This window comes from Ursus arctos, unplaced genomic scaffold, assembly GCF_023065955.2.
Source record: "Ursus arctos isolate Adak ecotype North America unplaced genomic scaffold, UrsArc2.0 scaffold_22, whole genome shotgun sequence".
In the NCBI taxonomy this organism is placed as follows: Eukaryota; Metazoa; Chordata; class Mammalia; order Carnivora; family Ursidae; genus Ursus; species Ursus arctos.
The window spans coordinates 3,669,141-4,606,872 of NW_026622897.1; the positions used below are offsets into that span (position 1 = coordinate 3,669,141).

At 40.3% G+C, this 937,732-nt stretch overlaps 2 protein-coding genes, 1 long non-coding RNA gene, 1 other non-coding gene and 1 pseudogene across 8 annotated transcripts; 3 read left to right on the plus strand and 2 right to left on the minus strand.

Moving 5' to 3' along the window:
• The first annotated feature begins 57,302 nt into the window (after nucleotides 1-57,302).
• On the plus strand, nucleotides 57,303-463,537 carry LOC125282454 (uncharacterized). Of its 2 annotated transcripts, XR_008960914.1 has the most exons (5): nucleotides 57,303-57,764; nucleotides 159,851-159,933; nucleotides 349,861-349,900; nucleotides 457,113-457,295; nucleotides 463,213-463,537. It is a non-coding gene; the product is annotated as an uncharacterized LOC125282454 (long non-coding RNA). The 2 variants fall into 2 exon arrangements; XR_007189607.2 differs by lacking the exon at nucleotides 457,113-457,295.
• On the minus strand, nucleotides 427,047-852,402 carry GUCY1A2 (guanylate cyclase 1 soluble subunit alpha 2). 4 transcript variants are annotated; one of them, XM_044386700.3, is made up of 12 exons: nucleotides 852,292-852,402; nucleotides 850,225-850,519; nucleotides 837,063-837,176; nucleotides 833,050-833,130; nucleotides 826,285-826,409; nucleotides 709,771-709,832; nucleotides 701,520-701,641; nucleotides 661,150-661,868; nucleotides 552,050-552,535; nucleotides 526,255-526,398; nucleotides 475,669-475,823; nucleotides 427,047-440,665 (listed from the first exon to the last, which is right to left on the minus strand). In XM_044386700.3, the coding sequence occupies exons 5-12, from the start codon at nucleotides 826,315-826,317 to the stop codon at nucleotides 440,458-440,460; spliced, it is 1,929 nt and encodes a 642-aa protein (XP_044242635.1). In that variant the 5' UTR covers nucleotides 826,318-826,409; nucleotides 833,050-833,130; nucleotides 837,063-837,176; nucleotides 850,225-850,519; nucleotides 852,292-852,402; the 3' UTR covers nucleotides 427,047-440,457. The 4 variants fall into 4 exon arrangements, with proteins under 4 accessions (XP_044242635.1, XP_057172717.1, XP_048073233.1 ...); XM_057316734.1 differs by lacking the exons at nucleotides 833,050-833,130; nucleotides 837,063-837,176; nucleotides 850,225-850,519; nucleotides 852,292-852,402 and adding an exon at nucleotides 666,457-666,582 and having other exon boundaries at nucleotides 826,285-826,405; XM_048217276.2 differs by lacking the exons at nucleotides 826,285-826,409; nucleotides 833,050-833,130; nucleotides 837,063-837,176; nucleotides 850,225-850,519; nucleotides 852,292-852,402 and adding an exon at nucleotides 739,350-740,034.
• On the plus strand, nucleotides 562,921-577,710 carry LOC130544588 (protein dpy-30 homolog). The gene is made up of 2 exons (XM_057316888.1): nucleotides 562,921-563,043; nucleotides 577,259-577,710. The coding sequence occupies exons 1-2, from the start codon at nucleotides 562,921-562,923 to the stop codon at nucleotides 577,706-577,708; spliced, it is 573 nt and encodes a 190-aa protein (XP_057172871.1). The 3' UTR covers nucleotides 577,709-577,710.
• LOC113260252 (small Cajal body-specific RNA 7) lies at nucleotides 668,624-668,749 on the plus strand. The gene has a single exon (XR_003317888.1). It is a non-coding gene; the product is annotated as a small Cajal body-specific RNA 7 (non-coding RNA).
• On the minus strand, nucleotides 802,216-802,790 carry LOC113260214 (UPF0538 protein C2orf76 homolog; annotated as a pseudogene).
• Nucleotides 852,403-937,732: the final 85,330 nt, after the last annotated feature.

Consider the following 937,732-nt stretch of genomic DNA (forward strand, 5'->3'; position numbering starts at 1 on the left):
GACGGTGACGGTGATGACGGTGATGATGACGGTAATGACGGTGACGGTGATGACGGTGATGACGGTGATGATGACAGTGATGACGGTGACGGTGACGGTGATGATGGTGATGATGGTGATGACGGTGACGGTGATGACGGTGACGGTGATGACGGTGATGACGGTGATGACGGTGATGATGACAGTGATGACGGTGACGGTGATGACGGTGACGGTGACGGTGATGACGGTGATGACGGTGATGATGGTGATCATTAACATTTATTGGGTGCTTACTTTGTGTCAGGCACTTTTGTAAGAGTATACATTACCTCATTTAATCTTTCCAAAACGCTCAAGACAGATACAATTAGTGACCCCATTTTGCAAGTGAAAAATAAGGCATAGAGCTGTCTGGCAGCTTGGACATGTAGTACAGGTTGTAAACTTGGTTGTGACTCCAGAGCCGGTGCTTCTAACCACTACACATAGAGACTGAAGTGTCATCGTCGCTGAATCAGAGTGTCTCCTTTTTGTTTCATTTTGGTTTATTTTATTTCTACCAGCTACAGAAATAAAAGAATGTGACCTACTTATCAATAAACATACTTATCGACTTTCTAGCATATCTCTAATAGTACATTTTTTTCTCTGGGAAGTTTGGGGCCACCATGGTTTGTGTTTTACTCGTCCACTCCTCTCCCACCTTTGTAACCCCTTGTGATGCTCGTCTTGTCCCCATTGGGTCCCCATTTTCCCTTGACCCCTCTTAGATCTTGGGCTGAGTGAGTGAATGAGACCCTTGGGCCCTTCCTAGTGATTATAGTGTATGATCAGACTAGTTACTGAAAGAAGCATTTTGATTAAAGACAGTGTCTATTTGAAGGAAGATTAGAATCCAGGACTGAAATGTTGACCCAAAGGGGAGAAAGGGGTTGTCTCATGACAGAAGCATGGCTTTGCTTGTTTGGGACAACATGTAAAGGAATCGCCTGACAAAGACAGTTTCAATGTTTCTTCTTCACTGAAGCAGATGACAATGATTTTGGAGGTCTAGCCCTTCCACTAATCCAGTGTAATCTTCCTGAAATGGAGATTTTGCTGTGTCATCCTAGCCCAAAGTACTTCAATAGGTCACTGTTGCTTACGGAATTAATTTCGGGCATTTGCAGCTCAGCAAAATAGTCCTCAAACTCCTTCGTCATGGGAGTTTTACTGGCTCCTTTTATTGCTTTTGCACATCAATCAGATGAAACTTGTTTCTTCTTACTCATGATCCTGTTATTTCCTCACCTTGAAATACCTCTTTTAGTCCCACTCTTAGCTTTATAAATCCAAATCTTACTCACTTTCAATGTCCAGCTCATATTTTCATAAAATGTTCCTAATTCCCCACATGGAAATAACTTCTCCCACCTCTGAGTTCCTAGGACATGTGGTTATTTCTCTTACTACAGATGACATTCTCAGGACACCTGGGTGGCTCACTCGGTTAAACTCTGAGTCTTGATTTTGGTTCAGGGCATGATCTCAGGGTCTTGAGATCTAACAGAGAATGGCATGACCCCTCCCTATTAAGGAGATTTCCCAGAAGTTTTATAAAATAGTTTGGTGCATATCATTAGCTAAAACATATCTCATGGCCATTCCTAAAACTGAAAATGTATCTGAAAAATACAACCATATGCATGGTAAAAGTTTTGTTCTCTATAGAATGCTTTGCTATAAGGGTTAGAAATAACCATATATTGTCTGGACAGATAACGGTCAATAAATAGTCCAAAATCCCTTATTTTACTTCATAGCTATTTTTTATTACAAAACATTTAATGTTTTAATAAGGTAGCATTATAGTTAAGTCAGGAGTAGTAGAAGCTAAATATCAGCGAGTACTATTTGTTAAAACCTAATAGAATTGAGTGACAGATCTCTGAGCCTTCCCTTCCTATGACATTGTCATAATGGGATTGTGATGTAGTTAACAGAATGACACTGATACATATTGGTAAAGAAAACAAGTTCCTTTAATGCAGGCAAAGAATATAACTAAATGTGCAGGTGCTACTTAGAGCAGGGGAGACAGAAGTAATTAGAACTGGAGGAGCGACTGTCCCCTGGTCTTCAGGTCCTCACCGAATGCTGCCAATGATACCATCATTCGGGACAGGACTCCTGTTTGGTCCCTCGCGTGGTGCCCTCTGCTTTAAGCTTTTGGTTTGTTCGTAGAGTCCTGCTGTCTCTTGACTATTCTGTAGATTTCCAGCTCCTTTCCTGCTCGCCAGCTAGATACAGCCTCAGCACCCTCTCAGAGTGCTTACTCAGAGTGCTATCGAAGGTCAGTTTTCCAGGCGTACCTGTCCCCAGCTCTTCCTTTCTCTAGCTCCCTGGACCACCTCTGTGAGTTTGGGCAAGCAGCGTGGGAAGACTACATACAGCAAGAGTTCTGGCTCTCGTCTGCAGACTAGTTCCTCTGGAGTTCTGACCTTAGCTGCCGTCTGCCCACATTAAACATCAGACAGGAAAACCGTAACTCCTACTCTTCTGCTCTGGACGAGGTTTAACTGTTAAGTGGGATCAGCGTACAGTTGCTTTTCGGTCAGTCGCAGTGATTTTTATGACTATGAGCTGTAAGTCCGTCCTCCTCTCGCTCTTTCTGCATCAGTGTACCATATGTCAGCATGCTCTTGCTCAAAGCAAATCTGTGGACCCTTCTATCTGCAGAATCTGGATCTGCTCACCACACTCAGGCCCACCTGGATCAGATTCAGTGTTTTCTCTCTTGCCTCTTACATTATTTTTTGGATGAGGCTTATTTACATCTTGGGGCTGTTTGGAATTCTTCCAAGACAAAATACAAACGCAATGATTGAAGATAATTTTGAGCACTGACCTCTCCTTGGGACAAAAAATTTCATTACGGGGTAGCTTTAGGTCTTTATGGTAAACAATAAAATTGGCTTTGTTCTTGTACAAGAATCAGCGTGGAGTATGGAAACATCATTTGGCTTTGTCATTGGGCAGCCCTGGCTCTGAGTCTATCCTTCACCAGCTTTTAGCTTTACGGTCTTAGGGAAATAAATTAATCTCTCTGCATGTACTTCTTAGTATTCATAGTATTTCTGTAAGGATTTAATGAGATTTATAAAGCCTATCACATAGTGTCTGATAGAGTAACCAAGACTGAAGAGGAACATTAGTAATAGTATTATTCATTATTTATAAAAGAGGATTTTCTTCTAATTATAGCTTGATCTTCTTAAAAATAAGGTTTTAAACACGTGTTAAATCTGATCGAGTCTTTTTTGAGCATCAGCTGAGATAATCATGATTTTTCTCCTTTATTGACATGAGAAATTATTCTAATATTTTTGAGGTGAATCATTCTTATATTCCTTGGATCAGCCCTCTGCAGCTTACTATTATTACTTTTTTGAAGACACTTTAAGGTTTAATTAATGAACATAGTACTGGCTAACATACTATTTATGGATCTTTTCCTCTACATGTATGAACGGAATGGGCCTATAACGTTCGTTCCCTGACGTTTCCTTTTCTGACACTGGAATCAAGATTACACTAACCTCATGAAGAGAGTTGGCATCTTTTTTCCATTTTTCTAAAATAATTTATATGAAATAGTGAAGAATTACTCTTGAAAATTTGGTAGGATTCTCCTGTAAGGCCAAGATAGCCTGGGTTTTAGGGGAGAAACAGTCTGTGATTACCTTTTCATTCCTTTACTACTTAACTGCTCTATTGAAATTCTCTTTCTTGCACCAATTTTTATATTTTATACATTTCTAGAACTGTTTCCATTTCATCTGTGTTTTCAAATTTATTAGTTTAAGCTGTTTATAATAGTTTTTGTCATTTTAAAATAACTGAGATCTTATTTTCCCTTTTTAATATTAACTTTGATTTAATTGCATCTTACCCATTGTCTCTTGCTTAATCTTACTGTAGGCATGTTTGGCTTATTATATTCATCTTTTCAAAGAACCAGCATTTAGTTTTGCTAATCTTCTCTTCTGCCCTTTATTATTTCCTCCCTCCTTGTTTCTTTTTTTTTTGGTGGAGGGTATAATAATTGGTGGTTCTAAGTCCAAATTCTTGAGATGAATACTAATCATTAAAAAACAGCTTTTAGGGGCGCCTGCGTGGCTCAGTCGTTAAGCGTCTGTCTTCTGCTCAGGGCGTGATCCCGGCGTTTTGGGATCGAGCCCCACATCAGGCTCCACTGCTGGGAGCCTGCTTCTTCCTCTCCCGCTCCCCCTGCTTGTGTTCCCTCTCTCGCTGGCTGTCTCTATCTCTGTCAAATAAATAAAATCTTAAAAATAAATAAATAAATAAATAAATAAATAAATAAATAAAAAAGAGCTTTTATTATGGAGCTTTCATACATATTTTTCTATGTATATTATTATTTTATATTTATATGTTTATATTTATATTTTATATTTGTTTATATAACAAAATATAAAACATGCAAAATATACAATAGAAACATAGAATAGTATATGAAATATTATATGTAGTATGTATTATATATTATTTTTATATCATACATATTACGTATACATATATAAAGTAGAGAAATCGATCAGCAATGCTCCATATGCCTGCACACGGCGTTAGCAGTTCCAGTTTGGACAATCTTGTCTGCTCTCTACCCTGACCACTTCTCTCCGCCTCCAGGTCCATTTGCAGCAAACCCCCTCCATCATAGCATTTAACCTACAAATATCCACATGGTAATCTCCAAATATACAGATTCTTTTTTGAAATACAACCACAATGCCATTATCCTGTCTAAAATGTTAGAAACTGAGTGATATCTTCTTTGAACCTTGTATTTTATTTTATTATTTCATTTCACTTCAGAGAGGACACTTAATGCATAATCCATTAACAAATTTATAAGTAATATCTAAGTCTGGTTTTGATTTGCATATCCTGGATGGTCAGTGATGCTGGTCATCTTATCCTGTATCCTATATATTGTTGGTATAGTGGAAGATTAATCCTAAACCATCTGTATGTCTTTCTTTAAGAAATGTCTGATTAAAACTCCTTTGTCCATTTTAATTGGGTTATTTGATTTTTTCTGTAGAGTTGTAGGAGTTCCATATCTATTTTAGAAATTAACCCTTTATCAGACAGACGGTTTGCAAATATTTTCTCCTACCCCATGGGTTGTCCTTTCCTTCTGTTGATTGTTGCCTTTGCTGTGCAGAAGCTTTTTAGTTTGATGTAACCCTGCTTGTTTTTCTTTTATTGTCTATGCTATTGGTGCTATATCCATGAAATCATTGCCAAGACCAATCTCGTGAGATGTTTTTCCTATGTTTTCTTTTAGGAGTTTTACAGTTTCAGGTGTTACATCAAAGTCTTAAAAGTTAATTTTGAGTTGATTTTGTGTATGATGTAAGATAAGGATCCAATCTCACTTTTTCACACGTGGCTATCCAGTTTTCCCATTTGTTGAAGACACTACCCTTTCCTCATTGTGTATTCTTGGCACCCTTGTTTGAAGATCAGTTGGCTAAATATGCATGGGTTTATTTCTGGGTATTCTAGTGTCTTCAGTTGGTGTATATGTCTGTCTTTATGACAGTACCATATTGTTTTAAATACAGTAGCTTTGTGATATATTGCAAAATCAGTAAATGTGATGTCTCCAGTTTTATTCTTCTTTCTCAAGATTGTTTTGGCTATTTGAGGTCCTTTGTGGGTCCATATGAATTTTAGGATTGTTTTTTCTATTTCTGTGAAAAATGTTATTGGAACTTTAATAGGTATTGTGCAGATCTAGATCTCTTTGGGTAGTATGAACATTTTTTTTTTTTTTAAGATTTTACTTATTTATTTGACAGAGATAGAGACAGCCAGCGAGAAAGGGAACACAAGCAGGGGGAGTGGGAGAGGAAGAAGCAGGCTCCCAGCAGTGGAGCCTGATGTGGGGCTCGATCCCATAACGTCAGGATCACGCCCTGAGCCGAAGGCAGACGCTTAACCGCTGTGCCACCCAGGCGCCCCGAGTAGTATGAACATTTTAAGAATATTAAGTCTTCCAGTCTCTAAACATTGGATACCTTTCCATTTATTCATATTTTTAATTCATCAATGTTTTGTGATATTCAGTGTGTAAGTCTTTTACCTCTTAAGTTTATTCCTAAGTATTTTGTTCTTTTGATGAATCATACATGAGATTGCTTTCCTACTTTCTTTTTTACGTAGTTCATTGTTAGAATATAGAAACATAACTGGTTGTTTTCATGTAGATTTGTAACCTGCAATTTTACTGAATTTGCTTATTAGATCTAAGTGTTTTGGTGAAATCTTTAGGGTTTTCTACATATAAGATCATGTCATCTGTAAACAGAGTTAGTTTTACTTCTTCCTCTCCTATTTGGATGCTTTTATTTCTTTTTATCACCCAATTTCTGTGGCTAGGACTTCCAGTACCATGAAGAATAGGAATGATGAGAGTGGATATCCTTTTTTTTTTTTTTTTTGAAGATTTTATTTATTTATTTGACAGAGATAGAGACAGCCAGCGAAAGAGGGAACACAAGCAGGGGGAGTGGGAGAGGAAGAAGCAGGCTCCTAGCAGAGGAGCCTGATGTGGGGCTCGATCCCATAATGCCGGGATCACGCCCTGAGCCGAAGGCAGACGCTTAACCGCTGTGCCACCCACGCGCCCCAGAGAGTGGATATCCTTGTCTTGTTCCTGATCCAGGAGGAAAAGCTTTCTATTTCTTACCATTGAGTATGATATTTGCTGTGGGCTTTTATATATGCACTTCCTTATGTTGATGTAATTTCCTTTTATTCCCAGTTTATTGAGAGTTTTTCTCTTGAAAAGGTGTTTAATTTTGTCAAATGATTTTTCTGTCTCTATTGAGATGATCATGTGATTTTCATCCTGCTTTCTGTAAAATGGCATGTCACATGGGATGATTTCCGTATTGCTTGCATCCCAAGGACAAAGCCCTACTTGATCAAGGTACATTATTTTATAAATGTGCTGTTAAATTTGGTTTGCTACTATTTTGTTGAGGATTTTTGCGTCTATGCTCATCAAGGGTAATGACCTGTAGATTTCTTTTCTTGTAGTCTTTTTATGACTTTGCTAGTAGGGTAATGCTGTTATCATAAAATGAGTTTGGGAGTATTCTAGTCTCTTTAATTTTTTTGGCAAGAGTTTGAGAAAGGCTGCTGTTAATTCTTCTTTAAATGTTTGGTGGAATTCACCGGTACAGCCATCTGGTCCTGGGCTTTCCCCTTTGGGAGATATTTGGTGACTAATTCAATCTTCTTGCTAATTATAGGTTTGTTCAGATTTTCTATTTCTTCATGATTCAGTTTTGGTAGCTTATATGTTTCTAGGAATTTGTCCATTTCTTCTAGGTAATCCAATTTGTTGACATGTAATTGTTCACAGTAATCTCTTATGATCTGTTTTATTTCTGTGGCATTAAAACTGAGTGATATCTTAATATTAAATTTCCCCAGTTGTCCGAGGAACTTTTTTTGGTACAGTTTATTTGTTTGAATCAATATGGAAAAATGTTCCCTATGTTGCAATTTGTGAACTGTCTTTTAAGTTACTTTTGAACTATACGTTCCCCTTCAGTTTTTTTCTTGCTATGCATTTGTTGAAGAAATTGAGTAGTTCCTGTGGTTTAAGTTGCCCTGTAAGTTAATTTGTTTCATTTTTCTTTCAAATTTAACTGTGCTTTTAATTATGAAAAATCAATAGTTGCAAAGTAAATTCTACAGAACAAGATATATTAAGATAATTTAAACTTCTATCTCTCTCCTTTCTACCTTATTAGTTTTTCCCTTCTTATAGTTAAGTATTTAAAAAATGTGCTTGTTTTATCCTTTCATTTACATATATATTTATAAGCACTCTCTAGCTTTTGCTGATGGCATCCCTGTTGTGTTATTTCATATGTCCCTCTGTGCCCTTCAATTCCTGTAAATTGGAAGATTATTTAGGGTGTGCATTCTCAGCAGGGGTGATGTCACCTTCAAAAGGGTGAAAATTGGCTCTTTGGGAGTTAAGAAAAAATCTTACTCTTTTTAGCTGCCTCTGCCCAATTTTAATACATTGTTTTTGTAATCACTAACATCAAAATATTAAATTTCATATATGATTTTCTTTTAACTTTTTTAGAAATATTCTATTTAGTTTTTTTCAAATATGTAAATTTTTAAGTTCTTTGTTTCTATTTTTTAATCTTATTGTATTATGGTCAGTATATATAGTCTACATAATATTAATACTGGGCTTTTATTGGTGATTTCTTTTTTCTTAACATATGGTCTATTTTTGTAAATGTTCCATACGTGTTCTACTTTGTTAGTTATAGATTTCTTTTTCCTATCAAGTTTTTATTTTAATTCCTATATACCTAACATACAGTGTTATATTAGTTTCAGGTGTACAATATAGTGGTCCCGAATTCTGCACATTACTCAGTGCTCATCATGGTAAGTGTACTCTTTCTTTTATGTGTAGATTTCTTGGTGTCTGTGTCTGTCGGTGTGTATGTTAGCACCAGTATATTTATAATATTATTCAAATCTGGTGTCTGTTTATGTTTTGTCTCCTTCATCTCTCATTTTCTGAGATGGGTGTGTTAAATCTCCAGTTATTATTACTCATTTATGTATTTCTTTCTTTAATTACGTCCGTTGCTACTTGACATATTTTCAAGCACCATTCTTAGGTACAGTGATGTTGATAGAGGTATGTCATCTTGTTCTAGCGCTCCTTTTACCAGCATGTAATATTCCTTTGTGCAACTTTTTTCCTTCCTCATATCTTGTCAGATAATAATATTGCTCTTTTCTGTTTCATATTTGCTTAGTAATTAAAAAACCTTTTCCTATTCAACCTTTAAAATTTTTCCAAGTTGTTTGCCTTGAGAGTTTCTTATACAGAACATATTAATAATGAGACAGAGAGAAAGAACATGAGTGGAGTTAGAGGGGCAGTGGGAGAGGGAGAAGCAGGCTCCCTGATGAACAGAAAGCCTGAAGTGGGGCTTGATCCCAGGACCCTGGGATCATGGCCTGAGCTGAAGGCAGATGCTTAACTGACTGAGCCACCCAGGAACCCCTATTTATATGTATATTTTTTCCTAACCTCAGTCTTTCTGTTTGTTAATTGATAAATTATACCCATTTATATTTATTTTTATTGATACAGTAGGACTTATTCTTGCCCCAAATTTCATGTTTTACATTTACTGTACTTTTTTATTTCCTTTTTATTCTCTTCTGTTTTCTGTTAAACACATTAAATTTCTTCTACTGATATAAAAATACTCATTTCTGTCTTTGTGTTTGCCATTAATCCCATACAATCTATTCTCTATATAGCAACAAAAAGAATTCTTTAAAACGTAAGTAAAATCTTGCTGGTTCTCTGCTCTAAAATCTGCAGCGTCTTCACATTCACTCAGGTAAGTGGAGAGCGTTTAGTAGTGCTCTACCCGGCACCGCACCACCTGGTCCCTTAATTACGTTTTTGACTTCATCTCCTGCGCACGTCCCTTTTGTCATCAAATTCCTGCCTCTGTGCTTCACTTGCTTTAGTCAGATGTGTTAGACATCTTCTAGCAAAGGGCCTTCACACTTGCTCTTAACCCTGCTTGGGATGTCTCTCTTCATGTGACATGCTCCCTCACCTCTCCAGGTGTTTGCTCAAACATTATCTTTTCAGTGAGTTTTCACTGATCAATTTCATATTACAACTTTATCCACATGGCATACACTACCTTTTTTTCTTTTGTTGTCGTTATTTTTCATTGCACTTTTTACCCTTGGATAGCCTATCCATTTAAGGCATCTCTTCTCCCACTAGGAAGCGTATCTCCATGCAGGCAGGGACTTTGCTCTGTTTATGGTAGCCTCTCCAGAGGCTAACAGTGCCTGGAACTCTAAAGGCATTCAGTAAATATACGTTGAGCAAATAAATGAGTGGATTCAGAGTCTTCGTGTCTTTTGGGTTTGCAGCTGGGAAGACTGAGGGATGGAAGACCTGACAAGTAGTATACGACCTGGGCCAAGAGCCGGCTACAGGAGTAGATATAAGTTTGGATGCCAGTCATATCCTCTGAACCCAGGGTGGTCTGTCATATCCATCATCTTATATGGGAGGATGAGTTGTACTTCTGTTTTCTTGATACAGCAGATTTTGAAAACTCAGTTTTCTAAAAATATTTGTACGGCCAATTATAATTATTCTAAAAAGGTGTTCTAAAAGAGAGGAACATGATCAGTATGGAGAGAAGATCAAGTTAATTTGCCGTCCACTTATATGATAGTTAATTAGGACATGAGTTAATTAGATCCAACTTAAATGGAAGGGAAATCTTGTTAAGCCAAGTTTTAAAAGCATCAATTTCTTTTTTTAAGTATGGAATCATTGATTGGATTCCTCTAGCCCTTTCAAAAAGTATTAAAACTGACATCTTGTAAAATGCCTTAAAATAAATCAGATAGGCATACATAGTGGTAAGAATACAAGCTTTGCAATTAGATCTGAGTCCAGTCTTAGCAACACCACTTAATGTTTGTCATTGGACAATGAATTTGAATTGTCAGCATGTCAGTTTTCTCACTGTATAATTGGGTAGCTATCACAATGGATGATGTGAAGCCAAAAGTGAAAGTATCCAAAAGCACTTAGTATGGTACTAGACATGAAGTATCCAGTGACAACAGTTAATATTTAGTGAGGCCTTATGTCATGTGTTTCCTTGTTTATTTCTCTTATTGGGCCTAGGGGAGCCGATTATCATCCCTTTACACAGGTAAGGAAACTGAGGCACGGTTAAGTAATTTACTCAAGATCACAGAGCCAGTAAGTGGTAGTGTTGGGATTTGAACCCAGAGTGGTCTGGATTGGGGGCCCATATCCTTAACTACTATACATTCTTCTTGCTAGGGATAAATGCCAGTTTTCTCTCCCTCTCTCTTTTCCTTCACCTATAAACTATTAAATTCATCAAAGTAGATTAGGGACATGTCTTGTCTTCTTTTTTATTGTTGTAGTGCCTGACATAGTGTTTGTCTGTTAACTAAAACATACCAGTGAACTAAGGAGAGAAGATAAGAAGGCAGGGCAAGGGTTCGGTCAGGTGAGAGGCAGAATCTATTGGTCTTCCTTGTTTTTCTTTTTGTGGATACAGGGATCTAGAATCTAAATTTCCTTTCTATCAGTCGCTGTCCTTAAACAGGTATGGTTTGGCAAATTTTTATGTAGTGAAGGGCTAGCTTACTTTTACTTATATGGAGCTGGATGCATGTTTCCTTCCGTAATACCATGTATTCATTTAGTAGAAATATGGAATGGCTAGTTTTTAATTAGTCCTCACTCTCTGGGGAGCTGTTAAGCAAGGCAGTTAATATTGATATTGTCCCTTGAGCCTTTCTTTTTTGGATGGATTCTTAGACTTGTTGAAAATATTAGATCCATTGTTTTTATTTTACCATTTTCATTTCCAGAGCACATTTTCTAATTTCTTTCTGAATGATTGGTTTCATTTTAAAGTGTTGTGAGTCTGCTTAATAAGAACCGAAACTAAATTGCACTTGTACATGAGCTGTGGAATTTCAACTCGATGGGGCAATGTTGTCAATTTAAAATAAAATGTTAGGCTTTTCATAGAACCCACAATGTTTTGTGACCTTGGTCCTCTGGAGAGATTAGATTTCCCCAACTGATACATTTGTGTTTGGCACTGGGGAAATGAATGCATTTGGAAGTGAATTTTTCTGATGTTTTCTGTCCAGTTACTTCTACATAGTCTTGTAGGCTCAGATCTGATTTTGTTGACATTACATAAGTTCCCCCAAAGGACAGAATAAAGAGTGAAAATTTTATTTCATTGGTTATTACTCGGATGACCATGGTTTGGAAGACTTAAATTAGGATGGAGACAGATTCTAAAATATTAGTTCTGATAGGTCATTACCAGCAACGATTAAGTGTTCTGGGATTGCTGGTAGTTTGGTTTTATAATTCAAGCCTTCCAGATGAGAAAGCAGAAAGAAGTGAGGGCCCTCAGATTCATTCAATTCATTTAACCAATATTGCTATGATCAAAATAGACAAGAGATAGTGAAAAACAAAACAAAACCAAAAAAGACATTGGCTATCCTGAACTAAGATTTGCTGCTAATTTCTGCTCTTGGGTCCCCCAAATAAAATGGTATTAATATTTTTCATTATGTATATCTGTATGTTTGCATAAAGCTAATGAACTGACTTCACAGTGAACAGAAGAAAAAACAAGTGACTGTAAGAGATTTTGGGGGATCACAAGACACTGGTGGATATTATTATGAGACTCAGGAAAGCCATCTTTCCCCCATGTGTTCAGACAATAAGCAGAAGTGATGGATGCAGTGAAGGCAGAAGCAGGTGTAACAGAAGTATAATGGATAGCTATTTACACATGTCTTCCATTTATAAATTAGCTTGACATCAGACATGCATGATATGACTTGCTAAATAAAGACATAGTATATTCCATGGGAATGAGATAAAATCACCTCAAATAAAAATTTAAAAATATGAGATGCATATTAATATATCAATTTTTTAATCAAAATGCGTAAACAGGAATAAAAGTTCAATTGCTAGTGTTGGACATTGAATTAATAATAGTATGTAACTACAGTGGAATACAAAAGAGACAGTGTAATACAGTGGGAAAGACATTAGGTTTAAAGTCTGTTAATCTGGGACCAACTCAAATTCTTTCTCATGTTATCTTTCTAATCTTCAGAGAAGTTCCTAAATATATCTGAGTCTATGTTTCCTCATATTAGAAATATGGATATAATAAGACACATAATAAATAATAATAATATTTATCATATACTACTATTTAGATACATATTAGATGAGTTAATATATAAGAAAATCTTGATATTAATTATCTTTAATAAATCCCAGTTCTCTTCTTTTTCCTACCCACTAGTTAGAATGCATAGTGTTAGGCAATGGGAAGATTCATTTTGTAATGAAAATGGTCTATTGATAAGGGTAGAACCTCAATCATGATCTTGCCTTTGCTATAATTAGAAATCACATCAGAGAAAAAAACAGTAAATTAGGATGAATCTTCTTAGTGCTATCATTGGTTTTAGTGTAATTGCTCATTAAGCCTTTAAAATTATTAGACCTTGTTAATTAAAAAGTCTTTCCTGAAGTGCAATGAGGATGCTTATTCATGTCAAATGATTTACAGTGAGATCCTTGCTAATTACAGATGTTGCAGCTTCATTTGCATAGTTGAGATAGTTAGCTGCAATATGCAGCCAGACTCACCATATCCTGAAGTGGCTCCAGCACATCACAAAATGTGCTTTGGGAACCAGTATAAGAATCCGTAGAGAGAACAGTGGTGGGCTAGTTTTGTACTAAATCTCAACTACAAGCAATATTAGTGTTGAAAGAGAACACAGGTCTCAGAATCAAGCATTTTTGATTTTGCTATCAAGGCATTATATCTCCCTGCCCAGAGAGAGAGGAAAGGGTGAATAAGAGAACCAGTGTTTAGTTAAGGCAAATGCTGTGCTAAGAACTGTGTTAAATATTTCTGTTTTTCAGTTTAAAAACCATAGCAGCTGATCTCTTAGTAATTTATCTGATTCTATTATTCGGTGATGCTTTTAAGAGACTTTATATCCTCATTTATAATTTTTAATGAAAACTGCCATGATAAATGAGGCACTACATACACTGACTACTGAGAACCTCTTATCTAACCTCTTATCTATAAATCAGAGTGGGGAAAGAAATCAAACTTGGGTCAAATAAAAATATAAACCATATTTTTTGTTTTATATAGGGGAAACATAAAAAGCAAAAATAACTTTCTAATATAATAAATGTTAATAGCATACTATTTATCATACTACATAAAATGATATTTTCAGAATAATGTATATCAAAATATAGAAATATCCATTTCTTCTACTCAATGTGTAACTGTCTTAAAAAAATATACATATATATGTATATATATATCCTCTACTGTATAGAGATGAGTAAATACCAGAAAAAGCCTAACAATTTTGGGAAAATGAGAAATTTTATCAGGAAAAAAAGATCTGGTCTGAACTGGAGGGCATGAATAATTTCAAGGTATGAATGGAATGTAAATATATGTTAAAAACAATGATTCAGTTTATTATATGCCTTCTGAAGGATCACAGAATCATTTTGTAGTTTTCCTGACAAGGGTGCATGGTCTTAATGTAGTGATGAAGAAATGATTAGACAAACCAATTGAACATCAATTTTAAAACAACTGCCATTCTTCTTCAACATCATACTGGAAGACCTAACCAGCAAAGTAAGGAAAATAAAGAAACAGGCAAATAAACAAACAAAAAAACCCAATCCAGATTGGGAAGTAAATAAATAAAACACTCTATTCACAGATAAGATGGTTATTTATGTAGAATATTCAAATAATCTACAAAAATATTCCTAGAACATGTGAGTTTAGTAATATTGTAGGACATAAGATGAAGACATAAAAAGGTTGTACATTTCTTTAAACAAAGCAATGAAAACCTTGAAACCAAAATTTGTGAATATGCCATTTATAATAGGCATTAAAAAAAAGAGGAAGGACCTATATGCTGAAAACTACAAAACACTGGTGAAAGAAATAAAAGATCTAAATGACTGAAAAGACATACCATGTAAATGGATTGGAAGTTTCAACATTGGAAGTAAGATGTTGTATCTCTCCAAATTGATCTTTCATTATTAGTATCATCCCATAGATAGAGATGAGATGATTCCAACGTTTTATGAAAAAGGGAACTTGAATGGCCTAATCTATTTTTAAGAAGAAGGATCAAGTTGGAGAAATCATAGTACTCAATATTAAGTCTTTTTTTTTTTTTTAAGATTATTTATTTTACAGAGAGAGAAAGACAGCACGAGCACATGGAGGGGAGACTGAAAGGGAGAGAGAATCTGTTATTGAGTTGGTTTCCTAAATATTTGCAAGATAAACAGGTTATCAGGCTGAATTCTTCTAGAGAGAGATATCTGAGACAGAAGGAATCAAACCTTTGCCTTCTGTTGATGTTTTAGAATTTTGATTTCATGACCCATGTGTGAATTATCATTTTGTGAATCCTCTGAAGCAAAACTGTAAATCTAGGCTAACTTTACTTCAGCATCTAGACGTGTTTGGGTCCCTTTTGTCCTACTGTCATTGCAGATGTAGATATCATAGAGATGAACAGGCCTGGGAAAGACCACAGAGTATAATAAATCTCATTTTTCAGATGAGGAAACTGTTAACACAGCTAGTTAGTGGATAAAATGAGACAAATGCTTTATACCATACTATGGTGCCTTTAAAATATCACATTTTTTTTATTTAGGAAAGAGTTTTATTGATTATATGTATATTTACTTATTCACTTTCAAAATTTAATTTACTGGTACCTTTTATTTTTTTAATTTAAAAATTTTTTTTGAGTCTGCTCGTTTATTTTTTATTTTTTTATGATGTTCAGTTAGCCACTGTATAGTACATCATTCGTTTTTGTTGTAGTGTTCAATGATTCAGTAGTTGTGTATAACACCCAGTGCTCATCACAACACATGCCCTCCCTAAAACCCATCCCCCCACCCCCCTCACCTTTGAAACCCTCAGTTTGTTTTCCAGAGTCCATAGTCTCTCATGGTTTGTCTCCCTCTCTGATTCCCACCCCCATTCAGTTTTCCCTCCCTTCCCCTATGGTCTTTCGTGCTATTCCTTATGTTCCACATATGAGTGAAACCATATGATAATTAAAATATCACATTGTTAAATGCAAAATTAGTTTGTATCAGGTGAATTCCAAAATCATGTCTTAACCAAATTTGTATTACATGAACCATATTTCCTTTTATACTTGAAAATAACAATAACTAGGACTCCTTATATTTGTATAGTATTTACAATTTACGGGAAACTTTTTTTTCTTTTTTTAGAGCGTGTGGTGTAAGCAGTGGGGGAGGGGCAGAGAGAAAGGGAGAGAAAGAATCTTAAGGAGGCTCCATGCTCAGCGAAGAGCTCTTATGGGGCTTGATTCCAAGACCCTGAGATCATGACCTGAGCCAAAATCAAGAGTTGGATGCTCAACCGACTGAGCCACCTGGTGCCCCATACAATTTATGGGAAACTTTAATGTATGCAACCTTGCACAGTGGCCGTTTGTATTAGGCAAGGATTGCTGCAGATAAGAACATTTAGGCTCAAAGAGAAAGGGTGACTTATGCAAATTAGAATGTTAGTAAGTGCTGATGCAGGAAAACTGTCTTGGGTTGTTTCATACTTTATTCCAGGCTCCGTTTGCTGTATTCCTAAGCCCCTTGATAAAAGTTGTATAAAAAGGTGTATCAGAGTCCACTGCGGAAATGGTTCATAATGTAAGCTTTGAGATCTCTGTTAATAGTGTAGCTTATTAAGACATTGAACTCGAAGTTCTAATGTGTTCAGCAGTTCTCAGACCAATTATGTTGTACCAGTTTAGGGATCTATGTTTGCCTTACGTATGTAGGGTGAAATGCAAGACTTTTTAATAAAAGGTTACTGGATCAGGTAAATTATATTCTACATTGCTGTTTAGTTTTTCATACTTTTAAGGTATTCTGGAAATACGCATTCTCTAAACTCTCTATTCTCCGTCTACCTTCTAAATAATTCCTTATCTGGAATAAAAGGATTTGAATGTTCGTAGCACACTCGCCCCTGCTGACCCTGTGTGTGGTATGGTGCTGGACACAGCACTTCACTCTACATCTGAGTGCCCTTGAAGCTCTTGGGAGACTACTCGGGAGACATTGCACCAACACAAACACACTCCTGCACACACATGCACGCACGCGGCATGCACGCACACGTGCACACACGGGTTTAGTGAGTCTGCTGGCCTCCTTCTGCTGAGGGGCTAAGAGAGGAAAACTATGTAATAAACTCCGTAAGGGAGGAAATAGTGTCTGTTCTGTTCCCTGTTGTATTCCCAGCACAAATATGCCTTAATAAATAGCTATATTAATCAGTGCAAATAAGTAAAATTAGAGTTATTCCCATCAGTACAGATCCTTTATGACTTTTTTAGAGGAGGGAGAAACAAAACACCACAGACCTCCTAAATGAATTGAATGTCGTAAGGAGTAAATGAGTTATGTATGTAAAATGCTTCATGGAGTGCCTGTGTGTGTGAACATACAGGACCCCCAGTTAATTTTGAATTTCAGATTTTTCAGAAATTGGGCATGCCTATTTTTAAAAAGTATTCATATGACATGGAAGATACACTAAAGATACTCCTTATGTACGTAAAATTCAAAGTTAAATGAGCATCCGGTATTCCATCTGGCCACCCTGGGCACAGGTGAAGTGCTCGGTGAATGTTCTCAGTGATGCTGATGCTACTACCATCCTGAGATCCGAATTTTATTCCCAACACACGGAAGCACTAAAGTGGTAAGAGATCCAGCCCTTCCGCAGACCTTGCGAAGCAATTATCTTTGACCTACCCACGACCTCCGAGCTTACTCACCGTCCACTCTCTACCCGGCGTACGGGTCTTCGGTGTCATTGTTTTTTCTTTCTCTGAGCAGCTGCTAACTCTAGGCATTGCCCACGGCTCAAGCTTTGTTCTTTCCTTCTTTCCTTTTGTTGCTTTCTCTTTGAGGAACCCAGCTTCTCCTGCAGTCATCTCCTTTATGCTGAGCTGTGTGTCACCCAAGCCCCCGTCCCGACCTCTTCCTTCTGCCCTGCATTTGCACGGCCAGCTCAGTACCGAAGACGTCTGTGCGGTCCACGCGAGGGATCTCAGACCCACAGCTTACAAAACTACACAGTTCCTCATGCATCTCAACGGCTTCTCCTTCCAATTCCCCGAGTTTCGTGATAATTATTTTTGACTTCTCTTTCGTCTTTAACATTCATAGGTAATCAGGCTCACTATGTATTGTTGCTTTGAGTATCGGGATGAAAAAATACAGGTTAAAAAATACAATGTAACTATTGCTGCTTCTGCTTTTTACGTTTATGTGTGAGGTTAGGGAGAGATGGTGGGGAGAGGTGGTACTATTTATTTTGGGGGGGATGTGAATACCTATACGGTGCCCTTTTATTTACAGAGGCATTTGGGTATAGACGGGAAGAAACGACCGAACCTGTGCTCTCTGGTGGTGTAGCCATGTGTCCGAATGGATGGGCCTTGATTTCACCGGGCCTTAGTAAGGAACGTGTGGTTGAGCAGATATGGGTCCAGGGCCGAGACGCGGGCGGAAGTGTGACATTTTCTGAAAAATGAAGTGAAGGAATTGGAGGTAATAGAGACTCAAGGGAGAACGGGGTCCAAGCTCTATGGTGGGAAGCTGGGGTCTCCACAGAGAGGCTCCTCGTGAGGAGCTGCTCGTGTCAGTTTGCTGGAGAACTTGCTAGAGCCTAATGTCCACTCATCCATGTAAATGGCTTGTGGTAACATCATCCCTACAGACCTTTGGCAGAGTTTGTAAACATAGAAGTGTCTCTCTCTGTGGGGATGGGGCAGGTGAAGGAGACAAGGGTTCTGAGGTAGGAAAGAGATTTCACTTGAAACAGAAATGGAGCCAGAAGTGGGCGCCTGTCTTACGTCCTTGTAGATCCAGCCCCAAACGTCTTCTGTTTGGGTCGTGGACTCCAAGTCTGAAGGTCTGTCACCAGCGAGCTGCAGACTCGGAGTCGGGTCCCCCTGTTTCCTTTACTGCAACACACAGACATTGATGCAGTGAGTTCCTGCTTTTCAGTGTTACGCATTTCTGTACGTGACGTCCAAGAACAGCCGGACTGAATAGCCATGGCTTTACTCTTTGTCTCCAGCAGATGGGGCCAGGGGAAGGATTTTGCCAAATTCCAAATGTTTTGTGAAGTTTCTTAGAGCCAGCTGCTTTGTCCCAGGGTCTCATAGAATCCTTCCAACAGCCCTGTTAAGGAGGAATTATGATCCCTGTTTTATGGATGGGAAAACTGAGGCTGGGAGGGTTAAGGAATTTGACCAAGGCTGCATGAGCTGTTCAGCAGCAGAACCAAGGTGAGACCAGAAGTCTGACTCCAACTGCCATGCTCCTCCTACACTGTGTTTCTTCCCAGGAGAAGGAAAATGCTTATTTCAGCTATGTTCCCTAGATAGAAAAGCCTTGAGCTTTTTTTGGAGATTGCAGGTGAGCTGATGATTAAGCAGATTAATCAGCAAAAAAAATGAAGTGTAAGGATTTCAGCGGAGTTGAGTGAGTGCATGGGTGAAATGCGAAGTGGCACCAAGCGGAGACTCTCTGTACTTGCCTCTCGTAGCTCCCGGAATTAGTGTGAGAATCCGAACAGAGAAGGGGCAAAAAAGCAGAGCGAGAAATATAAAGTGCTCTCCAAGTACAAGGTTTTATGACTGTAGTTATTATTGTTTTTGAAATTATCCTTTGGGCTCCCATTTACACAGTGATTTCTTTTATAATTGAGTTTTTGAAGCAGCCGATTAGGTTCCCCGGGGAAGCGCTGAGGAAGTCCCCAAGCCCGACAGTCGCGGCAGGTGCGGTGCGCGGCGGGCAGCGGCTCTGCTCTTGGAGCGGGTGGAAGCTCAGAGGGGCTCTGCAGGGGTGGGTGCGCTGCGGCTACAGACGGCTGCGGCCCTCAGGTCCCAGGGGGAAGGGGCACGCGTTTAGGGCTGCGTTGTGGGTTGCACGTCTCTTTCTGAGGTAACGACATTTTGTGGGAAGAGACGGGAAGCAGGTGCCCCTGAACTCCGTCCTTGTCAAAACCCCGCCGAGCATCAGTCACAGGCAGAACGAGATGGGGCAGCTCTGGGAAAACTGGATATTATGCAAACAGATGCCATTTGAAAACGTTGGCTTTTTTCCTTGTAAAAGTAACAGACATTTATTTTTAAAAAGCAAAGAAATTCCCATCTATCGACCGAAGGTCCCATTTTCCAATTGTCATCTTTCCCCATGTTGCTGTGTAGAAAATTTGGTAGGTATTTTTCTTGTATTTTAATCTATTTTCTCTACCATCATAAATTGATTAATATGTTAATAGATTAAAATAAATAGATTTAAATGCCAGGAAAAGTAAATGTGTATTTACTGTGATTTATTATGTATATATAAACACAAAAATGGGACTCCTATTGTAACTTTTCTGATTTCTGTTCCCCTCACTCGAGGGGAACATTTTTGTATGTTAGTGTATATTCAGCTCTACCTCATGGTAAAAGCAATTTAAAAAGCTAAGTTAGAAATAGTGGCAGAAAAAATATGGAGTAATACTTTTCAAGGGCTGGGAAATAAAGAAGGGGAAGAAAATGAGCAGGAGAAATGTCAATGAACAAACAGAATGAGTTGAACAATTGTTTCTCTTTGTCTCTCTCTGCTTCTGTATGGTCGGAGAGTGCTTTATTTACGGTGTGAAGAGCCTCAAGGACACCTGTTTGAGTTCAGTGATTTTTTTTTTTTAAATGTAGTTGTGTTACGGTTAAAGAAATCCTCATATAAAGGTCTTAGAGAACAAGAAGTAAAAAAGAACATGGGGTGCGTGGGTGCATCAGTTGTTAAGCATCTGCCTTCGGCTCAGGGCGTGATCCCAGTGTTCTGGGATCGAGCCCCGCATCAGGCTCCTCCGCTGGGAGCCTGCTTCTTCCTCTCCCACTCCCCCTGCTTGTGTTCCCTCTCTCGCTGGCTGTCTCTCTCTCTGTCTAATAAGTAAAATCTTAAAAAAAAAAGAAAGTAAAAAAGAACATGTAGGAAAACTTAAAGCCAGCAGTTTCTTTTTCTGGATAAGGCCTCTTGCTAGGACTGACCAATCTGTGCGGGTACTGCTTTAGAAATGGGATTTATTCATGTTACTGCTATTGTTTTGCTCACAGTTGAATGAAAAAGCATACTGTGAGTTTTGCTATCTAAAAACAAACAACACTGCTGGAAACCTTGGGCATGTAGTGTTTCTACAAAAGAAAACTCGGAATAATTTTCTTGGAGGGAGGAGTCCCGTTCTCAGACATTTTCTTGAAGGAGTTGGATTTAGAACCTCTAAAAGGTCTGAAGAACAAATGTAACATTAAAAATAGTTCTTCAAGGAGGTTTCTGCATTGGTCGACTGAAACACACAATTCGGATGCTTCTTCAGTTTCTACCCCTGGGAATAGCTCTAGAAATAAGATTAATGAGATTTTGGAATTAGCAGTGTGGTAGAAGTGCCATTGGCCCCTCTAAATGTAGCCTTCTCGATTTAAAGTACAGGACCCACTGTTTCCTACTGTATCTGCCTTCCAGCAACTTCTTCCCAAGGCACTTGGTTAACATCTGACACAGCTCTCCAGTGGAGACACTGATCACGAAGAAATGCAACCAGCTAAGAGTTTTCAGACTCTTAACTAGTAGGGGGTAGAATAGACATGAGGTGTGGATTACCAACAAAAAACTCAGCCCACCAGCCAATAGGCCGTCAAATCATCCGTGGCCCAGAGAGTACTTACAATTTAGCTGCAAACAGCAAGCTAGCGGGAGATCAATATTAAAATAGGGAAGTCGAACAACTACTTGAAGATCAATGGTAAGATTTGGGGTTAGAGAATATTAATTTGTTTTTCTCTTGTGCTGAATGTGGTGGGTAGATTCTAAAGAGGCCTCCAGGACCTCTCTGCCTCCTGCTATTTTCCCGTTTGTATAGTGCCATCCTCTTGAGTGGGGGAAGGAACCTGTAACTTGCTTCCAACTAAGAGAATACAGCAAAGGGGTCAGGATGTATGGGATTACGTATATGGGGTTATTGGATATTGGCTTTTGGATAATACCATAACTTCCAATCTGGAAGGAGACACTTTCCTCCTTGTTGGCCTTGAAGAGCAAGCTGTCATCTTGTGTACTTCCCAGTGGAGAGAGGCACCTGGCAAGGAACTGGGGGTGATCTCTGGCCAGCAAGGCACAGAGACCTTCAGTCTGGCAGCCTGCAAGGAACTGAATACTGCTAATTACCATCTAAGCTTGGAAGTGGAGCCTTCCCCAGTAGAGCCGCAGATGAGGACCTATGCTGGCCAACATTTTTATTGCAGGGAATTGAACAAAGCAGTCCAATCTTTGATCTGTGTGTCCCTGCTCTCCACCCATCTTGAAGATTTTCATTGTTATCAGTCTAGTGAATCCTTCCAGATATTTATGCATATTGAAGCAAAAATATTTTTCTTTCTTTTTCTTAAAGTTCTATAATCCACACTGTTTTGCAGTTTATTATTATTATTTTGCTTAACAACCTATGTTGTCAAGTTACGGACTTTCTGTATCAGTGCACAAAGTGCTTCCTTATTTTTATAGCCGTGGTGTTCTTTTACCGTAATCGACTCTGAGTAATGTATCGGCTCCCTTATTGACAGGTATTCGGGTTGTTTCTTTTCATTTGCTTTTACAAATGGTGTTTCATTGGCTAAATTTGTACTTTCTTGATTGTTTCTATAGGCTAAGTTTTGTAGAAATGGAATTGCTGGATCAGAGACACATTTATTTGTAACTTATATGAATGCTGACTAATCTGCCATCTACAGGAAGTGTCGGCTTCTATTTCCATAAGCAACGATGAGACGGGCTGTTCCCAAAGCCTTGCCAAAAAGAGCATGGATTTTTTAGATGAACAGACAGTGAAAAATGACCTTTCTGCATAACTTTAAATAATTTTAACAATTTTAATTTTTTTTAATTTGCATTCTTCTTACTATCTGTGAAGTAGAGCACCTTGTCACGTGTTTCTCTGTGCATGGTCTTGAATGGCCTTTCATGGCCTCTGCCTCTTTCTCTACTGGATTTTTAGTCTTACTGATTTGTAGCATATCTTCTTTTTTTACCCATGATTACCCCTTTGTCTGTGATATGATTTGCGAAAACAATATCCCTAATTTCTTGGATGTCTTTTGGTTTTATGTCTTTGCCAAGTATAAATATTTGAATTTTGTGAGTCAAGTGAATCAAACCTCAAACCTTTATTCTCCTGGCATTAAAGTCTTATTACGAAGTTCTTCCCCATAGTCAGATGGACAACCGTTTTCCCTCTAGATTATTCCAGTTCCCTATGGATTCATTATAACACTTCATCCAATTGGAATTTATATTATAAGGTATAAAAAACAAAGCCATTTTTTCCGATGCAAGGCTTGGTTCCAGGACTGCGATCATGGCATGAGCCAAAATCAAGAGTCGGATGCTTAACCAACTAAGCCACCCAGGCGCCCCTTATTTCAGCATTAAAGCTAACTTTCCTTCTGTCACGGCTTCCATTATTTTGATGAGAAGTCAGCTAAAATTCTTTTTTGTTTTTTTAACCCTGACTTTAACATGTCTTCCCCTCCCCCCGCCCCGGTTGCCTGTAAGATTTTCCTTTTTACCTTTTTCTCACGCTGATGTACCTAGGAATGGAACCCTTCATTCATCCTGCTTGAGATTTGCTAAGCTTGACTGCATGGTTAATATCTTGATCCCGTTGGGGAAATTCCCCACCGTTATTCCTTCATATTTCTTTTGGATCTGAGCAGTGCAAGTCTGTACAATCATTCTGTCTTCCAGACAAGTCCCCATACCGCTGTTTACCCAGCGAGGTCTTGTAGAAGAAAATTGACATACAGGAAACAGCAGCCCCGGATTTCTGCTCTCACCCCACCAGACAGCGTGTGGCTCCTGGGAGTTAGGTTGGTTTCTGCTGGTCTCCTCGAAGGTCCACTGCCTTCCGCGGGGCTCCTTTTCCACTTCTCCACGCTTCCAGCCCCACAGAGGTAACAGTGACACGCATCTTTGCCACCTACAGAAGCCTGGTTCCTTCTTATAATTTAATTTTTTAAAAGGTTTTATTTATTTGAGAGAGAGAGAGCATGAGCACGGGGTTGGGGGTCAGAGGCAGAGGGAGAAGCAGACTTCCTGCTGAGCAGGGAGCCTGATGTGGGGCTCGATCCCAGGACCCTGGGATCATGACCTGAGCCGAAGACAGATGCTCAACTGACTGAGCCACCCAGGCACCCCTTATAATTTAATTTATCTAGACTTGTTTGTTCCCACAGATCTTCAGTGACTTTAAAGAAAAATATATTTCCCCCCATTTATCTGCTCTTTTCTCATCTTTTCTCCCACAAGAATGATGGTCTTCTTCAACCTTTACCTTCCAGGTGGAAATGAACCTCGCTAATTTTTTTCAAAACTTTGTTGCACTTATGGTTTATTTTGCATGCTTTTATTTTTTCTCCATCCTTTGTCTTCTGCTTTGCTTTAATTACTGATATACCTCATTGTGTCTCTTCCACTTTTGTCTTCATTTCTGTGATGGTTTAATTTTTTCTTCTATTTTTTTTTCCTGAGCTTTGTCAGTTTGTGCTTTATCTCCCATTGTTTCCCTTCTCTTTGTTTCCCTCTTTGCTTTTCCTCCTCTTCATCTTAGTTCTTGAATCTTGACTCTACTTCTTTCTAAATAGCAATATTTGGCTAATTTAAAAATGTATTGTGTAAGATATGGTCAAATTTTCAACTGCTCTATGACTTTGTTTTTCTGCCTTTTGTCCTTTCTTTATGTGGCTTTCCCCCCCCTCTTAATTCTATCTTCTTTTCTTGTGGTAGGTTTGAATAGATCCTGTGCTGCCCTCCCCCCATTTTTTAAGTAGGCTCCACACCCAGCCTGGACCCAACGCAGGGCTTGAACTCATGGCCCTGAGATAAACAGCTGAGATCAAGAGTCAGACGCTTACCCGACTGAGCCACCGAGGTGCCCCTGATTCCTTTTGACTATCGGTTTTTGAAATATGTGAACTTTTTCATATGTTGGTCTAAAACTCATCCCGAGAAGGGCCAGATCTCTGTTCTAGGTTAGTTGAAGTAACGGCTGATGCTTTTGTGCATGTGTTTGTTTGGAATTTACTTCTTCCCCATCAATGGATTTAGGATCCATGACTGATCAATCGATCGATCTATCCATACAGGTATATGTTTTCCACAAGGAAAAGCCTTTCTCCCGCCCTGTCCCTGACACAGGTGGGTTCCTACAGCTGTGACTTGTGTGGACAGGATTCCCGTCACTTGCTCATCTTATTTCTCTCGTCACAGGAGGGTTTTACACCTCAGGGCAGGCTTCTCTCCTTTCACTTCCTTTCCTTTCCTTTAAAAAGCTTGTTTTTCTTGTGCTTTCTGTCCCATCTTCGCTTTCTCTCTCAACTTCTTCCCACTCACATTTCTGCTCTGTCTTCACTGTTTTTGACAGCCTCTGTACCTATTTTCACTTGTAGGGTTTTAGCGTTTTCCTGTTTTCACAAAACAGTGGATTCGTGATTTTGTTTTCCTCATTGGTTTTGAATGATTTCCAAGTAAGACAAAGAGGAAAGGCGGTCCTCAAACTTGTAGTCCTTTTATTGCTTGGGAATGTCCTCCGTATGTCAGGCTCTAGAAGGGTGGCTGTGGTGACACGAGTAACAAGGTGTTTGTGTTTTGGAGGAATCTGATCTGGGAAGGGTTCTGGAACAGGGTAGCATTCTGAATAGTAAGCTCGGAATTTCTCTAAACAGTGACATAGTCTAGCTCATGCATTGATTTTCGTAAGTTTTGGAAAATCTCTAGATTTAGTTCAGTAACTTACATCGGTCACTCCTTTTTGACACCTCATAGACCTTAGGGTAATAAGCACTTTGGATTAATTTAAATATTCTGCAGAAAGCCTCTCACCTGAGCCCTGGTGAGCAGTTTGTGTTCAATAAATGTTAGCTTTCGATGCTGCGTTCTGTACGCTTGCCATCCGCTGACAGCTTACAGTAGCCTGCTATTAACCAGATTAGCAGACCAGGACACGGAGGGGCAGAGAAGTTAAATAACTCCCCCAAGGTGAGTGGCAAACCCAGCTGTCAAGCCTCCGACCTCTGCTCTTACTCTTTTTAGAAAATCTTTATGTCATTTGGGGTGCCTGGGTGGCTCAGTGGGTTGAGCATCCATTTCTTGATTCCAGTTCAGGTCATGCTCTCAGGGTTCTGGGATCAAGTCCCCACCAGGCTCTGCGCTCAGTGGGGACTCTGCTTGAGATTCTGTCCTTCTCCCTCTGCTCCTCCCCCCCACTTCCTCTCTCTCTCTAAAATAAATAAATGTTTAAAAAAATCTTTACATTATGCTGCTTATTTTGAGAATCATTGAGAAATTACCTATTGTTTCTCTTTAAAAAGTGAAAACATCTTTGCTCTTTTCTGCCTTTATTGGGTTCTTTGCACCCCCCTTTTAAAACGATGTTATGGTAGAACGTATCACTTCGTAAGTGCCTGATTCCTGTTTATGTCAATGGAAACGTCGTTTCTTGTTTCCTACCACTGTGTTCCTACTTACATGTCCTGCACTTGGGACCCACCTATTTTTATAGAAACATGGCTTTGTGAACTTCTGTCTCATCTCCTTTCCATGGACCACCCTTTCCTGGGTCCTCCTTTCTCCTCTTTCATAGACCCCTGCCCCCCCTTCTCCGACTCCTTTCAGCTTTCCGGTTCCTTGAGGAGGCTCTGTTACATCCATAAGCACTGTGTGCAGCTCTGGTCCTCTCCTTCTTCCAGGCAAGCACATCCCTCTCATGCTGGCTCTGAGCCCTCATTAGAGCACAAGACTGATGAGCTGTGATGCTCTCCAAGTCCCTTACTCACGTTCTTCAGAGAAGCAGATGGCTGGAGGGGCTTAGGTGTGCAGGAGATTTACTGGGGAAAGTCCTGTGAAGAATAAAGGAGGAAGAATGAGCAGACAGGGAAGCTTCGGGCCATGAGCTGAATCTGAAACTATGAATGGAGAAAGGGAAGAAAAGAGTGGGCAGGAAAAGTCTCCGTTTGTGGTGCCGTTCCGAGGAAGCTTTGGTCAGACGGTAGGGAGCCCCCAGTCACATTTGCTGTTGTGATGATCTTACACTGGGCAGGAACAGAACGGAACTGGTTTCCCGGCAGTGCCCCGTCTTCGGCTTCAAGAAGCCTGGCAGATGCATGGCCCCGGGGATCACTGGGACCGGCTCTGGGCAGCCGGTCCACCATGCTTCTTCCAACAGGCTCTTTGGAAGGTCACCTGACTGGATGTCTCCCTGGCTGTCCTACCGCTTCTCTCCTTCTTTCCAAAGTTGCTCTTACACAAGTAGACTGAGAGAAGAGTGAAAGAAGGGAATACAAGAAAACTCCATCTTGTCCCGTTTGTTTAACTGAAATCAACTCATTTTCAAGTGGACAATTGCACTTAAATCCAGACTTGGGCATGTCTGGCAGTATTTGTGTATTCATGTGTGTGTGTGTGTGTGTGTGTGTCCAGGACGCAGGCAATGAGGCGCTCAGTTTGGTTTTCAGGAGGCATTGGCGCAGCACTCGGTCTAGAGAAGAAACGCAGAGCAGAAGGCACGTTCCCTGTGTGTTTGAGAGCGAGGCAGCGTCTGTAACGGGTAGGGTCTTTGTTTCTTGCTTCTCGTTGTGTACTGTAAGTTTTTATTTAAATCCCAGGTAGTTAACATTCAGTGTAATATTAGTTTCAGGTGTACAATATGTCGAATCAACACTTCCATACATCACCCCGTGCTCATCACGACAGGTGCACACCTTCCTCCCCGTCACCTGTTTCCCCATCCCCCACCCCCCTCCCCTGTGGTCACCGTCAGTGTGTTCTCTGTAGTTCAGTCTCTTTCTTGGTTTGTCTCTCTCTTTCTTTTTTTCCTCTTTGCTTGTTTTCTACACTCAGGTAGTTGCCCTGAGTACACTGGGCAGTCGGGACAATAGGAATCTTGAGAGTCCTATAATGTTCCTTACTGGAACAGTGGAATCCGTCTGTAGTCTGGGAAAGATGAGCTTCTATTTATTTTGTTTTTTTAAAAGATTTTGTTTGTTTATTTGAGAAAGAGAGCGAGAGCACAAGCTGAGGGGGGAGGGACAGAGGCAGAGGGAGAAGCAGACTCCCCACTGAGCAGGAGCCCAATGCCGGATTCGATCCCAGGACCCTGGGGATCATGACCTGAGCCGAAGGCAGACGCTTCACCGACTGAGCCACCCAGATGCCCCTGCATATATCTTTTGGATAAATACCCAGAATTGAAATTGCTGGATCATATATATTTTTAATATTTGAGGATCCTCCACACTGTTTTCCATAGTGGCTGCACCAGTTTGCATTCCCACCCACAGTACAAGAGGGTTTCCTTTTCTCCACGTCCTCGCCACCACTTTTTATTTCTTGTCTTTTTGATAAAAGTCATTCTGACAGTCGTAAGACAATATCTCAGTGTGGTTCTGCTTTGCATTTCCCTGAGAACCGGTGATGGTAAGTGTGTGCATGTACCTGTAAGCCATTTGTAGGTCTTCTTCGGGAAAACGGCTACTCAGACTCCACCCATTTTTAAATTAGACTGCTTGTTTTTTTGTTATTGAGTTGCATGAGCTCTTTATATATTTTGTATATTAACCCCTTATCAGATGTATCACCTGCAAATATCTTCTCCTATTTAGTAGGTTGCCTTTTCATTTTGTTGATTTTTTTTTTCCTACTGTCAGAAGCTCCTTGGTTTGATGTTTTCCCCTTTGTTTATTTTTGCTTTTGTTGCCATTGCCCTTAGAGTAGAATAAAAAAAAAAAAAATTGCCAAGAGTGATGTCATACAGCTTACCCCCTATGTTTGTTTCTGGGAGTTTTACAGTTCCGGTCTTACGTTCAAGTCTTTAATCCATTTTAAGTTAATTTTTATATTTGGTGTAAGACAGTGATCCTGTCTCATTCTTTTGCGTATGACTGTTCAGTTTTCTGAACACTAGTTATTGGAGAGACTGTCCTTTCCTCGCTGTGTGTTCTTACCTCTGTTGTCATAAGTTAAATGACCACGTATGCATAAGTTTACTTCTGGGCTCTCTCCGTTGCTCCATCCATCTATGTGTCTGTTTTGACAACTACAGCTTTGTAACATAGTTTGGAGTCAGGGAATGTGATGCCTCCAGCTTTGTCTTTTTTCCTCAAGATTGCTTTGGCTATTTGGGATCCTTTGTGGTTCCATACAAATTTTAGGATTGCTTGTTCTATTTCCGTGAAAATATTTGGTATTTTGATAGAGATTGCGTTGAATCCATAGATTGCTTTGGGTGATTTTGACAATATTCATTCTTCTAATTCATGAGTACAGAATATCTTTCCATTTATTTGTGTTATCTTGAATTTCTTTCATCAAAGTCTTCTAGTTTTCAGTGTTCAGGTTTTTCACCTCCTTGGTTATTTCTAGGCATTTTATTCTTTTTGATGCTATTTATTTATTTATCCTTAATATATTTTTAAAATATTTTATTTATTTATTTGACAGAGAGAGCTCAGGTAGGCAGAGTGGTAGACAGAGGGAGGGGGAGAAGCAGACTCCCCGCTGAGCAAGGAGCCTCATGCGGGCTCGATCCCAGGATTCTGAGATCATGATCTGAGTCGAAGGCAGACGCTTAATGACTGAGCCACCCACGCACCCCTTTTTGATGCAATTTAAATGGGATTGTTTTTCTTAATTTCTCTTCTTGATAGTTTATTGTTAGTGTATAAAAGTGCAACAGGTATTTGTATGTTGATTTTGTATGCTACAAATTTTATTTATTGGTCCTAACAGTTTTGGTGGAGGCTTTGTGGTTTCCTGTATATAATATCAGATTACCTACACGTAATGAGTTTTACTTCTTCCTCTCCTATCTGGATGGCTTAACTGAGTCGTCTGTATCTTGTTTTAGTTTTGCTGTTCAGTTGTGTGAGTTCCTTATATGTTTTTGAAATTAACCCCTCATCCGATCTATGGTTTGCTCGTATTTTCTCCAGTTTGCAGGTTGTCTGTCCCCTGTGTTGATTATTATCTCTGCTGTGCAAAAGCTCTTTAGTCTGATGTGGTCCCTCCCACTTGTCTATTTTCATTGGTCGCCTGTGCTTCTGGAGTCATATCTATGAAATCATTGCCAAACCCAGTGTTTTTCTTCTCCTATGTTCTCTTCTCAGAGTTTTACAGTTTTATGTTTATGTCTTTAATCCATTAAGAGTTGATTGTTGAGTCTGGTGTATGATAAGATCCTATTTCAATCTCTAGTACCACACATGCAGTTTTCCCAACACCACTTGTTGAAAACAAAGAATCCCCATTGTCCTTCCCTCACTGTATGTTCTCGGCACTCTTGTTGAGGATCAGATGACTGCCTATGTGTGGGTTTATTTCTGGGCATTTTATTCTGTTCCATTGGTCCGTATGTTTGTCTTTATGCCAATACACTGATGGTAGAAATTAAGTAAAACAAAAGCAAATGGAAAGACATTCATGTTCATGGATTGGAAGACTTAATATTGTTAAAAGTTTCCTTCTACCCAAAGTGATCTATGGATTCACTGCTGTTCACATCAAAGTCCTACTGGAAGCTTTTACAGAAATAGAAAAAACAACCCTAAAATTCATGTGGAAGCATGAAAGACCCAGAATGGCCAAAGAAATCTTGAGAAAAAAGAACAAAGCTGGAGGCATCATACTTCTTGATTTCAAAATATATTTCGATGATACAGTATTTGAAACTGAATAGTACTGGCTACCCACTGATTCTGAAATGTACTAGAGCCAACATAATTAGTACCTGGGTATTTTGTGAATATTATACTGGAGGGATACAGGTTAAAATAATTTGCTGGAGTGTTTGTCCTAGAAACAGTTTTCGCTCAGGTCGATTCATTGTGTTGCTTTGCTGAGATGTGATTGGACACCAGAACATAAAGGTGAAGCCACTGTCACTTCTCCTTATTTAAAAGTGAGGAGGGAATGTAATAGAATCCTCCAGAAAGGAATATTCTCCCATGCCCTCCTAGAGAACTCTTGTTATTCTGTGGTCCTTAGAGAATCTGACTGCACCTATAACTAGGCATGGAATTTGGGCCAGTCATGTACGTGCTTGGGCCTGGCTGTGGGCATCTCTGCATTCGCGAACAGGAGTGGTGGGTTTTCGCTTTAACAGTTTGTACTCTTGAAGCAGCACAGAAACTGACCCCCGCAAGGAGGTGGCAACGAAAAGGCTGTCTGGGAACGCGAGGCAGGGAATCCATGCAGGGCATCGACCATGGCCCCTCCTCTGCGTGCAGGGCCGAGCACGGAGCCGGTCACTGGCATGACAGAAGGCATGTCATGCCGAAGGTGTTCCTTAAAATGCCCACACAAGATTTTCTTCCAGAGGCTTGCCAAAGTGGTCAGAAGCTGTTTGTCCCCTTTAATGCCCTGGTAGGCAGAAATAAGATAAATAAGAATAAAAGAAACCTGGAGGCACATACAGCAGATTTATATCTACGGTTTGTGTATTTAATATTTGATCTCTTGTCTGGTTTCCTGGCTCATGCTTCGGTCAGCGTGATACTAATTCTAATACCAATGGTACTGATACTAATGATGATAAATGCCAAAATGGATGGAATATGAACCAAGTGCCGGACGTTCTTCTGAATACAGACATACATCACTGTACTGCACTTCCCCTTATGCATCACAGATACTGTGTTTATGACAAAGTTTTACAAGGTTCGGGACCTCAGTGGGGGAAGTCGCCGCAGACGAGGTGGAAACAGCAGGAGAGCCGGGTCAGAGGTGGAGCCTGAAGACGGGGCTGATCTGCTGCGATCTCGTGATCGAACCTGAACCGATGAGGACGTGCCTCTCACGGATGAGCACAGACAGTGGTTTCTTGGGATGGAATCTACTGGTGAAGGTGCTGCGAAGGTTGAGATGACAACAAAGGACTTGGAATATTACGTCAGCTTGTTGATAAAGCAGCAGAGGGTTTGAGAGGATGGACTCCAGTGTTGAAAGAAACTTGGCTGTGGATGAAATGCTACCAAACGGCGTTGGGTGCTACAGAGAAATCGTTGGTGAAAGCCAATCAATGTGACACGTTTCACTGTTGTCTTATCTTAGGAACTTGCCACGGCACCCCAGCCTCCAGCACCCCGATCAGTTGGCAGCCCTCGGCACCCAGGCAGGACCCTCCACCAGCAAAAAGATCATGACTCATTGAAAGCTCAGATGATGCTTAACAGCTTTTAGCAATAAAGTATTCTCCTTAAGAGACTATTACACACTTCACAGACTGCAGGATAGTGTAAGCATAACTTTTATATGAACTGGGAAACCAAGAATGTTGTTTGACTTGCTTAAATTGTGATAGTTGCTTTATTGCAGTGGTCTGGGACCGAACCGAAAATATCCCCGAGCTATGCCTTTCCTTTCCATGAATTATCTCAGTTCACAATAGCCCCGTGAAATAGTCGTTCCACTTACTGTAGAGGTGAGGAAGCTGAAAGGCAGAGGGTTTGAGCAGGTTTACGAGGTCAGCTTCTAGTAAACATGAGCTAGACCTAAGTCGTGTGCGGCTAGCGCCCAGGAGCTCCATCGCTCTGCCCTGCTTTCTCCCTGAGCGACTCCAGGCTGTGGGGTTGGCATCACTTCATTTCTTGGTTTCTGTGCTTACATGTGACCCGGTTACCAATTTGTGTCGTTGCCTGCAGCCTGCCATTCCTCCCTTCGCAAACTCTGTCCTTTCTGTGAGCACCCCTGTGCATGCCGTACTTGGCCCTGTCCCTGCTCTTTTTCTGTCTTTACCATGACAGCGCTTGAGTTACAGAGACGGTAGGTGCCCGGTCGGTCACTTACCTGTGGCTTCTGTAACAAATGACCACACACTGCACGGCTTGGAACCGGAGGTGCTGTTTCTCAGGCTGAGGAAGGCCAGGAGTCTGACATCGAGGTGTCGGTAGAGCTGTGCTCCTCCAGCTTCATTCATGCAGCAACTCAGTGCGTTCTGGGCTTCTCCCAACTTCGGTGGCTGTCAGCGTTCCTTGACCTGTGACTCCAATCTCTGCGTCCGTGGTCACGTTGTGTCTTTCTCCTCTGTCGAATTTCCTTCTACCTCATGCTTCAAATGACAGGGTCCCACCCCGATAATCCAGGATAGAGGACATTTCTCGAAATCCTGAAAAATCACATCTTCTGCCACATAAGGTAATTTCATTCTTTTATCATAGATGGTAATATTTACAGGTGCTTTGGAGTACGATGTGGACAGATCTTTTAGGGAGACACCATTCCACCCACTCTACATGGAAGGACAGCGGTCACTCTTGTGCATAATTGCTAATTGTGTCCTGAACTCTGATAAAGCCGGTACCTCTCCCGAGTACGGCAGTCTTGGCAGCTACTCTCAATGGGCTGGTACTTGCTTTAGAGGTAAAATCAGTGTGTTATTCATGAGATGATGTGTAGTGTCCCCTCCCAACCCTTATAATTGCTTCTCTGGTGCTGTATGCAAGCTGGCAGCCAACACCAGGTTTTTGTATCGTACTCAGAAGGGGTTGAAGCGCTTCATTTCTCTTGGATATTGGTGGGAGCTAAAAATGATGTCAAGATTTTAATCAACACTGAGGACAAAAATATTTTTTGCATGTTTCTAGAAAGCGTCATTCCTGAATCTGATGAAAGAATACTACTGTCTTCTCCAGTGCATTCCATGCCGTTACTCTAGGCTATCAGGCTATAAGGGTCCCCAAACCTGCCCAAGGTCCTAGTCACTCTAATTATAACCCAGATACTTCCATAGAAACAGAATAATAGCTGTTAGAAAACAGAGATCATAAGTGTAAAATGTTATTTTTTACAATTTATTTTGGGTCTTCATTTCCATAATCTTTCTTTTTTTGGTGTTTTCACTTATGTGGTATTGATTTTAGTTTCTTGTTTTTATTTTTATTTTTTTAAGATTTTATTTATTTATTTGACACAGAGAGAAACAGCCAGCGAGAGAGGGAACACAAGCAGGGGGAGTAGGAGAGGGAGAAGCAGGCTCCCCACGGACGTGGGCTCCATCCCAGGACCCTGGGATCATGACCTGAGCAGAACGCAGACGCTTCACCGACTGAGCCACCCAGGTGTCCCAGTTTCTTGTTTTTTGTTGAAAAAAATTTCATACGCAATCTTTTGATAACGGGTAGATAGTTGTAGGGCAGGGTACGTGGTGTGATAGTCGGGTATTCAGACAGGTGTGAGTGGAGTCTCGACCCTGCCACAGAGCGCCTGAATGACTTTGGGCAAATGGAATTTATCGTATTGACTTTGGCAGGTTGTGGTGAGGGCCAGAAATGACATCAGTAACCCCCTTGGGGACAATCTGTTACATGAATGAGTGAGCATTCTCTAGGTTCTCTAGAGGTAAAAGAAAGATAAAAGTTTCTTTTGACTTCATAGAGCTGAGTGTTTTGCAAATAGAGACACCTACAGTTCCATATTCAGTGACGGAAGGTTAACTAGGGGAAAGCCTATCAACCAAATGCTGTGTGAACACCAGCAAAGCCCATTTCAGCTGGAGTAGCAGCGCCCCGTGATTACGCAGGACCGTCACTGGGGAGGAAGAATTCCGAGGGTAATTGCGTGATGGTGAGAGATTTTTAGAAACAGAAATGGTAGAAAACTCATTTGGTTAAAATGACTTTCTTTCTATAGGAATTTCATCAGTAGTGAAACGGTTTGCTCTGTCTGGCTGGCGTGGTGATTTTTGCTAAAACATTACTGTTCCCATGTTGCCTGGCTTGGAACTGGAACACTTAACTATGTGAAGTGATCAGAAAAACCCCTAATACGTGTCTATAAATCTGTGGCCCTTTGAAGGACAGACAGTGATGTTTGAACACCGGTTTTCCTTCTGAACTATCGTTCTACTGTATTTTCTCATCTCTAACTTATGCATGTATGATATGATTTCTAGTCCTATTTTCATGTTCTCCCCTATGTGGTAGCAGAAGGGACACTTGCAGGAAGAGCAAAGCTGCACACCTACTTGATTCGGCCTCTGCAAACGATCCGAAGTCTAGGACGGCACTTACGAGACACGAACCGCTGACGCAGAGCGTGTGGGTGTGCTCCCTTCGCCAGAAATAAAGCGGCTGTGCCTGAGAGGAGGCGCCAGCTGCGTCGAGAAAGACCGCGGGCTCTGGAGCCCACAGACCTGGAGTCACACTTTGGCTTTGCCACTTACATTGCTTTTTGACCTCGAGAAAACCACTTAACCTCTGGGTTTCTATTTCCTTATTTTACAAACAATTATCCTGGTATTTATGGACAGAGTTGTTTGGAAGGAACAGCTGCTGTTGTGCTTGGTTTGTGGCAGGTGCGTGGTCTCTGAATTCCCTCCCCAAACACAGATTCCTCAGACAAAGTAAAATGAAACCAAGCTAAACAAACCAAGTGACCCCATATAGATATTCAGATCTTGCTATTCACCTCTCCGTGATTTTTAGAACAAAATGTTAAACCAAAGTTGCATTTCCTTTCATAATAGAAAAAGAAAGAGCAGTACAAGGACCAATAATTTGATAAGGTGTTGGGACTTTTGGGCACTATTCTTCGGTGGGATGTCCTGCTTTCTGCAATGCACACTCTGTTTGTTCCTACTTCTGTTTGCTTTGTAGGAGTCGTTTGAATGATTTTATATCTAGGGGATATATTAACCACAGTGAGTCATTTCAGCCACATGATGCAATTACTCATTCACCGTATACTGTTCAAAATATTTATTACTGGAATGGAATTGCTGAAACAGATAGACCTCAGGTGAATAAGTCTGAAAGCAGGTTGACTTTCTTCTTCTATCCCCACACTTATTCACACTTGCATTCATTCAGGTCTGTTCGTAGAAGCTGATTCCTTAATTTAATACATATTTTTGGTACACCTCCAATGCATTAATCACGGGCTCTGCTGGCAAAGAATAGAAAAGTATACATATACACACACACACACACACACATGCATATAGACACATATGAACACACATACACTCAAGTGTGTCTTCATAATATATGTTGGATAAGCAAATAAGTAAATTTTATATGTGTGTGTATATATATATGTATATATATACACTATATATATATATTTTTTTTGAATTGTCCTACCCATTTGGCGGACAGATTTGAGGTAGTTTGCAGAAGCTGAGATAGACCAGTGGAGGGTCTTGCAATCAGGGTAGGAGTCGAGTTACCGTAGCAATCTCCGGAGTCAGACAGCTCCACCTTTGATTTCTGGCTGTGCCAAGTCTGACAAAGGTAGGAAATCTCTTTGCAGCCTCAGTGAAATGATGTGCAAGATTTATATGCTTGAGCAAGTGTGTGCACGTGTATGTGTGTGCCTGTGGCTGGGTTTAAAGTTGGAAGTCGAGAGGGAAGATTGGGACTCCCAGAGCTAGGATCCGGAGGGACCACTACCGGCCTCCTGGTTGTCTTCACTGGGGACAGCCTCTGGACCGAGTTAATTTTCTATAATTGAAGCTAGAGCCTTTGTAAACATGGTCCTTGCTTGGTTTTTGTCCTCGCTGGCTCCTTCCTGCTTCGTCCCAGTGTGACATACAGACAGGCTGGCTCCAGTCTCTACAATGTGCAGTGGGCGAAGACAGCAGAATGAAAATCTGAATGTTGGGTTGTATCCTAAACCAGATAAAGGCTGGTCAACTGCTGTAGATGGCTTATAGGGCTGTTTTGGAGGGATTTCTTGAAATCTATTGTCCACGCTGTGATTGAGACGTCGGAGCGCCTCGCCCTGTACCCTCATGGAGTGACATCTTTGCTCTAAAGGGTGGAAAAGTAGATCTTATCCAGAGAGTAAGCATAATAATACCTTATTTCTAGAGAGAAAATGTTCTCAAGAAAATTGGGATTTAAACGAGTTTAGTATTGTCCCCAAGGCAATATGAAAGCAGCTCAATTCAACTCAGCATTTGCTAAGCCCCTGCTGTATGTCAGACATCTTAAAAGCACTGGAACGCAAAGATGAATAATACACAAACTGGTTTTTGAAGACCAGTAAGACACGGAAAGAATCCTCATCTTTCCTATTATAAAGTATTCCTCAGGGTATCCAAATAGTTGATGAGAAGGGGTTTCTCTTTATGGGGGTATTTAGACTAATAAATGCAGAATAAGTGATCATAGGGTCAGAAGGTCACATTTTACAATGCTGCTATGAACTCAATTGTGTCTCCCCCAAATCTTATTCTTATGTTGAAGCCCTAACCCCCAGTGTGACATATATATATATATATATATGGCCAAATATAATGTATGTATATATCTATCTATATCTATAGATATATTTATATATAGTCAGTCCTAGGGGTAGGGCCCTAATCTGGTGCCCTTACAAGAAGAGAAAGAGACCCTAGAGCTCTCTCTTTCTGCCACGTGAGGACACAGTGAGAAGGTGGCCTTCTGTAAGCCACAAAGAGAGTTCTGACCAGGAACCAAACTGGCTGCAACCTTGCCTCCTGGACTTCCCAGCTTCCAGAACTGTGAGAAGAGATATTTCTGTGGTTGAAGCCACTAGGTCTGCGGTATTTCGCTCTGGCAACCCCAGCAGAGAAACCCAGTTGCCTAGCAGTGAAGTAATGATTCTAAGCAGTGATCATCGGTGACTGCTGATGTCACAGAGAGAGGACCAGACAATAAATGTCTCCAAGAGAGGTGGATGTTGTGCCTTTGAAGTCATGTTGCCAGAAGTCCTAGCGTGCTTCTGTGAAGCTTCTAGACCTAATGTATAGTAAATACAAGGGGTCAGGGAATGTTTTATATGACAACATGGTGGTAGAGTTAGCAGAAGCCTGGCTGTGGGAAACTCTTCAAGACGGATAAGCCAGTTTCCTCAACACGTAAATTACAGGGAAGAAAAAAGAATAGGGAAAAGAAACTGGTTTAAAAAAGAGACATATCTACCAACTGCAGTTCCTGGGCTTTGTGAGCGTCCCCATTAATGAGCACTCAGTACAAAATGTTTCTGAAACAGAGTAATGTGAGTACCAACTGGACATTTCATGAAATTACTGAATTGCCTAATTACTAGCAGGGATAATGGAATTGTGATTATATTTTACAAAGATACCTATCTTTTAAAGATACACGTTGACATATTGTGGATAGAAATGATACTGATGTCCAGGAATTGTTTCCAAATAATCTGGAGGAAGGGAGAGTAAGGAGGGAAATGACCGAAGCAAAATTGGCCTTGATAATTGTTTGATAACGGTTTGAGGAGGGCGATGGGTGAGCCCGTGTTCATGATATGCTCGTCTCCTCTTGTTTGCAGGTGTTTGAAACTTTCCATAACAAACACCTTAGTAGAAAGTGAGAAAATGCATAAAACCCCCATTTGCCCTGAAGGATCTCAAAATGTAATAAGATGGGCAGGCACGCGTGCGGATCATGGCGATAACACGTGAAGGACAACCAAGGGAGAGATGACGGAGCAGCCGGGCTGTTCGTTATTAGAATTTCAGTGTTTTTCCAGTGAGAGGCAATGTGTTCTGCTTGTTGATTTGTGCGTTTACCATCTAGAGGCAAATTCATAAAGACATGAATTTTCTTTGAAAAATTTACTCGACCATTTTCTCTGGGCTTCAGACCTGCTGAAAGATCGTTTTTTCCCTCCTTCCTCTCAATTCTCTGCTAGTAAAAATGAGGCTCAGAGTCCACGCCGCAATGGCGGTTCCTCCGTGCAACTGTTGGTTAAGTACGACGTCTGGCATTTTATGGTGACATGACCATATTTCATTCTACCGAATGAATGGTGGTTTGCTAAATCTCCTGTCATCTAACCTTACCAAGCCCCAGTTTCTTCATCTGTAAAATTAAAATGCTAATGATGTAAGAATCTCTTGAACACGGTGTGATAGATGTTAGCTCTCTGTCTCCACAAGGATCGTTTGTTGCAAACAAACGGTACACTCTGGCTCTCTTAGGAGGGGAGAAGCAAATTTTTAAAAGATATTAAGCAGTCACGGACTATGTTGAGGGTCAGAGAAACAGAGTGGAAGCTAAGCTGAGCTTTGGAAATCAAGCCTCAGAACCACACTGCAGAACTGGCATGGTAACAAACGGGCCTGCCGTTGTGGCTCCTCCCCGGGTCCTGGAGGCCGGGGTCCCGACTCCGCAGGTGGGTCATAGACAAGGATATCACCTTCCCTGTCGCTGGTGTCAGAGAGATGACGCCCCCTCCAAGCCTCTGTCTTTAGGCTACTCGCTTACAACTTGCAGTCCTGTATAGGCGTTAACGACAGGTGAAAGCTAGGCGTCATGCCTTCCTCCTGCAAGGGGGCCAAGGAGCAAAGTGTTCTGGATTCTGCCTTAGGGGCAGAATGGAGTATGGGGCTCTCAGAGAGGGTAAGGGTCATCAGAAGATGCTGGATTCCTTCTTACTGCTCTTCCTGAGCTCTAATAACAGTATCACCTTCTTTTCTTTTGTTTTTGTCTACTAAGCACTTAGCGACGGGCTGAATGAGACTACAACTGCCCCACTTTGCAGATGAGCAAATGGAGGTGCAAAGGGATTCGTTCGCCTTTGTTTGGTTAGTGGCAGAGCCAGGACCTGGACCTCTCTCTGACTGACTCCCAGCTCTGAGTGGGAATGCCTACATGATGCTGTCTTACTGTGCATAAATCCTATTTCCTTTCCTTCAGTCTTGCCCTAAGAGCTGCTAAGCGTCTTGTCCTATTAAGTCTCCACTAGTGCTATTTGTTCTGAGCTCAGCCCACCCGGCAGCCCCCCACCCTGCAGAAGAGGTTTGGGAAAGCGGGTCAGAGAAGCACATAGACTCCTCAGGCCCAGTGACCAGCGTGTGAGGAAGACTACTTTGGCGTCAGAAACTTCCCTCAGGAGCTCGCTGCCGGGGGCTCGGCCCCGCCGGACGTTTCCAGAGACACCTCCCAGCGTTACTGACCCTCAGAGCAGTTTCTCCGGGAAGAGAACAGCACGCACTTTACCAGCCGGGTTCTTGCCCCTCCTATTGCTTATGGGTCAACATCTGCCCCCGAGACAGTCACTGCCTTGTGCCCCTGGGGTGTGTGACGGGTCACTCTGGGCAGCCCCTGGAGAAGCAGGGTGTCAGAGCTACGGAGCCTTCCTCCTTGCTGGGCGTCCTCGAGACGATGCCAAAGCCCTGCCCCGACCGCGGCTGGAGGAACGAGCAGAGACAACGGTGGCCGCAGGTCTGGGGACAGTCGCTGTTTGCTCTGTGTCCACAGGAAGAATGTGAGCCCGCATCCCCCTGCTCTGTCGGAGAAGTGAGGCGCACGGCCAGGATCCGGGGGACAGGTGGGGCTGAGCCCCTGAGGGTGCGGTGAACTGGGTCACAGACGCCGTGCCAGGGATTAGCTGTCTTGCGGTCCTGGTGGAGAGCCGCTCTGAGCCCGCGGCTGGTGCTGGAAGGCTGGGCTCTGGGCTGTGCTCAGGACAGGCTCCCATTCTGGATTCTGACCAGGGCTGTGCGGAGTCGGGGCTGCTCGGAAGCCATTCTGGGCAGCAGCCTCAACCTCCAGGAGCCCCGATGGCAGGTGTGCACGGGCGGAGGCGCTTGTGGCCCACGGGGGCCGTGTCTTCACGGGACGGGCTAATGTTATTGTGAACTTTGGATGCCATCCCTAACGTTTCCACATTCCAGGTATGGTTGTCCCAGCCTCCCTGGAGATCCCGGGAGCTCCTCCTGTCAGGTGACGCAGTGCCCTTACGTGTAACTGAGCCTGGGTTCTGGTGTCTACAAACCCCAGGACGCAGTGATGACAGGAGCACGTGGATGAGTGCCAGCATCATATTTTGGAAACGTTAACCGTTCTTCCCATCTGCTGTGCCCCTTTCCAAGCACGTGCGTCATTGTATGCCTAACTTCTCTGGGCAGGAGTTTGATAGGATGAAATCACAAGGGGAAAAACCTAACAATTTCTGGCCTCCAGAGCCTGGTGACCTTGGGGAGGGTCCACCAGACGAAATATTTGAGAGATCGCAAGAACGAGAGTTGAGTTTCTCTTCCTCTTCAGGCTCCTGGACAAGACAACTCTTTCTCCAGGATAAGGAGAGGAAGGAAATAGGGAAACCCTTCAAGCCGCCAGAGATGACCTCTCTGCCGTTTCCGGAGAAGGGGCTCCCAAGGCAGATAGGAACGTGAGTTATATGCGGAAACTGAAGACTTCTTGTACCTGAGTTTGTGGCCTGAGATTGATTCATGTTAGGTGTGTGACAATGAAACTAATGCCACAGAAACTTCTACCTACTCGCAGAGCAAAACGCGAGGGCTTTATGAGAAGCGCTGTTCTTAGCTCACGGATAGCTCCCAGAAACGGGGGATGTGTGCTGTGCTCTGGCTAGTTAGCAAATGGAAGGCCGGGGGCCGTGGCTGTGGTATGTTCTAGAAGGAGAGAAGCCTTGATGCTTCTTGGGGTCTCAGACACTGAATCCCGCTAAGTGCACGAAATCAATAATGTGCTCGGTTGAGGGCAAACACCCAAACCAGTCTGATGAGCAGCCCGTCCTTCTGCCCCGTGGGTTCGTACAAGATGATCGCAACAGGCAACCGCCGCTGTACCCATTTCACAATTACACGAGTGGAGGTGAGCGTGCGTGGAGCCTTTAGGGCAAAGGCTTCTCTGAGAATACCAGGCTGACCCTGAAGTGCGTGGGACCCAGGAAGACGATGTGCTTCTGAGACGGAGGAGGAAAGACCCCGTTTTGTTCCACACTGCCAACTTGACTTCTATTCCAGTCTTCACTCGGAGAAGTTTGTCACAATATTGCTTTAATTATGGAGGCAGAATGCTTCATTTTGCCATAAAGCAAGCTGTGAGCATTGGCTTTTGTGCCCTGATGTGGGCTGTTGCCTAGAATTTAAGGAGCGTTTATAATTTATAGTCACACGAAGTCAGTTATTCTTACTTGTTTGAAGGATAAATGAACTTTATGCACCTTACGGAGATCTGTTTGGATACTGAAGAAAAGAAATGTTCCCCGTTTACCTCATCTCGTGTGACAGAGAGGCTCCGTAGCAAAAGTGGCAAACATGTTCTTTCCTGTGTCATTTTAACTTAAATTATTTTAATCCAACTTAATTTTTTGGCCATTTTTTTACTCAAATTTAATTTTACCACCGTCATTGGACCTTTTTTTGGTGTTATTAAAAAAGGGATATTTACTTTGAAGACAGAATGGATTTCATTAGAAAGGTCGTACGGAGCCATGGTTAATTTTCTTCGGTGTGGCAACATTCTTGTAGTTGTGAACGAAGATGTCCTGAGGAAGCCCAGGCTGAAGTTTTCATGAGGGCTCACGCTGTCCGCAAGTGGTTTCCAAATGTTCCAACAAAGAAAATGCAGAGCAGGAGCGGAAAAGATTAAGTGAATGTGGTAAATGATAATTCTTAAATATAGGCAGAAGATATATGCACATTTATTGTAGTATTCTTCTAAATTTAAAAATATTACTACATTGAAGACTTTTAAAAACTAATTGAAGTAAGGGAGGTTGTGGGACGTTGCACACGATTTTCTTGGAATTCGGTATTATAAAGTTTCTGGAACTTCTGGCTTTCTGAGAGGAGAGCCCACGGATCCTGCGCCGAGCTCTTCTGCAGCTATCCCATTTAATCTCCACAAGTACCTTACAAATATCACCCCAGATGCCCACCAACTCCAAAGGTGGGGGTATCAGCTCCATTTTAGAGGTGAGCAAAAATCCCATGGAGGCTAGGCGAATTGGCAGAGAACCCAAGTTGGCCCCTCTGTTATATAGTTTCACATTCAACCACCAGAGAAGAAATAGTGGGTACCCCAAAATATGTTAAGTGAATAAGGATATTTCAGGGCGTGTGTTAAGATAGGAAACTAGAAAGACCAATCTAGCTGCACAACAGAGGCCACAGGCAGCGTGTGAGAGAGCCGGCAAGCACCAGGGAGGGATGGTGAGACAGAGGAGGAGGGCTGGGAATGCAGAGCTCCATATGCATACGTGTCTCCTAAATGTATACATGTGGCTATGTACTTACCGGCATCCTCAGCTTCCTGTTTCTGTAATTTAGACTCGGCTCGCTAAAACATACTATTGTCCCTATCAGTTCTTGAACAAACGTGAGAAAGATCAGAATAAATGTCATCGGCTCATAAACATGGCTTCAAGATGAATGAACTCAGTGTGTTGGGGTGGCTCATAGGGTGCTTCCTTGGGAATGGGAGTCTCAGAAAAACTTAGCTGAGAAATAATTCATTTGCCTGTCTTTATCTTTGGAAAATCACCAGTGACTCTGACGAATATAAATTAGCTGGCTCTGTCTTGGTATTGAAGGAAGTTTATGTAATAGAGTGTAACAGAGAGGCTCAGCGGTCAGCAAAAATGGCAAAAATGTTATTTTCTTTGTAATTTTAAATTAAATGAATTCTGGGCCATTTTTGTTACTCTAATTTAATTTTGCCACTGTGATTGGAGTTTTACTTTTTTTTTTTTTTTTTAAGACATAGCCAGTCCCAAAAATTTGAATTTTCTGTTGAGCCATTGGAAGCAACGAGATGTGGGGCAGCTGCTGCTTCCATCCCTTCATTTCTGAGCACGTGCATTGTTTCTGTCGAAGGCACAGCATGATAGAAAGGTCTTTGGTTCGATGCATATACTGCTTGTGGGAGATGGTTCTCGTTCTTGCAGAATATTGCCTCCAAAATGGCACAGCCGCTGTGCTTTGCACAGGAGGTCCCAACGGTGGCTGACAGTTTCTGGGTGGCACTGTGTGAGATTCAAACGGTGAATCCTGGAATTATGGGCTCACCCCCACACCTCCCTTTGCTGTGGAGTGGCTCCTGGTCTGACGTGATGTTATTTGGGATGCTGTGTCAGTGGATAGACATTCTGTAAGCGTCAGGACTGTGGTACTGGCTGAGGCCCAGAGGGCAGAAAAGGCCAAGCCTGTAACTGAAAGAAAATTCCGTTTTCTCTTTTGGAATTCAGTGCTGACTTTTGCAAGGATGGAACAGGCCACTAGGTGGCCACAAACTGGCTCATTGTTCTTGGGGAACGGGAGGACTAACACCAAGGACTCCGTGTTAGTAAGTGTGGTTTGTGGGTGGAACGTTAGGCAGCAGGAGAAACTAGATAAGATTGCAAAGCAGGAGTCCGTGTGTCATACCCATCTCCATTGCCGTGGCGACTTCCTTCATGTGCTCACTGTGCCATCACTGGTGCTGCCAGTGATAGATGCTGGATGACATCAACTGGCTGAAACATTTGTCGACTTGGTCATTTAGCGCTTTTCCCATGGTCATTGCTTTCTGGCAGCATTACACGTCATACGGAGACCTTCACACTTCCTGCTCAATCCTCCGTGTCCATCCACGTGCGTCTACCCCAGACCTTGTCCCTCATTGTCTTGTCTCTTTCCTCTCAGGTCCTGACCAGCAGGCCAGGCTGTTTGCCACTGCCCCTGAGTTAGTATAGTCCAACCCGGAGCTAGTTCTCCTTCCACATGAAGCGGATGACTAGCTGTACCACTGAAGGTCTACCCAGCGGGAGGATTCTCCCCCCCATCGTCTCTCAGATCCGTGCCTGAATCTAGCACTTGGCTACGAAGACTACACACTTGCAAACTGATCTCGGACTTTTTGTTCCTCCTTCACCTGGTTGTATGGGGTGCCCCCTAGAGCCATAGAAGGAAGCTGGAGAAACGGACGGGTGCCAGGGGGTGTGGACTAGTGGTGCTGTTCCTGCTTGCTCTGAGATGGACCCCTTCCAAAGTAAGATGGATTTTTGGCGGGTCTGCTCCACTTTTTGACCTTGTTGGTCTGATAGGATCCAGTTCATGATAGCCCATTGCAGCTACATGGTCCCTTGGTTTCCCATAGTCAGGCGTTCCCTCTCAGCCAGGTTCCAGGAAGCATGCTGCCTGGTGGATGTTGTGGGTTCTCGAGGCAGCATGGCATCGAGATTATCAGTGGTCGAAGCCCCCATGGGAGGTGGGTCATGCCGCGTGCAGCAACTTGAGAAACGACTCCTAGGGCACTCCTGGGCCGGCGCTCCAGCCCTGTGCTGACTAGGAGAGGCCGTGATAAGCCCTCTTGACCTGTTTGTGCTCCAAAATGGAAAATGCGCAATATTTCACCAGGAAGTATGTTTGCCTGAAGGTTTTTTGATAGATACCCTTAATCCATTAAAGGTAGTTCCTTCCATTTTTCATTTCCTAAGAGTTTTTAAAAAAATATTTATTAATTTTGGTTTTTATCAAATGCTTTTTGGGCATCTATTGAAATGATATGCTTTTTCCTTTAATCCGTTAAGATGGAGAATTTCAACAATTTATTTTTGATATTAAATCACAGTCATGTATTGCTAGGATAATTCTTATGTGAGCATAAAATATTATCTATTTTACACCTTATTCATTTTGATTTTACACTTCGTTTAGGGTTTTTGCAACATTGTTCTTAGGTGGTATAAGCCTATATACTGTCCTTGTCAGGCTTCTGTCTTTCCGTTCCCAAACCCACTCTTCTTTGCTCCTGAGACACGGGAGCTCAGATTCTGCAAACTGCATACGTGACAGTCCTGTTCCGTAGCCTCTCTTGTGGGTACCATCTTTCTTCTCTGTTGACTGTCCCACAGGTCTCTTCTCAAACCACTAGCCTCAAAATGATAGGCTCAAAAATTAATTGGAAGACAGCCTGCTTTTCTATTCTCTGGAATTATTTTGGTAAGATGACAGTATTTCCTCCTTGAGTGTGTTTAAGTATTCAGTGTGAAGCCACTTGAATTTGAAATTTTCTTATACAAAGATGTTCTGAGTCAATATCTTTAAGAGTTTTAAGACAATTTAAGTACTTTTGTTTCTTGAGTTGATTTTCATTAATTATATATTTTTTCTGGTAATTTGTTTATTTAAACTAACTTTTCAAATTTATTGGTATAATTTCATCAGTAATATCTTCTGATTATCTTTTCAATGTTTGTAGAACTTAATGTAATGTTCTCCTTTTCATGGGCTCAAGCTGGTTATTTTTATGTTATTATTTAGGAGGTTACTTACCTATAAAAGATTGTTTAGGGGTGCCTGGGTGGCTCAGTCAGTTAAGCATCTTACTCTTGATTTCGGGTGAGGTCATGATCTCAGGGTCCTGGGATCAAGCCCTGCCTCTGGGCTCAGCGGGAAGTCTGCTTGAGGATTCTCTCTCTCCCTCTCTCCTTCTGCCCCTCCCCCCACTTGTGCAAGCTCTCTCTCTAAAATAAATAATCTTAAAGAAAAAAAGATTGTTTAATGACACATAAAATTTGCACAGAAATACTAATTTGCGTGACACTTACTGCCTTGGTGCAATGCAGCTGAACTCTGTCTGAAGTTAGAATTTGGAGACATACTAACTTGTGAGTCTTAAAAGGGAGCTGGATTGAAGAGAGAGATAAAGAGGACACAAAGTGAGGAAGACATATGTCAGAGTTTGGGTAGGCTGGCTGGGCTCCGAGTGTGAGGTGGACGTGAATTAGGCTCACGAAAACTATACCGGTAACTTGAACAGGGAAGGCTCACCATCAAGAATTATTAACTCTGCAAACAATGGTTAACTTTAAAAAGGTGGAAAACAATTGTCAGGTATAATAAAGGTGGCAAGTGCTGAAAGCAGCTACTGTCCGTAGGACTGAGAGAAGAGTGGACAGAGACGGTCTCCCAGAGAGGAAAGCCCTGCAAAGCTGAGATCTCCCAGCAGAGGGTGTGACTGCTGTTGCAGAAACATGCCACCTGCCCCTCTAGGGACGAAGTTTGCTGAGGTCCTCTCAGTGCAGAAGTGTGAAAGCTACCCCTGCTCTCTTGACTTCTGCTGGAACCAACACATTATGACCCATTCAGTTGGCACACACGAAATAAGAGGGAAAGCCCTTTGTCCCCTCCTCCTTGCAGGCGCGGGGACCATGGGCCACACAGCCATGGCAGTCAGCCCAGCAGGTGTTCCCGGGGCGGGGCGGAGAAACAGCAGAGCTGCATGCAGCAGCTCCAATCGCTGGGAGACCACATTGCCTGGCACGCATCCACGCGGGGGGCACGCACACACACCTGCCTTTTCATCCCGCAGCCCGGCTCTCTTCCTGTGCATTCCGTCCAACCTGCTCTGAGCCCTCCTGCCATATTGGGCTGTAGCAAATTCAATGCCAAATACTTGTGTAGTGTTTCTTTTCCCAAGGTCTGCAAATAAACTCAGGCTTCCATTGTATCACAAAAATGATGTCTGTCCATTGAGGTGTTGAGGTGTCTTTGGGTTTCTTGTTCTGCTACCTGATGTTGCTCTCCGATTCTGGCACTTAAGCTCTGCTGGAAGATTCTGCTCTGGGAATACTCAGATATCTTGGTCTGAGAAAATGGCATTGGCTGCAGACTCGCCTCTAGGTTATATATCCTTACTGCTCGTCTATCTGCATGGGGTCCTACTGTCTTGTAGTCACCCCTCACTTAGGATGTAGGAGCTAAATACAAGTTGGGTTCTATGTCCAGTAAATGGGTCACCAGAATCTGGGAATAAGGGAAGAGACCCCAGTGAATTTCATGAACCTTCTCAGGTTAACTCATATTCCAACTTAGACTTTTCTCCACCTTCAAAACATTGGCTGAAGGCGGTCCATTGCACAGCCAGCAGCTTGGGCTTTGGGCTCTGTGTGTCGGCCATGGCAGTAGGCCACTCAGAGCTCCCTTCAAGAAAGAAGATGATGCAAGTTTAGAGGATAGCCTGCAGCTGCCACGCCATCAGAACCCAGCCACTCGCATGTTCAGGGCCCCACGCTCCTCAGGCTGTTCCTAGCCAGTGACTGAGCACGGCAGGTGTCCTAGAGCTGGGCCCTTCCTGCCCGGTGCTGACTTCTCTAATGGGAAATATTTGTTCTGGGTTGCCCCACTGGCCTAGGTAAGACTTCTATGAGCTGCTGCGTGGTCCAAGGCTCTTCTTCTCCAGTCCTCCATCATCCCTTCCTTTCCCTCACGTACGTCAGATTTGCGTCACATTCTGAAGCTTTCCAATTTACCTCTCTCCTTTATCCTTTACAAGATCGACTTGGACTTGAAAATCTGTCTTGGTGTCTGCATTCTGGAGGAACTGAATCGCCATACTCTCTAGAAGACCATTTATAATCCTCTTACCTCACCTGTCTCTGCAACCATTCCCCAAAGATGCAAGCCGTTCACACTCCACATCATAAAGCTTGGCTACAGTCTTTTACTGGGGGAAGAATTTACACCACAACGGTGAAAACAGAAACCAGATTGATATCTCATTAAGTCATACTGCCAAATAGGCAACTTTAGTATGTACTAAAAAAACCCACCAATACATGTTAAGATATATAAACCAGGTAATTAACATTTTTATGTGGAAATGGAGGAAGAAATCAGAGAGACAATGGGAGTAAGAAAATATTAGTCAGTCAGTCAGTCAATGAATGTGTGGTCTTGGAGAAACTCTTTCTCTAAAAAAATTAATTTTAACCTGAGGAGATGCAACGAGTAAAGATCAAAATGAATGTTGATAGTCTGAGTCCTGTTATAACTTCCAGATGATGTCATTCTGGCAATAACAAAAGAAGTGCCAACATTTGAAATTTATGAAAATTATTCTTGGAACAGGAAACAATGAAACAAAGTACAAAGTCATATAAAGTAGACACAGAAGGAAAAATGAATGGTACTATAGAAAAAAGTGGAGAATGATCCAGGAAGAGTGACTGGTGTTAATTTCAAAAGGTGCAAAGCAATTGAGAAATGGGGGACAAGATTAAAAGGGTATGTGTAGGAGTATATGTAACATAGGCAAATAGACGAGGTTTATCAATCAGATTCTTTTGCCAATTTACCCGCGTGACGGTGATGTGGGGCTCCCCCCAAGAGATACACCTTTCATTGGTGGTGGCACTTGTCATGGCACTACAGGAAAACAGAGAACACATGGAGGAAGTTCACATTTCAATCCCAAGAAGGGAGCTGAATTTACTTCTCTGTTTAGCTCTTCTTTATGTTTAACCTTTAACGTAGCAGATAAAAACCAAACAAAAACCATGCTGGGGGTAAACTTTAAATTCTGACAGCTCCAGTTGAACTACTCTGGGAACAAGAAGGAGAGATTTTTGAAATGAAAACTTACAAGAGGATGCAGAGAAGATGGCCTAGTAGAGGGGTCAGGCCGAGGGCTGGTAAGAGGAGAAAGAGGGGTATTCGCAAGGGAAATGGGGGATGTGGACAATGGGAACATTAGAGGCTGCAGGAAACTGATCCAGGATCGAGCAGCGTGCCGTGCACCGTGTCTTACCTACATGCTCTTAATCAAGGTCAAGATTAAAACCGGTGCAGGAGACAGAAATGGTCTTTTGCAAGAGAAGGCCACCGGCAGGAGGAACGTCAACAACAGAGACTCTCCGAATTACTCAAATCAAACAGAGTTGGAATTAATTGGGTAGGATTATGCAGGACAGAGACAACACAGGTAGAGTGAAGTGAAGAGCCTTACAGCCCTTAGAATAAGACAATGAGGATGTGATTCCCATCTTGGGAATTACACTTTTCTGGAAGAAGGGAAATGAAAGTCTGCAAGTGTATATAGAACAATAGAATACACAGCTCGAAAAAGAGGCATAGATATACGATGGGCAACTGAGTCAAGTGAGAACAATGACAATTTGAACGTGTGTAAGAAATTGATGTTCAATATTTTTGGAAGTTTAATTGACATCAAATCCTTAAGAAATTCTGAAAATGTTAGGGGAAAAAAAAAACAAACCTCCCGAACAAATTCATGTTCTCCAATAAGCTTTTGCTAAGGTTCTCTGTATAGCTGGCTCAGTTTTGAGTGTACAACAACGAATGAGTCTGCCTCCCTGTCCAAGATGAAAGTCACATACATAACACCTGAGGATGATATGTTTCACGCTCCGTAATGAGGTGTCTACTTTTCTATTGCTGCTCTAACAGATTACCACAAATTTGGTAGCTTAGGACCACACAAATTCATTATCTTAGAGTTTAGAAGTCCAAAATGCCCATTGGGCTGAAATCAAGATATTGGCAGGGCCGTGTTTCCTTCTCTTTTCCAGTGTTTGCGGCCCACATTTCCTGGCCTCTCTCCATCTTCAAAGCAGCAATGGCAAGTAGTGTTTCTCAGGCCGCATCGCTCTGACACTGACCCTCTTGCCTTTCTCTTTCTCTTATAAAGATCCAGTGGGCTCACCCAGGCAATCCAGGGTAACCGACCCTGTTTTAAGGTCAGCTCAATATTTATTCATTATTTATTCAATCTGCAGTCTTGATTTTCCCTTGCCGTCCAATGACATATTCACAGGTACTGGGAATCAGGACATGGACATCTTTGGAGGCCATTCCTCTATTTAGCACATGAGACAATTTGCAGGATACAGTGAGTTGAGGGGTATTGATTTATTCAACAAATATTTATTGACCACAGAGTAGGTGTGCCTGGCATGCTTTTGGCACAGAAACATTGCACGATTCTTCATTCTTTGTGCAAACAGTGAGAGCTTCTTGGAAGGTTTTATATGAGGAAGGGATGTGATCAGCTTTGTGTTTCAGAAATAGAATTTGATTTCAATGTATAAGACATTAGCAATAGAGGATAGACTGGAGATACAGAAGTCAGACTGGAGATATGCAATGGCATCAATGAGGAAGGTGAAGTAGGAGCAATCTAAAGAATAAACAGAAAGTATTATTGAGAAGTTCAGTTTTGTAAACAGGAGGATGATGTGGAGTTTGAGGTACGCTTGAGATGTCTAATCAACAGCGTCCCATAGTTGCCTTGATCTCCAAATTTGGACCAGAAGTATCGTTTTCCTTTAGACTGGTTTCTAGCAGACAGGAAAAAGGGAGAACACCACTAGTAGCTCCTTTGTGTGGTCCTTCTACCTTTCCCTCTTTGGTCTCCCTCCCAGAGAAGGGAGACTTCCCCACTGTATGTGTAAATGCAAACCACCATATTGTATTGAAATTGTATGTTTCCTGGTCTGTGCCCCCCCTGGACTTTGAGCTTTTATAGGTCAGTGATTGTGTCTTATTTATCTCGGCATTTGCAGCAGATAGCGTAGTATATGAGTCAGAGTAGTCCTCTGGACAACATTTTAAGGAGAAAGAATAAACCAATACAAGATGGGGCTCTGCCCCATTTGCCTACCATTTAAAGGAGAGGTTGAGTAGAGCAAAAGCCAATTAGGCACAGAGATACAAGAAAATGAATTATAAAATGTCCTGAGTGAGGACATACTACAGAGCAGTTGGGATTGAGTGGTTTCATTATCAGCTTCCTTTGGAGCTTCTAAAAAGAAGTAAGAACACTTCTAATTCATTTCATGAACATGTCCTGAATACCTGGATGTGGGAGGCATTATGTCACAACTCAAATTCTGCATCCTAATGTTTATCAGGAACTTAGAAAACCTCAGGGGATTTTTAGTCAATATAGAATTTGGACTCTTATGAGAAATCCACATTTGGAATACAGGATGATCCCGTAAGCAGGTTAAGTGGATTAAACAGCTGTTTGTAGAATAAAATGAATATAATCTTTGAACTGTTTTCATCTGGCATGTAGTTACTTCCTCAAATATATTAAAACCATGTCGTGACTAACTGCTGGCACATTAGATTTTTTTTGAATCGATAGTCTAGAGAAACAGGACTAAAGAAATTGTTGTTTAAAGATAAAATTACAGAATCTCTGTGTACACTGTGGGACTTACCCACTAGTTTTGTGGTGGCAGAATTTCTCTGAGAAAAAGGAAAGTACTTCTGGGGGCATGTTTTCCTTGACCTGTGTGCATAGCATAAGGGAGACTGCAGTCCTTTTGAATATCAGTAAGCCACGGATGAGGCATGTCCCAGAAGGTTCCCCAAAGTGGCCACCGTGTGTGGTAGTTACGATGCAGATTGACTTTGAAGAAGACAAGTCCTAGAGTCAAAGGCTTTCCTCCTACTCACTTTACCAGGAGAACAGTGGTCAGGATTCACCCATCACCAGCTGCTGCTTCTGCAGGTGGGTGAACCTCTCCAGTCATTCTAGTCAACTGAGTGGTGCCAGAAAGTCAGGTTGCCGATTGGCTGAGCCCCCTGGCTGGGCCCAGCCGTGTTGCTGAAGGAGTCTGCTTTGCTTTGCTTTATGTGTTCACCCACATGAACACAGCCCGTGTTCTACTCTTGTAAGAGGAAGGGAGACATTTTAACTCTTAAAACATATTAATTCCTGTCTCTCTACGATAAGATGAAGAATGTTTTGCAATATGCTCTGGCTCATCCTTTTCTCTCCTCTACCAATTAGGAGAGAGGTCTAGATAATTCTTTGTGCAGTGGAAGTTGTGATGAATCTTCGTTCTTTGATATTCTCGTGTTACATACACCTTTGGTCGTCTTCTGAGTCTTCTTGAGAGCAATCTCTTTGGTGTTTCAATTTCTCTGGAAGATTCTCAAACCCATAGCCTAATGGGGGGATTGTGTGGAAGAGGGGTTAAACTTCCTGTTTTTGGCTCTTTAAGAACACAAATAGTTAGATGTGTGTCAATTCGATTTGAATTAATTTAAGAAACATGTATTGAGTGGCCATTCTATGTCAGCTAGTCTGCTGTGCCTGGAGATACAAAGATGAATAAGATTCTAACTTCCCTCAGTGATTTTAAAGTTTGGTAGGAAAGTCAGGCGAATAGAACAATAGCAGCACAATGAGATAAAAGCTCCTTAGAAATGTCCATATGACCCTGTGGAAACACACAGACTGACCAAAAAGTAGTATCTAGTTTAGAAGTTTAAAGATGATTTTGCCTCTCTAATTTAATGATATCTACCCCAAAATAGGATATTCTTCCCTGTAAGAAACTTGGTCTCCTGTCAGTGGAGGTTTGCAAATTGAGATTAAACTGGAAGGATGAAAAAAAAAAATAGGAAAGGGTATGGCATATGGGTCAGCGGGGATGTTGATAGTGTTTCTAAGTCTGAAATTCAAGGATTCATTCAACAGCAGGGCAGGGCCGAAGTTCAGGTAGTAAATCCCTGTATAAACTCTCCTCAGTGAGGTTGAACACCTCACTGCCTGGTAATCCCACTCTCGCCCCCATTTACCTGCCATAATACAGCTAGTGATCATTTTCACCAAAGAGGGCTTTGAAGTCTAGCGCCTTCTACTCCTGTCACATCGCCTCTTCTACTTCTAAGGAGTCTGGGACTCACATTCCATCACAACCGGTCTTGTCCAGAAACACCTTTCATTGCCACCTTCTCAATGATGTTATAATCCTCTTCTCGGTATTTATGCAAAGGAAATGAAAACCCTAATTTGAAAAGATAGATGCACCCTTATGTTCACTGTAGCATTATTTACAATGGACATTACCTAAATGTCCATTGGTGGGTGAACGCATGAAGAAAATGTGGTATATCACACACGGTGGCATAATATTCAGCCATACAAAAGGAAATCCTGCCATTTGCGACAAGGTGGAAGGACCTTGAAGGCATTATGCTAAGTGAAATAAGTCAGACAGGGAAAGACACATACCATATGACCTCACTTATATGTGGAATCCAAACAAAACAAAACAAAACTCAAAAACCAAAATTCAAACTGAGCTCATGGACACAAAGAACAGATCAGATTGGTGGTTGCTAGAGGCAGGGGGATGGGGGGGAGGGTGAGTGAAATGGGTGAAAGAGGTCAAAGAGTACAAATATTTCCAGTTATGAAATAAATAAGTCGTGGGGATATATACAGCATGGTAACAATAGTTAATTATACTGTATTTTATATTTGAAAGTTACTAAGAGAATAAATCTCAAAAGTTCTCATCACAAGAAAAAAATGTTATAAGTGTGTGTGGGGATGGATGTTAACTAGACTTATTGTGGTGATCACTTTGCAATCTATACAGATAGTGAATCACCATGCTGTACACCTGAAACTAAGACATTACACGTCCATTATGCCTGAATTCAAGAAAAAGATGGCAGTGCATGTCAATATGAGGAAATATTCCTGGACCCTATATTCAGGCTTTTCACTTTATCTCATTTGCATCCCAAAACAGTAGGGATTTTTTAATTTTTCATGACACCCTCAAAATTCAGCCCAGAGCACTGGATGTCTTATTTTTTTCAAGCGCGGATATTGCTTTGAGATAAAAGTCTCTTAAACAGCGGTAGTATCGATGGCTGAAGGGGGCTTGTAAATAACTCTTTGAAATTTGGCTTTTGTGGCTTTTAATAAAGTACAATTTCTGCCTCCTCTCTGTTTGCTCCCGACTCTAGATGAGTTTAACTCAGGTCGACAAGGGAGAGACACAAATCTAGATTTTGTTGCAGAGACTTTGCTTCCGAAGTGCCTGAGAGAGAAGGGAGAGAGGAAGGGCGGCGGGCAGCGGCTCTCACGGAGGAGGCGCTGGCAGCTGTGGGACGTCGGCACCCGTTCCTTCAGCGGTATGTGGACGGAGCAACCTGTCCGTGCGAGCCCCCATGGGGAAATCACGCTTCCCAGTGCCTCAGGGTTCACAAGCTAGGCAACGCAGACCCTCCTCCTTACATACTTCCTCAGAGCTGGAGGAAAAGGACTTGGGCTGGTACATTTCGATCCCAAGTTAAGATACAAAGCCTAATGATGTAACTCAGAATGGAGACGGAAAAAATTGCACAGTAAAATCAAAGTATTCGTTCACAAGAAATGCAAAGTTACGTCGCTGGAAGGAGTATTATTCCCATGGACAGTCTCTTTATGTGGGTGAGCATCAGAGAGAAACCCTCAAGCAGATCATCTAGTTGCTTCTAGAAACGCTGTGGGGGAAATGCAGCAATATTCCCCCGCTACCTGTCTATCCACAGGCCCAGAGCTCATCCCCACCTGTGTTCCCTCCGACCCTTGCCCCTAGACTCCATAGACGAGAGCAGCCTCTCTGCAGAGCCCCAGGAACTGGGCGGAGGCGTACATCACTGACATTCTCAGCTAAGAGTGAATATTTTGTAACATGTAACAACGAGTTGATGGAAACTCGATTAGTTTTGCAAGAATGCTTAATGGTGATTGTGGGACGAGGATGAAGAGAGAGATGTAAAACAGGGGGTAACAAGTAGGTTTACAGGGAGTAGCCTCCCCCAGTAGGCAGAAACTCCCAGCTGTTTGGGGTAGTAGAGATCTAAGCAGCTAAAGGCATGACGTGATGTTTGATGAACTCTTCCCCCACTTAAATCCATTCCATGAAGAGCTGCTTAAACCACCATTGGTATCCAGAAACTATTTAATTCCGAGAAATAAGAAGAGACGGTATAAGGAATATCCCACTGGAAAGAGAAAATCATCTATTCACAGACATAGACCCAACTGAAAGAATTATGAAATAATGCCCCAAACTACCCCCTTTCCTGATAACGTGTAGAGAAATATCCTTGAGATTCACATATATCTGTGAAGACTCAGCTCAGATATCACTTCTACTGGGAAGCCATCTCTGAACCCCCCAAAGTGTTAATCCTCCTTTGAACCCTCATGACACATCACGTCTAGTGTAGATTTCTGTGGTTGTACCTGTAGGTTTGCTTACCTATGTCCTATCCGTCTGTGTAGTCCCAGAACCCGGCACAGTGCTTGCTACACAGTTTCTGCTCAATAATTATTTGTTGAGTGAATGAATTGCAGGAGTCGAAGAACAGATAGGAAGCAGATACAGGATACTGGACGTATGTAGAAAAACCAGGGAAGTTACAAGTTCTGAGAGTTGTGGAGGTCTGAACTAGAAATGGAATGGAGATGATGAATGCGAGAGAAATAGGCAAGGCAACAAATGAATAAAATTGAGCAGCCCGTTGTTACGGGAGAGGAGAAAAAAACGACCTCGCAGATGGTAGTGAGTCAGATCGAAAGGCAACCGGCCTCCAACACCCACACATGCAGACTTGTTTGGTGGGAAAATTGTGTTCAGATTTGATTTTGGTGGGTTTAGAGTATTGTTGCAATGTCCGATTGTATGTGTCTCAGTTGTGTATGTGGAACTTCAGTTTTAAGTGTGTTCATGGCAAGTGACGATTTGGCAAACGTGTGTTAGGATACGGTATTTGAAGCCGTGAGAATTTATGAATTTGCTGAAAAACAAAATATATATTAAGAAGAAAATAAGATCCATGATAGTATTTGGGCAATTCAGGCATTTCATGGATCCGAGGAGACAGAAGACCTAGAGGAAGTGTCAAAGAGGCCCAGAAAGAACTTGAATTTATGTATTTATTTATTTATTTATTTATAAAATTTTATTTATTTATATAACAGAGAGAGAGATAGCGAGAGAGGGAACAGAAGCAGGGGGAGTGAAAGAGGGAGAAGCAGGCTTCCCACTGAGCAAGGAGCCTGATCCTGGGCTCATGACCTGAGCCAAAGGCAGACGCTTAACGACTGAGCCACTCAGGCGCCCCAGAATTCGAATTTATCTTGATTAAGAAAAAAACAGAGTAACTTCCTCAAGTAGATTAAGTTGCCAAACTGGCACCAGCCGGGCGGGTTAAATCTCAACAAGACTCCGTCTTGCTTCTGTTTTGCACTTATTGGGAGAAATGTTTAACTCTTTAAGCAAAAGAAAAATAGTAAAATCCCAAAGAGTCATAGGTATTTTTTCTAATGGTGATAAGAATTGGAGTTAATTGCTAATTAAATAATCCATTTTTGTTACATTTCTATCAGGCTCACTCTAAGTCCCAGGGCATATCGGAAAGATTACTGACTTTGAAACCAAATTTGCCAGGGTTTGAAAGTTCTCCATACTAATTAGTTACATGACATCAGGAAATTTATTTAATATTTTTGAATCTCACTTTACTCATGGGTAAAATGGAGATCGTTATGCTTATCATGCCGTACCGTTGTGAAAATGAGACTATATAAAAATCACTTAGCATACCATTTATAGTCAGTGATAAATAATCATTAGTTGTCAGTCCTTTTGCTTCCCTGTGTCCCAAAGTCACTTAACTCTTGTGGGAAATCTCTGAAAATATATTTGCATGTCCTTTTGCCTGAATATAGAAAACCACAAGAGCATTATTCGGGACTTTATGGAAAGATACTGGAGAAGTGTGCAAAATTGAGAGAGAGATACAGGAACTCGGTAAATCTGTGGAAACGTGCTTCGATTGGAGTTCATACAGGTGGTCCTACCGTTTCCCGATTTCCAAGGACAGAATGTGGTGCAGAGAAGGAATGAAAAGTCTGTAGAATGGGAAGAGTAAGTATTTTCCAGGAGCCACTTGAACCCTTGCTCAGAAAGACCAGACCCAGGACAACAGTGCTTTTAAGAGGCTCCTTCTCTTGTTCTTTTATCTTTGCTCATCTGTGCTTGGCTTCATTTGCTTCTACTGTTAATGAATTTACATTGAAGGGATGTGGTTGTTTGCAGCCGAATTAATTACCTTCTAGCTCTGTGAGTAAAGAAAAGAGCCATCGTTACAAAAAATAAAAAAAGCTGATCTGGCTTACTACTCATGCTAATGTTGCATAATGACTCCGGTTAAGGTTATAGGGTCCTAGGGCTGTCGCAGTTGGAGCTGGGAACACAGTCCTGTGGACAATTAGAGTGGGGTTTGATACTGTTGTGTTGGAGGAGGTCATCCAGAGGACATGACCTCCGATTGCCACGCAAGCCGGCCCGGGGCAATTGAAGGCTCTGCCCCCTTGCCCTCCTCTGGCCAATGTTTGTTTCGCCCACGATCCCCACGGCTGGAGCCATTTTCAAGGACGCGGCTTGGAGAGAGGGCTGCGTTATTGAGACCACTTGGACTGGCTGCTCGTCTGAAGCTAGTTAAGGCCTCTATATAAACTCTAAAGGTTTGCTGGGTGGGTGCAGAGTTCTTCTCGTTTTGCTGCGAGTCAGGACGCGCCTGGTAAGTTCCCGCGCTTACTCTGCCACCCACCTATCTGATGCGGCTTGCCCCTTTCCTGGGTCTCTCCTTGCCCCCTTGTATGGGACTCGTGTGCAAACCAACACGTAGGCTGGAGAGAAAATGTCCGGATGAAAAAAGAGTCACTGTAGTTATTATTTTGTTCTAAGACTTATGTTTGTTTTTCTTGTCTTAGCAGTCAGCTAAGCCCTCCAAAGCTGTATTGAATGGTAGCTGTGATAAGGGCTACCTTTACCTTCTTTTTGACTTTTGTGGGAATGTTTCTAACATTTGCTATATTTTGTTGCCAGTTTAAGTTTATTTTGTTCTTAATAGGCCACAAGCTTTATTTTTTAATCACGATGGGGTGCCATTGGTGGTTGAGGTGATTTGAATACTTTTTCCTAAAATTTTAGGTGATTTTTTTTCATTTAATCTGTTAATATGATCAATGACTTGATTTCTTAAAATGTTGGATCAGTTTGGGTTGTTGGGATAGGTCCTCTTGTTTACAACATTTTGTCCTTCGGTAAATGCTGAATTTCATTTAAGAAAACATAATTTTTGATTCTATGAGTGAGCGTGACCCATGTTTTTTTTGGGTTACCTAGTTTGGAGTTCAGTGTTTTTTCCAGAACTATAATGTGAGTTGGGCCACTTTCCTATTACTAAACATCGGGCCAGTTTGCAAAAAAATAGGGATTATTTGCTTGTAGGTTTGATAGAAATTTCTGTAAAGCAGCTGAGCCTGGTACCTGTTCTTGAGGGAGAGAATCTCATTTACTTCTTTTAACTTTCTGGCAGTGATTATATTAACCACAGGTGTGTTCCCGGGGGCAGGTAGCTCAGGTATTAGGACATTAACAGGCCCAACTAATTGCTACAGTGACTTTGCTATCCTATCATATGGTAATTCAGAAAATCCTCCTCCTCCTCCAGAAGTCTGCTTTCCCCCCTTCCTTATGTCTTATAACTGCTGCTCATGAAATCTGAGGGCGCTCCTGTTTTGAGACGTTCTCTGTGTGGACAGACCAGAACTTGGGTTGTTCAAGACTTGACCTCAGGATATTTTCTGGAATATACAGGATTCCTCCACCTTCGTCACAGCCCAAACAGATGGATTTCTGTCAGTGTAACACATGATTTTCTCTCTCCCCCCTCCCCGTAGTCCAGATTCTGATAGGCCCCCAACAGGGGTGGAGAGGCGAGCACGCACTCGCTTTTGATCTGTGAGTGAAGGGGTTTGAGGCGGGCGAGCGCGACCTGGGAACCTCTGTGCTAAATAATGCTGTGTTTAAATAACATGTTGATGTTTTTGGGGGTTTTTTCCAGTGTGATTAACATACAATTCTAATTGAGGTGAACAACGTCGATTAAGAAATTTTTTACGTAATGCTCTCCGTGATATGCCGTCACTGTCTATTACTGTACGATGTTATTATAGTATTATTGGCTATATTTCCGATGCTGTACTGTTCATCTCTGGGACTTACTTTCTAAGTGGAGGTTGGCATCTCTTAATCCCCTTCTCCCCACTCATTGGCCCTCTGACAACCATCAGTTCTCTGTATCTGAGAGTCTATTTGTTTTTTTGTTTCTTTTAAGTTCTGTACATAAGTGAAATCCTATGGTATTTGTCTTTGATCTGACTTGTTTCACTTAGCATAATAGATTTTGGGTCCATCGATCTGGTTGCTCATGGCAAGATCCCATTGTTTTTGTTTGTTTTTTAATGATGGAGTAATAGTCCATTTTGTGTGTGTATGTAGGTAGGTGTGGGTGGGTGGGTGGGTAGGTGTGGGTGGGTGTGGGTGGGTGGGTGGGTGGGTGGGTGTGGGTGGGTGGGTAGGTAGGTGTGGGTGGGTGGGTAGGTAGGTGGGGGAGAGGGACAGAATCCGAAGAAGCTTCCCACTGCGTGCAGAGCCCGATGTGGGGTTTGATCTCACCCCCCAGATCCTGACCTGAGCTGAAATGAAGAGTTGGTTGTTTAACCATCTGAACCACCCACGTGGCCCAGAATACTTTATTTTAAAGGATGCATTTAATACTTTAAAATATGTTGTCTAGGGTTAAATTTGGCCTCCTACTATCCTATTTCATGTCTTGTGATATTTCTTTTACTCTCTTCCTGTTTTCTATCAGGCTGCTTGAACTTAAAAAAAAAAAAAAAAAAAAAAAAAAGTAACTGCTTCAGGGCACCTGGGTGGCTCAGTTAAGTGTCTGCCTTCAGCTCCGGTCATAATCTCAGGGTCCTGAGATCAAGCCCCACATCCGGCTCCCTGCTGAGTGGGAAGGCTGCTTCTCCCTCTCCCTTTGCCCCTCCCCCTTCCCCCCCTGTACAATACATAAAATCTTTGGAAAAAAAAATTATGTGCTTTATTTTTCCTTTAGTAGTTTGGTAGTTAGGGCTTAGTTAAAAAATATGTTTTAAAAATGTTTCCTAAAAATGTCTTGTTTATTCTTATTCTGAACAAGACAAAATCTTCAGTTGGCTTTTGCCTTTGAGCTAGCTCTCCAAAGATTCCATGTTAATGAATTTTAAAAAGTATATACCAACCTATTATCCCTGTGAAAATTGTCATTTATTTCATGCCTTATTCCTAACTAGCCAAAGATTATACACCTTTTGTTATTTATTTTTATTTTGTGTTCTGCTTCTAAGCTTATTTTTCCTGTTGAATATATTCTTTAGTTCTATCATTGGGGTTTGTGGAAGATAAACTGTCTGAATTTTTCAGTCTTCATGTATCTTTATTCCTCATTCTTGGGCTATTTTGATGGATATAGAGCTCAATGTTCTGAGTTACTTGGCTCACCATGTTGAAGATAAACTTATCCATTGTCTTTTGACATCTAAAGTTGCTAGTGAAAAAGCTAATATTAATGTGATTGTTCTTTGTAGGTAATCTGTTCTCATTCTCTCGTTGTCTTTATGATAATCTATTTGAAATGTTTCGCCATAATGGGTCTATATATATAAGATTCGAAAATTAGTCCTTGGTATTCGAAACGTTTAATATTTAGGACTTGTGTTTCTTCAATAGTGGAAATCCTCAGTATTTTTCCTTAAACATAGCTTAACTACCACCTTCCTACTGTCTCCTGAAAGTCTTACTGATTATTTTGGAACATTTGGTCCTACTCACTTGTATTCCTTAATTCTCTTTCTACCCTTAAAAAATCTCTTAATTCAATTTCATGAAAGGCTGCATCAATTTGATTCAACAACTTGGATTTGCCATTAACTTTTTATTGAATGGATCTGTATCCTTTCACTGATAGTTAAACTTCTGTTGAAAATGACTCCTTTCTAAAATTTTTAATGGGTTCTCTTAAAATAACCAACCGCTCATTTTTATTACCTAGTTTTTCATTAGCCTTCTGTCCTTTTTGTTTGCTTCCCATTGACTACTTTAATTCAGAAAATGTTAAAGTGCTTATCCTAAAGTTTTCAGGGTTGTCTATTCTGATTTCCTGGAGTTTTAAGTGCTTATATGTGAGGAGAATATTCCTTGATTTTTTTTTTTTTTTTTTTTTTTTTTTTTTTAATAGTGGTACTTTACTTTGCTGCGTGGTGATTGTTTTCAGTTGATCTTCATTGAAAGGTATCCTAAGCATATGCCAAGAAGCTGCAGTGGTGTCTGGGGGCCTTAGCATCTAACACGTGAGGCATGACCTCAACTAGCCTTGGGTGTTTCTTAGCTTGAGGTTTCCGGTCCTTGAAGTTGACCTTTTATTTCTCCATCCGTTGATTCCTGTGCTGATGTTCTTTCATGGCTGGGTGACAGATCCCCTCTTCCTGGCACCCAGTTGCTGCTCTCTGTGTCAGCCAGGGACTGGCTGGGAAATGTAGGCTCTGCTCCAAGCATTTGGCCTGAGTCTCTTCGTGGTCCACTGTGAAATAATCAGCATTCATCCCTTTTAACCACAGTGGCTTGTAGAAGGACCACCCCTTTTTGGGAACAATGACTTTTCCCTTGTTTTTTGGAGAGCTTCGATGTTACAAATTAACCCTGTGATCTTAAATTGGGAATATTACATTTAATATTTGCATTTAAATCTATTACTTATTATATGCTAATATAGGGATCCAGTTTTGTTTTCCATAGTAGCGTACTATTTGAACAGAAACCATTCATTGATGAATCCAACCCTCCCTAAATGCCAGTTTTTTTTTTTTTTTAAGATTTTATTTATTTGACAGAGATAGAGACAGCCAGCGAGAGAAGGAACACAAGCAGGGGGAGTGGGAGAGGAAGAAGCAGGCTCATAGCAGAAGAGCCTGATGTGGGGCTCGATCCCAGATCGCCGGGATCACACCCTGAGCCGAAGGCAGACAGACGCCCAACCGCTGTGCCACCCAGGCGCCCCTCTAAATGCCAGTTTCACTAGATACTCCTGTCTCCTAATTCTCTTGGTCTCATTGTGGACCTTTTCCTACATCTCTTGTCAATCTCTATGCTTCTGCCACACTCTTCGGATTACTGTAGAATTATCACCTGTTTGAATATAGAATAACTTTTCCTTCATGACACTTCTAGAATTTTTTTCAGACCTTCTTGTATGCTGATTCTTCCAGCTAAACTTCAGAATAATCTTGTCATTTAAAAATATTCTTTTGGTGTTTTGATGAGGAATATATACTATTTAGATGGACTCGAACACTTAAAGAGCAAGTATAAATCCTTCTAATCAAATCTATTGTGACCTTTATTACAATTTGATATTTTTTTTTTTTAAGATTTTATTTATTAGAGACAAAGAAAGCGAAAGCATGAGAGCAGAGTGGGAGGCAGAGGAAGAAGCAGACCCATCAATGAGCAGGGAGCCTGACATGGGATACGATCCTGGGACTCCAGGATCGTGACCTGAGGCAAGAAGGCAGATGCTTAACCAACTGAGCCACCCAGGCACCTCTACAATTTGATAGTTTTCTATCAGATACTGAGTTGATTTCTAGGAATTTTGGTGGTGGTGGTTCTTGTGTTGCTGTTATAAATAGGATTTTGTTTTAAATTATCCAAATTATTTGCCATCTGTGTGCATTTGTATTTAGCTAAATATAATATACTTTTTCTAGGTGTTCCATAGCTCAGAATTTTAAATTTTCTAGTTGTCCACCTACCTCATCTGTACATAATTTTCTATTTTGGCTAATTCTTAATGTGAAATAGTATCAAACAGCTGGTATCCTTTTGTTGCTTCCAAATTTAATGGGAATGCTTTTAATGTTTTTGCCTTTCATTTGATTTTTATCCCGAACTAAAGAGAATGTATTAGTTATAACAGCATAAATAACAAAAGTCCAGCTAAAATTTGCTTGAAAAATGAGGAAAAGTTATCCTTACGTAATACATGGAAAGGCAGAGTTCTAGAGTGAATGTGGTGACTCAACTCTGACATCAAGTACAACCTGTTCTGCCATTTTGAGTTTCTTGGGATGTCCTGCCTGATGAGCGCAGGATGCCGATTACGATATCTGTTATCACAGGAAGGCCCAAGCACATCTAGTAATAAGAAAAAAAAAATGGGTTTCTTTCCCCATATTTTGTTAAGGAGGAAAATCTTTCTAAATCTCCAGCAGATGATAACCCGTTGGCCAGGATATTGTTGTGTGTTCCCCTACAAACTCACCCACGGCAGAGGGAAAGCAACCACTCTGAGAGATACTAAACTAAGCCATGACTTACTCTGACGCTGGGGAGGGTGTGGTCACATTCTCTGAGCAAACAGAAGGGTGAAGAACTGAACCAAATGAGGGTTGTGCATATTAAAAACAAGGGTGTGGGGTGGAACGACTGTTAGGCAGCGGTGTTTGCCGCGTGGTGTTCCCACCTGTGTTCCTGCAGAGTTTGTCAGTGGTCCTTGCTGCTTTTCTCCAAATGCCTTGAGACAACAACCAAGTTGATACCATTTTTCTTCATTGCCTTTTGATAGGAAAAAGATTTTCTAAAATGGAACTTTCATTTCTTTAATGAATTTGTTGATCAAAGGTAACTTAAATTATTTCTGGATTATATTTGCAAATTAGTATATAAAACATTCATAGAAGTGTCAGCATCATGGCAGCATAAGACAGCCATCATTTTTGAAACCTCAACAAAAATTCGGCATTCATCCACAGACAGCTGTGACTCTGAGCTGTGGGATTTAGCGCCACACACCAAAGGACCAGGAGGCATCTTGCCTACCGGAGCATTCAGGTAATAGCAGGCAGACCTTGGTCCTCGATGCGGACTCTGCGTGGCCCATAAGCCGGCTCCAGGCACTGCTGGCTGCTGGGCAGGTGCCCCTGGAAAACCTCGTCTTAAATAATCAGCCATGGACAAGGGAGCCTGTAGAGCTGGTTTCCAGGTTAAGTTCCAGCACACCATGGGAGCAAGACACAGGATCCGGGGCGCACTGGAGTACAAGAGAGGCACAGTTTTACTTTGACCACCCCCTTTTCCCGGCACAGCCCAGCTTAGGGCCAAGAGAGCTCTTCCTCTGCCCATGATTTCTCCTATGGGAAAGAGCGCAGGTGAGGGAGCACCCAGCTTCCCCATCGTGCATGATGTTGCTGAACCGGCTCGTTTCTCTTGCGTTCCATCCGGAGTACTGCATCATGAGCTCTGTGACTATGGGAGAGGGGGGAGAAGGGGCTGGGAGAGTGGCAGATGGGATCCTCAGAAGGCGTTAAAAGGCTGAAGATCCTACCAGCTGCACGCCGGACTCCGAGAACCTGCCTCACCATGTGCGTCCTCCCCATTCTTTATTTTTTATTGTTATGTCAGTCACCATACAGTACATCATTAGTTTTTGATTGTTTGCGTATAACACCCAGTGCTCCATGCAATACATGCCCTCCTTACTACCCATCACCGGGCTAACCCACCCCCCACCCCCTCCCCTCTGAAGCCCACAGTTTGTTTCCCTGAGTCCATAGTCTCTCATGGTTCATCTCCCCGTTTGATTTTCCCCTCCTTCATTTTTCCCTTCCTTCTCCTCATGTCCTCCCTGCTATTCCTCATGTTCCACAAATAAGTGAAACCATATGATAATTGTCTTTCTCTGCTTGACTTATTTCACTTGGCATTATCTCCTCCAGTCCTGTCCATGTTGATGTAAATGTTGGGTAATCATCCTTTCTGATGGCTGAGTAGTCATTGCGTATATGGACCACATATTTATCCATTCGTCTGTTGATGGGCATCTCGGTTCCTTCCACAATTTGGCTATTGTGGACAATGCTGCTATGAACATTGGGGTGCATATGGCCCTTCTCTTCACTACGTCTGTATCTTTGGGGTAAATACCCAGTAGTGCAATGGCTGGGTCATAGGGTAGCTCAGTTTTTAACTTTTTAAGGGACCTCCACACTGTTTTCCAGAGTGGCTGTACCAACTTGCATTCCCACCAACAATGTAGGAGGGATCCCCTTTCTCCACATCCTCTCCAACTTTGTTTCTTGCCTTGTCCATTTTTGCCATTCTAACTGGTGTAAGGTGGTATCTCAAGGTGGTTTTGATTTGAATTTCCCTGATGGCTAATGATTTTGAGCATTTTTCATGTGTCTGTTAGCCATTTGTATGTCTTCATTGGAAAAGCGTCTGTTCATATCTTCCCATTTTTTTACTTTGTTATTTGTTTTTTGGGTGTTGAGTTTGAGAAGTTCTTTATAGATCTTGGATACCAGCCCTTAACTGTAGTGTCATTTGCAAGTATCTTCTCCCATTCTGTGGGTTGCTTCTTTGTTTTGTTTTCTGATTTCATTTGCTGTGCAGAAGCAGCTTTTTATTTTGATGAAGTCTCAGAAATTCATCTTTGCTTTTGTTTCCCTTGCCTTTGGAGACCTGTCATGCTGTGACTCTCCCTGTGCACAGTCCCAAAGGTAGTGGTGGGAGTGGGCTTTGGCAAGCAGCCGTGGAGTGACAGAGTGGGCCTGAGTCTGGGCCAGGGCAAGAATGCAAACAACTTGGGCTTCAGACTATCTTTTTGGAAAACAAAAGAGAGGATCTATCAGCATATGGATCGGTGCATTTTAGCCTCCAGCAAAGGCAGAGGAGCTTAAGACTTCTGCCCCAGAAGGAGCAGGAAGTGTGGTGTACTTGTTACTCTTTGGAGATTGCAGAGAGCCTCAGAATCCTGGTAAGACTGACACAAAGTGTCTCTCTCCCAAGAGCAGTTAGTAAAACCTGAAGGGAGGGGCTGCTTCAACTGCAAAGATAGCAACACAACCTGGAGGAACGTAACAGAGAAAGAAATAGCACCTTGCCAAAAATGACCATCGTCCTCAGCAACTGAGTGGAAGGACATGGGGATTAGTGACTTATCCCATGAAGAACTGAAAATAGCTGTTTGTTTTTTTGAGGACTGATTTATTTGCGAGAGGGCGTGCGTGCTGGAGGAGGGGGAGAGAATCTGAAGCAGACCCCTCCTGAGCACAGAGCCTGACTCGGGCTGGATCCCAGCACCCTGAGATCAGGACACTGGCCCGAAACCAAGAGAAAATAGCTATTGTAAGGAAACTCCATACGCTGGAGGAAAGTAGACAAAGGTAATTCAACAAAATTAGGAAAACAACTTACAAACAAAATGAAATTTTACGGAGGCCCGGAAATGATGAAAAAGTGCCAAACAAGATCTGGAGATAGAGCTGCTCATTCGTCTCAACACTTGAGCAACCCTCACTCTGGGCTCCCCCCCCCCCCAAACTGTGCGTGGGGGGTGGGTGGCCCCCCCACTGTGCTTGCACCCCCCCCCCGGCCAGCTGTGCGTGCAGGGGGGGGTACGTGGGGGGGTCCACCGCCCACCACCCCATGGTGCTGCCTGGTTGGGTTTTCAAGCACCGTTCCAGCTGGGCTTCCCAGATCCGTGGAAGCAGAGAACCGCTCAGAAACTGAAGATGACTCCCCATAGGACCATAAACACTTAGGGGAGAGTTACTCTGAAATCTGTCCTTTTCAGCAGTTTGCCAAAAAAAAAAAAAAAAAAAGGCTGGGGGGTGGGGAATGATCAATTGCAGTGATTCAAGTGTTTAATTTTGTTCTTTGTGTAACTTGCACGAAACAGGGGTAGAACTGTGTACAGTTAGCACCCAGCATTCACGCATCAGGGAGGCGGAGAACGGAGCCCTGGAAGATGAGGGCAGCTGGCACAAATGCTGTAGGAAGGGGGTGTGAGTTTCCTAGGGCTGCCATGTCAGATGACCCCGGGCTTGAGGATCTAAAACATCAGGATTGATTCTTCCTGTTCTGGAGGTCAGAGGTCTGAAAATCGGGGGTGGCAGGACCATGCTCCCTGCGAAGGCTCTAGGGCAGAGCATCTTCTTGCCTCTGGGAGCAGGTGAGGGCTCCTGGCAGCTAAACTCCAGTCTCTGCTTGTGTCGTCACATGGCCGCCTTCCCTGTGTCTCTGGGTGTCCTTGACTGTATTTTAGGACACGGTCCTTGGATTTAGGGACTTCCCTAATTGAGTATAATTTTGCCTGGATCCTTACCATTACATCTACAAAGGTCCTATTTCCAAATAATACCCTGTTCTGAGGTCACAGGTGGACATGGTTTTTGGGGGGACACTATTAAACCCACTACAAAGAAATTGCTAAGATAAACTGAGTCCACTATTCCTTAGCTTGATTTATTTAATTATTTTTTTCCTCCAAAACATGACTAGGTTGTCTGCTCTAAGTCTCCTAAAACAGAAATTAAAACATCTCCTGATGTTGCGGAGACAATCCATTTCCATGCTGCTTTGGTTGTTGGCAGATGTCCGTGACTGTTGTTGGTGGAATGAAGTTCCATTTTTCTCACTGGTGGTTGTTTGGGAGTCCTTTTAGGTTTCTAGAGGCTACTGTGTTCCTTTGCTCCTGGTCCTCTCCCTGCATCTTCAAAGCTACCAATGGCGGACTGAGTCCTTCTCACAATTCGAATTTCTCTTCTGGCTTCCTCTTCTGTCTGATCGGTCCAAGTTCCCTTTCTACCACATGTTTCTGCCTCCTCCTGCTGCATCTCTGACACCAGCCAGAGCATGTTCTCTGCTTGTAAATCTCAGTAATTGCACTGGGCTCACCTAGACAGTTGAGAATATCCAAGCGTCACGACCATAGAATATCCTTTTTGCTTTATGATGCATCTGTTCAAAGTGTCCAGATTAGGGTATAAACATCCAGGGAGTAGAGGGCGTTCATCAATGGCCCACCATAACCAATTACACTATTTTTGTGGTTCTTAAGACTATACATATTTTTATTTTATTTTTTTAAGATTTTATTTATTTATTTGATAGACAGCCAGCGAGAGAGGGAACACAAGCAGGGGGAGTGGGAGAGGCAGAAGCAGGCTCCCAGCAGAGCAGGGAGCCCGATGTGGGGCTCGATCCCAGGTCCCTGGGATCACGCCCTGAGCTGAGGGCAGACGCTTAATGACTGAGCCACCCAGGCGCCCCAACACTATACATATTTTTAAACTTCATATTTATAACTAGAATTTTACCCATGGAGTCCCTGATTTTTCTCTCACTAAAAGCACTTTCAGAATATTGATAATACTTTTGCTTTTCATTTTATGACCTTCTTCCTTCCCTTTGCACCAGTAGGCCCTTCTTGGACATGGGTGACTGCGAGCCTGAAAGAGTATTAGTAACTCTCACTTCTCAGGGGTGCTTGAAAGATTCATTGCTATAAAAACTCAAAAATTTTAAACTAAAGCACATTCATGAACTAATGAGATTGGGGATAAGATACCCTATTTATCTAATCCACTGGATTTTTTTCCCCCCAAGACTACAGGACCAGTCATTTTCTTGGCTGAGAAAATCCCACAGTATAAAAATTTGAAATAGTCTATTTTTCTGTGCATTGAGCAAATTGAATGAAAATGTTGAGTATTATTTTGAACTATTAAAAAGAATTTTATTTATGTCAAAACAGAAGGAATTCAAACCTGTACAGTGTAGATTTGGGGCTTCTCTTTGCTCTTTTTCAGTGGCTGATCCACTATGTCCATGGGGCCTCACTTACATGGGATCATCAAATTTGACCTGGTCCACCTGCACTCAGGAAGATGTCCAAGTACACTTGCTCAGTAGTTCAAGGCTTTAATTTTGGATTTTATTAGGTCTACCTGAAAACTTAAGGAAGTTTGTTCAGTTAAACTCATCATAACACCCAACTCCTGAAAATAAAAGTTGGACATGGATATAGCAGGAATCATTGCTGTATTTTTAAAACCACACCTGGCATCTAAATTTTTATTTATAGGACAGGTGCTTAACAACTGGTATAAAATCAGGCTGCAATATTGCTGTATGTGACCCTATTTTTATTTACCACCCCCCCCAAAGTTTTAATAAAACGTAAGTGCATGGAAACTGAAGAATGGGTTGGGTTTCATGTTTGGGTTTTAGGGAGAACCTTCACTTTGCTTGTGTCCTGTCTCCAGGAAGAAGGACTTCCATTGGAATAACACTCCATGGGCAGGAGAGTAACTTACCTGATGGGTGAGATAGAAGAAATGAATTTAGAGTCTTCTGGGTGCTCTTATTTTTCTTGAGAACCTTTCTTCCAGCTCCTTCGTGTAGTAAACTCACAGAGAAAGTCAGGACAGATGGTGGCTTTTGATTTCTGAAAGTGCCTGGGTGGACGGACCCGTGGTATATTAGAGGAGATAATGAATAAATGTATTGGGCTGTGGATATAAAGATCCTTTCTCCAATCAGCTGTACGGAGAATGTAATTGCCATTTTGACACCCATCTTCTCTAGCTATCAAGTTTCGTTTCTTGTTCTAATCAAGGAGAGATGAGGTTTGTGACTGGTTTTGTAAGGTCTCAAGAGTAGGCACCGTCAGATGTATCAAAGAAGAAAGCAAGAGCTCAGGGACTGACAGAGCTTCGCAACTGTGAAACATCCAGGAATTCTGAGAAACTGTCAGGGAGGACTTTGGACTTTGAAAGCTATGGAAGTGCGGGTTTAAAGCAATTTAGTCAGACCTTGATCCAATTGCTTAAATCTTAGGTAGTCCAATTTACTTATCTAAAGAAACAGGAAAACAGCACCAGCCACAAAAACTATATACACACATAGCTTGGGAAAGCAAGTGTTAAGAGGTCTGTGCTGGTTATTTGTGTTATTACGATAACTACTGGAAGATAAGAGAGGCCATCATGGACAGCTAAATTGCACAAAAATCCAAAAAGGCCAGAAATACTACTGGATGTTTAGAGGTTATATAGGCAAGCCCTAGGTGCAGCTGTGAGCTTTTCTTTTTCTTTCTTTTTTTCTTTTTCTTTTTCTTTCTCTTTTTCTTTTTTTTTTTTTTAAAGATTTTATTTATTTATTTGACAGCGATAGAGACAGCCAGCAAGAGAGGGGACACAGCAGGGTGAGTGGGAGAGGAAGAAGCAGGCTTCCCGCGGAGGAGCCTGACGTGGGGCTCGATCCCAGGACTCTGGGATCACGCCCTGAGCCGAAGGCAGACGCTTAGCGACTGAGCCACCCAGGTGCCCCATGTGAGCTTTTCTGACAAAATGGCAAACTGGCCAGTACTGGGTTAGGTAGCTATCGCCAAAGACAGAACTAGTGTGTGTTTTAGACAGCGTTTGATTTCTTTGGCATAGAAGACATGTTTTCTATTCTGGCCACAGAGCTTGGTCAGGATCTCCTGGAGATGGGGGTGATCCCAAGGAACTGGCAGAAGTAGTCCGTGTGTTACTGAAGGGTACCTTGGAATGCTCCAGCTAAGGAGGTGAATGAAAGGCATAGTTACTGGAAAAAGCGTGTTGTGTGTCAAGCTGGGAGAGGAGGTTACAGATGGTAAAAAGGCAGTGAGGTAGGTAGCTAGAGGATTTGGGGGAAAAGAGTAAGATGTAGATCAGATGAGTTGAGACTATTGAGGAATAAAATTTAAAAACTAGGGATGAGGTGGGCTGTTTCCCATACACGAACTTCAAGGACTTGCCAGAATGGTGACAAATCCTTGAAGACCCAGCATGGGCTTTCTGAAGACGAAAATCTTTCTCTAGGTTCTGTGTCTCTTAATAAAGCATTCCTTTATCTCGCACTGAGTATTCACGGCTGGATACTGTGGGGATGTTGGTGAAGCAGAATTACAAGTGGATTGGGCAGTGCAAGGCTGGCTTAGTCAGTGGAACATGTGACTTTTATCTCAGGGTCGTGGATTCAAGCCCCACACTGGATGTAGAGCCTACTTTAAAAGAAAAATACTGTCAGAATACAGGCATATTAACCCTCGAGTAGTTTAGTTCAGTTCTACATTTTGTGAATGTCCTAACACGATGATTTGTGGGAAGCACAAATACAAAAACCTATTTCTAGTCTCCTTGGGGAGAAAAGCACCTGGAAAATCAAGGCAGGCATTGTTTTAGTCACATCAAAGGTGAAATTCCTTTGTTTTTGAAATATTTGAGAGGAAGAGCACTTAATTCTCAAAAGTAGTTATATAATTCTATATAATAGCTAGTATATGAATATAATGAAATTTTAATACAGAACTATAATAAAACATATATTACATAATTTATATACATGTAAAAATAATGAGTGCACCTGCCACAGTGAAAAACGTTCCTGGAGGTTGCTCTCCCCAGGCTATGGTGCATCTATGCTGCTTTTGTCCTCTGTGGATAGTGATCTTGACCTACAGTAGTCTCGCGGCGCACACTCGAGATCGGCTGCGGGACTTGCACAGACTTAGGATACGCCGCAGCAGCTGCGTGTGAGCTGAATGCCGTGACAAGTGTTCCGGGTGATCTCGACTCCTGTCTTCGTGAAGCACTTGCACTCCTCTGAGGTGTGAGCAGAGACTCTGGCCCCCACTTGTTCCTCCCCTTGGGAGGAATGACTGTCACCCAACATACTGGTCATGCAAGCCGGGAGGTAGGGCCATTCTGTGACGTGGGCAAGACGAGCCATTGCTCTCGCTTTGTCAGTCCTGCCTTTACTCAATATGGTGTGTGTGGGTCTTGTTCCGTGAGCTGGCAGGTGAACTAGGTCTCCTTCCTGGCTGGTCAGCTCTGTTCTTCACCGCCCCGGCATTTGGTGGGGACTTCTACGTCCTGTGCATTGCAAGGCGAGGTCTATGGAGGGGACAGGGAAGCCCCACTGTGCTGCTCACTTGAGCCTTGTCAGCAGCGAATACCTGTAAGCGTGTTTGGATCCGCCTGTTGGGTTCCTCGCGTTTATCTGCTCCTGGCTGGCATCGGAGTGGAAGGAGAGAGTGAGGGGTGAGTAAGTGTCCCCCGAACTTTTAGCACAAAGTAAGTTCTAGCCTTGACTCTGCCCATGCTCGCTGTGAGGTGCTGGACAATGACTTCCGTAGGCCGTGTTTATTCACTGAAAGTGGGGCGTGGTGCAGGCAGCATAGCCATCCGGTTAGCAGCTCTGTCTGATGGTCCTGAAGGTCGGCCTCTCCCTGGCTCTGTTCCTTCAGCTCTTCCGTGGCGGATCTACCCATCCGTGAGGGGTAGAGGGAGCTCTGTTTTTCAGCTTCTCTTTGCATTTAGGAATGAGCAGCTGGAAGAAGTGAACTATTTCAGGCCTGCGTGCAGTACCATGTACATGAGAAGAAAAATAATCCAAGAAACCAGTAACAGCCCCAGACTACTACTTTAAAAATAAAGATGAACTCAATTCCAAGTTTCTGACATCTTAAAACATTTTATTATTTTTATCCCCAAGCTTCCTAGGGTAATGCAGTGCTTTAAATTCTCACAATAGATGAATATGATGATATCTTGGTAAAAATCTTCCTTCAGCTGGAACTGGAAGGTCACCGAAAGCTGATGTAATAACTGATTTGTTGTGAGCATTGAATCTTTTTGCTCTTTCCCTAGAAATGAATAGTTTAGAAGTTATTGCTCTGCAATAAAAAATACTATCATTTTCTCTGCAACCACGATTACATTGTTTTTCTAACTTCAGGATTGAAAACATTAGATTTAAAACCAGAGATTAATTTCATGGAGGGAGGGCGAGGATTAAGTTCAGTTTCTCAATAAAAAAAGTAAGAAAGTAGAGTGTTGTCACATCTGCATGGATTTGTTCGGGGATGGTTTTCTTGAGGTGAGCCTTCATCTGAAAGATTCCCTCTTCACCTACTGATGTATTGAAACGTGTCCCATTTTCCTCAAAAACACCCTTTTAACATAAAACTTCAGGCCAACTGATCCTTGACTGAACTCCTTTTGAACCTATAGTCACACAAAGAATGGTCCAGCAGATAAGGTCCTTCTAGAAACAGATCTGTGTTCAAATCCTGGCTTTCCGTTTACTAGCTATGGATATTGGGGAAAATCAACTCCTAAAATGATTTCTTCAACTACAAAGTAGGGGTAATAAAAACTATTTTGGGGGGGAACCTTTGCTGTAGGAGTTAGTGACATAATATATGGAAGTACCCAGAAGAGTTACTGATCAAAAATGACCCATTTCAGTCCATTATTAACTTATTCATCCTATAAATATTTGCCATGTGCTATGTATTATACTAAGTTAGTGGCACGAAGTTAAAATAGAAAAGTCCTTTTGTTCAGTAGCTCATCATTCAGCAGAAGATAAATGAGTAAACAAGACGATTAGAGTTTGCTAGGATCTCTGTTAGATCTGTGATGTATTCTAGTTTAGCAATTGAGGGTCTGTGACCGGTGAATCATAGACGGATATATAGGCTACTAGGAAGCATTTTGGAGAAGTACCTAAGCCAGTATGGGGAGGAGTCAGGAAGAAAGGAGGAAGGAGAAGGTTATTATGTATAAAGGACACCACTTATACGCTAATAAAAGAGCCTGTCCTGAGAGAATTGTAAAAAAAAAAATTTAGCATGGCTGGAGCAGGGGGAAATTTGCAGTAAATGAGATTGGAAAGGTAGGCAGGAGGCAGTTCATGAAAGAGCTTAAAAGTCACGTACGGTCTTTGAATTTTATACTAATGAAGAATACTGATGGATTTTAAACTGGTGGGACTGTGTTTGACACGTATTTTAACAGTGGTGAGTATTAGATTGCTAGAGCATTGATTAAAATGGAGTAAAAGGGTACGTAGGGAGATGAAATTATTAGGCTTGAGGTTTGAATGGGGAGGGCGTGGTTTAGGATATCAACATTGGGAATGGACAGAAGATGAGAGACCCAACAAAGCATTGGTGAGATACAGGGGAGAAGAATGAGGGAAGGAAAATTCATGTTAGTGTTACTAGCCGATGTAAATCAGACTCCCAGAGTCAGCATTAACAACCCTCCCAAATCCCAAAATCAATTCCTGTTGCTTTTTTAACTCAAGATGCATTGTCGTTGAATGCTGGATTACCTGCAGTGTTCCTAAAGCGAGAGAAAGTGCTGGTGAGGGTGACTCACACAGCCGTTGTACTTGACAGTTCTTACTGCACGTTAATAAATCTTGATTCTGGCATCGTAAATTTGCCTTGCAATCTGGTCTAATGGGACATCGCTCACAAACTCAGCCGTTCTTGGTACGCTCACAGTGGCGGTGCTTGAGCTGCTAAGGGGGGCCTGGGCCTGAGGTGAGAGCACCAACGTTGTGCTCTCCCGGGAGGTGAGTGTGGGAGGCTCCAGAAGCTCCTCCCACTATCATTTGTCAGGTGAGGTGTTGTGAACATTGCAACAAGTATGAATCCAACTTGAGGCCGGCCCAGTGTGAATTGCAGGAGGAACAGCTTAATAGCAACGTGTACCAGGCAACTAGATAAAGTGTATGTTAGTTGGGACTCTAGGTGCTTTAATAAACAGTCTTCCCAAACCTTGACCTCTAAACCCCCTCTAAACATTTGTGCTATATTTCATGGACAGAACTCACCTTGCTGTATGAAACTACAAGGGAGGATGGGAGAGGAAGCCTGGTATTGTACCAACGAGTCTGTGGGTGGTCTCACAGCTGCACCTGCCATTAGGGGCTTACGATTCTGAAATGAGATCTGGACTGGGGTGTAGAATCAAGCACCAAATCAGATAGAATGGGTGATGAGGCTACAAAGTACATGGGAATTTATAAAGAGTAGATAGTTAAGAACAAGACATGGAACTCTGAGGAATATTTAGTTTTCTCAGTAAATATTTAAGTGACAGGTGAACAAAGAGCAGAAGTAAAAAGCAAATAGTATTAAAAATGTAATTATGTATTGATTGTGTATTAAGTATGATACTGCACAGTATTAAGTGATTTTTTTTTTTAAAGACTTGTTTATTTTAGAGAGGGAGTAGAAGTGGGAGAGAAGGGAAGGGAAACAATCTCAAGCACACTCCATGCTGAGCGTGGAGCCAAACACGGGGCTCGATCTCATGACCCCCGAGACCATGATCGGAGCTGAAATCAGGAGTTGGATGCTTACCCAACGGAGTCACCGAGGTGCTCCTAACAGCAATTATTTTACACGGTTCTCCTAATCTGATGAAGAAATCTCTTCAGATCCACGTATTTTTCACGAAGAACTAAGACTGGGGAGTTCAGTGAGTATCTGGATCCCACAATTATGGAGTAAAAGATCTCGAATTGGAATATTGTCTGACTCCACAGTCTAATCTCCTAATCAGAGTGCTACTGTCCCTTCACCCCCACCTCACCAGAAAGGCATGGGAACATCAGTATCAAGGGAGAAAGGGTTCCAAGAATGGGGAAGGGGTGAACACAGATGCGGAGACGTTAACTGGGTAAGAACTAACGGCTATTGGAAGTTCATTGGTACACCAAAACGTTTTGTGTGGTTTTGTTTTTTCTCTCAGCAAATGCTCATTGAGCATGGACTCTGAGTCCCAGTTGTAGGTGCTTGGGACACAGTGGTGAGCAAGATTCCTTCTCTTAGGGAGCTTACAGTTGAGTGACAGCACTGAGAGGGTGACAGCAGGTGCAAGATTGCAGAGAACTGAGTGAAATGGAGAATACTAGTTGACAAAGCTGATAAAAAGTAGAACTGGCATTTGGATTTCAAGGTTGAGAATTTCCGCATTGTTGTCTAGTCCTAAGTAGGCAATACAAGCTCCATTTGAACTCCTTCTCTTGGTACTAACATTCAGATAGCCTAGCGAACTGAGGTGGGGGGTGGGGGAAACCACGGAGGGCATGACTGTAAACCATGCATTTGACCTTCCCTTCCCCCAGAGCTGGGCTCCAGAAAGGCAGAGACCATGTCCCCAGTCCCTCCGTGTCTTAGAGCCTCATGCTTTCAGTCTTCCCTCTCTGGTCTGACTTTTAAAAAACTTACTGTAAGTGGAGGATGTGGTAAACTCGGGTTCACGAGGGTGTAGATGACCGACAACGCTTAATAGACTGGCTTCCTAGGGGTATGTGAGATGTGGGAAATGCAGGAAGCCACCGCTCAAAGGAATAAATCTGTGAATGTTTAGACCTCACTAAGCAGATGGAGACATAATTTTATGAGGGTCAGAGATGCCTTCTTGTTGACTCTGAAATTATTTCACCAAAACAGCTGCTAAGACTCCCCGTTGTTGTTGGAGCCTGCACTTCAGGGACTAGGAGGGTAAGACTGAGCTGTGGAATTATACAACCTTTGGAAAATCTTTCATGTGGGGACAACCTGGGAAAAGCATCTTACCAAAATAGCTCAGAAATCTGCGTCACGCCGTTCCAGTGAACACCCTAGAGCCTTCTGCAGAAACCCCAGCAGCCTCCTGAGTTCAGAGGGAGGAGAATGAGAAATGGGGTTATGGCCTTCCAAACGAAGGGATATAGAAAGAGGCTGTCCAGGCTGGGTCCCCAGGGATGGGGGTGAGGGGACAGTAGTGGTACACTGAGGGGGAGTTGAGACTCTGGGGTCAGCGTGTTCTGAGCTGTTCTTGAGTTGGTCAGTTCCTTAAGTTTACCTGATTGATGTATTAGATTTGAGGGAGTAGATGGGGTCTGAAAAATCAGGTTATCTCTACTCACAAGGGACTGTTTTACAACCGGATAGAATTGTTTATTTTACAGAGACTGTGGCTGGCTGGAAGACCTGAATACTCACGGCAGTTGGCCAACGCTTTCTCTCCCTGGAAGGAACTTCTTTTAGGAGGTGGCATCATGGAGCTTGTCATTCAGGAACTTGTACTCAGCATCCCAGAGCGAGAGAATCCTGGGTTTGCAAACCACAGGCTACAAGACACAGGGTCTCTCACTTACCTGCGTGAGCTGCGGCTTTTGTCCATAGAATGGATTCAGAAAGAGTAGGGTGAGAGAAGAGCGTGAATATATGCGTGCAAAGTAATCACCGTGTGACTGGCAACGAGCTAGGTAGTGTAAACTCTGTAATGAATCTGTGCGCAGACCAAAGGAATTAGGTAGAGCTGAGTGTCCTTGTTCTGTAATCCAGTCTCCCTTTCTGAGGGGAGCTGGTCTTGTCTGCTGGTCAGGCCCCATCTTCTCTCCTGTGTCGAAGACACATTGACCTGCTCTTGCTCGTTGACTTCTTCTTTTGAGACCCTTGTGCTGACCCCAACACATTCTGAAATGTGTCATATCTGATTGTTGGCTTTGTCGAATGCCAGTCCTAAGCATGCAACAGAGCCACGCTGATGGGCCGTGAGTGGCTCCAGATTGACCAACACCACCTTCCCAGACCGTCGGAAGCAGCCTTATTTAAGCGGTCCAGTCTGGCCACGCTATGCCCATTCGTACTATTGTTACAGCGTGCGGCTTTCTCTTGCGTTCTAGTGCTTGATGCACTGACTGTGGAGCCTAGTCCATATTTCTGACAAAGTCTGGTTCAAAAGATGGCAGTAAGGTTCGGTTACAGATGACAGAAATGATCCCGGGTGGTTGGAGCGGGAAGGGACTTCCTACGGGGCGTTAGTTGGCGATAACATTGTTCAGGATACTGGAGAAGCGGCCCTTCAGCTGGGCCTCTAGGAAGAGCTTCAGAATGGGAGTGAGGTTGCAGAGCTGTCCCCCCAGAGCCGTCTTTAGCCCCGTCACAGCTTCCACACTGGGAGATCAGGAAGCGGCTTGCAAACTGCTGGCCTCAGGCTCCTCCTTGTCCAGAGTCCAGCAAGTCGCTGCTGGAGTTGTCGCTCCAGCCCACGTGCCTGCGGAAAGCACACCACCGACTGGTTCAGGGAGGCTGGTTCAGGGAGGCTGCTGTCTCCATTTAACTCCTTTCTAAAACAGCTCTTAGCTTATGCCAATAGCAAGCAAATACAACATCACGTTCGTATCCAGATAGAATCTGGGGAATGTTGTTTTTAGCTTTCCAGCCTTGAAGGATAGTGCAAGGAGGTCGGACTAGATGTTGAGAGTTCCGTCACCTGGAGACATGCCAGGCAAGTGCCTGTGTGAAGTAATAGTGCGGGTGTGGAGGATGGAGATGAGTAAACCAGCGTCTGTCCTGGAGAATTAGAGTTGAATAGGGGAGAAGAGACCAGTTCAGTGTCCTGATAGCATGGAAATGCTTCCTGTGAATCTGGGAGGATTTCTTTTCTCGGTACTTGCAAGGCCTGTCTCTCCTATCACAGCTTTCTCACAGGACTGTAATTGGTGGCCGTCTCGTCTGTGCACTCAGTGGGCTGTGAGCCACGAAAGATAGGGACCGTCGGAACCTTGTTTACTACTAAATGTTTAATCCCAGGTCAGTAAGTATTTGTTAAATGATTGGACGAAGGAAAGGATATTTTAAGTAGAGGTTGTCGTCTTGACTCCTAGGGATGTCAGTGCTCGTTTATGACAGCCTGTCTTCTTCCTTCCAGATCTCAGCCTTGTCTGTAGGCTAAACTTGAGGACTTGAAACAATAAATTGAACACTGATGTGAAGAGAATGTATTTCCTCATTGTGGTCCACCAGTCCTCAATTATCCCTAAAGGACAACCGTGTATTTGTGGCTGGAGAAGCTGGCTACATTTAATTTCTTCTTGCTATTAGCATGAGAAGTTAACACGAGAAAACTGTTGAGCTTCCTGAGAGAAGCCACGTGCTAGTTGGTATTAAAATTAATTTCGTAGTCAAGGCTTCCCATTATCAGTTACTTGTTGGCAACAGGCAATCCCAGATATTTCTGGATCTGGGATGATGCTATGTTTATAAATACTACTGGAAATACCTCTTACTGCAGTGTCCACTACTGTTAACACTGGGCATTTATAAGATGTGTGAATCCTGGGACTTGATACTTCATACTCCTGATCTCGTGTAATGTAATTGAAAATCACACCAGCTCATGGGGTAAAAGAACACCTCTCATTTTACAGCTACTAGAACTGAGGCTTGGGAGTAACTTGTCCAATATTAAACGGTTAGTGATTTAGAAAGTGGCCCCTCAAAGTTAGGTCTCTGATTCTAAAGTCAGCGTTCTTAACTAGTAATTGAATTTCGCTACTAGTTTTCCTTATTCTGTAACAAAACTCTTCTTATCACAAATATTAAGAACATAAAGGGATGTCCAACTTACATGATGCTTTTCTGCATGGTAACGGTTAGGAATACTTCTCACAGGTATTCTGAGGATTAATAGCTCCACTTCACAGATGCTAACGTGGAAACTTAGAATGGGTGGAGTTGAGTCTTCAGGGGAAGTATTCTGATTCTAAATGTTGATCTTGAGGTTTTCCATGACTGTCCCTCCCACAATGTGCAATGAAGAGCTGCAGGCTTCCGGTGTTTTCCAAATGGCTCCCACGGACTCTGGGTCCGCCAGAGCGGATGAGCTGATTCCTGGATGCTGTTGGTGCAACTGTCGTGGCACAGGGAGCCTTAGAAAGGGATGTAGACATTGAACTTCATTTTTAAAAAAAGAAAAAAAAAGTGCTTCTCCAAAAAGACTTGCTGTCTTTTTCATCCAGAGAAGACTTCTTATATAGTCTTTTCAGTGTCAACAAAAAACAAAACAACCATTATTTTAGAGGAAATTTGGTCTACATTCCTTTTTAACATTCTGTATTTCCCATTGAAAATACAGAATACCCAGTCACTGCCATCAAATCTCCTCTTCTGTACGCTTTTGAAGATAACTACCAGTTAAACAGAGCTCGTGCTTTGGGAATGATTTTTAAAATAAAAACATGATTGTCTCAGTACTTTTGACAATGTTTGATGTATGATCCGTCTTAAAAGATTGATGGTAGATGGTACTGATTAGGCTCACTGAGTTTTAAGGAATTGAGACTAACTCAAATTTTCTGAAACAGGGAACTTTCTATATGAATATACAGCATGGCACTTGAGAAAGAGCAAAAAAAAAAAAAAAAGGGAGGCGCAGGAGGCTGAGGGTGGTTCTGGGTCCCAGGTGGCTTAAGTGACCTTAGCACTTGGGATATATGGCTTTTCATCCTAGGACTCCAACTCAGCGTTACGTCCCGTGTGTCTAGGCTTCCTCATCAGCTTACGTATTACTTGACTATTCACCTTATTCTCTTTGTATTTCTTAACTTTTAGTCCCATGAGCAGCACCATGAACTTCTTAAAGACAGACTTGATCCCAGCCCTGGGCCACGTACTCTGTGCTCATCTCCTAAGATGCCTCTTATCCAGTCACCGGGACCGGCTGGGTGGTGGGATCGCGGAGAGTAGAGTAGGGGGGTGTCTTCCGCAGTGGCCGCGGGTGAAGTGATTTCCAGTAGAAGGGGCTGAGGATGGCAGGAACTGTGCCAAGAGAGGGCAGTTGATATGAACCCCACTCTATTGATTCTCCCTTGCAGCCACAGCATGCGTCCGTTGGCTTCTCTCGAGCCACATCGTCACCGCTATAGTTGTCATCACCATCACCTCTTGCTTTGAGAGCAGTAACTTGCTCAGGTACACCCCTACCTTCTGTGCTGTCCCGTTCTGTCCATTTTCCATTCTGCAGCCAGAGAGAACTTTGTAAGAGAACAAGGCAGTCTACTTGTCACAATCACAAGTTGATCGAGGATAAATCATGCATTCTCAGACCTGCTTTGTGAGACCCTTGCTCACCCCACCAAAATCTCCAACGTCCTCTCTGAATTCCTCCTCCACTCTATGGTTCATTCATCCTTCCTCCCTACCTTGGATCTTCTCCTAATCTGTTACCTTGACTTGTAACACGTGCCCTTCACTCGGCTAGCACTCATCCACCTTTAGGTCCTGCTGGTGCTCTCCTGATCTCCCAGCTTGGGCTAGGTGTCCTTTCTAGGTCTGGCTCTAGCATCCTGCATTTCTCTATCACAGGACTGAATCTTAATTACCTGTCTGTTGTGTTCTGGTGAAGACTGGAAGTTCCCTCATGCAGGGACGGTTCGCTGCTCACCAGCTCCCTAGCACTTACTGTATTGTGCCTGGTAGGTGACGAGCGCTCCGTCAATGCGTGTTACAGCAGCAGGAGAAGGAGGTAAATGTATCTTCCTAGGATGGTGACAAAAATCCATATCGGGAGCTGTCTCCTCTCGTCTCACACTGTACTATCCCCATCTTGGTTCTTCTGTTCTGGCTTCCTTGGTTTTTGTTTTTGTTCTTGTTTTTCCCTGAAATTCCTTGTGACACACTCTTTCTGTGCTGCACTCACTGTCTTGTGCTCTGTCCTCTGCTGGGAATACCTCTCTTTTGCCACTTCCCTTTCAGATTTCAGCTTAGTGGTTGCTCCTCCTGGAAGCATTTCTGGCCTCGCTATCTGGCCTCGATGATATACCCTCAGTATGGGTTTGCACAGATCACAGAGCTCTTCAAAGCCCTCATGCCAGTTTGGATCCTAGATGCGTTACTGCAGTGATGTCTGTTGGTGGCTATTAGTCAGTCCTAGCATCACACCTAATAAGAGGAAAAATACTTCATGAAATCACTTTTAAAGTAATGCTGCTAGATAAAACTTACCATGGAGATGGTGAATGAGGTGATGAGAGCATCAAGTCTTCAGAAGTCATTGACCAGGTGTAGTAAGAAGACTGGCGAGAGTTCAACATCAAGGGTTTGAATCTCTCCTCAGCAATAAGCTGGTTTTGTGGCTCTGAGCAGGTTGCATTAATTTCTTGAATTTCAATTTACATAGTGTAAAGCAGAGATAATATTTTCCCCTTTCTGAAAATTAAAGGAGATGAAACAGGTAAATATCCCGAAAGCTGCCATATAAAGCCCTGATACTGTCCTGACAAAATTCACCCTCCCTCGAAATAAATATTCTGAATCTAGGTGTCCTTATACTTTATTTCTTAAAATTTAAACTTTGCCCTATGGTAAGACAGTCAAAGCTGAGAAAGTGTTTGTTTAAAACAGTATATCTTTTGTATTATGTTCTAGGAGGACTTTTTTGTATGCCAAATCTGAATTAGACCATCTCAGTTACTTCAAACGGACAATGTAAAATATTGAGCTCTCTCTTAAACCTCATTTAAGAAAGGAAAAAATGTAAATGAATGCTTAATGCACATTTCTTTGTTATTGGGGCTGATGAATGGGATCTGGGAATCCCCAAGAGGTTAGGTGTGAATGAGAAATCTGCCTCCCTTGGCCCTATTAGAACATGGCAGACTCTATGAAACTGCAAGGGGAGAATTTAAGGGTAATATATATTCAACATACCTTTAACTTGAAGAGCTCAAAGTGCTTTATGTTAATAAAGCAATTTATTGAAGATCCTAGACCTTAAACTGGGTGATTTACATTATTCATGTGGTTTCATCCTCACCAATCCTTAAAAGTGGGTACTATTATCATTCCAACAGCACATGGAAATGGTAGATGAGAGAGGAAATAATGACCCAGTCACTCTTCCGTGTCCAGGGCTCAACCATCTACGGCAAGGAGTAATAAGGAGGAACTTTTGTGTGCTTACCTATGTTCACTAATGTGAGACTTAGAAAAGGAGTCTTAAACAGCCTAGCCTGGAATTCTTTCACACTCAGTCCAAACCTATGATCTTCATGTTGCAGAGGGAGAAACTGAAATCTGATAGGTTCTGTCTATTGACTAAACTTACACAAAGGACAGAACATGGGTGTGTCCCATCTAGAATGGTACATGGCTTATAGTAGGGAATCAGATAGGTCTTAAATGACGGACGCAGCTGTCTCCCAGGAGAGCTGGGATCTAGTGAGAGATCTAGTGCTACTATCAGAAAGAATCAGGGCCCCTGGTTCCTCTGTTTGCAGAGTATGCGACTTTCCTGCTGGATTCTCACATACTCAGGCTGATGTCAAACTTGACACCAGCTCCAAATCTGGGCTTTATGAGTCTTCCTTTAAAAATGGTGTACAGCTCCAAGGTGCAGTGATGGTTTTCACATTAAGTAAAACTGGACTCTGAAGTTCCCGTGATGCCACTAAGGCACGCAAATAGCTTTTTGAATGTGCCGTGAAATTCACATTTATCAGTGTTCGCTAATTACACAGTATAATTGGGTTCCAGTGTTAAACACATGAGTCCATTTTAACGATCACTCCTTTCATTCAAGGAACTCTGTGTGCATATCATTTACCTTTAGGGATGGAGTGGGGGGTGAGCGAGTCTGATCCAGTTCCTCTTCTAGACCTGCTGTCTGGCCTTCAGTGAGACTGGCGTGGGATGGGATGGGATGGGTGGTAAAGCAGGTGGTTTGTATAGGAAATGCGCAGGCTCAGTGGTCCACTAGATCTCCAAATCTCCTAAGTGATTAACTTACCCACCAAGAACCTCAGTTCCCTCCTCCCTAAAATAGAATTATAATAGTCCTCTCATTAGAACTCTGTGGGTTGAATTAGTTAATCCTATAAAGTCCCTGGCACTTGGCAGGGACTGTTAACTGAATTTCTTTTTTTTTTTTTTTAATGATCTTTTATTATATTATGTTAGTCACCATACAGTACATCCCCGGTTTCCGATGTAAAGCTCGATGATTCATTAGTTGCGTATAACACCCAGTGCACCATGCAATACGTGCCCTCCTTACTACCCATCACCGGCCTATCCCGTTAACTGAATTTCTGCTAAGGAAGGCCAGTATCCTACAGAAGGGAGGTAGGGGCTGGGACAATTTGCGGTGAGACAACCAGGGGCCCAAGGCCTCCATTCCTCGCTGGATTTTTTGTTCTAAACCAGAGAGTAATGCACTAGACGAATATTTTATGATATTTTTCCTATTACCTAGGAGGCAGAAGTAATGAGTTCTTGCAGTGGCGGGAGAATCCTCACTCAAATTTCCACTTCCAGGGGGCATGGGAACTCCCAGCCTGGAGGATCCCAAATCACACTGTAGTTTGTCCCGGATCAGCTTTCCCTTCTCCCCACTTGCAGGGGAGGGATGGGAATAATTCATCTTCCTCCCTCCTCATCCATCGTTAGTTTTTCCCTTTCTACTGCGTCATTCCTGTGAGCACACAGACATGCTGTTATTTCCCACACATTAACATAATGTTTGTTGGTTTCACTTTGTTGCTGTTGCCGACATATTTCTTTATTGCCTTTCACAGCAACACTTTTGGGAAGGCTTGGTTTTATTCATTGTCTCCAGTTTTTCTCTTCCTTTTTCTCCCCCTGGACCCCTCTCAAGCCCTCGCCCCTACCACTCTACCAAAAAGCTCTGGATTGATGACCTCCACATGGCCAAATCCAGCAATAACTTCTCGGTCTTTTTCTTACTTAATGGACCAGAAGTATTTGATTGAGTTGATTGCGCCCTCATCCTTGAAACAATTGATTTGGCCTCTAGGGCATTCTCGGGGCTCCTTCCCCTTTGTGTTGGGGCTCTGTCTCCAGAACTCCTCCCTTTCTTGGTGCTCTCATCCAGTATTAGGCTTTAAGCACCCCCTCTACATGGATAACATTGGAACTGGAGCTCTTGATTCATACATACGTGAATGTATATATAACTCTGACTCCTCAACAGCTCTACTTGGATCAGCGATAAATGTCTTGCCTCAAACTTACGTCCCAAATCTAAATCTTGAACTTCTTTCCCCAAATATGGTCCCCACGGCTTTTCTCAACATAATGACAATAGCAGTAGCAAACATTTACCTTGGGCTTACTATGTGTTGGGCACTGTTTGAAGAACTGTGTATTAGAAAAAACTTCATATGAGGTAAATAAGACTATTTCACCAGCTTATAGTAAATACTGGCGAGAACTACTAACTTGCCCTGTGTCACACACTGGCAGAGCTGGGGAGCCTAATTCCGGTCTGGCGCTAGCATCCTTCCAGTTCCTGAAGCCAAACATTTTGAAATCGTCTGTAAAAAGGATTCCTCTTTTACGTCCACTTCCGGTCCAACAATGAATCCTCTTGGCAGTACTTTGATAATATATCCAGAATCTCACCACTTAGCTCTGACGTCGCTACAGTCTTGGTCCCATTAGTATACCCCCCTGCTTGGACTATTCTAAATAGTCCTCAAATTGATCTTCCCTCTATGAACCCAGCAGACAGGGAGACGCAGATCATATTACATCCTCTGCCCCACGTACCCCCATGGTTTTCCATCTCACTCAGAGCAAGAGACTGCGTCTACACGATGGCCTGCAAGACTTCAATCCCTCAACTCCCCTTTTTTCTCTCTAACCTCATGTTCTACTGACCCCGTTACTCATTCCACTCTACTTGTGCTGGTCTTCTGGCTTTTCCTGGAACATGAACGCACTCGCTCTTGGCTGAGGTCGTTTTCCCTGCCAGCTGGCTGTCCCTAGAGTGTTCTGCCTTCGGGTTTCTCCAGGTCTGTCTTCCTTACCCTGTCATATCTTCCGTTAAATGTCACCTTTTTGGTGAGGGTTTCTATTTAAATTGTCACACCTTACTCCGTTCAATTCCTCATTTTTTCTTCCTTGTTTTGAATTACCCTGCTTAACACCCTCTGACTCTCTTTCCCCCAGTAAGAATGTCCATTTCAGGGCAGCAGAGCTTTTTGCTATTTGGGTCATGCATTGCTAGATATCTGGTAACTACGTGCAAAGTGCATATTAGGTGTTCAATAAATGTTTGTAAAATATGTAATAACTGTAAACAAGTCCGTAGAAGAACGGATAAGCAAATATCCTTCAGAGATGGAGAGATGAAATAATTAGGCTTCTTAATACCTTAAATAGTGTAATTTTGAACCAGATTGAATTTTATAATTTTCTAGGGACACCTCATTTAGAAATAAAGAATGTAAGCAAGCAAGGGGACCTGCTCAAAGCCAATTTGCTGGTTAAACCTCATATTTCATGGAACAAAGTTGAATCATCCAAGGATTGTCTTTCCTGTTCCTTCCCATAATTCTGCTTCTAAAGTTAACATCAGATACTCTCATTTACAGAAACAAAAACAACCTTTTAAAACATTTTAAGTTTGTTTAAAGGTTACCTGTCATATTTGTCAGTGGATTTTCTTTGTGTTTGTAGTCAGAAACAGCCAGCTCCCTACTGATAGCTAGACCATCAGTTGCACAGCAAAATTTAATTGACAGCCCAATTAGTCCAGATCCACAAAAGGTTACTGTTCTAGGTTACATAATATCTTATGCTAAGTGACTTGTCGAGATGGATTCCGGAAGGAGACCAGGAGATAGCACATGAGATTTAGTCTTCAAATTTTTACTTCAAATAAGCTAAATATAGAATTCTCCCAGATCTGAGGTTGGACTTTTATCCTAGACTATGAATTCCACTGGCTTCATTACTTTTAGATACTGGGATTTTAAAATCTAGAGCAGGAGCAAAGCTCTGAGCCCTTACCACTGCTAGTGCGAACCTTTAGGTGCTCATTAAGGCTATATTTTAGGAAACCGGTTTTTTTTGGGTCAAAATTGCCCCAAGTTTGGTGGGCTGTATAGCTAGCTGGATGCGTCAGCCTAAAACTGTAAGGTGTCCCTGTGAGGACCACCTTCCCCAGATTCTTACTTTCATGGGAGCCTCGAGAGATTTAAAAACACGGGCACTTGGGTCATTTAGTTGGTTAAGCAACGGACTCTTGTTTTCAGCTCAGGTCACGATCTCAGGGTCTTGAGATCGAGCCCTGCGACAGCCTCCACGCTCAGACGGGACTCTGCTGCTCTCCCTTTTCTCCCCCTTCCCCCATTTTCTCTTTCTCTCAAAATAATTTTTAAAGAGATTTTTAAAACATTTTCAGTGTTTTTATATGGCATCGTATCATAAGCAGAATTGGTTCTATCTCCTCTTTTTCCACACAAAATACCGCAGAATAACCTTTTCGTTACATTCTCCATAGTTTGACCCTTCTTTACAGTTGTTCGTTCCCTAGGCTTGATGATCAAATCAACACTTGTTACATATTTTTTCCGAGTTATTGTTTTTCTCTTTAGATCTACCTATGAGACAAATTAACCGTGAGACAATGCTGAATTCCTCTCAATGTGGCAGTTACAGTTTTAGAAGAGTGTGTGCTGCAGGACTCGTTTGATTTACTCCTTGTTTCTGGTAGGATCTGTCTTTGTGGAGGGAAGCCTCGACCAGGAGATTGAGTACAGAAAACTAAGGGAGGGTTTATATGGAAATCATTAACCGTAGGAGAAAAAAAAAGTGGAATTTTTATTCTAATTCTCATTAATTTGTCCCCAAAGTTATTTTTAGACTTGGTCTACTTAACAGTCCTATTTGACCCTAGAGCAATCAAGTCAAATAGATATTTCTCCTTGTGTTAGGTGGGCAGGCAACCAAGCTTGAAAGTAGTTACGCTAAGCCCCATCCAGTTTGTGACAGAACAAGTATTTGAATCCAACTCCGGTTTTGCCCCAAAACATAAGGCCTCACCCATTACACGGCACTGTCTTTCTACCAACTTCTCAACTGTCCTTGCAGGTCACACAGGTGTTTGAAGCTTTATTAACATAGTGGAACTAATCTTACCCATTTTCTCCCCGCCCCAGGTGTCCATGCTTGACACTTGGGATGGCCCCTTGAGATAGAGACTTCCTTCTTACTCTGTGCCACTTGAGCTCTTTTTATAAAATTGACTGGTTTTATGAAGACACCTAGAATTTTGTTACTTGCATGTCCAAACGCCTCACTTGAATTTGAGCTTTCCTGGAGGCAAGGATGATTACTGAGTCCTACTGGTGACACAAAGAGAAATCACCAGGAGCCGTCATTTGGAAACTGAATTGATAGCTGAGGTCCTAGTGTTGAACTGGTATGATGAGTACTTTCCTCATAGACACTCTGAGAAGCAATGGTGAGGTCATACCCAAGCTGCAGTGTAACTTTCCCCACAGAACTGAAATGATCTCATATTTAACATTTCCTGAATTTCTCATTGAAAAGAGATCAGGGTTATCAACGTGGTAGAGTCTCAAAATAGACCCAAGCTGTTCTCCATGTCTCCAAAACAGAGAAGTCCAAGAAATTCTCTGCTGTGAGTGTTTAAAAATAGCTACTCGCACAGAAATTATTTGGAATTGTAGAGTGTTCAATCTGGGAAAGACCTAATCATGACCCTATTAACCCAAAGTCAAAACGCAATTCCCAAAAGGTGAACTTCCTTGTGATCCTACAAATTCTTCACACACTATGCTCATTCCTGTTGTTTCTGGAAAATTTATTGGCTTATTATGCTTCTGAAAGTCCTGTGGTTTTTCTGGAATCCTGTTGTGGATGCTAATATTTCCTATTGGGAGCCTCTCTTCTAATAACAGCTATGGCTGAGCCATCAGAAAACCCTTCTATCTTAGTTGATCAAATTCAAGTCAATTAAAAAATCGCTACATTTGTGTCTACTAAGCACTGTGCAGGCACAGGGAAGATTACAGAGTTGAATACATTTCAGTACCTCCTGGAGATTATCTTCCCCTTCCCTACTTCATTCCACTTTCCTTGATTCTATTCACGTTGTTAGGTTTAACCTTTTAGAATCTCTGTTCTATTTGAGGTAAAATTCCAGTACCTGCCACTCTCATTATGACCTTGAGCATGTTGCTGCAAATCTCTCACTGCGGTCCGTCCCCATGGCAGCAGGATGAGAAGAACCAAACATCCGATGCTGCCATGTAGACGGGTCCTGTAGGACTGTTGGAGGAGTACATTGAAATCTTTTCTGCAAAAATGTTTGTTTGTAACAATGAAAACATGATAGGAGCTAATAGCTCACTAGTACCCTAGGTATTCCACAGTTTTCTAAAGAGAATTGAGAATATGTTCTCCCCATTCAGTCTTAAAAATATATATATATATAGGAGGCCCTGCATCTAATAGGTAGTCAGAACCTTGCCTCCCTGAGGGCCTGCTTCCCTCTGCTTCTGCCTCCTATAAAGTCATGCAATCTGGTAGGCTGTTAAGTTTTGATGACGTGGCAGGAGATTTGGAAAATTCCTACCACCCATCATCAAATGACTGCTTTACTACCCTGGGATTCATTTGTCTCAATCATGACAAGGGGAATAATGAATTTAACCAAAGTAAGACTTAGGATCAAGTGATATGGAGTCCTATTCTACCCAAATAATCGTAAAATTGAGAGAGAGAGTATCTTCGATGCAAGATCCCTTAGCCCGATTTTTTTTTTTAACCTATTTCAGTCTCTAACGTATAAAACATTCTTCTTAAAAAATCAGTATAAACAACGCAGTGTTAGAATAGTTTCAGGGCTGCAATATAGCAGTTCTACACATGCTCGGTGCTCATCACAGGTGTACTTAATCCCCTTCATCTAGTTCACCCATTCCCCCTCCCCTCTGATAACCATCAGTTCTCTATATTTAAGAGTCTTTCTTATTGTTTATTAAATGAGTGAAATCATCTGGTAACGGTCTTTCTCGGACTTATCTCACTTAGCATTACACTTGCTACATCCGTTTGTGTTGCTGGAAATGGCAGGATTTCGTTTTCTCTGGCTGAGCAGTATCCCTCGTGCGTGCACACCACATCTTCATCCTTTCATCTGTTGATGGACAGTTGGGCTGCTTCCATAATTGGCTATTGTAAATAATGCCACAATAACACAGGGGTGCGTGTATAATTTTGAATTAATGTTTTTGTGTTCTTTGGGTGAATATCCAGTTGTGGAATTACTGGATTATATGGTAACTCTACTTTTTATTTTTTGAGGAACTTCCATACTGTTTACCAAGGTGGCTGCACCAGTTTGCATTCCCACCAACAGTGCATGAAGGCTCCCCTTTCTCCACCTCCTCACCAACACCTGTTGTTTCTTGTATTGTTGATTTCAGCCATTCTGACAGGTGTGAGGTGATATTTCATTGTGGTTCTGATTTGCATTTCCTTGATGATGAGTGATGTCGAACATCTTTTCATGTGTCTGGCCATCTGTGCATCTTCCTTGGAGAAATATCTATTCACATCTTCTGCCCATTTTCTAATTGGATTATTCATTTTTTGAATGTTGAGTTGTATCCATTCTTACATATTTTGGATACTGACTCCTTATTGGCAATGTCATTTGCAGATATCTTTTTCCAATCATAAAACATTCTTGAGGATCATTTACTTAAGTCTCTGCCATGTTTCGGCTGTGCTCTATGGGTTTATATACAATGAGAATTAAGAGTGTTTTGGGTTTACCTCCTTTTATCTGTGTCTCAGACTTTCCTTCCCACCTTTGCAGGATGTCTTTTGTTTCCACTTACAGTTTCGCAGAGCACTGCTCCCACACCAGATATCTATAGGACACAGTAAGTGAGTTAGTGACCATTCTGGTTAATGGAATCTTTCCTGACTTCTGTACAGCTCTAGGGATTACTTTCTGGAATTGATGGGAACATGATTTCCCAGGTTCTATTGATGTGTTTTGGACTGAGCCAGATGTCCCAGGCACATGGAGGGAAGCACCGAGGAGGTGCTTTCCCGCCAACATCTTGCTGAGTAGCAAAAGGGAAAGGACTTTTAAGACCAGCACATAATTCACTCGGTTTTTATTGTCTTAAAATTCCAAACATTGCTCATTGACGTTGTGCCGCTGAAATTCTCAAGTTGTAGCAGGGAGCCTGGAGTTTGGGTGTTTCCGTCAACTGCAGGAGCACCTCAAGGTGAAGAGGACTAGGAAGCAGGTACAGCAGAATGAATGAAAAACACTAGATTCGAGCACATTAAAGTCTCGACATTTCTTTCGTGAGGAATATCAGAGGCACTTGTTGAAAAGTAATGATCTATTGAGGAAGGCAGGAGAAAGTCACCTTGATAAAATGCGGGTTTGGTGTTCTCCTATCTGCCTTGTCGCAGCCCATTGCTTTCCTGGGCACCGGAGTATCTGCCCTGTGGCTCATTTTAAAATCATAATTGGTTGTCAAATCCCCAGTAGTGTTAGCTGATGAAGGGCATATCAGTACAAAAAATGTGATGCTAGTGTATTTTTTTCAAAGCTCTTTCACCTTATCTTACTTACCTTTTGCAAGAACCCCATAAAGTATTTTCATCTGCAGTTTAAAGAGATGATTTACCCAAGATCACACTGTCAAATGTAACACAAGGGTTTGAATTCTTACGCACACTGTGTAGTCTCCCTTTCCGGACTACTCGCACCGTGTTCTCATTTCAGAGGAGACATTGAGCTTTGGAAGGAGGCAGTGGCTGTGGGGAAATGAGGAGCAAGGGCAGAACATCTCTGCCAGCATTCCTTCAAATCTCTGGGGCGTCAGCTGACAGTGTCTGCCCTTCTCTGCTTCTGTGACTGGCCCCGCCCACATAATTTCCGTGCCATCTCCTCAGTTACTGAGGCAGGACGTAACCAGCATTTTGGAGCCATTGTTACCAGGCGCATAAGTCTTGGAAACCATTTGAATTGAAATATATTTATCCATGATGGTGAATACATTTCAACTCAGGGACATCCCTGATAGGTGATTAGTGGTTACCTCCTTGAAAAGGATCCCAGGGCTGTGTCTGGGCTCAGCAGAAGCTTACCGGAACGGGTCATTGACATCTGAGCTCTGTGCGAAGGAAGACTTAAGGTACGTGCAGTGCACGTGTTATTGCTGACAAATAGAGACCTAGTACAGGAGCCTTAGGATGGTCCCCGAGATCATTAATCTCCTGGCTTTGTAACTGAGAGTGCCAAGACAGGGAAGAGCCGCGGGTCAGTCTCGCTGCCCTGCTGCTGTGTCACGGAGGAAGCATAGCAGCATTTCCATCTGGTATTCGCGTTTGATTCCTTGACTTCAGGGCTGAAATGCTGGCAGCTATAGAGGAAACCGTGGTCTTCATCCTCTTAGGCTACCTTTGGAGTCATTTTGCGCTGCTGATCTGATTTCCATTCTTCTTAGACTCCAGCTTTCTACAACTCTTCTGCCTTTCCCCCTGTCACCTGCTTAGGTCACCTGAGCTCAGCTTCATGTACAATGTCTCCTACTCCTGACTTACCTTCCCCTAATATATCCATCAGGACCCATCTCTCTTAGGTCCCTTATTATTAAGTCCTTACATCATACACACATATATTAAAAGACAAATGTTGCTTAATACCTTACTCCTTCTGTAGGCTAATTCAGTTATAAAATCGGGATTGTTAGGGACACACCTCTATAATCCCAAGAGAGGAGTCCCAGGTGGTTGGAATACGGAGGACCCGAGGAGGCCTGTCCTTGGGGAGCACGAGCTACCTGGGCAGAAACCCCTGAAGCACGAGTCATCAAGTCAGTGCTGGTCCCGATTGCGTAAATATGTCAATGGATTTTGTTTTCTCACCTCACATTCCCTGAACCTTCTAAATCTTTGATGCCCCCACTTTTGTGGCTCAGGGTATTGCTGAAGCGTTGTCCACTTTTGACAGCTAGAGAAATCAAAGACCGCAGGAGGGATGACGTGCCCTCGGGCCCTTGGAAAGTTAGAGGCAGGGCCTGGGGGAAGGACGGCTGCTCCCGGCTGCACAGCTGCCCCTGCCGGCTCCTCCGCCCGCAGAGCTCTCCCGCTGGCCTTCGTCCTCCTGTCAAAAGCCGGTTTTCCCCTCGGCCTGCTCCACAGAGGCTGAGCACATTCACTGCACTATGAGCTGAAGGTATTGTGTCCCCACAAATGGTTCTTGATTTTCAAACCTACAGTTAGAAAATCTACAAACTCTTCAGTGAATATAATGTTTAATTTAAGCATCTACTTCTTATTTAGTCTTTCGACAAAGCCTCCTTGCATCGTGGAGACGTGGTACTGAAACATAACCCCCTGCGTCTCCGTCCCGGAGCAGAGCGCAGGCGAGCAGGCACGGCGTTGGGCTGTCGTCCGTCGGAGCCCTGCGTAGAACAAGAGCCTGCATGTGCGGCCGTGTGGGGGGGTGTTTTCTGCAGGGATCACAGACCTTTAGTTAATGCCAAAGATGACACGCCACAAAACCTTGTCTTCACAGCAGAGGTGGTGGGACTGGGGTAGGATGTGCTAAGTATTTACAGGTTACTGGAGGAGCAGGTCTGGAACCAAAAGACCTCACTTTAAACTTGCAGGGTAGGTAAATAGAAAACAAATGTGTGGTGTCCCGAGTTAGCATTAGACTCCAAAATAACCATATTTAATATCTTCCACCGTCTAGGCTTTCTAATAGAAACTGTTCACATGGATATTTCTAACTCAGAAGCACATCGCAAACTACATGTATCTGTTTAAAATACGAAGAACCAAGCCTCAGGGCTGTTACACTGACCAAGGATTTCTAGTACCCATTAAAAATAGTTTCAGGATTTGAACTCCGTAATCTTGGATTCAAAGTCCTTTTTTTTTTTGTCTTTCTTTTGGTAAGATTTTTATTGATAGAAGTGAGTGAGAGCACGAGAAGGGGGAGGGGCAGAGGAAGGAGGAGAAGCAGACTCTGCTGAACAGGGAGCCCGATGCGGTGCTGATGTGGGGCTCCGTCCGAGGACCCTGGGATCATGACCTCGAGCCGAAGGCAGAGGCTAACCTTAGCAGACTGAGCCACCCAGGCCCCCCATGAAGTTCCTGGTTTTTCCTACTGAACTACTGTGACTCTATAATCCGCATGCTATGTGCATAATCCCAATGTTAACAAAGGAAATGCTACAGTTTCCTTGTATTTTAAAGAATTAATTACTCTTCCTTGGCATCCTGTGGGCCAGAACGAGCTGTGAAACAAACGACACTGAGCAGGGTTGAACCAAGAAGAAACGACGAATGTGGGATTCCGTGTGATGCTACTGAGGACCGATGGGGAGGTGGCGTTCTTCAGAACAGCTCCTCCTGTTCCGCAGTTGACCGTCGGAGCTGGAAGACGCCTCACATATCATCCATTTTGCAAGTGAGGAAGCTAGGCTCAGATCTGCCACGTGACATCTCAAGATGACATAACTACTTAGTGTACAGACAGGAAGTCATGGCTTAATGCATAATAAAGCTTTTAGGTATGTCAGGGTCCTGATGAAAAATGCAAGTACCTAAGATAGACGCTGAAAATAGATTTCCTCCTATGCCAACTCAGATTCACAGGTAGTAGCTATTTGAATTATGTTGACGAGGATTTGGAGGTTGCATCTGGAATCAGTGGGGAACAGTGCAGTGATTCATGACTGACGTTCGCTGTACCTACAGGAAGTGGAATGTAATAGCACATGTACGGGGTGTTCTATATTTCTGATTGATGGCGTGGAAAACTCCCTAGCTCCGTATCAGGAGAGTGGAAGAAGTCCAGCCGTAGCATCAGAAGAGCTGCTCTCTTGTCTGTGTCCTGATGGGTCTGTGTCCTTGAATGAATCACTCGGTGTCCCTAAACCTTGGTTTCCCATGATTTTTAATCCGACTACTTATCGCTGCTCTTCCAACTTCAGATACTATCTGTGATGATTAAAAATAGGTAGCACCCCAGGAGGTACGTTGTAAACGTAGGAACTCTTCTGTATAATGGAAAGCTGAGAAATGACCAGGCCCAGAAGGAGGGAAAGGAGGTCACATTGAAGGCAGGAAGATGAAACTTGCAAATTCTATTGCAGGTAGTCATGTTTGCCAGAATTGTTCCAAGGCTTCTCCAAGAAGGGGCAGAATTATGATGGAGTGTCAGTGTGAAGAATTTAGCCCTACTGAGAATGCTCTAAGTTTTATCTGATCAAAGAGTAGGAGAAAACAATAACTTTTTGAGAGGCTTGATAAGTTCCTAGGCTTCTTTTCAATATAGACCCTAATTTCTTTAGGAGACTGACCTTTCCAATCCTTTCCCACATGGAAGGTGGGGTGGTTGGGATTCTTCCTAATGTTCTAATTTGAATGAATGCGTGCTCTGCTCTGACCTGGCCGTCCAAGCCCACTAGCGTCTGCTTCTGTACTTTGTTGCATATCAATCTCGAGTCCTTTACTTGATAGCCATACTCTCTTCAAGGCCTCCATCTTTCCCACGTCTTCATCCTTTACTGCTGCCCCTCTTCTGTTTTTCAGAAAACTCACTCAACCCGTTCAAAACAAAACCCACCAAGGTTTTCTCCCCCCACTGTAGATGTCTCCCTGTCTTCTCTATCTTTGTCAAGAACTTGAGAAAACAGAGCTACTCTCAACACTTCCCCATCCCCCACAGCCCTCAGTTCAGTCAATTACCATGTTCTGTTGATTTTTACTACCACTAATATTTCCTGAATCTGTCCACTCGTCTCCACTACGACTGCTACCACTGTGGTCCTAGACCCTAGGACATGTCATCTAGACACCTGGATGACTTCATAAACCTCACTGGTCTCCTGGCTTCCTAGAGCTGGAGTGCTCCTTCGCAAATACACGTCTGATGGTGTTAGACTGGCTCCATTGCTCTCTGGAAATCGAGCTCACAAGTCCATCCAAGATGAGTCTCCGGTCATATCTCTTGATATCTCTTCACGCTTTGGAGCTAGCATTCTGAGTTTAATTCCATTGCTGGAAGTCACAAGTTCTCCTTCATTTCTGGATGTTTGCCTATACTATTTCTTCTGTCTGGAATACTTGACCTACTTCTCTTCATTTGGGCAACTTCTTACTCTTCAGGTTTCAGCTTAATCATTAGGTACTTGAGTTGGCCTTGCCTAATGCTCTAGAATCAATGTGGTCCTCCTATGTTTTCTCAAAACACCATTCATTTCACTATTGGCATATTTTATTGTAATTACCCATTCATTATTGGTCTTTGTCATTGAGTCCATTAGCTCTATTAGAGCGGGGAGGTGTGTGTGCTGCGTTGATCACTGTATCCACAATTTCTAGTTAGTTACTGGTGCTCAGTAAGTACTTAGTGAGTGAGTGAATGAATGAATGAATGAATGGATTCTTTCCAATTTCAGTGAGTCATAATCCTCTTGAAAGTTCATCTGAAGACTCTAAGTATAAACATTTACTAGAATTCCCCATCCTTATGTGATAATTATGTAGAATTCTTAAGTATGATTGGTATTGTTTGTATGATAGTCCCCCCACCTTTTTTTTTTTTTTACTGTTTTAAGTGACTGTAAATTTTGTCTAATTTACCTTGATAATCTCTCCCATTGCCTAGTACATAAGACACTTAAGGAGTGTACGATTGCTTAAATCACCCTCAAGAGCTGCTCAGGTTGGACAAATGAGTGAAGTGCATACATCTTACAGAAGCTGAACATTTTCAGGCAAATGGTTTTTAGTACATGAACATGACGAGTTCAGATACAGCTAAAACATTCCTCCTGATTTTGGAATTCTCGTAACTATCTCAGACAATATAAAAAAGGAATTATTAGACTTTAAAAATAGACCTTCTAATATGGAACAGCTCCCCAAGTCAAAAAAATGATTCTAAGAATTAGCAAGTACTATTTTTTTTTTTTTCCTGCTATATCCAGGTTTATCCCAAAGATACCATTTCTGGTAATTTTCCTTCACCTGAAAATGGCTATGAACCTTTGTGCATACACAAGATAGTCCTGCACAGAATATTTTATTGCCCATACTTAGGTGTATCTAGAGACTAAATGAGCTCTAAGATCCCTACTAAGAGTCGGGGATTCTACACACTAATGTATTCAAACAGGAAGCTACCCCGTGCGTTTGGAAGGCATACCAGAATCAGAAGACAAGAGTTGAACCCCCAAGTCTGCCTACTATCATCTTAATCTTGGCTAAATTCATGCACTTGATAATTTTTATTTTGACACACATACTCTGATCTGGGAGCTGGGGGTATGGTGGTGAGCAGATAGCTTACTGACACAGTAACATAGCCTCTCTGAAAATTAGTTTTCTGATCTGTAAAACCCAGGTGAAACGACATGTGGGCTCCCCTGACAGTTGACTAACAAGGCTTTCAGGATAGGCTTACAGATGTTTGGGAATAAAAACATGTGGCTGTTTAGGAATTAGGGCCTTGCTAAGTTAAAAAGCACCGTAGCTGGGTCTACTAGTGTTTCGGGGTCGGCAACTAAGTTATTGATTCCCCCCCCCCTCCTTCAAGAAGCATGGTTTCTCAGTAACCCATGCAAACTCCTGAGGTAGGGACTTGATTGGTTTTGCTGACTCCTGTTTGAGTATTCAGTCGATGAGCCCACGTATACTAGGCATGTCGTACTTGCTGGGGAAGGAAAGGGTGGAGTTCCAGCTTTCCTGCAGAGCTGGTACAGGAGATCTGTCTTCTCTTGCTCTGCTGTGAGCCTGACCTCGAGCACATCAGGAAGCTCGAGTCTTCTCAGACTCAGCTGCTCTATATCCTTGTACCTCTTTTTGCCCAAAGAACAGCAATCGGAGTAACTCGGGACTAGGAGGCAGCACAAAATAAAATAGCTTTAACCTAGACAGCCCTGCCCGGGGGACCCTCTACTGTGAATGGAACACTGGGGTTGGCCACCTGTGCCTTGAAAACTCGCACTGTGGGGACTGATGTCAGCCTCGCACCTGTGATCACTACTCAAAGGGGGACTTTGCCCACGTTCCTGCTTTGGGCAAGATACACTGAGATAGGCTGCTAGAAATCTGTGCCCTTCAGCGGTGGCTGGTTAGTTGAAATGCTGAGATGGCACTTGACTGTCCTTGGGGACACCTAGGAATAACAGAGGAGTGGGAGCAGATATATTGGACTTCTGGTTTCCAGCCAGAGTTCTAGAGGCTCAGAACTGGCAATGCCGGGGATCAGCTGGGGCACGTTGTTTGGACACCACTATATAACATGAGTCCTATGAACAGAAATAATAACAGTCCTGTAATAGCTGCAGGGTGGCTCACGAGTCTACGAGATTAGGTAGCGGTCCGTTTAGTGGTGACACTGAGTTATTACTAGTTCCTTCTTGATAAGATATCCTCGTCCTGCACCTATCCATCTCCTGCCCTCTTCCGGGCATCACTACAGTAGTGGAGAGACAGAAAGCTGTGAAGCCTGTGTGATAAAGAAATAAAACCATTTTTCTGGCACAAGTTATTAGTTAAGGTCATTTCTCTTTCAGTTTCTAGAATTCACAAAACTTCAGTGCCTCTGGATTTTTAGGCTACCCTGAGTGGTTTACCTTCTGAATGGTTTTAGGTCATTCCATTTGATTTTAGCTGTGAGGAAACATGTTGACCTATTTCTGTTTCGGTGGTAAAGTAAAAGAAAATGGGAAAATCCTCGCTTTTAGGAGTCAAGTTTGTATTTTCCTGCTCCCATTTCTCCTCCTCCTCCTCCTCCTCCTTTTTTGCATTTATTAGTTTGCATTGCAGCAATCCTGCTGCCTTGGTATTGTCATGTTTATTTCCCAAGACATTAAACTGAAGCCCCAGGGGGCCTGTTGACTTGGCCATGGGTTCCGCAAATGCTAAGGAGCAGGAGGGAGATATGCACACAGCTCTAGTCACTGTTTGAGTCCCAGGCTCTCCTTGAATCATAGCCTTATGTTAAAATTGTTCATCATAAATCCGCATCAGCCAACGACAGGCTCTCCATCTGCTCCTTGCTTTGGCTGTCCATCTTAGAGGTTATGACCTTGGCCGTGAGGAAGGAGAAAGGAGAAATCTTGCTAACTACTGAACCCTAGTTGACCTGAATGTCTGGAGACCAAAGTTACAGGGGAAACGCTTGAAGCTAGCTGTCAGCAGCCTGGAAAAGGAAATTTAGGTGCCAGGGTCTGGCACAAACCAGAGAATCGGCAGCGTCCCGTGTCCAGGGATGTTGGGGCTGTGGGCATGTGACTTTGTGACCGAGAATGTCAATAAATTTCTCTAAAGAGCTTACAAGAAATTAGCGGCATATCAGAAAATGGTGATATTTTAAGTCAAATAAAAGGACATAGAAAATAGACATGTGTAATTAAAAACAAAAACAAAAAGCTGCTTTGAAATCAATTTAAAGAGAATGGGGCCCATTTTGGAGGATGGCTGTGTCTTGAGTTCAATAGTATTAGTAAAATGTATCTTTTGCTTCAAAGGCATTTGAAATGTCATTCTTTTGAGCATGACATTAAATTAATTTGGTACAGAAACTGGCAAAATACCTTCCTTTTAGTCTCCTTTCACTCCTAACAATATCATGTGTCGTGAAAAGGGAAAAGATGGCCAAGCTTCAAGGCTCATCCTCCATTTCAAACATCTATTGTGAGTAGCTTCTCTGCATCTTTAATGACCCAGTTTTGAAAATGAGGATTTAAAATTTTTTTTAAAAAACTTGGCCTCACTAAGTAGCAAGAAGTACAGCCAAAGTGAGAAAGCTCTAGAAGATCTCCCTCAAAGTCAATTAAATAGAGGAGAGTACTCATCTAGAACTTCGGAGAAACCTCAGGAGTCTGGCAGCGCTGAGCCCCCATGCAGGATGTAAAGGAACGGGGGATACAATTCCTGCCGTTACACGGTTTATGCTCTGTGGACACGCACTTGGAAATAATTAAAAAGTGATGCCATGCAGAACTGGTTTAGATTTTAGAGAAACTACGTGCAATAGTCAGTGGAGACCGGAGAAGTGGCCGTCCTTGGAAGCGGGGGAGGAATGCTTCATGGATCAGGGTGGTTTCAAAGGAATCTTGAAGGAAAAGACAACATGAAGTCAAAGAAATAAAAGGACTTTTCAGGCGGGAGGATACAGGATCAGAAATAAGAATGTTCCAAAGCAGGGGGTAGACTGGTCTGAGTGAAAGCGAGCATTGGTCCAGCCCATGGGGAGCAGCAGGACATATGTGCTTCAATAGGAGACGCTTGGTGAGGCCTCGTTATGTGTTCGTTCAGTGAACATGTGCCTCATACACATGTTCTTCCCTAAGTCTGTGTGATCTTGGAAAATGTAAGCGCTCGGTTTCTGATTGCTCTTTAGTGAATGGGGATGACAAGAAATTGACTTCACGGTGCTGTTGTGGTTAGCAAGCAAGCAGAGTTTTTAGTGCGGTGCTCTGGTCCAAAACACTCAACAACTGTCTTGTTCTCTGCTGTGTTTGTGGTCCCACAGAGCTTCCTGACACTGGCTCAAATAGTTGTGTTAAATAAAAGCATTCGAGAAGCAAGCAGGGAAATGCGTATTCTCGGCAGGCTGAGTGAGTTAGCCTGGTGGGTGGAAAGGGCTCACCGGGGAGGTGTGGGAGATCAGACTTCAGGGACTGGATTTGGAAGCGCTAGGACATGGACATCACTGAAGATGTTCTTCAAGGACACCACATTAACAGAAGGAAGTGCAAGAAAAAAATAACCTGACACGGCCCGGAAGCAGCCTCCAGTGGCCAGGAACACTTAAAGAGCAGAAGGACGATACTTCTAGCTCAGAGCAGTTTTGGTTTTATTGGGTCCCAGAAGTTCCAGAGGTCAGCTCCCCTCTGTCCAGCTCCGGAAGAACGATATAATACGGGCGTGTGGACCTTCCTTCCAGAAGACAGCTATGTTAGTACCTACCCCTCTTCCCCACAATCAGGGATTTTAAAATTCCTTCTTGGGACCTACCATGCTTTTGTAGGTTGTTCCTAGTTATGCCGGTTTCAGTGGTTTTTGATTCTCTGCTCCGCTTCTGCGTGCAGAAATCCTTCGAGTGGGTGTGACCCCTTTCCTGGGCCTGCCTCCACCTCCTACCCCACACAGTGGTTTGTCTAGGAGGCAGCCCTGGGCTGAGCCTTTCATCACGCTTTCCCCCAGGGCTCCCCCCATGGCTCGGAGCGCTGCTCTGCACTTGGTTACTTCTGTCAGCTGGCCCAACACCAGCCTTTCAGGCCAGCCTGGTGCAAAGTGAGATACAAGGTTGTCACTCTCTCACTTATTCTGCAGATTCTACAAAAGTACTGGTAGAACCTATACGAACTTATCATGCTGGGAAGAGAAGAGGGAATAAAGAGAGACCCTTCTCTATCCTCGCGAAGCATATAGTCTTGCTGGAGTCATAAACAGTTGAGTAGATTGTAACAAATGAAAATTTGCAACATATTTATGTAAAATTATAATCTCAAAAATTGGCTATCCCCAAATGAATATAAGATTAAAACTTTATTGAATCCTAAATTGATTTTCGTGCCATTCTTTAAATAAGCATGTGTTTTGGATTTGAAAGGAGAAATCAATAGAACTTGATTGATTGGATTTATTAGTCCAAGACGGTTCACTGTGTCCCAAAACTGTTTTGATGTTCACCATCATTTGTCCATATTTGCAGGTACCATTCCTCTTTTCCAGTCCAGACTTCTTTTATGATAGTGTTTCATGAGCGTTAAGGAAAACCACCCTATAAGTGACCAGATTGTAATTACCGAATTGCAACTTGGGGAAAGTTCTTGCCTTAAATATAACTTGCTTTCTTCCTGACACATTTTAAACCAATTTCCACTGGAGCCATGTAGCCTCCTGGTTCATTCTCTTTCTTGATTTCCACAGATGCCCTCTCCCATAAATATGCTATGTGAATCTAACGAGCTGTTGACTCCAGTTTCTTAGATGGAATGACAGGTCTTCCACCTCCTGCACAACGGCTGTTTCCATCAATGTATTTGCTCGGAGGGGATGTCCAGGCACACACTGTCTCTTCTTTGTTTCCTGTTCTGGGAGTACCCTTCTCGGAGGGTGCCAAAAAGGAGTAGTTGGTACACCCTTTGCCTGTTAGCATCTCGAGCAGCAAGAAGCGCACAGACTCCTTAGCTGGATGGTCTTGACAACATTTCCCAGTTAAAGCAATCTCGAAATGCCCTCTTGCCTTGGATGCAGAGGAGCAGTTAATTTTTCTTACTGGGTTTGACTCACGTGCAAGCATTCAGATTAAGAAATGACCTTCACTGCCTCCCAAAATAATTGTTTTCCCAGTGTTTGCACTCATCTATTCATATTCTCCTTCACTATTACTCCTTTCTGCTGCATGGTTGGTGACACCATGAATGCAGTTGGCTTAAGTTTGGAGGAAACCGTGTGCAAGAGGTGACTAATTGGAGGTTTCACCTCTGAATAGATGAGGAGAAGGGGGTGAGAATTGAGCATCAGTTCATCAGTGAAGGGTGGTTGTTTGATGGTGCAAACTCCTATTCTCTCTCCATGACCATTATTCTTTCTCTGAACGTGATTAGGGTCTCCGTGCTTTTTATAATCCCATCGCTCTTTGGCTTTCCACTATTACTGGTCGCTATAAATGCAAGACATCCAGCCCCAGCTCATTCCTATTTCCAAGAAAGAAGCCCCAAGGTGGAGGCTTCCTTTAGTGTCTGCCAGCAAATGTGCCAGGTTATTTGGATTTGTACCCGTCCTCTTCTTTTCTTCCCCATACAGTGAAAGAGCTGTCTTTCTCTGTTTTGTGTCCCATCTGCTTACAGTTGCATAAGGAAAAATTCAGTGTTTGCCTGACAGTGTTCTGGGTACCAGAGACAACACCACTGAATGGGACAGGTGAGGTTGAGGAAGGAAGCAAACATACCCATGAGAAATACAATTGCATAGAGTGCTAAGTGCTATAAAGAAAACGAATTTGCTGCTTTGTAACAGAGTAATAGTTGCAGAATGAGGGAAACCCTTTCTTAGGAAGTGATGGTTGAGGTGAGACCTTAAGATGCAAATGTGCCAACCATGACACTTGGGGGCAGAGCTCTGCTAATAGAGGGATAAGTGTCCTTGGTAAGGCAGAAATGAGCTTTGCCTGTTTGAGTGCAGAACCAAGACCAGTGCGGCTGGAGTGTACAATGCAAAGGGGAGAGTAGTAAGCAATGAGGTTGGAGTTTCTGGCCAGGAGGACTGGATTATTCTTAAGGGTTCTTTTACATTGTTACTTTTACTTTCATTTTTAAATGCAATGGAAAGCCTTTAACAGACTTTAAATGCTGGGCTTCAAGCAGGTAAGTGGCACGATCTAATTTTTCTTAAAAAAAAAAAAATCGGCCTTGGCTTAGCGAGAAGAATGGATTGTAGGGATGAAGAAGAGAATCAGGACCATCAGGAGGAGGCCATTGAACTAGTCCAGGTAAGAGAGAATGATGGCTTGTATGGGGTCATTGTAGTGGAGATGGACAAAAGGTATAGAGCTGTATCCTGTGTGGCAAACTTAAAAAATAATTGCAGATGGGTAGGATATTGGAAGGGAAAGGAAAGGGGATGATAAATCAAGGGTGCTATAAAGTTGGCTTTAGGAGATGCTCGCTGGTGAGGGTGTTCACTCAGATGAAGACTGAGGGAGGGCGAGGTTGGCGAGTCATGGGATAATCCCAAACCCTGTTTTAGATAAGTTACATTTGAGTTATCAGTTAGACAAGTCAGTGGTAATGTCAAGTAGGAGAACAACTCTGTGGGGAAAGAAAACCCAACAGTTATTGGTACTTGTGGTATTGCAAGCCATGGTGGATTGGAATGTGGATGGAAAATGGAAAAAGGTCCTAGACCTTCGGGTACTCTGTCAGAGGGCTGGACAAGGATCAGCTAGTGAGGTAGAAGGACCAATACTTGTGGTCCAGAAGTCAAGAAAACAGAGTATTTGAACAGGTTCAGATGTTGCTAAGTGTTTGAGATGAGGATGGCGAGGTGATTTTTTTTTTTATTGACTTGGATGAAGTGGAATCCCTGGAGGGGGAGATAAATTGATGAAGATACTTTCTGCTTCTAAGGTTTCCCCCTCTTTCCTATATTCAACTTCTTTTTCTCTTGGGGCAACTTTGCATCAGAACTTACCCATGCAACTCTCTTCTCTGTTCAAAAAAGAGGACCAGCTTCTCCCAAGCATAGATGATACTGCCATTTTCGTTTCCTCACCACCTTCTTTACTTGCTCAATTCCCCGGTCTTCTAGCTGCAGCCCCTGACAAAGTACTGGAATTGATAGTTGTTAAATCTAGCGCTCAAGTTTCATGCTAAACTTTTTGGTGTTTATCTTGTTAATACCTCAGTATTTTAATCTTTCTCCCTTAAAAACACCTTCCTCTCTTTGCTTCCTTCTCTCTTTTAGGGAAAAGTAACTCTTCTCTAAACCCTACCTCTCGTTCTCTGACCCAACCTTCTTTGTAGGGTGTTTCTTCCTCTTATGTGCTGCTCCTCTGACTGTTTTCTCATTTCACACATTCTCCTCGGACAGAAAATGACTTCAAGACTTCCCTAAACCTGTATTTGAAGCAGAGTTTTTTCTAAGCACACACATTCACACACACATGCACATTTTCCTACTTGACCTATTTCAATTTCACAAAAGTACCTCAAACTTCCTACACACAATTCATCTTCACCCTCATTGTGTCCCTTCTTTTCCAGTCAGTGCCTCAGAGAAGGACACCATAATCTAAACAGCTGTTCTAGTCTGCAGTGGAGGCATCTCTTGGCCTCCTCTTGGTTCACCTCATCCACGCAACCAGCCACAAAGCCTTGTTAAAGAGCGTTCCTAGAGAGCTCTCGAATCTGTCTGTTGCTCTGTCAGAAGTAAAAGGCAGAAGACTAAGGTTAAGACCTATTTTTCCTTTGGCTTTTGTTATGGGCTATGAGAGTTAAATAACTGATCGGGCTACCTTCCATATATGCCTTTGAACTTGCGGGGGGATAGTAGTACAGAAATAGGAAAGAAGTAGACTTTTGAATAAAGGCTGTAGTATATTTTGAAGGAATAATAAATACAGCTTAATTTTAAAAATCTTCATATTTATGGGGAACCAAAGAAAATTTAAAACGTAGAATGAGTTACTTGGATTTTGAACAATAAGGGTATCATTGTGTGAAGAATAGATTGGAAAAAGTTTAGGGAAAAAAGTTACTTGGCAAAGAGACCATGACAGTAAGAGGGCCTGAGTTAGGGCATGAGCAAGATCTTTGGATGTATATAATAGAAAATTTCCTCTTACTTACGTTTACTGCTTTTTACTTTTCTATTAATATACTTAGAATACAATCCATAAAATCTTTTCATTTCTGAAAAACACTTCTGAGAAAGCATTTCTTTTGCTAGGTTTCTTTGAGATGAGTAGATTTTATCTTACTCGTTTAGGTAGATTCCCTCTCTTACCCACTCACACACACTTTGAATAATTGTTGAGTGAATGAATACATTTTAATTTTCTGAAGAAAATCAGAGAACATAATTGGAAACCCATAGCTACTGTGCAGACTTGACACTGCCTCAAAGAGACCTCAAATAAATTATCAGAAAACATATATCTTTTTTTTTATCTGAAGTCAAAGTATACTCTAGAATTCCCCCAAGTGTTGTGCTCATACTAGAAGTTTAAATAAGAAGCCCTTCTCAGCATCAGTAATAACTTTGTATTTTAGATACTGCACAATTTTTTTATTTTGAGCTCTTGGGAACTCTGAGTATACTAGTGCCCAGTTGTTTAAAATTCAAAATAAAACTGGAGAAAGGAGGCACGATAGGGTGTAAATTCCTCCTACATAGTTAGAAGACCCAGGGGCTCCAAGCACTGAAGGAAACAGTGGGAGGCCAGGTGGACAAATAAGGAAAAAAAAACATGGGAACATTGAGCTGTGAATGAGAATTCTCTGAGTTGAGAGTGTGGGTATTCAGAAAGTACTTACCTCGCATCAAGCAATGCTAAACTTGCACTCTGAGGAAGTTCCATGACTTCCTGTGAGCTCAGAATGAGAGCTCTGTGTCCCACTCAGCACTCCGTGGAATAGCAGAAAGTAGTCCAGTCAGTTTACACCAGGGTCCTATTAAAATTTCTGAAGTGCAAACATTAAAAGTTCACACAGGAGTGCTCCGAGAACACTGAGGGTGTTTGGCCTACGTTGTGTCTTAGTCCCCGGGAACTGAGGGCCGTTACCACCTGTCTGCTCCCCTCCATCCCATGGATACAAGGAGGCCGTGGGCTTGGCCGGGAGATGGGTAGGAAACGGGGCTCAGGGCAGTGGGACCTTGAGAGGCTGCCATTACAAACCCGGGACTAGCCTTTGGATGATGACTCAGAAACACAGTTAATAGTTGAAATATCAGCAGTTACCTTCCATAGGTCTGATGAAGTAAAAAATGAAGTATGACAATTCACCTTTATATTTTATGCTTTCTAATCAATTTTGCTGTTGACTTTTACTTGTATGTTTGAGTTAAGTCCTCACTTTTAAATCTGGGACCCCCCTCTGTGGACAGATGCCTAGTGAATGCTTGGTGCTTGAGCAAATCCGGCATAACAGAAACAGGATTAATGTTTTCCTGCTTGCCTTTTGACTCTACTGGCCAAACCACCTGTTGCCCTCTGTACGGGGCAGGGTCCAGTCAGGGAGACAAAAAAATAGATAAAGCATTTCAGACAGAAGGGATCTGATACAAGGGGTTAGTTACACAGGCTTTGGAAGGCTGAGAGAAGGGGAGCCTTGAGGGAGGGCAGAGAGTAAGTGCTAGAAACAGCTAGGACCCGTAGGAGTCCCCTGAGGAGTGGGGTGGTGTTACTGGAGCCTAGATGCTCGAACCTCTGAGGAAGAGACATCCCTGGCTATCGCTGACAGCTCTGAGGGTGAACTGAGGCTGAGAGGAAGCTGACAGGAACAGGAAAAACTGAAAAGGAAGTTCCTTCTCTCCACTTCCCCTTTGAGCCCATTCCAGGGTTTCCTGTTGGCAAAAACCAGTAGGAAACCAGCTAACTTTGAAGTCGGTGAGCAGTGTTTGCAGAGTCACAGCAGAGTAGAGGTAGAAAGATGGGTTTGGAGCTGAGGAACAGTGTATAAAATCCTGCATCCCTGTTTGGAGAAGGGAACATGACCACCCTGAAAATCATACCAGCAGTAAGTTACATGTGCGGTAGCTCCTGCCTCAGGGGCTATTTTGTGGTTGAATTATCCCAGCTTCTCGGGCGTTGAATTACCTGTGCTATTAGATCTCCCAACATGAATTAGTTAGTGACCTTGACTTTCTCTCCAGGCCTAAGGGCTCTTTCTGCAGAGGGCAGTGACCGCCTTCTTCTTAAATCCTGACATCTTTACATGGTCACAGCACTGAAGTTTCAACCACTTTTCTGGCAAAGAAAGATCACTTCAGATGACAATATCCTTAGAGATTGCCCCTCTTCTGGTTGTCGGTGGACAGCTAAGGGTCCTTTCCAAATTGTTGAACTTCCAATTCTGCCTTCTCCTCTCGATTTTTCAGCGGTAGGAGGCTAACCACGTCTACGGCTGCCTCTTTGGTTCCGGGCTTTGCCTGATCCAGCCCACTCATGAGTCTACTAGGACATGGCTACTTTCTAGACCTTAATTCCCCCCTCATTGGATGAGTTTAATAAAACCAGACATTATTTCACTTTCCAAAATCTCTAAATCCCTTTGTATTCTTTCTGGGCCTTCCAATATCATGCCTTGCATAATTAAACCAAGATATCCCTTCTAAGGGAAAGATTGCCTTGTCAAACTGAACGCACATTCTGTCAGTTGTCTTGCTTTGCATTGGTAGAAATGAACAGGCAGGATGGATAAAACCTACAGTCGGTCTCCAGTCCCCATTTTGCTTAATACATAATTTCATCCCATTCAGAGAAACTCTGGGACTTGTATCAAGGTGGTTTAATACTTGGCAATATAGTCCGTTGGTCTTAACTGATGCAAAAACTGATCTAACTCCCTGAAAACAAACATCAGGTACTTCTAGATTTTAGGATTTCTTCTTTGTGTTAATCTTTCTGAAAAGGAGTATTTTCTAAAGCCTATCTGGTCCCCAGAATTAAAACCGATGGTTTCAAATGTTGCTTCAGCATCAGAATACTACATGGAGCTTTTGTTGGAATAGATGTCTAGTCTTCATCCTCGACCCACTAAAAAAGAGTATCTGAGTGTTGGTACCCAAGTGTGCATGGAAAGCTCTACAGATTGATTTGATGTATGTCAGAATTGAGAATTGCAGCTGTCTTTCCCCAGGGAAAGTGTAAGCTTTAACTAGTATTGCCAGTTTTGTATTGGGGTCAAACAACTGATTGAACAGATGTTAGTCTAAGGATCTTAACAACTTTCAGCCAGGATTAAGTACCAAAGACTTTTTTTTTTTATTGGTTTGTTTGCTTATTCCTTGTGGTCCTACTGTTAGTTCTTGCTCTTTGAGATGGCTGAGAATTGAGTCATGTTCTGATACATATTCCACACGGTTCTTCTGTGTTCTCGAAAGCTCTCAGGTGGGAAGGATGGAGGGTAAAAGGATTTTATAGCAACGCAGGACTCCCTGATAGAAACTGGAATCCAGGCTGCATCACTCAGTGAGTGGTTGATCTGCACTTAATGCGTTCTGCAAAAGCTGACAGTTTAAGTACAGAGCCCTGCATCCCCAAAGGGAAAGCCATTTCTGCTCTAGGAAGTAATTGGACATAAATGTGGCAAGGGACCTGCTCAGTGTTCAATAAATGGAGAACAGCAACCATTTTCAACGAGTTGAAAAAAAGCCTCTTAGGAAAACGGAGAAATAAAAGCAGCTGCTTTAAAGACTAAGGGAAGGTATGTAGCATGAAGAAGAAAACAAACATCCACATGAAGGACTGAGTTCTGGGAGGGGAGGTGGTCGGGAATCAGGTGCTTGGGTCTGGGATTCACCAATAGCAACTACAAACCCCCGGGGCGGCTTCCGCAGCAGATACTCTTCGTCTGTTCTGTTCGGGGTGTAAAGATGGTTTAATGAAAGGAAATCAGTGCATATAATATAGAGGAAACCAATGTTTGTAAGACTTTAATAGCTATTGAGAGACATTTGCTTAATTTACTGATATAAAAAATTCCATCAGGCAGCGCTCACAAGAGTAGAGTGAAATGGACTTTGATTCACTGGTTCGACAACTTTGGAAAGTGTTTGAATATATAAATCTCATGAGATACAATTTTTTTGGACCAATAAACCCAAATTTTTTCATTCTTGTTTTCTAAGGGAAAAGAACACCATGAAATGGAGATAAAAGCTCTAAGCAGACATGGAAGTTTGAGAATTACTTTCTGTGATAATGAAAATGGGAAGCAAAGTAGATATATCATATCCAAGCTATTTCAGCCTTGATGCCTTAGGGTAAAGCAAAATTTGAGCGCTCATCTCCTTTACATATCTGGTTGATTAGGTATAAATTATGCGGAGTACTAACATGGTAACAGGTATAGTATGCAGGCAAACACAAGCAGAAATCGAAGGATGATTAAAAATGTCATTGTCAATACTATTTTATAGTAAGATCATTGTGATTGAATATGCCTTAAATTTTTTTTAGGATACTGGTTTACATTTTATATTTTGGCAATTCCATGGTCTGCTCTTGAGATAACTATCAAGGTAAACGTATTGAAGCAAAATTTGCATACGGTAAAAATTGCTGTTTTAGGAGCATGGTTTGTTTCGACAGATGTATGCAGTTCTGTAACCATTACCACAATTAAGAAAAAGAATCTTTCCCTAATCTCATTAATACCTTGCCCCCTCCCCATATCAGAGCTCTTTATAGTCTGTCCCCTGTTCCCAACCGAAGCCCGTGGTAATCGTCGTCTGAATTTTTGTCCCTGTAGTTTTGCCTTTTCCAGAGCCACATACGTTGTACTGTCTTCTGTACGTCTTCTTTCTCTTACCCTTTTGTGTTTGTCTACTTTCAAAAACGCGTACTGTTTTTGATACTATCCAAGTTGTTGAACGTGTATCGGTACTTCCTTTCCACTGAGGGGTGTTGTTGCTTGTGTGGGTAAACAGTGATTCCTTCTCCAGTTGATGCATATCTTGGTTCTTTGAAATTTTGGGCTCTTCTGAATGAAATTACTGTAAACATTTGTGTCCAGTATTGATGGGAACGTATGTGCTAAGTGCTCTTGCATGGATAGTAGGAGTGGTACTGCTGGCTCCTAGGGCACGCGTGTGTTTTCCAGAGTGAGCAGCCTATTTGGAATTCCCACCAGAGTAAATAAAAAACCCATTTCTTGAGCCTGGGTGGCTCAGCTGTTAAGTGTCTGCCTTCGGCTCATGTCATGATCCCAGAGTCCTGGGATCGAGCCCCACATCAGGCTCCCTGCTTGGCGGGAAGCCTGCTTCTCCCTCTCCCACTCACCCTTGTATTCCTTCTCTCGCTGTCTGCCTCTGTCAAATAAATACAAAATCTTTAAGAAAGAGAGGAAACCCATTTCTTCTTAAACTCACTAGCACTTTGTAGGTCTGTTTTTTTTCCCTTAAGTTGTCATTTTGGTGGGTGGGTGTTACTGGCTGAATTTTGTGTCTGACCACCTTCCCTTTCCAATTCACATGTTCATGTCTTAGCCCCTGGACTGGGTGAATGTGGTTATATCTGGAGATGGGGCCTCTATAGAGGTAATTAGGTAAAAATGATGTCATATGGGTGGGCCCTAATCCAAGGGGACACTTATCCTTAATGGAAGATTAAGACCCAGGTACACGTAGAGGGAAGACCAAGTCAAGACACAGGGAGAAGGTGGCCTCAGAAGAAACTGAGCCTGTGGACAGCCCTTGATGTGGTATGCTTCCAGCCTCCAGAACTGGGAGGAAACAAATTTCTATTGTTGAAACCCCCCAGTCTATGGTACTTCGTTATGGCAGGCCTAGAAAACTAATACAATGGAGAGAGAGAGGAGGGACAGAGGGAGAGGGTAAGAATTTCAGGCAGACTCCCCACTGAGCACAGAGCCTGATGCAGAGCTCTCTCATGACCCAGGAGGTCATGACCTGAGCTAAGAACAAGAGTCAGATGCTTAACCAACTGAGCCACTCAGGCACCCTTACTCTTACTGATTTTTAATTGCTCTTTACATGTTCTGAATGCAAGTACTTTATTAGATGTATATTTTACAATTCAGGGTTTGTGGCACATCCTTTGAATTTCTGTAGTGTCATTTGAAAAGTAGGTTTTAGTTTTTATTTAATCCAATTTATTTTTTTTGCATTTATAATTCACTATTATTTCAGTGTTGATTACAACTTCATTGATAATTTTTACAACTTTGAGATAAGCTAAAGTGTGGGTTAATTTGTAATAAATACACCATGAAAACCATCACCACAGCAAAGATGATAAATACTTGCATTACTCCCTCCAAAGAAAGTTTATTCTTGCCCCTTTGCAAACCATCCCTCCTCCCATCCCATCTTCAGGCAACTAGTGACCTGCTTTCTATCACTATAAATTAGTTTGACTAGATTTTATATAAATTAAATCACTCGATATGTATTTTTCTTTCCTTTTCTTTCTTTTCTTTCTTTAGCATGGTTCCTTTCACTCAGATAAGTGATTTTGAGACTTATTCATGTTGATGCATGTACTAATAATTCATTTGTTTATATTCCATTTATTGCCATAAATTGTTAATCTAATAATTTCTGGATTCATATTTAGTTTTAAAACTAAAAATGCTTGTCATCCTTGAAAGAGTTAGTTCTCAAAAAGTTAAATGGACTGAAATGGAACATAATACTGATTTCATTTGTTGAACTGTTCTACTCGTTTTCCAAACTATTCACCAAACAGATAATTGGTTTTGTTGAAATTTCAATCTGCCTTCATGTCAGTCTGTTGACATTACAAATTATAAGTCAAGCAGAGAAAGACAATTATCATATGGTTTCACTCATATGTGGAACATAAGCAATAGCACAGAGGACCACAGGGGAAGGGGGAGCAATCAGAGAGGGAGACGAACCGTGAGAGACTATAGACCCCTGGGAAACAGACTGGGGGTTTCAGAGGGGAGGCGGGTGGGGGGTTAGCCAGGTGATGGGTACTAAGGAGGGCATGTGTTGCGATAGCTCCGGGTGTTATACGCAGCTAATGAATCATGGAACACTACATCAAAAACTAATGATGTACTATACAGTGGCTAACTGAACATAATAAAAAATATATACCTAGGTAACAAAAGAACAACAAATTGATTATAAGTCATTAAATAATTACATTTGTGATAAGTATATAAAATTCACTGAAGCTCTTTATAGAAAGATATTTCCCACTGAAAGATTTGTAAACAGATTAGAAAATTCTGCTTCTAAGTGTTTAAAGCATATAGGTAAGAAACATTTTATAGGTGATACACATTGTTTTGGGCATTAAAATCAGTTAAAGATTAAGACATTTCCAAACATCATTTCAAAAACTTACAAATGCCTTTTGAGAAACAGCTGTTCTCTTTTATTGGTAAAATGTCATCTTGAAGTTTAATATTTCGTGTTTTTTTTTTCTGAAAATATTTGGTAGCATATTATACACTGTAATTTTCATTATGGAAATTTAAAAAGAAATTATGTCTTTTTATAGAATGAAAATTAGTTATGCATCTTTGCTTGACAAATCTGATGTACTGTACAGTAAACCTCTTTGTTGCAGAAAAAAATTTTTAAGGTTGTTTCCTATTATTATAAGGACTCTACTGCAATTTGAAGATATTTTAAAAAACCTAAAAATTACGTTGGTAACATCCTGTAGCACTTCCTACTTGTCGGGTTGCAACTTGCGTGCTGAAAGGACGGACTAATGATAAAATAAATTAATTTTAAACATACTATTACAGCTGCAATTTTATCTAGAATTATCATGAAAGAAAACTTGACTGAAATCTGTTGTATGAATGGTGATTACACTTCCACAGTTTTTAATAATTTTTTGCTTTGATAATTTATCCTAATATATCTTTCCTTTAATAGTTCAGAAAAACCTATTGCATTTTTAAAACCGTATCTAGCAAATATCATAAGCCGAGACATTATTTTTAACTTTGAGCTAACTTTACAGCAAACCTCCCACACTGTAAATGTTCAAATCTTTAGCAATGTTTTCTATGAACCTTCAAACACTAATTAACAACCAAAGAAATGTTTGAGTATATTATTTTCTGCTTAACTCAGCCATTTCTATAAATCATGACATGACAGGAAAATATATACATCCCCAGTGGTATGTAAATTTTGTCTGTAATTGAAGAAGACATCCAAAAGAAGGTTCTAAGCTTTATTTTCAAATTTCATGTAATTTTGTAAATACTGAATTGGATTTTGCATGACTACAAACACTGGTGGGGATTTTTTTTTTTTTTTCAAAAATTTTAGTCAACGGTTAGATTATTGTTAGTTTTTACATATGGAATGTGGCTGAAGAGTTTATATTAGGAGTAAAACTGTCAGCTTTGCTGTTGGGAGGTGACCACAGATCAAGAAATTCAACAGGGAGGAAGTGTGTGTATTCATTCATTCGCATGTTGTTTAGCTAATGTAATTATAGGTATGTTGCTACACAGGAAAATGTGTGATATAAAGTGCTAGGTCAAAACATTGGTAAATTTTATGTGCATAATTAAAAAAGGACTAGAGTAGAATATATATTTTAAAAAACTCTACAAGGGTGTTAGGATTAAAGATATTTTGCTTTTTTTCCTTAGTTGTCAGGTATTTTTTCATTTTATTTAGAATTTCAAGGAAATATAGTGTCATATTTGCCTCTTACAGAAATTTTTTTTAAATCATTAACATTAATTATATATTTTATTTTATTTTTAATGTTTTTTTATTACATTATGTTAGTCACCATACAGTACATCCCTGGTTTCTGATATAAAGATCGATGATTCATTAGTTGTGTATAACACCCAGTGCACCATGCAATACGTGTCCTCCTTACTACCCATCACCAGTCTACCCCATTCCCCCACCCCCCTCCCCTCTGAAGCCCTCTGTTTCTCAGAGTCCATAGTCTCTCATGTTTCATTCCCCCTTCTGATTACCCCCCTTCTTTATCCCTTTCTTCCCCTATCGATCTTCCTAGTTCTTATGTTCCATAGATGAGAGAAATCATACGATAATTGTCTTTCTCTGCTTGACTTCTTTCACTTAGCATTATCTCCTCCAGTGCCATCCATGTTGCAGCAAATGTTGAGAACTCGTTCTTTCTGATAGCTGAGTAATATTCCATTGTATATATAGACCACATCTTCTTAATCCAGTCATCTGTTGAAGGGCATCTTGGTTCCTTCCACGATTTGGCTATTGTGGACAATGCTGCTATGAACATTGGGGTGCCTATGGCCCTTCTCTTCACTACGTCTGTGTCTTTGGGGTAAATACCCAGTAGTGCAATGGCTGGGTCATAGGGTAGCTCAATTTTTAACTTGTTAAGGGACCTCCACACGGTTTTCCAGAGTGGCTGTACCAACTTGCATTCCCACCAACAATGTAGGAGGGATCCCCTTTCTCCACATCCTCTCCAGCAATTGTTGTTTCTACATTGCAATGTTTTCTTAAGCATTTCTGTGAATACTAGTCTTTTTTCCCCCTCGTATTCTTCTTTTTTTTTTAATTGAAGTGCAGTTGACGTGTAAAATACTATTAGTTTTAGGTGTACAACATAGTGATTTGATGGTTATATGCATTATGAAATGATCACCGTGTTAAGTCTGGTTACCACCTGTCACCATACATAGTGCTTACAGTATTACCAACTACGTTCTCTATGCTCTACTTAAAAATCTTGTGACTTATGTTATAACTAAGCTTGTATCTCCTAATCCCCATCACCTATTTTGCCCATCTCTCTACCCACCTCCCCTCGGGTAACCATCAGTTTGTTCTCTGTATTTATGAGTCTCTTTCTATTTTGTTTTTTATTTGTTTTTCAGATTTAGATTCCACATAGAAGTGAATCCTATGGTATTTGTTTTTCTCCGTCTGACTTATTTCACTCAGCATAATACGCTCTAGGTCCATCCATGTTGGCACAGTTGATAAGATTTCACTCCTTTTTTTTATGACTGGACAATAATGTTTTATGTTTCACATTCCACATAAAAGTACAATATGGTGTTTGTCTTTCTTGAACTTCATGTAGCATAAAATCCTCTAGGTTTATCTGTGTTGTTGCAAATGGCAAGATCTCATCCTTTTTATGAGTATATGTGTATATGTGTTTGTAAATACATGCCACATTTCTTTACCCATTCATCTGTTGGTGGACTCTTACTTTGCTTCCATATCTTGGCTATTGTCGATAATGCTGCAATGAACATGGGTGCCTGTATCTTTTTGAATTAGTGTTCTCATTTCCTTTGGATAAATACCCAGAAGTGTAGAGTTGCTGGATCACATGGTATTTCTATTTTTTAACTTTTTAAGGAACCTCCATACTGTGTCCCAATTTACCTTTCTACCATTAGGGCGTGAGGGTTCCCTTTCTTCCACTTCTTCTCAAAATTTGTTACTTCTTTCTTTTCCTTACTAGCCATTCTGACGGGTGAGGTGATGCCTTACTGTGGTTTTGATTCGTATTTCTCTGATTGGTGGCGATGAACATCTTCTCGTGTGTGTTGCCTGTCTGCATATCTTTTTGAAAAAATGCCCATTCAGATCTTCTGTCCATTTTTAATCAGATTATTTCTTTTTTTAGTGTTGACTTGTGTAAGTTTTCCGCATATATTTTGGACGTTAATCCTTTAGTAGGTCTATCATTTGCAAATACATTCTCCCATTCGGTAGTCTGCCTTTGTTTCATTCTTGATTTCCTTTGCTGTGAAAAGCTTGTTAGTTTGATATAATCCCAATTGATTATTTTAGGTTTTGTTGCCTTTGAGGAGACAGGTCCAAAGAAACATTGTTGAGGCCAATATCTAAGAGGTTACTGCCTATATTTTCTTTCAGGAGTCTTATGGTTTTAGCTCTTAGATCTTTAATCCATTTTGAGTTTATTATTGTAGATGGTGCAAGATAGTGGTCCCATTTCATACTTTCGCATACAGCTGTCTAGTTTTCCCAGCACCATTTATTGAAGAGACTTTTTTTTTTCCCAGTTGTCAATCTTTGTCTTTAGATTAATTGACCAGATGAGAGTGAGTTTAGTCTGTTCCACTGATGTCTGTTTTTCTGCCAGCACCATACTGCTTTCATGACCATAGCTCTGCACTACGGCTTGAAATGAGAGGGCGTGATCCCTCCAGCTTAGTGGTTCGTGACTGCTTTGGCTTCTCAGGGTCTTCTGTGGCTCCATACACCTCTTAGGATCATTTGTTGTAGTTTTGTGAAAAATGTCATTGGTACTTTGACAGGGATTGCCCAGCAAAGTGTTTATGAATGGGCCATTTGATTTCATTTTTTGTTAATTACTGGAGGAGAGGCCTTCTCTCATTACTTCAGACAAAATAGTTAACTTCATGCCAGTCCCAGGCTTATATTTTTATTTACCATAATACTTACTTGACTTCCATTATATATGTATTTAATGTGTGCTTCTATTTTCTGTGGTGTCAAATTTGGATAACAGGTGACATACGGTAGATGCTTAACAAATGTTGAATGAATGAAGGAATAAATACATCTCTACATTTTTCTGATGGAGTATTCAGATTGTATTTATGAATCAGTAAGATCTCTTTCAATATTAGAGATTAATTCTTTATGCATATGTTGCAAAATTTTTTTAAATCGTCACTTATTTTTATTGTTTGAAAATAAGTTTAATATAGTTATGTGCACTATCTGCATGGTTTTGGTACTTTCTGTTGTACTCAGGAATACTTTTCTCTCTCTCCCCTTCCTGCATGCCTGTGGGGGGGGGGGTGGGGCAAGAGAGAGAGAATGGGGGCCGGAGAGAGGGACGGAGAATCTAGAACTTATTGTGACACAAATGTAAGGTGTAAAGACCTAACTGTGCTCCCACGTGGAGACTTCACTGTGCCAGCCCCACTTGGCGGGTGAACACCCCTCACTTCGGGCGGGAGGCCGCCTCTGTGACGGACTATTTGCAGCCCTGGGACCTGCCACTGGGCTGTGTCTGCTCTGACTGTGGCATCAGTTTCTGTCTTAATTATTTTGAATACTTGATGAGTAAATCCCCCTTTGAGTTCTTCCTGTATCCTTTCTGATGGATTTGAGGGGCATTTTCCCATGAAAGTAAGCACATGAACGGGAATAAATCGTGCACGCTGCATGTACAAGTTTGAGCCTTTGGCAGACTGTCCCCCTGCCCTTGAGCAGGCCGGCTCCGCGCTGCCTCCTAGCACCATGCCCCTAAAAAACACGTTCTGGAAATGCTGCAGGCTCATTCCCTAGTACCTAACCTAGTGTTCGGATTTTCAGTTTTTGTTTTGAAGACTGATGAACTTTCTGGGTTGTTGGAGGGATTTTTAAGTTGAAATTTTTATGGCTTTTCAATAACTGCCTGTTTTTGTTGTTTATGGAGAATGTTGCAGACTTGTTTCCTTTCTCTTTCGTTCCAAATACACTAGAGAAGATCACTGAACAAACAGCAGAGTCCTGGGAAAGCTCGAGAATGCCTGGTTTGCTCTGATAGCTCTGACCGCATGCTTCTTAGACCCAAGGCAGATGCCCAGACTGGTCCTAGATGGAGCCTTTGATGCTAAGTGTAGCCAGCCAAGACCGGGTGAAGAGGGCAAACCGTTCCCTAGCTTGTCTAGGTAGTGTGCAGGAACTCTGCTCCCACTGCCCAGGGAGATTTCTTCCAGTGTGTTGTGTTGCTTCCACTTTCAGGTGAAATCCTAGAAGTTCAGGAGCGTTCCCTGGAGAACTGTTCTTCCGCCCCTGGAACCATCTGAGCAGGTCGTAGAGGCGGGACCAGTACTCCAAGTGCCTTTAGGGCACCTTTATGCAAAGTGTTCAAATAGTTGGACCTTTCCAAAGAGGCAGACCTGCCCTTGGTCAGTATGGTCTGGCGATAGGTCCTGTTAAATATGACACAGAGGTGTCTTTACTTAGGTTCTCTCCCTGACATGAAGATTGATAAATAAGACTGAAACCTCACAAATGCGCCCACGGTTTTGTTTTATGTGCTGCTACGTTCCCCGTGGGGCTTGAAGTGACCTCCTGCGGATTCCAAATCAAAGGGGCCCGTTGTTTGTTGCTTTGACTTTTCACACTGAGACTGAAAGCACTTTGTCAAAACTTTTTTTTTTAATGTCTTACAAAGTCATCCTTTCCCAGCTCCCTTCTACACAAGGTCCTGAGAGACAGTGACGCAGTGCAGATGCGAGAATCCAAATGCAGAGCTTCCGCAGTGAAAACAACAATGGCCTTGAAAACGAATCCTGTTCGGCTGAGTGGACTACCTTTGCGCAGGCTTCCATTTCATTCCTTGCCGCCGTTGGGCCTCCTTGTCCTTCTGTCCTGTTGGCCATTCCGTGCCTGCAGACACAGCTGGGCACCTCACAGCCATCAGGGGCCCGGGGGCAACTGCCTGGTGGGGGGACTAGGGCCTCAAAGGTGACCAAGGCCTGGCCTTGTAGGTGAGGTTTTAGAAATGAATTTGGAGCAATGTTTGTTTTTCTTGGTTTTTCTTTGCCAGTACCCCTGCTTTGTTTCCTGTGTACCTTGGTTTGAACTGCGTTTTATCCCAACCTAATCTGTGGCTGAGTACACAGTCTTGGTTCTGCGAGGAAATGAAAGGCCATGGTCTCTGTTCAGGAGCAAACACTTGAGGGATTTTCAAGTATAACAACAACAACAAAAAACAGTCACTAAATTAAAAAGTCCACCTATCAACAGTTTAGTAAGTACATGAATATTTATTGACGGCCCATTATTTTCCAGGCACACTTGTTAAAAATTGAAGGGGAAGAAGAGTTCATGAACCAAGCGCATCCCCTTTCTCCGGGTTTACTCTTCACTCCCTAGAGGATGGGAGAAATCGTTGCTACTTATTATAAATTATCTCAGATACTTGGTATGAGTAGGTGGAGTATAAAATATCCTATACAACGAGACTGGGCATTTCCTGAATTCCTTTAAAAATCCATGTCAGGTCGAGTCACCCTTAGGCTCATCTTCCAGGGACTTTGGAATCTCATTCACGTTGGAAGCTCACCTGTGTCTGGACCCACTTACTCCATTTCTTCTCTCCTCTCTGCTCTCCTCCTTCTCCCACACCTGGCTTCGTCACATTGACCACCTCCCTTTTCCTGGAACCCACCCAGGTACACTCTGCCTTAAGGTCTTTGCACTTGGTTTCCTCTTTCTCGAGAAAATTCTTCTTGCAGGTGTCCCTCCCTTTCTGCGAATCTTGGCTCAATTATGCCTTTTTGGAGAGGCCTCCGTGACCACTATATTTAAAACTGTGACCCTGGTATCCCTCCCCTTGCTCTGGACACACTGCCCAGTGCTCTCTTCTGCTTCATTTTCCACGATGACCTTTATCACCATCAGGCATGATTTAGCATTTACTTATTTATGGGCTTACTAATAGACTCTGTCCCCAGAAAGTAAGCTCACTGAGGGAACGGCGATTTTGTTTTCCTCATTGTGGTATCTCCAATGCCTTTAACAGTGTCTGACCACTAAATTTGTTTAAAGCGAAAACAACAACAACAACAACTTTGTGCAACAGTTCTGATGCACTCTTTAAGAAAAGATTTATTTTGCTATATGTGTTTGAAATGGATTATGATTCTAACAATAATAAAAAAGTAACCAAATCTCTCTGAGCTCTCGGCCTTGTTACAAGGAACACCAAGATGAATTCATGATACTTTTTTTTTTTTTTTTAAGATTTTATTTATCTGACAGAAAGAGACAGCCAGCGAGAGAGGGAACAGAAGCAGGGGGAGTGGGAGAGGAAGAAGCAGGCTCCCAGTGGAGCAGGGAGCCCGATGTGGGGCTTGATCCCAGGACCCTGGGATCACACCCTGAGCTGAAGGCATAGGCTTAACATCTGAGCCACCCAGGCGCCCCGAATTCATGCTACTTCTGCTCACAGCTTAATGGCCTGGGAAAAGTTGAAGATGATTGGTGGCAGCAGTGCCCGATAACAGCTAGTTATGGTTTCATGGGGGTAGAGACAGGGGTAATGGAAAACAGTCCTGGGTGTTTCTCACATCAACCCGATCTTTGTAAGTAGAAACAGGAAGTGGATAGAACAAGAATAGAGATGATGCTTAAAATCTTTTATCAATGAACTATTATGACATGCCCTGCCTAAATCCTAAAACTGATAAGGAGAAACTTGAAATGACTAAAATGAAAATGATACTAGAAATGGGAGGGCAAAAAATACCTTGAATATTCTATTCTTAAACTTCTGTGGGACATTGTCCCCTTTGAGGACGATGGGCCCTCTCTCCAGAATATTCCAATAAACATAAATTACACTAAAATTAAAACATTGCATGGGTTTCATGGATCCCTACAAGTCTGTTGTGTGTCCCAGTATAAACAGCTCCGATGTGGAGGAATAGAGAAGTATAACCCAAGGCAAAGTCAGTGTAATTACTGTGATTTAGCATTGAATTCTCCTTGAAGCCTACTAACAAATTAAAAAAAAAAAAAAGAGATGGAGTTATATAAGAAAGAAAGAAATGGAAAAGGAACAGTTGTTATGCAGCTAGTCTGTACCTTATTTTATGCTAGGCTTTTAAAATACATTCTGTCTCTCTGAATTTCCAGAACACTCAGTTGAAGAAGTTCTTATCTGTATTTTATACGTAAAGGAGAAAAGAGCAGAAATGGAATTTAAATCCAGGTTTCTCTAATTTCAAAAGGCTATGATGTTTTTACAATGAGTATAACTGTACCAGTTCGTCAGTGAGAAAGGCAGTGTGTGTGTGTGTGTGTGTGTGTGTGTGTGTGTGTGTGTGTGTGTGTGTTGGGATGATGGGGGGAGGGATACCAGGGCCGACGGATTGATGATATTCTGATCATTTCAAATGGCTCTGAACTCAGTCTGTTTTAAATAACTGAGTAGTCTTTTATGTTCGGAATGGGTCTTGAGAAATTCAGATATATAGCCCCAGTCCATAGCAGCTAGCATGTACATTAATAGTTAATGTTAATTGAGCACTTACTAAGCTCTAGGCTGTGCTTTAAGTACTCTCTATGAATTTTTCTTGCAATTTCCAAGTTCTTTGTCAGTTGGGCCAAAACAGACTGCTCAGTTCTTCCAAATTCTATTCAAATCCTCTCAATCAAAATCATCCAGTAAAAATGGAAAATAGGCACAATCTTAAATCTATTTCCGAGAGGCCAGAGTAGAACTCCTTTCTGTAGTGAAGTTTCAGCTCTTTTGCTAAGACCCCGGTTCCAGGTGATTCAGATAATGGCAAGGCTACGTAGACGTCATCCTGCCTCCCCAAGCTGGCCTGTCAGACTTCTTTGTTCCTAGGAGTCTGGCATCTCTAAGCAGATTGTGAAACATCAATCAAAGTAGGGCAACGGGGGTGGAGGCTCCAGGGGCCTCTGAAATACCAGCTTTCCGTGAGCGCAGCCTGGCAGGCGATGGGCTTGCTCTGGAGACTGGGCAACCCTACACCGAAAAGGGCAATTGTCATGTTGTAGGGTGGATTTCAAAGGATCTTGGCATTTTGTTATTATATTAAGAGGAAATCATTAGAGTAACCTTTTGATATTAACATATGCTATAAAACTAATTAATGCTGGAATTCAGCACTCTCATTGTAAAGACATTTGTCTTCATTTTTGCTTAAAAAAAAAAAAGATGGCGTTCCATCATCACTGTATTTGGCTTCAAGTGAGACACTAGCTGGAGCTGTCTAACCACCCACTATGCTCATTTACATGCACAAACAGCAGTGGGGGGGGGGGGAGATGTCTTTCCAGTTTCATGGATTCCTGAGAGAGTTTGTGAGCAGACGCAGCACTGAGGCTGTGTTTAATTGAGGGATTTCTAGAATCACCTGGGGTCATTTCCGGCTCTTCCTGATGTATCTTGCGTGTCTATGCCCTTAGGGTGGTTGGCCTCAGCAGATAGACCCGCAGACCCTCTCCTGCCTCGGTAGAACAGTCACAGATGGAACCGGAGGGGGCGCCTGGGTGCCGGGTAGGGGGTGGTGGAGCGGGTGAGGGGAGGGGGAACTGGCTTAGAGAAGGGTCTGCTGTGACAGGAGGAGCAAGGACTGAGTGACAGCTCGCTGTGTGGAGAGTCGCTGGCTGCAGCCCAGATTCCTGATAAAATCCTCCAGCTGCTGGGGGAGACGCTGCTCAAAGGGGTATTGTCAAGTTCAAAGTTGTCTGCTTGAAGCACTGCTGGGGAGTTGTATCATAGTCTGTGATCCCTTCTCTAGAGCCAATCCAGTATTAGGAAAAAAGGATTTCACTTCTTTAGACATTTAGAATCAAATTATAGTTGTATGTTTGAGCAGAAAGCTTGCTTTTTAAGCATAAGAAGAGTAGGTGATTGACTTGGGGGAAGAAAAACAAAACTGGAATACCTGGGATTTTGTTACTCGTATGATGAGGTGAACAAAGGAGATACGAATGCCACTGAAAAGGTAGTTGATTACTTGTGCCATTTGCTTCAGTGCCTCTGAAATGTCCCAAGGGGGAGGCGGCAGGCACGCCCTACAGGGCCATGCTAGAGAGCGTCAGGTTGACCACAGGCAGAGGGAGAGCAAGGGCGCTGTGGAAAAGCCTTTCCTGTGGTTTTTCTGGGAGGGAATGGGAGAGGCCTGGTGAGCATGCTGGGTAAGATGGGCTAGTGTGAATGGTGTCAGGCAGGGCTGGGGCTGACACAGGGATTGCCCCTAACGGTCAAGGTCTGGCCTGGAGTGCTCAGGGCAGAGAAATACTGTCTTACAGTCAAGAGCAGGCGGGAGGAGAGCCTGAGTGCTGGGTAGTTACTTGGTGTATAGAAGGTATGTACCAGGAACAATCACTTGGCAATCTCTAGAACCTGATAACCCTGGGAGGGGCAGCCTATCCCTGGTCAGCAAGCCCCCCAGTGCCAGACAGCCCGTGCAGGAACTAGATAACTAGTTATCAAGCTATGTGCAGGCTTCCCCGTTCTCTCTTTACGCAAGGAGAGTAAGTGTGTAACTAGTAAAGTAAATGTCACCGTGCCCATCTCCTAAGGGTCTCTTGGGTGTCTGTGGAAGGAGAGAGCCTGTGTTGAGTGGTTTCGTGCCTGAAGAGTAACAGGTTGCCTCTGACTTACCCAGAGGGCACGCTCATATCTCGGGGGCTGTTCTGGGTAATTCGTAGAGAAGAGGTCTTTGTCAGAGGCTGGAGCTGATGGCTGAGGCGCTATGGGAACAGTGTGCCTTACAGATGAGGCTTCGGCAGGGACACTGTCCTTCCATCTGAGACCTACCAAGCAAACCCTCCTATTTCCATCATTACAGAATTATCAGGAAGTATTAGAAAGATGCTTTTAACCCTAGGCTTTCCTTCTCCTTGGTATCTTCCTCCCATGCTCACGCCCCTTCCCCCATCCCATCCTTAAGTCATTTGTGCGGTGTTTTTTTCTCCAGTAGCTTATATATATATATTTACACGGAGGACTAATACATTCCATTACTTCCTAAATTCTATCCGTCTTTCCAGGCACAGCTGGAAGTTTGACTTCTTTGAAGTTGTTCATTTATTCAGTTGAAGCTAATTGAGCACCTCGTCGGAGGCAGCACTGTTTCAGGGTAAAGCCAGGGACAGAACAGACCAAGTAGATTCCTATTCAGTGCTGACATTCTAAGAGAGCAGTCAGACAATTAAACAAATAAATAGGGTGCCAGATGGCTGATGCTATAGAGAAAAATAAAACAGGGTAGCGGAAATAGAGAATGTAGGTTGGAAGGGAAATGCTAGTTGATCTAGGGGGGCAAGGGAGGGTCTTGCTCATATGTGAGCATGCCTGTGTTGTAGTAAGCTCTTCGTTCACAGGGAACACCATACGTAAATGCCCTGAGATGGGAATGCATTTGGGGTATTCCAGGAAAACCAAGGAGACCCCAGTGACTGAAACAAGGTAACAGAAAGGGAGAGAGGCAAAAGATAAAACCAGAGAATGATGGGCAGCAGGTTAGAAAGTCAAGTGTTGGGCTTTGCAGTCCTTTTTGAGGACCTGAGTGAGAAGGGACGTTAACACGCAGGTTTTGAGCAGTAGAGGAGGAGGGAGGAATTCACATTTGAACAGGGTCATGCTGGCCTCAGAAAATAGCCCACAGGGGTTAAGGACATAAATTAGGGGGATTTTGTAAATTTCTAGGAGAAAGATGGTGGAGCCTTGGACCGATGGTAGAAATGGCAAGTGTTTTCAGAAGGAGGGAACAATGTAGAATGTTGCCTTAAGATAAGGTAGATATAGGAAACGGATTGACCATAGGATTTAGCAACGTCTAGATTATTGGGAACCTTGATGAGAACTGTTTTCAGAGCAGAGACAGTAGCTTGAAGCCTATGTGGAGAGAGTTCAAGAGACAATTGGAGAAGAAATGTGGAGTATAGGCACAGGTTTTTTGTTTTTTTTGGATTGGGGGGTGGTTAGATTTTGCTGGAAAAGGGAGCAGAGAAAGGGGATGGTTGTTGAACTAAGCATGGGGGGGTCAAGAAAGGAAAATCTTCCTTGAAGATTCTGGACCATGTTTCTCTTTAGAAGCAGCCTAGCACGGATGCTCGGTAAATGTCTACCGCGAGAGTAAGTGGTTATGTTGGGACCTGTACTTAGCAGCATGCTATCTTGTACTCCTTGGAGGTTCTGTGGATATTTTTCTTGTATAATCAATGCTGGGTTGAGAGCCACTAGTCTGACAATGTGTGGAAAGTAGGAATGAAGTGGGTGCTAAAATGTCACGCGGTATACTGACTGTGCGACATGACCCTCTTGGCTAGTCCAGAGAGCGAAAGCCAGGTGCTTGCCTCGCCTGCCCGTCCTCCTTGTCGGCCGCGATGGCACATTGCCAAGGGTCACGCCTTCGTGCTCTCCGTATCTCCAGTATACAAACAGTCCCTGCGGATTCGAGGCCTTTGAAAATGAGTTATTGGCAAACATGAATTAACAAATGTTTGACTAGCGAGTAGTACAGTGGTCTGTGCAGAACCCGTCATCAGCTGAAAGAACACAGAATTCGTAAAGAACAGCTCCTTGAACTCTCAGAAACTGCGAGCTAGTGATACTACAGCAGGGCTGAATCTTTGAGGAAAGGCCATTCCTAACACGTGTGGAGGTCTTGTAGACTTGAGCTGGTTTATGAACACCAGAGACGAGGGAAAAGTGATTTTAAAATTGAGTCTAAGAGATTGGTTTCTTTAAATGTGTCAGGCTTTGAAAATTCTAATATATTAAGCACCTGATCGTAATTGTTCTTTACAATTCACGGATCGTAATTATTTAATTTATTATTAACAGGACCATCGCTCAGTGTAGTCAATTCCATTATAGTCCAACGCTAATAAATCATTTGTCATGAAAGTATCACCAAAACTTCTAATTAAACAAAGTCAACCCTCGTATCCAGTCTTGGTCCCCTCATGATGGAGCGCTTTGCTACAAGCCCAACTTTATGACTTTGTGATCAGTTGATACCCAGTTCGAGAGGAAAATCTCCTGTTTCATGTTCACTTTTCAGCCTCTGGCTAGGCACTGACTCCCCCAAAACCCGATGCTGGTCAGGAGTTGTCTTCCTTAAATGGGGAAGTGTTACCACCAGTGAGGGTAGAAACAAATTCTCAGAAGACTGGACTTCAGTTCTCTAGTGGTGCTCGCTCCGTCTGGCGTTGGGATCTGCTGCAGATACTTCAAGCCCCATTGCGTCTTCAGGCTCCCGGGTCCCCAGCGGTGGGGTTGCTCCCTGGGTTCTGAAACAGCAAGGGAGCTCCTCTTGCTCGTGGCACACTGAGCCAGTCTCCTGGGCTTCACTGAACTTTGGACTGATGTCTGAATGATGCTATGTCCTTGACCTCCCTTTTCTTGTAGCGCTTACTCGAGAAAACTTGTAATTATAAATTTCCTCTGCCCCTTTGAGGTATCTTTTTTCCCCAGTCCCCCAGAATTCTGCCATCTATGAATGTCTTTCTGAAGGACATGGGGGCCATCACTAAGAGACATGATCTCCTTTGATGATTCTGTCTCTATCTCAATCTCTGTGGTGGGTAGTTGCCTGACTTTGATTATCAATCAGCATTTGATAATTTAATAAACAATCAGCAAATGCAGAATGTCTCATCACAGGGACCAGCCTCCCCACTAAGGTCTTTTAGTACTTTTCCACTGACTTAGCCCAACTCCTTTTGTTTCAAGGGTAGAGTTGAGTCTCCCCTCCCTGCATTCTAATAGCCTTGATTGGATCTTCTTGCCTATATAACTCCACCCTGTGTAATTTGTCTTTGACAGTGTTGAGAGCTCAAATCTTATTTGGTAAATGGGTCAAAGCAGTACCAGTGAATGTTGTGTATGTTGCCAAGAGATAAAAACAAAATTTAAAATGCCCGTCAAGTACCGTAACATGATTCTGCTTGCGCAAGCATGTTGAACTCCGAATCTGTGCCAAGTTCCATACTGCTAAATGCTGCTCAGTGTAAATTACCTTCCTTCCTCCTTTGTGTAACGTCCTCAGAATCCATCCGCACACATTTTCGTGGTTTCTACTGATACAGATGAGCAAAATTTTACAGTCCTTTTGTTGTGTATGCCCTCTCCTTAGAGGAGGGACTCCATACTTGCTCCTTTGAGGTGTGTCTTGATCTGACTGGACGTAGGACTGGGGACATAAAGGTAGTCTTTACGTCTAAGAGCAGTTGACATCCTTGTGCAAGAAAATTATTTAGGCAAGATCATTGCAGAGTTGGGAGTAAGACAAGACCATATTATTCACATAGGAGAGAAGGTGTGGTTTCCGCTGATAAGGGGATTCATTGCCTCAGAATATTCAGATTCCTCTGGATTATCTCAGACCATCACAGGTTCGCACTCTTCCACAAACACCATCCACCTTTTCACGTTAGAGACCTGCGAGGTAGGGAATTCTGCTTATATTCTAGTGATGCTCTTTGGGACCCCATTCTTCAACTGATTTTCAAATGCCCTTAGCCTGTAACTGCAAGAGATAAGTGGCTTTTTAGGGAAAGTGTTATAACCTCCCTGTACTCTTGACCATGCCTTGAAGCAAGAATTCTCAGCCTTACGTTTGCTGTTCGCTTGGCTCCCGGTGTAGTGAAGCAGGCAGTCTCCCCACAGAGTTGATGTGTCGCATGGTAATTGTCTCTCCGATGTCTTTTCAAAGCACATGTTTAATTGTCGGGGCCATGGATCATAATTAAAAAACTGCTTTGCCACTTTAGGGCTTAGACTGCTTGTGTCCTGTTATCTACCAATAGCTGGATTGTCTCAGCCTTCGAACCCCATCAAGTAAGGTAACTGAGTACAAATTGAGACCGTCTATTACCAGCAAGGGTAACTAAGAAAATTTAAAAAAGAAATACACTTTAGGAATGAGGAAATGATCTCAGAAGGAGGTCTGAAAAACAAAAAGGAATAGTGAGGAATAGAAGGAGTAAATTCTATGTAAATGTAAACATTGGTTGGAAAAGAAGTATAATTTGAGGGATTAAAAATCAGGAACAACATACTATGCAATGGTACCATGTAAGTCATAAGGAGGGTGATTAGAAGTTTATGTTCCCGTGTCCTTGTATAGTTTGAGAGGCTGAGATACTAGCTACCTTCAGACTTGGTTAAGTATGCATGGCAACACGGGAGCGAGAACCACTAAAATAATAGAAATACCATATAACCTCCAAATCAGTAAAGGAAAAACAGATGAAATATGAAATCAAAATCCTGTTTTAATTCAATAAAGCCAATAAAGGAGGAAAGAGAAACGTTAATAAGTGAAACAGGAAGTGCTGTCTAAGATGGTAGAAATGACCAAAGCTATCACTAATTACAGTAAACGTAAAGATAGTCAGCTCACTACTTTATTTTTGCGAGAGAGCACAAAAGAGTGGGGAGGGTGGCGTGGGGCAGAGGAAGAGAGAGTTTTTTTTTTTTAAATGACTTTATTTGAGAGAGAGAGAGCGTGCGTGTGCGTGTGCACAAGCAGGAGGACGGTAGAGGGAGAGGGGAAGCAGACTCCCTGCTGAGCAGGGAGTCCCATGTGGGGCTCCATCCCAGGACCCTGGGATTATGACCTGAGCCCAAGGCAGACACTTATCCAACTGATCCACCCAGGCGCCTGGGAGAGAGAGATTCTTAAGCTGAGAATCCATGCTGGGTGTGGAGCCCTGTGCAGGGCTCAGTCTCTCAACCCCAAGATCAAGACCTGAGCTGAAATCCTGAGTCAGCTGCTCAACTGACTGAGCCACCCAGGCACCCCATACACTCCCTACTTTAGGGAGATTCACCTATTGCTTTGGGGGGGAAAAAGTGGCCATGTTCTAAGAACTACATGACAGGGAACGGAAGAAGGTGGTCAAAAGGTACCAACTTCGACTTAAAAGATAAATAAGGTAAAAACATGAATAGAAGGGATGTAATGTACAACATGACAGTAGTGAACACTGATGCCTAGTATATTTTGAAAGTTTTTAAGAGTGGATCTGAAGAGTTACCAGAGGGGACAAAACTTTTTTTTGTCTTTCCTAGGGGAATCGTACTTGGGCTTCAAGGTTCTAGTAAAGTATTCCATGGCCTTCTTTTCTTATTCCTCCTCCCAGTGCTGTGCTGGGTCTCTGCGCACACGTCCGCCTTTTCCGGTCCCACCATGTGTTGTGAAGGTTTCTCCTACATACACGCGCATCACAGCATGCACTGTTCACAGCACAGTGTTTGGCAATTCATCAAACTTCAGTAGAGCCCAAGATTTTGCACCGTGCATGTATTATGGGCTCCGCTTTTGGTAATTCTACAGCAGAGACTAAAAGCATGACCTAACTTGGTGTTGCTTCGAGCATGAATTTAGCAGCTGCAGGTGGTACCAAGCCTCCATTTTCCTGGAACAGAGGCTATCAGTGCCTCCTCCTGGATGAGCGATCCTCTGTGCAAATTTGAGCAGGAAAAGCACACCCACAGAGATAGTATATACAAAAATAATTTTGAATTATTTCTGATTCTTTACTGAAATTCTGGACTGTCAAAAGTAAGGATGAAAAAAGGTAGACTGTGTGCAAAAATATTGTACTAGAAAATTTTTTACTTTGGGAAGGTTTTTAATTTTGAAGATAATTCTCCTTAGATCTCATTCCTTACTCTAATCGAAAGGCTGTACCACATTTTCATGTTGCTTTTCTTTCTGGTTATTGCCATGGTAACACAGACTTATTCCAACATACATGCATTTTGAGCTTATTTTTTCTGGAGAAAAATACTAAGAATAAAAGGTAAGGAAAAGAAGCAAATGACTTCTGTTGAATAGGTTTTATGATGTTCAATCATTAGCTTGGTATCAAATAAAAGCAAGTAATTTCTCCTTTGGGTAATTAAGAGAAGGGCCAAAATGTATTCATTTTAAAAGGAGTCGTAAAATTCACAGGAGTGAGAAACAATGTTACGATTATGAATGGGCAGATGAAGCACAGAGGAATACGTTCAGAATCAGGGATGTAACGCGACTTGCTTTATAGTCACTCCAGTGAGTGGTAGCGCTCAGCATTTTTTTCTTCAAAATATGACCTTGTGAATGGCAAACAGCACTTAAAGAGGCATGGCTGAATTTTTGTGAGGAAGGGTCAGGCTGGTTTATTTACATATTGATGCATTCATATTAAATGCTTACTACGCCCCAGTCCCCACACTAAATTCTGGGGTTTAATAAGAAACTAAACAACCATGGCCTCCACCTTCACAGAGCTCAGAGTCAAGTAAGGGAGACAAACATTGACTTAAAATTACTCAAATCCGTAACTAGATGCTATGAGAAGGACGTGAAGGTAAAGAATCTGGAGCTAAATAAACAGGTAACATGTAGACCTAATACAGCCCAAGGAGTTAGAGAAAGTCTCCTTGGTAAAGGGAAATCTGATAATCTCCTCCAAATTATCAAAGTGCAGAGTCGGCAGAAGAGCACCCAGACAGAGGAAACGAAGGTAAGGTCCTCAGAAGAGACAAGTGTGCTGTAACTGGGGCGCAGAGCTCGGGAGCGTGTGCATGGTAAGTACTGGAGAGAGTGCGGGAGATGATGCTGGTTGATAAGCTGCGGCATCACAGGGAACAGATGGTATAGCATCCTTTGGTCATCTTAAGGATTTTGATTTTGATCTCGAGATCATTTGGAAGCTATTGAAGTGTTTCAAGTAAGAGAAAACTAGGATCAGATTCATGTTCAGAGCGCTCATGCGGCTGCTGGTCTGGGCAGGATAGAGGTAAGAGCCCATGGGGACAATTTTTCAGTAGTCCATGCATAGCTGAGAGTAATTTTCTTGAGGTGCCGGTGGTATTTTGTTAGAGGCAAGTGATGCTCAAAGACTGAGATTGTCTTTGCCAATGATTTATTTAACACAAGTTCACTGCAGGAATTAGAATATTTCACAAGGCAGTAGCATACAAGATAATGTCTCTTAAGACAATAAAGAAACCGTGTACCCTAAACCAATGATAGACTAATTGTACTGTTGTTCTAGGCAAAGAGGAGATAAATGAAGTCTTAATTAGTCAAGGGGCACTTTTTTAAAAAATTGATTTATTTGAGAGTGTGTGTGTGTGTGCGTGTGAGTTAGGGGGAGGGGTGGAGGGAGAGAACTTCAACCAGATTCCTTGCTGAGCCAGAGCCCGATGGCACGGGGCTCGATCTCATGACCCTGAGATCAGGATCTGAGCCAGAAACAAGAGTCAGACACTTATCCAACTGAGCCATCCAGGGGTCCCTGAGGTGCACTTTTTTATGAGGTGGTCCTCAGTAGGGTCCATCCTTTCAACTAAAAGCTGGTTATGAGTTACAGGCTTAGGTCCCTGACTGCGGAGACACACAGGTAGTGGGTGATGATGGCATTGGTGTCGGCAGGCAAGGTGGGCTGCTCTCAAGATGATTACTCCAGGAACCATTACACAGCCTGCACTACTGCTCATGAGAAGTAGCCCTGCCAAAGCGTAAACATGTCCCTTCTCTTGCTGAGACTGCTGATGGCCAAGAACAGCCTGGTCACGGCAGGTATCTCGAGATCTTTGGAGAGCTCTTTCTGTCAGCAAAGGGTAGCCTTAGTCAGACTGAACACTCTGAAGTTGTTGCAGACATCTTGGTTTTTAGAGCGTACAGCTCCAGCACATGATGGACAGCACCGCCATTACTCTGGAGTCCGTGACACGGTGGTCATCTTCCAGGTGCAAGAGTTAGATGAGAATGTCCTAATACCCAACTTCAGAACAATTTGATAAAAACAAGTTATTCAGAACCAGCTCAAACTATAACCAACTTTGTCTAAAACAAGCTTCTCAAACATGGATTTGAAATAATAAGTCAGTACACAATCTACCTTGGGATTTCACAGGACTTCCGTTATATATATGTTCTCAAGACCTAATGTCCTTAACAAATCTAAGTTCACATTATGTATCCATTCACCCTGGGAGTCTGAATCATGTATAATTTTAATCCCAAACTTTCAGTCATATATTGTGGGTGTTTTCCTTTGACACACATTCTTCTACACTCTAATGACCTGTTTAAGCACCTGTATTCCTGGTGTTACCAATCCAGGCGTAGTAGAGAGCTCTGGAACATGATGCCATATCCCACCACCAAATGGCCGAAGGGTAAACTGCTTAAACCAGTCCGTTAACTTCCTTGGCAATTAGGTTTCTGAGCAAGTATTTTTATAAAATTCCACAGTTATAAGCTTGCATAGCATCTCTAAGCACAGACTTAATTGCTATTATATCAGAATTAACAGCTGTCATAACTTTGGGAGAAGCATGCTTTTGCTCTTTTTTCAATTCCTGCAAACTTTTATTAGTCTCATCTTCTAGATGTTTTTACTTGTCTAAAGTTTTCTGATGTATGACTTTATTACATCAATTTTTAAGAGGTTCAATGTGGAATATGTCTTGAGTTATTTTGTGTGCCTCTATTATCTATTGACTTCAAATAATATCTTTCCCCTTTTGTCACATTCCCTACCTGTTCTATTTTTCCACATCCCGCAACATTTGCCCCTTCTAATAGGTTAGGGTAAGGTTTGACTTAGAGCATGCTATTACGGTCCAATTTCCCTTGTTACATACAACTGGTTGAGGAGGTATCAAGGCCATAGTCATGAGTACTTGAACCATGGGTCTATCCAAATGTCTTGCAATGAAAAAGATATTTTGGTTCTATTTCACCAGCATAACCTTAGGAACATGTTGTCCTTCTACCATAAGGGAACTCTATGTGGCCTGTAGTTTCTACACTCCCTTTTGACGTTGGGGAAGTGCAAAAAAGGGGTAACACAGTGTCCTCTTTCCTTCTTTAAGTGCCAATATTTTAATTCATGGTGGCCCAGGGTATCACAGCCGTTAGGATATGTGCTATCTACTGTAGTTGTGACTGGGTTGTCTGTTACCTCAGATGGCCAGTATTTCCCAAGATTATAGCTACTTTAAGAGGGTTCCACATATCAACCACTCTTAACTGCACCAATCGGCAATCTGCCTTTAGACAAACATCGTTCATGTCATGGCTTTGTATTTTATTATCGTTAGTGTTTGCTCCAGGTGCTGTATGTAGAGTTTACATTGCTCTACTTCCATCTGCAATTTTTTATGATATACTGCTAATTTTATCCATCTGTGTACCCAAAGAGGAATGAGCTGCCATTGCACACATGTTAAATTGAGAAGGCTTGTTTTCAAAGTTTTTAAAATTGAATACGATTTGATCAATTTGGAATTGAGAAAACATAGCTGCCATTGTGTTTCCAGTGAAACCTACCAGTTCAACAAGAAACTGTAAGGCTTTCCTTTTTTTTTTTTTCCTCAGCAAAACTATTTTTGGGATAGGTTGTAAACTGAGCATAAATGAAGATGGATAAAATGGAACACAATTTGAGGATCTGTGTTTGGTTTGAAGATCAAATTAAATTCCAAGTTACCGGCTACTGTTGTAGTTTCCAATATGACCATGAGACGCTCTGTTAGCACAGGTTTCCATATTGTTGGGGTGGAAATCTGTGGGGTGAGATAGAAGCCTGATGTATGCCAGCAAAGATAATGATCTGTGCTATGTGTTCAGTTTCATATGTGATCTCTATACACCTTCAACATATCCCTGTTTTTTTAACATCTGGACATAGTGTCTATTGCTACTTTTCTAAAAGAGGACTGTAGATTAAGCAGTGTAATTTGGGGGTGTAGTGAATAGTCATTGTTAGGCAAATTTATATTTAAAGATATAATTGCCTGATGTGATTTGACAGTGTCTGTTCCTGAAGTATTACTACCCATGGCCGGGAGTACGTATTTAGTATTCCATGTGATAAATGCATCTTTATACATTTTTTAGTTTTTCTAGGTTGTCTCAAATTTTTGTATTTAATATTTTACTTCTCACTCTGGGTTTCTGCTACTCACCTATTGATTCTTGACCTGTTCTATTCCATAAATACATCATGATTCTGCTCTAATGGTAATTTTTAGTGTAATATTAGTATAATACATGTTTTATACACTTATATGACCATGCTTCTACCCCTCATCTAGTGATATTTATATCTACGCTGTTCTTTGTACATCTCAATTCATGTACATGCGTGTTCTGAGATTTCTCCTTAATCACTAGAGGAGCCCTCTGCCTCTGATGGATACTTGGAAAGTCTGTACATCATGTCACATGTCTATTCAAAAATATATCGTTTGTAAAATGTGAAAGTTCACAGTAACCTTACTCATGGGCCACCATCATGTTTGGTTCATAGTTGCGTCGTTTGGGGCAACGCTGCATGGCGACTTAGTATCATTTTGTAAGGTAAGGATCAAGTCTTGGTCTATGAACGGCACTGAAGTATTTATATGTGTTTTGTTACAGCACCAAGTTAATAATTTCTGTCCCTTCAGTATGAGAAAGGTGTGATACGCTCTGGTCTTAAACGTGTAGTACCGCAGCAGGGCGCGTAGAGGCATTGCGTATATAGCAAGTCACTCTTCTTTCCTTGGCTCAGCTTCACTCTTCGTGACTATGCTAATACTTGTCTGTGTCTATACTTCTGGTCTTCTCCCCGGGTTCCCAGACGGCTTTGCCTTGGTCCTATCTCCTGGTCTACAGTCATCTTGGTACAATTTGGTAAATAAGGTAAAATTTGGAGTGGTGGAACAACTGCGTTCGCCGGAACTGTCAGAGGAGTCTCCGTCGCTGCGATGAGTATGGTATCAGTAGTGAGCAATGAGCAAAATGTGGGATCAGTGGATAACAGGGTGTACTGACCCGCTTAACCCTAGTCGTAGGGCTTAAGATGCATAGTGTGTTCATTTGCACAAATGCTAAAGATGGTGTTTTTATAAATCTCTGCCCCTTTCTTGTTCTTCTTGCTGTTCAAGGAGGCCCGTGACAAGAGTGGCCACCACTGCTGTTGCTCGTCCCAGCAAGAGAGCCACACACAAGGCTATGCAAAACACAGCCCTTACTGCAGTACCTTGTGTGAATGTCTCAAGTACACTGCACTCATAAAGGGAGTCCAGGTTCTGCTAAAGTACACATGCAGATATCAGGCACTTACATCCAGTGTTACCAGTAAGCAACAGAAGTTTATAGTCTTCATGCCTGTAAGGCATTTACTCCCTTTGTCTGGTGTAGTACACCTTTATTTACTCTGTTACCCAGTAAGTGTTATTGGTAACTGGTTCTAAAATTACACTTATATGTGCCATTTTTTTAAAAAATTATCACTTCCCTCTTTCACTTAGTGTTTAGGGTGCTATTAGTGGTTGTTTTATTATCTGTGAGGGGTTGCAGTACTGATCCTATAGGTGTTTCACCATTATTTCTATAGCTGTGGTTAGTGAACTTGCTTCTTCTATTGCTTTGGTCCAAGCTCTCATGTCTAGGTTGTTGGTAAGAAAGCAATGCTTTGGTTCAACAAACCAGTATATTTTCCATTTGATCCAGAGGTGGTAGGATTCTATGGGAGGTGTAAGTTCCACTTTGTGTCTTGGTCTTGCCTCCTTCTTGTGTTGGCTTCCCTGGGAAGGGAGAGCCCTGGTCTGATTCTATGAGGACTGACGTGCCACAATATGCAATCCATAATTTTGGCACTTCGATTGTTGACCTTTGATCATACTTCTTGCAAGGATAGGGTAATCCTTTTCCCGACCATGTATCTACTATGGGGCCTGGGTATATTTTGTGATACTGGCAATGGTCCTATGTGGTCAGTCTGAGTTCTTTGTAAGGGTTTATCAACCTCAACTTTGTCTGGAGTGTTGATTAAAGATTTCTAAGCTCTTAATTTTCCAAAATTCTGTGTTTTAGTGGGATACCATAGATATTGAGCTGGTATTATGTTTCTGTTTTCTAACCAGGTTTTAGCATTATGTATGCCATGTTTTAGTGTCCTGTTAGGTTATGTGCCCATATAATAATTCTGTCAATTGGCGTATCTATGCTTTCCTGTTTTATTTCCCATTATTCCTTTGGTTTATGCATAAGTATATTTTGAATAGGCTCTTTCTAAAACTGTGAATCATGTGGTTTTTGAGACTGATTTTATGGATTCTAGCATCATGGGTTTGCTGGTGAGTTTGTCTACCTGATTATAATTCTTAGCTAGGGCACAGTCATCTCTCTGGTGAGCTGAGACATGTGTGCTAAATTTGAAATATCCGCCTGTGCTGTTTTCTGCTATATGTCCTTACCCACATATCCTTATTTCTTACTTTCTTGTCATTTTCTTTCCATGTTCTTGACCAAATAGCTATTACATTAGGTTACTGTCCATGAGTCTGAGAGTAGATACACCTCGTTCTGATTTTCCTTAACTGGTTGTTCAATGGCCAATTTTATGTCTGTCAGTTGAGCATATGGTATGGATTCTCCCAAGCTTCACTGTCAAGGTTAGGCTATCATTCACCCTCAAGGCCACAGCTTGCCAGCATACTTCGGGTGGTGTCATGGAGAATGATCCATCTGAAAACCAGTGCATTTTTGAGCACCGTGGCCTGACTGATCCTCACTGCCTGACTGCTCCAGCTTAGATAGGCTCACCTCTCAAAACTCTAGCAAGTAGACTGTTGGCCTTGCTGAGATTTCCTCAGCTGAAGCAGAGGGTCGACCATCCATCCATATGTACCACTAGGAAATAGACCATTTCCATGTTAGGACTTTATGGTCGGGGGTAGTTCCCTTCTACTTGTTAGATGTCTGCGGTACCCAATCTAGAATAGGATGTTGGAGTCTAAGAAGAATTGGCTTATTTTCTATTAGTGGCTCTGCATTTTTTAGGGCTTCAGAGAGTGACCAGGTTAGCTTTTCAATTGGTTGGTATCTATTCTTGGACCATGAGAGGTTTTGGTCCAAAATGCAATCAGGTGAAGTTTGGGGTCCTGGGGTGTCTTAGTTCACTGTGACCATGTTGCAAACTCTAGTGAGTATGGGCATTCTAATGTGTAGTCATAATCTTTATTAGCTGATGACAGTAAGCTTAAAGTTCTGAAAGCATTTTTCAAATAAGTGAAGTCTGCTTCTTGAGTTTGTCTAAGTTCCCTATTCCTGATTACTTCATGGGTGGGTTTTTATTTATTTATTTAAATTTTTATTTTGTTATATTAGTCACCATACAGTACATCCCCAGTTTTTGATGCAATGTTCCATGATTCATTACTTGCGTATAACACCCAGTGCACCATGCAATACGTGCCCTCCTTAATACCCATCACTGGCCTATCCCATTCCCCCACCCCCCTCCCCTCTGAAGCCCTCAGTTTGTTTCCCAGAGTCCACAGTCTCTCATGGTTCATTCCCCTTTCTGTTTACCCCCCCTTCATTCTTCCCTTCCTTCTCCTACCGATCTCCCTGCTATTTCTTATGTTCTATAAATGAGTGAAGCTATATGATAATTGTCTCTCTGCTTGACTTATTTCACTTAGCATAATCTCCTCCAGTTCCGTCCATGTTGCTGCAAATGTTGTGTAATCGTTCTTTCTGATGGAAGATGTGGTCCATATATACCATGAATGGGTTTTTAAATTATCCCTATATGTGGTACATGCTGTTACTAATATTCGTATAGTCCCATCAATTTCTAAAATTCTTCTCTTATGATAGGAGTTGGGAGGCAATCTATCTTGTTTGTGACTGGGTCTGTTATTTTCCTACCTTCAGAGGACCAAATTATGCCTCGAAATTTGAGTGTACATTGCGGTCCTTGGAACTTACCTGAGTAAATAAATCATCCTTTCAGTGTAAGGAATTCAATTAACTCTATCTTGACCCTAACCTGGTCTTCCAAGTTATCACTATAAATAAGGATGTCATCAATATAGCAAATCATGGTTTGTGTTGGTTTGGTGTTTTCCTGAAGGGCTTGGATGTTTGTTCATAAATGTTGTGGACTATCACTGGTTTGTTAAGTATCCTTGTGGTGAGCTGAAACTGATATTTTCTACCTTCCCATGTGAATGTAGTCATGGGTTGGCTCTCTCATCAATGTGTATAACAAAGAAGACTTCAGAGAAGTCTATTATCATATAATAAGTTCTGATCCAGTAGTTATACTGTTTGTGTTACTACGTGTATCTGGGAGTGCTCTTTCAATTTGGGGAGAGTGTTTCAGAGTCCTATAATCTACGGTAAATCTGTAGTAGGCACAAAAATTTGTTCCTTCAGGACTTCCTGTATTTCTTCCTTGAGAGTGTCCTCCCCTAAGATTATAATTGGGGAATATTTGTTAATTTAGAGGGGCACACAGCTCAATTGCAGTCATTTTCCTGTAGCAAAGCTATTCTTTGGGATGGATTTATCTTAGTTGTTCCCATGTTGTCCTATTGTATCCACCCATGCGATGTTTTCTAAATTGGGTCCTATAAGGCATTTTGACTTTCCTGAGGGTGGTCATCAGTTCATCAATTATTCGTATCTACCTATGCATGTTCCTGGGGTTAATTTTCCTCCTAATCCTTCATTTGGCCCGATCATGTTTTTAAATTTTTCCATCTTACTGGGTTTTCCCCGTATCATTGTTACTTGGGACCCTGTGTACAATAGCACAGTGTAGTAGGTAAATAGTATTTTTATTTACAAAAGGGTTTCTATTGAAGTGACCATTGTAACATAAGGACAGTTTTCTCTGGCTTGGACCAAGAGACAGACTGCTGAGCCCCTCTTGGGGGGTTCTTCGAACTTTCTGTACTTAATTTGTCAGTGGTTCATCTATAGGTTTTGTGAAAGGGCCGTCATAAATGGGTTAGTGGGTCTATTTCCTCTAAAAGGTGGTTTGTTTCTGTTTCTTTGCCGCTGTAAGTAGTTTCTAGGGTTTCTATTTGTGTTTCTGTTTTTATAATTAGGATTACAGGGTGGTGGTCTATACGGTTTAGGTGGCCAAAAGGGCGCGAGAGGTTTTGTTCAATTAGGTTTATTCCCATTAGAGGTAGGCCTTCTATGCCTGTATGTATTAGTGCTAAAGCTGTAGCTTTTATCTTGACTCAGTTTCTCAGCTGTTCTGATCAAGCCAATGAGTTCTGTGTTTCTGGCTCCTCCAAATACCATTAATAGTGCTGCTCTGTCCTGTGGGGCACAGCTTTTAGGGTGACCTTTTAAATTTGTTCTGTTGCCTTAGCACATAACCTGTCTGTCCTCTGTCATGAATCATAGCCAATAGTCTTGGTTTCATTGGTAGCTTCCCCTGCTGCTTTCCATTGAGATGTTTTAAAGGGTAATACATTAGTATAATTACTAGTATAATATATTAGGTAATATATTAGGTATAGGCTATTTTAATTTCCAGGGTGCTATGACCAAAGATCTTTGTATATATTCTCCAAGTACTCAAAGGTGTCGAGTAAATTCAGCGTCAGTGGTAATGGGTCTGAGTTGCAGTCTGTGCTCCTGTGAAGATCAAGTTTTATTCCCCTTTGTTCGGTAATTCTAATAGCCACCGGTTTTCAGTGTCCAAATCAGTTTGTTGGAATCCCATCCTAATTTTTGTCACTTCTCGTCTAGTAGAGGCTTTCTGTTCAGTAACTCTGATTAGTTCCTTATTATTATTTGTTCTATTTTGTCTATTCTCATGGGCTTAATTTCTAGTAGGTTAAAGTTACCAGAGTCAAAAGAGTTATAATAACCATCGTCTTTGGGGTGTCAGTTGGTGCCCTTGGGAGCAAAAGGGTCTGGGTTTCCTCCTACTCTGGAGAAGACATTTCAGGTTATAGCCTTTACTTTCTATCTGCATATGTTGGCTGCATCCTAATGAGAGCACTGGGATTTCTTCCTTATTTGCTCTTTTTAATATAGGATACAAGTCACTGGGTTAGTTGATTAGGTCGGCATCTGGAGTTTCCTTAATTTTAAGTTTTGTCCGGGCTAAATCTTCGCTACATCTCCAGGGATCATCTGAAGTTAATAAATAATCTAGTCTACCCCTCAGCTACTTCTGGAGTAATTTTAGTGAGATCAGTGAATGAAACATATTTGCTGTTGTCCTCCTGCCTTTCCCAACACTGCTCAAAGTCTAGCTGATTATAGAGATGTTTACTAGAATGTTCCAAATTGTTTATAATATGGTGTGAAGCAGTATGAAGATAAATATTGTGGACAGTGTTAGCATCCAAACTATAACAACTCTATCAATTTTGTCCGTTTGTAGGCTCTTTGTAATTTCAATAGGATGCCATAGATGGTAAATAGTATATTAAGTTTAACATTTGTCAATTTAGCAATGAGCTTTACCAGATTTTGGTTAATTACAAATTCAACATAAGTTATCAACCTGTTTTCAAATATGACCTGCAGGATGGTATATCCCCTAGCACTGACAAATTTTAATTATTAGTCTGGGTCAGGTTGAATTGTTTCCTTCTGGGCAAAATTATGCTCAGGTACTAAGATTGTGTTTGCTAGTAATTTATTTAAGACAGGTTCACTGTGGGCATTACAATACTATTTCATAAGTCAATAGCATGCAGGATAATGCCTCTTAATGAGCCATCAAAGAAATAACATACCCTGAAACAATGACAGACTAATTGCACTATTGTTTCAGGCAAAGGGGAGATGAGAGATAGAAAGCCCAAATTTAGTTGAGGTATATTTGTTTACAAGTTGATTCTTGGTAGAGTCCATCCTTCTGTCTAAAAAGTAGGTATTAACTGCTGGCTTAGGTCCCTCACTGCTGGGACACATAGTTAGCGGGTCGTGGGCACGAGGGTTGGCGGACAAGGTGGGCTGCGCTGACGGTTGTAATTCCAGGGACTGTTACATGACTTGCCGAACTGCCTATGAGGAGTAGCCCTGCCCAGGCAGGAACAGATGTTCCTTCCCTGTGGTTGACCAACACTGCTGACCACGAGTGGCCTGGCCATGGCCGGAGCCAAGGGTCTTAAGATATTGGAGAGCTACTGAGGTGAGCCAAACGTCTCAAGTTGCTGGTTGAAATTTTTGGTTTTTAAAGTTTAAAAGTCTTCATGTGAAGGACACACTGCCCATACTATGATGTCAATGATGTAATGATCCTCTTCACTTTAGGTGGGAGAGTTTGATGAGAAGGTCTTAATATCCAACTTAAAAATAATTTCATAAAAACAACTTATTGAAAACAAGTTCCAAGTATGAAGACTTTTATCTAAAGCTTTCAAAACATGAACTTTTGAAAAATTTATCAGTTTAATCAAAATATACTGTATTATTAGTTTCAGGGGTAGAATTTAGTGATTCATCAGTTGCATACAACACCCAGTGCTCATTCCATCACGTGCCCTTCTTAAAGCCCATCACCCACTTACCCCATCCTCCCACCCACCTCCGCTCCAGCAACCCTCAGTTTCCTAGAGTTAAGAGTCTCTTATGGTTTATCTTCCTCTCTGTTTTTGTCTTATTTTTCCTTCCCTTCCCCTATGTTCATCTGTTTTGTCAAAACATGAACTTGAAATCATAATAAGTCAGTACACAACACGTGGAGAACGTGTTAATTGGATGAATTAAAAAGGCATTTTGGAAGTAAACAAGACTGTTTGGGACTGGGGGAAAAGAAATCACACCAATAGGGTCTTTTTCATAATCAAACAACCTGGACAATAGGGCCAAAGCTTTTCTAAATCCCTTAGCATTTTCTTGACTCTAAAATGTGGGCACAACTTACCACGAGAATTTCTCATAAGACCTTCCCGGAAATTGCTATTTAGCTTCTGAGTTGGTGTTGTCAGGAGAAGGGTTGGGTAATAAACCTTATGCGAATGTGTATACTGTTTAGGAAGCAGAGTTAGCAAAAGCTCGTTACTGATGCATAGACAAACCTGTTAGGTATCCACTTAGTTTTTTTTTTTTTTTTTTTCAGGAACCCTCTTTAGTAAATAGTACACCAAACTATCCATTTTTTATCTTTCATCTTTCAGAAAATTTTTTGAGTTGTAATTGACATGCAGCATTATATTACTTTCAGGTGTACAACATAATGATTAGAAATTTGTATTTATTTTGAAATGATCACAATATATCTAGTTAACATCTATTACCATACGTCGTTACAAAAGGTTTTTCTTGTGATGAGAAGTTTAAAATTCTACTTTCTCAGTAACTTTGAAATATGCAATACAGTATTAAGTATAGTCACCACGATGCATATTACATCCCAGGACTTACTTATTTTATAATTGGGAGTTTGTACCTTTTGATTTTCTCTATGCATTCCACACTTCTCCCCCATCCTTGCCTCTGGCAACCCCTAATCTATTCTCTATGAGCTTGGTTTTCTACATAAAGTAGTGGTTGCTCAGTGAATACAGTTGAATGAATGAACTTAAGACTCAGTTAGGACACCATTTCTTCCTGGAAAACCTCCCTGGACTTCCCTCTCCCCTCTCATAAGTTGAATGCCTCTCCTTGGTGCTCTCACAGTATGTCCCCTACACCTCTCCTACTATAGAGCACGTATCATAATTCATTGGAACTGTGATTTATGATGGCAAGCCTATGTATGTTTTGTCCACAACTGTATCACTTTAATAAATATTTGTTCAATGAATGAATCATGCTTGGAATTTAATAAAATCAAAGCAGTGCATAGTTCTGAAATCTTTCTGAAGGGATAGCTTCAAAGTTCTGTGGATGCTGGTTTTACGTTTCAGCATGCCAGCCCTTAAATCCTGGGAAGGAATTTCTTATATGGCCTCTCGACTTCAGCCCTTCAATTTTGATCTGAACCGATGTTTACTTTAGGATCTGTTGAGAAGTTATTTGAGCATCAATCTTGAATGTCCAGTAAGTGATGTAATGAAAGAGCTGACCTGTAGGGAGGTGGGGGGCACTCGCTTCATGCAATCTCCCTGTTAGGGACTTGCTATAAAACACAGTAGTTCACAGAGTGTGGTAGCTTCAAGATAACTTATGGTAAATCTACTACAAGAGAATCTTTGTGAAAAGCAGATACTGTTCCATATCTTAACTGGTATGCAAATCCGGATTTTTATAATAACAAAATGCAATAGCTCACTCCAATTCATTCTGTCCAGTCAAACCATTGACAGTACATCCAACATTTTCTATTGTATTTTTCTTTTGTGCAAGTCTCCCGATTCACATGTATATCTAGACTGTTAGTTCCTCCAAGTGCTAATTCATTATTTCCTCAGTTCAAAGCATCTTACTAAGTTCTTACTCTATATTTGTGATTTGAAATGATCCATCTGTTCCTCAAACATTTGTTCACTGCCTGTTAGGTATCAGGCACTCCATGAGGCCCTGGAGACTCAAAAACAAAACACAAAGCTTCTTTCTGAGGGATCTTAGTTTTAAAATGGAAGCTGATACCTAGATGTATAATTTTCAAAATCAGTGAGATTGGTGGTCTGATAGGCATGGAGTTAGGATGGGGCACCAGTGTGGGAATGGTCTGTAATGGTGAACAGACGGGAGGAGGTCAGGGAGCATGTCTTAAGAAGAGAAAAGAGAGAGTAGGGCTTCTCTTCATCGAGCAGGAGAGAGGGGATAGATGATGGTCAAAGAGAACAGGGGCAAGGACATGAAGCCGTGCAGTAAAATGGTATATCCACAGATGTTACATGCTCCTGGGGGTCTGCGAAGAAAAGGCAAGTAATGGGACTGGACAGGTAACCAGAAGCTAGATCATAGAGGTCCAGAGAACTCTGCTACAGTTTTTAACCTTAAAGAAATCGTAAAGTTTTAAGTATGGAGGTAAGATGAGGGAATAAGCTGTGGCTTTGGTGTGGAGGATGAGTGGGAGGAGAGGAACAATGAAACCAGGAGTATCTAAGAAGTGGTCGCACAGTCTGGGCAGTCATGAGGGTCTGATGTAGCACTTTATGGGGTGAGTAGAATTGGAAGAACTTAATGATCAACATGGTATAAAGGAGAGCGAGGAATCCAGGATGACTTCTGGCTACCTTGCTTAGGTGAGTGGAGGTAAATGGTGGTACCAGTTCCCAGTGTAGGGATCATAAAAAGAAAAGCAGATTTAAAGTTAGCTCTTCTACCGAGGTGAAGTGTCTCAAGATAATAGGTACTGGACAGTGGGAAACTAGTTCTGAATAAACGGAAAGAGATCTGTGGTGGGGAATTGTATAGACTGGAAGGTTCTCAGGGTGGAGATAATAGCTAAGTCTCTGCACTTGGGTGAGACTGTGTGTGGGGGATTATTAAAGTGAAAAGTTAGCCTAGGACAGAACCTTGGGTACCATCACCATTTAATGGGGAAAGGTAAAGGAATAGAAGCCAACAGCAAAGATTGAAAAAGGATTAAACAAATGTGGGAGGAGAACCCTGATGTCATGACACCATACACTCAAAGAGAAGATAGAGCTTCAAAGAAGAAATTTTAATTTGTGTGAAGATGTTAACTAGAATAGGAACCAAATTGAGTCCAAATTAGCAACAAAGTATAAATGAGGAAAATGAATTAAGGTCCTTGTCAAGAGTAGCTTCAGTGGTGTGTTGGGTTAACAAGTAGGACATGAGAAGGTGGAAGTGGTAAGTGAACTGTTTTGCCAAGTGTCCTGGCTGTATGGGAGGAAGTGATCTAGACAGATATGGAAGTGTCTGTCTCAGAGCATACAAAATGTAGTTATGTGTGTCTATTTATAATTTAGGAGAAGGTTTTAATTGGTTTATGTGGAGAAGTTTATGGAGAAGCTCGCGCACACAACAGCGGGGGTATAATAGGAAAGAGAAAAATATAGAATGAGTCTATTGGTGAGATAAAAAAGAGGGGGGGGGATCAAGGATACAGGTGAGGGAATTATCTTTGGAAAGGGGAAGGGACATTTCTTCATGTGGAAAATAAAGAGGATGGAGAACCACAGGGGAAAGGAGGGAAAATTGAATGGGAAGAAATCAGAAAGGGAGACAAACCACGAGAGACTCTGGACTCCAGGAACCAAACTGAAAGTTATAGAAGGGAAGGGGTGGGGGGCTGGTGTAGCCGGGTGATGGACATTAAGGAGGGCATGTGTTGGGATGAGTCCTGGGTGTTATACGCATACACTACAACAAAAACTTAAGATGTACTATATTTTGGGTAGCTGAGCATAAAAAAAATAATAATAAAATCCCACTCAGGGTACTTCCAACCACAAAAACAAACTAAACAAAACAAACAAACAAAAAAACCACAGAGAGAATATTGGTATAGAACTAATACAGATAAATAATGGCTTAACATCATTTGATTTCCAGTAACTTGAAATGCCCTGAATTTCACTGCTATCTTTTGGGGAAAGTTTAAAGGAGGTTAGATACAGGCTTACCTTTTTACTTTTCTTTTCCAAGATACAGTCAAGTTGATTAATTTCTTGGGAAGCAGCTAGTCATGTGCTCTTCCTTTGACAACTTCCACTTGTTTTCTCATTTTTATACAATCTGAAGAGGTGGATTGTGTCTTTGTTGATGTCATTCAGCAAAGATGAAAGTTCGGTGCAAACCTCTTTGAGCTCTGCTAGGTAATGCCCTTAAAACTCAGGCTTGTGACTTGAATTTACTTTACAAATTTCCAGAAGAATGACTCATAGCCTGCAAATTCATACCCTTTTTTCCTCCAGTTTTCCAAGGACAGAGTGTGGAGATGTGTCCAGGGGATGCTTAATAGCCCCTATTTTTTTCCTTCAGCTTTAATTATCCATCTGGTTTTTCAGACAATTTAGTATCCTGTGAAAAATCTGAACAGATGGCCTATAGCAATTGGAAACGGGGGTAAGCATTGGGGAATTCAGGCAAAGCAAAGGCTGAACCCAGAGAGCAAGAAACACGTAGGATATCACCTGATTCCCACCATATCTCAGAAGTAGGCATGATGATTAGTGCTGAAGCCAGGCACCAACTGCTGGGGTCAAGTTGACGTAGGTATAAGTTGAAAATTAGGACAGGCATGGTTCCCATGCAGGAATGATGCTTATTGGGAAGGTATATTGATACGGGACGGGGACATAATAATGTGTATTACAGGAGTGTAGGAGAAATAAGATATGGTACAGTCTTATTTAGTAATTTGGCATACAAAATATGGTGCCTTGGACTTAGTAGCTGAAGAATGAGGCTCAATTTTTCACTTCCTCATCTAGACCATGCAACAGCCAGGTCCCATGTTCTGGGTTTCTGAATGCTCTTGTCCTGGAGGAACATTGAGTCCTTTTGTTTCAGAGCTGAAAATTGCCAGATAAGGCCAGAGTACAAAATATAACTTTGCCATGAAATCTTTATGGGCAAGGTCTAAGCCAGGGAATCTTGAGACTACAGCGGCCAGCCAGGTAACATAAATGAATGAAGAGAGAGGAATGTATCACAGTAGGGAGTAGTGAGGAGTGTGGAAAAGTGGAGGGTATGCCCCAGACTGGAGAGCTGCTCAGTTACTTCTCACTCTTAACATGCAGGAATGTGAGCCCAACTGGGCAGCTCTTTTGATTGACTGACGGAAATCACAAATCATGAATTCTAAAGCTAAAATCTTCCGATTGTTAATGTCTGTTCAAATAGCATGTACTACTTTGTGGATGAAACAGGTGCATCTGTGTTTAAGTGATTCTGTGACTTCTGGTCTGTGCCCTTCTACTTGGATCATCTGAGGCAGGAAGGAGGTGGTTATGATACTGTTGGCAAAGGGGAGAGAAAGGGAGCATGAGCAGGTGCAGTGGTCATGAAGCTCCTTAAAACTCAGAGGACCGAAGAGGGGCGGCCTCTGCAAGTGGCTGACCCAAGTCCTACTCACTTCAAAGGGCGCCTTTGGAGGCGTGGGTACAAAACTCTTGGAAATCTCAGCAGACGGCCGAAGCAGAGATTGACGTAGCCAGAACAGAGCTGCTACAGGAAAGCAGCCAGCCTCCTGATGACGCTGTGGACCTGAGCAAGACACAGTGAAGTGTGATGCCCTGGACTGAAAACCAGGACTTGCCCTGGTTTCCCCTGAAGTACGGAAGCTCCCAGATTCAGAAACAACTTAGGGGAAGGAAAAGGACCAACCCAAATTTCTTGATGGTTTCGGGCGGTGGTGGGGCTTGCTTACGCCCCAGAGGTAGAGATCAACACTCCCAGGTTTGTGGCAGCTCCTGGGTGGGCCAGCCCTAGGGACTCACTGGGAGCTCTGTGGAGAAAGGGATTGTGGCAGAAGCTGGAGGAGTGAGAGCCTGTTGGACTCTGAGATAGAAACCGCTCTGCGCTGTCCAGAGTGATCGCAACTGGGTGGAAAGGCAGTCTTCTCAATTTCCCGTTGAGATGCCTTGAGGCCCTGATGCCTTGATGACTCCAATGAGGAATGTTTTACTTGCCCTTGATACTCTGGATTCTCGCAGCTGGAGAGGCTGCAGTTTTTCAGATGTTAGGAGGGGAACCTTCGGAATGGCCGTGAGGCTTTCCCCAGCAGCGCTGTGTGCAGGGAGGCTTCAGAGAGCACAGAGGGGAGGCCGGGACACTATTTCGTGCACCATGGCTGGCAGACGTGGCCTCGGTCCCGTTTGAGACCCAGCCGGGGACTTCCATAAGTAACTGGAGGAGAGTTCAGGGAGGTCTTCTAAGAAAATGGGGGCAGAATTAGTGAAATATTTGTGATCAGTCAATGCAGAGCCATTGTACCTCCACACAAGTGACGTCAGAGGACCCCTGAGTAATATTTTCATTCTGTAGCTGAAGAAACACAGTCATGGTTAAGGTGCTTGTCCAAGGTGTCCTCAGTGTTTTGTGATGAAACTCAAATTTAAATTCTAGGCTCTTGACTTCAAGTTCACAATCTATTTCATTATACTTTTGCTGCCTCTCATCCATGTTTATCAATCTGTTATTTTTTATTTAAAAAATTTTTTAGGAAATGTCATAAATAGAGGTCTGATCGTAAATACTTAGCGACCACTTAAAAACCCACGGGCTCTACCTATTGTAGTGTGAGTTGGTACAATCCGAGTATTGTAAACAAAATGGTTTATTTATAATTTAACAAAGAAACAGTAAGTAAATGGGGTGTCAGAAGCTATCGGCCCTGCTTCCAGAAAAATAATTGTAATAAACACAATTTAACAAAGAAACAGTAAGTAAATGGGGTGTCAGAAGCTATCGGCCCTGCTTCCAGAAAAATAATTGTAATAAGCCACATTAGCATAAATAAAATAGAAAGCAGGCAATCGAGATTCTCAAACACTTCAGAAGGTGAGCAGTGGTGATCAGTGTGCAAATCCAGACCCTTCCCTCAAAGGAAGGGAAACATGGCAACTCCTCTCTCCTAGGCCACCCAGCTGTGGCTTCGGAGTTGACACTCGTCTCAGGTAGCAAATTCCTTCTCTTCAAATAAAAAAGTCTCCCTTCTCTCTTAGGTTCAGTCAGTCTTTACCTACTCCCTGTCTCTCCTCTCCAGCCTCAGTGGCCAGCCTTCTGGCCGTTCCCAAGGAACATTGGTGTCGTTGGTGATGTTCGGATGTCCAGCCACGTTCCTTCTTCCCCTCATACTCCTGAGACGCAGCTAAGGGGCCCAGGGAGGAGCGGCCCCCCCAGTCACTGCCCTGGGTCATCTGTAATTCACGTTCCGAAGGCATGCAAACTCGCTGCCCAGAACCGCCGTCACTCTTACCCCTTACCAGAGGCGCTTTGCCCACGGCTGGACAGTCAGCGGCGCTTCAATTCAGAGTTACACTCCTTAGATTTTTTTTTTTGACATTAAACATTGTCCTGAAAGAGGACAATATTTAGAGGAAAGCCAGTAACAACCCATCTGTTGGAAAGTTACGTAAGAAGAAGTAGCTTTTCATGTTTCAGGTGTGTGTCACCAAGGTACATTCCATCTCCTGAAGCTGACAAACCATATTCAGTCTCCTGTTACGTATTACGGGATTGGAAGCAGCCGCGCTCCGCCGGCTTCTGCTTCCTAAGGCTTGCTATTAACGTGCCTGGCCAGGTGCCAGACATGTGTCTCGCACGAAGACCTGCTCTAACAGTACAGATGTCTAAATAGTTAAGCTGCCTTCCTCTGGATTGACTATAGATAATCAATATAGGATGTTTTGAAAAAATGTAAACAAAGAATGGAAAGAGAATCTTAGAAGACTTCTCCAGATGTCAGTCTTTGACATGATGGTGATGACTGGTGCATAGTAGGCTCTCAACATGTTTTGACTGAAAGGGTGAATGTATTATGGATGAATGAATAATTCATTCAATTATGATTGCTTGGCTTAATTCCGGGGCTGGGGTAAGGATAAACTGAAATAAAATTTGAGTGTATATTGAAAAAATTATACTTCTTGTCAGACAGACTTGGATTGAGAACCTGCCGCTGACATTTGCAAGCTACACCACGATAAGTGAGTCACTTAAGCTTCACACAGGACCTAGCCCATGGTGAGCGAGGGCTCGATAGGTGGGTGCTCTCATTGGCGGAAGGGCTGGCTTGGAATGCAGGGTGGTATTTTTTTCCCTCGTATTTGTCATCTGGCACTTTTGTAATATGTAGGTTTCTCTACAGGTCTAGCAATCCATATTCCGCACGTTTTTTTTTTAAGTGACACAGAAAGAATATATTTTATGCTATAAATATTGTCCCCCCCAGCACAAAAGTGAAACATTCTAAAAACTAAGATAATAACTAGGAGATGTAAGCCACGGATGGTCCGGTGTCATATGCTGGCTACCTGGATTTAGTAAATAATTCTTCATGCAGCCCATTATAGGTGGGGAGCTGTCGGTCATCTCTGCAGCTCGGGCGTTGATGGAGCCGAGTCTGGTGATTTAGCACCACACATTCAGGGGAGGGCTGGCTCTATGGTTTGCACCGTCCCCTCATAAATGTGCAGTATCCATTATAGGAATCGCCGAGCACAGTGTTGTTCGCATGAACTCATTTGTCATTTTAAGCCATTATTAAGAAAAGAATAAGGATTCCACCTATTGCACAGATTTATTTATTTCTAAGCCCAGAAGTCATTTGAAGCAAAATGGAGCCGCTGGTGTATGGACACACACGTGACCCGTTTCTGTCCTTCTCTGTTGTCCCATGAATTTTTCAATTCTTACTGAAGCCTTTTGAGTCTTAAGACCTTCTTTCTACCTTATTATTACAGTGCTGCCCCAGTTATCTGGAGATAGATGCCAGTAAATGGGCTGTGTTATACATAGTGTCTCCCGTGTATCTGAAATGAAGCCCTTCGGGGGCCAATTTATAGAAGGAGAGAACCAGTTAACTCAGGTAAACGTGGATTTTCCATATCCCACGCCATCAGCAATTCTTTCACATTTTGAGCGTAATATCTGGTAGGGACAGGTGTGGCATGTTCAGTGGTTTTTTTCCTATTAATAAAGTAGTCAAGTAAGAATCCCAAACAGTCCAAATGCTGTGACTTCAAATTACTGTTCGCGCATTCTCTATTTGTTTTTGTTTTTCCTGACTGCTCTCTCCGTGCGAGGCTGTGAATCATCCCCTTTGGCTCCTGCCAGGCCAGTCACCTCTCCTCTGTACTTCCTTCCCTTTCCTGATTCACTGTTCCCTGTGCCTCCTTGCTTCCCTCCCCTCTCCTCCCCCACTTTGCTTTCCTCCACAAGCTGTAGCTGAGGCCCGCTGTGGGCGTGGGCTGTGCGTGGTCCCCACTCCTGCCTCCTGCCCAGCGCCGTCCTGAAGGGAGCGCACTCGCAATGGACAGACAACATCCCACGTGCTGATTGATTCTAGAGAGCAGACCTCTAATTTATTTACAATTTAACAAAGAAAATACCATAAATTAATTACAGAAGTGCATATGAAGTGATACGGCAGCATATGGAAGACAATGTGTCTGGATAATATGTCAAATAGGAACAGAAATGCTTAAAGAGCTAAGAACTTTTTCTCAGATTAAAATACCACCTTTAGCAAACAGGTGTTGGGATCACTCTTCTGTCGGCTTCATCTCTTTGGATTTGCTCATCTCCCGAGTGGCCCGATTTCCTGGGTTCTGTGGGGTTGGGCAGTTGTGATGTAACACCATCGGTTTGCAATAGAGCTGCCATCTGATCCGTGTTCTTCTTTGCCGTTGTCCACCAGACATCCTGAGCCCCATTAGCCAGTGTGCTTGCCTCTGGGGATGATGTGTTTTAAGGTTAGAAAGTCATGCATCTGGTGTCTTTGGTCACTCTGCTGGGACAGAAAATGTAAAGGAATTGAGAATTATAATTTTTCACAAATCCTAGAAATGACAAAAAGTCTAATATACATTTAATTTTCTCCCCTGTATTTTACATTTTAGATGTGGTCTGAAAAGTTACTTTAATTTTACATTTCTCTAAATAGTTTTATATTTTGAAAATGCAGTTATAATTGGCTTTTTAAGGAAAACCAGTATGGGACACCATTCTGATAAGAAAGCATTTAATTGTGCTGTCCAGTTTCAACGCCTGCCGTTTCTTCTTCCAAATCATGCTGAAAGCATTTAAAATAGATGTCTTAGAAATCCTGCGGCCCCACAAAGCAATTCTGGGTTTCTTGTTTTTGGACTCAGTTCTGATTCCTGATATTCCACTATCCCTAGATGGGAAAACAGAAAAACTGTCTCCCTTTATTAGTTTCTTCTTCTTTTTTTTTTTGTTTTGATCTGTTATTCGTATTTAGACTTAAGCTAATAACTTTCCAGTCATTCTTTTATCCTAATATTTAAGGTAGTATTTTCCTTTACTACCTTCACCATGTTCTCCGAGTTTGGATGTTCCGAGCTGTCAGTAGGACTTAATTCTAAACATTAATTTCCTTCTGATTTTTTTTTGATACAAAAACTTTTCAAAGAAGTGCTCATTTTGATTTCGATTTCCAATTTTAGGACACTTTGTTCAGACACATGATTTCATTATACATATTCTTCAGTTCTTGAGAATTTGTTTTGTGATCGAGTGTACTCTTTTCCATTAATGTCCCAGGTGCGTGTGACATTGTTCCAGAACTGTGAAAGGATATTTTAAATCACCCTGTGTGTGGAACTTGTCCAAGTTTTTGTGTCAGTGAATGTGTATCTTCTATTTGGGGTACAAGATTTCAGATGCATCTAGTGTATTCAAACATTCCATAAATTTGATATTATCAAGGTCTTTAAATTGATCAAGCTCAGTCTTCATTAGGTTATATAAGTGAACAAATCACTCCCCCATGAAAAGCAGGTGCTGATGAATGTGAAATCAAAACTTTGAAGGCCATTAAAGACGAGTCAATTCGTAATGTCACAGCAGTGCCCCAGACCTGGGCCTCCGGTCCTTCTGGGCTTCTCCATGTGAAGTGGGATGAGGCGTCTCTGAAGCTTACCTGTCAAATGCAAATAGTGACATCTGCCCTACCTTCTTGACAGAATTGTGAAGCAGAAGACAGGCACCGTAAGGCCAGTTCTGTGAGGATAACTTAAACAGCAAGGATATTTGGCAGACATTTTCTTTACTATTGGATATGCTTTACTTAGGAAAAATGAGATACCATTAAATTATACAGAGACATTTTCCTTAGGGCGTTTTTTAAAAACATGTGTTCTACTTTGTTTAGTGAGGAGTAATGCAGTTGGCAAAGATCAAAATGAGCGAGGTTCGCCTCAGTCATCTCAAGATGGGCAGGGGTAGGACGCCTCGTGTGTTAGTGCAGGTGGAGGGGTCACAGCTGGTCAGCAAATACGAACAGGACTTTATTTGCAAGTAGAGTCATTGCAGATGGAATCAAGTTAAAGTGAGATTGTCATGGATTAGGGTGGGTCCAACAATGATGTTGTCCCGGGGCCACGGGGCACTACGGATTGCCAGCAACCACCAGAAACTAGAAGAGGCAAAGTGATTTCTTCCCTACAGCTTTCAGACAGAGCATGACCCGCTGACACCTTGATTTCAGACTTGCAGCCTCCAGAACTGTGAGAGGATATTTTAAATCACCCTGTTTGTGGTATTTTGTCAGGGCATACCCACAGAACGGATGCCCCAGGGGCCTGCCTTGGACATACTCTTTTAATTCCCCCCACTGAAAATCTAAACCATTCTTAGGAGTTCTGTGTCTACCATGGTCTATCTATTGAGCTCCAGTTCCATATTTTTCTCTCTCTCTTCAGTCTCCTCACCTACATTTCCTACTGGGGAACCACCTTAAATATATGGAGTCCATTCCCATTCTGTTACACCTGAACCCGAGTCACCCATTTCCATTCATGGCCCCCCCTTCTGGTTGCCCGGACTTCAAGTGAAGGGTTCCTCCTTGACTCCCTGTCTCCCTTCGCCGGTCCCACAGGTGGAGCTGGTGTTCAGGGCCTTGTGAACGGTAACACACCTGAGCTTATTCTTTGCTCTTATTACCACCTTCATCGGGCTAGCCCGGTGGCGCTCTAGTGGCTTCACTTCTGTTTGTCTCTCACGCATTATCTTTATGTCCTTGGAAAATTCTGGTTGTAGTACTCCCTTGCTTAGATAACTTCAGCGCCTCATCCCAGACTTCCAGTAAGATCCACCCAGACAGGTTCCCACTTCCTTCAACGCATTTTCCTCTAAGCCCTTCATGTACACTCTTTAGCTCTATTAACATTATTTTTCTTCTCCAAGTTTTTATATCTTAGTGTGTTATTTCTTCTTCTTCTATCTATCTGGATCACTCTTTACTTTATCCACATGTTAAAATGTGACCTGTCATTCAAGTTCAAAGATGACCTCCTCTGGTCCTTACCAACACTGCTCCTGTTTTATGTTCTATGTACATGTCTTGTACACTGTGCTAGACTATAAGCTCAGGGAATAGAAGGACATTTTTTTTTAATTTTTTTATTATGTTATGTTAGTCACCATACAGTACATCCTCAGTTTTTGATGTAGTGTTCCATGATTCATTACTTGCGTGTAACACGCAGGGCTCCATGCAATACGTGCCCTCCTTAATCCCATCACCGGCCTATCCCAATCCCCCACCCCCCTCCCCCCTGAAGCCCTCAGTTTGTTTCCCAGAGTCCATAGTCTCTCGTGGTTCATTCCCCCTTCTGTTCACCCCCCCTTCATTCTTCCCTTCCTTCTCCTACCGATCTCCCTGCTATTTCTTATGTTCCATAAATGAGTGTAACCATATGATAATTGTTCTTTCTCTGCTTGACTTATTTCACTTAGCATTATCTCCTCCAGTGCCGTCCATGTTGTAGCAAATGTTGAGAACTCGTTCTTTCTGATGGCTGAGTAATATTCCATTGTATATATGGACCACACCTTCTTTATCCATTCGTCTGTTGAAGGGCATCTTGGCTCCTTCCACAATTTAGCTATTGTGGACAATGCTGCTATGAACATTGGGTTGCAGGTGCCCCTTCTCTTCATTACGTCTGTAATGTCTTTGGAAAGACATTCTTTAATATACACTTAACTCAGTGCCTTGGACATAGCAGACTCTGAATACATATCTTTTGAATGAATTAGTACCTGTTTCAAGTGAAAAATCAATTATTTGATTATTTCTCCCTCTGTCTACTGATTGTGAACTTCCTTTTTACAATCTATATATTTCTGGCAGACAGCCCCCCCCCAAAAAAAAAACACCCTGCAAATCATTGTCTTCTTGTTCCCAATTATCAGAATAAAGCAAATTAAGGAAGGCTCTCTCAATTAAAACATGTTACTGTCCTGAGTCGCTGCACGCATGATGTTTTTACATCTTCTTGGGAAATTGTGTGTCTATGTCAACTGGTTGGACCACGCACCGGCCATGTGAGGGATTAGCCTCCAGCACATTTGCTGAGTTGTGTGTGCTTAGTGGTAGGCAGAATATTCTTGGAGATAACTTGTTAACCATTTTAGCGTGGGGTGCTGGTGCTCCTTCACAGATGAGGTTGACAGGGCAAGTGTCTGTGACCCAGGTTTGGAAGAACCCCTTGGGGCTGGGCCAGGGTTCTGCGTCTCTGTGCTCAAGGCCACCCTAGCTTGGGAAAAGCTGAGCACAGGTGGTGCCGGGCGCCAGCGAGGAGCCACCCGAGGAAGATGTTCTCGCATGTGGACCTTTACTGAGAGCCCCCAGACTGCTCAGCGTTCTCCAGGGGGACATCAAGCCCATTGTTGTAGCTTCAGAGGTGTCGAATACTGTGTGTTCACGACACAAAGACTCAAAGGCTGGCTCTTCTGAACTTAACACATTGTATATCGCTTAATGCCCAGAGTGGGTGGATTTTGAAGCAATGCCTATTGCTGGTGCAAATCATTTTATGTCCTATTTTTTTATCCATCTGAACTTTCTTGCTGTTAAAATAAATACTTCTTGGGAAGCTAATGCATATTCATTACAGGAAACCCCAAACTGAATAGAATGACGTTCTTCATGTTGCTTCTTCAAAGATAATGCTTCAAGCATGGAATGACATTAGAAAGGCCAACGGTAAAGAGTAAAATTATTTTAAAATGGGTAATGTTTACAGAGAAAAGGCTCAGGGTCCCAGAGGCAAAGGAGAGGTGACTTAAGATGATTTCATATTGTATTAACTTCCACAACAAAAGTTTTACATTCTATTCATCTTAGTGCTTCAAAGAGACTTGGGGTTTGGTGGAAACACACCCTGCTGTGGGTGTCCTAACAGGCCGTCCTCAGGCACGGTGACTAACTCGCAGGGTAATGCTGGGAAAGCACACTGCCTCTGAGGGGACCTCAGCTCCCTGCCTTGGCTGTGTGAGGCCGGGTGCAAGTCCGGGGTGTGTAGGATGCGGGCTGAAGAAGAGCACGGGCCTGTCGTACTGAGGGCTCCTGATGTGCGGGGCCCTGAGCTGAGCACTTCCCGCACATCAGCACGTTGGGTCTTCCGTGCTGCCTCGGGTGGCGGGAGCCCCCGCAGCCTGCTCTAGTCCGTTCAGATGGCAAGTGCCAGAGCCGAGATGGGAATAAATGTGTCCTACTCACCACTCCACTGCGCTGTAAGCACAGTGAGGGCGAGAGCTGAGTGGAAGGATCAGAAGGGTTTTTTTTTTATTATTGTTTTTATTAAAAAGGGCTCCCCTTCTCTTTTTTTTTTTTTTTTAAAGATTTTATTTATTTATTTGACAGAGAGAGAGACAGCCAGCGAGAGAGGGAACACAAGCAGGGGGAGTGGGAGAGGAAGAAGCAGGCTCATAGCGGAGGAGCCTGATATGGGGCTCGATCCCATAACGCCGGGATCACGCCCTGAGCCGAAGGCAGATGCTTAACCGCTGTGCCACCCAGGCGCCCCTCCCCTTCTCTTTTCTTATTAAAAAAAACATGTTATCCAGGAAAAATTGTATTTCTTGAGAAGTTAAAGAGAATTAATACATGCATGAGACTCAATAGTAGAAAATATACCAGACTAGGATTCAGGACACCTGATATGTCCTCCCCAATCTGGCATTAACAAATGTTGGTATTTTGGGAAAGCCAAGTATCTCCTCTACGCCTCAGCTTCCTCATTTGTAAAATTGAAACAGTTTTGCCCTGTTGAATGAAATGAGGCGGTGTGAGCAAAATATAAAATGTTTGAGGTGTAAAGCAGTGACGAGGTAAATATTTATACACACATTCCCTCTTCAACCACCCTCCAATTCCTATCCTCCCCTTTGACTCCTGTCCAGAGAGAATGGAGAATTGGGGGACCAAGGTGGTTGGTATGAATATCTTGAAGAATTAGGTTAAATTTAACTGTGCATCTGGTGAGTTAATCTCGGTGGGACAGGAGTCTCTGGAGAGCTGTAAGTCTGGATCATAGTAATGTGATGCAATTAGATGTCTTTTGATACGGAATAATTTAACTTTGCTAAAATAAGGCCTGGAATTAATGAAAAATCAGGAGGAAGGGAAGAGGGAGTGATGACGTCACTGCATTGCAACTGTTCATGCAATTTCTCTGTTTTTCTTTGTTCTTTGTGGATAAGAGTCAAAGTGTGTATAATACAGGCAGACCTCAGATGATGTGTCAAGTCTCCTCAGCAAGTTCCTCCTAGAGATTGGGCACTTCTGTCGCCTCCTCCCAAATTCATGTGGTGAAACCTAATCCCCAGTGTGATGGTATCTGGAGGTGAGGCATGTGGGAGGTGACTAGGCCATGAGGATGGAGCCCTCCTGAATGGGATTAGTGTCCTTATAGAAGAGACCCCAGAGAGCTCCCTTTCCCCTCCTGCTGTGTAATGGCAGAGCAGGAACTGGGAATCAGGCCCTTACTGGATGCCAGATTTGCTGGTGCCTTGATCTTGGACGTCCCAGCCTGTGGAACTGTGAGAAATAAGTTCCTGCTGTTTCCAAACCACCCAGTCTATGGTAATCTGTCAGAGCAGGCCAAATTGAGTAAGACAGTTCATCAATAACACTGAATTTTTCATGTGGACTGGGTTATATATAATAACAATAATATAAATCATATTTCTCTGCTATGATAGCTAGAGATAAAGTTAGTCTCAACCAAATATTGCTCTGAATTGACCAGTGACATGTGAAGTTCAGTCCTAATAGAGGAGAAGGGGATGTCATGGCCCATACAATTTCCATCCTTTTCTTCCTTAGGGTTTGTATTCATTTCTAAGGGCTGCCATATCAAATTACCCCAATGGTTCAAAACAACAGAAATACATTCTTTCTTTAGTTTTGGAGGCCAGATGTCTGATCCCAAGCTTCTTCCAGAGCCTTGGGGGGACGGAGCCTTCCTTGTGTCCACCAGACTCTGGTAGGCTCACACACCCTTGGCCTCGGGCAATATTCCTTCATCCTCTGCCTCTTTGTGTTGCCATCTTCTCTGTGTCTTTACTTGACCTTCTCCTTTGCATGTGTTTTTGTCCACATCTCCCGCTTCTTATCAGGGCACCAGTCATAAGTGAATTAAGGCCCATCCTAATGACCTTATTTCAATTTGATTGCATCTACGAAACCCCATTTCCCAACAAGGTCACCTTCACAGACAAAGGTGTTAGGACTCCAACATAGCTATTGTGGGGACACAGTTCAGCCCATAACAGAACTTTCTGGAGGTTTTTTTGTTTACTTCCAAATATGGGGGGCATGGGAGAGTTTAAGAAAGTTAATGAGGAAAAAAGATAAGGGACTGCAAGGTAAAACTACCTTTTGGACCAACAGAAATAAAAATTTGTTACCTACCACTTAGTTTGACTCATTTTCTCCTTCCTGGTCTGTATGTGGTCCAGAGACAAGATTTGCAGAGGACTTACGGAGGCAGAGTGTGTGCTATGAACGTACCTCTAATAGAGTTGAGGGAAGGGGCTAAGAGAAGGGGACTGCAAGTCTAGTAGATCTGGGGACCAACACTGCCATTGCTAGCTGTGTGACTTTGGCCAAACTAACCAGCTTGTCCAAGTATCCTTTTCCTCATCTAGTGAGGAGGTAGTTAACAATATGGGTTTTTTGTTTTTTTGTTTTTTTGTTTTAATTTATAGGGATTACTTGAGACAAAGAATGTAAAATGCATGTAATAGTACAATTCAAGCCCTAAAGATGTTGCATATAATTATTTCTCTGGACCCTTTACTAGGATATGGATTTCACCTTCTGTGTAATTTGTTAAAACACTACTTTAACTGTTTAATAATTTTTAAAGTATTTTAGAATATAAACATGACTGTTAGAATACATGGGATCATAATTTTTATAAGAAAATTTGTTCAAAAGTCTATTTTATTAGGTGTGAATTCAGAAAGTAAATGGGATAAACAACATTTAAAGCTGTTTTTTTTTCTTTAGTAATACTTAAATCAACAGTAGCAAACAGAAGTAATTTATCAAGGGACAAGTATTTCTCTAGAGGTATTGTGTCAGTTTCTTGTTCCCTGTAATTTCGAGAAACAGTGTTATGATTTTTTTCAATTTTCACTTTCTTGGGCTACGTTATATGAATGACAAATACAATTTCCTTGTGATCTTTATTCTGTCAAGAAAGACAAGCTTTGCAAAGTTCCTTTGAAATAAATTATTTCCAGAAGAAAAACATAAGTGAATTTTAGAATTGCAAATTATTACCCCTTATTGAAAAGGCTAATCTAGTCTAAAACATAAAATTATATTCGTTCATTATGTTTCAAAATGTACTTATTAGAAAAGATACATTCTGACTGTATTTTGTCCTGAGGAAAAATTAAATTTGTCAGAAGAGGAATATGCTTTTGTAGATAAATAATTAATAAAGAGGAAAGCTTTGCGCATCTATCAGGGGCTACAGAGAGGAATTTTAGGACACAGAAAAATCTGGCAACTCCTGTTATCTAATTCTGTTTGAACACATTAAGATGTCATTGGTATTCTCTGCATTCTCTGAAGCCAAAATTGCTTTGAGCTGAAAGATACAGTCGTCTTTCCCATAGCAATGTGTTCTACCAATTTTCTTCCTGTTTTTTTGCATCTTTTCACTTGGAATACAGAGCTATTCATGCTACAAAGAAAAGAGAAAATGCATAGGTTTTTAGGAAAAATCCTTTAGATACATAGTAGTTCCACTTTTCGTACCAAATAGGTTACATTCCTGATTAAAAAAAAGACATACTTGTTTATTCTCATTTGGAAAAAAACAGGAACAACAATTTGTCATTTGCTTTGATTTCTTGACTTGAAGATTTTTTTCTTCCTGAAAATCATTGATTTTCCTTTGCTAAAAAATGATCTTAGGTGACCGCCGTTCCCTTTTTGATAGGTTTGAGCTTCGTGTGTTCCTAACAATATCCTAACACACGAAGCTGACCCTCTGGGTTCGGAGGTGAGCCGGTTCTTCCCGTTCTTGTTCTCAAAAGCTCATTTCCCTCATCACTAGTCTGTGCGCTGCGCGAAGGCCGGGGCGTGCCTGTCTTGCTTACTAGCGCAGTGCCCACACAAATGTGAACCTTAAGGAATATGTATGATTTACATCCGTTCTCTATTCAGGGCAAGAATGCCCGAGCAAAGCTAAATGGTCTTTAAAGAACGTTTTTGTAAGTGACTTTATTTAGAGCCACGCAGGAATAACAGATTATGGATTACTTAGCTACAGTGTCCCTGAATTTTGAATTCACGTAGATAATAATATCCCATTACTTGACACTAACTGAGCAATAGTTGAGTATAGGGCCAGTAAGTAAAGGAACGCCCCCATTCCCCATGTGCAAGAAGTGGGAAAAAGACCACTTTAGACTCCTGAAGGGCTCAGGTTGTTACAGAATTACGGAATAGTGGTCAAATTCCCTAACTGCCCCTCACTTGATAAAATTGGACAGAGAACATACATTCCATTGGAGGACTAATGACCTACGATGCATAGTAAATTTTTTTTTTTAAGATTTTATTTATTTATTTGACAGAGACAGCCAGCGAGAGAGGGAACACAAGCAGGGGGAGTGGGAGAGGAAGAAGCAGGCTCCCAGCGGAGGAGCCTGATGTGGGGCTCGATCCCAGATCGCCGGGATCACGCCCTGAGCCGAACGCTTAACTGCTGTGCCACCCAGGCGCCCCTGCATAGTAAATTCTTGAATAACTCTGTACGAGGCCCTGCAGATAGAACGAAGAAATACATTATGGAACATTGACATAAGTCTTTTGCGTTGTATAGTTTGCTAATTTCCTATTTCATTAAGCTCTTCCTGACCTGAGAAATGCCAGCAAACACTGTGCCACAGAATAGTGTTTGTCAAGAAAAGATGTGACTGTCCAGGTATTCTGATTGAAAAGACTTAGGTCACAGTTCCTGTGTCTCATTAGGCTGTTACCATTAATATTCACGGAGAACAGGAGTCAACATTTTTTTTTTCTTTCCCGGTAAAGCTTGTTTCAGAGTTGAGAGTTGGAGAACACAGAGAGAACTGGGCTGAATGAAGAGCAAATATCATCAATGTAATAGACACATAAATCATTAATTTCTCTTCCAGGTGGCTTTCCCCTTCAATTTTAGACACTTCCAGAAATCCAGCGTAATCTACATCATGTGACTGCTCCAGATAGCTACCAGAAGGTAAGGGTAAAAACCACCACTACTTTCAGTAGACAGGATTATATTAATTGACTAACAATAAATATGCTTAACTTTTAATGAATTTCTTTTTAAAAAGTAAACCCACTGGAGAATATCTTTTATTTATGGCTCCCTCTTGCTTTTCTATTTAAGCTCCTAAACTGAAAGCTTGTTTTGGATGGAAAAATATTCATCTGGGTGACATGATATGACACAAGTCTTGCCCAGAGTCTAGATGTTTTTATGTGTCTGTATTCTCCAAGTCTGCCATTTTAATGGCAGTAACCATATCTAATAGGAATTCTAAAACCGGCTGTATCTTCCTGATTATCTTCTTTTCTAAACAGTTGTGAAAGAAAGGCATTTGGGCAGTATCCAGATGTCTAATATTTTAAAGAATCATCTTCCAAGTAGCAGTCACACAAGGGAACTGGAGCAATGGAATTTTCCGGTTTCCATAGTAGATTGGTTTCTTGAATCTTTGAAGGCTATTTTCTACCTTGGAAAATGAACACACATTAAAAGGCTCCTGTATCTCTGGACTATTAGAACCTTTGGGAAGGTCGCTTGAGGGCATTAACATTGAGGTTGTTAACACTGATGGACAACTCCTTTCCCAGCTCTATTGAAAAGCACTGGCTTCATCCAAAGGGCATTCTCCTGCCTACAAGAATTGCTTGTTAGGTTGGAAATGACTTTAGAAATCATGTCATTTAATGGAAGAGGCAACACAGCTAAGGGAAGTGAAATGACTTCTCTAAGGTTACAAAAACTAGAAAGTAGAGTCAAGACTGAATCCCAGACATGCTGATCAGTTAAATGGGTTCTTCACATATTTGTCATAGATGGTAGGATCTAGACCCATCTTTGCTTCATTTTAATGAGATTGTTTTCCTGTGCTTCATTTGCAATCATTCCATGAGCATAGTTCATCAAGTTTATGGTGACTCCTTGTAAATATTGATTAGTCAGTGGCTAGTTCAAAATGTCCATAAGAGTGGGAATGGGGACTAGAAAGTCAAAAACACAAAAAAATCATAGGGCCTCTTGTCAAAGTCAATTAAGGATGGTAAGGTGACAAGGTTTATAAGGGCTTACACTTAAGTGTCGAATGGTGTGTTTTGAGTTTGTGCATTTTAATTTGACTAAATGTCGACAAATGGTACTCTGATGGGTTGTACCAATTTACACTCCAACAAGGTAGCCTTTATTGTGTGCTTATTATGTGTTTGAATTGTACTAATTATTTTTGCACACATCAACTCCAATTGTAACAGTCTTACAGGTTTGGGTACCATTATTATTATTCTCATTTTAAGTATAAGAAGATGAGGCACAGAATCAAGGAACTTGTTCAAGGTCATTCAACTAGTAAATGGCAGGGCTGAGATTTGAACCCAGGCTGTTCAATTCTGAATTGCATACACTTACTTCTCAATACCAGCTACTCTGCCCTCCCCAACAGTTGCTATTACCTAAATTTGTAATTTTTGAGAGTATGGTATTTGTTAAATTGTATTTAATTTTGCATTTTGCTAGTTAATAGTGAGGTTGATTTTTTTTTTTCAAAAGTGTATTGCTTTATTCCCCCCATTAGCTGTTCATATTTCTGTTGGATTGTTTGCCTGCTTGTTACTTGAAAGAGTTCCTTATAAATATTAAATATTCATCCCTTCTTGGTCATGAACATTGCAAGTAAATTCTAAAATGTAATGTATCTAATGAACTTTTAAGATAGTATTTGCTCTCTATCATGAAGTTGAACTTGTCCATATTTTTCTTAGTTTGTGCTTTTGGGGTCTTAAGTAATTCTTCCATGCTGCAAGGGTCTGAATATATTTGCTTGCATTTTTTATTGAAAAGTTTAGATTTCACATTTAGAATTTATTAGATCTGGAATTCAGTCTTATTTTGTGAGGTAGGGATCTAGTTTTTAAAAATAAATATATATAAAAATTACTACAGGAGCATTTATAGAAGAGACCGTTTCCATGCTGATTCATAGTGCTACTTCTATTGTATATATGCATCAGCTCTCTTGTCCAACTCTAGAACAATGACATCTTCTTTATCATAACTTTACATTAACTCTTGATTGGAGGCCCAACCGTCTAGTTTTTTAAATTGTCTTGGTTATTTTTGCCTATTTGCTCTTACGTGTGAATTTCAGATACTGTTGATATTTTGATTGGAATTACATAGGGCTTGTCGAAGAACATGCAGAAGACTGACATCTTTACACAGCTAATGAATTGTTGAAGACTGCACCAAAAACTAATGATGTCCTGTATGTTGGCTAATTGAGCGTAATAATAAAAAAGTCTTAAAATTCATGTCTAGATTATATCTCTCCATTTACCTAGGTCTTTAGAAAAGTCTTCCTATAAAATGTCATATATTTCTGCATAGAGGTCTTGAGCTTGCTTCAATAGGTTTATTTTTGTCTGTTTCATATTTCTACTGATAGTGTTATTATATCTTCATAAAATCGCATTCTGTAATCGTTCCTCTTTGACACCTAAGAATTAAGTTGAGGGGCGCTTGAGTGGCTCAGTTGGTTGGGCCACGATTCTTGGTTTCAGTTCAGGTCATGATTTCAGGGCTCATGAGATTAAGTCCTGGAATGGCTCTGTGTGCTCAGTGGGGAGTTTGTTTGAAGATTATCTTCCTCTGTCCCTCCCCCCACTCTGCCCCTCCCCCCACTGCACGTGTGTTCTCTCTTTCTCTCTATTTAAAATACGTAAATCTTTAAAAAAAAAAAGAATTGAGTGTGTAAATTCATATTATTGCCCAGCATCTTTGTTGAATTCTTAAAATCCTAATAATTTTTTAAAGTTTAGATTCAGGACCATGGAGACCTCCTTTTAGTGGTAAAGCTAAAGGCCTTGGCCCTCTCTCAGCTCTTTTATTTATTTATTTGAGAGAGACGGAGAGCAGAGAGAGCCCACACAAGTGGTGGGGAGGGGCAGGGGGAGAGGGAGAAGCAGATGCCCTGCTGAGAAAGGAGCCCGAGCTTGGGGGGGGGGGGGGTGCTGGAGGCATGGCTTGATCCCAGGACCCTAGGATCATGACCTGAGCTGAAGGCAGATGCTTAACCACTGAGTCACCCAGGCTCCCCTCTCCCTTCCTTCTAGAGGGGAAAGGAGATGATTTTCTCTTTCCTATAAAAATGTCTGGGTTCATAGTCTTGTGGTTTCTTGCCTGCAGTAGACCCCAATATGTGCAGGATTTAATCATCAGGCTCTCATTGTGTCACCTCAGGGATAAGAATTGAGGTTAATAGGACCAGTATAATGATTTGTACTGGTGAGGGAGAGACCAGGAAAAATGGGAAGAGAAAAATTATGTTTCTTCTTGTTAATTTAGTGGTTTAGGGGTTCCTGGACCCCTGTTGTAGTATATATCCATACTTTAAAATCATGTGCGAACAGGTCTGTGATTTTCTCAGGGAGGCCTTATATTTTATTTTATATATAATATATACACATTTATGTATACATACACAAATATACATTTAAATACATATATACATATAAATACATAATGTACATGTATGTACATTAATATAAATACACATATATGTGTAAGACCATATAATATGCATATGTGGTCATATAAATACACAAATATATGTATATGGCCAACTGCCTTTCCTGAATAGACAAACTTCTCTGATAACAAATGTTGTTATGGATCGTCTCACTCCTTCAGTGGAGTTATAGCATTTCAGGGGCTGAGAAACTTTCTAGACATTACAGTTCTAACTGCTGATCTTGCTCAAAACCAAGGCTTATTTTCCTATCCTCATGTAGCCACCACAAGCTATTCTCCTTGGTACCCAAGGCTGGAAAAGTCCCCAGCGTAGCTGCACTCTAACCACTTTAACTTTGTTTTTTGTTACTGACCTCTGAGGATTTCTCTTGCTTTCTCGATATCCAAAATGTACATTTAAAATAATGTTTGTCATGTTTTATCTAGTATTTTGAAAGGTGCTTTTCAGGGAGTTCAGTTTATTTCATTCTAGAAACAAAGTCCAAGAGTGTGTATCAAGCATTTTCTATTTTCTCTGTATCAGGTACTGAGGAAACAGATAAGTGATAGATTTTTCTTGCCTGATGTAACACAAATTCTAAGGTAGATGCAGAAACACGTAATTATGTTCAAGAGTAAGCACTGCTCTGTTAAAGGCTAGCAAAAACTGCCATGTGAACAGAATATAGGTAAGTATTCATCCTACTGGGCCCAAACGGGGGAAGGTATTACTAAAAATGCAATGGCTGAGCCAAGCCTAGAAGAATTGGTAGCATGCTGCCATAGGGCGGAAGAGGGCTTTTGTGTTCAAAGGCTTGGAGGCATGAAACGCACGTGTGGGAAGAGTGTGTAGACTTACATGTTCCAGTGGTCATGCCTTGGACTGTTAGCATGGTCATTTGGCGTGGCACGAAGGAGGAGGGCACGGGAATATCATGTGGAAAAGATGTGGGAGTGGAAGGACCAAAAAAGACAACTTTTGTTACTTAAATTGCATCGATCCCACCCTGCTTGCCAGGTAAGAAATGAGAGTTTAAAGGAAGCCTGCCTTTTTTTTTTTTTTTTTAAGAGAACAAGGTCCACCCGCCATGGAATCCAGTATGTATGCCAATATCTACAAGATTCTTCCACAACAACCAACTCGAGCTATCGCTGAAAAAGATGTTGAGGTTTTTTTTTTTTTTTTCCCCAGGGTTTTAAGCTTGTCTAACTGTGATTCTCTCTAGAATAACCAACCAACTTGATTTACCCAAGACTGAGGGGATTCCTAGGACACAGAACTTTTAGTTTTGAAAACAGAAAGGTTGAAGGCAAACCAGGAAGATTTGATTATTTTAGATATTCCATTAGAATATTGGTCTCTCCAAGAGCAGCAAAAAGTTTAGAACATTGCGTGGCAGATAGTGATGTCCATAAATATTTGATACGTGAAAGAGTATTTTTTTACCACACAGGAGAAAGCAAGAAAAACCATTAGACTTCATGCAAGGGAAAAACAGCCAAGCTGTTGACTGTCGACTTTGCAACGACTTAGGACAGCCGCTCTTGTAGGGGAACAGGGCCACCGTGAGGGAGGACAAAGACAAACAGGCCCTCAGCACTTAAAGACACAATGAAAAAATTCAGAGAGGCATTCCCTATGGATTATTCAGATTATTTTGAGGAAGAGGTGGACATTTTAAAGGATTTTTCATGAAGGCTTCTCCTAGTCTTCCAGTGAACAGGTGAAGTTAAACCTCCATACTTTCTTTTCCAGCTTTTCTACTCTTTGGGGAGTATTACGGCTAATGGAAGTAAAAGCCATTGTAGAATTTAGTATTGTCTTATGTAATTTAGAGATTGGAGAATTGTGATGAGTTTTCCTCATCCGTTGTATTAAGTGCTGCTAGGATATGAGCAAGTCACAACAGGGTAGGGGGAGCAGAGAGGTGTGCGGGGTCTTGCCTTGGCCATAGCATATGCATACTGAGCTGTTCGGGGGGGAGGTGCTGTTAGGATTAGGTTTCAAAATGGGGTTGGACCCTGGTAATAGGGTATAGTCAACATGAGAGATACACTGTTGATCCCAAATTGTACTCCAAAATCATCTTATAAATGTGTAAAAGAGTCCAGAGAAATATAAAAAGGGAAATAGGATTCGCTTCAGTCCTGTTTGTCTATCTAATGTTGAGGATTCCTTATTTACCTGCTTATTTTCTTTTTTGGAAATAACGTTATCCACGCCAATAGCATTGCCAACTGGGACATAGTCCTGTTTCTTAAAAAGAGGGCCCATTAATTTGAATGGTTATCTACACTTTGATTTATATTAATGTAATTCTGGAATAGCAGAAATAAACACAAATATATATATATATATATTTTATAAATGTTTTATAAACATATTTTATAAATTTTATATATATATGACACACATGCATGTGTATGTGTGCGTGTGTGCGTGTGTTTATACTAAACTCGCCCACCCTGCACTCGGGGATCAATCTGAAAATTTCTGCTTGTGGGTTATACTGTTTTCTAGGCTGATAGATACTGAACAGCAGGAAAGGATTTATTGGCACAACTTAAAAACTTCTCAACTCATTTAAAGAGACCAAATAAATCCTTTTCTCATTTGTTTTATTTCTGAAAATCATTCTCTTTTTTCATCATAAAGAAGAAGAAAGCTGTCCAGTTTAAAAAATGTTAGAAATCTGTAACAAATGGAAATGTGATGAGTTCTACAGCACACTATGTCCTAGGAATGAGGCTGTGTTTCCCATACAGGGAAAAAGGGATGTGTTGCAAAATCCCTTGTGAGATAACAAGGAAAACAGATATAGTCAGAGCTGAAGTGGAAATAGTGTTTAATCAAATACAGATAGTGAAAGAAAAAATTCCATCTATAAACCATAACAGGGCGGCATGACAGGCTGGGTTTTAATCTTATTACACGGAGAGAAGGTACGTGCTAAGCTGGAAGTTATTGTAATTACCTCCACTGGTGATTTACAGGATGGGTGAGAAAAAAAGTAATGAAACCAATTTCTCTCTCGCTTGCACTGGAGGCTTTTCTTAGGTCTTTGAATGTAGAGAATGGTAGACAATTACAGCAGAGGAATCTCATAGTAAAAAAAAAAATCGCAAAGTTGTGAAGAAATCAAACAAAATGATCAGAGCAGAATAGGGAAAGGAGAGTCAAGTTAAAAATGAAGGAAGTCCTGTTTATGAAACCCTTTTCTGCAAGACTTTGTTACAGGCCGTCCGTCTGTGCTGTAGAGCTCCTTCTGTTCCTCCAGCCCTTCATCCACCGGAGCGTGTAGCTTTCCATCCAGAAAGACGGCGCGGTGGACGCTCTTGGGCGTGACATCATTCGTGTCTCTGTGCACCTGACGTAGGAGGGTCATCTTTCTCTTGGCTACTGTTATGGTTCCTAAAATAGACGCTATCATTTTGAAATAAATTCTTGTGTTTTCTAAGCTTGGCTTTTCTGATGAGATCTTTTTATGTATTTTAAAATCCTTCCTTGCTAGGTGGAAATTAAGCAGGACTCTGTGAAATGAGTCTGAGTTGAAGGGAAAACAAGTGGCTACTATCAGATGTTGATCCTATGCTGTCTTACTCATCCTCAGGATACCTATCTCTGGATCCGAATTCCTTCTGTGGCAAATTGCCTGTTTTATGACTGCAAAACCTGACTTGTGACCTGCTAAATTTATCCCTCTGCTCTGGTCCCTATACATGTACATTCCTGATTTTGATTCTCCATCCCATGACTGGTGTGTATTCTTCTTGAAGCCCTGGCCTCTAGGAATCTGCCTCCCTACTCTGCCTTTCTCTTTCTTCCCCTGTCCTCCTGTTTCTCTCCCCATGTCCGGCCACCACGCTTATTCAGTCACTCACAGGGAACCCTTCACAGACAGCTAGTGTTCTTCAGTAACGGTCAATGTCTTCTCTCAACATGATCCTTCTCAGGCTTTGCCTTTGCTTAGATGTGTTTGGAGAAATACAGAAGTTATTATTTGATCATATGCTTTTATAATTTTTTTGTTCATAGAGGGTCTCACCTGCTGATGTCGGAAAAAAATCAGTAGGGAGAATATGGTGTAAACCAAGAGCTCCTGAGTCACTACAGTGGTTGAAAATTCCATGTCTTTCTACCAATTCTAAATTCATCGATCTCATGTCACACATGTCATAGCTCACTTACAAGAAATTAATACCAAGTGAGTGTGGTTGGGTAGTTAGAGAAGGATTGATAAGCTGCCTCTGGAGTTCTTCATCTTATAAACCTGACTAAAGTCTCGTTACCATTGACTATAGGACTCCAACTGACTCCTAGCTTGCTGCAGTAACCAAACCTGTAGCTTACCTGTGCCCCATGCCGTCAGTTAAATGACAAAGGCTCTCTTGAAAGATGGCTGCCCCTGGGGGATTGGTGGCTCCCCTGTTCACCTAACTGGGGCCTTTGTGCTGCCATTTTGTTGAGAAATCTATTCAAGATCTCCCCATGTCACGCAGCAGCCACCACCAGTGGCTCCCCTTTTGCCCTCCAGGCTCCTTAGGAACAGTGACCAGGATCACAAGAGCTGGTGAGGTGAGGTTATTTTGTACCTATTTATATTGTTTTGCTATTGTCTGGGTGGATGCAAGACTAAAGATGCTTCCCTTCTTTTATTTTGGTGGAATATTTCTTTGCATCACACCTGTCTAACCCATCCCAAGAGACTTTATTAAGATTGGATTTAGCAATAACAGGAATTGAGGAAATGTGAAACTTAAATATAATAACTACCTGTCATGACCGGTTAAAAATATGACAGAGATGCCACAGTGCCATGATACTTTGCACTAATCAGAACATCTTCCCTAACTTCTGCAGTCTCATTAAAATCAGCCTCCACAGTGATTGTTCTACAATTTCTTCCTCCTATCAGGTCATTGTATCTGAACCTCTGAGATTCTAAAGCAGCTTCAGACGCCGAGGTCAAAGTGTGCTGCCCTAGTCCAATTACTCTAGCTCAGCCAGTCCTCACTGGCTTGCTCACATGCAATTATAAGACAGTGGACTTTCACCTTATTAGAAAGAGGCTGTTCAATCCATCAAAAACTGCCTTATGTATAGAAAGAGGAAACAGACAAACTTTACAAAGTATAATGCTACACGAACACCTTTTCTGAAGGAGAGAAGTATTTTGTGGAAGTTGTAATGAAAGTTTAAAAACAAGACTGAATTTCCCGTTTTGTTTTGTTTTGCTTTGTTTTTTCCCAGCATGCAGTGGTTTTCTGAAATTCTGAGATTCCGAATCCCCACATGAATTTAACTCTAGTTAAATTCCCCAGGCAAGGGCAGGCGCGGGATGGGAAGAAATAGAGCTCTTACTTGAGCTGGGCTTCCGGACGCTGGACTTCCCCTGCTTCTAGGGAGTGGCATTAAGTGGGGTGCCCAAAGTAGAAGTTTAGTAAAATCTAGCGTCAAATCACTAGGTTGAACAAAACATTGGTCTGAAGGCGGAAAGGAAAAAGAGGAAGACTGATCAAAGGCCCATGGACTGTGGTTGGGGACAACGTGACTGAGCAAGTGGATTGTGGAGAGTGGATTGTAGGCAGAAGACTCCTTTTTGAAGGGTGTCTGTGGCTACTTCTGGGAGATGAGTAAGCTTTAAGGGTACTGGGCAGATGAGTTTCTCCTTTATTTTCACTTGGCTTGAGCTCTGTTTGAGTGGAATGTAGACCAGGAAGCTAATTTCAGTTTCAAGTCACACCTTGAAAGCTCAGGAGCATAACTGCCCTTGAGGACACGTTGAATCAGCAACAGTAGACAGACTCACAGGAAGATTGGGCTTGGGAGAAATGTACAGTGGTTAGCTTTTTGTCAGAGTTGCTCTCCCACCTTCCTCTTGATTCCTCAACAGCGTGTCACTTGGGTGGAGGTATGGGGGGCATCCGTAGGCAATTTCTCATCCTTTAGGTGAGTGATCCTTTAAGCAGAATCTTGAGGATTCCTGAAACCTTTTCAAGATGTTAATAATAACACAAACCTGTACATTTTTCTCCTTCTCAATTTCTTATGAGTATACAGTGGAGTTTTCCAGTGTGATATGCTAACAGATGGAATACAGGAACAGATGAGAATTTTACTCTTCCTAATAAGCGTTTTATCATTTGTAAGATGTAAAATAATGTCTTTCTTGTGACCGTATTTTTTTTGCTTTGATAAACATTCATAAAAATATATTGTATGAACACATTATTTGTTAGTTTTTTTTTTTAAAGATTTTATTTATTTATTTGACACAGAGACAGCCAGTGAGAGACAAGCAGGGGGAGTGGGAGGGGAAGAAGCAGGATCCCAGCAGAGGAGCCCGATGTGGGGCTCGATCCCAGAACGCCAGGATCACGCCCTGAGCCGAAGACAGATGCTTAACAACTGAGGCACCCAGGTGCCCCTGTTTATTGTTTGTTTTAACTCAATTTGTAAAACTGTTTTTCGGGCTTAACTTCAAATATGGTTTACCTGTAAGCAAAAGCTTTTGGGGTCCTCAATGATTGTTGTGAGTACAAAGAAGTTCTGAGACCAGAAAGTAGGAACATTACTTTAGGTCTGTGGCTCCCTGTGCTGCCTATTCTCATGCTGGTAGAGTTGACTTCTGGTTCTGTGATCTAGTGTTTAGCTGCACGCAAGCTCCTCTTGGAATATCACCCTGTCAGCCCGTGACTGACGTCCGATTTCCCACTCTGTGATTTCCTCAGCCGGGGTGAGGGAGCAGCATGCAGAGGACTCCGAAAGGTAACCCTGCTAACGCTCCGCAGCGGTTAGCACCCTCGGTCTGGTCAGCACCAGCGTAGCAAGGCCTCAGGTCAGCCGTTCGCGAACTTCAGAGGCCGTTACGTGGAGGCTACTCCTCCCTTTTCTTTGGAAGAAGGTTTGGAGCTGTAGCTCAGAAATCTGAATGTTCTCATGGTCCTCAGGTTATTCTTAAGTAGGCAGCTGGATGTGATGTGATGGCCTATTTGTCTCGCTCACTCCGTTGTATCGATCTGTAGCAAAGTACATGCCATAGGGTGAGATTTAAGTATCTGCCACTTGGAAGAACGAGGTAGTTACCACGTCACGTGCATAGGGTAGAGAATTGCGGCAGCTGTCTGATGGGACTGACTTCGGGAGGAAGGTGAGGATGTGGACGTCCAGAATCCAGGGAGACTTGAGGACATGGCGAGCCTCGGGAGGAAGGAGAAGGAGAACAGGGAACGGAGGAGACAGAATGGACGTTGGTGATGCAGTCCTTAGCGTAGGTGTGGTGTTACGCTGAGACCTTACATGCTTCACCTTGTCTTAACTCTCAAAGCTACTTTGGGAGAGGAGTAGTCCTATCTCCGTCTTTCTGGCACAGATCTTCTACCCCCACCTCCTCCCTCTGGGTTTTGCTGGAAGCACAAAGGTGAGATGCTTGACTCTAACAAAGACAACATTCCACTCATACCCCTGTACCACCCTCTTCATCTGTCCAACAGGGAGAGGGTTCCGACGTAGATGGAGGAATTTTGGAAACGTTCGGATGTCCCCAAACATGCATTTTCGCCGTTCTCCCTAAGCTCGCGTGCTAGTTGTCTGACTGTGAATCTGCAGCACTGTTGTCAAGCCCACGGGTTCCCGCCACTGTTTTGAGTCCATCCCTGTCTGTCTGGTTAGACTGACCACTTGCTCCGCTGAGTGCCAGGCGGGTGAGCCTCCCTGTCCTGGGCTGGGCGTGATGCGTTTCTTACTGCTTCTGTCTCCTCAGTTATGGTTCAAACCAGTCCAAAGAAATCTACTTTCTTCTCTCTGTCAGATACGATTGCTATAGTTAGCAAAACAAATAACAAAATTATGCGTTTCAGATAAACAATATGTACTTTTTAAGTTTAACTTTGTCCTACACAACACTTGGGACATACTCTACTAAAAAATACTATTTATGTGAAACCTCAAATTTAACTGGATTTTCTATATTTTGTCTGGCAACTTAACAGGGAAAAAAAAAAAATCAGTGTTCTGTAACTCCTAACTTTCTTCCCAGGAGCAGCACCAATTTCCCTTCTTTTTGTCCGCATTCTAAGAACCTGCATTTGTTAGGGAGAGACATTTACCATGTTATTCCTGGAAATTGAGGATCAGAGAGGTTGACATGGCCAAAGCCAGACACTTAGCATGTGGTAGACCTTGCATTCAAAGCTGTGTGTGCCTCTAAAGTGTATTTTCTTGCCACCACTCTTTCCCCGTCCCCCCATATGCAATGGGGAAGAGAAAGTGTGTCAGTCAGATTTTACCTATTTTTCATAAAGTTTCCCTTGTCTCTCTGTGTTAACTGGGGCATATTTGAAGTTGCTCCAAGAGACTGAAATGAAACATTACAGTGACGGGTGAACAGTTCAGGCTTCAGGAGATCATTCAAACATCCAGATTTCTTCCATTGTGTGTCTTCACCTTCCTTTGAGTCCTCACCATGCCCACATTCCAGCTCAGGGAAGGAGAAAAGCGAGAGCAAGTCCAGAGTGAGCAATTTTAGTTTAGAAGGTTGTGCAGAAATTGCACTTTGCACTTAGGAGACATACCATCTAGTTACATGTAATTGTCCTCTTTAATCTGTTAATGTAATTGAATTGATTAACATATTTTCTGACATTGAACTAATCTTGCATTCCTGGAATGAATTCAAATTGTGATGCACTATACTTTAAAAAATATAGTTCCACGTTTAATTTGCTAATAGTTGGTTAGCATTGCTGCCTTTGTGCATGTAAGTAAAGTGGTCTTTCCTTTCTCTTCTTGTCTGTAGCTAATTTTGGTAGGTGAGCAGCCTTACAGTTGTGTGGTGGAATATTTTTTCTTGTCTCAGAAAGGGTTTGTGTCCATTGAATTTATTTTGAGAGTTTGTATAAGTTCTTTTGGACAGTTTTTGAATGACTACTTTTCTTTAATGTCCAATAAGAGTTTTATTTTTCCTAAGAAATATTGAGGCTGTTTTGGAAATTTATTTTCTAAGAATAATGTCTATTTACAGCATGAAGACTTTTATAGTATTATTTTTTAAATTTCTTTTAAATCTTTATAATACTGTTGAAAATCTCTCTGAATCTTGATTATTGCTTCTATGTGTCATTTCTGTGTCCCTCTCTCCTATTCTTAGTCTTACCTGAGATTTGTCAGACAGGTTTTATAAATGTCTTCAATATATTGACTTGGGTTGCTTGGTCCTCTCTGTTTTTGGCTTTTCCCGCCCTTTAATTATTGCCCTTCTTTATTTAATTCTCTCTGTCCTTTTTAGTTGATATTTTTCTAACTTCTCAAATTGTATGCTTAGCTTATCGACTTCCATCCTTTCTGCTTTTCTCATACAAACCTATAAGGCTGTAAATTTCCTTCAGTATTGATTTAGTTATGGTTCAGAAGTTTTGTTATAAAGTTTTTCGTTATCTTTCCGTTGTAAGTATTTCGTAATTGCCTTATGATTTCTTCTTGGCCTTTGAGTCCGTTGGTTGTATGCTTAGAGGTTTCCAAACTAGGAAGGTTTTAAATATTTTTCTTGTTGCTAACAAATACCCCAATCATATTAAGAGCAGAAATTAGAGGGTGCATAATACTGGATCTTTAAAACCTTTGCAGGTTTTGTCCCAAACTTTGGGGGTTTTTTAATTATCATTTTTTTAAATGACTCTTTCATTTAGAAACATTTATCTCAAAAAGGAAGAGGCATCGGTTCAAATTCCCATGAAACGATTGTAAGCAGTGTTTGGGCTTGCAAATGACCTCCCCCAATATTACATACTGCGTCGCCCTGCTTTTTTCTAACTTCTCCACAGTAGCTCTTTACATCTTGACACGTGTGAGATCTGAGCAATGCTCTGTTAGCACCTCGGTGTCAGTGTCCTACAGCACAGGCCTCTAATACGACTCCCTCCCCAATTTCCACACAGGGTCAGTTATTCCTGTCCGTGCCTCTCCATCTGCGGTAACCACTGCAAACATTCTCCAGGTGCCTATTCTTCCTCTCCCATCCGCATTACCCTCGCTCTTCCCATCCTCTGGTTTTCCTACCAGCTCTCACCATGATACCTTCCTGAAGCCTAGGATTCTTTTTAACCCGAAATGATGAGCCTCTCCAGAGTCCTCTTGCTAATCCCTGTCACTCTCCCAGAAACTGCCAACGAAGAGGACTTGGGGACTAACAACTAGAAGACTGTTGGTTTTCTCTTTGCAGTCTGCAACTCAATCTTGTCAATTGTTCCCTCATTTTTTTTCTAGCTTTATTGAGACATAACTGACAAATAATATTGTACAAGTTTAAGGTATATATAGAACTGATTTGATAAACTTACATGTTGCAATATAGTTACTACCATACCTTTAATGACTCCATCACATCATATAATTACTGTAGTTTCTGTGTTGAGAATATTGAAGATTTACTCTCTTAACAGTTTTCAAGTATATAATACAGAACCGTTTTTATTCTGTATAGCAGCATTCAAAATTTTTGTGTTTTTATTGAAATAATTCACGGACCATGCTATATTAGTTTCAAGTATACAACGTTGATTCGATAATTCTCTATATTAGTGCGCATGATGCTAAGCGTGGTCCCCATCTTTCACCGTACAGTGTTAGTAAATATACTGACCGTGTTCCCTTTGCTATGCTATTCGTCTCTGTGACTTGTTTTATAACTGGAAGTCTGTGCCTTCTGATGCTCTTTATTTTGTTCCCCCACTCCCATCTACCTCCCCTCTGCCAACCATGAGTTTGTTCTCTGTATTTGAGTCTGCTTTTTTATTTGTTTTGTTTTTTTAGATTCTGCATTTAAATGAAAACATTTGGTGTTTGTCTTTCTCTGACTTATCTCACTTAGGTCCGTCCAGGTCATTGCAGACAGCTCGATCTCATTCTTTCTGACGGCCGAGTACTACTCCATTATGCGTGTGCGTAGCCATTCTTCTACTGATGAGCACTTGGGCTGCTTCCACATCTTGGCTATTGCCCATAATGCTGCAATAAATACAGGGGTGAAGATATATATTTTTTGAATTAGTGTTTTTTTTTTCTTTGAGTAAATACTCTGAAGTGGGATGTTTGGATTATATTTCTACTTTTAATATTTTGAGGAACCTCCATACTGTTTCCATGGTAGCTGTTATCAACTTACATTTTCATTAAAGGTGCACAATGTTCTCTTCTCTCCACATCCTCACCAACACTTGTTACTTCTTGCGTTGATGTGAGTTGAGATCCCTTTGTGTTTTTGACTGGCATTTCCTTGATGATTGGTGATGTTGAGCACCTTTTCATATACCTGTTGGTCATCTGTATGTCTTCTTTGGAAAAAGGTCTATTCAATTCCTAGGTCCAGTTTTTTAATTGAATTGTTTAGTTTCTGTTGAGTTTTATTAATTCTATATGTATGTATGTGAATATATATATATGTATACATATATGGGCTTATTTATATACATATGTGTATGTATATAAGCCCCAAATCAGATATGTTTAGCTAATACATCCTCCCATTCTGTAAGTTGTGTTTCTATTTTGTTAGGTGATTCTTTTGGTGTACAGAAGCTTTTTAATTTGATGTAGTCCCATTTATTTATTTTTGTCTTTGTTGCTTGTGCTTTTGCTGTCCTATCCAAAAAAATCATTCATCATCAAGATCAATATCCAAGAGCTTTACTTGTATGTTTTCTTTGAGGAGTTCTACAGTTTCAAGTCTTACATTTATGTCTTGAATCCACTTAAAGTTAATTGTTGTGACTGTTGTAAGATAGAGGTCTGATTTCATTTTTCTGTGTGCGGTTGTCCAGTTTTCCCAACACCATGTATTGAAGAGACTCGGGGTGCCCCACTGTCAACATTCTTATTAAACATAGTATTAAAAGTCCTAGCCAGACCATTCAAGCAATATAAATAAAGGTAGCCAAATCAGAAAGGAAGAAGTAAAATTGTCTTTATTTGCAAATGGTAAGATCTTACACATAGAAAGTCTTAAAGACTCAACCAAAAAGCTGTTGGAACTAATCAACAAATTAAAGTTGCAGGATAGAAAACCAGCATACAGAGAGCAATTACATATCTATACATGGACAAAATACCTGAAAAATACTATGAACACCCATTCACAATAGCATCCAAAACAGTAAAACACTTAGGAATAAATTTAATCAAGGAGGTGAAAGATCTGTATACCTAAAACTACAAGACTTTGATAAGAGAAATTAAAAGATGACACAAAGAAATGTTAAGAAAACCTCTGTTGATGGATCAGAAGACTTGATATTGTTACGAGGCCATACTACTGAAAGCCATTTATAGACTCAATGTGTGTTTAAATTTCAATGGGATTTTTCACAAAAATAAAAAAGAATCCTAAAATTAGTGTAAAATCACAAAAGACCCTGTAAAGCTAAAGGAATTGTGGGAAAGAACAAAGGTGGAGGCATCACACTTATTTCAAACAATGCTACAAAGCTGTAATAATCAAAATGGCATGGCATTACAAAAAAGAGACACATAGACCAAGAGGACAGAATGGAGAGCCCAGAAATAAACTCCTGCATACATAGTAAATGGATATTTAACAGGGAGCTATGAATATTCAGTGGAGAAAGGATGGTCTCTTGCCGATCCTTTTTCAAACCAATGTAGCAGAACTTCAGGTCTCCCTTGTCCCTGCAGAGAGATAAGGAATATTCCTGGTTATGGACAGTCTGTCCACAGATGACCAAATTATGGCCAGCGCAGGAATGATGTCTTCCTGTATCTGTGTCAGGTCCTGGACCAATCTTTAGACCTGTCCCACAAAACCGAGCTAAAATCGCCCTCTGCCAATTCTGACAACTTATCTAGAGGTCAGGTGCAGTTTATTCCAACATGTTTTGTTTCCAGATTTCTGTTAAGTCCATTCACCACAAGGCATACGGGACAATCTTTCTTTAATGTAAAACTGATTATTTTCTCCCCTCTACTCAAAACTTTTCAAAGTCTCCTTAAGGCCCCCAAGGTAGATTGCAGATCCCTTAAGAAAGCTCTATAAGCCTCTCCACCATCTAGCAAGTCTGCTCTCTCAGATCGAGTTCTAATCCATTCTTTTGCGCTTTTGCTCCATCCTTGTTGAGTTCTCCGTAGTGCAAGTTCGGCACCTGACTTTTCCTCCTGGGCGTGCACATGCTGGTCCCTCTGCCTGGAACGTCTCCCCTTACGTGTCTACCTGATGACTCCCCCTAATCCTTCAGATCTAGACCTAGTCATCATTTCCTGTAGGAAGCTTTCCCTGATACCACCTCTTCCCCACTGGGTCTGGAACAGGTGACTCTCCTATGTGATCTGAAAATACCCTGGACCTTCCATATCTGTGTACTTAATACACAGTACGATAATAGGATGCTCACATGCCTGTATGTTGAACTCTAAGCTCTGTGGAAGTCATTCACTATTATTCCCCTTGTGTTTGGCACAAAATAGATGACAAATACTTGACAAATAGGTGTTGTGTTCAAAATTCAAATAGTTTAATATGCTATGGGGAAGATATGGTTAATCAACTTCAGGTATAAAAGAGTGAGGGTACTTTAGTTCTGGTTCAGCTGGACTGAGTTCTTAATCACCTAACCACTGTGAACCTCCCTTTCCTACTCTGAGAAAGGAAATACGTGATTTCCTCCAAGGGATATTGAGAGAATTGAACGAGATAGCGAGTATCTTTATAAAGTACAAAATACTCTACAACTGGAAGGTGTTATTATAATCAAACATTCTAGTTAATTGATTGATTGCATTTAACCAAAAGATTATTTGCACCTAAGTGCTTCAAAAGCTGAGCATTTCTATTTTTTTTTTCTTTTTCAAAATTACAAATTAAAAAATGAAAGGTTTAGCGTTTAAGAGAATCTTGGGCATTCGAGATGTGTGTGTGTATGTGTGTGTGTGTGTGTGTGTGTGTGTTTAAAGTATGCAGAACAGATTGTGGAGATCAGGAAGTTGATGCAGCTCGGCAGTCCGACACTAGAAGATTCTGGGGAGAGAAGAAGCTCTCTTCTTCCAGGGCGTCGCTTCCATTCTGCCCCAGCACTGATGGGTCAGCAGACCTCTTGTGTTCTTGAGCACTTTCTCAGTCTTTGTCTTTGTGAATGGAGCATAGTTTCCCTTCATGTCACCTGACTGTGACCGCCTACTGTCGTCCTCTTTACCGTAGTCCATCTCCATCTTCATTCACTATATATTCTTTTTTGATTTTTTTTAATTAAACAAAGTATAATTGGCATGTAATGTTACATTAGTTTCAGACGTCCCACATATCGATTGGACAATTCTATACATGGCTCAGGGCTCACCAGTGAGTATGGCCACCATACAATGTTATTACAATATTATTGACCATATTGCTGTGCTTTTCATCTCCATGACCTATTCGTTTTGTAACTGGGAGTTGGTACCTCTTAATCCCCTTTATCTGTTGCAGCATCACCTCCCACCTCCTCTCACCTCCCCTCTGCCAACCCCAAGTTTGTTCTCTGTATTTAAAAATCTGGGTTTTTGGTTTGTTCCTTTGGTTTGTTTATTTGGATTCCACACATGAGGGAAATCATTTGGTACTTATCCTTCTCTAACTGGCTTATTTGACTTAGCATCACGCGCAGTAGGTCCGTCTGTGTTGCAGATGGCAAGATCTCGTTCTTATGGCTCAGTAGCAGGTATGTATGTACTACTTCTCCACTCATCCATCTGCCGATGGACACTTAGGTTGCTTCCACACATTGGCTATTAGAAATAATGTAGCTACTAACATGGCTACATATATATCTTTTTGAATTAGTGTTTTCATTTTCTTTGAGTAAATACCCCGTAGTGCATTCCCTGGGTATTCTGAGATACCTATATTCATTTGATATTATTCAAGATAGAATTTCAAGATGTTTTCTATTGTTAGCTCCCATATTTGATAGCTTAGGACATACCTCTGTGCTCTTAAAACAAGTTCTTCTAGTACCTATCCAAGGATTATTTTCCTTCAAAGATAAATTACAGTGCTGTAAACATTTATCACTTGGAGCCAAATAGAAACTCTTAGTGTCACAGTAGGAGCAAAAGCTACTTTTGGACTTTGGCTTAATCACAGAAACTCCAGAAATAGGAGTGTGACAACTGGCTTTACCCTACTGCTTTCTCCCTCCTCTTCCCTCTCTGATTCAAATAAGGGGAGTCTGGGCCTGAGAAGTATGTCTTTCCTCCCTTGGTCCATGCCTGTCACTTTAAGACTAAAAGTTCCTGTGGGACCCTCATCTTATCCCTCTATGCTTCAATTGAATGGCTTCCCTCTGTATGGCAGACTTTAACACCTGGTAGTTCATGGTGTAGTTATCAACCATGAAATGAATGGCTTACGGGTAGGCAGACATGTGGTTTATCTCCAGCCCTGTGGTGGCTAGGCATGGCCTGGGGTTTTGAGAGCCCGTTTCCTGGGGTGCTGTGTATACATAGTACCATTTTCTGTGCGTTTCTTGAGAATGATTGCAGAGCAATGCTTGACTGTCAGTACTTGATGTGGCAAGTGGTTCAGGAGAGCCTGTTTGTATTCCTGCTTTAGCAGCTCTGCTGGCTTCCGGTGGGGCACCAGGTGTTCTATTTTTATGATAATCCTCCATGTTGGCCGGAAGAAATGCTGAAACAGGCTTTGGAACCACAGGCTGCCCCTGCAACACTGTGGTTTCAAATCCTACGGAGAGACAGGCATGAGCCAGTGGTGAAATAAAGACTTGAAATTTTGAGTCTGTTGGGTAGACAGGGAATTGACTCCAACATCCAGTAAAGTAGAGGTGTTTGACCTCTTTCTTGGCAAATGTGGGCGCCAGGAGGAGGGGTTCTATTTAGTGAGGCACTTGCTGATAGAACGTTAATGTTCCACAACTCAGCCGTGGGAGATTTTGCTCTAAATTGTCTGGGGGGAAAAAAAACAAACAAATGAACAAAAAGAAAAAGGTTGTGAGGAAACTTACAGCAGACTGTCTTTGGAAAACCAAGTCAAGGTGCTGCCATGCTCGTAGGGATGACTCTTCCTCATTTGGGAGCAAGGTTTCCCAGCCTCCGCACTGTTGGGACTGGCTGAGGGCCTTGGGGCGGACCTCCGCGTTGCAGCGTGTTCAGCCTGCTCACCGGCTGCCGGCAGCGTCTGTGTGTGTTCTCCCCTACTCCACACATTGGCGTGTGTGTCCCGGGGAGCCAGATCGCCCCTCTGTTGAGAAGCACTGCTTCAATGGTCGGTAGCAAAGCTGACCTCCTTGGGGAAGCGCGGTCCGTGGGGGCAGCTATCCTAGCAGTGCCGACCGAGAAGAGCACAGCGTGAAGGTGAGAGGAACACATCCACAGCATCAGGGGCAGCTTACACAGCACGGAGGAAAATAGACGGGCCACAGAAAACTTTGTGGGACGAGAGGGGACACACACAGGTTGGGTTCCTGGTAACCATGCCGGGTGAGGGTCTGGAATCAAACACCTGTGACCTGGACTGACCGTCCACTATCCCCTCCCTGGCAGCATGGCCTGGGGGCATGAGGGTCATATACTCCATCACTCAGTCATTGAGTATTGAACACCACTATGTTCTAGTCACTGTGTCAGGGACGGAGGCCAAAATGAATGAGTAGGACTTTTGTACCTAATATGGACCTGCAAACAATCATAACCTATATTAATAATTGACCCCATGGGGGTTTGAATAAGGTACAATGGTAGAAAAAGTACAATGCCCCATTTTGCCTGAAGTCATCAGGGAAGTGTTTGAGGACCACGTAATTCTTGACCTGAGACCTGAGAAAGATGGATGGTAAACATTTGTCAGGTGGATTGAGACGACCTGGAAAGGGTACGCAAGGTAACGGGGAATAATGTATGAATAATACTGAGAGGTGGCGGAACACCTACGTTCTTGGTTCAGTACATAGTTATACACTGCAAGACAGTCATCTTCAGGAGGGACACTTAAAATGTGTGGGGTTAGATGGGTTATCTGCAATTACTATTCAAGCTTTTATTGTTTCTCCCTCCGTGGGAGTATGTGGTCTGCTGGAAAAAGCATAGACCTCGACTCGGTGCTCCTGGCTGGAATACCAGATGCTTATGTGATATGCATGTGAAATGGGCGTATAAAAGGTAGCAGAGCCCAGATTCTGGTGTGACCTTAGTCACTAGGGCATGTCATTCTTTTCTGAGGTCACCAAATGATTCCTATACAGGGACAATGGGAGAGCAAGGGGTCAAACATCAAGACAGAACCGTCTTCACAGAGAAAAGATGACATGAACGTCCAAGTCCTCAGTGACAGCCTGTTAGAGTTCATTCTCAGCATAGCCATTGGCTTTCTAGCTAGTGTTTCTAAAGATATTAGCACTATTATGGCTTTTTAAGGCGGGTCTAGCACTCATGTTTTAAAAAAAACTACAATGTCATTTGCCAACTTTCCTTTATTTCTAGATGGCCCTCTTTTGTTCACTTTGCATTGGTATGTTAATTTCTTTCGCAAATGAGCCAGGAAAGACGAAAATGTTAATTTCATTCAAAAGTCTTAGTTACATAGCTCTGAAGAAAGGTACCTGTATCTTGAATCAGCACAGGACCTTGAAAAAAAAAGGACCCTGCTTTTATCCACCCGATGAGGGGGAAATTATAGGATATTCTAACAATGGAACAGGAAGATACCCTGAATACAGTAGAGTGGCATAGCAATCCACGGCCATGTCCATTCAGTCATCCCACAGGGTCCTCATAATTCATGTTTCCTCAGGGATGGAGAAACGGGGGACCTAGAGGCGGGTGTTGTTTTCTCACCTACTTTTCTGGTTGGGAGGAGATGGGTACTTATTTGTCTCTATTCTGACTCCATTCTCACCTTGTAACAGTTAAAAATAGGGAAGTATTTCAACACCTTAATTCTGATGCTGAATAGAATTCAGGTTGGATTTGGTCATAAAATTACATTTTAAATATAAACCTCAGCTTAATTTCCAAATCAGTTTCTCCACATATAAACTATTTTCTTAAAAAATGCACAAAGGATGAGAAGCCTTAAATGAATAAAAATCAGAAAGAGAAAAACCATGCAGGGTTAAAAATTAATTAGGTTTTACTAATGGTTGTCATGTCTCTGTCAGCCTCCTATTTTCAGGCAATTCTCACAATAAAATTGTCTATCACAATATCTATTTTAGAAGACTTTTTTTAACAATAGAATTCATTAAGTCTAATATTCTGCCTTCAAATATATTTCCATATTTATTCAGAAGAGTTTTGAAGGCTCTGTCACATAGCTGATTTTTCCCCTTTACAGTTGTACTTGCTAATACTGAACAAATAAGATTTTCTCACCGTCAAATTGATTTTTTTTTCCTTTAAAGGTTATTGCATGCAATATGGTAAAATACGTTAAAAGAGACTTCAGGTTTGGACAAAAATTATAAAATAGAAAATCTAGTGCTACTGTTGAGCTACCCCCATTGTCCTGTCATGTGTCCCCCCCGTACTCTCCTTCTGAGATAGCCTTCTGCCATGTGGGTCCTCAGCTTCCAGGATTTTCCTACCGTTACAATCATTTCAAATGAGTACCTCTCCTAGAAAATAGTCTGCTTCTTGCCTTTGAAAAGCTCGAGGCCTGTGTACTGCTCTGAATTCCCTCCTGGGGGCTCTGAGGGAGAGCACTCACGTAGCTCGCTGTACTTACTGTGACTAGAGCAGCTGCTTTCGAGTCACTCTGTGCCAGAAGCAGAGTGAGTATGACACCATTGTTTTGTGGAAGGGGACACGTGCACATTGCCCACACACCATCCCTGCTGGGGCACCGATCTCCCTTCCTTACCTGTCAGCCACTGATAGGATTCCTTCCTAGTCCCGTTGGTGAATCCCCAGCATCTGGTATAGAATAAAGAGAATCACTCCCTGAGTGTGTGTGACTGGTTCTGCCATTTGAGAACTAGGCACACTCATTCCTTATTCTGTAACAGAACAATAAATTGGGAGTTTCAAGTGAAGCATTCAGATACAAAGATGTGGAATTCCAAGATTAGATGCCCAGACAGCACACAGATTTTCAAAGAAATATTGGCCAATTGGTTTTATAATTCTAGAAATGGTCCTCCAGAAGAGGGAGATAAACAGATGTAGAGAGTGAAGATGAAAAGAGCATCTTGGAAGGTGATTTCCTTGGTAAGGGAACTGTGGGGAGTGGAAGGGGTGCAGCCACTTTGTTCAAGCCTGGTGGCTTGGCAGGCATGTCATCGGGGACCTTTGAAAAGCTTGACAAGTGTTCCCTGCAACTGGCAGGTGCAGGGATTGGTGTGTGTCTCAAAGCTAGTGACCGCAACCGAGTAAAGGATGGTTCCAGAGAAGGTCCTGCCTCTGTAACGTCACCAAATTATCCCGTGATTTTGGGTCAAAGGCACTTAGGTCCCAGAGAGCAGATGTGGAACCACCAGTGGGAAGTTAACCCTGAGGTCTGTTTGAAAGGTCAGGGTAAGGGGGACCCTGGAAACTATGGACTTTCAATGAAGGGTGTTGCTGAGTGGATGGAGGAGGGGCCAGCTGAAGGAGAGACCCCAGCCACAACAAAGAACTGCAGCGTGGGGTTCCCAGGACCAGAGAACCTTTGGATGTACCCATGAGACCGTCAGAGCCAGAGGTGAGACCCAGAGCGCAAGCCCATCCTGTTCCTCCCAGAAGGCTCCCCTCTGAAGGCAGGGCAGCTATCTGCACGTGGGGTGCCTGGACAGGTCTTGAAGTGTGGGTTGTGTTGAAGTTTTAATTTCTCAATTAAAAGTCCATTCTGTGATGAAGTGTTGACAGTGTCTCAGTGACACAGTCAGGTTAAGAGTGATCAGAAAAGCCAATGGACAACCTGAGTTTCCATCTGAAGTACTGGGGGAGGACAGCTGTCACTAAGCAGGTTTAGGGGGCGAGTGGGAGCAAGGGGGAGGGCCAAAATAAAAGTGCTCTATTGGTTTTACACCAGGAATCCACTTGGCCACTTTTTTTTCTTGGGATACTAATTTGATTCTCTGCCTTGCTTCTCCATGTCTCAAGAATGCGGGAACATAAGTTCCGAGGCTTTTTGAGACTCTGCCTTGAGCAAGACAGGGTCGGACGTACACGAGCCAAGGCCTGTGACACCTGCCCGGTGTCAGCCGCACCTGACAAGCAGCGCCTGCTTTCAGGAACAGAGGCCCGGAGGGTCTGAAAGGCACACCCAGAATCACTGGCAATTAGCAGGCACCTAGGAAAGAGTGCTAGGGACTTTATTATTTTTTTAAAATAAACTCTAAGAATACATGCCTACAGATGAAATCTCAGCTCACATCATAGATCGTTGAAAAATACCTTCCTCTCTAAGATGACAGTTTCCTTGGACAAGTTCTCTCCTCTCCTCCTTTCCCCTCCCCTTTTCTTCCCTTCCACTCCTCCACCTGCACCCCAAATTTGCTGTTCAAATGGGCGTAGCCAGGGCTAGAAGTTAAAGATGTAGAAAAAAGATGGTGAACTAACCACCTCAGAATATATTTTCAACAAATTTAAAGACCTTGTGCATTTTTGCCATGCCTAGGACGGGAACTTTATTTTTAACTGTAATAATTAAAAATCCTTATATATACTTAGTGACAGAATGCTGTTGAAGACATCTTGGGGACTCTGTGTCCTCCTCCTGGAGCTCTACCATTTTGAAGGGCTTTAACGGGCAGCATACGGGTCCAGCCACTGCGAGTGTGGGTAGCACCAGTGCCCTCGCTCCGCGCCCCAGCCCAGGATACTGGAAGGAGCTGGAGTCAGTGTGGGAGGCTGTGTGTGGCTGAACGTCGGAGGACCAGAGCTCTACAGCAGGTGTCAAATCCTGGCTCCGCAACCTATGTCTGCAACTGATATGAGCTCTGTGTCCTTGCTTCCTCATCTGCAAAATGTGTGTGTTAACAGCAGTTCATGACTTCGGAGAGGTTTAAAGGAAAACTGTTACAAATGCTCCGGCCCTCCTAAAATGTTCTTTTATCACGGTCTGTGGCATCTTTCTCTCAACCACATGAGGGAATGAGAGGAGGAATGGCCTGCTGGATTTTGACAAGATGGAACCCTGGGGGAAGAACAAGAAAAGGACGACTTCTAAGATTCTTTGTGGTCAAGGGGACTTCAGGGCTTGGGTTATCCTCCTGAAGGGAGATGTGGGGCCACATCCATCTGAACGGAGCTGCGAATGCCTGCAGTAGGGCTTGGGGACTTCTGGGAAAGAGAATGCTGTGTCAACCCAGTGAAGAGGGGATGACTGGCCTTCTTGGGGTCCTTCTAAGAGACCAACACAGGAATTTGAGAGCCTGTCTAATACTTCATCTTTGTATCTTAAACTCAGCTTCCAAGTAATTTGTGTGTTTTCATTTTGCAAGAAGTCTCATCTGCTGCTATCATGAATGCTTCCATGGAATGGTAAGGAGGCTTTCTCCAACGTACTGTTGAAAATTCTGGTGCCTTTTGTTCATTTCTAACTACTGTCACGCAAGCGCTGACTGATACCCACAGGCTAGTCGGAGGGAAGAACAGCTGGATCCGCTGCAAGGTTCCAGCAAGAAAAAGAGATGGAGGTTTGCATCTGGCAGCATCTGTTTGAATTCATTCGGAAAAGCCAGCTTGGACCTGCTCAAGGGGAAAGATGTATAGTTGCATTTTCCCCTTGCAGTGCCTGGCATGTCCCTGCTCAATGAGTATTTGTGGCATTTGAGTAATTGAGAAAAGGATGACATAGGGTGGAGGTGGGATGCAGATGAAGATTTCGGGGGGTGGGGAGACAAGGAAAGGGAAGCCATATTTTGAGAGAAAGATGTTCGTGTCTGAAAAGTAGGACTTCGAGCCTTCCTGCCGAGCGCAGCATGAAGGACAGAGCCGCTTCTCCGGAGGCTGTCGAGGAGGGATGCCAAGGGAAGCAAGAAGAAGGCAACGAAGAAAAGCACGACTCCATTTTGCAAAGACCTCTGAAACTTCTGCCCGAATTTGGAATCTGGGAAAAGAATAGTATAGAATCTGTAACAAGAGGCAGAAATGAAGTGGTCAGTGGAGGCGAGACTGAGCATTTCCTCAGAGCAAGAGGGGACAGTGACCTTCACACGAAGATGGCGTGGAGCTGCTCTGAAAGCGTGAGCACCTCCCAGGCGCGGTGCTCCCTGCAGGAGTCCACCCGCGGGCGCCTCCAAGAGAACAGTGAGAAGAAAAGAACTAGAGAAACAAGAACCGAAGGAAGCGGAATAGTACTTTATTATGTTTGTTTTGTACTGTCGGCCAGGGCCAGCGGATCACGTATCTCTCTCTCCCCTCCCCCCTCCCCCGTCCCTTTCTTTCTGTTTTGGAACATTGGTACGCTTTATTCTAAATATATAGTATGGGAACTTAGCTTCTTAGAGTCGCCTACGCACTCCTGAGGCCACATGTGTGACATGACTCAGATTCTGAGCGTAAATGCAAGTGTGCAGGGTGGTTATTAAGGCACCTCTGAAGACTGAAGACCTTTTCATCTTTACCTAGCTCCCAGAGAAGGGGTGTCTTGGGTTAAGTCCACAGTGACCTAAGGAGAGTCCCATGTAAAGTGCTGTTGTTGTAGTTTTCACTGCAAAAATTACTTCCGAGTGAAATTGTTAAACAAAAAGCTGAGCTCCAAGAAGACCTCTGGTGTAATATTAGCGGTGTGGTGGTTTATGACAATACTTGGGGGCAGCTGTGTTCTGGCCAGCTGCCTGAATCCACACGTCTCCCCCTTGGGTCTCTGACTCGGACCTGACTAAACTAATTTACTCTGAGCACGAGGCACACCATTCACTTCAAAAGAATAGACTGAAGTCGATAGAACACAGCCTTCCCCTGGGGCTAGTTCTGCCTTGCTCTAGACAGGAGCTTGGCTGCCATCTGGAAAGATGTCCTAACTTTACTGGTGAGCCACTAAAGCCCGAATAACGTGAAATGGCATAAGCTTTTAAGTAAGTCCACTGGAGAGGAAAGCTTGCGGTGGGGGCTTTGTCAGACGGCAAGTGGCAGGAGAACATTAGAAGTGCAGTCCCAGCCGGGCTGGAAACTTAATTGAATTCCACAAATGGAGTCACTTCTGAATACAGAATGATGCAGTGATTACGGCAACAGACTTTTGAGTCTTTAGGAGGCAGGTTCAAATCCCCAGCATAGCCCCTTTCTCACTTGGCCAAGTTATTTTCCTCTCTGGATGAGTTTTCTCATTAAGTGAGGAAAATAATACCAACCTCACTGGGTTTTTTGTTTAAAGAAAACACATATGTAAAGCATGGAGAGTGCATAGTGGTTTTCAACTTTGGCTGTACTCTGGGATCCACTGGGGAAGGTTTAAAGCAATTGACGTGTCCCACCTCAGTCCACACAGACTCAGAATTTCTGGAGCTGGGACCTGGAATTTGTAGGTGCCGAAAGCTCCCAGCTGACTCTTATGCACTGAGGGATGAGAACCACTGTGACCATATAGTAAATGGTGAAGAAAGGAGAGCCACAGGACAGTCTTTGGTGACAAAATGTTGGAAAAGAACTTCACACAGTGCTTAGCCTATAGTAAGGGCTCAGAAAATGAGAGCTATATTCCACTCGCCCTAATTTTATTAAGCCACATGAATAATGATTTGTAGTTGCTTCTTAGTATGGGGTAATAAAGCTGATCTATGAGCGGTTACCGAACACAGAGTGTACATTTCACTCTGGGGAGTGTGAAGCGTGGTAGAAGAAAGTATACCAAACTTAAAGATTTGGCTACGGGGTATGTTATTTCTTTTTTTTTTTTTTTTAATGATTTTTTTATTATATTATGTTAGTCACCATACAGTACATCCCCGGTTTCCGATGTAAAGCTCGATGATTCATTAGTTGCGTATAACACCCAGTGCACCATGCAATACGTGCCCTCCTTACTACCCATCACCGGTCTATCCCATTCGCCCACCCCCCTCCCCTCTGAGGCCCTCAGTTTATTTCTCATAGTCCATAGTCTCTCATGTTTCATTCCCCCTTCTGATTACCCCCCCTTTCTTTATCCCTTTCTTCCCCTACCGATCATCCTAGTTCTTATGTTCCATAGATGAGAGAAATCATATGATAGTTGTCTTTCTCTGCTTGACTTATTTCACTTAGCATCATTATCTCCTCCAGTGCCGTCCATGTTGCAGCAAATGTTAAGAATTCGTTCTTTCTGATAGCTGAGTAATATTCCATTGTATATATGGACCACAACTTCTTTTTTTTTTTTTTAATTTATTTATTTGACAGAGATAGAGACAGCCAGCGAGAGAGGGAACACAAGCAGGGGGAGTGGGAGAGGAAGAAGCAGGCTCATAGCGGAGGAGCCTGATGTGGGGCTCAATCCCATAACGCCGGGATCACGCCCTGAGCCGAAGGCAGACGCTTAACCGCTGTGCCACCCAGGCGCCCCTGGACCACAACTTCTTAATCCAGTCATCAGTTGAAGAGCATCTCGGCTCCTTCCACGATTTAGCTATTGTGGACAATGCTGCTATGAACATTGGGGTGCATATGGCCCTTCTCTTCACTACGTCTATATCTTTGGGGTAAACACCCAATAGTGCAATGGCTGGGTCATAGGGTAGCTCAATTTTTAACTTTTTAAGGGACCTCCACACTGTTTTCCAGAGTGGCTGTACCAACTTGCATTCCCACCAACAATGTAGGAGGGATCCCCTTTCTCCACATCCTCTCCAACAATTGTTGTTTCTTGCCTTGTCTATTTTTGCCATTCTAACTGGCGTAAGGTGGTATCTCAGTGTGGTTTTGATTTGAATTTCCCTGATGGCTAGTGATGTTGAACATTTTTTCATGTGTCTGTTAGCCATTTGTATGTCTTCATTGGAAAAGTGTCTGTTCATATCTTCTGCCCATTTTTTGATTTATTTGTTTCTTGTGTATTGAGTTTGAGAAGTTCTTTGTAGATCTTGGATACCAGTCTTTTATCTGTAGTGTCATTTGCAAATATATTCTCCCATTCCATGGGCTGCCTCTTAGTTTTTTTGACTGTTTCCTTGGCTGTGCAGAAGCTTTTTATCTTGATGAAGTCCCATAAGTTCATTTTATCTTTTGTTTCTCTTGCCTTTGGAGATGTGTCATGAAAAAGGTTGCTTTGGCCGATGTCGTAGAGGTTGCTGCCTATGTTCTCCTCTAGAATTTTGATGGATTCCTGTCTCACATCGAGGTCTATCATCCATTTGGAGTTTATTTTTGTGTATGGTGTGAGAGAGTGGTCAAGTTTCATTCTTTTGCACGTAGCTGTCCAATTTTCCCAGCACCATTTATTGAAGAGACTGTCTTTTTTCCACCAGATGTCTTTTCCTGCTTTATCAAAGATTAGTTGCCCAAAGAGCCGAGGGTCCATTTCTGGGTTCTCTATTCTGTTCCATTGGTCTGTGTGTCTGTTTTTGTGCCAGTACCATGCTGTCTTTGTGATCACAGCTTTGTAGTACAGCTCGAAATCCGGCATTGTGATGCCCCCAGCTTTGTTCTCCCTTTTCAACAGTTCCTTGGTGATTCGGGGCCTTTTCTGGTTCCATACAAATTTAAGGACTATTTGTTCCAGTTCTTTGAATAATGTCCTCGGTATTTTGATCGGGATAGCATTGAAAGTGTAGATTGCTCTGGGTAGTATGGACATTTTAACTATGTTAATTCTTCCGATCCATGAGCATGGAATATTTTTCCATCTTTTTATGTCTTCCTCAATGTCTTTCAGGAGTGATTTATAGTTTCTAGAATATAGGTCCTTTGCATCTCTGGTTAAGTTAATTCCAAGGTAATATATGGTTTTTGGTGCTATTGTAAATGGGATGGATTCCCTAATTTCTCTTTCTTTAGTCTCATTGTTCGTGTATAGAAATGCAACTGATTTCTGAGCACTGATTTTGTATCCTGCCACATTACTGAATTGCTCTATAACTTCTAATAGTTTGGGAGTGGATTCTTTTGGGTTTTCCATATAGAGTATCATGTCGTCTGCGAAGAGAGACATTTTGACTTCTTCCTTGCCGATTTGAATACCTTTGATCCCTTTTTGTTGTCTGATTGCTGCTGCAAGGACTTCTAGTACAATGTTGAATAATAATGGCAAGAGTGGGCATCCTTGTGGTGTTCCTGATCTTAAGGGAAAGGCTTCTAGCTTTTCCCCATTGAGAATAATATTTGCTGTAGGCTTTTCATAGATGGCTTTTATGAGACTGAGAAATGTACCCTCTGTTCCTACACTCTGAAGGGTTTTAATCAGAAAAGGATGCTGTATTTTGTCAAATGTTTTTTCTGCATCAATTGAGAGGATCATATGGTTCCTGAGTCTTTTCTTGTTGATATGATGTATCATGCTGATCGATTTGCGAATGTTGAACCATGCTTGCATCCCGGGTATGAATCCCACTTGGTCATGATGGATTGTACTGTTGGATTCTATTAGCTAGGATCTTGTTGAGGATTTTGGCCTCCATATTCATTATGGAAATCGGTCTGTAATTCTCCTTTTTGGTGGGGTCTTTGCCTGGTTTGGGGATCAAGGTAATATTGGCCTCATAGAATGAGTTTGGTAGCTTTCCTTCTGTTTTTATTTTTTGAAATAGCTTTAGGAGAATAGGTATTATTTCTTCTTTGAATGTTTGGTAGAATTCCCCAGGAAAACCATCCAGGCCTGGAGTTTTGTTATTTGGAATGTTGTTTATCACTGACTCAATCTCTTCATAATTAATTGGCCTGTTTAAGAAATCAATTTCTTCCTTTTTCAGTCTTGGTAGTTTATAGGTTTCCAGGAAGGCCTCCATGTCTTCCAGATTGCTTAATTTATTGGCATATAGCTGTTGATAAAATTTTCTAATAATCCTTCCAATTTCCTTGGTGTTAGTCGTGACCTCTCCTTTTTCATTCATAATTTTATTGATTTGGGTCCTTTCTCTTTTCTTTTGGATATGTCTTGCCAGTGGTCTGTCAATTTTATCGATTCTCTCAAAGAACCAGCTTCTAGTCCTGTTGATCTGCTCTACTGTACTCCTGGTTTCTAATTCATTGATTTCTGCTCTAATCTTGGTCAACTGTTTCCTCGTGCATGGATTAGGCCTGATTCTCTGTTGCTGTTCCAGCTTCTTGAGGTGAGAATATAAAAACTTCATTTTAGATTTTTCTATTCTTTTGAGTGAGGCTTGGATGGCTATGTATTTCCCCCTTAGGACTGCCTTTGCAGTATCCCATAGGTTTTGGACCATTGTGTTTTCATTCTCGTTGGTCTCCATAAATTGTTTAAATTGATTTTTGATTTCCTGGTTTATCGAGTCATTCCTGAGCAGGCTGGTTCTTAGTCTCCAAGTGTTTGAGTTTCTTCCAAATTTTTCCTTGTGGTTGAGTTCCAATTTCAGAGCGTTGTGGTCTGAGAATATGCAGGGGATAATTTCAATCTTTTGGTATCGGTTGAGACCTGTTTTGTGTCCCAGAACAAGGTCTATTCTTGAGAATGTTCCGTGGGCATTAGAATAGAATGAGTATTCTTTGGTTCTGGGGTGTAGTGTTCTATATATATCTAAGAGGTCCAACTCGTCCAGTATGGCATTCAAAGCCTTTGATTCTTTGCTTAGTCTTTGCCAGGGTGTTCTGTCTGTTTCTGATAGTGGGGTGTTGAGGTCCCCTACTATTAATGTATTTTTATCTATATGTCTCATTATTCTGGTTAAGAGTTGGCTTGTGTATCTTGCTGCTCCCCTGTTGGGGGCATATATATTTATAATTGTCATATCCACTTGTTGGATACATCCTTTAAGAATAATATAGTGCCCTTCTGTGTCTCTAAGTATAGTCTTCAGTTTTAAATCCAATCTATCCAATATGAGAATTGCTACCCCAGCTTTCTTTTGGGGTCCATTTGCGTGAAAGATGGTACTCCATCCCTTTACTGTCAGTCTGAATGTATCTTTGGGTTCAAAATGAGTCTCTTGTAGACAACAAATGGATGGGTCATGTCTTTTTATCCAATCTGCAACCCTGTGGTGTTTTATGGGAGCATTCAAGCCATTTGCATTGAGACTGAGTACTGAGAGATATGATTTTAATGATGCCATGTTGCCAGTAAAGTCTTTGTTTGTATCGGTTGTGACTTTCTGTTCTGTATCACTCTTGGGGCCTTTTTACCTTTATAGAACCTCCCTTAATATCTCCTGTAGGGCTGGTTTCGTGGTTACGAGCTTGGTTAATGGCTGGTGATTCCGGAAGGTTTTTATTTCTCCATCAATTCTGAACGACAGCCTTGCTGGATAAAGAATCCTTGGCTGCATGTTTTTCTCTGAAAGAGCAGATTACCTCTTACCTGAATTTTTGCAGGTGGTAGTGTCAAAAATGAAATGGAAAATTTCATATCAAAGCCCTTTACTTAAAGGGGCATGGACTGAAGCAGGCTGGAGTAGCAAGTATTGTCTAATATTAGGTGGAGTAGGCCCCACCAGGCCCCTCTAGAATGAGCTATGCATGGATAGTGGACAGGCTGCCCACTCAAGTAGTTGGGAGCCCGTGGCTATGGCTGCAGAATCCCTTCCACACAGTACATGAAAAGGCGCTTATCACGAATCTAAATAAATATTCAGGAAAGCATACCGTGAGTACGACTAAGCTTGTATTGTGCAAATGGCTCTGTATTAAATAGTAAGTTTAAAAACATATAAGTAAATGAATAAAACTATACTATATTATTTGGGGTTATCTGCTGACTGTTTTTGGTTTTCTTTTGATATAATAAAACACCTGGGAGAAGCTATTATCAGCTTTCAGTTAATACGAAAAAATCTGTTGTGTACAAGTCTCTATGTGGACATATTTTTAAAAATAAAGATATATTTTGGAAGAGTTTTATATTTTCAGCACAGTTAGGACAGTACAAGGTGTTCCTGTGCAGCCTTATCTCACCTTTTCCTAAAGGTAACATCTTACACAAACATGGTGCCTTTGTTAAAACTGAGAAATTAACATCGACGTAGTACTATTTACTAGTCTACAGACTTTTTTCACATTTCACCAGTTTTTCCAGTGATGTCCTTTTTCTGTTCATGTCTTCTGAGACTCCTGCAATCTCTGATGGTTTCTCCGTCTTGCTTTTCTTTGCTAGTCTTGACAGTTTTGAAGAATACTGGTCAGGTCCTTTATAAAATGTCTCAAGTAAGGGACATGGTCTGATGTTTACTCGTGGTTAGGCTGGGGATATAGGTTTTTGTGGAAAATGCCAGAGAGGCATAGTGTGCTCTTCTTTAGAGTATTATATCAGGGGTTATGCAGGATGAACATGTATTCTTAGTGGTGATGTAATCTTGATCACGTGGTGTCTACCAGATTACTCCAAAGAAAAGTTAACTTCCCCTTTCCATACTCTATTCTTTGAAAGTAAGTCATTAAGTCCAACCCATACTTGAGAGTGGAGAAATTAAGTTCCACCTCCCTGAAGGGCAAAACAGGTGCACATGTTACTTACAATTCTTCTGTAAAGAAGATTTGTCCTTTTTCTGCCCATTCATTGATTTCGTAACTTCTATCAGTATGGACTCATGATATTTATTTATTCTACAGGTTTGCATTAGTTTCCCTTTTGCTGGTATGACAAATTACCACAAACTTAGTAGCTGAAAAAAAAAAAAACCCAAATATATTATCTTCTGGAGGTCGCAAGTCTGAAATGGGACTCAGTGGTCAAGTCTATGGGTTGGCAGGGCTGCAGACCCTTTTGGAAGCTCTAGTAGAGAATCCAATTTCTTACCTTCTTAGCTTCCAGAGGCCACCTGCATTTCTAGGTTCCTGGCCCCTTTCATCTTCACGGCAACAATGTCTAGTTGAGTCTTTATCACAATGTAATGCTCAGACACCAACTCTCCTGCTTTCCTTTTCCACTCATAAGACCTTCTGTGGGGCGCCTGGGTGGCACAGCGGTTAAGCGTCTGCCTTCGGCTCAGGGCGTGATCCCGGCGTTATGGGATCGAGCCCCACATCAGGCTCCTCCGCTATGAGCCTGCTTCTTCCTCTCCCACTCCCCCTGCTTGTGTTCCCTCTCTCGCTGGCTGTCTCTATCTCTGTCGAATAAATAAATAAAACCTTAAAAAAAAAAAAAAGACCTTCTGTGATGACATTGGGCCTATCCACAAAATCCACGATGAGTTCTCCATCTTGAGATCAGCTGATTAGCAATCTTAATTCCTTTGCTATGTAATGTAACCTAGTTACAGACTCTGAGGATTAGGATATGGTCATGTTTGGGAGGTCATTATTTTGTCTATTATGGGATTTTCTAATACATCATTTATTTTGCTGCTTAAATCATTCCAGCTTTGGCTCCTTTGGGTTAGTTCCTTTGTCCTTAGGACATATCTCCATCACTTCTTTAAAAAGTCCTTTCTTACTCTCTGGCATGACAAGATGCTGCTGGCGTACCCTGTATTTTCCCTATCCCTTCTCAGGATCAGCCATTTCTCTAAGGTGTCCTGGTACCCTTTGTTGGAGAATGGCATTTAGAAACCAAGATCTGGAAACCGGGTATGCTTGTTGCTACTGGGGTGTCGCTGTCCTCAGTGGACAGCTCTGGAATATATATGTATGTGTAGTAACCCACGTGCACACTCACATCTGCAATTATTTCTGCATCTGAACATCTGCACATTTTTTATATTTTAAAAAAACAGGCATTCATAGTTATTTTTCCAACTCTGATTCACCACTACAAGATTTGTTCTAGACTTCTCCCCTTGTACCTTCTTTCTCTGACAGTGACAAATCTGGTTCCCATTATCTATAATTTACTTACTTCTTCAGTCCTAGTATTCGTGTAATTTCAGAATTGCAAACCCAGACCTCTGTGAGGAAAAAATTGGTCAAATATAGTACAGTGTTTAGATATAGTTCTTTTGTCTTTAGCCATACCATTTCTGACCAAAATAGCATTGCTAAAGCTTCTTAGGTAAGGTCCTTTTTTCTCTCATATTTTCAGTGCCACTGTTTTACGTTTCTGAGCTGCAGTTAGATTTAGCGCCCACTGTTTGCATTGTACCTTGGTTTCCCGTCGTTTCCAGGCCGGTTTTTAAAACTATGCCCACAACAGTGCCCATCCTTTTTAATGTACAGTTCTATGGGCTTGACAAATTCATAAAGTCCTATATGTGTCCCCAGTACCATACAGAGCTGTTCCATCACTGTAAAGATTGCCCTGCAGTAGTCAATCCCTCCTTCCCACTCCCAACCCCGAACAGCCACAAGAATGATTTTCCATCCCTATAGTTTGCCTTTTCAGTAATGCCATCTAAATGGAATCATACAAGAAAAAGCCTTTGAATCTGGCTGCTTGCACTCACCAAAGTGCATTTAAGATCTTTCTATCATGTTGCGTGAACCTACAACTTGTTCCTTTTTACTACTGTGTAATACTTCCATTGTATAGTTTATCATAGCTTGTCTACCATTTCACTATGGGTGCATTTCAAGTTTGTTTCCAGCTTGGGGTTATTGTAAAAAGCTGCTATAAACGTATGCATCAAAGGTTTGTTGTTGTTGTTGTTGTTGTTGTGTGAACGTGTGTTTTCAGTTCATGTGGATGAATACTTGGGTGCTTGATTGCTAGGTCCTATGGTAAGTATATGTTTAACTTTACAAAAACTGCTGAACTCTTCTCCTAAGTGGCTGTACCAGTTTGTTTTCCCACCAACAGTGAAGGAGCATTTTTGTTGCTTCACAACCTTGGCAGTGTTTGGTGGTGGTTTAAAATCTATTTAGGTAGGTAGCAGTACCCCATTTTGATTTTAATCTGCCTTGTCCTAATGATGACTGATCATGACCAGCCCTTTATATGCTTATTTTCCCATTTTCATACGATTTTTTAGTGAAGTCTCTTTATATCTTTTACCACTTTTTAAATTGGGTTTTTTGCTTGCTTATTGTTGAGTTCTGAGTGTTCTTCATATATGCTGGATAAGAATCCTTACTCAGATATGTGGTTTGCAAATACTTTATCCCACTCTGTGGCTTATCTCTTATTTTCTTAACTGTGTTCTTTGCAGAACAAAACTTTTTAATTCTAACAAGGCTCAGTTGATGAGTTTTTTTTTTTTTCTTTTGTGGATCATGGTTTTGGTGTCATATCTAAAAAACTCACTGCCAAACTCAAGGTCACAGAGATTTTCTTTGTTTTCTAATACAATTTTTTAAATTTAAGTTTTACATTTAGGTATCTGATGCTTTTGAGTTAATTTTTTGTATGAAATGTGAGATACACCTCAAGCATGTTTATTTTTGTATGAAGATTTTCAATTATTCGAACACCATCTGTTGAAATGACTGTTCTGTCTCCATTATATTGCCTTTGCACCTTTGTCAAAAATCAGTTGACTTTGTTTATGTAGGTCTATTTCTGAGTTGTCTGTCGGAGTCTATTGATCTGTGTTTGTCAGCATCGCACTGTCTTGGTTAAAGTAGCTTTATATTAAGTCTTGGATTTAGACAGTGTAACTTCTCCAATTTTGTCCTTTTTCAAAATTTTTTGTCTTTTAAATTTCTTTGCCCTGCTGTGTTACTTTTAGAATCAGCTTTTCATTATCTACAAATCCTTATTGGAATCTTACTGTGATTGTATTGAGTCTATGAGTCAAATTAGGGAGAACTGGGATCTTAATAGTATTGAATCTTCCAATCCATAAACAAAGTATGTCTCTCTATTTAGATCGTTTTTGATTTATTTAATATATTGTAGTTTTCAGCCTACAGATCGTCATTATATTTTGCTGATATCTTTGAAGTCTTGAAGGGCAGAGTTACCCAGGTGAAATGAGGGTACATGACTAGACAAAAATTGAGTATCAGGATCTTGGCCTCAATGCAATCACTTGCCCTCAAATTTTCAGTAGTTTTCCATTATACTGTAGGAAGACTTCAAATTCTTCAGTATGAAATTTACATTATGACCTCGAATTAACTTTTCATTCTTAAATTCTATTGTATTTTCACATCTTTGGCTGTAGTTAATATGATTAATTTGATAACTAATTTTGAGCGCCAGTGTAAGTTTTGAGACACCTGTCTTTGTCTTCTGTCCTTTCAATTTGGTAAGGCGACAGATAAAATACATACTTAGTATTATTAATGATAAGAGTATAATTTACTGAGAAGGTACAATGTAAATTTGCAATCTAATGGTTAAAAGAATCCTACAAAATAATTTTTGAATTATTTTGGCAAGAAAAAAAGGGTCAGAAAAGTTAGGAAGCTTGCCTCAGGGCGCATGCCGAGTGAGGGATTTAGTATCCCAGTCTAGATCTGACTGAAGCCTGTAATCTCTCTGTAGGGCACACTACCGTTCAGTGTAAGAACAAAAAATATGCTTAGGTTGACTTGGGGGACTCTGAGATTCCATAGAAAGTTAACCGGAACCTCTGGTTGAAAAGGATGGAATTTTTGGCAGACGGGCACGAGTGATGAGGATAAGAGCATCTCAGGAAATGAGGATTGCGTGTGTTTACGTTCCGAGGTCTTGAACAGCATGAAACGAGGAGAGAGAAGCTTACCGTATAGCATGACTGTCGTACTGGGTGGGGAGGGGAGTCAGTTAACCTGAGTCTCGGAAGCAGTTATGGGTCACGTGGAGAGAGGCACTGTGTGTCAAATAGAGCTAGTGGCACTTGAATTCTGTACGACACAACCATGGGAGAGTTCCACATAGAGGAACTACTTGAATAGATACAAGCTATGGAAGGATCTCTCTGGCAGCAGTATGGAGGGCAGGAACAAGAAGTTGACAGATGATTTAGAAAGCCATGGAAATATGGCAGTTTGAACATAATGTTCAGATCTTGTAGGGATGGAGAGGAGAGGACAGATTCGGGAGGTGAGTAAAAATTAACATGACGAGGACTTAAAGTAACTTGGTGATGAAGGCAAGGTTGAGGGAGAAAACTTGAGTGATCAGGGTTTTGGCTGGAGTAACTGAAATAAGGGACAAGGAGAGGGTTTGAGGCGCACAGAGGAAATGGGATGGTTTATTCATGTTAAGCTAGTGGCCCTTGTGGCATATGTAGAGAGAAAGACGTCCAGCAGAAAGTTAAATATGTGATAATGGTCTAATCCAATCTTTCTTTTTTAACTTAAAATAATGCCTACTCTGTCAATGAAACGTATCTGTTCTGAAGGCATATTTTGGATTTAAAAATGCAGTCATATAAGGTACAGTAACATAGGGGCTTAAGCGTGCCTTGCACTGGATAATTTCTCTCCTCCTAGCAATACTTTCTGTATTGCCAACTGAGGCGACCTTTTTCCCCTCAACTTGTGCCCAGACACTTAGTCCTCTCTGGAAGTGGTCTTTCTTAGTCTTAAAGCTCCCTGGGCAGCCTTCCGTGTGCCCAGACAGTGGGAGACCCACAAGTAAGGCCTTCACCTTGTCTGAGCCCAGATCCAAGACCATCTTGGGCAGCCTGCCCCTCCGTCCTTACCTCACTCACCCTAATTGAGATATATTTTACCTTACCTCCCTGCTTTTTCTAGGATAATTATATTCAAAGGCATTTTTATCTCCAAAGACTGAGTGTATCTACATTCTCCTTAATGGAGCCAGGATGTCTTAGTAAAGATGCAAAACTGTTCATGTCACTTTCCTGATTAAAAACCTTTTAGTGGCTCCCCATTTTCACTGGAGAAAGTCCAGATTCCTCAACAGTATGTGTAATCTCTGTGAGAGCCCCGGCTTTCTCCTCCAGGTTCATCCCTTACTAATGATATACTATGATCCAGTCAGATGAATTTTCTCCTAACTCTACACGATTGTACTAAGTGCTTATCCTAAGGGTCCCTACAGTCTCTGTGCTCACTTCTAGTTTAGCTCATTTCTGAATTGTGATTTTAAAAATTTGTCAGTATCCCCTTTTACACTCTATGTTCCCTATGGGCAGAGACAGCGTCTTGTTCCTGATATACCCTCAGGAGTCGTCACAGTGCCTGGGAAATAAATACTTGTTCAATTTTTAAAAATGCACAGATAAATGAATGAAGACATCATTGTTGTTTTTTCACAAGGTTCTATAACCCAGTCTTTGTAGGGATTTTTATTACAATTCAGGTCTTCACATTTTTAAGTCTGCTGCCAATTCATTGCAGGAAGTCACACACATAGAGAAATGAAAAGTCCAGAAGCATTTTTATAAAACAAGACAACATTTTCAGCGCTCCCATTATATTACACGACACCCAAAGAGCAATAATAGCGTAACTGGCCACCCACGTAATTAACCTGCATCCTTCTTGTGGAAATGACCTTGTCGGACTATGTGGAGCGATGCTGCAACCATAATAGCAGTTGAAGAAAGATCGAAGGCCCAGGACTCATAAAGAGTAGATGAGACATGAATTGGAAGCAGGCATGGGTGGCACCCATATTTAAAAGGAGCACGGAAATGAATTAAATAAGTAAAACTGAGATCTGCTAAGTTGTCTGTCCTGTGGTCGACATGACTGCAGCAAGAGTCATCTTAGAGTCATCATGAAAATGTGGCGTAGAAACCAGTTGAAAAACAGTGTGAAGAATGGCTCCTCATTATTAATTAGGATTAGTCTTAGTTGAACTGAAATTTTCTAGTTGTTTTAGGTTTCAAGGTCCAAAGGTTCACAGACACAAGGTTCCTGAAGGCATAGCAGTCTCTACCCTTAGGTGTGTAATCAGATAGACAAGCCTGTATAGGAAACCTTTGAAAATTCTGGACCACATAATTGTAAAATTCTATCTAGCTTAGTGGAATGAAGAGTATAGCTTTGAAGCTTTTTAAAGATAGTTTTAATTTTTTTCTCTACTTCCTATCTATGTGACCTTTGAGCAAATTACACAACCACTCTTGGTTTTCTTATCTGTGAAATGGGACACAGTGGATCTTCCTTAATGGTCTCTTGTGATAATTCTGGGAAGAAAGTACCAAACACATCTTTTCTTTTCTTTTCTTTTTTTTTTTTTTTTAAAGATTTTATTTATTTTAGAGAGAGAGAAAGTGGGAGAGATTGGGCAAACAAGCAGGGGAGGCGCAGAGGGGGATGGAGAAGCAGGCTCCCCACTGAGCAGGGAGCCAGATGTGGGATTCCATCCCAGGACCCTGGGATCATGACCTGACCCGAAGGCAGCTGCTTAACCAACTGAGCCACCCAGGCACCCCCAAACACATGTTCTTATTCACAGCAGACACACCACAAAAGTATCATGGCAGCTGCAACCATTTCTTGTTAACTTAGCTGTTTCTGAGTCTTTTCTTTCTCCGTCCCTTAGAAGACAGACATGTTCTCCAGCAGCAAAAGTTTTTGCCTGAACTTATTTGCATGGATGATAACAAAATAACATCATATGGAGAAATTGAGTGTTACCCAAGTTTAATGCCTAATATCTGTTAGATCCTTATTCATTTTTGTTTTCATTTCTATCATAACACTCAGCATGTGGACTGTTACTGTCTGTAATTCCCTGGGGCATTTTTATTATACAATGAGGGCTAACGTAAACTCCTATTAGGTTAACCTTACTTGAAAAAAATGCAGTAGGTTCCTGACTCCTGATCCTGATAACCTTTAAGCTTCATGTTCTGAGTACTAGAAAATGTAAAACCAGTTGAAGATATTGTTAGTTATTTGCTTTTTAGTACAAATCAGTTTCTGGTAATTTCTTGAGGGCTGCTTTTAATAGATAAAATAGCAAAGGACACTGGTGGAGAAGGGAGTCATCCCCTTGAATGCGGGAGCCCTTTCACCGTTGATCAGGATCCAACCTGGTGCCACCTAGAGGTACCGTACGGTACTGCTCTAGGTTCCTCCCTTCACAGCAGCATTTCGATCGTACCCAAAATAACAAGTGCAGAAAATGGTAAACAATTGATGGAATTATGAAGAAATCACATTAATATTTTGCAGAAAAAGCTTAAAGCTGCAAACTTTAAGTAGATTCTCTAATGTTCATAGAGTTTGGTCTGTTTTTAAATTTTGGGGTTTTTTTGTTAGTTTGTTTTAGAATGGCAACAGTTGTATATTTCCCTATTTTGCCTTTGCCTGGCCCATTATTCAGGAAAATACACGTATAGGAAATTCCTATCTGTGTGTGATCACGTAACCCGAGAGCATGGCATGCATGGGGAATTCAGACTCGAGCCTTAGTATCCAGAATTTGGGCTTTACCCTTGGGTGATACACTCCATTTTCTAACTTTATTTGTCCATTTATATTATTAATCTGTCAGAGATATCCTCTACATTTTCAAATCTCCAGATCTTCTCTAACTCATGATGTAATTGAGTGCGATCATGTGGCACGTCAGTTTTGCTACTGGTGTCTTACTGTGCAGCATAGAAAGGATCATATTTTCTATCTACTGTGACTCTCAACACTCAACCATATATACATTCAGTAAAGCATAGATGACTTACACACAACATATGAATATTTTTTATTGTTTATATGTGTTAAAGACAAGATAGTGAATCCAAGAGAAAATGAAGTTCAGAATGTCAGCATTACTGTTTTTGAATTGACTCCATATCTGAGGACAGGATAAATGCAATAAATACCATGAGAAGTTTTTTAAAATGCAGATGAGTATTTCAAATCAAGCTACACAAATTATTGACCGTAGAATAATTTGTAGCTTCCTAGTGCCTGATTTGCTCTCATATTTGCAGTTAGTCATTTTTCACATAAAACTTAGATACTAATCTCAGTTCAGTTCTGCAGAGGAATTAGTGATCTGTATCGAGTGATCAGTGAGTCTGTGAATAGTTTTCTGTTCTCCCCACTACCCTCCTTCCCCTACAGTGCATACTCACATCTCACCCCCCATGTCTCCATATACCCACCTCGCCTCCCCTGCCACCCACCCTTAGCCTGGAGCCTCACGTGCCTTCTCAGCATGTCTCTGGGTTTTGATGAACACAGATGTCTCTTGAGTTCCATATGGACTTCACAAATCAGTAGGGGGTAAAATCTCACTAACTCTAGGGACACAGTTTTCTGATCACTTTGGGAGAGACTAAATGACATTTCCAGGACACATTTTGTGAGAGGGTGACCAACAGCATCCCAGGAAATCCCTCAGTCCCGAGCAAACTTGCAGAGTTGCTCACCCTATCTACTAGGTGTTGTGAGAAGTTTTACAGAAAAGAAACACAGATCAGAAAAATGAACCGATCCAAAGTTACCACTTATCTTGTCCTAACCAACATATTCATTAGGCACCCACAACCTCAATCTAGACAGATAGTGACAGAGACGAGATTCAAACACAGCTAAAAAAACTCTTTCCAGTATATTTTCTATTGGCTGATCAAATGTGGTCATACCTCTTATGAAGCTTGTTATTATTTGCTTTATTATGGAACGTATAACAAGCTATCATTATTGACACACTTATATTTTCTCCTTCTCTGGGTAACATGTTACTTGAAAGAATAATTCTCTCTCTCTCTCTCTCTCTTGCTCCTTGGGGCCTTACAGATGTCTTTTTTAATTGAAACGATCATGACTAACCATACACCCAGTGGTTTTAACATTTAAATATATCTTTCTCTCCATACCTGTTGTCTTAGTAACAAACTTAGCCCTACAGGTTCCAAGGATGATTGTCTTCATCACCAAATCTCTCTTGAATTCTTTTCTTTCCATCTCTTCCCATGGCCACTCCTTTCCTTCATCATTTCTTAACTGGACTAGAATGATGGTCTCTTCCCGCATCCCCACATCTTAAGCCTCTCTCTCCTGCTTAATATTTACTGGCAGAACCATTACACCTCATGATAATGCCTTTCACAGTCATCATCATCACCACCATCGTCATCATGACCCCCACCATTTTGGCCTTATCATTCCTTCTACCCCCATTCATCTCCCCTTCCATCCACACTAAATTGTTCCCTTTCCTTGCATGTTTCTTTGTGTCTCTGTATGTTGTCTCTTTTTCTTTCATTTTCCACGACAACTCCTTTTCACTTTTCCCCTTTGGACCTAGACAGTCCTGTCTTTCTTCACCACTCTGATTAAATGTCACCGTTCTATGGAAGCTCTCCCTAATGCTCTAGTCAGTGCCTGACGTGTTTTCCTCTCTTTTCATATTTCCATGACAATTTGGATATATTTTATATAGGCATTAATCTTTTTGAATGTTTTTTTTTCTTGCCATCTTGGTATCACTAAGATATGAACTCTTAAAGCACAGAGCAGTGTTTGGTCATCTTTGCCCTTTCCTTGAGGAATCTGGCACACACAGGGTGAACAGGAGTGTCAGAAAGTACCTACTGAGGTCAAGAACTGGAATGACACAGGATTTCTGTGATGTGTTTATTTCTTCCCAAGCTACCTTTCCTCAGGTACACTGTTTTTTCCCCTTCAGTCTGAAGACTTGAAGGAAAAAAAAAAAAAAAAAAAGAATACACATAATCATTAATGGAAAGTAGCATTAGAATGATACCAAATTTCAACTTCCCACAGAGGATGTGATGTTGCAGATATCAAGGTCATCTGAAATTTGACTGTCAGTTTTGAATTACTATCTTTAAAAAAAATAAACCGGTTGATTTTCTTACAAATAATGAGCACTTAGAAACATTGCAAAATCCATATTGTTTCCCCCATTTTTTTTTCTGTAGGAAGTAAATTATTTTGCCTGAGACATAATTTACAGAATAGACTTAACAATTTTTGGTGAAGTAAGACATGCTCCTAATTGGAAGGTTTACTCAAGATATATATTTGAACAGAATCAGTGAGTTGAAACCTTGAAGAACTTCCATTATTCTAGGGTTGATTGCTTTTTAATTTTGTAGATGTTTGCCAGTTGTCAAACTCTCTCCTTCATTTCCTGTAGGGTTTAATATTCATTCTGAGTTCTTAAAACTAGAAGAAGAATAAAATACCATAAGCAACTCCATCCTTGTTTAAAGTTGCTGTTGCTGCAGGGATATTCCCGTATTTGGTAGCGTAATCCCATAACACACCAGGGAGCCCTGGCCACCAGCATTTGTTTAGACCACTTCACAGAATAACCCATTTCAATCAAGATCACTGAGATTTTAGGTGCCATGCAAGGGGCTAGGATGGGGACACAAAGAAGCCCAGGAATTTCCATAAGGAGCCTGGCACCTACTGTGGGAGACCAATATGTAAACAAATCATAGGGAAACTGTCTGAAGCTTCTCTTTGCCTCATTAAAAGTGGCTCAAGAGAAGACACAGGTAACCTTTAACTAGAGAGGAGAGGGGAAAGGATCTTATTTGGTAAAGGGCAAAGCCACATGATTTAGGACTAGAAAAAGAAAGAATAAACTGAGAATCTCTTGAGAGTGGCTTCTCAAAGAAAAACATGTCCTCGCCGGATAAATATGGGAAGGGAAATCATGAAGGAGTCTGCAAAGATAAGGAACAACAGAAAAGCATAATTATATAGAAGGACCTCAGGGAGATAGGACTGAAATGATGACTAAGGTTTTGGGGGAGAAATAACATATTCTGGAAAGGAGAAGCTGTGGCACTGAAGCCTCCTTCCATCCTGAATGAAGAGAAACGGACAGTGCTGTTTGAGCAGACTGAAGGCAAAGCAGTTGAGTGAGCACGAGAGCCCAAGGCTCATCTTCAGTAGAAAAGGTCTAACAGGAGAAGTTCTCATGAACTAGAAACCTAATCATAAACTTAGATATCACAAAAACCGAAAATTATGGATTTCCTTTACACCTTGCGTAAGTGGGCAAGGGTTTTTCCTCCTAATCAGGGACATGTTTGCCCATTGTGTTACCCAGAAGGTCCTCAATCCTTGAATTTGCTCTTTAAAAAAAAAAAATCTGGTTCAGACAAGGGGAGCTGAGATTGTAGTTCTTGCCTAAATTGTAGAACTTTGTAGTTCAGTCCCTTCTCCGTTAAGCTCATTGCTGCACATGGCGCTTGGAAGTCATTTCACGATTATATTTGAACTTGATGGGATTAGGAGAGTCGCAGTTGTTTCCAGAATTTAAAATTAACTTTTCGTTGAACTTTGAACTGGGAACCCTTTAGATATAGAACAACAGATTTTTAGCAAAGCTATTCTCATCTTCTGCAGTAGCAATATGTGATCTCGTAGACCAGAAATAACAAAGTCAGCTCTTCCTACACTGGGAGCTAGAATTGAACCTAACAGGGCCCCTAGCGTCCTGCTCAAAGCTGGTAGAAACTCACATGGCTGCAGCCAGTGCTGAGCGAGGCACAGGTGGCGCTCAGGATGGGGGAGCATGGCTGGGGGCTGACAGGTCCCGAGACCAACCAATCGCCATTCACAAGAGCACCATGCGTGGCCTCTTGTCACTCAAACTGCTTGACTTTGTGTACTTACACGGGACCCAGAGGGATTTCAGAGGCAGAATTCAGGAGTGTGAGACCAAAAAAAAATCTATTTCTGTGCAGTAGAGTTAGCCCCATAATCACATAAAATAATGTATAGCTTCTTCGTGCCGGGCACTATCGAGCACTGGGAGGAAAATGCTACATAGGGTAGAATTTCTGCCAAAAAGGTCTTAAGCATAGCGGACTTGTATAGGTGAGGGACCAAGACATTTACATTGCAGCCTTCGAGGCACAATACAAGGTGCCAGTATGTCAGCCGCATGAGTCTTTGGGTAAGGAGGAAAGCCCTCCTAAACATAGTGGCGTCTCACACGAAAATGAAGAATAAGGTGTAGTTAATTGGGGACAGGTGGAAAGAGGGTGCTAAGCAAGTTGAAGGTGAAGAAAGGAGAGCGATCATGGTGCATTGGGTCAAGGGACCTAGTACCAGTAGACTGCTGTGGCTACGCTCAGAGTGGGTCTGAAGGTGTAGCAGGTGTCACTTTTCTTCCTAAGAGAAACTGAGAGGTCCTGGCTGAGTGCTTGGGGCTAACCATGAGCTGAGAGTTGGATCCAGCATATATGAATCAAGGATGTTGGAGGGGTTAGTCTGACACAGAGAAGAGCAGCGTACTAAGCCAAAGTTTTTAAAGGAAGACGGGCCTCAAAATTCAGGGAGGGGGAAAAAAAAAACAACAACTCTGAAGATCGTGATAGTGACCAGGAAATAGGAAGTAGAGGTAAATTGGGAACCTTAAGGTAGGTTAAGAATACTCGTGGAGGGTTCAGTATGATTCCTAAAATCATTGTCATCATAGTCTTGGCTTGTACATGTGCTAAACTGGCTAATGATTGAGGTGAAAACTCTTTGTATTTAATATTGTGTTGGTTTCATTATCTTGTTTTTATTAGTTTGCCTTTTTATTAAAGTATATCCTCTTGCTTACTAGTTAAGCATCATCAATGGTTGGAGCTGTCTCATAGAGGCTAACGGGAGGTATTTGTTGAATACTCAGAAATTTTTAGAAGCCAATTGTTAAACCATTGATAGTTTAAGATCAGCCATGGTACTTATGTCATGGAAATTGGTAAACAATACTAATTCAGGAGTTTTTGGGCGGAAGCCAGGAGTTGACTTGTTTTCTACAAAGCTGGTTTATCAGTGTGCTACTAATAGTGAGTCATGCAAAAATTTATTTCTTAGAGAAATCCTCTGAGGTCCATACTCTTGGGATCCACGTTTTTTTCAGGTGAGGAAATTGAGCCAGAGAGAAATGACATAGTGCTTCCAAGGTCACAGCTTGTGAGTGAACGGTCAGGCAGCCATTATACCCAGTGGGTCTGATGCCAAAACCTGCAGTTTTAACTACACAGCTAGGGAGCTTCTATGTTACAAATTCATGATTTCTGCTTTTTTTTTTTTTTCATGGAGAAAGTATTTTATGGTTAGGATTTTCTTCCATGTACTCTGTTTTCTTATTAGGAGGAATGTTTGTAAAGGACTCACTTCATGTGTCTTTGGTTTATTTGTGTGTTTAACCTTTAGTGATGTGTTAGATGGAAGAAGAAGTGGGTGTATGGATGAGTTTCAACTCTCTGCATGCTTAGATCAATTATATCCTTCGTAAGACGATTCTACTTAGCATTTTCTTTGTGCTAGATACTGTTCTAAGTGTTGGAGTACGAGTTGGAGCTTATATTTTAGTAAGGCAAAAAAAATTAATGCTCTTTATGCATCAAATTGTGTTATAAAAAATAACATAGTAATGGAGTTGAAACTGAAGGGGACATAGAAGTAAAGAGATGCAGACAGCCATGTGAAGACTGCAGGGAAAATGTTCCAGGCACTGAAAACAGTGAGTAGAAATAGCCGAGAGAGAGAGAAGAAAGTTAAGATATGTGAGTGCTTTCAAAGAGGCCGTGAGGAGGATTCCTATAGAAAAGGCAGAGCTGGGAGGTGATGGAGGGTCCCCACAGGCCCTGGGGAATGGCTTTGGATTGTATACTTTGGTTAGTGAGAAGCCACAGAAGGGTGTTAACAGGGTATGATACTATACCACTTGTGCCTTGAGCAGATCACTGGCTACGATGAGGAGAATGAACTTTGGGGGATAACATGAAAGCAGGCTTGATCACAGTGGTTCAGTTGAGACATGATGGTCTTAATGAGGTGGGGTTTTGCAGTGGGGATGGCGAAACTGACTCTATTTTTAATGAGATGTGAGACCCTGGGAAAATGACCCTCTTTCTTGGAGTTTCCAATTCTTTACCTATAACGTAGAATAGAATACTGTGCCTCCCTCACAGAGATGTGGTGATGGTGAAATGACGTATGTGAAAGGTCTGGAACACTGTCTGACAGGTGACAGTCTTTAATCCACAATCCTTCCTGCAAGTGTGTATCTCATTTACCTTCTTAGTAGAACTCTGAGGTTTATCATGGGGAGGATGTCTCCTGAAATGAAGGGCTAATCACTAAGATACAATGAATAATTACATGTGATGATTATGGATACTGTTCTCAAGATTTCCAAAAATCAGGCCTACCCACCAGCCTTCTCAGAACATTTTTTGTGAATGAATAAAATAGGAATCTGTGATCCAACAGTAAATCAGAGATTCTGAGAGTAGGAAGGAAGTTCATTCTTTCTCAAATGCCCAGTATAAGAGATTAAAAATCTGTGGCCTGGAGGGGTTTTGAAAGCATATCAGAGAAAAAGCAAATTTATAAATACGCACAGAAACCACACCTGGTTAGTCCCCATGCAGTACGTCATGCAAGGGCACAATGTCACACTACTGTAAGTCACTGCACTTTGAGTAAACCTCTACAAATGCTTAGCATTGAGTTAACGGTTTTCAAATAATAATTTAAAAACTGAGAGAATGGAGTTTAGAGTTGCCCCACTTCCCTCTAGCCATATACTAAGTTGTTCATATGTTCTTATTTAAATCATTCTTTCATAGATCACTAAACCCATCACGGTGTTTCTAGACCACAGATACTTCTCCACTGATTGCCACTCATCAATCCTGGACCACCTGGCCAGCACTGTGGGTGCTGTTACATGATTTACTCCGTTCCATCTGGTCTCAGCTAGAATAAGCACTGCAAAAATATCAAGTGATGGGCACTATCTAACTTCATTTCTAAAGAGTCTTCATAAAATAAAAAAATATTTGGACTAACACTGAAGTGTCCCGTCATCTTAATCCAAGCATTTTGCACAAAATTGGCTTGGGAGGAATATGATCTTCAGGGGATTTTCTTGCCTTGAACCAGAATCAATTTGGAATTTGAACTAAAATGAATCCAGTGTCCCACCATTGTTATCACTCGTAGGGATAGATTTCATCGAACAACTTCTTTGTTCACGTGAAAAGTTCTGTGATTTGGGAGCTCATGTCCTGGTCCTCTAGGAGGAACCCAGTTTGCTGGGAAAGGAATAAGTTGCCCGTCCATTCTTGCTCCTGCGGTCCAGGTTAGGGGCGCATTGCTGCTGGGAGTGCTCACATGGACAGGCAACTGTTCTCATCCCAGAAAAGCACAAACAAATAAAAATGCCCAACTGGAAGAAGTTATTAGGCACACCTGAACATCAGGCTAGACATTAGACCCCATCCAGAAACCAACTAAGAAGTTCGAAGTAAGGCATCTACATCATACAGCTTTTGCTGATAACAAACTATCTCAAAACTTGGTGGCTTAAAACGAGTACTTAATATGCACCGTGCCTCTGAAGCCTCCCAGCAGAGATGGATGGAATACCTGGAATGGCTGGGGCCTCTTTTCACGCAGTCTTTTATCAATCAGTAGGCTAGCCTGGACTTGTTCACAGAGTGGTAGAACATTTCTTAGAGTAAGAGAAAAAAGAGTAAAGTCTCTGAGGCCCAGACTTGAAAGCCATGCAGTGGTTTCTTCTGATGCATTCTGTTGGTCAAAGAAAGTCACAAGGCCCCCCAGATTTAAGAAGCAGGGAAGGAGACTCCCCTGATTGATAAAAGGGCCTATAGGGAATCTAGGGCCATTTTGTGATCTACAAAAGCATTCATGACTTTTGTCTTAATACAGATGCTCCAGTCCAGGGAAAATCATCTTTTCATAAATAATTTACACACAAGCTGCTTTCATAAGGTATTTTGCACAGGTTAGTATATATTTCTGTAAATATGGGAACATAAATCCAGCATAGCTGGTATAAGTCTGGCCACTGCCATAGTTTTGCATCTCATCAGATTGTGAAGTTGAAGCAAACATGCTTTTGAAGCCCAGCATAGGATCCATTCCTCCGGTGACAGTCCCTGGATGATGGCCATCCTAGTAATGACAACGCAGATCCAGAAATGAAATTCTGCCAAAAAACAAAAACAAGCCCTCCCCCCAAAAAGCCTTTTGGAAGAATTATATCTTTTCCCTTAGTTAAAAACAGAGAAAGAGAAAAAGCTCTTGGCTTTATTCTTTGTAAAGTGGTCATACCAACAGCAAGATTAAAAAGTAAAATGTCAACACTTTCAGCTTCAGGTGTTCTATCCTGGTTTCCCTGGTGCTCACTGGATAAAAGTTTGGTTTTTTTTTGTTTTTTATTTAAAGATCTTATTTATTTATTTGACAGAGAGACAGCCAGCGAGAGAGGGAACACAAGCAGGGGGAGTGGGAGAGGAAGAAGCAGGCTCACAGCGGAGGAGCCTGATGTGGGGCTCGATCCCAGAACGCTAGGATCACGCCCTGAGCCAAAGGCAGATGCTTAACCGTTGTGCCACCCAGGCGCCCCTGGATAAAATTTTCTCACTTGTTGAAATTCTCCTTTATCATTCCTAGACTTGGCCATCATTTCTGGCATCTTACTGGCTTCAAATTGTTGAGGCTAAACACTAACGTCTTCAGAAGTTATTTTTAGGTCTCTTTTGATTAAAAGATCTCCTTTGGCACTTCAGGATATTTTCACAAGTCACTGTCTCCTTCTCAAAATCTGCTGTTCCCAATCTTTAACCTCACCAGTGAAGCTCAAATGTCTTTGCCATCCACTTCCCCGAGAGCCCAGTAAACAGAGTGATAGTATACAGTAGAGTTTGCCTGCTTTCTGTGATGTGAGGGCATCATCGTCTACCTACAGACTGTCATGGTTCCTGGTTTCCACTGTTAGAGAGGCATCATCGCTTCAGGATTGGTCCAGCTCATCTCAAGAATTAGAACATTATATTTTAGTTCAGCCAATCTTGAGAAACAGGACACAGGAAAGATGATACGGAGAGTATGAAGAGTTTGGAATTAAACGTGGTCGAAGTGGGCTCTATATTGAGTAGGGTCACTAACTGGCAGGGTAGCTTGTGAGACTCCTGTCTCCGGGTCATCTGGAAAATCAGGGCCGTGAACCAGGAGAGCGTTGCGTTTCTTACCGTGAGTGTGATGAGAACATGCGTGAGAAGAGGAGCCAGGACAGGAGTCAGTGCCAGGGCTCCATGTGCTGGAGCTCTTGAGGGGTGTCCTGGCCGTCAGGGGACACACTCGATGACTGGATCCTAAAGACAGGGATTCTAATGATAAGAAAAGTATTGGGGAAGAAGAGACATCAAAGATAAATGGGCAATTTTGCGTTGTCCAGTTGAGCGGTCACTGAGCGCCTCCTATGTGCCCGGCACTGCACTGGGTAATGAATCGGGAAGAGTCCTTGACTCAACAAGATCATCGGGAAACTTACAAGAAGAATTCATAGCAAAACATGACTGCCACACAGGGAGCCAGTTATTTATTCTGAGCAGTATAAGAGCCTGGAGGAGGGACCAGGGAAAGATCGCTGTAGGAGCTCACAGTGAACAAAGCGTTGGGCTGAGTGGGAGTTACTCAGGGAATAGAGAAGGAAAGAACATTCCAGGAGAGCGTTTCCACGGAGAAGAAAGGAGGGAAGCCAGGGTGCTGGGGCATGAACAGCACAGTGCATGTGTGCGTAAGCTTTCGACAGCGTTGCAGGGTAGCAGATCGGGTTCTGGGCAAAGGACACCACCGTTAGGAGTGCGGGAAGAGCAAGAAAAACCACTCTTTCTCAAAGTTTGCTCCATCCTGAAGGGTGTCACCATGTGTTTCTGCCATCTTACTCCCTGGGTCTCAAACTCCAGCTGTTTATTTCTATTATATGCGGGAAGGGTTAGCCACATAATAATCTCCAAATTCTTATACTAACTGTATAGGATGGGAAAATTTGCCTGGAGTATGGGGACATTCTTTAAGATCCTGGGTTATTCTCTGAGCTCCCATGCAGGGAAGCCAGAGACAAAATTGAGCTGAGATAGAAACCAGAGCTCATTTCCCCAGTTTCAATAGCCTGCTTATCACTACACAAATATCAGTTTAATTCAAACTTAAATATTTAAGAGCTTCTATGATATTAAAGACATTTAATTCTACATCTGAACTTTCATTTCACCTCCACTGCACAGAGAAATTAAAAACTGTGTTTCCAGATGGCCACATCATTCAGGGTATGCTCTTGGAGGTAGGCTGACAGTCTGGAATTCAGAGCCTGTTAAATGTGCAGCGAAAAATCAGAATCCAGCGTGCCAGGTATTCCTGGTCCCCAGAGCTCTGCAGCTACTCTATTTTGGAATTTACCCTGTGCCCAGCACCGTGCTAGTTACAAGTGGGACCAAACAGAAGAATCACATCTGGTCCCTGGTACATAATATGTCCCTGATTATGGGAGAGGCAAGCCTTGCCCACCTGAAGCAATTAGACAAGAATTGAAAAAAAATTTTTTTAGTATATTATTACGTAAGTCTTTAATTTAAGGTAATCCCTCACTGGTTGGTGAGAAGCCCAGAAGAGAAACAGAAAACAAATAAAAATAGATCAGCTATACACTATTTCACACAGTGAATCTGAGCCAGGTGGGGTGTTTAGGTAACAGGGAGTATTGTGAGTTTTCTTGGTTGAGGGATAAGGTCAACCTTCAGACGTTGGTGGAAGCAATGGGCCACAAAAGACACCTTTTGTGTCACCTGGCATCACTCCCTCCCAAGTTCTGTCAGATGTCCACCTTAATTATTTGGACTACTCATTCATTCGTGTAGCACGCTCAACACTGCGTGCTGGGAAGACTGATAAAACACAATTCTGAGCAGCAAGGTCTTACAGTCTACTAGAGCTGAAAGGCAAGCAGATGGTAGGCACAATGCAGTATGAGAAAGACTACAATAAACGTAGAGTACTAGGTGTGCTGATGCCCGGGGGACTGGGCTAAGCCCACGTGGTCACTGGCAGCGAGCAGTGCTCGAGCTGAGCGTAATTTACTAAGCGGAGAAAGGTGTTCCAGGCTGAGAAGTGAGTGACACCAGACAGTACTCAGGAGATTCCATGCGGCTCAGGGTGGGTGGGGTGGAGGTAGGTGAGGGTGTGGCAGAGGTGGGGTTGGAAACCAAGCTGGCAGGGCTCAAGTTAACCATTATGTGCATGGAAACGGCTTCTAAGATGCCAAAGTTGTGGGGGAGAAGTAAACACGAATGAATTACCATCCACTTAACGCTTTATATCAAATCAGTAGATATGTTAACTTGTGTTAAACAAATGTGGAATAGGAATGGTTCTGTGCAGCCTTGGAAGGGACAAGAGGACAAGAGCTGGTGGGTCCTTCTATATCCAGGGGGCCACTGAGACACACTGAGCCCCTGGAGTCTGACATGGAACGGGCTCCAAGGAAAGGAAGCAACGCGACCGTTCTCACTTTACTGTCGGAACCAACCTACTGACGGTCGAAGCATTTCAGAAAATAGACACACCAGTTACTCCGAAAATAAAGTTTCTATCGACAAACCACTCCTTTGCACAGTCGTCAGTTTAGTGTAATTTCTGTTCATATCCAAGACGGGTTTCAAGGTTCAGGTGTAAATCTCAGGGAAACTCTTCCCCTGTGAGTGCAAACCCATGATGGATCACCTGACTGGCTCTCGCCCCTTGCTCTGTCCTCCGATGCCCCCACCCCCAGCTGTCTGTCTAGGCCTTAGCTCCCCAGCTACGGCCCGAAGCTGGAAGGAACGCTGCCTCTTCATGCCTTGGACAATATGGTATACAGATGCAAAAGTGCATGATGTATGATTTCTTCCCTCCAGGAGTCATTTCCCGGGGAAAAATACAACAGTGTGAACAGGAGCTTGTGTGCAAAGCAATGAGGGCTATAAAAATGTGCAGGATGAATGGGAAGTTAGGGTGGAGAGAACAGAGGCAGGGACCCAGCCAGCAGGCTGCTAAGCCAGTCACGATGTAAGGGTGTGAAAAGGGTGAAGGTGAAGAGAAACAGGGTGGATCTCAGACTCTTAGAATTATTGTGTTTTAGATTATGACCCTAGCTCAGTGCTTACTAATACATGAATCACACCTCCCTTCTTTTTTAAAATTTATTTTATTTTGAAATTTTTTTATTTTTTACCATTTTTTTAAAAACTTAAATTCAATTAACATATAATGTATTGTTTGTTTCAGGGGTACAGGTCTGTGATCTGTGATTCATCAGTCTTACACAACAACAGCACTCACCACAACACATACCCGCTCTAGTGTCCATCACCCAGTTACCCCATCCCCCCACCTTCTCCCCTCCAGCAACCTTCGGTTTGTTTCCTAAGATTAGGAGTCTCTTATGGTTTGTCTCCCTCTCTGATTTTGTCTTGTTTCATATTTTCCTCTCCTCCCCTATTAGCCTCTGTTTTTTGTTTTCTTTTTAAGATTTTATTTATTTATTTGACAGAGAGTGACAGCCAGCGAGAGAGGGAACACAAGCAGGGGGAGTGGGAGAGCAAATGTGGGGCTCCATCCCAGGACCCTGGGATCATGCCCTGAGCCACAGGCAGACGCTTAACGACTGAGCCACCCAGGTGCCCCGTCTCTGTTTTGTTTCCTAAATTCCGCATATGAATGAGATCCTATAATTGTCCTTCTCTGACTGACTTATTTTGCTTAGCATAATACCCTCTAGTTCTATCCACATTGTTGCAAATGGCAAGATTGCATTTTTTGATGGCTGAGTAATATTCCATTGTGTATGTATATACACCACATCTTCTTTATTCGTCTGTCGATGGATATCTGGGCTCTTTCCATAGTTCGGCTGTTGTGGACATTGCTGCTATAAACATTGGCGTGCAGGTGCCCCTTCGGATCACTACATTTGTATCTTTGGGGTAAATACCTGGTAGCACAATTGCTGGTTCATAGGGTAGCTCTATTTTTAACTTTTTGAGAAATCTCCATACTGTTTTCTGGAGTGGCTGCCACCTCACACCAGTCAGAATGGCTAAAATTATAAGTTGGGAAATGACAGATGTTGGCGAGGATGTACAGAAAGGGGAACCCTCATACTTCCATTCTAGTAACTTCTTTTACCAATTGCCAAAAGGTTAAATCAGAAGGAGTAGAAACCAGAAAAAATTCATCAACATTTCCCTCTAAAAATCATCAGGCCAGGAGGTCAAAGTTCATAGAAGAACTATAAACTAGAACTGACTGACGGAGAACACAAAGACCGAATCTGAGGGTCCTGGAGTCCCACTTGTGCATGAGTGTACACCTCACGACTGTGCACATGTGATTTTTACAGTACAGTTTTGATCAATTCCATCTCTACTGTTGGGGGCTGATAATCTCCTGGGGATTTAAATTTAGATTTTTGATAGAGTATTATTGAGAGGGAATTAAAGCAGCACAATGCAACATACCATATACCACTGAAGTGTCAATTTTTTTACCAAATGTTCTCTCCCGGTATCACCTAATTCACAGCCTGCCAGTGCTAGATGGTGTGACCTTTACTTTCTGCTTTGGTTGCAGGACACTGTGTGTGTGTGTGTGTGTTTGTAACTGTGCTTTGAGGTGCTGTGTGCGATGCAAGGCTAGATCTCTGAATTGCAGCAGCCTCTGGGTCATACATCTAACATACATCAGGTTGATCAGAAACAGCTGGTTTGTCATCAGCACAAGCTGTAATAGGAAGATCATCTATGTGTTCACAAAACCGCACTCTTGCTTTCATCAGTGGGTTGTCATTTTTAAAGTTAAATCCAAACAACATAGTATTATGTCCTTTCTTCTCTGCCAGTCTTCTCGTTTGTTCTCACAGATTTAATGTAATAGAACAGGCAACGAGCTGAGACACATGGCTGTGTTTTCAACGCTGCAGCCTAGCACTATCTTTGAGCTGGTCATAAAGTGTCGTAAGTGACGTAGGAACGATCCAGCAGCATTTAAATGTCTTTGCATAGGGTGAAAATTGTTTTCCTACAAATCGTGCCTCCTCATGTAAGCTTCCTTCTGATCCTTTCGAGCTGCGGACCTTCTGCCTCATGACATCCCCACTTACCTGCTACAACAAGGACCACAACAGCAGTATTGCACTGGGATCATAAACTTGTCTTTCTACCAGTTTGTCCTAGTGCTTTGCTCAATAAATTAGAGTTACTAAAATATATTTGTAATTATTTTTTATACCTCTCTAAATGCTTTAGAGTTACTGAACTTTTTTTGGCACAATGGTCACGCCAAGTATTCTTAGAAGAGTTTTCATGCAATTGCACAAAACCTCATTGTGTATTGCTTTCTAATAAATATAAATTTTAAATAGTCATGAATATTGCTCCCATTTTTTAAAAAAAATGAAATAAAATGGAGGATGATAGCCCAGAAATGGTAAATAGCATATAGCAGTGGGAAGAGCTCAAGTGACGACAGTTAGTGAGAAGACAGCCCAGAGAAGTAAAGGAGAGAATGTGGACCTTAAGGAAATACATTATGTCTTAAGTCCCCTCACGTCTCCGTGATAGCTTTGCTTTTAGCAAAATATTCTTCCTGTTTGCATTTCCTTGGTGGTACGTGTGTGTGTGTGTGTGTGTGTGTGTGTGTGTGTGTGTGTGTATTTGACCAATGGACATTTCCGAAGCTTGTGCTTAGGTAGTGTGAGTCATGAGTTGGAAATTAAAATATCATTCAAAACAAAACAGAAGGGAGCTCAGAGACACAGGAAGCAAACTGTGGGTTACCATAGTGGGGAGTATTTGGGGAGCAGATGAAACAGGTGAAGGGAATTGAGAGGCACACACTTCCAGTTATGAAGTAAACGAGTCGTGGGGATGTAACATACATCATAGGGAATAGAGCCGATAATACTGTAATAACTGTGGTGACAGATCATTTCATAATGTATAAAAATACCAAATCACTGTCATGTCCACCTGGAACTAACAGGAACATTTGTGTCCATTATAATTCAATTAAAAGTACATGAAAATCCCCTTACTAAACATTTACAGGACGATCTGTTCCTGGTAGTTATCTTAAAATTATTGACCTTGTACAGTATATGGGAAATTGACTTAAAGACTTTATTGTCTAAAGTACATTTATGTATTATTTACTTAACCCCGTTTTCCCCACTGTCTTAGGCTGGGTTCCCTGGAAAGGGACTTGATACTTTGATGTGCGTGCCGGTGGTGTAGTGGGACATGCTATGGAGGATTGAGGGAAGCCAAAAGGCTGTAAGGAGAAGTTGAGTTCTGGTACAATGACAATAGAACGTAGTCTCACGAGGAGTTTTGGAGCCGGATGGACCTTCAGAGTTTTAGCAGTTGGGCGGTGGTACTTCCATGTCCAGCAGTAGTTGGGTGTAGACTGTCCCTGGGTATGAGCTGTGACCATGGGCTCAGCAGCTCGCTTTGGTTGATGGCAATTTCTGGGGGGAGACCTGGCGGCACTGCTTGAAGCCAATACTCATGGCAGCTGGAGGAATACGCACCTTTGTCCTATAGGGAGGACCCAGGTAGCCTGGCCCAACATTCAGAACACTCACTGAAGGCCCCAGACACGGTATTGTTCCTTTTGTAGGATTTCTATTAAATCTTGTGGACATTTGAAGCTGTAAACATTTCACTGAGAAATCCTGTCACTTTGTGTATTCCAAAATCAATTCTTTTAAAAATGTGGTCTAAGACTCCCCTAGAATTAGTGGTGGCTGTAAGTTGTGATTTTTTATTTTCCTCTTGACTGGCCTCAGCGTATTGGTCATGGCTCCTTGAGAAATGCTTGAGGCGCTGAAAATGTTTCTGCAGTTATTTTGGATGAAATGGAGTCTAATGTTGTTTTCCAGAAAGTGCCATGGTATAGGCATTCATTAGAATAAAATAATTGAGTAGTAATCCTGGTAAATCTAGGAGTATATTTAAGAAATCAGTTTTGAGGGGCGCCTGGGTGGCACAGCGGTTAAGCGTCTGCCTTCAGCTCAGGGCGTGATCCCGGCATTCCGGGATCGAGCCCCACGTCAGGCTCCTCCGCTATGAGCCTGCTTCTTCCTCTCCCACTCCCCCTGCTTGTGTTCCCTCTCTCGCTGGTTGTCTCTATCTCTGTCAAATAAATAAATAAAATCTAAAAAAAAAAAAAAAGAAATCAGTTTTGAACTAATTTTATTTGGTCTGAACAGCAGGCAAATTTCTGGTCATTTACCAAACATTTTTTGGATATCTACTGCATGCCAGGAGCTATGGGAGAGTATCTGAGCTATGTGTGATCATGACAGATTTATGTCCCCAATCTTGGTGGCCCAGACAAAGGTGGGATTGTGCCATGTTTAGGTATAAGCTAAATTCAGAAGAGGGTTAGATAAGCCAGTTCGCTTCAAATCAGCAAGAAGATCTTTTGGGAAATATGGCCTTTGATTAATAGAGATGAACTGAATGCTTGGCGTTGGGGGGCAGTCAGTCTTTCTAGTTTTGGGAAAGAATTGGAATTAAAAGGTGACAATAGAGGTATAGGATTTTCAGATCTGCTGGGCCTTAGAATATTTAAGGAAATAGGTAATAGACAAGGAAGGAGTGCCAGATCACTGAGGACCTCCAATGCTGGGCTATGAATTCAGAATTTTTAACGGACAACTGAGAGCTATTGACAACTTATAACCTGAGGAGTGAATAGAATTCTCTTGGATTAATTCGACATGGCTTTGTTTGTTTTCCCCAATAATACTTAGTCATTTGAGACCCAGAACTCTTAATTTCAAATCATTCAACTGGCATTTGTTATTCACTCACTGTGAGTTTAGTGTCTTGATATCAATTTCTAATGTAGTTTATGGGGCTATATAAAAACAAAAAGAACACTTACATTTCTTATTTAAATACCTTCCAAGTAATTTTATAAAGTGATGCTACTGGCATTTGAAACTCAACATGTCCCAAACTATACCCATATTTCTCATATTTATGGCAAACACACACACACACACACACACACACACACACACACTCACACATACACACACCTTCCCATTGTGCTGGTTCTCAACATAATTAATAGTGTAATGAAGAACAATGTGACATTGAGAAAGCATTTCCAGTGTAGAAGTTGTGAGAGACGTGTGTGTGCGTGTGTGTGAGAGAGACAGGGGGGTGTGGGGAGAGAAGAGGGAGGAGAGGGGAAGGAGGTTGTGGAGGCATCTGCTTTTTTGTTCCTTTCCTGAAATGGCCTTTCTTTTTTTGCCAGTACAAGTCTCAAATTGAGACAAAGAAGAACAAAATTTCTCTACACAATAAAGGAAGAGGTCATGATTTGGGGAATATTGTTAGGATTTTAATCATTCTTCTCCCAGGGGACAGGGTATTTGGGACTTGGACACAACGAGCCCTTATGGGTGATAGATGAACACCTGTGGGCTACAGGGAGGAACAGTCCAGGAGAGTAGGTACGGTGAGGTACCACCATTCACAACTGAAATGTGTGGCATGATGAAGTACCTTAGAGCATTCAACCAGGAAGTGGCAGGTCCAGTACCTAAATTAATTGGTCTGCCCCCCCCAGGCCACGCTCATGACCACACTGCCATCCTGCTTCGGACAGTGAAGCAGCAGGGGTCAGTAGAGCTGCTGTACGCAGTGGTCCTCTTGCAGATGTGACAAATGAGGGACGACTGGACTTTGTGGAGTTAGGCACCATGGGAGCTTCAGACACTGTATTGGACAATTAAATGAAGGAACGATCCTGGAAGAATGGGACACTTGGCACCCCAGGATCACCCAGGCCAGAGGACCAGTGTCATATGTACCATTTGGTTCACCTCTCATGGGCAATCATGCATCAAGCAAATCCATTTGTACGCCCTGTGTCCCCCAGCCTCCTCCTTGTTCCACAGCCATAACTGTGAGCATGGTGCACCGGGATGGTTCTGATGACACCCCACGTGTCTACCCCAGACTTACCTGAAGCGTAGACACTTGTGAGAGCATCCTCCCTTTCCGACCTTGCTCAGGGTCGTGCCACACACACACCCAGGCTTGATTCTTCTTCTCCTTCACTAAGTTTCCTCAAAGTACTTTCAGGTTTTTAATCGTGCTTTCCTTCCTGGCTTGCTAGAGGAACAGTTCTTTCTTTCTTTCTTTCTTTCTTTCTTTCTTTCTTTCTTTCTTTCTTTCTTTCTTTCTTTCTTTCTTTCTTTCTTCTTTCTTTCTTTCTTTCTTTCTTTCTTTCTTTCTTTCTTTCTTTCTTTCTTTCTTTTTCTTTCTTTCTTTCTTTCTTTCTTTCTTTCTTTCTTTCTTTCTTTCTTTGCATTTCTTCTACCTGTCTCTTTATCATTATCATCATCTCTCTTAAACCAAACTAAAATTCGGACATTATAGGAAGGTTGCTGCGAAACCACATGCTTGTCATATCTCATTTTTATAAATCTTTTTTTGACCAAAGTTCTTTTATCGTATTAGATTGAGTCTGTTACTTCGGCCTGCTAAAATGTTTGATAATCTTGATTTTGTTATGCAATAAACTCACTGCCCCAGTCAGCTCTGAGTTATTGGATAAGAATTCTATTTGAACATCCATTTACATTATCTAACAAAAATGCCAGTGTTGTGGGGGAGATAGACTAGGAGCTAGAGGTGGAACCAATGTGTGCAGGATGGTGGTGAGGCTGAAACATGCTCTTCGGGGCTACTTCTACTCTGTCACCGTTAACATTCTCTGTCCCTCCTTTCTCATACGTAAATGAGAGGGTTTGATAGCACCTGCTTTATAGGTATTGTGGACATTACATGATGCAGGTGAATATTGCATGTTTATTGTTTTATCTCTGATCTTGATATTCAGTACAAACAGCACAGAGAGTCTGGCACACATGAAAATCATGAGTATGGCAGGAAAGATTTATCCAGACAGTTTATGTGAGTTTAGTTTGGTTTTATTACAATGTGATTTTTCTACCGCTTGTACAGCCAGCAGAAATCACTCCCCTCCACCACCAACTAGCTTGCTAGGCACGCAAAGAACACAAAAAAGAAAGTGGAGACTAGAGTTTTGCAAAGCTTCTATGTTACCTGAATTTGTAGTTTCCCTTTGACAAACCTAGCTAATTTGTCAAATAACCTGAATCGCATTTCTCGGAGGTCAGTGTTAGATTTCCATTTGCAACATTTGCTTATTCCGTGGACTATTTCTGTCAATATTGTCATTTTGAATTTTGATTAAGCATGCAACAGAGAACATGACCGTAATGGGAATATCTTCAGTTCACAACCACATTAGGGTCCTTGCTTTCTTTAGCAGAGCGAGGAAGATTACTTTGTTCCTCGAATATGAGTGCTTAGTTAGCTGTTCAAGTTACTGTAGAAGAAGAAAACCTATGCGGAAGGCTAACATCACAGGCATCTTGGAGATTGCTTTAGAGATTTTCATATTTCCATATTAATATGTCATCTTGATATCATTTTAAAGTAATACACAAGTTCCAGGTTTATGATGTATATAGATATGCAGAATTAGAGTAGAAAGTTAATCTCATTCAATATAGCAGTTAAAGAAAACACTGTCTTCTGCATACTGTATTCTAGTTTACTCTAATAGCCTTCCAACAAATTAATAGGTTAGATAACCCAATAACATGCAAGGGAAAATATGTACCATGAATAAAAGTATCTACCATTTATTGTCTGTATATCAGATGTACATGATCTTTCTTCCTATATATGTATTCTCAATAACACAAGAAAACTTTTATTATTGCTATTTAAAATTGAGAAAACTATGACTTGTGGGCTATTAGTAACTTGCCCAAAGTCACAACTCAAGGATTTAAGATATTTATCTGAGTTTAAGACTTGTATATTATACATTAAAACATGATGCCTTTTTTTTTTTTTTCAGAGAGGGAGCGTGGGGCGGGAAGGGGCAGAGAGAGAATCTTAAGCAAGCTTCACACCCAGCATGGAGCCCTACATGGTGCTCGATCTCAGAACCCTGAGATCAGGACCTGAGCTGAAATCAAGAGTTGGACACTTAACTGACTGATGCACCATGGTGCCCTAAAACATGATACTTCTGATTTCTTTTTCAAGCTTCTCAGAGTTTGTTAGGATCTAGCTAAAACTTTCCTAAATTTATACTTTTCTGACTTTGGCCAGTGAAAATAGGAATTGGAAGAAGTATAAAAATAAGAGGTGGTGGGGTGGGGGGTGCTTGGGCGGCTCAGTCGGTTAAACATCTGACTCTTTGTTTCTGCTCAGGTTATGATCTCAGGGTCCTGTGATCAAGCCCCACCTCAGGCTCCTTGGTGAATGGGGAGTCTGTTTGTCCCTCTCCCTCTGCCCCCGCCCCAAATAAATAAATAAATAAATAAATAAATAAATAAATAAATAACTATCTTTTTAAAAAATAGGTGGGGCTGAAAAACAAACTGGATTTGCCAAGAACCCCCTTGCTACAAAACACCTATATGTAGCATAAACTATATTTTACTGTTTTGCTGGGCCGCAGATACAAGGGAGATGGCAAAGGGGCTAACAATCAAAACAGGAGGTTGATGCTTGATGAGCAGTAAGCTTTAAATCAGGTTTTCTCTGGAGGCAAATAACTGATAGCTTTGTAGCTAAGAGATGAAGCACTGGATTAGCTGCAGAATTGGGGAACTGAAACTGAGTCACCAGAAATGGACTGGGAAGGGTGACAAAATAGTCCCAGTGTATAGCAAAACCGGGCTTCAAAGGAAGCAGAAGTAAATCCCCACTGGAAGAAAGCATCATAACTTTCCTCTTGTAGGTTTTCCATAGATTAAGATGCATGGCTTCCAAATAATTATCACACACACAAGGAAATAAACTACCATGAATGCAAGCCAGCAGGAAAAAAAATAACAAACATAGATCTCCAAGGAATTTAGACTTTTGAATTTGCAGATAGAAATGAAAGATTTACAACAAAAAGAGCATGTGAAAATGATCAAAACTGATGGTTGGCAGATAGGAAAAACACAAAATAGAACTTCATCATAAAAACATTACAAAGCAAAAACTGAGATAAGATGTAGCTGAGAGAAAATTAGCAAACTGAGAAACAGATGTGCAGAAGTAGCACAAAGTACAACACAGAAGTAGCAGATGAAAACCATGACAGATTAAGGTAGACGGAGGCTAGAATCAGGGTGGTAACGCGTGCTTAACTGAATTCCCAGAAGTAGAGTATGGAGAGAATAGAAAACAGCAGCATACTCAGAGATACCGTATGTTAATCGTTCTAGCCCATGCTGTAGTGAAGCAACCCCACGTCTTAGTGGTGTAATACAACAGAAGTTGGCCATTCATGAAGGTGATGCTTGCCATCTGTTCTTCATTCAGAGTCAGTAATCTGAACTGTTTTGGTCTTGACATCGTCTCTACCGTCTTGACACAAGTCTCCATCTTTGCTGTGGAAGACGAAGAAAGAAGTGGAGAACTACACAGGCCTGGTCACTGTCTTAACCTGGAATAATACCAGTCTCTCCCACTTACCTGTCTTGAGTAAAACAGTCCCAAGGCCCCTACAAAACAATAAAATTAGACTGAAAACAGATTTCTCAATAGTAACAATAAAAGGAAGCAGGAAATAATACATTTGAAGGGCTAGGAGAAAACTTTCAACTTCTGTGTTCCTGAAAAAAAATCAAGAGGGAAGACAGACTAAATATATTTTTAGTTGAAATACATATTTCGTGTGTGTGTGTGTGTGTGTGTGTGTGTGTGTGTATATAGAGAGAGAGAGAGAGAGAGGTGTTACCATAAATAAGTCTACCTCAAGGGACTTGCTGAAGAATTTATATGAGATAATAAATGATCTCAGAAAAAAGGTCTGTGATTCTGGAAGGAGTAGTGAAAAAAGAAATCAATGAATGTGTAGTTAAATCCAAACAAATATTTTTAAATGAAATAATATCTAAGTTGGGGAATTTGGAAAAAGAACAGTGCTAAATGATTGAACCAAAGAGTGCATGTAAAACGGAGAAGATTGATTTGAATGTGGTGGTAACTATTTTCTTATGTTGTCTGGAGGTGAGAATAATGTTAGCTTCAGACATTAAATTGAAATGTATAATGGGCTTCTATGATAACTAACAAAAAAGAGAGTGGATGTAGTTTTCACATGAGTAGAGAAAAAGAATGGTTTAAGAATAATAAAGCAACCTAAAAACTCTAAAGGGCTAAAAAGGAAGACAAATAGAAACCTCAAAACAAAATATAAGGTATTGATTTGATAAATCCTCCAACCCCTCATAATCCCAACTGGGGGTTCATAAATACTCATGAAAACAAATAGTAAAGGGATGGAAATAGCACATCAGTTTTAAATACTAAGTAGAAGAAGCTTGGGGAGCAATAGGAAGTTCAGACAGAACTGACTTTAAGATAAGAATTAATTTTTGATATTGTAAATGTTATTGCTTAATGTGAAAAATTTGAATGGAATCAAGAAGGTTAAATAGTATAAATGTGTGTGCATCTAAAATCACATAAAAATATAGATATAAATCCAAAATGCTTTGAAAACAGTAATAAAAGAGTTCAACCCTCATCAAGTTTAAGAATAAAAAAGATACAGATATTACAACTGAAAAAAGAACATGACCACAGGCAGTAGAGAGTAAAAAAAATATAAGGCAAACAACGTTATGCCAACAAAGTCTATTTTGAGAAATTACTAGGAAAAATATCACTTACTGGTGGTTATTCAAAAAGAAATAGACTAATAAGATCACCAATGCTGGTGAAGATGTGGAGAAAAAGCCCCTGAGATGCACTGTTGGTGGGCATGCAAACTGGTGCAGCCGCTGTGGAAAACAGGGCGGAGGTTCCCCAGTAAACCAAAAATAGAACCACCATGCGGTCCAGCAATTCTCCTTCCTCATATATATCTGAAAGAAAGGAAATCACCATCTCGAAAAGGTGTCTGCACCCCCGTATTCATCACAGCATCATTACAGCAGCCACGATGTGGAGACAACCTAAGTGTCCACTGATGGATGAATAAAGACACACACACACACACACACGAATGTTATTCAGCTCTAAGAGAAGGAAATCCTGTAGATTGGTGGTTGCCAGGGGTGAGGTGGGGGATTTGGGTGGAGGTGGTAAAAAGGTGAAAGCTTTGAGCTATAAGATGAGTAAGTTCTGGGGTTCTGACCTCCAGCGTGATGACTGGAGCTAACAGTACTGTGTTGTATACTTTGGAAGTTGCTACGAGTAAAACCTAAAAGTCCTTGATCCCTCTTCCACCCCGCCCCCCAGCAATGATAATTATATGAAGTAATAGATGTGTTAACCTTATTGTGGTAATCGTTTGCCAGTCTATGCATATATCAAATCATCATGTTGTGCATTTAAAATAAATGTTCTTTGTTGATTGCATCTCAATAAAGCTAATTTTTTTAAAAAAAAGAAATAGGCTCTATCACCAAAAAAAAAAAAAAAAAAAGTGAAAAATAGTATAAAGTCCTTTTACAAAGAACCAACTAGCCCACCTGGTTTTATAGACAAGTTCTAGCAAACTTTCATGAAGCAGATAAATCTAATCCTCTGCAAAACATTTCAGAGAAAAAAGAAAAGTGTATAGTCCCCTATTCATTTTAATAGACGGCTATAACATTTACAACAAAATTCACAAAGTGCGACAAATGGAAATCACGAGCTAATCTTGCTCATTAATATAGATTAACATTCTAAACAGTATTAGCAATTCTGGCCATAGAAACATAATTCATTACATGTAAGTTGGGCTTATTCTGGGAACAACTAGATTCAACACTAAAACTGTTTAAAGAAAAGAAATATGATTATCTCAAGGCATGCAGCAAAGTGTCTTTATAAAGTTCAATTTCTGTTTATGACCAAAAACCTTGTAGCAAGTATCCGTTCGTAACAAGTGCAATGTCAGAAGCATCCGTGCTCTCACTGCTGCCAGTTAACATTGTACTGGACGTACTAGAGCTGCTGTACCAGCTGGTGAGGTGAAACAGTAAAAACAAAGGTGTAAGCAAGAATTGGAGACAACTGGACAAGTAGCTCATAAATCAAAATTCAATCATCCTGGGGCACCTGGCTGGCTTAGTAGAGCATGTGATACTTGATCTCAAGGTCTTGAGTTCAAGCCCCACATTGGCCATAGAGCTTACTTTAAAAATAAATATGGACGCCTGGGTGGTTCAGTGGGTGAAGCGTCTGCCTTCGGCTCAGGTCATGATCTCAGGGTCCTGGGGTCAAGTCCCACATCAGGCTCCCTGCTCAGAGGGGAGCCTGCTTCTTCCTCTCCCTCTGCCTCCTTCTCCCCCTGCCTGTGCTCTCTCTCTCTGTCAAACATAAATAAGTAAATAAATAAAATCATCTGCATAGAGGACCCCCAAACCTTTACAGACAAATCATTAGAAATCTTAAGAGGTTGACAGATTAGTTGCCTGTGAGATCAATATACATAAGTCAATTTTAATTCTATATATCACCGATAATGAGATAGAAAAAGTAATTTTAGGGGCGCCTGGGTGGCTCAGTCGTTAAGCGTCTGCCTTTGGCTCAGGGCGTGATCCCACGGTCCTGGGATCGAGCCCCGCATTGGGCTCCCTGCTCTGTTGGGAGCCTGCTTCTTCCTCTCCCGCTCCCCATGCTGGTGTTCCCTCTCTCGCTGGCAGTCTCTCTATTGAATAAATAAATAAAATCTTTAAAAAAAAAAAAGTAATTTTAAAAACATTTAAAATTACAATAAAAGCCATCAGATCCTAGGAATAATTTTAGGAAAAGAGAAGCAAGACGTCTGTTTCATTTTTTCCCCATAGTTTCTTTCTTTCTTTCTTTTTTTTTTTTTGCTTTTTCTATTTAAATTCGATTAATTAACATATAGTGTATTATTGGTTTCAGAAGTAGAGGTCAGTGATTCATCAGTCTTATACAATACCCAGTGCTCCTTACATCACGTGCCCTCCTTAATGTCCATCACCCAGTTACCCCATCCCACCAACCCCTTCCCTTCCAGCAACCCTCAGTTTGTTTCCTATGATTAAGAGTCTCTTATGGTTTGTCTCCTTCTCTGATTCCATCTTGTTTTATATTTTTCTCTCTTCCCCTATGATCCTCTGTTTTGTTTCTTGAATTCCACATATGAGTGAGATCATATGATAATTGTCTTTCTCTGACTGACTTCTTTTGCTGGGCATAATACTCTCTAGTTCCGTGCATGTCATTGCAAATGGCAAGATTTTTAGTCCTGAAATTTAAAAGCTTTGTTGAGTGAATCTAAAGAAGAGCTTGAAAAAAATGCAGTTATTCTACCGTAATGAATGGGGAAGTTGTCTTGTTGCACTTTTGATTGTTTCGGTCAATTGTGTTATCCCAGATAATTCTCTGTTTTGTACAGGTTTTCAAATATATTTGCCCTGAGCTATGGAAAGTAGCATCTTCATTTCCTAAAATTTCCTCACTGAAAAATAATCAGTATTCACGTTTTAGTGCATTCTGATCTTTTTGGAGGCATACCTTGCCGCCATCATTTAGTGAATTTTACACTGGTAGGAAGTTGTCTCGAGGAGTCCGTTTGGGAGTTCCAGCTATGTCCTCCTCCCTTGCAACTTCAATCTTTGATGTGCATCCCGCTTTCGGGCCGTATCCAGATGACTGCAAAATAGTTGCCACAAGATTAGTGATATCCTTGGTAAAATCTTTAAAAGTACACTTATTCCAGCCAGTGAAATAACTGAAAAATCATCTTTCACTAAACCAACACTTAGCAGAGTTTGCTCACTAGTCCTTAGATTATGCTTTCACTAAATTTTTCCCACATTGGCAATTGAAAAGAGAAAGGAAATGAAATCACGAACCAATTTAAATAAACGCAGAGCAGCAATTCTTTGCTGAAAAAAAGGTATTTTTCTTTAAATGCAGGTGAATCTCAAGTTTAAGACTCACTTTTTTTTTTTAAAGGTTTTATTTATTTATTTGAGAGAGAGAGAGACAGCCAGCAAGAGAGGGAACACAAGCAGGGGGAGCGGGAGAGGAAGAAGCAGGCTCCCAGCGGAGCAGGGAGCCTGATGTGGGGCTCGATCCCACAACGCCGGAATCATGCCCTGAGCCGAAGGCAGACGCTTAACCGCTGTGCCACCCAGGCGCCCCAAGACTCACTTTTTATAAGGAAATCTAGAAGAAGCCCTTTTATATTATGGTTACAATGAACAGATTTGATGTTTTTTCTACCAAAAGGGAAATGTCACAAAATTAGGCTGGGCAGATCCATCAGAATGTAGACTGCTAAATTTACCAAAAGATAAACTTCTCTTCTCCAAATTATACATGTTCCAGTGCTTATGGAAGAAATACTTTCCCAATGCAAGCATAGCTTTCACGCTGAAAACAGTTTCATACTTTTTATCTTACTTTTATGAACTTGAACAAATTAAATCAGAAAAGAAAATAATTATCCACAACAGGCATCCCTTATTGTTAAAACTGCATATGCCCTACTTGAAAGCACGGCTGCTAGCTAGAAGTGAGGGTTCTTACCCATTTCATGTGCATAAATGAAAATACCCAGCAGGACTGCATGGATGCTTCTGTTTGGCTGCTAGGTGTTGGAGAGCATCTGCCTGGTACCCATGGCTCTGCTGCACAATGATAGCATTACTCACGCACACACCAGCAGTGCTTTTGCTTTACTGTCCAAACAGCAGTGAATGGGCTTAGTGATGCCTGGCACAGACTGAGAGGGTAACCAAGAATGTGTATATAGAAATCAGGTATTAACAACGGTAGTAATCGTACTGATGAATGACAGATTTCTATCTGCCAGGTGCCCTGCTGAACATTTTGTTTGGACTATCCCATTTCATCCTTGTAAATCTCTTAGGAAGTAAATATGGTGATCCCTGTTCTACATAGGACAAACATTGCAGCCTCCAGGGGCAGAATCCCCTGGCCTCGGTCCTACAGCCAGTCCCTGGCAGAGGGTTCAAAGGCACCGCTGACTCTGAAGCCCGTGCTCCAACCATTAGGCAGCTCCGATATTTAAAATACACACTCAGACAGAAAAATACGGAGGAAACCAGAACGAGAAAACATCAAAGACATTTTTCATAGGCTTAATACCGGACTGTATCGTGTAAATCTAGACCCATGATTTTACTGGGGTGGCTTCTCTTTCCTGTCAGTCTATAATCCATCCACCTATTTATATCTATCAGTCCTTTATGACCTACCTGTCGTCTATCAATCACCTCCCTCCCTCCCTATCAGCACGGTGATTGGATCAGTGATGGGCACACGGGCCAAGCAGGGCCAGGCAGAGTCCTTTTGACAGGACCAATGCAGACACAGAGGGGGGAAAAAGCATTCTGATCCTTTTGAGACTCTAAGTGCTAATGGCTGCGTAATCTCGACCTGCCCTGAGTCATCTTCGCTGCTCAGAGAGAAGGTGTGCATACTCCTGACGCTAACAGAGACCAGATGATGGGCTAAAGGAACGGGTCACGTGATATTTGAGTCCTGAGAGCCAGCTGTGTGAGGAGCGTAAGATGCCGCTTAGATATCTCAGTAAGATGAGTTGAAAATACCTTTTTTCCCTCCTTAAAGTTTAGTTTGAGTTGGGTTTCTGTTTTCTCAAACACACAAGTGCTGACTCATTTCCATTTAAACTGCGTACTTTTACATTTTGCAGAAGATTTCATACTCTCTTCTGTCTCTCTTTTCCTGTGCTGTGACCACTTTCTGCATTGCCAGTTCCTGATCTTTCTTCTGGCAAAGATGAGTATCGTGGAGTATCCATGGATAAAGAATCTTGGTGCCTCAATGTGAGTTAATGTGTATGCTGAGCTACAGTGAGCTATACAGGTGATATTCTGTATGTGTGCTGGAGAACGCAGAAGAAATACCATAAAATTAACTACTTATTGTCCCAAAGGTCATGCCACTAGGATTTCAAGCATTAAACTCAAATATAAATCATGCCAGAGAGTTCAGTCAAAACGTGTTTGAGCCTGCTCTAGCTACCTCTCGCCATAGAAGCCTGCTTTAATTCCTCCAGGCTGCTACAATGGTACTTTGTAAATACCTACACTAGCGTTCCCTAGAGTTACGCTATTCTTTGTGTGACACTCACCCAAGGAATCGGACTCTGATATACAATATAATGTCCCATAAATTAACTAATAGCCGAGTGAATGTCTCTATCAGTAGGATTTCAATGAATTTTAGCATTTTCGTGGCCAATTCAGTATGATTTTGGCTGCTTTATTAATATTTTTCTAATGATTATATATGTCTATACTAGTGGAGTGAAAAGTATGTCCCTCCTACAGGCTTCCTGTAGTATTACAGGAGGTGTATAATGTTAAACAAACATGAAAAAGATAAGAACTGAAAATATCATGTATAGTACTTAACACTGGAAGTTTTTCTTGGATGCAAGTAGAGTGAATTAAGAAAAGAGTGAAGATGTTTTGGAGGAGGGAAATTTTTTCGTAAGTCAGATTAGGAAATACAAGTTTATGGTTTTGAAGAAATGTTGGCTTTGTTTACTTTAAAATCTGGTAAGGGTTTCTATATAAGGAAGGAAAACTTTGTTCATGGAAAAAGTCAAAGAGGATTAATCATTGGTGAAATTTAGGAATCAAACTTGCAAACTCTCAATCTTGGTTACTTATGAAAATTATTTATCTAAAGATCGTGTCCGATGTGCTTCCAAATCGTCTGAGCAAGTTGAAAGCAATTTCCGTAAAAGTCATTTCTGAAGAATCCATTGGAGAACAATAAAGATAAGATGAAAATGTGAGTCAAGCAGAAGGGCATGTGGAATTCAGGGAAGATAAAGAAATTGTTCTGGGAAAATCCTTCAGCCTTTAATCTCATCAGGTTTCAATTCAGAGACGTGGGTAGAAGCTCCCCTCCTTAGAGGAGCTGAATGAATTCCCTTTTCTCAAGTGGAGGAAAAGACACCAGAGACTTCAAATCCAAAGCAATAGAAAGAATATTGCTTGAGACGTAAGATGACATAATTTCTTATATGGTTTTTATGTTACATAACTCCTAGTTTCTAGAATATAAGAATTAAGACCCCTTTTCTAAAAGCCATACATATTTGTCCTTTTATTGTTTGTTTTTATTTCTAGGCCTTTGCTGTTTGGGGTTAGAGACAACTAAATAAATCAAGAAGTAAAGCTTGTATTAAATAACCTAGGCAGGTATGCCCTACCACCAACTTCCCTCTGACATTCCCATTACCTGAAATGTAGGAAGTAAAGAGTTTCTGAGCTTTTCGAAGATGAGGCGGTATATAACTAGCAGTGCTCCTGAAGGGAGATTGGAGACCTGAAGGGAGTGAAAGTAAAATCTGTACTGTTGACTTGATCTATGAGCACGTTTTAAAACAATAAATATCCCCGTGATGGTTAGCAGCTTTATGCAGATTGTACCAGAAAGGAAAGCAATCATTCAGAGCAGCCAAGGAGAAAGCAGATCGTAAGTCAGGAAATGGAACTTTAAAATTAGAAATGTAAATATCTCACCAAAAAGTAAAGGTAGGAACGGTCGTATCTGTGACCCTTTAGCCACATAGACACCCATTCAAAACATCCCATTAAACGTAAACGCTGGGCTGACTGAGCATGAACACCACTGGCTGATGTCAGCGCTAAGGAATATTGCCTTCACAAGCTTCTGTAGAGCTGGGAAAAATGTTTTCCCCCACCTCCCCGTTTCCACCAAGCCCTCCATTCTGATGTGGAGTAGGCATAAAGAAAAATGTTCACCTTGATGAAACTGGCTAAGAATAGATGCATTTTGCACAAGTAATCTGGGTCAAAACAAAAATATTAAAGAAGTAATTCGATGAGATCTTTAATAAGAGAATCGGTTTCGCTGAGAATATTAGACAATAGTTCCCCCAAAGCATCCTTTTGAGTACATACAGATTTGGTGGGTATATACCTTGTTTTATCCATTGCCCTGTTAAATGACTTTTCAAAGGCCCTAAAAGAACTCATTATCTAAAGGAACAGTTCAACATATGTTTTTGTAAAGTGAGAAATTACTTTCTTATTCCTGTCTCATTTCTCTTTTGTAAGAGTTCTCACAGGAGAGTACTATAGCATACTTCTGAGCGATTAGATGTAAAGATACACTAATATGGTAAATTGAGCAGTGCGTATTAAACAGAGCTTTGAAATTTAGTTGTAGATGTCTGTCACATTTGGTCACCCTAAAGCCAAATCTAGGAAGTTAACGGGGTAAGAAAATGTTGATTAGTAGTCACCAAGATGGCGTTTCTCCTGTGGAGTTCACTGAGCAATATTTTATTTGTGCTTCTAATATTTTTCATTCTAGGATCTTTGTATTTTTTTATTTAAAAATTTTTGAATCTAAGGAAAACATTAAAAAAATACAATGTCTGTTCATATACCCTTCATCTAGGTTCATTATAACATTTTGCCATATTTGCTTGTGCTTTCTTTCTGAATTATATTGTTTTTTGTGCTGAATATAAAATTAGGCTGGGGGAGCCATTTGTACTAGCATCTGTGTACACACACACATACACACACACATGCATACACACACATTCTCTCTCTCTCTCTCTCTCTCTCTCTCTCTCTCTTTTTAACTGTTGGAAAGTAAGAGTCTGACATGGCCTCTTATCAAACATATTCCCAGAATAAGATGGGCTTTGGAGAACAGGCACTTCATTATCACCATTGTCACACTTAAGAACACCACTCAACATCATCTAATACACAATCCATATTTGAATTTTCTCAGTTGTTCACAAAAATGTAGTTTTTTTTTTTTTCATGATACCAAAAGGTTTTTGAGTCCACACCAGGTGGCTTGGAGAACGTTGCATATTCCACATACGAATTTGTCTGATTGTTTCCCCCCGAATTCGCTTGCAGCTAAAGGATGTTGGGGAACATTCTTCTTACATGATGTTGTATCCTCTTGCGGCTGCTGCAGTAAGGGCCTAACCAGATATAATGCTAGCTTGTCTCATACTGGTGATGCTAAGCCTTGTCATTTGGTTGGAGTGGTGAGTGCTACATCTCTTCGTTTTGAAGATGTGTTTTTCTTGTGTAAGTAACAAGCCATCTATTTGGGAATATTTTGAGGTTGGTTAGTAACCGACTACTTCCCAGTGGCTCTTCACCCAATGTTGTGTGTACGTGTGTGTTGATTTGGATTTATGGATTCTTCATTCAAGAATAATTTTTATTATTCTTTTTGATTCTCAAAATATTCTATAGCCAGTGGAAGCCCCGTAAGATAGGCTCCCAAGTTGTTCCAACAAGACTTCATTAGTTGTTGAGTAATTCCTTGCTTTTTGGCAGGACCATATGTCCTAGGCTCATCTTGTGCTTTTCCTGACCAAGAACAACCATTTCTCCAAGAGGCCTGGATTCCTTTTAGTAGGGAATGATACACAAAAAACAAGATCTGGGCTCTAAATAGATTTATTGTTACCAGCTATGCTTATTATTACTAGAGGTCTCTAAGAATTAGATTAGTTGACTTTCTAATATAACTTACAAGTATTCTCCCACTTACGTGTATTTTGACTTTGTCATGTTTTATGCCATAATATTTTACTTCTACAGGGCAGAATTTGGCAATTTTTTTTCTAGAGTTTTGAATCAAGTTAGAAATCAAATTAGGAAGGCTTTCCTCAAACTCCCACTTGAACCCACTTTTAAGGGGAAGTCTTTTGCTGCTACTGGTATGGCTTCCTTTATTCCTTAAGATCTTTCATTCATTTGGAGTTTATTGAAATATGATCTGAGTTATGGCAATAGTGTTACTGTTTTTTTTTAATGGCTATTTGTTCCAGCCTCCTTATTGAGAAGTGATTGAGAAATCCCTTCATTATATACTAAATTTCCAAATATATTTGGGTAAATTTGGGGGACTTCAGTTCCAGTGGTTTGTCTGTCTGTTCATATGCCAGTTCAATGCTGTTTTAAATAAAGAGGCTTTGTAGTGAGTTTTAAATCTGGTAGAGTTAGCCATTCCTCATTGCTTTATTTTTTAATTTTTTAAATGTATTTTTTTATTATGTTCGGTTAGCCAGCATGTAGTACATCCTAAGTTTCTGATGTAGCATTCAGTGACTCATTAGTTGTTTGTAACACCCAGTGCTCATCACCACACATGCCCTCTTTAATGCCCATCACCCGGTTACCCCCTCCCTCTACCCCCTCCCTTCTGTAACCCTCAGTTTGTTTCCCAGAGTCCAGAGTTTCTCATGGGTTGTCTCCCTCTCTGATTTCTACACACACACACACACACACACACACACACACACACACTTTCTAAGAGACTTACTGAGCTCCAGAAAATAAGCACTAACTTGCTCATTTTTTTTTTATAGAAGCAATATTAAATGTACATAACAACTTGGGGAAGATTGACATCTTGACAACATCAAGTGATTCTGTTTAAGGACAAGGGTGTCTTTCTTGTTCAAGTCTCATTTTGTGTCTTTCAGGGGTGTTTGAGTTTTCCTCTTGTGTTTCCACATTTAAAAAAAATTATTTGTTAGTATATTTCTTTTTTCTTTTTTTGTCACTGCTGCTGCTGTTATGTGGTTTTCCACTTTTGCTGAGTTTTTAAACTGGTTATTAAATGTGTAAGTGAGGGCTGTTGATTTTTGTAGTTTATTTTAGAGCCTGCTTCTTTATTTACTTCCTTATTTTTATTAGCATCGTCATTGGTCCTCTTGGGTCTTTTAAAGTATACTGTCCTATACAACATACGTGGCTGTGCTTCCTCGTTACCTGTTCTGTCTCCAGTAGTTTTTTCTCATTTCTTTTCATTGGCTTCGCCTCCAGCCCGTGCTTAAACCTGGTGAGGAGTGCCCGCATGGAGTGTTCATTGTGATGCTGTCTGAGCACTGTGAAAATGAAAATGCCTCTAGTGTTTCTATATGATAACCTAGTTGACAGGTGTTTTTTCAATCAAGAATAAGTGTTTAATTCTGTCAAAGCTTTTAACGTCTTTATCATATGGTTTTTCTCCTCGGGTATATTAAGATGTTGAATTATAATTATTTAAATATTGAACCATCCTAACATTTTGGGAGTATATCCAACTTGGTCATGGTGAATAATTGTTTATGTGGTATTAGATCTTATTTGCTAATATTGAGGAATTTTACATTGATAGTCATAAGTGACAAGTAGAGTAAAAGTATAAGGAGAAAACTTCATTGAGTTTGTCTTCTTTGCTCTTAGAAGATTAATGACTCCTAGGATTAACTCATTTTTGAGCATTTGATAGACGCCCTCTGTGAAACCTTGAGTCTTTATTTTTTGTTATGGGGTATTCTTTGATAAATTCTACTTATTAAATGAAAATTATTCTGCTTCAAACTTTGATTCATGTTAACCTGATTTTTAATGATGAGCCTCAACTTTTTCCCTATTAACTCAATAAAGCATTAAGGTTGAGAGCGTGTGCTCTGATAGTAGACTTGGCCTAGGTTAAAATTCCAATATCAACCATTACCATGTGACCTTGAGAAATAAATTTACTCTAGAAGCCTCACTTTCTTGGTCTGTGTATTATCTACCTCATGAAGTTGTGAGGAACAGACTTGCCTATATGTATACGTCTAGCCCATACTAAGTGCTCAGCGAGTATTAGCTATTGTTCTTCTCATTCTTTCATGTGTCCATACATTTATCAAACACATGAAAGCAACACTGAAAAACTAAAAATGTCAGGTTTTGTGACTGATGCTTAGGGTACAAATACAGATGACATAAGTCTTATCCTAAAGATAAGATCACATCATAGAAAGGAAGCCAGATAGATATGGTGGTCAGGAAAGGTACTGTAGAGTACTCTGAAAGAAAGATAAGACTCATTGAGCAAGTAATATATTCAAAGGCACAGAAGTATAAAATCACACTTCGGGAAATCACAACTCAGCACAACCTGAGCTTAAGAACCCAATGAAGTAAAGATATAAGTGCTGAAGAGTGGGAAAGTGCTAGAGTTCGAAGGGCTTTTATGTCATGTTAGTGAGTTTGAACTCTGTTCTGTGATGGACAGTGATTGAGGGTTTTAAATAGTATAGGATTAGGTCTGGCTTGTATCTATTAGAGACCGTAACGGTAACCGTATGGAGAACAGATGGGAGGAGGAAGATTGAAAATATGACCAGTAGAAAGAGCAGTTGTCTGTAAGAACTGTCTGGGAAACTTGTAAAAATATAAATTGTTTAGACCTATTCTCAAAGATTTCTGAGTTAGTGGGACAAGGGCAAGCCCTCGAATAATTACTTTTAGGAAATTTTGGTATTAATGAGTGTCAGTCCCACATGGAAATAAAAGGCCATTGTGAGTGTCCGGGTAGAAGGTGCTGAAGCTGTTACATAGCAGAGGTGGCGGGATGAAAAGCAGAAACCGTAATGCATACACATGTGTGTTTGCATCGGAAAAGTCTTGGTGCGTTAGTCTACTTTAGTGGATGAAACAAAACATTCTTTGACAGTTCATTTGTATGTCATCTATACTAATTTAGTTTGGAAAATTTTTAATAATACATCCTTAGTTTGAATTTTTGTTTTAGTCCCAGACAAAACATCAACAGCTCAGATGAACTGGTACAGGTAATATTGAAAGAGAAGGGTCAAATGAATATAATTCAAATGTGTGAGTGCCAGTGTCACCAGAAAAGGGAAATGTACAAGAAGAGTAAAATTTGCGGAGGAGTTATGTTCCAGTCATAGTGAGTTCCACGTGTAGAGTTCTTTAAGGGGCATCAGGGAGCTTTCAGAACGGATCCAACTCTGAACCATCAGCTTATTGCTGGTGCTGGCTGAAGCTGGGAGGGTGGACAGCACAACCCAGGGAAAGGAACAGGAGGAGAAGAATGCAAAACTCAGGAGAGAATTTTGGGAAACATCTAAGGCAGGAAGGGGAAAGGAGTGTGCAGAAAAGAGAAATAAAGCCAGGTAAGGCATAGAACAAATGGAAGCATTGACTTCAAAGTCAAGGGAGCAATGGACGTCAAGAGGGGAAGCATTGCCAGAGGGGATCGGATGCCTTGGGGAGGTCAGTGAGAGCCCCCAGCGGCTCCAGCGTGAGGACCAGGTAGCTGCGACTGACTTTCAGAGAGCAGTGTCAGTGGGATGCTGACAGCAGCAAGCCGCTTCTCCTAGCGGATGAGGGCAAGAGGGAGGGTAAACAAGACAAGGCAACACATAGGGGTAACCGACTGTTTCCCACTGCTGCAGCACCAGGCCGGGAGACATGGTCAGACCTTGGGAGGGATGTAGCATGTGTCCCAAAACAGGAGATGTGTAAGCCTATTTGATAAGCTGAGGGGCAGCTGGAAGAATAAGAGGGAAGTGGCGTTGGATGAAACCCAGGCACAGAGTGATACCTCTTTTATTCTGCAACTGGTGTGGAGAAGGGAAGCAGGTGTGAGCACAGGTGCATTTGGAGTTAATAAAAATTTGGGTTGTTCATACATTTTGCTATTACGAATATTTCATGAACACTCATGTACGAGTTTTTGTGGAGATAGATGTTTTCTTTTCTCTAAGTTACATACCAAGGGATGGAATTACTGGATCATGTGGTAACTCTGTTTTTCACCTGGTGAGGAATGGCCAAACTCTTTTTCAAAGTGGCTGCGCCATTTTACATTATCACCAGCAATATGTGAGGATGCCACTTTTCTACCTCCTGCCAATAGTTATCATGTATCTTTTTTACTTTAGCCATTCTGGGGCATGTGCGGTAGTAGCTCATTGACTTCCATTTTCCCTAATGACTAATGATGCTGAGCATCTTTTTATTTGTTTATTGGACATATGTATATTGTCTTTGGAAATATGTCTATTCAAATCTTTTGCCACTTTACCCATTGGGATATTTGTCTTTTTTTTGTTGAATTGAAAAAGTTCTTTATATGCTGGCCATGGTTCCTTTGGCAGATAAAAGATTTTCGAATATTCTCTCCCTTTATGAAGGTTGGTTTTTCACTTTGTTGATGATGTCTTTTGATGCACACGTTTTTAATTTTAGTGAAATTTATGTATTTTTTCTTTCATTGCTTTTGTTTTTGGTGTCATTTCTAAGAACCCATTGCCTAATTGAAGGTGAAGGCCGTGAAAGTTTATCCTTTATTTTCTTCCAGGAGTTTTAGTTTCAGATCTTACATTTAGGTCCATGATCCATTTTAGTTAATTTTTTTCATGTGGAGTGACAAGGGGCCCAAATACATTATTTTCCATGTGGATATCCAGTTGTCCCACAAATGTTTGTTGAAAGATTATTCTTTCCCATTTAATTTCCCTGAGCCCATTGTCAAAAACCGATCGCCCGTGAATGAAAGTTTATATCTGGATTGTCAATCTGTTCCGTTGATCTATGTGTCTATCACTATGTCTGTACCATATTCTCTTAATTACTGTAGATTTATAATTTTGAAATTGGGACATGAAATTTTGTTCCAATTTTGTTCTTCCTTTTTAAGATTATTTTGGCTTTTCTGGGTCACTTGCATTTATACATGAATTTTAGGGTCAGCTTGTCAGTGTCTGCACACACAAAAAAAGACACATCTGGGATTTTGATAGAGTACATTGAATATGTAGATCAATTTGGAGAATATTGTGACCTTAACAGTGTTAAGTCTTCTGATCTATGAGCATAGGATGTTTTTCCACTTACGTATATCTTTAATTTTTTCCAACATTTATAGTTGTCAGTGTATAAGTCTTAAACTTTTTTTGTTAAATTTAATTCTAGTTACTTTTTTTCTTTTGCTCTTACAAATGAGATAGTTTTCTGAATTTCATTTTCAGATTGTTCATTGCTAGTATATAGAACTATCAGTGATTTTTGTATCTTGATCTTGTATTAGTTCCAGTAGTTTCTTAGTGAATTCCTTGGAATTTTGATCATGTCCTCTGCAAGTAGTTTTACTTTTTCCAATTGAGATGCCTTTAGCTCCTTTTAGTGTCCAGTGATGGTGGCTAGCACATCTGGTACAGTATTGAATAGAAGTGGCGAGCTTGGACACTCCTGGCACGGTATCGATCTTAGTGGCAACATTGCTCAGTCTCTTCTATATTATGTATGATGTTACCCATGTGTTTTCATACATGTCTTGTATCAGGTTGAAGCAACTCCTCCGGTTCCTAGTTTGTTGGATATTTTGATCATGAAAGTGTATGGGATTTTATCAGATGCTTTCTCTGTATCTGTTGATTGATTTTCCTGTGCTAAACCAAGTTTGCAACCTTCTGATAAATCTCACTTGGTCATGGGGTATAATCCTTCTGTATGCTGTGGGATTTGATGCACTAGGATTTTTGCATATATGTTTGTAAGGATATTGGTCTGTCATTTTCTTGTGATATCTTTCTCTGATTCTGGCCTCAGTGTAATACTAGCCTCAGAATGAGCTGCGAAGTGTTCTCTCTTCTCTTTTTAGAAGAGTTGGTGAAGAAACATTATTCTTTATTAAATGTTTAGTCGAGACTACTAGTGAAGTCATCCGTCTTGTGCATTCCTTTGTCGGAAGTTCTAAATGACTTAATCAGTCTCCTTGGTTTGGATACATCTATTCAGATTTTTTAAAATCTCTTTTTGAGTCAGTTTCTGTAGCTCGTGACCTTCTACAAATGTGTCCACTTTTTCTCATTTACCTCATTTGTTATCATACAATTATTCATCATATTCTTTTAGCATCTTTGTCATTTCTGTAAGGTAATAGTCCCCTCTTGTTTCCTCATTTTAATAATTTGAATCTTTTTGTGAGGTTTTTTGTTGTTGTTGTTTTGTGTTTGTTTGTTTTGCTGTTATTTTTGGTTTAGGTTTTGTTTTTTGGTTTTTTTTTTTTTTTTGGTTAATCTAGTTAAAAGTGTGTCTACTCTGGTATTTTTTATAATCTCTATTTTTTAAAATTCTTTTATTTTCACTCTAATCATTATCATTTCCTTCTTCCTTGTCATTTCAGCTTAATTTTATTTTTCTAATCATCTAGGGTAAAAGGTTAGGTTATTGACTTGAATTTTTTTTTAATGTAGGCATTTACAATTATAAAAATTTCTCCAACCGCTTAGCTGCTTTCCATAGTTTAGGCATGTTTAGTTTTTGTTTTAATTTGTCTAAAAGTATTTTCTGACTTCCCTTGTGATTTCCTCTTTGACCCTTTGGTTCTTTAGGAGTTTATTGTTTATTTTCCACATATTTGTGAATTTCCCAAGTTTTCTTCTGTTGGTGATTTCTAATTTAATGTTACTGTGGTCAGAGAGAACAGACTTAGTATTATTTCAGTCCTTTAAGTTTTACTATGTCTTGTTTTATTTTCTAGTATATGGTCTATCTTGGAGAATGTCTCATGTACAATTGAGAAAAATACATACTGTGCTGCTGTTGAGAGGAGTGTTCGATGTATGTCTATGAGATCTGGCTGGTTGATAGTGTAATTTAAATATTGTTTTCTTGTCCCTAACCAGCTTCGTTGCCCAGTTCATTATTGGAAGTAGAATTCTGAAGTCTCTGATTATTGTGATTAAATGATCTGTTTTTGCCCTCAATTCTGTCAGGTTTTGTCTCATGTGTTTCGGTGCACTGCTATGAGGTCCATGTGTGTTTGTAATCATTATATCCCATGGATTCACGTTACTTTCTAGTGTCATTTTACTTTATCCTGAAGGTCTCCTTTGAGATTTCCTGCGAGGCAGGTCTGTTAGCAATACGTTCTGTTTTTATTTATCTGGTAATGTACTAATTCCTCTAAGCTTTTGAAAGATAGTTTACACAACACTGTTGGGTGACAGTATTTCTTTCAACATTTTGAAATGTCATTGCACTAATTTCAGGCTTCCACGGTTTCTGACGAGAAAACAACTGTTAATTTTATTGAGGACCCCTTGTATTTCATCTATGTTTTTTTCTTTATTGTTGGATTCACGATTTTCTCTGAGAATTTTTAATTTTGTCAATTGGACTATGATACATCATATTCTTTGGTCTCTTAAGATTTATTGTATTTGGATATTATTGAGATTTTTTAATGTGTTGATAAATATTTCACAAAAATTGGAAAGTTTGGGGCCATTATTTCCTTCAAATACATGTGGGTTTTCAGTTTTTGTGTTTCTTAGTTTTGTTTTGGTTTTTTGCCATTTCCTCTCCTCTTTCTGGAGTCTCATAATTTCTTCTTGGTTCTTTTTAATAATTTGTCTCTTTATTCATACGGTCTATTTAGTGAGGTGTCATGACCTTTACTTTTTGAGACATATTTTCCTTGAGTTCTCTGAGCATATGTATAGGAGGTGATTTTAAGTCCTCATGTATTGAATCACTGCTCGGGGCTTCCCCAGCAGCAGTGTTTGCCGGCTGCTCTTTCCTCTGTGTATGCGGCATACTTCACATTCGTTTGTACACTCCGTAATGTTTTGTGGAAATCTGGGCACTAATATATCGTAATGATAATATTCCTCCCCCATCAAGATTTGTTGTTGTTGTTGTTTTATGTCGTTTTAGTTTTTTCTGTTGCTGCTGATTTGTTTGGTTACTTTCCTGGGCTAATTCTATAGATTCTGTCTTCCATCCTATACGTGGCGACTCATTTCTCTGCCAGATTTTTAGGAAATGTTTTTGTCTTTATTTTTAAGCCTGGCTTCCTGAGGGTGACTTGTTGATCAATATAATTTAGTGGTCAGCCAACGATTGGTCACAAGATTTCCCTAAATGCCCTCCCTGCATGTCCTTCACTTCTTGCCAATGGTAGTTTGCACAGCACCTTCAGCTTCCACTTCCTGCTTGGTCATGGCCTCAAGGTCAAGAAAAGATGAGTGACTAAGGATTTTTCCTTTCTTAGATCTTTCCTGGGTATGCACAGAGCCTTGTAGGTGCTCAGCCTTTTAGATCCCTAGGGATATGTGGGAGCTTTTAAAGGTTACCTACTTCTTCCCTGCTCGCCTGCTGAGCTGAGCTCTGTGTCACATCAAATAGCCATGACAAGCTGAGAATACCCATTTTCCAGGGATCTACAGGTTTGGACGAAAGTTCAATTTTGCTTGAGGGTGCTTTTCACAGCTCAAAAAGCAATCGGATCTCACTGTTGTCTGCAATTCTGCTGGCTTTTGGCTACTGAGTTCCCGAGCTGGGAAGGAAAGGGAGATGGGGTTAGCTCCTAGGTAAAATGTTACAGAATGTATTGTCTTATTACGGTTCATCATACTTTTGGATGAATGATTCTAAGTTTGATTTGTACTTTTAGTTAATTGCTCACATTCTGAAATGTTTTGTTTCCATTTTTTTGCCCATATTTTTATTGTTACAGAAGGAGAGGAGTTGCCTGAGGTCACTGCCACTTTGGAAGTTAATTGCCACTCCTTGGGTCTTAATCATTTATTTTTCCCAAGCATTATTGCTAATCGCTTCTTTTATCTATTTAGTATTTTTCAAGGTAATTCTCATATCAGGGAATTATAATCGTTTGTATTTTCTTTATGTTGTAGTGCTTCTAGTAGACGTCCAACAAATACTTGAATGTACTGTACTATACATTGCCGGATATCCCATGGAGAGCAAAGTCACTCCTTATGGGGAACCGTTGATAAATATTATTGCATTAAATCCTTCTCACAGTACGTTAGGGTAAGGATTGCTATTTCCATTTTATGGTGGCCTAGAGAGCTACGTAATGTCTCACAATGTCACATGGCTAGTTTAGTGGCAAAAGTTGCATTTAAATACAGATTTCTCTGATTCTAAGGCCAATCTTAGGGATAGTTTATACATTAAGAGGAAGCACTTTGTCATTTTTATTTTTCTAAATTATGGCTACCTAAGATTTTATCAGTTTCTAGGCCATTGCATTTTATTCTATAATTTTGACAATAGGTTTTAGACATGATTACACATTTGACCGAGCGTTTACGGCCCTATTAATTGAGCACTCAGCAGTGATACTGGGTTAGCTTGGCCTTTTCTTCCCCAAAGCAGTGACCTTGAACTTAGCATGACTGGGTTTGTGGAATATAAAGTGCTCACACAGGCAACAGGTGACACTGTTCTTCCAAACCTTCTCTTGTTTTAACAGTAAGTCCTCTCAGAGGAGGCTGGCTTTGAGTTGTGCACACGCACCCACATCCTGTTGTCTTGTCACAAGAACACAGGGACAGGTGCGGAGGTGCCCCAGGCAGGCTTTCGCACATCTTGTTACCAAGGCAACAGTGCCATGATTCCCTGTGTTTTACGGCTAATGTAACAGCAGGTTGGTACCCAAGGAAACTTCCCATGCTCTCCTGTGTCTTACTATCTTGGGAGAACATAAGGAGAACTTCTTGAGTTTGCGGTCATGGTCAGGATTATTTATGATTAAGATTAGACTCAGACAACTTATGCATCTTTGATGCTTTTTTTCATATAAAATTCTATTCGCAAAAGAGTGTGCCTAACCACACAGCTGCTACCAAGCCTAAGGACATGTACTGAAACTCTGATTTTTGTCCCTGAGTAGACAGTCTTAAACTACTTTCCCTAAGCCCCAGTTTTCTCTTCTCAGGGAAACAGAATTATTAATATTGTCAAGGAGCCAGACTATTCTGTCCCTTTCAAGGTCCTAGCTGGACTAAGAATCAAATAGACAGGAAACAACAGGAGAAAATAAAATTTAATTATGTAGGATGGGGAATGCACACAGACACAGAAATTCCAAAAACAGGCAAAATGAGGTAAATACGTCGTCTGGAACTAAGGAGAAGGCGCTGGAGGTTTGGAACTTGAGAGGAAAGGGATGCATTTCATGGGGCAGGTGTTTGGTAATGAGACATTTGCTGTACAAATGGGTCACTCAGATAAAATTTATCTCTGGTAATAACTTTATTCTGGGAAAGAGTTCCAGTTTAGATTCTTCCATGTAGTGAAGGGAGGGGCAGAAATTTCTCTCGAGCCCACAGGGTGTTCATTGCCTTCAGCTCAATAAATCTTTATGCTCAACTGGCCCATCTTGGGGCAGTCTGCCCTTGGCCCCTACAATATCCGTGATCTCACTGAGTCACACCAAGGATGGAGAAAGCACGCATGAAATTAGTTCTTAAAGTTATTCAAATGCCAATTTTCATTGTTTTAAAGCCCATGCTTTAATTTTGACCTTGCTTTATCCCATGTGAAGAAGGTAATCAGTGGCAAAGGAGAAAGGGTGGTGTACTGTTTGAAGTCAGGAATCCTATTTCTAAGAAGCATAAAGTAGTTCCTCAATTAATGATTATTCATGCGTGGGTGCGGGTCCCTAGTCATTGCGTGTGGAGGGGCCAGGCTCAGCAGGACTCACTATGGGATACCCCAGTCAGGAACACTGTCTGTTCGTGTCTTCGGCAGACCTCAAGAGCCCCTTGCTTTCAGTGTAACTTTTGTAGCCACAAATATAAGCATTTATGATGGATTTGCTTGTCCGTTTTTTTAGGAATGGTTGTGTGTCTGTTTAAAGCCCCATCGTTACAATGTACATTAATATTTTATTCAGTTAGCTTAGGAACGAGCCATATTTTATGAATAATCTTTGATGAACACACACACAGCTGTGTTTACTCTAAGCTGTACACATTGTGATTGAAGGAAAAATGAATAAAGGTTTTCATGCTATGAGGCAAAGAGTAACTCCAGCCTTTTTTTTTTTTTTAATCTCCTAAACCATTTCAGTCCATCAAAAGCAGGTCAGGAACAACTTTATTTGGAATCCCTATGAGTCAATTATAAGAATGGATGAAATTATAAGGATGGGAAGGAAACGAGAGAATGCATCTGAGTAATGAGAGATTTCTACCACATCCTTGGAAATTACGCACCTACCATTCTCAAGCAAGGTCTCAGCGCCTTTCTGATCCTACGCCAGTATATTTAATGGCATTGGAAAACAACATAAAATTCAAAAATCTAAAAGTCAACAGCTGCAAAAAATCTATAAAAATAACTAGCCATATTCTTTATGACCCCCTTTGAATTAATCGAGAATGAATTATTCTTTGCCTATAGACAAGGTAAACACCTGCTGTGTAGTGATCGTTGAAAATGACCCAACTTGATGTCTAGGAGAGCATCGGGTACAGACAAAAAGCAGTCGATAATTTGTTTTTATTATGAATGGTGTCAGCACTTTTTCTATTTCTTAAAAAGGCAGAGTTTTCATTGCCTAGATGAAAAGTAGGCACTCGATAAATGTTTGCTGAATAAAAAGGTAATGCACAAATTAAAAAGCATCAGCTGAATGAACATATTGAATCCCCACATGAATAAGCAGTAACAGATATCTTCATCGTGACTTGCTTTTGCCCTGCGTAACAACAGCAAAAGGTCATCTCAAATCCCTAAAGAAATAGATTCTCACAAAGACTATTTTCCCAGTATATGTAGGTCTGAGAAAGTGTTTTCACCTGAAGTACTGCTTACAATACTTGGAATATTAATATTGTGATAGAAGATTAAGAGATTTAGGGGCGCCTGGGTGGCACAGCGGTTAAGCGTCTGCCTTCGGCTCAGGGCGTGATCCCGGCGTTGTGGGATCGAGCCCCACATCAGGCTCCTCTGCTATGAGCCTGCTTCTTCCTCTCCCACTCCCCCTGCCTGTGTTCCCTCTCTCGCTGGCTGTCTCTATCTCTGTCAAATAAATAAATAAAATCTTTAAAAAAAAAAAAAGATTAAGAGATTTAATAAGCAAGTATAAATGTACACGTGTGCAGATTAAAACATTGCCTTTCAACACGTTAACAACAGAGGCTATATTTGGCTTAACATTTTTCTCGTCTGTTATCCAACAGAGAATCATATTATTTCTTGTCAGGGAATTGGCAGCTAGTCATCAATTTCAGTCAATCAGAATGCTTCAAATAATCTGGAATGCTCTTGCTTTATTAAATATCCCAGCAGCCCTTGAGACTTTCCCTTTTGTGTCTTCAGAATGGTTTAGCATTCTTATTTTTGAACAGATCCCCACACATGTTCATCCCTTGGAACTGAATATCTGTTGGTAGGGAAGAGAACTAGCAAGACCCATTTCTTTCTGACCCCGTCAGCTGGCTAAACCCGCGTCACAGCAGCCTCTGAACTAAGTCCACGTGCACCCAGCCACGGGGTGCAGGGGAGGCAGTGGTCCTAAGGACTTTCTGTGAATAAATACTAAAAACACCGTATGAATTCCACTTTCCCATGACATCATGTTTCCATCTACTCTGGTTAATCAATGTCTGTCTGAGTAAGCGGTGTTTTCCGTATTTGGACAGAGACTACAAACCGTTGCCCGTTTTGTCAGAAGCTCACGGTTGAAGCGTCGGTGCCTGTCCGTCGTATCTCTGTGGTGCGCGCGATGGACTCTGCAAAGCTCTTCTTCTGGTCATTACGAATGTGGCTTGACATAAACTCCTATTTCGTGAAACGTAGATCGTACGGAAAGAACAATTTCTTCTTTATCTGGGAGTGATAATTCTGTTCTGTTAGCCTAGTTAAATTCTCTTTTGAAAGTCGCATGTCGAAGCAGGTATTAAATGAGAACAAAGGGATTTGTGTGAATGGAAGATGCAGGATTATCCAAGCTGAATGAGCGTGAAATGGAGACTAGTTTGGAGTCTAAAGTGAAAACAGTTATACGTGAGAAGTTTAAAAGAATTCAAGAAAACCATAAAATCATAGATCGTGGTACTCAGTAGTTTGCTAAAATGCGTGGCTCCGTGATGGCAAATACTTTGTTGGAAGCGCTACTGTGCCCTCAGCGCCGGGGACAGTGCTGCATATGGAGTAAGTGCTCACTGAATTGGTGCTGAATAGATGGCTTAACTGAGACCATTAGGTGGCCTTGCCCTGAGGCTTCCTCTAAGTCTGGTGGCTCATGTGGGGACGCAGGCAGTAAGAGAGGTAGGGTCCAGAGTTGGGAGTACTGGTCTGGAATGGAAATGCTGCTGACACTGTGAATTCGTCTCCTGTGTTTTATTCTTTCTGGTTGCTATAATCGCATTTCTTCACTGCAAGTAACGGGTAAATACTCCTTCCCAAACAGTGCATGAGCCAGAGATGCAGCGTTGGAATTAAGGAGGATAGGATGCTTTGGAAGAGGAAGCACTTGAACTTGGGGGAAAAGAGCAAAATATAGGCAAAAAAAGACCTGAAGCTGACTAAATAAGTAAATTACAAATTCTGTTTCTCAGTTTACCCTCAGCCCTTCTCTGACGATTACCAAAAATGAATCTCTAGATAAAAGGCGTCTGATAGAATTTTCTTTGTTGATGAAAATGTTCTGTAATCGATATTGTTCAACACAGTAGCCACTAGTCACACTGACCTATTGATCACTCGAACTGTGGGTTGTGCCGGTGAAGAACTGATCTTCAGATTTATTTAATAATTAACTTGAGCTCAAATAGCCCCATGTGGCTACTGGCTACTGGAATGGACACCGCCATGTTTCCTGCCGTGGTGGTGGACAGGAGGCCATGACTTTAGAAGTACTCCTGCTAATTGGTGCCAAGGTCAAAGAGGGCTGGTACTGGGAGGTACCACAGTTCCCAGCTCCTTGCATGGATGCTTTTTCAAATAGGGAAGTTGTGTTTTCTTTTACAAGAGGAAAGGAAAATCAATCTTTGCTTATCACATAGTAGCAGGTCATTACACAGGACCCAGAGAAGAATACAATAAATCAAGGGTTCCCAGAAGTGCATTTAGTAAAAGAGAACAAGGAAGGTTTGTGATGTTTCTGATGAACAGGGAATGTTTGGCTTTCCGTGTCAAAATAGCACTTGGATTTGCAGGCTTACCTCTGACCTTCAGATCTGATAAGCAAGATAAAAAGAGTTTATTGCCAAACCTCAGAGCTGTCAAGTCAGGGTCAGATGAAGCATGGCATTCCTCTCTGATAAAGAATAAAGTGTCTGCACAGAAAAGGGCCAGAAGCTCCATTAGACCACACACAGAGATTAGGTGGGAAGAATTTCAAGCTGCAGTCTGGGAGAGGGTGGGATAGGAGAACTATCAGGGGGAAAATGAGCAAGAGATAGTTTGTGTTTGTGCATAAGAAATAAGAAATAAAATGGAAATCACTGTTTTTATTTAGAACATGTCCCCAGGAAATGTGGAGTCTCATAGACTGTGCTGCTGAGAGGGGAAATAAGTACCCCTCTGCAGGGAAATTTGCCAGTAATTATCTGAGAACTTTTCAAATGTATACAGTTTTGACCCAGCAATTCCATTTTTAGAAAAGTATCATAAGAATCATCAGAACTGGGGCGCCTGGGTGGCTCACTCAGTTAAGTGGCTGCTGCTTGGTTTCAACTGAGGTCATGTTCCCGGGGCCAGGGATGGATCCCTGTGTCAGTGCTCAGCGGGGAGTCTGCTTGAGATTCTCTCTCCCTCTTCCTCAGCCCCTCCCCCTACTCACGCATGCTCTCACTCCCTCTCAAATAAATAAATAAATCTTTTTTAAAAATGGCATTAGAAATAATCAGAGCTGTGCAGTGTATGACTAATGGCTGTTCCCCGAAGCAGCAGTTATTGCAGCCTTAATTATAATGGAGAGAAATTATTGTTGAATATCTATCAATGCAAGTTGGTTAATTAAATTATGTTACTTCCATACAAAGGACCTGTATTCAATCATAAGAAAATGGGAGATGCCTATAAATGCCGGAGCATGTATACATTCGTGTATATTGTTTATCTTCTTACGTCACTCTATTTTAAAAATATTCTTCAGCGTATTTTCAAATTTTCTTAACTATATTTAGAAAGTATGTTCACATACATTAATTTTATAATAAAAAGGAAAGGTGCTTTTTTTTCTTTTTTTTCAAAATGATCATTGTGGTTTTACCAAATAGGTTTTTAGCTATTCTGTGAATGCCTTCCTAGTTGTCAAGGAGATCCACTGTATCTGTTATCAGATGGAGAGCATAGTGTGCAAAAAATAACCCTCTTTGGTGCCTCTTGGAAGACCTGCTGCCTTACATGTTCAAGAGGATCTTAAGCCATATCAGCAGTCATAGTGTGTAAGCTGCTTTATCCGTTTATGCTTTCATTTGGCTTATGAGATTTATAATCCTGCTTGTTTATCCCCTTTATGAAGCAAAGAGCTATTACGTAGCTACTATGCTACACTTACTTGGGGCTGATTGCTTCCTACTTCTCCTTGGAGAGATCTGGCTCCCTAACTGGATGACTGGAGGAAACGGTCCATTGCTCCACTCTGGTGGGTGAAAATTTGCAATGTATTTTCCAGAGAGCATGAATTCAGGGCATGGTGGACACACTGCCTTTGTCTCTGCAGCCCCATTTTGACTTGACAGTTCTTTCTAACAGTGCTAAAGCAACAACAAAAAGGAGGAGGAAGAGAGACAAAAGCAAAGCCAAAAAAAAAAAAAAAAAAAACAAAAAACTCCGCCCAAACAAATCCAACCTATAATTTAGATGTGTAAGGGTCATGGGAAGGACTGGAAGCAGAAGTCTGGGCTCATCCTCATTTGTTTTGATTGGAAAACGGGCTGTGGTTTTCAGTATGAGTCGTCTACCTCCACTCTGGCTGGGGTAACGTGGTGTGCATTAGGAAGCCTTTGCAGAAATGAAGTGATAATGCCAGGAATGGACCCGGAAAGAATGTTCTCATAACAAAAGGCCATGTCAGGTCTTTATCATTTCTTTTGTGGAAGCCAAGTCTCATGAAACAACAACACATATATTCCCAGGAGTGCTAGGACATGCCTTTCCTATCACTGTCACTTTGGAAGAATGTACACAAGTCGTGGGAATATCCAGAAAGCAGAATTTACTGTGGGGATGCTTATATAACTTAGCTTGCCTTTAACTCCTACCCGTGTTAGTATGTGGTTTGGAGACTGTAGGTGTTTTCTTACCCTAATTTTATGTGACAGCTGAAGGTGTCACCCGGTGGTGGCTTCTATGTCACTCACAGGGTCCTATTGGTAAAGGTCCTCACAGCACTCCACAGCCCTGCATAGCATGTACCAAGTCTGAAATCACTTGCTGAAAGTCTGTGTTTCCCACACCCCTGTAATACTCTTGCTTGTAGGAACTATGCTATTCTGTTCACTGTTGTATCCCCTGGGGTTTGGCTTTGTACCTGGCGCATAGTTGACATTCAAAATGTGTATGTTGAATGGACAAATGAGAAATGTTGAAGGAAATGTAGAAAAAAGAAGACCTCACTGACAGGGGGACAGGGACCAGCACTGATAAGAGGGCATGTCCAGTACAAAGTACTATGGGTCTATTTGCTGATGTTCACCATTAATCTGCACGAAATAATAACACCAACATCAATAATATTAGTTACTATTTAGTGAGAATCTCCAGTGAGATTCTCCGCTAAATCTCCATTTAGTGAGAATCTCCAGAAAAGCCAAGGCCTTCCCATTCCCGATGACATTAAATTTTTGTAAGAACTATGCAAAGCAATAATTACATACTCATTTTGTGGATAAAAACTGAAATGCAGAGTATTAATGATACTCAAGGTCACAGCTTCAGGGCACATAGTAGGCTCTTGCCAAGGACTTATTCCAAAAAGGAATAGAGTGGATGAACCAAAATTGAATCAGTTCTTTGAATCCCAAAGCCCATGTACCTTTCATTTACTATATTCCACTCCTTCCCAGAAAGAGGATTTAGATGAATTCTATCTGTAGAATGCACATACCTGCATAATACTGAGCTAGCTATTGCTAAACAGGTTTCTGCAGAAATGGCTGAGCTGCTTTAGGAGTGATCCTCAGACCTCCACCAACAGAAGAAAAAAGGAGGTGCTCCAAAAGACGGAATAAAGCTACCCTGGGGTGAGCTTCCTGGGGATAAAGCTTAGGTCTAAGTTTTCTCTTTCCAAGAGATAAATACAACAACAAACTCTGCCAAGGGTTTCAGCACCTTCCTGATGGGAGTGGAGAACATCACCCAGGCAGCTCAGCCCTGAAGGAGCAGCAGGGATGAGGTGGCAGTAGCAAGACAGGGTGGAGACCAAGACCACATCTGAGAAGGAACAGATGTGGGAGAATAACCTGAGCTGGGATCTCCTGAATCTCCAAAGGCAAATGCCCAGAGCAAAGGGCCAAGTCCTTGACATCTACGTGTGATTAGCTGGTTTGTCATTCTGGCCACTGGTGGAAAATATGAAATCCCAGCAGATTTCTGACATTGGCATGCTACAGCCTGGCTCTTTGGCCTTGGAAACTTGTCTGAAGGAAGTTGACCTTGAAGTGGGTTGTTTGAGGCAGAAACACAGCTTCTACCGGGTTGGAGCAAAGTTAACTTAATTTCTGTTTTCTTTCCTCCGTGCTTAGTTCAGTCATTGAAAGGTACTACAGGAAATCATCGATCCTTGCAGGATAAGTCCTCTATGTTCACCTTTCGGGTTGAGCTTATCCTTCCATCCCAGTCTCCTTCCGAGGGACAAATAACAGGGAAGGCACTCCATGCTTACCAGGGCTGACTTGAAACAGACCCATGACTAACGCTGAACTGAAGTTAGTGGGTTTTGTGGGCTGAATGATGTCCCCTAAATTCATATATTCACAGTACCTCAGAAGGTAATCATATCGGGAGATAAGGTCTTTAAAGAGGTGACTGAGATCTTCGGGATTGGATCCTAATCTACGACTAGAGTCCTTATCACAGGGGAGGTTAGGACACACACCGGCTGGGAAGAAAGGCCATGTGAGGACAGGCCATGTGAGAAGACAGACATTTGCATGCCAGGGAGAGAGGCCTTAGAAGAAACCGACCCTGATCACCCGTCAATCTGGGACTTCTAGCCTCCAGAGCTGTAAGACAATGCACTTCTGTTGTTTAAGCCCCCCAGTCCGTGGTTACTTTGTTATGGGGAAGATTAATACAGTACTCTAAGGTTTTGAAAGTACTGCATGATGGTTAAGGGCTGATAGAGCAGGGTCAAGGGGGACTTGCAGACCACCTGTGGCCCCAAATATTGCCTACATAAGTGAATTAAATCATCAGATTTTAGTGTGCTTCAAACTCATGCAAAAACAGACTGTACGTTGTTCTGTTCAAAGAGAATATACAATAGGAATGATAGTAGCGGCTTTTTATAGAGTGTTAACTGTGTTCCGGCCTGTGTTCCAAGTGCTGGACAAATACCCAGTCAGTCCTCACTGCAGCACTCTGAGATGGGTCGGGTGAGTATTCCCATTTTATGGATAAGGAAACAGTCTTGCAGGGTTAATTGGTTTGCAGTTACCCAACTAGGGGCAGGGCTCAGGCTTTGACAGAGGAAGGGGCTAAATTAGGCTCAAAGGTTTTTAGTAGCTGTTGAGAGCATAAAACAAGCAAAGAATTAGCAGAGCTGGGCCTTCAACTCCTCTGCATTCAAATGTTGTCTTTTCACGGTGCCTCCTGGACTGCACTGAGTCAGACGAATGGTGTTCTTATTCAGTCGATGTGTTTTCACCACTCTTTAGAAAAGAAACAGCCTGTTAAAATCAGGAAAGTTAAAACATCAGTGGTGATGGCTAAAGATGTCCTTTTTCAACTTAATTTTTGCTCAAAACTTTTTGTCCTCGTTTCTGAAACTCTTCAGAGAAAACCTTCAGCTTATGCTGAGTATTTATTATACATGATTGATCTTACGACTGGAATTAGGCCATGATATAAGGCTGCAGTAATCCTTAAACACTGACTCATAGGCCCAGCTGGTGCTTAATTTGTATTTGCAATCAGCAGTGTAGAAACACTTTCTTTCTTTTTTTTTTTCAGACCGAGTAAACATATGAATCCAGGATCAATAGAGACTGGAGACTGTTTACAATGAACAAAGTATGAGTTCTATGGTATTGTGGGGGGAAGAAAAGCAAGGGCTCTTATCTAAAACTCCTCCAGGTGCTCTCATGTTGAAATGTCTGAATAAATTGTTACAGAATTGGAAAATTGTGTATAAAAAGGTCTTTTAGATGCACCTGTGTTAAAAATACACACCTACAGGGAAAGAAGCTTTTGAGAACAAATATTTGTTTTGATTAAGGATAAGACATTTGATGAAGGTTCAAATACTTGCCAAACACCTTACAAATGAGCTTGAAGATGACACATTTTTGTGTGTGTATGTATCTTTATCCCTTTTTGTGTGCAGAACAATTGCAGTGTATTCCATGTGTTCTATGGAAATCTTTCAGACTTGGGATGACCTTTCAACCATGTATTTATTCATTTGTTCGGTGTCCTATTCATCCATTCAGAAATATTTATGGCTTGCCTACTCGTGCTCAGAGCTGGAGTTATGGCAGTGAATATGACAAAACATGGTTCCTTTGCCCAAAGATCTTAAGTCTAGGGAGGCAGTGAGTCATTAAACAATCATGGGGATGCAATGTTGATAAATGCTATGAAGAAGTTAATGATAGGCTAAGTACAACAGCTGGGTCTAACTCCTAAACCAGAATTATTTCAGATGTATTTGTAGAGGTGATATGAAATGCCAGTAACAAAGAATAAAAGTTTTAAAAGAAGAGTCACACAGTGTGCTAGAAATTTTTCCTTTCACTACAATTGGCTTTGGGTTCTTTATTTTATAGAACTGATTCCAGAGCTGTTGGGAAAAATAGAATATTCTAGCTCTCACAAAGTGCTTATTCACTACCAAACACAATGTTGTTAAGTTCCCATTAGACCAAGAAAGGGAGTAATTTAAAATGTTCTCCTGTTTTGTCTTCTGAACACCCAGTGCCATCCTTGGGATCTGTCAGAACACCTTCAGGAGAAGGGAAACCAAAGAAAGGATGGAAAGGCTGGCTGTTCTCAGCCTTTTCCAGACTCTACTCATTGTTCTAAGATCTTTTCCTACTCATTGATAGAGCTGTTGTTAAGATGATGTTCTTTGGACATATTTGTTCCTGACTCAGACGTATGGTTAAGGAAGCGTGAGCTCCTTCCTGAGAGTTGAGAGTTAATTTAGACTCCTTGAAAACTAGACTGATATTTTTTCATATGGAAACAGTGAGTTCTTTCCTTCTCAACTTATGAGTAGAAAGTCATTTAATGACCATATAGTCATTTAGCAGGTAACTTTATGAAGCTATATAAAAGCATAAGGGAATAAGGGAGAAAGGAAGAGAAGATTTTGAAAGCCAGTAAGAACGATAAGCAAAAGCATTTCTTGTTTTCAGCTAGCTGACTTTGCTCTGGCAAACTGGACTCTAGCCAGATAATCATGGCCACTGTATAGTAATGGAGATTTTTTTTTTTTTTACTGTGCTGTGATATGACTGAAATAAATTTAATTAGAACTCATTATCAGCATTCAGCTTAAATATCAGGAGAAGCTTAAGTGGTAAAAAGCCAGTATTTTGATATTTTTCTCAGTACTTTATAGCATAGCATCCTTTATCAATATCAATATCTGAAACCTGTCCTGAAAAAATAAGCAAAAGGGAATAGCAGTTAAAGATATTTCCATCTGATAGTCAGTTTGTAATTTAAAGAACCACTAAGTATAGAAGATAAGACTTCTCAGGTTTTCTAAGTCTCTGCTGCCTGGTTCTGAATCCTATCTGAATGGTTACTGTGCGGCCTATGGAGGGACTGATAAATGATTCACACTTAAGACAGAAAAATAAGGAAATATTCAGACTTTAGGTTCCAGAAGGTTGGAGAAGCTGTATGTTTATGTTGGCTAAACTTTAATCAACATTAAATTAGAAAATCAGACATTTTCTTAGAGAACAAAGGAAAATCAGTGAAAAGATGCGTGTAAGTGCATGGAATTCAAGCAAAACCATATCTAATTGTTAGGCTGAGATATTTGCTCCATGTGAATTATTTTATATGAAATTGAAGAGACTTGTAGTTTATTCAATATTCAGCGTTGTTCAAAATGCCGAGTATTAGAAATCACTGTTGTACTCACTGTTTTGCTCCAAGGGAAGGCAATTAAACAAGAGTGATGAAGTTTAGAAATAGGAAATTTTGAGGACCAATGATCTTATAATAAAATTAATAAATGAAGTAGAATAAAATATATCCTGGACTAGAACTCAAGAATAGAAACTAGCTGGCATTTTTTTTTTTTTTTTGGCTCTCTCAGTTCACTTCAACAAACATGAAAAATGGAGATAATTATGCTTTTCTACCCCCTGTTGCACCAAGGACAAACAAACCAATATATAAGAAGCCCTTCACGGCCCTCAGAGGAAAGGTAATGTAAATTCACAGGATAACTTCAGCTCGAGCCTTCAGCTCGCAGTAAATGGAAACACTCACCTCTTGTTCAGTTAACGCTTGACTTGGGAGCCTGGCAAGGTGTCCTCTGGGGGCACCATTCAGGATTAAGGAAAGTCATGGACTATAGGATAAGAAAAGTGAAAACATCTATCGTGTAACTCTTAGATAAGCTCTTGCAAGACTTGGAAATGTTCTCCAAGTTTTGTAGCTATGTGGGATGGCTCAGGGCAGGAGGTTATTTTTGTAACCACCTCCAATCATCTTCCCTTCTGGTAGCCATTTTGTGCCCATAGAAATGTGGTCCCACATGATTTCCCTACTATGTCTTGTAAGCTCTAAATCTTCTTGTAGCCAATGTGCAGGCCTGAATGTAGACTAATGAGGTCCTATCGCAGGTAGGACTTTCTCAGCTGCAGATGTGGCTCTCTGGTTGCCTACACCACAGGGACGAAAGCAATAGATGGTTGTCTGCACTTACTGCTGGAGACGTTTGAGAGGACATGAGCCCTGAAGAAAGAAAAGCACTACTGAGTTAGGAATTCCTTGTGGGAAAGTGCTTTGCGTCATGTCTTGAGTCTGTTAAATGGCTACAACTCTTTGGGAAAGGCATTGGTTGCTATGGATCGTAAAAATGTTTAAATCCATCTATTTGGTCATCTCATTTATTCTAAAGAAATAGTTCAAGAGTATATAAAAATCATATGCAGAAGATACTAAATTATATGTTTATTTTAAATTTTGGTGCAATAATATAAAAAGTGGAAGTAAATTAGATACCCAGAAATAGCAGTATGCTCATGCCACTCAGAATACTAACTAGTCATTCAAGTTATCATTATAAAGGTTGTGTGGCTATGTGTATAAATGCCTACAATACTTAGTAGAAAAGGATGTAAAAATTATATATTCAAAGTAATTGCAAATATATATCAGTATTTATGCAAGGAAAAATGATAGGGAAACAAATGCAAAAATGTTTGCTAAATGTTCACTTTGTTCCAGGCTCTGTTTGAGGAACTGAGAGAAATCAGTGAAAAAAGACAGAGAACGGCACCGTTCTCTTGACATTTACACTTAGTGGAGGGAAATAACAAATACGTATATATCAGATAGTGACAAATGCATTGAAGAAAGTCAATTTGATAGCATGTTATTATAGATTATAGGGAAAGGGTTATTCTAAATTGTAGATTCAGGGAGACCTCTCTGAGGAGAAGGACTATCGTCAGAGATCCCGAAACTCTTGCTCCCTCTCCCTCTTCCGTGCTCTTCTCAGCTGCCAAAAGGGAATCATGAGCTTACCTCCTTCTGAGAGGGGATTCCTCAGAATGGGGTCATTGTATTCAGGGGCTCAGGTTTTCTCCCACGGGAATAGAGTGCCTAAAAGCTGAGCTTGTTTGCTATAGTCCTACCCCCCTATGTGTCATTCCTATGAGCACTTCCCTCATCAGTCAGCTTTTGGGGGCCCACCCGAAGGGGATCTGCCGATGTGAGTGTGAGTTCTTGAGTTTCCAGTTCACCTAGTCACTCATCTTGAGTTAAAATAGTCATCCTGTGTGGTGAGCACTCAACCTTGTACTGATTTGGGATCACTTCCTTTTCCCTCTGTGCCCCTGCTGTCCTCCCTGAATGCTGCTTTTCTCTGGCTGGTGACCTCCGTCGGGGAGCTGGGGTAGGGAGGTTCCGTCCTGAGGACTCCCTCGCGAGGACGCAGGTGCTGACGTATGCTGCCGTCTCCTGTATTGGCAGACTATGCGTGTGCCTGGGGAGGAAGGAGGACCTTTGGGACACTGCCCTGTTGAGTCAGGAACAGTAGAAGGGAAGCTATTTTTCATATAAAGTTGTTTTTTTCCTGGTTTTCTCATATTAAGACTGGATACTTCCCCCTCTCTTCTTCATAAATAGCAGACTCAAAGGCCATGTGGTCATAAAGCCATTCTAACTGCTCAAGTCCAGCAGTGAGGTGACCTTGCTTTTGGGCTTCTGTCCAGTGTGGAGGTGGCAGGAGCCCAGGTGACTAAACTCTTATCTTGTCAAATGCACAAACCTTTCTGCTTTATGCCTGTAACAGGCCTGCAGTTCTGCAAAGAGAGAGTTGATAAAACCATGGCTTTACAACCACCCACTAGACTGGGAATTTGCACGGAGCTCTGAGCTGTGTGGGTAACCAGTTGCTGGTATTGCTGTAGGAAGGGTTCATCCCTCATCTGCCTTGATACTCGTCCTATATTTAAGAGCATCTAACCTGTGTTGGAGAAGAGACACAGCACTCCTGGTGAATCTCAAGTATTAAAATAAGGCTACCCCCTTCAACCTTCCCAGCCACACACAGGCTCTCCACTGGTAGCTAAACCAGTATGTGACTTGGCCACAGACAGACTGCCGTCACCTTGCACAGCGTCTTGCGGGGAGGAGGGAGTTCTTGGATGAGCATTGGGGTGGAGAAAGAACAATGGGAGTGTCATTATCTGGTGGCCTTATGTTCTGGATGAGGCAGATGGACCTCACCAGGGAAGGACTGGAGGGGTCTGTCTTGTGTAGGAGTTCTCAGCAGAGAAATTACTGACCCTCCCCACCTTGTCTCCCTGGTATGTAATGTGTGAATGAATGTGTACGTGTAATCATCTGCACGGCATCGAAAGCCATGAAACTAATCAGGTGCTCCTACCACTCAGTATCATTTGTCACTCTCTAGTCCTACCTTATCTTTAACAGGACAATAATAATGCTAACAATAATCTCTTTTGGTTGGATTTTTAAAATAGCTGTTTTAAAAAATTGTACTAGTAATAACTAAATCATTAGAAATTTCTTATACATTCTCTGCAGGAAACATCCTATTCTTAAAGTTTTAGCTTTGAGATTGAATCTACTTGAGAGTATCCACCGTGGGCAATTTTAATCATTTCCTTGTTTATACTCCCCCCCCCCTTTTCTTTGCCCTCATATCTGACTGTTTCTGAGACCATGCTTGCCTCACACCTGCTTGGTATTCCAGCTCTGTCTCATCTTATCAGAATGCTAACACTGTGCTCACTGCAGCCTCTGTCCATGACTTTTAAATAACTGTATGGAATTGCTACAAGGATATATGCTACATTGCATTGTCCAGAATTTTTCCCCACAGAAGATGCTCTTTTGGCCTCTATAGATCTTTCTTAGTTTTATTTTATTATGAATATAATGTATTCTATAAATCCATGACTCATTTTCAATCGCTCGACAGGCTGTGTATTTAAAAGTTGTTTGGCAAGGAACCAATGTAATGCATATGCAGTCATCTGGTCCACCATCTGTCACAAATATGTTACTTGGTTACCATTAAAGTTTGATCCAGATTGATTCATAGGGCTTTATAAGAATCTACCTTAGAACAGAACCTTAAAATATAATCTGTCTGACTTGCTCCAGCTTGTCTTTACAATAAAACACACACACACACACACACACACACACACACACACACAGGCTGCCTTTTTCTATGCTCAAATGGGCAAATATCACTATTATGGATTACAGTCTGGTTTGCTTTTATTATATAAACATAAGCTGACTATTACCTCATAAAGTTGTTCAATCTGTATACCATCTCAGTCAGATGAGGCTTAAAATACTACCTCCTCCAAAAAGTCTTTCATAATCCTGGCCTGGTTCTAATAATTTTTGACTATACATTAATAGTATAACTTGACATTCAATACATATGACATCGACCTAATGGGAAGATTTTTGGGAGGCATACTTAAAGGGTTATATCGATAGCTTCTCTATACTGAAGGTGTGATCTTTTATGGGAGTTTGACTGCCAAGATGGCTTCCAACAATTTTGATTCGCTGTATGTTCATGCTGATGGTCACATCAAGAGATAGAACTCATTTTCTTCTCCCTAAATAGAAACTAGCCAACAGAAAGCAGGGAATTGACATAGTGGGAATTCTAAGCTCAGGTACGAGAGGGCTTGCAGCTTCCTTTTGAATTACTTGTTATCAGAATGATCCCTCTTAGAACCAGTCTCCATACAGCGAGAAGCCCAAGTGACATGGGCCGTTACTCCAGTTGATATCTCACATGAACTCCCAGCTGAGAGCCAGCATCAACCGCCAGTCCACTTGACATTCCAACCGAATAAGCCCCCAGATGATTATGGCCCATTGCTGAAATCACACGGAGTGGAGGAACCAGCTAGCTGAGACTCGTCAACCCAAAGAACCATGAAATAGAGAAATAATGACATAGGTGTTCTTTTACACTATGAAGCTGGACACTGGATAGCATTAGATAAATACAATGCTTTGTAAGGACCCCTTGCCTACCATGAGGCAGGTCTCCAGTGAGCAGGTACCTTCTATGGGGAAAAAGTTAGCACCAGGCCTGAGAATAAGATTTACCAAAGGACTTCCCCATGGGCCTATTAATAGCTGGGTTTTCCTAGAGAACTAAAACTCTAGTCAAAGTTCCTCACTCTGGGACAGGGAGAAGCAGATGGAATTCTATGAATATCTATGAAGATTCTGTGAATTCTTGCTCTTATCCAATATTATTCCTACACTAGGTCATACATCATTTTTATATTTGTTTTGTAACTTCCCTGCATATTCTTCCCCATTTACATTAAAAGCTATTCAGAATAATGGGGAAAAATATGGGCTTCTTCTCATAGTGTGATCTTGACACGAATTTTGGGTCTCCTATGGCCTGTTTTTCTTCCTGTAAAATGGGAAGAACAATACCTATTTGGCAAGATTGTTGTAAGGAGCAAGTGAACAGAACTGAATGTTCTCTATAGTATCTTAAATACACTTAAAATTTATGTTTTATATCTAGGGTTTTGCTCTGTTTTTCCCCCTTTTTTCTTATTTTGCTTTGTCTTATATATTACAGAGATGTGACATGTTTAAATGATAAAAATGTTGATTTAGGCTTGGAAACAATGTGATATTTATCATTTTTTTTCCTGGAGGATTTGCTGGCAGTGTATAAATGGGTACTTTCCCTCAAATAATAAATTATAGCACCACAACAGACTGAACAATCCCAAGGCAAATAGTTTCCTGAAGTGAATATGATTAAACTCAGCAGGAGGGTGACGGATCACTGACTTTGCTAAGTTTGGACATACAACTATTAGAATGGCCTTCCTGGTCAGGCAAGGCTGAAGTATTACAAATGGCTCCAGTGGATAAGTAATGAAACTAAACAGAATAAGTCTCTTCAGGAAGCAGAAGTTTAAAATGGCACCCTTTTGTAATCAAGTTCAACACTGAGATTTGTAGTTTCTAATTGTTTCCTATTTTCACATTATTTAGGATTGAAATCCAGTTGAGTAAACGACGCAGATAATAGTGTCTCGTGAACCATGCGTATAGCACCTTTAAAAATGAACTTTGCAATACTTAGTATGCTTCTTTTGGCTAAACACAGGAAATCTTGTCAGAACTTAACTGTGAGGAGATTATATTTGTGAACTTCTCAGTTGTTTCAATGTTCCACGTCCCAGGAAACTGACTCTGGAGGAAAACTATGTCCTGGGTGTCTTGAGTTGCATGCCATTAAAGATAAGAGGGTCAGCGCCCTTAAAGATTTTTACTGCTCTTAAAGGAGCCTAATAAAGACAATTTAACCGAACAGATGTAGCATGAATTGTTTTAATATAAAAATTTTTTTTCTCTTTTTTTCAATGGCGAGTTTCCTCAAGGTTTTTGAAAATGAATTTCATTTATGAAAAATGTGGGGAACACCCCATTTTTTCAAGCGTGCCTGTGTATTTTATCCCTCCAAGTTATGTAACTGCAAATCGCTGCGTACTGTTTAAGCATTGGGAAGAGTGGGTGAGTACGGACTACCTTCCCAAAGAATGAAATCTGGAGCCACCCAGGGAAATAGGAAGTAAATCACAGGAATTGCCGGACTTGCTATTCCTGTCCGCAGCCTCGAAAGCACTTGCCTCTGGGTTGGAAGTGGGAAAGGTCTTTCTCCCCTGCCCTTCCCCGGGTCCTGAACCAACACTGCCTGTACAAGGAAAAGCTAAGGTGCTGTTTTCTCTGTCAGGGCTCTTCACCTGCTCCTCCACCGATCTGGAATGTTCCTTATCATTCCCATCCAGGGTCCTTGTCATCTGTCAGGTTTCAGCCTTGACTGTCTCCAGGCAGAGAAGCCTTCCATCTGAACAACATCTTCACCCTCTTCTGTCCATCCTCCCTCTTGACTGTGTAGCATGTATTGCATTCTGTAATTATTTATTTTACCTAGAGTCCACTAGAATATAATCTCTCCAAATGGAAGTAGATCGTTCTGGGGGGAAATAGATGAATGAGATAATTTTGAGTCAATGGATGTATGGACGGACGGACGGACAGACGGATGAGGCTGAGGTAGACCTACAAGCGCATACCTTCAGGACGTGCTCGTGAAACCGCACCGTACACAGGGTCACAGGGGAAATGCAGTTTGTGGATATACAGAATCTTTATGGAGATGAGATGCCTTTCCTGATTTTCTGTTTGTGGCTCACTTGTGGATTTTCTCTGGCTAGCTTTCGATTCCAGAACATCTCCTGCCACCACGTAGAACGGGTCTTGATTGCCTTGCTTAGCTCTGATTTGATATGTGCTCTCTGAACACTCATTTTAATATCAGTTAAGCGAGACATAATTGAGAAGGGAGATGAACTGTTGTGGGTAGAGATGCACATATCCCCAAAACAAACAAAAATAATGAGCAGGGAAAATTCCATGCATTGCTGTGAGGGAAAAAAATTATTTTCTTAGAAATGAAAGATCAGAGTTTGAGACCTTGCTCCTTCCTTTAATTAAGTCACATGGTCTTTTTGAGCCTCCATTTCCTTGACTATTTTGCACAGATAAGAACAGCAGCCTGATCTAGCTCTCAGAATTTCTCTGAGACATGCATGGCATGAAAAGCCCTTGGAAAACTGTAAAGCTCTCTATCCATAAAAGGAATTGCTTTTAGAACATAATTTAGATATTAAGCTCCATAATCTATAAACCAAAGCCTGTAAAATGCGGACATAACATACAATGTTCTCACATGGTCCTGTTCACAGAGAAAGTCAGCATTATTTGTTTAGTCAGTAAACACGCATCAAATATTTCTATGTTCCAGGCTCTAGAGTTGACACTGGGGGAATGAGATGGAGTATGTGTCTACAGAGTTGACCGTCCGGCGGGGAGTATGAGCCAGGAATAGCAAATGCACGAAGTGAGTGCCATCAGAGTCAATGCTAGGGGAAGTACCGGCTACTCCAGGAAGGTTGCTGGGAAACATTTTTGAAGACAAGGTATCACCCGAGACCGTAAATAGGAATGATGAGGTTAAAGGGTAGGAGAAAGAATGCTTCAAGAGGAGGACGGATTTTGAAAGTCCAGGCATGAACACAGGACAGATGATAGAGATTTCGCAGAAGACAGAAGTTGCACACCTGGGTGATGGTCACCGAGTGAGGTGCGGCATGGCGGGAGGTGAGGAGGGGAAGCTAGACTGGAGCCAGGAGCTGAAGGAGTTTCAACTTCATTGTGAGATCGAAACAGGGATCTTGAAGGACTTCGCAGTGTGGTGGGGAGAGGGGAAGTGTTACTCCGCCTGCGGTTCGGCAAATAATTGGGAAGAGGGGGCCCAGGGACGTAAGGGAAGAGGTTGACTACGGCAAGTAGGGAAAGGTGGAGCGGGGTGGTGTCGGTGGGGTGGAGAGGCCTCGAGGTGCTTGGTTGATGGAAGGGGGCGAGTGAGACCACACCGTCTCCCCTGCCCCACTCTGGGTGGGGCTCTTCCTTTCGTGCTAAGGGTCAGAGCCTCCAGTACTGATTGCTCCTGTGTCTTCAGACTTTGTTCCAAACTCTCAACCAGGAAGTAGAAGAAAATTTCAGAGTGGTTTCACCGTTTTTCTTGAATCTGTTCTTAAATATCCTATTGAGCTTAGGAAGGAAAGAAGCCTGACGTAGAAGACATTTTGTGCTGTGGCTGCTTCTTCAGAGAAACTTACATATAGAAACGAAGTGTCTACGTTTCTAGTTATCCATGAATCTTGGGGGCTATCTGATTATATTTAGCAATAGGGAAATTTTAATTGTTGCTCAAACTATTGGAACACAATAGATACATTTAATGCTAAAAGACTTTAATATTATTTACTGTTTTGAACTGATGTGTTAAAATATGTTAGGATGCAACAGTCATTTTATGTAAATGTTACTTCTTTTTTTATATAATTTTTATTTTGTTATATTAGCCACCATACAGTACATCCGTAAATGTTACTTCTTGAGACTGTCCGAGGACATCAGAGGAATGAGAGGTTGGACCTAGAGAGGCTTGTTTGAATAAATCCTCATTATCCGTCTCTTTTCATAAAAATAAAATATGAGGAATACTTAAAACGTACAGACAAATCTGGTTCTTTGCACTTTTCAATTGCTTAGATTCTATGTAAGTTCTAAGAAAATCCTAAAGTGAAAAAATTAAGATAGGGACTTAGATTGTGAGAGAAGAAAAATCACAAAATATTAATAATAGTCACTTTTCCCGAGCATTTCCTGTAAGTCAGGCATTGACCAGTAGGTGATAGAACGAACATTTGGACTCAGGTCTGACTTGACAGTCTACGGTAGGCAGTTTCCCTGAGGTCCATCTGGCAGCCCACGGGCCACAAGAAAGCCTAAAAACTCATATTTCCTGACGTTATGTGACCCTGCATACTATTTTCATCTTATTTGTCAACACTTTAAAATCAAGTTACTTCACACATATTCTTGAATTTGTAGCTTTTTTCAGAAAATTGTGAGATCTGACCTGGGTTTGGTTTGGTTTGGTTTTGTTTAAAAAAACAAGTCAGTTGGATTTCAGCTTCAGAATAGGATAGCACAGCAGAGCGTAATAACAGTGCCAAGTAGTTTATACCCTCTACTCGCCACTTGACCGTGATTCTCACTATTTTTACTGCATTGCTCTCACTCAGGCCAAGGGTCCGTTGCCATTAACGACGAATGCTTGCCTTACAGTTTTGCTTCAGATAGAATTAGAAAGTGATCATTGTAATATATTCAGGTTTCTCTACTGTTAAAAAAAAAAAAACAAAAACAAAAAACCCCTAAAATGTAGGGAATGCAAGCTGGTGCAGCCACTCTGGAAAACAGTGGAGGTTCCTTAAAAAATTAAAAACGGAGCTACCCTACAATCCAGCAATCACACTACTAGGTATTTACCCAAAGGATAAAAAAATACAAAATCCAAGGTGTGCGTGCACCCTGATAATTATTGCAGCATTATCTACAATAGCCAAATTATGGAAGCAACCAAGTGTCCATTGACCAATGAATGGATAAAGAGGTGGTATATTTATGCAATAGAATATTACTCAGCTGTAAAAGAAAAAAGAATGAAATCTTGCCGTTTGCAGTGATGTGGATGGGACTAGATGGTGTTATGCTAAGTGAACTAAGGCAGTTTGAGAAAGACAAATACCATAAGATCTCATTCTTATGTGGAATTTAAAAAACAAGACACATGAACATGGGGGGCGGGGAGAGAGAGGCAAACCAGAAAACAGCCTCTTAATTATAAAGAACAAACTGAGGGTTGCTGGAGGGGACGTAGGCGGGGGGATGGACTGAATGGGTGAGGGATGTAAGGAGAGCACTTGTGATGAGCACGGAGTGTTGTGTGTGAGTGATGAATCACGAAATTCTACACCTGAAAGAAAAACAAAAACAAAAACTGAAAGGTAGCTGAAGCTGCACGTTTACAGAAAAACAAGAGAAAATATACATTTCTGAGGCTTTGAGAAATTCTGCTTATTTACATAAACTTCCTGGCCTGTTGAATTTTTGATACTAAGCCTCTTACAGGCCCATTACAACTTCACTTGTAGCCCAGAGAGGCTTAGGATGGATGGTGGAGAATCCCGGTAATCCTAAAGCAGGTTGAGAGTTACTGGGCTAGCAGTAGTGTTGCGTAGTGCCAGAGCCTGGTCTTCTGCCCTCACTGTGGGATAAATGTGCGGGTGACTCCCACGGGGGCAGGGAGGCATGGCTAGCTGTATAGCCCAACCCAGCAGCGGGACAAAGCCGTCCATTTCAGTGAAAAGAAAGCCCTTTTGTGTTTTCCTTTCATTTTACAGTTTCTAAGCTTTCCTTGTTTCTGTTTACTCTTTTTTAGCAAATATTTTTTAAAATCTTTCCAATTTAACATAGCCACTAGCCTATTTATAACAAGACCGCGTTTGAGAAGAGCTGTGTCTAATACTGGCGAGTCATGATCCCCAGCAGCAGGAAAAGCGTGACTCATAGAGTGGGGAATGATGGAAAGGTTAGCCATTTCCTACTCAACTAGAAGTTCAGAAAGTTACGGGGTCATTTTTTTCCCTGAAAATCAAATGGAAGTATACTAGAATAAATGTTCTGGGGCCCCAACTCTTGACATCCAGAGGAAGCAAGAGTAAGAATAGGTAAAAACTGAAATGGAGCAAAGAGCCAGTTCATTTATAGGTAGCAAGTGCATAGGGCATAACAGAGCCAGAGCCTTCCATCCAGAATTTCACACATCAGTCTGGGAGATACACTGACAGCAAAGGGAATAAGTGAGGAATCTGTTTCAGGAGCAGCTCAGCTCAACAGACTTCTGATCCAGCATTTCTCTGTAAAACAGATACAAGTTGGTCTGACTGACCGAGCACATAGTGAAGATCTGAGAATTTGTGGTCTTAAAAAAAAAAAAAAATGAGGCATATTGAATTAAATGGCTATTTGTATAAATATCCTGGAGGTAAAGCCCTTGAACTTAGTATCCAATTATCAGTCCCTTTTTGGAAAAAATTATCATGTTGAAGCCTTCGACATCTCGCAGTACTGATTGATCACTCGATTTGGAGAAAACTCAAAAGTAGGCACTGTGGGTTAGCTTCAGCTAGTAAATGCTGGACTTGATTTCTGAAGATCTTCAGACTCAGAACAGATTTCATTTTCGTGGAGAGTCTTAACTTGATAGAGGGAGACAGTAGAATTTGTGAACACACATAGAACTACTTTAAAAATATTATCCTACAGTATGAAATTTTGTTGTCTGCAATACCTCAAAATCTCCTGTAATTCAGCTGTTTGGGTACAGGGAGACAAGATTCAGCAAGGAAGTGACCATATGTGGGTCTTCATGGGCTGTTATATGGGGTTCTACTTTACTTATGGTTAACGAGTGGATCAAATTGATACATCAGTAGTGTTTCTGTGAGTATTCTGTATGTTTGCACCCACGCCAATTGTATAATGGTTAAGCTATCAACTGAGGGCTTCAGAGGGGAGGGGGGTGGGGGCTTGGGTTAGCCCGGTGATGGGTAGTAAGGAGGGCACGTATTGCATGGAGCACTGGGTGTTATACGCAAATAATGAATCATGGAGCATTGCATCAACAACTGGGGTTGTATTGTATGGTGACTAACATAACATAATATAAATTATGAAAAAAAATATCAACTCTAGAATGTTAGATTTTATCTGAATCCTTGCCCAACTATGTACAAGCTATACGACCTAGTACAACTTGCTTAGTGTTTCTAAATTTTAGTTTCCTCCTATGTAAAACCTAAATAATAATAGTCTCTACTCCATCAAGTCATTGTGAAAATTAAATGAGATAATGTATGTTTAAAACAAATAGTGTCTGTGTCATGAACAGCACTTAATGTTAGATACCACCCCCACTGCTCACCATAATCATCAATGACCACCTACCGAATACTGATTATGTATAGAAGTATAGTTTCCTCAGTTTCTCCTTTTTGAAATCTCCAATCTTTGCATTTAGAATTTGTCTCGCTCTTCAACTTTGCTTAGCACTTTGTTTAAACCTTTATTACTCCAAAACTAAATTATCGTCTGGCTTGTAACAGAGTATTTGTTTCCCTAATATACAGTGAACTCCTCAAGAGCACTTTCCATATCTCAAATATTTTTATTTCCCAGGACATATTAAAATGACTGATATCCATAATATGTTAGTTATAATAAATGCTTTTAGGTGACTAGTTACTGTTTCTAAATTGGTCTTATCCTTCTACTGGTTAGCACAACTGTGATAAGATACTTATGATTTGATGAATATACTAAAGAAAACAAAGTTAGGAATTAAAAACAGAAAATGGTGACTAGAATATTCATGCATTTTAAAACGTTTTTTCTAGTTGTAAAAAAATAATTATACCAGAAAATGTCAAGAAGAGGAAAATATTTACCAGTGTTCCCTCCACTATAAGGCAAATATGACATGTTTATTTTGGCATATACAATTTTTAGTGTGTTAATATATTTTTAACAGACGTAAGTTAACACTGCGTATATGCATACATACATAAGAAAATGTTCTCATTTCACTTAATGTTAAATTAGTAAACCCTTCCAGTAAAATTTGAAATCCTTTTGCAAGCGTTATTTTTGGCATCTACGTGGACAACCGTGTCCTGTGTTCTTCCATTCCAGTCTGTAAGCTGTTGATTTGCTTTTGCTATCTCATTGTGCTGGCTGGAATTTTCAGTACCAAGCTGAAAGTCTTTGGAGGGGAAATCTTAAGGGGAAAGCTTCCAATTTTTCACCTTTAAGTATGATGTTAGCTGTAAGTTGGTGTTGTTTATAACCAAATTGAAATTCTTCTATATGCCTGGTTTTCTGAGAGATTTTACACACATATGTTGAACTTCTTTCTAATGCTTTGGGCAGGTGTGTGTTTGCCTCAGTCAATAAGACCATGTGATTTTTCTTCTGTAGCCTTTTATTATGGTGGAATGATGTGATTTATTTTCAAATATTGAAAAGCCTTGCATTACTGGAATAAACCCAACTTGGATATTGCCTGTAGTTCTTTTTTGTATATTGCAGAATTTTATTTGTTGAGAATACTCGCATCTGTATTTGTGAGCATGTCCGTCTATAGTTCTCCCTTTGGAGCCGTGCTGGTCTGATTTGGCATCAGAGTAATTCCAGTTTCGTAAAATGAACTGGGACGTGTCTCTTGCATTTTCTTAATGAGGTGGTAGAGAATTACTGTACGTTCTTTTTAAACATGTGGTAGAATTCTCCAGTGAAACCATCGCAGCCTAGAGATTTTGTTAGGAGTTTTTAAATTATGATCTCAATTTCCTGATTAATAGGGTTATTAAAATATATTTTCCATGTTCTGTGTTTTGCCATTTTCAAGAAATGCATCTGTTGTATTTGAGTTGTCACATTTATGTGTGTAGAGTTGTTTGTAGTATTTCCTTAGTATCACCCATGTATCTCTGAGGTCTGTGTTGATGTCCTCTAATTCCTGACTTGAGGAATTTGTGTCATCTTTTCCCTTTGTCACACTATTTTTGTGCGCATGGCTGGAGTGAGCCCCCAGCTTCCCCCCGCCCCCATGGTGTTCGGCTGGCGTGCAGTAGTTGCTGTCTTGCCATGCTGCCTCTCTCCTGGTCCTTGAGAGAGAGCTGGCTTTATCTGGGCATTTCGTTTTTCCTCTGGTCTATGCCCATTAGTATTTCTGGTTTGCTGGATTCTTCAGTATCTGGGATATTTAAGTCAAAAAGAAAACCTAAGGACCTCACCACCGTCTTCGTCCTTGGTCCCAAGCTCCCTAGCTTGTCTTCATCCTTTTCTCTTTCAGAGCCTTGGTATGTTTGTCTTATACATAATGTCTAAGGTGCTGAGTTGTGCTTAAGTGAAATGAACAGGGACAATTACATCTATCTGCCTTCACAGAAACAGAAATCTAAATATAAGTATTTATGTGTACGTTAACAACTACAAAACACAGAAGAAAGAAGTCCGAGAAATAATTGGAGCAATATACAGTGTTCATGGACTGGAAGACTGAATATTATTATTAGACCGATCTATAGATTTAAAGCAATCCCAATCAAATCTCATAGGATTTTTAATGGAAATGAAGAAGCTCATTCTAAAATTCATGTTTCAAAAGAAAGAATCTAGAAGACCTAAATAAAGTTCTTGAAAGAGCAAAGTTGAGGAATTCATACTATTGATTTCAAGCCTTGAGATCAAGCTGTGGTAATCGAGACAGTGTTGGCAAAAGGAAAGACACATACATGGATGAAAAATAACAGAAACTAGAAATAAATCCACTGACATATAGCTAATTGATTTTCATAAAGGTGTAAATGCAAATCAGTGCAGAAAAATATTCTTTGCATTAACCTATGCTGGAATATGTTTATAAAAAAATCAGCCCTAACGATATACTCACATGATACACACATCACATCACATACAACAATTATTTCAGAATGGATCACACATCTAAATGGAAAACCTATAGCTTTAAAACTTAAGGAAAACACAAGGAAGACTTGGTCACTTTGAATTAGACAAAGATGTCTTAGGTAAAACACAAAATGCACAATCCATAAAAAGTAATAAATTCTGGGTGTTTTCAGAATTAAAAACTTCTGCTCAGAACACAGTTGAGAGAATAAAAAGACAAATAACAGACTGGAAGAAAATATTTGCAAAGCACACATCTAGTAATGGTCTTATATCAAAACTACATAAAGAACTTTGACAGCTCAATACCTAGAAATCAAATAAATGCATACGAAATAGGGAAAATGGATTTGAACGGACACTTCAGCAAAGAAGATACAGAGATGACAAACCACCATATGAAAAGAATCTCACTGTCATTAGATATTAAGAAATGCAAATTCAGATCATTATCCATATTTCTTAGAACTTAGATAACCTTGAAGTGGCTTAAAAAACAAACTAGGGTACCTGGGTGTCTCAGTCAGTTAAGCAACCGATTCTTGATTTCAGGTCCGGTCATGATCTCGGGGTCCTGGGATTGAGCCCTGCGTTGGGCTCCCCGCTCAGCAGGGCATTAGATGGTGTCCCTCTGCCCCTCCCCCTGCTTGTGCGCTCTCACTTCAATAAATAAATAAATCTTTAATCAAAGAGAAACTGGTGAGTTTACGGAGTAACTTGAAGTCTCATATATTGGTTTGGGAATGCAAAGTGGTAGAAAAACTTTGAAAATCAGTGCAGTTTTTTAAAAAATTTTATTTTTTAAAGATTTTATTTTATTTTTTTAAATTTATTTGGGAGAGACACAGCATGAGCAGGGGGAGGGGCAAAGGGAGTGGGAGAATCTCGAGCAAACTCCCTGCCGAGTGTGGAGCCTGAAGTGGGGCTTGAGCTCAAGACCCTGAGATCACGACCTGAGCTGCAATCAGGAGTCAGATGCTTAACTGACTGAGCCCCCCAGGTGCCCCAGTGCAGTTCCTTACAAAGTTGAATACACACTTGCATAAGACCCAGCCATCCCACTTCTGCGTATTTGCTCAAGTGAAATGAAACCATACGTTGATATAAACACTTGTACACAGATGTTCATAGAAGCTTTGTTCATGATTCTCCACAACTGAAAACAGTCCAAATGTTTATTAACTAGGATAGAGTAGAACACTCCGCAATAGCAGGGATGAGTTCCTGATATGTGCAACAACGTGCATGAGTCTCGAGAACTTTATGCTAAGGCAAATTAACCGACTCAGAAGGTTACATACTGCGTGATTCCATTTATGTCACATCATGGAATAGAAATATTTACAGAAAGAAAACGCTTCTAAGTAATTTCCAAGGGTTAGGGTAGGGCCATGAAGGAATTTTTGACTGATGGAAATGCTTAGTACCTTGGTCATTATAGTAGTTCTTATGGGATTGTATGTGATTGTCAAAACTTACGTAATTAAACAGTAAGAAGGGCAAATACTAACACTCAATATATTTGAATAATCGTCTGGATCTCAGTATTACAGAAGAAATAGATTTTACTGAATCAAAAGAGAAAAAAAATATGAAATCAAAGAATTAGAGCATAGTGTTTGCAACCTTCAGTGTTCAGTACCTAGTAGGTCACTCAGTAACACTTTGTTGAATGAAACTGTCGAATAGAAATAATTCTGTAATATTTTCATCTTGTAGCAGCAGCATCTTAAGAGCAAAAGAATTGTGGTTAAACTGAATATGGACATGCCTATCGGGAGAGAAATTTTCTACACATTGTGGATCATTTTCAAGGTGAAACATGTTAGGACCCCATTATCATTATAAATTATGAACTCATTGTTCACATTTTTATTAATTGAGGGGTGTATTGATCGATGTTTTAATTACATGTTTCGGAAGTAATTTATGAGTGCAGAAGTGAATTTATCAGTTGCTTAACATACAATGTCACCAGCTATCGATAGATAGCTTTTATACCTTATGAATATTTTGAGTTCCCCTGTAGTTTTCATGAGCTATTTATCACCACTGGGCTTTATTTGATTTCATCATGGTGCCTCAGCATGAGAAATATTAACATTGATGAAGTGAAATAATGCATTAGAGTCTCCTTACCTCAAAGAGTCTTGAATAAATTTCAAGAAGGCCAGTGTCTCTTTGGTATCCTTGGGACTGCGGGTGAGATGACACACACATGACTATGGAACAGACAGGGCTAGCTGTCGGTAGGTTCTTCGATAGTCACTCCGTGGATATTTACTGAGGTCTTTCTCTGTAAATTCTGCAGCCTCGTCCCCACAGGCATGAACGTCTGCTCAAGCTGTCTGCTGGAATTGTGCACGAGCACATGTGGCTGTCTGGGTGACCTGACTGCAGCTGCTTATGCAAATTACGTTTCATTTTATACCCTAGGAACAAAAAAAAGAAAAATGTCTCTTTTATCTCCACCAACATGAGAGCATCTGAATGTCCAGGAACTCCTGGAACAGGCTAAGGGGAAGTATAATACAGTAAAAAGAGAAGGGACCTTGGCATGAGACCCACCTAGATCCAAAGTCTAAGCTAGGTGACTATATTTTGCTTCTATAATTTTCAGTTTCCTGAAATGATCCTGTCTTCTTGATAGCATTGTAAATGTCAACTATGTGCTCTTCTTGAAACATGTATGGAAGTCGAGCATCAGCAATAAATTGCAGTTCTGTCTCCCTTTCTCCTCTCCTGAAGTGCAAGCTTAGCCATGTCTGTGTTTGCGGACCTCAGGATGTCGAATGCGTCTGCCCCGAGCTGCTTGCTTCCTCCCTCTGCAGTGACCCTGTTGCCCACATAGCTCTTGCTGAGCCTGCTGTTTCAGAGGACATCCTCCAACTGCATGGCCACCTGCTGGCTTAGAGGAGGTCCCTCACCCAAGATCTTTCTGGAACAGTTAGTTCCTCTCTCTGGTGGAACCTGTATGAGATGAAACCTGGAAGCTGTTTTGGTTGTTAAACCCTTCAAAAATTCCATGAGCTAATTTGGTTGGATTTCTTTCACTCTCCAACCAAAGTCATAACTGCACAAATTATGGAGAGGAATTATTTGACAGAGAGGTGACATTTTCGAAGTTTGCTTTTTGGAAGTCCTGGTGAAGAGGTTGAATTTGAGTGAAGAAAGTGGCCCAGAGAATATATGTGAATTTCCCAGGTCACAGTGAAAGTTCTTGAAGTTAAGACTAATTTCATGTCTAATGATCTTTATGACACTTCTATGCACACACAAAAATAGAATGGAGAGTTGGGTGGCTAAACCAAAAATTAGTTTTTAAGAAAAAAAAATCAATCGCTTCTCTCACAGTTGACTTGGATATCCTAGCTTTGCTGCTTCAGTGGTTATGTTGGGAAGAACTCTTGGCCTATAGACGTGCTTAAGCAAAAGTTTTCTTACACTATAAAAAGTTGAAACATGTTAAAGATACAGCATTGATAGGATTTAGTGATTGATTATATAGAGAAGATAAGGATAAAAGAGTGGTGGAAATCATGCTTCTGTGTCTGGCTTGGATCAGAGCTAATTAAAATTCATTGAGAGTGGGGGGTGGGTTTTGTGACACAGCCGTCTCTCTCCAGCTGTAGCTGTAGCTTTCTCTGGACACTACTTTTTCCCACTCCTAGAAGGCATATACTTGCGGTGGTTACCTTACCTCCCGGGACCATAGTTTAATGAACAGGGATGAACTCTTGACTCAAAGCCAATGATATTCTTTCTTTTTTTTTAAAGATTTTATTTATTTATTCAACAGAGACAGAGACAGCCAGCGAGAGAGGGAACACAAGCAGGGGGAGTGGGAGAGGAAGAAGCAGGCTCCTAGCAGAGGAGCCTGATGTGGGGCTCGATCCCACAACGCCGGGATCACGCCCTGAGCCGAAGGCAGACGATTAACCGCTGTGCCACCCAGACGCCCCCAATGATATTCTTTCTGTGTGAAATGTGGACTGGGACTGTACTTACTGCTGAAACTGAGAACATAAAAATTCAGATGCAGGTGGTGTCATCAGCCGGCTCTGTACAGGGAGAAACAAAGAAAGCTAGTCTTCGAAGTGAGAAGAGATGAATGTACATAGGGAAGCAGAGAAGAGATAAGAGGATGGAGAGGGAGGGAGGGAGGAGAGAGCTGACTTGGTTTCTGGCAGCTTCTCTGTTCTTGACTTTAAACCATAGCTGTGCCTGGCTATTCTCTCTAATCATAGTCTTTAAAATATGTATTATATCTTTGAGAGGTGAGGGTCAATTTGATTGGTTCTTTGCAGGCTGGATTCAGAAAAGGAGTTGGCCTTCTACAGAAATCCATGGAAACCTATTGCAGTCTAGTGCTTAGAGCCAACTGTAGTCAAGTACAAGGCTTGGACTCAGCCCTTGGTCACACGAGAAGAGGGGCTGGTGCTTTCCGATATTTACCACGGTGAAAAACCCAGTGGCTAGCCTGCCCTTATTACATGGCTGCAGCCAAAAGGCTTGGACCCTCTCAGTCTGTGGCCACATTAGAGACAAGGCCTGTGTTCACCCTAACATGAGTACTGAGCTGGCAGGATGAGGAAACCCAGCCAAAGGACTGAAGTCCCTTCCTTGAAGTCTGTCAGTTCAGTTTGCTCTGTATCTCTGCCCTGACCTAGAGTGTCCTGGGCACCAGGAAAGTGGCTCGAAGGCAGTTGCTCTGTGCCCGAGCGCCTTCCCCATTCAGTACTGCTGCATCAAGCTTGGTGTGTTCTCTGTGAATTTGCCCTGTTTTTACAACAATCCTTACAATACATCCCTTTGTTTTTGCTTAAGATGCCCTATGGTTTTCTATTATTTTCTGCCAAAAGTTGAACAGAACAGGGCGTAAACGTCCATTCTGCTCTTCCACACTTAGCAAAGACCACTCCTGGGGATGGCTAGGACCCTGAAGCCACGGAAGAAAGTTCTCAAGGCTTGATAGTCATGGAAGTTAGAATAGGTGCCCTGAAGGTGCTTCTTTACACTGCTTCCTTGCATTGTTTTTTGATAATAGGAAAACGTGTTGGAAGGGGGTGTAAACTTGGCTACCTGGATTTGTACCCCCACCAAAACTGTGGATGGAAGGACTTAGGGCTCTTGTTCTGGTGTGAAAAGGCGGAGTTGACTTCATGATGGTTGTGATCCAGGGGCTCCTTAGTTACGCCCATAATCCCATCAAATACTACTTTCTGTCATGACCCCTTAGCATGGCAACATCCTGGGACATAAGCAGGACATTTTCTTACGTATTTTTTCAATCTCCTATGAAGTCTCCGAGTGGTATACTTGATCTAGTATTTTCTCTCTTACTGTAGAGCTATCCCTATCCTTTGACATGGAATAATTTCTCTGATCATGAGTGCTCTTTTACTTTCATGATAGATTATTTTGAAATTCATCCACATCTCAATTTTGATTCTACCACCCAAGCAGCTCCAGTGGTACTAAGTCAACACTTTGCAGAAGACCATAGAATTTCCAAGGTGGTAGTCCCGTAGCAGAGGCTGAGGATTACTAGTGATAAACTCTTCTAAGAAAATTTGTACTGTTTTCTTATTACAAAGTAATGTATGTTGAGAGTAAAAATTATAAAATACAGAGAATAAACATATAAAAGAATACTTTAAATCTCACCAAAAATAGATGAATTTATGGTATTTTAAGGGGAAAAATATAAAAATATAAATATATAAATAAAAAACATATATGTATATGTGTGTGTGTGTGTATACACACACACACACACATATACACACATTTGTGGACTTTCATTAACTCCTGAAATCTTTTTCTTTGGCTCTCTTTCTTTCTTGCTGTGGTCCCATACTGAGGACTTGCTCTGTACTGGTCTGTCAGCAATAAAAGCTTTCATTTTTGTGTTCTTGAAAAAGTCTTTGCATTCCCATCATATCCACTTATCAATAATAATATAGTTGGGTATATAATTATAATTTATTAAACATTACTACATCATTTTATGTCATTTAGTAATTTGCATGAGAAATATACCATCCTTTGGACAGTCATTCTTTCGTTTTAAAAAAGATTTTCTAGTTCATTTTTGTTGTTGTTTTTAAGTTAGAGAATCATCTCATGTGGCTTCGAGTTTATTTATATTATTTATTTACTTAAGTCATGGCATCTTCCTCCAAGGATTTCACCTTTCTTCACATTTGTCCATAGTTAATTCTTTGAATATTGCCTTTTCTTCTGAAACAGCATTAGATGTAACTTTGCAATTCTCAGTCTGTTCTCCATGCCTCATAACTACTCTTTCAGATTTTCAAAAAAAGAAAAAAGAAAAAAATCTTTCTCTGCTGCTTTCTGGGTGATGTACTCAGATCTGTTTTTCAATTCAATAATTCTCTCTTCGGTTTTATCAACTATATTGTTTAAAGAACCAATGAGTATTTTCTTTTAATTTCACCTTTCACATTTTGCATTTCTAGGCTTCCATTTTATTTACTTCAAATATGCTGTTTTTTGCCACATTACTTTTATTATTTTCTTATTTTGAAATCCTTATCTAGAGTCTCTTTCCATTGTCTCTACTATCCTGTGGTTTCATGAATTTGACTTTTGCATCAGCTGTGTATATTTCATGGCGATGCATTTCACTGCATACTTTGTTGTTTTGTCCGGGGGCTCATCTTCATTGACACATATCTTCTTCAGGGCTCTTTATGAGCCATGGATTTGACAGCACTCCTGCGACATGGATTCGTGTGGGATTGTGCTGATAATACAATTGAATTTGTTGTTTCTCATTTATTTTTAAATATTAATTTCTTTGCTTTAGGTTCCAGAATTTCCCACATTTTAAGTAAGACATATGGTTCAAAATGCATTCTCAGTAAACTGCCATTTCTGTTATTACCAGAGCCCCAGACAAGCAGCTCACATTTGTGCCATATGCTTGGACTTGAGAGCTAAGGTTTCCAAGCCACTATTCATGGATGGGACAACTGTTCCTAGACTTCTTTGTTGAAGTTCCAGACCCTCTTCTGAGCACAAGACCTGTAGCCCAGTGTTCATCTATTCCATGTGGTCATCAAACTCACTAACCCAATCCTTCTATCCCTGGTTTGGTTAATCCCTTGCCAGAAAACTTAAACTTCTTCTCACCCTTATTTATAAGCTACTTTTTAAATTCTGGCACTTAATTTTAATCCTGCTAATGCATTTTATAAAATGAAATATATTTAATCTACCATTCTGTATGTGTGAAGGAAAACAGTAGACTTTACGTTTCAACTCAGGCTACAGTGATGGAAGTCTCCATGATAGGTACTGTAGATATCCCTGTGACATCTCCCGTTCCCTAGAGAGAGGTCCAAATTAACTAAAGTGTCTGCTTTAATTTTTATTGAATAATGCCAACATTGTTTAGTGTTATCTGGTCATTATAAGCTAAGGCAACTAAGAGAGGAGTACATTCCTGGAATAGTTGCTGTTTGGGTATGACGGTCTGTTTAGACAGGAAGACAGGACTTTGAATATGGCCAGGTATACAAGATAATCAGTTGATTGCTGGTAATAAATCAGTTTTCCAATAGTTAATCTAAATAGGAATTAATTTGTTGCACTTGTTGTATTTGTTAAAATAGTTTAATGCGATTGATATTTTGATGGTGGTGTTTTTGTTTTTGTTTTTGACCTCATGTTTACTATTAACTAGACATGAACATTTATCTCGATAGCTGGTAGATAAATCACTGGTGACATGAAATGAACATGATGTATGAATAACAGACTAAAAATAATGTTGAAGATAATCACCAAGGTGATACTATTTCTATTTTTTTCAGTGGGCTTTCTATATTAACTTCGGTATTGGTTGATCCATATCTATGGAAATAATTTTTGTAGAATAACAAAACAGTTGCCATTAAATATTTCTTAGCCTTTATAAATAATAAATATGTGTACTCCCAATGCTTTTCTAACAAGGTTGCCAAAGTACTTCACCATCAAATACTCTGTTATTATTAGCCTTGTGCCTGGGAGGAGTTTAGGCTTAGGAGAGTCGATATAATATCGAAGTTTACATAGCAAATCAGTAGCAAGAGAGAAAATGAGCCCTTCTTGGGCCTCATCCTGTGTTCTGGCCTGAGCACAGCATATCATCAGCATAATCTGCTCAGAGCATTCAGGGCATTCATTAACTGGGTCATGTGGATGTGCCTGGAATGTACAGTGATGTTACTGAGCACTGTGGAATCACAAACAGCAACACTGACTTAAATAGACCATGAAATTTCAAGTCTGCAAACCGATAAATACATGTTGCAAAGGGGAAAGGACATAAAGTAGTGTTTCCTTGTTCTATTAATTCCTACTTTATAAAGTTTTATCATAATGAAGGAAGCAGAAGTATTGAAATAATCATATGGAATAAAAGTATCAATAAGCAGCTATTTTTACTATGTTCATACAGTGAGGAAATTGTTTTAGTAAAGGAGTACTTGTTTGCAAATAGGCTTGGTCATCTGGATCACAAGTTATTATCAGTTGTCTTTTTATTAAGCTACCAAAGAACATGGAGGAATATAAAGTTGATATTTGAAATCTTAAGTTTGATTCTTGACTCTGATTTTCACCAGCTTTATAAAATATTTTTGAGCAAGCCATTGAACTAGGAATATTACATATCTTCATTTGGTCAGGACATGCATTTGTTTAAAGAAAAAGCCAAATATAGGTTTAAGATTTGTATACTTATCTGAATATATGGCATACATCAATAACATATTGAAAAGTCCCTTTAGTTTATTTCAAATAAAATTTTCTTGTAGAAATTTATATAACATGATCCAGTTTTAATTAAAAACTTTAAAAGCCTGTGTTCATATATCCTACATCATTATACACACATGGAGGAAGTTGTAGACTAGATACGACACTGAGAATTTAAGAATTCTCTCTGGGAATGGGAAGAAAAACAGAATTGAGAAATTTAAAGAAAATGTTCTATTACGTCTTGAACTATGTGTGTGTGCAGATACATGCATATATATGCACATATATGTGCCCATGTAAATATACATTTATACAAACATGCATGAACTATTTTAATGAATTGTCAAGTATTACAGCAACTTTCCTCCATATTGGGAGTTTTCAGGTTAGCACATACAGTTTTACCTCCTTACCAGCTTTTAAAGAACTGCTACATGATAGTATCTATGGAAAGGATGGATCATATTTTATTTTAAAAAGTCTCTCATGGATTTTGAAATCATTTTCATTTTTTTGGCTACTACAAGTAATTTTAAATGTACCTCATTGTAAACATGTTTCTCTAGGGTAGGTTTCAAAAGAAGAGGTTGATTATTCGCAGGGTCTGAATATAATTCTCCAATGTGGCTGTACCAATTTACATACCTACGAGAAATGTGTAACACTCTTTTTCCTCACTTCCTATCAATAATGATTTTACTATCTTCAATTTTTTTATCTGAAAGTTGAAAAATAACTCATTTCTATGTCAACTTGTATTTGCTGCCTTCTAGAAAATTACAGTGTATTTGTATACCGTACATATTGAGTTAGGTCCACCTTTATAAATTATCCCTTCCTAGTTTTCTGATTTTTATTGGGTTTTTCATATTTTTCTTACTGATTTGTCAAATATTATTTACAAATAATTTTCTGTTTGGTGCCTGTGTTTTAACTCTGTTAATGGTGTTCTATCTTCACATGTTTTAAAATACAGTATGATCAAATAATTTGTTCTTTGTAAATTTGTATTGTGTGTGTTATTTAACAAGGTCTTTCCACCCAAAAGTTCATAAAATGATTATTTTATTTCCTTTTAATGGATTAATAATTTTAAAAAATTTCTTGTAATTTATTTTTATTTTCATTAATGATATTAGGTAGGTATCTAACATTTTATCTGTTTATTTTTACTGGACTTTAATTGAACAGAATAGTATTGCTATAATCCTTTGTTCATCACACTTTTTAACATTGTTCCAAACATTTTGTTTGTATGTTTATTGGTTTTTTTGTAATGTAGAAGTTTTATGATTAGGTCAATAATCCATTTAAAATTAATTTTGCCTATTTTGTGAGATGGAGGTTGAGATTATTTGCTTACAACATGGATATCCAGTTGCTCCAGCTCCACTTGGAATAAACTTTCCATTACTCATTGAATTACATTGACTGCCATGTTGAAGAATTAGTTCGCAATATATATGTGGACTCTATTCGGTTCCATAGGGTTTTATGACTAACATTATTCCAGTATGTGTCTTGATAACTATGGCTTTTTAAATATATCTTGAAGGAAAGTTGGCCTAAGTCCTCCAATATTGTTATTTTTGTTGAAATGGTTTCAACCATCAAGTCCTTTGGATTTTTATACAAATCTTAGAATTAGCATGCAGATTTTTATAAAAAATATTACTGGGGTATTAGATAGCATTTTATTTATAGTTCAATATGGGTAGAATGGATATCTTTATAAGAGTAGACATTCAAATCCATTAATGTGTTATGTATCTCCATTCATTTAGGTTTTAATTTCTTTCAAGATTGTTTTGTACTTTTCAGTGTATAGGCCTTCCATGTGTTTTGTCAGGTTTATCCCTAAGTATTGCATGTTCATAATTCTACGTAAATATATTTATTTCAATTTCTGATTGTTCATTGCAACTGTATAGAAATACAATTGATATTTTAATACTGATCTCATACCCTACAGCCTTGCTAAACTGACTGCTAGTTCTTGTAAGGTTTTTATAAGTCCATTGGATTTTCCACGTAGATGGTCATATCATCTATAAATGAAGACAGTTTAATTCTTCCTTTTCAATCTGGATGCATTTGATTTGTTTATCTTGCCTCATTTTTGCCAGTCAATGTTGTAGTTGGGACACATTCTTCTTTTGTTGTTAATCTTTGGAGGAAAGCATTCAGTATTTCACAATTAAATGTAGTAACTGGACATTCGTGTATGAATGCCTTTTACCTGTTCTAGGAAATTCCTTCCTATTCTTAGGTTGCTGGGCTTTTTGTTTGGTTTGGTTTTGGGTTTTTTTTGTTTTGTTTGCTTGTTTGTTATTTAGGAGAGGACTTGATTTTATTGAAAGCACTGTGGCTTTTATGGAGAATTATCACTAGCTTTTTCTTATTTTGTGTTCTTATGGTGAATTGCCTTGATTGATTTTTGATTTTCAATCAACCTTGTATTTGCAAGAAAAAAACCTATTTGGTCATGATGAATTAGCCCTTCTATATATTGACTCTATTGTTTAAATTTTTTTTAGAATTTTTGCATGTGTTCACGAGGATATTAGTCTGTAGTTTTCTATTGTTGTAATAGTTTTGGTCAGGTTTTGGTATCAGGTTAGCGATGGTTTCCTCAATTTCTGGTCAAGTTTGTTGAGAATTGATATTTATTTCTTAAATGTGCTACAATTGAGAAGTGAATCCATCACAGCCTGAAGTTTTCTTTGTGGAAATATTAACTACAAACTCAATTCTTTCAGTAGATACAGAATTAGTTGGGTTATTTATTTCTTCTTGAAGGAGCTCTGGTATTTTCTTTCAGGAATTCATCCATTTCACCTAATTTTGTTTAAATTATTGGCATATTTCTTATGTTCCATAAATGAGTAAAGCCATATGAGAATTGTCTTTCTCTGCTTGACAATTCTCATATGGTTTCACTCATTTATGGAACATAAGAAATAGGAAGATCGGTAAGAGAAGGAAGGGAAGAACGAAGGGGGGGTAAACAGAAGGGGCAATGAACCATGAGAGACTGTGGACTCTGGGAAACAAACTGAGGGCTTCAGAGGGGAGGGGGGTGGGGGATTGGGATAGGCCCGTGATGGGTAGTAAGGAGGGCACGTATTGAATGGTACACTGGGTGTTATATGCAAATAATGAATCACGGAACATTACATCAAAAACTAAGGATATACTGTATGGTGATTAACATAAATAAAAAATTATTATAAAAAATAAAATTATTGGCATAAACTTGTTCATAATATTTCCTTTCTATCTTTTTAATGTATGTAATAATGTCACTTTCTCTCCCTGGTATTGGTAACATGCTTTGCTTTTTTTTTTTCCTCTCACCTGTATGACCAGAAATTATCAATTATTGGTCTTAAAGAAACAGCTTTTGTTTTCTTTGATTTTCTCTCTTGTTTTTGTTTCATGATTTCCATTCAGATCTTTATTATTTTCTTTTTTTTTTTTTTTCTTTTTAGAGAGTGTGAGTAAGTGGAGAGGCAGAGGGAGAGGGAGAGAGAGAATCTTAAGCAGGCTCCATGCCCAGTGCAAAGCCCAACGCAGGGCTCAGACTCACAACCCTGAGATCATGCCATGAGCCAAAATCTAGAGTCAGACACTTAACCGACTGAGCCACCCAGGCAGCCCTGTTTTCTTTCTTCTATTTACTTTGAGTTTCATTTGACCTTTCTTTCCTGGTTTCTTAAAGAGGAAACTGAGGTCCTTGACTGATGCCTTCTTTTCCAATATAAGGCACCTCGTGCTCAAAATCGCCTCTCAGCTCCTGCTTTAGGGGCACCCCATAAATCTTAGTACGCTGTATTTTCATTTTCATTGAGTTCAAACTAGTTTTTAATTTTCCTTAAGGCTAATTTGTTGACCTGTAGGATTTTTTTGTTTGTTTGGTTTGGTTTTTTTGATGTGTATGATTTAGCTCCTTTCTGGAGATTTTCCAAAAACCTTTCTGATAAAGATTTCTAATTTAATTCCATGATAGTCAGAGAACATACTTTGATTTGAATTCTTTTTAACACAGAATATGGTTTACCTTGGTAGATGTTCTGAGGTTGTTGAAGTAGTCTGTAAATGTCATTTTTGGGTGAATTATTTTATAAATGTCATTCAGGTCAAGTTGGTTGATTTCTTTTAAGTTCTGTACATGCTTATGATTTCCGTCTGCTTGCTTTGTCAATTTCTGAGAGAGAGATAATGAAATCTCTGACTTTCATTATGGACTTACCTATTTCTCCTTGAATTTGCATCAATTTTTCTTTCTTGGATTTAGAAGCTGTGTTATTAGATGCATAAATGTGTAGGATTATTAGGCTCTCCTGATGAGTTAACCCCTTTATTTTTATGAAATCAACTTCTTTATCCCTGCTTATATTCTTTGCTCTGAAATCCACTTGGTCTTATAATATATGGGCACAGCAACTTTTTCTTGATTTGTATTAATGTGGTATATTGTTTTCAAGAAATTCTGTAACAAATTACCACAAGGAGAGGATGGCCTAAAACAATAGACATGTACTCTTTTGACAGTTCTAGAGGTCAGAAGTCCAAAATCAAGGTGTTAGCAAGGTTAATTTTTTCTCTGGGCTCCGAGGGAGAATCCATTACTTGCATTTCTCCTAGCTTCTAGCTGCTACCAACAACTAGCCATTATTAGCATTCCTTGGCTTGTAGACACATCACTCCAATCTCTAAGTCTGTTCACATGGCCTTCCCTTCTTTGTGTCTTAGTCTGCTTCCTTTTCTCTCTTATAAGGGCTTGTCATTGCATTTAAGATTCAGTCTAATCCAGGATGATCTCATTTCAATTTCTTTACCTTAATTACCTTTGCAACGACCCTTATTCCAGATAATGTCACATTCTGAAGTTCCAGAGGGACGTGTCTTTGGGTGTTACAATTCAATCTACTACATTTGGTGTATCATTCACCTTCCTTCTACTTGCAGCCTATGTGTGTTTTTATTTATAATGCATCTGAAGCATGACACAATTGGATCTTTTTTAAAATTCTAGTTAAACAATATCTTTTATTTAGTTTTTAGACCATTTAGGTTTTATGTGCTTGTTGACACTGTTAAGTTTAAATCTATCCTCTTGCTGTTTGTTTTCTGTTTCCCCCTTCTGTTTTCCTTTTCTCTATTTTTTTCCTTTTTTGTATTTATAATACATAATAACGTATTTTATTTTCTGATTTTCTTTTACAATTTCATTCTTTTTCTATGAGGATTTTTAATGGATTAATTTTAAGTTAAGTTTCTGCTTGTTATATAAATAAAAACACTGTAAATAAATATCTATAAATAAATAGCACACCAGAGCAGAGTTCCTCAAAGCCAAATTATAACAATACACTGTTTTATAATAGCCTCTAGTGTGAGCAAGGCACGGTTTTAAATGTTTTACTCCTATCAACCCATTTAACACCGCAACTCTATCAAGTAGATGCTGTTTTATGTCTATTTCATAGATGAGAAAACGCAGATACAAGGGGGTTAACTACGATGTTCTTAAAGACTTAGGTGAGTAGTATGTCTGCGATGCAAAACTAACGTACCCAGATATCATGTTCTTAACCAGAATTCCAAAAAAGCTTCCCAGTTGTTGACTTTGTTGGCTGTTGTGCTTGTTGATTTTCTTTATGAGCCTTGAGTGAAAGGATTTTTTTCTTCTTCTTTGTAGTTTCCTATCATATCTGTTGCTCTGATGGTTGCCTTCATGTAGATACTGTCCCTAGCTCAAAATCAGGTATTAAATTGATGTTTGCGGGCTTTCTTCTTTTAGTGTATCACAAATCCTGGTTCTTAACCAGCAGCACCTGGTTCTTTCTCATCACTTATACAGAAGCCTAGTGAAGGCCACAGCTCCAGAAAAGTGTTTAGTCCCCACACTTGGGCCAGAAATCATGGTCCTGTGAGGCTGGTTCTGTTTGTTACCTGTGGGTCTTTTTGGGTCCTGGTTCCCTGTGTCCCTGAGGGATTAAAACTCTTGGCAACTTTTGCCAGATTTCAGTTCAGAAGTCATGCGTATATTCTATTTCAGCATCTCTTTATTATTTCCCTCCCTTCTAAGATAGTTATTATTACATCCATTTTGGCAAATGGGGACACTGGGTCTCAAATGGCTAAGCAACTTTCTTAAGGTCACCTAGCTAGTAACAGGGAGCCAGGTATTAAATCTGTTGCAGAAAAACTCAAAAGTCTGTGCCATTCCACTTTCTTAATACACCCTTCCAAGATACGAAGTGTTTATCCTGTGGGCTAGGATTCTATGAAGACACACGTTAGTGCAGCCCTTCACATCCCACGGAAAGCATATTTCATCTCTGGAAAGCTTCCTCTCCTCATTGCTTTTCTCTGCTTCACCGCCCACGAGGAGGGCAGTGGCAGCTCTTTCTAACGAGAAAGGCGGTAACATGAGATTAAAATCAGGTCCAGAGCTGAGCGGCGTCTCACGCACATACATGTAGTACGGGCAGCGTGAATGTATTAGGCAGCTGCCTCTAGAACAGGTTGAAAAGATGGATTCTATCGGTGTATCCCAAATGGTATGTGGAAATGCTACCCAAGACAGTTAGATTCCTCGTCACCCCAGAGGGGACATGTCAGAAAGAGAAAGGAGCTACATGGAGCATCTGTATGGCTAGGCTTCTGTCAGAAATTTTACATTCATTAATTTGCTTAATCGTTTAAAAAAAAAGGAGTTGAGTATTTAATGAATAATTGTTATCTTTAAGAAAACAGATTTAGGGGAATTAAACAATTTGCTCACATCTCAAAGGCAGTAAGCACAAAGCTCAGGCTTCTTTGATTCCATATCAGGGGCTTTCTCTTGGTCTCTCTTCTTACCAGGCACTTGATGGAAGGCATCTGCTTTATGAGCAACTTTTAGTCTTACAAGTGCTTCCTTTATCTTTTAAAAAAAAAGAGGGGCTACGTTCTCTATTACCAGTGGTACACGTATGAGGCTTTGTTCCTGGGCGAGACACAGATGGAGGCTGACCTGTCTGAGGAGGCGTCTCGGAGTGACCTTGCAGCAGACGCTGTAGCTGCCGCCTCAGAGTGCATCACGCCGCAGGCCGGCCACCGCGGGTGTCCTGTGCATGGACACAGTGACTGGCTCAGGGGTAGGCAGATATATGACCCGCAGGGGGCACCTGTGTGCTTTTCCCTTGATAGGATATGATGGACACAAGACACGTATCTCTAGCAATCAGAGTAACTAAGGTCATGTTATCAAGTTACGGAGAAAGTACACTTAAGGTTGAAGACCAGTAAACGGAGAGAAATATAAGTGGGTGCTGGGCAGTTTCCTAGTGTCTGGATCCAGACATCTCTAAGAACAACCGCCCCCTGCCTGTTCATGGTTGGATTAGCCAAGCCATAAAGTTTGCTAAAGCTATATACACAAAGGAACAAGTGGTTTGGAGTGTGTGGGCGTTTTCTATTTGACATTGCCAAGAACTGGGCAGAAATGAGAAGAATTGGTTTTCCCAGAACCGGCCACTGTGCCCTCAGCCATGTCTGTGGCTCAGAGAGTTGGCATGGTAGGCGGAGGACCTTCAGCTGAACATTGAGCGGTTCCGTACTTTGAGTTACCAGAGGCTGCCGATAGCTTTTTCCCTCCTCTCTTGTAAAGAGAAGTGCCTTTACTTTCCCCCAAGACACCCTGAGGAACAGTCCTCCAACTGGTACACCTTTTTCTTTTGCTGCTTTAAAAAACTGAGTGCCTCTGTGAGGAAGATACCAACGGTGAGTTTGATGATGGGACAGTATCTTCAGGGGTCATGTATTGGCTAATGTAAAGTGAAAATTTTCAGAAAATAGAAAGCTCAGCAGTGGCCTACATTAATCGGAGTGCCTCACCTCTTAAAGAGATTGGCCCCTTAAGACACCTTTGTTCCCCCCTTGAAATGTACCTGCTTTCCATCTTACTCTTTTTAATAAGAGATAGAAAGATTTTTCTTTTTGTCACCCATTCAGTTCTGAATACTTGATACATTTCCTCTCAGCTTCCTCTCTGCTGTGTACCAGCTGTGTTGGTGAACTTTCCATTCTTCCCTAGATCAGCTCTCAGGGAAGTTCACTCCTCAGCTCACCCTGTTCTCTGACTCTTTCACTCACAGCACTGCTCCAACCGCTCTCACTATAGTGGCCACCGACCAGTCAACTGTCAAATACAGTGGACACTGCTGTCCATGTCTTACCTCTTAGAGGAGATTAGGAACTCTTTCCTTTGGTATTTGTGGCTCTTCCTCAGTGATCTATTTTTGTAGTCACTCCTCAGATTTATTTCCTGGACTCTGTTCTTTTCTAAACATTGGTATTTTTCTGAAATTATTTTAGGCTTTTTTCACACTACTCTCTTCCTGAACTATCCTATTAATATTAGCTATATATTGATGACCCCAAGACCCTCATATAAATGTCAGATGCATACATCCAACTGCCTATTGGACATTCTTAATTTAGGGTTCCAAGCAGAATCTGAAGCTCAGTTTATTCAAACATAAATTCATCATTTCTTGCACTACAAAAATGTTTTATTATTCTGTATTTCCCATTTAAGTGAATTACAGCATACAATAATCCAAGATTTTTCATTCTATATCATTTTCAACTTGTGAAGGCCTCTCAAGTTATTTTCTAAATAATCCTTCAATTGGTTCCCTCCTGCAAGAACCCTCTGCTTCTTCCATAGAACACATTCTTATTATTTTTGTTCTTGGCTTTAACTGTTTTCCTGTGTCCACCATCTTCTACATTACTGCTGAGGTGAGGTTTCAACAGTGGAAACTGGATCACATTCCATTCCTCTGGAAATCCTGCAATGGTTGCTTTTGTCTTTGGTATGAGGTTTGAGCCGTGCATCGTAGCGTTCGTTGCTCTTTATCTCTCCAACGTCATCTCCTGTTTCAGTCACTACTCTTGATTCTTGTGAAGCTCTCAGACATTTTCAGGACTCTATCCCTCAGTTGGAGCTGTTCCTTCTCACTAGATGCAATTTCATTTTAAAGCAAGGAGACTGGTTTAGGTGTGTGTTTCTGTAATTCAAAGTATCTTCCAAAATGTAATGTCTAGTCACTCTTAGAAATCCTCTGCAAGTATCTAAATAGTTCTGGAAGGATGATAATACAATCCAGTACGATGTCATTCTAATTCTATTGAAATCTGGTAACAAACGGGTAACATATGTAGCAGGAATGGCATTTTGCATATTCAGTTGTGTCAGTTTACATGTATTCTTCCTCAACAACATCATGTCACACCTAAAAATAAAAAAACAAAGGAGATGGCATGAAATACTTGGTACTAGGTCATGCCTGTGGACAAAGTCTTGTTTCAGTGTGTCGGGCTCATGGAGGAACTGCCTGAAATGGGGAAGGGAATCATCGGAAAATAAGGTAGAGATACATGTTTTACTTACAATTTTGTAATTTTGAACTTACTAGTGTACTATTTATATTTGAAGGTATGCTAAATTGGTCACTAACAAACAAAAATATAAAGTACACTCATTATGTCCAAGAAGCGAGTATAGTCTTCAAAGATTAATATGTTCAAAGAGAAAGAGTTCTTGAATTTTAGATAAACAAAAACAACAGAATAAACTATTAATTATAACAATACTAGAAATCATGGGGCATTTATTATATCCTAGTTATTTTATCCATTTAAATGTCAAAACTTTCATAGATTAGGAAACTGATCTTCATATAAGTAAATATAATCCCAAAACCCACATATGTAGAAGTGCAAATCTAGTTTTTCCCCTACTTTTTAAAGCACCAATTATAAGATATTTTAATTATTATTCATCTCTTGGTGAATGTTAGAAAACCTTTGTTATCCACAGAACAGATACATTTGAAAAGCAGAAGCCAAGAAAAAAGTTGCCAGTAATGAGTGTTGAAGTGTGTCCTCTAAGTCAGTAGGTGACCATTTCTGATCCAGCCACATTGAAACAAGCACTATGTTATCCATAGGCTGGATCTTGTGTCCATTTGCTGTGTTTTTACTTCTGTAGTTTCAAAGCTGTTTTGGCTGTGATGAAATTTGTGTATTAGAAAGATAGAACACCTTGTTAACTGGACAAACAAAAGCTTTTGTGCTAAAGAGGGCTCTTATTACACAAATAACCTGTAGAGATGCAGGACGTCCAGTGAACATTGGATCCCTGCTTACAATCCTGTTAGGAAGAGAACTTTGGTTTTCATCTTCACAACACTGGGTTCAACTCTTTCTTTGAGATTTTCCCTGCCCAAGCTCTGAATTCACCTGAGTAATTTCTATTTCCTTTTATCGTAGACATTTCTTGTGTGACTTCAAAAAACGTGTTCTCAAATGGAGGTGAAATGGAAAAATTATCCCTCACTTCCTATTTTGAATTGAACAAAAGAATTATTCTTGGAAGTGCCACCATAGAATCGAATTCATTGTACTGTGTGAATTGTACCTTTTATGCTTTTAAATGATGTGACATTTTTATTTAGCACCAATCCAGAAGTGACCACAAAATAACTGAGCTTTCTGGTTTTGTAACATTTTATCATTCCAATATAAAAGTTTTTAGAATTATTGCTAACTAAAGCATCAGAAGGTAAATTCACAGAACTTCTCCCCCGGATTGTCAAGTCTTTGTATCCATGCACTACTTTCTTCAAAATCTTTCTCCAGTTCTTCATGAGAAAACCAACAGATAAAATTTTGTAATTTTACAATTTCTGTACAACAATGAAAAACTCTGTTTCCCTGACTGAAGTAGGAGTGAGAGGTGAGGATGGGAAGGTCCCCTTTAACACATCCTTTAGCCCTTATTGTAGTCTCTGAAAGAACCCAGAACTCCTAGGCTGACACAAATCAGAAAACGCCAGACCTCAGAAACTAAGAAGAAAATCGCTAGGGCATTCTAGCTAGCTTCTTCACATTTTTACATTGCTTCCTTGATGTATGACCATATAAACATCTGTTTGAATATTTCCAGAGTTTTTCACTTAACCATGTACCTTTGTGACGGAATCTGCTAGTATATTTTTGTTTATGCTGAGCAAAAGCAGTTACATCAATTTTATGGTACACACTAAGTCCATAACCCTTCTTGATATGATATTATGCTTTCTTAAAGTCATCCCTTATTAAAACCAAATGTCATTAATTGTTTCAGTCATTCCACAAAGATAGTAAACCACTCTGTAGACCACTCTCCATTTCAGCAATTCTTCTCCAGAACTGTTCCTGCTATCAGTGCTCCTGCTGTCAATGCTCTTTTTTTTTTTTTTTTTTTTTTTTTAAAGATTTTATTTATTTTATTCGACAGAGATAGAGACAGCCAGCGAGAGAGGGAACACAAGCAGGGGGAGTGGGAGAGGAAGAAGCAGGCTCATAGCGGAGGAGCCTGACGTGGGGCTCGATCCCGTAACGCCGGGATCACGCCCTGAGCCGAAGGCAGACGCTTTAACCGCTGTGCCACCCAGGCGCCCCTGTCAATGCTCTTTTTAAAACCAGACTTTCTAGAATATAAAGCTCCAGATATGATCTGACTAGGGTAAAATACACTAGGACATTACTTTTTCTTGGATTGCATGTTAGGTCTCTATAAATTATGTCCAGAGTTGGAGTACTCTGTTAGAAAGAGATACACAATATGATTCGGGAACAAGAAATACTTGAATTATTCAAGAGGAATATTGTTAAAATTATTATTCTCAGTCTCTGCTTGCTAGTTTGATACTTCAAAGCCTTAAAATAGCAAAAGTAGAAGGGAACATATTTACCCTCTAGCATGAACTACTAAAACCAAAGACAAAATATATAAAACAGTGACACTCAAGACATTGACCATTAGACAACTGAAGATACCAAAGCTGGGAGATGAAAACAGAAGGAGTGAGCCCTACACCTGCAGGAGCTTACCACTTGGTGAAAGCTTCCAGGCCACAGAGCAGGGAGGGGAATAGAGGCAGAGTATAGACGGTCTCCCTGATATAAGGATTTACATGTCCAGGAAAGCCAAGGAAGCTCGAGTTCACAAAGTCCCAGAGAGGAGAGCCACACGGAAAGAAAATTCTGGACATCTGAAGGTAATTTCCCTTGAGTATCCAGTTGAGTACTAGTCACTGCATCTGCATGAGAAAATCACTCAAGTCAGGGAGAGAACCACTCAAAAGAATCACAAAGAACAATGCCTGGTGTCCTTGCACCAAAGTGATAATTATGTGGGTAAATACAAAGACTATTTTTTATTTAAATTTCTTTAAAAGAAAATTAGCTTTTCAAAATAAAAATAATGTGCAAACTTATATACAAGTATGACAAAATTACAAGAGCTGGAAGGGAATATTGGAAATACGTGGTTTTAAGGATTTTCAATTACGTGTAAGGTGGAATGCTATCATTTAAGCTAAATTAAAGGTTTATACTTTAACCTTAAAAAAACCCACTAAAATGACACAACGAATAGTTACAGCAAATATACCAATGAAGGAAAAATTGAAATTATAATAACCAAAAAAGTGCAGAAAAAAGGAATGAATAACAAATAGAAAACATATAGCAGAGTATTAATCAGTATCTCTGTGTGCTGTGTGTAATGGGCTCACGCAGTTGTGGAAACTGGGAAATCCAAACCAGGAGAAATGACGGTATAACCCAAAGGCCTGAGGAGCAGGAGCACTTACAGTCTGAAGGCCTGAGAACTGAGAGTGGCAGTAATCTAAGTTCTAGTCCAAGTCCAAAGTCAGGACAAGACTGATGTCCCAGCTTGAAGACAGTGAGGGTGAATTTTTCCCTGCTTAACCTTTTAGTCTGTTAAGGCCTTCAGTGGATTCAATGAGGTAGGGCCACAGTGGGAGGGCAATCTGTTTCACCCAGTCTACTGATTCAAACGTTAATCTCTTCTAGAAACACCTTCACAGATGTATGCAGAAATAGTATTTACCCAAAGCCTGTCCAATTGACCAAATTACCCATTTCAAGTAGGATAGTATTATTAAAACATCAGTCATCACACTAAGTGTAAATAGCACAAACTTCATTTAAAAGATAGATTGTCAGGGGCCAGCTGGCTGGCTCAGTCAGTAGAACATGTGACTCTTGATCTCAGAGTGTTGACTTTAAACACCATGATGGGCATAGATCTTACTTAAAAAAAATAAAATTAAAAAAAAAGGCTAGATTGTGAGATTGAATATGAAAGGCAAGACCCAAGTACATGGTGCCTACAAGAAACTACCTATAAATATAAAAACACAAAAAGGTAAAATGTAAAAGGAAAAAAAAGATAAAGCATACAAACATAAACCAAAAGGAAGCTAGATTGATTATACTATATTAGACAATGTAGATGTGATAGGCAGAATAATGGCTCTCCAAAGATAGCCACATTGTATGTTACACTACATGACAAAAGAGAATTAAGTTTATAGATACAAGTTAGATTGTTAGTCACTTGACCTGATACTACATCTGGGCAGCGCCAGTGGAATCGTGATTTCCTTAAAAGTAGAAGGGGGAAGAGAAGAAAGGAGAGATGGGAGTGTGAAAGAATGATCAGACAGTGCTGGCTTTGATTTATACGGTAAAGGCCATGAGTCAAAGAATGTGGGTGGCCTCTAGATGCTGGAAGAAAAGGATTAAATGGATTCTCTCCTGGCTCCAGAAATTAACACAACCCTTCTGACACCTTGACTTTTTAAAAATTGAAGTATAGTTAGCATAGAATGCTATACTAGTTTCAGGTGTACAACATACTGATTCAACAATTCTGTATATTACTCAATGCTCAACACACTAAGTATACTCACCATCTGTTAGCATGCAACAAGATTACAATATCAAATCATTATGTTCTTTGTGCTGTACTTTTTCATTTCCATGACTTATTTATTTTATAATTGGAAGTACGTACCTATCAATACCCTTTTTCTTTTCTTTTTTTTTTTTTTTCTGTCTCTCCACCCATCTACCTTATGGCAATGACCAGGTCTCTGTATTTAAGAATCTTTTTTCTTTTTGTTGTTTTGCATTTGTTTTGTTTCTTAGATTTCACTTATAAGTGAAATCATCTGGTATTTGTCTTTGATGACTTATTTCACTAAGCATAATACCCTCTAGGTCCATCCGTGTTGTGAAAAATGGCAAGATCTCATCCTTTTTTATGGCTGAGTAATACTCCATTATATATGAATACCACATCTTCCTTATCCATCCATCCACCAATGGACACTAGAGTTGCTTCTTGACCACTATCTTGACTATTACAAATAATGCTCCCATAAGCAGAAGGATACATCTATCTTTTTAAATTAGTGTTTTCTTTTCCTTGGGTAAAGAATAGATTTACTAGATCATATGGTATCTCTGTTTTAATTTTTTAAAGAACTTATATACTTATTTCCACAGTGGTTTTATCAATGTATATCCCTACCAACAGTGCATAAGGGTTCCTTTTCTCCACCTCTTCACCAACACTTGTTATTTCTTGTCTTTTTGAAACTAGCCATTCTGACTACTATGAAGGGCTATCTCATTATGGTTTTGATTTGCATCTACCTAATGATTAGTGATGTTGAGCATCTTTTCATGTGACTGTTGGCCATTTGGAAAAAAGTCTATTTAGGTTATCTGCCCATTTTTTTTTTTCCAAAATTTTTTTTATGATGTTGAGTTGTGTAAGTTCTTTATATATTTTGGGTATTAATCCTTTATTGGATATGTCATTTGCAAATATCTTCACCCATTGACTAGGTTGCCTTTTTATTTTGTTCATGGTTTCCTTTGCTGTGCACAGATTTTTATTTTGAGGTAATCTAAATAATTTATTTTTTGCTTTTGTTTCCTTTGCCTAAGGAAACATATTCATAAATATGTTGCTAAGGACATGTTCTCTCTAAGCCCACTTTGTTGAGTTTTTATGCTGAATGGATATTGTATTTTGTCAAATGCTTTTTCTGTATCTTTGAGATGATTACATGATTTTTATTCTTTCTCTTGTAAAGGTGATGTGTCACAGTGATTGACTTGTGAATGTTTACCACTCTTGGATCCCTAGAATAAATCCCACTCGATTGTGGTGAATATATTTCTTAATGTGCTATTGAATTCAGTTTGTTAATATTTTGTTCAGGATTTTTGTATCTATGTTCCTCAGAGATACTGGCCTGTAGTTTGTCTATGTGCGTGTGTGTATATCTTTGGTTTTGGTATTGGGGTAATGTTGGCTTCATGAATGACCTTCAAGTTTTTCTTCCTCAAATTTTTTGAAAGAGTTTGAGAAGAATAGGTATTATCTTTTCTTAAATGTTTGGTAGAATTCAGCTGTGAAACCATGTGTCCTGAACTTTTATTAGGAGTTTTTTTATTGCTGATTACAATTTCATTACTAGTAATAAGCATGTTCAAATTTTCTGGGTTTTTTTTTTTTTTCCTGATTCATTTTTGGAAGATTGTGTGTTTTTAGGATTTATCCATTTCTAAGTTTTCTAATTATTTGGCATGTGATTTTTCACCGTATTCTTTTTTTCCCCCCACGATATTCACTTATAATCCCTTTTAGTACCGTGATGTCAGTTTTTTTTTTCTCCTACATTTTTAAATTTTATTTATTTGAGTCATTTCTCTTTTTCCCTTAATGAGTCTGGCTAAAGATTTATCAATTTTATCAAAGAACAAGCTCTTGGTTTCATTGATCTTTCCTAGTATATTTTATTGTCACTCTTCCATTTATTTCTCCTATAATTTAATCTTAATTTCTTCCTTTTACTTATTTTGGGTTTTGTTTGTTCTTCTTTTTCAAGATCTTTTAGGTGTAAGGTTAGGTTATTTGAGATGTTACTTGAAGTAGGCCTCTATCATTATGAACTTCCCTCTTAGAAATTTTGCTGCATCCCAAGGATTTTCAACCACTGTGTTTTCATTTTTGTTTTTCTCTATGTATGTTTTAGTTTCTTTGATGTCTTGGTTGATTCGTACATTGTTTAGTAGCATGTTGTTTAGCCTCCGTGTGTTTGTGTTTTTCCCAGATTTTGTGTGTGTATGTTTGTGATTTTTGATTCTATTGTAGTTGATAAAGATACTTGATATGATTTCAGTCTTCTTAAATTTATTGAGACTTGTTTTGTGCTCTAACATGTGATCTGTCCTAAAAATGTGTTCTATGTGCACTCGAGAAGGATGTGTATTCTGCTGTTTTTGGATGGAGTGTTCTGTATGTATTGGTCCAACTGGTCTAATGAGTTGTTTAAAGACCCTGGGGTTTTTTGTTGATTTTCTGTCTAGATTGTCTATTGGTGTAAGCGAGGTGTTAAAATCCTGTACTATTACTGTTTTATTAATTTCTCCCTATGTGCCCGTTAATATTTGCTTTATGTATTTATGTGCTGCAATGTTTTATGCATAGGTATTTACAATTGTTAAATTCTCTTGTTGCGTTGCTGCCTTTTTCATTGTATAGTGCCCTTCTTTGTCTCCTGCTAAACACTTTGTTTTAAAGTATATTTTTGTCTGATATAAGTGCTGGTAGCCCAGCTTCATTGCTAGCCCAGCTTTTTTTTTTTTTTTTTAACTTCTATTTACATACTATATGCTTGTCCATCCCTTCATTTTCAGTCTGTATAAATCTTTAGGTGTGAAGTGAGTCTCTTGTATTCAGCATAGAGAAGGTCCTTGTTTTTCTTATACATTCAATCACTGTATGTCTTTTTTTTTTTCTAAGATTTTATTTATTTATTTGACAGACAGCGAGAGAGGGAACACAAGCAGGGGAGTGGGAGAGGGAGAAGCAGGCTTCCTGCTGAGCGGGGAGCCTGATGCGGGGCTCGATCCCGGGACCCCGGGATCATGACCTGAGCTGAAGGCAGACGCTTAACGACTGAGTCCCCAGGCACCCCCCACTGTATGTCTTTTGATTGGAGCATTTAGATCATTTACAATTAAAGTAATTATTGAAATGTATGTACTTATTGCCATTTGTTCATTGTTTTCTGGTTAGTGGTTTTTTTTGTTTTGGTTTGGTTTTTTTGGTTCTCTGCTCTTTTCATGGTTTGATGGCTTTCTTTAGTGTTACGCTTGGATTCCTCTCTCTTTGGTTTTGTGTGGGTATCTATTACAGGCTTTTGATCTGTGGATACCTTTGGGTTTATATATGACATCTTAAATGTGTAGCAGTCTATATTAAATTGATGGTCACTTAAGTTCAAACACTAGCTTCTAAAAGCACTAAATTTTTACTCCCTCTTCCATATTTTAAGTATATAGTGTCATATTTTAAATCTTTTTACATTGTATACCCCTTCACTAATTTTTTGTAGATATAACAGATCTTACAACTTTGGTGTTTTAACCTTTTTAGTGGCTTTATAATTGTTTAAGATGCTACCTTTGCATATGTTTGATTTTACCTGGAAATGATTTTCTTTCAAAATTCTATTTATGGCCTTTCTTTTCCACTTGTGGGTCTGTATGTGCCCTATTCTGGCTGAGCTGTGATTGCCTCCAACCCAGCCTGCCTCAATGGCCTATTCTGCCAATGGCACAGTAAGCAGGTTTTGGTCCCCATGCTCTTGAGAGGCTTATCTGAGGCCACCATTGGGCTTGTCAGTAAGGGAGGCCAGCAGTCAGTCTAGGTGTCTGCAGTTATGCTCAATGCCACTGTTTCAGGCACACCAAAGTGCAGGGCTTGCTCCCTGCATGGCCAAATGAGAGGCCAAGCTGCTGGAACTCAGGTATGCTCTTGTGCGAGTTATCTACCCCCCACCCCCCACCATCCAGGGAAGGAGACATTTTGGAACGGCACCAGTCTCTGCCAGGGCTGCCTGCGTGAGGTGGTGGGGAAGGAGCCACTTTGGAAGGATTCCTACTGAGGTGGGTGGGTGGGATAGTGCAGTTTTGCAGCAGACATGGCGGCAGAGCATGCAGTGCTAGCAAAGTTGATGAGGAAGAGTGTTAGTCCTGGCTCCTGTGAGTTTCTGGCTTTCTAGCTAGGCTGTGGGAGGAGAAGAGAAATGGTGCCAGCCAGCACTTTTGTTGTGAGAGAAATAGGAAAATCCCTGCCCCTACAGCACACATATCCTAAGATTAGTTAATAATGTATGCCCCAGGCCCTTTTCCAATTGCCGTTTCTTTGCTGCGTCTTAGGTCAAGTTTTTATGCTGGCCCTTTAAGGGCAGGGACTCCGCTTCCTATCATCTTCCAACTCTTCCAGAGTTGAGCTCCACTGATTCTAAATGCTCCTGAAGTTAAGCCTTGGTGGTTTTTAAAGCCAGATGGTATGGGCGCTTGTCTTCCCAGTGCCAGCAGTGCCTAGTGAAGGGGTCCTGTCATCTCCCTTCTCCATGCTTGTGATATTGCTGCCATTTGTGCTTGGTCTCACCTGGACTTTGGTTCCCAGCTGCATCTCTATGACTACTACCCTTTTCAATGTGGCATCTTCTCTATGATTAACTGTGGAAGGTCTGTTCTGCCAGTCTTCAGGTCATTTTTAGAGTAGTTGAATAGATGTCGCTGCTTTCTTACAAGGTGTGCTCCAGATCCTTCTCCTCTGCTATCTTCCCGTGGTCTACCCTGGCACCCAGCGGGGAGTCTGCTTCTCCCCCTGCTCGTGTCTCTATCTCTAAAATTAAAAAAATAAACAAAATCCTCTTAGAAAAAGAAATATATTAGCAGAGCTAAAAGGAGAAATAGACCACAATATAAGAATAGTAGGAGACTTTAATATTCTATCAGTGCATAAAATATTCAGACAGAAAATCAATAAGGAAACATTGGTCTTAAACAGGATATTAAACCAGATGAATTTAACAGATATTTACAGAATATTCCATCTAAAAACAACACAGTACACATTCTTCTCAAGTGCACAAGGAAGATTTTTCAAAATAGATCATGTTAGGCCACAAAACGAGTCTTAATAAATTTAAGAGATTTGAAACCATACCAAGAATCTTTCTGACCACAGTGGTATGAAACTAGAAATTAATTACAGAATGAACACTGGGAAATTCACAAATATGTGGAGATAAACAATATGTTACTGAATAATCAGTGGGTCAAAAAGAAATCAGAAGAGAAATAAAAAAATACCTTGAAACAAATGAAAGTTGCAATATGACATACCAAAATGTATGAAGCACATCAAAAGCAGTTCTAAGAGAGAAAATCATAGCAGTAAATGCCTACCTCAAGAAACAATAAAAGTCTAAAATGAAAAAGCTTTCACCTCAGATATCTAGAAAAAGAATAAACCCCATATATAGTGGAATAAAGGAAATAACAAAGATGGAAGAAGAATAAAGACTAAAAAGACAATAGAAAAAATAAATTGAAGTAAGAATTGGCTCTTTGAAAAGATAAACTAAATTGCCGAGCTTTGACTAGACTCACCAAGACAAAACAGGATGGAAATAAACAAAATCGGAAATGAAAGAGATGTTACACATGATACCAGAAGAAAAAAAAATCATAAAAGACCAGGAGGAACAATTATATCCTAACAAATTGGACAACCTAGAAGAAATGGATAAATTTCTAGAAACACCACAAGCTATCAAGACTGAACCATGATGAAATAGATAATCCGAACAGACCAATTATTAGTAAGGATATTGAATCAATAATCAAAAACCTCCCAACAAACAGAAGTCCAAGACCAGATGGCTTCACTGGAGCATTCTAGCAAACATTCAAAAAAGAATACCAGTCTTAATCAAACTGTTCCAAAAAATAGAAGGGAATGCTCCAAACTCATTTTACAGAGTTGACATTACTCTGATACCGAAACCAGGTAAGTACACCACACAAAAAAGAAAATTACAGGCTATTATCCCTGATGAGCATAAATGCAAAAACCCTCAACAACATATTAGTAAACTGAATTTATCAACACATTAAAAGGATTATATATCTGATCAAATTAGATTTATTCCAGGGACCAAGGCTGGTTTGACATCCACAAATCAGTCAGTGTGATACACATTAACAAAATATAGGATAAGAATTACATGATCATCTCCGAAGATGCATAAAAAGCATTTAACAAAATTCAATATCCTTTTATGATTAAAAATTCTCAACAAAGTGGGTACAGAGGAAATGTACTTCAGCATAATAAAGGCTCTATATGATAAGCCTACAGCTAACATCATACACAAATATGAAAAGCTGAAAACTTTTCCTTTAACTTCAGAAACAAGACAAGGATGCTCACTTTCACCAGTTGTATTCAACATTATATTGGAAGTCTTCGAGCAATTAAGCAAGAAAAAGAAATAACACATATCCATATTGGAAATGAAGAAGGAGAACTGTCACTATTTGCAGATGACATGATGTTATACATAGAAAACCCTAGAGAATCCCTCAGAAACCTGAGAACTAATAAATGAATTTAGTCAAGTTGCAGGATACAAAATCAATACACAAAAATCTATTGCATTTCTAAAAAAAAACCCTACAGTTTCTGTATGCTAATAATGAACTATCAGAAATGGAGAAAGCAGTCCCATTCATAATTGCATCAAAAAGAATGAAATACTTAGGAATCAATATAATCAAGGAGATAGAAGACCTGCATTTTGAAACATCAAGGCATTGGTGAAAGAAATTGAAGATTACACAAATAAATAGATATTCTGTGCTCATGGATTGAAAGAATTAATATTATTAAAGTGTCTGTACTACCCAAAGCAATCTACAGATTCAGTACAATCACTATCAAAATTCTAATGATATTTTTCATAGAACGAGAATAAACAGTACAAACATTTGTATGAAACTGTACGAGACCATGAATAGCCAAAGCAATCTTAGAAAGAATAACAAAGCTGGAGACATCATGTTTCCTGATTTCAAACTATGTTACAAAACTATACAGGAAACTTGGGCAGCACTAGCAAACAACTTGACCTAACTGACACTTACAGAACCCTTCATCCAACTAGAGCATATTTTTTTCAAAACTGCAAGGAATATTTAACATGACCTTATTCTTGCCCAAAAAGTAAGTATCAATAAATTTAAAGATATTCAAGCCACCCAAAATATGTTATTTTCCAAAATAAAATTGAATTATTTAAAAATTACAGAATATTTCTGAAAAATGAACAAATAACTTGTAAAGGTACACACTTTGAAGTAACATTTGTATTAAAGGAATCAATAGGAACATTTGAAAGTGTTTTTAACTGAAATTGAAGTCACTATCAATATTTATGACTTGCTGAAGCAAAACATGGAAAATTATGGCATTAAATATCTATTCTAGGAAGAAAAGTGTCAACTTAATGACCTCAGATTCTGACTCGAGAAACTAGAAAAAGAAGAGTAAATATCCCCCCAAAAAGCAGAAAAAATGAATATGAAAAATCAGAGGGAAAACCAGTGAAATAGAAAATAAAACAGAGAATATTGATAAAACCAAAAGTTGGTTCTTTGAAAAGTTCACTATAAATTATTAAATGTTTAGCCTTACTGATGAGAAAAAATATTCTAATATCAGAAATGATAGAGATAATATCATTACAGCATTTATAAATATTTAAAAGGTTAATAAGGGAGTATTATGAACACATTTTGTCAATAAACTAAAAAAAAATTTTAGAAATAGATATCTTTGAAAAACACAAGCTCTCAAAATTCATTCAAGATAATAATATAACCTGAGTAGTCCTGTATCTACTAACAAAACTGAGTTTATATTTAAATACTTGACTGCAAAGAAAATCTCAGTACCTAACTGATAAGTCTACCAAACATTTAAAAAAGAAATGATACCAATTGTACTCATTTTTTTGCAGAAATTGGAGAGAAGTGAATTTTTCCTAATTAATTCAATAGGGTCAGCATTATATTCTGACTCCCAAAACAAGACAAAAACATTAAATGAAAAAAATACCAATAAGCATACATCTATGATGAATATAGATATAAAAATTTTTAGTAAAATTATAACTCTTTAAACCCAAAAGTATAGAAAGAATAATACATCACAACCAAGCATGATTTATTTCCAGAATTCAAGGCTGATTGAAAATTAAAAATCAATTTAATTCATTAACAGATTAACAATCTTTCTGGAAAAGAAAAAAAACTATGGCCATCACAATAGAATGAGAGGGAGTATTTGACAAGGTTTAATATTTGCCATCTATTTATGATAAAATCATTTAATAAATGGAATTGAACAGAATTTTTATAACCTAAACTAACATCATATTTAATGATATAAGACTCACTGCTTTCCTCCTAAAATCAGGAATGAATACCCGTTCTCATCGATGTTTTTCAGTATTGTACTGGAAGCTCTAACCAGTGCAATAAGGTAAGATAAGAAGACAGTAAAATGCATCCAGATTGAAAGGGAAGATATAAAATTGTTCATTCACAGATGTCTTAATCGTTTAAATAGAAGACCCTATGGAATATACAGAAAAAGCTATTGGAACTAATGAGTGAGTTTAGCAACGTTTGCAAGATAAAGTCCATATGAGAAAAAAAATCAAGTGTATATCTATATACTAGCAATTGAAGAAACTCATTTACAATAACATCAAAATATAAAATTCTTACAGATGTGCAAGGCCTGAAAACTGTAAAATATTGCTGATAGAAATTAAGGAAGACTAAATGTGTTCCTGAATCAGAAACCTCAATATTGTTAAAATTCCAACTCTACTAAATTTATGTATAGATTCAGTGCAAATAAATAAAAATTCAAGCAGAATTTTTGTAGACATTCAAAGTTGATTCATATGGAAATGTAAAACAACTTTGTAAAAGGACAGATTTGGTGGATTTATATGCCCAGGTTCAAAATTTATTATAAAGCTACTTAATAAGACAGCTGGTGTTGGCATCAAGGTAGACAACGGATCAAAAGAATAAATAGTCCAGAAATAGATTAACACATATGTTATGGATTGAATGTATCCCTGAAATTCATATGTTGAAGCCCTAATTCCTAGTGTGTCTGTATTTTGAGATAGGGCCTATAAAGAGATAAGCAAGGTTAAATAAGGTTATACAGATGGGACCCTAATCCAGTAGAATTAGTGTCCCTGTAAGAAGAGAGCTCTAAGGAGGAGAGCTCTCACCAGAAACCAAATCACCTGAAACCTTGAGCTTGGGCAGTTCACCTCCAGAACTTAGAGAAAATAAACTTTTGTTGCTTAAGCCGCCCAGTCGAAGACATTATGTTAAGGCAGTCTGAGCACACTAATATGGCACATACGGTCAATTAATTTTTGATCAAGACGCAAAAGTGATTTTATGAAGAAAGGATAGCATTTTCAGAACATGGTACAGGAGCAATTGCATGTCCATTTTTGTTAAAACACACACACACACACACACACACACACACACACACACAACTGTGTCTACATCTCATATCCTATCCAAAAATTAACTCACAGTGTATTTTAGACCTCAACGTGAAATCTAAAACTGTGAAACTTCTAGAAGAAAATATGAAATATTTCTAACCCTAGGTAAGGGAAAGTTTCCTTAAATAAAACACAAAAGAACAATCCATGTAGAAAAAAAGTTGACAAATTGGATTTCATCGAAACAAAGAACTGCTCTTCCTGAAGATCCCGTCAAGATAATGAGATACCAGCCACAGACTGAAAGAAAGTATTTGCAAATTACATACCTGAGAAGGGACTTGCATTCTTTGTTTTGATAGGCTCTTTGTTAACATAATAAGAATTGGGAGGAAGAAAGGGTTGGTTTGAATTGAATTACAGTTAGTGAATTCATCTTTGATCCTATTATCTTGGGTCATTACTTCTAGAACGGAGGAGAATTGGATCAACATCAGATTAACTGGTGAAAAACAACCAGTTTTCAATCTCTGGCTGCTCTGTCATTTTTGGTGGTATCTCAGAGATTACTGAAGTTTTCGCAGTCACAGTTGCAGGAGTTTTCAGTGCCCTGGTGAGGAGGGTGGTGGTACGAAGAAATGAGAACCCAGAAGGGTGGGCTTCGCAAGTTTCTTCATCACCCAAAGGATTGTTCTAATTTATAGGATTTGGGACCAGATAATTTCTAGATTCCTTCCTAGTAGTAGGTTTTTGGTTTAAGGAAAAAGAGGACTGATCTATCCTGGTGATTACATTACTTACCTTTGCTCCCAGACCTCATCAAATGTGTTTAAAACCCCTGAAAATAAGGAGCTGTGGGCAGAGAAGGTAAAAACAGCCGCAAGGATGTGTTGCTTTTAATCGCTTCTGCTAGGTTCTCTTCATTGACCCAAAGATCACGCAGCAACTGTTGGCTGCCTGCAATTTTCAGTCTGTTTACCATCTCCTTTTTATTAATCCTTAAATCTTCCTTGTCTGATCTTTGCTTTGGCAGGATTACCATCTCACTCCATTTACATTGCTGGTACTAGAGGAATTCTTCTCAATACATCCATCCTTGTGCATGTACATTAAGCCTGATGGTATTATTTGCATTCAGAGCCTGTGTTCAAACGCATATGTGTAAGCACATCTGTTAAACCTTTGCCTTTTCATTGCCTGGTGCATAAAACCCAGGCTCCCCTATTCTTTATCACAATCTCCTTATGGACAGAGCAGTCTGGAAATCCAGTTTTTCTTAATTCACCACCTTGAACACAACGTTCACTCAAAGAGCATTTGCTGCTCCTTAACCCATAATGAAAACATGAAAATAGAAGCGAGGCTTCACACACACGTTAGCCATGGTTTTAATTTGCCAACACGCGCGGCGGCTGGAAGAGCAGTTGACAAGTGACAGGGTTGAATTGGGTGTCCTCTCCTTGATGGAAATTTTAATGAGGTGGGTAATGAACCAAAGGGAGAGAGAATCAGGCAGAAAGAGAAACTAGATGCATGAATAGTTTGGAAAACATATAACCCACCAGACTCATAATGCCTGGGCTAAATCAATGAGTGCTTGGCATATTTCTAAGCGATGAGTATTTTTAATGGGGTCACTGCTGCTCTTTCAAAAAGAACAAACCAAGAGAAACAGGCCCTCACAATTTTAGAAAACTGGTCATTCTTTAGGTCATTTTCCCTGTCAATAACTAATTTTCTTGATGTTTGTGATATTTTCTAAATGTTAGAACTTGAGAACCTACTAGAGAAAGCAGGAACTTGAAATTTTCAAGGATATCCTTTCTGCTACATTGAGGTCTACCCACCATTCATCTGGAATGTTAACACAAACAGCCCCCATGTCAAACTGGCAAATAGACTCCTGAGGCTGTGTGGCAATAATTAAATCGTGGCAACTAAAAGGTAGAAGGAATATATAAAGTATCTGCTTATTTGGGGGATTTTGATATTAACAGCCTTTATTTGCATGCTGCTCTTTTCAAACTGTTGCTTTTTATATTTCAGCTGGAAGGTTTTAAATATTATTTTTAGCAATCGGAATTTTTATAGTATATGTAAATGTATATGTAAAATAAAATTTTCATAATATATATAGGAAGAGAAACTTTATTTCATATATATTTAAAATCAAACAAGTTGTCTTGGAAACAAGGAAGGGATTGCAAGTGTAATTTCTATTTAACTTGACTTAGCATATAGACAGTGTGGCATGGTAGAAAGATGGTCTTTTGGAATAAAACAGGCCCTGATTTAAACCTAACTTTGCTGATTGTCAATTGCACCTTATGGAACAAGCAACTACCAACCTGTTTGAGTCTCAGTGTCCTCATCTGCAAATTGGGGTTAATTTTCCTGTATGTCCTTATATATATATTTTCAAAGATGAATGCATACAGGTAAAAGACCTGATATCTATATCTATATCTATATCTATCTATCTATCTATCTATCTATATATATTTTTTTTTTTTGGAGGGAGAGGAAACCCCTAACTAGAGAGTAGAAACAACAGAGATAAAAATAATCCAAAAAGGATATCAGAATGCCTGACTGGAGAGACACGATGGGCATGGCTTTTCTAATAAAAAGTAAAAATAAAGACATCTCACAGTGAAATTAGAGCAATGATTAAAGACCTTAACCATTAATACGTATCTACTAGAAATACAATTTGGTCAAAAGTAGAGGGAGAAACATGCTTTACTAGTCTTTTCTCTGATAAACAAGAAAGAACCAGTTAGTAAAGAGGGAATGAAGGCAATATTGGGGGTGGGGGGGAGGGATCATTATGTCATTCTTTAGTTTTGTTAGACAAGAAAAAGAAAACTGGGCCAGATTGTCAGGGGAAAAAAATTTGCTGTATAAGAATCCTTTGGGGAGAAATGTTCAAAAAGAGATTTTCTGATCCCGTTCCCTGAGAGTCGGTAGGTATGGATGGCTCAAGAGTCTGAACGTGAAAACTCTTCCAGGTCAACCGTGTATTAGCTAGCATATGAAGCAGGTGTCCAAGACAGCCGAGTAACAAATATAACAGAGGTCATGGAAAAGCATAAACCTATAAAGGGAAGATAGGGAGGAATGGGAGATTCTCAAACTGGGTTCTGGATGAGAAAGAGAAGTGGGAGATTTATAAAGAATGGTCAAAGGCACTCACATTTTCAAAGAGCTTGTCCATCTGGTGGAAGAAAGGGTATTTTAACCAGGGACATAGTGACAAAACTTGGAGGAGTGCTGAAGTTTTCATGAATAAAGGTCTAGTACTTGGGACAGAGAGAATACTATTAAAGATTAGAGTAACTAACAACGTTCTGAGCTCGGTTTCTTTCCCCTCTCATTCTCTATATAATGGAGAATGGCCCTTTTTTTTTTTTTTTAAATTGTCGTTGACACACAATGCTACATTAATTTCAGGTGCACAACATAGTAATTTGACAAATCTATACATCGTGCCGTGCTCATGAGCACAGCTGCCATCGCCACCACACAACACTGTCACAGCACCATCGGCTGTGTTCCCTGTGCGAGCCTCCCATCCCCATGAGTTACTCATGCCATTACTAGAAGCCTGTACCTCCCACAACCCTTCACCCATTTTAACCAACTGCCCGGCCCCCTCCCCTCTGGCAGCCATCAGTTTGTTCTCTTTATTTATGGGTCTATTTCTACTTTTTTTTCTGTTTATTCATTTGTTTTGTAAGATTCCACATGTAAGTAAAATCTTAACGTATTTGTTTTTGTCTTGATTCACTTAGTGTAATAGCTCTCGATTCATCCGTGTTGTCACAAATGGCAAGATCTCATTCTTTTTGATGACTGAGTAATATTTCATTACACACACACACACACACACACACACACACACACACACGCCACATCTTTATCCAGTCAGCTGTTGGTGGATATTTGGGCTGCTTCCCTATCTTGGCTACTATCATTAATGCGGCAATAAACGTGGGAGTGCATATATCTTTTCACATTAGTGTTTTCATTTTCTTTGGGTAAAGACCTAGTAGGGGAATTACTGTATCATTTGGTATTTTTCATTTTTTTGAGGAACCTTCCTACCCTTCTTCACCGTGGCTGTACCAGCTTACATTCCCGCGACAGGGCACCAGGGTTCCTTTTTCTCCCCATCCTTGCCCACACTTGTAATTTCTTGTCTTTTTAATACGAAGTGTTCTGACAGGTTTAGGGTGATAACTCATTTTGGTTTTGATTTGCATTCCCCTGGTGATTGGTGGCAGTTAGGATCTTTTCATGTGTCTGTCAGCCATCTGTATAACTTTCTGGAAAAATGCCTATTTGGGTCCTTTGCCCATTTTTTAATCAGATTGTTTTAGTGTGGCTTGTGTGAGTTTTCTTTATATATTTTGGATGTTAACCCTTTATCAGATGTATCATTTGCAAACATCTTCTCTCATTCAGTAGATTGCCTTTTCATTTTGCTGATGGTTTGCTGTGCAAAAGGTTTTTATTTTGGTGTAGTCCCAATAGTTTATTTTTGGTTTAGTTTCCCTTGGCTGACGAGATATATCTAGAAAAATGTTGCAACAGCCAAGAATGATCTTTTGAGTTGGGCAGGATAGAACAGGTTACTAGTAAAATATTGCAGCACGTCAGCTCATCTTCCTCCTGGGACCAGCAGTCTATCCAGGAGATGTTCTTATGAGAATGGCACATGCCCAGGCGGATATGCTGTCTTGTGCAAGCCAACGTCAATGCCCTGTTGTACCATGTTTGCTTACGTTCTGTTGGCCAAAGCAAGTCACGTAGCTGAGCCCTATATCAGAGAACATTTTGGGGGAGGAATTTCCAAGTTAAATAACAAAGGGAACATTTATAGGGAAGGGTGGTTTAGGGCCACTAATCCAATCTACCACAAACATTGATGAAATCATAACACCTATTTTATTATATTGTAGAATTTAATGCCAAAGATATTAAAGATTTTTTTTTAGATGAGAAGCTGATAAAACATACGGAACCTGGAGCTCAGTGGAGCTCTGAACCAAAGCTCAATGTTCTTTCCAATAGAAATACACCGCCTCCGAATATTCAAGGCATAATTACTGTTATTGAATATTCAAGGATTTCTTAAAAATACTTTGAAAATGTATTTATTTATCTGTTCAATATTTACTGAGCTCCCATGTGAAGGTCACAGCTCAACTGTGGAGGTTTTATAATAAGCAAACTAGGGTTCTTTATATTAAGGAGTATGTAGACTAATGATAATGACTTTAAAATGAGACTCATATAAACATTTCTAAATCTTTTATTAAAATCTGTTTTATTTTCTATAAAAAGAGCCCATTAAGACACAGTAAATCAGCACTTAATAAGGTAGAAATTTTTCATGACTAATGAGGGAGTCTATACTGTAATGGGGAAAAAGGCCTGAATTAAAATCAGAGGATATTTTTGAAGAGTTGGAACTTGCAGCCTCAGCTCCCTAATCCCAGGGAAGGGGCTAGAGGTTGGATCAGTCACCAATGGCCAATGATTTAATCAACAATGCCTATGTAATGAAGTCTCCATAAAACCCAGAAAGGATGGGGTTCAGCGAGTTTCCAGGTTGGTGAATAGGTGGAGAGGTGGGGAGAGTGGTGCACTGAGAAATGGTATGAAAGTTCATCACCCTTTCCCCATCCTTTGCTCTAGGCATCTCTTCCATTTGGCTGTCCCTGGACTTACATCCTTTTACAGTTAATTGGTAATCTGGAAAAAAAAAAAAAATCAGAGGCTGTGCATTCCATGTCTGAATCTGTGCCTTCCTAGCTGCGCTGACATTGATAGAGTGATGTAACTCCTCTCAGCTTTTGTTTTCACATTAGTAAAATTGGGATAATAATATCTATTCTTTCTACCTCAGATAAGTATTACGCATCAAACCCATGAAAAGTGTAAGGTGCTTTAAAATTGAGGCACCATTGAAAAGTTGTTTAAAAAGTATCAGAAAATAGACAAAATAATAGTTGAACTTCTGGCATAAATTTAATCTGGCACTTTTTTTTTTTTTTAATAACTCTTGGTTGTCCAAGATCCAAAGCAGAAAGTTAGAAGGAAAACTATTTCAAAGGACTTTTTAACTGCTGTGACTCTCCTTGTGTAAACAATTACCGAAAAAAAATCTTATTTTCTCTGGACCACTAGAGCTTAAATTTGGTGCCATATTGCAGAAGGCTGAGTGAATATCAAGCACCAACATATGCTCCCGCTTCAGCAGCCCGTATGGAGGAGACCCGCTGACTTCACTGCTATTCTTGATAATCTGCTACTCTGGTAAATCAGATATTGCCCACTTCCTTGAAGGCCACCTGAAGTTATTTAAAAGGGGATCCATTATTACTTATGGATGAGTTTTAATTAGGAATTAGCATTTCATTCAACGAACAAGAGCTCACCCTCCTACAATTCGGTGTGCTGCACTCAGATTCTCTAAGAGCATTTTTCAGTGAAACAGGGATGCCCCACAGTCTTTGCTACCATCTCTTCTGATATCATTCTAGACAGCTTCAATATTCAGGAGAATGATTTTTTTTAGCCTCTTAGTTTTTTGTATTTCTGGTCCTCAGTAGCCTCCCCATAAGGCACTCCTCCCTGGATCATATTCTTGATACTGTCTTCCTCAAATAACATACCACTTCTACAATATTGACTTCTCTAACTACCACCACCTGTCCTTCCAGCTTACCTAATTTACTGGTCTCATTCTAGCAATTATTCATTCTCTGGAGACTTTTTTCTTTTTTCTTTCCTGCATTTGTTTTTAAATGAACTTTAAATTTTAGAATAGATTTATAGAAAAATGGTGAAGAGAAAAGAGTACTCATCTACCCCACCCCTAGCTTCCATTATTATTATTTTACTTGTTGTAATTGAACCAATATTGACATATTATTAAACATTGTGTATACTCTCAGATTTCCTTAGTTTTTACTTGGTGTTAATTTTCTCTTTAAAGATTCCATACAGGATAACTTGATACATTTGGTCTTAAGACTTTCCTTGGCAGTTTTGTTGAGTCTTGGTCTAGTATTTTGCAGGATATAGATTTGTCCGCTTAGAATAAGGCTGTGACTTTTGGGGAGGAAGACCACAGAGGTGAAGTATTGTTCTCATTCTCATCACTTCATATCAAGCATACTTATTAGCGACATGACGTTTTGCTGTTGATATTAGCCTTGGTCACCTGACTGAAGTAGTGTTTGTTAGTTTCCTCTAATGTAAATCTACCTTTTTCTCCCTTTTCCATTCTGTACTCCTTGGAAGAAAGTTAATATGCACAACCCACACTTAAGGAGTGAGGAGTTATTCTCCATCTCCTTGAGGTTGGAGTATCCATATAAATTATTTGGAATTCTGTACTGAACATTGTCTCTTTTCCATATTGACTTAATCATTTGTTTACACCAGTGTAAACCATAGATACTTATTTTTTACTTTGGGTTATAAATCAAAGCTAGATATTTAATTTTTTAAGGTGTTTTAATTCCAGTATAGTTAATATACAGTGTAGTATTACTTTCAAGTGTATAATATAGTGATTCACTTCCATACATCACCCACCCATACATCACCCCTTAATCCCCGTCACCGATTTCACCCATCCCCCCCTCACTTTCCATCTGAACCATCACTTTGTTCTCTATAGTTAAGAGTCTGTTTCTTGATTTGTCTATTTTTAATTCCTTTGTTCATTTGTTTTGTTTCTTAAATTCCACATACGGTATTTGTCTTTTTCTGATTGATTTATTGCACTTAGCATTATACCCTGTAGCTCCATCCGTATTGTTGCAAATGGCAAGATTTCATTTTTTATGGCTGAATAATATTCCATCGTGTGTGTATGTATGTATATGTATATATGTGTGTGTGTGTGTGTATGTGTGTGTTTATACACATACCACATCTTTATTCATCTGTTGAGGGACACTTAACCTGCTTCCATAATTTGGCTATTGTAAATAATGCTGCAATAACCATAGGGGTGTACGTATCTCTTTAAATTAGTGTTCTTGTATTCCTTGCTAAATACCCAGTAGTACAAGTCCGGCATTGTAGGGTAATTCTATTTTTAACTTTTGGAGGAACCTCCATATTGTTTTCCAGAGTGGCTGCCACAGTTTGCATTCCCACCAACATTGTACGAAGGTTACTTTTTCTCCACATCCTCGCCAACACTTGCTGTTTCTTGTGGTGTTGATTGTAACCATCTTGACAGATGTGAGGTGATAGCTCATAGTGTTGATTTGCATTTCCCTGAGGATGAGTGAGATTGGGCATCTTTTCATGTGTCTTTTGGCCATCTTACTGTCTTCTTTGGGGAAATGTCTGTTCATGTCTTCCTCCCATTTTTAATTGGATTATTCACTTTGGGTGTTGAATTGTATAAAATCTTTATATATATTGGATACTAACCCTTTACCAGATATGTCATTTGTAAATATCTACTTCCATTCCATAGGTTGCCTTTCAGTTTTGTTGATTGTCTCCTTCACTGTGCAGAAGCTTTTTATTTTGGTATAGTCCTAAGAGTTTATTTTTGGTTTTATTTCCCTTGCCTCAGGAGCCATATCTAGAAAAATGTTGCTTTGGCTGATGCCAGAGAAATTACTGCCTGTGCCCTCTTCTAGGAGTTTTATGGTTTCAGGTCTCACATTTAGGTCTTTAATCCTTTTTGAATCTATTTTTGCATGTGATATAAGAAAGTGCTTCAGTTTTTCTCTTGCAGGTAGCTGTTCAGTTTTCCCAAACATTTGCTGAAGAGAATTTTTCCTACTGCGTATTCTTGCCTCTCAAAGCCATGTATTTATTTCATTCAAATCGTTCTAGCTGTGGCCATTATAAGCTCTTCCAGTTGGCCTCTTTGTCCCTTTGACATACCTCTCGTCATTCTATTTGCTCTTGTAGCACTTTATTACTTCCTAGCACGACAGGATGTTTCAGGCTCATCCTGTGTATTTCTTGCTCTAGCTTTAGAATTAGCTTTTTCTCCAAGTAGCCCTGGTTTCTTGTATTAGAGAATGATTTTAGATAAACCAAGATCTGGGTACTATCCTGGAGACTTGACCCATTTATCTACCACTTCCTCATTATGAATCAGCTTCCAGCTTTCCCTCCTATATTCTAATTTCTACTCTTCAAATGACTATTTTCATGCCTTCCCTTTTCTCTTCAAACTTTATCACCCTGATCCTTCCTTTTCACATTTACTTGATGATTTTGCCTCATATTATATATAATCTCATTGAGAAAATTGATGCAAAAAGGAAATCTCCTATATATTTACTACCCAAGCTACCATTATATCCATCTTTACCCAAATCGTGCCACTTCATCCAATACTGAGCTTGAAATATCTGCATTCTGGGAACCGAGGAAACGAGAGAAAGGTTAATTTCTTGTTCTTGCATGTAAAATTCCACCTAATTTTTTTGTTGTCCGTATTCTCCTCGCCCTGTCCACAGCTATTTCTGTATCTTGTCTCCCTGAGTCATTTGCTTCTTTGGTTCAACTTCTCTAGACAGTAAACTTCCATCTTCTGCTGGGGTGGAGACAAAGTAAGGTACTCTTTGGTAAGAATAGAAGAAACTGAGTTCCAAACATTTCAGTCCACTTCAACTCCAATTTTGAGAGATACCCAGGAAACCACTTCCAGAGATTTTCTAGGCTCTTTGGTTTGAAGAAATCACTTTCGGTGCTCCATTCTCTCACAGTATCCCACTTCCCCACCCAAGTCTGCAACCCATCCCCAGTCATATAGGTTTTACTTTCTTTGTCAAAATAGTTGCCATTCACAAATATATTTTCTATACTCCATAACTTCATACCTGCTGTTTTCTCCCCAAATTAGTCTATAAGACTTACGATTTTTATATTTATTTACTACCACTTTAGTGAGATTTTGGGAAAGAGATGAAATTAACATGCTCAATTTGCCATGGTTTATCAAAAGTCTCAGATTTCAACAGCCCTACTCTCTCAGATTAAATCTTCTATGTAATCACCTATTTCTTCCCAAACTTCCAGATTCCATCATCATTGCTGGAGTTAAAGGACGAAAATCTAGAGGGAAAAGAACTTTTGTCTTGAAGCCCAGAGGCTCTGATTTGGATCCTAGTTCTCTCTCTATATTTACATAACATCAAAATTAGGAGTGTAGTCTTGAAACAGAAGAAATTCTGTGTCACAATTCTGTAGGTCAGAAGTCCACTCTCAGTGTCGGAGCTGAGCCATACCTTCTCCAGAGGCTCGAGAGGAGACTGCATTCCTGACCTCTTGCAGCTTCACTGTTCTTGGCCTCTGGCTGCATTTTTTTTTTCCAATTGCTGCCTCTGTCTTCACAGAGTGTTCCCTGTATGTGTCTTTCTCTGGCTCTCTTTTGTGAGAACACTTTTTGTTCCCTCACGTCAAAATCCCTAATCTTTAATTTCATCTGCAAAGACTCTTTTCCCAAGTAAGTCAATATTTACAAGTCCCAGGGACTGAATCTTCATATCCTTGGGTAGTCATTATTCAACCGACTATGTGGGTGCGTCAGTGAGGGCATTGGCTTACAAGCAACAGGAGTTGACCCTGGTTGCCTTAGAAGAGCAGGAATCTGTTGCAGGAAGGTACTGGAAGCTGACAACTGGAGACCTGAAATTCAGTTATCTGAGTTATGCTATAATTACTTAGGAGCCTGTCTCACACATGTCCGTGAGTACCTCAAAGATAGGAATTGTGTATTACAAAGTTTTTTTTTTTTTTTTTTTATTCTGAATGCCAAGTATAGCATCTGCTGCAACGGACTAAAGTTATCATAAATATTTTTTTAAGTGGATACAGGGTATCTGAGTGAATGAATGCGAGGAAAAAAACTCGAGCAAAATTCTGTCTCATGTGGGGTGAATAATGGAATACACTGATTCATGCAGTCAGTCCTATTTTTCCATTATGAGCTCTACCCTTTATTTCCTGTAAGACTTGCATTGGTTATTTTGTCCGTGTTGCTGAGAAAATGGTAAGAAGGACAGCAAAGAATGAATATAAAACAGCTGGGAACCTAAGACTGATAAGAGAGGCTAGCTCTGTACTAATCCCTGCCAATTATTCAAGAGCTACACCCCCTTCCTCAGAGCCTGCTAAATGCCTGTAAGTTTCAAGAGGACTCCACTTCTGAGCTGACGTGTCCAGGGCAGAGTCAGAGAGTTTAGTGGCAAACACTAGAGCATATTTTAACTCTTAACAAGCCGAAGCCATTCCTTGTTATTAAGCGGATTTTCCCCACCCTCACACAAAAGCCTTGACTACTGCAAAGCTCTTGGTCATTAGAACTGAAGACTTACTAGAGAAGGAAGTATTTTATTTTCTTGTTTTTCTAAATATTAAAAACCAGTCATTTCTGAGATTTTTCATCTGAGGTTTTGGACTCACTCTCAGGGAGAAGTGTGGTGGGTGAAAATTCCTGTCCTAATAATGTTTTCGAGATAATGAAAGGCATCTGTTTATTTCCCTAACATCTCCTAGACCTCTGACCTCTTCTGTGTGAGCTGGTAGCTCCTTTGTAAATATCTATAGGAGTTGGAAAAGTCATAAGGAAGGGAAGTGAGTATATACATTTTCTCATCTGTTTGAAGAGAAGGCTGTAAATCCCCTACCGAATAATTGAGCCAGGGAAACATCAAAACCATATGTTTAGGGGAAAATGATTGTTAAGTCAATTAGTAGAGAATCAAAACCGTGTATGCTATTTATATACAAATGAATTAAGTAAAATTTTTCTAATTCTGCAATGCTGGAGAGCTTATAACACACTAAATCCATCTATAATTACTGGAAGAAGTCTGATTTTCCTTTTAACCTACAAGTTTTTGAAGACACAGACCATATCTGTTCTGTTTGTAGTCTGTTGACACTCTCTAGCTTTATGTATTCTCACAGCGGAGTGCTGCTATTAACCCAAGAGTCAATTTTTTTCTTTTTCTTTTTCCTTAAAGGCTTTTTTCTTCTAATATTTGGGAGAAGCAGGAGAGAGGCTGCCTGGAGCTCTCTTGTACCTTATCCGCTTAATCACTGTTCCTGTGAAATACTAGATTTTAGGTTGAAGTGAAGAAATATAGAAAGATAAGCCTGGAAAATCATTTTCCAGAAAATAAGAGGACTGTGAAGGGAAATGAGATATTGTCAGTATGACACATGAACCCTCAAACAGACTCTCACTGTCCGAAGAAGGAACAATTTGAGTTTCAAAAATAATAATAACTGTGATTGATTAAAACACATTTAATGTACAAAAAGTGATGCATTCATAATTGTATCTTAAAAAGTGAGAAAAACAAACCAAAACTCATTGAATTTTGGACATCCATTAGAGATTGTCTGGGCACCAACTCAATACTCTGAAAATTGGCAACTGAAGGGAATGAACTCAGCATTTACCTTGCCATCTGGAAGTAAATGGTATTTCAGGATATCCCATAGGTCCTATGGATGTAGGAAAGAATTTCATGTAGAAGTGTTCCCAGTTAATGCAGAAGGAATGATGGAATTAGAAAATCGGTATGCAACCCTTAATGAAGTAGCTAGCAGGTAATCATCATCAGTAGATGATAAAATTATTAAATATGAGACTGAGGAGTAATTTGTTGTCCAAACAGAGACACTTTGCAAGTGAAAGCTGTACTGTGCATAATTATGCAAGACAACAGGCATGAACTGAGACAATCCAGGCAAAGGTATGTCAAGTCATCCAATGCTCAGGAACCTGACCATGAAGAGAACAGCCTGTCACTGTCTGAATTCACTGGTCAGTTTTAGCAGACTGGAGACATTCAAACATAATGTGCCTTCTGATGTGAGGTAGGATGAAGAACTCAGCACAATGATGCATTCTTGCAAAACAACGCACAGATGTGTGTGTATATATTATCCAATTATATTACATATTATATATGATTCATTATATATCATAATGTATATATCCCATATAATATATCATTATATTATAACGTATACTATATATGCATATATTGAGACTTTAAATCTTATCTCCAGTCAATAAGAAACACCGGAGATAGAAAACAAGTCAAATGATACCAGGAAAGTACTTACCCAAATCCAGACTATGGGGTCTGCGGCAGTTCCTTCAACATTGCAATAGTGTTTTAGAAAATGATTAAAACAGGTTTAAAGGAGACTAAAACAGATTAAAGAGGTTTGTAAGGTGACTTTTAAAAAGCATGATGCAAATAAATTAACTGAAGAGAAGGCAGTCTGGGGACTACTTGGGTAAATTTTAATATGAATTGGGCATTAGGTGATATTAAAGAATTGTTGATAAGTATAGAGGTGACACCATGACATTATGATGCTGTAAGAAGTCCCTTGCCACCTCCAGGTGTTGAGGTGCCTGGGAGTAAAAAATATGATGATTGGACATTGTTTTAAACCGCAGCCAAAAAGGAGGGTGGTAGATGGAACAGCTCTGGCAAAATATTGATGATTGTTGAAGGAAGGCAGGTGGGTTAGGGTTGGTGGAAACTCTACATTGTTTCTCCGCGTCTCCCACCACTCTGCACTGTGCCACGGGCCACCACTGCCTCCTTGCTGCTGGCTGTGGACTGGGAGCTCCCACGGGCAGTCCTTAAATCTCATTTTTACCCACTACCACACGAAGGTGTACTGTTATATCGAACTTCGTGAACAGGTGAAAGAAGAGGAAACTAAATGGAATGGCAAGACAGGAAATAATGCCTTCCTAGCTTTTATTCTGATGTCCGTTTTATAAAATTCCACATGTACAGGTGGAAAACTTTCTCCTCCTCCCTTCTAGATTCTTTGGCTGGTCTAACGATTCAACTGACATAAGGTAGATTAACAGGAGAAAAAAATTTTTTTGAATATATGGTAGCACCATAGAGATAGAAGACTCCCTCCCAGTCACGTGATTGATCCTGAGCTAAGGAGTAGAGAGTAGGTGTCTAGAGCTTGAAAGGAGAGGAAAGCAATTCACAGGAAAATGAGAAGAGCAAATGTTGGGTAAACAAATATTTGCCATGCAATGCAGATGTCTTTCTGATAAAAAAAAAAATTGCTGATAATAGCTTTCTCCCTGGTATAGGCCCCCCATCTAAATTCTTTTAGTCAGTAAAGGGGGAGGTTAAAAGCTCTCCCCAAATCTGTGGGCCTTTATTGTCTTCAGCTTAAAATAATCTACATACCACATGGCACATTCTGGGATGGCATGTTCCGGAAAGTTGATGGTAAATTATAACTACCATAGTGCATTTCTCTAAAACTGAGTAAAACTAAGGATCTCACACGCAGGCACAGGTGCACATACACACACATGCGTACATACCCACACACGCCCTCCTCCCAAGGATTATCGTTAACACTCTGCCGTTTCGTAGTCTACTGAGGGGAAAACCCCTCTCTAACTGCTTCTTAACTGCAAGTCAGCTTCTACACGGTCCGCGGGTCCTTTATATTATTATGCGGGGTGGTGGGAGTTCCCTCTCTTCAGTGGCATCTTGGTCCAAAATAAGTATTGTTGAACATACTCGAAAAAATAAAAAGAGTCTGTGAGCCACATACCCTTTAATGACATATGCCTTAGCTATAAATAGTTAATGTCATGGCTTTAAAATTGTAATTTGTAAAGACCCAATTATGTCTCCAGACCTGGTACTGACCTTTTCCCCAGTCTGGCATGGAAGTGGGGAGGTGGTTTCCAGTCTCCCAGTTACGTTAATTTTAATTGAATGAAATTAAGTTAAATTGAACTGAAAGCTCTGAAAGTCATGCTGTCATGTAAAGTTTGAGATTTGAGTGGTAAAATTTATTCCAGGGAAAGTAGCATCAAAATTACCAAAATGAGGGCAAGTACTACTCCAGTTACTTTAGGGAATTAGACAGACTCTAGACACTACTGATTCTTTTTCAACAGAAAAAATTAGAAGCCATGGAAACAAAAGCTGTAGTCTAAGGAGTGCCTGCTTGAATAACAAAAGCTGACATTGAAACATATCCCACAGGATCACAGATTTAGGCACATTTTCTCTAACCTGAGAATTTAATGGGGCTGGAATCACACTGAAAGAAAAAATGGAGTTAGAAAGGAATGTAATAGGGGGTGTGCTACCTTCTTCCATAGCCTGGGTTCTGAATCAACACTAGTAACCTGATAGTAGGCGTTGGGCTAGGTCCTATGTTTAGGACCCCCTAACATAAAGGGTATTTAAAATCATACTAGATAGATAAAACAAGCCTGATTGTATGAAAAGGTCAAATAGGAAAAGTCAACAACCTACCCACTTTTAAGACTAACAAACTAAGAAATGCTTTGAAAAGTAATACAGTTTTCAAAAGAGAAGTAAGAACAGTGAGTTCTGAAAAACTTAGAAGTGGGCAGATTCCATTTTATCCCAGGAGACCAGAGAGGCATTCTAAAAGAGTTGGGACTTGATGTTGGCTTTGGGCAGGAAAAGATAGAAAGCAGGGAGAATGCCAAACAGTAAGAAGGATAAGTGGAAAACACTGAACAGCCAATGAAATTCTATAGTTCACAGACTGAGAAACCCTGAAATAGGGAATCGGTGGAAGTTAAGAGTGGAAAGGTAGGTTGGTAATATCGTCTTGGGGTCCCTTACACAGCGTCTCCTAAGCATTCAGATCCTGTCCTCTCGGGGGTGCACGCTGAACAAGGTAGCTCGGTGGCTTATCAGCAGAACAGCGAATCAGTCCTGTGGCTGAACACCGCAGGACTTTCTTCGCAAGCAGTTCCTTGTTCTCCGCTTCTAAAACATAGCCAGACCTTGCCTGAGTCTTTGCCTCTTGGGGTTCCAGAAGCAAGTCATTCATGAAACGTCCAAAACAAGTCCATTCCTGATATAACTCAGATGTTAAGTGGTCAAGACTGCAGATTTGAATACATTTATTTACACAAATCTAGACTTCAGACTTCTAATTTTAGTGTGACTTTCCCATTCCCAAACTAAGATATAGGTCAATTTCGTTTATTCACTGCTCCTTTTTTTTTTTAAATCCATTTGTAATGTTCCTCATTACTGTTTATTTTTTTCTCTGTCCAGTGGAATCCCATTTTCTCATTTGTTTTAATTGGTTAAGGAGTTCACCTCTATGACCATATTTCCTGAAATGGGCTGATTTAAGAAAAGTGGCCCTGATTGTTTTTAGCTAATTGCTTTTTAACAATCTACTATTATGCAAAACTTTGTTAACATTTCCATTAAATTCATCCTTAACTCCAAACAGGCAAAGCACTCTTCGTCATCCCTGCCCCGCTCTGCTACCAGTCTTGCCCACTGCCGGAATATGAGCGAATAACTGTAGGTTACAGTAAACCTAAGAGGGTCTTTGGTTGCTTAAAGCTGATGGCTCATTTGTTTGCAATGAACAAACACATTCTCACACTAAGTCAAGGAAAGGATACTTTTCCTACAAATACCAATGAACTAGAAAATAAACGTTAACAGGGACTAAGGCTGCCCTAGGGATTGGCTATTCCCTTTCTCTCTCACCCTCTTTTAGCTTCTTTGCTTTACTCTGTGAATCTACTTGAGGCACCTCTCTGTGTCAGTCAGCATATTTTACACTTGTAAAAATTCTGATTCTTCAGAATTTCAACTTTGCCTTACCATGACCATTCTAGCCTGGACCTCCTCATGGGCTCCCTCTAGACAAATTTTGTCTTCTCTCTAGTATGTTCAATGTAATAATTCCTAGAGAGGAAATTGATTGCCTCAGTATACTTTTACATGCCAAGCCGTGGATTTAAAATTATAGATTATACAGTAATTTTTGGCTTGCCAATTGACTCACTGTACTTTAGTCAAGTGTCCAACTTTGTCTGGCATTCGATGACTAAGGGACCAGCATATTCTGGTACAAAATTTAGTCACTATCCCCTCGGCAGTGCCCTAGGTGGAGCTCTTTCTCTTTGGAGGGAAAGTAGACGTGGGAGGCCCCAAACCTTTGAAATAAAGATGTACCACAATCCCTGTGAAGTGGACCCATGAAAAGTTTGAAAGGACTAGACTTAGTACCCACCATGAGAAGAAGAGATGCTTAGCTCAGGGTTAGTCTTAGGAAAAATTGCAGCAGGTCATTGATTTTTTTAGGGGTGTGAGTGGGGCTCTGGATCTATTCAGACACTGAAGGATGCCTGGGGATCTTTTGAAGGTATTTCCTTCTGAATAACCCCTCTCCAGGATTTCTGACAAGTGGTCATCCTGTTTCAACTTGGATACCTCTGGTGAACAGGAGCTCATTTAAAGGGGCTCTGAGCCTTCTAAGGAACTGCTATTGTTGAAAGGAAGGGTATGTTCAGTTATGTTCAATATTTATGTTGTATTATGAAAAACAACAGTGTTTTCAGTTGCCTATGCATTAGTTAAATAACAGAAACAGACTCTGAGAGCTGAAATAGAAAATCGATATATTGATGGAGTATGTCTGTATCAAAAACTCCAGAGCAGGCTCAGGGAAAACAGGAATCAGAGCGTCCATGGGAGTTTAATGAGTTTGTAGAGTTTCCCTCTAAATATCGCAAGTAATGTTGCTCGGTTACTGATAACTCTTACCCCTGTGTTTCCAAATTTAAAATTCTGAATTCTTAAAAAAAATCATTTGACGGAAAAAGGGTCAATGATCCATCCTTCACTTAGTCAGCTATGGTTACAGGTTTAACTGGCAGAAATACGCTTCTTGGAGTCTTCTCCTGGGGAGGGTGGTGGGCAGTTCTGGGAGAAGCGTGATACAGAACACAGAGCGGCCATCACGGGCGTAAGTAAAAGTCCAAACTCTTTTGGACAGTATTCAAATGTCTCTGTGATCTGGTCTCAACCGCTATTTTCAGCATCATGTTTTGCTACTTATTTTCCCTGTCTAGGCCTTTATTTGGGTCACACTGTATGGCGTGATCGTGACTAATGATACCATTTGCCGTCACACTTTTTGCTCTGTTCATACTGTTCCCTCTGCAGGGAAACCACATCGATCACTGTCCCATCGACACCTCATTTTAAAATTTTAATTTCTCTCCTTTAATTTAGTAGTATCATTTTAAAAACAGATTGTCCTGAGGTCACCTCAGTCTTTTTTCTGCTTCCCAGAGGCAACTGCTTTCAACTCCTGTGGCTGCTGGGTAGGACATTTATATCCCTATTGCCGCATATAAAATTTGTATCCTTCCATTTTACTTTCTATTTTTATTTTCATTCATACTTCCTGGCCTCCCACTATGGGAGCTTCCTTCTGTGTCCACTTACACTTTCCCTCTCTTCTCCATACTTGCAAGATGGTTACATGCTTGTGAGTTTTCGTGCGACAACCCGTCAGCATATACGTCATCACCAACTTATCCACAGTTTCTCTACCATTGATATAAATCTCACTGATATGTTTAAAGGCATTGAATAGCGTATCCATCTCATCTCTTTCTTTGAAACATTCCTTCTGGAATCTTCTTTCTGTGAGCACAATCTAGATAGGCTGTTTTCTAGAATTGTGGCAACTCTATTCCCTTTGGACATCTCTTTACCACTTTCTTGGGGCTTCTCTTTCCTTCACTCAAGTGTGAATTCCAGTATCTTTCTTTCTCTTCATGTACTCCCATATAGCTCCCCCCAAATGCATGATGATTAGTTGTAAAGAGCTTTTATGACAGAAATTATCCTTATGCTACCCCTGACCCTTGATTACTTTGGCTATATATAGAATCCTGTGTTGAAATAATTTTTCCTCAAAAGTTTGAAAACACTGAACCATATTAATGTAGCTTCCACATTTACCATTATAAATTTGATGGCATTTCAATTCTAGACACTTTGGACATAATCCTTCCCTCCCTCCCCTCCTCAGGTATATTTCTATTCAGATTTGAGGATCTTCTCTTTGTCCACAGTGTTCTAAAATTCCATGATGATGTAGGTTGCTGTGTGCCTTTTCTCATCCATTTTGCCGGACAATTGAAGGGCACTTTCAACCTGGAAACGTTGATCTTTCAGTTTTGGAAATCTCTCCTAATGTATTATTTTGATAATTTGCTCCCTGTAGATAGATGTTCTATCTTTCTGGAAGTCTTATTTTCCCTTTTAGAAACTGTAAAATCAATCTCATATTTTTTCAATTTTTTTCTCACATTTTTTTTCAATCTTGCTCTTTGTTATTCTATTTTCTTGGGGATTTCTCCACGATAGTCTCTTAAAGGAAGGTATTCATGATGAATGTGGGTGTGTTTGTGTGTATAAGATTCATAGTGCATAGATTGTAACCATTTTTACCAACGAGATGCCTCTATAAATTCTCTAACTCTTCCTCATTCCTAATTCAGTTCCATCTACAGTAAAGATTCTTTCACCGGTGCTCCTTCGTAGTGTACTGTTCAGAATGGCCAAATACTTACGGTTTTGTGTTAGGATCGAAACTAAGTTACAAGCTTCCTCAAGGAAGGACAAAGCTCTTCAACTTCCCGGTTGTGTTGCGCATTATTAAACATTAGTCTAGTGGGTAATTTAGTAAGGACGTTAAAATGGTCCTTGTACCATGTTCTCCAAACACCTATTCTATGAAGAGCCACCTTGTCACACAAATTAGTCTTTCGTTCGCACCTCTTTTAGATTCTTTTTCCCAACTCTAACTACGCATCCCATCACACAACAAAATCATGCTTGTGCCGTTTCTCATATCAAATCCCCCCCCACTTCCATCTCTGCAGTTTGCCAGAGGCCTCCTTTTCCCAATGCCTTAACCTGAAGGGTAGTGATTAATAGTGGCACCTGCCATCACCCATCCCTGTGGGGAAAGACTAAAGTTGGAGCGTTCGGAGCCTCTGAGACCACATCATGTAGGTAGGACTGTCTCACTCATGCACTGTGAGTGCAGCTGGAAAACAGCAATATTAAGGACATTGTCTTTTCCCAAAGTCCGCCTCTTCGTGAGTATTTTGTTTTGGTGAATGGCATGGTCTAGAATAATTTCTAACTCTTCTCTCATTTACACTGCTGGTCACCAAGGCTTTTAATTATACCTCCTAAATATTTCTGGAAAATTTTTTATTTCTTTTTATTTCTATTGCCATTGCATGATTTCATATGGTAATAATTCCTTTCTGAATCACTGTGGTGGCTTCCTCATTACCTCACTACCTTCAGCCTTGCCCACATTCAATTCATCCTCTATACTTTAGTGAATGCTTTTGTTACAAAATGTGCAACTGATTGCGTCCACCCACAGCTTAAATTCTTTTTATTGGGACCTACTAGTGTTGAAGGAAAACTCAAATTCTGAACCATGCCACTGAAGCCGTGTTAGGGGCTGAGCTCTTGTAGTCCTCACTCCTGCTCGCGCTAACTTACGTTCCAGCTATAAGTGGTACATCATTTGTGGGGCCCACCACAAAACGAAAATGCAGGTGACTTGTTAAAGTATTACGAAATTCCAGATGATGATAGAAAAGCATTAAACCAAACATAGGGTCTTTCTAAATGTGGGCTTAATGTGACTGTGTAGTTTGCATGCTCATAAAGCTAGTTCTTGCCCCAGCCTTCAAACACTAAAATTAATCCTACTACTAATAAAGACCTTTTTCCTATAACTATTTTCAAAGCTTGAAATGTGCCATGATTCCCCCCACTCCCCGCTTCCTTGGCTAGGGCGGTTTCTTCTTCCTGTGTCTCCTGTCCTTCCTTTCATCTGGACCTCACTGAATCTTACTATTCCTTATAAACTCGGCTCAGTTATCTTCAACTCTGGAAATGCTTTTCCTGACCTCTCCTCTCCTCTTAACTACCAGCTTTGATTACATGTCTCCCTATCATCCCATGTATGTATGTTTGTGGTGGATTCTATAGTTAAATGGTTTATATCTTCGTCTTTCTCCCAGGCTTGGGCTCTTTGTCATTCCCCTTGACATCCGTGGACCCTCAGACACACTTCGCACAGAATATGTGCATAATAAAAGATTGTTGAATGTAAAATTAAAGATAAGCTTATTTTAGGAATAAAGTTCAGAATTTTCTTTGTTTCAGAGCATACAATTCTTACCTTTGCATGGAGTAAAAAGTACCTATTTTGTTACCATATACCAGCATATACTATGTTAAAACAGTCTTCACTATATGTCATGAAGATTAGAGGGAATAATTTGACCTTTAAAGTCGATACAAGTCTATACTACAGCTATTAAATACCCAGTTTTAATTCAACCCTTTGATGCATCATATTGTAGCCTAATGAATAATTAACTTTTCAGAAACTTTGTGTATTTTAGAAATACTCTGGAGCTTCTTTATTGATTTTTATATGTTTCTTAGCTCCTTGCTAATATTATCAGTGACATTTAAAATCTAAAATTTACCCAAGACCCAGGGAAATGAATCTGTCAGTATTTCCTCTTTTCCCATGCTCTGTTTTTTGCTGTTGTTAGAAATGATCTATCAGTTAATATTTATAGTAGAATTTTAGAGCAAAATATAGTCTCTTACAGATTCATTTGGACAAATACAGAATCTCCTTTAACTCAGATAAGCTATCTATTTTAAAGGGGAAAAACTAAGTTTCTAACATAATAGTTTCCCCAAATGTGTTTACCAATAATAGTTTAAAAATAACCTAATAACCCAATTAATTAAAGCATGCACAGCTGAAGTGTTTCTTCCCATGTAATTTTTAGGTATTTGAAAACATCACTATAAAAATTTTCCCCCCACATAGTTTACATTAGTTACAGGTGTACTTAAAATTTTAATTTAACCTCATATCAAAATTTTGTCTCCATTTTATTAAAAACCATATTAACATAAATGCAAAAAAATTACATGCTTTCATATTAAGATAGGAAATAAGTATAAATAAAGATAGCTTTATTTAGTGATTTCGTTTTTCTATAGGACTTCTCAGTTTGTTTTTATTGAAATTAATAGTACTCATATATATATGTGCATACATATTAAGTTTTGAAGCTTTTTATTTTCCTAAGATACATATAAATGGGTCAATAGCATTAAAAAATTACTTCCCACAAGGATTTTACCAATCTACATTGCAAATATCTATATATTGACAATGTGTAACATTTTGTATTTTCTTCTTCATCTCTTTTTAAAAAATATTTTAAAAAGCATTGTTTAAATATGCATTTGTTTCATTACTAATGAGATTTATGAAGTTTATACAAACGATATCCTTTATCCATTGTAAAAACATATATCGAGCACCTGTGTTTCCCTCATTGTGCTATGGACTAGAGCTAGTCTTGCCCCCAGGGGACACTGGCAATAACCAGATAGGTGTTTGGGTGGCTCAGCTGGGGTCGGGAGGAATGCTAGTGCGTGTAGTATGTAAAAACCAAGGATGAGGCTAAACATCGTACAATGCAGAGGACTGCTCTCTATAACAAAGAATTATTCAGCTCCAAATATTAGTAATGCTGAGGCTGAGAAATCTTGAGATAAAGCAACAAATTAGATTGAGATAATCCCACATTCCAGATGACCTCTACTTACGGTGAACTTGTGGTTAGTTTAAAGTAACCCTTAAGAGGAAAAATTACAAGAGTGGCAACAAGACTGTAAATTGTGTCTGATTTATATTATATTAAATATATATAGCATAGCTTTTAGCCCGAGGTAGGTGAACAGTGCACATACACTGAGTAATAGAAGAGTTGATACAAGCCTCCTTATTTTTACTCGTATATTGTTATTCAGGTATGGATATTTGGATGCCTCTGTGTGTGTGTTTGCATGTGCTGTTGGAGTGTTATGTTAATTTCTTCTAATACGTTTATTGAGATATAACAAACATACAGTGTACTATGCCATTTGATCAATTTTGACATGTGTATACACCCATGAAAACCTTACAAAAGTCATGATAATGAAGATACCCATCACCGCCAAAAGGTTACTCTTGGTGTTTTGTAATCCCTCATTACCGTTAACCATCCATTTTCTGATTCCAAGGCAGCTACTGATCTGCTTTCTGTAAATTAGCTTGTACTTTCAATAATTCTATATAGTAGAATCACAAAGTATGTACTCTATCTTGTCTATCTACTTTCAAGTGGTAAAAATATATTGAGAAACAACATAGTTGTTGCCTGTATTAATACTTTATTCCTTGCTGTTGCCAAGTAGTATTCCATTTTATAGATATACCGAAACTACATCTTTCTGTAGATATACCAAAATTCATTCGCTCATGATGGACAGTGGGGTCATTACAAATAAGTTGCTGTGAATACTTATGTGCTTTTGTTTGAGCATATGAGCGTTCATTTCTTTTGGATAAATACCTAGGATAAATACTAGGATACATATCCTATGGCAGGTTTATGTTTCACATTAATATTAAGAAACTCCCAAATCGTTTTCCACAGTGGTGGTATTACTTTATATTTCCATGAGCATCATGAGAGTTCCAGTTTCTCCATATCCTCACTAAGTCTTGCCATAGTTACACTTTATAATTTCAGCCATTCTAATCAGTTTGCTGTGATTCATGGATCTGTTGGGTTTTAAATTTGGAAAATTTTTAGTCCTATTTAAATACATCATATAATTTTGTCTTCAATTACACTTGTATTAGGCTGCTTGAACTTTCCCCATGAGTCATTGATTCTCTTTCCATTTTTCTTCAGTTTTTTTTTTTTCTCTATGTGTTTCATTTTGGGTATTTTTCTATTGCTATGTCCTCAACTCCTCTAACTGTTTCTTCTACAATGTTCAATCTGCCATCAATTTCATCCAGTGTGTTTTTAAATTTAGACATGATAGTTTTTATCTCTAAAAGTTTGGCTTGTTTCCTTTTGAAACATATTTGCTATTTCTTCTCCATGTTTCCTCTGATTTCTTGAACATATGGGATGTTCAAATGTCCTTTTCTAATATTTCCATCAGGTCTTTCCCTGGCCTTAGAAGATTTCTCCACAAGGTTGTACTTATAAGTTCTCACCTGAGATCATTGGGAGGACCCTGTGTCTGCCTCTGGAGTGATCTCTCTCCGTGCCTTCCTCATTTCCAGTACTCTTCCCTGTGAGCAGGCTGTGTTGGCTTCTTCAGACTTGGCTGTGTGTCGAGCTCTACCTTGGTTTTCTCCCTGTCCTCCTGCATTAAAACAAACTTAGGACATTAAGCTGGGGCAATTAAAGGATTCATCTCCTTTATTTTTCCTCTCTCAAAATCATTGCCCTTTTTGTCTCATGTCCAAGCCATTGATTCTCCTAGTTTGTGCAGTTCATTTAGTTGTGCAGTTGGAAGGGTAAACCCAGTCCTGGTCACTCTGTCTTGACCAGAAGTGAAGTCACTGTTTTTGGAGCTTCATTATTTTGTCCCCTTAGATTTAGGTCTTTTGTTGGCCAGCTAGCTGAGCAATCCATTTTGTCTCATGTACCGTCTTCCTTAAATAATAGTCTTTTAGAGACCAATGTCTGATGTTCCCCCAAAGACAGCATCCCCATTTATTATATGTTAGGGATTTCAAAAGATACATTATTTATATTCTGCAGTGGAATTACACATGCAATGTAATGCAGAAGATCACATTCTGTGTTTTAAGTTCTGTGACTCAAGTAACTAAAGAGAAAGAGAAAATGGTCAATTAAAGATGTTCCCATGCTGAAAGTATTTTCATATTAATATAGAAAATATAAAAGCACATATAAAGGCACATAAATATGACAGAATGCATCATCATAGAGTTATAAGAGTCAACTAATGGGTTTCTTAATCTCTGACAAACTATATCTTCTTGGAGGAGAATCAAGAAAACCATTAGGAAAATGTCCACAAATTGCCACCATTCCATCTACTAAATTTCCTGTTTCTGTACCCATAGTCTCTGACTTCTCTTCTGTTACACATTCCAAACTCTGTGCATCACTTACTTTCCTTTCTATTCATAAACATTGCCCCAGAAATTCTTTTAATTTCCTGCATCAACAGTTTTTCATTCCTCTTGTATCTTTTTCACCAGCTTACAAACCTACTTTTAATACTCCCATTAAAAAATACCTCTTGACAGTTACTTCTTATTCATCTACAAGGACATTTCTTTCCTTCCCCATGCAGTCAAATTCCTTATTTTCTCCAGTTTCTCTCCTTGATGTTGTCTTGAGTCCCACTCTAATCTGGCTTTCTCAGATTTGCTATTATGAGAGTGACAAAAATAAGTGTAAGTTCTCAGTTCTCATCTTCCATGAACTAAGAACAATATTTCACATGGTTGGCTTCTAATCTCAAGAAACAAAACAAGACAAACCTTCTTTGCCTGCCAAAACACAGTTCTCCAGGCTTCTTATCACTCAGGATAGTCTTTTTTCAGTTTGCATTGCCAGTGTCTCCTCTCTCCCAGCCTCTTGGGCTCAACCTCAAGGATCGGAAGTTTTGGTCTTTGGATCATTACTCTTTTTAAAAAAATCTTTAAAGATCTTATTTATTTATTTATTTTATTTATTTTATTTTTTTTAAAGATTTTATTTATTTATTTGACAGAGAGAGAGACAGCCAGCGAGAGAGGGAACACAAGCAGGGGGAGTGGGAGAGGAAGAAGCAGGCTCATAGCAGAGGAGCCTGATGTGGGGCTCGATCCCATAACGCCGGGATCACGCCCTGAGCCGAAGGCAGATGCTTAACCGCTGTGCCACCCAGGCGCCCCCCCCCGCTTTTTTTTTTTTTAAAGATTTTATTTATTTATTTGACAGAGAAAGAGACAGCCAGCGAGAGAGGGAACACAAGCAGGGGGAGTGGGAGAGGAAGAAGCAGGCTCATAGCGGAGGAGCCTGATGTGGGGCTCAATCCCATAACGCCGGAATCACGCCCTGAGCCGAAGGCAGACGCTTAACCGCTGTGCCACCCAGGCGCCCCCCTCTTTTTTTTTTTTTTTAAAGATTTTATTTATTTATTTGACAGAGATAGAGACAGCAAGCGAGAGAGGGAACACAAGCAGGGGGAGTGGGAGAGGAAGAAACAGGCTCATAGCGGAGGAGCCTGATGTGGGGCTCGATCCCATAACACCGGGATCACGCCCTGAGCCGAAGGCAGACACTTAACCGCTGTGCCACCCAGGCGCCCCTATTTATTTTAGAAAAGGAGCATTCACGCAAGTTAGGGGAGAGGAAGAGAGAGAGAGAGAATCTTAAGCAGGTTCCACACGGAGCATGGAGTCCAATGTGGGGATCGATCTCACGACCTTGAGGTCATGATCTGGGCTGAAATCACGGGTTGGACCCGACTGAGCCACACAGGCACCTCTGGATCATTGCTCTTCACTAATATCCTTGATGATCTCATTCATTATCATGATATTAAAAATGTTTTGCTATGAGTCTCAATGTGTATTTTAAGCCTAACACATTCATCTGATCTCTTCTACCTGTTTTATAGCAGAGTATATTTTTTAATATAAACTATAGGAAGAAATAACAAAAACACTAAAATAACAATTTTTTAGCTTTCCCTTAGATAGGATTATATGTATATATTTTATATGTTTATATACGTGAAGAAAGTCTACTGCTGAACTGAGTCTTCCTATTAGATGTTTGTGTCCAGCTACCGTTTTTTTTTTCTATTTGTCTTTAAGTGATTAAAGCAGTGATTTGAACTAGACCAAACTTCTTCCAGGCTCTCCTGCCTCTATAGCTTCTCAGATCTACAACTTGTTTTATTTTTACAAAGTTCACACACAGCATATTTCTTTCCCTCTCTTTTTGTTTCTTGATATTTTCTACTTTGCTTTATTTAAAACTTTAGCAAAAAAATTCATCTTTTTTATTAGCCTACATCTTCAAATGTTTTTCTTCCTTATGATTTCTTTCCGCATTTAACTTTACCATACTATTAGAAAACTGACGGCATAAATCACTTATCTCATAAGCCTTCTATAAATGATGACATGCAAAATGGTATTTTTAAGTAGAACTTGCAACTCTGATCACTGATGGCAAATTTAAAACCTTGGCAACATGAGTGGGTGTTTTTTTCTTAGTTTTGCCAGCAATGATAGCTTTCCCTTTTAGGCTGCTTTCTGTTACTGATGAAAATATTAACCCAAACGAAACCTAAATAAAACGTACATTAGAGGCCGATATTATTCGCTTTAATTTCTGGAAAGGAAAGCAAATAAAACCAGTCAAATAAATGAATTTATAAAATGCTACATCAGCACAAGTGATAAAGAGAAAATTCAAGCAGAGGAAAACAAACAAGGATTGTTTTATAAAGGGGAAGTTTGAGTTAGTGTGGTCAGAGGCGCTTGAGGTGATATAATTTGCCTGAAGAAGGTGAGGGACTTACAGCTACCTGGGAAGGGATGACCAATCAGAGGAATAGTAAGTCTAAAGATGCTTGCCTGGAATATTTGAAAGAGCAGGGAACGTTTGTGCTTAGAGATGAGTATAGTAGAGAATAATAGGACATGAGAGCAGAGAAGTAAAAGGGAGCTGGTTGTGTAAGATTCTCAGGCCTTACTTAGAACTTAGTCTTTTTCTCACAGTCCGTTTGAAATCTGTTGGGGAATGGGAGGGTTCAGCAGAGGAATGCTATGAACTGAGGTAGATTTTGTTATGGACTGAATGTTTGTGTTCCCCCAAATCCACATGTTGAAACCCTAATCTCCAATATCGTAGCATTTGGAGATGATGCCTTCGGTAGGTAATTATGTCACAGGAGCAGAGCTCTTATGATGGGGTTAAGAGCTCTTAAACAGAACAGACAGGGGTGCTTGCTTCCTCTCTCTATGCCACATGAGGACACAACCAGATTTGAGAATCTAGATTTGAGTACATTTGAGAATTATCAGCATATAGATTGTACCTAAAGCTATGATATCATGAGGTCACCAAGGAAATGGGTATATATTGGGAAAAGTAGAGGTCCAAGCACTAAGGCCAATCACATGCTGACATTAACAAGTTGATGAATTAGAAGGAACCAGTAAAAAGATATTAAGGCCGTGTAGCTAAAGGGGCAGAAAGAAAACCAGAAGAGGGATCTGGCAGACCTGTGGAACAAGTGTTTCAGAAACAGGGAACAGGAAACAATCAGCCATGTCAAATGCTACAGCTAGATCAGGTAGAGAGAATTTCCTCTTGGATTTAGCACTGTAGAGGTCACCGGTGACCTTGATCAAAGAGGATTTAGTGGAATGTTATAAGAGAAAGCAAGATTAGAATGGCTTTAAGATAGAATGAGAGTTGGAAAATTGGAAACAGAAAGTACAGAAAGGTTTTCCAAGGATTTTTGCTGTAGAAAGAAGAGAAGAAATGGAGCAATAGCTGAGAGGTAAAGTGAAATCAAAGAGAAATTTTTTAAAGATGCAGGTAATAAAAGTATGTTTGTTGGCTGATCATGAATATCCAATGAATCCCTGGGGCCGTATCCTTGAGTGAAGGAAAGGGGCTGTGATCTGCTTCTCAAGGGTAAAGTGCGGCATTTACTGGGATCACTGATACCATACAGAGAGAAGGGGGAGCTGATTCCTTGGACACGGATATAGGCAGGAGGGAAATGTACTGTGGGAATGGGGTGGACACGTCTCTTGATTATTTCTACTATGTTCACAATGAAATTGAAGGGAAGGTCATCAGCTGAGTATGACAATGGGAAGAGATGTTGGAGGTTGAGAGAAAAGGTGGTGACATAGCCATCTGAGTAAGAGAATGCATGGAGTACACAGATATGGTAGACCTCAACTAGGTTATCACGTGAATTCAGTTTCTGTTTTGGTTCACAAAAGTGGATGCAACAAAGTGAAGGCGGGCAAAGGAGTGGAAGGTGTAAACAAGGAGTGATAATACTGTTAATGGTAGCGCTTTAGCAAGTTGTGGAAGGAAAAGGGGAGTGAGGCATAAAGGACAGTGAAAAGTTGAGGGGGATAAATGGATTTTAGCATCTTTGTTGAAGAATTGCTGGAACTGGAGAACTGGAGGGACGGAGCTAAGCAAGCAGTGGTGGTTAAAGGGTATGGTACTTGAAGTTGAGCCTACAGAGGAGTTTCAATAATTGATAATTATATGGTAATAGGATGTGTCCATGGGTTGCACTGCCTGAAGTGGGGTGGAGGACAATATTATTGGAAGAGAAGTGGTCAAGGGACTGAAATTAGTGTCAAAGTCAGTAGGGCTCAGTAAGGACCCCTTGAGTTGCCTCTTCCTCAGCTTCTCTGCTTCCCTTAGCTGAGGTTCAGAGCCATGGGACTTGAGCGTGCTCCTGGCCAGACCCTATGTCCATCTGCTTGGTGACCACCAGACTTACCATGTTTTTTCTTCCTATTTACGTACGTCACCACAGGAGGCCCAGGATTCCCTAGTCAGGCACCGTCCTCCAGACTGTAACTCCCATTTAGCTCTGTACATTCCTTTCTCTGACCCCATCTTCCACATTTACCTGTCTCCCGAATCCCTTCACTCTACTCCCTGGATCTCAGGGTCAGTCATCAGCAACATTTCCCATATTCTCTTCCCAACATCTTCATTTTCCTTCTCTAACATAAACCTGTCTCTTCTCTGAACATAGCTTCTCTACTGGTCCTCTCCAGTAGTAGATGTGTTCTGTCTCACACCCCTCTTACCTCTGGACCTAGAAGCGGGGGCTCCTCACTGCCTCATCCACATTATTCTCCTGTCCTTTTTCTCACGAACATACCAACTGTCAATCTTAGGTCATTAAACAGCGCCACCCACAAACCTTGCTTTTTTCAGTGATCTCCTGGCCCTGTGTACCTCCTCCTTACTCCTTGAAGGTTTTAGCTACATGCTCCTTCCTCATCACATTCTCAAACACTACTTTTATCAAAATCCTTGATGATTAAAATATCCTTCAGTAACATGGCCAGTGTTACATTAAATTACCAGCGGTCTGATGTGATGTTGGTACAATCACCCTGGGAAATCAGAATGAGGGACTCGATGCCATCTCAAGACTATTTTGGCACAAAAAAATATGACTTGGTGGACTGAGAAAAAGAAAGATCGTGTTCTAAATAATTGTCTATCAAATATTTGATAAAGTGGTTCTCAACCGAGGGTGATTTTGCCTCCCAGGAAGTACTTGGCAATGTCTGGAGTCATTTTTCTGTTCTCACAAGTCAGGGTTGAGTGTGTGCTACCAGCATCCAGCGAGCAGAGGGTGTGGGGGCCGCTCAGCATCCTGCACGGCTCGGGACAAACCCCCACAACAAGGGTGATCCAGCCCGAATTGGCCACAGCGCTGGTTGAGAAATCCAGGCACAGGATGGTCAGTGTTCATCGCTTTAAGATTTTCAGCCATGAAAATGCAGTGGTTTGTCTCTCTTGAGTCTGAAGTAGGACACTAGCAGATTTAGATAAAGTAGGAATACAGCAAATACTTTAAAAAAAAAAACCACGCTGAAATCTCTAGAGGATTAAAAGATTTTTTTTAATAAAAAAATCACATTTTTAGAGCCTCCAGGTTTTTATAATCTGCTCCCTCATGAGCACAGAAAGTCTTACTAGTGTTTCATCTGAAGTTGAAATGGGGCTTAGTTCATGACTCCGAGTTTCTGTTTCTTCTTTATAGCCTAAGGAGCTGCTTCTTTCTCCTCTTTTCTCCTGGGCTTCCATCTGGAAGAAAAATATTTTCAAACAGAATGTGAAGCCATTGATAGAAATTATTCTGTTTGTGAACTGGGACTCGGGCTTGGTCCTTGGAGTTGCTTTCTTTCAGGGTGGGCAGAAGAGGCATGTTAACCTCACTGGTGACCAGTGGCATTCCCCTGTAGGTGGTTGGCTTTATTCCACTGTCACTCATTTCCATCCACTCACATATTTATTTCAAAAGCACTTGTTGACTTTCTATTATATGCTAAGCAATGTGTTGGCTGTGAGGATATAAGGATGAATAAGAAAAGGGTTTTGACTGCACATTGCTTTCACAACGGTGGAGGAGAAAACCACAGAAAGTATAGTGATTTAATAAAATATTAATAAATTAATACATTAAGATAAATTTAAATAAGTGTTATAGCACACAGAAAGAAGCTATTTGTAATTCTGTGTGATGTTGGAAAGAAGTTCCAGCAGATTTACAAGATCAGATGATACTAGAGCTGAAATGTGTAGATTAAAAGAAAGAGTAATTTCATATTTTAGCGGTATTCATCATGAGCCAGACGATGATCTTTTTCGCGTTGAATCCTCACTATAACCTTGGATAGTACATCACCTCTGTTTTCTATATGCGGAAACAGGATCAGATAGATTGGTCAAGATTACCGTGTAAATGAGGAGCAGAGTGGAGATCTGGCTCCGTATCAGACTCCTCATAACCACGCTCCTTCCAACGAGCCAAAAAGAGGGGACCTTGAGGGTGCAGCATACTCACATTTTGCCAGATGCCAGACTTTTTCTCATGTACCTGCTTTGCTGATAGCTCTTGAAACGTGATTCCCTCCCTACTGCCAAGTAGCCAACCTGACCCACAAGGAACATGTCACCCTGCAGAGCTGAGTCAGAAAGATTGTCTCCCAAGAATGTCAGCAACAAGAGTACATTCATGATGGTGTCCTTGTGGGGACAGCTTGCTGTTCCAGTAGGACATGTCATGATGAGGCTGGCGTAGACTGGAGAGAAGGAAGGGAGCCAGAGTCATTTGTAAGCCAACCTGCTGTAGGATCAGAAACCATGCTTGAGCAGAGGAAACTGTCAGAAGTAGAAGAGACGAGCAAAAAGAAGCTTCTGGAGAACAAAAGGCACTGAGACAGCAGCTGCTGCAGTTCTTGAAGGAAGCTTCCTGTTTCCCAATAAGCCTGGCTCTCCTTTTCCTCCACATCTTACCTCGTGACCCTTCCTGCCACCACCACCATATATGCAAACCTTTAACTGGAGCCAATTTTTTTTAGAATTCTTGCAACAAAAAGAAATTTGAACTGGACCAACATTAGTAAAGGTAAACAACAACAACAACAATGATAACAACTATGAGGCAGTAAAAGATAACAGCTTAGAATCGATGGAACAGAGTGGACACCTTGTTTACACTGATGAACCTGGCGAGGGATGAGGCCAGGGTCAAGACGTGAACCGCTTTTTCGGTTTCTCCAAGCACTTGGACCTGATTCTAAAGGCTTTTTGGAGACTCGAACGCTCTAAAGCAGCTTCTTGAACTACAGATGTTGGCTTTGTTATCCCTGTATCAGTAGCACCTGGCTGGGAGACTTGCACACAATTTATGTTTAATAAATACTTGTTGTAACAAGGAAACAAACAAGAGAAATAAAAGTAATCATGCAGGAGCACCTGGGTGGCTCAGTCGGTTCAGCGTCTGACTTCAGCTCAGGTCATGATCTCAGGGTCCTGGGATCGAGTCCTGCATCAGGCTCCCTGCTAAGCGGGGATTCTGCTTGAAGATTCTCTCTCACCCCTTCCCTGCGCGCCTCCCCCTGCTCGTGCTCTCTTTCTCTCTAACAAATAATTAAAATCTAAAAAAAAGTAATCATGCACTTCATTCATTCTGTTTAGTAACACTGACCTCTTTTGTAGTCCTTGAAGACACTAGGCATTGTCCTGTTTCAGAGTCTTTGTACTTTGTTCTCTACCAGAACACTCTTCCCCAACACAATCCCTAAGCTCACTCCCGCATCCCCTTTGCTTTCTGTAGCATATCACCTCAAGAAATCCTTCTTTGTTAGTTCTTAAAATCACACATGCGTAACCCCAACATTCCCTCTCCTTCTTCCATTTTTTTGAAGACTTTTTTTTTTTTTTAGAGCAGTTTTAGATTGACAACAAAATTGAGAGGCAGGTGCAGAGATTTCCCATATACGCCATATCTGCACACATACATAACCTGTCCTGTTACCCGCGTCCCCCATGAGAGGTATACTTGTCAACCTTCTTCTATGCTTTTTGAATATAGCACTTACTATCATCTACATACTCTATATTTTTCTTATTTCAGCATCTCTCTCTTTTATTAAAATGTAAGCTCCAAGGTGACTCAAATGGATTCTGCAGGACATATTCCTTGGGTTCTCCCAGGACAGGTGCTCTCCACAGCCTCCCATTCAGACCACAGTGCAAGTTCGAATGGATTACATCCTTACCAATATTTGGCATTGTCAGTCTCTTTCTCTTTGGCCATTCAGGTAGAGGGAGAGGATTAGCTCCCTGAAACATGGGAGATGTTGTTTCTGGAAGAAGGAGTGTATACTATGGGACAAAAGCGTCAGGATATACACCCCAGCACAGGGAAGACACCACTCTATACTATACACTGGACTTGTAAAAAATAAAAATGTGGGATGAGATCAATCCAATCCAGACTTCTCTAGGTTAAGCATTCAACTGAGTGACAAAGGGATAAAAAGGTGGAAAATTGTAATGAGTAGATGACATGTGCCAAATTATTTCTCTTGTTCTTCACTAGGCACTGACTGAAAATCCCTGTCAGGCTTTTGGAATATGAGGCACAGAGTTGTTAATTTCCTGCTTTTGAAAAGTTTGAGAGATTTTACAGTTCAGTTATTGAAAACAGCATTAAGTTTACTAGAGCTAATTTTAACTGTGTAGAAATTCCTTATGTTTTTTTTTATATCGTTGAAGCAAATTTTAAATACAGGAGATTGCGTTAATTATAAAGGTAAGGATTTCACAGTCAATTTCACAAATTGAACACAGCGGCGTAAATGTTACCCAGACCCCAAAGTCAAGCATTTCAAGCATCAATGGGTCTTTTTTGCATTCCCTTCTACTTACTATCTGTTGTCAAGAATGACCATTATTTGGGCTTCTTCCTGATTACTTTGCCTTTTTTTTTTAACTTTATATAAGTGGAATGAAATCATATTCAGTATTTTGGTAGCAGACTTCTTTTTTTCAATGCTCTTTTTGTAAGCTGAATCCACATTGTTGACTATAGTCGTAGCCTATATTTTCATTGCTGTACAGTATATAACAACTCACTTATCCATCCCACTATTAGTGGGTATTTGGGTATTTCCGGTTTGGGCTATTGTACTGCTATTAACATCCTAGTGCATGTATTTGGTGAACACAACACACACAACCTATTGTATATACACCGAAGAGTGGAATCGTTAGCTTATCAGTTGTTTAACTTGGTTTGTTTTTTTTTTTTTTTTTTTACTTTTCTAGGAATACAAGGGTTTTACTTAATTCTTCAAAGTTTTATTTAAATTCCAGTTAGTTAACATACAGTGTAGTATTACTTTCAGGTGTACAATATGGGGATTCAACACGTCCATACATCACCCGGTGCTCATCACAACAGGTGCGCTCCTTCATCCCCATCACGTATTTCACTCCTCCCCCACCCTCCTCCCCTCTGCTCACCATCTATAGTTGAGTCTGTTTCTTGGTCTCTCTCTGTCTTTTTTCCCCATTTGCTCCTTTGTTTTGTGTCTTAAATCCACATCTGAGTGACATCATATGGCATTTGTCTTTCTCTCAGCATTATCTCTCTAGCTCTATCCATGACCTTGCAAATGGCATGATTTCCTTCTTTTTTGTGGCTGAATAATAGTGTGTGTGTGTGTGTGTGTGTGTGTGCGCGCTCTACATCTTTATCCATCCATCAGTCGATGGACCCTGAGGTTGCTTCCATATCTTGGCTTTGTAAACAATGCCGCTATCAACGTCAGGTGTGTGTATCTCTCTGACTTGGTGTTCAGATATTCTTTCGGTAAATACGCAGCAGTGCAGTTGCGGGATCATAGGGTCGTTCCGTTTTTAACTTTTTGAGGAATGTCCCTAAGGTCTTCCACAGCGGCTGCGCCAGTTTGCATTTCCACCGACAGTGCACAAGGGTTCCTTTTCTTCCACATCATGTGTTCAGCTTTAGACAATACTAAATTCCACTGGCGTTCCCATTACTTCTTAAAATACGTAGTGCATTTGATTGTAGGAAACAACATATTTTACTCTGGGCTTAGTCCGAGGATATAGGCGAGCCGCTAATGTGTGCGTAATTTGGTTTGCAGTTATACACTGCAACAAACCCTCTTTTTAGTTCATTTTCTCTCAGGGATCAGAATCCTGTTGCCTATTGCCCAATTCTTGTTGTATATGTTGTTTCCAGTTTTCGTTCTTTTTCCGGCTTTGAGGGATAATTGACAAACACAGTTGTACATATGGAAAGTCTACAACATGAGTTGATGCACATCTCCCTGGCGGAGTGATTACCGAGATCAAGATAAGTAAGCAGCCGTCACCTGACATAGCTAATTTTTGTTGTTGCTGTGAGAATGCTTGAGACCTAATCTCAGAATTCCCAAGTATGCGATACTGTATTGTGAACGGTAGTCACCATGCTTCCCATTCAGTCCTCAGAACGGATTCTTCTTATAATAACTCAAAGTTTGTACCCTTTGACTTGAATCTCCCCACCTCTCCCTCCCTCTAGCTGTTGGAAACCAGCATACTGTTCTGTTTCTATGAAATCAGCTTTTTTTAAGAATTGTTTTCATTTTTCTATTTACATATAAAAAGAAATCCATTAATCTACCACAGCCGAAGGGCGCCTGGGAGGCTCAGTCAGTTACGCATCTGTCTGCCTTTGGCTCAGGTCATGATCCCAGGATCCTGGGGTCGAGTCCCGCATTGGGTTCCCTGCTCAGTGGTGGTGGGGTGGGGGTCTGCTTCTCCCTCTCCTTCTCCCTCTGCCCCTCCCCCCTGCTTGTGTTCTCTCTTTCTCTCTCTCTCAAATAAATAAATCTTTTAAAAAAATCTACCACAGCTGGAAAGGAATTCTCCTTTATCTTCTCGCAACTTGTCTTGAATGCAGAGGTCTCAAATGAAATCTATTTATTCATAGATATTTGATGCTTTTTAATACTATTATAAAATACATTTTTAATTTTTTTTATTCTATTTACTTTTTGCTGGTATATAGAGAGGCACCATTGATTTTAAATATTACCCTGGTATCCAGTAACCTTGCTAAATTCAGTGATGAATTCTAATAATGTATCTGTGGATTATTTTTACTGTTTTAGGATACAGCTAGTCATGTAACAGAGTGCCCAGCTCTGACTGGAAGTCACAGAGAGGATTAAAGAAAGGCTTCACTGTGGTGACGATTCTCACACATAACCCTGAGTAAAAAGCAAGAGTGTGAAATTTAGAAATAAGGGAAAAGGCATTTGAGGCAGAGAGAAGAGCTGGTTTAATGACAGAAAAAATTGGGAATAAGGGATCCTGAGATTATTAAAGGACGCAGAAAGAGTGGTAGGAGATGAAACCAGAGAAATAACTGGGACCCAAGTGGTAAAAGTCCCTGTAAGTCAAACCAAAGAGTTTGGAGTTTTCCTACTGAGACTTTAGAGTCACTAACATAGTTTTAGGCAGGGGAATAAAGTGGTCAGTTTGAGACTGAAAGACGTCACTGCTGAGGCCCAAACTATCACGGATGACCACAGACGCTATGCTTGTGCAGGGTCCAGGGGATGCCATTCACATTGCTGCCGTGGAAACGGTGCCCCCTGAAATTGTGTGCCTTATGGAAGCATGGCGGATAGATTGGAGAGGTGTTCCTGGAGATAGGAAGACACTTCTGAAATAAAAACAAATCCAAAGAAATGAGAGACTGTATCTGAAAACAAGATGGTAACAGGGAGAAACTCTGACTATAAGATAAGTAAGTGTCTCAAGGTCAGACAGAAAAAGGCCTTTCTTACATAAGGAGAAGTAAGCAAAGCTAGAAAGAACTGAGACCAAGACACATGGGAGAGGTCCTCAGGAAGAACGTTCTGCATTATGATGCTGGGTCAGGCTCCGGTCAAAGTTCAGGGTCACGTGGGGAGAGGAGAATCACAAAGTCAAATTCACAAGCATTTTGTTCGTATTGACCAGTGGGGACAAACAATTCAACTAATCACTGATTAAGTAAAAGTTGGGAATTGGGAGGGTCTGTCCCTGGCCCTGTCCTAAGGTGAGTGACTAGCCTGGTTATTCCCAAGTCTTTCTAAGACATTCAGGAATCTTGGCTTCTTGTGGTCAATCATTTATTTCCTAGGACTCAAGGGGTAGGGGAATTCCTTTAACGATTGCTACTTTCAAGGATTAAACGGTTTGAGTGAAGTTCAAAATTATCATTACTGAGGAAACTTCTGTAAATGTCCAGGTAAAAAGTGGTTAGAAATTAATATATTTTAAATAAACATATTACAGGTATCCAGAATCCTCTTGGTTTTTGAACCACAACAAGTGTTAACAGAACAACATCCTTATCTTGCAGAAGAAAAAGGAGTTAATTTTTTTTTTTCATGGAGAAGATAAGGTCCCTGCTTCCAACTGTCCCAACAGGACCCCGTTTCTTTGGTTTAACCCTTTTATCCAGAGAACCCCCGATACTCTCTGCATCCCACTACCTTATTAGGGATGTTATAAGTACTCAAAGTTATAATTAATGTAAAGTATTACTGTGCGGCTTGGTACACAGTGAGCTCTCCATAATTGTTAGCTTTTTCTGCTTCCTTTGTTCTTGTTTTTCTGCTGCTGAACGAGGAATATGTTGTCACTGAGTACACAGATCCAGCCCACGGTCTATTTAATTCATGGGTATGGTAGACAAATGAATGCTAGACATATTTGATTATTAATTACTGGTCAGGTTCTCTAGAAGCATAATGCAGAGCCACTGTATACAAATCACTGTTCCAAAGGCAAGGATAAAAGATAAATTCCTGCTCGCCACCCTGCCCCGGCTGGCACACAGGCACACACACTTTTCTGCAGTGGGAACTCATGAGCGTGAATTATTTCCATCCCTTATTTCAAGTTACATGCTACAGCACTGTCTCCTGTTATAATTCATTGTCTGCAAGTTGCTGGGCGGTCACAGGCAAACTTTTTCTACACTTTCTATTGTACTATTACTTCTAGTAATCACCTCTAATTATGCCTCCAACTGAGACAATTAGTAAGTAATTACAAATTCCTTTTCGCATGATTTTCATTGGTGCTATTTAAATCTGAGAAGCTGTGTTAATTTTGGTGGCTTTTAATAATTTCTCTCTTTTCCTTCCTCCACCCCCCCCCCAAAAAAAAGGTTTGGTGTTCTCAAAAGCTTCCTTAAGAGTCATTGCATGTTAATGAAATGCATGCAATAAGCAAGACTGATTTTCTAGAGGAAAAACCAGACTACCTCTGTGAAACCACTGAGACCATAGAGTAGTTACAAGTTGTATCTGAACAGAGAAAGGACCCTGAGGCATTCCATAAATATTTTTTTAGATTCGTAATAATTGAATGCATTAGCTGGACAGGGTCATATTGAACCACCCATCCATACATCTGTTGGTATTTTTCTTGAGAGAAAATTTTTAAAAAGAAAAAAAAAAAAACAGAAAAATGCTCCTATGCTCAAATATCCTGCCATTAGCTATGACTGCATGTGCCCTGAGTCCTAGGTGCTCTTATATGTAGAATTGAAACAGCAGTTGATTCTGCTGTCACAACACATGCAATCACACCCCAGTTCAAACCAATGAGATGACATATTTAATTTAGACTCTCGCTCTCGAAGAGATCATCCAAGAGCTTACCAGAATTTTTAAATAATCTCCGAAATTAGAATGTGCACTTTACCGAGATCCCAGGTGAGGCAAATGCCTATTGAGTTTGAGAAGCCCTGCACAAGTCCGACTACATACATCCCAGTCACCCGAAAACAATGCCACTACTAGGCTCCCAGGCCGGATTTGCTGGAAGCAGCTCTTCGGAGGTGAAATCTAGGAATTGCCAAAAAATGTAAAAGATGATTTTGATAAAGTGCTAAGACTTGGAATTACTGATCTAATTTGCTAATTTACTCAACCACTTACCTACACTTTAGAAAAGCAGACTGAAAAAATAAAGATACTAAATTCTATCTACTTCCACAGGCAAAGATCCAAATATAGAAAATAGCTCAGTAGGGTGAAGTCAATACTTGTATAAACAGTGTTATCTTAATAATTTTTGGAAGGGAGAAATAAATGAAAGAGTCCTTGGTGACTAAGTAGTGATCAGTCCATATTGCTAAAATTTCAGTGGATCATGTACAGAACATGGGTTATAGTTGGTTAAGAAAAACTACAGCTAAGTGACACAGACTTACTTGAATATAGTGTGAATACTAGAACCCAGAACATAATCATTTATTTATTTTTATTTCCTCTCATGTATTTATTCTGACAAATATTTTCTTTCATTGAATGCATCCTAAGTGCGGACCTCTCCACCAGGCACTGAATAGACATGTAAAACTCGGAATGCAACATAAATATTCTCACAACTACTTTCAGATCAATGAGATCGGATAGATCCCTTGCTTGGATAATACTATAATTTTAGCAAATGACAGAGTAAGCAGAGTGACTCAACCCTTACTTTACTTCTCTCTCCTCTGCCATTAAGAACAATATACTAACAGGAAAGGATAGCTCAAACATTGTATAAAAGGAATTAAAACCCAAAAAGGAAATAAATTATTAAGAAAACACATAGTTATTACAAATTGTCATGCCTGCAAAATTACCTGCCAATGCATGCCAGAAACTTGCAGGTGTGTTCCCAGAAATAGAGTAAGTGTTGAGAATGTTAAAATCATAAGCGATGTTTGCTTTAGGGTTTTGACTCCATGTATTTCGCCTTTTCCACTACACTATGCTACCACTACATCCCCTCAATATTCTTTACCTGAATTTCCTCAACAAATTCTTTCATTACAAACAGCATGAAATGGCTTGTAACCTGGTTGCACTGAAACAATTATTAATTTAAAATTATGGGATACTGCTTGTGAGGTCTTAAATGTGTTATTAATCGTTTACATTCAGTGGCATAGTGGAGCTCGTTCCAACGGTCCCAGACAAGCTGATTACGTGTATCTCCTCCCAACCTTGGGTTCATTGACATCCCACTGGATAACTTGACATTGGCCATGTTGGCAATATTTACAGTATGGAAATCAGTAAGTGCTACAAGTGAGGGTCCTTTTTTATTTTGAGAGCTGGTTTATCAACACATCATTAGACATATTGAGTATGAGTGTGTTGGTTAAGACCAAAAAAAAAAAAAAAAGCACTACAGAAACAAAAATTCAGGGAAACCTAAAATTTGTTTAATTTCTTTTCTTCCCCATTACTAGCACTTTTTTGTTTTCCAGCTGCTATGATTCGAGAGGAGACCTTTATAGTTTCCTGGATAAGATATTGCAATAACCCTCTTAATTCTTGCAACTCTATGGATTAAGTTATTGTTGTAACTCCATAAGTTAATTATGGACTAAAATGTTGATGAAAAATTTATAAAGGGATTCGTTCACTTTAAATTCTTTTATATGTGGCATCTTTTTAAAAATCGAAGCATAATTAACATACAATGTTACAGTAATTTCATTTATATAACGTTGGTTCAATAATTCTATACATTAGTCAGTGCTCACCACTCTAAGGATAGCCACCATATACCATTATCACAATATTATTGACTGTGTTCCCTATGTTGTACTTTTTACCACTATTATTAATTTTATAACTAGAAGTTTATAACCTTTTAATCTCTTTATCTGTTTCACCTAGTCCCCCACCCCCACCCCTTTGACAACCACCAGATTGTTCTCTATATTTAGAAGTCTGTTTTTGTTTCTTTTTTTGTTTCATTTTTTGGGTTCCACATATAAATGGAGTTATATGGTATTTGTCATTCTCTGACCTATTTCACTTAGCGTAATACACTCTAGGCCCATCCATGCTGATGTAAATAGGAAGATCTCATTCTTTTATGACTTGAGTAATATTCCTGTGTGTGTGTGTGTGTGTGTGTGTGTGTGTGTGTGTGTATTTCATTGATAGTGGAATTATTGGATCATACTGTATTCTATTTTTGATTTTTTGAGAAACCTCCGTACTGTTTTCCATAGTGGCCGCACCAGTTTGCATTCCCATCAGCAGTGCACGAGGGTTCCCTTTTCTCCACATCCTCACCAACACATGTTATTTCTTATCTTTTTGATGCTAGTCATTCTGACAGGTGTAAGGTGATATATCATTGTGGTTTTGATTTACATTTTCCTGATGTCTGGTGATGTTAAGTATCTTTTCGTGTGTCTGTGAGCTCTCTGTAATGTCTCTTTTGGAAATATGTCTGTTCAGGTCCTCTACCCATTTTTAATAGAATTGGTTTTTTGGTTTTGTGTTATATAAGTTCTTTATGAATTTCTGATATTAACCCTTTATTGGATATCTCACTTACAAATATCTTCTCCCATTTGGTAGGTTGCCTTTTCATTTTGTTGATGGTTTCCTTTGCTGTGCAGAAGCTTTTTATTTTGGTTTAGCCCCAGTAGTTTATTTTTGCTTGATTTCCCCTTGCCTCGTATTTAGAGACAAGAGACATATCAGAGACATATCTAGAAAAATGTTGCTAAGGTCAGTATCCAAGAGATTACTGCCTATGTTTTCTTTTAGTTTTATGGCTTCAGGTCTCAAATTTAGGTCTTTAATCTGTTTTGAGTTTATTTTTGGGTATAGTGTAAGGAAGTGACCCAGGTTCATTCTTGTGCATGTGTCTGTCCAGTTTTCCCAGCTCCATTTATTGAAGATTCTGTCTTTCCCTCATTTTATGCTCTTGCCTCCTTCATCATAGATTAATTGACCATATAGGTATGGGTTTATTTCTAGACTCTCTATCCTGTTCCACTGATCTCTGTGTATATTTTTGTGCCAGTACCATACTATTTGAATTACTATAGCTTTGTAGTATATCTTGAAATCTGAGATTTTGATATCGCCAGGCTTGTTCTTTTTTCTCAAGTTTGCTGTGGCTATTCGAGGTCTTTTATGGTTCCATAGAAATTTAAGGATCAGTTGTTCTAGTTTTATCAAAAACAGTACTGGTATTTTGATAGGGATTGCAATGAAACTGTAGATTGCTTTGGGGAGTATGGACATTTTAATCACCTTCTTCATTCTTTGAGCATGGTATATCTTTCCATTTGTGTAGTCATCAATTTCTTTCATCAGTGTCTTACAGTTTTCGAAGTGTAGGTCTTTCACCTCCTTGGTTAAGTTTATTCCTAGCTTTTCTGTTCTTTTTCATACAATTGTAAATGGGATTGTTTTCTTAATTTCTTTTTCTGCTACGTTGTTAGTAGTGTACAGAAATGCACTCGATTTCATTATTATAATTTTGTGCCTGCAATATTCCTGAATTCAGTAGTCAGATCCAATATTTTTTGGTGTTTGGAGTTTTGTATATGTAGTATCATGCTATCTGCAAATAGTGACAACCTTACTTCTTCCTTACCAATTGGATGCCTTTTATCTCTTTTTCTTATCTGATCACTCTACGTAGGACTTTTTTTTTTTTAATGATTTTTTATTACATTATGTTAGTCACCATACAGTACATCCCCGGTTTCTGATGTAAAGTTCGATGATTCATTAGTTGCATATAACACCCAGTGCACCATGCAATACGTGCCCTCCTTACTACCCATCACCGGTCTATCCCATTCCCCCACCCCCCTCCCCTCTGTAGCCCTCAGTTTGTTTCTCATAGTCCATAGTCTCTCATGCTTCATTCCCCCTTCTGATTACCCCCCCCCTTTCTTTATCCCTTTCTTCCCCTACCAATCATCCTAGTTCTTATGTTCCATAGATGAGAGAAATCATATGATAGTTGTCTTTCTCTGCTTGACTTATTTCACTTAGCATTATCTCCTCCAGTGCCGTCCATGTTGCAGCAAATGTTGAGAACTCGTTCTTTCTGATAGCTGAGTAATATTCCATTGTATATATGGACCACAACTTCTTAATCCAGTCATCTGTTGAAGGGCATCTCGGTTCCTTCCACGATTTAGCTATTGTGGACAATGCTGCTATGAACATTGGGGTGCCTATGGCCCTTCTCTTCACTACGTCTGTATCTTTGGGGTAAACACCCAGTAGTGCAATGGCTGGATCATAGGGTAGCTCAGTTTAACTTCTAGTACTATGTTGAATAGAACTGGTGAAAGTGGACATCCTTTGTCCTGTTCCTGATCTTTAGAGGAAAAGCTCTCAATTTTTCACCAATGAATATGATGTTTGCTTTGTGTTTTTCATAGATGGCCTTTATTATGTTGGAGTATGTTTCCTGAAAACCCAATTTGTTGAGCGTTTTTATCATGAATGGATGTTGTATTTTGTCAGATGCTTTTCGTGTGCGCTGTGAGAGGATCATGTGTTTTTGTCCTTTCTCTTATTAATGTGATGTATCACATTGATTGATTGGCAAATATTGAACCATCCTTGATTCCTAGAATAAATCTGATTTAATTGTGGTAAATGATTTTTGTAATGTATTGTTGAATTTGGCTTGCTAATATTTTGTCAAGGATTTTTGCATCTATGTTTATCAAAGATAGTGGCCTGTAGTTTTCTTTTTTTTGTAGTGTCTTTGTCTGGTTTTAATAATAGGGTAATGTTGCCTTTGTAGAAGGAATTTAGAAGTTTTTTTCCACTTCTACTTTTTGAAATAGTTTGAAAAGAATAGGCATTAACTCTTCTTTAAATGTTGGTAGAATCTGGTCCTAGACTTTTTTTTGTTAAGAGTTCTTTGATTACTGATTCAATTTTGTTACTGCTAATTGACCAGTTCAAGTTTTTTATTACTTGGTGATTCATTTTTGGAGAATTCTACGTTTCTAGGAATTTATCCACTTCTAGGTTGTCTAATTTGTTGGCATATAGTTTTTCATAATATTCTCTTAAAATCCTTTGTAGTACTGTGGTGTCAAATGTTATTTCTCCTTCATTTCTGATTTTAATTTAGGTTCTCTTATTTTCTTTATGAGTCTTGCTAAAGGTTGATCAATATTGTTTATCTTTTCAAAGACTGAGCTCTCGGTTTCATTATATTTTCTACTATTTTTATAGTCTTTATTTCATTTATTTCTACTCTAATCTTTATTATTTCCTTCCTTCTACTGGCTTTAGGCTCTCTTCCTTTCTTGCTTCTTTAGCTGTAGGCTTAGGTGGCTTATTTGAAAATGTTCTTGTTTCTTGAGAAAGGCCTATACTGTTATAAAATTCACAATTTGAATGTATTTTGCTATAACCCAAAGAATTTGTACCATCATGTTTTCATTTCATTTGTATGCATGTATTTTTTGATTCTCTCTTTGATTTCTTGGTTAACCCATTCATTGTTTAGTAGCAGTTGATTGTCCTCTGTATGTTTGTTTTTCTTCCAGATTTTTTCTTATGATTGACTTCTAATTTCATCCCGTATGGTTGGAAAGCTCCTTGATGTGATTTCAATCTTCTTAAATTTATTGAGACTTGTTTTGTGGCCCACCATGTGATCTATCCTGGAGAATGTTCTTCGTGCACCTAAAAAGAATGTGTATTCTATGGTCTGGAATAGAATGTCCTGTATATATCTGTTAAGTCCATCCAGTCTAATGTGTTGTTCAAACCACGGTTTCCTTGTTAATTTTCTATCTGGATGATATACCTGTTGATATTAAGTGAGGTGTTAAAGTCCTCTACTATTATTGTGTAACTGTCAACGTTTCTTTCCCTATGTCTGTTAGTATTTGTTTAACGTATTTAGGTGCTTCAATGTTGAAGTTATTTATAATTGTTATTTATAGTTATAGCTATATATATATATATAACTATATATAGTTATATATATTATTTATATATATTTAATTTATAATTTAATTTATAATTGTTATATACACTTGTATGATTGATCCCTTTATCATTTTGCAGTGCCCTTCATTGTCTCTTGCTAAAAGTCTTAGTTTTAAAGTCTATTTTGTCTGATGCAAGTATTGCCACTCCAACTCTCTTATCCCCCCACCCCACCACCAGTTGCAGGGTATATGTTTCTCCAACCTTTCATTGCCTCGGTATGTCTTTACGTCTGAAGTGAGTCTCTTGTAGGCAGCATGTAGATGGGTCTTGTTTTGTTTTGTTCATGCAGTTTTCCTATTTCTTTTGTTGAAGCATTTGGTCCATTGCATTGAACGTAATTTTTCATAGGTAGGTACTTACTGCCTTCTTATTAATTGCTTTCTTTTTTTGTTTGTTTGTTTTTTGGGATTTTGTAGGGTTTTTGGTTTTGTTTTTGTTTTTTTGTTTTGTTGTTGTTGTTGCTGTTTGCTCTTCTCTATTCCTTTTATCTTCTTTCGTTCTGTTCCCTTGTGGTTTGATGGCTTTCTTCAGTGTTATGCTGAGATTCCTTTCCCTTTATTTTTCGTGTACCTAGTACAATTTTTGATTTGTGCTCATCAGTGAGTTCGTGTAGAACACCTTACATGTACAGCAGTCTGTATTAGGCTCATGGTTGCTTAAGTTTGAACACGTTCTAAAAGCACTAAATTTTTACTCCCCCCCCCACACACACATTTTGTGTATATAATTGCATATAGTACATCTTTTTATTTTGCATATCTCTTGACTAACTTTTCCTCTTCATAATTTTCATAATTTCTTACCTTTTCGTTCCACTTCAAGAATTCCCTTCAACATTTCTTGTATGGCTGGTTTAATGGTGATGACCTTTAAATTTTATGCCTGGGGAAACTCTTCATTTTTCTTTCTAATCTAAATGATAAATTTGCCAGGTAGACTATTCTTTTTTTTTTTTTTTTTAAAGATTTTATTTATTTATTCGACAGAGATAGAGACAGCCAGCGAGAGAGGGAACACAAGCAGGGGGAGTGGGAGAGGAAGAAGCAGGCTCATAGCGGAAGAGCCTGATGTGGGGCTCGATCCCATAACGCCAGGATCACGCCCTGAGCCAAAGGCAAGCGCTTAACCGCTGTGCCACCCAGGCACCCCCAGGTAAACTATTCTTGATTGTAGATTTTTCCTTTCAGCACTTTGAAAATATCATGCTATTCTCTCTGGCATGCAAATTTCTACTGAAAAATCAGCTGATAGCCTTATGGGGTTTCCCTTATATGTAAATGTTTTCTCTTGTTACTTTTAAAATTCTCTCTTCATCAGTATTTTCTGCCATTTTAATTAATACGTGTCTTGGTATGTACGTCCTTGGGTTCATCTTGTTAAGTGCTCTCTGTACCTTCTGGACATGGATGTGTTATGGGTTTTTCTTCCCAGATTAGAGGATTTTTCAGCTATTATCTCTTCAAATAAATTTTCTGCCCTCTTTCTCTTCTGGGTTCCCTGTAATGCAAATGTTACTATTCTTGGCAATGTCACTGAGATCCCTTAACTTATTCTCATTTTTTATTCTTTCTTCTTTTTGCTGTTCACCTTGGTGGTTTTCCATTACCTTGCCATCCAGATCACTGATTTGTTCTTCTGCATATTTTAATCTGCTGTTGCTTGCCTCTCGTATATTTTTTATTACATTTATTAGAATTCTTCCCTTCTGACTGGATCTTTTTTATATTTTCTCTTTCTTTGTTGAAGTTCTCATTGAGTTTATCCACTCTTTTCTCAAGTCCAGTGAGTATCTTAACGACCATTACTTCAAATTCTTTATCAGGACATATTGCTTTTCTCCAGTGCCTTTAGTTCTTTTATTGTGATTTTGCCCTGTTCTTGAATTTGTGACGTATTCCTCTGTCTTACAATTTTGTCTGTCTGTATGTGTTTCTATGTCTTAGGTAGGTGAGATATGTTGCCTGGTCTTGAGAATAGTGGTCTTGTGTGGGAGAGGTCCTGTAGTGCTCTCTAGTGCAACCTCCCCGGTCACCAGAACCAGGCGCTTAAGGATGCCCATGGTGTGGGCTGCCTGCACCCTACTACTGTAGTCAGCCTTCATTGCCTTCACCCCAGCTGGCTGAAATGACCTACTTTGCCTTCTCTGGGTGTACGACAACATTTGTTGCCCGTGCTGTTGAGAGATCTGTCTGAGGCCATCCACTGAGACACTCTAGTTAGGGGTGGAATCAGCAGTCAGCCTAGATTATGCAGGTATCCTGTCTGCTACAGTTGCTGGAACACCAAAGGGTAGGGCTTGTTCCGTACGTGGCCAGCCGAGAGGCCCTCCTCGGTGAGTGGGGCTGGCACTCAGACTAGCTGTCCACATTAGCCTCTGCCACAGCTGCTGAGCACTGAAGGGCGGGGCTTGCTCTCTGGGCCACCAGCTAAGAGGCCACACTGCTGGAATGGGGGGATACTAGTGTATGGTGTTAACTCTCTCCCTCTCCAGGGCCGGAGTTACTTTAGAGTGGTGCTGGTCCCTCCTGGGACTGCGTGCAGGGCCCATTTTGGAGGGATGCCTGCCAAGGCAAGGATGTTGGGCAGGTCTGCAGGGAAGCACCGTGGCAGGGCAGAACAGCCCCCTGCAAGTATCTGGTTATCTAGGCTGGAGAGGCAGAGAGAAATGGCACCCATGGCACTATTGTCCCTGGAGAAATTTCCTGAAGATCCTTGCCCTCCAGCACACATTCTTAGATTAGTCAGTAAATCTTCTTCACGTCACCTCGGGCACTTTGTAAACTGTTGCTTCTGGCTATGTCTTGGGCTGAGGGACTTATTATGTTGACTATTTAAGGGCAGGCGCACCATCTCGTTTCACCCTCTAGCTCTCCCACAATTAAGCTCCACTGGTTTTTAAAGCTCCCACAGTTAAGCCCTGCTGGTTTTCAAAGCCAGATAAGATGGGGACTCATCTTCCCAGTGTGGGTCCCCTGTGCCGGAGGTGCCTGGTGTGGGGTCTGAGTCTCTTGCTTCTCCATGCTTATAGTGCCCCTCCCAGCTGTGTTTAGTCCCATCAGGGGTTTGGTTCCCAGCCCCAGCTCTGCCCCTCCTAGCCTTTTTGATGTGGTCTCCTTTCTAGGATTAATTGTAGAAGGTCTATTCTATGAATCTTAACATTGTTTTCAGAGTTATTTGCGTAGATGTAGATGTTACCTCAGTGTGTCCATGGAACAATTTGATCTCAGGACCATCCTACTCCACAGTCTCCCTGGCGCCCTTCCCCCACGTCCGGCATCTTTTGTTCAATGTTAGGTTATTAACATTTATCCATATTATTGCATTAAACTAGAATTTATTCATTTTCATTGCTGTATAATATACTTTATAATATACAACATTTTTTCCCAATTACTCTTGATAGACTTTTGAATTGTATCCTGTTTGGTGCTATTACAACTGCACATTTATATGTATTTTTATTGGCTAGAGCCAGGACTAAAACACCTGGGTCAAAGGGTATGTGTTTGTTTCAATGTTAGTAAATCCTGCTAAAGAGTTTTTGAAGGTGCTGTAGCAGTTTACATTCCTGCTCAGCAATCTATGAGAGTTAAGTTACTCTATACTCTCATATATACTTGGTATTGCCAGTCGTTTGAATGTCAGTCATTTTGGTGAATTCATGCTAGATTGTCGTGCTGGTGAGCGAGGAAGAAGACCATCTTTTCAGTGCTCATTGGCCATTTGGATGTGCTCATTTTTGAAGTTCCTCTTCAAGGTTGTTGTGGGGTTTTTCTGCCAATTTTTCAAATGATTTTACTTTTTCTATTGATTTGTGGAAGTTCTTTATATCTTTTTAGAAATGAGCCTTTTATCAGATGTAATTATTGAGAGTGTGTTCTAATTTGTGGATTTACCTTGTCACTCCCTTAGTGGAATCGTTCTAGTAATGGAGATATTTCAATATTAACATAGTCAAAATAATGTTTTTTGTTAAGATTAAAAAATAAAAATATAAATATTATGTTTTAAGCTTTACCCTTCATGTTTAGATTTAATTTCACATGGAGTTTTATGTTTCATTATGAGCTAAAATTGATTTCTACCTCCCCCATAGATAACTAATTGTTCCAGCATTATTTTCTGAACAACTTTTATCTATAACACTAACTTTTATAATCAAATGTCCATATATGTATGGACTTATTTCTAGACTCTCCAGTCTAAATCACTGGCTTATTGTTTATCTCTACAGAAATAGCATATGACTTAATGTAATTCATGATACATCTTGATATGTGACATCGTGTGTCTTCCATACGTGCTCATCTTCATCAAGATTGTCTTAGTTATAGGTGAACTTTGAGTTTACATATACATTTTAGAAATGGCTTGCCAATTTACACACACACACACACACACGCACAAGCACACACACCCTGGAATTGTGAGAGAAATCGTATTGAGGCTGTGTTTTTCTTTTTCCCTAGGTTTTAGAATCAAGATTACACAGGTCACATACAACATTTGGTAAGTGTTCTGTTCTTACTTCTCTCTAGAAAATATTAATAATGGTGATGTCATAATTTCATTAACTGTTCATTAGAAATCATCAAACATTTGCAACAAAACACCTGAGCATGGAGTTTTCTTTTGGGGAAGGTTTTGAATAATGAATACAATGTATTTCATAGATATAAGAGTAATCTGATTTTCTCTTTCTTTGGGGGACAGCATATTTGGTAAGTTGTGTTTTTCTAGGATTTTTGTCCGTTCCATCCATGTAGCCAGAAAGTTTTTCACTTTATCCTTACAGTATTACTTGTTTATTACTTATTGTTTCTTACCTTCATTATTTTTTTCCTTCTATTTTTTGGGGTTAATTTTCTGTTCTTTTCCCAATTTCTTGATATGGATGCTTAGATAATTGATTGTAATTTATAATGTACCCACGTGCATCTATAAATCTCTGAGCATAGATTTAGGTATTTATCATTTGTTTTCAGATGTGTTGTTTTCATTATGATTCAGTTCAAAATACTTTTTAATTCTCATTGTGATTTCTTCATTGAATCATGAGTTATTTAAAAGTACCTTTTAGAATTTCCAAATATGATAACATTTTCTAGTTTTGATTTTTAATATCATTCCATTCTACAGTAGTCAGAGAACATACCTGGTATGAATTGAATCTTCCTAAATCTGTTCAGACTTACTATCTTTTATATTGTCAATTTAGTAAATGTCCCATGTGCACTTAAAAAGAACGAGTATTCTAGAAATTTATATACAGTTTTGTACATAGTGCATTAGGTCAATTTTGTAAATATGGTGTTCCATGTTTAGTCTTGGTGACTTTTTGTTGTCTTCTTGGTCTATAAGTTACTGAGAAAAGTGTGCTAAAATATTCCACTACAAATGTTGCACATTTCTCCTTCTATCATTTAATTTTTCCTTTTTTCATTAGTTTGCTTTAGTATTATAAGCATCATCATAAATTAGCACCTTGAAGTTTTAGATGTGAAGTCAAATAGGTTATGAAGCAGATCTCTTCATTTCAATCTTTTATCAAATAATCATAGCTATGCTGTACTTTATCTTGATGACACAGTATGGTGGGCAGAAATGACCACTTTCCTGATCCTGCTCAATGGAAGCTCGTAGTTGTACTTAACAGACACTAATCCAGATATCTGCAAGCTAGAAAAGACTAGATTCAGGGTCACTGCTGGGGGATGGCACTGGTGATGGCGAGAGTTCAGGTTTTGCTGCTCATTCCGTGTACCAAAATGTCTATGGTACTACCATAGAACCATTGGCCATGGGTCAACTACAAATGAAGGGTCCAGGGGAAAATAATGTTTCCTTAGGCTGCCATGGCAACACTAAAATATAAATTAGCAACAAAACTTACGTAGTTCTTAGGCATGAAGAAAACCTTAAATATTGGGTATAATTCACAGAGCTCCTTAAAGACAGAAACTATGCCCTATGGATTATTTCGGTCTTAGCGCTGAATCTTCTCCTGGCATTTGGTGACAGTCCATAAATATTTTTTGAAGGAAATTCTTAGTCCTGCCTGAACAGAAAGGAAAGAAAAGTAAGTCACATTTCAGTGAGCCTGGAAACCCATGACAGCACAAGTGGGTCTCTAAGGCTTCAACAATCTCAAGAAATAACACATTTTCTCTAGCAGAATACAAAAACCGCAAGACTAAAGCTACCTACACTAGGGTAACCTCTCCTTTGACTATCTTCCTATGTCTTAGATGAGTGGAGAAAAAGGTTACATTCATCAGTCCTGGAAATTGGATCACCTTGCCCAAGGTAATTCTAGGCAGCTTAATGATTCATCTTTCTTTCTCTTCCTCTTCTCCTGGTGTGCAAACTTAAAATGGCTGCATCCATTCTCAAGAATGACTAATGGAATTTCAAAGGAGCAAAGATATATTTAACCTAGATCCCCACAGGTTAGTCTCCATTGTAATATATTTTCAGAGATAATTGTTTTAAAAGTAATACGCCCTTTGTAAAAAGCACCCTGATCGTGTAATCTCGGTCCTTAGGAAGAGAGCGGAGTCTAAGCACTTCAAGAGTGCAAGACTCGTGTGGTTCTGTCACACAGTGAGCGATTGACACGGAACTTGTGAGCCAGGTGCATCTTCCACTCGGTGCTCTTGCTCTGTTTCCTTGCCTCCTGCCCTCTTCTCTTTCTTGTTCCCCCCTCCTCCCTCCTTTTCCTGTCACTGTCTCTCTCTCTCTCCCTCCTCCACTCCTGCCTTGCCTTTATACTAAATTCTGAATAATGTGCTCCTCCACCCACCCCAGCCCCCATTCCCCAACACACACTATTCCCTGCTTCTTGTTCTTGTTCTTTCCTTTGTTAAAACTAATTGAACCAAGATGTTTAAAACTACCTATTGCATCTTTTCTTTTCTTACTTTTTTAAGGTAACATTTATATATTAACAATGGCTTTTATTTGAATAAACCCGGAGTGGAGAATACCTTTAATCTAGCAAGACACAGTAATGCTACAGGGACAAGCGTGAACATTTACATACTAGAGAGAGAGAAGTACACTTATCAAATTGCTACACATTAAGCAAATGGGTGGAGAGAATAAAATAATCCAGGCTGTTTTGTTCATATTATCTCAGCTATCTGCGTGATAAAGACCTCAGTGGCACAGTTTGTTGGGAAAGGCATGAATTCCCATAAAGGTAGCTTTCTCTCAATGTTTTAGGATTACCTGGGGCTCCAAAAGAACAATCGGTGTCCTAACCCCAATGTTTACCTCAAATTGCCTTTTTCATGCATATGTTTCTCATTCATTTGACTCAACTAGAATATTTTTCTTCAGTCCTTGTATCCACAGAGTGATAGAGCCTTAGATTCCTCTTTTATAAACTAGGAACAACAGTTATTTTAAAGGGTTACTTTGAAATTTTAGTAGAAAAACGGATATAAAGCTTCTAGCCTACCCTAGTGCAGAGCAGACACTCCGGTAATGGAGGTAGTGTTCCCACCCTCTGGTCCTTCAAAGTGCTCTTTCCCACCTCTGATCACCATAATCACTGCCTTTCTACCTGATCGGCTTTCTAGAATACTGTAAAAAGAATTTTTTTAAAAAGGTGACCACTTGTATAGTGGGGCCCTGGAACTGAAGGAGAGTATGTTTTCTCATATCTCCTCTGTATTCTTTGGAACTTCTGAAGGGACAAGTAAAGAAATCGTGTTCAGCTTTGACAGTATAGGCCAAGTGAGCTGAAGAGAATTTCCCGTAGCTGTTCAATATTTGCGTCTTCATGACAAAATTCGGTATCCCCAGTGTACACGAGAGAATTTTTCTGTAGCCTTTTTATGGAGATCCACTGTGGAGGCCCGTGTACTGACATCTGTAAATTTGGTCATGATCTCTCAGCAGAAATGACGGCCTGGAGATGACTGTCTTTTAAGTAGAAAGTCAGCCGGGTTGCCAAAATATTTTCATAGACCGAGACAGGCGCCATTCACCCTGCTGTTTCAAAGAGCTTCCTATAATTGTTGACTTTTTTTTTTTTTAAAAGTCACTAGAGGAAACAATTCAAAGAGTAGAATTGCTATGACCTTTCTTCAGAAATCACCTCTCTCAGGGAAACGCCAGCTGCTTCCGTTGGTTTGTAGTTGTCTCATCTGTGTCTGGCAGCTGGCCCTGCTAAATCTCGATGGTCTGCCTCTGAGTGAGTTGTGTCCCACCCACCAGATGGTCTTGAATCTGGGCACTGTATGTTCACAGTTTTGGACAAAGTTCTAGTCTAAGTACCGCCAAACTACAGAGAGATGAAATTTGGCTTACTTACATGCGGGCAATGACTTACGCTGAAAAATTTGCTGGGTGGAAACTGACTGGTTGTAATATTAATACTTAGGTCTCTCTTGCCTTGCTGCTGTGAGTCAAACACTAAGCCAGTAATGCCCTGAGACTCCTCTGATTTCCCAAGAATCATTGTCCTTGCCTCCTGTCACCCAAATCCATTGCAATGACAAATACCTTCCAAATCCCTATTGAATACACTCATGTCTCTCCATCTCCACTCTCTGTCCCAACTACCATGGTTTCTACTTCGGTCTACTTTAATGTCACCTGCCATCCACCATCCACTCCTGGCCCCTCGACTCATCTCCTGAGCGTAGTAGTGAGAGTGATCCCTTAGAACGTAACTGGGATTGTGTCATTGCTGAACCTGACACCCCTTAATGATGTCTTTCACTTAACTCCAAACTTATCATGGTGTCCCTCATCTTCTCCTTCACTGGAATGTAAATTGAATGAGGAAGAATTTATATCTGTCTTGCTCACAACTGAATTGTAGAACCCAGAATTAATTAATACGGTAAGTACTTGATAAATATTTCAAATCTATTTGCTGCTTAGCAGGGTCACTATCCCCAGGTTAGAACTCCAGTTGAGTTCTTCCTCTTATTCTCTAGTTAATTTGGATATATGAGAAGACCTTTGTCAGCAGTTTCAGACTTTTATCGCATCTGTCTGCCAGCTAGAACCCATTCTCCTGTTCTCCCAGCTCGCTCCCGTAACAGCTCTTTGGCACGCGAAGCCACAGGAGATTTCTGCTTGTACCATTTGGTTACTGGACACCTTGAGTCCCTTAATGTGACTGATCCAGGAATTCACAAACTTTAAAAGTAAATACGTTCTAAACATACACGCGTGTATTCATTTATAGAATGTTGTTAAAATAGCATTTTTTTTTTCAAGTTTGTTACACTTTTTCTTTTTCATTTTAAAAGTAACATGTGGAAATTAGAAATTTTTGCCGGAGAAAAGAAAATCTTTATAATTCCAGCTTTAGTAGGATTGTATTTGTGTCCACTTCTCCCTCCCCTTTTTATCTGTTCATTTTGGAGCCTGCCTTTTTCTTTTCCACTTCATATGAAAATCTTTCCTGAGCACTTATCAGTTCCCTCATACTCTTCGTTATCCTCTTTGCTTGGAGTCTGTCAGCATCCCCTGAGAGGTTTCAGTGAAATAAAAGGAAGGTGCAATGCACTGAATACTCTGTCAGGAACAGTGTTCTGTGTTGTACATCCTTCAAACGCTTACTTTTCATATTTCTGTGAACCACTTGTATACTCTGTGCATAGTACTGTGGTCAGTAATGCATGTGCAGAGGCAGTGTTGCCAACATGGGCTCACTTTATTTTGGCTTGTAGACCTGTTTTCCTGCTCCTAGAGGCCCATGGCCAGGTCACTCACACTAAGCAACACCTGCGGGATGGGGCTCTGGGGTGGCCAGGAGAGGCACACAGATCTCAGGAGAGGAGGGGAGGGCGGGCAGACGAGGCACCGGGAAAGCAGCTCCGAAGCAGAGTCCTCCTGGGTTCGACTGCTTTCGCAGCTTTCCTCTTGCTCTTTGTACGGAGTTGGAAGTGTGACATTTTAAAGTTAGTTTTTATAGAAACAAATGTCAGGGGAGGTGAGTCATCCTAATATCTCTAAAAATAAACCCAGGTTGTCAAAGAAATCAAAACTTTGTTCTCAAGTTTAGCCGGCAAGAGAGCAAGTCTTCGCACCCTGCAGGCTGTGCAGCTGCCGGAGGAAATCCCGGAATCCGAGGGCAGCGTGCGGCTGCAAAGGTGGAAAATAGGAAGCAGAGAGAACTTGGGTTTGGTCTTTATTTAACGGGAACGTGGCCCTCAGGAAATGTACTATGTTGAGAAAGAGAGAAAGGATTTGATTCTTTCAAATGGGGGCCAAGACGGGCTTCCTAGGGGATACTATTCCTCCAGTGTTCAGATTTGAAGTGTAGCTTCAGCCGCCTGGAATAGTAACACGGGATAATCAGCATCCACAGTGGAATGAGTCAGAGGGAGAGAAAAACCCCAAACCCCTCCGTGGAATATTTGGGATCCTATGCTATACCCAGTATGTGCCCTAATGTAGACACATCAATGTCAAAAGGAAATAAAAATTGAGTTTCAACTTCAGAGACAGCAAAGCCATCTGTGTTTGGTTTTCTCCCATGTTCCTTCCCAGTACCCCTCTCTCCTGTTTCAACAGCCATCCGGAGGACCAGTACCCTTTGGCTTTCTTGCCCAGGGCTGGCCACGGAATAAATGAATATTTTCCCCTCTCTGCTCTCTTGAGAATAGCAAATAGGTTTCCTTGTTGTTGTTGTTGTTTGTTTGTTTTCATCGAGGACATCCCCGCATAGTGCCAGGAACTGCTGATAGGGTGCTGAGCAAGAAAAGGTCTCTGCCGTCCCAGAGCCTCCATTTTATTGGGAAAACCAGACAGTAAACATACTAACCATAAATATATAACTGATGTGGGGTCGTTGAGTTCAATGGTTAAGAAAGAATTCTTGAGACATTTTATAGTCAAAAATGTGCTTTTTATTATAGCCCAGGGACAAGACCCCGTGGGGATTATGAGGGATACCTGATTATATATTTTTAAGTTGGGGTGGGTGCATGGGGCAGAGATAACTGAAGTCTCTAAAGGGATTTCCGTATGTTAAAGACTCCCTATGGGATCCTGGAGGTCTGGCTATTTTCAAGCTAAGATTGATTTTAGTCTCTAGCAAAGCATTAAACATGAAGGCAGCTGTGAGTGTCTTGAGGAATGTCACACTTTGCATGTCTCAGGTATTTATCAGTGGGCTGCAAGTTGTAAGGAAATTTAATTTTATCTGCATTTCTCTTGGCTTTGTTCTCCTCCTTGTTGTCCCCCCTGGGAAATTTTGACCCTTAAATCTTTGAGGTTGCTGGGTGTAGAAGGTCTTATCTCCTACAACTTCTTCCTCCTGAATGATGGCATAGAGATGTCCCTACCTTTGGGTCAACATTGGTCAGGCGGGGAATTTATTGGAGTTACCAAAGGTAGAGGCAGCCAAATCCAGAGATGAACCTCCTTGAGTAGAAAGATCGTCTGTCAGCTGGAAGTTATGGCAGCGAAGGAGTCTCGGCACCAGGCAGAGACATCAGAAAACACAACAAAATGGGGAGCCTGGGTGGCTCAGTCATTAAGCATCTGCTTCGGCTCAGGTCATGATCCCAGCATTCTGGGATCGAGCCCCGCACCAGGCTCCCTGCTCAGCGGGAAGCCTGCTTCTCCCTCTCCCACTCCCCCTGCTTGTGTTTCCTCTCTCGCTGCCTCTCTCTCTGTCAAATAAATAGATAAAATCTTAAAAAAACACACACACACACACAACAAAATAAGATTAATATATTATGAGAAAAAGAAGCCCCATAAAAAGACCTGATAGTTGTCCAAAACCCACCTCCAGTCCAGGAGTTTAACCAATCGCTAAAGTGAGCAATCATTTAAGACGCCCATCCATATCTTCTAGCCGTCCTGTTACATTTTTGTGACAATCTGGAATATACACAGCATTCTCTTTCAACAACGGCTCATGTTCCTCCTTGCGCTGCCTTCAATACGTCTATGGCCATTCGATTTTGTAGAACTGCTTAACGCATTTGAGTTATTTTGGTGTTTAATAATGTTATTTCGAGAGTCGTTTAAGGCCTTAATTGTGTAGCATGTGGTGTTAGCCATCATACAGACTCTGTTTTGTTTAGCAAGCGATCACGTAATTAAGAGGAACTTCTATGGAAACAAAAGAAAAATTTAAGTTAATGGTTGGAGCAAATTACAGACCCAGTGTCTGAGTTTCCAGTGCTGCCAGTGAGATTTTAAAGGTCAGGCTTGAAGCATCTTCCGACGGAGTGGGAACAGGCAGTGGGGATCAGATGGGTTTTTCTGGTTTGTAATTCAAATGTCTTTGGCGATCCTTTGGAATGGCCCAGAGAGCAACAGGCACAAAGATTGTGAATACTTGAGTTTAGTGGTAATTTCTCTGAAGCTGACCTCAAGTTGTCCAGCATCAGTTTTCAAGGCTTGAGGAAAAAATGGCAGTTTTAGTTTTTAATGACATTAAGAGACTGGAAGAAGACAGGAAACCTTAGTTTGGAGACCCATAGCCAGGTATTTGAAGAAACCAGAAGAATTCAGAATCTAGTCCAGTTTACAATAAACAGTAATTCAAATCTAGTATCTACGAAGACGTGTTATTGAAACATATTTTCTCTCTATAATCATCCTCATTTTTATCCAAGATAGCCAAATCAAGACTGATTTTATAAAACGAGTCCAGTTTTCATAAACTTGGCCTAATTATTTACATAAGCTCAACAAGATTATTGATTGATCATATTGATCTTTGAAAAATCTGGTTTGCTGAAACTTTTTACAAGGAATCTCTAGATTGAACTCTTAATGGCCTCTTGAGGCCAGAAGCCAAGCCACGTATTTGTCATCAGGCTTGCCTGGAGTTCCTGTAGATTTGGGCAAATTCCTCTTCTCAAGGCCCCCAAAATATCCTGAGGTTCCTGCAACAGCCAGGAAGTGACATTCTGTACTCACCTGGTGAGGCTGCTGGGATCCCTGTAAGCAAGGTGTCAGGCCAACACTTCCACGGGGCTTTATGGCTCCGGGTTTTATAAAGTCAACCTTAGTTCCTTAAAGCTGTCTGGTCATATCTGAGTCTATGTATGTCTCTGAAATATGACAGTCTAGTCAAAGCCTTCATAATATAGCCAATGTTTCCAATGGTGTCCTGTTACCAAGAGAACAGATTCTCATTAAACTTCTGCCAATAATCATAATTGCCATGGAAGAAAGAACACTCACGGGGGGTTTCTGAGTTTCAGAGGGTTCAGGTAGGGAGAAAAGTTAACTGCTTCGATTTGTTCAGAAAGGAGTATTATGTCTTGTTTTTGTATATCATGGATATCTTAAGAGAAAGTTTCCTTAATCTGGAAGAGCAAACATTAGAGAATCAGCAGTGTTCCAAACAGAGTCATAAAAACTGTAATCATCCCCCTCGTTTCATTTAGTCCCACGTTACTATTTCTTGTTCAACTTGAATGCAGCTTTTTCCATTAGTTCTGGAAATTCTTAGCCAATTTAGTTTGATGATTTTAAAGATATCAAAAACCTGTATTTGTCAAGAGTCATTTTCATGAATCTCCTTGAAGATGAAACACATTTTGCAAGAGAATAAGAACAATAACTATAAATGACAACAGATTCAAAGATGTTCATGGTTAAGGATCTGATATGAGAGTTCATTATAATATAGCTGACAAGGAAATCTGGTTATTTCTGTGATGTATAACACTTCACTAACCAGAATATCAAGTGATGACCTTATACCAGAACATATTAAAACTTTAGGAATTTTACCATTTATTCCAACAATACAACCTAAGCTTTATCATTATTTATTTGACAGTGCTTCCCCTAAGTAACTTAACATACCAAATAAACAAGCCTAATTAGTCAATTCAAATCTTGTGAAGTTTGTGAAAGTCCTCAGAAAATTTCCAAGATCACGCTTAAGTAGGATTACAGATAATTATAAGATTTGTATTTACATTTAACCAAGGTGGCGATAAGAGTCTATAGGAAGTTATACAGTGCTAGTAAACCTGGCTTCTCTAGTATTGAGGAAATTTGGACTTTACTAAGTAATCAAAGACTTGAGAAAGACAAAACATAGAAACCTTGGTTTTCTGGGCTGATGAATTACAAACAAAGTATTGTTTTGGCCTTTTTTCTTTATCAAGAACAGACCAACAGTCCCAGAAAACTTCCTTTTCAACAGAGAAAAGCAGAATTTCAGTCTTAAACTAGTGCACTTTTAAAGTCCATTCATTTCGACCTTAGTCCTGATCATACATAAAATTCTTTTGCAAACATTTCCCTTCACAAACCTTCTACAACTTTCTTTTTCGTTCACATTTTGTCCTAAGCCTTTTCTCTCTAAATAACCAGTCTCATTTTAGGGCAAAGTTACTTCCTTTTTTCCTCAACAAAATAAATTCCTATCCTCATATCTTTCTCATATATCTTCTATTTTCCTACATACAGAGTTGCTTCCCCCATTATCTCCAGCAGTCTCAACCATATTTATCAGAACTTTTCCTCTCAGAAACCTGTCTCCAGTGAAAATGAAGTGGTGAACAATTGTGAACTGTCTATTACACCAGAATTCTGAGATTTATAAACATATTTTATGATACCTAAAAGCATGCTTCTCCCCAGTACAGTCTTAAAGCACAAAGCATGTTTACCAACAGACCCAAGAATCTTCAGCTTCTCTGCAATAAGACAAAAGCACAAACCTACGTTCAGTAATCAGTTTAGTATTTCATCTTATTTGGAAAAGACTTAGATATCCAATAAATTCAATCCAATTTATCATGTAACTTAGCAGAAGTTTAAAATTTTAGGTTGCCAAATATTTTGAAAACGAGAACCTTGTTATTTATTCAACCTACTTGTTTTTTTTAACAATTACCCATGAAAACTTTGAGACAGATAAAATTAATCATCGTTTTAAGTCATCTTTTTGCTGACAAATTGCAGCAGAAATAACACAAGCTTATTTGACCTTTACTAAACCTTGGTAGAATAAAAGTTTTATATTTGATGCTGGTAACTCCAAAAACATATCTATCTTAATTAAACTAACAAAATTTAGCCGAAAAACAAAATATGTTGCACTTATGTCCACTTAAAAGTCACTCAATTTGGGGCGCCTGGGTGGCTCAGTCGGTTCAACAGCCAGCTCTCTTGCTTTTGGCTCAGGTCATGATCTCGGGGTGCTAGAATCCAGCCCCACATTGGGCTCTGTGCTCAATGTGGAGTCTGCTTGAGGTTCTCTCTCCCTCTGCCCTTCCCCCACCTCTCACCCCCCCTCACTCTTGCTCTTTCTTTCTGGAATAACTAAATAAATATTTATATAAAAAATGTCACTCAATTTGTCCCCCACTATCCATTTTTATCTGGGCGCCTGTGGGAGAATCTGAAGTGGGTGTTTTAAGTCCTGGGAAGGGTCCCTGGACCCTTTCTTATTGATCAGGGAGGTGTTCCAGTTTGAACCTCATTAGGAGGTGGCCCAACAGCTTGGGGTGCTTTCTGCTCATTGATAGGGTAGGAGGAGCACAGCCAGTAACACAAGAGGCACAGAGGATGGTCTAGGGGCAGGTTGCGCAAGCCACGCCCATGGAGGTACGGAAACAGGATGTGGGAGGGGAGGCCGAAGAGGTGAGCTGGTGCCGGCATGGCTAGAGGCAGAGAAGAGCCTAACGGGCAGAAAAAGAGGATTCTTAGTCCTAGAGTTTGTCAGTTCCGACAGATGAACAGATACCTGTTTTCTTCCCACCAGCAAAAAGTGAAAATAGGCAGTCCGTGTTGGGCAGGAGAAGACAGGGAACATCCCCAAAACAAGGAGTTTTGGCAGCTGCTTGGGAAGATTCCTTAAAGTCCCCATCCCAAGGTAGACTAACGAGACAACTGGCTCCAATGATCATAGCCATCAACCTGGGAAATGAGCGAGGGAGAAAAATCCCCCATACAAGAGTCAGGCCACATTCATCTAGTTCTCTCAAGATATATTTGTGATCTTAAGAAGAAACAAACAAAGATGAGACAAGTAATTCAGGAAAAAGAGGGAGGCGTGAAGAGAATCTTGGCAGAATTAGTACTGAGAGTACTGAATACTGAGTCTAAGAACCCATTAATGGGCCATCTTTCCTCATCTCTTAAAGGGTACTAAGGCCATGTGTTATTGCAGAAAATGAGTTTTTTCTTCTTCATATCTTGCAATCCAAATTGGCTCCAGTGGGTTAAGAGGCACCCCAAGGTGAACTCCTTGGGGACTAGAGAAGAAAAAAGTCCATTACCATAATCTACCCCCTGCCTGACTCCTGGATCATATCCCACTCAGGATAATGTCAAGGGTCCCTAGTGTTGAAAGCAACCAGAGGTGTCCCCCATAAAGTTGTTATGAACACTGACCTGTCCTACTGAAGGGATGTCAATGTCCTTTTGTTTCCTTACTGTTTTTCCTGGGACACAATAGGTACTGGTACGTAGACCAAGAGAGCCTGCCATTGTAACCCGTGGAAATGCTAAGAATTTGCAGGAGGAAATACCTGATGTTACAATCTAAGTAGTCAGTAGGGGACATGGACAAATAATAGTGAAAATGGAAATCCACCATGGCCTAAACAACATTCCAAAACATGTAGTCTTACAGCCTATATCCCTAGGAAATGCTCCCTGACTAGGTTTTAATTCAGTTGAGTACTCATTTTGGCCATCTCCAAGTGGAGGTCTCTTGGCCAGAAGTGGCTAGACTAGGTATGTGGAGGGCTCACATTAGACCAATGAGGAGGAAACCTTACCGAGTCTTGAGACTGGCAACTGTCCTAGTGACTTGAGTGTCCACTGCCAAGAAAAACAGCTTTTTATAAGAACAGGAATAAGGAGGAGGCATCAAGTTTCCAGGTCTTATTAACATTTTGGCCAAGGTACCAGCTTCCAGACAGAAGGCCGGCTTTTTTTCCCCTCCCCGTAGAGTAGCCATGGACTAGAGCATTGCCGCCTGAACAGTTGACATGAAAGTGTTCCAGTAAGTGTGTACTCCTTGAAAAACCCCTGAATGAAAGTAAGAGAAGAGGGAGTAACTCACTGAGTTTGCACCGAGGCTCAAAGTCCAGATGAAGGAAGATGCAGAGCTCTTTATGGACGGTCCACCAAACATACGATGCAGGGTTATTGAGCACAGTGGTCAAGAGAGAATTCTGGAGCTGTTTTACAGGGCAAACAGTGGTTTTTTTTATTATAGCCCAGGGACAGGACGTGTGGACAGAAAGAGCAGCACAGGAGGTCTGGCTGTTGTCAGCTAAGATTGATTTTAGTCTCTAGCAAAGCAGTAACTGTAAGGCAGCTGTGAGTTCCTTGAAGAATGTCACACTCTGCGCGTCTCAGGTATTTATCAATGGACTGCAATTGTCAGGAAATTTAATTTTATCTACATTTCTCTTTTTTTCTCTTCATCATAGCGTCATGCATCATAAAGGTAATGTTGGGTAAGATAATGGTGATTTATTGATTATGTGTTGGTGTGGAGAGGTCTTAGAGATATCCTTTCTTCCATTTGATATATCTCATACATAACGACGGTATTTATTCAGAAGTATAGGAAGGCATGCAGTGAAAAGAAAGCCTCTCTGTTCCACCCCGGTGTTTAGCATACACCCCCAGGACACAACCACAGTTACTGGCTTCTCAGATATGCTTCCAAAGGTATTCGATGCATATGCAAGCACCAGTTCATTGATATATTTATGCTAGTATAAGATTTTATTATGAAATCTTTAAAACATATTGCAGTGTTGAATGAGTTTTGCAGTAAACACCTGTAGACCCGCAAATAGAGTCTACCATCACCATTTATCAGCACTCATTATATCTTTGTTTATCCATCTATCATTTTATCTATCTTATTGTCCATGCATTTCAAAGTAAACTGCAAATATTATAATATAACTTCTAAATATTTCAGTATATATATCATTAGAGCTCAATATTTTTTTAGATTTTAGAAAAGCAATTGTCTGAGAAGCACAATAAAATGATGTAGGCCTGTAAATGGGAAGGCATCCCATGTTCAGGGACTAGAACACTTAAAGTGTAAAAATGTCAGTACTATTCGAAATGATCTACAGATTCAAAGCAATCCTATTAAAATCCCAATGACTTTTTTTTTTTTTTTGCAGACATAGAAAATTTTATTATAAAATTCATAGGGAGTTGCAAAGGACCCTGAATAACTAAAACAATCTTAAAAAAAAAAAGCTGGAGATCTCACACTTCCTGATTTCAAACTTAATACAAAGCTACACTTGTGGAAACACTGTGCAGAGCAATGGAATAGTATTAACAATTCATAAATAAACCCTCATCTATACAGTCAAATGATTTTTGACAAAGGTGCCAAAAGCACTCACTGGGAATGAAAAGTCTTTTCAAAAAATGGTTGTGGGGCACCTGGGTGGCTCATTCGGTTAAGCGTCTGACTTCAGCTCAGGTCATGATCTCAAAGTCCTGTGATCAAGCCCCAACTTGGGCTCCACACTCAGCCGGGAGTCTGCTTGTGCCTCTCCTCACTTGTGCTCTCTCTGTCTCTCTCTCTTTCAAATAAGTAAAACCTTTAAAAAAAAATAGTTGTGGGAAAACTGGACATTGAAAACCATGCAAAACATTACATTAGACCCTTATGTTACACCATATATAAAAATTGACTCACATTCCTAAATTAATGTATAAACCCAATTAAAAAAAAACTCGATAAAAAAAAAAAAATTGACTCAGAGTGAATCAAAGACCTAACCAGAAAGCTGAAACTGTAAAACTAATAGAATTAAGCATAGGAGTAAATCATCATACGTGGCATTGGCCCTGCCAATGATTTCTTGGATATGACACCAAAAGCACAGACAATAATAAAAAAAGAATAGTTAGGACCTCCTCAAAATTTTAAATTTCTATACTTTAAAGAACTCAAAACTGAACAAAAAAAAACAACTCAATGTAAAAAATGGGCAAAGAATGTGAATAGGCATTTCTCCAAAAAAGATACACTAATGGGAAAATAAGTACACGAGAAGATGTTCAACATCACTAATCATTAGGGAAATACAAATCAAACCCACAATATGTTACCATTTCACACCCGCTAGGATACCTATTTTTAAAAAGAAAAAAAATTAAAAACCAAGTGTTGGTGAGGTTGTGGAGAAATTGGAATCCATGTGCATTAGTGGTCAGAACGTAAAATGGGGCAGCTTCTAAGAAAAACAGTATGGTAGTCTCTCAAAAAAATATTAAAAATAGAACTACCTTATTATCTAGCAATTCTGCTTCTCGGTTTATACTCAAAAGAACGTAAAGCAAGAACCCGGATATTTGTACACCCGTGTTCGTACCAGCATTATTCACGGTAGCCAGATGTGTAAACGACCCAAGTGTCCATCACTTGATAAATGGATAAACAAAATGTGTATGTGCATATGCTGGAATGTTTTCAGCCTTTCAAAGGAATGGAATCCTGATGTATGTTCGAACGTGCATGAACCTTAAAAGAAAATTATGGTAAGCAAAATAAGCCAGACCCTAAAGGACAATTACTGTATTATTCCACTCACATGAGGTATATAGAATAGTCAAATCCATAGAGACAGAAACTAGAACGATGGGTACTAGGGACTGGTAGGAAGGAGGTATGGGGAGTTGCCTTTTAATGCATACAGAGTTACAGTTTGGGATGGGGAAAATGCCCAGAAATGGGTAGTGTTGACAGTTGTATAATGATGTATATATACTTAATGCCATTGAACTGGACACTTCAGTTTAGTAGATTTTACGTTAGGTGTATTTTGCCACAATAAAAAAGAAATAAAACGTCATAGTATGGGAGTAAGGAGGCATGTAGGAAATTTCAATGCTTTTCTCTTAATTTTGATATGAACCTGAATGTGCTCTTTAAAAAATGTTATTCCATTTGGTTTTCTTCTGGTCATTCCCTTATAAAGTTCAGGGTTTGAGATGAATTTTACAACATTTTGGCCAGGACCAGCAATAAAGAGAAGGCAGTATCCCATCATATTCCCATGATTCCACTTGGAGATACATGCCGGGGCCATTTTGCATTGGCTGTACCATTGCGAAGTGGTTATACAATTTGCATTCCCGCCAGCAATGAACTAAGTTTCTGTTGCTCCACATTCTCATCAGCGTTTGGTGTTATCAGGGCCCTGGATTTTGACCATTCTGTTAGGTATGTAGTGGCATGACATTATTGTTTTAATTTGAATTTTCCTAATGGCGTATGGTATAGTATCTTTTTTAGTGAGGTATCTGATAAGATCTTCAGCCTAATTTTTAATCTGGGTGTTTTTTTTATTGTTGAGTCTAAGAGTTCTTCGTACATGTTCAATAACTATCCTCTTTAAGATGTGTCTTTGCAAATATTTTCTTTCCATCCTGTGGCTTGTCTTCCCATTTTCTTGACGTTGTCTTTAACATGAGAGAAGTTTTCCATTTAAACAAAGTCTGGCTAATCAATTCTTTCTTTCATGGTTTCTGCCTTTGGTGTTTTATCTAAAAAGACATCTAGATTTTCTTCTGTGTTATCTTCTAAGAGTTTTATAGTTTCAGAATTTTGCATTTAGGTATGTGGTTCATTTTGAGGGTGTGTGTGTGTGTGTGTGTGCGTGAAGAGTGTAAGGTGTTTATCTACATTCTTAAAAAAAAATTTTTTTTTTGTTTGCATGTGGATGCCCAGTGGTTCCAGCACCATTTCTTGAAAAAACTGTCTTTACTCCATTGTATTTCCTTTGCTCCTTTGTCAAAGATAAATTAACTGTATTTATGTGGGCATATTTCTGAGCTGTCTATTCTGTTCCCCTGATGTATATTCCACGCTGTGTTGATTACTGTAGCTTTATAGTAAATCTTGAAGTTAGGTCAGATCAGTCCTCTAAGTTTTTTCTTTTCCTTCAATATTGTGCTGGCGACTTTGGGTCTTTATTGGCTTTCCATGTAAACGGTAGAAACAGTTTGTCAGTATCCACAAAATAACTTGGTGAGATTTTGATTGGGATTGCATTGAATTGACAGATGGGAAGAACTGACATCTTGGCAATACTGAGTCTTCTTATCCAATTAGATTGATACTTTAGGATTTTATTTTATTTTTTGGAGTGCTGATGTAAATGATATTCTGTTTTTAATTTCAAATTCCACTTGTCATTGCTTGTATACAGGGAAATAATTAACTTTTATACATTAACCTTATATCCTGCAACTTTGCTTTAATAACCTTGTTTATTATTTATTATTATTTATAAATCTTGTTTATTATTTCCAGGAATTTTTTTGGTAGATTCTTTCTGATTTTCCATATAGACAGCTATGTCATCCGTGAACAGAGTCAGTTTTTTTCTTTATTTCCTTTTCTTTCTTATTGTATTAGTTAGAACTTCCACTATGATGTTAAAAAGGAGTGGTGAGAGGGGACATCCCTGCCATGTACCTGATCTTATTAGGAAAGCTTTGAGTTTCTCACCATGAAGCATAACTAGGTTGTTTTATAGATACTTTTTATCAAGGTGTGGAAGTTCCATTCTATTCCTAGTTTACTAAGAGTTTTTATCATGAATGGATGTTGGATTTTGTCAGTTGTTTTTTCTGAATCTATGATCGGATCATGTGATTTTTCTTTTTTTGTCTGTTGACGTGATGGATTACATTTATTGATTCTCAGTTGTTGAACCCGCCCTCTATACCCGGGGTAAATCACACTTGGTTGTGGTATATAATTCTTTTTATACTTTGTTATATTCAATATGCTAATCTTTTGTTGCATTCCTGCATTTTTGCATCAACAGTGGCGAGGGATCTGGGCCCATGCTAGAGCTTGCAAGCAGGAATCAGAGGAGAACGTGATCCCGCTTCTACAGACCAGTCCTCACTAGCAGATCTTCCCATAGCTATGAAATACATGGTTTTGGTTCACAATCTTGAGTGTTCTATCCTGTAGAAAGATGCTGACTAAACCAGCAGTGCTGTGAAAAAGCCTTTTAAAAAGTTATTGGATACATTTTTCACTTCCTGCTACACTGTAAACTGCTGTGAGATAACAAGGAACTCACAAAGTTGGGACAAACATGCTGAAATAGAGCTCTATCTTTAGTTTTGAACATTATGTGGATCATGGATTGCAGAAATAAGATAATTTTGAATTTAAGAGCCACCTTAAACAATAGGTCAAATACTAAACAATTTTTTGACTTTACTGAAAATTTGGCCTGGCTGATTTTGCATCTAGTTTTTTAAATCATTACCTTGGATTTAAATGGTGGAAAGTTGTACCCACGTATCTTTTTGAAATAGACTGAATTTACATGATTCTTTTTTCTACTAAGGTGCCTAAAGTACTTTATGTTATTGAAATGTTCCATCAAATGCCCTATTGAAGGAAATAGGGACATCCTTCAATGGGAAATAGATGACTGAGTGATAAAATAATCTCTACCAGGTTACAAAAGAAATTAGAGGACACTGTAAAGAAAAAATAAATGATCACATTCTCAAACGGAATATGTTTTATGTGATTTAAGAGCTGCTGAATAGCTGTTTCTGCTCCAAATTACCCTTTATTTCATTTTTTAATTCTACCTGAAATTCTGCCAATTAGAGATTCATTTTAGATAATTCAGTATTAAATAAGAAATAACTCTAGGACTCTGAATCTCTTTGTGGTTCACACATTTGTATGGTTTAGTTTTTGGGTTTTTTTGGAGTGTTTTTCCCAATTGAGCTGAACTATACTGAAGAAAGCCATAGTGGTTCATGGGAAGGGAGTGGAGAGCTAAGATATAATTGAGAAGACTGGGGCATTTAATAGGCTCTCATTAACCACTCTAAGGCACTGGTCTGAGTCCTGGTTGCATGTTAAAAGTACCAAGGGATCCATTTCTAAATGAAACAAAACCACAAAACAAACAAAGATCAATGCCTAAGCTCCTCACCCCCCAAGGACAATTACAGCAGAATCCTTGTAGGGGAAGGTTTCCTGGTTTTTGTTTTCTTTTTAAAGTATCCAGGATGATTTTAATTTAACAGAGGAGATTGAGAACTACTCTCTCAGTCCTGAGATCCAGGTTATATACACTGTATCAAATAAATTAGAATATCTGGAACAAGAGAACTAGGCATTGGTGTTTTTTTCCCCAAAGATCTCCAACTAATGGCACCATGCGGTAGAGTTGAGGGACTTGAGCTTCGGTCAGTATTGCTGAGCTCCATCCCTCACATTCCTGTTTCAGCTGTCCTGGAGAAGGGTCTTTGAATCTGTAGTTCTCACAAGTGCCCAGGTGGTGCTGATAACACAAGTGTGGGAATGCACTGGGTAGGATCACTTTGGAAACCCATTCAGTACTAACAGTTAAAGGTAGTTACACATGATTACCCAACAATTTTTCCCCCAGTATGTTTCCTACAAAAATTCATTTTTTATGCACCAGGAAACCTGTATGAGAATGTTTCTTTGCAGTATTATTTTTAATGACCAAAATCTAGAAACAACCCAAATACCTACCAGTAGTAGAATGATAAAACAATTTCTGGTGTGTTCAAACAATGAAATGACATACAGCAATAATAATATAAAAATATATGTTATATGTCTACACACCACAATATAGATGATTCTATAAAAAGAATACAAAAGAAGCCAGACCCAGACACAAAACATATACAATATTATTTCATTTATATAGACTTCAAATAAACTGGACAAGTCTAAAAAAACTAATACTTAGGAATTTATACTTCAGAGTTAAAAGTACAAAAAAAAGTCAAATATTTAATTTCCCTAGTGTAAGACGTGGTTTCCTCTGTGGGTGACAGGATTTTATTGGGAAGGGCCTTCTAGGGGCTTCAAAGAAATGGCAATGTTCCATCTCTTTACTTGGGAGATGGCCATATAGGTGTTTTCTCTATAATTGCAAAGCACTTGCATTTTATGTACTTTTGTATATGTCTATAATTCACAATAAACCATAATCAAACATCAAACAATAAAATTAGGAAAGCTGAGTCACCAGTAGAAAAAAGTAGAATTAACACTTAATTAAAAACTGAAGCAAGATGAATTTCAAGTTGACTATAGTAAGGAAAATTTTATTGAAATCAATTCTATGAACTAAGTAGAGAATATTTCAGTCATTTTGTTTGGAAATCTAGAACTGTTGTCATTGATTTTGATCTTTTAGGGGAAAATGATGACAGCCAGGGCCTTATTTGTGAGATAAACCAGTTTATACCTCTTGTCCCAGTGCATTCTTAATAGCACCATTTCATCCCCAAAGTGTCCTATCTGGGCAGTAAATTACAAGTTTAGGTGTATTTTTAGCACTATTTTGTTAGACACCTGAAACATTAGTGAAATAGGTCTTTCCAATGATGAAATTTAGTCTATGCAATAAAAATTTCCAATTGGTGGAGGGGCACCTGAGTAGCTCAGTCCATTAAGCAACCGACTCTTGATTTCAGCTCAGTTCATGATCTGAGAGCCATGAAGTGGAGCCTCCTTAAGATTCTCTCTCCCTCGCTCTTAAAAAAAAAAAATTCTAACCGGGTGAATGGAGTTTGGCTTATTCATATGCATATTTTTTTGAAAAAAAAAAACACTATGCATTTTCAAAGCTATAGTTTTTCTTTTATGTTACAAGGTTTTCTCCTTTCTTTATATGTATAAGGTTTGGTTTAATTTAATAGTTCCACTGAAATTACTCAATTTGAGTGCTCATGCCCAATCTGCCAAAAAACAAGTTGACTTCTTAAAAAATAAAAAAATTTTAAAAAATTTAGAAAAAGGCCAAGTACACCAAGACTCCCAAACCTAATGATTAAAGATTCAACATCTGCACAGCCATCTGCTTTTAAATGTAGATGTCACTTTCAGAAGTTTTTCTGATAATCCTTGAGAATTGAAATCATGCAAGACCAGAAGGAGGTTAGGGAGGGAGGGAGGGAGGTTCAAAGCTTAGAGGCATGAGCACCTGTGCTAAGTTTCTTCCAACTTGAACTCCCCAAGTAAAATCTCTCAGTAAAACACAGGGAACATCAAAGTGTTCCCACGTAGTCACCTCCTCCTCTGCTCCCACCCACTCTCGGGAAGGAAAAAGCTAAAGCTTTCAGATTAGATTGAAGTAACTCAGCAAAATTTATTAATACTCGCCTAATTCTTAGGCTCTCGGGATAAACTCCTGTTGACGTCAGCAGGAGATTTCTTGTGTAGACAGTTGTGAATCCATCTCAATACGTCTCCACTGTGTTATTTAGAGCCCTGCCATTTTAGGAGGGAGCTTCAAAGACCTTACTGGTGCTGGGAAATTGGCATTGAGAGCCCCAAACACCCAGATGCAAGAATTCGCTCCTGCTATTTCTGAAGGATGCTGCTTGAATTTTGTCTGAGGGAGAAATAGGATGACAGTTTGCCTGATTCTGGAAAATTCTCTTTCATGGCCATGGCCAATTTGAAAGTGTAAGGACTGGCCAGGAGAAATGATGTGGTTGATTAGAGGACCCAAGAGTCCATTTATACACATTCAAGCCACGTCTGCACTCACAGAGTGGTTTGAGGATGGGGAGCTAGTTACCTTCAGTCACAGACCTTTCTGGAAATTAATGTATCACTCTAGGATCACTGGTTGCAAGGAATAAAGCCCATTTAAGCCAGCCTGAGGTAAGGAGAATTTAGTTTTAGCCTAAAATAGGTAACCCCATAGGAGTTTAAGGATAAGAAATGAAATAGAGCCTTGCTACCTGGAGACAAACACTGGAATAGAAGAATCTTTTGCACGCTCATTCTTTGTTTTATTTAAAGCATGAGCTTCTCCCTTTTATCTGCTTCTTTTTTTTTCTCTTGTTGAGTTTCATGTGGTTCCACATTCCTCTACTTGCCCTGACATTTCAGTTACCCATTATCATCTAAATCACAGCCCCGGTGTCTCCTATGTCCCTTCCCTGAGTCTTCCTGTGCTTGCATTCAACCCTAGCCAAGTCCTCCTGGTGAGGAGGCACTTCCTACAGAAGGGGCTGTGAGTGGGATACATTCCAGAAAACGTAGTGTGGCCTGGGTGAGTGCTCCCAGAATGTTTGCATAACAAGTTGACACAAATTATTTAAAATTGTTGTATCCGGTATGGACCTGTGTAGAGATGCCCAAAGTGCTAGCTCTTTCTTCCCTTCTCTTCCAGATTGATACGAAATTCAGGAAATAGATAACCAGCTTTCAGATGACAGTGTCGAGGCCACAACTGGAGTTTTCAGTCTCCTGCAATGGGAATATATTTTTAAAAACTGGATGATGTCTCCAGTATCCATGCCTTTCTTTATCAACAGGCCTCTGAGCTTGGATTGCTTCCATTTCCCTAACGAAGGTTTATAGTTTTCTAACATGTTTCTGGAAAATTCTGACTTAATGGTGACTACAATTATTTTATCCAATAGTGACCTAAAGAAATTCTTTAGCTTCATTTGCCTTTTCAGATTTGTGATTTTGTTTGTGTTACTAAGTCAGCTGGAGTCTAGTAGTAGAAAACATCTTAAATCTGTCTCACTTCTTCCTTTTAGAAGTTAATGAATTTGAACACTCTGTAACACTGTTTCAAATGCTAGTCATCCTTCTGTTTTGTGACTTAACTCTTTTTTACAAATGGGAGAAAAAAGTCTTCATAAATGGCTCATTGGTCATTCAATTACTTAATCCATTTACCATTTCTGGATTCTAGTAGAATCACATTCTCTGAAGTATAGGGAAGAACACGGATGAAGGAGGAGTAAGTGATGTGATTAAGAAAGTGAGAAACAAGGGGCGTCTGGGGGGCTCAGCCGGTTAAGCATCTGCCTTCAGCTCAGGTCATGATCTCAGGGTCCTGGGATGGAGTCCCACATTGGGCTCCCTGCTCGGTGGGGAGTCTGCTCTTTCCTCTCCCTCTGACCTTCCTCCCCACTTGTGCTCTCTTTCTCTCTCTCAAATAAACAAATCTTTAAAAAAAAGAAAAAAGAAAAGAAAGACAGTGAGAAACGAATATCAGATTTACCACTACATTTTTCTTGCTACTCCCAGAGTTTGCTTCACTCTAGTACCAGTTAAATGTTAGGTGAGCTATGCCTGGTAGGAACATAAAAAGCCATACATGTAATGAAAAAAATTTTTTCCACATATGAAATTTAATATTTTCTACTAGTGACATGTGCTTTAATAATTCATTTTTTAAAAGATTTATTTATTTATTTGAGAGAGAGAGAGCAAGCGAGAGCCTGAGTGTGGGGAGGGGTTGAGGTACACAGAGAGAAAGAGAGAGAGAGAGAGAAGCAAACTCCCTGCTGAGCACGGAGCCACACTCAGGGTCAATCTCATGACCCTGAGACCATGACCTGAGCCAAAATCGAGAGTCCGATGCTTAACCGACTGAGCCACCCAGGTGTCCTTTAATAATTCATTTTTATTCACTTGTTTATTAATTTGTTTTTTATCAGCTTTATTGATACATAATTGACCTATCCTACAATTCACCCATTTAAAGCCTACAATTCAGTGGTTTTTACTGTATTCACAGAATTGTGCAATAATCACCAGAATCAGTTTTAGAATATTTTCATCATCCTCAGAAGAAACCCTCAAGCAATTAGCTGCCACTCGCCATTCTGCCCCTGCACAGTCATGCATCTCCTTTCTACCTCGACAGATAAGTCTTCTCTGCACATTCCCCGTAGCTATCATTCACAGTGCGAGGCTATTTGAATACGGCTAATTGCATTTAGTGCAGTATGTTTGAGATTCATGCGTGTTATAATGTGTATCAGCAGTTCATTGCTTTTTGTTCACCATATGGCTACATCGCAGTTATTCCTTTATCTGTTGGTGGAAAATTGGGTCATTTCCAGTTGGGGTGATTATGAATGAAGTTGCTACAGACATTCTCATACACATTTTGCTGTGAACGTAAGTTTTGATTTCTCGTAGATAATACTTAGGGGTAGGATCGGCGGATCATAGAGCAAGTGTTATATTTAACTTCATAAGAAATTGTCAAATTGTTTCCCCAAATGGCTGCCCCGTATTACATTCTCACGGCACCGTGTGAGAGCTTCAGTGGTTTTCTATTGTTGCCAGCGCTTGGTATGTAGCGTGTTTGCTTTTATCTTTGCCAGTCCCGTAGGGGTAATGGTGTAGCCCCATTTTAAAAAGCTTAAATAGATGAAATTGATTTCAATAATATATTGTATTTAATCTAATGTCTAAAAATTTTATTTCAGCAAGTAATAGAGCAATTACTAATATATTATTTTCTAATGTAATTATTAATATTATTTCTCATACCAAATTTGGTAATCTGGTATTTTCCACTTACAGCACATCTCAGTGTAAATGCTAGATATCCACAATTAAAGTGAAGTAGAGTCCTATCAAAACAAATTTCTGTTTAGCTGAAAATATTTAACACTGCTTCAGTTTTTCAAATTAGGTGGAAATATATTGAAATAAAATAAAAAGGCAATCCGTCAAGCGTACTAACCACATTTCAGGTGCAGCCAGCTCATAGAATGCACTGGTCGTCCAGGTAAAGAAACGTTCTGAGCAAAAGCCTGGGTCGACCTCAGAGGTGGTCCCTCCTGTCATTGGAGAGCGGGAGCTACGTCTCCAGCACAGGCTCAGGCTCGAGCTCAGTGCTGGACGCAGAGGAAAGCGTCGGTCTAGTCCCTGTAAGCAAAGATCTAAGAAGAGCACAGTGCGGAAGGCCTAGGCACCAGGCCAGTATTCAGAGGGTGGGCTGTGGTTGGGGAAGGGATAGCATGGCTCAGAATCGCAAAATAAATACAACCCTGAAGAAGGAAGAGGAGAAAGAGGAGGAGGAGAAGGAAGAAGAACAGGAGAGGAAAGAAAGGAAGGAAGAAAATAAGAAGCCCTCAGCAGACCGTTTGAGGAACGCGTAGTCCAAGTTAGATGCATGAGTGTTAAAGGGATATTGGGGATCACGTGCTGAAAGAATCTGGAATGTAGGCAGACGTCTTATTCCTGTTGTGCTCACAGAGAGCCCCTGGTCTACACTGTTACACCTGAGACCTCTTCCTGAGACCTCTTCCTGGGAACGGCTTGCCAGAGCGAGTGCAAAGCCACATGAGGCCTCAAGACGAAAGGAGCAGTAACTTATTGGCAGTGCGAGTGCAATCAACAGAAATAACAGGCCGTGCATGGACAACAGCCTTACAGCTGTGCTTTACAAGCCCCTTTACAGACCGGAACAACACCGTTCGTACCACACAAGCAGGTGCGTAGGGCTCAGAATGATGCTTCCCCGTGGTTCAATTTATGTCTTGTCCCACCAGGGGGAGAGAAAGCACAGCCTGATGGAGAGAGGGGGTGCATAGGCTGACCGTAGCTACTGAGAGTGCAAGGGGCTGCTCAGTGAATGAAACACCAGGTACTAGGCAGAATTGGGAACAGTCTAGGGCAACCGGGACATTGATTACTGTAGACATGTTCTCACTTCCAGGTGGAATTGTGTTTCCCCAAATTTCCTAAATGGAAGCCTTCACCTCCACAGTGACTGCATTTGAACACAGGGCCTTTAAAGAGGCAGGGGAGGTGAAATGTCATAAAGGCAGGGCCTGAGGCCTCAGCAGAAAGCAGCCCTGCAAGCACCTTGGTGTTGGGCCCTCCAGAACTGTGAGAAAAATCCATTCCTGTTGTTTCAAGCCACCTCGTCTGTGGCTTTCAGTCACGGCAACCTAAGCTAAGACAACCACTACGTCGAATCTGCAATTCCTTGACCAGAGCCACGATCGAGTAGAGCAGGTGACCAGCCAGTGCCACTGGCGACTCCCTGGCACGCCCTCATTTCAGGGGGGTCGCGCTGACGTGGCCCTGAGGCTGGGGATCAGCTTCTGAATCAGGTATTCTGTGCTTGTCCAGGTGGTATTTCTCTTTAAAAAAAAAAGAGAAAGAAAGAAATGAAAAAGCCAGGCTTAATCAGATATTCAAAGGATAAAGTCATGGTTATTCAGTCCCAAACCGTGTTCCAAAAATAGTCAGGAATTGGAAGGCAGAATATAGAAAGAACCAGGGGTACACTGCTGTGACTTTGTTTGAGCACAAGGCCACCTCATGGGAGTGGAAAAGGCCTGTGTTTCTGGTTGGATAATGGCTCTAGTGATCTCCCCCTCACATTTGTGTTGTGTGCTCTGGGTACTAAGCACCGTTCGAAGTGGAAGGAGCACAGAATGAGTTCAATCTAGTCCTTCTGTTTAAATAAGGTATCTGCACATGATAGAATATCATAGAGTTATTTAGGACACTATAGTACGTGGGAAATAGTCACGATGGTGTTAAATATATTAAAAAAGTAAGCTTCACACCTGTATGTTTACTATTTTAAGATTGTAAGCATCTATAGAAATGTAATATTGTCCATATAAACGCATATGCGTGGAAGATTTCTGGTAGCACTCATCGCATCTGGAGGGGAGACTGGAGGGTGGAGTTGAGGAGGAAGGAGAGGGTTAATTCACTAAATACGGATTCTAGTTGGTCTCCAGGGGAAGTTAATGAATTCGTCGTCTAGTTACAGAAGAGATGAGTAAAAATAAGTGCAATAAAGCGTTCTGAGTACTAAAAAAGAAATATGCATAAGGTTAAGCAAGGATATAAAGAAGGGAGTGTTCATTTTTATATGGAATGGTCAGAAATGACTTTTTAAGGGGAAATGATGCAGGAACTAAGTTTCAAAAACTGGAAAATTAAAAAAAGGGAGCAGGGAAGCTCCATATCAGGGAGAGAGAACCTGAGCTAGGAGACATCATGGAACATTCAAGAATCTGCATGTGGTCCTCTCAACCCACTCCAGCCAGTTGGATATATGGGGGGCAGTGCAGGGAGGTGTGGCCATGGATAAGATCAATGAGGGAGATAATAATAAGCATAGCTAAAAGTTAATGAACAATGTTGAGAAGTAAATATTGTCCTGAGAGCTTTGTCAATACAGAGGGAGGGGAGGAGGTTGAGACAGACTTTGAGGGAAGGCCGAGTAGGCAACGATATCGACTAGAACATCAAGGATCAGCCCTAACAGCCTGGAAAGAGTTCTCTGCTTCTCTCTCTCAGTGTTTCTTGAGCTGAAGGATAACACACACTGTGGCCAGTGGTAGGGCTGCCAGGTGGTTGATGACCTTGAGAGCTCAGGTCCCATGGAACTTGAGACACAAGGTGAGATGACTAGATTGTCTTTGTCTCGCAGTAGACTGGAAGTTGCTTAGTGACCATTTTCAGCCAGTGAAGAAAACTGTCCACAGGAAGTGACAGGAAAGGACATTGACCTGGAGTAGAACCTCCCCAGCCCATGGTGTCTGGGTCGGCTACAGCTTCATGACGTTTAACCAGAGAGGCCAGAGCATCTGGGGGAAACACCAGATGGCTGGGAGCCTAGAAGCAGCCTGGGTAAAATTAGCACTTACATGAAATAGTTCTCTTTTGAGAGTTGTATAGGTAATTTATTTTTTATTTTTTAAAAGATTTTATTTTTAAATAGTCACTACACCCAACGTGGGGCTTGAACTCCCAACCCCAAGATCAAGAATTGCATGCTCGATCAGCTGAGGCAGCCAGGCACCCCTTATAGGTAATTTAGAACTTCTGTCCTTTGAGATTTCTGGGGATGAACATCTAAACATATCCCCATCTGGTTCTGTCCAGAGCCGTAAATAACTCCTGTGCCTTAGTTAAAATGTCCCATTGAATTCACTTTTGCTTTAAGATTAGAAACTAGGCTTTCATTGTTCCCTACCCTGACTTAATAACACACGAAAAAATTCTTTGTTAAAGTGACCTTGCGATGAATACCAAAATATATTAGCAGAGCAGAAGTTGTCTGGAAATACCCAACAATGAGCAAGAAACCCAAAAACCTAGTGTTAGGCATCAGGCCCACTTGGACTCAAATCTTGGCTTTGCCCCTTGGCTGGGTTATTGGACTTAAAGCTCTGCCATGAACTGGAAAGACCCTGTGAGCTGCCTCATGAATTTTATTTGGAAGCTCAATTGAGAGAGGGTATTTAAAGGCCTTAGCATAACATCATGCAGAAAGTAAGAACCTTTAAAAGAACTGTATTTCATTATTATTTTAAGAATTTATCCCTTCGTAATTTTATCTGACAAGTTTTGCTTGCAAATGAACTCAGTATAATTTATTTTCAGGTGTGTAGTTAAAGGCGATCTCAGGTTTTAATAAATATGACTCAGGGTAAGCCATTTGAAAGCCTTTGGGCTCTAAGACATATTATTTTTTCTAAAAAATCTGATAACAAAGCCCTGACTGTGTATAGGAATTTATTTTCTGTGACTCCGTACTTGACAGGTGGTGAATTTATGTCTTCCTCATTGCACACCTTAAATGTACGTGAAATAGCCCTTTGTACTGCTTTGAGCGGGGCGGTGTAGTAGAAAGTGGGATTCTCATTTTGAGGGTCAATACGTCCACATTGGATTCCTGGAGGGGCTACTTACTAATTCTGGGGCCTTCCTCGGGGTACTTAAACTCCCAGCTGAGCTACGTTGCACAGTCCCTCTCTGCCAGCCCATTGCCAGTTTGATTCTGACAGTGCAGCCCTGAACTAAGTACTGACCGTTCCATTTCGTGAATGAAGACTACGAGGGAGGCATCACAACCTTTGTTCAGCATCCCAGGGAGGAGGCGAGCTAGGATTTGAACCCAGGTCTGTGAGACGATCGACCTCACGCTCTTCACTGTACCGTATGTGCGACGTACTGTCAATAAGGCTAAAGAAACTCACTTGGCACAGTTACTATGAAGACTGATGTTAGTTAACAAATATTTAACCAAATACACTTGGAGATCTAATCAGCTTTATTACATGATGCCTAAATTGGGCAGCATCCCATCTAGCAAATAAAAAGGAGCTCGGTCGAGCTGCCAGGAAAGGAAAGGTCTTTAAAGGCAGAGAAGAGAAAAGGAAATTATCAGCCCAGAATGCCTTGTGTTAGGGGAACAGAAAGGGCTCTTTCCTTGGATCTCCTCCTAGCGAGGAGCAGGAAACCCGGGCTGCCTCGTGAGAGGTCACATTCCCAGGGATTTGAAACCTTGGTGAAGTGGGCTGTTATATCTTGGTTTGCTGCTGAGGGACCCAAACATAAGTGACTCCATTTTGGGGCCTGTGGTTTTCTTTTTAACACCAGTGATAACGTATGTCATTTCACACGGTAAACTGTGGATGTTAGCGATTCTTAAATTATCATTTCTGAGAATCATAGTAATCTGAAATGAAAAAAAAAAATAATATCTTGGAATTCATAAAATACTCAAGGTTCCACATATACCTGGCAATAAAATGCATAATGTGGCAGACTCAGGACTGAGAATGTCATATATACTGAAGCATCAGACTTTTAATAAAGTAAAAAGGTTTTTACAAACGGTGAGCAGAGTCCAATGTTTAAATTTCTATCTGATGGTCCATTTTACCCACTGCTCATTTTGTGTGAAATAAGGAAGAACTGACTGTTCTGTTAGAATTTTTAATCCGCTTAACAAGGAATTCCTGTGTGTCCTTTTAAAGATGTCTTTCTTATTCAAGAAAATAGACGTACGTTCACCATATTCTGTTACTCCTTTCATATCTTAATGTTTTCCTCTCTGTCTTTACCAGTTTTGGCTTGGGTGAACTCAGTACTTTATATGAAAGTGAAAACCAACACCATTTTCAAATACTTCAAATTATGCCAGACGACATGCAATTTGCCAGCTATATTTCAAATGGCAAGTAACTCTTAGCATTGCTGTGTGTGTTCAACTTCAGAAATAGAAAACTAGCCACACCGATGGGTATTACTTTACACCGAAACAGTTCAGAGAACTGCTAATTAGTGAGCCCTCCCCCAACCCTGTCAAGCCCTCAGGTTCCACCAACGCTGAAGGACCCAGAATAACAGAGAGGAGAGGAGGTGTAGGGCAGTGAGGGGTGCTGCTCTGGGAGTGGGCTCCCCATGCCCGTACCAGGTAGGTGTCTTTGCCTCGCTGGTAGACCCCCTGCAGATTTCCCAAAGCAAAAACAAGTTTTAGTCTTGCTCAAGGAGCAGAAATAAACCCAGCCTCAACTCGTGTATAATTTTGGATTTAGTCTCCCCAGCAGGTGATACAAAGTTAGCACATCTCATTAGGGTTACACCAGAGGACATGTTCACCCACCAAAAGTAGAGGTATTTCAATTTTCACAGTGTGCTTGATCTCCGAGTCCCCGGCCCCTGCCAGACAGCAGCCCGCGGCTTATTTCCAATCTATGATCAGTTATTGAAATAGGCAAAGCAAGCTCTATTTTTTTAAAATTGAGTTTTGATTCTGTTGTTACATAAGTCTCTGTATTGTGGAAAATCAGCTAAAATGTTAAGTATTTGTCTAACACATTCTAAATTAGCATTTTCTCCTCTTCTTCCCTCCCTCCTTATCTTCCTCTCTTCTCTTTTAGCTCTTCCCCCTCCTGTTTCTTCCATTTTACCCTTTCTGTCTTCCTAACAGCATTTTTTTATGTGTGCTATGGTGATAACATATGTGTACACCAGTTATCTTATACTAAATGAGGAGGCAGGATCTTATCACGGCACCCCTGCTCCAGGCGACCCACGGGCCACTTAGTTTATTCATTAAAAGCTAATCAAGGAAACCTGAAAGGATTTACCTAAAAATTTGTAAAGTACAGGACAAATCTTTGGTGTATTGCTACCATCCATGAATAAATAGAGACTGTTTCAAGCCTTTTTCTCCATTCTAATGTAGATCTGTGCCCACACCTCAGAGAGCAGGGTATCTTCAGAGTCACAGTTTTCTTCAAATTACAGGTTTTTTGTTGAGGAAACTAAGCAGAGAAAATGACCTCCCTCCCAAAGCTTTTGTGAGACAGTCAAGAGGTACCTGAATCAGGAAGAGACTTATTTTTCTGTTATTTTCATCATGGAAAAGCTAGCACTGAAATGGTGTACATATTTTTCCCGGCTGGAGCTGGGCTTCACGCGGTGTTCCCCTCCTCTCTGCATCGCTAATTCCGCAGGTGGCAATTCCATCAGGACAACTTCTGCAAAGCACACTCTTAAATGAAATTCAGGGCAGAGGAGCTAATGGTAGGATGCTGTTGGTTTACCAATGCCAATCTTCTGCTCACAAAATTCAAGTGCTACTTGTCTTGTAATTGCAAGTGTAGGGACGCATCTTCCCTCACTTAGAAGCACTCGCGTGGTACTAGATCATTACCAGGCAGGGCCGTGCATGAATCTTAAATTACCACCCATCCGCTTTCCTGCTGCAATTTGCTCGATAGTGATTTGGAGGGTCAAGGAGGAAATAAATTTTGGATTTCTCTGGATTCAAGGAGGGGCCATTGAGCGGGTTCAAGCTGGTGTTCCTTTTGCAAAGAACAATATATTCTAATTTAAAAATGCATGCTCCATTTAAATATGAATAAATCGGTCGATTTCGACCTTTGATTTGGGTTTTTTCCCTCCTAGTGCTAAGGAGTGTTCAGAGGTCGTCATGTTATGTTTGGCAAGGGGACAAATGTCAAATAGAAGGATGAAGCCATCCTGACAGTGAGGATGGAGAGCCACCTCCTTTATATTCAACGTGAGATAGATCATCGTGAGCCAGAGCCAGAGCCAGCGTGCCCGTGACCAGGAACGATCTTTATTTTTCTTTGTTTCTGCTCCCTGGGATGATGGTGGAATTGAAAATGGCGACTGTGGAAAAGTAATCTAAGCCTTTCTTCAGGACTGTAGGCAGGTGGTTAAGCGATGTGATGAGTGCTGGGTGTTATACGCAACTCATGAATCACTGCACATTATATCAAAACTAATGATGTTGGCTAATTGAATTTAAATTAAAAAAGAGATAATTTAAAATGATCATACTCCAAAAAAAAAAAAAAAAAGTCTTGCTTGAAAAGAGGATGTAAAACAAAAACAAGATGCAACCTGCAAGAGTGCGACACAGCTCGTCAAGAGCATACCGGCCTTTTTCACTTCGGGAAAAATACAGAGCATAATAGATTCAGGGTAAGAAAAAACTTCTGGTGAAGCTAGGACGAGATCAGTTAATGGAGCAAGCCCTGCTGATACCTGCACTTGTGGGCGACCTTGAGTCTAACTGTCAGAATGTAGGCTAAGCAGCATCCAAGTATTGGCATTTTAAAAACAGACACTATGAAATTCAGATTACTTTAATTAGCAAATAATTGCACAATTAGCAACCCTCATTCATACAATTTTTAAGACTGCTTCATAAGATTTAACACAACATCAGTTGCAAGGCCCACTATTATTTTATGATCCACTAGGAAAAACAAAAATTCTGCCAAATAAAATACCGCGCAGTGCATTAAAGAGAATTTTCCGTGATGCATGAATTGTTGACGTAGCCTCCGATTGCTTGGAAATGACTTTCCTCTGTTCTAAGGATTATGGTGGTTTTCCCCAACTTTCATTGTGGTGCCTAACACGTTTGGGACAATTCTTCACGTTTCTCACAAACAATGTACCACAACTTCATCTATTCATAAGTGTCTTCCTTTCTCTGAGCCTGTAACAGCACTGGTCATTATTTTGAAAGACTATACAAAATTGTGGTTATTCTCCAAACAACAGATATTTGCTTCACTCATTTCTTTATCATTTTGAATAAAGAGAAGGTTTTTTTTTCTATAAAAACCCACCATGTAATCTTTTAATACATTTTAGATAAAACTCAACACGGGTAACATTGCCAATGTTCATCACTCAAGAAATGTGAGTAGCTGTGACCTCGTCCATCCTTGTAGGGAAAGAAGACAATGGCATGACTTCCACCTGGTCCCAAAGAGCTGCTGTAAGCACCATGGATTTTAACATGTATCCTTATTCCAGAGATTTTTAAATGTATCAAAAATTCATGTTTTAGAATCAATGAAAAGAGTACTTATTTCATAAAAGCGTATCTTCACATAAGAAAAATAGAGCCATTCCATAACTATATTAATAACTACTTTGGGAGTTTAGAGGGACGAGGAGAAGACCATAAAAAAGTTGTCCAATCCACCAGGAAAGTTGAGTGCTTGAAAGCAAAGTGCCCAGAGGAAGTAAACGAATTCTGGAACACTTTCTGGAGACTCATAGCTATAAAGATATGTCAGTATAAAGGGGCAGTGATCTCTAAAACAGTGCTGGTACTTTGTTAAAAATATTAGGGTGAAAACTAGTAGAATCGAGAGAAACTGAGGGAGGCGGTGTCGGGAATTACTTGTTACCAGTTACTGGAAACTAAATAATAGGAAGAAGTCAAGTCCAGCCCCCTGAAAAGCATAATCTAAGTCAGGGGTTAGCAGACTTTTTCTCTGAAGGCCAGATGGTAAATATCTGAGGCCTTGTTGGCCACATACACTCTCTGTCACATATTCTTGTTGATTTTTGACCATCTTTAAAATCATTAAAACCATTCTTGTCTCAGGGCCGTACAGTGAGATTGCGGGCTCGATTTCTCTCCGGCCTCGGTCTGCAGACCCTGGCTTAGATCAGAAGTGGTCAGATTTTGTATCAGCATCATCTGGAGGGTTTTCTACAACTGGCCGCCACTCCCAGAGTTTGGATTCAGAAGGTCTGAGACAGAACTCGAGAATTTGCGTTTCTAACAGGTTCCTAGTGGACGCTGATGCCGAAGATCCAGGAACCACATTTGGAAAATCCCTGGTCTGGTGGTAACAAGTGGCTTGGGAGCAGTAGCCTTAAAATTCTCACCATTGCCCTCTATGCCTGTGAGAACTGAGGCGACTTGTAGAACTTCATGAAAATTGCAGCTTCCTCAGCTATGCAATAGACAGAAACTCCTTTTCTGGGCTCCTATGAAGTTTATTTTATTTATTTTATTTTGTATTTCATTAGTTAACAGTGTTGTGTTAGTCTCAGGTGTGCACTACAGTGATTCAACGATTCTGTGCATTACTCTGTGCTCATGATGTTAAGTACCCCCCTTACCGTGCCCTCCTTCATCCCCATCTATTTCACCCATTCTCCACCTCCCCTCTGGTAACCATCAGCGTGGGCTCTATAGCTAAGAGTCTGTTTTTTGGTTTGCTTCTCTCTCTTTTTTTCCCCATGATAATTTGTTTTGTTTCTTAAATTCTATATTTGAGTGAAACCATATGGTATTTGTCTTTCTCTGACTGGTTCATTGCACTTAGCATAACACTCTAGCTCCATCCATGTCGTTGCAAATGGCATGATTTCATTCTTTTCGATGGCTGAGTAATATTCCATTATATATATATGATATATATATATCATATATATATATATATGATATATATATATCATATATATATATATATATATCATATATATATACCACATCTTCTTTGTCCATTCAGCTCTCCATGGACACTTGGGCTGCTTTCATAATTTGGCTATGTAGATAATGCTGCAATAAATATCAGGGTGCATGCATCCCTTTGAATTAGTTTCTGTATTTTTTGGGTATGGGCTCCTGTGTAGTTTAAATAAGATAACGTTTACAGAGCATTTAACACAGTGCTTCACACAGAGTAGTCACTACATAAATGTTAATTATTAATCCTCTCAGGTGGGAGGAAATGTGCATTCATGTGATGGACATATCATGTTGAAGGGGCCCAAAATGGACTGAAAGAAAGAAGTTATAATCCTAGACCTTACATCGATTTATTTGAGGTGAGGAAGAACATAAGTGAGAAAATGTAGAAGGAGGACATAAAGGAAGTAGCGATGCAGGCGTTTCTGGGTCTGTGTGGACTTCGTTCCTGCGTGTGGTCCTGCCACCAAAGAAGGAAACAGCTCAGCTACAAAGACACCTTTGGGGGTTGTTGGAAAATGATCTGCCTCCACCAAGACAGGTAAAGGGACTGGGTTCCCCATGCGAAGAAGCGGGCCTCTTCTCTCACTTCTCTCGCTGCCACGTGCATGGGATGGTCTCAGCACGAACAATGAGAATGACCAGGATGCTCCTAGCACCGGTGAGTGACACCTGTTTGGCAGATCACTATTAAAAACACTCATCGTAACGCCGACGAACCCATCTGGCTTTGCCTTAGGCTGCTTCCATCACGTGAGCGTGCATCTTCTAAGACAAGCGTTCTCCTGTCCAGTCAATGACACAGGGATAAAGGACCCCAGTCTTTGGGTCACGTAATCCTGGACATACATTATGACTCTACAGGAAGATCTTGGCATTGTTGAACATCTCTAAGCGTTGGTTTCTTCCGCATTATTACCTGTCTCATGCTTTACCTTTGCTTTCATAGAAGCCATCCTCCAGAGTACGTTTTTGAAAAGTAAATCCTGTCAGCTCATTGTCTACTTAAAACCCTTCTGTGTCTTCAGTGACACTTGTAATTTTATGTGAACTTCTTATCAAGACCTGCAACGTCAGATCACCTGGCAGCAGAATTGCAAGCCCTACCACAGAGCTCCCGAAGCAGTTAGTGTTTCTTAACAAGATGTCCGGATAATTCTCATGCACATTAAACCTTGAGAAGCACTGGCCTATAAGGCCCTCCTGACCTCCCCATGAGTCTCTGACGTGACTCAATTAACCTCCCCTTCATTATACTCCAGGCACTCGGTCAATCCTAGAATGCAGGACCCGTCATAGGGTCTTTGCTCTCAACCTGGCATATCTGGCACTTAGCTCAGCTCATGACCAGGACCTTCTCATCATTTGAGTTTGAGCCTAAAATTTGCTTTCTCAGAGACACTCTTCCTTTGTTTCCTTTCTTATCATATGATTCCACCCAGTATAAGAACTGTGAGAGCTGGAATCTTGCCTACCTTGTCCATTGCTGTATCCCTAGTACATAGAACAGTGCCTAATATGTGGTATATGGTCAATAAATAACTTTGACTATGTCAAGAAATGATATTCACCTCCCAGGATGGTACCGGGAATTAAAGTACATTGTCATACATAGTGGCTGCTTACTTTATCCTCACTTTTTCCTCTGGCCTTTGTCTGTCTGTTGCTGATAGGCCTGGATTGTGCCTACCATGTCTGTGGAAACCCAAAGCATTCTATATCAAGATCTTAAGAGAAGGCCTGATAATTATGTCACCTTCTGACTTCTCTGAGCTTCAGTTTCTTCTGAATCTGACCCTGACAATTTTCTCCAATAGATGATGGGTCCAAAGCACATTTAGGAAAAGGAATGATGAAAGAGGATGAATAGAGGCACTGAGTCTCACAGACCCTGAGACACAGCTGCACTCTTTACTGTGGCATGATGGTCCTAGAGCTCGGGTAAGGATGATCCGAGCTGGAATGCGCAGGGTAACTGCTCACGTACATATAGCAAATTTGGAGCGCTGTGAGTTCGAACCTGTGTAGTTTATGCATTTATTTTTCTGAAGTTGGGGTGTCAGAGTATGGAACACAGCGTGTGGCAAATATAACCAGTTATCTAGCCATGATATCTGAAATGGTTCACTTTCAGTACACTTGAAAATACCAGGAAAATGGTGGAGGTTGAGAATTGCGGGGGCGAGCAAAGCAAGATTATCTGTGAAACTTGAGGAAGTGAGTGATGTGTCGATGAGAATCAGTTTGGAGGTGGCTTTGCAGAGGCAAGGTCACGGGCTTTGGAGGGCTATGGGTAGACGTTGGGCTTGTCTGGTAATTAGTTATAACAATAGGAACTACTGCTGTTTACTAACTGTGGAGTATTACTTAATCCTTCTGGCCCTTGGTACTCTAATCTGCAAGATGTATAAAGTGTTAGGACCCTGCTCATGGAGTTGTGAGGAAGAGATGGGATCTGTGGATGAGGCTTCACCGTGCACATGGCAGGCACACCTTCCTGCAGGTTGTAGTCAATCGATACACATTAGCAATTACCAGAATTATTGGGAGTCAGCAGACTGATGGGGTGACATTCCTGCTGCCTCCCTACCACAAATATATGTGGACATCTTTCAGATGCCCCATTGGTCTCTCCCTGTGCTCTCACACCTTCCTCTGTCTCTACATTTATCTTCTTCCTGTGGGCAGAAATTCTGCGACGACCAGATGGATGGGTCAGAAACACAGTTCAAAATGGGCAGAGTGTAAGAGTGAAGGGACCAGGTGGATGGAAAACTCCAACAAGCTGCCTTTCATGCCTTGTCTAGGTGATAAAATGTAAGAGCTCAGTCCTGTACCCAGATATGATTGGCTGCTTCTGGAAGTAGTCGCCACCAGGAACAGTTGGGGAACGTCTGTGAAGCAGCGAAAGGAAGCGTGAGACAGAAGGGAGGAATAGTTTTATCTGCACTGGGGTCATTAACTGCAAGAGCGATTCCTCCTCGGCCTGGCGAACGAAAATGAGATGAATATTCCACTTGAAAGGACTTGAAAAATGAAACGACAGTGTAACACAGATGGAATAATTTAAACAGTATCAGAATAAGTATATAATTTCTCTAATGTAGGAAGGTCGGCACTGATATTTTATTGCAATGAAATACCCGATTTTTTTCTTCCCTGGGCTAAGAGAGTTTTTATTAATTATGCTGGTGGTAATGTTGAAATAAATTTCACTTTTCTCTGGGAGGGTTTGTAAGCTTGTTTCTCTACTGTAATGATAATGAGGAATATCCTAAATATCTTTTCTTACCACTCTTCACGAATTTCTAATTCTGGGGTATTTATTTCCCATGAGTTATAGAGCTGTGAGCTAATTAGAAGACTGTATTTATTATTCTCCCGATTAGCCGGCATAAATGTGGGCAAATAATCTGTCTCATTTCTGATAAACAAATGTGCTAGATGTGCCATTAAAAATAATTTACTTGTACTCTAACCCCCACATTTTCTGAGGAGGTCTAGGAATAGGAATGATTTGCCCCAATACTTAGGTGTTTGGACGATGGGATGGCAGAGATTGTTCCACTTTTAGCTCATTCCAAGCTCTTGTTATGACCACGGGGATTCTTTTTGCATAGAAATGGATTATACTTTACATGACAAATACTGGGAACTCCAGGGGTTTAAGCTTGAATTTTTGGTAGTTGGCTTCAGGCCTGGGGTTAATTCTAAAACCTGCTAAAATATAAGCCAGTGAATGTCATTAAATGTCCTGACAAGAAGACCACTGTGCCATCAGCAGCTTTATCAGACAGGGCGTATTAGCTACTTACTGCTGCTGTGACAAGTTAACCACAAATTGAGTGGCTTAAAATGAAACGAATTTATTATCTTGAAGATCTGGAGATCAGAAGGCTGAAATCAGTCTCAGCAGGCTCGTATCGGCAGAGCTGCAGTATTTCTGAATGATCAAGCAGTGAAAGCATTTCCGTGTCTTCTCTGGCTTCGGCAGGATGCCCGCCATCCTTGGCTCATGGCCTGACATATGCCAACCTCTTCTCTTCTCACATCTTCATCTCTGACTCTAATCCTCCTACCTCCTTCTGTAAGGCCCCTCATGATATTATTGGACCCACTTGTATAATCCAGGATCATCTCATCTCCAGATGGTGACTTAATCACCAATTCCCTTTTGTCAGGTGAGGTATTGTATTCACAAATTCTAGGGATTGGGATGTGGACTTCTCTGGGGGAAGGGCATTATGTAGCCTCATATGATGGTGCTATAAATCTTCCAGTGTTTTGCCTTGGCCTGACTGGCCCACCCCCATGACAAATCTGTGCTGTGGAGGGGAAGGTGGTAGCCGTTCGCAGGTACTTCCTCACCTCCGTCCATCCATTCTGGGCAGGCTGTCTAGTTTGTGGCGATCTTCACAAAACAGCCATCTCTAAGAACACTCACCTAACAGCTTGACCTGTGAAGATGAAGCAGCAATTCCCATATGTGAGTTTTATTCAGCCTGGCCACGTTTGGGGGGAAGGGGTGATATTGCTTCTATTCTAGTCTGCGTAACTTGGAAAGTGTTGGTCTGACTACTCAAAAAGTGAATGTCTTCTGTAGTCAACTAAAGTCATCGCCACAAAGAAATTGTCAAGAAGGATTGCAGATTTCTTGGCTTGGCATAGCCTGGGTGCCTGTTTCATGTGCAGTGCTCACAGCCCTCTGGAATGAATTTATATGTCCCAAAAGCTCACCCTACATTCCATATATTCCATATATTCATTATTATTATTTTTTAAAGTTCTTCACCATATAAATTGCTATTTGAGAAATCATCATGGATTTATTCCGTGTTGGCAGTCTTCCAAGCATTGCCCCACATTCTAGGGATACAAAAATGAATACGCCATAGCATCTACCTTCAAGGAAGTGATTGTTCGACAGAGGGGTTTTACAAGTGTGGCCTCTGGATCCATCGGCATCATGAGGGATCTTGAAAGAAATGTACATTCCTGGACCTTGTCTAAGACCTACCGAATCAGAAACTCTTAAGGATTATTTGTAGCAATTTGTGTGTTATCAAGCACTCTGGGTGATTCTGGTGCCTGCTGTAGCTTGAGGACTAGTAACTGGGCTAATTTGGGAGACAGGAACATACAGATGACGGCACAACATACGTAATCTGAACTCTAAGAACAGTGTTGAGTATATGATGTAAAAACCCAAATGAGACGGTTACCAGAAAAGCTGAGCAGGTTTCACATCAAAGGTAACATTTGCTCTGGGCAGGGAAGGTTAAGTAGGGGGCTGTCTTACATTATCCTCCCAACCGTGATGGACCCTGAAGTCATGGAGGTTCCATATGGCTGAGGCACAGGGCATGTGGGGTACAGTCAGGTAAATGCAGGAGTTAGAAAGGACTTAGTTTTTTGAAGGAGTTTTTATCTCAAGCTGAAATGAATGGGACAGTTTTCTTTTTAGTTAGAAGACTCTGGTAACAATTTGAATATGGATCAGAGAAAGCAGGTGTCCATGGCAAGGACATCAGATAAAAGACTGAGGCAGCAGTCAACATGAATGATAAAGAGGGCCTGAACTCTTGGTGGCTAAGAACTTTTAAAACATTTAGAAATTTTTCAAATAAACAGAAAAGTTGAAAGAATTTTCCAGTGAGCACCCATATGTCCACCAGTTACACATCATCACTAACATTTTTTTTTTAAAGATTTTATTTATTTATCTGACAGAGATAGAGACAGCCAGCAAGAGGGGGAACACAAGCAGGGAGAGTGGGAGAGGAAGAAGCAGGCTCATAGCGGAGGAGCCTGATGTGGGGCTCGATCCCATAACGCCGGGATCACGCCCTGAGCCGAAGGCAGACGCTTAACGACTGCGCCACCCAGGCACCCCCATCACTAACATTTGACTAAACTTGTTACACATCCATACATCAGTTCCTTTATTCAACCATTTGTTTTATTTCTTTAGTCGTTCTAAACTAAATTCCAGACATGTGCCCTCTCCCTGCATATCTGGTATGCCTGTTGTTCCCCAGAGTTTGGTGTTCAATACACTTTTACCTTTTGAAGTAACGTTTATGTATAATAAATTACACCACCCTTAAATGTACGTTTGCCAAATTTTGAAAAATGCCTGTAGTTATTTAACCTCTATCAAGACATGAGACATTACCCTTACTTCAGAAAAACACATCTCCTACCACTGCCCAGTCAGCTCCTGTGTCCACTGCTAGAGGCACAGGCTGCTCTGATTTTGTTTTGACCATATATTTGTTTGGGCTGTTCTAGAATTTCATATCAGTAGAATTATACAATATGTACTTTTTTGTGTAAGATTTGTTCCAATCAGCATAACTTTTGAGATTTATCTGTACTGTTGTATGTATTACGAGCCCCTTCCTTTTCACTGGAGTAATAGTCCTCTGTATGAGTAAACAGACCACATTTTGTTTGTATGTTTTCCTATTGAGGGGCACCTGAGCTGTGCCAGTAGCTGGTTAGTACTAAGAAAACTGATGTGAGCATTCTTGTGCAAGTCATCATTTTTAAATGAACATATGTCTATTTCTTTTCAGTAGGAGTGGAATTTTAGGGTCATAGGGTTCATGTTCAGTTCTATAAAAAACAGTGAAATCGTTGCTCAAAGTGTTTGTATTCCATGTACGTCCCCACCAAACATTGTATGAAGATCCCAGTTATTCCATATTTTCACTAGTTTTGCAGCTGTTAGTCTTTTAAATGTTGGCCATTCTGATGGGTCTTCAGTATCCTCTATGGGTGGCTTTAACTGGCATTTTCCTGATGAGTAATGAATGAGGTTAAGCAGAATTTTACATGCTTACTGGTCATTTCTATATCTTTGTGAAGTATCTTTTTTTTTATTATATTTTTTATTATGCTAGTCACCATACAGTACATCCCTGGTTTTTTATGTAAAATTCGATGATTCATTAGTTGCGTATAACACCCAGTGCACCATGCAATATGTGCCCTCTTTACTACCCATCACCAGCCTATCACATTCCCCCACCCCCCTCCCCTCTGTAGTCCTCAGTTTCTCAGAGTCCATAGTTTCTCATGCTTCATTCCCCTTTCTGATTACCCCCCCTTTCTTTATCCCTTTCTTCTCCTACCGATCTTCCTAGTTCTTATATTCCATAGATGAGAGAAATCATATGATAATTGTCTTTCTCTGCTTGACTTATTTCACTTAGCATTATCTCCTCCAGTGCCGTCCATGTTGCAGCAAATGTTGAGAAATCATTCTTTTTGATAGCTGAGTAATATTCCATTGTATATATGGACCACATCTTCTTAATCCAGTCATCTGTTGAAGGGCATCTCGGTTCCTTCCACGATTTAGCTATTGTGGACATTGCTGCTATGAACATTGGGGTGCATATGGCCTTCTCTTCACTACGTCTGTATCTTTGGGGTAAACACCCAGTAGTGCAATGGCTGGATCATAGGGTAGCTCAATTTTTAACTCTTTAAGGTACCTCCACACTGTTTTCCAGAGTGGCTGTACCAACTTGCATTCCCACCGACAGTGTAGGAGGGATCCCCTTTCTCCACATCCTCTCCAGCAATTGTTGTTTCTTGCCTTGTCAATTTTTCCCATTCTAACTGGCGTAAGGAGGTATCTTAGTGTGGTTTTGATTTGAATTTCCCTGATGGCTAGTGATGTTGAACATTTTTTCATGTGTCTGTTAGCCATTTTTATGTCATCATTGGAAAAGTGTCTGTTCATTTGTTTCTTGTGTATTGAGTTTGAGAAGTTCTTTGTAGATCTTGGATACCAGTCTTTTATCTGTATTGTCATTTGCAAATATATTCTGCCATTCCGTGGGCTGCCTCTGAGAAACAAACTGAGGGCTCCAGAGGGGAGGGGTGTGAGGGGATGGGATAGACTGGTGATGGGTAGTAAGGAGGGCACGTATTGCATGGTGTACTGGGTGTTACACACAACTAATGAATCACCGAACTTTACATCAAAAACCAGGGATGTACTGTATGGTGACTAACATAATAAAAAAATATTACAATAAAAAATAAAAATAAACTCAATTAGCTGACATATAGCACGTCATTCGTTTTTGATGTGTTCAATGATTCATTAGTTGTATATAACATCCAGTGCTCATCACATCACGTGCCCTCCTTAATGTCCATCACCCAGTTACCTCATCCCCCCACCCACCTCCCTTTCCGCAACCCTCTGTTTCCCGGAGTCAAGAGTCTCCTGGTTTGTCTCCCTCTCTGGTTTCTTCCCATTCAGTTTTCCCTCCCTTCGCCTATCATCCTCTGCTCTATTTCTTGTATTCCACATATGAGTGGAACCATGTGATAATTGTCCTTCTCTGCTTGACTTACATTTGATAGACATTTTGTACTGCCCAATTTAAGAGTAAGCATGTAAAGCAAGCATGGCATTGGCTGCCTGAGCATATTCAGTAGAATTCTGAGGCTGCAGAGATGAAGCAGGAAAGAATAGATGACCTTTTATCAAGGTCTGCCATGAATGTGGGAGAGAAAATAAATACATATATTTTTATATTTTTTTCTTTGTCTGATATAGTACTAGTGTAAATGGAATGTGTCTTAGCATGGGTTCTTTTTTTTTAGATTTTATTTATTTATTTGACAGAGAGAGACAGCCAGTGAGAGAGGGAACACAAGCAGGAGGAGTGGGAGAGGAAGAATCAGGCTTCCCATGGAGCAGGGAGCCCAATGCGGGGCTCGATCCCAAGACCCTGAGATCACACCCTGAGCCAAAGGCAGACGCTTAATGACTAAGCCACCCAGGCACCCCTTAGCATGGGTTCTTAAAACGGAATTCCAGAGACTGGTTGGCTTAAACAACAGACAGTTACTGCTTTCCAATTTAGAAGCTGGGAAGTCCTAGAGGAAGGTACTGGCAGATTTGGTATCTGGTGAGGGTCCCCTTTCTGGCTCATAGATGGCACATTCTAGCCCTAACCTCACTTGGAAGAAGCAAGCTGGCTCTGTGGGGTCTCTTTTATAAGGGCACTAATCCCATTCATGAGGGCTCCACCCTCTTGACCTAAGCCCCTCCTAGAGGCCCCACTTCCTAATACCATCACATTGGGCATTAGGTTTCGAGGTATGAATTTTGAAGGGAAGCAAACATCCAGACCGTAGCAGGAGGATAACAGAATGGAGACACATTTCTGAGGTCAAACGCAGACAGTGGCGACCACAGGACAGATGGTAGGACAGGTGAGATGACGCAGGTGAGTGTGATTCCAGATGGCTAGCTCACAGGTCTAACTGCAGTAAAGAAAGGGGAAGGGAATGAGATTGATTGGGGACTTGCTATATTTTGAGATTTCGACATGAAAGCCTAGATGTGTAATGAGGAGTTGGACATAAATGTATAGAACTCTTTATAGATGGGCAATTCCATGGCTCATTGGACGGGTTAGGTAACAAAAGTCCTAGAAAGAAAAAGTAACTTGATCAAAATCCTAGTGGCAGATCCTGGTCTAGAACCCAGGGCTCTTGGTACTTTATCTTGTATTTTCCCTACCCCTCAGGGCACTCAGAGATGGCATTCCCACAGCAGAAGTCAGATTATTAGTGCATAAATAGAACTTTATTTGGTGAACATTTGAATCTTCTCCCCAAACAGCAGTGCACCAAGGGGAACTCCCAGATTCATTTCTGCGGCTCATTAGCTGCTTCCACGGCAGCTGCTGAGGTCGTTCACCAGTGGCGACTAGAGGTACGGGTTGTTTCAGATGCTGCCAGGCGTAGTTCAAGTCCTTTGGCTCTTCTGTCTTTTGCTCTTTAAAGGAGATCAAGATTGGGATGCCAACATGGTATAGCTTAATTGACTACCTGACATCAAATAAGCTTGCCAAAAACAGATGTTTGCTAAAGCAGATGCAAAAGTGAGAGAAACAAAATAATGGCTGTGATCTTATGTTGAAACAGACTGGCTCCACATTCCGTCTTTTTTTCAGCAGCTTATTTTTTAGAAACAAAACAGTTTCCAGTTGTTCCTGGTTAATATATAGAAATACAATTTATTTTAGCATATCGATCTTGTATTTTTCAACCTTGCTAAACTCATTTAGTTGTGGTATTTTTTATTTAAATTCCAGTTAATTAACACAGTGTAATTTAGTTTCAGGTGTAGAATTTAGTGGTTCATCACTTACTTACATCACCGGGTGCTCATCACGAGTGCCCTCCTTCATCACCCTCCATCCCCCCTACTGCACCCTCTCCCTTCCCTCTGGTGACCATCCTTTTGTTCTCACATTCCATCTTGATTCTGGTTCAAATGCCAAAAATTTCACGTGTACTGTTTTATAAAAGTCTTGAACTTGGCGTTTCAATTACTAAAACCAAGGCCAATGACCACTGAGTAGGTTGGCCAGCACTGTAGACTCTGTCCATGAATTGTCCAAACCTGCACATTCCAAACATAGTTAAAATCAATTCATTTCCAAGAGTCACTTTAAGCGTTCTGAAATTTAAAAAGAAAGCTCATGAGTGTAATTTTATTACAGGGAATACTATAAATTCGAGCTGGAGATTTTCTCATACAAGTAAAACAAAAATATAAGCATGTAAACTTGAGAGAAGTTGGTGTTCTGCCTGTGGCAGCAAGAATTAAAATACTATGTCTATGTGCTTATTAATTGAGTATCCTATCAGTCAGTAGAGAATGAGAGACTTTCTTTAAATTGAGATTCCAAATGAGAATTGAATAAGAATTCTAAGCAAATACTCTATGGTCCCAGACCCTCTTCCAAACTGACTGGTTTCCTTGCTTAGCCTCTGCTTTGCCAGTTCAGAACTACGCCTCTTTCCCCCATCTTTCCCTCACCTCTAACTCAGAAACGAATGCTCATGTGGAAGCAATTGTACTTTGAAAATCACGGTAATACATCTAAGAAATTATTTTCCCTCATCACCTTATATCACCAGTTACCTGGATTTCATCATTATAATCAGGTCTAAAAATTCGTTTCATAAATATCTAAATGTCAACTATGGATTATAAACTGTCCTAAGTGCTAAATCCTATTATAAGCACTAAGTCCTAAGTGCTAAGTCCTATGTCCTAAAGAACATAGCAATAAACAAAATACAAAGAAAAATCCCTGCTGCCAATGGATTTATGTTCTACTAGATAATAAGTAATAACGTATAACGCCTGTTCTGCTGATTATGTCCTAAGTATTTACATATTCCGTGTCACTGATTCATTTACTCTCTAGTACGCCCTAGGTAGCCCCATTATACAGACAAACTGAGGCACAGAGATGGTAACACACTCGAGGTCAGAAATCTAATAAATATCAGAGCTGCTGTACAAATCCACATCCTTGGTTTTCCTTTCTACTCATTCCCATGAGGACTTCATCCACTCTCCTGCCTTTAAATAATACTGATGGGGCGCCTGGGGGGCTCAGTCAGTGAAGCATCTGCCTTCGGCTCAGGACATGATCCCAGAGTCATGGGATCGAGCCCCACCTCCTGCAGGCTCCACACTTAGCAGGGAGTCTGATTCTACCTCTGCCCCTCCCCCTGCTCATGCTCTTCCTTTCTCTCTCTCTCTCTCTCTCTCTCTCAAATAAATAAAATCTTTAAAATAAATAGATAAATAAATAAATAACACTGATAGGGCGATGACCCCCAAATTTATACCTCAGACGGCTTTTTTCTTCTGAATACTAGGTTATTATATCCCACCGCCTATCAAGTGCCTCTGCTTTGGTCTCTATCAGATTTTAGTTTCAGATGTACCAAATTGATCTCCTGATCTCCCCTAGACCTGCTTACCGTCTTTTCCATCCCAGTGGATGACAGCTGCATCTTTGCAGTTGCTCCTCCTGAAACCTGTTTCTACTGTATCCCACATACTTTTAGGCTCTACATTCAACAGTCTAACGCTTCACACCAGCCCATTGCTACACCCGTAACATAAGCCACATCGTCTGTCCCGCGAATTGTTGCAGTCTGCTCTATGGACGCTGGACTTCTCGGTCTTCGTTGAACAGACAGGCTTCTACCTAATGGCCATTGCACACAGTCTCTGCCCTCTACTAGGACGTTTGCCCCCCAGACGCCCACATCTGAAGTCTTGCCATTCTGGCCAACCTGTGCTCACCTTTTACTTTCCTAAAGAGGCCCGTCATGAACTTGGTATTTAAAACTATAACATCCTCTTCCCTCTGTATTTCTATTCCTGCTCTAATTTTTCTCCCTTGACACTAAATCTCCTCTATTACATTTCCATAAAGTATTTCATCTCCCAAGGAATCACGTAATCTACCTGTGTTATTCACGTTGTCTATTCTGCTAGAATGTAAGCTCTGAGAAGACAGCGGTTTTTGTCTCTTTTGTTCATTAATGCATCCTGATAACCCACAATAGTGCTTGATACGTAATGGCTGTTCAGTAAATAGTTCTTGCATGAATTGAAAAAGAGAACTTTATAAGAAGTCAGGGAAAGTAGCATTCCAGAGTTAGAGAACAATTAAAGAAAAGAACTTAGGTGGGTGTGACCTTGGCATTTTCATGAAATTGAAAGAAGATTAGTGTCTTTGCACCCCGTAACTGGGGGGGGGGGATGGTATGAAGTTATCTTGCAGAGGTCAGAAGGAGCAAGGCTGTGGAGGGTTTTATGAGCAGGGGTAAGAAGTGTGGCCTTTATTCTAAATGATGTCTGAATCATTTGAGGGTTTTTCAGCAGAGGAGAAGCATAACTAAGCTTACGTTTAAAAATACAAACTGGCTGCTATGTGCAGGGTAAATTGTAGGGAGACAGATTGGAAGCAGGCAGGTAATTTTGGAAAAATGCTTGGCATTATCTCCTAAGGTCGAACGTAAGTGCATCCTAGACTCTGCAATCCCGTGCTTAGTTCTGTATAGAAATAATTGCGTGAACTTGTGCCTAAAAGGATAGGCAGATGCAGACTCATGACAGTATTCTGCATAATAGACAAAAATTAGAATCAATCCGAAGGACCTCAACAGCTCATTGTGGCGTATTCATGCAACGAAATAAAACACGGCCATAAAAAGACCCTGAACCCCAACTGCGTGGAACCACATGAAGGAATGTCACAGACATTCTTCAGTAAAAGAACCTGGACACAAGAAATAACATCCTTGTGGAAGCTGGTCTCCAAAAATGGCCCCCAGTGGACCAGGCCTCTAGGAATTTTACACAGGTGCCTACAGCAGTGAATATGGCCTCACTTATGACTAACTTTTACCCATCCCTGGAGAATACTTCCCGGCATTCACTGTGCGGTCCTTTTCAGGACCTCTTTGTCTGATTACTCCTTTACCTAGCATGCTGTTCTTGATTTATAGGTGAGATATCTGTTACTCTAACTAAAAATACTTATTTGAGTTACTTGCCTTTAAAGCGACTTTCCCCTCCCCTGCCTTGAATTAACTCTCGTTTTACCTCGGGTCATTTTTTTTTTTTTTCTGTGTATGTGTCTTATTTTTCTTTCATGTTGAAGTTTTCCCCCAAATAACAGGTGATGTTGGGTTGTCCATTTATATTTAAGACATAGACAATAAAAATGCTAACTGGAAACATAGATGGAGTTTGTCAAACAGCAAGACTTCATTTTAAGACCAACAGTTGTTCCCACCCCAAGAACTCTGTACGTGGGGTTCCTGGGTAGTTCAGTCTGTTAAACGTCTGACTCTTGATTTCGGCTCAGGTCATGATCTCAGGGTTGTACGATCAAGCCCATGCAGGGCCTAGAGCCTACTTAAGATTCTCTCCTTCTCTCTCTGCCCCCCGCCCAAAACAAAAAAACTCTGTTCTAGCTGGAACTCATTGAAATACATTTTCATGCCTAGTTTCTTTTGATTATTCAGGTGTCCCTTCAAATGTCCCATATTCGTCCATGCCTTCCCTGGGAAAAGTATTTATTACATATCACCCCATCACCGCACACATACACACCATATCTCTCTACATTTTCTTCTTAGTAGGATTGATTACTATTTTAAATTATCCTGCTGGCTTGCTTATTTCATGTGTTTGGTTGGCTCTCTCCTGCACTGGAATGTAAAACTATGAAATCAGGGATTTCTGTGTCTCTCTTCACCAGCGTATTCTCAACACTTACAGCAAGGCAATGCACCCTGCATGTTCTTAATAAATATTGATTGAGAGAAGTAATGATTAAAGCCTCATTCAGCTATCTCTCTCTCTCTTTCTTTCTTTCTTTCTTTCTTTCTTTCTTTCTCTCTCTCTCTCTCTTTCTCTCTCTCCTTCCTTCCTTCCTTCCTTCCTTCCTTCCTTCCTTCCTTCCTTCCTTCCTTCCTTCCAAGAGAGAGTGAGGGCAGGGAGGGACAGAAGGGCAGAGGAAGAGGGAGAAAGTCCCAAGCAGACTTTGTCCTGAGCAGGGAGCCCAAGGCAGGTCTTGTCATCACGACCCAGAGATCAAGACCCAAGCTCAAATCAAGAGTCTGATGCCCAACTGACCGTGCCACTCAGGCACTGCCCCCATTCAGCCACCTTGATTCTGAAAGTCTCACAAAGGTATCTTAACTCCTATGCTACAAAAAAGCCTCTGAGTGCCCTAATGCAATGTTAAGAAAATGACTATAACATAGTATAATAGATGCTATTGATGTCTGTTATAAACCTCTCTTGATGACAGTACTACTAGATCGTAAAATCCAGGCTGAGGAGACTATTTTCAGCAGCGTTCTTAAAAGAAGATGATTTCACGCTGCATTGTCTTTCAGCGCAGAAATGAGGCATGCAAGAAAAGGGCGCAAGAATTAGGTCAGAACGTCTGTGTTTGAATCAGGGCTCTGTCACTGATTAGTTGTGTGACCTTATTCAAATAGCTTAAGCTCTCTGAGCCGCTATCTTTGTATGTAATTTCAGGATAATAACCCCCCCACACAATTGAAGATCTGTGTGAAAATACTCACGTAGTGCATGTCATGAGGTAGGCAATGAATAATAATCCTTTGCTTCCCATACTATGTTTCACATTTGGAAGTACTCTGTGATGCTAAGTTAAATCTCTTCTGCTCTTTGTTCTCTATTGCAAATGTGTTAACAGAGACTACCCTACAAATATGATGCTCCAAAAGTTTTACACTTTATGGTTTCATACAGATTTTAAAATTGTTCCATTTCTGTGAAAAACATGCCATTGGAATTTTGATACCGATTGCATTGATCTGTAGGTTACTTTGGAAAGTATGACATTTTAATTATATTATTCCAGTCCATGAGCACAGGGTCTCGCCCCATGTATTTGTGTCCTCTTCAGTTTCTTTCATCAATGTGTTATAGTTTTCAGGGGACATATCTTTCACCTTCTTGGTTAAATTTATAGGTATTTTATTCTTCATAGTGCAATTATAAATGGGATTGTTTTCTTAATTTCTCTTTCCGATAATTTGTTAGTAGTGTATAGAAACACAGATTTCTATATATTGATTTTATACCCTGGAACTTTACAGAATTCATTTATTCTGACAGTTTTTGGTGGAGTCTTTAGAGTTTTCCATATATAGTATTTCATCTGCAAATAGTGACAATTTTACCTCTTCCTTTCTGATTTGAATGTATTTTATTTCTTTCTCTTGCCTAAGTGCCCGGGCTAGGATTTCCAATATGATGTCGAATAAAAGCAGCAAGAGGGGACATCCTTGTCTTCTTCTTGATTTTAGAGGAAATGGTTTCAACTTTTCCCCATTGAGTAAGATGTTAGCCATGGGTTTGTCATATAAGGCTTTTGTTATGTTGAGGCATGTTCTCTCTATACCCATTTTGTTGAGTTTTTAGCATTTTTAGCAAATGGATGTTGAATTTGGTCAAATGTCTTTTCAGGGGTGCCTGGGTGGCTCAGTCATTAAGCGTCTGCCTTCGGCTCAGGGCGTGATCCTGGCGTTCTGGGATCGAGCCCCACATCAGGCTCCTCTTCTGGGAGCCTGCTTCTTCCTCTCCCGCTCCCCCGCTTGCATTCCCTCTCTCGCTGGCTGTCTCTATCTCTGTCGAATAAATAAATAAAATCTTTTTTTAAAAAAAAAGTCTTTTTAGCATCTGTTGGGATGATCATATGATTTTTATCCTTCATTTTTAAAAAATGTGTGCATCACATTGATTTTCAGGTGTCAAGCCATCCTTGCATCCCATGAATAAATCACACTTGATCAAGTATATGATTCTTTTAGTGTACTGTTGAATTCAGTTTGTTAATATTCTGTTGAGGATTTTTGCTTCTATGTTCATCAGGGATATTGACCTGTAATGTTCCTTTTTTGTCGTGTCCTTGTCTGGTTTTTGTAAAATGAGTGAAATGTTCCCTCCCTTTCTATTTGTTCGAAGAGTTTGAGAAAGATTGGCATTAATTCTTTGAATATGTTTGGTGGAGTTCACCAGTGAAGCCATCTGGTTCTGGATTTTTGTTTTGGGGAGGTTTTTGATTACTTATTCAATCTCCTTACTAGTAATTGGTCTGTTCAGATTTTCTGTTTCTTCACGATTCTATCTTACAAGTTTATAAATTTCTAAGAATTTATCCATTTCTTCTAGATTGTCTGATTTGTTGACATATAATTGTGCATAGTTGTCCCATATGATCCTCTCCGTTTCCATGATACCAGTTTTAACTTCTCATTTATTTCTGATTATATTGGTGGGGAGTCCTCTTATTGTCTTGGTAATTCCAGATAAAGATTTGTTAATTTTGTCTATCTTTTCAAAAAAACATCTCTTGGATTCATTGATCTTTTCTATTGTCTTTTTAGTTTCTATTTCATTTATTATCTTCTCTTATCTTTGTTATTTCCTTCCTCCTACTAACTTTGAGATTTGCTTGCTTTTTCTAGTTCCTTGAGGTATAAAGTTAGGTTGTTTATTTGAGGTTTTTCTTGTTTTTTTGAAGTAGGTATTTATTGCTGTGAACTTCTCCTTAAGACTGCTTTTCTTGCATCCTATATATTTTGGTATGTTTGGAGGCATCATGCTCCCTAATTTCCAGCTATAGTGCAAAGCTATAGTAATTAAGAGAGTAAGGTATTGTCATAAAAACAGACACAGATCAGTGGAACAGAGTAGAAAGCACAGAAATAAACCCATGCATATATGGTCAATTAGCCTATGAAAAAGGAGCCAAGAATATACAATGTGGAAAGGACAGTCTCTTTAACGAATTACATTGGGAAAATTGGACAGCCACATGCAAAAGAATGAAACCAGACTCGTATCTTACACCACTCATAAAAATTAACTCAAAAAAGATCAATGACTTGAATGTAAGACCTGAAAATATAAAACTCCTAGAAGGAAACATAAGCAGTAAGCTCCTTGACAGCAGTCTTGATGATGATTTTTTGGGTTTGTCACCAAAAGCTAAGGCAACAAAAGAAGAAGTAAGTTGGAAATAGCAAAGTAAAACACCTCTGAACAGCAAAGGAAACCTGCAACAATTAAAAAGGCAACCTACAGAATAGAAGAAAATACTTGAAAATCACATATCCAATAAGGGGTTAATATCCACAATATATATGAAGAACTTATAAAATTCAGTAGCAAAAAAAAAAAAAAAAAAGAAATCCAATTAAAAAATGGGCAGGGGATGCCTGGGTGGCTCAGGGGGTTAAGTGTCTGCCTTTGGCTCAGGTCATGATCCCAGAGTCCTGGGATTGAGTCCCACATCAGACTCCTTGCTCAACGGGGAGCCTTCTTCTCCCTCTGCTTGTGTGCTCTTTCTCTTTCTCTCTCTTTCTCTCTCTCTGACAAATAAATAAAATCTTAGAAAAAAATGGGCAGAAGACTTGGATAGACATTTTTCCAAAGAAGACATAGGGATGGCCAACAGACACAGGAAAAGATGCTCAACATCACTGATCATCAGGGAAATACAAATCAGAACCACAATGAGAGACCACCTCACACTAGTTAGAACGGCTGGTATCAAAAAGACATGAAATAGCAAGTTTTGGCAAGGATGTGGACAAAAGGGAACCCTTGTGTGGTGTTGGTGGGAATGTAAGTTGGGGCAGCCACTGTAGAAAACAGTGTGGAGGTTCCTCAAGATGCTAAAAATAGAACTATCACATGATCCAGCAATTTGGCTTCTGGATATTTGTCTGAGAAATTTAAAACATTAATTCGAAAAGATATATTCTCTCCCTTGTTTATTGTAGTATTATTTATAATAGCCAAGATATGGAAACTAAGTATCTAAGTATACATCAATAGATAAATGAATAAAGAAATTGAGAATGGATAAAGAAATTATATATATATTATATATATAAATTATATATATATAAAGAAATTATATATATATATGTGTATATATATATATGTATATAATGGGATATTATTCCGCCATAAAAAAAAATGAAATCTTGCCATTTGTGACACCATGTATGGACCTAGAGGGCATTATGCTGAGTGAAATTAAGTCAGAGAAAGACAAATAGTGTATGATCTCACATGTGAAATCTGGGGATGGGGGGAAAACTCAAACTCATATATACAGGAAACATTGGTGGTTGCCAGAGATGGGGGTGGGGTGGGAGGGTGAAATGGGTGAAGGGTCAAAGGATACTAACTTCCACTTCTAAAATAAATAAACCGTGGGGATGTAATGGACAGCATGGCAACTCTGGTTAATAACACTGTATTACATAGTTGGAAGTTGGTAACAAAGTAAATCTTAAAAGTTCTTGCCACAAGAAAAAAAATCTGTAACCATGTATGGTGGTAGATGTTAACCAATTGTGATGCTCATTCTGCAATGCATGTGGATATGGAGTCACTATGTCGTACACCTGAAACAAAGCTAATGTCGTATGCCAATTATACCTCAATAATTAAGTTATACACTAATTTTCTAATTTAGAGGGACAGCCTATTTTATAAATAAAGTTTTATTGGAATATAGCCATGCCCATTCTTTTACATATTATCTGTGACAAGGCTGCTTTCATGCTACAATAGCAGGGTTAAGCTGTTGCAAGAGAGACTGCATGAATGCTCAAAATATTTAATTGTGGCCTTTTAGAGAAAAAAAAGGCTGACCCTTGTTTTAATCCATAGTCACACTAACTTTTAAGAAAATATAAAATTTAAACAATTTTTTTACAGTAACCTTCTTGAAAAAATAAGGCAAAAATGTGTAGAAGTCTTAGGCCATTGGCATGCAAAAAAAAAATCTTATTAAAAAGCCAATTCAGAAACATCTTAAACATTTTAGTTATTCAAGGGAAGACATCTTGTCCATGTTGAACAGTGGTTCAGAGTGGGAGGAGTTCCGTCCCCTGGTGGATATTTGGCAATGCCCGCAGACACTTCTTGTTGTCACAAAGTGGGTAACGAGTGAGTGGAGGCCAGAGGTGCTAGTAACCGTCCCATAGTGCAGGAGACAGCTCCTACAAGGAAGAACTCAGTCCCAAATGTTACTAGTGCCTCGGCTGAGGTTGAGAAATCCTGGTATTAAATTTGCTATATATATGATGACATAGCTCTCCTGGAATCTGTTGTTTTTTCTAGTATGGATTCCAAAACATTCTTACATGCTCACTGGCTCTCAGAGGAGAATCCAGGACATTCACCCAAATAAGTCTGCCTTCTATTTATGACTTACTGGCAAGTAAAAACCTTATGATAATCTGTTACAAGGTCACACATGTTTTTGTTGTTCCCCTATTCCCTGTTCCCAGCGTGCAGAGAGTCACACCTGCCCTGTTTCCCAGACCTCGGTCTGCCCCTGAGGTCCTGGAACAGACTTCCTCAGCTCATTAGCCCCTAAATTCTGTCCACTGTCAGGAAACGTCCAGGTAGCGTCCAGGTGTTGCTAGCCATTCCTAGCCAGCATTTCCTTTATTCTCCCCATTACAAACTGATTTTAAATGTGGGCTAAAATATGTGTTCCTTCGTCTAATCAGGCAGTGGAGACAATAAGAAGCGATGAGCACTTTCTGTGGAAACAGGCAACAGTGATTTTGTGCCCAAAATAGCATTCACACACCTGAAAACTGCTGGGGGGAGAGTGCAGTAGTTATAATGAGCATGTATTATATATCATTTTCTCCCCCACAGAATAGCAAATTGACAAATGGACAATTTGGTGCACCCTTAATGATTTTGTCATTAAAAATGTTTTTATGGAAAGACCATGCTAACAAAGGATCTCATGAACACATCAGGTGCATAGCGTGCCCCACACCCTTCCTTACGCTCCCATGGCTGCCTTTACATCCAGGGGCTTCCACACCAGGCTTGAGTCATTTCTAAATACAACATCCTATGGCTGTAATATGAAATAATATCTTACTCTGAGTCTATTGTCATCTTTAATGTCATCGATATTAATGAAATAGAACGTATCATAGCCCAAAGTTATCCAAGTTCCTGGGGTTGACTCTACGCCCCAGTCCCCAAATCCAATTACATTCACAAACAGGGAGTGCAACCAAGCACTTCAAGGCTCTCTAAAGATCTGGGGCTAGTCCACTGGTTTTGCCAGGGTTCTGCAGAGAAATAGAACAATTACAAGGTAGGTAGGTCGGTCGGTTGACTGAGCAATCTCAATAGGTAGATTTATTCATCTATCATTTATATAGAAAGAGAAGAAAGATTTGTTATAAGTAATAGGTCTACAGTATAAAGGCCTGAGAAGCAGGAAGGATAATAGTGTGAGTTCCAGTCTGGGTCCAAAGGCAGGACGAGACCTCTGCCCCAGCTCAAGGCTATCAGGCAGAGAGCCAGTTCTTGTTGAGCTTTTCGTTCTAGTGAAGCCTTCAACACATTGAGGCAATCTGTTACTTAATCTTCAGATTCAAATGTTAATCTCACCCAGAAATACTCTGACATACCTAGAATAATGTCAAATACCTGGGCACTCTGCGTCCCAGGTAAGTTTACAGAAAAAAATGAACCATCGCATCTGTTCATAATACATGCCCTTCAGGGTGAAAAATGGTTTTAAAAAACTATGGAACAGGTTTGATACAATAGAAGTACAAATATGTGTGTATATATGAAATTTAAACTGGCATTCGTGTCAACAGCAAGTTAGGTCGGACGATACTTCCTTTATAACCAACACTTGAGAAAGTATTTTACAATCTGCTAAAACAGAGGTGAAAATTCTTGAGAATTGCTTCTGTTCACTCACTGACATTTTAGTTCTTTGTGGCCAAAAACTAGTTTAAAGCAATAAACGGTCAGTATTAGAATTTTGGGTAGTAAAATATTGGAGGTGAGGGTAGCTCTTGGCTTTCTGCCCTGTGTGCTGATCGGGTCAGCATTAAGCTTTGGCCTCTACTCTGCTTCTGTGTCTCACGTGTCTGTTAAGGACAGATGGAGCTGATAGAAATGAGATTCCTTTGATAGATCCCAGTTCTGGAATGCCACGTTCTATTAATTACTCAAGACGCTGTCTGCAGTCCCAGGCCTGGGATTTTGGAGCCGCGTCAGAAGGCAGAAGGGAGAGGGTATCAAGTGAGCCAGGAATTTTCTTGCGAGCTGAAAGGGAGAGAGGTGCAGACATTCAAGGTCGTTTTTGTGATGCAGCAATAGCAGCAATAACATATCGCCACAGTGCAGTCTGGAAGATCTAGATAAACATGAACATTTCCCAGAACATAAGAAAACTACTTCAGGAATATTTCTGTAAAGATGAAAAAGGACATCCCTCTAACAAGCCACTTAGCGCTGTGTCAGATGACAAGTACTGCAGGTAACAGGTGCATTGAGCGGCTGGTTTGAGATGAAAGAAGAGCTCCCTGCAATTCCTTTTGGTAGAGACCTATCCTGTTAAATCTAATATGACTAACATTTATTTTGGAAACATGTAAATTCAGCTCATTGCAGCCAGCCACCAAGATCCATTTGTTGCCACTTACAGAATGAGTTTTGTTTACGTACACCAGCCCGTGACAAAGGAGGGGCTAGAGTATTCGAAGAGATACAGAGCACATGACCGAAACTGATTCACCAAGCAGTTGATTGAGACCAAACAATGTCAGGGATCTCAGATGATTTGTTGGACAATTACAGGGACTTACGTAGGTAATACTTTATAAGAGAAGCAGTCTTGGTGTTCTTTAAAAAAAAAAAAAAGGTAGTGGGAAGGGCTGGTGAATGCAGTCATCTCCACTTAGTCATTTAAATAGATTAAGTGGTTCACATAATACCCTTCATGCAAGTCAGTGACCCATGAACACTGTCGTTGAAAGAAGTATGTTAGAATCTCTAAGTACACTAACAACCGTGTGCATGTTAATAATGTTTCAAGAGTAAATCTTTAAGAATTATTTCTGGAACTGGGGAGTCTGTTAATTTTTAAAAAATAGTACCAAGGGCAACAAATATTTAAACTCTAAGAATTTATTTAAAATTTGAGCTAGATTCATTAAAATATGGAAGAAGTACTAATATGAAATATGCTCCCCCAGAGAAAAAAAAACCCACAGCAGTTAACTTCTAGAATGCTGAGATGCAAAAGAGGAAAGAAAAAAAGGGACAAATCTCGAATAGGTGACTTTGACACACTTTTCTTAATATTAGAAAGCTTGAGTGTGTAGTAGAATAGTAATTATATTAAAAAACTAAAAAAATGGCTCTGCTAGTTAAATATAAAACCTGAAATACATGTAATGGGAAGTATACTTTCCTTTTGAGTACACACGGAAGATTTTTCAAACACTGACCATATGTTCTCTCTCTCTCTCTCTCACACACACACACACACACACCCACCCCTCACTAGCATTCAAGAACAAAGAAGAAGGAATACATAAAACATCCCCTGTCCAATGCTAAAACGGGAAATTTCCAACAAAATAAATCATGACAGCAAAGTAGTTCCTCTAACTGGAAATTTTACAGTTCTCTATATTCAAGGAAAGAACTTTTTAACTGTTAGAATCTGTAGAAATCTGGGGTGCCTGGGTGGTTCAGTCAGTTAACCGTCTGACTCTTGATTTCAGCTCAGGTCATGATCTCAGGGTCCAGGGATTGAGCCTCTCCATGGGGCTCCCCCTCTGCGGGGAGTCCGCTTGTCTTCCTCATCCTTTGCCCTTCCCCCTACTCACGCTCACTCTCTAAAATAAATAAACGTTGAAGAAAAAAGAATTTATAGAAAACTTTTTTTTAAAGATTTTATTTATTTATTTGACAGAGATAGAGACAGCCAGCGAGAGAGGGAACACAAGCAGGGGGAGTGGGAGAGGAAGAAGCAGGCTCATAGCGGAGGAGCCTGATGTGGGGCTCGATCCCATAACGCTGGGATCACGCCCTGAGCCGAAGGCAGACGCTTAACCGCTGTGCCACCCAGGCGCCCCGAAATCTTTCAAAAATAATAGTAGTTAAAACACAACATACCAGAATCTGTAAGTTGTAACTGTGTTCAGAGGAAAATGCATAGTATTAAATATCTATGCATAAAAACGAAACAAATACCCACTCAAAAGGTTAGAAAAAATTAACATGAATTCTTGAAAGTAAAATCAGAAATCAGATTATCAGTTTCAGCTCTGACCTGTAAAGAACTTAGAAGCCATTATGCTCATCATTACAAGAAAAAACCTGAACAAACTGAAAATCAATAGACAATTTAGAAAGACAGGTGAATACAGAGAATTACAGCCATGAGAGCTGACCTGGAACAGAAGTCACTGTAGGCATAAAGTATTTGAGACAATTAAACAATAAAGTTGACAAATTGCCGGAAGGCTAGTTTAGACCAGCATGAAAGTAAGAAATGGCTGCAGTCTATGGGAGCCCCCGCACTAGAGTGTTCCCTCCAGGAACCAGTTTTCAGTAAAGACACACACACAAAAATACCCTCATGTTTCTGGCAGGAGGAGGGGGAAAGTCACAATTTTGAATATACCGAGAATATTCTCCATAACCAAGGTTTATTTTGTAGAAAAAGACTGTCAGAGACTAACCTGACTTGAGGGATGGGCAAGTATCCAACTTCGGTTTGCTCAAGCCTTCCTGTTTGACCTGAGTGGGGTAGGTCACATTCCAGGGACACAGGTCTCTTATAAGATTGAGCTGTAGTCATAAGTTTATAGAATGTTCCTCTGCCCCTGTCCCTCACCTACACCTTTCTCCATATCACTATATCCATTGGGCTCCAGTATAAGCAAAACAGATTAAAGCTGAATGAGCTGCAAGAAACAGACTCTATTTAAGGAGTTCTTAGAGGAACCCCAAGATAACAGGGGTGAAAAACAAGATATGAGAGAGAATTGAAGACTGATACCTAGAGCTCCGGCAAACATAAAAACCACCCAACTCCTAGAGAGATTGACATAAAACCTCACACTAAAGGTCGTTAAAACTCAGTTCCTTCAATCTGATACGTCATGTCCAGATTTCAACAAATTCATAAGACATGTGTAATGGGATTAGTGGTGACCCCCCAAAAGATATATTCATATCCTTACTCCCAGACTCCATAAATGTTGCATTTGGTGGGGAGCAGTGATCATTGAAGAATGTAATTAATTTAAGATGAAATAAGCATCCCGGATTTTCTGGCTGCAGTCTAAATCCAATAGAAAGTGTCATTAAAAAGGGAGGCAGAGAAGGATTACACAGAAAGGGTAGGAAAAGGTCTGTATGAGGACAGAGGCAGAGAATAAAGAAATTCAGCCACAAGTCCCAAGAACCTCAAGAGCAGACAAAAGCTGGAAGCAGTGAAGAGCAGATTCTCTCCTGGAGCTGCCAGACAGAATGTGTCCCTGGGGACAGCAGGATTTCAGAATTGGGACCGCCAGAACTGTGAGAGAATGCATGTCTACTGGTATAAGCCGCTAAATTTGTTGTGGTTTTTACCGCAGCCACAGAAAAGTAACACAGCATGCTGAGAAGCAGGAAGAGTATCTGAGCGTAACAAAGTGATCTCCAGAATCAGAATCAGATATGATTCAGGTCTTGGACTTATCTGATAAGAATGAAAAATAACTTTGGTTAAAATGTTCAGAGATCTGATAGAAGAAGTAGGCAACATGCTGAGTAATGTAAGAATAGTTGGGTCATGTAAGCACAGAGATGGAAACTCTGTGAAAGAGTCAAATAAAAATGCCAGACATCAGAAGCCTTGAAACAGATGTGAAGAATGCTTTTGATGAGCACGTGGGTAGATTTGACATAGACAAGGATAGATTCAGTGGCCTTGAAGTCAATAGAAAATTTCCTAACTGAAATTCAAAGCAGAAAAAGAGAAAAAAAATAACATTATTCAAGAATTGTGGGAAATTTTCTAAAAGTATAATATAAACATAATTAGAATACAAGAATGGGAAGAGAGAACAGAAGACATAATTGAATTAATAATGAATGAGAATTTTCCAGGATTAAGGGTAGACATCAAACCACAGATGTAGAAAGTCCAGAGAACACCACGGAGTATAGACATCAAAAGTCTATACACGGGCATAGCATCCTTAGTGTGCGGAGAACCAAACACAAAGAGAAAATCTTGAATGAAGCATAGAAAGGAAACACCGTATCTTTAGACCAAGAACAAGAAGTAGTTTGGACTTCTCATTTAAAAATCGTGCAAGTAAGAAAAGAGTGGAGATATTTGAAGTGTTAAAAGAAATCTAGAATTGTATACCCAGTAAATTCTTCAAAAGTGAAGACAATGAAAAAGATTTTCTTGTCCCCCTCCCTCCCCATTAAGGGTATTACCAGCAGACCTGCCCTGCAAGAAAAGTTAAATTCTTCAGGTAGAAGGAAAGCTATATAGACCAGACACTTAGATCTGCATAAAGAAAACACTAATATTCAAAAAGGAATAAATAAAAGTATAATAAAATCCTGGATAATAAAATAAAATTCTCCTTTTTGCAGAAGGCATGATTGTGTGCTTAGAAAATCTTAAGGAATCTACAAAACTACTAGAACTTATGTGTGCTAATTTTGCAAGATTTCAAGATATAAAGTCGATATACAAAAATTAAATGCATTTCTGCATACTATCAACATTTAGAAAATTGAATGAGAAACATACCATTTACAATAGCATCAAAATTATTAAGTAATGATTAATAAAAGATGAGTAAGATTTTTATACTTAAATATATCAGTGATAGAAAATAAAAGAAAATTATAAAAATGGAGAGCTGTATCATAGTTATAGATTAGATGAGTTAATATTATTCAGATTTTAATTCTTCCCAAGTTGTTCCATTAATTAAAAGCAATACCAGTCACATTGAAAATATCAGCAGGCCTTTTGTAGAAATTCTCGAGATGATTCTAAAACTTATATGGAAATGCAAAATGATCTCAAATATCTTGATTAAATCAATTTTAAATACAAAATCAAAAGATTTACACTACTTTATGCTGCATAATTTAAAAGACTTACTGTAAGCGACATTAATCAAGGCAGTGGGATATTGATGTAAGGAAAACATTATAAATCAGTGAAATAGAATAGAGGTCCAGAAAATGACCCATTCTTACACAGTCTATTGATTTTTGACAAAGGCACCAAAAGCAACTATGGAAAAGGACAGTCTTTCCAAAACAGATTCTAGAATGGTTGTGTATCTATATGGAAAACTAAATTTTAACCCCTATTTTCAAAAATAATTTGAAATGGATTGTAACATTCTTCTCCAACAAAACAAAGGAGAATACCTTCAAAATTTGGATACAGGCGAAAGATTTCTTAGGACACAGAGAAGTATTTTGAACTCTGTTAAAATCTGTTCCGGAATAAACATATCAAGAAAATGAGTAGACGATCCATTAATCAGAAGAAAATAGTCACGATATATGTATCTGACAAAGACTTTATATCTACAATATGTAAAGAACTCTTAAACTCAATAATAAAATTCCTACAGAAACTAAAAATAAAGAAAATTTCCAAAGGGAATGGCTAATAAGCATATACGGAATCATTTCTGACATCGTTAATCGTCAGGAAAATGCGCATGAAAACCACACTGAGACACCACTACACACACCCGGAAATGGCGGGTATTAAGAAGACTAGCATCACCAGGTGTTGATGAATGTGCAGGACAGTCAGGCACCCACACGGTGGTGGTGAGATGAAATATTGGAAAGCCAGCTTGGAAAACTATTTCCAGTTTCAACATACATCTACCCTATCAACTGGCAATTCCAGTTCTTGGTGTTTACTCTAGAGAACTAAAACTGTATATCCACAAGGACTTGCACAATGTGTTTCTATACCTCTTTTATCATACTAGCCAAAATCTAAACAAAATTTCATTAGGAGAATGAATTAACTATTCACGTAATGAATTTTTACTCAGCAATATAAAAGAATGAGTCACTGACATGTGCAACTGTATTGATAAATCACAAATATTATTCTAAGCTCAGAAGTGAGATAAAGAAGGCTAATCTTAGAACACATAAAACTAATCTCTTGCACTGGAAATCAAAGAAGAGGTTGCCTATGGGAAGTGAGAATTGATTAGAAGTAGGCATAAGAGAACTTCTGGGGTGATAGAAATTCATTGATGAGACAGTGAATCCCATGAGTTTATGCATTCATCAAGCCTCTTGGAATTTTATACATAAGATTTGTACATTTCACTGTGTATAATTTATATGTAAAAAATCAAATACCAACACAAAATTCTAGATGAAGCCATTCTGAACAAAGCTTGTTGATTTTAGTTGGCTGTAATATGGGGTGTCATTTTACTGTGTTCTGGTTTTTCGTATGTTCAAAATGCTTAAAATAAACACGTAAAGGAGACCCAATGTCATTATTACTTCTTGTACCTAATATATGCAGAAAACACTAATGACACAACATTTTCAAAATATAATGTTACACTATTCCTCATCCCCTTTGAGAGAAGATGAGACTCATGCATTCAAATTACCCAACATCCAGATTTTAACTTTCCTTCGCCTGTCGCCTTAGAATGCTAAGGCACTCTTAGACTCTGATGCAGCTTTTTGGGTTCTGAGACCCTCCTGGCAATGCCAGGAGTTGGTTTGCGCCTCCCAGAATCTCCATCAGTGCCCCAGTTCCCTCTATTTATGATACTGACAGTGATAATGAGGATAATAATGTTAAAAGATGTAGGTCTCTACTGACCATGAAAGCAATGGATAAGCCCAGGGTGATTGTATACAAATGATGCTTCAAAACAAATGCGTGAGCCCTGCCGTCCTAGAGCGTGCCAGCCCACCCTCTCCCGTGTAGGCTCCAGACCTGCAGCGGGAGACAAAACATTCCATTTCATCTTCAGCCCTCTCCACCACTCAAATGCTTCGGTTCTCTCTTGCAGACAGTTCTAGAGCTTGATGAGGGAAGTAATGAGAGGCAATCATCCTTCCAGGCCAATCCCCGGTATTTCATCTATTCCAATTGGTCCTTTTGCTATCAGCACTTCTGAAGTCAGTCAAGCCAAGAAAATTCTGTGTTTGAGTGATGTTTCCGGACTCTACGGAGGCTTCCTCAAAATGTGTTTCTCTGTGCACGCTCTGTCCCTGTGAGGGCACGTTGGGGTTTGGATTATAGGACCCACTGACCTAGTGTAGAGCATTTGCTTTGAACGGAAAAATCGGAGACCCCTTTGCCACAAAGTATTTTCCGAACGCTTTTCATAGTATTAGTGTTCCCAGTCTTGTCTCTTAATATGTTTTTGATATTTCCAGCCTCTTCCATTAACTCCTCTCCGGGAAGCTTTGATCCTTTTGGTTCTCTTCAGAGACCTACGGTTCATCGAGTTGTAGAATGTCAGATTCTCATCTTAAACTAGCTCCTCGGGGAAAGCATTGTTTTTCTGTATTTTAGAAGGAAAACTTCTGTTTCTGATTTCTCAACTTTCCATTGTTGAATTAGTGCCAGCTGACCTTTCGCCTTTCCTTCACATACCGATATGTATACTTACCAAGAAGTTGTAAAAATGTAACATAAAGAACTTAGGGGTTCAATCAAAGCTAGTAGGTTAAATCTTACTCATTTCTATTTCTACTTCCATTTGTTCACGTGCGTATAGGGTAAGATGATATTAATAATTTAATGCATCCAAGAGTGGACTCCTAATTAAAAGGCTCTGTCATCCTAACTTTCTGTTCAACCATTATGTTGTGCTACATGAGATAGCCCTGAAACACTTCAAGAAATGAAAAAATACTGGAACCATCAAAAATTTAAAAAAGCGAAATCTGCATTTATTTGGATAAAGCTTTAGGACTAAATATATCTCATTGGACCTATTTATAACTTGACAGTTTTTGAGTGGTGTATACAGGGATTTATGGTAGCTAAAATGTTTGATTAAACCGTACCATTTCAAGGAGGAGAGATAGCCACAGTATTTAACAAACAGCGCAGCCCCGGCGGCAACGCCATCAGAACGGGCATCAGCCATGAGCCACCAGGTTGAGCCATACCACTGAGTTTCTAGTATGCCTCTTCTTGTGCTTTTGACCTCAAACATTTTTTCAGCTTTAGTAGGCTGTTTCCCTAACCCCCATGCTACTCCTGTTAAGCTCTAAATATATTACTGAATGGCACGATGTTGCAACATCTCAATAAAAACATTTCACATAGTTCAAGACATTTTCGATTACAGGATTAATTTTTTCCTATAGGTAGCTGTGCCATCCAGTTATGAAATGTGTGGTGTGTTAAATGACCTGTTAACGTTTTGATCTGCCTCTAATCTCCTAGGGTAGAAGTAGGCAACAACCTGTTATCTTAATTGATAAAATGGAATCCAGAGAGATTAATTAATTTGCCTAATATACTTAAAGAGCAGGCTTAGGATCTTAAGATGAATGCAGGTATTAAAATTGTACTGTTTTTCATGAAATCTAGCCCCATAATCCCCAGCTGCATTACCAGTTGTTTATGGACTGTCTTCCCTGTTCCAAGCACTCTGCGTTGGACGCTAGGAGAATAAACAGGACACAGCCCCTCCTTGAAGCTACCGTGCATCTTGCAAAGAGATGATGGTTAGGATAGCTAGGATTTGTTTATACGGGCCTCAGAAACAGGTCACAGACGAGATGATAGATACCTGAGGTGAATTCTGAGGATGAGTCAGATTTCACAAGTCAGAGGAGTAAGACCAGGGTACAGAATAGTCTGTGATGTTGCCCATCCCTGTCGATGGTATCCTGCTGTGTCTATCCTATTTTTATCCTTACCCATAGCACAAAATTATTATTCAGGTGTATTTCAAACACATAGCATTATATAGAGAATAATCTCATGGAGACCATGTACCGTCCCATCATTTAACTTTATCACATCCTGTCATTTTTCCTAACCTGCTTCACATCATTTTCTCTTAGGAAAATACTACACCCGACAGATAAAGTGAGCATCTGTACGGACATCTGTTTCTGACCATCTGTCACCCGAGGTAGCCCCTGTTGCGAAGTTGAGATTTAACCACGTTGATTCTTACAATTCTAGCTCTAGCTAAGTAGAGTGCTATGTATAACTAATCATCCTTTATTTCTGTACCTGTCGTCTTGTGCCCATATGTATGCATTTCCCCCTAGATATAAACCTAGGTTTGGAATTGCTGGATTTGGATATATGACACGTTAACTTCGCTTTATATTCTTGCCAAATTGTGGTTTTGTGATGCTTTGTAATTTTTGCCAACATCTGGATTTGAAATGGGCGATCTTCATTATCTAATTGGCGTTTCCTCGGTAGTTTTAGAACCCAACCACGTACTTGTGTATCCTTAAACAATACATTTTTAGATTTATCTCCTTTGAAGTTTTTGTAACTAAAATCACATTATATGAATTTTTTGAAATGTGTCTTTTGGTCAACATTATGTTTTAGGCCTGCATCAAGGCTGCACCATTGTATTTCATTAATGTTACATATTTTGTTGTAAATAATTTTAAGAATATACCATAAGTGATTTAAGTTTTCCATTGTTGATGGACATTTGGATAGCTACAGTTTTCTTTTTCTTTATAACGAGGCTTCTGTAAATATTCTTCAACCTGACTTATATTGCATATGGGAAAAAATTCTCTAGGTTATATACACCATAGTGGAATGAATGGGTCTGAGGTTATAGGTTTATTGTGTATTTTCAACTGAATTAGTGATGTCAAACTGGTTTTCAAAATAGCTTTACTGTTTTACATTCTCATCAGAACTGGATGAACATTTCTATTTCTCCACACGTTCCAGCCATCACTTGATAACGTTTGACTTTTAAATCTTGCCACTCTGGAGGGTGGCGGATCACATACGGTTTGGATTTGTATGTCTCTGTCCACGAGATTTAACACTTCCTGTGCTTCGGTCAGTTGTAGTCTCTTCTGTGAAATTCCTTTCCCTTTTGTTTATTTGCCATTTTCTCATGTGGTGGAGTTAATATATGCTAGTTATAAATGTGTGTTGATTCTGTGCAATGAAGATATATTCTTCCAGTGTGACCTTGCTTTTCCACTGTGTGATTCTTAACATGAACAGAATTTCATGCAGACGAATGCACCGGTATTTTTCCTTATGACACTTTCTGTGCCTCATTAGGAAATCCTTTGCTGACCTAAGATCATACAGATTTTCTGCTCTATTTTCCTCTGAAAGTTTTATAGTCTTTCCTTGTACATTTAAAATCTTTAAACCACCTGGGATGTACGTTGTGTATGATATGAAGTCTGATTTAAATTTGCAACACGAGTGTTACAAGGATCAGTAGAAAAGTTTTACAGTTTTGAAATTACAAAATTCAGTGATTTATGGGTCAGAGAACAAACATAAGGGAATTTGACTAACATTTAAAACTGAAAACTAATTGTTTGGGATTTGTCGAGACATGCTATGGCCCGGTGTGGCACACTTTCAAACCTGTTTTATGCCCTGGAAAAGGAAGAATATTTTGCAGCAGTTAGGTAAAGTGTTCGTATATGGTGTTAAGTGTGTTATTTAAATGTTCCACATCCTTGTGGAACATCTATCTTTCACCATAATTGTCGATTTTCTTATTTTACCTCTTCTGCCAATTTTATTGGAATGTATATATATTCTCTTATATGTACTTATAATCATATTTAGCATATATAACACCATTTTTTACAAAGTGTAAGTTAATGATTTTACTATCTTGAGGTAACTAAACATTTTATAATTATGAAAATCACTTCTCAACCTCCAGTAAATTTTTTTTTTGCCTAAATCGCGAATTTCCATAATACAGATATAGCTAAACTTTTTCTGTTGAAATCTGATTTGGCAATTTATTCAACAGATTTTCTTATGTTTAAATTTTTTAATTAAAAAGCTTCTACTGAAGTACAGTTGACACGTAATGTTACATTAGGTTCAAGTGTAGAGCGTACTGATTCAACGAGTCTGTGCACTGTTGGGCTCCCGAGCGTAGCTACCCGGTATCACGGTCACGCGGGCTCATACTCCCGTTTACCTCCAGGACTTGTTCGTTCCATAGCCGGACACCTCTGTCTCCCACTGCCCTGCTCCCATTTTGCCCCTCCCTCCACCACGCTCCCCTGTGACACCATCTGTTTGTTTTCTGCTTTATAGGTCAGTTTCTGCTTGTTTGTTTATTCATTTGTTTTACTTTTTAGATTTCATGTATAAGTGAAATCATATGGAATTTATCTTTCCCTGTCATATTTCATTTAGCGTGGACCTCTAAGTCCATCCATGTTGTCACAAATGCCAGGACCTCATCGTTCTCTATGGCTGAATAATACTTGTGTGTGTGCGCGCACGCGTGCGTGCAAGAACGTGCCATATTTTTATTCTTATATTGATGGACACTTGGGTTGCTTTCATATCTGTAACTATCATAAATAATGCTGCAGTGAACACCGGGGGGTAACAGTATAGCTATATTTTTTAAGTGTATCATTTACTTAATATATCTTTTTTCTGCCCTTTTACCTCTACCTTGCTGTATTTTTATATTACAAACATATTTTACGTGAATAATGTAGAGATGCACCTTTTCCCGGTCTGAGAATTTCTTCTTTTAACTTGACCTCTAAATTCATTTTATGTTATTGCAATTACTGACACGTTTAGATTAATTTCTAAATTATTTTGTGCTTGCTTTGGTCCAGCATTTTCTATTTTTTTCTTTATATTCTTGCCTTGATTGACTATTTCATTTTTCATTAGATTTTTGATCTGCTGATTTGGTTATTTCATAATCTGTTCTTATTATTTTAATGTTACTCTATAAATTTTAAGATAATGTGTAACTTCCCAAAATCTCAGGTTAATCAATGCCTTTATTTAGACTCTAGCAAATAACACAAGGATCTAATGTTAGAACATTTAAAGATATATAAATATCCTCCACATTATCTCTCTGATCAACCTGTCCCAGCCTATATGCCATTGTTGTCAGATATTCTGGTTTTATCTGTTTTACAACCTCAAAATACTGTTGTAATTGCTTTACGTGGGAAGTGTTTTTATTTATCCACAGTTTCTCACTTCATCACTTCATTTTTTAAAAAATTTATTGTGAAGTCTCAAATTTTTTTTCTGGGTTTATTTTCCTCTCACCTGAAGAACTTCCTTTAGTATTTTTCTTAATACATTTCTGCCAGAGACAAACTTGGCCCATTTTTCTCTTGCCTTATAAAAAGGTTTTATTTTGCATTTGTTCTTGAGAACACTTTGTGTTGAATAGAACTCAGTAAGTTGACATTTGTCCTCCGTCTGCCTGCAGCGGAAACCATCCATTGTCTTGTGGCTTTCATTGTTGCTGTTAGTCTGCTTTTCACTCCTTGGTACACAACCTCTCTCTCTCTCTCTTTTTTTTTTTTTCTCAGTAATTTAAAATCCATTGTATCCAAAGTTCCGTCTAGTTCTAGATTTCTCCTTATTCGTTCTTTTTTTTATATTGTTTGGCTTCTCCTTGTTCTGAAAACTCTAAGCCATTTTCTGTTTTTATATCACTTCTGCCCCATTCTCCCCCTGGGTGTCATTCCAGTTAAGACATGTTAATTCTTGTAACTCTGTCCTCCATGCATCTGGTCTTTATTTTATATTCCCATTTATTTGTTTCTCTAGTCTGCCTTCCCTTAATCTCTTTATTTTCCCCTTAGCTATTCTTTGTTAATTGTATCCATTCTGCTGTTAGACCAAAGATGGAGTTTTAAGTTACATTATTATATTGTGCATTTCTATAAATTTTTCTTAGCTTTGTTTGAATTTTGTTTGTTGTTTATTCTTCCTGTAAAGCCTCTTTCAATTTCTTGAAATATATTAAATATACTAATGTTATATTGTTTTGCATTAATTCCATCATCCAAAGGTTTCACAGTATCAGCTTTACCACTTTTTCTGCTGCTCCTTTCTCATCATGATGTCTTATTTCCTTGTGCATTTTGTTATTTTTATCTGAAAATACTTTCCTTGAAACTTATCTGAGCAAAAGTTTTCATGGCCAGGGCAAAGATAAGTGCCCGTAGAAAATGTTTCCGTGCGCTTCTCAGGTGCTTGGGATAGAGCCAGTCTGAGATGACTCAAAATAATTCTTGGTTTGAGAAAAATAAAAATAACTCTTGGTTTGAGGCTATTTAGCCGACTCAAGTAGAGTCATTTTGGCTCGCACACCTGTGTATGAATCACAATATGGCTTGAATTGCGCAAGGGGATTTTTATTTCCTCCTCCAGTCAATATCAGCAAATGAGACAGACGGATGCGTTTGCTATTTTCTGATTGCTAGAATAGGGTGAGGGGAAGAGATCCTATATTAGGTCGTCCTTACATTAATGGTGCGGCTCTATGTGTTGGAGTTGATACAGCGAAGGATGGATTCATCTTCTGTTTTCTGATATTGCAAGTTTTCAATTTACAAATGTTCATTTTCATGGGGCATAGTGATGTGTTCAAGAGGAAAGTTGGTTATATTTAAGATATGAGTTTGTTTCATATATACGTGTGATCTACAGATACATGATTTTGACATGTATCACGGTATTTTTTTTGTTTTCCACAGGAGGGCTCAGGTACCTAAACTGCCACATTTCCAGAAATTGAGCAAATTGAGCATTTTTCTTTACTATCTAAGGTGCACGGTCTCATTAGTCAAACTGATACTGAATTACATTACTGTCATTACTCTCATATTTGATTTAGATACATTCTACTTTGGATCTTCTCTTGACCATGCTTTTTCATTGTTTCTTTGTATTAACTGAGTTTCCTTTTTTTCTCCCCTCCTTTTTTTTTTCTCTTTCTATATTTGGCAGTTTTACAGGTTATTTCTGTTTCTTGCAAGTTTACTCTTCAATTCTGACAAACATGACTACTGTAGAAAATCTAACGCTAACACCCGTACCCTCTTCTCAGACAATCCAAGACCCTAATGCACTCCACTCTGACCGTTTACTCCACCTCCCGTATCACTGCTTTTTGTGTGAACTCCACCCCGACTTTTAAAAGTCTCTTTAGTTGGCATTATGGTTGTTATTTATTTATCTGGTCAGCACCTGTTTGGATTTGCTGACATATGCATTGCTGTGCTTTCTCATTTTTCTCCTTACATCTCAAAGTTTTTCTGAGATCCTTTGCTTTCTTCCAGAAGTATTTTCTTAAGCTCTTCTAATGAGTTCATCTTTCTGTAAAAATGTCTTTATTCTGCCTGAATTCTAAATTCACAGTCTTTCTCTCTCAGCACCCTGAAATATGCCGCCTCCTTCTGGCCTGTGTAACGGCTACTGAGAAACATGCTATTTGTCTTTTATTTCCTTGGAGGACATCTGCCAGTTTTCCAAGTTGCTTTTAAGTTCTGTGGTTGTGTACGATTCTGTGCTGTTTACTGACATCGAGAACCCCTCCCCCTCCACGTTCTGCCCCTATTGTTTGGTTCTGTTTTGTTTCTTCCCAGTGGCAGTTTCCCCCGGCTTCTATGTTTTAACATTTTAGATTGTGAGCTAGGATTTGAGAAAGCTTTGTTTCAAAGCATTAACTTACTCTCGGTTGAAATGGTGTCACTCCAGAGATGTTTTGCGTTTTCTCTTGATAGAAGCACGAGGGATGTCACCAGGACAGGAAGCTTTTTATAGCAGTTTAACATTTAAAACATACAATTCTTTAATTTAAAAAAGAATTTAAAAATCCTAACTGTGGTTTCTGGTTATCAATTCATAGAGGAAACTATAATTTTTGTCCCACCTGACCAATACTAAGAAAAACTTCCTCCATGCAGTTTTCCAGCTGAGGGTCGTTTTCTTTTCTTTTTTCTTTTTTCTTTTTTTTTTCCTGGTCGTGCAGTCCCATGTGAGCTCTGGCTTTATGCTGAGGGTATCCATTTCCCTGCGGCCTATCCTCATGCCTACTGCGTGTTAACGTACCTTCTTTAATGAGCCTCTCCAAGCTCCCCTTCCCCTTGCCCCTCTCTCCACACCACCCAGACTTCTCAGCACGCTCACATGTTCCTCTTACTTCAGGCTTCTACTTCATCTTCTTACTTTACTCCCCACGCTATCCACTTTATCCTTCATTTCTAGCTTTTTTTTTTTTTTTTTTTTTAGAAGAGTGGTTTCTAGTTTTCTCCTCTATCCCAGGGCTAGAGATCGTCCCCTAATATTTTCTATAGAATTCCTACTCACCCGTCAGTTCTCAGCTCAAAATTTACATCCTCGGTGATGTATTTCTCCATCTCTGGTATATGCCGTGACAGCAGTTTGTAAGTTTTCCACTCCATGTTATTTGCAGTTTTAAATTATGAATCACTGTGCAATTCTGATGAATCTTTCTCTCCCCCACAATTTACTCAGCTTCATCACGAGACAAACCACGTGTATTTTGCTGACTCACGATGCTGCCAGAACCCAGGAGAGTTTCAGGCACTAGGTCTATGTTCAGGAACTGTTTGATGAATAAATGAAACGCTCGGAGGATGTTGAAAAGTTAGCATATAATATTCAAGTGCTGGAATGGAGGTTCTGTAATGTAAGGTGAAGAAAATTGAAGCTGATTTTAAAATGAAGAAAAATGTATAAAGGAAAAACAATGTCCATCTGTAAGTGTTGGAGAAACACAGGGACGGGCACTAAATCATGTGGTTAGCTCTATAGTTTATCAAGTGATTTTGGAAACGTTGCCCATCGTCTTTCTCTATTCGTTGACAATAATGCTCGCCTGGTAAGGTTGCTCTGAGGATAAGCAAATTAAAGACTATAGATGGGAACCAGCACATAGTCCAGATTTACTAATAACTGTAGCCCTTCTTCATCTGGGAAACTTTAGAAGAGAATTTTCCTCAGGTGAAAAAATGTGGACTGGTTCTGAAGAAATCCTTGCTGTGTATAAAGAGGAGCGGGAGCGGACCGGCGAGGCTGGGGGCGTTTGTTGGCTTCTGCTGGGGGCCTGCGTCTGCGGCCACTGTGGCGATGCCCGTGGGTCTGAGTCCCCCTGCCCAGATGCAGGGGCTGGATACACTGGCCACTTCAATATTCCCTACCTCGGAGTCTTGACAAGTTGTGCTTAAGCAGGGAGAAGAGCAGAGGCTCCTCGAAGATGTCATGCATCTCACTGCTGGAAAAGCTGCTTCTGTATTTGAAAGTGTTAATATTAAGCATTTCAATCACTTCTCACTCTCTCACATTAGCACTAATAAGCTCAGAGTTACGTTCTCTTCATGAGGCATCTTGATAATGAGGTGCTTCACCTGTGGTCCTGAGAAAACACAGCCTCCTGGCCGTAGAGGGACAGCTGTTCCCACGAGCTCGGTGTCCCCTCGAGCATGAACCCCTCCCAGGGAGCAGGCAGGACTTCTTCCAGCTGAAGGACAGTGAGCGGAAGGGACAGGACGTTTTACAAACATCTGTTGAGATTACGTTTAGTATCTCTTCGCATGGTGGGTCCTACCCCAAAGTCTCTGTCCTCAGTGCAGTTAACAATTTAAAAGGGGTATGAGTTAGCCGTGACGGTAAACCTCACGTTGTATAATGTCTGCCCACAGAGGTGACCTTGTGCAAGCACAGAGCAGAAGGCTACCTCCGTGACGTGACTGAAAGGACATTGGAAGCTAACCTTCATCCTGCAATGTTAGCCTCCGTCCAACATCTCACCAGTGCACTTGATTCCTACTTTCAAAACACAAATGCGAAGGTCTCTAGTACATGGAATTGGCTACACTGGGGTACCGGAGGTGGACAAGAGGCTGCGTACTGTTCGTGGTCCTGAGACATTTTGCACCATAATGGCCGCCTCCCCAAAGCCGCTGCACCCCCCCCATTGGGTAGTAGCCAATCTAAAAGAGGTTCCTTATTGCCTTAAGCTAACCATACGGTCTTCTCCCTCTTTAAACCATGGTGGGTTTAAAGGACAGTGACAAAGTCATTACTCGAGATTTGTTTCAGGCTTTACATCTACATAGAAGATTATCTAGAGGAAGAGAGACGGTTTTTTCTTCCTTCAGTGGTTGAACAAAAGTACTACCAAAGCCACTTTGTTTCCCCGAGGGAAGCCAGTCTGAGGACGAAGCCAGTACACAAGGGAGGGTGGAATCACACAGAAATGTAGCCTGTTTACCATATTTAAGCCTGAATTCTTATTTTCATAAGCCAGTAGGGTTTCTTTACCTTAAAAAAACCAAACAAAACCCTAGCTCATTGAGTTGAATTTTCTGTTACTTGCCAGCATACCCATCTAAGAAGAGAGAATTTGCTTTTTAATTATTGGTTGTTAATGCATAACGGTTGTCTTCTGTTTTAGAGTTCTAAGGTGGGCATAACCTCATTCCGGTAGTACCCCACTGTGGCGGTAAAAGGCGTCAGGGGAGCAGGGTGAGAAAATTTCATTGAGGATGGCGGGAGAGTGGCCACTCTGAAGAACGAATACACGTTCTGTGGGCAGGTCAGGGCGAAAGGCAAGTGTTCTTGAAAAGTGAAACAAACCAGGGAAAGCCACAAACCACCTCTTGTCAACAGTACCCCTCAATACAGCTAAATTACTTTTTCTGTGGATCTCCAAATTAAAAAGTTTTGCAAATTAAATTGATTTAGCTTCATGAAATGTTTCCCTTTTCTTTCTTTTTTTTTTTTTTTTTCATGAACAAAGAAAAATTCTTAGAGACTAGTACTTGTGAAGGACTGGTCTAGATCAGAGATGATTGCACGTTCGGAATCTGTAGGGGCGAGAACAGAGGTGCTTCCGGTTGGGGGAGGAGAGGAGTCTAAGGCGGATACTTCAGGATTTGGTGACGCAAGCTCATGCTCTGGGTTCTGTGGAATTATGCCACAGACGGAGCTTCTGTAAACTCACCCTCACAGACTCGGTGATGTTTTTTAACTTAAATCCTTTCCAATACTGTCAAAGAGGCTTTCCAGGTAAAATGGGGAGGGTGTCCCCTCCCCCAACTTTGTCAGCTTCTTCACCTGGACTTCGAAGGCGCACTGCTTGTGGTCCAGGTACCTCATGGGTCTGGAGCAGAACAGCTCCTTCGCCTCTGGTTTTTGGGAGCTTCTTCCTGGAAGAGCTCACTCTTACTCCCTGGGGCCAGACTGGGGAGCAGATAACCCCTTGTTTCTCTTTTTCCAACGTTCCAGTCTTTCCCCTCAGAGCACATCTTCACCTCCTCTCTCCCCTCAGGCTGTGAATCAGTTTCGTCACAGGGACCATCTCATGCAAACAGCCAGGCTGGTTCATCCCCTTTCTTCTTAAGGTTATCTGGGATATGTTGTGGCATAGTTCATGTAATTGAAGAAGTGGGTATTTAGCATTTGTCTAGCACAAATGCATTAATATATTACAGCCAAGAACATAATGAGATGATGTATAGACGAATACAGAATATTTAAATGTTGACTAAGGGGTAAATCCAAATAAGATAGGGTGTGTGGAAGCATTGAGGAGCAACCATATTCTGATGAATTTACTCTCAGTTAATTCCTGCTAACCAACGCTTCCTTGGTTGCACAGAGGGCACCACATAAATAAATCTTGGGTATTATAATGTAAAGACAGCCAATATTGTAACTTTAGCCTTTGGAAGGAGATGTAATTGGTCTAGTCTTGCATAGTTAGCTCTTCATTACAACAACAAACCAGAAGAGGAATCCTGAAACCGTGGTCCCCCGAATCCCTCACTCCTGTTGTCAAGAGACGTGCCCCCAATTCACTTGAAACCCACAGATTCTTCCCATTCCTTTCTATGTGATTCTGAGTTGGCCCCTTAATCATTCTGCACGGAGAAACAAAAGTCCTATCAGTCAGGGATCCATCATCAAAGAATATTTAAAAAATGGAATCCAATGCCTTCTTTGAAGTGAGAGCATCAGATAAATTACATGCGAAAATAAGGCAGTTAATAAAGCTCTTCTAAAAAAGAGCTTTACCTTGTCTTAAAACAGGGACTCATGCTAGTCTCCTCGCATTGGGGGTTAGGCAGAGACGCAGGAAAAGACTTTTCCTTCCACGGAGATATAGGCTGACAGAGGCACAATCGTCCAATTAGATAGGGGTGTTTTCCTGTCATTTCCTAGCGAATAAGTTGCATGACTGGGATTGGCCCGAGGTCTGTATAATCCCAAATACCACACACTCAACTGAGAGCTTGCACGTAACTCGCACGTGCTTCTGTAGTTATAACTGTCCAGTAGGGGGCGTTCAGTGAAACCAGAACTCGGTGAAGTGCTTCTCTATAACTTCTGTATTTTGAAAGTTGAAATCTTATGGGCATTGCCTGTTCATGATGGAAAATGTCCTGGGCTCCAAGTCCAAACCTGAAAAAGCAGAAGTGTGCATGATCTTTACAGCACTGGAGTGAGTAGGGGTTTCTCACTTCCCTGGACCTGGTCCTTGAGCTCCATCTGCACTAATGTTGGAACTCCTCCTTTGAGCACTTTGCATATAGCACGTGTGCAATGGGCTTTGTGTCCTGAGGAATTTGTCACCTTCCATCCTCTTCTTTGATCCTGGTGATGATGACACTTTGCACTGGAGTCCCTTCCTGATTAGGAGAGGCCACTCAACAGGAATCTGGGAACCTTGTGGGAATCTGTGGTCAGTCTGTTTTATTTGGGGGATTTGTTTACAGATACTAATCATCTGCTTGTTTAGAACATCTCTGTCCGTGAGAATTGGAGAACCAAGACATCCTCATGGCTAATATCACAGGCACGGTTTCTAAAAGGTTCCGGTTCTGTTTTAAATAGGGAGACATAGCCTTAAGCCTGAGTTGGTTTAGGTTTTTTGAGAATAAGATAAAAAATCTCACACTAAAAATAGAATCGTGGCAGAAGTGGTTCGGTGTTGACCAAAATCCTTACCCTTTCCCTAGATACACAATTGGAGTGCCTTTTCTGTCCTCTCTTGCAGCGGCCGTGCAGCTGAGTACAGAGGCAGGGATGTGAATAAGGATGGTCTTGGGCCATTGCTTGCGCTGGTCCAGAGAACAGCACCAGGCAGGGCCACCCTCAGACAGGTCTCTGAACGCCAGCACGAAATGGCTTCCCTCTATCTTAGCATCTTTCTGTCCTGATATGTGAGTGCGAAACGCATAATCACTGCATGAGGTCTTTACCTGTTCGGCTTCCCTGGTAAGCGCAGCATCTCCTGTCCTACCGCATATGCAGAGGGGGAGCGGGAACACAGGTGCCGCTACACGGAAGCCTCAACTCCGTGGCCTGGTTCAGAGGCGAGGGGGTCCGTGTGCTTGAAAGAAGAGGGCGTGTGCGCGGTAGGACTGGAACGCTTGGTACAGCTGTCGCCCCTGGTTCCCGTGGAAGGTAGCTAGACGCCTTCAGTGGGCAGCACAAGTGCCGAAGAGTGGGTGTTGGCTGCTGCTCGCTGTATTCGGCCAGGTGGGAAGAGAAGGACCTGAGCTTAGTACGGGCTGCGTGGTTTGCACACCACACGTGGAGAATGCTAAGGACTTCCACACGGAAAACAGGAAAGAAGCAACAAAACTGAAACAGTAAGAGAAAGATTAAGCCCGAAGCGAGTGAGACCCAGTGAGACTTCTTGGTGGACAAAGGGACAGCCTGTGGCAGAGATCAGAGTAAGAGTGCCGCCTGCCCTCCGGTACGATGCGACACTGAGAGAGAGCTACCATTGTATGATGGGACAGTCACGGGGACAAGGGCATCAGGCAAGAATAAGAACTTCGGGAGAACACCTTAGCTGGGATGCTGGCAAACGGAACTGACTGGAGGCAAATAGATGAGAGCCTTCTAAGTTTAAAGGGGATTATTTTGTCCAGCAACAAAGACAAATCTGATCCCGTGCTGACAAAGCCGGAGTTCACCTCTGTGCTTCAGTCTACACCCATGTATAGCGGGCAGTGGGCGAGGCAAGCTGCCAACGCCAGACAGGTGCCCCACGGCCACCAGGTGTAGCCACAGCAAGGACTGCCCGTCCTGCTACGCATCCAGGAACTTTCTTTCTTTCTTTCTTTCATTTTTTTAAAGATTTTATTTATTTTACAGAGACAGACACACAAGAGAGGGAACACAAGCAGGGGGAGTGGGAGAGGGAGAAACCAAGTCCTCGCTGGGCAAGGAGCCTGATGCAGAACTTGATCCCAGAACCCCGGGATCATGACCTGAGCCAAAGGCGCTCACTTTACAACCGACCACCTGGCACCCCAAGGAACTTTCTTCTATTTCCTGAGGGATTGTTCATTGGAATGATCCCACGTGTGTGTGTGTGTGTGTGTGTGTGTACAGACTTCCTCTACTTTTTTCTGCCTCCCTAGTGTCACAGGGTTAGAAAAGTAATTCTCAGTGGCATGACTTCAAAAGAGCACATGTCTATCAGGAGACAAGGGCAGAAGATGACAACAGCTCTGCTTGTGAACAAGGGATGGATACCCCCTTGGGAACTGCTAGAATAGCTAGAAATAGATGTGTATAGTCGATATCTCATGGTTATGGGGGAGAGGGCCAATACCGTAAGAAAATATAACTCGATTGTTTTATATACTCACTGCAGAAGGTTAGGACCATGGGATGAAAATGGTCTTCTTCTGGGGTCTGCGCGGCATCTGCTCTAACTCTGGGATGAGGTGCCCTGTGGGCGTTCAGTTGACATTTAATAATGACGATAAAATGATCCCATTTCTCTGTCCTTTCTGGAAAGTAAACTGACCATAAGACAAGTGAATCATGCCTTTTCTGTGTGATATATATTCAGAGTGCATAAAACTACAGAAATGGTGACCTGCACTGTTTGGTTTTGTAAGAGAATTACAATTTCATGTTGTAAAAATAAATAATAGTTGTGTCATTAACATCATCTGCAGCCATAATGATAATGCATTAAAAACAGTCATTCATTTACTCTTCATTCGTATTTTTAGTTGTTGTCACTCAGGGTGTGAAAGAATATGTTGAAAAGAATCTACAGACTCCTGTTTTTAGTATCATTTATTGATTTAAACATTTTATAAGTGACGGTTTGGACTTAGAAAGTAAATAATGCATGACTGAATTTTGTAATGAGTTATGTAAATATAACACACAACTGTCATTTCCACTTTGTTTTATAAGAATCCCAGGCTTTCATCAACCATTTTTCGTATACAAATTTACCTTACTCTGCAGTCTGCAAATACAAAGACATTTTTCATAATGAAACATGCTATTTACACGTGATTTACACGTGTGTGATTTAGAATAATTACAAGTAAAAAGAATCACGTGAGTAAAAAGTGGTGTTACATGAAAACCCAAGAAGATACAGTGGAGGTTTATAATCCTGTAAGTGCTTATATACTTGTACATGAACTAGTATTCTTAAAATTCGAGTGAAATGAGGCATATTTTATCATTTCATTCAGAAAAGGTCCTCTAAACCTGTACTACTAGATAAAGGAAAATAGTTTAAAATATAATATGAAACAACAAATGAAACTTTTTAATGAACGGTACAGGTTTAAGAAATGCATTCATCTTTAAAAAAAAATAGCTTGACATTTCAAAATATATGCAATTTAACCATGCCTTACGGATATATTAGTATATTTACCTGATATTATTAATGACATTGTAATTCAAGTTTGTGATCACTAGATTTTTAAAAGAAATGACTCACAAAGTATAATCTGATAGCAAAATAGCAGATGTACAACAGTATTCACATTGCAAGCCAAACCAAAAATTTAGACCCATGAAATTACAGCAAATGGATTAGCCAAAGGATTAAAATAATTCAGGTATCTCGTTACATAAAACCTACCCGAGGCAGAGGAAGCGAATGAACCTAGCACGTTGTAACTATGTGTTTTTATTGAGTTGGGAGACCTGTTGATGATTATATAGGGCCAGAATGGTTGATGAAAACGCACTGGCTATTTATCTTATACACTGAAATGAACAGGCAAGGTGGGGTTTTTTTGTTTGTTTTTTGGTGGCTTTTTTTTTTTTTTTTAATCTAAAGTACGGTTTTGGGAAATGAGACCCTTTGGTTTTGTAAAATGGCTACTCACAGTTAAAGAGTCAGAATTCAGGTAGGTTGATTTTGAAATGAAGAATGATATGTGTTATTTCTGGAATGCACTTAATCGGTACATTTTAAAAGCATAATGAGACAGTTCTGTCACTTGATTACCAAAGTTATAATGGAGTTGCAGGCAGATGTTATAAAACGTCGGAGTTTTTCCAAGGCCAAACTCCCAGGAAGATTTTTTTTTTTTTTAATAAGGTAAAAGTTGTTTATCCATCTCTAAGAAAAATCAGAAAGTCTTTCTCTCCATGGACCATTTTTCTTTTTTAATTTGAACCTAACTTGATTTTCATGGTAGTCAAAACCTGCCAGGATGGCATGAATTAATGTCCACATAGTTGGAATAATATTTGCTTATCTCCAGATTTTTAAAGGAGACAGTGATTAGTAGCTTGTAAACTTTGCCAATCTGGGCCTTAGACACCAACTCAGCAGGAACAACAAAACTGAGAAAATAGGACTGTGGGTCACAGTTGTTCACATCTGATCTTAATTTCTTCTGTTTTCCTTAGCCACATTTCTTCTATTTTTACAGTGTTTATTAAGCATATTTCCATTAAGAAACAAAAATGGTAAAGGCATTGAAGGCGAACAAGGATTAATATTGTGTATTATTTCAAGACACAGGCTTTCTTAACACTGAAAATCACAGGAAGAAAGTACTTGTATTTTCATAAGTGTCAATTTATATGGTAGCTGCCTGTTTCTTCACAATTTCACAGTAAGTCAGTGTGAAATAAATAAATGCCAACTGACATTGAAATTTACCCTTTTCAACTTTTTAATTTTTCTGGAGTTGTCATATCCCTTCCCTGCACTGACTACCTGATCTGTTAGAGTAAAAGACCCTTGAGATGTATTAAAACAAAACAAAACAAAAACTAAATGAGAAGTGAGAACCAAAATTCAAAGATATTTGACCTATAGAAGCACATCTTTCCAGAAAAGAAAAAAGCTGTATTATTTCTATATAATTTTCTGTTAGTGAACACAAACTTACATCATGGAGACTACTTGATAAGGAGTTTGACTATATTATTAATATACTAACAAAAAATGAAAACATTTTCAGTTCAGGGATTAAAGAGTCTTTAAATCTTAGTACTTGCTCAAATCATTCTAGTTTTGGGGATACCTAAGATAAAAAGGCATAATGCCTTCCTCATTTTTACTCTTTTAAATAAGATAATTCACTTCTTTTCCCTTAAGAATAAAATACTTTGCTAGAAATGATTGAATTTTCCCGGGGGGGAGGGGTGGCTTTGAACTGGGACTTGTAAATGATCCAACCTGTGTCTTTCTGTGTTTAAGAGCATGGTAATTAGTTAATTCCGGTGAATAAGTGAAACTGTACGTTCAGATATGTACACCAGGATCTCAAAGGCAGAGAGCTAAGAGGGAGTACATTGTATATTGCTTTTTCAATACGGTAGACTTACAAAATTGATGGCAAATGTTTTCAGACCGTCAAAAAGAACCCCAAACACCATGCTATGCCAAACTGAGTTACAGAGGGGTACTCAGGAAGCAAGACAGTATAACGGTCATCTCTAGATAAAGAGCCAGTAAAATCAAGTAACACTGGGTGTATCGGCCTTATTGGAAAGTCGTTTTTAAAAAGCAACCTCCTTACAAATGGAGGAAGCTTCTTTTCTATTTCAGTGATGAGCAGTGTAGTACCGAAGTAAAAATTTACTATTTGAAAATAAGAGGATTTTGCTAAATGAAGATCTTTGTAAGGGCAAAAATAGGAGGTTGTCCAAAAAGGTGGACCCTGAAACTTCTTGAGAAAGTGTTCAAATTCAGTATAAAGGAACATAGATGTATTTTAATCTCCTGTTTTTTGAACTGAGAAGCCCAGGTCTCAATGATCTCAGTCATTTCCACCCCAAGCGATCTCTAAGTGTGTACCTTCTTCTCCTTACCTCCTGAAGCCACACTGTGCTCAGTGATTTGCAAGAGAACAAGAGGAGCCCCAAGCCAAAATAGTGACACACGATTTTCGCATCTTTCATTAGAGCTGCAAAGAAAGAAAAGAAGGAAAGAAGGTAGGAAGGAGAGAAGAAGGGGGAGGGGAGGGAGAGGAAGAAAGAATGAAAAGAAAAAAAGAGAGAAGCTAAGGGTGCTGGCCTCCTTTGAGGGCCTGATTCGTTGCCGGCACACAACAGCTGGACATAGAGGCCATGCCCGTCACACTCGCCAAGAGTCTCGCTCAGAAACAGTATCAAATCCTGGCGCTCCAGTTACAGCCACACTTCGGATTCGGACCCTTTGGCTCTTTCTCATTATCACGAAGACTATACTAGCGCTTAGTGAGGACACGCGGCAAATGCTGATTGAAGACATAGTGCCACGTTTTCCCAAGAGAGGACAAACTCTGTACAGGGGCAGGGCGGGGGGGCATCTATAAGGCAAGAAGTTCTTCTTCTGCTTCTAAATAGATTCATTCTGATGAGCATATTTTTAAAGTTTCTTGTTTATCAAAGTTCTGGCATGACGAACTTTCTGACATTCTGTTAAATACGAACGCTGTATTTAAAAATCTATAATCAGTTCATCTTTTTTCCCGCTTTCTTCTGGGTTAATGGGGTTGGGCTATAGACATAATTTTAATGTAGGCAAAATTAGATTTTTCTGTCTCTTTTCATCTTCCCTGTTGCTGTCCTTTTTCCTGTAGTCCAGCTGAATCCAGTCAAAAGTATTTCATGTATGCTCATAAAATGGGATGCCTCCCGTAGTCAGGTATCCATTTGCATGTCAGTAGGAGAATTCTTTTAGATAGGGAACAAAGTGATTTTAAGGATCAAAAGAAAAAGCAGTGAGTACCCATTATTCCAGGTCATTGAGTGATATAACAAGAAAGGGATGGGCTTTACAAGTGCCTAGTGACACATTTGAAACAGATCAAAAAAAAAAAAAAAAGAATAATAATTTTGGCTGTCATCCACTAATAATTATCTTTGCACAAGAAGAGCAAAAATCAAAGAATTTTTAAAAACAGCTCTCTGAATTAATGTAGAAAGTTATACAGTCACCTAGGTTATTGAGAGCTTCCCAGCTAGAATGAGATCTACCGTAAGAGTTAATTTTTTCCTGATAGGTTCTTTCTAGTCACATAATACAAAAACAATTCATCTGAGACTCCCAGCCAAGCTTTGGCTTTAATTTCAACATGGTAATTTTTACCAGTAAAATTTGGAAGGGGGTTTCATGCTGTTAATAAACTATCCGGCCACTGGAATAGTTCTGCTTCACTTCATGGAGATTCGAATGAACAAAGCGAAAAAAAAGTGTTTTAAGTGGTTATATGTAAATCTATTGATCCAGGTCACCACAGCCTCGGAAGAAAGCTATCTTCTCTTGCTGGCCTTGAAAGTTAGTGATACTGAGCATAAAGGAGAGACCATAAAAGTAGAGCAGTTCTAGAATTTGATGTCTTATTGGGCTCAGAAATGTATGGATTCTTGTTAGAGGTGATGTAGACTATATTTATTGTTCAAATGATCTGAATATAAATTAGCTTTGACTTAGATTTTATTCTGAGAATAATAGGAATATGGATATGAATAATCCTAATGTGATTATTATTGACGATTCTTATCCCTTATGTCATTAAATACAGCTTAGTATTTTAAGTAAAAGAATGTTGCCAAATTTGCAAACCATGGCTTAATGCCACAATTTGTAACTCTGTTTCTGTGACGTCCTCTATATGTTTTCTGCCACAAATGGAAAACAGAAAAAAATAATTTAAATGCATTTTATGATTATATGTTATTTCCAGGGGATAAAGCCTTAAGGAATCCATCAATAAAATTATTTTTCTTTCTCAGTGCTGAAGAACTTGATACATTTAGAAAGCTTTCAAAAGCGTCTAGCATTCTGAACTTTGGGATGTAAGTTGACTCAAGACAGCAAATCTTTGTCCTAAGTTCCGTTTCTGGCTGATAATTCTGATTAAAAATTATTCAGATTTGTTTCCTCCCTTAAAATTTTTTCTGTTATAAACAATCTCTGCCTGAATTAACCTGTTACATGTAAGTGAAACATCTTTAAGTGAGGGTAAGACGCCACTAAGCACTTGTAATTTCGGAAGATGAGAATACCTCTTCTCTGCCGCAGAATGCCGTCAGCCTCTGGGGTGACCCCCCCGCTTCCCCTCTGCAGCGTCCCGGGAGGGGCTCGGGGTCAGAAGGGCTTCTATCTAAAGTCCAAGACTTGTTCTGCTAGCAGCCCAAGCCCCACTCGAGGACGATGTGACGAATACAGAAAAGACTATAGCTCCAAAACCGAGGTTACTGATTTTAGAACACAGGGTGGTTTTCATTTTTGGTGATTACATTTCCCAACTAGGGAAAGAGATCATTTCTATAATGTCAGAACACACAGAAAAAGGACGTATGAGATCAAATTGTATTCTTCTCACTGAACGTTAGCTCAGCCAGGCAGGTTATAAATGGGAAAAAAAAATGAGTATCACTCGCACACTGGTAGTTGGTTCTTGGGCGCTAATTTTAGCACGCTATTCCGTGACCTACGGCAGAGCTGGCGTTTGGCCTCCTTTGTACCGTCGGTCCAGATGTTCTGACACCTTCATTTGCCTTCATCATGGTAACCAAGGCCGGTTCTCTCTGCCCCCTTCCGAGAGTTGCTCTGTACGTAGCTCTGGGGGCTCTAATCCCAGTTGCCCTGATCCGTGCAGCTGCTGAGAGGCTCACACTGCCTCCCAAGAAAACCGAAAATGGCTCATGAAGGATTTTATTTTCCTCTTTTCTTTTTAAAATAAGAATGGCCAGCAGTCGAATAAGTCATCTGGCTTTCATTCAACCACATGTGTCTATTATGGAAACTGCCTCTCCTTTAAGAATATCTATACCTTCATGCAGGAAAAAATTAAACCTTTTTGCTCCTTCTCTTCTAAAGCTCTTGCCCAACCCCACCCTCCCCATCGGTCCCTGGGTCCTGAGACTCAAATACAGTGCCAGGCAGGAAAGTAGGGGCTTGTCTTTAAAAAGTGGGGTGATGCAAAGCAGGAATTTTGCACATTTCTGATTTTACCCCAACTAATGCATTATGGTCCTACTTGTATTTAATTACATTTAATAGATCACAGTAAAAATGTATTTAGTAGAATCCCTTCTTTATCTCCAAGTAGTGAAAAGGCTACAGAAGGTTGAGTATGAACTGATTCCTGTATTTTTAAACTATGCATCGAAAGAATCAGAAACAAGCGATTACTTAGGCTTGCTATTTCGTTTTCTGCTTTCAAATAATAAGGAATGGTATGTGAGTCTAATATTTAGAACGATCTGATCACCAGCTAGATGAACTGAAAGGATAAATTCACTATAATGGGTTCAAATTAAGTATTTTCCATTATTTATTAACAATGAAAATCATGTTTAAGAATTAAGCATCCAATGATATGCAAAAGGATAATGAGCAAAAACTTTCTCAGGGAATCAACAGTCCTGTTGGACTTTTACAGGGGGATTTTCTAAACTGTGAGAAAAGGGATGCTACCTTACGTTTTGCTATGGTTAACAGGAGGGTAAACCAGCAGCGAATCCATCCACCATTCCAATGATATTCAGATTCATGGTTAGAAGAGGGTTTCCCCAGGGAGGGGGGCAGTAATAGGAGCTGTAATCTTATTTAGAGCTTTAGGAACGGATCCTACGTTTACATGACTTTGCTAAATAATAATCTGATGTTTAGAAGTTCCTCATTGTAGAAGTTCCTTACATTTTAAGACTAAAAATATGAATTACTCATTTTGAAATGTATAAGCTTTAGTGCTATCATCAAAATAGCTGGGAAGGGCAGGTTATTTTCAATATGGCTACATAATCATTTTCAGATGTTTATTAATTATGCTACAGATGATGTCCAACCAATCACATTCTGGAGGCAACATACTGTTATACATACTAAGCATTTGCCATCATAGAAAACAGTAGTAACGAGCTCTTTTTAACTTTAATCTTTCATCTTCTAAGACCTTACCATACCAAGAGGTGAATTAACTTGTCCCAAGATCCATCTACGTTTCTGCAAAGCCTACATTCTCAGTCACCTCACCAGCCTCTGCTGTACCTTTACTCATTTCCCGTCCTTAACTGCTCCTCACTATTCTACAAAGATCGGAGAGTCTGGGCAACATTACATACACAGATCTCTTGGAAGGAACTGAAATCATGATAGGTATTTTAAAAATTATACAACAGAAATAATGTGATGGGAGTCTGTGACTACAGCTTGTGTGCAGACAAACGGCTCCTGAGACAGATGAACCATGTCGTTTGCTCAGATCATTTTTACCCAGGTTGTCACTTGCTGCTGCTCATTTTGCTGTCGTAGAATCGTGAATATCTTCTGAAAGTCCACACCAGCTATATTATTGCTTGGATAAAACACGTCTCTATTTCCCTAAAGGTTCTATGACGAGCACAGAAGTGCAGGTTTCATACGGCATCATACCATGGCTTAAATTATTGCTCGAAAGGTGGTTATAAAGTATTGCTAGGAAATCGTTTTGAGATGAATGCACAATTCAATGTGAAAAGTACGGAGTGAGACTAAGTATTAAGTTGGTGATTTCTTTATAACATAAAAATCTAAGCATTCAGAAATCAGGCTGTCACTCTGACATCCGCTTCTCTGTCCAGAAGCTTGTCGTTTCTAGCGTGGTGGTGCGGATCCGCAAATAGCGTGAGATGCGCCGCGGCTCCGGCGGAAGCTGTGCCTGACAGCCCTAGAGTGAGCGATCTTCATTCCTCACGCTGATTAGTGTTGACTTCTGTTTCTAATAAGTTGGAAGTCTCCTGCTCCAAAAGCAGACTGTAAATTTGAGACCAAAGCTCAACTTAAAACTTGTGAAAGAAATAATGCTACAGAGCCCAGGATACTTAGCTTTTCAAAATAACTACAAATGAAATAATGCACTACTCTCTTAGTCAACTTGTATCTATTCCTGGTAATTGGGATTATTTGAATACTTTTCAGTGATGCCCAGATCTGGCTTTATATTCTCATTACCCTGAGTGATTTTCTAAATACAGACTCCTAGGCCACACCTGCCACCTACTGAGTGCAAATCTCTACAGGCGTAAAGCTCAGTAATTTGTATTTCCGAAAGCTTCCCAGGTAATTCTGTCAAGGGCAGCCAGATACTGCCCCGCTAATGAGTTGAACCGTTGAACAGGATCATTTCTTAGTAAGGATGGGATGGCAATGAAGCACTTGACTGAAGTTGTGTTCTGGTCACAACATATTGGAAATAAAAATGCAAACTTTACTTCTCGACATTCCAGGTCCTTCCAAAATGTCACTCCTTTCAGTCAGGTAATATCTACATGCAGCACACACATGCACACAGCCCTCCTCCGTCCACAAAGAGGATTCATTCCTTTAGAAAACCGGAACTGCTTTACAACGTGAGACTGACTCTATCACTGGCTTTCTTTTTTATGAAAGGGAAAAGGAACAAAGGAAGGAAACAGAAAGGTGTTAGGACGATTATACTTAGGTTTCAGGTGTGAGGAAGGAATTTTGCACACACTCTCGTATATTCCGCCAAGGTTTATGTTCTTCTGTGTATAACATCAGTGTCTGTTCTTCATTTACAACCTCAGACTGAGTCCACTGCTGGGGACAAGTTATCCACGTAACAATAAAGTTTGTTCAGTCATGTTAACACCGTTTATGTGGCTATGAAATCAGCTGCTTGTGAAGGAAGTATGTTCATATCGAGAGCTGCCCATAAGGAATCGTCATTCAGACTGGCTTATGTTAGATTCTCAGTACTCAGTCTCTCATGCACCATGTTTTTCCAGCTGTGTCTCGTAAGATATGCTTATAGAAGTCCCTGAAATAACATAATTTTTGTAGTTGAAGATCTGTAACCTAATAATAACAATACCTGGTTTGCAATTGATTGGTTCTTGGTTCTTGGACTTGAGTTTCTAGGTATTTTGTTGGCTACAAGGCTCTGGTGTCACCCAAAGCCTAGTCAGGTTCATATATAATGGTCATATATGTAATTCATTTTGAATGAATTTTCAGTAAAGTTACACTAAGTGCTTGGAGTCAGACTATATTTGGAACAAAAAGCACAGGGAAAAGCTGCAGATGTTAGCAATGGCCCAGCACAACTGGAAATGGTTAGTTGACTTCAGAAGTGCATTGTTACTTGGCCCGGGGCTCTGTGGGTCTTCCAGTCTGCCTGAGACAGGCATCAGCAACTCTTGCTGGGGCTGCGTTAGGTTCAGAGGTGGAGAGAGGCCAGTGTTTGCTGGGGCCGGGTTTAAGGGAGTGAGATGGTTTCCAGTGACAGCATGGCGTAGACAGGGTCTGGGCATGGGCTCAGGAGTGCTCAAAATGTATAAGAAACCTATGTGTACAAGTTTTATCCTCTGCCCTGTTGATCCATAACACCTGCCCTCAGCAAGCCAGGACCCCAAGGAGCCTTCAGTGAATATATTTAATGACAGTCTTGATCTGGAGTTCCTTGTTGATATCTCCTAACCTCAAATACATGATTTCAACTGGTAGCAGTATTTCTATTCAAAACACAGAGCTTGGTGGTTTTCCAAACTCTGAGGCTTTGCCTTTTGTATGTATCAATTTAATTTTGCTTTATTGCTGGAAATCTTGGAAGCATTTTGCAAAACTAAAAGCCTTGCTGCACTTGTGAATGAGATTTTGTATAAGTTGTCGCCTTGCTTTGCTCTGTGTTTCCTGGAGAGGCGCACGTTGCCTGTAACAACAGAACGCTATGTCTCTGATACTGTTATCCCTGGACGAGAGCGTGAGACCGTGAGAGTTTGCATTTGCAGTGCCGGGTCCACGGCCCACTCAAAGTCTCAGGCAGAGGGGCCTGCCTCAGAGTCGTAGCAGGTCATGGCTCACGGGCCTCCCGAGAGTCATATATTAAAAGGGAAATCCAAAATGATTTAAAGTAGAAGAGATGACCATCAAGGCAGGTTTCAGACAGTCTGGTCACCTGTTATACAGAAGCTTTATCTTCTTCCTCTCACTGTACCGCACTGCAGAGCCGAGAGACCCAACGATATGTTGTGCAGGCGTTGACGAGTATTCTTTTTTTATTATGGCTAATGTTACCTATTTATTAAGATTCCCAAAGCACATACCGTGCACTGTTTGGGGTACACATGGGGGCATGTGACTTTGTTGGATAACTGATTTATTTGCAAGTGACTTTGTTTCTATCAAAATAATACTGATGCCAATATGAGTCTCTAGTACTGATGCCTAGTCAAAGTGACTTCTTCAAATTAGTTGCCTAAAAAACCACTAAACCAGAGGAGCTGTAAGTGCCAAATTATATTTTCACGTATCCCTTTTAGAGTGGGTTATAGCCATTTGCCTAATTTAATACCACTTGACTTCTAAGAGGACATCCATGCACATTCCTTTTAATCTGCCACAATAAAATGCATGATGTTTGCAATAATTTTTAGGTAAGAATACTGTACAGATATTAGACGAAATACTAACTGTGACCCAATGTTGCACCCACAATTCCTACGTGGAGGTTATAGAGACTCTATTACGTAGGACAAATAAAAATATCATAGTTTTTCACAGCTTCTAACTTCCAGGAGTGCAGCTAGTGGGAACAGCCACTTTGCGCCGTAACTTGCAAACACATAGCAACAGTGTAACTGGTAATCAGTGGTAGTAGGTTGGCAAAATGGTAACAGATTAGACTATTGCTTCAGACTATAGCTTCAAAGATACACTTGGATTACATTGTTTGAAAAGTGTAGTTTACATCCTGTGATATATAATAGATGTCTGGTATATTTTCCATTGTGACATTTGTGACAATGCAAATGGCTACTTCTTCTCTAAGTAGAACCATATAAACTAAAAGAGTTTGTTATTCTTTCGACAAATTAAATGTATATACAATTCATGTCTTGGGCCCTATCACCAATTACTGGATAATGAAGTGGATTTTCAATGATGCTTTTAAAATATGCTTCCCACAGATATTCTTAAGTATAGAGAGAATGATCATATATCTAGAATACTTGCTTAGACAAATCTTTACAAAAAGCAGAGAAATAGGTCGGATGATTGCTGGAAGTCCCTTGCAGCCTTATGGTTATGAAACACATTGCTTACCACCAAAATGTTTATTGACTTAGTTTATCATAATAAGCTCTAAGTTCCTCTGCAGAATAGGCGTAAATTACGTCAGTGAAGCTCGGTCCCCCCCCCCCCCACTGCTGTGCTGTGCGGAACCCACGGCTGAAGTGTGATCTGTTCTGGGTGTGAGGACGGAGGTGCTCCCAGCCTGTTCCGTCCACACTGCCTGCAACCTCCCCCTTGCTCCACATGAAGGAATTGGATTAATCTCCCAGCCCCCTGAAGAAATTCCTGTGTAATTACCCCCCCCCGAGAGCACCCTATCCTGAGTCTATTCAGCTCCCCTAAAATAAACACACTGGCCTGCCCCCCCCCCCCCACACATTGTTAAAAACAGAGACCTAGACCCAGGGAGGAGAGGGACAGGCCAGCTTCCGAAAGCTGGGGGTCTGGATCCTGTCTCCACACTGAGTGTGGCACTGGTGTCCTCACGAGCCTTGGTGTGAGAGCCGAGTTCAACGATTACCAAAGTGATCATCATTTTAACAAATACTTGGCATATCTGTAAATGTTTTCTAGCTACACGCTTAGAGAACTTAACACTACCAAACCTCAGAGACTACAGTAGACACTAGTTGATACGCCCCGCAGCTGAGTTATGGCATAAACAAATCATAACGCCGAGAAATCACTCTTTCATTCAGGAGACATAAGCTCTCAATGAGTATACCGTCTGGAGGAAACGGCCACTCCAAGGTTTCATGGAAACAAGTATTTCCAGTTCATTAACCTCAGTAGAAACTTGGGTTTTATATTAGATTCAAAATAGAAAAACTCTGGATGTGCTGTGCTGCTAATTCCAGGGTGAGTCTGTGATGATATTGTCATGCATGCTGATTAGGGGGAACGGGTCTTCATTTTAGCACCGCATGCGACAGAAGCCCATCTGTCACTGTGGCAATGGCTGGGCCTGGGGGCTAGACCTACTTCAGTGTTCATGAAGGGAGTCACTGAATTTAAGAGCCACATCGATCAAACTGCAGAAGAAAAAAAAATTTTTTTTTCCCAATCTCAAAGCCATAAACACAGGGTTCCCCCACCCTTATTTTGCAAGAAGAAACAACATTCTTGGCAAAATATCCTACAGCGTCTTTCTCACTAATGCCAGCATCTGGGCATTTGCTCCCAGAGTGACAGGAGCCCTTAGGAGGCATCCAGCAGGCGGAGTGGGGGGACATAGGGGGAGGAGTAGGGATGCTGTTCATTAGAATACAGTTGAGTACATTGTACAAGCTACCTATTTTATAAGTGCTAAGTTGAAACGGGTCCAATGCAGCAAAGCATTTCGTTTTAACTGATGTTTGTTAGAAGATGACAACAAGACCTTTCTGTAATCCTAGTTACAGATAAATCTGTTATTGGGAAATTCTATTTCCTCTGGATTCCATGCTACATTAATTAAATCTAGAAGATATATTTACTAAGCAGACATACAATGCTTTCTCAGCATCTGAAGTCCTTGATTATATGTATTCTCAGTCCAAGCACTAATCTGTGTAAATAAGTGAAATTGTATTTGGTTAATAGGTTACAGTTACATAATATACCAACTACACAGTAGCAGATTGTGAAAATCGAGTAATGTTGTGTGAAATGTAATTATCTAGAAGAAGAGAGATGTATAAAAATAGGTAATATCCCTAAAATATTTTGCTGAGTTATAGTTCTTCCTGCTGGGAAGCTGACCACACTGCCATGATGTATGTATGAAATGTTTGTTCAGAAAAACAAAATTAGAAAATATTCTTCACATACCAACTCACTAAATGTAGGAATATATCATCAAAACTGGCTCTCAAAAGTGATATAGATAAATGGGGAAAGATACCTGTATGTGTGACAAACACGAAAACACGGAATCTATTTATTAGTTTTGAAAGGGGGCCCATACTTAAAATATATATATATGACCAAAAAACACTCACATGAATGGACACATCTTGCTACCCCCCCTCCATTTTTTTTTCTTAATTGACAGTCATCATCCACCTTTTTCTAGGATTATTGCCTAACATAACACAGAAATTCTGCTGCTTGTTCTCAGCAAAGTAGTGAAAGAGAAACCATCTCTTTCCACTCTCCTGTCATGACCCATGTTCTGGGCTTGTGCTTTTTGGAGGAGTCTTTGATCTGCTGTAGGTCTCAGAGGCTTGTCTCCCGGAGGAACATGGTGCCGATGTTGTAGGAAACTTTTTTTATCCTCGAGGAGGAAAGAGAAGGCTTTGGCTGCTTAGGACCAGTCCTTACCTCCAGGAAATAGCAGATCCCAGGGATTTCCTTTGGAAAGTTATCTGGAAGCTCTTCACGGGACCGAGGAACGAATGTGAAACTTTCTTCCCGTTTTAATAATCTAAGGAGGAAATACAGACCATGTGAATCAAATAGGCAGGGCAAATGAGAATAAATGGACAGAAAATTTAAAGGCTCAGGAAGCCTATCAACGACAAGGCTCAAGTTAACACCCCTATTTCTTTGTTCAGATGTGGCCTTCACAGGGCTACAAATGCTAGGAAATGTTGTTTCTAGGGGAAATACCTTCATGTTATAATTTTTTTAAAGAAGCTGTGCCTGGTCCCACTTGGAAGTATTTTTTCCAATTTGATTTTTTTTCCTAAGCAAAAGATGAAGAAAACTGTATAATGAAATTTTTGTTCGAACATGTAGTATTTACCCTTTCTGTTTTTAAAACCTAAAACCTACATTCCGAAGCACCCCTCTTATGTTCTGTAGACTCCATAAGCTTTAAATGTGTATCCTGTGTGTCAACGACATCAGTCATCACTGAGCATTTTGAACAACACTCCCAACTCGGAGCCTCTGTCCTAGCTGGCGACTGATTTCTAGCAATTCGTGTTTTGTGAGCTCCAGCATTTATTGGTCAGACAGCGTGACTCTTCCCTCCCAGTCACACTTAAAGACTCTTTTCTAGCATACTAACACTACAGACTTACTCGTGTCCAGGCCCGTGACACGTCAAGTGTGACACCCAGACCTAGAAATGTGGCCCAGCAATGCACTTTAACTCAGCAGCTCTTACGGATTGCTTCTCAAGATCAATCTCCTGGGCACCCTTGTGAATATAATGTTGATGAGAACACCAGGTTTTGTCAAGGGAGATAGAAACAGGGAAATAAAGAAGCAGAAAATTAAGCCTGAAAAGCAAACAAAAGCCCACAGGAATACAGAAATTTAGGATCAGTATCAGCACGTGTCCAACCATTTGGTAGCATTCCAGGAAGAGGGAAGAGGGTGAGGGTGGAGGCTGACGGAGTAGGGGAAGATGAAGTTTTGAAATCCTAAACTAAATGTTTAGACTTTTATTTGGAAGGCACAGCGGAGCCAAACCCATCATCCCCTTTTTCCTAAAAACAACTCCTTTTCCTAAGACAGGTGGATGTTAACAGCAGATGCAAGTTGTGCGTGTAAGAGACGGTCAGGGAGGAGCCGTAGAGACAGAGGCAGAGTCAGAATGGGGTGGGGGGTGCGAGGAGAACAGAGGATGTGTGGAAACCCAAGATCTCTGCTCCAGCAGTGATAACCACCTTTACACTAAGAAGGGGGAAAAAATCATTCTTTGATTCTTGATAAAAATATCTGAAAACAACAGTTGGTAGCACTAAGAATTCTTACAGTAGGAGCAATCTATATTTACTTTTACAAATGGAGTTGAACCATTTTCTTTATAAAGGATTTTTTGTTTAAAGTTTTAATTGACCGTTTCTTCAGAAGTATTATACAATGATTACACTAACTTGGAATATAAAGAAAGGGGCTCGTTCTGATATTTCAGAATTCTTTCAGACACCTTATTTCTCCGTATCACCCTATGCAAAAATCTAAACATGCTCTTCTCTGACAAATTTATGAATACATTAGAGTGAATTTGCTCCTAGGAGCAGCAGGACAGCGATGGCATTGGAACTAGAATCTGGGTTTGTTAACTCCTCGTCAAGCTCAGCCCTACAGTAATAGTAAGGCTACACTAAGATCACTTTCTTTCAATCAAACCCAGATGGAGGTAGGGCATTAACGACAATCAGAATGAAAGTCGTTCGTACTGTTTGCTTTCTGTTTTACAGATGTCAGTCTTCTTTCAGTGTAATATATAATCAGTCACTGCAGAAGTAAACAATACTTAAATTTAGCACTGAATTCCACAATAATCTTGCTTAGCTCGAATAGAATGATCATCAATGTGAAATCTGGGTATCAATGTCAATCAACAAACATGTTGAGTGCTGGTGACATGCTCTGACAGTCCTCTGAGTGGAGGAGAGGGAGTGGGGATGCGCAGAACAGGGTAACACAGAACTAAAAGGGCAAGAGATACTGACAGGAACACATTAGCAGCAATGCAAGGCAGCATATAGGAAGACATATGATAAAATCCAAAGGAGTGAATTCTGTAGGGTCAATGTGGAAATGAGGACTGTGGATCTTAGTACAAAGGTCAAGAACCACAGAAATAAAGCTCATGCTTATCAATTATAAAATAAAGCAAAACCCCAACCTTTCAAGTAAGTTCCTTAAAGACCCAAGAAACAGGTAGGATTCCATAGGAGCTGTGTTCCTCTCTCCCTATATGTTAAGCCCTCTATTTTTCTCATGCTTTGTTTGACTCACCAAGTTCTCTGTATGCTGCTGTACTTGAGATGTTCTCACAGTGAGAACGAGCACTGAGTTGACATCTGTGGAAGTATTGGTACATGACTGGGAAGACGGGCGCACTAGCTGCTTTGGAGGCCAGGACTTTCAAATAATTCACTGTACTTTGGTAGGAAACTCTTCACAATGACTTGATCTCTTGACATTTTAAACACGTCTCCTATTTACCGTGCTAAAAATGACAAGGACAGCAGCTTCCATGGGGCTTTATTCTTTTCCAGCTAAGCATTTTCGTATTAATAAACTAAATGCAGTTTTAAATTTCAATAATATAAATGAGAGCACATAAGTAAAGTGATCCAAGCTCCTGTGACATCCAGGATTTAGCAGCCTTTGTATAAATGAACAGTCAAGTGCAATATTCAGACGGTTTCCAATAGGCCAATCTGAATGCCTACTGGTGGGGCTGTGCAGGGGGTCAGGGGAAACATTTCACACAGCATGCCTGCTGCTGATGAGTCGTGGGGCTGAATAAATGATCAACTGTGTATACGGGGATTAGGAATGCATACCCTGATCACCCAGAACCTCTGATCCCCTCTGAAATGCTTTATTAAGTCCAAGTCCCTGGGCTGGCTCTAAAGCTCTGCCTAACAATCCCTTTCTTCAGCAACTCAGGACCGATAGGGAAGCTTGGATTCTACACAAATCTAAATTAATCCCCAGCTGTAATCCCCAGCTGGTTGATATACAACCTGGGGGGTTAGGCAACATGTGTAATAAATATTTGGAAGCCACACTAATCCTAGCTCACCTGCCTGTCACTATTCCTCCTCTCAACAAAGATTTTCCTACCAATTGATTTTCACAATGAGAATTCATTGCCGCTTTGGGTCACCGGACGGCCCCCCAGCATGTGGCAGGGAGCTTGATACTTTGAAGGTCCATGGACCTGCACCATCACTGCTACAAAAATGAAGCCCATCTCTGACTCACTCAGCTCTTGTTTGCATGCCCGTTTCTGCCCGTTTGCAACAAGTCTGTGCTCTATCCTGTATCTATCCTATAAATGGAATTGAAACTTACTCACGCTGAGGTACCAATGACCTAAATGTAATTTACATTTTTAACACAAGACTCGCAGTTTTAAAAAGGTAGTGGAATTATAACAGTGACATTTCAGGCAACTTATTCTGGGATTTATTATCTTCTGCAGATGATACTTAAATTGGCTTATATAAAGTACAGCTTGGTCCTCTAGAGCCTAAGGTCAGAATTCAGCCTTTTATTCTTCTGTACACTTCTCTATACTTTTCTCCAATTATATACGCTGATGTCATTGGGAATTAGGGTGGTCTTCATGGCTATTTGCTATGTGCATTGCCCATACTGATCTAGACTACAGAATTAGGGAAGATACTCAATCATTCCAGTCTCTCCACCTTCATGCCGTCTTTGGTCAGTGAGCTCAGCAGTCGGCCAGGCCGCACTTAGTTACTAAACACCTTCTATGAGCTGGGTGCTGAGCCAGAGCACTCCTGCTTCTGATCATATTCGTTATGGGGCAGGAGAAGACTGAGAGAGAAAGAAGAATTTTTATTTTTGCTGAAGATGTCTTTCCATAAAGTGGTCTGTTTTTGTTTTGTTTTAGCTGAGTTGACACTGTGGACAAACCCATAGACATCGCTAACCTTGCTGAAATGAATACAGCTAGCTGTAGCGTCGGAAAGGGACCAAGCAGTACATGTGGTTCTCTAAGAGCTGCCTGTATGAAGTCATCACGTGAGATTGGAAAATCTTTGTTTCAACAACCAAAAGGGCCAGTGCGACGTGCAGAGCTCTGAGACAGTCTAGCAGAGGGCTCACTAGCTTGTCCACTAAGTGCTGGGCTACCAAAAGATGCTGTAAGACCAAGGCGAGAAGAAGTAGGATATGCTGCATCTTTCAGAGCACAGGGCCAGAAGGACTGTCTGGAAAGTGACCTTTTAAAGATTTTGGATGTCTGAAATGTCTTTAGTTCACTCTCAGCTTGATTGGTTTCATTAGGCATTAAATTCCTGTTTGTTTGGAAATTATTTTCCCCTCAGAATTTGCTGCTAGAAATTCAGATATCATTCTGTTTTCTACTCCAGTGGATACAGTTTTTTCTCCTTGTATGTCCATCAGTCTGTCTCTGGTGTTAGGAAAATTGATGACAATATATCTCAATGAATCTTTTTCTCTTTTTTATATTGAAGTACAGTTAACACACGATGTAACGGTTTCCGATGTACAGCACAGTGACTGGACAACTGTACGGTTAGGCAATATTCACCGCAAGTGCGGCTACCATCTGTCAGCACACAATCCTATTACAGTACCATCGACTACATTCCCTGTACTGTACTTTTACTCCCATGACTTATTCCATAAGCGGAGGTCTGTACCACCCACTCCCCTTTATCCCCATTTTTAGAAAAGACTATTTATTTATTTGAGAGAGAGAGAGAGAGCATGAGCAGGGGGCGGGTAGAGGCAGAGGGAGAAGCAGGTTCCCCGCTGAGCGAGGAGCCCCATGCGGGACTGGATCCCAGGACCCTGAGACCATGACCTGAGCCAAAGGCAGCCGCTTAACCAACTGAGCCACCCAGGCGCCCCCCTTCCCCTTTTTTGCCCACCCTCTCCTCTATGGCAACCACCAGATGGTTCTCTGTATTTATGGGTCTGTTTCTGCTTTTCATCTTTATTCATGTGTTAGATTCCACATACAAGTGAAATCATATGGTATATTGTCTTTCTGACTGACTTCACTTGGGATAATACCCTCTAGGTCCACTCATGTTGTTGCAAATGGCAAGATCTCATTCCTTTTTACTGCTGAGTCATAGTGGGGTGTTTATATATGCCGTATATTTTTTACTGTTCATATGGATACTTAGGGTGCTTCCATAACTTGGCTATTGTAAATAATGCTGCAAAAATCTACGGGGTTTCTTTGGGTAAATACCCAATAGTGGAATTACTGGATCGTATAGTATTTCTAATTTTAACTCTTTGAGGACCCTCCATACTGTTTTCCGCAGTGGCTGCGCCAGTTTGCATTCCCAGCAGCAGTGTAAGGGGTTCTTTCATAGCCGTCCTCATCAACTCTTAGCTCAAGTGTTAGGTAATAACTCATTGTCGTTCTGATTTGTGTTTTCTGGATGATGATGAGTGATGTTCATCTTCTCGTGTCTGTTGGCCATCTGTATTTTTCTTAAAGTATCAGATCAGGTCCTCTGCCCAATTTTAATCAGACTATTTTTCTGGTGTTAGGTTGATGAAGTTCTGTATATATGTTGGATATTAACCCCTTACCGGATATATCATTTGCAAATAGCTTCTCTCATTCAGCAGGTGGCCTTTTTGTTTTGTTGATGGTTTCCTTTGCTGTGCAAAAGGTTTTTATTTTGGTGTCATCCCTATAGTTTATTTTTGCTTTTGTTTGCCTTGCTTGAACAGACAGATCTAGAAAAATGTTGCTAAGGGTGATGTCAAAGACGTTACTGCCTATGTTTTCATCTAAGAGTTTTATGGTTTCAGGTCTCACATTGAGGTCTCTATTCCATTTTGATTTTATTTTTGTTCATGGTGTCAGAAAATGGTCCAGTTTCCCCAATACAGTTTGTTGAAGAGACGATCTTTTCCCCATTATATATTCAACTGACCATGTAAGTGTGGGTTTATTTCTAGGCTCTCTATTCTGTTGATCTCTGTGTCTCTTTTTGTGCCGGTACCATACAGATCTTATTAGTGTAGCTTTGTACTGTATCTCGAAATCTGGGATTGTGATAACTCCAGCTTTGTTCTTCTTTCTCAAAATTGCTTTGGCTATTCAGAGCCTTTTGTGATTCCATACAAATTTTCAGAGTTATTTGCCTAGTTATTTGGAAAATGCTGTCGGTATTTCTATAGACATCAACCGAGTCTAGAGATTGCTTTATATAGTATGGACGTTTCAACAATATTTATTCTTCCAATCCAAAGCATTGTATGTCTTGCCATTCCCTTGTGTCCTCTGCAGTTACTTTCATCAATCTTTGATCATTGTTGGGTACAGGTCTTTAAACCCTTTGGTTCAATTTATTCCTAGGTATCTTATTCTTTTTGGTGCCACTGTAAATGAATTGTTTTCTTAATTTCTCTCTCTACTACTTCATTATTAGTGTATAAAAATGCAACAAGATTTCTCAACTTTGTATCTGACATTATTAAATTTATTACCTCTAACACTTTTTTGGTGGTGTCTTTAGTGTTTTCCATATTTTCTATATATCATGCCATCTGCAAATACTGACAGTTTTATTCCTTCCTTGTCTAATTGCTGTGACTAGAACTTCCAGTACAATGTTGAATAAATGCAGTGAGAATGGACGTCTTTGTCTTATTCCTGGTCCTAGAGGAAAGGCTCTGAGGTTTTCACCATTGAGTAAATGCTATTTATGCATTTGTTATACATGGCCTTCACTAGGTATGCTCCCTCTAAAAATCCACTTTTTTGAGAGTTTTTGTCATGAAAGCATGCTGCATTTGTCAAATGATTTTTCTACAGTTACTAACATGAGCATATGATTTTTATTCATTTTATTACCATAGTTTATTGATTTGCAGATTCTAAATCATCCTTGCACCCCAGAATAAATCTTATTTGATTGTGGTGAATGATCCACTTAATGTATTGTTGAATGCAGTTTGCTGGTATTTTGTTGAGGATTTTTGCATCTGTCTTCATCAGGGATATCGGCCTATAATTCTTTTTTTTTTTTTTTGTGGTGTCCTTTTTTGGTTTTGCCGGCCTAATAAAATGTGTTTGGAAGATTTTGTCTTACATTTTGTGGAATAGCTGAAGAGAATTGGTATTATTTCTTCTTAAGTAATAGGTAGAATTCACCTGAGGATACATCTGGTCCTGGACTTCAGCTTTTTGGTAGTTTTTTGATAGTTTTTTGATTACCAAATCAATTTTGTTAATTGTTCTATTCAGATTTTCTCTTTCTTCCTGATTCCATTTAGAAGATTGAATGTTCCTAGAAATTTATCCATTTTTTGAAATTGTCCAATTTGTTAGCATATAATTTTTCATAGTACTCTCTTATAATCCTTTGTATTTCTGTGATATAGGTTCTTTTCCACATTTTAGATTTATTTGGTTCCTCTCCCTTTTCTTCTTGAGGAGATTAGCTGAAGCTTTATTAATTTTGATAATTTTGCCTTCCCAAAGAACCAACTCCTGTTTTCATTGATCTTTGCTATTGTTCTTTAGTCTTATTTCTCTGATTTCCACTCTGGTCTTTCATTTACTTTCTTCTACTGACTTTGGGCTTTGTTTATTCTTTCTATAGTTTCTTTAGGTGTGAGCTTAGATTATTTGAGATTTTTCTTCTTTCTTGAGGTAGGCCCGTATCACTATTAATTTCCCTGTTAGAACTGCTTGGACTTCATCCCAGAGATTTTGCACCCTTGTATTTTCATTTTGCCTCCTTGTATTTTTTTTCTTTTTTTTTTAAATTTCCTCTTGGGTTTTTTGCTGACAAATTGGTTACTGAATAATGTGTTGTTTACCCTCCACATATAGGCCTTTTTTCCAGTTTTTTCTTATGATTATGGTCAGAAAAGGTTGCCTGGTATGATTCCAGTCTTCTTAAATTTATTGAGAGGTGTTTTCTTGCCTAACATGTGATCTATCCTGGAGAATGGTCCATGTGCACTTGAAAACAATATATATTCTGTTGGTTTTGGATGGGATGTTCTGGATATATGTTAAGACCATCTGGTCGAATGCATCATTCAAAGACACTGTTTCCTCAGTGATTCTTTGCCTGGATGATCTAACCACTGATGTAAGTGAGGTATTAAAATCTCCTACTATTACTGCATTATGGTCAATTTCTCTGTTTATATATGTTAATATTTGCTTTATGTATTTAGGTGCTCCAACGCTGGGTTCATAGATATTTATAATTGTTTTATCTCCTTATGGGGTTGATCCCTTTATCGTTATGTGGTACTTTGTCTCTTGTCACAGTCTTTGTTTAAAGTCTGTTTTGTTGGACAGAAGTTTTGCTTCCCAGACTTTTTTTCCGCTTCCATCTGCATGAAATTCTTTTACCATCCCTTCACTTTCAGTCTGTAGGTCTTTAGGTCTGAAGTGAGTCTGTTGTAGGCAGCATATAGATGTAGATGGGTCTTGTATTTACATCCATTCTATCACCTTGTGTGTTTTGATTAGAGCATTTAGACCATTTACGTTTAAAGTAATGATTGATAATTGTGTACTTATTGGCTTGTTGTTGTTGTTACTGTTCCTTCTCTTTCCTTGTGAGTGATGGCTTCTTCAGTGTTATGCGTGGCTATTTTTTGTGTCCACTATAGGTTTTTGCTTTGTGGTTACCATGAGGTCGTATATGACATCCCAAACAGTCTATTAGCTTGATGCTCAGTTAAGTTTGAACACATTCCAAAAGAATTTCATTTTTACTACCAGACTTCACATTTTGTGTATATGTTGTGCTATTTTACATCTCATTTTGTGAGTCCTCTTAATTTTTTGATGTAACTGATTTTACTACTTTCATGTTTAACCTTCATACTAGCTTCATAAGGGATTACAGTTCTTTCCATTCAGAATTTTCTTATTTCTAATTATGGCCTTTTCTTTTCCACTTTAGTAAGTCCCTTTAATATTTCTGCTAAGGCATGTTTAGTGATTGAGTCCTTTAATTTTTGTTTGTCTGGGAAACTCTTTCTCTTTTCACTCTGAATGGTAATCTTGCTGTGTAGAACATTCTTGGTTGCAGGTGTTTTTCTCTGCAATGCTGTAAATACATCCTGCCACTCCCTGCCTGCCTGCAAAGATTCTGCTGAAAAATCAGATGATGGGCCTAAAGAGTTTTCACAGTACACAACTAGTTGCTTTTCCATCTTTAATCTTTGACATTTTAGTGTTTCATGGTGTGGTCCCCCTTGGTTCACTTTGTTCAGAACTCTCTGTGCTTCCTAAACCTAGGTGTAAATTAAAGAAGCTTTCTGCTCCTTTCTCTTTCTGTGACCCTCTATAATGCAAACATTTTTTCACTGCAAAAGATCCTTACCTTTCCTCATTTTTTAAAAATTCTTTTTCTCTTTTTGCTGTTCAGCTCGGGTGCTTTCCATTACCTTGTCTTCCAGATTGCTGATCCCTTCTTCTGCACCCTCTGACACACCACCGATTTGTTCTGGTATACTTTTTATTTCAGTTATTGTATTTGTCAACGCTGTCTCTTTTTTATATTTTCTCTTGGTTGGAGTTCTCATTGAGTTTATCCACTCTTCCCTCCAGTAAGCATCTTTATGAACACCACTTTGGACTCTCTTCTCTGGTAGGTGGCTTAGCTCTGTTTCATTTAGTTATTTTTCTGAGATTTTGCCTTATTGTTTCATTGGGAGCATATTCCTCTGTCTCTTCATTTTTCTTGGCTGTGTTTGGTTCTATGAATTAGGTTGAACACCTAAATTTGAAGAATGATCTTTATATAGTCATCTCCTGTGTACACTGTGTGTGCCTGGTGACTTTGGCTAGCTGGTTGGAACTGTGGCTGTCATGCCCTGGGAGCTCCAGGGCATTCTGAGTTGGGGCCACACTAGCGGAGTGGCTGAAGTTGGATGCAGGCTGGGGAGGTCCTAGGGCTCTCTGCACAAAGGGCATGCCGGCCAGACAGGTAAAGCTGAAGTGGGTGCAAGCCAGGGAGTCCCAGTGCTCTCTGTACGAAGGGAATCTGGCAGGACAGCTGATGTGGGCATTGCCCGGGGAGGACAGGTGAAGCTGAAGTGAGTACAAGCCAAGAGTCCTGGAGTGCCCTGCCCCAGGGGCACCCTGGTGGGCTAGCTAGAGCCCAGACAGGTGTGGGCTGGTGGTTGGAGTGCTTTGCACAGGGGGCGCCCTGTTGGAACAGCTGGATCAGAGGCAGGTGTGTGGGTGGGAAGCTCCTGGGGCACTCCATGCAGGGGCCCTCTGGCTGGAGCCCAAACAGGCATGCATGAGGGGTTCTGGGGTACTCTGGAGCCAAAGTGGTGTGTACCTGGAGCGTTATAGGCTGCTTTGCATCTCTGTCATCTTGGGGAGATGGCTGGACCGGGGGGGGGGGGGGTCCTGTTGTGCGCCAGGTGGGGGCTGCCTACGTAAAACAGGTGAGGCTAGTGTGGACTTGATGCCCAGGAGTGTCTGAGGTGGTAGGCTGGCGAGGAGGCCTGGACAGTGCTCCAGTCTTTGCTGTCAAGCTGTGTAGGGAATAGGAATGTAAATTATGGTACTTGCCAGCTCCTTCCACCTGAAGAGAGTTCCAGCAGCTCCCCTGGCATTTGGCAGTGCTCTAGGGCTGGATCCTTTATATTCTAGTTGTTCTCTGAAACATGCCTCAGAACATCTGCGGCTGGTGAGGGGTAGGGATCCAGCTCTCAGTGGGGCAGCAGGTTGGCTATTAACGCCCAGACTGTCCTGTCCACATGGTCAAGCTGGAGAGGGAATGAAAACAGTGGCCCTCACCAGACCTGTAACCCGGAGAGAGTTCCAGCAGCGGCTCCAGCATATGGCAGGTTTCCGGGGTGGGTTCTGGCTCCTTTATATTCTAGGTTACCTTCTTCTCTACTGTTCCTCCCCACTGCAGGTTGTGGTGTTGGGGGCAGAGAATCCCTTCCTTGCCGAGTCTCTGTCTCTCATGCCATTCTCTCAGGTGGTCCATCTTCTGTGGCGCAGGTGCTGGTCAGCCGGCCCTCAGGTCTTCAGGCGGAACCGCTCTATCACTTGACGCAGGTTTGGTGCGTCCGTGCGGGAGGCGAGGCACGGTCTTCCTGCATCGCCATCTTGGTCCACAATGCCCATCAGTGCACCTGTTTTAATCATTAAAATGACCTCTAGTGGAATCTTTTAACATAGCAAGTTATATCTTTTAGTTCTGGGAAATTTTTTGTAAAGTCTTTGAAAATTCCGTATGCGTTCTTTTTCTGGGTTTCTGCTTAGTCAGATGCTGGACTTGGTATTGATTCTTCCATTTGTTTTCCTTTCTCTGTGATCTACTTTCTACTCTGAGATAGATTGCCTTCAGTATTATCTTCTCATCCTTCTATACAATTTTAAAAGTTCAGATATCACGTTTTTAATTTCCCAAGTTCATTCATGTTACATGATTCTTTTTTACTCTGCTGTGCTCTTAATTACATCTGAAACATATGACGATACTAATCATCTTTTTATTGATTTTTGGCTTTGGTGGTTTTCTCTGTATTGTTTCTGCTTCTCCAGATGTTTTCTTGTTTACTTTGGTCTTTCTCTTTAATATGGTTGGAAGTCTCTATTTGAGGCATTAAAATCTGATTGGAAGCTTTAGGATAAACCTAGTTAGATTGTCTGGAATTATAGGTCTCCCCTGACCATGTCTAAATAGAAATACATTTATTTACTGGCTCTCCTTTGGGCTAATTTGTCCAAGTGCTAATGTTGCAATCATGCCCACTGCATTATACCTAACTTCTAGCATTCTGGAAGCGGAATGGAGGAAATGAGCTAGAAATGTCACTGTTCAGTATGTGGACTTTTATTTAATCCCCCTATATTCACCCGCCTAAATTTAGAACCATTTTGCTTCAATATCTCAAGGAACAGAGACGTCGTATGTCCTGCTAGAGTTACTAGTCCCCTCAAATCTGTTGTTTATTAGTAATGGAGCTTCAGGTAAGCACATAACTACCCAGCTAGACAAAAAGAAAACTCTACTTCCCCAAATTCCTTGCAACTGTTTCTGTGTAATTATTAGGTTCTAGTTGCATTTGTCCAATATTTGAACGGCAGAAGTAGCCTCCATATTCCTTTAGCAACTATGAACACTATCAAGGTTAGAATTTTGCAGAAGGAGTGTCATAAAATGGCCCAGTATTAGGTGAGAAAGTCAACTAATTTCCTAATCACTGGAATGTATAGATAAGGCATCCATTTTCTCAGTTTCCTAATGATGTTCAGAGGCAGGTATGGTGGTGGCCGTGGCTCCAGTGACGGGAGCTTGCCTAACCACCCAGTTCTATATTTTAGGGGCATCATTTAGAGATACTCAGTTTAGAATCTGCTCTTTTTTCCTCTTTTATTGATTCTGTAAGCATTATCATTCATTGTATGAAAACTCTTCCTGCTTAAAATACCTGGGCGGTTTCTACTCCTTGTTCTTAATCCTCTCAGCTTTATGTTGCACTTGGCGGATTAATCCTGTAATTAGTTCCTTTCATTCATTCTGTGTGAGTGAATCAACCGATATTTAGATTTAGAGTGAATATGGTTGCTCCGTATCTGTACCTTTTCCACGGGAACCTGAGACTGCAGCTTTCTCCTCTGTACGAAGACAAATACCACTCATGTTGGCACCTTCCATCTTCCAGTCCTTGTACGTGTGTATTGGGAGACAGCTATACCTCTTTCATATGCTTGCCATCATTTTACTATTGTTTCAGAAAAAAAAAAGATAAATTCGATCTGGGTTAAATTACAACTCTCTTTTGCTAAGTAGTCATCTGAAAATCTTTTTGATAAGGAATGTATTTGGACTCTATTATGATGGCCTTTGATGCTATGCCTTTGAGTGCGAGAGAAGAATGACAGTTCTGAAAAATGAAAATAAAAAAAAAGATGAAGATTCTTTTTTTCTAAGTGTTCTGTAGGTCTTGAATTTTTCCTATTTATCTTCTTTCCAACTGAGTGGAAGAAATGGAACTCTGCTCTGTATTTTTGCTTCGTGCTTCACTGCTCCATGATCTGATGCAGTTTGAAGAGAGGTCCAATGAAACTATAGTTATTGAGTCAGCTCGACAGCCTAAAATCCCTTGAAATTCAATAATTCATGCTCTGAAAATAACATTCCTGTTCAAATAAGGAAAGTAAGAATCTAGCTCAATATGAAAACAGAAGGATCTCACCAAATTTGTATGCATTTTAAGGTTACAAACGTTTGAAATTGCAGATTTTGTGGCAATTCTATAGGATTATCAATTTATGGGTATTAAAATTAAAGTTATCAAAAAGGGATAGCCTTCCGTTATGTTCCTGTACGTTCTCTCTGAAAAGTATAGGCTTGCTTTTCTGCAAGCACCCATAGTTAAATAGTGACAGCAAAGCACTTACTATGGACTCCATAGTCTGCATGCCTGCTGCTTTTGCGAGAGTGCACATTCGGGCGTGCATTTCCTATTTGAATGTCAAAACAAAGGCCTAGTAAGTTCATGAATTTCAGGATGCTAAATAGCTAAAGATGATTCAGCCCCAGTGGCTTCTGTGGACATTGTCAATTCTGACCTTTACCAGCCTAAAAACTCCATCTAACAGACCAAATACCGAAGAGATTTAAAACACTCAAAAGTTTCCCATGTCTGAAAGCAGAACTTTAGAAGGAGATGACAAATGAGAGATTAGAAAAGATAACTGTAGTCAGCTCTTGTCAATTAAATAATTGCCTCACATTTTTTCACTTCTCTCTGACCAAAATTATTTCTTAAAAACAAGTCCATGATCACACTGGCCATTTTGTATAGAAGGGACAGAGCAGAAAGAACATATGTACATATGTTTTGGAAAATGGACAATTTTCCATTGATTGATTATTTAAAAAATACAACAATCAATTTCTCTATTTTAAATATTCCTGAACCAATCAGATAGATATAGAATTAGCCTAGATAAAGTGTAAGGAGACATATAAAGAGTTTTAAGGACTTCAGATCCAAAGAAGGCAAGGCAGCAGGAAGAAGATATTTAAAAAATGAAAGCAAACTTACTTTCTTCTTTTCTTCAAGAGTTTAACCTCTGAACAATATTTTATAGCAAACATTCCTTGCAACTTCCCCTAAAGTCGTGCTTCTCAAAAACACTAATTTTGGTGGGGAGAAAGTAATGGTAAGGGAGTAGCAGGAGAAGAGGCTGGTAGAGAAGCTAAGTAAATCTGATGCTTAAAGTTTAGCCCTCCTCCCCCGTACAGGTGACATCGGAGCGAATTAGCAAATAACCTTGGTTCACTCAAATTCTCTTGTTCTCGATCTCCTTGTGGAAAAAGAAATATTTTGATCTTATTTCAAAGCTTATTTATGGCTCTAACATTTAGTGCAGGTTGAGAATCCATAGATCATTCAATTTTGCTAGATGAGACTTTTATTGGCATATTTAATAGGACAATATTAATGTTGCTGTCTGTAATTGGAAAAGTAGAAATATAATTCTTGAGGCACAACTCAAGTTTTCCTTCTGGGAAAACTATTAAGCCATTTGTCTTCAATGATTATTTTTCTTTTGTAAAACACAGTGGTTACTGTTTTGGTGCTTCTAAGTTACGAGGCTGACCGGACAGCATAAAATAACAGACCAAGTCCTTATTTCTCCTTAAACATCAAGTGACTGGTACAGACGAGCATTTTGATTTTTTAAAAACGGAGGCTACGGGCAAACTAGTAGATGGGAATTTTCTGAAGCCCTTTGGATATCTTCCCCCACATTAACTATCTTTATGAAAAGTAAGTACACTGCAGGCCCCGAGTTAAGGCTCTAGAGTATAAATTTGAATTCTGACTCGCACGTTCATCTGTGAGTCCTTGTCAGATTTAGTCAAAGTCTCACTTTCCTCTTACCTGAAAAAAGACACTCAGAAGCTTGCTGTGAAGATTGATGTGAGTGAATTGCTTCTAGAGAATAAGTAATTCAATAAACATTTGCTATTCACTTTTGAAGCTGGAAGATATTTTAGAGGGCATCCTGGTCACTACCCTCATGATAGACATGAAAAGACCTCACCCTGTTTGCCAAAAATTACACAGCAAATTAATCCCTGAACCAGGATGAGATTCCTAGCCCAGGACTCCAGAGAACCGGGTCGACGACGCGCTGTGACATCCTCAAGCCTCCACAACACGGGTGGTGGAGCTTTAAGCAAGTTAAAGGATTACAAATTCGGAAGTCCCTAGCTTTTTAAGAGCTTATATGGGGGTTAGCTATGTCTGCAAGCAGATTGAGGAGACAGCAGTCATCATCTTTATAAAAATTCCATGTTTCTCAGAACCACTCCTTAATCTCCTCCTCAAGCAAAGGTCTCCGCTACTTCTTAAATGGAGAAGTGTTAGTCAGTCCTTACTATGGACTGACTTCATTTGTTCAAACCCTACCCTGCAGCATAATGGTACAGGGGGTGGCACCTTGGGGAAGGATGGGATTAGGTGAGGTCATGGGGGTGGAGCCCTCCTAAATGAGATGAGTGCTCCTCCAGGAGTCCTACGAGAGCTGGCTTCCCCTCTTTTTCCACTGCATGAGGGTCTAAGGAGAGGCCAGCCATCTGAAAGCTCTCACCAGAACCAACCACGCTGGCGCCATGATCTTGGACTTCCAGCATCCACGGCTGGAGAAACACAGTTCAGTTGTCTATAAACTGCCTTATAGCAGCATGAAATGACAGATTTAGCCCTCGGATTTTCCCCTTTTTATTGGCAGAATAAACCACTCCCTCACTAAAAAAAATGCCCATGTCCTAGTGTCTGGAAACTGAGTATGTTAGAATACCGGCAAAGATGATTTAAGGTTGCTGGATTATCCGGTGGACCCAGTGTCATCACAAGGATCCTCAAAAGTGGAAGAGGGAGGAAGAAGAATCAGGTTAAAGAGATGTGGCAATAGAAGCAGAATTAGAAAGATGTGCTGGTCCTGGCTTCATGACGCTGGAGGGAAGCTGAGAACCAAGGAATACAGGTGGCCTTGATTAGCTTCTAGAACTTCCAGAAAGGAACGCAGCCATAATCACAACTTGGTTTTAGCCCAGTGAGACCCATGTTAGATTTCTGTTCTACAAAACTGCAAGATAATATACTTCTAAGCCAAAACGTCTGTGGTAATCTGCATACCTCTGCTTAAATCGGGATTTGCAAAGAAAATAGGTATTTTTTAAAAAATCACATTACTATAACTTAGTCATCAGGAAGAGGCCTTTGCTAATAAAAACCTGTAGGAATAAACGGATTGCTAGCTCAGTTCTGAGTCATGGCTTAAAATGGCTTTGGCCAAATTACCAAACACAGTGTTTCTCTGGGATTGCCAGATGAGGCCTGTAATCCAACTACCATTCAACATGGCTAAATTTATAAAATGAGAGTCAAAATGATCTATTTCTTCATGGAAATAACAGGATGGAATTCCGGTCCCAGGCAGCGATGTAGGAAGACCCTGAACTCACCTCCACCACGAACACACCAAGTCTACACCTACTTACAGAGTAATCCATCCTGCAGAAGAACTGAAGCCTCACTGAACAGCTTCTGCACATCAAAGCACAGACCGCAGAGAGAATGGCAAGAGAAACAGAGACATGGTAAGGAAGGGAATCCCAACACTGTGAACTGCAGTGGGGAGGGACATGGAGCAGATGTGTCTGCCTTGGGCCACAAACAAAAAGTCCTGATATAAAAGGCTAACTAGAATATAAAGAAATCAGTCCTAGAAGCTGCAAAATCATGGGGGCAGGGGTGGGGAGGGTGCTGCTAGAACTCTCTTTGGTTTGAAAGGGCTGAAGAGCATCACTGTTTCCATTCCTCCTCCACCTTGAGAGCAGCTCTGGTCAGTGCTCACTACAGCTTGAGGCATCTCGCCCAAGGTGACACAGGCACAAAGCATCATGGAATACTGCAAGCCTGTACCACTCTGGCTCCAGAGGGGATGCCAGGGCACCCCCAGCACAGAGTAAATGCCCACTTAGGCTCCCAACAACTCACAGGGTGTCTGCTATGTGGCGCCACCCAGAAACCCCCAGCCCTTGCATGCCATGGTTCCAGCCACAGTGCCAGACAGCACCCTGCCTTGCACCCACCTCAGCTTCTGCACTCCTACCCGGGTGGAGAGTTTTAGGATTCCCCCCACTTGCAACCACTTGAGCTCCAGTTGACCTGCCAGGGCACCCTCTGCACACAGAGCCTGGAACTACCTCGGCCTGCAACCGCAGCTCCGTACATCACACTGAGGATGCCCCAGCATGAGTGCCCCAGGATCCCCAGTCCATCACAGCCAAAGCTCCAGTTCACCAAAGTTACCAGGCATGTGCGGTTTACACAGGACACACCAATGAAGCAGCTTTTCCGACTAGTTCACAGAACCAAGCATAGCTCTCAGCTATTGGGAAGACAGCCTAATGGAAAGTGGAAAGCAACTAAGCTGAACAACAATAAAGAGAAATGAGGGTGGGTTGAAGCACCTCTAGGACAAGTGAACAAACATCCACATTATAAAGGACCCAAAATGAGAAAAGAGAGAAAAAGGCTGAAAACTTCCCTAACCTGGGAAAGGAAACAGACATCCAGGTCCAGGAAGCCCACAGAATTCCAAATAAGATGGAGGTCCACACCAGGAAACATAAAGAGAGAATTTAAAATCAGCAAGTGACAAGCAACTAGTTATATACTACGAGCTCTATAAGGCTAGTACCCCATTTTTCTGGAGAAACTTTGTAGCCAGAAGGGAGTGACATGATATAGCCAAAGTGCTAAAAGGAAAAAGGAAAAACAAAAAACCTGCAACTAAGGATGCTCTACATGGCGAACTCGTCATTCAGAATAGAACGGAAATTGTTTCCCAGGCGAACAGAAATTAAGGACCTCATCAACACACATGCCTTAGCAGAAATAGCAAAGGACTTACTTACAGCCTTTTCTTTTCCATTTGAATAATTAGAAGAAAATTATGAAAGGAAAAACTTTCATGAATACAAGCTAACATACAGTAAAGGTGGTAGAGCAATAATTTATAAAGCTACTATGATGGAATTAGATGTAAAACAGGACAACATATACATGAAATGTGGAGGCTACCAGTAAAAATCAAGTTCTTCTACAATGTGTTAAACTTAACCATCAATTTAATATAGGCTGCCATATACGAGCCTCATGGTAATGAGAAAACAAAAACCTATAATAGATACAAACGAAATAAAGCCAAGCATAACACTAAAGAAGTCACCGCTCGCAAGAGAAGAACTACAAAACAACCACAAAGCAATTAACAAAATGCCAGGAAGTACATACTTATCAGTTATTACTTTAAATGAAAATGGTTGAAATGCTCCAAACACCCAGTGTGATAAAATGAAAAAACAAGCCCCATCTGTATGCTGTGTATAACCGTATCAAGAGACAAAGAAGATATAAATGTAAACATCTATGCACTCACCATGAGAGCACCTACATACACAAAGCAAATATTAAACAGAGAAATTGATCATGATCCAGAAATAGTAGGGGACTTTAACACCCCACTTACATCGGTGGATAGATCATCTAGCAGCAAATAAATTAAATAAGGAGAGAGTGTCTCTAAATGACACATTAGACCAGATGGACTTGACAGAACAGCCTATCCAAAAACAGCACAACATAAATTATTTTCAAGTGCACAGGGACCATTCGCCAGGACAGATCATATGTTAAGGCACAGAAAAAGCCTCAATAAATTTAAGAAGACTGAAATCATATCAAGTCTCTTGTCTGACTGCAAGTATATGAAACTGGAAAACATTTACAAGAAAAAAAACTGGAAAAAACACAGACACATGGAGATTAAACAACCAGTGGATCAGTAAGAAATCCAAGATGAAATTAAGAAATACACTGAGGCAAATATCTTTGGGACGCAGTGAAAGCACTTTTAAGAGGGAAATTAATAGTGATATAGGCCTACCATCTCAAAGAATCTAATCTTACACCTAAAGGAACTATAGATCATAGTGGAAACAGAGTAAAAAGAATACAAGATCAGTAAAAGAGCTAATTCTTTGAAAAGATAAAGAAAACTGATAAGCCTTTAGTCAGACTCATTAAGTAGAACAGAGAGAGTGCCCAAATAATTAAACTTAGAAGTGAAAGAGGAGAAATAACCTACACCACAGAGAGTTTTAAGAGACTAGGTCAAAAAAACTACATGCCAATAAACTGGACAACCTAGACAAATGGATACATTCCTAGATATACACAACCTTCCAAAAGTGAACCAGAGAGAAATAGAAAATCTGAACAGACTGATTACCAATTCAATTTTCTTACTAATTAAAAACAAAGAAAACAAAAAACAAAGTCGAGGGCCAGATAAATTCTACCTAACATTTGAAGAAGGGTAATACCTATTCTTTGCAAACTATTCCAAAAAGTAGAGGAGTAAGGGAACCTTCCAAATACATTCTACAAGGACAGCATTACCCTAATACCAAAAACAGACAAAAACATCACAAAAAAGAAAGTTGCAGGCCGATATCTGTGATGAATGTAGATGTAAAAATCCTCAACATAACATTAGCAAGCCTCATTCAACAATACATTAAAAGGATCATTTGCCAGGATCAAGTGGGGTTTATTTCAGGGATGCAAGGATGGTCCGATATCTGCAATCCCATCAATCGATACACCACAATAACAGAGTGAATTCTCGTCTTAGTATATGTAGAAAAAACATTTGATGAAATTCTACATCCTTTCATGATAAAACTCTACAAAGCAGTTTTAGAGGGAACATACTTCAACAAAATAAAAGCCATATATGAAAAGCCCACAGCTAATATCATACTAAATGGTGAAAAATGAGAGCCTTTCATCTAAGATCAGGAACAGGACAAGGATGTCCACTCTTGCCACTTTTATTCAGTGTAAAGTCCTAATGACACAATCAAACAAGAAAAAGAAATAAAAGTTATCCAGATTGGTAAGGAAGAAATAAAATTGGCACTACTGCAGATGACATGATACTACATATAGAAAACCCTAAAGACAGCACCAAAAGCTATTAGAACCATTAAATGAATTCAGTAAAGTGGCAAGATAAATCAGCTGCATTTCTATACACTAATAGCAGAAAGAGAAATTAAGAAAATAATTCAATTTACATTTGCATCAAAAAGAATCAAATACTGACTAAGCTGAACCAAGGAGGTGAAAGACCTATACTCTGAAAACTATAAAAAACTGATGAAAGAAATTCAAAACAATCCATAAATAAATAAACAGACATACCATGCTTGTGGAGTGGAAGAATTAGTATTGTTAAAACGTTCATGTTACCCAAAGCAATCTAAAGATTCAATGCAATCCCTATCAAAATACCAGAAGCATTTTTTTTAAACAAAACTACAGCAGATTATCCTTAAATTTATATGGAACCACAAATGACCTTGAATAACCCAAATAATGTTGAAAATGAACAAAAGTGGAGGTATCACAATCATAGATTTCAAGATAGGCTATAAAGCTATAATCAAAACAACACAGATCAATAGAACAGGATAGAGACTTCAGAAGTATAACCGCACATACACGGTTAATCTGAGAAGGCAAGTATATACAATGGGGAAAGACAGTTTCTTCAATAAATAATACTGGGAAAACTGTACCAGTTTCTTATACCATCCCCTGAAGATCTAAATGTGGGACCCAAATCCATAAACCTTTTAGAAGAAATACAGGTGGTAATCTCTTCGACATCAACCTTATTAACATTTTTCTAGATCTGTTTCCTCAAAGAAGACAAAATCAAAAATAAAGTAGCAGGACTACACAAAAATAACCTTTTGCACAGTAAAAAAAAAAAGGCAACCTACTTGATGGGAGAAGGTATTTGCAAATGATATATCTAATAAGGGGTTAATAACCAAAATAAAGAACTTATACAAGTCAACACCAAACAAAAATCTGATTTTAAAAACTGGGCAGAGGACCTGATTGGACGTTTTTCCAAAGAAGAGATACAGATGGACAACAGACACTCAACATCACTCATTACCAAGCAAATGTAAATCAAAACCTCAATGAAATATCACCTTATACCTGTCAGAGTGGCTAGTATCACAAAGACAGAAAATAACAAGTGTTGGCAAAGAGTGGAGAAAAAGAGAACTTGTGTGCTATTGGTGGGAATGTAAATTGGTGTAGACACTGTGGTAAACAGTACCAAGATTCCTCAAAAATTAAAGTATCAAATGATCCAGTAATTCCACTACTGGGTATTTACCTAAAGAAAATGAAAACACCAATTCCAAAAGATATATGCACCCCCATGTTTGCAGCAGCAAAGCAAGTGTCCATTAATAGATGACTGGATAAAGAGGATGTGGTATATATCCAATTGAGTATTATTTAGCCAAGAAAAAAAAAAATAATGAGCTCTTGCCATTTGCAACAACATGGATAGACTTAGAGGGCATTACGCTAAGGGACGTAAGACAGAAAAAGACAAATACCACATGATTTCACTTATATGTGGAATCTAAGAAATAAAACAAGCAAACAAAAAAGCAGAAATGGGCCCATAAATACAGGGAACAAACTGGTAGTTGCCAGAGGGTAAGGAGTTGGGGATGGAGGAAATGGCTGAAGAAAAGTGGTAGACACAGGCTTCCAGCTTTGGGATGAAAAGTACATCACAGACAATATCGTCAGTGGTATTTTAACAGTGTTGTATGGTGACGGGTGGTAGCTACACTTGCAGTGAGCATAACACAGACTTGTTGAGTCACTATGTTGTACACCTGAAACTAATGTAGCTTCGTGTGTCGACTCCAATTAAAAAAAGGGGATGAAGCAATAAATGAATTTTGACTATGTTTAAAGTATTAGGAGATTTACAAACAACACATTTCAACCAAACAATAATCATTAGAAATTGGAGCCAGTTTTCTCATCTTTAAAATTGGTACCTAAGAAATTGAGTTGCTAAATATCACACAGACATTAAGCTTTAGAGCCTGGACTCCAACCTCGGCCCTCTGATCATGGGACTTGTGCACTCGTCCGCTACCTTATGCTATCCATGATAGGTCCCCTAATATGATGCGCTATTCGTATGGCAGTAGTGAGACAGGGACTTTCACCATGAGTGAAAATAGGTATTTTCAAAGGCCAAGAAGTAGATCAACTGCAAAGCGGGAAAAGCAAATTGTTTGCAGGTTAAGGAAAACTTCTTAGCACAGTAGTCTCTGCAAATTTTTAGTTTGCAATTAGCAAGGAAATCAATTTTGCTTAGGCAAATCATTTGATAATTCATGCCATTTCAAAATTTGCTAACACTACCCTTAATATAATCAATTATTTAAGTTTCACAGATCAGTAACATAATGACAAGAGACAAGTGTTCATTATGTGTTCACTATTTCAAAACTGGGATGAGTGAGAATAAAGATGGGTATGACCTTCACATTCATAGGAGAAGACATCAAACATGGAAAATTAAAAACTCATGAACTATTTCTTTTCTTCCAGAAATAAAACAAGTAATAAACTGCTCTACGTGAAGAAGGAATGGTTCTTGGCCATTGCTGCATGCAACACACATGAAAAGTCTAAAAAAACGAAGACTAGAAGTTATGACTCCTTATGTCTACAAAATATTGAGATAATACCCAATCATTCCAACTCTTGTATAAGAAACTCAATTTTATGATGTGAAATGTAAAGTGACTTAAGTACTTTCATGTAAGTAATGTTCATAGGAACACGGTTTGTAATGGTTAAAAATTAGGAAAAAACAACTGTTGATCAACAGAGGAACAGATGAATAATTATTAGAATATGGTGTAGTCATACAATGGAGGATTGTATAATAATTAAAATGAACAAGTCTCATCATAGTATTGATCTTAAACATACAAAGTTTTGTTTAAATGAAAATCAATGTTAGAGAAATTTTCATATAGTGAGATATCACTTATGCAAATTATAAACTTCTATTGTGTATGGATATTTTTGAGAAAGTTAATGCATAGAACAGTAAACTTTAAACATACAAAATTCATTAGGGTGTTTGTCACAATGAAAGGGAGTAAAAATTCCAAAGAAAAAGTTGTATTTTATTAAGTAATATCTGAGGCAAATATAATAAAAATATTAAACCAGTGCTGAGATCATGGGTATTAGTCTTGTTGTGTTTCAAAATATTTATAAAAGTTCACGGATTTAAAAAAATACTATTTCAGGCAAAATGTGTTTGAATGAAAAATTCAGAAAATTATTTCAGTTTATCACAATATGCAAATATTCTACTCAGTGTTTATCAATCATTACCACATAGTCTTACGAAAAATAAAGTCAACACAAGCCTCTCTGAAGATTTCAAGATAACCAGACAATATTGGACGTTCTAGAGGATTTAATTCAGGAAAGAAAACTGGAAAGTTCAAGCTCTCATGAGCTCAACTTTCAATTTTATTTGACAAATTCCCATTTGCTCTAAAAATGTGCAAATTGCCTCCTTATAGAGAATGTCCCTGAGAATTCAATCCTGGTGTTTAACTTTCAGCGTCCTTGGAAAAGGGAGGTACATTCTACACTTGCAGGGTCACAAATCACCCTGTGCAGGGTTGAACAGAACAATTTTACGTGACTGACCTGTGCGGATTAGCACAGACTCAACCAACAGAAGATGGTCACGCCAAGATCATTGCCAGGACCCAAGCGGCACTGTTCTTAATGGTATCTCAGAGGTAAGCGGATGTCAAAGGTGAGTCCAGCTGCTCTTCTGCAGCATGGGAGGACAAGCAGAAATAGCAAAAGGACTCTGCAGTATCATTAAGCTGCGCTCCCGTCAATGAAATGGGGTAAGATTCCCTGCTCTCAATCAACGCATTGCTGCCCCTCCGCACCCCCTCGCCTGGTCTCCTTTCTACAACCTTGGTGATTTTGAAGGCACAAACCTGGTCAAGTCACTCCTCTGCTTAAAAGTCTTCCGGATCTTCTCTTGCTCTTCGTATTAGGCTGAAAACTATTAACGTGACCTACCAGCCTCATCTGAGCCCACTCCTCCTCTGGCTCTAGCACTCTAATTGGGGTCACTTCACCTCAGCTCCGGTCTATTGTAATTAATTGGTTTACTCAGGTCCGTTTATCATCTAGTCTCTGGTCTCGTCCCTGAGGGCAGAGATCCTGTTTATGCTGTTCATCATGGTTCCATTAGTGCCTGTCGTTCTGCTTGGAATACGCGAGGGCTCAACAAGTGTTTCTTGAAAGGAGGGAAGGGGGGAACACAGGGAAAGGGGAAGAAATGGGCTTTATTGTAAAATGAAGTAAATGTAAATATATTTTTATAAAGTATTACTAGTAATGACATGATTTGGGGCCGATCAGAAAAAGTATCTTTTAGAATCTATCCTCATGGCAGCTCAGTGTGTCTGTCCATGGCTCCATTTGATTTTTTTGTGGGTGGGGGTGGGGGGCAGACGATAACACAACAAAGTGTTTTGGTGCCTACGGGGGTTGAAACGATTCAAGCCTGAGGCCCTTACTGACCCCTCCCTGAGGGTCATCAGGAGCTCACCGTGAACAAGACCATGAAGGAGGTCCGACCCAAGTGCGCAGGTCCTGTGCGGCCTGAGGCCGTCCCTTCTGTCCACGTGTAAACAAAGCTACAGCCGTCCTGTCTCAGCTCAGGGCACGAACCCCTCAAACACGTACTCCATTCTCTACATGTCGTTTTTTTAAATAGAAAAATTTTAACATGGAAACTGTCAGATCATCTGTATTTTGCCCAGAATTGTGTTAGAAAAAGTGGAATAAATTTAAGAGGCAAAACCCTTATATAAATACCCTTTAAATGACAGGTAGTTCTTAAGCAAATTTTCTTCTGAATTTATATGTGAAATTTCAGTTCCCTTTCTCCTCACCTCAGAAATCTGCATATATCTTTCTTCTAAAAGAGTAACTTCCTCTATAGATATATCAAAATTTTCAAAATATCACCATTTTGTTATTATTATCAACTTCTGTTATCTATATATACAAATTTTTTGCTTCAGGTTTTTTTTAAAAATCAAGGGAAATTCAGGGAAGATTGAAGAGGAGGATCCTGAGCTCGCCTGACCTAAGGACACACTGACATGACAGCTACCTCTGCACAACTAACTCTAACAGCGACCTGAAGCCTGGCAGAGCAGACCCTGCCCAATTAATCCTTGAGAACAGGCCACAGCAATAGGGTAGTAGGGGTGCAGACGCAGTTGGGAACCCAACTCCCAGCAAGACTAACTACAAATGGAAAGGGCATCACAAGCATGGAGAGCGATATGAATAATAATAATAATAATAATAATAATAATAATATTTAATAATAATATTGAATAACAATGATTAATAACTCACTCTGAGAAACAACACAGAAACAGCAGCTTGAAAAGAGCTTGGGTAGATGTGAAAGAGACTTATTTACTAATCTCAGACTATGTTCTGGATGGGCAGGGATCTTCAAGAGATTTCACCAAGAGGAAAAGTGCTCATGGGCCTCACTTTTCTTCCCCTCCCCCGGCCTAGGTAGCGGGACGCTTACAGGAGCCAGCACTAACGCTTTCTATCTACATTGCTAGAATTGTGCTCCCAGCCCTCACTTTCCTTTGTGGCCACCACAATCCAACCCATCAAACCTAGACACGCTTCCAAAGCCGCGCCTGCCCTGCCGCACCTTGTAAACAGCTCCAGCAGGGGTAAGCACCACTCCCACTGCCCTGGGGAAGGGGTACGATAACCCCACACACCACAGTGCCCTCAATTCCAGCATCCTGGCCACTTAGCTGTCTGTGGAGGCAGTAAGCCCTGCCATTCAGTGTGCCAACAGCCGTGGCAGAGACACTCACACACCGTCGAGAACCTCTCAGACTAACAGGGAGCAAACCCTGCCCTTTGGTACTGCCTGCAGTTCTGGCAGAAAGCATAAGTGCAGTCAGTCAGCTGGACTTCCAGAAATGAGCCCACAGCAGCCTCAAGTCTCTCAACAGTGAGGAAACTAAACACTGCTCAGGGCACTGACACTAGGTAAAGCAGGTCATTGCAGCAGGCTGGGCTGGAGGCAATCACAGCTGAGCCACGATGAAAAGGTACATACAGCCCACAAAGGGGACACCCCAGGAGCACCTAGTTTTGGTGACCAAGGGGATATCCCTGTAGGACACCACAGGACCTCTTCTATACAAGACCACTACTTTAAAGACCAGGAGACAAAACTGACTTCCCTAATATTTAGAAACAAACACAGAGAGTCAGACAAAATGAGATAAAGAAATATGTCCCAAATGAAAGAACAAGACACAATCACAGTAAAATAACTAGACGAAACAGAGATAAGGAATATGCCTAATAAGGAATTCAAAGCAATGATCATAAAGATATTCACTGGATTTGAGAAAACAGTGGATGAAATAAGTGACAATTTCAACATTAAGACAGAAAATAGAAAAAATAATCTCTCAGAGATAAGGAATTCGATTAATGAAATAAAAAAATACACTATACAGAATCAACAGAAGATGAGAGGATGCAGAAGAATGGATCAGCAATCTGGAAGAAAGGGTAATGAAAACCAACCAGGCTGAACAGCAAACAGAAAATAAAAATTAATAAATGAGAAAAGGTTAAAGGAGCTCAGCACCATCAAGTATAATGACATGAACATTTTAGGGATCCCAGAAGGAGAAGAGAGAAAGAAGGGAAAAGAGGGATGCCTAGTGGCTCAGTCAGTTAAGCATCTACCTTCAGCTCAGGTCATGGGATCAAGGACCATATCAGGCTCCCTGCTCAGCAGGGAGCCTGCTTCTCCCTCTGCCTGCTGCTCCCCCTGCTTGTGCTCTCTCTCTCTTTCTGACAAATAAGTAAATACAATCTTTAAAAAAAAAAGAGAGAGAGAAAAGAAAGTATTAGAAGAAATAATAGCTAAAAACTTCCCAAATCTGGGGAAGGAAACAGACATCCAGGTCCAGGAAACAGAGAGCCCCTAACAAGACAAACCCAATAGGTCCACACCATGACAAACAACAATTAAAACATCAAAGAGCAATGATAATCTTACAGCCACAATACAAAAACAGAACAAAATACAAGGGAAACCCTATACGACTATCAGCTGATTTTTCAGTAAAAACTTTGCAGGCCAGAAGAAAGTGGCAGGATATATTCAAAGTGCTGAATGGACCCTCAGCTCTTTGGGCAACTAATCTTTGATAAAGCAGGACAAAACATCCGGTGGAAAAAAGTCTCTTCAATAAATGGCACTGGGAAAATTGGAAAGCTACATGCAAAAGAATGAAACTTGACCACTCTCTCACACCATACACAAAGATAAACTCCAAATGGATGAAAGACCTCCATGTGAGACAGGAATCCATCAAAATCCTAGAGGAGAACATAGGCAGCATCCTCTATGACATCGGCCAAAGCAACCTTTTTCATGACACATCTCCAAAGGCAAGAGAAACAAAAGATAAAATGAACTTGTGGGACTTCATCAAGATAAAAAGCTTCTGCACAGCCAAGGAAACAGTCAAAAAAACTAAGAGGCAGCCCACGGAATGGGAGAATATATTTGCAAATGATACTACAGATGAAAGACTGGTATCCAAGATCTACAAAGAACTTCTCAAACTTGATACACAAGAAACAAATAAATCATAAAATGGGCAGAAGATATGAACAGACACTTTTCCAATGATGACATACAAATGGCTAACAGACACATGAAAAAATGTTCAACATCACTAGCCATCAGGGAAATTCAAATCAAAACCACACTGAGATAGCACCTTACGCCAGTTAGAATGGCAAAAATTGACAAGGCAAGAAACAACAATTGCTGGAGAGGATGTGGAGAAAGGGGATCCCTCCTACATTGTCGGTGGGAATGCAAGTTGGTACAGCCACTCTGGAAAACAGTGTGGAGGTCCCTTAAAAAGTTAAACATTGAGCTACCCAATGACCCAGCCATTGCAATACTGGGTATTTACCCCAAAGATTCAGACGTAGTGAAGAGAAGGGCCATATGCACCCCAACGTTCATAGCAGCATTGTCCACAATAGCTAAATCGTAGAAGGAGCCGAGATGCCCTTCAACAGATGACTGGATTAAGAAGATGTGGTCCATATATACAATGGAATATTACTCAGCTATCAGAAAGAATTATTTCTCAACATTTGCTGCAACATGGACGGCACTGGAGGAGATAATGCTAAGTGAAATAAGTCAAGCAGAGAAAGACAATTATCATATGGTTTCTCTCATCTATGCAACATAAGAACTAGGAAGATCGGTAGGGAAGAAAGGGATAAGAAAGGGGGGGTAATCAGAAGGGGGAATGAAACATGAGAGACTATGGACTCTGAGAAACAAACTGAGGGCTTCAGAGGGGAGAGGGTTCGGGGGAATGGGATAGACTGGTGATGGGTAGTAAGGAGGGCACGTATTGCATGGTGCATTGGGTGTTATATGCAACTAATGAATCATCGAACTTTACATCAAAAACCAGGGATGTACTGTATGGTGACTAACATAATATAATAAAAAAACATTTAAAAAAAAAGTCCTGAAAGTTAAAACAACAACAACAAAAATCCAACACCAAAAGTACTCTATCCAGCAAGACTATCATCCAGAACAGAAGAGAAAAAGAGTTTCCCAAACAAAAATTAAAGGAATTCATCACCACTAAACCAGCCTTATACATGTTAAAGAGAATTCTTTAAGTAAAAACGTAAGGTCATACCTGGAAGAAAATTATGAAGGGAAAAAATTTCACAGGTAAAAGCCAATATATAGTAACAATAAATCAATTACTTATAAAGTCACTATTGAGGCTAAAACACAAAAGTGATAAAATCAATTATATCTACAAAAATTAGTCAAAGAATACACAAAATGAAAAGGCATAAGATATGATATGATATCATAAACATAAAACATGGAGGAGGAGTAAAAATTTAGTGCTTGGAATGTGTTTGAACTTAAGCAACTATCAACTTAATACAGACTGCTATACGCATAAGATGTTACATATGGACACATGGTAACCACAAATCAAAAACCGGTAATACATACACAAAGAATAGAAAGAAAGCCAAGCAGGACACTAATCAAAGCCATCAAACCACAAGGGAAAACAGCAATAGAAGAAGAAACGTAGAAGAACTATAAAAACAACCAGAAAACAATAAGTATATTTGCTTATCAATCATTTTAAATGTAAATGGTCTAAATGTCCCAATTAAAACACATAGGATGACTGAATGAATAAAAAACACAAGACCCATATGTATCCTGCCTACAAGTCTCACTTCAAACCTAAAAACACATGCAGACTGAAAGTGAAGGGATAGAGAAACATATGCCATGCAAATTAAAGTGCAAAAATGGTAGCAATTCTTGTATCAAAGGGCATTACATAATGATAAAGGGAACGACTCATCAAGAGGTTATAACAATTGCAAATATCTGTGTACACAACACAGGAACACCAAAATATATAAAGCAAATATTACCAGAAACAGAAATTGACAATAATATGATAATAGTAGGGGCTTTAATACTCCACTTACATCAATGGATAGATCATCCAGATAGATAAATCAATAAGGAAAGAGTGGCTTTGAAACATACGTTAGACCAGATGAATCTGACATATATACAGAACATTCCATCCCCAAACAGCAGAATAAAAATTCTTTTTAAGTGCACATGGAACACTCTTCAGGATAGATTACAGGACAGGTCACAAAATAACTTTCAGTAAATTTAAGATGGAGATCATATCAAGTAGGTTTTCCAACCATAACAGTATGATACTAGAAATCAATTATAAGAAAAATCTGGAAAAAACACACAAACATGCAGAGGCAAAACAGCATGCTACTCAACAATCAGTGGGTCAACTACAAAAAGCAAAGAAAAAAATCAAGGAATACATGGGGACAAATGAAAATGAAAACACAACAATCCAAAATCATGAGATGCAACAAAAGCAGTAATAGGGAATTTTATAGCAATACAGGCCTACCTCAAAAAAACAAGAAAATTCTCAAATAAAGAACCTAACCTTACACCTGAGGAGCTACAAAGAAAACAAACAAACCCAAGGTTAGTAGAGGGAAAGAAATAAAGATTTGTGCAGAAATGAACAAAAGAAAGACTAAAAGAAGAATGTAAAAGATCAATGAAACCAAGAGTTGGTTTTCTAAAAAGATAAACAAAATTGAAAAAATTAAGCCAGATTCATCAAGGAAAAAAGAGAGAGGATTCAAAAATCAGAAATGCAGGAGAAGAAATAGCAGCTGATGCCACATAAATACAAAGAATTATAAGAACATATTATGAAAAATAATATGCTAACACACTGGATGACTTAGGCAAATGGATAAATTCCAGAAACATACAATCTTCCAAAACCAAATCAGGAAGAAATAGAAGATTTGAACTGAGCAATTACTAGTAATGAAATTGAATCAATAATCAAACTCCCACCAAACGAAAGTTCAGGACCACATGGCTTCACAGGTAAATTCTACTAAACATTTAAAGAAGAGTTAATACCTACTCTTCTCAAACTGTTCCAAAAAATATAAGAAAACTTCATAACTCATTCTACAAGGCCAGCATTACTGTGATACCAAAACCAGACTGGACACCACAAAAAAACCAAAATCAGGTCAGCTGGGTGGCTCAGTCAGTTAAGGGTCTGACTCTTGGTTTTGGCTCAGGTCATGGTCTCAGGGTCCTGATACCAAGCTCCACATCAGGCTTCCTCTCAGCGTGGACTCTGCTTGTCCTTCTCCCTCTGCTCCTCCTCCACCCTGGAGAAATAAAATCTTAAAAAAGAGAAAAACAAACCCAAAACCAAGTCCAAAACAAACAACTAACTATAGGCCAGTGTATCTGATGAACATAGATGCAAAAATCCTCAAATATTAGCACACCCTATTCTACAATATATTTGAAAAATTATTCACGATCAAGTGGGATTTTTTCCAGGGATGTAATGGTGGTTCAATATGTGCAAGTCAATCAGTATGATACATCACATTACCAAGAGGATAAAAACCATACGATCATCTGAAGAGATGCAGATATAGCATTTGATATTTTCAACATCCTTTCATGATAAAAACTCTCAGCAGAGTGGGTGTAGAGGGAACATAACTCAACGTAATAAAGGCCACATATGACAAACCCACAACTAACATCATACTCAATGGTGAAAAACTGAGAACCTTCTCTCTAAGATCAGGAACAAAACAAGGGTTCCACTCCTGCCACTTTTATTCAACATAGTACTGGAAGTCCAAGCCATAGTAATCAGACTAGAAAAAGAAATGAAAGACATCCAAATTGCTAAGGAAGAAGTAAGGCTGTCACTTTTTATAAATGACATGTTACGACATACAGAAAACCCTAAAGACCCCACCAAAAAACTATTAGAAATGATAAATGAATTCAGTGAAGTGACAGGATACAAAATCAATATAAAGTATGTGTCACGTCTCTATGTACTAGTAACAAAGTAGCAGAAAGAAAAATTAAGGAAACAATTCAATTTACAGTTGCACCAAAGGATAAAATACCTAGGAATAAATTTAACCACAGAGGTGAAAGACCTAGTCTCTAAAAACTATAAAACACTAATGAAAGAAATGGAAGATAAAACAACAAATGTAAAAGCACACCATGCTCATGGATTCGAAGAACTAATATTGTTAAAATGTCCATATTACCCAAAGCAATATATTGATTAAATGCAATGTCCTTCAAAATACCCATGACATTTCTCATAGAACTAGAACAAATAAAATTTGTAAAGAACCAGAAAAGGCCTCGAATAGCCAAACCAGTCTTGAGAAAGAAGAATAAATCTGGAGGTTTCACGATCTCAGATTTGAAAACCTGTAATATGGTACTGGCACCAAAAAAGGACATACAGATCAACGGAACAGGATAGAACCCAGAAATAAACCTACACATATATGGATAATTAATCAATGACAGAAGAGGCAAGAATATACAATGGGGAAAAGACAGAATTTTCAAAAAATATTTTTGAGGAAACTGGGCAGCTACATGCAAAAGAATGAAACTGGACCACTTTCTTACACCACACACAAAAATAATCTCAAAATGGATTAAAGGCTTAAATGAGAGACCTGAAACCATAAAACTCCTAGAGGAAAACATAGGCAGCAATCTCTTTGATATTGGCCTTAGCAACATTTTTCTACATATGTCTCCTAAGGCAAGGGAAATAAAAACAAAAATAAACTTGGGACTACACCAAAATTAAAAGCTTTTGTACAGCAAAGGAAACCATCAGCAAAATGAAAAGGCAACCTACTGATGAGAGAAGATATTTGCAAATGATCTGATAAAGGGTTAATATCTAAAATATATAAAGAAGTTATACAACTCAACATCACAAAAATAAACTGATTAAAAAATGGCCAGAGGACCTGAACATTTTTCAAAGGAGACATAAAGATGACCAACAGACAAATGGAAAGATGCTCAATATCATTAATCATCAGGGAAATGCCAAACAGACAAACACCCCCCCCAAACAAAACAAAACAAACACCCAAACACAATGAGAGATCACCTCACACCAGTCAGAATGACTAGTATCAAAAGGCTGAGAAATAACAAGTGTTGGCCAGGATGTGGAGGAAAGGGAACCCTTGTCACTTAGGAATGTAAACTGGTGCAGCCACTGTGGAAGATAATGTGGAGTTTCCTCAAAATATTAAAAACAGAAATACCCTATGATCCAGTAATTCCACGACTGGATGTTTACCCAAAGAAAAAGAAAAGACTAATTTGAAAAGATATATGCACCCCTATATTTATGGGAGCATTATTTACAATTGCCAAGATATGGAAGCAACCCAAGTGTCTGTCAACAGATGAATGGATAAATATGGGGTGTATATATGTGTCTGTGGATAGATAGATAGATAGATTGCTGCCCCAGGAAGCGTAGCAACTAATGGGCAAGAGGGCGTCTATCAGGCACAAATACAGTGGGAGGGTGGGTAAAATATATACATATATATATTTATATTATATTATATATATAATATTTATATTATATATATCATATATCATGATTATATATATATAAAAATGGGGTGTATATATATGTGTGTGTGTGTGTGTGTGTGTGTGTGTGTATATATATATATATATACACACACAATGGAATATTATTCAACCATAAAAAAGAATGTGCTTTTGCCATTTGCAACATTAATGGACCTAAGTATAGAGGCTGCTTTTAGGCAAACAGGCTTTAGCAACAGAATGCAAAAAGGATCACAGTGACCCCCTGGCTGACTACAGACAGGCCCATCAGGCGACCCACCCCACCCCACCTCAAAACCTCCAGGGCCCTAGCTGACCAACGGGCTGCTTACAACCAGGCACAGTGACCAAAAAAGGGAGAAACTCCGTATGCCGCCCGCCCGTACGTCCTCACCTTCCCTCTGAAAGCAGCCCTCAGCCAGTGCCTCGGGGCAGACAGCCTCTCCTCGCTGCCCTGCCCACTGCTCCCTTGTGGCAGCAAACTTCTATCTCCTTTGTTCTGCCTGGGGTGAATTCTTTCACCTCCCCTGCCACGGGCTTCCACCGGTCATCGCCCCACATTTGGAGGCCCCCATGTGATTGGGAGGCACTCCAGCCAGGCACCACACTAGAGCGTATGAAACTAAATAAGTCAGAGAACAAATACCATAGCATTTCATTTATATGTGGAATCTAAAAACCAAACCAAGGAAGAAAGGAGACAAACCCCCTGATGCTTAAGTACAAGGAACGAGCGCTGGTTGCCATCAGGGACGTGAGTGGGAGGGCGGGCAAAATAGGTAGAGACGGTAAGCAGTACGCAATTCCAATATAAAATAAGCACGGAGATGAAAACTACAGCATAAGGAAGGTAGTCAATAACATTGTAAAAACATCTTATGGTGACTTATGATTGACGACACTTACCGTGTGAACACGGAGTAATGCATAGAGTCATCGAAGTAATATGCTATACCCTTGAAATATAACATTGTATGTTAACTATACTTCAATAAAAAAATAAATAATAGAAAAAATACCAGTGTCACTATTTCCACTCTCCAGTTTTACAATACGATTTCTTAGTTATCCACATCATGGCACCAAATAGCTTGCACACCAATGCCCAGCATAAAACCAAAGTCTCACATATCAGAGATAGTCATACGGTCTTATTCTAGAGAAGTCCATCCCACCAATGCATTTACTCATTAATTCAACACATATCTAAAGAGTGCTTATTATGTGTTAAGCATGTTTAGCAAGTTCTGGGACTATAATGATGAGCTTAAACAGGCATGGTCCCCGCCCCGGGACGCGTAGCAACTAATGGGCCAGAGGGCGTCTACCAGGCACAAAATACAGACACGTGCAGCTGTCAGCTCTGTGCATAGAGTTGTTAAATATGACCTTTAAGATAAATAGAGTTTGAAGTTTTACTCTGTGTCCAGTATATATTTAACTTTAGAGATTCATTATTTACTTTAATTATTCCAAAGAATAAAAGCGGACAGAATGCCTTGTCTACCTCATTCCTTTGACTTTTAGAAAGATCGAGGAACATCTTGAAAATGTGAGGACTTTTGGTGTGATGCAGATCTTCCACATTTGTTCTCCTGTGTTTAAACGAGTGTACCAGAAGGATAGCAATTGTGGGGAGTGACAAGCGGTGTTTACCTCTCAGTCGAGTCAAGTTCTTCATGCGCCCTCTCGGGGGCCCATAAACGTGTAGGGCACAATTGCTACCTTGCAGACTGGGTGGATTTACTCCTGCTACCTTAGAGAATGACAGGGTCTCACCAATGACAGGGTATTAGCTCAAGGTAAGACCGAAGACAGGAGGAGGGGGGAGGCCGGAGAACACTTACTGGTAAGTGGTGGGGCTGACATTGATGCGCCGAGGGTGACTTCCTGATTCGAATTTGCTTGCCAGAGTGACATTATTTCCAAACAGGCAATATCGTGGCATTCTCACCCCAACAACTCCAGCGAGCACGGAACCCGAGTGAATGCCTATCCTCATCTAAAAAAAGAAAAAATGAAAAGGATGTATTTATGCCTTCTTCCAGTATGCAATTTTTTTAGTGAAAGGTAATTTTGTAAGCCAGTGAACTTGGATCTCCCCAAAGACAGGAACTGGGTTTTGGTAATTTTTGTAAGCATGATATCTGGATCTTTATAGTGGCAATGAACATGAGTGCTGTGGAATAAATGAATAAATTAATTAACTAGAGGAAAAATTATGTTTAATTTGCTACATAAATCCGGTTATATTACAAGCCAACTCGTGTTCCTTTTGAACAGAATATATTCTAATATATGAAAAATGTATTATTCTCCCTCTAGTTATTCTTATATACAACCATATTTTTCCCTTCGTAGAATTAAGCACAATTAAATATTTATATTTGTTTATTTTGTTTATTTGTCCTATGAGAGAAGGATCCATATCTGTTTCCTTTCTGCTGAATATTCAGTACTTAGTATTGTACCTAGAGCAAAGTAGGCCCTCAACGGTAAGTGATAAAGGTTGATAAATTGTCAAAATTCTTCAACATTATATTAAAATGGAGTTTTAGAGAATTTAAACCCTTGAGGCAGTCAAGAATTGTCTATTGAAAACCCTGGAAAATAAATGAAGTGCTGTGTGTTGTGCGCTCTGTGAATCTGGTAACATTAGTCCGGCCCGCGCCTTGAGGGCCTCCGTGTGCAGGTGATACACACCTGGATGTGAGGAGAGCGGCGAAGTTGCGTCTACACCAAAATAACCGACGCTAATGTTGACCAAGCGGGAAATGATATCCTTAGTGCTAGGGGAACGTAGGGGAGAAGGAGGAGGTCTGACCCCTAGATGCCTACGACATAAGTAATGTGGCACCCCTTCACCACCATGTCTGCTTTTGCCCCTGCAGTTGTGAAGACAAGAAGTCATTTTGTGACTAACCCTTGTCATGGACTGGAGAGTTCAGTCTTTATCAACTATGAATAAGACAGGTTGAAACCAAGGTGATCGAGCTGCAACTCTTAATAAACCTCTTCATCTACTTCTTAAAAAATGATCCTAACATTTATTTGGAAATTCAACATGCCAGGAAGAATCAAGGTACATTTCAGAAAAAAGAAAGAATATTTTCCCTATGAGTATAAATGTATCTAATTAGTGCATGGATATCATAATATTGGTGGACAGACAGAGAAACGGACTAACAGAAGAGAGAGCACAGGAAGACTTCCATGCATAAATAGGCGATTGATATGTGACAGAGTTGGTGTTTCAGATTAGTGAGAAAAAGACGGTATTTCCATGAGGATGCACTGGATCAACTGTCACTTCATGTTGAAAAAAAAAATTCTAAGTTGATTAAAGATCTCAATATAGAAGGCACAACTTCACAGCTTTAAAAATCATTGTTTTAAATAACATAAAGGTCAATGTGCAGTCTCAGTAATACTCTAAAATACAGAAACCCTAAAAAGTATACTTTTCTTAGTCTCCCAGTAACAGTTTCCTGGTGAGTGGTCCAGACTGTCAGGAAGCTCTTTTCGCTCAGGGACCAGTTCCTTCTCATCATGTTCCTCCTCCTGCTTGTCACGTATTCCTTGTTGGGAAACTTGAAGCTGAATCAGGAGCACCCCCATGTTCTAGAGCTCATGATGGGGCAAGACAGACCCTTCCTGTCCAGGGGAAAGGTCATGACATTGCCTTTTCAGGAGATCTTCACATTCCTTTGAGAAGATCCAGGTTTACATCTGCTATCATTTTTCTTCTGTGTAAAAGATTTTCTTTTTTTTTTTTAAAGATTTATTTATTTGACAGAGAGAGACAGCCAGCAAGAGAGGGAACACAAGCAGGGGGAGTGGGAGAGGAAGAAGCATGGTTATAGCGGAGGAGCCTTATGTGGGGCTCAATCCCAGAATGCTGGGATCACACCCTGAGCCAAAGGCAGATGCTTAACAACTGTGCCACCCAGGCGCCCTGTAAAAGATTTTCTTAAGGAATTTTTGTACTATTGGTCCACTGATGATGAATTCTTTCAGCTTTTGTATGTTTGAAAAAGTCTTTATTTTGCCTTCCTATCTGACAGATATTTTCACTGGGTATAGAATTCTAGGTTGATAGTTTAGTTCTATCCTTTCCGTACTTTAGCGATGTTGCTCCACTGTCTCCTCCATTGCATTGTTTCCTAGGAAAACACAGCCACCCTGCTTATCTTCATTCCTTCATGAGTAATAGATCTTTTATCTTCTGGTTGCTTAAAGTTTTTCTGTTTTTTCTAGTTTTGCAAAATTTAGTTATGATTTCTCCTGATGTTGTTTTCTTCATGTTTCTTATGTGTGGGGTTTGTTGGGTGTCTTGGATCTGTGGGTTTATAGTTTTCATCAAATTTGGAAGAATTTCAGCTATTACTTCTTCAAATATTTTTTTCTGTCCACCCTTCTCTCTCAGAGACTCCAATTACATGTCTTTTGGGATACTTGAACTATTTCCATGGTTGACTAATTTATGCATTTAAAATATTTTTTCTGTTTATTTTGGATAACTTCTGTTGTAATGTCTTCAAATTTACTAAACTTTTCTTTTGTAATGCCTAATCTTTTGTTAACCTCATCCAGTGCATGTTTCATCTCAGACATTGGGATTTTCATCTCTAGTTCAATTTGGAAATTTTTTCTTTTTCAGGTATCAAAATACCTTTTGAACATATGGAATATGGTATGAAAATAACTTTGAATACTTTGCTAATTCTAACATCTGTTAGTCTATTTCCATTTTGATTGGTTTTTCTTATCATTATGGGTCATATTTGTCAGCTTTACAGTATGCTACTAATTTTTGGTTGGATGTTAGGTATCATAAATTTGACTTTGTTGAGTGCTGGATATTTTTTTATACTCCTTTAAGATTTTATTTTATTTGAGAGAGAGTGAGCAAGCACAAGAGGGAGAGAGTGACAGAGGAAGAGGGAGAAGCAGGCTCCCCATTGAGCAGGGCTAGATCCCAGGACCCTGAGATCATGACCTGAGCCAAAGACAGACGCTTAACCCACTGAGCCACCCAGGTGCCCTTGTTTTTGAGATTTTTGTAAATATTCTTGAGTTTCTATCTATGGATGCAGTCAAATTACTTGAAAATAATTTGTTCTTTTAAAGTCTTGCTTTTTAAGATTTGTTGGGCAAGGCCTGACCAGTATTTCATGTAAGGCTAGTTATTCCCCACTACTGAAGCAAGAATACCCTGTACCCAGTGCCCATGATTTAGGAGTTTCTCCAGTCTTTCTGATGGGAATAGACATTTTTTTCCTAGGTCCTGTGTGAGTGCCAGGAACTTTTTCCTCTAATCCTTCCAGGTGTTTTTCCCTGTTGGGCTCAGGTAGTCTTCTCACATACAAGCAATAATCAGTGCTGTGCAGAACACATAGGAGGCACCTGGCAAGATCTCTGGTGGCCTTTCTGCAAGTTTCTCCTTGCTAGGACTCTGTCTGTGACCTCTAACTTCTTCGATCTCCCTAGACTCTCAGCTCCATCTCTTCCACTCCAGGAGTTTGTTGGATACCTCCTGGTTTGCTTCTCCTGGCACCATAGCCTGGATGTTCCCAAAGCAATATACCAAGGAAATCATATGTCTTATCATATTTGTTTCCTATCTCTTAGGGATCACTGTTTTCTGTTGCCTAGTGGCCAGTGTCATAAAGACTGTTCTACTGTATTTTTTCTCCAGATTTTTTATCGTTTAAGGTAGGAGTATAAATCTAGTCTCTGTTATTCTATATTAAGTGGAAGCAGAAATGAGATGATACTTTTTTTTAAGAAACCTAACTTTCAAATGTAGGCCTGTTTCTGATGAATGATTATCTATTTGGGTTTAAAAAGGTAAAAAAAAAAAAAAAAAAACCTCTGACAAAGAATAGTCCTTTTAATCAAGATAATTATAAACCACCTTTCTCTAAAGTTAGCAAAGCATTTTGCAATATTATTATATTATATTTCTTTAGGTTTCTTTTTGCTTTTATAAGGCCTATTTATATTAAACTCCCTTGTATAACACAAGCTTTCCTGAAAAACACCCAGACCTCAGATACTAAGATTGTCAGTTTGGGCCTGCGATCACTGTACTGATCCCTTTAAGCAGAAGCCAAAAAGAAGTGAATATCACATTGACACATCTCGCAGCCTCTTTATTCTGTGCTTTTTGTTTGAGAAAAAGACTCTAACACCCCACACCGACTATGTAGAAGGCTCATATGGTTTCACCAATGCCTCCTTTCAAAAGACCTGAGGGTTTTTTAAACCAAATTGTAAAATGAGAATTATTATAACCTGAAAAATGTTGATGATAAAAACCCTGATATCCTTGCGGGGGGAGGAGGGGCGTGTGGATGGAGAAATGGTCATTTAAAAAAAAAATTATCTTTTAAAAGGCCACTTGAAACATGCGCAAAAATAACAACCACCACACAAATAGTACAAATTTGCTGTCGTCTCTACCATATAATAAGACAAAACTCAGAGAATTATTTAATCCTGGAAGTAAGGAGATACCATTGGGAACTTACAAACTGAATCATCAGACTGTTTTCCTTTGCATTTCCTCTGACAACTTATTGAGATTTCCAAGGAATTATTGCCTATATACAGAAGTAATGCTTGCCTCACTCAGAAGATGTCAAGAACATCCAGCAGTTACACAAAATAGATACATTTAACTCTCAATGAGGAATTTAGATTCACCTTGAAAAGATTTAACATTATTTAAATAATTAAACCAGTCAGTAACATTGGCATCTATCTGCCCAGTACGTCCTAACTAAAGAGGGGTGCTTTGCACCAAACCAGTGGTTGTTAACTGGGGACATTTGCACCCTTCAGTCAACATCTGGCAATGTCCTGAGGCATTTTTTATTTTCACAACTGGGATGGGGAGTTGCTACGGGCATCTGTTCAGTGGAGCTAGAGATGCCCAGGACAGCTTCCCCACAACAAAGGATTTTCCAGTCCAAAGTACCAGTATTGCGGAGTCTGAGAAGCCCTGCGCTAAACAGACTTCTGGCAACTGATAGATACTTAGTAGACCAACACACATGCAAAATAATAAATGCGTTAATCAGATCAAAGCTTCGATGTGTAACACCAGACTTCACTATTTAGAGAACATTCATGAAAAAAAAAATAGTGTTTGTCCTAGGGATTTACTGAAAAACACAGTAACTTTTGGATCTATCCTGAGGTTAGGATATCTGTTACCCCATTGCCTATACCTATGAGTGTGAAATACTACACAACTCTGGGAAACATCAGAGTCCCCAGTTATCAAAAGATGTAGTTATTCTCGAAATACTGATCTTTCATCAGTTGAGGCACATAAACTGCATTTTTAGAGAACATTTCTCCCACGACTCCTAAAAATAGAAGGCTTATACAGTTCAACCTCAGTTAGCCAAAACTCTCCGTGGTTTAGTCAAGCAGGAATCTTCGGGTTGGGAGGGCACCACGGGTTCATTAGTCCGGCTCCTCGTTTTACAAACTAAAGTCCAGAGGAGCACAGTGAAAAAGAGCCCTTAGTCCATAGTAGGCACTTACAAAAATGTCACTTCCTTTCCCATGCCTCACGGTACCCATCACACTGCTTATGGTGTCAAGAACGATACTACGCATCCATTTATAATTCAGTAAATAGATTTACTAATTCCCCAACGTCCAAATCAAACTGAAACCATGATTAACATGAGTTATGAGCCAGCAAGTTGTTAAACAAATACCGGTTTGTGTTAAAATAGTCCTATTTGAGCAAGACAGAATTTCCAAATTAAAACAGAAGGTCTATAGTAGAAAAAACAAGAAGGACTTCTAGTAGAAAAAGCCAGTTAGACATTCACTCATGTTTGCATGTAAGTGTTATTCTTAGATTCACATAGTTAAGGTTTTAAGCTGCTAAAAATAGTTAATTAGCTATTTTAATAGAACACTAAAATCATGATTTGCATGGTTAGGAAACAGGGAGGGAAACAATACTTCATCCTTCTACCAGTATTAACATGCATTATAAGCTTTATCATAAAATATTCCTTTCACTAATAAAATGAAATAAATGAAATTTATCTTCAAATTTTTGTCTTATTTTATTAATAACCACCATCTCCCTGACAAGAAAATATTAATTAATGTTTTATTTTTTTAATTTTTTTTAAAGATTTTATTTATTTAAGAGAGAGACAGCCAGCGAGAGAGGGAACACAAGCAGGGGGAGTGGGAGAGGAAGAAGCAGGCTCCCAGCGGAGGAGCCTGATGTGGGACTCGATCCCAGAACACCGAGATCACGCCCTGAGCTGAAGGCAGACACTTAACAACTGAGCCACCCAGGTGCCCCTCAATTAATGTTTTAAATTCTAATTTGAAGTCAAGATTCTTAGGCAGAATATAATCAACTCATAAAAACTATGTAGTTTTTTACAATTTCTCCTTGTTTCCCCCATGTGCAAGAAAACAGGGAGAAATAATCTCTGTAGATAAGTGACATTTTTCCTTCTATCAGGGGACTCAGTCTCCAACTGGTGGTGTCAAAATGTCACATTCTCAAGTAATATGCTTGGACAAATAGCACTTTGGGCAAAACATCTTACTGTGTTTACTTTAAACATCACAGAAGTACCATTCATAGATAAGTTTCAATTTACAGAAAATATTTGGCCAAAAAAAAAAAAAAATGGTTCCCATCACTGGTATGGTGACCTGTAGTTTCAGACACAAGAAATATAGTTACTTCTATAAAATAAAATGGTGAAATTTCAAATAATTGATACTTCAGAGTTAGGGGAGAAAGTGAGTTTGTAATCTCGTTTATGTGTTTTTGATGGGAAAAGAGAGGCCCTTACAAAAGATGATTAGGAAGGCACACCTGGAATCCTCCAGCAGAGACCACTGAAAATGTTACTGGAGAGTGGGGTGGGGATTCAGCAATACGGCTCATCACCACCACCTTCTCATGGGGCACTAACCATTGCGTATGTGATTATTTAAATACACTCCATGTCTAATAAGAAATTTAAATTTGAACTCGTAGGAGAGTTATTATTAAGGCCTCTAAGTTGAGTCTGAAAGTTACCTTTGTGCAGGAAAAAAAAATGCTTTAAGAATTGTTTTTCCAAGGGATAAACTGATTTAAAGCAATTGACATATTTAAGTTAAATGTGCATATATTTAGGAATAACCAACATATAATTTAGCAGTTGAGAAACATACCATTTTGTGCCAGAAATATAGACAGCTGATGTATCACTTAACGTAGTGCTATAATTTAAAACATAAGGAGCTGCTCATCATAATAACGATTAATAGCAGAATTAAAAAGAGTATTTTAGAAATTTGAGAAAGTGATTGATATTATTTTCTACCAGCATTTGATTTTCATTCTGATATGCAGAAAAGAATTCAAAACCTCTTCTTCAAGAAACATCCAATCTTTGGTTATCTAAGCAGGGATGCTAAGGAAACACTCTACTAATCATATTCATAATATTAATCAAATCATCGTATTACATACATTTTTGCTATTTAATCGCACAGATGCAAACTTATTTCTAATATCATAAAGGCATTCCTTGTTAATGGCTTCAATTTTAACCCAGAAAGTCTGTTAATTGCTAAAACTTCAAAGCTCTTAGAAGCTTCTATTTCAAGACTACCACTAAAAAATATTGCTACTAATTCTGTTAACTGATGTAAATCATTTTCTGTCAAAATGCAGATCTTAACAGGTAATCTGGAGCAAATTTCTAGTCTAAAAGAAACTTTACATTATTGTAGATTCAAAAAAATGATTTTAAAAAAGCTTAAATATGTAGAAATGGGATAAGGGGGATTTAGCAACGAATTCTAGGGAGTGTATATTTACCTATTTATAAATTAATCCATCTAAATGGTAAACAATTTATATTTATGCTTTTATTTCTCTTTTAAATATTTTTATCTATTTATTTATATCTTTTTCTCAAGATCAAGGACCAAAGTCAGCCAATAGAATTACTTTCCTTTCAACAAAAATATCCTGAAGCTTGAGCCCTTTTAATAGGAACCTGGGAAACGCACAATTTCAGAGAACAGAAAACAACCCTGCGTTTCCAGACCCCAAAGGGGTCATAACGCGCAACACGTGAGAATCTGTTTGCCCTTCCCCCATTCCCCGTTCCTTCCTTAGCTCCCATCTCCTCCTTTCCCTTCATACCCCTCTCTCTCTTGCAAAGGTTCTTATGTAACAATTCGATCTCAAACACTGGCTGGGCATTGCGGAAGACAAGAAGGACAGAAAGACTTTATCTGTTCCAAGGAACCTCAAATCTTACAAAGTTAAGGAAAGATAGAAATCTTATTTAAGAAAAAAATATACATGTGGTCAACAAGTATCACCTTCAAAATTTTAGGTATTAAAATTACTATGTTACAAAAATTAAAAATAAAATTTGCAAATACATGATTTTCCACTTAGATACTACTTAAAACAAAGTTCCTCTATGAGGAAATGGCATATATTATATTGTAATTTCCATTCTTAATGCTGATAATCAAATTTCTTCAGGGAAAATTTAGTTCATTTCATGTCTCAAAAGTTCTATATCTCAGAAAAAATGCACTTGATAGATGTATTAAGTAAAAAAAACTTTAATGAGTTTGATTATTAAACTTTAATAACTATCCTCTTTTTGTAAGCCATACCTTTCTCATTTATAAGAATTGATGGCATGGACAAGTTTACCCCCCAAATAAAAGGAAAGTAACGATTAAAGTCCTGTGTTACAATGTATTGGCTACACAGTAGAATCAATTAGGGAGCTTTCCAATTACTGTTTTGGTTCTCACTTCCAGAGGTTCTGATTTAACGAGTTTGGAATGAGATGTGGGCATTGGGACTTTCATCTCTCGAGTTGCTAGTGTGCATCCAAAGTTGAGAACCAGAAGTACAGAACATCATTTAAGTTTCACAGATATATTAACAAATTATCCATCCTGCAGGAGCCAAGTAGTTCCAAAGGCCCTACTCTCTCCAAGCAAATGGTTTTAGCCAGCACTGTGTAAATACTTTCATTTCATACATACATACATAATACCTTTCAGTTTTGAAAAGGAAACACAATATTCCATCTTGCTTCCAGAAGACAACATTCTTGTGTATCTTTTGAAGACTTTTGAAAACAACAAAAATATATGTTTAATTAAAACATTAGCAAATAGTGGGGCATCTGGGTGGAAATAAATAAAATCTTTTTTTTAAAGATTTTATTTGAGAGAGAGAGAGAGAGAAAGCACAAGCAGGGGGAGCAGTAGGCAGAGTGAGAGGGAGAAGCAGACTCCCCACCGACCCCCCACTGAGCAAGGAGCCCAATGTGGGACTCAATCTCAGGACCCTGGGATTGTGACCTGAGCTGAAGGCAGGTGCTTAACTGACTGAGCCACTCAGGTGCCCAATGAAACCTTTTTAAAAATTAGCAAATAGGGGGGCGCCTGGGTGGCTCAGTCTTTAAGCGTCTGCCTTCGACTCAGGGTGTGATCCCGGGGTTCTGGGATCGAGCCCTGCATCGGGCTCCCTGCTCTGCTGGGAGCCTGCTTCTCCCTCTCCCACTCCCCCTGCTTGTGTTCTCTGTCAAATAAATAAATAAATAAATAAATAAATAAATAAATAAATAAAATCTTTTAAAAAATTAGCAAATAGGGTAGAACTGTGAATACTCCTCAGACTTAATGCATTTCAGCTGGTTGGAGACAAAGATTTCTTTGAGAGGTCATCACATCTGTTTGTGGGTGGGCGGCGACCCAGGCCCATATATAGCGTTTTACAGAGTTTTGCATGGCTAGGGGCAATAGGACCATAGAGAGAAACCATCTCCTCTTGGAGTGCTGGTCATTAGAAGAGTCCCAGCGTAAGCACGGCAGCTGGGATGGAGAGCACTGTGGGCTTATGGGTACTGAAAGGGGTGCTGTCTCTCTGGAAGTTGTCATACTTGGAATCTGACCCATCACTTATTGGCTAAATGGTCCTGGGCAAATTACTTCTCTAAATTTTGTCATCTATAATATAGAGATAATGCATCGGCTTGGGTAGGTACATAATAAATCTTCACTCACAGCCAATATGAAACATTAGGATTATTAACTTGCACTGGAAAAATATTTTTTAAATCTTCTCATAGTGCAAGGGCTGGGGAATTTCCTGGTTCACAGACCTTATTCCACAAATATGGAAACTAAAGCAAAAGGGTAAATGGCCTGCTAAAGAACACAACTAGTGAGGATTAGACTCCAAATAGAAACATAATTCTTACAATTTCTACTGCATTAGTCTTTGTATAATAACATCCCGGTACTTCTCTTTCTCAATCTTTTTTTCATCATTACAAGAGATGAAAATGCACAATGATAATTTATACTTATACAAACCTCCATAAAATCTGCTTAGTTACACAGTCTTATCAAAGGAAAAAAACAATGGAAAGTGTTCTCTGAAAATTGTCAAGAAATATTTTGCAAACTAACAGAAAGCTACAATAAAATTCAAATATAACAACTATCGTCATAACTAAGCCTAAGGAGATGTGAGCATTAAATGCAATATGCTATTGTAGATGGACTCTTGGGACAGAGAAAGGACAGTAGGGGAAATGTGAGGAAACCTGAATAAATTATAGATTTTAGTTAATAATAACGTACCCATGTCAGGTTATTAATTTGATAGTGCCATACTATTTTGGGGGGAAAACTGGTGTAGAGTTTTGGGAACTTTGTACTATCTTTGTAATGATGCCAAAAATCCAAAAGTGTTAGAAAATAAAAAGTTTATTTTTAAACGTAAATCATATGATCTTCCACTCATAAAAGGACAAATGTACAAACGTTTTATCTTTACAAATGTTACATACCCTAATCCTGTTGTGTTACTACGGTTGTTACCAACATTTATTCCATTTGGGCATTAGATGGCGCTCACGCTCGTTTTACTGAGCAGGTTGGCTTTCGAATGTCAGCAAGATATCTCTCTGGATGTTTCTGGAAGATTTGGCCCAATATTCATTTTAAAGGTAAACTTTTTATAAACACAGTTAACCCCATAATAAAGTTTAAATAAACCTTGGGTTGGGTGGCTAAATTCAAACAATGAACAAAACTAGAAATGAAGAACTCATTAAGCAGGATTCCTAAATCCCACGGGGTCCAATGGTAGACTTCGAGGCATCTACAGATCTCCCTAAGATGTGCATATATGCTGTACCCATCGTCTTTCTCAGCTTCCCAAAGCAGGTATGGACACCCCAATATTTGAGAGCCATGACCTTAGTATTCCTTTCAGTTTCAAACCATGTCTGTGTCTACAACATCTACCACTGAATTTTGTATTTAGTACACAATCTTTAAAAGTTTGTTGACTGAATAAGTCAACTGAGCAGAAGAATGAACGAAAGGAAATTCTGTGCTGAGCGCAAATGTCACCCTTTCCTTCCTGGAATAACTTACCGCAGTATTTTTTTACCACTCAAGTTACTGGATACTTACCTACCTTTGTATCCATCATCCATACTTGCAAACCACAAATGAAAAGTGTCTTTTAAACAAGGGACGTTGAATCCATGTTTTATATCTGATCCTGCCTCTACTTGTCTTTTTAGTCTAGTAATTGATAAAGTAACATCAGCCCAGAACTTTATAAGTATCTTTAGGTCATCGCAAATCTGGCTATAAATGAGTAGAAACTAGGTAATGGCTGCAAAAAGAAAATAAAAAGCTCAGCAACTGGGGCTAAAATTACTACTGAAATGTCAAGATTGTTCTTTTAGGGCTGCTTCAGTCCAGCTGTGATGTTTTTATTTTTGATGCTGTTCTCTCATCCAAAATACAAGGATAATAGATTCTCACGAGTCAATGAGCCCACGGACTAAAGTCATCTGATTTAACTAGGGCTCTGCTTTTAACCTGGGCTTTGAGAAAAAGCCCTGAGGTTTGAAATGAAAGGCTTTGCAATATTTACTTCTAATTACATGGCACTGATGCCATCCAAGCCAGCGAAAGAAAAACAAGTAGGAAACTTTTTTCTTCAAAAAGGTAACTTGATAAATGAAGAATCTATACAAAGCAGTCATCGAAGACCAATTCTGTGTGTCTGCGTGTGTGTGCGTGTGTGCGTGCGCATGCGCGATGCCCACAACGTTAACTGTAAGGAATCTCTTCACACATAGAACAGTTAGTCTTTATGGATTTGTTCTGAACCCATTTTCTGAACACACGAAATGCAGGATAAGAACTTGTAGCTTTAACTAAACCATTATTTTAGTTAAAAGAAAAAAAAGGATTTCTGATTCTTACTTTGTGTTTATCAATGTATGGCTTCATAAAACTATTAAAATACAGAGAGAGATCTTTTGGTATATTACGGTACCAAGTCACCTATAGGTTCCTAAAGATACCAAGCTGCTTTACTCCCCTGGGCCTTTACTGCTGGGTCTTACCTGATTGGACTCCCTTCCCCCACTCCTCTGGGGTAACTCCCACCATCTTTATACACCCCTTATCACCTGTGCCCCATGCCTGTGCATAAGCTGCTCCCTCTGCTTTCCGGAATTCTTGCCCTATCTGGATGGCTTCTCATCTTTCGGCCCATAGCTTGTACATCACTTCTCCCAGGTAGCCTTTCCTCAGGAAGACATGTATCCCCAGCATGAACTGTAGTCACTGTATTTCCCCTAACAGTTATTACTTTTTATTAATTTTTTTCATTATCTATCTCCTCTGCTTGGTGGTAAATCGGGGAAGGCAAGGATAGCATCTGTCTAGCTCATCTGTATAGCCCAGCAACTAACAGAACGTTCCTGCACATAGTAGTGGCTCAATAAATATTGAAGTGAAATATGAATAAATCTTTTCTTTAAACACCTCAGAATCTTACTACGCCTTCTGAATTAGATATTTGAAATATATTTTGTTTTCTTCAACTGTTCCTCTTCATAAAAGAAATACCCTAAAAAATGGATTTAAGTAAAGAATAATTTGCCAGAAACTTGCCTAAGGTAGTCTTCCGTTCCTTTTCACTTTACTTCTTCTACCAAGTTAAAAACAATCACGTGAGCAAACAGAAGTAACTAAGTCAGGTTAAGTGAGCATATCTGAGCAAAGACACTTGCTCTGTGGAATAATCTAAGGGTTGCCTGTGAGAGTTGTAACCAGGAGCCAAGAACACAGCCAAATGCAGCCAACACCTACCTTCTTATTGACACTAGCCACTAAAATACGGGGCTGTGATATCTATTTGATGTATGCCAGAGGACACAGATATCCTACAATTACCAAAATTATACCAAATACTGCAATTTTAAACATATATGTATTTTAAAGTTATTTCAATCAGAGAAGGGTATTAGCAAAACAAAAAAATCAAGCCATGGTAGAATACCATTTTTTAGTATAAAATAACACATTTCAATAGGTAATAACTTTCCGTCACAATAAGAATGAAGAGTATATTCTCGCTGAAAGGAGTTAGAAATGTTTCAGAGTACTCGGAACCAAATATCAGAAATGTTAAGATACCAATTTATATTATGAACTTAAGAGGTAGTTGGTAACAGACATTTGCATGTTTAATTAAGTGCCCAAATCTCCAGTGACTATCACAGTGACAGCAGTGGGCCCTAGCTTCTTACATCGGATTGTTTCTGTCCCTTCTATATAGCCATGCATGGACGATGCTGCAATTTTAGCAGGGGAAGCCAAATAAAAGCATATCTTATTCAGTATGATTCCCATTTTTTCAATAGGTAGGCAAGAACAGACTGGATTTTAAGCATTTTAAGGACCTTTGATGTGATTCAGAAAGCCATCAAGAGACTGAGACTCAATCATGTCTGTCTTATAAATAGGTGACTGATAAATATGTATTAGGTAAACAAGCAAAACTGAAGTTGTACATTAGCAGATATATTCCTGATTTCAAGTATTAATATGGGCTACAGGATGGAAAATGATTTCAGGCTTTTGGCTAAGCAACACAGGCTAGAGGAGTTCTTAGTGAAATGTGAGAGTGATGATGCTGATGGAAAGAAGAAGCCTCTTAGAGAGACATGTAGGTGGCCAATTCACAGGACTTGGTGAATGAATGCAGGTAAGGATAAAAGGAGAATTATAGGGAAGGATGCCCCCAAACTCTAGATTAGTGTGCTGAGTGTAATGGATTGAAATAAGGGCTAAAGAAGAAAGAAGACTTTCCTTTGGGTGGGATGAAGGTTTGAATGGGAGCATTAAGGGTGAGTTAGATTTGAATGGGATATATCAGCTCTGAAGCAGTTCTAGAAGGCTTGGCTTTGGTAGATTGACCAGTGAAGCATGGGGGAAGAAAAAAAAAAGAGCTGGTTAAATAATTTTGAAGAACAAAAATATTTAAAAGATTCGTAATCAAAGTAAAATCAAGGATCTGAATCCAAGTCAAGACTCTGAAATAGTAGAGCAGACATACGTAGGAGTCGCAGATCAGAGCAAAATGGCAGGACAAAACCAAGAGCTGGTGACACATGAGGAGTCAAGTAATGAAGTTTGAAGCAATGAAAGAAAGGGGACTTTGATAATAAAGAAAACCTGTCAAAACAAGAGTCAGTCCCTTAGCTCAGCCTGCCTAAGTTCTGGAGAAAGAAGAAGGCAGGTAGGAAAGAAATCCATGTTGTGGTGAGCAAAGACTCAGGGACCCACTCTGACAACGGAAGATCAAATTCAAGAGATGTCCTGAGAAAGCCCATCTGGAGAATTCCCCTGCTCAGAGTCCCCTGAACCAGACTCACTGAATCTGGCGAACAAAACCCAGCCACTGGCATTTTCCCACATCTGCAAGATGAGAACATGCAATGGAAGACATGAGCTTCTCAATTAGATGACCTTCATCTCTTGATCTTGGAAGGAAACCACAGACATTCTTAATTTCTTAAGCCTCAGAAGAATTTTCAATCTACTAAACACAGCACTAAGGTCACATTTTTGAATTGTTCCTTTGCCCCAGTCATTTTAAAAGAATTCAACAAGAAGAAAAAAAATACTGTAACACTTACGGAAAAAAATATCACAGACCTCTTAAAAAGAAAAACAACTCCTATTCAGAAACTAGACGTGGTACACTGAAATTATGTAGAAATCTATCTCTTTGTGGCTTCTCTTCTCCATTCCTGCTGTTCCTACCTTAGCTGGGGCTGTCGTTCTCTTACCTGGACTGTCACGTGTTGATTGCCTAGCTTGTCTACCTGTGTGTAGCCTGGTTCCTCTTCAATCTTCCAATACATAGCTGTCAATGGTACTTTCTAAAACATTCTAAGACATTCATCTGAAAATGTTTCTCCCCAATTAAAATCTCTTCATGGCTCCTAACTTCCCCCTGAGTAATATCCAAACTCCTCTGCAAAGAATTTGTATTTTTTAATGGCCTGGCTCCTCAACTATGGTCCCATTTCATCTGATACTAATAATTTTTGCTCTTAAAACACTCTGTGCTTTGTTGTTTTCTAAATTCACTGAATAATTTCGCTTTTCTGGGATTTTGTATACGCTATTTCTTCTACGTGTACTGTCCTTCTTACCTCAATTACCTGAGAAATTCCTATTCATTCTATTTAATCCTCAATACTCATTTCAAATTCCCTCTTAATGATGATTTCCCTGCTCTCTTGACTTCCCTTCTTCCCACCCTTCACTAGCCATGGTTTATCATCCCATCCTCTCTGCTATCTTGGTTTCTGGTACACTCCTCTACTTCACCCATATATAAATAATAGTAGACTCTTAAAATTTTACTGAAGAGATAAAGAGGGCATTTCTTTGAAAATCCAAACAAATCTTTGGAAATCCCTAAATTCACAGTATTAGAGCATCAGATAATTTCTCCTGAAAATGTTTATTTAAGGAGAAACTCTCTCTCCCTCTCCCTCTGCCCCCCACCCCCAAAAAAGAGGGGGGTAGCACCTGTGTGGCTCAGTCAGTTGAGCATCTGACTCTTGATTTTGGCTCATGATCTCAGGGTTGTGAGACTGAGCCCTGTGTCAGGCTCTACACTCAGCATGGAGCCTGCTTAAGATTCTCTCTCTTCCTCTGACACTCCCCCCTAAAAGATTTAAATTTAAATTAAAAAAAAAAAAACCTTTAAAAAAGGAGACAGAACAAATGCCATGTGAATGTATGGATGGCGAACAATTAAAGCTCACTGAAAACTCCTGTGGCATGGGTGATTTAAATATATGTCTAGGTGAAAACATTATTTACGACGTATCCCTGCTCTGTACTCACTAGTGAATAATTGAAACTGAGAATGTAAATGTTATAAATACCAAGATTCAAAACTATAGCACTTACTTGTTTAAACATTTGCCACCCCATCTAAATCTACATTCCATGAGAAGAGAGACTGTGTCTATTTATTTTTGTGTGAGCAACAGTAAATGTTCAATGAATTTTAAATGAATAAATGAACCAAATACCTGAAATTCAATTGCAGTGTTTAAAATAATCACAAAATGCTCACTTCCTTCCCCCCTGGTTTTGAGAAAAATATAGCTGTGTCTTCCTATTTATAAATAATATTATTGCTAGAAGAAAAGATATAATTCATTCAGTATTGATTTATTTCATTTATATATTCATTCACGAACCAAATACTTGTGGAGTTCTTAATATATGCTACACAAGGTTCTATGTATTGAAGAGACAGGAATAAATACAATGAGATAAAGTCTCTGATGACATCTGCATTCTAATAGACATTTAAGAAGCAAATAAAATCTCATACTACCACAAATTCATATTTTTAAAAATGCGTCTGTTCTTTTTAAGACCCAATAAAAACCTAGACGTCAGGGTTGAAACTATGAGGGAAGAACCGGTCTGTTCTCTACTGCCACACTACATGATACCAACTCCAAGCTTTGCAACTTCAGATCTTGCATATTTTTCAAATCCTCGTAGTGTTCCGAACCTATTTGTATAAATAGCATTGCCAACTGAATGACTAAAACGATTTTTCATTTCCCTGGGCTGGGTGTATGACTTTGCAAACAAGCAGCTGTGCCAGGAAACTGAGAGGTGAAAAGGTCTTATTTTTGTCATAGGGAGAGACTTAGCTGAGGAAACCAAAGGGAAAAAATACACAGTCATTTAGTGGAAACTGACCTTTAGAAATTCAGTAAAATTTCATTAGAGACCATTTTCTACGATGACACAAACCAGCCAATCATTGTAAAATCAGCAGGGGAAAAATGACTCCTTCGATGAGTCTTTCAATTAGCTCTTTTTATAAATTTAGGGGGTGTCATACCTGCCAGAATCATCACAGTTAATTGAGGCACGGCTAGGAAGATTGAAAACAGCCTGATAGTTTCTCACACCCATTTTCTCCTTTGGAATCATTTTCCCTCTACATTCCTCCAAGATCCAGCTTAAGGAACCCATCTTCGGAGCACTTCTCTCATGACATTTAGTACCACTGTACTCTGTGCGTATTTCAGTGGGTTCATTGATCACATTGTACTTTCATTATTTTTATAAGCCTGCTTCCTATTCTAGATTGTAATCTTCTTGTGCCTACGTATACCTTTAATCCCAGAAGCTATCTTTCTGTATTTTCTACATTGGCTTAACCAAGCATATTATTCTAAAGTGATAAGGAAGAGAAGTCACTCCTTAAATGGCTAAACAACCTCCTTTAATCAAAATGGTATACTTTTGTATTTACATACTTCAATTTTAGGTACATACAGTTAGCTTCATAAGACATTTATCCACCTCTGCTGAACTTGTTCATAATGGCAAAATAGAATAATGAGTCTTTAGCCTATGATATTAAATATCAAATACTATGACTGCCTCTCCATACCACCACCAACATATTTAGGCAAAAATGATGATGATGAAGCACTTCCTTGAAGGAAAAAAAATATGTTATCCCTAACCACGGAATGTTTAATGGGATTACACTTCGTGAAAAACCAATGGGGAGCAGGAAATCCTTCAAGCTCTGACTTGAGGATGGATGATTTTTCTCACTACAGAATGTAAGAGAGAGAGGACTCATTTGTGAACAAGGCAAATGGATCCAGAAATCACTTCTTAAGTAAAGGTAAGTAAGAAGGAAGCCCAAGATAGGATCAAAGAGAGTAGAAAGTATAGACTAGATTTTATAAAAACAATATCCTTACTCTCTCTCATTTATCTGCTACAAAATCACGTGTAGAAGTTTAGTCCCCGAGGCAAAAGTAATGCAGGAATGGAAAATTCGGAACTGGGATAGTCACAGACGACTGTGATCTAAGATTGTTACACTTTAGCACTGTAATGCTTTCTGAAACACTTATTTTCCCACAAAGTTTGTAGGCTATCAAATGTATTTCTGATCAAGTTTGTCAAAAGAACTTATTTTCTAAATCAGTGCTTTTTAAACTGCTGGTCCCAATCTTTTAGCAAGTTGTAGGGTTAAGTTTTATCTTTTAATTATGCACACCTTACATACATGCATGAACATTTATATGTGCTGTGGGTCAGGGTAGAAAATCTATTTATTATGCCTTAGAGTTCGCCCATGTTTAAAGAACATGAATATATTAACTGTGTTTAATGGAAATGTTTAAATTCCCTGAGGCAAGATTAACTCAAGGTATAAATGAACTAAATGAAGGCTTATAATAAGTTGGTGGAAGACTCTAGGCATTATTTCCTCAGCAAGTTAATTCCTCAACACTGACCAAGGCACCATGCTCTTTCCACCTCACCTAAAAGTCTCGCCCTTAGCGCCCCCTGCAGTTTTGAGCTATAACTGACAGAACACTGCAACTTAAAGATGCGGAACACCTTGCTTTGATTCACCACCGTAGTCTTAGCTGCCATCTCGCTTCAGAGACAGAGTTATCATTTCTTTTTTGTGATAAGAACATTTGAGATCTACTCTCTTACCAACAAGTCAAGTACACGATGCAGTACTGTTAGCTATAATCACCGTGCTCTGTATTAGATCCCTAAATTTATTAATCTTATAACTGAAAGTTGATACCCTTTGAGCAATATCTCCCCACTTCCATTAATACTTCTTTAAGACTAAAAAAAAAGTCTGCTTCAAGATTTTTAAGGTAATTATTTTTATTAAAATGAAATGATTTCTAAAGTCTACTTTACGATATTAGCTGTTTAACCGACTGAAGCCACAGAAAGCCTGGCTCCAAGGGAATAAGAGATACTGAGCACAAACACCACGTCTTCCTCATGAGAGAGCCAATGGAGTGGTAGGGGCCCAGCAAGGGGCACTAACTGGTAAAGGAAGGGGCGGGGACCCTGGGCAGGGACCCTGGACTCCTCAACAGCCAGAAGGAAACAGTGAGAATGCCGGGTCCGGAGGAGGAAACTTAGCAAAGCGAAGCCCTAATTTGAGTCGCAGAGGAAATCAGGGAGCATCTCTTAGAAATATTATCAGTCTTCTCCTGAAAATGCATTCATCAGCTCCTAGAGGAGTATTCCTCCAACTCCTGGAGACTAAGACATTGGGCCACATACGGCCTGTAGATAAGTGGTCAGTCCCAGCATATGACTGTGGGTGTGAACAGATAACAATATACTAATCTCCCTCCACCCCATCTCCTCCAGACAAATCGATCCGAGTTCGTATTTTATCTGTTAAACAAGAAGAAGAACCGTTTAATGGTGACTAATACTGTAGAGAGCTTTACAAACGTGTTTCTATGTAACCAGCCTCTACAGAACACAGAGCACGTATATTATTTTCCCCAGAGAAAACTCAGAGGTGATATGACCCACACAATTTTAAAAAATCCAGCAATTATTGAAGCAAGAACTAAAAACCTGAGTCTTTGCGCTCTGAATCCTTTGCCCTTTGATTGTACTGACCTGCTTTTCCATTCGAGAAAGAACAAAAGGAGCCAAAATCAAAGATAGACTTTCCTTACTCTGCAGCTTTGCCCTTGGCCTCCCATGGCATTTGGTCACACTAAGAATATCCTGTAAACCTGGCAATATTATTTAGGGCTTCATCTGTTTACTTATATTCTCTTTTACAAAAGATGGGGAAAAAAGTACTGTATTTCATAAATTCTAAGACTCCATAAATTATAAGATGCATGATTATTTTATGTACCAAGAAAGGAAAAAAACAACCACAAGCAAGTAAACCATAGCATAATGCTTTCCTATCTCTTAGAATTTCCTATAACAAATACCAAAATATTTCTTTACACTTATTTAGATATACATTTTTTATCACACTCACTTTGCACGCCCATAAAAAAAGTAGAAGCAAAATAACTGGGTGAAGCTATTCCTAAGAGTTCCTCATGTTCAGAGTAAGACTCTTGTGACTCATTTTCCAAACTACTGTTATCCATGGTTCCTCATCTGTGTCGTCCTCTGTGACCACAAATTCCATTCCTCAGCAAGATTGAATGTTGAAACGTCTGGGTTTTACCAAAACATGGACAAAGGAACGTTTGCAAACAATCACTATGACTCATAATCTTTCTTCAGATCATCTTGAAATGGTTTATCGAAGTATCTCGGGTTGTATTTGAGCAGACACGTCACCAGGAACCGTAACAACGCTCCGTATATGCAGACAGCACCAATGACGTCAGCCTGGCGAACTTGTACGACATCACCACTGTAAGATGGCTCCTAGCTTCACGGATGTAAATGGAAGAGGGGGGGATACTATGTGCTTTAGAATCCTTAAATAAAATATATTTTCCTTGTATTGTCTTTTTACTTTCCCTTTAAAAATAACAGGTGACAGGTTTGGATGAAGACACTTAACCAGCCCCATTCCTTCTAGGGAGTCAGCCAAAGTCAGAAAAATACTCAAAATCCGTTAACCAAGAGTGAGTGGTCAAACATAACAGCTGACAGTTACTGAATACCACAAGGTACCAGACACTGCGTTTCATGTTATTTCTAATTCTTACTGGTCTGCATGGGAGGCTTTGTTCTACATTTCACAGATCAGGAAACAGCCCCACAGACATGAAGCAACGTGGCCACGATCAAGCCAGAGCCCTCACCCAAGCCCTTGGAAGACGCCCCACGGCCTCGGCTGTAACCCTCACTTCTCTCTTACCCTCAGCCTTGCTCACGGGCTTATCTCTGTCTATAAAACATTCCTTTTGGAAACTCCTCACCGTCCCCCCTCCAACGTCCTTCATTCCCTTCTGTTTCTTGTGCTCACCTTCCTCACTCATGAAAGACTTGGTGGTGAACCCTCAGCTATCCACATCCTCAGGAGACACCCTAGCAGGAGCCCTGCTCTCCTCTTCCCGTGCCCTGCTGGGGTCACCCACAGGTGTCCGGTAAGTACATCCTGCCGCCCCCCTTCAGGACCCACAACCGAAGGTGAGCTCTGAGTAGTTCCCTGACCAGCGGGACTGACCCCCGCAGTGGGCCACAGATGGTAGTCCCCCATCCTCGTCCTCACCCGCAGGGCTGGGCTAGCAGGAGGCAGGAGCAGGAGACACCTGCTGCTCGAGGCCACTGCTGAGGCCTGGAAATACTTCCAGACACAGGCTCAGTTTCTAAGGAGAGGTGAGTAACACTTGAGGAGCCTACTGTAGCAGCCTTTCTGGTCACCGGGCCTTTACCAGTGTGGCTTTCTTAACTGAGATGCTAGTGTCCTGCTCTTAGGATGGTCCAAGATCCCTCCTCAGATGGATGACTCACTCGCCTCTTCCCACCCTTGGGTGGATCTTACCACATGATGAGAATGGTGTTCCCCTCACCTCTAGGGGGTCACCTCGGAGCAGAAAGCATGACCTCTTTAACTCCAGCAACATCTATTGCAATGCTGGGCAAGAGAAATGCAACGCAGGCCACATATGAAATTTCAAATTTTCTAGTAGCCATATTAAAAATCAGAAATAGGTCATCGTATATTTTATATCCAAAATACAACCATTTCAAAGTGAAATCAAATTGAAAACTGAGATTTTATATTCCTTTTTTTATAGGAAATATTTGTTTTTGTTTTTGTTTTTTTCTAGAAAGACAGTGAGCAGGGCGGAAGGGCAGAGGGAGAGAGAATCTCAGGTTGACTCCCCGCTGGGCAAGGAGCCTGATGTGGGGCTCGATCGCACAACCTTGAGATCACGACCTAAGCACAAACCAAGAGTCAGAGGCTCAACTGAATGACCACCCAGGTGCCCCTTATGGGAAGTATTTGAAATCTGGTGTTTTTCCTTCACATCTCAGTTCAGAGTGGCTTTGTCTAAAGTGCCCACTCGCCACCGTGGCTCAGGGCTGGAGCACGGGCAGAGCAGCTCAAGAGCCACACATCGAAGCTCGAACAGGAGGAGGCAGACCGTGCATGTTCACCGAAGGAAACGGCAATGCACTGAGACGGTCAGCAGGTGGGCTGGCCTCGTATCTCGTGGGAGAAGAAGGAGGAGAAACAAAATAATCATACAAAATGAGCTCTCAAGAATCAGAGATGGTGTTTCCTTAGTAGAAACGGAGAAATTACTGGAACCAGAGGACTTGAGGGACTAAAATAAAAGGGGGTAAGTTCTATAGTATTGTCAAAGTATTCTGAAGGAAAGAAATACCACGCGCTCAGTGAAAGTCTGGTACCTCTTCTATCACCACAAACATATAGGCATTTAGAAAAAAAATTTATGATGGTCACGACACCACATGTGACCTCTCCTTGGGCAAACACAAGCAATTACAGCAAACATGATGGATTTTGCCATTAAATAAAATGTCACTATCAGGTGCACTGAATCCTTTTAGTTCTTAATCTAGATAACGGCTTTCTGAATTGGACTAATACTCATTTCTACATAGTGCATATGGCTAAAGAGACAAGTCTGAATAAAGTTATGACATTTAAATATGTGAGAAACCTGCTCATTATTTCTTCCTCAGACTAACAGATTTATTATCTGATAAGAAATGACCCCACCACATCTGCTTAGTATGACTTACTTAGAGCTTATGGTCTTTCCAGTGACTGTCGTTTGAGCTATTTTACCACAGGTCATGTTGTTATCAAAACACATTCAGCAAAATCAAATAATAAGTGGAGGAAAAAGAAAACAAAACAAAACAGCACCCGGAACTTCAACTGGGTGAGGTCTCAATAGGTAAAGAGATACTGAAAACACTCTGAGCTTCTGAAGGTGCTCTTTCCATGAAGATCCAATTTTTCTTTGGTATTTTTTTTCTGTATTTGTTAACTGAAAAGTTTTCTTTAGGTTTTAATAATAAGGAAAAGTAAATAAAAATGGTCTTTTGGCCTTTGCTAGGTTCCCGTTGAGGTCATAGTCTCGCACCACTCAGTGGCGGCCAGCCACGCCGGCACCCTGGGAGCAGTCCTCTGTTCCCGCACGCACCGGTCTCATCAAGCCGTGACTGCTGTCGGGTCAGAGGCATATGTGGTTCTGAACCCTTTTTCCTTTCCTCCAACACCGCCGCTTCAGTTCAGACGCACATCGTCTCTCACAGGACTCCTGCAGTAATCTCCTAATTCTTCTGTTCTCGGGCTTCTCCCTTCAAACTCACGAGCCATAAAGCTGTCAGAGTGGTCCTTTCCCTGCCTGGGAAAAGTCGTGCTCGTCAGCCTGACTGCCGACCCCCATGACGGGCCGTCTGCCCCGCACGTCTCACGTCCTCGGTTACCCTCCATGCGCTCGGTGCTAACATCGAGCCTGTGCTTTCCCTGACGATGGCTTGGATTTGGGTCCTCCTTGATCTCTCCTATGTTATCCACACACTACTTTTTTACGTACATCATCATCGTGTGTTTATACGTCTGTCTCTCTCCCTTGTTCGTGAGCTCACTGAGGTCAGGGAAAGTCGTTACTGTTTTTTAATCTTTAGTTCCTCACATAATTTAATATATGCCAAGATTCTCTCCATTCAAGAACCTAATTTCTCAGAAGAGTGTTTCACCCCTAAGAGGCACTAGGTACATGTTTGTCAAAATGAATTAAATCTATGAACATGCCCAGAGTTGGGGACAAAATTCCAGAGTTTAATATAATATTCTGGAAACTAAAAGGTTACCTTTTTTTTTTGTTTTCCTAGGTCCCTAGTTTAAGAATCGCCCCCAACCTTAGATGAATCACGTTCCAATTTAGAAACTAGGGCAGAACTGAACTACCAGGAAAACCCTGGATGTACAATGTACGTCACTGTTAAACGAGGAGGATACGTATCCGTCATCCATTACTGCACTGAGTGGAAGAAATACGGTTCGCAATCACTAAGGATTGAAAAGAGCACCGAAAACAAGGCATCTGGGGAATGTGTAGGAACCTTTGGAACCTTTCATTTTGCAAATATCGTCAAAATGAAAGTCTTTTTTTTTAATGATCAGATCTGTTGTCTCCCTGAAGGATTAACTTTATTTTGTACACATTTTCCCCAGCATTTTCTTTGTGACCCTTACATTTTCTTAGGCATATTTGAAAGGCATGCTTATGACAGGCAGCGAGTAGAAGACTTCTTGTCATGTCATGTAATGAGCCTGTTCTACGAGCCGTCGGAAGAGCAACTGAGAACCTGTATTTCTGAGTGAAAACAGGCAGCTAGGACTTCTCTAACATTTGAAGATCGTGATTCGTTATCACAGAATGATGACCTGGGGGCTAGGGGCAGAACTCGTTTTATGGTCCACGGAAAAGCAGCTAATTACATACTTCGTCAAAAACTGTATTTCAGTATGTACTTATGTTGTCAAAAGTGGATAAGGACGGACTTTTCTTTGTCCTTAAACTGCCACATTTTAAATAATGTTTCCACTTTGACATTTCCAAAAACTTGCCTAACCAAATATTCTCTTATTTTTGTTAAGCTCCTGGGGGTAAGCCACCTGGTATAAAATTATTTAAAATGCTAAAACACTGTTAATCATAAAGAAAAAGAATAAAAATGATTAGATTGTGGAAAGAGAAAAGTGACTTAAATTCTCCACTAGTTAACAGACTATGTACGAAGTAAAGGAAGGATTGCTCTGTTCCGCACAGATTCACTCATCCTACATAGTTCACAGTAAGGAGGACCAGAATACAATATCCAAATTTATTTAGCTCTTGTATTTTTATTTAATGGTATCTGTACTTAAAAGAGTCTTACTAAACTCCACAATTCTTAGGTAACATGTAGTGAGAGTTGTACACACACACACACACACACACACACTTTTAAAAAAATAAATGATTAATGTTTTGTCTAATTGGTTTTTGCCTTCTTCCAAAAAATATAGTAATTAGCCATTTTATTATACCACTGTGTATTACATCCCTCATTAAATCGCATCCCATTTTTAAACAATAAAATCCTATCAAATATTTATTTTAATTATCCCTTGTTACTACTGGTAAGTATTTCAGTGGATCGAGATTTTAATATTAAAGTGCCTTTTATGACATGGCATAGACATTAATCAGTGTTTATGCCATAACGATAAAGGCTAATGGATACTTCCTTTTAACTAGTCACCCATTTGTACACAACAGATACTCAATAAATAATAAGTAGCCATACATGGAGACTGCCCTAATATGCAACACAGCTCCTGTCAGAATAAACTGTATTTGCAACTTTGGCCCCTCATGGTCTATGTGATGTCTTGCATCTGGATAACAATTTCTATCTTTTGCCATAAGCTCCTCAAGCATTCCTTAAGTGCTATCATGGTTCTGCACCAACAACAATCAAAGGGATATATTTTGAGCTCAGAAAATACGTTTATCATCTGATGTGACTTTAAATTATACCCCTTTTTAGGCCTTTGTTTTCAAAATTGCATATTTTCAATTATTTTGATAGTCATCATCAGTACCTTTTAGAGAAACACATGGTGAGTTTTCATCTTTAGCCCCACGGCTAAGATTAAAGAATAAAAGTGTTTTCTTTTTGGCTCAAAGTTCAGGCGCAGTCCTGGTAAAGCAGAACCGTGAGGTAAGCTACTGGAATCAGGGAGCATGTCAGCACCTGGCACCTAAGGGGTGATCAATACCGGGGAGCAGCAGCAGGTCACGGTGGGGGAAAAGGTTCCGTGCTCTAATGGCTTAGGTTTGATTTCTGGCTCTGCCGTTTATTATTACCATGTGAGTGGGCAAGTCACGTCATTGATCTGAGCCTATTCTATTTGTAAAGTGAGAAAAGCAAGGCATACATTATGGGGGTGCTGAGAGAACTAAAGAAAATTAACACTGACATATGTTCTCACATATGCTTGGCATGAAGTGAACACTCAACCAACGACTAGTCCTCCCACTAACAAAATGATGGTGATGATGATGATGATGTCTGAACAGATAAATAAAGGTCATCATCAACGGAGTAAGGTAATAACCAAATGCACGTCTATATTCCCTGTTTTCCTTCTCATCAGTGTAGCCCCTTACCCTCCAGCACCCAGACTCCGCATGGCTTTCACACTGATCCAAAACTGCCGGGTGGACGGGGGAAGCAGAGAAGGAGTTCACTCGTCTGGAGCGTGAAAAGCTACACCAATGTGCCAAGTGAATCAAAGGACAAGAATCAAGAATCAATATTGGAACTTTCTAAATCTGCATATACAAATAGCCATGATTGTGTAGTTTATGGTCAAGAACACTGACATAGACTATGGTGGTACAATAAAGCAATTATCCAGGAGAGGAAGGCTTGTTGTTTGAAGGGATGAGAAAGTTTCCAAGTGAACTGAAGATAAGAAAGCGTTGCAGAAAAGCGATGGCAAGGTCATCCAGGAAAAAACAAAATGACACTCCGGTTCCAACTCTGTTTTCCAAACTGAGTTATGCAAATAACCACTGTCTTTCAAGATATCAAAAGATGGTTTACGAAATGATATATTTGGGAAATACTGGGTTTAAAAAGTCAAATTTCTTAACCTTGAGACTTGTCAGAATCTTGAAAATGCTCATCTGCTTTGCAAATGCTCATGCAGTAGGCAGCCCCTCCCAAGTCGCTGCAGGACCAAACTCGTTTCAAATGACACCCATATAACGTCCCATGAACTCCGTTTCAGGGCTGCTGTCGTCGAAGCTCCACTGTGATGTGAAGAAGGCAACAGCTGCCCAAGGGTTTCTACTAAAGGTGTTCCTTACAAACAGGTGTGACCCCAGTTGCAGAGGACATCCAGCAATACGTGGTCAAAGGGGCTGCCCCTTCCCCCACCGAGCCTTTGTCTTTTCTCCAATATTGGACGATTACAACTGGAATTTTGTGAGCTCTTAATACTGATAAGTAATCTGCAGATTTAGTGGTGTGTGTGTGTGTGTGTGTGTGTGTGTCCGGGTCCGTATGTGCTATCTTTCCATGAGGCGGATTTACAGGAGTGCTGCTGGGGAGAGCTCCCAGAAGGGGCTGTCTACACCAGCAAAGTAGTGTTGCCATATGTGAAAGACCTTATGGAAAGGTTACGGCTCATGTGAGGTACTATCCCCTTTAACAGTGCCCTTTTATTAGAATGTGTTATAACTGCTGTTGCTTGTGGATTCCCAAGGCAATGATTTTTTTATTTTTATTTTTTTAGAGAGAGAGAGAACACACAGGCAGCAGGGCGTAGGGACGGGGGCAGGGGAGATCTCTGCCTCTACCACCACCACACCCACAACCCCGAGATCATGACTTGAGCCGAAGCAGACACTTAACCGACCGAGCCACCCAGGCGCCCCCATATTCTTAATCGCAACAGCTGACAGCGAGAAGAGGCAGCCAGAGCTTGTGGAAGCTTGGTGGGATTTCCCAGATTCCCCATCTCTCATTTGCTCCAAAGAACATGAAGAAACAGGAAAGAAGGAAGTAGTTTCTGTTTCAAAAAAAGCACCATTTGATTTTGAGGGTAAGGTGGGTGGTTGAATTATTATGATACACCTTCAGAGCATAAAAATTACAGGTAATTTTCTCCTTTCTGAAAGGTGATTATGATAATAGAGCTCTGCTCTTATGAGACTAAAAGCTCTTCCTCTATGAGAGGAGAAAAGAAGCTTAAAAAATGACAACTGTCAAAACAATAAACCTGAAACAAACATAAAATGCTAAAGGATCCTGAGATAATATCCCAGCCAGCTCTAACGGTAAGCAACATACAGCTGGCTGTGAATAGATGCACAGACCTACGCAGAATGTGCACGGTGTCCCCTCCTGTATACACACACACTGGGATGGCAGGAAACAAAGCAGCCAAGGGAAAAACAGGAGACATGGCACCTCATTATTCAGCCCTTCTGTGTTCCCACCCTGTTCGTTCTCTCAGGGAGCTAGATGTTCTTTACCCATTTATAGATTCTGAAACACTGACAGATGAAATTTAGAACCATGGAACATGAACCCAAGCAACCCTACTTCCTAATTTCTTAAGAATTCAGTCTACTCTTCTAACTGACCTTGACAGTATGACCTTGATTTCTAAAAATTTCCTTGTATGTGGCTCCAGTTCAAATGACTGTAATTATACTAGCATGCTATTTTTTTTAACTTCTTAGTAAATTAGTTTAATTATCTTTCAGCCAGTGTTTTCCAAACTATGGGTTAATTTCAAAAATTAATTTAGAGAGTTATGAACAGCATGTTTTAAATTAAGAAGAACAAAACAGAACAAAATAACAGCATAGTACAGAACATATTAGATTGCTTTGTACACAGTTAAAGGTATACATTGTTTAATAAATTTTTTCTTTGTATGCCCAGTAGATTCCTGATATATATTTCTTACTATTGCCCATAAGGAAAAAACATATTTGGAATCTGTTGTTTTAGGTGATATTTGGATGTCAAGTTTTCATTTGTGCTGTGGAATCAGCAACAATCCCTATCAGATCCTTCCAATGCCCCCCGCTTTGTAGCCTCTGGGCCACTACTGAGGTCAGCCATAGTTTTAGTGGACACTTCTAGTAGCTCTTAGACTCACTCTGCATTGCTAACCTCACACCTATCCACGTTTGTTTTGTTTTGTTTTTTTCTGGAAGTTTTTCTAATGCTGTGGCATTCACAGGGGTGATTTAGCGCGGCCTGGAAGTGAAAGGGTTAATGCCCTTGGGGTAACCTTCAACCCATATGGGATGCAGCCAGTGGATACATGCTTTTGCCTGCCCTTCTCTAGACAGAGAGTTTCAGAGGCATTCCCTATGCCTCCTGGGAGGAACCTGCAGCAGAATCCAGTCCACATTGCACACAGGAGTGTGACCTTGAAAATGTAACCTTATGCTGTTCTTTCCTCCTTCTTGGTCTCCTTTCTCTACTCTCAATTCTGACTCCTGGTATCACCTTCCAAACAAACCACCGACACCTAAGATCTTATCTCAGACTCTTCTTTCAAAGAACTCATGCCATTATATAGACATTTCAACCTAGAATTATCAAGTATTAAGTTTGGGAGCTTCCTGAGAAGTCATCTATTTCCAGGATCCAACTTGTGTTAACTTCACTGACAAAGGGTTTTCTATCTATCTTCGAAGTAGCTGTAGTTCCAATTAATACACATACATCTGTCAGTTGCACTGATATTTAGTAGTAAATACTTCCGAAATGTCTGAAAGGACCACACGCGGTTTTCATCAAGTACTTATCATGCAGCTTAATCTTTATGGAAATATTCTTGTCAACTCTACCTTTCTACTTATTATTGCCACTAATAAGTAGAAATAAGAAAAACATAAAGCAGGCCTGAAGGTTTCTGTTGTTTGTTTGTTCATGTGAAATAATATGTTTCCTTCAATCTATTCTTATAAGTGCAGGAGAGTGAAGCCTGGGACACTGGAATTATATCACCATTTGCTCTTATTTGAAAAGCAGGTGGGAAAAGTTCAGTATCTGTGAGGTAAAGAAATGTACTCATCAGTTTGACCTGTAGCTCTTCATAGATCCACCAAAGTATTGATCTTAAACAATGCACAATTAGCCTTTCTTCAAAAATTTTTATGGAAGAGACAGCGTCACCATTTTTAGAGTGATATTATATTTCAAAAGGATTGAAAAGATAACTGCCAATCAAATAAAATCTCTAAAAGAAATGTATACTATAGGAAGCTAGGAATTCCTCAAAGTCCACATGCAAAAAAAGACCATGCAAGCTCTAAATAAAGTTTTTACTTAAAAATATGGCATTTAGGGGCCTGGTTGGCTCAGTTGTTAAGCGTCTGCCTTCAGCTCAGGGTGTGATCCCGGGGTCCTGGGATTGAGCCCCGCATCGGGCTCCCTGCTCCACTGGGAGCCTGCTTCTTCCTCTCCCACTCCCCCTGCTTGTGTTCCCTCTCTCGCTGGCTGTCTCTCTCTGTGTCAAATAAATAAATAAAATCTTTAAAAATAAATAAATAAAAATAAAAATATAAAAAACATAAAAATATGGCATTTAAGATGGACAAGAACCCCAGAGGTTGGTGAAGATGAGCCAACATTAACGTTGCTGGTCAGAATGCAAAGTGGTGCGGCTGCTTTGGGCAACAGTGTGGCCACTGCTCAAGTTACAGTTACATATGAGCCAGCAACTGTTTTCCAGGCATGTGCTCAAGAGAGTTGAAAATGCGCGTTCACACCAAAGCTTGTGCAGCAATGTTCAGAGCAGCAGTATTTATAGTGGCAAAAAAATAAACAAACAAAAAAGAAAACCAAAGGCGCAATCAATGGATGAATTACTAAACAACACACGGTAGGCATAGCCATACCATGGAGCGCCATTCAGCCTTGAAAACGAATGGAGTATTGATATACACCACAGCATGGATCCACCTTGAAAACTTCACGCAAGAAGCCGGTCACAAAAGGCCACTAGCTGTATGATTCCATTTATACGAAATGTCAAAAAGAGGCAGATTCATAGAGAGAATGATTAATAGTCATCAGAGGCAGGGAGAGGGCGGGGAAAATAGGAAGTGACTGCTGATGAGTAGAGAGTTCCTTTCTGAGGTGCCAAAAATGTTCTGGAATTGGATAGTGATGGTCAAACAACGTTGAATACTAAGTATGCTAAAAACCACCGAACTGTATACTTTTAAAAGATGAATGTTATGATATGTTAATTAAATCTCGTTAAAAAAAATATAGTATCAAAGTTCCAGTCTTTCTTACACCATGACAGAAAGACGTGGAGCAGTAAAATCCACAGAGGACATAGGTTCCAAAGCTTCAGTTCTGTCTGTCTATCTCACTGAGGAAGTGGGTGATGAAAACCACATCTGTTCGCATGGCTTAGATGACCTCCAACATAGCACAGCCACATGCAAACACTGGGGGCTAAAGGCACCAGTAATAACAACCTAATAAAATATTGACTATTTCAATAAGCTATTACAAAACTAAAATTCTGAATTCTTGTACAGGGAAGATAAGCCCTTCCTGCAAATACAAAATAAAGTACCAATTCCAACTGCATGAACATACAGAATGACACCACTAAAAATTAAATGAATTATGCAGTACTATAAATGGTTGCCAAGTAAGAATGAAGTATTTGATTCGTACCAGTCACCCCACAACTGAGGCATTTTCCAGTCTAGTGGTTTTAGCACCATAGTGGATATAGAAAAATGTCTATATTTTTTCTTGAATATGTTCTTAATCAGAAAGGCTGTTTCCTTTTTTTTTTTTTTTCCCCTCCATATATTTCTTTCTTTTCTCTCAGGAAATATTTTCAAGGTGTCCCTGAATTACAAGAATAGAAACATACTTGATGGGGCGCCTGGGTGGCACAGTGGTTAAGCGTCTGCCTTCGGCTCAGGGCGTGATCCCGGCGTTATGGGATCGAGCCCCACATCAGGCTCCTCTGCTAGGAGCCTGCTTCTTCCTCTCCCACTCCCCCTGCTTGTGTTCCCTCTCTCGCTGGCTGTCTCTATCTCTGTTGAATAAATAAATAAAATCTTAAAAAAAAAAAAAAAGAAACATACTTGATGGGTCCTGCTTGTCAATCAAGTTGACAGCTATAAAATAAAATCAGTTATTCTGCTAAAGTTTAACTTTTAAGGATGAATTTTTAACTCTGAGATTTAATCATGTGAGTGCTCCTTAAATAAAAAGATGATGCCTGGTTAATTCCCCCTCTGTGCCCTTGCATATTAATTCATATGTCTCCTCTTTAAGGATACTGTCCTAATAGGATAATGTTGCCCTGTAAAATGTTTGAATAGCCCAACCATTGGTACATTTTGTACTTTTCACCGCAAAGGGTTGATAATGACTCTAATAATAGTTAATGAGAGAAAAGACTAATTATTCAGTCTTTGGTAACGTCAATGAATTTCACAAGTAGCCTCTAGATTCAAGACATTACAATATATACAAATCAAAAGGAAGAATGTGTTCTATTTCTAGAGTCTTGTCAGCTTGGGCAGTAAAGGATATACGTAGAAATGGACATGATCAGTTTCTATGAGACTCTCTTATGAAGTTTTGTTCTTCAGTTAGTGGCATTCATCTGGTCATTAGATTGCATAATTTTTCTTTTTTTTCAGCTTTTAATTCTAGTTAGTTAACATACAGTGTAATATAAGTTTCAGGTGTACAATACAGTGATTCGGTACTTCCAAACATCACCACCCATACATCACTTTTCTATCCCCTTTGGGATTCCCTTCCTTGGACTTGACATAAGGACCTGGCTTCTAATGTGTCTGACTACTGAAATGAGTAGTATGATGTTACAACCCAGGGTCCTGAGCTATGGTTATTAATAGACCACATGCAAAAATCACAAAAAATGTCTGTTTTATTTTAAAAATTAAAATTTGAAAAGATATCTGCATCCCTATATTTATGGAAGCATTATTTATAAAATCCAAGATATGGAAGCAACCCACGTGTCTGTCCACAGTTGAATCATAAAAAAAGATATACACAATGGAATATTACTCAGCCATGAAAAAAGAATGAGTGCCATTTCCAACAGCACAATGGATGTGGAGGGTAAAATGCTACGTGAAATGAGAGAAAGACAAATACCATAATGATTTCACTCATATGTGGAATTTAAGAACAAAACAAATGAACAAAGGAAAAAAAGAGAGAGAGAGACAAACCAGAAAGGCTCTGAACTACAGAGAATAAATTGATGGAGCACCAGAAGGGAGGTGGGTGGGAAGAGGAGGTAAATAGGTGATGGGCATAAAGAGCACACTTGTCATGATGTCATGATGAGCACTGAGTGATGGAGAATTGTTGAATTATCATATTACAGACCTGAAACTAATATGACACTGTATACTAATTGTACTTGAACACAAATTTAAAAGAAAAATATGGGGGAGGAGGAAGAGAGGCTGTGCAAAAGAATTACTAAAATATTCAAGATAAAATTATAAAAGTTCACAAATATATTCAATTAGATGCATGTCTACAAAAAATTATAAACTTTTTTTGTTTTAATTTAAAGTATATAGTCATATATGTTCCCCAAATACTATCATTATGGAATTACTTATAGAATAAAAGTACATAATAAATTGCAGTTTTCTATACTTATTGAGTATCTGGTATCAAGCACAGAATAGTATCTTGATAAATATTTTAGACAGAATAACAACATATGAAAAAATGAATAAAGAATGAATAAGTATAAACTGGATATTATTTTTCCCTGTCTGTCAGAATGAACATTCTGCATTAGCATATTAGTTTTAACTTAATTCAACAAATATTATAAATTGCTTGCAGTATCATGCACAAAGACAAAGACACCCCTCCAGATATGAACATTCTCACAGTCTAATTCATTATACATAGGAATCTATGTAAACAATTTTTAACGGTAAATCCCAAAATTTATTATTTTAAATTTGCTATGTAACAGGACATTTTACTACAGAGCCCAGAATCGGTGACTATAATATACATAAATAATTTATCTGCAAGACAGTGTATGATAAATATCACTAGTTAAATGTGACAAAAGTTATGGATTTCCTAGAGCAGCAGCAAATAATTGCCATTAAAGAGAATGTGAGCGTAAGCGATGACTTTACAGGAGTTAAGCTGGGCCAAGAAGGATGGAGAGCATAGGAAAACAAACAAAACAATGCAAAGATAGTTGGTGGACATATTGAAGGTACTGATGAGGATACAGTCCTTACTTCACAGGTAATCACGAGCCAACCGAATGGCTTTGTTGTTGTTTGGTCACAAACAGAGAAGTGGGGTATGGCATAGTTAGAGAGGAAAGCTTTCAAAGAAAACGAAAATTTTACATTAATAATAGAAGAGATTTTGTTGACACATGGAGACCAGTTAAGGACAACAGATGAAAGAGGCAAGGGAGAAAACACTTGAAGAAAGGACTGGAGAGGAATGTGGAAGAAAAGGGGACATCTTTCATATTGAGATCTTCTGCCATTTCATTCAATCGGGAAAGCAACAGTCTGTGGGGACTCAAAGCCACAAAGGTCAGAGACAAACCCTTTGGAAAAGTGAAAAATATGAGCAAGAGTCACTGAGAATGGATAGTAAAGTGACATCCCGGAGAATTTAGGGACCAGATACATTCAAAGGGATGCATTTATAATGGATATTTAATTACCATGATTGTGTCATTTTCTCCAATATTGCTCATTAATTCCAGACCCAGAATGGTCTATGCCGGTAGTCCAGCTTGACAGGGGATAAAAAAGAGTAAAACCAGAAGGCTGTTAGGAACAATGTTGAGTGGGATATGAGACAATGGGATCCTGGCTAGTTAAGGTGTTTATGGGTTGGATGGTGTCCCACCAAACTCATATGTTGAAATTCTAACATCTGATACCTCAGAATGCAATGTAATGTAGGAAATAGAGTCACCACACATGGAACTGGTTAAGATGAGGTCATACTGGAGTAGGGTCCTCTAATCCAGTAAGACTGATGCTCTAATAAAAAGGAGAAATTTGGACACAGACAGGCAGGCAAGCAGGGAGAACACCATGTGAAGGCTTGAAGTTATGCTGTCACAAGCTGAAGAACTACAGACGGACCCTTTCCCAGTGTCTTCAGAGGGACTTCCTGGTCCTACTGATGCCTTGATTTCAGATTGCTAGCGTCAGAAGGGTGAGACAATAAAATCCTGGTATTTAGGACACCCGATTTGTGGTGTTTTGTTATGGCAGCCCTGGCAAACCAACACAGAAGGCAAACAGCCAGAGGACAACCACAGACTGAAAAGCTAGGAATGGATAGGGCTTGGAGGTCACGGTGACCATGGGAATGGGAGAATACAAAATGGCGGAAGAACGAGAGGTTGTGACAGAGCAGAACAGCAGCAGGTGGAGCAGCTCCAGGCTCTGATGAGTCCTGACCGCGTGGCTGTGTGCGGATTTCTGCAGTGGGTTCTAACAACAGGCTAACGTAGAATTATCATTCACGCGAGCATACATTTTTTAAATGGCCATAATTTTTCCTTAGACTAGCTTCTTATAATAAGGTCATAGTATTTATAACTTGATACGTAGGCGAAGTGTCTAAAAATAATTGTTCTGTAATTAATTTCTTTGATAAATTGGAAGACAACAAATATAAGAAATACGAAAAACGTCCATACCCAAAGACACCTCACAACACTACTATTTTCAAAAATAAATTGAGAGGAGATGGAAGAGGCACGGGAGATTCGGAAGGGCACTCGCGTACTGGTGTTCTGCAGACTAACAACCGACCCAGCCTAACAGGAGGGAACGCTGAAGGTTAAAAGAAGAAGTCTACTTGTCAACTTTGACCGAGTTCTATGGGAATAATTGTCCCCAAAATCATAATGAGGGTCTCTCACAGAAGGAAGACTCAGGAACCGGGAGAAAATAGTTTTTACAAGAATTAAATGAAATGGTAAAAATGGCAATATTCTGTTAATAGACAGAAATGACACTCAAGAGGTTGAAATAATTGGACTTCCTGACACAGCTTTGTACAATGTTTTCTACTTCTTTAATATAATAACCTCAAAAACACTCCAAGTGATATTTCTTCTATCACAATGAGCAGTTGCTGACACAAAAACCAGAAACTGCAAAATTATTTCTCCTGCTTCTGTCTGGCCTTATTTTCTTCATTAATTTTCTTGGTAAATCTCAAATGTTGAGATTCTACTGCCAACTAGTTACCTAATTTTTTATACCTGTTTCATTGCATGTGGAATGAGAGAATTGTCCTCCAAATTTTCTAATTTTAAAAATCTTAACAATTACCAATTGTTAATTATTCACAACTGAATTTCCCAAGCTCCTATATAATTATCCTTTTGTAAATTATCTCTAGTTAGTTCTGGCTAAACTAGACTAGAAGAAAGGGGAAAAAAAAAAAGGAAGGTCATTTTATCCCCAGCTTACTAAAGCCAAAAAGCTGAAATTAAATTAATAGTTGTATGGCTTTACCAGACAGCAACAGCAAATCAGAAAACATCTGGAATCTTCAGACAAATGTATTTGGCTCTAGAATCCGGCATTAATTAGCCATCCAAACAATGCCATAGAGCTGGAGAGAAACACGTTTGCTTTCAATAATTTTACAAATCAGAATACTAATCTACTTAACGCACTACTAACTTTTCCAACTCAAAATAAAGATCAGTCATTTTGGAGCAAATATTCGAAGTCATAAACAACCCTTGAAGCACCCACCTTTGAAGGAAGCTTTGCCATTGTTGTTTATGGCCTATATATTATGCTTAGACTCCTTTTTTTTTTTTTTTTTTAAAGATTTTACTTATTTATTTGACAGAGAGAGAGAGAGACAGCCAGCAAGAGAGGGAACACAAGCAGGGGGAGTGGGAGAGGAAGAAGGAGCAAGGAGCCCGATGCGGGGCTTGATCCAGGACTCTGGGATCACACCCTGAACCAAACGCAGATGCTTAACAAGTGAGCCACCCGGGCGCCCCTATGCTTAGACTCCTGATAGAATGTATGGTATGGTATGACTCCTGCTTCCCTGGGCATGCCTTTTTAATGATAAGATAATACGCATTTTCATAAATTAGAGTTAAAAAAAAGAAAAGGAAAGGAACATCTCTAGGCAATAAAGTTTGGATATAGCTCACTGTAACAGCATAGCTAGAGTAAAGTGACTTCAGTACAGCACGGGACACTCCGCGGCATGGCGCAGACCCATTATCACACTGGGTCATAACCCATAACGTATGCTCTGTATCGGCACGATGAAGAAGCTCTGCTTTGTTTCCTGGTATTTTTGATAGCTCAATTACTCATTTCTGCCTGAAGTGGTAAGGGCGAAAGAAATATGAGCCCGGGATTCAGTTAGCACTTTTCAAAAGATGTGATTCTGAATACAAAAACTTAGAAAACAAAAGAGGAATATGAGAATATCAAAGAAATGGAGACCGCTCTAAATGCAGGCAAACACCAACAGTCAGTGCATCTGCTTGTCCCCCAGGGAGATGACATGGCAAACACTTAGCAAATCTAAAAGTCTGTTGACTTGTACCACGAAGGATCAGTGAGAAGAAACTATATACATAAAAGCAAAGGTAAGATAGCTATTGATGTCGTAACAACTACACTCTCTACGTTCTCCTTTCCTCACGTGGTAAAATTTAATTGCACGTATTGAACACAGTTGTCGAGAAATCAAATAATTCCTATGACTAATAAAACAGTTATAGTTTGAGGCATTTGGATCCCAGCAAAGGAAGACAACGAATGAAGGCTGCAGTTTACCAATGAAGTTTATCGTGAAGACTTATTTTCTGAACTAATTGCCATTAAGTAAATTTAATTCCTTGACCTGTTCTCTATATAACACAGTTACACTGATCTTAACACTTTACATTTCTAGTTGTGTTCCTCTGAAAATATTTTAATTGGCATCGATTCTTTCCCATTTAAAATTTACACTGATGATTTGTGACTCAGTCATCAGATCTTTGCTTATGTTAATTTCTGTCAGCATAGTTTTCTTTTATGACCGTTATTTCTACCAACCCTCATTTTCCTGGCCAAATGCTTTAGTGCACAATTTTGCCAAAGATTTGATGTTCCTACTAATTTTTAGCCAATAAAAATTTTCTACCCTGTTCAGTTTTAGGCATGATCTGCTGCTTACTCCTTATGAATTGAATATATAGGTGAACGTTTGTGCTTGCTTCATTTTTAAACTGTATTTATGTTTTTAAAATTCTAGATACCTGTAAAGAAGGAAAGAAAAGCAGTCCACGGTGGCACTGCCTGGGTCACTGCTACGGACACTAAAAATGAATAAAGTAGTCCATGCCCGCATGTGGAAACTCTAGTAAAACTTCAAGGGTAAAGGTGGAAAAGGCCCCTTCTCCTAAATGGGCCAGTATCCCCAGCTTTACGGGCATACGTCATAAGGACACTATTTTGTGTAATCCTACCGTAGCCCATGGGAGACTGATGAACACTTTTATGAAACAGGCAGAGAATGGGAACATGGGGGGCCCGGGGGGCGGGTGGGCAGGGATGGGGAAACAAACAAGCAGGCGAACAGAACAGGCGGTGGAGAATATCACACAGGTCTGTGCAAACACAGGCCTGAGGGCCCCTGAGAAGCAGGACCTGCACTCTCTCCTCCACGTCCGTCCCTTTCCTTAGGTGAGGTGCCTGCCACGCACGCCGCAATAAGAGCACACAGGCTACTAACTACTTGACATCGCTTTCAGATAAACTAATAATTAAAGCAAACAAGCTGAATGGAAACCTTGAGTCTGAAAATCTGGGCGGCTGATTGCGTTTTTGACTGAATGGATTTAAGTGACCAGATGTTGTGGTATTGTGTAGACAGAATTTTTACTTAATGAGAGCCAAGAAAAAAGCAGATTAGTATTTGGCACTCCCGCAGTTCAGTCTGCAACTCAATTATGTAGTTTTGTACATGAGAGAGATTCAGTAAATGCTTGCTGGCTAGGTGGTCAAACCATCTTACTACATTTCTCCACTCCCCATCAGTGCTTTGGTTATTGTAAATATAAAAGCGATCGTGGATAACTTAATATACAAAAGAACCAACTGATACCATCTGGAAAACAATATGTCTTGAAGAATAATATTTCTTTTGGATTCTCTGCTATGGTTTTAAACCTCTGTTTTCCTGGTTTGGGATTATTTCCACAAAGAAGAGATCACATCTTTTTTTCAGAGGAAGCTAATATTACAGAAGTTCATATTTCAATATTGTTCCCAACTTAATTTTTCCTTCAGAGATTTTAAAATTTTATAAAACTACCAATTTCGGCTCCCTATATATTAAATGCAGACATAATTACCCTCATTATTTCAACATCTTCATGGACAGTTATAGTCAATAGAGTTTGCCCCGAATTAGAATGCCCTCAAGTCATTGCACGGCTACTGCATCTGAACAGATCTAAGGAAGACAGAAAGACAGTATTTTTTTTCAAGGGAGATTAAAGTTATTAGCTTAGTTGTAACATAAGAAATCATACATTCTCATTATATTGTGGAGGCAGTGTAGGGAAATGGTTAAAGATTACGGACTTTGAAGTCAAACAGATTTAAATTCTAATTTGGAATCTACTCTTATTTACCTATTTACTCTTATTTGACAGTCAGTCCCTTCACCTCTCTGAGTCTTGGTTTCCTCATTTGTAAATAAGGATGGCATGTTATTCATGGTCCATGATTGTTGTAGGGCTTACCTGATAAAATTCAGTATCTGCATATTTCACAAATATGAAGACATGCTTATAACATACCTGCATACATGGAAGTCACATATATGTATATGTGCACATGTATGTGTATAGACAGACAGACAGATGAGAGAAAGAGTGAGCACGCACACACTCCAGGTTAGCACAACGCAGGCACGTAGTAAGTACTCAGTGAGAAGCAGCTCTTGCTAGATGTGGAGGTCACAGAATTGTAGTCTGGGCATTCTGGCGAGGTTCTGGCCAGCTCGGTATCATGAAGTTCAAGGATTTTTGTTTTCCCAAGCAGACAGATCCATGTTCAAATTTAGTTCTGCAATTGACCAGCCGCATAATCTTCGTCAAATCATGTAAACTTTTTTTTAAAGATTTTATTTACTTATTTGACCCAGAGAGAGAGAGCACAGCCAGGCAGAGCGGCAGAGGGAGAAGCAGGCTCCCCGCTGAGCAAAGAGCCTATTGCGGGGCTCGATCCCAGGACCCTGGGATCATGACCTGAGCCGAAGGCAGATACTTAACCAACTGAGACACCCAGGTGCCCCAAATCATTTAAACTTTTGAATCTCGAACTCTTTAAATGTAAAATAAGATTAAAGAATTAAATAATAAGATTAGGGGCGCCTGGGTGGCTCAGTTGGTTAAGTGGCTGCCTTCGGCTCAGGTCATGATCCTGGGGTCCTGGGATCAAGTCCCACATCCAAGTCCCAAATTGGGCTTCTTGCTAGGCAGGAAGCTTGCTTCTCCCTCTCCCTCTGCCCCTCCCCTTGCTCGTTCTCTCTCGTTCTCTCTCTCTCAAGTAAATAAATAAAATCTTCAAAAAAAGAAATTATAAGATTAAATTTGCTTTGTGGGGTTTTTGGGGTGGGCAGGATTAAAAGAGATAAAGTATATAAAGCACCTGGCACAAAGTGTAACATACAGAAGATGTACAATTTATATATTATTTTTTCCATGATCTTACACAGATTCTTTAACTGCTGACATTTTACTTCATCTTTAAAATATACAAAAACTGCACCTGTGCGCTTCATAGGATTGTTGTGTAGACCGAAGGAGATGATAGAGAGGCTGTGAACTCAGCTACCATACATACCTGGTTTTGTCTTTCCACTCCACTTCCCTAGATATTTCCCTAGACACATACAAAATCTACAAAGACACCAAAATAATGTAGGTCCGAATGTACAGCAACAATATCTTTAACATTCTAAAAATAATTTAAGGTCTTTGCCAAATATTTTCAAGAACCTAACAAAAATGTCTCACTCAAGATGGAAACAGTACTGAGAAAAATCCACGCGTCTATTTCCACTCGATAACTAAGTCGTTCATTTATAGGTTTTGGTTTCATAGACTGTAATTTCTGAGAGGGTCAGGGCCATATCTGGTTTAATTGCCCTTGCATCCCTCATGCCTAGCCAGTTGTCTAGAAAATAGTAACTATTCAAAAAACACTTGTTGAACACGTACTCGAGTAAAAGTCACTCCTGGCAACGCTCCAGCCAGAACCACTCAGAATCATCAAACTGCCTCCAAAGAAAAAGTCTTTAGGCCGCTGAGATACTCAGAGCAGAGTCCAGGCCTATGTTCCTACCAACCTGCTGATTACCCGGTCATCTGACCATCAGAATTAGTCTGTTTCTTCAACATCGTCAGGCCTCCCGCCAGGAACTATTTGCAAGTATTTCGGACATTGTAGTCAAAATCACCATATTTCCCCAAAGAGTCCAATCTGAATTAATCAGGTTTTACTAAATCTATTTTTTATGGTTGGATTAAAATGAGCACATTAAAGGCAAGTGATAAAGCGGAGTAATTCCTTAGAATTGAATCTACATGTAAATTTGATGTTGTAACATTTACACACAAGGTGACAATTTCTGATGCAGTAGGAAGCATGACAAATGTGCAGAAATCAATTCAGCCATTAGGAAAAAGCAAGAGTTGCTAGGAAACCACATTCCAAATAAGGCATATGATAGTGGTGACCCAGACCATTACCATATGCCTGACATGACATCAACACAAAGCATAACAGATTTTTAAAAGCACTCGTGACATTGAATTGTTCTCACCACATTTGCAACTCAGGTGATTAAAGAGTTGTCTTTCTGTGACTTGAAAATTCAACTGTCAGAACAGGAAAATGCAAAATCAAAGTGAGTTAAGAACAATACGAGATGTTTCTTGGACTTCCCAAGCCTGCCGTGTAGTTAGGGTGCAGGTGTGTCTATGGTACGCAGTCACCTAACTTCACTTCGCTGAATGAAGTCCACTCGACTTTTAAAAGAATCTACTTTTCAAGTCTGTAAACTCTATATCTATGTGTTGTATATTCACAGGGAAAAAAAAGCCTTTAAGAATATGCAACAAAATTTAATATGTGGCTATGGTTTGTTGGTAAATTATAGGTGATCTTGACTCTCTTCTGTGCGTCAGTTTGCAGAGGTCATTTTCCCTTTTGTAGTTTGGAAAATGAAAAAATTACTTTGAAATAATTTTTAAATTTTTATTTGGAGCTAGATATTAGATTTCAAGACAGCATAATAAACCAAAAACATAAGTCCTAACAATATGGTTAGCATGCAGACAGCACATTACTCTCTTGCATAGTATTCCATCTTGCTATTTTCACATCATTTTGGTATTAAAAGATTCGAGTTGCTCGTGTTGGCATATGTACGTGTCCCAATTAACTCTAAAAGAGATTAAGTTAAACTGGCAGTAAAAGATAAAAGCTCTCTTGTTCAATAATGCCAGAGAAAGAGACCATATTCTAAAACACAATGGGCTAACCTACCCCCAAAATGGGTTGGCAAAATCACAAATTAATGTCTTTTTAGGGGCAAGACTTGGCAGACAAAGATTCTTACTCTTTACATAAAACTCAGATCAATAGAAACATGAGCTAACTACTTGGAGGCTTCACACTTCTGAAACATACCACACGAGAATCAAATAAAAATGAATACCTTTACGAATCTAATTTTTAGCCTCCTCTTAAGACATTGTACAAATACTCCTGGGAGGGACCCTCTCTGCCGACAGGCTAAAGCAAATGAAACATTATAACTTCTTGAGGAATGCGTACCCCGCAGTGATATTATCTAACAGAGTAACTTTATAAAACATTTAAACTGCGCCTCCACTGAAGAATGCATTTCTCTTCTGAAAACGTGCAGGTGTGAAGACTCGTACACAAACACAAGCTAAGCAGTTTTGTATTTTTCATGCACAGTTTCATGCAAATCGATTTAGATCTCCCTTCATTGCTTGGTTTTGTTTTCCCTTTCTCAGACTTATTACCGCTATTTTTCTTCACGTAGCAAAATCAGGCAAATACTTTCACAAAAAGACTGCTTGGAAAATCTGTTTGACAAAAATCATAACAGAACTCTCCAGCAAGACCAGCACTTTCAAAAGTGTGTGCCTCGTAAACTATTTTTTCCACAGACTGAAAAGGTGATCAACAGTCTAATTACATTACGTTAGAATCAATCATGATTAAAGATAAAAGCTAAAATCAACTCACAAGGGAATTCTAGCTCATTGCCGTACACATCGCATAAATAATGTCTATTAAATCATTAGGACAACATTTTATGGAAGGATCGGGAGGCAGTATATGTGCCCTATGACAGCTCAATACCTCAGCATCAGCCAGAAGAGCAATTCTATGATGGAAACAAATTTCTGGTGCAATACATAAAAATAACTAATTAGAGTATAAAACACAACCTTTAAATTCAAAGGCTATGAAAAAAATGTAAATATAACAATTTGAAATATGGATCTTCTGCATTAAAATCCACAATAAACAAAGGGAAGGTAGACAGGAGAGAAGGCTGCAGTGCATTGGCCCAATCAGTCTGGCTGGTGATGCCAGTTTTTGAGATAATGGTGGATGCACGCCATCCCCGCCCACACACACATCACTGAATTTACCTCTCTCACTTTATAATTCTAAAAATTAATCATTTGGGATGGAATATCTGTAAAACACATTACTCGTTTCCATTCCCTTGAAGAGGACATGTAATATAAGTTTACATTTTCTTGACTTAGAGCCATGAAAAGTCTAATTTATTAGGCAATGGAACACTCAAGCAGTGAGAAAAATTTGACAATTTGAAATTTATTTACCCCACTTCTATTTAATAAGTCTATAGAGTGCAGTAATTAGGAGCGCGGGCTAATTTTTTTATTCTTTTCTTCAACCATAAAATGGAAAGAATAGCAACACAGTCCTCCTAGATTTGTGAGACTCCGAAGAGCTCTCACATGGCAAGGGCTTGGCTCAGGGCTGCCTGGCTCCCGGTTAAGTGTTTCAATAGATGTTTGTTTATTGTTGCTCTGTGGTAGCTAGTTGAAATACAGTTAGATGTTTTTGTCTTTTCTATTTAAAGATAATGTCATCTGTGACTTGGGTCGGAAATAGGCACAAACGTAGATTAGTGAGGATGAATCATTATTAGTAAAATAAAACTCTTATAAAAATGTACATGACTTTGAACTTCTATTTCTAGTAAGAGCAGATTATATAATTTGAGCACCCTTCCGTAGGTCCGCTCACAAGGCAATGAAAAAATATTACACCAGGATCGGGAGGGAAATGAACGTCAAGGAGAAGTGAGTGCTGAATCTGAAGGTGTCTGTGCACCGCAGGCATCTTCTGACTTCAGAAGGGTGAAGGAGCTGAGCAGGACCTTTGGTACCGGAACAGTACTTACAGAACCATGGAGACAAAACCCGGAGTCTGAGCACTGCCAAAGGGGGAAGCCTTAGTAAACCCTCCAGACTCTGAGATGAGACCTTGACAGCCGCACCAAAGGTATAAGGGTGATGCGAGAAAGACAAGGTGAATCTGAAACTGGCCCCCCCAGAGAATGAATCCCAGCATTAAATCATCTGATCCCTGATCGCTAGAGCTCCTACAATTCCTCCCACTGGAAGAACACATAAAATTTCCCTACAGGAGGGGAATTATTTCTATAATATTTTTATACACAATCTCTAGCACACAAACAAAAAAATAACGATAATTAGGCACACAGACGCAACATGACCAAAAATGAAGTGAAAGGACAGATCATATACTAGACGACAAGAATCTAGAGAACGGATTTATCAAGCAAAGGATTTAAAATTAATTACGGTTGACACAGTCAAGGAAAAGTAAAAACAGTATGAAAATTTTTGTCGGATGAATGGAAACTTAAAAAACTATCAACTGCTATCACATTAAGTACCAAGTGGATGGGTTTAATGGATGATTTTCATAACCAACTGAGGGGAGTACTAGTGAGAAGATCTGGACAGAATATATAGACTCCATACTCTAGTAATTAAACAGAAGTAAACTACAGAGGAGAACCTATTATCATCTCGTGTACTGGTAAACTCTCAGTGAACACTTAAAACATATTCTTTATAAAAAAAAGAAACACCTTTCTAGTAACAAATAAATTCACTATACAGATTAGAAAATATATTAAGCCATAAATTTCACCAGTAATATTATAGTAATTTTGTATATTATTGCTACAATAAAATAGTAATTTACTAAAATTACAACTATTTGCATTACCTAAAAGATTAAAAGTAATTTCAAATGTGTCTTCTGGATAAACATGGGATGTGAGAATAGCTGGGCTCAGTGTCTTAACAGTGAGTTCATATAATGCCCAAATAGTTCTTTCTGACCCCTTAGGTTTAAATTCTAGAGATAGAACATTTCAGGTAAGTATACATACTTCAGGGTAAAAGTACGAATTTGAATTTTATCCATAAACAATTATCAATTAGTTTTTCTTTTTTTCTAAATACAATCTTGGGTCATATTCTCATGGGGTTCATTTAATACCTCAATATTTGCAAAGAACAAATCCCTCCAAATATTAAAGTAACAACATCAGGTTTCCTTTATAAATAACAAGTATTTAAAAATTAATTGGAGAATAATTATTTCATAATCTCAAAAAATCCTGTAAGCTCATTAGAAGACTAAATTGAAGCTTAAAGGAGCTACAATTTAATGTATTACATGCAAATTGTAAGGATATGTAAATTGTGTGTTAATATTCCTGCCTTTGGACTATGCGGTTAGAAAAGATTCACAGTGTTTCCCTGATTTGCAATTAAGATTGCTAAGCACATTAGTATTACAACATGATTATACATTGTTTTTTTTTAATTCTCCTTCACCATCGCTGTATAATTGCCTCATTATATAAAATGTACTGTTCTCTAAACTGATGAAGCAAATTTGAATTTGTGTGCCTGTGTGATAAAATTCAATGAAAATATTTTTTAAAGAGTGAAGTCCTGAAGTAAAACTTAGATATTTGGGCACACTTACTCAATCTTCTTCAAAAGCCTTAAATCATGAAAATGCTACTTATCTTTCCAATATATATTTAATCACATTCCCTAGTCAGTTCTCAGCTCAGCTTCTGTTTCCCTATCAATATTTTTATTTTCACAGAATAAAGCAGAGGAAATAATACACATTTTGTTATTTTCATTAAAGAGTGGTTAAATTATTAGCAAAAGTTAGCCTTTCAGCATTAAAAACTATTCAAAATACTTTGGTAAGATTAGGAGCCCAAGGTTAAAGAACTGCATGAAATCATACCATTTTCTAGTGAAATCACAATATGGCTAGCACAAAGGAGCAAGAATACAAATTTGATATTACTTTTCTTCAAGTGTCTACTGTTGAAGATGTAAGAAAATCAGATTTCCTCTAGGGAGGGGAAAATGGAATATGCATAATGCTGATATTTCTATAAATTCAGCCAGTAGAATAAACATTGTATTGAGAAAGTGTTAAACATTCTAATCATTATTTTTAAAAGCAGTCTTAATTAAAGTCATTTTGGCTGATTTTTCAGGTCTGTTACATAAATAGACCATGTTTGTGTATGCTTTGTAGATACAATCTATAACTAGCCTCTGAATTTCATCATTTATAAAAACGAATTTGCTTATTATAAAGTGAGTAAATGAAATTATGTTCTTTTGTTACTTTAAAAAATTTTTAAGTTAACTCAATTTTACAATTAGTGATTCAAGGACATTAACAATCATTTGCAGGCAATTATAACTGATAATTCAGGTACCTATTTCCTATCACGAGGGGTGCCTGGAAGGTTTATAAAGTCATATAAACATTATCAATTTATTTTTCAAAATATGAGAGCTTGGGGGGAGTTTTCTTTTGAAAATTATCACAGCTCAAATAGCTTAAATTTTAAACAGCCTAAAACTTACACAGTTTGAAGTAAACAGTCAGCTGATCACATAATAACCCTATTGCACACCCAAGTGTTTTTAATAAAAGATTCTCTCAATAAGTCTAGAAATGTTCCCATGGTACCAAGTTAGAAGCCAATTCAAAGTCAAATTAATATGCCAAAAACAATCCCAAACCACGCAAATAATAGGAATTAGTAATGAAGCTGAAATTATTAAGGTGGTTTTATGATTTTGAATTCTCTCTGCATTCTTATTAAATCTTTATAGACATTTCCTCTTCTGATTTAATAAGACTATCTGATTCATAAGACAGAGTCATGTTATATCCCGCAAATGAAAACACGGACGGGCCCATGCGAAAACACAATTCCCTGGGTTTTTTTCTATGGTAATTTAAGTTTGGTTTGACAGGGCTGAATCAGTACAAACCTTCTATCTCCTATAAAAGAAAATCCAACATAGAAAAACAACCCCAAACGAGAAGACTGCCCAGCGAGTAGACTTGAAAATTTAAGAACTGATAGGAATTCGATCTGGACCATGTATATTTGCAGTTTGCAGCAGAACTCAGGCAGCGGGAGAAGTGTCAGGCACATACCTGAATAACTTGATAATTACGTCCTGAGGGGACTTAAAGTTTTTCTTAACTCTCCATGCTATCTTATTTTCACTATTGATAGGAGTGGTTAGAAAACTCCTTCTTCTTCCACATCTTAAAATTGCCAAATGTAACTGTATTATGTACACATAATAGCAGTAAAAGGAGTCATTCTGTCCTCTACGGTCCCCCCCTGCCCCCCCCCCCCGCACTTTCCTGATTTCATCCTCCCTCTTCCCACCATCTTCTTCCTCTCCTTGGAGTGAAGCACCACTTTGAATTTATATTAACCATTCCCTTTTTTCCTTTACACTTTTCCCATCAATGCAGATATTTCTAAATGACCTATTGTTTCAATTTCCCCAGTTTATTAATTGGATAATTAAATTAATGGAATAATTAATTAAATGGAATAATACTACAGCAGCCTTTTATGACTTGCTTCTTTTGCTCACTATTACGTTTTTGACATCCACCTGTGCAGATGTCAGTAGCTAAAGTCATTCATTTTCCCAACCGTGTGTTATACCACGGTATAAATCTATCATAGTTAATCTATTCTATCAGATGGTTATTTGATTTATTTCCAGTTCGAGGCACTTATCAAAGTATTGTTGTGAATACTCTTGTGACTTTTGCTACACCTGCACAAATACTTCCCTGGGCAAACATCTAGGGGAGGGATTCCTGGGTTGTAGGCCAGGTACAAATTCAACTTTACCGGTGAACGCCAAGGACACTGGACCATTTACATTGCCACCAGCTGTATGTGATTTCCTGCTGCCCTAGGTCGTCACTAACAGTGGTGCGGTCCGAGTTTCAAAGCTGGACCAAACCAGTAGGTGGGAGATCTGGAGCACAGTGCTATCAGTATGTATTCAGCTGGTTACTCATGAGGTTAACCAAAGATACTTTTAATGGTTAAATGTGTTGCAAAACCATCCTCCTCGTCTGTGATTTTTACTCTTTATAGGTGTTATTTGATAAACGGAAGGTTTTAACTTGGTAAAATTGACATCTATTTTCCTTTATGGTTTGATAATTTTTGATTTGACTGGTTTACAAAAAAAATTGTTCCTTCCACTAAGTTTAAAGCTCCAAATTATAGATTTATCGTTTTATAGTATGGCCCTTCACACTTAACCCAGCTGGGATTACTTTATGTGCAGACGCATGAAGTAGAGATCCAGTTTTAATAATTTGTCCATGTGCATAACCAGTCGTCCCCAACTTTCCCCACTTATCACCTTTGTCACTTAGCCACTCCCCCTTTGCTCTGACGCACTATAGCATTATCAAGACATGTTTAGTTTTGAATTCCTATGATTTACCTTCATAGAATCCCTTAGGATTACTGTGTCTGAGAACTGATTAATGTCTTTTCATTGTTACAGAAAAAAAAAATCCCTTTTATGCATTCCCTCTGTACCTACATTTGGAAGCCCAACTGAACATACATTTCCACACTCTGTCCTCTATACCTCCCACATACTTTATATCTTACATTACCATATTCTTATTTCCACATTTTTAACTCTCTGGACCTAATTATGGGTAATTTCTTTAGTTCTAACTTTCAGTGTACTAACTTTTCCTTCAGCTGTATCTGATCTGCTTTTAAACTCATCCACTGACCATTTTCTGTCTGAAGTATTATGTTGCTGGCTTAGGAGTTCTCTGGTTCTTTTTCATATCTGCCGTCCCTGCCTCACATTATTAAACTTCTTATTTAATTATAACAAACATTGTCATTTTGATTCCATCTGAAAATTTTGATATCTGACAACACTTCACTGTTTTTCTTATTATTCCCATCAGTTCTCACCAATAATACTTTGATTTCTTGTGTAAATGCGTGGGTTTAGGGTTTTTTTTGGGGGGGGGAGTTTGTGTGTGGGTTTTTTTTTTTTTCGTATTAGCCATTCATTCCTCATTTCCCTGTGGAAATTCTTTGAAGATGTGATTGAAGTTGACATCTTCCAGAAAGAAGTAGTATTTCCTAGTTTCCTGTTATCAATGCTCCTCATGGAGCAATTAATTTAAATCCACCACTTAGATTTTGTCAGTTTACACACATAATGTAACTGACACATTTTTTCTTTCTCATTAGTTCAGTGATGTGCTCAATAGGTTTAAAAATGTTAAATAGTGTTAAATATTTTTAAAATTTTTTAACACAGCATTTTAATAATTTTAGTAAGAAGGGACACTCAGAATATCTAATTTTCCATTAACTCCAGATTTAGGAACATACCACATTTTGAGGCTTTCTTTTCTCTATGTTTTTAGCTCAAGTTTGATGAGCTGTTATAAAAGGGCCGCCTTACATTCATGGTTACTTCTCCAAATACACAGTTTCTGGTTTATAAGAGTTCACAGTACTAACACTCCTGGGATCCACTGGGTCCTGGCAAGACTATAGGTAGGTGACCTCGTCCATTCTTAGAGGTAGATCTTAGATTGCAGAGAGCCATCAGTATCAAAAAGAGTACAGCATACCAGGAGCTAATTTTCTACCATTTTTAAATCTCCTCAGTTACTGGGCTCCAACCTTCAAGCTCTGCCACGTTAAAAAAAAAAAAAAATGCATAAGTAACCCTCAGTGCTGAGGCTTCCTAAGGAACATTACCCGAAGGAAGTTGTTCAGATCTGCCATTTTCTTGTCTCTTCGTTTCATGCTTTTTGGATTATCTCTGCAACTCTGATTCTCACTACCATCCTTGCTTGGTAGTGTTGAGTTGGTCACTGCCAAGTTTTTCCTTGGTCTAATCCTTTAGCTCTTTCTTTTCTCCATGGCAATGAGCCTTTCACATACATTTTCCCAATTTGGACCTTATTCCATTTGTTCTTTTCCTGGATTTATGAGTTATCCCTAGTCAACCCTCATCCTTCTTGAGTAACCTACTTATCTAAATGTGTAAGTTCCATAAGTAGAACTCAGAATGGAATTTCCTGCCCCCCTCAGTTAAAAGTATGCTACTACTCAAACCAAACTACAGAGAAGATTACCTGAATTGGTCTTCCATCAGGTGTCAGCACCTCTTCTGAAAGTTCCATCATCTTGAGGGCCATCAGAGCAATGGGCTTAGCATGGCAGAGGCTTTTCCTATGGAGTCCTGCAGCAACACAGTACGCATCACCTATTGTTTCCACCTGCAGCCATCAGACAAATCAAATGCAAACATATGATAATGAGCCAGAAGAGAAATGATTAGTTATGTGCAATCACAAATGTTGCTGAAAACATGTCAGCAAAACATCAATAAATTAAGCAATTAGACAACTGAGTGTAATCACAGCAGAGTTTGCAAACAGCCACAAATACCGACATCACACTCTAGGGCTGTTCATCAACGTTATCGCCAAAGATGATCATTGAAATTGGGAACAACCGGAATATAGAACAATTATCCTCCACAAAAAAGGAATTGCCAGTATTTTGCCTAAACAATTTCCAAATAATGACCTTTTACAAAGCCACCCTCTTGCTTCCTTCAAACTTTCAATATTGGTTATATTTGAGAGATGAGAGACTGATGTGCAGAAACTCACCCATAATCTTACAATTAAAGAGCTAACAGACACCGTCAGAGTCTTTTCAGACCCTGTTCTAATTGTATTGTCAGCATCCATTCCATTCTAAATAGCCACCGCTTTTGTTAACTACTTTAAGTATTTACCCCAGGCTAAAATCTTCAAATTTCCAAAGCATATAGCATGGTATAAAAACTAGGCACAACTTACATTCAGAGGAAAGTTCTCTAAGTATACGGGGGTATACTTTGGATAATTTGCAAGTGATATAACTAATTAGGGGTTAATATCCAAAAAAATATAAGGAACTCATAGAACTGAACACTAAAGAACCCAAATAATCCAGTTAAAAATCGGCAGAGGGGGGCGCCTGGGTGGCACAGCTGTTAAGTGTCTGCCTTCGGTTCAGGGTGTGATCCCGGCGATCTGGGATCGAGCCCCACATCAGGCTCTTCTGCTATGAGCCTGCTTCTTCCTCTCCCACTCCCCCTGCTTGTGTTCCCTCTCTCGCTGGCTGTCTCTATCTCTGTTGAATAAATAAATAAAATCTTTAAAAAAAAAAAAAATCGGCAGAGGACCAGAATAAACACTTTCCAAAACAAAACATACAGATGGTCAACAGACCCATGAAAACATGCTCATCATCACTCATCGTCAGGGAAATCCAAATCAAAACCACAACAAGACATCACCTACACCTGTCAGAATGGCCAAAATCAAAAAGACAAGTAGTAACAAGTATTGGTGAGGGTGTGGAGAAAGAGGAACCCTCATACGCTGTTGGTGGGGATGTAAATTGGCACAGCCACTGTGGAAAACAATATGGAGGATCCTCAAAAAATTAAAAATAGAAATACCATATGATCCAATAATTCCACTACTGTGTATTTACTGAAGGAAAAGGAAAACACTGACTCGAGAAGATATATGCACCTGAATGTTTATTGCAGCATTATTTAGAACAGTCAAGACTGAGAAGCAAACTAAGTGTCCGTCGGTAGATGAACAGATAAAGAAAACACGGGATATACACACCCCAGAATATTACACAGCCATAAAAAAGATGAGACTGTGCCATTTGAGACAACATGGATGGACCTAGAGGGTCTTACGCTAAGTGAAATAAGTCTGTCAGAGAAAGACAAACACCACATGATTCCAGTCTTAAGTGGAATCTTAAAAAATGAATAAACAAACAAAAAGCAGAAGCAGAACTATAAATACAGGGGACTGTTAGTTGTCAGAGGGGAGGCAGAGGGGAGGTGGGTAAAATGGGTGCAGGGGAGTGGGAGATAGAAGCCTCCAGTCGTGGAATGAGTAAGTCAAAGGAATTAAAACAGCATAAGGAAGACAGTCAATGACACTGTAATAGCAACGTAACGGGACAGACAGCAATGTAGGCGCATTGTGCTGAGCACAGCGTGATGTACAAACTTGTCAAATCACTAAGCTGTACACCTGAAACTGATGTAACATTGTGTGTCAACTACGCTCACATTTTTTTAAAAAAAGTATATGGTGATAAAACCCTCAATAATTCTAATATTTTTTTTTATTTTAAAGATTTTATTTATTTATCTGAGAGACACAGAGAGAGAGATTGAATGAGTGAGGGGAGGGGCAGAGGGAGAAGCAGATTCTCCTGAGAGCGGGGAGCTCGACACGGAACTCGATCCCAGGATCCTGGGATCATGATCTGAGCCGAAGGCAGACACTTAACCAACTGAGCCACCCAGGCGCCCAATAATTCTAATATTTCAACTAGAGTAAAGTAACGAAATATCATATTAAATGTCCAAATCCAATGTCACCTCTTCTAGAAATGTTCCATGGCCCTTCCATTGGTTTTTAGCAGAACTAACCATTTTTCTGTTCTGTTTCAACAGCACTTTTCATACCTCTTTGCTACAGGCTTTCATCATAGGTTATAATCAAGATGTATCCCCAACTGTGATGTCAGCTCTTTAAGAATGGGACCATGATTTTTTCATCTCTATGTTCATAATGCTTATCATGGTGTCTAAAATATAGCTATTTAATAAACATCTACCATATGAACAAATAAAATCAACCATGTTTATCATGATTTTAATAAGTCATTCTAATTGTGTGTTCATTTTCACCATTCATTTCATGAGCACCATGTACATGTGTGCAGAAAAAATTGCCTATGAATGACTAGAGATGCTTCTATCATAAATACAGCCAAACTTACAAAATATGCTATTAAATCTTCAATAGCCATAATTACATTTCATGCTGAATGCATTCTAACAATATATTATTTAAAAGATGTACTGAATTAAATTCCGAGAGTGCTAATTTAGGGAATATGAAGAGAACACTAAGCTCACGAGACTAGGAATGCCAAAAAGTTCATGTGATCACCAAAATCTTATCAGGAAATATGCATCAAAAATTGTTCTGATACCCTCACATCTATCATGAATTTCAACATTTTTACTTCAAGACCTGTTTTCTTGCACCAGAAAAATGGAAATAAAATCATAGGGTAAGAAAAGAAAGACAATGCAGTGTGAGTCAGCAAAGTTTTACTCCAAAGCCTGAAACATACTTCCCCCAGAGAATTCCCACTGAGAAAGACATCCAGTAAATCATAAATGTCTAAAATGTGTCATTTACCATTTTCCCCCTCGAAACACAATGACCTCTACTAATCCTTATGTATTTCTATACACTTCTATTTTTTTTTAAGTTTTTACATAAATGCCAGTTAGCAGACAGTGTAATATTGTTTCAGGTGTACAATATAGCGATTCAACACTTCCATACATCACCCAGTGCTCATCACGACAGGTGCACTCCTTCATCCCCATCACCTGTTTTCCCATCCCCCACCGACCTCCCCTTCGGTCACCATCAGTGTGTTCTCTGTAGCTAAGAGTCTGTTTCTTGGTTTGTCTCTCTCTCTCTTTTTCCCCTCGGCTCACTTGTTTTGTTTCTTCAATTCCACATCTGAGTGAAGTCATATGGTGTCTGCCCTTCTCTGACTGACTTATTTTGTTAGGCATTATACTCTTTAGCGCCATTCATGTCATTGCAGATGCCAGATTTTGTTCTTTTTCATAGCTGAGTAATATTCCATTATGTACATACACCACATGCTATGAGCTATGTGCTCTGAAACTAACTTCTGATTTTCAGATACCAGAAGGCACAGGCAATAAATTATTTGTATAAACAAACTCCTTTACAGTCCCTGTGAACACGCATGTTTCTGGAGCATGACCACTTCTTGAAATCCCTCTCCTCCTCTTCCTCAGTCAGTATCATCCTCATTATCATTTCAGCAAAAGTTTTTTGAGTTCCACAAAATGTGTATTTCTAGAATTTGTGCCATAAGAATACAGGTGAGTTATATGTTGCACTTTCTCTTTTAGCAAAGTGTAATGTAGTAGCACGGAGAAGATGCACCAATAGGTTACCAACGGATATGACACAGGAATCCAATAAAGCGCAAGATGAATGTGTACGCAAAAGGATAAATTCACATTAAAATCTATATGTGATCATGCAAGCTTTTATACTACTTAGTTCCCAAATATTTGAAGTCAGTTTAACTCTCAGAAACAATAGGATCAAGAACTAAGCAAAACACAAACATCAAAAAATAATGGCCCATATCAAGATGTGCAATTCTCTTAATAAATACCCAACATATAGAAAAAACCTAAAAGATGGCTCCATCATGCCAGGCTAGATTATGTTGCAATAACAATATAACTTCCAAATCTGCATGCCCTAAAATAACAAAGGCTTATTTTTTATTCATGCTATGAATTCATGTGGGTTAAAGGATTGGAGGACGAGGGAGAAACACGGTGCCAAGTCTCTTCACTCTAGGAACGAGGCTAACAGAACCTCCCCACCTGGGGCTGGTTCCCATGAAGGGAAAGACAGGTTCTGACCAACTGTGCACTTGCTCGTGCAGCTTTCTCCCAGGGGTAACACAGAGCTTCTCAAGATTCATTCACCGAAGCAAGTCCCACGGCCATGCTTAATGTGAAGGGGATGGGAAAACTCAACCACCCTTGTGCCCAGACACGAGCCAGAAATATTTGGTGAGTAGTACAAGTACATGAATGAATAGGTAATGGCTTAAAATTTTTCAAACATCTAGATGTCTGTAAAGTGCAGGTAATAGATCTCTATGATGTTTTTCTTTCCTTACAGATATATTCAGTATCTTAACCTGAAAATCTCTACAAAAAATGCTACCACCTTAGTAATACACCTTTCCACAACAGTCCTATTCTTCTCCTCTCCCTTCATCTAATTCAAGTCTGTGGAAGTTTAGCAGAATTAAGTATATGTGCAAATTTGAGTGGATTCCCTTCAAAAACATTAGTTGGTTTTGCTTCACAGGGAGCAGAAAAAGTGAAAACGTTATACATCCATTATATTTGCTCCTGAGGTGTTTCCTTGAGTTAAACCAAACAGGTGGACATGGTTAACATACTAAATAGACAAAAACAAAAACCTGTCTGAAAAGTTGACTACGTTCTGAATTCCTTTACAATTGACTCAGTGTTTTTTAAATAAGATCTTAAATACAACAGATACCGTCTAAAATAATGCATCTCTGTTATTTTTGATGTCTCCAACCTGTTCTTGAATGACATTAGAGAAGACTAAAGATGGCTAACCTAGTCATGGAGATGGAAAAGATAGTCCTTGCTTCCTTTTCTGAACATAGAAGAGGAGGCTTAGGCACTAAAAATATTATGTACGACTGTTGCCCCATGCATTATTATAGATGCTTTTATATCCTAAGAAATTTACCCATTCTGGATTATCATCTTTTCAATCCTTTATAGTAAAAGTCCTCACATTATTCCAGAATAAAGGTGATATAGATAAACTTCTTAGAACTGCACACTTGTCCTTTTTATTGACTTTATTTTTATTTTAAAGTAATCATTTAAAAGAATTTACTTTAGTTCCTAATAGAATCTCACTCCGGTAACATTCTTTACCCTCCCCTCCAGGCTAATGCTCATGAAATATCTACGAGGTTTCCTGGGAATCTGGGCACAGTGAGGAGGCAGCAGTGTGCAATGAACAATCCTTGTCCCACAGGACTCACACTCACCTCAGTCCTTCAATCCCCCAGTCCTAGGTCTGTCTTCTCCTGACCTTTCTAAGACAGAGTCATGGAGCTCTGAGAGCCTATCTTACTGGACAACCTCCCTCTCTCCCTGTAGACAGCATCAAGAGGACAAGCAAATGGGAAAGTCTGCCGTCTAGTTATTTGCTGTTTTTGGTCTCTAAAGTCATTAAAAACAAACAGATGAAGACAAAAGGTGAGACAGAGAAGAGAAGAGAGGTGTTGGGATGAGGTGTAGGCAGACAGAAGAAGTCTACAAATGAAACACATCTCTTCTCTCCTGATCTCACAGAGCACTTGCTCACCCTGTCATGTCACATGGGTGAAAGGGGGCTAAGAAACATGCCACATTCTTCATGGGCTCATTGGCTGTGGCTAAGAACATGATTCCCAGAGAGGAGAGCCTATTCACCCTTGCTGAGGGCATGGATCCAGCCGTCAGCCCCATCACCTGTCATCAGGTATCGTTCCTGAACGACAGTGAAAGGGGACTAGACGGAGGAGTTCTCCAGTGATTGGTAGGAAGCCTGAGTCCACAGCACATTCTGAAGGTCCCTGTCACATAGAAACCAGACAATGGGTTTGCTGGTCGTCTGGACACAGAGTATCCAAAAGGCTGGCCAGAAAAGGCAAAGCATGGAACAGGCCTTCATGAAGACTTATCAGTAGCAAAAAATCAGGAAAAACTTTGGATTTGGGTAGATTTAGAGGTCCCGTACATTTTGCCCTTAGCCTCATACAGCCCAGCAGCTCTCCACTGTTTATGCCCCTGGTTTCCCAGATACTCAGCAGTGTGGTGAAAGGGGCTCCTGGCCAAAGATGGAAAATTCTGGTGGTAGTCCCCAACCAGAGGTTTTAGGACCATGGAATTATCCCTGGAATATGAGCAACTTGCCACAGACATTAAACATGAACCCAGCTTTCACTGTTCTTGAGGCTGGGCATTCTTGAAGACGCAATGATCCCCCTTAAATATGACTCTTAAGTACCTACATTAGAAGTAGGCAGGTGGCTCAGTGGGTTAAGTGTCTGCCTTTGGCTCAGGTCACGATCTCAGGGTCCTGGGATTGAGCCCCGCATCACTCTCCCTGCTCAGTGGGGAGTTTCCTTCTCCCTCTCCCTCTGCCTCCCCACCCCCCCACCGGGCTCGTGCACATGCTCTCTCTCAAGTAAATAAATCTCTTTAAAAAAAAAAAAAAAAAAAGGAGCAGGTGGGAAGGCCCTGACGCGAAGAAAGGTTCAAGCAATGTAGACGAAGGTACTGCTGTCTCCGGCACCACTTCCTCGACTTAGACAAAACGATGGCCATGTCCAGAAAAGCTTCATCCTGTGGATGAGAGCGCTGAAGGAGCGGTGATGCGATGACGGCGGTGCCGCGGTGCAGAGAGGCCAGCACGCAGACATCACTGCTGGCCACGCAGAGGTCCAATAACTGATGGCAGGTCATCGGGGGCAAGAACAACTTCCAAAGGTGATTCACACTAGTACCCAGATAACTTGAGTATCTCTGTGGGCTGCCCTGAAGAAAGTAGTCTGATTTCCCTACACATAGTAGGTAGTTCTGTGGGAACTGGGCCACAGCTCCCCTTTAGTAATAACAGCAATTCTGGCAGATTCCGGGAGGCTGTAGCCTGAGGGGAAGAAGCTGAAGAAGCTGCAGGTGACGTCCCACTCCTACAGCTGAAGGATGTGGAGCGTGGGGTCCCGATCCTATGTTTAGAATGGAGATAAATGACACTTGTCCAGAAGATATGACCTCATTGTATTCTTTAACGATCACCTTGTTTCTGCAGTAAGAGTCTGTTCAAAAGAAGACCTTGAACTTGTAGCCTGTCCTAAGATGTCTGAACTCCTTTGTCAGTAATTGGTCTAAACCTTAGCAAATCTGCTTTGCAGCCCTTAAGCATGGCTGTTAGCGGGGGTTGGTTCAAAAGGCGGGGTTCCACAACACGGGTATATGTTGGTTGATGAATCTTGTGGCCTCACCCAAGTGCCACTGCATTCACCCCAACCTGGGCTCCAGCTGGAGGAAGGTCCTGTCAGCCTGAGCACCCACTGTCCCTACTCCACACTCAAGAAAGCCCTTGAAGAGACCACATTCAGGGGCCGGGGCCTTGCCACTCCCTTTATTTCTTATTACTTCATTTTCCTTCACCATCCCAGTCCCTTGTCATGAACATCACTCCCTTATCTTCTCCTCTATGTCCTCCTTCACTCTTTCCTTCTCCAGCATTCCCGTCTCTCCTCCAGCTTTTCATCCACTACTTGCTTCTGCTGCCATGGAGAAGGCGGGCATACCTCAGTCGTCACCTGAGAGCTCTAGGACACTGTGAACGAGGTCTCTGCAGCACTCCCCCTCACATTAACAGGGTGTGGTGGGGAGGCTCCCTCCTGTAAGTAGGTCCTCACCGGGACCAGAGGTGCCGGACAAAACCGAGGCTTCACGGGTGATGGCTGGCACGATGGGGTGGCCTGGATATTGTCACACCCCTGCCAACCCAGCTCTAAAGGAGGGGGCACCACTGGTCCCACTTCCTGGGATTAGACAGAACAGTAACTTCAAGTCAGCAACAAGAGGCTCCATCTCCCACGGGGCGGGGGCGGGGGGCCAAGAAGCAGCCTACACCTCCTTCAGATATGCATTTAATTAGACACTATATTGAGAATCCACCACCGCATATTAATCCCCTTCCTGTACAATATGATTACCAGAAAGCAAAATTATCAAGCTGTCCTTTTTAGTTTTTGTAAATAATCTTGCAGTCATCCAATATGAGCACCTTCATTTTAGGGTCCTATTTTATGATGGTAAAGGTTGATATTCTGGAAACTATTCTGATGTATTAATGAGTTAATGCTGCAAAGGCTAGCACCCTGTACTGGTCCTTGTGCCGTCATTGGCAAGAACTAAGGTGTGATGAGGCATTAAAGTGACCTCATAATATTTCTAACTTTCTATCGATGTTACCCCTTGTCACCCGGGAACTGAAAGTCCTCGTTTGGCAGAGTCATTAAGCAGACTGGCACTTCAGAGAGAGGAGTCTCCGTACACAGACACCGACTCTTTGCACACTCTCATGAAAATAAAAGGTCATCCGCTCCTAAAGTCCGCTGTCACTGCTACCAGTGGACTGCTGTTTTCCCCAGGATAGCTTTAAAGTCACAGTCTGATTATCCTCGGAGATCCGGACTCAGAGGGTGGGTTGAAACCAGGTTTATTTACTCTTTTGAAGCCTTGAAAACCTCATGGATACGCTCATTATTTTGAAAGATGTCTCACAAAAAGAAGAAGAAAAACTATTTCTGCCTCACTGGGTACACAGCTTTTAGGGCACGTTCCCAACACAGCAAACCAGACAAACAACGTCTATCTCAAGAAGGAGCCCTCACTTTCAAGTTTTCTTTCCCTACTTCTGGGACTGTAACTGGCACACGCATATCCAATGGATAAATTTCTCTCTCTAGCACGGTATCATGTTGGTGCATGTGAGAGAGAGAGAGAGAGAGAGAGAGAGAGTGTGTGTTTATATTCTCCCCCTACTAGATATTTAACTTTTTATATGCCTGAATCCTAGCAAGTAGCAGGATGGTCTTTAGGAGTTTTATTGAATGCTTTAAATTGTGTCTAATTTCTACATTTATAGGTTGGAATTGCCAAGTTTTTAAATGCAAAACTCAAGACCACCTACATAAAAATCACCCAGAGGGTACTTGTTAAAAATGAGGTCCCCGAAATGAGACCCTCACACCCAGACCTACTAAATCAAAATACGCGTATAAGGCCCAGCTACTACCTGCGTTTTCACATGCTCTCAGGTATATTTGATGGTTTCCGAAGTTTGAAGACTTCCGGTATATTATGTGAGCTAGAAACACTACAATACTCACCCAGATACTCACTTTTTTTTCAAGACCCAATGAGCTCTTGAAAGGAAGAAAGAAAGGAAGCACTCCTGCTTTTGAACCCCCGCCATCCCACACACTCCTGCTCTGTCTTCTGCCCTGTCCACAGGGCAGTAAACTTCTCTAGACGTTTCCTCATCTGCCAGAACTTTAAACTACAACCCCTAGCCCAGACATACCCTCCACCCAGCCAACGCACCCAAAATGCTGAGAGTCATCTGGCACAGTTGGTATTCAACGACCCAAAGAAAGTTTGTTGCGCTCCGTTAAATACATCCAAGTCAATTGTGTATAATGGTTTAGCAATTCAAATGGAAACAACTTTAAGGATTTACTGAAAAAGCCACTTCAAAAAATCCCTCATTCTTTAAAAAATCCAATTATATTCATTTTGGCTGATTTTCTGACCCAAATACTACTTCTTTTAAGGATGTCTCTACAGTGCTCAGCTGATACAGCATTGGAAAGGAGGTCATGGATATAAATAGAACAGTGATTTGGCCTGGGAACTACTCCCAAATGAGGGAAAATAGATTCCAAATGACTGCCTATCAAAGAAAGCTCTTTTCCTGATAAAATGCTCAGTAGATCCCAATGTAAACTCCACTTTCTTCCCAGGAATCTCAACCATGTAGAAAATGTCGTCAGGCCCCAGGTTGTTTACCACATAAGTTATCAAATACTGGGTCATGTGAACAAAGAAAAATACATTGAAATACCCAGTCAAAATTTCTTTCTAATTCTTCAAGTTAGATGCGGGCAACCGAAAATTTCTTTCTGCTGTCCAGTAGTCTGTCTTGTAGGATCATCAATGACACGGCTCCCAACTTTCCACTTTAATCCCCCACTACCATTTTACTTTACTCTATGCTCCAATCAAAATGAATAACTCAAAGGTCTTTGCAAACTTTCTGTACATCCCACCACCATGTTTACACTGAGCTACTGTTACACTTGGAATCATCCATTCAATCTTTATAAAATAATTACTGAGTCTATTATTTTCAAGAAAAGTTTTCCTGGGATTCCTAGTTTGCCAGAACTTTAAACACTGTCCCAAGAGAACAGTGAATGCCTGCTATATTTTTATAAACACATAATAAGTGTTAAATATTGTTGAGTTGATGTCACAAAAACAGTTTCAAGACTTACAATAAAGCTATAGTAATCAAGGCACAATAATATTGGTGAAGGAATAGACAAATACATCAGCGGAACGCAACAGTGAATCCAGATGTAGATTCCCATAAATATAGACAACTGATCTTTGGCAAAGCAGCAGGGGCAACACAATGGAGCAAAGACAGTCTTCCAACAAACAGACATCCACATGCAAAAAAATGAATCGAGACACAGAACTTACACACTCCACAAAAACTTTACTCAAAATGGATCACAGACCTAAATGTAAACTGGAAAACTATAAAACTCCTAGAAGATAGGAGAAAATCTAGATGACCTTGGGGATGGTGACTGAGGCCTTTTTAGATAGAACACCAAAGACATGATCTATGAAAGAAATAACTCATAAGCTGAAATTGCACTTCATTAAAATTAAAGCCTTCTGCTCTGTACAAGATAATACCAAGAGAAATGAGAAGACAAGCCAGAGACTGGGATAAAATATTTGCAAAAGACATACGTGAGAAAGGACTCGTAAAACTCAACAAGAAAACAAATGACCCAATTTAAAAAAATGAGCCAAACACCTTAATAGACAACTCACCAAAGAAGATCTATAGATGGCAAATAAACATATGAAAAGATACATCATAGGTCACCAAAGAAATGCAAATTAGAACAATGAGACACTACTACACGCCTTTGAGAAGAGCCAAAATCCAGAACACTGACAACACCAAATGCTGATGAGGATGTGAAGCAACAGGAAATCATTCATTGCTGTTGGGAACGCAAAATGTTAAAGCCTCTTTGAAAGACATTTTGATGGTTTCTTACACAACTAAAGACACTATATGACTGATACCATACGACTGATCCAGCAATCGCAGTCCTTGGGGTTTACCGAAGGAAATGAAAACTCATGCCCACACAAAAACCTACCCACAGATGTTTATAGCAGCTTTATTCATAACTACCAAACCTTGGAAGCAACCAAAATGTCCTTCAGTAGGTAAATAAAAAAATAAAGAGTGAAACATCCAGAAATGGAATATTATTCGTCAATAAAAAGAAATGATTAAACCACGATAAGACACAGAGACTTAAATGCATATTACTAAGTAGAAGAAGCCAATCTGAAAAGAATCTGCATGATTCCAACTATGTGACACTCTGGAAAGGTAACACTATGGAGACAGTAAAAAGATCAGTGGCTGATGGTGACTGACAGGTAAGGAGAAGGTTGACGAGGCGGAGCACAGAGGATTTTTAAGGCAGTGTTCACTCTGCATGATACTATACTGATGAAGACATGTCATTATACATTTGCCCAAACCCATAGAATGTGCAATACAAGAGTGAACTGTAAGGCAAACTGTGGAACGGTGGTGATCATGATATGCCAATGTAAGTTCATCCTTGGTCAAAATGTACTGTTCTGGTGAGTGATGTTGATAATGGGTAAGGCTACAGGGACAGGGAGTACATGGGAAATTTCTGTACCTTCCTCTCAATTTTATAGTAAACCTAAAGCTGCTCCATAAAGTCTTTTTTTTTTTAAAAAAGTGAATAGTGCAGCCCAATGAGCAAATCAAATGGAAATATGTCATTATAAATTTGTTTCTTGAAGGAAGATGATCTGATCTCCCTAAATCCTAATAGCCTCAAGTATCAATGGAATTATTATCTTTTATCCTCCAAGATTTAGTTTAGAAAACAAGCTTTCCACAACCCCTCTTACAGGAGTCAAATGTGTCACATGCTTCCCAGTCCATTTTCATGCTACATGTTTTCTGACCCTTCAAATCCTTCAGAAGGTCATCTTTGTTTTTTGTAGAAACTCAATAAAACTTGGCTTCAGCATATCTTACACTGCAGTCATCTCTGTATGTTATCTCTTTGTTATCACCCTGTCTAGATTACTAAGTCATTTACTTTTGAAGCAAGGATAACATCTTGGTTATCTTTTTAAGTCCTGCAGGGGCTAACAGAGTGCTAGCATAGTACATGCTTAGAGAATTACGACTGCATCAAATTGCATTATAAACTTCTCTATCAAGAGCTAGGTCAATATAGATAATGTATAAATTACCTTTCAAAATCAAAGTCATTGTTAACAATCAACTCAGGTTGAGCCTACATAATGCCAAATCAAGAACATATTCAGGTGATCAGGTGATTTGCATGACTAATGGAAGTACTTCCATTAAGTAGACAAAATTAACCACTTCCTTCAGGTTTCCAGCACTGACTCAAGCGTCTCATACACACCCACCACCCCAGGAATGCTACCACCACGTCTCACTTGAATGATGGTCATAATATCTTTATGTTCTGCTTTTGCTCACTAACTCTCCACCTGCGATCTATACCCCACACCACTTTTAAACTGATTTTTGTGAAGCAAATCTACTTGTGTAGCTCCTCTATTCAAAATACTTCAGTAACTTCACTTTGTTCTGATGAATAAGACCAAAATCCTTAAAATGGCAAAAACACCTATAGGTTCTAGCGCCTACCTACCTCTCTGTCTTTATCTTGTGCTATTCTTGCATTATTTAAGTTTGACCATGGTGATCTTCATTTAGCTGTTCCAATTTCATCATGTTCCTTTCTGACTCAGAGCCTTTACATAGCCTGACCCCACTGCACGGAACCCTCTACTCCCATCATCTTTTCTACCCAGTTAGCTCCTTCTCAGCCTTCAGATCTCTACTTAAAGGTCATCTTCTCAGGGATGCCTTCCTGAACTCTTAGACTAAATCAGGTGTCTCTACCACAGGCTCTCGTAACACCATATAATTTTGCTCGGTCATTCTTATGGTAGTTTATAATTACATATTTTTTGAGCAGTGATTAAACACTGTCTTCCTCATCAGACTGTGAACTTCATGGAGGAAGGTGTCACGTCCGCTTTGCTCACTACCACGAGTGGTGCCTGACACATGGTATGTGCTCAAGAAACATTTCTTTAAGGTATAGATGGGTGAAAGTTTAAGATCATGAAGTCTTGAGACCCCCCTCCAAATACCCTTCTGGAATGGAAAAAGCGTGAGCAATGCTCAATCCACCATCTATTAGCTTTGTGACCTCAAACGAGTTCTTTAATCTTTTTGTCTCATTTTCATCTTCTGTGAAAGGCAGATAATATCTATTTTACAAGGCTGCTGAAAAGATTAAATAATTTTGTACCTCTCTAGTGATAACCATAATTTTAATTAATCATTAACTGTCTATGTAATTATTTGTTTAATGTTTAACCCCAATGCTCCATTATAAGCACCTAAGAATTTGGACCATGCCCGTCTTAGGTACCACTACACTCCCAAGGCTTATTAGCTTAGTACGTAGAATACAGTAGGTGATCGATAATTACTTATTGAAGATAAAATACATCAATAAGCATATATAAAGAATTTAGCATGGTAACTGGCACATAGTAGGCATTCAACAAATATCAATGTAGATTGAATGTTTGTGTCCCCCTCAAATTCCTATGTTGAAACCTAATCCCCGATGTAATGATATTGGGATATAGGACTTTGGGGAAGTGATCAGAGACCTTTGGGAGGGCTCTACCCTCATGCATGAGATTAGGGTCCTTATAAGAGAGACCACAGAAGGTGAGCATCCTTGTCCCTCCCGCCATGTGCGGACACGGCAAGAAGACAGTAATCCATGAACCAGGAAGTGGGCCCTTGCTAGACCCTGAATTTGCTGACACCTTGATCTTGGAATTCCCAGCCTCCAGCACTGGGAGGAATAAACTTGTGTTGTTTACAAGCTACCGGTCTATGGTATTTTTGTTACAGTGATCCAAGTGGACTCAGACACTCTTCTTCCCTCCTTTCATTGCAAATTCCCCTAACACTCTCTAGCCCTGATCTTCTTTCATTTGAATGGAGATGGAGTCAGCTGCTAGCACTGTTCATTAATTCACAAGGTATTTACTACAGATAGTGTTATTATTTTGAATTATGGATAGAAAAAAAATCCCAACAACGATAATCTGCTGGGCACAATTTATGTGTTGACTGTGACAAAAATGTTAGACCAGTACTATGGTTCCCACTTGTAGAAGCAGAAGGTAGGCACAGGTATGTGATGTGACTTAATTAAGTCACAAAGAATTAAAATGAGCTTTTCATGCTTGATATCCAGTACCCTTCCCCCTACACTTAAATGTCCCTGCACAGTCATAAGCAAATTCAACAGTCTCATCTGGCCTCCCTGGGAGAGTCAAAGAAGCTTCTTTCATCAGAGGGCTGAAGTATGCCCTACTATGAGGCAGTGACATGAGTAATGAAATTGGGTTAAATGGAAAGAGGGAGAAGCACAAAGTTTTCTTTCCATGACAGAAGAAAAGTCTATACAATATCAAACTTTGAATATCCAAGGAAAGTAGGAAATTAAAAAATACCGCTTTGGACTATTTTAAGAATAGCATTATCCTAAGAGGCAGCTTTCATACATTTCAACATTTGGACACACAGCTGGATCAGCAGTCCAATAAGACTTTTGCTTCAGCTGATTTCTTACAGTTTTCTAGATCATTAAAAGTCCTGGTAACAATTTCAAAGCTTGAAAAATGCATCAAAATGTGCAAATGTTTATAATCAAATACTTGAATTTAAGATAACAAATTAAAACTCTCATTTTTCCACCTTAAAAAACTTTTACAAAAATAAACCCAAATCATTTCAAATTTGCCATATACGAAAAACCTATTAACAGACAATCAGCAGGGTTGATTTTCACTTTGGGAACATCCTCCTAGCCAACTACATACAGCTCTAATATGGATTACTTAGAATCTTAGACTCTCATGGGATGAAGTGACCTTTTGAGATTTCCTTCTACCTATCCCATCAAAAGATTGTAATTTGTGTTTGAATCACTCCAGTGACCAGAGCATACAGCTCTAGCCAATCTATTTCATTTTTGGAAACACTGACTTTCATAAGGATATTGTACTGTGCTTACAGGTTTTTTTTTTTTTTTAACTTCTGCATAAAGATTCTCTTTAGCCTCCCAGAACCAATGAGATCAAGTCTTCATGAAGTCCAACACATAACAAAAAATGGTACAGATTTGTTGAATGCCTTAAAAAAGGAGACCTAGTTATATTCTTAACTCTAGGCTAAAATTCAAATACGGTATGGTGACTAACATATCAAAATAAAAAAAATTAAATTAAAAAAGATAAATAAAATTCAAATGGCAATTTAAAATTTCAAACTCATCTTTCAACTATTATTTCAAGAGCCTCGTGTTCATGATAAAGGGTTTGGCTCTTAGTTCTTTTTGCTCTCCCAACAGTCCTGTGACATACCCCATAGTCTCGCTGTAAACATATGAAATTTGTCTTGTGATTGTCAGTTACTGGATGCAGGAGACCAATTTATGAAACACACACATATAAAAGCTGGAACAATCTTTGATCCTACTTCTACATCTAATTAGGAATGGTAGCTATCTGATACATGAATGATTTCAACCACTGTTTTCTACAATATAAACTTTTAGCTGAATCAGAACTAAATTCAGATGACATGTCTGCCACTTACTAAAACTCATCTTCAAAAGGGACATAAGAACAGCAACGCCATGGCATTCTTCTGGAAAATAAACCAGATATCACAGTTAAGGCATCTAGCACTGTGCTTAGGACACCGTTTATATTTAGTCTGTGTGAATTCCATTTTTTTAGTTCCATTTTGCTTTCAGGATTTTTCATTTTCTAAATCACTGTGTTTCAAGTGGCAAAAAGTGGGAGAATTATGTACTACATTTCTGCTACATAACAAACATTAATGAAAGGTTGGCGAGGAAGGTAACAGAAACAATCCAATTCAAAAGATCTGCAGATCGCACTAAGGTTATCTTATCAGATACGTGACAGACAGTTGTCCTATCTAGAAGATCAATTTCCATTTTAGTGAACTCATCCGATACCCAGGTATTACAGTCCTTGACGGGAATATAACTGACATATTCACATTCTAAAGCTTGCCAGAAATTGCTTAATGGCCTCAGGGTAACGGAAATGATTATGTAGTTGCATAATTCTTTTTACAAAGAAAAAATGATATTTTTTAAATGAAATTTTTAAATAAACATATTGGAGTAACTCAGTGACTAGGTGGTAAGCTTAAAAGTGCAAATGCATACGAAGTAAAAGCTAGCTTCTCACGATGTTCTGATCAAGGTGTTAGTGACAAGGGCAAACATGCTGGTGAGCTCAGAGCTTAACTTCTTTACAGTTTACGGATACACAACAAACACTCTGTAGTGACATAAGCTCCATAAAGGCTAGTGAAAAATCTTCCACTTGTTCCATGGGGTAACATTTACCCTTATAGATACAGGCAACGTGGGCTTCATACGCTAAGAAAACTTGCTAGAGACTTGCATCATACATTTCCAGACTGTTCAGACATTTCCTTGGTGTCTTATTCCACTCGGCCTGCTGTACCAAAATACCATAGATTAGGTGACTCAAAAAACAGGACTTTCTTTCTCATAGTGATGGTGGCTGGAAAATCCAAGACCAAGGTGCCGGTTGATTCGGTTCCCTAGTGAGGGCGCGTCTCCTGGCTTGCAGATGGCTACCTCCTCCTTGTGTCCTCACTTGGCAGAAAGAGAGGGAACTCTGGTCTCTTCCTCTTCTTATAAGGACCCTGATCCCATCATGGGGTCCTTTCCTCAGAATCCCATCTAAACCTAATTACCCTTTCAAAGGCTCCACCTCCAAATACCATCACATTGGGGGTTAGGGTTTCAATAAATGAACTTTGGGAGGACGCAAACATTCAGTCCATCACACTTGGTAATATAAAAATCAAAAACGTCAATCCCTTAGAAGCTTCTACCACTCTTTAGAAGATAAAAAAATCAATAGGGATAAAAAGAACCACCCCCGAACACTTTGTTTGATAAAGTCCACAAGACACTTCACTGATTTTGATTTCTGCTTGGTTATCCAAGTTATTGTAGCCTTCTCTCTGTTTCAGAATTTGTCACAACACCAAAAGAAAATGTTTGAATACAGAAGGAACGTCATTCAGGATGACAGATCAAAACATTAAAAAAATAAACATTTTAGGTTCAGTTTCATAGTGTTGGTCGTAGACATTGCATGAGTCAATATCACTGAAAGAAACACTGTCATCTTCATAAATTCCATTTTGCAATGTGGGTTATTCAGATAAAAATGGAGACAGACTATGGACTCATCTTCGGGCATGAGGGTCCGCAAGGCGCCAGTGATAATGCTGCAAACAATTAACTTCAGGGAGCTTTTCTCTCAGCCCCTCCTTTGGCCTCTCTCCATACCCTCCTTCATATACTTTCCCTGGTATACAGTATACTTTTAATAACCTGGAAGAATGAACCCGAGCAAATGAGCATTTCATCTGTTTCTAATAAGCACTAGCCACACAGTATTTATATACAAACACACGCACATACAAGCATGTGCAGAGAAAACACACACCCACTCACCATCTATGCCCAGAAACACGTATTTGAGAAAAGACAGCATGTATATTTACTACCATGGACCAGACAACTGCAATAAGCACTTTACAGGTATTTCATTTACTAGCTCATAAAATATAACTATGAGGTAGATAAAATTGGTCTCTTCACAGATGGTGAAACTCAAGCAGAGATGGTAAGTAAGGGGTTAAATTTGGAAGGACGGGAACTCAGAGGAGTGCAGGGTAAGGTGCACGGGGTTCAGCAGCTCAGGCTGAATGCAGGGGCGGGAACATGGAAAAGCATCCACCCTTCCCCTTGTTTCTCCCTTCTCTCCAGCCTAAGTACTTGCCCAAGGCAAAACTTTAAATGAGGCAAAACCTTGGTCAGGTAATTTTTAGGGCATTAATGTATTTTGAAAGTGACAATACAATCCCCCTAGTAGAAAAGATGTCAGAACAGAACGCTTATCTGTGACTTTCACCTTACCTTATAAAGCATATAAATTAGTTCTTCTCTTCTCATTAAAATTGGGCTAAAAATATATACTAATTTCCATAACATTTTATAGGCTTCCACGGGAGTCATACCCTGTTACCAAGTGAGTGAGTCAAAAATGTTTATTAAGTGAATGAATGATGTGAATATATATATATACTCACTTCAGAAATTCCTGTTTTCTAAACTTATGAGAAGACACTATGACTTCATTTCTACCAAAAGTCAATGGCATTGATGTCGATGGAAACCACTGAGAAGAACTAGTACAAATTTTTGGTAACTAACTTCAAAAGTATGTGCACTGATCATTAAAGCAGAAAATATGTAAATCTGGAGAAAAAAATACGAACCAGTCACTCACTCTTTACCAAACGGAACTGGCATTCTCTGCTGGGAAATGGAGGAAGATGATATACACATATTTCTAAAATTCCCAGGATAACCTAAGTACTGAAGTATTTTAAAAGGCTATTTTATCATAAAACAAACCTAGGGGGAAGGGAGGCATTTCAGTATTTTTTTTTTTTTTCCTGCAGAGTCCAATTCACGCTAGAGCGATATCCTTGAGATTCGGCTTCATTTCCTGAAACCCGGCTGGAGGTCCAGCGAACAAAGCCGGTAGTACTTCCACATTGTGAAAAGACAAATCAAAATTCTCGAGGCATCGAGTTCTGTAGCCTGGTAAGTTCATGTGCGAAACGCCTGCTTTCAGCTCTTACAAAGTAGGTTACCGATGGCAGTTCGAGTCCGGGCCGCTCCTTATCCAATTCGCAAACCACTGCTTTTCAGTGCAGAGCATACGCAGTCTTCCCCAGGACGTCTGAATCCTAAGGGGAGCCTGACTCTGTTTCTCTGGGGTATTCGCGTGCGACTCGAAACTGAACTCTGTCCACCTGATACATAAACCTTTCTACTGTGGACATTCACCACCGTTTACCTCTGCATTCTGTACTCATTTTTAGGACGTACAGGCTTTTCTCACAAAACCGTTCAGAAGCTATAGTTGAAAGGGGTCTATAGTTCATAGACCAATGCAGAACAATCTACTGTTATACATTATGTGAAACGTATATGATCTTAATGGTTTTCTAGCTCTTTTTATTGGTATTGTATTTATCGCAGTTTGGAGGTTATGAAGTCAACAGTGTTTCCACTGGTTTTCAGAGATTTTCAGAACTCAAGCTATCTGGCAATTTTCAAATTATATTAATATCAAGAGTGCCCCCAGATATGTTCTATTCATTTTGAAGAATGGATAGAATTAACCTGCTAACTCCAGCTTTTCTGTGGGTCTAATTCCTGTTTCAGCATTTAAAAGCTCAGTGGACATCTCTATACCCTTTTTTTTTTTTTAAGATTTTATTTATTTATTCCACAGAGATAGAGACAGCCAGCGAGAGAGGGAATACAAGCAGAAGGAGTGGGAGAGGAAGAAGCAGGCTCATAGCGGAGGAGCCTGATGTGGGGCTCGATCCCATAACGCCAGGATCACGCCCTGAGCCAAAGGCAGACGCCCAACCGCTGTGCCACCCAGGTGCCCCATCTCTATACCCTTTTATGAGCCTCCATTATTTGGTTACCCGTTGACTCTACCGTGGCGAGGGGGGGGGGGATCCTATGCATCCGCTGGCTTTCAGGCTGGTCCCAGAGGGGGAGAAGACTCTGGTTCTGTATCAGTTTGTCCTGACGCCTGTCTTCATCCTTGCTGCCTGGACACAATGCCTGGTTTCCAGTTCCTGGAATCCAGTCTCCTTGTGCTCAGTGCCAAGGTCCTGTTCCCCTAAGAATGAGTCTGGACTTCTGCTCCTTCCTACTTCACTGTACCCGGCTTTCCCACATGAACTTAGAATACTTGCGTTCCCTTGTCAATACAAACTCTGTGTTGTTTTTCAGGTGCTCACCGTCAGGTTCCTTGATCTAACAGATCTCCTTGGCATTTTCTGGCTGCTCTGTCTCATTTTTCTACCCACTCTCCCCAACCCAAGTCTGACAGTGGTACTCAATGTTTAACTTCACTGTCATCTGCAAACCAAGCTTGGGGTTTGCAACGGAAATGCTCTTTCTACGCCCACCACAAAAGAGGAAAGGATTTTATTACTAACATTTTTAAGGGTTCCCTGGGCAAAATGGTTTTTAAAAATGAACTTTTATTCGTTTTATTTTTTTTAAATTATATTGCCTATTGCCTGCACTTGTGATCATTGATCCCACTCTTCCATTCTTGGTATGTTATTTCTCCATAAAAGGAATTAAGAGAAAAGATTCTAAAATCCAAAAAAGGAGGATGTCAGATGGGAAAGTCCCCAACGTTTTTTTTTTTTTTTTTTTTTTTTGAGAGAGAGAGTGTGTGAGCAGGGAGAGAGGGAGAGGGAGAGGGAGAGGGAGAGAATCTTAAGCAGACTCCACACCCAGCGCAGAGCCCAATGTGGGGCTCGATCTCATGACCCTGAGATCACAACCTGAGCTGAAATCAAGAGTCAGATGCTTAACCAACTGAGCCATCCAGGCACCCCAAGAGTCCCCAAATTTAAACCCACCTTCTCAAAACTCTGAGCTATTTGCTACTAGAAGGGAAACAGGCAGATTTGGACAAGGTGATCATAGGATTTTTCTTCGACAGTTGACAGCCTAACTATAGTTATTGATCATGTAACAGAGTTTTAAAACCGGTTCCACTTTCTCTTTTTATGATTTTATCTTTGTCTAGATCACAGCCCAGACTTGTGAAAATATTATAGGCTTTAGAATCAAACAAGCCATGGTTCCAATTCTGATTTATGAATCACATTGCCTGGCTTATTTAACCTTTCTCAATGGACATAATGAAACAACCCCACATGTTAATCATGGGAGATTAAGTGAGAGGATATTTTATTCTTTTGTCATCAGCACTGGGTGCACTGTTATACGCGTACAAAAACACACAGAGTAGTCACATACGCACACACCCGTAGGTCCAGACGCACCTGCCTGAGAGCTAACAAGGCCAGCTCCCGTGTCCATTCACCCCTACACACCAGCAGGTGTTCTAAGGCCTCTCTCAGCTCATTGAAATATAAGAGAACTCTGAGGTGGAGACATTTAGTATCTTAACTTTACAGGTGACAGAAAAGGAGATAAGTGCAGTGTAAAAAGTCTTTAAAGGTGTAAAGAAGAAATAAATAAATGCACGCCTTAGACATTTATTTATTTACTTTTTTTATTTTAAAGAGTTTTTTTTTTCTTTTTTAAGATTTTATTTATTTATTCGACAGAGATAGAGACAGCCAGCGAGAGAGGGAACACAAGCAGGGGGAGTGGGAGAGGAAGAAGCAGGCTCATAGCAGAGGAGCCCGATGTGGGGCTCGATCCCAGAACGCCGGGATCACGCCCTGAGCCGAAGGCAGACGCTTAACCGCTGTGCCACTCAGGCGCCCCCCATAAGGCGTGCATTTAAGATAGCACTGGGGTGCTGTACCCTTGGATCACTGGAATGAGAGGACCAAGAAGGACTCACGAACCCTTCCAGCTTCTCCCTTATTTCTAACTAACGGGCTTGACAGAGGCAAAAATATAAAATAAGGCAAAACCCTCATTAGGTCGCTTCAATACCCAATGCCTTCATCATCAGTATTATTATCTATATGCCAAAAATAAGGAAAGTTAGAATTACTGGGTCTTTGTTCATCCCCTATACCCTATAAAATCTAAAGAGCAAAATATTATACAGCACACTCTTTATGTCGACTTCTTACTAAATATTTGCTTTTCTAATTCTAAGAGGACAAAATTAGAACCCACGCTGCCTTCAATTTACGTCGCTTTTACTTAGTATTCAAACACCTGTGACACCTTGGCAGCCAAGCATTGTGAAGGCTTTAATTTTCTCAATGCCTGAAACAGGCACAGTAAAATCTATAGCTTCCTCCTACACAGCCTTCTGTATAGATGGCGTACTTCTCATTATGGCCTAATTTAGCTGAATTCTACCCCTAGAATTATAACCTATCTCTGCACCATCTTCCCTAATGATAGGTAAACATGGAATAATAAGATGATCAAGAAAAGGACAACCATCAATTTGGAAAGTGGAGTCTCACTGGGCAGGAGCAGACTTTAAATGCCCCCCTGCGGGGCACTCTCTCTAGGTTTTTCCTGGCATTCAACTCCACCTGGTTTCCTTTCACATTTCTAACATAAAAGTGGGCTCCACCATATTTTTCTCTGCATTATGATTATTCCACAAATATTCTAAATGCACTTAAAGTCTGGCAAAAGTCTATTTTATGAAATCAGCAGGTGTATGGTCCTTTAAAAATTCTACTCTGGAATTTTTTTTTCAATAGCCATTAAAAATCATAGCTCATGGTATAAAACAGCACTGTGTACATTTTCCAAAAAATAATCTACTCTATGATGATTAGAAATCTCAAATTAGGCATGTCAGAGGATATCTAACTTATATTCCTCCTAATGCATTTCCTATAACATACGTTGTTTTATCCTATGCAAGGGTAATATTCTCCATTTTGTCTTTCCCTCTCTCTGGCCATGCCATCATCACTCCTGTTTCAGCACGTAATGTGTTTCCTTGTCTGGACCCTAAACTCAACCCCCAGAAACCTGAGTAAACATGAAAGGTGCCGCAGACACCTATTCGAGATGCAGACACATACCAGCATCAAAGGGTGTTAAAAACACCTGGCCTTGAAATCGTATTGCTTTACACACTTATTGCTGAAATTTCATAAGCAAATTCTGTTTAACAGAATTTATGAACCAGGAATGTTTTGTTTCTACATGAAGGATGGAAAGCTGGTCTTGAGAATCGGGGAACTTGTAAATCCATTTCCTAAGTCAACCAAGTGTCCATCAACGATGAACGGTTAAACACAACGTGGTAGGTACATACCAGGGACTATTATGCAGCCTTAACAAGGAAGGAAATTCTGACACATGCTATGGATGAATCTTGAAGATATTGAACAAAATAAGACAGTCTCCAAAGAACAAAAATCGTAGGATTCCACTTAGATGACCTAAAGCAGTCAAATTCAGAGACAGAAAGTAGAATGGAAGTTGTCAAGGACTGGTGAGAGGGAGGAAAGAGGAGTCAGTGTTTAATTAGAAGAGAGTTTCTATTGTACAAGACAAAAAACGATGGGAAGAGAGATTGTGGTGATAATTGTGCAACAACGTGAATACCACTGAACTGCATACCTCTTTATAAAATAGTTAAAACTGTAACCTACGTTACGTCAATTTTACCACAATTTTAAAAATAGTTCTTGGGGCTCCTGGGTGGCTCAGATGGTTAAGCATCTGCCTTGGGCTCATGATCTCCAGATCCTGGGATTGAGCTCAGCGGGGAGTCTGCTTCTCCCTCTCCCTCTGCCTCTCCCCCTGCTCATGCTCTCTGTGTATGTCTCTGTCACAAATGAATAAATAAAACCTTTAAAAAATTTTTATTTAAAAAAAAAACTTGCTGATAATTATGTATCACTACATGGAACTGTCTGTGGTGGAAAAAACATACAGAAAAATCTGAGGATTCTGCTGGATGTTGCCATGCATTTTCTTTTTCTGTGAGGTGTCCTAGCTTATCTCAAGGGAAAGGAAACTTGATGTCCGTGAAATCCGTATTTTTAAACCTTGAAGCTGTTGTGGTATTCTCAGAAGACATCACATTTCTTCTTTTCTCAAAACCTGATGCTTATATTTAAATTAGGGATTCCTTTGATTTCCAAAGAAGACTCTATTTATCTGTTTATCACTCTCATTTAGTTGTAAGCGTTTAGGGCCAAAGTAACATGACTATTCTAGTCCAAGAAAGTTAACACAGCAAATCAGGGGTTCACAGAGGAAGGGGACTGGTTGTTGCTGAGATTAGTGAGGTAGACCCCGGCCTGGAGAAAGGAATGTGCTCGCAAATTCAGGCCAAGCTGCTCTCCTTCCTGGAAATGACTGAGTGTAACAGTGACAAACTCACTGTAGTGTCTCTCTGGTTTAGGATCAGACATTCGGCTACTTCTGTCATAAATTATACAACAACAAATTATAAGGAAGTTGAAGATACTTTCCAAGAACTCATCTTGCACAAGGCAAACCCCTGCTATATACCACACAGTGAGTGTTCACCCCTCCGAAGGGACTCGCTACAATATTTATCACTGGCTACACATTCTACATAACAGAACTAGGGAACATGGTTCTCTGAAGGAGAGACACCTTAATGAAAGTACCCTCTGGGACAATAAGATGAAACTACCATGTTTCTTTCCAAGTCTTCCTATGTGTAGATCACACTATAAAAAGAAGGGGCAGTCTAAAGGGATTGGTTAAGAGAAAATAAAAGCCTACAGTTCACTACTGTTTATACTAAAAGTACTTTCTGTCCATTATATTTTAGAAAACCCCCATACCCCAACATTGTGTAATCCATGTGAAATTATTTAAAATTACAGAGTTATTCATTAGGAGGCTAAATCACTCAAGAGATTGCTCGGATTTTAGTAAGAAATTCATTGGGAGTTCACTAAATCAGACCCAAAACATGGTGACGGGTACCCATTTTCAAAGCTCCTCCACTACTTAGCTCGGAAAATTAAAGTGCTTCCACTAGAGACCACCAGTCATTTGGTAATAGCCAGAATATTTACAAGTATTCCTTTAGAATTAGAGGGACCTGCCTTATTTGACAATGCAGTGCAAAACACTGATTAATCATCATTTAACTGATACTGCAATGCATATTTTAATATAACTCACTTCTTATTATTAACTGTCAAAAGAAAATTCTTAGTTTATATTGGAATCCTGTTCTCTAAAAAAGACTAATTATGTTGTGAAAAGTTGCCTAGAACTCAGCAATTTAATTCTGTAATAATAATGAACTTGAAGAACTCACCCTACAGCCTTTTGCCTTACTGAGCAATAGTATGATTCAGTTACCTATAGCATGTCGATACTATAAACTGACTCATAATGGAAATTTACTCATTCAAGAGAAATACCTGTATTCTAAAACTTTTAAATTAAAGAGATTTCCATCATTTACTACCAAGTTTAATTCTTAAAAAAAAAAGAAAATTGTATCCTTTAATTTAAAATAATTTCTGATTAAAAAATATTTGTGGATGAGTAACTAAACCCCTTTACCTTATAAATATCCAGAAATCCGCACTGGTGGTCAAACCTGGTGTACAGTTCATTCAGCATGCTGATCACCTGCATGGGGGTACACTGGGCACAGATGGCCGTGAAGCCGACAATGTCTGAGAAGAGCATGGTGACGTCGTCAAACTTCCTGGCCTGCACCTGCTGTCCTTGCCACAACTGCTGGGCAACGTCACCGGGGAAAATAGAATATAGAAGATCTACTGTTTTCTTTTTTTCTTCTTCCAGGGCCTGGTGAGTTCTTTCCAAAGTTGCCTTTAGTTTATCCATCCTCTTCTTCAAGCCATCCTGTGCCTTTGCCTGCTCACCAACCAGAATGACGTCTCGGGTGGCGTCATGGATCGGGATGTCTGAGAGATGCAGCCCTCGGCCCATGAGCTCATCCAGCTTGTCCACGCACGGAGAGCCCAAGAATAAGATGGAATTTGATTCCGGGACATGGATCATCTGTCCTTTGACTTCCATCACCTGCAGAATGAACACGAAATTTTAATCTGTGCTCTTCACCTAGTAGGTTCACAAAGAAGTTAACTTACTGATGAGGACGAGAAACAAAGAAATGTACATGAGCTGTGCTGAATTTCTGCATTCGTAGGAGCAAATTTCAATATGGTTTACAGCCCATGTAAAATTCACCATTCTCAACAGAAATCTCTGTTATCATGCCCCACTTTGCCACTTTCTAAAGACAATGATGAAACAAAGAGTGAGATCAATGAGAAATGAACCTGGGAAACATTTTTTATTCGAAATGAAATTACACTCAGGCTCATCATGAAATGGGCTCATGAGTCAGTTTAACACCTTTCAACCTGCTTAATAATAAAATTAGGACAAATCCATCTATCAAAACAACTATATTCAACTGTCATTAAAATAACACTCAGGAAAAAAGTCCAGAAGACTAAAATAAATCAAAATAATTGTTTGGCATTACATAAGTCATTTTTCAAACAGTTTTCAGACCTTTGAATATATAGTTCTTGCATTGACCAGGGAATGATTCACTTGATCTTAAAAATAAAAATTTAAATTAGATGTGATTAAGTCAGTATTATCAGGAAGTAACTATCAGTCAGCCGGCATGTTCACTATAAGCTGAAAATTAGTCCCCCAAATCAGAATAGCACTAAAGGAACTCAGGGAAGAAGACTAAGAACCTGAAGAGGCAGTACTTTAAATCGGTCCCTCCTTTCCGTGCTCTTTGACTGGAGAACTTGAGGGACTGATGTTTCGTGTTTTCCCTTAGCGAACAGACTGATGCTATCTCAGCTCAGCCCTACGAGGCCCCCCAAGGCAAGGAGCAGCCGCAGGAGAGGAAATGCCCTTAGGATGTGGCCGTGCAGACACAGTTACCTGGGTCAGAGTAAGGTGTCTCAGCACACCTGGAGAGGAGAGCGGGTGGAATGACCTAGAAAGGACAGCTTCAGAGTAGACCAGCCAAGACCGCACATCAGTTTAACCTACTTCATCTGTCTTCCACTGCCACGTGGAATGTGCTCATAAATTTATTTTCCTGTGTTCTTTTTTCTCAAATTATTTTTAAAGATTTTATTTATTTATTTGTCAGAGAGTATAAACCAGGGGACTAGCAGGCAGAGGGAGAAGCAGACTCTCCACTGAGCAGGGAGCCCGATGCGGGATTTGATCTCAGGACCCTGGGATCACGACCTGAGCTGAGCCACCCAGGTGTCCCATGTTCCTTTATTCTTCATAAGCATGAAGCAGGTAGGCTGGTTGATGAAACTAGAAGCATAGAGCACATATGCGGTCAAACTGCACATATCTGGATTTTGAAGCCTACACCCATGTTGTACTTTGTTGCCCCTGCCCCATTCATCATGATCCAGTACAGGCAAGGAAATAAAACTGAGTCCTTGCTTGATGCTGTAATTTTTACGGAATGAAATGTTTGCTTTATCTTCTGTGAAGTTTCTGCTAGTATTTCCTCCCCTGGTACGTAATACTCTCATTTGTTCATTGAAATATTTATTGTTTTCTATTCACTCACACGGCTCTGGGTGATAAGCATAAAAAGATAAGAGATTCCCCTTCTCAGAGATACCACAGGATGGTGGCTGGGGCCGGAGAACAGGGTAACAGCTTGCAGAAGACACTTCCAGTGTCCATCCCCCCACGCCAAAGTGGGCTCCTGGGTCTGCAGGCTATGGTCTGACTACAGACAGAAACAATTGTTCTGAGAAGATTTTCCAGGTGGTTTCCTACATGCCTGGGATGCTTTTGGGAGAGGGGTGTTGTTAATGATAAATGCTTTCCCAACGCTGGGACGGCAAAGGTGTCACAGGGAAGACACACATCATAGCTAGAAACTGAGTATATTCCATTTATTCTTAAGATTTACGGTAAAAGCAAACCTCTGATGCTCAGAGATTTAGACTTGTGTGTGGCCTTTCTCTCTCTTTCTCCCCTCCCATTCCTAGTTACTCTCTTCTTCTCCATCTAGCTGTCTTCTCCCTCCTCCATTGTGTTCTCTGGACTTACACTCCCTTCCAGCATCCTCTCTCCACTTGGTCTTCTCTCCTGCTGCCTGTCTCCCTCTCCCTCGTGCACTCTCTTCTCTTCCCTCCTTTCCTCGATGCCTTTCTCTCTGCTTCCCCTTCTGAAGCATCAACGTCCATGTGTCCCATCACAAATGGACCCTCTTCTTTTTCTCCTTCGTCTCCATCTCTCTCTTTCCGTCAAATGTGGAATCAGCCCATGTGCATGTGTGCATACGTTCTAATAACATTATGTATTATTGGCTACATGTAATAAATTATAGTGTTTTCATTTAACTTACAAAGCAGCAGAGTAGAATATCTCATATTCGTATCTCAAAAATATAAAACATAAATAGTTTCTTGATCTATATGTGGCCATTAGTTGGTTTTTTTTTGAATCTCTGAATCAGCAGAGCCTGGGAGAGGAAAAAGAAACTGCTTACCTCCTACACCACAGAATGACAACTCATAAAAGAAGCCCCAACGTACACAGTAAATGACCTCCTTTTTTTATATTTTTTTATATTTTTCATCAGTGAATTTTTCCCTTACTTAATAAATGGGCAAATGCAACTAAAGCATTTGTGTCTTTATCATAAGTGGATTTTTACTTTAATTGGTAATAGCATAAATGATTCCTCCTGAATTGCTTTTGTTCTGTTCTAATTATAAATTCAGGAATTCACCATAATCCTCATTTGTTCATTTAGCAATGTGCAGAACTATTATAGAAACTATATATTCTTATGTAGAAGAAGCAGATTTGTGGAAAACTGCATAAAATGGAAACGTCTAAGTTTTTACTGCATCTCAAATTATACTAAAATTTAAATGAAAGAGCATAATGCCTAAGAAAAACAAACTGTTCTTAAAATCCATCAGATTTCAGAAACTGGTAAGCATTATAAAAAGGAGTATTTGACTGGGCAAAAGGGTTAAAAGTCAGCCTTTTACAAAGCGTGGTGGTGGTCAGGTTCTAGTAAACGAGCTGGGTTATTTTCATTTTTCTGCATAGATTTACCACTATAATCAATAATTGATTGAAAATGGAGTATGTCCAGCTCATATTACTGTGCATTTTTATATTTTCATATCCTGAACAGGCACGGACGAACCCGTGCTCCCATGGAGACTCAAGTCTCGCCAGATAACCGTTGGTAGCACCGTTATACACAATGGTTAGGGAGGAAGGATTTGTAAAAAAGTCAGACCTGGATTTGAATTCAGCTCTCTTGACACATAAGTGGTCAGACGGACCCAGGTTCAGTTATTTATACTTTCAAAGCTTTGGTTTATCTCTAAAATGGAGACAAAATGATGATGTTGATGGGGATGAGCCCCTGGCTAACTCATCACATCTGCTGCGTGCTTGCCACCAGCTAGGTACGGTGCTGAGTACTTAATCCACATGTTGTTAGGAAATTTTACTTTACCCTCTGTCCTCATTTTTAGATGAGATTTGGGGAAGTAAGAGACTTGCTCAGAATGCACAGGCTAATGAACAGCAGGGTCAGCATTTAAACCCAAGTTGGACGGACTCCAGAGGACGTGCTCTTAACCACTGAAGCAGAAGGATGGGCAAGGGTGTTGGGCGGGGGCTGTGGGGGCAGTAATAATTCTACACACAAACCAATGTGAGAGCAAAACAACCTTAATGAGATACTCACAACAGGCAGGAGAAAAGACAGAAGCTGCTGCAGATTTAAATAGCTGCCTGGGTGCCTCTCCACCTACATCAGTGTAGTGAAAGTCACTTCTGGTTGTGATTTCGGATATTTCAGATCTTTAGGATATAACTTACGAAAGCAGAGGCAGAATGATAGTCCCTGGTATCCAGGTGGGCCTCTGTTCTCACAGAGTAACATTCACTTTGAAGAATTAAATCCAGAAGGGGGGAAGAGAGAGAGAGAGAGAGAGAGAGAGAGAGAGAGAGAGAAAGAAAGAAAGAAAGAAAGAAAGAAAGAAAGAAAGAAAGAAAGAAAGAAAGAAAGAAAGAAAGAAAGAAAGAAAAGGAATACAACTAGCAGACACATGGGCAGGCAGAGAAACTTGTGTGTTCTCACAGCGCTGAGATTCTCCTGCTCTCAAGCGCCCCCCCCCCCCCCCAGGCCCCACAGGGCTGGAGCGAGCAGGAATAAGGCAGCGCCCAGTCAAGAAGTACTTGTTTCCCACATGCATGGGAAAAAACTCTTTTGCATAAAGGTACCAGGGCGCCTCACCTCTGGGAGCTTTTTCTTCCGCCTCAAGCAGCATTAACAAGAGCCAGTGGGAGTCCCAGACGCATTAAATAAACCCAACAGATGCAAAGAGCACCACGTGAGCCCTGAAAAGTACACTGTCACTGCAGCCACTGCCCACAGAAGGCAGCCGGGACCCACATGCCAAACCTCCACAGAGCGACTGCCTGTGAAAATAAAAACTGTAACAGGCGCTGCTGTCTTCTCATGTAAGAGCCAAACTGTCCGGGGCACCATAGGAAGCCACGCATCATAATACACACCAGGAAGTTCACGTCTTGAATGAGCAAAGTCCATCTGTGATGCCAAGGCTGAGATGGATCAGATATTGGAATTAGAGGTCAAGAATGTTATAGAACCCACCATAAAATGTTTCGACAATCAATTACAAATTCTTCTGAAGAGAATTAAAAATTAGAAAAATCTTAATGTTGATCATAGAGCTGAAAAATGCCCCAAATATCGAAAATTTGCTGGGTGGGCTCAAAACAAGAGTAGACGTGATGGGACAGAATCAGTGAATTTGAGGATAGTTTGAGAGAATTTACTCAGCCTGAACAGAGAGAGAAAACAAACTAAAATAAATAAATAAACAAACAAACATAAACAAACAAACAGCCTCAGAGACCTGCAGGGGGAGGGGCGGGGGGGGTGGAATCCAACCTCATATCATGGGAGTCCCAAGTGGAAAGGAGAAAGAATAGTACTGAAAAAGCATTTGGAAACATAATGGCTGACAAAGTCTCTAATTTGATGAACAATATAAATCTGCAGGTTCAACAAGCTATGTGAACCTCAAATAGGATAAGTGCAAAGAAACCCACTTTAATTCACACCCTAATTAAACTTCTGAAAACTAAATTCAAAGAAAATATCTTCAAAGCGGCCAGAGGGAGAGGATGCATTACTTGCAGGGAACACTAATTTGAATGGAAGTGGGTTTCTCATGTGGAACTATGCAGGCCGGAAGAAAGGACCACGCTTTTTTGGATATCAAAAGAACAGAAGTGTCCATGTGAATTCTACATCTGGGAAAACTATTCTTGAAGAATGTAGGGAAAATAAACACATATGCAGCTGAAGAAAAACTAAAAGTCTGTGTCCTAACAGACCTACCCTTAAAGAATGGCCAAAGACAAATTTTCAAACAGAAAGATAATAAGAGAAGATATCTTAGAGCATCAGGAAGGGGAAAAAGAAAAAGAAAAAAAGAAAGAGTAGAAATATGGGTAATTACCACAGAGTATCCTTCGCCTGAGTTGTCTAAATTATACATAATGATTGAAACAAAAATTATAACACCATCTGCACTCATTCCAAGTGTCCTTATAAGAGAAAAGCACAGGGAGATTGTACACACACACACACACACCCCACAGGGATGTGGAGGCAGAAACACACGGAGCCATGTCCCTACAAGCCAAGAAACACCAAGGTGCACCAGTAGGCACCAGCAGCCAGGACAGTCAAGGAATAGATTCGCTCCCAAGCCCTCTGAAGAGACCGTAGTCCTACCCACACTGTGGTCTCAGACTCCAACCTTCAGGACTGTGCAAGGATACATTTCTGTGGTTCCACATTCCCAGGTTTGTGGTAATTGGTTACAGTAACCACAAGAAACTACTACCTATTGAAACAACAGAATGAGCCAATAGGCTGACCCACGTAACAGCAATACGGTACACATGTCTTTCAAGAACCCATGGAACATACTCTAAGCCAGACCATATTGTGGGCCACAAAAAGCAACCCACCACAGCACTCAGGTCATGATCTCAGGGTTGCGGGATCAAGCCCCACGACGGGCTCCGTGCTCGGCGGGTTGTCTACTTGATTCTTTCCCTCTCCCTCTGCCCCATTCCTGCTCACACACGCTCTCTAAATAAATAAATAAGGGAAATCTCTAAAAGAAGACACAACTATTTTTTAATTGAAATTACACATAATATGTTCTACACCGAATAAAAGTAAAAATCGATCACCATAAGACATATTCGCGATGGCCAAAACTGGAAACAATCCAGATGTACTGTAGTGGGTAAATGGTTAAGCTAACGTGGAATGCCATTTAGCAATATAAAGAATATTCTACTGACATAAGCAAAATTGGGGATTAATCTGTAGGTAATTATGCAAAATGAAAAATTGCTCAATTAATAAAATAGCTGAGTTTTTGTTTTCCTGGCTTTGCTTATTTTTATCATTCATTTGTGTTCTGATTCTTATACTGTAATTATCCAGAGAAATAAAGTGTTTTGAAATAAAAGCAATTTTCTCCCAGGGGGTTATTGGTTTTTCAAAATTCCAACCTACTATCTGCATTTATAATAGCTACAATTTTTAAAAACTGCAAAATTTGTTTTGATTTTCTCTGACAAGAATCCTTCATTAAATATTCTTCTTTAAAAAGGCAATATTGAAAATTCTTAAGTATACTAAATATAAAAGAAATTAAAAGCATTCACTTATTTATCTATTCATCTGTTTCACAAATATTTACTTAATATCAACGACCTATCGGTACTATGCTACTCACTTTAAATATGCAGGAATTTAAGCAGAACATCTTTGCAATTTTAATGAATTAAACAGTAAATTCAATAGTAAAGTATACGTATCTGGGGGAATATTAACATCTGAGGCTAATTATGATACTTATTCTATAGACTGCAATGAGACAATAAAATTCATACTGTTTATTGATGAAATCAGCCAAACCTCCAAACCATAACCCTCCAGACATTTTATCTTAGAATAGAAATGCTTAGCATGGGAACGCTTGCTTCCCCCTCCCATGTGTTTGTGTTTACTTTCATTGCTATTCTTGCAATCTCAAAACTTCATTCTACAAATGGATTTGAATTCTGTTTTGATAGATAAGCCAGTAAACCACATAACAAAGTCGATTTAATGTTCCATGATTAGATGCCACTTTTCTTTTTAAATCACAGCAGGATTCATATAATATTTAAAGGAAATAGGTTTATGCTTCATAGTCGGAAGAAGTACATCAGCAAATGTTTTGGTATTCTGTTGTGCAAATTTTCCAAGTGTAAAAGGCTTATGTTCTGCTTTTAGATTCATTTTTTTTATTTAACAATTTCACACGATGTGGGGAATATGAAATTGATACAGGGTTTTGAAAACCTCGCGTGCAGACATTGCCTTTTCTCCCAAAGCGCGCAACTGATTTTATGTTTCATCACATTCACACAATCAGTAAGTGACACACATTCAGGGAACAGCACTGTCTTCCTTGCTTTAACACCCACAGTTAGCCTCACCCCCGCGGCGCCTCTGTCACCACCCTGCCACTTACATGTCCCATGAGATTTTGGTTACATTTCTATATAATGAGTTGATAAAACTACACTTCAGAAAGCTGTAGTAAATTTTTGGAACCACCACTAAAATATTCTGCAAAGACAGGAAATTCTATACTCTCTTCAAGGAAATATTAGAAAAATAATCCTGCACAAAGCACTAACTCATTGTTACATAAGGATGGATAAAAGAAGCCTCCTCATAGTAACACAGTACAAATTAATAAGAATCTGGATTATAAAAAATATTAGCCATTCTGACCTAGCCCATTTAACATAAGAATATTCTGGTAAGGCCTCAAAAAAAAAAAAATTACCCTAACTTCCAATTATCCAATCTATGTTATTTATGTGTGTGTGTGTGTGTTCTGTGTGTGTGTGTGCATTTATGTTAAAATATTTTTTCTCCTATATCTCATTTTATTCTGTGAATCAGAGGTCTAATGGAAGATCAAGGGTGGCTATTTTTAGTAACAGAAAAAGCGTTTTGCATTTTGACTCAATTGCATTAAACGTTTAAAAGAAATAACTAGGGTTTGCGTTAGACTCAGGTTGGCAAAACCCACTGTTACAAACAGAATCCGGGCTGTTGGAAAAGCAGAATTCAGGATATTGGCGTAAGGAGGAATTTCCTAATGCAATAACCGGGCCGCTGCTCAGTGTCGGGCATACACCATGGCGAAACACACATGGACAGCTGCAGAATCTAGTTTTTGTACAGAGGATGGAAACCTTTATATAGAGGATTGCTATCCAAGAGATCTTTCTGAAATGATGAAAATAGGGTGACCAAAGGACTAAATTTTAAGTTTTACTTGATTTTCATTAATTTAAACTAAAATGCATATAGCCACATAAGGCTACTTGCTAATGTGTTGGACACCATGGCGCTTAAGTAAAATTCTTGGCTCCAATATTCAGTCCATCACTTGGTCCACACTTCATTTTTCATTTCTCTGTGGGTAAAAAATGAATTGGTATTTGGGTCTAGAGATGTTTTTGCTTTTAACAATGTCACATACAAGGTTTGAGAAAGTATACACGTAGGAACTTTACTCAGTACTAAAGATAGAACTGAGCTTAAAAGAATCATGATCTCTACCTTCAAAAAGCTTATATTCTAACAGACAAGATACATATTTTAAAGAAGAAAGAAAGAGGAAAGAATGGACAGGTTACGAAGAGCTGAGGGACACCCCCCCCCCCAGCTGCAGAACAAGTAGATCGTGAGGAAACCCTCTTGCTGAGGCCGTGGTGATCTCTTAAGAGGTAGGAGAGGTTTCCAAGGATGCTCCCATGGACACACACCAGAAAATGGAACAACCAAATCGAAACAAAGGAAACAAGCAAGCAAGCAAACAAAAAAGCGAGATGTTAAGCTGGATCCCTGAGAAGGGCAGAGTGAAGCCAGGCTGCCCTGAGAGCCAAGGGGAGAGGGCACTGCTCTGGGGACTCTGAGACCTGGGACATGTGCGTGGTTAGGGACCCTGGCTACACACTCCGAGCTGAAGTTCCACGCTCAGAAAAGGCTGGAGAGGTCCTGGTCACAGGCATCTAACCCCTCCCCAGCTTAGGCTCTCCAGACCCTCAATGTGAATAAGCTCGAGCAATGGGAAAAAGCATGGAAACAATGAACACATGATTTAGGTCTCCAAAAACTGTAGATAGCAGGACTGTCAGGTTCAGAACCCAGAGCCACAACATATGTAGAAGTTAGGATACAATCACAAAGACAAGCAACCCCTAGAGACTGTGAGGAATGAACAAGCAGTTACAAACCCGGCATAGGTCATAACGGGAACGAGAATAGCATTTACCCCAAACTGTTGTAATGATACAAAAAGTCCTATACACCATGTTGAGCAAAATATCTGGCACAAAATAGCCTTCAGTATTTGCTAGGCAACCTCACTGTGGATTCTGACCCTGCCTCAAATGTCCTGAGTCAGAAACCCTCCTGTTGTTGGGCTCAGAAATGGATTTTTTTTTTTCCAAGACATACATGTGATTCTGTAAGTTGGCTAGACTTGGGAACTACTGTCTCAAATGTCATCTTGACCAATCCATCCATCTTACACAAGTAAATGAGGAAAAGGACGCGTGGGGAGGACGGCTTGCGTGAGAGTGCCGGGCAGGCTGGTAAAAGGGCAAGGACTCGAACCAGACCTCTCAACACACACAGACTCACTACGGGTAGGTAGTTCAGTGCGGAAGATATGTTCCGAATGAAGCAGAAAGGAATGTGAAGCTCAGGGGTGGCTCAGAGCTAGGACCTCACAGCCCGTAAATACATTAACCAGAGGTGAATCGCAAAACTGTTTCAACAAACGCTCTAGACAGTACGTGATTTGACAACTTTATGAATGACTTTCTCCATTTTTGTGGAATGATTGAAGATGTGAAGAGGGTCCCTCAAATTTTTTTTTCCCCCACTGGCACATGACTGCACTTTACAGGAAGAATGTTGGTTTTGTTATCCAGCTTAGAGATTTGAGTTTTCCGGGTGTATCCTTAATGTTTGCCAAGGGTCTGCTTGACAAAGCCTATTTGTGACCCGGTCCCATCTCTTCATTATCCCCTGGAATCGTACAAGTTTCAAAATGTTTCTACAGACACTGCTGCATTTTGCTCTCTGCCATTGGAAGGAGCGCACAACCCAGGTTACTATAATTAGGGAAGCTGAGACCAGGGAGGCCGGAGTCCAGATATCACACAGCGGGTTGGTTAGGGAGCCCTGGCAGGCTCCCTATGGACAGCCTGACCAATGTTCTTTCCATACACAGTGTGGAGCGATGGATGAAAGGAGTGAGAGCTTTGAAACTAAAAATGATAGTTTAGAGCCTCGCTCCACCGTTTGCTGGCTGAGTAACCACAGACAGATCACACGGCCCCTCAGGGCCATAGCAACCTCATCTGTAAGACTGGAATAATAAGAATTCTAACGGAATAGCAGTAGGATGAAGTTTAAATGAGGTAATACGCATAAAAAGCCTAGCCTAGTACCCACATATGCACGCACTCAGTGATTATTAAATTATTGTTACTCTTGTTATTAAGCATTATGACAATGATGATGATGTGGCCGCGCTAGAGACACACTACAAATAAGAAATGATAACGCAGTTATGTGGAAGAAATTATGATGAGAATACATTTCGCGAAGCTGTATTGAATAGGCATGGGATAGGGGTTACAAATACATCCCTTTATTCACTGGAGCATTTTCAGTAACAGTAAAAAAATAGAAAACAACTTCAATGTAATAGATTTCTACTTAAATGAGTTATCTCCCATCAATTAAAAAAAAAAAAAGTTTCACAAATCACACAAAATGTTACCATAATTAAAATATCACAATGAAGGCTGACTTGGCATTAGCGAAATTTCTCAGACACACATACTCAGTATTTGTCTTTGTAAACATCGCCAGGAACGTGAACCATGTGTAAGAATTCCTTGTCAAGATAATAGCATTCAACTGCAGAAGCGTGCCGTGGAGGCTGTTTATGACAGTGGAAAGCACAGGAGGTGTTGGCATACTGCAAGGGAAATGTTCCAAGGTGAATGAAGGCAAGTTCCAAGGCCCAGAGAGAGGAGAGAGCATAGCACGTTGAGGGTACTCAAGAAGGTCCAGACTGATCACAGCGAGAGCAAAAGGGTCTAGTCAGGTCAAGGCAATGCAAGTGAGTCATGACCAATGGAATGTGAGCCTAGCCATGTGATTCTCCTGTCTTCCCTCTCCTGTCCCCTCTGTAACCATGGAGGACACATGTCCAAGATGGTGGAATAAGAAGAAGGAGCCTGGGTTTCAAAGGCTCTTTTGCAACCCAGCATTAGATACCTAACCCGCCCCCAGACCTATGATGAGAGCAAGAAATCAATCTTCACTGTGTCAAGGGAGTGGAATTTGAAGATTGTCACAGTGTTATTTACATTGACTAATGCACCAGGTCTTGGTAAAAGATCACTTTCCCCCATCTCCACTCTGTCTAGAGTTATACCACCTCCATTCCATGACCTTAGAGAAAAACCAGGTTTTATTCACTATAAGTCTAGTTAATATCACTCTCTCTTTAAGGTTCTATGCCATCAGTGAATTATAAGAGTCCCAAAATTAATACATAGTTCAATCTATAATTCTGAATCTAAAGCTTTCCGTAAAGAACATATGGTTAGTTTTATGCTCACCCAACATGAATCATAACTTGCTATCAATTTTTTATCTCTTTGAAACTAGATCACAAGTGTATCTTTCATTCCAGTGAGATGATAGCAAAGCCTTTCAAGTATACTATGAATGACTGAAATGAGTTCTTAGGTCTAAATGTTAACAGTATATAAATTAATACATTGTCTGGGAGACACTGAGGGGTAGTTCCCTGAAAAATAAAAATCTCCAGGACAAATCACAGATTGGAGACATTATTTCTTTTTACTGTTTATTTTTAAATCTAAATTTATTCTCTGATTTCATTTTACAGTTATCCAGTTAATATGAGCAAGTGTAAGAATGGGAAAAGAAGAAAGCTAAATGCTGTGGCCAAGGTCTGTGGCTAGGGAAACACAGAGGTGGGACTAGAATATGGGTGTCCTTGTATTGGCCATGCCTTTTCCCTGCATCTTTCAAAAGTAGGACTTCAAAAAATTGCGTGTTTCCAAGTGTTGTGGGAAACCCTCAGGAAAATCGCCTTTTCAAGGCCCAAGCGTCTCTGCATGGTCAGGTAATGTTTGTGCAAATGTCTTTCTTCTCTCGGGAAATAGATGGCACAGCCAAAATGTGGCTCCGCATCTTTAAAATGGCAATAATGGATGAACCTCTGTAATAGGATTGCTATTCCGATACACATTGGCCAATAATTACAAAATACCCAGAATAGTCACTGGCATATAACGGACATTTTATATATCTGTTAAAGAAAAACCTCCCGGCTCATACTAGGCTATCAGCAGTTCAGGATCCCTTTTGCTTGTCATCTCCTATTGTTGTACACACGGTGAAGCTTTAATTACAATGAATTACTGATCGCATTGGTTTCTGGGGGCTACCATAACACAGTAGTGCAAATGTGAGTGGCTTGAACAACAGAAGTTGGGTGTCTCAGAGTTCTGGGAGCCAGAAGTCCAAGATCAAGGCCCTGCTACTCTAAATGCCTCTCTCCTAGCTTCTGGTAGAGTCTTGGCCTATGGCAGCATGACCCTCATCCTTGAGTGGTATTTCCCTTCCCTGTGTGTATGTCCATCTCTGTGTCCAGACTGTTCCGTGTTTCTGAGCACATCATACTGGATTAAGGCTACCCTAATGACTTCATTTTAACTCAATTACTTCTGTAAGGACTCTATCTCCAAATACGGTCACATTCTGAGGTACTGGGGGTGAGGCCTCTAACACCTCTATTCTGGAGGACACAATTTAACTAGAACACCAACTTTCTAAGCAATCTGTTCACCTGACCAGGGGAGCGTTCCAGCCGTGACACATGAGACCAGGTTCTATGGTTCATTAGCAAAGTGCTCAGAACCAGTACCATCTACCCGTCTGTTATTTTAGCCCCACCCTGCAATGTTTATTGTTCTCCCTGGCCCTTACCATCCTACCATACGATCTTCTTACTCTTCCTTGTTTGTGTCTGTCCTGATAATAGAATGCAAGATCTGTAAGTATAGAGACCTCTAATTGTACCTTCCTGTGCTTTCTACTGTATGGAATAGTACGTGCCATAAAGTGGACAATCTACAAATACTAATAAAATTATTAAATAAATTGATATGAAAGGAATCATGCATAAATGGATACAGATTTTATTACCTAATGGAAAAATGGACATATGACATCTCTGGCCAGACTTCACAGGTCTCTGATTTCTTAATGGACCAATTCCCTCTTTTCCCTTCCTTTGAACATTCTAAAGCATACTAAAATAAGGCCAATAGAAATTTTAAGGAGAGTAATCCACTGGCAGTCTCCTAGTTTCCTAGGGGCCTAGTTATTTCTTCTGCAGAACGGGAACACTTCAAGTATTTTAGTAATACAATATTTTGAGTAATATCCAAAAGGCACAAACTATCAAGAACTGGTATAGGTAACTAACCTGGGCAAATTAAAATGCCAAATTAGTGTTTGCTGGTTCTAAAATATGCCTGTTTGTCCTATTTATATTGACCGAACTATTTCGGTAATTCCCATATTGCTACCGGGCTACAATGATCTATCATTTTGCTTCCAGCAGCAGGCCAATTTTGAGGCTCTGAAAGACTATCTTGAGAAGAAAAAAAAAGCATATCCTGGACAAAACATAATTTTTATAGTATTGCTGAGCTTTAAATAGGTGAAGTAAAGCTCCAAGGGCCTCAGCAAAAACAAAATCTATCATTTTGAGCTAAAATCTTAACCGTGAGCTACACGTGCAAACTAAGGAAAGAATAGCTTGAGGGTAAACGCCAACATCAGCACCAGGGTCTGGAGACCTAGCTTTCCATTAGCAGCGGGAATGGGGAGCTGAATCTCAGATGCTTGGATTATACCAGAGACCCTCGAAGGGGCACAAGGGGTCCCGGGTCTGCAACGCCCCCACAGTCCCTGTGGAAACACACAAACCTTCTCTCATATGGAACACACATTGCATTCAGGCTCCAAATTCTTCTTCACAATAAAATAATGTCAAACAGAAGATAACAGTCAACAATCACAAAATGTTCAAGGAAACTAACCACTAGAAATGAGGCTCAGAAGAAATGAAAAAAAAAAACAGATTTAGACCACCCAGGACATCAGATACTGAGGTCTCAGACTTAATATTACAAAACAGGTATGAAATGTTTACAGAAATAGAGGGTAGCATGACAAACATGCGGTGAGAGAAGACCAAAACTGATGAGGAAGGTTTAAAAAAAGAAGAAAATAGAAGGTTTATAATTGAAAAATGTAATGGTTGAAACTGAAACAAAACCAAAGGGCAGATGGGTTAAAGACAGTATAAGACGCCACCCCCAAAATACTGGTGAACTAGACTGGGAACACAGGTCTGAAAATCCTGTGATACGTCACACAGAGAGACAAAAAGGTAAGAAATAGGGAAAACAGATCAAGTGATAGGTAATAAAAATTGTGAAAAATCTAACCTAATTCTAACCAGAGTACCTGGGGCGAGAGAATAGATAAAAAGAAATAAATTGTCCACAATAGCTAAATTGTGGAAGGAGCCAAGATGCCCTTCAAGAGATGACTGGATTAAGAAGATGTGGTCCATATATACAATGGAATATTACACAGCTATGAAAAAGAACGATTTCTCAACATTTGCTGCAACATGGACGGCACTGGAGGAGATAATGCTAAGTGAAATAAGTCAAGCAGAGAAAGACAATGATCATATGGTTTCTCTCATCTGTGGAACATAGAACTAGGAAGATCGTAGGAGGAGAAAGGGATAAAGAAAGGGGGGGTAATCAGAAGGGGGAATGAAGCATGAGAGACTATGGACTCTGAGAAACAAACTGTGGGCTTCAGAGGGGAGGGGGGTGGGGGAATGGGATAGGCTGGTGATGGGTAGTAAGGAGGGCACGTATTGCATGGTGCACTGGGTGTTATACGCAACTGATGAATCATCGAACTTTACATCAGAAACCAGGGATGTACTGTATGGTGACTAACATAATATAATAAAAAATATTATTATAAAAAGACTAAAAAAAATATTGAGTTTTAACCAAAAAAAAAAAAAGGAAATAAAGGTAATATTTGTAGCACTAATGATCATGAATGTTTCTGAAAACACAATATCTACCAGGAAATAGAAATAGGTGAAAATCCAGAACTAGACACTTGTAATGAACCTGCAGGATACCCAGCTTTGACAAAGATCCTGGAAGTAAATGGAAAAGATAATCTGCACATGACAGACGCACAACAGACAGGAGCCAGAGACAATATAATAATGTTTCGGATGGACTGAGACACTAACTGCCGTCCCAGAATGGTGCACTCAGAAAAAGCTACATTTTAAAAATGCTAATGAGATAAACATAAGCCAACCACATTTATGAACAATAAACTGACACACACAAAAAATAGATTATTGGGAAAAAAAGGAAAACAAACCCAGAAGGATGGTCTACGATGGAAAAACAGATGGTGAACAAAAAGGAGGTAAATCTAAAGAAATACTGTCTATGAAATAGGACATGAAATGTTTATAGAAATTGTAGTATGCTTTTTTTTTTTTTACAAGCACCCAAGATGTTGTGTGTGTGTTTTTTTTCTTACTAGTTAAGCTTAAGAAACAATGATGTAATGGAAAATGTTTTAAAAACCATAGAGAGGTAATAAAAAAAAAAGATAAAATAGTATGAATGAGAAACATAGAGTGAAAAATCAGGGCATGTAAATTCACAGTCACTGCTACCTTGCAATTCTTTCTTGTAAAATAAATAGTATATAAATAAATAATCCCCAGAGCATTCTCAGTTTCTTCCTAAGAAAACTACTTCTGTTATTTCTGTTGAATAGTTAAGTTTTTGGTCATTTGCCTGTTGCGGAACATGCAATCTAGACACCATGCCAAGCCTTCTCGGGTTCCAATCTCACTGCACACTTCGCATCCTTACTTCCACTAGGCTCCTGACAAAACCAAACCACTCTGTTCTAAGCACATATGCTACGCTAATACTTCATGTGCAGACAGAAATATGCTTTTCTCCGGTCCTACCATGGCTCAGTCCTATCCTTTCTGAGAGATGCTTTCCAAATGTCACTTCCTTTAAGAAATCATTCCTGACCTCCAACCCTACCTTCTCAGGTAGAAACCACCTCTCTTACCTCAGAAGCGGCATAGTTTCGCCCAAGCTTCTCTTTTGGGACTTAGCTCATTCTCTCTTAATGATGGTTCTTCACGTCTCATCTCCCTAGTAGACTCCATGCTTGTTGAAAACAAGATATGTTTAAGAGTAAACTTTAAAAATAGAGCCTAGCATGTGACTTTACATAGAGTAGGGTTTCAACATTTGTGGAATGAATAGATGCGTGAATGTAGGAAATGGAAAACATCTCTAAAACAAGTAAAATTTCACAAATAATATGAGAGGGATCAATCACTTGCAAACTATATAGATTGTGTATAACCGTGTATAATCATATATCCATATTTATATTTAGCTAATAACGAATGGGTCAATAAGAGTCCATCTTTATAAGCAAACAGAAAGCCTGAGCAAATGGTCCAACCTATTATAAACTATAGTATTAGAGAAATCCCACATTTGGCAAGATCAGAGCCTATTATACACAACTTTTCCTGTGCTCTTCATGATGTGAAAAACATCTGCCTTAAAATAATTTAAAACGAGCTACTGAATCCACAAGGCTTGAAAAATACAACACCATAAGCTGGTTAAGAAATCATTTCTTCTGTGGAGAAATGGAGACCATCGTACATTGCTAGTGGGAATGTGAAATGGCGCAGCCACCATGGAAAACAACCGGGCAGTTTTCCAAACGCTTTAGTAGAGTTACTTATGACCCAGCGATTCTACTCCTAGGCATAGACCCAAGAGAACAGAAAACATGTCCACACAAAAGCCTGTACACAAATGTTCACAGCAGCATTATTGATCACCGTCAAAAAGTGGAAACCACACAAATGTCCATCAACTGGAGAATGGATAAACAGAATGAGGTCTAACCATACGATGGAATATTATTCAGCCAAAAAAGGAACAAAGGGGTGCTTGGGTGGCTCAGTCAGTTGAGTGTATGCCTTCAGCTCGGTCACAATCCCAGGGTCCTGGGATCGAGTCCCGCATCGGGCTCCTTGCTCAGTGGAGAGTCTGCTTCTCCCTCTCCCTCTGCTGCTCCCCCTGCTTGTGTGCTCTCTGATGAATAAATGAATAAGGAACAAAGCACGGATACCTACTACAACATGAATGAACCTCAAAAACATTAAGCTGACCAGAGAAACCAGGCACAAAAGGCCACATATTGTATAAATCCCTTTATGTGAAATATCCAGAAGAAGAAAATCTATAGCGCTGGAAAGTAGATTCATGGTTCCCAGGTGCTGGGTAGCATTGGGAATTGATTTTAGAAGGCAAGAAGGACCTTTCTGGGGTAAAAGGAATGTTGTGAAACTAGATTTTGCTGGTGTTTCATAACCTTGCAAATAAATTTAAAATCACTGAATGTGAAGAAGAAGGAAGAAGAAGAGGAAGAAGAAGAGGAGGAGGAGGGGAAGGTCACTCCTTCAATCATATCCATCCATGTATAGATTCATAGGTCTGAGAATAATATATTACCTCTCGTTGGCACCAACGGCAGTCTTGGTATTGAAAGAAATAAAGTGTTACTGATTGCCTTATGTATTTTCCTGTGTCGGGATCCATCAGGACTACTCTCGTGGTAAAAGAAAACACTTGGAAAAGTGAGAGAGAAAGATGACAGGCAGGATCTGCAACACTTTTGATAATGTTCTTAGGAGGGATTTTTACAATAAGTATTTCTATGAAATAATAGTGTCTGAACAGATGATTCTAGCACAAGAGAGACTCTATGTCCTTTTCAGCTGGCTAGCATTCAGAGAAATACACACTTGCCATAAGGTATCTTCTCCAGAAGGCAAAGTGACTGCATTGCTACAGACACATTAAGTGCCGGGGGTGGATGAAGGGCCCTGAAGGTGAGCTCTATCACCGGTCAAGAGAAGAAGAATTTTCAACAATAAGCATAAAATACACACACACACAGGCATGAAATTTACTTGCTGTCAACCTGATTCTTTGATACTTTCCTCATCCTACTTTGGCAATAAACAATGAAACATGGTTCTCTCTTCGTAAGGCTGTTAATAAAAAACACTGCCATGCATTTCCTTTAAAAAGGTTTTATTAGGTTGATGTACAGCAAAATATGACAGAAAATTCAGAACAATTCAGCTATTTTCCTACATTAAAGGAAAAAATTAAACTTGGGGAAGGTTTTGAGGAAAATGCCTTTCTGTCCTTATTTTTCAGAAAAACTTCCAGTAGACAATGAATTCAAGTTTTAGCTGAAGTGGTAATAGTAAGTCCAATATTCTACATCATAATTTTCCATTTGATCAAGTGATTCACTAATTATAATATTTCAGTAGCTTCACATGGCTTTATGGTACCATGCTCCCTTTGCTTTCTGCTCCACATAGGAGACATTCTCTTCGGGTTGTTAAATATGGCATAATCTCTGTTCTCTCTAAGCCTTCTGAACTTATGATCTGCTCTGGATGGAGCACCCCGCGCTGCCTTCCCTCCAGCACCCACACACGTCCTCATCTCCACTGCTTCCCTCCACTGCCCTTCACCATTACTACCCTCCACTACCCGGCTGACTTCCTATTTCTATTTCAGATCTCAAATGCCTCAAGATGTCTTCTTTTGGATCACCAATCTAAATTAGGTGTATCTGTTATAAAGTCCCAAGGAACCCTATATTTCTCTTTTCATCGTACTTGAGCTATAACTATTATTAATCTTCCCAATGGGATTAGAAGTTCTATGTGGATAGGGACCATATCATTTTTGACTCATTATTTTTGTAAAATTTAGTCACAAAGATATTGTTTGGTATTCAGCAGATGCTTAATAAATAGTGGCTGAATAAATGCAACTGAATAAATGCAACTAAATATATACCATATGTATATTCTAGATGTATTTTAGCTTTTTGTTTTTAACCTATATTGTAGCCTGAAGATGGGGTCCATATTTTCTACCTGAGTGTCTTTGACAGTACCTATCAAAGAGCATGCATTAAATACAGATTAACATCATTCTGTTTTTTAAAAACTTTTCACAGAAGTATAAAAATATTTTTCAAAGTGGACATTCTGCTACATCTCACTTTTTCCTAGAAAATTCTTGCTGTTTAATAGACATTTGTTTTACAATGTATAACATACAATCACTCAAATAGATATCTGTGTACAAATATATATGCAAACAAAACAAACCTTTCCATTACAATTTTACTCTATTTCCTGTTATCCTATTTATAAATCCAACCATCTTAGCTACTGTGTTGGCCATTCTAAATGTGTTCTCCAGAATCACTCACTAACTTTCTGCACCCTGCTCTGTGCCACAGGAGGATGAGTTATACGGACTTATCAATTGGCTCTCCAGTTGCACTCCGGTTTCCAGTTGGGTTTGGCCAATGGTAGCCACCAGGTGAGTAAGAGAGGAGAAAAAGTATAGTTTATTTATTGTTCTGGTTTGCTCCACGCTGATGTGTGGTTTGGCGGTGGTTGTATCCTGCTGCCTAAGGCAAGAGCTCCCGTACTGGGCTCCTCCTACAGCTGAAGCTCTCCTAAGGTCCTTTTTCTTTCCTCGCTCCATCAAGATTAGGAGCCTCAGTGGTTCCCACCACTGCTAGTCCCTGGGTGCTTCACCATCTCTTACTGGTTCTCTTAACCCTGCCCACAACTCTTCTATTAGAAAGGCTTGTCAATTATCTTAGTTGAGCATGTCATTAAGTTTCTTCTGGGCCCTTGACTGATAGACTACCATAGCATAACGTAAAGACCATTACATAGTCCCTCCTTGAAATAATGTGGAATGGACAGAGCACTGGGCTGTTTGTGAAATCAAATACAGCTCTGCGTTCTTGACTCCAAGACTCTAAAAAATGGCATTGCTCCCACCACTACTTGTTCTTCTTGCCCAGGGGGCTTCCAGCTAAAGACCTGTCAGTGTGGTGTTATCAAAGGGCAAAAGAGTACCATGAATCCCTGTGGATTAACTAGTCTACTAGTTAGTTTTCAAATGGAGTTCCAGGAATCTCTAGAGTTGGGCTTCCCAAACTTTACTGAGAAACATATCACTGGTGTACCTATTAGAATGCAGACTCTTGATTCAGTGAGTCCAGCAGGGGCTTGAGATCTCCATTCCTAACTAGCTCCTGAGGTTCTGCGTCTCCAACCAGTGACTGCTGATGCTGCCTCCAGACCACACTCTGAATGTTAACACCCTCCAGCGTCTGTGGTCGTGCCTCTGAGTGGGTCTCAGAAGTATGGCGGAGTCTGGGAGAAAGGATTTCTTTCCCCACATCTTTACTTTCAGCTGTTTTACATATTATGATTCCATATCAGATTTCATTCCAGGGGGGAAATGACTCTATTTCCTTAAACATTTATGAACTATTACCATACTAGCTTGATGCTCACTTTGCAAGTGACGTCAAGAGGTAAGATGCTTTACTCAAAGTCATAGCTAGTTGGCGAGAGAGAGACAACTGGAATTTAGGTCCTGACACCACAGCCACTTAGTCTTACCACTCTACTGACTCTGATTTTCTTCCTTCTCTTTTTCTTATTTCTATTTTTGAATGTCACAGTACCTTAGAAATTGTGAGAAAAATCTATTCATTTTTACATGGGTTGTTGAGTCCCACCGTGATTGGACTCATCTGGGGGCAATGAGAACTTTCCAGGGAATGGGGTGTGGCACTGAGTCACCACCTTATAATCCTGCCAGAGGGCACTCAAAGTAACTACATTCTTATAAAGGTGCATGTTATTCTAGGTAATGCTGGCAAATACAAAGAAAAAACAGTGCTTATGTTTCAAATTTGGCTGACATTACTTTTCCTCTGTATTCTGGAATATGCGGACATAAATATTTTCAGCTTCAGGTTATTCTGCTTATCTGATTCTCTAAAACTTGTGCTTTTCTGAAAATATAAGAGAGGAACAGGGAACATTTCCAAAGGGTTTCTTTCCAACTTTTACATTATATATATATACATATACATATATAAATATATATATATATTTACATTAGGAATATGTGCAAAACCCAAGAAACACTTATCACTAGAGAAATTCAATAGTTTATATTATCAATATTTATTCATAGTCATCTTCAATTTGGCCATTTTCAGTAGATACCAAAATTGAAACCTTACTCTGATCCGAAGCCCTGACATGGCTGGTTTTATGCTTTTCACCCGCTATCTGTGACTCACTGCTTTTGATTAATATTCCTTCAAAACATTTACATTCTGCTTCTTGTGTCTCATAACCAGTATTTACAAACTTAAAATCCACTTTTCAAACCTGCGGCTAAAGCAGAAACATGAAAACCAAGCTTGGACTTTTTTGATCTTTTATAATATCATGGCTATGTCAGAACACATTTTCAATAAACCACGTTTTGCTTACTATCTTGCCACCCAGCAAAGGCTGTAATGTCCTTCTGTGAATGGACCTACCAGGACTGAGGTGACAGGGCTTGGTATGCTACAAAGGATAAGCGGGAGGATGTTATCCAGAATAGTAACTTAATCTTCTCTAAATAACGAAATCACAGCAATCCCTCTGCCTGAGCCTTTCAAATGAGTGAACCCTATTACATCATCTTTTCTGTTCATGGTCCTCTCTGCATTTGGAGGGACCTCCCTCAATCTCTCTGTGTCCAACTTCCACCCATCTTTCAAGCTGGAGTTTCTTCTTCTTCCCCCAATGGTTCTCAGTGCACATTAACATCACCTGGAGAGACAATCAAGCATCAGTGTCCAGGGTCCACGGTCCTCACCAGACCAAGGAAATGAGAAAGCAGCTCGCTCATGTTTCATGGACGCAACGTTCTCTTATTTAAAAGAGCCAAACAAAACAAATACAACAAACAAATAAAACAAAACAACAACAGCAAAAACTTGAGGCAGATGTTTTCTCAAATACTCTCTCCATTTTCCCCGCAATAAATCAATTTCTGAGTCCTCAGGGTATCGGTCTCCCTTATCTATTGGAATGGCTTTAATATTTGACACTGGGTATTTCTTTACTTTTTACTTGAAGGAAGATAAACATATCTAGGCCTTAGCACCAAAGAAAAATATGTTATGTGGATTGTCTTTGTTTTCCTTTAAGACTATTTATATGCTGGTTGAATTTCCCTCCCATATTGGAAGTTAGAGCACAGATTAATGTAGGTACACTTTATCTGTGTTCCCGGTGTCCAGCAGACAACTATCGGCACTTACATCTTTTCTATTAAGGAGATCTCATGCTAATCCACTAGACAGAAAAAAAGGAGAAACAGCATATTTGGGGCAGCCAGAGATACTTCTTAATGAGGTCACGGTTATGCTTAAAAGACTAGAAGGCAGAATTAGAAAATTGCCATTGTACCATGGCCAACGTAATAATGGATTCAGGCGAGCATCATTAATGAATATTAAATCCACTGAGTGAAAGTTTGTTGGAGAACAGGATGTGTTCACATGGTGCAGTGTCACCCCACAAATAACGTGTTAATTACCAAGTATAAGTTACCTTTACAATGGAGAGATCCAGCAGCCAAAACCTTAACCAAGTGATCTAAGTTAACATTACAAAGAATGGGATAAACTGATATATGTGCTTCTTGGTGTGATACAACAGGAGGTATACAATATTGCCAAACCAATATCCTTGCCAAAAAACTTTAACTTGAATATAGAGTTCAAGAGAGACGAACCAAGAAACAGACTGAACTACAGAGAAGACACTGATGGTCACCAGACGGGAGGTGGGCAGCGGGTGGGGGGGGGGGGGACAGGTGATGGGATTATGGAGTGATGTATGGGTGGGTGACGTATGGAAGCACTGAGTCACTGTGCTGTACTCCTGAACCTAATATAACATTGTATGTTAACTACACTGGAATTAAAATAAAGTAAAAATAAATTTTAAATAAAGAAACATAAAAAAGTCTTCTGTAGTTTTAATATACTCAGGTAATGCTGTGAAAGCACTTTAATTGGCCTTAAAAAAACTTTGTGATAATTAAAAAACAAACAAAAAACACCTTTAACTTAATCCTATTCATGAGGAAACAAGAAAAATTTGGATCACAGAACTTCTGAAAATATGTTAAAGTTATAAAAACAATAATGGGAGTCTGTTTATTCTTTATTTTTTTAAGATTCTATTTATTTAAGAGCAAGAGAGAGAGAGAGAGAATGAGCAGGGGGAGGGGCAGAGGGAGAAGCAGACTCCCTGCTGAGCAGGGAGCCCAATGCAGAGCTCCATCCCAGGACACAGGGATCATGACCTGAGCCAAAGGCAGCCGCATAGCTGACTGAGCCACCCAGGCACCCCAGGGAGTCTGTTTAGAATAAAGGTGGCTAAAACTAAATGAAAACCAAATATATAATGTTCAATTGGATCCTAGGGGAAATAGAATTTGGGGGATAATTGGGGAAATTTCAATATAAATTATATTTTAGATAATATACTTTCCAAGTTAAACTTTGAGGGTTTGATAATTGTTATGACCGTGTAGTTGAATCTTGTCTTTGGGACAGAGATGCTAAAATCCTAGGGATTAGGTGGTGGGACTAATCCTTAGGGATTAGTACTCTCAAATACTAAAGAAGTAAAGCTGTCACTATTTGCAGAGAGCATATCATCACCCTAATAGAAAACACTAAAGATTCCACCCAAAAACTGTCAGAACTAATAAATTCAGTCAAGTTGCAAGATACGAAATCAATGCACAAAATCTCTGTGTTTCTTTACACTAATAATGAATTATCGAAAAGAGAAATTTAGAAAACAGTCCCATTTACAATTGCAATCAAAAAGAATAAAATACCTAGGAATAAATTTAACCAAGAAGGTGAAAGGCCTGTATATTAAAACAAAACAAAACAAAAAACTACCAGACATTAAAGAAAGAAATTAAAGAGGACACAAATGGAAAGATATTCCGTGCTAATGGACCGGAAAAATTAATATTGTTAAAATGTTCATACTACCCATAGCAATCTACAAATTCAGTGCAACCCCTGTCAAAATTCCAATGATATTTTTCACAGAAATAAGACAAATAATCCTAAAAATTCTATGGAACCAAAAAAGACCCAAACAGCAAAAGCAACTTGAGAAAGAAGAACAAAGCTGGAGGCATCATGCTCCCCCGTTTCAAACTATATTACGAAACTATAGTAATTAAGAGCTGGCGGTGCAGGGCAGGGCTTTTGAAAACAAGAAACTTGGGCACAGGTAATCAGCTCCCTTCCCTCCTTTCCCACTTCTTCTAGGTTCTTGGGACTACCTTGGAGCTTCTGACCCTGATGTGGATGACTGGTCTTAGACTGCCCCACCTTGCTCCTCTCTGTACCAGGTGCTCCTGAGCACAGGTAGTGGTGAAGGGCAAGGTCAGGAGCTGGGCTGTACTCTATCCTGGCATCTTCATGTTGAAATCTCCCAGGTTTCTCATGGTTCTTGTTTCCCAAGACTGGTTCCGGGGATTGTGTCTAGCAGTGTCTACCAAACACAATGGAGCCAGCATCTGAAGGGACAGATGCAGGTTGCAGAAAACCCTCACTCTGAGAATGGTCTCACAGACAATATTGAGAGGATAGTAGACAATGAGAAGATTAATGCAGAAAGGTCATCAAAACAGAAGGTGGATCTCCAGTCTTTGCTAACTTGTGCCTACCTGGATCAGACAGTTATGTCTGTTTTATTACAGGGACCTGCTGTGCTTGCAAAAGAAAGACCACCAAATCCCATTGAATTTATAGCATCGTACCTTTTAAAAAACAAGGCACAGTTTGAAGATCGAAACTGACTTATTGGTAAGAATCGAAAAATGTGGTTCCTACTGTAGATTTACATGATTAAAAGGCAGCTTTCATTACCATGAGTTTTCCCCTTTGGGGAAGTTTAAGAACCTTCGGGACAACAGAACTTATTTCCAGAATTGCAGAAGAAACATATTTCCCTTATTTTCATTTAATCACCATACTTACTTAGTGTATTCTGTACAACTTTTTCTCAGATTGCCTTTAACTTTTTTTTTAAATGACCTTCAAAATCAACCTGTAAAATGTCTTTTTAAAAAAAGCTATAATAATTAAAACAGTAGGCACTGGCATAAAAACAGACATATAAATCAATGGAACAGAAAATAAAGAGCCCAGAAACACACCCACACATACATGGTCAATTAATTTACGACAAAGGAGCCAAGAATGTACAATGTGGAAAGGACAGTCTTTTTAAAAGTGGTGCTGGGAAAACTGGACAGCCATATGCAAAAGAATAAAACTGGACCATCACTTTATGCGAGACACACAAATTAACTCAAAATAAAGACTTGAACTTAAGACCTGAAACCATCAACCTCCAAGAAGAAAAAAGGGAGGTAGGTCCTTGACATAGGTCTTGGCAATGCTGTTCTGGCAATACCCCCAAAAGCAAAAATAATCAAGTGGAACTATATCAAACTAAAAAGATTGTGCACAGCAAAAGAAATCATCAAGAAAATGATAAGGCAATCTACTGAATGGTAGAAAACAACTGCAAATCATGTATCTGATAAGGAGCTAATATTCAAAATTTATGAAGAACTCATACAACTCAACAGCAAAACAAAACAAAAAAACAACCTGATTAAGAAAATGGGCAGAAGATCTGAATAGACATTTTTCCAAAAATACACAGATAACCGATAGGTACGTGAAAAGGCGCTCAACATCACTAGTGATCAGGGAAATGGAAATCGAAACAATGAGATATCACATCTGTTAGAAAGGTTAGGATCAAAAATAGAAGAAACAACAAGTGTTGGTGAGGATGTGGAGAAAAAGGAACCCTTGTGCACTGCTGGTGGAAATGACAACTGGTACAATCACTACAGAAAACAGTATAGAGTGCCTCAAAAAATTAAAATAGAACTACCATATTACCTAGTAATTCTGCTTCTGGATATTTATCTGAAGAAAATGAAATCACTAACTGAAAAAGATGTATGCATCCCCATGTTCACTGCAGCAGGTTTCACGTTTCTAATGCTTAGATAGGGAAACAATCTAGTGTCCATCAATGGATGAATGCAAGCTACATATGATGAGTAAATATAGGAATACACGTGTAACTCAACCATTAACAATGGAAATCCTGCCATACATGTATGACAACATGTATGGACCTCAAAGGCATTAGACTAAGTAAAAAGTCAGAAAAAGACAAATACCATATGATCTTTCTTATACGTGGAATCTTAAAACAAGAACACCAAGCTCATAAATACAGAGAACAGTCAGGTATTCCCAAGAGGTAGGGTGTACAAAGTAGTGGAAGAAATGGGTGAATGTTGTTTTTTGTTTGTTTTAGTTTAAATAAACCAAATAACAAATGAAAAAATAAATAAAAAGACCCTGTATAATCTCACCATATGGAGTGACTTGTGTTGAGCACAGCCTGTAACGGATACATCGGGAAAATATAAAAAATGGTCTCATACACATGTAAAAAGAACAAAAAACATCTAGCAAATTATGCCATAAATCACTCCAATTAATTTGAAAATATTGTTCTCAAGGATACAATAAGCTACAATATTATTTTTTTTATTTTATTATTATCTATTTAAGAGTATTTTTTAACTTCTTAAATTCTGGTAAGTTAACATACAGTATAATATTAGTTTCAGGTGTACAATACAGTGATTCAGCACTTCCATACAACACCCAGCACTCGTCACGCCAAGTGTACTCCTCAATCCCCATCATCTATTGAACCCATCCCCCCACACTCCTCCCCTCTGGTCACCATCAGGTTGTTCTGGATAGTTAGGAGTCTGTTTCTTGGTTTGCCTCTCTCTCTCTCTTTCCCTTTGCTCATTGTTTTGTCTCTTAAGCTCCACATGTGTGAAATCATACGGTGTCTGTCTTCATCTGAGTGACTTATCTTGCTTAGCATCATACTCCTTGGCTCCAGCCATGTTGTAAATGGCAAAGATTTCATTCTTTTTTATGGCTAAATAATACAATGGAATATTACTCAGCCATATAATATTAATTTTAAAACATGTATTTTACTCCTAGTGTCACAGTATTAATATACCCATTAGCTATGGATTCAAAAGGAATTAGAAGCAAAATAAAAAGTACATTTAATAAGGTTAGAAAATTAATATTTTTAAGAAGAAAAAAAGAATTATTTTGATATATAACAAATTTTTTAAATGCTAGCATGTAAACCAGAGATTGGAAAAAATGACCCTAATTACATGCGAAATCACTAACTACATGTAAATTATGAATATAGTTAAAATGATATTACTTCTCTGACACCAAGTATTTATTGTTTTGTGAAATCAATACTCACGATGACTCATAAAAAAGTAGTACAGTGTTAACAATCCATAAATCTAGATATCAAAACTGCATTTTGCTAGTTTCTAAGTTTTCAAGAAGCTTAAAGCTTTCTAATAAAAGGTTGGTGGAAAAAAGTTTCAGATTTTGAGTTAGAGTATTAGTATATTCTCAGAATTTGGCACACAGAAAATTCACACTAAATGACTGTTATATACTAATTTTAAAAACCAGTTAAAGGAATTAGTCCTCGATTAGTACTTTGCAAGGATTCTATGATGGTTAACCCACATTAAGAGGTATTCAGGGGAAGTGTTTTGGGTGGGCTTCCCAGACAGTCTGACATTTTCAGTAGTAATTATCTTAAACTCTATCCGTCATACTTGTTTGTGCTCTTTGCTTCTTCTACTGCCTAATAGCTACTGAGCATCTAATCATTTTGTATTTCCCTGAAATAGAGAATGAAACAAATGAAATATAAAACTATTCAAAGATATAACACAGGACATTTTTGGTGAAATAAGGAGATAATTCAATCTTCAGACAGAAATGGCACACAATGTATCCGGGAAAAAGCTCATTAAACTTCAAGATTAAACACAAAATTCTTCAGGCACTCAAGCAGTGAAAAAAAGCAAGTCCCTTCAAGAGATCAAAACCAGGCTGTTTCAAACATCCCTGCAAAGAATTAGATTTCAGGAAAAAAATTCCTTAGGAGAAAAAAAATGTGACCCAAGGTTATCTTGCCCAGAATAATTTGTTTGACTTTTCATTCTGGGCAGAAATAATCTTTCTAAAAACCACAATACCATGCTATATACATATACATGTGTATAATTCATGTTTATAAATATATATTTAAATGTACAAATATATATATATTTATATATACATAATGTTCTATATATAATATCTATAACCATATATATGTATAAGATAAAATGATCATAACACTTTCACCACAAGGTAGTTGTAAGAATTAAACAGGATCTTATGATACCAATGTCTGGCTCTAAGGAAATGCTTAATCAATAGTCATTCTTAATTTTTTATTATTTAGGATGACTAAGAACTGCACACACATAACTCCAATAAAGCAAAATGTTTAAAAAAAAACAAGAGAGCTCTGGGGATCCCAAGGATGGGCAGATCATTTCAGCGGAGCCCCATCAATGGAGGTGTGGTCAAGAGGAGAAGTTTCCTCCCAGACACCCTTCGTAAATTTCACTGGTGCAAAGATGGCCTGTTAATTAAACGTTTGAGCCTGTGGAAGAAGAGTCCTAGAAGATTTTAAAAGACGTGTAAATCCATTTTATTTTCTTCCTTTTTTAGCAAACTTGTCTGTTTTTCATAGACTAAGAGGCTAAAGGAAAGGCTAGACAAAACAATAAATAACACGTTTTGAAAGACACTAAAAGAAATAAACACTTTTTGAGAATGAGAAAGGCCACCGATTTATTAAATGGGGAGGAGGAACATGATAAATGACTGTAGAAAATTACAGACTTTCAGCAATACCTTTTAACTCTGTCTCTGTGAAGGTCAGCTCTAACTACCAGAACCGCAGCTACTGCTGTTAAGATTGCAGGAAACCACAACAAAATAGGGAAGGATACAGATGCTGACTACTTGAACTACTTAAGTGCATTCAAATCTGTAGCCCCGATGATGTTCGCCATGCAGACATTTAGAAATGAGCTGAAGGCATCAGCTCTACAAGTCAGACAGGGAAGGCGCAGAAGGCTGGTGAGAACTATGCAACAAGCATTCTTTCAGTCATTACTTTGGTTTTGTTCTCATGATGACGCAGAAGGAGGTAAATGAATAGAACATATGCCAATATAAAAAGGTAGAGAGCCATTTCATGAGTAGGAAAAAAAAACAAGAGTTCAAACAGCTAGCAAAGAATCAGTATATGCACACTATGAATGTGAAATAATTTACTTTGGAGAAGCATATAAAGATATTGTTAAAGGAGTATTATTCTCCTCAAAGTAATACAAAGTAACATAAACATGATATTCAGTCAGTCATTCAAGCAACACTGAACTGAGTACAACATGTGGTTGGCAGTGAGCCAAGAGACCCATTTGCTATAGGGCAGAGCTCAAAACCCATTTTAAAAAACGGTTATTGGTAGCATGTCGTCCTTCTTTGAGAGTGGATATCATTTTGGAAGCACTCTAAAGTGATTCTGAACAAAGCCTAGAATAAAGTAGTTGACTGACTTGAGTAATGTAATTTTGGGTACAAACCAGATATGATTAAACAGTATTAAGAGGGCTTACTCATGTAATCTGTACACTGGCTTTGATAGAAATTTCAAGAGGAAAACTCAAAAATTCTTTTCTAGCATCACCATTAGTGAAAAAAGTGTGTTGCCTGCCAAGGACCTGCTCTGAAAGATGGCTACGTGAATGTCTGGTCCTTTATTGAAATGCACACCACCTTACTTATGTGTCGGAACTTAACCAACAGGAAGTACTATCTGCATTTGTTTTTCACTTTGAAAAATATCTGGGAGGAAAACTTATATTTTGAACCTTATTTAGAATTTGAGGAGTCAAAGTCTTCTAGGCCAAGTGTATTTTACAAAGAGTTACCATTTTCCAGATAAAAAAGCTGCCACTAAATGATGAGCCTTGTAAGAGGGTAGAGAGCATCCTTATTCTTCGTCCAGCCTATAATTTCCTGAATTACCAAAAAGACCACTCACAGGGATTAATACTCAACTCCTCTTCCCTGGTGTGGAGACTGGCATATCAACTATCCAACTGAAACCTTACTGGTTAGCTCAGAGAGAGAACTGTTAGGTCTTCAAGAAACTGAGAAAGTCCTGTTTTCTACAGACTTACAATTTTAAAATGTAGTTGGATATATAGGATATGGATATATTCTAGGGACACACACACACACACAAAATACATACTATATATAAGATCTGTAAATATATGTACGCATATTTAAGTCTATACAAGCCCACATACGCTAACTGACAAATTCTGGAGACAAAAGGGCACAGAGGTTCTGAAGACATAGCAAAAGTGTGGCTCATGAATTTAGCTGTTGTATTTGCAAGTTAGTAAACAGCTATTACGGTCAATTTATTTGGCCGTATTTTAAGAAATAAAGTAGAAAAACATGTGCCACAAAATGTAAATCATCCCTCCTCCCAGCTCCAAAATTAAATCTTTGATCAAATGTCTGCAGCAATTTTTAGAATAACTGTATACTGTTCCCAAGACAAGGCGCCTCCCATTTAGGACTCTCTTTTGAGAAATGCCTGATGTAGCCAAATCTACCTGATAATTTCAGTAAAAGCAGAACTAGTAATCATCTCAACCAGGCATAATATTGGAGAAAAGTTAGGGAAAAACTCACAGCCGAAAGTACGTGATACAGAGGTGAGGAGATTTCGTTATCTTCATTTTTAACTGTTTCATTGAGATATTATCCACACATCAAAAAATTCACCCCTTTAAAGTGTATAATTCAGTGGATTTTATAGTGGAATTCACAGAGTTGGACAATTATCACCACAAACCAATTTTAGAACATTTCATCACCCCCTTAAAAAACTTTGAACTCAGCAGCAGTCAAACCCTATCCCTCTCTCCCTCCTCCTGCACCCTAAACAACTACTAGTTTACTTCTTGTACTTTTACCTCTTCTGGATATTTCACACAAATGATTACATTTGTGTGAAATACATCATTGAAGCATTTTATTGCTTTAGCTCTTTCATTTAGTTCTAAGACCCATTTTGAATTCATTTGTTTATATGGTGTGAGATGGGGGTTCAAATTCATTCTTTTGCAATGCACATGTCCAGCTGTTTCTAATATTGAAAAAGACTATTCTTTCCCTGTTATCTTAGCACCTTTGTCAAAAATCAATTCACCATCAATGTAAGGGTTCTTTCTAGACTCTCAGTTTTATTCCACTGATCTCCATTCTTATGACAGAACCATACTGTCTTGATTATTGTGGCTTTGTAATAAGTTTTAAATCACAAGATGTGAGCCCTTCACATTTCAAGAGGTCCCTTGCATTTCATGAATTTCAGCATCAGCTTGTCATGGTCTTCCCCAAAAGCAGCTGGAGTTATAATGACACGGATTTTGTAGACCACTTTCGTACTATTCCCATCTGAACAATATTAACTTTTGTAATCTATTAACATAGACACCTTTTCATTATCTAGGTCTTTAATTTCTTTCAATAATGCTTTGTAGTTTTCTGTGTGCAAGTCTTCCACCTCTTTGGTTATACTTTTTCCTAAGTATTTTATTTATTTCGAGGCTCTTATAAGGGGAATTCTCTTCCTTATTTCATTTTTGGATTGTTCACATGTCATCTATAGGAATGCAATTGATTTTTGTATAGTGATTTTCTACCTTGCAACCTTGATAAAGTTGTTTGTTAGTTGTAATTTTTGTATGTGTGTGGATTCCTTAGGGTTTTTCTATAAAAAAGATCATACCGTCTAAGAATAGAGATTATACTTTTTTTTCTTTTCCAATTTGAATGTCTACTATAACTTTTTCTTAGATAATTGCCCTAGTAAGAATTTGCCATGCAATGTTGAATTAAAGTAAAAGCAGATACATTTGTGTTATTTCTGAAATTAGGGGGAAGGCAGGCACTCTTTCACCATTAGTTATGATGCTAGCTGAGCACTTTGCCAGATTCCCTCAGCAGGTTGAGAAATCGGCCTTGTTATTGCCAGCTTACTCAAGATCACTATCACGGAAGGACGATGGTTTGCCAAATGCCTTCTCTGCATTTATAAAGATGTTTGTGAGGCTTTTGTCTTTTATTCCACTACTTAGGTATATTATACTAATAGATTTTCAGATGTTAAACAAACCCCACATTCCTGAGATGAATTTTACTTGGTCATCGTGTATTATGATTTTTAAATGTTGCCACATTCAGTTTACTAGTATTTTGCTAAGGACTTTGTATCTACATTCGTAAGGGATATTAATCTGTGCCAAAACTTTTAGTTTCTTGAGATGTTGGTCTGATTTTGGTATCAAGGTAATAATACTGACCTCATAAAATATTTCAGTTTTCCCTCCTATTTTTCAAAAGGGGGTATAAGTGTTGGTATTAGCTCTTCTTTGAATGTTTAGTAGAATTCACCAGTGAAGTCTAGGCATTGCTTTGTTTCATTGGCTTTATATAAAAATAATATGGTAATAGAAAGCTCCACAGAGAATAGAGAGGACCTGTGTTTTTTTCCTTGATTCTGCTGTTGAGAAACTGACTTTTGGCAATCTTATGTTCTATGTTTGTAATTTAGAGGTAAAACTATCCATTCTATCTATTCAAGGATTATTTTTGAAGATTAAGCAAAACAATAGGTGTATGAAGTTTCTGTAACCAGAAAGTGCTATTCCACCAGACCCCATTCCGTTCAGGACTTCTTGGCTCTACTACAGAAAATTCTATCTGCAGACAGTTGGAATTTTCATGAAGCATCTGAAAACCAAGCCTGGTACCTTCACCTTCGTCCCTGGGGCAAATATGGCAACCACAGTGTGCTCTGTCCTGAAATGAGTGCCTGTGGCAACGTATTACCTGACTTCTTTTGTTCCCAGTACTCATTCTCCCAGACCTGTTACTGACAAAAGTGGAAGTCAGAGCTGTGCCAAGTTCCACTCATCAATAAAATTGTCTTTATGAAAAAATCAGCCATTACCTGGACATTTGTTTTTCACTTAAACTCTCAAGTGAAGACTAATCCCCATCATGTTTTTCACTGTTTAGAAAACAAAGCCGATCTCCAAATAACTGGTGTTTTTTCCTAAAATGGACTATTTCCTACCTAGAGGATTACCCAAGGAGCTGCTACATATCTACTTGCATGTCCAAACCCAGCATGAAGTGAATTAATGTGTTTATTTCTCTAACCTTGAGAATAAAGTCCGTCCCCTACTTACCCGTGACTACATAAAACCAGACGCCAACGCTGCTCACATCCCGCCCTCCCAACCCTTCCCTTCGTTGTAGACCTCACTGCCTCTGCCACAGAAGTCCTAGTTTTTGAAGAATGTATGTTTTAAGAAGAGGAAGAAAGAAAAAAACTATGACAAAAAGATGAAACTTCTGATTGGTGACCATGAGCTAAGGCTCTGAGCCGTGCCAATAGGTTTGGATGGCAAGGTGCCACAGAACTACCTTTTCCCTCTGTTGTCTTCAGCCTTTCTTTTGATTTATTTCAACAATTAATTATATTGAAGGAAATCAGAAATCTCTTCTTAAAACCAAATAATTCTTGAAGGGCTATGGCTCCGAGTGACTCACAGCTTAGAAAAAATTAATATAATTAAATTGCTTTCCTTCTAAGTTCTACCTGAACTCTATCCATTACATTGAAAGAATGAATAATTTTATTTGGCAGGAAACAAAAGGTAGATTAAGATCATTTAGAATGAGAAGCAATTTGTAAAGTTGAAAAGATTTGGCAGGATAGCACAGTAAGGGACTTAGGGCACCATAATGGTAACAATTATCACATACTTAGTATGTGCTAGGCACAGTTCCAAGTAAGTATTCCATTTAATCCTCTTGACAACCTTACGAAATAGGTACGATAACTATCTTTGTGTTATAGAAGAGAAAACTGACACAGAGAGATTAAGAAACTCGTCTAAAGGGGCACCTGGGTGGCTCAGTTGGTTAAGCATCTGACTCTTGATTTTGGCTCAGGCATGATGTCCGGGTCGTGAGATCCAGCCCTGTGTTGGGCTCTGCACTCAGTGCAGAGTCTACTTGAGATCCTTTCTCTCTCCTCTCCCTCCACCATTTCCCCCACTCACTCTCTCGCTCTCTCAATAAATAAATAAATAAATGTCTTGAAGGAAGGAAGGAAAGGAAGGGAGGGAGGAAGAAACTTGTCTAAGGACACATCACCAAGAGGTAGAGTTAGAATTTAAACCTAGGTCACTGTGAACTCAGAATCAGAGTTCTAAACTTCTATGATGACTGGCCACCTAAAAGCTGAAGACGAGAAGCGCTAGGATTTAGAACACGGATAAAGATGAAGTACAGAAAGGTGAAACCACTCCTGACAAGCTTCACTGGTATCAAAGTTGGTCTAATCGTAGATCTAAAGATAGCTAGCAAAGTATCACACCACTCCTTGCCCCCACTTCTTGAGATCACAATTTTAGATGTGCACATTCCCTTATTTAGATAATAGGTTTTGTAAAGTAGCCTGGAACCTAGTAAGTTAGCACGTCATCTGAGTGGACAATTGCTATGTAAACTGCAAATAGCAGACTTAAAATCTACTGGAACGACAGCCAGTCAACAGTTGAGGAGTACTTGACCACATATAAGCATAAGTAGGTTGTGAATCTAAAAAGTCTATATTATTTTTTTTTAAGATTTTTTATTTATTTATGTGACAGAGAGATAGCTGGCGAGAGGGAACACAAGCAGGGGGAGTGGGAGAGGAAGAAGCAGGCTCCCAGTGGAGGAGCCTGATGTGGGGCTCGATCCCAGAACGCCGGGATCACGCCCTGAGCCGAAGGCAGACGCCTAATGACTGCGCTACCCAGGCGCCCCTAAAAAGTCTATATTAACATTAGCTCTGGACTCCTTTGTCATAGAATTTAGGGACTGTAGATTATTGTTACAATAATTTAACCTGTTACTGACATTATGTAAAATTAACAATTTCAGATTAAATGAAAGGTAAGATGGCAGTAATTGTAAATGTGCGAACATCTAAAACTAGATTATCAGACACCTAATTGTGACCGAAGTTGTTCTGAATTGACAGCTTTAAATCTGAATTAAGTCTTGTTTTAGGGCCTATTTTTCTTTTGTATGAATATTTAAACTACCCTAAAAAATAGTAATTTATGACCAACAGAAGCTAATAAATATTGTCTCATACTTAACTTGAGCTAGCCATCCGTGTCTAATTTATGTATTTGTTCTGCTAAATCTCATACATATATTATCCCTAGGCTGTTAAGAAATAAATTACGAGAAAGGACAGAGTGCCAGTGAAATTTTACAGTGGATTTAATTAATTATTAAGCCCATAAAATTTACTAAGCCTCCATCATGTAAAAGGTGTGATCAAAAAATTCAGCAATTAGTCGTTAATAATAATATAAGGTAGAGAATGATATAATCTAGCTCTGATGGGAAAAGAAGACTTTCATCTGATTCAGAATAAATAGGATAAATAAATGTGTTAATCCATGTAAAGCGCCCAATATAGCTTTTAATAAAAGCAGCTGTTATTACTAGTCAACATGTCTGAATTTTATGAATTACTGAAGGTCCTATTTTTAAATACCAAAATATGTTTCCATGTTAACATTTCAGGTTAAAATGACCTTATTATATACCCATATACTGCTCTGCTATTTTGTATAGGGTACCCTTATCATAAAACTTCTCTCAAAACTCAGGGCAATATTACGAGCCCTGATTTGGGGGCTGAAATGTCATACAATAATGTTTTCAGAGGAAAGAGATAAAGAACATAAATTAAGTATCAAGTATTTACCCAGCACTTTATATATTATGTCTACAGGAAATAACATATTTTAATGTCCCTACCATTAGGGTTCCTGTCTTCCAGATTATAGGTTTTTCCTTTTAGCTGCACTGACATCAGCCTTTCCACAGTCACTCTTGTTATTAGAAACAGTCCCGCCCCCACTATAGGGCATTTTCAACATATTTTATCTAATCTGCTGAGGATTAAGTAACCAGATGACCAAACATGTTAAACTATGTACAAAGAGACTGAGTGAAAGCTTAATGGGCTCTAATCAAGTATGTGGGAGCCATGCACCTCATGGCCTATATTTTGGCTTCTCAGAGCAATTCGCCTTTTCTCATACTTAGCTGAATTCAGAAAACTTGAGGCTGTCAGACACCACAGCTCCATTGAAAGTGTCAATGTCTATGCTTTTGCCTATCATTATAATGGTTGAATTAACCCACAAATATTAAGTGCATTGTCTAGCTGCCACTGGATGTATAATGCCATCATGAAGAGCTCAAATAAAAAGTATCCATGCCAACCCTCATTTCAGTGTGACTCTAGTCCAAGGGATGGGTCACAGACCAGAAAAGAAAAGCTCCATCACTCCTCCTGTCAAGACAAACTTAAGAAGGAGAGTAAAGAGGAAGAAAAGAGAGAGAAGAGGAGAAAGACAAAGGAGAAGAGGAGGGATAGGCTGGAGAGGAGGGGGAGAGGTTGGAGAGGAGGAGGAAGAGCTGAGAGAAGGGGAAGGGAGAGGGTAGAGAGGAGGAGGGACAGACTGGAGAGGAGGAGGGAAAGGCTGGAGAGGAGGGGGAGAGGTTGGAGAGGAGGAGGGACAGGCTGGAGAGGAGGGGGAGAGGTTGGAGAGGAGGAAGAAGAAGGGAGAGGAGTAGGGGAAGATCGAGGCTCGAGAGAAGGGGACAAGCAGAAGGAAAACAAAGAATTGTCTTTGGTAACTAAGGGAAAGGAGGGAGCTGCCTTCTCTCCCTCTCCAGAAAAGGTCTCCTTGAAAACAAAGGGTACTTGAGTCCTTGCTCTAATCTACTAGAATGAAAATGGATCCCTCCAGGGGTTAGATAAACCCAGCCCCTAATTCTACAATGCAAACGTGTTGCCAAGGTTGCTGGCCTCAATCCCCGCTGGAAGGTAAAATTACCTCCAGAGTTTATCTAGGAGCCTATCTTGAGACATAACAGAAAAAATAAGAGAAATTTTATTGTATTTTCTTCTACTTTGCTGTCTGATTTGTAGAAAATGTCATCCTGACTTCCTGGTTTTTGTGGGCTACCCAAATGCCCATACTCTGTTGTATTCACTCAAAAATGAATGTTTTCTTTTTTCCCCCTTACTGTTGTGGATGGGTTTCTTTTTGTTGGTGGGACGTTTTGCTTACCCATTAACTTCCATTTGTCAGCTCTATCTCGCTCAATTTTCAGTCCTGAAATAATTCCCCTCCCCCAAAGCACCAAACTTCAGATACAAATTTGGGCTATATAGTCCGTGCATCATCGTTAATAGCGATCATTAGCAAGTTGTAAGCATGTTTCTAGAATAATACCTCACTAATTCTGAAGGCAGAGATGTGTGGGAAAGAAGAGCATTTAAAATTGGGATTTCCTTTTATATACTGTGTACTGAAGCTTAAAATATGATAATTGCGATTTTTTCCCTTGAACCAAGAAGCTATTAAAAAATGAAATGCTCAAAAACAAATATAGGGAAATCTCCCAAGTTGTTTTTTTTTTAAGTTTTCTTTCCTCCATCTCATTTCCCCATTTTATTCTCTTAACAATGCTTGTCATTATCTAAAATTAGCTTGTACTCTACTTTTAAAAATCGAAGTATAATTTGCATATAGTAAAAGTCACCCCTTGTATGTACAGAAAAGCATTTTCTTATACCGAATTTTCTATAAAATCCATCTCTGATAAATATTGAAAAGAGGAAAATTTCTAAAACCAATTGTTAAGTATCTTATTTGTGTTTCCTCCTCACTGAGCACTGAAGAAAAATTTGTGCTTAAAGACACAATAAGCTAAAATTGAGAAATTATGTAGTTAGCCTCTTTCTTCCTCCTCAAAGGAAGCAAGCGGTTTCAACAGTGCACACAGATGTCCTCAAGGGCACCACGCGAGCGACACACAAGGAGAGGACTTGCCCCACCCATGCCATCAGCAGACAGAGAAGGCGAGAGTGGAAGGAGGAGGTGCAGATGGGCTTGGAAGTCGGGGAAGATACTTGTTTGAACCAAAGACCTATTACTTACTAACCTCAGAAAATGTCACTTACCCCTCATTTGTAAAACAGATATAATAGAAGCACTTTTATGTAATTGTGGTGAGGATTAAGGAAGATACAGAAAATACAGACAATGGATTAGTTTCCAGTGCCAGCAAGGAGATTACAGGGTATGGCAGCTGGTGGTGGTGTTAGCACCCTCACTACCCCAGCCAGAGGCTGCTCACACTTCCCGGAACAGCTCTTGAACTTCAAGCAGCTCTTTGTGAAGAGTTGGCCTCTGGTGAAAACCAGAGGAACCGGTACTTCCCTGAGGGAGGGAAGAAATAGCTAAGACTTCCTCTGCATCTAGGGGATGCCCAGACGAAGACGGTAATCGCTTTCTCCCTTAGAAAGTTAATGCTCTGTTACACAGTTTTGCCACAGCGACTAGAAATTCTGGTCCAGTCCTTTCCTTGAGCACAATGTGGGATGAGGACGGGACTGGAGTAGGAAGCACTCTGGTTCCTTTCAGAGGGTTTGGACTTACGGGAGGTTCAGAGCGGCTCCGTAAACCATCAGACACCTCTGGCTGCACATTCAGATGCATGAGGATGAGGAACCTGGTCAGTGCAAAAGCTTCTTTTTTCTATGCTTGCACAGGAGCTCCCTTTTATTTTGACTCCTAGGGAAGACTTCTTTTGAAACTCAGGTGGGGGAGGGGTTCTTCGGCTTTGGGGCATTTATGAGTCATGTCTGACCAGGGGCTGAGGTGCACGTGGGGGCTGCCCACTCTGCCCACCCGCTCTCTGTGCCTGAGCCCCCAGGGTAGGCTTGCCATAAAGAGATATGTAATAAGACAAAAGCCGAGGGAAGTAAAGATGACCCTAGACTTAAATCCTGCTTACCTGGGATTAAAAACAAAACAAAACAAAGGCAATGATCAATATATATGTGACTTATCACCCCTGGTAGACCGTGAACTACTTGAGCAAACAGCCTTTGTTTCATTCGTTTCCGCGGATTCTAGCATCTTACCTGCGGGAGGCGCTCAGGCTGACAGCATTTGCTGATGTTGTAAGGAGGTAACATGTATGCTGCTAAAAGATGTGGATCAGAAAAATTTAAGGTCTAGTTCTAGCCCTGGCCCTGTTCAACCTATCTGGGCCTTCATTGCCTCAAATTTAAAAAGTGGAATTGGATGATCTCTAATACAACTTTGAGCTCTAGAATCCTAGAGGGAGTAAGGGGAGAAAGGGTGCTTCTATCAGACAAAGTTTCATCACAAAAAATCCCTAAGGAAGCATACTTGTCAGTTAATGGTTTCAGAGAACATCACTGTCACTGTTTTAAGACAGATTTTGGTGAATTAAAAAGGCCACAGCAACCTTTTTCATGACACATCTCCAAAGGCAAGAGAAACAAAAGATAAAATGAACTTGTGGGACTTCATCAAGATAAAAAGCTTCTGCACAGCCAAAGAAACAGTCAAAAAAACTAAGAGGCAGCCCACGGAATGGGAGAATATATTTGCAAATGACACTACAGATAAAAGACTGTATCCAAGACCTACAAAGAACTTCTCAAACTCAATACAAGAAAAACAAATAAACAAATCATATAATGGGCAGAAGATATGAACAGACACTCTTCCAATGAAGACATACAAATGGCTAACAGACACATGAAAAAATGTTCAAAATCATTAGCCATCAGGGAAATTCAAAACAAAACCACACTAAGATACCACCTTACGCCAGTTAGAATGGCAAAAACTGACAAGGCAAGACACAACAATTGCTGGAGAGGATGTGGAGAAAGGGGATCCCTCCTACATTGTTGGTGGGACTGCAAGTTGGTACAGCCACTCTGGAAAACAGTGTGGAGGTCCCTTAAAAAGTTAAACATTGAGCTACCCTATGACCCAGCCATTGCAATACTGGGTATTTACCCCAAAGATTCAGACGTAGTGAAGAGAAGGGCCATATGCACCCCAAGGTTCATAGCAGCATTGTCCACAATAGCTAAATCATGGAAGGAGCTGAGATGCCCTTCAACAGATGACTGGATTAAGAAGATGTGGTCCATATATACAATGGAATATTACTCAGCTATCAGAAAGAACGAGTTCTCAACATTTGCTGCAACATGGACGGCACTGGAGGAGATAATGCTAAGTGAAATAAGTCAAGCAGAGAAAGACAATTATCACATGATTTCTCTCATCTATGGAATATAAGAACTAGGAAGATCGGTAGGGGAAGAAAGGGATAAAGAAAGGGGCGTAATCAGAAGGGGGAATGAAACATGAGAGACTATGGACTCTGAGAAACAAACTGAGGGCTTCAGAGGGGAGGGGAGTGGGAGAATGGGATAGGCCGGAGATGGGTATTAAGGAGGGCACGTATTGCATAGTGCATTGGGTGTTACACGCATCTAATGAATCATCGAACTTTACATCAAAAACCAGGGATGTACTGTATGGTGACTAATATAATAAAAAAAAAAATTATTAAAAAAAAAAAAAAGGATTCGGACCAGGAATGAAATTTTCCATCCCCGCCAGATGCGAGACAGAGAATGTGGACGAGCCAGTGAAAATGACCGATTTCCATTCACTCTGCGAGTTGGTCCTGCTACCTGGAGCTAGCCCGTCTGTACCTTTTAATGGGCCTGTGCAAAAAGTGAAACCTCTCTATTTGCTAAGGCCTGAGCATCCATCCAGCTCCTGGTCTTTGTAATTCGTACGGTGAAGAGAGAACCAGGGCATTAAAATGCACAGCACCAGGACTGTGTACTTCCAGGGTTTCAAGCAGCTATCCACTGCTCCTCAGAATTACACAGGAGTCTTTTCTGAAATGCAGATAACAAGAATCTTATCTTGCCATAACAACCTCCAGCAATCAATTATGTTGCTACTAGCTGATAGTAGTAAAACCTTTTTCAATACGTGAAATTTATTGTAAAAGACAGCCGAGATCGTATCTGTCCACTAAATTTCTCACAAACCCTAAATACCCTCTTCTCTTACATTCAAATGTTCACCAGTAGTTCTTTCAACGATGCCCTATGCCCTTCCACACCTAACTTGAATTCCCCCAAATGAATGAACTGGTTAATTAATTAATTAAAAAGAAAGTGCTACTGGGCTCACTCCTTTAGGAAGCTAAAACATCTGACAGTTCGCAGAAGGAGGCAGTTTTCGATGTTTACTAAAGTTGGCTTCCTATAAAAATGAAACATCATCCAAAGGATGGTATGGGGTAAACACTACACAGGGAGGGGACCTGGGTGGCTCAGTCGGTTCAGCGGCCAACTCCTGATCTCAGGGTTGTGAGATCAAACCCCACCTTGGGTTCCATGCTAGGCGTGGAGCCTTCTTAAAAAAAAAAAAATGATAGAGGGAAATAAAAGAGACACAAAGATATTCAGCAGCCTGCAGTCACAACCTCAGTCTTATTTTCTACTACCCTCCAGTGTGAAGACACTGCACAATCGGGGAGACAGATACACGCATCTGGCAGGAACATGAACCATGAGCCATAGAAGCTCCCCGGGTAGGAGGAGAAAGCCGAGTACGCACTGAAACATCATCACTTTCTAGAAGAGATCAGTGGAGGAGTCATTTCAATTTCTCAGAGTGTACAGAATACTCTAGAGGCAAAATTTACTCAGACTGGCTAATTTTTAGTATTGTGTCATTGAAGATTCAAAATTCCTAACCAGCATCTTATACCACATTTAACATAAAATGGAACAAATTAAATCCCAGTTCAAAGTCCCAGTATGAATGCTAAGGGCCACTGTAACACTTTACAAGCGAAATTTGAGTTAGATTACTCAGAATAAGCTAAAAGTTCCAAAACAGAGTTAGACCAAATGTAATTTTAATGCAGAGCACTATAAATACAGCTGATTTTATACCAAAGACCAAGAAATCCATGCATTGGTTTAACCACCATATCTGAAGAATACCTTTTCTAATTTTTGAAGCATTTAGAACACAAGAGAAAGGAGAAGAATGAGAGGGGATTAACGTGTTTTTACTGCCCATCTTGTGGTAGCCCAATGCTGATAAATACAGGATTATTTATTAGCTAGTCTGAATACAGAGTAACATGAATTCCCAATTTATTCCTGAATCTATGTAAGAATTGCCTTCCCTCACCATCACTCCCTCACCCCATAAAAAACTTTTCCCTGGTCTGGTTACAGATACCCAGAGCAAATTAATTTTCTCCTTCTCCCTCTGCCCCTCACCACCCCTCTCTCTCTCTCTCTCTCATAGATAAATAAATAAATAAATCTTTAAAAAAAAAAAATAAAAATAAAAACTGGGAGCTACAAAGACATGCCTGTATTTGGAGAAGGCAAAACTGAGTAGGTAAAGTGATTCGTACTGATCAAAGTGAATGATTTATAATTAAGGAGAACTATACCTCACATATGTAACCTTACAAGCAATGCAGTTTGGATCATAAACACTGCTTAAGAACAAGCAGAGGTCCCCAGAAATACAGCGATGTTGAAAGACAATGTGATGATCATAGAAACAATCCTTGAAATTCTTGGTGAGCACTGCGCAGTGTTGGCAGGTGGCTTTTAGAACATCTTTATACTTATAAGTATTTAATTAAGGGATGTAAAGCTCATTGAGAAGTATCAGATTCCATGAAGATCTAGGGAATTAAAGGAAAATTTTCTTTTACATTTTAAAAATAATTTTTTTTTAATCCTACAATTCCAATATTGCCTCAGGAACATCCCCTGTTATTTACAAAGTCTGGGTCTGTGAGGTTTGCTAAGGAAGAATTTCTCAACAAGAGTTTTCTAACACAGCTCCTATGTTGCAATCATTTTATTTTATTAATATTGTTATTCAAGAAAGATTACATTAAAATAAATGCTTTTATATGTGCATCCCTTCTGATTCAGTATCTGGATAACTACTGCTATTTACAAAGATTATATATTTGAAATAGTTCTTTTTAAAAAAAATCTGAAATCCAATTTCTGTTATCAAAACTGTAAGACTGTTCAGTGTCAAAAAAGCGAACAAAGCGGAGCCCTGAGTACAAACAGCGCAACTGAGAGTAACTTGAGTACATAAGAGAGTTTAATTTCAAGTAAAATTCATCTGTGGTGTCCACTAAAACAAATTTAGGTATTGCATCCGGTTACAAGTTCACTATGTTTTATCAAGTCTATGGTAATCAGTGCTGTCCAGGATAATAGCCTCTAGCCACATGCGGCTACTGAGCATTTGAAATGTGGTTTGAGTACCTGAGGAGCTGAATTAATTTTACTTTCTTTAAAATTCATTTGACGTTAAAATCGCCCCATGTGGCTAGTAGTTACCATATAGACAGCACAGTTCTGCACATTGAAAACTTATATAACTTATTATGTAAGTATGTTAATTCTGCTCTCCAAAGATAATAGTCAAGCTCAGCACTGAAAGTGATTGACTCATTACCTATAAAGACTTAAACTTTGGGAATTTTTAACCCACCCCTGGTATTTTTAACCCACCACTATATCGTCAGTAACTGTCAGAATGCCTGAGTAAGTACTGTATACGTGAACAAATATATAATGCTAAACGATGAAAGAAAAAAAGGAAAATATTCCTATTTCGCTCCTATTTTATTTATTAAGTCTTTGCTAACCATATGGATTGTCTTCAAACTGGGAAGAAGAGAACGAACCTGGTAGCAAACAGGCAAGACCAGTTTAAAATGCTGCTTCAGCATCTCCCGCTTTGAAATGCTGTCACGCATGGGCACCTGCATGGCTCAGGGGTGCGAGCGATCAACTCCTCCCTCTTGGCTACACTCATGTCATGGGCTCAGGCCCTGAGATCAAGCCCCAGGTCAGCTCTGCACTCAGGGTGGAGTCTCCTTGAGATTTTCTCCCCCTCCCTCTTTCTCCCCCTGCTCACCCTCAATCTCTCAAATAAATAAAATCTTTAAAATCCTGTAATACAATATTTTTCTAAATAGGATCAACTGAGAAACTATTTGTAACAAACTGTGAGTCATGTTATAGAATACATTTAGTATAAGCATATTTTGAGTTACAATTAAGAATTGTTCAACAATTGAAAGGCTTTTGTATATGAATTTCTGTTTTCTTGCCATAGGTTAATGAGAAGAACACAGATCACATCTGTGCTGAGTGAAAGAGAAAGGACGTGATGGTGAAGGTTTCACAGCGGCTCAAAGAGAAAAAGCTGGCGCGGGAAGTGAGTTATTCTCTGGTACGCGGCAGTAACACTTACAGCACAGCTAATAATGCTACTAGTTTGGCCACAGGTTTTAAAACGTGTAATTGGGAAAAAGATGTGACTTTTGTTGAATTATTAGGTTTTTCTACATCCTCTTGTTAATGAGTCAAGACTCTGCCTGGGACAGCATTAGTTTTTACTCCTTCTTGTCCCATTACAAAAGTTTTAGTACAAAAGAAGTCTATTTCTGTCATAGATTTTCATGAAATTTTATTAAAATACCAAATATGCTCTTGGCTATTGGAAGATTGGAAAATCTCAGAGGGGAAACTGCACATTTTCATCCCAAGGTTCATGAGAATGCTGATTTTATATATGTTGTGTGTACAGGTTAGGAGATATTACTCACATAAAAGCACTAATTTTTTAAAAAACAAATTTATAGTATAGCAGGTATGATTTAGCCTCAAAAAATCATTTATTTTCACATAACTCAATATTTATAAGTTAAAATAGATTAGTTTTTATGGGAATATGGTATTTTTATTATAAATATATTTTCATTATATATCAATTACATGCACAAAAATTTCAGACACTTTTTTTTTTTTTAAAGATTTATATATTCACCTTAGAGAAAGAGCTGGGGAGCAGGGGGAGGGGCACAGGGAGAGAATCTCAAGCAGACTCCCTGCTGAGTGCGGAGCCCCACCCAGGGCTCCATGCCAGGACCCCAACATCATGACCTGAGCCAAAACCAAGAGCCAGAAGCTCAACTGCCAGACCCACTCAGGTGACCCCCAAATTCCAGACACTTCTATGTTTATGCATAACTAATTAAGGCTAAGACAAAAATAACAAGTCAAAACTGGGGATTAACAAAAAGTTGTTTTGTTTTTTTCGCTGTTACTTTTTGCCTTTGGAAGAGTTTGGCTTAGTACTCAAGTTATTTGGAGTGGCTGACAGTCACTTTAATGGCTGCCTCTGAACTTCAGGAAGAAATCCAAACTCTATCATGAACGAGCTCTGGCCACCTTCTCCAGCCCTCTCTCTCTCCTGACACTGTCCCTGCATTCCAAACATATCTACTTATCTAAATTCCCAGAAAGCTTCTTATTCTTCATATTTCCACACTAATGTTCTTTCATTCCTCGGATTTACTTTTAATTAATAAATATATTGACCTACCTACCTATTTATTTATTCATGGCTTAGACTATTGCCCCCATCGTCCTGTATTCAAACTTAAATTCGATGCTATGGTCCGCTTTCCCAGGACGGCATATTCTTCATGCTTTCTCCTGGGACTACTGCTATTCCTCTTTCAAATGTTCCATACCGTACTGATATTTTAACTGTCCTATCATCCTTATTTATCTATAAACACTTCATGCCCAGGAAGGTATCTGTATTTCCAGTGCCTAGCTGATTCCCAGATACACAGTCAGCAACCACAAATAGTTTTAAATGAGTGAAGAGTAAAGTGCTAGATATCACAACTCAAAAACTGTGTACATCTAGAGAAATTATATCCTAGAGGATTAAAATACTTTGAAAATGTCATTATCAATCCATCTTCACTAATCTTTGGAGAATTACAGAGAATTAAAACCTTGCCAAAAGAATTAAGAATTAAGATAAGGATATATTGGCCTAATTTCAAAAAGGGGGTACAAGTGATTTCTGGACACTTACGTCCATGCCTAGATGTATTAGTTTTCTAGGGCTGTTATAACAGAGTACCCCAAACTCAGTGTCTTAAAACAACAGAAATTTTTTCTCTTGCAGTTCTGGAAGCAAAAAGCTCTAAATCAAGGTTTTGACAGGGCCATGCTCTCTCACAAGGCTTAGGAGGAAACTCTGTTCCATGTCTTTCTCCTTGCTTCTGATGTTACTGGCAATCCTTGGCATTCCTGTGCTTGTAGACGCATCACAAAGTCTCTGCACCATCACGTGGCATTCCTCCTGTCTGTCTGTCTGTCTCTGTGTCTCTTCCCCTTCTATAAGGACACCAGTTACACTGGATTAGGGCTCACCCTAATGACCTCATCCTAAATTGATTACAGCTGCAAAGACCCTATTTCCAAATAAGGTCATGTTCACATGGAAAATGAAATGGAAATTTCTGGAACTTAACAAATGTTCACTAAGAACAAAGGGATGCCAAACTGACAATATTTCCTTTTGCTTTAAGGTTATTACACTGCTTGGTCTGGGTAATGTCAAAGACATAGTGTACTTTGGTTTAAAAAAGGCATTTAACATTATCATTATTTCTACTTCATATTTCTGTCCTCCTAGTGAGCTGGTTTAGGTGAATTCAGAACTGATTAGACAAATTCCCAAAATACTGCACATTGCATATTTTGCATATTATCAATCTTGATGGTGGTCTATAGCGCCCTGCAGGATGCTATAATACATGCTTTGAAATTGTCTATTTTTATCAAAAATTTATTATCAGAGTATGTTTAACTCACATTTGATTCAAAAACATAAAGGGTTGATAACATAGAAAAAGAAAATGAATATTTAAGCACGTCTACACACAATCGTGCTAAACCGGTATTAAATTTAAATCAATTGAACAAGGATATATGTGCCTATTCTTCTAATTCTGTAAACAGGAAAAATATGAGAAGAGGAATCATCAACCAGGTTCCAGCTCTCAGTAAGACAATGAAATTATATTTTCCAAAATGCTTTCATTGGTGCTACTAATAATAGTATCATATTTGCAGAGACTTTTATGACTGCAAATTATCACAAAGTGAGCAAACAGGGCAAACACTCTGAAGACCTTGGTCAACATTCCAGAGGAAAACCTTGAAGAGAGCACGGAGCCCAGGTGAGATTCTAGGTGCTGTATGTGTATGGTATTAGAGTGGAATCCTGATTGAAACTGAGAGATGTAGGCCTAAAATCAGCTTAAATAATGAAGAAAATATACTGGTTTATAAACCAAAAATGCAAGGAAAAATTTCAGCTTCAGTCATAGTTGGATCCCAGGGCTCAAATAATATCACCAGGATTAAGACTCCTTGTTTACTTTCTTTTTTTTCTGTTTTTTTTCCCCCCCACTAGCTTTGCTTTCCTCTGCACTGGCTTTATTATAAGGGAAGCTCTCTCTCACAGCAGCTTCCAGCAGCCCAGACCTGGACCGCACCAGCTTGACCACCCCAGTAGAGATTGGGCACCTCACCCTCAATAGTTCTAGCAAAAGTCTCAGGTCTGACACTCACCGACTCAAATTAGGAGAAAAGCCAGCAGAATTCATGCTTCTGACACTAACTGGCAATCAAGAGTGGGGTTAGGGAAAGGGCAAAGCTCATGGACTGCAATAGGAAAAGGATGGGAAAGCTCATAGATGCTACGTAAGCAAAAACAATAAATATCTATTATACGTGAAGTCCTGTCCCTTCTGGTGCCAGAGCCCACGTGGCCCTTCATGTTCATGTTAAATAGAAATCAGGCTTTGTGACCATGGCTTTGTAGCAATGCCAACAAACAAACAAAAAACACCACACATCACAGAAGATATTCTATTACAATTAGAAGGATTAATCCTTCTTATCAATTCACTCTTGAACTTTTCCAGTTAAAAGCAACAAAAGCTTCAGTGAAGTTGCATTTAAATATCCAGTCTGATACGAGTACCTTGCCACCTATGAAGAATTAATCAATTAATTAATTTAAAATTAAACAGCCCCATGTGGGTTGTAGTTACTCTACAGGAAGATAATTAATGAAGATAAGAATTGATGAAGAGGCGCGCCTGGCTGGCGCAGTCGTTAAGCATCTGCCTTCGGCTCAGGGCGTGATCCCGGAGTCCTGGGATCAAGCCCCACGTCAGCCTCCTCCACTGGGAGGCTGCTTCTTCCTCTCCCACTCCCCCTGCCTGTGTTCCCTCTCTCGCTGGCTGTCTCTCTCTGTCAAACAAATAAATAAAAATCTTTAAAGAAAAAAAAAGAATTGATGAAGAAAATGTATAGCAATGTCAAAAGACATAGCTGATCGTTCTTTACATCAAGTTACTCCCACAGGAACACGGGTGATTTCTCCAATTGAGAAAAAGAGCCCCTTTGGACTAGCCATTGAAATACAGATGGATGTTGGGGGAACCCCAGACCATTGGGAAACAAGGAAAAAACACAGACTGACCCCTGAGTTAGAGCCTCGCTCCAGAGAACACCATGGTCCTGAAAGAACCATGACTAGTGTCCAAATTTAGATAAGACCTAAAATTACGGATTTGTGGGAAGTTCAACAACTACCATTCTAATTCAAGTCTTTGACCAAATGATCTATAAATGTGTTATACGTGTCCATACATGTAAAGGATCCAGCAAGAAACATCCAAGTGTGTACCTGCCGGCCTCACTGCTTCCAACTCCCTCTCTGCCAGGCTCTTCCACAAATCCCACCTACCTCATCTCTTATAAATACTATTTTCACAATGTTAGCTGCTTTACAAAACTTTGAAATGGCTCCCTGGTATTAAGTGCATTAAACCTAAGTCTCTCATCCTCAATTTTAAAGCCCTTTGTAAGTCAGACCTGCCCAGTAGCCAGTCTGTTCACCACCACCCCTAACACATACTCTTCATCTTATTTTGATCATTCGACTGTTCAAGTAAACACTGTGCTTTTTTCTACTTCCCGAATTTGGCTCACGTTGATTCCCTACCAGGGTAGGAAGAACAAGGTCTCCACAAAGATTTTCCTGTCCTAATCCCCAGCACCCGTGAACATGTTTCCTTGATGACCAAAGGGATTTTGCAGGTATCATTAAGGATCTTAAAATGAAGACATCATTCTGGATTATCCGGGTGAGCCCCATATAATCACAGGGTCCTTATAACAAGGATCAGGAGAGTCCCGAGGCAGAAGCAGAGGTTGCAGGGATGTGCACTAAAAATACAGTAAAGGGCCACAAGTCGAAAAAATGTCAGCGGTCCCTGGAAGCTAGAGAAGGCAGGGACTGGATTCTCTCCTAGCAGAGTCCCCAAAGAATGCAGCCCTACCAATACTTTCATTTTAGCCTCGTAAGACTGACCTCCAGGACCGCAAGCTAGTAACTGCGTTATTTTAAGACACTGCGTTGGTGAAGTTTGTTACGACGACAGTCGGAAAGGAATATATCCACCAACGCCGCCTTCATGACATAGCAGTTTTTTTTTTTTTAAAGATTTTATTTATTTATTCGACAGAGATAGAGACAGCCAGCGAGAGAGGGAACACAAGCAGGGGGAGTGGGAGAGGGAGAAGCAGGCTCATAGCGGAGGAGCCTTATGTGGGACTCGATCCCGTAACGCCGGGATCACGCCCTGAGCCGAAGGCAGACGCTTAACCGCTGTGCCACCCAGGCGCCCCGACATAGCAGTTTTCAACACCGTACTCTTTACCAAGACGTCTCTGACCTCCCTCTTTTATGCACACGTCCTCTGTCAAGGGTTTAGATACAGAATGTTCTTTCTTTCTTAGTGTGCTGTCTTGAGTAAACTCGAAACCTCTTGTCAGAAGGGATCACCAGAGCTGATGCTGCACGTTCTCCGCTGGAGTTGTGCGCTCGTGTACAAAGCACGCTTGCCGCTTGTCAGGTGTCGGTCGGCCGAAGTTCATCGAGAATACGATGAATATGAGTCATACAAAGTACTGTGCCCGAACCTGTGGGACTTAGTACAAAGAACTGATGTCCTTGTCCCCTACAACACTATCTTGGGAGTGATAAAACACACTCTCGACCAACTGAACGAGAATCCAGGACAGGCTAAGGAAAATGACAGAGTTAAGAAGGAAAAGTTATAGGAGTTTAGATGTGGGAGAGTTTTCTCGTCGGATTCCAAGATAATCTCACAGAAGAAGTGGCATATTGTCCTGCTTCGCGTTCTCGCACCTATGTTTGATCACGCCTTCCTATCTACTTCCCTCAAACTAATCATCTTCCTCATGACACTTTCCACTATTTTTATTTGGTTTGGGGGTCACCCCAGTGAGCAAAGCACAGGGCTCAGCAACCCATCCCTCTGAAATGGTTCTGACTCCTCCCCTCTCTCCTTCTCTTCGGTCTGTTTCCACGACCCAAGCCTACCATCTATATTTCCATCCTCATTTCTACCATCTTCATCAGCATGCTCAGTTCTCATTAACGAGAACCTCGAGCTCTCACCTCAGTCCCCTCGCTATGCCATGAACGCAGTTTTACAAGCCCTTACGGACCACTGGCCTCTGTACTGACAGACTACCTGTGTATGTCAGGATGGATCCATAAGTCCCTATCAGTTAACCGAATTTTAAAAACTAATCTGTCATTTGATTAGAGTGCGTAATACAAGGTGATTTGACAAATTTTATGTCATTCAAACTTCTTCAAAATGTGCTGTTTCATACAATAGGGGTTCGGTTCTTGAAAAATTTGGGGAACAGTGGATTAAACAATTGTAGAATCCTTTACTATAAGCTTTCAGAGCCTCTGTCACACAAAAGTGCACTGTGAATCCCCAAGGGGGTATAGGATGCAATGTATCAAAAAGGGACGTCACCACAAAATCCTAGTTTTATTGTTGCTGTTTGCTAGTTTTGTTTTGGTCACATTCATATCAACAGTTTTGGAGAGGACAGTTCGGGAACTATCAATACAGTGAAGAAAGCTCTGAAATCTCAGAGTACTAGCTCTTCCACTAACTATCTGTGTGGCTAAAGCTTCTGGAGACTCTCATCATTTCCCCATTTATAATTGAAGGGGAAAATTAGATCATCTCTGAGGTTCCTTCCAGCTCTAACCTTCTATGATTCTGTTTTCCCAGAATTAATCTAATTGTCCAGTGGTTTGGATTGTGTTCAGACAACGAACAACTTTCATTTCCAATTACACTTGATTCTAGAAAAGGCACGTCCACGGTAAATGTGGGAAGTCTTATAACTTTATGTACATCTACAGCAGAGTTACGGCATCAGCTGCATGTGAACTTTGGCTCCTCCATAAAGGCTCCAAGGATGAATAAATCACAAGGGATCTAGTAATTGGTCACACAACTGGCATAGTCCTCAAAAGATGGCCATACCTCAGTCCATCTGACTTCCTGAATTTTTCATGTTTCTGTTTTGGGTTTTTTTGTTTTTTTGTTTTTTGTTTTTGTTTTTACATGAAGTCCAATATGACCCAGAATGATTATACAATTTGCTAACTCGAATTCACAAAACTAGGGACTAGTAAGTCTGCCTTAAAATGTAGTATTCTTATTAAAATTTTATTGCTCATGAAAAGGGTAAAACGACAAATACCCATTACCCGTCATCCACCTAAAGAAATAAAATATTGACAATAAGGATGAAGCCCTTAGGACTCCTCTTCCAGACTGCATTCTTCCTCTTCTCCTCAGAGGTAACCAACCGTACGTTCAACAGTAAGACAAAGCAATAAGCGTGGAAAGCTCTCAAGTAAATACTATTGCAACCAGTTCTCCGGATTTGTCCAGAATAATTTTTGACATATCAATTTTGTTCATTTCAAAATTCTCTGCATGAACACATTTTGTTTCGTAGGGTTTTAGAAATGTTAATCACTAATAAGGATGCACTTGCTATATATTGTTACATAACTTTCCTGGCAATGAGTGAGGGGCAATACAAACGTCATCACCATGTATGAGAACAGCATCTGCTGGAAGCTCCTTCAGAACATCCCAGACTCTGCCCTGATTTATCAACAGCGAAGCACAATGAGTCACTTCCCCCCACTGGAGACTTTTGCCAAGCACCTTCCTCTCTTTCTCTTTCTTCTTCTCTCCCTCCCCATCCTCTCGCTCCCTCTCTCCAACACTTCTCCTTCTCTCCCTCCCTTCCTCTATTTCTTCCTTTCCTTCTTCCTTCCTCCCGCTCTCTCTTTATTTATTTGTCACAAGAGAATAAAAATTGGCTCAGCTCTCCACCGTCCACGTCAGTACATCATACCTGGAGGTGGGGTGTTTAGAAACGCATCACCATCATCCAAGTGGCCAAAGAATTGACTCAAGGTTATTACGTAATTTGTGGAGATGGGAAAGAGAAGACACAGTGAGTGGGACAGGACTTGCCTTGTTCAAAATGGAATTTTACATGAAACAAATTATTCAGATGATTGGTCAACTGTGCATTTCGCTTTTCTTTAATGGCTCCCATTCCCAAAATACTCACGTAAGAATTTAACACAGTCAAGATGTATAACAAGCAGCTTAAAACAAGGTGGGGTTTGGGGGAGGAAGATAAAGGATTGTTTAAACAATCACTAAATTACCATTTCCTAATGGCTAGGTTCAGATGGACTGTGTATTTTAAGATTGAAAGTATCTAGTGAAAACAGGCACAAAATATTCTCTTTGGACTTTATAAATCTAATCTACAGAAGAAACTATCTTGGACCTAAGGCAGAGCATGGAAGTTCATTTTCATTTGACAGTATCTTCAATCTTCCCACTATCATTTCACAGAAAATTACACTTGTCAACAATGTGCATTTTTTTTTTTTTTGCCATTGATACTTACCCCCAAAAGAATAAAATTTGTCTCTAGGGGGAAAAACATCATATGCTTGGTAAAGAAAGAGTATAAGACAGTAACCAACTCACATGTTTACTAGAGAAGTGATGTTAAGACTGCATCAGTTCTGACCCCGAACTATAAAACAGGCTCCAGCTTGCACAATTCATCACTCAATCCCTCAGGCTCTCATCAGAGAAACACATGAAAACTGCATATGTGAGGTCACCATTTTAGCTAACTGGCAGACTGCTCTGTGTCATCTCTGTGTATATATGCCTGCATTTGGATAAGGAAAAATGATATTTGCCTTTGATATTATATATGGAAGGTATCCAGAGAAAGTGATCACGTCACTTTCACTTTCCAGAGAAGTCCTTCCTGAAGAGGACTAAGGTGACACTGTCTAACCTTTTGTACTCATTCTGTTCTGCACCTGTAAAAGCATCTTTCCAGTCCCACAACACTTAGAATAAGCCTTCATCTCACCCTGGAACCTGAAGATTTGCCATCCATCTCAACTCAGCCAACAAGAGAGGAGACTTCTGGATATACTTATCTCCACATGTATAATTTACACAAAGGATATTTTCATAATGGGTAGTATATGTCCACGAAAATGTACTTACTCACTGACAAACAATTACTGTGAACCTAGAGTGTGACAAAGATTACAGACACTGGGATTCTGTGGTGAGCAAGACAATATGGATTCTGTCTCCATGGACATGTCCCTCTGTTATGTCTGGAAGAGCTACGACAGCTAGAACAGGCAATTTTATTAACCAGAGTACAAGGAGGGCTTCCCGGACATCCTGGTTGAATCTACATCGAAAAGACTAACTGGAGCTAACCAGGTGAGTATTTGAGAGAAGAGTATATCAGGCAAAGAGACGGGCATTACAAATGGACTGAGGTGAGGAAGACAAGAGAAAAAAAGGCAGTTGGGGAGGAGCAGGAAGGGGAGGAAGGGCTCAGAAACAAGCCCCATCCCATGGCTTCAAAGACAAGGATGAACCTGTAAAGGAAACCAGGAAGGGGCAGGCAAGTCTTTGGAAAGGGGGGGGAATGAAGGCAAAGTTATAGAAACCAAAGGGAAAAAAAGCATCTCAAGATGTACAGAGAATTTAGTAAGAGTTGATGTTAGGAAACGGAGAGGTGTGATGAGGACTGACAAATGTTCTTGAAGATGCTTATTGTTAGTAAGAAGCTGTACTTCTCATTTCTACCATATATAACCTTACTGAAAGCAGACAGAGGCACTCCATGCCAGATCATCTTGTTTGAGCCCTGGATTAGCTGTCAGTTTGCTCCTTAACAAAGGAGAGTCTAAAATTCAAACTATGTTGCTTACATTTTTAACTAAAATTTAAACTATGTCACTTAGGTTTTTACTATAAATTCAGTCTTTTCAAAAACCATGCAACTCTTGGCCTAGCCAGTGACTCAATGGTTTCCCTTGTCCTTTGCTACTTTTAAAGGTATCCTCAGAAAGTTTACTCCTACAGATAAGAGGCTAAAAACACTCTGCATTAATTGGAAGGACCCACAGACGAGAAATTATAAGCTATACCCTCCTAAGCAATACATGGCATTAGCTTGAAACACACAGCTCTGAGTCAGTTACCCCAAGTGTGCCCTGCACGTGACGTCAATGGCGACAATATTTACCAGGTACTGTTTTAATATTGTAGTAAAACAAACATAGTTGAATTTTCTGGTTATCTTGTACAGTGAAAACACCAAAAAGACAATTAATATGTAGATACATTTTGTGTGTTGCCCTGACAGGGAAATGATCGATATTCACGTTAGACAGCAACCCCAAACACTTGATGTGTCCTGGTGGGAAAACAGTCACATCTATGAGAAAACACAATGCTCTGTGGTCGAGGCGTCACTGCTCAGGTAAATGAGAGGGAAAAAATCGATTCTTGAATGCTAAGTTTTCGAATGACAAAAACATCATGTCCATTACTAGCACACATTCAAACTAAAAAAAAATTATTTTCTAATTAGCCTCTGTTTACAAAAATCCATGCCATTATTCCCTTATAGTAAGCCCTAGAGTAGGGGGCCAAAGAACACTAATTCCAATTTCAACATCAACCCATGTAATTCCATTTCTCTGGTAATAAAATGGGGATAGTGCTGTCATCCTATGTACTTTAGAAATGATAGATTATATGAGGTGGCCATGTGAGGTGTGGATGTACGTTGTAAACATTTTTAAATATCTATAACGCATGCAATTTACTACGATCACCTCATGTGGTACATACTAAGCCAACTACAAAAAAAAAAAAAATCATTCTAAGGCCCCTGGGTGGCTCAGTTGGTTAAGCATCTGTCTGCCTTCAGCTCAGGTCGTGATCCCAGGGTCCTGGGATCAAGTCCCCCATCAGGCTCCCTGCTCCACGGGGAGCCTGCTTCTCCCTCTGCCTCTCTCTCTCTTTCTCTGTCTCTCATGAATAAATAAATAAATAATCTTTAAAAAAAACACATTCCAAAAAATGCTTGTACTTGCAAAATGTTATTACTGTCCATAAAATATGTGATTTTGTGTCTCCAAATGGAAGAACGTTCAAGAACATGTCAACTTCGTACACGCAGTCACATATTATCTAGAGAGAATGACTGGACGGGAAGAAACAAAGCGCTTCTCTGGGGCAGGAGTGCTCGCTCTCATGCCGTATTCCTTCTTCCCTTCCTCCTCATTGGGGAGCCATCACTGTTAACCGGGCATACTGCCATCCAGAACAGATAACGTTTTATAGCTTCTCTTGCAGCCAAGTGAGGCTGTTAGGCTAAATTCTGGTCAATAGGATGTAAGTTGAAACATCAGGTTTAATATGTCCTTAGAGTACAAGGGTTCTTAAACTAAAGGTTATCTGTTTCTTCCACCCATTCGTCCCTCCCGATAGTTGGAATGTGTATATGACGCTGGAACTCAAGCTGACATCCAGGCCATAAAGAAGAGCCTAGAAGCTGAGGGAAATGGAGCAAAAAGATAAAAGGTGTCTGGGTTCCTGGTATACAAAAACCAACTCTAGACAGCCTACACATTTTTCATGTGAGAGAGAAATAAATCATTATTTGGGGTCTTCAGTTATTCTCGGGCAAACCAGCCTATCTGCACGCTGTATGTATTAGTGCGTGTGCTTACGTTATCTCTATTTACAGGCACAACCATTTATAAACACAAACACAAATATTAATACATATATGTACACATATCTGTACACACTTAGTGTAAAACAAAAACAAAAGACTATTTCTATTCAACTGTTTAGTGGAACAGACATTTCGAACGTGGAAGGCTCCAAAATGCCGACAGCATTAAATTCTCCAACATAATCTCTACACAGCCAATAAAAGAGTCACCAGAAATTCTATTTCCAAATCTGGTTGTGCCACAACCCATCTTAAAATCCTCCAAAGGTGCTCTATTTCCTTGAAGATAAAGTCCAATATGATAGCAGGCACACAGGTCCTTCCAAAGGAAGCTTCCCAAGTCCGCTCCTGCACGCGTCCCGTGCTCCAGCCCCGCCTCGCCTCACCTCTTCACCTGTGCATAGAGAGGCATTCTTCCTAGCCTCTAAATGTTGCCGGCGGATGGCTAACCACCCTTCAAAATTCAGCTCAAATCTTAGCTCCACTACATGTCTTTTCCTGATACTCTTCCGTAGTCATTTCCCTGCTGTCCTTGCTGGTTCGTTCCTTTCGGCCCCTTAGGACTTCAGGCCTGTGCTTATTCCTTCCACAAAAAGACAAGTATCTACTGAGTAGCAGGTATTATCTATCTCTATCGTCACCATCAAGCATATGGTGACTGATTCTCTAGTCTGCTACCAACCGTCTTAGAGATAACAAGTACTGTTTCCCGATTCCTTTCATGCTTATGCCCCATACGGATGTTCAGTGATTGATTAAATAATTAATTACCGGAGTCAGCTCTACTCGCTCTTCAACTGGGTGGCCATCCAGTACCTTGTGGTCACAGTTCCTTGACTCCACTTATTTCATTGCCCTTCCCTTCTCCACTTACGTGACCTCAACTTAGAATCCTCCACAGACAAAGGTATCTTAAATCTCAAAATCTGAAAGCTGTCTCACTCATCCTTCGAGCCACCAAGCATATACTTAAGCAACCCATCCCTAGACTTCATGCTTTTCTCCAGTCACTATATCCACACTCTCTTCACTTTTCTCCTGCCCAGTGTGGACCTCACACCAAACATCTCCATCACCTTCCCCTGCACTTTTAATGCCCTCATTCCTTTCATCTTCATGTTGTGTCACACCTACCTCATGGCTACCCCTGGTTCAGAGTCATCGTTTCTTTACAATGCTAGGTGCTACCGGAATAAGAATAGGTAGCTGGTGAGAGAGAGAAGGACTTTTAGGTCAAGTGGCAGGCATCAAAACTAAAGCAGATCATTTCTCCTTTCAAAAATATTCTCAGATCCTGACATTCAGTAAAAGGCAGAGAATTAAGTCTCTCAAGTCAGAAGTAATACTAGCTTTATGTTCTCATTTCTCCACTAGAGATTGTCAACTGCCACAATTTATCGGATCATCCTCATCTTCGGCCCGGAGGCCTGGAGTCCGCCTGGTTCTTCATCAGCCTCTGATGGTTATTACTCCACTGACTCTGGATAAATCACTTAAAAAGTTGCCTGAGAAAGCCTGTCTCTGAAGGGGGAAAAAAATGAACAGTCACCTTCCCTAACCACTATGTTCTAAGGGTAAGTTGTCCGAAGAGAGTCTTGGAAAGATGCTCAGACCTCAAGCGGATTCTGAATGAACACACTATTTTTAGTCCAAATGCTCCGCACGGGAAATTCATCACCGTTTGCTGTTGGGAAAGTAACACAATTGTTTTTATTTTCCATGCCTTTTGCCTTCGTTTAAGGGCTATACTTTTTCTTTTACAGCCAACAGGTGTTTTGCCACAATAAGGATAATGATTTAGTAAATATCTAATTCATCATTTCTGGTTGCTGGATAGTGTGGTTACGGCAGTCTTTTGCTTGTCTTGAGGAATAGTTGGAAAAGTGCATTTCTTTGGTGCTGTATTCTCTTCGATCATTGGAAAAACAATTGATTTCCTTTCCAGTTTGGCATCTTGATGTATCCTCCTACTTTGGCCCATTCCCTACTTTAGAACAACCAATTCTCTTAAGATTTACTGAGGACAGGAAGAGCAGCATGAGTTATATAGATAGTACAAAATGGCTATTCAAGACAGCAAGAAAAGCTCTCTTCAAAGGTAGAACATATAAGGTTGTATTTTAATCTAGTATTCTTTGTTTTTAAAAAAGACTCAAATTGTCCATCAGCTAAAAAGAAATTATTAGCAATGCACTGTATCTTTTCTTCACATCATACATATAAATTAAATGAAAACTGGGTCCTCTCAATGTCTTTCAATGCCATATCTTTGGAGTTTACATTTTCTATTCCTTATTCTTCTTGATAATTTAAAGTCATTTAACAATATTTCCCAGATAAAATGTACTTTAACTCTTGTCTCTCACGTTATACATTTCACAAAGGGTTAGGCCTCATGTTTTTGGTATTTTTTTTTCTCCCAGGATGAGCTCTCATACATTTTAAAAGGTCCAGAAAGAAGTTTCAAGAAGGACAAATCAAAGTCAAATGACAGCAAATAAATGACTTGGTCATGACACAGATTCCCAAAAACTTCTGAAGAGGTGTAGAACCTTGGCTTTATAATCTTGGATCTGCCTCAATCCAACCCATATGGCAAGCTCCAACCTCTCAGGTCTCAAGCATTTCAAAATCTATTTCTACCATCTCGTGGTTTACTCCTGCAGCACTGACGTATTCACACAGGACCTTTGAAACCTGAAGACATTTTAGAGCAAAGATGAAACATAGGATTTTTATTTTACTCAAGTGCTAATTTTTTTTAATTTCAAAATCTCTTGACATGTCTACAAAATGATCCTCTGTCTTGGTTGCTTTCCCTCCTGCTGTCCAATAAAATTTCAGTTGTTTCATAGTATCGGTCAGTAACATCTTGTACGTGTGGTTCTGTATTAAGGCTGAAAAGTGTTGAAAGAAACAGAAACACAGAAACCCAGAAACCCGTGTCACAAGAAAAGCTTCTTCCGCATGACAAAGCATACGAATTTTTAGCATTATGCAATTTCTTATCTTCACAGGATTCTTACTGAGATCTTTTTCCTTTTAATAGAAAAGCAGTTACCAAAACATGTAAGCTCACAGAAACTTTCAAATGGAGCACATCTTATGTAAATAAAAGTATCGACCTCTCAGACCCTCACTTTGCTAAAATGATGCATCTCCAATTAGATGCCAATACTGTTTCTATTGTATAGTACACTTTAATACTGTCACCTAGTTCATCAACTGAACCTGCCCCAGTCTGTCTTTTCTAATTCTAACCATCCCAATTAAGTAATAATAAATTACCAGCAGATATCCATTGCCATTAAATCTGCCATTGTGTTTGTCTTTAAGGCCAAAATACATTAATTTATTATCTATACCCAATAAACTTACTCCATTAAAACTCAACCGTCCACTAAACGTTTTGCTGGTCTTTTAAATGCATTTGCATTTGCACAGCCAGCAACCTATCCTCCCTAAATCCTGTCTTGTTTATTATGCTTCTTGATCTTACTACCTAATAGTAATAGCAAGAGGGCACCACTAACACAATCCTTTCCTGGTTCTTGCTCTCGGGCTCACGCCTCTTCACTCCTTCCAACGAAAGCCTGAGTTATCTAAAAGAGTGAGCATGTGGCCATCATTACATTGGTTCCCTACTCTAGAAAGTTCAAGATTCTACTTTCCTGTATAGGTGATGGTTCACGATCTTAACCTCCCACCATTCAGCACGGTCGGTATTTTGGCTGGCCACAGAACAGCACCACTTGCATAGTTTGCTATCCAATCATTTCTTACACAAAATTTCATCTAGTGAAGTCACCTGCAACACCACCTAGCATGTAACTGTAGTCTTCTCAGCTCTACCTGCAAAAACAGTGTAAAAAAACACCACTTGAAGAACATGAGGCCTCTGATCAAGAAAGCTCTTTAAGTCCAGAGAAACCACTGACGTTGCCTCATAGAGCAATGTTGGACAAAGCAGAAAAGAGGACATTATAATGTTACAACTCACTAAAGAACATCTGGGTCATTTCCAGGTTTGTGCAGTTGTTAATAAAGCTACTAGCAATATTCCTGTGCAAATACTTTTATGAACATCACACTTATTTCCCTTGGGCATATTCCCAGTAATCAAATCATTAGGTCATATGGTATGAATACGTTTAACATTATCAGCCATTGCCACAAAAGCTTTGCAAAGCTGCTGAACCAACTCCATTTTCTACTGTATGTATAGAGTTCTATATGCTCCCCACCCTTGCCGACATTCGGCACTGCTGGTCTTTCTACTAGGACTCGTTCTGTTATGGTACATCATTGTGGTTTTAGTTTACATTTCCCTGAAGATAACCACTTTAAGTGTCTTCTATACTTTTTGTCAACTTACAAAAATGTGTGAGATTTCTGCCCATGTTTTCACTGTGTTGTCTTTTTATTGCAACACAGGAATTCCTTATATGCTGTAGATACAAGTCCTTTGTCAGATCTATGCATTCCCAGCTTATGGATGGACTTTTCACTTTCTGACTTATGATGATAAATGTTTTTAATTTTGATGAAATCCTATTTAAATTCTATTCCATTATTGTTAGTACTTACTATGCCCTTAAGAAATCTTCGCCTTCCCTAAGATCATGAAACTATTTTTGTGGTTTGTTCTAGAACTTTTATTAAGTTAGAATTTACATTCACCCTTACGTTCCATCTTGGATTAATTTATGTTTATATAGGAGATCAGTGTGAAGTTTCATTTTTTTCCCCATATGAAATATCCAGTTACTGCAACACCACTTTATTGAAAGTTCTTCTGCTCCTCATGGAATTGTCTGGGTGCCCTTTGTCAAAAATCATACATATTTGGGGCCTATATCTGAAGCTTCAATTCTGTTCTATAAATCTATTTGTCTATTATAGTACCAGTACCCCACTGTGACAATTACTGCTACATCATAGCAAGTCTTGAGTCTGGCAGGTTCTTCAACGCTGTTCTTTTCCTTCAAGACTATCTTAACTATCCTAGCCATTTTGCATTTTTGTATAAATTTTAGAATCACCTGCTTCTAGCTGTATTTTGACTGAGATGCCCTAAATTGATAGATCACTGTGTAGACATGGACATCTTAATAAGAGTTTCCAAATCCATGAAACAGCATATCTCAACATTTGTTTAAGTCTTCCTTTATTTCTCTTAGCAAAATTTTATAGTCTTTTTTTTTTTTAAGATTTTATTTATTTATTTGACAGAGAGACAGCCAGCAAGAGAGGGAACACAAGCAGGGGGAGTGGGAGAGGAAGAAGCAGGCTCATAGCGGAGGAGCCTGATATGGGGCTCGATCCCATAACGCCGGGATCACACCCTGAGCCGAAGGCAGATGCTTAACCGCTGTGCCACCCAGGTGCCCCAAAATTTTATAGTCTTGAGTGCAGAGAACTTGTACATCTTTTATTAATTTTTTCCTAGGCATTTCTGTCCTATGATATCCCAGATACCTAGATATTACCTAGACATTATTTACTGCTATTGAAAATGGTGGGTTAAAAAAATTATTTATAGTTATTTATTGCATTTTCCAGTGGTTTGCTGGCAGCACATAGACTTGTCCACAGTGATGCAGTTGATAACTACAAATTAAGGGATAGTTCCCCATGACTCATGGCTCTCTCATCTGGGCTGGCAAAGTATTGCATTCATCCTCCTAGCCAGATGATAATGGAAATTTTCTAACCATTTGTTGCTTTCAGGATTGTCACCTCGACTCTAAAATGATAGCAGAATCATTATTTGTCTTTGTTAATTGATATGAGTTTGCATTCCCAAAGATACTTACTTATCAAATGCTTTTCCCCAGAAAATAGCAGGGAAAATAGTTAAAGGGCACTTGAAAGTGATTTGTTCTTTTCAACATTTCTAGTACACAAACGAAAACCTGAAAGATAATCTTTAACGACGCCCCTGAAGTTCTCTGTAGCTCTCAGGCACTAGGATCACAAGAATGACACAACTTAGACAAAGCCGGGAAGGGACTTGACAGCGGAAAGAACCACATGTGCATTCATAATTGCTGGATCCAAAGTGTGTTGGCTAAAGGCATTTGGCTAAACTCTAAATATGCAAACTCAGAGTAAAAGATGAACTATTTGGTGTTTGAAAAATATATATACTTCTTCAATATCTGGGAGAAGCGATATTCCAATTAATTCTTTTCGTTCTATTATTTGCATCATATAATAGCCCTAAGCTCTAAGCCAAATGTAAGGGGTATCTATATTGAAATATAAAACTGTAAATTACAACAAGAGATACATAACTTTAAAAATATACGTTGACTCCTGGTTTCTGGGCCAGCCTATGGGATGTTTGGAAGTTGCTACTCTGCCCCAGCATCAAGTAAAATACCTAACAAACTGAAAAATCAACTCTTCTTAGATCCATAAGAGAAGTGAAATCACAGGGCAAATTTCTGCTCCCCAGATTTGAGAGGTTTACAGGTGAAAACAGAGAAGCACAACAAACCATAGCAAAAAACCCACAAGCAGAAAGCTCCAAGAACCAGCTTTGGGGTAGGAAAATCTGAACTGTAAAGGATGAATCCCCAGAGGCTCAGGGCGTTCAAGTCTGAGAGATTAACAACCACAGGGAGTCTGGTCATGGGGAGGGTTGGGGGGAGCATCTTGTAAGTTTTACCTCCTGAAGCTCTACCAGGTTCTCATAGTGAATATCAGAGAAAAATTTCCCAGTGCTTCCAGTGGGGAAAAGGAAAAATGAGCCATTTTGAAATATACTAGAGCATTCTTCTCTTACCAAGGGCCTGCCCACAGGAGAAACTACTTTACCTGAGTCTAGCCAGCTACGGTTTTATCAGAACCTAACTGACATGCAGGGGGAGAAAGACCCAACTTCAGACAACTCTAACCTTCCACATGGAGAAAGGAAAATACCCAACTCCAGGCTCCTTGAACCACCCTGCTCCACCGAAGGTAGGAGGGGGGCACATAGAAACTGAGGTTTGTGAAGTGCATAGTCCCAAGGCACAGACTCACAGAAAGACTGAGCGCTCGTCATAGGAAGATAGAATGTCTCTCCCCCCCACCCTTTACCACCACATTACTCAAGGCCAGTTTACCCAGGACATCATGTCTGGCAATCAGGAAAAAATGACAAGGCATATTAAAAAGCAAGAAACACAGTTTACAGGTACAAAACAAGTATCAGAACCAGATTCAGATATGGCAGGGATTCTGGTATCATCAAACCCGGAATTTAAAACAATTCCGATTAACATGCCATGTGATATCTAATGGATACAGTAAGTATCACACAGGACCAGATGCACAATGTAGACAGAGAAATATCAAGGGGAAAAAAAAAAACCCAAAAATGCTAGATAAACAACACCGTAACATAAATGAAGGATGCCTAGGATGGGTTTGTAAGTAGATCAGACAAAGCTGAGGAAAGAATCTCTGAGCTGGAAAATATCTCAATAGAAGCTTCCAATAACAGAAAGAGAAGAGGGGGGAAAATTGCTAAAAAAAAAAAAAGAAAGAAAAGAAAAGAAAAAGAAAGAAAAAAAGAAATCCAAGAACCGAGGGATAGCTACAAAAGATGTGACATACATGTAATGGTAATACCAGAAGGAAAACAAAGAGAAAGGAACAAAAAAGAAATTAAAATAATAATGACTAAGAATTTACACAAATCACAGATCCAGGAAGCTCAGAGAATACTAAGCAGGATGAATGCCAAAAAAATACCTGTGCCTATACACATCATATTCAAACTACAGAAAAACAAAGAAAAAATCCTAAAAGCAGCTGGAGTGGGAGAGGGGGGGTACTTAACCTAGAGAGGAGCAAAGGTAAGAATTACATCTGACTTACCTCTGAAACCAAGCAGGAAAGAAGTGGAGTAAAATATTTGAAGTGTTGAGAGAAAAAATACCCACCAACCGAGGATTCTGTGCCCTGTGAAATTGTCCTTCAACAGCGAAGGACAAATATTTCCTCAGACAAAACTTGGAATAATTTATTGTCAGTAGCCCTGCCTTCCAAGAAATGTTGGAAGAAATTCTTGAGAGAGACAGCAAATGGTACAGGTCAGAAACTCAGATCTACATAAAGAAAGAAAGAGGATTAGAGAATCAACTAATGGAGGTAAAAAAAACACTTAAATTTTTAATTCTTAATTGATCTGATAACAGTTTGTTTAGAATAATAGAAATAATGTGTCTGATTATGTTTGCTTATATATAAGTGAAAAGAATAACAGCAATGATACAAGGGATGAGATGGAGGAATTAGAAATATTTTGAAATTATAAGGTATTCGTATTACCCTTAAAGCAATATAGTGTTACTTGAAAGTGGATTTGGACTTATAAAAATATACTGCAAACTCTAGAACAACCACTAAGAAATAAAATAACATCATAACTGCTAACTAAGAGAGAAAATGGAATCTTATGAAATGCTCTATTAAAACCAGAAAAGGGAGAAAAAGCCACAAGAAAAACAGATAAATAATAAGGGCAACAATAGAAAACAGTAACAGATATTATAAATATTAATCCAGCTATACTAATAATCATTTTGAACATCAGGGATCTAAATGCACCAAGTAAAAAACAGAGATTGGCAGAGTGGATAAAAAACAAACTATGTTGTCTACAAGAAACCCATTTTAAATATAAAGAAACAGATTAAAAAGTAAAGGGATAGAAAAACATACTTCGTATTAACACTGATCAAAAAAAGCAGGAGTAGCTGTATTAATTTCCAAGAGAAAAGACGTCATATCCAGGAAAGTTATCAGAGATAAAGAGGGCCATTATTATAGTAATAAATGGATCAATTATGTAAAAAGACCTAACAATCTTTAACCTGTATGCACCTAACAAAAGAGTGTCAAAATACATGAGGCAAAAATTGACAGAATTATGAAGAAAAATACATGAGTCCACTATCATAGATGGAGATTTCAACATCCCTCTATTAGAAATGGATTGACGCAGCAGACAGGATTAGTAGGACATAGTTGAACTCAACAACATTATCAATCAACCGGATATAACTGACATCTATAAACTACTTCCTCCAATAGCAGGATATAGATTCTTCTCAATCTCACATGGAACATTCACCAACATAGACCACATTCTGAACCATAAAACATATTTTAACAAATTTAAAAGAACAGAAATCATTGATGTCAGCTCTCAGACCACAAGGGAACTAAACTAGAAATCAGCAATAGAAAGTAACTAGGAAATCTCAAAACACTTGGAGATTCAACAAAAACACTTCTAAAAAACAGACAAATTTCAAGGGAAACTTAAAAATATTTTGCACTATATGAATATGAAAACACAACAAAATTTGTGGGATACAGTGAAAGCATTGCATAGAAAACATATATAACACTGAATGCATATATTAAAAAGAAAAAGACCTAAAATCAATCATCTAAGCTTCCACATTAGAAAAGTAAAAAAATTTTAAAAAACCAAATTAAATCCAGAGTAAGCAGGGGTGCCTGGGTGGCTCAGTCAGTTAAGCATCTGACTCTTGATTTTGGCTCAGGTCAGGATCTCAGGGTTGTGTGGGATCGAGCCTCACAGCAGACTCCGTGCTCAGTAGGGAGTCTGCTTGAGATTCTTTCCCTCTGCACCTCCCCCCTCCATGGTCTCTCTCTCCTTCTCTAAAATAAATAAATAGGTCATTTTTAAAAATCCAGAGTCAGCAGAAGAAACAAAATAATAAAAACTAGAGAAATAATTTTTTATAATAATGAAATTGAAAACAGGAAATTAGTAGAGAAGATTAACAAAACCAAAAGTTGGTTCTTTGAGAAAAATCAACAAAATCGATAAGCCTCTAGCCAGGCTTACTAAGGAAAAAACAGTATACAAATTACTAATATGAAAAATGAGAAAGGTGACAGCACTACAGAGTGCATGGACGTTAAAAGGATAATACAGGAATACTATGAAAAGCTCTGTGCCCACAAATTTGATAATCTAAATGAAACAGACCAATTCCTTAAAAGACACAACTCAAACAAGAAGAAATACATGATCTGAATAGGTCCATATCTATTAAAAAAACTGAATAATTAATAACCTTCCAAAACAGAAAGCACCAGGCCCAGAAGGGTTCACTGATAAATTCAGCGAACATTTAAATTAGAAATTATACTAGTTCTTTACAACCTCGTTCAGAAGACAGAAGCAGAAGAAATTCCTAAGTCATAATATGAAGCTGTAGTACACTAATACCTAATACTAAAACCACAGAACGACATTACAAGAAAACCACAAACAAGTATTTCTCATGAACAAAGATGCAAAAATCCTGGACAAAATATTGACAAATCAAATAAAACAATGTATAGTAAGAATTATACACCACAACCAAGTGGGATTTATCCCTGGTATGTAAGGTGGTTTAGCTCAAAAAATCAGTTAATGTAATCCATCACATCATCAGGTTAAAAAGAAAAAAATAACATGATCGTATCGATAGATGAAGAAAAACCATGTGACAAAATTCAATACCTATTCATGCTAAAAAACTCTCAGTAAACGACGAAAAGAGAGAAACTTCCTTAACTAATGACAAAGAATACCTTAAAAAATCCTACAGTTAACATCATACTCAATGGTAAACAATTAGAAGCTCAGGAACTAAGACAAGGACATCCTCCTTACCACTCCTTTTCAACATCATACTGAAAGTCATAGCTAGTGAAGAGAGGGAAAGTAAATAAAAATTATACTGATTGGAAAGGAAGAAATAAAACTGTCTTTGCTCACAGATGACAGGATTGTCCAGGTAGAATATCTGCAAAAAATTAAAAGGATACTTCTGGAACGATTCAACAATTATAGAAAGGATATAATGTTAATACAGGATATAATGTTAATATACAAAAGTCAATTTCTTTCCAATATACCAGCAACAAACAAGTGGAATTTGAAATTAAAAACACAATACCACTTATATTAGCACCCCAAAAAATATTTAGATATAAATCTAACAAAATATATACGAGATGTATAAAGAAAACGAAAAATCTCTGATCAAAGAAATCAAATAAATGGAGAGATATTCCATGTTCATGGATAGAAAGCCTCTACAATGTCAAGATGTTACTTTTCCCCAACTTGATCTACAATGCATTACCAATCAAAATCCCAGCAAGTTATTTTTTGGTTATTGAAAAACTGATTCTAAAGTTATATGGAGAGGCAAAAGACTCAAAATAGACAATACAATATTGTAGGAGACAGTAAAGTTGGAGGACTGACAATACCCAAATTTCAAGGCTTACTATAAAGCTACAGTAATCAAGACAATGTGGTATTAGAAAAAGAACAAATAGATAATAGAACAAAATACAGAGCTCAGAAACACACCTCTATATAGTCAACTGATCTTTAACAAAGAAGCAAAGACAATACAACGCATAAAAGATATTCTTTTCAACAAATGGTGTTGAAACAACTAGACATCCACATGCAAAAAAATAAACAAAACACAGATATTACACCCTCCATAAATATTAACTCAAAATGAATCACAAAACTAAATGTAAAATCAAAACCATAAAACTCCTAAAGGGTAACAGGAGAATATCTAGTTTACCATAGGTTTGGTGACGTCTTTTTAGACACAACATCAAAGACATGATCCATAAAAGAAAGAAAGAAAAAGCTAGACTTCATTAATAAGCTAGAAATACAAAATTTCCACTCCGCGAAAGACCCTGTCAAGCCTTGGTGAAAATACTTGTAAAATACATATCTGAGAACAGTTGTCATACAAAAATACACAAAGAAGACTTAGAACTTAAGAGTAAGAACACAACCCGATTTAAAAATGGGCCAGCACCTTAACAGATATCTCACCAAAGAAGATATACAGGTAGAAAATAAACATATGAAAAGATGATCTACATCATATGTCATTAGAGAAATGCAAATTATAACTACATTGATATACCACATATTTATTAGAAGAGCCCAAGCCCAGAACGCTGACAATTCCAAGTGTTGGCGAGAATGTTGCACAACGAAAACTTTATTTTATTCTTGGCGGGGGGGGGGGGGGGGCAAGCAAAATGGCACAGTCTCTTTGGAAGACAGTTTGATGGTTTCTACAAAACTAAATGTAAACTTACAGTATGGTTTATCCAACAATCATACTCCTTGGTACTTACTCAAAGGAGCTGAGAACTTATGTCCACGCAAAAGCCACACATGAAAGTTTACAGCAATTTTATTTACAGTTGACAAATTTGGAAGCAATCAAGATGCCCTTCAGTAGGTGAATGGATAACCTTTGGTCCCTCCAGACAATGGACTATTACTCAGTGCTATAAAGGAAATGAGCTATCAAGCTATGACAAGACATGGAGGAATAAAGGCATATTACTAAGTGAAAGGAGCCGATCTTAAAAGGCTGCATATTGTACAATTCCAGTTATTTGACATCCGTAAAAGGCAAAACTATGGAGGCAGTAAGATCAGTGGTTGCTAAGAGATAGAGGAGAATGGATGGATGGATAAGCAGATTCCTGACAATTTTTAGGACAGTGAAACTCCTCTATATGATGCTATAATGGGGGATACAGGTTATTACACATTTGTCAAAACCTACAGAATGTACAATACCAAGAGTGAGTGGTAATGTAAACTACGGACTTCGAGTGACTATGATATGCCAATGTGGGTTCATTGTTTAAAACAAACACCACTTTGGTGGGGATGCTGTTAATGGAGAAAGCTATGCAGGTGTAGGTATAAAGGGTAGATGGGAAATATCTGTACCTTCCACTTGATTTTGCCGTGAACCTAAAATTTGTCTCAAAAACAGGCTATTAAATTAATACATAAAGCCACATATTTAAAATTTGGGCATTTTGCTGTAAGTTATATTTCAATAAAAATAAAAAATACATCATGAAATATATACATAGAAAACAAGTACTTAAGTCCCCCAAATGAGAATTTTTTCAAGGAAAAGACACCAGGAAATATCCTAAGAACAAAAAACACTGGAATATGCTACGACAAGGAAATCAATCCACACAATGAAAACCTGAATCATTCAAAATGCATTTTTAAAAGATAATTAAGTTTTACTGCATCTCCAGAGTTTAAATAAAACAATATAATCTAGAAGAATATCGTTTTAAATATAAAAGTGGAAATGTCCTGCATGTGGGAAATTTAGTAGCAACCCAAAGCATGTGGTTTCCATGGAGCAATAAATAGAACAAGTGTGGGTGAATTTCATGTATTGTAAATTAAATTCAGATACAATTAAAGGACTCGTACTTTATCTACATAGTGCCAAAGAGTTACATGGAGAAAATTCAAGCAACTAGTTGTTTAATCTATTCTGTGTTAAAAATCATATTTTCTTCCCCAAAGAATTGAAATAAAGTATATGCAGCCACTTCCTTAAATATACAATAGCCAGGAATATGTATTTCTAAGAAAACTTTTTGATAATTGGATGGACCTTCCCCTCATAAAAAGTTACATAGCAAGTTTTGCTATTAATAATAATTCATGAGCCCCTAAAATCCATCCGTAGGTCCTTGATTAAGAACCTATGATATATGTAGTCGATCAATGTATGATTTTGGTAACTGCTATATTTTAACAAACCATGCGTAATTACGACTCTGTCAGCCATAACTGCATGTCTCAATTTAGAAAAAAACTAATATATTTATACTCAAATAAACACATAATACCTAAAGGAAATCTGAAGAAGAATCTTGATGTTTCTAAAGGGAAGGCTTGTTTTTCCTCTAAAACATCTGTATTTTCAGGTTATGCTATAATCTCCCATGAGATGCTTATATGTACACAATATGCTTTAAGAAAATATATGAAACTTATTTTCATCACTAATCAAAAAAACATTATTTAGTCTTACACTTAATCAAAACACTGTGCAAGTATTATTTTTCCAAAAAGCTATTGTCATACTTCTAAAGGAGAAAACCGGAAATTTAGGCATGAAGGAAAATAATCCTGCTGCTATGGAATTCAGGGACTTTTCAAAGAAGAAAGTTGTACTTTCAAAATGAAACAGAAGGAATAGCTAAAAAGAAACAATATGCCTTCCCTCCTCCTTGGATATCCTATAGCTAGAACTTCCATACTTAAAGTGTGAGTCTCGGACCTCCAGAATTTTTAGAAGGAATTTCAGGGAACTCACAAGGTAAAACTTGTTTTCAAAGTCATACCAAGACATTATTTGCCTTATTTCCTGTGTTGACATTTTCACGGATAGTGCAGGAAGAATGACGGATAAAACTGCGTCACCTGAGCCCAAATCCAGGCAGTGGCCGCACACTGTACCAGACGAGGAGTGGCCGTTTTCCATCACAGTCATGAAAGCATTCACATGTATCTTGATTACGAAGGCAAGTCCTGCAAAGACTGTTCAGATACACACATTTTAACCCAACCTGCAACACAGGCCCAGTGACCTATCCTCAAACTGATTTCACTCTTTAGAAAGTAAACTTTCAAAAGACAGAAATCAAATCTGTATAATATGAAGTTGATGCCACCAAAGTCCCAAACACAGGAGAGTCTTAAATAAATGTATTTCATAATGATTATATCCACTGAGATTATTCATTACCAAGTTCTCAAGCTCTGTACGGCCAGACTCCATTTCATTCCACTGTTGCCTGGCCATATCCAATTTTGTCCGTTCAAATGCACCGCTTCCCTATCTTGATTCAATCTAAATTTGACTTTTACTGAACTGTCTCTAAAGAAACAATGATACAGAATTTCTTTGTGTTACATTCCATCTTTGCACGACCCATGATGGCATTATATTGCACCACAACATAAAAGTAAGGCCACTGAGAATCTTACAGAATTTCCCCTGGAGGCCAGGAAATTTCAGTTTACCACACCAAAGAAGTATTTGTTTCTCAAAAATTCCCCACAAAGAATTTCAACTTAACCAGAACCGAACTTCCTTTTCAGACAAAACCATGAATGTTTGGTCAGGGTTCATTTTAAATATTCCTAGTCCTCAGGCCCTGACGGAATCTGTAGCCAAGCACCCTAAGGCGAGCCAGCTTTTCAGGACTCTGCTACCTAGTTTGGAACTGCTAGATACCAACTCAAACATAGACTCGGGATTTTTTTTAGACTTTTTTGTAGGGCAGTTTTGGGTTGGCAGCAAAATGGAGTGGAAGGTACACATCTGTAGCCTCTCCCATTCGTAATGACCCCAACAAAGTGGTCCATCCATTATAACTAATGAACCCACAGAGACACAGCATCATCACCCGAAGTCATGGCTTTCCCTACCATTCACTCCTGGTGCCTGACATTCTACAGGTTTTGACAGATGCATAATGACACGGATCTATCATCCTGGTATCATACAGACTAGTTTCACTGCCCCCAAAATCCTGCATGCTCCACCTGTTCATCCCTCAACCCCTCACAACCACCGATCTTTTTCCTGTCTCCACAGTTTTGCTTTTTTTTCTTCCGTGTCTTGTCACGGCTTGATAGCGCATTTCTTTTCAGCACTGAATACGCTCCCATTGTCCGGATGTACCAAAGTTTATTCATCCATTCACCTATTGAAGGACATCTTGGTTGTTTCCGAATTTATCAACTGTGACTAAAGCTGCTCTCAGCATCTATTCGTGCAAGCTTTTGTGGGGACATAAGTTCTCAACTCTTTCGAGTAAGTACCAAGGAGTGTGATTGCAGGATCAATGACGGTGAGATGACATTTCATTTTGTATGAAATCACCAAACTGTCTTCCAAAGGTCTGCACCATTCTGCACTCCTGCCAGCAATGAATGAGAGTAGGATTTTTTTTTTTTAAATAAAAATCCTGAAATCTATCATCAACTAAATAGCAAAGGAAACAAAATCCCCAAGGGCAGGGGAAATGCTGGAAAAAGACAAAGGTTTTCTGTGAAGTATTACCTCTAATTTACCCTCAAACTATAGCATGGTCACACTTGGGTAAAATTGTCTGTAATTGCTGGTGAGCCTTCTTGTAAGAGCACTCCCAACATAGCACCCCATAATTCCCAGGTAATAATATAAAAATGAAACAGCTATTGTAGAACATTTTCTTACAGGATTAGAGGCATTTTTCCATCCCAGCTTCAAAGCCCTTTTTCGTATCACAAACTGACTACGTAAGGCAAACTGAAGGAACCAGAATTATTCTCACCGCCTTGCAGATAACTTTCAAGTCACTCATAGCTATCATAGTTTACTGAACCGGATTCTTTCTAAGCGATCAAACTGACTGGAAAGTGAGACAAAGCCACAGCTACTGATGTTAGTAGTCTCAAAACAGACAAAAACGCTACACAAACTATTTCCCACTGCACGCTATCCTCGGGGTACCGCCGTGGTCACTTTCCCACAACGCAGAGTTCAGCTCTAGGGCCTTCTCTGGAGGATTTTCCCTGCATCTTATCCAAAATGGAGACAGGTAACCTCCAGAAAATGTTTGTCACAAAGAGTCTTCTCTTTCCTGCTTTCCTGTCCCCCCATGACAACAGCAGTGTTTCAGTTCCTGTGATGTCTCAATATTGCATAATGTTGATTAGACATAATCATCAATTATTTTGTTAACAAACATTTCTATCGCAGTAACTCAGAAGTTTTCACAAACCTCTTTGGAGAACTTACCATAATTATTATTCTGCGAGAAGCACTTCAAACTCAGAACACTGCAAATTCTCACAAGAATTTTGACATGAAGTTTTTTAAAGTTGTTTAATGTGTATAACATAACTATCCACCTGTTGTCCTGACACATTTCAACCATGGAAGAAGGTGTTAAAGAAAGCTAAATAAAGACAAAATTTCTTTACCATACTTACAACGAAGCCCCTGGTTTTTTGTTTTTTGTTTTTTAAGATTTTCTTTATTTATTTGTCAAAGAGCGAAAGAGAGAGAGAGCACACAAGCAGGGGGAGCTGCAGGCAGAGAGAGAAGCAGGCTCCCCGCTGAGCAGGGAGCCCAATGTGGGGCTCGATCCCAGGACCCTGAGATCATGACCGGAGCTGAAGGAAGATGCTTAACCAACTGAGCCACCCAGGCGTCCCAAGCCCATGTTTTATTCAAATCCCTAATCTACTACCAATTTAATATATTCACTCAGAGAATGAGGTCTCAAAGATAGATATGAGAAAACATCAGATTGTTATGACATATTCCCTTGAGGAAAAATAGGTACAATACCAATTGATATCGAAAACAATATAATTGCAATTATCTAATTTTCTAGGTAGTTCTGACTCTTGAAATGGTCTCTGCTCTGGAAAAAAAAAAAAAAAGATATACGAGCAATACTATTTTGCACTTCAAAAGCCTAGGTTACTAAAGTGTCGCAGGTGACCTAAATAAATTAGACAGCAAAATAATTTCATAGCTGCAGTGTTGGAAAAGCCAGGAAATGATGCATAGAGCCGAACCATGATATAAGCCACAAAGACGGCTAGAAAATGTCGTTGCCATTTCACGTAGTTCATTAGGAGTCAGCAAACAGGGACAGATATAACCCATGGCTCATTTATTTTCTTTAATGCCTAAACACGCTGGAACAAAAATAGACTCTAATAAAATGATTTCTAATGGAAAGCTGACTCATTACTCTGTCTGCCAGGGCATTAATTAATATGGCAATCATTCGGATATCAGACTTAGTGTGTTAGCTCAAACTGCCATAACAAAATACCATAGACTGGGTGGCGTAAACAGCAGAAATTTATTTTTTTTCCAGTTCTGGAGGCTAGACGTCTGAGATCAGGGAGCCAGTATAGTCAGGCACTTGGTGAGGGCTCTCCTTCTGGCTTGCAGATGGCTTCCTTCTCACCGTGTGCTCATGTGGCAGAGCGAGGCCTGGTGTCTCGTTCTTATAGCTGCACCCGTCATGTGGGACCCAAGACTCCATCCCGATGACTTCATCCATCACCTACTTAAAGGCTCTATCTCCAACACAGTCACATGGGAGCAGGCTAGGTCAACATATGAATGGGGGGGCAACATAATTCAGTCCATGGCACTAGAGAATTGAGACCACCACACATCACTGGCATAAAAAAACAAGTCTAAACAAGCCAAGACCCATGTGCGTGGGACTGTTTTAGCCACAGTTAAGACACAGCAATGGTTATCTTCATGCAAGTAAGTTTATCCAAGCAATTTCAGGAAAGTACAGAGTTTCAAATCCTTTGGAGAGAATGCTATAATTAGAATGTATTTAAGGGGCGCCTGGGTGGCATAGCGGTTAAGCGTCTGCCTTCGGCTCAGGGCGTGATCCCGGCGTTATGGGATCGAGCCCCACATCAGGCTCCTCCGCTAGGAGCCTGCTTCTTCCTCTCCCGCTCCCCCTGCTTGTGTTCCCTCTCTCGCTGGCTGTCTCTATCTCTGTCAAATAAATAAATAAAATCTTTAAAAAAAATGTATTTAAAAAACCCAATAATAAGGGTACATTTACAAGCATTTTAAGAGAAACCTATGTGTAACTATTATAATAATTACCTAAATGTTAGTGCAGGTACAACAGTATGCACCAAAAAGGCAGTAAGAATAATTCAAGCTTGGATACTAAAAGCATCATCAAAAAGACATTCAGCAAATGACACTAGGGCTCCCTTGTTACAAAAGAGACATTATCAAGTGTATTCTCTATCATTTAGACCTTTCTTTAGGAGGCATGTACTAAATATAGTGATAAACTCAATTCTACTCAAATTAACCTAAAAATTCCGTTCAACCCTTACCAAAATTCTAGATAAATATTTTAAAGGCCTCAATAAATTTACTCAAATTTATATGAAATAAGAGAGACCCCAAAATAATTATGTCATTTAAACAGATATAAGCCACACAGCACAGTAACGTTTCTGGAAACGTGAAACACACGAAATACTACAGGCTGTACAAGAATCCGTCCAAAGCTGAAGCAGAAAACTGACTGTGGGATGTGGAGTACGGGAGCCAGAGCCGGCAATAAAGAAGAAATGATAAGTAATCAAACCAAGAAAGTATGCAGAGAGGAGCTTGCTATAACCCTTATAACAGAAAAGGGTTATAAACTGAGAATGTAAGGAATATCATTAATTCAGTTCTCCTGTGTAGAGCAACTTGCAAAACAAAAAAGTGAATGAAATAAGATTCGATTGTGGTGAAAGGACACTTTTAACAGCATTACTTATTGACCTAGAGCATATGAGGAGGTACAGAGGGTTCATTACGCACTAAGACAATCAGGACCATTGCAGAAGTCCCTTGACAACTACTCTATGTCTAAAGAAAACAAAAAAATTTAAAAATCGGGCTGAAGTCAGAGCTACTCTAAAGACGTGTCAGTGAAAGATTTGTGATCACATGTCAAACAACTGGGCTAGAGGATGAGGAAATATTAGAAAAAAATTGCTAAGAAGTAAAAGAAGACTATGGGAGCAAGAAACAATAAAAGGGCTCGCCTGTATGTTGAATGCTTAACTACCAGCTAGGAAGAGTAGGGAGGGAGTGAGAACGGCACAATTTCCTAATTACAACTACAGAAAAGCTTTTAGACATCAAAGAACAGAACTTTTATTGTATGGAAAGTACTAACGCTACATGATAAATTTGCACACATTGTTTTTAATAAAATATTTTATTTTCAGAGGACTATAGATTAATATGTAGTTGTAAGAAGTAAGAGGTCTCATCTGCCCTTTGCCCAGTTTCCTCAACAATGACATCTTGCAAAACGTTAATATAATATCACAATCTGAATATTGCCATTAATACAGTCCACCACCAATCTTGTTCTGATTTCGCCACTTGTCCTCAATTGTGTGAGTGCCTGTGTGTGTGTGTGTGTGTGATTAGTTCTATGCAATATCATTGCATGTGTAGGTTTCTGTATCCACCACCAGTCAAGACAAAGAACAGCATCCATTCCCACAAAGATGGCCTGTGTTGCCCCTTTACAACCACATCCAGTCCCCTGCTGGTCTCCCCCCAATCCTTCACCCATGGAAACTACTAACCTGTTCTTTATGGGGTTTTTTCTCATTTCAAAAATGTAGATAAACATTGAGCATATTATCTTTTGAGATTGTCTTTTGCTCACTCAGCATAATTTTCTGGAGATTCAGCCAAGTTCCGCACATATCAGTACAGCTCCAGCCTTTTTCATTGCTGAACAGTGTTCCCCGACGTGGGTGCACCACACATTGTTCGACCTTCACTTGTTGAAGGACATCTGGGTTGTTTCCATTGTTAGCTCGCATGAATAATGCCCCCATGAAAATTCCTCTATAGGTTTTTGCATAAACATAAGTTCCTGTATCTCTGGAATAATACCCATGAGGGCAATGGCTGGGTCATCTGGTAACTGCATGCATCATACAGGCATGTTCATTACTGCTGTTGGGAAGTTAAATTGTTATAACTTCTTTGAAAATAAAATTAACATGCCTTAAGGACCTTAATTATATTCCTGTTCTTTGAGGTACCGAGTATGCAAAGGTAATAATTAGAAAAGCAGGCATGGATTCATGTAAAAAAGTTCTTCACCAAAGACATATTTATAATAAAAAATAAAAATACTCTCAACTCCCTCAATAAGAGAATGCTTAAATAAATAAAGCTTCTGCACAGCCAAGGAAACAGTCAAAAAAACTAAGAGGCAGCCCACGGAATGGGAGAATATATTTGCAAATGATACTACAGATAAAAGACTGGTATCCAAGATCTATGGTTCATTCTTATGATAACAATCTAAAGAGCTATAACAAATAATATTTGCAAGTATTTTTACTGGCATGAGAAAAAAATTCAAAATATTAATTTTACATTAAAAACTTGAATCCTAAACCACATGTAGTATAATCCTAATTACATTTTTAAATGCATGTAAAAATTAGAAATTTAGAAAAATTCTAAAAATTAGAACAGTATTATGGTAACTTCCTCCGAGTTATATGACTAGGGAGAGATTTAGCATTCTTCTGAATAGTTTATAAAAGCAAATCGACAAAGAGCAGGAGCACCTTTTGTAAACAGGAAATAAAAAGGCCAGAAACCATATTTTAAGGTTTTTTAGGTTGAAAACTAGTTATAATAGAGTGTATCTTTGTGAAAGCTACTGATTAGTTCTGGCTCAAGAGGGCCGTCCACAGCTGTGATCCATGACCACTAACAAGATCAAAATCCAGTCCTCACTTCTTTCTAGGTACAGAACTGGATTCCATTTCTGTTTTTCTTGCACTTAGTGTGAATGTGTGACTTTAACATGTGAATGGAACTTAGGTATGCTGTCCCAGGTCTGCTCCATAATGCTCCCCTGCACGACACTCCAGGCTTTCTCCCCCTGTACGTGGGCTGACATGGCAAACACCCAAAAGCCGGGCCTCAACCTGGGTCCCTCCATGACTAGGAAGAGCATATCCCCATTCTCCAGATTTGGAATATTTGCCAGGCACTGTTATTTGAGGAGGACTTAAACTTCTCTTGAGCTCTCGTGTATCGGTGATAGTTGTTACAGCAATATAGCTTAGCCTAGCTAATATGACGACCCTGCAGGAAGAGGATTCTACGTGCACTGAAACCAGTCAGCTAGTTCTATCCAGAGACAGATACTTGATTGTGCCTTGGTTTACCATGGAAAAAAAAATTTCCTCCAGGAGGTCCACCATTAAGACCTATGCAGACAGACGCCTGACACATGGATGGCATTCAGTGTTTGTTGTGGGAAAGAAGGGAGGAAGAAAGGAGGAAGGAATGAAGGAAGGGAAGGGAAAAAATGGTAGAAAAGGTGCTTGAAGAAGGAATATGCACACTCAGGAAAGAAGTTCAGACTGAAAACAAACGCCCAATTTAAAAAATGTTTACCCAGGGGAACCTGAACATTTATACTAAAGATAAAAATATATTTAAAATGCTTCAAGATCTCAAAACGGCCACTTCTACTGAAAACTACAAAGAAGTTAAGCCCAAAGTAAAAGCAAATTCTTTCCTATGCAGGAAAATAGAACCATCAGTTGTCTGAAAGCCAGAGAGTTGATGGGATGAATCCCCACTTGATCCGCTTTGTCTAAACTCTTTCTCCGAAAACTAACCATCAGTCATAAAATTAACTACTTTGTACTGCAGGCTCCATTTTTTCCTCTCTCTTCCTTGGACATGATTCCAATTAGCAAAGAAATAAACAATAAACAGAAGCAGAAGTTAAAGTACAGGATTTAGATAATCCTCAGATTTGGTCATCATCCCTTAAATGCCCAAACATGGTTTTTGCATGTAAATTATAATATGAAAAATCCCAAGGGCTGTAAAGACTAAGGGTTTCACAAGATGATACCAAGTTGTGCGCACAGCATTTACTATTTTTGTTTACCATCAAGAAGACTTTAATCTCTGCAAACATGAACTATGCTTTGAAAATACTTTTGAGAGGTTTCTAAAATAAAATTTAAAGTTTTACTCAATAGTCACTGAGATAATGTTTTGGATGAAAAAATAACCAAATATTCTAATATTCCTGGTATTTCGAGTAATCACTTGCACTGGATTATTTGCTCTAATTATTGAATCCATCTAGTGTATTTAAAAGAAGTGACAACTTTACGGTTAAGAATTAGTCTGTGCAGAAATCCAAAATCACAGGAACTCTGTGTTCTATAGTCACTGCCTATTCTTGCTTATTCCTCCAGCAAACTAGCTTCTAGAAAAAATAAAAATACAAGTTTTATACTATAAGTCACCTGAACACTTTATATATACCCAACAATTCACATTAACTCACAGGTTCTTAATTCATACCTAAATTCTACATCAACTCCCATCTTTTTCCGCAACCAGCTCTCAATGCGACTCCATCTCAAAAACAATTCCCATCCCAGCCTAGAATGCTGCCCTCCATGTAAAAATATATATATATTTAAAAAATACTTGAGCTATTCACTGGTCCATAAATTTTCCCACCATCTTGAAAACACACTGGTGCAAGGAAGTCCAAATTTTCAATTAAACCCAAGCCTTCCCCTCCAACCCAGATACTCTTTGTGCTTAAAGGAATATTCTCTCCTGAACTCTATCAATGGCTCTGAAGGATAGGGAACAATGTAAACCTCTATTCTTGAGTGTTTTCTACCTGCACACACTCATGAACTAAATTCTCCTCTTCAAGTTGAGATAACTGCAGTAGAGGTGAGGTTTGACTCTGTGATTCTCTATATTCAATCACAGTGAAGGCTTGGGAAGGAGCTCAGCACAATCCCGTCAGCAGGATAGATTAAATGATCTTTCCAAACCCTAACAGCACTTGGATACTAAAATGATGCAGATGAAATACCAACCTTGGAAGAGAAAAAGCAAAAAGAAAACTGTTAACTGTGCCCACTAACGATAACTGTTGTTTCCCTGTTTGACTGAAATGAGGTCTGCACAGCACTAGAACCATCTCAACAGTGAAAAACAGTCAATCAACTAAGAGCTTGGTCTGCTTGCTTCTGACACTGACTGCTGCCATTACATTTGTCCTAACAACCCAATATTTTTGCATCATATAGACACACTCTATTTGCATTTGGCAAATCCACAGTGAAAATGTTTGCCAAACCCAGGGAAACATGTTGGCTTTGACACTGCACTGTGCACACAGTTACGGAAGTAGACTGATACTTTGTTTATGCCATGCAATGGTTTTTTTTAATAGAAACAGATCTATAAGCAAACATTTCAATACAATTTGTATCATCTACGAAATACACAATGAAATATAGTTCTTCAAAACACAAATCCAGTAGCCATGTGAGGCTACACACATGTAGACCTACTTCGTAAATTGATAGTCATGACTTGCTTTATCTCAGAATTATTTAAATAAAACAGTAAAGTTTATCCCAGTAAATTATTCTTAAATTTCGAATAGATTTCCTGTAAGGGAAAATGCCCTATACTCGAGGGCCACAATATCCCTCAGCCACAACACAGAAAATGTGCTAAACCTGATTCAGGCCTGCCCATCATGGATCAACTGGGTAAAGACTAGCGGAGTGCTCATGCTTGTCGAATTGTCGATTCGTGTCATATACAGGCAAAGGGCAAAAAACTGTCAGTACAGGAAACAGGAAGATCAAGCAAGCAAATCCAGTGCAGTCAGTACACGCCAGATGCTATAAAAGCATACAGCAGGGCCTCTTAACATACCGTGAGGGCATCAGCGCCCAGACAGATTTCCTGCCAGAGACACACCCTTGAACCTACTAGACCACACCACCCCCTAGGTCTTCTCAGCAAACATCCGTCCACAGCTCCACTATGATCAACATAATTAACAGGATATTGACTCTATTTCAAAATTTTATAGAGATAAAATTTAACTGCAGAAGGACTCTGGTGCTGTTCGCAAACGGTGCTAACAGATATGCGGGCTCATGGTTAGTATCCTTCCCATGTAGTCAGCAGTCTCCCGTTGGCATTGTCATTTCTGTGTTTGATTTTGAGATATTTTGAAAATATTACTAGCCATGACATGTCCATTAAGAGCAAATACAGTGACAACATTAAAAGTGCTAATAAAAAGAGAAATCAGTACCGGGGGATGAAATAAAGATCTAAACATGAAAAATCTGAGAAAACTAAGACTATTGTATGAGGTTTGGAATTTTCCAATAGTAAGAAGTATTTTGAAGGGAAAAGAGTAAGTCACAAGGGGACTTGCATTTTGTGAATGTAATCATCCCATCTTCCAACAAGAAAAAACCTGAACAAACTGAAAATCAACAACTTTTCTTGGATCAAATAATGCAAACAAGAGAGAGTAAGGTAAAATATTTAGTGTCAAATTTTTTTTTTAAAAATTAACCTGGAATTCTATATCCAGCAATCCTTCAATAGTAAAGGAGACAATAACACTTTGTCAGATCAACAAAAACTGAGGGAATTCATCACCAGCAAGACTGACCCGTAGGAAAATGTTAAAAGATGTTCTTCATGGAGGAGCAAAATGATATAGGTCAGAAACTTGGATCTATATGAAGAAAGTAAGAGTGCTGGAGAAAGAATAAATAAAGGTAAAATAATTTTTCGTTTTCCTAATTGACCTAATAGGTAACTGTATGCAAAACAATAACAGTGTATTGTCTGAATATAGCACATGGGTACGTGCAATGAATGACAACAATGCTACATGGGATGGGGAGGAAGGAATGGGGCATTCTCTGCTATAACGTATCTGTGCTAAGTGCAGGCACATAGTATTATTTGAAAGGGGACTTAAGATTAGTTGAAAACACATATTGCAAAATCAAAAGGACCACTAAGATGAAGTTACAACAAATGTGAAAAGTGTTTATGTAATCAACAATTTGTCACACACACACACACAAGCTTTTAGAAGTGTTACTAAAGGGAGCCCCTGGGTGGCTCAGTTGGTTAAGCAGTGAACTCCTGATTCTGGATCAGGTCATGATCTCAGGGTCCTGGGATGGAGCCCCATATGGGGCATCACGCTGTGCATAGAGTCTGCTAAGGATTCTCTCCCTCTCGCTCTGCCTTCCCCCACTCCTAGCACTCTCAATCTCTCTCTCTCTCTCAAGTAAATAAATAAATTTTTTCAAGTGTGACTACAATATTGCATACCGTAGGGTTCTTATGTTAGTCCTGGGTAAGGTAAACACACATTCATGAACATGAAAAAAGCGTGGTAACAGTCTTGCTGGGGACTCGGTAGCCACTGAAACATTTCTAAGTCACTTCGGAGATCACCAAAAAGGCGACTTTCTGCTTCAACTCAGTTTTAATATAGATAAACCAGGTAAACCAAGTGAAACAAAGATTATGCCTGATTTTAAGATTTTCCACTATTTGTACACTTTAAATCTCATATGTGTTTGCGAGAGACACATTTGAGCACTACAAGCTGAAATCCCTTTAGCCACACTGGACTTATCAACTGGGGGCGGCGGGGGGGCGGGCGGGGGTGGATCCTTCTGGAATGTAACCTGAAGTAGAGGAGCTTTTACACACACAGTACGTTCAATCTATCACGGTTAACACCACTCTCACTGCAAAAATACATGAAGGGGAACAAAGGCACTCGGGAAATTAAGATATATAAAGAATATGATCAAAATATACCAAGATCAACACTCAGTTGTGACTTTGTTTTTGAAATCAGCTTTCTAACCACTGGGCACGAGAAGTATTCCTTTCATTAAAGCTTAAAAGACGAAAGATTCATTTGACAGCTTAGTCAAACACAGAAATCGCTTTTTAAGTTAAATATTAAATTTAGACTACTTCATAAATCATAAATGACAGCAGCTGTTACATCAATCCTCTTCGTGACCCATTTTAGTTATACAGGAAAAAATACCTGTTTAGCAAAAACTCAATCTGAAAAATCTCATTGTTGCAAAGTCATCAGTTTATATATGCAAAGTAAATATTATAATTTACTGACTCTCTAAATCCCCCATTGGTAAAATGGGGATATACAACCTATCTCATTCTGTTGTTCTATTAAATATAATCAATCAAAGCATTGAGCCCTGAGCCTGGATCACAATATAGTCTCTCAATTATCAGCAGTTATTTTTATGGAAGTGATTTTGAGATGTCAGTTTGGTTCCTCCTTAGAGAATCATAGATAAACTAGTTAACTACTAAACTCGAAAGTCTCTGATATGATTACACTCTAATAAAGCTCAGAAATAATATACCCTACGGATATATATATGTGTGTGTATAATGTATTTATATGTATTATTAGAAGGCCATTAAAAACAAAACAAAACCAAAACATACAGGAGTGGTAACAATGAACCCAAGATGATTAATTATCTCCTAGCAGGTGGAGTGATGTGGGATCGGAGAGTGGGGCAAAGAGAGTAAATTCATCAAACTGCCCAGTAGAAAACTGGAAATGTTTTAATTGTCAAATTAAGGAGTAGATTCACAGGCCTTAAAACTTGCATTAATGTTACATACACATTATATTCTTCTGTCTGTATAAAATATCATTTAATAAAAATTACTTAATATAAAAAAAGAAAAAGACAAATTTTAGTGATATTTAAGTGTTCAGGGAAAAATCCATCCCTCACATTTTGGTCAATCTAGCCCAGATTTAACACTGAATTCATGCAAACTATTTTAAAGCTGGGGGGAATTTTACAAAATCAATCCAGTGATTCCCACTTCTAGGCAAAGAGCAAATCCTTACACAAATAAAGGAAATGAATTCAAAGTTCCCAAATAATTCTTCAGTTTAAAGATAGTATGTTAATAACTGTTAAGACTTACTAAATTTTAATATATGTTTTTATTTTAGACTGACTCCTTAAATCCCAAATTAACAATAGTTTGAGGAAACTAAAATGAATAGATTATAGCAATTCATAATTTATGACTTAAATACTTTTAAAAGATGAACATCTTAATTTATATATGCCTAGCACATAACAGGTGCTCTATAATTTATGAATGAATACAGGAAAAATTCATGAATGAGCTTCAGTTACCACAAAAGTGTGTATACGAACTTTCCAAATGATTTTTGATCATTCTTTCTTTTTATTCACTATTTAATATTCCCATTAAGTAAAGTCTTCCTAAATACTAAGACTGGGGTGTATGTATCTGAAAGGGGCGGGGGAGAGAGAGAGAAACTATCTTCCATTGAACAGTATTTTAGAACCTGATTTCATGAAATTATACTTTCATCTTTTCTAGAACTTCTGGTTTGTACTTTTCTACTCAACCCAGTTTTCCTCTCTCTTATGAATTTTAGGATGATATGATCAGGTTCCTCTGAGATCACTTTTATCACTTTTGCTTCCATAACCCACCATCATTGCTAGAAAGAAAGGTCTAGAGAACTGATCCAGATTTTACCATATTTTCATACACGTGTTCTAAGGTAAAAGAATTTACACCATGTGCTGTGCTTCCAGCCACATTGCCAACAGATTGTCAAAATGGAGGTGCCTCAATGGATCTTAGACGGATGTTAATTTAACAGCTTCTGCCAGGGGAAGCATCAGTCACATATTCTGACCACCTTCCACTTTCGAGTATACTCCCATCAAACCATCACTGCGATTTCGCTCTTTTTAATTGTACCTGTAATGTTTTCATATTTTACTTGATGGGTTTACATAGAAATCTACTTTTTTGTTCATCTGTGTCTCTTATTTCCGTTTCCTAAAACAAAATTTACCTTTTGACAGAGTTACAATGCTGCTATCAGTGATGCTAGTCATGGGACTGTAATGCATCATCCTTCCTATTTCAACTTATTATTACCCATCAAACATGTATGGCTGCGTATCTATCAGGAACCATAATAATTGTTCTTGACTCCTCTTCCCTGCTTTTTCCTGTCAGTTATGATGCAAAGGCATTTTTCTTTCTCTGCCTTCTGACACCCTATTTTCTAAAACTTGTCTAAGCTTTACATTAATTGCCACCTTAATTTCAATTAAAGACCTCTTGGGGGGCACCTGGGTGGCTCAGGGGCTTAAGCATCTGCCTTCGGCTCAGGTCATGATCCGAGGGTCCTGGGATGGAGCCCTGAGTTGCACTCCCTGCTCAGCGGAGAGCCTGCTTCTCCCTCTGCCCTTCACCCTGCTTGTGCTCTCTAGCTCTCTCTCTCTCTCGCTCTCAAATAAAATATTTAAAAAAATAATAAAATAAAATGTATTTTCAACTTCCAAGGAACACACCGATGGGCTGCCCTGGGCATGCCCTCCCTCTGCCCTTCCCCCTGCTCGTGCGCTCGCTCTCTTGTCTCTTTCTCTCAAAAAAAATAAATCTTAAAAAAAAAAAAAAAGAACTTCTTGTTTAGGTCATTGAGTGGGCTACTAACCCACTCAACGGGGTCTTTGAGATGCGTACCCTATTCCTTCCTGCAACAGCACCCCCTGACACCCTAAGCCACAGTGTGTAGAATGCAATCTGGGTCTTACACCATCAGTTACACCTGACTCTTCTCCTCACACTTTTTTCTTTCTCTTGGCCAAGGATTTACCTTCAACTGGCACAAGAACGAGAGCAGCTCTCAGTAATTCGGGGTCCTTTCTTCTCTAACTGCTATCTGGTTCCCTTGAATAGTTAGAAATTGTCAGCAGGCTGGTGTATTGACGGATCTAATGGAGAACATGCCCTTCGGAATTTTCCAAGCCAGGACGATATTTGACTGCCTCCGCAGCAGTCAAAAAGAAAACGTTTACACTGTTAGTACCTCTTCCATCTCCAATTTAGAAAAGGATTCCTGGGGCGCCTGGGTGGCACAGCGGTTAAGCGTCTGCCTTCGGCTCAGGGCGTGATCCCGGCGTTATGGGATCGAGCCCCACATCAGGCTCTTCTGCTGTGAGCCTGCTTCTTCCTCTCCCACTCCCCCTGCTTGTGTTCCCTCTCTCGCTGGCTGTCTCTGTCTCTGTCGAATAAATAAAATCTTAAAAAAAAAAAATTAAAAAAAAAAAAAGAAAAGGATTCCTCACAAATGTCAGTGCTTGTAAATCCTGCAATTCTCTGAGGGAGGGCTTCCCCACCGGCGCCCTAAGACCCCACTCCACAGTTTGCCGCCTTTAGTGCACTGAGCTCCAATTTCCTCATTCATAAAGAAATTCAAACCTATAGCAATGTTGTCAGAATTAAATTAACCCCATTTTGTATAGCTACCATTTCTTGACCCATAGGATTTATTTAGTGCATACTGAATGAATTAAGGGGCTGGCGGGGGACAGTCCTTTAACAGGATTTCACTCCCTCCATCCCTTTCCCTTCTATTTATGTCACGCCCTTTCCCTTACCTACTGCTCCTTAGACAGCTGATTCAAAGACACGGCTGGTGTCTTGGGCAGGAAGAGATGGCACACACCTTCCCTGGTCACTCAGAAACCTCCCCTGGTGACCATCCCCACAGTGCCTCAGGCTGTCTTTATGGCTCCCTGAAAATTGCCTGTTTGCTGCCCCTGTTCACTACAGGGCTGCTGAACTGTGCAAACAGCACTTTTATATCTATTTGCTAAAACCTGCAACATATTGGGGATCATTTCTTCCAGCCAAGTGCCTGCCAGCCGACTCGGGCAAACATGTGCCTTAGAAACCCATGCACGCAGTGGTTCATCCCGTCCATTCTGCCAGCTGGCCAGGCTCCTAGTCTGTTCACTCCTAACGGAGAAGTCCTCATTTTCTCCTGAAAATTGGAAAAACCTTCCTTAAAACAAGAGCACAGCATGTTTATTTTTTAAAGTTTAAGAGGCTGACATTATTTTAAAGGAGAAAAATTCCTTTATATTAAAAATACTACAGATGAGAGACAGAAGTAGTAATCTCCCTCTTGGCTAGCTGTGCATTGGTTTATTTGGGGCAATGGCTCGTAAGAATAACCTAATTGTCATAAACACAAGTCCACAAATATATCTGAGCCAGCTTTATTGACCCCGTAACATTTTAAAGCAAATGTAAATCTTTTAGGAGAAAAAAAAAAAAAGGCCACCCAAGAATTACTTTCTTCTTTTTGATTCACATTTATCAAGTAAAAGCAAGAATAATTTTCTCCTATTGGAAAATGAGGTAAAATTGACTTAAAAGGAGGTGAAAAGTGAGAAAGTTGTAGAGAGGGAGGAACATGTCAGCGGGGCTCTAGAACAGAGAGCTGAGTGCAGGGGAAGGACCACTCACTCGCGCATTCTCATTCGATGACATGTACTCTTTCTGCAGCACCTGATACGGGACTTTGTACTGGCATAGAGAGAGGACGACGGCATGGCCCGTCACACGGAGAAGTGACACTGGACAGATTATGCATAAAGAGGTGCAAGAGTGTTTGTACTCAGCTGTACAAGGAGTAACATCAAGTATTACTTAGGTACTCTGTGGGAAAACGTGGGCAGCACTGATGGGATTTAAAGACAGAGTGGTTGTTCAGTTTTGCCCGAGTCAGGAAAAGCTTGGTGAGGTGGGGGGGGGGGGGCAGGGGGGGGGAGACTCCTAAATATTGAATGACGGCTAGCAATTCATCACTATGTGGTCGGGTGAGGTAAAGCATAATCCAATCCAGTTTACTTACGTCTTTTCCTGAAACTTCAGAGACCATAGAAACAGACATTAAAGCCCTAGGGACTAAATTATAGGAGATTAAAAAAATAATAATCAAAGGGTATATAATCAGAGACGATAGAGAAACAAGGTTGATTTATTGCTTAATACTGACAATTTATGAGCATTTTGTGAAGAGAATTAAAAGCACTGTGAAATCTGTCACCAATGTAATTACAGAAAAGAGCTTGCAACTGTCAATCATGGCAACAACCACATAAATGCATCTACTAAATTCATTTAAAAATATTTGTAAATAATTAGAGAATATAGGTTAGCCTAGTAGAAAGAAAAAATATTTAGCAAGGATGTTGTATATGCTTTGAATAGATATATCATGTAATTATGATGCATTATTGCTAGTAATTACCTCTGAGAGCACATGAAATACGAACGGAGATTTTTACCATGTTGGAAATGGAAAATAAACACTGTATAATACCAACAATTACTTTTAAAACCTTCACAATGCCATTACTGGATAGGTTCTTGATAGGATTTCCCTATTATATTTTCCCCCATTTCCCTTCCCTTCTTGAAGATATGCTAAAACGCTGCCTTCCAGAAGGAATTTTTAATATACAGATGACAGAATCAATGTTCACAAATATTCCAATAACTACAGCAATAAGCTAAAACTCAGATGATGAGATTTCACAGTGATAATTTACACAAAGACAAAATTTGAAGGCAAACAGAAGACTTGATTTATAACAAGTTTACTTCAAAGTGACCTGGGCAAGGAAATTGACTACCAATCCCACAGGAGCCCAAAGCATATGTTTTGGGGGAGCGGGGGTAGAGAAGAAGCACTAGGTGCATTAATGGAAGAAGGCTGATTTCCACGTCAAGAGCTCCCAACCCTTCCAACCCAGACTACATCTAGATTATGGCATTCATTTCAGGACCTATGACAAAATGAGAGCCTGTCCACCAGTGAAGCAGGCTGGATAACGCAACCTCTTAAAACCCTATCACACGAGCAAGATCTTAAGAAATCTACAAACCTTAGTACCTCCCCCCCCACCAAATGACTTGGAGTACTTTCATGATATTTCAAAAGGTAACTTGAGAATAGGTCAGGCTGTCTATATATACCCAGGATAAGAAGACACACTGAAGACAGACAGATGTACCCAGAATTAGAACAGAACTGAATTAATTAGCATGCAAAAATGCAGACTAAATGCTATACTTCTACCACTGGAAATAAATGAAAAAGTCATTAAATCATATTCCATCAATTCAAAATGTATAATATATCAGTGTGGGTGAAGTGTAAATTTATTAAATCTCATTAAAAGTGTAAGCAAGATTGCTATTTCAGGGCAATTTTAATCTATTAAAAGAGACTCAACCATGTTTAATGGCTTCACCATTTCCAATTGTTTGCCATTTGTAGAATATAATGACATAGGATACTTTTATAGCCTTGACAGCAAGTCCTACAAGCTGCTTCTTGTTAACAGTTCAAGTGAGTAGCAGAACATTAACCTGTTGGTTTCTTTCACAACGCTGAATACAGTTGAGTGTAAGAAAATTGCCTTTCTTTTTAAAAATAGCTCTATTTCATGAGGTCCCTTCTTCAGACTGTCCTTATTGCAATTACTCTCAAACAATGACACTTCAGTGCTTCATTAACTACTGAAAGCAAAGACATCCTAATAATAAAAAACAATGGAGCCTCTACTTTCTCTGAAATTTGCACTCTATTCGAATCCTATGATGAGCTTAGTTCTGATTTTTCTTTTCGTATTTTATCATCAGTTTGATATATATAATACATCCCAAAGCCAGTGAAAGGTACCAGGTTATAAGGCCAACCACCATCTATCTTGTCTTACGCGGTGCATGTGCCATGTAAGTGATTACGTGACACCATGGGAAAAAGCCAGGGACAGGGCATGGAAGTCACCTATTTTTAAATCTTGTTTATGGATTTCTCATCATTATTTCCATGTTCACTGAACTCAATTTCCCATATCCTGAAATGCTCCAAGACCAGAACTTGCAGTATGATTTCTGTTCCTTCTGGACCTGACCAGAAAAATCCCTCGGATGTTTCCACTCTTCCAGCCAACTGGAACATTCTAAGATGGCCTTTCCTCATGTTCCCAGGGATGCGTGCCAGAAATGTGATCCTCAAGACAAAATGTGATCCAAACACGGCTTCGAAGATGATTAAAAGACTAGAGTAATTCTGGTGTAAAACTGGTACATATTAAGATTTTTTTTTTTAAGATTGATTGATTTATTTTGGAAAGAGAGAGAGCACAAGTGGGGGAAGGGGCAGAGGGAGAGAATCTTCAAGCAGATTCCCAGCTGAGCATGGAGGCCAGTGCAGGGCTCTATCTCAGGACCTTGAGATCATGACCTGAGCCGAAGCCAAGAGTTGGACACTTAGTCGACTAAGCCCCGTGTTGCCCCAAGAATATGCTTTCAATTAATCTCTCAGGGCTCTTCCTTGACCAGTATTATAAACTCCTTCTTGGATTCCCAATTTCCTTCTCCAATTTCTCTATAAAGAACCTATTTTCCAGTCTTTGATGATCTCACAACATAATATTCACCTATTTTCTTATCCGTAAAACGGGAATAGCGGTTCAACCTTAGAGGGCTGTTGGAACAATTAAATGAGACCATGGAGACAACGTGTCCAGTCCAAGGCCTTGCTCATGGTAGCACTTGACAAACAGTAACTAAGGAGACAAGCCAGAACAAACAACCCGCATCCATTTAAGGACTACCACAATGTACTGGGTATTTGCCACCATGAATTTGGTCTTGCCCGTCTCCAGGATGGCAACTCGTTAGCGACAGATGGCTTCTTCGTCACTGTGTCCTTCACATCGAGCACAAGCTGGTGACTCGTACAGAGTAACTTCTCAAGAATTAGTGAAGTTACTGAATTGGAGCAGCTCATTTCTTTTCCCAGTTAGAATCTTGTCATCAGAAACACATTGACTCAACTCCAAAAAAGGTATTTGTCCTGTAAAAGTTCTGAACAATTAGCTTTTGCATTGGCTGCTTTCCTCGTGGAAATGATTCTGGGATTAGCACAACATGTGGTAAATCATGTCTATTATGGGCCCTCTGTTTCTGGCACAAATAGTGGTAACAAATACCTTCCCTCTTTAAGATGTGAAGGTGAAAGAAGAATCTGAACTGAGGTTTATGCATAAAATGGTTTTACATGTACCCTCCTAATAAAGAATGAAGTCTCTGAGTTTATTCACTCTATCGATGATGGCATGCCTATTTTAGGTCAGGCTCTGTACTGGGTACTAAAGAAATACAGGTGTAGAAAAGAGAGTGCGTTCTTACACTCACAACTTAACGAGAGAGAGAGAGAAGGAGACACAGGAACAAACAATAATAAAAAAAATATATGCAATATAACGAGCAGAGAGAATCCTTAAGGGCTGAAACTGTCATGTTCAGAGGCGTACACCCACAGGCTTGAAACGAAGTGTTCACTGAACGCTCTTGCACTGAATCGTGACCAAACAGGTGAGGCACTGATGGTAAAGGAAAGAGGGAGGTAAACATGACGAGGGACATAAGGTCAAAATTTGGAACACCCATTGTAGAAACATGCCAGACGATGAAGGAGAATTATGTAATAAGACTGAATTACCTACGTATTAGGCAATAATTGAAATTGGACTAATAATCTACAAATGGGGGCCCATTATCAGAAAATTACTTTATTACGATTTTACTTGTGATCCTTCTTTGGCCTTTTCCTTTTATGCCAGGCAGACTGTGATGACAAGTAAATTAGAGAAATATTGTTTAAGTAGTCCAATTATTTTCCATTAACAGGGAAAGTTTAAATATGACCACAAATTAAAGAGTGAATTAGTTTTATCTAATAATACTTCCCAATTCAACGGTACTTTACAAAATGCCATCACACATATCCTCACACTTTGACCTCAGCAAAACAGAAGGAATCACAAAATTGTTCACTCCCACCCTCAACAAACATCTCCTGAGGGCCTGCTGTACGCTAGACAAGGGCTTGCTCCCTGGGGTGGAGCAATGGACAGACACCGGCAGGTCAGACTCTAACGTGAAGGGGAAGACAAGGCATGATGCCGGGTCATCCAGACGTCACTGGTTCGGATGAACTCACAGGCCAGGACTTCTTTGGAAAGCCCAATTCCCCTAAACATGCCATTGTCAAAGGGACAGGAAGAACAGGCAGAAAATCCAATCTTAAGGAAACTTTTTTTAAAAATGTAGGACAAAAAGATGCACTGAAAGTGACTTTTTAAAAAATTTTTGATTTTGGGGCGCCTGGGTGGCACAGTCGTTAGGTGTCTGCCTTCGGCTCAGGGCGTGATCCCAGCGTTCTGGGATCGAGCCCCATGTTAGGCTCCTCCACTGGCAGCCTGCTTCTTCCTCTCCCACTCCCCCTGCTTGTGTTCCCTCTCTCGCTGGCTGTCTCTATCTCTGTTAAATAAATAAATAAAATCTTTAAAAAAATAAAAAATTTTTGATTTTAGCAAATATTAAAATATGAAGTGGGGGTAGTAACAATATATCAAAATTCTACTGAATAAAACAGAGAGGTGGATGGTAGACTTAAGGTTTTTAGGATATCCTATAAAGCCATCAAGGTAGTATTAGAATTTCCTGCATGATTTTATAACAGGTAAGAAAGAAATTAGCACACACAGCTTGCTCATACCACAAAATAGTAACAGTAATAATGACAATAATAATAATACAGTTACTTTGTTATCATTTATACTTGTGCTCCTAGGACAATCAAAAGAATTACCTAAATGTGATATGTAGCATCTCTCAAAGAAAATATTATAAGCTCACACTGACATTCGGTTAGTCAAGAACTTCTTTATATCTTTTGTATTAATTATAACCTTCACAAATATTTCCCAAGTTGATCTATGAGAATATGAACTTTACAAGTGCCTGTAACAGTCCCTTTTGCAATAAATACTCAAAAAAGATCTGCTGTTTTGAAATGCCTTCAGCAGAATACACTGATGGAGTTCAGTCCAGGCCGTAGAGTGTAGGAGAGGCTCTGGGGCCTGACTGTTTGGGTTCAAATACCGGCTTTGCCAAGGACTAGCTCCAGAACCATGGCAAAGGTTTGGGCATCTTTGTACTTCACTTTTCTTGTCTATGAAGTGGTCCCTTGTAACAGTACCTCCCTCACAGAGTTGTTATGGGAAGTAAACAGGATCGTACACAGAAAATGTTGAGAAAAGGACCTGGCCGTGAGCTCGTGATATGTCACGTCCTCACCGCCAGCATAATCCTCGTCCTCGACGGGGTAGCAAAGAACTATGATGTAACCCATCAGGCTATGACAGGCTGTTTTCCCAAAGTACATTAACACCCTGAGAATGTTTTCAAAACGTTTAGTCCCAAAAAGCATGTTGTGTTGTTGGTTTTTTTTTTTAATATAGTAAGATTTTTGACCAGAAACTGGAGGTCACTAATTTTAAAGAAATTCATATTAGTTTTAAACTTCAATTACCTTCATTAATCCTTCACAATAACTGGGGCGCCTGGGTGGCTCAGGCGGTGAAGCGTCTGCCTTCGGCTCAGGGCATGATCCCGGGGTCCTGGGGTCGAGCCCCAAGTCCAGGCTCCCTGCTCACAGGACTCTGCTTCTCTCTCTCCCTCTGCCCCTCCCCCGGCTCATGCTCTTGCTCGCTCACTCTCGCTCTCTCAAATAAGCAAATAAAAATCTTCAAATAAAAATCCTTCACAATAACTGCGACACAAAGCCTGTTTTATATCTGCTCCATCGGTGCTAGAATTTGAGAGTACATTCTTGTCTCTCCTGCTGTGAGCCTATCCTATACCAAGAGGCATGAGACCTATTGTAAATTATCCTCAGTGCTGATGGGCTAAATGATATCAGGAGTTCTAGGCCTCACTTTAAATTAAATAAAAATAGATTTTTTAATGTTTTGATTAATTCTAGTGGGAAAATAAATAGAATAATTTTCTACCCTAATTTTTGACAAGGTGAACGACATGATTTTTGACATTTTTTACTAAAAATAAAAATATCTTCTACACTATGGCACATAATAGTTCTTAAATCAACGGTCAGTCTAATAACTGACTTTTTGGCATCTGTGCTATCAACACTACAAGGCTTCTTCTCAATCATAAAGTGTGCTTTTGGAAAATAGACTCAAATTTACAATATGTAAAAATAGTGTCCTAGTCAACCCAGCTATGCCAAACCAAGAAAACCAACCCAAAGACTGAATACAAACAATGGAAAAGGAGACAGATCAAATGGGGGATGGGGTATCTCCGATAAAATAAATTTAAAAGTTTAAAATAAACCATAAATTTTGATGATAGCTATTACTGTTAAGATAGAGAGTGAAGGGAATATAACCAAAAGTTAACCCACAAAATCCTCATACCTTTGATACTATAATAGGTCAAAGTAAATGTAATCCAAGCATTATGACTCAAGAACTACCAGGATAAAAACAGGAAAATAATAAAGTACTTCAGTCAATTTTTGTACACATAGCAGAAGCATTTCAAAATTTCTGAAAAATTTTTTGCTCCAGGAAACATGAGACCAGAACTTTGTCCAGATTATAAAGAACATTTCATACCAGACCCACTTAATAATTTCTTCTCCTCGGAATTATCAAATTAGTGGTTAAGGGAAACAAAGCAGACGTACATATACTCTATATTTAGACTTTAAGAAGATTCTCAAAACACATTTTTTAAATTAAATTACTTTAAATTGTTATATGATAGTGGTGAGAAGCAGCCATATAAATTGAATATTGGCAGCCCTCACGAGGTCACACTGCAGAACAGCGGTTCTCTTCGAAGAAATGTCTGGGGAAAGATAAGGAGACCAAACTAGATACAAAGTCTCCAGGATAATGTTCTTCAAGAAAATCAAACACATTTTTATAGTGTCCAATGATCCTTATCAGGAACAGAACATTGGAATCCTTTTTCTCATACAGACAGAACTATTTGTTCTCTTCTGTAATTTAGTAATACAGGTTTGAGTATAAAAAGGCACAGCCGTGGGAATAAAGTTTCAGTAACGCAAGAGGAGTAAATTCTAGAGATCTCTTGTACCACATTGTCCTGTGGTTAAGAATACTGTATCATACACTCCAAAATCTGTTAGAGAGGACATCTTATGTTAAATGTTCTTACCACACTAAAATTTTTAAAAAGTATCTACCTGTGAATGGAAAAACACACAGACATGTAAAATCTAAGAAATACATAGTCCCATATATCAAAAGGATTAGAGAGAAACCAAAAACAGAACCTGTAAATAATTTATTACGTATTATTTCTACCTGTAAATGGGGGTGGGTAACACATAAGGACTCTAACTTCACAAAACTTTATTTCCTTTTGAGTTTATATAAAATGTAAATATTATGTATAAAATAACATGTAAATTATTTCACAGAAAAATAAAATAGTATGGAAAAAAAACTACGGAGCACAGTTGAACGGTAATTAAATCACTGAAAATAGTTTTCATGACTAGTCTCGGAAAGATTAGAATAACGTATAACCTACCTAGGAAATGCAACCAAGTAGCAAAGAATCCTTTCAATGTAAAATGCTTATGAAAATTTCTAACACTTGTTTACTGAAATTCTAGTATTAGAGGTACATGTATTGCATTTCTATTAACATCTAAATTAGAAAATATGGAAATGCAAGGTACCATAGATCCTAGTATAAATTCTCCATATGTGTAGATGGAGATAGATTCTAGGACATCATTACTAAAGTGGTAGTTACTTCTAAGCCAGTGTTCAATGATCAACAGAGAATTGTTCCATCCATTCACTCGTCATTTTGAGACACAAAACTTAAAATCTCAATCCTTTTAAGGAATTGTACCTGTTGTCATAAGCATTCTTGATATCCACCATCAACAACATCACAGATGAGTCTGTCCTGACAAGATACAGTTCTTGACCTCTCCTTCAAGGGAGAGGGTTTCGGGATTAATTTTATCTGCTTGTCTCTGGAGCCAAGATCGGATTTTGACTCCTCTGAACCTCCGTGAAAAATACACACGCTGTCTCAAAGGAAAAGTAAGAACAAACCAAGACAACCATATGATTCAAACACAAATACTGTGATTCTTTTCAGAAAAAGAGAGTGTGGTGAACTCTACTCTTTCTCTCCCAAAATAAGGAAACACTATGAAACACGACCAAGGTTCCCCATCTTATTTTTCCAAAGTACCATAGAAACAGATCAACCTAATAAGAAACCAGTCTTTAACCACCAATACAGTAGAAAATGAAAACTGTTATTTTCTAATAACTAAATAAGCCTCGACAAAACAAGTCATATCCTAATGACTTATTGAGTATTTCAAGATTGCCTAAGGTTCGATTTCGTAGATACTAAAAAGCGTAAATAAATAACTTTCTTATGAAGTACTCCTGTAAGTTGAAACCTTTGTAAAGGTAGCTTTTACTATGTTTTACTATCCATAACAGATCATAGAAATCAAATTTTCGATGCATTTTGAGGAGTGGAAACTGGCTGCTAAACTTGACGGCATTTCAAAGATACTCTACAGAGCTGAATTTTGAAGGGCACCGTGTACTACATTGTAAAAAATCAAGGACTGATAAATAGAATTACAGCTTTTACAAAACTATTTCACAAATTCATGAGTTTTCTGGGTGAAATCATATCTACAATGAAAAAAAAAAAGGCATCAAAGTTGATCCTCATAATAGCACAGAAAGCCCGTAAGTTAGGGTACTACTCTCGCTAAGCGAAGTCAGCCAGAGTGAGAAAGACAAATACTGTATGATTTCCCTCATATGTGGGATCTCAAGAAATGAACACAAGTGCATCAACAAACACAAAGCAGAAACAGACCTGTAAAGCCCAGAGAACAAACTTTCCGTTGCCAGAGGGGAGAGGAGGGAGCAAAATGAGTGGATGGGAGGGGGAGCTGTGGTGTCCAGTTTAATGGTAGCTGCCCTGTGGTGAGCTAGGGTCACGTTCAAGCTTGTCATATCATCACGCTGTACAACCGAAACTAATGTAATATTGTGTGCCGACTATGCTCAAATTTTTAAAAAAATTAAAAAAAAAAAAAACACAAAACTTAGCACAGTGCCACCTGTCAAATGGTAAGTACAGTAAATGTCAGCTGGTATTACTGATAGACAAGAAAAAGATGAACTACTCTTATTTCCTAAAACAGCATTATAAAAATAATATGGTATTATTTACCCATGAAGATTTTGGGGTTCCTTCTCTGAATCTTCAATAAAATATCTCTAAGAGGTTGTCATTTAAAACATTTTGGAACTCCCAAGTATTGCAGAGCTGACTATCTAACAAGGCAAGTCACTCTGTTTTAAATATGTCTAATTGTTGGAAAGTTCCTCTTAATCCTAAGCTAAATCTACTTCCTTACAATCTACAGTTTGATCCTGGTTTTGCCTTCTGAAATAAAGTAGAATAAATCGTATCCTTCTTCTATTTGATAGCTATTCAAATATTTGAAGGCAGTTTCTACATCTTTCTTAATGAATATTTTCGTGCAAGGCATTTAATATCTTTCAGTATCCCAGATAGGGTTTGAGTGATTTGCATGAATGCACATATGGGGACGGACGGACACACACACACACACACACACACACACACACTTTTTAAATATTAAACCACATTAAGAATGAATAACACTCAAATTTAAGAACAGGAGTAAGGCTTAATCAAAACCAAGGTTTTTTTTTTTTTTAATTCGCCAACTTATAGTACATCAAAACCAAGATTTAAAGATACAGAAAACCACCAAGGAAATGTTAAGTAAGTTTGTTGGTAAAATGGAAACGAGTGGTAAACTTATTTGTAGACATCAGAAGAAAGTGATAGTTGTTGCAAGGAAAATGGGAAGGGACAAGAAAGGCCCACTGGCCACGAGGCTGGCAAGAAAAACAAGTTTTTAAAATTTAAATTGCTCAAGGTCATCCAGCTAGTAAATGACAGAGACAGTGTTTGAAGTTGGGAAATTCTGCTCCAGAGCCTACATTCTTAATCACACACAATACTGCCTCCCAACACCCATTCTGTGCTTGCTCGAGGAAGATGCCAAGACACACGTACAGCTAACTCTTTCAGTGAGAATCAAAATAAGTGCACACTATCATAAAATCCACTTGAAAAAAGAAAGACAATATAGCTTAAAGAACGACTTACAAGTTGCTATCCCAATCAAGAAATAAGTCGTGATTGGTGTTCTGGAACTCAATAATAACAAATCTCAGAGTCCTTGAAGAGTAAAGACATAATGTATCTAAAGGAGTAAAGAAAACCTAGTGTATTGTGTTGCCAGGCCTCTGATATCTTCGGGAAGACAGCACTTATCAGGACCATCCTAGCTACCTTCCCACCACACAGGTAACTGTAACCGGCAGCCTCTGGGGTCCTCGTCTGATGAATACAGGGTGAAGTTTATTACAACAACTGTTGTATGTTCTCTTAGGCGACACATCCTGTGGTGGTGTTGTAACAACACTGACACATCAATAATGTCTGTCTAATGATCTTGGAGTACTCCACTGGCCCCCTAATTTCAGTTGCTGCTCAGAGAAAAAAAGGAAGTCCAAAGGTATATACTGGCTTCGTGGTTCAACTGCAGCCCCAGGGTTCCCATATGCGCACAGAAAAAGAACCCAGAGATACACCTGTCATTTCAACCAGTGCTATGAATTAAAAAGACAAGGTGTAAGAGAAGGAGATACTAAAATATACGAACAGTGTGGACTGATAAAGGCTAGACTTACATCTGTACAGAAGTTCCTGAACAGAAGTTTCTCCATGACTACTTTTTACAGGAGAGTAAATTAAAGATTGTACAACACAATTACATGGGAACTAACAGGGACCATGTTAGATGTGCCGAAATATGTTAGACTGCTGCTGAGTAACCAGAAAACACGACACACAAAAAATAACTGCACTACTAAAGAATATCTGAAAAAAACTGTGAAGACTAAATTGGCACAGTTTATTTCTTTTATGAGAAAAACAATTTTAATCCAATTATCTACAACTATGTAAATCATGAGTTTTATAGGAAAAAGAAAAATAGGTAAATCAAAATGTTATCGGTGGATATTTCAAAGTACTAATAATAAAAATAGATTTTTAAAATTGTGTTCTGCATTTTCCAAATTTGTACAAAGTTTAAACTATTTCATAATAAAAGAACTTAATATAAAGATTCCAGTAACAGATTGAGAAAAAATTATCAAAAATCTGCAGTAACCAAGGAAATATGTAGCTTATATTATTTAAAATGAACATTTAATAATGACACAAAATGTCAAATGGTGTAATGATGTAACAACTTTGGGACTCCTATTAGTACCAAGATATGAGAGAAATTCATGAGCCATATATATATATACCTGGAATATATAAAGGAATATAATACACACACACACACACACATACATACATATATATGTATATAGATATATTCCTTTAAAAAGTCACATGCCACATTCACAGTGAGGTCTTCTCGGCCCAATCGATCTCTTCAATCCCTAAGAACACTCACTCTCTTAATAGCCATGTGCTATATCCTCCCTAAAAATAGAGAGAAAGAATGATACAATTAGTGACTAATTTCTCATTGGAAACACCGAGGCCAAAAGATACCGAGCTGAATATTCAAATTGCTTGAAAAAGAATACTGTCAACCAAGAATTCTACAACCAAATAAGCAATCAAAACTGAAGGTAAAATAAAGACATTCCCAGATAAACAAAAATTAACAAAACTTGTTGGTAGTAGATGGTATTAATAGTACAAGGTATACTAAAGGAACTCCTTCAAGTTGAAAGAAAATATATGAATACATGGGAAGAAATAAAGAGCATGGTGATGGTAAATATATAGATAAATATAAGAGTATATGATGAATGGATAAAGATGATGTCCTATAATGCATATAATGGAATATTACTTGGCCATAAAAAAGAAGGAAATCTTATCATTTGCAATGATGTGGATGGAGCTACAGAGTATTATGCTAAGTGAAATCAGTGAGTCAAAGACAAAAATCATATGATTTCACTCATATGTGGAACTTAAGAAACAAAACAAACAAGCATAGGGAAAAGAAGAGAGAGAGAGAGGCAAACCAAGAAACAGACTCTGAAGTATAGAGAACAAACTGATGATAACCGGAGGGAAGGTGGGTGGGGGAATGGGGGAAATAGGTGATGGGGATTAAGGAGTGCACTTGTGATGAGCACCAGGTGATGTATGGAAGTACTGAATCACTAAATTGTATACCAGAAACTAATATTGCACTGTATGTTAATTAACTGGAATTTAAATACAAACTTCTAAGAAGAGTATGTAACACAATGGAATATATTTTTCCTCTCTTTTTCTAACTTCTTTTAAAAAACAAATATATAGTTACAATTATTACACATAATTATTATCTTACACAAAATAATCATAATTATTATAAATAACTAGGTTTATAACATACAAAATATACTATAAAAGGTGGTGGGGAGGAGGAATGGAACTACATAAGAACAAAACTATCTACCAACACTAGAGCAGTATGAATTTGAAAGAGATTATAGATAAGCCAAATTATACATTGTAATCTCTAGATAAACCACTAATAAAATAACTTTAAAAATGTATTTGTAAAATCAATAAGGAAATAAAATGCCATGCTAAAAATATTCATTTACTAAAAAAGAATTCTTAAAAGAGGAACAGGGAACAAAAAGACATGAGACACAGTATAAACAAACAAAATGGTAGATGAATTCCAACCAAGTCAACAATTACATTAAATGTGAATACACTACAATCCAATCAAAAGGCAGAGATTATCAGACTGTATAAAAAAGTGAAAGCCAACTGTATCTGTAAGAAATACCTTCAGATTCAAAGACAAACACAGGTTGAAAGTGAAAAGACTAAAAAAAAAAAAAAAAAAAAAAAGGAATACCATGCAAACAGTAACTATTTATCAAACATTCAAAGAAAAAAATGGTAACAATCCTACACAAAGTCTTTCAGAAAAAGAGGAGGAATAAACTCTTCCCAACTCATTCTCTGAGGCCAAAGACATCACAAGAAAAAATTTTTTTAAATAAAGGAAAAATTCTACATACCAATAGCTCTCATGAACAAAGATACAAAAATCCTTAACACAATATTAGCAAAACCAAATTCAGCAACATAGAAAAAGGTTTATAACATATAAACATCACCAAGTGGGATTTCTCCCAAGAATTTATTTTTAGTTCAACACCTGGAAATTGTTAATATGTCCTATTAACAGAATTAAGGGAAAGGCCATAGACCATTTCAGTACATAGAGAAAATAGACTAGATACAACCTAACACCTATTCATGATAAAAAATCTCGACAAACGAGGAAACAGAAAGGAATTTTCTCAGTCTGGTTAAGAACATAAATAACCTACAGCTAATATCACACCTATGGTAAAAGACTGAATGCTTTTCTTTCTAAGTTCAGAAAAAAACAAGGCTATCCACAATCACCACCTCTATTCAACACTGTACCGAAGGTTCTAGGCAGTGTAATAGGTAAGGAGAGAGAGAAGGACAGGGGGAAGGGAGGGACACAGGGAAGGAGAGAGACAAAAATAAATTTAAAAGGTGGACAACTACCTTAACTCTCAGACTACACGGCCTCCCATGTAAAAAATCCTATAGAATCTACTCCCCCCAAAAATAGCATTTTTTCTATTCTATAATATTAAACTATTCTAATATGAGTTTAGCAAGGCCATAGGACTCAAGATCAATATACAAAAATAATTTGTATTTCTATATATTAATAAAAATACGATTTCAAAACATTCTTTGCGTTACATCAAAAAGAAAAAGACAAAACAAAAAAGAGCAAGACCTGTACACCGCAAACCATAAAACCTTTGCTGACCAGGGTGCCTAGTGGCTCAGTCAGTTAAGGCTCCAAGTCCTGATTTCAGCTCAGGTCATGATCTCAGCTTCCTGAGATCAAGCCCTGCACTGGGTTCCTCCCTCAAAAGGGAGTCTGCTTGAGGATTCCCCCTGTCCCTCCTCCTCTGTCCCTCCCCCATTCACATGAGCACACTCTCTCTAGAATCAATACATCGTTTAACAGAAAAAACAAAAAAACAAAAAAAACCTTTGCTGACAAAAATTAAAGATCTAAAATGAGAGATATTTTCATGGAATGGAAGACTCAGTATTTTAAGACAGCTATTCTTTCCAAATAAACCTACAGATTCAGTGCAACAGCTATCAAAATCCTAGAAGCTGTTTTAGAAATTGACAAGTGTATCCCAAAATTTACATGGAAATACAAAGGACCAAGAATAGCCAACACAACTTTGAAAAAGAGCAAACTTGAAAGACTTAAAATACCCCATTGCCAAAGTTATTTGGATTCAATAATCAAAACACTGTGTTATCACCATATGGTTAGATATTTTTAAAAAATGGAGAACAGAAAGGCTAGAAAAAAATTTATGGTCAATTGATTCTTGATGAAGTTGCAAAGCCAATTCAATAGTGAAAACAGTTTTCTCAAAAACTGTGCTGGGACAACTAGATGTCCAAGTGCAAAAAAATTAAACAAAAAATAAAAACTTGGGCCCTCATGGCATACAAAAAATATGCCTCAAAATGAATCACAAATCTAAATATAAGAGTTAAAATTATAAAATATCTAGAAGAAAACAAAGGGGAAAATCTCTGTGGCTTTCAGTTATACAAAGAATTGTTAGCTCTTAGACCAAAAGCAAATAGTACCATCACAGTGCCTTTGTGCTTCAAAAGACAGTTACTTTTGAAGTCAACATAATATCCAGAATGTATATATTTAAAAAAAAAAATACAATAGGAAGACAAATAACACAGATATGGGCAAAACATTCAATTAGACAATTAACCAAAAAAATTATACCAATGGCTAATAAGCACAAGAAAAAAACATTTCACATCATTGGTCACTGGGGAAATGGAAACTAAAACCCAAGATTCTACTTTACATTTACCAGGATGGTCATGATCTAGAAGAGTGCCAACACCAGGTGTTGGGGAGAACGTGAAGAAACTGAACCCACCGATGTTGGTCAAATGTGAAACGGCATAGCCTCTTTGTTCAACAGTGTGGCGATTCCTTTAAAAAGTTAAACTTAGCATATGACACAGCAATCCCTCTGCTAGGAATCTGTCTAGGAGAAATGGAAATATATTCAACGCAAACACTTATATGCAAATGTTCACTGCAACATTATTCCTAACAGCCAAAATCGGAGAACAATCCAGTGTCCATCAACTGGTGAGTTAAAAAACAAAACTGCAGTATATTTGTGCAATGGAACACTGTACTAAAAATGAACAAGTTACTCATACATGCAACAACACGGATAAATCTCAAAAACATTACGCCAGACCTGAAAAGATGACATATTTGTATGATTACATTTTTAAGAAATGGCTGCAAAAGACAAATTTATGCAGATGCAAAGAGGCCAGTGGTTGCTGAGGGTCAGGAGAAGAAGCAAGGATTGACACAGAGGGGTACAGGAAACTTTGGAGGGCGATAAAATCTTCTAAGTCTGTATCGTTGTGATAGTTGCACAATTATATTCATTCACTAAAAATCACTGCATTGTATCCTTATGAAAAACGTTCATGCGAATCAAGAGAGCACCATTAAAAATGAGGAGGTAGGCAATGAATTCAGAACAGCTCTTCAGCTTTTAATTTACTGAGACTGAAAGCTACCAGCTAAAAACCAAAGGAGCAATTAAAGAAAGATTCTGAACAATTTGTAAAAAACCTAAAAGGGCCAATCCTCCCCACCCAGAACGCACCACACTAGAACTCAACGATGTCTGATCTATGGTACCAGGAACCTGCTTTGTAAGCTCAGGGGTGCAAACTTTCCGGCGAACAAAAATAAAAACGTGGTAAAACAGGCACTTGAAGCATGAAGATCACCGTAGGGAATATACAATTCACCACGTAACATCCACCTTGTCCTCTGACTATACGGAATTCAGTAACTATACAGTAACATAGCACCGTACAGGGATTTTAACCTTATAGATATTTAAAAAAAAACAAAGTGAAAGAACCAGAACGAACCTCAGCAATACCTGCATCTGAATTTTTCCGACCTACTTTATTTTTTTTATGCACCTCTGTTTATTGCAGCGTTATTTACAATAGCCAAGATATTGTTCATTTTTTTATAATAATATTTTTATTATGTTATTCACCATACAGTACCAACCTACTTTAAAAGGCAGATTAAGGTCAGGGAGCAGTTCCAGAGAAACCCCCACCACCAAAAAATAGTAAAGATCTCATTTGTAATTACAAAAGCAAAGAAAACACCAGATAAATTGGCATGAAGTTATGTCTATGTTCTCTAATGCTAATTTATAGAGAAGGCCCTAATGGCATTTTGCCCATCACGAAAATTATCGTTCAATATTTGAAATTCTCTAACAGAATGTTTTGACCTGAACAGAGGAGAAATGCTGACATTTTCCCAAATTAAATTACATTTACGTTGAAGTCAAATATGTATTCTTGACAGCCAGATGAAATCTGTCTTTCAACGGCGTCATTACGGAATGTAAGATTAATAAAAACATTTTCAACTTTTCGATCATCAGGTCAGAAGACGGGCCCATGTCCAGGAAAGAGAAAGGACTAGTTTGGTGGAACCTGATAGGACCACAGAAAATCAGAGGTTAATTCCTCCCTCAGTCTTTGAAAATTATTTCCCAGCAGCCGCTCTACAGCTTCTAATTAATAAGACAAATGTGAGAATCTTTCTAGGGATTGACAAAGAAATGTGTTGTTAATGCTTTTCCCCAGTTCCCACCCTGAGAAGGTAAGAGGGATAACAAGGCCATCGCACCACTGTAGGAATGATGTATTTCAAAAGCTGGACTCCTTCCACAATGTTATTAAAGTTCTTTGAAGCGTTGCTACTAAGAAAAAAAATGTCAAAAGAACTCATGTTGTTTATTGTTTCTCAAATCTACTGCTATTTCAGGTTACGCCTAAGCAAACCAGGCCACTTGAGTTTGGAAGTGACTGGCATAGCCCCAAGTAATAAAAACTTGATTCCAAACTTTAGGAAATCTGAAAAGGAGACTAGTGATTTTAAAACAATAATAGTCTGTAAAGAAAGAGCAGATCCCCATGTCATATTTTAGGAAGATGCTAGGTAGGTTTGATATTTGTCTAAAATTATTAAAGCTACTGATGTCCAGTGCTTTCTCCTTTAAGGCAGTAAGTGAGGAGGAAGATGGATAGGACCACGGTTACGAGTGAGAAGAACAGTAATAGTGGTAGAAGTAATAATCAACATTTATTCAGTGATCGACGCTGGGGCTGAGGATAGAAAAATGTTACATGGACTGTCATTTAATCCTCAAAATAAGTGTTTGAGGGAGGCAGCCTAAGCTGTGGGAGAATTACTTTAACTTAGTCCTGGTAATAGGATGAGTTCGTCATGGTTGGAAAGTCAGATTCCCTTTAGCTTCTATTTGAAATGCACCTGAATTCATTGAATCAAAGGGATGATAGAAAGTTTCATGACCAAATGACTTCCTATAAACTTATGCATGTTAGAGATGACTTGTAAAGGGGTAAAAATAGTAATTATTCGTCTAGGTTCCTTAATTTCCAGATGAATTCATCTGAGGCTTGGATTGAGGGACTTGCTAAAATCATGGTTGTCAGAGACATCCCTCCCCCAGGCTGCCCACCCCCCACACCGTCACCTTGCAATGCAGAGAAGGAAGATCTGTGCCGTTCCTCTGGTTTCCAACAGCCCTATTTACAAACACAGCCCCCTCCACACAACGAGGCTTTGGAATCTATGTCAATACTAGATTCCTATGACTAGATGTGAACCCCCGAACTGCACATCAGACTGTAACAAATTTCTTCTTAAATTCAGCACGATGCCTCAAAAGATTTAGGTGATAAACTTGCAAGTTTTCAGAACAATAGTGAGATCTAAATGACCTAAGGACCCACAACACAAATTAGATTCATAATTCACCATTAATTCCAATGCCGAACGTGCTCTTTTTTAGTAATGAACTAACTCACCTGCAATGCTTGACATCTGATAAGGAAAGAGGAGGAAAAGAGGTTGAGCTTTAAGGAATGTAATGCCATATGGGAGGACAGAGAAAGAGAGAGAGAAGACAATGTAAGGCTGGGGTGATTGCTTAGAAAACACATGGGGAGCCAAATAATGGGACTCGAAGCTTGGTCAGTCCATCTGGAAGAGTCCCTTCTGACCTCAGAACTCTGTTGAACTGAAACCTGCCCCCGATGACTGCATCAGATGCGTCTCAGTGACATTCTCCCTTCTGGTGACCAACGCTTCTGTCTTTGTAACTCATTACTGCACAATCAAGATGTAAATTCTCTGGAACCAGGATGCTGGCTTTCTGTTTCATTCGTGTATCACCAAATTGCTCACAAGCGTGTTCCACCCCCTGTCTATAGTTAAGCAACGACTGACGGCACAAAATGGCAAAGATCATGGTTTAGCAAAAACATTACAGTTCATTCTGCAAATGATTCACTGTCACTCAGCTGCATGATTAGCTCTTGGTTTTCGTTTTTTGGGTGTTTTGTTTTTTTGGGGTTTTTTTTTTTTTTTTTTTTTTGGATTGCAGGAGTGGTGGTCCATTGGTATTAAGGGCATAGCCAAAATAGTTAAATTATCACAAAAGCCTTCATTGTTAGGCCAAGGAATATCCTAAATCATTTTTAAAATAGCCCTTTCTTATCAAGGCCCAGTAAAAAATTAGAAACTTCAGACAACGTGGAGTTATTTATTAACAAGAAGAGCTCTTATGGGGAAAATAATGAATATCAAGGTCAAGGTCAAATTTATCAGCAGACTCGTAATTTTTACCCTCTTTCCATGTGTTCAGAAAATACAAGTTTGGGATTTGGAAATTGAATTTGGTAATTCAAACATGTGACTCATCTGGCTAAGACTCCATGCCCTAAGTTTATTGACTACAGTTCCAGTTGGGACAACAATGGCTTCCCAAGTGTCCCACGTGGCAAATCCAGGTGAACAGACAGAAACAGAAACATACAGATGGGAGGATTGTTATCCTTATTCTAAACTAAAAATCCAGCCTACTGCTTCTTTTTAAGCTGTCACTGCCATGTTTAAGTTATAATTGCATCTTCTCAATGAGAACAGTGCCTTATTATTGGAATTGGCAGGGGGCCTTGACATTTGAGTCATCATCTCATTATGCCTATTCCTTACCCTGGTCTACAAATTAAACAGAAATACAAGCCAGATGATATATGGGGGGGGGGGGGGCCCAAAGCAATCACTTTAAACTGAATTAATTTTCCTCAAATCTACAAAATCTATAGAGCAATTAACATGGGAAATAATATATTCCACTTCAGGCACATTTTCAAAAATATTAACTTCGATTTCAGAGGCCAAAACTCCTCAAACCCTTCTAGCCAAACATTTCACTTCTGTAAAACAAAACCGACAGCTTTAATATTCTCTAAATTATAAAAATAGAGTAATTCCACTTTTACATCAACTACAACTGGGGCAAAAACACACATTTAACAGCTTTCCTCTTTTCTAAACAACTTAAAAATGGGTAGCAATCACTGAACATATAAATATATATATATAAAACATGCACATGTGAAAAATATTATTTAAAACGTGTGTAATCGCATAGAAAAAAATAACAATTCATTCAGACTAAAATATCCAACTGTGCCTAGCTAGAATTTCAGGTTTATCTGTAGAGGTTTTGAAATCACTGAACGTAAATGAAAAATGATAAATCATAGGACCCAGTCACCCTGAATAAATGGGCATCGTTCCCTAGTTCTCAGGCATTTTGTTGAAAATTTCTCCATTGAATTTCAAAATTATAAAACTCAGTTCTAATACGAATGTTGTATAAAATCCTCAAAAACGTCTTTGGCTGTGCTTCCAGGAGGCTATTCCCTCGTTTACTTAGGATGGCAGGTGCTCCAAATATGGGATTACTCACTCACTAAGGCTTTAGTCGTCTCTACAACTCTTCCTTTAGGCCAGAGCAGCCTGTTCATTTCTAAAAGCCAACAGTTTTCCCCAACATGCTTGGGAACAAAATGAATCGCCTCTAAGAACTTTACCGTCCTCAATACAGAACACTGAATAGCTCTACTAGACGGTAAACATCCAACACGCAAAGGTCTGCTCTGGAACATTATTTGTATTATTTATTACTGTATTTAAGACAGCAATGACTAACTTTTCTTTACATTTTGTAATTTTAATGTTGACTTCTCCTAAAATTTTTTTTTAACCTGAGGAAACATATTTGTGTAAACAAATTTAAGATTCACCATTTAGTTTTTGTTTCTTTATAATTTATAACCCAGACTTTCCAAAAAGGGATTCAAAGAAACTCTCAATAATTCCTAGTGTTCACCGTGTTCTCCAAGCAGTGGGCACATTCTGAAGGAAGGAATCTGTTTCAATACTAAAATCTATTTAGAAAGTCTTGAGATCATCCCTTAATTTTCCAACTTTTAGAAAATCCATTCTTCTGCAAACAGAGACAAAATAGGATGTAAACCAGATGTTCCTAGATTATGAAATTTAGAGCAGAGCACATTCGATTCACCCCTATTTATTTTAGGAGAAGGCAAGCAGGCCCCACGATGTGGGATTCAGTCTTACCATTTGTCTTGTAGTTTGACTTCCATCGGTGGAAACAGTCACGGGTTTACAGTACCAGGTTTTTAGGGAGTCCTATCATTTCTGTAATTACTATGGCTGGTATTAATAAGTGTCTTCTTTTTATATGCTCAAATAAATTAATGGAAGAGGCAGACACTATGCAAAATGGCTGGGAAGAAGGCCAAATCTTTTTACATACATCCAGGCACCAGTGATTTCCGAAATGGCACTTTAGCTCTCTTGCCTAAATAATTACAAGGACAGCAGCCAGCATGTAATTTACTGAAATAATTATGCACTCTTCCAGTTCCCATCACCCAGCTCCAGCCCGTGGCCACTTACCTTGTCTTTGTGTTCAGTGCCAGAAGCCTCGGGCTTGGTCCTGATCACGAATGGGGTGGACAGGCGCAGCAGGACCCTCTCGAAGGCGGCATGAACCCTGGGAGACACGATCTCGAAGCAGTCCTGGAACTTGAGCACTTTGTGAGTATCGCAGCGCAGCTGCTTCCGCAGGCCTTCCCCCAGCTGGAGCACAGACATGTGGGGGTCAAACATCAAGTGGAAAGGGAAGGCTCTACAGAAGGTGCTGATGCTGATTCTGAGGTCTGCGGGGACCTGGGAGGTGCCCTGGGGAAGGTTCTTTGTGATGTTGGTGTCGTCACATTCTTTGATGAGGAAGGTAAGACAGCCGCAGTTGCCCGGGTTCGAAGCATCAGAGCCCAGCTTCTCGCTGGCAACTTGCTCCACCGCCACGTCCAGCCTGTAGATCTTCTTGGCTGCGGCCTTGATCATCCCCGGCATTGCAAACCCCACGGTACGGTGAGGGTGGAAATAGTGGAGCATCAGCGCGCCTTCAGGGAGCTCTTTGCACAGGAACGATGGCGACTCCAGAGCCGCCTGTTTCCCAAAAGAAGTTCTAATGTGTTCCAACAAAGCATCAAAGCCATTAAAAAAATCCTGCAACGTGCCGCCCACAGCTCGAAGGACTCTCTCGTTCTCATCGAAGCATATATTAAAGAACTCCTCGCCAAATCTTTCTTGGATTTCCTCAAACTTCAAACCTGGAGGTGAATGGGAAGGAAATGTTAGAGAAGCATAATGAAATAATCGAGTTTACAGCTTTCTTTAGTGCTTATCAAATGTGATAACCAGTGAGTGAGACAAGAGAGCTATTTCCCTTGGGCCCACAAATTCCCAAAGAGTGAATTCATTTTGAATTAGAGAAAGTAACTTTCACTTCATCTTCTGGAGGCTTCTAAGATGTTAATGAGCATCAACTTCTTTTAGTATTTTTGTTTGTTTTTAAATAGACTTATTTTTTAGAGCAGTTTTAAATTCACAGCAAAACTGGGCAAAAAGTATGGATATCCTCCATAGAACCCTCTCCCCACACACACACAACTCCCCCCCCACGTCCTCAATGTGCTACAGCGGTACATTTGTTACCATCAATGAACCTACAATGACACCATATCATCTCCCAGAGGCCACAGTCTACATTTGGGTTCACTCTCAGTGGTGGACATCCTTGTGTTTGGACAAAAGTGTAATGACATGCGTCCACCATTAGAACAACATACAGAGTACTCCTGTTGCTCTAGAAATCCTCTGTGCTCTGCCAGTTCATGCCTCCCACCCTTCAACCCCTACAGCACAAACCTTCCAAACGCTGATAACCTAGCTGCTCACTTGTCAACACCCTACTGCAATTGCTGTCCTCAGCAAATAAGATCATCTTAATGATCCCCTCTTCATTGAAGCAACGTCTTAGAAGCAACTCAACATTGTTTCTCTATTGCACCCATCCACTATTACTATCTTACTTATCAAAGTTCATTTGTTGAGTGGGAAATATCACCCAGAGAGGGAAATGATGGTACCTGAGTGGGGAAAGGCATCAGATTATCTAGGGCCAACAGAAGGAATTAAGTTAGAACCCAGTTAGAGACACACCAAACAAGGAACTAAAAATGGCAGAACTGTGGGCTGATTTGCATTCTCTCACCCGCAAAAATGAGTGTAGCTAAGAGTGGAGTAGGAATCTCACCAGAAAGAGTTAAAACCCTTTGTTTTCCCAGTTCATACTTCCACATGCCAAGGCGAAAGGAACTCTATCTGATAGCAATGGAATTATAACATAAAATACACACACACACACACACACACACACGCACACAAAATGCATGATGTAGAAATTAGAACCAGTCACATGTGATCTAGTTAGATCCGCTCATAATGAAGATCTGAGGAAAAATATGGAGGGAATTTATGGTCCAAAGAGAAAGAATACAATACATATGTGAGAGTTGAGTGTGTATGCTAAAGGAAACTTCTATATGGAGTCACTCTACGGCTTCTCCTTTGACTTTGGCTGAAAACAATACGTGTAAGTTATGTATTCATACTTTCTTGCCTCGTCTACTGCATCTTACAAGGAGGTCCTGAAGTTAAGGTGGGATTGGGAAGACACAGAGGTCACCTTGCTCGTGTCGTGTTCAAGTGCAGAGCAGTCTGGGCTGTCTATGACATGGCTTGCTCTTCCTCCCTTTAGCATTCTCTAAGTGCTCTCCCCGTGCAGAAATGCGGGAACAGAACAATGAACAATACTATTTGAAAAACAGTCAAAACACATCAAATGTTTTTTGAGAGAGTACTACAGAGTATGAACACTGTAATAGCCAAGTGAAGAAGTCAGTTTGACCAAAAAAGTTCTTAAAAGCAATGTGAAACGAAAAGCAGTAGAAAATCTAAGTAGGAAAGAGTCCTTTTCTTAGGAAGAATTTCACATTAATTTTAGTCTCATAGATCTGACATTTAAGCCAAACGGAGAAAGTCACCTATCGATATAAACCCGTGACTGCGCATCTTACGTGCTCGTGGTACGAGACTGCCCTTCAGCATGTCCTGCCTTCACTGACAATAATCCAGCCCAAACTGACAGTAACAGCGTTCATCTGTCCAGTTCTCCAGGGCGGAAGGAAAAAACCAAGGGGAATGACACTCATTGCAATTTGGCTCCTGTTCCAACTGCTCTGTTGAAACTACTTTTACAAATGCTTCAGTCAAAACATACTGCTCGATCCCTTAGTCAACCTTGTTTGTTGTTTTTCTTTGATTCTACTGATCATCTCCTCCTCCTAAATCCCCCTTCTCTCTTGGCTTCTAAAACCATGCTCTCTTGGTTTGATGACTGTCTGAAAATTCCTTCACAAAAATGTCTTCCTACGTCAAAGGAAGTACCATCTGTACCACCATCACTACGTAACTAAAAGGTCCTAATACAAATTATATGGATGTCCCTTCAAAAACAATGTTCTTGGTTGCTTTTTTTTTTTCATTGCAAAAGTCTAATTAAAACTAAAGTCCCAATAAATAAAAATTCCTGTAAGCTGACTATACTTGCTGAACCACAGAATTCCATGTGCCACTATAAATATTTCATGGATTGCTTCTATCCTTTGAAGAGTTATATCTTAAAAGGACTCAGGGTCTTTATGCACAGAAAAGAAAAAGAGAATTTCTCCTAACTTGCTTTTTTCATAACACTGAAAATGCCCTCTGAGTTATTAAAGAACATAGATATAAACATAATACAGTAAGCTTATGTTCTATTCCCAAAGACAGAATCCCCCAGAATCATCCAGAAAATAACAAGTAAATTCACCAGGGGCACAGACTAAAAACTATTCTGTGAATACAGCATTCCATCAGCTAGAAATCCTCACTGTCTTACAAAGTACTTCTATACCTTAAGGCACAGGGTTGTTAATTCTCCAATGACGACAGCAAGACCTACCAGGATGCTAGAGTGACTTGCATCAATAAAGAAAAGCTGAAATATTTTGAATATTACACTCAAATCCTATACATGGCAATTCTATAAAATCACAATCCTTGATTAACTAATAAAGATTTTTCTTCTCACAAACTGTACAAGATCATAAAAGAAGAAAAATCTTCAAGTTGGAAACATGGAAAACTATTGAAAGATCGCTGTAACTCTTGCAAATATGCCATAAATCAATGGCCAAGACTTACATTTTAAACCTTATCTCAAAATTGAGAAAGCACAGAGAAAGCACTTCAGCTCAGACAATTGGTGTTCACTTCCAAGGCTGCACCTACCATTGATGCGAACCCCCTACTTACAGTAAATCATTTGACACATACAGACAATGCTCATCGTCTCACATCAGAAGATGCTACGACAGCTCAACATCTGGGTCTGTAAGAATACGTTCCTCCAGGGGCAAAACTTATAACACATCTGCTTTCATTAACAAGTAAGTTAGAAGCTAGAATTTTAAATTACCGTTAATTCACCTCTTTAGACAAATGAGTAGCCTAAACGTGGTGTCCTTTAGATGAAAATACAATAATCTATTCATTGGTGATACGACCCTTTCGTCCCTCATCTACTATCCTTCTGACTTCACACTGTGCACCTCTTGAGGACAAGGACATTATCCCCTTTATGTCTACATACCCATCATGAGCACATAGTCACTAAGACTTCATTCATAGAAACTAAGCTCTCATCTAAATATTTGTTTGATAAATATAATCAAGCTTTTAAAGTTACAGTTGTGCCACATTTAAGGATACCTAGACAACTAGACACATTCTTTTCTGACATGAGACTCTACAGATAATTAAATCACAGTGGGATTATGCTTAACAGAGGCACATGGGAATACCTATGAAGGTATGAAGAAAACAATGATTCTCTCCTCAGGGAGAGAATGTCAGAAGGGAGACTGAAAGAAAAAGTGGGTGTTCAAAAACCCAACAATGAAGGAACAATCACATTAATGGATGGACAGTAATGGAATACAAATGAGCCAGAGAAATGGAAGGGCCTGGCGTGGTCAGGGAAGCGCAAACAGTAAGTGGATAACATCTGGGGAACAGGAGTGAGGGGATGAGTTGTTAGCTGATGAGCAATGTGGAGGCTGGACTTAAGGGTGCCAAGACCAGAATCAAAGACACCAACCAGAGAGATGCTGTAATGTCTTTAAAAGATTATATGGCCTGAATTAGAGAAGTCCCAGTGAGAAGAGTGTTAAGCAATGTGCTGAACATTTTACATAGATCACTTTACACTTTAAAATATTCTTATCAGGTAGGTATTTTTAATTGTCCTCATTTTACAAGTGAAAAATGTTAAGAAATATGCCCAAGGTCACACAACTGTAGGTAGCAAAGGTAGGTCTCAAGGTGAACTCCGCCTAATACTACATCTTGTGAAATAAGCACACTATCAAAAGAGAAAAACATCTGGGTGGGAGGGAAACGCATGCCTGGCTCAGCGTTCTATGATCAATGCCCAGCATTCTGCGCGTTCCACATGACATTTAGTAGGTGCTCACTAAAGATTGCTAGATGTTGAATGAATTAGTGCATCCACTAAAATCAACAGAAAGGAGCTACAAGGAGCAGTCAACAGTTACAAATGCCAGAGCAAAGTCGAGTAAGGTAAGGACAGAAAACTGTAAATTGGATCGGTCAGCACTTTGGGAACCTTGGACAGCAGTTTCAGTGCAGGGGAAAGGCAGAATACTGGGTGTCAGGGGTGGTTAAGGAGTGTGTGGCAGGTAAAGAAATAGTTTTCAGGTGAATTAATATTATTGGGGTGTTAAAATTACTTACTTTGTAAGACTGTAATAAATCTGACCTCTAGGTTTATAGACCTCTGGAAAATATTGCCTTCATTGAGAACCAAGTAAATAGAGAGAGAAGGCACCAAAGATACAGTGTTGACTAGGGTCCTGGATCCTGTAGGAGAAGATCAATAAAAGATGGTTTTTAGATCCAGAGACCATCCTTATCACCCAAGGAGGACATTGGTCTCCACCAACACAGAAAAACACCAAAGCAACAGGTGTGTCCTAAAGTGGCATACAGATCAACTGAGGAGTGGAATACTTGCCAACTTCACACTTCTGTGAGCTGTAGACCCCCCATAACTGTTTTTTCATTATTTAGGCTTCATCGATCTAATATCTAAATACTGTAACTGAAGCACAACTCTATCTCAAGTCCAAACTGCAAAGAGATTTCAATATCTATTAAAGAGATAATTATCTTCTTAGAGAAACAACTTTTTCCAGCTTTACTCAGCTATAACTGACACATAGCACTGTATAACTTAAAGGTACACAGAGTGTTCTTTTGATACATTTATATATTGCAAAATGATTACCCTTGTGTTGTTAGCTAACACCTTCATTAGGTCACATAATTCCCTTTTTTTTTTTTTGTAGTGAGAACATTTAAGATCTACTCTCTCCACATTCAAGTATATAATACATTATAATACATTAACAATAATCACAAAGTCATACAATGGATCCCAAAAACTTATTCATCTTCTAACTGGAAGTTTGTACCCTTTGATTAACATCTCCCCAACTCCTCTACCTGCCAAGCCCTGGTGACCACATTCTATGAGGCTGGCGTTTTCAGATTCCACATATATAAGTGATAGTAGATGGTATTTGTCCAGAAACAACTTTTTCATCTAGCAAGCCCCTAAGGTTTGGTCAGCGAGTTTGATGGCACTTCTTCTATAAAACTATCATTCTAGTGTCATGCCAATCTACAGAGCAATGACTGAAGTTCGTCTCAGCCACCCAGAGGAGATTTCACGGTAAATATTATACATATGGGTCTAAATAATAACAAAGGTGAAAGGCTCTCAAATCTCACTGCCCGAATTCTAATTTTAAAAGAAAATTGTTTTCAATCTGATCTATCAATACAGTTTCATTTGAATTGCTGTTGGAGTGATATAAAACCTTTGTCGTTTCAGTGGTAGGATAATAATGCAAAGAATGATCCCCATCAATTTTGGTCTTAATCTATGAGGAGTTAAACAAGGTTTTGCACTCTTTTAGAGGCATGTCATTCTCCTTTTACTGCCTTTGTGGCATCTCTGTGCCCCTCCAAAAAAGAACACAACTTATGTCAGATATTTATTTTTAAGTATAGGTGAACTAAAATTAATTAATAGGGGCGCCTGGGTGGCTCAGTCGTCAAGCGTCTGCCTTCGGCTCAGGGCGTGATCCTGGAGTTCTGGGATTGAGCCCCACGTCAGGCTCTTCCGCTGGAGCCTGCTTCTTCCTCTCCCACTCCCCCTGCTTGTGTTCCCTCTCTTGCTGGCTGTCTCTCTCTCTCTCAAATAAATAAATAAAATCTTTAAAAAAATAAAATAGGGGCGCCTGGGTGGCACAGCGGTTAAGCGTCTGCCTTCGGCTCAGGGCGTGATCCCGGCGATCTGGGATCGAGCCCCACATCAGGCTCTTCTGCTATGAGCCTGCTTCTTCCTCTCCCACTCCCCCTGCTTGTGTTCCCTCTCTCGCTGCCTGTCTCTATCTCTGTCAAATAAATAAATAAAATCTTTAAAAAAAAATAATAATAATAATAATAAAATTAGTTAATAGTTTTAAATTTTATGATATAAAGAAAACAGGATATATATTCAGACTCAAAATTAAAACAGGGTTTTATTATCTTTGAGCTATCAAAGAATTTGCTAATAACAACAGGGTCCCTCTAACAGATTGAACATTAATTCTTGAATACCCAAAGGAATAGGCATTATCAGAAGCATATTAAGTACTTTAGGGACAAAAGTACTTGTGATGGTTAAACCTCAAGTTTTTAATTTTGAGAATATGCTAAGATATGCTTTAAAATATGCATAGCATATAAATTTTAATAGTGAGAAACATGGCATAATGGAGATGAAGCCAAACTGAATAGTCTGGAATATGTTTTTCACCCAGAAACTACATCTAAAAAGTAGAACATCATATGGAAATGATGAAGTAGAGGTAATTGGGGGTTGAATGTTGTATGATTGGAAATTTTTATTATGTAAGTTATGTAATTAATCTAAGTATTTTTTTAAAAAGGAGAGCATTATAAAATTACACTCCAGTATTATCAGTTTTTACTCTTTCCTTTCAGATAGCAAAGCATATATAAAATAGCAGATAATCCTTTCTATTTATATGTTTGTCTGTGATTCCTCTGTTGACTACAAACAGATTTAGTAGGACAACTCATGAAAAGTACAACCTCTAAACACAGCATGGTCTAGAATGAGAAAAGGAAACCAATGGAGTAAGAAATGTAACTAAACCAAAAATAGAGATAATTTGCCCCTGAACTGTAGAAAATCCTGAATCTACAGATGGAAAGGCACAAGTTTCAGTCAGGATTGTTTGATACAAGTGCGCGCACACACACGCACACACACGTAATGGATGGCAGATTATACATTTGAAATATAAATGTTAAATAAAAATTAATGAAACAGAGGGAAAGAGAAACTGTCGACTCCTGCGAGGTGCATTTTATCCACCATCTGGAACTAAACCATCTCAGGAAAATCCAGGAGTTGGGAGGCTGGAGAGAAATAGAGGAGGTGGTGGAAAGGAAGGAAGTATCAGCATTCTAAAAGTCTCTTCTCAATGGAATTTGGGTGAGTAGAAGCAAAATATAGTCTCAGGAAGAAAATAAGTAATAATTTGTTTTAGAGTAATGAGAGAACATGTGGGTCTAATTTAAATAACAGCAAAAGGAAGATACCAGTAATGGGAAAGCAGAGAACTTTCAAATTATGAAGGTAAAAATATATATATTTTGATTCAACTGGATCAATACAGGAAAAAAATAAGATGAAAAACAGTTAATCAGAAATCAAAATAGAAGAAAGAAAATGAAGTAAATTATGTGTCCATCCAATGGGAGGAACTCTGACTACTGCATGAGAGTGGCACTTACAAGAAGGGATTTAAAAAATAAAAGGTGGACAGTAAAGAATTCCAAGAAACGACAAGCGAGGAGCAATATTAATATCAAACAAAGTAGAATTAAACTTAAAAATGTGGATCAGGATTAAAGAGAGACATTATCTAACAAAATCACAAATAAAGACGACCTCAGAGGTACAAACCTGTACAAACCAATCAACACTGCAGCCAAATACATGAAGCAAAAACAAGTAGGAATTGATTGCTAATGCATACATGTCTTTTTATGGAGTGACAAATATGTTCTAAAATTGCTTTAGTGATGGTTGTACAACTTTATGAATATACTAAAAACCCTGAAGCATACACTTTAAATGGGTGACTTGTATGGTATGTGAACTAAAGCTCTTACATATTTAAAAAATTAAGAATGAAAGAACTCTATACAATTCTTTTGGGAAACTTTGATATACGTCTCTCAGGATCACATGGATCTAATAGACAAAAAAGCAAAGTCATAGAGAAATTAAATAAAAAAATATACAATAAACAAACTTAATAAAAATAAAATACTGGAAAACTTGAATGTGCCTTTTTCAGAACCAAAAAGATCAAAGATTAAAAAAGCAGAGTCACTGATTAAATACATATTAACAAAGAGCAAAAATAAAAAAGGGAAAAAATGAAATTAAAATAAGCAAAATTCAAACACACATGTATACGTACACAATGTATAAATCTATGCACTTGCATATATGTGTTTGTACACGTGTGAAGAATTATAAAAATTCCTCAAATACTGGGCCAGAAAATTCCCATATTTTGAAGTAAAGATTTTGCAGATCACATTTTCTAATAGTAATAAAAATAACAAATATTTACAAATAACAAAGATGACCAAAAAATCATATCTATTTAAAAGTTAAGCAATACACTCTCTTCAATTAAAGAGAAAATCAAAATTGGAATTATCACTTCTAGAAATCAAAGACTACTTCATACAAATCCTGAAGCACAGTAAAAACTCCACTCAAAAAAAAAAAAATAGGTCATCAACGTTTTCAGCAAAAAGCAAATAAAAAGCTTCCAAATTAAGAAAACTGTGTTGAGCTTTTAAAAAATTAACAGGTAAAATCCAAAATTAAGAGAAAAAAAGATACATACTTAGGAAAGAGAAAGATAACATAGGTACATACTAAGAGGGATCAAAAAAAAAAATCACAATGTTTTGTCACCAAATGTATAAATGTAATGTTAAATAATTTCATGGCAAAATATAAATGACCAAAATTCACCAAGAAATGGGCAATCTGAGTTCTGCCTGGTCTTTAAAATAAATAATTAGAAAGTTATTTAAATATTTCCAGGTCATAGAAAAAAAATTAAAACTACTCAATTATTTTTATTGAGACCACATACCTTTAATGCCAAAACTTGATGTAGTATGCTAAAACCAATTTCTCTTATGAGTATTTGTTGAAACAGTAGCAAACGGACTCTATAAACTTACAGAATAATACATTCTGACCAAATAGCGTTTATATCAGAAATGAAAAGGTATGGGGCGCCTGGCTGGCTCAGTCCAGGGGAGCACGCAACTCTCGATCTCGGGGCATTGGGTTCAAGCCCCACGTTGAGTGTGGAGATTACTTTATAAAAAATCTTAAAAAAAAAAAAAGTAGTTCAATATCAGAAAGTCTACCAGCAAAAAATTATCACATTCATAACACTGAGAAAATTATTGTATCAGTAGTTTTTGAAAAGTATAAAATTTAACAGTTTTAATAAAAATTCTGAGTAAAATAGAGATATAAAGAAACTGCTCAAACATAATGCTGCTTTCCGAAAACCAGAAGCAAAGCTTCTTTTAAAGGATAAAACGCTAAAAATGTTTCAACTAAAATCAGAGATGAGATCAGTGTGCTTGCTATCACTATTATTATTCAATGTTATGTTGGAGTTTCCAGCAAATTTTCGGAGATATGCAAATAAAATAATTGCTATGCACACTGGAAAGAAGAATAAAATTATCTTTTTGATAATGAAGAAGATTGTACATTTAGAAAACCTACAAAGTCTTCTAATTTGGAGGCTCTTTCTTGCTGACTTGCTTTCTTCCCCCCCTCCTTTGGTGCTTAAAACATTTATAACACACATTTTATAGAGGAAAAAAAACTACTAGAATTTTAAAACTGTAGTAAAGTAGCAGAATATGAACGATAGAATCAATAGCTTTTCTCTGTATTAGCAGTAAGAATCCACAAGTAGAAATGGGAAAATATTCAAAGTAGAAATAAAAACTGTAAAGTCATATATTTCATGAGAAAGGCACAGAACTTATATTAAGAAAACCATAAAATCTTAACACAGCAAACAAAACCTAACAAATGGGAAAATATTCCATATTTTAGAATATGAAGACTTTCTATTATAAAACTATCAATTCTCCCAAAATTAATGTATAAATTTAATGCATTTCCTGTTATAGTCTCAACAAGGTTTCTTCCCAGTACAATCATTTTAAGATTCATATGTAACAAAAAATGCCTAACATAGCCCCAAAATGCTTCAATAGGAAGACTACTGGGAGGAACCAGATACTAGAAAAAATGAAATGGACTCCAACTACATTTGTTATTTCCACAGGAACAAACAAAGAGACTGAGAATTCAGAAGTAAATCCGTGCATGCGAGAAGTTTTAATGCAGCACAAAACAGCATTTTAATTCAACGGGGAAAGAATGGTTTACCTAATAAATGGCACTAGCCATGTGGAAAACAAAATTAAATCTCATCTCACATCACAAACAAAATCAAATTTTAGATCAATTAGAAGCTTAAAATGTAAAAGACCAAATAAATACTGTAGAAGAAAATCTAGAGGAGTACATGTATTCCTTAATTAAAAGTGGCGAACCAACACAGAAAAAGACATAAAGACATATTTGAGTTGGTAAGGTACAAAGCTAAATTAAAACTGCCAGAATAATGTATAGAGTACGATTTTATTTTACTAAAAACATACGTGTGTATGTGTGTGTGTGCATGACGTCCCTCCCCTGTCTGTCTGTCCTGTCTCTTTGTTCAGGCCACCATGATCCACAGACTAGAGTTATTTCAACAGCCTCCTAACCATCGTGTCTACTTTCCGATCTCTCTGCAATCCATTCTCTATACACTCTTCAAAATCATAAATCTTACATATCATTTCTCTGCCTAAAGCCCTCCCAGGATTATCCATGGCCTTTAGAATAAAATACAAGCTCAGCAAGTCTGATCCAGCCTTTACTCCAAGCCCATTCTCATTCCCCCAATTTGCCCAATTCACATCCCTGCACAAGTCATCAGGAACTGCTTGGAATGTCCCTCAAATGCCCAACAATCTCTCCCTCGCTTACAGGCTCCTGTATGTGGTAGCTTTCTATTTTGTTTTGTTTCTTTAATGGAATTCTGTTCTCCTAACCCACTTAGCTAGTTATCTGCTTAAACTCATCTTGCAAATCCTCACACCTAAATTCCTGCAGAATGCTTTCCTGGACACTCACACTGAGATAGCGGCCTCTGCTTTTGTGGCTTCTCAAGCACAGTGTGACTACCCCCTAGCACTCATCACACAACACCTGCTGGTTTGTCCCCCCCTCAGCCAGACTTGACCTCTCTGAAGACAAGAGTTATGTCCCATTCAACATTTATTCATTCCTTTATATAAAAGAGAGAAAGCGCCTGGCCAGTATCAGTCTCAGTGCTGAGTACTGGGAATACTATCGTGCCTGGAACAGACATAGGTCTTGCCTTTACTGAGCTACGTGAAAGACTAAATAATCCAGAAATTGAGTACATAATCCAGCAATAATCCAAAAGGAACCACATGATGACAGTGTTACAGTGATAAGGGGCAGAGTGCTTGAGAGCATGTCTCAGGGACCTAATGTAATCTAGGGGGTCAAAGAAAGCATCCTTTAAAAGTGACACATCTGAAGGATAAATAAAAGTCATCTAGGCAGCCAAGAAGGAACAGACAGAAAGAAAACCATTCCAGACCGAAAGAACATTACACAAAATTCCTGGAAGAGGAACTCACACGGAGTTTTAGAGAAGCAAAGTAAAGATGACTATTGGAACTCTAATCACTTACACACTGGCTTGACTGTAGTGGATTTTTTTGATTGATAAAAGAATAAAGAATATATGAACAAAGAAATACAGCTGTGTGTAACTACCCATATATATATAGAATACATGATGAATATATTAGATAAGACATATAATAAGTACACTGTACTATGTTGTATATGTGTAATTTTTCCATTGCTGTTTTTCATACCCTTCAATACTTGCTGGCAGGCCTTTTTACGCAAGCATGTCAAATTCTACTAAATGAGCAATTTAATCAGTGTGAACGCTTATTTTACGAATTCTTGTTCCTCCGCCAACAAATAGCCACAGGTGAGAACCAAGGAATGGACAGACTCAGGGCAGCACTTGCTACGATCACGCAACCTTATCAGAGCTCTGTGCTATGTTTGCTGTCACAAGTTGGCCACCCATCTGGTGACAGAGGTCTCACCGCATTTTCCAGCCTTCTTCCCCAAGTGCCCTGGCCCGTGGCTGTAGAACACCTAAGCCCAAAGCCCAGCAGTGATGTGGTACAGATTCAAAGAACACCCCCACACAAGCTGATTACCAAGAGGAGCTGGACGTGCACCTGCCTCAGCCCTGGGCCCCCCGCTTCTGAAAAGCAATCTGCCACATGGCAAAAATACAGCAGTGGCTGGCAGGCTTTGGAACCTCCCTCTCACACCTGTACTACTAGTATTTCACCCGATGGCTAAGAAGGTAGGGGAGGGAATTGCGATGCAAATGCGAGCACTCTGGCTTCTGTAGATGACGACTGGCCATGTTCAGATTGGAGGCCACAGTAGTGGCCACAGGAGAGCCTCACTTCCACTGGGACGGATCCTCAGAGGGCTGACTCAGAGCTGTTAATCACCGTTAATGCCTCTTTAATTATTACGCTTTCTACAATCACTAAATGGTGATTCCCCTCCTCGAAGGCTCCAACCCAGTCTTGGGAGCTATTCTCCTGTCCAATCTGTACAGAAAGGATTCATTTTTGGAATGAAAGCTGTGTTGTAGTAAAGAAATAAAATTGATGGGAATCTGAAAAGTTTACAACTTTCCAAACAAATTAGGTAATAAATAGTTAGCCAACGGCTAAAATATGTGTTTCCTTAGCCAAATAGCATCAGATTTTAAGTGTGACAGGGGCGCCTGGGTGGCACAGCGGTTAAGCGTGATCCTTCAGCTCAGGGCGTGATCCCGGCGTTATGGGATCGAGCCCCACATCAGGCTCCTCCGCTAGGAGCCTGCTTCTTCCTCTCCCACTCCCCCTGCTTGTGTTCCCTCTCTCGCTGGTTGTCTCTATCTCTGTCAAATAAATAAATAAAATCTTTAAAAAAAAAAAAAGATTTTAAGTGTGACAGAAATTAGTGCATCATACATCCACAATGTGGCTTTTACAGTAACATATGGCAGACTTAACAGCACTCACAAAGAAGCAATCCTAATAGGTTTATATTTCTGGAGGATAATAGCATGGGATTAGGTCTATGTTTGTTTAAAAGAGAATTTCTAGCTATACTGTTTCACAGAAGATCAACACACGAGGTCACCAAGTACATTGGAATTGCACTGGTACCCAGTCTAACCTCCATCAAAACACAACGGTCCTCATAAATAGTCCCCTTTCCTCTACTTCAACACCACCCACGATGAGGAGCTCCTGAAGCTTGCTCCCCCAACAGTATCTCTAGTAATCACAAAGTTCCTTCCTTCTTCCACTGAGGCAAAATCTATAACTTTAGTCCACTGGTTCTATTCTGTCCTCTGCTCTCCCCCACAGACATCCTTTAAAGCACCTGAAAATAGCTCACATGCTCTCCTTTGTCTTCCCATCTTGTTTCCAAAGAACTAATTCAAAATGCATTAAAGGCAGCTCAAAAGAACTATTTTAAATAGATAGGAAAGGCAAGAGTACACTAGAAAGAAGAGAGAGTAGGTGGGATCTGGAAGGACATTACAAGTTATGATGGGGAAGGAAGCAGGTGAGCAGCAGAGATAGAGGAGGTCTGCTTCCGAAAAGAGGAGCTGACGTGAGATGCCTTTATGCCGGGCTTGGGGTCTTGCACGTACGTGCGCTCCAACTTGGGGAAATAGAGGTTTGTATTTATTCCTCCACACTACATACACTTCAAACTGTTTTTCGATATCATATTTGATTTGCCCTGCTCCATCCACATTTTTCATACTCAGCTCTCCTTGGATCATGCATACATAAGATGTTAGGCTGGGTAGGGAAGCAATTTAGGGCTGTGGGCGGGGGGGGAAATAGTACCGACGGCACATGTAGGGATTGAATGCATAACCACCGCCTCTCCTGCATCACGAGTGAGGCCACCCTGGGAAGGGATGGGGGGAGCACCCCAAGCACAGCGACCATTCACATGTGTTACCATCTTGACATGAACCTGACAGAACCCTGAGCTCTCTTCACCATGTTCCACAAACAGAACGCAAGGGAAAACCTGACTCACGCAAGAATTAACAAAAATGGTCATCTTCTTAAATCAAGAGAGGAGACCATATACACCGAGTTCTTCCATTATCGTAAGCAAACCCGCAATCTGTTTGGATTCATGGTTTATTTGGTGAAAGGGTTATGTTCTTACGACTTCTTTCACCCCTACAACAGAGCTGTGTTCATTCTTTATGTCCCCCAGTTTTTGTATACACCCACACAGTTGGATTCATACGTACACCAAAACACTTCGTTTTGGCTTTTTTCTTTTCGTGTAATATTTTCTCTCTAGCAGAGGCAGGAGGTCATTGTAGCGGTCAGCTCTTATCTGAGTCTTGCTCTGGAAATTGCCTTCAGCTGAAGAAAGCTTCCTGGCCCTCTGGCCCGTCCCCTCTCCAGGGCAGCGTGTCTCCAAAGACGGTTATGTCGGAGGTGAGCTGGAATACACAGCTGAGGCTTCCTTGCCTCCTGGAGGGTGGTTCTGGAAAGCTGAGCCGAGACCTTGGCTGTGACTGCACGTGCACACCAGCTCCACCACCCCGACCCCCACTCTGTTTTCTTCACAGCCTCACAAGGGGAGACGCAGAAGATACAAACATGTGCTACCTAACTTTCAGAAAGAAGGACGACCCGTCGGTGGAGCTGTGAGCCACATAGCATTTCTCGCAGGACCTGAAACCTAATGAACTTTGCCTGGTTGGGTCATTGATCCCGAGGGATCCTGAGCACAAATCTTCATCAGAGTCTGTTTCCTGGGGAACCAGAGCTACAACAACATCACAAACAGTCCCCCATGCTATAGCATAATCCTGCCATGTCGCTCTCATTGCAACAGCTGTGTAATGGGCTTGGAAGCAGATTTATCATATTTTAATTGACCATTTCCTCATAGTTAGACTGTGGGTTGGTGCCAATATTTTGCCATTATGAAGAGCATTCAATAAACACCATCAAGCCATTATTTAATGTTTTTTCTTCCTGAATTATTTCTTTACAGAAATCTCAAGCGTGGGCCATTACTAAGAACATCTGAAGGTTACAGTCTACGGATACTAAAGCTTTATAGATTATAACATTGGACACCTAAGTCTAATATTAAGATATACTAAGAAATCGGGGTAGACTATTTTCTATATTATAGTATCTTTTTTTTTTTTTTAAGATTTTATTTATTTATTCGACAGAGACAGAGACAGCCAGCGAGAGAGGGAACACAAGCAGGGGGAGTGGGAGAGGAAGAAGCAGACTCCCAGCTGAGGAGCCTGATGTGGGGCTCAATCCCATAACGCTGGGATCACGCCCTGAGCCGAAGGCAGACGCTTAACCGCTGTGCCACCCAGGCGCCCCTATATTATAGTATCTTGACCCAAGACTCAGAAGAGGATGCTTCAGAGGCCCAAAGAGAAAAAGAGAACAGACTGGTCTACAATTAACTTACGTAGCATTCTACTACCCTTGGCTGAGCAAATCAGAACTTACACAATGTACCCAGTGGGCAATAAATATTTGTTCAATACATGTATGAATGAATAAATGAATATTTAGATTGCTTGATATTTTTAACTGACATATAAGGGGGTTCATCAATAGAGAAATGTAGATAGTGCAAAAAACATGGACTGGATACTGAGAAGCCTTTGGCTTTAAGTTCTTGTTCCCATTCCAAAGCCAAAGTGACGGTGGTATTAACAGTGACAGCCTGTGTGGGTATGTGTTAGATCTTCTTTTATGTACTAATTAGCAGAGGGACCAAAGAGGAAAATTTAAGAAGGAATAAAATAAAGTAATAGCTAATAAAAGGACCCTGTCAAGCAAAAAACAGTAAGCCACATTTGTTACTATCACAATAGGTCACATACCACCAATTCATGGAAAGGAGGGCCAGAGACTGGAAGATCTTAGTGAAAATCCAAATCACTATATTTGGGGCAGATGGGAACGAAGAGGCCAAGTTGAACATGGCACATCTACTGAGATGCACTGGCAGATTCTACAAACATAGTGTAAGAATTTCGTCCTGTTCTAGTCTCTTAAGATGTCCCAGTGAGAATCATTTCCCAAATCAGGCAGGTCTCATCAGTGCCTCGTGAACGTGCCCTGCTCATGCATCCCATGTCCTGTCACCGGGGTCACCAAGAAAGAGCAGAGAAGCACAAAGAAGAGGACACGCCACTCCTTAGGGAGGGGAGGGGAGGAAAAACCACGTGATGTAGGAGACACAGAAGGAAGAAAAGAGCAGCAAAGGCTTATTCTTACAGATATCTTAATAAGCAGTTTAGGGGCTCTTCGACCCAAAGGAGATATAACACAAAAACGTCTGAATTCAGAGCTCTTTTTTTTCCCATAAATGTTTATCACTTCCCCACCACTCCTTAACTCCTAAAGAAAACAAAAGTTATATGAGAAATCTTTCTTAATATTTGAAAGCAAACAAAAAATGCATTATCCAAAGGTCAACCAAATGCAGTAGTTCACAGGAAGAAGATATTACAGAGCTGTAAGATCTCAAATTTCTCCTCAACGAAAGATGTCACGTTCTTTTCAAAGCACTTCTTTAGTGCACTGTAGAAAAAGTCATAATCAAAAGAAAAAAAAAAAAGCCAATACTGGCTTTTCTCTCTCCGTCCCATTCCCAGGACTTGCCAGAATACTGCTATTTCCTTTCCAGCCTCCAGAAGGATGTCAACGGTCAACATAGTTTGTTTTTTCTATCCCACTGACAATGAAGTGGTTGGCCTGGTGCCGTAAAAGGCAATAGATTTTTTTTTTTTTAAAGCTGTGTGACCATGGCAACCTTGTTCTAAGTGCAAATCTCACAATGTGGGAGATCTTTTAAAACAAACAGTGAACCTATAAACTTAACTTCTGCTGTCTACAGAACCTATGCTGTAGTAAAGCTTGCTCACCTCCCTATTTCACTTACCAGAACTATCCAAATACTTGGGTAAATAACACAAGAAGGAAGCCAAGAGCAGGCCAGCTCCTCCGTGGTAACTCTACCCCACAGGTCCCTCCCATTTTCCCTCCATACTCACGTGGAGACAGGACACTGGTTTGTGAGTACTACTGTTACCTGAATTTCCGCCTCCCACCAGCCCATCGTCTAATTAAAACCTGTCCCCCCTAGGGATCAAGACTGTGAGAATTTAACAGCATGAAAATGTGTGTGTGGGTGTTGGGTGGGAGGGGATGGTTAAGAAGACCCAAGAAAACATGAAATGACAGGTATCTGCCTCATAAGTTTGCTTATGATCCTAAACAAGTTTCACACTTGGGAATAAATCACTACATTTTATAAGAGTACACTTCTATACAACAATTAAGATGTTTAAAGAATTAAATGGATATGTATTTAATATGGATACAGTTTTCAGAAAGTATTCCATGTGTCCAACAATAAAGAAAATGAGCATCTACAGTCATGAATTTAAACAACTGGGCCATGGGAATCGTAACCATAGATAGTTATGGTCACAGGATTTTCCACCACCTTCTAAATAGTTCACTTTAAACTCCTAGTCACTCTACTTAAACATTCAACAGCTACTTAGTGTGATGTCCTGCTTCAGGTGAAAATTCTGTTTCACGGTCTACACTGCCAGAGAGAGAGACAGAAAGCACTGTTGCTAAATAGAGAAACACTTGTATAGCACAGGCAATAGTATCTAATGACTGATGACAGACTGTGAAAAATAATTTACCCTGAGTATTTAAAATGTCAGGGAAGCAATCAAAAAAATCACAGTCTACAGAAGAGATTATGTCAATGATTGATGAGGCTTTTGAATTCAGTTGAAGTATTTGGGAAGTCCAGAAATGTCATAAAAGGATTACAAGAAGAAAGGAGTATGTCCTGGTGTAGATGTCATTTGCTAAGGCACCGGGAGAGTACGTAACAAGCCATACAAGCAGTCAGCACTTTCATCATTTTCATTGTTTGGAAACGGATGCTCTCATTCTTGAATATTTTTCTATGTGGGAAAACAATAAAATGATCTGGGATTCAGAGGCATGAATCACCCATTCTGCTCTCAATTCTCTGCAATATTTGATCAACAGAGTGGGATTATGTTCAGATAACTATTCTAATTTCGTCTTCAAGGTCCTTACCTGATGTAGTCCCAAGATTAATAAGACCACAAAACTTGAGGAAATACCTTCCATAGACGGGCTTCCATGTGGACACTGATTATACATATAAAATTTGGTGCTTGTATGGCTGATATTAGAAAAAACAGAACACACTGAAATATGAAAATAGACTAAAAGCTCTTAACTCATTCATGTGTTTTAGTTTAGGTTTGGATTTTTTTTTAATTGGAACTACAACCAAATAGAAATAGAAAGTCCCTTTGGACTTATCTATCTTAATTATAATTTTATTCCACAGCTTTTGGAAATATTTTATTTTGATAGGATTTCAAACTTAGAGAAAAGCTGCAAGAATAGTCCCAAAACTCCTATATTCTTTTAACAAGATTCGCCAATTTGTTAACAATTTATCCCATCTAATTTTATTCTCATTCTCTCCCTCCCAGCCCCTCTCTCTCTCTTCTCTCGCTCTCTCTCACACACGCACACAATTTGACAGTAAATGGCACATATCCACCCCTTTTCCCCTAAATATTTCAGTGTGTATTTCCTAACAAGGAAACTCCTGTACATAACTACAGTACAATTTCATTTTTTATTTCTTTAAGATTTGAAGGAGAGAGAGAGTCCATGCACATGGGATGGAGGGGGCAGAGGGAGAAGCAGACTCCCCACTGAGCAGGGAGCCCCACACAGAGCTCGATCTCAGGACACCAGGATCATGACCTGAGGCGAAGGCAAACACGGTCACTGACTGAGCCACCCGGATGCCCACCACAGAACAATTTTAAAGATGAGGAAATATAACTTTGGTACAGTCCACATTCCAATTTTATTTATTGTCCCTATAATGTTCTCTACAGCTACCTCCTAGTACAGGATCCAATACAGGATTATTCACTGAATTTGTCTTGTGTCTTTAGTTTTCCTTCCTCTGGAACAATTCCTCAGTCTTTGTCCTTCAAGCACTATTTCTCAGACACCTACCCTTCCCAGCCGCCTGGCTTGTTGGGGTGGTTACAAAAGATTAAACACAGCACCCAACCACCAGGTACCCGCAGTCCAGGGGAAGAGGAAGATGTGCCAACAATAAGGAAGCACACATGAAATGTGCTAAAAGGCAGAAGGATAAGCTGGGTTCCTCCCTTCTTATCAGTTCAAAACCTCTGCTCTCCAGATCCCCCCCCTTTTTTTCCTATCTCAATAGGAAAATACTTCCATAGCCAGAATCGTCACTAGCAAAGGTTATTTGTAAGACGTCTTTTAGTTCAAGGAGTTGGCCAAAGTCATACAGAGCACTATACTGCAGTTTACAGTCACACACCTGCACTGCACATGTGTGCACACACACGTTGATTTGGGGTTTTTTCATTTTTGTTCTTGTTTTTTTAAGAAACGGACGGTTCTTTTAAATAGATGTGTTAAAATTACTATTTTCATCGGAAACCGGGGATGTACTGTATGGTGACTAACATAATAAAAAAACATTAAAAGAATAAAATAAAATAAAATGAAATTACTATTTTCAAAAACAAAAAAATGTGACATGGTAAGAAGAACGAGGTTTCTTTTTCTATAGTTACAAAAGCTATATTCAAATCCAACCTCAATCATTTATTAGCTAAGGGATCTTGGGTAAGTCACTTACAATGTGTGCTTTAATGATTTCATCTGTAAAATGGGATGATACTAGTCAACTATAGAGTTTAAAGTTCATAAAAACTTCCTCTATTTTTTTATTTTGTTAAACAGTAAAGCACTGTATAATTTATGTATGTGTGTATACACATGGGTGTCTACAGATACGCTCTAGTACGTACATAGGTGTATATGGGTATTTGTGCATGGAGAGACAGAATGAGTAGAAGAAAGCCTAAGGCTGCATTTGATTTATGATTTTTTTTTCTAATGGGGTTCCCCCTATTACCACACAGAAGAGTTTTGAACTCCAAATTTCTCAGCCTATTTGGGGGTGATGTTCCCACTTTTCCTGGAATGGCTGTTTTCCAATGGCCACACACAAGCAGCCTTTCATTCTGCTCACTCAGTAGAGAAGTTCTAGTCCTCACATCATCTGGTCTGGCCACAAGCTTCCTAAGACGGACGGTGCCAGGCGAGCAGAGATCATGTTTACCTTCATCACGGTCTGATCTCTAGAAGCCTCACAGGCACGGCAGAGAGTACCCACCCAGTATCTGTGGCATGGGGACACCCGCTGGGACCGCTTCCTGCCCAAATACTAGGACACAGCATCACTGCCTCCTTCTCGAGGTGATGGCTACTGAGACATGAGTGGAGAAACCTGAACTTTTATCACCCTCCTCTACTTTAGGGTAAAAGATTTAAAAAAAAAAAAAAAAAGTTCATTCCTGAAACTTTGAATCCAGAAATATTATTGAAACCCTCTAGTCACAGAGAAATTCTATTAGAATTGTTTAAATGAATTAAAAACTATCATTATGAACATATTAATAATTTAAGCCCTTCCCACCCTCTTGTACATTCCATGGTCTTGTTTCTCAGCACGTATCACTCTGAAGGTACTGTTTTTGTTAACTGGGTGTTTCTGTAGTCCGTCTCCCCACTTTGTTTTCCTCCCTGATCGCCAGCACCTAGAATGGGACCTAAAAATTCGCACTGATGCAACAAAATACTTGCAAACTCGTGCATAAGACAAACATTTTCTACAATGTTCTATACACATCTCTGGATTAGTAAACCCTTTCCTGTAGTTCAACAACAAGACAGTTTGGCCCAGCTCAAATACCAATGATCACGGAGAATCTTAAACAAGTTTTATAGATTCGCAACAAATTAGAGTCTCCTGATTAATCTGCCATCTAAAATAAGCTTAAGCCAGACACGAAAGCAGAAAATAACGACAAATTAAGAGAAGCGAATTTTTAAATGCTTGGCAGGTTTGCACTGTTTCTTTTCGTGAATATATAGGACCAAGAATCAGAACAATGAAGAAAAGGTGTGAAAGCAAACCCGCAAACAGATCAATGCAGAACAGTGTGGCGTACCAGACGCACAGACAAGTAAAAGGTGTCAGACATTGCAGGAGGTACCCAGATTCGGGAGCAACAGAAGGAAAAGTCGAAAATGGATGGCAATCGGGGGCACCTCCAGTCAAAATGTTTCTGGGCACCAGTGGCTCGGCCAGTAATGCCTGAGAATCAGGATCATCTGTCACTGCGTTCTGCTGCTTCTGGGGCTGAAATCCCTCCCGGTCTCTTCTTTGTGACGACCCTACGATGATTCTGCTCTATGAAAGCTCACAGACAAGAGTAAATTTCTGCTTCCCATGGCAGCTGCGAACTCACTCTCCTGCCCACTCAATCTCCCCCTAGGCCCACTCTGTCCTCTGGTGATTATTAGGATTTCTGGCCCTAGTATGATGGGAGAGAAAAAGGTTACTAAAGCTGGCATTTACTAAACCTACAATTTCTGACATTGGATGAACAACATACCACACGCTTTGCAAAGCTAATGATGTAGGATGAAAAAAGGGAGAACTGACCCTTAACTCATATGAACATTGACACAGAGACAGGAGAACAATCGGGGAAAAAAACAGGGTATCATCAACGTGCGATGCAAATGGGGCAGTGGAAGCCAGCAGCCCTCAGCATCAAAGAGATCTGGCAAAGAGATAAAGGGAAAAAAGAAAGCAAGCTTGACTAGAGCAGAGAGCATCTAGCAGGAGGCATTAAACCTTTACCTGGAAGACAAAGGACAGAGAATGGAAGCAGCGCCCGGTTCCTGTTTAGGGTTCAGAAGCAGAATTCAAAGTCCTAAAGAGAAACAGAATAAGTGAAAAGAACCGAGTGGTGTACAAGGCCGCAACCACTCTCAGAGAGAAGACAGAGACACCCAGATCCTAGAGCCTCGGCTAGCAGAAACGTAACTTGTTATCCAAGTCCCTATAAATTCAACAAAGTGTCCTAATAAGCACACTTGCCCAGGAGCAGGGTTAGCCTTGGAATTAAAGGATCAAGACATAGCTGCACACAAGAACTCTCTGGGGAGCCGATTCTTAAACATACAAATTCCTGGTCCCCATCCTAGATGAGTCAGAGTATCTGGTGTTTACAGAGTATATAGTTTACAGAGTATCAGAGTCTGCAGGCCGGTTTCTTTGTTGTGTTTTTTGTTTTTGTTGTTTTTTGGTTAATGTCTCCAGATGACCCTACTGTGCCATCACTACAGGAATCCACTGTTTTAGACTCTGGAGTAGAAATAATCGCTTCTGGGATTAGGATTCAAATTAATAATGCAAAACACATCCCCCTAACAAAGACAAAAGTATAAATTCATAAATGTTAAAATAAAAATACTTTCAGAGTTGGCTTTTCCTCTTTGTTTCCTCATTAGCTCTGGACAATGTTCAATCTTGGCCGGTGTGTAGGAGTCAGGAATGACCCCAGTGCCCTTGCTCGTGAGCATCACATCTGCTTTTTCTTCAACGGACTAATAGTGCTCTGTTGGCTTCTTTTTGCATCTGTCACTAACGCGTCCCTTACTTCAAGTAACACTCTATCCATACGCCATCATGATTCATCTCTTCCATGGGGAAATCACCACCGCGGTTCTTCTGACTCCCATTTTCCATGTGGTAAGTAAAGCCCAATCCTCCAGTCCCCAACCACTTTTCCCCCAAGGACCCACCCCAACCAGATCTGGATGGTAACACTGGTGGCCAACAGCTACATGCTGCCCACAAGGGCTACAATAAAATCCATGTCTATCACAGGGGGCTGGTATTTCCAGGTATACATCTTCTCTCTCCACACAGGGAAATTACCATTTCTTCTTTCAAAGTTAAGACCAGAGTTGGTCAAAATAGAGGAAAAAGCCAGGATACACCAGAAATTGGAATTCTGGGCTCTATCATGCTACCTCTGAAATGGATCTCCTATCACTCGACCTATCATTAGGGGTAACAGAATTAGGCAAAAAGGACTCTAAGCACCTATAAAAAATCATCTGTGATCCAGAATCCTCCCTAGATCCCCACATGGAAAACAAAACGTATGGGCATCTCTAACTGGGCAGGCTCACAAACAACAATCCAGAGAGACTAATACTTTTGGTTTTTAAAAATAGACTAACAGTGAGATAATGAACGGAATGTACCATACATAAAAAGCTTTAATTTGAGTAACATTTTTATCGTGACTCATAAAACTCTACTCACCAAATTAATTTAAATAACTCATGGAAATACTGTCAGGAACACCTAACACTGACTCAAGATCTGAACTCAAGGCAGTAAGAATGACAACTTCTCCAGCATAGAACCTAGGATGTTTGAATTTCATTCTAATCTTACTTCTCAGTAATTTTCAGGATAATTAAAGGGCATGTTATCAAATTGTATAGTTGAGTCAGAGTTCTATAGCAAAGTGCAATGAAAACAGAACATAAGGTACTAAAAAATTAAAAAAAAAAAAAAGATAGACCTACAGGTCTGATGAATAAAAGTCATCATATAGAAAGGAAAAAGCGATGGCAGAAGGGGAGGTGGTGTGTACATTCGGGTGAAAAGGCTCCGAACACAGTATTTAGATTAAAAAAAAAGGAACTGTGCCAAATCACGATGAAATGGGTTCAAGGATGGCAACAAAAATGGGCTCTGAGTCTGACATAGGCAATGCTCTGGGCGCGCACTCCTCTCTCACACACAGTAAGGAAAGAATAAGCTTCTAACTCAGAGGAACAACAAAAATAGCCATTACTCTTTTCTCAGAGAGGCAGTGGAGGGGTCAGTCAACAATGCCACAGATTTTCACGTGGGAGCCTCACAATCTTGCGGCCGTCCCCACGCGCTAACAGGGTGACCCTCTGCAACCAGCTGACATCTGTGCTTCCATTTCTTCTATGCCAAGTCAGACCCAACTTGTTCCCATGTTAGGAATGTTGTAGACACTAACTGGAAGTGATACTATCTCCTGAGAAGAGTAATGGGAGATTGTTTAAGAGGCTTGAGAAACCTGCTTCTGAGAATGACCGATGAATAGGAGGTTTAGTTAAGAAAATTACTCACTGGCCATAGATAGTGTTGAAGAGAATTCAAACTACAGCCCTCTGGGGGCTGGGAGCACGTAAGATGTTAAGACTGCCTATGGGCATCTTCAATTTGGAACAGCTCCAACAAACAGGATTACAAATGATGGCACTTAAATTTACCCCCAAATTCCTAAAATTTCTAACTAACTCTGTTCCAGGGACTTATCTTTACCAAACCAAACATAAAGATTCTACCTATTAGTACCATGGACAATTTCTGCCCTGATTAAGAATTTTTCAAGCAATGTGTTGTGTCCATTCAGTCATAAGATCTTGGAAAAGGGTGACAAAGCAAGAAAACAAAATTCTTAACTCTCCTTTGTATATGTTGAAATTCTAAGAAGACAGACAGCAGGTGTTATTTATTAAAGTTTCAAGGGAAAAGGCACATCAATTAGAAGGACTAAAATTTTAAAAACAGAAAAAACTTGACAATACCGATTTCTGGATAGGATGAAGAACAAACGGTACAAGCACTTTGGAAGACATCTCAGTAGTTCCTCGCAAAGCTAATAGACCCAGTGTAGCGATCACACTCCTGGTATTGACCTAATTCAAAAGCTTAAGTCTGCATAAAAACCTGCAGTTGGATGTTTACAGGAGGCTTATTCATAATTGCCAAAAACAGAAGCAACTAAGCCATCCTTCAGTAGATGAATGGATAAGCCAACTGTGGTATATACGTATGATGAAATACTATTCAAAGATCAAAAAGGAATCGACTATCAAGCCACACAAAGTTGTGTCTTCATCCTAAAATGCCTACTGCTAAGCAAAAAAAAAAAAAAAAAAAAAGCCAATGTCAAAAGGTTAAATATTGTGTGATTCCATTTATAGGACATTCTGAAAAAGACAAAACTACAGGGAGGCAAACAGATCCATATTTGCCAGGGCTTTGATGCAAAGAGGAAGGCAGGGTTGAATGGGTGAAGCATAGGAGACTTTTTTTTTTTTTTAAGGACCCTTCAAGTATTCCATAGGATACTGCAATGGTAGATACATGACATTATGCATTGATCAATACTCAGAACTTTCCAGCACAAAAAGTAAACCTTAATGTATGCAAATTAAATATATACTTCTTATATTTATATATTAATATATACATTTATATAAATACATTATATACTGTTATATAATTTATATTTATATATATTTTAGGATACCACAGAATCACAGGACAGATTTAAGTATGTGGTAACAGAATGTTACTGTATTATGGGCGGAGTTAAGATGGCGGAGGAGTAGGGGACCCCTTTTTCAGCCAGTCCCCTGAGTCGAGCTGGATAGGTACCAGACCAGCCTAAATAACCACGGAATCAGCCTGAGACGCAGGAAGACGCATCTGGATCTCTACAAATGAACATCTCCAGCGCTGAGTATTGAGGTACGAAGAGGGGAGCTGTAAACCGTGCACAGATATCGGAAGATAAACGGAAGGGGGAGGGAGCCGCCGCGTTTGGGCGCCGGGAAGCGGCAGCCACCTGCAAGGGGGAGCGGGCGGACTCACAGAGGGCACCCGCGAGAGAGCGGACTGAGACCGGTGAGCCGTGAACGCGTGCGCCACCAGGCATCTCCCGGAACACCGGAATCCCGGTGTGCTCACGGGATCCAGACTGAGACCGGGAACTCCCGGAGCGCGCACGGGGCGGCTGGCGGCTGGCGGGCCACCTGCACGGGGGAGCGGGCGGACTTGCGGTCGGCACCCGCGAAACAGCAGACTGAGACCCTGAACCGGGTGCGCGCGCCACCAGGCTTCTCCCGAAACTCCGGAATCGAGGTGTGCTCACCGGGCATAGACTGAGACCGGGAGACCCGGGAGTGTGCGGGGTGGCCGGTGGCTGGCGGCATTAGAAACACAAAGGACAGAGACGCGCCGGCCCTGGAAGTGAGGGCAGGGACGCCGAGTTGGTGCGCACATCCCGGGACGCTGCAGGGTTGAGCAGCACCAACAGTAATAGAGTTAAAGTGGCCAGAACATCAGTGGAGAACGGGCCGCAATCCCTCTGTTCTGCGACAATGCAGCCTCTGCTGCTCTGACCCTCAGAAGAGGCATAGCCGGCCGCCAGGGAAAGCCGCCAGAGAACAAAAGCCTGGAAATACCGGCTCACAGCGTGCCCATCCCCATCCTCCCTCGCAGGGGACACAGAGACTCTAACCAAACAAGGTTGCCTGAGTATCGGCGCGGCAGGCCCCTCCCCCAGAACACAGGCTGAAAAATCAAGAAGCCCACAACCCGGGCGCCTGGGTGGCGCAGTCATTGAGCGCCTGTCTCTGGCTTAGGGCGTGATCCCAGCGTTCCGGAAAGGAGTCCCTCATCGGGCTCCTCCGCTGGGAGCCTGCTTCTTCCTCTCCCACTCCCCTGCTTCTGTTTCGTTCTTGCTGACTGTCTGTCTCCCTCTCTCAGATAAGTAAATAAATAAAATCGTTAAAGAAGAAGCCCACATCTCTAAGATCCCTATAAAACAAGGGGCACGGCCTGGGACCCAGTCAATAATTTGGGCTCTGGAAAACCCCACCACCTCTCCTCATCAGAATGACAAGAAGGAGAAGCCCCCCCTCAGCAAAGAAAAGACAGTGAGTCTGTGGCCTCTGCCACAGAAGTAACGGATATGGATGTAACCAAATTATCAGAAATGGAATTCAGAGTAACAATGGTCAAGATGATGAGTAGACTTGAAAAAAGTATTAAGGAAAATGTTACTGAGAATATAGAATCCCTAAGGGCGGAAATGAGAGTGAATTTGACAGAAATTAAAAATTCTATGAGCCAAATGCAGGCAAAACTAGAGGCTCTGACGGCCAGGGTCACGGAAGCGGAGGAAAGGGTTAGTGAATTGGAGGATGGGTTAATAGAGGAAAAAATAAAAATAGAAGATGGTCTTAAAAAAATCCACGCCCACGAATGTTGGCTACGGGAGATTACTGACTCAACGAAACAATCCAATGTTAGAATCATCGGCATCCCCGAGGGGGTGGAGAAAAACAGAGGTGTAGAAGAGATATTTGAACAAATTGTAGCTGAAAACTTCCCTAATCTAGCAAGGGAAACAAAAATTCCTGTCCAAGAGGCAGAGAGGACCCCTCCCAAGCTCAACCATGACAGACCTACACCACGTCACGTCATAGTGCATTTCGCAAATATTAGATCCAAGGATACAGTATTGAAAGCGGCCAGGGCAAAGAAATTTCTCACGTACCAAGGCAAAGGCATCAGAATTACGTCAGACCGGTCTACACAGACCTGGAATGAGAGAAAGGGTTGGGAGAGCATTTTTAAAGCTCTTTCAGAGAAAAACATGCAGCCAAGGATCCTTTATCCAGCAAGGCTGTCATTCAGAATTGATGGAGAAATAAAGATATTTCAGAATCGACAGTCACTAGCCAATTTTGTAACCATGAAACCAGCCCTACAGGAGGTATTACGGGGGGGGTCCTATAAAAGTAAAAAGGCCCCAAGAGTGATACAAAACAGAAAGTCACAGCCAATACAAACAAAGACTTTACTGACAATATGGCAGAATTAAAAGCATATCTCTCAGTACTCAGTCTTAATATTAATGGTTTAAATTCTTGCTTTAAACGCCACAGGGTTGCAGATTGGATAAAAAGAAATGACCCATTCATTTGCTGTCTACAAGAGACTCATTTCGAACCCAAAGATGCATTCAGACAGAGAGTAAGGGAATGGAGTACCATCTTTCACACAAATGGACCTCAAAAGAAAGCTGGGGTAGCAATTCTTCTATCAGATAAACTGGATTTTAAACTACAGACTATAGTTAGAGACGCAGAAGGGCACTATATTATTCTTAAAGGAAGTATTCAACAAGTGGATATGACAATTATAAATATATATGCCCCCAACAGGGGAGCAGCAAGATACACGAGCCAACTCTTAACCAGAATAAAGAGACATATAAATAAAAATACATTAATAGTAGGGGACCTCAACACTCCACTCTCAGAAATAGACAGAACACCCTGGCAAAAACTAAGCAAAGAATCAAAGGCTTTGAATGCCATACTAGACGAGTTGGACCTCTTAGATATATATAGAACACTACACCCCAGAACCAAAGAATACTCATTCTATTCTAATGCCCATGGAACATTTTCAAGAATAGACCATGTTCTGGGACACAAAACAGGTCTCAGCCGATACCAAAAGATTGAAATTATCCCCTGCATATTCTCAGACCACAACGCTCTGAAATTGGAACTCAACCACAAGGAAAAATTTGGAAGAAACTCAAACACTTGGAGACTAAGAACCATCCTGCTCAGGAATGACTCGATAAACCAGGAAATCAAAAAATCAATTTAAACAATTTATGGAGACCAACAAGAATGAAAACACAATGGTCCAAAACCTATGGGATACTGCAAAGGCAGTCCTAAGGGGGAAATACATAGCCATCCAAGCCTCACTCAAAAGAATAGAAAAATCTAAAATGCAGTTTTTATATTCTCACCTCAAGAAGCTGGAACAGCAACAGAGGGACAGGCCTAATCCACGCACGAGGAAGCAGTTGACCAAAATTAGAGCTGAAATCAATCAAGCAGAAACCAGAAGTACAGTAGAGCAGATCAACAGGACTAGAAGCTGGTTCTTGGAGAAAATCAATAAAATTGACAGACCACTGGCAAGACTTATCCAAAAGAAAAGAGAAAGGACCCAGATTATTAAAATTATGAATGAAAAAGGAGAGGTCACGACGAACACCATTGAAATTGGAAGAATTATTAGAAATTTTTATCAACAGCTATATGCCAATAAACTAAGCAATCTGGAAGAGATGGAATCCTTCCTGGAAACCTATAAACTACCAAGATTGAAACAGGAAGAAATTGATTTCTTAAACAGGCCAATTAATTATGAAGAAATTGAGTCAGTGATAAACAACCTTCCAAATAACAAAACTCCAGGCCCGGACGGTTTTCCTGGGGAATTCTACCAAACATTCAAAGAAGAAATAATACCTATTCTCCTAAAGCTATTTCAAAAAATAGAAACAGAAGGAAAGCTACCAAACTCATTCTATGAGGCCAATATTACCTTGATCCCCAAACCAGGCAAAGACCCCCTCAAAAAGGAGAATTACAAACCGATTTCCCTAATGAATATGGACGCCAAAATCCTCAACAAGATACTTGCTAATAGAATCCAACAGTTCACTAAAAGGATTATCCACCACGATCAAGTGGGATTCATACCTGGGATGCAAGCGTGGTTCAATATTCGCAAATCAATCAGCGTGATACATCATATCAACAAGAAAAGACTCAGGAACCATATGATCCTCTCAATTGATGCAGAAAAAGCATTTGACAAAATACAGCATCCTTTCCTGATTAAAACCCTTCAGAGTGTAGGAATAGAAGGTACATTTCTCAATCTCATAAAAGCCATCTATGAAAAGCCTACTGCAAATATTATTCTCAATGGGGAAAAGCTGGAAGCCTTTCCCTTAAGATCAGGAACACGACAAGGATGCCCACTCTCGCCACTATTATTCAACATAGTACTAGAAGTCCTTGCAACAGCCATCAGACAACAAAAAGGGATCAAAGGTATTCAAATCGGCAAAGAAGAAGTCAAAATGTCTCTCTTCGCAGATGACATGATACTCTATTTGGAAAACCCAAAAGAAGCCACTCCCAGACTATTAGAAGTTATAGAGCAATTCAGTAACGTGGCGGGATACAAAATCAATGCTCAGAAATCAGCTGCATTTCTGTACACGAATAACGAGAACGAAGAAAGAGAAATTAGGGAATCCATCCCATTTACAATAGCACCAAAAACCATACGTTACCTTGGAATTAACCAGAGACGTAAAGGACCTTTATTCTAGAAACTATAAATCACTCTTAAAAGACATTGAGGAAGACATAAAAAGATGGAAAGATATTCCATGCTCATGGATCGGAAGAATTAACATAGTTAAAATGTCCATGCTACCCAGAGCAATCTACACTTTCAATGCTATCCCGATCAAAATACCGAGAATGTTTTTCAAAGAACTGGAACAAATAGTCCTTAAATTTGTATGGAACCAGAAAAGACCCCGAATCTCCAAGGAACTGTTGAAAAGGAAAAACAAAGCTGGGGGCATCACAATGCCGGATTTCAAGCTGTACTACAAAGCTGTAATCACAAAGACAGCATGGTACTGGCACAAAAACAGACACATAGACCAATGGAACAGAATAGAGAGCCCAGAAATGGACCCTCAGCTCTTTGGGCAACTAATATTTGATAAAGCAGGAAAAGACATCCGGTGGGAAAAAGACAGTCTCTTCAATAAATGGTGCTGGGAAAATTGGACAGCTACATGCAAAAGAATGAAACTTGACCACTATCTCACACCATACACAAAAATAAACTCCAAATGGATGAAAGACCTCGATGTGAGACAGGAATCCATCAAAATTCTAGAGGAGAACATAGGCAGCAACCTCTACGACATCGGCCAAAGCAACCTTTTTCATGATACATCCCCAAAGGCAAGAGAAACAAAAGATAAAATGAATTTATGGGACTTCATCAAGATTAAAAGCTTCTGCACAGCCAAGGAAACAGTCAGAAAAACTAAGAGGCAGCCCACGGAATGGGAGAAGATATTTGCAAATGACACTACAGATAAAGGACTGGTATCCAAGATCTACAAAGAACTTCTCAAACTCAATACACAAGAAACAAATAAATCAAAAAATGGGCAGAAGATATGAACAGACACTTTTCCAATGAAGACATACAAATGGCTAACAGACACATGAAAAAATGTTCAAAATCATTAGCCATCAAGGAAATTCAAATCAAAACCACACTGAGATACCACCTTACGCCAGTTAGAATGGCAAAAATAGACAAGGCAAGAAACAACAATTGTTGGAGAGGATGTGGAGAAAGGGGATCCCTCCTACATTGTTGGTGGGAATGCAAGTTGGTACAGCCACTCTGGAAAGCAGTGTGGAGGTCCCTTAAAAAGTTAAACATTGAGCTACCCTATGATCCAGCCATTGCACTACTGGGTGTTTACCCCAAAGATACAGACGTAGTGAAGAGAAGGGCCATATGCACCCCAATGTTCATAGCAGCATTGTCCACAATAGCTAAATCGTGGAAGGAGCCGAGATGCCCTTCAACAGATGACTGGATTAAGAAGTTGTGGTCCATATATACGATGGAATATTACTCAGCTATCAGAAAGAACGAGTTCTCAACATTTGCTACAACATGGACGGCACTGGAGGAGATAATGCTAAGTGAAATAAGTCAAGCAGAGAAAGACAACTATCATATGATTTCTCTCATCTATGGAACTAGAACTAGAATGATCGGTAGGGGAAGAAAGGGATAAAAACAGGGGGGGTAATCAGAAGGGGGAATGAAACATGAGAGACTATGGACTATGAGAAACAAACTGAGGACTACAGAGGGGAGGGGGGTGGGGGAATGGGATAGGCCAGTGATGGGTAGTAAGGAGGGCACATATTGCATGGTGCACTGGGTGTTATACACAACTAATGAATCATCGAGCCTTACATAGAAAACCGGGGATGTACTGTATGGTGACTAACATAATATAATAAAAAATCATTATAAAAAAAAAAAAAAAGAATGTTACTGTATTATGAATGTATGAAAAACACCTCACTGGAGGTGGCAGAGGAGAAAGGTGCTGACCTAAGTAACACTGGAAGTGAGTGGAGTCCCTAAAACTCCATACGTAACTTCATATTCCAAAAATGGACATTAACGCTGTATTCCAGTTGATAAAATCTTTTCCCGTGGGCGTACGTATTAACAAATCTGAAACAACTCTACATGCACACTGCAATCCAGCTATTAAGTGGACTGTTGGGATGGCTAATGAGAGCCAAGTTTCTCACTGGTGTAGTAGGAGGTTACAGACAAGCAAGGGGGCAAAGTTAGAATGATCGCTACAGTCGGATCATTATGGATGCACATTTAGCAAAATGTAGTTACAGATGAACACAGGCAGAAATACTTACAGATAAGCATATATACGTGAGTTATATACACATACGTATTTCCCTGCTCTGTCAGCTGAGAGGTCTTGGAAACGAGAATACCCCAATAGCAATAGTACTCCTGGCACCCAGATTTTGGGTTGTAACACCATTCTCCAATAAAAGGAACCATGACTCCTTGGATAAAGAGCTGATTCTAAGACTGGAACAGAAGATACACAAGATGAACCTCGAGCATCTTGTAGGCTAGAAAGCGAAGAAATGTTACACACACACACACACACACACACACACATACACACACGTCAAAGGACATGGCAGACAACTCCAAGACCTGACCAGTACTCCTCAAAACTGTCAAGGTCATCAGAAACAAGGAAAATCTGAGCAACTGTCACAGATAAGAGGAGTCTAAGGAGATATGACAGTAACAGTCTGAGGAATTTAGGATGTGAGAAGTTGCCCTCACATGCAAAGAAGAAGTGCCAGATGGAGTTGGTTGTGATGGGGAGACAATGCAATAGAGATAAACAAAGACGACAAAAAAATTTTTTAAAAAGGAACAAAAAGGACAATTGGGAAAAGGCTGGTCATAAGATTCAGAAAAAAAATGCTCCTGAAATAAAAGGAATCATCTATGGGAGGAGAGAATGCATTTCACGTCTCTGTTCTCAACATACTTCCATCTTCTAAAACGGATCTGCACAAGTGAGGTTCCATTTTTATGGAAGTGTTTATTTTACACATGCTGGAGCCAGCGTCCCCCCTGAGCAGTCTCATTCCTTCTCAGACCTACCTGCCCGAGCTAATCACGTCAGGCAAAGTATGCAAGCAGAGAACAGAGAACAGAAGTTCTTTCTAATTTACATAGACCTGCTCCTCAAGACTTTGGTTAGGAATTAAATTGTGTTACTAATTCATGTTATTAAATGAGATACTGTAACAACTTTCTTAATGAGACAGTGTGACAGTCTTCCTAAACTTTAATAGGCAACATCCGTTTAAAAAAAAAAAAATGGCATGAGAAACACAACCTTTAGGCTTTGAACCCCGCCAGTGAGGTCTAACATATTAAGCCAGCTAAATACCAAGGTGAGCCTGCAATCGTAGCCAACAGAACTGGCATATTGTTTACAACAGCTTAACTGTGAAACCTTGTTTGTGTCCTGAGGACAAACACATCACCCCTCATTTGCATTGTCAACACGTGAAATCTAAAGGAAAATACTATTTCTAAACTGAAAAAGATCCAAAGTACGAAGAAACTGCGCTCTCCTTGGTACCAGCAAGAAATGTTTTGGATACTCCCTGTCGCACAGAAGCAAATATCCCAGGTACACTTTCGAACAGTAATGAACTAAGTCAAATACGCACAGTTCACAAACCCAGCGAGACTTGTGCAATTGGCAAGAGAGAGGGGATAGAAAGTGCGTCTCTGTCCAAGGACTGTCTGGAAGGCAGCATGAAGCACTGGAAAGAACAAGAGGTTTGGAATCACACTGACCTGGGTTTAAATCCTGCTTCTGTGGCTCCTCCCAGCAGACAAAGAAACCTAACAAGTTAACATCCCAAAGTATCCATCTCCTCACCCACTAAGTGAGCAATATAGACCTCCCAGGGCTGATGCAAGTTTCATTCTGTGCATATCCAATACTAAGAGCAAACACTTGTGTAATATTTGTTATTTCTCAGGCTGCCTTAAGTACTTTGTATAAATTAAATTATTTCGTCTTCCTAACAACCAAAGGAGGTAAGTAGCTATATTATAACCATCTTACAAAGTGAGAAATGTGAAGTATGGGAAAGATTAAGTAATCCGTTCCAATCCATACAACCACTAAGTAGCTAAGCTGCAAATTCAACCCAAATACTCTGGCTCATTTTTGCTCTGAACCACTACTATATTATAATACCATTATTAAATCAATCAATAAATCGAGTCTCCGCCAAACACCCTAACTCTAATTCATTTCATAAAGATACTGACATGATTTACTTTTAGTAAAAGAGAAAGAATCGATTATCAAGTTACAGCAGCAAGAATTATATTAGAATGTATCTGTTGCTATTGATTTCAATTCATCAATGAAAATATTAAGTGGTTATTGTACCAACTGGTTCTCCAAGATTCTAAATACATTAATCCTATAATTGTTTAGTGAATGGGAGTATGTGTAAGAGTTATTCCAAGAAAACCCCCAAAGTAATCTTAACCCTAAGTAAGGCTAACTAATCCTTTGCAGTTTTATGGTCATTTAGAAGGCTGCTAAATGCACATTCCAAATCACAATATAAACCAGAAAGCACATACAAGTTAACCTATAAACAACAAATTATTGCTTATAAAAACACCAAAAATCTCTATATCTGCTAATAATTCTGGAATGACATCCGCCGTACAGGGAGCTCTGCATTCCAAGTATTTTGGAGTCCCTGATGCCAGAAAGAAGCCTCGAGGTCCAAGCCCCGAAGGCCAGATCCTCCATCCTCATTAGCACTCTCCCAACGAGTATCACCATGACATCGCTCCCGATTCTGACTTGAGACATGCTAAGGTTTTTTTGGATACAATAAAGCCCCACTCTCCCATTAGACCTTTAAAAGAGAGAAAAGTTGGATGAATACTCTTTCACCGTTCATGTCCTTGCGAGTATTTGGAGAGAAAATGCACTTGGCAAAAGCAGCAGGCAACTACACTTTGCAAATACTCATTAAGTAACTGCTGTTCCTGCAACAGCAACCCCGAGTTTGCTCTCCGTCCCCAGTAAGTGAATTACCCAGAGCACTCAGATCTGATTTCTAGCCTGCTGGGCAAGGACCTTTCTCCTACACCATCTCCTCCGTCCTACAGCACCAGACAGATGCTCTCCAACCGCCACACCCACAACTCCTTCAACAGAAGTCAAACTGGCCAGAACTGAAATGGCCCCACCAAGTACAGGACCAAACTTAAGGCCACGTTAACATCTTTTTTGCTATCTCCAAGTCTAAAAGTGGGCCACGGGAAGGCATTGCTCCAAGCTGATTAAGGCCCTTGTCACCCTGCCTATTTAGGGAGACACACCATTGATGCCCTTCTGAACAGAGAGGGTTACTTTGTTGCAAGGAAACAACCGAGCGCACACAAGTAGTTTGGTGTCTGTCCTTCTGTTGATAAGAAAAAGCCAAAAGAAAACAACTCAAATGACCGAAACCTTCACTGATTTTGCAGTGCATTATATAAGAAAGCTACGCAATTTACTGTCCTCCCTTAACTCTCCCTCCGCCGTCTCTGTCCCCCAACATCACCTACGTCCAAGCCACAGGACCAGGTGCTAACACTTCAGCAACAAACACGGAAACACGATATTGATGCTTTAATGCTTTTTCATAGATACTCCCTTGCACCATTCAAGCATTTCGATATCCAAGAAAATACTCAGTGTCACACCTAAGAATATAAACACATTTTACTACTTTTAATTGGAGCTAAAAATGGGCTTTGCAGATTACGACTGGAAAAGCCATAATTTTTCAGGCAACTAAAATTAGATCATTTTGGTGAGCAGAAGATGTATTCCAAATAAAGCAGTAAATTTCACACAGAAAGCCTCCAGCAGGGAGGGCAGAGTTCGCAGCTATCTTTCCCTGTATAGTCTTTCCCAGAGTTTAAAAGCCTCTTTGGAGAATGGTCCTACATCACCAAAGGGACAGCCGGAACGCCAAAACGAGGCGAATAGCGGACCCTGAGAAGTCTGTACTTAATATCCCTAATTTGTAAATGAGAAGACAAAAAAATAGCAACAACCAGTTTCTAAGCCAAAAAAAAAGGGGGGGGGGGAAATAAATGGAAACATGTTGATCTGGAAACAATTCTGTCCCGTTACCAGTAGGGGCATGAACCGCTCCATAACACACATGCGTTTGCGGGGAGTCCTAGGGAGGAAGCAACAGAAGAAATGCAGGACAGAGGCCAAGCTGGTTTTCTGCAGCAAGATTCCTCCCACTCTCAGGTCCTTCTTTTCATTGCAGGCCAACCACTCAGTGCAAACTTCAACCTAGAAAGCCAGCATTTGATCAAACCCTGTAGCGGAATACATACTAAGCTGATAGCTAAGGTCATCTGGAAAGAAGAAAAACTGACTTCCTAGTCCTAGCTCCTGATGTAAGGACTTTCAATCTTTCTTGATAATAAGTGTAAGTAACATACAGATGAGTGAACACACGCATTTCTCATCTCTACCACAACCTCCTTGTTAAGAAGGGGAGAGAAGGATGCATTCCCCCATCCCAATCCACCCGTATTCTAACAGTGCATCCCAAAGGCAAGGACTGTAAACCATACTGTTGGAAAGTCGCCCTCTGGTATCCACCTAGAAGGATTCTCTGACCCTGGTTGAGACGCTCTCGTCTCATGCCAAACTCCCTCACTCAAAAGATGGCCTCCTTTCTTGTGTCGTGCTTTTCCGCTCATGGAGGTGACCTCATAAATGACTGCACAGGGGAATGTAAACGTCATTTAACAAGAGGAAATCTGAGCAAGCCGAGATCAATCATGGTTCAGCGACTTGTTGAAAACAAAGCTTTCATGGACTCTGACCAGGAAAGCTCTTACCTTTGTCCTCTGGCAGTCTACACTGCAAGGGTCATGAAACACCATTACTCAGGAGAGAACGGATAACGCCCAGGCACATCATCGCCTGTCTGGCCCACGCCAGTCTCTGCGCAACAGATGGCAGACCTTTCATTTTATTCTTCAGAAATTTATGTTCTGCAAGATTATGCTTTTTACATTTTAAGAACGATGCGTTATTACTAAGGGGAAAATAAAATCTAATGTCTCGGGGCACCTGGGTGGTTCAGTTGGTTAAATAATTTTCAAGAATTGTCCATCAGTTTGGCTTTGGCTCAGGTCATAATCCTGGAGTCCCAGGGTACAGCCTCACGTCAGGCTCCCAGCTCAGCGGGGTCTGCTTCTCCCTCTTCTCCTCCCCCTGGCTCATGTTCTCTCTCATTCTCTAATAAATAAATAAAAATCTTAAAAAAAAATCTAATCTCTCTCACCTCTTAAAACCACTCTTTCCCTAATATCATCAGATAGCACTCTGCCTGCCACTCTCTTGTCTAGACAAACTCAGTATTTATGAAACCCAAACCCTGCTGTAGAGTCACCTTCTAAACCATAAGCACCTAACTTAAAACCACTCTTCCCCTAATACCATCAGGCAGCAAGCACCCTGCACGCGCTCTTCTCACTACTTGATCTGCTACTCCAGGCAGCTCCAGGCCACAGAGCTGTGCTGGGCCAACAGTGCCCCCTGGGGGTTGCCTCATCCAACAGTCGGACCTACAGTTTGTGGGACTTGAGCACAACCAGGTACGAGCCAGTGCGGACGCCTTTAACATCCTCCTAGATTTATCGTGAACATGTCCCACCCCTTCTCATTGGCAAGGTGGGGAGCATAAGGCAAGGAGATGTGAGGCGCAGTGAAATATTTACAAACTGAGGAAGTCAAAAACCGCTTTTCAAAATAGTAAACCTGTCTGCCAAGATGCTCATGCACCCCTTCATGGGGCATCATCTTAACCCACCAGGTCTCAAGAGAAATGAATGTTACTTTGGTAAATTATCCTTACTTGATAAAGTTAGCAACCTTATTCTGGTCCTCTTTTTTTTTTTTCCAAAACTGATGGACAATTCTTGGAAAAAAATCAGAAAACTGTGAACAGCTCTTGGGTAATGCCGAGCCCCATGCCCCATTTATTCTCATTCCTCTTCTTCTGTGATAATTAAGTTCACTCAGGTAGAAGGACATCCCTGCAGTTGCAGTAAGACTAAGGTAAGTAAAACCTTGGGCTTCCTCCTTTTCACTGTCCATCACTCCTTTGCTTGTATTATAGACAAACCAGCCCTCACAAAAGGTCCATTTTTTTTGAAGATTTTATGTATTTATTTGAGAGAAAGAGTGAGCACAAGCAGGGGGAACAGCAGGCAGAGGGAGAAGCAGACTCCCCCTGAGCAGGAAGCCCGATGTGGCACTTGATCCCAGGACCCGGAGATCGTGACCTGAGCCAAAGACAGACACTTCACTGACTGAGCCATGTAGGCATCCCAAAGTCCATGTTCTTAATAGAATATTTTGTGTTTACCCAGAATGAAAGTATTATCAATGGGTAGATATTATCAAGGCTCCAGTGTAAAAGCCAAATCTACCTCTGGGAGTCAAGTATGTTTAGAAAAATCTGCTAGACTCATGGTTTGAGGTCACCTGGAATCTGTAGGAGGGACTCCAAGGTCTCCCAAGAAAGCACTTACTCTGAGGGGAAAAGAAAATCAGGCAAACAAGCTTGCCCGGTCTTCGTCATCGGACCCTGAGGGAAAGGGGATTCTGAGGTCTACCCGGAGCCGGTCACTAAGATTTGTTTTTCCCTACCAACCCTCCACAGATTCCTGTCTGAGTAATAAGGAAAAGGGGGGAATTCCCCCCAAAATTGAAAAAGTTTTTTGTTGATTTTTTTTTTTTAACTAAAACTCACGCAAGACATTAGGGCAAAAAATACCCCTGCTAGGATATGTAGTCTGCACACAGCGCAACGAAACTCGCACACCAGGAACATCAGGCAGTAAGCTAGCGCAGCTTCTAACACCACCCCTCAGCCACCTCGGGAACACCCAGCAACCGTCCTGCTGTCGTGAACACTAGGATCTTCAAGACGGACGACGGACGGGCACACACACACACGGACAAAGACCTCAGTAGATGACCTGCCCAGCTGCCTCTGAGCTGCCGAGTCCGCTGTGAGAAGGTACAAGCTCCCCTCGCCCTCCCGCTCCAACCACGGCCTCTCACCAACAGCAGAGCGATAGTAATATTAGAAATCCTAACATATTAGAAATCATGGGCTCGGAAAGGAAGATCCCCAACTTTAGTCAGGTTTAAGAGCCAGAAAAATATGGATCACAGGAGGCTAAAACCAACATACGAATTCCAGGTCTCCCTGGAGTGTGAGTATTCTTATCATTACGTGTTTCAACCTCCAAGTCAGTGGCAGGAGTGTCACCCGCACTTAAACAACCCCAGGAGTGTCAAAACTAAACCACTTGAAGACAAGGTCTTCGTCTTCATTTGCCTTCGCCTCTAAACCTCCCGTTAGTAGAAAACGAAACGTTTATACGTTACTTTCCCCCTTCCCCTCATTCTCTCACCCATATTAATATATAGTTAATATACCGAGTATATTAGCAGTGCACTGAAGAATTCCTGAGACGTCTTCAATTTCCTCTTTGTTGGAATAGTCTGCATAGGAGCATCTGTTGGAGATATTGTGGAAATTCCTTTCTGCATCCCTGTAACTAAGAAGAAAACAAAATTAGCATACGGAGACCACTTTTAAACCATCTGCGAATGCACTTGTCTACGTACACACAAGCACAGGCGGTCTGTGCCCCGGTGTAATCGCATTTTAAAATAACCGCAGGTTTTAGACTCCATTTCTGGCATAAGGCACCGCTAACATCAGCATTAGCGGTGTGGACCGGGAAGCGGAGGCCGTCATTAATAAGGAAGCCGTGTGTGAAAAAACATAAATGAGGAGAACCAGAAGATCCCTCAGTTTCCACCGCGAGGGTTTCCTTGAGCAAAGAGCATGATTCACGGTACTTACTTGGTGCATGGGCGCGGTGTTAAAAGTCAACACGTCTTAACCTCCAGCACAGCCAAGAAGATAGGAATGTGGCGCATGGATGACAAACTCACTAAGGAAGCATTTGGAGTCCGACAGAACTTGAATATGGTTTTACCATTGTCTATCTCAGACTCGGGGCAGGTGACCTGCTCTCTGTGGGTCTAACTTGCCTCCCTCATAAAATGGAGATCCCCCCGCCCCGCCATGAGTTCTTGAGAGGACAGAATGAAGAAATGCCTGTGTCATCAGGTGTTGCCTGGAACTTCTCCAATTGCCTCCAGATTGGAACTAAGGCACCAACGCTAAAAATACTAGGGACCTAAGGCTCCCGCGTTCCCCAAGAGTAGCCGTTTCACTGCCGCTGCCAGCTTACAAAGACAAAGGAATGAAACAAATTTGAAAAGCAATCCTCAGAAGAGGAACTGGTCTAGGAAGATACTGCTGTTATCATCTCTCCCCTCTCCTCCAAGAAAAAGCAATAAAAAGAGAAAGGACAAGTCTTCTGCAGAAGCCCAGCTGGGGACAGAGGGTCCACCCCTGCTTGAGATTGGGGGCTGGGTATCACATCCCACCATGAACAGCTGAGGGAGGTGGTTCCAGAAAGTTATTAACAGGGAAAAGAGAGAAGCCAACGAGAGCAGCCTACCATACCTCTATTTGGCAAACAATAGGAGTTTCCCATGGGTGAGGGAGATACTAGGAAAGAGAGGGCGCTTTCGTTGTCCCCGCTGACTGCCTTCCCTATCTAGAGGCTGCCAGCAGGAGAGGGATCCCACCAGCGAGACTGTGGGGTCCAATCCTCAGGGCCAAGAGTGGGGCATCTGACACAGTCAAGGCAGAACCCATATATGCACCTAAGGACACCACAGCCAAGACAGGACTGTTCCAACCATCAGTGAATTTAACAAGCTTCCTGCCATTTTCCATTTCATTCCTGCCTGATACAATCCATCAGAAGATAGAGGAACCCAGAAAGGGGCAGTCTGGCCCCAGGAGTGAAAAACCACAGGATACCCCCTCTACACTGCATTCCCAGTCCCTCAGGACAAGGCCGACACAGGCAGAGAGGGGTGGAAGGGTGAGATTGGATACGGGACTGAAGATGTGAACTCCTCTGGAGTGGACTTCATACTCCCTGGAAATTCCCAGAAATCAGGGCAATCTGCCCAAGCTAGCATCAAAGGGGACCCATCCTCGCATGGTTGAAATGACTGAAGAGAAAAAATAACATGGCCTTGTGTTTGCACGCCTCACCGAGATCAGACCCCAATAAACCAGGTTGGCAAAAATGTCTATTAGTTTCCAGAATGCAGGAATCACTCAATATATGGTGGAATGGGGAAGGCAGATATTAAAAACAGACAAATACAGGGTTATTTGTAAAATTCGGTTCCCTCATTTTAACTGGAATGACCTTAGACAAAGTATTTTTTCTCACAGCCTCAATTTCCTTATCTGTAAATGAGCTTTATACCATGATCTTATGAAATAGATGGTCAGGATTACATTAAAACATGAGATGTAAAGTGCCCAGTACATTGCTTCAAAAAGAGTGATCAATAGGTAATAGCTTCTATCTAACATTGTTTTTATTCATTCAGATAGATATTCTATGTAAATGACAAGGAAGCTAGAGCCTTTTTTAGATAACATATTGATAGCCACAGAATCTGACCAGGACAGTGAAAATAATACCATTAAAGTTTGTTTCCCAGAGTAATCAGGGTTCACCCACTTCTCATATTCTATGGAAATTATTGTAGCTTAATCCCTATTCAATCGTCCAAAGAGAAAAAGAACAGAAGGTTGGCTGTACAAAACAAACACGGGGCCCACAGTGATAATTGGTATAACGGAATTTAAGTTTAGATGACTAGAGGAAATGTCGTCCCCAACTAACGGAAGGTTGGCAGCAGGCCCACCTGTGATATCAGCATAATGATCCTTATTCTGGCAAAAAAAAAAAAAAAAAAGTACAAAAGGGGTAGCATGATTCTGAACATATATTTCTTCATACTTCAGTTTTTAAAACATATAATGATTGAACATTACATCCCAGGAAGCCGGATCATCATGTGTTTTCCAATCGTAGTTTTAAAGACATCTCTGCTTTGCACTGTCGTGCTAATCCATCCTTGGGAGCTTCAGATGGGCAGGGGTCACGTAAACACAAGTGAGAGTGGCTGGTGAGGCACTCGAGAGGCAGAAATTTAAATGAAGAAAAAAAAATATCCAAACTCTCTATACCAAGAAGCCGCAGCTAGAAGACCAACAGAGCATGTTTGGCTCCTGATGGTAAATAAAGGGTTCTAAACTTCTACAGACTCAAGGAGGACAGAGCAATAATGCAGTGGGAGGGCACAGGGAAAGACAAACACCGAGGGGCAGAGGAGTCAGAGACTAGAGTGGCAAAAATAATGGTTCAGTGAACATATGGATTACTTCTGTGTAGCAGGCACTGTAGTACTTTACGTGACCATAGGACCTGATGTTACCATCATTTCATTTCGTGTCAGCCCAACCGACCCTGCTATTACCACCATCTTGAAAATGAGAAAATGGAGCCTCAGGAAGGTTAGGTCATGTGCCCTAAATCATTCAAAGGCAGAATCTGACTTTAAATCTAGTTAACCTGCTACATGCTTTGTCTACTGCAGAGGCACATTTTCCCAGCCCTCAGCTCTAAACCACAGGACAAAGATGCACAGGGACACGGAGGGACACAGCATAATGGTAAAAATGACATCAGAGGAAAGAGTCCTCATAGACCAGACTTCCCTCAATCCTGGTGCCTTTGAATTCTGAAGGTGAACCCGGCCTGCCTCCTGTCCACCCCTCTTGTTTCCCACTGTTCTTTCCAAGCCACACTGTCCAAGAAGCGAACCCATCCCCTAGAAGCCTGAGTTACAGAGACGAGCGTGAAGATGTTCGCTCAGCGCCCCTTTCCTCATTTTACATGGAGGCAAGAAGATGATTCTGCATCAACAGGACGCTGTTCGGGTGAGTGCGCTCGTGCAGTTTACCGGAAAAAAAAATGTGAAAAGAAACTTACCGCGAAGTCAATCTGACACACAGCAGCAGAACATTAAGCATAAATGAGAAATTAAGCAAATAAATCAGCAAAATTTATGCTCCACAGGAAAGGCTCTGGGCACCAGAACTGCAGGAGATCCTGGAGAGAATTTCCAGCCCTCCTTTCATACCCCCTTCCAAGCACAATCGGCTCTTTTTCTCCACTGTATGCATATCTTCGTGTACATACCTGAAGGGTGCATTTCTTTCATTTATTCACCCCAAAAAAACCCGTGTTAGTCCCTCCCACGAACCAAGCAATTACAAAGGCATAGGAACGTAGAAGTAAATCATTTAGATAAGTCAACAATATAAGCTCTGATGAGCACTAGGGAAAGGAATAACCAAGAGGAACAGAAAGAAAATGATCAGTTTTGGAGATGAAGTAGGGACTGGAAGGTTTCCCTAGATTGGGTGGCGGGAGTACATTTTTCTGAAGATAAAGACGTTTAAACAGAGACCTGAACTTAGAAGAAAAGTAACCCATGCACCCAAGGGGATAGAGCGTTCCAGGAAAATGCAATGGTACGTGCCGAGGCCCTGAGGCTAAGTAGGAGCTGGGAACCCCACGGACGCCTGGCGGGGCAGGCATGCAGTGAAAAGGGGAAGTAGAGAGGGTTACAGTCCGAGAGGGGAGCGGAGGCAGATTGCAAGAGCAGTTCAGATTTTGCTCTATCGTAGTTAAGTCACAACATGTTGAAAGCAGGGATGTCACAAAATAATACCTGACCCCACAGCGTCCGGCAGCAGCGTTGACTGGGAACCCGCTGGAAACGCCAACTGTTGCGCGCACGGGATATATGGGGTCAGAAGCCCTGGGGATGGAGTCCCCCCACCTGGGTTTTAACAAGCCTGCTGGTGATTCTGATGCACGCTAACATCCGAAAACCGGCGTCAGATGTGAGAAAGTGGCATGATCTAATTAGTTTAATCACTTCACGGTGGTGGACATACCACGTTGAGAGGAGTAGAAACCACAGCACTAGATTGGGGGTGGGAAGAATCTAGAAGCCACGGTGCCAGTGGAGACAACCTGAATGGGTCTCTGTGAGTAAATCTGTGAATGAATGGCCAAGTTGAGAAATAGAACAGATGTTTGAAGACAAAGTTCCTGGGGCGCAGAGAGTCTGTCTCACTCCCTGACAGAGGCTCCCGGGGTTACTCCCTCCCAATCCTCCCTCTATGTGGTCCTTTGAGCAGCTGCTCCCTGCATTCACGTCAACATCATGGAGACTAAAAAGCCTCAGAGAGTTTCTCCAAACTACTGGTGTAAGAACGCATCAAGGAGCAGCAGACAATCCCAAGGCTCTGATAAATAAAGCAGGCCCAAGGGCAGTTTTAAAGGAGAGAAAAGGGAGGCTGGGAGGCCAGAGATTAGAGGCTGATTTAAGAAATAAAAAAAGAGGGTTAGTGCACTTCTGGACATGGATGGAGCTAGAGAGTATCATGCTAAGGGATGTAAGTCAGTCAGAGAAAGACAAATACCATATGATTTCACTCATATGTAGAATTTAAGACACAAAACGAGTGAGCCAAGGGGAAAGAGAGAGAGACAAACCAAGAAACAGACTCTTCACTACAGAGAACACACAGATGGTCACCAGGGGGAGGTGGGTGGGGAATGGGGGAACAGGTGATGGGGATGAAGGGGGCACCTGTCATGATGTATGGAAAACTTGAATCACTGTATTATACACCTGAAACTAATATTACACTGTCTGCTAATGAATTTATTTTTTTCTTTAAAAAAATAAAAAACTTTCTATTTTTTTAATTAAAAAATTTAAATTTTTTTAAAAATTAAAAAAAAAAAGGGCTAGTACTCCTTGTTATCCATCCTGATCCTAAGGCACCTAAAAGCTGAATTACTTCAAGACAAACCTTAGGCAAAGCCCTATTATAGGGATTTGGAAAACCACCTCTGTCCCCTCCTCACCCCGCCCCCAGAACTACGTAAACTAAATCCTCAGCAGGTCTTATCAATTGCCTGAAATCCCTTTAACTGGAAGAAACACATTCCTTGTCCTTAGAGATAGAGCCTTGAGCCGTGTGTTCCTCAGAGGCACGGCACGCAGGTGTGGATACTTCATTCAAGAGCGCATCATAGTAGATGCTCTCTGACCGCAGGCCCTGCCGTAGTGCAGAGAAAGGGAGCGGAGAGAGGGAGGGGGCGCCAGGAGTGGCGGAAGAGGGAAGACAGTCGCGAAAGGCACACGTCACAGCACTGCTGCCAGCCCGCGCTTCTCTCTTCATGAGCAGCATGAATACAGGCAGTGAGCACAGGTGCTTCGAGTAGGACCCACACCCCGTGAAAATGGGGTCGCGGGTCTCTTTGGAACCAGCCGCACATGAAGAACCTCTTCATATCCGAGTCGTGTGCCGTTTTCTTTATACTGTGTCTTCAAGAGGCAGAACTAGGGAAGACCCTTCTAGGGCCACGAATCACTGCACGCTCGGTCTACACAGAGCAAACAGGGGAGTTGAGGCAGTGACTTAAATTAGAGAACTCCATCCTGATGTGGGAAACAAAGGCAGAAGAGAAAGTATTAAATTTCCTTACTACGTACAGCCCACTGACAAGTCCTTGAAAGCAGCAGAGTGACCTTCCTCTAGGGACCTGGCTGCCTGGATGTCAATGCTTTGCTAAGGACAAAAGGCAGTCTTAGCCCAACCCCCAGGACACTGTGAGTCTATTTTAACATATAAAAATTCCTTTGGAAACTTCCTTTATCTCTACGCACCAAGATACGTGTTGGCAATCACCCCCCCCCAAGCATATGACCCACTGATATACATCTGAAGGGTCCCATGACTCAGGTTTTACTAGATGATAATAAACACCCTTTTCCTAACAACAGCTAGCCCCCTCAGGGTCCTGGAAACCTTGTTTCCAGACTTCCTTAGAGACTTCCACTCTCCCCAACCCCCTCCCAACTTGAAAGTATATAATTAGCCCACTCCTCATGACCCCTGTGCAGCTCTTTCTGCCCACGGGTCCTGGCCCCGTGCTTCAATAAAACCACCTTTTTGCACCAAAGACATCCCAAGAATTCTTTCTTGGCCCTTGGCTTCAAACACTCATGTCTTTTCCTACATCACATCTTGCTAATGGAAGAAAGAATTTTCTGCTCATTACGGTAATCTAGTTTAGTTAACCTCTTCCGATCATCATTCTACGACTCCCATTCCAACTTGCCGTGAAGACACAGCTCGGTTCGCAAACAAGACTTGGACCGGTTAGGATTTCAAAACAAAACAGAGAGGGCATTCACTATTCCAGGAAATGCTTTGCATTTGATTACTGGTATTGTCTTCAAAATATTAAAAATAATAATAAACTTAAGAGCAAACAAGTATATAGTGCTCAACACACACAGGACACTGGTGCAAGTATATTGACTAATTTAATCCAAATACCACACGGTGGAAGCAGCAGGTCCAATGAGAGTGATTAAGTTTTATTTTAGAGTATGTGGGGAGAGATTAATTTGACATCATTTACCTCCGTTAGGATAAACCATTTAAAATCACTAATGGCCTCAAACTAAAAGCCATCTCATGAGTTTAAATAATATGCTTTTCCTAGTATTGCACTTTTGAGAATTGATGTGACAACGTTTCAAAGCAATTCCCTTTGAAATGACAATTAACATAATCACCAAGCACTTAAAGTATATGGCATTGTACTAGGTACCGAGATTATTTTTCCACCAAATTTTCCTTTCTTCTGTTTTTGTTTAAAAAAAAAAAACCACACTACATCCCAATAACCAAAAGTGCATCCTTGATCCCCATGGCATTGACTATTAGCCCCAAATGTTAAATGATGCTTGACAGCATTTCAAGAAGTACCAGGGTGTGAACCTTAACTCCTCAAAAGTTCTTTCAAGTTCTTACACAAATAAATCACAGTAGCGCATACGAGACCATCAACGATGTGAATTAAAAATATGCACTGTCTCTCATGTCCATGAGTTTGATCCCTTCATTTTAAGCTAGATTGCTTCAGAAAGTGAATTTAGGCTTCTATATTTCCAACTGCTTCCTCCCATAGGCAATCGAAAGCATACCTCACACTTACTTGGAGCTTTCTATGTACAGAATACGATCACTGCAATTACCTCATTTATCCATGGCGCCTACTCCTCGATTAGTTGTTACCATAATCCTCTGCAAACAGTTAAAGTTACTTTAAAGTTCTATGTGCTGGTGAGACCGAGAGCCCCCGTTTCTTCATCTTGCCCTCTTACTTTACACCGTATCACAACAATGGCAAGAAGCAGAAGAATAAAGAAAACTAGGTAAAATGGGACTCTAAACCAGTGCCTCTCACTGAACCGTTAGGCTTGTAATGACTTTGAGTAAACTTTAGTAAAGGATTCTAAAATCCCATTTAAAGCCTTTCTGTTGGTACCATTAAACCTTACCGTATTCCCAGGGCAAAATCATCAGATTCGGTGGATGGGAATAAGAGGGTAAGACCACAACAAGGGGGGAAAAAAGGGAAAGGCAATGCCAAAAGGGAATTTCATTTAAAAGGATTAAACACAAACAGGCCAAAGGAAATCACTGCAGGGGTCCTGATGGGCCCCCAGCCCCCACTAGGAGCACAGCCAGTATGAAATGAGACCCACCTGGGTGGCAGAAAACCAATGCTCAACAGCTATGTTTGAGTAATTATCTTTAATTTGCCCCCAAATAATGACCAAAATCTATTTTACTTACCCAATAACTTGGTGCTCGTAATACTGCAGGGTCCTCTTGAGAGTCTGCTGTATTGTCTGAGGCTGGAGGAGGAGAAGAAGAAGAAGACAATACATTATCAGCAAATCAGTGCCATTTCCATTCTGAGCATCACAGGCAGATTCGTAGCTTCTGATTGATCTCATACGCGGTTCGCTTTACCATAGTAACCCATCACACATTTTGCCATGTATTTTCCCCATAGGCACTAATATGAGGCACTCAGCAATTACCCAGAATTTCTCAGTTTCAAGTAGCATAGCATTTCCCGGCTATATTTTTTCCAATTCTTTCATAGGGGTCTTAGGTTCAATAAAACATTCACTGGCTGCCGACAGTAAACCACGGCCTGGGCAGTGAAGAGGAGGTGACGGAAGGGAACCTGGGCCGTGCCCAAGTCAAACCTGACTTCCTCAAGGACCCAAGAGATTCCAAGCAAGGGTTCCAAAGCCTCGTGCAGGGGCCACAAGAAATGGGGTCCGGGCAAGAAATAGGGTCTGCGGCAAATAACTAAGTCGTTTCTGATCGAACGATAGAATCCTCTCCTCTCCATGACAGCTGAAGATAAGAGTTTCTTAATTCCAGATCAAGACATTTTTCTTAGACTTATGTAGGCAACAGAGCCTGAGCTTGGAGTTTCTGACCCAGGGAGCCGTGAAGATCCCAGAACATAGATTTAATTAAGAAATTATGGTAAGAACCTCATTTTCAGTGTCAAGAGTGTGAATTTTTTTAAATATAAAAACGCAGAGTCACTCGGGCAGAGCATAATCAATCACGGGCTTATCAAAAGATTGATTCATCATAGCCATGGATGAATTTTAGGGGCGATAAGGACTCTGACATGCTCTTCTCGAGATGTGAGGCAGCAGCCAGTCGGCAATCTCGTGGGCTGCCACTGATCAACCACACAAACCTGGATGAGCTCTAGAAAGGTCTTCGAAGGTCTTAAAAACTGGTAATTTTAAAAAACCTACAAAGGTTGTTGTCCAGGTTCCCTTGAACTCCTTCCCTGTTCACCTCTCTATGAAAACATCCCAGACAGAGGTAGCAACCTCTCTACCCAATACTGTTCCAAGTTTCCGCCTCCTTCTCGGCAGGAAAGCGTTAGTCTAAAGCTAGCGGAAAGTGAACTTCGATTAAATCAAGGGCATTCCCTGAAATCTACTCTAGGCTACCATTGAGGAAAGCCCCTTCACTGAGCACATCTAAGGCTTCCCTTCGGCCAAACCAAATCAGAAATTAATTTTAGGAGGAATCAGCCTCCCAATGTTCAAGGAAATAGGTCCGAGGTCAATGCTTTCAACTGCTGTTTTTCATTTATACCACATTAAAAAGATGAACAGGAGTCTTCGAACCGGCATGTCTCTGCCCTTCAGGATGGAATCAAAGCAGAGTAAATAGAATGTACCTAAGGAAAAAAAATCATGTCTGAACTGAGAACCAACAGAACTGTTGAGAAATCTGAGGACGAAGGAGATACGGCAGTCCTAGTGCACAGGAAAAATGTGCTTTCAAAACTCGACCCGCGGCCAACCCAAACCAAGTCATTATCAGTCACTGGCTCAGTACCCCTGGGACCCGGGCCTCTTGCACTGGCTTGGCAGTTGGTGAGCTAAGATAACTTTCTCTTTGGCAACACGCCCTAGAAGCAGTGAATATGCACAGAGGGGATTATCCTTCCAATAACCTCAGGTCACAAAACATGGAACAGAAAGCAGGAACTTGAGTGCACAGGGCCAGTAAAGACCAAAATGACCTCATTTGTAAAAAGGACATTTTTTTCCTGCACCAGGAATTTCCCAGTCATTAAAAAGCACATGTTTGTAAGAGGAGTTGAGCCTTTTAAAGACCTGACTTTTTTTCTTTTGTAAAGCAATTACTTTTCTTCCCCAGCAGGAGTTAAATTTATAGTTTCCAAATACATTAAAAAGAAAACATTCTCTGGGCATATACGACAAAGCTTCAACTTGGGAAAGCATTTATATACTTCCTGTGGCTTGCCGAAGCCAGTGGGCACGTTCTGAGGGTCTAAACCACAAGCGTGGAGGCTGAGCACAGAGTGTCTCCTCGTCAGCAAGCCACGGCTGACACCCACACACACCTGACTCCCCAGAATATCTCACCACCGTGGATTCAGTGAAACCTCTTTGGTTTGCCTGACTGCTCAACCAATGGCTCTGATCAGTGAGGGACATCTTTGCGGACTCTCAGGGTCTCTCAGACCTGAACAAAATAGCGTGAAGACCCACATGGGGGTCAAAGCCTCCCACAGGGGTGACTTCTGCCTGGAGAGCCAGAGGGTACGTTTCTCAGTGTCCACGTACGCCAGGGATGCAAGCCAGCATATTAGTGGGGAAAACGGGAGCTTTGAAGATATGCAGACCTCTCTCCTCTTCTTGAAGAATGCAACTCCACACCTGTCCCCTACTCAACAGTTCCACAGGCCAAGATCTCATTCCTCTTATCTGTATCTGTCCCTTCCTTTAAGGAGTTTAGAAACAAGATTTTAGAAAATAAGATTTAATATCAAAGTGCATTCAAAATCCAGCGCAGTGACTCACTAGCAAGATGACCTTGGGCAGCTTACTTAAGCTCTCTGAGATATGATTCCTTATGCAGACATAATTTTTAATGGAAATTAATTGAAACAAAGCAAAGCCTCTGGTGCACAGTGGATACCTAACGAATGATAGTTATGACTATGCTCAGCAGAAAAACATGGCTCTTACCCCCAGGAGTCTCGTAATCTAGCGGAGGAGCACAAGTCAGACCGTCCATCCCCCAAGTGTAATGTTTCGAGATCCCGATCACCTCAAAAATCAATAGAGCTACCATTACCGCTACTCGTAAGAGGGTGCAGATTCCAGTAGACAGAAGAAACAATAAAAAAAATGGCAGCAGAAAGTATAAATATGTCCAACAAAAACTTGAGATCAGTCCAGAGATGGCGATAAACGCAGAATCCTGACAATGAAGATTGAGGACAGACCTAGAAAGCAGGCTTACAAGTGGCAAGGGACTGAGACACCACAGCTGAGATCAGGACCCCAGGCATTAAGTTTCCCAAGGAATAAGAAACAGCCATGAATCTCCTTCCTAAGGCACAAAGAATGTGCAACAGAAGAACCAGGTGGCCTTATAATGTCATAGCCAAATGCTGGAGGATCTGAGACAAGGGTGGGGAAAAAGACAAAAATCCACTCTTCCTCTCATAAAAAGACAATCAAAGAGCTCTGTGATTCTCCTCTGCTCACCCCAAACTAAGACAGAGACAGTGGTCTCCTATTGTCGCTGCTCAACACCAAGGAGCACCAGACAGGAAGACAGCTGCACACACAAGGCAGCCGTCTGGGTCCTGCACACGGGTAGTCTGGGGCGCAGACAGAAGGGGCTCGAAAGCAGCCATCACGTAGCCACCAGAAGCCATCTTCCTCTCTAGTCTCAGGAACAGCTTCACTCTGCTTGGCCAGCACGGCTGACCCCGCGGACAAAATGTTATGCTCACGGAAGGTCATAGGAGACAAACAGCCAGCCATGGAACAGTCCCCGCAGAGCCAGAGAAGTGGTCCCTGAGGAGTGGGAGGAAGCAGTTCCCAGCAGCTGGTCCTGCAGGCTCAGACAGCCCCGCGGAGCCTCCGGCGGAGCCCCTGCTCCGGAGGTCACTCCAGATGGATCCCGGGATCAGGCAGGAGGCAGCGAATCAAGTCGCGTGCGTGTGCACGTGTGTGCGTGCGTGTGCACGTGTGTGCATGCGTACGTGCGCAGGAAACACGCTTGTCACCAGATAGAGCACACGCTCACCTCAATTTTAGAGATCACGAAGTTGAGGCTCGGACCGGTTAAGTGAACATCCCACGCTCACAAAGCCAGTGAGCGAATAAGCCATCGCAGGCCAGGACTGCTGCAAAGTGTACCCTATTTCTACTAGATGCCTTGAGGGTCCCTCTCACCTTGAACATTCTGGGATTCTATATTGTGTAATATTGACAGCACTTCCCCCTGACAAAAACAGACACCCCTTCACGGAGAATTTAAAAACAAACTTCTCATTTCTGCTTTATGGCACAGACCCGCAGGCTACAGAATTAACTGAAACCATACAAACGTCCTCCTTTGTAGAAATATCTGTAAATAGCCATGTCATTTTATTTACTTAAATATGAGAAAATTAAATATCAATGTCAGAAACTAAATGATAGGGATATACATTTAATTACTAATGCTCTAAGCCAGTGGTTGTCTATTCGGTCTGCACATTAAAATCACCTTGGGGAGCTTTTTAAAAATACCAGTGCCTGAGCTCCACCTCCAAATTTATCAATTCAACTGGTCTGGGAGACCCAGTGGCTTCTAATGAGCAGTCAGGGTTGAAAACCTTTTGCTTAAGGTATAAGCATATAATAAGACCAGTAATCCATACAAACCTTACTTGAACTGAGTAAGTGAGCATTCAGGAGAACAGTTTCCTTGCTCAAATATCAAGAGAAGTAAGCTTCTGAGACGTGTTCAAACGTAACCGCCAAAATTCAACCCCGTTCGTTCATTAACTGTCACTGAAGGCTTATAATCAAATATGAATTTCTTAGATAAACAAAGAGCTATACTGCTTGAGGAATAAATACGGGATTTTTTAAGTTTCCACGTATTTCACGCCCATGCATTATGTCAGCATTGGATTTTGCACAGACGCGCACATACGACGTAACAGCTAGTAGGACACTTATTCTCATCATCATGAGATGGGTGTTATTATTTTACAGCTACGAAAACCAAGACACGTGAAGTTTAAGTCGCCCTATGTCACACAGGTAAAAAGAGACAAAACCGGGGTTGAGCCTCGGGTGATCTGCTCCAGAATTCAAGCACGTAATCTCCAACCTGTGCCGCGCACCACCTTTAAAACGGTACTTGGCTGAGCACTTGACAGGTCGCAGTTCCTAAGGCACGTTACCCCAACTGATCCTTGCACCAGTCCAGTCAGAGTCCGGCTGGTGCTACGATCACCATCCGACTGAAAAAGAACCCAAGTTAGAGACATTACAAGTCCTCTTTCACAAAGGCAGCGTCTCTTCCCTTAGGAAATTGTCTTCAATAAGAGAGCATTTTTTTTTATGTCGACGTACAGTTAAAGACTCACACGGATTCAAATTAGTTGTGTGCTTCTTGAGAACACATTGAACATTCTTTCCACCAACCCTGCAAACACAAAGAAGGTGGGCAAATCGCCAGGTCTTGCCTAAGATGCACTTCTGCTTCTTGTCCCTTAGCTGCTGCTTCTCGTCCGGCTCACCGCTTTCCGACCAGCTGGGCGTCTCGTATGTTTGTGCTGCGTTCTGATGGGCCCAGTCCCCACCACCACCGCCTAAACTCCCAAAACAGGTCTCCAGAATTCACCATTGCATATTTTCCTTCCTTTAATCATCAAAATTGTCAATCCCTTTAGTACTCTGATCTCAGATGGTGTTCAGAAGGAGTCATACCTCCATTTCCTCAAAAACGCAATCCCCGGTCCTGAGTAAGGTAGATGACGGTAAAAAATGAGCTTTCCTACATGACAAAACATGGTCTGTACCACTAACAGTGGGACTGTGGTAAACAGACTTCTCAGTGAGAGATAAACCGGGGTCCAAGAGCACCTCTCATCCTCCAGACACACTACGGGGACTGCCACATTCTCCAGGACGTAAGAGCATTTTGCATATTAGGACATGATACACCAAATTCCATCATTGACTGTAACCAAAATTGTAATGTTAGCTACCCTGTCTTCATGGCTAAGCCTGTAGACACCAATGGATCAAATGATATGATTGGTATTACTAATAAAATTAGTCCAACAACAAGTCACTTCCGACAAGCAGCTTCACTACTTATTCAAGAGATGTAATTGCAGTAATCATCAATCTTGCTAAATATGCAGACAAAATATTCACTTTCCCAGCCTCTGACTAAATCGAGTACATAAAAACCCCAAAAAGAAAAAAAAAAAAAGACGGCAAATTAAATATAGAACTTTGAGTCAGGACCTCTGTATTTCAAGCCCAGCTGTGCTACTGACCTTTTTATAAAATTAGCCAACATCTCTTCACCTGGGAGTAGGAAACCTTGGGAAAAAAAAAATGCCTCTATTTTCCCATCTGAAAAACACTAGTGGAGTTCGTAGTTCTCAGGGTCATTTTGAAGGAAAGCATTGCAAAGTTAAGCACTTGAAAACAGAGGGTCAGATCATACTGGAGATCCCACCATCTCTCAGGAAGCTGGGCACTACCATTTCAAGTGAATGACGCCAGTAATCTGCTAAACAAAACTGGTAGTCCAGGTAATTAATCACAAAAAGCAAAAGTAATAAGTGTGCTAAAAGAGAAAGAAAGAAAGAAAGAAAGAAAGAAAGAAAGAAAGAAAAAGAAAGCAAGCTAGCTACAGATGCACTATAGAGTTCTTCCTACCCATACTGGTTGAAAATCTGCATGATTTCCTCCAATCTCCATTTTATTCTCCTTGCAAACACAAGTACACATCTGAGTGACCCCATGAGAGCTTAGGGTGAAGGCTGACATTATGCTAATTGACCCATACAGGGATTCAAACTGATGACCTTGGCCTTATTAGAAGTATGTTCTAATTAGCAAAGCACCATGGTTATCATCATTGTAATTACTGATTGTAACTGAATATACTTACCGCATAATCGACGGTATCATTAAGTCTTCCTATACAAAGTATGTTTGTTTTCCAAGCATTTCCCCCTTTGTTATTTTAACCCCTTTCCAAAAATAGCCATTGAATTTCAACTTCATATAAGACCTGTTACCCACAACACCCATTTAAACTGAAAATGCACATTCCTTCAACTGAAAGACTCCAAAGGGCGATTTACTCAGTCCTTCGCCTACCTTCAGGCAAGAGCACATTTAAGTAATCCAAGAATTCTGGGTGTTTTCAACGAATAACACCAGCACCTTCAGAGTGCGGAACACTTCACAGTTTACCAATCACCTTCTTTTCTTTCATCTCCTTAGATATTCACAACAACCTCATGAGTCTCAGATATAATTATCCACACTCTACAGATGAAAACACGGAGTTCTGGAGAGGTCAGTGCTTGCCTCAGCTACACAGCTGGGAAGAGCCACCAACAAGACAAAGAGTTAGGCCTCCCATGATTTTTCTCTGCGTCTTCCCCCATTAGTAACTTACTTGGCTCTGCTGACTATTAAAATAGCCTTCCATGTATCTAACTGAAATCCCTTGTTTTTAATGGATATGAAAATAATGTTATATTGTTTCCCCAAATTCACAAATGTTGTTATTGTTATTTAAATAGCTCTGGTATGATCATTAACTTCTGTATCTGGTAACTGCGGGAGAAACATGCTTTATTTGGTCACCTCAGGGTCCACTTGGCTGTCTGGATAAAAACAATGACCCAGGAAAAATACTGAGACAAATGGTCCTGGTTCTAGACCCCTTCTCAGGGCAGCAGGTCATGCTGTCCCTACAAACGTTGGAGGACAAGGCTCCAGTCCTAAACCCTCACCCCAAACAGAATCTCACAGAGGGCCCAGGGCTGACTCAGTCCACAAAGGGAAATAATGCTAGGCTTTCTGGATCAAACATGTTGTTGACTGCTAAAAGTCAAACGCTGAGCCCAACATGTTACATGCGACACCTCATTTAGTCCTCACAAAAATGCTATGAGAGAGGGAGAAGTATTACCCCAATTTTATAAATGTGGAGGAAACTCATCCCAGACAAGTTAAAAAAACGTGCCCAAAGTCACGTAGGTAGTGTCTAAGTCTATGTATGCGTCTCATCTCTGTACTCCTGCCTCCAAAAAGCCAAGCTTTTAATCTGCTTTCTAAACTGAAATACCTTCTTCTGTCTTCAAGGCAGAAAAGGTTACCGTTGAAAGGAATTAACTCTTGGCTAGATGGTGTGATTTTGGATACAGCATTTTATTTTTCTAAACCTCAGTTTCCTTTTTTATAAAATAGAGAAATTTCAAGCATAACCATTGCTCAGGGTTGTTATAAGGTCAAAATGAGATAAAAGTGCAAAGTATGATACATATTTGTGTTATATGACAATTCTACGGGGAAAAAAAATCTCTTGATGAGAAAGTAGTCAAAAAATTGCTAAACTGAACTAAACTGTCCGTGTCTAACTTCTAGGACGGTTGCCAGGCATGCCTCACAGCCCAAAGACGCCAATTAGATGCCGCGAAGCTAATTAGTGCCGTTTCAACTCCTGAAAACCCTACCGGACAGCAATGGTCCTCATGTCAGGAAATATTTCTAGCCCTTTACAACCTCTTTGCAGCCTCCGCTTGAGCATTTCCAAAGAATTCCCTATTGTTTTCAGTGCTGGGGAGCCACAGTGTGGTGTTTTCCCCACAAGAGCCTGGAAATAAGGGAAGTAATATTTCCTGCCTGACAGTTAAATTACAAAATTAACACGCAAAACGGGAAAATGTTTTGCCAACCTTAAATGCACCAGTTTAAACAATAATTTGTAAAGAGGTGACAGAATTCTCTCCAATCACCCAGCCGAAGGTGCAGCTCCAGGCAAAGTGGGCCACTGAAGCAACATCTGTGAAGAGGAAGCAAATAGGGCGCGCAGGGAAAGAAGCAAAGTTAGAGAGGGCTGCCTGATGGAAAGAGAAGGGAGGGGAATAGTTTATGCAACATTATACCCAACACTGTTCAGGGGTATACTGGCCGTCTGTCACACTGAGAAAGATTATTCCTAAACTAAAGAAATTCTCCAACCACCTTAACTAAAAGGGACTCTTAGGAATAGCCATGGAGTATCAGGTCTCTTTAGCGAGGCTGACCCCTCCAACCAGAGAGCCAGCTTCTTCAACCCAACTGAAGAATGTGGCATGAAACTCTTTTTGCTTTGACTCCAAGTGGATTAAGGCAAACTTTTAATGATGACTTGCCTCGTCATGTAGCCTGAACAGGTAAGAAATGTGCAGACCATGCAGACTTTGAGTAATAAGCCTCATTTCCCAGTTACTGCTCACTGTAAATAAGTAAACTGCCGTGCAGAGGCCAACCGAAGTGACACGGGGCATTCCGTTCACCCAGGCAAAGGCTGAGAGTCTGAGGATTTCAGAAGTCTCAGATGCAGAACCCCGCAGAACCCCGCAGAACCCCGCAGAACCACGCAGAACCCCGCAGAACCACGCAGAACCCTGCAGAACCATGCAAATACGACCCAGCTCTGCTGCTTCGACCTCTCTGGAAAGATAAAACTCAAGCAGGGCCTAACTGTCATCAAGTCTAGTGCTAACTACAATCTGACGATCCCACAGACAGCAACCGTGCTCAGCAGGTAATGAGGGTGCCGTCACCAGTGTTCATGATACGCTGCTTTCCTGAGCAGAGGTACACAATTATCACACGTCACTCTGGAAAACACATGCAGGCAGGAGAACGCTAAGATGGCCCGATGTGAAAAGCCTTGCTTTTTTTCACTGAACTCTACGTGAGCACATTTTTTTAAATCTAGGGATCACTCCGTTAAATAATAACTATGACATTGCTTCCCCATTCCTTCCAGCAAAGTACTTAATTACACCAAGATACATGTATGTGTGGGTTATGCACAATTATATGCAGTCTGTGAAGAGAAATCTATACCCTCACTTACGAAATGATTTCTATGATACTCATGCCTTCCTTCCCATCCAGAAATCAAACTGCAAGTGACGTCTTTGCGCTTCGAAGGCTCATAGGCAGCATAAGCGAAGCGGTCGGCCGTGCTGATGGTTTAGTCAGTCCGTTCATAGCTGCCTTGCCACGGGAGGCTGGAGCGCACGGACATGAGAGTGGACCGGCGAACGAGGTCAGCCTGGAGGCAGAGCCCCGAGGAAGAAAGAGCCCTTGTGGTTTCTAACACAGGTCTGCGCGGGGCTCACAGAATGCGCAGGAACTCAACAACGGGCAAGAGCAGGTTCGGTTCAGGAAAACCAACCGGAAATTGCTACCAACCACCCCTTAGCGAGTCACAAGTAGGAAACATACGCGGGACGAAATAGGGAGTCTCTGCTGCACGGTGCCTACGCTCCATGTTGAGGATGGAACAATTCGTGGGCACGTGGACACACACATCACGGCAGACACATCATGGCCTCGAAAATGCAGGCGGTTGCCCGCTTCTTCACTTTGGGCACGTCACTACTCCTCTCTGAACTTCGGTTTCCTTATCCTTAAATCGGAGTCAATAATCATCCTTGCCCTGCCTATCTCATTCATTTCCTGCATGAATCAGGGTGGGATAATGCATTGTAAACTCTAAACAGATGTCACTCACTGCTAGTGGCTTTTCGGTATGGAAAGTGTAGGTCAGCACATCATTCCCTCACAGCCGTGAAGTGGGGAAAATTAAGAAGGAAAAAAAATGTCACCAACGCCTTGTGTTCTTGGGTGTTAAAAAAAAAATACAGTTGCTGAAAGACCTTGATTTTTAAAAATTCTCTTCATATCGGCTTATACTAAAAACTAATCAAAATAAGCCTTTTATCACAAAAATGGCCATCATAATAAGCATTGTTGTGGTCATTTTAGGAAAATGCCAACAAAAGACATCAAAACTTGCTCACATGAGAACCAAATCTTAGCTATGTAGTAATTCTTAGCCATTTGTTTGTCTCATTACTTAATGGAAAATTAGTAACTGGGAAAAGGAGTGCGGTGGGGGGGAGGTAAAAGGATGTGAGTAAGAAAGGGATATTGGGAACAGCTGCCTATAGAAGAAGAGAAATGTTTCTGGCACAGCATTATTTTTTTCAAATTCTTTCTAGAATACTACATGAGTTTTAAATATCTTACTCTGCCATTCAGCTTTACAAATATCATTCAGATGTTGACCCACACAAGTCATGTCTACACATTCACACCAAACAACGGAGAATTTTAATGATATGATGCTTTGGAGCAAGGTACTGACGAGATAGCATTCAGTACGTCCCAGCTTCAAAAACACTTTAATTTCCTTGTACACACAAGGCTCTTCACTGGAGTTTCCAAGGCAAACCAGTGCAGTGGCATCCAGAATTGGCACAACACATATCAATCCATAATGTACTTGTCTAAGTAGCAAGATCTCCACAATCTCTAAGTATTATAAAGCCTAAGGACACCATCTGCCTCATTCGGCCCTATAAGCTTCATTTCAAACGAACCCTGAAGTAATAACACGCAATAGTTTATGATACCAAATTAATAAATATAACACCACATGATCAAAAACTATATATATATATATATATATATATATATATATATATATATATATATATGTATGTATATCTCCCAATATATCTACTTGATTTCTACAGACCAAGAACATTAGATAATTTACTGTAGCTACAGGAGGTCTCCAGATGGCTGCCTGAGAAGCAGCCAGACATCACTTCTAGAGCCAGCAATGCATACTGGAGCCTTGTGGCACCAGACAACCAGGTTTGATCTGAGGATTTTAGGGGCACCAAGAGTGCTATCTCCATCCCGTCCATTCCCAGTCCTCTCCACCCCAAACTTACTTTCCACTCCTTCCAGGCGCTTAAGATCAAGAGAGGAATTTTTCAACTAATAATTTAATATAAGATATTTAAAATTCACACAGTCTAATTTGTCAGGTGGGAGAGACTCATGGCAGATTTTTGTGGCATGAGGTTTGGATAATAGAGAGAGAGGAGTTGAGAATAGGGACAACCAGAGATAAATGTCCCTACTTCACAATTTTTCTCAACCTTAACCCCTAACATATCAGGGCTTAAACTGCTACGAAACACCAAAGCAGAAACTGTGATAGGCTTTATTTTGATATGCCCTCTCTTTCATTTCTGTTAGTTACTCTGGAAGAACAAAACAATAAACTTTGTTATCTTCGGTTTTTAAGATGTTTCCAGGCAGGCATATCTTGATTTGGCTTAGAAATCACATAAAGTAGCTGAATACCTTATTTAATGGCCAAGAATTGTTGGTCTGATCTTATTTTTAGAATCACACTTTTAGCCTCATATTTTATAGTTTTACTATAAAAATGGTAATGTTTTTATTGACCCATACTTGAAAGTGACTTACTAATGTATATTCTTTGAAAAATTATTATGTCTTTTAGGGTAACTTGTAGTAAAATGCTTTTCCCAATTACATATCCAATGGAATTGGTAATTTCTTTCATTACTGTCATCATTAATGCCATTGATTAAGATGATATATCCCACTGCTATAATCAGAATAATTGGATATCTGTGTTAACTAGATATTTGAGACCTAGATTTTTCTCAATAGTCAAGAATCCAAGGCTAATGGTGGAAAATTACACTTACAACTTAACTTAGTATTTGATTTCCTCCATCTTCCCCCGACTCCCATCCCTAGAACTCAGCTGAATAAGGAGAGAAGTACCCAAGTGCTTAAAATACCAGCAGGCAGCAGCCTCATACATCAGGCTCCTTGCAGGCTGAGGTTAAATCCCATCCATTCTCCTTCAGCAACAAAGTTAGGTTCACACTTTTCAAGCACACTTTTGGAGAAAGAATTTAATTCAGAACAAAAGGAAAGACTGGTTTTCTTTGAAATGTGTTTAGAAGGGCAGTTAGTTTACACAAGAGAGAGGGGGAAAAAGGAGACTTCATAGCTTGCAAACACTGTCAGGTCCACAAAGTGTTTATTGATCTTTATATCAGGAAGAAACAATAAACTTCTCTTCTCCAGCATCCATGCTAGAAACTCCCTCATATGTGTCTGAAGCTTCAGATGAAACCACAATAGTCAGTTGCTAAAATTTACTCTTTCCCTCAGTCTGTGTTCCATTACAACACAATTATCTCATCATTATCACTCCTTACAATAAATGCCTTTAGAGGCAGATTCTTTTGTTAGGGAGGTAAAAGACATTTTCACTACTTGTGGCAAATTTTTAAAAGACACAATGATAGTAATTATAGCGACTCCAGATTTCTACTGAATGGCATTTTTAAACTCAGAATCCAATGACAGAGCCATTTCTCCTCTGCCCTACATAACCAATAGTAGATAGATAGACGCACAGATAACATACATGCATACATACATACATACATACATTTGTTACATAGATACAGAGAAATAAATAGGTAACTATCACAAATGCTCTTCAAATAAATTCATCTGTAAATACCATAATGAAAACACAATTTGAAACAATCCCTGCATCCTTTCCTTACTGAAAAGCAAATAAATTCCTTAAATTAAAAATCAAATATTTCATAAGACAACATTCAAAAATCAAGATATCTCTCATACACAAATCAAACCAATTACACAAGGAAAATGTGAAGCTGGAAGACAGAGTAATCCTGCCCTGGGAGAATTCAGTCAACAGGCATTTAAACAAGATACTTTTTTCTTCTGTTAAGGTCTCCAGAAATTTACTGAATTAGGATGACAGGCTTCTCGCTAACACAGTGGCAGGTTCTCCTTAAATTTGCTGTTGGGGTAATGGGAATTTTTCCTCCAAAAGTTCTTGCTTTCCCTTGGGGAGACTTGACTCAAGAAACTGGTTGGAAGAAAGATAAAATCTTTTTGAAGATTCAATCCTGAAGTGTTTGCAACAGAATCGCAAAAAAAAAAGTGGGGCAGGGAGATTATAAGTGCCTTCCCGTGTAACTAAGACATCGCCAATTTCTGGCACAGAAAAAGCCAACAACAAATATCTATTCAATGAAGTAGTGTTGACATTTTTTTTTAATATGGTTTGATCATGTAGAAAAAACTTATTCCTCCTTCCCAGTACCTCACGTAAACAGACTGGAATAGCAGATTATCAGAGTAGTTAAGGAAAACCCAACACTATTTGGTTTTCCGTTCTGCTGATTACTAGCACCATTTTCTCCTGCACAGATCTTGTGTTTTGGCTCATGACACAATAAAGTCAAGCATGCACAGCGCACATATAGTAAACAGACGATGAAGGAATAAAAATAATAGGACATAATAATTACTTACGTCTGTATAATCTGCCTTATTTTGTTTTTGTTACCGCTACTGACTTTAATCCTCATTTGTTTCTCACAACATTTGTGTGGTACGGTTAGAATGAATATTCTTATGTGCACTGTAAAATTATTCATTCAACAAATATTTATTGACAAGCTACTGTGTGCCAGGCACTAGAAAACTGGGGATATGGCAGTATATAAAATAGACAAAAATCCTTGATTGATGAAATGGAGCAAAATTCATCCAGAAGAGGAAAAGGAGAGAGTCAATAAGCTACATGGGGTTGTGTATGCCCTGGCTGGCCTTATTTTACCTTCCACACGGCCTTTCACCTGCGTGAAATACATTTGATATAACAACAAAGTACAGTCCTACTCACTTGGCTCCTAATCCCCGGAGAGTTCCTTCCATTAGTGACCTTTCCATCAGGGTCAAAAAGAGCTCTAACACTAAACAAAGTCATATCAGACATGGCGAGGGTAAGAATAGGGGTTATATATATATAAAATATATATCTCAAATTACCTTTAAAACCGAAAGAGAACACACTAATACAAGCACAAATAAAAAAACAGCTCCTGCCACAAGCTATTTGGCTCATAAAATCTTATCCTTAAATGTATTAAAAGAAATCTGACGTTTTCAGATTGATAAAACAACCCAAAAGTTATATGCAGTAGAATACACAAATGAAAAATGTACTTTATGATCTGAGTATAAAATTTCCAAAGGGTGAATTAGTGACATTTCTGGCCTCATTTGACAACCCATCATCAGTGCAGCTACCATAGTTAAAATATACCTAGAGAACTGCAAATAGCATGACAATTTAAATTCGATACTCACTAGGTGTAAAAAGTTACTGACCAATCACTGAGTTATAAAATCAGGATGAGACTATAATAAAGTAGGTGTAAGTAAAACCAGACTCTGCCTGCTGCCTTTGCACCATACCCCTAGTCTGCCCGCCATATTGCTTTCCCCTTGGGTAGAGAGAAAGTATCCTCACACTTGGCAAAGAGGCTCACAAACATCGCTAGATCAATCCCATCCTTTGCCAAAGCCTATATCTCTCATCCATCTCCAACCGTTTTTGACTATTCTGTTACCTTCTAACACGAGTCTCCACTTCCTTTTTTTTAATTATGTTCAGTTAGCCACTGTATAGTACATCATTAGTTGTTGATGTAGCATTCAATGATTCATTAGTTATGTATAACACCCAGTGCTCAACACAACATATGCCCTCCTTAGTACCCATCACCCCGTTACCCGCCCCCCCAAAACCCCAGACTGTTTCCCGGGGTCCATAGTCTCTCATGGTTCATCTCCCTCTCTGATTTCTCCCCCTTCAGATTTCCCTCTCTTCCCCTATGGTCCTCTGTGCTATTGCTAATGTTCACATATGAGCGAAACCCTATGATAATTGTCTTTCTCTGCTTGACTTACTTCACTTAGCATAATCCCCTCCAGTTCCATCCATGTCAGTGCAAATGGTGGGTATTCACCCCTTCTGATGGCTGAGTAATATTCCATTGTATATATGTACGAGTCTCTACTTCTTTAATACACTTTGATTTGGTCTCACAGACACAGAAAACTGTTTCTCTTTTTACACTTGTGTTGCCAAAAGTCTTGGATGAGAGATTTCTGCCTATGAGATCCTTCGTATACTCATCATACATTCCCTCTTTAAGTAGGTTTCTATCTCAGAGGCGGGATGGACCTCATTTTTCTAAGGCCCCCAGCAGAATCTTGGTCTGGGCTTGAAAGAGCCATCCTTAAATTCTTATCATTTCACAAATATCAACCACGACAGCCCTTGCTCCCAGCGGCTCTCCAGCCACTTCCCACACCTGCAAGCAAACAAATGAAAAAGCTTCTGGGCACCTTTGCTCTGCGGGTTCTCTTTGTATCGTGTTTCTCAGTGCTCTGTTATTGTGTCTTTTTCTCTTTCACTCGGAGAGCTTGTCAGTTTTCACAATATTAGCTACTACCTCCACAAGCTCTTACCAAAACCCAATCCCAAATCTCTAACGGTCCATTTATTGAGCGGCTTGCCTACCATGTGACAGGCACTGTGTGTGCCGAGGCTGGTGCTGGGGTACCCGCCAAGCCCTTAAAGAGAGCCATGCATTTGCACCTAAATTCAAAAAGTCCAAATCCAAGGTTATCGTGATAGTTCTCCCAATGCCACGTCCCCATTGCTGCCTGTGGCGCTCACATTAACGCTATCACGGTTCTCAGACCCCCTGCCGCAGGCTGGGCTCCCTGGGAAGCACGCTCCGGGAAGATCAGCGTGTAGAAAGCTTATGAGGAGGTGCTCCTGGGACCAACACCCAAGAACGAGTATAGAAGGAGGCAGAACGGGAGAGAGGGAGGAGCAGGACTGTAATGCAGGCTCAGGACAGGGCCTCCGGGGACGCTCCATGGAGCTCTCCCTTCAGAGCTGGCTAAGTGAGGACAGAAGATCAAGCCTCTTAGCCTCATGCTCATAGTCCCTGGAATGGGGCATGGCCGTGAGCAAGGCAGCTGTCTTCAGTCCAGGCAATGCATCCAGGGGACTGACAGCGGAGGGTGGCTGTTAGCAGCACGGCTGGCATCGAGGGGAATAAGCCCGTCATTTCTAAAGGGGCATCTGGGCGCTGCACCCAATGTCCACCACGCTCGCACAATATAGCGGCAGGAATACAGAGTACGCAGGCAAACACCCCAAGAATCTAGTCTCATGTCTATCAGTCGTTCACTGTGATCATAGGCAAGTTACTCAACTTCTCCAAATCTCTGATAACATTATTTTACAAAGTCACAGATATATAGTAGAAAACTTAAATGCCTAACCCTTGTTAATTCTTCTCCCACCCTATGAATTTAGTGGGGTTTTGTTTTTTGTTTAACTATGTTCTTTCTCTTCCAAGTGCTCTGACTTCTTTAAAAGGACACTTGCTCATTCAGTCCATAAAGATGCACCTTGAACCACCAGCCAGCCAGGACTGTTCAAGGCACTGCAGAGACCCCGTAAGCACCCCAGATGCCACCTCTGCTGGAGCAGGGCTTAAATTACAGATGCACATGTGCAACAGCCAAACAGAGAGGGTGACTTCCGACGGTGAGGCGAGACCGCCTGGCGGGGGAGGGCTGCCGTCTGCGGAGCTGCAGCCCCGTGGGAACAGAAAGCGAAGAAAAGCAAAACTGCTGCACTGATGCTTCCGGGAAGCCTGATTTCAAATGAACCTTTTCCCTCTCTCCTCCCAAACCTCCCTTCCTCCCCCCTTATGCTCTTCTTTCAGGGACCCAGTACCACCCTAAAAACATGACTAACACAGCACATACACAATTCCTGTCAAACTGACTAGATCTCAGGGGTGCCTGGGGGGCTCAGGAGGTTAAGTGTCTGCCTTCAGGTCAGGTCATGATCCCAGGATCCTGGGATGGAGCCCCAGGTCAGGCTTTGCCCAGCAGGGAGTCTGCTTCTCCCTCTCCCTCTGCTGCTCCCCCTGCTTGTGCTCTCTGTCAAATATATAAAATCTTAAAAATAAAAATCAGTTAAAAAAAAAAAGAAAGAAACCGACTAGATCTGTATTTCCCTATAAACCCCCCCAAGTCCCTTCCCCATGGGTGGGCTTGCAGTTTTGAACACCTTCGCCTGCTGCAGCCTGTTTTGCCCCGCAAAGCAATAAAGCTGTTGTTCCTCTTTATACCCAAACTCCGTCAGAGGTGAGAGGGTAGGTTCTTTGATGTCTTGTAGACCAAGGTGGGGCGTCTCTCCTGCAGCACTGTTACGAGTATCTAATTAAACAAAATGTGTACAGCACTCAGCATGGAGCCCGGTATGTGGTAAGGGCTTGATCAGTGAAAACTATTATTATTACTATCATCATCCTCATCATCAACATCATGATAGCTTCAAATGGCCTTTTTATATACAAACCCTTCCTTTGTCCATGTATCTTCTGCATCATGCCAAATAAGGAAAGGCTGGGGTAGGATGGGAAGGAAAGACAGAGGGAGGGGCCGAAGTAGCTGTCATGTACATCATTTGGTAATTTCTTAAATGTGGTTTTATGTTTTTTAAATCCAAAAGGACCATATGGAATTTCTGTCTGAATGTCCCACTTCATGAATGTTTAACGCATGCTGAATGAATCACTAAGTGCTCATTTGCTAAATACATGCTCTATGAATGAATGAATGAATGAATGAATGAATGAATGTGAGAGGTAAGGGAATGCATGAATGAACAAGAGGCCAATGAGATTGCGTTTGGTTTTTAGATTTCTAGGACAGAATTCCTGGAAGATTTCATAACCCTGAAAGGTTGCATACCCCAAAATGTTGAAAATATTTCCCATAGAAAACACAAGAATGCTGAACAACATACTACCTGTAACAAAAGGGAGTATCTATAGGTTTCGCCAAAAATTGTGGCTGAAGGTATCAGGACATGTGATTAACAATATGCAGATTGGTAAAACAGCTAGTAAGTAAGGGTTGGAGAAAGGTGCTAACATTGATTATTTACGGTATTCAAAATATTATGCTATCATTATCCTTCTCATCTTCATAATCTAATAAATCATTACCTTCATTTTATTAGCACCATACTCTAACCAACTGAGCTAACCAGCCACTCGTTACTGTCGTTTTACAGTTAAGAAACTGAGTCTCACAGAGGCTTATCCAAGAATGCAAATAACGACCGGAGTTTGTGTATGACACCGAAACCTGTTCTTTCCCCAGAATGTAGGAAATAAAGAATCTAAACCAAGCCTTGGTCCTCAAAAATTCAGCATAGCAGCACAATGAAGTAATTCATAATAGTTAAACGCAATGTCTCCAATTCACTATTCACGTTTTATTACATATTTACCCTTAAGTAAGAAATTCATATTATTATATATGATTTCAGAGATGGGAAACAGAGACGGAAGTTATTTCCCCAAAGTCAAATTAAAACACAAATCAGAATGCAGCATTTATTGAATTGTAGCTTACACACACACATACACATATTTGTCAAGAAAACAAGACAAGCACATTAGCTAAATGATAAAGAGAACTCTAAACATTAAAACTTTCTTTCAAAATCCACCCCTCCCTAGCCTCCCCTTGCCTAAGAGACCCCTGCTGAGCTCTCCCGTGCCTCCACGTGGAAGAACTGTCCTGTTAGTCAACATCTGATCATCTAGGACAGTCCACTTGGCAGAATGTCCAACACACTATAGCACGGCGGTCATTACAATGCATAATGATGACACTGAAACCCTCGAGACAGGCTCTGGGATTATCAAAGACTGATTAACACAACAAGAATTGCTCAACCCTGAAGAGTGTTTTATTGAATTTCATCTATTCACCAATTGCTACTGCATATGTAACAGTTTGCTTAGAATGTTTGGTTGACCAAAAGTATTTTTTTACTTTTTCAGGTAAGAAAATATCTGCTGGTAAAAGAAAAAGAGAGAGAGATAGAGAGGGAGAGAGGGAGAGAGAGAGAGAGAGAGAAAATACTGTGTTCTCCAATACAATAGGAAATGTGTTGGTAGCCACCATTACTCGAAGTTCTATAGGCTCTCTTACTCAAGTAGCAATGTATCAAGTCTGAGCAGAGGGAGACCTTATTGTGTAGCAACTAGGAGCCCATAAATAATGCAATGAATGATGTAACTGAATGTTCTCCTATGTTTCAAGGATTAATTCTAACTCTGGAAACATCATGTAAATTCTAATCAAGCAGTTAGACTGAGTTTCTCACTCACTAACTCGTTATGAGTTATTGATTCTGGGTTTGTTTGGGTTTTTGTTTTTTGTTGTTTTTTTGGGGGGGAGAGGGGAGGGAGGATGAGCTGGGGGGACCATCAGCTATTCTAACAGAATGAATTCACTAGCAAAAGAATAAAACCCAGATATAAATTAAATAAGCTTGATATCAGATCTGCATTCAATCCAGGATGGCTAGAAATGCCTTTGGATATTACAGTCTGCCCCACTGATATTCACTCTCATTATTTCCCCAGACAAAAAACCCTCCACTACAATGATTGCGCCCAACACCTCAAACTCAATCTGACATATAGGCCTTTTAATATAAAATGCATACCTTTAATATAAAATGCATACCTTCACCATTTCACACCTCTCCAAGTCATACTCACTATCTCAGTTTAGGCTGCAAATTCATTATCTCCAACCTCAGCTGGGCCCTCAAAAAATACCCGATAATACATCTACCTGATCCTGGTCAGTTTTCTTCTCCATTCCTTCTATCAACAATTTCTAAGTCTATCACTTTCTCAAGGACTCTATCCCTCCAGGGCCAAGCACAAATGTGGGGAGGGACACAGGGAGAAGGGGAGAGAATCTTAAGCAGACTCCCCACTGAGCACAGAGCCCAATGTGGGGCTTGATCACAGGATGCTGACATCATGACCTGAGCTGAAATCAGGAGTCCAACATTTAATCAACTGAGCCACCCAGGCACCCCTAGTGCCATTATTATGTCTATAGTGGTTACTGTAGGATAGGTATGTGGATGTGCTGGTTTGTGAAGATTTTTATTTAATAGAATGTTTGATAACACAGGATTTCTTATGCAACTGAAATAATGAATAAAATAGCATAGTGGAGATACTATTTCTGTGTCTCATAGAGATCCACATTTCTTTAACAGAAAATATACAAATGCCTATAAGTGAGGGCACACATGCTCCCCCACACAGTTACTGCGTCTACGTGCATTTAAGATAATTAAAGATAATCTACTAACTGGCATAAAATCTATAGATTACTGTGAAGCACAATAAAACACACAATGCAGGAGTGTTCTGAAAATATTAAAGCACTCTAAAATGTGTTATAACTATATTTACTATTTTTTGAATTCAATTAGCCAACATACAGTACATCATTGATTTTTGATACTATATTTACTCTTATTTGTGATTGAGCAAAAACTACAGTCAGAACAATTAAAATAATCAACTAAAATATGGCAACACAAGGGGCACCTGGGTGGTGGTCGGTTAAGTGTCTGCCTTCAGCTCAGGTCATGATCCCAGGGTCTTGGGATCCGGTGGGGCTGGGAGCTCAACAGGGTGTCTGCTTCTCCCTCTCCTTCTGCCCCTCCCCCCGCTTGTGCGCATGCTCTCTGTGTCAAATGAATAAATAAAATCTTTTAAAAAATAAAATAAAATAGGGGCGCCTGGGTGGCACAGAGGTTAAGCGTCTGCCTTCGGCTCAGGGCGTGATCCCGGCGTTATGGGATCGAGCCCCACATCAGGCTCCTCCGCTATGAGCCTGCTTCTTCCTCTCCCACTCCCCCTGCTTGTGTTCCCTCTCTCGCTGGGTGTCTCTATTTCTGTCAAATAAATAAATAAAATCTTTTAAAATAAATAAAATAAAGTAAAATAAACAAAATAAAATATGGCAGCACAAAATCATGGTAGCCTACAAAGCATTACCAGATACACCACAAACTCTACAAGGATTTATTCAACATTCATTCATTCTCCTAACATTTATCGAGTGCCTTTATAAATCTGACTTCCTGCTAGGCACGGACATACATAGATCTCTGTCTCGAGGAGGCAGAATAAACCAAAATCACATTACGACACAGTAAGTCCTATTATAGAGATAGAGCGATAACTTAGTGTTCCATAGGGAAAATAATGCAGTGACAAGACACAAGATGGATGCATGTCTGTCTGTCTGTCTGTGGTTGTGTGTGCACAAAACTAATTAGAAAAACCATTCTCTCCCAATATTACATTGGAGGGTTCATGCATGAAGAATCAAGGGCATAAAGCAACAAGAAATGGAAGCATGTTTTAGAACATTTTTATTTCCTCCACCGGACACAGCAGACTCACACATAACAAATATAGTACAGTAAAAGGAAAAGGAGTCAAGGTGACTTCAAGGACTTACAATTAAGATAGCATCAGGATTTCCACACAGACAGTCTCCTCTTATGACAGACTGGTTCTATGGATCACCATTTATTTGGAGAGTTCAACTGGACTCCTACCCAACTTAGCCCCCGAATGAGGGAGAATGGCTAATTGGCTACAGATGTAGATATATGCAACCATGACGGTATTTGCCATGTTTTGGTAGGGTTTGAAGGGTGGTTCTATATGTCTGCTATCTGAATGTCCTATTGCTTCTTTTCTAGGAAAATATTCTTTTCCTGGCATCCAGATCTGTTTCTTTCTCCCTTCACCTTTAAGAAAGAAAATGTATTGGCATACAAACAAGTCGTTGCTCCAAAAGGAACCAGTAGATGGAACATTTGAGAAATGCCATGTCAGTCTCACTTGGAAAACCAGACACTGAGTGTAATGTCAAGTGGACCCTCAAAACAACCCTTCTCCTCCCTTCCCCTCCCTTCTCCTCTACTCTTCCCAACAGTTTTGAGTAGCTGTTTCTGTCTTCTGAGGCAAGAGGGCACAGGACACTGACGGCAATGACATGTGACCTACTGAACATGAACTTGGGGAAGCTAACAAAGCATCCTCAGGAAAAATGGGAAGACAGTCACAAATAATCGAAGGTACAAACAGTGATACCTTCCACCACATGACCAACAAGATTATTTTGAACACAAACGATGTAACATAAGATGTGACTCCAAGTCACCACCTTTATTCTGTCCCTCTTAGGGTAGTAATTGCCTGGGACATATTCACCCCAAAAGAGTCACTTCCAGATTCATTCCTTCCAAAAAAAAAAAAAAATCAGTCTGCGGAACTCACTGAGCCTAGATCAATGACCCCGAAGGTACAGAATTCAGTGCCTTTTGGCACAACTTTGGTGTGCCTAAATCACCTGGAGTTTGGTTCAAAATTGAGAGTCCCGGCCCCTCCCCAGAGCTACAAAGGAGACCTTCTGAGGAAAGGGTCGAGGAATCTGCATTTTCACACCTTTCTTCAGGTATTCCTTATGTTCACTGAGGTTTGATAACCACTAGCTTAAAGGAAGAACTGTTTAATAAGCGTCAAATAAAGCCTGTACAGAAAGTGACTTCTCACTGTTCTATTTATAGGAATGTTCACTGTTTCTCAATTCTCCACGACAGCCCAACAAATCTCCAAGCTTCGGAGATATTTCCAGCTCCCCTACTTCCTAAATCACTCTAGTCTGGAATTTTCGATTTTATGAGGTGCTCTTTGCTTACAGCACATACTTTTAGGTCTTCAGATCCTGTCCCGAAGCGATATTTGAGGAGCAAGATTATGTCATCCCATCCCCTAACACTGCATTTTTGGCAGCAGTAGCCCACTTGCTGACAAACATTTTTCTCTCGTTTGGGAGAAAACTGTACAAAAAGTCTAAGCAGAAAATATAAGGAAAGTGGAAGAGAGTCATCACATTTACCTAATTCCTTAAAATACAAAAGGGCCACTGCACAAGTTCCAGGAGGAAGAAACTCCTCCATCTGCTCTCTCTGAACACGACTGCGCTACAAAGTTTGGCTTCACATGGCAGGTGTAAGTAAAATCCCAACAGGTTTGCATACTTGAAAGCATCCCTCACAAAATCTAAATACTTTGTTTCGATGGAACCAAATATAACACAAGAAAGATCAAGCACAAAAGAAATAATGTAATTGGACGATTAAACAAAGAACGTCCACTCATTTGTTCAGAGCATTTTATGGAACACCCATCAGGTATCAGGCACTGTACTAAATATGGGATAAACACAGAGTCTCAAGGTAAGAGAATTCAGAAAGAGGAACTTTCAATTTTGAGCCACCTCTCTAGCTCATGCATCAAATAAGCACCTGCAGAGAAACCCAGTCACCAGACAGCCCTAGCAAATATTCTCTCCACTTACGTCCGTTAATTCTTTTTTTCCTCCTAGATAGGTCTGAAATTCCAAAAGAGATCATTCTATCTTCTTGCTAACTCACAGCAAATGACCTGTATATCTAGAGACAGTGCATTTATTTTATTATCATACTCAATGAAATACGTGGTTTTTTTTTTTTTTCAGTTTTTCCCCTCAGCTCCCTATGACACAGGGAACAAGACAAAATAAAGGAGAATGAGAAGAGTGATGACGATGTAGAAAGAAACACGTCACAGTACTCTCCCCACACGTGCCCGAGTATTTCAAGTAGATAAATCACATACTAAGAAGTAATATATAATCACTTATCATCTCTATCCACAAACTAATAATCACCAAGGGCACGTCCCATTGTCCAAATTCATCTTCAGAATAAAGGCTTAACAACTGAGCCAGTAGCCAAACATGAATAGAGCGCCGCATACAAAACACAAATGCCGTTAGCTGGGTCACTCCTGCACCTCACAGTTGCCTAAACCCCTGAACACGTGTACAAACTAGTTTGAATGCAATGGATGGGGGGAGCTTGAAATTCTCGGACAAATAAAATAAGCAGTTTCTCTGTCACCTCTTTCTTTTCTTTCTAATCTTGGAGTAGTTTATTGTGAAATACCCACATTCCACCAAATATATATGTCCTTGTATTTTTAGAGAATTTACAAGACTGGTTTTCATCTTGCCACATAGCATTCAGCAGTTTGCTGGAAATATTTGAATCTGCAATGATTACATATGCTTTTGCACACACAGGAGTCCTGGCCAGGGAGCCAAAATGGGATTCCAGCTTTAATTTTTTTAATGGATTGGCTGGGCAATGCCAACAAAATAAACTCCTTCTTATCACTTTTTTTTTTTTTTTTGGTATATGACACCAGTTAACCCATAAATTCTTTCCATAAGGTTACTAGCAAGTGAATTATTGAAGAAGAAGAGGAAGAGGAAGAAGGAGGAGAAGGAGAAGAAGGAGAAGAAGAAGAAGAGGAAGAAGGAGAAGAAGAAGAAGAGGAAGGAGGAGACGAAGAAGAGGATGAAGGAGAAGAAACGAAAGAAAAATTTTAGATCATTCGGAGACATTCAACTTTGGTTGAAATTAACGGATTTTGGTCTGAAGCTAACGTTTTACTGGTTGAGGAGTCTCACAAAGTATAGTCCTCCTCTTTCATAACAAATGTACAAGGTAATTATTATTCATATGCCACAAAATATGCAACCAAGGCTCTGAGAAGGTAGGAGTTGCCTTTTCAGGGTCTCACACGTACTAAGGGGCTCATCAGAGACTTATTCAAACCCACAGCTGTCGAATTCTTAATCCTTCAGCTCTGCCGTATTGTTTTCCGATGATCAGGGAGGTGGTAGAAAAAAGCCCTAGATGGCCATTAAGTTCTGATTTCAGATTATAGCATCTAACTTCTACAAATATGAAAGCCTAGAACTACTAGAATACCTTTTGTCTAACTTTTTAATTCTAATGAATGTGTTGCTCAGAACTTTATTACCTAAATTGAGGCCCAAATTGTAAAAATAAGATATGTAAATTGATGAAACATCCTATCTCACAAATATACTTTATTTTTCATTATTTACATGTTAGTAACATGGTCACATTCTAAGGTTTTTTTAAGGATTTATCCATGTCAGAGAATTCATTTTATTTAATATCGGGGGAGGTTAAACATGTATTTTTTATATCCTTCCACTTTTTCCTAAGCGTGTATCAATATCATTTTCTTTCCACAAATAATGAAACAATGTCTGGTTTTTTTGCTCCTTGAATCCAGGCTTCCCTTCCATTTTCTTTCCTCACTGTTCTCTCAGTTCCTTGGACTATTCTCCATCAGTAGCTCTCCTCCCCTTATGTGCCACCCTTCCAGTCTTGTGACTTTTCTTCCTGCCATTCTGCTCCCCATAGCTTCTGGAGTCTTCAGAGCCACCTGCAAGGCTGTAACAGCCCATAGTTCTTTGACAAGAAAACCAGGGAAGCCATGGCCTTAAATTGGTCTCCTGGAATATCTTCACTGACAGGCCGATATTAGCAAACCCCAAACCAATAAGTAACAGGGGTCTAAGTGATAGGGTTCTCAGCAACTCCCTTTTATAAGAACAAAATAGAAATAAATGAGTTACTAAATTCACCCTTGATGTAAAATCCCCAGCTGTTTCTCCATATGTGTTCCCAAGTAAATGATTTCCAAATAAATAATGTAATAAGCGATTATGCACCTTCAGCAGGATCTTAAGGTTTATTTTTATTGTTATGGCTGTGCCCCAGAGATTCACAGGGAACAAAATTATCCAAAGTGAATGATAAATGAACTTCCTCTAGACAGCTCCAAGACAATTGGAGTTCTTACATTTTCCTTCAATATAGCTTCCTTAAAATAAAGGCTTATAATTAAAGAAGTTCCATCAGTCAAAGATGGGGAATGTTTTGTTTGGAATTTGTATTACCAGCACTTTGCACAATACTTGCCACCCAGTAGAGCCACAAATATTTTTTAATGATTGCATGGAATAAATAGTACCTTGATGTCCCTACTTAGGAAAGTAATCTACTCTCCTCAAAGTTTTAAAACTCATAGGTGCCTGCTTTTCTTGTATATGCCCTTATAACTGTTTACCAAAAGCTTGAAAAATATGTCTTCACAGAATGCAAGAGCAGGGAAGGATTGTAAGTATGACACCTTATGGACAACAAGTCTTCTAGAGAGTGAAAGTCATGTGCACAGAATATGTAAGTAGCTAGTCATCCAAGGCACAGGGAACGAGAACCAGGTCTCCCGAATTCTGGAATCTTTTCAATTTCATCAATTCAATTTACTTTTCTTATTAAAATGGTACGATGTATTTTAATGTTTATAGCCAATGCATCTAAAAATGACTGTCAAAATATCAAAAACCTGAGTTAGGATTTTCCAATGATCAAACAACTAGCTTAATTACTTGGCAATATCCTCATGTTTATTAAATTCATTTCCTCCTTGCAGATTATTCTGAATAAAGGACCAATCTCCAGTGACTGAGACGACATTCCATGATGGAGCCACTAAGAAGGCAGGAACTTGCCCTGTAAGGACAGTTTCTCCCGAAGCATACTGTGACAGGATGTAGAACAGCTTCCCAACACTCCAACAGCCAGAAATTCCCACCTCCGAATTAGAACAATTCTTCGTGAAATTATTCATTTAAAAAATAGTCATTCAGGGGCGCCTGGGTGGCGCAGTCGTTAAGCGTCTGCCTTCGGCTCAGGGCGTGATCCCGGCGTTATGGGATCGAGCCCCACATCAGGCTCCTCCTCTATGAGCCTGCTTCTTCCTCTCCCACTCCCCCTGCTTGTGTTCCCTCTCTCGCTGGCTGTCTCTATCTCTCTCGAATAAATAAATAAAATCTTTTTTAAAAAAATAGTCATTCAGCTCCAATGAAGGAGAATGGCGAAGACATCATTTGTCTCCCCAAGTGTTTTCAGAGAAGTTTAGGGTACTGACCACGTAGGAAAATGAATCTACTGAAACTTCTTGAAGCAATGTTCTAGATTACCAAATGAAAACACAGGGATGGTGATCACAGAAATGTCACTGCTCTGAAATATAATCTTTGCGTCGTCTTTGTGTTACCAAGTCCAGAGGTGATATAGTTAGCCAATCCAAATTTGCTTATCCATCCCTTATGAGACTGAAAAGATTTATATTGTATTTACCTGTACGTTGTCAGCATGCCGGCTAATAGACTTCTTATCCTTATCTTACCATAACCATTATGTGGGTACATGCTTTGTATCCATCAAAAAGCTAGTCTCATTTAAATTTGATTTATAAAATGTAAAAGCCAGAAACTATTTCCTCCCTCTTATTCTGGCAGTAAATACTCGGATTCGGTTTCGTTTCTCTACCTCTCACATAAGTTGAGAATAACCCTCAGTTACACTGGCATTCCCAGAGGCACACGCCACAGAGACTTGTAAATTCTGATTTGTAGGCAAAAAGAAAACTCAGAGATTATAAAAACCACCTCCCCAAACTAGTCATTATCTTCAGTGAAATCATTGTATCAGATACAAATCTGCTGTATTGAGGAATTACTACATTGTACAAACGTTGCTTTAGATACTAACACAAAACTACAGACCTGCAGGATTACTGTCCTGCTTTCATAAAGCCTTATAATTTCAACAATTTGCAACATCAAATAATTTCTAAGATTATGCTTCTTGGGAAATATTTGCAGTAAAGAATAGCAAACAGTAACCAACCCGTTCTGAGTTTTGTTACTAGGTTATCAGTGGAAGATGTGGCAAAAGATACCTTGAAGAGAAAATGCACAAGGTAAAGAAGATGACTCAGAGTAGCTTCATTGCTAAAAGAAAGAAGAGGTCGTTCTTCATTAATGCAAGGGCCACGCAGATATTTGTAGGACTGTCTGGTACTAATACCCTGTCCCTCAGGATCCCACTCTTTCTCAGGTCCCTCCTACCCTCAACTGCAAGAGGACTTTGAAAAGTGAGACTCCAGAGTAGTCAAATAAGATCAATGTTCCCATTCATTTTAGAAACTTGGGAAAAGTAAGAGGAGTCCCGGGGGCACAAAGGTAAAAGTTCCGTCAGGAACTGAAGCCCTTGGACCCAAGACCAGCATGAGACTAAAAGCTGGACGGAGGTTTGACACTGAATCTCCTTAAGATTCTGTCTGCAGTGGAGTGGATTCCTTCAAAACAGAGCTCGTTGGTCAGAGAAAGACGGGAACGCAGGTCTGGCAACCCCGAACAGGTACAAGTCTAGAGCAGCTGAATAGCCTGAGCAGGAATGAGGCAGGAGTGCTCTGGGAAAAGGTCTAGAATGCCGGGGAGTCTGGAATACACCTTGAACTGTGATACAGACATCCCGAATGAGCACAAGCTTAGAGAGGGCCAAGAAGGCAGCGACGAATTCAACAGATAGTTATGAAGAGTCTAACAGAAGGTAGCCACGACAAAATGAGGGAGAAAGCAGCTAAGAGCCCAGGGAAAAGGCAGTGAAGGAGGAGGTAGGGGTAGAAAACCTACCTAGAAAAGCAGACACCTGCTTTACCCAGAGAAGAAAGCTGAGCCCGTAAATGCTCAGGGGTGAAAAGAAAAAAGGCAGTGGGGTGGGGAGAAAACAAGAGGCTAGAGGTTTCATCATTTGAAGGCAACTCAAAAAAGTATCTGATAGCCAGTTCCTGAAGATTCTTGAGAAAGGGGATGCAACACAGAAGGCAGAGAGCCTGTGGAATGCAAAGATGTCAGAGAAGGTCACACGAAGACCAAGAGTGTGGGGGAAAAAAAAGAGCGGAAGAGCTTCCTGGAAGGGGCAGGGGCTCCTTTGGGATCCTGGAGAACAGCGATGAAAGACCCAGAAAGGGGAAGTGCAGAACAGCGCCTGGGAAAGTTTGGGGGAAGAACAGGTGGGTGTGAAGGAGCCCTGGGGCCGCCAGGGTGACCGACACCAGGCCGGGTGCACGGCTTAGGGGTGGGCGTCCAGGCTCCTGAATCCGGACCCCGGAAGAGCGAGCCTCCCCCTCACGCCCGCCGCGCTCTCACGCCCCCCTCCGGCGGGGCGCAGGGGTCCGGGGCGGCCGCGGCCGCGGGGCACCCAGGTCAGGGGCGCGGCCGGCTCGCCCCCCAGCGGCCGGGCTCGGCGCGCACGCCCCCGCTCTCCCGGCGCCAACTTTCCCGATCCCCGCGCTCGGCCCCGCTCACCGAGGGCGCCGTTAGGCGGCTGATGCTCTCGCCGAGCGAGTCCAGGTTGACCCGCCTCCGGCGCTGCGCCCTCCTGGCCCCGGCCGTGGCGGCGGCGGCGGCGGCAGCGGCGGCGGCGGCGGAGGCGGCCGGGGCCGGGGCGACGGCGGCAGCCGCGCGGGGCTCGGGCGGCCCGGGCGGGCTCCGGCTGCCGTTCCAGCAGAGCCTAGACAGGGGGCACTCCCCCTCCTCCTCGGGGCTGGTCTCCAGGTAGTCGGAGCCCAGCGAGCTGAAGGACTCGGACGAGATCTTCCTCCGAGACATGCTGCGGGCGGCGCTGCGGCGGCCGAGGCGGCGGCAGCGGCGGCGGGGACGCGGGAGGCGGCGGCGGCAGCGGCGTTGGGACCGCCGGGCGGCGGCGTTAGGCGCGTCGGGGCCCCGGGGCTCTGCGGTCGCGCCCGGCCGGGAGGGAGTCCCCGGAGCCGCGGAGCCCGCAGAGGCGGCTGCTCATGGCGGGAACTTGGGGCCCGGGCGCGGCGGCGGCGCCGGGCTGGGCTAGGGGCCGCCGCCGCCTCCGCTGCTGCTCGCGCGGCGCCGCCTCTGCGCTCGCCTGGGCGCCTGGCAGTGCGCCGCGCTCCCGCTCGCAGGGCGGCTGCGAGTGTGCGACCGCGGACGGCGGGGCGGCGGAGCTGCGGCCCGTGCGGTCCGGGAGGCAGAGCTTCTGCCGCCCGCGCGCCGATCTCGCCCCCCTTCCCCTCTCTCCTCCCGCCCCTCGCCTCCCGCCTCTCTCCCCTTGCTGCCCGCCTCCCTCCTTCTCCCTTTATCGTCCCCCCCGCCCATGCGCTCCCTCCGCCGGCATCACGTGTCGCCATCATACTCATTGCGAGTCTCTGCCTCGCCTGTCGCCACGTTTCAGGAGCAACGAGGACACTTGGTTGCCGTCCTCTGTGCGCCCTCCCCGCTCCCACCTTCCCCTCCTCCGAGGAGGAGCGCACGGTGGCTTGGATCAGGCCAAAGGGCCCCAGCCCCAAACACCCCAGCCCTGGTCCGCTGGAGAGGCAGCCGAGGAGCGGTCGGGCCGCTCTGGGTGCTGTGCGGGAGAGGGGCGCGGGGCGAGGGCGGAAGACCTCCCTCTGGAGCCACCTCGGGGAAGCCTGAGGGCGCGAAGTGGGGGAGTTACGGTCCATTGCTGACCTTTCCCTGCCTTCCTCCGAGTTTATTTAAGTTCTGAGGTGAAGGGGAGAGGCCAGTGCTTCCAGCCTGCCCATTCCAGAGGAAACGTTTGCAAGGGAAGGGAAGGGGAGACGTACTGGCACCCATCCTGCTGGAGCCGCTTGTGGGGCTGAGCGTTCGCCTGGGTCGAGGCCGCGTGGGCTCGAAGGGAGCCCAGGGTCGGGAGGCAGCGAATGAGGACAGCATCTGCTGGGCGAAAGCCCTGTTGCTGAGCGTGCGCGGGCTGGGCGCGCGGGGCTCGGGGCTCCCGCCGGCGCCGCTCTGGTGCTGGACAGCTCCGCTCGCCACCTGCAGCCGCGTTGGCCGGCCTCGCGGACCGGGGACAGTTCCTCTGTAGACCCCACTACCTAAGACCCGGACGGGGGAACACGGGGGAGTGATTCCGTGCCTCTCATTGTCCCTGCTCTGTGCGCCAAATATGCGATCTGTTTGCACTCGGCTGCGAATGCTGCTCCGAAAGCTTAAGGAGAATGGGGAGAAAGCCTTTTCCAAGCCCAGGAGCACACTCGCCACAGCGCGAGCACATCTCTTGCCCCAGTTTGCGGTGGAGCTGCTTCATTCCACAAAGCTTGCCTCATGCAAACCAGCAGCCGCTCTCAGCACCCGGCCCCACTGCGCCTGCCTATTTCGCTCCAGAAAAGCCTCGGATTTGTTCTGACATTAGGGGAAGGGATGGGAAGAAGGGGCAAATAAGAGTGTCACAAAAAGAGGGGTCCCAGACTGTGCTTCCCCCTGCAGCAAAGCAGATGAGCACCTTGCCCACCTTCTCGACTCCTCTGGAAAGAAAAGTTCAGGGCCTCCAGCTTTAGCTCCTCGAGGTTACAGATGCCAAAGCGGTTGTGGGTGGTTTTGTTTTTTTTGTTTTGTTTTGAAGGACTGGTCCTTCCAAGGTGAAAGCAGATGAGTTTGTTTGCTGTGTTTATTTAAACACACACGCGCGCGCGCACACACACACAAAACCATTTGCTCTATACCCAACCCGTTTGCTTTTAACTCTAAGTCTTCCCAATTGTTTATGAGGACCCAAATAAATAGAAATGCTATTTGAAGTTTCCTTTTATATTTCGGAAACATCTATTCAGTTAATTCAGAGACATCCTATATTCTCAGATTTTAAATAGGCATTAAAGTTATAAACAGTGTGTGCTCTCACATGCGTCCCTTCAAATATATATATATATATTCTTTCTCAATCTGAATAAACTACTAACTGCATAGGTTCTCTTAGCACGGGAAACTCAGGCCTCTCTCTTAAAATAATAATATGACTATTATAATTATAGTTTAATTATACATAATTATATATAATAGTTATTATTACTATGATTATTTTTATTGTCATGTGTCTCCTGTTGATTTTCCCATTACTTCCTTTAATTCCATATATATTCGTTTCCACTGAAAATTAGACACAAATTATACTTTTTTTATCATAAAGAATAGTCATCGATTTTGTGAAAAAGTTTCTCCGGTCCTTTTTTTTCCTGAAATACAATGGATGGTTCCTCTGAAAATCACATTGTTAAAACCTGGGAGAAACCGTTTAGTAATCTTGCTGTGTGATACCCATCACAGCATAAATTGTAGCTCTTAGTTCTCTTCTGTAGTAATGCTGATGTAATTGGCCAGTTTTCAGAGTCACAGGATTTCAGAGCTCCTCTTAAGGACACTAAATAACACCTGCCCTTCACATTCTTCTAATGAACTACTGCTCCGAGCGCACACATGAGCACACAAGTTCATGGTGATGGTAAATACCTGCACACGGAACTTAAAACCAGAACGTTCATTAAACATTCCAACTCTTGTCTCAGAGTGAAAATGACTGAGTACATCATTTGTTTCTGAAATTCACAAGAGGCCTGAGAAGTCTTCCTGTTTACACTGGAAGTTTATTGCCAGAAAGAACTCTGAACCACCGGGACGTTTCCGCTTTGTGTGAACCATTCGAATCAAAGACTCTTTACAGAACCTAGCCAGATGAAGTGGTCTTACAATTTTCTGTATAAATTACCCTGCCTTTCATCATGATTTTCCCACTGATTTTTAAACTATAAACAAATGGAGGTCTAAATATAGACAGTAGATCATCTGCGTTACTTTCAAGAGTTTGCTTTGTATTTCTGTTCAGGGTTCAAAAGCTCTCAATATGAAGAATGCTATGTTCTGTACTCAAAAGGAAATACATCCTATTCTCATAATTAAAAAAAAAAAGCCATGGGCCTAGTATAAGGAATCCAAACACTTCAGGAAAGAATGGTCCACTGAAAATGAAGAGTTTGTGCTCTGATTTTAGGAAAAGAAACTCGCACAGACTCATGCCCACAAGTCCAGTCCTGCTGGATGTATCAGGCTTCAAAAAAGTCCTTAAGGCAGTCTCCTACTGGAAAAGGAAAATACAGGCATGTACTTGGTTTGTTTATGAGACTGGTGAGGACACCTGAGGACTTCCTTCAGATTGATCAAGAATTGGAAAGGATTCCTTATTAAGAAAGCAGATTCGCATGGTTAATTAATTTATGACAGAGGAGCCAAGAATACACAATGGGGAATGGACATTTACATGGTGTTGGGATAACTGGACAGTCACATGCAACAGAATGAAATTAGACCACTATCTTACACCATACACAAAAATTAACTCTAAATGGATTAGATGTGAATAGAAGACCTAAAACCATAAAATTTTTAGAAGAAAACATAGTGAGCTCCTTGACATCTTAGCAACGAATTTTTGGATCTAACTCTAAAAGCAAAGGCAAAAGGGGCACCTGGGTGGCTCAGTCAGTTAAGCATTGGCCTTTGGCTCAGGTCATGATCTCAGGGTCCTGGGATCGAGTCCCACATCAGGCTCCCTGCTCAGCAGGGATTCTGCTTGTCCCTCTCTCTCTGCTGCTCCCCCTGCTTGTGCAGTCCCTTGCACGCACGCTCTCTCTGTCTCTCTCTCTCTCTCTCAAATAAATAAATAAAATATCTTAAAAAATAAAATAAAGACAAAGGCAACAAAACCAAAAACAAACAAATGGGACTACATCAAATAGTAGAACAAACTATAAATGAAATGAAAACGCAACCAACTAAATGTGAGAAAATATTTGTAAATCACAAATATTTGCAAATATTTGTGATCTGCTTTCACCTTGGAAGGAAGGGATTAATACCCAAGATATATAAAAAACTCAAACAACTCAGTAGCAAAAACAAAAACCAAATGATCCAATTTAAAAATGGGCAGGGGATCTAAATAAACATTTTTCCAAAGAAGACATACAGATAGTCAACAGACACGTGAAAAGATGCTCAACGTCACTAATTATTAGGGAAATGCAAATCAAAACCACAGTGAGTTGTCACCTCAAACCTGTTAGAATGGTTATGATCAAAAAAGACAATAAACAGCAAGTGTTGGAGAGGATTTGGAGGAGAACCCTTGCATACTGCTGGTGGGAATGCAAACTGGTATAGCCACTATGGAAAAGGGTATGGAGGTCCCTCAAAAAAACTAAAAATAGAATTACCATATGATCCAGCTAATCTACTTCTGGGTATTTATCTGAAGAAAATAAAAACCCTAATCTGAAAAGATACATGCATCCCTATGTTCACTGTAGCGTTATTTACAATAGCCAACATATGGAAGTAACCTAAGTGTCCACCAAAGGATGAGTGGATAAAGAACACATTGCATAGTTACAGATATAGTTGACTACTACTCAGCCATAAAAAAAAATGAAATCTTGCCATTGCAACAACATGGATGGACCTTGAGGATATTATGCTAAGTGAAATAACTCCAACAGAGAAAGAGAAATACTACATGATTTCACTTACATGCAGAATCTAGAAAACAAAACAAAAATTAAACAAACCTCATAGAGACAGAAAACAGATTGGCGGTTACCAGAAGGGGAAGTGGGTCGGGGTAGGTAAAACGGGTGAAAGGGGTCAATTGCATGGTGATGGACGATACTTAGATTTACTGTAATAATCACTTTGTAGCATATACAAAAACCAAATTAGTAGGTTGTACTCCTGAAATGAATATAATGTTATATACCAATTTTACCTCAATAAAAAAGGAGGGAATGCTCCAAAATATTTTTTAAAAAGCAAGCATATTCTCCACCTTAGTCAAGATAGTGACTATTCCCCCTTTAAACATAAAACTGTTGTGTGTACCTTACCTTCCTCTACATCACTACTTATAAACTCCTCTCACTTGGTTTCTCATGTAACTTGATGTTCATCCTTCCCAGAGCAGTTTTTTAAAAATTGCCTCCATCAAATTCAAATAAAAACTACCATCAGTCCTCACTCCCCCAAATTCTTTGCATTTCAGAGCTTCAAACTCGTTCCTAATTTCTTTTCATCCATCTAAGTCTCCAGCAAGAAAACTTGCAACATCTGCATAAGTGCTCCCTGGAGCGGGGCTCCTCCTGATATCAGAAACCTGAGGAATCTCTCCCTGTAGTCAGTCTTTACGTAAATCTGGTGCCTCCCAGGAACTGTACATGTAACATTAAAGCAAGTCTTCTAATGAAATGTTGTAGCTGGTGAATTCTTAACTAGGGCAAGTTTTCCTGGATCCCTAACCTAGAAAATTACACACACACACACACACACACACACACACACACTCACTCACTCCTCACCTGCAGTTTAACTCTATGGACACATCACCCCGAATGAGATCTGTCTATACCTCCCACTTTCTCATACTCTCCTTTTGAAAAGAGGGCAAACATGCCGTCTTGGTGAAAGTTCGTGAACAAATAAGAGTGGAGAGACTATGCTTCATATTTTTGCATAATTTTGTAAGTGAAACTAAATACTAAGGATCATATCAACTTGAGAAGAACCAACTGCTTTGTTCATTTGTTCAAGGAACATGGAAGGCATTGTAAACCATCATCCTATGGTTCTAGGCCATCATAAACCATGCTGAAAGGATGAAGTCTTTGCCACTCACAACAAGAAAAGGCAAAGGGACTTGGTGCTGAATGGAAAGTAATAAAGTTACTGCAACGCTTAGAATTGTACCAGAAAGGTACTTCTAAGTTACGAGTGGGATGGCTGCTTCTTTTTGATGCTACTATATCCAAGAAAGTAAGAAAAATGGAAAGTAATCAGTGTCTTTTGGTGCCTCTGACAGACAACACTCTTTCTCAAGTGGCTCTAAGTGGCTTTGCATTCTCCATCATGCACTGCAGAAATCTACCCTCCTCTAAAGAAAGACCCTACGAGTCAACGCCTCTATAGTTCCCAGCCATTTTGTCCTCAGTGTCATTAGCTTGCCACACACTTTACTTAAGTTGGGATTCTTTTTCAGATACTAAGTACAGATTATATTTCAAAATCATTGCACCATTTTCTACATGTTTTTGTAGATCACAGACTTGCCCTTAGACATCTAATAAGAGCAGTATTTTGTCCATAAGTGATTCAGTTGTGGTCCACTGAAGCCTTTACTCCCTTTCCTAAATATCTCTTTCCCCCTTTTACCCAAACCTTTTACCTTCCAAATTATTTCCAAACCATTGCCTTCCAAATCTATGTAAGCCAAGGCAAAGAGAACTTTGTTGAGAACCTACTATGGACCAGGATCTGTTCATTTGCTTCATTTAATCTCTTCAATGCTACCTACCATAGGAGGTATCATCCCAATAGTACAGATGTGAAAATTCTTGCACAGAGATTTTAAATATCTTCCCCAGGGTCAGGAGCTGGTAAATTTTAGTCATCATTCCAGTCCTGAGTCCTAAGCCTATGCTTTTTCCTCTGACACACGTTTCCTGCCTGCCTCTTGTAACTGTCCTCAAATGTCCTAAAAACACAGAGAAAAACAAATCTGATGAATTAAAATCACAATGTGAGTGGTTTATTGCATTACAAATAAATACTGCATACACAATTAACATGCTGGAATTATTTCCTGGCACAAAATGTCATGCAAAACCACTGATCTAGGCAGAAGCTCTGCTCTCCAGTAGCTGCCCTGCTAATCACTAGCCATGTGACTCCAAGCAAGTTGCTTAACTTCTCTGGGCCCAGGCTCCTCACCTCTAAATCAAAATCTCCAGGGTACGATCAATCCCCAAGATTTTATAATTTTTCTATTTGTGTAGTTACTCATTGTCATTCCTGATATACCCTGTGCCTAGAAAAATCCCCCCACACACATCATAAGGTCAGCTTCCCTTCCTCCCTATCATATCCTTTCTGAGAACGCAGTTCCTCTGCAAATCCCTTCTCTAACTGCCTAAGACCATCTCCTTACATGAAGCTGCCATGAACATGGTCCACAGAATTAAATGGATAAAAAAAAAATTTCAACTCAATTGTATTTGGTTAGATGTTCACCATCTCCCTGTCTTTTCATAACTTAATTCTGCTGTCTGCTTTATTATATTATAGAAAGGAATCTTATCTTCCTGTCTGCAACTTATTAAGCCTGACAGCTAACAATAATAAGTATGAATTATCAGTAAGAGTATCTCGATATAACCTTGTTAATGTTAACAGACATTTACTTAAATATGCCCAATTTGTCATGAATATGCAATCTGTTATTTAATCATTATCTTAAAACAATGAATCTATTCTTTTAAAATCCAATTTTAATATAAATACTAAAATTCTTAAAAGTATTAGCATTAAGAATGAAATGTTGTGCCCTTGTCACTAGATGTAAAATAAACTTTACTAGCAATGATTAAATGGTAAGGTACCTAGATCCCTTAAAATAATAGAAAAAAATATTTAAGAAATTAAGAAATCGCAATTTGTACTCCTGTTACAATCATTTCTGGAAAATGTTTCAAGGTTGATATTGAAATGGGTGACCTCAGCAGTGAACAGTACACTTCAAGCATAAACAGTGGTTAAAATAATTCTAAAACATTTCCCCACAGAAAGATGTGAAACTTTTTAAATAAAACATACGTCTACTCATTTCTGACAGTTCTCCTTAGAGTGAGCAAAATGAGCATTAATTCCTCTTTTTGGTGGACCAACATAGTTGGGCATCTGTACCACCACAGTGAACTAGAAAACGTTCCATTTCTCTAATTCACAATAAGGTCTCATCAGGGCCATAGAAGCGAAGAACTCCTTGCTTCTGAACAAGCACCATGTAACTGGGCAGACGGTAATTCCAAAGCCCACGTCCTCTGTGTCTCCGTCCAGGTTATGCAGACAAAAACTGGACCTATTCCTGCTCAATCCAAAAGATTTTGCACTTTTCTTTCTTTCTTTCTTTCTTTCTTTCTTTCTTTCTTTCTTTCTTTCTTTCTTTCTTTCTTAAGATTGTATCTATTCATTTGAGTTAGAGAAAGAGAGAGAGAGAGAATAAGCAGCGAGGAGGGGCAGAGGCAGAGGGAGAGGCAGACTCCCCACTGAGCTAGGACCCTCATGCAGGACTTGACCCCAAGACCCTGGGATCGTGACCTAAGCTGAAGGCAGATGCTTCACCGACTAAGCCCCCCAGGTGCCCCAAGCCTTTGCATTTTTATCTCAGAGAAGAAAAATCCTAAATGTTCTAGGTTTTCATGTTTTCTCCATAATTTTAACAGCACCCGAGACCAAAACAAATAGCTAACAATTCAATTTATAAGGTAGCTGCAGCCAAACAGTGTAATAAGCATGCCTATCCTAACAACTGTAGCACTTAAAAATATGTGTAAAGTGAAAAAAAAGATTTTTCTTAAATAATTGTAATTATTTAATTAACTATTTAAACTACTATTATACATATATATGTTATATACATATATCAATTAATTATTTAAACTAATTAAAGAAGGTGAGGTCTGCACAGCTTCTCAAGCCTTGGGATGAGAATGAGCAACGTCACCCTCATTTCCTGTTCCACGCTGATTCTCCTGTGGCTTTTGCTTTTTATCGCAGCAGCTTCCAAAAACCCAGCTTCACAAATGTATGAAGTGAGTGAAATAATGTAGCACAAACCAATATTAAAACTATCAACTACTTCAAGCCAACAGTCTGGTCAGTTTCCAGCAGATGTTCAGTGTAGGTGTGTTTCCCTCAAAGGTTTACTAGCTCCCCCCGCACCCCTGCGCCTCCACCACAGCATCCCAGGAATCCGCTGTTGCCCAGTTTGGGAACGAGGACTCTGGTTGCTCAGCCCTTCCAAGGTTCTCAAAAAAGCTTGCTTTTTATCTTGATTACAGACTCTCACTGAGTAAATAGGCATGAAGAGCTTACAAATGTAAAATGAAAATTGTGCATCTTAACGTCATTTTCTGCTGTAATAAATTTCTGTTCAGAATATTACCTTAAGTATGATTTATGCATAGTACATTATTATATGATTTTAAAATGTATAATATTTCAACTCATTGTCTATCAACTAAAGCTTTGACTACCTAGTAAGAAATAAAATAATTTGAATACCTAACACAAAATGAAATAAAATAAAATATTCGTTTTTGATATTCCTTATACATATAATTTTTTTTTACCAAAGGCTGTATATGCAAATAGTTTAGCAGAACAATATTCTCTTATATATACTGTTTTACCTTTTTTCTTTTAAAAACTGACCCCGAAATCCTGGCAACTATTCTTTGTTTGAAAAGAACAAGAAAGGAAAGGTGGGGCTCATTATTCCCTATAACATCTGCTGTCAAGCTGGGGAAAGAAGGAACTTTATTGCATTTGTTGATAGAGAAGCGAAGGTATTCAGAGATTGAGGGACCTGTCCATGGTCCAACGGCCCATAGTTAATCACAGGTAGAGCTCTTAGCACTGCAAAATCTCATTTCATAGCTCTATTGTAGAAGACTGTTTCTCAGAAAGACTCCCTTGAGGAGGGGGAAAAAAAAAGGCTAGCTCATTATTTGTAAAGAATGTTATCTGAGTTGTTTTCTCAGGTAGTAAAAATAGGCTCACATTAATCCAGTTGCACAGGCCCATTATAGCTAAGTTAATTCACCCATATCCATTCATACTCAACATATGTGAGTAACTTAAAGTACATTATTAAACCAAGCACAGTGAACACTATAAAGACAAAACATCGTCCCCACCATTGGAGAATTTACACTCTAAAAATCCTAAGGAAAAGTTAAATAATATCAAAACTTAAATGGCCATACAAAACAGGACCAAGTTAGAGGTGGTATGGAAAATAAGTTCCAGTATTTTACAGAAAAAGAAAGATGAACTCCATTTCCATGTGAAGGGAATGAGACCCAAATGGACCTTTGAAGAATGGGTAACATCTGAAAAAATGGAAATGCATGAGTTGGACATGGAGGAGAGAGTATGTTGTGTACATCGTCCAAACGGGGGGAGGAGAATAAATACTGAGGGATCATGGGAAATGGAATAAAAAAAACAAAGACCAGATTGGAAAAGGCCTTACTCTGGACTTTCTCTGGCAAGCATTGAAAAAAACTTATTTTAACTTTTTGACTGGGAAGTGACGTTAAGACAGTGTTATACAGCTAGCCACTCCTCTCTACAGTCCATTATTTCCAAGAACATAAATCAGCAAAACAGACTGCCTCAGTTGTCAAAGAAATCAGCTGCATGTGATTAAAACTACAGCATGTCGTCTCTTCATGATCTCTCCCCTCCAACACACACACACACACACACACACGCACATGCACACGCATACCAACAACCATTTTCTATATCACTCAAGTCTGGGGCACACTTGGTATATATTATCTGCCTATGATATGATCCAAGAATATAACCCAAGTCAGTAAAGTACATCAGCTTCCTCTTTCAGCTTCCTATTGTCTAAAATGGCCAATTTTCAAAGCACATCAGTCATTAATAAACCAACAGGAAGAACAGCTACCCCCTATAGAAACCATGTTTTAAAAATGGAACCCCTAAAAGACCCAATTAATTGCCACTCCTGCGTTAGGGCCAGTGATGTGTCTTGTACTTCACAGGCAAACACAGAAATCCATCATTTGGTGTCTTAAGACAGTCACGTGGTTGACTCAGTGAAAAGGGTTCTACACCAGACTGGCCAAGAAAAATCATCCCACTCTGACTCATAACGAATACATTGCGCTCTCACATTCAATCTAATACATTTCCCTTTTCTATCAGACAAAGATTGTGAGCTTGCTGCCTTTGGTTTCATCAGCTGAAAGAGAATGTTCATCCATGCAAACTGAAAAGACTGGCTCCTAGGAATTTCTTGTCAGTTAGTGGGCCGGTGCGAATTATATTTGGAAAGCATTGTCAGCCAGGTCCCGGAGGTCCTAGAGGCAGGAAGGAGGAGAGAGAGATAGAAAGATGGCCCTGTGAATACTGGGAATTGTCACGATGACTATAAGGTAATTGGTGGGGATCAGCATGAGTACAAGTCGAGAACAAGCAGCGGCCAATAGGAGTGAAGACACTGTGTCTGAAATGACCAGACTGGAACAAAAGCTGACGCGTACTAGTGAAGTCTGCAGACTGAGCTCAACATGCAGAAGAAAATCCCAGGGAACAGCACCACTGAATACCTTAACGAGCATTTTCACAAATGGGATCTCTGCTCAGAGACAGCACAACTGAGAGTGTCCATTACTTGTGAGTGTGAAAAGAGGAAAAGATGGCTCTGAAATCAAAAGTCATCTCAGGGGGCGCCTGGGTGGCTCAGTGAGTTAGGGATCTGTCTTTGGCTCAGGTCATGATCCTGGAGTCCCTGATGGAGCCCCGAGTGGGATGGAGCCCTGACACCAATCAAGCCCCCTGAGCAATGGAGCCTGTGTGGGGCTCCCTGCTCAGCAGGGAGTCTGCTTCTCACTCTGCCCCTCCCCCCCTCCTGCTCTCTCTCTCAAATAAAACCTTTTTTTAAAAAAACAGTCATCCCCAAAATGTCCCATGAACACTGTCCATTTTTATAAGGCAGTAGCCACCATTTGCAACTTTGTTCAGAAGTACCTCAAAAAGTACTTCAAATAATTTGATTCGAGTATAAATGCAAATGTCCCATCCAAATATCACAATTAATTGCTTCTAAACAGTTCTTTCCACAGGATAATTAAGGTACTTTCAAAACCAAAAGCATTCAAGCTACCAGAGGGAAACGCTCACCTTGCTCCCCACCCGTAGTTCTCATTGCTCCTTCATTTGTCTTAGTTTACGCGGTGCTTGTGTTTCCAGGAGGTTATGTAATGAACCATAATAAAATTAATTGTCTCCAGGCTGATGAGGTCATAGATGCTCAGTGTCCTTGATTTCCAGTTATCTTAGCAGAATTTCTTCCTCAGTTGTCCCTGCTCTATTTGGCGTCCTATTTCAAAAATGAACACCTTTGCTTTTTGCTGTTTGCTTTCTGTTGGTAGCTTTCCATGAGCAAAAACAAGAAAAACCCAATACCTTTATTCTTATTATACAAATGACATAATATAATTTCTGTGCAGTCCGGCCAGACTTAAAGGGAAGTCAATAGTCATCACTAAAAAAATTGCATCGATTTATAAAATAGATGATAATATTCTTCACACACTTGAGAATTAAGTAAACATCAGCACTGGCAAAGTTAGACTGTCACTCAAATTCTCTGGAATACAGCAATCAGTGACAAGTTGGCATTCTACTGTGGCACGTTCCAATGTTCTAAAGCAAAGTTATATATATTGTCACGAAAAAAAACAATCACTTCTTTTTCTTTAAGTTATTCCTACCCGGTTCCTAAACTACAAAAGAGACATATTTCTGTTCTGTAAACTGATCATTTGGAACAACTTATTGATACTTCTGTGCTTCAATGGATACATATACACACAGGAAAAGATTTCACCTCTACCGTTAGTTAGTTATGAGGAATCTAAATTGTGTGAATAAAGCTTCTTTACATTTGCTCTTCGTTATACCTTCAACTTGTTTAAACAGGAAAAAATAGAAAATGCTTTCTTAAGGGTAATAAAAACATTTTTCCTATTTAACATTAATTTCATGATTTATTTTTATTATTTAGTATAAAACAATTCCTTATAAAAAGAGGAATCCATATCGAGGATGAAATCAAGTTTCCTTTTCTCCGGCATGGCAATTGCCTTTACTACGATTATTATTTAAAGACTTAGAGATAATGGCTTCACACAGAAAAAAATAATAAAACCAGCATACGTCTGTTGATTCATTCCTTCCCCTACAAGCATTTATTAATACTTTGTGTCAGGCTCTATACTAGGTGTTGTAAAGAAAAAGGAGTATAACACATAGTCTTTTTCTTCAAGGACCCAGAAATAGAGTTTAAAAAAAACAAAAAACAAAAAACCTTGGAAGAAACAGACACACAAAATGACAAATATTTTTTAACAACAGGTTTAATAATGGAGACACACATAGGATCCAGAGAAGTACCTAACACAAACACAGAAGAAAAGGAAGTTTAGATGCCTTCTTGGAGACGAAGATAACTAAGCTGAATTTCACAGAATAAGGCAGAGGCATTAAGGGCAGAGTATTCTAGGCACTGGGCGAACCAGAGTAAAGGCACACACTTGAGAACAACAGGTGTGCATCAAGAAATACAAGGAGCTCAGAGTGGCTGGAGTGTGGAGTAAAAGCAGGGCTCGGTAGGATGTGGTAATGCGAGGTAGAGAGGTCCCAGATCACAGGGAGCCTTGTGCAACTCATTGAGGAGTCACGTTTGCATACTAAAAAGAGCATGTGACTCCATGAAGAAGAGCCTTGAAGAGCCTAAACTGTTATCAAGAAACAGTACAGAGGCTATTGGAGTAACCCAGAAAAGATATGAGGACTTTAACTAGATCAGTAGAAGAAGCTGGACCCCATGGTTAAATCCCAACTCTCTCACTAGGTAACCTTTTACAAGGTCCTCATCTCCCTGCACTTCAATTTCTTTAAATGTAAAGGTGGCATAATGATGCCTGCAAGAATTACACACTGGCCCCTGGGTGGCTCAGTCCACTAAGCGTCAGACTCTCGGTTTCAGCTCAGGCCATGATCTCGGGGTCACGGGATCGAGCCCTGCCTCAGGCTCCACGGTCAGTGGGGAATGGGCTTGAGATTCTCTCTCCTTTCCCCTCTTTCCCTCCCCTGCCTTGAGTTTTTTTTTTTTCTCTCTCTCTAAAATAAAATAAATCTCTTCTGAAAAAAGAATGACACACTATCACTCCATTTTGCAAATGAGGAAACTGATAATTGAATATGAGGATGAATTAGAGTGGAAAGATTAGACAAGTATAGAAAGTTAAGTTAGCAGGACATGGTGGCTGATTTAATATGGGAAGTGAGAGAGGGCTGAGATTTAAGAATGACCCGATGTTTCAGTTTTGGAGACTGTCAACTGATACAGAGAACACAGGAAGAGGACATGGTCTGGTGAAGATGATAAGGTCTCTTTCTTATAATTGAATTGGAAATAGATTCAGATGAAAATGTCTAGCAAGCAGTGAGCTATATGGATCTTGAGTGCAGGAGAGGAAGCTGGATAGGAGATTCGGATATGGGAATCATTAGCATTTGGGTTTTAATCAACACGGTAAGAATAAAAGCAACTGATAAGACTGCAGTAGGCTGAATAATGCCCCCGCCCCACCCCAAGGAATCTGTGCTGGGGTTTTTTGTTCGTTTGTTTGTTATTTGAGAGAGAAAAAATGAGCACGAGCCTGGGGGTGGGCAGGACAGAAGCTGAGCAGGGAGACCACTGAGGCAGGGCTCGATCTAAGGACCCCGAAATCATGACCAGAGCCATGGCAGACACTTAACCGACTGAGCCCTGAATCTGTGCTGTTTTAAGCCACTAAGGTTGTTGCTAATTTGTTACATCAGCAATATGGAAACCAACACACAGAGAGACTATTGGGAAAATAGAAACAAAAATACTTGAGCAACACCATATTCTAAGAACAGCTCTCAGAGGAGAAAGAGGAAAACAGATCGGACAAGGACCAGAAAGAATTAAGAGAATGTCAAGTCATAGAATTTCAGGAATGGAGGACAAAACAGTTCTACATGGCAGAGTGGTCTACCAATAACTTTTTTATACAGAGAAATGCGTGTCCCCCAACTACTCTGACAAGTGATACTCAACCAGTGAAGGTCTTGGGTATCCAGTCATATACTACAGGATAGCAGAGCAGTTTGAACACATGCCGGATAAGAATCTGTAGAAGAAAGAGAAAAGGCAAAAACAAGAACAAAGCCCTACAGTATAGAAAAATGCATAGAAAAAAAAATTCAAGCAGCAGCAATAACAACAAAATCACTGATAGAGAATAAGCCCCCCAGAAACCCCAATCTAACTATGAAAGAGAATAAAGAAATAAATGAATGTCTCAAAGACCTCAACATTAGTAAACGTCACTGGAACAAGATCAGGGGACTATAATCTCGTTTAACCATCTAGATTGATAGCTGGCGGAAAGAGGAAAGCAGCTTTGGATATGTAAGTAAGGTTTTATTTCCAGCTTTATTCTATGACTTTTTTTAGTGGTGAAAATATTAGGACTTATTAGGTAAAGAAAAAAGAGCCAAATCTGGAAACATAAAACAAGATAAAAGATGACAAATAATCACAGGAATAGCCTCAAGTATTAGCGGAAGAAGTGTGTAGAGAGAGGAAGAATGTGGTAGAGAGTTTTCAGATGAAGATCTTGAAAGAGAAGGAGAGCTTCAAAGTTACAATAAATTCTGTTTTGAAAAAATAAACATCAAAATATAATTCAGTCATTTGAAACATTAGTCCGATGCTCTATCAATGATTTGTCAAGTCTGTAGCACCTGTGTCCACCAAAAGAAACACTACAGGAGGAATATCTGACACAGGGTGTATATTTTCCATCAGTCCAGTGCCCTTTGTAACATTGGCATTTCCCCCTGTATTTCAAGCCCAGGTATTTCCCAAGCCATTGTGAAACACTCTGCTTCTGTGAAGGAAAAGTCCATATTATCACTTAAATTTCACAGAGAATTTTAAGTATGTGAGTCAGTCCTCAAATTCATATCTAGCTACTCTACCCATGAAAACTCTGGTTTGGCTACTAGAAACTCTTGAAAATATAAAGGGTACCTATATACTAGAACACACAGAGTACTAGACAAGAGGAAAGCAACAGAGAAAAGAATAAGCATTTTGATACAAAAGATGACTGGCATAATGAATTACTTACAATAAAAATGTATGACATACCCTCACTGAAGGCAGTGGAGGCAAAGAAAGTTTACCCAGGTAACAAAATGACCTTTTTACAGGGACGCCTGGGTGGCTCAGGTGGTCAAGTGTCTGCCTTTGGCTCAGGTCATGATCCCAGGGTCCTGGGATCGAGTCCTACATCGGGCTCTCTGCTCAGCTGGGAGTCTGCTTCTCCCTCTCCCTCTGCCTCTTTCCCAGCTCGTGTGCTCCCTCACTCTCTCTCTGTCAAATAAATACATAAAATCTTTAAAAAAAGGCACATAAACACAGCACGCTAGTTAGTAAATTTGGTTCTCATAGGAGCATCAGTTCACATTCTGAAACTATTTTTTATGTCTACTAGGATTGAAAAAATAAGCGAGTAAGTGCTAGTTAAATAGGAGCTAGTTTTCTCACTGTCAGAGAAAGAAATTACAGATAGCAGTCGGTGCAGGGGCTTAGTCTAGGATAAACTCTGTGGTGTTGGAGTCGAGTCAGAGACATCAGTATGAACTCATGTTCTGGATGGTCAGATGCATAGATAAAAAGATAGATTACAGATAGGTGTTTGTACATTTTTAATCTATGTACACGTACTTCCTAGCTCTGTCCTAAGCGAGAGCCTAGAGGTAGTGACACGTCAGAATCAAGAAGCACACCCACTCCTCAGATCTTGATGTTCTCAATACAATTGTCCAGTAATGGAACTAGAGATCCTTGAAGAAATAGCTGATTCTAGGGCTGCTGCAGAGAAAAAAACAAGATGATTCTAGAGCATCTTCCAGGGCCAAAAGATTAAAAAGCACTGAAAAGGGAAATAAACAAATAAATTGGGGGTGTGTAGGTCAAAAGAACACTGGAGCCAACCTAAAATAGCTCCCAATGATCAACAAGATGATGAATTTGAAGAAAAACGTATTACCAGACTATAACCCAAAGTAGAAAATAAACATTGATGGTCCATACTGCTATAAATTATTGAATAAACAAATAAATGGAGAGACAATACATTTTCTTTACAGAAAAATTCCAAATAATATAAGTAGATCTTCCCTCACTAAACAAGAGGAAACTTAATGTCCATCTTCCCTATCCTCCACCATAGCTACACACGTGTGGAGTGTGGACTGAGTTTAATGACCTACTTCCAAAGAACAGAGTACAAAAAGAGAAAAACAGGAACGTCACATGGAGAAATATGACAGATACCTTGTCCAAGAGAGCAAGCTAACGTCACCAGTGATAAGTCAGGTTGATATCTATCTCTGAAATGATGTGATGAGGACACTGGACCTCTGAGATATTTGTTCCCCCAAACCAGAATCCCTGCCTAATCATGTGAAAAACATCAAACAACTCAAATTGAGGGACGTTCTACAAAATATTTGATTAGGATTCTTCAAAACTATCAAGATCATGGAAAACAAGAAAAGACTAAGAAATTGTCACGGATCTGGGGAATCTAAGGATACATGACAGCTAAATGCAATGTGATATTCTGGATTGGATCCTGGAACAAAAAAAGGACATTAGTAGAAAAACTGGTGAAATCCAAATAAAGTCTGAAGTTTCTTTTATTTTTTTTTTTAGTTTTATTTTTTAGTGATCTCTACATCCAACATGGGACTTGAACTTCCACCCCAAGATCAAGAGTCCCATGCTCTACCCTAAAGTCCAAAAGTTTAGTAGCAATAAAGTATCAATAGTGAAGTATCAATGTTACTTTCTTAGTTTTAACAAATGTACCACGGTTATATAAGTTTTTAACATTAGGGAAATCTGGGTGAAGGGTATATGGGACCCTTGTATTATCTTCATAACTTTTCTATAAATCTAAAATTATCCCAAAGTAAATGTTTATTTTTTATTTTATTTTATTGCTTTTTAAGTAGGCTCCACACAGGACCTCAACCCATGACTCTGAGATCAAGACCTGAGCTGAGATCAAGAGTCAATTGCTCAAACGATTGAGCACCCAAGCACCCCAAATGTTTATTTTTTATAAAGTGCATTGGCAAGTTTTAAAATTCAGAATTTAACATTTGAGATCGTGAAATGTAAGTACAGTGATAAGTGATTTTTTTCTAATGCCAAGATCTAAATATATTAACTCCATCATATCTACAACCGATAAATTCCACCAAAACGTCTTGATGACCTATGATAGCAATAAATTCTGTATTCTACTCTAAGTAGACATTATGTTTGTCCTACTATGAGAAGATCTAGAAAAAGCCCCTCTCCAGCTATGATTAAAAGACGATTTCAAAAGAGAATATCCCATCTGTAACTGAGACTGTTGTGTAAAGGGCAAAGTGTGAAGAGTGTATTTAATATTAGGATATGCTCTTCAGGATGAAATGTCTTCTATAACTAGGTTTAATTACTCCAACAGAGCATAACCAGCATTTTAAGGTACGATATGAATAATAAGAAGAAGAGGTTCTGGGCTATCATAATTCGAACATTCCACCATCATGTAGATACTTCGTAAAGTTTAAACTATCAATTGGGCTACACAGAGTTAAATGCACCGCACAGCTGATGTCTCTCCCTGCTCCTACCTGGACTTCTAATGACTCTTACCTCTCTTACTTAGCTGCTCAGAATTAAGGATGTGGATTATCTATCCCCTCTTACCAATAATCTCATCCTGATGCTACTTCGTTTGTTCTCTACAAGATTCCTCTTCTCATCCTTGACCTCCCAAGTTTCCCCACCATGCCCACCATGGCTATTTTAGATCATGAAATATAAGTACAGTGATAAGTGATTTTTTTAAATGCCAAGATCCAAATATATTAACTCCATCATATCTACGACCAGTTGTTAGCAATTGACTTACCTGCACATCTTCACTGTGAAATGCTACTTTATACGCCCTCGCATGGCTAAAATTACTACTGGCTATAGTAAATGTTGGTGAGGGCGCGGAAACTTCTTATATTATTGTTGGGAGTATAAAATGGTATAAACACCTTGGAAGACTATCTGGCAATTTCTTGTAGAGTTAAAAATACACCTATACTACAACCCAGCAATTGCATTTTCAGATATATAGCTATAAGAAATGAAAGCATATATCTACAAAAGATGTGTACAAGAATGTTCATAGCATCCTTATTTGTGATAGTCAAATACCATAAGCAGCTAAAGTATTCATCAGTAGAATGGACAAGCAATTTGTGGTATACTTACACAATGGAATGTTACAGTAAAAAAATCACACTATTGATTCACCCAACAACATGGGTAAACTTCAAAAATGCTATGCTGAGTGAAACAAGTCTATATTAAAAAAGCAAATTCTATTTCTACGAAGTTCAAGAAGAGGCCAAACTAATCTATAGGGATAGAGATCAGGAGAGTTGCTGTAGGCAGGGGAAGCTCTGCGGGAAATGCCTTGAAATAGATAGAAGGGACATGAGGGGACTTCCTAGGGGGATGAAATGCCTATATCTGGACTTGGATGTTGGCCCCACAGATAAATATATTCTTCAGAAGTCATCAAACTGAAAATTTATCTGTATGTTTATAAAAACTTGATTATAAAAGAACTCATGTCTGTCTTATTAACGTATATGTAATACCTATAATTAAGTAACATATGCTCAATAACCAATGCATATTTAATATATAGGATAATACCTAGCTCAGAGTCCGTGTTCAATGGATAGTTGATTAATGAATGATTGTCAATATAATTTAATTTTCATCGACATTGGGCAATAAGAGCAGACCCCAAATCCTTCCAAAGCATGCTCCTTCCGACCCAGAGAACCTCTTCAGTTCTCTCTGAGCATGGCTAGCTCAGCCTTCTCATTCACAGCGGTGGGAGGAGATATAGGAAATGAGAAAACATCCTTAGCATATTAGTCATCTGGTAAAAATGGGAGACAGATGGAAAAGGAGACAGAAAAAGAAGGAGGAGTAGGAGGAGAAGGAATAGGAAGGGAGAGGGAGGAAAGAGGAGAAGGAACGGGGAAGGCAAGCTGAGACGAGGTACTTTATCTTAAGCAAGGCTATAAACAATCTCTTTCGAAGTACCATTTTATGCTGTAATGAGGATGCACAGTCAGGCGGTACAATAATCAGGGTTTCTATATAGCAACGCAAAAACTCAAACTCACTATCTGGCAAGAAAAAATTATATACTCCACTAAAATTAAGATCATTTGGAAAGAAGAGATACTTCTTCCAGAGTTGTTTTTAAAATATTTCAATTGCTAGTTAAAATTTGTAAGCTTTACATTGTTATAAACTCATCCTCCCTTCCCAACCGCAGCACCAACGGCAGAAGTAAAATTACGTAACTGCTCGCTCTCACAGACCCCAAACTTAGCGGGCTTGCTTATAATTTAGCCCCATCTTGTGGTAGTCTGGCGAACTGGGCTAAAGGCTCTCACAGTCCCATTGTGTTTTTGAAACTGTAGGCATAAGTCATATTATTCCTAGTTATGTTTAGGCCCAAAGAAACTGGGCTAAAAGACAGACATGGCCAGTGAACGAGCTAGGCAATAAGGACACCCAGGGCTGTCTGTGAACTTCTGTGGATTCCGTGAACAAACCGCTTCTCACAGTACAACTGTTTTCACAGAAGACCAGTTTCAAAACAAGGCTTCCTGTAACTTTTTGGTTTGGGGCTCAGCAAATCAAGTCAGAAAGCGCAAAAGGCATCTCCAGGAACTAGATAAGGAAAGTTAAAACACTCAAAAAGACCAGAAACGTGTTGTCTACCATCTCTCCAACCACTGTAACTTTGGAGGGACAGTTCACAAAGCTATTAAGGAAGACATTGAGGCAAAGAGTCCTGCTCATCAGTGACATTCAGTTAAAGATGAAACTGAAATTTATTTCTTTGATTTCCTTTTTTGCATTCAAAATCATGTGGAGAAATGCATTTTTTACTGTCTTTTGGCAATAAAAGCACTGCAGCTTTTGGAGGTGCCATTTAAAAATGTCTTCAGCCTGACCTTTCAATGCTAAATGAAACTTGTTCTATGCAATCCGAAATAGATATTTCTTTCTATCTAATTTAGATAGTTAACCACACTATGATTCTGAATATCATGATTACTCATATATAATTATCAGAATGAGATTTACTCATACATGACCATATAATTGAATGTGATTGAATTAGATACTTCAGTAATTTACAAAATTATTTATATTTGGATCTGTGTCAAGGTGGTCTGCAAATTCAAGCATGAGGGTAATGTGAATTATGAACATACTTCCATATAGGCCAGCGCCTGATCTACTGCACCACTGATCTGATACAATACCTCACAGTCCAAGAGCCTATTTCATATATTACCATTTCATTTAACTTTAAAAGGAACATATGTAGCTAAATGTAAATGACACAACCTGGGAGAAGCAGAGACTCTTTCATTTAATGTAATAAAATAGGTTCTTAAAATATACTCAATTACTTTGTAGGTTGGGTAGTATTTTCATATGAATTAAATGACATATTTAAACATACATTTTCACAGATGTCTTATTTCTAGTTGATCATAATTCATGTATAAATGTACTAAGCATCCATATTTTAAAAGGTACCCACCAAATCAACTTTGCTGAAAAAAGAATAATTTTGGAATATAAAGATTCTTCTTTACCAGCTTGATGCATTTAATTTTTTCTTTGTAGAATTTCTTAAAATAAGACAAACCATAAACACAAAGTTGTACAGCTTCTAACACTTCTTTTCCACTGGTTGACATAATTCCTATAAACTTCTTGTCACCAAATTTCATCCCTAATAACACGATTGGACATTCACTTCCATAGATCAAGGAATCAATTTACTAAGGGTTGTTCTGGTGAGTTAATGAACAGTCTGGTAACTATAGCTAATAATACTGTATCATATACTCGAAATTTGCTACAAGAGTTGATCTTAAGTGTTTTTACCATACATACCAAAAAAAAAAAAAACCCTTAACTATGTGAGGTGATGGACGTGTAAATTAACTTGATTGTGGTAATCATTTTACAATGTATATGCATACCAGAACATTACCTTAAATACAAAAAATTTTTATTTGTTGATTATAACCTCAATAAAGTGGGAGAAAAAAAAAGAAGTGGGTCACAGAAGACCACATATCATATGAATGCATTTAGATGAAGTGTCCCAAACGGGCAAACTTACAGAGATAGACTGTAGATTAGTATTGCCTAGGACCAGGTGGGGGAGGGGAAAGAGATTGACTGCTTATGGGTAGGAGGTCTTGTAGGCTTGAATTGTATCTTTCAAGTGAATTTATGATATGTGACATATTTCAATACAGCAATGAAAATTAAGGCTTTCTGTTTTTTAAAAAATGAATGAGAATTTTTATTTATACATTTTAGACATTTTTGAAATGTGTATGTGTGTGTGTGTGTGTGTGTGTGTGTGTGTTCCCACTGACTTCCATTTTTCAGGCAGGTGTAATTCCTCCACATTTCACTCCCCCTAAATATACAGTAAAATCCCTTTTCCTTTTCCCTGGCCCCTGGTTCTACCCCCTTCTCTCTTCATTCAGCCTCTGATGCTCTTTTTCTTCCTCCATCTCTCCTCTCTGTTTTTAATTCCTTTCTTTTCTTGGCACATAGTGAAAAATAAATGGTATAATTCCTTTATCTCCCTCATTCCATCTTTCTTTTTCCCTTTACAGTCCCTTGTTTTTTCTTACTTAATTGCCCACACTATAGAACTGACTTAATAAGTACAGTATATAAGTGTACATTAATTGATTGCATATTAAAAATAATTTTCATGATAGCTCAGTACAGAAGAAATGTATTAACACTTAAGAGCTTCTGATTATAAAGGAATTTAAAATACTTTAAAACTGTATTTGTACAGTCAGTTCTCATTATTTGTGTTAGTTACGGTCTGTAAATTTGCCAGGAATGCTGAATTAGCAAATGCTATACCACTGCTCCCAGGAGAAATCCACAGTTAGGTTCCTATGAGCCTCTGGTCACAACATTTTCGTTAACTGAACAACATATAACCTTGTTTTTTGTTGTTTTTGTTTAAAAATATATTAATATACGTTGTTGATTCATTAACGTTGAACTCATGGCCAGCAGCCAGCTCATGCCTAGATAAAGCTTATCGAACATATCTTTACTCTCCATGAGGGCACAGCACAGTGTTTGTGAGTTTAGGAACCCTAGACAGCACTTCTGCATTACACTTGGGAATTTTTTAAACAGGGAAATGGCAAAAAAAAAAAAAAAAAAAAAGGCATAAAAGCGTGAAAAATGTGGCAACTAAACAGACTGACAAAAAAGACCTTTGTTTATAACATGAGAGCGGAAACAAGAAGGCAGAGAGAGCACCATCTCCTTCAGCTTCAGTGCACCACGGGGAACTCCAATTCCTCACTGCTCTGTGATGGCGAGAAGTGCCACAAGTATTGGTGTGGGGCTTACAAATAAGTTTTAGTGAGGAGGTGAATTTGCAAATACAGAAACAGCAACTAATGAGAATCGAGTATATTTTGGTTGCAAAGAGATAGGATGTTATGATTAATAAAATGTGTTTGAGCATAAAAACTTAACAATAACATTCTATGGGTAAATGGAATAAAAACACAAGTCTAAAGAAAAGAATGATGTATAATTTGTGGTTATTAAAGAAGAGCTCATCTGTGCATTTTGTAAACGGTCGAGGATCACAATATACCAGCAGATGCGTTCAGAAGACTGATGTAACGGCTTTCTAGCTAAAATGGAAACATTTACAATATGCTGGAAACTTTACATTTGTAACTCTTGAAACTTGTGATGAAAAGTTTTATATATCCATTTAAATTTTACAGAACCACTTCATGCACTGAAAAATGCATGAAGGGGTGCAGAGCTGTTCAAAACTTTTAGAATGTACATGACCAAAATGTTTGAAGAGAGAGCCTTAAACCTGACTTTGGAGCTGCAGTGTCAGAAAAGCTATGTGCTATTGGTGGAGTCATTTGTATTCTCTGACTCACAGTTTCTTCCTATTATGAGAACAAAATATTTACCTGAAGGAATTATTCTGATGACTTAAATAAGATAATACAAGAAAATTTCATATTAAAGTATAAATTCTAAGTGTAATTAACATTAACAATTAATAATAATATAACAACTATGTGATGCTAGAACATTGGTAATTCAGAGGTGCCAATAGTCTAAGGTGCCTGGACTCCTAGTGGCCCAGGAAGGCATTAATAAAAGCTGGAGAGCTGTTTTTCACTATTTTTAAAGAATAATTCATGGAAATTACACTTTATGTCTCTAAAACGTCAACAAAATCCTGACGAAAACATCCCTCTTCATCAAAAGCTAATGATGTACTGTATGGTGACTAACATATCATAATAAAAAATAAAGTAAAAATTATTTTTAAAATAGAAAACATCCCTTTTTTCCTTTTAGTGATAATTTTAATAACTGATCAGAAGGAACGCCTGAGTGGCTCAGTCAGTTAAGCATCTGCCTTCAGCTCAGGTCATGATCCCAGGGTCCTGGGATCAAGTCCCGCATCAAGCTTCCTGCTCAGCGGGGAGCCTGCTTCTCCCTCTGCCTGCTGTTCCCGCTTCTTGTGCTTTCTCTCTCTCTCTCCCTGTCAAAATAAATAAATAAAATCTTAAAAAAAAAAGCTGATGGGAACTTGTGAATTATGGCTGTTATTAATTAAAATGGGAAGAAATTTTACTTCGTGCATACAGCTTGATAGACAACAATTTTTGAAACATGGTATGCTTGATGGAGACAAGAAATAAAAGAGATTCCCAATGATTACAATATAGGAAACCCTTGATAATCCAGAGTTACTGTTTTAAAATACCAGAGACCCACCAAGATTTTGCCACATCTCCCTCAGAGATCTCTCCAGCACACACTCCTATGAAAAATGATGCTTTGTTTTGGCAAAGAGTAATAAGCCTTCTAAAATGTAAATGAAGACAAATCAGTGGCTATTTATAGCAAACAATAAGCTGGTGGCATGTAATTAATTGCACACAGTAATGAGGAGATGCTTCTGTAGTTCAAGAACATTCGAAGCTCGTCGCTTCCGCAGTCAGGGGAGACTGTATCACGCACTCCCATCTGGCTCCTATAAAGTGACCCTCAGCTCCCCGTCCAGTGCGCATCCCTGCACTCTTGCGAACGCACTTGCCCGCAGCAGTGAAACTCGGCCAAAAGCACAGAAACAGTGCAGCACATTACAATGACGCTTCCCCGTCCCAGGCTTGAGGTTGGTAACCCTTCTCTCTGCTTTTGTGCTTGCCTTTCTTTTTTTCTGGAAGCTCCTTAAACCTACACCTGTTCCCATCCCAGGAAGGCAACACTTACATAGCAAACGCAGTCATTACCGTGATCAAGGGAGATACAGGACTATCAAGAAAGTACTCTCCGCCAGTTTCACCCAGAGCCCTTCATTAATGCCACATTTGGGTCAGGTTTATTAAAGAGACAGACTCGGCCAGCGCTCCGCCACAGAGCGCCTCCAGGCTGCCAGGCCCACGGTCTGCATTTGAGGAGTAAGATTCAGGGTTCACAGTCAGTCGGAGGCTGCATTAAATACATCGGTGACCTTGGCATCACGAGACTCAAGACTCCGCGCTCCAGGCCTTCCCCTCTCACTGCCATTCACTCCAACGTGGTGTCAAACCGGTAAGACTGAAATGAAAACCGCTCTTCTACAGGAGGTATTTTATTCATTTCTTTCTACAGATAAGGAGCTTAAAGTGTGAGAGAACAGAGGGAAGTTTCTCAGGTTCTATTTGTGGTGATTATGAGCACAAAGACTCAGCCGGCCTCGGCCAGGGTTCAATGTGTTCTTCCCGAGACATCCTCAACCTCTTCCCGATACCATCACCAGAAAAAAGGCCCGATACAAACCCTTGAGCAAAGCCACGGAAACAACCAAGGGGCCAATCCTACTAACCTCAGGACGGTTTCAAATTTCCAAGGCACTGACCTCAGACAGCGTCACTCTTGCTGTAAGCAGGACACAGCACAGCTGAAAATGAGCAAGCGTAAGGAGAAGCACTATGTGTGCGGTCCATCCGAAAAAGCTGTGGTGACCAGACCTGGGCCAACAGAGGAATGCAGAAAGTTTCGTACATTTTAGAATTCCTAGTCCTGAAGGCATGAGAATGCTTATCTTCCAAAGGTCTGGTGAAAGGAGAGGAGCTACTGTGCTCTCCCCAGGCACACCACTGCCCTCCACGTCTCTGCAAGGTCATCAGCCCAGAAGCTCTCTGAACCAAGCAGTCTGGGTTTTCATGAAGGCTTCATTGCGTGGGTATGGTTGATTAAACCACTGTTCAACCTCCAGCCTCTCCCCTCTGGAGACAGGGGTGAGGCTGAGAGTTCCAACCCTCTAATCACGTTCTTGGGTTTTCCTGGCAACCATCTCCAACCTTAAGTGGGATCCAAAGATCACCTAATTAACATACAAAAGACATATTTATTGCTCTCATTACTTAGGAAATGCCAAAGGTTTTAGGTGCTCTGTGCCAGAAACAAAGACCACACATGCATTTCTTATTATAAATCACAATAGTCTAGGGCCCTTTCTGCATGCCATTTAGTATGCTATGTGCTTTATAAGAATTATCTCTTTTGATGCTCAATTAATCATTATTATCTCAGTTTACCAAAAAGGAAATTGAGGTGCAGGGAGCTTAACCAAATCCTTCCATAACTTAAAGCCACTGAAGAGCCAAGAGACAAACCCAGTTCTCTTTGACCCCAAAACTTTTGCTACAAAGTATATGCAATTCATATAAGCCATTATATTTGGTATACCACATTATAATATATACCATCTTATATGCCTTATTTCCTTGGTTCTAAGGAACATTTTCTCCTCCACATTTTCAAGTTTCTGCCATCAGGATATCTCTTAAAACTGGTGTGGATCCCTAACATAGCAATGTGGCCCTGCCCCTCCCTAACACCCTGGCGACAGAGCTGTTATTTAGGAAATGTCACACTTTGCAATTAAAGTAGAATCGAGGCAATATCTGACTTACATTTCATTGTTTCCGGGTCTCGCCCACCTGTCTGCCTCCAGATGAAAGCCCATCAGTCATATCATCATCATTACAGACTGCCCCATCCAACTCCGGCCCTACCTCAGCCATCTGGAAAGCGCCCTAAAGGTGTTCTCACTTGTGTTCACCACGTTCTCCAGAGCTAGACGCCAGTACTGCCCGTCGGGGCAGAAGCGCAGCTTACAACCCCAAGTTTCACAGATCCCTGCGCTAATAGAGCTTCTGTAGCGTCTATCTACCTGGAGCTCTCTCTCCGAAGTCTGACCACCGGGCCAAGCACAGCACGCGGTCCGGCCTCCCTGCTGTGCCTTTCCACAGATGCTCCTGCAGAAACTTCCTCCCATTTTTATTAGGAAATAAAAACGTAAAGCCTTTGCAGCGTTATTCACAGACATTTATGGAAACAACTTAAATGTCCATCAATGAACGAATGGATAAAGAAGATGTGGTGTGATAAAAGCCAAGAGAAACAAGGAAATCCTGCCGTTTGCAACAACATAAGTGGACCTTGAGGAGATTATGCCAAGTGAAATAAGTCAGAGAAAAAACACCATATGGTATCGCTTATATGTGGAGTCTAAAAAAGCCAAACTCATAGAGACAGAGACCAGAGCGGCGGCTACCGGTGGCTGGGAAGGGAGGGAAACAGGGAGATACTGGACACAGGGCACAACATACCAGTTACAAGATGACTAAGTGCTGGGATCTAGTGCACAGCCTGGCAGTTATAGGTAGTGATGCTGCGTCTTGCACTTGAACACTGCTAAGAGGTACGTCTCCCACGTCCTCACCACAGAGAAGAAAAAGTAATTATGTGATGTGATGGAGACATTAGCTAAGGCTACGACGGCAAGCATTCTGCCACATATAAGTGTGTAGCAGATGTGCGCCTGATGCTTTCTCAATGACGTACGGCAACTATGTCTCAATAAAGCAGGGGAAAAAGGCTTCAAACTTTCCTCTTCCGAAAGTTTATTGTTCCATCCTTTGGTCGTGTTTCCTTCTATCAAACCCTCAAAAAGCTTTTGAGATTGGATGCCTCCAAATTATTCTAGGGAGCAGTTTGGGAAAGGCCTCAGTTATCTAGCAAGGATCCAGTTGGAACTGGTCAGGGTCTCCTGACGAAAAATCCCTTCATTAGAGGATATTTTTGTAAAATATAAATAACATAATTCCTCTGCTTAAAGCTCTATTTTGTATTCCCATTACACTTAGAATAGAGCTCAAAGCTCTTACTGAGCAAGTCAGGATAGGCCTAAGACAGCAGGTGCTCTAATCTTATCCTACACTGTCTTCCCCAAATCCCCACTCACTTCACTCCAGCAGCCCTCACCTCCTTGCGGCGCCTTAAACATGGAAAGTTCTTTCACCCTCAGAGCCTCATCTCCTCTATCTGGTGCCCTTCCTCCTCCCCGCCCCCCGCCCAGTGCAATTTCATAGCCTGTCTCATACTCCACCCAGGTCTCTGACCAAATATGTCCTTTTTAGAGAGGTCTTCTGTTTCCACCACACATAAACCTACCTCATGCCATGTCAGCAAATGTCCCTGTACCTTCCTTGCTTTTTAGCGCCTTCATTACTATCCAAAATTCTATCGCATCTTGGATCACGTGATATCAAGGCACACACGTGTTCATTTGTTTATTGCTTGCACCCCGCCCACCCGTCCAGTCTAGTCTTGTCTATCATGCCCATCGCTGCTCTGCCCCCAGCTCCAAGGGTACTGCCTGCATTGAGGCGTGAGCTCATTGATCTCTATTTATTGTATTAGCTGCCTTGGGAAAGGCCATCCATACATGTCTTCACCATTTCCAGCACGGGAAATGCTCATGCAGGAAAGACCCCCAATTCAGGATGACTGGGGACAGAATCTTGGCTCTTCCAATTATGTGAGCTTGCTGCAGGGACCTTAATCGCTCATAGCCTTGGTTTCCTCTTTAAAAGATGTAGATAATAATGATGACCTGCTAAGCCTATTATGAGGATTAAAATACATTTTCTATGCAATCCATGAAAGCACCTATGTTCCAGCGAGGGGGATTTTTATCTATTCCTTCCCGGCCTCGATGAGCACCTGGCTACTGTCTATCAGGGATCTTCACTGAATGCTCTGAATGTCCAATTGAGTGAACACGCCGTGGTGCCCAAGATGTCCAGGAAAGTTCAGCATCAGAGAATTCCCTTCCCCGTCCTCTTAATGTCGAGAAAAGTCAGAATATCCGAAGGAGAATGTTCCCAATGAGGAAATTTTGGGGGAAAAAAAAAAAGGTAAAAACCTATGAAAATAACCAATATGTTATGGAAATCATGAAAATTCTCAATGCTGAGGCCAAAAACTCTCGTCGTTTTCCTCTGGGGATTTTCCGGCCTCCTTTTCAGGCGTACAGAATATTTCCTGGTGACATAAAACAAACACTGAAGACTCTAAGATTCGCGTGCACTTGGCTCACTACCTGAGTTCGTGTTACCTGTCGAGTCCGGTCCTCTATAACCTCCCACCCAAGCCCCACATCCAGTCAGACCAGCACACGTCCCTAAACTCTACCCCACAGATCCCTGTGGCACTGGTGCCCTGAAGCCAATGTCAGGCACCAAGTCATCCTCTGGGTGAGACAGTCACAAAAGGCATGTGGGAAAGGTCTGGAATGGCCATAAAAGATATGTCAGGCCCTTTTAAATATTGCCGTCTCTGCACTCAAAGACCGTGTTGAGCCACTTAGAAACACTTCAAAGAAACTACGTGAGTAGGAAAGGACAGTGTGGGGGAACTGTTTGCGAAGAAGCAACAATCTAAGGGCGCCTGGGTGACTCAGTCGGTGAAGCATCTGCCTTCAGCTCAGGCCATGATCTCAGGGTCCTGGGATCGAGTCCCGCATCAGGCTCCTTGCTCAGTGGGGAGCCAGCTTCTCCACCTGCCTGCCACTCCCCCTGCTTGTGCTCTCTCTCTCTATCTCTCCCTCTCTCTCTGTCAAATAAATAAATAAAATCTTTAAAAAAGGAAAGGAAAAAAAAGCAATAATCTAATGCTTAAGTTGACTGTTGTCCCTTCAGCAGGAAGGATGATGACTCTAAATGCTGGTTCAACTTTTCAGTTTTCTCCCCTTGGATACCTTAACCATTTTAATCTTCATTCCCCCTCCTTCAATAGAACCTGTGCTTCCGCAGCGCGCAAAAGGAAGGCTGCGCTCTTTAGAGAAAGTACTTAATAAGGATGATTTACAGAAAGAAAAACATGTAACCGAACGAATATCTAGCATGACTCAAATGGATGTGAAGCCCAGTTCTCGCTGACGGATACCACCATCTGGCTCACCAGGCAACAGGATCCATAACCCAGGAAAAGACGCTGAAGGACGGGCTGCACGCACGACGGACTTGGGAAGCTCAGAGGCCCTTTGGTCATTAATAAATATTCTTTTAAACATTATTATAAAGCAGTACTAATATAAAATTACCATAAAACAAAAAGAGAGGTCCTGTCAATATGCATGCATAATTTCAAGTAAGTATAATATAGCAGAATACATTTTATATTATTCATTAACATATAGGATAACCATTTTTCCAAGTGGGTTTCACAATGATCGTATCTGGTTATCACGTAAGGTTCTACTGAGAAGATGAACCGTAAATGATGTAACTTCCCTCTTCTGATGGACAACCAAGGTCATTTCTGCTGAATCCTTATTTAGAGTAATGTACGAAACATCCATGTGAAGATAACTTTCAATGCTTTCATGTGAATTATCTTATTTATAAATGTTCAATATTCATTTTAAATGATTCACTCATTTATCCAAGAAGTGTTTGTAACTTACTGTTTTGATCAAAGTACAGACGGCAACACTTGCTCAAAAAGGATTTCTCGGTTCCTCGCTGCTGTTCTGTAATGACTTTTATCATTTCCTAATGTGTCATAAAACCGGCAGTGAATGTGCTCTTAAAAAAAAAAAAAATCTCTGAGATGGAGAAATCTGAAGAAGTAGATTTCCTCTGTCCACAAATTTCCCCGTGTCTTCATCTGCTCCAGCTGCCATCACAAAATACCACAGACTGGGTAGCTTAAGCAGAAATGTATTTTCTTAAACTTGCAGAGGCTGGCAGTCCAGGGTCAAGGTTCTGGCCCATGTGGCTTCTGGTGAGGGCTTGGGGAAGGCCACCTTCCTGCTAAATGCTCTTACGGCCTTTCCTCGGTGGTACACGCAGAGAGACAGAGCTCAAGAGAGCAGTCCAGGGCCTCTTGTTCTTCTTCTTCTTCTTCTTTTTTTTTTTAAAGGTTTTATTTATTTATTTGAGACAGAGAGAGGCACAAGAGCAGAGAGGGTCAGAGACAGAAGCAGACTCCCTGCTGAGCAGGGAGCCCGATGCTGACTCGATCCTAGGACTCCAGGATCATGATCTGAGCTGAAGGCAGTTGCTTAACCAACTGAGCCACCCAGGGGCCCCAGGGCCTCTTCTTCTAAAGACACTAATCCTGTCCGATCAGGGCCCTACCTGTAGGACCTCGTTTAACCTAATTACTTCCTTAGAAGTCCCATTTTCAAATACGGCCACACTGGAGATCAGGGATTCAACGTATGGATTTGAGGGGGACGCACACATTCAGTCCCTAGTATTCCACCCATATGCAGGACTGTTGTATCATGTTAGGCAGAATTACGACCTTGCTATTATCTACACCTGGAGATCAAGTATGGCTTAAGAAGAGGTGTATGGGTACCGAATTTGACCATTGAACGCCCAGATATTTGGTCAAAGATTAGTCTGAATGTTTCTGTAATGGTGTTTTTGGATGAGGTTAACATTTAAATTAATGAACTAAGTAACCAAATTGCCTTTCCTAATGCAGGTGGGTCTCATCCAATCATGTGACGGCAAGAATAGAACAAATAGCTGACCACCCCCCCAGCCCCGTCACCCACAAAAAGGGAATTCCTCCTGCCTCACTGCGTTCAAGCTGGGACACTGGTTTCTGTATTGCCTTCAGACTTGAAATGTGACATCTGTTCTCCTGTGTCTCAAACCTGCCCATTTTCAGGCCAAAACTACACATCAGCTCTCCTGAGTCTCAGCTTACCAACTATGGATCTTGGGTCTTATCAGTCTCCATAGAGGCGTGAGCTAATTCTTTAAAACAAATCTCTTTATATATGTAAATACACACACACACACTCTCTCTCTCTCTATTGGTTCTGTTTCCCTGGAAAACCCTTATACACCCTTTTGTCAAGATGCTATGTAAAACCAACTGAACTATCTTCAAATTTAAACTGAAAACTGCCTTATTTAAGAAGTAGATGGAGTAGTAACTAAGAAATATAATATCACAGCTCTGGGTCAGGAAAATTCTGTGTGCATAAATAGTCAGCTCTGGGAAAGAACCATGGTAGATTTTTCAGAAATTGATGGAGTCCTATTCAAGTGCAAGTCTTCCACTTAATTTTACCCATAGCAAGACCCTCAAATTATTTCAAATGAAGTGTCATAACCAGACACAACCCCATGAATATTCTAAGATAAACCTCAGCTTTGGAAGAGTGCAATCTAAAAAACCGACTAAGCCCTGGCCTTTGTTTTCTTCAGGAACAAACCCTAAGAATTTACCCCCTCTGCCTATTCCAATAGAATGCCAAATGTTAAAAAATATATATTTTTACACATACACAAACACATGCACATACACACACACGAGTTCTTAAATATTAATTAGTGAATTTTGAGGTATCTTAGAATATATATGTATGTAATTATATATATTCTCTATATATTTATTTTATCTATTATATATAATTCTATGGATTATAATTATATATAATATAGAGTATAATATATATAAAATTGAGAATATATATATGATTATATGTTCTCTCTATATTTTTATTGTATAAAATATATATTGTATATAATAATATATAATTATATATATTTCTATATATATAATTGAGAACAAGTATCCTTGCTACCTTCTTTTCTAAAATTATATTATATTATAATATATAATAAATATATAGAGAGAGAGAGTGAGAGAGAAAGCCCATAATAAAAGCATAAACAACTAGAACCATCTTTTTAAAATTTCCACATCAAGAAAGGAATGAACACTACACTTATTCTATATTTTAGCTTCAGAGCCACAGATCACCTTTGGTAAAGACAAAGAACTCTAAAACCTAGAGAAAGGGGGAGCTTTAAAGTCATCTTCTTTTCTATCTTCTGCCTGCAAGGAAGGTCAACTTAAAATTATTAGGTCTTGGCCACCTGATCTTTCTCACTCACAAGTCAGGAAGAAGGAAAAGTTTGAAAATGTTAACAAAGGAAATTCTTCTAAGGCAAAAGCCATTAGAACAAGTAAAATGGTTTCTGTAGATTTGAGGGTGAAGAATAGAGGCAAAACTTCTTTTGAAAATGCTCTGCTCACCCGCAGAAAGAGACTCTTCTATTACTAGTGATTTCTGAAATATACACCCACAAGCATCCTGTGAAATGTGTCAGATAATTTTATTATCACCCTCTGGACTCAGAGAACATCCAATTACTCATTCTTTTATTGGTACACAAGCTATGTATTCAAACATATTTATTAAACATCTTCTTTTCTTTCTTCCTTTCCCACATTCAAAACTCTAGAACCTTCCATCACCGGCATACACCAACACCACCAGCTAATCCCAGGGTGATTTTAAAGACCTATTTATCAGGCTTCATCCAGATTTCCTCTCCCTGAAGTGCTCTAAGTTCTAAGCATGAGCTTCAACATCTCTTCCCCAACACACACGCACGCACGCACGCACGCACACACAGCCTCCTAGCCCTTCAGCGAGGTGAACATCTCATTAAAGGCAAGTATGCTGTGAAAGACTACAAAAAATTTACCCACAGGGGAACATAGGAATTCATAAATATTAATTAGTGGATTATGAGGTATTTTGGAAAAGGGGTGATAGCAAGCGTATTCGACGCAACAAACACCACCCACCCGTATGTCACATCCTCCATCACACATAGACACGCACACCCACGTTGTTAGAAGAATAGGGATTAGAACCTTAGGGATTAACTTGGAAAAGTTTTCCATTTCAAAAATGTTGCTAAATTTGTTTCTAAAATAACAAATCACTGTCTAATCTACAAGGACAGTGTGGAAGAAAACAGTCTTTCTTGGCATTGAGAAATATTTAAATATTCCAGTTTATCTAGATATCTAATTAAAAGGCAGAACTGAATTATTCCTTCCTTGATATTAACATAGTTGTCATCATCACTGTCATCATCATCAACTCTAAAGGTGAGTAGAGAGGAGTACTGTCTCGTCTACGCAACGTTCCTGAACCATTTGGGTTAGTTTAATCACAGACTCACAATGTTGGATACTATGCACTTTTGTCCCTTTCCAGTTAACAAAATGTTTTAGGAAGAACTCACATTCACTGATCATATGTAACCAATTGTGAAGATTAAAAGGGGACAATGAGTCTTCTTTTGGCTTCACTTGCCTATATCTTTGGCTGTATACCAAAAGCACTCAAGCACTCAATTTTGCCATCATATTTCTTTAATAATGTGGCTTGTAGTATTGATTTCAGTAAACAGACCCTAGAGAGCCTAATAGATTTTAGAGATTTTATGAATGATAAGTAGGTCCATTTGGTGATGTCTTACAGAGTAATAAATGTCTGAGCCAATTTCCTTTGCCTTTGTACATGCAACATCTACTGTGTCTCATACGGGCTTTGAAAGGAAATGAAATTGGCTGATTAAGAAAGAGCTCAGCCTCCAGGACCTGACTACCAAGATGGGACCCTGACTCTGCCGCTGACTGGTAACCTTGGAGCAATTTATTCATTCATTCAAAAATATCATTCAGTCATTCAAAAATATGTATTGAGAATTGGCAATGTTATAGGCACTATTTATGTGCTCGAGATCCAACAAAGAACTAAAATCCTTTTGGAGGTTATAGTCTAACAGGAAGAAAGAATAAACAATATTTAAAATAAAGAGGTAAATAACTATACATGGCATGTTAGAATGTGTTGAGTGTAATGGGGGAGAAAATATAGAGTAGGATGAAAGTAGTAGGATGAGGGGGTTGTCATTTTTAATAGGGTGGTTGGGGTAGGCTTTACTGACATTCAAAAACATGAAGAAGGTAAGAGATTCAGCCATGTCTGAAAGTTCAAGGAACATCACAGAAGCCATTTGGGCTAGTGCGAGCTAAATGCCAAGTAATAGGGAAAGAACAACAAAAAGGTGGAGGGGTAGTTGGGTGTGCAGATTGTGTAGGGTCTTAGAGGACACTGTAAGAACTATATCTGGGTAAAGTGGGGACCGAAAGGGCCACTGCATGGCTTTGAGCAGAGGAGTGACATAATCTGACTAACTTTTACTTTGGTTTCTGTGTTAAGAATGGACTGCAGGAGAAGGCTGGGAAGAATGGAAACAGAGATCTGTTAGGAGGTTAATTTCAATAATCTGCAGAAACACAAACATAATAGCCCTAGGGGTAGTGAGATACGGTCTGACTGCGAATGTATTTTGAAGGTAGAATCTAAAAGATTATCTGAGAGACTGGATATGGGGATTAGAGGACAAAAAGAATCACGGACAACTGTCTGGGCTGAGCAGCTGCGTGAACGAAGTCATGTTGCCACCAGCTGAAATGGGGAATGTTGTGGGGGGAACAGGTTTGGGAGGACAAGGAGTTCAGTTTGGGGACATACTGAACTGGAGGTCTCTTAGTGAACATGACAAGTAGGTGGTTGGATACATATGTCTGGAGTTTGGGAGACGTCTAGATTGGAGATATGCAGTTGGAAATCATTGTCATCAAGTGATCGCCAAAGGAGTCCATACATACAGGAAAATAAAGAGAACAAAGGACTGAGCCATGAAATAGTCCAACATTAGGAGGTGAAGAAGAAAAGGACAATCCCCCAAAACTATAAAGAAGCAACTCGCAAAGCAGGAAGAAAACCAGGAGAGCGTGGTGTGCTGGAGTCCAACGGGAGAAAGTATACAAAGCAGAACAGAGCAAACAATTCCACGTGCTGTTAAAAATTCAGCTAAAATGAGAACTGAGAATGGACTGCCGAAATCAGCAACAGGAAGAATATTGGTGACACTGACAAGAGTAATTCAGGTGAACTAGTAAAGGTGAAAGCATACTTGAAATTGGTTTAAGAGACAAAGAGAGTAACTGGAAACAGTGGAAATCGTGAGTGCAAACAATTATTGTGAGGTGTTCCTGGAAAGGGGGTGTAAATAAATAAGACTGGAGGGGAGTTTTATTTCCTTTCCTGTGTTTTTGTGGAAGAAGAAATAGCAATATGTTTGCACGCTGATGAGAATGTTCCCATACAGAGAAACAGTTGATCGTGTAGGACAGAGGGTGAGTTGCTGGAACAGTACCTCTGAGTAGGTGAGAGGGGTGAGGGAGGAGAGTAGTCGGCAAAGGGCAAGATTGATTTTTAATAGGATTATGAATAGGTCACATATGGTAACAAGGGAGAGCAGAAAATGTGGAGGCGGGTTGAGCCGAGAGAGGCGGATAAATGTGGGAATGGTAGTCCGTGTAAGAGTCTGTCTCAGCGCTTCCAATTTTTAGTGAAGTAGAACATTTCATAAGCTGAAGGTAGTTTTGGGGAAGGTGACGTTGGATGTGTAAGGAGAGAGAAGGTCTAAGTAATTGTCTAAAGAGTGTGAAAATGACTGAAAACAGAATGTCAAGCAGCACTAAGAGAATGCTTGGGGTTTGTGGACGTGAGTTTCACAAGAGGGTTGAGGGAGTCAAAGAGCATACAAGGGAATGACTATAATAATTAAGCATAAAATGTCAGCTGAAGAATGGCGGGGGGGGGGGGAGGACATCAAGGAGGTGAAGATCAAAGAAAAGGAGGTAAGAATCAGGCAATAGATTGGTGATCTTTCATGAGTCTCATGAGAGAGTTCCAGTTAGTCAGGAGCTAAAATGGTGGTGGGGGAGTGGGGAAAATGCTTCAGGAGAAGAAAGGGAAAAGGAACGATGAGTGGTACTGGGTAACATAATCCTGAGAGGCAGAGACGGACATTTTTAGAAGGGGAAGAGTGAGTGTGGTCTGAAAACAGCAGTGGAGGGCACACGGGGCTCCCCTCCCACCTCCAGGTCTGCAGGGCCCTGGGAGTGAACACGAGCGCCAGTGAGGACCCCTGTAGGGAAAGCAGGACCCTCTGGAGAGGGCCAGACTTCAGTTAGAGCAAGAAGGAGAGGGGTGTTCAGAGAAATGATTAAGATATACAACTGTCTGCCATGAATGGGCTGTGATTTTCAGAGGGCACCATGGAAGGATTGGAGGAGTTGAGGCAGAAGAGAATGTAACAGGAGATACAGAGGTGCTTCTGAGAATCTGAGTATGGGAATGAGAAGACAGCAGGGAGTGGGGTCCTGACAAAGACGTGACATGGACAGTGATCATAAGGAGATTATTCCTGCAAATGCAGATCACAGAGTGCTGTCGGACGCCGTGAGTGTGGGACGACGCGGAATAATACAATCAATATGTATTCACCACCCAATCTAATCCATCCAATCTGGCTTCTGCGCCAAATCCCACTGGGGGTTTCCATGAGGCTCAGCAGCGATGCTCATGGGCCAAATCCAGTCCCCATATACCCGTCCACTCACCCGTACTTTGTAGACGTGGCTTCTCCGTCCCTCATAGTCCCGTCTCCTGGCTTCAGCAACATTGTTCTATCCGGGACTGTCTCCTCTTTCTAGCTACTCTTTCCCACACTCTTTTGTTGGCTCTTTCTCTGTTATCCTGACCTAAGCCAGGGTTTCTGCGTCCGATTCCGCTCTGCTTGATCTCAGTGCCTGAAACACCATCCAAGTGCCACCTCACCTCTGAGCTCCTGACTGATATATTCAGTTACCCACCTGCCGGGGAACAGCTACAACTTGATGTCTCTCAGAGATGTCACACGCTACATGTCTAAACTAGAGCTAGATTTTCTCTCACGAACACCCCTGCTGCCAACACCAGCTGTCTTCATTTCAGGGAGCAACATGACATCCGCCCAACCGCAGAAGTCAAAACACCCAGGAGTCAGTCCTGATTCTTCTCTGTCCTGCAGCACCCACGTCCAGGACACGATTAAGTCCTATCAACACAATCTCCAAAATATCTTGCAACTGTCCGCTTCCCTAGAGCTCCCCAGCTACTGCATTAAGCCAGCCCTCACCGCCTCCTTCCACCCACCTGCCACCCAGCAAGTCTCTCTCTCCACATCCACCCCTGTTCTCTGCAGGTCCACACATCACACAAAACCAGACATGAGCTCTTAAAATACAAATCAAACCATATCATCTCCTTGCTTGAAACCATTCAAAATAATAGTTCCAGATAAAAATACAGTTGAGGTTAGTTATAATTTATTTATAATCTGGAAATGAAAAAGTTCTTTTAATCATGGTTTAAATCTAGGCAGCATAAAGACCAACTTGATAAATATGACTGCTTGAAAATCAAAACTTTGGATTGCAAAATATCAAACTAGGAAAACATATTTGTTACAGTATCACCAGGCATACTTTCCTTTAAAAAAAAAAAGGTTTTATTTATTCATTTGAGAGAGAGAAAGCAGGAACAGAGTGGAAAAGGCAGAGGGAGAAGAAGAAGCAGACTCCCCACTGAGCAGGGAGCCCGACTCAGGGCTCAATCCCAGGACCCGAGGACCATGACCTGAGCCGAAGGCACACACTTAACCTTCTGAGTGCCCCAGGCACCCCATCAGGCATACTTTCCTTAATTACAAATTAATTATTTCACAAGGAACTCATATAAATCAATAATGAAAAGAATGACCCAGTAGAAACATGATTAAAATGAAAACATACAAATATGAAAAACTTACAGACATAAGAAAAGAAAACTCAATCCTATTCATAACTCAAAAAAAAAAAAGTCATTTCCAAAGACACTGAGATAGCATGTCCCACTTACCAAATAGGCAAAACTTAAAATAAAAATATTTAATGATACCCAGTATTCAGGAAGGTGTAGGAAAACAGGCACTCTCATATATCTGGAGATAGCAGTTTTATTTTTACTTTTTTAAATACTTTATTTATTTATTTGACAGAGAGCGAGAGCGAGAGCAAGAGAGCACAAGCAAGGGGAGCTGCAGGCAGAGGGAGAGGCAGATTCCCTGCTGAGCAAGGAGCCTGATGTGGGACTTGATCCCAGGACCCTGGGATCATGACCTGAGCTTCAGGCCGACACTTAACTGACTGAGGCACCCAGGCGCCCCAGAAGGTAACAGTTTTAAATCGGTAAATGATAATTTAGCAATATCCTTCAAAAGTTTAAAAACACATAATAATGTTACTCAATAATCAACTTGCAAAAGTGCCCCAAGATTTATAATCAAAGATGTTTTGGGGGGAGCCTTGGTGGCTCAGTAGATTAGCTGCCAACTCTTGATTTCGGCTCAGGTCATGATCTCAGCGTCGTGAGATCGAGCCCTGCATCGGGCTCCGAGCTCAGTAAGGAGTCTGTTTGAGGATTCTCTCTCTCTCTCTCTCTCTCTCTCAAATAAATAAATAAGTCTTTTTAAAAAGATGTTTTTGGCAGTACTGTCTGCTATGACAAACAAAATAAAAAGGAAAGCCACAAAAATATCTATCGATAGGTAATTGGTTAAAAAAAATCATAAGTCCATAAAATAGAATATTATGCAGCTTTTTATAAGAATGAAATATTCTGGGTGTCAGTATATTGCTCAGTGAAAAGATAAATGCAGAACATAATGTAAACATGATCCCATTTGTTTTTTTATCTATATAAATATTCAAGTATTTGCATAAAATTTGAGGGAAACACAAGAAACTTTAATAGTGACTATCCTTGGGAAAAGGGCAAGAGCATCGGAATAAGAGAGAGAAACATCTGCGTGTGTATTTAAATGTGTAAAAACAAAACTTTTCTTTTTAATAAAAATACTAGGCTATCTGGGCAAGAAGACTGAATTACTTAATTTTTGCGTTTCTATGTATTAAAATACAAACAACTAAATGCTATGCAATTTAAAGAGAGAAAGTCTCGGCCTAAAAATGACAATCACAATGTTTTAAAGTACCTTCGATGGCTCCCCATTATCTAGAATAAGATCCAGGGTTCTTACCATAGTCTGAATCCTAGACCCTGCATGATCTGGGCCCTGTCCACTACCCTTCTCTGCTGCTGAACTACACCCTCATTGTATTCTCTCAGTTTCTCAAACATACCATAGTACCAGAGCCTCAGGGCCTTTGCATCTGCCAGAGATATTTTACCCTGACTTTGCATGGCTGACTCCTCATCCCTTAGGTTTTGGCGTAAATGACACCTCTTCAGAAGATCTTTCTCTGGTTACTCTAAAGATGTTCCTTCATCCCCAATTACTGCCTCAGGTCCCGATTTGATTCCTATATATTACTCTGTAAATTTTTGCTTATATATTCTGTCACTTTTTTTTGGAGGGGTGGGGATTGGGAACCATGTTTGTTTTGTTCACTTCTGTGTCTATCTCCAGAGTCTAGCATACAGTAGGTGTTCAATAGAGTAACCATATAATTGATCAGCCAACCAGGGACTTTTTTGTGTGTGTGTGAGAGAGAAAGTGAGCACATACAAGCAAGCAGGGAGGGAGGGGCAGAGGGGAAGAGAGAGAGAGAGAGAGAGAGAATCTTTAAGAGGCTCCACACCCAGCTCAGAGTCTGACATGGAACTCGATCTCACAACCCTGAGATCATGACCTGAGCCGAAATCAAGAGTCAGATGTTTAACCTACTGAGCCACCCAGGCACCTCCATGTAGGGACATTTTTGAGAAAGAAAGAGGGAGGTTAAAATTTTTTCCATAGTTGCAAGTATAAACAGGAGACTCCTAATAAACTTAGAAATGTTACACCCTATTAAAAACACATTTTGAAAATTGCCTGAGTGACTATTGATAATGAAAAGCTTAAAGATCCGTTAGAAAAAAAAAGAGCTCAAAATAGGCAAGTATTAGAATTTGTTTTTAGAAGTTGTTTCCTGATCTCCTCCTCTCTTCCCTCATTCTGTTGTTTCTTCTTCTTGCTGTGCTTAAACAACAGCGGCAAGACTTCCAATTCTCCTTCTGGCTTGGCCTTCGAATTTCATTCAGCGAGCTAACCCACGCGATCTATTAATTCTCCTCAATTCTAATGATCGCCGCTTTACTGCGCCTGGCGGAAAACACCACGCGAACAGTCCTCAAGAAAACATTTCTAACTTAGAGCGGGACTTTGTCAAAGCAGAATTCAGAACCACAGTTAAATAGAGTGCCGATTACCCTTTAAGTTGTGATAACTAAGTTGTGATAACTAAGTTAATGAGAATCCATTTTATTTTCTACTGCTCAGCCAGAAGAGATTACAAATCAGTAAAGATTGAGCCACGTATCTGCCATGATCAATCGGATTAAAGAGCTCAGCCTCCCACAATACCCTGGAGTTCCACTTATCAACTGTGTTACACAAACATGTGCGTGCAAACACACACACACACACACACACAGAGAATAAAAGGTAGCCTACAAGACCATAATTCCTGCAATTCCAGGATGCCCAAACATGTCAAGGGGACCAGAATACCCCTTCACAAATTTTTGAGACGACAGCACGAGTTGGAAGGACCTAAGTTCAAACCCGGCTCAAGCGATAACCACAGAATCATTTAGACTTTGTCCCATCTAGTCTTTCCAAATGAGCTCTGCGTTCCCCTGTGTGCCGCGGTTTTGCGAGGATTAAGTGGGAAGGAAATAGCTCGCACAGCACTTGGCATATATTCCATGTTCAACGATGCTAGCTTCTTCTGTGCCTCCTCTCTTCACCCCACACCTCCACAAGCCACACGCACTGTTCCCACAGGCCACACCCACCTACCCGGTGATCTGGGGGCCGCAGGAGGGTGTAGGGAGGAGGGGGAGGGGTAAAGAGGTGCCGATCAGTGACTCACTCTCCCGTGGAGCTATTTTGCTTCTCGCTTCTGCTATCTGCGCACCCTGTGCTCTGACATATGAGAGCCTTTTCTTAGTAGCAGCGCCTTCCAGATACGTGATGTTCTCACAGGCCGGCTTCATACAGGCACATCTTCACATTTTAACTTGACCCTAAGAAATAAGCAATTACACTTTCAGCTTTTTTCCTATCAAGTACTACGTGTAAAAGAACCCCCTCCCCCCTCCTGGGGAGGTAGGAGTGACACCGGTGAGATGGGAGTAAACATCCAAGACAGGCCATCACCAGCTGTGTCAGGGTCACAGGTGGGTGAAGGGTCTGAATGGAATGACAGCGCAAGCATTTGCTGGTGACACCACGAGCGAGAACCCGAAGGTTGTTTTGAAGATCATGAAATATCCATGATATCAAATCAGACACACCAGAGGACCTGTTCCAGCAACTCCCATCAGGACTGGACCTGCTGACCCCCTCCTCTCCAGGTCAACCACTCGGACCAGATCTCAGACAGAAGACAAAGAGCTGACTCTTTCGCTAAGCTTCCAAAAGGGTAGGCTGGCCCTTAAACTTCATAGCACTTTGGACTAGGCTGAAGTCACTACCATTTAAAGGATAAAACACCCAGCCATAAAATTCAACTCCAAGGAGCCAAGAAGGAGCTTAGGAACGAAGGACAATTCCGTGGACTTGACTTTACTGGTTGGTAACAGCACTGACTCTTCCTACTTGCCCCGCCCACCACCACTTTATTTAAAAACCTCAGCCCCGGTGTTTTAGAGCCTCTCCATCAGCCATGTTGCTGTATATCCTCATATTAACAGGGCTCTTAATAGATCACCTGTTTTCCCAGCACTCCTCAGGCAGCCACTGAGATTGGGATTCACCTTCTGGGACTCTTACTACCCCCCCCCCCCCCCAAAAAAAAAGAAAAAAGAAAACCAGCTTCAAATTTTTAAAATTCCACAAGGGATTTAATGCCATAGTTGAATCTTGTCAAATGTATCTGCAACTCCTCCTGATATTTTTGGTGCAAAATAGGAATGTAATTAGTAATCAGTATTTGAAGTTTCTCTTTGTCTATGTAAAGCTCCAGCTCAAAATATTTTAGTATCTGTTCTTTCCTTCAGCAATGTTAAATGAAGCATCACAAATTTAGCCTTACACACGACGCTTTTTAAAAAAGAAGTCCCAGAAAGATGTAATTATTTAAATTCAATTTCATAAAGATTGTAACTGCTTGAAAAAAAAGGGAAAATAATTATGAAAACTGTCACTGATAATTTTGGCTAACAACATGCAACAAAATAGAATTGGCTAAAGCCTGCCTGTGAAATGCATTTCATGTGAATGAATGATTTGTTGTAAAAATGATGCATTTTTTAAGAGCTGTAACAACCTCCTGCTTCAAGGCCCCTCTTTAGGGACAATAAATTAGGAATAGTAAGAGGCCAAGTGGGGTGTAAGTGGCAGGTTATTTTGTCTTAGAATTGGCCAAGCTGTGTCAGATCACATGAGCACATGGCATTAGGTTGATTTCCTTTCACTCTTAGCTGCACTGATGCATTCCAGTCTTCATCCCATCTCTCTCGAAGCATACGCCCCCCTCCCCACAGGCCTCTTGGGTCCCCTGCACAACATGTCAGCTCAAATGAGCTGACCTCTCCAGAGTCCTCTACACTTGTTCATCCTGCTCACTTTGGGTTTCAACCCAACACGTGAGGGAGGAATAGTAAAGTGGAAAGAGCGCTGGCTTTGGAGCCAGGCACACCTGAACTCTAAACCTCTCTACAGCTTTTTCTACCTATGATTCCTTGATCAACCTATGAACCATCTCTGAAATTGTCTTCACACCTTTAACATAATGGTGGTATACTTATTTCATGTGTTCCTGCGAAGATGAAATAAACTAGTATATAGGACATCCCTGGCATGGTGCTACCAAACTCTAAACTCTGAACAAGAGGAAGTTGCAGTCGCTAGGTGACCTCCTGGGACCCTGGTCTTCAGTAAGACTTTGGGTAGTGTCAGTCGAATATTCGTCACTTCAGTCTAACCCAAGGTGCTGTAAAATGAGTAGTGCTGGCGGCTATACTGAAATGTGGGCTAACAATCATACCAAGCGAACTGCCTCTCTGTGGAATGAGCTATCATCAAAGATAAGGTTCCTGAAGTTTTACTAACAGAGGACCACTTAGCATGGAACTTTCTTTACCTTTACCCTGTTCAGAATGTTGTAGAAAGCACCTGTATTCTTCAATCTATTCATTTATCTATTGCTGTGTAAAAAACTAACCCCCAAATTTAACAGCTAAAAATAACAGCAACAAAGCAATTTCTTTGAGTCAGGAGTCCAGGAAGGGCTTAGTTGGGGTCTCTCACGAGGTTGCATTCAAACAGTAAACTGGGGCTGTGGTCTCATCTGAAGTCTTGGTGGGAGGAAGACTGAGGGGTCCACTTTCAATCCCATTCATCTAGCTGTTGAGGAGGCTTGGTCTCTTACCGGGACGAGCGATCTAAGAGAGTGAGAGAGAACCCAAGGTAGAAGGGCAGTATTTTTATGACCAGGTCTCACAGATGATACCTCACAATCTGCCATACTCTGTTCCCTACAAATAAGCCCCTCAGTCTAGCCCACAGTCACTGAGAGGGAATGACACAGTGGTATAAACCCCTGAAAGTGGGGGTCACTGGGGACTACCTCTCATGTAGTCATTGACACAATCATTTATGCCTGAAAGCAAGGCTAGCTGACTGCTCTGTGATGGGAGCCACTTTGTTGAGTTCCTGAATTGGCAGGGCACCATGGCTTTCTCTTCCACGTTTCTTACAAGTGTAGAGGAGTTGGAAACTCACCCCCTTTCAGAAGAGTTCATATCCAGTAAATACATCACAGTACTTCAGACCACGTGTATAGCCAGTGCAGACTTCATGCAATTTCAGGATGTGCTTTCGTGGAAAAGGTAAGTGGGGAGCATGATCCAAAAGACCCTCTGTTACAAACATACCGGTCCAAATTCCACCCTGGACTGTCCTGGTATTTACCAGCCTCCCAACCCAAGCCTGAATATTTCCAAAGACATTAGTTCAGTCCTTTGGAAAGCCTTTCAGGCCACAGTGGAATACGCTAATATGCTAAATGTAGAGATGTTACCCTTGGAGTTTGCTAAATGTTTCTCTTGTGACCTGAAGGAGTTAATGTGACATACATGGCCTAACTCGTAATGAGGGCAGCCCTTGAGCCCTGAGGATAATAACGCTTTTTATATTAGCATCCTGCTGAGATCTCGGTTAGTAGTTTTTTAAAACAATGCACAGGCATATAATGACTTTTTATTTTGTGTCTGGAGAACTAGAAATAATATTTAAATACCACTTCAAGTCAAAGATTACCAACAAAAGAAACACACTGTTAATCTGAAAGCTAAATACCTTTGCTTCAAATGCCAGAAAACATATATTGCTATTACTCATGAGGAACCGACCAATTACAGCCATGAATGCGAACTAGTAAACCCCAGATTTTCAAACCATGGTTAATGGAGTTCTGGGATTCCTGAGAGATGTCACTGAGGACCCACAGGGAAGGGAGAGGGGAAGCCATCTAGAGAGGGCGGTGGCCCCCTCCCCAGCGAGGCTCTCATCTCAACTACAGCTCAGCTTCCATCTGTTCTACACACCAAGCTTTGCTTAAAATGTCCCACAAATTGGATAATACGCGGGATTGGCAAGTTCATGAGAAGTGCAGCTTTGTACATCGTAGGGATGAACACAAATTATTACAGCAGTTTTAGAGGGCAATTTGACATAACCTATCCCAGTTTAACTCCGGTACTTTGAGTCCCTGAGATTCCGCATCTAAAGTACCACAACCGCGAAGAGCTGAGTCTGGGGCGGCACGAGCTCGAGCAGGGTGGTACATTTCCTAGGAGAGTGAGCACTCTTTGTGGGATGATTAGCTCCTGACTGATTCTGTGAATTAAATTTTTATTTCCCTGTGTTGAGACACTGTGACACATAGGTCTTGATGAAATTTAAAGGAAGACCACTTGCAGGATACTGTTTATCACTCAATGGACAGTAATTTCTTTTTGTAAAAGGACCATTGTTTGCATTTTTTTATCCAGTAGCAAGACCACAAGAAAGTACTAAAACTGTTCGCTGAGCAGGGAAGTGAATAAATGTTAAGCAATATGTAAATACAGTAAAGTATCGATTATGTGCACCTGCATAAAGAAAAAAGGATAATGACTATCTTTGCTGGACAGTGGAGCTGGAAATGCTCCTTTAGGAAAACAAAACGGCCATTTCTTATATATTCTCTCACCCATTTTCTACTCAGATCCAAAGGAAGGAGAGAAGGAAGGAAGGGAGGGAAGGAGGAAGGGAGGGAGGGAGGGAGGAGTGAGTCATGGAAATGGCAGGTTAAACAGATTGTTTCAAGACCATGAAAATAATTACATTATATATCTATGACAGTAGCAGCTTTAAAATTATTTTCATTGTCATGAGGGCAAGAACTACTTTTTGACATCTCCAGGAAATGAAAATATATGTACAGTTAGTTTTATATTGTCAGTTAGATATTGAGTTACCAAAATTATAATTCTACTCAATATTTGAAGTGATCGCATAGAGGAAGAGTTAGCCTGATCTGAAACATAATTTTCCTTGACACTCTGTGTCACTCCATAAATATTTTTGTACTTAATGGACAAGATGTAGAAATACAGCTTTTTGTCACATGCCTAGAGAAACAAAATCTATGCTACAATGCCATCTACATTGTATTTCTACCAAGAAGTGAAATATAGCTTTAATACCCCAGTATAATATCCAAGGGTTATTTCGACAAGGGCAGGCTATATATATATTCAACAGCTAATATGGTATTTGACATGTGGCAGATGTCAATAAATATTTGGTGTTAATGATGCCCCAATGGTCATTACACATACTCTCTTCATTATCATTTGTCTCTTCTGCTCCACTTTCACCAAAGAGTTTTATTTAGGTATAATTTACATGCCATAAAATTCATTTGGGTGGTAGAATTCATATTCTTTACTAGATGGGCCAACTCTCTGAAACACCTATTATGTGCAAAGCTCCTTCTAGGGGACTCCTGCCTAGGGGCTCCTTCTTAACTACGTTCACACCATGCTACGGCCACATTGCCTCTCAAATTATGAATTAGCTGATTTAATAAGGAATGCACTCCAGACCCAAAGGCAGTCAGTCCACAGGAATCCCTTAGCCCATGGGATGAGTTAACAAGAAACTTCTGCCCAGTAGGGAGGGTGGTGACCACCTGTACTGATCAGATACTTCTCTGAGAGTCCAAACAGAAGGCATAAATAATTGAAGACCCAAAAGCTTAACTACAACACCCAGAATATAGCAGAGACAAAGTGAGAGGCTGCTATCACACTAAAGGGATAGAATAGGATAAGATAGGATAGGATAGGATAGGATAGGATAGGATAGGATAGGATAGGATAGGAAAGGATAGGATAGGGGAGAGGAGGGAAGGGAGGGGTAGGGAGGGGTAGGGAGGGGAAGGGAAGGGAAGGGAAGGGAAGGGAAGGGAAGGGAACGGAAGGGAAGGGAAGGGAAGGGAAGGGAAGGGAAGGGAGGATAGGATAGGATAGGATAGGATAGGATAGGATAGGATAGGATAAGATAGGGGAGGGGAAGGGAGGAGAGGATAGGATAGGATAAGATAGGGGAGGGGAAGGGAGGAGAGGATAGGATAGGATAAGATAGGGGAGGGGAGGGGAAAGAAGGGAAGGGGAGGAGAGCATAAGATAGAGGAGGGGAAGGGAGGGGAGGGAAAAGGGGAGGGGAAAGGGGAGGGGAGGGGAGGGGAGGGGAGGGGAGGGGAGGAGAGGAGAGGAGAGGAGAGGAGAGGAGAGGAGAGGAGAGGAGAGGAGAGGATCCCTGCCATGAGAGATGAATGAGAATATCTGCTCCTAGAGCTCAAGGGTACTCCAACCCAGAGGGACTCCATGGAGGAGTGAAGGAGCCCCATCTAACAACTGAGACACAAGGTTTACCAGTGTTCCCTGTTTAGCTGATGCTGTAACTCATCTCCCAAGGCATCTTAACAATAGTTGAGCTTGACCCTGGTTATGCCCATTTCAGCAACTTTGTACACAGTCCTTGATCATATCATGCAAGCACCAGAGGCTGGTCTATTGCCTTGGGCTGGTAGCTCAACTGGGGGTTCAGTGATTTATTTTCCCCTAAGTCATTGCCAAAACAATTTTGCTTCTAATGAAAATGATAGCAGTACCTTACATGTATTTGTTGAGCACTTATTGTTTACTCAGTCCATCTTTTTCAGACTGAATTTTTCCCAAGAATCAAATAAAGTAAGATTGGTCATTATTCCCATTTTATAAGTGGCCTAAGTCTAAAAAAATATGAAGTAGCTTGCTCAAAGGCACACAGCCAGTTACTAAAGTCAAGATTCAAGCTGGGGCTACCAGATGCTATGATCCAGAACACCTAGCCACTAAGCATATGGCCTTGAATTTATTGGGTATGAGTATGATCTCTGGATCGCCCAAGGAGAGGTTAAGGTCAAGAGAGAACCTAGAAAAATATGTACAGAATTCCCTGGTGCTCTGTCACAATTATGCCTTAAAAGAAACTAGACTGCTTTCCAGTTCTCTTGAGATCTAGCTTTGTGCAATATCAGCTCTTCTTAAAGGCTAACTTTGTGATAGAAATTACTATCTTATTGATGTCCTCATAATAAACTCATATTACTTAAGGCAGCATAAGTGTGTCTCAGCTACTTGAAACCTAGAAACAAACAAAAAAAGCAAGCCAACCACAACAAAAAATCTAACTAAAACATATGCTGTTGCAAGGAAAAGGCATTCATCCTTTGTTTCCTTCAAATAAAGAATGGATAATAGAGTGAGGAAGACAGCAAGATGGTGAGCATGGTGATTATATTAGTCAGGGTCCCAGCAGGAAACAGCTGGCAGACTCAAATGGGAGAATTTGAGGAGAGTTTAACAAAGGAGTTATGTACAAAGGTTTGAGCAGGCATCAGGGAAATCACACAGAATGATGATGGTGAGGGGATGGAGACATAACGAGAACCTGGAGACAGAACTGTGTGGAGAGGGTCATGTGGAAGTCACTGTGGTCTTTCATCATTCAAGGAGGAAGCAACAAGCCCAAGGTGACCCTGAAGAGAGGGAACCAGGGGAATAAATACTCTGACCTCACCATCCCCCGAACACCTGCAATTCTCCTTCAGCCAAGTTCAGCTTGAAGCTTGAGTTATAGGAAGGCTGCTGCTGTGGGTCAGCATTCTGGGGCAAAGACAGGGCGGAGAGTGCACAGGGAAGGGAAAATTGGAAGATACCTGCATTCAGTGGTAAAAACAAAGGGTTGATGGAGATCAGATTTAAGAAAAAAGGAGAGGGGCGCCTGGGTGGCACAGCAGTTAAGCGTCTGCCTTCGGCTCAGGGCGTGATCCCGGCATTGTGGGATCGAGCCCCACGTCAGGCTCCTCTGCTGTGAGCCTGCTTCTTCCTCTCCCACTCCCCCTACTTGTGTTCCCCCTCTCGCTGGCTGTCTCTATCTCTGTCAAATAAATAAAATCTTTAAAACAAAAAAGAAAAAAGGAGAAATTATAACAATATGGAGAAGGCAGTTACAGAAATGTGTCAGGTAAGTGAATGGAAAATCCCTTTGCACCATCTCCCTTTGGCTCCTTGGGACCTTCGGACTAATATTCTTGTTCATACTGCCTCTGCAAAGTCCAAGACCAATCACTAGCATAGGCCTTATTATAAGATTGATTCTAATTAAACAGTCTTCTCAAGTTTCTTCCTACTGTTAAAACATTTTGTTCCTAACATTTATAGAATTAGCACCAAGACTTCTCAAACTTTTCCAAAAACTTCAAGAGGAGAGAATACTCACAAACTCAATTTTTTGAGGCCATCACTACTTGAAGACCAAAGCCAGATAAGAACATTACAGGAAAAGAGAACTACAGGCCAATGATTCTGATGAATACAGATGCAAAAAATTTCAACAAAATATTAGCAAACTGAATTCAACAGCACATTAAGGGGTCATACACCATGATCAAGCAGGATTTATCATTGGGATCCAAGAATATTTCAACTTACATAAGTCAATAAATATGATTCAACACAATAGAGGAAAGATTAAAAACCATATGATAATCTCAATAGATGCAGAAAAAGCATTTGACAAAATACAACATCCTTTCATAATAAAAATTTTCAACAAAGTGGGTGTACAAGAAACATATTTCAACAAAATAAAGGCCACATATGACAAGCTCACAGCTAACATACTTAATGGTGAAGGGTAGAAAGCTTTTCCTCTAAGATCAGAAACAAAACAATGGTACCCATTCTCACCACTCCTGTTTGATACAGTACTGGAAGTCCCAGCCATAGCAATTAGGAAAGAAAAAGAAATAAATGCATCCAAATCAGAAAGCTAGAAGTAAAACTGTCTTTATTTGCAGATGTTCTGATCTCATATCTACAAAATCCTAGAGAGTCTACCAAAAACTGTCAGAACCAATCAACAAATTCAGTAAAGCTGTAGGATACAAAATCAACATAAAGAAATCAGTTGTCCAGCTGCTATAAAACAAAAATGCTGATCCTAAAATTTATGTTTCTTAAAATTCAAGGGACCCAAGATAGCCAAATAATATTGAGAAAGAACAAAATTGGAGGCCTCACACTTCGAAAAGATCAATAAAACATATAAATCTCTAGTCAGATCGATGTAGAAAAGAAAGGGGGAGAATTCACACATTACCAATATCAGGAATGAGAGAGGTACATCACTATGGCTCTTCCATCTATTCAAGAATAATAAGAGAAGAAAAGGTTGAATTCCTTGAAATATACCAACTACCAAACCTCAAGAAGGAATAAAGGCTTTATTTATGGATTAACTAAAATAGCATGTATTATTGATGGTGGCTGACAGGCACATAAGGGTTCAGTATGCTCTTCTCTCTGCTTTTATGTATTTTTTTTGAAAGATCATCAATTTTTTAAAGAAATAGATACAGCACAAAGCAAAACAAATATTTATCAAGTGTTCAGCTTCCTTTGATGAGATTCTATGTGGTCTCTAATCTCCACTAGCAAATTGGATGGCCTTAAGCAAGCCATTAGCTTCTTTAAATTTCAGTTTTTCTATTTGCCACATGAAGGAATCGACCTAAATCATAAGATTCCTTCTTAGCTCTCAAGTTCTATGATTTTGAACTAATGAATTCCAAGACTTCCTATGTATGTTTCCTCCACAGAACACACTAGATAGCAGTATGACTGGGTATGACCACTGCAGCAATACTTGTTTGGTGAGGAAAATCCATGAGTTACTTATGGCTTCTCTGAGTCCCCAAAATATGCAAACCAAATGTAAAAACCAAATTACTACTAACTACTTTGTTCTTCATATTCCCCCCCTCTTTCTTCCTCCCTTCCCTCCAACCCCCTCTTTCTCTCTATTTCTTCCTATTAATGGCAAGTTTAATTATGTTCTTATATATATTATCAATTTTTAAAAATAGAATATGGTATAATAGAATTAATACTAAATCTGCAGGGAATACTGCTATCTTCCTTTTGTGATTCAGAAGGAATGAGTCCGTTAGGACTGTTGAATTACCCCAGATCATAATTATATAGTAGATGCCCTTCACATAATTTCTCCTTCTCTGGGGCCAGCTCCCAGTGAAACATGTTTTAAGTACACTTTCGCATTTATCAAAGTTGACTGATCCCAGAGTAGACCCCTGACACACATCCGTCAGTCTGTCCTGAACAGTTGAAAAAATAAAACTTAGGTTCACAAAGTTTCTGAGTCACTGTGATGGCTCTCCTCTAGAAGAAAGAGAGGGAACTCCATAATCTGCTGCCAAATCCTTGTTATCAGTCAGTATTCGGCCATAAGGCAAAACCCAGTTACTTCAAGAGAAAGAATTTTATGTAGAGAATTGCCAATAAGGCACTGAAGAAGTGCAAAGGCAGAAAGTGAACAAAGGTATCACGGAGGTAGCAAATACCGGAGGCAGCTCCTGCATGACTGGGAAATAGAAGCAGCTAGAATTGTCAGAACTGAGGGAACAATTCTAACAATTCTACATATTTTTTTAAATAAACCTTTTTTTTAAAAGATTTTATTTATTTATTTGACAGTGATAGAGACAGCCGGCGAAAGAGGGAACACAAGCAGGGGGAGTGGGAGAGGAAGCAGCAGGCTTCCCAGTGGAGGAGCCTGACGCGGGGCTCGATCCCAGAACGCTGGGATCACGCCCTGAGCTGAAGGCAGATGCTTAACGACTGAGCCACCCAGGCACCCCCAATTCTACATAATTTTTAAAGGTTTATTTATTTATTTGAGAAGGAGAGCGAGAGGGAATCCGAAGTAGACTGCCCCTTGAGTGCAGAGCCCAAGGAGGGCTTGATCTCATGACACGGACATCATGATCTGAGCTGAAATCAAAAGTTGGACGCTTAACCTACTGAGCCACCCAGGCACCCCCAGTTCCGCATATTTCTTCTCACACTCCTGAGATGAGAGTGGTGGAGAGGAGACTGCCTAAGGAACCCTGATGCTTGCAGTCAGCTCTGGAGGAGAATGCAACTTGGAAATGCTGGGCTTAGGGCCCTCCCTCTTAGAGGCGAGGCAGAGAGGAGCCAGAGCTTTGCTGGGAGTCAGAAGCTGAGGGTGATGGCAAAACAACACAATGTGAAAACTAAATTCTGAATCCCAAAATGCAACTTTTGCAGTATTCTGTGCTGGCAAATGAGAACTGCAGAGAGTGCCGGGAAGGACTTGTGTCTGGATCAAAGGCTGGCACTAACTAAGTAACTCAGAGAGGAGTTATGTTCCCAGAGGAGAGTAAAGTTCCCAAAGATCTCAGTGGCATTCATCCCTACACACCACTGAAACACCACTCACTGTCTGCTCCCCCAGATCCCACCCCCAATTTGGAAAACGCTTCCTTGAGAGGCTTCTCAAGAAGCCAAAGCATAAAATGGAAAACTTCCTGGGAATTTAGTACAGAAGAGTTGTGTGGGAAGGCTTTGGTGTCACACAGAATTGAGTATTGAATCCCAGCTCAACCACTTACTAGTGATTAACTTACCTTGGGAAACTATCTTTACCCTTCTGCACCTGGGTTTCCTTGTCTACAGAAGAGGGGTAATAATACCATCTCATAGGTTGCTGTAGTGATGAGTGTATTTTAATAGAGTGTCTCAAGCAGTAGACCCAAATATTCCGCTGCAGGAGGAACCGCTGTATGGACGGTTGCACAGGTTGACGATATACATCACCTGTGGGCCAGCCTGGCTGCTGTCCTGTTTGTTCCGTCATTCAGCGTACATTTACTGAATTAATGTTTTGTGTCCGACAACCTGCAAAACTCTGGAATACCACAGTGAGAACACGTTATGGTCCTGACCATAAGAGGGCTAATAGTGCAGCAGAGGAGATGAGCAAGTAAACGGTTACGAGCAAAATCATTAGTGGCTGCCAGCAAGTCTTTGACGCTTTGTGAAGGCAACATTAGGGCACTGAAGCCAAAATTGTCACCTCTCTTCATATGGAAAACAGGGAACCTGTACGTCAAATGTGATAGGACATAGAAAGTGCCTGATACATAGCAAGTAACCAATAGATGTGAGCTCCCTTCTGCCCCTACTAGAGATGTGTCTTAAATTCTTATGTACCTGTGACATTTTGCCCCATGTCTTTGGTAGATACAAGTTTCGCTCGATGATCTCACTCTTTACGTTTCCTATGAAATAAGACCCTCCGACAAAATGGCCCATGTTATCCGGAGGGGTTTCTGTGCCCCGATCCATCTATCTCTGATCTTCTTCTTGTCTAGGGTGGGGGTTTCCCTAAGTGCTTTTCTGTGATGGGAAGGCCAGGGGGTGACTGTGTGAGTATGTGTGAGAAATGTTGACTTGTGGCTTCCGTGAGAAGACAGCATTTTACTTCTTTCCAAAACAACGCAATCTGTGGAGAGCATCAAAGTCTAAGGGATTGCTCTGTTGTCCTTGAAGTATTTCTGGCAGTCATATTGGGAAAAAGAAAATAGTTCTCCTCTGAAACTCAAATTACTCTGGAACAGGACCTTTCATAGGCTGTTTACGTTGTAATGTGTCTGTAAATTATCTCCAATCTGAGTTCACAAAGGGAAGGGATGGAAGTATGTAGCTTTTAATAATTGCTTTTAGCTTTCCTGTCCTGATCAAAGACCAGTTTTGATAACTGCACCTTGCTCTAAAATTCCTTCCGTATTGAACTGGACGTAATATATTCATTTATTATTATAAATGGCCATGTCTTACTATCTCATGATGTTTTAAGGCTGTCCTTCCTCTGCCCTTGGCCATTTTACACACGAATGCAGTTAATCCAACACCAGTGAATTCGGAGCACTGTTACGTACGAATCTCCTTTGGATTCAGTTTCCTTTAGCTTTCAGTTTAAACTCCAATCTTTAATTTTAGATAAATTAAGCACTTCCTTAACTCACTAGAATGACAACTGGTTTTACTGGATAAAAGCAAAATTCTGAACATTATTAATGAGGAAAGAAAAAAATGGGAAGAAAACGAAGATGAAGATTGCAAATATGGCATGGCTCATCACAGAATGTTGGTTTTAAGAGGAGGACTTAAATCATGAGAGTTATTCTGTATTAAATAGGCTCTATTTAATTGCAAGGAGCAGTTACTCTTAAGTAATAAGAATACTGGAAGTGAACGGGTAAATCGAATGCTGAGAATTTAGCTCAACTGCCCCATACCATTGCTGCCTCAGCCTCTATTCTGTGAGGACAAGGGGCCTGCGGGGCCGTGACCTGACATGAGCCGCTCCACCCCCACCCTCAGAGCACAGAGTCACAAGCAAATGTGATTTCCTGCTATGACTGCCCCTTAGGCCTTGAGAAAAGCATTCTCCCTGTCTCCTGGGGCCTTCCCTTCACACACCCCTTAGAGAAGACCCCTGCTAAGCTCACCAAAACCCAGCGCTTTTTGGTTTGTATTGACCAATCTGGCCTTAGCCAGGGAACCCCAAAGCACTTCACCCTTGGACTGTAAAAAAGGCACGTGCCCCGGATCCTGCTGGGCGCTCATTGCCTACCTGCGGCCTCTACCTCCCAGCGTGGCCTCCAGGCACGCCCTGTACCGCCTCCAGGACTTGGGAGTAGTCGACTTCTCTAATTCCCCCGCGGTCCTTGGTTAAATCCATCTGACACACTGGGGCCCTACTTCACAAATGTTAATTTGACAAAATTACGACAGTAAGTGAGACAAGAAGCCGTCCCAGCACTCATGCCCCGGGACTGGGCGGTGATGGGGGGCTGGTGGGAAGAGAACATTATTCAGGATGCTTCAGAGCACCTACATCACCCCAGTGATGCGCCGGCAGCTCCGCCCCAGTAAACGCGGCATCTCTCAGCCGCAAGGTGTTACTCCATACCCCGCTGTACCCGCTGTTCCTGCTGCATCTGTGTCCTATTTACCTTTCCCTCTGTGCCTACTCACTTCTACTGGCTCCTATCCCTGCATCTACTCCTGCCTACTGCCCTTCCTCTGTGTGGATTTTATCCTCCCCAAAGAGAATCTTAGTGGGTAGGAATGTCTTCATCCACGATGACACACCCTATTGAGCACAACTCTTCCACCAAGACACCCCACAGACTTTGACCGCAATCTTCAGCTGAGTAGATCTTACTCTCTCAGGGGCCACAAGAAACTTAAAGAATGTTTCTCCAAATTGTATTATCTCCGGATCATTAGATGGACATTTGTATATATGCTTCCAATAACAATTTTAGGTAAACATTTTATGAGAATTATAACACATTTAAATAATAAAAGCATACATTTTACATATTAATAATATTTTACTAACAATATTATTTGTTTCAGTAAGAGGTAAGATAATAGGTCTTTATACAGACCACTGAAAGCTTGAACCATGGGTTCTTATCCAGGAAGTTTCTTTTCTTAATTTTTCCTTCTACAAAATTAAAAATCTAAACTCAAAGTAATATTGGGAATAGCAGTAAGGGTGTAGTGTCTTTCTTTTCCAGAAGCTCTGTCTTTTAAGATGGAATGTAGACTTAGAAACTATGGATTCCAGAAGATATTAAAGAGATTTAAAAAATGATGTGCACATGCCAGAAGACTGAACATTCCAGCTTTGGAGATGGTGGAAGTAATTGGATTCCTCTGGCTGCATTCAGTTCTGAAAAGTATTTCTTCATGCTCTATTACAGCATATGAATGTGATTTTATTTTAAAATATGCCCAATACTATATTATCAGTGTCGATCTGTAGGCAGGCAGAAGCTTCAAAATGTCATAAATTCTTTTATTTAATTTTAAATAAAAATTAAAACCTCTGATAGTCAAAATCATGAAGCTCAGGAAAAGAATCATAATATCTAAGAATGTTTAGACAATGAATATGAAAACAGAAGAGGAAAATATTAAAGTTTTGTTCCTAATTTTGCATTTGTAATTTCGTATTATTTTTCTTCAAGAGGGTTCCTGCATTGTATAAGCCTGAGTTTCCTCGCTATCTGGATTTGACATTGCATAAGATAACACAAAGTCAGGCACAGTGACTGACAGTGAATCAAATCATATCACCATCAACAGTGAGCCAACAATAAGAGATATAGTATAGACACCAATTATTTTTTAAGTGAAAAAGCTCTGTATAGATACACATTCAGCTACAACCTCTTATTTGCATCATAAATCCTATCTCACTTCATATACAGTTCTTACTTCTTTAGCCTTAAAATGGCTCACCTAACATTTGCTCATTCCAACCACAAATCTCTTCCCCTGAAGCATAAGTTTTCATAGAGAACAGAACCACCAAAATCATTGATACTTCTTATATAAGCATATATATAGATAGATAATTTATATCTATATCTATATATAATTTATATCTATATATCCATATCTAATTTATAATCTGAGACCTATGGGATCAACCAACTCTAAATTGAATGATATGCTAGTTTGCAAACATACCAGTTACTGCCATTCCACATTGGTGCCAATGTGAGGGCATGTTGCCAATACTTCCATTTGGCTTTCTATTCAAATACAGTAATGGTCATTAATGTTGGGTTCATTTTTGTTTTTATATTTTATTTTTTTATTTTTTTTTTAAGATTTTATTTATTTATTTGACAGAGATAGAGACAGCCAGCGAGAGAGGGAACACAAGCAGGGGGAGTGGGAGAGGAAGAAACAGGCTCATAGCAGAGAAGCCCGATGTGGGGCTCGATCCCACAACGCCGGGATCACGCCCTGAGCCGAAGGCAGACGCTTAACCGCTGTGCCACCCAGGCGCCCCTTGTTTTTATATTTTAAACATATAGAATAATACAAGAATAATATGAGAAACACTTCCCAGCTTGAATAAGCATGGGGTTGATATTAACATTGACACTACAGATAGAGTTAAAATATCAGACTATTAGCTGCAAACGTAGCTTTTCTGTGTGGTTCTGCGCGTAGCCCTGCCTCCTCTGCTTCTCTGAACCAAATCAGGTCCGGGAGGGCATCTGCCATCTTCTACTTACCCACTTCCTGCACTTGCTACTGTCCACTAGAAATACAGACCCATTTCGCTTTGCTTCCTTCTGAATAACCTCAGCCCTTACATGTAATTTAAATGCTTAATCCTGAAGTAAACTTTTCATGGATTTTTTCGGTGAGGATTAATCTGTGATTAGTAAACGCTCAGTCTGTCTTTTTCTTTCACCATTATTCTTGAAAATAGTACAGACATATATAGAATCCTCAGTTAATAGTTATTTTTTGCTCAGCATTTTCAATATATTCCTCTATCATGCCCTAAATATGTCTAATTATGCCTAATTCCATTATGCCACTATTTTTTCTGATAAGAACTCTGTTATCAATCTAATTGATACTTTTTCATATGATCTTTCTTTTCTAGTGGCTTTTTAAATGGTATATCTTGTTCCTTGAGGTACTGCAAGTTCACTATGTGTCCAGGTTTCTATTTATTTTATTTATCTAATGAATTCTTGATTTTTGGAAAATTCTTACTCATTACTTCTTTCCATATTATCTCTCTTGTATTTATTCTTCTACTTAAAAAGATTTATTTATTCATTTCAGAGACAGTGTGTGGGAGGGGCAGAGGGAGAGGGAGAGAATCTCAAGCAGACTCCTTGCTGAGTGTGGAGCCTGGTGTGGGGCTCCATCCCAGGACCCTGAGATGATGACCTGAGCCAAAATCAAGAGTTGGGATCTCAACTGACTGAGCCACCCAGGTGCCCTATCTCTTATATTTATTCTAAAATGTTTTCCATGTCTCTCAGTTACTCTTTAATACTTTCAGTCACTTTATTCTGTTCTCTACTTGACTTCCTTCAGTGCCAACTTTGGCTCGTTAATTCTGTTTAATTATACCTAATTTACTACTTAATACATTCACACTTTTTTAATTTAAATTACAGTTAGTTAACATACAGTATTAGTTTCAGGTGTACAATATAGTAATTCAGGACTTCCATACAACACAGAGAGTGGTTTATAACTGTTTTGTTAGTGTGACCTGTTCGTCTAGGGCTATTTTTTCCTGGACAGTCACAAGTGCTCTGGATTGTAGAAGAGTCACTTCTATAAAGTTCTGCATTTCTACTGCAAAAGCTCCAAAGTCTTCACTAGTCCTGGATAGTAATTTTTAAAACAACTTTATTAAGTATAACTGGCATAAAAATAAAATCCACATGAATAAACAATTTGATAAATTTTGACATATTTATGCACTCATGAAATTATTACTGTCATTAAAATCATTAACATATTCATCACCTAAAAGAGTTTCTGGTGCCGTTTGTAATCCATTTCTCCTGACCCACACCCCAGTCCACCCCCTTCCTCCATGTAACCACTGAGCTGCTTTCCACCACAATAAATTTGCATTTTCTAGATCCTTGTACTGATGGAATCATAAATTATGTACTCTTTGTTGACTTGCTTCTTTCGTTGAAACATAATTGTTTAGAGATTCAACCAAACAGGTTTTTTTAAATGTTTTAAATCAATACTTGGTTTCTTGTGATTTCTAAGTAGTATAACACTGTATGAATGTTCTACAGTTTGTCAATTCACCTGCTATGGGCACTTGAGTTTTTTTGGTTTGGAGCTATTACAAATAAAGCTGCTATGGACATTCTTGTACAAGTCTTTGTATAGAAATAAGCTTTCATTTTTCATGGGAAAATATTGGGAATGGAGGCTGGGGTAATATGAGGGATATATATTTACATTTTATAAAATTTCCAAACTGTTTTCCAAAGCGGTTGTACAATTTTACATTCTTGCTAACAGTGTATGATGGTTTCAATTCATCCACCTACTTATCGACACTTGATAAGGACAATCGTTTTAATTTTAGCCAGCCTAATAATTGTATCATGGTATCCTATTGTGGTTCTAATTTGCACTTCCCAAATGACTAACTATAAACGTGGAGAGCCCCTAATGCTTCGGCCCCAAGAATTTCTCCCTCTTCCTAAAGTCCACATAGTCTCCAGCAACTCATTCAAATTACCATGCAAGTGTTCCTACTAGGGCTGAAGGCTCCAGTGGTTTCTTTTCCAGGTAAGCAGATTTTGATTTCTGTATCTCTCTGGATGTGTCCATCTCTCCAGATTTGGGGGTGGCAGTTTGTCCTAAGACTTCACCTTGCTAATAGACCCAAGAAAAGTCTTTAATTTTCCATTTGTTTAGCTTTTTCTCATTGTGAGGCTCGGGATGATAAGTTCCACACTCATTACATGTCAGAATGGAAACTGAATGTCTATGGAAAGGTTAACTAAAGGTTTTAGCCAAAATTTAATTTATTCAGTAGATATAGGGCTATTCTAGTTATCTGGTGTGTTTTTTTTTTTTTTTCTTTTTGTAAGCTGTGAGTTTGTGTTTTCAGGAAATTTGCTTACTTAATTTGCCATATGCATTGGCATTAAGCTTTTCATATATTCCCTTAGTATCTTTAATATCTGTAGAATCTGTAATTATGCCACCTAACTCAATACTCATATGATTTGCATCTTCATGTTTCCTGATTACTTTGGCTAGCGGTTTATCAATTTTATTGTCTTCTCAAATAATCAACATTTACTTTCATTGATTTTCTCTATTTGGTTTATGTTTTCAATATTATTCATTTCATCATTGATCTTTATTATTTTCTTTCTTTGTTTAACTTAGGTTTTCATTTTCTTTATCTAGCTTCTTAATAGACGAAAATTAAGATCATTAATTTGAGAATTATTTTTCTTTTCTAATAAAGTTGTTTAGTGTTTCAAATTTCCCCCTGAACTACTACTTCAGCTGCATCCCACATGTTTTCAGAAGTTGTTTTAATTGCCATTTAGTTCAAAATATTTTTAATTTTCTATTGCTTCTTTGAAACTTGGATTATTAGAAGTATGTTATTTAATTTCTTTAATTGAGGTATAACTGCTATAATATTGTATGAGTTCAGGTGTATACAACATAATGATATTCACATATACCACAAAATGATCACCACAGTAAGTCTCATTAACATCCATCACCATACATAATTTTTTCTCATGATGAGAACTTTCAAAATCCATTGTCTTACCTTTCAATACAGTATTATTAACTGTAGTCACCATGTTGTACTTCTGCATGATTTATACATTTTGTAGTTGGAAATTTTCAAATCCCTTCACCAATATTGCCCACCCTCCACTCTCCACCTCAGGCAAACCACCACAATCTGCTCTTTATATCCAAGAACTCTGGTTTTTGCTTGGTTTTTGTTTCTTGGATTTTTAATCTAAATTTCTTTTAGTTTTTAAATATTGTGGTTTTTCTTGATCTCTTTCTGTTATTGGCTACTTATTTAAAATTAAGTTTTTTTCAGAGAACACTACATAGTATGAGTTGACTCCTTTAAAATGTATTCAGATTTGTTTTATGGCCCAAAATATGGTCTACCTTAATAAGTGTTTGCTTTCACTTATTCACTTGAAAAGTACCTACTGTTGGGTGGAGAATTTTATAAAGGACACAGGTCTAGTTGGTCAATACCAACTTCAAGTCTTTATATCTTTATTTATTTTCTGTCAACTTGTTTTATTAATTATTGAGACAGGGTATTAAAATATTCAATAATTGTGGACTTGTCAATTTCAGTTCTACCCATTTTTGCTTTATTTTAGAGCTCTGTTATTAGGTACACAAACATTTAGAAATCTTATTTCCTCTACATAAATTGATCCATTGTAACATTATGAAATTACCCTCTTTATTCCAGGTTATATTCTTTGCTCTGAAATCTAATTTGTCTAAAATTAAGATAACCACCCAGCTTTCTTTTGATTAAAGTTACTATGGTATATACACTGTATCCATCCTCTTTATTTTTAACCTAGCTGTGTCTTTATATTTAATGTTTCTTGTAAGTTTCTTATAGGCAGCATAAAATAATGTCCTGCTTTTTTATCTAATTTGACAATCTGTACTTTTTGATTAGGATGTTTACACCATTTAAATTTAATGTGAATGATTGATTGATTGGTTGATTTAATTTTATTTAAGTAGGCTCCTTGTCCAGCATGGAGCCCAACGTTGGGCTTGAACTCACAACCCTTAGATCAAGACCTGAGCTGAGACCAAGAATCAGACGCTTAACTGACTGAGCAACCCAGGTGCCCCTTTAATGTGATTTTTAAATACTTTTGGGTTTAAACAGACCACCTTGTTAGTTTTGTTCTATATATTCCATCAGTTCTTTGATCACTTTTTTCTCTTTTCCTGCCATCTTTGAGACTAACTGAGCATTTTTTTATTATTTCATTTTATCTCTTTTTTTGTTTTAACAGCTATAAATTTTTGTTATGCTATTTTAGTTTAGGGCTAATAGCACACACTTTACAAATTTATCACAATTTGTTTCTAGTGTATTTTTGATCTCAGATATTTTATCATTTATTTTATAATATAAGAAAATTATGCCTTTATGCTTTTGCTTTCATACATTTTATTTATGCATGTTATAAATTCTGGTGCATCTTATTTTTTTATTTAAGAGTTAATTATCTTTTAAAGAAAGTGTTTAAAGTGAAAAAGAAAAGTCCCTATATTTACCCACGTAGTTACTGCTTCTGTTGTTTTCCCTTTCTGTGTTTTCCAGGTTTCCATCTGATATAATTTATATCTACTTGAAGGACTTCTCTTAACATGTCTTTAATGTGATTTAATGTGATTACACTGCAGATCTCTGTGTGAAGAATTATTGCAACTTGTGTATGCATGAAAAAAAGTAATTTTAAAAAATAAGTCTAATTTTTTTTAAGTTTGTTAATTTCAAAAAAAAAAAAAAAACCTCACTAGTGAAATAAAGAGTTTAGTACAGGTATACAAAAAAGGAAGCCCCCATGAGGTTTTCACTAGGATGAAATGAGATTAGCTTGTAGTTCTCAAAATCCTCTTCAAAGAAGAATGCAATTTCAGTTTCATTGGTGATTCTCACAGCTTTCAGAGTGCTGCCTTCTTTTAATAGGGGTCTGTCATTTTTCAAACACAATACAAGTTACTTTGCCTTTGATTAATGTGCTTGATGAGTTATCTTTAGTTTATCATATTCATAATTTCTGAATGGTGGTGCAGGCTGGTCCTTAAAGAGACATCTTGCTTTAGAAATACTCTAAGTTCCCTTACAGTCTGGTCCAAAATAAGTCCATGTATACTACAGGTTTGTAATTGTGATTCTCAAGTGAATGAATGAGACAAACTGCAATGATCACTTCTTCAGAAGTCATGTGAAGAAATTCCCTTTGATCCAAAATTTAATTCGCAGGTAGGTTCCCTGGGGAATCTCTCACATATGTGCAGAAGGAAAACTGTTAATATATTTTGCCCATTTGGCTTTACTCTGACATTCAGCAAATGAAGTCTGTGACTAGTCAAAATTGGTATCCCAATATTCTTTTCTAAAGAATATTTTTGATTGGTATGTAATTGGGCTGACAGAATTTTCCTTTCAGTGCTTTAAAGATATTCCACCTCTATTTTTTTCTTCTATTGTTTCTAGTGAGAAATCTATACCTTTGTTCTTCTGAACAGAAGGCATATATTTTCTAAGTGATTTTGAGATTTTATCACTGGTTTAAGCAATTTGATTATCATGTGACCCGGAATAATTTCCTTCGTGTTTCTCGTATTTAAGGTTCTTTTAACTTTTGGGTCTACGCTTTTGTAATTTTCACCAAATTTGGATATATTTTAGCTACTTCTTCTTCAAATAGTTTTTTCAGTCCCCCCTCTCTATCCTCTTCTCAGGGGACTCTAATTAATGTATACTTAGCTGCTTAAATCTGTCTCATGGTTCACTGATGCTTTTTCACTTTTAAGTATTTTTTCTCTGTGTTTCATTATGGATATTTTCTACTGCTACGTCAAGTTTATTAATATGTATTTTCTGTTTTATTATCTAATCTTCTAGTAATCCTAACCAGTGTATTTTTGATCTCAGAAATCATAATTTTTATCTTTTGAAGTCTGATTTCTTCAGTCTTCCCTCCAGCTTTTTGAACATATAAAATATAATCATGATTAATCTTTTACTATCCTTTTTACTACGTTTACCATTTGCGTCATTTCTGGGTTTATTTTCATTGATTGATTTTTCTCCTCATTAAGGGTTGCATTTTCTTATTTCTTTGCATGCAAGACACTGTGTTTTATATCTTGTTGGGTGCTAGATACTTTTGTATTCCTATAAATATTTTTGAGATTAGTTCTGGAACATAGTCATTTAAAAACTATTTGATCCTTTTGGGTCTAACTTTAAAACTTTGTTACATGGGAACAAAGCAACATTTAATCTACAGTTAAACTTTCCCACTACTGATACCCCATTAGTTACTAAGTTTTTCACTCTGATTGTTGACCATAAACACTGTTCCCAGTGGTACGTGAGCTCTAGATAACTGTTCCCTCTACTCATTTGGATTACTTCTTCTGCACACTTTGGGAAATTTCCTCACAGGCATGTACTGATCAGTAATGTACTGCATATTCGAAAGAGTGTCTCTGCTGATTTCCGAAGTTTTCTCTCTGTGCAGTTTTCTTCTCTATGTTATTCTGTCCTGCAAACTCTAGCTGTCTTAGCCTCTTCAAAAATTCCACATCTGTCTCCTCAACTAAGGGAGGAGGCTCCCCTCCCTGAGCTTTGTCCAGGCAATAAGCTGGGGCAATCACAGGGCTCACTTAATATCTTTCTCATAGCTAAAGATCAACATTCTTAACCGCCTGATACTCAATGTCATGAAAGCCTTTGATTCTTATATTTTGTCTGTTTTCGGAAGTTTCAGGATAAATCTCATTCCAGTTACTCCATCTTGGCCAAATGAGGAAAGCTTCTCAGTAGTTTTACATTAATTATTTCTCAATTTGGTATACTTGCAGCATGTGTAATATATACCTAGACTTCCATGGGCTAGGGAGGGAGCTTGATTTTTTATGGGTGACTTTTTTCTACCCCTGTTGGATTCTTGAGAAGGTGGATAAAAACAAATCTACACTTCAAGTTCCAGGGATGGTATTCAGAGGTATTTTTTCCAGTTTACTTTTTAAAACCTGGAATTATTTGATAATCCCATAAAATGGGATGTGGCTTCAGTCTGCTCTGTTGGGAAAACCATTTCACTTAAATTTGCAGCTTGTTTTAGGTTTCCTGGCCATACCAAAACACATATTCTTTTTCAAGGTACATGGAGTATAACTTCATTTATGATCTATTGTTTTGTTTTGGTTTCTTCTCTGCGTTTAATATCAAAATATATCAATTTCATACTGGAAGCAATTTGGAAAAATTTGATTTTACTGGTGAGGTCACCTCTCAGGGTTCATGCCATGTTTTCAAAATTTTGCGAGATAGGTCTAGGGCCAGATGGTTTCAGACAATCTCTTGTTGTACTCTTTTTTCTTTTTCTAACCCTTAAGAAAGTTATCACACTTTATTATTCAAGCTCACAAACCCTCACAGTTCATATTGGCAGTGGAGCCTTGTTCACTATGTACATTTGGAATATTCTTTAAAGTTGTAATATTTGAATTACTGTCATTTTGAGACACAGATTCATCTCTTGTGAATTGCTTATGTTATGCAAGTCATATAATGTAATAGCATAAAGGTAAATTCTGCAGGCATAACAATAGCATACAAATGATGTAAAAATAGGTTAACCATTTTAAAGTTCACCTTGATTACCAAATATTTAAAAAGACAGATGAATGCAGTCCTAAATCATCCACCGTCTCTAAGGACATAATGATTAAAATAAAGAACAGTGTATTTCTCTACAAAATATGAGCAATCTTATATTTCAAATGTATAATGTATTTGTGTGAATTTTTTTCTAGAATTGCCAAGAGCCTGCTGAGTACTCTATAGTCTTACAAGGATTCTGAGTTGTACATTAGCTACATTTTAAGAAACGCTGCCTTCAAAAATTCAATAAAACTATAGACTCTCTCAAAGAAATTTGCACAAATGTCCCTGAAATCCATTTGCAGACCTCAGGCCAGGAATCACTAGATGTTTACTTTAAGGCACAGATACTCCAATAAATGTGTTATGGCCAAGATAACAGAATCTTTTGCCCTAAAGCCTAGCAATTTCTTAAGAAGCAACTACCTGGGGTAATTTTTTCAAAAGGGGATTGTGACATGGCAAACAATTGCAATTCCATGGGTTGTCCAGTATGAAAACCAAAATGAAAAAAATCTGGTACGGTCATATATCAGGCATTGTGATGGTAAAATACCATTCACAGGCAATTATCATTTATATGTGCTCAGGTTTAGAGAAATAGCTAAAGCTCTTTAAACATTACTAGACTAGAAATTACTAGAAAGACTACATGATAAATCTAGAATACTAGAAATGCCAGAGATACATTTAAATGAAGCCATGATGTTTTGACAAAACAAAAGCACAAAACTCGATATGAATCTTAGTGTTTTGGCTTTGCCATTAGTGTAGACTCTCTTGGAAATGAGTCTTGGTTAGACAAGAATAGAAAGAGCACATTTAGCCAAACTGCATTCACAATTCAGATGTTATAGGTTTTAAGCTCAGTAGTTACTATCCGCATCTATGCTCCTTTTTAAAAGCAAAATGATAATACTCTTTTCAAATGGCACTGCAATCAAATAGCCCTCGGTGAAAGCAAAAAACAACAATACTTCCTTTAAGGTTGAAATTAATTTGAGTCTAAAAATAACAAATAAAGATGATTCAAGATTTGGATAGGATAGAAATGATTCAAGATTTATCTACTAAATATGGGAGAATTTGGTTTAAGGCGGTTGATTAAACCCCTCAGCCCTACATTCTCCACTACCCTGAGCTACAGTCTGAGACCTGCCCCATGTACTGAACTCAGATCAGCTGACGCTTGTGAAATATTATGATCCCTTATTAATATCTCCAAATGCAGGTGGACATCTTTCAAAGACACCGTTGAGAGATCGCAAGGAAATAATTTCCCTACCTACCAGACAAAACACAGTATTTTTGATAATTCATGGAAATTTTACCATCTCAGTAGTACCCAGTCTTCCTCAATGTAGGGTGAAAATTGAAACAAGATCAGAAAATTAAAGTCAGCACTGCAATCTTTACAACACAAGACTATTAACTTGTAGACCGTCTAACTCAGTATCTCACAGCTGGATAATTAACGTATCCTGGTTGCAGTGGGAACTTTCCAAATCTCTATTCCTTGATGACTTTTTAGAGCAGTATCAATAAAGCATTTATAAATAAGCACAGATTTTCCCCATTGGCTTCATTCAAAGTCTGAAACTGCCTTAGTATGAGCAAAAAGGACTGAAAAGTTTTAAATATTCACCAGCAGCAGGCACAATGTTCCAGAGCCTGGGGACATGATAGAAAAAAAACAAAAAACAAAAAATACTTAACTACTCCCATCTCGACTAATTCATGAAATTATCAGAGGAATGCATATAGCATATACAAGACTTAAATACATAGTGAAATAGCCAGGGAACTGCGATTGGAGCTACTGTATTGAGAGAGGAAGAAAACACTGATTAATCAGCATAATCAGACTGCAGCCTTTTGCAGTGGAAAGTGTCCTGGATTTAGGTAGAAGATCTGAGCCCCAGCTGGGTTCTAGCATTATCACCTATATGGCCCGAGGCAAGTGACTTATATTCTCTGATTCAGTTCCTGCAGAAATAATAAAATCCTCCTAGGACAGTTACTAATGATGATGATTTTTAAAACAAAATAAAAGCACCTGGGGTCTAAAAAGATGGATTTTAATCTTAGCTCTGAAATGTCTGATTAATGTCTTTGAATGTGTCATTTCACCTCTCAACTTCAGTTTCCTCATACGCTATCTGAAAAAACGCTGGTGTTCAGGTAGACTGCTGGAAAGGAAACGAGCACCAGCTCCATACCAAAGGGACTGAGACTTGAAGAATGAGAGCCCAAAATGACCTACACTAAATGGACAATAGACACTAGTGTATTATACTTGCAAAAAGGACAGTTCCTGGAAACTGGTGAGTCACCTGTAACTTTGTGAGTTTATCTTTCATGGGAATTGGTAGTCCTTTTTATTTTGGATGGCTTAGAGACAAGCCGTCTGATGAGACACAGTGTTTGGTAGTCTTTGCAGGGCACAATTGGGATCCATGTAGGGAGAGTCCCTACCAGGTAGTCTGGGGCCCGCTCCGTAGAACAGAGATTCTTGCTAAGCTCTTCACAGCAAAGCTTTCCCCATCTCTTTGCTCTCCTATTTCTCCTTAAACATACACTGACACAGGAAGAGAGGAAGATGATTTCAACATCTTAAAGTTAACTAAGATGGAACAATAAAGGTTTTATTTGGTGGTCTTTGTCGTTTTACAATGTCCTTTATAAAACCAAAACTAGTAGAAGAAAAACAAAGAGAGAGAGAAGCAAAAAAATACCCCAAAAAACAAACAAACAAAAAAGCCTACTCCATCTCTGATAAAGCTAGGAAAGGCTACCTCCAGGTCACAATCTCTGGAGAACAGTGTCCAAATACAGTATGATTTCAACCAAATCCATGAAAGATGCTCAGAACAAAAAGGTCTCTGTATGCCTCTGGTAATGCCCCAAATCCACCCAAAGTGGGGGGCAAAAATGATGTAACAAACCAATGATCCACTGCTTGAAGTAGCAAGATCTAGGAGCCTGAGCACGTGGAAGGTCCCCGAGCCACGCAGGAGAAGAAACGAGCACGAGAGGACTCACTCAGACTCGGCGGCTGTCAGAGCAGTGCGCTATTGGTGAGGCAGAGGCCAAGAGGAGCGAGGCGCAACCAGTCCCGCAGTGTATAGAGAAGCCAACGCCAGCTTGTCTAACACATTACGGGCTGATGAGCTGCACAGTTTCACCATTAGCCAGGTCATTATCCGCAGTCAGAGCAGCTGTGTAACTGAGAGAGCCCATCACCAATACAATTAATTATTAGCCTTGCTTTCTGCTCCAGTTTGTTCCCTTAGCCTCTCCCGTACATCGTTTGTCTTTAAATATCAGGCATAGAAAAAATGGCCCCTGTTTAAAGATCAGTGATGTCTGAAACAAAGAAAAAGAAACAGTGCATATATCATATAAGATAATAAGAGCAAATAGATTTAAAAAAAAACAAAAGTATTAAAAAGATGGAAAAACTTTGAATAACCATCTCCCCATGAATTAAACAAAATATCATCTCTCTGGGAAAAAAAAGATCTCAAAGCAGAGATAATAAGATAAAATAATCTATCCAAGTAGATTCAAAGTGAGATGTTATGAAATCAAATAAAAAACAGAAGAGAAAAATAAAGAATTACCAAGATAAAATTAAATTGAAAGCCACAAAAAGGAGCATAGATATAGTTAGGTCCAGCACATGGTGAACAACACTGTAAAAAAGAAGAAAATGAAATTTATAAGACCAGAGTTGGGCGATGGGCATTAAAAGGGGCACGTGATGTGATGAGCACTGCGTTATATGCAACTGAAGAATTATTGAACTCTACATCTGAAACCAATGATGTTCTATATGTTGGCTAATTGAATTTAAATTTTTAAAAAGTGAAAATAAGGGGCACCTGGCTGGCTCAGTCAGTTGAGTGTCTGCCTTTGGCTCAGGTCATGATTCTGAAGTCATGGGATCGAGCCTCACATCCGGCTCCCTGCTCAGTGGGGAATCTGCTTCTCCCTCTGCCCTTCACCCTGCTCATGCTCTCTCTCTCTCTCACGCTCTCTCTCTCTCTCAAATAAGTAAATAAAATCTTTAAAAAATGAAAATAAAAGACCAGAGTTAAATAGAATCAAATATAACAAATATAAAACACATATATAAGCCAGCAAAAGTCTAATGGGTGTTCCTGAAGACAAGAATAAAACAAATAAACAGAAAATAAAATATTCAAGGATACAATAGCAGGAAACTTTTTGGAAAAAATGAAAACCTGAATCTGCTAATTGAAAGGACATACCATGTCTAATGTAGGGGGGGGGCGTTTTACAGAGAAAAGTATATAACAAGATATTTCTGGGTCAAGAAAATTACTGGAATTCAACATTAAAATATAATATTTAGACTATTCAGAAGGAAAAAAAAAAAACAACCCTAATTGGCATGAGATTTCTTAGCAACATACAAGCAAGAAGACTGTGAAAGAATATCTTTAGAAGAAAATCTTCTGTTAAAACAAGCCAAACTTTTCCTTTTTTAAATATAAAGGCAATAGTATTCCAGGACTTGGGAAATGTTGTGATGAGGTATTCTTTAAGAAATTACTCAATTATGAAATCCAGCCATCCAAAAGATGGATGGAGAAAAAAATGTAAAAGGATCGGTGGGGACATCTACTTCTGCCCAACCTAGAATAAGACTTTTCTCTCTTTTCAGGGAAAAAAAGCAAAGGACAAAATATATGAAACAACAGTTTTCATGTCAGTGGACATTAAGTAATGAAGGACTGTAATCCTTAGAAAAAAAGAAACAAAGAAATAAAACCTACAATTGTCCCAGCTTAATGCCTAGAAGGTCCAGTCACTGTGCAGGGCCAGGGAACAGAGATGGAACCAGAAGATGCCCTATGTTGAGGAGATGGGACTGACAGTACAGGAGATTAAAACAACTGGCATAAACAGGACAAAGAATGAAAAAAGAGGGGCGCCTGGGTGGCACAGCGGTTAAGCGACTGCCTTCGGCTCAGGGCGTGATCCCGGCGTTATGGGATCGAGCCCCGCATCAGGCTCCTCCGCTATGAGCCTGCTTCTTCCTCTCCCACTCCCCCTGCTTGTGTTCCCTCTCTCGCTGGCTGTCTCTTATCTCCGTCAAATAAATAAATAAAATCTTTAAAAAAAAAAAAAAGAATGAAAAAAGAAATTGTTGGAGACAGAGAAAGAACCCCAGAGAACTGCGCTAGGTCCCTCTCTAACATTCAGCAGGATGCTGATAGAGCATTCATGTAAGGAAACTACCTGAAGCCCAGAAAAAATATCTAAACATTATTAGAGAACAGTGCCTGCTGCCCACATGGGGCCAGGAATAGTGCCATTTCCCATAGCAAGATTGGAAAAAACTCATAATTCATGAGGTATTATAAGGTAGAGTCCTCAGGAAGGTCGTGCCTTAAAAGTAGGGAATAATCAGTCCTAGCTTGACTACTGTTCCAGACCTACCAAACACATCATTCAAAAAGACACAGAAGAATCCAATTATTTCCAAGTTAACTGCATCATAAGATAAAGACTGAGAATATTTATAAGATAAAAAATATCTATCAACCAACAAAATAAAATTCAGGACATTTGGCCTCTAATTGAATATTACCAGGCATGCAAAAAAGCAGGAAAGTATGATCCATAATGAGAAAAATGAATCAAAACTCACTAGGCACTGTCACAGATGTTAGAATTAGCAGACAAGGACATTAAACCATTATTATAACTCTATCCGATATGTTTAAATAATTAAGGAGAGACATGAAAGATATTTAAATATATATGAATACACATATAAATATATAATTTTTATATATTTATATATATTATATTATGTATAGTATACATATTACATATAAATAAATGTACATATATAAAATATATAATTACATTATGTGTGTGTGTGTGTATTATCCTTGCTTCCACCACAAAAGAGTAGAAAAAGAAGAGTGAATTACATCCAAAGTAAGGAGAAGAAAATAATACAGGTAATGGTGGAAATGAATGAAATATAAAGTAGAAAAACTATGTAAGAGAGGCGCCTGGGTGGCCCAGTTGGATAAGTATCTGACTCTAGATTTCAGCTCAGATTAGAATCTCAGGGTCATGAGATCAAGTTCAGGACAGAGTCTGCTTGAGATTCTTTCTCTCCCCCTTTCTCTGCCCTTTCCCCTGCTCACTCTCTAAATAAATAAATAAAATCTTAAAAAAAAACTATATAAGAAATCACCAAAACCATAGTTGGTCCTTTGAGAAGATCAATAAAATTAATAAACTTCTGGCCATACTGATCAGGAAAAAAAGAGAAAAGACAAACTACCAATATCAAGAATGAGAAAGGTGACATCACTATAGACTCAACAGAAATTAAAAGGATAAGGGAATGCCATGACTAAGCATTTAAAAACTTAGATGAAATGGGCAAATTCTTTGAAAGACAAAGCTCACTTAAGGAGGAATAGACAACATCAATAGCCTATATCTCGTAAAGAAATTACATTCGTAGTTAAAAGCCTTCCCACAAAGAAAACTCCAGGTCCAAATGATTTCACTGGTAACTATACCAAACACTTAAAGAATATCAATTTTTCACAAACTCCTCCAGAAAGTTGAAAGAAAGGGGAAACTTCTCATTCATTCTTTGAGTTCAATGTATACCTGTTATCAAAACCAAACTCATTACGAAAAACAAAGAAAAAACTCTAGACCAATAAGCTTATGAATTTAACTGCAATTTTTTTAATTTAGCAAGTCTAATCCTACAACATATAAAAATAATGTAGGGTTGGCTTCAACACCAGAAAATCAACCAAAGTAATATAAAACTGTAAAACGTAAAACCAATGTAAAAACTTCATTATCATCTCAACAGATGGAGAAAAAAGGCATTTGAGAACATCCTATATCCATGCCTCATAGAATCTCTTAGCAAACTAGGAACATAAAGGAACTTCATGTACCTGATGAAGGTCATATATAAACAACAGGCTATACCATACTCAATGATGAAAGATTAAATGCTTTCCCCTTGAGATCACAAAGAGGATAAGAATGGCTACCCTCACCATTCTTATGAAACATTGTACTGGAGTTTCTGGTTGTGCAATCAAGCAATAAAAGGAAATAAAAGGCATCCAGATTAGAAAGGAGCAAACTATTTATTTGCAGATGACATGTTAAGTTTATGTAGAAAATTCAATGGAATCTAAAAAAAAAAAAAGGGTATAGAATTAATAAGTGGAATTCAGTAAGGTTTCAGGATAGAAGACAAATATATGAAATCTAATGTATTTCCATATACTAGCAATAAATAATCAGAAATTGAAATTAAATAAATAAGCCCACTTAAAAAAGCATCCAAAACACAAATACTTACGAACAAATCTTCCAAAAGATATGCAAGACTTGTACACTGAAAACTTGTACATAAATGAATCTCAAATAACTATGTGCTGAATAACAGGAAATAGACATGAGTATCTACTGAATTGTTTAATTTATTTAAAATTCTAGAAAATGCAAAGTAATTTATAGTGCCAGGAAGCAGATGGGTAGTTGACTGCAGATGCTGGGAGGTGGGGGTGGGGGCACAAAAAGGAAGAATTTACAAGAAGACATGAGGAAATTTTAGGGGCAATGGATATATTCATTAACTTCATTGTGGCTATGGTTTCAGTTCTATCTCATATGTCAAAATTTTTCAAATTGTACACTTTAAATAGATGCAGGTTATTAGAATAACATGTCTTCATAAATCAGAAAGGAAGTGGTTCTGGGTATATGGCATTCAAGGTTTGTGAAACACATTTTAGATAATTTTATAAATTTAGCTAGTATATAATATTTTGATAATTCATTATTATGCGTATAGTTGATCATTTCAAATGCGAGAGAATTCATTGCAAATTTTCTTTCTTTTCCTCTCTCCTCTTTTTACCTTGGATTAAGCCCTGTTTGACATGCCTATAAAAATTCAGAGTAACTTCTGGTGATAGAGATAAGTTTTATAATTAGTGATCTCTCCTGCAGCTGTTTATGACAAGCTGAATTAAATAGAAGCATTTCTGACAATTTCTAAGTCTAAAGCTGACACAAAGTCTTATTTTTCCAAAATATGACAGTCGAAGATCACATATATAATAAAAATGAGAAAAACTGAACTGTTAAAAGAAAAACATGCTCAAGACTGGGTCCAAAAGAGATCCAATATTTTCTGTCCATAAGAAATATGTTTGCAGCAGAGTCATTTAAAAAGATTATAAGTTCAAAAAAAAGAGGTAAAATCATTATAGAAAAATACACATACAAAAACACTTGCATACAAGGAAACTGGATTAGTTAGATATAAATATCAGATAGGGTTAAAAATGAGTAAAAAAGGGCAACTGGTAAAATTAAGCATAAATTTTTATATGTTACAGCAAATAGCATAGTATCATCATTTAAAATGCCAACCAAAATAATAGAAAGTAGAATAATATTAATATAATTTTCATTTACCTCTCTCAGCTCATAAAAAATTAAGTACATAATACAAATAAGTAACAATACAGAGAAGACTTTCTCAAAGCGTGGTCCAAGGATCACTAGCAGTGAACTCTGCTAGGAGTCTTACAAAATAGTATATTCCAAGACCCTACTCCAGCATACAGCCTTAGACTAATACATTTATGTATAAATATACACTAAATAGAATGTATAATTTATAATCAAATACCATAGAATACTTACAAAACTGAACCAGAAAGTGCCACAAAATCAAAAGAAGTCAAAATAATGAAGAACACACTTTTTTCAAGAGTTTAAAAAATAGAAAAGCTAGAAATTAATGTTTTTTAAAAAGAAGGAAATTACATCTTGACCAGCTGAAAATTTAAAACTCTCTCAAAAATGTGAGCCAAAGAGAAAATTTCAAATCAAATTTCAGAAAGTTTGGAAATTAAATTGATAGCAATGGACACATCAGAAACATGGAATATAATTTAAAAGGTTCTGAGAGATACTCATAGCCCAAAGTGCTTATTACTAAGCAAGATAGAATAATGGTAAGTAAATATGTAGTTCCTCTCAAAACTTAGGAGTGTAACAAAAAAAAAAAAATTAAGCCGACAAAAAGAAAAGAAATTAGCACAGATAAAAGATTAATGCATTGAAAATGAATCCTATTATATAGAACATATAATAAACAGTGGCACTGTTTCTTAAAAATAGTAAAATAAGTACTGAAGATATTAGTGAATAAAAATGAAAATAAATAACCAAGAACAAAAGACTATATATTATATGATTCCATTTACAAGAAATTTTTAAAAAATGCAAAACTATAGAAACAGCATATCAATCATCCCCTGGAGCTGGAGATAGGCCCAGAGACTGCAGACAGGCATGAGGAAACGTTTTGGGTCATGATTGTGCAAAGTATAAATCTATCAAAAATCATCAAGCCGTATATGTACAATGAATAAATTTTATGTATAATGTTATAGTTGTACTTGAATAAAACTGCTAAAAAATATGTTGATAAAAGATCCCACTTACTGTAGCAATAGAAAAATGGAATACCTAAAAATGTGAAGGTAGTATTTTTTGAGGGATATTAGCTAAGATCTGAAGGATAAAGAGATAGGACTTGTTCTTGGATAAAGGAAAGGATGTAAAATATGCCTAAATTTATCTATGGACTTAATGCAATCTCAACAAAAAAATAAAATCGTAATTAGCCAATATTTTAATAAATTCCAGATGGATAAAAGGAGATTATTTCGTGTGATTTGAAATAGAGAGGGTAGCTTTAACAGAGAGCACACAGAACCTAAAATCATAAAGGGGGAAATGGGTCAAATAGACCACATAAAAATTAAAAATGTGTCAATGGTGAAAAAAAGAAATATATATTAACATACTATAAAAATTATGCAACACATTAAACAAAGGTTTGATTTTCTTACTGCAGAAATAACTTTCAAGTTCCACATTGAATGTGTTACCAAACCCTGTCGGCTCTAATTCTGACGTGTAGTTAGCATCTGAGCATTTCTCATCACCTGCGTGATGCTACCCGGGTTCTGTCACCATCGTATCTTACCTGCATGATTTCAACAGCCCCCCAGCTGGTGTCTCTCTCTCTCTCTCTCTACCCTTGCTTCCTTTCAAACTATTCTCAAACAGCAGCTGATGTGATCCAGTTAAAGCTCTGTCAACCCCCGCTTCTGCTCACAAGTCTCCAAAGGTGTCCCACTCAAATGCTTTTCCTATCTTTTTTCAAAATAAAAAGATGTTCTGAGTCCCTACACAATATGGCTTCCGGATCTCCTACGTCCCTTACTCACTGTACCGCAGCTACACTGTCTAATTGTGGTCTTGAGCTTGACCGGCATATGTCACTTCTGCACTTGCCATCTCTACCTGGTGTTCTGTCCCTCTAAATACCTTAAGGATTTTGCTCTCACCTTCTCTAGGCCTGCGTTCCAAATACTTTCTCAGTGGGACCTTCCCTGACTATTCTTACTCAAAATCACAAATCGTACCCTACTCCCACCACCTCCTTTCTTCCCTCCTTTTTCTTCACGTGGCACATTATGTATTTTATTTACATAACTGTTTCTCACTACTAGAATGTAAGCTTTGTGAGGACAAAATTTTTGTTCTATTTTGTTCTCTGCTATATTTTTAGCACTTCAAAAAGTGCCTAGAATATAACACTCTCTCAAAAACTTTTGCTGAATAAATGTGAAAAAATGCCATCAGCCCCACATAGGAAAGTAAGTCAGAATACACGGATGTGAAGATGTCCAACCTCATCCGTAACTGAAGAAGTACAAACCAAAATAACTGAAATGATTTTTAGTCACTTATCAATTGTAAAGATCATTCTGTATAGATTAAGGTATGGCAAATTGAACATTTTCATACATCATTAGAGGAATGTAATTGTTGCAACCTCTTTGAAGAAAATTTGGTAGTATCTTTCACAATCTCCAATGCACATATCCCTTAAGAACTGTCCCTAATACCAGGTTTGTACATTTGTGCCGAGATAAATGTACGAAGATGTTAATTGCAAAAGACTACATATTTATCAGCAGATATATAATTGTAGGTAAATAATCATGGAGTGCAATCATATAATGTGCATGTATTCATGCAGCAGATGTTTACTGAGTGCCTTTTACGTGCCAGGTACTGTTCTAGATGGTAGTAATATGAGAAAGGTACTGGTAAAAGAACAGATGAATGGATCAATAGAACAGAATAGAGCCCAGACGTAGACCCACATAACCACAGTCAACCAATCTTCGACTAAGGATCAAAGGCAATACAACGGAGCAAAGATCACCTTTTCAACCAACAGGGCTAGAGCAACTGGCCCTCTGCATGCAAACATCCTTACCTCCTTCACAAAAAGTAACTCAAAATGGATCACAGACCTAAATGTCAAATGCCTAACCTTCTGGCTAGAAAGGTCAACATGCAAGTTTAACATTACAATCAAATTACACCCAATGAAAATGAGGTTATTTTCTAAAAGTAAATTAGGACGCGCTTAGGTAAGGGAAATGGATATTAGTCAACCAAAGAAGAAAAATGACTAATTGGATCCGAAGAGAGCGTAATAATAAAATTTCTGTTCATATGTACCATTGTGTCTTTTCACTGACTGCTCCATTGCTGAATCAAAATGGGGACATGAAAGCTTATTTAACACTCATTTAACAGATTTAGGACATTCTGAGTTTTTCTAGTAATGCATCTACTGTCTAACAGCTAGAGGTAATTAATGATGTTGACATTTACACCCCTCATTTGCGTCACCAATTCCTACATCATACTAATTGGCATTCAGAGCCACAGGAAGCATGTTTGTGAACTGAACACTGACACGATCGTGTTGTTGCAGGGTTTTTTTTAACTCAAAGACCTATTGTTCTGTTGACATATTAGTATCATTTTTCTAATTGCATTTGCTTAGAGCAATTACTCTGAAATCATGAGAACTTTGAATAGGTAAATGTTATGTCTACTTTTACAGGTAGAAGTTATCGATGTGAGTTTACTCTCTAGGGTACTTTTCTTTTTTTTTTTTTTTTAAAGATTTTATTTATTTGACAGAGACAGCCAGCGAGAGAGGGAACACAAGCAGGGGGAGTGGGAGAGGAAGAAGCAGGCTCCTAGCAGAGGAGCCTGATGTGGGGCTCGATCCCAGAATGCTGGGATCACGCCCTGAGCCGAAGGCAGACGCTTAACGACTGTGCCACCCAGGCGCCCCTCTAGGGTACTTTTCAATATAACAAGCATAACCACACAGACATTGGGGTTTAGTAGCGAAAAACTATTACCAGTACTCCTGAACTTAAGAGAAAAAAGTTACCTTGCTGAAAGGTGCATAGCTGGGAACACTGGGCTCTTGAGCCCCAAACTGCCAGACTGTGCCCCTTTACTCTGCATAATTGAAATAAATTGGTTTTTGTACTGTTTGACGTGTTGAGCTTACTGGACAGTATTTGAGTTTATGAAAAGAGAGGGGAAAGAGGTTGGAGGAGAGAGGAGAGAAGAGAAAGTAAAAAGGAGAAAAAATGAATAAATATCGGGAACATGATCACATGATGATGTGAAGCACCATTAAGGAGAAAAGGGGTGTCACCCTCCAAAGGGGTCCCTAAAATAAGTACAGCCTCTCCTGTCCTTTCTCATTTATTCATAGTCCACCCCCAACATCTCCTCCCCCCACACTGAAAGAACATGTGGAAGGAATGGTGAGCCCTGGACATAGCAGGGTCCACCAGGAAGCACAGGGCAACGTGATTCACACAAAGACAGCAGTTTGTTTTACAGCTCAGATGCCAAATCGTCCTTAACAGCCACTGGATGAATCATTGGGTATCTTTCACCTTTCCCTGGATGCAAAATTAATTTTTCTCAATCCTTAATCATCCTTCCTGGCAATACTCCGAAGGAGAGCCATCCCCAGCAGGGCTCGGTCTAATTAACTACCTTGGGCTTTACATACTTAGGCATTCAAATTACTCCTTTGGTAACAGATAATTTGCTTGCCAACATTTAATTCTTCACATCCAAAGTTAAAACTGATCTGGACCATTAATTCATAATACTTTGATACCAAGGAGACCATAATTCTATTCAAAAAAATTTTTTAAATATATCTCTTTTCATAAAATGTTAGGTACTCTTTTTCCTCTTCTTTTATTTTCCCCCAACCCTCATTTACAAAAAAAAAAAAAAGAAAGAAAGAAAAATTCAGATAAAAAATATTTGCCTCATATTTTATTTTAAGAAGAAAACACCTTCAATTATTCCATCCTAATGCTGAGCAAAATAGATGGACACCCAGACAGACTTTGTGGAATAACTGCTCATTTAAAATGGAACCCACAGAAGCATGCGACCATCGTTACACGCAGCAATGGTCACCTGAAATCCAGGTCTTTCCTTGGATTGCCAATTCTGTGCTATCATGCACACACACCCAATTAATTCCCAAATCCTGTTAATTTTATCTCCTAAATACTTCTCCAAACTACTAACCACATTTGCCTTCATTAAAGATTTTATTTTCCATCCCTCCCTGAGCGGTAACAACCACTTCCTTACTGGCCCTCTTATCCACTCTCCCTCCACTCAATACCATGGCAACCAAATGACCTTTATCAAGCTCAAATATAATTGTGGAGCTTCCTTGCTTAAAACTCTTAATGTTCCCCACTGCCTATAAGGTAAGTCCAAACTCTCAAATAAAGCACACGTGGTCCTCCGAGACCTGCTCATGCCCAGCTCGGCATCCTCACGTCCTTCCCAAAGCCTGCATCGTGCCACATCCTAATTCCCTGAACACATAATGTACATTCACACCTCATGCCTCTGTTCATGTTGGCTTTTTGTCTGGAACGTCTTCTCCCCTTTCCTCTATCTTACCAACCTCCTTCCATTCTTTATGACCCAGTTCAGGCCTCACATCATCCCCAAACCCTACCCTCCCTCCAGCATCTGACCCCGAGCAACACTCCCTAACACTTCTGCAACCCGCGTGCATTCCTCTGCCCTTGCATTTCAGACCGTAATAATCTTGATTCATCTAGAAAAGTCTATTTCCTCTGCTTAAGGGCAGAGATTATGACTTTGTCATCTGCCCACGACCCAAAAGGGCCTGTGTAAGTTTTGTTGAATACATGTAGGAACAGTTGTTGCACAGCATCTTTCCTACAAGCTCTGAGGATCTCTGCAGCGGCTGCCCTAGCGTGACACCCCTGGCCATTGAGTGGTTCATATTTAAAATGAAAAGTAAATAAAATAGAACAGACGTGATCCCACAACTGAGACTTTCCCCCTGAACATAATGCTTGAGTTAAAATAGAGTGATTTATATTGAGTGTGATCTCTGCTTCTAGTAAGGGAGACAAGAACAGAATCACCATGAAATCCTGTACACTCAGGGCAGGGAAGTCGCTTTGTCCAAATTCCAGCCACCAGACAAAGAAGGGAGCCATCTTAACCTGCCCCAGCAGGCCTGTCCACCCTTGTCACCTTGTCACAGAGACAGATGGAGGTAGAGCTCAGCCCCGCTTCCATGGGAGAGCACGTAGATGCGAAAGCCAGGAGGCTCACTTTAGGAGCAAGAGCAGCAGAAGCCCTGGTCCCTACCCCCAACTTGACAGATGAATTATTCTTGACATCGACTCCCTAAGAGCACCTACTTTACCTGTCTGTTCATTCAGGTAGTGCCTAGCTCTAGCTTTGTGGATGCAGTGACACAATCGGGACTTGAGTAAAGGGGAGAAGAGGGAAAGCACAGAAAGGCTTTAGGAAGTGCAAATGAGGTGAGTCATTTAGGGTGAAAAAGTTGAAAGAAAGGATTATTCCTCGTATGAGTTTGCGGCCAATACAACATAGAGGAGGAAGACGGACTTTGGGCTAAAGAGAGGGGGCGTCCTCCTGGCCAGAGAGACTGAACCCAACTTCAGGACCTCTCTCTTCCTCTAGCGTGGCCTGATCTCTGGGTTTTGCAGCCCCGTGGCTTCCCTATGGTAGGTGTGATGGTTCTAACTCCAAGGGAGCAGGGAAGGCAATGCAGACAGGTTTGAGGGCTTTTTAAACACGCTTATTAGTGATTACATAAGTACATATTTATGGTAGAAAAATGTTCACTACAAATAAGTAAGTGGAAAAATTTAAAATATTCTGTAATCACACAGCTCGGCAATTAATACATACGGAAGATAAAAGTAAAATTACAGTACTTAGGAAATTTGCTTTTCAAAGTTAACTGTAGCTTCCGAAGGTGTTTCCAGTGCTGTTCAGTGTTCTATTATAATGTTATCTTTAGTGGCTGAATAATAAATATTTCATTGTACAGATGGACCATGATTTCATTAACCAATTACATACTGATGGGCATTTAGATTACTTCCGGTTTTTCCTATTATTAGCACTTCTGTGATGAGCATTTTTATCGATAAAACTTCGGCAAGCTATAACTATTGCCTCAGGAGGAGCTAATACACATAGAAGTATTAGGTCAAAAGATAGGAAAATGCCGACACTCTTTATATGTGAAGCCAAATTACCCAAATTAGAAAGGTGGTGCCAATTTATACCCCCACCGGCAGGACATAAAAGTGCCTATTTCCCAATTCCCTGTAGAAAGTTTTGGAAAGCAGAGTAACTGAAAATATTCTACAAAGCCCCTGATTAGAAACCAGTCTATTGATCAAAGACAGGTTATTCATCCACTTGGATCTGATTCCACTATTACATAGAGCGACTTTCCTGATTACATAGAGCTTTTCCTAAGCAGTATAGACAGAACCAATAGGTTTAATTAGTCTAATAATGCTCTACTACATTTGGCCAAAATAGTCACACTGCCCAATATAGAAACAGCCTTAAAAATTATTTTCAAAGTATTTTGTGCTCGAAATTTCCATTCTGAAATCTACCCTTCCATAGTTTCTGATGCTCATTTAGCCTCCCCCGACATAGAGTGCACCAATGGACCAACCCATGCTCAAGGTCAGAGCCTTTAGTTACAGAAAAGATCTTTATCACATTGAACCCAAAATTTCTCTATAAATTCCACATATTAGTCATTATTATTAGCTATGGAAGAGTCCATTTTCTCTTCAAATGTTCTCCAGGCAAACAGCTCTAATACTGCCCACGTTTTCTTATATGACATTATTTCCAAGATTCTGTTTTGGCCATCTGCAATGCCGGCAGTTATTTTCCTTCCCTTCCCTCCATCCTGGTGGCTCCTACACCAAGGGGACTTCATTCTAAGTTCTGCACATGAGTCACCGGCCATGATCCTTCACCTACCCTATGACCTCTTCAGAATTAACGATTCCCCTTTCTGCATTCCCCTAGCATTTTAGACAGATCTTTAATACCAGCCTTCATTACTTCATGTTTTAATTATTTGTTTGCACGACTGTCTTCATGCCTCATCTAGGACCTCTTTGAGGATAAAAACCACATCCAACGCACCTAAACCAGTACGTGTTTGACATGGTAGTTACTAAAGAATGCCTACCTACATTAAATAAAATAGTCGAAGTTCACAAACTGGCAGGATAACTGAGACAGGAATATAAATAACTATAGTAGAAGACGGAAGATACAGAAGGCAGCGAATATCAGAGAATGGTTAGAAGTAGGTTCTGCGGAAAAGCAAAGATAAGGCAGAAAGGCAAATGGCCTCAAAAACCAGGCTGAGGTCATTGGCTTCTCACCATAGACCAAAGTGGACACATTTTGAACAGAGGATGCAGGAGAGCTCAGAGGGAGAAGCAAAGAAATAGTCCACAAACAAGCTAATACGAAGTCTAAATCAAGATCAATAAGAATAAGACGAAAAGGACAGGTGAGGGGGAAGCACGAAGAGAGAAGAAGCCTTACATTTGGTCATGAATGAAGTGACAAGAAAACTAATGATGGGGGGAAGAAAGGAAGGAGAGAAATTCCTCCAAGATGTCCAGCCTGGGTAATTAGGATACTATTGGTACCCAAAATTTGCAAGTGACGAGAAAATGACACTTACAGATATGGATTTTTGGGCTCCTACTTGGAGTGAACTTTTTTATTTGGAGACCTATAGCGTTGGTTATGTTACTTTCAGCACATCCCAACTGCCACCCCTCTCTTTTGTCTCAGACTCAGGGAATTTCACTCATTTACATTTCATATCTGGTCCCCGCAGGCATTTAAGTTTGTGATTTCTAGTAACAATAATGGAAATTTTAAAAAGTCAAGAGTAGAAGAAATGAGTTCAGGACAAATTTGGGTATCTCAGTGGATTCCAAAAATTTTTTCAACATTGTCACCCTTGAGAAAATGAAATCTTGCTTGGAAGTCCCACATATGAAACAGAAGAACAAAGGTGCTCCAGGTAGTTGAATTGGAGAACTGGGGCCCTCATTCTCACAACCACTAGCCCCACCTCCAGTTAGCACCTAAGGCATTTCCACAAACCTGAGGGATCTGGAAACCACAATTCAAAAACCTGTGATGGAAGTGTTGATCACTATATCGTACATTTGAAACAAATATAACACTGGCTGTTCAATACACTGGAATTAAAATTTTAGAAAATTAAGATAATTTTTTAAAACCTTATAAATGATAAATTGAGACTTAGATATGTTGCTTTTGAGGTCTCAAAAGATCCACAGGTGAAAACAACAAGAAAATAAACAGAATAGGAGATTGGGAGAGAGTAAGATCTGGATAAAGATTTGGAAGCCATTGGTGAGAAGGTGATATTTGAAGTCATGGTAATGGACCAGGTGAGTGAGGGAACAGGAGTGGGCAGGAAGATGAAAGATTACAGATAAGAATAGGACTTTGGGGAATGCCTACATTTTTAAGGTGGGCAAAGAAGGAAACATTGGCCTAGCAGACGGATGAATAATCTGCCAAGTAGCAGGAGAATCCAAGTAGTATAAAATGTTAGGAGTCAAGCAAGTCATTGCAGGAAGAGAAGGATGACTCAGAGTGTCACATACACCAGGGAGGAAGATGGGATTGAGGGAAGGGAATTTGCTGGAGCATCATGAGACAACTAAGAACATGGCCTCCCAAGGAGCAACTTCAGAATCACGGTGAAGACAAGAGACAGAGTGCAAATGGGACAACGAGTGAACAGGCAGAATGTCTACTCTCTTGAAAAGCTTGGAGGTCAAAGAAAAGGTGTTATGACACAAAGTCCTCCAGCCAGAAACATGGAAAGGCTGCTAAGAAATGTTGTATTATGTGAAAGTTAAAAACATTTCTATGGCAAAATAGCTCAACCCAGCAGAAAAGTAAAAACATACCCCAGCTGTCTATGTGTGATCCCCACATTATAGGGATAGTTAGGACTGGAGTACGAGTGAGCCCCCTACGAGCCTTGAGAGTCTGTGGTTGTGTATCAGGTAAGACCATAAAGCAGTTTCAACCTCTGTCCAATAGAGATTACACATCAATAAGAACAATGAGCTTGTTTTGTTTATGGGGAGACAGAGGAAAAGGAAGGAAGCCAAGGTGTGAAAGGGAGTGAACCTTCTACAGGCTCAGAGACATTCTCCCAGCACGGGCTAATACCTGCTAGGGTAATTTAGCTCTGCTCCAAGTTGTGAAGTCATGGTCCTGGTTTCAATCCCGATGGAACAATACCCATTTCTTTATTTGAGCTGTGAATACATCATATCCAGGGCCAGTGATCTTACAAATGTTCATTGCCAAACATAAATAAAATCAGGAGCGAGAGAGAATGCGTCTGAACAAATTAGCCTACCATGGGAAATAATTCAAAATGATGGCGCAGTGATAGTAGGTCGGAAGAGGCAGCTTCCATTGTGAAATTTCTTATTGAAGCCAAGCCCAAAGCGAGAGAAGTTGGAATATACCATGTGATTTCAGAATCTTGGAACTGCAATCATAGAGAATATAATGCCAACAATTTGATGATGAGAATGACAACAATTATCATATATGGATCCCCTACTATGTTTCAGTCCCTCGATATACCTTGTCTCATTTAATCCATACAGAAATCACGTAAAGTAGGCATTTCAAAACAGAGATTCACAGAGGTTCAATAACTGCCCAAGGTCATTTGGTTGATAAGGGGCAGAGCAGGATTGCAACTCCAATCTCTCTTATTTTTATGTCAGTGGTTCCCCACTGGTCTACACTGCCTGACAGTAGTGTTAGATAGAACCCTCCACTCCCCATGTGCAGGTTGACTGAGGTAGCCCTGTGTCATTCTTTGAAGGTCAGCCTTCCACCAACAGACCCAAGTAGTATTTGCCAGTTTTCTGTCCCTACAGGACTAGCTGCATCACCGGACCAGACCACACTTTATGTGTCCCAGAAAGGCAGAGTTATGTCATTTAAGTAAAGATACAAAACAATTTCATTGTTGGAGCACACCAGACAAGAAAGGAAATGCGGTTGGTAATCCCTGACACCCTGGGAAGTTCGAGACCAGCAGAGTGAGTTTACCCAAATGGTGACGCTTGGAAGCCAAGACTATTCTTGTAAAAATTACATGTGTATGGAGATTTTCCTTTTTAAAAAAAAAATTGTATTTGTTTGAGAGAGACAGCACAAGTAGGCAGAGCAGCCGGCAGAGGGAGAGGGAGACGCAGACTCCCCACTGAGCAGGGAGCCTGACTCAGGGCTCAATCCCAGGACCCTGAGATATTGGGAGAGAGGGAAGGGAAGGGTTCCACTCCACCTTGTACTAGCAAGTGTCAGGACATGCTGAGGAGACCTTCGTTCATGACAGTATGTGGCAGAGATGATTAATATGGACAGCATGGGTAGGTGAATAAGATTTCACTCTTGCTGCCAAGGTTTACTAATTAGTTTCTCCCATGCTGGGCTGGTACAAATCCCAAGGTTTTATCATTTCAATTTGAAAATCTGCACAAACCACACCAAAGTTCACTGCCCAGATATATTTGGCTCCTCTTACCAAATGCGCCCCACACAACACAATAGGTACTTAAGGGAAAAGAAAAACACCACATCCTTCTCATTCCTCAGGGAGATTCAGGACATCAAAGATTACCTGATTCTCTCCTCTGTGCTTTAAAAGGAAAGATCATGCGGCCGCCGGGATGGCTGAGTCAGTTAAGCGTCCCACTGGTGATTTCAGCTCAGGTCACGATCTCAGGGTCATGAGATCAAGCCCCACGTCATGCTCCATGTTCAGCGGGGATTCTGCTTAAGATTCTTTCCCTCTGCCCCTTCCCCCCCACCCCCCCACTGCCTCTCTCTCAAATAAATAAATAAATCTTTTGAAAGAAAAGATCATGGCTTTCTTGTCCTCATTATGTTGCAAAGTTGAGAGCATCCTGGTCAGGGTGGGTGCTGTGAGGTGTAAACTGGTCTTTACTGAGGTCAGGAATGGACACAGTTCTCTGAGTCATAGAGAAACTGCTAGGCTCCCTTGGTATCTGGCCAGGTGGGGGCACTGGGGGGAAATGGAGCAGGTGAGAAATGAACTGGGCCAGTGGTATTGTAATAGCTGTACCACATTTCCTCATCGGTAAATAAAGGATACCTTCCAGCACCAACGTTTCCCAAGTCAGTAAACAGCCCACAGACAGATCATGCCCTCTACACCATCACCTCTTCAGAATAACCAGAAACTTTTACTACTTAACTAGAGCAAGATGCGTCTGTACTAAACCACTTTCTTAGTGCTGCAGTACACAAGATAAATTTCATGTCAAAAATAAATAAATATCCATAGATCCATACTGATATAAATAAATGATTGAATAAATAAATGGGCAGAAGACACAAATCCCCTGTGTAGAAAAATTTCGAATTATTTATGTAGATATTCCAACTTCAAATAAACGGAGCTTAACTCCTCACCCCTTAAACATGGGCTGTGCAGTGAGTTTCTTCCAAAGAATAGAATAAGGAAGGGGGGGGGAAAGAATTACTTTACAGTGGAGAAACCTGCCATAAACCACCTCAGTCAGATGGTAAAAGTCAACTTCCACGGCAATGATTTATATTGATAGGATCTATCCCTGTCTGATGTGTCGACCCCTGATAGGATAGGATGAAGGTGGCACTTTCCTTTGGGGGACCTTCCTTCCAAAAACTCATAACAGACTAGTCTGAGAAAAACATCAGACAAATCCCAATAGCAGGACATCCTACGACATACCTGACCAGCACTCCTCAAAACCGTCGAGGTCATCCAAAGCAAGGAAAGTCTAGGAACCCGTCACAGCCGAGAGGAAGCTACAGAGTCATGGCAAACGAAGGCGATGTGGTATCTTGGATGGGATCCTGAAACAGAAGAGAGGACATTAGGTAAAAACTAAGGAAACCTGAATAAAATATAGACGTTAGTTCTTGCTAATGCATCAATATTTGCTCATCTGGCAAATGTGCCAGAATCATGTAAAATGTTAATAATGGGGAAACCGGGGTGACATGTATATGGGAACTCTTTCTACCATCTTCATAATTTTCCTGTATATCTAAAACTGTCATAAAAAGTAAAGGTTATTTTTTAAAGGAATAAATAAATAAATAAATAAAAATAGAATCATCTTCTTTTTTAAGGCAGACAGTTGGAATGAAAAATGAGAATTGGGTGTGTGCCCTGTTGCTGGTTCGGCACCAAGCAGGCGGCCACACCTTCCCGAGCCCTCGTTTCCACGTCTGTAAAAGACAAGCGTTGTGTAATAGTTACGATGCCCAGCCTCTGGGGTCAGACAGTCCTGAGTTTGCATTCCTGCTCTGCGTCTTACAAGCTCTATGACCTTGAGCCTTGGTTCCATCATCTGAGGACAATCACATCGACCCCGTGGAGTCAATGTGAGGATTTAATGAGATAGTGTGCTTGGAAGCATTTAGCGACGTGGAAGTATAAAAGCGCGAGACATGAGTCATTGTTCTCTGCAAGAACAAAGCCCTGTGATCACTTGCATGAGTGGACAATGTGTGTCAGACGCTGTGAGCAGTGACTTGTTCTCAACATCAAGCACCAGGAAACGCAGAGACTGTAGTGCTAACCCCGCGCTTTTATAGACAGAGCTTGGGAGAGTGGGACTCTCTTCTGTCTCCATTACGCACCAGTCCTGATAGTCTCCCCTCCTTAGAAAGACTGACAGCTAAGGAAATGATGCTGGGCTGCTTGTCTGGACCTTCAGGTGAAGAGGAACAGGCCGGCAACACTGTCTTGGACGATTTATAAAGAAATCAGCCGACCGTTTTATTTATTTCAACTGCTTAATGGAGCACTTTTTTTTTTTTTTTTTTTTTTTAGTCAGGGGATGTTAAAATCTTCATTTATTTCCGAAGAATGAATGGAGAATGAAATTTTTTTCCAGAGCAGGTAGAAGTTGGAGTCTTGGCAGTCAGTTTCTTCATTCAGCTGCAGAACTCAAGTCAAAGAATGTACTCCAAGCAAGCCTCGGTTTCTCACCCTCGTTCCCCGCAGCCAAACTTCCAGGAGCCCAAAGGCAGCGCTACCTTGATTTCCCCCTGCCAAAGACGCAAAATTCAGGCCTGTGCTCACGCTGAATCCTTTGAGGGTTACATAATCCTTCATAAAATTCATCCTCGTCCTTGTCAGCATTTGAATACACAACCTTTGGTGACCTTTGTCTATGATCATATCGGGGTCGTGGAAAGACCTCAGCAATGATGACCTCTCCAACACTGAACGGCCAGAGTTAAAGAATGGCTTTGGGGTAAGAGAAACTGGGATTAAAATCCTGGTTCTGCCACCTGTTGGCTCGGTAAACCTTCAGGAAGCTTGTTTACCTTCTCTGAGCCTTACTTCCCGTGACAAGACTCAACATTGGATGGTGAATGCAAAACGCTTAGCGGAACACTTGGTACATGCTCGACATTCCATAAACAATATGTTTGTCATAGTATGGGTTTCAAATGAAACAGAGATGGTTCCAGAAGTCTTTGGGAATTTGCCTAACATGGGAGGGAAAACAAGGTACAGAAAGGGAGCCTAATAATTTGAAATTCGTTGGTTGAGAAAAAAATTAACTCTTAATGAGAGTGTGAATCACTCCAGTTGGTGGAGTGGGCTTGTTCCCAGTTTAGTCGCCATGGTTTTGATTTACAAAATGAGAAGTGAACTGCTTCTGAGAACTAAGAGAGCAACACAAGGGCAGTCTGATCAATCCCTACCACCTTCCACCACCCCTCCCATGACCCACACGGCCAGCTAGCATCCTTCCATCTTCCCTGGAGCCTCTTGGATAGCTCTGTGCCTCTAGAAACAGGATCTAGTCATATATATTGTCATAATGGAGGCCCATAGGCCCAAAGAGGATCCCATCTGTTCCTGTCACAGGTGACACCCTCCCAGCCAGACTCTTCAGAGCAAAGCCAGTTCTGTGTACTCTTTCAACCCCTTCTGGCTAGTTCAAGACCTCCATGAAGGCTGAAGAATTCCGGATTGATTGATAACAATTTCGATCCCCTTAGGCTTACTTGTTCCTTTTTTAAAAATTTCAATCTGCTTACCAGCTGCTTCTGTTCATAAATGCCAGTAGAACAGTAGCACCATATGTCTTCTGGTTATCTGGGTGTCTAATGAAAGATGTATTTAAAGGATTCATCAAATCCTAATAGAAAGGCTAGAATGAGAATCGGCCTATACTGAAATTGAGATTCTGGCTTCCCGGCCAGAGCTGTGTGGTCACAGGTCCTCCCAGCCTGTTCTCCCTCCCTCTTCAATTCGTTGCAGGTGCCTGCCATGGAAATTTGCATGGAAATACATATTTAGTAGATATGTATTAAATCTAAGGGAACCATGAGTATAAGGGAAGAGCTGTCTTGAGTTACCATATTAATATAAGTGGAGACGTTTAAGAGAAATTTTAAGTTAGAATTCCCCTGTTAAGTTCTGGAAATGTATTTGCTTATGATGAGTGACATATGCTTATATATTTATGATTTTTTTGATGCATGGACTTGAATGCCTTGCTCCCAATTTATAAATTAGAGATAACTTTTTATTTACCACTGCCTATGGGTGACCATAAACCCCACTTCTCCTACCAAAAGACTCCAATTGGCTATTTACAGATAAAGAAACTAACTTTCTGAATTTAAAATCAATAGTTAATAACCTTAAGGGGCTTACTGAAGAAAAAATGCTTGACAGTCTCTCAGAACTTCATTCCTTGTCTTTGGCGACTCTTCTAGAATTGCAGTTAATTGGTCTCTTTCCTGGTGATTTCCCCACGCACCATACAGCCTTAAGGGAAGAGACCGAATCTCTGCACATATCCCCAGCACAGAGCACGGCGTGTGGTGCCTGCGGCTGGAAACACGGAAAAGGGGAAAACCTGACACAGGACCAATGTTAACGGGTTTTGCAATACTCAAGGCAAGTGATAAAGGACTGTCCTACCGAGAGCAGCGGCTGCTACAAGAATGACAAAACAGGGAGCCTGGTCAATTATCCACCTCTGCATGAATGTCATATCCTGTCTTTCCTTGCCTGAAATCTCCACTACGTGTCACTTTTCAGGCCGGGCAGCAAACCTATAAAGAGTATCTTTGCAAGCTCACCGTTTAAACATGGTATCTGGGGATATCTGAATTTTAGCATCTTAGCATTCTACATTTTGCTCAGAACCAGCCACAGGACCCTCTCTGCATGCAGGCAACACTGAGCAATCCAAGTCCTAAGTAAATCCCTGTCCTTCCACGTCACCTCAATGCACGAGAAGGATGAGGCCAAGCCCACTTCCACCAGGTCCCAGTAACACAGACAATCTCACCTCTTCTCTTTCCAATTCCCACTGCCTGTCAGCCTGCCAGCCTCACTGTGGTGTTTTATAAATTCAGCTCTCACCACAGACACGCCGATTGGGGAAAGGGAGCTCACGCAGCAGAGCTCTGGCCTGAGTTAAATGCCTCTCCAGTGCTTCCGAAAGTGTGACATCTCATCTGATGTGTGTTAACTCCAGCTACACACAGTCCCCTGGCATGAGGAGCATGGCCCTGCTTCTCAGCCAACCTATTACTTCTGAAATCCTGACAGGCAAGCTTCCTCGTCTGACTTGTCCCAGCTCCAGCAGGGAAATACACTGTGTAATGCAATCATGAAAATGCTATCGATGGAAATTCATGTGCTCCCTATAGCAGCTGTGTTTTCTCATAGCCATAGCAGGGGTCATAGGTTGGTTGCTTTGATTGCTTTTATTTTTCAATAACTTGTAGGCAAGTATGCAAAATATTTGAAATGGCGTGCGCGATCCAGTTAAGCAATATCTAGCCCAGAGGCCCAGGCAATTGAGGGTTAGCCAGAAAGGATTTCAGGGGGCCTAGCTGAAAATTCCTCTTACTTGCAAGATGGCAATGAGGAGGAAACCAAGAGTGACAGTCACATTTGTTGACTCAGCTGTCCTGAATTAAAGATGATATTTATTAAGGATTTCAATACCCCACACTCAGGATGTTGTGAAAAATTTCAAGAATGGTTTTCCTGAAACCAAAATTCTTAAGGGAAATTTCAATTCTATGCATCACATCACAGCTGAGAAGTCGTCTTTTTTTTTTTTTTTAACTTTCAGCTTCTATTTTTGTAATAGGCTCTTAGAAGCAGGAAAATACCATTTATTTCCTTTCCAGTTTTAGCCTGTTCCATTTAGCAGGCCATGAATTCTCCCTCCCCCCCCCCCCCACCAGGAAGATGATCCTTGTGGAGTCAAGGCGATGAGGCGCTGTTTACGTCCAGTGTCCCAGGCTGAAGGACAGTCCAGGACGGGGGGCCACCGTCGGAAAGCGGGGCAGTTTTCGTGGTTACTTAATTCCTGAAGGGGGGAGAGGGTGCTTGGAAAAGTAGCGGTTTCTCTCTGACAGAAGAGATTTTAGATATTCAGAAAGAGCTTTATCTACGGAGACAACAAAGAAGCGACCCCACGTCTAACACCCGGGGACGAGAGAGTTCTGCTCTTCACAATCAGAGGCAGGATGAACAGTAGCTGAGGAATAAAGGGGACCTCATCTGCACGACTTCAGCTGGCAGGGAAGCAGAGCCCGACGGTAATTAGATGCGGGTTAGCCTGAGGTAAGAAACCTACTTACGCAGAGGAGCCTCCTCCTCTTCCTCCTCTCCCCCTTCCTTTTCCCCACCCCCCAAATGTCTTCTATTTTCCAGTCTCTTCCCCCGGGCCCCTCACCCTCCACAATTTAAGCTAATTGGAAGACCACACAGAAAGCAAAGAATGAGCTCTCTGCTAAGACATTTTAAAAAACCCTAAAATGGAGTAACACTAAATTTGTAGCTTTCGAAGGGTCCTAGGGCAGGGGCAAGGGTAAATTCATGAAATGGGTAACTGTGAGCTTCAGAAAATCCCCCTCCCACCTTTTCCTGGTTGTTCTCTCCCTCCCCTAGCCAACCTACACGTGGGGCTCCACCAGTGAAGAAGGCCACATGGGGGTGGGGCTGCACAGATCAGCCTCCCTGAAGTAGATTCTTTCCCCAACAACTACATCCGGGTTGTCCTTCTGGAAGCTTCTTCCCTGTATCCCAAGCTCCCCTAACCCACGTGCACCCTCCACCGCCCACTTCATTACCAGGCACAACCCGGAACTCCAGGGCTACCAGTGCAGTCCAAGGCTTGCTCTCCTTTCCTGGCGGCTTCTCTCCTGTGAGAGAATAACCCTTTCATTGAGGCTTCAGTATGGGACTCTCAATCCCATGAAGAAAAACCCTATTGATTGGGTCACTAAACACCACAGTCTCACCTGGGGACTACTCTAGGAGCTCACCTTCAGCAGTTAATTTTTCTGGAAGCCTAAGCTACTTAAGGCTGACTCTACAGAAAATCTGCAGCAAGAGGGTCTAGGGTGGGCTTTGACCCTCATGTTCTAGGGAGTAAACATTAAATCCCATACAACAGAAGCTTGCCAGCAAACCTGCACACACACCGCCCACACCATACCTCCACAAGACAGGCCTGTGTCCTCAGAATCAGTTTGCCGCAGACACACACTGAAGTAAGAGTATCTCCATACACTGCACCCAGGCCTTGGCTCTGGCTTTCCATCGTTACATGGGCAATGGCAGTCTCCTGCTTTGTTTGACCTCACTTCCAGGTCATGCCCCCGGGCTTCTCTACATAAGGACACAGGTCCCCTTAATCACATCCATTATTTGAAAACTGCCCTTAAAAATGAGATCTTGCCTTTTCTGCCTCTATCAGATTGGAGAGAATTGAAGGTTTGATAACACACAGAATGAGTAAGAATATGAGGAAACAAGTACACCTATACATTGACTGGGAGTAGAAAATCAGATCATCTCTTCAGAAACCAATGTGGCAATTTCTGTCAGCTTTCCAAATGTCCCCACATATACAGTGATGTATAAATGTATGACTTACTAATAACATAAAACTGGAGGTGATCTCGAGTTCCATCAATAGAACACCAGTTAAATACCCTACGGTACACTAACACTACGGTTAAATTCCCTACGATGGAATAATATGCAGCTATTTAAAAAACTGACAGTTGTCAATCTACATAGACTAATAGGAAATATCTCCAGGCTATATGGTAAAATAGAAAGGCAACACATAAATATTATGACCTCATTTACATTAAAAAAGTCCATTTATACATATGAATATATAATCGTAGAAAATTTCTGGAAGAATGTTGTTTATCAGTCAGTGTCCAGACAGAGAACAAACTACCATAGATATTTCCAATAGAAGAACTGAACACACCTGTGGAACAGAGGATGAGAAAAGCTGAGATGCTAAATGGTGTAGGATGAGAAGTTGCAGAGTTTAGCAAAAAACAGGAAGTCACTATGACCCCTGACAGGAGGAACACAGGGAATCACCGAATCCCAGGTGCTAGAGCCACCCAAAAGAAGCTGCCACCATGATGGGCCCCCAAGAAGGAGACAGGACCACAGAGGAGATGCACTTGCCTTGGAAATGCCACCTGAAGCCAAGGTGGCACCACTCAGTGTCCCGCCAGCATATTCCATCAGCCAAACCTTCCCAGAAACCTGAGGATAAACCAGAGGGTGGGAAGTGAGTTCCCTGCAACACACAACAGAGGAGAGGCATGATCCAAGGGCAACCAGGTAAATGTCTGGCAGAATAATATAGTAACTCCTTCACTGTGGTTACCTCTTGGGAGTGAAATGTGGGTTTAGTGATAAAGGAAGGCTCTTCTTTTGTACTTGTTGAGTACTTTTAAAAGTACAATTATTTTTAACATAAATTTTACTATAATAAATGGCTGTTTTAAGAAACTGTACATTTTTATATTGTATCACTTAAGTTTATTATGCTTTTCCATAAGAATTCTCCCCTCTTAAGAGACCATGTGGCCTGGAGTCCAGAGTTGCCACATGTAACCATAGGAAACTGTTCAGCTGAGCAGAGATGTACTTGAGCACAACAAGGGACAAAGAATCTGTACATTTTTTAAAACCAGCCAACAGGAGGTTATTTTCCAATTCTGGGACCATGCAATGCGTCAGGCCCACCAACTGTAGTCACTCCCTTGGTTCGATTTGGCAGCTAGGGACTTCCATTTGAGCCACTTTCAAACCATTTTTGTAGACACAAATATCTGCAAAGAATTCTGTGTAGGTGTGGCACTAAAGAAAAATTGAAGCCTCCTTTCCTAGACGATTCTGTGATTATTTAGATTTGCCATAGCTAACTGGTATGTTTGGGTTATATGCCTTAAAAGAAAGTATCAGACCTGAAAAGGATCTTGGAATGCATCTTTTTTTAAAACACAGCTTTATTAAGACACAATTTACATAACATAAAATTCACCTTCTTAATAGGTACAAGTCAGTGGTTTTCGGTATATTCACAGAGTTGTGCAACCATCACAACAATCTAATTCAGGAAGTTTCATCAACTCCAAAAGAAACCCTGCACCTATTAGTCATTCCTTAAGCCACTTCAGCTCTTTTGGGTATTGTTTGCATGGTATCCTTTCTTACCCTCTTATTTTCAACCTATTTGATTTTGCTATCCAAAGTGTGCCTCTTACACAGAGAAGGCAGTTGGGTTATATTTCTTATTCATTTCCGCCAACCTGTGACTTTTGATTGGAGTGTTTAGTCCACTTACGTTTAATATACTTACTGAAAAGGCAAGATACGTTTCTGTCATTTTGCTATTTGTTTCCTATAATTCTGTATCTTTTTTTGTTTCTCTTTTCCTCCATCACTGTTTCTATTGTGTTTCACAGAGATTTCCCTAGTATACATTTCAATGCTCTTGTTTCTTTTATGATTTTTTGAGTGATATTAGTGATTAGTAAATTAACATCTTAACTTACAATCTTCTAGTTAGATAAGCGCATAGTCCATAATATACGAAAGCTTTGCTGCAACACAGCTTTGATCCCACCTCCTTTGTGCTGTTATCATCATACAAACTGTATCTTTGTGTGTTATAAGTCCATCAACACAATATTATAATTGCTTTATCCAGTTCTTTTTCAGATAGGAGAAAAAAAAGAATTACAAATACACTTATACTGTCTTCTATACTTATCTACATAGTTATCTGTACTACTACTATTTTATCTTCTTGTTGATTCAAAATACCATCTATTATCCTTTTGTTTCAGTCTGATGTACTCTCTTTAGTGTTCCTTGTAGGGGAGCTCTGCTAGCAACAAATTCTTTCCACTTTCATTTATCTGGAAATGTCTTAATTTATCTGTCATTTTTGAATCATAGTTTTGCTGGATATTGAAATCTTGGTTAATAGTCTTTTTCTTTCAGCACTTTAAGTATGTCACTTCACTGCTTTCCATGGTTTCTGTGGTTTCTACTTTTAGGATTTTTTTTGAGAGAGAGAGAGAGAAGAGAGAGTGAGCATGAATGGGGGGAAGGGGCAGAGGCAGAGGGAGAAGCAGATTCCCTACTGAGCAGGGAGCCTGACAAAGGGCTCTATCCCAGGACCCTGGGATCATGACCTGAGCCCAAGGCAGATGCTTAACCAACTGAGCCACCCAGGTGCCCCTGATGTCCATGGTTTCTGGTGAGAAAAGTCAGCTGATAGTTACTGATATTCCCTGGTATATGAGGAGTCACTTTCCTCTTATCGCTTTTAAGATTCTCTGGGGATTTCAAAGCTTCACAGTTTTTAATCACTATTTCTTCAAATACTCTTTCTTCTCCATTTTTTCTCTCCTTCCTTTTGAAGGTTTCCACTATGTATATAGTGATGTCACACAGACCTCTGAAGTTCTGTTTATTTTTCTTCATTCTTTCATACTTTCTGTTCCTTAGATTGCATTATCTCTATCAACCTATCTTCAAGTTCTTTGCTTTATTCTTTTTCCTGTTTAATATGCTATGGAGCTCCTCTAGTGAATTTAACATTTTATTTTCAACTGCAGAACTTTTCAACTGCAGAATTTCTATTTGGTTCCTTTTGGTAATTTCTCTCTCTTTATTTATATTCACTATTTGGCAAGACATTTTTCTCATTTGTTCCTTTAGTCTTTTAGACACGGTTTCCTTTGGCTCTTTGAACATTTTAAAAATAGCTTATTTAAAATATTTGTGAGTGTGGAATATTACCCAGCCATGAAAAAGAACAAAATCTTGCCATTTGCAATGACATGGATGGAACTAGAAAACATTATGCTAAGTGAAATAAGCCAGTCAGAGAAAGTCAAATACCATATGATTTCACTCATATGTGGAATTTAAGAAATAAAACTGATGAACATAGGTGAAGGGAAGGAAAAATAAAAGAAGATAGTAACAGAGAGAGAGGCAAACCATAAGAGACTCTTGACGGTAGGGAACAAACAGAGGGTTGCTAGAGGCGAGGTGGGTGGGAGAATGGGGTACTTGGGTGGTGGGCATTAAGGAGAACACTTCATGCAAGGAGCACTGCGTGTTATGTGCAACTGATGAATCACTACCCCTGAAACTAATAATATACTATATGTTGACTAACTTATAAAATAAAATAAAATAAAATACTTTGTGTATTAAGAATGTCTGGTTTTCCTAATGGTAGTGTCTAGTGATTGCATTTTTTTCTGTATAGGGGCCATAATTTCCTATTTCTATTCATGCCTCCAAATTTTCATTAAAAACTTGGTATTTTAAATGATATACTTATTTAATTTTATAAAAATCTGAACTTCCCTGCCCAAGATTTGTTGTATGTTGTTGTTTGTTTAGTGACTTTTCTGAATTAATTCTGTAAAGTCTGTATTCTTTGTTGTATGTGGCCACAGAAGTCTCTGCTTGAGTAACTTCATGATCAGCTAAAGACCGGACAGAGATTTCCTTAAATGCCTTGAACCGGTAAGTGTCTTGGTCTTTGCTGAAAGGGTTCTGTGCATGTATTGGGGCATGCCTTCAGTGCTCAGGCAGGCAGCTTACAACTCTTTCTTAGCCTTCATGTCCTACTTGCATAGCCTCAAGGTCAGAGAGTTGAGGGCCTTTTCAGGCCTTCCCTAGGCATGCACAAATCCATGCACATGCATGTGGCCTTCTAGATTCCAAGGATATGTTGGAGCTTTTCAAAGCTCCACGTGGACATCTCATTCCCAACTTTTTCTTTTAAGTGTTGTAGTCTGCCCTTTTTAGCCCTAACTGGTTATACCACCTCTGCCAGTGTTAAACAACTGCTGCTGATTATTTTTGACAAATACTCCAGGGATAGGACTTAGCAGGGAGTGAGTTCTGAAGACAAATAAAGACAAGCCCTGGGAACGGAGATTTTTAGTGAGCTACCAGACAGGTCAAATAATGTCAAATTTCTAGGTAATGGGACTTTTAGAGAGCTCCAAACCCATATCACCCCCTCCAATAGCCACTAGTTTGCTGGTTATTACAGCTACCATAGTTGTTGGGGTGTCACTTTTCAAAGCTATTGTAAATGTAAAAAAGAGAGAGAAGATGAGAGCAAGTTAAGATACCACAAAGCTCAATGTTCTTACCATGACCCAGCTGACTTTCCTGAGCAGACGTTCCTCAAGTGTTACAATCCTGTAATTTCCAGAGTTCTGAACATTTTAATTTTGACATTTTTTGTCAGTGTTCTTGTTGCTTTCCTGGAAAAACGAAGGGATTGCCAAAGGTTCTTACTTCACCATTTTCGAAGTGCTTCTTTATCTGACTCTTGTATCCAATTTCACATTTTCAATAGATCTCAAATATCTCTCTTTACTCTACACTCATAATTTCACATGTATTTAATAAATGGCATATACCTAAAACAAATGCTATTATGAAAAAGGCATTTCTCACTTATTAGGATGCCGTTGATCTTTCCATATCAATAACTTCACCATCACTTTTAGTGGCTACATTCCACTTAAGGCAGATTTCTTCATTTTTAAAAAGATTATATTTGATACATAATGCATATATTTAAGTTATGAAGCATAACTCCAAAATGCACACCCACAAACTCAACACTCATCTTAAAAAAAATAAAACATTTTAAAAAACATTAAGTAAGGCTGAATAAATTAGATATATTCTATGCTCACAGATAGAAAAGCTCAATATTCTAAAATATATAAATTCAACATAAATTAACCTACAGCATACTGTAATATCAATCAAAATCTCAACATAGTTTGTTGAGAAAATTCACAAATTGATCCTAAGATTAACATGAAAGAGCCAAGGCCCAAGAGTATTTGAGAAGAATAAAGCAGGAGACTTGTTCTCCTAGACATCAAGATTTATTATAAAGCCATAATAATTAATATATTTTATTGAATAAGACCCAAAAAAACACTAAGCATAAGAAAAAGATTGATAGAATTAGTTACTTTAAAATGAAGAACATATTACTCAGGCATCAAAGAGAATGAAATCTTGCCATTTGCAATGATGTGGATGGAACTAGAGGGTATTATGCTAAGTGAAATAAGTCGGTCAGGGAAAGACAAATACCATATGATTTCATTCATATGTGGAATTTAAGAAACAAAACAAAGAGGAAGGGAAGGAAAAATAAATAAAGTGAAATCAGACAGGGAGACAAACCATAAGAGACTCCTAACTATAGGAAACAAACTGAGTGTTGCTGGAGGGGAGAGGGGTGGGAGATGGGATAACTGGGTGATGGGCATTAAGGAGGGCACGTGATGTAAGGAGCACTGGGTGTTATACGCAACTGATGAATCGCTACCCCTGAAACTAATAATACACTATATGTTAACTAAATTGGATTTAAATTTTTTAAAAAAGAATGTCTAAAAGAACATCATAAAGAAATTGACAAACAACAAAGACTTAGGTGGTAGTAAAATAAGAAAAAGAGGTCCGGTTGTCAAGGGAATACGGACATTTCAAGCGAATGCTTCTTCACTTGATTTCTTTATTCTCCAAAAGGTTTCACGGCTCACAAAAATCTATTCTTATTTTTTGAGTTCATTGATCACAGAATGAAAATACTGAGAGCTATAAAATGGAAGCCTGTCTTCAAGGAAAAAAGAAGAGAATGAGCACTTCCTAAACACCTACTATGTGCTAAGCACTTTCTTTACGTCGTCACTTAATTGTTTTTTGTTTTTCTTCATTTCGTTGTCTTAATTCTTTGAGTTTAGGCATTACCCCTTCCTTCATAAAACTAGTGATTTCTCTGAGGTTAAGTATTTTCTGGAAACAGCACTAAAAATAATGCTGAGTTTTATTCCAAAGTGCATGTACTTTCCACCTTATCAAGTTGCTTTGTTATAAACTCCTTAACATTCATTATTCTTGGGAAGACAAAAAAAAAATCCATATGAAATATTTTTGTAAAAAACTGGATGATATATTGATAGGATTTCACTTCTATGGATCATTTTGGGGGGAATTTACATCTTTACAACACTGACTTATTTTCCATGAAAATGGTAAATCTTTCCACTTACTTGGCCATACGTGATGACTTCCAAGGAAGTTTACAATTTTTATAACTTTCTCTATACATGTCTAGAACATATTTTTAATTATGTTTTCTGTTTATTTCTTGTATACAGAAATCCGATTTATTTTTTATCATGGTCTTATATCCAGTCACTACAGCAGGTGCTTGGGGGCCTTGAGCCACATTTTGTCATCCTCCTTCCAATTTTAGCACAACAGTGGTGGGCAATTTGATGTATATACTGTCATTATCCTACCTCAGACATAGACTTTGGTGACTCTCCACCAACATCCCATGTTAAGAGGGATAGTTCCAAGTCACAGTCTACACAGACCTTCAGACAGTCATCAGTGGGACTAAACTGCATTTGCCCATAGCAATAGCTAATTCAATAACACACCAGGGGTGCCTGGGTGGCACAGCGGTTAAGCGCCTGCCTTCGGCTCAGGGCGTGATCCCAGTGTTATGGGATCGAGCCCCACATCAGGCTCCTCCGCTAGGAGCCTGCTTCTTCCTCTCCCACTCCCACTGCTTGTGTTCCCTCTCTCACTGGCTGTCTCTATCTCTGTCAAATAAATGAATAAAATCTTAAAAAAAAAATAACACACCATGTACACTGGCTTTTCTTTCTCCCTGTCCCATTCTTCCAGCCACCTCACTGTTACTTCTCTGAGGTCACCCCCCAAAAAAACCCATCCATCCAAGCCCCTTACTCAGACTCCACTTTTAGATAAACACCTGTATTGTTTTTAATAATCTCTCTGTAGATTATTTTACATTTTCTATGTATTGAATCATAGTATCTTTGTTATTGACAGGTTTGTTAGTTCCAGGTCTTAGGCATCTTGTTCAATATATTTTCTTGTGCTAGTTAGGCCCTCCAGAAAAGGTGACATGGGCATCTGTACCTTATTCCTCATTTTTAAATAAATGCTTCAAATAATTTTCCATGAAGAAGGATGTTTGCATTCAATTTTTGTTAGATATCTTTAAGTTAAGAAAGTTTCTTTATAGTCATATTTCATTAAGAGTGTTTCTCATGAAAGGATGCTGATTTAAAAAAAATAAGTCTGCATTTTTTCAGATGGTTATATATTATCTTCCTACTTTCATCTGTTAATGAGGTAAATGACATTTGTAGATTTTGTGATATTAAACCACTCTTAGATTTCTGTATTACCCAAACTTGTTTATTACAGGGATGCCTGGGTGGCTCCGTCAGTTAAACATCTGCCTTTGGCTCAGGTCATGATCCCAGGATCCTGGGATCAAGCCCCACATAAGGCTCCTTTCTCAGTGGGGAGTCTGCTTCTCCCTTTTCCTCTGCTGCTCCCCCTGCTTGTGCTCTCTCTCTCTGGCAAATAAATAAATAAAATCCTTTTTAAAAACTCTTGTTTATTATACAATATCATTTTATATAATGTTGGATTTAGTTTAATTTTTTTTTTACAATTTATATGTTTATATTCATAAGAGATATTTGTAGGTAATTTTCTTGTTCTTGCCATCCTCACTTGGTTTCACAATCCAAGCTCCATAAAATGATTTGGGAAATATTCACTCTTTTTCTGGGTTCTGAAAGAGTTCATATAAGTTTAAAATGATCTTTTGGGCCCCCGAGTAGCTCAGTCAGTTAAAGCTCAGTCAGCTCAGACCTGACTTTGGCTCAGGTCATGATCTCAGGGTTCTGGGATTGAGCCCCATGTCAGTCTCCACACTCAGTGGGGGTCTGCTTCTCTCTTTCCCTCTGGCCCTCCCCCTGCTTGTGCTCTGTCTCTCTCAAATAAATAAATAAAATCTTTAAAAACAAAATAAAATGATCTTTTCATCTACAGTTTCACAGAAACCATATTTCCCTTGTACTTTCTTAATATTTTCCTTGTTTTTTCCTAGCGATTTAATTTATTTAATGATTGCTATGGACTGAAATATGTTCCCTCCAAATCCAAAGGTTGAAGGCCTAACCACCAGTGTGCCTGTATTTGGAGTAAGAAAGTAAGTCAGGTTAAATCATGTCATAAGGGTGGAGTTCTGATCCTAAAAGATTAGTGTTCTTATAAGAGCTGCTAACAGCTACTTTCTTTTCTGCCATGTGCAAGTACGGTGGGAAGACAGCTGTCTATAAGCCAGGAAGAATTCTCACCAGGAACCAAACTGTCCAGCACCTCGATCTAGGACTTCCCAACCTCCAGAATTTTAACAAAATAAATTTCTGTTGTTTAAGCAACCCAGACTAGGTGTTTTTTTTTTAATAGGAGCCTCAGCAGACTAATATAATGTTTATAAAAGTATTAAGGCTTTCTATTTCTTCTTAAGTTTTAATTTTTTAGGATTTTATCCAAATTTATTGGTATACATAACGTTTTCTTTCATAAATAATTAGATTGAACCCTAGAGAAGTTAAGCGACCTACTTAAAGCCAGAAAGTTAGTGGCTTGATTGAAAAATCAGGTTTTTAAAAAATTGTATTGTTGGTTAATAACCCTTGAAAATATACAGTGCAAAGACAGGCTTAATTTAAAATTCTGATGTTCCAAACACCGTGGACTAGAAATTCTGACTTTTAATTAAATATTATTTGAGATTGCATATTCAACCTTTGGAGAAAAGTTGACGCATCGTACCGCGCATTATCCAGCTCCTTTCTTTCAAATATGCTCATGCCTAATCCCCAAAGAAGAGATAACTATGACATGGGCATTAGCCAATTATCTTTCCATAACATATTTCAGAGCTATGGGTGGATCTGTCAAAAATCATATTTTAGATAAGAGTGAGGCCATTGAATGACACAAACAATTTCCATGAGTAGCTTGTAACATGGCTGGATGTCACAGCCATCGCTAAACAACCAAAGCTGGGAAAATAGCCAAACCCATATGGTAACGATTTGTTGGCTAATAAAAGGTGAAGTTTAGACATGGGAATCAAGCTTTCACTTTGATTACAGAGCAGACAGCAGAAGCCTGAGGGAAGAGAGCATCCAGGAGAGTATGGTGGGAGTGTAGTTTCAGAAGTGTGAAGAGAAATTAGGTGGGGGAAAAAAAAAAAACCCAGCTTCCTTGACAAATCCTTCTAGAAATGTTGTGCCTGCAAAGTTAGAAATAGAAGACTGAAATCCCCAGTCAGTTACATGGAGATGGCACCTCATTCCAACTGCAAACCCCTAGTCAGGTATCTGCATTCTGAGGGCCACAGAGAAAATTCAAGAGTCTATAAAACCTAAGAAGAAAGAAGTAAGATTGATAAACATGACAGCCACTATGGATAGATTATCAAGTCTTGGCCTGATGCTTTATGTTCACCATTTCATTAAATTCTCTCAACCACTATATGAAAGAACTAAAGCTGTAAGAGCTAACATCTCACAGCTTACCAAAAAAAAAAAAAAAAAATCACAGACGTCACCATGATTGGACAGAAAATGCACTTGGATTTTCCCAGCTCCACCGAAGAGTGAAGGTTCTTGATACATAGACATGCTACTTCCTTACTGAATCAGAAATGTGGCAGGAACATCTGTTCATAAGTGAGCACTCATCCTGACTTCCGGAATGGTTAACCAAGGCAGGGCAAAAACAAAAGATTGGCATCCCCAAATTTGACAAAAAAGCAGTGTGTTTCATTATCTATCATGTATGACAAACCATTGCAAGACTTAGGGGCTTAAAACAATAATGATTCATTGTTTCTGACAATTTTGCAGTCTAGGTAGGCTTTAGCTGGCACTTCTTCTGCTGGGGCTGGATTTTCCAAGATAACTTCTTTTGCCTGTATGGTACCTTAGTTAGAATGGATGGAACCAGTGGAACTGTTCCAATTGGCCTAGCCTCTCTCTCTCTCTCTCTCTCTCTCTCTCTCTCTCAGCCCCCACATAGTCTCTCCAAGAGTGCAGCCAGACATCTTTATCTTGTGCCTCAGGAATCCAAGAATGAACAGTCCAAGAGTATAATACACAGTATGCAAATGATTTTCAAGCCTCTGCTTGCGTCATGTTTGCTCATGTCCCATTGGGCAAAGCCCAGAATTAGTATCAGAGGAAACTACATAAAACGTGAATATCAAAGTTACAGTATACATGCTGTAAAAGTTATAAATGGTATTTCTTTGATCTCAGGTAAAGTTATAACAGGCAGAAAAGGACTGAGAGGAACCTGAGGTCAGTACACCGACTAAAGTAGTCTGGAAGGGGAGCAGGAGAACCTCAGCTACACTGCAGATTTCTAGAGTCCCCCTCCAGCCTGGTCAGATATTGTAGTAAGTATTATTCCAGGACATCAGCCAACCTCACAGAGTCCAACATGAGGAAAATGGGGTTTTATAGCACACATACTGTAGACATAGCGAGGCAATATGGAACCCAAAAGCAAATGATGTTCAGGAACCAAAAAGGCAGAAAATTGATCTCAAAGGAGTAGATCCAACCATAGAATTCTACTTCCTGACAAATGTCAAGTCAAGAGGAACTAGGAATACTGGAGATGTGATCATGGCATAGCCTATGGAAACAGGGACAAAACAGTGTTAAAAACATTCAGAACCCAAGTACTGGACAATAAATTGGTTTCAGGAACTAGACAGAAGCCTGATTTCTGAAAATGGGAACTACCATCAGAGCTGTACTAGTCAAAATATGGCTTGATTCTGAGTCCCTGAGCATTAATTTGGAGATGCTTCAACTTCCCCAAATCACAGATATGGCTGCCCAGCATCTATGGAGTGGACAATGTCCTTTCATATTAATGCGCCCCTTCCTTCAAAAAACCACCACTAACCCCTTGCGCATGCTTTTGATGGGGTTGTGCCCCGCTCTTCTCCACACAGTGACAGCAAAGGGCATGCAACCTTGTCAATGATAACTAATTATCCTCTCAATGAGAAACATTTATCCTAAAGTGTGAGCCCCTGTCCTAGGCAAGGCTAATCAGAGTCCTTCTCCAGGGCTGATTTTCAGACATGGGAAACAGAACTTCCTGTTGGGATTGCTGGAATAGGAGAATGTAAATCTGAGTTTGAGTGGTTTTTTTCTGCCACATGGAGAGTCTTTCAATAGGATAAAATCGAGCAGGCACAAGCATACACAAAAAAGATAGCGAGCTCACATGACTGAGCAAGTCTTGGTGGCTGTCCCTGCGGCTAGACTTCCTACATCTCTTCCTTTAAGCCTGTGAGTTATACCATTACCTTTCCTACCATGTGAGTGACTATATCACCTGCTTGGGCTGCTATAACAAAACGTCATAGGCTGGGAGGCTTGAAAACAACAGAAATTTAGGAAGTCTAAGATCAAGGTGCCGGCCAACCTGGTTTCTAGTCAGATCTCTCTTCCTAGCGTGCAGCAGAGAGCTTCCTGCTTGCTGTGTCTTCACACGGTCTTTATGCATGCAAAGACAGAGGGTGAGCTCTCGTCTTTCTTCCTCTCCTTAAAAGGATACTCATCCTATCAGATCAGAGCCCTACCCTCATGACTCAACTACTTTTATAAACGCTCTATCTCCATACACAGTCCCGTTGAGGTTTATGGCTTCAACATATAAATGGGGGGGGGGGGCACACAAACATTCAGTCCACAGCAGTAACCAATCCACCATTTTACCTACAACGAATGTGTTTCTGCCACTTACAACCAAAGAACCCTGAGTTTGCAGACGGAAGAGCTATTACAGGGGTAGATTGGTTGTCAGATCTTCATTGATCCCATTTCTGAATTACCAAATAATTGCAACGGGTATGCATTGTTGCATCTCCATTCCTACCATCATTCTGTAATGACGACACGACGTGATGTACTTTTTCCCTTACCCGATGGCATTTTTTTAGCACTTACGTCTCAAGTGCTAGGAAATAGAAAGTCAAAACAGACACAACTGCCTCCTCTACAGAACTCCCTTCCTCTTCTTTATATTTTTCCAGGCACATTCACATACACTGCTGGGAGCATTTCAATTTTCAAATCCAGTTCTTTTCATTATTAAAAACTTGGCAAAACTAAATAGTAGTATAAACTGTCAAGGGAAAAAATTGATTACTCATATAGCAACTAAAATAAATAGCCATAAATCACACCTGACAAATCCAAGCTCTGCCTGGGTAGGAAGTTTTCTTCTTCGCTCTTCTCATGGGCAGAACATCTAAAATAAAGAGCGCCCTTTACAAGCTCAGAACCACGTACTCACTGATCCTTGCACTTATAAAAGAGAAAGACCCTATTGGTGGTGACTGTGCCCTTTTCCTGTGGTATATTAATCGTCAATGACAATTAATAGCCAATTGTTCACCTGGAAATCCCAGGTTTTGTCACAGGATTGCATTATGTCTAATTACTCAACCACATGAGGCTGAACCAAGAGGATGAGATTTAAGGGATTTTTTTCCCTTTTAAAATACCGCATCCAAAAAGAAAGTTTTATTGTTCCAAATGGTCTTCTTTTATAACAAAAGGTCCTTTATACCAAAATACAAAACAAAAGAAAAATCTATTTAAAGCTTTTGGGACACAGAAAAAGGACACCAGCTGCATACGATAAAGACAAAGAAAATTTCACCTGATGAGTAGAGCAAAGATGGTTCCTGCCATTTTTGGCAAAATATTTTTTATCCTAGATTTTTCCTACACACAGATTAGGAAGAAAATATTAAAACTACCTGTTCAGAGGGAAGATGATTGTCTATGTAGTAGTCTCCCCTTGCTTACCTACCAATTATCAGTAAATGTAGAGAAGTGACATTATGCATTTGTCAAACCCACAGAACTTTAGAGCACAAAGAGCTTGAAACTTAATGTATGCAAAATTTTTTAAAAATGGTTTAGGAGGTCAGAGGATCGTAGAAACAAATGCAGACTGGGAGAAGAGAATCTAACTGTGTAATCAATATATAAAGCAACCTTTATATATTGGGGAAACGATGCTGACCTGAGTAACTTTGGAACTGAGTGGGTTCTAAAAGACTAAAGTCAAAAATAACTGCACACAAGAACTGTATTCTAATTGATGAAGTTACTTTCCACAGGGATATGGCTTAAAAATTCTGATACTGTTATAAGGTATATTGGAATTGAGTAAATGGGGGATGGATGAGAAGAGTCAGGTTTCCCACTGTTGGAGTGGGAATTTACAGACAGCAAGGAAAGGAGGCTAGCATCATGGATTACAGTCGGAGACATCAGAATAAATTCATATTTATCTTAATATAGATACAAATAGTCACATCTAAAAATATTTATAGTTATGTGTACACATACATGTTAGTATAGACACATATATTTCCTTGTTAGCTCAGCTGAGAGAGCCTAAAAGAGTAATACCTCAGTAACAGTGAGCCCAGGTAGTGCCCACGCCTTGGTTTCTAATACTATTGTCCAATAAAAGGAACCAGAGTTCCTTGGAAAATGACTGATTGTAGGACTAAACTAGAACAGATAATATACAAGGTGAGACTGGAGCAACTTGCAGAGCCAAATGTAATGAAACTAAAAAACGAAGCAAAACACCATTTATGGTAGTAAGCGTCTCAAAGTGACACAACTGAAAGAGCTCCCAATGGCTAAATCTGGAACAATCTGAGCAACAAAATATAGTATTAGATTATAATATGAAATATAAAATATCTATGCACCTATATTGATATGAAGAGTACAGAAATTAATAAATTAGGGGAAAGAGACAAATCCCTCACGCAGAAGAATTCCAAAAGATTTATGTAGATACTTTGCTTTTAGGAAAATGGAGCATAAATCCCCATTCCTTAAGTGTGGGCTGTGTATAGCCATTTTCTTCCAAAGAATATTCCATGAAAATGAGGGGGAAAGAACAACTTTACAGTAAAGAAACCTGAGAAACATTACTTCAGGCAAGTGATGGTCAAGGTCACCATCGGCAGCAGTAAGTTAAAGTGATGGAATGTATCCTTGATGTGAAGTGACGAAAATGGCACTTTATCTCTGTGATCTTCCCCAAAACCTGTAAGTCCATTCTAATCATGAGAAAAACATCCGACAAATTCCAGTAGAGGTGCATCTACAAAATACCTGAGCAATACTCCTCAAAAGTGTCAAGTCATGAAAAACAAGAAAATTTGTTAATTTCACTATGAAAACATCTGGCCTGATATTTTTGTGTCTTTGGAAACTTAACACTAGATCATTTGCTTATAGGGTAAATAGCCTATTTCACTTTCCATCTCTAGTAGAGTTAATTTTGTGAGGCTGTATATTTTTAGAAGATTATCAATTTCTCTGTTTTCAGATTATTTTCATAAGATACTCTTGCTGATTTTGTAATTTCACCTATTAATGATTGCCTTTTGCTGTTATTTCTAATTTTGTACTATTTCTAAATTTTTAGCATATTGCTTTATCTTTCTTTTGTAAGTTTTTATTTCAGAAAAGTTTTCTTGGATTATTATAATCACACACACACACACGCTTGTTTGTTTTTTCTGTTTCATTCCTTTGACTGATTTCTCAGGGTTTTGATTCTAGCTTTGGATCATCTTTCCCTGTCTTCTATATCTGTTACTTTCTCTCACATACATTTAATCTCTTCATTTCTAATTTACTTAAAAACTTTCCTTTTCTTTTAACCTTATTTGCTCTTTAGAGATTTTGCATTGTGCATATTTACCTTTGGCTCCTTCTAGTCTTCATTTTGGAATTTTTTTTTTTTTTTTTTTTTTTAGTTTTCAGTTTTTATTGTTTTCTTTTGTGTTCTTGTATCCTTTCGTAGTTTGTATTCTATTCTTTTGTAGTTTCCATTGATTATTTTTTTGTTTTTAAGTAGGCTCCATGCTGCATGGAGACCAACATGGGGCTTGAACTCATGACCCTGAGATCAAGACCTGAACTGAGATCAAGAGCCGGGAGCTTAACCAACCATGAGACCCAGGTACCCCAGTTTCCATTGATTTCTTGATTCCTTTAAGCTTACTTTGAAACATTAGGTGAAGAATTTCCTTCATTTTTATGACATTGTCTGTAAGAATTTTACTCTGTTTCTCACTTTTGTCTGGTAATAACATTATGGTTTTAAATAGTAATGAAGACACTACTCTTCTGGTCTCACATTTAGGGGTGATACATTTTCTACACCCTCTATATGAGAGAGTGGACCAGAATAACTTTCCTAGATTCTTGGTTCCGGAGCTCTCCTTTGTGTTGTCCCAAAAGCGTGGGAAAATGCATATACAGTTGCATTTTCAAAGATCTGCTGGCTCCATTCTCCTCTTTCAATCTCATCTAAACCACCTTTTGCTTTTGTTCCGATTGTTCTTCTGCTCAATTTGGATTCTACTTGCTGCAGGTTTCTCTCAGCAAGGGATCTTAGGATAAGAGTGTTTTCATTAGTTTCAAGTGTTTATAGCAGGAATATGTACTCTTTTTTTTTTTTTATAGAAGACTAGGTAATAAATATTGTAGGCTTTCTGGGCCACATGTGGATGCTACTCTTTATGTACATGTGAATTTTTTTGCAATCCTTTAAAAAGGTAAGAAATAAAAATGCTTCATCTGCAAGCCATTCAAAATTAGGTTGTGAGATAGATTTTTCCTTTGGCCCACAGTTTACCAAACGCTGGTTTGTGGGGTCTGACCGAGCACGTACTGATCTTACTACTACCTTCTGGAACATACTCATGAATGTGGCCTGTGACGCCCCACCAACTTTCACATGCTGTTCTCGGACTGGCCTTCTGCGCTTTCCACCGAGTACTCGTTAGTGCGTAGGGAGAGCTATCTCACTGTCATTTAAGTTTGCATTTCCCAGGTAATTAATGCTGCTGAGCATCTCTTCCTTTCCTCATTTTCCATCCAGATGTCTTTATAATGAAGTGTCTATTCAAATATTTTGCCATTTTGGGGGGGGAAAAAGTCTTCTTATTGCTAAATGATTAAATTACAAGTATTCTTTCTGTATTCTGGTCTTCTATCATTTTTTAATTTTTTAAATTAGCTCTTTCTAAATCTTAAATTATGAAATGCAGTATGAGGTGAAAACCATATTGATTGCCCAGCACCATTTCTTGAATAATTTCTCCTTTCTCCACTGACTTGTAAGGCTAGTTTGATCATAAGTTCTACTCATCTATTTAATATGAGGAACTGAATCTCAGCAAGTAATCAGTCTATTTTCATTCCAATGTACCCTATCAATACTTTGTAGTTCATTATTATTTTAGATATTCTAATTTGTTTATTCTTCAAAATGAACTTTAGAAAATTTAGAAAATTAAAAAAAAAATCCTATTGCATTAAACCCCTAGATTACTTTGGATTTTTTTGTGTGTCACTCAATACAATTTTACATTTTTCTTCATTTACACCACACATATTTTTCTTATATTAGTCCTTTTTTGTTGCATCATTTTCACATACTGTCATAAATTTTTTCTGGTATAAGAAATTTAAAGGATTCCTTAATATTTATTTTATATATCACTACCTTAATAAACTTCTTCAGTTCAGTAATTTCTTGGTTTACTTTTTTGGATTTCCAAATAAGATATACAAATATTGTCTGGAAATTATAATAATTCTGCCTTCTCTTTTCACACGTGTATATGTAGAGTCTGTTTCAGGTCATCCTAAATCAACTAGAAATTCAAAAACATTTTAGCATATGTTGAAACAATTAACATACTTAGTTTGTTTCTCACTTACATAGAAATGCCTGTAATATTTCATGACTAGATGTATTATTGGCTTTGTTTTAAATTAGATAGTATCTTACCACAGAAATATATATGCCCAATTTAGAAGAATTTATTTTTAAAATCAGAAATGGTTATTAAATTGAATGAAACTTTTTAATACGGAAAGCAAAGTCATCTTGCTTTAAAAACTTCAGAGATGTAATTCTTTGGAATCACTTTCAACTTATACCATGGTTATTCAGCTATACCACTTCTGAGTCAATTCAGTGTTTCATATTTTACCAGAAAATGATCAGTTCCTTCAAGATTATGGAAAGTGTCACTATAAAGTAATATAATTCTAATGTTTTATCTTTCTTAGAATTTATCCCTAATTTTGTTTATTTTTGAACTTCATTTTACATGTTTGTAAAAGGGTCTTTTGATCTCCTGATGAGATTTGCCAGGAAAAAATTAGATAGATAGATAGATAGATAGATAGATAGATAGATAGATAGACAGAGTTTATCCTCATTATTCATGGATTCTGAATTTGCAAATGCATCTACTCACTAAAATTTATTTATAACCCCCAAAACAATACTCACAGTGTCCTCATTGTCATTTGCAGACATGTGCAGAGCAGCAAAAAAAATTGATTTGAAGGTGCCAAGAGGCACATTCCCAGCTGAGGTCAAACAAAGTGATGCTGTGTCCTCCTGTTTCAGTTCTCAACAGAAAAAGTGTCTTTTTTATAGTCTATTTAGTGTTGTGGGGGTTGGGTGGTTGTTTTTTTTTTTTGCATTTTTCCCCTTTTTTCGATGACTTTGCTGTTTAAAATGGCCCCCATCCATAGCGATGAAATTCTGTCCAGTGTTCCAAAGCACGAGAGGCTATGATGTGCTTTATGGAGAAAATACATTTGTTAAATAAGCTTTATTCAGGCATGAGTTATAATGCTGTTGGGTCTAGTACAATGTTAATGAAATATACATATATTTTTTATATTTTTATATTTTATATTTATTAAATATATATATAAACCATATATACATATTTTAAAGAGAAGTACATATTTTTTAAATTTATGTACTTATTGGATGATAAAAATATTGTGACCAGAGACTCACAGGTATCTATCCCTGTATGTCCCCCAAGAACAATGATGCAGAATTTTGGCTGGGTCAGTATTTACAGTGACTTTAAAGAACACAGCTACCATAAATAATGAACATCAATAATATAAAAACATATAAATTTTTATAAGGTTTTTTTGTATCTATGTTCATAAAGGATATTGGTTCTGTAATTTGGTGTTTTGTCAGATTATTGAAGCAACAATTTTGTTGGTCCCATAAAATGAATTAGAAAGCATTCACTGATTTTCTTTTCTCTGAAAGGTTTTGTATGATTGATACTATGTCTTTATTAAATCTTTGGGAGAATGCACCAGTAAAGTAATCTGGGATTAGAGAAGGTTTTTAATCAGGAATTCAATATCCTTAACAAATCTATAGATGTTCATATTTTATATTTGTTATTGTGTCAGTTTGGGAAAAGTGGGTATTTTAAGGAATGTGTCCATTTCACTATGTGTTGAAATTATTGGCTTAAAAGTTGTTTATAAGGGCTGTAGAAACTGCAGTGATGTTCTCATTTTCATTACTGATTGGTATTTCTTCTCTTTCTCTTTAAATTTTATAAATCCTTTCAAAGATGAAATTGTTAATTTTCCCTATTGTTTGATTTCTGCCCTTTCCTTTAATTCCTTCGTCTTTCTTTGTATTTACTTTATTTTTCCTAACTTCTTGAAGTAAAAGCTCACATCACTGATTTTAACCCTTTCTTTCCTTTCTAACATGTACATTTAAAGCTATAAATTTCCCTCTAAGCAGTAATTTACTTATGTCCCATGAATTTGGAAATGTTAACCACACATTATGTTTAGCATTAAAATATTTCCTAATCTCCTTGGGTTATTTAGGATATAGGTTGTTAAATTTCCAAATATTTGGAGATTTTCTTGTTACCTTTTAAAATACTGAAATCAATATTTAATATATTACCATTATGAGGAATCCATCTTTATATCTGGTAATACTTTTTATCTTAATATCTATTTTGTCTGAAATTAATAAAATCATTTTTAAGATTAGCATTTGCATGATATGTATTTTTTCATTTTTTCCATTTTTTCATGTTCACTTTATGTCCCTTTAAGATGAAACCTCTTGTAACAGAATATAGTTGGATTCTAAAAAAATAAACAGTCTGACAAAATCTGTCTTTTATATAGAATGTCAGTCCATTTACATTTAATGTAATCACTAATACAGGTAGGTTAATTAATACTTTTCATATTCTATTTTAACTTTTTTATCAGTCTTTTTATCTATACCCCTTGTGTTTTCTTTGACAATTGCTCTCGGATTACAATGTGAATTTTTAATCTTTCACAATCACAGCCTATACTGAATTAAACTCATTCCACTTCACATAAAATGTGAGACAATAACAGTAAAATTCCTTTTAACTTTCCTTGCCATTTGTGTCACTTTTGTCATACACATTTTGCCTCTAAACACAACAAATTCTACCATACATTTTTATTATTTCTATTTTAAACAATCAATAATCTCTGATATTTTAATGGACTTTTTAATGCACATATTTACCTTCTAGTGCTCTGCTGTCATCTGGGATCATTTCTTTCCAGCCTAAAGAACTTCTTTTTCTGTTTCTTGTGGTTTGCTTCTGATAGCAGCAAACTTTCCCAGTTTTTCTGTTTATCTGAAAATTTTCAAATTTTTATTTTCATTTTTAAGGGACATATTTACATGATGAAGAATTTCTGGTGAAATTATTTTCTCTCAGGATTGTAAAGACCACATTCTATTCTTCTACCTTCCTTTTTATTTTTAATTAGAAGTCAGTTGTTTTATTAAATATACTGTGTCCCTTTTCTCTGGCTGCTTTTGGAATTTCTCTTTATCTTTGGTTTTCAGCAGTTTATTTAGAACATGATGGGTGTGGCTTTCTTTGTATTTATCTTGCTCAGGATATGAATTTTGGGGTTGATATCTTTTATCAATTTTAGAAAAACTATATTCATTTATTCTACCACATTCTATCTCTTCTCTCCTTAGGGGATTCCAAATACACACATATTAAACCATTTGATATTGTGCCACAGTTCTCAATACTCTGTTTTGTGTTTTATGCTCATTTTTGACATTGTATTTTTTTTTTAGTTCTAAAAGTCTCATTTACTTCTTTTGAGTTCCATTTATCTACTAAAATGCCATATCTATTCAACTACATTTATCTATTATTTGTTCTAAATTATATTTAATAAATAATGTTTCTATAAGCAACTTTAAAGTCTTTGCAAATTTCAACATTGCGATCCTCTCTGAACCTTCTTTTATTGGCTGATTTTTCTCTTGGTTATGGGCCACAGTTTCCTTCTTTTTGCATATCTAGTGATTTTTTTAATTGTATGATGGACATTGTAAATAAAACACTATGGAGACCCTAGATTGTATTATCTTCCTTGAATGAAGGCTATATTTTTCTGGCAGACAACAAATGGCTGGTAGATCACTTTGATCCCACATATATCTAATTTTAGGGTTTTTTTAGTGTTGGTCTATTTTAGTTTTGAACTTACTCTTAGATGTCTGGGACTAAGTTAAAGATTAAAATACCCCTTACTCTTAGGAAGTGATATCTATTTACCTTTCTGAAGTCTTAAGTGCGATCAGCACGTACACTAAGATCGCTCTGCTCTGGCTGTGTCAGACCACCAATATCTCCTCAGCACTGTGTGAGTTCTCTTCTCTTCTCTGCTAGCACTGCATAGTCTTGTCCTGCCTATGCACAAATAGGATTTGTCAAGAACCCAAGGGAAATCACCACACAAATTTCTGAATACTCTGCAGCTTCTTCCTCTCTGGTACTCTGCCCTTTGAAATCAGCTGTTTTAGTAACCACAAACTTCAATCTTTGATTTTTCAGGCCCAGGGAGGCTAATGTTCTATGCTTGGGCCCTACTTTACTGCTACATTTTGGAAAATGCCTGTGAAAGAAAGCCTGAGTGAATGTAGATCTCACCTCATATGCTTCCATTATCTCAAAGATAGCAGCTCCCTGTAGTCCACTGTTTAATGCCTGAAAATGTTGTTTCATATGTATTTTCCACTCTGTAGTTGTTTAATATAGGAGATTAAATCTAATACCAAATAATTCATTGTGACTGGGACCAAAAACGCCTGTAATAAGGTGTTCATATTTCAGATTAGTATTATAATACCACTTATTTCTGTAACTATTCTTTTCAAGAAATTTTAAACATTTGGATTTTGTTACTCCATTTAAAATATTTTTATTCTAACCTTTATATATATACTCTTTCAAATTCACCTAATGATTTGTCCCTTTTTTAAAATTTTTGGTTTTGAATAACTCATCTCTTAATCAAAAGAGTCTTCCAATCAAAGAATGCCTTTGAGTAAATATTTTTCATGCAGCTTACATAACTGGCATATTGTAAAGCTCTTACTGAATTAAAAATCTATCTGTTGCCTTAATATATGATCACAAATGGCAGTTCCACTGGGTGCTTCCTGTTTACCTCGTTTTTTAATGGCCTGTAGTATTTTAAAAGTATGAAGTAAGCCTACTTCATGCTCTTTTGCAAAAAATTGGCTTTTATTTTTCACCTTCATGGTCATGGGTTTTTTTTTTTTTCATTACTCTTGAAATTAAAAATTTCTTCTTCTATGATGCCTCATTATAGATGTATTATTATTAATATTACATATAAAACAGTTACCTCTTTGGAGATAACTGGACATTCTATTATCTATTTTAGTATGTATTGATGTTTGTGATCGATATATCTTGATCTTATTTTGAAACATTTAAAATTTTCAAACTCTCCATTTATCAACTTTTGCTATTGTTTTGTTTTCTCTTTATATTTCCTTTTCTCCTGTGGTCTATGAAACCTTGAAAGATTTTCTTCATCTCAGTAATTAAATTTTCTAGAGTGTCAATTCTGTTTTCTACAGATCGTTTGATTGTATGTATTGAAATTCCTTGCATTCTTGTTCTTGTAACTACTACCTTCCATTTCATATTGTTCTTTATCCCAGATCATTTTCTTTTATTATTAGTTACTCATGCTTCTTAAAGGTCACACCTTCAAATCTTTCATTGAGAAAACTAAATAGATTATCTTTGGGGCATCTGAGTGTCTCTGTCAGTTTAGCATCCAACTCTTGATTTCAGCTCAGGTCATGATCTCAGGGTTCTGAGATCAAGCCCCGTGTTGGGCTCCACACTGGGTGTGGAGGCTGCTTAAGATTCTCTCTCTCTCCCTCTCCCTCTGCCCCTCCCCACCTCTCTTTCTCCCTCCCCCCAAAAAGGGGGGAAGGGAAAGATTATCTAAATAGTCTTCTATTTCTTTTTTTTTAAGATTTTATTTATTTGAGAGAGAGAGCACAAGCAGGGGGAGGGGCAGAGGGAGAGGGAGAAGCAGAGTCCCCACTGAGCAGGGAGCCAGACACAGGGCTCAATCCCAGGACCCTGGGATCATCACCTGAGCCTAAGGCAGATGCTTAACTGTCTGAGCCACCCAGGTACCCCGACATTCTTATCATAAATCATTTTTACAAGTCCACCCTGCCTTTGAAACTTCAGGTTAACATCACTTCCTTTTTGATGCTGTAGAATATTTCATAAACCTAATTATTTTGCTTTTTTGGTCTACTTTTTTTATATTCATGGTTGACTGAATTGGAATCTGTTCAAGTCTAGTGTTGCCAACAAACATGGTAAATTGTGTCTTCAAGTGTCTCTTCATTGGACATTTGGAAATCAGATGGTTTACTTCAAATCTAAAGTTAGAAACATAATGAGTATATCCCTAATTCAATTTACGGGGTATGGCAAGCACTTATCCCTTGTGGCTCTGCTGAAATTTTCTCCTTTGCTAATAGACTGTCCATGTTAGATAACTAAATACATATCCCACGATGCAAGGATTGATGCACATCTTCCTCTCTCCTGGCGTGTCCTGGGAGCTGCAGTAGACATAGGGTTAGAGAGGGAGGGGAAATACAGGGACAGTGGTAAAATATGTCCTGTGTAGTATGGGGATAAACCACCTGGCTAGCACACCCTTTTCACCCCTGAGCTACAATAAGACACACAAAATGAGGCAAAACCACCTCACGCAAGGGGTCAGCACGCATAACCTCAGGAACTATTTCTCAACCAAATCCAGTTTTTCATTTCATAAACTCACCTCAAATGCTAACCTACATTACACTCTTCCCATTCATTTCCAAGGCTATCAAAAAATTTGTACATCCTCAAAAATATTTTAAAGGAAAATCCGGAGAAGACAGCACCTCACCACAGCGTGTCAGAATTTCCACTGATCACTTGTCATAGAATTAGTATGTGTTTCAATGGTTTATTGTTTTTTTTTTTTACTTCCTTCTCCTGACAGTCACTAAATACACACTTCCTACCTGTTTTGCCTTTATGTTTAGGTATGTAATAAGAGGAATTAGGGAAGATTCATGACAGAGACCCTTATTTATGGAACTAATGCCCTGATTCTCAGGGATGGTGGAGAACCTTGGGAAATAATAAGTATTATAGCCTATGCAGGAATCACTCCCCTTGCACAATATCCTTTGCCCATCAGTCAGCAATGAGGAATAAAGAAGTGCACAATTATAGACTTTTTTAAAGTTAAAAATCAAATATCTTTAAAGAAACATTAACTTGCCTTTTAAAAAATCTTTCAGGGACTAACTTAAAGTTATCTCCTCCAAGAAATGTCCCCTTCTGAACTCCTCATGGGCTTAGTGACAAGGTCACGCTGTTTAACTGTAGAGAGAAAAACTGAGTAAAGCACTTGGTAACAGTATTTTACTATGCTAGATTTGGAATAAACGAAGATATTTTATCTTATATTTTTTTACAGAATTCTGAAATTTGATCTTATTATTTCGTCAATTAAAATAATTAAAACAGGGCCCCTGGGTGGCTCAGTCGGTGAAGCATCTGCCTTCAGCTCAGGTCATGATCCCGGGTCCTGGGATCGAGTCCCGCATCAGACTCCCTGCTCAGCGAGGAGTCTGCTTCTCCCTCTGCCGGTCCACCCGTCCCCCCTGCTCGTGCTCACTCTCTCTCTGTCAAATAAATAAAACATTTTTTTAAAAGGCCTATAAAAAAATCACAACTCAGGGTAACAATGCTTTAGATACCATAAATAAAATTTGGGAACCCAGCTGACCTGAGGGGACTGTGGTTAGTCTGAAGCTCACCGTGGAATAGGATGGCCCGCCCGCAGGTGCTAACACAACGCACCGTAGCTGACGTGGATGCCGGCGGCAGACCGCCTGGGTTTGGGTCTCAACCCTGCCAGTTATCAGCTTGCTGAGCTTCAGCAAATCATTTGGCCCCTTGGGGTCTTTAACTGTAAAATGAGAATTATAATAATCTGTATTTAAAGGAGTTGTGGCTTTTAAACAAACCCTGGTACAAGCAAACCCTTAGTTCAGTGTTAACTTTTATCATCATCATCATTATTGGTTTTCCTTCCCACAGTGTCCTGTCCTGAAGTTTCCAGTCAAGTTACACTCTTCCTTGTATGCACTTCCGTGTCAGGCACATTCAGGGCCACCAATGCTATGGGCATTTAGTAAAAGTTCTGATCAGAGCTCATGAGAATTCACCCCCGCCTGGTGTGAAACATGGGCCCCCCACTGAGCAACCTAACCGTGAACAAGGAGCTCATTTCCTCCAAAAGTCTCCAGATGATTAGAGGCAAAATATCTTGCTGATTAGAACATGAGTGTTTGGCCAAGGCAGGAGTAGAGTTTTTGTTTAAAATGACATTAAAGCTGAGGTTCTATGTCGCGCAAAAAGAATCCACGTAACCAAGAAAGTACAAGCTATCATTAATTTATAAAAGGCATTATCAGTGGTGATCCTTCTGCCCAGAACAAAAGCACTATGGCCTTTTGTATGAACGGTTCCAGACTCTCTTCCGTACCTGCATGTTCTGGTAAAAATACATCTTCTAGCCATCTTACTAACCCCAAACACATCTCCACTCAAACATCTCCTAGTTTGTCATTCTATTGGCCAGAGTTCAGGATGGCCACTGTGCCATATTTAACTAGTGGGCCAAGTTATTATGCCTTAAAGACCCCAAGCTCTCCCTTTTGGCTCACTTCTTTTTATGAAACTGTGATGAGAACACCAAGGACCACAAAGGTTGTGTGTGTGTGTGTGTGCACGTGCGCACGTGCGTGTGTCTGTGTGTGTACTATCTATAACTAAATCGATAAACTAAGCCAGAACAGGCTCTACAGACATAGCCATCTTTCATCCAGAAAACCTCATTTAAAGATCTCTGGATTTAAGTATTTTCTCCTTGTTCTTCTATCGATCTTTTAACACAGAGTTCCCAGGGTGGATGAAATGCTTCTTCAGTTATTAGGAAACAATACCATCTCCTGTCGCTCTCTTGAGTAGCCCCTGCTTGGTTGGCAACCCCTGAGAAAGACACCCAATCAGCATGGCAGAAACCCAGCGTTCCAACAGCACCAAATTCTCACCTCTTACCTCTAAACAGTTTGTGCAAATAAACTGTTTGCATAAAAATGAAGTTGTACCATGCATCTCACCTTATTATCTATGTTAATGATCAATAACTCAATCCTATTTTATACTGATATATATTTAAACACACATCTACTTCCTCACTTTTAATTTTTTACTTGTTTTAACGATTTTGTCCGATGAACACTACCATAATTGAAGGAGCCAATCCTCTACAACTGGAAATTTAAATTGTTACATTGTTTCCAATCTTTGACTTGTAAAAACAATGTTTCAGTGAAAATCCCTGTTCATGCATCTTTGTGATTGTGCCCAATTATACCCAATGAATATATTCTTCACTGACCACGGCAAATAGACACAGTATCCTCCATGCTTCCTACCAAAGCTTGACTTTCCCTGGTCTGTATCCAGGCAGCTAGAAGCAGCTCATAACCACTTCGATTTAGATGAAACCACATGCAAATGGCCTGAGCAGCTTGGAGCTCCAAATTGAATTAATTGGTCCCTCGGGTAACTAATCTTGAATTTCTGATGGGCGCTCCGGAGCAGAGAGACCCGCAGCCCTGAATTTAGTTATCAGAGTCAGGCCTGACAATATGAAGCACAATCAACAAGCAGAGAGGCAAAAACCTAATTGGAGCTAATTTAATACACCTGCCGCAGCTCCCCCTGTGCAGGCTGCTGGGTTTGGGGCAGGTGGGTGGGGTAATAATTCCCAGACCTCAGAATCACACTGGGTCTGGTTGGGAGGTCTTGGGGGTTGTTTTAGAAAGTTCTTCAGGATGTTCTTGTAGCCACAAACGAAAGGCATTCTCCCTTTCAAATCTATAAGACCTCCCTCCTAAGTGCAGATGACGCAGGGGGTAATCTTATATACTAAAATCTCCTTTGAATGGGACACCACGGAACCAGGGCTTCCCAAATGAAAGAAACATTGCCAGGGATACTGTGTTTGAAACAGAAAACTCATTTTATAAGTAATAATAATGATAATCATTACCATCCCATTCTTTAAATAATGATCTTTCAAAACTCACATGAGAGAAAAGAATTCAGTCAAATGGGGCCACGGGATTTCCACATAACTAGGGAATGCATGAGGAGAGTGGGCACAGGAGCGGAATTTCCAAGGATTTGGGCCACAGCTACATCCTCTACAACCCTTAGAATGATTCAAAATTTTAAAAATCTTACAGGTTCCCGCTGGTGTTCCTGTGTATGCGCTATTACCTCTTTCCTTTTTTTTCATTCCTTTTTATCTAAGGAACTACCTAGTCCTCTGCTGACAGGACGATCAATTACCCTGTCTCCCTCACCATAATCAAAGGCTGTCCCCTCGATCATGACCCAGGTACCAAAGTACCCCTCCTGGAAATAATGATTGGCCCACGGGTTGGGCTCATGACTCAAGCAGAGCCAGTGATGATCCTTCATTGAACACTGATAGGGACTGAGAGGGAATCTCTCTCCTTCAGAGATCATGAACCCATGGGCCATATGAAGTATAGCTGCTAGAGCACATCTTAGCTATTTCATGGAAACAACCTTCCAGCACAATCATGTTCTCTTTTTTAATAGACTTTGTGGTAAATTTATATGCCTTGCAACTAAGAAAATTATCATCCCCAAATCCTAGGATCGTTTGATTTCTGCAAGAGGTCATCTGCCTCTAAAGAAAAGATGAATGTGAAACTGGAAATTCCATTATAATTCACTTACAAGTTGGATATAAGATGGAAATTTGGTTCTGGTTTAATTTATACATTCAGGATTACTTGTGTTAATGAATACATTTGATCTCATATTACATTTCTCCTTGGCACAGCATTGACCAAGGAGAATAATCAAATGTTTCTTTCCTTGTGTACTCATTCATTCATACAAATTACTACCTGACAACTTTTTCCATTTTCCTCAAATTCATTTAACATACCTGCTTGGTCACATGATTTTTATTTAAAAATAAATTCCAAGTGTTGTTCTTGTACTGAATATTTGTTTAAATAATTGTGATAGAGAAAGAGGAAAGAAAAGTTGTAGCTTCATGGGTAGAGTTTCACTGCAAGATGAAAAGTTATGGAGATGTGTTTCGCAATACTAGACTCCACACCGTTGAACAAGATAAAGATGGTAAATTTTATGTGTTTTTGTCACGATAAAAATCATAATAGCATAAGATACTAAAATGTGTTTTAATATTTTATAATGTTGTGGGCTGCATCCATCTGAGGAAGAAAGATGCCTTCCTGGGAAAACTTACTGGAAAGTGCTTGGGAGGGGAGCCGAACCCCCAGGACCCTAGTGTTGGCTTGGCACCAATACTTCCCAAAACGAAAAGAGCTCTTTTGTATAATAGAAGACGAAGGAGTTGGAGCTCCTAGAAGAAACCCAGGACAGAAGGACAAAAAACAATAAAATGTCCAGATGTTGTTGAGGGTGTGATGTGACCCTTCCCCGTGACCACATGAAATGCTAGTGCTGGTAAATTCTTTGAGGAGGAATTCACAAAGGCATTTTGTTCCATTTCATTACACATCTGGGTCAGTGCTACAGCTCAGAGGAGCACTTAGAGTTGCTACTGAAAAGCAGGGTTGAAGAAGTCCCAACTGGCTTCTGGATTAAAAATGGTTTCCAAGGCACTTTCCTATTCATGATCTGATTAGTCTCCACAGTAACTTATAAACATAGTATTAGCATTAATTGCATTTTACAGGCAATGAAACTAAGGCCCAGGGACGCCAGGCATGTTGCTCAGAGTCGTGCCATCAGTAAGGGATGAGCACAGTCCTGTGACGGAAGACCCCATCTTCTTCTCACGCACACTTGCACAGCGTCCTCCACCAGCGCTGGGCGAGCCCGCACACCTACGCTCTTCAAAGCCTGTACCGTAATGTCAGCTCAGTCATGCATCTACACCTACTCTCCGGTGTGCAAAATTTGGAGATTAACACAGAGATTCTCTGAGACGGGGCTCTTTCGGTGCGGGGACCATGATTCTATCCATCATGAAATCCCCAATGCTAGGCTCTTTGTAGATGACAGGAAGGATTTAGAATATGACGAACTCGGTTGACAAGGCAGTGTCAGGGTTTGAGAGGACTGACTGCAGTTTTGAAAGAAGTTCTATGTGGGTAAAATGCTATCAAATAGCATTGTGTGCTACAGAGCAATCATTCATGAAAGGGAGTCAATCCATGGAGCAAACTTCCTTGTTGTCTTATTTTGAGAAACTGCCATGGCCACCCCAGCCTGCAGCGGCAGCTACTCTAATCAGCCAGCCAGCAGCACCGAGGCAGGACCTGCCGTCAGCCAGAGATTGCGACTCACTCAAAGCTCAGGTCCTGGTTAGAATATTTTTAGCAATGAAGTATTTTTATTTTTCTAAAGATTTTATTTATTCATTTGACAGAGAGAGAGCACGCACAAGCAGGGGCAGAGGGAGAAGGAGACGCGGACTCCCCACTGAGCAGGGAGCCTGACCTGGGGCTCCATCCCAGGACCCTGGGATCGTGACTTGAGCCAAAGGCAGACGCTTAACGACTGAGCCACCCAGGTGCCCTTCAATAAAGTAGTTTTAAATTTAGACTTGTACGCTGGGTATTTTTTTAGACATGGTGTTATTGATACTTACTAGACTACAGTACGGTGTAAACATACTTTACATGCACTGGGAAACCAAAACACTCAGCTGACTCCCTTTGCTGCAGTCTCTGCTCTATTGTAGAGGTCTGGAACTAAACCCCAGCTACCTCCAAGATATGTCTATATCGTACCTTCCCTTAAAGGTACTGTATCTCCTTAAATCCCTCACAATTGTGACTCCGAAAAGAGGGGATTCATGTGAAGTACAATCCTCAGAACTCGACCACTCTAAACTTTGAGGTGTCTCACTCACCTTCCTTATCATTCCTCCCAGCTTACACTACAAATCCTGAAATGCACTGTTATTTGAAAAGAAAAAAAATTCAAATATTCATTGTATTCTTTTTTATGTACATAGCCATTCAAATGAAACACATTAAGAGCTTGGTCCCCTTTGAAAACTTTGGCACTGGTAATTCACTGCCTCCCAACAATTCAAGGCCCGTGGGCTTCTCACAAGGGTGGGCGGCGGCTGCCTCTGTAATCTCTTCCCGGGGTTATGAGAGACGTAGCTTTTGTTCTCCATCAGGCCAATGGTCAGAAATAGTCACAAGAATCTCACAAAGCGGAGAAGAGGTGACACGTGTCTCCTTGAGGTAGAATGACAGAAAAGAATCCAGTTCTTGAGTTTGCACTGACTGCCCTGCACCAGTAACCTTACCTCCCTCAGGCCTGTTTACTCCACAGTAAAAAAAAAAAAAAGGGTAGAACAGAAGCCCGCTAGGATTCCAAGGTGGTGCCTCAAAGGACGAAGGGGGTGACCCAGGCCAGAGACCAGAGACCACGTGTCTCTCCATTCAGCTCCAACCAGAACTTCACCTTGACCTATTTTATTATGAAGCGGACTCATGGGAAAGATTTAATGTAACAACAACAAAGATTCCGTGACTAAAAAATACTTGAAAACCACTGACCTACCATCCCTTTTAATCCAACTTTACGAGCCTCTGATCTCACCCTGGAAATGACCCCGTTTTCCCACTGTGCTATTCCCAACTGTTGCGGGGGGCAGGCTGCAAGTGCGGGAGCTGGGGTGGCCCCTCCCAGCGGGGGCATTTCGTAGTGTCCGAAAGAAAAAAGTTTTAAGCACTTTGCCAGATGCTCTCACATTCACGGCTTCATTTAATTGACGTGTATTTACTGACCTTTCTCAATTTGCTGCCTCTGAGCTAGCTGTTAACAGGCGATGCAAAGAGGGTGTGAGGAGGGACTAGGGCCCAGGCAATTCCATAGAAATGTAAAGCAGTGTCGTTAGCGAAGCTCTGGGGTAGGAGACGTGTGCCTGCTGATGCCCACCCTACCACCAGTGAATGTAAATTTGGGCCCTTTCTTTAACTTTCAGCCCCAGGCTTTTCACCTGCAAGACAGACAGAATGTCTACCTCACAGGATAACTCTTTGGGGTAATAAAAATATTAAAATTTTTTGGAGGGCTGACAGTGTGCTGAGTACTCTAAGCCTCTGACACCTATAATTAATTTAATCCTCGTGACAACCAAATAGGTTATTATTAGCTCCAAGTTGCAGGTAGAATAATAACGAACACACAGAGAAACTTGTCCGAGGCCACACAGCGGGGAAGCCAAGGAGGTCGTCTTTAAACTCAGAGCGGGACTGCAGGGTCTGGACCAGAAGCCCGACACCGCGAGCGGCCGCGGGGCGCAGGCCTCTAACGCCCCGCGTTGAGCTGAGCTGTGCTCACCGAGGACTAACTGCCCGCCCTCTGGGGGTGATTTCCTTCTCTCTCCTGCGTGCGTGGAGATGTTGGGTGGTAAATAACAACACAGGATACTAGAAGCCACAAACAAGGGCTTAAGCTCACGTACGTACTATCCAACTGTCTAACAAAATTTTTGAAAAGGCAAAGGAAAAGAAGATGTCTATCAGTGGGAGGTACTCATTAAAAAAGCGGATTTCTAGCTGGACTCTGCAGAAAGGTGGGTGTGAAGAGATGGAGGAGGGATGTCGGCATTTCAGAAAAGCAGAGGAACAGAAGCAAAGGCTGGAGCTGTAGACACATGTGACGATTGGGGGAAGGGAAGGAAGCTGGAGACATACATAATTGCTCTGCTGTATCTTTATACACATACCCTCCTTCAGACAAATTTAACATACAAAGAAAGATCTGGATTTTCAGGGGGGAAAAATTAGCAATTATCATTAAGCTTACAAAACTACTCTGCTTCTCAGAAAAATAGAGGTTATCCTGAAATAATGAGTTCCCTTCCAGAATTTAAGTGTTTGATTTTCAGAAAACAAATTAACTGATGGGCTATTTTTAAAGATACGCTCATTCCTAAAAGCAGTGGGAGACATGCAGGTTTCAAAACAAATATTTTATAGGGTGCCAATATATATAAAACACAAAATAACAGAGCTGCTCTGGCTGAAGCCAGAATGTTAGAAACAAAGTCTGGTCTCCCATGGAATCCGGCAGAACCTCGATCAGGAAGCAGGAGCCCTTCCAGAATGAGTAGCACCTCGCTAAGCCCCAAGTGGCCGTGCCAATTTCCGCTGGCCTCACAAAGTAACATCCGAGCAGTCTCTCTGGCTAATGTCAGCTGGGTAATGTCATCAAAACAGCAGTAACAGATGGCAGGACAGCCGACAGACTCTGCCAACCCAAAGCCAGGTATCCAGAAACCCAGGTGGTGTGCTGCTTTGTCGAGCAGGATTTTTCCTGCCTTTCCTATTGCTATTTGTCCAGGTGTGTGTGATAGGTTACTTTTCCACATCATTTCTTACAAATTAAAAAAAAAAAATGAGACCCAGAGAAGGTTGGGACAATGCCAGGATTCTTCATGAATATGGGACAAAGCCAACTTTTTTCTCACTGATCTTTTATTGGTAAACATGTCTTTCTGTTCTATTTTGATAAGCATGCCCCATTGAAGCCACATGTTGACTCGTTCTGTGTAGACTCCACCCGCCACATCAGAAGAACAGAAGACGAGCATTTCTGCAACGTATAACGAAATCAGACACTGGAGAAATCCCTGTCTGCCCAATCACTAGATTATTAAAAACTGATAACAGAAGAGAAGCAATTTAAAAACTGATGACAGAGGGGCACCTGGGTGGCTCAGTTGTTAAGCGTCTGCCTTCGGCTCAGGGCATGATCCCAGGGTCCTGGGTTCGAGCCCCACATCAGGCTCCCTGCTCTGCTGGGAGCCTGCTTCTTCCACTCCCACTCTCCCTGCTTGTGTTCCTTCTCTCACTGGCTCTGTCAAATAAATAGATAAGAAGATGGTGGAGGAGTAGGGGACCCCTTTTTCAGCCGGTCCCCTAAGTCGAGTTGGATAGGTACCAGACCAGCCTGAACATCCACGGAATCAGCCTGAGACGCAGGAAGATACATCTGGATCTCTACAAATGAACATCTCCAGCGCTGAGTATTGAGGTACGAAGCGGGGAGCCGTGAAACCGCACACAGATATGGGAAGATAAACAGAAGGGGGAGGGAGCCGCTGGGTTCGGGCGACGGGAAGCGGTAGCCACCTGCACGGGGGAGCGGGCGGACTCGCGGAACAGCACTCGCGAGAGAACAGACTGAGACCGTGAGCCGGGGACCGCGCGCCACCAGACTGAAAACCGGAGCTCCGGTGTGCTCACTGGAACCAGACTGAGACCGGGAGCTCTGGAGCGCACGGGGGTGGCTGGCAGCTGGCGGTCTTAGAAACACAAAGGACAGTGACGCGCCGGCCCTGGAAGTGAAGGCTGGGACGCCAGGTGTGGGGCGCACATCCCGGGACGCTGCAGGGTTGAGCAGCACCAACAGAAACAGAGTTAAAGTGGCCAGATCATCAGTGGAGAACGGTCCGCGATCCCTCTGTTCTGAGACAGAGGCTGAGATTCGGCCACTGCTGCTCTGACTCTCAGAACAGGCACAGCAAACCATCAGGGAAAGCCGCCAGAGAACAAAAGCCTGGAAAGACCAGCTCACAGTGTGCCCATCCCCTTCCCCCCTCTCAGGGGACACGGAGACTCTACCCAAACAGGGTGGCCTGAGTATCAGAGCGGCAGGTCCCTCCCCCAGAAGGCAAGCTGAAAAATCAAGAAGCCCACATCCCTAAGATCCCTATACAACAAGGGTGCACGGCCTGGGTCCCGGTCAATAATTTGGGCTCTGGACAACCCGCAACCTCTCCTCATCAGAATGACGAGAAGGCGAAGTCCTCCCCAGCAAAGAAAAGACAATGAGTCTGTGGCCTCTGCCACAGAACTAATGGATATGGATATAACCAAATTATCAGAAATGGAATTCAGAGTAACAATGGTCAAGATGATGTGTAGACTTGAAAAAAGTATTAACGAAAATGTTAATGAGAATATAGAATCTCTAAGGGAGGAAATGAGAGCAAATTTGGCAGAAATTTAAAATTCTATGAGCCAAATGCCATCAAAACTAGACGCTCTGACGGCCAGGGTGAATGAGGCAGAAGAACGTATCAGGGAATTGGAGGATGGGTTAGTAGAAGAAAAAGCTAAAATAGAATCTGGACTCAAAAAAATCCACGCTCAGGAATGTAGGTTACGGGAGATTACTGACTCAATGATTAACGTTCCAATGTCAGAATCATTGGCATTCCCGAGGGGGTGGAGAAAAACAGAGGTCTAGAAGAGATATTTGAACAAATTGTAGCTGAAAACTTCCCTAATCTAGCGAGGGAAACAAACATTCATGTCCAAGAGGCAGAGGGGACCCCTCCCAAGCTCAACCATGACAAACCTACACCACGTCACGTCATAGTGCATTTTGCAAATATTAGATCCAAGGATACAGTATTGAAAGCGGCCAGGGCAAAGAAATTTCTCACGTACCAAGGCAAAGGTATCAGAATTACATCAGACCTGTCTACACAGACCTGGAATGAGAGAAAGGGTTGGGGGGGCATTTTTAAAGCTCTTTCAGAAAAAAACATGCAGCCAAGGATCCTCTATCCAGCAAGGCTGTCATTCAGAATTGATGGAAATAAAGACCTTCCAGAATCGCCAGTCATTGACCAATTTCGTAACCATGAAACCAGCCCTACAGGAGATATTAAGGGGGGTTCTATAAAAGTAAAAAGGCCCCAAGAGTGATACAGAACAGAAAGTCACAATCTATAGAACAAAGACTTTACTGGCAACATGGCATCATTAAAATCATATCTCTCAATAATCAGTCTCAATGTAAATGGCCTAAATGCTCCCATAACGCCACAGGGATGCAGATTGGATAAAATGACATGACCCATCCATTTGCTGTCTACAAGAGACTCATTTTGAACCTAAAGATACATTCAGACTGAAAGTAAAGGGATGGAATACCATCTTTCATGCCAATGGACCTCAAAAGAAAGCTGGCGTAGCAATTCTCATATCAGATACATTGGATTTTAAACTAAAGACTATAGTTAGAGACACAGAAGGGCACTATATTATTCTTAAAGGATGTATCCAACAAGTGGATATGACAATTATAAATATATATGCCCCAACAGGGGAGCAGCAAGATACACAAGCCAACTCTTAACCACAATAAAGAGACATAGAGATAAAAATACATTAATAGTAGGGGAACTCAACACTCCACTATCAGAAATAGACAGAACACCCTGGCAAAAACTAAGCAAAGAATCAAAGGCTTTGAATGCCATACTCGACGAGTTGGACCTCTTAGATATATATAGAACACTACACCCCAGAACGAAAGAATACTCATTCTATTCTAATGCCCATGGAACATTCTCAAGAATAGACCATGTTCTGGGACACAAAAGAGGTCTCAACCGATACCAAAAAACTGAAATTATTCCCTGCATATTCTCAGACCACAACACTCTGAAATTGGAACTCAACCACAATGAAAAATTTGGAAGAAATTCAAACACTTGGAGACTAAGAACCATCCTGCTCAGGAATGACTCGATAAACCAGGAAATCAAAAATCAATTAAAACAATTTATGGAGATAAACGAGAATGAAAACACAACGGTCCAAAACCTATGGGATACTGCAAAGGCAAACCTAAGGGGGAAATACATAGCCATCCAAGCCTCACTCAAAAGAATAGAAAAATCTAAAATGCAGTTTTTATATTCTCACCTCAAGAAGCTGGAACAGCAACAGAGAATCAGGCCTAATCCATGCACGAGGAAGCAGCTGACCAAGATTAGAGCAGAAACCGATGAATTAGAAACCAGAAGTATAGTAGAGCAGATCAACAGGACTAGAAGCTGGTTCTTTGAGAGAATCAATAAAATTGACAAACCGCTGGCAAGACTTATCCAAAATAATAGAGAAAGGACCCAAATTAATAAAATTATGAATGAAAAAGGAGAGGTCACGACCAACACCAATGAAATTCAAAGGATTATTAGAAACCTTTATCAACAGCTATATGCCAATAAATTAAGCAATCTGGAAGAGATGGAGGCCTTCCTGGAAACCCATAAACTACCAAGACTGAAACAGGAAGAAATTGATTTTTTAAATAGGCCAATTAATTATGAAGAGATTGAGTCAGTGATAAACAACCTTCCAAAAAATAAAACTCCAGGCCCAGACGGTTTTCCTGGGGAATTCTACCAAACATTCAAAGAAGAAATAATACCTATTTTCCTAAAGCTATTTCAAAAAATAGAAACAGAAGGAAAGCTACCAAACTCATTCTATGAGGCCAATATTACCTTGATCCCCAAACCAGGCAAAGATCCCAACAAAAAGAAGAATTACACACCGATTTCCATAATGAATATGGACGCCAAAATCCTCAACAAGATACTTGCTAATAGAATCCAACAGTACATTAAAAGGATTATCCATCATGACCAAGTGGGATTCATACCTGGGATGCAAGCGTGGTTCAACATTTGCAAATTGATCAGTGTGATACATCATATCAACAAGAAAAGACTCAGGAACTATATGATCCTCTCAATTGATGCAGAAAAAGCATTTGACAAAATACAGCATCCTTTCTTGATTAAAACCCTTCAGAGTGTAGGGATAGAGGGTACATTCCTCAATCTCATAAAAACCATCTATGAAAAGCCTACAGCAAATATCATTCTCAGTGGGGAAAAGCTGGAAGCCTTTCCCTTAAGATCAGGAACACGACAAGGATGCCCACTCTCGCCACTGTTATTCAACATAGTACTAGAAGTCCTTGCAACAGCAATCAGACAACAAAAAGGGATAAAAGGTATCCAAATCGGCATAGAAGAAGTCAAAATGTCTCTCTTCGCAGATGACATGATACTCTATATGGAAAACCCAAAAGAATCCACGCCCAAACTATTAGAAGTTATAAAGCAATTCAGTAATGTGGCGGGATACAACATCAATGCTCAGAAATCAGTTGCATTTCTATACACGAATAATGAGACTGAAGAAAGAGAAATTAGGGAATCTATCCCATTTACAATAGCACCAAAAACCACACATTACCTTGGAATTAACTTAGCCAGAGACGTAAAGGACCTATATTCTAGAAACTATAAATCACTCTTGAAAGACATTGAGGAAGACATAAAAAGATGGAAAGATATTCCATGCTCATGGATCAGAAGAATTAACATAGTTAAAATGTCCATGCTACCCAGAGCAATCTACACTTTCAATGCTATTCCGATCAAAATACCAATGGCATTTTTCAAAGAACTGGAACAAACAGCCCTTAAATTTGTATGGAACCAGAAAAGGCCCCAAATCTCCAAGGAACTGTTGAAAAGGAAAAACAAAGCTGGGGGCATCACAATGCCGGATTTCAAGCTGTACTGCAAAGCTGCGATCACAAAGACAACATGGTACTGGCACAAAAACAGACACATAGACCAATGGAACAGAATAGAGAACCCAGAAATGGACCCTCGGCTCTTTGGGCAACTAATCTTTGATAAAGCAGGAAAAAACATCCGGTGGAAAAAAGACAGTCTCTTCAATAAATGGTGCTGGGAAAATTGGACAGCTACATGCAAAAGAATGAAACTTGACCACTCTCTCACACCATACACAAAGATAAACTCCAAGTGGACGAAAGACCTCGATGTGAGACAGGAATCCATCAAAATCCTGGAGGACAACATAGGCAACAACCTCTATGACATCGGCCAAAGCAATCTTTTTCATGACACATCTCCAAAGGCAAGAGACGCAAAAGATAAAATGAACTTGTGGGACTTCATCAAGATAAAAAGCTTCTGTACAGCCAAGGAAACAGTAAAAAAACTAAGAGGCAGCCCACGGAATGGGAGAATATATTTGCAAATGATACTACAGAAAAAGACTGGTATCCAAGATCTAACAGACACATGAAAAAATGTTCAAAATCATTAGCCATCAGGGAAAGTCAAATCAAAACCACACTAAGATACTACCTTACGCCAGTTAGAATGGCAAAAATTGATAAGGCAAGAAACAACAATTGCTGGAGAGGATGTGGAGAAAGGGGATCCCTCCTATATTGTTGGTGGGAATGCAAGTTGGTACGGCCACTCTGGAAAACAGTGTGGAGGTCCCTTAAAAAGTTAAAAATTGAGCTACCCTATGACCCAGCCATTGCACTACTGGGTATTTACCCCAAAGATACAGACGTAGTGAAGAGAAGGGCCATATGCACCCCAATGTTCATAGCAGCATTGTCCACAATAGCTAAATTGTGGAAGGAACCGAGATGCCCTTCAACAGAAGACTGGATTAAGAAGTTGTGGTCCATATATACAATGGAATATTACTCAGCTATCAGAACGAATTCTCAACATTTGCTGCAACATGGACGGCACTGGAGGAGATAATGCTAAGTGAAATAAGTCAAGCAGAGAAAGACAATTATCATATGATTTCTCTCATCTATGGATCATAAGAACTAGGATGATCAGTAGGGGAAGAAAGGGATAAAGAAGGGGGGATAATCAGAAGGGGGAATGAAGCATGAGGGACTATGGACTATGAGAAACAAACTGAGGGCTTCAGAGGGGAGAGGGTTCGGGGGAATGGGATAGACTGGTGATGGGTAGTAAGGAGGGCACGTATTGCATGGTGCACTGGGTGTTATACGCAACTAATGAATCATCGAACTTTACATCAGAAACCGGGGATGTACTGTATGGTGACTAACACAATATAATTTAAAAAATTAAAATATAAAAAAAATAAAAATAAATAAATAGATAAAATCTTAAAAAAAAAAAAACTGATGACAGAGGAGAAGCTGCTTCCACAGGATGCTGGAGAATCGCCCTGCTAACTAGTCACTAGAGCTCTCTAGTCCCACTGGGATGCCTACACGCAGTGAAATGAAATGCACAATCTGATCTGTTGTCTTCAGAAGAAGATGGGGTGTAAGTCCACCCATACAGGGGTTCTTCAACTATCTGCACACCATTTTTCAGGGTGGTAGAAACTGGTGAGAAAACCACCCTTTCCCACCCCCCACAGAATTGTCCCATTTTGCTCTTCCATTACAAAGGCGCCGTTACATTTTACAAAGAAGAGATTATGCAAGGTGCATAGACTATAATTCTAACCCATATCCAGAAATAGGAGTAATATGGTGTCAGGTGGAGGGGGGGGAACGGGAGGACGGAATGAAGGTGGGGGAGAATGGAGTAGAGAATTGCTTTAACACTCAAGAAAAGAGCTTTGTTAATGAATCTCAAGAATTTCTTTTTTAAAAAATTTATTTATGGGAGTGAAAGTGAGAGCACAAGCAAGGGGAGCAGCAGAGGGAGAGGGAGAAGCAGACTCTCAGCTAAGCTGGGAGCCCAACGTGGGGCTCGATCCCAGGACCCTGAGATCATGACCTGAGCTGAAGGCAGACGCTTCACCGACTGAGCCGCCCAGGCGCCCCCAAGAATTTCTTAGAATGTGAGTTATAACTGACTGGGAGATAGGAGTAGAAAAATTCCTTTCTTCTCAGCCTGATGAAGCGAGGCAAGTTGGGATTTTCTCAACAGGAAGGTTAATGAGAAAGTGAAAAGCAAAGAAAAAGCAAGAGGACAAAGAGATAGCTGCCCACAGCACAGACTCCCCAGTCTGAGTCTAAGCCCTGTTTTCCCAATGTGCATGAACTCAAGTGGGAAAATGGGGTCCCCCTCCCAGGTTTGGGGCAGCACACCCGCAAGCAGGCACTCAAATGCACACGTCCGGTCTTGCTCTCTGCACAGGGCTCCAGAGTGAAAGAGGCCCTGTTAGCCTCAATCTCTAGTCACTGAGAAAGTAACTGACTTTCCAAAGGGCCCACAGAAAAGTTTAGGCCAGATCTAGAACTTGAATGTTTAAGGATTCGCACCTTCTTTCTGCTCATTAACTGTCAAAAGATTCTTTGGATCTTAAGTTTCTTATGACCAGGTAGACCCAAACCTGCCTGCTGAGCTGCGGGCCTACAGGAGAAACCGCTCAAGGAAGCGCAATTAGGACAGAGGGTTGGGCAGGAAAGTTTCAGCAGGAAATTATCCTCCCAAAGCAAAATTTGGAGATTTCTAAGCTGCATTTGTTAAGGAAGACAGCTTTTTTTTTTTTAATATCCTAGCTTCAAACTTGACACTTTGTGCAAGACTGAATTACTTAGGATGAAATAATCTGAGAATATTTGAGACAATTTGATGCAAAATCAGGCTGTAGCTCATACGTGCAGAGCTCTGTGTCTCAATCCTAAAAAGACTGTGTCTCCAGCTCTGGCACAAGAACTCATGGAAGGAGAAGGCAGGACGGCAGGGAGGGTGGTGTCACTCAGGTTCACACAGCAGGGAGCCGGCTGGGCAGGCCTGGATAGAGGTCCCAGCATGGGGGCGGGGAGGTGCCCAGTTGGGGAAGCAGTAGGGCTGACACCACCCTGAGCCTTAGAGCTGAGGGGCTGAGAGGGCTGGGAGCACAGACTCCTGGAAGTCCAGTCAGGGCATGTCCTGGGAGGCTGGAGAAGAAGCCGTGTGGGAAAGAGAGAAAGGAACGTGCAGGACTGGCTCAGTTGGCTCTACGCACCGAGCTTGCCAATGCACGTGCTGGAGCAGCTTACCCCCGAGCCCTTCCGGACCCGGTCAGTCACCCTCCCAGTGCCTCCCAACCTTCCAAGGACTCCCTGCCACCCCCCATCCCCGGAGTCATGCCCTGGGGTAGTTTCCTCCCCGGCGGAGCTCACCTGTGGACCTTTCCCCATCTCTTCTTCCCTCTCTCCTCCAGTGCCCTTTCCAGAAGGTCTCCCTAGGGGACACCTAATCTGATCAAGGGTGTGATGGATTTTAATATATTATTGAGTTTCCCTTCCCGGACTGTACCACCATAACACCTTGCCTCGCCAGAAGATTTCCAGACCTTTCTGAGGGAATTTTGGACCCACTGATAAATCAGGAGGTAGTAGAACATAGCTGCCAAGGTTCAAAACCTTGAAGAACTGGGGGGCCTTGAGCTTTGTTCTAGCCTGATAGAAAAGCTCATCGGGGACATGAGTTTCACTTATCACTGGATTCCCAGGCCATCTCGGGAGCCCTGTGCCTCCTCCCCTCTGCGACTTTCGGCTCCCTGTCATCACGTTCTCACCTCCATGACGGTGACTGGTTTTGCTCTGCTTTTGCTTTTCTGTTTGCAAAAAAACGAAACAAACGCCACCACAGAAATTCCCAGGAACACGTTTATGAAACATGTTTGTAAGCAAAGTGACCTTCCTGTACACATGAGGGGACAGAGGAGGCGACCAAACATCGCACAGTCAGCGAGGAGTGGGCCCCTGTGCGTGGAGAATCTCGGACGCCGGCAGCGTTTGCCCCCCCCCCCCCACGGCGCACCTTGCTTACTGAAGCTATCACAGAACCAGGAGCCAAGTAGAAACCGCTCCTTCTCCACCAGCTGCCTCCGCGCAGAAGACACGACAGGGCTGTGGGGGAAGGGAAGGGGCAGAGGTGCTCTAAGGTGAGGCTCAGACTGACTTTTTCAGAATGAGAACAGTTTCTATAATAGGCTAATAGTGAAGATCCTGAAATCACCAGCTCTACAATTTATATTCACACAGCACCAGGGAGGCAGACCCCAAAGAGGAGTTAGCCCAGAAAGCAAAGAAACAAGCAGGGCAGGTTGAGAAGGTGACGTGAGACCAAGTCGGGGGCTCTCCTGGGTCATCACCTGTTCGGTTGTGTTACCCACACACTCCCCGTGGGTGCGTCCCTCCACTCTGAGATTTCAGGAGAGGAGATGAAGAGAGTCCTGAAAATCGGGAAGAATAATCAGAGGGAAAAAGAAGGATCGGTAAGTATAAAGAAACATGACAAATGTTATTTATTTTTACTTGCCTCCAGAGTGAGTGACCCAGTCTGAGAAGTGTGATTTTTCTTATCTGAAAATCCTGCTGCCAGATTTATCTTCCTCAAGAAAAGATCTGAGCACGTCAGACAGAAGGCAAGGAAGCTTCTGGGCTACATAATCCACATCCTTCTGATTGCATTTAGAAAAATCCTCCCTCCCCAGATGCTGTCACATGGCACATTCACGGGGGAGCGAGGAAAGAAGAGGATGGACATGGGGAAGCAGAGACGACATGTGTTAGGCTCTAGTCCCAAGAATCCTCCCAGGATATTTACGAAACATCTCACCCTACTAAATTTCACCGGGAATTCCATTTCTAAAACACTGATTTCTAAGAAAAATGAAATCCTGCAATGATCCAGAACACTTTTACTCCAGAGTGTATGGTCTGGTCCTTAGAGAACCAATGCTCGCCTTTTAAAACAAATATTTCCTAAAGCCCCTTAACTCTCTAGGCAAAAAGTTCAAAGTGAGTCTGTCTACCTGTACCATCCAAAGGTAGGTAAAAGGAAGTCATGTATAATAAAATAATACCTTTTTAATATTTAAGAATCAAATGGGACACGGAACAGATCTCTGTGGTGCCAGCTTCCCGTACAGTGTGGACCCTGCAGCGCCAACAGCACCCCCGGGCCTGTGACGACTGAACCCTCCGCGAGTTTCCCGAAGGCCCCTGCCAGCTCTGTGCAGGCCTGCAAAATCTTCCCAGAACAGCAGTGGAGACGGAGAGGTTCCCTCGGCCGTCTTTGGATGGAGGCCCTGTCCCACGAGGAAGGACATACCACCATCCAAACGCTGGGGCTTGTGCCCTAACTTTTTTTTTTTTTTTAAGATTTTTATTTATTTATTTGACAGAGAGACAGCCAGCGAGAGAGGGAACATAGCAGGGGGAGTGGGAGAGGAAGAAGCAGGCTCCCAGCGGAGGAGCCTGCTGAAGGGCTCGATCCCAGAACGCTGGGATCACGCCCTGAGCCAAAGGCAGACGCTTAACCGCTGTGCCACCCAGGCGCCCCTGTGCCCTAACTTCTAAGTCGGTGTTGTCAATTAGCCCTGAACGAGTCTTAAAAATAGTGTTAATAGTGAATGAAAAATCTCAGGATGGGACGTAAAGGTTCATCCACTAAAAATGGGGTAGCTGCTATGATGTGAAACACTGAATACTTCCAAATACAGGCCTTTCATTGAACATGGAGATAACGGACATCCGCGTAACATGCAGATGACCGGATGATGTCACATCTAGATTGGTTTGGTTTTTTTTTTTTCAAGTTTCACAGACCAGAGTGGAAATGTATGTCTGACACTGGTCACAGCTCAACCTGGAACAGAGATGCCTCCTTCTCATGGAACGGGTTGCTTTTATGAGAAGTTTGCACTTTCATTGGATTTTCTGAACACCTAGTCCCCAACCCAATCTTGCCCTCTTTCGAGTTACATTACATTTCCAGGATAGCATTCGTGCACACGTTCACGCATTCTTCAGAGCGTACTCAGTACCCTTCACAAACCGGTCACGTGAAAATTAATGGCATGGCCTCAGCCCTCAAGAACTCACACTCAGATGTAGGGGTCAGACGTGGAAAATAATTACAACACAAACAACGCTTCACTAACCCCGTTACCCAATAAGCTCGGTATTAATAAGAGGAGCTTAGAGGAGAGCTTGTGGAGTGCAAATCCCCTTCCCTCTGTCTATTTCCTTGTGATCTTACACATCATCAAGTGCCCCTCCTCTCCGTCACTCGTACGGTGACAATGCTAACACAACCAGTAATGTGACCTACTTCAGAGTGTTACTGTGAGGACTCACAGCTACCGATGCAATGGATTTAGACTGCACTTAGCAAGCGCCTACTGTTGTTATTATTGTTGGAATGGATATAGAGAAAAAGGATTTTATTTTAATGTTCTGAAGGGTAGCAAAGGCTTTTCTAGAGGTTTTGCTCAATACCTTGAAATATTGAAAGAGCTTTCCAAAATAAATACCTTCCTCCCAATTCCTTCGCCAGTTATCAAGTGTTCCAGGCAAGAACAAAAGTCCATTTAAAGATGGAATAGTATTTACCCATCAAAATAGGTATGCCCTTGTTGATATAAAACTATACTTGTTGATATAAAAACCCATTTAGATATTGAGAAATGGTTACAAGAGAGTATGGTCCTTGTTTTTGTCTTTAAAAAGTGTATGTATTTATATGAATATATATGCATAAATTCTGAAAAATGCACACCAAAGTGGTATCGGCCTTTTAGTAATCAGATTACAGTTCGCTTTTGCTTTCTTCTTTGTAATTTACTGAATTTCACTATATCTTTTGGCAATAGGTACGTGTTTCCTTTATAAACAGGGAAAAAAAGGGAAATAACATTCATTTGATGGGACACTAATGACCAGCCAAATGGCCAAATGTAGAGAAAAATAATAGTAATAAAGGGGGAAAATATTCACAAATAGGTCATTGGCCGAGTCCAGAAGTGGCTATAGCACAAACTCGAAAGTCATACTGCAACGACGTATTGTTAACAGTTCTGCCTTCTCTAGGTGATTATCGCTCCAACTGCCTTGTATGTCCACTTTGGTTCCCATAAGAGCTGGTCTCACCACCATAATCACGCAATAAGTATTATTGCTAGTCCATAGTACTTGACCATTTCCAATGCATCATCCATTCCACCTTGGTTTAAAAACAATACTGAAGCATGAAATTTTTTTTCATCCCTTGAACTTACTTCTCTATTTCCGAGCTTCCATGGAAACGTACAGACCATCAGGAATGCAAATGCATCCAGTGCAGTCCAGCCCTCATCCCAAAGACCCCAGCACCGTCAGGAAGAGCTGCCTGCACACACCCCCCCCCAACATGCCCTCTTGATCAGAGCTAGTGCCAGGAGGAAATAAACCCCAAGGAAACAGAAAGATGCACATGAAGACTGGAACATGGAGAATTTAGGGGAAGGATCCCTGCCCGTCTCTATTCCTGTAACCTCACCACACCCCGCCACAGGGCATGACTTCATGCCATCTGAGAGCTGGAGCCATTCCTGGAGCCCTAGATGCGTACTCCTCAGCCTAACACCAGCTGTTGAAGTCCTTGGTCAGGGATCCCTCATACGGCTGATAGTCAAGAACAAATGACCTGAAAGGAGTGATGACTCTAAGTCCCGAGACTCTTGCTCAGGGAAAATCATCTTCAACTTGGGGGAGGGGATCATACTTAAGAATGGAGTGGTGCTTGTCGACTTCCATGAGCAGCTAAACTCAGGTATGTATTTGGGGAAGGGGCTACTCATGGTATTAATGTGTTTGGAGTCAGGTACTGTTTACAGAATTTTCATGTTGCCTTTTAAAAACAACGTGTGGTGGCAGTGACTGGATTGTACACGAGGTGGGAAGGGTGGGTGTGGATGAGAAGAAATGCAAGTCCTTACGCTGGTGGGCACGCGGCACTGGCGCCGTCCTAACCTGTGTATAATCATGTCACACCGAGTACTTTCGGGAGCCGGAGAAGAGGGCGGGAAAAGTTCATTCTTGTTAAATGTCACTGCTTCCTCGGTGGCGAGCGGTCCTTTGTTAGCTAAGGGCCCTCTCCAGTGAGCCCGAGAGTGTACCGTCGCGGTGCCCCCTGACTGTGGAGTGTCTCAGTGTGGAGGCGGAGTGCTCTCACACCACCTACCAGAAGCATCAGCCCCAAAGACAGGCTGCCCTCTCATCCAGTGGTCCAAACCCTGGATTTCAGAAAGCAGTGCCCTTCCTGATTTGCCACCCTGGCCCTACCAGATAGTTGTAAACCAATCAGGAATTGGGATCACGAGAGTGTTTTGCTTATTAGATTATAGAAGGACTTGTCCTCGTCACAGACCTGCCGGGACTGTGGTCTGGTAGGTTTCACATGCAGCTTTCTGGAATGAATCACCTTTTGTGAAGGTGATTCCTCAGGTTTGTATATGTTTGTATCAATAAAGCAATTGCCCAGTTCTGAATTGGAAAAAAAAAAAAAGTCAATCAATATGTTTATGTTTATTTACAATGAAAGAATTATGAATGAGTTGAGTCCAAGAGCTTCTCGGGAGCATGACAGTTAACATCCCCCAGGGTCTGCTCCTTCCTGCAAATGGAAACTGAGCGGCAGGACCTAGCCTGCAGCTTGAGGACATGGTGTAATTGCTAGAAAGGACAAGTCACCGATGAAGAAGCTGTAGCAGGTGAATCTGCACCTGCGGGCTCCTCTACTAGAAGCCACGCGGCCCGAATATAAGAGGGGTCTGGATTTAACTCTTTGGCTTCTTGGCCTGTTGAACGCTGCCGTGAAAGAGTGAAGTGGAACATTTGAGGAAGGCATGTTTCCTTTGTAAAAATCAGAATCCTAATGGAAATTTCCAGTGCACCGTGCCACGCGGGGACAGCTTGACAGACCAATGAATGCTGCTCTCCGTGTGTCAGCAGAAGCAGAGCTTTGACAGTTCATGGCATATTTTGCAGGTCTACTGAGACCTCCAGGATTGTATTAAAGGAAGGATTTAGACTTGTTTCTATGGAAACCATAACTACTCTGTAAGCCTGTTAAACAAGCCCGTCTGCAACATGGTATCTTACTCAGGATGATAGTCTTTGCAATACATCATTGATAAATTTTTTCAATCTGGGTTTCAACATCTGCTGAGGAAACTCGAAATCTGTGATGACTCTGCAGAAAAAGGGTTAGCCGGCCACGGCGCAAACAAGCCCCACCGCTCTCAGGTTCACAGGCTGGAAATCAGGAGGGCCTGCACTTCCAGGAAAAGGGATTCTGCCCAAAACCCAAGGACAACATTTTTACTTTGAACAACTGATGAGATACCAGCATTTTCTTAATTAGCTTTTACTTGCATTTCTTTGAATTTTTCACTTTTCTTCACTGCGAACTGATTAATGCATTTTTTATAATTTTTTATTATGTTATGTTAGTCACCATACAGTACATCCCTAGTTTTTGATGTAAAGTTCCATGATTTATTACTTGCCTATAACACCAGTGCTCCATGCAATATGTGCTCTCCTTAATACCCATCACCGGCCTATCCCAATCCTCCACCCCCCTCCCCTCTGAAGTCCTCAGTTTGTTTCTCAGAGTCCACAGTCTCTCATGGTTCATTCCCCCTTCTGTTTACCCCCCTTCATTCTTCCCTTCCTTCTCCTACCAATTTTCCTATTTCTTATGTTCCATAAATGAGTGAAATCATATGATAATTGTCTTTCTCTGCTTGACTTATTTCACTTAGCATAATCTCCTCCAGTCCCACCCATGTTGCTGCAAATGTGTAATCATTCTTTCTGATGGCTGAGTAATATTCCATTGTATATATGGACCACATCTTCTTAATCCAGTCATCTGTTGAAGGGCATCTTGGCTCCTTCCACAATTTAGCTATTGTGGACAATGCTGCTATGAACATTGGGATGCATATGGCCAAAAATCATACGTTATCTCAGGATTAACTTAACCAGAGACGTAAAGGATTTATATTCTAGAAACTACAAATCGCTCTTGAAAGACATTGAAGACGACACAAAAGGTGGAAAAATATTCCATGCTCATGGATCGGAAGAATAAACATAGTTAAAATGTCTATGCTACCAGAGCAATCTACACTTTCAATGGCATCCCGATCAAAATACCAATGACATTTTTCAAAGAACTGGAACAAATAGTCCTTAAATTTGTGTGGAACCAGAAAGGCCCCGAATCGCCAAGGAATTGTTGAAAAGGAAAAACAAAGCATCACGTTGCCGGATTTCAAGTTATACTACAAAGCTGTGATCACAAAGACAGCATGGTACTGACACAAAAACAGATTAATGCATTTAAAATTAAATTGGTTTAAGGATTGAGGAAACAGAAAACATCGTCTCGTCTCTTCTACCTACTAGGCGTGAATATTTATGCAAGTTGCACTCGACTGTGTCTTTTACTAGTCCATCTCTAGCACCTAGCACAATGCCCAGCATACAGACGAAAAAGCCACAATATTAATGTGACAACAGTACTAGCCACTGTTTTATTGAGCAACGGTTGTGTTCCAAATACTGTGTTCTGTTTTACATGAATTCCCATATTTAATTTCTCACCACATCCCAATGAGTGGATACTTGGATTAGCCCCAAAGCACAGATAAGAAAACTGAAGTTTAGCAGGGGCTAGAAAACTTGGCCAGCATCACACAGCTAGTAAACTGGCCAGAAATTTAATGAAAAGTTTGGTCTAATTCCAAATCCTGTGATCCTGACGCTGTGCTAGTCTGCAGGTTGCTAAATAAATAAATAAATAATGATGTAACTCCTTGGAGCCTTTGTCTCATCTCTAAAGAATTAGGGGTGATCCCTACCTCAGAGTGGACTTGTAATGATTTCATGATTTACTTTATAAGCCATAAGAAAACTATACAAATTTTAGTGCTGATATTAATTCTTATTGGCTGTGTGTTCGCAAACTAGATACCATCTGCATACAACAAAAGAACAGTGCTTGAACATATAATTTTTTGCTTTTAATAGTAGTGTCTTGAGAGCATCACATAGACAGTGAGCTGCAAAGAAACAGAAGTTGGACATTAACCCTAATGACAAAGTAGTTGATACATATTTTTTTACCTTATCTCTGTACCAAGTGCCTACAGATCTGAGGACTGGAAAAAGTCTCCATAAAACTGGTAGTATCCTTTAGCAGCACTGGTTACCACTGCAAGGCCAAGGGGGACCAAATTACCGTAGCCTTCACTGAGGAGGAACGGGGTTGTTGCTGATGATGAAAGCCCAGGACAGGCAGTGCAAGGCAATGGGCAGCACCTCAGCACCCGAGCCAACAGGTGTGGATTCACGGATGACACGGCTGATGAGGACATGTATCCTTGTGCATACAGCTGTTTGAGTACCAGAGACCACCCTCTGTTTCTGGTGACAGTTGGCACTCATAAGAGCCGTCACTCTTTGCAGGCCACTGTGCTATGGGGGTGAACATCCAGATGCCGGGGGAACCAGAGAACCGAAGTGAACAACAGTTCACTGCAATCCTACTGAGCTGCATGGGACAGTAACCAGCAGAGATCTGGGGACAACACCGAGGCTGGTGCGACAGGCAGCAAAAAAGACCCAGCTTCAACTTCCAGCTCCACCCCTAATGACTGTGGTCTTGGACCAAATACTTACCCTTAATACATTTTGGTTACACATTTGGGTTTCCTAATTTGTAAAGTAGAAATAATAGTACCCATGTTGAAGATAAAACGAGAAAGCACCAGAGGTGGTAGGGGAAAGGGTTCGCTGAATGCTCGTTGGCATTACTGAACATATTGCCATCTTTAAGATCTCAAGAGAATATCTGATTTTTTAAATTGGCTCTTTGCTTTTATAAAGCGGACACTCTGAGCCATGGGGACTACCACACACACGAGTTCATAAAATATTTCTAGACATTCTTCAAAAAGGTGTTCAATTCCCCTATGTCTTGCCTATCGTGCCTCCTTTGTATTTCTAGGTACTGTGAAGATGATGATGGAGAAGACTCGGTCTCTTATGGAAATTCACGGCGACACCCAGAACATAGCAGATGTTTAATGTTTAATATATTCAAGAATGAAGGAAAAGTATCCTTAAAGTAGGCATCTAGATTCACTAGGCTAAATACATATATTGAAACTTAACACCAAAATTTAAATAAAAGGTCATATCGTTCATGAGTGTCAAAGTAAATTGCTCTCAGGGAGAAGAGGCCTCTCTTTTCCATCCATGGACTAAAGGGCAGTATTTCTTATCCGTGTCTGGATGAGGAAGCTGGATACAGCTCCTGGGTCAGCAGGAATTACAAAGCAGGGCAGAACTGAGTACTGTGCCACTAAAGCCAGTTAACTCCAATTCATAACTGACTCTGTTTCCCTGCTTGCTGAAGATGAAAAAGCAATATATTATATTTATCACACCTAGAAGTTCAAGTTCATGCCATTAGGACACAATCTTTGGAAAATGTATGCCACAGAAATCATAGTCTTCTGCATCTTTACATTATTAAATCACAAAATTTTAGTAAGGAAGGAATCTTAAGGGACAACTTGTATCTAACATCTTCATTTATAGGTGAACGGTCTCAAGTCCAAAGAGCTTACAAGGCCGTCTGTGATCCCTCGTTAACCAACTCACTAGACTCCAACAAGACGGTAAGTAGAAAGCTACCAAGTCGTTGAGAGCTCGCCGTGCCAGGCGGCACTGCCCGGGACAGCTCCTCCTGCTGCAAGATTCTTAGAAATAAAGAAAGCAGCATAGATTGGGTAAAAGATTTTGCCTCTGTTGATAGGGTGGGAAATTTTTTTAATATATGGCAAGAAAATATCAATTTCCTGTTATTGGTACTTTCTCTATTAGTCATGGATTCAAGGTCTGAAATATTAGAAACCGCTTTCTCTTAGTATTTGCATGCCCCTTCGCAAACAAGGAATCCAATATTGTCCAGCACACGTGAATGTAAAGGGATTTCTGAAGTGGGGAAGGACGACACGGAACGTGTCCACACAGACGGGTGACACAGGCTGTGAAGTGAGAAGCCACTCTCTTTCGTTTCCTGTCCTCACATGGGTCCTCCCTCCAGAATCTTCTCCTAAAGACATCAAAGGATGGTGTGCCCAGGAAAAAAATGTCTTCAAAGCCTTTAAGATAAATGTGTCAGGCAAGGATCTTTCCACGCCCAGTGTCCGCTACGCTGTCCTGCTGGAGCTAGGCTGGGAGATGCTCAGTCAGCTCGGGTGATGCTGAAGCCTCATCGCAGTGCCCGACCCAGAGAAGCGGACTCCCAAAGGGCAGTGAGTGCAGAGGAGGCCACGTGACAGCAGACACCTTCACCTGCCACTGGATCGACTCCGTGTCGTCTGGCATCACGCTTTTACAGCACTCAGGGGTCAGGGGGCCAGAGATGCCTGAGACTCGGGAAGACTTTCCATCAGTCCAACTACATGTCAGCCTCTTGTCCGTTTTCCGAGAGTTGCTTCTGCCTTCGCCCCAGCCACCTGACCGTACGCCCCGCCCCCTCCTCTCCTTCCAGCCCCTCCGTCCACCTCATCACGTTGGTCTCCCTACATCTTCCAGCCTTGCAGGGGTGGCTCCGGTCTCCAGGTATGTGCTGAACACATTGTCTGCTCCCTCAGTCCACGGAGGTAAATAATGCCGTCCAGGGGCAGGGACGGAAGACAGCAGTGCGTCTGTCCCTGCACCCTCACCACCTCACCCCTCCGGGGCAGACGCATCACCCTCAGCAGTATTACTACTCTCCTTACCTCCCTATTCCTCAGTCACGTGTGCATACGATGATCTCTGGAACTGGAAGCAGTGTCTCCTGACTTCTCTTATGAGAGAACTTTAGCCCTCCTGTTGTATCCTCAGTATTTTTGAGTCACTAATTTTAGTCACTGTTTGCTATGTTAAAATTGCTTATGCTGAGCCAAGTAGCAAACTAGGATTATGGTTCTTTTCTTGTACAATTGCTTCTCCCCCCTGGAGTTAATAATGATCTCTATTTAACTTCATTTCTTAATTTTCTTTCCACAATCTCTGAAAGCTCCGTAAAATGCTGCGTAATACAGAGTCCCTGTTACTCAAACCTGTCAGGCCATCTATCAAGTCCATTTCTCCCCTGGAGATGTTCATCCTGGAGTCCTCCCCTTTCCCGATCTAGTCTGGACTGGCTGGCCCCAAGCCTTGTGTCACTTGGACTCCTCCCTGCGTGGTGCTGGATTCTGTTTCCAGGGTCCATTGTCTTCCTCTTTCTCGTGTTAGCCTTCCATTGAATAGAGCACTTCTCCCAGGATCTTCTTGAAATAGAGCTCTTGGCAGACATATTTTTTGAAATCGCGAGTGCCTAAAATATTTTTATTCTACTGTGGACTAGACCAATCATTTTGCTCGGTTACGAATTCTATGTTGAACAATGATGTTCCTTCACAATTTTGAAAACCTTTTCCACGGTCTTCCAACACCCAGCCTTGCTTTGCAGCATTGCTATTCTGATTCCAAGTTCTCTGCATGTGCTCTTTCTTGTCTCTGGCAGTTTCTGAAATCTCCTTGTCACTTCAGCCCTACGCTGTAAGACTGTGTGCCGCTGGGCCCCGAGCGACACTTCTGCTTTCACTACGCTGGGCACTCGACCGGCATTTTCCACCAACAAATTCCCATGGTTCAGTTTTAGGGCAACTTTAATAGGACTCTGTGGGCCGCTTTCTTCCCTCCGCTTGTCTTCTGGAACCCTTCATGTTGCCACTAGAGCTCCTGGGCTCATCCTTCAGCTTTGTTATCACCTCTTCTTTTACCCCTCTTTCTGGGAAACTTCTCGGGTCTCATAGCCTCATCCTTGTTATTGTTTTTCCCTCCTACAACTCCTACTGGCCCAATGTTGAACTGCTTCTCAAATTTCCTTAACTCTTCTGCCTTGTGGTTTATTCTGAAAATCTCATTTTGGGGAGATCTGTTCAAGTTTTCCATTTTACTTTTTTTTTTTTTTAATGTTTAAGAGCTCCTTCCTGTTTTCTGGTTATCTCTTGGCTTCCTAAAACTTACTTATGATAACTATAGCCTATCATTTCTTCTATTCTTTGCTTTTTTACTATTATTTTGGACTTTGTCTTTCATGTTCCAGAGCTGCCTAGGGAAATAGACTGGAGGCTTATCTTTCTGTTTTTGCATTTTAATATAATCCCTCAATTTTAGGTCTGATGCCTCCTCTCTGCATGCCCAGAATCCCAGAGCTCAGCTAAGCAGGGGGCGAGAAAAGGTAGTCACTATGCAGAGTGAGGAGCCCCATCCTCTATACAGACTTTCCAAGAACCCCTCCTAATTCATTCCCTACCTTCAGCCTCACATATTTTTGTCCCCTGGTGTATCCAGTGACGAGGCTTTCTGGGGATCAGCTGAGTGGATGGGCTTATTCTGCTCTGTCCGCACCTGGCCTTGACTTCCTCCCTGCCTCCGAGTTACTTAGCCGTTCCTTCACCTGCCTCTCATCCTCATATGCTGGTTTGGAGTTACGGTGCTCCTATTTCTTGTTATCCTTGATTTGTCTTAAATTTTGTGTTGGTTTTTGGTTTTTTCTAGGAGGAGAAAGTGTGGAAATACCTTCATTCCACTTTAAAACCATTATTCTCCTCCAAACACTTTTACAGAATACTCTCATATTTTTCTTCCCCCTCCTCCCAAACCTTAAAGTCAGAGTGTAAGTGACCACTGTGCCCCCGCCCAGGTGTTGCAGACCTTGTCTGTGCCATTTCACCGCGTTCTAGACAACTTCTAACTGGTTTCGTCCACTTCTCTCTGAGTGAGGGGCTCTTCTGGAACCGCAGAAGGCTCCTATGTATCCACGATAGTCCAGAAGGAAGAGGAAATTCTCGCCCGCAGACGTATCACCCATGAACAACACGTGGGAACTGACGTAGAAATACCGCAGCCCCTCCCCCCTTTGCTGAGATAACCCTGACGCGCCGCGTCCTTTCCGCACAGCGTCTCCTTGGGGTGAAGCTCTAGTTGCTCACGTGAATGGCTTCGTCAGACCCACTGCTGGGAACCAACTCTGCACCATTTAGTGGCACACATGCTCCCACGAGGAGCCTCGGGATCGGGTCCCTCGGGGCCAGAGGACAGCGAAGCTCCCAGCTGGGTTCTGACGATGCCTGTGAGGCTGCAGAACGTGACCGCAAAGCCCGTCGTGGGTGGTGGCCGGGCGAGGGGCGCACTGGCCTGTGTCCCCAGCAGCCTGTCGTACACACGCGGTCCCTTGGAGCAGGATGGGGCTGGCGGGCGGCTCTTAAGTGCCACCGGGGACCAAGGAGAGAGAACGACGGGCTCACGTCCACGCCAGCTAAGGGTAAAATGGGAAGGCAGAAGTCCTCTGACAGGGAGGACAGGACAGTCCCCTTCCGCCCCCACTGCCAGCCTGTTGTCCCCACGCCGGGAGCCGCTCTGAGGGCGGAAGCGGCAGGCACGGCGTCAGCCCACTTATCTCTGGGGTCAAGTCTTCACATTCTCCCTCCCTCGCGACTCTCCGGTGCCTCCGAACACCCCGTTTGCCTGCGTTTCCCTTCTCCAGGTGTTCTCAGTAGAAGTATCGGTCCGCACCAGCCGCTCCAGCCTAGCTGTTTACCTCATCCAGTTCTCGCCATAAAAACCTGTGTGTTTTCAGATTTCAACTAATTTTACTAAAAACTGCTCATCCCATGGACTAAAAATACTAGCGATAGTTATATTTAGAGTGGACTGCGTGTTTCAGGACATTTGAAATCGCTTGGAATAGGAAAGTTCTTACTGCGAGAAACTGTCCTGGACTTATAGAATATTTGTCATCTTTTACCATTTTCCTGCTAAATGCCAAAGCACCCTAATCATTATGGCAACCGCAAGACTTCACTACACATTTCCAAATTCCCCTGAAGCGAACGGTGTCATTTCCATGAGAACGACGGGTCTATGCCAACCACGGTGACCCCAGGAACACAGCCATAGGCAATCAGCTCAGGACCCTTCTCCAGCGTCAGCTAAAGGTCCAGGGGTGGGCTCGGGACCTAAATTGGTCCAGAAAATGAGTCTATCACTGTAGCACTGTTTGTCCTGCCCCTTTGTCTCCCCCCCACCCACCCGCTCACACTCTGAAAAAGCAAGCACGTAGCCTTCTTGAACGATTACTAGTGGGGCCCTATTATTCCTACAACGGAAACTATGCTCACAGTGGCACTAGGTCTGCGGATGGTCGACGGAAGAGGCACAACATAACCCAGGTTCTCGATGCCACATCTGTGCTGCTAAATCGGCCAACTGCAAAGCCCGCCCCACCCCTGGACTTCTGGCTGCGTGAGATAACTTCATTATTGGTTAAGAGAGCTGGAGAAAGGCTCTAACTCATTTAAAGTGTCTGATCCAAGTGGAGAAAGAAGCCCAGTCTCCCCTCTGTTACACCAAGCAGTCCAGGCCTGACCCCGCTCACATGGTGCCTTTCATCCTCAGAAGACACTGTCCATCACCTGTGGCCCAGCGAGCGTTATATGGGCCAGGGTTCCCCAGACACATCACGTGCACACACAGAGAAACAGAGTTCGGGACTGACTCACGTGGCTAGGGAGGCGGGCAAGTCCCACATCTCCCGCTGAGTCAGCAAGCTGGAGACCCAGGAGCGCGGACGCTTCCGTTCCAGTCCGAGGCCAAGGGCTTGAGAAGCCGACGAGCCAACGGCTTAGCTCCACTCAGAGGCCAGCAGCCGGGAGACCCAGGAGGGGCCAACGTTCCGGCTCCAGTAGGAAGGCAGGAGAAAACGGCCAGCGCCCCAGGGCGAAGGGAGTGAGGCGGGCGAAATCTACTCGGGAAAGGACTTCCTGCTCGCTCAGGCCTGCAGCTGACTGGCCACTTGCGGGAAGGTCGTTGAGGGGCATGACCGCGGGTTGACCCCGGAGAGCCCTGGGCAGTCGGAGGCTCCTCCCGGCTCCCACCCGAGGAAGGTACCTCCCGCCCACAGCTGGAGCCCTTTTCAAGGAATCGCGTGGAGACAGCGAGGTGGTGCTGAGACCGCCTGCACAATACGGAGACTGACCGCGGTAAGGCCCGTCTCAGCTCGGCTCCTAAGGTTCTGGTGGTCCCGTGCAGGGGGCTGTCGGTCTTGCGGCGCCCGCACAGGCCGCGAAGTTAGTGCCCGCCTGTCAAACCCGCGGCCTCGTGTACCGGGCCAGCGTGCAAACCAGCTGTCTGTCGTTTCAGATGTTAGCTTCATCCCAGACACCCCCGCAGAAACACACGGAATAACGCTGGACCAAGTATCTGGGCGCCCCGGGGGCCCAGTCAGGTCGGCATGTAAATTCACCATCAGGAGCGGGCAGGCGTAGCTTCGCAAGTAGATCAGCGGAGTGGACGCCGGCGGCATCCCGTCCGCCCTGGGAACGTTCTGAACAGTGTCCCACGGCGCGCTCTCCTACACGCGGTGGTACTTCGTCTCCCTTACAAATCAAAGGGACCCGCTCTTGATTTGGCTCTGCTTCGAGTGCTTTAATAAAACTAGTTTTAATCACAGTCTTTGTGAGATAGACGAACGAACAAAGAATGCACTAGGACACATTTTAGTTGTGGTTCCTAAAAATCCACCTTGAATAACGGAACACTGCTCTGAGGCTCATCGGACCGTAGGCTTAGTGCACGGGCGACTGTGGACAAGTTACCTCGCGGAGCATCTGCGACCTGGGGAAGCGCACACTCGGGGGGCGGCGGGAATGACACAAATCGCCCCCAAGTCGGTAAACAGTGCCCTCTAATTGGAAAGAGAGGGAAAGGCGGGCCCATCGGGAAGAGCAATGGAAAGATCCATTGAAAGGGTCTTACTGGACGCAGAGAGGCCGGGACAGGTGGAGACGGGTACGAAATAAAGGCGATTCTCTGCACCTGCGCTCCCGCTCCAGCCCGGGCCAGCAGCGCCGCCCCACCCTCCCGCCCCACAAGGGCGGACACGTGCTTCCCCCTCCCCCAATGCTCTCCTGGCATCCAGGCTTGCATCCCTTCCCTACACTACCGTCAAGCCGTTCTTCCCAAGTACAACCACGGTCAGGCTATTTCCCAGCTTCCACCTCGTCCACAATCCCTCACATTCTCAGGGTAAGTCCTTGCTCCTCATCAAGGCACACAAGGCATTCTGGAGCCACGCCCTGCCCGCGTCTACCCCTGCGCTCAGTTTAGGCGGCCTGCACCATAGGTTTCTCAAGTAGTTTCGGTTCTGGGAAGGCAGGCACCATCTTCTGTTGTTCATCTTCAGGTTTTATAAATTCTTCTCTTTTTTTATCTGTATTTTGGTAAGAACTGAGTTTGCTGCTGGTGACAATGACTTAGACGAGCCCGTCTGTTTCCTGCTCACGTACTCAGGTCACCAGCTAGGGCTGCTGTGAACACGGTGGCAAGGAGACAGGGCTTGTGGTTCTGTGCTGTGCAGCCTCTGTGCCTCAGTTTACTCTAGGGTCTTAAATGGTTGCTGTAGCTCCAGTCATCACAACAGCATCCCATGGAGGAGGAAAGAAACATGAGGGTGAGAAGCACATATCCCTTTCCTCTAACAGGACCTCCAGGCAGCAGCTCCCACGGTGCATGCTTACATCTCATCCACTATGTGACAGGCAGCACCTAACTGCCAGGGAGCCTCAGAGCTGAGCTGTTTTAGGCAGCCATGTGCCTGGCTAAAATTCTACAATTCTATGATTGAAGAACAAGGGGAAAATGCATAGAGAGACGACCGGCAGGCTCTGACCCAGCCTCACCTCCACTCTCTTTCCTGCCACTCAGCCTGGATACCGCTCCGCCACTTGAGGTCTCAGCCTAGCTGTCACCTCTTATAAAAAGGCTTCCTGAACCTCTGTCTCAAGTCTGGTTAGATGTCCTTCTTTTATGCGGTTACAGTCCTGTCCCTGCCTTCCCAGTCAATCCACTCATCACTCCCTTCACATACACCACTGTGGGCTGAACGCTCGTGTCACCCCAAAATTCACAGGTTGAATCCCAGCTCCCAGTGCAATGGGCCTGGGGGAGGAGGGGCTTTGGGTGATTAAATCATGAGGGTGGAGTCCTTATAAAGATTACAAAAGATATTTAAGAGCTATACAAAAGAGGGATTAATGCCCTAATAAAAGAGACCCCAGAGAGTTCTCTTGCCCCTCCCACCATGTGGCCCCGTCCACCTATGGCGACACAGTGAGAAGACAGCCGCGTATGAACCAGTTAGAGCATCCTCGCCAGGCACCACATCTGCTGGTGCCTTGACCTGGGACTTCCCAGCCTCCAGAACTGTGAGAAATAAATGTTTCTGATGTTTCTAAGTCACCCAGTGTATGGTATTCTGTTATAGGGGCCCAGATGGTCTAAAACACACACAGACTACATGATTTGCCCAGGTCATAAAACAGAAGGGGGTGAAACTGGTGTATGAACCCAGGTAATCGGTCTCCGGAGTTGGGTTGATGCCCTGGACCACTTCATTATCTCCCCCACTAATCTCCAAGACAGCAGTAAACTGTCGATCTCAGCAACATTTCCCATTACCTAGCCCAAAGGCTGATACTTACTGAGGTCCAAAAAACACGTGTTAAATCAATGAAAAGGCAAATAACAATGTCTCTCATGGCAATCTGCAGCTGGTCTACGTTATCTCCAGGTCCCAGGCAAATTATACAAGATACAGAGCGCGACAGCCTGATTTATAATGAGGTCATCTGTCCCAGTCCCGCTTCAACAAGAGAAAAAAGAAGAAAAGATCTCACACACAAAACAAAGAACTACAACTTGTTTTTGGTAGACCTAGGGCTTAAATTTTCTGGGTTCTTTTTGTAGGTACCATAAAGGCTCCTGGATGAGGGGTACGGCTCCGAAATCCCACGATGATAACCCTCGGGTAAGAGTAGCTGCTTTAGAGTCATTCACGGGAAGTAAGAGGGAGACTCAGTCCCCGCAAATCCAGCCTCCATGCCATTTATCTGTGTGTTAATCTCAATATAGAACTGCTCGTTCCACTACGACAACTGGATATAAAACATTTCTTAAATGAACCTTTCCAGGATGCGGTTACAAGCTTCACAGCTCTGCTTTCTGTGTGTTCACTTACTCACTGCTGGAAAACCCCGGTGCTCTTATATTCGATGCTGTTCTACCTACAAAGAAGCCAGGACGGTACCCTGTCCATCGGGCATAAAGCTCCAAGTTGTCTCATTCTCGACTCATCCGAGATTTTATCGCTTTTGGTCAGGATCACTGTGAGAGTCCCATCATTTATATAACCATTTTTTAAAACCTCAGCACATTGTCCCAGACGTGTAAATGTGGATCCATATTTGATGAGTTCCTACATAATTTAGAGCAAAGAAGAAAAGTCTAAGCGTGATGTGGTAACAGACTGTAAGACGTCCAACCTTGGTGCTGGCGGCAGGACCTACGGACTGGGCACGTGGGAACGGTGGTGTAGGGTCGCTCCATGGGATCGGGATCAGGGAGCGTTTCAATTCATCAAAAAGCAGCTCCTCTGCTTCACCACCACCTTCAACGCCCCCTGCTCTCCCCACGTCGCACCTGCACCCACAAGCCTGTGTTAACAGGTGAGGCACAAGAAGCATTTTGGATTTTTTTCCCCAAGAGACCTCAACATTTTGGCATTTCATTTTATTGTCCAAACTATCAAAGTAGAAGTCTCAAGATGTTAAAAACATCATTTGCATACAAATAGGGAGTCAGCATGAATGCCTGCACTAAAACAGTAACAACATTGATTCAAAGAGAATCAGAAAAACTAAGATTTTTACTCCAAGTGGAAAGAAAAGGATGCTGAAATTAGCACACCGTGTGAACTACAAAGCTGGTCAGTATCCTTCAGCGCAGCAGAACCGGAACCTTCGGGGCTATCTTTTCTACAGAGAAGGGGGAAAAATCATCTAAAATTAACACATCTCCTTACGTTTACAGAACTGTTTGATGAATGGTACAGAGCTGACTCTCCCCAAGAGTCAAAGGATATTCGAAGACCCACTGGACAATGCTCGTTGTGTGACAGTAAGACGTCACACCATCATCTTTGTGCCTCGATTCTATCGGTGCCCTTCAGCCAGAGTCCACTAAACACACGTCTACAGCTGAGCAAGCTGGGTTTGTCTCTCGTTGCAGCGAGGGAGAGTCCTCGCCGTGGGGAACTGTAGGGTGCCCCAGCAAGAGGACAGGAGAAAGAACGCTTTGCAGGATGGGGTTTGGGTTCAGCATCTGGGGCACGGGAGCTAAGAAAGTCAGGGTTGGCCCTGGATTGGTTGCCGTCAGAAAGCAGGGGCAATTCAATTCTGTGATCGGGGGCCTCATCACATCTTATCTACAGGAAGGGAAACTAGAACAAGGATAGAAGAGTTGTGATCAGTAAAGAAGTTGTGATCATTTTAGCCACACACACACAAAAAAAGAGGTATTTGCTATTTTGTGAGTGGCACAGTGATCTTGTTTTTGTCTGTCCTTTAAAAGAAAAAGAAAATGGTCTTGTTTTGTCTGATTTTATCGGAGTAACCTTGGTCTCATTTATCTATGAGTAATCTTGTCTGAAGTTGAAATTCTGTGAGATCGTTTATACCTAATAGGTGAGTAATATGGCCTAGCTGCAAATGCCAGGCTCTTACAAACGTCAGGTGCTCCTTTTTTCCTTTCTCATTTCCAACATTTGGATATTTTTTCTCAACACCATCAATGCATGAATAAGTGAATGACTAGCAGGAATAAATTTAACTTAGGAAAATAAAGTGACATGCATCACATTCAGGAATCCAAAATTCAAATCAGTTCACATGATCGCATCATCATCATTACCAAGAATAGCTGATTTCCCAACCACCTCAAGGAATGTTCTCTCAGACAGCAGCAAGGACAGTGCCCAGTGAAAATCAGGCTGCTAAAAACTGCTAAAAGCTCCAACCAATTGATACAGAGCCCCCTCATCTTTCAGATAGGACGTCCCTTTCTTAGTGATGCCGACAGCCGGAAGAGGCAAGACAGCGTGGGTGGGTGAGACACTAAGTGTATTTACACGGGCTCAGCCCCGGGCATGCCCAGGAAGTCCTCACTCAGTCTCAACACTCTTCTCCTTTCAGCCATCCCGGTGACCCTGCGATGAGGGAGTTCACTCTTCAGACCCTTCCCGGACTCCTCCCTGCCTCTTCCCCTAGAGGGAGGCCCCCGCAGCACCTTCAGCTCCTGCCCCTCATGCCGTACTGCATTGACGTGTGATTGCTCGGGGTGACTTCAGTAACGCGAGCAGGCCAACCGCGAACAGCTTATGCCCAGCATAATCCTTGGCATCTTCTTTGAGACTTTTGTGACTTTCGGCTGGCTTCCAACTATGTGCCTGACTTACGGCACCATTCTTGTTTGTTTCTGTTAGTCTGCTATTGCACGTTGTCTTAAGAACTTACCCACGATCAGGGCGCCTGGGTGGTACAGTCGGTTGAGCGCCTGACTCTTGGTTTCGGCTCGGGTCATGATCTCAAGGTCGTGGGACTGAGCCCTGTGTCGGGCTCCGTGCTCTGCACTCAGCGGGGAGTCTGTTTGAGCTTCCCTCTCCCTTTCCCTCTGCTCCTCCCCACCTCCACCCTGGCCCCGCTCTTTCTCTCTAAAATAAATAGATCTTTTTTAAAAAGAAGAACTTACCCGAGATCATGCAGATAATGCATAGCAGAGTCAGGATTCAAACTCATCTCCGTTCGACTCACAACCCTACCTTTTCCCTACCTTATAGAAAATTTCACTTGATTTTTAAAAATGGCAATTTCCAAGGAGAGTTTAATAACAACACTAAAGCATATGCTTCAGGCACAGGGGCTAGAAAGCGGGGAGCACCCTCCAGGTGTGCACTGCTAACAGAAAATAAAAATGAAGCGAAATGTCGGATCTATTTCATGTTTGACTTGTACGTAAGTGAGTCCTTTGGCTCATCCCTATCCTCTTCGATATGCCAAATCTGGAGCTTCTCTGTGTTGTGATCCAGGTGGGCACCCTTTGTGGCCCTTAAACAGCAGGAGATCAAATGTGGTGAGAGATCTGGGAGGACATATTCCAAGTCTGCACTGGGTTTGAAAACAAACAGCTCTCTTGGCCGCTGAAATGCTCTCTTTCAGTGTATTGAATACTGAGTGTATTTTTCCTTGAGTTGAATGCTATCTTTCATACATTCCACTTGTTGCTAAAGCCCACGGTTTGAGAGATTTGGCCCTTTCCATTGTTTTAGCTGCTGTGGCCCCAACCAGTCAGCCATTCAGCCCCAGTGTTCCAGGACAGACCCTGGAATCAGATAAGGCATCAGGGTACTTCTGTAGGACCTAGCAAAAATCTTACTTCAAACCTGGGGAGGGAGATTGTGTTTTTCAAAGACTATATACAGACACAGACACACACAGACACACACACACACACACACCATTCCAAATACTCTTCTTACACAGTGACACTGACACCTCTTCACTGAGAAGTAGGGTCTATCCCCACCCCCCTCCCCATCCCCCTTGAATTTGGGCTGACCTTAACCCATCAAACATGGCAGAAGTGATGCTGCTTAGCGTCTAAAGTTAGGTCTTAGAAGGAAGTTACGACTTCCGTTTGTCCCTGTCTCTGTCTCTGTTTCTCTTTCTCTCTCTGATGCTTGCCCTTGGGACCCAGCCACCATGTTGTGAGGAACCACAAGCCACATGTAGGTGTTCCAGCTGACACTGCTTTCAGCTCTAGCTAGACCCCAGTCAACAACCAGCATCTACTGTCAGACATCTGAGTGCTGGAGACTGCAGATGATTCTAGTCCCAGCCTGCAAGTGTCCCAGCTGAGCCTTCAGACATGTGAAGCAGAGGCAAGTCATCCCCATTGTACTTTATCTGAATTCCTGACCCACAGAAACCTCGAGTGGTAATGCATGATTGTTATTTTAAGTTATGAAAGCATGGGCTGATTTGTTAGACAGCAGATAGGACAAATGGATTCCAGCAATCAAGTGCTCTGAAAAACAGAGGTCTGGCAATCTTGAAATAGGACCCTAGATATATATATATATATACTTCTCTCATCTCCTCTTTGCACTGCTTGTTCACACATGAGAGTTTGCAGGGATTCCCATCACAGAGTTTTCTCCAGGTTAATTATGAAGCATCGAGTATAAAGTTGAAAACCACCACATTTGTTACAATCAGACACTCAGGAAACACACTAACTCCCACATGATTAGTGTACAAGTATTGTCTTGGCTTGTGCGATCATCGTCTCGTGTTCTCGACTCACCCACTATACAGCGGGAAACACGGAACATGTAAACATATCAATCTCTGAGGTACAAAAGACAAAGTTTGACCTAAAGTTCAGTGAAGTAAATTGATTTCTTCAGTTTCTTATAAATCTGTTTTGGTATCACCGGTCTATTTTTCTCCGACAGGAACCTAGTAAGTGGTGGGGCAGCCTGCCGGGTCCTGAGAGCATCCCAGTAATCCTCTACCCTGACGGACCAGGTGTCAGACACTCTTCTTACAACGTCTCACTTGATCCCTGTGTGGTTCCCTTCACTCCCATAGTATATAAGGAAACTGAAGCACAGGAAAGCAGGACGGAGGCTCTTCCTAAACACATTTAACTTAAGTGAATTCAACTATGTATACCTTCAATCGCGATATAAAGCAAAATACTTACTTTTAGTCATGCCTATGGCTCCAGACATCTCCTTCAACGAGCCTTTGTTTCACATGTCAAACGGTATCTCTAAAAAGAAAAGATCTGACTTTAAGGAGTATGTGGCCACCCGAAGACACCTGAGTTTGTGCTAACACAATGTGAGAGGCGCTTTCAGAGGTAACTGACTGTAGGCTCTGACTTGAGGACCTGACCCTCAGCACCATCAGACCCCAACTGCTGGTAATTGTCCAAGGTCACCAAATGAGAAGGTGTTGGAGCTGAGGTTCATGTCCGCCTGATTCCAAATCCCATGCATAAAGCATTCCACTGTATAATTCCACTCTACGGAATCAGGTTTCTCTACGAATCCACTCCGTTCACTTACAGATCTGCATGCCTGCCTATTTGGGGACAACGCCTCTGTGATCATCATCATCATCACCAGGACGGGAACAGCAAAAAGCCCTGGAGGGTCACTACAGAACACTGGTTCAGAGCAAGGGCTCCAGACCCAAGCTGCCTGGGTTTCAACCCCAGCTCTGCCATCTGCCTGCCCTATGAGGGTTCTGGTTATCTATTGTTGTATAATAAACCACCTAAAACTTCACAATTTAAAAAATAATAATTTACTATTAGCTTTCATGGTTCTGAAAGGGAGATCCCAGGAACAAGTGTTCCCCCAAAACTGAGTACCATCCGTAAGGCTACTTATGAACTATCCCTGGAGTCCACGTGACCTCACTTGGGCTGCATTTGTTGGTCAAGAGAGAGTCGCAGCAGCCAGGAGAGATTCAGGGCGTCAAGGGACAAGCTACCATCGTGACCCCGGGCAGGTACTTCAATTCTCTGTGCTTCATTTTCTCCATCCATAAAACGGAGGTGATAAGGGTGCCTACTTGACAGACCTGGTGTGACAATTAAATGAAGTAATTACATGTGACATGGTTAGAAGAGCACCTGGCACATAACAGGTGCTCATGAAAGTCACAGTGCTATTATTATTCCCTTAGGAAACCATGCCGGGTACGGGGATGGGATCACTTTACACCCACAGAGAGCTTTGATTGCATCTATACTGCTTCTGGAGAACATCACCACAGCCATGATCCTTCGTGACACAGAGCTTCACAAAGGCCTTCTGGGAACTCTTCGTTATGCTCCATGAGGTTCGTTCCCACCATGAACAACTGCAGAAATCCTTTCCCTTGTTGTCACCATAGACTCCGAGGCTATTTCAAAGCCAGCCACACCCAACAGGCTCTCAGGCAGGAAGAGCAAGGAGCACACTCACCAACTCTCTTCACACTTTTCAACGTGGCTCTAAGTGGATCTGTTTAGTAGTCAACTGTCTCCCATCCACTCCAGGACCCAAGCTGAGAACTCGCAGAGGTCAGCTTCAAAGACACCGAGGCAAAAAGGGACTTTGTGGTTCCCAGGAACCTTGGCCCCAAACTTGAGAATTTCCTGAACAACTGGCTATCTGAGGTTCCTTTGGGGAAAAGAAAAAAAATTACTCTGCTCAGTTGAAAAGCTGCTTGGTTCTGAAGAAATCCGTGACATCACCGGCCCACAGTCACATCCTCTCTGACAGCGCACAGATCTTTCCCAGGCGCCTGTCACATGGAGTTTCGGCATCAAAGCACAGACACAGCTGCTGGGGAGACCAGACGACAGGGCAGCATGGGAGGAGCACGGCCTCAGGCAGGCTCACCTCCTCTCATTCCACGTTCCTTCAGAGCGTGGAAGTGGCTGGACATTGCTATTTGGCTCACATACCTCCCAGGGCTCAAAAAGATTTTTGGCAAAAGTCGCCTTTTTGGTGAGAGACACAGACCAGCAGTGAGGTGGTGGAAGCTGAGAGGCCTCGGCTGGAGTCCATTCATGACAGACGGTATTAGAGCTCTTTCAAATACTTAAGAACGAAGTGAGGAAAACAGAGGAGGAGAAGGAGGAGCAGGTATTTCTTGACTGGTAAGAGCCAACTGCAGGAGCAAAGGCAGAACTCGGCCCACGACAAAACGAGGCGGAGGCTTGCCGGCTGTAGGCCTGTCTTCCTCAACCATGTCAGCTCTTCATCTTCAACAGTCTCTACAAGTAAAGACCTGGGTGCCAGTCGTGATCACCTTCTACCTTTTGACCCTCGAATACCAGAGAAGAAAGAGACCATTATGTCCCTGATAGTTTAAAAAAAATTTAAAAACAAAAAAATTCCTAGCGGAGGACTCTGGCCAGTTTAGATTAGGTCTTATCCCTGAACCAATTCCTGAACCCGTCACCAGGGGTGTAAAATAATCAGGAAATACAGACTCTCATCTACTCCCTGTGACTGTGGGGATAGAGAAGCGAGTCACTATAAGGAAGAAAGTAAGATTCTCAGAAGACAAAAGAGATCCTGGACACACACACAAATCACTAATATCCACAATAGGTATTTTCAGCCAATACCATTCATCAAATCAATTTTAGGTGAGACTGAAAGAGAAGGAATGTCACTGGTTGGGGGGCGGGGATAGGAAGGGAGGTCATTTAGAATCAGAATTTACATATATTTACAACTCTATTTATGATTAATTATAACTTGTATGGCTCTCGCATAAATACATTTGCCAATCTCTTGTTAAACCATATGATGTACGTTTTGTCGAGAATATATCATCATGGCTGTCACAGTGTCTGAGACGGCAAAACTTGGATGAGGGAGCAGCAAGCGCCAGCATCAGGACGAGAGATGTGGGGTACGGGTGGGGTGGGGGCGAAGTGAGAGACCCCCAAAATAAATGTCACCGCCATCAGAGTTTCGCCTTCGACCAGCGCTGCGGTTTACGTTTTCAGATCCATCCGTGTTTGCATGCTTTTCTCATTTAGTAGCTTCAGTTTCTTTCTCCGGGGGGAAAGAAAATCGAGGCACATCTGGCTGTGCCTCCAATGGAATCACAACATCCATTACACGGCTGGCTTGGCAAAGAGGCGCTACCGGCTTTGTCGTCCAGCTGGAGACCCGCGGGCCACCCCCGAGGCCCTGCCACGCAGCCCGGCAGGCCTGATGGGCAAGGTGACGAAGCATCCCTATCTCCGCCTCAAACTCCGGCAGAAAAGCTTCATTGAGGGGGAATAACTAGGACTGAAAAGAGGCACATTCGCTGGCTACATTTTGCCAAATGAGATTTCAAGCTTCCTTTAAAATTTCTTCACTCTTAGCCTCCCACGTGAGGTAAGACCGTGTAAGCTTCAAATGACCTCTAGAACGAAGAGCCAAAATCATTCCCTTTGCTTGAGGTTCACCTGTACAAGACGTGTGTCGAAGAGAGGCCCCAAGTTCCACCCTCCCCACCAGTCAGTGGGAGCAGTAATGCTCACGTAGTAATGGTGGCAGGTGCAGAGCCCTGTGCACCCGCCCACCCCCTGCGGGAGGCCCTCACTCAGTGGCAGGTGGTGACATTCAGCAGGAATGAGTTTCAGTACTTGGAGATTTCTCAAAATGTCTTCCAACTTTGTGAAAATCACTCTGTCTGATTGGCCACGTCAAAATGGCCAGACCAACATCTACCCTCTTACCTGCCAACCTCATCTCAAAGGAAAACTCGCCCCTTCTCCTATTTAAAGGCAACATGGTTATCTGTGCTCTAGACACTTCTGTCCCCTCCCTTTCCTCTCCCCACCACATCCCCTGCTTCAAGCCTTTTCCCACCAATATCCTCCCTTCTTCTCCCTTCGGTCTCTCCCTTCTTCAGGCTCCTTCCTCTGGCTTCCACTGAGGAAGGTCTCTGGAGGGGAGCTCGTGTCTCCTGGGGAGAAACAAGTGCCTGGGGATTAGTGGGGTCAACATTTGGGGGGAGAGAGTGTGGCAGAGGAGAGGAAGGAAAGAGTGAGTAGCGAGGCAGCTGTTGTGTTTTTAGGGTCAAATGCTGTTTCACTGGGTCTCAGAACTCCACTTAACGCAAGCTGCACCTCGCTCGGGACCCCACGGGCACAGAGAAAACAGTATCGGACACGGGATGGATGGGAAGCACACTCGTGAAGACACAGCTGAAACCCAAGAGATTGACAAGCTCCAAGCTGCAGAAATATTACTGAAATGCAATGGAGAGAAAAAAAAAACAACAGAAACAAAAACCTTGGTTATAACAAATATGACCACTGTATAACTACCTACTCTCCAGGGTGACACCAACCACGGATGGTTAAGGGGCAAATTGGGGAGATGGTGCCAGATTCCTAGGCTACCATACAGAGAGATTTTCCTACATTTTTGGATGAAATTTCAAAGCAAGAAATATGCTATTGTACTAGAAGGTCACCCTCCTGCCACTCTCCAAAAGATGAATTTAAATCGGTAACTTCGTAAATTGAATTACATTTTCCCAATGGATGGCAATTACCAAGAGACTCTCTTTCATTTGTGATTGATCTTCAAATGGCTATTTGTCCTTAGTGCTTTAGCTGCTAGTTTGTCTTCCCCCAATCTCTCTTGCCAAGTGGCTAATGATCCATAAACGAGAACTTAAGGAAAGAAAAGAACTGTTTTTGCACTGCCAAGAATTATCTTCTAATTCAAATTGCGAACCCTCTGTCTTCTTCTGCTCCTATTAGAGTCTGACTTTTTTTTTTTTTTAGTGTAATAGGTTTTCTTAAAACTGATGAATACAACAGATATCTGGGGAAAGAATTCTTACATCATGATTCTAAATCCCAGAAAAAGTGTTGCCTCTCTCTCTTTCCAAAGCCTCAGGATAAAGAAAAGCCAAATTCTGACTTAATCTTGGCGTTCCCTCTGAACAAGCAGCCTGACCTAGTTCTCTCATTGAGTGTCAAAGTCCTCTGCACACCTGTAGGAAAAACAAAACAAAACAAAACCCAAGACCAGAACCCATTGGCTGGATACCCAACATCAGACATGTGTAAACATGTGGATTGAAAGGGGAGCATTTTTTTAGAGTATGACTTTCACATAATGATGGGCTCCCATTTGCAAAACTATAACTTACTTTTTTTTAATCATCAGACTTTGCTTAGTTTCCAAGGTCCCACTTTTGCTAATGGCAGAAAACCAAACCTTACAGTTCAACATCAATTCAATAGCTTCTGCTTTAAATTTCGAAATGGCTCTTCCTGGGCTAAACAGTCCTTCCCTAAAGTGTATACACTTTTAAAAAGAGAATCTCCTGCTGAGGGAAGTAGTGATATGTGTAACCATGCTACCAAACAGGAAGTTCAGGAAGCTCCGTGAGTATAAAACAGAAGATCCAGTCAACAAAACTAAAAAGCAACCAACAGAATGGGAGAAGATATTTGCAATTGACATATCAGATAAAGGGCTGGTATCCAAGATCTATAAAGAATTTATCACACTCAAAACCCAAAAAACAAATAATCCAGTCAAGAAATGGTAGGAGGGAAGAGAAGAATGAAGGGGGCGGGGTAAACAGAAGCGGGAATGAACCAAGAGAGACTGTGGACTCTGGGAAACAAACTGAGGGCTTCAGAGGGGAGGGGGGTGGGGGATTGGGACAGGCCGGTGATGGGTATTAAGGAGGACACGTATTGCATGGTGCACTGGGTGTTTTATGCAAATAATGAGTCATGGAACATTGCATCAAAAACTGGGGATGTACTGTATGGTGACTAATATAACAAAAATTAAACAAACAAAAAAAAGAAATGGGCAGAAGGCATGAACAGACACTCCTCCAAAGAAGACATACAAATGGCCAACAGAGGAGCACCTGGGTGGCTCAGTCATTAAGCGTCTGTCTTTGCCCAGGGTGTAAGTGATCCCAGGGTTCTAGGATCGAGCCCTGCATCAGGCTCTCTGCTCTACTGGAAGCCTGCTTCTCCCTCTCCCACTCCGTCTGCTTATGTTCCCTCTCTCACTGGCTGTGTCTCTCTCTGTCAAATAAATAAATATTTTTTAAAAAATGGCCAACAGACACATGAAAAAATGCTCAACATCACTAGCCATCAGGGAAATACAAATCAAAACCACAATGAGATACCACCTTATACCAGTTAGAATGGCTAAAATTAACTCAGGAAACGACAGATGTTGGCAAGGATGTGGAGAAATGGGAACCCTCTTACACTGTTGGTGGGAATGCAAGCTGGTGTAGCCACTCTGGAAATCAGTATGGGGGTTCCTCAAGACTTTAAAAATAGAGCTACCCTATAACCCAGCGACTGCACTACTAGGTATTTACCCCAAAGATACAGATGTAGTGAAAAGAAGGGGCACATGCACCCCAATGTTCATAGCAACAATGTCCACAATAGCCAAACTGTGGAAAAAGCCGAGATGTCCTTCAACAGATGAATGGATAAAGAAGATGTGGTTCATACATACACTGGGCTATTACTCAGTCATCAGAAGGAATGAATATCTACCATTTACATCGACATGGATGGAACTGGAGGGTATTATGCTGAGTGAAATAAGTCAAGCAAAGAAGGACAATTATCATATGGTTTCACTCATATGTGGAATATAAGAAATAGAGCAGAGGATGATAGGGGAAGGGAGGGAAAACTGAATGGGAAGAAATCAGAGAGGGAGACAAACCATGAGATACTCTTACCTCTGGGAAACAAACTGACGGTTGTGGAAAGGAAGGTGGGTGGGGGGATGGATAACTGGGTGATGGACATTAAGGAGGGCATGTGATGTAATGCAACTAATGAATCATTGAACACTACATCAAAAACTAATGATATACTACTATATATTGTCTAATTGAATTTAAAAAAAAAACATAGAGAAGATCCAACCTCATCTGAAGGGCTTGAGACAGTCACGCCACCCCATGATTGTCACACCAAAGATGAAGCTCGAAGGTTAGAGAGGATTTGGAGAGGCAGAGATGGGAAAGAAGAACATTCCAGGGCAGAGCAGTAACAATAGCATGTGGGAAGAACAGAAGTTTGCAGGGAGTGGGGGGGGGGGGTAAATTCTGTACTGTAAGATCGCTAAGGAAAAGTGAGATTGGTGCAAGAGAAGGCCATCTAGGCAGGTAAGGAAATATCTGATTTGGAGAACGTTCTGGTATACGAATACTCAGGCTCTTTAGGCTGGTTCTGTACTCAGTTCATCATGTTTGGGAGATTAAGTAGGTCTTTGCTCTGGAAAAGGTCCCCATCCGTTCACTGGAACTATGATCCCCTTGGTAGATAACAGGTCTCTTCGGCTCTCATGGAAGCAGTAATTCGCCTCCAGAAAGCCTCTTCCACGTGTATCTGTACTTGTTGGTTTCTATGCTTTAAAAATCTGGAACAACCTCTAATTGAATTGCCTTTTGAAACCACCAAGGATTCTCATTCAGAGGCAGACAATGCAGGGTCAGGATGTGTGTCCTCCTGCATCAGATTGTTCCAGCAGAATTAAATAGGATACATCGTTTGCATTTTGTTGGCATACCAATAAGCCAAAAAAAAAAAAAAAAAAAGATTACTTCATCTGCCTGCCTGAAAATTAATGCAGTGAGCCCCTGCCTATAATGTTGCCTTTGGACACCTATGAATTGGGTCAAATTGCATAAAAGGGATTCTGTTCTCCTGGACTGGTGTACAGAACGCACTCTGGAAAAAACTCTCTCTAGGCCTCCAGGGATGTGAAATTGCTAGGTGCCTGCCCTCCATGATCAGGGAGGAGGCTCTCTCTTTCTTCCTGTGGAAGTTGGCACTCCCCACAGCTCGGGGAGGCGGGGAGCCTTGGCCAACGTTGGAAAAGTTATGCAGACAGAGCTGGACAAACAGCCGAGGATTATCAGCAGTTTCTGCGACGGCATCTGCTGTGGCTGAGCCCTGGTCACGGGGAGTGGGAGAAGCTGCCATCTTCAATGGATGGTGGGAGACCACTTCTGCTGGCCTGGAAGTTTCGGAACCTGAGGGTTTCTGGTTCTTAGAGGACCCCAACCCCAGTCCCATGGTCTCCTTCCTACTAGAGCGCTGACTTCGGTGCAAACGATTTTATAAGGCAAATTCAGCTTGCTGTGAAGTTCTGCCCATTTTACAATTAGGTCTCGGGCCTGGACTTGAGCTGTCTTGGCCTCAGTTGCAGGGAAATAGTTAAAAACTATCCCAGAGGTCTCTGACTTTCATATGGGGCCTTAAATTGGCAATTACTTGACCTGGCTTTATTGTTTTCTCTCTTCAATGTATCATGGCTCTTAGGAATGACCAACCAGTTCTATAGGCGGTTCAATAAAATTGAAACTCGTATATAAACATGTAATATATGATAAACAGAGAAATTTCAAATAATGTGGAGAATTCCAAATTATGCAATTAACAGTGTTGGAACATCTATGAAGCAAAGCAGTAAAATGCAGTAAAAAGACCTACCACACACATATCTAAATAAATTCCAGATGTAATTAAATTTTTTAAAAAAGCAAACTTCAACAGAACTAAGAAAAAAGTATAGGTGAATATTTAAATAATTTTGATCATTGAAAGCTTTCTAAGCATTTCACAAAAGGAAAAAACAATATAAGGAAAATGTTATAATTTTGTCAATTATATCTTAAAGCTAAAAAAAGAAAGGCTGATAGTTTTAACTAATTTTTAAATTTTTCAATAGTTCTTTTTTAATCTCCCAAAGAAACAAAGTATAAATTGCAATATTTATAATAGATATGACATGCAGGTGTAATATGTGTGTGTGTGTGTGTGTGTGTGTGTGTGTGTAAAATACATATATCTTTATTAGAGCATAAATCTCTAGAAATCTATTCAAAAAAATAAACACATCAATATAAATATAGTAAATGGGGAAAGCGCAGAAGATTTAACTTTTAAGTGGTTACAAAAACATGACAGTCTCTACAACCTCATGGTTTAAAATATATTCAAATTTTAAAAACGTTACTATCTACTTTTCCAACTGGAAAAAGGCTTTAAATAATGATTTCCATTACTTGCATGGAAGTTTAAAACGACCTAACTGCATAATATGAAAGGTTTCCAAGATACATAGTCATTCCCAGAAACAGAATACTCTTGCGTGCATTACAATTTTTTATGATTCCAAGTAATAGGAAATGTGTTCATGCTGTATCATGTGAACAACAGGTTTCAAAACCATATGGATTGGATCCGCCTATGTTTTAAAAAGAAATCATATGACTGTGCCCAGAGAGGAGACCTAACTGATATGCAGACAGTGTTTTCGATGGGTGATGGAGTCACGGGATGACTTCAATTTTTTTTCTTTTTATCTCTATCAGATAAATGTCCTACAATGAGTATGTAGTACTTTTGAAATAAGATTAACCGTTACCATTTATTAGCTTTCAAGGGTATAGCTGTGCAGACTCCCCTAATAAAATGCTCCTCGGGGTACCCAACCCCATTCGTGATCAAGTCTCTGGGAAGCGCAGGGGGAAGGGCAGATTGGGTAAGTGAACTCATAGCAGCTCGAGGGCACCTCCAGGTGTGGGGTGAGGAAGTTCTGTGAGGTCAGCCTTGCCTTCCTTCCCTCCCCACCCAACGCCCTCCCTCACTGCACTGCAGGCCTGGCCTCCCCTTGGTTGACCAGGGGCCTCTGCACTCACAGGAGCTGACATGGGAGCTGATACTGGCATGGCTCCCAGCCCCGCCTCTCCTGTAGAATATCAGCCCTGCACCTATTCCAAGTGTTCCAAGGTCAGGCTGTGCCCTCCGGTGCAAAGTGCCTCCCTGGTGTGACAGGCTTATTGCATTTGAAGGTGAAGGTTCTATAAACTTCAGTTAGGACCAGACAAAATTCTACCAAAAAGCTTAATAACAGGCAAGAATATGAGTCATTCCAACTGAATATTATGGGGAGTTTCGCTCGGGATTTCTTTCTTCTCCGAAAGGCCAAGTATGACAAAGGCCCATAAAATCAATGGCGGTAATCTGCACGGCTCTATTTCTCTTTCACTAATAGAATTGGTCAGACAGGTCCCCACAGGGCATAAGGCATATGTGTCATGCACATTCCCTTTCTAGGGTTGATGATGTTTACAGTTGCCTCCAGAGTGATGATGTGACTACAGTCAAGACATTTTTCAGCCAGGCATCATGTAGGGCCAGTGAAGGGAGACTGCTTTTTGCAGAGGCCAAGAAAAGCCTCTTTCTGGCCCAGAGCCTTGCCATCCCTGAGGCACAGAGGTCCCCAGAGGAAGAAAGCCACAGAGAACACAGGCCATCATGGCAGAGTCCTAAGCCTGCTTCCTGAGCAGGAGGTCACCAGGAATTCGCAGACCATTCCCGATGATGATGATGATGATGAGTGTGTGTGTTGGGCTTTCTGCCAACAGACAAGCTTGAGAAATGGGTGGTCTGGCTCCATCTAGTCTGGTTTCTTGGTTTATAGCCAAATGACCAAGAATGGAATAATTCAATCATGAAAGAATTTGGTACAAGATTATTATAGACAGTATTAGAATGGAATACTTCATTCTTATTATTATTCCTCCTGTACTTCTCTGACCATTAGCTATGCATTCACTTAAATGCTCAAGAGCGGGAACAAGAAAAACACTGTGAGGGAGCCAATCAGAACATGCACTTGGTTTATCAACGTGTCTGACCAGCCAACAACCCCACCAAGACCCTCAAGAGGCAGATGCCAAGCTTTATAATAGCTTTATATTTATATATGTTATCTTACATGTTCCAAATTTTAAAAACAGAAAGAAAAAAACCTTGAGAGCTTAAATAACTTCCCTGGTCAGCAGGGAGGCATGGCGGGAAGTCACGCGAGACTTTCCAGTCCACGTTCATGAGCAGGGGAGGCGCCGTGACGCACGCTGTCTGAGAAACGTGTCTACAGAAGAAAGCACGATGGAAGGCTTCAGAACCAAGGTTTATAATTTTTAAAGAGCACTGACTGTATGTAAGGCATTGTGCTAAGTGCTCTAAGGATTGCAAATACAAAGAGGATATGTCCCATCTCTCAAGGAGGGGATTAACGGGCAGGGCAGAGATAGGTACAAATCATCCTAACATGGAGTAGACCGTAGCATCACAGCGAAAGGGCCAACAGAGTTTAAAAGGTGTATTTCAGGTGGCCTCTGAGCAGTAAGATTTGGACAGATGCAGGAAGAGGGGAAGATGTCCAGGTGGAACAAAAAGGGGCAGACAGGCAGGAGTGGGAATGCTCAGGACACGATGGGGAGAGTGTCCAGTTCGAGAGGAGGCCAGGGTGTCCTTCTCCGCCTCTTGGACCCAGAGCACAAATCTGCCTATAGCTTCCCTGTAGGGGACCCCGGAGGTAGGAGGGAAGTGCCCTGGACTTGCTTCTAATCCTGGCCGGGTCACACCCTAGAGCAAAGTCCTGCTGACATCGGGCCAGCAGTCTCACCATTCTGTGCTGGTTTTCTCACTGATACATGGGAATAACACTGACCTCGTGAGGTGTTCAGAACCTTAAGCAGTCTGCAAATACACACTTGGCGTGTCCATCAGGCCAGCACTGTTCTGTGCACTACAAGGAATGCAGTGAACCAACTGAGGACGTTCCTCGCCGTCACAGAGCTGTGTCTAGCAGGAGAATCAGATACGAAACCAATGAGAGGCACTCAGCCTTCATTGATCAGCTTAGAAGGCCTTTTCCGAATGCTCCTTCCTGCCCCTCTCCAACCTAATCTAGATGCCCTCCCCCCTAATTTTCCCTCTATCTACTTTTCCTTCAAGACACTGCTCTCACTTTAAATTGTATGTTTATGTCACTGATAGCTAGATGCAAAGTGGGTAGAGAAAGTTCCAAGCAGACCATGACCCAGTGGCTAGTGTGATGCCATAAAGTGGGAAAGATTTTGGACCTTTTGAGGAATTGAAAACTCAGTGTGGATAGAGTGCAAAGGGAAGGAGAAAGTTCAAGACACGAACAGGGAAACAGGCATGGGTCAGGTCACGCAAGATCCCCCAGGACAAGAGGAAGAACTTTCTACTTATTGTCATTGCCATGGAATCCACTGATGGTTTTAAGCCAGTAAGAGTCTGCAACAAATGGGAGTAGAGTGAACACAGTAGTTATCACATTTTCCCTGGGAGCAAAGGCGAGACTAGCTCAACCCCAGTCACAGGTACTGGGTCAGGACCCCAGTTGGCAAATCCGAGTGAGCTCCAGGGACTCATTTCAGCAATTGGAGAAAAGGGAAAACCCCTCCTTTGCTGAAGCCACACACCACCCCAGGAACTCTGGGTAGCCACTCTGCCGTCAGAAGAGGGGCCCGAGTGAGGATGAAAGCAGCGAACAGAGGAGGGCCCAGGGGAGGGATGAGTGGAGAGACGGAGCAGCAGTCCTGTTCACTTTGAAAACTCCTTCAGATGCCTGTCCCACCCATGGACACACTGGCTACCCGAGCCAATAAATCCCACTCTTGGTTAAAAATGAACAAATAAGAACATCGGAGCCCAAGGGGCAATCTTAAATGCAGAGCTCTTTAACATGCATGGAGCTGAGGGGTGGGAATCCAGCTAGGTGACTAAGAAAAGTGATGAGACCTCGCCCAGAGGACTTCTTGACATCTACATAGAGAAGATGATCTGGGATGAAAGTCGTGGTTTCCTCCAGCTCCTCGTGAATCTTCAGGCTAATGCTCTGCCCCTAACATAATTCGACTCTTCTTCCCACGCTGCTTTTTCCACCTTCCAACTGGCTTTCTTGTCTTCCACCCTGCACAGATTTTTTTTCTATATAATGACTTTTACTTGCAACTTTGGCTTACTTACTTAAAGCCCATCATGGCGCTCAGATCAACCTCTTTTGTTTCTCATCCTCTTCAGAGTCCGTTACTGACTACCCAGTTCTCCCTCCATTTTCCCAACCGCGGGCCAGAGAGTGGACATCCAACCAGCCCAGCTCCTTCCTCATTGAGCAGAGCTTGGCACACCAGACCCCCTCACAGGCCTGCGGGCTGACAGCCGTGGGCCATGTGTACTCAGAGATGGGGGCCCCCAGCTGCCCCACCTGCTTTCCCGAGGGGCATATGACAGGCCTATCTATACACCCCAGGGCTGCCAGGGGAGAAAAGGCAGATGACTTGGAATCTCAGTCTAAAAGATTTGGTTTTACTTCTATAAGCAAAAGTTTTTCATTTTTAATGGATGAGAATGCTATTGGTCTCTGGTGTCCTTGAAAAGACTTTCCTTGAACCAAGAAATAATCATTTACTTCATTGGGAAACAAAATGAACCATGCAAATGGAAATTGTGAGTTACTCATTTGGAGACTAATTGGAGGAAAAGACAAAGTCTGCAGTCGAATGTGCATCTGCTCCAAAGCAGAGTGGCTGCGGCGGAGCCAAGGGCGTCTTCCTTCCTTCTCCTCACATTTCTCCCCAGGCTTCTTAAGTAGATGAAATGTAACTATAAATCCAAGAGTGTTTCCCTTGCCGCTGCGAGGGCCCAGAGGAGCTAAGGCTACGGAGCTTCTGTAAGAAAATGTAAAGAGCTCCTCGGGATCGTGCTGTCTTGTATTTGTGAGTCTGGCATCCGTAGCACCGTCTTGCTCTGGTCTGGATTTGTCTGCAGGTGACGTCCGTGCTTTTAAGGAAGGCATATACTGTCATGCAAGCAACGTCAGAAACCTTAGCTCCACACATCCTTCTGTTAAAACACTGTGTCCATGTTCCTGATGCCCCTCTCTTTCCTTCTACCCATTCGATGCCTGCTTCTCTAGCAGCCACGTCCGTCGCCACGGCTAGACCCTACCTGAGGGCTGCTGCTTCCTCTCGCCCCGTCTCGCTAGCCCGTCACCCTCCTAAACCACACACCTGAGGGGTAGACAGGAGGGAGGTGGGATGCCTGGAGCCTGGCCTCCTCCCAGAGGGACAATCAAGAGATGAGGATCTGGTCCCCAGTGCGGCCAATTCTGCTCGATTTGCTCTCATGAGGGTCAGTCACACACCGGCAGCTGATTCTTGCCAAATTCACAGGACACCACCATGAGGGCCAACTTAATTTAGACGGAAAGCAGACCTTACTGGAGATTAGCATACTCATGCCTGCTGCTCAGGGCACAGCGCTCCCTCCGCCCCTGCACCCTCACCTCCAGCTGTCACGTTACCTGGACACTGACTTGTTGCCAGAAGAATGCCACCCAAAGAAAGAAACTTGGCTGATGCTCTGGATGCTAGGTAGTGCAGCTTTAACGTGCCTGGAGAACTCACGTCTGCCGCACAGTTGTCTCGGTGTCTCTGACAATGACAGATTGGCAATCACAGATTCTTTCCAAACGCTTGCTTTTTCAATGTTCTTTAACAGCCACCAAAGACTTCTGTCGTTACAACATACCCTCAAGATAGACATGTCACTATTTCCAAGATGACAGCCTATCTTTCATTAGTCATATTCTAAACTGATGCCTTCTTTTGGGGGAGGAGGGGAGCACCTGAGGTCCCTGGCTGGGAGCTAAGAGCTTCCTAATCTTATCAGAAACACTCATCCAAATCATTTCCTTCCAAAAAGATTCCCACAGATGGGCAATCTCATTCATTTATGACACTTTATTAATTTTAGACTCAAATTGTCATTTCCTTTCCTTTGTCCTCAAATAGTTGCAATGGACAGGACAGTGAATCTGCAGCTGAGTTCAAGTGTTTCGAGTCCATATGTCAGATGCTAGAGGTGGGGGTGGGACACAAATCTAGCAGAGACGAAGTCCTTGTCTCCATCACTGTATACTCTGGAGGCACAAACTGCTCCAAATCCAAAGGCAGCAACACAGATGGCATTTGGCATGTCAGGGGAGTGACACAGAGATGGGCCACCTAAGAGTACAGGGCAGAGAACGCCGGGGACTTGGCCCTGTAGTAGCTGAGTGGTTTCCCCCAAAAGGATGTATCCATGTCCTAACTTCTGGAAGCTATGAATGCGACCTTATTTGGAAAAAGGGTCCTTGCAGATGAAGTTAAGGATAACGAGACGAGATCATCCTGGATGATCTGAGTGAGCCCTAAATCCAACAATAAGCATCCTCCTAAGACAGAGAAGTGAGAAGAGGAGAGGGTGATAGAGACAGAGGCAGAGGCTGGAATGATGGTGCCACAAGCTGAGGAACGCCAAAAGCTGGAAAAGAAAAAGGAAGGATTCTGCCCTTGAACCTGTGGAGGGAGGCAGACAGCCCTGCCAACACCTTGATTCCAGACTTGGTTTCCAGAACGAAAGAATGTCTACTGTTTTAAGGTGCCAGGCTTGTGGTAACTTCTTACAGCAGCCAACGAAACTAAGACAGTCCATTTGGCTGGGACACTCTTTGGTGTCCCCCAGCTCAGATGTGAGCCTTCATAAAACTTCCCCAGAGAAGCATTCTCTGATGCCCCACCCCCGCCCCACCCCAAAGCTACATTAGGCCCCCCTATTACTCTCTTCCAGCCCTAGCCGACTCCAGACTCCAGGTACTTTTCCTTCCTAGTGCTCATTAGAACATATTCTTACCTAATGGGGGCCCAACAATTTATTGAGATGCTAATTTTACGTTTGTTTCTAACAATTCCCCTATTGTGTGCAGGGGGGGCGGGGATAGAGGGGAGCGTGAGGAGGGCGGGCAAGAACTGCTATTGGTTGTTGCCAAGCTCTTAGTGCAGAATGATTGTAAAATGGAACTAGTCCTGTTTTCTCGGTGAAGAACAAAGGATATTAAGTACCCTTACACTCCGAAGACAAGTATCGATGTTTGCCAAACTCGTGAGGGTGACCTCTAAAATCCAATCCAGCAAACACCACTCCATCACCCAAGAGGGACCCTTAATAGTAGAATTAGAAACTGTGAGGATTTCTTGGGAAGGGACGCTGAGTGCTAGGTGTCACACCCTTCCTTGGAGAGCAGTAGCAGGTTGGACGCAATCACCCGCAGGGTGACATGTTTCTCCTGGCTTTGGGAGGAGAGAGGGACACAAGCTGTTCTAACGGGGAGAAGCTGCCAGGAGCAGCCTCAGGTGACAAATGAAAGAACACGGGCTGCTTCGGGAACGGGCTGTGCTTCCAGAATTCAACAGTATCACCCCTCCACACAAACACCCTTCCGAAAGATAGGTGGATTTGGGTCATTTTGAAAAAAAAATCCCAAACAAGAGGACCGTCTTGAGGGGCCGAGTAGCCCCCCAAAAAGGAGTCTGTGTGGGATAGACGGCAGAAATCCAGAAGGAGCGCCCCTGTACCGGAAAACTTCGGGGAAGAGAGCCTAGGGATGGCATTCTCTGACAACCCCCCCAACAATCTCAGCAGAAAAAGATCAGCATGGGGAGAGCCGGCACCTCTGGACCAAACCGACACCAGCTCACGAGTGAGGGTTTCTGTCGTTGTTTTGCGCAACCCTGCTCCTTCCCTGTCCCTCCTCTCCTCTCCTGCCCAACCCGGTGGAGTCGGAGGCAAGTTAGTGCGCACAGGGATCATCCCGTGATCTCTCTGCTAGCCGCAGCATCCCAGTGTGGGCGGAGACAGAGAGTTCTGTGTTAGACTGCCTGCCTTTGACCACCTGGAAAATGGAACTATTCGTTAATCCTGAAAATGACCTGATAGGGCTGGGGGAGTTACCCAAGACTTCATCCAGAAGTAGAGACGAAAGCTGCAGTCGGTCTTGTGGAAGGAGAGAGCTGCTTCCTCAGGTGGGCTCAAACAAAAGCTCCCCCCCCATGAGGCCAGGCGCAAACGTGTTCGGCAGCGGTGGGCTCGTGTCCGGTTCCGAGGCTGCCCTCACACACACAGCCCAGAGAGCAGCCGGGCCAGGGACAGTACGCGCGATGACAGAGCCGGAGTGACCCGAAGGCAGCTCCCGTGCCTACTGCGCTTTTCCCCTCAGGACTAAGGCCTTTTCCTCGGCCACTCAAAATTCAGTGTGGTCTTCTTATAACTAGCCCGAGACAAGGTGACCGACTCACCGCACACACAGGAGCAAAGGACGCCCTCCACGCAGTCAACCTGACTTCAATCCGCATCCGTAAGGAGAGGCGGGCAAGTGACGCTTGCCGGAATCCTGCAGGGACCCACAGTCTCCACCCTGGGCATTTGAGGAGCCTTTCTCAATGAGCTCCCCGTGGAAGTTCTGCCGTCACAGGCTCCCTGTCACACCTGTGATGCCTTTACGCAAGAGAGAGGATCCAGTGTTTAATCGAGGGAAGACAGATTATGTAAGAAGAGGGAGCCAGGTCTCAGGTATCAAGTCAGTTTCATGTATTTTCTTCACTAACGGAAAGAGCACGGACCTAAATGGGCTGGGAGAGGAGAGAGGAGAGGGGGAAGGGAAGACTTCAAATTGCTCTTGGCCTGTGAGACCTGCCCCCAGCTCCTGTCTGCCTGATGGAAGCTCTCGAAAATTCACCGTTTTTGAAACTGTCAGTTCTGTCAGCCCAGCTGCAGCCCCGTCCCTCCCATGTCTTTGCCGAGCCTGCTGTGAGCACCGTGCGTGGCTCTGCATGAGGTCTCTGGAATGTGCAAGAACAACAGGCCTGTGTTGCATCATTACAACTTCCAGGAGTTCCTGAAATAAAAAGAGCTCTAAATGGGGGCTCCTGGGTGGCTCAGTTGGTTAAGCGTCCAACTCTTGATTTCACCTCACATCATGATCTCAGGGTTGTAAGACTGAGCCCTATATCTGGCTCTGCATTGGGATGGAGCCTGCCTGGGACTCTCTGTTCCTCTGCCTCTGCTCCTCCCCCAACTCTAAAAAAGAGTTACAGTAGAAAACATTCACATTAAATATCAGTGCTAATGAGCAGCTTCTTAATACTGTCCCCTGAAAAGCGGAGCTTGTCACCCACTAGCAATTGCTGCTAAGATCAGCTACGGGCAAGAGTAGGCTCCCCCCTGAAAATCAGGGCGGCTTCCCATGGGGATGGGACATCAGATGGTGCAACCGGTTTATTGAAGTGTCTCAATTATTGGGATTAAAAAGAGAAACTATTTCTCTGTACGATTGCCACCAATGATACTAGGTCAAACCCGTCTTTCCTCCTGACTAGGTTCCGTAACATTTTAGTCACTTGTGACTTCCAAAAATGTCTTAGTGGAGACTTTCAAAATTGTCTAGGACTCAGTCCTATTCATGTGTGAACTTCAATTTCCTGTAGGATTCAAAGCTCCGCCGACCAGGTCCCCTCCCCAGCCCTACTTCCAGCTCACCTGGTGGAGGATGGGCCATGCCTGCCTCTCACTTCCTTCCTTACACTCCCGCTTCCCAGTCAGGGTAGGGAAGAGGAAGAGAGAGGAACGGACATCTTCCTTGGCTGACTGAGTTCTCGGCTCTGTCCGTGGGCATCCAGGGCCACTTTTCTAGGACCCAGAATGGGGGCTGTGGGCGGGTGGTCCGTCCAACCTGCCCTGTTCAGTGAGGGGCCCCGTTCCCTAGCAGTGACTCCAGACCTCAGCCGTCATTTGGGCGATGTGGCCATACCTGGGGCACCGTAAGTCCGTGTGGGGTTCATCCTGCCCACCTCCAGCCAAAGGAGCAGTGTCGGCCCCATCTTCGTCCGGCAGTCCCCTCGCCAGGGCGATGCCCTCCCCCATGCTGTGGTAGCACAGAGGCAAATTAGCAGGCCCCGGAGGACAGAAGGCAAAGCCCCAACTAGGGGATATCACCAGTCTCCCTTTCTTCCAGTCCGTTCCCTCATCTTCACAAGCGTTTCTACCAGGACCTTCCTCCCTCACTGCAGGGACAGACAACACCCCCATTGCATCTCTAAGCAGAAGGTCCTGGGGGGAAAACACAATTTCCTCAGAAACACTGCATCACACTTCCCAAAGGCAGCCTTCCCCTTCCATAACTCTCTTTCAATCAAGAATGAGGACTCAGAGAGGAGGAAAGGCTAACAGAGAGGCAATGTTAGACCAATTCTCTGAATTTTTTTCAGTAAGCTATACAGATAAATCACTGCTGTCCACTTTGGCAGTTTTCTGGATTTAGATTATTACTATGTGTAGACCTTTTTTATTCCTGACTTTGAAATCCTGAGACAACAGACATGACATGACATGCTGATGTCATAGTTTCCATGAAATATATATATATTTTTCAGCAATTCAAGAAAGACTACAAATGTTAAGAATATTATGCTCTCATACTCTTCTTTTTCTTGGCCAAGCCATCTGGTGGCAGAGGAGGGAGCGGTTGGCGAGGCCATAGTGTGTTGAAAATAAAGCCCCATAAACACGGAAGTTACATGCATACGTACATTTTCATACATGCATTTGAATTTGCACGTCAAGTACATCACATACTTGTACTGGGAACAGTGGGGAATACACGTATAATTAAATATATTAGCTATAAACATATTGTAATATATATCCACTTATAAGGAGTCACAACCATTTCTTCTGGATTACAAAAATTCAAGTGATTCAACAGGGTTCTCATGGTGTATAGTATGCATTTTCCACTGGAAACCTCTTTCTAGAACTGCATGCTCTTGTTTTACATTGGTGGTGTTCTCGCTTTGTGTTACTTAGTTTCCTTTCTCCTCTCATTCATTTAGTCTACATTTATCAACTACCAAAATGTCTTTGTTGACAAAACCATCTCCTCCTTCAAGGAACTCCCATTCCAGTGGGGAAAGCAGACACACAAACAGATCGTTAAAACGTACTGGTACAAGAATGGAGACTTGCGCAAGGCACACAGTTGGTGCTCAATAAGCTCTGGTTGAAAGAATAATGAAAAGGAAAGTGGCATCCACCCTGACTGAGGATGCAATGGGGTGAGAGGTGATCACGAGGAAGGAATGGTCTGAGAAATAACATTCACGCCAAGTCATAAAGCATCATAATCCAACTGCCTTTTCCTTGTAACAATATATCATGCACATTAATCCATGTCAATAGACACAGCTCTAAATCATCATTTTTAACAGCAGCCTCGTCCTCCGTGAGGGAATTACAGCATAATTTAACCACCGTTCATCACCTCTATGTACAGATCCCACTCTTGCACTATTGAAAACACATAGTATTAAAAATTCCTTTCTACTTGTGCTCTATGTGAGTAACCAACTTGAGCTTATTTATAAACTAATTATAGAGACTAGGGAAGAACCAATGCTTTCCTCTTTTGATACTGGCCATGAAGATGACGCTCAAATGCATTCATTTCTTCCCAAGTTAAAAATCTGGTGGGGGGGTGGTGGGAGGAGGGGTAGGAAACAGACTGTGCAAGATATTCACTCTTCATTCAACTGGCGAGTATTTTTTGAGCACTTAGTATATGTCAGCTACAGTACTAGGCTCTGCGCCCTACTGACCAAACTAAGATTTGAATATCATCTTTGGATTTGTTCACTAAAATACCAATATCCTTCGCTTTCACAGATGGCAAAATCTGCCACAGTTTCAAAGACACAGCTTTCCTGCATTTCCTTAGCAATGAGTGGAAATCAGGATTCCAGCCGCGCCACTGGGTTGGTCAATTAGTATTCCTTGTCTGGATGTGCAGCTTACGGAGTTTTTCAGTATAGCTGTAACCCAGTTAGGAAGTCAGGAAGAACGCTGAGGGCTTTCCCTCCAGGAGCAGCCAACAGGCTCCTCAGGGACGTGGCCTCCTGTCCACAGCCAGCAGAACTCCGGTTCCGTTTGCTCTGCCAGAGCCTCGGTCAGGCCAGCAGGTTGGCTGTGACACCATCGGTGAGCATACTTCTCAAAAAAAGAGAATGCAAGAAGAGGTCTGGCTCAAGAAAAACCTATGCTCTCATAAAAAAATCACAAACTTTCACGGACTCCACTTAGGGCTTTTTTTTTTTTTTTTTAAGATTTTATGTATTTATTTATTTGAGAGAGTGTTTATCTGCATGAGTCAGGAGAATCCGAGAGAGAATCTCAAGCAGACTCTGTGCTGAGTCTGGAGCCCAACACGGGGCTCGATACCAGGACCCTGAGATTATGACCTGATCAGAAATCATGAGTCTGACGCTTAACCGATTGAGCTCCCCAGGCGCCCCGCCCTGCCCCCACTTAGGGCTTTTTCATCTCAGCTGCATTTCCTCCTAACAGGCAGGGATGCAAAGAGATGGGGGAAGACAGGCTAGGCCTGAACTTGAGGATGCAGAAAGACAGGAGAAGAGATTGCCTTGCTAAGTTCTTTCTTCATAAAGCCACGTAATAACAGAGTTAAAATAAACAAAGCCGGCAAGTAGCTACTGTGCGCACCTATGCCTCCCACTGTGATCGGATGTAACTAGATAGCAAATCCAACTAACAGGAGGAAGGAAAAAAAGGAAAATGTCGAAGGGAACCTGTCAACTTTTTGTTGGCTCTTCCCAGATGCATCAAACTCAGAATAGCTCTGCAGCCAACAAACCCTGCAGGCAGCTTTCTCTGCAGTCATCAGTACTGTCTGCGGGGGCATTAACTCAACTTAAAAATTGCAGCTAATTTGCTAAGGAGCTTAGAATGAGATGAAATCAATCAGAGTCATTTACTGGGCATGATTATATGCTGAACAGTGAGTATTAGCCCATGATGATTATTAATCTATGGGATGTAACAATTATTACATATAGCTATTTTACTTTAATTCTTATGAAATAAGTATAAGACAGGATTCTGACTCTTAAGCAGCTTAGCATCTATTTCACAAAATATCATTCTTTAACTTGCTACTTTTTACAGATGGAGGCAAATCTACTTAGGAATTCATATTTGGGTTTGAGTTATGATGACAGAAAATCCATTCATAGGCCAGGCTCAGTCACAAGCTATGTGAAAGCACTCTACTGGCGTAATCCCTTCTTAGATGGATACCATCTTCCAGGTGACCCGGAACTCCAACCATCGCAAAGCACTGCATCTAATTCGGATTCTAGGACTCTAGGTCCTTGATGAGGAGGGCCAAGAGTTGCTGACTCAAGTTCAGAGTGTCTGAGTTCAGAACAGAACCTGGTTCCCTCAAGTCTGCATGGGAGGGAGGCTTCTCTTTACATGGCAGCAAGGAATGTGACATAATCCTCATCACTGCAGCTGCCTGTTCCCATTCCAACAGCCTGTGCGTCATTGCAAGGACAGTTGCCTTCATCTCCAAAGAAAACACTAAATCATACACACAGCTTCAATTGAGGAAGAAAGAGTCTAGCTGATGCACGTTGACCAAATGACAAAGTATTTTAGGCAGCTAAGTAATTAACCTGTAATATGGGTATACTTGGGAATGCAATTTACTTTTTATCATCCTTGGTCAGGTCATGAATTAAAATCACAGTAGGAGCACAAGGTTGTCAGGGCCATAGCTAAGGAGGAAAACAGGAGTTGGCTGCCGGAACGTTCACAGCCAACCAAGAAAACAGGCCAAATGAGGCTTAAAATGAAGTTTTCCTGTGCACATTTCACAAGTTCAGGCAAACAGGGAAAATAATAATAACTCTTCCCCATCCCTCCCTCCCCCACACCCAACATAACACTTCAGCATCTGGAAGACATAGCATAGTCTCGTTTAAACTGGCTGATGATGGTCATGTCCACTGCATGGGACAATCCTGCAATCACTCAGGTAGGCAAGCAGAGGGAATTCAGAATGCAAAGACAGGGGATTTCATTTTGGCTCTGCTACTGACCCGTGGTTGACCCTGGGCAAATCACCACCTCTCAGAGCTTCAGTTGACCATCTGTCATACCAAGATAACACATGACCTGCCTATCTCATCCAGCTATTATAAATCTTTTTTCTCTTTCCCTTCAAAGTCAAGCTTCTAGAAAAATGAGATAGTCACAGTCTTGGTTTCTTCACCTCTCATTCACCCCCAACCCGAAAACTGGCCCCCCACAGGAAGGCTCTAAGATCACTGCTGTCAAATCTACAATGCTTTGCACCCCTTCACTCACTCTCAAGTACATTCGGCAATATTGAACGCCACTGGTCTAAAACTCCCACAGCAATCTGCTTTTGTAACAATATCCCCTCCATTGTCCCCTTGAATTAGTGCTCTCCACGGCTTTGTCCTTAGGCTTTATTATTTTTTTCCGGTTTCACTGAGATGTAATTGATATATAACATTGTTTAAGCTTAAGGTGTATGACGTAATGATTTGATATAGGTACGGATTGTAAAATGATCACCCCTAGTTAATACCTATCACCTCACATAGATACAAGCTTTCTCTCCCCTTGTGATGAGAACTTTTAAGATCTACTCTCTTAGCAACTCTCAGATATACAATATTAACTATAGTCATCATGCTGTATATAAGTCCAGAATTTATTTCATATCAATCTGGTTAAGCTGATCCGGGCTATGGATTCAACTACTATCCATGAGTGTATAACACTCCACGTGTCATGTAAATCCAGGTGATTTATCTCATATATTTATATCTCATGTATATATATTTATATCTCATGCATATTTAAATCTCATGTAAATTGATCTCGTGTGAATCTAGGTGACCTATCTGCAGGATTACCACTCTCCTGGAGTCTATTCTGCTTTTGGAGCTATCCTCCTGAATGTCCTAGAGGTCTCAGAACTCAGAAGCTCTAAAATCAAAGTCATTTGGTTTATCTCCCCTGTCCCCTTTTCAAATTGTCTCTCCTCCTGTGTTCCCTCCACCCCTCCAAAATCTGGTACCCATCTATGATCATTATTCTACCCATCTGTTTCATTATTCTATTTCCAATGTATTTCTCAAATCTATCTTTTACCTACTACTGCCCCTTCCCTGGTCCAGGTCTTTTTCATCTCTTGAATAGATTATATTGCAAATGCCTATAAATTAATCCCCTCTTCTCAGGTCCTTTTGAGGCATCCTCCACATGGGTGCCAAAGTAGTTTTCCTAAACAAATCTGATCATCTTTCTACCCTGCCTTAAAATCTGTAATGATTCCCATTACCCATCTGAATTATGAGTATAGAATAACTTGTGAATATAGAATGGAGGTCCTATTACGTCCTGGCTCCTTACCTCACCAGTATCAACTCTCTGATCTCCATTCTCACCTTGGGTTACCGCCATTTTGAAATCTTGGCCACTTCCATTTGCTGTAGGACAACCTGGTGAATTTGCATTAGGTTGTCCCTTTCTGGAATATTCTCTCTTTGTTTTCTGCTTATTTAAGTCTCATTCATGCTTCGAGCTCAGTTCCCACATCCTCTTCCCTATTGCATTGTCCCTGACCGTCCTCCTTTTCCCATCAACCTCAAGTTGTTTAATTTCCTTCACAATACCTTGTGAATACCTCTGTTCTAACATATGCCACCCCAAATTGCAGTTGACTTGTTATCTGAGCTTTTCTGAGGACAGGAATCACATCTTGCCTATCACTGTAATTAATATAACCCTATCTCTGCAAGGCACAGGCAATCCTGAATCTGGCCCCCCACCACTTGCTTCAAATTCTCTTAACAATTACCTTGTTTCCCTGGGCTTGCTGGTTTTCTCACTATCGTCTCCCACCTAGATTCTCCATCTCGGCTTAGCCTTTTTAGATCAACAATCCAATTTGACAGTCTGCCCAGGTCTGACAAAGGTTGGCCCAAGGTGGCAGCCTGTGAATTCCTCTATCCCATGCCCTGCTCCAAGAGAGGTTAGCACCGTCTGTTCCAGTTTCCTAGGCGGGCAGCCCAAACCCAGCACCCTGAGCACCCACCTGTAGGTGTGGGAGACAAGAAAGAGAGAGAGGCCGGGCTAATTGGAATGTTATTATCTCCTTTTCTAACAGCAATGGTTTAGAAAATGATGGTGTGTTAGGATCACAGGTAGTCTGCCAACAAGCATCAGTGCACTGCTGAAGGGACAGAAGACCACTGAGTGGATTGGAATAGCTGTAGGGGAAGAAGAGCAAGGTATGGCTTAAGAAAAAGATGAACAAAATCACTGTCATCCTGCATTCCTGCGTTGTCTGTTGTGATGCAGTCGGAGGGATGAGGATGCCTGACGTCCAATCACACTGCCATCTGTCACCCAGCCCTGCTAGATGGCAGCTGAAAGGCACACGAAGGGGAGAATCTAATTAAAATGCCAGACTATCTATTGCCTATTCTTAGCTTCAAAAGCCAATGAATGCTGTTAGAGCACTGTGTAAACACTTCGCTTAACATGAAAGTCAAAAAACCCCAAAGATTCAGATAGCTAAGTGGGAAATGTGATGGGAAGAGTTGTAAGAACACATTCGCTGCATGTGTCAACTCAAGGTGCAAGAGTCTTTTTTTTTCCCTTAGTTTTTTGTTTTGTTTTGAAGATTTTATTTATTTATTTGAGAGAGAGAGAGAGAGCACACACGTGAGAGAGAGCACAACCTGGGGAAGGGGGGAAGGGACCAAGGGAGAAGGAGAAGCAGACTCCCCGCTGGGCAGGGAGCCCAATGCAGGACTCAATCCCAGGACCCTGGAATCATGACCGGAGCCAAAGGCAGATGCTTAACCGACTAAACCATCCAGGCGCCCCTCAGGGTTCAAGAGTTTTACACGAACAACTCTGCTGAAATGAAGTGTGTAAATTAAAAATCCTAGCATTTGTCATTGTTAGGAAAACAAACACGAGAGATTTCCTAGACTTGATCCATTAACAATAAAGAACGGAGCATATGTCAGGTTTGCCCCAAATAAACCCATAGAGAATTTATTGCAGGAGCTCATTATAGCATTTACACCCAGAGTAGTCTTTCCTTTGGATGACAGCTTCGAAGGCTGCTGGGAAATACTGAAACAGTGACCAGCACCCTGCATATTAGGAAAAGGGTGGATGTTATTATTTTCACTTCCAAGTCAGAACATCCCATGATAATACAAATTCCCTTCAGATTCTAGGTGGAGATGTGTTAACATAACTCACTTTTCTGTCTTCTAGGATTAAGAATTATGCTTGTTCTTTTCCGGGGTGGGGTGGGGGGGCAGCCCACAACTCCAATAATATGCAGCAACATACAATAATATCCGAGAACACATACAGAGAACACATGGTCTCCCAGGTCAGAACGGCGAGAACCTGAGCATTAGCCCAGCTCATTACTGCACGAAGGGGCACCTCGGGGGCTCAGTCAGTGAAGCATCTGCCTTCGGCTTGGGTCGTGATCCCAGGATCCTGGGATCGAGCCCTGCATCAGGTTCCCTGCTCAGCAGGAAGTCTGCTTCTGCCTCTCCTTCCTGCTCATGCTCTATCTTTATCTCCCTTAAATAAATAAATAAATAAATAAATAAATAAATAAATAAATAAACTATTTTTATAAAAAGAAATACCGCATGAAAATGCTTAGCACGGGGAGGCGCTCATGAAACGTTAATGATGATGATGATGATGACGTCTCTATCTGAGTAGGGTGAGTAGGTCTCAACCCTCACTTTCCGAGCCAGAAGAGCTTGTGCACTTCCACCAGTTACCTTGGTATTTATGCATGTAGAGCGCAGACATTTAAACCAGGGGTGCTGGGACAGTCTTTGTCATACAGTCATGTTAACAAATGCTACTAGTGGGGCGCCTGGGTAGCGCAGTCGTTAAGTGTCTGCCTTTGGCTCAGGGCGTGATCCTGGCATTCCGGGATTGAGCCCCACATCAGGCTCCTCTGCTGGGAGCCTGCTTCTTCCTCTCCCACTCCCCCTGCTGTGTTCCCTCTCTCGCTGGCTGTCTCTCTGTCAAATAAATAAATAAAATCTTTAAAAAAAAAACAAAAAAAAACAAGTGCTACTAGCAATGAGGGTTAGAAGTTTATAGGACTTATTATTACCTGGGGTGAGAAGCCATGTGAGAGGTGAGGAGAAAGAGAATAACAGTCTTTCGAGGGATCTAGAGTGAAAGCCCAAGGTTAGATTGGTTTAACTCATACTTTCATAGTGTTTTTACTTTTGATTTTTTTTTTTTGCATAATGCGTATGATTTCCTCTGTTCGTTTGATATGGATCTGGAGGGAACTCATTTAAGAACTCTGCAAAACTAAAAGATCGGTTGCTTTTTCTAATTAAGAAAGGTGGAAGCAAGGACTCAGCATGAGACAAACTGGAGGCCTCAGTGACACAGCTCACTCTGCTGGGACCTCACGACAGAGCTGAAAGCTCTTCCTCTTAACTTCCACCACTCAGGGAAACAGATTTGTCGAGTTCAACCCCTCACTCCCCCCAAAAGCAGAATCCTTAAATGAAAATACAAATTGTACCCAGAGTTCTATGGCAAGTGGACGATTCTGTTAAAAAACTTAACATTTTAGGATTCTTTACAACTATGACAATGCCACTGTGTTAAGAACAGACCCACTTCTTTACTGCAAGAATACCGGTGAGTGTTACGTACCACGAGGCATCTACTCCTTGTCCCCTGCTTTATCCTGGCTCCCCAACCGTCACCCCGTTTTGCTTCTGTCGTGACCACAGCATCACAGAAAAGGCCTTCACTAAAGGATGCCCAGTTTCCAGATGTGAAGTGGACACACCCCACACTCTTCCTGTCTTTCACCAAATGCCAGAAATGACAGAATAATACCCACATGCATTTTCACACGTCTTACGTCTGCACACATGCGTGTTCTCTGTACATGCATGACAAGGACACACGCAGCCACGCGGAGAGATGTGAAGCTGAACTGTCCCTCATAGAAATTGAAGAATACCTTGCAGACTAAACACAGACACTAGATTTATGAAAAAACCATCTCCAGAATACGTGTGGGATTCCTGAGATTCCGCCTGGGAGTCAGCCAAAATTTGGGGGAGCCCGAAGTCAGAGGCAGAGGCGGTGGGTGCTGGGAGGGGAGGGCCAACGTGCACCGGCAGGGAGCCCCATGAAGTTCCATGGTGCGGTCTGCAAGTCCGCCATCTATCTCTTTTCTCTACTTGGACGCTTCTTGACCAAACGGTCCTCCATCTTCGGTTTCCTACTCCTCCCCACATGCTGGCATTTGTCACTCCTCTCCAGCAGACGACACCTGCCTCTAAGGTCCTGTTCCAGGCCCAGCTTGTCCAAGTTTGCATCGTTGTATCTGCAACCAGTCAGAACCCTCACTCACCCATACCTGCACCTCATACCCGCACACTCTTCATCTTCCATAAGAATATGCCATCCCCCAATCTTGTTTTTCAGAAGAAATGTAATATTTGCTATTTGTCAGTTCTCCTTCAGTGCATGGTCAATGTCTTCAGGGCTATTATGTCTACAAACATGCAGTACAACAACAATACCATTAGAATATCATGCCCTGAGCACTTTGCTGTGTGAGATGCATTATACATATGTGTGTGTCTATATATACTTGCGTGTGTGTTTGTGTGTGTGTGTGTGTGTTCACCACCACATGTGAGACAGGCATTATTATCGCCAGCTCACAGAGGAAGACACTGAGGATCGGAGAGATTTATTGCCCCGAATTCCTACAGCAAATCACAGCTTGTGCGTGTAGGAACCACACAGAACCGGGGGCTGCACCCATTTTTTAGAAGTTTAAGAATTTCATCTTGAAATTCTACTTTTAGGATTTCATAGTGAAATTTCTGTGGGTACATATTAAATAGGAGGAAGCATTAATGCAAATTATAACTGACATACATAACATTTTAAACATGATTCATCTAAAAAAATATTCCTCTTGTTTTCCACACTTCCACGCGGTGGTCATCACCTAGTGCCGACATGCAAAGCTGCCCCAGATCCCGCGGATGGGAGAGCATCCTACCGCTAACTCCACAGGGAGTCTTCTTATTTGGGTTCTGCCTTCCTGGCATTTATTTATTATGAATCTCAGATTCACTCTCTGGTTTCTTCTCATGATGATTCCCAATAGGTATCAATTTTCACAGAGAATCAACTGAACCCAAAACAAAGTTTACCCTGGGAATTTTCTGGTGGAGCTAGTAGGAGAGACCCCACTACCATTTTTTCTCATAATTATCTTAATATTTAGAAAATCCTTGGGGACGCCTGGGTAGCTCATTTGGTTAAGCATCTGCCTTGGGCTCAGGTCATGATCCCAGGGTGCTGGGATCAAGTCCCACATCGGGCTCCTTGCTCAACAGGGAGTCTGCTTCTCCCTCTGCCTGCTGCTCCCCCTGCTTGTGCTCTCTCTCTCTCTCTCTGGCAAATGAATAAATAAAATCTTTTTTTTTTAAAGAAAGAAAAAGAAAATCTTTGAACATATACTTCCATATCAATATCCCAAATGAAAGAGTATCTGTGACCCTACTTCAGTGAAGGTCCATGTGGCCCCGGCTCTGGACCACACTGAGTTTAACAAACACCACTCGATGGTCATCATCTCTGAAGCTGACTTGCACATAAGGTCAGCTCTTGATATCCATAAGAAATCTCACAGTGGAGACCTGCTTCTGGTGCTGATCCTGTTCATCCTTGAACTTTTCCTAACCATAATGCAAAGTCTGTCTCTTCAGTCTTTGGTACATCACTTTCCATTTCTGGCAACCTGCCAGTGTTTCTAAACTCAGTCTTTGCGGCCATCATAGTGTCCCCGTGGGACCTAGCTCTGGCATGAAGATCTGGTCAGCTAAGGTTGGAGTTATTCACCTTTGGCTTCCTCTGGGGACCTGCAAGAGGTCTACTTGCTTGAGAAACTGGATAGCTGTGGATATTGGGATAAAACATAATCTTCGTTGCACAGTTTCTTAAAGGATTCCTTTAGACTTTCTAAACTTAGTGAACTCACATAGCACTGTATAAGTTTAGTTCTGCAGCTGGCACATCCATTCCCATGTAAAATATCACTGACAACTCGGACTTCAGCATACCCACGAGGATGTGTCTGGTGCTATCCAAGTTTCTGTCACAACTCCCCCTCTTTTTACCATTATCATAAAGTCTGTTAGCCATGGTAATAATGCACTCTTGAGCTGGGTATAAAAATGTGCCCTCAACTCCGGTGACAAAGCAATGACGTTACTCTAAGCTTCAGCTAAGTGCTGACTCTCAGTCCACAATGTTAGGCCTCCCAAGAGTAGCCCTACTAAAGCTATGACCTTTGTGGTTCACGCTCTAGGCAGCGCAACAAAGCACAGTCCATCAGAATGGTAACTATGTTCTGAGATTCGACACTCTCGAAAAGGGGACTGCATCTTCTGCTTTCATCTGTCGAAGGATTTGAAGAGATTCTGAAGCATAACCCCTAGGAACACATCTTAAAATCATTTCTGCTTCTGGCCAGTTGTCTAATCACCCATACCCTCTGGAGCTCCTCACTCACCAACTCAGCCCCAAGGTGGGGAAAACTTAAACTCATCCACCCCATCCTGAGCAACTTCTGATGCCTCCCATACTTCTCCCTCCTACTTCAGATTCGCTGGACCCATCCTTCCCTGCCTGTCTCCTCAGTGTATGTCATCAAAATACAGGAGATAATTTGGCAGTTAAAGGGCAAGTGGAAATCTGGCAAGCAAGCTAATATTTTCTGGTGTAGGCTGGGGGAGAAGAGGAAGTCTGTGAACACCCACATTAATAATTTTATCCCATTATTTATCTATTTACTAGTTAAAAATTAACATTTTAAGTTGACTTATTTCCTCCCTTTTCTCATTCTCTTACTCTGTAATTTTTATTTCAAATATTTCAGATTTTAATCAGGTAAATATTAATTTATATTATATAACATTCTGTATCTTCTAGTAGAAAATATTCAATTAATATAAGTTTCAAAACCAAAATTCAAAAACAGTTACTTAGACATAACCTTCTAACTTTCACAATTTCATTGGTTTATATTTTGCATTAAGGCTTTCAATGTCTATTATTTTAAGTAATCTCTACACCTAACATGGGGCTCGAACCCACAACCCCAAGATCAAGAGTCGCATACCTACTGACTGAGCCAGCCAGGCACCCCTCATTGTCTATTTTTTTGTGCATTCCTTGCTCAACCTGGAAAAAATTTTAAGGTAATTATTTGTTATAAAAGTATGGGAGTAAACTACTTAAAAGCCTTTTGTGTATGAAAATGGTTTGTGAAGCCTCTGAATTATTGAATCAATATTTTGTCCTCAAAAATCTGTAGCTGTTGTTTCAGTTTTCTAACCTTTAATGTTGTGGAGACTATTATGGCTACACAATTCTTCCTTATTGGTAATATGCTTCCTTAATTTTGATTATTTTAGACATTTTTAGTTAAACTTTGAAATTCAAAAATATCAACTATGCGCTAATATTTGTTAATTCTACCTCATACTTGGTGAGTTCTCTTGATCTAATGATCTGTCTTCATTCCAGAGAACTCATCTCACTATTTAACTTATCCTTCTCCACCTGCCTTGTCCCTTCTCCTGGAATTTCTAAATTGTAGCTCCACATCTCCTTTCTTCTCATAGTTTATATCCATATTTATCTAAAGTTCTGGAAGGATTCCTGAAACCTGTCCAAATTTTCTGGGCTCCTGATTTTCAGAATTATCCAGAATGATGCTCGCACTCAAAGGAAAGTGATGGTATTTGTGGGAGCTTCTGTTGGTTGACTTAACATGGTATCTGTTCCAAGCCCCTTCACGCTTGCCCAATTCCACCATTCCCTTATGGCTAGTGGTGGTGGCCGGGTGACACCATCCTGATGAACAAACTGCAAGCAGAGATCTTGGGAGGGTACAGGGTGACTCTAGAAAACTTTAGCGTTCTTGATGGAAGGACAGACGTGACTGATACTAACTCTTCCCAATTCCTCCTACTTTCAACAAAGACATGACGTCTGGAAAGGCAAAAAACATTTTGGAACCAGGGTGGAAGGCTAAGAGAATTACAGAGAGGCTGGCCATAATAATTTGGAGTCAGCTAACCAACACAAGTGGTTGCTTACCCCAGATTTCTTGTTATATGAGACGATTAAAAGTTTTTATTTCACAAGTCACTGTTAGTTAAGTATTCTTTTACTTGCAGCTGAACATGTTCTCACCATTTCAGTATTTCTCTCTTAATAAAAATAAATATAATTCTATGCCTTAAGAAATCTGACAACTTCTGCTCTTCACTTTGGCTTATTTGGCTAATGGGTTCACTTTATCAGTAATAACACAGATTTCACTGGAGTTTCCCACAGAAAGGTCATGCAGGACTTCTACTCCTGCTAAGTCTCACCGGGTTACTAACATCTAGGGGTATCTCACAGATATTCACAGTCCAATTTATCACCTCTACTACTCCAGACCCCATTAATGTCTGCTACCCATGAAGCCATGGAAGGTGCCTCGTCATGGCTACAGTGCTGGATAACTCCCTTAAGGATGCTAATAAACATTTCAAGGAAATATCTTCTGATGTTGTCAAATCTGTCAACTCTGCAGGTATCAGAGCAGCACTTTATTCTACACAGAAAGGGAAAGGACACCAATCGTAAGTACACGAGTTATTGAGCACTCACTGTGTCCCAGCCTAAATGATGTATGCAGAGTGTGTCACCTCCTTCCTGCAACAACCCCACTGGCACACATTACCTTTATTTTACTAATAGGTTAAGTAACTTGCCCAAGATCACAAAGCAAGTGGTAGAATCAGAAGTCAAATTTAAACTTGACTCTCCCCGCTTGCCCCACTGCACTGTTACCTGGGGACCCAAGGAGAATGGAATATTCAACTGGGAGTTTGAATCCATCATAAAATAGATATAAAATTCCAAAGTGACGTGTCACAACAAGGTACCAACTAGTAGAAAGTCGGAGAAGATTTGTGAAAATATTCAGATAGAACAACGGAGTATTGTGAGAACCACCCATTCCCCAAAGGCGAAAGGCAAAAGTGCAACTCTCTATCTTCACCTCTAGCCTGCAGAGAGGACTTTCAGTGGGATCACTTGGAAAACTTGACAGGTATTTTCCAAAGTTGACACCTGCCTGAAAACAACCTGATGAGGTCTCATCCATTTCAGTGTGGCCAGCTGGGCACTCCATGGTGGGAGCGACGTAAAGGCAGCTGTGTCGGGATTGCCCTGCCCTCCCCGCTTGTATGAGTCCACGAATTCATAAATGTTTTCCATGGACCAAATGTGGGCCCTAGTGGGAGAGAGAGCCAGCCTGAAGCCTGCCAGAAAACTTGGGCTCACAGGCAAGTGAGAACAAAGGAAGAGACTTCATTACATGACTTACAGTCAGTACAGCCCAACAGGGGAACCTCCACAATGCCATCAGTGCAGTGACAGGACAGTCAACTTTCTACGTCTGCAGGACTTAGAGAGTCTGAAGTCACCTTGAGACCTATTCACTGAAACTCCCTAGCCCCCGTTCCCCTGTCCCACTGCAAATTCCAACTCCATCAGGAGGGGTCAATACGAAGAGCAGCTAGTGAAGGAGGGGAGGAATGTCAAGGAGAAGTCAACCATTCCTTCTCTCAGAGAGGGCAGGGGCCCTCCCACTAAAGGCCCTAACTGGAGAACAGGAAGTCTGTGCCTTGCAATGAAGAGTTTTCTGATATATTGGATTAAAGATTCTAAACTATGGAATCAGGGCAACTAAGAGTTACCTGCTGTTAAAGATTAGTTACCTGATACCAATCAGGAGAGCTATGAGCCAGTCCAAGTTTCATCCGGGCTACAGGAAAAACTTCTTCCACTGTATAAATTCTAAGGAACTAAGGGAAACAAAATAAATTGAATTCAGCTATGTTGTCAACATACAGATACACAAATATACACTCGTATCTACATGTTCCTAACAAACCCTACAAAAAAAAAAAAAAACCCAGCTTCTTTAGCTTTTACCTAGAACCTTATTCCTCCACGGAGCTTAACAAAGTCTACAGGAACCAAGTGAGAAAATAGACACCTTACAGGACTTTCCATACTTCACCTGTATCTCAGGCACCCATGAATTCTCCTCCTTACCTTCAAGGAAATTAACGTAATACGCACTGATGTCTCTGGGCCTTCATCCCACTCAGCAAACACACACAGTTGTGCTTTAATCACAGTGATGTCTCAGGATAATCTCCCTGGTACACTAGCAAACAGTTAACCCAGTTGTTCACATCAGGGGCAGTACCACCCCCTAGGGGAAATTCTGGAAATCTAGGACGACAACAGTTCTCTTTTATGTTACAGTAGGTCATTCTATTGATTTTTGAAATTTTATATTAGGTGGATTATATAATCTATGGATTTCATCCAGATAGTAAAGATGGCATTAAAAAGTACTCACAAAAATGAGAATTAGGTCTGATATGGTTGGGAACTGGACTCACTCTACTTTATATTATTTATCCAATCTAATTTTCTCTCTGATTTGTACATCCATTTTTATATGTATATGCAAATTTTTATTTTGAAAATTTTCACACACTTAAGAGTTGCAAGAATAATACTTTAAATACCTGTTTGCTATTCCCTTAGATTCACCAGTTTTAACATTTTGCCTCGTTTGCTTTATCTATGTACATATTTTCCCCCTCAATCACTTGAAAGCTGCCCGCAGACTCTGACACTTCATCCCCAAATACTTCAGCACGCATCTCCAAAGAGCAAAAGCATGTACCTACGTAACACAACGCAACGATTACACTCAGGAAATGTAACCTTAATAAAGAACTAGCATCTAAGATACAGTCCCTATTCAAACTTTGACAGTTGTTCCAATCAAACTGTGCCAACTGTTCCTTTGGAGTTTCTTATTTCCTTTTTCTTCTCCAGGTATCAATCAGGAAGCACACACTTTGGTATATCTCAAACTTTGGACTGTTTCCTGATGAGGAGATTGAAGTCAAAACACTTTTTTTTTTTTTTTTCTGGAATATGACAGTGCACCCCACTGGGGGAAAAGGAAACTATTTCATCCCATCATGGTGAAAATGCTAGGTTTGATCATTTGGTTAAGGAAATACCCACCAGATTTTTCAGTACTGGTTTGTGTATGTATATTAGGTGAATTTTAAAAATTGTACGTCCTTGGAGCGCCTGGGTGGCACAGTCGTTAAGTGTCTGCCTTCGGCTCAGGGCGTGATTCCAGCGTTCTGGGATCGAGTCCCACATCAGGCTCCTCCGCTAGAAGCCTGCTTCCTCTCCCACTCCCCCTGCTTGTGTTCCCTCTCTCGCTGGCTGTCTCTGTCAAATAAATAAATAAAATCTTAAAAAAAAAAAAATTGTACGTCCTGGAGAAACTCTTCTGGAGAGGGAAACCAAATGCTCAGCTCAGAAAGGCAGGCAATCCCACTCCTCACTACTTTTACCTTGCCATTATGAAGATTCCAGAAGTTCAGCCCTTAGAATGTTGCTAGTAAGTGACTTTAACGATATTCCATATAATTGTGTTCAATTACCATGCATTAAAAAAGTAAAATGTTTGTTTGGAAAGGAAGGTTTTTAAGTAGATATGGTAGATAAAGGTTAAATAAGCACTTTCAATCATTTCATGCTTTCTTGGGCTCCATCTGAATGAACTCTATTTACCACAAACTGCATTTTTGAACACTTTGTTTTGTTTTATTTTTTTTTTTTTTAGAGAGAGACAGATAGCATGTGAGTGAGGGTGGGAGGGGCAGAAGGAGAGAGAGAACTTTAAGCAGGCTCCATGCTCAGCGTGGAGCCCAACACTGGGCTCGATCTCACAACCCTGAGATTGTGACCTAAGCCGAAATCAAGAGCCAGACACTTAATCAACTAAGCCGCCCGAGCGCCCCAAATAGTTTGTATTTCTGTGTGTCTTGCTCTTTTGGGGCCCAGACACTCTCCAAGTCCACCTGCCACGTAAGGAAATGGCTGGGTGAGCAGTCATCAGCACCAGGTAAAAATTGATTCTAAGAATATGCCTTATGAGAGACAGGTCTTTGAATTCAAAGAATCATTCCTAAGATTAAATTATAGTAAATCCTTTGGAAAAAACAGTTTTTGTCTTTTAATAGAATACCATATGCTACTGTGGGCATCAAATTCCTTGATCACTGATTTGCTGACTTGGCCCATTTGGTTCTCATTTAGAGTATTTAAAGATGAATCTTAGCAGACCATAATAGCTTGAAATATTTAAGTGAGTTCTAAAAATGAGCAGTTTACTTCCTACTTACTAGAAAAGTAGGATCCTTTGAGTATTATGAACACCTTGGGTCTTTGTACAGAAATTCTAAAAAATTATGCCAGCTAATAATACATCTCAACAATGCCTTGTTCCTCATTCCCTTGCGTTATATTTAAAAGGAGAGAGATGATTAATGTTAAATTCAAGAAAGCACAGTAAATTTTATTAGAACCTCAAAAACTGCTTTTCTGCAGTGAAAGCCAAGTTGTGTATTAAGGAGGATGCATACACAGAACAGTGTAAGCTCCCACCTTGACCCAAATAAGACTGTGTTCAGCCAAACTCCGGTCACCAATGCAATTTGGAATCATACCAGATCATCACTGCACGGTATCAGGTCTGCCGTAGAGAAGCCAAATGGGAACATTCAGAAAGGGAGGACCAATACTGACAACCTTGTCTTTGTTACCAGGCACTTGCCTGTGCACTGGGTACACCTAAACTGGTTTAATTTCCTCGACTTTCTGATATTTTTCCTGCCCCACCTCCACTTTCATGAAACTCTAATCACCTTACATTAAGCCAGGTTCTACCTTCTCTGTGCTCCATTCCCACAGCCTTGCACAGCACCCGTCTCACAGGAAGTACAACAATGTGCATAAGGCCACACAATTACTAACACAGGACCGCACGACTCCAGAGTCTATGCTCTTTACAACGCTTCTAAATAGAACTTCCTATAATAGTGGAAAAACCTAAGTAAATTGAAGTGGGCTGCATTTTCCCTGCTGTCATTACTTTCATTTAAAAACCAAAAATACATATAACTATATTAAATTTTTGACTTGTATAACGCATCCAAGGGCCAGTCCGACACCGAGCAGAACTACAGGGGTAGTAACTACAATGAAATACGATCGCTGTGTAAATGATGATCAACATCTTAACATTCAGTACATAGAAAGAAGATAACGAACAGGAAGGTTGGCGTGTCTCACTGTTTATCATTAAAATGTTTCTTAGTGGAGACTGCCAATTTGGAAGGTAAGATTGATGAAGAGCATTAACTATGCAATAAATTCTGTGACAGTGTGTTTCACAGAGATCTATCCTAGATGATCATTCTGGAGCCTAGAGATACCAATAAATCACCAAGAAATAAATGCCCTTTTTACTAGTAGAGACTGTGATAGTTGAAAATTACTGCTGAGAGAGTCCAAAGTTTCATCCATTTTTATCAAGATGTTTAAGGGACCAAGAGTTTCTGTTTAACTCAGGAAAGGAATGACCTTTTCTGTCCAAAGGTCGACTCTCTACCGTTGTGGTGAGGGCACTAGATCATGGATTCTCTCTCAAGTACTGTAATTCACCCATTGTAAGGATACAAAAATACAAATGATAAAAGGAAGGAAGAATATTAGTGATTTCATTTCATTGAACTACTAGTCCTTACGAATACCATGGAACCGTAGAAGCCTGCTCTGATTTATTTCTACCTGGCAGAGAAAATGTTGCATGTGTCAAAGAAGACACATAGATAAGTACCTCTGAAAGAGTCCTACAACTCTTCTCCTTCTTGGTACTTCAGAAGCGTTGTTCGTTCCTTCATCTCTACATTGACATGCCTGGGAAATGTTCAACCAAACTGCAACTCTGATTCCAGCCTTTTTTTTTACTGTAACAAGATGACTGGGAGCCCTTCTAAATGACCCACTGCATTTCACATCAGATTAATTTCTTCAAACACTACTTCAAGTAGGTTACCATCTTTCTTAACATCTGCACTAATGCCACAATACTGACAGGAGAAAGCCGTAATCAGACTTACGAGATTTCCAAAATGTGTCCCAAATCTTTCAGGGGATTCTCATCTCCTGAGAGTTCCTCAAATGACTTTTGTAGACACAGTTGGTTTACTTGCTAACCTCCAAACATGCTTGTATATTTTCCATTTGCACTTTGCTCACACTATTCGACTCAACCAGAACATCGCGTCCTAGCGACTCTCACTAAATATTATCCACGGATTCAGTAAAATCCACACTCTTCTAAAATTGTCCCATTCTGAAGTACCTCTCATTCCTTTGAGATCCTTTTGACATGACATGCAAGTTCCTTAGTTGTTCTAAAATGTAATTTAAAATTTTAATATGATTAAGCTTTTCATAATTTAACATCTTAAAACTTGAATCTCCTTGAAGACAAAAAGCCCATTTAACTCTTTCACATTTCCACTCCACCCAAGTATGCTGTTTATAGTACTCAGGAAATATTTTCTGATTTGACTCTACTCTTATTTAATAAACCATGAGAAAAGGAAGGAGACCAGATTGCAAAGCACAAACCATGACCTTTCTTAGCACCAGATTTCACAAAAAAATTGGTCAAATTTGGTTGTTGTCTTTTTAAATACAGATTGCCAATCTTTCTTGTTGGTGTATTTGCATTTAAAGCAGCCATTTTACCATAGGTTCTTTATTGAGTCATGTGTTCTATGTTTGCTTTCTCTTTCTTTGGTCTTCCTTTGTGATTCCCTATGCCCGTCTCTTAGCTGTGTAGTGACACACCCTTCTTAAACTGTTCTTATAGTGGTTACTTAGCAATTACACCATGCATCCTTGATTTTTCGAAGTCCAGTGTTAATGGGTACTATTGTCCTTTTCAATGCAAAGACTCTGAACACTTAAACTCTACTTACCTCCTACCCCAGGTTGTATCTTCCAGAAATGAATTAACAATATTGTCATTCCACATGCTCTTCTAGTAGCTGCCACGCCGCCAGCAAAAGCTGAAGTCTACTACTCTTGCTCTTGCATCCGGGCAGATCTCTGGGACGGCCTCAACAAGCAAAATGCTGCAGATGTCCTGGGGCTTGGCTTCTGGATCAGCAATTAACCCCAGAGGCAAAGTGATACCGAACGTTGCACTTTTCCGGATGCTCATGTCTCCTAGACTCCACTACCTTGTGAGCTCTTTGATACCTTCAAGCAGCGGGATTCACATTTTTCTAGATATTTTAGTCTTCCTACGTGAAAGCTGGCTCAGATTTCCTAGTGTGCCACTACCATCCTCAGAAAACTTTGCTCAGGGGTGCCTGGGTGGCTCAGTTGGTTAAGCCTCCGACTCTTGGTTTCAGCTCAGGTCATGATTCCAGGGTCGTGAGATGGAGCCCCACATCAGGTTCCGTGCTCAGTGCAGAGCCTGCCTGATATTTTCTGTCTCTCACTCAAATAAATAAATACATAAATAAAATCTTTAAAAAAGAAAAAGAAAGCAAGCTTTGGTCAAATCATTAACATTAGGGCCCATTTTTATAGAGAGCACGTATACCACACAGAGAAAATTCTGTTGGATATTAACTTTCATCCTCGCCCCCATTAATACTATCTGTGTTTTTATTTGTACTTAGCAAATAGCATTTTAGGCTTGTTGCACGTTTCTCAGTTATTTCTGCATTAAATTTATGCATTTTATAATGTTTGCTGACAGATTACTGACTTACTTGAATATACTCTATAGTATTACTAGCAAGGCCACTGTTTTTTGTTTTGTTTTGTTTTGTTTTGGGTTGTTTTGCTTTGCAGATTAGAAGAAACATCAAATTTCTTAACCTGTACCTATGATGGATATTAGAGTTACCTGGAACTAACATCAGGCCACAATTCTTCAAATAATATTCTGGAAATCATGGGGTTGAAGTCAACATCATTACAACTTCCTGCATGTGATGACGGCAAAGCAGCCCATTAAAACCAGACATCAAAGTGAATAAAGCAAAAAGTGAATGAAGCCCCTCAAGGTCCATTCATGTCGTAGCAAATGGTAAGAATTCATTCTTTTTTATGATAATTAGCATTCCATTGTATGTATCTCTATCTGTACCACATTTTCTTTACCCATTCATCCATCCACTAATGGACACTTAACGTCACTTACACATCTTAGCTACGGTAAATAATGCTGCAATAAACACAGGGGTACGTAGGCCTTTTTGACTCTGTGTTTTCATTTTCTTTGGGTAGACACCCAGAAGTGGAATTGCTGGATTGCATGGTAGCTCTATTTTTAATTTTTTGAGGAACCTCTATCCTGTTTTTCATAGTGGCTGCACCGATTTATACTCCCACCAACAATGCACGAGTGTTCCCTTTTCTACACATCTTCATCAATGCTCTTTTTTTATAATAGCCAGTCTGACAGGTGTAAGGTGGTATCTCATTGTCATGTGCTTGCACTTCCCTGATGATTAGGGATGTCGAGCATCTTTTCAAAAGTCTGTTGGCCATCTGGTCTTCTTCAGAAAAATGTCTATTCAGCTCCATTGCCCATTTTAATTGGATTACTTGGTTTTTGTTTGTAGTGAGTTGTAGGAGTTCTTTATATCTTTTTGGATAATAATCCCTTATTAGGTATGTAATTTGCAAATACCTCCTCCCATTCAACAGGTTCCTTTTCATTTTATTGATGGTTCCCTCAATGTGCAGAAGCTTCTTGGTTTGATGTTGTACCATTTGTTTATTCTCACTTTTGTTTCCCTTGCCTTTAGAGTCAGATAAAAAAAAATTGCTAAAACCAATGTCAAGGAGCTTACCACCCATGTTTTCTTCTAGGAGTTTTATGGTTTCAGGTCTTACATTCAAGTCTTTAACCCATTTTGATTTGATTTCTGTGTATATTCTAAGATAGTGGTCCAGTATCATTCTTTTGCATATAAGTGTCTAGTTTTCCCAGAACCACTTATTAGAGAGACTGTCCCTTCCCAATATATTCTTGCCTCTTATCTCATAAATTAATTCACCATATATGCATAGGTTTATTTCTGGGCTCTCTATTCTGTACCATGCCTCTATGACTATTTATACACCAATACCAAATTGTTTTGATTACTATAGCTTTGTAGGATAGCTTTGGAATCAGAGAGCCTGATAGCTCTAGCTTTTTCTTTATCAAGACGGTTTTGGCTATTTGGGGTCTTTTGTGGTTCCATACAAATTTTAAATTATTTGCTCTAGTTCTATAAAAAAAATGCCACTAGAATTTTGATAGGAATTATGTTGAATCTGTAGATTGCTTTAGATTGTGTGGACATTTTAACAGTATTCATTCTTTCAGTCCACAAGCATGGAAGATCTTTTTATTTATTTTCGTCTTCAACTTCTTTCATCAATGTTTTATAATTTTCCATATACAGATCTTTTACCTCCTTGGTTAAAGTTATTCCTAGGTATTTTACTATTTTCAATGCAATTGTAAGTGGGGTTGTTTTCTTGATTTCTTTCTGATAGGTTATTAATGTTGTATCCTGAAACTCTACTGAATTCATTTATTAGTTCTAACAATTTTTTGGTGGAGTCTCTAGGGGTTTTTATATATGGTATCATGTCATCTGCAAATAGGGACAGTTTTACTTCTTTTAAATTTGTATGCCTTTTTCTTGCCTAATTGCTATGGCTAAGACTTCCAATACTATGTTGAATAAAAGTGGGGATAGTGGGCATCCTTGTCTTATTCCTGATCTTAGGAAAAGCTTCCAGCTGTGGGTTTATCATATATGGTCTTTATTATGTTGAAGTATGTTTCCCATATACCCACTTTTTTAAAGTCATAAATAGATATTGAATTTTGTCAAATGCTTCTTCTGCATCTATTGAGATGATTGTGATTTTTATCTTTTATTCTGTTGATATGGTGTATCACATTGATTGACTGGATGTTGAACCATCCTGAATTTCTGTAATAAATCCTATGTGATCATGGAGTAATATTTTTAATGTATTTTAACACATTGTTGAATTCAGTTGCTAATATTTTGTTAGGGGTTTTTGCTTCTATCCTCATCAGAGATATTGACGTGTAATTAATTCTTTTCCTTTTTCTTTCTCTTTCTCTCTCTCTCATTCTCTCTCTCTCTCTCTCCCCTTCTGCTTTGCTTTTTTTTCCCCATCTTCATCTGGTTTTGCTAACAGGGAATACTGGCCTGATAAAATGACTCTGGATGCATCCCCTCCTCTTCACAGTTTTTGGGAATAATTTGAGAAGAATAGGAATTAAATCTTCTTTGAATGTTTGGTGGAATTCACGAGTGGAACCATCTAGTTCTGGATGTTTGTTGGGAGGTTTTTAAATAATGATTCAATCTCCTCACTAGTAATTCATCTGCTCAGATTTTCTATTTCAACATATTTCAGTCTTGAAAGACTGTACATTTCTAGGAATTTATCCATTTCTTCTAGGCTGTCCGATTTTGTTGGCAAATAATTGTTTATTAAAGTATTTCTGTGCTTATAACTTCTCTTTCATTTCTGACTTTATTTGAGCACTCTTTTTTTCTTGGTGAGTCTAGCTAAAGGTTTGTCAATTTTGCTTCTCTTTTCGAAGACCCAGTTCTTAGTTTCACTAATCTTTACTACTGTCTTTTTAGTCTTTAGTCTCTATTTAGTCTCTATTTCATATATATCCATTCTGATCTTTATTATTTCCTTCCTTCCACTAACTTTGGGATTTGTTTGTTGTCCTTTTTCTAGTTCCTTAGGTGTAAAGTTAAATTGAGATTTCTCTTCTTCCTTGAGATAGGCTTCATT

Bases quoted from the DNA above. Each gene is read 5' to 3' on its own strand.
- LOC130544588 (XM_057316888.1), top strand. From the start codon at position 562,921: ATGGATGAAAGGAGTGAGAGCTTTGAAACTAAAAATGATAGTTTAGAG. The intron at 563,044-577,258 runs GTAAGACTGGAA...TCTCTGTACCAG, and splicing joins GGGCCATAGCAACCTCATCT to GTGCTCCTGAGCACAGGTAG.
- GUCY1A2 (XM_048217276.2), bottom strand. From the start codon at position 739,652: ATGTCTCGGAGGAAGATCTCGTCCGAGTCCTTCAGCTCGCTGGGCTCC. The intron at 701,642-709,770 runs GTAAGTAAAATA...TTTTCTTCTTAG, and splicing joins TACGAGCACCAAGTTATTGG to TTACAGGGATGCAGAAAGGA. The intron at 661,869-701,519 runs GTATATTAACTA...ATTCACCTCCAG, and splicing joins GTGCACTGCTAATATACTCG to GTTTGAAGTTTGAGGAAATC.